The 1,153,433-nt window shown below is 40.3% G+C and overlaps 5 protein-coding genes, 1 long non-coding RNA gene and 2 pseudogenes across 29 annotated transcripts in view; 3 read left to right on the top strand and 5 right to left on the bottom strand.

The window, feature by feature from the left end:
• The window catches only part of KIAA0895 (KIAA0895 ortholog), an 89,521-nt gene extending 51,628 nt beyond the window's left edge, over nt 1–37,893 (bottom strand). Inside the window, exons 1-2 of one of the 5 annotated variants that reach the window (XM_036862735.1) lie at nt 37,875–37,893; nt 13,191–13,891 (exon numbers count right to left, since the gene is read on the bottom strand). In XM_036862735.1, the coding sequence (XP_036718630.1) occupies nt 13,191–13,616 (426 nt within the window). In that variant the 5' untranslated portion in view covers nt 13,617–13,891; nt 37,875–37,893. Of the gene's footprint in view, nt 1–13,190; nt 13,892–23,453; nt 23,758–37,874 lie in introns of those variants that run through there. The other 4 variants (XM_036862731.1, XM_036862732.1, XM_036862733.1 and 1 more) reach the window with 4 other exon arrangements.
• Nucleotides 37,894–43,239: 5,346 nt separating this feature from the next.
• On the top strand, nt 43,240–97,361 carry ANLN (anillin actin binding protein). 4 transcript variants are annotated; one of them, XM_036864384.1, is made up of 25 exons: nt 43,240–43,477; nt 49,619–49,772; nt 51,777–52,100; nt 56,011–56,390; nt 57,557–57,785; nt 59,620–59,810; nt 60,082–60,189; nt 63,793–63,916; nt 67,761–67,871; nt 68,580–68,818; nt 69,521–69,666; nt 69,942–70,089; nt 70,428–70,563; nt 71,206–71,388; nt 72,364–72,490; nt 73,148–73,196; nt 73,288–73,344; nt 73,950–73,988; nt 74,221–74,242; nt 75,159–75,262; nt 76,018–76,071; nt 86,043–86,129; nt 89,429–89,536; nt 93,034–93,206; nt 95,999–97,361. In XM_036864384.1, the coding sequence occupies exons 1-25, from the start codon at nt 43,460–43,462 to the stop codon at nt 96,120–96,122; spliced, it is 3,435 nt and encodes a 1,144-aa protein (XP_036720279.1). In that variant the 5' UTR covers nt 43,240–43,459; the 3' UTR covers nt 96,123–97,361. The 4 variants fall into 4 exon arrangements, with proteins under 4 accessions (XP_036720279.1, XP_036720281.1, XP_036720280.1 ...); XM_036864385.1 differs by having other exon boundaries at nt 43,262–43,477; nt 68,580–68,806; XM_036864386.1 differs by lacking the exon at nt 76,018–76,071.
• Nucleotides 97,362–111,731: 14,370 nt separating this feature from the next.
• LOC118900945 lies at nt 111,732–112,827 on the top strand (annotated as a pseudogene).
• Nucleotides 112,828–134,916: 22,089 nt separating this feature from the next.
• Nucleotides 134,917–312,499, bottom strand: AOAH (acyloxyacyl hydrolase). Of its 6 annotated transcripts, none has more exons than XM_036864540.1 (23): nt 312,398–312,480; nt 312,195–312,286; nt 309,235–310,091; nt 291,697–291,792; nt 281,796–281,862; nt 273,849–273,948; nt 251,632–251,691; nt 245,902–245,972; nt 238,561–238,621; nt 237,394–237,464; nt 236,464–236,512; nt 233,829–233,877; nt 231,868–231,962; nt 206,177–206,268; nt 187,425–187,507; nt 171,350–171,386; nt 170,563–170,637; nt 160,741–160,913; nt 154,176–154,234; nt 154,034–154,093; nt 152,638–152,734; nt 145,791–145,867; nt 134,917–135,156 (listed from the first exon to the last, which is right to left on the bottom strand). In XM_036864540.1, the coding sequence occupies exons 3-23, from the start codon at nt 309,359–309,361 to the stop codon at nt 135,028–135,030; spliced, it is 1,728 nt and encodes a 575-aa protein (XP_036720435.1). In that variant the 5' UTR covers nt 309,362–310,091; nt 312,195–312,286; nt 312,398–312,480; the 3' UTR covers nt 134,917–135,027. The 6 variants fall into 6 exon arrangements, with proteins under 6 accessions (XP_036720435.1, XP_036720436.1, XP_036720432.1 ...); XM_036864541.1 differs by having other exon boundaries at nt 309,235–309,391; XM_036864537.1 differs by lacking the exon at nt 312,195–312,286 and having other exon boundaries at nt 309,235–309,391; nt 312,398–312,499.
• An 85,610-nt stretch (nt 312,500–398,109) lies between these two features.
• Nucleotides 398,110–952,357, bottom strand: ELMO1 (engulfment and cell motility 1). 11 transcript variants are annotated; one of them, XM_036863258.1, is made up of 24 exons: nt 951,902–952,357; nt 892,986–893,073; nt 852,357–852,506; nt 828,645–828,685; nt 827,568–827,640; nt 793,229–793,279; nt 781,614–781,783; nt 771,155–771,190; nt 761,362–761,461; nt 753,443–753,594; nt 751,016–751,094; nt 745,858–745,902; nt 744,742–744,792; nt 740,071–740,193; nt 738,511–738,642; nt 683,440–683,544; nt 652,126–652,234; nt 573,997–574,133; nt 441,827–441,990; nt 433,112–433,224; nt 423,973–424,080; nt 416,721–416,803; nt 405,406–405,483; nt 398,148–399,549 (listed from the first exon to the last, which is right to left on the bottom strand). In XM_036863258.1, exons 3-24 carry the CDS (start codon nt 852,432–852,434, stop codon nt 399,349–399,351), a joined length of 2,229 nt encoding a protein of 742 aa, XP_036719153.1. In that variant the 5' UTR covers nt 852,435–852,506; nt 892,986–893,073; nt 951,902–952,357; the 3' UTR covers nt 398,148–399,348. The 11 variants fall into 11 exon arrangements, with proteins under 11 accessions (XP_036719161.1, XP_036719158.1, XP_036719159.1 ...); XM_036863259.1 differs by having other exon boundaries at nt 952,094–952,357; XM_036863261.1 differs by lacking the exons at nt 892,986–893,073; nt 951,902–952,357 and adding exons at nt 872,927–872,932; nt 873,407–873,436.
• Nucleotides 437,200–437,295, bottom strand: LOC118901425 (annotated as a pseudogene).
• A 5,488-nt stretch (nt 952,358–957,845) lies between the features above and the next one.
• LOC118900695 lies at nt 957,846–990,635 on the bottom strand. Of its 2 annotated transcripts, none has more exons than XR_005021208.1 (4): nt 990,511–990,635; nt 981,588–981,656; nt 960,747–960,921; nt 957,846–960,258 (listed from the first exon to the last, which is right to left on the bottom strand). It is a non-coding gene; the product is annotated as an uncharacterized LOC118900695 (long non-coding RNA). The 2 variants fall into 2 exon arrangements; XR_005021207.1 differs by lacking the exon at nt 990,511–990,635 and adding an exon at nt 982,395–982,670.
• A 143,801-nt stretch (nt 990,636–1,134,436) lies between these two features.
• GPR141 (G protein-coupled receptor 141) lies at nt 1,134,437–1,135,423 on the top strand. Its single transcript, XM_036862936.1, has one exon. It carries the CDS (start codon nt 1,134,437–1,134,439, stop codon nt 1,135,346–1,135,348), a length of 912 nt encoding a protein of 303 aa, XP_036718831.1. The 3' UTR covers nt 1,135,349–1,135,423.
• The last annotated feature ends 18,010 nt before the right edge of the window (nt 1,135,424–1,153,433 follow it).

Genomic DNA, 1,153,433 nt, shown 5'->3' with positions numbered 1-1,153,433 from the left:
ACAGCTTACTGACTAGCCTCCTTCCAACAGAATCTATGCAAGAAACTCCCCTGGAGTGGACAACTACCAAAACTATTTCCATGAAATTTAAAAGCACAAGAGGAACAACCTAAAGATTTAACTTAATCTAATTACTGTATACCCACTGCATGAAATATATGCAGTCAGTTAAAATAATGCTGACAAAAAAGAAACGCTGACAGCTTTTAACAGCATGAAAAAATATAGACATGTAAACAAAAGTATGCTAACTTAACCATGAACATTAGGAATGGAACAAGGAAAACACACTAAAATGTATTTTCCTTTTTTTTTTTCTTGAAGTACCATTGATTTACAATGTTGTGTTAGTTTCTGGTGTACAGCAGAGTGATTCAGTTACACATACATATCTATTTTTTTTTCAGATTCTTTTCCCTTATAGGTTATTACAAAATATTGAGTATAGTTCCCTGTGCTATACAGTGGGTCCTTGTTAGTTATCTATTTTATACACAGCAGGGAAAACGCACTAAAATGTTAAAAGTCGTGACCTAGAGGTGGTGGAATTATAATAATTATTCTCTTCTCCATACTTCTAAGTTTCTGCACTAAACACATAGACACAGAATTCCCATATGACCCACTACTATATGATCTATGATCTCCTACCATATGACCAACTACCACATGATCTACTACTAGGTATGTACCCAAGATACCTAAAAACATGTCCACACAAAAATCTGTACACAAATGTTCATAGCAGCATTGTTCATAATAGCCAAAAAGTGGAAACAACCCAAATGTCTATCAACGGGTGAATGGATAAATAAAATCTAAAATATACATACATGGAATATTATTCAACAATAAAAAGCACTGATACATGCTACTATAAGGATTAATCTTGAAAACATGCTAAGTAAAAGAAGCTAGTCACAATGCACCACATATCATATGACTCCATTTATATGAAATGTCCAGAACAGAAAAATCCATAGAGAGAGAAAGTATCAATAGATTGATGGTTGTCTAGGGCTGGAACGGGATGGGGCTGGGGATGAGTCACTTGTAATGAATTCAGGGTTTCCTTTTGGGGATGATGAAATTCCTCAAATTTGATAGCGGTAATGATTGCATAATCCTAAATATATTGACAATCACTTAACTGTACACTTTAGATGGGTGAACTACATGGCACGTGAATTATATCCTCATAAAGCCATCATTTAAAAAAGCAATAGTGGGGCTTCCCTGTTGGCGCAGTGGTTGAGAATCTGCCTGCCAACGCAGGGGACACGGGTTCGAGCCCTGGTCTGGGAAGAGCCCACATGCCGCGGAGCAACTGGACCCGTGAGCCACAATTACTGAGCCTGCGCGTCTGGAGCCTGTGCTCCGCAACAAGAGAGGCCGCGAAGGTGAGAGGCCCGCGCACCGCGATGAAGAGTGGCCCCCACTCGCCGCAACTAGAGAAAGCCCTCGCACAGAAACAAAGACCCAACACAGCCAAAAAAAAAAAATAAATAAATAAATAAAAAAGCAATAGTAATCAAACAGCACAGTGTAATATTTAAGCCACTAATTCAGAAAAGGAAAAATCTTGATATAAAACTTACAGCATTGTCTTGTATGATATAACAAACTTTCTGAAAAATCTCAACACTGTTTAGTAATCTACTTTTGGTTTACTTGCTGATTCTGTTTGCTGTTTAGCAATTTGGAAATCTGACCATCAATCACAAGCCACTTCACAGTCATGTGCTAAAAACCTATTTCCCTTTTCAAATGCAGTTTTCACTCAGTGAAAAACTATATACAATAGGGACACTAATACGATATGAGTCTGGGTGATACTGTGGAAAGACTAGAAGTCAAAAGATCTGGTTTTACGTTGGTGCCCTACCTTTTACTGTGTGATCTTAGGTATGCCATTTTACCTTTCTCAGGTTTAGTTTCTTCAGTGGCAAAGTGGAGATGAAAATCTTTGTGCTACTTACCTCACAGGGTTAGTGTGAGGATGAAATCAGAGATAGAGACAGAGAGTAAAAGGGGCGGGGGGAGAGAGAGAGAAAAAGAGAAACTATGAATGTATTTTATAGTCTGTTTCCCAAATGACTGTATGTAGTATTTAAGGTAATTGATTTGACCTCTATTCAATCCCAACCCTCTCTTCATTCCTCTCATTTTTAGTAAATTCTAATATCTAGAACTCTGACCCTCTTCATCCCCCAAATACTGAATAACCCCTAGGATATCACATAGTCCTTTTCTTTAAGCCAGTGTTTTCCAAACTGGTTTTTTTTTTTGGAAAAGTGGTTGACAAGATATTATTTTTAAAAGGGTCCCATGGCCAAATGTGTTTGGATTAAACAAAGTTAAACAAGACTCTTCTAAGCCTTTATTATGATACTACATGTGGTGAATATAACAGTTTGTGTTTTCTACCTTATATGGCCATCTTTTTCTCATGCAGTATTCCTCAGAACAGTTTGAAAATGCTTACTTCAGATAAGGATGAGGTACACACACATTCTGGTACTTTGAGATTCTCAGAATGAAATAAAAAATTCAAAATATTGAATGAATTTTTCAATGGTGGCTATTTCTTCTTGGTAGCAAACTAGGTATATAAAGATTTGGATTACTCAATCAGGTCTTCAGGCCTCCATTTAAGGTATTGTAGCCAGAAAATGATGGGACACTAGAACAGTTGTTACACACTCAAATACCTTCAGCTGCAAGCAGCAACCTCTCTGTAAAGCTACTGAGTATATGACATCCGGGAGAGGAAACAGAAGAGCATCCTTATATACCAATGTTTTAAAAAACACTGAGCTGACCCCCCCAAAAAAAACAGATGTGCAAGCTGAACTTGACCCTTGAGCCACAGATTTGGATCCACTGTTTGCAGACTACACTTGACTAAATTTCTAGCATACCATTCATAAGGATCATTCATTCACTCATCTCTATGGTTACCTTCTTTGTGCCAATCACTGCTTTTATTTATATATTTTAGAATCTAAGTCCCTGTCTGACCATTAGACAGAGATTACATTGAAATTAACATAATTTAATAATACTCTGTTGGATATATGAATAATGTGTTGTGAAAACATAGAGAAAGGGGGCTTCCCTGGTGGTGCAGTGGTTGAGAGTCTGCCTGCCAATGCAGGGGACACGGGTTCGAGCCCTGGTCTGGGAGGATCCCACATGCCGCAGAGCAACTAGGCCCGTGAGCCACAATTACTGAGCCTGCGTGTCTGGAGCCTGTGCTCCACAACAAGAGAGGCCGCGATAATGAGAGGCCTGCGCATCGCGATGAAGAGTGGTCCCCACTTGCCACAACTAGAGAAAGCCCTCGCACAGAAACGAAGACCCAACACAGCCATAAATAAATTAAATAAATAAATAAATAAATAAATAAATAATTTAAAAAAAAAAAAAAAAAAAAAAAAGAATCCGCCTGCCAATGCAGGGGACACGGGTTTGAGCCCTGGTCCGGGAAGATCCCACATGCCATGGAGCAACTAAGCCCGTGAGCCAAAAAAAAAAAAAAAAACATAGAGAAAGGTAAACTGAAGTGGGGGCACAGAGGAAATAGACGGCATTCCAGGTAAAAGGGGATAATATTGTCAAAAGCATACACAAAGCAAAGAAAGTGAAATACACAGTTCCTACACCTCCAGCCTAGGAACCAGGAGACTCATTTATCTAGCGCTAGGAACTCTGCTAGATTCTGGGAACAGTTGAAAGACATAAAATACACTTTTATAAAAGAGGTTAGTCTAATGATAAAGGCAAAAAAAGAAACTTAAGGATGATAACAGTGTGATAAATGTCATGATAGATAATTTGCACAAGATGCTGTGGGAGTATAGAGTTGACTTTGGAAACCTAAGCATGACCCAGATCATGAAAGATGAAAGGCCTGTAGGCCATGATAAAGATTTTGGACTTTATCCTGAATTATGAGGAGCCCTAAAGTTTTCCGGGAAGGAAAGTGACACAATCAGATTTGTACCTTAGACACTGACAGCAATGTGGAGAGCAGGAGAAACGGAAGCAAAAACACTTTTGCCAGTAATTCAGTTTTCTATAAGACAGACTGCAAACTATGACCAGATTATAATAAAGAGAAAAATGTTTCAATAAATTATATTCTACATATGCAGAACCTAGGAAATAGATTCGAGAAATTGAGTCTGCCTTCAATGACGGAACAAATGAAAGAACACAGTGGGACAAAGAAAAATGTCACTTGCAGCCGTCCCCCCATTCCCTTCTCCCTCTTCTGCACATTTGCGTCATCAGGGTTGGGGGTAGTTTGGATGTATACAATGATAAGTGGGAAAGTGATAGGGTAACTGATACCAGGAGAAGATATTCATAAATAGCTTAGTACTGCAAACTCTTCTTTACCTACAAGGAAGAAGCAGACATTCAAACTGTTTTGGAGGAAAAACCCTGTTAAGATAAGAACCTGAGAGTGCACTTTAGGCAAGTTTTCAAAGGCAAATCAATGAAGTGTTGTTTCAAAGAGTCATCAAGGTCATACCTTGTTCCAAGGACATACAATCTGATTGGGGTGTTTCCATCTCTGACTGTAAGAAAATCTTCCTTGCTATTAGGTTAAGAAATGACCTCACTTCTCCAGTCTAAGACACACAACTACTATGGATGTACTAAATTCAAAATAATTTTATAGCTTTAATGTATCTAGGAAAACTTTGTGATCTGCTAAGCAAAAAATAGAGTCACCTAGGGAGAGGTCTAGTTTAAAGAAGGCTTGCTTTTCCCTCCCCTTCACTGTTTGGACAACTTGAGGTCTACCAAGACAAAATACCTTCAATACTAGTACAATTAAAACTTAGCCTTGGACTTCCCTGGTGGCACAGTGGTTAAGAATCTGCCTGCCAATGCAGGGGACACGGGTTCGAGCCCTGGTCCAGGAAGATCCCACATGCCGCAGAGCAACTAAGCCCGTGCACCACAACTATTGAGCCTGCGCTCTAGAGCTTGTGAGCCATAACTACTGAGCCCACATGCCACAACTACTGAAGCCTGCGCACCTAGAGCCCATGCTCCGCAACAAGAGAAGCCCCCACTCGCTGTAACTAGAGAAAACTCGTGCAGAGCAAGGAAGACCCAGCGCAGCCAAGAATGAATGAATGAATGAATGAATGAATGTATAAATAAATAAAACTTAGCCTTAAAGAAATTTTATATCAAGACATACTGCTATCAGTGAAGGTATTTGATTTCCAATTGTGTTATTTCTATCAAAAAAGGAAAATGAACACTTGTCTTGCTTTAGAATACAACGTGATTTTATGTATTTATTATGCATGCATTTTAATATAACAATGAATTACCTATTCCATTTTCACTATAAACTCTAAAACCAAGACATTATTTCCTGCGGACCACATTTAAAAGTCTTTATGTTATGCTATCATTGATTGGCCTCAATAAAACAGAGCTTATGTTTAATAGATCTGGTCAATCAGAGGTGGCAAACTGGCAACCCAAGGGATGAATGTGGCCCACAAACAGGTTTTCATTGGTCTGAACAACCTTTGTTTGAATTAGCTGTCAACATTTACAAATTAGAAGACTTGGTATAAAATTCAGGTTACCTACCTTCTCTTAAAAATTCTGAGGGTATGATAACACTAGACCCAAACTGTAGCCCAAGTTAGATAACTGCTGTCTGGTTTTTAGTTTCCTACTGTGCCCAGCCAGCTCCCTGCAATCATTTATGATCCCTGCTCAAATCTTATAGGTATGTGACCCTTGAGATACCCTAGCTGTATAAAGTTTGCTAACTAGGAAGAAAATCAGAATTTCCTAACATAATAAAGTTGGTCCATCTTGGTACTTACTTTGAATATGTGAACTCTATAAATGGAAATGAAATGCTATGCCACAGAATGTTATGCGTTACGTTGTTTCAATGCAGGAAAAAAGTTGATGTCAGAGTTCTTTTCTCTAAATACCTCTAAGATTTTACAATAACTCTATCAAGTACCTTTGATAGCATGGACCATTCACTTCCATTCAGTAATAAAGAAATTTAGGATACCCTAATTACATAAGCAGAACAGTTTTTTTAGTTAAGTAGATGCAAGATATATTAATATCAAGTAATATCCTAATTCTTAAATAATATGGTTATGATGGAAATGGCCTTTTTGAGAGACATCAAATACCTTTAAAAAACGAACTTTTTCTTGCATCTTGCTTTCCAACTATACTGTTTCACTTGTGGACATATCTTTTTATAAGAAATCAAGTTTACGACACTCAAAGTTTTATTAAGACAATATACTTGAATTTGGTAAAATTATGACTTTTATGTCTCCAAGCCGCTGGAACCCTTGCTTGCTCTGAGTCATACAGCGCTCCTGATGACTCCTCTCCTTCCCAGAAGGTGCCTTGTCTGTGCTTTCCCCTCAAGATGCTACTGCACTTTTGGTGACAAGAGTTAATTTTATAAACCAATAATGTTAATGTGTAATACCTTAGTACTAAGTTTCAGTTTCTCACATTGGGGAAGAATAGACAGGTTGCCAGAGTCCATAAGCAACTTACATTTTTCTATATTAGAATAAAGATACATTGTGAAGTTTAATGTGGCATTCACATGAATTTAAGGTAAAACATTTTTTTGCTCACACCCTGATTTCCTTGGTTATTCTTTACAGTTCTGCTGTTAGGTTACTGTCTTAGTAACCTTAGTTTGAAAAGTATACTCCTGAATTGTCAAGGTCAATATACATTGTAGAAAGAACTGCATTGAAATGTTTTTTTCCACTAGGTTTTGTAGTTAGAGAAACAAGTTTCACTTAATTTGGAAAGTTAATTTTAACAAACCAAAATGTATGCCAATTACGTTGAGTTAATAAAGCACTGATATCTGAAGTAAAAGAATTTTCAGTTAACACAGCTGGCAGAAACTCTGAGCTTTTCTGTGATTAACATGTAATGTGGAAGGATAGCTAAATGTTTTTACAAAATACATGACAACTGGATACATAATATGACATGAAATGGAATCTTGATTTGATTAGCTATAGTATTTTGGGGCCTAGAACTTAGGAGAGATGTGTGTGGTCCTAGAAAGGGCTCTCAAGGATCATTTAGTCATTTAGTCTATTTCCCTCAATATATATATAGGGAAAATGAAGCAGACACTGTGCAATGTTTACATGAGTACATAGCATGGGGGCAAAAATAAAAATAGAAACAGACATTCTGCAACATAGTGTGCAAGGGAAACCTCAGAGATCGAGTCCATCTCTCTCCTATAGAGCAAGAGTCCTAAAAATCAATCATAAGTCAAAGAATATTTTTAAAAGAAGGCAATTCCTGAATTTCTTAATTACATTTACAAGTCTAACAAACCTCTTATTTAAGACAGTAATTCTTACAAACAGCTATAAGACCCATTTCTCTATTGGCTAAGAGGGTTATATTTCAAGATATTGTAAAGATTAACAAGAACATCTTTAAGGAGTGCTTTGATATGCTAAGATGGAAAGATGAAAAAGATATTTTACTGTATGTTTTTGACATCGATTTTTTTGCAAATATATCTGCACATTTCTTCTAGTAACTACAAGTCTAACATCTGTTCTTCTTCACACTACCATTCCTCAGTACTTAATCCCCCATCTTTCCTAACTGCATCTTTTCCTCCAGAGGTTACAATATAAGATGCCTGGAACCAAATAAAAGATTTCAAAAAGCTTTCTTCTTTATAAATCACTTCAGTGGATTATTTTCACTTCGATGGTGGACTTCAAACATCACTTCCTTCTACAATCTCCATTTCAGGCCACTGTTGTGGCTTTTGCTATTGCTGTGTTTCCTACTTACTATGGCTGGTATAGCATTGCCACACCAGGAAGCTAAGATGACTGCCCTGATGAGAACTATTTGATAGGGAGGGAACAGGGAATAATCTTTCCATTTTAGCTAATCCATACAAATATTTCCTTCCATTAATATGGGTAATCAAAAACTGACTGTATTTGCAAATAACTATTTTGAAAAATATAAAGTCTTAGGAATAGGAAAACAATGGATACACTACTTCACTGAAGAAATTTTTGAAAGCTCTTTTTAATTATTTTGTTTCAGTTGAAAATACCTAATCTTATTTTAACCCCCTCTCAATACTTGGTTGCGTATACTCCACATGAAACAGAAAGGAAATAGATGAAATGCAATGATGAGGACAGTGGTCAACAGAGAAAAGGTATATATTGTGGGAGCTGTAATGGAAGGGATGTTTCTGCTTTGTTCCCTGGCAGAGTCAAAGGGGCATGAAGAGAGAAATTAGCCGCCTACAACGTTGTGGACAGCCTTTTTGGGGCACCCTTGTATTTGCTTCTTTCAAATATTTACTCAGTTTACAGACTAGGCACCCAGTTTTAACTTTGCTACTCTTCCTAAGGCACTAAATAACTATGTACTATGAGTTGAGATTGAAGCTGTAGCTGAAAGATGAGGATGGGTGCCTTAACAAGAAGAAGGTAAATATGCTTGTCTTAAAGCTTCCAAAAGACAGTAATTAATAATCACTATTTCATAGGTGTATCACAAAGAGCAAAAAAAAAATCTTCCAAGTCCCTATAATCAGCTTCTACCAAAGGCATCCTTGCCAGCTAAGTGAGGCTCTTTTGACCTGGTACCCTTTGAGTGCAGGGGGTGCACTGGGGTTAGAAAAGCCTGGTTGAAACCATTTTGTGAAACAGTGGTATGCTGGAGTCCGGCCATGCTGTCTTGTCAGAGCTGACTGAATTTTTATTAATTTGCATGACAGTGATGTTACATTGCTTGAAACTGGTCCTGGTGGAAGTATTTATATTTCTACCACGGAAACGGAGAGTTAGTTTGCCAACATACCTTTGTGTGGAAGACAACAGAGTGCTTGAGAAAGACTCCTGGTTCTGTAACTTAAGATCCAAGTCAAGAAAGTGACTGCACTTCTCTGGATACTACTAGTATTGTACCTCATAATAGGTGAAAAGTAGGCAGCATACAGAGTAATGAGCAAATATTAAGCACTCTATCAATGTTAGTTATAATTTTTCATATACAGATAGTTCATATGACTTTGTCCTTAAATTTCAAAGCAATTTTAATGGAATAACAAAGGCGCAAGGGTCCTGAAAAAAAGGCAGTGTGAACAATTTCATAATAAAACAAGTATGCTTTTTTTGTTCAGTCTTTCCCAGCTACCCTCCATGCAACATTTCTAACTTAGCATACATTTAATTTACTTGAACTTCTAAGACAAATATCATACAACTAAAAAGTATTAGAGGAGTACTGTATTATAATGCCAAAGAAGAACCCCATGCTTATGGTAAACACCAACTCTATTGTATGAATGTAAGGCCCAGGCTCAATTTGTGAATGGCACCCTGTGGAATTGTGCAACACAATGGCCCTTTACAAAGCTGTAAGAAGCCAGACCTTGTAACTGATCAGGAATCTCAAACTGACAACTAATACAGCCCATGGAGATGTTTTATTTGGACAGTACAGAGTTTTTTCTTCTTTTTCTAAAATCTGAAGGTAAATGCCTTTAAAAAAATCAACTTAAGCCCACCACTCCTCATTTCTTATATCCAGGAAAGTCTGGAGGAAACAAGAAGCAGCTTCAAAAGGGTCTTCTCACAATGAAGTCACAGAATGCAATAAACTTCTCCAGCAACTGAGTCGTAAGAACATGTAAAGATTTGTCTACCAAGGAAACTTATTACACACTCAGTGCCCAAGGTTTTTATTATCGGCTGGTCACATAAGCACCCCTATGCCTAGCACATTCTAAAATTCCAGACTCCCTAAAGGAAAAGAAGTAACATAAAACATACTGTTTGCACAATTTAGGCACAGCAAGCTACTCTTATCATTTAGGGAAAGTTTTATTTCAGAGTAGGAAACTGTTTACCAGTCAAGTTCCCAGACGCCAGGCTCAGGTTAATCTTGCAAGCAGGCCTTTCTAAGGATGGCAGTCTCAGGCCTGTTCTGTTAACTCCTTCTGCACACCTTTACCTTTTCTTCCCTGACAGCCAGAGGGGTAGCCTCAGCCCAGGGTCTCTACCCAACACCGCAAAGTCTTCCTTCTCTCCCCATTTACCAATCACTAATGATCCCCACTGCTCCAGTTTTGTTAACAAATAAGAACATAATTCAAACTTTACCTTATCAAGCCAAACAAAAGTTGACTTATTTCCCATATGTTGTTAAATATCACTCTACCAATCAGGGCTTCCAGTTAGCAGGATCCTAGCCATAATCTACAATGAGACACGATTCCAGCTAGAGGTGGAAAATCAGTCACTTAAACTACCCATTGGCTTTATCACATAAATATGTAATTTCCATTTGACTGTTGGAAATACTGCCAAGGACTCCCAACACTGCCCTGAAGCCCCTTCTCATCTCTCACTTCCAATCTTGTTCAACAATGTGCTGGGTCTAAGGCCATATGGATTTTATATCTAGGTTTCCCAGGATGGTCAGCCACAGAGAAGTAAGGCAGAAAGTGTACTGGCTGCCAGTTGACTGCTCAAATGTGCCACTAAGGATTTACTTCTGACCCACTAGTGAGCAGGCACCTGACGCTGGACAGCTTTCAGCATTCTCTCATCCCAGATCCCTTCTTCAGCACCCGGGAAGCACTGCACTCTTTCCTGCAAAGGTCCACAACCTCAGAAAACAGACATTTTCAGTTTCTGTCCCAAGGGTCTGGGAGCTGAGGCCCATCATGGCTGCCAGCAAGAGGCTAAGCAGGGTTCAGCAGGCTCCACCTGGAGTTATATTCAAGTCCTGCAGCCCATGCTAGATGCTCTGAACCACCTAAAGGGCCTAAGTGCCTCCTGAGGAACCTATTGCCAGGACCAGAAAAAAACTGAGTCCTGGAACTCCTTGACATTGACAGGGCAGTCAATTAGGAATGACCAGAACCTGAGCACTACCTTAGTTCCACTATGGTAGACTTATCTCTGCATGGATTTAGCATTGTTCTGCCTATCTGTACACTAAAGAGGACCGCGGCCACTCTCCAACAACAATATAGATTGCCTGCCTTGGAAAGATCCAGATCGTGAAACTTGAGAGACTGTCAGCTAGGGGTTGGCAAGGCCTCAAGGGTGAAGGCCAGAGAAGAATGGGCTACTCAGCCATCCTGGCCCCTCTGCGCAGCACATTTCTGAATCCTGAAACCAGCCCTGAAGCTGCTGCTTTAGCTTCACAGCTGTGGAGGGGAAGGATGTATCATGTCAGAATTCATTCAGATGCTAAGTAGGAACTTAAGCATATTTTATGGGGGTCTTGTTCTGATAAATCTCCCTTATTGATTAAAGTGGTTTGAAAAGTACATTTGGCATTTGCTGCAATCATTCTCCCAAATGGTGGCATTTGAAGTACCAGCCAGCTAGGATTGCTGGTGCTGTTTAGAAGCCTCAAACAACCCAAGCATAAGAAGCTGGAATTGGGTTAAAATAAAGAGTGTAGAGCCAGAAACCAAGCCCTGTCAGTTCTCAATCTTTGGAGCTGCTGATGCTTCCTAACTCCCATCCAAGAAAATTAAAGAGCATTCATTTTGACCTAATGGTGGGAAATCCCTTTCGCAACTGGTAGGGCTTGCAGTAGGACTCCAAATTAAAGAAATCTGGTAAAGAAATCTCAGCTGTCTCTTTCAGCATTAAGGGGGAAAAAACCAAATAGCATTTTTATAATTACCATAAATTTTAAGTGAGTGAAAGCCCTATTCAATCAACTGCAATTTCCACACCAAAAAAAGAAAAAAATCATAAAATCACTGCCAAAATAATAATAGCTGACCTTTTTATTAGTGTTTAGCACAATTTCATCATATTTCAATAAAAAGGGAATGTAATACACACTACTATATATAAAATAGATAACTAATAAGGACCTACTATATAGCACAGGGAACTCTACTCAATACTCTGTAATGACCTATATGGGAAAAGAATCTAAAAAAGAGTGTATATATGTATATGTATAAACTGACTCACTTTGCTGTACACCTGAAATGAACACAACATTGTAAATCAACTACACTTCAATTAAAAAAAGGGGGGGGGTGTACCTTCAAAAAAACGCAGTAGAAAAGGTTTCTTCTAACAAAGGAAAATAAATAGCAAGATTAAAATTGTTTTAATCTTAGAATAAGCTTTACATAATGGCTTTAAAAGACTGGTCAGATTCCATGTAATTTATAACAAACAATAAAAAATTTGCTGGCTGCAAGTCCAAAGAACTTGCACTGCAGCAAAATGCTAAAATAGGGCATTTGCCACAGGCAAATGGAATCACGGAATCACGCAGCTTCACCTAGCCTACAGACAGATTTTCAATCACTGACAAAGCCAAGTTGAACCTAATGCATTATAAAAACCTGTACAAAATTAATTTAACCAAATGTAGTCTGCTTTTATGATCTCAACTCTGTGCCCTGAAGGTAAACATCAGCCAACTTCTCCTCAAATAAAGTGGATTTTGAAGTTTATTAAGATCTTAACACACAAAACTGTGTGCTAAGTATCTAAACTGAGCAATTTGGAAAGTGTTGCTTATATCATCCACATTGTGATTTGCTAACTTTGAAGATAATTTTTAAAATTCCATTATTTTTTCTTTAAATGAGTACTTAAATATTTGATGATTATTAACAATTTCAGTAAAGCATTAAAAAGTCCTCTGGCAAGTATCAAGCCTAGTCCCCAAAATGCCTTTAGGGGCCTAAGCAAGCTGAGAATGTAACATAACAGGGAGAACTGGAGATACTGCATGCTCCATCTAATGCATTCAAAATCAAAAAGAAAACAAACACTTGTCTGTGGGCTGACGAATGGGCCATAAGTTTGTAACTCCCAAATGAAAGTTTGGAACCAGAATCTGAAGCTTTTTCCTAATGTAGTTGCTTCCTGACACAACGTCTATATAATAGATTCTTTATAGATTTTGATTAGTGCAAAGTAGTTTACATATGAACTGTTGACACTCACCTGGAGATTTCTTGTCACATATTTACATGTCCTGGATGGGAGTTAACTATAAATAATTGGAATATTTTAAAACAACTTTTTTTGGCTTTCTATACGATGGCAAATAATTGTTTTCATTACATAAAATGAAATACCACTACTGAAGTAGCATTTTACCTGCTTAAGAAACCGGTCAGTTGCGTTGCTGTGCTTGGCTAACACACTTGGCAGAGAAGGATTAGCATATTCAAACTGAGGATTGTAGGTATAGTCAGACTTAAAGAATCTCACTTTTTCTTTCTCCAAGTTGGTGGGCTTTATAGCAGTCAGTATACAAAATTTCTTTCCAGAAAAGTCATCTCCTTTTTCAAAACTTCTAGACAGCTGAGGCCGCGGCTTTGGCTTTGGAAGAGTGGAGAAATGGCGTCGCTTGACCTTTCTTTCATTTTTGGGTTTAGGTGGCAGTACTGTGCTGTTTCCTGTAACAGAGATACCATGTGTAAACTTTACAGGACTTGACACTGAACTAGTGACAAAAACAGCAGGCTGCCTTTCTAGGCAGTACCAAGTATCACTGCTCATCACAGGCACTGGGGCTTTCATCTTGCGAAGATCTTTACTACGTGAAGAGCTAGGAGATTTGCTGGGTTTTCTACATCTTTTGGAGTAGCTGGAGGAAGACTGTTTCTGTGAATGATGTTTTTTCTCCTCTTTGCTCTGTAGTAGGACATTGTAACTACTGGTTCCAGTTGTGAAAATGTCCTTTAGTATTCCAGGAGATAAATGTGAAATGCTTCCTTTGCTGTCAATGATCAAGGACTCTTCTGCATTTAGAATAGACTTCTTAGCAAGTTCTTGCTCAGGCCAGTGAAGCTTTTCTGTGTTAATAAACAAAATCAAAACAAAAGAAATAACAAAAGATACCAGATGAAGCAAATTGCTTATTATATGAAAAGTATTCTGAAGGTTCTGTAAACTTTATAATTTTGCAACAATTTTTAGAAAAGACATTTTAAATATTAAAAGACTATATTACTAAACTTTGGTCAAGCTAGATACGGTCACTTCTGTAAGAATGTACTGCTAAATTATTTACAAAAATCCTCAGCTTCAAACCATTTAGACGACCAAAGTCTAATCTAGATGTGAGATAATATACATAAATAATCTGAACACTCAACTCTACCAAGAATGTGGATTTCGTAGAAAGGATATAGTTTAATAGTATTACCAATATAAAGTAAAATCCAAGGCATTTTCAAAGCCAATACAATCTTGAAATCTGACACTATATATAAAGGTAGCCATCAGTAAAAGGACAACACTGTTTTACATATCTCAAAAAAATTTTTTTAAATTAAATAAATGATATGTGCACATTCAAGCATGTTTTAGTAATGTCACTCAATATTTATTAGTTACTTTTCTTAATTTTAGGCTATAGGTTAAGATTAAAGAAAATCAAGTTTTTTCTTGCCAAGACTTAAAAAAATAATTACTATGTAAGATATCAGTATATCAAATGCCAAATTAAGGAGAGGTCAGTTTTGCCTTTAGATCTCAAAAGTGCTTTAAAGAGGTAAGAATAGCTTGAAATATTGTTGCTTGTGTCCTGTTTTAAAACTGTGTTGATTTGCATTCTTTCATTCCACAAATACAGGAATACTGCTAATAGGTACATGGATCTGAAAAACATCTGTATAAATACATTGTTTTTGCCTTCAACCAGCTTCTAATCTAGCTCTGAAGGTAAGGCAGTCCTATGAAGATTTGAGTACTAATACGAGGTAGTATAAGCTTAAATGTGAAAAACAAAAGATACAGACAATAACCTAGGGTTCAGGGAAGGAAGAGAAACATTTGAGAGGATTTCAGGTAAACCCTTAAGAGCTTTCAGATTCAATTCTAAACTGACAAAGTGTTTGAGTTTGTCTTAAATCCTGTTATTTGAACTCCTATCTGACCATGTCTGCTTATAAACCTTTTCTAAATCCTTTCTGCAAATGTGATACATGATTCTCTCAACCACCTCTCTTTTCTAAGTCTCATGGATCCTTATGCCTCTAGCCCTCAACCTCTGGCTCCTACTATGCAGGCAATTTCAACGCTAGCTGACTTGGACAGCTGCCTTCCTTGCCAAGAAAGAGACAATTTATTTAATTCCATTTTTTAAAAAACTGTTTATCCACATAGATCTGTCGCTCACTCATTCAAGATTAGACATTCAGGGATCCTTTCTATAATAAGTAGTAATAAATAATAATAATAATAATAGCAGCCACTATTTGTTGATACATTTATGTGAGTTTGGGATTTCACCAAAAACTGTGCATGTTATATCACTTAAGCTTCAGAAATGTTAAGTAATGTGCTCAAGGTTATACGACAAGAAAGTAGTGAACAGCAAACTGTGATTCGAATGCAGATGTGTCTGATTACAGAGTCCATACTCATTCTATTATATAAGGTCATTCATTCAATTATCAACAGACATTCAGTATTAAGTCTGCTACATGCACAGCACTACATCTTTTCTTCCTCTGTACAAACACAGCACCCTAGTAAGACACAGTAATCTGAATAACTGATGTATTCAATACTAAGATAGGTACCAGGACCATGTGTTATTCATCTTTCTCTTTCCAACATCTAGCATGGTATCTGGTAGACATTCAATAAATGTACACTGAATAAATAAGTGAATGAATGAATGGCACGACCCTAAACATGCCATTCTCTGACCACTTTAGATACACAGGTATTTGTAGTTCTGGAACCATTCTATATTTCTATGAGGAGATGACTGTAGAAGTGGAAATATAACCTGGAAGACCTTGAACCAGTGGTTCTCAAATGAGAGCAACTGTGCCCTCCAGGGGACATTTCGTTGTCACAATTAGGGAGGGATGCTACTAGCATCTTGTGGGTAGAGGCCAGGGATGAGGTTAAACATCCTTCAATACACAGGACAGCCTCCTACAACAAAAATATTCGTCCTAAAATAATGCCACGGTAGGGAAACCCTGCACTAAAAGTTTTTAAAGCCCAGAAATCTTAGGGTTTAGGGTAAAGAAACAGTATAAGGTCAAAAGTAGATAATAAACAATCCAAATATGTAAGGTACTTAGAAGTCCTTCTAGTTAACATTTTCTAGGCCAACATATGAAATTTGAATTCTGCTGTCTAAAGGTAACATGAAAGTATAAACTTGCAGGGGCTAAATAAAATGTCTACTACATGGACAAGCTGAGAGATAGGAACTAGACTGCACAGGGTCATGTTGAAGGTTGATTGTACAAAGAAGCCATTCAATAATTTGAATAAACAGAACAAACAAAACTTTCATCAATGGCTGGTAAGTCCCAGATCCTCAGGGGTTTCATACTTAAGTGTTGCCAACTGATAGTCAAAATTGGGTAGGATGGGCAAACACAGGCTAAGGAACACAAGCTGCAGTCCAAATGCCCACGAACAATGTCGGTTTCCCTAACAAGACACCACAAGTTTAGGAGACAAGAGGTGATAATGAAAGGCAGACTGAAACGGACACTGAAAGGAACGGAGCAAGAGAACTGAGATAAGAATAAGGGTATCACAAACCTAGAAAAGTTGGGTAAGGACTAGGCATAGCCAGGAAGGTAAAAGGAGGTAATCAGGGTTTTCTCGTTTGGTCTTCATAATAAAAAGGGGGAAGTTACCTCAAATTAAGATCAGTTAACAAAACTACTCTGAAGAATTCCTAATTTGGGTGGTTTATTACAGGTATATTGATTTTTTTTTAAATGTAAAATGTAAAAAGTGCTTTCTTTGGTTCCTAAGACTCAGTAGCTCTGTTGATCAAAGAGCTGTGTTCATAGAGTTTTCTGTTGTTTTGTCATAAAGCATCTCAATTCTTAATTCTGTCCCATCTCAAACAACCTATACACTTCGGGATACTTAAACAAAAGTCCTAAACCAGCTGCCAAAACACTCAAGGAGGAATGGGGGGAGCGGGAGAGAAATTACAGTGTGTGCATGACAGAACCCCTTCCCCCCTCCCAGGAGTTGCAGCATTTCAGTTCACTTGCTAATTATCTACCTGAGAGGTTTAGCATCAGTCCTTTGTAAGCTCCATCTGCTGGTAAGTAGTCTGGGAGTACCAATGGTGTATCTATTCAGTAAATGTCAATCCTGCCAAATGCTGATATACCATGAAGTTCATAAACGTGGGGCAGGTGGACCTTCACACAACTCTTACAGGATAGATATACATTAATTTCTCAGAGTCATGCTAATCTTATTTTAGTTGTATTAAGTATTAGAAAACCTAAAATACTGTTTTTGTCATTTTAAATACTACTACTGTTTAAGAAAAACAACCTTTAAAACAGGCTTAAGAACATAATAAAAGGACAAGAAGAAGAGTTCAATGAAGAACATCCTATTCTCCTAACTCCTTTTTTCCTGAAAAATCAAAACTTTAAGCATAAGCAGGCTTCTTTGGGGGCAAGTGTAACTCATTTTCTCTCATAAAAGTAATAAAATAAATAAAAATCATACTCTCATATTAAAAGTCACTATTTAATGTAACATTTTAGCCATCAGCAATCTGCTTCACTATAACCCTGGAGAAAAGGAAAATAATTTGTTGATCAAAGAAGTCATTCACCCCAAAATGATTACCCATATTGAGGGAAAAAAGGAAAATAATATTACATTAAAATTGATAGTATAGTCACAAGTGGATGACTATACTGAAATTACCAACACAATGAAAGCTGAATTTGTATCTAGAACAGGAGTAAAGAATACCAGGATTCCTGGCTTCCATTCCCAACTCTTTCAATAACCTCTCTGTAATAGTGGCTTCATCACTAAACCCATCAGCGCCTCCTGATCCTCATCTAAAGGCATGAAAGAAAGAGGGGAACACTACTCACTAAACTCTTAGTGTTTCACAACTGAATAGGTGAGGTTTCACAGTAGTTACAAGGTCTCTGGCTGAAAGGAAGATCAGATCATCAGAAACAAAGCCTGCTGGAAAATACCATTCAACCAATTCTGACCCATAAAATGGCAATTTCATATGGTTCACTTATACTTATGAAACCTGAGAACCCGGGGTAATTTTATACCACAAAACGATAGGTTGCTTGATTACAAACAGAAGAAGAAGCAAAATAAAACAATTCCCAAACAAGATAAACACTTTAGTTTCACCAAGCTGTTCATCATTACTTAAACTCAAATGATCTAACATCTGTCAACAGCAGAAAGGATGAGTAAATTGTGGTATATTCATACAATAGAATACTATATTGCAATGAAAAAGAACAAACTGAGTTTGCAAGCAACAATATAGATCAATCTCACAGACAATACTGAGCAAACAAAGCCAGATTAAGAGAATACATACTGTATAATTCCACTTATATGTGGTTCAAAAACAGGCAAAACTTGGGACTTCCCTTGTGGTGCAGTGGTTAAGAATCTGCCTGCCAATGCAGGGAACACGGGTTCAATCCCTGGTCTGGGAAGATCCCACATACTGCAGAGCAATTATGCCCGTGTGCTACAACTACTGAGCCTGCGGGCCTAGAGCCCGTGCTCCTCAATAAGAGAAGCCACCGCAAGGAGAAGCTCAAGCACCACAACTAGAGAAAAGCCTTTGCACAGCAATGAAGACCCAACGCAGCCAAAAATAAATTAAAAAAAAAAAAACCAGGCAAAACTAATTTATGGTATTAGAAGGCAGAATAGTGCTTATCTTTGAGGGAGGGGTTATAACCTGGGAGGAGGTACCAGGGTACTGGGGGCTAGAAAGCTATCTTGTTCTGCGCAGTGGTTACATATGTACAGATTCATCAGGCTGCTCATTTAAGACTCAAGCACTTTACTGAATGTAAGTTACACTATAATTTTTAAACTGGTATATTTAAAAAATCAGTATCTTTGAAAACATTTATTGCCCAATTTGTCTGCATTATAACGGTAATCTTTTAGTTATAATACCTCCAAATTCAACATTATCCAATATAGTTTCTCAACTGTAAGTAAACAGAGAGATGAAAAGGCACTGCTAGTATCATTCAAGAACTGAGAAACTCAACTATACTTCAGGATTCTTAAAAATGTCACAGCCCCGGTTAGGGGCACTTCAGTGTTACTCTATCAGCAGCAAGGACTCTTATAATGTGATACTATTGTTTTTTGGTCAGAAACTGCTTGTGGTGGTGGTGATGGTGTGTTTTTGCAGTTAGAAGCATGAAGGGTATTCTATAATGCTGGGAAATGATGGTCTGTGGTAAAAGAAAATTCATTCAATACCATCTAAAACAACAGTGAACATGCGAGAAAAACTTCCCCAGGCTTTCCACTCAGGGTGAAGACAAAATCCTAATCATGGCACATGAGGTCACTCATGGTCAGGTCACTCTGCCTCTCTGGCCCCATCATGCACAATGTTCCCCCTTAATCAGTCCACTCTAGCCTCCCTTCATTTTATCAATCCCTCACACTCACCACTCCCTCTCCAGACACAAAACATCTTCATATTCTGTTCCCTGTGTTTGAAGAGCCCTGCCCTCTCCTCTCTGTTACATTAATCCCTATTCATCCTTCAGTTCAAGTATCACTTGTTCAGGAAAACTTCCCTGGAAGGTTCTTTGACTCACTTGTCACGGTTGCAGTCTTACATTTGTTTATATGATGGCCTTCCTCATCACTGAAATTATAAGTCCCATTATGGCATACATATGTGTTTGTTTCTGCTCACTCACTGCCCTGAGAGGTAGCCAAGGAAACAGAATATTTGAGAGGAGGGAAAGGATACAGGACTTGAATGCCTGAAGGTTGAGGCAAAAATCATACCAGGATGCATAAAAATGTGAAACAATTAGTGATGTTGAAGATAAATTTTAATGGCAGGTGCCTACTGCTATAGGACAGACAGGAGCTATGTGCCTAAGTGTATTCATCCCACATGGCCAAACACTGCTCTTAAGACTTTTTGTCTCCAGTATTTTTAAACATTCACTTTTGTTACAAAGGAGCTTCATTACCAGATGATTAATCACTTCTTATATCACATACAAGATACAGGCAGTAGGAATTCATAAAATAACATAATCTTATATGGCTTCTGATAGCATTTTGTTACTCACTTAATGAGCTAGATGTCTTCTTCTATTTTGAAAACAATTTTATAGTCAAGTAAAATATGATCTTTCCAGGCAAAAATTACAGACTTGCCTGTGATAAAAACTTAAAAGCACCTGGAGTAAACTATCAGCTAATGTACCACTGATGTTAAATGAGATCCTCATGTTGAATTTTGTGGCTTAAATCAACATAGAGTCATTTAAACAAGGGTTCTGACTTTCCTAGTGGTTGAGAAAATGGGCTTTGGAATGGAGCTTCTCTGATTTGAATCTTGGCTGTTTATTAGCAGCTGTGACCTTGAGCAAGTTACTTAACATCTTTGTGCTGCAGTTTCCCTATCTGTAAAATGGGATACTACTACTATATACCTCACAGTATTGGTAGGAGGATCAGAAAAGGTAATATATGTGAAGTGCTGAGAACAATGCTGGCCTGTACTAAGCAGCAGGTGTTAACTATCAGTATCATTATTATATTCAATACTATATTCAGCTCCTATAGAAATACTCCACGGAATAACGTAAATGGGAAGATATTCAGAATCATGAAATTTGGATTTCCAAGGTAAATTTAACATTAAGTAATAAATTCTACATTCTAGAATCAACATTTTAGTGGCTATAGTATAACAAACCGTCTTCTTTAAAAAGCTATGAGAAGGTAAACAAATCTCTTCTGATTTGATCCCATTTCAAACAGCATATATAACATACAAATCTTTCTTATTTTATTTTACTCCTCCAATCAGTTCACCAGGATGTTATATTTAGATTATATTAAATCATGACTCATAAGTCAAAAGTGAGTAAGATACTATATAGGAAGTGATTTCAGAAGCAAGTAACTGCTTCAGTCCTGAAATAAAACAATCAGTTTGCTCTATATTTATACCTATTTTAAAGCTGAAAAGAAATAAACACATTTCCATCAGTACCCTTACCACAAACAAGCATGCTCTTGATGCTAACCAGAAGAACATGGGCTTCTAAGATATCAATGAATGATGAGGGGATAGTGAGGGAAAAGGAGGGCATGCTTTCAGCTAAACTCTCTTCATAAAGTTTCTGGCCGTTGAAACTGGGCTTTCTGATATGTCAGCGAAATGTTAGGCATGGGGTTCTAGAACTATCCTTTTAACTAGTCAAGAAATTTATAAAAGAAATGGAGAAACTATTTTGAAAAACAACCAGTCAGTTGTTTTAAATGAGGCTTGAATTGTCTCAAATGACTATTTGAATTTTTATTGAACTACAGAAATACACTGCCAAATTATCTTATCTCAGGAAACGCAACATGCAGAGTTGGACTGATACGTCTATTGCCACTAAATTATGGGAAGAGAGTTGAGACAGGAGGAGTGGGTCTACTGTTTTAGAAAGTATCTCTCCTCAAACTTCCAACTCTGCATATTGAAAAACAGGAGATCCACTTTGTATGGCTAACTGGTCAGAATACCCACTTTCTAAAATTAATATTATTATAATTGTATTTTTCCTCTACCATGATTGTTATGCTTTGGGGAAATCATCTTAATTGATGTTATTTCTAAATCGTTATCTAATAACCTTCACTAGTATATTTTTCTAACTAGTATATTTTTTCTCCAGGGCAGTGGTTCTCAAATGGGGCGGGTTGGGGGGGGGGTGGTAATTTTGCCCTCCAGGAGACATTTGACAATGTCTAGAGACATTTCTGTTTGTCACAACTGTGTGTGTGTTGGGGGCGGGGGGGTTACTAGCTTCTAGTGGAAGAGGCCCGGGACGCTGCTAAACATTCTGCAATGCACAGGACAGCCCCCCGCAACAAAGAGTTATCTACTGCCTCAACATTAATAGTGCCACGGTTGACAGACTCTGCTCCAATACAAAAAGAAGATATGGTACTTTAAAGTAGCTTTCGGGACTTCCCTGGTGGCGCAGTGGTTAAGAATCCGCCTGCCAAGGCAGGGGACATGGGTTTGAGCCCTGGTCCGGGAAGATCGATCCCACATGCCACGGAGCAACTAAGCCCGTGCGCCACAACTACTGAGCCTGAGCTCTAGAGCCCGCGTGCCTAGAGCCCGTGCTCTGCAACAAGAGAAAAGCCACCACAATGAGAAGCCCACGCACCACAACCAAGAGTAGCCCCCGCTTGCTGCAACTAGAGAAAGCCCGTGTGCAGCAACAAATACCGAACGCAGCCCAAAATAAATTTAAAAAAAATAATAACTTTCAATTTTCATTGTATTTTAAGATGAAAGAACAGGATCTACATCAAATCACTTTAAGAAAAAAATTTAATGCCAATTTAAGTTGCCTCTTAAATCTTAGATCTGGTAATCGTCTATGTTTCCTGACAACATAAATAACAATGAGATAAATCACAGCAATGTCATGACTGCACAAAATCAACTCCTCATTTTATAACCTGGAACATGAAATATAAAATTAAGACCATAAATATTTTCATTAAAAGTGCATTTCGTTATACAATTTAAAATTTTGCAGAAAAATGGTCTATTAGGTACAGCGATGCCTTCAAGTAAAAAAATCTGGTCTTATTTTGAAGCCAGTTGCAAGATTAGGCATCTCCCTTTACTCTGCTGTTCTTCGGTGTTTTCAGTCATGATACTAGGTTATCAAGAAAGCTGTCTTGCAGGAATGTTAGGCAGAATCAAATGACGGGAAAATGGCCTAGGAAATTATTCTAATATTGTGTAAGATAATTTTTAGATGATTAATATACACAGTTATTTTCTAAAAGTAACAAAAGGCAAATAACTTTCTGACCTGGGGTCTAAACAACCATTTTTTGCGCTTGGTATAATACATACTATAAAGTGACCTCTTAATATCAACTCAAAACGTTCTGATTTAAGAATAAAAGCATACATACAAACAGTATAAATACTGATATACAGAGATGTGCTCTTTTGCTTAGCTCTGACTTTTCTGAACATTCTAGAAAACTAGATCCTAGTGCACTACACTGCCTAATTACATATCTAATAAGCCTTGAAACAGAATTTAACAATATTCAGATTGTACATTTGTAGGGCCGATCTATTATACTTTACCTCACTACAGTCCACAGCACGCGCTTACTGATAATAAGTGACAAAAGGAAAAGGGACCGTTTTCTCTCTTCCCTGCACACCTTTTCCCTAAGCACCTTCCGCGCGTTCCGCACTGTTCAGGGCGCCGCTTTGAGCACCGAAGCCCACATCCTACCGTCACCTCGGCCTCCGGGTACTCGCCGCAAGCGGCCGGGACGACGCTGGCCGCTGCCGCCAGCCCAGGGGCCACCCTTCCTGGCACTCACCCGTCACGCGAATGGACTCCAGCATCGTCCCGCTGAGGCCGCGGGCGGCGGGCTCCGCGGGCGCTCGGGGCGAGGGCCAGACAAGAATCCGGCGGGCCACCTCTAGCCTCCGGCCGTGCCTCAGACGCGGGGTCGCGGAGGAAGGTTGCTCTCAGCGACCGGGTGCAGGATAAGGCGGGTAAGGACGGACGGAGACGTGCCGACAGAGAGCTGCGAGCAGCGTTCTTCCAACCCGCAGGTGCTGGAAGGTACTCAAAGCCGCCCAACACCGTGCAGCTGCTCTTAGCGCCCGCCGGCGTGACGTTGCCGCTCCCCCGTTGCTAGGAAACGCGTGCCGTCCGCGTGCGCCGTGCTTCACGGAGCCTGCGCGCCGTTGGAGGCGCCAGAGATACGGCGTCCTGGCTCGCAGGAAGAGGAGGAACTACAACTCCCGGCGTGCACAGCGCAGGCCCGTGCCTCGGGAGCTTGTGGGCTGGACCCTGGGAGAGGCTCGGATCTCCAGCCTTTCCTACACACGCATTTTGACTGATCATCCTCGTAGACATTTGTGCGCTGTTCAAGAGGGCGTTAACTCCTCAGTAGATTTTACAAGAGACAGGTGGCGCAGTCCTAGCTGCGAATTACAAAGCCAGTCTCCTCCGCCTTTTAGTTACCTTTCCGGGTGCAAAAAGCTAAAACAACTTTAGATTGCAGCTGGTAGTAATGAAGGTGCTGGAAGCTCAACTACATTTACCCAATGAGTACCCCGGCATAATATCCTTAATACTAAAATACAAATTTTAATTTATGATTGTGCAGTTGATAGGGGCTGATTGTTGTTTTCATTATTGCGTGGGAAATGTGGAGACTATACCATTTAACGAACATTTTCTGAGAGCCTAAGGTGTGCAAGGTTCTGAGACAGGCCTTGAGAACATCAAGGGAAATGAAATAAGGCTGGAGCTAACAGTTGAGAAACTCATAAGATAGCATTGGCACTGTCAATTTTCAAAGCCACATTTTCTCTTTATCTTTCCTCAAGGTTGAGATAGGACACAGAAATAATTGTGGGATGTGTTTTCAAACTCAGGAACAAAACGGAAGTTGAAGTTATGTCAGGAACATCATACTCTAAGAATGACAGAACAAGTGAGAATTTTGTATCTTTTTCACCAATTAGGGGCATACGATGGAAATTTGACAGTATCACAGATAGTGGCTAACCCCACATCCCAGTTTGTCAGAAAATCCTGTGAACACTATTTTCAGAATATATCCAGGATCCAGCCACTTCTCACTATCACCACTGCCACTTTTCTGGCTCAAGCCACCACCAGCTTTTGTCTGGATTATAACTGTAGCCTCCTATATGAACCCCATGTTTCCACTCTTGCCCTCTTCACTTGACTCTCAAAACTCAGTGGCCAGCATGATCCTGTTAAAAAGTCAGATAACGTCAGTTCTCTGTGAAAAACACTTCAGTGGCTTCCTTTCTTACCTATGACGTCCTTTAGGACCTAGCCTCCTGCCATCTCTTTGGGCTCATCTCCCTCCTTGGTCTCCTCCACACACTCTGGCCTCCTAGATATTCGTCAGCTATGCCAAGCACTGTTTCACCTCATGCCCACTGCAATTTTGGAGCTCCCCTGCCTGGAATGCTCCCCCACCCCCAGCACCCACCCTGGCCTTAAGCCCACAGGACTAGCTCCTTCACTTCTCAGGACTTAATCCAAATGTCACTTCTCAGTGAGGCCTTTCTCGGCCACTCAATTTAAAATTCCATTCCTTTCTCAGATTTCCCATACCCTTTCTCTGCTTTATTTTTTTTTTCCTTAGCACTTAACATTATATAATTTATTACATATTTTACTGATTCCTTTTTTTTAAACATCTTTATTGGAGTATAATTGCTTTACAATAGTGTGTTAGTTTCTGCTTTATAACAAAGTGGTTCAGCTATACATATACATATGTCCCCATATCTCCTCGCTCTTGCCTCTGCCTCCCACAGTCCCTATCCCACCGCTCTAGGTGGTCACAAAGCACCGAGCTGATCTCCCTGTGCTATGCAGCTGCTTCCCACTAGGTAACTATTTTACATTTGGTACTGTATATATGTCCATGCCACTCTCTCACTTCATCCCAGCTTACCCTTCCCCCTCCCTGTGTCCTCAAGTCCATTCTCTACGACTGCGTCATTATTCCTGTCCTGCCCCTAGGTACTTCAGAACCACGTTTGTTTTTTTTTTAAGATTTGAAAAAAAATTGGACAGCTACATTTAAAAGAATGTAGATTCTTTTTTTATTTTTTTTAGACTCCATATGTATGTGTTAGCATACGGTATTTGTTTTTCTCTTTCTGACTTATTTCACTCTGTATGAAAGACTCTAGGTCCATCCACCTCATTACAAATAACTCAGTTTCGTTTCCTTTTATGGCTGAGTAATATTCCATTGCATACATGTGCCACATCTTCTTTATCCATTCACCTGTTGATGGACACTTAGGTTGCTTCCATGTTCTGGCTATTGTAAATAGAGCTGCAATGAACATTGTGGTACATGACTCTTTTTTGGTTTTCTCAGGGTATATGCCCAGTAGTGGGATTGATGGGTCATATGGTAGTTCTATTTTTAGTTTTTTAGGTAACCTTCATTCTGTTCTCCATAGTGGCTGTATCAATTTACATTCGCACCAACAGTGCAAGAGGGTTCCCTTATCTCCACACCCTCTCCAGCATTTACTGTTTGTAGACTTTTTCATGATGGCCATTCTGACTGGTGTGAGGTGATATCTCATTGTAATTTTGATTTGCATTTCTCTAATAATTAGTGATGCTGAGCATCCTTTCATGTGTTTGTTGGCAATCTGTATATCTTCCTTGGAGAAATGTCTACTTAGGTCTTCTGCCCATTTTTGGATTGGGGTGTTTGTTTTTTTGATATTGAGCTGCATGAGCTGCTTGTAAATTTTGGAAATTAATCCTTTGTCATTTGCTTCATTTGCAAATATTTTCTCCCATTCTGAGGGTTGCCTTTTCAACTTGTTTATCTTTTCCTTTGCTGTGCAAAAGATTTTAAGTTTCATTAGGTCCCATTTGTTTATTTTTGTTTTTATTTCCATTTCTCTAGGAGGTATTTCAAAAAGGATCTTGTTGTGATTTATGTCATAGAATGTTCTATGTTTTCCTCTAAGAGTTTTACAGTGTCTGGCCTTACATTTAGGTCTTTAATCCATTTTGAGTTTATTTTTGTGTATGGTGTTAGGGAGTGGTCTAATTTCATTCCTTTAAATGTAGCTGTTCAGTTTTCCCTGCATCACTTATTGAAGAGGCTGTCTTTTCTCTATTGTATATTCTTGCCTCCTTTATCAAAAATAAGGTGACCATATGTACCTGAGTTTATCTCTGGGCTTTCTATCTTGTTCCATTGATCTATATTTCTGTTTTTGTGCCAGTACCATACTGTCTTGATTACTGTAGCTTTGTAGTATAGTCTGAAGTCAGGGAGCCTGATTCCTCCAGCTCCGTTTTTCTTTCTCAAGATTGCTTTGGCTATTCGGGGTCTTTTGTGTTTCCATACAAATTGTGAGATTTTTTGTTCTAGTTCTGTGAAAAATGCCATTGGTAGTTTGATAGCGATTGCATTGAATCTGTAGATTGCTTTTCACATTTTCACAATGTTGATTCTCCAATCCAAGAACATGGTATATCTCTCCATCTGTTTGTATCGTCTTTGATTTCTTTCATCAGTGTCTTATAGTTTTCTGCATACAGGTCTTTTGTCTCCTTAGGTAGGTTTATTCCTAGGAATTTTATTCTTTTTGTTGCAGTAGTAAATGGGAGTGTTTCCTTAATTTCTCTTTTAGATTTCTCATCATTAGTGTATAGGAATGCAAGAGATTTCTGTGCATTAATTTTGTATCCTGCTACTTTACCAAATTCATTGATCAGCTCTAGTAGTTTTCTGGTAGCATCTTTAGGATTCTCTATATATAGCATCATGTTTTCTGCAAACAGTGACAGCTTTACTTCTTCTTTTCCGATTTGGATTCCTTTTATTTCTTTTTCTTCTCTGATTGCCATGGCTAGGACTTCCAAAACTATGTTGAATAACAGTGGTGAGGGTGTACAACCTTGTCTTGTTCCTGATCTTAGAGGAAATGGTTTCAGTTTTTCACCATTGAGAACAATGTTGGCTGTGGGTTTGTCATATATGACCTTTATTATGTTGAAGTAAGTTCCCTCTATGCCTACTTTCTGGAGGATTTTTATCATAAATAGGTGTTAAATTTTGTCAAAAACTTTTTCTGCATCTATTGAGATGATCATATGGTTTTTCTCCTTCAGTTTGTTAATATGGTGTATCACATTGATTGATTTGCATATATTGAAGAATCCTTGCATTCCTGGGATAAACCCCACTTGATCATGGTGTATGATCCTTTTAATGTGCTGTTGGATTCTGTTTGCTAGTATTTTGTTGAGGATTTTTGCATTTATGTTCATCAGTGATATTGGCCTGTAGTTTTCTTTCTTTGTGACATCTTTGACTGGTTTTGGTATCAGGGTGATGGTGGCCTCATAGAATGAGTTTGGGAGTGTTCCTCCCTCTGCTATATTTTGGAAGAGTTTGAGAAGGATAGGTGTTAGCTCTTCTCTAAATGTTTGATAGAATTCGCCTGTGAAGCCATCTGGTCCTGGGCTTTTGTTTGTTGGAAGATTTTTAATCACAGTTTCAATTTCAGTGCTTGTGATTGGTCTGTTTATATTTTCTATTTCTTCTTCTATTTCTTCCTGGTTCAGTCTCGGAAGGTTGTGCTTTTCTAAGAATTTGTCCATTTCTTCCAGGTTGTCCATTTTATTGGCATATAGTTGCTGGTAGTAATCTCTCATGATCCTCTGTATTTCTGCGGTGTCAGTAGTTACTTCTCCTTTTCCATTTCTAATTCTATTGATTTGAGGCTTCTCCCTTTTTTTCTTGATGAGTCTGGCTAATGGTTTATCAATTTTGTTTATTTCTCAAAGAACCAGGTTTTAATTTTATTGATCTTTGCTATTGTTTTCTTTGTTTCTATTTCATTTATTTCTGATCTGATCTTTATGATTTCTTTCCTTCTGCTAGCTTGGGGGTTTTTTTGCTCTTCTTTCTCTAATTGCTTTAGGTGTAAGGTTAGGTTGTTTGAGATGTTTCTTGTTTCTTGAGGTAGGATTGTATTGCTATAAACTTCCCTCTTAGAACTGCTTTTGTTGCATCCCATAGGTTTTAGGTCGTCATGTTTTCATTGTCATTTATTTCTAGGTATTTTTTGATTTCCTCTTTGATTTCTTCACTGATCTCTTGGTTATTAAGTAGTGTATTGTTTAGCCTCCATGTGTTTGTATTTTTTACAGATTTTTTCCTGTAATTGATATCTAGTCTTATAGCGTTGTGGTCGGAAAAGATACTCGATACAATTTCAATTATCTTAAATTTACCAAGGCTTGATTTGTGACCCAAGATATGATCTCTCCTGGAGAATGTTCTGTGCGCACTTGAGAAGAAAGTGTATTCTGTTGTTTTTGGATGGAATGTCCTATAAATATCAATTAAGTCCATCTTGTTTAATGTTATCACTTAAAGCTTGTTTCCTTATTTATTTTCGTCTTGGATGATCTGTCCACTGGTGAAAGTGGGGTGTTAAAGTCCCCTACTATGATTGTGTTACTGTTGATTTCCCCTTTTATGGATGTTAGCATTTGCCTTATTTATTGAGATGCTCCTATGTTGGGTGCATAAATATTTACAATTGTTATATCTTCTTCTTGGATTGATCCCTTGATCATTATGTAGTGTTCTTCTTTGTCTCTTGTAATAGTCTTTATTTTAAAGTCTATTTTGTCTGATATGAGAATTGCTACCCCAGCTTTCTTTTGATTTCCATTTGCATGGAATACCTTTTTCCATCCCCTCACTTTCAGTCTGTATGTGTCCCTAGGTCTCTTGTAGACAGCATATATACAGGTCTTGTTTTTGGATCCATTCAGCCAGTCTATGTCTTCTGGTTGGAGCATTTAATCCATTTACATTTAAGGTAATTATCAATATGTATGTTCCTATTACCATTTTCTTAATTGTTTTGGGTTTGTTATTGTAGGTCTTTTCCTTCTCTTGTGTTTCCTGCTTAGAGAATTTCCTTTAGCATTTGTTGTAAAGCTGGTTTGGTGGTGCTGAATTCTGTTAGCTTTTGCTTGTCTGTAAAGGTTTTAATTTCTCTGTCGAATCTGAATGACATGCTTGCTGGGTAGAGTAATCTTGGTTGTAGGTTTTTCCCTTTCATCACTTTAAATATGTTCTGCAACTCCCTTCTGGCTTGCAGAGTTCCTGCTGAAATATCAGCTGTTAATCTTATGGGGAATCCCTTGTATGTTATTTTCCCTTGTATGCTTTTAATATTTTTTCTTTGTATTTAATTTTTGATAGTTTAATATGTCTTGGTGTGTTTCTCCTTGGATTTATCCTGTATGGGACTCTCTGCACTTTCTGGACTTGATTGACTATTTCCTTTCCCATATTAGGGACGTTTTCAACTATAATCTTTTCAAATATTTTCTCAGTCCCTTTCTTTTTGTCTTCTTCTTCTGGGATCCCTATAATTTGAATGTTGGTGCATTTAATGTTGTTCTAGAGGTCTCTTAAGACTGTCCTCAATTCTTTTCATTCTTTTTTCTTTATTCTACTCTGCAGTAGTTGTTTCCACTATTTTATCTTCCAGGTCACTTATCCGTTCTTCTGCCTCAGTTATTCTGCTATTGATTCCTTCTAGAGAATTTTAAATTTCACTTATTGTGTTGTTCATCATTGTTTGTTTGCTCTTTAGTTCTTCTAGGTCCTTGTTAAACGTTTCTTGTATTTTCTCCATTCTATTTCCAAGATTTTGGATCATCTTTACTATCATTATTCTGAATTCTTTTTCAGGTAGACTGCCTATTTCCTCTTCATTTGTTTGGTCTGGTGGGTTTTTGACCTTGCTCCTTCATCTGCTGTGTGTTTCTCTGTCTTCTCATTTTGCTTAACTTACTGTGTTTGGGGTCTCCTTTTCGCAGCCTGCAGGTTCGTAGTTCCCATTGTTTTTTGTGTCTGCCCCCAGTGGCTAAGGTTGGCTCAGTAGGTTGTGTAGGCTTCCTGGTGGAGGGGACTGGTGCCTGTGTTCTGGTGGATGAGGCTGGATCTTGTCTTTCTGGTGGGCAGGACTGCATCAAGTGGTGTGTTTTGGCGTGTCTGTGACCTTATTATGATTTTAGGCAGCCTCTCTGCTAATGGGTGGGGTTGTGTTCCTGTCTTGCTAGTTGTTTGGCATAGGGTGTCCAGCAGTGTAGCTTGCTGGGCGTTGAGTGGAGCTGGGTCTTAGTGTTGAGAAGGAGATCCCTGGGAGAGCTTTCGCCGTTTCATATTACGTGTAGCCAGGAGGTCTGTGGTGGACCAGTGTCCTGAACTCGGCTCTCCCACCTCAGAGGCACAGGCCTGACACCCGGCTGGGGCACCAAGACCCTGTCAGTCACACGGCTTGGTCTGTAGAAGCCATACCTCTAGACAGACAGATTAAGGGAGTGAACATGTTGGGAATATCCAGTCGCGTCTTCTCGCTTGCATATCCACATAAGAAAGACAAAGGATAAATAAAAGGAAGATCATTTAAAATACAATAAAGCATGAATTTTGTTTTAATCTGTGTCTTAAAGACATGCAAATTCAACGAAAAAAAATATGGACTTCAAAGGTAATCAGGGTATGGAGAGCAGCTCATAATGCAGGATCCAGAGTGATTATTTCATTTGCATGTGAGGTTAGTGGCTGGACTTTTTTTTTTTTTTTAATGATTCCTCTGGCAGTTACAGTTTTTGATTTTTGGAGCTTTAGTGGAGGAGGCTCTGTGTAGAGAAGCTAGGGGCTGGCTCTGTCCCTCCATGGAGCATGGTCATTCCCAAAGTGTCCCCTTTTGGCTCGGAGTGCCTGGGTGATAGCAGGGTCTCCGGAGAGGGGTGGCCGGTGGCCGAGGATGGAGGGTTTTCCTTTCCTGCAAAGCAGGATTAATAATCCGTCTCGGAGGGTTTTGAAGTTCACGACTCTTCTTTGCAAAGCAAAGGAAAATGCATCGGACGCCAGCACTTCTGGATGGTGGTGCTCAAGAATCACCCAGACGAGCACTTTCGATAGAGCAAAGCCCAAGATTTCCTCTTACACATGGCTCTGGTGGGAGGAGAATCCCACTAAGCTAGGGAAGATGTTCCTGCTCCTAGGGTGTGTGTGCGTGCGTGTTCTCTTTCTGAACACCCCCCACCCCACCCCCAAACTCCTTTACCCCCTCACTCCTAATGCTAAGTCTCTGGCGGAGGCAGCTTCCTATGTCATGTGCTGTGGGAAATCTTACTGATTTATCTTGATTATTGTCTGTCTCCATCTCTAGAATAAAATTTCCACAAGTGCAGTGATTTTTGATTGTTCACTGCTATACTTACAGCAAATAGAATAGTGTCTAGCACACAGTATGTACTCAATTATTTGTAAGTTAAGGAATAAGTAGATATTAGAAAGCATGCATTTTCAATGATAATTCAAAGCAAAATAGAATGATATAGAATGGGCATGTAGATAAGGAACACATCTTCAGGTTAAATACTTGATATAGTAATAAGCAATGAATCCTTTGCATTCAGAAGAGCAGTTGTTCTTGCAACGTATGTCCTAAGGAAAAAGTATGTAAATGAAACTTATATACCTAACTTCCTTACATATCTTCCTTAACTTCCTTATATACCTAAAACTCTGAAACCTGCTTTCCAAGTTTGCTATAAATACATCTGTTACCTCTGCAAATTTCTAATTTTTCAAGTCACTGCAGTTTAAGAACTGTAATTCTCAAAAAAATAAAGACTCCTAAAAGATGTTTCCAAGTCATATGTTCAGCATCTAAAGAATTTACTCTGAATGTTTTTACTAAAGCATGGGTAATCAGGTTGTCCATTTTCATTATATTTTGAAGAAACCAAGATGTATTATTTTATTAATTTCAGAGCTATTTATTTATATACAAGAGACAGGGCTTAGTGCTTTTAGAGTACATAAAAGACACAATAATTATCCTCAAGACACTTACTGACAAGCATGGAGGGATATATATGTGTGTGTATATATATATATATATATACACACACACACGTTAGAAAATGATGTACACTAAAGGTATACCTCCCTCTTCAAAATTTCATTAAACTTAAGAATTCTAAAAATAGACAATTTGATGCCCCTGTAGTTAGCCCATCCAGAATATTATTTCATTGCTTACTTTAAAAATTATTTTTATGTTCACCCTACCAGTATTTTCTTGTGGATCATTTTGATTTATAAACATCTTCAGTGATAAATACTATATAAAGGTGCATATCAATTAATTCAAAGCATTTAAAAAAGATATTCTTTGTGTACTATTAGGCACTGAAGTACTCTTGCTAACAAATTCATGAAAACAAGGAGTTTATCTAATTTCTTACAAAACTAGTACTGTTATAAGCTTCTTTTACCACTCCGGCCTATGCAATTATTCATCCTCATCAACCTTTGTGCATCTGCTTTGTTAATTATTGATTCGTGCTACGCCTGTTTAGTATTTCCATTGGGTAAGGCATCTGCAGCTGTCCACTTAGCTGCTTTTGAGTCAGCATTGTTTTTACATATCTGCCAGAACAATGAACAATTCCATCTTTTTGAGAAACTTTCCTTTAAACCTGTTTCTATATAAACTCCATTTTCAAAGCACTGATTGCAAAATAAAGTTAAGAATTATTAAAACTGCTTTTAATAATTTGTTTATCTCTAAGGATACACGTCCCCCCTTTTTAAAGTTTTACTAAACTTAAGTTTTCCAAAGATGGCCAAGAATGCTATTGTAGTTATCCTACTGCAGCATTATACTTCAGTTTTTTAATGGTTATTTTTATGTTCACTACCAGCACTGTATTGTGGATCATTTCAATTTCTGATTCTCTTTAACAATGATTTCCATTAAATTTTAGATACAAAAATGATAGGAAAATAGATATTTTCAGAGAAATATTGGTTTTTTTATGTGTGGTGAGATTTTTATGTTTTGGATAAAGAACTTATATTTTTATTTTTTCCAGTAACTTTTAATTAACTCATATGTTAATGTGTATATTCCATGTACAAACTATTGATACATGGCAAGCTACACAGTCAATGGAGTTTCAGGACAAAAGAAGTCAGTCGAAACATCTCTGTAGTAAGAGAGGATGGGTTTTTTTGTCTTTTTTTTTAATAAAAAAGATCAACATCTTCCTTTTTAAAGGCTTAGAACACATTTGATCATTAACCTGGGTAGTAAAGGCCAAGAAAGAGGAATGGTGAAGACTGGAGAAGGTCGCTAATAAGCATTGTTAGTGCTGGTGGAGAGACAAATAACTATAATATTTCACTTTCTATAGCAAAAGTTCATTTGTTGAGAGCAGATCAAGTATATATTATGCTTGAAACTGAGAAAAAGTTTAATTTCTTAAGGAGAAGTTATCTCAGTAACTAAAAAAAAAAATAGAACATTAAAATAATATTTGTTTACTTTTACATTTCACATGAGAGTTTAAAAGAATAAGGGGAGGAGAGGCTTCTAGAAAATACTTTTGACTTTCCTCCCTGTTCTCTTGGAAACAATTTATAACATTCTATGTCATTGGAAATTTATGAATCGAGGAAAATTAATCTGCAGCTTGCCATTATAAAAGAACAGAGAAACTCTGGTTGCAACATCCCAGATTCTAACAAGCATTAAAGGAAGCCTCAGGGCAGCTGTAAACAATGTTCCTTGACTCTGAAAGAAAAAAAGAGCCAGGGAAAGTTGGTTTCTGTAGCTTTAAGAAATTTTTTTTCAGTGCAGTTTGAATGCTTTTGGGATGTCTGTATTGAGAGAATGGAATGTTTTCAGTATGTCTTTTTCAGGAGAATGAAAAACATGAAGTGGAAGCCAAATAAAAGAATGCTTTGTGAAACTGCCTCTGCCTTTCACCTCATTGAAAATAGTCAGGACAGCACAAAAATCCTGGGAAACCCTGTGATATTTTTTTGATAGGATGTTTTATTGTAAATGACTGAGGGAGGAAGGATATTTTTTATTAATCAGACATCAAAAATATTGCCTATCTTAATTACATTTTGAAGAAATCAAGATGTGCATTTATTTACTCCTTCCACAGATGTTTATTATTTATGTTACTACTGGTAGTGCATACATACATATGTAAATATGATATACATATATCGGGCAGTCCTTGTGCGCATACATCAGGGATGCTGTGGTGAGTAAATCAAATAGATTCCCAGTTCTCTTGGAATTTATAGCGGGAGAAACAAATAACAATTAAGTAAACAAATGATGTAATAGATACAAATAGGTGCTATGAAGTACAGTAAATCAGAGAAGTATACTAGAGATGGTGACTTGGGGTACGGAGGGGTCAGGAAAAGCCTCTTTGAGGAAGTGACTTTTGAGACTTGAAGGATAAGAAAGAGTTAGCCATGAGAAATTTGGGGCGGGGTTGGGCGGGGTAGACAAGCATTCAAAGTAGAGGGAATTGCAAAGGCAAAAGCCCTGGGATGGGAATGATCTTGTCCTGATCCTGGGGCTATGTGAAGGTCAGCATGGTTGGAGTCCAGTGAGCTGGGGGAAAGTGAAAAGATTTCAGAGGTAGGCAGGGGCTAAGGAAAGGAATTTGGACTTTTTTCTAAGTGCAATCAGAAGCCACTAAAACAGGGCAGTGACATAATATGGCTTTTTTTTTTTTTTAAAGATCGCATTGACTGCTCTGAGAATGATGCATAAGAGGATGAGAGTGGAAGCAGGGAAACCAGACAGGAGACTCTTGCAGTAGGTCCAGTGAGGGTGATGATGGCTTAAAGTGGAATGGAAGCTGCAGAGAGGGAGAGAAGTAAAAGATATATTTGGAGTCAGAGATGATGGTAGGCTGGGTATGTGGACAGAGTAGGAGGAAAAGAAGAAAGAACTGAATATGACCCCTAGGTTTTTGGCTTGAGCAACTGGGTAGATAGTGGTGCCATTTATGGAAATGGAGAAGATTGGGGAAAGAATAGGTTTAGTGGGGAAATTCCATTTTGGATGTTAAGTTTAATGCACCAGTTAAAAGTCCAAGTCAAGATTTCACATAGGTGGTTGGATATTAGTGTTACAAGTTCAAGGAAGAGTTCATGCCAAAGAAATAAATTTGGGAACCATCAGTATACAGATGGTATTTTAAGTCAATGGAACTGATGAGATCATCTGGGGGTGTGTGTGTAGGTAGACAAGAGCACCCAGGGTAGAATTTAAAGTTCTTAGTTACTTAGTTGTGGGGCAGAGGAAAAGGAGCCAACAAAGTTATACACACACACACACACACACACACACACACACAAACACAGATCTTCTTCAACTTACGACTGGGTTATGTCCTGATAAACCCATCCTAAGTCAAAAACGCATTTAATGCACCTAACCTACCAAACATTATAGCTTAGTCTAGCCTAGCTTAAACATACTCAGAACAATTATATTAGGCTACGGTTGGGCAAAATGAACACAAATCCTATTTTATTATAAAATGATGAATATCTCATGTAATTTATTGAGTACTGCACTGGAAATGAAAAACAGAATGGTTGTATGGGTTCTGATTGTTTACCACCCTGATCACATGGCTGACTGGGAGCTGCATCTTGGTGCAGCTGCCTAGCATCATGAGCATTGTACTGCTTATTGCTAGCCCAGGAAAAGATCAAAATTGGGCAGTGTTTGGGGAAGAGACCTGGGAAGGGCCAATGACAGGTTCTGGAAATCTCTGACTAGTCACAATCTTCTTGGTTCCTCATCTGCTATTTTAGGGGGCTGAATTAGGTGATCCCTGCCAGCTCCTACCTTTTTTTTTTTTTAACTTGCTTGGCCACCTTTTAAGAATAGATGAACTACTTAGCATGTGGCCTCATAGAAAAGGGCAGGGTGGGAAGTCAGGGCTAATACACAGGCATGGCTACAAATGAACTATGACATTTTTAATTTGACCAAAAGTTGGGAAAGGAGAATAAACTGAAGATTAGGGTTAGAGGGGATTTGCAGGTTAAGTAGGCGAGAACAGCAGTAGAGAAAAGATAAGGATTTCAGATTACAATCAGAAGCCAGTTCAGGGATTTGAAATCTTGGAGATGGAGCACTTCCTGGTTCTGTTTAGCGTCCAAGTGTGGCCATATATGTGGTGGACAAGCAGAAGAGAGGAGGAGGTCAGTAGAGTTGGAAGGTATGCGGAATGGTGAGGTCAGAGCGTAGGAGGCTGTGGACACTGAGAATTCACCAGCAAACGTTTCTTGAGGGCCTAGTACCTGCCAGGCATGAATGGTGCTGACGAATGCGGATGGTGTCAGGCTGTGAGAAGCAGGGCAGAGAGTGAAAGCAGATGTCATGAACGCCAATATTTGGAAGGGCTAATGAGCCAGGGGAAGAACCAAGGTCTGGAAAGAGTATGTGAGGAGAAATTTTTGAAGTGTTTGGAAGATAAAGAAGTTCATGACAGATGTCAGTGGAGTACAATGAACCTTCTTGTTTCAAACTTAAGGGGAAGATTTTGGGACTTCCCTGGAGGTCCGGTGGTTAAGATTCTTCCTTTCCACTGCAGGGGGCAAGGGTTCGGTCCCTGGTCCGGCCCCTGGTCGGGGAACTAAGATCCCACATGCCACATGGCCAAAAAATAAAAGGAGAAGAATTTATTTTTGATGTTCAATAAAGAGATTTTGATGTTTAAGAAACATTGACTTCTGCTATTTTTTAATATTTAAGGGCTACTTTTCTTTTATATGGGATTGCTAAAAAATTAAAACATAGGTTCTGTGAATATAGCTTTGAGAAATCTAGGTATGGAAAAGTAAAGATAGCATACGTAAATTATAGTGCGATAAGTACATAAAAGAATTCTTCGTCTTTATGAAAGGATTTACCATGGTCCTTTAAATATGAACTCCCTTAATACCATATTAACCACTTGAGAAAGTAAAAAGGAGATTAGAGCTGTATACATTTTGAGAATACGCTATTGAATAAAGGAAATATGTCGGTAGTTGCATTGGTTTTTGGAAACAATACAATATGTTAGAAAGCACACACACAATCTATTTTTCCTCACTTTGGAATATGAAACATTTTCACTGATTAACTTAGAAAAGAAAAAAATCTGATGCTAAAGACCACTAAAACTGTTTAAAACCCTTAAAATGTGATGCTAGTGACCATTAATAGGAGATATTGTAACAAATAAAATAGCCCTTTAGTAACACGTATATAACATCTTTTGATAGTTATTATTTCTTCATTATAATGAATGTGTAAAAGAAGTGGCCCTTCAGCCAGATAACCTGAAGTAGAGAACTTGACCTTAATCCTTCTTGCCACTGCCTTATGGTTAGATCTTGGCCTTTTTGATTCCTGTAAAAATAAGAATATTTAGGTCATTGTTTTATTTTGTGAATGAAATGAGAATGTGCGTGAATATACTTTGAAAAATTAACTGTACATACATAACATATGGAGTGTCCTTATTGAAGTAAATGTTTTTGACTTTTTGTGTTTTTCAGCCCTCCATCAATTTTATCTGTGAAAACATGATTACTATTTCCTTTGTTGAAAAGGATCTTAGAAGGAGCAAATATTCATTTACTCGGGCTACCTTTAATCTCTAGTTATCTCTTCTTCAGAGCCTTGACTCTATTCTTTTTTTTTTAATAAATAAATAAATAATTTATTTTTGGCTGCGTTGAGTCTTTGTTGCTGCGCAGGCTTTCTCTAGTTGCGGCGAGCGGGGGCTACTCTTCGTTGCAGTGAGCGGGCTTCTCATTGCGGTGGCTTCTCATGTTGCACAGCATGGGCTCTAGGCACATGGGCTTCAGTAGTTGTGGCTCACAGGCTCAGTAGCTGTGGTTCGCGGGCTCTAGAGCACATAGCCTTGATTCTATTCTTAAATTAATATAATAAGCTGTGGTCTTTACCTAAATAACTTGAGAAATTGTCGTTTTTATTTGAATAACTAGAGAAGACACTTTTGATGACTTTCAGAATACTATCATTCTTAGGCCAAACTGTATAACTAACTGGTAATAATCATGTGAATATAATATATTTATTTTCTTTCCTTAGTATTAAAAAATTTTTTTTAAAACAATTTTAAGAGAAAAACATGGTTACTATGTATTCAGCACTTTAGATATAGCTCAAGAGCACATTTACATCATTATTGTGTCTTTGGTGATCAAAATAAATAAATTAACTGAAATGTCAAGATCATAAACAGGATTTGAAGTCAGGCAGATCTGGTTCAAGTTATAGGTGATGGACTTAGAGCAATCACTTAGCCTCTTTGCATCTCAGTTTCTTCATCTCTAAAAAAGGAATAATAGTTATCTTACATTCGTTCATTCAACAAATATCTACTGAACTCGTGTGCCCTGAAGCTGCTAGGTTACAATTACCAACAAGACAAGTCCCTGCCATTCCATCGCTTACAGTCTAGTAGAAGAGGTAGATAGATGATAAACTTAAACACGTATCTAAAATGATCCCACGTAAATGGTAAACGCAATGAAGAAAATATAACAGAGTAATGGGATAGAACATGACCTGGGGGGGAGAGAGGGGGGGGTGTGGCCACCTGATCAGACAAGTCTTCGTGAGGAGGCGGCACATTTGAGCTTACACCCAATTCATGAGCAGCCAGCCGTGGGCAGATCTACAAATATCCACGGGATAGAAAGTTCTTGAGGCAGGAAGAAATCTGGCCTATTTTTATGACTAGAAAAAAGTCCTATGAGGCTGGAGACTAGTGGGAAAAAGAAGGGAGAGTACTGTGGTATCTGGAGAATATCAGGGTACTAGGAGAGGCAAGCAAGGTTCAGGTCATGTAGGGCCCTGTAGGTATGATAAAGAATTTGGATATTATTCTAATTGCAACAGAAGACATAAAATGGCTCAAAACAAGAAACTGACACTGTACAATTTACATTTTAAAAAGCTCCCACTCTATGAATAAATTGCTAAAACTAATAAGATTGCTCAATAGGTTTGCAATAATCATGTTCCTATATATCAATAACAGAGTTTTAAAATATAATTAAAAGATACCATTTATAAAAGCAATAACAACAAAAAAGATACACAGGAACAGATTAAAGAGTTTAAAGATCCTTATGGAAGTACATTATAAACATTTTTGGATGATATTAAAGAAGGCTTAAATTAATGAAGATATATCCGTGTTCACAAATGGAAAGGCTTGATATCACAAAGATGTCATTTTCCTCCAAATTATTTGATAAATTCAGTAGGATTCCAATTACAAATCTCAAGAGGATTTTTTTTTCCTTTGTGGCACTTGACAATCTGACCCCAAAATTTATATGGAAGAATAAGGGGACAAAATTAACCACGTCAATTTTTAATTTGCCCTATCAGATATCAACACATAATGAAAACAGTTCGATATTGGGTGAGGAATAGACAAATAAACCAGTAGAACAGAATAAAGAGCTCCTAAATAGACCTACATATACAGGAGAAGTTGGTACATGACAAAAGTGGCATTAAGGTCAGTGGGGAAAGGATGGACAATTAAATAACTGCTGCTAAGACACTGGGTTATCCAAACAAAAAACAAGATCAATCCAGATAATTTAAAGACAAAACCATGAAAAACCCATGCTTTTTAGAAGAAAATATGAGAGAATATATTTACAACTTCAGGATAGGGAAAGGGAAGGATTTCTTGAGACATAAAAAGCACAAACCCTACTGGAAAATATACATATATTTAATTATATTAATAGGAAACATTTCTGTACATCCAAGACATCCTAAAGTGAAAAGACAAACCATAAACTAGGAAAAGATTTTGCCAGCCAAAAAACCAGAAAGAGTTATTTTCCTGGAAAATAGTAAACAAACAACAAAAGCCTACAAATCAATAAGAAAAAGCAACCACATAGAAAAATGGGCAAAGGATATGAATTTGAAATTCACAGAAAAGGAAAACTTAAAGGCCAATAAACACATGAAATAATGTTCACTTCCATTAGTAATAGGATAAATGCATACAAACAAGAATGACAGAATCTAAAAAGTATCCAAGTACTAGGGAGGCACTAGAGTAGCAGGCATGCTCATTTAAAGCTGATTGGAATATAAATTGTTACAATCGTTTTGAAGAGCAATTTATTTTTAATATCTGGCAATAATATTGAAATATATTTATTGAAATGATCCTCTAATTCCTAGGTATATTATTCTAGAGAAAGTTTTGCATGTATGTATAAGGAGACATAAAAATATTCATGGTATCATGGGGTCTTTGGGATGAAAAACTGGAAATGAGCTAAATGTCCATTAACAGGATAGTGGATACATAAATTACAAGTATATTAATACAATAGAATACAGCAGTGAGAATGAATAAAATGCAGCTATACCTGTTAGTGAGGATGAATCTCATAAAGACAATATTCAGAAAAGAAACCAACTGCAGAAATTTTTACTTACAGTAAAAATAAAATTTATGTAAAACACTATATATTGATATGGATATATATGTAGATGTAATAAAAGTACATACATTTCATGGGAATGATAAACATGAAAATCAGGATAGTTTTACCCCTGGGGAATGGGATTAAGGAGGAATACACAGGAGACTTCAATTATAAAATTACATATTTTTTAAGCTAGGTGGTGGGTACACAGTTATCTGTTCCATTCATTAATTTTTTGGTAAAGTGGAAATATTTTATAACACAATTTTCAAGAGGAGAAAAGTAATTCTAGCTTATAAACTGAAGCGTGAACTATCAGAGGGTAAGAAGGGAAATAGGGAGAACTGTTAGCAGACAGTTGGCAGTATTCTAAGAGAGTAGACTTGAGTCTCTAGCACAGCTTCGGGCACATGGTAGGTGTTTAACGAACTTCAGCTACCGTGTGGTGGTTTGCTATTATCATCATCAGGGTAAAGACAGGGGGATTGTGAAGAAAGATAAACTAAATGTTTTGGGTAGTTATATTGAGTGACTTGCTGTATTTATCTCTTTTAGTCTTGACTAGGATCTGGTCATAAAGAATCTAAGGCTCACAGGGGCCAAAGCCGGAAGGCGCAAGGTTTCATAAATTTCTATTGACTCATTTTCCAATGTCGCGTAAACTTCCTCCTGAACCCGCACTCCTCAATACACCCACCACTTTCTGGTCCAGCACTGGAAAAAAATTCAAGCGGCTTTTCTCTTTGGTTCTTAAGTAGCATATTTTGAGTTAAATATTAATAATTCGATACAGCAAACACTTGGATAGGGGCTTATTACTTATTACAGAATACTTTTGGATCTCTTTTAATTTTTCACCTGATCCTCCTAACAACTCTGAGGACTGGCAGGGCAGCTGATTATTCCTGTTTTACCGATGAGTAAACTAAAATCCAAAGAGGCTAACCTGGTGACCATGAACTTCATGGAATCATATCTTAAACATTTTGTGATTGAGGGGGCATTTTTCAGCTTTAATTGTACTTTCAAAGGAGACTATGACTCCCCAGAAAGGTCTAAGAAATACTGAGTTAAATAATTTGCCTAAAGCCTAAGGTCACATGGTCTTGGTGGAGCCAAGACCTCAAGGAATTTCTTCTTATCCCACACTCAGAATTCTTTCCATTACAACGTATAGCACCAAAATTCAAATTAGAGATATTATTAGTGAAATACTTTTTGTAATGTTTACTGACTGCTAAGATGGAAACGTTATTAAATACACCGAAACTTCTTACTTGGGAGAAATAGTTTTGGCCTGTTCAGCCGTTGGGCAGTCACTCAGCCAGCAATCTACTCTGTGTTACAGATGAATAAGTCCAAACCTGTTTGTTGTCTTTGTAACAAGCCCTAGTACAGACTTACTAAATAAGAAATAAATCTGATACAGTAACTATAAAACGTACTTTACAATTCTCAGTAATCTACAGAGAATAATCATGAAATACAGCTTGATTCAGCGGTGGAAAGCAGACTATGAGCTGAGAATGGGATTTTCATTTCTCCTGGACCAGTCACTTAATGTCTCAGGGTCTCCCTTCTCTTAGCTGTAAAAGGGAGGATTAAAGTGGGTAGCTTCTCAGTTCTAACACTGCATGCAGTTTGATGGGATTAAAATAAAAAGGGACGACAGGTGTTTGTGTATAAACTCTTTACACACGGTCTGTTAATGTTAACCTTATTTTCCCAGTGAGAAAGGCCAGTGCCCAAGGTGGCTAACTGGTCATTAGCCCCAAGTGTCCGGGGGCCCAATAGACCTGGCCCTCAAGAAGGCCAAGCCTGAGTCCCCCTTGGAGTGAAGTAGGGGCGGGCGGGCAGGTGGACAGAAAGCTATGTCAGGTCCATGGTCCAGTGGGATTTCAAACAGAAGGGCCCTTAATCCTAAATTTAGGAATTAAGGAAAGCGGAAACGCCCAAGCACAGGCGCGAAGGGACCTGCTTAAACAGGCTGGGGTGTGCGAGCGTTTGGGGTGGGGCTTCGAGCCCGGAGGCAGTTGAAGGGCCGAGCGCAGCACCTACCTCCGCATCTCCGCCGCCAGGGGTGGGCTATCCCTGAGAAGGCTAAGCCACCCTTGGGAACCTCCCAGCCCGGGCAAGGCCACGTGATCCAGCGCTGGTGCGGGGAGGGGCGTGCCCTGCCCCCGCCCCGCCCCGCGCGCATGCGCGCGGCTCCCGGCGCTGAAATTCAAATTTGAACCGCCGCTGAAGGCCGAGTGTGACACTGGAGGCTGTGGGGAAGAGGAGAGTAGGTTGGGAGAGTTCCCCTGCCCCGGACTTCTTGTTTTCTCCAAGTGACACACTGAGCCGGCACTCACTTCTTTTCTTTTTCCGAATTTGAACCACCACCGTTTCGGTCGTCTCGCAATCGACACGCGAAGCCCCGGGCGATGGACCCGTTTACCGAGGTGAGAAAACTTGCGGGCAGAGCCAGCCATGACCCCTCTCGGCCCCCACCTTCCCTTCCCACCTTCTGTCTACCTCCGGGCCCACCGGGCGGAGAGCGCGTGCGCGCGCGTGCGCAGAGTGTGCGTGCGGGTGTCGGACTGGGGAAGCCAGGAGGGGGGCCGCTGGTTCCCTCTGTTCTGCGGCTGCAGTTCTTCTGCGGTTTTCTTGTTCTTATCCTGCAGATGAAGCTCTGGGGGGGAAAGCTTTGAGTCTGTCCTCAGTAGCAGTAGTGAAAACACTTCCTGTCAGCCCCGGTTATTATGTGCCCCTCTGGAGTGGATCCCTGTCCCTTGCGAGGGTGAGGTGGGGGCCTGACCAAAAGATCCCGCTGGAAGTAAAAGCCGGGGTAACTTGCGAGGTGGAGTCGGGTGTCCGAGTGACTCAGTGCTGTGTGTGCAGCCGCCGCCCGGAAATGGGATGGAATGTGATTTGCAGGGTTCGTGTGGCCCGCAGAGGAGCCGTGCATTTAAGGATGCTGTGAACGAAATGACAGCAAAACGTTAAAATAAGCCGGTGCCTGAAACCATTGCATCCGTTCTTATAAAGTCAGTAGTTCCTTCAGATTCTATTGCTCAGCTAACTAGCAAAGAAGATTCATACCTGAGATTGATACAAATTGAAAGGAAACAGTGTTAGCCGAATACGTACAAACCAAAATTAATAGCCCACGATTTAAAAAAAAAATAGTAAAGAAATAAACCTTTTTGGGTATGTTTATGGAGCATACCATTACAGCAATACTTCACTCATCTTTTGTTCTTTGGAAATTAAATATGGATTAATTACATCGTTATTGTGTCGATTATTTGTCTAGCTTTGGCTTCTTGTTGACAATGTACTTTGACACACTCAGGAATTTCCACTCCCTTTTCTTCCAGGACAGTTCCTCATTTTTTAGGTTGTTGTGCAAGTTTCAACTCAAAAAGTAACAGTTGTTGCAAAGTGAGCCTAAAAATGTCTCTGCAGTAGATTGAAAAATTGAATGGAGAGTGGTAATACTTTTTTTTTTTGAGATGTACTTACAATCCTAAGATACTAAAAGTTTCAACAATTAGAGTTTACTTGTGTTCAAACACAACAGTGTTTATTTTTGTTTACAAATTCTCAATCATCTCTGGGGGAAAACACATCAATTCGTTAACCTTAAATATTCTAACAGAAAAATCCTGAACACATTTTTGTATTAGCTGTAAAGAGTAGAGCTGGTCGTGCACTACATATTTTTCACTTACATTGAAGTTAAAAAGGATACATTATGTTCCAACTTAGAATAGGATTCCTTAAAATATTAGCCCTATGTGTTCTGAATATTTTCATTCTCCTAGGTAACTGACAGGACAAAGCATTTTGAAAGTTGGCTGAAAATTGTACTATGTTTTACTTAAAAATGTTATTCTGAAGCTAGTACAAATCTCAGCTGAAAGAAACTTTTCTTTAAAAGAAACTTTTCATTTTAGAGTGTGCTCAGAAATATGTATGGTTTATGTTATGAAAAGTTAGATCGGTTGCGGTTGGAATAAACAGCTTTGACATCTTTTCCTTAGTTGGTAATGAGTGAACAATTTGAATTGGTTCCAAAGATTAGGTGCTTAATTATAGCATTCATAATATTTTTGCACAATGAAACTAACTGGTACAGTTCCTTCTCTGAAAAAAAAATTGGAAGTCAGTTAAAATGACTGTCTCAACCAGAGTTCCTTATCAGAACCGTGGAACAGGGAAAATTATTTGAGAGAACTGTTTTCTCAGTTTTCCCAAGGGTGATTCTTAACCAGACCACCCTACAGGCATAGGAGAGATGTTAATTCATTACATTAATGCCAGGGCGTTAGGGATTAATCCTCTTGGTAACTCTAGTTGAGAAAGGCTACAACTATCCTAAACTCTTGTTTCCTCAGACAAGGCTGTTGTGCAGTGGTTCTCCTCCCTGCTGTCACTCGTGCTGTCTGGCACACTGTCCTCTCCCTGCCGCTTCTGCCTGGCAAACTCTGTTTCAACCTGCAGCTCACAGTTTGATTCCCCTTCTTCAGAGGGGAGATCACCTTTCACAGTACCCATCTCACTTGCATTTATTTACCCGTTGAACATGTCTTCTGTTAGAATGTAAGCTTCTTGAAGGTAGGACTGTTGTTTCCTATTCAGGGAGATGTTTCCCTAACATCAAGCACATCCAATAATGTTCTGCCGAATTGATAAGGAAGAGAGCCATTCAGTGCAAATTATTTTACAGGCAAATAATTATATACAACAGTAACTGTTCGGACATTTTAGCAATATTGTTTTCTCTATTGTAGAAAATTTCAAATATAATGCCTCCACCACCCAGCAACACGTGGCCATATTGTTTTACTGTATCCCCTTCTAATCCCTCCCACTGAATTATTTGGAAGCAAATTCTAGAGATCATATAATTTTATATGTAAGTTCTTAAGTATTTATCACTGAACACTAAAGACTTAAAAAAAATCATAATGCTACTATCACACCTAAAAAATCAACAGCAGTTCCTTAATATCATCAAACATTGTAAATGTTCAGTTTTCCTTAAGTGTCTCATGTTTTTGCAGTTTGTTTGAATCAGCATCTAGACAGGGTCCACAGGACCATGTCTTCCTAATGTTCTTCATGGACCAACCAGAGATGAAGAATCCATCTTGATTTATGGATGAACAAGCAGTTAAGGCACATGTTTATTATTATGATCAGCAGATAGTATTAAAAAAGTTATAGTGATTGTATGAATTTGGTTAGTTTTGCTGATGATAAGTTCTTTAAAAGAGCAATTGGATTTAGTCAAAAGATAGTTTATAGCAAAGTAGTTAAGAGTCCAGACTCCGGAACCTGGTTCTGAATCTTGGCTTGCCACTGTTTTTTTTTTATTTTTTAATTTTTTTGATTTTTGTCCACGTTGGGTCTTTTGTTGCTGTGCGCTGGCTTTCTCTAGTTGCAGCCAGTGGTGGCTTCTCTTGTTGCGGAGCACGGGCTCTAGGCACACGGGCTTAGTAGTTGTGGCTCGCGGGCTCAGTAGTTGTGGCTCGTGGGCTTAGTTGCTGTGGCATATGGGATCTTCCCGGACCAGGGCTCGAACCTGTGTCCCCTGCATTGGCAGATGAATTCTTGACCACTGCGCCACCAGGGAAGTCCCTGCCTTGACACTTCTTAACTGTGTGACCTGTGGCTTGTTATTTAACCCCTGCCTGAGTTTCTTCATCTGTAAAACAGTAGTAAAAACAGAATTTTACCAAATCATATTTTGAAGATGAAATGAGTTAGTGCGTGCAGACACTGAAAGTACTTTATATTAAGTCCTGTATAAGCATTAGTGATTGTTGTAATTGTTGTTAGGTGGATTTAAAACCATCAACTTACTACTTATGATGTCAGTATTAGCCTCTTAGTGTGGAGATCTGCTCACGAGTGATGGTCATCCCACTCCAAGACTAGCACAGAGAAACGCAGAGCTAGGTGTGCCAAGTCAGAGCTTTCTATGTAGGAACCTTAAAAGAGAAAAAGCTACAATTAAAATACATAAAGCATCTTTTCTTGTGATATAAATAGACATACATGCTATCACTGTTTTGGATAGAGTTTCTCTAATTTTCCAGAATTAAGCGAAATCTCTGTGATGACCTGGGAAAGAATGCTGCTACAGCATTTTGAAAATAATAAGTTAATTGTTATTGAGTCTACTTTGTTTAAGAAGGCAAGAAAATCAGTGATATCTCCTAGAAAAAATTTCTGTCAGAAATAGTTTGAGGGATATGGGGCAGAAATTGCTTTAGGACTATATGCTTCAGTTATCTTAGATTCATCCATGTGGAATACCTTCCTGATTATGTTAGTAATTGCAGTGTATTTTTTTTTAATGCCTCTGTTATTTGAAGAAGGAGGTGTGATATTTGAAGGAATGTACCTTATAAATAAAAGATCCCTTAAATTCCTGTTACATTTTTATAAGGAAGGGTGACTTACATTTATTGAGCTGTTGAGTTTATGTATTTTAGATACATCATTTCTTTACATTAATAATCTTTGGTACTTATTAGTTTTATTTTACAGATTAGGGAACTTTTTTGCTTATCTACTTTAATATGTTTTAATCTTGAAATTTTTGAAACTAATGTAGCAAAAGAACACTTGTGTATATTTGAATGGCAAAACCACATTCTTCTGTGACCCATTGCTCATAGTAACCGAAGATATACTGACTCATAAGTATTCTAACTGACCAGAATGGAATGTGGGCGTGTCCATGAATGAATATAGTTAGTCTAGTTTTGTATCTTGGGAGTGATATATTTTATTGTGGGAGAAATTATCAGACATATATGAATTTGTGTAATACTGTCACTTTTGAGTTTGTTGAAGACTTTTATTTAAAGGGTGAAGGTCTTATGTTTTGGAAGGCATTTGGCTCATAAATTACGCTTTCAGTGACATAGCATTTAGGTTTAGTGTTACTTCTTTCAATGAGAAATCATTCCTAAGTAGAGAGTTGTGCCTTCTTCCAAATTTAGCTCATGCTTCTTTTGCATACTCAGAAGGATTAAAAAAATTATTACTCTGTTTTAATTAAGCAATTAAAAAGGTCAGATGGAGTTTAATTCCTTACTCTGCACTAACTGCTGTATCTGTGTTTGCAGGGCAGTGTGTAAACTCCAGCCAGTAATCTGCATGCCTCCTTCGGTTGTGTTCATTTGAAGGAGAATGAATTGTTTTACAGGGTCAAGTGTTTGCTATACTACACTGATTTGAATAGGAGCATACATTGGGGTTAGAAAAGAGTAGTATTCACGATTCTATGGAATGGCTAAGATTTCAACTTAAAACTGTTTTATTGTACATTGATATTTAATTAAATAAAACATAAGATTATTTAGGCTTATTTATTTTTCTCTTAGGAAGTGTCTTATGTCTTCAAAGGACTATTATGCCAGTTATCTCTTGCCATCACACCAAATCTTAGTGGTTGTATTAGTTTTGCTGCTACAACAAATTATTACAAATTTACTGGCTTAACATCACACATATTTATTATCTTCTGTAGGTCAGAAGTCTGATAGGTTTTGCTGAGTTCAGATCAAGGTGTTAGCAGGATTGTGTTCCTTTTGGACGCTCTAGGGAGAATCTGTTTCCTCGCCTTTTCCAGCTATAGAGGCCACCTGCATTTTTTGGCCTGTGGCTTCCCTTGTCACATCTTCTCTGACTCTGAGCTTCTGGGCCTCTCTTCCCTCATAAGGACAATTGCCCTTTTGAGGCCCACCCAGAAAATCCAGGATAATCTCTCCATCTCAAGGTCATTAATTTAATCATGTCAGCAAAGTCTCTTTTGCCATGTAAGGTAACATATTCACAGGTTCATGGGATTAGGACAATGAACAACTTTGGGGGACCATTATTCTGCCTACCATAGTGGTTAAAACAACCACCACGTTATTTTCCATGATTCAGTGGCTTAGCATTTGGGCTCAGCTGGGCTGGGCTTCTGGTGTCCCCTGCAGTTGTATAGGAGTCTGCAGTGACATACAAATTATCTGGGACTGGATGGTCTAAAATAGCCTTCCTCTCAGGTCTGGTGGTTGATGCTGGCTGTCAGCTGGGCCATGTGTCTAGCAGGCTTAACCTGGGCTTCTTCATGTGGAGGCAGTGTTCCAAGAGAGTGAGAGCAGAAACTGCAAGACCTCTTGAGGCCTGGGACTGGAAGTCACATACACAGTGTCACTTCTGCTGCGTTTTAATGGTCAAAGTGAATCATAAGGCCATCCCAATTCAAATAGCTTTTGATGGAAGCAGAAAAAAATTTGTGGCCATTTAAAATCTCATACAACTAACTTAACACATTTTACTCCCCCTGCTAAATAGATAAATAAATAGTACTGCTAAAGTACTCTATTGATTACTTTAATGTTCATATTACATCTGTAATTAAATTTTGACATGGGGGTGTTCATTTGGTGAATCTTGACTTAATTACTTAGGATTTCACTTTTGAAATGTATTTAACTGTTATCGTACATGATGGCAATTAGTGATTTTAGAAGATACCTGAAGTTTTCTGAACCTTTGACGAAACTTGTGTTTTAACGCTCTGATATACGTAGAAACTGCTTGAACGAACCCGTGCCAGACGCGAGAATCTTCAGAGGAAAATGGCTGAGCGGCCCACCCCAGCAGCAAGGTCTGCGACTCAAGCCAAGCGACTCAGGGAGCCGCTTTCAGAAGCAAGTAACCAGCAACCCCTGTCTGGTGGTGAAGGTAAAAGGCTTTGTGGGGAACAGTAAACTTTGCATTTTTTAAAAGGAGATAAGCGCCAAGCATTTTATTGTTCATGCAGAAGAACCAAGGTCTTTGGGAGACAGATGGCATAGCCTCTGGGAGAAAGATCAGCCTTTTGTATTCCAGGCCTATTATATTAGGCCTAGAACCTATCAGGCCAGAGCAGAATTTCTAACAAATATTTCAGATTAACTGGTTGAACTTTATTTTCCTCATTCCAAAATTATCCTTAAAACCTCTCAGGGAAGAATAATAAAGGAGCACTGGGGCACTTATACTGCCATGGTATAGAGTTTATCTACCCCAACAGGTGCCAGCACAGCTGACCACCAGGTTCAGACGTGTCTGTGGCGTGAGCAGGGCAACAAAAGGCAGACCTGCCTGCAAATGCTTGTAATTTAATGAGCCTTTTCATCCTCTGTCTGCTGAACCATCTCTCTCAGGCTGGGCACAAAGTACAGGTTGTTAATCTACAGAACTGGTGAAATTAAACAGAAACAAAATTAAGTAACCTCCCTCCCCACCCCCAACAAACCCACACGCACCTGGAAGCTTGTCTTCTTCTTTCCTAAATCCTGGCATCCTCAGCCTGCGTCAGTCAGCTGGCTTAATCTTTTCCAAGCATTTGGAATAATCTGGAGATGATCATTTCCCTTAGTGTAAATTTAAAATACATATAGAAAAAGAGTATTACAGAGGGCAAAACCAATACTACAAAAGAGATGAGGGCATAGTGCTGGTTCTCATTATTTTGTGAGCTAACCATAGAAGGAGAATTTATTTTTGTGTGTTAATACATTCTGAAGGGAGGGAATGCCATATATATTACATAGGAAATAGAGACCTGGCTCCAGTCCAGGATCTCTTCATTGTGGCATGGGTTTATGCAATCAAATATTGAGTACTATGTACTTGAAAACTAGTGGTTGGAACTGTGTTTTGATGCTTAAATCGAAAGATTTACTGTTATAAGTAATGTAAACTCGAAGAATTCTTTACTCCCAGATAGTGAAGCATGTTAAATAGGAACACGTCCAAAAAATGACTAGATAAGTTCATTGAAAATATACCCTTAAATGAGTTGCAGAAGACTGGAAAGGTTCATGATGTACATTTAATTAGACTGATGTTTATGAGGGCAATCATGACTTCCCACTAATCATGCTTTGGTTACTACCAGAACAAGAACACTTGGTTAGACAGCCAATGAAACTGACCTCTTCTGGAATTTACATTCCTACCTTTTAAAGTATTAGTTTTCCAGGAGATATATTAAAACTCATTCTTGGGTAAAAATTATATGCCTTGTGTTTGAATAGCTCCTTTTTCTTTTAGGACTTTTAAATTTATTTTATAGGTGTTCGTGGAAGTTTAAAATGTAAAATGTTGTTAAACACTTGTGCCAATGAATTTGTTTGGTATTGACCAGATAATTCAGTCATTTTTTGGTTCTCTGCCTCCTAAACCTCAAGCCAGGTGCCCTTCTACCCTTGTTTACTATTGTTCTTGAAAGATTGTTTTTAAAAGCAGAAAGCTTGTGTCTACCCTTAGCTCAGCTATGTCACTTTAAGCAGGTAACTTGATTTCTCTGGGCCTGATTTTTCTTATTTAAAAGTGTGGTGATTGGGCTGTATGATCTTTAAAATCCCTTAGAACATTTGCTTATTCTGTGTGTGTGCACTTTTTATTTACTAGTGTCTTAAGACCACATAGAATATTATGCATATATCTTGAGGATGTTATTTGAAGATTTTTTTCATTAAGGTTTTTTAAACCATAAATTATATGTTTGTTTAAAGAGAAATATATCAGATTTCTAATTTACCGAAAGAAAGTAGAATTTTACGTATTTCTTGTTGTGAGTAAAATCATTTAAAGGAACAGAGAGACAGTGTTTTATTAATTTGTACCTACTGTAAGTTTTTCATGCTGTGAGGAATTACAGAATTTTTATTTTTTATTTTTTTGTCCTTTTTAATCTAGAGAAATCTTGCACAAAACCATCACCATCAAAAAAACGCTGTTCTGACAACACTGAAGTAGAGGTTTCCAACTTGGAAAATGAAAAACCGGTTGAGTCAGCTTCTGCAAAACCTTGTTCTCCGAGTCCTATGTCTCCTCAGGCGCAGCCACAAGCGCCACAAGTGCCAGCTGGTGTCAGTGATTCCGTAGCCGCCCCGGCATCGCTGCTGGGAGTGAGGAGAGGGCTAAACTCAAGATTGGAAGGAACTGCAGCCTCCTCAGTCAAAACACGAATGCAAAAGCTGGCTGAGCAGCGGCGTCACTGGGATAATGATGATGTGACAGGTATAAACTATGTGAATGTGTGAATGGTGTGGTCCTTAAATCTGTGTCAGTACAATTCAACTTGGTATGTTGAAAATTTTATGTATCAGTTAACACATGAAAGGTAAATGCTTTTGATCTATATCCTGAGTATCCATTGCTCGCAAATGGTTTGTATATCAGTATATATTTATCAGTTGGTTGTGTTCTCATTGAAGTAGATGACGATGAGGTTCTTAGACTGGTTCACAAAACCCTGATCTTGTAACAGAACCATCTTATATTTGCAATAAAAACAGGAGAGTATAAACTATACTCTTGGCATTATCAGCATTGCTGCCCTTCAGCTCTGTGTTCAAGAAATCCTATTTCATGGTTTCGCTAATTAAATAAACTTGAGTGACTAAGGTATGCAATGCTGTTCAATAGGGGAGAAAGAAAACTTCAGAAAACATTTATCGAGCACCTGCAAAGCATGTTTTCATGCAAAAGATGCCGGAGACAGATAAAGTGACCTGATCTTTGCCTTTCATGGGCCCATAATCTGATGGAGAGCTTATCTCCTACCTCGTTACAAAAAAAGCCTTGGGATGACTTACAAAAATACCTATATTAAAAATGGGAAAAATGAGGAAATCAAGGTGAAGAGAAGGAAAAACAAAGTGAAGGGTAAAGTTAGTTTATTAAATACAGGCCTTAAGGTCCTCCTCACTTGCTAGAGATGGTTCTGAACTTGCTAGCAGCCAATGCAGAGAGATGAAATGCTATCAATTACATGACTAATGTTTATAAAAAAAAAAAAGAAAAACAGAGTCGTGGTTGGCACTAAGACCTAAGAGAACTTTCTTCCCTGGGTCCTAAAGATAACTGTGGGAGCTAGTGAAGGTGTAAGGTTTCTCAAGGTAGGCAGATAGCTGGCTCCAGGCTCAGTTCAGTAAATGCAGTTCTAAAGTGAGCCAGCACAGTGCAGGTAGACAGCTCGGTGACAACTGGGCCTTACCCGAGGAAGCGTTCCTCAGGCTTTGGCTTTCAGCCCAGCTCCTATGTATCAGACCACTGGATTGGAATCTCAGGAGTGCGGTGGAGCCCTGGGGTGTGCTTTTTATCCCTTCCTTCCTTCCTTCCTTCCTTCCTTCCTTCCTTCCTCCCTCCCTCGCTCCCTCCCTCCCTTTCTTCCTTCCTTCCTTTCTCTTTTTTTAAAGCTCTGTAGGTAATTCTGACACATAGCCAGAATTAAGACCAAGTGATCTGAGGAAATGGATGGGCTACGTATATTTCAGGCAGTCTTCCATAAATATCAATTCTTTTAACTGAAATTTTGATAAGTATTGGATAGAAAAACATTTAAGATTATCCCTTCTGGCAGTGATGATCATCTCAAGAGCAAACACTTACTGTGTGAAATGCTAGGCGTTCTAAATATTTTAAAATTCTAATGTAATATAGCATTTAATTCTTACAACAATCTTATGACATGCATACTACTTTTTCTTCATGTTGTAGAAGAGGAGACTGGGTTCAGAGAGACTAAGACGCCTGCCCACAGTCAGCAGCAGCTAAAATTCAAACCCCAGTTGTCTGACTCTAGGGCTCAACTTTTATGACCTGCCCGATGTTTATGGGCGTGTTAACAGGGTGCTGGTAGTCCACATTGTAAATTATAAATATTTATTTTAGTAGTGGGTGGGGTTAACCATGCTTCTTTATAACGTCTGAGGAGGCTAACCAGTAAATGTGCCTCAATAGAAGAATGTTCCATTTCTGTTTTGTAGGAAATATCTATGGGCAGAGGAGTGGAGATTTTCCTTTTAAAAAAAAGAAAGAGTGTTGTGATTTAGTGCATGATCAAGAATACGACCAAGGCCCTAAACATTCTAGAGAAGGAAGCTTTGCAGCAGTGATTTCGAATATGTTGAAAGCAAATGTTCACAAATGCCCCCCTCGGCCTTGAAAATAAATCTCATTAAGGCACCATAGCCTGTCTAATTTTAAGCATTGAAACTTATGAATAAAGTGTTTGTGATGAATGATTTAGTGAGTACTATACAGGACTGTGGGTATAGCCAATTAAAGGTTTGAGGGATTATTCTAAAATATAATTTATCTGAAGGCTTTCTTTCTGACAAAGAATAGTTAGAGGAGCTAGAGGTCTATTAAGCCCATTCCTAAAACATAACAGTAAAACTGTCGTCTACTTAGAAGACAGTGCTTATTCTAAAGAAAATGATGAAGGTATGCAAAAAGGTATTGTAGGGAGGGTGGTGGTCAGGAAATCTTTTCTGGAGGAGGCAGAGATAACTAACCTGGACTTTGAGGGGCAGCTGGCTTCAGACAGTAGAGATATTCTAGGCAAAAACAACAGAATGGATGAAAAGCACAGAGGAACCGTGAGCATACTGTGTGTATAAAGAGTAGGTATTCTGGTATATAGTTCATGTGGTAGAAAAGCAAGAGATAAATTTGAAGAAAGCAGCAGGGTCCAGAGCATTTGGAATTTAACCAGGAGGTGATGGAGAGGAACTGAGAGAGTTTAAGTAGGCAAATGTTTTAGAAAGATCACTCTGGCATCAGAATTGAGGAGGGATTGACGAGGGCAGAGATTCCAAGCAGGAACACCAGTTAGAAGGCCAGTGCTGTGATTCAGGCATAATGATGACAGCCTGTGAAAGTGAAGAGGAGGCTGGATTTGAGAGATTTAGGAGATAGAATCTGTGGGACTTAATGCCTGCGTGGTGGATGGTAAGGGAGAAGGGAGGAAGAGGCACGATGAGGAGGAAATGTGTTGGGGGCAGTTTCAACTTCAGATATATTATTTGGGGTGTCCATGGGATAGTCAAATGGAGGTAGCTGGTAGTTAGAAGGAGACCACGGAGGACAGGCCGCAGAGACAGAACTAATAGAGGATGATGTCACGTGGAAGTACAAGGCCCGCAAAGTGTGTGGGCATCTGGTGAAAATAGCAAAAGCAACTTCAGGGCAGTGGTGTAGGCAGAAGGCAGGTTGAAGGGAGTTGAGTGGTGAGTGAATACAGTGCAGGGAAAGAAGGACATTACCTAAAAGGGGGTATACATTGATGAGAGGATGTTTGGTTTTAGCTTTAAGATGAGAGAGACTTGAGCTTATTTATGTGTAGAAAAAAATGTTTGTAGAAAGGAAGAAGAGGTTATTTGGAGCAAGATCCCTGAGGTTTTGGGGGAGTAGAATTGAGAATTCAGACAGAATTATAAGCCTTGGACAGCAGGAGGGCTATCTGTTCCATTGACTGAATTTTTGGAACAGAAAGTGCCATGAACTTTGACTGCCCTATATACTCTTTATGCATACAGGCCTTCGTAAGTTAAGTATTGCTTATTTGAGATTTATCTCCAAATGAAGTAACTGTGCAGAAAAACATTTTAGTCTAACCCTGTGCTATCCAATACCATAACCACTAGCCATATGTAGCTTTTAAACTTAAATTAATTAAAATGAAATGAAGTTTCTTATTGCTCTTACCACAATTCAAATGCTCACTAGCCATATGTGGCTAGTTGTTACTGTATTAGACACCATGGATATAGAACATCTCCATCACTGCAGAAAGTTCTGTTGTACAGCACTGGTCTAATACATTTTTAAAACAAATATGTTGAATATGTAATCTTAAATTGTGCAGTGTTATCACATCATAAATTAATCCTAAAAATATAACCTAAATCTATGGTGTCTTATAGATTCATAATCCATCAAATAATTGAAAAGAATAGGTGTAACAAAGTGTTCTTTTTTTTTTTCTTTTTTTAAATTTGGATTAAGTATCTGATTTGAAAATATATTTCAAATTTAAGCAGTTTGGTAGTTTCATGCATATGAGAAAAGCTTTTTTTTTTGAGTGATCCCTTTATTACACACACATATAACTCATGAATTTTAACTTTTAAAACATTTTCAGATGATATACACGAAAGCTCACCCATCTCAGCAATGCCATCAGAGGCTACCTCCCCTCCCAAACCATCCCTTTCAGAGGCCTCAGCAACTCCAGTTGGCAGAAAGGGCCGTCTAGCCAACCTTGCTGCAACTATTTGCTCCTGGGAAGATGATGTAAAAAACTCATCTGCAAAGCAAAACAGTGTACAAGAACAGCCTGGTACCACTTGTTTATCCAAATTTTCCTCTGCAAGTGGAGCATCTGCTAGGATCAATAGCAGCAGTGTTAAGCAGGAAGCTACATGCTGTTCCCAAAGGGATGGCGATGCCTCTTTGAATAAAGCCTCATCCTCTAGCGCTGTGGGTGCATCTTTGATTAATGTTGCAATTTCCAGCTCTGGGGTAAGTAAATATAATTTTGGTCTTTGGAAACCTTTTTTGTTGTTGTTATGAGTAATAATTTATATATATGTGTAGGTATGCATTTTATAACATATATAGGATGTTTATATGTATTTTTAGAGTATTTCATAGAAAGTAAAAATCATAAATTTGGTATTCTGTCCCAAGATAAATGAGCAATTGACAACTAAATTACACTAATTTAATGTAACTCCAAAGTATATACTATGGAATGGTGGAACCTCTTCTTAGTCATCAGGGAGAGCCTGAAAATTACTTTCTCTATTAGAATGCTCTATGTATGTGTATAAATACAAGAAAGACATCAAGTATCTCTGAAAACTAGTAGCAGTAGTTACCTCTAGAAGGCAATTGTCAAGGGTGGGCATGATACCTTTACTGTATATTGTTTTGAAATGTTTGAAAGATTACCTTGCCCATGTGTTATCTCAACGGTTTTTAAAAAAATATGAAAAAACCAAAACAGAAAAAAATGTTGTGTTTCTGAGCATTGTCTTTAAGTGTAGAACCAGGTTTTGGAATTAGACAGACCTGCATTCAATCCCAGCCCTTCCACATAATTAGAAGTGTGGCTTTGGAGAGTTACTTAATCTTGCAAAACTTTAGTTTTCCATTTGTAAATTGGGAAAGAAAGGGTTTGGGAGGATTAAATGAGATAATGTGCATAAAGCACTTAGTATGGTGCTTGGCACATAGTAAATACTTAATAACTTATAGTTCACCTTCAAGTACATGATACTATTTTGTCAAGTTAATATTGATTTAATTAAAATGCAAATATATAGGTAATTTGACCTAATACAGTTAACATTTATAAAGGTACTAGTGTGATAATATAAAAGAAATTGTTTTTTAAAATAGTGAGTGACCCTATCCCTCGTAGTAAATTACCCATCAGTATATTATGCAGACTAAACTACATATTATAATTTGAATAATGGCATTTTCTAAGTTAATTTTTTTCAAACCTTTCAAATTGGTTTGATCTATTAGAGAGTAAGATACTTTTTTTCATGAGTTTACATAAAGGCTACCGAGCATATAGGATTTGAGTTGGTTTTTTTATAGGATTTGAGTGCTTTTTATAGAACTACCTTTAGATATTGTGAATGTTGTTATTTACCCTAAGTATTATCATGTTGCAGAAAGCTACTTCTTCCCCAGTGAAATCTTCTACTACATCCATCACCAGTGCTAAAAATTGTGAGGTACAAAATCCTGAACTACTTCAAAAAACCTCTGTTAGTCCTCTTAAAACAGAGGTGTCAAAATCAACGGAGAGGTCAACTGTATCCAGGACAGTTCGGCCCAAGGAAGAATTAAACAGAGAAATTTGTCTGCCATCTCAACCTAAGGACAAATCTACAACACCAGGTAACATATTTTTAAAAAAATTTAAAGTACTGCTGACTATTTTCAGTGTGTCTGTTCTTAGCATTTTAAATATCCAATTGCTCATGGTACAGTGTTGGTTTGCCAGGGCAAATGCCCGAACGTATCAAGTGAGACTTAATTCAAAGTCAGCTTTAATTGATTGAATGAATGTTCATTAATGTAGACTAGCCCAGTTACTGGTCAAAGTGTTTAACTTGTTACATTTTAACAGTTTAAACATGCTTTTTTCTAGAAAGACCTAGATACTTTCTTCTATACTTTTTGATGCAGACAAAGCATATACAACTGGAAATCACATTTTAAGGATATAATGGAGAAGCGTTCTTATAACCAAGCGTGCAAAGCAGTGCTTCTCAAACTTCACTATGAAAGCACCCGTAGTAGCACAGGGAAGGGAATATGTATACAAATGACTCCACTCCCATTTAATTTATATGTGTGTATATTGTATGTGAATGTATACATATGAAGATTCAATTTTACTATGGTAAACTGATGCTCCAGGAAGTCCATATTTATCTTGTGGTGACTTACACCTTCTGGTATACCCCCGCGTGCTATTGGTTGAGAAACGTAGGACTAAAAAAATATGGTTCAAATATAGTGTCCTTTGAGCTATATTCTTTTTCATTAGAATTGCTTTCGGAAAGACTGTGTTAATTCTACATTTTAACTTCTTAAAAATACAATCGCTCCAGAAATAATAGTTCATCATAAAAGAGAAGTAGTCAGAGAGATGAGAGTGGGGAATCCATTAGTTATGGGGTGAGTAGAAACCAGCAGTCAGTTTCCAGATGAGCCAAAATGAGAATTGGAGACAATAGCAAAAGCCCCACGTGAAATTAGACTATGACTCCCTGTTTTCTAAAGACTTACGGCATAGATAAGAACGACATAAGGGGCATTGTTGGGAATTCCCTGGTGGTATTGTGGTTAGGACTCGGCGCTTTCACTGCTGGTCATGGGTCAAATTCTGCCCTTCACCTGTTTTTGCAAATAAAGTTTTATTGGAACACAACCATGCCCATTTACTGTCTGTGGCTGCTTTCATGCTTCAGTGCAGGGTTGAGTAGTTGTGACAATGGCCATATGGCCTGCAAAGCCCCAAATATTTACTCTTTGGCTGTTTATGGTAAAATGTTTGCCAGTTAATGATATAGGTAACCTCCTTTTATGTAGTGCAACCCTAGCATTCTTATAATGGAGGTGATATGTATCCCATTTGTTCTATTTTAAATGTATCTCATACTATTTTAGATGAGTACTGTTTTAAGACTTTATAAAACCAAGACATCCTTTGATAAAGTAAATTATCCCTAATTATTATTTTTGAAAGAGAAAAAGGATTTAATCACTGGATTTTCATGTTAGACTTCCTAAAAGCAAGAGAATAAATTGGGCTGTAGAAATATTAGTAGTTGGGTTATCATGGCCAGGATACTTGGTTGTTAGGGTATATTATTAATGCACATACAGTCAATTTCCAATCATCTAGGTTCTGATTATTTAGTTTAAGGGTTTTCTAATCCCTACTGTCCTCTTACTCTACTTTTTAAAAATTCTTCTTCTTGTTTTTTTTAAAGAATTAAATCCTGTAAAACAAATTTTAGGACATGGAGTTAAATAGTGTGGTAAAAAAACTTATTTTTTTTAAGTTTTTTGAACTATTTTCTTTCTGTTTACTTTCTGAATGAATATTCCTAGTAGAATCAAAGCATTTTGGAGCTGAACTGGATTTTAGAACTTTTCCCATAGAAATCATAATTGTTACTTATTCTAAACAGCCTCCCAAAAATGTGTGTATTATCTTTAGGAGGAGCAGGAATTAAGCCTTTCCTGGAACGCTTTGGAGAGCGTTGTCAAGAGCACAGCAAAGAAAGTCCAGCTCGTAGCACACCCCATAGAACTCCCATTATCACTCCAAATACAAAGGCCATACAAGAAAGATTATTCAAGCGAAACGCATCTTCGTCTACTACTCATTTAGCGCAACAGCTCAAGCAGGTATGGCTTACTGCTTTTAACATTATTCATTACATGGTATGAGCATAGAACCTAGAAGTCAAACTATGAATTCTGACTCCAGTCTTTTTGACTGGAGATAAATAGCATCTTGATTCTCTGTATCACTTGTTTCAAATTAGAAATATTATTGTCCTATATTCTGTGTGTATTGTGAATTTAATCTGAAAACTGAGGACAAGGTTAGTAGAATTTGAATATTATTAAACATACTTTTGGCTCTTGTGTAAAATAGAGCTTTTGATGGTTTTAGGAACGTCAAAAAGAACTAGCATGTCTTCGTGGCCGATTTGACAAGGGCAGTTTATGGAGTGCAGAAAAAGGCGAAAACTCAAGAAGCAAACAACTAGAAACCAAACAGGTAATGTAAACAAGAAATGTAAAAGTGAACTTGTTACTAAGGTAGTGCTGGAATTTAACTTGTGGTTCTGTATTGTAAAATAATTCTTTATATACTGTCTTGTTCCAATAAACTATGCAGCTTTCTATTCATAAACTCCTTAAATGGTCATACCAACTTTGCTTGTTCCAATTAACTATGCAGCTTTCCATTCATAAACTCCTTAAATGTTCATACCAACTTTGCTTTTCTCTTGTGATATTTTGCCATTTAATGGAACTTTTAACCATGTTTACTGATGACCTACTTAAAATCAAATTTAAAAGGTATTCTCATCATTCAATTGATTTCAGATTCCTTTTAACATTCTATTTAGATGCTGGTTTTCAAATATTTCTCAGAATCTACTTTTCTCATTAATGATTATATATCTCTCCCCAAATACCATACTTTTAGACTATCTGTAATTCTTTCAGTCACCAAATACCTCCCAGATTTCTCTTTACTCATATTACTTCTGGTCAAATTTCATTGATAAGCCTTCAACAAAAATCCCTACTGTGTTAACTATCTTCTGTTTCATCTACATGCCTACTGTGTACAAAATACTGTGTTAGGAGATATACATACATATATATATATATATATATATATATATATACACACACACACATTTTACTTTCAGTTTTATTGAGATATAATTGACATACAACACTGTAAAAGTTTAATGATTTGACTTACATACATTATGAAATGATTACCACAATAAGTTTAGTGAACCTCCATCATCTCATAGATACAAAATTAAAGAAATAGAAAAAAACATATTTTCTTGTGATGTGAACTCTTAGGATTTACTCTCATAACATACTGCAGTGTTAATTATGTTAATCAGGTTGTACATTATATCTCTAGTACTTATTCATCTCATAACTGGAAGTTTATACCTTTTGACCACTTTCATCCAATTCCCCCTTCCCCTACCCCCTCCTTTGGTAACCACAAAGCTGATCATTTTTTCTATGAGTTAGTTTGTTTGTTTTTGAAGTATAATTGACCTATACCACTATGTTAGTTCTGGTTGCACAGTACAGTGATTTGATGTTTCTATACATTACAAAATGATCACTACAATAAGTCTAGTTACCATCTGTCACCGTACGAAGATATTACATTATTATTCCCAGTGCTGTACCTTTCATCCCTGTGATTCATTTATTTTATAGCTGGAAGTTTGTACCTCTTAATTTTCCTGTGTTAGGATATATTTTTAAGCTAAAAATAATAGAACTATATTTAACGTGGTTACCAGTAGAAATAGAATAATACATTTATCCTTTATTCTTTGAGAAGGATCTATTTGATTTTGTTTTTTTTTATCAGCTCCCTTGCTTAACAAATCATGTTTCTCAAGGTCCTGATCTCAACCATTTTTTTTGTCTCACTTGTCCTGGAACATCTCTTTCCCATCCTCATATCTAGCTTCAGTCAATCACAGAAATGCTGATAATGCTTGGCTATTCTGCCCTCACCTCTCTCCTGAACTCTAATTGAGCTTTGGTTGGCTGGCAGAGCTTTCTATGCTTTGCTGGAATATCTTCCCCATGTAGTCTCTGTCTTCACTTAGGGCTTTACTCTATACTTCATCATCTAAAACAATCTGGCAGTACCTCCTTGGCTCCTTCCTCTTGTTACTATGTCTTCCCACCCGCTGGCCTCTAGCACATGCACACACACATCCAGTGATACATTTTCTAAGTATGTCACCAAGCTTCCTTATCTTGTGTATTTTCCTCTGCCATTGCCTTAATCATTACCATAGCTTTGTGTGAACACCCTGCTTTTAGTCTGGCTTCTCTCCAGTCCATCTAACCCACTGCTGCTAGAAAAATATTTCTAAAAGGCAGATAGGCATGTATTCCCTTGCTTAAAATCCTGGAGAGCTCCCCATAGCTAACATCAGAAAAATGTCTAAAGTGCTTGGCTTGATATCTAGAATCATTCAGAAATCTGTCTTCTCTTCCCTGCTCCTCCACATATGTGCTTCAGTCCTGCCATGCAGACTATTTGTAGTCTCTCAAATGTACCCATATTTTCAAATCTCTTTGTCTTTGCCTTGCTAGTCTCTCTGGATGAAATATCTCTGTGGTGAGCTCCTGCTTCATTAAGAATAGGTTAAATTTTAATTCCCTCTGGAAGTTTTTACTTGGCCCTTTTCCCAGTCCCCCTCCAGCTTTTTTGGGCCCATGTCATCCTGTTTTTACCTCACTGGAATATTTATCTTCCTATAATTGTTTTAACTTTGTTTTTCACCACTGTCTATGAGAGCCTTATTCATCTCTGTCTGTGTTCTCAGTGCTTGACTCGCAGTAGGAGCACAGTAAATTTGTCTTTGGAAGAAAGAACGAATGGGCTAATCCTTCCCATCGGCATAGAGCAAGCTATTATCTGTGATCTTAAAACAAAAACAACTCTTTTGATCTCCTATTCCCCTCCCTTTCTTTGCCTCCTTTTCATCCAGCCTCTTCCAAAAGGGTGTCTCTACTTGTATCTTCCAGTTTTTCTCTTCCCTTCTCTCTTGATCTCTCCAGTCAGGCGTTCACCACTACCCTTATCAAATTCACCGGCGATCTTCAGTAATCAGTTTTCAGGTGTTTAACTTGACCTATTATTAGCAGCATTTGACATTGTGAATCACTCTCTTCTGTTTGAAGCACCTTCTTCACTTGGTTGCCGGTAGGTCATAGTCTCATGGTTTTCCTTCTACATCTCTGGAAAATAAAAAGCAACCGTTCTTAAATGATTTTTTTTTGTTAAATGATTCCTGATAAACCTGTGGAATCCCTCCCCAGACAGTTGCACATATACATGTAACGAAAATTCTGAACACAATAATGGGGAGTTCAGGGGTCTCCCCACCTCAGAACTCATCTGTGGTACCTACAGAAAGAGTAGCCTAAAAGATGGGAGGGAAAAGCAATTGAGTATGGTATAACTGAAGTCAGGGGAAGAAAGAGACTTTCAGAAGGGAGGAGTGGTTGGTATTGCCAAGTGTTTGTTGTCAGACGAGGACTGGACTGAGACCACTGGGTTTTGAAATAAGGAGCTTGTTGTGACTTGGCAGAGCCTTTTAATGAAGTGGTGAGGGTAGAATGCAGGTAGTAGTGGGTGAAGAGCAGAGTCCAGGCGTATAGGCAGTCCTCAGAAGTTTGGTTCTAAAGGGAAGGGAGCAAGGAGGTGGTGGCTAGAAAGGGATGAGGAAGTGGCATGTGGTTTTGCTTGTATTTGTTTTGGTCTTTCTGAGGAGACAATTATTTTTTCCCAATATGTGGCTTTCACCTGAATTGGTTTATCTAAAGCTGAACTCTGATGTGGATTTTCATTCTCTCTTGCCTACTGGTCTCTAAAAAAGATTTTACATACTATGAATTACCAAGAATGTGAACTAGCACCGAGGCCTTTTGTGTTCTAAACATGGCTGGACCCTTTCACATTCATTATCTGTTTTGTTCTGAGGAAGCTTATATAGAACAATGACTCTTACTTATTTCATTTAATAACATGTAAAAAGACAAAATTTATAGTTTTGAGAGATAAAGTTTATCTCTTCATTTGCTTTTGCAGGAAATTCACTGTCAGAACACTCCCCTCAGGAAACAAGTTGGTCCAAATACCCCGTCACTTCCAGTAACAGAAAAGGTGGCAGAAAATCAGACACCAGCAAAACCTTCTAGTATAGAACCTACGGGTAAGCGTTTTCTATTTCTACTTCACTTAAAATGTAGATTTCAGTCTACCATAGTTTTGGAAATTGGACTGGAAAGCAGAAATGCTGTTCTAGTGTAAAAAGACAGATTCATTTCTTCATTTCCACTTACCTTTTCATTTCTGGCCATGCAATATCCTTCTTCCTTAAGTTATCTTTCCAGAGTGAGAATGCATACACTTGATGAGAGTGTAAATTACTATAGTATTTTTTGGAGAAAAATTCAGTAATATCTATTGAATTGTAAAGTGTGTGTGCTCTGCAAGTGTTTCTGTAAGTTGAATTCTTAGAACTAGTGTGCATAGGTGTATGTACAAATATATTAATTGTAGCACCATTTGTAATAGTAATAAGATTTAAATGACCTAAATGCACATCAGTAGAAGACTGTAAATAAATTGTGCTAAATCCATGTAATCAAGTATTATGTAGCTGCTTAAAATGAATAAGGTAGCTTTGTATGTAATGACATTTAATATATCATAGGCAGTTAAATTAAAAAAAAACAATAGTGGTAAAAATACATATTACTGAAATTCGCCATCTTAACAGTTTTTAAGTGTACAATTCAGTAGTGTTAAGTATATTCACACTGTTGAGGAACAGATCTCTGAAACTTTCATTTGGTAAAACTGAAACTCTATACCCATTAAACAACAACTCCCCTTTTCCCCCTCCTGAGCCTCTGGTCACCAGCATTCTACATTCTGTTTCTATGAATTTGACTACCTCATATAGATTAGATACCTCATATAAATGCAATAATATAGTATTTGTCTTTTTGTGGCTAGCATATTTAATTTAGCATAATGTCCCAGGGTTCATCCATGTTGACATGTCAGGACTACCTTCCTTTTTAAAGCTGAGTAATATTTCATTGTGTAGATATACCATATTTTGTTTATCCATTATCCATTGATGGACATGTGGGTTGCTTCCACCTTTTGGCTATTGTGGATAGTGCTATTATGAACATGGGTATGCAAATATCTCTTCGAGACCCTGCTTTCAATTCTTTTGGCTGTATACCCAGAAGTAGGATTACTTGATCATGCAGTAGTTCTATTTTTAATATTTTGAGGAACTATTATGCTGGTTTCCATAGTGGTCACACTATTTACATTGTCACCAACAGTGCACAAGCATTCTAATTTCTCCACACCCTCATCAACACTTGTTATTTTTTGTTTTCTTGACAGTAGCTATCCTAATATGTATGAGTTATTAGCTCGTTGTGATTTTGATTTGCATTTCTCCTATGATTGGAAATGTTGAGCATCTTTTCGCATGCTTGTTGGCCATTTGTATATCATCTTTGGAGAAGTGTCTGTTCATGTCCTTTGCCCATTTTTAAATCAGGTTGATTTTTTGTTATTGAGTTGTAGGAGTTCTTATATTCTGAATATTAACCCCTTGTCAAATATATGATTTGCAAATATTTTCTCACATTCAGTAGGTTGATACACAAAACTTTTTTTTTAAATTGAGGTATAGTTGATTGACAATATTATATTAGTTTGAGGTGTACAACATAATGATTAAACATTTTTATAGATTATACTCCATTTTAGTTATCATAAAATATTTTCCATGTGCTGGACAATATATCCTTGAAACTTACTTATTTTATACATAGTGGTTTGTACCTCTTAATCCCCTACTCCTACCTTGCCCCCTCTCCCACAGAAGTTTTTAAGTTTGATGTAGTCCCATTTGTCTATTTTTGCTTTTGTTGCCTGCTTTGTGTTATACCCAGGAAATCATCACCAAACCCAATGTCATGAAGCTTTCTTTCTCTCTCTGTTTTCTTCTGGGAGTTTTATAGTTTTGAGTCTTACATTATGTCTTTAATCCATTTTGAATTGATTTTTGTATATGACGTCAGATAAAGGTCCAACTTAATTCTTTGCATGTAAATATCCAGTTTTCCCTACATCATTTGTCCTTTCCCCATTGAATTATCTTGGCAGCCTTGTTAAAGATCATTTGACCATATATGTGAAGTTTTATTTCTGGCCTCTCTCTTCTTTTCCATTGGTCTATATGTCTATCTTTATGCTAATATCATACTATATTGATTATTATAGCTTTGTAATATGTTTTGAAATCAGGAAATGTCAGTCTTCTAACTTTGTTCTCTTTCAAAATTGTTTTGGATATTCAGGGTCTCTTGAAGTTCCATATGAATTTTAGGACAGACTTTCTATTTCTCCAAAAAGTGCTATTGGGATTTTGATAAGAATTGCATTGAATCTGCAGATTGCTTTGGGTAGTATTGATATCTTAACAGTATTAAGTCTTCCAATTCATGAACATGGGATGTCTTTCCATATATTTGTGTTTTTTTAAATGTCTTTCCGCAATATTTTGTACTTTTCAGTATACAAGTCTATCACCTCCTTGGTAAGGTTTATTCCTAAGTATTTTATTCTGTTTCATGCTATTGTAAATGGAATTGTTTTCTTAATTTGCTCTTCAGATTGTCCATTGTTAGTATATAGAAATGTAACTGGTTTTTTTGTGTTGATTTTGTATTTTGCATCTTTGCTGAATTTGTATATTATTCTAACAGGTTTTTTTGTGTGGAATCTTTAGAGTTTTCTATATATAAGATCATGTTATCTGTGAACAGAGATAATTTTACTTCTTTTAAAATTTGGATTCTTTTAATTTATTTTTCTTGCCTATTGCTCTGACTAGGACTTTTAAAAAGCTATGTTGACTAGAAATGGTGAGAGTGGGCTTACCTCTAGCTTGTCTTGTTCCTGATCTTAGAGGAAAAGCTTTCAATCTTTTACCATTAAGTATAATGTTAGCTGTGGGCTTCTCATATATGGTCTTTATTATGTTGAAGTAGTGTTTTTCTATTGCTAGTTAAGTGTTTTTATTGACACTTTTTAAAAAGTGAAAAACAAAATGCAGAACAGCGTGTATAGTATGATCACACTATTTACAATAGCCAGGACATGGAAGCAACCTAAGTGTCCATTGACAGATGAATGGATAAAGAAGATGTGACACATATATACAATGGAATATTACTCAGCCATAAAAAGAAACGAAAATGAGTTATTTGTAGTGAGGTGGATGGACCTAGAGTTTGTCATCCAGAGTGAAGTAAGTCAGAAAGAGAAAAACAAATACCATATGCTAACACATACATATGGAATCTAAAAAAAAAAAAAAAAGGTTCTGATGAACCTAGGGACAGGACAGGAATAAAGATGCAGGTGTAGAGAATGGACTTGGGGAGGGGGAAGGGTGAGCTGGGACGAAGTGAGAGAGTGGCATGGACATATATACACTACCAAATGTAAAATAGATAGCTAGTGGGAAGCAGCACATAGCATAGGGAGATCAGCTTGGTGCTTTGTGACCACCTAGAGGGGTGGGATAGGGAGGGTTGGGGGGAGAAGCAAGAAGGAGGGGATATGGGGATATATGTATACGTATAGCTCGTTCACTTTGTTATATAGCAGAAACTAACACAACATTGTAAAGCAAACATACTCCAACAAAGATGTTAAAAAATAAAATAAAATAATGGAAAAATTTTTAAAAAAGGATATATACATATGTATACATAGGGGGAAAACTGGAAGAACAATAACCTGGTAATATTAGTGTCCCCTTTCTCTTCTAGGGAAGAAGAGAGAGATGGGAAAGTTAAGAGAAGACAGGTGCTTTGGGGGATTCTCTACTTTATGCATTTCTGGATTTGAAATGCATAGCTTTATAATCAGAAAACAAGATATGTAAGATTCCTTAATTGAAAAACTCTAAGTTTTTATATATATTCATATGGTTTTTCCTAAATTTTTTTTAGGTTTTACTGGATCTGAAATGACAAAGTCTAGCCCTTTGAAAATAACATTGTTTTTAGAAGAGGAAAAGTCCTTAAAAGTAACATCAGACCCAAAGGTTGAACAGCTGACTGGTTGGTTTTTGTTGTTTTCATTCTTTTTCTCTTATTAACTCTGGACATGCTAGGAGAATTAGTATTCTCATATTCAAATATGCAGTGTTCTATATTTCAAAATATGATTTTATAATACTCTTTTTTTTTCCCACTAGGAACTACTCTAGCTTTCACAAAATACAGTACTGTTAACAGTTATCTTTAGGTCCCAGGCCCCTGTGAAAATCTGATTAAGGCTATCACTCACTTTCACAGGGAAAGGAAATGTGCTGCCCTTCCACACTCTGCATGTATGGTTAGAGGAATCAGTGGCCCTTGAAGTTTTGTGAACCCTGCCCTAAGTGATGTTAATATTTTCCTATTATTGACTGCAATGTGAAAGGGCAGTTCCCAACAATAGAAAAAGAATTATTTGAAAAAATATTTTTTGTAAATCTGAAGCTTTTGGCTATTATCTTGCAGTCTGGGTTTTTAATATTCTTTCTTAAACCTGAAGAATTGAATCAGCTTTTGATAGTTCCCACCTTTATTACTTAGAAAATGTTATTGGAACTTTATATTAGTAGTATTCTATTTCTTTTTGCTTTGTTTGTTTAGGAGGTACTTTTTCATAGGGCTTTTTCTTCCTGTTTATTAAGTAAGCATATGAATGTTAGGTCTTCTCTGTTATCCGTTTAATTCTTAAAGGTCTGCATCACAGTATTTACCTGTTGAAATATTTTTCAGAGGTGGTACGTGAAATTGAGATGAGTGTGGATGATGGTGATGATATGAACAGTTCAAAAGTAATTAATGACATCTTCAGTGATGTCCTAGAGGAAGGTGAACTAGACGTGGAAAAGAGCCAGGAGGAGATGGATCACGCAGATGCAGAAAGCAGCGAGGAACAGGAAGATGCACTGAATATCTCCTCGATGTCTTTACTTGCTCCATTAGCACAGACAGTTGGTGTGGTAAGTCCAGAGGTAAGAAAGAACTAAATGTAAACAGGCCCAGCACATAAAGAAACTAAGTAGAATTTGGATCCCTTTTTGTTTTAGTTGGTGCATGGGGATTTGGCACTCTGTAGCCAGGGGTATTTTGCAAACCTGATGTTAATTCTCTTAAAAGAGAGCTTAAAACTCTTCAGTGGTTTCCTGTTGGCCTTAGATGAAATCCAAACTGTAACATGGCTTAAAAGGCCAGACATTTGGGCTCAAATCCTGGCTCTGCCATTAACCAATGTTTATGGGTCAGGTTATTTAACCTCTTTGCCACAGTTAAATGTTAAATTAGGTTAAAAATAGTACCTACATCATGGGGTTCAAGTGCATATTAGATCATATTAGCATATTAGTATTTAGCACCAGATAGATAACTAGCATTTATTGAGAGCTAGCTCTACTGTTATAAGTGATCACCCTAAATTGAATAACTGCACCTTTTTTTGGAGGTTGATTCAATTAGAAATATTTTTTAAAAAGAGTTACAAGTGTAGGCTTCAGCTGTCTTTGAACTTTTATTCATATACATTTTAGGAACTTATTTAAGTTTGCCTTGTTTTTATGATGAATCGGTCAACTTATTGGATATTTATTTTCTGGTAATAAAGTCATTCAATTCCTCAGATTTCTCATTTAGAATCAATGTCATCCATCAAATCTAATATCTGATGTGCCTTCCTGCAGAATTTAGTTTCGTCGCCTAGATGGGAATTGAAAGACACCAGCATAAGTGATGAAAGTCCAAAGCCAGGAAAATTCCAAAGAACCCGTGTCCCTCGAGCTGAGTCTGGTGATGGTATGGGTTCTGAAGATCATGATCTTCCTTATAGGTGAGAACATCTTAGAAGACATTCACTCACTAAGGGTCATGGTTTAGATTGACATAACAAGTTTTGTTATTTATAATTATAGTGTTATTAGTATTAATCTTTATAAAACTTTGAAATAGCTTTGGTAAGCCTCTCTTTCACCCAATGGCATTTTCCATTCTAGTGAAGTGTTCTACTGATATGTTGCAATATCAATATTCTGCTGATGTGTTCAACAAAGGATAGTGCTTAGTGTGTTGCTGGATTTCTAATAGAGTATAACTTATTTCCTGAAGCATTGATGCATACAGATCTCAAAGAGTCAAAGAAACAGACCGTCCTTCAATAAAGCAGGTGATTGTTCGGAAGGAAGATGTTACTTCAAAATTGAATGAAAAAAAGAATGGCTTTCCTTGTCAGGTTAACATCAAACAGAAAATGCAGGTATGTACTGTGGAAAGGGGATTTGGAAGGTTGACAGCATGAGATGGTGAGCTCCTTGAGGACAAGAGCCCAGCCTTATTCATTTCTGTATCCTGAGTGACTAGGACAGTGTGTGACATGCAGGAGCTCAGGAGCTTAATCCTGAATTCAGTTTGATAAAAGTCCTCTTTTTTGGTGCATAGTCTAGAAACTTGAACAGTGAAACTGTAACGTTTTGACTTCCCTCTCTGGAGATTTTGGAAATTACCCAATTGGATAAATTATAATTAAAGTTTAAATAAAGTGAAAATGGTGATTAAAAATGTGAGTTTTTTTCCTCCTCTCATTGGTTTCACTAGGAACTCAATAATGAAATAAATTTGCAGCAGACAGTGATCTATCAGGCTAGCCAGGCTCTTAACTGTTGTGTTGATGAAGAGCATGGAAAAGGGTCGCTGGAAGAAGCTGAAGCAGAAAGACTTCTTCTAATTGCAAGTATGTGTGATACACCTGAAACAATTCCAACACAATTTCAAACCAGGAAAAACTCATTTTGTCTAGTATATTCAGAAATTTCTAATTTTAGAGAAAGGGCTTTTTTGATAATGTTTCAGCTGATCTATTTTTTGTTTCTTATAAGGTTTGTGAAAGCACTACATGTAAAATAAGGTGTAGTTTGCATGAAAGGGTGAAAGAACCTTGAATGCATTTGAAGAAATGTAGTGTAAAGAGTATGCTAAGAATGAATACATGAACTCACACACATACGTACTCTTTATGCACACACACATACATGCTCTGTCTCTGTACCTGTCTATGTACGTATAGCTAAAAATAAGTATGTGAATTTTGTTGTGTGTATGTGTGGTGGTGGATGACAGGGCACGTTAGGATGGAGAGATTAACCATGCAAGAAAACTGACCAAAAGTTGAAATATTAAATTACAAGGATTTTGTGAACAGATTGAGCAATCAAGGTTTTACCTAACTACCTACCACCTGTTTATATGAAGGAAGAGTTACTGATTCTGTCTTTGGTGTTGTATACAGTTGCCACACGGGTGCATTTTCTTGAATTAGTTTCATTTAGAAACAATTGCAGTTTTAATATTTGAAATATTGCATATTTCTACATAGCTGAGAAGAGAACACTTTTGATTGATGAGTTGAATAAGTTGAAGAATGAAGGGCCTCAGAGGACGAATAAGGCTGGTCCCATATCCCAAAGTGAATTTGTCCCTTCCAAAGGATCAATTACTTTGTCAGAAATCCGCTTGCCTCTAAAAGCAGATTTTGTCTGCAGTACAGTTCAGAAACCAGGTATGGTAATTTTTATTTACTCACTTCTAGATCATATGTTAAATTATGAACCTCACCTAGATTGGAATTGTGCAAATGGGAACAAGTAGAGCATGCATAAAGACACAAGGCTTGTATCTCAGGCCTTTAGTTCCTTTTATGTAGATGTGTGTATAAAAATAACCAAGGAAAAATTTCATATATGGTCTTACTGATCCATGCAATAACAGACATAGGTCTAACTGAAAGTAAGACTTGTTAAACGTAATATTGAACATAAAATAAATTACTAAGATGAGTTATTCTGACACAACAGACCATTTGACTTTCATTAATTTTATTGTGGAAAGTATTGGGCATCTAAAAGAACTTAATTTACTTACTCTATTCTATTTAAAATTCACTCCGTCATGTAAATTTGTTCTTTGAATCCTGAATTACTGGTTGTGGGAGTGAAGAGCATCACAGTGTAGATACTTCTATTGAAATTTTATTCCCTTTATTCCTCTAGATTGAATAAATAAACTTTTCTAAGCTATGTATTCTACTTAAAATCATATTTAAACAAAGTGGGTAAAGGAGGTTATGGCACAGGTATCTGAAAAATAGGGCAGGATGGTAACTTTCACAGAAATATAGTATTTTAATCTCAGTTTTGAAATAACAAACCAGAATTTACCCTTTTGAGATGTATACTATTAGCTAAAGAATTTCGGGTCAATAGGTAAAATTTGAAGTCAGCAGAAACTGAGGAATGTGTAGCGAAGTTATTTCAGTTCACTTAAAAGGAAGAGACCTTGGAGATGCTGTTCCAGGAACATGTCTGTCTGCTTATGTCTTGTCTTTTTGTGTCTGAAAAGTTGACTTTAGAAAATTTAAAATGAATTTTATGTAAATCAGTTGCAGTATTACTTTATTCATTTGGTCTTCCAGAATGCTGATTAGCTAAATCTGATTTTGCTTGTGCTTATTAGGTAATGTGATTATTTCTTACAGATGCAGCAAATTACTATTTCTTAATTATACTAAAAGCAGGAGCTGAAAATATGGTAGCCACACCATTAGCAAGTACCTCAAATTCTCTTAATGGCGATGCTCTAACATTCACTACTACATTTACTTTGTAAGTAAATTAGGCTTTTGATGGTTCAAACATACTTTTCTTTTTTAATAGAGTTAATACAGTCTAAGCATCCAGGTAGAATTTATAATCTTTGAAATGCAGTATGTTTATTGTTTTTATATGGACAAATAACTCATTTTTCAGTTTGTTGGTTTAACTCTTTTATGTTTCCGATCTTTTCTTCCATTGAGTAGCATGTTTCTTCCACGTGACTGTAGGTATTTGATGTTTTGAAGTGTTTTAACATATATATTTACTACACACACACACACACACACAAAACACACACACACATGCAAAATCTGGACCACAATTTTTTAATATATACTTTAAATCTCTTAATGTACTTAACATTAAGTCTCAGTGAAAGACATTTATATTTAGTGTCAGAGATTTATTTTGAAACTAGAGTCAAAATCTAGTTTGGAAGAAAAACTACTTTTATTATTTAAGATCTTGAGTTGTAAAATGCTGAAGAAAATGTTTGACCTGTATTATAGGAAAAAATAGACTGTTCTTACCAGTTTTTATATTCTTTAATAGTTTATAACTATTGTCTTTAGTTTTAAAACACAGTGAATTCCTTTACTCTCAGTCTTGTAACAGTATTTGTGGCATAATTTTTAATGGCATAATTTGATATTTTTATTTTTCCAGGCGGGATGTGTCAAATGACTTTGAAATAAATATTGAAGTTTACAGCTTGGTAAGCAGTTAAAGCTTTCTAAAGTAACTAATAGTGTATTTTTCTTAAAGACATCAGATTTTAAGTTACTTATGCTTTGGATTGTGTGTAGGTACAAAAGAAAGATCCCTCAGGCCCTGATAAGAAGAAAAAAGCATACAAGTCAAAGGTGAGAATGAAAGAAACCCAGCAGAAATATAATCAGAAATAGGAGATATAATGTCTGTTTAAAATTATGTATAATTTTTAATAATTATCAAGCTTTTGGGTCATTTTTATGCCTTAAATTTCTAGTTACTGCACATAATAGGTATAGGTATGAATACTGAGAGTAAACTTGCAGTGAGTGACCATGACCCTAAGTATAAGCTACCGATATTACTCAGGCTAGACAATTCTGTTTTCTCCATATCTGCTTGACAACTATTATTATCTCTTTAAACTTTTCTCAGGCCTTTCCTCTGAACTCTTGTCTTACTAACTCCTCTAAACCAGACTTAAGAATGATGTGGTCACTGTAGGCATGAGGAATAGAAACAGCTTTGTTTCTGTCCTTCCTAGCCTTTGCTCTTTTGTTCTTTGTCTAAATCATTTAAAAGAATTTTATTTAGCTTTAAGAAAAAAGGAATAACAGTATGGGTAAAGCCGGAATAAAAGACTCAAATATAATGTATTGATATTTAAGAATTATTTTCTGTGTGGGAGAATCTCAAGTTTGGTTAGTTTTAATCATAATGTTTAATAGGAAATATACTAAGTTATCTTTTCTTCCAGGCTATTACTCCTAAGCGACTTCTCACATCTGTAACCACAGTAAGTAGAATTTTTTGAAAGTTGAAGTTCCTTGAGAAATCTTCATCTTACACATATGATTGGAAATTGGTTAACCATTTCTAAACCCTTAGTGCTTTGGGAATCTTTAAAATATCCTAAAAGGAAAAAATAATGTTTTCTGAAATATAGTCCTTGTAGTGTTTGTACTTAATATTTAAATCTTTGTATCAAATAAAGAAAATAACTTATGTTCTTCACACCTTTTTTTTAGAAAAGCACCCTTCATTCTTCAGGTGAGTGGATCTTGAACTATTTGAAACGTTAGGATATAAGCAATTGCATACTTATACATATAGCCATCTTGATTTATGAGTGTTTACCTTACTCTCCTTTGAATAATATTTCCTATATGATAGTAACATATAAGATTACTGGCGAGAATAACCTGCTGTCTGAAACCACCACAGGCCACCAAACAGCACATTGCTCAGGCTCTAGCAGGCAGTACACGTAGGATACCTAGTCACCTGACAACTGCAGCAGGTAGCATTACTCTTCACCCTATCTTCTCTTGTTCTGTAGATTTGTTTTGTGCTATCCACACTGAGGAGTTCACCTGTTTTAACTTTACTGATCATGACTGGCATCGCATCATGTCAGAAAAAGCATCTTTCTAGTTCACTGCAAACTGGAGTGCCAGTAGGCCAGGGAATACTTTTCCAGAGTGGCGTTAGGCCTAAATTTTCCAAAGGGGATTAGGATTGAGCTGGCTTCACTCACCTTTGGACTTTTGATCTCTGTTTCTTGGCACAAGAGAATAACTAAAAAGAACGTGCAGATAAAGTCCTGCTGCTCATTAACTCATCCTAGACTACAGCAATGAAGTTTTTCATATCTCTGATAGGAAAATTGCTTTTTATGCGCACATTTTTAGGTTCTATATCTTTAAAAACACATCTGCCTCAAATGTTAAGATGTGCCTGTACCTCACTTACGTTAAATATAAATACTTAACAGTTTTCTTTCATTAGGAAATATGTTGATGTTTTATTCCCCCCACCCTGCCCCACCCCCATATTTAGAGATAGAGGAAAATGAAGCAGTTTTTTCTGTGGCAGTTTAATTTCATTCTGTTAGAGTGGGGTGAGGAATTGTTATTTATACTTATCAAAGTTACTCTGAACTAAACCTCATTTCCTTTTTCTTTAGTTATGGCCAGTCTTAATGCTGTGCGTACCAGCAACTTTGCCCTTGTTGGATCTTACACGCTGTCATTATCTTCAGTAGGAAATACAAAATTTGCTCTGGACAAGGTAATCCAAATTTATTTATTTATTTATAGAAAAATTTAGGTCCATGAAAATGTCCCAGTACTTTCAAGTATTTGAAATCTTTGGCTGAATATGTATGTTCTTAGAATTGTACATCTTAATTAGACATGGGTTTAGCTGCATGATACGTTTTTTGATGTTGGAAGTATTTCTCCCCTGTATCTTAATAGTTAAGTCTTCAACGCAGCATATACTGGTTTATTCTAAATGTCAATTCTGACTAAGAAAGTATTGCTTCTTGCATATAGATGTTAAGCTTCCAGTTTTAAACATAGTTTCTTGCCCATTTGAAACCAATATTTTGAAATGACCAACATTTTTTGGATTTAGTTTTGACAAGATAGGGAAAGATAGATTAATTTCTTGGAAAAGTACTCATGAATCTAAGGGATTTCCTTCCCATACTTTCCTCTCCAAGTTTAAGACTTCATAGTTCAGATCTGTGTAGTGTCACTACCATATTGAGTGCTTTTTCACCACACTGTAAAGACTAAATATTTAATAGCTAACAAGACCATTTTAAGTAGTAAGAGAAGTAGAGGCAAACTTTAGTCCTAGTGTTGGCTTCTGCTGTATAATACAGACTATTTAAAAATATTATAAGAGATTTCTGTAGTTAGAATATAGTGATGTTTAAAAAAATTCATGTAACTTTTAATTTAGTAATTCAGCTAGTTTAACAAATTGAGTGATTCTGGGTCTTTTTTTCTCTTTGTCTTTTATTTTGTTTGTTTTAGATAAATTATGATGTAAAAGAGCGAGAGCTACTGGGCTATATGTTCCAGGAAAAGGTTGCCATATTTTCTTTGCTTGAAACTAATGAGCTTAAAAATTAGTCCTTAATTTTTGGCCCTTATGTATTTGTTTTACTAACCACTCTCATGTCTTCTTGGTTATTTTGAATAATTAAGGACATTATGTAAATTATTCTTTCTTTAGACCCTTGTAGATGGGCATCTTTTTCTTTACTCTCATAATTCTTTAAAGCTTTCTTTAAAAGTTCTCTAGTTTTTTTCATGCCTGTTTGGTATTTGGGCTTTTATATTCTTTTTTCATGTTATAATTCTTTAAGATTCTATAGTCACTTCAGCATTGATTTTTCCGGGTACCAAATACCAAATTAATAACTATGTCTAAAACTAAAATTTATTCAATATTGTTGACCTCCTCTCTATTGAAAGAACTATTGGTAATGTTTTAAGTAAAAGTAGAAAACTTCTGTGGTCTTAATTGGCTAATAGGTATGTTGCTATGTTGGTGATGCTCTGTTTATTAATTTTAAAATTAAAATTCATTTAATGCTAAAATTATACTAAATATATTCATATATTTTAGAAATTTTTTTTAGGATTTTTAATATCTTTGTGAAGATCAATCACAATCATCTTGTGGGTGTATAAATATGCTAATTTGCAAAATGCTGGATAGTACTTTTTGTTTTATTCTAAATTCTTGTTTTTTCTTTTTTAATTTTTATTTTGGCTGCATTGGGTCTTCGTTGCTCCATGCAGGCTTTCCCTAGTTGCAGCGAGTGGTGCCTACTCTTTGTTGTGGTGCGTGGGCTTCTCATTGTCGTGGCTTCTCTTGTTGCGGAGCATGGGCTCTAGGCACGCAGGATTCAGTAGTTGCAGCGTGCAGGCTCAGTTGTTGTGGCTCGCAGGCTCTAGAGTGCAGGCTCAGTAGTTGTGGCACATGGGCTTAGTTGTTCCGCGGCATGTGGGATCTTCCCAGACTGGGGATCGAACCCGTGTCCCCTGCATTGGCAGGTGGATTCTTAACCACTGTGCCACCAGAGAAGTCGTATTTTAAATTCTTAAAACAAGATTTGCAAATTAGGTAAACATAAGAACTGGGGTTCTGTGAACTGTATTCCTTACTCAGTGTTGTCCCATAGCCAATTTCTGTATATGTAAGAGATTTCATGAATCTCTAAAATGAAAGAGATTTCAATGACATATGTTAAATATAGACTGATTGCTCTTTAAAAATTTTTTTCACTGCCATTTTAATTTAAAACATCACACAAATTAAAAATAAATTATATGTCCATTCTCTTAAAAAAATTTTTGAAATTATAACTTAAATATCCAGCCGCCTGATCTGAGTGTAAAATCAAGTCACTCAGTTTAACGGTTGTGTCCAATACTGTAAAGTCTCTTCCTGAGTCAAATACAATACAATTTAGATGTAAAATTTGTCACAGATGTGCTTTTTTGAGTGGCGGGGGGAGCAAATATTTGTTCTAATACCTTGTGGTTATGTAGGAGAATATTTAAGATAGTTAAGTTTAGCTGTTCTTTAAATTGGTGGGAAAAATGGAAGACCTTGTATATTCACATAATAATCCCATTTGATTAAATTTGAGAGAGTAAACAAGTCTCCCATATCCTACCAGAGACAATCAGTGCAAGGGAACATTTGCTTATCTTACCGGTGTCTTGACCAATAAAGATAAGTCACAGGGTTATCTCTGAGATCCCCTTCAGAATGAGATTTCTGTTGAGGTTAACCCAGAGTGTTTGCTCTATAAATTTAGGATACCACTAATAACGGATTGCTTTCTTATTTGAGGTTATAGATATCTGATGTAAAGTCTGACGTCCTGGAATTTAAATTATGAATTTCAATGAGTCACACCCTCAAATCCTTTCTTTGAATAGAGAATCCAAAATAATCATAGGTTTTACTATACTTTTATGGATAAAGGGAGAAGCATATCCACAACTCATCTTCTGACTTAAAGAAATGTCATAGATATTTATACCTTCCAGGAAATAGAGATGTCAATTTAAATAGTATTAGGGCAAACACCTGTGAGGTAAAACAACTGATTAGCACTGTAGAATTTTGAGGTTGTAGGAGGAGTGATTAAATGTTCTGGTGTGTCCAAAGCTATCCTGGTTTATGCCTGTTGGTCTGGTTTAATTATTAACAGGTATAATTATTCTCGCTCAGAAATATCCTGACGTATAAAAAATTACACAGTCACCCTGATTATAGGGTACATTTTACACCTCTTAACGATAATCTTTGAGGTGTTGATAATCTTAAAAGACCATTTTGTTAAACAGAAAACAGAATAGGATCATACATTTTCGCACGTCTCCACACTTGACAGGGTGTAGTGACATTGACTCTTATGTGAATATTCTCAGTTCACTTCAGGACAAGCTTCTAACCAAGAATATTGTCTACTTTTCATAGCTGTAGAGTAAGAGGGAACATTTTCTTCTCATCTTTCTGAGATTCTTCTTACCAGGAGCGTTCTCTGGGCTAAATGGTAGAATTGTATTAATTAGCATTGAGAGGCTAAGGAACTTAACATTGACAATATAGAAAAGAAAACGGCAAGGGAATTTATAACAATTATAATAATGAGGCGTATGATGTTTTGACTCTACATTATAGATGCCTTTGAAATTCAGAAAGTTGAAGGTTTATTTTATGGAGTTAGTCTATTGAAATCCATACTTTTTGGCCAAGAATCCCCCCTTTAACTTACCTTTATTAGGCTGGAGGACTAAATTTTTGGAAACCAACCTTACAGTAAAAACTTTCAAATTTAGACTGAACTAAGATTATTCCAACCAGGGTGTCATTCTTCTTCACTGGGCAGCAGGAATGACAGACTAAAGCATCCCCCTTTCTATCTTGACCCAGAAGTCAATATGACTTTAAATATTTGGATGTTACCATTTTACTCTAATGATACTTCTCCAATTGAATTTTTCTTATATTTGTAATCTTTAATTCACATTCAGAATCATTTAAAATTATCACATGTACTTAAGCAGCTTTTATAATTTAAAAGATACTTTTGACATGAGGTCTCTTCATTATTAATAGACTGGTAAGAATGATTTATTTTAAAATATTTCTTATGTGAATATTTTCATGCTAGACAGAAAGCATGATTTTATTGGGAAGAAAATATCAATCCCTCAAACTTCCAACTAGTAAGAGTAACATAGTCTCAATTTTAGGCACTTAGTTTTTGTTCTGTCAGCTTATGCTTCATGTATTTTAAAGCTATGCTATTAGGTGCATAAATATTTAAGATTATTATATCTTCTTGATGAATTGTTAACACTTTATCTCTGGTAGTCATCTTTATCTTAAGGTCTACTTTGTCTGTTATTAATAGAGTCACATTAGCTTTTTTATGATTAGTGTTGGTATGGTATATCTTTTTCCATTCTTTTTTTTTTTTACCCCCTGGCTGTGCCACGTAGCATGCAGGATCTTAGTTCCCCGACCAGGGAACCCATGCCCCCTGCAGTGGAAGCGCAGAGCCCTAACCACTGGACTGCCAGGAAATTCGCTCTTTTTCCATTCTTTATTCTCAACCTGTCCCTATATGTCAAATTAGTGTCTCATAAGCATATTTTATGGTCATATTTTGTTATTCAGTTTAACAATTTTTTGTCTTTTCGTTAGAGTGTTTAGTATGTTTATATTTAATGCCATACTAATATGGTTGGGTTTAGTCTACCACAAAGCAAGCATACTTACAGCCTACAGGCAAATCTGGCTCTTGGCCTGTTTGTTTTTTTAAGTTACTTTTGTCACAATTAATGAACTGATATTGATATATTATTAACAAAAGTTCAGCAGCCTGTTTTTGTAACTAAAGTATTTGACGCAATCATGCCCATTTATGTCTTGTCTATGGCTGCTTTCATGCTACAATGGCAGATTGAATAGTTGTGACAGAGACTGTATGGTCTTCAAAGTCTAAAATATTAATTGTCTGGGCCATTACACGAAAAGTTAACAGACCCTGGTCCTACTATTTTGTTCTTTATTTTTTATTTGTCTCATCTGTTCTTTGTCATTTGTTTTTCCTTTCTTGACTACTTCTAATTGAGTATTTTGGTAATCATTTTTATCTTTTCCATTGGCTTTTTAGCTATACCTGCCTGTATTCTTTTTCAGTTATTGCTAAGGATTACAATATGCATCCTTAAACTATTACTATTACTACAGTCTATCTTGAAATACAGTTATTCCACTTCATGTACCTTACAACAATTAGAACCTTGCAACAGTATAATTCCATTTGCCCACCCCATTATGTTTTAATTCTACCCTTGTTATAAACCCCAATGCACTGTTATTTTTTAATCAATTTTTAAAAGAAATTTTAAAAATATATTTTAAAGAATTGTCATTTATATTTATCGGTTCTTATGTTCTTCATTCCATCTTGTAGAGCCAGGCTTCCATCTAGGATTATTGCCTTCTCAGGAAGAAGTTTTTTTTGTTGTTTGTTTGTTTTTTAATTTTTTGTAATATACTTCTGCTGGAAATGAATTCTCTAACTTTTGTTTATCCAAAGATGTCTCTCTTTACATTGTCTTAATTTCTGAAGGATATTCTTCTTGGATATAGACTGCTAGGTTGGCAGGTTTTTTCTTTCACCCACCCCTTTAAAGATGCCATTTTATTGTTTTCTGGCTTTGATTGTTTCTGATAAGAAGTCAGCCATCATTCTTATCTTTTCTGCTTTTATTTTTTATTTTTATTTTTTTATATTGTCGGCCACGCTGCTCGGCTTGCAGAATCTTAGTTTCCTGATCAGGGATCAAACCCGGGCCCCTGGCAGTGAAAGTGCCGAGTCCTAACCTCTGGACCGCTGGGGAATTCCCCTTTTCTGATGTTAATATTTTAAAATATTTTGATTTGTGACAGTTTGACCCTAATCTGCCTCGGTGTGGTTTTCTTTGTCATACTGGGGTATTTCTTTATCATACTAGGTTTCAATGACCTTTACGGAGCTGTAGTTCATGTGTTTCATACGTTTTGGCAAATTCTCAGCCATTATCCCGTCAAGTATTTCTTCTGCACTGTTTTCTTTTCTTTCTAGGACTCCAATTAAATGTATGTTGGACTCTTGACTATGTTCCTACAGGTCTATGGCACTCTTTTTGTTTTTAATTTTCCTTTGTGTTTCATTTTGGATCATTTCTATTTACCAGTCTTTGAGTTCATCTATCCTTTTTTCTAATGTGCCTCAGTTTCCTGTAAAGCCCATCCAATGAATCAATTTCAACTTTTTTTTTTTTATTCTAAAATTTCTATTTGGATCTTCTTTAGAGCTTCTATTTCTCTGTCAAAATTCTCCCTCTTCTCACCCATTTTTGTCCATCTTTTCCTCTAAATTCTTTAACAAATTATAAATGTCTCTGTCTTGTAATTCTAACATCTAGATCATCTGTGGATCTGCTATTGACAGGGTTTGTTTTGTTTTCTTTTGATTAAAGGCCACCTTTTCCTGCTTTTTCATGTCTTGTAAAACTTTTAAACCATAGGCTAGATGTGATGTGATGTGATGTGATGTGATGTTATGTTGTTATGTAATGTTATGTTATAAAAGAACAGTAGAGACTGAAGTAGGTGGTAATAACACCCTTTTGTCTCTCAGTATAATCAGAAGTTGAGCTGAGATAGTGATTTAGTTAGTTGGGTTCAACTCTTGTTTCAAATGCCTTGAGAGTGAAGTTAGGCCCCTCCTTTCAGTAGAACTTTGAGATCTAAATTCTGAAAGTCTACAAGATTTCTTTTTGCTTTCCAGATCTGCCTCTGGCTTGTGGCATTAGCATTTACTCAGCAAAATTCTGGGGAGTAGGGGAGATTGGCAGGTAGGGAGGGCTAGCTCTGACCCTAGGCTCTTTTGAGATGCTCATCTAGGTAGACAGTCTTCACTTAGCTGTTAAAGACTTCACTGGTTTTTCCTTTTCCCTGCAAAATTCATTGCCTATTGCCATCATGCTCCTCTGTCAGTTCTTGCTCCCAGGGAATAAAGTGGCCACCCCTGATTTGGCTCACCCAGGAAGGGTACATTCCTTACTGGAATTTGGTCCATTAAATTTTTTTTGCTTGCACAACTCTTAGATAGCTTTAAGGAAAATAAGATATTCTTAGCTTATCCATTGTTTTCTTGTTGTTGCAGTAGAAATGGTGGTCTTTTGTGACCTTTCACATACTAACTGGAAGTGGAGCTCTGAGCATGTAATGGAAGTAGAACTCCTTTCTATGTATCCCCCTAACCAAGCACACTGGAGTAGATTTAATGGACAGAATTTAGATATACTGTTGTGTGTGTCTCTGTAGCTAGCAAATCAGCCATTGTTGGGAGTGAAGAGTCATTACATCATGACAGTAATTGCATCTGGTATGGATTTAGGACATTCCAGACCATCTTTGTATTGAACTTAAATGTCTTTGTCAGATAGATTTCAACATTGGCTTTCACTACTAGGTCTATGTTTGTGGCTTTCTACCCTCTCTGTAATGCAGACTTGTGTTTGATATGAGGTCCTTAGTTTTAGAAATCTGCCTGGAAGTAAAATGGTACAAGCATTTGATGAAAATTATCATCATGAAATGTATTAGCTCTATATTATATACATTATAGAGCGACTTTATTTTTATCTATGTATAACCTACTAGGTAATTATTGCTCAGATAACTTTTGTTCTTTGGTGGTAAATTTATATGTATGTGTATGTATATGTAGATGATATGGCATGTATCAGTACTTCATTACTTTCTATGGCTGAGTACTATTGCATTATGTTATATACTACACTTTGTCCACTCATCTGTTGATGGACATTTGGTCTGTTTCTTTTTGGCTATTGTGAATAACACTGCTATAAACTTGGGCATACAATACCTGTTTGAATACCTGTTTTCAGTCTTTGGGGGTCTATATCTAGGAGAGGAATTGTGTGGTTATATGTTAATTCTGTTTAACTTTTTGAGGAACCACCAAACTGTTTCTCATAGGTCCTGAACCGTTTGACATTCCTACCAGTAATGTCGGTTCCAGTGTCTCCACATCCTTGCTAAAGCTTGTTATTTTCTATATTTTTGATTATAGCCGTCATAGTGGGTATGAAGTGGCACCTCATTGTGGTTTTGATTTGCATTTCCCTAACGACTAATTTTTGGGTTTGGAGGGGGTTTTTTTTGGCTTATACAACAGAAGTTTATTTTTTCACAGTTCTGGAGGCTAGAAGTCTAAGATCAGGGCATTGGGAGGGTTGATTTTTTTCTAAACCCTCTCTCTTTAGCTTGTAGATAGCTGTATTATGTGTCTTCACATGGTCTTTCTCTGTATGTGTGTCCAAATCTTCTCTTTCTATGAGGACACAGTTACATTGGATTAGGGCCCATCCTAATAAACTAATTTAACCTTAATTACTTCTTTGAAGACCCTATCTCCAAATACAGTCACATTTAGTGGTATGGGGAGTTAGAACTTCAACATGTGAATTTGGTTAGGGATGGGGAGGAGACACAATTTAGTCATAGCATGGTTTAAGCTATAGCATGAGTTTTGGGATTATAAATGTTGGAAACATACTTGTATCTAAGGAATAAGGAAAGCTTTATAGATACAGAATGATTCAACTTTAAAACAAGCAATAAAGAAATCTGCTTTCAATAACTTATTGTTGGTTTTGTAATTTAGCTTATGTTTATTTTGGTTCAAAGCAATGTGCTTCCAATAAAAGAATCAGATTCCTTTTTACTCATTCCTCAGTAAATGGTTCTGAACACAATGGCAACTTGAGATTTCCATTGAAATCTTCGTCCTTATCCTCACCTTCATCATTATTGTCGCCATCATCATCAAGCTAACAATTATTACCTAACGACTATTGACGTTGAACATCTTTTCATGTGTTTGTTGGCTATTAGTATATCGTCTTTGAAAAAATGTCTATTCAAGTCTTTTGCTAATTTTTAAGTTGGATTGTTTGGAATGTTTTAATTGAGTTGTCTTTTTATTGTTGAGTTATAAGAGTTCTTAATGTATTCTAGATACTAAACCATTATTAGATACATGATTTGCAAATATTTTCTCCTGCTTTGTACATTGTCTTTTCACTTTCTTATGCTTTGATACACAGAAGTTTAAAATTCTTTATTGTAATAAATAATACGTAACATGAGATCTACCCTCAACAAATTTTTAAGTGTACCATATTATTAACTATAAGCACAATGTTGTGCAGCAGATCTCTAGAATTTTTTCATCTTGGATGACTGAAATTCTATACCCATTGAATAGCAACTCCCTTTTCCCCCCCTCCTACCAGTCCCTGCCAACCACCACCCTACTTTCTGCTTCTGTTGAGTTGGCTACTCTTGATACCTCATACAAATGGAATCATGTAGTATTTGTCCTTTTGTGACTTATTTCACTTAGCATAATGTCCTCAAGGTTCATCCATGCTGTAACACCTGACAGGATTTCCTTCTTTTTTATGGCTGAATAAAACTCTATTGTTTGTATGTACTACATCCCCCCACCTCCCCCGGCTGCCTTCTTTTTTTTCAATAGGAGTATTTGGGTATTATTCGACAAAACAAACAATGTTCTTTAAGCAAACATTTATTGAATGTCTGGATGTGGTTTGGCAATAGGATATGGAAACAAACATGAGAAGGACACGATAATTGACCTCAAGGATCTGCTGTGCAGAGGTGTGGGGCTGTAGGTTAGGACACATAAGAAAATATACACTGAGAGTCTCAAGGCCTAAAAGACAAACTTTGGGCTCTGAGAAGAACAGGATCTGAATGGCCTAGAGTAGTTTCATATACAGAAGTGGGGAGAAAGGAGACTATACCACATTTTCTTTGTCTATTCAGCTGTTGATGGGCATTTAGATTGTTTCCACCTCTTGGCTGTTATGAAGAATGCTGCAATGAACATGGGAGTGCAAATATCCCTTTAAGAGCCTGATTTTGATTCTTTTGGATAAATTCCCAGAAGTGGGGTTGATTGGTTATATGGTAGTTCTATTTTTAATTTTTTGAGGAACCTCCATACTGAAAAGTTTTTCATTTTGATGAAGTTTAATTTATCTGTTTTTTCTTTTGTTGCTCATGGTTTGGTATTATATCTGAGAAGCCATTGCCAAATTCATGATCATTGAAGATTTACTCCTCTGTTTTTCTTCTAAGAGTTGTATGGTTTTAGCTCTCACATTTAGGTCATTGATCCATTTTGAGTTAATTTTTGTATGTGGTATGAGGTAGGGATCCAACTTCACTCTTTTGCATGTGGCTATCCAGTTTCCCCAGCACCATTTGTTGAAAATATTGCTCTTTCCTCATTGAATGGTTTTGGTACCCTTGTTGAAAATCAATCTGGCATATATGTATGGGTTTATTTCTGGACTCGCAATTCTATTCCTGTGGTCTATATATCTATCCTTATGCCAGTACCACGCTGTTCTGATTACTGTAGCTTTGGATTGGTTTGAAATTGGGAAGTATGATTCTTTCAACTTTGTTTTTCTTTTTCAAGATTGTTTTGGTTATTTGGGGCCTCTTGCAATTCCATATGAATTTGAGGATCAACGTTTCCATTCTGCGGTTCACTATTCTTTATTGCTGAATAATATTATATTGTCTTAATATGCCAATTGGTTTATCCCATCTTCTATCAAGTATATTCTGTTGATAGGGAATGGATAAACACATGTATTCTCTTCTTAAATCTGTGTTTTCTTTATCACATTACTTGGGACTTAGGGTTCTGCTTTAATCAAGCTCTACACTGAGTGAATTTATTCTTCAAAAGCATTTGTTGCTAAGGAACCAGTGGCTTTTGGGCCACCTATTTTATATTCCAGCTTTAGAAAATACTGTGTTTTCAAGACATAATATTCTCTATTCATGATTTATACATGTTTTATCAAGAAAAACTGTTTTACAAATAATTTACTCTCTTTCTTCACAGGTACCCTTTCTATGTCCTTTGGAAGGTCATATTTACTTAAAAATAAAGTGTCAAGTGAATTCAAGTGTTGAAGAAAGAGGTTTTCTAGTAAGTAACATCACTGGATCTATATTTTCTTTTTTCCATTTTGTGAAGCATAGACTTGGTTTCCCATAAGAATGGAAGTCTGTGTGACTAAGTGATAAATTGGTTCAGATTTGTTGCATGTCCACTATATGCCAATCACTGTGCTGGTGTTAGAATATAATAGGCCACAGAAAATAATCCCTCCACTCAGGAACTTTTAGTGTAATCGGGAGAAATACAAGTGAACAGTTAAGTACAATACAGTACTATAATGGGAGAAAGCATAGAGTGCATGGGTGTAAATTGGTGGGACACCAGGTCTTAGATATGAGTGGGAAGGCTTAAAGAAACGTACTGGAAGTAACTTGTAAACTGCTAGCTGAACAAGTGAGCCAGAGGGAGAGAAGAAGGAGAAGTGCTCCAGATGAAGGGAAAAGCATTACAATGGCCTGGAGGGCCCTTCCCTCTCTCACCACCACCAGAGAAAAAGATGACACATTTAGATAGTGGCAGGTATTTCAGGGTAGCTAGAGCTTAGAGTCTAAGTGTGTGTGTGGAGAAGGGGTAGTGAGAGGAGTGATTGGGGAGGAAGGTGGGGTTAGGAGAAATGGAGCCAAGTGTTAGAGGGTCTTTTAAAGACTTCCGACTTTATCCTGAAGTCGGTTGGGTACTCTTGTAGGATTTTAAGCAGAGGATTAACATCAAATTTGGGGTTTAGGAAAGTCATTCTGACTAACGTGTGGAAGTGGACTGGGGAGTGGCAGAACTGAAGAAGATTAGTGAAGAAACTGAGTTACTCTATGAGAGAGGGGATGGGGGCTGGCAGTCAGGGTGGAGAGAAGGACCCACCGTGGACAGATGAAGGAGGAAGAAGTGCAGACCCTAGTGGTTTGGCTGTAGGGGTGGAGAAACAGAAGTAAGGATGTCACCCAGATCCCTGCCTTGCACAACTTGTTGGGTGGCAGTGATTATACTGAGATAAGGGGGAGGAGCATGTTTGGGGTGGAAACCGGTTTTCCCCCAAATTTTATTGTGGTAAATTGCAAGCATACAGCAACGTTGATAGAATTTTACAATGAACGCCTGTATATCCAGCATGTAGATTTTGCCTTTAACATTTTTTACTGTCCTTGCTGTATCAGGTATCTACTACCTAGCTATCCTTCTAGCCAGTCCTGAAAATATCATATTTTGGGGGGAAGAATTTCAAAGTATATTGTAGACATTAGCATGTTCCCGTGAATCTTCAGTGTACATCCCCTGAGTTCTGACACAGGCATACATCTGTGTAACCCAAATTTCTATTAAGATAGACAATATTACCCCAGAAAGTTCCCTCATGCCCCTTGTCAGTCAGTCCCCACCCAAGGTAGGAAGTTTTAATGAGTTAAGTTTTAAATAACTTGAATTTCAGATGCGTACAGACACATTTCAGAGTTTGAGTTTGGAGCTCAAGATAGACATTTTAGATGAGGTGAAGGTTTGGAAATCTGCAGCAGAGAGATAGTAATGGAAGCTCAGGCAGCGTTGAATAGCCAGGAGAACACTAACATTTAAGCCACAGACCTAGGAAGAGAAGCTCTCAAGGGAGACTACAGGGAGGGCAATGGAGAACTTAGTATCATTGCTGCCAGGGGAAGAGAGTCTGCAAGAGGGAGTGGTCAAATTAGATAAGGATCTATTAGACACTGTTGGACTTATTAAAGAAGTGGTCATTCTAGTCTTGTTGAGAGCAGGAGCTAGATTGCAAATGGTTATAAAGGGAGTGGAGGGTGAAGAATGGGAGTGCAACAACTCTGAAACAAAGTTTGGCTGCAGAGGGGTAAAGAGAGTGTGGTACCTGCAGAGGTATGTAGGGTGAAAGAAGGATTTTGTTGACGTTTTATTAAGATTGGAGAGATTTGAGCGTCTTTAAATTCAAATGGGTAGCTTCTAATAGGGCCAAAGAGGGCAAAGGTAGAGGCAATGGGGAACCTGCACTTTAAGAAATAACACATGGAACAAGGTCATGAGAGTGAGAACAAATAAGACCCAAGCCACGGTTCATGATCTTGTACAGAATTATACTTTTCCCATTATCAGAGGTGGAAAGTATGTGTGTAGAATACACAGAAGATTGTGGGTGTGGTACCAGAAGTAGAGAAAATCTAATAGCTTTGGTTTTCTTTGTGAAGCAAGAATTTGAGCTATACAAAAGATATCACAAGTCAATTTGCAGTTGCTGACAAAGGGCACAGAAAGAAGAGGTAGATTGTACGGAAATTCCAAGCGGCCAAGGTGACTATAAATCAGACATCGTAGCTTTTTTCACATGTAAATCCAGCAGGTGGCACTAGATATTCTTGGAAAAGTGTCTTTATAAATTTCTGACTTGAAAGCAGTGTTTACTTACTGACCTTTTCCTTTAATGTAAATATTTCCATATTTTACTCTAGATACCTTTAGCCCCTGATATACTCTTATGACATTCATTTGCCTAAAATGTCTGACCTACTTAATGTTTGAGCAGGGCTCTTAACTACTTTAGAGTTAGATGTTTTCAGGTTTACTCTATCTTGAATCCTACAGGCCATTCTTATCACATCCACACTTACAGAAATGTGGTAAAAAAAAATTACTCAGGACTCCCCCAAATAACTTCTGTCCCCTGTCTAAGCAATGCCTTTTAATTACTTCTAACCTCTATAAAAAATAGAGGTAGTAATTGAAATGGTTCAGTTGCTTGGTTCAGTTTTCCTTCCTGATGTGCCAGGGACAGCTGGAAGGAAGGAGACTACCAACCAGAGAAACTTGCTAAGTGATTCTAAAATGGTACTAGTCTAACTCTGCCAAGACTGATGAGCAGCAAGAAAAGTATGTTCTGGTTTAGCTAGAAGGTTCCAGTTCTGCTTTGTGACCGTGTGTTGTCATCTAATTTCCTTGGCCTTCAGTTTCCCCAGCTATAAAAATGAAAAAGCTATCCTCTTGTTATTTTTCTCTGATTATAGTAGGGGGTAGTGATAACTTGTATTATTTTTATCCATCAAATTTTTCCTTTTCTATTACCTTTATGATGTAAAAGGTGAATGTAAACACAAAAGGGAGCTGGTGAGTCATTTGTACTAACTTTGTGCTTGAGATTGAAATAACAAGATTCCTGGCCTTGATACAGAGTAGAATAAAAATAAACTTAAGTACTTTATAAAAGAGAGAAAAGAAAAAGAAAATCATGCAAGTAGATTTTGAAGTATGAAATATGTCAACATACTGAGGTTTAATGTATAGAAAACATTTAATTGATCCTCAAGTTTCTAAAGTCAGTATTTCATTGACTTTTCCAGACCATATTTGAAGATGTTAGTGGTTTTGGTGCCTGGCATCGAAGATGGTGTGTTCTTTCTGGAAACTGTATCTCTTATTGGACTTATCCAGATGATGAGAAACGAAAGGTAATATTAATACTGATGGTCAGTGGTGAAAGCCCTAACTGATTTTCAGGGAATATTTCATGCAAGTGTTCCCCGTGGCCCCCATCAACCACCCAAATGCCCCGTTAAAAATATTTACTAAGCCATTAAAAATGTTCTTGTTGAAAGACTAGTGAGTGTGTGTGTGTGCATGTGTGTGTATTTGTGTAAAAATTTTATATCTTATCCATTCCCTGTGATTTGACCACTCTTGAAATGCCTTAAGGAATATATTTTTCTTTTTTTCTGGAATGTTTCATAATATTTTTTAATTGACACTTTTAGTCAGAAATATTTTCAATTCACTTTTGTATTTTATTAACAGTTGATTTACCTAACTCTGAGATAAAACAGAAAGGAAAAACCACCATAGGAATATAGTGGTTTTGGTTTTGTTTCTAAAATTTGATAATAGAATTTTATGGATACATTACATCTTGTTTTTAAAGAATTTAATGTTATTGCCCAAGTGTGGTAATTTATTATCCAAAAACTGGAAAATAGAAATAAGCAGAATTATAAAGTAAAATCATCTTTAACAGAGATAACTACTGTTCACATTTTGCTGTGTATCCTTCTAAATTTTTAAAATGTATAATATGTAATAATAGTTATATATCCATTTATGAATCTTTTTTAAACAGAAAGTATCATGTTTTTTATAACTTAATTTTTACTTGATAATATCCTGATATCTTTCCACATCAATAAAAATACATCTGTGATATTGCATTAGATAGCTATATGTATTACATTGTAGCTATATAAAATTTTATTTTAAAGTTTATTGTGAAATATTTAGAACCTTCAAATAGACAAAAAAAAAACCAAGTAATTTCCATCAACCTCTGTGTTATCAGTCCAGTTAAAGCTCCTCATGTAATTTTCTCTCCCTCATAGAGATAACCCCTATCCTGAAATTATTTTGTTCCTATGTATTTCTTTAAATTTTTATTATATATTATATATAAGCAGTATATTATTGCAATTGCATATTTTGAAGCATTATACAAATAGATCATACTGTATATACTATTCTGCAACTTGCATGTTTTAAGTCAACATGATTTGTGACATTAGTCTAGGCTAGTGTGTGTAGCTCTAGTTTGTACAGCTCTAGCCATCTTTCTCTGTACTAAAGTATTCCATTGTAAGAATGTATCACAATTAATTTATCCACTTCTCCTATTTATGGGCACTTAGATTATTTCCAAATTGTTGCTATTATAAACAGCTCTGCTATAACTTAGCTACATGGATCAGAGCTCTTTCTAGAGTTTGTATCTAGTAGCAGAATTGCTGGTTTGTAGGGTTTCACACATCTTCAATTTAGCTAGATTTTGTCCAGTTATTCTTGAAATTGGTTGTACAATGTTCCGTTCCCACCAAGAGTATATGAGAGTTCTCAGTGTTCCACATCCGACCAACGCTTGATATGTCAGCCTTTTAAACTCTTGTCAGTGTGATAGGTGTGAAAGGTTATCACTGTGTTTTTATTTTGGTTTTTCTTGATTGAACATTAAGAGTAAGCATCTTTTCTTATGTGTTTTGGCCATTTATTTCCCTAGTCTTTTGCTCGGCATATGTTTTAATTTATCTTTATAATATCTTTTCATAAACAGAAATTTTTAATGCTAAGATAAATCTGTCAATGTATTGCTTTATTGTTTGCTTTTGTGAGTCTTAGTTAAGAAAATCATCTCTTTAGTCATAAAGATATTCTCCTATACCTCCTTATAACTTCTGAAAGTTATAAAGATTTATATTTCATATTTAATTTACCTGGAATTGATTTTTTTTCCCCAATCTGGAAACCCAACTGTGCCAGCCCCATTGGATGGTCCATTCTTTCCCCACTGATCCACATGCTGTTTCTGACATGTATCAAGATGTCATTATATATGTAGGTCTATATTTAGGCTTTCTATTCTGTTTCCTTTGGTATGTATCTCTCAGTCTCAATTACCATAGCTTTAAAATAAATCTTAATGTCTGGTAAGGTAAGTCTCCTAACTTGTGTTTTTATTCAATAATGTATTATTTATTCTTGGTCCTTCTTTTTACAAACACACACACACACGGAAATATGTGTACCTGTATGTTTAACTTTTTATAATTGAAAATGTTCAAATGTACACAAAACAGAGAGAAATAGTATATTGAACTCCTAGCTTCAACAATTATTAACTTTCATGTTTCATTTCTCTCTCCACAGCACACACACTTTTTTGTTCTTGTTGGTTTGCTGAGGTATTTCAAAGCAAATATCACACTTCATATTATATCATTTAACCTGTGTGAGTCAAGGTTGCCAGTTCCTAACATTCATTGGTCAGTACCCCAAGGAAGCCAGATTTCAGGCTAGCTTACCATTCTGCACTCTCTCTTCCTCATTGATTTTGGCCTTTGAAGGTTTCTTTCACCTTCTTGTGACTTCAGTTATTTGGCATTTGGGGAATTATGGGAAGACTTTTATTTAGTCTGCCATACTTGCTGGAGACATAATATTATTATTTGTTTAAATAGTCCCCAATTACTGTCATTTAATTTGTTTCAGTCTTTTCACTATTATGAAAAAACAGGGACTATACCCATATAAACATCTTTGTGCACCTATGTATTTGCTTAGGATAAATTTCTTTTAGGTGAAGTTGTAGGATCAGGGTATGCCCATTTTGAATGTTTTTTGATTGCTCTTATCAAATTGTCTGCCAGTAGTAGACCATTTATGCTTTCACCAGCAGTGTATGAGAGTTTCTATCACCACCCCAACCAATCAACAGGTTATTACCATTCTTTCCAGACTTGGCCAATCTAATGTTTAAAAATAGTATATTTCATTCTAATTTCTTCTTAAAATTACTAATAGAGTTAACACTTTTACTGGCTTTTTAAAAATTGTTTGTGCCCATACTTGTCCCTTTTCCAATTTTTCAGGACCATTTAGTCTTATGAATTTCTATCTTTGACTGTCATACCATAGGAATAACATGGCTTCCAACAATCCAAAGCAATAGTTTAGCCTGGTCTTTTAGAGATACATAAAAAATATTTACAAATGAAATCTGATGTCTAGGTTTCTGTTTATAGAAAGGGAGGAATTAAGTGGGCTATAGACAAAAGGTGGTTGAATGTGTGCTTCTAATTGTTAGAGCTGATTAATGGGTACATGGAAGTTCATTATGCTGTTCTTTTTAGTTTTGTATCTGTTTGAAGTTTTCCATAACAAAAAGTTTGTTTTTTAAGTTGACTAAGAGCTCCAGTTGACATCTTTGGTTTCTATTTTTATGACCAGCAAAAAACAATAATAAATGTTAAAATATGTTTCTCTAAACTCAGTGTAATTAAACTTTAACTTTTAAATTAATGCCTTTTTAATTTTAAATTTGTATCAACTGGAATACTGCTTAATGCTTACTGACTTAAATGGTCTTGTTTATTTTCTACTAATCATGTTTTTTAAAAATTTGTTTTTAAAGAATCCCATAGGAAGATTAAATTTGGCCAATTGTACCAGTCGGCAGATAGAACCAGCCAACAGAGAATTTTGTGCAAGACGCAACACTTTTGAATTAATTACTGTCCGACCACAAAGAGAAGATGACCGAGAGACTCTGGTCAGCCAATGCAGGGACACACTCTGTGTCACCAAGTATGTATTGGGCTATAAATATTTCTATCAACTAAGTGATTGCCCACTATGTTCATACCACTGTAAGAAATATCAGAGATGATCCTTGTCTTTGAAGAGGGTACAGTCTTAATGAGGAAACAAAACACACACACATCAGTAAGAGAGTAAGCTAATAAATCAATATAGTTAAGAAAAATACAGCATTCAAGTTATATCTTAGCGTATCGTGTTTTCTAGTATACTCACAGTATAGCCATTTTCAGGACAGTTACCTAATGTTCTTTGGGCTGAGTTTGAAGATTTCATGTGTAATTGAGAAGTCAAGTATTTTTTAAAGTGATTTGACACATCCCTTCCTGTCTATTCCCCAGATACCCTCGATTAACCTGCTGACTTACAAAACAATTTACTCTGCAAATTTCTGGTTGGAGATTAACAGAATAAACTACTGGGAGTGTCACTTTTCGTTAACCCTAATCTTAAGTATAAGATGCAAAAGCTTATTGCTAAGAGTCTAAGGTTCTTTTGCTTGGATGCCCAAGAGAAGCTTGCAGACCAACTTCAACATACAAAATTATGATTAGGGACAAAAGTTAGAATTTGACAGAATCTCTGTTAATCAGACTGTTACTGGATATTGCAGACAGGGAGATGGGTAGAACTGGCTCCATGAGTTTCTGATGTGGAAATATCAGGAAGTTCAGCCAAGAGACACTCTATTAAAATAGAACAAAGTTGCCCAGATACCGCCAGTTGGTTTTAAAACAGAGAAAGAGGGGATGCGTTCTTTGGAAATTCTTGATGTCTAGATTACTTTCAGATTAATTTAGTTGAACTCATCCACTCCTTTCCTTCGGGGGCCTTCTGTGCAGCAGTGATATCAGACAGGACAGGAGAGGCAAATTGGATTTATAGTCACTTTCTTTAGTAGCTACCCTGTTCATGGCCACAGTCAGTGAGGGAACCAACCAAAATTCAGTCCCCAAGTACTTCCTGACCACAATGGCCCTTTTTAAACATTACTCACATTTTTCATATAATCTTATCTTTTACTTGTTACATAAACCCTCCCAGACTTCGACCTTCTCCTGTGGTAGAAATAGTTATATCACATATTGCTCTAATTTACTCTGTAGTTCACTTGCATGCAGTTTTTCTTATTATAACATTATTGTAATTTGAGTGGACACTTTATCCAAGCATTTGAGAGAGGCCCATTCTCAGCTCAGTCTTGGCTGAGTCTTTAGCTTTGCTTGGTGGCTTCTTAAAACTTATTTCACTTTTTGATCATATATTTTGCAGAGTATATACATTTTACAGTTCTGCATTCTCCTTTGTATTATTTATGTTTCTCCCCAGGGCCTTTTTGACCTATGCCTTTTATCTAAATTTAATGTATCTCGTTTTTATTTCTACTAACCAAACTTGCTATCTTTCCCTCCTTCAATACAAAATATTTATCATCTGATCAATATTGCCTACTTTGAAATATAGATTATACATTTGAACTAGAAATGTTTCATCACATGGGGAGGCAGTATTATACAGTTGAACTTTGAAGTCAACAGACCTATGTTTAAATCCTGACTCAGTGACTTACCAAATGTGACCATGGCAAGTTACTTTGCTAGCCCTCTGAAATCTCCTGTGTCAGAGGAGAAGAATAAACTCCACAGAACGACAGTAGAGGTTAATGAGTAGACACACTTAGCATGGTGTCATGCACATGGAATGAGCTCAACGAATGGTCACTATCATTACTGTAAGTATTGTGTTCTCTCCGTTGACTAATAGATGATCAACTCACTGCCTATTCACGCTTATACCATTTCTAGTACCAATGGGGAGAAATTATAAAGATGGAGAATGAGTACAATGCAACATACTTCTAACACCTGGCTGTCCTCTAGAGGAATGGTCTGGCTTGTGAATTAGGGAATTCCCCTTTCCCCCCACCCTCACCTGCCGCATCAACTGGATATTCAACTTGTAGCTAAATATGGATACAAAGAAGAGATTCCTGATATGAACAAGGAGATTAGGATAGACAAAGTCTTAGGATCTTCAGATCATTTACTGTAAATACTGTGCTCTACTAATACAGTGGGACAAGAATAATGGGAGACAGTACAAAATAGTATTATCTATAAGGCCAGGTGAAGGTTCATGTGTCTGTGATTCCAGTTCTTGGGGACCCTGAGCCTGAGGGACCTGGGGGGGCTCCCATATTCAGGCCTGTGGTGCGCTTGCTCTTCTAAGAAGTGACCCATGCTCAGTGGCTGTCCTGCACCACCAAATTGCCCAGTCAGACCACCTGTACAAGATTAGTTACTGTCTTTGGTGTGAAACTCCGTAATTTCCCAAATGAAATCAGTGTGAGTTATGGTTCAGCTAACCAACCTGCAAGATGATTCTCTTTTGTTGTAATTGGAGACGCACTTTACTATGGGTCTCTTGATTTAGCATCCATTAAAACAGGGGTCCCCAAGCCCCGGTCTGCGGCCTGTTAGGAACCGGGCCGCAGAGCAGGAGGTGAGCGGCGGGTGACCGAGAGAAGCTCCATCTGCCGCTCCCCATCGCTCGCATTACCGCCTCAACCACCCCCCCGCCGCCGGCCATGGAAAAATTGTCTTCCATGAAACCGGTCCCTGGTGCCAAAAAGGTTGGGGACCGCTGCATTAAAAGGTGGTAAAGAGTTACTCCTTTTACTATTTAGGCTCCGCTCCCCAACCCCCCATCCCGCCCCAGCAAGAGTACTTGGAGATATGGAATGGGGGAAAGGATCCTGATCTTTTTGTTTGTTCATGTAGGAACTGGCTGTCTGCAGATACCAAGGAAGAGCGGGATCTCTGGATGCAAAAACTCAATCAAGTTCTTGTTGATATTCGCCTCTGGCAACCTGATGCTTGCTATAAACCTATTGGAAAGCCTTAAACTGTGGGACATTTCCAAGTCATATAGAGGTTTTCTGACTTATGTCATAAATGTTTCTTAAGAGCATCAGTTTTGCTGGTTGCATTTTATGCTTTAAATACAAAAGGGTATGTGCCAATATTCATTCACTACATATTATGCAGTATTTATATCTTTTGTATGTAAAACTTCACCCGATTTCTCTTCTGTTATTCATAAATGATTGGAAGAAAAAATTTATTATAGCTGATTTTGCTAAATTTTAATTTAAAAACCTCATTTTCCTAGAAATCTAATTATTCAATTATTCATGTTAAAATATTTTTTTTAAAGTAAGAAATTTTGAGTTGTCTTCCTGGAGCTGTGGGTCTCAAAGTAGAAAGGTCTTCCAGGGTTGGAGACAGAAACCTCACACTTGATCATTCTTTTTCTAGCCTCAGTACTTTTTTCTAAAGGTTGTGATCATTTATTGATCATGATATATCTTGTTACTAGAGTACTGAAAAAAAATTCTAAGGGACCTTGCAGAAACATTTTTAGTAATGGAGGTAAGAACTTTTTCACAGTAGCAAATGTTTATTAGTCTGATGCTTAAGGCTGCCTTCAAATAAGAGATGTGGACATAGGGCATATTATTGTGTGAGATTTGGGGGTTAAATGTTTTATTTAGAAGACTTAATAATCACATGGTTTACATTTACTCAGTTACTATAAATGCTGTGTGGTGCACATTTTCATGGAATACAGGCTTTTAAAAATAACTATTTTTGCTCTATAGCTTACAGACTCCTCAGATATACTTGGCAAATTAGTTCTTTCTGTTCCTGTAACAAGAACAAATGTAAATCGAAGAATCTTTATATAAGAAAAGTAAATGTTACCAAGCTACTATGACTAATACTTTGCTTGCCTAAGTTCTTGTCTTTTTTCTTTTTCACATCAGTGTATGACAGTGTCTAGACACCCATTATGAAAATCACTTGAGAAACTGTTAAGTCATGTATTACCTTTAAAAGCCTAATGCCTTTTTTAAAATTATAAAATATTGTAAATGTAAAGCATGGTCTCAACTTTAAGTACACTTTCAACTTCTTCTCTGAATTGTTAAAGTTATTGATGGCCTCATTTATAAACACTAAATTCTGTCACCTCCTGTCATTTTATTTTTTATTCATTCAAATGTGTTTTTTCTTATGTGTATTATAAAAATATATTTTATGATCTCCTACCTAAATAAATACTTGCAAATGGCTTAAGGAATCAGCTATTTAAGAAATATTATTAAAATGTGCCATGCGGCTGCCCTGCATCCTAGGCTGCAGGCTTCTTGAGGGGATGGTACTGACTTAGTGAGGGTGTTTCATTCATCTTTTTACCTCTAGCCCAGTGCTCAGCCCATTGTGTGTTCTTAGAGTCACTGTTGAATCAGGAGGTGGATGAAGGATCCATTTCTGAGGCATTTCAATAGAATATGGTACTTGGATGCACATTCGAGGAGCTGGAGGATGATTCCCAAGTGCTTAGCAGAGACTGAGTAGGTAAGTAACATCACCAGCCAAAACAGGGTATAGGTTTGGTGGGATTGATGACAGGGCCCCTTTCATTTATTTGTAGATTTGTGTTTATTTTTTAAATTTCTTTTTTAATAAATTTATTTATTTATTTATTTATTTATTTATTTATGGCTGTGTTGCTGTGCATGGGTTTTCTCTAGTTGCGGCGAGCGGGGGCTACTCTTTGTTGCGGTGCGTGGGCTTCTCATTGTGGTGGCTTCTCTTGTTGCAGAGCACGGGCTGTAGGCGCATGGGCTTCAGTAGTTGTGGCACGTGGGCTTCAGTAGTTGTGGTTCGTGGGCTCTAGAGTGCAGGCTCAGTAGTTGTGGCACACGGGCTTAGTTGCTCCGCGGCATGTGGGATCTTCCTGGACCAGGGCTTGAACCCGTGTTCCCTGCATTGGCAGGCAGAATCTTAACCACTGCATCACCAGGGAAGCCCTTGTGTTTATTTTTGAATAGGCATTATATGTCATTATACAAAATTCAAAAGACACAAAGAAGTTAAGGTGAAAAGTATGTCTTTTCCTCTTGTCATAGCCACTTTTGCCAATTTTGCCGTGTCCTCCTGGAGAGATTCTGTGCATATTACATCAACATATTTCTATTCTTTTGTTCATTAAAAATATTTCATACATACTGTTTGTTGTAAGTGAAAGAAAAAGGCACAACAGTATTCCTTAGCAAACATTATATCTTAGTATATGTATAGAGGGTATATAAAGTTCAGTTTTAGAAGAAATTTAAGGTGATTGTGGAACATAGGTTAGAAATACCTCATAAAAGGGAACCCTCTTGCACTGTTGGTGGGGATGTAAATTGATACAGCCACTATGGAGAACAGTATGGAGGTTCCTTAAAAAACTAAAACTAGAACTACCATATGACCCAGCAATCCCACTCCTGGACATATACCCTGAGAAAACCGTAATTCAAAAAGACACATGCACCCCAATGTTCATTGCAGCACTAGTTACAATAGCCAGGTCATGGAAGCAACCTAAATGTCCATCAACAGAGGAATGGATAAAGAAGATGAGGTACATATATACAATGGAATATTACTCAGCCATAAAAAGGAATGAAATTATGCCATTTGCAGAGACATGGATAGACCTAGAGATTGTCATACAGAGTGAAGTAAGTCAGAAAGAGAAAAACAAATATCGTATAATGTTGCTTATATGTGGAATCTAGAAAAATGATACAGATGAACTTATTTGCAAAGCAGAAATAGAGACACAGGTGTAGAGAACAAACGTATGGATACCAAGGGGGGAAGGGGGGGGTGGGATGAATTGGGAGATTGGGATTGACATATATACACTACTATGTATAATATAGATAACTAATGAGAACCTACTGTATATCAGGGGGAACTCTACTCAGTGCTCTGTGGTGACCTAAATGGGAAGGAAATCCAAAAAAGAGGGGATATATGTATACGTATAGCTGATTCACTTTGCTGTACAGCAGAAACTAATGCAACATTGTAAAGCAACTATACTCCAATAAAAATTAATTAAAATAAAAAGAAATACCTCATAAACCGTGGGAAATACTGCTCTGAAAATGTCAGTGTTATATGCCTAGGGGGATTGTTGAAACCATTAGAGTCGATAAGATCATCCAGGGAGTATGATGGTGGAAAGAGAAGCAAGAACAAAAAGAACATGATCTTTAGGGGAAAAGTGAAAAAGGAGTGGCTGATGATTATCTTCCATGAAAGAAATACAAGAGTGATGTCTGCTGAGACCAAAAAAGGCTCTTAAGATTTGACCACAAAATCAAAAAGTGGGTTAAAGAAAACAACTGAAATTTGAAATGGTCAATTCGATAAAATCATTCAGATGAAAAATCAGGTTACACAGAGGAAAAGAATGACAGATTTGATTGCATAAAAAATTTCCTTCCTGACAAATTTAAACAAAGTTTAAGCAAATTTAAAACATAAGCCCCAGACTAGGAGAAAATATTCACAGCACATTTAATAATCAAAGAATTAATACACAAAATATATAAAGAGCTCCTTTGGCCGGCTATCATCGTTTAAGCATTTACTATGTACCAGATGATATTCTTGGTGTTTTGCATGCATTATCTCATAATCTTCACATGACCTTATGGTATGGGCATTCAGTGAGGAAACTAGAACTTAGGTAACTTTTCTAAGGCAACATGCCTGTTAGCAAGTGGAAAACCAGGATTTGAACCTAGAATCCACATACTTTATCATCATAGTATGATGTTTCTCAAATTACTAAGAAAAAGAAAATTTAACCTAAGAAAGAGGGGCAAATAATACTAGTAGAAAATGTGCGCACACACACACACACACACACACACGCAGATTCGAAGAACCAACAAATGAAAAAATGACATTAATAAACAAAAATACGAATTTAAATGGCAGTGGGTTATTGGCCCTTGAATTGTTGGAACTAGTCAGTGTTGCTGAGAAACCCATACTCTTGGTGAGAATAGAAACTGCTACAGCCTTCTTGGATAGTAACTTGGTAACCTCCAGTAATCTCTGAGCTAACACACAGGATCAGACTGTCACATCAGACTTGCATGCATCAGAGGTTTTATCCATATAGAGCTTTACTCATAATTTCAAGAACACAAGTGATCAAGGCACTGGCCAAGCAGGAAGTGTACAAAATCCTGCATACCTTCTGGGTCTTTCATTCCTACTTTGGACAAGTAATAGATAAGATCTCACATGAGGTTTGTGGGACATCTCACACAGCAGGGAACCTGGAGGTAAGGCAACGTTACCATTTTGTACCCTATATAGTATACAGCTTGTGTGACTTTCTCAGGAGTCTTGCCTCATGAATCCATAAATTCTAACTTTATTTACCATAAACAATTCTTCACCAGCCATATCCTACTAAGAGCATTCCATAGATAAGAGATCTAGCAAATATCATTAGTCTATTAGCCAGGAGGTCAAGTTTTCAGCACATTTACAAGGAGTTTATGTGTCACCTGCCTTCTTCCTTTCCTCAGAACCAAAGGCCAGGTACTTTAACTCCTTCTTCCCCACTCTCCTCAGATGAACTTTGAGGTGAGCAAAGTTACATAGAAGGCTGATCATTATGATACTGTTTTTAAGGGGAAAAATAGAGATAACCTGAAAGTCCATCAACGGGAAAGAAAATTGGAAATAATCTCAAGCCCATTAATAGGAAATCATGGCGCACCCTTTCTACAACACACCATGCAATGTTCAAGAAGAAAAGGAATCCATATATATATAACTTTCCAGAACAACTCATGGGAAAGAGGGATATGCCGTGCAACATGAAACTATATATGTAACATACCTGTGTATAAATACCTAGATGAAAGTGTGGAAGGAACCACACCAAATTTTATATGGGAAAGTGTAATGGAAAGGTTGGGAGTAGCACTGGGTGAAGAAATGCTTTGACTTTTGACTCTATTTCTAGAATATTTGATATGTTTACAATGAAAATATTTTCATTTTGCTCGTGTTCGTGCACTTACGAACACTTTAAAATTTAAAATCGGAATGAAACTTTGAGTGAGTGGAAGACTGAGTAGAGACTACAGGTTGTTGGATTGAGACGGGAAAGGCGCAATGGGACAATAGTTTGGTGGGGAAATATTGAGGCAGGATATTTGTTACTGCACTGATGGGGAAGAGCCAAAGGTGAGGAAGGACCCGAGGATAGTGGGTAAAAAGGACTGTAAGAGATGGGGGAGGAGGAATTTGTGGAGCAGGATGAAGGGTGATAAGACCCAGATGATAGGTGCAGTTTAGACCCCATCCCAGCAGTCAGCATGTTCGTGGGAACTTTGTGAATAAGTATGGTAGAATTGGGGCACCCAAACTATGCAATCATGGAGGACTGGACAGAGATCTGTAGGTTTTACTCCTTATTCATGAAATATGCTGGCTACTGGGAGCCTTGTAGAGGCTGGGGCAACTGCAATGTGGAAAATTGCACAACGGTTTCAAATATGAAGTCAGAGCGTGACCAGCTATAGCAGAGAAGGAGACTCTGCACAGGCCTCTATGGTAGTAATCCCTAAACCCTAACAGTTTATACCCTAAAAAGAGTCTGAACCCTAAAAGACTGTATGACCCCCTCCCATTTGCAGGGACCACCAGCAGGCCCTGCCACTACTTCTAACTCCTTTGTTTTTGTTGAAAGCAGAGATATGAGAGCCACCTGACTTGCAAAAGGATTTGTTATTCTGCTTTGAGAGTCCAGGAAAACTGCTATTTGAATTGTCCCTTTTCTTTTAGTTTGGGAGGTTTTTACATACCAGGAAAATGACATGGACCCTACTGACACAGTGTGTCTTGCTACAGCTGCTCACAGGTTGAAGTCTGGGTCCCCAGTTGACCTTTGCATGGATGGTGGTGGGGCCATGTGTTTTTCTGTGGTGTTTGGCTGGGATAGGGTGGTTATTGTCTAAAAGTTTTCTGTCTCGCTAGCCTGCCTCTTTTCTAGTCCTTCAGCCAGAGAGAGCTTTACTTGCTGCCATTGGCCTCTCTGGGTTGCCAGCTTCTCTAGCATCCAGTCCAGAATATATCACACAAAAACCAGAGAACTCACCATCGTGTTGTTCCTTGGGTCTCAAGTTCTCTAGATGGGCTACCTTTTTCTTTCCACCCTTCAGGTTTTCTGGTGTTTGTTTTATATATAATGCCCAGGGCTTTGGCTGTACTTAGAGGGAGGAATAGGGAGAAATGCATCTATTCCATCTTGGTCCCACTGATGCAGTTTTAACAGTCTGTAATACCCAGAGTTCTCAAGCACATCTTGTGAAATTTAATTATGTTCATTTAAACGATCCTCTCTATTATGGGATAAATTTTTTCTTTAATTAGTTCTATCAAGAAGTGTCCCCAAAACTGATGAGTTTTTTAAATTGCTTAGGCAATTTTGATAGATTCAACTGACTTTGAATACCTTTCCATGTGTTTATTGGTCCCATGTATTGCTTCATTTGTGAATTCCATATTTTTGTCGTTTGTCCACATTTCAATTGTCATTATTTGATTTGTAAGTTTCTATGTTAGGGAGATTAACGGTCATTTGTATGTGGCTGCATCTACACTCAGTTCCTTTACTAGCTGAGCATTCTTCAGCTGCAGTTTGAATATGGTACCTTCAGCCACATGGTACCTACCACATAATCTGTTGGGAACATTAAATAAGACAATAAATATTAAGGCCTCAGACCAGTAAAAAGGCAAAGAGTAAATTCCTGAGAAGTGGTAGTGATTGTTTACTGTGGAATTAGATGCCCAAGAAAGTCTGGACAGTGGCAGATATAAATCTGATTGGGCCAGCTGTCTTCCCAACACCAAGATTTCTCTTCTTGCCATCTGAAGTTAGAGGTTGCTGGGAATTTAAAAGTGTCTAGAAATTCCCTTGGCAATGAATAACACTTTGTGGCATTTACTGAAGTTTTGTCACAGAGAAAATAACAGTAATGATACGATTTTAGAATTGCCTCTACTCAATATAACATCTTTTTTTTGTTTTCAAGACTTCCTTGAGAAGTTAAAACAACTTTCACTTCTATAAAAGTGGAAAGTGGACTTAATCTGATTTCTTCCAAAAGTTAGACTTTTACGTGAGTGAAGTCATTTAAAAAAATATGTACTTCCCAAGATTCAGAGGTTTGGGTGTGGTATACGATGTTTAACGAAACGGGAGACTCCAGGCCAGAAAGATGAAGACTTAGAGGGTATAGAAAATTTATTCTTATGGGAATACTGTAGATGCTCTGTATTACCTATTATTTTGCTCAGTTCTTAGAAATGTTATGTGCCCCTTGGGACTGATAAACAAGGTCCAGTTTGCTTGACTCCACTTCCCGCAGTGCATTTGAAATAAGCATTGTAGGGAGAGCATCTTCCCATCTTTTGGTTACAGATTGTTGTGGAAATTTGTAATGTAATCTTAAAATAATATGAAGCCCCAAACAATGTATTCTAAATCAAAGCCAATATTAAAGTTGATGAGAAAGAGTTACCATAGCTTTAATCGTCCCAGTCAAACGAAAACATTTAGAAATTCAGGAAATCTTATATAAGAAATCTTCTGAGAATAAAAACCAAAGAAAAAACACAAACTGATCAAGTCATTTATCCACTTTTTGGCTAGTATGTTGAGAAGGGAATGGCATAATGGAAGAACACACCTTGGCACAGAACACCAGGCTAGGAAAGAAAAGGAAGACTTGGGATATACATTCCTTTTCTACAACCTAATTCTGTGCTTAATTTTTTTCAAACTACTTCATTACTCTGAGCCTCTGGCTTCCTGATTTGTAAAATGAAAACACAACTCTGAAGGTATTGTGATATGAAAATTCTTTATGAAGCTTGGCCTGGGGTGTACAGCTGTGAGTCCCAATGGAAAGTTGTTGCTCCTTAAGTGAGATGATCACACTGAACATGGTGTGTGGTACACAGCTGGTGCTCAATAAATGTTTGCCAAATGAATGTGCATTAAACCAATTAAAATCTATTGCTAATTTGCATATAGTCTGGCATAAATAACACTCATGTATCTTGCCTATAATATTAGCAGGTAGCACTAGGAGATCTCTAAGGGTCTTTACACAGAATTCTAGTGTGCCAAGTTTAAAACATGTATTTTAGCAGTGGCCCAGAGTTCCTTTGGGGTAGCAAAGGAACTCTTGCTACCCCAAAGGAACTCCTTGTTTTGGAAAATGCCTTGAAAGGTGTGGCAGAGACTGTAGTGGTCCCCTCTTTCTGTAGTGATAGAGCTCAAAGCATGGCACGTAGCTGCTCAGAGTAAAGACTACATTTCACAGCCTCCCCTGCAGGTCATAGTGACCATGGGACTGAGTTCTGGCCAATGGGATATAAGCACAAAGTTTGTAGCGCGAAGTTTGTAGCAGTTTTTGGGAACCTTCCTTTGGAGACACTTGGCCTGTGCCCTTTGCACTTCTCTGTTCCATCCTTCCTCCAGTTGCCAGCTGGAGGAAGAGAGCCAGGCCCTAGGGTGTAGAGCCACCTGGGAGCAGAAAGGTGCTCCATTTGTTTGTACCAGTGGCAACTATTGTTATGATCTGAACTTCACATCTTGTTGAGGCTTGGTATACATTTTTACTTGGGACTCCACAGCCTTCTCTTGAGCCTTCCTCTTGAAATCTGCCTTCTATCATTCCTCCTACCCACTCACTCTTGGCAGGCAGTTTTCCATGGTTCTGTTGCGTTTCTGCACAACTTGCACTTATCTTGCAAGTTTGTTCTAGACTATCTTTTCATGGATGTTGTAGAAAGGTTTTGGAAGATGAAGTCTCTGCCTCTGGAGCAAAGAACAGGTTTGCTTACAACCTTGGAAGCTAGAGATAGTGTCTTTCTTGAGAGCAAAAGGGAGACATACTGCTCATTATAAAAGATGCAGTTTTCCTAAACACAGAGTATTTCAACCCAGAGTATGTGCAGGTATCATCTGGCCCTCGTTGCATTGTCCTGTGGGAATTGAGGTTTGGTGAACCAGCACAAATGCTGATACTCTGACTACTGTTGTTGCTGTAATACAGTCCTTTGTCCCTAACCCAGGATTGTCTTCTGTCAGCACACATGAAACTGTGGCCGGCTAAATGGTTAGCCTGCAAGTAGGATAAAAATCTCAGACCCTTTGCCTACCTGAGTTTGTCTGATCTGCCTCATGTTTCTAAATCCCAACCTGGGGTAAGTATGGAGATGCAAGAAAAAAAAAAAAATCCCAGGTTGTGAGAAGCAATGCTCATCGAGGACTGATTGAAGGGCAAGCATTTTTAATGTTACCCTTGGAACATGCACTTTCAGCTCAGTCACTTATTCTAAATTGTGTTTCCATTTTTTTGCCATCCGCCTATTTTGATGGACATGATAAGAGAGAGCAATGGGAAAATTGACTGTTGTATACATCTTTGGGATAGTTGCAAGGACACCGACTACAACATTATGCAGTGTCCTTTTTATGAGGACCTACGGGAAAAATTTGTCTCAGGTATTAGGAAAAGCTGCATTTCTGTTGAACAGCTGTGGTGTGTTTGTCCTATGGACACTATAAATCTTGTAACTGACTGTGTATCTCAGCACCTTGAAAGAATGAAGCCAAATTTGTGGTCTAGCTCTTGGAATTAATTGAGGCCAGACAGTATGCATTTGAGATATTAAGTTTACCCCAGGTTGTTTTCTTCAATCCGTTTCCTCATTTATTTATTCTTCTGTTTTTACAATATGCCTATTTTTCCATTTTTATTTTAATCAAATCTTAAGGGTCTGATATTTCTACAAAGTTTATTATAAGACCAGCACTTCCTGCCTCCCCCGTCCCCATCCCCGTGGCTCCTGAATCCTGTCTCTTCCTCTCCCAGGGTTAAAGTCCTGGTTTTGTTGAAGCATCTGAGAATGATGCTGGGAGGTACATTCATGAGAGCTAACTAGTCTAATGTCATTAGTCTACCATCATACTTCACTGATAATTTGGCCAGTTCTAGAATTCTAGGCTAGAAATAGTTTTTCCTTAGATTTTGAGGACTTTGGTCCATTGGTTTCTAGGTTCCAGCATTTCAGCTGTGAAGTCCAAAGCCATTCTGATTTTGATCCTTTGATGTGACTTGTTTTTTCTCTCTGGAAGCTTTGTTGGGTTTTCTTTCTGTTCCGAGTGTTCCGAAATTTTAGGAAAATAATGGGCATTTCCGGGGTCTTTTTCCATCCACTGTGTTGGGCTTTTGTAATGTGAGAACTCACATCCTTCAAATGAAGGTCATTTTTCTTTTCTTGTCTTTTTATTTTTATTTTACACTGGAGTATGGTTGATTAACAATGTTGTGTTAGTTTCAGGTGTACAGAAAAGTGATTCAGTTCTACATATACATGTATCTATTCTTTTTCAAATTCTTTTCCCATTTAGGTTATTACAGAGCATTGATCAGAGTTCCCTGTGCTATACAGTAGGTCCTTGTTGGTTACCTATTTTAAATATAGCAGTGTGTACATGTCAATCCCAGACTCCCAATCTATCCCTCCTCCCCAATCCCCCCACTGAAGGGCATTTTTCTCTGTTTCTTCAATAATCTCCTCTCTTGCATTTTCTGAGTTCCCTTTTTAATGATTTTATTTAGGTTTTGGACCTTCTGGGTCAGTCCTCTCACGGAATCTCATGACTCTGGTTTTCTTTCTCTCTATTATTAATTTCTGTTTCTTGTAGGATCTCAATGTATTAGCTTCCTATTGCTGTCATAACAAATTACTATAAACTTAGAGGTTTGAAACAACACCCATTTATGATCTTAGTTTCTAGGAGTCAGAAGTCTGGGCACAGCATGGCTCATTTGGGTCTTTGCTTAGTGTCTCACAAGGTGGAAATCAAGTTGTTGGCTGGTTGAGCTCTTATCTGAAGGTTTGGGAAGAACCTGCTTCCAAGCTCATTCAGGTTGGTGGCAGAATTCCATTCCTTGTGGTTGTAGGACTGAAGTCAGTCCCCTTTTCCTTACTGGCTGTCAGCCAGGGGCTGATCTTTGCTCCTAGAGGCTACCCACATTCCTTCTCATGCTTTCCATGAGCACCTAGAGGCCTTTCTCAGGTAGTGTCCTTACCTGAGGCCCCTACACTGCACAGCCCTCTCACATCTCAAATCTCACTTAATCATTGGGATTCCTCTTCTGTAGTTAAGGGCTCATGTGATTACTTTGGGCCTTACTTGGTAATCCAGGATCATTTCCTTTCTTTAAGATCGGCTGATTAGTAACCTTAATTGCACTTGTAAGTCCCTTCACAGTAGTACCAAGATTAGTGTTTGCATAACTGGAGGGTGGGGATCTTGTGGGGACATTTTTGGAAGTCTGTTTATGACACTCCTCAACTGTATATTGCAACTCTCCTCTTTCCTGAATTTTTTTTTTTTAATAACATTCTGTTCTTGGGACCTGTGGAAAATAGCTTCTCTTCCTTTGAAGATCTTAGTGAAATTATTTTCTTTTAAGTCTCCCCCCGCCCCTCCCCACATATTTTCTGTTTCCTCTAAGTTTCGTTCTTCTGTTTGTTAGTTTGGGGCTTTCTTTTTTCATGTTAGAAGCTTTCCGCAAGTGTTCAGTTTCAGTCCGTGGCTCTTTGTCCATGTTTATGAATGAGGGACTAAATGCTGACTGCAAACCCTCTATGTGGCAGACTCCACTTAAGTATCATGGGGTGGCACATTTCACTGCAGGTCTACAGTGTTAGTATATGTGGGATTATTTTCTATGACTGGTTAGAATCCCCAGAGAAGAATGTCCCAGTCCTTGGTGGAGGACCCGGCTGCCGGTGAGGGAGGGACCTGGGAGCATCTCCAGATTCAGCGGACAGCCTTCCTAAATCCTCCTGTTTCCAGTGCGGTACCTCAAACCTCACTCTGGTGTTCTGGGGCAGAGTCTCTCCAGCCCACCATTTTCTCAAAATAAACGTACACCATTTTGCTGAGGTTGGGGAAGGGATCTAATGTTTCTTAACAGATTTTTCAAGCCACCGTCCTGTTTTTAACTCTGATTTTCCCCTCGATTTCAGAGGTACCTGGTGCTGCTTGTTTCTGAGATTTTGTGAAATTCTGCAAGGCAATGCTGGTGGTTTCTGGGCTTCCCCTCCTCTGGTTTGGCTCTTGGCTCTCTTGAGTTGACCAAGCCAGCTGCTTTTTACCACTTTCCACATGCTGTTGCTGCTGTTTCCTCTCCCACTGACTTTGTGTAAATTATGAGTCTCTTTAACAGAACTCCATTGCTGTCTTTTTGTGGGCCTCCATGGGAGAGCCAAGGTAAACACATCTGTCCAATGCACCATCATTACTCAGAAACTCCATACATTAGATGTAGAATTTTATTTTTAATGGAAACGCCTTAAATCCTTTTTTGAATGTGATGAGGAAAAAAAATCAATTCACTAAATTAATATTGTGTCTGGGAGTCTGGGAAGTTAGCTTCTGAAATGAATTTTCTCATTTGTAAACAACCTGAAAGGTTTGCTATAAAGATAAAATGTGATAATATTTGAGAGTACCTAGGACAGTACTTGACATGCAGTCGACATACAATATATGCTTGTTGAATAAAGGAATCAAATGCATTCATGCGAAACCAAAAGAAAATATATACATATATTGGGGGGGGGTAGATATGGTGAGCCAGGGCTGGTTATAGACGTGTGGTGCCCAAAGTAGGGTAGCAATATGGAACTCCCCCAAACCAACGGACTTCCCATGTTTGTTCAACATTTATTTAGTTGGTGGTTGAAGGGAAGAAATGAATTTTCTCTTTAAAAAATTGTATATCTCTTTTGAATTAAGAGCTTGTTATTTAGAATAAATGTAACATTATATTTTAACTTGCTTAGAAGTGTCTTTTTTGGGGCTTCCCTGGTGGCACAGTGGTTAAGAATCAGCTTGTCAATACAGGGGACACGGGTTTGAGCCCTGGTCTGGGAAGATCCCACATGACATGGAGCAGCTGGGCCCATGTGCCACAATTACTGAGGCCCAGGCCCCTAGGGCCCATGCTCCGCAACAAGAGAAGCCACCACAATGAGAAGCTCGCGCACCGCAACAAGGAGTAGCCCCTGCTCGCTGCAGCTAGAGAAAGCCCGACGCGGCAATGAAGATCCAAAGCAGCCAAAAATAAATAAATTAAATAAATAAATTTATTTTAAAAAAAGATAAAATAAACATAGTTCTGTGATAGATTAATGATGCCACCTTCTAAGACTATTTCTGAACTTCTTTTATGTGAAGATAATAAACATTTGCAGGTTTAAGTCATTGTCACCTGCGTTTTCTGTTATATCTTGCCAAACCTAAGCCAAACATATATACCAACAGCTTCCCTTCCCTTACTTTTATCTTGTTGCCACCTCTGAAATGGAGAGGAATACCCTCTAGAATTGATAATGACAACCCAAAGTCTTGGATTACTCTTCTAGGCTGTTGCTGCCACCACTGCTGTTGAAGCAAAAGTGAAACACACTGTTTTGCTAAAAGTTATAATAACACCCATGGCCATAGTTTCCAAGTCCCAGGTACCCAACACGTTGGCATCTACCAGCAATAAATAAGTACTACTCCTCACCTCCACCCTTTACCTGTGGAAGTGTCTCCTTCTTAGAAAATGTGCACAAAATCTTTGCATGCAAAGATTTGAAAATCACTTTATCAAAATAAAATAATTTGAAATCACTTTATCAAAGTCAATGTAGGAATAGACCTTTAGTGGGAATTCATAGATATATGCTGAAAAGAGTCTCTTGCTCAGATTCACTCTTCCTCCAGCCTTCAACATTTAATTTTTAAAAATTTTCAAAAATACAGAAAAGTTGAAAGAATGTTACAATGAATTTTACTCATACTCCTACCAAGGAGATTCAATAGCCATTAACATTTTGCTGCATTTGCTTTGCCTATACTTATATATATTTAAAGCTAAATCTAGAGCAACTTTTTTTTTGGCTTACTATTTGAAAGTGAGTTGCAGACATCATTTTTTCACTCAACATATTCTAAATTTCCAAATTGTGTTTTATGTGGTCACGAGAGGGCCAAAGGCATATTTTCTAAGTGTTTTCAGCCCAATAGTGTGTGTGGCTTGGAAGGAGGTCTTCAGCCTTGGTGTGGGTCAGGTGAAGGAAGAGTACGAAGAAGCAGTGTTACAAAGTGAACAGCAGGGCTATCTGTATTTTGTTGGCCCAAATTAGGGAACTATTTCCTTTGTTCCTAAAATACTGAAAAGTCAACCAAACTCCACCAAATCAGTTCAAAAACATCTGAGCCTATAATGTTGACTACTGGATATTTCTGGAAAGCCATTGTTAAGTAGGGTGACCAAGTCGTCCTGTTTTGCCTGAGACTTTGTTTTAGCATTAAAATCCTGGGAGAGCCCTCTGTCCCAGACAAAACTGGGTGGTTGGTTACCCTACTTAAAATAATTCTCTGACTTAACCTCCCTACTGAAAGAGTTGGCAATTATTTCTTCATTCACTTAACAAACCCTTACTGAACAGATGTTGAGGTGGACCCTGGGCTAGGGTTGGCCATGTATTGTTGACTGTGACACGGTCTTTGCTCTGCAAGGATTTGACACTATCTGCTGTATTTGCCATGGGTAGTTAAAGACAAATCTCTGTGTTTTAGAATTGAAATTTCTTTTCTCTTCAGTGTTGCAGGTAGGAGAAAGAATGAGAATGGCTTTACAGGGAGAATAATCTGGATACCTAAACACACTTTGTCCAATTGTAGGGGGATTTAGCTGTCTTAACCTTACATTTCCAACCATGGTTCCTTAACACAGAAAAGTTAGTGAGGAAGATAAACTTGTGGCTACAATCTCTCATTGTCTCCTGAGAGCCTTCAAGCTATTAAGCTGCTCAGCGTCCTTTGAAGTAAAAGCAGGTTTTTCACAATCCAACAGTCCATTTGTGAAAAAAAAGCTGATGACAGATTCCTAGCAGGTTGTGCTTATGGCTTAGAATCAGTGTCTCTGTCCCTGAAGAAAGTGACAGTGTCACAAGTGCCACATTCTAGGCTTTATGGCCCAGGAGCTTTGAGCTTCTTTACTAAAGGGTACTACTGCTGAGGTAGGAAAATATTCGCAGCCACCATGTCTTATTGTTTTAAAATGCTGAGAGCTGTCTGATCACTATAAGGCCAGGTGTTGGGTTTCTTCATGCCTGTGTTTCCAGCTCCAGCCCAGCACCTGGCTGGGAGGAGAGTCTCACTGAAGTTGTTGTATCAAATAGATTTGGATGAAAAAGGGAAAAAAAAAAAAGAATTTAGATCACTTTACTAAGTAAAAAGTACAAATTGAAAAAATATAAGACACAAATATTTCAGTTGCAGTCTAGCATGGGTGTGAGCTGGCGAGATTGTAGGGAGTAGATGATGATTCCTGGTGAACTTATCTTCTGCTCTGACTTGATTAGGTTTCTGTTGAAAATACTTAAGCAAAGATGCAAAGATTACTGTTCTCTTGTTTAACTAAACAAACAAAAGTCCCAGGCAAAAATTTGAAGAGCCTAAATTTGCACATTTTTACCTCTATCGGGCTGCTGTGCATTCTGCTTCTGTGGGTGAAAGGCCAGTTCTATGCTTCAGTTCTCAAATTCAAAACTTGTGAGGAGCTTTCTGCCCGTGGATGCCGCCGAGTAAGCATCGTTGAAGTCTCCCCCCTCCACTGCCGTCATGTCTAAGTCAGAGTCACCCAAAGAGCCCGAACAGCTGCAGAAGCTCTTCATCGGAGGTTTGAGCTTTGAAACAACCCATGGGAGTCTGAGGAGCCACTTTGAGCAGTGGGGGACGCTCACAGATTGTGTGGTAATGAGGGATCCAAACGCCAGGCGCTCCAGAGGCTTCGGGTTTGTCACGTATGCCACTGTGGAGGAAGTGGATACAGCCATGAAAGCAAGGCCACACAAGGCGGATGGAAGAGTTGTGGAACCAAAGAGGGCCGTCTCAAGAGAAGATTCTCAAAGACCTGGTGCCCACTTAACTGTGAAAAAGATTTTTGTTGGTGGCATTAAAGGAGACACTGAAGAACATCACCTAAGAGATTATTTTGAACAGTATGGGAAAAATTGAAGTGATTGAAATCATGACTGACCGAGGCAGTGGCAAAAAGAGAGGCTTTGCTTTCGTAACCTTTGATGACCATGACTCTGTAGACAAGATTGTCATTCAGAAATACCACACTGTGAATGGCCACAACTGTGAAGAAAGGAAAGCCCTATCTAAGCGAGAGATGGCTGGTGCTTCATCCAGCCAAAGAGGTCCAAGTGGTTCTGGAAATTTTGGTGGTGGTCGTGGAGGCGGTTTTGGTGGGAATGACAGCTTTGGTTGTGGAGGAAACTTCAGTGGTCGAGATGCCTTTGGTGGCAGCCGTGGTGGCAGTGGATATGGTGGCAGTGGGGATGGCTATAATGGATTCGGTAGTGATGGAAGCAGTTTTGGAGGTGGTGGAAGCTACAATGATTTTGGCAATTACAACAATCAATCTGCAAATTTTGGACCCGTGAAAGGAGGAGACTTTGGAGGCAGAAGTTCTCGCCTCTGTGGTGGTAGGGGCCAATACTTCGCCAAACCCTGAAACCACGGTGGCTATGGTGGTTCCAGTGGCAGCAGTAGCTATGGCAGCGGCAGAAGGTTTTAATTACTGCCAGGAAACAAAGCTCAGCAGGAGAGGAGAGCCAGAGAATTGACAGGGAAGCTACAGGGTACAACAGATTTGTGAACTCAGCCAAGCACAGTGGTGGCAGGGCCTAGCTGCTACAAAGAGGACATGTTTTAGACAATACTCATGCGTATGGGCAAAAAATCTCAAGGACTGTATTTGTGACTAATTGTATAACAGGTTATTTTAGTTTTTGTTCTGTGGAAAGTGTAAAGCATTCCAACAAAGGGTTTTAATGTAAATTTTTTTTTTGCACCCATGCTGTTGATTGCTAAATGTAATAGTCTGATCATGATGCTGAATAAATGTGTCTTTTTTAAAAACAAAAACAAAAACAAAAACCTCTGAGGAATCCTATTACCAGCTCCCCTTCATGGAAACCAGCAGCCTTTGTTACAGAAGCTTAAGAGCTGTCAGTAAACAGCTTGGGGACAAAGATAGTCACTCACTGAGCCTGTTCCATGCCCTTGTTTGACTCTCACAACTATTATTATTCCCTGCAGACAAGGCACTACTATTACTCCCACTTAACAGATGAGGAAGCTGAGCCTCAAGGAGCTTATGTGATTTGCTGAAGATCATGCAGCTAGTAAGTGATAGAATCTAGGTGTTTTAGTTCCCAGATCAGTGGTCATTCCATCAAGTTTCTCCTATTTTACATTGGAGACATGATAACGGATAAAGTATGGTTTTCAAGAAGGAAAAAATCATGACTCATGTAAATATAAAATGAACATATGTCAAAGGTTTTCTGTAACTCACTAATTAATGAGGAACTGGTAAGACACTAAAACGAGTTTAAAGAGCACTGAAGAAGTAAGATATTTCGAGGCAGTGTTTGGTAAGATTGCTGGGTTAGATGTAAAACCGGTCAATGTCCAACAGGGCAATAAACTATTGCCTTTGGGGTTATCTATTCTAGTGAACATAAATTATTTACATCTCCACTGAACAAAATTCTACAAATTAACCTCTGTCCCCAAAGATTTGTGAAATAGCTCAATCAATAGGAAGTCAAGCTCAGCACCACAGTATAAGAACACCTTGTAATCTTTTCTGCCTATTTACAAGTTTCAGATAATTTCAGACGGTCTTTCAAACGTGACTTTTGATTGAATTTGACAGATACATAAGAAGTATGTACCTTCCCTTTTAAGGAAGAAGGTACTTGTGCCATTCTCCTTACACACTGTAGATTTTCCTTTCTTATGCCATTATTATTGTTGATACCTGATACATTACTATTGTTGACAAGTAATACATACGCCAGTTCAAAACCTGCAGGAAATCTGTCATCAGCTTTCTTATGTAAAGATAAATCTGTGAAAAGCCTTCTCATTTGGTAAGAAAACGGACTTTTGAAACACTATATGATTACGACCCGAAAAGTCTTGTGTTCTTGTAGTAACTCACTGAATTTCTAATTAATTGAAATTCTAAGGACAAAAAGTGGGCCTTTTCCTATATTAGACAACTAGTATTTACCTGATTAAATTTCTCTGCTACAGTGGAAAGACAGACCAGAGTTGGACTATCTGATTTTTGCCAGTTACGTTATTTGAACCTTACTTTCATTATCTCTAAACTGGTAATAATGCTAAACCACATGCATTCCTCAGTTTAAAAGTATTATTAAGTGTTCTTTATCTCTGTATCATAAGTAGCAAAATATTTAACCAAAATATAACTGGACCATTTTGATTTTTAAATATCATGCTATTTTCTGGTAAGATCTTCTTGGGGGGATATAACTGCTTTGACCAACTAGCCACAGCTGATGTGGGTCCATCCATTTAACTTCCCCATAAAGTTAGAGGTTAACTTATAAAAGCTGATATGGTGTGTGTGTGTGTTTGACCTGATAGAAGATAACCCCAAATGTTATGGTATTATTGCTCTAAGGGAAGTTAATCAGTTTTATATCTAATCTGACATTCTCATTTTTGCATTCGTTTTCTCACTATTATAGCCTTATTTCTCAAATGCTCTTCTTGCCAGCTCTTTTGTCTTTCTGCTGATCCCCTCATTAAGTAGTTAAGTAAAGCTTTGCTTTATGTTTTCTAATTGTGTGAAAAGTTGGGTTTTTTTAGAAGTAGGTTTTTTTTTTTTTTTTTATCAGTTTGAGAATTAAGCTTTTAACAAACTAAACAGGAACAAACAAAAACCCAACAACCCAAACTTGATTCCAGAATCTTGGAAGAACAACACAGATTTTCACCGAATAGTCCCAGAGACAGAGTGGAGGGGATTATCATGCCCAGCTGCCAAAATGTGCCCTGTAAGTTTCTCTGTCTCCCCAAAGTCCCAGACACGTAAGTAGCTGCCTAAATTCTGTCCCTCTCCCAGCTGCCTCTTCCAGTCCCCACAGACCCCAGGCTCTGCTGTTCTCACCTCTCTCCCCTCCTCTGGCAGACACACCCTAAGGCGACCCCCACTGAATGACATTGAATTTTATAATTTTCTCCTTGGGTGAGTGTGGGAGAAACTTGTGACTTGTTTCTAAGCAATAAAATAAGACTGATGTGATGAGATGTATTCCCGTGATTTCGTTTCATTATCTAAGACTGTTTTAGCAGATTGGAAGGAGACTTGCCTACTGGCCTCAAAGAAGCCAGCTGCTGTTATGTGAACTGGCTATGGAGAGAGCCACGTGGCAGAAAATGGCAGAGTCCTCTAGGAGCTAAGGGCCTCCATCCCATCACCACAAGGAACTCAATTCTCCCGACACCCACTTGGGCTCGAAAAAGGCCCCCAAGTACCAGGAAGGAACGGAAGCTGACCAGCTCTCAATGCAGCTGGTGAGACGCTAAACCAGCTAAGCCAGCCTGGACTTGATCCTTTGTGAGTAGATCAAGTGAGATAAATCCATAGTGAGATAATAAATGGGTGAGGTTTCAAGCTGCTTAGTTTGGGTTAATTTGTTACAGAGCAAAACCCTCTCGATCTCTTGGCTTCTTTCATTTGCATCCCCATAAACTTCCCCTTCTCAGGAAAACTAAAGGATCTTCCTTAGCACCACACTCCTGAGAAACCAGAGAGTTTGTGTGTGTGTGTGTGTGTGTGTGTGTGTATGCATGCATCAGAAACAGACCATAAGTCTCTCTTCACCATCTCACTGTATTAAGTTGCTCATTCCCCTAGTAAAATCTATTGACTAATAACCATCCAGATGCCAGTAGGCTGCTCTCCAATATGTGTGTGCATTTCTGCTTCTACAAGCAAATGGCAGAAGAGTCAATGTTGTTTGTTCCCAAATCTGATCATACCAGTTGTAAATGTTATTGTAAATGACATAGTTAAATATTACATAAACTGAAAGTGGGAAAAGGGATTTTTTTTTCCTATGAGAACTAGGAGATGTTCTATAAGGAAAGTGCTGTCATCTTAAGTAGAAAAGAGGAAAATAATAGAAATCTAGAAGGATATTGTTCTGAGATTACTTCACAAGTATCTTTAAATTCTGGTTCTTTTTAGGGACCTGAACTTTGCACATGGGTTGTTTATGTAAGGAAGAAGCTGTATAGCTCATTCTGCACTTCAGTTAAAACGAAAGGCCTTGGCCTTACAATACGTTTGATGAATGAAAATGAATATTTGAGATGTGTGTGTAATCTTTTATAATGCTTTCCCACTTTAATTGACTTTTTCGATTATTTGATTGTGCTAGATAAAAGACTCCTTCTGAATTTTAATTTTAACACTTTTTCTGCTGTCACAATAAGGTTGCATACAAGAAATTCTGTTTTTAAGAAAAGGAATGTTTTGAGCTTACTGGCTGAAAGTATTTTAGGAAAAATCTAAGGCCTTGTCATAAAGCTAACTCTTGCATTCTACTGTTTATCTTAGAGCAGCAGCAAAAAGAACTGAAAAGTTAAATGAGAGGTTTGACAACAAAACAGGAACGTTATCTCCACGTGGTGGCTCTTGACATGTTTTCAAATGCATAACGTAACAGGGTTGGAAGATACTGTTATTGCTGACCTTGGCAAAGAATAACTGGCTATTGCGAATTAATTTATAAAAGGTAAATAACAAAGGACTCCCAGAGAGGACTTCCTCCCTCCTCCCTCCTCCCTCCTCCCTCCTCCCTCCTCCCTCCCTCCCTCCCTTCCTTCCTTCCTTCTTCTTAGATCTATGGTTTATAACCCATATTTATCTTAAGGCATAATGAGATCCCAAACTTATTCCTGATGGCCAGTACAAGCACATACAACGATCATATCCCTGGAACTAAAAATTCAGACCATTGGTTTACCAGTGGGGACAGACTAATTGAAACTGGGACATTAACTTCTCTTCTGCTTTGGATTTATATAAAGAAGGGCTTGTGACTATTGCTAAGAGCATTAAGAATCTGAGTTCAGGACACTGCCTGAAGAGTTGCCTGTAATATTTCTACTTTGTCCTTGGACAGGCCTTTGGAGAAGACAAATACCTCTCTTAGCCAAGGGAGTATTCAAAATCCTGCTCCAGAATCTGCAGAAAGGAGGCTGTTAGGAAGTGGGAAAAGAGCATAGTAGATTTGCTTCTGAGATTACTTTGCTTTCTGAGATTACAAAGACTCATGAAAGTGGCTTTCCAGACAATAGGCTCCTTCTTGGGCTCCAAGCTCTAGACACCTGTCCCTTCTTGCCCTGGTCCACCTCCAACCATGCACCTCCTCTGTGAGGGCAAGGGGACATGCCCACCCACAGCCCGCCCCTCCCCTTCTAGACCATGCTCCTGGCCTCCAGGTCCTCAAAATCCCCACCCAAAAGGCCAGGGTCTGCTTCTGGGGGCTGTGCGGGACTTTCTCCTGGGTCATCCTCTCAAGCATTGCCCACGATGCCTGTGCTTCCTTGACCCTGAGGGGTGGCTGTTCATAGGGTGACAGGAATAGAGTTTAGAGGTGTGGGTGTCTGCACGTGTGAGTGCAAGGCCCCCTGAGTGTGGGACTGAGACAGGGATTGAGAGAGAAAGCAGCAGCTGCAGGCTGAAGGCTGCCCACCATCTTCTGACGCAGAACACTGAGGGACCCATGACTTCTAAATTCAGCCTGGGAGTCCAGGTCCTTATGAAGGCATATTTATCATGGCAGTAGAATAGAATGTACACACTTTATTTAGCAGCTTGTTACCTTAATTTATAAGTTTTACATATACTTTTCTATAAATAGCATGCAGGTCTTCACTGCAATTTGTCCCACACTCTGCGTATAGTTGTACTGCTGATAACAATACAAATTAATACAACCCCTATGGGGCAAGCTGGCAACATCTATCAAAATTAGGAGACACTGCTTTGGGAAATGTTCCTGGTGTTCTCCTTACTTGCTGCAAGTAATAAATCCTTCCTTCTCCCCGCCAAAAAATCTATCGAAATTATAAACGTGTACTCTACGGCTCAGAAATTCCACGTCTGGGAATTGCACAGATGAATTTGTACAATTGCAAAACAAACTATATACAACGCAGTTTTGAAATAACAATTGAAAACAGCACATGTTCATCAATAAGAGGTAGTTAAATAAGTTAGGGTACATCCATACAATAGAATACCATGCAGCTGTAAAAGAAGACGTGGAAGTTCTCTATGAACTGATGTGGAAAGATTTTCAACATTTATTGTTAAACATACGAGCAAGCTACAGAGAAGGGAGGGAGAAAAGACAATGGATTCATATTTGCTTGTACTTGCAAAAAGAAAGATTGGAAAAAATGAATAGAAGTTATTACTTTTGTTTATTTGGGGATGTGAGCAAGATTATATACCTTTGTATGTTATTTTTATTTTTCAACTCCATGAATGTATTATCTATTAAAAATATAGGTATATGTTTTTCATTTTTATTTTAAAAATAAATGTTATTTTTCTAAAAGTTAACAAATAAAATATTTTCCATTTTTATTTCTCAAAGGAAGCAATATATATATTAGAAAAGAAAACTGATTTCCAAAATGTGGTTTGAGCCCTGGAACTCTCAATAAAATGAGCACCTCTGTAAGCCAAGGCAGGCGGCTCTGCCACTGGGGAGCGACCTCTGACCTCACCCAGGTTCCAGGCAGCGCGGGGCTCCTGGGCACACCACGACTGCACCGTACCCTCACTCGGCCCCTCAGTCTTGGGACCCTCCCCCCGGTGTCCTGTCTCGTTTCTCCCCTCCTCAAAGCTCCCCGCACCCTCTCTCCACCCAGGGGCTCATGCACAATCTCCTAAAAAGGCCAGAAGAGAGGGCCTCTGAGCAGCTTCTCCTAAACCCAGGGCCTGATTATCCTGTCGGCATGGGGTGGGGTTGGGAGCCAGGAAAAAGCTCGGAGAACACAAATAGTCTCCTTCATTCTGATTCTTCTGCAGCAGCAAACACCGGGCATGACTGAATATCGGAATAAAATTGTGTACTTTACGTAGACGAGGTGCTGCTATAGGGGATTCTAAAAGCCTCTTTTACAGCCTTTTTGGCTGAGAACATGGACTTAAAGAACTCCCCTGTTTCCAAGAAAACCACTGTTGCAGGGGAGTCAGCTACTTCTGTTTGGCACCCCGGGCCCAGAAGGGGCCTCTGGAGGCCTGAGGGAAGTGGGTGGAGTAGGACCGTATCCAGGAAGCCTGGGTCTCCGGCCACTGCCTTGGTGGCAGCTCCCAGCCCAGGCCTCTGGGGCGTGCACGCCCCCATCCTGGGCAGAGGCTGCTGGCAGCAGCACATAGGGAGCCCCTGAGACCCAGAAACTCAGGACAATGACCAGTTTCTCCAAGGGATGTCGCTTCCCGGTTCCCTAGGACTCAAAGCAGCATGGAGAGGAGGGGTGGTCAGTAGGAGCACGTTTGGTCTGATGAATTCCTTCCTACACAAGGACCCATGAGTTTCCCTGCTCTGAGAGGGGAAGGGGGCTCGAGCCTCCTTGGTTAAGTTCCTCAGAGGAGAAGCTAGGATTTTAACAGGGCTGGTGGTGTAGAGGGTTGTGACCATTGCTCTAAGTGAGAGTAACACTGCTGGGGAGGTGGGGCTTTTTATGCTGCTTTGCACATTTAAGTATTGTATGTTTCATTCTATATCCTATTTGTTGTTTTTCCCTTAGTTCATCACATCCTTCTTCACTATCTCAAAGAAGGATCAAGAGCAGGCCTTTAGCAGACTCCAGTCTTGTCTGCTTAAGGGGAACCTAGTGCAGGGGTGTAAACCCAGGACCGGGCATTGCTCTTCCCTCATGACAGGGCTCCTGCTTCTCAAGGTCCAGCTTCCTGGCTGTTGCCTTTGGTGTGAGAGACTAAATACACAAAACAGACAATGACCAGACTGCACATAAGAATAGAACTCTGACCCACAATCTGCAGCAACCAGCAGAGAAAACCAGCTCATTATCTACAATAAGCAGCCCAGGAAGCCAGTTTGCTATCTATGGGCCAGACTTGTAGAAAGTCAGGCCGTATCTCTAGTAATTGCTCCAGGAAGCCAAACAGTAAGCCCTGTAACAATTGACCCCAGATGGCCAGGACTTGATTAATAACTGACAGCTTCCCTAATTTTTGTCCCCACTTCCAATTTAGGACCAACCTGAGAAAGTGAAATACGCACTTCTAACCAATCGTAAGATGCTGTGCTTCTAGGTAGCCGGCCATAGCTTCCCCGTGCCAGCCGCCTCCAATCAGGGCACACTGGAAGACGTCCCCTTTTTCCAAAGCTCTCCCACTCCTCTGCCTGCCTTTGAGTCTCAGCCAACGCAAGTGAGACAGGGTGGCTGACTCCCTTGCTGTAGCAATCCCTGAGTAAATTGCCTTTGCCTGTTTCACATTTGGGCAGCCTTTGTTTCTTTCCATGATTGCCACAGTTTCCCAAATCTCCCTACTTCTCACATCTAACCCAAAGGCAACACCTGAAGGCTAACAATTACTCAAAATATTTATGTCTTTATTATTTACTTAATACGTGTAAATATTTTTTAAAGTTTTCTGAGGCGGGGGAAAAGGATTAAAAGTATTTGAATGCTGGGAACCTGGAAGTATATACACGTGTGTCTGTATTTTGATTCTTATAAAATTGTTCCTCATAAAACTTTTTTCATGTATGTTTTCTTTTAACGTAAACATGGCAATATCTCAGTCTACTGGTGTGAATTTACGGAGCTGATTATAGACATTTTGGAAGGAGGTCAGCACTGGAGGAAATAACACTGGCTTGTTGATCAGTAAGTAACCTCTTTCAGTTTAAGGATTGAGTTTGTAGCAGCTGAAAAGTGGTACATGCACACTTGCAGTTTTCAGTTTCACCAGAGGATGGCGCCCATACTTCTCTGACAGGTTTTGCCACGATGCTTCGGCATCCTCTCAAGCGGCATCTGAAGAGACATTTTAAAGACTGGCTACCTAAACTGTTAACCAAATTAAGGTCTTTATTATTAATTCAGCTTTATATACAGTTAAAAATGAGTATAAGTCTATAACATCTTCAGAACAATTTATGCCAAAGAATAAAGCAGCCTGAAATGCATGGAAAGCTACTTATTTCCTGTAACTGTACTCTCACTTTATATTTAATTTATACAACTTTCAAAAACCAGTTTCTACAAGTCAGATCTTTCAAAATTTCCATTTTCTTGCCGTCTGCTGCTTTGTAGATCAGCCGTTTAACATTAGAACTCGCTCAGAAGCTGTGCTCTTTAATGCACGTACTAGCTCATCAGGTGCTTCCTTAGTTGAGCTGTTTGCTCCTAAGCTGAGAGGGAGAGTGCAAGTCGCCGGTCTGTCTTCTCGGCTTCCCTGGCGGACTTGAGCCAAAGGTATGGTCATTTTCTGGTCTCCTCTTCCTTGACTCCCCTCATTTGTTCAATGGTGTCTTCTGAACAAGAGTGACCATAAGTTTTCCTCCTAACTTTGTATCCTGAAGACTCAAGAGCTGTCTGGAGGTAGTAGAAGTCTTTGCTCAGAAACTGTGCTTCTCTTTGGGACGATGACCCCAACCTCACTTATATCATGTAAACCACTCAAAAGCAACCACAATCAACTCACATGAACGTACATGGGAGGTTTTCATGTGCCATGAAGTGGGAACAGTGAATTTATAAAGTGCTAATAAAATGAGGATGTCATAGAGGTTCACAGTCCTTTATCTGAAATTCTTGGGGTCAGATGTGCTTTGGAATTCAGAATGTTTTGAATTCATAAATTTAATCCAGTGTATATACCGCATATTATGTAATACTCCAGAAGGGTCTAGGGCAACTCCCCATAATCAAAACATTACTACTTCTACGGAGAAACATAAATATTCACATTAAGTGGGATGAAGACTAAATGGCCTCATGTCATGTCATGTCAGGTTTTGACTCCAAATGAGCTAGGAAAAATCTTTGGTTATAGGAGATTTTTGGATTTGGGGAATGCAGATAAGGTATTGTGGAGCTATATTAGGTGCTTTTCACGTGCTATTTCATTTAATCCTCACAGGTGTCCTCTGTTAACCATAAGGATATAAGAATATGGGGAACCTGAGGATCAGAGTGGTTAAGTAACTTTCCCCAGGTCACACAGCAGAGCCAACATTCAAACCTTGGCCTGATTCCAAAAGGCAATATGTTGCATTATCTCCCACATTTACTAAAAATACTAAATATTCTAAAATACTAAAAAAAACTTTAACTTCCTTGCCAATTTTGTTTTTTTCACCCATATTTTGCACTATTCTTTATTTTCTTTGGGGTCCATGACAGAGAATATAAAGGCATAGTGAATTATTCCACCATGATGGATGGAGGTAAAGCCCCTCCCTGGCATCTTCACGGAGCAGCCTTGCCTGGCTGCAATGCTGAAAAGCAAACAGTCAACACTGCAAATGGCAGATTTTCCAGTGGTTAGAGATTCCTGTTGTGCCCTTGGTCCACACAGCTAATCAGCCTTGACGTTGTCTGCAATATAATCCAGCATCTAATTAATGTCTCCCACCTACTTTTGCAAATTTTGCACCACCCTGGCCTCCCATAAAGGGATTCTGTTTCTTTGAATGGGGACTTCAGAAGTCACTTGGCTTAATAAAGTTGTCAGCAGGCCAGGGAGGAACTGTTGGCTTTATTCTGTACATTTTCTCAGGATGGGAATGAATTAAGATAATTGTATTTTAAAACTACTTTCAAGGTAATTCATGAGCCATGTTCTTTTTTTGCATCGTAATTACCCTTTTTTCGCATCCTAATTATCCTTTTTTCTCTTTTCCCTTATGTCTTTCCTTCTTCCAAGTTATGAGCCCATTTATACTCTAAAGTTTAGGAGCTTACAGTCTTTTTTTCTCTGCTTTTTCTTTCTTGTAATTGAACCAATAGCTTAGCAATTGCATGAACACAAAACTCTTTTTATATGCCTGTAAAAATATTACAGTTCACAATAAACTGTGAAACATTTTAATGGATTCTTCCAGTGACATTTTATAGACTTTCAAGATTTGTTCGAAAAATGATTCATCTATAGGTGTACATATATCTATATGTCATCCTTAAGGTATTAAAAAAAATCACACTTGACTTATTTTTATAAAGGTTAATAACAGATACAGGTATTAATACCTTCACACCTAGCTTCCTACCTGTCCATAAAATTTACCTACAGTGAAGTGCACAAATCACGTTGTACTTTAAATATATTACAATTTTATTTGTCAATTATTCCTCGACAAAACTGAAAACCCCCCACTCAGTAGGATACAACTTCATACACATTTGGATGGCTGTTATTTAAAACGAAGAAAAAATGGAAGTTAACAAGTGTCGGTTGAAGATGTGGAGAAATTGGAAGCTTTGTGCATTGCTGGTAGAAATGTAAAATATTGCAGCCACTGTGAAAAATAGTTTGGTGGTTCCTCAAAAAGTTAAACATAGAATTATCATATGATCCAGAAATTCCCCACGCCAAAGTATATACTCAAAAGAATTGAAGACAGGGACTCAGACAGATACTATTAGGCCAATGTTCACAGCATCATTATTCACAATAACCAAAAGCTGGAAGCAACCCAGATGTCCATCAACAGATGAATGAATTAGAAAAATGTGGTTATATGCATACAAGCTGAATATTGTTCAGCTCTAAAAAGGGATAAAATTCTGATACATGCTACAACATAGATGAACCTTGAAAACGTGATGCTAAGTGAGATAAGCCAGACAAAGCAGGACAAATATTGCCTGATTCCACTGATATGAGGTACCTAGAAGAGGCAAATTCATAGAGACAGAAAGTCAAATACAGTAGAGGTCACCAGGGACTGGGGAAAGGAGGAACTGGGGAGTTATTGTTCAATCAGTACAGAGTTTCAGTTTGGGATGATGAAAAAGTCCTGGAAATGGATAGTGGTGATGGTTGCACAACATTGTGAATGTACTTAATGCCACTGAATTGTAAATTTTAAAATGGTTAAAATGGAAATTATTATAAATATTTAAATAGAATAAAAAGTGAAAAAAGGGCAAAAAGAAGAAAGTTTCCATTTATTTCAATCAAAGAAATATACTTAAGGCTTTATTATATTTGTATTTTTATTGAGATATAATTTACATATAACATTATATTAGCTTCAGGTGTACAACATAATGACTCAATATATGTATATATTGTGAAATGATCACCACAATAAGTCTAGTTAACATCCATCACCACGTATAGTTACAACTTATTTTTTCTTGTGATGAGGACTTTTAAGATCTACTCTCTCAACAACTTTCAAATATATGATACAGCATTATTAACTATAGTCACCATGCTGCACTTACAGCACCAGGACTTATTTGTTTTATAACTGGAAGTTTGCACCTTTTAACCACTGTCACCCATTTTGCCCATTCCCCACCCTCTGCCTCTGGTAACCAACAATCTGTTCTCTGTATCTATGAGTTCAATTTTTTTTTTTTAATTCCACATATGAGATCATATGATATTTGTTTTTCTCTGTCTGACTTATTTCGCTTAGCATAATGCCCTCAAGGTCCATCCATGTGTTGCAAATGGCAGGATTTTCTTTTTTTACAGCTGAATAATGTTTCATTGTATGTATATATAACACATTTTCTTTATTCATTCATCCGTGGATGGACACTTAGTATTTTCCCCACATCTTGGCTATTGTACATAATGCTGCAGTGAACATGGGGGTCTAGATATCTTTTCAAGTTAGTGTTTACATTTCCTTCAGATAATTACCCAGAACTCGAATTTCTGGATCATATGGTAGCTCTAGTTTTAATTTTTTGGAGGAGCCTCCATACCATTTTCCATAGTGGCTGCACTAATTTACATTCTCACCAACAGTGAACAAGGGTTCCCTTGTTTCTGCGTTCTCGCCAACATTTGTTATTTCTTGTCTTTTTGATGATGGCCATTCTAACAGGTGTGAGGCGATATCTCATTGTAGTTTTGATTTGCATTTCCCTGATGATTAGTGATGTTGAGCACCTTTTCATGTACCTGTTGACCACCTGCATGCCTTGTTTGGGACATATTGCAGAGTATTTTCATGCCCTAAATATATATATATATATATATATTTTTTAATTATTTATTTATTTATTTATTTATTTTGGCTGTGTTGGGTCTTCGTTTCTGTGCGAGGGCTTCCTCTAGTTGCGGCAAGCGGGGGCCACTCTTCATCGCGGTGCGCGGCCCTCTCACTATCGTGGCCTCTCGTTGCGGAGCACAGGCTCCAGACGCGCAGGCTCAGTAATTGTGGCTCACGGGCCCAGCCGCTCCGCGGCATGTGGGATCTTCCCAGACCAGGGCTCGAACCCATGTCCCCTGCATTAGCAGGCAGACTCCCAACCACTGCGCCACCCGGGAAGCCCTGTTCAGCTTTTTTACTTGTTATTAGGATGGAGTGACAACTTACAAACTCATTATATGCCAGACCAGAAACCAGAAGTCTCTCAGTGCAGTTTTATTTTGTATTTATCTAATTATGATTGAAGTTGAGCATATTTTCCTACTTTCCTATGTGTAAGGGGCATTTGATCCTTCTGTGAACTTTGCCCATTCATATTCTCTGCCAGTTTCAACCTTGAATTATCGGTTTTTCCTTCTATATTTCAAGAACTCTTTATACGTTGGAGAGATGATTAGCTCTTTGTGAAATGAGTTGCATTCCCCCTCCTCCATTTTTCCATTTGCCTTTTGACTCTACTTATGGTATATTTTTGCCTTACAAAACTTTTTACTTTCAAGAAGTAAATTTATAAATATGTCAGTGGTTTCTAGAATCTGAGACAGATATGGAATCTAGAAGATTTTGAAATGCATGAAGGTAAAGAGGAATTATTTACGATTATTATTCAAAACACCGTCTTCCATAGCCACTTCTGTCTCCCAAGGGAGTGGCGTTCTTTCTCCTCAGAGGAGATTTTTTGGCAATCTCCCTAATGAATCCTGTAATGTGAAAAGACAGACCTCAGCGGAGTAAGGTAAAGAGAGGAGAAATAATTTGCCCTGCATAATGAAGTAAGAATAGGTACATTTCCAGGAGTATCTCAGACAGGGGCTCAGGGGAGGCGCTGAGGAAAAGCAGAACTGACCAGTACACTAGGTGGCAGGGAGCCTGGAGAAGGGCGCCCAGTGGAGGATTTCCAGGTGGGGCGGTGGGGGAGTGTTGAAAGGCAGGGATGTGGGACACACAGTTTTATGTCGTCTTCTATACTGCACTACAGTGCAACCTCCTGCATTATTCCCAAACCATTATTAAGTAGGCACAGACACAGCCAAAATAAAGAGAGTGGGGTGAGGTATGATCAAGAGAGCAGAAGCCCCAAACAAATTTCCAGAGAGGCAGATGAGACGCTGCAGCCTGGGTGACTCAGGAGTTACTGTGAGACAAATTCTTTCCCCCAAAAAGCCTAGAGCCACAGTTTGCCAAACTTGGTTATACAGTAGAATCGCCAGAGGGAGGTTTTTAGAATCACAAACGCCTGGATTTCACCCAGGCCAATTAAATTAGATGCCCTGTAGGTAGGACCCAGGCACCAGGAGGCTTTAGAAAGTTTCCCAGGTGACGCTGATGTACAACCAGGGTTGAAAACCATTGTTTTAGATCAGTTCCTCCCAAACTGAAGTGCTTCCCAAACGATTTGAAGTGTGCAAATAAATCACCCGAGGCTATCGTTATGATACAAATTACAAATCAATAGCAGGCGGCCCAAGATTTTGCATTTTTAACAAGCTTCTGGGTGACGCGGATGATGCTGTCTGAGAACCACATTTCGAGTAGCAAGGGGTGGAGGCGGCTGACGTGTGGATTACTGCTGCCGCTCAATTGCTTTCTGGGAGGCTCCTAATTTACTCTGACTTGAGACTGCCACCTGTCCTACTATATCCATCCTCCCTTCTCTCCTGGTAGTAGAACTTCCTATTTTCAGCTGCACACTTGTCTAGACAGAATTTTTAGCCTCCTTTAAAGCTGGGTGGTCCTGTGACTGTGCTTGGCCTGCTGAGGTGTGAGTAGAAGTCATTGTCCGGGAGGGGCTGTGGCCATTCCTTTCCCCGCCCTTCTTCCCGCAGGCCCAGGTGCAGTCAAGGCAGTGGTTGCCCAGGAAGCCTTCTTGAGCCACAAAGTGGAAGCTACATGCTGAAAGTGGTGGCAACGAGATAGAAGGGGCCTGGGTCCCTGGCAACACGGAGTCTCCTTCTAGCCCTGCACCACCTGCCACTGGAAGTCTTTTACATGAAAAATAACCTTCTCTCTTTTTAAAGCCTTGTTCTTTTGGATTTCACTCATAAGCAGCTGAACCTAATCCTAGAGATACTTATGCACTCTGGCAGATTGTACGTGTCTGTATCTTCCCATCCCTGACAACAACGGGGTGAGACGGATCTTTTTATTTTATTTTATTTATTTTTTTAACATCTTTATTGGAGTGTAATTGCTTTACAATGGTGTGTTAGTTTCTGCTTTATAACAAAGTGAATCAGCTACACATATACATATATCCCCTTATCTCCTCCCTCTTGTGTTTCCCTCCCACCCTCCCTATCCCACCCCTCTAGGTGGTCACAAAGCACCGAGCTGATCTCCCTGTGCTATGCGGCTGCTTCCCACTAGCTATCTATTTTACATTTGGTAGTGTATATATGTCCATGCCACTCTCTCACTTTGTCCCAGCTTACCCTTCCCCCTCCCCGTGTCCTCAAGTCCATTCTCTACATCTGCTTCTTTATTCCTGTCCTGCCCCTAGGTTCTTCAGAACCATTTCTTTCTTTTTCTTTTTTTTTAGATTCCATATATATGTGTTAGCATACAGTTTTTGTTTTTCTCTTTCTGACTTACTCCACCCTGTATGACAGACTCTAGATCCATCCACCTCACTAAAATAACTCAATTTCATTTCTTTTTATGGCTGAGTAATATTCCATTGTATATATGTGCCACATCTTCTTTATCCATTCATCTATCAGTGGACACTTAGGTTGCTTCCATGTCCTGGCTATTGTAAATAGAGCTGCAATGAACATTGTGGTACACGACTCTTTTTGAATTATGGTTTTCTCAGGGTATATGCCCAGTAGTGGGATTGCTGGGTCATATGGTAGTTCTATTTTTAGTTTTTTAAGGAACCACCATACTGTTCTCCATAGTGGCTGTATCAATTTACATTCCTACCTACAGTGCAAGAGGGTTCCCTTTTCTCCACACCCTCTCCAGCATTTATTGTTCGTAGATTTTTTGATGATGGCCATGGTGAGCTGGATCTTGAAGAATGAGTAGGAGTGTTCCAGTCAGAGAAGGAAGGGAAGGCTGAGGAGACAGCAGATGGAAAGACATGGAGCTGTGAGAGGGCTTGGCCTGTGTTCAGGTCACCATTGCTGCAGAACAACACCCTGGAAAACTCAGGCTTGAAATGAGAAGAGTGTGCAATATCCCATGATTCTGTGGGCTGGCTGGGCTCCATGTGGTCTTGGCGGGGAATGCCTATCCGGCTGCATCCAGCTGGTGGAGGGCTGGTCTGGAAGTTCCAAGAAAGCCTCTTGCACACCTCTGAGGCCTTGGTGTGGGCTGGGGTGCCTCGGTTCTTCTCCGTGTGGCCTCTCTCTTCCACATGGTGTCTCATCCCCCAGGGTCTCTCTCACAGCAGCATTGCCTCAACTTCCCTCCAGGATGAAAGTGGCAGCTCAGCCTCCTTGTAATAGACCTGGATGTGGCCATCTCACCTGCACCTCCTTCTCTGGGCCAGGCTGGCTTGGAGGGGTGGGCACAGATGCTGTCTCTCCCTGGAAGGAACGGCACACGCAGGCAGGGAGGGCAGCCATGGGCGACTTACCCACTGCCTGTGCATCCAGTGGCCAGGATGTAGGCTAAAAGAAATGGGCAGGGAAAGAGTGAGCCTGCGGAGGCACAGGCTGTGTGTGTTGATGAGTTCTGGTTTTACTCTATAGACAAAGCAGACTCCAGCCTGCGTGGTGGCTAAACTATACCCTGGGTATAGAGACAGTGAGAGCAAGTGTTGATCCATCACTCGGCATGTTGTACTAGCATTACCTTACATAATAAAGTCGGGGTCACCTTGTGGCTAACAGCACGGAACCTGGAGCCAGACGGCTTGGCTGCAAACTCCTGATTCATCATTTATTAGCTGTGCAATCTCCAGCAAGTTACTTAACTGCTCTCTGTTTCTGTTCCCCTATCTGTAAAAGCAGATAATCGTGGCACACCTTCCTAATGTAGTTGTTGTAAGGATGAAGTGAGATAATCCACGTCACGTAGCCCTCTGTAAGCGTCAGCTCTTGTCGTTAGTGCTCTCAGTAGTGCTAGGAAAAAGGTATTATTGCTCTCATTCGAAAGAGAAAGTAACTGAGGCACCAGGAGCTTAAACAAGATTCAAACCCAGACAAGTGACTCCAAGACCTGTTGCTTCCTGAATTTCCCACTGGTTGTGTTTTGATGTGTCCCGCAGCCAGGAGGCAGCAGGACAGAGTTTTGTTCTCTCCCACCTCTTATTTCTCAAAAGCTCTCTGCTCCCCTAGCAGCCTCGTACAACGTCCAGGCTCCCGCTGATATTTGCAGAGGTACAATGGGGGGATCACTGTAAAAATACTAACACCTGGTGTTTTTCTGAGCCCATGCAAAGTGTGCATCTCAGAGGGTAGAGTCCTCAGGGGAGACCGAAAGTATCCGGGGTCTGAAGCTGCCTTGAGTGTGGGCTGCCACGGAAGCCCTTGGTGTGTCCTCTTGCCCATCTTTCTGCTGCAGTTTATTGACTGAAGCTTTGTGAACCCGTGAGTTACATTTGCAGCATTCTGAGGCTGAAAGGGTTCCTGTAAATACTCCATGTAATTAATTATAAACAAAACAGCCAGCCAGGAGCACAATGCCCAAATAAATCCTTAGCAAGCCTCATTGTGTGCGCTTTACCTCTCTTCTGCATTTCTATCCATCCAAGAGCTTCAAAAGTGTAATCCTCTTTAAGGACAGATTCATGATGATGAGGCCATTATTTTTTGATATTTTGGTTTTAAGAAGTGACCCAGAAATAGGCTTTAAAAGCAACGTCTCCCCATCCCCCCCTTTACCCCAAGCAAAGGACCAGATTAGAAGGACCCTGGCTTGTATGAATATTTATGCTAGAACCTCTGCCAGATCAGATTTGAGGAGTTCATCCTGCCGGGCAAACACGTATTCTGTACTGAATGAGAAACTGACACGTTAATAGCATATTAATGAATCCTTTCATCAGGAAATCCATACCTGTGTCTTGGGGCCCAGGAGAGGTGCTGCCTTTGTCATTTTTAGTTCTACCAGAAAAGCTGTTGTTGCAGTGAGAAGAATTCCAAAGACATCCTGTTTTATACAAAAGATGAGGCGTGGGGATTCTAGTCTGAATATACCTGGGAAATTCCCTCACACTGCCGGTGAGTGTGTTAGAGGCTAATTCCTCTAAATAGCATCTCCCAAGGTGTTTCCGTAGAGCATGAAGACCACAGAGTGTTAATACCTCTCATAGGAGGAGAAGGGGCTCTAGGTCAAAAATGTTGGGTAAATAATGAGCTGAACACACTTCTCTACTGCAGAACTTTCACCCTGTGACTTTCCAGGAAGCAGAGAAATTATGCTGTGCTTCCAGACTTTTTAGACTGTGGAGTTCTTTTTAGACTGTGGAGTTCTTCCTTCTCAAAGCAACCCATCCCAGAACATACAACCCTGTGTGTGTCATGCACCCCCTTGGCAGGCTGGGGAAGCTGGGGATCCCTTCTCAGAATAACGTTTTTAAGTGCAAAAAATAAAACACATAGGATTACAAAGGAATTGTATCAAAACCAAATATCACATTACTAAAATATTTTGAAATATTTAAAAATGGGCATGTATTAATATATGTATTTCTTTTTTAATGGATCTAATAATTACAGGTGTTTCAAAGGACTCATGGCCATAAATGATATTTCAAGATAAGGTCATTCCTCATTATTCACAAATTCTATATCTGTGAATTCACGTACTTGCTAAAATTTATCTGTAAGCCCCAAATCAATACTCATGGCACTTCTGTGGTCATTTGAGCAATGAGAAATTTCAATCACCTGACCTGCACGTTCCCAGCTGAGGTTGAAAAAGGCAGGGCTCTGCCTTCTTGTTTCAGCTCTCACACTGTAAAAAAAGGTGTCTTTTTCACGGTGTATTTACTGCCACATTTTGGGCATTTTTATGCTTTTCGTTGGTGAGTTTACTGGTTAAAACGGTCTTCGAGTGCAGTGCTGAAGTGCCACCTTGTGTGCTTAAGTGCAGGAGACTGTGATGTGCCTTATGAAGAAAATAGATGGGTAGTTAAGCTTCATTTAGATGCGAGTTGTCGTGCTGTTGGCTGTGAGTTCAACATTAATTAATCAACTATAAATTAAATAAGGTGTCTTTAAACAAAAACCACACATTAAAAAAAGATTGTGTATTGATTGGTCGATGATAATGTTGTGACCAGAGGCTCACAGGAATGTAAGCCCGTATTTCCGCTAGGCGCAGTGGTTCAGCGTTTGCCAATTCAGTATTCAAGGTGACTATAGCACATAACTGCCCTGAGTAATGAGAATTGACTGTATCTGCAACAAATGTAATGTGATGTGAAAATATTTGTGACAGACAGCTATGAATACAGTTGCAAACATACAGTGTTTTGTAAAAAATACAGTGTTTTGTTGCCTACGTTCATAATTAAAGGAAATGGTGAATTTTACTTAGAGGGTAGTAAAGACAATTTTTCCCATTCAAGTTCATAGGCACTCTTAATTCTGGGAGAGGGTGGTTCCCATAGACTGCAGTTCAGAATCCCTTCTTTAGTGGGACTAACTCAGGAGAGGGTAGAGCGGGGTAGCTGGTGAAAATTCCTGGGGGCTCCAGTCCTTGCTATGTTGTGGGTCAATACAAGTCTCAGATAAGAGTTTTTAGCTGATTTGCTCTTGCTGGGGGGTCTGAAATTTTTTCCCACCAGGTCCTGAACCCAAAAGGCTCTATGATAGAAGTTCTTGATAATTATTCATGTGGAAAATGAGGAGTCTCATTCCAATAGCAAAGGGTAAGAGAGGTCTTTAATCTGAAAATAGGAGAAACAAATGACAATATAGTATTGGGGCATTTAGATGAAAATCATGTCTTCTGACCAAGGGTGCCCAGAAAGGAAAGCATCCCCTCTGTTGATTGTTTTTCTTTCTTACCCTTCACACCACAAGGAGTATGATTCAACAGGGCTAATTCAAATGTGTCAAAAAGAGGCTTCTTTTTTTTCCCTAAATAGCAAGATATAAGGAAGTGTGCCCTGGAGAGCAACTCTAATATTCATTCATTCATTCAATCAGTACTACTTATTGAGCACCTCTCATGGGCCAGGCATTGCTGTAGGGCTGTTGATACACGAGTGAACCTGACTGGCCTGGTTCTCATCTCCTGGAGTTTCTGTTCAGGTTCTGGCTCTTCTCTCCAGAAGGCCAGTCCAGGAACTGGGGAAGGGGATGGAGAGGGGTGCAAGCCACCCCAAGAAAGCCCTTTAGGTGCCTGTCAAAGGACAGCACTCATACACTATGATTCTGAACAACTAGAGGCTGAAGACTGTAGCTCAAGGGGCACCAGTGCAGAAATACGGGATAGAAACTGTCCCCCATGGCTCTACCATAAATTCTGGACACTCAGAAGCTATCAGAAGTATATACAACACCTTACAGGGACAGAATATCCCCAAGCCAGAGAGAAAGACATGGTTGAATCTCAAAGAAAGAACATGTCTGGATGGGAGTATAGAAAATGGAGGCAGAAGTGGACAGGCTTCACCCATGTACTCCCAATCCAGGGAAGTGGGCCTGGCCTGGGACTCCAGTTCTTGTGGAGACAATGGTGATACCTAGTATTTCGTGCAGCATTAGTGTTTTACAAAAAAATTGAGATGGGAGCACCATCTTCTCCCACCCTTTAATTTCTTGGTGCTTTGCCCCAGGAATGAGGTCAGGGCTCAGAGCCCAGGTACCTCCATCCTCCCATCTGAACCTGTTCAGGTGGAGAATGAGGAAGATGGAACTGGTTAAATTATCCCCAAGGTGGGGGGTTCAGTCTTAAGAGAATTTAAACAGGAAAAAGTGGCAGGGACAGAGATGACATCTAGGGTGGGAGATGGGAGGTGGTCAGGCTCAGGAGGATCCAGCCTGGGAACCCCTTCCCTGTACCCTCCAAATCTCCCTATACACTCCCTCTAGTTTCCTCCAATTTTTAAAATAACTCTATTCCTTCAGGGACTTCTGGAAAAGGATCAGGGCCTAAAATGAATTCTCTGTCCCCCCAACAACAGCAAAAGCAATACAAGATTATCGACTTCACTAGTACTCACAAATAAAAATTAGAATAGCAATAACTTGGAAGCATTTTAAATGGGGGGATTGAATAGAATTTTCTAAAGGAATAGAAAATTTTAGTGCACTGTTCTCTGGGTATATTTTGAGACTGAATGATTAAGATTTCAGATTAAAAAAACAATAACAAAACAACACTACAACAACTATTGGTATTTTAGTCCTTAGAAATAAGATGAGATGTTGGAACACCAAAACCAGGAGGAGATGGATATAGCAGGTGTCCACAGCCCCACACCTCCACACCTCACACATTCAATCTATACTCCGAGTTTGTATTTCCTGCTTGAAACAAGCAGCCTCCTGGGGGTTTGTTGGTCCTCTGTTGATCTGCCTCCTGGGGACATGTGCTGGTCATGCTGAGCCAAGGATTCTGCCCAGGTGACAGAAATTAATGGGTTCACAACCTTTTAAGTGTGTTGGCCCCCCAAACTGAAGCTCACACAAATCTGGCCAGTTCATCTTGTGAGCAGAGGTGGATTTACCATAAGTCTAAGAAAGATTAAATTTTAGGGTTCCTTCCAAAGCCCTGGAAGGGACCCCAACAATGAGTTCACATGGTCCTATGCTTCGTAAAATTTGCAAAAGTAAGATATTTTAAACACTATTGTTTCCTCTCTGTCACAATTTCCCTTATATCCAGTGGCTCTGGAAAAGCCATGGGAATTTTGGGGAAGTTGAAATGGAGATCTGTTTAGGCTGGATTTAGGTTGGGCTATTTATGTGGTTAGCTGTTATTTCTGTGCACAGTTAGGGTACCGCTAGCCATCCTGGTGCAGAAAAGGGCTTCCAGGTACGCCCCTGTTGTCCACCAGCACTGTGACAAAGGTTCAGGGCTAGTGGTCAGATCACAGTATGAGATAGTGTCCTACAGCTCCCGGCAGAGGAAGTGTGTGGATCGTGGAGGAGAAACAAGGTGTGAAATGCGCAAAGCCAGAAGCTAGTCTGTGGTAGGTTCTTCCAATCATTGATACGATGAGTGGGAGATTTGGTTCACGCTGGTGCCCAGCCAAAATAGAAGTATTAATATCTCCCTATCAGGAATAAATAAATAAATTAAAAAATAGTAAAATAATAAAGCATACACAATTATACACACACTGTTATTATAATTTTGTCTTTATTGAGACAAAGATTTGGGTGCCGGTGGTTTATTTGGGAAGCCATCCCCAAAAGTGGGAAAGGGGAAGTGAGGAGAGTGACACTAGGCTCTTAAATGGGAGAAAAGCACTTTGCAAAGATGCTGCTGAAGAGGGGCCTGTGAGTTTGTGACACAGTCGCCCCCATAACTGTTTCTTGAATGAGTTTACCCAAGTTTCTGCCTTCCTGAGCTCCCCAGGAGCAGGTGTCCCTGGGGACTTAGTGCCCGCCTTGGTCTCCAAACACCTGCTCAATCTGGGGGTTGAATGGATTCTCCTTTCCCAGGACCTGGGGCCACTGGAGCTGCACCTTCTTCCAGAAGCGATCTGCCAACAGCTGTAAAGCCACCTGCAAGAGAGAACCCAAAGGAGGAGTAAAAGGGAAATTAAAACAAAGTAAAGAATTTACCGGCAAGATTTACTCTATTCCTTGTGCGGTGGACAGACTCTAGGATGGTTCCCCAGGATTCCTACCTTTGGGTCTTTGTATGATCCCCTTCCCTTGATGTGGATGGAACCTATCACTTGGTTCTAAGCAATAGAACATGGTAAAGGTGAAAGAATGTCCCTTTGGTGATTATGTTACATTATCTAAGGCTCTGCCTTGCTGGCAGACTTGTTCTGGAGACTCGCTGATGGGCTGATGATGTAAGAAGCCATGTTGGAAAGCCCACATGGCAGGGAACAGAGGGTGGCCTCCAGCTGACATCTAGTAAGAAGTTGGGTCTTCAGTCCTACAACCACAAGGAAATAAATTCTGCTAACAACTCAAGGGAGTCTGAAATCAAATCTTCCCCAGTTGAGTCTCCTGGTGAGAATGTAGATTTTAGCCTCTGAGACTCTAAGTAGAGGACCCAATTAAACTATGCCAGCACTCCTGACCCACAGAAACTGAGAGACAACAAGTGTGTATTGTATTAAGCTGCTACATTTGTGGTAATTTGTTATTTAGTAATAGACAGCAAATACACTTTCTCAGAAAGGCATTTATTCATTTACCTGTGGATAGCTAACACTTACTGCAGGCTTAAGGCTTGGGTTTTGGAGGTGAACAGGATGAATCCTTCCTTGAAGGAACTCCCAGTCTAGTGAGGGACCCAGACATGCAGAATGACACCACCAAACCCACAGGGAGGACTGTGAGGGATGCACACGGCTGGAAGGGGAAGAGGTGGCAACTCTGCTGGGTGCGAAGAAAGGATAGGTCCTCTCTGAAGAGTGTGATGGCTGAGCTGAATTTTCAAGGAGGAATTCACCAGATGGATCATGAGGAAAGCAGTGTATGTGGCAGAGGACACAGCACATGCAAAAGCTTAGAGATGTGGAAGAGAAAGTCATGGAGGGGGACTACGGGTGCCTGGGAGATGGAGCTGAACCGGTCCCCTGGCAGGGCTGGGCTCCTGAAGGAGGCTGTGGGCACGGAGAGAGTGGTTGGAGTGCCAGGGTGTGGAATGTACAGGCTTAATTCACAATAGGCTTGTCCCTCTCTCTCCTGGCCTGATGCCTGCTCTCTGGTTGCATTGTTGTATGTCCCTTTATTCACAATGTCAGCAGGATCCATTCTTGGTTGTTCGGTCCTCTGGCTTGTCATTAACATGCCTTTGATGAGGAGTCTTTCTCTGCAGATAATGCCCTCATTTAGCAAATGGGCCCTGGACAGGCCTTCAGGCCCCAGATGGCTACATCTCCATGGGAGGGGGGTGGGGGGCAGTTAATGCTGAATGATAAGAGAAACGTGACTGCTGAAGGCCTCAGAGGGGAACACATTGTTGAGGGCAGATGCTCAGGGATGTCCCTGACTTTATGCAGAAGCACATGGACATTGTCTTCAAAGGGCACATGCTGTTCATCATTCCAGCAAGCAGTGCAGCCAGCTCCCTGTGTGATGCTGGCCAGCCCTCTTCGGCCTTCTTCTCTGGGCTGAAATTCTCTTATTTGCAAAATGAGTAAATGATCTGAAGACTTTTCTGGGTCTAAATTGTGTGTAAGATTTTAGCAGTTGTTAGAAAAAAATAGAACTGGTTGAGTCGATACATTAAATATCCCCAGTATTTTAATATGTTCCTGAGCCTTCTGAGGTGGACCCCAAATTCCATCCATCCAACAATGTAATCTTGATCATATCCATGTGGTGTCTAACACACATACACACCCCACTTGTCACCAACACACACAACACGTACCACATACCACATACCACACACACACACACCTCTCAGACCTAAAGAGGCTGATTGTCAAGCCAGCAGGTTTCCAGGAAGGGTCTGATCATCTCTCACACTATAAGCAGTCATGTCTTCAAAAACAGAGGACTGGTTTTGGGCTGTTTTTCCTGCTACTTCTCAACAAAGTAGGCTGCTTCCAAGTCTGTGGAAAATTACTGGTTCTTCTTTTTTGTTTTTTGCCTTTCACTTTGATATACCTAAGCAGTCTTCCTAAAAATTATGTGGTACCAATACATTTGTGGTCATTTGTTTCCCAATGTGAATTAATAAAGGAGGAGATGGGGGTGAGGATAAGCAGAGGAAAGTTAAAATAAAAGAGCTCAGATTTGAGCATGTGGTAACTATTTGGTTTGAAAGCAATTAGTTGGCTGTCACTCTAATGGAGACTAAAATATTCGTGAGTGTGCATTGCCAATATTTTGGATCTAAAATGGTATTGTTATTACTAAACTAGACACTTGTGATAAAATGACCCACTATAATTATTCATTCGTCTGAGAAACATTTACTGAGCACCTATTGTGGGCTTCTTATAACCAACCTCCTCTTGTAACTCCCATGATGCTCTGCACAGGGCAAGGCCCAGTCATCCTCATTACTCCAAGCGAGGTGTTCCTTGAACACAAATATCTTTCGTGCTTCCCTTTTCACACTTAAAAACATTAAAGCAATATCTATTCATTTGGGAAAAAATTAAAGGACAATTAAGCAAAAAGAAAAACAGAATAAAATTTATCTTAATTATAATAGAGATAGTCACTGTTAACACTGAGCCTTTCTGAGGCACACACACACGCACACACACATACATTTGATCCCTCTGTAAATATTTTATAATCTGCTCTTTTGGAGGTATAATTTACACACAGTAAAATGAACTCTTTTTGGTAAACAGTTCCATGGTGTTGACAAATGCATTCAGTTGAGTAATCATCCCAACAATCTCTAATCTGCTTTTTATTTACTTTGCTCTATATTACAAACATATTTCTGTGCCACTAAAAGTAGATCTGTATCGTTTTTATTTGCTGCACGATATTCCGTCAGATACATGCAAGCTAATTTATTTCACCGATGCATTTTTTTCGTACACATCTCCCTAACATTTATCCTCAGGACAGGGGTGGAGACAGTTTCCTGCTGCCAGTGTGCCCAACATCTGCAGCCCAGGAGGGGTTCACAGGCTGCCTCATTTACTAACCCTACTAGACACGCGCACGGAAAGAAATCTGGTCCAGCAGAACGCTAGGGAATGTGGAGTTCTGGTTAATTGGAATATTCTGGTTAACAGGGTTAGGCCCTTCCTTGTCTCTTCCTTTGCAGTTGACTCAGCTGCCTGTGCTCTTGCAGGACCCCAGCTGCAGAGTCCAGATGGTTGCCACATTGGCGGTGCTGCTTTTGTCTAGGTGCCACTCAGTTCTAGCAGGTGTGGCCCTTCCTCTGGGTAAGTCCACATCTGATGGGCACTGGTGCTGTTCTGCAGGCATCCCTGCAGCTCCAGTGTTTCTGTGGGGCGTTGCCACCCACCCATCTGTCTACTGCTGCTACTCAGAAGCCCTCATGGTGGCAAAACCATGTGATGGTCATTGGTCCACTGTGAAGTTTTCTCTTTGAAACTCTCATAGAAGGGGTGACAAAGTAGGGCAATGTAACACCCCATTGTCTTATATAAGTTTTTGGTGAAGCAGCTTTTTCAGTTTTTACTTGCAGCCCCTGATCTCCCTAGGATTCAGGCATGAGTCCACGGAGAGGGGAGTTGGAGGGTAGGGACCTGGTGCCACTTCTTGATTCAGCCCTTGGTGACAGCCACCATATGGCTTCTAGAATTTCTCTCCCTTCTAATGACAATTTAAAATTGCGCCACGCTTCTTTGCCTAACCATATTTGTATTTATGATGAGTTCTTCACCGGGAGAGTACCGGGTCCTCCAAGAAAATATACCATGTCAGATCCAGCCCACATGCTCATGATCTGCTCACTTATCCAGACATGATAGAAGCCCAGCAGTGGTCATAGCTGGACATCATCTGTGATTCTTCCACATTCCCACTTTGTAAGCTAACTGTATGTATTTTGCTACAAAAATGGAACTCTTTAGCAAGACAATCATAAAAACAAACCCTGAACGGTAACTACATTTTTGTAATATTTTAAAAGAACAAATGCAATTCAGAGCAAGAGAATATAGATTTCACCAACAACTTATCATGACTGATACCTTTTAAGTTGAACTCTTGCTAAATTTAACTCTGGGGTTCTACCAGACCAAAGTAAAAAATCTACTGTGAATTTATTTTTCTTGAAGGGAGAACAATTCCAGGCTGTCTTGTAAGATTGCTTTTAAATACCTGCAGGGAAGCCCTCACCACAGGGAAGGCACAGTTTTACTTCTCTGGCCTCTTTATCTGTCCAGAAACACAGCCTATTGGACTTGGTTACTTTGGGTCCCAATTAATTTTAAATTTGTTAACTTACAATATGACAGTGGTGTAAGATGTATTTAAAATGTTACATTTTCAGCTCTAGCCTGTCTGTGCTGGTTCAGGGTGCCACCACCAAAACCACTGCTGCCAGTTGGTGTATAAAGCAAACTAAACAAACCTGGTCCCTGATGCATGGGAGGGCCAGCCTAAGTGAGTGTTATTTGAGGCTTCCCTGGCCCAGGAGGCCCTCCCTCCTCTCTCTCCCCACTGCCAGCTTAACTGCCTTTTTTGAGGGGCTCCACCAGTCTGTCAAGGACCTTGGGTCCCGGGGGCTTACATGTTGAGACAAGTAAAGACCTAGAGACTGTTAACTTATTTAAAGCCAATGCACTGATTATATATCTGATCTCTGCCACCAGCAGTGTATAAGGGTCAGGGATCAAGAAAGAAGAGGGAATTGATGTCATGGAAAATTCACTGCCTGTAGGAAGAGTTTTAAGAGGATCGGTTTGGGTTGCTACTTCCATGAGGAGAGGAGAGGACGCTGTTTTGCAGAGAGCTTTGTTGGGCGAAGCTTCTAAGGCAGGAGGTGTCAGGAATGTTTAGCTAGGTGGTCTCAGCATAGCCAAGGAAAGCAGACTTGATGTATGTTCGTGGCTCTTTCAACGTTTTCTGTTTACTATTGTCTGATTTTAGGCCCAGAGATCTTTTACGTGCCTTTTCAGATACTTAACTTTGCAAAGATTTTAAAAAGTGGGTGTTTGAACAGGTAGAATTGCTACAGCTTCAACAGGCCACAAATCTGGGTCTCGGGTCTTTGCAATGACATTTCTTTTCTAAGAAAAACTTTCTTTGCATTTTGTCAGCAGTTTGACTGCTATTCCCAACTCTCGGATACACCTGCTCTCTCTGGAGGCATCTAGCGCTCTCCTAGGACTTCTTTCCAGCGGGTCCTGCTGAGATGGGCAATGGTTCCCACTTTGTGGTAGTCACGCCTGCGTAATCCCTCTCCTTTGAGTGTGGTAGGACTTGTAATTTGCTTTTAACTTCTAAAATATGGCAAAGGTGATGGAATGTTACTCTGTGATTAGGTTACGTACAGCAGTGACTGACATAACTGGCAGACTCTGTCTGTTGCCATTTTGCACTCATTGATGAAGCAGGTTGCTCAGGTGGCCTCTGAGCAACAACCGATTAGGAACTGAGACCCTCAGTTCAACAGGTCTCAAGGAACTACATTCTGCCAACAAATGTGAGCTTCCAAGTCAAGCCTTCCGATGAGACCCAGCCCTGGCAGACACCTTGATGGCAACTTGGGAGAGTCAGCGGAGCAGGTTACCCAGCTAATCTGTGCCTGGATTCCTGGCCACAGAAACTGTGAGTTAAGAAATGTGTCTCCTACACTGTTGGTGGGAATGTAAATTGGTACAGCCATTATGGAGAACAGTATGGAGGCTCCATAACAAACTAAAAATAGAGCTACCGTATGACCCTGCAATCCCACTCCTGGGCATATATCTGGAGAGAAACATGGTCTGAAAGGATACATGCACCCCAATGTTCACTGCAGCACTGTTTACAATAGCCAAAACATGGAAGCAACCTAAATGTCCATCGACAGAGGAATGGATAAAGAAGATGTGGCACATATACAATGGAATACTACTCAGCCATTAAAAAGAATGAAATAATGCCATTTGCAGCAACATGGGTGGACCTAGAGATTGTCATACTGAGCGAAGTAAGTCAGACAGAGAAAGAGAAATATCGTATGATATTGCTTATATGTGGAATCTAAAAAGAAATGATACAAATGAACATATTTACAAAACAGAAACAGACTACAGACTTAGAGAACGAAGCTGTGGTTACCGGGGCTGGGGGGAGGGGTGGGAAGGGTCGGGGGAAGGGATAGCTAGGGAGTTTGGGATTGACATGTACACACTGATATATTTAAAAAGGATAACCAACAAGGACCTACTGTATAGCACAGGGAACTCTGCTTAATGTTATGCGGCAGCTTGGATGGGAGGGGAGTCTGGGGGAGAAAGGATACGTGTATATGTATGGCTGAGTCCCTTTGCTGTCATCTGAAACTATCACAACATTGTTAATCGGCTATACTCCAATATAAAATAAAAAGTTAAAAAGAAAAAGGAATGTGTGTGGTTTTCAAGTCATTTGGTATGCAACAATAGATAACTAAAATACCTTCTCAGTCTTAATTCTCTTTGATCTTTATTTTTCTTCATAATTTGATCCCTTGGGCCAGTCTCATCCCTGCCAGTGTCTCCTGCTCTCAGCTAGAAGCTGGTGATTCCCAAACCTGTGTCTCCTGAGATCAGAACCCATAAATATGATCTAATGGCTGGATACTGTGCAGGCACCCCAAATTCAGAATGTTCAAATCTGCTCCTTCTTCTGAGTTCCTTGACTTTATATTTTCACCTCCCTTCATCCAGTTGTTGAATCCTGTGAGTCATCTCACTCCCACCCACCAAATCCAATCAATCAGCAAGTCTAGCATTATATATATTTCTTAAAATTCTGGTTCTACATTTTGGAAATGAGATGAAAAAGTAAAGCGGTTGTCCGTCTATTGATATACAGGAATTTTTATATGCTTATTTATTTTCCATTAAAATATAAGTAAAGAATTTAGATGGTGAATATAATCTGGCTCAAAAATTAATATCTATCAATCATAAATTTGAACTGTTCAACATAGCCAATATTTATACTTAAACTTGTCTGCCTAAGAAAACTGGGGCAGTTGAATCAATAGTGGTTACCCACTCCCCCCTGCTTCTCTAGCAGGGTTTTAGGAATAAATAGGCCAATAAAATAAAGCCTGCTCACCCCTTGGTGGTGAGGGGCCAGTATCAACTGTTTTTGCTCAGATGTACAGGATTGGTGAGGGGGTACTTGAAAAAGGTCCCAGTCTTCTCTTTTGGTTGGTATTATGTCTGTGCCGTAAGGATGAGGTCCTGAGACTCAGCCTTGCCCATCTGACTCTTTCAAGATGGAAAAGATGTGGACTCCCATAGCTGCCCCCATGGTCTAGAAGGATCCCTTAACACTGCTTCTGCTGTAGGGCACACCATTGGGAGGCGAGTATGCAGGGACGTCCAGTGGCCCCTCTTCAAGGCTTCAAGTCACAACCCTGTCCTGATGGTGCTCACATCTGTATCTCCAGCTCAGATCCCTTCCTGAGCGCTAAGCTCGTATATTATCTGCTGCAGGGATATCCCCATTTGGACATCCTAGAGGCTCTTTAAATCCAACATGTGCCAAACTCCTCCTCAAACCACCCCATCCCCCTAAAGGTGTTCTTGACCTCGGCAGGCAATGAAATCATCTATCCAGTTTCCCAAGTCACAAAAGAAGTGTGATGCTTAGCATCTCTTTCTCTTTCACCTTGACATCCAATAAATGACCATGTTCTGTTGATTCAACTCTCTGAATCTCTCCAATACAGGCCTTTCTCTTTCTCCTCACTCTCACTACCTCTGTTCAGGCCATCACCCTCTTGTGCACAGGAATGTCCGCACCCTTGCTAGACCAAACCGTTCTTCATGCTGCTACCACAGGTATCTTTTCAGAGAACAAGTCTAGGTATTTTTCCCTCTTGCTGAAAAACCTTCAACGGCTCTCTGTTCTCCACAGTTGAAAAGGTCTGAATCACCTATTCAGACCTTATGTGACCTGTCCCTGAATATCTCTCTTGCTCTTTCTCTCTCCACTCCACTCTCATGTTCTATGTCCCCGCCACACTGAAGCACTTTTATTACCTCCAATGTGCCATGCTTCCTTTCGTATTCAGGTCCTTGCCCTTGCACTTTCCTCAGCTCAAAACACTTTCTGCAGCCCCTCCCCTCTTCCTTTCACTTGACTAGTTCACGGTCTTAGTTCTGAGTTCCCTCCTCTGAAAATCTTTTCTTGCACCCCTCTCTCCCATTCCGTCCCCCATAATGCTCCCATAGCATCTGTGCTTGCACAACTGGAGGCATTGACTACTTTTTACATTTAATTATCTGTTTATTTGTCATTCTCCCACTCTACCCTATAATCTCCTTAACCGGCAGGGGTGGTTTCCCGTTCACCCTTCGCACTGTGTTTGATACCGGGTAGGCACGCAATAGACATTCTAGGATGGCAATTTACCATCTAGACTGCTCAGCTCAACATACATGATAACTAGGCAGGCTTTAGGCATATCTATCCATTGTCACCCACTTTAGATGTGGCTCCACCACTGTTGCCCACTCTATCACCCACTCGCAGCATGTGAACAAATCTCTCAGGAATAACATAAGATTACAACACACCGATTTTCAGCTTCTGACTCTGAACAGTCAGTTAACGGCGAAGCTGTTTGAGTGCAAGAAAGAGCCCCAATTTGACAGACCTTGAACCCTAATACTATTTTAAGAGTCAGGGACAGAATAGTCTTTTGATAGATCAGACAAATATGTCCCGAGGGATACAACAAAGCTGTCTTTGACCCTCTTCTTTTTAGTTTGTTCCTCATTGCTCCCTCTCTGACCATCTCCTCTCGTTCCCATTCTCTATAGAGTCAGAAGGGTAAAATTCTGTAATGTACAAAGAATGACAAGAACTGCTACCTAATTATTGCCAGAAAGCAGGTCTCCTCATTAACTATTCTAAAACCAAAGACATCATTTTTTTTTTTTGGTGAGGGGGTAAACTCTAATATTTAACCAGCTTCTAGCCAATAATTCTCTTAGATCAACCCATCCAAGTGATACACAGGAAACAGATATTCTGAGGTGCATTACTTAGATTGTTTGGGTTGTTGTTACTTAACACAGTAAGATGCGCATTTAATACTCACTTTAAAATTTACCCAGCATCTGTGAGACTCTACTGTCCATCCATCTGATCATGGAGTGGCACTCTTCCTTTTCTTTTCTTTTTTTAAAAAATTAATTAATTAATTAATTTTTATTTTTGCCTGCATTGGGTCTTCGTTGCTGCATGCAGGCTTTCTCTAGGTGTGGCGAGCGGGGGCTACTCTTCATTGCGGTGCGCGGGCTTCTCATTGCGGTGGCTTCTCTTGTTGTGGAGCATGGGCTCTAGGTGCTCGGGCTTCAGTAGTTGTGGCACATGGGCTCAGTAGTTGTGGCTCTCAGGCTCTAGAGCATAGGCTCAGTAGTTGTGGCGCACGGGCTTAGTTGCTCCGCGACATGTGGGATCTTCCTGGACCAGGGCTCGAACCCGTGTCCCCTGCATTGGCAGGTGGATTCTTAACCTCTGCACCACCAGGGAAGTCCCTCTTCCTTTTCTTTTGAGACAGGTCTTAGCCCTGCCCATGGGTACTCATGGGACCTAGAGCTCAGGGGGAGGGAGGACTATGGCTCCCTTCATGCTTCTTAGGGGATGATCAGCCCTCCCTGTGGCCTGGCTGACCATGTAGATCAAGGCTACAAGGAGTGCTTCTCACGTTTGGACCCTTGTCAATGCCACAAAGGCCTCATCAGAGAGACGATAGCCACAGAGGATTGCCTGTGGGTAAATGGCCCATCCCTCCTGCAGGGGACTGGCTTTCAAAATGTTAGAAGCAGCAGAGCTACTCCCCCACTTCTTTTTCTATTTTTTATACAAAGAAATATCATGAGCAACTCCAGTATGTAGAACAGATAAAAGTGGAACTTCCCTGGCTGCAGCCAGGACAATGGACGGGGGAGGGGGAGGGGACAGAATCCCACCATCTAGCTCCCCTTGCTCTGTGAAGAGGCCAGAGTAGAACTACTTTCCAGATTGTTCCTCAGAATCCTAAATGAGAAACAGCTCTCACTGCAGGATATTGCTAAGGACACTGTTCTCCTCTCGTATGGTTCTCCTTTTTTTCTAGAAGGATCCATAGAAGAAATTTCTCACAGGGTTCACTTCCAGGAGTCCTTCTGATTTTTTTAAATTTTTGAGTACTTAATTTATTTTTTAACTTCTTAAGGCTATGACTTATGCCCTTCTTTGCATCAGCTGCGTAGGAAGCATGGAGCTGATTTCGTGGGCCCTTGCAGGCAGTTTCTTAGGACTTCCTGGGACACATTGTGAATTGTAGACATTAAGTCAGGAATTCAGGTATCATTTCTACCTTATTTTCTTTTTACTCTGATTTTCACTTTATTATTTTATTTATATTTTATCAATTTAATTTATATTTATTTATCTCCTATCTTACACATGTGTGCACATCACCTCAAATTCTTTCTGGAATAAAACAGGATAAAAACGAATGCATGGGTGCATAATTATATTACAAAGATAACGTAACAGACTGCCCTCAGCAACCATCGTGTGACTGCACTTACCTCACTAGGGTGGAATCCATCCACGGGTTCAATGAGCTGCCAGGGCTGCCCTCCGCTCCTCTGCCACTCCTCCATGACTGTGGGGCGTGCACACACACACACAGAGGGTTAGAGACATGCTTTCCTGAGCAACAGTCAACACCCAAGAGCAAGGGCTGTGAAAGATGTTCCTCCCGGGCCCATGCTTACCCAGCCACGTCTGCCTCTGCCGGGGGCTTTCTGAACAGAGATAATCTTTCCATTGTGTCATTATTTTTTCTCTAACTCAGGAAGACAAATGTGTGAGAGTGTTGGATGAATGTGGCTTGTAGAGTGAGTAGGGTGGTGGGGAAGGGTGAGCTCTAAAATATTCAACATCGATTTAAGTCCATCTCATTTCTCAGTGGCAAGGAGGACAGAATTTCAGGAGTAGGAGGAAAATATTAAGCATTTTGTTAACACCTCCTTTCATTGGCTGCCATTTCCAGACACTGCCTGCATATGTCAAGCAATCATCATTAAAACTCACACAGTTCGTCAGAAATATAATTACCTAAAATGATTTGGACATCACATTTAGAGCGAGTATGGCTACAGAGGAAAATGTTATGAGCCCCAAAATGATGAACAGCAATAAAACTGTCCTTCAACAGGGGTGAGACCAGGAATGTCAGTTGCTCCAAGGCAAAGGCATAATGAACTCTACATTATAATATCATACAGTCAATAAGAACTCCTCAAGGAAACTTCAAATCCCTAGAGAGCCTCCAGAGAGAAAAATGTGAAACCTACCACTCCCAGTGTAGCCCATGTCCTCATTTCCCTGGTGTCCAGAGAGGGGAACCGGCACAGCTGATATTCCTCTAGTTCTTTCCTCTTCACACTTCACAAAAACTCAAGGGCAGGGATCTGTTCCCTCTTGCCCTCTTTGTTTATCTCTCTTTTGCCCCAAGGGAAGGAATGGAAATGCTATTAGGGGCTTTAACTGGATGAGAGAAGCTGGACTTTCCCAGAGCTGAATCAATACTATGCTGCTTTTGTAATTAGTCCTAATATCACGCCAGGCTGTCCACCCTTGCTACCCAATCCTTGTCCCCAGAGGGGCTGCAAATACTGCTGTCCTTCTCAGAGCACAGGAAACAATTCCTGCTGGTGGTTTGGAGTCCTATACTGGATCACCAATTCCTGTTGGCTTTTTCCCTGCCAGAATGGCCACCACTGAGCCACTCTCTTATACTTTATGCCTGGGTTTTATTGGAGGTTGCTAGAAGAAGCAGCTAATGGAAAGTGGCCTTTTCATTTCTTGTGAAACTCAAATCAAGGATATTGTCCACTGTGTCCTCCACGTGTGGTCTTAAGGGAGAGATTGCTTCATGCTGGTAAACGGTGTATCTCTCTGAAGGAATGGTATGTATCTGCTCTTCTGATAGGAAGCTCAGAATTACAGTGATACTGAAACCACACCAACCCTTATGAAGGTTTATTTGTTCTGCTGAACCAGCTTGCAGACCTCACAGTTTCTTGCCATTGGCCCTAGGTACCCCGTAAAAGACAGAGCCTTGGGGAAGCTCGCCTGGCTCTAGTTTCAGTTTACTTGGCTGTTCTGTTTTTTAGGCATGACCTCGGAACCGGATTTTCTGCTTCCGGTTCAATTCTGGGTGCTTCACCTTTCCCTCTGGATCTGACACTTTGAAGCGCCTGTGGGTCCCTCCTGTCTCCCTGGGTGTGCCATACTGCTCCGGCCCAGCCCTGCTCATCCTGGCTCACCTGTCATGCGTTCCCCATGCCTGGTTCAGACTGTTCTTTCTGCCCCTTGGTCGGGAGAGGATGGGTCACTTTCCTACTTGTTTTTTGGGTCCTGCTGTTCTATTTTCTAACTTTATGCTGATTCTCTCTCTGAGCCATTTCCAATCTGAACATCCAACCAATTACCCTTAATGGAGCACCAGGCATTGGAAGGGTTTCTTCAGTCAATGTCACCCCCACTGAGCCCCCTCAGTGCTTTTTGTTCTTTTGTACTATTTGTCTCATCTCTACTTTGCAGCCCCACAGGGTTTCTAATACAAAAATCAACACTGATGCAGAAAGGTCCAGCCCAGGTAAGATGTCAGCCTCCTAGGAGCCTCTGTGACTTCAGAGGTGACCTTGTTTCCATTCTATTTGCATTCCTTTGCTTCACACAAATCCTCAATGAACTTTTCAATCCTTTCTCCTGCTTCTCCCTTATTTTCAGTTTGGTTTCACCTTATGCTATACAAATGTTAAAAAGAGAAAGAAAAGAAAGAATGAAAGAAAATCTCAATCAGATGTTAAGTACTTCCCAGGCCTGTTAGACAATGGGAACCAAGCCCAGTCAAGACCTGAGAAACGGGTTGTATTAAAGAGATAGACAGCAAGCCATGTGCCTGACCTGGACCACTCACACATCCTCTGACCCAGCAGGGGTAGGAAGTTCCTCATAACACTTTTTGACTCTTCACATTTGCAGAGAAGGTTGAGTGACAAATTGAATCTAAACTTGTGCCTTCACTGGCCAAGAGAACGTTCAGAAAGGAATTACAGTGATCTGGAAAATCGACAGTGGAAAAGCAAATTTGAGCTTATAAATGAAACACAGTTTAAGCCAAGATCGTGTTCCTGGAGAGGAATGTTTGTTAAGAGCTCCACATTAAAAAGACCAGACTTTCTTATACCCGTGTTTCCTCTAGTGTGATTCAATGCTAGTCTTACGAGGCTTAAAGTTAGTCTAGGCTGTTTCCATTTTGATTTGAATTTTATGTGCATTACTAACTACCAAACTAAAAACTATGGCCCTTAGAGAAAGGGAGAGGTGGTGATAGATATTATACTTCATGGAACAGATGGACATAATTTAGTCATCAGAATTAATAACTATTTTTCAAAATGAGAAGGAATGGTGATTCTTCTACTCCCCTTGGAGGCTTGATCCCATAATGTAGGATATTTTCTCATATGATTATTGTGTCTCTGAGGCTTACCAGTCACTGAATATCTGTAGACATAAGAATTATAACACTTACAGGAAGAGTCAGTAACTCACAGGCAAGAGTTTAAGGTCTTACCTGTATTATGACCAGTGCTAGACAGAGTGACCCTTTTTAGTTTGTTTATCTCAGGGTGAAATTTTGCTTTCTTAGAATAAATGCAATACCAGACAGTGGTCTCTACTTCTTCTCTGATTTAGACTGGGTGGTCCAAGCAGGGTATTATGGTAGGTTGGTCAGTTCCCTTCCTGCCTGGGACCATAATTAAAAATAGGCAAATTAATTGCCATTTGTTCTTTGGAACACTTGAATTAAAGCTCTTGAAAGATCATGAGCGATCTCTTTGGATTTGGTACGTAATGTATTTCCTTTATTTGTAAAGTCAAAGAAGCTCTGCTAATGACCAGTTTTTCAGAGATGCAATAGAAATCACAGGAGTTTCATAGAACATTTGGTAGCTCCTTGATGATTAGCAGATATTTAAAAAGAGAAATCTGAATTCTGGTCAGCACTATGAAGTCACTGGTCATTTTGACAAACATACACTTGTGGGCAGGGGAACTAAGAACCAAAACTCTAACTGAGTTGTCTTAGAAGCTGAGGGGAGCTGGTGGTATATTTAAAGTGTCAGTGAAAAAATGGCCTTGTCAGCCAAGTGGCATGCTCCTTCCTCTGTTTGGGAGGTGTGGTGGAGATGAAGAAAAAGGACATCACCTGCTCAAGCTGGCATTTCCTGAAGGGAAAAAAAATTGTTGCCTCTGTTTAGCTCATAACCAGTTGGAGGATGAGTCAGCAAGAGACAAAAAAGAGTCTTTGAGGTGAGCAGTCATCTTTTGGTGCTGGACTGAGGCTGTCAGAGTGGAGAACAGATAGGTCTCGTGTCTACCCTCAAGGGACAGGGACCCTCAACTGTCATTTGCTCTGTCACAGGGTGTAAAATTGTAAATCTCATATGAAAAGTGATATTTGTGATGCAATAGCTCAAATACAGTATAGAAATGAGAGCAGAGATTTTCATGTGACTAGTGAGACTGCAGATTTAATCAGTGACTCTATAGGATTTTTATTTATGATAAAAGGAAACTGTGATAAGGAGATGCATTTCCACCATAGCTTCCTGTGAGGAACTCAAAGTGATGCACAGGCTCAGCTGGTGATGGGGAGGGTTAGACATTGAAAAAGAATAAACATTTATTATCCATCTATCATAAGCCCTGGAAGAATGTAGTAGGTGCTTTACATACAGTGATGATGGTGGCAATGGGAAGGTGTCAGCTAACAGGTATTGGAGTCCTTACTACATGACAAGCACTGTCTCTATCCTTACATAGAGCCCACGGTTTAGTTACTGCTACCTTACACAAAAGGAAACTAAACCTGAACGGTTATTTCATTTGCTCGAGGTTACACAGCTATTCTATGTCTGAGTTGAGATAGGAATACAGGTCTATCTGGTTGTAAATTCTGGGCTCTTTGTATAATAACATATTCGCCTGCATGAGGTTGGCCAGATTTCCAGGATGGTGAGCTGCCCAGGTGGGGGAGCTTATCCACGGAGATGGATCTGGGAGCGGATGCGCCTCTGCCTACTCTGGAAAATGCTAAAATCTCAAGGTAGGCGTGCCCTTTGCAGTAGTCTAACATTGGGTGTAAGCTAAGACCTTACCACAGTTCTTGAAAACTAGATACAAACGCCAGCTCTCTCAGAAGCACACATGATGGCACGTAGCCATTAAATGCACAATGCTGTATCGGATGTTTCTGGAAGCAGATCCCAGAGTACCATTTCCTCTGCCTCCACTCTCCCTTCCACTGTATCTTCTCTAGTGGAGACTAACTTCATATGGAGAAGGCGAAGAAGGCCCTGGACCAAAACTGGACCTTCATTTTTAATAAATGTCAGGAAATTACAAAGTCTCAGCAAATTCCTTGAACTGCTGATGAGAAGTGCCAAACAAAGAGAGATACCTAGGAGGTTTCTCAGTAAGGTGACCAACTGCCATGTTGATGTAGTGTTCAGGTTAACTGAACTTTTTGCTTTTTTATTGCATTTATTGTTGCTCTGAGGATAAGAACGTGCTGAGGAAGCTCTGTTTCCAAGCATGTGGAATGCTGGCCGGTATGGGGGTCCAGGAGAAAGCTCTTTCCCTGTATCTTTCATGAAGAGAGGACTGTCCTGTTTTGTTAACAACCATATTGCCAGCACCTACACAGCACACAGGAGGGCTTAGTAAAAATCTGATGACTAAATGATTAAGTTCTTAATCTTGGAGCATTACAGGAGCCCCATTTATTAAATTTTAATGTGTGTTTTAATTTTAATAGATCATCTGTGGATTATGTACAGATGCAGACTCTGATTAGGTACGTCCTAATTAGGAGTGGGGCCTGGGGCTCTGCATTTATAACCAGTCCCCAGGTGTATAGATGTTGCTCATTTTGAACTAGGTATTAAGTGGCAAGGGTGTGAGGGAATGGTGCTCTTTCCTGGGTGCTGGCTATGTACCAGGCATGGCATTTGGGAGGATTACACATTATTTTACATAATCATCACAAAGACTTGTTATGTAGATATAGTGTCTCCATTTCCAGGTCTGGAAAGGAGAGTTTAGAAATGTTCAGGGAATCGCCAACAGTCCCAAAGATAATAAATGACAGAGCTAGAGATTACTGTGGAAAATGAAAAAGTCTCAAGTGAATGCTAGGTAATATTATATTTTTAAAAACTTTATCTATATTCAGGGTGGGTGATGATCAAAGATCACTTGGTGGTGCATTTGTTTACACCAGGAATTCATTAATGAGGCTTTAACTCTGCATTTTAATGACAGGTTATTTATCAAAATGTCTCTCCCCATGAGAGAAATATATATCACCTAGGCAGGAAATCTAGTTAACGGAGATCAGTCTTGTTGAAAAGATGTTCAGAATTGAAGTACTAGAGTCTACAATGCAAAACGTGTCAGCTAATGTAATATTTGATAATTCATGATGGCCATCTGTCTCATCCCAGATGCTTGGACTGGGGGAGTTGGTGGTGGGGAGAGAGATGATAAACTCCGTATGAGAAACCGTCCATCCTTTGCATACACTGCAAAGCTTTTCATTAGCATCATCTCAGCTGGCAGTCTATCAACAGAGACTTTTCTCTTGCATAACAGTTGCTTAGCAATGAAAATGGGACTGGAAGGATTAAAGTCAATAGATAATCATTTTTCAGAGTCAAGATGTAAAGGATAAATCCAGTAATCATGCCTGTTTTCTTGTGGCCACTCATCAGTGACCCCAGTGTTTGGATAGAATGCTAGAAAAGCAGCAGTAATGTTCTTTCCAGAAAGCTGGGGTGTGGTTTGTCCACTTTGCCATAGGCATCTGAAGTCCTCCCTTTGAGACTCATTAGTTTCATCATGTGTGAGGTCTGGGAATCCGCCTTGTTTTGAGTCCTTAGGTAATCCAGTGGCCCCAAGGAGAGGCACTGCCTTACCCCTCATTCCTGTCACACTCATCTTTAGCCCAGCCGTAAGCCGGGCATTGCTAAACTGTCAAGAATAAGTTAGATGATTCCACTGACCTGTTGGTTCCCAGCCCAAAGCTGTTTCCAGCTGGTCACTGGCTCTATTGCTTCAGGGATTCTAAAATAATGGTGAAGTAAGGAGGTGATGCTGAGCTTCCACCTTTCCAGAAAGAGTCTCACACTTTATCTTTTTTCAATACTCAGAGCTATTAATGCGTCAGAATGGGCAGAAGCGACCCTGCCCAATATACTGCCTGTTGGCTTGTAAACAAACGCCTTGCCCAGGCAGGCTCTAAATGGTAGCTGCTGCTTCTGTCTTGTGTCAATACCTAAACCAAGCAAGACTTACTTTCTTGGAAGTCAAAATCCACGTAGAAAAGATTGAAGTTTGTAAATTTCTGGCTGGTTGCAATATTTTTCAGCGTATTGGAGAGTTGTTCTGCTCTCTGAATACAAAGGAAACAGGGAGAATTTCATGAAACCTAGACTTGGGCTTTAGGGAGAAAATTCATGCAGAACAAAGAAATCAATAGTCCCCATCCCACCCCGACTGCAAGTCATCAGCAGAGAGCAGCTCTGCATATTAAATTCCATTCATGCACAAATGGCCAATGAGCATACAAAACTGTTAAAATTCATTAGGAACAAAATCAGTGCAAACTAAAGTATTAAGATACCACTTTCTCCCCATGGGTTTGGCAAAGAGAAGATGAACAATCATGATAATAAAGAGTATTGCCATGGGATACGTGATTGAGAATGTCAATTTGTTTAACCTTTCTAGAGAGCAATTTGGTGATAGGGATCCAACCATTAAACATGACGTACTCTTTGACCCAATAATTTTCTAGGAATTTGTCTTAAGGAAATGGACATGGTACACAAAGACATACATCTTCCTATATACAAAGCTTCATCACAACACTATCTATCATAGTGAGAAATTAGAAACAATCCATATGTCCAACACCAAGGGATGAAATAAATCATGGTACATTCATATGATCTATTTTCTAAAATGATTACAAAATTATGATGTGGAGGAATCATTATAAACATCAGAAGGTACAAGACAATATGTGTGTTCTGATACTATGTAGGCAAAACCCCCAAAATAACTATCTATGAAAATAATATTGGAAAGACATACATACATATTAATTTTGGGTGGTGGGATTTTGAGTGATTTTTGGTTTTGTTTTTTTGTACTTTTTACATTTTCCAAGGTTTTTTTAAAAATTGAAATATATTTCCCTTGTAAAAAATGTTTACCAAATTCCTTACCAAGAAATTATTTACCATCTGTGAAAGAAATGTGGGAACCTTTCTCAGAGAAGAAAGGAAGGCTCTGGGGCACCTGGTCCTCCCCTACCTTGGGAGAATTCCAGCCCTGCGTACACCTAGCCTTGGTCACTTCTCTGACTCTACAAATATGCCTAGGACCAGCTTTCAAAGGCGTGTGTGTGTTTGTGTGTGTACACGCATGTGTGTGTACAAGAGAGACAGGCACACATAGAGACAGTGATGGAGAAACACAGCAAGGACCACAGACTCAGCGAGGCAGAAGCGGGAGACAGGGCACCCCCACATTCTCTTGGCTCCTCAAGCATCCGGGAGTTTGTTTCTTTTATTCACCAGCTTGGAGGCCGTCACCCTGCCAAAATCCCATCCCCAGTGCAAACCCTGCAGCAAACACAGGGAGAGAATGATCAAAGACGGTATCAAAGGGCCTGCGACAGCCCTACCTCTGAAGTGAGAGTCCGGAGCGTCTTATTGGAAGACATCCAGCTGTGGCAGGGGCTGACCTGAGAGCAGGAAAACATTGATTACAGAAGAATAGTGCTGGTTGTGGGAACACAGCTTTGGAACAAGTCAGTGTGAGCTCACCTGGAGACAGTTCAGGAAGGAGTAGAAATGCGCGTAGGTCACGTCCTTGTTCAGCTGGCCTGGAAAACAGAGAGGTCTGGCGTGTTGCATGCACTCAGATATAGCAGCCACCTAGGGACCCTGGTGGGTGAGCCTGCCTCTCTTGCAGAAGGCTGGCGCCTCCAGGGACCTGCCCTGGCTTTGCATTCGGTGTTGCTCTTGAAGATGCCTGTGCTTTCCTTCTTTCTGAGCCTCCTAGAAATTCAGACCTGGGGTTGGGGAGCGGCCCCAAGGAGTTTACTCCTATCTCGAGCTCTTCACACGGGCTAGGGCAAGGTGTGAGGGGCCTGACCTTATCTGGTTCCCAGTAGAGGGATTCAGGGCACCGTATGGACCAGAACACCACTAACAAAGGAGCTGGCAGAGCAGTGGCTTTCTCCTGGCAATGGTATGAAATGCCAAGTCCCTGTGGGGTCCAGGGAGCATTCAAGGTGGGAGTTGACCAAATCCTCCTCCTTTTGTGTTTATGAAGCACTCAGGTCTGACCGGATTATCCCATGCTGAGGACCTGGTGGGACTCTGGAGGGTCTGACGGTCTGACCATGCACTGTCCTGCAGTTAGGTGAACTGAAGTTTTCCACAAGTGCTTGTGTGACCATCGGACTGGGGAGGCTAGCACGTTATATCCCTTCATGACCCAGGGGTTATCTTATTTGAGCTGTCTTTAGTAGACAGGCTCTATTTTTTTGGTGCAGGTTCAAGAAGTACATACGCATGAAGTGGTAAGCGCCAAATGTGAGTTCATGCAGAGCCTTTCCAAATATCAGTTGTAGACCCAGAATCTGGGGGCGTTATTTATTCTCCCTTCTCACCTCCCACCACCACCCCTTCTACCATATCGCGCGCCCCACCCCTGAACCGAGGCAATTCAAGTTTCATGCTGTGGCTGAGACACAAGATCCAGGTTCTCCCAAATCTCAGGGGTGAATGACTGATGTCTTATCCATTAACACTCCTCTCACGCTTGAAAAAATAAAGGAAAATAATAGGGCCTATCTCGGAGCGAAGAGAAAGATCGAAGGTGATAGAACACAGTCTTATTTTTCACTTACACCTCAGATCAGTTAGACTGAAAGATAGATTCAATTTTCTTGTCATAGAGGAAAAATATATTATCTCTCTGTGTGGGTGAGTGAATCCCAGGACTGGAAAACCGCAGGCTCATTATCGCCATTAAAGTCATAGTGACATGCTGGGTCTTCTCTGTGCTCCAAAGGTGTCTGCATTTTCACATTTTAGATGAATCCCAAGCCACTGGCTTCTGTCTTCACTTTCATTTTATGGGCTCCACATGGAGCCCTGAGCTCCATGATCCGTCTTTCTCCAAGATCCTGCTTTCCATCACAGAGGCTGCTTTCCCTCTATTTCTCTTTTTGGTGGGTGCTTTTGTAATTTGCCTCCTTTGTGTATGTGTCGCTGCCTGTCTCAGTCCAGCCCAGCTGCAGTGACTGACACCTTCAACCTGCGTTCCCCACCCTCAATCCTCCACGTGCCCGGAGGACTTGGCTCTCGCCCCCTGCTGAGCGGCAGCCTTCCCTCTGCCATCTTGTTTCTCTGTTGGGATGGGGGGCCTTGTAATAAACCTTAGGGAGCTTGGCTGGGGCCCTGACACCCTGCTTGGCCCTGACTCTCACCTGGTGGCCTCTCTCTTTTCCCCGCCCAGTGGATGAAGTCTCTTCAACCTGCTGGAGGTGGCACCTCATGCCTGACCATAAGTAACACTCCTGCACCCTCTCCCTCCCCATCTGCAAGACTGGACTGCTCTGGTATCCAGGGGGACTGGAGTTTATCCTGCTCCTGGATGCTGGAAACTCATCTGCTGGCTCCCCTTTGGGGCCTAAGCTGAGCCATAGCCTTGTTGCATCCCAGCTTACTCCCCTCTTCCCACTGTCTTACTGCTGAGGTCCCAGAACACGTTAGGATGAGACCACAAGGCGTATCCTCCTTCTGGACCAATCCCTGTTCCCTCCCCTTCATGTCCTTGCTATTCTGGCACTGGCTCTAATTGGACCAGGTTGATGGAGGGGAAATTCTTAGGTGAGTAGTTGGGTCTGTGGACAGGATAAGCACACATTAGCTGTAGTTAGAAGAAAACTGGGAAAGGTATAATGGGTTGGTTTCCCTTCTCTCTGGTATTTCTGCCTATTAAAGGTCAGGGTGTCTCTGGGGCTGGTCCTGTGGAAGGTTGGCTGGGAGTGCTTGTGATGGGTTTATGATGAAGAGGGAAAACAGTTCTTATGCTTTTCTCCACTGATTGGAACTGTCAGTTAGTTATTCGCTCTTTCTTTTTATGTATGACTTTTTATCCTTGTTACTTTAATGGTATTCTTCCATATCGAGAAGCCCTGGTATAAAGACTGATCCTACCTACATGTTGTACCTACGTGCACAGAGGTGGTGTCTGGGACTCCCTGGTTAGAAAGTGAGTCTGGTGAAGAAAGGTGGTCATGAATGCCCAGGACAGGGGCAGAGGGTGGTCCCACAGTGGCCAGGAACCATCAGTGTGTGTGTGTGTGTGTGTGTGTGTGTGTGTGTGTGTGTGTGTGTGTGTGTGTGTGTGTGTGTGTGTGTGTGTGTGTTTGCGTGTGTAAGGGGCGGGAGCCTGTGGGTTGGCTCAGTTGATACCATATGCTCCCTCTGAAGATCAAAGGGACCTACCCCAGCTCCTATAGTAGCAGCTCGAGTCTCAGTCATGTGTATGTTCTTTAGCGCAGAGTCTTTGGCATTTATTTAATGCTGGGACCACAATTGAAAATTTAGCTACCGTAAGAGCTTAGTACTAACAAAGATCAGCCACACCTTCATGAAATACCATCTGAGTGTATTAAACCTTGGTAAAACCACATTAATTTAGACAGGGAGGAAGCCAGTAATAAAACTGAAGGTATACCACAAGGTATTTTAAAATACATTAGGTTTCAAGTTTAAGAGTAATTGGGACAAAATGGAGTTATTGCGGATATTTTGTGGCAGAGGCCCTTCAAGGAAGGCTGACTTGCAGACTTATTTGTAGCCAGCACTCCCAGATTTCTTGATCATAGTCTAAGCCTTTGGATAGCTCCCTGAATGCATATGGCTTAGAAAAGTGTCATTGGCCCTCGGTAATTTCACTGTCAGGATCTACATACTATTGTCCTTTCCTTAGAGGACAAGGACTTCATCTTAGCTTCATTTTTACCCTCAAAGCACGTAATAGTTATCTCAGACATATTAATGGAAAGATTGCCTTCCTCATAGACTGTGCCTGAGACGACTCATCCCTGGTCAAACATAAACTTTCTTGAAAGATCTATGAATGCATAATCCTAATGTGTGAGACTTACTTTCTGGTAATTTCTCAAAAAGACAAAACATTCTCACCAGGAATTTTAACTGCTGGTAGAGCCTGTGGGACTGTCACAGCCCTTGGCAGTCAGGCAGTGACTGTGTCGTGACTCACAGACAAGGCTAAGAGGAATGATGCTAGCCCCTTCCTCCCCAGCAGGAGTCAGCAAGACACCGATTCTTGTTCTGGGCCTCCACTACCTGCAGATCTGATGCTGTGGCATTTAACCTTCTCTTTCCTGAATAGTCAGGCTGAATTCCCACCTGTTTACTGAGGCAGCAGAGAATGTAATCACTGACTCAGGGCTTCTCCCCCGACCCCTTTTGCTCCCTGGCCTCTTTCCTAATCCTTAAGGGGGGGCTAAAGTCAAGTCTACAGATTAGCATCATCATGTTTCTTGGCTCAAAGGCAGAATAAATGGAAAACCCCTTTTATTTGCTTGCACCACCCTTAGCACAGTGCCCCAGGAATCAGACTCAGGTGTGTGGCTATTGATTAAGATGAGATCCACCCTAACCTGGGCAAAGCAACCAAGCCTTGAGGCTGAGCTAGCATTAACCTGCTTCACTGCCGGTTCCTGTCTGTGGGAACGAAGATTCAAAGATTGGATGTGGAGCAGGGGCAGAATGGAGACAATGAGAGGGCAGCAGCCCCCTGTTCAAGCTTCTCATCTTATGTGAGTTAGGAGTCTGTCAGAGGAGGAATGAGGACGCTGGGTAAATCCCACCTACTTCCCCAGTCTGTTTAGGAAGGACCCTGATGCTTCGTTGAGGAATTTATGATTTATTTCCCATGGCAACCAGGCAGCAGGGATAATTTAGGATGTGAATAGTAACTGAAAAACATTAAACAAATTTTAGGTGGTTAGAACTTTCTCCCTAATTGGATTCCCCCTACCCCCAAACTAGAGTTGTTCATATCGAACACACTTGTTCCACCTTTTGCTCTTGTGCTGTGAAGTGCTTGTCTAGATCAGCGGCTGGAGGGAGGCCATCTGAGGATAACGCAAAGCCTAGAGCAGGGTTTCTCAACCTTGGTGCTATAGACATTCTCGGTCGTGGGGGGCTGTCCTGTGCATTGTAGGATGTTTAGGAACATTCCTGGATTCTACCCCTTGGATGCTAGTAGCACTCCATCTCCAGGGGTGATATGATAATGGGCGGGTGGGTTGCCCCTGGATGGGAACCACTGGCCAAGAGAATCCACCAAGCGATGGATGAGTCCCCTGATCAATCACCTTTTTCCTTTCCTTGCTCTCTTCCAAATTACGTGGAGTCAGTTTTACATACTATGGTTGAGTCAAGGGAACGGCCTGGCATATCTGAGAAAATTTATGGAGGCAGTCTAACCGCAGTTCATGGAAAGGGAATGGGATTTAAAGTCAGAAAACCCAAAGTCAAGTCCCTATTGGTGTGACAGAGTAAATTGGGAGCACATCTCCCCTGCTCCCAACTTCCCTTCCCCCAGCATTTCTTAGCATGGGAGAAATCTAGGAATCTGAGAACATCTGTTGGGGGAACTGAACTTTTCATCCACAAATGGCTCAAAGAGACATTATCAGCCCAAGTGGTTTTCCTTCACATGTCCAAGGCAGCCCAGAATGGAGTCAAGTTCACTGTGTGATCATGTTATCATTTCTAAAGGGCGTGGTCAAAGCCGTGTGAATAGCAGGAACATGCTTTCCTCATAAGAGTCTGGACAGTGTTTCCTTGGAATAATAACATTTGTGGCACATTTCATAATTCAAGAGGAAAATGACTTCAGTCTCATTGGTGGGGAGCCTGGAATGTGGACATGTTCCATTGTTCCCCAGTGAAGGGACCCCAATGAAGGGGTCAGAGCCCTTTGAGAGCTGGTTAAAGGGTCCCTGCTCTTTTCTTATGTGGGGTGGTGTGGAACTTCCTGAGGGAGCTGGTAGGGAGGTTGGCTTAAACAGGAACTACAGGAGGAGGACAAGAGGGGATTGAAAAGACACAAGGATGTTACGTATGCAAGGGAAAGCTCTCCACCTCTACCCACTAAGGAGGGCACAAAGGAAGGCGTTTCAGGTCTTCCCCCTCTGAACTGCTCACCTGACTCATAAGGAACTGCTTGGACCTCCAGGACACTGTAGCACCTGGGCACTGTCGCTTGGGCTGGTCTAAGGAGGTGGCTATGGCAATACCAGGGAAAGGGCAGCCCCTTTCCATGAGAGACTGGCACAGGTGCTGTCGATATGGGGCTGAGGGGATGGGCCCCAGGCCCCTCCTTGTAGATGCCTGTCAGAGAGGCCTGAGGCCAGCACTCCCCATACTCCCTCCCTGCTTAATTTTCTGTAGTAACACTTATCATCCTCTGACTTTTGGAGTCTTTCTCCCACAGTAACATAAGCCTATGTTGGCAGAGATTTTTGACTATTATGTTCACTGATGGTTACACAGTGCCTAGAACAGTGCCTGGCATATAATAAGTATTTTTGGAAGGACATTCTTCCCTGAAACACAGAAGGAGAGCCCTGCTACACCCAGCTTGCATATACAATAAGCTGTGCAACATTTGGCAAGCTACACAACTTCTCTGAGCCTTAGTTTTTTCATCTATCAAATAGAATAAATAGAAACATTTATCTCACAGAATTGTTTTAAGGATCAGCATGGCAGCCCTTCCCAAGGTGAATTACTACTACTTTCACAATGTTTGTGAAGCATCTGGCATGCTAGGGATTCTATTAGAAATTTCTTGGAACTTTAAAACATTTCAGAGCCAAGGACTCCAAGAGAGTGTAGAAGCAGGGAGCAAGCCCTCTGGAGGACCCTGTTCTACAGAACTCCAACTGGCCACCAGGGTGCACAGATGTCATTAGAATCCTGGCCACTAGGGGGCACTCGCCACTGAGGTTTGGAGAAATCCTTCCCTTTGTCTCCTTCCTATCTCTTGTTTGGGCTTCATTGGCTCCTTCTAGATTTCACCTTCAGTGAAGGGGTTTTAAACTCTTACCTTTCAGTTTGTCCTAATTCTTTGCCAAATACATCTGCCCTTTCTGACTTTGCATCTGGTTCTGGCCACCTTTGGATACTGACCTTTAGATCCTGTACCTGGGTGCTCTTCCCTTCACCGTTCTGGTGGCATTTTAGGTGTATTCCTATATGGTTTGAACTACATATATTTGAACTACGAATACATTGACATTGTTAAAGAGTAAAAACATCTTCAAACTGATACCGAGAGGATGATATCTGCTGTGCAAATTATCCCAGAGAAAGGTTCCATCTGGTAAGCCGTATAAAATCACATGGCTGCCATTTGGCAGGTGGGAATCTAGATACTGCAGAGTCTGCATGACCTTTGAGTACAATTTTTCAGGAGTGGTCATGTCTGGGACGGGATCAATCTTCCTGTTCACAAAAGACACAGAAAATATCTTAGTATATTATAGGATAAATGCATGCAAATATAAGACCCACCCCCAAAACACACACACACACACACACACACACATACACACACACAATAGTTATTGGTGTTATTGCAAAATATTTCTGGTTTCTGGACTCCCTTGTGGTTGGGTGGGCCATTGACTGGTCTGGCCTATGAGTTGTGAGCAGAAGTGACATGTGTCATGTTTGGTTGTATGAGAGCCTCCAGGATGCCCTTTCTCTTTGCCATGAGTCTGGGCAATGTTCTAGAAAGCAGCTGCTTCACCAGTCTGAGTCCTGGAACAGAGCTCCATGGTGATCCCTGATGGACCATGTAGTGTGAGTGAATAAATATTTATTGCTTTATGCTACTAAGATTTTAGGGGCTGTTTGTTCCTGCAGCATAATTTCACCTATCCTGACTGTTACATACAGTTAATAGAATCAAAGGGGTCTGGTATTGCTTATTATTTGTTTGATACTTTGAGCTCTGCAACTTGGTCTTTAAAACTTTTCACATATATAACAGTCAGGGAAATGAAATTTCACTGAGAAATGAAGTGACATTATGTGTCCACATTACATCTTTCTGTTCTACAATGAATTTGAACTTTCATGAATTTCCTGATAGACTGCTATTCCAGGCTATACCCCTGCAACAATATCTGTCAACAGATAATTCCAATTTGCATCACTGCCTTTTTCTATATAGAAGTGCGTGTGCTCTATAGAGGATATGTGAAATTTTAAATTATATTTTTATCTTCTTGTTCCATAAACTTAGTGAAAACAGAAAAAGGAAGTGCTGAAAGTAGTTATAATAGCACGGTCCTAAAATCAAAGAATTTAAGACCAAGATGTAAATCATAAGTGAAAGTAGCAAATCTTTAGCTTCAATTAGACATTTACTGAATTTAAGCTGGTTGTCTTATTTTCATTTGGTTTGGAAAAGAACAAAAGTGAGGGTTGTACAAAATACTAGAAATACATCATTGAAAGTTCCATTTAAATGTCCCTCCCTTCCTTCCTTCCTTCCTTCCTTTCATCCTTCCTTCCTTTCTTCCTTCCTCCTTTCCTTTCCCCTTCATTCCTTCCTTCCTTCCTTCCTCCTTTCTTTCTTGTTATCTTTAAAAGGCAAGGTATACAACTGGAGACTGTCATACAGAGTGAAGTAAGTCAGAAAGAGAAAAACAAATATCATATATTAACACATATATGTGGAATCTAGAAAAATGGGATAGATGAACCACTTTGCAGGGCAGAAATAGAGACACAGATGTAGCGAACAAACGTATGGACACCAAGGGGGGAAAGCGGGGGTGGTGATGGTGGTGGTGGGATGAATTGGGAGATTGGGATTGACATATATACACTAATATGTATAAAATAGATAACTAATAAGAACCTGCTGTATAAAAAATAAATAAATAAAATAAAATTCAAAAAACAAAAAAAGGTTTAAGGGAATAAAGAAAACTAAGGAGTGGCTAATTAATTTACATAATAGCATTTCAGAGGGCAATGATGAAGCCCAGAACCTAAGTGACTGGCAAGTTTAACATAATACTAACGTACTTTCTATTGAATTGTTTAACACAACCTTTCTTCCTTCCCTGCCATTAAAAAACACTTTGGGGCTTCCCTGGTGGCGCAGTGGTTGAGAGTCTGCCTGCCAATGCAGGGGACACGGGTTCGAGCCCTGGTCTGGGAAGATCCCACATGCCGCGGAGCGACTAGGCCCGTGAGCCACAACTACTGAGCCTGCGCGTCTGGAGCCTGTGCTCTGCAACAAGAGAGGCCGCGACAGTGAGAGGCCCGCGCACCGCGATGAAGAGAGGCCCCCACTTGCCACAAGCAGAGAAAGCCCTCGCACAGAAACGAAGACCAAAAAAAAAAAAAAAAAAAAAAAAATAAAAATAAAAAAAAAAAAAAAAACAAAAAAAAAACACTTTGGTGATTCTTATCTACTACAGAATGAAATTCAAACTCTGTGGCTTAGCACTGAGACCCTCTACTGTCTGCTCTTCCCTATGTCTCATTTCTTTTGCTTCTCCCAGGACAGGATGAAGTGTTAATGCCAGTGTTTGTAGATGACCACACCTCATGTTACCCATTTTCTTTATTTTTGAAACTGCTACCTGGCCAAATGCTCAGTACTGTGAACTATACTAGTAGTTGTAGTAGGTAAACTACACTCCATGTAGGCAGGGATTTTGTTTTGCTCATTGCTGTATTTCTAGTGCTTGGAACAGAACATTGCATGTAGTAACTATGTGTTGAATAAATGATTAAAGGATTGAATCAATAAATGTAAATACAGGAAAAAAAAGGCAAGGTATAAATAGGGATTCTAGAATATTTTTTGGCTTTAATATGTAAGTCTATTATTGTTCATTTTTTGCACCGTTGACTTTTGTACAAGCCTTCAGGAACATATCAAATTTGAATTAAGATACTAACCTGCATTAACCTGGGAGTTGAAAATAGAATTCTCTTTAGGCTTTAAACTGCCTGTTGTTAACCTAATGGAATCATGCTATAAGTTATTTTCTATTTTAAGTCCTTAAAATTCCAGATTTACCTAATGATCCTGGAGTGGATTGAATAGCATCCCTCAGAATGTGACCTTATGTGGAAACAGGGTCTCTGCAGATGTAATCAGTTAAGATGAGGTCATACTGGATTAGGTTGGGCCTTAAATACAATGACTAGTGTCCTTTTAAGAAGAGGAGAGACCCACACACATAGGGAAGAAGGCCATGTGAAGCTGGAAGTGGAAATTGAAGTTATGCTGCCACAAGCCAAGGAATGCTGAGAATTGCAGGGAGCCACCAGAAGGATGAAAAGACAGGAATGATTTCCCCTAGACACTTCAGAGGGAGCATGGCCCTGCTGGCACCTTGATTTTGGACTTCTAGCCTCCAACACTGTGAAAGAATAAACTTTTGTTGTTTGAACTCACCCAGTTTGTGATATTTTGTCACTGCAGCCCTAGGGAGTTTGATACAGCTGCCAAGCCAGAAAAAGTAAGTTCATTACTCACAAGCTGGACCCGAGACACAAGAGACATGGGAAGAGGAGACAGAAAGAAGCCCCTAGGGGTATCCACTATTGTCACTTTTAAGGGAGCTGCTCCTAAATGGAAATTGGTGTTGTCATTTTGGAAGGAAATTTTCAGAATGTGTCAAAATTTGAAGTTGGCTTAACTTTTGACCTTGACATTTCTCTTTCGGGAAGTTGTCCTATCATAACATTTCCACAAATGTGCAAAAATGTACATACAAGTATGACAACATTTCTTGGAATAGAATAAAATTGGGAAAAGCTAAAAAGCCTGGCTATATAAATTATAGTAGATCCATGCAGTAAACCTCTATACAGCCATTAAAAAGAATGAAGTAACTAGATATAGGTGATGGTTGCACAACACTCTGAATGTACTCAATGCTACTGAATCGTTCACTTTAAAATGCTTAATTTTACATTATGTGAATTTCACCTCAATAAAACAAATTTTTTTTTAAAGAATAATCTGTATTTCTTAGCATGGAAAAGACTGCTAAAAAGTATTGTTGAGTGAAAAGAACAAATTACAGAGCAGTGAGCATAATATTATTTCATTTCAATGAATATTAATCAGTCTGTAAATTAGAACTTACATAGGAAAAATCTGGCTGCAAATACAGGAAACATCTCCATTGGTTAGCTCTAAGCAGTGGTGGTGGGGTGGTAGGGAGTGATTCTGGAGAAACTTTCACGTCCTAGACCTGTATTATTTGAACTTCTCACAACAGACGTTATTTTGTAATCAGAGAAACAGTCAAAATGAAAGGGGTTCTCATATCATTTTTATTCTTTCTAAAATGAGGAAGAAAGCTAAATATTAATGGGAGGGGCAGAAAACATTGTATTTTATGTCATTTCCCCTCCACCTATTTCACTTAGTGATATAAAATGACTTTTCACGTTGTTGCTGTCCAGAGGGTGACAGGCTGACCATGGGTGTGAAGGTCACACGGGCCAGGTTGTGAGAAGCAATATGTCGCTGCACAGAGGAAAAGATGGAGCGAGTCTGACGTTTGGGGCGTTCGGTGTGGTTGGTGTATGTGCTTCTACGCTGGGTCATGAGTTCCTTGGACTTTCTGAGAGAGAAAAAGAGAGATAGGAGGAAAGAGAAAGAGCTGTCCCATTTTACAAAACCCCAGCATGTAGAATAAAATGCTATATTCATGTTTTTCATTACTTTGGGAAAAATTATATGACTTTATGAATAAAAAGCTCTCCAGCCTGCATAAAAAGCACTCAGAAGGATTTGAGAATAGGTTGCCGACCTACTAGGGGCCAAAGGTTGGTTAAGGCTTTGGCTTGATGTGCAGAGGCACAGAAGCCCTAGAAGGACCCCAGTTTGTGAAGGGGATTCAGGCTGCCTTGTGCGTTTGTTCAGACCAGGAGAACGAGGTTCAGAGTAACCAGGTTTTATCTTCACTGTGTGTTTGGAGTGTGACAGCAGGGGTGAAACAAAGCAAGTTGGGTGTCTATATCCTGTCTTCTGTCATTGGTAAAGCTAGAATGCACAGCTATTAACTTTTGCCTTGGCATCTCAGGGTTTTTTGGTTTTTTTTCTTCTGCTGATACAACAACTCTTTGGCACAAAGCAATGATGCTGAGCTAAGACTCTCCAGCCACCTAAAGGCAAGATGAGTTAAGATGGAGCAAACTCTCCCATACTCCCTACTTAATGATTATTTTTTAGTTAGAGACACAACCCTGATGATAAACAAAGAATCTCAGCTAATTTGCATTTATGAAAGGGCACCTCACAAATTAAGCAAGTATAACCAAAATGGCTAATTGCTAAGTGAAATCAGAACGTAAGCCTTGGTATATATCCAGAGAAAAACATGGTCCAATAGGATACATGCACCCCAGTGTTCATTGAAGCACTGTTTACAATAGCCAAGACATGGAAGCAACATAAATGTCCATCGACAGAGGAATGGATAAAGAAGATGTGGTACAGATATACAATGGAATATTACTCAGCCATAAAAAGAATGAGATAATGTCATTTGCAGCAACATGGATGGACCTAGAGATTGTCATACTGAGTAAAGTAAGTCAGACAGAGAAAGAGAAATATCCTATGATATCGCTTATATGTGGAATCTAAAAAGAAATGATACAAATGAGCATATTTACAAAACAGAAACAGACACACAGGCTTAAAGAATGAACTTCTGGTTCCCGGGTGGAAGGCAGGGATGGTTAGGGAGTTTGGGACTGACATGTATGCACTGCTATATTTAAAAAGGATAACCAACAAGGACCTACTGTATAGCACAGGGAACTCTGCTCAATGTTATGCAGAAGCCTGGATGGGAGGGGAGTTTGGGGGAGAATGGTTACATGTATATGTATGGCTGAGTTGCTTTGCTGTGCACCTGAAACTATCACAACATTGTTAATCGGCTATAGTCCAATATAAAATAAAAAGTTAAATAAAAAAAAAAAAAGAAGAATGGAAGCCTTGGTGTTTCTGCTGGAACATTCTCCAGTCACCTTTGCTCCCTCACGTACAGCTGGATAATTTACATACGCGCGTTGCCAGGTAAACCCTGTAGTGTGTATAGCAAAATTAACCAATTCTTAGTTGAGGCAAGGGCAAAAGGGTCTGAGTGACAGGTGGTGGGTCATCTCCTCTGGATGCCATAGATGGTCCCTCTGACCCTGTCCCTGAAAAATTCTCAACACCATTTGATCTGTGTCCTCTTCCTCCTCCGGTGATTTTTGAGGGGACTTAGCACTAGTATTTCGGGACCAAAGAGTCCCAGTGGTTTGGGAAACACCTCCTAGGCCTTCCCTGCTGTCAAAGGCTGAATGGGCTGAGCTGGAAGTGTCGAAACCTCTTCACGCAGGTGCTCTGGAGCCCATATTAGGTTCACTTTGCCATCCCGCGTTTGCCTGCCGCGGGAGTGCCCTGCACCCTTCCTCACACACCGGTGAGCTCGTGCCGGTCAGTCCTGGAGAGGAGAGGGGTTGAGGGTGCAGGGCTTACAGGGGAGAACCATGAAAGACAGGCTGAGAGACGTGACGCTCATTCCAGGAAAATAATGGGAGAGAAGGTGGTGCCCAGCACCACGCTCTCACACGTCAGGAACACGTGGTGGGCTTGGAACAGATAGAGAGCCTCGCCTTTGGGGTGGCTCAGAGTCGGTCCCTGTCCTAATGAATCGTGCCTGATCATGCAAGGTAAGCCTCATGACTTGGGTGCAGGGCCAGACGCGATCATTTCATTACCATGGCAGGTGTTCCAGCCAGGTTTCACTGATGGCCGATGGCAGGGGTGCCCCCCTCTCAAGGAAGAAGGCAAACAGCCTCTGCAGAAAACGTTGCCCAGAACCAGAGTGAAAGCCCAGAGACTTGCTGTGGTTGAGTGCTCAGATTTCACTCACAGCTAGCTTTCGTATTTTTGAAGCATCCAGGTAATAGAGGTAGCCCTTTGCTTCAGGCCCCCCAGTTGTAATCACATTATTGACCTCCCACCCAACCTCCTTGAGGAGGCATCTTGACATAGCCTGGGAATGGGGTGGGGTCTCAATGGGCCCACATTACCCGATGCATAGAGATCCTGGGTCCCCTAAAAGAGGATATGGCCTGGAACATGCTGGCTGGTAGAGAAACTCATTATTCCCTTGGCTACCCACACCTTCACTGAGGACGCTGGGAGAGAAGGCTCCTCTGAGCAGCGGGAGTTCTATCCATTCCCTTCTCTGCTGGTTTTCTACCCTTGACTGGATAGAATGGATTGTTTCCTGGCAGTTCAGGCTCCTTGGAGTCTGAGATCTATCAGCATCTTGACTGCTTCCTCTTAATGCAGTGCCGACCAGCTGTCCTAGGTGACATCTGAAACATCGGCATTGCAGAAAAACACTTGGGAGCCGGCGACACAGACAACCTCTGTAGGGCGGCCCTGGCTCTCTCCATTAGGTGAAAAATGTTCAGTTTATAATGTCTAGGTCCACTATAAAAAATGGAACCATGTCCATTTCTGTGGCTAGTGTTAGATGCTTCTATTTTTTTTTTTTTAATCACATTTCCAGTAATTACAATGTTCTTTTCAGGGATGTTGTAATCGGATATTGGGGAAGGTTTGTCATCACCCTTTATGACTTGAGATTCTTGAGGCCATTCCCATTTCTCACTGCTGCCCTTGCTACCCAAGCCTCCGCTGCTGTAGCTCACTCATACTTGCCCTATTTCCAGGAATTTTTCTCCTTCTGTATCACTCACATTCTATAGCTTTTGAAGGCAATGATAGGAAAAGCCCAAGGAAGTTGGGTTAGCTTAGGCCAAATTGAGTAGAGGTACAACAAGAAAGCTAGGTTTGTCTATTTTGTCTTTCTTCTTGAATTCCTGATGCTAAAAGCTATCTTGCAATCATGACCTTCATTCATTTAACAAGTATTTATTATCTACATTAGTTTAGAGAATTGAGAAAGAAGCACATAGCTGCATTATTTTGGTAAAATCTAGCATCGTAAAAAAAAAAGAGAAAAGAAAAGTCAAGCAAATATCCTAAAAGTTTTTTTCAGGATGGACTTATGCAATTCGTTGCTGGCTTGAGCTTTTATGAAATCACTTTGCTCATTTGGGGTAATCTCCTCCACCTCGACATTCTGGCAGATGGGGAGGTATACTTGCCATCTGTCTTTATTTTTCTAACCCCTCCACAGGACGTTGCAAAGTGGGCATCGTGGGGACATCCCACACTGCCAACTCCATTCTTTCACCCAAATGCTTGCTGTTTCTCTGCCCGGATCCCCGGCGGGGAGAGAGGCTGGCATGGGTCTCTGGCTGATGTCTGCCTGCCCTTTGGCTCCTTGGAAAAGGAAGAGCAGGACTGGGCTGGAGGGGCCCCTGCGTGTACAGCTTCTGCTGAAAAAATGCAGTTTCAGGGATTTGGGACTCTTGGACTAAAAGACTCTTTCAGCAGTGTTTTTTACGCAGTATAACCAGCTTGTTCTCTGTCCCCTCCAGCGGGACAGGATCCAGAGGTTGGAGGGGCACTGGCTGATCTGATCATAGGTTTGTTCTGTTTTGTGATGGGACTGGGGGTTGAAGCTCATTTCTTCTCCTTCCATAAGCTCCTTGAAGTCAGGGACGGTGGCCTCTTTGCCATCATACCCCAGAGCCAGGCACACAGCTTGGCATTTCATAGGTGGTCAATACGTACCTTTAAAAGTGAATTCATAAAAGAAAGCAAATAAGGCAAGTGTGGACTGTAGAAAGAGTACAGAATTTAGTCAGAGAACCCAGTTGGGCTCTCAGCTTTGCTGCTCAATAGCAGCAGAAGCAAGTTCCTTACCTAACCTTGCTGAACCTCAATTTCCTCATTTGTAAAATGGGACAATCACATTTGCTTCTTAGGGCTGCTGTGGGGATGACCTGATATAGAGAGTGGTGTGGCTCTTGGCTCATGGAAGGTTTTGGGGGTGTTTGCTATTTACTGGAGAGTTCCAGGTGGGTCATTACAGAGCTACCTTGGGTCCCCAGCATGTAGCCTTGGCAGGCTTGGGGTTCTGCGGACAGTGGTAAACCAGTCTAGGGGCTGCCAAGGCAGGGCATATCAGTATCTTTGGATCACAGTGTGGTATCTCCTGCCTGAACTCACTTCACCATTTAGGTCTACACCTCCTTCACCATAAGAGTTCTGGAGCTCTCATGGAGGTATCCATGAGGGCAAACACACGTTCATAATATGGAACCATGTTTTTAGCACAGGCTTAGAAACTTGGTGAGTGAAGTACGAGAAAGCAAAAGGTGGGCACTGAACAGGGTGGCCTGCTTCTAGCACCTCTGGGGCTGGAGTCCAGCTCTGCCATCAGTCGATTAATTGGGCAAGTCATGTCACCTCTCTTGGCTTTGCTTTTCTGTTTTACTAAAATGATGGGTGGGTGGCGACTGGGGAGTTGTTTTAGATCTGATCTCACCTTTTTTTTTTTTTTCTTTTTGGCCATGATCACAGGACAGATGGCATTCACATGTGCGGCATATTCTTAGGGGTATGCACAGACTTCGAGAAGCCTTCCAAAATGTTGTGGGGGACTGAAGGCATTCAACATTTTGAAATCACTACTGATATTAGCAGTTTAGCAAAACTACTTTCTTACGATGGGCCGTGGGCATAAATAGGATTGGCTGTGAATTATGCGCAGTTTCTTTGCAAAGTTCCCAGTCTATGCTGTCTCGACCACGTGGGTGAGTAAATCAGAATATGAGTGAGGATGCTGTTCTTATGAGATAGCTGTGATTTTGCCTTATTTTATTTAAAAAGCCATGACTCTCAATCTTGGATTTTTGATTAGCACTAACATATTTCTTGTGGTATAACTCAGAGTTGATCATGACACACTCCTTTGTTATGAATCAGAGCAAAGAATTAATGGGTCAGATATTCTTAAAGTCTTTCTGCTTTGCAGCTTGGTTTTGTTGATTTCACATGTGTCTAGGACTTGCTAAGATAGGGAAATTCAGTTCCGCAGCAGGATACTGTAATGGAGTGGATTGAGTTGAGAGGGCAGGGAAACTCAGAGTCAAAGAATTTCCCAAACCTTTCTCAGTAACTCACCTCTTGCAGACATCATTTCCAATCATGGCGTATATGACAATGGCTGGTTGGTCCAACAGCTGGTTCCTAGACAAACTGAGAACCCGTAGATGGACTCTGAATGTCAAACACTTGGAAGCCTAGCTGTGAATCTTTGTATGACCATCCTCTTGGTAACATTTTGCTATTTTTCTTTCATTCCAGTATCACCATTCCCATTTCCCCTCTTCTTCTCTATAAATTTTAACCCACTTTTCCATTAGGAAAAGACCACATAAATGCATAGAACTAAAAGAGTAGATTGAAGTCTCCCGTAGGGGGACACACTACCATCTTTATAGCATCTTTCACAGAATTTGTCATGAATAAACACAGGTGAGTTATCTGAGTTACTTGTGTCCAGACGTGTAGGACATTATTACAGCTGTGGACCTGTGGTCAACTTTGAAAAATCAAGGGTTTATCAAGGTTTCTATTCTGGACACCCAAGGCCTTGCTTCTGAACTTTAAGTCCAATACAAGCACAAAATTGTTTTCTTGTTCATAAAGCAGGATTAAGAAACAATACTTTGGCCAGACCTAAGTTTTACCCACTTTGTATGCATTTTTATGGACACATGTAAATTAATCACTTCCTATGGTCACTGGCCCAAGAAGTGACAACTTCCCAGTGTATGGAAAGTGACTAACAAATTATGGATGCTCAGTATAAGTGGTTACTGGGTAACAACAGAGAGTTTTTATTCATTTTTCAAAATAGAAACCTAACTTAAAAGCAACTTCTTATATCCCTCCCTCTTCCACTTACCTTTCTATAAATCTCTCCAGGCTTTGGGAAGATGCACCTTAAAATTAAGAAAATAATTAAAGTTAGTAAGTTCAATTCAGCACAATCAGTATGAGAGTTTGATTGATTGACTGAAATCATGGAAGAAGTATCACTGTACACTCAAAGGTCATCCAAACCATCATGCTGATGGGAATGACTTCATCCTGCAACTCTCCTTAATGGGTCTTCTATTTGCTTGGCATTATAATTAACATAATCCTAAGATTTTTAGATTCACAGGTTTCAAGACATTTCCTAAGCATGAATGGGTGCACTTTCTAGTAGATGTGAGAAAAAGGTATAAATCTATCAGCAAAGACAGAAACTACCCAAAGATTAAGGAATGAGTTGAGGGATGAGAGGTACAGTAAAAAGGATTATCTGAGAACTGCCCATCTCCCTAGAAATGCCCATTTAATTGCCTGCCAGTATTCCTACTCACTCCTGGGGCTCCTCCTGACTGGCTGGCCTGCGCAAGGTTTAGATTGTAGAGTTGAAATATTCCAGTTCCTGTAGTGACATGCATAACCATCCTTCCCCCACCCTTGTTACCACCTGTCATGCATCTCCTATATGAAAATTATATTTATTGAATACTCATTTTATTGTAGACACTCTGTTAAGCACTTATATTATTAGTTCATTTAGAACTTAGCACCACTGTACGAGGTAGGCATAGTAGTATTCCCATTTTATAGATGAGGAAACTGAAGCTCGCTTAAAGTGACTTGCCCATAGCCACACAACTAATCATTCAGAGAGCTGCAATTCAAACTCAGTCCTTTCTGTGAGGCTGAGCTCTGGTTCCTTGTGTGACGGTGCTTCTCTAGACTGGGTGTCTAGAAAGGGTGAACCCAAATAGGTTTACTGTTTCTTTGTCCCTTGGAAGATAGTCTGCAGCAATTAGTGGGTAATCCTCAGATGGGTGGTACAATTCAAGCGGCAAAGAAGATTTTCCTGTAACTTCCAGCCTTGGAAGCTTGGGGGGAAGGCCAGTGGGTGTTCCTGCAGATCCACGTGGGAAAAAGGGCAGTGCGCGCCCATGAGGAGCGTGGTGGCCCATGTCCCCTCAAAACCGTGTCACCATGCAGGGACTGCCTCCTTCTCCACATACAGCTGGATGCAAGCTCTATGGGCAGCACTGATGTTCTCTTGGCTGATTCAGGAATGTTAGTACGATAAATGAATATTGCTTTATTTCCTCTCTTATTGTGGTAAAATATACAACACATAAACGTAACCATTTTAACCCATTTTGAGTGTGCGATTCAGTGGCGTTAAGTATCCATACATCCATATTGTTGTGCAAACATCACCACTACCCATCTCCAGAATTTTTCCGTCATCCCAAATTGAAGCCCTGTATCCATTAGAGAATACCCCTCCCACAGCCTCTGATAGCACCATTCTACTTTCTGTTGGTATAAATGTAACTATTCTGGGTACCTCATATAGGTGGAATCATACCATATTCGCCTTTTTGTGTCTGGCTTATTTCATTTAGCATAATGTTTTTAAAGTGCATCCATTTGCAGCATGTGTCAGAATTTCCTTCCTTTTAAAGACTGAATAATATTCCATTGTATGTACATACCACATTTTGTTTATCCATTCATCTGCTGATGGGCATTTGGGTTGTTTCTACATTTTGTTATCGTGAATATGCTGCTATGAACATTGGTGTGCAAGTATCTGTCTGAGTCCCTACTTTTTAGGTAACTGAAATTGTTGGACCATATGGTAATGCTATGGTTATTTTTTTTTAGGAATCATCATACTGTCTTTGTTTCCTTTTTGTAGTGAGGCGGGGTAGTATTAAATATGCACACAGACATACAAATTAAGGGCAGTCATTTCATCTCAGCATGCACGCATTCATTCACCTTCTCCATTCATTTGTTGAGCACTTGCTGTGTGCCTTGCACATAGTAGGGAATTAGCAGATGAGTTGGACACAGCCTCTATACCTGAGGATTAGCATCTGTGGGGTTAGACACATAACCGAGCACTGGTGAAAGGTTTAATGCAACCAAACCCAGAAAACTCAATGTGATTTGAGCCTATTATCTCGGCTCAGAGACGGTGCCAGATTTCACAACACCGAGTCATAAACATAGAGACTCAAAGTATTTCTGGGTGTGAGATGACTCCCTCTTGCTCCCAAGAGGGAAGAGAAGGAGGGCAGCCATTGGGAGCCTACGATGGCTCACTCATCTCATCGTCTGGGCCCTTCATCCAGTGCCAGTCCCAGGACTCTCATCTTCCCATTTTCAGTAAACTAATAAATCGGGAGGTGTTTAATTCTCACTCTTTGATTTTTCTCTTAATGAGAACTGAAAACTAATGAAAGCTCAAGCCATGTGTGGGAAAAAAAATTAAAGGACCAGGTCAGGCCAATAATTTTCCTCATTATCCAGAGTACAGCTGGGAATGTGAGGTGTAGAGCACCCACAGAGCTTGAGGAAAATGGAAATGGAAACCTGTCATGGCAGGCCACATGGGCAGCCCCTCTCTGGACCCACATCCCTACATCCCTCTGCTGCTAAGGGCAAAGACGGCAGGCCAATGGCAACGACTTGCGGTGGATTTAAAAGTAGCAATCACAGACATCCACCCAAGGAGAGAGGAAGTGCCCACTCTTCCTTACCCAAATGTTTATTTTTTCTGGTGGGTGTTTATAACAGGAGCACAGAATTTTCTTTGCTCCAGAGTTGTGGCACCTTCCACGATTTCCATTTCCTTTTGGAAATCTCAGTTTTATGAGATTATGTAATGAGTTTATGTAATTCCCATGTCACTTTCTCTTCTTAGTCCCCCTTTCCTGTCATTCTGCTATTCCTTTGCCAGCCCCATCATCATTTGCTGTCTCTCTCCCACCCAAGCTCTCTTTTCTCTCTCCTCCTGTGTATAGACTTCCTCTCGGCTGCTGATTTTGTTGCGGCTGCTGCTACTATTACAGAAAATACTTAATAAAGTAGTTGGAACAGGAAGATGTAAGCAGGAGAGAAAGATAGCTTCTAGCCTGTGGGATGAGGCAAAACAAGGTGAGCATTTGAAGAACTGGTGCTACCCTTAAGAGGTCCATACCTGGTCTCTACAATAATAGTTCAGAGAAATGGAAAAGTTTTGACTCTGAAATAGGGACATTTAATTTATTTGTCAAGGTGGTACAATGGAGAATCTACCTGTCCCCAGTTAAGAAAAGAATAGAGTCCTTATTGGCCACAAAAGTCTGAATTCTGGCTCATTCAGTCCCTTTTAAATAAGGCATAGTGCATTGCAAGGAAAGAAGGGTTTCCCATAATCTCAGCACTGATTGTCTTTCATGAGTAAATTTCAGCTTACATTCCCACTGCTGGATCAGTGCTGACCACAGCAGCAAGTGCTTCATATTCTGGACATTTGAATCAACTGGTAAGACACTCTTAACGGTCTTCTAAAAAGCCTGTAATTTTTTGTTTTTGTGCCTGGCCCAGAGTAAGTGCTCAGTCTCAACTTCTTCATGGGGTATATTTAAGTATAAGTATGATAGGTCTTCTTAAGTTAATTCACTCAGCAACATTTATGGAGTACTTACTATGTGCCAGGCATTGTAATAGATGCTGGGGACACATCAGTCAATAGAAAAGATATGGTCCCTGTTTTTGTGAGGCTTAGAGTTATTCATAAGTAATGAACATCAAGTGTTAGGGATTCTGAGAAGCCCTGAAGAAGTGGTATTAAGCTGAGCACTGAAAGAAAAATAGGTGCTTCTTCTCTTGAAGTCCTAAGAGAAGAACTTGGCAACTAATTCCCAATAAAATATCTGATGCTTTCTAGACACGACTCAGAAACAGATCTCTAGTTTAATGCCATCCTTGTTATAATTCTCTGAATAGGACAGGGGCAGATCCAGGTTTTGGGTTCTGAAGATTATATAATTTGGAGGACCCTCTTTAAGGAAAAGAACACAAAACACAAAAATGAGACCTGACACAAAGAGAAGCCAGAGTGCAAAGAGACACAAGTCTTAATCAATTGTGGTTAAATATCTCAAGTTGGTAAATTTTACAAATCCATGTGGTTACCAGGCAAGTGAGGGGCCCTCAGGCTTCAGCATCACTAGTCTTATAACTCTGCCTCTTGGCACTCCGTAGACGTCGAGTGCAAAGTCTTAGAGCATCAGCGCTAGGTGGGACCTTTGAGAGTATGTGATCAGGTAGCCCACTTTACAGATGAGGCCCAGAGAGGGAAAGAGGCTTGCTCAAGGTCTAACAGCTAGCAATCAGCATCTCAGCTAGTAACCCATTTCAGGTACCAATTACTAGCCATTAGTAATGACTGAAACAGATTATTTCAGTTCTTAAATGAGAATATGTGAATTATAAGATCTAGTTCTTACATGAGAACCTGTAAAAAGGACTACGAGGTGCATTTTGCAACCACTGCTATAAAATTTTTGTCAGATAGTTCCAACATCTGACATCTGTTGGTTTTCTTTTCCCATGTGAGTTGAGATTTTTCTGGTTCCTTATATGCTGAGTAATTTTGGATTTTATCCTGGGCATCTTGGATATTATAAGACTCTGAGCCTTATACTTTTGTCTTATTAGGCAATCCACCCAGTTTGGTTCAGGTGGCAAGTTCTAACTAGCCTTCTGGGAGGGTATGATTTCAATGTCAGTTCCACTCTCAAAGCCTCTGTAGTGTTATTCTGATTTGTCTCATGTCTGTGCCACTGAGTGGCCATTCTGGGACCTGGGCAGTGGTCTATGTCCAAGTTGAGGTCTCAAAGTCTTTGGTATGCAGTTAAGGATCAGATCTGTGCATGTGCAGCTCAAGAGGAAGCCCAGGAGTTCACACACAACTTTCCGGGGTTGCTTTCCCAAGCTCCTCCCTCTCTAGGAGGTCCACGGTCCCTTTCTAGTTCCTTGGGCTCCCCTCTTTGGTCCTTAAGCCCCAACTTTCTTTCCCCCACTCTCCTGTGCACGTCTCACAAATTAACTAGAGATGAGAGGACAGAGTGAGAAAATAAGCAATAGGGGATTTGCCCCACCCTCCTGGGAGCACAGCTCTTCTAACTGGAGAGACTGTCCCCCCACCCAGAATTCTAGACACTTCCTCACTGCTGCCCTGTCACTGCAAAGAGACCCCTTTCCCACTTCTAGAGTGAGAACTAGAAGGTTTCTTCTGATGCCATCTCTCCATGCCTCTGTCCACTTCTGGGTTTGGGGCAGCATTGAGTCTAGGTTGGGAGATATCAGAGGACAACAAAATGCCAACTGCTGGTTTGGCTGTACTGCTCATTCTGGTTTGCTTCTTCCGTCGGCTACTATTTTCTTTCCAGCGTCCTCCAATACCTTTTCCGTATCTTCTGTCCAGGTTTTATAGCTGCATTCAGTGGGACAGACAGCGTGGAGTCTGCTTACTCCATTATACCCGGAACCAGGAACCAAATGCATTATAGAGAGTATAAATAGTTCATGAAAAATGTGGTGTCATACATTGACCTAAAATCAATCTAATAATGCCATTTAACTCTAATTAGATTTCAAATAATACAGATTTTGCTTATAAATTTAGGAAGCATTTTGAAGAGTGCGATTTGTGTAATCCAGTTAAAAAATCAGCCATGAGAAATTTAAATTCCTTTTTTTCTCTAAAAATCTTTGCTTGCAATAAGCAGAAATATTCAGACTAATACATTGACTAATACACTAATACAATAGACTAATAGACTAATACAAAACTTAATAACTGTTTGTTGTGGCAATTTCTGATGGTGCTTCTACTACCGAAAAAGCTTTCAGATTCACAAGTGTGGTTCTGAATTTCTGTGACAAACTAGATAAATGATTCCCCCAAACATACATTTTTTAAAAGAATATAACAGCCTTCCCAGAGCAGCTCTAATCTACCTCCTGGTCTCAAAACTTGACATAATTTCACAAGTATCCTTCAGCCATGCTGAACTTCTCTCTTCTTCTTCCCTAAAGATATTTTGCCCTTGGAGCATCTATGCACTGAGTCACAATCTCCCCATGGTTTTTGGATTGCTATTTTTTTCTGCAAGGCTCTCTGCTCAAATGTATCTTCTCTGAAGTTTTCCACTCCTTCTCCAGGCAGAGCTGTGTCTCTTATCTCCAGAGGCCTCAACCTACCTCTATTTATTTTACAAGAACCATAATTGTTTCCTTCTTTGTCTCTCTTTTCTGTTTACTTATGATCTCCTTGAAGGCAGGGACTTTGCCTTGTTCACCCTTCTGTTTCTAGGAGCTATTGCAATATTGGAGAGGAAAGAGAGGGAGTGGTGGGGCAAAATCAAATGGAAAATGAGAGGAAGGGAAGTAAAAGAGAAGACCAGAGGTAAAAGGCACCTCCCAGGAGGCTCTGAAACTGACAAAACCCCGGCAAGTTCCTTTAAACTATCAACACAAGTAGCAGTGAGCTTTCCTTATGATGTCCTTTATCTCAAGTCCTAAACAAAAGGGATCGATTGAAAGGAGACCCCTTAGGACTTCAGGAGCCCTTGCCATTGACAATTACATACAAAAGTGTAAGATATTTGCTTCTGAATTTGCCCTCTGCAGGTGTGCTGATTCAAGAGGTACAGGATGAAAATCTTGATCTAACAGAAGAATAGAAAGCATACACTCTTCATATTATAATCATTGTCAGATGCCTTGCTCCTACTTGGATGAGTCGCATGGAACAAGCAGAAGCCAGGAAGGGCTGCATAAATAAATCCTAAGAAATAGTCCCATTGGAATCAGAATGTCTCCATTCTTTAATGATTCTTTGGAATTCCAGAAAGTATTAAAAATTGGAATGATGTCCTCTGATAAAAGGAGGGAAATGTGTCCCTCTGTATAAAATGTGTCACACCGAAATGTTTCTCTTTCAAAAGTTTCTATTATAATTAAACATTGTATCTTGGAGATACTTTTGGTCTTTGAGAGAGATAACAAGTTTTGATGCCTGTAGCCCTGTAAGCATTTGCCTTTTAGATCAAGCATCTCAAAAATCGGTATTAAAGTCTTTCTTTGTTGTTGTAACCACACTGGATCATGGCTCCCAAACAGAAATGTCCTAGTTGTTTTGTTATAAGTAATTTCTGTTATCTCCTGTCAACATCTTGGGTTGAGAGGAAATATTCTACCCAGTGGTTGGGTTCATTAGATATTTATTGAGGGCCTATTTCTGTTTGGCAAAGGTGACTTCTTTGCTTCTTCTAATACTCTGTGCCTTTAGAAAAAATTGTCTTAACATTTTCATTTTGAAATGATTTCCAAAAAGTTAAAATAATTTCCAAAACTCAATAATTTACAAAAAGTTGCAAAAATAGAACAAAGGTTTGCACATACCTTTTCATCCAGATTCCTTAAATGCGAACATCTTTCATAATCATAGTGCAATGATCAAAATCAGGAAATTCACATTGGTACAATATGTTGTCTACACTAAAGACCTCATTCATATTTCACTATTGCCCCATTAATGACCAGGGCCAGGATCCAATTCAGGGTCACATGTGTTTAGTTTCATGTCTGTTTAGCCTCATTTAATCTGGGCTGATTCCTTAGTCCTTCTTTGTCTCTCATGACCTTGACACTTTTGAAGGGTACTGGCCAATTATTTTATAGAATGTCTTCAATTTGGGTTTGTCTTATGTTTCTTCATGATGTAATTCAGGTTATGACTGAATAGAGGCAAGAATACAGTAGCAGTTGCTCAGTTAGTTTAAGGTACAAAACATTTTTTCTTCCAATACAGAGATCTTAACGGGGTGGAGGGTGTATAAAAATAATAAGCCCTTGTATGTATAATTGAATTCAGCTAAGCCTGGATTAATACTCATTTGCAGTTTTTCTCTTCATCCTTCTTTTACTTTTTCCTTGCCTCTATCCCTTTCTGAGAGGACCACTTTTGATAAAGAAGGCTGACACAGAATGCTGGATCAAGGTATCTAATTCTGACATTCACCTGCCTCCAGGGCAGGTACTGGCTGTCCTAGACAGCAAGATAGTGGTTTTAGCAGCTAGAATCCAAAAGGGGGACAGTATGGCATGGTGGGGAGCAGGGACAGACATGCTCTGGTGTATCTGGTAGGAGACGGACACGAGTTTAAACTCTGCCAAGCTAATGGACCTTGGGCAAGTTACTTAACTTTGCTGTGGGGTTTAAATGGTGATAGAGTATGTAAAGTACTTAGCATAATGTCTGGCTTAGAGAATGTACTTTCTACGGACCGAATATTTGTTTCTCTCCAAAATTCATACATGGAAATCTAATCCCCATTGTGATGGTATTTGGAGGTGGGGCTTTTGAGAGGTGATTAGATCGTGAAGATGTGCCCTTATAAGAAAAAATGCCGTTCTAAGAAGAAGCCAGAGAGCTGGCTCGCTCTCCTGCCATGCCGCCAGGGGATGCAACGAGAAGTCAGCAGTTTGCAACCTGGAAGAAGGCTCTCATTAGAACCTGCCCATGCAGGCACCCTGAGCCTCCAGACCTGTGAGAAATAAATTTCCGTTTATAAATTACCCACTGTGGTACTTTGTTAAAGCAATCTGAACTAATTAAGCAGTACTTAATATTAGCTAAAGTCTATAAAAGTAATAATAACAATGGCCACTTCAAACAACTCTCCAGCTGAATCTGCCCATCCTGCTAACAGATGCCTTAGAGGGCTGTGCCCCAACCAACGGTCCTTGGCAGTATTTCTGAGAGAAACACGATTAGCTGCCTGGAGACTGGAAGGACATGAACCTGTTCCTTCTGGCTTGGAGTAAGGCCTGAAGAGTGGTGTCTCTGTGCCCAGGACAAGCTCCTTCGACAGTTCTTGTGCTTGTTGAGGAATCAAAATCCTCTCAGTCAGGCCTAAGAGCAGGACGGATTTCTCCCCCGTGTCTGCTCTTGTTAGAACACCTCCCAGAGGCACTTTCTGTCCTTCTGCTGGACGCCCAGGGCCTGGTCAGCTCTCAGGAGCTATTCCTCACTTTCGCACCCTCTGACCTGTTGGGCATCAAAGTCCTAGTTCACTTTCCCTTGAATAGTTGCTGACCATTAGACTTGGGACGGGGTTGAACTCTCAAATGGCCACAGAGGCCGGGTAGCTAAATCCATGTGTGAATGGAACAGGGTGGGAACCTCGGCCAAACACACAGCACATGATCCACCTGAAGGGGGGGCCACTACTCAGTGCCAACCCATTGTTGCCAGGCAGGAGCATGCCTGTTTACCAGAACTGCTGATTTTCTAAGATAAATAGGAAATTGGATTTTTATGTAAAATCTCTTGATTATTAAACATCAGCAATAAACCACATTAAAAAACCAAAAAACTTAAACATGGAGTGAGTCTGAGGATTGCTAGTCTAAGACACTCTGATTTAGGATTTCAGAATCATAGAGCTTGGATGGACGTTGATTATCCTGTTTAAGCCCTTTATTTTAGGGAAACTGAGGTTCAGAATGGGGAAGGGACTCACTGAGGTTATAGAACCAGCCATTGAGGGGTCAGGACTTGAACATGGTCTAGGCATGCATTAACATTTAGTCTTTTTATCCTCTGTGTCTATTACAGCGACTGGTGCTCAAAAATAACTGTAGAATTAATGAAGCCATGAAGGATCATTCTCATGAATCTGGGGCTCGCCTCTCCTGATTTTTCACTGGAGAGCAACAAGAGAGAGTTGTATTATCGTGTGGGATATGAATAAGGTTGTTTTCTTTGCTCATGTGATTCACATGTGAATCTCATGTGTTTCATCCCAGAGCAGCGATGTGTAGGAGAAACAGTCCAAGAGTCATGAGAAGGAGCCCTGAGCTGGACTCACAGTTGTCCTGGACGCGATGTGATGTCCCACATGATGTAGAAATCCCCTCTCCTCTTCCATCCCCTCCCCCTCACTCTGATTCTGCTCCAAGGCCTCCTCCTCAATTTGCCTTAGAAACTCTTCCCTCACCCCTTCGCTGCCCAACTTTCTCTTCTCCTCTTCACCCCACCCACTTAGACTTCCTAAGACTTTACCCTGTAGATGGTCTGAGTATGAATTCCACAGGCTGCCCTGAATTTTGCCCCTTTTTTTCTAGTTTCTCCTGGTCTGTCAGATTCTCTCCCATTCTTCAGATGGTTTAACCAAAGGCTAAACAAGGGAACCAGCAAGATGAAGTTTTTTTGGGGGTGTGGGGTATGGAGGGTGGGTAGAGAAGTTAAGAAGTTCAAGATTGAATTTGGTTTGTGGCAAGGGGATTGGGGTGAGGCTGGGTAGGTGAGGCTGCAAACACATGCACTTTCGCAAGTGTTAAAATTCTCCCTTTTTCATATCTATATACTTGCCGTTAGTTCCTTGCTCCCCACTCTCCCACTAAGTAGGTGAGCATATGGGTGCACAGAGAGGGGCGACCTCTCACTGTATGGATGGGCCCCTCCAAGAAGACATGCTCTTCAGCACTTGTGACTTTCTGAAAACAAAACAACCCCAAACAGGTGTTGACACCAAGGTTTTGCTAAACTTGCAAAAATAAAATGAGGAAGGCTGCAAGTGAAAAAGACATTCTGTTTCAAGCCAGTAAAGTCCTGCTTGCAAACTGTAAAGAGATCCTTGGTGCAGCCCCTAAGACCATCGGAGTGCCCTCCTCTGCAGGCTGTGTGGCCATGGAGACTCAGGGCTGGGATTTGCTTGTTTCGTAAGCAGATGAGTCTTGTTTATTTTGGAAGTAGATGCCTTACGAATTTTTCTTTACTTTAAAATACATATCGATATTGAATATCATGTTAACATTTGCTTTTCTTCTACCCTTTATTTTAGATGAAGCGTAATCTTGTCACTCATGGTTTTTGCCCACCATGGAGGTATTCAGGTTGGCAAGAGATTACTGTGTGTGCTTTTCTTCTCTTCAAAGGTTAAATGTAACTCCTGAGAGTTATTTAGTTTAAAAAAAGTGTGTCAGCTTGACAAGTCCCTACTACGTGCAGCAGAGGCTCAGCTCAGGGCTGGGAGTACAAATTTTGTTCCCATGCAGCTTGTCCTCACCGTCAGACTGGGAAGCCAGACTTAAAGCAAATGACTCAGCTACAGGCGAGGAAATGCAACAACAGAGGCAGGGACAAAGGGCTTATGTGAGGGCTGAATAAAAGCTAATACTTACTGAGTCCTCTCTGAGCTCGAGGCCCAAGGCCCAAGACCTTTGCTGAGGTCCCAAAGATTGGAACGTGCAGCACGGGTATAGGAGGTGGTTTTGGGGTCCACGTTTGCTGTGTTGGCCTCCCCAGCTGAATATCGACTGGCATCCACGCCTGAAGCTCTAGTCTCTGAGGGGTGATCATTGCTGGGGCGAAGATGACACCCCTCATCTGCTTCTGCTCCTTCCAACATGTTCTAGAGCTTCCAGCTCAAGCAGCCAAGGCTTGTTCTCCAGCCCTTTCCACCCACAGCGTCCACCTCTTGCCTCACCCATCAGCAGGGGTCTTCCACTGCCCCACCCTCAGTTCTCACACCGTCGCCTTAACCCTGCCCTTGCCCATTGTCTCCTCCAGCCTCTCTAGCGGAGCCCCGAGCCTGCTCCCCAGGCTGCACCCACCTCCCATTCCCCAGGGCTCCCTCTGCAGTCCCCTCATTTCTCCTCTAGCCTTCGCCCCAGATCCCCTCTGTCAGTCTTAGATCTGCCAGCTACCAGTTTCCCTCACTGCCCACTCCCATCCCTAGCCCAGCTTCTTCCTCCCAGAGGAAGCCCCTTTCTTTCTGCCAGATTCTCCCGGTGGGGCTGGCAGCCCCTCTCCTGTCCCCATTACCTTCCTGCTTGCTACTGTTTCCAGGGGCCAGGAAACTCAATGTTAGATGTCCCTCTTTCTGCCCTTGAACTCTGGGAGCCACAGGCCTTCACAACATGGACATGTGTTTTTTAAATTTATTTTTGATTTTTCAAATCTACTTGCTTCTTTAAACAAAAATTTATATTGAAAAAGAGACTGATTTTTTTAAATGCTGAGTAAATAACAGGACAGGTGGTGGGTGAAGTTAGCAACAAAGATGGACGATCAGGAAGCCCTGTATTTCCCCATTCAGCCTTACCAGGGCCCAGTGAAGTTCAAGTATGGGCTGCTATCACCCCCACTTTGCAAAGGGAGCCCCATCTGGGTTTTGTGATGAATTCCTTCATGTCATGTGACACAGTTTAAGGAACTGGCTTTATTGGGGAAAGGACAAACTTACAAGGCTTGGTTTGTCCCCTGAATCCCATCATCCCACTGAGTTCGGGTGCAGCCTTTCCCCCAGGAGGGCAGGGTGAAGAATCCCATTGGAGCTGGCTTGTTGCAACGGCAACAAAGAATGAGATCCTGGGGCTTCCCTGGTGGCGCAGTGGTTGAGAATCCGCCTGCCAATGCAGGGGGCACGGGTTCGAGCCCTGGTCTGGGAAGATCCCACATGCCGCGGAGCAGCTGGGCCCGTGAGCCACAATTACTGAGCCTGCGCGTCTGGAGCCTGTGCTCCGCAACAAGAGAGGCCGCGATGGTGAGAGGCCCGCGCACCGCGATGAGGAGTGGCCCCCGCTTGCCACAACTAGAGAAAGCCCTCGCACAGAAACAAAGACCCAACACAGCCATAAATAAATAAATAAATAAATTAATTAAAAAAAAGAATGAGATCCCGGCGTCGTCTTGGGCAATTGTGCTCATCCAACCGTGATCCCCATTTTATAGATGCAGAAACGGACCAGAAAATTTAACAATTTGTCCAAGTCACACACCAATTCCAGGGCCTAAATTCAAAACCAGTCTGCTATTTTATACACAAAGAAAAAAGACTTTATGAAGTAACAAGGAGGGGAAGACCTCTGTTCTCTGGGCTTCACCTTGTACCTCTGAAAAGTAAGGTGATATTCTGTGAGGACCCAGCCAACCCCCTGGTGTTTTGACCCTTTCCCCCTTCACCGCACTCCCTTCTGCTCCCCACCCGAGCCGTGTGGGCACGTTGGGAGCTGTAAGGGCTGCTGCAACCCATCTCCTTTGCTGATTGTAACGAAGGCTTAGCAAGAAACTTCCTACGCTTAACCCTCCATGCCAGAGAATTAGTACCCAAATTAAAATGACTTCAACAGTTTACATTTTAAAATACCTTATAATCACTGGCAATGGTTCATGGTAGAGCTATCTATAGAAATTTTTGAGATCTTGTACATAAACCTCAAGAGGAAAACAGGAGCTGTTTCTTTAATTCTTATTACACAATTTTTAAGAAACGCTTTCATATTCCATTCAACTTTTTCTTCCCTTTTTCCTCTTTCTCTCTCACTGGTTCTGAAAAATAAGTGTAGACATAAATATGCAGGCTATAGAAAGCTGACTTTTTCTATATCTAATAAAAACCTTGGGGAGTAATTGAAATGATTTGGCACTGGCAGTCAGGTTACATGCTGCATAATATCAAAGGAAAAATCCATAGTGAGGAAAGCAGCAGAAAACAGGAAGATGTGCTGGAGAATAAAGCCAGAACATTAAATAATGAGTAACTATCAGAAACTCAAAAAAAAATTTGTTTATAATTACATCCTTAGAAAAATAGTCAAGAAGCATCTTCAAAGAAGTTATACTAGACAAAGTGTACACTCTTTGTATTTCTAAGGATTTTGAATTTAAAGAAAAGAACAGAAATACTCCTCACCCCCAACTCCACCCCTGCATCTATTCATTAGGTAAAAGTCTGACAGAAGCCATGGGTTTCAATCAAATTTTGACACACATGTTTTTTCATGATTAGGCTATCCTCCCATCTCCTTTCTCCCTTTTTATCTCCAAGATCTGAATTTTAAAGAAATGCTGTCAAGACAGTGTACCACAAAAGGAGAGGTGTCTACTATAAATTGTACTGAGTACTTTTCAGAGAATTTTACTTTGGTCTTTTAGATTTTACAGAAGATGGCTGCATTCATTGTGGGAACAAAGTGACGTTGAGATGACATGTCTGGGTCTTGTGAGAGAGAAATGCTGGTGTCACAGGCACACGGGGAGAGCGCAGCTTCCAAACTGCATTTCTGGCTGAATCCTATCCCTTATTCTGCACCCTAACATGGACTCTTGGCTGGGGACCTTGGGCAAGTTCTTTACTGTTCCTTCATTCAGTTTCCATCTAGATGTTTTTTGGTTGTTATTTCTATATAAAACCAAAATCTGTGGGAAACAGAAATATTAAAAAAAATGAAAGCTATCACCCATAATTTATCAAACATAATGATTTTGGTGTATTTTCTACCAATTTTCTTATGTACAGCTAGTTTTTTCTTTTCTTTTAAAAATATAGTAGAAATTAAATTATACTATCCAATTTTATACGCTAATTTTTCTTTTGGCGGTGTTTTGTCTTTCTAAATAAAAATATATGGACTTTTAGCCCTCATTTTCTAGAGCTGCATAATATTCCACATGGTGTTTTTGTGTTCTTTGTTTTTACAGTCTACACAGACAGAGAGCTTTTGACAGCACTGGGACTGTTTGAATATCTCATTAAAGGAAACAAGAGAGAGCAGCAAGGAGTCAGTATTCACTTTGTGTCTATGATGATTCTTAGCCAGGTTGCATGACAACTTTCCAATAAACTGTTGGTCATGTTCATATGCAGAGAGACAAGGCTGATTTCTTTCTGTGGGTCAGTCTCGGATCATAGACCAGTGACTGTATTATCGTTGTTGGTGTCTGAGTGGAGTGAGATAAGCTGGGTACAAATTCCAGCTCTGCAACTTTCTATTTCTGTGATCTGGACAGGGCTCTTGGTTCTCTCTATGCCTCTGTTTTCTCAGCTGTAACAGTGTAGATATCATTACAAATTCCCAATTCTGAGAAGCGTATTTTAATACATTTGATACTGGGTTGAGCGCTGCAATCAATGTGTACATTGCCATTTTTCTTTCCTTTTTCCACCATTAACACTCTCCAGAGCTAATACAATCAATGATATCTTAGAATTGAAGTAATATAATATGTAATATAATAAATACTTGCTTTATAATTTGTTGAAAGGATTAGGAGAAATATTATACATAAATTGTTCTTAGCATTTGGTAAGAGATCAACAATCAGCTATTATTGTATTAGTAAGAAAAAAACTATGTTGTCCTTAGAATAGAACATTTGTTCTGTGTAGAATATATATGATAAACAATACATTATTTGTAGGTCATATATTTAGATAAAACTTGTACTGCTTGGAAAATTCCTTAATACTCTGTTGATTAGAGATGGCATAGGGATGACAAATAGGTTTAACTTTATGTGCCAAGTCTAATCTGTTGATGATGATTGTCAGGTGTGTTGTGTTGTGAGAATCGCTGAAGCAGAATAGCGGACAAGAGTGCCAAGGTGGGTTAGTTAATATCTTCCCCAGACTTCGGAAGATGGAGTGGCAACACACAGACTAAGTGTTTGCCATATCTGCATTATGTGTCACAAAATATTACTTGGCAGCTCATTAGGTACTAGCCAGGCCATGGTTTATCAATCAGGAGTTTCATCAAAATCTTGTGGACTGAATCTGGGTCCAAGGTGGGAGGTGAGAACCACACAGGTAAGAAACAAGCCCAGAAACATGGGCAGCTGATGGAGACAATACCCTGAAAACACATTCCTTTTTAAAATGGCTTTGGGGGATTTCAGCCACAAACGCTTAGCTATTTTTCTTAAAACTCCAACCCCAGTAGAAATGTGGGAGACTTTGCACCATAAGGGAGAGCAGAGTCTTTGCAATGACCTTGATTTCGCTCAGCCCTTGTTCTGCAAATGCTCACTTAGGTCTTGACTCCTGAGCCTTGATGCCCTGCACCTTGGCCTTTCTAGAGCTTTGCTCTTGGATGACTAAGGTGCCCCCGTGGTCTCTACCTTAACGGCATCTTGTCTTGTTCTCTTTTGCTATGGGTAAAAGGCTTTAAAAGGGCCCCTCTCTCAGAAAAGGAAATGGTATTGAAAAGGGGGACTGTTCATTTTATTATGTGTTTATTATCTAATCCTCTGCTTTTGTGGTACTTATGAAATAAAACGAAACATTAAAGGCACATTGGTGAAGTTTAAATGGAACACTACATACCATTTCTTGAAATGTTCTGGTAGTCCCTGTGATTGCAGTGGTTTCTTTTCCGTAAACGAAGGTAAATGGAGTTTTCTTTAACTCTGAAAGAAATATATACGTGTATATTTAATGTCAGGACATTCACATGATGGAGTTAAAAGAAACATGGTTTTATTATGATTTTTTAAATGTGAAAATGAACTCAGAAAATCAAATCTCTGCAGGCACATTTTCTCTAAACTGTCAATACATTATTAGGAGTTGTTATAAGAAACAGTTCTACAAAACGGGTTGCACTGATGTGATAAGATCAAACTTTTCCTTTTTTTTATGAAGACTTCCAGTCATCCCTTTCTAACCTTTTAACCAAGAGCTGCTGTAAGTCTCTTGAGCAACTGGTCATTTTTACCAACTCGGTTATTTTGGACCTGACCATGTTCCCTTTCTTCTTTTGGTTGCTGTGAAGCTGTGGCAGACACTCCTGTTGTCTTTCAGATCCATTTCTCCCCTTTCATCCATTTTAATAGAAGTTTCAGTAGGACATGTGTCTGCCCCAAATGATGACTGCTTTACTCAGCTTCCCTTGCAGCTAGGAGTGGCCACTTCACTAAATTCTGGACAATAAGATGGAAGGAGAAGTATCCAGTGACAGTTTCTGGGAATGTTTCTCAGGAAACAATTGGCAGGTGACCCTTGCTTAGTCCTTTTTCTCCATTCTGCTGCCCACAATAGGAACGCTGTCATCTTGGACTCTGGGGATAAGTTCTACACTGAGAAAGCAGAGGCGTGAGCTGGAAGGGCCCTGGATCCCTGAGGACCAGTGGAGTTGAGCTCCCATATCAGACCTGGACTGCACATGTGAGAGAAATAAACTCATCTGTCATCTTATTTAAACCACCCATACATTGAGTTTCTCCGTTACTTATAGCTGAATCTAATACTAATGGACACAGATTTTAGAGACAAATTTTCAACCAGCATCAGGCTGTAATTGCACATATTTTAAGTCATTTTATTGGCTTCTCTTTGTCCCATCTTTGATTTTCTATCTTCTTTTGCCAAACTTTAATTTAATTTAAATGGAATTTAATGTTATGTTCACTATACTTTTATAGGCTTCCTAAAATCCGTTTTGAAACAAGACCAGGTATAAACTAATGAATAATAGTTAAACTCAGATATATTTGATTATTCCTCAAATGTATTTTATCTTCTCTTCATTATAATAAACTTCATATCTCACAACCTTACATAAATTACCATTTATTTTTAAGTGTTATGTAAGTCTCACTCATTGTATTATAGTGCTTGCCTACTGTCTCAGTGCTTCAGGTTTGGGCACTTAGAATGCACTGTTAAGTATTGTTCTTTCTGAAGTCTGAGGAAACTAATAATAATAGAAAACAAATTTGTGGTTACCAAAGGGGAAAGGGGGAGGGAGGGATAAATTAGGAGTTTGGGATTAACATGTACACACTACTATATATAAAATAGATAACCAACAAGGACCTACTGTATAGCACATTCTTTTCTCTTGTAAGTTATTTTGTAATGACTTATAAGGGAAAAGAATGTAATAAAGAAACTAACACAACACTGTAATCAACTATACTTCAATTAACCCCCCCCAAAAAAAGAAACTACTAGTAACATTTCTTAATAGAAGACCAAGATCTCTGAACAATATTTTAATTATGGAATTTTTGCTTTGTGGTAGAGTTTTGGGGTGAGTGATTTATTTTACTTTTTAAAATCAAAGCTACCCATGCACACAGTTTTAAAAATCAAATTCATTTTACTTGAATAATGTTTATTGAGCCTTACTATGTTCCATGCACTATTAGAGGCACCTGGGTCCTACTGGTAAATGAAAAAGACGAAGATCCCTGCCCCTGTGTCGTTGACATTCTGGCAGGGAAAAAAACCCACTAAACATCATGAATAGGCAAATTATGGAGCATGCTAGAAGGCAGTAAATGCTATGGAAAAAAGGGAGGCAGGGGAGCTAAGATTAGAGTGGTCAGAACAAGGCTTATTGAAAAGGTGGATGTGAGCAAAGACTTGAAGTGGTGAGCCTTACAGAACAAAATAGTTGAACTATTTTCGTCTATAAGACTTGTAGTGATAAACAGCAAGCTCACACTCCCCATTCCTCCCCATTTCTCCATTCCCAGAGGCAATTAACTTCAACCTTATTTGACTGAGTCTTTTCGTATTTTCTTTCTTATCTCTAAATAACATACTTTCAAGGCTCCTTCTTGATTTTTAGTCTTTGGCATTATCTATTCACTTCCCACTATCAAGAGGAGGATTTAGCTATTCACAACAGATCTATGATTGCTTTTTCTTCTCTTCACAACGCTTTCATTTCCCTGGAGTTAATAGCTGCCTTTGTTTCTTTGTTTAATTTTCTTAAGTGTTTATCATCAATTCACCCTTAAATCTTTTTACAGTTGTTTGATCTCTTTTCAATATGCTCTGATATATCAGATAGTTTATTAATTTCATCTTCCTGTGGAAATCTCTCCTGGATCCTCTTGCCCTGCTTAATCAGGACTTGTTGCCCTCTCACTCTGCTGCAGAGCAGATATCCTGGGAGCCTCCTTTTTCATATCCTGGGAATTCTTTTCACCTCTTCCTGACTTGTTAGATATCCTATTTCCTGGAAGACCACATTTTTCTTATTTTTGATGGAGAGTACTTTTTCGTAACGTTTGAAGGATGTGTGTGAAGTAACATTACTTTTTTTAGCATCTGAAAATGTTTTTATTTTTGACTTAGTGAGGTGTAGGGTGGTGAGGTATTGCTGGTGAGGTGTAGGGCGGGCCCAGAAACACAGCTTGCACCATAAATACAAACACAAATAAGGGTTAATAGGACTTGTTGGGGACGAACTTCAAGTAGAGAAGTAGCAGTGTTCACCTTGTCCCTGAAATCTCATTATCTCATAGAAAAGTGTCTTAGACAGGACATAGCTAGACTGGACACATATGGGACACCCTATATATTCTTAGGGAAAGCAGTTTCTGGTGTTTATAAGTCGCTATATAATAAGAATAAGAATAAGAATAATAAATTTCAGGGATAGGTAACTGTTTTGTTAAAAAGGAGGAGTTCCAAACAGGATGAATCAGCTTCTTGTTAAGTACCAATAGGAAAGAGGGAATGGGTCTCCAGAATTATCTGTTTGCCTCTTGTTGACTGGTGTGGTAGATTTAAGAATAGCCTCATAATCTTTGACACCCCTACCCTTAAATCTTGGCTGTCTTGTTACTTCTTTGACCAAAAAGATATGGTGGAAGTCAACTATGCCAGTTTTGGCCTGGCTTTTAAGATTCTTGGCAACTTTGGTCTCTTGGAGCCCTGGTCCACCACCTAAGAAGTCTGACTGTCTTTCTGGAGACACCATGTTAAAAAGGACCTATAGTGGAAGCAACAAAGATGTCCTTCAATAGGTGAATAGATAAACAAACCGTGGTACACCCATACAAAGGACTATTATTCAACAATAAAAGGAAGTGAGCTATTACGCCATGAAGAGACATAGAGGAAGCTTAAGTGCATATTGCTAAGTAAAAGAAGCCAGTCTGAAAAGGCTACATACTGTGTGATTCCAACTATGTGACATTCTGGAAAAGGCAAAACATGGAGACAATAAAAAAATCAGTGGTTTCCAGGGGTTAAGAGGAGGGAGGCGGGTATTAATAGGTGGAGTACAGGGCCTTTTTAGGGCAGTGAAACTAATCTGTACAATACTGTAATGGTGGATATATGTCATTATGCATTTGTCAAAACCCATAGAATGCACAACACAAAGAGTAAACCCTAATGTAAACTATGGACTTCAGTTAAGAATAATGTATCAATGTTGGCTCTTCATTTATAACAAATCTACCACACTAATGTGAGATGTTAATAATAGGGGGAATTGAGGAGATGAGGGAGTATATGGGAACTCTCAGTACTTTCTGCTCATTTTTTCTGTAAACCTAAAACTGCTCAAAAATTAAAGTTTATTAAAAAAAAAAAAAAGCCCTACCTGGAAAGGAAAAGAGATCCAGCTTAACCCAGCCTTCTGGTCACCCCTTGTCAGGCACCCACTTCGTGTGAGTGAAGCCATCTTGGACCCTCCAGCCCAGCACTAAGTGAATACTGTCGTGTCCATGGTCAATATTACATGGAGAGGAAGAATTGGCCAGCCAAGCTCTGCCTGAATTCCTGACCTCCCAAACTGTGAGGTATAAAAATGCCTTGTTTTAAGCCACTAAACTTTGGAGTACTTTTTATACAACAATCGATGTCCAGAACAGATGCTTATAGAATTCTGGGTTAATATCGTTTTCCCTCATAAGTTTGAAGGAATCGATCCATTGGATCCTGACCTACCTGTGTTGTTGTCTGAAGCCATTCTGTGCCTCAATCCTTTGAGAACCTGAGTAGCATCTGTTCCAAGTGTTCTGAAGTGTCATGATGACAGGGTGGTGTGGTTCTATTTCCATTCAGTGTTAGACACCCTTTCAACCTGGAAAAATTCATGTCACTCAGTTCTGAGAGGTGTTCTTGAATTATTCCATTGATGATTTCTTCCTTTCTTAGAACTCCTATTATTTGGATACTGGGTCACCTAGACTGGCCCTCTAATTTTCCTAGTTTTTCTGTCTTAGTTTCCATCTCTTTGTCTTTTGCTCTATTTTCTGGATGATATCCTCAACATGATTTTTCAATACATCCATGAAATTCATCTTATGTCGTTAGTATAATCTTCCAATGATCTTTTTTGGTCTCTGAATATTTCTTTAATTTTAGTATAATGTTTTTATTTCATGAATGTAATATCTCCTCTTACTTTTTTGAAGATATCATTTTAGTTATTTTTATAAGTAGGATATTAATTAAAGTTAAAAAAAATTTCCCCCTGGAGCACTGTCTCTGTTATCTTGAAGTTGTTTTTCTCTTTGTTTTTGTGTTGTTTTTCACCATCGAGGTTGGTCTCAGATATCTGATGATCGTGGGTTGTTGGCTTATGTGTAAAAGTGGAAACTAGTTGAAAACTCAAAAGCTGATTGGAAAGTGGGCCTGCTGGGTGTGGCTTTTTGTCTGTGGCCCTTACTAGAGGGTGGGCTGGCTGGGCCTTTCTCAGGGAACCCCTGCTGTCCGAGTCTTTGGGGCTTTCCTCTTAGGATGTGCAGATTCCCCAGAGAAGGGTCTTCTAGTCTCCAGCTGGGTTGCCAGTCCTCTGGGTCCAGGGGTGGGTGGACTTCAGATTCAGCATGCTTGTGTTTTAGCACAATGCTCCTACCTCCCCTTGTCTGCTGTCTTCCAGTCCAGAAGCTCTTGATTTTAGCATCTCCAGAGAAGAAACCCTAGTCTTATATCAGAATAAGGGAGGGGAAGAGATCCGAGGATCTAACTACTTCTTCAACAATCTTTCAACCAAGACTTGTTTTTAGCCTCACTTTCATTTCTAGAGCTACCATACAGAGCCAGTTCCCAAGGCCTCTGGGGTTCTGCGGTGTAGACTGGGTTGCTTCTCAGCCGTCCCTCCTCCTAGTTTAGGATGCAACTTTCTTGAATAGACTAAGTCAGTTACCACTTGTCCTTCTGCTTTCTGGCTTCCAACATTTTGTGGCTGTTGGCTCTTCCTGTTCTCTTTGTCCTTGTGGACAAATTCGTTTGCTGTCATTTTAGTGGGGTTTCTCAAGGAAGAGAAGTAAATGCTTTGTTCAATCTGCTATCTTACCCAGAAGGCTGAAATGAATACTTTATACACTGCATCATCTATGCCCTCTGCCTTGACTATTTTATTATATTTTGAAAAAGCAGATAGGAAATGGACATTAGATCTGAGTTCAATACTAAAATAATTTCACAGTCAATAAAGAGGGGTTATTTTCCTTTGGGGAAGTAATTGTTACCAATATTTAGCCAGAAAGGTATTTTTGATAATTCTAAAAATGGAATTTATGTACTGAAATATTGTTTTGCTCTTGACCTGCTCATGGAGAGTAAACAGTGTGGATATTAATATTATAGATACAGCTAGTCACACGTTACAGAAAGAACATAGAAATCTTTATCAATAAGCAAATAGCTCCATTACTATTTCTGAGCAGAAATAGCATCTAGAATTTTGGGATTAAGGTTTTGTAATACTAAGTACTAGAAACTATTTCACCTAAAAAGTTACTATTTTCTTTCATCCCCATTCTCAATACATAACCTCTCTTATAAATCTTAGGAATTGAATTTCTCATGCAGTGCTCAGGAATTCTGAGAAGATAGAGGGATCAGTACAATATGTTGAGAAGCTTGTAATACAATATTTGAGATGCCTATAAATGGAGGAGATTGCTTAATAGAAAGTTATTTACATACAGGGTCAGTGAAACTTGAATTAATAGGCTAAACTGAGGTCACCACGCATAGTAAGGTTAATGGTGATCACCATTCTGGTTTCAAATTCCCCTCTTCTCACTCCCCTTTCCCTACTTGGACTCCAGTTTCCTTTATGATCTTTATTTCTCTTTTTCCTCTGTCGTGCATCAAAACCCAGTCCAACAGGTGAGTAGAAGAGGTAATAGCTTCAGTCCTGTAATTTGAGGGGTGTAGAGAAGGAGTGTTTGAAAGTTCTCTTCCTCACACATTCCCCAGTGTCTAAGCTGGGGTGCCCTCAGCATTGAGAGTAGGCTTGGAGGTTCACCATATTAAATTCCCAGTTTGATCAGCTCCATCTATTGTAGGGCCTGGGACGTATAGCCCTTTCACTGAGGACACAGTAGTCATATTTTGATTTCTAATACCAAAATTCAAAACAGATAAATCTCAGAATGACTACTAGTTGCTTTCCCCAACATGGGCTCAGGTAATACAAAAACCACTTTCTCTGAGAGCTTTCTAATGACCGCCCCCCTCTCTCGTTTCGCTATGGCTGAAAGAAAAACAAAACAAAAGAAAGAGTAAAATTAAGAAAAAGCCTCAAGAATAATGCAGACAAATTAAAAGGGTTGTTTTAAAATTGAAAAAATTATCACCTCCTATGTTGATTCCAAGCAGAACCCACTTGGAGAGAGGCAACATAACAGTTTCCCAAAGGGCTTAGCATATCAGAGGTTTTTTGGAATAAACCGAGTGAAATATTATTCAAGCAACAGTGATGTATCAGGTCCTGTTTCTGAGTCTATTTCTGACTCTCTTTAGCAGCACAGCTAGTTTGGGTATAAATTCTGAGACCCTGTGAAGCTGAATGGGAATTAGTCACACAAAAAAGACTGGGGCTTGGAAGGTAAGTGAGAGATAAATGGTAACATTTGATGTGAAGGGTTAGGACAGGGGAGTGGATTGGGATAAAGTTGGATAATTTAGAGACTAGACAGGCTTTATTCAGGGACCTCTACTGCTAGGAAGTTTTAAGACAAGGGTGGATAATTTTCCTTCCGATGTGGATGGAGGTCAGGCCAGCATGGGGCCAGGGAGATGGATTAAAGAACTTTTAAAATTCCTTCTAGCTCTTTGATACTAGCCACATCCCAGAGCCCTGTGTAACCCCTAATTCACTGCATCACATCACAGGAGAAGCAAGATTTCAGCCTCAGAGAGAGATAAACATGCAGAATATGACTCGTTGTGTATTCAAAGAGCCTGGCAATGGACTAATTATGCAGGGGGGCTTGCAGGGTGAGGATGACTGCAGAGGAGGTCCCAGGAGTTCAGACATGAAAAGATTAGCAAGACAGCATGATAGATTTTGAATTTGGAGCAGCAAAATAGTAGAGGGAAATAGACTTCAGGGGCATCGTGTTCAATAATTCATAAGCTGCTGTACTCACACAAGGCTTCTTACCTGTTAACTTTCCACTAAGATTCCTTCCTCTGCCCTTCTCTGAGCTTGTGGCATTATAACTCTCTCCATCCTGGCTTTTGCCAGTCTCAGATTTGATTCTAGGCCACTGTATCAGGGTAAACTTTAAACTGTGATAAAACTGAGGGATTTAAGCCTGTGGATGCTTACAAATCTGAAAAGATCATTTGTGGCATAGAAGAAGATTGTTTTAGTAATCGCAACAGTATTTCTCAAAGGATGCTCTGTGCAACACTAGTTTCTTGAGACGTATTTTTCTCATAAAACAGACACACATTCTACATGGTTCTGTGGTCAGATTAGTTTAAGAAATGTTTCATATTATATCTTGGAGCTATACAAAGTTTTGGGGGTTATTGAAGGCTCTGATAAGCCTTACACTGAATAAAACTGTTTCCCTTTATTTAAACCAGCATTTCCAAAACTTATTTGACCTAGGAATCTTTTTAAAAAGTGTACATAATACCTTTTAACATCTTGTGGAACTAGCGTTTCACAGAACAGTTTTTGAAGAATATTGATGAACTATCTCTGTGATCTATATTTGAGCTTTATGAGATGGCCTAAAATCTCAAGTTCAGTTGGTTACAAGAATTCTACTAGAAAAATTTGGAGGTTGTACATTTACTTTGATCAATCTAGATTGCTGTAAAATTATATCATTCTTGACAAAAATTCACATCAATGCTTAATTTATCTATTATTGACCAAATAGCAGATCTCTCCTTTGTTTTACTCTTTCTACCTCACTACTGAATTGATAATTTTACTTTAAACTTATTTTCTCCAATTTGTTGACTGTGCAGTTATTTTAATATTGTGATGAATTTGCTAATTTCTTGTAGAATATTTATGATCGAACCCACTTAGAAGTCCAAAGGCTTAAGTTACACTGATTTATTTTTATATGCGTCCCATTATGCAGCTGGTGATCAAATTCATGCTGTTTATACTCCTCCTCCCATGTTCCTGGTGTTTTCCCTGAAATGTTAATTCCTGCAAATCTGATTTGATTTAGGCAATCTGAGTAAATGCAAGGGAAGGAGGTTTGTAGATAGTACCACACTCTGCAAATATAAAGTGATGTCATTATAAACTTAGTGATTCTTTTATTGAGTACCTACTATGGTGCCACACTCTGTGCCAGGGGCTAGGGCTCCAGAGTGAAGTCAAGCCGAATTCTGGCACTCGAGATGCTCAGAGTCTGGTACGGGGTGGGTGGAGTGGGGAGACAGTGAGTAAACTGTCTGACAAATTTACACTCCTTCTCTGCACCCCTCAAATTACAGTTATGACAAGTGAGATGACATTGGTATTGAACGGGCAAAATAGGAGCACTGGAGAGAATCGTATAGTCAGATTAGTTACTATATCAGGGGGTTAGTATGGAGAGGCCGTCAAAAGGAACTGACCCCTGACTGGTGGTTGTTGAAGCGTGAATGGGGGTAACTGGGTAAGACAAAGCTGAGGTTCAATGCCTATGAAAAATTTTCAAACTCACTAGTAATCAAGAGGTTACATATTAGAAGAGCAATAAAATATTTTTGTTAGATCAGAAAAAAATTAAGAAGATATTTGTCAATATCCGGTATTGACAAAGGTGTGGGGAAACAAGTATTCTTATACAATATTTGTGGGACTGTAAATTGGTATAGCCTTTTTGGAAGGATTATAAAAAATTAAAAATGTATACATTTTGATCCAGTAATTTTTTTCTAAAGACATCCTCACATGTAGTCATAAAGAGAACCATAGAATGTTCATTACAGCATTATTGGAATTAATGAGGATTTGGAATTAAGTTGACTGTCCATCAGTAGGAGAATAAAACAACCATACTATGAAATACCATTCTGCACAAGAATGGAAAGTGTTTCAAGAAGTACTGTTAAAGCATTAATTTATAGTATGTTATGCATAGTATGATGTCATTTACGGGAAAACCCCAACAAAGCATTTACTTCTTTATGTACAGATACATAGAAAGGGTCTGTAAGAAACCACACTAAATTGATAACGGGACTTTCTTCTGAGAAAGGGAATGAAATTGGGAAAGGGCTTTGGCTTTTTACATTACATAGCTCAGTATTTTTTGCAAAATAGAAATGTATTCATGATTTGAAAAAATTAAAAAAAAATTAAAAACTAAGTAGGGTCAAAAAAAAAAAAAACAAAACGCTAAGTAGGGTCAAAGGGGGCATCATCGCAGTGGAGAGATTTGTCAGTACACGGCAGGAAGAGTCCTGGGCTAGCAGTCGGTGTCTCCAGGTGGTCCTTCCTGCCCCAGGCAGTGCCTCCCTGCGCCTGCATTCCATCCCTTCTTGCCTTGTCTAAGACCTGTTCCTTCCTTTGTCCGCCTTTCTCCCTCTTTTGGCTCTTCCTAACTCCACAAGCATGCTGCAGGATTTCTCATCTAAAAATGTCTCCCTCATCTTTTATTCCCCATCGGCTATCACCTCACTTCTCTGCTCCCTTTGATAGTAAAACTCGCTATGAGTTGTGTATGCTCACCTGCATTTACTTCATCACCTCCTGAACCTACTCTCTCCAATCAGACTTCCATCTCCGCCCCACTGAAACGTTTCTGGTCAAAGTGTCCCCGTGATCACTGTCTGGACACCCAGTGGTCCTTCTCAGTTCTCATCTTCCTCTTCCTCAGGCACCATCAGGCTGATGGGCACTTCTCCTTTGGAAACACTTTCTTCACTTGGCCTCCAGGACACTAAATGCTTCTAGTTTTCTTTCCTCTTTGAGGGCTGTTCCTTCTCTTCCCTGACCTCTACATGTTGGCATCCCCCAGCCACTCTCCTCAGCCACATCTCTTTTCTACACTCACTCCCTGTAACAGAAATTCTCAATTTTTTTCTCTCAGCACCACTTTATGTTTTTAAAATTATTGAAGAAACCAGAGAGCTTTTGTTTATGTGAGTTATAGCTGTCAATATTTATATACTGGAACTTAAAACTTAGACATTTGAAAGATCATTTAATTATTAATCAGTTAAAATAATAAGCCCATTACATGTTAACATAAATGAAATATTTGTTTTCTGAAAAAAAAAAAATTTCCAACCCCTCCCCCAATTAGTGAGAAGAAAAGCATCATTTTACCATTTTGCAAATCTCTTCAATGTCTGACTTAATGCCAATAGACGACAGCTAGGTTCTCACATCTGCTTCTGCATTGTCTGTTGTGATATGTTCTTTTAATGGAATTATATGACGAAAATCTTGTCTTAAGTATACATTTAGGCGGAAAGTGAATAACATTTTAATATCCTTTTTAGATAACAACCGATAGCCTTCTTTGATTCTACACCAAAACTCAGCAAGCAGTTGTTTCTTAAAGGCTGATTAGTTGCAATATGGAATCTGAAATGGACTTTTTGCATGATGTTGCATTCAAGTGCATTGATCTAGCTTGTACTTTGAATGGATCTTTCACCCAGGCATGATTTCATATATCACAAACTGGTCATTTAGAAAATATTGGTTTACTGAGTTATGCAGATATTCCAAATGTTGATGCATCTTATAATACAATATTGAAAAATCATACTTGTTGCAAGCACCACGTATCTCATTGGAAAGGACTTGGAGTATTAGGAAGCTGTCAAGTTTATAGTAGAAGATACAACTTTTCAAAAATTCTAAATTTTCTCTGAAAGCTCAAATTTTATGATTGGTAATCAATACTGTCAGTTGTTTTCCTTGAAGTGACAAGCTCATTGCATTCATTTTAGATATAATACCTGCCATATATCCAAGTCTAAATAACTATAATTTGTTTTCCAGTCTTCTTCAGTAAGAAAGGTGTTCCATGAAAAACTGACTAATTCAGTTCTCAACTCTCTCACACAAGTGCTTTTCCTTAGGATAACCATCATATTTTGTTATGCAGCAGAAGTGCCCTATGCATACTTCCCGTTTCATCAGATGAAATTATTAAAAATTATGTACTTACTTTAATAAAATTAATAATTTTTTTTCTACCTTATAGGTGACATTTTCAAGGGAAGATATCCCCTCTTTTTTAATCCAGGAGGTGTGGAGGTGAAGACCACAGTGACTACTAATATAGTTTGGTGCTACTGCTTTGATTCATGCTCAGATGTCAGTAGTTTTTTACCCACCATTGCTTTTTCACCATCAGTTCAAATGGCTACACAGTGCAAAAGGTAACTACTGTTTTAGCATTGTTGTGAAATAGTTTTATCCTGTGGACCCCCTGAAAAAGTCTTAGAGACGCACCCCCAGGGGTCCATGGACCACACTTGGAGAATCACTGATGTAGACTATCTCTCACTCCAATCAGCCTCACCCAACCTCAAAATGACCAACTCTTTGGCTAATTATTTGTTTTGCAAAGTATAATTATAAGATGTCTCATCGTTTGCAATTATATCACATGTAATTTTTTTTTATGAAATATATTTCTTTTTTTTTAATGTATTTATTTTTATTTATTTTATGGCTGTGTTCGGTCTTCGTTTCTGTGAGAGGGTTTTCTCTAGTTGCGGCAAGCAGGGACCACTCTTCATCGCGGTGCGCGGGCCTCTCACTGTCGCGGCCTCTCTTGTTGCGGAGCACAGGCTCCAGACGCGCAGGCTCAGTAATTGTGGCTCATGGGCCCAGTTGCTCCGCAGCATGTGGGATCCCCCCAGACCAGGGTTCGAACCCGTGTCCCCTGCATTGGCAGGCAGACTCTCAACCACTGCGCCACCAGGGAAGCCCCACATGTAATTTTTGAATAATGGTTTTAATAAGGTTATTAAGCCTATTAGTGCTTCGTACTTACATGTCTTTTTTTTTTTTTAAACAGGAAATTAGGTTAGCAAATGTTAGCTGCAAATCCCTTCTCTCCAATTTTATGTTTTTAATGCCCCAAGTGACTTGGTTTGGAGTTATACACTGCTTTTCAAAACTGTTCTCTCATATAATGTCTATTGGGTTGGAGAGAATAGATAACCTCTAACACTCAGATTCTAGGACACCTCTCATCAAAGATGTGTGTTTAAATGTCCTTGAATAGCATTACTGTGCCACTTATAACAATGGCTTTGTCTATTTCTTTCTAAGCGTTTGCTCTGTTTCTGGCCCCAAATAGCAAATTTAAGTCAGAAGCAGAGGGAACAACAGTTACTCCAGAAAATTCCATGTAGTTTGCACCCACTTATGTTGGTCCCACTGGTCTCACTCTTAACTCTCTAGCTTGATATGGTAACTTTGGTCATTGTTTTTGGTTCTTTTGGCTTTCCTGACTTTTTAAGGCTAACTGCAGGCTTACTTTATTTTTTTTAAGTTGTGTCTGTTGCCCTGCTCTTCCTCCCAGCTTTGAAGAACTTCTCTATCATTTAGCCCCGGCAGGCAGAACTCCACTGACTGGACCGACTCCTGGCCTCACTTTCAGAAGGGGATTTGGATAATCATAAATTCTCAGGTTAGAGGCACTGGGTTCAGGTGGTTATTTCTGTTAAGGATTTGGAGTCACCTGTTTCCCTCTCTGGGGGTCGCTTGGAAGAAATAGTATGCATAAAGGATTATAATGGAGAACCACTTTAGCTAATAAGCTGGTCAAACACCTAATGCAGGGCTTACTATGTATGAGCTTGAATTCTATTGCACAGTATCCCTGGCCCTAGAGAAACATGGTTCCTAGAACATTTCAGGCTCTGACCCATAAACTTAGTCATATCTTTTCTCAAGGCACGGCTAGTTAAGGGTTGGAGAAAGCATATTTGGTGGAGAGAAGCAGGAGCATCTCTCTCCAGCAGTTTTCCCTAATGCTTCTAAATCAAGCAGCAGCATAAAGTAGGATGTGGACTTGAACATCATGTTGCCCTACAACAACCAAACTCGAATATCGGGAGAACTTCAGAGATCGGCAGGTGCAACTCCACTTCATCATATAAATGAAGTCCAGGGATGCTAAATGTTCCACCTAACAGCCACACAGAACCAGAACCCTTTCACCTGTAAACACAGACTTCTTCCTACTCTACCACACGGACTCACAGTGCTCTGGAATTTTAGATGTTGCATTTTGCTCTTCCAGTTTCATTGAGATATAACTGACACACATCACCATATAAGCTTAAGGTGTACCGCATATTGATTTGACTTACATCCATCATGAAATGATTATCATAACAAGTTCAATGAACAGCCATCATCTCTTATAGATACAGCATAAAAAAATTATTTTCCTTGTGATGAGAATTCTTAGGGTTTATTCTCTTAACAACTGTCATATATAATGTGTAGTAGTGTTAATTATGTTTATCATTTCATACATTACATCCCTAGTACTCATTTATCTTATAACTGTAAGTTTGTACCTTTGTACCTTTTGATTGTCTTCATCCAATTCCCCCTCCCCCTACCCTCTGGTAACCACAAATCTGATCTTTTTCTATGAGTTTGTTTGTTTGTTTTTGAAGTATAATTGACCTATAACACTCTGTTAGTTCCTGATACACAACATAGTGATTCGATATTTTTATGCATTTCAAAATGATCACCATGATAAGTCTAGTTACCATCTATCGCCATACAAAGATGTTACATAGTTATTGCCTATATTTCCCACACTGTACACTTCATTCCTGAGACTCATTTATTTTGCAGCTAGAGGTCTGTACCTCTTAATCTCCCTTATCTATTTATGTATTGCTTTTAAACAAGAAGTTCTTCCTTCCTGAAGTTTTGGTATTGTTTTTTATCCTTCTACATTCTTTCTACATGGGTTACTGGGCCTTGGCTTCTTTAACCTAAATAGGATTTTCCTGTTAAATTAATTGCTTTTGAAAGTGATCTGAACACAAATAACTATTTTTAATCTTTAAAGAATACTTTTTTCTTCTCACTTACTGTTAGAGTTCTCCCTATTGTCAGGGTCCCAGCCCCCAAGCTGCCAACCTCACAGAGGGCTTTTTATTTTTTGTTTTTGCCTTTGAACTACTCAATTTCTTTCAGAAAGCACATGGTTTTAAGGGATATAACTTTTTGAATTTTCTGAAGCCTGAGAGCCAAGAGAACAGATTTCATTAATGTTGACTCAACTGAAGGATGTAAAGATTTGTAAAACTAAGCGGTTATGTTTGTCTTTTAATACATGCATGTAATTTCAATTAGAGTTATATTCATCTCATATAGGAGATACTAAATTTTGAGGGGGTGGAGGGCATAATGGAAAAAGGAAAGGAAAGCAACCATCTTCTCTTCCAAACTTTTGCTTTCAAAGGTACATATCCAAAGAACACTGTTAATACCCAAAGCATGAGGCTGATCACAGATAATAGGAGGCACTTTCTAGAGATCCAGTTGAATAGAGAAATCCATAAATTCTATCCCATGTTGATAAGCATTTGGACTCAAAGGGACATTTGCTCAAAATGCCTATGGCAGCTGCCACATCTCTTGCAAACACTTCCTCTAGGTCAATGTTCTATTTATTCTCCTGATTCCACCAGAAGAGGACCCCCATCCTATGCCAATCTCTCTTTAGTAATTGTTACACACTTGATAACTCTTTGTTCTTTTAAGGAGACTGGCCTAGCACAGGTTATCTGCAGATATAATTTACATGAGAGTGTATGAGACAGTTTAATAGGAGCTACTGCTACAGGGGACATACTGGATGGTGACACACAGGGACTGTAATGCTGCTGTGTTCTTGCTTAATGGGGGATCCATTGCAACTCTGATTCCAGACAGAGAATTTCCTTTTCTATCCAAAGGAGTTAAATATAGTCTTCTCCATTCCCGCTAAATGGCAGAGAACACAGGCACAGTACACAGAAACAGGTGGCAAAAGACCACTAAGAGAGAGATAACTAGATAACTTGGGCCCACAAAAGCATAGAGAAAAAAACCCTGCAGGGCAGGTGGCCAACCAGCTGAGGCATGCATCTCCTTAGAAATACAGCTGGTAAGGATAATGCTTAGAGTCAACACTGAGCAAGTTGCATAGCAGACTGTTTTGTAAATAGCAGTACAGAGCCTAATACAAGAAGGTGCTATGTCAGCATAGACTAGCTCACGATAGAGATGATTTTCACATAAGCTGCACCTAGACGGTTCCTTCCTTCATGCCGTGTGGTCAGAATCTCTCTGCATAGCCCTCATAAGAATTATAAACCATTTGTGTCTGACGACTTACAACTTTTCCTCTCCGTTTTCCCCCCTGCTGCCTTTCTCCTAAGGAAGATCTGTCTGCCTTCTGGGCTCTGATAGGATGATGGGTGGAAACTGCAATAGGACTGGCAAGCTAGCAGGATTTCACATTGATAAAGGAGGAACCCCCTGGTCTGAGGACAGAATAGAGGCAGAAAAGAAAGAGGGACACTGGCTCCCGCTGCCACTGCCCAACAAAAACTGAAAACAACTGAACAGAGTCTGCTTGGGAGCAGGTGCTAAGTTTGGGTAGAGATTTTAGGAAAATTAGATTTAGGACATGTGGGGCAACTATTGGTGGGTATGAGCTGTAAGTGGAAAAAGATGAGGAAACAAGTTTTCATCATTTTAACTGTGCATGGGAATGGATTCCCCTTTCATTCATTGAGTGTCTCCAGTGAAGGTTTAAACTATTTAACAATTAATTTTAAACATCAGACTAGTATTTCTTCAACGGCAACTTCATGAAGCTTTAGGTCAAAAGGTGGGGTTCATATGTAAATTTAAGCTTCCATTAAAAGTATGGTAAACTGTGTCCATTTCTCATTCATAACTAATTCTTTTTGTTTGTCATAAAAGCCTGGATTTAGAGAAATTTCCAAGTACTTTTATACATAGATAGCTGGATTGCGTGGAGGGTATGTAAATAATACTTTCTCAATTTTGATGTTGACAGTGGGGAGATAAACAAGACTGTTGTCCCGAATGCTGCCTTAAGCAGGCTATCTCTGGACGTGTTCCTGGTGACAAAGACCACAGCAACTGCAGCTGGGGAAAGAGGGCCTGTGGAAGGGTGTCAGAGGCCCCAGACCACTGGGAGTATGGAGACCCTAGGAAGGGACAATGGGCACATGATCAACGTCTGAAACAATGCATGCCACCTCTTCATGTGGGGAGGGCATCTTTGGTTCTTGGTCATTTCCTCATCCTAGAGCTACACTTTCAAACAAAGGGACAATGGCTAAAGGGGGTTGCGTTCCCACAGGTAGAATAAAAACAGCACATAAAAGTTGGAAGTTGTGAGCTAGGAGTGCCTTGGCTCACCAAATTTTTCTCTGGTTCCATTATTCACAAGGTTCCATGACGGCGGATCCTACCACTTCTTATTCACCTGTGGTCTTGGTCAAGTTTCTTAGCCTATCTACTTAGCCCTTAGATTCTTCAACTTTGAAATGCAGAAAATAATACCACCCACCTCACAAAGAGATGAAATGAGAAAACCTCTAAATAACACTCAGTACAGTGTTTGGTATGTAGGGAATACCAATGAAGGTTACTTCCTACTATCTCTATTAATCATACTGTAAGTACTGTTACACTAATGACAAGGACCGACCTAATTTTTTTTACATGATTAAACTTGAAAATCTACACCTAAACTTGAAAACACATTTCTCTTACTTTCCCTTATATTCACGAATATAAGGGAAATTATGATTTCTACATAAATATGAGCGCCAGTTCCTGAAGTTTGGTTATCTTTTCTAGCTTTTTCTCTACCTTTTTCATTGCCCCCATCTCCTAAATCCTTTCAGGTTTGAGTCCCTGGCCAAACACCCCAAAAGGAGGTTGCTGTTGACCATTTCCATGAATTCTTCTTCCATTATTGACCCCTGTAGCTCTGTGTTGACAGTTGTCTTTTGGCACATCTAACTCATATTCACATTGTTTGCACATTTCTCTCATCTGCCCTCCTTGATTATAGTTGACTGCAGAGACAGGATGAGCCTTATTTATCTTTGAAATAGCTACAGCATCTGTGCCTTATTAGGTAGTAAGTATTTAATAAGTATTTTAAAAATGAGTGAGTAAAGATGAGAATAAATTATTCATGATATGCGATGTCCTCTATTAAATTAAAAAATGGGGTGCTCAAACTCTAAATGGCTGTCCCCAGGCCCCGAGACAACACCCAATCACACACAGCACACTGGGCTTGTGTGTCACTCAGACTCACCATGCATCTTCTCTACTTTCAACTCCAGAGCATTAAAGCCAGGATGATTCTAGGACCTTGAGACTTGCCTGTTGCCTTTTTTTTTTTTTTTTTTAACAGCTCATGCAGCTCAATATCAAAAAAACAAACAACCCAATCCAAAAATGGGCAGAAGACCTAAATAGACATTTCTCCAAAGAAGATATACAGATTGCCAACAAACACATGAAAAAATGCTCAACATCATTAATCATTAGAGAAATGCAAATCAAAATTACAATGCGATATCATCTCACACCAGAATGGCCATCATCAAAAAATCTGCAAACAATAAATGCTGGAGAGGGTGTGGAGAAAAGGGAACCCTCATACACTGTTGGTGGGAATGTAAATTGATACAGCCACTATGGAGAACAGTATGGAGGTTCCTTAAAAAACTAAAAATAGAACTGCCTGCTGCCTTTTAAAATGTTAATATATGAGAGTAAATAAGCAAGTAAACTTCTTTGTCTCTTGAGTCGGAAAAATTCAGTGATGTGCTTGAGTATTTTTCATCAGAGGTCAACTCTAGAGCCCCTGAGCAGGAATACCCACTCCTTGCAAGCAGGGGTAAAGTCTAATTTGCATAATGCCCTACCACACGGTAGACTCTATGTCAGTGGTGGGTTTGTTGTATGCCACTCATGTTCCAGAAGCAATTTCTAATAATTCTCATTTCAACATCTTGGGGACAAATCTCATCTCCTGTTGTTTCCTTACATAGACATATTGAAATGTTTGAGGGTGTGCAAACATACATACCCACTAGTGGAGTCCAGAAATCCAGTAGCGCCAGAGAGTTGGGGCCAGTCGAGCTCATTGGTAAGAGCTGTTGGTAAATTGAAGAAGGATTTCTAAAGGAAAAATAAAGTAGTAATTATCAAAATGATCACTTGTTTTCTATAAGGAGTAAGATTATTGCTCAGGCATTGTGGTCTGTCTGCCTCTCTCTCACTCTCTTTCTTAATCTCTTTCTTTAAGGGCCTTTGCATTTAAAGCATATACCTCTTAAGGTTAACCATCATCAGAAAATTCACAAAGATCAGCATCATTCATGAACTGGCTTCCATTCAGCTCCTGGGAAAAATGTAGAACGCATGGCAGCTCATATTCATCCCTCATTTGAGAGAGGTGCTTCAGTAGACAAGTAAACTTTCCACTCTTTAATTTCTGAGATTTTCTCCATTTCTAAGGCTAGATAATCAGAAAATTGATTGTCTGGACAGTAATAATACCCAAGCCTCCAGCAAATATGCCTTCCCTGAGTTCAAAGCTATGCCTTCAGTCATTAGGATGGTGCCTCCTGACCTCCTTGGGTGGGTGGGGGGTCCTCAGACACCTTTGAAAAATCTAATTGTGGTTCCTTTCTTCACGAAGATGCACATATACTCAACATGGCCTATGATTTCAAGGGGTTCACAGAACTCCTGCAACTCTTGCATAGACTCCTGCTCAAGAACTCCTGACATAGAGTGTTGACAAAATTAGAATTCCTTTGAACCACATTCTATGACTTGTGCAAAATCACAGAAGAAAAATGTTGCCAGCTGTGTCTCCTGAATGTTCCTCCTCCACTCTGGTCTAATTCCTAGAAAAAGCTTATCTAGGTTGATGTGTTCAGAATAGGGTTGCCAGATTTAGCAAATAAAAATACAGATGCTCAGTTAAATTTGAGTTTCTATAAACAAAATGTGGTATATACATTCAGCAGAATACTATTCAGTCTTAAAAAAGATGGAAATTCTGACACATGCTACAACATGGATGAACCTTGAGGAAATTATGCTAAGTGAAAGAAGCCAGTCACAAAAAGACAAATACTGCATGATTCTATTTGTATGAGCTATCAAGAGTAGTCAAATTCACAGAGACATTAAGTAGTATGGTAATTGACAGGGATTGGGGGGAGAGGAAATGGGGAGTTGCTATTTAATGGGTATAGAGTTTCAGTTTTGCAAGATGAAAAGTTCTGGATGTTGGTTGTATAACAGTATGAATATACTTAACACTACTGAACTGTATGTTTAAAAATGTTAAGATGGCCAATTTCATGTTATGTGTATTTTACCACAATTTAAAAAAAGGAATATGCAGAAAGTTGAATTGAAATTAACCAGGGAATAATTTTTAGTATTAGTATGTCCTGGGCAATATTTGGAACATACTTATACTTTAAAAATTATTTGTTGTGTATCTAAATTCAATTTTAAGTGGGTGTCCTGTATTTTACCTGGGAGTCCCAGTTTGGATAAAATCTTGGAAAGCCAATGATCCCTTTTTGCCTTGGCTGACAGGAAACCTCAGTGCCTGGCTGCAGGAAGCAGTTTATTTCAGGAAATAATGTCATCTCCTTCATGTGCTCTGTGTTTCTCAACCTTGAAAACCCATGCCCCCTTTGGATGAACATGAAAGCCTTGAGTCCACCTTCAATCTTATTTTAAAATGAAAAAGAAATGAAAGATAATGCCTAAGACAAATCACATCAAAGCAATTGTAGCACTGAATAGGACTTTTCAAATGGCCTATGGTCCTGCCCCCTGCTCACTTTCTCACCCATGATCATCCTTACCTTGTCTCCTAGAGAGAATCTGAATATGGAGGTTGTGAGGGAAGGAAAAGCCACATTTCTCTCTCCTTAACCATTCAAAAATGTATCTTTATTGTTTTTTCTGATTACAAAGTAGTACATGCTTCTTATAAAAATTCAAACATTACAGTAATATACAATGTGGAAATGAAAGTCCCCCATCACCTCTCCTTAAGAGATAACTATTATGAGATAACAACTCTTAACACTTTGTATTATTTATATGTATATAATATATAATGGAATCTACTCATTCTTCCTACTTCAGAGTGTGTGATAGTTCCTACTATCATATAGAGAATGAGTACTCAAAAGAAATAAAATGAAATTTGTATTTCTTACTTTTGGACTGCTACTAGTTGAATGTGTTCCCCCAAAAGTTGGGTTAAAGGCCTAACCATCAACATCTCAGAATGTGACTTTATTTGTAATTGGGTCATTGCAGATGTAATTAGTTAAGTGAAGATGAGGTTGGAGTAGGAAGGGTTCCCAGTCCAATATGATTAGGGGTTCTTATAAGAAGAGGAAGAAGAGAAGCTAGAAGAGAGGCATGGAACAGATTCTCTCTCAGATCCCTCAGGAGGAACCATACTGCTGACATCTTGATCTCCACCTTCCAACTTCCAAAACTATGAGAATAAATTTCCTTGGTTTTAAGTCACCCAGTTTGTGGTTCTTTGCTGTGGCAGCCCTAGAAAATGAGGACATGGCCTGAATTGGACAATTTGCTTATAGTTCTTATGATTCAGGGGTCCAAGATATAAACCCTTCTATTATGCTGACTTCTCAAACTAAGTCATATAATAAATATATTCCACATGCACTGGTTATCCCATGGTGCCTTGCACTCTTTTCCATGGCTCTGTGAGCTTCCTTCACTCCGCTTTCCTCAATCACCTCCACCTTGCACATGTCAATCCCAAGATCTCCAGCCTTATTCTTATCCCAAGTGTGATTTCCAGCACAGTAGGTGCTGGAAGTGGATGGGAGGTGGTTGGGAAGGACGGCTTCTTGGGATGCATCTGTATTTGTTATGATTTATCCCCGTCAAAGGAGCAGAAACAAACTCATGGAAAGGAGGCTCCCAGTAAGTCTCAGAGCACCATGCAATTCCAGTGACTGGCACTTTGTTCCCCCTTAGCAAGAAGCACCCACCACATTACCATGGTGGAGTTTTGAGCAGGAACTCTCTTTTAGTTTTTGTTCCTCCTGGCACTATAAATCAAATGTTTTCTCTGTTTGTTTATCTTATTTTTTTTCCCTAGGCCTTTCTGCTTATAATGTGTGCTTGCTGTAGGATTTGAGAATATTCAGTTCCGCTGGAGAAGACAAGAAAAACAAATAGAATAGATAAAAATCATAAGATGTGGTAAGTCGAGATAGTGAGCAAGCAAGTGGTTTGTGAGATGCAGGCAGAATTTATGAGCTGTGTTAAGTAAGTTAGCAACCTGTAAAAACATGTTAAAACTTAAAAGAACGATACAACACTCCCCCACACCACCCTCTCACATTTTTCTCAGTCATCCGCACAATGACAAACCCAGATTTGGGAAACTGGGTTTGGAACTGGGCTTCTGATTCTGGGTGGGTCTGCTCTCTCTTTCAGAAGAAGTTGTTAGGCAAGAACTCTGCTGACATAGGGAGGTGTGTCTGATACCCTCTGCAGCCTGGAATAATAATGGCGGGGATGGTAGTTCTGATGTGTGCCAGCAAAGTGGGGAAAGGGCTCTGCTCTAGGAATTAGGAGATCTGACTTCTATGTCTGGCTCTACAAATACAGTAAAACTTCATGGTTTGGATATGACACTCTGGAAATAGGTTCCATACTTCATGCAGCCCCCATTCTCAATCAGGGTTGGGTAAAAAAATTTTATCTTCCTGGTGGGGGAAGAAAAGATGTTGAGAAAGGGGTAGGACCAGTGAGGAAATGGCCAGCCACCCTGTCTTGAGAAGTGGGGTCTCCATGTCCCCAGCATTCTCCCAGCTCAATCTCTCTGGATCAACCTGAAGAAATGGTCTCAACTACCTGGGAGAATCCTGGACCCTTTGCTCTTCAAGAAGCCCTCACCATCTGTGGAATCATCCCTACCAGGTGCTGAATTATAACTGGGATCAGGGTGGGTTTGCATTCCATAGTTTGAGCCCTAGAAGGCCCAGGAAGGTAAACTGCATAGGTGTATCCTGGTTATTTGATTGACCTTGAAATAACGCAAATTTGTGTTTTCCTGGTTAAATATTTTCGACATCATTTATGGTGTTATGGCAAGGTTTTACTACTACTAACTGTGCAAAATCAAGGAAAATGTAGCTTTACCAGCGTTCCAGCTCTGACGTCTCTCATTATATCCTATCTACTTCAATAAGACTGTTGGGAGGACCAAAAGACAGTGAGAGAAGCAGGTTGACAGGCAGAAGGCCCACACTATGTAAAGCATCATGTTTAGGATGGATCACCTAGTCTCTCCCTTTCCAAGTGGATTGTCCCAGGTTTTAAGAAGAATAAAGTTTATTGCCAGATAATAGAAAAGACTTGAGCAGACAAATGGAAGCCTCAACATATTTGTTCTTCCCTAGGAAATTTGGTAGCTAAAAATGAGAAGTAACAGCCAAAGGTTTTATAGACCTTAGCAAAAAGAGAATGTTTAAGTCATATCACATTAAACACTAAAAGCCTTATTTAAGCAACATTATACTCAAGATATTTCAGGCATTTAAGGCAGGAAATATGCAAATTAAGATCTCCCTCATGAACTCCTGCTTATTCTTCTTAAGCATTTATGTTCTCAGGAAACTCATCTTAAATGTACCTTAAATGTGCATATGTGGAAAGACTTTATATTTACCAAGAAAAAATTTCCAGACTTGTAAAGAGCATCAGAAACTCAATGAGTATTAAATCAACTACTGCATTGCTTCAAGTTTTCTTCTGATTTTATCAATGACATAAAAATGTTTTATGTCATAATTGGCAAGTGTATACCATTTTTTGTGTAATCACTTTTTGAGCAACCACTGTGTATCAGAAGCTGGATATTACCTCTTAGAAAAGAACAAGTACACAGGTCTATGGCTTCCCTGGTGGCACAGTGGTTAAGAATCCGCCTGTCAATGCAGGGGACACAGGTTCGAGCCCTGGTCTGGGAAGATCCCACATGCCACAGAGCAACTAAGCCCGTGTGCAGCAACTAATGAGCCTGGGCTCTAGAGCCCACGAGCCACAACTACTGAGCCCACGTGCCACAACTACTGAAGCCCGTGCCTAGAGCCAGTGCTCCGCAACAAGAGAAGCCACCACAATGAGAAGGCCGTGCACCGCAATGAAGAGTAGACCCCACTTGCCGCAACTAGAGAAAGCCTGTGCGCAGCAACGAAGACCCAATGCAGCCAAAAATAAATAAATTTAAAAAAAAAAAAAAAAGAACAAGTACCCAGGTCTCATACAAACAGCAGTAAATTAAATGACCATGCCTCAACCCAATCAGAGATACTGAAAAAGGCCCTTTTAAGATGGCACCTCCCATCACTCATTCTGGTCCACGGAGGATTTCTGTATTTTCTGTTGGTGGAAGAATCCCTTACATTGGGCATCAGGGCCCAGAAAAACTATTGAGAAGAGCACTTAGAGGGAATTTGGATAACTTGCCAAAGTCACAGAGCCGGTAAACAGTGGTGCTGGGATTTGAACCCAGGTTCTGGTGGAACTAAGAAAGGAGAGGCTTGGAGCAGACAGGGGTCCTCATAAGCTCAGCTTTTGATAGCCCTATTGTATCTGGTCCTTGCTTTTCCCTTAAGCTGCCAGATGTCCTGGAATCACAACATTGGCTAAGCTGGGTTTGCTAGTTTTTGAAAATGAGGTTTCCTGATTGCCTGCTGAGGGGACGGTCTCTCAGACACTGCTTCGGGTAAGAAGTTCAGAAGCCTATAGATATCTCTAGAGTTGTCTGCAACTTTTCCTCCTCTGTGTTTCTCTTTTATGGAAGCCATGCATAATTTATAAAGAATGCAGAATGAGTGTTCTGGGGATAAGTACTGAAATGATATGTGGACCCTACACAGACACCTACACACACACCCCACTCACATTCCCAGGGCCTGACACATGCTGGGGAAAGGTAGCCACAGAGAACAGTGCACTCTGCTGCTCTGGGGGCTTATCTTGCAGCGGGGCCTGGCAGATGAAGTTCTGGGAGAACAAGGAGAGAACAAATCATCGGGTTTCTGCCTCTGTAATCTCAGGCTTAAGTAGACCAGGCAGCACTGTTCACTCAGCTAATGCTTTGATGTAGACAACTTTAAGAACATAATGTAACTTTGAGTTAGATTTGTAAACTTTAGCAACTCATGTGCAGTGAGACGAGTCTGCTGTTGAGGTCCCTGTGGCCCTATAATTCATTACATACAGAGAGAGAGAGAGAGAGAGAGAGAGAAGGAGATTGAGAAACACAGCAAGTGCCAGACTGGCATTCTGTTGACCACTGTGCCTTATTCGTGGAGCTCACAGTCTAGAGGGGCACAGAAAATAAACACTTCCCAGCTGAGTAACCTGGAAGACTTTCTTTAACTCCTCTGTGTCTCACTCAGTTTCTTATCTATAGAATGGACAAATAATAGCACCTATATCACTGGGTGGTTGAGAGGATTAGAAAAGATAATCTGTGCCTAAAGTTTAGAATTGTAAGTGCTCAATAAAAGTTAGCTATTAGTGGTATTGATAAGAAGTCCAGGGTAATAGAAAAGATACCTATTCCACATGTGGAGATTTGGGGAAGGAATCTTGAAAGAAATGTTATCCAGTGTAAGTCCTGTAAGGTTAGTAAGATGGAGCCAGTGGAAGAGGGGTAGGGAAAAAGAGTTTAAGCATTGGCTATGCCATATGTAAAAACACAAGGCTAAATCCATCATATTATATACAAGGAAGACCAACAAACTCCCCCACTCCGCCCAACCCCAAACACAATATTTGCCAGTTATCTATTGCTATGTAACAGATTACCTCTAAGTTCAGCAGCCTACAACATAGTACATACAAGCAGATCAGTAACAGTAACTGCTCAGCTCCAGGGATGATGTCTATTCAATGCACATTTAAACTTCGACTTGAGCTAAATAAGTGATTTTCAGGGAAAAGGTATAGTATTTCATCTTTGACCCTATGCCAGTCCAAAAACTTATGGAGCAGAGAAGATAAAGTCAAATAAAGAATTCTAGCAAATATGACCAGTAAATATAAAGAGGACAGAATGGCAGGCAACAATCTTTCATCATTTTGCCTGAAAATAGCTCTTTTTAGTTTTTTTTATTTTTACCTTGTCAGCTCCTCTTAGTCTTTTCCTTTTCCTTTTTCTATTATTTACTAGTTCATCTCTAACCCCATGATTTATTTATTCAATGAATGAGTGGAGGGATGCTTTTATCTAACTGCCCCATATCCAGTGAAAATGCATCGTGTAGTTGGACTTTTTCTACAAATTCAATTCCTTCCATCATCATTTCCAGAGGGATTGGAGAACTGTATCCAAATTCATAAAAGTGAGAAAACAAGAGTTTAAAATGTGAGCCTGCCTGCCGCAACTAAGACCCGGTGCAACCAAATCAATCAATCAATCAGTCAATATTTTTTAAAAATGTCATGTTCACAGATCAATCTTTCATGGGGCCAATGAAAAAAATTCTTTCACAAACAGAAAAAAAACTCCTCTAAGGGCCAGAAACGGGCAACAAAGGGTGCTTATCATAAAAGTCTACTCGAGATACCATCATTGGATTTTGCTAAGGTTTAGTCATTCCTGAAGCAGTAGGGCTGCTGTTTGTCTGAGGCGGGGGTAGTTTTCCTTTGAGAGGTAAAATCCAGGCTTAGATTCTAGAAGAAGCCCAAAGTCCACAGTCAAGCTACAGAGGTGAGGACATGGGAATCCGTTACTGGACCACCTAATGACCAGGCCTGAGCTGGGCTCTCCAACCCACTATCTCACTCATAAAAATGATCTCAGTTTCTTTCTCTCCTCTGTTTCACCTGCTACCAAGAAGCTGTCACAAAACCTTGCTCTTTCTATCCTTCCAACTTGAGTTAGTGCTGCAGTCTTCAGCGGTGTATCCCAGAATCTTGTGGGGAGGTTCTTTAAAATATGGATCCTGTTTGGGTAGGTTTGTGGTGGGGCCCTAGAATTCTTATTTTTAAGAAGTGCCCTAAATAGCTGCAGTGACTGGCCAAGATTGGGAAAGGCCGCTCTACAGGCTACTGCCGCTGTTCAACGTCATCCACCACGTGGCACCACCAAGTGCCCCAGCCTCTTCTCCCGGCCCCGTCTCTCCCACCACTCAACCACCTGCAGCCCCTCAGACCTCCAGGCTCGTCACAAGCTCTTGCTCTTCCTTCACTGTCTTTATTGATCAATTGCTACTCATCAGTCAAGAATTAGCTAAATGCTGACCTTCTTGACTGCCCTGAACTTCCTCTGTAAGGTACCCTCCTCCGACTCTCGTCACACCTTATTATATGAGACGAAAGCACATTTCCATCTTAAGTCACTAATTTGGAGATTCTTTCTTTCACAGCAGCTGAGCCTATACCCTGCTTGATTAATAATTAGTCCTTTAAGAAGTGCTGACCTACCCTCCCTTCTTGCTAATATGTTACCAATGTGAGAGCATGACCTCTTTGGTTTTTCTTTTTTAAAAAATTGAATTATAGTTAATTTACAATGCTGTGCTAGTTTCAGGTGTGCAGCAAAGTGATTCAGTTATACATACATACATACATACATATACATATATACACATATATATTCTTTTTCAGATTCTTTTCCATTATAGGGTATTACAAGATATTGAATATAGCTCTCTGTGCTATACAGTAGGTCCTGTTGTTTATCTATTTTACATATAGTAGTTTGTATATGTTAATCCCAAACTCCTAATTTATGCCCCCCCATCCCCTTTGGTAACCATAAGTTTGTTTTCTATGCCTGTGAGTCTATTTCTGTTTTGTAAATAAGTTCATTTATATCATTTTTTAGATTCCACATATAAGTGATATCATGTGATATTTGTCTTTCTCTGACTTACTCCACTTAGTATGATAATCTCTAGGTCCATCTATGTTGCTGCAAATAGCATGATTTCATTCTTTTTTATGGCTGAGTAATATTCCATTGTGTATATATACTCTGGTTCTTCTTGATCTATTTACCTTTGGGTTCTTTATCAATTAGGCTTTAAATTCTTGGTGATGCTGTCCTCAATTTCTGCTTCTGGAATCTTTGGACCTTGTATTTCATAATTTCCCTCTAGGAATGATGGTTTAGCTCCTACCTCTGACCAATCCTCCAGTCATTGCCTTAAGTAGGAAATCCCCAGGAAATCACACAGAAGCCAGTCTTGACCCCTAGACCTTGGCAAGGGCTGGGCTGGGTAATTGCTGTCCTCATCATTCCCCCAGGAGTGGCATGGAGGGAACTAGTTGAAGGAACCAATGAATGAATGATATGTAGCAATCAATTCCAACTATCCAAAATTATTTTTAAATGCTAGGATTGTCCTCTTCCCACAAGCCAACTGATTTGAGATTCTAAATGTCCCCCTATGAAGAGTCACTTCCATGAAACCTATTTTATGGCTGAGGAACTTGAGGGAGAGTGTAGCAAAATGGTAGATATAATTAAGTAGAGGGCAAGAGATTGTTCTCTGGTCTTAGCAACACACTGGATTGCACAGGTGTTTACTGACTCACTACCTCTCTATGCGGAGATGTCTATCTAATGTGCTGGGGGAACAGGCATGTGGGCTGAGTAATTATAAATGCCTTTCAGAAGTATGGAGCTTAAAATAATTTCCTCTTGTAGCTTTTCATAACAACCAGTGTTTATGTCTTTTTAATTCTTGCAGAAGTCAGTGAGGGCTAAGATCACTGATGTTTTCAGAAGAATGAGCCTGCAAGAGCCCCTGACTTTGCTGGCAGGTAAGAGACCCAGATGCTCACCTTGAGCAAGAAGAAAAGGGCATTGAATTGATCAGGACTCGACAACAGCCTGTCTGGCCTGTGCCCGTGAACAGGGAAAGGGAACACAAGAACATTCTGTCTCTTGTGGCCTGATTGCTGTTGGAGAAAAGGATTCACCATGGGGCACAAAACTCTCTTTTTCTGACAGAATAAATGAGAAATAACTAGGATTGGGGCTTCTCTCTTCATTGTCTAACATCTTTAATCTGCCAGCCTGAAAGGTGTCTGAGGAGCAGAAAATGTAATTTTGTCCAGTTTTACTAAACAACAGCTTTTCCTCATCGGAAAAAATAATAAAAAATACTCTAACTCTTAATATTTCTGGAGTTGACATGACGTTAGCAGAGATAGAATTTCCATATTTTATTATGCACCATGAAAATCAGCCTTTATGCTTAATGGAAGCTTTATCCTCACTGCTAAATCCAGAGAGCGGAGGCAGGGCGGGTTAGTGAGAGGCAGAGTGAGAGCTCAGATACTGCCTGTGTCACCTGTGGGCTAATAAAGAGTAGCCTAGGCTGATTTACAAAATCATCTCAAAGAGAGGAAAAAAATGCATAGGGGCTTGAAAGATAGGAGCCGCTTTGCTCTCAGGTGAATATGCATTTTCTGCAGCCAGATTAAGGATACATTTTGCCCTTGACACAGCGCAAAATTCAATCTGTGCCTACTTACCCTACAGACAACAGCTTGCCAGGGGTCGTGCTAAGATTTTATAATAGTACAGGCAACAGCCTTTGCTAGCAAAATAAACATTTGGGAAATTGTATTTCAGAATCACTTCTCCTTCCTTCCTGTCCGCCTCCCCACAACTCGACATGCAATTCTGGTTCAGTGAAATGCAGCATTTAATATTTTGGAAGTAATTTTCAAGCAGATGGGGAAGAGGCAGGAGGGCAGCATCTACTGCTGGCCTTGATGATCTCTCTACCTCCCCTTCTTCTGCAACAAAACAACTCAAGCAGTCATTGTTTTTCCTTTGAAAGAAAAAAAAATAAGACAGCATGAAAGTGTTTTCAGATTTGCCCTTTGTTTTTTGTTGAAACCTTTCTAAGTTGAGGTCTTCTGTGTGATATGGGAAGCTCATTTTGAACCTGACTGCTAAGGACATCTTGGAGAGATGCTAAGGTGTTTTTAAGGAGGAAGAGGGCAGAGAGAGGCTCAGAACCCTTAGTTTCTGTGGAACCAGGAGGGTGATTCTTCACACTCTCTTTATTGAACTACAGATATCTTTCCAGATGAACACACTCCTAATCTAATTAGCTGTAAACAGGCCTCTCGGGTGCCGCAATGCTTTAACTAGAGGATGGCATAAGCAGGAGGGTAGGGAGGCTGGTGCAGGAAAGATACTCAAGACTGTGAATTCCTTTTCGATGGGCACAGTTGGGATGGGGTGATGTATCTGCAGGAGTGTTTTCTGCCTTATAGGGAGACAAAAGCAAAGACATGTTGACTAGTCTCATAAAGGGCAGAATGGCCTATTATGAACAATGAATACTTGTTTTTCTACAGCACTTACTGCTCTTCCCAGAATATGATTTACTACTTGGTGCAGCAAAGGAATGGCACCAAACACGCTGGGGGTTCCTGAGGGGTCTTGGTTGATAATACGCATCGTGATGGTCAGACCCTGAGAAAGACCACCCAGCCAAATGTTCACTTTGGAAGAGGTGGTCCCATTACTATTCCTCCTGGAACACGAGATCGTGGAGGGATTATAGGGTGGGGTTAGGGGTCAGCAGGTTCTTTCAAGTTTCACAGTCAGTGGTACAGAATCCAAATTCAGAACCTCTTTCTGCTGAACAGGTTGGAGAAAGGTCACACAGCTTCATTTTAAAAGACAGCTTCTGGCTGTTGCCCTCTTCTGTCATTTTGGGAAGGATTCCTAAAGGCATTTTAGGAGGGGATGATCTGGCATTAAGTGAATAGCAACCAGTGTGCGTGCTCCCTGGGTGAGGCAGGTCCCAGGTTAATAAGGACCTAAAGAAACAAGGCTTTACTGGGTTGAGGCCATGCTGACCACCAACCAGGCCTCTGATTCTACAGGGCCCATGAGGTTGAGTAATCAGCACTGGCCTCTGACAGCTGTTTCCCTTCAGTCACCCAGCCTTGAGCCAACACATAAGATTTCTGCTGCACTTCAATGCCCTTGGACATCTTTGCTTTCTGGTGCCCAGTGCTGGCTGGAACTGATTCCAGACTTGATCTGAAAGGGTTTGAGCGGCATGTGCTGGGTAAACACCAACGGCCTCTGGGCTCCAAGCCCACCCCTCTAATCTCTGCTCTGTGCTATGGAGTTGGACACTGCAAACTACACTTCCCAGATTCCTCTGAGTCTCCCTGCCAGTGAGAGGTGCAGGTGGGAGATGGGCAAGTGGGGGTGAGAGAAGGAGAGGAGGAACTATCTTCTGGTGTCTAGTTGAGGTCGGCATCCCCCAGCAGCTTCCAGCCTCCAGCCTTCTGTGCTACTTCCAGCTCCTCTCCACACTCCTCAGTGGTTCTGTAGCAGCTGGTTTGTGTGCCCTCGGCAGTCAGAGTACAGGCTGTGCAGTAGTCCAAACACCAGCTGCACCCCCCCCTCTAGCTTCTGGTAATACCTCTTCCTCCTTGTTGTTCCTTAGCCCTGCAGTCAGCAGCTGCTTTTTGCAATGATTAATCTCTGATAACTTCAGCATCTCCCTTTTTGTTCTAATACCTGTGTAATCAGTTCCCTGTATTAAATCTACCAGGGTAGCCAATCCCCTATATTAAATCCCCTCTGTTGGAATGCTTTCATTTTCCTGACTGACCCCTCATAAATGGTGACTCTGACAGTGACAAGAAACCCAGTTTAAAAGGGTTCCACATGCTGAATTAGCCAAAATATTGGAGGCTTTCTCTCTTTGCAGTGACATCACTAAAAGGCTCTCAAATAGGGGAACCTGTGGGCAGAGTGAGGACTGAGGAGAGTCTGATGGGCAGAGATGCTCTCTTGGGGAACCTCACACGTTCCAATGTGCTGCAGAAGTACTTTGGTTGAGGGACTAGCCTACACCATGCTGATGGCTTCCCCATTTTGCCCTGCAGCGGTCTGTCTTAGAGTGCAAGCTCTTCCCTGACATGTGAAGAATTTTGAAAACTACACTGCAGTACCCCACAACCACATCTTTCTTTTGTAAATCCTCAAAGTTTGGACATTGGAGGCAGTGGGAAAACGCTGTGACAGTGGTTCTCAAAGTCTGGGGACCCCTGAGGATCTTTGAGACCCTCAGAGAGTGTTCATGAGATCACTACTATCATCATAATACTAAGACTTGATTTATCTTTTTTATTTTAATTCACTCATAAGGGTACAATGGAGTTTTCAAGAGGCCACATACATGGATACAGAAGTAGATTGAAGGCAGAAGCAGATAGGGGAATTTAGCTGTCTTCTATCCAGATATCAAGGAGATTCACAAAAGTAGAAAAGAATGCTATTATTTTAGCCTATACTTTTTTTGTTTCAGAAAATAAAGTTGTTATAAAAATATGTTATTTATGTTAATGTGTTTCTTATTGTTATTTTCTAATGAATTAATAAATCCCATTGTGGAGTTGGTACATTCCCTTCACCCTCACTAGTCACTTAAGTTTCATGCTCCAGCCCCTGGTCATCTGGAGTTTAATCCCCACATTGAGGTCAAATCCAGGCAATCCTCTCCAGGATTTTCAATGGCCCAGGTTGGCTCTCCCTTCCTGGGGTCCATATCCTTGCCCCTGGACACACACTCTTTCTGTCCTGATGACTCAGTCACAACCCTTACATTACTCACAGGAGTGTCAGACTCCAGCTTTTTTGACCCCAGTCTCCGAGGACACCTGTCCAAGTCTCTTAGTGGCCTCCTACAGTGAGGGAAAGCATCCTGCCCTTCCCCCATGGGGACAGCGGAGCCCCACTGCCATACTGCCACTAGCGATTCCCAGCCTCAAGCTACAGGTTGCAGAAATGGTTTTCACTCCCTTCTTCTGCAGGTCCTGCTGAAGTCCTTCTAATATTTGACTGTGGAAGGTGGGACTAGTTGGCCCACATTGTCTTAGGGTCTCACTTGAAAGTTAGGTAGAAATAAATAGTCCAGTTTTTAACATCTGTTACAAAATCATCCCAAATTTCTAATGAAATATCTATCATTATTTATATTTTATACACAAGGAAATTAAAGCTCAGAGAAAATAAGTAAAGGTAAGTGGCTAAGCCAGGATTTGAGCACAGGTATGTCTGATTCAAAGTCCAAGATTATTTTATACAGAGATAATTTAGGGGCTTGAAATTCCCCTCTGGGCTCATGGTGTCAGTTTCACAAATGGCTTCTGTGCCATCAGTAGGGTGGCTGTATATCCCAATATGTCCGGGCCGGTCTGGGTTAATGCCTATTGTCCTCACATAATTAACAGTAATGATCCCTCTTCTCTCAAGTTTGGGCAATAAATTATAAGTCCACCACAACTGCTAGGGTTAGGGGAGTTTGGTGCAGAGGACCCAGAAGTACCAGAAGTTTTGTAGGAGGGCAGACTCTTCCAGTAGAGTCTCCAAAGCCTGGCTTAGATCCTGCAGGGAAGATATGCACTGGGGAGATGAAGTCCAGGCAGCCTCCCCAGATGCAAGGATGCTAGGAAGAGCCCTGGGTTAACCGCAGCCTGAGATATCTGGCTGGAGGAGGGTGGTCTATTCAGAAACTGGATGTAAAGTCCACAGAGCAGGCAGGGTGTGAGAAAACTACATATCCATGGTTGATTCTAGATAACTTCTGAGTTTGTCCATTTCTTTTCTTCCCAATGTACTCTTCTAGCTTAGGACACTTTTACTAGAATAATAACAAACTCCTAGCTGAGTTTCTTGCCTGCTCCCCCTTCCTCCCCCACGCCCCCCACCCATGTAATCCATCCTGCCCATTGAAACTGGAGTGATTTTTCTGAAATTCAAGTCAGACTGCTGCTATTTCTTAGTTTAAACCCCTTTGACGGCTTCCTATTGCCTTCAGGATAAACTCTGAGTTCCTTATGTGGCTTTGAGGTCCTTTGAGATCAGCTCCTATGCACCTTCCTAGGCTCTTCTCTTACATTCAGACCTTGTGCTGGATCAATGTCAGTTCAGCCCCACCAAACTTCTCATAACTCTGCACCCTCTTACTTGTGAGCCTTTGCGCGTGCTCTTTCAGCCCCTAAGACACTCCTTCCTAGGTCTGCTGGGACGGATGCCTCCCGTGCCTTCTTCTTCCCAGTTTGGGAAGCACGTGTGCATCACAGCAGCTCACACTCTGGAATTGCCTATTTGCTTATTTGCATTTCCCCACAAGGCCTGAAACTCTCTGAGGACCTGGGCTCTTTCCATCCTCTTCACCTCTGTGTCATTAGCTCCTATCACAGGGTTTGGCACGTGGTAGGTCCTGGGTTAGGATTTAGTGATATTTTGCTTACAAACATTAAAAGCCAAACAACCAAAACAGGAGACGTCTGAGCTCAACATACATCATGGATGTCTGCTAGGCATGGTACTTATACCTAACCTGATTCTCTGTGCAAATGAAGAGACTCCATAGATAATAAGTTTTAAAAACTGGAAGTCTTTTTTAAAAAGGAGCATTTAAAAAGTATTCCATATATGAGTGAAATCATACGGTATTTGTTTTTTTCCATCTGACTTATTTCACTTAGCCTAATACCCTCAAGGTCCATCCATGTTGTGGCTAATGGCAAGATTTCATCTTTTTATTTTTATGGCTGGGTAGTATTCCATTGTATATATATACCACATCTTCTTCTTTTTTTTTTCCTAATCATGGTTTTGATCTTTATTATCTGATTGATCTCAGGCAGGATCCTTAAGTTCTCTATGTTTCCATTTCTTTTTTTTTTTTAACATCTTTATTGGAGTATGATTGCTTTACAATGTTGTATTAGTTTCTGCTGTATAACAAAGTGAATCAGCTATACGTATACATATATCCTTATATCCCCTCCCTCTTGCATCTCCTTCCTACCCTCCCTATCCCACCCCTCTAGGTGGTCACAGAGCACCGAGCTGATCTCCCTGTGCTATGCGGCTGCTTCCCACTAGCTATCTATTTTACATTTGGTAGTGTATATATGTCAATGCTACTCTCTCGCTTCGTCCCAGCTTACCCTCCCCCATCTCCGTGTCTTCAAGTCCATTCTCTACGCCTGCGTCTTTATTCCTGACCTGCCCTTAGGTTCATCAGAACCTTTTTTTTTTTTTAGATTCCATATATATGTGTTAGCATATGGTATTTGTTTTTCTCTTTCTGACTTACTTCACTCTGTATGACAGACTCTAGGTCCATCCACCTCACTACAAATAACTCAATTTCGTTTCTTTTTATGGCTGAGTAATATTTCACTGTATATATGTGCCACATCTTCTTTATCCATGCACCTGCCGCTGGGCACTGGGTAAAGGGGTTCAACTGTATGATGATGGATAGAAACTATATTTTTGGTGGTGAACACGCTGTAGTGTATACAGAAGTTGTAATATAATGTTGTACATATGAAGCATATATAATGTTATAAACTGATGTTACTTCAATAAAAAATAGTAAGTAAAAAAAAAAGGAGTATGATCTATACTGGCCAGAAAATGAAACCATGAATCGGCTTAATATCCAGTCGTGGATTATGGCTTGTACACTGAAAAGGATAGTATGTAACACTGACAGATATAATGAGCAAAAAGACTAAGTAGCAATGTGGAAAAATGATTATGATTAGTACTAATTTTTAAAAAAAGGAGCATTGCCGATTGCTTACTTGCTATTCTTGTGACTACATAGTGTGTGTGCGTGTGTGTGTGTATGCGTAGTGAGGGTAGAGTACTGGTGAAGAGAAAAGTTTAAGATAGTGGGGGTAATTTTTTTTAGTATTCTCATAATTGGTTCTAATGTTGACTTTATATCTTCTTTTTTCCCCAATAAGAAGAATATTAAAAGAATATTTCAAAACAAATCTGATACTCCAAAATGTTAAAATGATTCTCTCTGGGTGGTAGCATGAGGGAAATTTTAATAATTTCTTCATAATTTCTGTATTTGCTTATTTTTCTCCACTGAATATTTAACATATCTGATTACATAAAAGCAACAGAGCAAACATTCCCTCTCTTCCCTCTTTCACTTTGGGCAGATTACTTCCTTCCCTATTGGTCTTGGCCATGTGAGTTGCTTTGCTTATGGGTTGATGGCGGACATGATGCAGCAAATATGTTTGTGTGAGGGCCTTGCCCTCTTGCACTTCTGACATTATCATGAAAAGTGCATGCTCTGGATAGATTGCCCAACCAAGGAAAAATGAGAGACACGTGGAGCAGATCCGGACCCAAACTTCAGCTTGGAGCAAAGACCAACAGAGCCCAGCCTAGCACAGCTTTGTGAGTGAGAAGAAATGACGATTGTTTTAAGTCATTGAGATTTGGGTGGTGTATACAGCATTATTTTGACAATAACTCAGTGATAAATCTTCATTTTCAACATCAACTTTCTGAGCAAAATCTCTGTCTTTTATTCTTCTTGTCCCATCTTTCATTCTTATCAAATGGTATCCCACAGAAGTGGCCCAGGCTGGGAGTGCCCAGGCTAACTTTTAGCTTGGAGAGGAATGTTAACCTGGAGAGATATTTTAAGAATCCTAGAACATCAAAGGCTTGAAATAGATGACAAACTAACACTAAAACTGTAGCGTTGTCTCTACCATCAATAGCATTACTGACATATCGATGAAACTAATGAATCCCAATTACCATTATGCCCAATATGGGTTCCTCATTGCCATTCTCATAGTCATTTTTCAGAACTACTAATTTACTGCCAAAAAGGGATGGGTGTGGGGTGGGAAATAACCCAAACCCAAACCAACAACTGCTGATCTGCAGTTATTTCAATTCATTTGTTGTTGCAAATAGCAAATAAAAAATTGCTACAATCCAAATTCCAATTGTCTGGATTCCAGGATGGGGCTGGCTACTGGGCTTGTGGGAATGATTTCTTTAAAGCGTCTTCTCAATGGGTCTTTCTCTTCCTCAGAGACTTAGCACACTGCAGAGAGAGCTGCCAGCTCCAGTGAGAGGCTGTCCTCCCCAAGGGAACCCTAAAGCGAGAGGCACCCCTCACCTCCACCTCCAGAGGCCAGGTGCGGAATAGGAAGGTCAGGCATGAGGACATCGACCAGCCTGGTTAGCTACCACCACTGCACTACGTGAGCTGTGTGTAATCTACTTTTGTCTGGTTTGAATCCAACATACAGTTTCCAAAGCATTTTCACAGACCCTAGCTCACTGAAGCACATGGCCTTCCTTCATCATCTACAGAGTTTCTGGTTAGGTGGTTTGTTCAAGATGATACTGACAGGAAGTGGTTCTGCACCTCTTAGCTGTGTGACCTTAGGCTATCTACTCAACATTTCTGAGTACGTGTCTGGAAAGTGAGGCTATGTTGTAATAACACCTACCCCAGAGGGCTTTTATGAAGATTAAAAAAGTAATGCTTTAGTATTCTTTAGCTGGTTTCCTTAGCTATTTGCTTAAAAACCAGACAAAACAATCCCTCAAATGTTTGGTACATACATAACAAAAATTCATTGAAGAAAAATTAGAAAAAATGTTATCCAGAATTCTAGAGTCCAAAGTTAACATACTGATCTACAACCTTCAAATTATTTTCTTTGTCTGTACACATGAACACACATATGTTCATAAAAACTGGCCCATATATTACTATCTTGTAACCTGGTTTTGCCACCTAACAAATTACCATAAACATATTTTCTTGCTAAGAAATGTGTCTATAATATGTGTATTAACAGTTGCATAATATTTCACTTTGTGGATACAGTATATTTTTAAATATCTAAACCCCTATTTTTTTAAACATCTTTATTGGAGTATAACTGCTTTACAGTATTGTGTTAGTTTCGGCTGTATAACAAAGTGAATCAGCTATATGCATACGTATATCCCCATATCCTCTCCCTCTTGCGTCTCCCTCCCACCCTCCTTATCCCACCCCTCTAGGTGGTCGCAGAACAGCGAGCTGATCTCCCTCTGCCATGCAGCTGCTTCCCACTAGCTATCTATTTTACATTTGGTAGTGTATATATGTCAACGCTACTCTCTCACTTTGTCCCAGCTAACCCTTCCCCCTCCCCATGTCCTCAACTCCATTCTCTACGTCTGCATCTTTATTCCTGTCCTGCCCCTAGGTTCATCAGAACCACTTTTTTTTTTGATTCCATATATATGTGTTAGCATATGGTATTTGTTTTTCTCTTTCTGACTTACTTCACTCTGTATGACAGACTCTAGGTCCATCCACCTCACTACAAATAACTCAATTTCATTTCGTTTTATGGCTGGGTAACATTCCTTTGTATATACGTGCCACATCTTCTTTATCCTTTCATCTGTCGACGGACGCTTAGGTTGTTTCCATGTCCTGGCCATTGTAAATAGTGCTGCAGTGAACATTGTGGTACATGACTCTTTTTGAATTATGGTTTTCTCAGGGTATATGTCCAGTAGTGGGATTGCTGGGTCATATGGTAGTTCTATCTTTGGCTTTTAAAGGAAGCTCTATACTGTTCTCCATAGTGGATGGATCAATTTACATTCCAATCAACAGTGCAAGAGGGTTCCCTTTTCTCCACACCCTCTCTAGCATTTATTGTTTGTAGATTTTTTGATGATGGCCATTCTGACCTGTGTGAGGTGATACCTCATTGTAGTTTTGATTTGTATTTCTCTAATGATTAGTGATGTTGAGCATCTTTTCATGTGTTCATTGGCAATTTGTATATCTTTTTTGGAGAAATGTCTATTTAGCTCTTCTGCCCGTTTTTGGATTGGGTTGTTTGTTTTTTGGATATTGAGCTGCATGAGCTACTTGTATATTTTGGAGATTAATCCTTTGTCAGTTACTTCATTTGCAAATATTTTCTCCCACTCTGAAGGTTGTCTTTTCGTCTTGTTTATGGTTTCCATTGCTGTGCAAAAGCTTTTAAGTTTCATTAGGTCCCATTTGTTTATTTTTATTTCCAGTACTCTAGGAGGTGGGTCAAAAAGGATCTTGCTGTGATTTATGTCAAAGAGTGTTCTGCCTATGTTTTCCTCTAAGAGTTTTAGAGTGTCTGGCCTTACATTTAGGTCTTTAATCCACTTTGAGTTTATTTTTTTGTATGGTGTTAGGAAGTGTTCTAATTTCATTCTTTTACATGTAGCTCTCCAGTTTTCCCAGCACCACTTATTGAAGAGGCCGTCTTTTCTCCATTGTATACTCTTGCCTCCTTTATCAAAGATAAGGTGACCATATGTGTGTGGGTTTATCTCTGGGCTTTCTATCCTGTTCCATTCATCTATATTTCTGTTTTTCTGACAGTACCATACTGTCTTGATTACTGTAGCTTTGTAGTATACTCTGAAGTCCAGGAGCCTGATTCCTCCAGCTCCATTTTTCTTTCTCAAGATTGTTTTGGCTATTCGGGGTGTTTTGTGTTTCCATACAAATTGTGCAATTTTTTGTTCTACTTCTGGGAGAAATGCCATTGATAGTTTGATAGGGATTGCATTGAACCTGTAGATTCCTTTGGGCAGTATAGTCATTTTCACAATGTTGATTCTTCCAATCCAAGAACATAGTATATCTCTCCATCTGTTTGTATCATCTTTAATTTCTTTCATCAATATCTTATAGTTTTCTGCATACAGGTCTTTTGTCTCCTTAGGTAGGTTTATTCCCAGGTATTTTATTCTTTTTGTTGCAGTCGTAAGTGGGAGTGTTTCCTTAATTTCTCTCTCAGATTTTTCATCATTAGTGTATAGGAATGAAAGAGATTTCTGTGCATTAATTTTATATCCTGCTACATTACCAAATTCATTGATTAGCTCTAGTAGTTCTCTGGTAGCATCTTTAGGATTCTCTATGTATAGTATCATGTCATTTGCAACCAGTGACAGCTTTCCTTTTTCTTTTTGGATTTGGATTCCTTTTATTTCTTTTTCTTCTCTGATTGCTGTGGCTAAAACTTCCAAAACTATGTTGAATAATATTGGTGAGAGTAGGCAACCTTGTCTCATTCCTGATCTTAGAGGAAATAGTTTCAGTTTCTCACCATTGAGAAAGATGTTGGCTGTGGGTTTGTCATATACGGCCTTTACTATGTTGAGGTAGTTCTCTCTATGCCTACTTTCTGGAGAGTTTTTATCATAAATGGGTGCTGAATTTTGTCAAAAGCTTTTTCAGCATCTATTGAGATGATCATATGGTTTTTCCCCTTCAGTTTGTTAATATGGTTTATCACATTGATTTGCACATATTGAAGAATCCTTGCATTCCTGGGATAAACACCACTTGATCATAGTGTATGATCCTTTTAATGTGCTGTTGATATCTAGTCTCATAGTATTGTGGTTGGAAAAGATACTTGGTATGATTTCAATTTTCTTAAATTTACCAAGGCTTGATTTGTGACCCAGGATATGATCTAGCCTGGAGAATATTCCATGAGCACTTGAGAAGTGTATTCTGTTGTTTTGGATGGAATGTCCTATAAATATCAATTAAGTCCATCTTGTTTAATGTATCATTTAAAGCTTGTGTTTCCTTATTTATTTTCATTTTGGATGATCTGTCCATTGGTGACAGTGGGGTGTTAAAGTCCCCTACTATTATTGTGTTAGTGTTGATTTCCCCTTTTATGGCTGTTAGCATTTGCCTTATGTATTGAGGTGCTCCTGTGTTGGGTGCATAAATATTTACAGTTGTTATAACTTCTTCTTCGATTGATCCCTTGATCATTATGTAGCGTCCTTCTTTGTCTCTTGTAATAGTCTTTATTTTAAAGTCTATTTTGTCTGATATGAGAATTGCCACTCCAGCTTTCTTCTGATTTCCATTTGCATGCAATATCTTTTTCCATCCCCTCACTTTCAGTCTGTATGTGTCCCTAGGTCTGAAGTGGGTCTCTTGTAGACAGCATATATACAGGTCTTCTTTGTATCCATTCAGCCAGTCTATGTCTTTTGATTGGAGCATTTAATCCATTTACATTTTAGGTAATTATCAATATGTATGTTCCTATTACCATTTTCTTAATTGTTTTAGGTTTGTTATTGTAGGTCTTTTCCTTCTCTTGTGTTTCCTGCCTAGAGATGTTCCTTTAGCATTTTGTTATAAAGCTGGTTTGGTGGTGCTGAATTCTCTTAGCTTTTGCTTGTCTGGAAAGGTTTTAATTTCTCCGTCGAATCTGAATGAGATCCTTGCTGGGTAGAGTAACCTTGGTTGTAGGATTTTCCCTTTCATCACTTTAAATATGTCCTGCCACTCCTTTCTGGCTTGCAGAGTTTCTGCTGAAAAATCAGCTGTTAACCTTATGGGGATTCCCTTGTACGTTATTTGTTGCTTTTCCCTTGCTGCTTTTAATATTTTTTCTGTGTATTTAATTTTTGATAGTTTGATTAATATGTGTTTCGGCGTGTTTCTCTTTGGGTTCATCCTGTATGGTACTCTCTGTGCTTCCTGGACTTGATTGACTATTTCCTTTCCCATGTTAGGGAAGTTTTCTACTATAATCTCTTCAAATATTTTCTCAGACCCTTTCTTTCTCTCTTCTTCTTCTGGGACCCCTATAATTCAAATGTTGGTGTGTTTAATGTTGCCCCAGAGGTCTCTGAGACTGTCCTCAATTATTTTCATTCTTTTTTCTTTATTTGGCTCCCTGGCAGTTATTTCCACCATTTTATCTTCCAGCTCACTTTTCTTCTGCCTCAGTTATTCTGTTATTGATTCCTTCTAGAGTATTTTTAATTTCAGTAATTTTGTTGTTCATCATTGTTTGTTTGCTCTTTAGTTCTTCTATATCCTTGTTAAATGTTTCTTGTATCTTCTCCATTCTGTTTCTGAGATTTTGGATCATGTTTACTATCATTACTCTGAATTCTTTTTCAGGTAGCTTGCCTATTTTGTCTTCATTTATTTGGTCTTGTAGGTTTTTACCTTGCTCTTTCATCTGTAACATATTTTTTTGTCATTTCTTTCTTTTCTTTTCTTTTTTTTTTTTTTTTTTTGGTGGTGCTGTATTCCTGTATTACTGGTTGTTTGGCCTGAGACGTCCAGCATTGGAGTTTGCAGGCAGTTAGATAGAGCTGGGTCTTGGCGCTGAGATGAGGACCTCTGGGAGGCCTCACTCCAGTTGATATTCCCTGGAGTCTGAGGTTCTCTGTTAGTCCAGCGGTTTGGACTTGGAGCTCCCAACACAGGAGCTCCGGCCCAGCCTCTGGCCTGGGAACCAAGATCCCGCAAGCTTTGTGGCATGGTAAAAAAAAAAAAAGGAAGAAAGGAGCAGTATAATATCAAAGAATAACAAACAAAATAAAATTAGAAAGATAAAAAATATATTAGGAAAAATAAAACTATAATTGAAACAACTGCAACAAGGTAAAATAAAACCAAAGCAGAAAAAAGAAAAAAAAAGGGGGGGGGGCAACAAGCCAAAAGGAGAGATCACTGGTTGCTGGGGGTTCCTCCTAACCCCTTAGGTGTCTGTGGTTCCCCACCGGTGCCTGGTAGGTGCCGTAGTTGTGAGAAGACGCAAATTCCGCATCCTCCTAGTATGCCATCTTGACTCCACCCCAATCCCCTTTTTTTTTAAATTTCTTTTTTCATTTTTGCTCTTATAAATAACTCTTTGATGAATACTCATGTACGTAGATTCTTGAGCAAATGACTGCTTAGTTTTAAAGAGAAATTTTCAGAAGCAGAATTACTTGTTAAAATCACAAACGCTATAACGTCACTTTATACATATTGTCAAGTTGCCTGCCAGAGAAGTTCTAGCAACTTAAACTCTCATTAGTGGTGAAGGAACATGTCCCTTTCACCATATTCTTGCTAAAAGTAGGCCTTTATCACTTTTTAACCTTTGCTTATTTGACAGATGAGAGATGATACCTCATTGTTGTTTTAATTTGTTTTTCTTTGATTACTACTGAAGATGAAACTTTTATATTTATTGGTCATGTTCTTTTTTATTTATTTATTTATTTATTTATTTATTTATTTATTTATGGCTGTGTTGGGTCTTTGTTTCTGCGTGAGGGCTTTCTCTAGTTGCGGCAAGCGGGGGTCACTCTTCATCGCGGTGCACAGGCCTCTCACTGTCACGGCCTCTCTTGTTGCGGAGCACAGGCTCCAGACGCGGAGGCTCAGCAATTGTGGCTCACGGGCCTAGTCACTCCGCGGTATGTGGGATCTTCCCAGACCAGGGCTCGAACCCGTGTCCCCTGCATCGGCAGGCAGATTCTCAACCACTGCGCCACCAGGGAAGCCCCTATTGGTCATGTTCTTGATCATTAAAAAATTAAATTGCTTTTTCCTTATTGATATGCAGGAACTCTTTGTTATTAGAGAATTTAAATCTTGTCTTATATGTTATAAATATTGCTCTAGTTTTTCATTTGTCTTTTAATTTTATGAATTTTTGGACATTGTATACATTTGAAGATTTCATGTAATTAAATCTAGTAATAGTTTTTTTTTGGCCTTGCTTTTATAATACCATGCTCAGAGAGATTGGAATAATTCTTAAAATAATCTTTTTCAGGGAAGCATAAATCTGTTATATTTTCTGAATATTTGAATGACTGAAAATATGTTGTGGCCTTCATGTAGGAACCGTATCTTGGCAGCTGGAGCATTTTTGACACACTATCTTCAAAATGTTGTAGAGGCTGTTCCGCTATTTTCTGAAATTTATTATTGAAAGATAAGTCTGATGTCAAAAGGATTTTTCCTCCTAGTATGTGTCCTGGTTGTTTGTTGGGCTGAATGATTGCAAGATTTTTCTTTATATTTGGAATATAATGGAAAAGCAAGACATGATGAGTAGAGTCTCTTTTATATTCTCTGGAGTTCAGTGGGGTTTTGGATTAAAGTCAAGGATTTCTTCAACTCAAGAAAATTATCTTTTGTTGTTTATTTGGTCACCACTTCCTCTCTGTCTGATGTGTTCTCTTCCCCGGGGTTTCCTATTCAATCTCCAGGACCTATCCTATATGTCTCTTATGTAAGTTCCAGAATTTGGCTGACTGGTTTTCTCACCCTGTTTTTTACATTGTCCAACTTGCTAGACAGTATGGCCATCGCATTTTTACATCAGGCCATTATTGTTTCACCTAAAAGTAGTCTTCCCTAACCTCAGATTGTTCCTTTTTCATGAGTATAATCTCCTCACACTATTGTTGAGAATCTGGATTTAATCTCTTACAAAATTAACTTTCCTGTAGGAAGCTTTTTTCAAGAGTTCTTTTCTTTGGAGACCATGAACATTTTTTCTATGTTCAAATGCTTCTCTGTTTGCTCATCCTTACAAGGGAGGTCTGTGTTTGCCCAGTTTTAGAACTTGGGAGAGGTTCCATAAGAGAGTATTCAGGTTCGTGTCTGATTTCTTCAGTGTGAGAAAAGGGATCAAAGAAGAATGTATAATTCTTGCAGTTTAACTTCCCTGGATCAGCGTTTTCATTTTATAGGAGGTTGAAGAGAGAACTACATCCCGAGGTGGCCATACAACAAGGGCTTCCCCACTATGCCCAAGTTTCCTTTCCATCCGGCAGGGGCACCATCCTCCTTTTCTAATGGATGAGATAGCTCTTGTTATGAACCTGTTGTTCTTATCACAGTGTTTGAACTGAACTGAACTGAAATGGCTGTGGATGTGCCTTTGATGGCAGATTGTGCTGAGAAGGGAAATCTGCACCTGTTTGGAACTGGCATCACATTTATAGAGAGCAAGGGGGAAACAAACACAGAGGCCAGCACATCCCGCATGATTACTGCCAAAATTACTTACCAAAGACATCTGTGAAGCTGTGATCCAATCGGGAGGGATGTGAAAATGAGCCCCAGCTGAGTCTCCCAGCAAAATGATTCCCCTGGGCTGTGAACCTAGGTGGCACAATTTATTTGCATTATTTATGCACTCAAGTAGTTTGGAGCCTCCAGATTGGGTAGTTAGGTGAGCACATACCCTGGTGTGTATTCTGTGCATAGAGCATCGTAACAGTGATGCATTGCCACTTTTTGAGTGTTGGAGAGTGAGGGGCATAGCATTTGGGAGCTGAATGAGATTTCCAGGCCATTGAAACTGCCAGCTAAGCTGTATAGATGCAGGTGTCCTTCCTAGCTCAGCATAAAACAAACTCCTGTGCAACATCTTGAGTGAATGATAGATGAATAAAAGCATCAAAACTTTATCTGAACTCAGAAATATGCCCTAAATTTTGGTTCTGAAAATTGCTTTCTTGGAAAACACACTCATTTCTGTTAATATCCACTTTAGGAATTAGTAATCTCATGGAGCAATTTTGATTTTTTTCAAAGATGTTATGGTCTTTTAATGTCCTTAATCTATATATACAAAAGCACTGGATGGACAATTATGGCTGATTAGTGGGGAGATGGAGAGATAAAATCCCTATGCAGCCCTATATGTTTGGAGGTTAAGAATCACTTAATCTGATTCTAAGGCCCATCTACATGAATCATTCATCCATGGGTGATGCACGAACTCTTCCAAATCCCTTAAGATCCTGAAAGAATCAATCAGTGCTTCTCAGAGTCAGAGAGGAGAGCCTACTTCCTCCACCTCCAAAGGCCCCAAATCAAGCCGAGGATGGCCCAGCCTCACTCCAGCGGCTCCCTATCTCGGGACTTTATGACAGCTAGCACTTGGCCACACAAATGGGGACTGAGAAGGCCCAGGACATTGAGGAGGGGTTGGGATTTGGGGAATCCAAGAGGCTTCCCACAGTGAACCCAGAGCCTCACACCAGGATTTCACTTAGATCTGAGTTTACTTATTCATTTGTCTATTTGTTAATGCATTCCTTTATTCATCCAACAAGCATTTCTAAACTGCATTACTATGTGTCGGGTCCTTACACTTTCTACCTCCATCCTATCCTTCTAATAGCTTACAGACAATTAGACTTTAAGCTGATTGAGGGCAAAGACTGTATCACATCTGCCCATAAAAACTCACAGCCAAGTATAGCCCTTGGTGCATAATAGGAATAGGTGTTCAGGAAATATCTGTTGAATGAATGAATGAATGAATGAAATGCTTCTAAATGTTAGGGGAAAGCATTGTCTAAACATAAAACAGTGACGCTACCATAGGGTCTTGTTTGAGACTCTTTGGGCATCACCAGGACCATGTTTTCAGTACTATGTGGGTGGTAATAGGTTCCTCCTAAGAACACTGGTAGCCCAGGTGTATGTGGCATTGGGCATTTAGAATACAGAGCTTTTCCTCAGGTATTTTTGGGAACTCTCAATGGCTATTGCTTGGAGGTCTTCCTCAAGTCACCCAGATATGAGTCTTTAGCCCAGTTGACACAAGGACTCTGTCAGTACAAGTCTAGACGTCTGACATTATAGTGTATTGAGGAGGACACAAGAAGACTGAAAATTATCACCTCCACTTATCTTCTTATTTGGAGAAGTGCTGGATTTCAGTTACCCTGTTATCTATCTTACAGCCTTTTCTAATATTATCATTAAAGTTTCCAATTCCCCAAAAAAGGAATCAATTAAACAAATTCAGCTTTGCTTTGTCTTGATTCTGCCTCATTTTTCTATAATCTTTTTCATGTCATTTTCTAATTTGTCACGAAAATAAATGTAAATTGGTCAACATTATGTTGTAGCATCAGGCACTTCCTCACTTGGATGGTCTGTTTGCTTCAATCTGACTCAGACTAGAAAAGAATCTTCTATTGGAATAAGTACACTGACTTTTACAATTCATACCTTCACAGAATTTCTTCTCGTATGGAATTCCATCTTTTGGATCAACACCCTTTAAGAGAAATGATGAAATTAGCAGCTTGCTTTTAAATTTATGAGACACAAACACGAAATCCTTCCCAAATGGCTTTAAAAGCACAAAAACAAATCAGTGGATAAAATCCTTTAAAGTCTCTTGAGCCCTTAATCCAACACAGCAACATCCTAGGTAAGTGAATTGGGCTTTAAGGAACTGGGGGCAGGAATAAGGAGAGATCCGGAGACTGGACCATCTTGTTCAGAAGGATGCAAGGCAGGGCTCTGAGTGCTGGTAGTATCACCCGGAGGGAGCACTGAGGGTCCATTCGGTGACCGGGACACAGGGGCAGAGTGGGTTCAGCAGCCTCTGAGTTGGAGCTCTAAGTGCCCTGACACCTCCAGTGCCTAAGGGTTGATGCTTCTAGAGCAGAGATTCTCAACAGGGCTGATTTTGAGGCATCCCTCCCCTACCCCTGCCCCACAGCCATCCGGAGGGACATTTGGCAATGCCTGGAGACATCTTTGGTTGTTACAATGGGGGGAGGGGGAGCTACCGGCATTTAGTGGGGAGAGGCAGGGGTGCTACTGACCATCATACAATTTACAAGGCAGCCCAGACCATAAAGAATTATTCCAAATGTTGATATGATGAGACTGAGAAGCCCAGAAGTGAGGTTGAGCCTGTGAGTGGGACGGAGTTACCCCAGCTGAGGGCACTTCCTAACACTTAAAGCTAAGTCTGTGCATTAATGGAGCAGCTGGTCCTTGGAAGGTTCGAGCAGAGTCTGGATAACTTTTAAAAAGTTAAAAAAATATATATATATATATATAATTTGTTTTTGGTTTTTTTTGTTTTCTTTTGTTTGCCAAACTCTGGTCTGGAGAGCAATGGCATTCCACTAGATCTTAATGGTATTAACAGTATTCTCGGAAGAAAGAACCTGATGGTCAGAGATGTACTGGAAGCAGTGTGTTCACTGTCTTGGTCTTGGGGACTCCCAACGTGCATTAAAACATTAAAGATGCTGAGAAATTCAGAAGTGAAGAAAACTGTTCAGGCTTATTTGACCCAGTACTTTCCAAACTTTGCTATAGCGCCCCTCCTTCCTTACCTCTTAACCTCCCACTCAACACTGGAGTTCTTGGACACAGTTTGAGAAATGTTGGACTTAGTGATTGTAAAGCCCTCTCTGAGTTTATGATTTTGTGATTCTGTGAGTCATTTTTCCTCCATGGAAAGGGATAGGTATGAAGGTCATGTGTCTTTCTCCTATTACTGATGATAAACTCTGAGTCTTGGCTCCCTGGGCTCCTGGTGGATTTCCGCTGGTCTAGCACAGTCTCTTATTGGCCTTCCTTATGTAGGTGGGATCCCATGTCAGAGGCAGGGATGGGGTCATGGAACCAAGACAGCAGCTTCACACACTAATAACCCCCCATGTCCTCCAACATGACAACTCAGCTTGACTTTATCGAACAAGAGCTGCCTTGGGGTCTTGACACCTTGACACTTTAAGATCTAGGGGGCATGTCTTCCCCTCCTCATGAAAAGGCAGTGTGACTGATGATAGGGTGGGTGGGTAGGGCTATACCAGGATACAATCTGTCTTGCTCTCCATATATCAGAAGAAATGGACTGTCAGTGTCCTGGAGAGAGGAAACTATTTACAGAAACTTTCTCCTCTTCATCCAAGCAGACAAATTAGGCAACCATTCAGAGGCAACTTATCTTGAAGCTGGGGAATCTTATACTTCAAGGCTCCTTGTTTGTATGATCTCTGCCTGTGTGAGTGCTGGGAGCAGCTGGGAGCTATAGAGTGTTTTAGGTGGAGAGGAGCCAGGCTGCACTCAGAACAATATTTCTACATAAGCACTCCTGGCAAATTGGAACAGAGATCTCAGAAGAAAGGGACCTGAATTTCCAAGACTCCAGGAATTTGTTAAGATTTCTTTTATTGTTCTAATTAATTATACTTTTATTCTTGATTTTGTATTTGTATTTGGTATTCTTTTTCTTCATGAGGACCCCTCAAATCCTGTAAGCTCAAGACCTCACAAAATTGGGTCTGCTGCCATTGCCGTGCTAAGATTAAGTGTTTGGCTTTTCTCTTTCCTTCCCTTTTCTCTACCTGGAAGCTGCTAATTTATTATTCATAGGGAACCGGGGCACCAGCATTAGATGCCTCAGGATGTGGGTAGTGGGGTAACTGCAGGTAACTTCCATTCTGCCTGACTAGCCTTATGAAATAGAAAAAAATTGCTGCAATGAAACAGTGACAGCATGCGGTTTGCTCTAATAGCTGTTTGGGTTGCTGTAAAACTTTGCTATACACCACTCTCCATTTAATTTCATACTGTTCCAAACAGAATAAAGGGATTAGATGTGAACGAGCTTAAGTGAGACTTATAGTGGCTGTGACAGAGACAGCCTCAACTCTCATTACATCATGGACATTCTTCACATGTGATTGGATTCTATGCCTCTCTTCCAAACAGCAGAAAAAGAGTTGCTGTAGCCTACCATCTTCTTCCTTAGGTCTGACTGAAGCAAACAGGCAATGGGCTTTTAAGGAGGGCGGAAAGCAAGAGAACAGGGTTAAGTTTGAATTTAGTCGCTTACCCAAATGCCATTACAGTTTGAATCCTGATGTGTATCCCAGTTGTCTGGCCTGTGAAGAAAACATCAACATTGGTCTTCGGCATGTATTTATCACTCTGAATGTCAGCTTCACGAATGAAGGAATGAATGAATGAGTGCTACACCAAGTGTCTTTGATAGACAACAGTTTCTTCAGGGAAAAGTGCCACACACCATTGTGTGTTGTGGCACACAGAAGCCTCACTTGACCTCTTTGCCATTCTCTTGGCTTTGGATGTTTGCTGGGAACTGTGGACCAAGTGCAGTCTTTTCACAATTGACTATATTCATGGGCGGTATTGTTGTGGAATGATGCCGATGAGAATAATGAACACATCTGCAGTCCATTTCATTTAGACAGGTGACACCATTAAAGTTATGCCTCTAAAGTCCCAAACATCTGGTTAATGCTTCAGCACTGTAGTCACAGCTAAGATGAAGGCTGGCGTACCCAGTTTGAAGTCTGAGATGTGATTGACTGAACATCAGCCTGGGACTAAAATGTGACCTGCGTTCTACTCTCTGCCCGCCTCGCCCTCCTCCCTGTGGAAGAGGCTACTCTTTCTGGGCCCAGGGCTGCCTGTAGAACTCGTGCAGGAGGCTGGATAAACGTCCACAATAACCTGTCTACTCACTTGTTTCTCCCACTAGACTGTAAACTCCTCGAGAGGAGGGCTATTTCTATTTGTTTACCACCCAACATGATGCAGAGTGCTTGGCAACGCTCGATGAGCAGTTTTTGGGCAAATGAATGAAGAAATACTGTTTTTTCATTGAGCTTTACTTCAATTAGGAGATGGAGGTCCCTTCTCTCTGTAAGCATGAATCCCCTAGGCTGGGGGAGATAATTATGCCTTCTGCCTCCTTTTCAGAAGGTAATTTTCGACATCAGTGACCAGCAGAGACCGTTACCTTCTGCCTGGGTATGCCATCTTGTTGCTGTCGTTACAGTCTCTCCCTCGCCAGTGAGAGCCCCGCAGTGTCTGAAATTGAAGAGCACACACAGGAAGGGTCAGTTCTGCTTTGACGTTATCCACAGAGAAGGCCAATCAGAGCTGTCTGAGGGGTACTGACATCTGCCATTTTAAATCCAAATACAGTCTAGGAACACAAGAGATCACTAAGAAAATTAAGATGATATGCTAAGACCTCCCGTGTGAGGCGAAATGTAATATGGTACCAGGGCCAATCACAGATGAAGTGTGTGTGTGTATGTGAGTGTGTGTGCGTGTGTGTATATGTGTTGCTGGGTGCGTGCTGATATGTGAGTGTATGGGGGTGCATGTGTGTGAATGTGCATGTATGCGGGCACGTGTGCATTCACATGGGTTGTTATGTGAATGCATGTTTTATACACGTGTCTGTGTACATGTGTGTTCATGTGTATGTGTCTATGTGCACTTCCACAAAGAGCAGGACCATCCAACTCCCTGAACTTTCTCTATCAAAGGCTCCAAAACAATTGGTTTATTTGGTCCAGTGATTAATCATTTTGCTGGATAATTTAAAAAACCTCTAGCCAAACTGGTTAGTTGTGTGGATTTATTATATTTTTGACATGTCTGATTTGAAAGAATCAAGAGTCATGATAATGTCACACAATGTTTTTATTTCTCACATTCCCAGGTAGAGTATTTGAGATCCCAACTACTTTGGAGAGTTTGTGACATCTGTTGCTTGCTTGCTGAATTTCGCAGAGAACATTCTGACATCCTAACTGTTCTAAATCTAACATGTGTACACAGACATAAACACACACACACACTTTAAAAAAGTAAGTTAAAATACGTTTAAGAATTTTGAAAATAATTCCCAACACATTTCAAGATAACTGTTATCCCCATGGAGAATTCCAGCTGGGAATGGCGTCAGGAAACGAAAACAGTCTAGGACTAAGATCCACTTTGATGGTTCATGTATTAGTAAGATACCAAAAAGTCTGTAAACATCGTAAAATGGTGTATTATCAAATTAATAATACATTCAAATGGCATTCAATCTTGTCTTATTAAAGGAAAGAAATTTATAGGAAGCGACGCAATATTTAGCAAACATCTGGTTAGTCTTAACGGTACTTACTGGGAAAACACTGTATTTGTCTGAATCTACATCTTTGAATGGTAAAGAATTTTGTATAGCCCTAGAAGAAAAAAAACAAAACACCTGGTGAGCTAAGAAAAAACAAATGGTGTTTGTGAAAACAAATAGAGACATTTTTAGATATGGCTGTGTTGAGTTTATGTGACAGAACTCCATTCTAAAAATAAAATTAAGGACCTAAATAAAAATTTAAAAAATAAAATAAAAATAAAATGAAGAGTACCAGCCAAACTTTGCTCATCCCTGCTCTCCACTCAACAGAACTATTTTCTCTCTGACTTTTTAGTTGGCCTATACGGGGAGGTAAAATATAATGAACTCAAGTTTTAGAGGGCATGGGATATGGCTGTTGAGGTCCTCGGGAAAGAACCTACATTTTTGGTCCAGTCAACGAGCTCAGTACTACAGATTTTACACATTTTACACATTCTGTGATGGAACTCTTTTCTTAAGATTCTCCTCTTTTAAACCACTTATTCTGAGAATCTGACAATTTAGTTGTCACTCCCATTCAAGAGCCTGGGGAACCAAGGGCTCTGATGTGATTGATGACCAAGCAATTCATGTCAAAACCATGGACACCTCCGCTGAGTGAGGATTTCCCCTGAGATCTCACTACCAGACTTCTCCCAGCTTCCAAAGGCAAACACTGTTGCCCTCTAGGAAAATCACTTACAGAGTAGCAGGGAAGTGCCGTCATATGGCAGGGTGAGGTTATTCTTGGAGCCTAGAATATAGAGGGAGTAACACGACCCTTTATAGGATTTAGTAAATGGTCTTTTGAATCAAGAGCTTCTCAGCAGTTCTGAGAGTCTCAAGTCAAGTGAATTCAGCCAGAGCCAGCATGGCACCTAATTGGTGGTGTGGAGCCTGGCTTATGAGCTCTGAGGTGGCGGACCCACCACAAGACCACATTAATAGACCTCTTGGGAGATGACATCTCCTGTAAGACTAGGTATTTTCTCCCATGTACATATTTGACCTCTTGGATAGCTATTTTATGTTTCTAGATGAGAAAAGGAGGAAAGACACAGAGGGAGAGGGAGAGGGAGATGGAGAGAGAGAGAGGACGAACAGACCCAAAGAGCCATATTTTCAGTGTGAGAAAAGGTTCTGGGTGAAGGGTCTCACTGAGGATGACAAAGCTACCCCTTTCCACCTTTGCCATCTCGGGGATGAGAGTTTGTCCTTGAAGGAAGGAACAATGAGTTGTCTCTAGAATTAGAAAGTTAGTTCATTAAATTAACCTTTACCTGCTTATTTTAAAGGCTCAAAGTGACGAACCAAAACCATACATTCTAGACACGAGAGGGTAGATTGGTCATCATAAGTCACATAAATTGCAATTTACATAAACTCCACAATCCCTTATTCATAGCCCCGAATTCCAAACAGGTCTGAACACCAAGACTTGTTTCTTATTTTCAACTTTGCAGCTAACACATTTGGTGGCAAAACTTGACCCAAACTGGTCTAAGGCAATTCATAAGCTATACACTATTTAGTGTGACTATCCATATATTTCATTGCTGATATATAAATTTGTTTGATTAGGAGGTGCTGGGAGTGTTAGGTGAGTTATGGTATATGCACCGTATGTTACTTTCTTAATATCTGGGAAATTCTGAATTCCAAATCACATCTGGCTCTATTTTGGATAAAGCATTGTTGACTTTCACTACTATTATTTCTGCAAAATTGTATCTAAACTTGATACCTTGTGTATCCTTACAGGTATCTGGTTGTATGCTGAAATATTCATTCATTCATTCATTCATTCATTCATTCCACAGCCATTTTTGAAGTCCTTGCATGTGCCAGGCATCATATGAGATATTAGGGCTAAATATAAGATACATTTCCTATGCTAGAAGAGCTTAATGATGGGTGGGGGAAAACAAGGCATCAACAGATAACCACAGTGCTACGGAGAAAATTCTTTAAGAGGGTTGTGCACCCAGAGGGAAAACATTTCTAACTGTATACAGGGAAGCAGGCGATCTTAAGGTGAAAGCTAAAGGATGAGAAAGCATTTTCAAAGCAAGTAATTGGGTGATGGGTGTGGGTGTTCTAGTAGGAAGGAAAAGTATGGGAAGCCCCTTAACATAGCTCTAGGTTCTGAAATTAGACTCCTTGGATTTGAATCCCAGGTCTGCTGTCTACTTGGTATGCGACTTTGGGCAAATTATTTAATCTGTTTGTACATCTGTTACCTCATTTGTAAACAGGGTCAGTGTCAGTACCTGCTTCCTAGGGCTGTTGGAAAGACTAATAGCATTGTTACATGTGAAGCAAGGAAGACCTGTGCCAAGCATGTGATAAATACTCACAAAATATTAGCTCTTTTCATTATTATGTGCAATGCTAACAGTTATTCCAAGGATGGTTTCTAGGATTGGGCAAACAGGAATCAGGTGTCTGCTCTTATGACATTTTAGTTTCTGGAGACATCTCGAATCCAATCCATGGACTCTCTTCAGATTTTAAGGTTCCCAGCCACACAACGTTCCATCCAGTTAGGCGTGTCCATTATTTTTAGGTATTTTTACCATAAGCACCTTTGCAGCAAGCATTTTTGCTGTAAACATTTTCACTGCATAACTAATTGGTCATAAGACAATTTTGCCATAAAAGGTAAAATGACTGGTTGATAGTTTGTTTTGATATATATCATACAAAAATCATGACAGATGATGATGATTTGCCCCAAGAGCTGGTTTCTGATTTTGAAGCAAACTACAATGGAGGAGAAAGAGGTTGAGGGCCTGAAAGTTGCAGATTTGAACTCGCATTTCCCATAGAACTCTGGAATGTTTATCAACAGACATGTTACAAGATGCCAAGAACACACAACAGTGTAGAGGCTTTCACAACGCAATACAAAGCTTAGGTATAAACATGCATCCTAGTATTTGGAAAGTGATACCTCTCCTAACGGAGGAAGAAATCTTAGCAAAAAAGAAAAAGTGTGATGCCAAATGAGGAGAAGAATCAACAAGAAAAAACAGTGTGTAAAATACTAAGATTGAAAGACCTGGAAGACAAGTGCTTATGTACAAGTCACGAAATAGGATCAGTCATTTGCGCAGTATTGCCATGAAATATACACACACTTTAAATATATTCAGATATTTTGTATTTAGCAATAAAGTCTCTTTAATTTTGTAATTCATTTTTCAGGTTTCATGATGTCCTTCTTAATGTCTCTCTTTTATTTTTCATTGTTTTATCCCTTACAGCAAAATCATGGCTAATTAGTTACGTGGCAAAAATATTTGCGGCAGCAAAGCTGTCTAAGGCAGAGAAACTTACGGTGAAAATACCTAGAACCCCAGTTACCACGTTGGCTGGTGCAGCTAACCACCTGCTTGCTGCTCCTGCCCTATGACTGTCTGGGGTTGGGCTAGCAGGCTTGACCCAGGGAGCAATTGTGATTGCAGCTGAATGGCATTCGTTACATAATGGTGAGCTATTCAAGTTCAAAGTGCCTAAAATTATGTCATGAAACTGGGGCATTACAACAAAAGAAAACTAGGGGGAATAAAGTTTCCATGTGTATCTGCCTCATAGTTGAGTCCCAGGCAGTACTCCAGGGCCAGCGTGACTCTGTTTCACATGCGTGTGGATGTGTTACGTGCATCCCTGTAAGATAAAATGAGAGCAGAGAAAACCATGGAAGGACACATCCTGCCGTGTATACACGGCTCACCTTGTGGTGGGGACAGGGACGATGTGGGTGGAAAGACCAGGGCAGGGGCAAGAAGGAACAAATGAAAAAAAAGCAAAGAATGATGAATTAAAAGCACAGTTAACGTAAGATAAGATAGTCTGTGCGAATTTATGTGAAATAATACATATGTGGGTTCATGCATTTAGAAATTCAATAAAAAGAATAAATTATTAAGAGGGGACCCTCCTGTCCTACCACTGCTACAATAGAAAATAGGCAGTATATAGGCACTGTGAATTCTGATCAAAACAAAACAACAACCAAAAACTTGGTTGCCCCATGGTAGTAGCCTGGTATCCTAAACATTTGTTTTTCTAATAAAGCAGTGCTTTTTCTTTATTGACTCCCTTGTTTCTGCAGAGTCCCTGCTAAAACTAAGCACTGTGGTAGGAACGCAGGGATAGAAAGTTTACCAAGAAATGGTATCCCCGCTCTCCAAGAGCTGTCGGTGGGTGTGGGAGACTGATGGGGAGGCAGCCAGAGAAGAACAGGGTGCAGGAGAAGGCACCCATGAGCGTGGAGTATGGAGGAGGCTGGCCAAGCGACCGAAGCTAGGCTGCGAGCTGGAAAACTTCCCACGGGTGGAGACACCTCCATTGCATTTTGAAGGCATTAGACCAAACAGGATGGGGACAAGAGAGGCACAGAGCCAGAAAGGCATTCTTACTGGAGGGGATTTTAGGGAAGGATTATGTAACAGAAGACACATAGGTCTTTGTCTCTACCACCTGCTGACTGTGCTAGTGGGTCAAGCATTAAATAAACTAGAACCGACTTGCTCATCTGAAAGTGAGGCTCCGAGTCAAGGGACAGGCAATGCTGTGGCTCTGAGCCTGACCTTTATAACCAGGCTGCTGGGTTCAAACATCATATTTATCCATGACTAGCTCTGTGACCTTGGACACACGGCTTTACATCTTTAAAAAGGGGACCAAAAAACTGTTGTCTGTCTAACAGGGTTGCATTTATAAGAGTTCCTGGTGCAGAGACAGTATCAGATAACTTTTACTTGTCATTATTATTACTGAGCCACAGGTTGTTTTAAAGAATAAACGAGGCTGCATTTAAATGTGCTTTATAAACCATGCAGCACTGAATAATTTGTGACTTGGTACGAATTATACTAGAAGCACAGTGATTTTTAGAAAGAAGAAAAACATACTGCTTTTGCTTTTTCGTGAAAAAATTTCCCTTTGAAATTGGGCCAGGAAAATCCCTGGCCACAGATGCTCTTGAATTCAGGTTTTCAAAGGTGGTTCAATTGAAGAGTTGCCGTTTTAGGCCCTGAGGGCCCACGTTTGGTTTGACACAGAAAATGCAATGATGCTTTCAGCAAGGAGGGGACAGGGGTCTCGATTCAACAAGAGCTAAGCATGATGAAACGGTCGGGGGCTTGGGACCTGGCTGCATCTTAGCCCCCCGCACTTTCTTTCATGCCCGATATTTCCCCTCTACTCCTCATGTCCTGAGGGTCTCTGCCTCCACTTCTATTCATGAAAAGCGGGATTGATGACTGTTCCAGGATCCAGGTTCGCACTTTGCACAGTTGGCTTGCAGGAGCTTATGTGGGCAGATGAACCAGGAAAAGTTTTAAGACTCTTGGATCCCTAAGAGGCTCTGAATGTGGGTCAGATGCACAGCCGCCTCCTCTCCTGAGATACTTTCAAAGCAGACGGGGGATGTTCAATGCCTTTAGCGTCCATGAAGCTCATGAGATGAAGGATGGAGGAACGTAGGAAAAGTGCCTCTATTGTGGGTTGAACCGTGTTCACCAAAAAGATATGTTGAAGTTCTAACCCCTGCTCCCTGTGAATGTGAACTTACTTGGAAAAAGGGTCTTTGCAGATGTTATTGAGTTAGGATGAGGCCATAAGTGTGGACCCTAATCCAATATGACTGGTTGCAAAAGGAAAAACAGACACACAGGGAAGATGGCTATATAAGAAGAGGGAAGCAGAGACTGGAATGACACAGCTGCAAGCCCAGGGTTGCCAAGGATGGACGGGCACCCCCAGAAGCTAAGAGGCAAGGAAGGATTCGACCCAGAGTCCCTGAGGGAATCTCAGAGGGATCTGGCCAACACCTTGCTTTCCGACTTCCAGCCTCCAGAACTGGGAGACAATACATTTACGTTGTTTCAAGCCACCTAGCTTGTGGTATTTTATTACAGCAGCCTTGGGAAACCAATATAGCCTCTCAGTCCAGATGTTCAGCCTGACTCTCACCCCTGGGGAGTTCTTCCCTCTAACTCCTCACCATGAGAGCCAGGCTGGACCGGAAGGCACTCAAGTGATAGGAACTGCCTATGGGAGAGTGAGAATAAAAGCAACAGGGGCCAGGGCGGACGGAGTGGTCTCTGTGAATGTCTCACAGTGAAGGAACATTATTTTGAGTCATTAAAGCATCATCTGTACATGTAGCATCTGTGGTCTGGCTCCTGAAATAGAATGTGAGCGCGCTAGGGAGGACACAGTCAACCAGGAACCTAGGAACATGCCACGCTGTCCCACCAGGTCTCAGGCCAAGGAGTCTGCATTTTTAAAACTTTCCAAATGGGTCTATAGCTTGAGTTTAGACATGGGGAAACTGAAACTCAGAGACATTAAGTGGCTCAAGTCTTCAAAGTTGGCTCAAGAGGCAGCACTGCACAAGAGTCAAGAAAGTGGATGTTTCCAAAGAACAAGTGGGGTCCAGTATACCTGGGGGTGTATCTTGGGTCCTCATGGCTGGGAGGAGTTACTTCTGTAAGACTCAGTTTCCTTCTCTGCGAAATGGAAATAATGACAATCCCTATTTCATGGAATTGTGAGAACTCAGTGCAGAAGTGCCTTGAAAGTTCAGCATCTGGACCCCGGAACAGTGCCATACACTACCTGGCAGCTGCGTCTGCCACAGTCACACGGGAAGCAGCCGAGTGGAAGGTGGACCTATGCTATTTTGCCTCTTAGTCCAACGTGCCTCTCAGGACTGTTGCATCCTTTAATGTTTTGGACAGTGATTACTATAACACCCAGCATAACCTCAGACTCAGAGTGCCGCTGGAGGGAGCACGGGCTTTTAAACGGAGACAGGAGGACTTGGGAACTTTGGACAGTGTCTCTGTATTAGGAATCCTGTTCATACATAGCAGAGCTAGATTTTCTAGGTAATAGGTTGGGCTCTGTGAAAATATGGTCCTTTTCCAGCCTTGTGAGTGCCTTGCTCTAAAGATGCTCAAAGAGTCCCTGCCATAACAGGTGGCCAGCCTTGTCTGTATATCTTACACAGCAAGGAGGAGGTGTCCTGTCCCCAGGTGCAGCGCGAGCATGCACTGAGCCACTGTCACAATCTCACTGGCAGGCAGGCTGCATTTCCGTCCGGGGCAGTAAGTCAGGTTGGAGGTTCAAAGATGCTGGTATTCAGTATATTTCCAAAATGATTTGTTCTGAGCTAATTTGTCTTCCAGTTTCTGTACAAGTCATGAGCAAGAAACACTTTCACTTTCAGAAAGATGCCTTTTAACTTGAAGATCATTTTAGTCATCAGAAAACAGGGACAACCAAAGATGCTATCCCCTGCCAGTGCTTAGGAAGGAGAACTTGTATACGTACGATTTAATCCTCTGACAGATCTTGGCCAAAAATGGGAGTGAACAAATATCAGAACCACTTCTGGAATATGCCTGGAGAGAAAAACAAAAACAGAAAGAGCTGTTTAGTTCAAGGGATGATTTTCCAACTTCTAAAGGCCCTTCCTCTCCTCTTGGCTCCACAGTTTGGATTTCTGGACTCTTCTTTCTCCGGAATCTGGGCCATTTTACTTAACTAAATTTACCTCTTGTTCCTGTTTCCACGCTCCATATTCATTCCACCGGTGTGCCTTTGTTCATGCCGGCTCCTCCGCCTGAAGGCTTCCCCTTCTCCCCCAGCTACTCCCACCTTCATCTCTTTTCCTCCTCTTCCCAAAAGGGTCTGGCCCACCTTGGTCCATTCTACTCAGACAACGTTCCTCTCCTCCCTGTTCTCAGTGGCTTTAAAAAAGGATTTGAAAATAAAGACTGTTTTCAAATAAAATAATTCCTTCCTGCTATGAGATAAAATAAAGACTAACAGGAGAGACACTGGCTTAGGAAGAAGGAAGAAGGAAGGTCCCTTCCCTGGGGGAGGCGGGGTAGCGGAAGGAGGGGTGTGTAGATGAAGCCCCTCAAAGTTTCCTGAACAAAGGGATTTCAGACAGCAGTTTCCATAAGACTCTAGCTGTGGGATAAATTAAAAGCCCTGGCTTTTTACTAAGTAATGATTTTAGAAAGATTGCAGTTCCCTTGATGCTTTTCTCAGACAAAAGAAAAAATCAACAGGGTAGAAAAAGTAAGGAACCAGCATTTATCAATAAAGGGAGAGATAGTTCGCTTTTCAAAAGTTTGCTTCACACCACTTTGCATCTATGAAAGACCTAGGTTACTACCTACTCACAAACTGAAAGAAATCCAAAGAAGTTTTTTGCTCTCACAAAAAAAAATGCAAAAAGCAAAAATAACATTCATTGTTTGTTCTGCAAGAGCCAGTGGAGAGGCATTGAGCACCCTGAACAGTGAGAGGGGCACCGCCCAGCTCCCTCCCCAGAAACGACACTGAGCATCTCAGCATCAGGCCACCATAGCTTTGAACTGTGTCTGTGAGCCTCTGTGCTTGATCTCAATTTATCTTGTGCATCTGTTAGCAAGATGTGTCCTAAGGTAATTGCTTCTTTGCCTGAGGAAAGACTTCATAGGAATGCTCTACTTTTGGATAGCGGGGAAACCTGTAGTGATTCCCTCTAGCCCAAAAAGTCCTTCAGATGGCTGTGAGTGGTATTAACAGCGTTGGTAATATTTTGACGCTAGCAAACGTGAACAGGTAACCTTTTCTGGTTACAAATGAGGTTTTTAACGATCTTCAGGATGCTTGCCCAACTTTCTAGGATGAGGAACAACGCTGATTAGCATGCAAGATTTGGAGACAGAAAAGACTGTCCTTGTTGTCACGCAGCTTACTGTCTAGCGGAGCGTCGGGGTGAATAGCCCAGCTCTTAGCATGCTCTGTGACGTCTGTGGTGGTCCAGGCATTAATATGGCTTTCTGGGAACTGGAGGAGGAGGCAGGCGAGGACCCAGAAATCAGATAGGAGGCAGGTGGGAAGGAAGAGACAGATGCTCTATGCTTTTCAACTCCAAGTGCAGCTTGCAGACTTGTTACAAATGTAATTCAGGGGCTCCCCCCAAGTCTAGTAAATCGGAAAGTCTGGGGTAGGTCCCAGGAATCTGTGTTTTCACAGCCTCCCATTCATTCTGGTGCTCACTGAGGTATGAGAAGCACTGCTCTAGGTTCTAGCTGATGAAAGCGTGATCACAAACCAGGAGCATTGAGGCCATCTGGGAACTTTCAGGACTAAAGTCTCTGGCCCCAGATTCAGCTGACCTGCTGAATCAGAATCTGCATTTTAACAAGGTCCCAGGTGGCTGGAGTACACACCAAAGCTGGCAAAGCACGGCCGCTGGTAGAGGGAGCACCCTCGCAGTGCTGTGGGCACATGAGCAGGGCTGGCATCTTGGGGGACCGCCAAACATTTCAACCTGGCTGGAGTATAAGGAACTGGGAGAACACGGTGAACCGTGGAAGGAGGGAGACATTAGGACAAGCCTAGGACACTGCACTACACGCTATCTTGAGGACAGTGGGGAATCCTGGAAGGTCTTAAGCAGAGGGATCACATTTGTATTTTGGAAAGATATCTCTGCAGGTGACATGAAGGCCTCGAGGAAGCAATATGGGACAGAGAGACCTGTTGGCAGATAAGGATCCGAGACGTGATCCCGGGGTTTCTAACCTCAGCACTACTGTCATCTGGTCCTGAATAATTCTTTGTTGTGGGCTGTCCTGTGCATTGTAGGATGTTTAGCAGAATATCTGGCATCTAGCCACTATATGCCAGCAGCCCCCAAAGGTCTCCAGATGCTGCCAACGGTTCCAGGAGAGGAGGAGGGAGGACAACATTGCCCCTGGTTGGGAACCACAGACGTGAGGTGGGAGGAGGAGGATGGTGGTGCAAAGGAGGGGTGGTTAGAGACCTGGTGACTGAGTGAGATGAGCAGTGTAGATACACTGTAAAATAAACACCAGAGCGCAATTATACCACAACATTGGTGGCAATTTGGAAAGAGACACATTCTAAGAACCAGAGTCAGACTGCATTTGAATGTGTGAGCTACTTCTTTTAATATGTACTTTAGTCTGAAGGCCTTGGTCTAATTAACGTACTGGCAATGTAGATTTTAACACTGATGATAACCAATACATCAAAAAATTTATACGACAGCCTGATAATTACTATACAAGGGGTACAATGGAATAAAATGTTATAATTGCACAGCTGTTCACTGTCAAAATTCAGCCTGAAGGCTGCAGCTGTCTTTGACATTCATTGTGCACAAATTAGATCTAGGATGTGGGCAATAGATGATGCAACTTGTCCAGGGACCCCCAGAATTCCTTCTGTGTGATCATGCAGCCTTTTCATCGCACAGTATGGGAAGGACTAACCTCTTCTTACAAACCTGCAAAGGGAGCTTAGATGGACACAGAGCAACAGTGCTGAGGTCCTCACTTGCACATTTGACAGCCCCTTCCTTTCAATTCAAACCTTACTAGACAGAGGCAGAATGTGGGCTGTTATTAACTCAGCAATGGATTTAAAACATCACATCTGACTGCATGTAATCCCATCTAAAATGAAAGTCTCAAATCTGGGCTGTCCCTGGGCACAGGAATCAGGCAGCATCTTTATTTTGCCATCTATTTAACCAGCTTCTGCTTGCATCTGGAGCTTTCCCACCCCAGGATGTTACATGAATACAGAACAACAAACAGGGGTTGAATAAATGGAATGAGGTGAATGGGGTAAATAGAGGGTCAAAGGGGGAGCATAACATCTCTTCTGTACACAGCCAACTTAAGATTGAATTTCTGTGTGATGAAGTGCTTTTAAACCATTGTTCTGTATTATTTTACTTGAATTTAACTTGGATTATTTTACTTGGGGCAAGTTTGAACAGCAGCAATTTTTAAAGGCTTTCCAGATGGTTCTGTTGAGTACATAGGTTGGAAATCAGGGCCATCACGTACAGCAGTACAGGTTGTGCACTACAAGATTCTAGTATTCACATAGCCTGTGATGTGAATGGTGCTTCCTGAAATTCAGTACTGAGGGGGTCTGGTTGAGAGCTATTGGAATAGTGGAAGGGGTACAAACTTGGAAGAAGCTAAATCTGGATGTAAATGATGGGTTTCTCACTTATTAGCTATGTGGACTGAGGGAATTACTTAACCTCTCATCCTTAGTCCTCTCCTCTGTAAAATGGGGTTGATAACAGAAATATGCTATTTACTTTGTAGGAGTTTTTGTGATAATTAAATAAATTGATGCCATGACTCAGGTGTTCTAAACCCTCAGATGTTTAGTGTTCTGCCAAATCCATGAAGACCCCCCTGAAGAGCCTCTCGGGACCTCCTTGAGATGCAGATCTTCTCTGGAACATTCCATTCCCTTTAGTAACACTGAATTCTTCCCCAGTCTGGATTCTCCATCTGACAGGCTGTGCTGAAATGACATGCAACCTACTCTGTATTTCTCTCTGCATTCTGGCTAGGTCAGCAGTTACATCAGCCATCACAATGGAGTTAATTGCAGCCAATATCTTCTGAGCAGTTTTTCAGAGATGCTTATTTGCATTTCCTGATTATTTTTTCCCTGATAGCTTTAATCTAGAGAGTAAATAAATTGGAGGAGGTTTTTGAGGAGTTTTTTTTTTTTAATTGGTGAATTGTTCAGTTGATTTTTTTTTTTTTTTTTTTTTTGGCTTCTTGCAAGTCATGATTGGAATCCTGCCCCATGAATTATGCTCACAATTCTGGTGACAGAAATGAAAAATTGTAAAATCCTAACTAGCCTTTGAGTTAATGCCAAAGCAGTTTGTACTAGTGAAATAAACAATGCCCTGAGAATAAGTTTTTAGATGCATGTTGAGAAGAATAAGAGAAAAATGGTATTATTCTCCAGTCTGTTTAGAGTTCTGAAGGTGGTGGTAAAGGGTTTCATGTGATGTTTCAGTTTCTTATTCAATAACTTAAGCAGATTAGCTGAACCAGCTATGGCTGGCCTTTAATTACTCACTGAATTAAATAATAATTGGAGATGCAGGCATTGTGATTGATTAATCAATTGTGCAGAAATGCCTGCAAACTGTCATCCAAGATGTATCAGCCTTGTACATCAAAACCCATGTGCCCCACACAAGTAGGGTTGCCAAATAAAATATTACACCGGACATACTTATACTAAATAATTATTCATTATTGATTTGAAATTCAAATTTAATTGGGCATCCTCTGTTTTTATTTGCTAAGTCTGACAAACCAAGCCATGAGGAATTTTCCTCCCCTTTATTTCCATGTTGCCAAATCAATACTACTTTGAATGTATTGAATCAGGGCCAGCAGGGAGAAGCCAAGGACGAAGGCCATGCCCTCTCATCTCTGATGAATGCTTCCTTCCTGCCAGGACTGCTAGCATTAGGGAGACACTGTTCTTTAAAGGTTTACCTTTCTGCTTCCTCTTCAACTGGGGCTGATTGGCCACCAGGGCCCAAGTCAAATACTTGACTTAATGATAACTGATTTGAACTAGGCATTCTGTTGAATGAAACTATGATTGCAAAGAGGAAAAATTAGAGGAAAAGAATAATAATGGTGACGATTTTAGCTGGCATATATAGAGTGCTTGATAAGTCCCAGGCATGATACCAGACACCCCACACACATCAACTCTCTTAGTCCTGACATCCATGCTTTGAGAAAGGAACACTGATATTGTCCCTACCTCACTGATAGGGAAACTGAGGCTCAGCTTAGCTCACATATATAGAAAGTGGAGGAGTAGGAGGATACAGCCTCCTCCAATATGGTCTACCGGAGGGCAGCAGTTCTCAACAGTGAGTACCAGAGGATATTTGGCAATGCCAGGAGACATTTTTGGCTGTCACGACTATTGGGGGGGGGTGCTGGCATCTATTGGGGGGGGGAATGCTGCTAACATCCTACACTGCCCAGGACAGTGCCCACAACCGGAGTTGAGAAACGCTGCCCCAGAGAGAAGAGAGGAGAAAAAAGAGGAAGGGGCTCATATTCCTACTCAAACCCAATTCAACCGTGGTGTGTTGTGTTGTGGGTTTGCGTCCAGGGTAGCCCCTGACCTTTGGAGGTGAACGTGCGGAGGAAAACGCTGGCATTCTCCCCGTTGGTTGCTTACCAGAGTTGGGGATTTCTTGACAATCTGTCTTGCCTTCTCTAGTGTCAATTTCCATGTCTCCTATAAAAATGAAGTTAGACAATATTACAACTTGTGTCTCATCTTTCCTTTCACCGTGTTTTCCAAAGTTAGGTTTTTTTAAGTTCGTAACCTAGCAATAAAGGAATTATTCCATAAATTTCTGATAAAATAATTCACAAGAAAGCAATTTCATGTTAATAACTCTCTTTATTAAGGGATTTGCACTGTGCCAGATGCCACGCTAAGCACTTCACAAATGTCTTATTTAATCTTCACAGCAACTCTGAGATATATGACCTTTTTACAGATGAGGAAATTAAGATGCAGAAAAGCTAAGAAACTGTCTGAAGATCTCAGAGCCAGTGTCCCACAGAGATGCCATCTGAACCTCTGTCTTCCTGCCCGCTGTGCTAAACTCAGTAACTTGTTTTTGGATCTGAAAGCCTCAGGGCAGTAGGCGGTCGACAGACGACCTGAGTGCCTTGTGCTGCGGGACAGAAGAACGGATGACAGCTGCCATTCGAGCTGACTCCGCCTCTTGTTCACCTCCTCTTCTCCTGCTTTGACATCCCCGTTTCTAGAGCATCCAAGGGCATCTTCTGAGTTTATGTTGCAGGTATAAAGGGTTAGCTAATTATTACCAATAACTTTTGTTGTGGAGCTCCATATCTGTGTATTTGTGGGAGGGTTGGGAGAAAAGTAACCTGGGTCAGGGGGTGGGGGAGGGGAAGTATTTGCTCCCAGCACTGTTTCCCAGAGCTTTTGTCCCCCCTCCTCAAATGTGCTGACCCTGCCATCTTCCTCCTCAGGCTGTCTCCTGTGTGGCCCTAATAGAACTTGGGTGATGGTTTACATGCCTGTGTTCAAACTCCAGCTCTGCTGCTGACTAGCTGTGAATCCTTTAGCAAGTTATATTCTGAGCCCCTCAGTATCCCCAGAATTCCTTGACATATAAGAAAGCCCTATTTTCATTATCTGCAATGTGGGAATTATAGCTACTGACCTCATAGGGTGCTGTGAGGATTACAGGACATCATGTCAGGCCTCTAGACCAGGGCCTACCCTGATAGCCCCTGCTCAGTCATTGATAGTTTGATTGGAAAACTGTCTTTCAGCCCCAGCTATCCCCTCACCCAAATCAGTAGGGAAGCTGAGGTTCAGGGAGAGTGCCATAGTTCTCAGTCCAGGTAACTGGGAACGTTGTCCCTGCACCTAAGCAGAAAATACAGGTACTGGGATAGGACTTGGAGCTGGATGGTCAGCAGGAGAGACCTCTTGGGAGATGCTGGCCTTTGCTGCTCGTGGATGTTCAGGACTTGAGTCGCTACATGACCGTTTTTACGTGTTCTTCACCCTGGGAGATGCCTTCCTCCACCATGGAGCCCCGTGTGTTCTGAAGACCTCAGCCACGTTGTGTGTGCATGAGTGGAGGTGCGACTGCTCAGTGGGAGCCTGGGTTAGAGTGAATTTTCCAGAAGTTTCTTTAGGAAGGAGGGGGGGCAGAGCCAGCTGCAGCTTGCCCCCCATGGGCTGGCTCTGAACCCCTCTCCCTAGTGTCTGCCCCAAATCATATTCCACCTGCTCAAGTTCAAAGGATGGAAAACCACAGCTCTTGTGTCAGAGGCAGCAGGCCCGCGGACATCTAAGAGCACACGTTAGCAACTTGAGAAAAGAAGTTGCTCTCCAGGTAGGTCTTGTGGCCAGGATGCGCTTGTACAGTGTATGCTTCTTAAACCATTGAAACACTACTGTTCCAGTTGGTGAGCAGTTGTGTCCCTGAGTCCCTGAGTGCCCCCCATCACTGCCTTGGCCATCCAGCCTCTCCTTAGGACTCCCCAGACCTCCCTGTGATCAGTCAACGTAGGGGCCAATGTCATGGTACAGTCTGGTGGGCATCTTCAGACCTCGATCCAACATGGTACCCAGGGTCCATTCTGATTGGCTGGCAGCAGGGCCAAGACAGTTCATTACAATCCTCATTTTCAAAACATCGATGTCTTTAACAGAAAGACTGCTTAGGAAATGGCCCCATTCAAAAACTGACCTTACTGACTGCAATTTTGTCCTTTTCTGGAATTTTGATAAATCCTGGCAAATTTCCTATTGTATCAAGTTAAGTATTTCTGGTAGGGTCATTATAAGACACTAGATCTAGCTGCAAATTTCTATTATGGTGTCCTTTTTGGCTGCCCTTGTTAGCTTAAAGTTCATTGTCCACAATATTGAAGGTGGAGTTACTCTGCCTTAATTATGGGTCTCCTACTTCTCTGCTTTGGAAATAACCCTTTGCATTTTAAGGTCCATCTCAAGCATCTACAGGGCCTAGCATAGTTCCTGCTACATAGTAGGTGCTCAATAGATACAGAAATAAAAGTAAAAGGAAACATTTATGATATTGTGCTAAGCAAGGAAAAAACAGGCTATCAGATTTTACACATACAAAAAAAATTCTGCAAAGAAATATGCCATAATAACTGTTGTTGATAACTTTTCCTTTTGGTTCTTTTCTGTGTTTTTTAAATATTCAATAATGAGCACAAATTCAGCAATACATGCTTTTTTAAAAAAAGAACTCAATACATGTTTCCCTGTTTCTTATTGAAAAAGAAAATGATTTGTTCCCAGCACAGGGATGTGGTGAGGACCCTGGAGATCTGGGGGTGAACAGACACGCCTGCCCTCCCATAGTTTCTGGGCTGGCAGGGAGACACCAGGAACTAGTACAGTAAATACAGTAAACAGAAGTGAGATGAAGCAGAGAGAGGGCGTTGGCAATGTCTTTTTAGGAGAGGCCACTTGGATCTCCTCGAGATAACTGATTTGATTTTAATCCAGCTCAGTTCTCAGGGGAGATCAATGTTTAGTGAGGGATAAAGACAAGCAAAAAAAAAAAAAGAAGAAGAAGAAGCGACAAGGGCTTCACCAAATGCCTTCTGATCCCTTTAGTGCTGGGCACAATTGCTGCTTTTGGGGTCCTCCCTGGAATGCTGAGGGCAGATTTATCTGGTCTTGGCTTGACCAGAGCACCACTGTCTCCCACAGTTTAAGTGCACTAATACCAACATAAAAAAAAAAAAAAAATCGTAAGTGCTTTTAAAAAATGCTTTGGTAAAGCTAAATCCTATGTATTGAAAAATAGCCACTGTAGGATACAGTGGAAAGCAGATATAATAATAGACCAGCAAATTCCACCCAAAGGCCCAACACGTCACTATCTGATAAAAAATTATAAGCAGCGGAGCTTCCTATATTTGTCTTTGTACCTAACAGAAATGGCCTCAAAGCCCTTTTGTCCTTCTCCCTTAACTCTTCTGGTCTGCCTTCTGCTGGAGTTATTTATGTGCTTACTGCCTTCAGGGGGCAGTCAAGTCCACGGGGATGGCTTCGTTCAACCCTTGCTCCATTTGTAAATCAACTTATGCCATGAAATTTGGGGGTGAGGAACAGCCTGTCCTAATAAACTTCTAGAAGAGATCTGGAGTAGATCAGAGCTCTTCTCCCCACCCTCAAACCCCCTCATAAATGCCTGCTCTTTGACAATAAGAAACACATCTAAAATCATTTCACGTCCCAGGGGCTTTCTCCTTTGTGGAGCCTGTCACTGCTGTCAAAGTACCACGTGAACAAAAGGCACTTTCTGTAATTTTCAAATCTACTGCTGCTATAATTGATAGCAGAGAAACCCATCACTAAAAATTATTCCCTGTAGAAACTCATGCCTAAAAATACCATTTTTCTTTATTTCCTTCACTCCTGAGTGTACCAGAATTCAATTCTTTAACATCACAGAACCTGAGAAGGCCCACTTTGTGAAGGTGTCCTGTCCAATTCACCAATGCTCCTGAAAAGTCGAGGGACATTGTGTTGAGTTCTGGAGCATCCCCTGCGCACTACATTCTCTGCATGTTTTCCCATTGTTGTCAATACAGTGCAGTGTGCTTTGGCTGAAACATTTGAATGTTTGGGAAATGCCTTTCTAAATAGTATTCTTACCACAAAGTGGCTCAAACCCTTGAATATGCTAATATGTGCTGTGGCTCTCCCAGCAGGACATTTAGTTTACAGATTTCCCAAACTTTTAAAACTTAAAACGACAACAATTTTCTTTCCTAGCACACCTATTACCATCTCCCAGAGCGGGAGTAAAAGCAAGGATTTTTGTGTCAAACAGGTCTGAATTGAATCTGGACTGTGCCACTTATTGGCTCTGTGACTTTGGGCAAGTTATGTATCCACTCTAAGACTCAGTTACCTCATCTATAAAATAGGGATAATAGTAATTATTACTTAACACTTTCTACATTGTAGTCTTATCACAGTTTGCTGTCAATCTTCTCTTCCAAGTTATAAAACCCTTGATGAGAAGGATTATGTGTCATTCACTATTACAACCCTAATATATAATTCATGGCACGACGTAGATACTTAATAAGTACTTGTGAAATGAATGAATAGAATGAATGATTACACAGAGAAATGACTGGCTGAATGAATATTTCTTTCTCCTTTCATTATCAGTCATATGCTTACAGCTACGCTTGTCCCTGGGTTACATGAATTTCTACACATTTGCGTAGGTGCTTGGCATACAGAGCCAGAGCTCTCCCCCAACCGTGTGATTCTCTGCATTAAGTCATCCACACTCCATGGGAGCTACACTTGCCATTCCCCTGAGCCTTAGTGACCTCATGAGTCATATTATCTGGCTTGTATTAAAACTTCAGGCATACTTCCTTCTTGGAAAATAGCGTGGCAACGGTGGAAAAGGTGCTGGAGTCCAGAGACCTGAACCACCAGCTCTGCTTGCAGATGGCCATGGTTAAATTATGCAACCTCTGAGCATCTGCTTTCTATCTGTAAAATTGGATGGAAGGACTCAAAGACATTTGTTAAAGCTAATTTTGTTTGCTTGTCTTAATGACAGGCAAAGGGGGCAAATTGTAAGCAACGTGAAAATGAAGATAATTGCTCTCTCTCCTTGGTAACCTTTTCACTGTCCGTTATATAGCGTTTAAGCCATTGTTTCTAAAGTACGAAGACCACGCTTCCATCTTCTGAAAAATTACAACTTCAGAATGGAGGGTGCAACTGTAATCAGTGGTTGGAGAGAAAGTTGGGGAATAGATTGTGAGCTGGATATAAAACTCTCCTAGCTGGAAGCTGTAATGATGTTTCTGACTCACTGAGAGCAATCATCTGAGGCATAAGCAGATTCTCCATCCACAATGAGGGGCTTGGTTCTGGAAGTTCTCATTTGATCCTGCAATTTGTTATGGTCAAATCTTTTCAGCTTCTCATTATTTTCTCCCTTTGATTGCAATGTTTCCTTATTCCAGTTTCAAATCCCCTTCAGAGTCTATTTAACACTCTCATGAGTGAATTGCAGAGGAAGCCATCACACAGGCTTACAGAGATATAAGCCCTCAGCCTAGAGTCTTATAACCCAAAGAACCATGGATATGTATATTGCATTTCTTTATTCAAGGACTTGGAAAATTCCAGGGACAACATGACATGGTTCCCTAGCAGTCTACAAAAGGGGAGAGGTCAACCCTTTGCTTGATCATCAGAGCACACAGCAGCATATACCCATGATGCTTTTGCTCATTAAGTTTTTATCAAATAGTGGCATGTCTGGCTGGAATTTGCTCGTTTATTATTTTATGTGAATTCCACCATAACCTACAGTGGCTACTTTCCAATACATAGGGTTTAGCTCTACCAAAGCCCAATTTGATTTTCATGTTCCCACATTTCCCAGCTTTATGACTTTAAGATACGTGGGAAAAAATGAAGTCAGTTCATGTCATTTTCTTCTTCCGGAGACCAAAAAAGGAAAAAAAAAAAAAAGAGAGAGAGAGAAAGAAAGAACTGTAAAAGTAACAGAAAACACCACCACTTTTGAATGCATTCCCTTATATCACTAAATGTCTTTTCTTCATACGTATTTTACCATTAGCTAAATTTCCTCCTTTTCTTCTCTTGGACAAATTCTGCATTGTGGAGCTATTAGTATCATCAGTACATTTAGTCACACTGCTTTTATCCTTTTCTATAGGAAATTCCTATTTTAAAAAAAAAGTCTTATTTTAAATAACACTATTCCCACCCCACAACTTTTCCTGACATTATTCATTGATTTTACTATAATCACCGCCACTGCCATCATCACTACATACTTACAGAGGTTCTTCTATGTGTCAAGTTCTCTATCAGGCACTGTATATACCATATACCTACTCAGCAAGGTAGGAACGAACAGTTCTTAACCTTACTTTATAGTTGAGAAGTCCACAACCCAGTACTGTTTAAGTGAATTGTCCAAGGCTTCACGATGAATTTTGTTTCATTTTGACAGTTTCTTCCCTAGTATCTGGGCATGTGCCCAAGTTCTCCATGGCTGGACTCCATGGGCTTTTCTTATTATTTGATATTGTCCTACTCTTTAAACACATGATTTCTGGCAAATAATTGGGTTCATCAGATAGTGGGTGTGGTTCAGTCATTGGGTTGTCTTGGGTCAAGTACTTTGTAACATACTATGCTAATTTTTTACTGTTATTCTATTTGCGTTCAGGTTCCTAGATCAGTCTTGCCTTATGTTACACAACTAATCAATTTCTTCATCGTAGTTTCCTACTGTTGCCATAACAGATTACCACAAATTTAGTAGCTTAAAAACAACACAAATTTATTCTTCTTTTTTTGGCCATGCCACTCAGCCTGTGGGATCTTTAGTTCCCTGAGCAGAGATCGAACCCATGCCCTGTGCAGTGGAAGCACGGAGTCTTAACCACTGGACCACCAGGGAAGTCCCCACAAATTTATTCTTTTATAGCTCTGGAGGCCAGAAGTCCTAAATGAGTCTTAGGAGGCTAAAATCATGTGTCAGCAGGGCTGGTTCCCTCTGTACTTTCCAGGGGGAGAATCTGTTTCTTGCCTCTTCGGTTTCTAGCAGCTGCACACATTCCTTGGCTGATGGCCTCATCACTCTGACCAATACGTCTGTTGTCACATTTTCTTCTCCCATGCTGATCCTCCTGCCTTTCTCTTATAAGGACCCTTGTGATTACATTGGGCTCGTCCAGATGATTCAGGATAATCTCTCCATCTACAGATCCTTAACTTAATCATGCTTGCAAAGTCTTTTTTGCCATGTAAGGTAACATTCACAGATTCTGAGGACTAGGATGTGGACCTCTTTGGGGAGGCCATTATTCTCTATACAATACTGCTCATTGAACAAATATTTATTGAGCAATTACTATACGCAGTGAACTGTGCTGGGCTCTGGGGAAGTCACAGGGAACTTGAGAAATAAATCAGCCAGATTATCTGCTTGCATGGAGCTTACATGTTAACAGAAGGAGCAGACGTTAAATAATAATTTTACAGTTATTTATCTTATTGTACAACTGTTTAATTACAGTTGTGATAAATTCTGGAAGCATGGAATGCCATGAAAGAAGAGGAATCCTAGAGGACCTAACTTAACTTGGAGCATCAAGGAAAACTTCTTAGAAGAAATGACTTCTGATCTGAGCTCAGATGTGGGTGATTAATTAGGTAAGATAAGGGCCAAGAGCGGAAGCTGAGAGACCAATGATTAAAATGTTAAAACTCAAAGTATCTTTTAGAACTTTTCAAATTCAATAGGGTCATTAGCTTTTCTTGAGCTAAGGGAAGAAAGCATATTCTCAAGAGATATATGGTTGTCGTTATTTTTTAACTTCTCAAAAGCAGGCAAGAAACATTTCCAAATTTGAATACTGTATAAGTAAGTACCTTCCTTGGAATTATCTGATTTCTTCTACTTATCAGAAGTCAAGGGTAACTTAACATTTGAATTGTTAGTGCTATCCACTGAAGATTCTTGGGATCACTAAGAGCTTAATGACCCCCAAATAAGACTTTAAATAAGTCTGAGTAGATACATTCTCCAAGATTCCAAGTATAGACTTAAACCAAAATACGGCTTGGAATGTCTGTCAAATCCTTTGAAATGCTGGGAGAAATGATTGAATAGCAGACTATACATCCAAGTATGGTGTTAAATGCTGTTCTAAGTTCTGTTAGAGTTTTAAACCTTCAAGTCTTCAGGGAGCAATTTAATTTAGTGGGCTCTGATATTTACAGCCTGTCTGTTTCTGTGATAATTTCTTGTCTAATGAACTTCAGAGAGTGTTGCAGAGGCAAAATACCTAAGAGGTAGATGGAATCTCATTTAGTTTTCACTTTTTTAATTATGAGAAAAGGATCATCATATCCCCCCGTCATTTTTGGCCCCTTGATCTTCTTCTATAAACCGATTTTTTTTGCAGCCTTTGCTCTGCTTTTTCTTTTTGATTTTGTAAGAGCTCTTTGAATCATGGAGAAAATAATTCATAGTGTGGCATATTACAAAAACATTTCCCAGTTTGCCATTTGTCTTTTGACTTTGTGTATGCCAGGTTTTTATAAGTTAGATGTATTCATATTTCCCTTTGTGACTTTGGGCAAATTATGAATAAAATTGCTCAGGTTTTTCTTTTTTATGGTTCCATTCTTTATGATTCAACCTTTTTTTTTTTTTATAAATTTATTTATTTATTTATTTTTGGCTGCGTTGGGTCTTCGTTGCTGCACGCGGGCTTTCTCTAGTTGTGGCGAGCAGGGGCTACTCTTCATTGCAGTGTGCAGGCTTCTCATCGTGGTGGCTTCCCTTGTTGCGGAGCATGGGCTCTAGGGACGCGGGCTTCAGTAGTTGTGGCACGTGGGCTCAGTAGTTGTGGCTCATGGGCTCTAGAGCACAGGCTCAGTAGTTGTGACGCAAGGGCTTAGTTGCTCCGCGGCATGTGGGATCTTCCCAGACCAGGGCTCGAACCCGTGTCCCCTGCATTGGCAGGCGGATTCTTAACCACTGTGCCACCAGGGAAGCCCAAAGCTTTTTAAGGTGTCTAAAAAGTGTATGTGAAGAAATTCTAGCTGATGAGAAAAAATGGCTTTACCAAAGCCATCATTACAAGGATTTGGGGCCTGAAACAAACGCAGTAAATGGCCTTCCACCATACAGCTGTTCATCCACATGAAATCTGGAGTAATAGCAAAATATAAGAAAAATGAAGAGAGATACTTTAAAGAATGGTAACAGCCTGAAGGTATATCTAACCTGGTAGTTGGATCCAGTCCTGTCAATGCTGATTTTGTTTGCAATGTTTGTGTCTCAGATCACTTTTGGCATCAACTGGTAAAATCACCTCTTGTTGGTCCTCCCTATAAACTCCCTCAATTTTTAATTCTTGGAGTCTACTTCCTTAGAGTGGCAATAGATCCTTCAAATTATGGGCCAGAGCAATTTGTCTTCTGCACCCTCCTGGAGGTGCGGCCCTGAGGTTTAGTTTGATGTTCCCATAAGTTGAAACGAATTCTGTGAGAAGGCATGCAGTCTTGTTCTCTGTAGTTGAATGTGTGGTCTCTCTATTCTGCAGTCTCATCTTGTATGTGGCTGATTAGATTGTCCCCATAGAACCAGGATCAGTTAGGGGCTTCTTTCCTTCATCCTGCTGCTAGTTTTGGAGGGTCTCCTGCAGAGGCGGGAGGTGGCTATGGTTCACCGTGGGGACAAGAACACTGGCAGCAGAAGTTCTGGGAAGTACTCCTTGGCGTCAGCCCTCCCAGAGTCTGCCATTAGCCCCACCAAAGAGCCCAGGTAGGCTCTCAACCTTTAATTTATTTGGGATTTACTTTGCTATAAGGAATAGATGAACACCTAGCTTAAATCTTTTCCCCAGATGGCTAGTCTTTAATCCCACCCATTTACTGAATAAACCAGTGTTTTGCCACTGATTTGAAAGGCTATCTTTTTTATCAAAAACAAGAATCTCAAATGCATTTGAGTTTATTTTTAGACACTATATTCTGTTCCAGTTTAAGCTTTTAAGCTGACTTTTTTGCATCTAGATGGCTATATTCCCCTGTAATTTACCTTACTGCTCATAATTTCCTGAGATGTTTAAAGAGGAACCTTAGAAATATTGTCAAGTAAACAACTCCACAACCAACAATTTACTTGAATTTTGATTTCTCATCTATAAAATTGGGATAATGGAATAACTTCGCAATTGTGTTGGAGGATTTTAGATGATGTATGATAAGTACTTAGTCCAGCTTTTGGTATGTTATAGCCACTCAGATTGTGGTTGTCAATTGCCTTTTATTTTTCAGCCCCGAATGTGTACCTATCATACAATAGGGGCTTAGTAAATGTATATTATGAGACTAAGAGAATGACTGTCTATGCCTTGAAAGCCTATCAGTTTTAGCCAAGGCTCTTTTCACCTTAGTACCATTTCTGGCCTCAGTTATCAGAGATATGGTTGTCTTCCAGACACAGCTATGAGTTTATTAAGTGAGGTAATTTGGAAAACTTTATTAAGTCTTCCAGAATATCAAGGTACACAAAAAATGTTCCAAAGCTATAGGTTATTCTTTCTCGGATGTTTGTTCCCTTCAAAAATAACATTTGATTTTCTAATGATTTGCCAAGTCACAGTTGAAGAATAGCCATCACTCAAGAAGGAAATTTCCTTAACCTAAAACTCTGATGATCACACAAATGGCTTCTTTCTTACTTAATAATTTGTTTTCTCGTAGGCCTGGATTTGTGAGAAAACACTCACATACTGTACAGAGTTAGGGTGGAGAACAGGAGAAGAGCAAATACAAGCTGGGTAGGTTGACCAGACAACTGAAGGAAAAGAGAAGCTTAATTTTTTCTATTTAGTTCAGGTTTTGAGCTACTATTTTGCTAGAGTTGTCCATGGTAGTAGCCTTGGAGGCTCCAATGCAACCATGACAGAGGAAGCAATTTCCTTTCCTTGTTTGGCACAGAGATTCTGTTAAACTGAGAATGCTTAATCATTTTTATTTTCTATGTACCTGCCACAAAAAAGCCAAGTCATAACACAGATAGGTTAAAGAAATTTACCCAAACACACACACACACACAAACACACACACACACACACACACACCTTGTTGAACAAAATGGAGCTCGGGATCAGAGATTATTTTTCTTGAACAAGAACAAAGGAATAATTGATGGTTACTAGAGAACAGTTTGGTTTTAAACAGAGGAGATGCTAAACTCCAATCCTCTTGCCAATTCGACCTCACTGCTCATTCATTAATTCATTTTATTAATAACAATCACCATTTATTGAACATATACTTGATTCCAAGAACTGTGGTAGCCTCTGAGAATATGCCTCCAAAACTATTCAAGTTTGAGGCTCCTATTATAATGAACTCTAGGCTGTCTCAGTAGGGGAATAATGCAGAGACGCATTTCTGGGAGATAACCATGGCCTTGGTCAGAGTGGAGAACTGGAAAGGACAGAGTGGATGCCCATGAAGAGTCATCTGGAAGATTAGTGGCAGGAAAGGCCCAAGTCTAGATAGATGGATCAAGACATCTTTTTTTTTTAATTAAAAAATATTTTATTGTTAAAAAAAATGGGATCAGGACATCTTAAGGCTTAGGTTGGGTCTGTAAAAAAGATAAAGAAGAAGATGCACTGGGAGTACAGACTCCAGCAAGTGCTGGGAAGGAATGTAGAGAGAAGGGGTATTATGAAGGCATTGCTATCCTATTTTATAGAAAGAACTGGGTTCAAATGTAAGCCCATTCATTCAATACACATTTATCGGGCACAAGTAGTGTGCCAGCCTCCTATACCCATACCAGGCAGTGGGGGGAGAGAGCTGGCTCAGGAATAGTCCCAGCTTTACAACTCGTAGTCCAGCAGTCAGTCTCATAGAGCCAGACACTTAAACTAATGACTAAAATGCAACAGCGGAAGTGCAATGATAGCTGTTAGGACATGGTATCTTGGGGACAATGCGGAAGGGAGTCTAATCCTCGCTGGAGTGGGAGCACGAGTGTCAGATGGTTTCTTGCAGAAGGTGACAACTGAGCTGGGTCTTAAAGGATGACTCAGGGAAAGGGTATATTATAGGTACAGGGGGAAATAGAGCAAGGCTGGGAGGTGAGACCCAGCAGGATGTGATGGAAATGATAAGAAGTGTTGAGCTGCTGGAGAGAAATAGATAAGTCAGTTTCTCCAAGAACAAGGCTGGGTAGGTAGGAACAGGTTAGCTAATGGAACTCAGACTTCGTCCTGACCTTGACGGATGGCTCTGAGGGATTTAAGCAGGAAAGGGGACATGGTCTGACTTGCGTTTGGAAACATCACTTTGGTGCCTGGATTTGAGGATTTCAAGTCTGGAGGTAGAGATATCAGTTACAAAGTTGTTGCAGTACTCCATCCTAGAAATGATAAGCTCCTGAATTAGGCAGGTGGAATTGAGGATGGAGAAGGGGGATAGACTAGAAAGAACCATTTAGGCGGGTGAAAGGTGGTTTCAAAACTGAGATCTGGAATATGGGAGGAATAGCTGATGTGGGGAAAAGATAATAGTCCAGTTTCTGACATGTTATGTTCAAGGCGTCTTTGGGACTTACAAATGAGGATATTTATCTGGAAGCTGTATGCACTGGCAGAAGCTCTGAGTGAAGTCTTGAGCTTTATTTGTGAGGCTTACAAGAGCAAACATTCTGTATGTTTATGATGATCAGTCACTCTTCTAAGAATTTTCACACATATTAATTTATGTAACCCTCACATTAGCCCTTGGAGGTAGGCTCTACTATATTCCCCATTTAACATATGAAGAAACACAAGGAAGTTAGGTGATATATCTCAATTCACTCAGCAAGTACGTGGTGGAGCCAGGGTCACTGACGCCCTCAGGCTGGCATCTGAATCTCTGTGCTTAGCCACCAGGCTGTCTTGCCTATAATTACTCAGGGAGAAAGCCCAGAGTGAGCAGAGTCTTGGCTGGGTGGGTCCTGGTGCTTAGGAAGGGAAGAGTAACCCTCAAAGGGACAGAGTAGTGCAAAGAGAACCAGGAAAGGGCAGAGGAGTTTCGGGAAGGGAGTGGCAAGCAGTGTCAAACGCAGCAGATGATGGATAAGAAGGTTTTTGGATTTGATGTTTAGGAGGTCATTGGTGGCCTTAAGGAGAGATGTTTCATTAGCGTGATGGGGCTAAAGGCCAGCCTGCAGTAGCTTGAGAAGCAAATGGGAGGTGAAGAAAAGCTCTCCTCTTCTAAAAAGTTGCTGGATTCTGCTGCTGCTGCTGCCAACACTTATTAGTACTTATTATAAGCAAAGCACTGTCCTAAAACTCAATCCCCTCCCGCCTCAGACAATACACATACACACTTATATGTATGTATGCGTATAAATACACATAGAGATATATATTAAATTGTTAAATATTCATAACAACCGTATGAAGTCTGAGTATTATCACCATTTTATAGATGAAGAAACTGAGGCCCAGAGTGATTGAGCAACTTGCTTCAGGAGAGACAGAGTAAGAAATGCAGCCAGGCTTTGAGCCCAGGTGGTCTGACTCTAAGACCTGTGCTCATAACCACCCTATTGAACTGCCCCTCAATTAGAGGCAGCAGAGAAATTTGATTGTAGCTGGAGAGGAATGGGGGTTCGGGGAGGTTTATTTTTATATTTAATTTTTGGAATGGGGGAGACCTGAGCAGGTTAATAGGTATCGTCATTTTCTTCCTTGGGTGTAGATAATTTCAGTGCAACCTTGCCCAATTAGCATACTGTTATGAGAAAATCCATAAAAAAGGAGTGAACTCTAAATAGATTATTTCTAAAACCTCCAGTTCCCTCAGCCCTTCTATGAGGCCTTATTCCCAGGGGACTGGAGACTAGAAACCCATAAACGGAGTTTGTTAATGAATCCATGAGAAAAGGGGCAGAAATCAAGGAACCAAGGATAATGCTAGGGGATAAGTGGAGACACGTGACTTTGGGTGTCTGGGAAGCTACCAGATGACAAAGAAAAAGCCAGTAGCAGGAGGAGAGACAATACTTTCTGGCTTGTTGATGGCAGCTTTCAGGCTTGAGCCAACACTTCTCACCCTTCAATGCTCATCAGAAGCTTTGTAGAAGTGCATAGGCTCACCCCAGAAATACTGAACCAGATGCACCGAGGTGGGACTCCACACATATTTCTGAAAACTGCTTCACATTCTAAAATAAGCTAAACTTTTTACACTATGGTATATTCCATTGAGACCAGGTAAATCCTCACAAGAGAGGAAGTAAAGCAAATACATGTTCAGAACTGCCCTTGCCATCTTATCTTTCATTTAACAAATGTTATGAAGCACCTACGCTGTGCCAGGCATTGCACAGTCCTGGAAACATGACGGTGAGCAAGAAAGACATGGTCCCTGCCCTCAAGCGCTATGAAAGAAACAAAGTGTTATGTGAGAGCACAAAGGAGACCTTCTTCAGATGGGCGGTTCGGGGAAGGCCCCTGTGAGGAGGGGACATTTCAACAGAAAGCTGAAGGAGGAGAAGGTGCTGACTGTGCAGAGAACTGGAAGGGTTCTGGGCAAAGGGCCCAAGAACAAGGCGCTGAGGCAGGCAAGGCCTGGAGTGCCACGTCAACACGTACTCCACCTTGAAGACAGTCACCTCCACTCCTTCCCAGGGAGGGCCCAGCCCTTCTCTGCTGAGCTTTCTGTTCCTCTCTGCACCCGCTGTTGGAACACTTGTCTCTTCATCATAGTTTGTTTACAAGTTGGTCTCCCTGCCTAGAATCACTCTTTGCATCGCGATTGCCTGCCTCATTTGCTGGAATACTGTCCTACATAATTCATTCTCTATAAATATTTGCTGCCGGAAAGAAGAAAACAGAATCATTCTGTAGAAGCTACAGGACTTTAGGCAAGTCTTTTAATCCTCTAGGTCTCAGTGGACTTATTTATAAATAAAATGGTGGAATCATATCTGTCCTGCAGATTTGTGATGGTTAAAAGAGATAGCTTACTCAGGGTGCCTCGCAGCGGGGCTGGCACACAGTAAGTGCTCGAGAAATGTTTGCTGAGGCGTGACTGACTATGTGAGTGACTGACTATATGATTTAACTGGTAATGAGAAAGTTGGGATACTTGTGCAAGGTTCTTGGAAATTAAGCTCTTCATAATATTTCATTAAAGCTAAAACCAGAGCTGTGTTTACTTTCTGACACTGAGGACTGGCTACTCTGAATGTGCTTCATAATTTATGTCAAACACAGGTGTGCTGATGTGAAGAGCTGCAGGTTGAGTTCAGGTTCTACTCACTAGGTATGAGCCCTGGGTCAAGACCTTAAGCCTCAGATGTAAAATATGTTTGATAACTATACCTATAAAAAAAGTTGGGCCCTGTGATACTATACTAAAGTTGGAGCCATCAGTATGAACTCATGTCCACACACACACACAGATGGGTAGATTCATGGGTTACATACATACAAATATACTTTACTAAACTCTCCTCTAGGAGGATCTAGAAGCAATGTCATCCAAGTAACAACAGGCACACCCAGCAACCAGATCTCAGTTTCTAAACACCATTCTCCAATAAAAGGAACCAGGTCTGCTTCGAAAATGGTGGGTTGGGGCAGGAAAAATACAAGATAACCCTGGATCATCTGGCATTACCAGAAAGTAAGGAAATTCTAAAGAAAGAAAGGAAAAAAAGAAGGAATGAAGAAAGGAAGAAAGAAAGAAAGACAACAAGCAAAGACAAAAAAAAAGGAATGGAATGGAGCTGTGTCAAAAGGACCCAGGGCAATCCGAAAGAGCTCCCAGTGGCCAAAGCTGAAAAAATCTGAGCAAGAAAATAAGTAACATAGTACTGAATTATAACTCAAAGTATGAAATACATATACACAAGTCTATATTGACATAAATGAATAACTGAATACATAAATAGGGAAGGAGAGATATATCTTTGCAGAAGAATTCCAAATAATATACTCCCTTCTCCAGGAGGTAAGCTTAGAGCCCCCATCCTATTGAGTGTGGTTTGGACTTAGTGATCCAGTTCTAAAGAACAGAGAAAAGGAAAAGGGAAAAATAGCGACTTTCCCATGAGGAAGCCTGGCAAACACCACCTTAACAAAGTGATCAAGGTTAACGTCCCCCTGGATGTCATGTGGGTATCAGGTACCCCTGATAAAATGTGATGAGAAGGGCACTTAACCTCTGTGGTGTTCCTTCCAAAAAAAAAAAAAGACTCTGTCTAATCAATATAAAAACATCAAACAAATCCCAATTTGAGGAACATTTAATGAACATACTTAACCAGTACTCCTGAAAACTGTCAAGGTCATGAAAAGCAAGGAAAGATTGAAAACCCATCATAGACTAGAGGAGACTAGGGAGACCCTAAATGCAACGTGTGTCCTGGATTAGATCCTGGAACAGAGGAAGGACATTAGCAGAAAAACTGGTGAAATCCAAATCAAGTCTGAAGTTTGGTTACTAGTCACGTACAAGGGTAATGTTGGCTTCTTTAGTTTTGACCAAGTAATGTTAAAATGTTAACATTAGGGGAAACTGAACTTGGGTGAGGGTGTACTCTCTATGGAATCTTCACAACTTTTTTGTAAACCTGAAATCATTCCAAAATAAAAATCTTATTTAAAAAAAAAAACGGAGTTTGGGGGCGATTAAACGGTAAAGCACATTGCAGGCTCACAGAGCTAAGCACATCATTATGAACGGAAGGGCACTGTCTATTGTACAGAAGGAAATTTAGTGATTAATGAATCTTAGAAAATGTTAAATTTCCTGTCCATCTATAATTTTTTCCTAAACTCTATTACCTCCCATTAAAAGAGACACCAGATATTTTATCTGACACTTAATGTTTAAAAAATATAAATACCTGAGGTCAGATTGTTTATTCCTCAGTTGAACAAGAATTTGTCCTGTGTCACTTTCTCATAAAAAGTGCTAACTTTCTCCTTTCCAAACCCATTTATGTCAGCTTCCTGGTAGTTTGATTCCAGGGAAACACGAATTCCGTGTACATGCACACACGCCCACACACTCAGCACTGGAGAGCTTTTGGTTCCTGCAGAAATCGGATTTACTGTGGGAAAAGCTGTTGCAAAATCTGGATTGCTTTCCTAAGGCAGCAGGTCTCTTTTGCAGTCGTTTAAATGGGTTGGAGGCCCCAGGGAAATAGAAGAATCTATCTCCACTAGCGCACACATTCTGAACATAATTCTCTTGTAATGTGGATCAAAGTGGTGTGAAGTAAGCCTTGACTATGCCTTAGAGATGTTGGTAAATACAGCCCGTCCCTCCAGCTCAGGGGTGGTGAGGAAGGAGGTCGGTTCAAAGCCACAGAGTCTGCTTGGGGATCTCAGAGTTCAGGGACCCAGGAGGGAGCAGCATAAAACTGCGGAGGCTCCAGGCTGCCCCGGGCCCAATCGGGGCTCGTACATGGTAACCCTCTGATCTAAAAATGAGAGGTTTAAAGCAACAGGGCACACATGAAGAAACCACATCCAGTTTTCAGCTGGAGAGCTGTGGTGTCAGGATCATGCTCATGCACATGCACACACAGACACACACTGGCAGCAGGCAGGGCCTTGCTTTGTGTGCAGATGAGAGGAGGAACGCTATAAATAATCCCCCCAAAGTAGGTAACACAAAACCATCTGGGTGGTCTTTACAACACAGTCTGCAATTTTCTTTTTCCTCTCCTCTTCTCTCTCCTCTCCTCCTCTCTCCTTTCTCCTTGTCTTGTCCTCCTCTCCCCTCCATTCTGCCTATTCCCACTCCATCCTCCTCGTGCCCGCTGAACACTGTAGAGTGTTTCTTGCTTCAATTAATGATGGAAGGAGTTTGTCATTTTTGAGCGCATGGTAGAGAAGGATTTGAAGATGTGACTAAAGGACTGGCGAGAAGTGGGCTGGAATTTTAGCTTTGCTGTAGATAATGAACACGGGTTCGTTGCCGTCCCTACATGCTGTCCCACCTTTCGCTTTTGGCCTCACTAAAGTCAGGCACCTGTTGCTCTGCACTGCGGGGCTTCGCCCCTGCAAGCCCCTGGAGCAGAGAGACCCTTTTGTCCCTCTACTCCATAGCATGCATTTCGCAGGGACGATGGCTTGCATCATACTACATTTTACCGGAATCTGAAACACATGAAAAGCAGGACACTGAGGGTGCAGAGTCCTGCTTGTGAGGAACTAGCTCGCCCAGGAGCAGTGGTTTGACTCAGAATACCAATACCCCAGGGGTATCAGTGAGGCACAGAGCACAGCGGTAAGAACTTGGGCTTTAAGGACAAACAGACCCAGGGCTGAATCCTCTCCTTGCCCCTTAATAGCTGTGTAACCTAGGCAAACTCCTTATCTTTTAGTCTCAGTTTCCTCATCTGCAAAATAAGTACACCCCCAAGAGCACGGCTAAATGAGATCACGTATGTAAAGTGCAGTGCCTGGTACATTACTCACGTACCACGTATGTGCCTGGCAAGATGGAGGCGACAAAGATGGGCAAGATGCAGAGCTGCTGCCTGATATATTTACATTCTAATAAGGAAATCTATGTAAACTTAATATCTCTGTGACTCCCTTTCCTCATCTATAACGTGTGGGTGACGACAATGCTTATTTCATAAGACTGAATGATTAACATACATGAAACATTTAGAAAAGTACGGGCACATTGTAGTACTCGAAAAGGTATTTCATGCTGATGGTTGAGAGGAGAGTTAACATTTTGTGGAGAGGATTAAGAGTTATTTTACAGAGAAGGTGACAATGAGATGAGCTAGAAGGATGGCCTTGGTGTTGACAGGGCATTCTGGGTAGAAGGAATGATTAAGAACAAAGGTGCAGGGTTGGGAAGGTTGAGGTGGGTTCAAGGGGGAGCCAATCACTCCTTTTTGGCTACAGCATGAGCTACACAAGGATAATAGTAGAGGTCCAGGAAGGCTTTTTGAGAATCCTAAAATGCTAAGTGAAAATGTGTACTTAATTGTGCAGGCAATGGAGGTCATAGGCTGTGGGAAATAATATGATTAGAGGTATGCAACAGGAAAATTAGTGTGGCCATGAAGTAAGGACAATTAGAATTTCCATCAGCAATGCAAATGAGAAACTAGTGGCACTTCATTTATTCATTCAACAAATATTTCTTTGTTATGTATAAGGCACCATCCTAGACATTGGGTATACAGAGATGAACAAGATAGAATCTGACCTCCTGGAGGTTATAGCCTAGTGGGAGAGACTCACAGATGATCATGCAGGTATATCATTCAAGACAAGGCAAGTTCAAAGAAAGAACCTACAGGAGCTTTGACAAGAAAAGTGTGTAAAAGAAGTCAGGGATGGCTTCCTCATCCTTCAGGCAAAGATTTTGGGGTGGACAAGATCATATCTATCTTATAGAAAGACATTTCTGGCATCCGGATGGAAAATTTATTGGGAAGAGGTCAAGAGCAGATTTGGTTGAACTAGTTGGGAAGCTATAGCAGGAGTAACATCAAAAGATGATTGTGTGAAAACTTCATGCAATGATACTGTTACTTGTAATAACACAGATGACTCTCACAGACAAAAGAAACCAGACACAAAGAAGAATATACTGTATTCTTCCATTTACATGAAATTCAAGAGTAGAACTTTATATAAATGAACAAATCTGTGGTGGTAGATTTCAGAGTAGTGGCTATATTGGGGGGGTGGTTATTGATTGGAAGGGTCAGGAGGAAGGCTCTGACAGGCTGGAAATTATATCTGTATCTTTACTACTAATTCACACCTGCTTTGTAGGTGTAATTTGTGTGCCATGGGAATGAAAAGTAGGTCTGATATGTACCATTTAAAATAATGCACACTCAAAATGTAATGTTAAGGGGGAAGAGTAGGATAAAAATTTGTACATATAACATTATCATAACTCTCAAAGAAATTAATATAATTTATTTAAAAATTAAAAGGAAAATAGCTAATATTTTAATATTGGTTATTTCTGGTGGTGGGATTTCAGTTGACTACTGTGAAGAGATACCCCGAGGGGATTTTCAAAAAACACTGACACAAAGGTTAAGAGACCAACCAACCTCTCTGAGCAAAGGACAGGGATGTGAATCCCAGTTCTGGTCTTTCTCAGGGGAGTGACTTTCAGCAAGTTCCGTAACCTTTTTAACCCTCAGTTTCCTCAGTCTTAGAAAAGGGGTCATCATGGTGCTTCCATGCTGGGGCTATTTGGGGGACTAGACAGGATGAAGAGTAAGCACAGTGAATGCTCAGTAAATATCAGTTATTGCTATTAAAGGAAATTGTGGAGGCAGAAGAGGATGAAGCTGTCCACATTTGCACCAACTGCCCCTCTTTTCTGTGTCCTCCGTAGAGATGGAGGCTGGCGATGGGATTTGAGGAGGAGGGTGGAGGGACCAGGGAGCACGCCCAGCTGGGGTGGAAGCTGAACATTTCTGAGATGAAATCCTCCAACTTCCTCCCAGCCAGAAAGGATGGTCGAAATGTTCCCAAGTTGGGAATTGAAAAGGGGGTGGTGATGGGAGGACAAGGAAATGCTATTTCGAGTATAAATTCTACAGAGTATAAAAATAAAGAATGTCATTTTAAATGGGATAGTTTAAAGTTGAACATTTTGTGACTATGTATAGCTGTGAGTGTGGAAATATATAAAATGATGTTATTTAAGGAAATCACAAAAACCCATATCACTTGCCTTTGTACATAGAGACACGTTATTTCTGTACATTATCAAACAGTGAATATTATTATATTCGCATGCTATTTGAATACATGGAAAAAAATTTTTTTAATGAAAATTAACCCTTCTAGAAATCAGTGGAGACCACATCTTCTCAGGTAGAATTAAGGGAAATTTAACTGGCGCTTAGTCAATAATCGAGGTAGCATGAAATGCACATGTACCCCAGGTATTTGCATCTCTTTCTTCCTGCTCAAGGAGACAGCCTTATGATATTTAATATTACCTGTAACCCAAATCGTGTTCATTGGTTAGGCCAAAAAGTGTTAAAATGACTTTATTTCAATAAGAATAAAAAGGAAATTACAAATAAAACAGAAACCTGTTGTGTTATATATAGAAAGACTATAATTCTGGGAAAGGGGGCATAGAATTTTATTTTATTTTTTTATTTTACTTATTTTGTTTTATTTTATTTTATAGGCAGTTTCTGAAAATCATTATTTTGAGGCCTAACCAGGTCTAATATCATACTCTTATTCATAGCACGAGCAGGAAATTGTGTCCACATTAGTCTGTCTCCATCTGCATTCCAATTCAGAATTGTCAGGACTTCCCTGGTGGTCCAGTGGTTAAGAATCTGTCTTGCAATGCAGGGGATGCCGGTTCGATCCCTGGTCAGGGAACTAAGGTCCCACATGCCGCAGGGCAACTAAGCCCACACACCACAACTACTGAGCCCACATGCCACAACCAGAGAGCCCTCGCACCGCAACTAATAAGCCTGTGCGCCACAACTGGAGAGAAGTCCATGCACTGCAATGAAGAGCCCACACGCAGCAATGAAAGATCCCATGTGCCGCAACTAAGACCCGAAGCAGCCAAAAAATAAATACATAAATAAATATTAAAAAAATAAATAAATAAAAATAAAAAATTGTCCAACATGATATAATGCACACACGGTATTCTGAAGAGCTACCTCTAAATAATAATGATATTGGTAATAATTTATTAGCTACCATTTTTATTAATATTTATTTATGCAGCAGGTATTGTTCTAAGCATTTTATATATTAGTTCACCTACTTCCCCCAACAAATTTATGAGGGAGGTATTTTAGATATTTTGTTAGACCGATTTTATGGGTGAGAACAATAAAGCTTAGACTAGGGGGAACAACTGCCCAAGTTTTCCCAGGATGTGGGACTTCCAAGTGCTTATACCAGGAAAGTCCTGGGCAAACTGCATGAGTTGGTCACTCTATAAAAGTAACTTGCTTGATTTTTAAGGGGTGGAGAGGGATTTAACCTCTTCTCACCTTGGCTGGTCAGATTTCCTATGTACTGCCGCCCAAGCTCTAGATTACAGTCTAAAATAAACAACAAAGACATTCTTTGGTGGCATGGGTGAGGGATCTAAGTTGAAGTTTGGGAATATTATTCCAGGCGATGTAATGGAAAATGTCATTTTGCCGGTCCCTGTCCCCAAACCACTGAGCCAGTGAAGCTGAACCTCCCTTTACCAGATTTCCAAAGGGCTTGCATATCACCGTAATCTGACATTCAGAATGAAAAAGCACTCACCTTGGGAAGGGGATAGAGGTGACACAAGGGTTGGCCAGGGTCCTGTTTACAAAACTCCAGGGTGTGACAAACCACATCAGCATTCACATCCGCTCTGAGCCTGGAGGGAAATAGGGCAAAACAAAGGATATTTAAAAGCTCTCAGGCATTAGGAAACAAAAGCTATTTCAAAAGAAGGTCAGTTCCCAGAATGGATTCTAGTATGGCCTTTGAGTCCAGTTCCATGCAGCTGCTGGATCATAACGATTTCCTGCCACTTGCTCTCTCCTACTTTTAGAATAAGGTCCTGGGGGTGGGGAGAGGGGGCTCACAGCACTGGGCTGTGAGCCGGCCTCTCACACGGGCACTGTGATGCTTTTCAGGAGAAGCCGCAAATAAAATTGAGAAAGGAAAAATGGACAGGGGTGTAATTTCACGGGAACAACATTATTTTTTAAAATTTATTTATTTTTGGCTGTGTTGGCTCTTTGTTGCTGCGCGCAGGCTTTCTCTAGTTAAGACGATTGGGGGCTACTCTTCGCTGTGGTGCGTGGGCTTCTCATTGCTGTGGCTTCTCTTGTTGTGGAGCACAAGCTCTAGGTGCAGGGGCTTCCGTAGTTGTGGCAGGTGGGCTCAGTAATTGTGGCTCACGGGCTCTAGAGCGTAGGCTCAGTAGTTGTGGCTCACGGGCTCAGTTGCCTGGAGGCATGTGGGATCTTCCCAGACCAGGGCTCGAACCTGTGTCCCCCGCACTGGCAGGCAGACTCTCAACCACTGCACCACCAGGGAAGCCCCAGAACAACATTTTAATGTTTGCTGAGCCTTAAAGCAAAAAATCTTTGATATAGCCTTAAACACCTAAAATTATTTTCTTAGATATAACCCAAATCACCTCTTTTCCTTTTAAAGTAAATATGTTTATATTTGACTTTTTCCCCTGAGTATGGTGTAAGGATAGTGCTCTTCAAACATTTTGGTTTATGTCTAGGTTTGAAGGGGTTAAAACAAACCTTGCATATTCATTTTCTACATGCCACCCCCAACACTCTTAAACCAAGAAGGATGAGTATAATGTGCTGCTTCAAATGAAGGAACAAGTCATGTGTGGACTTAGAGTAACTTTTCCAAGTAAACTACTGATTCAAACTCAAATCAAAACAATAAAAACAAAGACTCCAGAAACATACATTGGTAATATCTAGAGACTAATCTTGGAAGGACAGTTATAAATTCTAGAAGCTATTTTGAGGGGTTTCTTCTCAACTCACATGATCACTTAACTGTCCCCCTTCACCTGTAGGGGTGGGTTCCTGGCAACTGTGCATATACTTCATATCTCCTGCCAGTTGATTGGTCCTCATTAGACTGCAATTCAAGTAGGACCAATCAGATTCTCTCTCAGGGAGATTTGGAATTGGCATTAAAAAGTCTGACTTCATTCTGGGCTGTTCCAAGAATAGCAGGAGCTATAGTGACTGGGGACTGTAATGTCATTTCCTGCCATGAGGACAGAGCATTTGGAAAGCTAGTCTGTAGGATGGGGTTCAGGGGGCAGAACCCAATGTGTGCAGTGAGGAAGACTCTGTTCCTGCTGGCTTCCCAGTCCTGTTTCCAGCTCTGTCTGAAGCCTGGATATTTTCCTGCCTTTAAGTTCCATGACATGTTTAGGTGCCCTTGTAATAAATCTACTCTAACACCCTCCCCCTCCAACTATTACAGTGACTATCTCTACAGCTACTACAATCACTACCACCATTCTTCTCTCCCTGACCCTCCTCCTCTTCCTCTTCCTTCTACTTCACAAGCAAAGCTAAGTTGTTTCTGTTTTTTTGCTTTTTTTGACTGAATGCAGTCACAGCCCATGCATGGGCCAGCCCTTGAGAAGCACTGGTGAGCTTGGCAATGCTTGGCCCTGTGACCAGGGCCTGGATGCAAGTCATTGGATCTTCTCCCTGGCTTCATTCCTGTTTCTGCTTTATTTCTCCAATAACCATTCCATCAACCCTCCATTAGGTTGTCCACTCCTCCAAGGGAGTTTTCTACCTGGACATGCAGAATAAAAAACAAGATTTAGAGAGGTAAAACAAAAGCAAGGTGCAAACAAAACAAAATAAAACAGAAACACAACCTGGTTTCACTTAGTGTGCATAAGTAGCACTTTTAATAGTTGCTGAACATTGAAACATCTTTAAAAGCTCTAATAACCTTAACTTTGGACTGCCAAGCAAAAAGTGCGAGGAGGGGCCTTGAGTCTTAATTTATATCATGAACCTTCTTGCAGAAAGAACTGCCCCAATATTAATGAAAAGCCTATCGGAGAAAGAGAGCCCATCTCAGAGATCTTTAAATATTTTGATGTGATCCAGGAATCCCATCCTGGGCATGTATCAGGAAAAGATGAAAACTCTAATTTGAAAAGACACATGCACCCCAATGTTAATAGCAGCACTATTTAGAATAGCCAAGACATGGAAGCAACCTAAGTGTCTATCAACAGGTGAATGGATAAAGAAGATGTGATATGTGTGTGTGTGTGTGTGTGTGTGTGTGTGTGTGTGTGTGTCTATATATATAGACACACACATACACAATGGAATAAAAAAGAATTAAACAATGCCATAAAAAAGGATGAAATAATGCCATTTGCTGCAACATGGATGGACCTAGAGATTATCATACTAAGTGAAGTAAGTCAGAGAGAGAAAGACAAATGTTATATGATACCACTTATATGTGGAATCTAAAAAATAGTACAAATGGACTTATATACAAAACAGAAATAGACTCACGGACATAGAAAAGAAACTTATGGTTACCAAAGGGGAAGGGGGAGGGATAAATTAGGAATATGGGATTAACAGATACACACTACCATACATAAAACAGATAAACAACAAGATTTTACTGTGTAGCATAGGGAACTATATTCAATATCTCGTAATAAACTATAATGGAAAATAATAAAAAAGAATATATGTATAACCCAATCACTTTGCTGTACCCCTGAAACTAAGACAATATTGTAAATCAACTATACTTCAATTAAAAAAAGAGAAAATATTTTGATGGTCACTAGTATGTGAAAACATAGGCTGGGATCATGGCTTTCAAATTTCATTCCAGCTGAATGAGACTAACAATGTGACTGGCTAGATGGCTTTTCAGCTTTTTGTGAGCATCTGAGTTAAGACAGGAAAGCGAGCTCATCATGAGAGTCATCTGCTTGGCCCCAGGGTTCCTTCATAGGAGGTGGAGGGGAAGGTAACTTAAAGGTAACTAAGCTGTGGGACAAGCAGTTTGTGACACACAAGGTCCATTACCAAAGTAATGTCTACCAAGGGTCAGTAAATCAGGAGAGGGCGGCTGTTTTCACACATCTGTTCTCAACTTAATGGTTCATTTATTTAATTGATGACTGCTGTCTTTGGGGGGATCTGGTACTTTGTGGACTCAGGAGGGTAATAAATAAGGCTCTGCTTAATCTTTTTTTTTTCCCAACCTAAGGCCAATATCCCATCTGTGGCAATTCAGAACCACCAGAGCCAATTCATCATATAGTGTCCAAGATCTATTCTCTTTCCCCTGCAAACAGAGCAAAATTTCAAGTAAGCGAACTTGAATATGGGAGTGGGGATGGGGGCCCCTCATTCAGAGAGTGAGACTTGTGTTCTCTGAACTGAAAAATTGAAGAGGGGAACTGGGTATGTGGTTTCCCTCCCCAGTCCTCTAAGATCAGAGCTTTATCATCAAAAGACTGGAATTGAGAAGCACTCCTTTGGACAAGAATAGAAAGTGCTGAGCCTCATACATCCAGACAAGTGTAAGACAATGACAATGTGCAAGATGCAAAGAAGTGGCAAAGTAGCATGTGTGCTCTTAACCAACCTTGGGATAGAAGGCCTAGGCTATACATAATTTGTGAAATCCTTAGGAAATCTCCAAACCCTTAATAACTATTCCCATCCAACATTGCCTTCTTTTCCCTGGAGCTGCAAATAAGATCAAAATGGTCACATTTCAATTTATATCCTTTACTACCTTTACAGGTAACAGAGTTGTACAGGAGTGAGTCATGTGGGGAGGAAGCTTCAACACATTCGGCAGAGCTAATTAACAAGTTTAATTAGGATCATGGTAGAAGGAAGTCAATGCTGATGATTGGCATCATCATAAATCAAAAGAAGGGAGCACGGTCAGGGTTAAGTTTGAACAGACAGGTAGAGTGATAGCCTATGGCAGGGAGCAAGGACAGGGCCTTTCACACAAGAAAGCTCTCAGATTTAGACCTTTGACATCACTTTCAAAGGAGAATTTATACATTAATATATAGCCACAGAGATACACTCACAGCATTGAAAGAAGATCTTCCTCATATGACTTAACACTTTTATCTCACTTCTGGACCACACTCTTTAGAGTGTACTAGGAATTTAATCATTTCTATAAATCTTGTCATTACCTTGTCAATGGCTCAGTTGTATTATTGTACTTTATATTTGTGCTCTTTAAAAATACGTTAATTACCTTTAAGTTGTACCAGAATTGTTTTAAACCCTGTTTTGCATTTTTCTTCTAAACATGTTAGTAGTTTAGGCCTCTCCTGATTTCTGAAAGCCCCTAAGTTTGGAATATAAGATTTTATGATTGAGAGCATAAATAGATACCATGAAGCAAGGTGAGATGAACAGCAGACCAGCATCAGCTTTGCTACGGCAACCTCTGGCACAACAGAAGTCAAGACAAGGAAGACCGAGCACGTGGTCACTGGCTAAGCGTGGTTGCTCCCGGAAGTAGCCCCGCCCTGCCTGACCCAGGTTCTTGGGCTAATGAATGCCCGAGTACTCAGGCGTCCCACTTCCTAACAACGTCCTGTGGTTCGCCTGTGGGTAGGAAATGTAGTTGCTGAATAATTAGTCCATGAATCATTGAGAATTGACCTGTGAAATAATGAGGAGGGATGCCCTCTGGGTTAGGAAACACATTTAGTATTGGAAGCCTGAAATTCAGGTAAAACTAAATCATAAGGTTGTCATGTTCAGGGTCTACATCAGCCCAGAACTGGATGTGATTGATTAAAATAAGCTGTAAGAAAAGGCCACCATAGGAAGAGAAATTGCTATCAGCAAACAACTAATATGGGTCCTGGAAAATTACACACAAACAAAACTAATAGTGGACGCAACCACAAAAGGGGATCATTTATTATATCTATCTTTCTTCAAAGTGGCCTCCCCCATACTAATGAGAATTAGTCATCTTATGACTCTCAAAGGAAAAACTTTCTTCCCCTCCCCACCACCTATTCAGCCTCTTTCAGTGGCTTGCCAGGTCCATTTTTTCTCAACACCCTGTGTCCACTTATAGTTATTTGAGGTGGGGACTGTCTCTTGTACAGTCCACACCTGTAGTTATCTAGTACAGTGTCTGTCCTCTCTTTGATCCCATGCTTAACTGGCTCTTGCACTCAGCGCCCTCTAGCCAGCTACAGAAGAGCATTGGGTTTCCCAGTGAACCCAGGCCACTTCCCTGTTACTCCCAGCACACTGGGTAGCTAATCTCTGACATCCCTTTTGCATATCTGTGTGTACTGCCCTCTTTGGCTTCTGTGACTGTTTTCCACTTACTTCTCTGGTTCCCTGATCTAGGCCCAGGAAAACCTCTCTGGCCAAGCTGATGTTTCCCCCAGAGCATCTGGCTCAGACTAGGTGTGTAAACAGATTCATTGAATAGGCTAAATTGTTTTCTTTTCTTTAGTTCATCTGTAGTGATAATTTTATTTTTATAAAGAATGAATCAATTTAACAAATATTTACTAAAGGCTTTCTATGCTCAAGTATTGTACCAAGCCCTGGAGACACAAAGCTCCCTGCTTCCCCTTCCTCCCACCCTTCCTTCCTTCCTTCCTTCCTTCCTTCCTTCCTTCCTTCCTTCCACATATTCAGTATTTTGCTTAAGATGAATAAATGTAGTCTTAGTTCTCAGAAGTCTTTCAATCTAGTTAGCAACTCAAAAAAGTAAATGGAGAATTAAAGTACAAACAGACATGGTAAGTGCTGTGCTAGGGGTTTGCACAGGATAGGAAGAATGTGTGTGTGTCTGTGTGTGTGTTGGGGGTATCTATCTTAGCCTAGGGAGGGTCAGGAAAGCTTCCAGAGGAAGTGACCCTGGAGCTGAGGTCCAAAGAAGTAAGATTTGTTCGGGGTACAGGTTTTGGATGTGCCAAGCTGAGCGAACAGCTCATGCAAAGGTCCTGAGGCAAAAACCTTCTCATGTGTGGGGAGAATTACAAGTGGTTTGGAGCATGGTGTGCTGTGGAGCAGCCAGGGATGAGTCTGAAAATGTCCTCAGGGGTCAGTTCATAAAGAGCTTTGTGTAGGGGACTAAGGAATCCTGCAAAGGGTGTGAAAATTTTATGTTGGAGATTGCCATAATTAGTTTTGCATTAAAAAGCTATCTAGCCAGCTAGAATGTGGATTATGGACTTGCAAGGCAATGGGCAATCCTGCAGGGCTGGGGTCCTATTAGGAGGCAGTGGCAGTAATAGAGATATGAGCTAAGAAGAAGGGGTCCCTGCCTTCCAAAAACTCCCAGTCCAGGGCTCATGAAAAATCATTGACCACAGTAGAGGGAGGGCAATATAAATAGAGGCAGGTGCACAGCACGATGGGACACCGATCATCCCTCTGGTCTGTATCATTTTAAGTTCCTTTTGTCTTTAGAATTCTGTAACTGCAGGCTACCCTTCTGTGGGGTTAGCTTCTCTGAGCCACTCTGCTCTGAGGCTAATATTAGGCATATAAAATAGGAACATGTAAGAATGTTCACAGTAGCACTGTTCACAAGTGCCACAGGTGAACAGTGCAAAACCAGAAAACAACCCAAACACCCGTCAATGGGAGAGTGAAGAAATAGACTCTTGTAGAGACACAGTGGAATATTGTGTGCAGTCAGAGTGCATGAACTACAGCAGTGACACAAATCTGTGGATGAATCTTAGACATACAAATGTAAGCGCTAAGTCCCCAAAGATTATGAACAATGTGATACTCTCTTCATAAAGTAAAGAAATAACCAGAATTTTAAAATATGCTTTAAAGGAATATATAAAATAAATATATTAATAATTATTTATTGTATTAGCATATATTATTTTTATGATTATAATTTATCATATTAATACAAATATACATATATATAAAGATTATAGAAAAAGGAAACAAGAGCAAGATAAACATGGGATTTATGACTCGGGTGGAGAAAAGCTTGAGAATGAAGAGAAGGACCGTGTGGTTAGGGTAAGGTATTGTCAAGGACCTAGAATTTGCCTTGGGAGGTAATTTGGAAGCTAATTACAGTATTCAAAGTAACTAGGTAAATAACTAAATAAGAAATACAAGAAAGCCATGTATGAATCCTTGATGAGAAAGTGCCATGAACAGGAATATGATTTATCTGATCCAGTGCTCTGAGCTCAAAAAAGAGAAAAGAAAGAAAGGAAGCAGACAGATAATGATAATGGTGCACATACAGGATCTTGAGGGGTGGGGCTGGAGAGAAGGCCAGGAAACCAGCAGGTGGGAGGAGAGAAGGAAAGAACCTGAGAAGCACGTGGCCCGAGAACCCAGGAGGGAGTGTAGGGCAAGCTCAGGAGAAAGGGTCAAAATCCCACGTCCAGTCACTAGGATCTTGTCATTTGTTGGCATTATTGGTGAAATTCCTTCTGAAAGCCTCTTGGAGAGAAACTGAGCCAGGTTGCCACACTGTAATTCAAAGGGAGCCTTTGCCTGGGATCACAAAGGATCTGAGTCAGGTTTGAATTTTCCACTATTAACAAGAACTGGATAGAGGTTACGCCCTTTTACAAAAAGTACATCCAACTGGAAATGGAGCCAGCTGCCTCCCAGTTTTCCTGCTTCCCCCCCATCACGTCCCAGCAAACAAATCAGATTAATGTGCTGGCATACTCACAGTTTTATGATGTCTGGTCCAAATATGCCTACCACTAAATAGCAGGTGGTCTTCAAGAACAGTTTTTCTAAGAAAAATCAGGGGAAATAAATTATTTTTCATTATGATGAATTTAACACACGAGTTAATAATGATCTTTACTAGGAACTGAAGCTAAGTGCTTAATTTATTGTTAATTCAAGTGATTAATTGTAAAGGTTTGAGAGAAATGTTACAGTTAATATACCCATGAAAATATCATTTCCATCTCAGGTTTATGTAAATGGCACTTTGTTTACTGTAGATGTTAAAGACCACTAATTTTTGATAAAAATACAGTTAAATTCTGGAGTCTCATTTTCTTTTGTACAACAGGGAATGTCTGAATGTTGGTAAGGATCTCATTTGTTGATGATGACAGAAACAGGACTTGCTTTAAAGTAAATAATCTGAAATATTGCTTTGTTGAAAATATTCTTCTCTGATGTTCATTTGGGGAAAAAAGACTTTACTTTGGCTATTTAATTTTTGCTGTTGGTATTCCAGACATAAAAGGCTACTAACTGTCACAGGTGTCTCTGCATTGCCATCTACACCAGAGAAACACACACACACACACACACACACACACACATATGCAAACCCATGGCCTAGACAACCTCCTTCTCCTGCTTCCCATGTTATGAAAGTACAGGAAGGCTTTATGGATTGGTCTGTTTGGACAAGGAAACCTGTTAAATCTCTGGTCCTGTTTCTCCAGTTTGTCAGCTGACTGTGGAACCCTGGTAATTCTATGGAGGACTTTTCCATGGTTAGGATGGATGGACTGTCCTGGGGACAGATGGGAAACCCTCCCTGAGAAAAATTTTTCTTGTCATACTTACCTCAAACTGGGCTACCAGTTGCTTGGAGAACAGGGTAGTGAAACAACAGGATAAATATGGGAAAACTCTCTGGTACTTCAATTTTACTCAATGGTAAATAATGTAAATATTACTTTTATATTAAAATAGATAGTTTCATGGGACTTTTTTTGCAATAAAGCATGAGACTTCAAACACATTATGCTTTTGAAGTAGGAACTTAAAACTAATCTCACATTACTATTGACCTTACAGAAATAAAAAGAACGATAAGGAAATACTATGACATCTGCATGGCAGCAAATGAAAGGCAAACTACCAAAACTGACTCAAGAATAAATATACAATCTTAATAGACATACAACAAGAGATTAAATTAGTAATCAAAAATGTCCCATAAAGAAAAGCCCAGGACCAGATAGCTTCACTGGTGAATTGTACCAAACGTTTTCAAAAATCATCTGAATAGATATTCTCCAAAGAAGTTATACAAATAGCCAATAAGCACATGAAAAGATAGTCAACATCATCAGCTATTAAAAGAAATGTAAATAAAAACCACAGTGAGATACCACTTGACACCCACGATGATATGTGAGAATAAAAATACAGATAAGGGTTTCCCTGGGGGTGCAGTGGTTGAGAATCCACCTGCCAATGCAGGGGACACAGGTTCAAGCCCTGGTCTGGGAAGATCCCACATGCCGTTGAGCAACTAAGCCCGTGAGCCACAACTACTGAGCCCAAGTGCCACAACTACTGAAGCCCACACACCTAGAGCCCGTGCTCTGCAACAAGAGAAGCCACTGAAATGAGAAGCCCGTGCACCACAACGAAGAGTAGCCCCTGCTCACCACAACTAGAGAAAGCTCGTGTGCAGCAATGAAGACCCAATGAGGCCAAAAATAAATAAATAAAATAAATAAATTCATAAAATAAAGAGGCGGTTACTCTCATTAAAAAAAAATGACGGATAATAACAAGTATCGATGAGGATGTGGAGAAATCAGAATCCTCATATTCTGCTGGTGGGTGTATAAAATGGTACAGCAACTTTGGTAAACAGTCTGACAGTTCCTCTAATGGTTAAATATTGAGTTACTATGTGAGCCAATAAGCCCACTTCTAGGCCCAAAAGAATTCAAATATTTATACTCACACAAAAACTTATACATGAATGTTCATAGAGGAATTATATAAAATAGCGAAGAAGTGGAAATACCTCTACCCAAATGGCTATTAACTACTGAGTGGATGAACAGAATGGGCTTTCTACACACAACAAGATATTATTCAGCTATAAAGAGTAATGACTTCCTGATACATGCTGCAACATGGATGAACTTAAATACATTATGCTGAGTGAAAGAAACATATTTCTACGATTCCATTTACATGAAATGCCTAGAATAGGCAAATTCACAGAGTCATAAAGTTGATTAGTGGTTGCTTAGCGCTGGGGAGAATGGATGTTTGGGAGGTGATGGCTAAGGGGCATGGAGGTCCTTTTTGGTATAATGAAAATGTTCTAAAATTCATGGTGTCGATGGATGCACAACTGTGTGAATATACTAAAAACCACTGAATTATACACTTTAAATGAGTGAATTGTATGGCATGTGAATTAAATATCAATTCAACTGTTATAAAATAAAAACTGCACCCCTTGGGTGCTCCTCTTTATGGGTGTCACAAAAGCTCTGAGGTCCCAAGTCTCAGACACCAGGGTTTCAGCACCAGCTAACTGGCTTCTGACCTTGGTCAGGTTGCCTCCCCTTCTGGGTTTCACTTTCCTCATCTGAACAATGTAGGAGTAGGATTCAGTTCAGTTCCCTCCACTGTCTTGGAAGCTTGGAGGATTATGTAAGCGACATTCAAAATTACATGAACTTGCAAAGCACTTTGGAAATGAGTTTCTAGTATCGTTAATGTAAAACTAGTTTAGCAGAGAGCAGAGCAATTTAAAAATCGACACCAGGGTGTTCTTTGATATACTTGCAGTGCTGCCTGAAAGGCAGAGAACATTTTTCTTTTTTCTGGTAAAATAAGAGGTGTTTGCATGTGTGTGTATTTTTTATAGAACATTATTTTGCTCAAGTTGAAGTAAGTGGCAGCAATGTTCTCCTCACCCTCTGTTCAGGGCCATCTGAACAATCAGTTTTCTCAAACAGATTCTGTGATGGTTAAGAATGAGAGGCTCCTGCAGAGATGGGCTAACGTGGGACAAGAGATGGGCCTCTGAGAGCTAAACTCTAGGTCAACACAGAAGGGTGCAGAGCCGAGAGAGGCAAAGTCTCTAGAGAAAGCCAGACAGGGCCCAGTCAGCCATGATCAGATGGTAACCTGTTACTGCTACAACTGAAGAAAAGACCGGCACTAACATAGTGCTAGTAACCTATCTGATGTAAAATGTATACAGTTAAACCTTGCCCGTGACCAGGAAAGTACAAGAGCATTTAATTTCTACAGAATCAAAAGGACTTGGAACAGCATAGGGAAAAAAAAAGTATGGTCATTCCCCAGGGCAAAGGAAGGTTAAAAAAGGAACAATAGGTGTATCCACATGTGTGGGTGTAAATAAAACCTAGAACATCCCAAGTTGTAAGTCACTCTTATGTTTATCATCACTTCGTTTCTCATAAGAAACTTTTGAGGGGGTGGTTATTTTTACCCTCATTCTATGGGAAGGAACTTTGAGGTTTAGAGAGGTAAGGCTTGCCCAAGAGCACAGTGGTTCAGTAAGAGATTAAAGTCTTCTACCCCAAAAGCCCAAACTATTTGTAGTATGCATTTCAACATACTTAGGACATTTTATTTGATGCCTCATCTACCTCAGGTATACACTAACTGCTGATTAGAAATTTGCAGCACAGTGAGGTGAACTGACCACTGAGATAGTTTTGTAGCTATGTGTTCTGGGCTGCATGTAGATTTTCAGAACCTACAGAATGTGAGGAGAGCTGCCTTCCTCATTTTAAGACGACATGAGTTTTTAACTATCATACTCCATGGAGATAAGATTTCTGCACAGGTGACCCAAGAAAGTGAAGTTCTAGCAAGACTCTGAGGGCATATGAGTCTACTGACCCCTGGTGAGAATGATTCCATTAATCATTTTTCCATTAACAATTCTGAGATTCTTCCAAGGTGTTTACTAATGAGAGCCAGAGGCAAATGCAGTGGGTAAAACTGAAGGTCAGAAATACTTTGCACAATTCGAAAAAATTGTCTTCCCAGGCATCGGAAAGGCCCGCATGATTTACTGAGTGATTATTCTCAAGAATGTTGCTTGCATGGTTTCTCTGCTAAGGTTATGTTTTATATACTTGTTTAGCTTTGGAGATAAAAGCAGTAATACTTAAAAATAATTTTTAAAATAATAACTGTTTGTTGCTGTGCACATTTTGACTTCCCCTCTCTCCCATTCTCACCAGACAGAAGGCAATACTGGGTGCAGGCAGTCACTGTGGACCAGGCCTATTATGTTTTCTAGAAGGAGAAATCTTTAGCTAAGGGTCAGACTATCTTTGTCACCCTATACAATTCACGTGACCATTCTGTGCACTCTTTCATATCCACAAAATGGAAACAGTAACGCCAACCCTGCCCTTATGTCTGTCAGGTGAAAGAGCCTTTAATCCAAACTGAGTACTTTATTTCTATCTAGAGGTGAATATTAATTAATAAAATGAAAATAACTCCAAATAGCCTTATAAATCCTTTGAAATTCCTGCAATTAAAAGGTAACCCTCCACTGAAAAACTGAAATACCAACTTTCCTTCCCTTGGCAAAGTGCTAGCTTCTATTTTACCACCATCTGATTTTCAACCTCTCATTTTACCTCAGCAGACTCTAAAATTTTCTGTTATGAGTCAAAAGGAGCCAAGGTGGAACCTTGAACACCAGCAATCTTGGTTCATGTTGTTTTGTATTTTGCTGGTACACTGGGACAGGATCATCTGAGAAATAAGATTTTTACTCAGCCTTTCATCTTTGAACAACACAACTTTGCTTAAAAAGAGAAAATCAAACTCAAGGTAAAAATGGTGATATCTGTCAGTGTGGTCTATTACACAGAAATGACAACAATCAAAACAAGTCTTAATGATGATTATGACTTTTTAATTTTTCTTCCTTTTTGTAAAATGGTAATAACATTTTCTTCTTTCTCTAATTCAGAGATGTGAAAATATAAACTAAGGTTTATAATAGATTTTGAATGTCCAATAAAAATGGGGATGGATAAATAAAATATGGGACATTTATATGGTGAAGGACTATAGAGTAATTAAGAGGCCTGACCTAAGTCTATATATGTCTTGACACATATAGATCTCAAAAACATAATGGTGAGTGAAAAGCAGAAGTTGCAGAGTGGTATATACAGTAAACATTGATGTAACACTACAGTCCCCACAAGGGAGGATTCTGGAAAGATGATGGTGGAGGCAGCAGAGTTTTGGAATTTCACTGAATCTCTACAAAAAAAAAAAAAAAAAAAATAGAGCTTCTAGATAGGAAAAGCAAAACCCCATGGACAATACTTACAACAAAACTAGATATCTCCACGAGCCCCAGAATACAATTAAGACAACGATAAACCACTCACAATCATGGGACTTAAGGGTTATCAACATCAGTGTGGGAGAAAGTAAAGGGAAGCAAAGGGATGAATAGCAGAATCTCCAAAATAGCCCACAGGTATTGACGACAAAGTATGGTGGGCCAATGAAGAACATCAGCTGAAACTGGGAGGGGTTTTGCCCACTGCAGTAGCAGATGAGTGCAAAGGACTCAAGGTTATAAGGACTAAAGGGTTTGAGTGGTCAGGCATTTACAAATTCTAGAAACTGATCTACCAGACCTGCCTTCCAGGACAGGGCCCACACTGAGGGGAAACTAGTGGGTTTGGAATCAAAATTGAGTTGGATAGAAGCAAAGTAAAGAGAAAATCCAGGTAAAAGTGTGCAGTGGGACAGAATCAGAAAATTTCAAAATGCAAGCAGCCATGTGTTTATTTACTTACTTTTTAACACTACACAAAAACAATGGAAGAAGGAGTTCTGTGCATTTGGAGAAGCTACCCTGAGCCACTTCTCTTTCTAAGAGTTTTTGAAAACTAATTTCACATAAAAATGAGCAACAGATATGTATCTAGGTCAACTCCCATACAAAGTTATTATAAGAAAAAAAAAAAAAGAATAAGGAACAGAATCACATCCTTACAGATAGCAAAAGCATGCCAGAAAATCACGCCAAAAAAAGGATTAAAACATAACAGTATTTCAAAATGAGTGAGAAGCATTAATAAAATGGTATAAGACATGAAAGAACAACAGAAATCAGAATTGGAAAAACTCAGGTATGGAATAAAAGAACTCAGGGAAGAATACAAGATTATAAAAGTAATGAAATCTAAATTAGAATGAACACAAGAAGAAGGGAATACAATAGCTGACGTTCTAAGAGAAATAGAATATGGAAAAGAGGAAAACTTTCAAGATAAAAAATAATTGAAGTGATAAAAAGTATTCATTCAAGAGATAGGCAAAATCGTGAATACAGGCAAAGATTTAAAATATGGTTATTAGAAATCCCTGATAAAGAAAACCAAATCAAGGAAACTGACCAAATACTAAAAACTTTCCTGAAATTATAAAAAATGTATTTGAAACCACATATTAGTTTCAAAATGAGAGAATAAGAGCACACTGCATGCCTGAGAACATCAATATACAACAGCCGACACCAAGCCATAGTCTAGTTAGATGACTAAATTTTATAGAAGAAAAAAAAATCCTTTGAACTAGGCAAAAACAGCAAGTGACTTATAAGAAAAAGAAAATTAGATTATCATTAGGCTTTTAAATAACATATTTAAGACACTTAGGGAAAGAAATTGTGCCAAGGTTTTTTTTTTTTTTTTTTTTTGGCCACACTCTGTGGCATGTGGGATCCTAGTTCCCTGACCAGGGGTTGAACCCGAACCCCCTGAAATGGAAGTGCGGAGCCTTAACCACAGGACTGCCAGGGAAGTCCCTGCCAGGGATTTTTATATCCGGAAAAACACGGACTTTCTAACATAAAGGACAAGCCAGCTTGTTATCAACGTGCAAGAATTCAGGGAATATTGTTCCCATGAGTCCTTCCTGAGGAATGAACTTTAGACAGCAACTCGACTAGAGAGACATCTGCATAAGGGCTGGTGGTGAACATCAATCTTACAGTTGCTGATGGAACTAAAACTAAATGAAGATGAAAAGGGAATGTATATATTGTACGTAATGGCCATATACTCAAATAATACAGTACAATGATTGAAAAGGGTGGAGAAATGGGAAAAGCATATTCAAAAAACAATTTTTAACCGCTCTCAATGATTATAAAATATATTAATAGTAGTAGTGTTAGGCTTGACGTCCTGAGGCTGTCATATGTGTAAAGAAGGATAGGTAAATGAGTAATTATGAGATATTTTAATTCTATCAATCCCCCTGTCCTTGAGAGTTAGGACTTTGAGTGTGGAAAGAAGAAGATACAGATATGACACAGAAGAAACTAAGAAAAAAACTCCTGCAGTCCTGAATTTGAATTTGAAGTGTCAGAATGAACTCATATACTTTATATTAAAATAATATATGTAAATGTATATATGTATATTTTCTATCACTGTCAACGGAAGAAGTCTAGAAAGAAGGACCAACCGAGTAGCAATGACATTCCTATACACCCAGATCATGGTCTTAATACTATTTCCCACTAAAAGAAACCAGAGCTTCTAAGAGAAATGACTGATTTCAAGCCTGGGGTTGGAAATGTACAAGACAGGCTGGAACAACTTGTCACACTAGTTAGTGAGGAAGCTACAAAGACTACTTAGACTTATGTCAAAAGGACCCAGGAGTCAACTTGAAGAAGTTCCTACTGGTCAAAGATGAGAGAATTTGAGTTTTAAAGGGATAATAATTGAAGTAGTCTGAAACTCATCAAATGTGTATAAATTCATGAGTTCATAATGATACTTTAAAGAAAACCAAGTGACTTCTTTGGGATGATACTACAAAGGCAATGAGTTATTTGAAAACTGGCAAGTAAAACAAAAGAATCAAGCATTTATCCTGCCTTTCTTAGAATGAATAATAGTACCATTAGGAACTGTGGGGAAAAGCATCCCTAAACTATGATGATGATGAAGGAAACTGTGTCTAATATATTTCAACTACTAAAGGAAATATAACTGATAGATTAGAATAGCACCATTTTGCAACCTCCAATGAACTAATAGACCTAGTCATAGAGCATCAACAGCTGTTAGTATCACAAAAATAAAAAAGAGAAAACCACTTATGATGGCCTCCTGATGAAAGAAAACACCATCACTTATAGCCTTGCCAAAGAAATCAAACTGGAGTCTCATCAAGCCTCTGGATCTAGCTGCCAATTTTCAGGAAATACAGAGCACAGAGAAACATATTCAATCATACCACAGGGATGCCATCAGGAAAATGCAGAAATCTACACGGCAGATTCCACAGCTAAATTACAAGGAAAAGGAAGGGATGGAAAGGAAACTGGTAGATTAAAATCGACTTAAAAGACACATCAAAAATTTAAAAACTGGGCAAGACTATGGTGTCTGGAGATATGCAGTTGGGTGATAAAGCTATAAAGCAATACAAGGAAATGATTATAGTAACCTTCAGGATGTTGTTTTTTTAGGGGGGAGGAGGAATTTATGATGGGTTGAGGCATGTGGATGGGACTTTTGGAGCAGCTACCTATTTGTTCCTTCTTGACCTGGGCTATGTTTACAAGGGTGTTCACCTTTCAACAATTGGTAAAGCTCTACATTTATTTTGCGTGTGTTTTTTAATTTGTTTCCTTTTACCAAGAAAAGGTTAAAAATTATCCACAGACAATACTACACATAGTCTATGGATTCATACAAGTGACTGTAAAAGTATAAAATTTGCCAAACCCAATGCCCATCAAGCTCCTAGGAGTGGTTCCATCTAGGGAGGTGGTAGGAAAACGTAACTGGGAGTGAGGGAGGCCAAAGGGTGTTTCAAGTTTATTTGTTACCTTCTAATTCTGTGAAAATATGTCAAAATCTTAGCAATGGTCAAACTGGGACATTGCAAACACATGTATTTGTGTATTATCCTTTCCCAGTCTTTATTTTTGAATTCTAAAAAAATGAGCTTATGAGTATACATTGAGACTGCATGCAATAAATTTTCCGAAAATGTTTTGACGCCATTGACACAACATCTGTTAAATCAAATATAAAATCGTCATGAGTCCAACTACCTTACTTAAAAATAATAATGTAGGCATCTTTGAAGAATTAGTTCCTTAACATTAAGTGAATGAAAATTTGACTCTCAAAGAAGTTTATTCATTGTGATTGTACACCTAACAGTATTCTATAAGAGAAATAGCGTCAATATTTTCTTTCTGCTGAGAGTGTAAAAAACTATACAATTTGTTTAAACCACCAATCATTTCCTTCTTTTGCAGGATGTGTAAAGGATTTTATAGAGATCCAGTTCAAATCAATGGAATGTCCACAGATTATTTTCCCATTTGGAGTTTTAAGATCCATTGTCTCCTCAGCCTAAATAAAGCTCTGTGTTAGAAAGGAGGTGCTTGCATCTGAGAATGTGTATGTGGTTAAATTAACATAAATCATTGAAAATTATTCATTATTCATAATTTTGACCTTCTTGGTACTTAAGGCCATGATCACCAGGTGGGCAAATCATTATAAATGTGACACATAAAACAACAATCGGCCATTCTACATTTTATTCCCTAAATGTCCACAACAATCTCATTCTGCCATGAGAGAAAATGAATGTCAGGGGGAAAATATTGCCTCAAGTATTTTTTTGTGTCTTCCTTTTAATTTCTATGAGCTCCATAAGAATATCAGCTCACAGAAATAACACAATCAGATTCTCCTCTGTAAGCACACGTAGGGTATAAACTCCCTCATGATGGCTCATGAATGAGAAAAAACGCAGACCCACAGCCAAGTGAGCCTTTCTGTATTTACCAGGCAAGTAGCTGCACAGTCTCTCCATTGAGGTCTGGACCGTTGAGTTGTGAACTTGAGCAAGCTGTTCAATCACAGACACCACCAGCACACACCCTGCAAGGGAGCAGAAGTCAGCCATGTCACATGGAAAGCTGTGCTGGAGGGTTGGGGGAAAGAAAGGGGATATATGTGTGTCCTTAAAAACACAAACCTTTCTAAAACAGAGAACTTTTCTTTGTCATGCTTTTTATAATCGACCATGTGTGTAAATGCACTGACTTGTAGTGAAATATGAAGTGTGGTAAGAAGATTGTGTATTTGGGGGTCAGAAAGACTGGTTATCAGGTTACCTTTGTCACTTGTAAGCTATGTGACTTCGGGGAAGTAATTGAATCTTGCTTTATTTCCATTTCTTTTCGATCGCTATCTCCTGTAAATGGGGAGATAGCGCACGGAAGACATTTACAGGAGATAGTGCATGGAAGACAGCCAGCACTGAGGAGAAGCTCAGTGGAAAGTGGTTCCTTTCCTGTCCCCTCTCCTTCCCTTCTGCAGGACAGCTTCACTGTGAGTAAGATCATTCTCACCCTACACATTCTCAGCCCGTGACCTAGGGTCAGATTTTTAGTTGTAGAAAAGCAGCGGAAATTGCCCAACATTTGGAGTCAGAAGACCTGGGATTGAGTCTTGCCCTTGAACCCTGGACTTACCACCCATCCTTTCTAAGCCTTGTTTTCCTCACTGCAAAGTAAATAAGTTTCCCAAAGGGCTGCTGTGATGATTAAATGAAATAAAAGTGCAAGTGAAGGTGCCTTTGAAATCATACACTATTGTAAAATATTATTTTACCTCCCAACTATAAAGCACTCTGCTTGAAAGCATGTACCAATATAATAAGTGTCTAGAAGGAACCTTGGATTAAATTAGGAATATATTCCTTAAGCTACTTTGATGTATGATAAGTGTGAAGGCTCAGAACTGCTAGGCTAATACCCCTAGAAGTTTCTATCACCAGCCTTGATCTCCTAAACCGCTAGGGAAGCCCAAACCTCCTTTGTCCAAAGGGAGGGGACTCTTCTATACACAAGGGGTTGGTTGGTCAAAGATCAGTAAGCCTGAGAAGAAATTGTTAGGCTTCATTTGGATAGGAGGAGTAGTACTTATTGGCAGAGGTTGGTTTCCAAGGAGGCAAAAGAAGGATTACATCCAAAGTAAAGAATTTCCAGGGTGCCTGGCCCAGAAGTAAGCTCACTATTATCCACCTGCTCAAGGAGCTGGGGACCCAAGTTCACATGCAGTGTCATTAAAACCAAATTCCCACTAGGAATCCTTGAGGGAAAGTGGCTGATAACAGATGTGAATAGTACAATTGGGCATTTCTTTAAACCTCCCATAAAATGAGAGATTGCCAACAAAGAGGGAGAGATTTCCACCTTTCTAGACCCTGCAACACCTGACCAGGCTCTGGCCTCGTTTGTTCTGTACCCTCTGGTAAAGTTGGGCAAAGCTGGGCTCACCAAATCTGAGATAGTTTGATCTCGATAACCATAGTCTTACTGCTCTGGGAGCACCTACTTCTGGGACATTTATCAACATCAGTTACCAAGGTTGATTGGATGTGCTTTTAACCTGATCCATGCATTGAGGGTTTTATTACATTGCAATGAATTCAGGAGCTGATACTTATTAGTACTTTACAGCCTAAAAAGCATTTTCATATATATTTTGTTTTATTTTAAAAATAACTTTTCAAAAAAGATAGATGCAATGCAATCTCATTTCAGAAAAATTTTAAGATACACAACAGTGTAAAAAAGATAAACATCACTTAAATCACCCAGAGATAAACCAATTTCACTTTTATTTTAAATAGATAAAATATGTTTAATATATGGGAATATTTTCAACATTTATAATGCACTATTACACCTTGACTTATGTCCCTGCTAATCACCTGCTAAGTTAGGTGGAGCTAAATACATTTTAATAACTGCAATTGAAAATAATTATAAGTAATTATACTGCAATGTGACAAGAGGATGCAATGTGGTATAGTTGAAAAGGGAGAAGCTTTGGAATAAAAAACAAACTTTTCTTTTTTAAACAAGGTTCAAATACTGGATCAGTCACTTAAAATGGTGTAACTTTGAACAAGTTACCTACCCTTCTGGAACCTCTTTTTAAGAGCTTAGGGTTAGAGCATAAGTTCCTTGAGGGCAGGAATGGGGTCTTAGTATCTCTAACTTTGAGTGCCTGACATAAGAGCCTGGTTTGGAGGAAGGAGATAAGAGATGTTGGCTGACTCGAAGCCAACTGACTGGAGAACCAACCGAGGGACACTTCAGTTGTCACTTGCTGGGGACCTCCATAGGCAACGGTTAATGGATGCAACTGAATTTGTGTTCTGGCTCAGTCATCTCACTGATGACATTGTTTACTCTTTGTTCCATCTCATTACAGGAAAAGCCTCCACTTTTCATCCTGGTGTGAAACAACCAGCGCCCTCTCTTAAGTCAACCAGCAGATTCTATAGCAAATGGTCATGATGTGCAGCTCAGGATCAAAGAAGAACGCGGTGGAGATTGGGTTGAGATCTTGAATAGCAATCACTTCATACGGAGTCTTATCAATGAGTTGCAGCATTTGGCACCAGAATGGACTTGAAACACAGGTATGTATTTATTTTCATCCTTGGAGTGGAAGGATGAATGCAAAGAGAATTGTGCTGCTTGAGACCAACCTGCTTCTTTGTACTTACAGATATGGGCTTTTCTTTCACTCAGAGCAATCCCAACAAGGACTCATGACTTTTGTGGTTCCTTAGCACTGCTGGCTAAAACTGGAAATCATTAGATAAATAAAAAGGAACAAAAAAAAGTCAGCCTGTCTCTGAAGGTTGGGTGGATCTTGCCACTATCGCCACTCTGCCTAGTGAAGAGTTATTATGATCAAAAGGACCCGGCAGAAAAGCAGGTAATGGGGCTTGAAATATGTAAATGCCCATGTTGGGCTCAGCTTTGATTTGAGTCCTGCTCACTTGGACATCCCTGCCCATTTCCAGCGAGCTCAACTCCCATTGGATTGTTAATTTAGGGTCTGCAGTGAGGTGCGTCCTGAATCCTTTAGCAGCAAGAATGGAGAAATTGACCTTGCTATAGTTTCTAATAGGAGCTTTTACTGTCTTGACAGGCTAAAAAAATGTTTTTCCTTGGAGAAATGCAAGGGCAGAGTAATTCCTCCCATTATAGACTATTCTCTGGCTGCTAATAAAAGGCCTGGGTCTGCTAAAGCAAGTTTGTCCAAGCGACTGTTCAATCAGGAAGTGATGAGAGTGGGTGAGAACTACGTATTTTGCTCAGTGGTCACCATCTGAAATCTCCCATATGGAAAATCTCTTCTCACCTGGCAACTGAAAATAATGAGTATAATAGAAACAGACACCCCTGATATTGTAGGAAAAGAAGCAAATAGGCCAGAATAAAAACACCTGCCACAGGAATCTGCTTCTAGACACACATCTCAGGTAGACTGCAGACTGTACCACGGAATCCTTTTGAAATGAAATAGAACTCTTGAAACTCTAATTATAATCATATCTGTGCTGGCTGGAAATTCAGCCAACCGCAGAGAGCAGTCTAGTAGATTTCTCATTTGTCTGAAGCCTACACTTCATTGAGAAGCCTTGAAAGTACCTAGCAGTTGTCAGAACCAGGGTCAGCATGACTACACTCCATTTTTGACCCTGAGTCAGGGCATAAATAATTCATCACATGGCTAGAATGTTCTCTGCAGATTTCAAAGGGTTTTGCATACATTATCACCTCATTCAAACTTCTGAACAACTCACAGATGTAGGAATTACTGTTCTTATTATTGTATAGACCAGCAATCGGAGGCTCAGAGAGGTTAGATGCCTTGCCAATTACGTAGCTAGTGAGCAGGGGAGCTGGGACTGGAACACAGTATGTATTGAGTCCCGGCACCATGCTGAGCTGTGAGTACACGCCGAGAACAAACAGATATGATTCCTGCCCTCTCAGAGATCATACTCTATTAGGGAAAAGTGATTATGAACATGTAAGCACGCATGCAATTATAAATAATTTTAGGTACTATGAAGAAAAGGAACAAGGTGAAGTAACAGAGGGCAACGAGGACGAGGTGGTATAAACACTAACTAGAGCTGATAGAGAGAGAAGGCTTCTCTGAAGAACACACACAAAAAGGGCTCATATAATGGAAAGGAGCAAGCAGGGCGAGGAGCTGGGCAGGCTTTGTAGGCAGGAGGAGCTGGTGCCTACCTTATGGCAATGAGACTGGGAAAACCTGACATTAGGGGATGAGGTGCAGGCATAGGTGGAGGTCAGGGCTGTGGGTTTTGTAGATGGCAAAGGAGGTAGGGATTCAACCTGAGAGGAATGGGAAACTGTGAATGGGCTTTGTGGAGAGGGCTGCTGCTATGAGATCTGTGTCTTTAAAATATCATGCTGGCTGTTATGAGGAGGAAGGATCTTGGGGGCGGAGAGATGAAGAAGGAGGCTATTTTGGTCCTGGAGAGAGGTGATCGCTGATTGGATAGAGTAATGAGTGGCAGTGGGGATAGAGGAAAATGGACAAATGTGGAATCTGTTATGGAGGCTGACCCGATTGGATTTATTAATAAATTGATGAGAAATGTGAGAATCAAGGATGACTCTTGTTTCTGGTTTGGGCCCTAGAGAAGCGTAGAGCACAGGTTTTAGAGTCACACCACACCTGGATTTGGGCCCCTGCACCCCTGTTGGACCAGTATGACATTATCAAGTGCATTCCCCATCTGACCCCTCTCTCCCCACCCAATGCCCCTCCACAAACACCTAAATTCTGTTCTCAGATTTCGCTAATCGGGTGGAAGCAGAGGATATAGTTTTATATATTGTAATTCTAATCAACAACTTTTATCCCAGACCTTTCTCATGTTGGTGAAGAGAAAAGGAAATAAGAAAGAAAGGTAGGAAAACAATCACCCAAAATGGTCCTACAGCCAGCTTTGTTTCCCTAAAATATTAGTTATCAAGCCAGAGATGGTAGCACACAGCCCAGGTATGAACACTGCAACTTCACTTTTTCTTCTGCATCCTCCTCTCAGTCTGGACATGGATAGGGAGAGTGGGTAGGAGAAGAAAAGAGAGTGGAAGGGAGGAAAGAGAAGGGAGAAGTTATGGTACAGCAGAGACTGAAGAATTTGTGGTTCAGACAGACCTGGGTTCAAATCTTGCTTCTATTACTTATGAGTTGCTGTATTTGGCAGGATGGTTAAACTCTCTGAACCCAGATTTTGGTACCCACAGAACAGAGTAATAAAGCCCTCTTGTGTGGTACATTAAAAATAGCCACAGACTTTTTATACTTCCTCCCATGAAGAGGTGATATCTATTTTCCAGGCTTTGAATCTGGCCTTGTGACCTTGCTTTGATCAGTAGAACATAGAAATGAGAGCACGTCAGATCCAAACCTAGACCTCAAGAGGCCTTGCATCTTCCCTTTTGCCCTTTTAGACCTTCACAGCCGTGAGCTTGAGCTAGCCTGCTGGAGAGGCTACATGAAGGGAGACCCCAGTAACAGTATGCCAACTACCAGATTCGTGAACGAGGCCATTCCAGATATCCAGCCCCTCTCATTCCACCATCTACCAACTTGAGTGCAGCAGCAGAAGTGAGCCTAGCTGAGATCAGCTAAAGGGCCACCCAACACTGCCCAGTCAAAAAATGCCAACGCACAGGATTGTGAGCTAATAAATGATTGTTGTGTAAGTGTGGAGTGGCTTGTAATTCAACAAAGGCTATCTGAAACACCTGGCAAAGTGTTGTGACGATTAAATGATACAACACATAAAATGCACATGGTGCCTGGCAAGGAGCAGATGTCTAACAAATGTTAGTTTCTATCCCACCTACCGAGACCACCACAGGGCAAAGACGTATTCTCCATGACCCTTTAAAATAGAAGCTCAGAAACTTATTTTTGAAAAACATGTTGTATTATCAACAATCTTTTTAGTTTTCTACGGTTGAATTTTGTTTTATTGCAGACATCTCTTATTTTCAATATATTTGGGCAGATTAGGCTCTGTGTCCCAACCCAACCATCACCTGGAACATTGCTTTTATGAGAAAATGCTCAGTGAGTTCCAAACTGCCAGCTCTCCCAAGAACACTGGCAGTGAGAGAGGCACTATATTGGACAATTACTGATGAGAACAAGGCTAAGGGCATCCATGGGAGAGCAGAGCCCAAGCAAAAGCAACAAGAGAAAATTAGCAGACTGTGCTGAGAAACACAGAAAGGTGGGCTTGGCTAATTTAGAAATATATAAAAAATGAAAAATAAAAAAATGAGAGTGAAGACACAGGGAGCCATTCCATCCTGTTACTCAACACATCCTTACTAGCACCCACTATGTGCTCAGAAGATTGAGGACACAAAGGAGAATAAGAGAAGCCACAGAGCAGTAGGGAACACTGAGGATTAGAAAAACAGTCTAGTCATTGTAACCTGTAAGTGCTTGGTGGAGGGACCTGTTAGTGCTTTGGGAGCACAGAGGAGGAAGAAACTAGGAAACTGTCACTGCCTTGGGTAAGCAGTGACAGTTTCCTGGAAGAGCTGACTCTTTTTTTTTTTTTTTTTAACATCTTCATTAGAGTATAATTGCTTTACAAAGGTGTGTCAGTTTCTGCTTTATAACAAAGTGAATCAGTTATACATATACATATGTCCCCATATCTCTTCCCTCTTGCATCTCCCTCCCACCCTCCCTATCCCACCCCTCTAGGTGGTCACAAAGCACCGAGCTGATCTCCCTGTGCTATGCGGCTGCTTCCCACTAGCTATCTATTTTACGTTTGGTAGTGTATATATGTCCATGCCACTCTCTCTTTGTCCCAGCTTACCCTTCCCCATCCCCGTATCCTCAAGTCCATTCTCTAGTAGGTCTGCATCTTTATTCCCATCTTGCCCCTAGGTTCCTCTGACCATTTTCTTTTTTTTTAATTTTTTTTAGATTCCATATATATGTGTTAGCATACGGTATTTGTTTTTCTCTTGATGGGAGGAACCTGTCGAAAGAAAAAAGGCAGGAAAGGCCTTCAGGAAGAGAGTAGTAGCATTTCTAAAGACTTGGATGTGAGAAGGAGAAGAGTTGGCCAGGACTAGAGCCCAGGCTGCATGGGAAAGGAAGAATGAGAGTTAGGAAGGTGTTAGAACATGAAAAGCCTTGAAGGTCAGATTACAGAGCAATGGCTTCATGCTCTAGAGTGCAAACCAATGGTTTTCAAACATTTTGCTCTGAACCCCCAAAAGAACTTTGAAAAATTATGTATGCTTCTACATTTTAATGGATGTTAAAATATTAATGGATATCAATTTCATTAGTTGCAAAATTCCAGGAAGATTGTAAATATTACAATAGAAATATTACATTAGTCTTCTATATGTTTCTAAAGGAATCTAAATATTATAGTGACTTATACCAACTCTCATCTACTTAAAAAAATATATGATCAAATTCTTCTTTCACAGTGAAAAATTTACATTGATAATTCCTCTCCTTGAATTCATATTTCAATAAAAATCTACTTCATTGAATTTTTCTTCCACTAGAGTTTTATCCCAATGTAATGTATTTTTATGGTTGGAAGTATTTTTTCACACTATTATATTTCTTAACACTAAAAATATGTATAAAATTTAAATAAAAACTTTAATTTCTTATGAATAAAACCCTAGAAGTACTTTAAAATTCTTCTGGATAGATTTTTCTTTATTAGTAAAATTAACTTATCTAAGCAATATGTATTGTCAATTTGATAAACAGTTTCTAAATAATAAAGGCAAAATTTTCTTGGAATTAAATCTCTTAATGAGATGGTTGGGCTCTTTAAATTAGTACCTATATCTGTAAAAAAATATTACTTATTCATGTAAATAAACAAGGTTCATGTCAAGTATCATGTCTGTTTTTCTTTTTCTTTTTTTCTTTTCCTTTTATTTAATTGAAGTTTAGTTGACTTACAGTGTTGTGTTAATTACTGCTGTACAGCAAAGTGATTCAGTTATACATATATATTCTTTTTTTAATATATACTTTTCTATTATTGTTTATCATAGGATATCGAACATAATTTTTGTGCTATATGGTAGGACCTTGTTTATCCATTCTATACATAAAAGCTTACATCTGCTAACGCCAATGTTTTTATTTTTCATTTTTAAAGAGGTAAGTTCTGAGGAAACATGCTTACTTAAATAAGTAAATGAGAATGGAAGGACTTTTGATATGGCGATGTCACTCAATTCTTTAACTCCTTCTAAGTTAAATGTCAAAAATCTGAGAGTGATCTATCGTTGAAAATTATTTAAGTCTCCCTTCAATTGTGTTGAAAGCAAAGAACTAGAAACCACCTGCCTTGCAAAAACGTTTGTTACCCAATCAATGGAGTCTTTCACTTTCTCAATTTCTGAGAAATATTAAAAAAAAAAAGTTTTACTAAGACTTATCTTGGGCTTCCCTGGTGGCGCAGTGGTTGAGAATCTGCCTGCCAATGCAGGGGACACGGGTTCGAGCCCTGGTCTGGGAAGATCCCACATGCCGCGGAGCAACTAGGCCCGTGAGCCACAATTGCTGAGCCTGCGCGTCTGGAGCCTGTGCTCCGCAACAAGAGAGGCCGCGATAATGAGAGGCCCGCGCACCGCGATGAAGAGTGGCCCCCACTTGCCACAACTAGAGAAAGCCCTCGCACAGAAACAAAGACCCAACACAGCCATAAATAAATAAATAAATAAATATTAAAAAAAAAAAAAGACTTATCTTTTAATTTTACCTACTACAATTTCATTGAGTGAGGCCTTGTTTAAACCTAATATATTTAGAAAGAACTGGCAAGTTGAAATATTGTTCTTTTCAACACACTTTTACCTATACAATATTTTAAGTAAAATTCTTTATCTTACTGCATACTTCATAGATATTTTTGTCAAATGTTGGAGCTGCAGATTTAGTTCATTCAAACTATGAAAAATGTCCTCTGTATAAACCTAAATAGCAGTCAGATCTTATTATCAAAGAAATTAACCAATCAGATTTTCTTTCAGAAAAAGTATGACTTTATTTTTCCATTTACTTCTATATTTGAATTCTAAGATAGATAGAGGATGGATGAAAAGAAAAAGATGGATGATTGGGTGAGTGGGTGGATGGATGAATGAATAGATGGATGAATAGAAAGAAGGGTAGACAGATGATGAATAAATGGATAGATAGGTGCATAGATAGAAAAATAATCTTAGACTATGCCCAATCATTTTTATCCACAAACTTACCTGCTAACTTGAAAAGTTCCTACCTGCCAGCAAAGGCTTACTACTGCCAAATTTCTTACAAATATTTTGTTGAAAGAAAAAGATGTTTAATTTTAGATTGTCTACTTAACAATTCAAACTTGGAAGTTAAACAAAACAATAAAAACAAGATCCAAACTCTATAAATATAAACCTAGATGGTTTTGAAAGGAAATATACCCAAATATCTGTAGTGATCATCTGAGTTTTGGGATTACAGTTGATTTTATTCTTTAAAAATATTCTGAATTTTTAAAGATCTCTATAAAAATTATATATTCTTTTATAACTAGAAAAAAACCCCAATAAATTGTATTTTATCAAACAATTTCTCATTGAGTAAGCTTTTTAATGTTTACTTCTACCTCAATAAATTTTAGGAAAACATGAAAAGACCTTTGGACCTTTGTTCTTGCAGCTCTCTGCTAGGTGTTTTCACAAACTATATCTCATTTAATCCTCACAGCAGCCTCATGAGATTGTTACTTCCCATTTTACAGATGAAAAATATGAGGCTCAGAGAGCTTAAGCAATATATCTAAGGCCTTTCAGATAAGCAGGGATTCAGCTGCTCACTGGCTAGCTGGTAATTCCAATCCAGATCTATTGAACCTTGAAGTTTATACACTGCTGAGTGTCACACTGCATACACTGCATACATTAAAATTTTGAATTTTGAAAGTGAAAATTATCAATCATGTTAATTAAAATAATCATTGCTATACTGAAGTCTATATGATTTGTGAATATTGTTTCCCAATATCCTTTTCACTTTCTAATCATGTTTTGTGTGGAACAGTGTTAAATTTAATAAAGTACATGTTATCAATTTTTTTCTTTTTGTATAGTCCTTTTGATGTCATATCTAAGAGTCTTTGCCCAATCCAAAGTCACACAGATTTTTCTCTTGCACTTTTTCTAGAAGTTTGTAGTTTTAGCTTTTACCTTGAGGTCTATGATCTATTTTGAGTTAATAATTGTGTGTGATTTGAAGTAAGGAATCAGATAGTGTTAGTTCTCCAACCGTGTTCTTCAAAAGTTTTGTCTATTCTGGCTTCTTTTCATTTCCATATAAATTTTAGGATCAGCTTGCCAATTTCTACTAAAAAAAGGATGTTACAATTTTGAATGGAACAGTGTTTAGTCTATAGATCAGTGTGGGGAGTATTGCAATCTTAACATTATTGAGTCTTCTGATCCATTAGTGGGAAGCGTCTCTCCATTTCTATAAAGCATCCTTTAATTTCTCTCAGCAATGTTTTGTAGTTTTCTATGTAGAGTAATTGCATTTCTTTTGTTAAATTTATTCCTTAGGATTTTTTATTATATTGTGAATGGAGCTGTTTTCTTAATTTCAGTTATTCAATGTTTGTTGCTAATATAAATAAATATAATTGATTTTTTATATTAATCTTGAATCCTGGGACCTTGTTAAAGTCTCTTATTAATTCTGGTAGTTTTATTGTAAATATCTTAGGATTCTCTACATTCAGGAACATGCTGTCTGAAAATAAAGACAGTTTTACTTATTCCTTCCCAATTCACATGTCTTTATTATTTTTCTTTCTTTATTAAACTGAATCGAATCTTCAAAACAATGTTAACTACAAGTGGTGAGAGTGGACATCCCTACCATGTTTCTGATTTTAGGAGGCAAGCATTCAATCTTCCATCATTAAGTATGACGTTATCTGCAGGGTTTCATAGAAGCCCTTTATCAAGTTGAGGAAATTCCTTTTTCTTTCATAACTTGTTGAGAGGTTTTAACATGGGTGGGTGATGGATTTTGCGAAACAATGTTTCTATTTCTACTGGGATGATAATGTAGTTATAGCCTCTGTTCTACTAATTTGGTATATCCTATTAATTGACTTTCAGATGTTAAAACAACCATGTATTCCTAGGATAAACCCCACTTGGTCATGGTGTATAATCCATTTTGCATGCTGCGGGATTCAGTTTGTTAATATTTTACTAAGGATTTTTGCATCTGTGCTCACAAAGGATATTGATCTGTTATTTTCTTTCCTGTGATGTCTTTGTCTGGATTTGGTATTAGTGTAAAACACAGAATGATCTGGGAAGTCTTCCTCTTATATTTTATGAAAGAAAGGAAATGTATTCAAATGGGTTGGTGAATACATTCAAGGTTGCATCTAGTTCTCAAGTCTCCCTCAGTTTTCACTTTTCTTAGGCTCTTTCAGGTCTTCCCAACACATGTACAGTTTCCCAATCGATCAGGGATGTATGGAGACCTCATCTTAGCCCTTCTATAATGTTCACATTACCAGGGTCTCCCTGTTAAATCTCTGGCTGATCTTCATTGTCCAATCTAGGACCAAAACTCTGAGTTAGCAAAGCTGCAGTTTCTCCTTGTTAATTCCCAATGGAGTCCATCACTTTTAGCCAACAAAGCCAGGGATCTTTGAATCCTGGTTGAATCAAGTCCGCCCCATTAGCAGTAGACTTACTGGTTTTTGCAGCCAGTTTCACAGTGATGAAACTACTGTTCTCACTAAGCTGAGGGCAAGTGTAGATGGAGCAGCCTCAGGCAAAAAGGTCAGAGTCTTACTGTTCTTCCTAAAGTTCAAGCAGTTTTTCAAGAATAAACATTCCTTAATTCATTGTGTGCCATTGGTTGATTTTTAGTGTCCTGAAATGGTTGCTTGTGACAGTCTTTCCAGTTTTATGCTTGGTCTTAGGTGGACTTTGTCCAGGGAAAGATTCAGATGGGGACTTTGTCCTCTATACTAACATTGAAAAACAACTACTTTATGAGAGAAAGGGTATGGTAGTGGAGTAATTTGTTTTCCTTTCCAAATTCTGAGTGTGAAGGCCAGAAGAAAAATCTCGAATATCAAGCCCCTCTCCCTCAAAAACAAAACAAAACAAAAAACGCTTCAACCCACAGCTTACTCTTCATCTATGAATTTCTACTATATAGTCGTGCCTATTTGGTGAATCACTTTGGGACCAAGTCACATCAATTCTCTTTTGCAATACTATCTGGTGTTTAGTTTGAAGACTTTTTCTTTTTAAAGCATTTCTATGAGTGGTAGGCAGAATGATAAGATTACTGTCTCCTGATGCAGAGGCCTTACTTAATCCCCTCCCCTGAGTGAGGGCAGAACCTGTGAATGTGATTGGATATCACTTCTGTGATCGTGTTATGTTCTATGATAAGAGAGATTTTGCATATGTAATTAAGGACTCTAGTTAGTTTACTTTGAGTTACTCAAGGTTATCCTGGGTGGACCCAACATAATCGGGCGGGCCCTTTAAATGTAGAGAGTTTGCTCCAGCTGTTCTTAAACAAGAAAGAAATAGCTACGTTATTAACTTCCTTTGCAAAGGGGCAGCCTCTCAGAGCTGAGAATGATCCTGGCTGACAGCTCGCAAGCACATGGGACCTCAGCCCTGCAAATCCAAGAACCTGAATTCTGCCAACCACTAGTGAACTTGCAAGAGAACCTGAGTCTCACATCACATGCAGCCCCATGTGACATCTCGATTTCAGCCTTGTAAACCCTGAGCAGAGAACCCGGTTATATTATGTCCAGACTTCTCATGTGCAGAAACCGTGAGATAATAAATTTATGTTGTTTTAAACTGATGAATGTGTGGCAATTTATTACACAGCAATAGAAAGCTAATACACTATGAAATCTTTTTTCATAAGTGAATCTTCCCTTCAGATATCCAAGATTTGAGAATTTGTATTTACATAAGATGTAGATTCACATGTAATTATTCAGTTTACTCAGGCCTCTTTGTCTTATGATAGGTTTAAATGCAGGACTTCCATAGTTTATTTTCAATATTTTTTTTCCTGATTTCCAAAAGAATACATAATCACAACCCCTTTGGGTACTTAGTCTGTACCAAGTACAGTTCTAAGTCCTTCATGTGTATTTATTCATTAGCCCTCCACACCACCCAAGGATGCAGGCCCCATGTAATCTCATCTTACAGATAGGGGACACAAGGTACAGAGGGTGAAACTGTGCCCTTAATGTCACATATGTACAGAGGTGGCAGAGCCAGGATTCCAATCCAGGCAGTCTGACCCCAGAGCTTAAGCTCTTGTGCTCTTAACCACCATGTCTTACTATTGTTTTTGCAAGCTCATCTAGAAAATGTGGAAAATTCAGAAATGCACTGAAAAGAGATTACAAATCATTTGTAACCTCCTCACTCATAGATAACCATACAACAACTATTGGCATTTTGCTGTTCATCCTATCCGGGAAGACAGCTATATAAATAGAGAGATAGGCACATTATATATAATTTTATGGGGATTTTACTCTGCTTAATGCTTTGCAACATTCTTTTTTTTTCCCTCTTTCTCATAGTACATTTAAACTATGATCTAGTTTACTGCCCACCCCTTCCCTCGAAAAAAGAAAATTTTCACTTTCTCCTTAAGGAAAAGCATACTGTCCACTTGGATTCTTTTGGTTTTGCTCACTTTGGGACCTTTCACAGAGTTGTGGACCTCTCTCTAGAGTGCCTTTGTGGTCCTTCTCTTCAGGGTTATGCCCCAGAACAATCCAGGGAAAAAAAAAAAAAAAAGGCAAAGGTGAGTTTAGTGAAAATTGAGATGATCAGAAACCTACCATCTGTGCCAAGGTTGGGATTAAATTCTGTGATAATCTAAAAATAAAAGTAGGGGATCAAGGAGAGGGGAAGTGTGAGGAGTGAGGGACAAAGTGCAGAGGGCTGCAGCTGCAGCTGGGAACCAGTGGGCATCCGGCTACACCTCAAGGGTCTGCAGGGCCCGCGAGGGTGGAGGTGAGCAGCTTGTCAGCACGGAGTGACCGTGGATTCTGTTGAGACCAGCCCATGAGCTGCACCAGCCACGACACTTCACTGTGGGAGTTCTGAGGGCCGAGAACCGTGTCAGGGTGCTACACAAGCCCTCCCCGAGGACTGAGAGCGACCCTCAGACACGGGAGAAAGAAGAGAGCCCTGAATTATCCAGAGGAGACTAAATTTAAACACATGAGTGGAAAGATGAAGTGTTTTCTGCCCTCAGCAGCAATGGTGGTGGCTTATGAACAAGTGTTCAGATATAAGAAATAGAGAAAATGAAATTTCTGTACATGTAAATTGTGATCATAAATTTTCAACCTTCTCTGCTGGCTCTGTCTAAATCTTTCCTATTTTTGTCAGCGACATTGTCATTTTACCATTCATGCTGGTTGAAAGCTTAGGATCACGTCTTCCCCTTTATCTTTCAAACTATAAAGTCATCTCTGACCACTGTGTGTGTGATGTGGTTCAGGGGGGGAGGAGGTTTTATCGGACTCTGAAGGCATTTTATATATTTAACCAAACATGAATGAGGGAAAATAAAATTTTTTTTTAAGCGCTTTAAAAAGCTTCCTCGAGGGCTTCCCTGGTGGCACAGTGGTTGAGAATCTGCCTGCTAATGCAGGGGACACGGGTTCAAGCCCTGGTCTGGGAGGATCCCACATGCCGCAAAGCAACTAGGCCCATGAGCCACAACTACTGAGCCTGCGCGTCTGGAGCCTGTGCTCCGCAACAAGAGAGGCCGCGATAGTGAGAGGCCCGCGCACCGCGATGAAGAGTGGCCCCCGCTCACCGCAACTAGAGAAAGCCCTCGCACAGAAACGAAGACCCAACACAGCCAAAAATAAATAAATAAATAAATAAATAAAAAGCTTCCTCAAAAAAAAAAAAAAAACCAAAATTCAGTGAATTAATTTAAATGTCAATGACTTAGAAACATAAGGATTACTTTGCCCCTAAATCACCCATGTAAAGAAAATAATGTTTTGCAAAAATGAACATGGCTTATTATTGATTTCATAACATTTGAAAAGTGGCAGATAGAGGCCCTGGCTGCTCCAGCACAGTAGAATCAGAGTTTACTTAGTGATCAAATGAACGTACAGTTCAGTGCAAAGGAATTATGGTAAATTGGGAAACAGGCCACTGGGGCTTTGCATAGCTTAGTTCTGATTTTGGAATATGTTCAAGGCCATGCCCTCCAGATCTGCTGGTTGGTTGCCCACTGCAAAGGTTCCACTTGGCATAGGAGCTGGGGTTGTTTGTTTATGATGGGGATGTTGGCTCAAACACTCAATAACTTCTACAGTGGCTCCTTGTGGAGTATCTCTCCAGTCACAAGAGTTCCCACTTCTGTGAGAGCTGCCCCCTCCCTCCGTGACCCTGGCAGCCACATCTGCACTGGGAGCTCTCCTCACTCTCCCCCGCCTCTTGTTCAGTGAGCTAAAGACTTAGCCCAGATTCTCTCTGCCAGGATGTTAGATGACAGCCAGAAGAAGAGTCCATCCCTGTGTGGGTTGACCTCTTACATGCAAACTCTGGACTATGGGAGCCAATGAGTTGGAAGGCATACAGTCCTGCTTTTCGTTTGAAAGTTGTCGGGATTAACAGAAGTCCAAACGACAATTCCTCCTCTTCTCCCACCCCCTCCATGAGGCTCTTCCTCTTACCACCAGCTGCGAGTAAGCTTACTTCGCTGCTTCCTAAGACACTTCCACATTTGGCCAGTGACTAAGAGCGCTCCCAGGTCCCCTTTCAGGAGACACTTCCAATCCCCACAGCTGCTGGGCGTGCTGGTGCTGAAGTGCACACTTGACCCACAAGATCATGGTATGACAAAATGGTTATTTAAAAATTTGTTATGCAGTAATAGATAACCAGAACAACCGCATCCTAGAATCCCCTCAACACCTCCTTCTAATTCTCTATGCCTCAGTGGGAATGGGGCAGGGAAGGGAATGAGTATCTCATGTCTACTTTATAGGGGTGGAGGGCCAAGTATCTCAGATGATGCAACCATCCTAGAAGTAGAACTGATTCCACTTAAGCCTTTCTCAAGTGCATTTCTACTTGACAAGCTTTAGGTGTTTGTTTTGAGAAAATAGAAGGTGGCAAATAATTATCTGATGGAACCAAATAGTGGGTGGGGATAACCTCCCAGGCATGGCTCCAGTGGGGCCACAGACCTCTGCTTCCAGGCCTGTGGAGAATAGATTCGCAGGGAATCTGGGTCTTAAGGTTTTAATTTAAAAGAAGACCTTGAAACCAGAGATGTGTTCCTTAACATGTATAATGACTGGAAATCATGGTTTTTTCAGGAAATAGGACTAATTCAGATATTTTTCTGTACTGTCTCCAGAAATAATTCATATGTATCATAATCTGTATCCAAACTTTTCATTTGTAAGAGATGGCCACCATACTTATCCCTCGAGTTCTTTTTCTGGCTTCTTAAACCAGGATTTTATTTTGCGATCTGCTCATTGAATAATTACTACTCAGACTTCTGAGAATCCTTGGCTCCATGGACTGACCCAGTGAAAGCCCTTGGCCCCATTCAGGAATCTCCAGGTATAACACGAATATCAAAGGTCTTACCCTACTTTTACTCCTCTCCAAAAAAACAAACAAAAAAAACAAACCCCCCCCAAAACGAAAAACAAAACCCAAAACACCAAACAACAACAACTACTTTGAAGTAAAATACTTCAACAAAACATAAGTGAAAGAGCCATATCTCAGTCAAAGTTCAATGTTTCCAGGTGACTGTCCTTTTATTGCCATCTCTGGACTCACTGAGAGAAGGAAGAAAACTAAGATTGTTGAATCCTTACTGTGTGCAAATACCAGAAATTTACACGCATGATCTCAGTTCTCACAACATCCCCATGAAGTGGGTATTATAAGCCTCGTTTCATCCATAAGAACACAGAGGCATGGAAGTGTTAAGTAAGTTGCTCAAAGTTTCAGAGTGTAAGGGACAGAGCAGAGGGGGAGGAGGTGGCAGCAATTCAAAGGTCAAAGTCCATCTTCCTTCTACCGTGTAATGCTGCCTATTGTCCCGAAAGGCGGTAAGAATTTCAGGCTTTTATACTTGCCCATCCAGGGGGAAAAAATTCCAATCACCAATGAGGTGGAAGACTTTTAATTCAAACTAGCAACTATATAGCATGCTTCTATACCCACATATGTGCATGTAGTGTGAACACTTATTCTAAGAAGCAAAACTTTTCTACGCTGGTAAGGTTATTGGTGTCTTACTTGGAATCTTATAGCTATGGATGTCATTAAATAGGTGATTTACTATGCAAGACAAGGATTTGACCCCATGATATCCACATTAAAAATACACAGAATATTTACGTACCTATACAGACTTGGCCATTGGAGCGTCTGGTGCCGCGCTGGTGGTCATAGGCTGGAGAGGCCAAGGTGTGAAGGGTCAGGAGAAAGAACAGAGGAGTGGCCATAAGGATTTTCCAGGGTGACTTCATCTCGGAGCTACTGCACCAGAAGACACCAGCCTGGGGACAGAAGCAGCCGACTAAGGGATGCTTAAGTTGGTGCCGAAGAATCGATCAGCCTCTCTCCCCTTCTCTTTCGTTCTCTGACACACACACACACCACACTCACATACACATCTTTCACTGTGGCAGAACCCTGAGAGAGAGCCACACTGGCCTGGGTCTGGTAAGAGCTGGAGTCCCTTGCACACCGTTCTTCTAAGCTACAAACTGCAAGACAAGGAAAAACCCAGGTTGCAGCTGGGGCAGGAACAAGCGCTTCTGCACTTGCTGCTGGCTGAAGTCCGTGGCTGTGAACCCCAGGAAAATCGAGGCTTGCTGGAATCGTCCCGCGGCCTGGTTAGGCGGCCCTTCCTCTTTCGTTCTTGCAAAACAAGACTAAATTAAAAGTAAAACTGAAGAAGGAAACCTCAACCACAAAAACAGCAGCCTTTAGTAATTTGATCAGCAGTGTTCACAGGCTGTAGAAATTATAATCCGTTGTATTCAGAAGTTATTTAGTTTTGCTCTAAACAGTTTTATATGGTGAGGTTGGGCTCCTTATTTTGTTGTTAAAGAATATTCTGGTCAAGTAGTTATTTTCCTCTGGAGAAGTTGAATTATTCCTTGAGGGGTCAAGTTTTCCCAAGGCCATTCATTGGTGTTCAGAAAATGAACAGTGGGACAGTAATGGGGCAGTCAGCATGGCTGGATTTTCAATCTAATAAGAAAAAAGATGAGCTGAAATTAACCAATTCATATTTACTTGGCTGTGCACGATGCACCTCTTTTCTCCAGAATTTCAAAGTCTGTTTACATCCCTCACCTGTGAAAGATTTGTTCATTTTTAAGAGACTGATTTTCTATTTTGAAGATGAAAATTGAATGCTATTTTTCCAAGAAAAAAACAAACAAACAAACTGAAAACTAAACCAGATCATAGATAGAGAAAAGACATATAATCTAAATGCTTTGTTCTAAAACAGGGTACAGCAAAGTCACAAGCCATTCTCTGACGAGATAAGGAGAGTGGGGCAAAGGGCCGCAATCTAGATAAGCCTGGGGGATCATGCAATTAATATTCTCCCTGTTTAGGCTCTGAGGAAAGCTTATCATAAACTTTATAAAATATTACAAAAGCTATCAAAATTGGTAGACATTTCTTCTCCTCCTCCTGCTTTTACTTAAGGAATAGCATTTTAAGCAGCAGGTAGAATTTTAGAGTTGTATTCTTTCCAGGATGTAGGAAATACCGATTTTTATGGTTTGAAGACTTCTTGGGTAAGCATTAGCTTAACAAACGCCAATTTGTCAAATCTCTGAATCTGCAGCAGAGATATCACACACCAGAATATTTCCCTACTTAAGGGTCCAACACTGGTTGGGCCAGTGAATGCCATGGATGTCCTTGGTCACTATGGACCCGTGGCTTCCTTTGAGGCTGTACTGCTGTTTCACAAGGTCTCTGACCCTGTGGCCAAGGGAAGCTCTGGAGGTCACCAGGACCAACAGAGGGGTCAGGGCCTAGAGAACTTCCAGAGAATTCCTCGGCAGGCAGGATAATAGAGTTATTAATAGCACTGACTGCAAAGACAAAAAGACACATGTTCAACTATCCTATCCATGGTTCACTTCTGAGTCATGTATTAGACCAGTGATGGAACCTTTCTATACTTTCTTCTACTTCCTCATTTATATTGGAATTATAATAATATTTGTCAGGGTTGCTGGAAGGACTAAAATAGATGATGTATTCATGGTATAAAGCAGTGTGCCCAGCAAGAAGATTTGGTAAATCAAAGCTTTGGTTATTATCCCAGCAGGAGTATGATGAAATCTGCACCCCAGGCCAGATTTCGAGAGAATTCTAAGACGCCTATGGTAGTTGCAGGCCAAGGTATAGGAAAATGACACTGGCTGCATTTACTGAAGGCTGCATTTATCGAACACCGTCTGTGTGCAGGGCAGCCCTCCAGGAGCAGGGTTTAGTTTGTTAACCCATAGGTGGGTGAGGAATCTTCACACAGCTTCGGCAAAAGCATTTGGCCCCGGCTCTGGGCCTCCTGAGGGTCTCCTGGTCTACGTCTATAGCTGCGAGCAGGACTGGGACACCTCAGGGTGAGAGGCATTTCTCACTGTTAGTCTGTGTGCAAGTTTTAGGCCCTTGGTCATGTGTGCGTGACCCAGGTAGTTCCACCCAGAAGCACCCCAGGGACGGTGGTCCTGAGGCAGCCTGAGATGCTGGGGCTTCGGGCAGGGCTGGGTGCCCTGGGAACCCCCGGCTTAGCTGTATAGCACTGAGCCAGTCCCTTACCATTTCCAGGGCTGAGATTCTTCAGCTGTCGGGGAATGTCATGATAGTATTTGACATATAGTAGGTTTTCCCTAAACGGAAGTGATTTTCATGCTTGAAAGGTGAGGTCTTACTTGGCAGGGTCAAAAGAAGAACACAGAAGTCAGGAAGTGATTTCGCTAACTGATGCTGAAGGGAGTGCGTGAGCCCGTGTACCACTAACAAACCCTCCCTCCGGTGGCCGAGGCGAAGGTGCAGGGCTCCTACTGTTTGCGCAGGCATCGTTCAGACTGCCTAGTCTCATCTCCCCGACAGGGCTGCCTGTGCTCCTGGAGCACTGGGTGCACATGACCTGTTAGAATCTCTGTACAACTTGCTGAAAGGCCCCGGACCTGCCAATGGTTTCTAACGACTTGTTGGACACTGTACGATGTCCCTTGAGGACACCTGTGTCAGATGCTCCAGTTCTGAGTTTCTCAAAATCTGCTTTTGGGAAATGAGATTTCTTCCTTGGAGCACTTTGTTACTTACTTCACTCGGAGAGTTTCGATTCAAATCACAGCTGCTACAGAAGGCTGAGGGTTTATAATTCTCAAATGTTACACCGGTGGTTCTGGCTTGTTCTGTTGGAATATGCTTCCTGACTATTTTTTGAACTGCATTGGCCTCAACCATCTCATTCACAGCAAGTTCCTTAATCAGAAAACAAAAAACAAAAAACAAAAAAAACTGACCTGGGTGACGAGATATTGTAAAATCTGGTGCTCTCTCAAAAGCGCCTCTTCTCTTTGACTTCCTCCTCTTCCGGACACCAAGGATCCCTCCCCCCTCCCCTTGCTTCTGGCTTCCCAGGATTCTCTGCGGTGACCCTTGGTTCACACCAAGCCCAGATCCTTTGCTGACCCCTCCTCCCCAGTCAGGGCTTATTTATTCTACCTCCTGTCTCTGCTCTCTGCTAGGGAAACGGTAAATTAATCCATGACAGGGGTGCATGTCGGCTAATTAAAAGAGTTCTGGGCTTAGGATCAGGGGAACTTTCATCTTCATCATGGTTTTGTCACTTACTAATTGTGTGTCCTTGGGCAAGCTGATCCACCTCTCTGGGTATTAGTTTATTTAACTACAAAATGGGGTATATGATGCCAATATTACAGGGAAATTATGAGGATTAAAGAGACAACATGAATGAAAAAAAACCTAACAGTAAATGTTAGGTAAATTTAAAGCTAACAATGAATTAACACTATCCTTCTCAAGTATTGGAATTTTAACATGTTTTGCTTTATATATTTTCTCGGAATCTTTAAAGGAATGTCCATTTTAGTAATGCACTTAAGTAGATACAAAGTAGAAATTCAGAACACCCCAGAGGAGTGGCCACCCATGCGTATTATCACTGGTAGGAGAGGAACTTGCAGATGTAATGTAGGAAATAACCACATGGTGAGAAAGAATGTGGAAACCCACCTCCCAAGAGGTACACTGGTAGTTTCCAGCAGGAAGAGACACCCACCAGGAAATAAACCAGTGATCCTCAATGTGTTAACAATGTAGCAATGTCAAGGATGCAGAATGACCCAGACACACAGGCGGATCTTTGCTCCAACACTCCTTTCCTGCTCCCCATAAACCCCACCCACTCTTTCTTGCACTCTGAGGTTCTTAAGATTTTTAGAGCTACGTTCACACTCACTGGCAGAGGTTTGCCATTTACAACTACAACTGCCTTCTTCGGAGAGTGAATTCTATTAAATAGAACTTCTTTTGTCTGCCGGGCACCTGAGAGTAAATTTGGGTAAAGGAGCTGTGGCACATGGGCTGCTTTTTATAAGTGAGGCAGTAGAATTTGGATGTAAAAGGAAGGAAGTAGGAGCAGAGAAGGGAGAAGCAGGATCAAATGAGACACTGGGGTCTTCCTGGCTGAAGCGTCAAGAGAGAAGTGCTGGAAAGTGTGGTGGCAAAAAGACCTGAGCTAATAGGAAGTTCAATATAGATCAGTAAGTTGTTTGCTGTGCCATGTGAGAGATGATACTTTGCCAAGATCCTGAATGGATTCTTGTGGAAATCAATGAGGAAACGAGTTTCATGTTTGGATCAGAGCAGGTCAGAGCAAAGGAGGCACAGGTAATAACAACTCCAGAAGCTGAGGGACTAGGAGTTTACATGCTCAGGGATTCACAGGTATCTTGGTGAGGGCTTTGGACTCTCATATATCAATCATAGATTGATTCTCATATGCTTTAGACTCCTGTATGCTATAGACTGGGAGGAAGGTAGACTTAAACTACTTTTACTTAGATCTCCAACGTGTAAACTTGAGTTTGAATGCACATATGGAACAAAATAAAATAAACATAGCTGAAATAAGCTTGAAGCTCATTCATTCATTCTTTTATTCGTTTTTAGATAAAAGAAGTCCAGGGTAGGCAGTTTAAGGCTGTTATTGTTGTCCCATGGTGTCTTCAGGTGCCAAAGCTTTTTATTTTCTGTCCTACTACCCTATAACTAGTAGGACAGAAAATTTTAGACCTTAGATGGCTAAAATAGCTGCTAGAGCTCCAGCCATCATGTCTATCTTCCAAGCCAGCAGTAGAAGAAAGCAGAAGATGGCTAGTGAAATTCACACCTTTCCTTATAAAGAGCTTCTTCCCCAAAATCTCCCAACACTTCTGCATACATCTCAGTGGCCACACCTGGCTACAAGGGATGCTGGGAAATAGAGTCATATGACCGCTCCTAACTAAGGGAAGCTGCCATCACTTATTCTGATGGCAATATGCTCTGCTAAAAATCAGCGTTCTAGACAGAAGGAGAAATAGAATATTGGGAGGCAACTGTCTACCATGTATATTATACATAAATACATGTGAATATTTTTCTTTCTGAATTGAATATGTAAGATTACCTTGCATTATGAGTTTTTGGAAGGTGGAATGAGGCACACTGGAGGATGCCTATTCTTCCCAGTGGGGTTTTCTTTGAATCATGGGCAGCAGGTGCTCCCTAAAGACACTTTTCTCTCCAACTCTTGTCCTGGACAGCTCATGGAAACACAAATTGGCAAAAACCAATATCACAGCTGAGACTGAAATGAGACAGGCTAACCTGTGATCAGGGGACTATCGTGAATAAGACAAGGTCCTGACTTACTGGGGAGTTTGCCACTATATTAAAAAATATGGATTAGTTAAATCTCCTCTGGGGATATTTTCATGGAGGAAGCCTAAGTAAAATGCACTAAGCTTCAAAGTAACTGTGAACAAAAGGCTAAAAAGCAGCTTCAAGGTGTGCGTGGAAGGTACGGGACATTGCAGTTGCAGAAGACTAGAGCAGTCATTGTCAAATGGTCTGAGAGGTGAAGTGGCTAAATATAAGGTCACCTTAAGAACTTGCCTTGAGCTGAGTGAACACTATTTTACTGCACGAGCCCCAGATGAGCAGGGTGAGCTCAGAGCAGTATATTACAGACTTCTTTGGAGTTCTTCATTAGGTTCAAAGTTCTCTCCCCGATATTCCTAGCATTGTGTTAAGAGTTAGTGGACAGGGCTTCCATGGTGGTGCAGTGGTTGAGAATCTGCCTGCCAATGCAGGGGACATGGGTTTGAGCCCTGGTCTGGGAGGATCCCACATGCCGCAGAGCAACTGGGCCCATGAGCCACAATTACTGAGCCTGCACGTCTGGAGCCTGTGCTCCGCAACAAGAGAGGCCGCGATGGTGAGAGGCCCGCACACCGCAATGAAGAGTGGCCCCCGCTTGCCACAACTAGAGAAAGCCCTCGCACAGAAACGAAGACCCAACACAGCCATACATACATAAATAAATAAATACATACATACATAAACCTAAAGTTTAAAAAAAAAAAAAAGAGTTAGTGGACAGACAGTAAGGGGAGAGGAGAGAAGATCATGCAATTGCTTTACACGGTGCCTGGCACAGAGCAAGTGCTTAAAATGTTGTATGCAAATCCACATCCAAACTCCTGCCAAGTGCTTCCAATGGGAGGGTGATGGAAGGGAAGAGAGGGTGGGGATGAATATACTTTTGTAGGTTTTGGAAAATAAATAACCAGAATAAATATTATGGGCTTTAAAGAAAAAGAAAGATACAGGGAGTACAATTAAAGGTACAATTAAAGTTGAAGAAAAATAGCAATCTTAGTCAAAAACACAATAGATCATATTACCCTGATGCTTACAACCCATCAAAGCTCCCTATGGCCCACCAAATAAAGAGTGAATTCCTTGGAAGGGCCCACAAGGCTTCTCATCGTCTGGAGACTTCATCCCTCCAGCCACATTTCTAATCACTTTCCCATGTGCCCTATGTTCTGGTGGCACCAAATTACCAGTGATGTCCCCAGACATGCCCAGCTGTTCATGCCTCAGTGTCTTTGCATGAGCTGTCATTCTGCCTGAAATATCCTTCTCCTGATAAGAGTATTTGTCTCCAGGACAACTTCTTTTTGTTCAAGTTCTCCTCTTCTCAAAAGCCTTCTGTGTCCCTTGCCAAGCACAAGTGTTTGCTCCATCCTCAGTGCTCCCAGGACACTTCAGGCAAGCCTCCACTGGCCCTTGCCTCTGTGGCATGACCATTAGTGTAGGCACCTGATTCCCCCCCACCCCCGCATTGGGCTGACGACATCAGCATCCAAGTTATTTCGCTCCATCACCGTAGAATATGCACCTGACTCATGGCAGGTGTTCAATAAATGATCATGGGGGAAAGAAAGGAGCAAGCAAAAGGCAAAAAATTTTAAGATATTATAAAAATTTTATGAAAAATTTAAAGATATATTATGGCAGTACAGTGAAACAGATGAATATATTTTAAAAAATGCTCTCAGGACTATTATGCAAAAGGAAAAGCATTAAAGACAGTAAATTTGGGGTTTAGTACTAAACCTTAGTGGAAATGCTGTGGAATCAGATAAGCAAAGAATGCAATAAGGGCCAAGCATCCAAGTTAGAATTTGAGATGCAGTTCCACAACTGTGTAGAGAGAAAACAAGAAGTGAGAGTGTTATGTTGTCAGGGGGTGAAGTCTAGAGTCAGGCAATTTCCTCCAGTTTGTCATGGTTTTTGTAATAAGATGGCAAAGTTGATTTCTCTGCAGATTGCAGACCTGCCCAGTGTGCTCTGACCAAGAGTCACCCTTCTTCAGACCCTCATCCCTCTATCTTCTCCTGGGACTAGACTCTTGAAGGCCATTAATTAGACCATTTGCTACCCTGGTGTTCCCTGCTTTGCTGGAATACATTTTAGGAGTGGTTTAGCCTCTCTGGAGATACCACCTCCTCACTGCTCTGTAGTAGCAATGCATCTACCTTCCCAGTATACAAGCCAAAAAGAATGGGACCATCTAACTGGGTGTTTCCTGTAACATGGCTCCTTTGAAGGCATCTCCCTGCAAACTGACCAATGAAGGTAAAGCACCCAGCCGGTGCCTCTTTTTAAAAGCTCTGGTGAGACATCTCTCCCAGGAAGTTAGCACACCTTATGGCTGCAGGCCATGAGATAAGAAATCCACTTAGTTTTTGATTCAGAAACTTCCCTTCTGCTCTTTGATGTGAGAAAGTGCTCAGACTTTAAAACAGACCTGTGGGTTTAGAAGGCCAGCCTGACTCAAGATACCCATGTGGAAATGATCTGTGCCACGCTTAAACCAGCTATACCAAAGACAATCCAACTAACACACAGCACGATGAAGGACATCCCTGAATTCCACCATGCAGGGAAATAGTTCATTCTCAACCAGCAACAGCAGAAGCTTTCATCCTGCCATTGTTAGCTCTGAAACTTAGATCTTTAACTTCCATGGAGTCAGAGGTCCTAAATTACATGATTATGAATGCAAAGAATCAGGTAGTGGCCCTTTCTCCCCATTTTATTTCATATGTAAATTTTAATAAAAAATAAGGAAATACTGCTTTGATGAAAGACGAAATTTTTCAATGAACAGCTTTCAGGCATTCAGAATGAAAACAACTATAATAAAATATGAAACTTTTTGATTTAATGCCAATATGTGGCTTTTAATAAAACAGAATAAATTTATTAGTGGTAAAAGAAATTTAAAAGTCAGCCTAGGAGACCTTCAAGATGGCAGAGGAGTAAGACTTGGAGATCGCCTTCCTCCCCACAAATACATCAGAAATACATCTACATGTGGAACAACTCCTACAGAACACCTACTGAATGCTGGCAGAAGACCTCAGACTTCCCAAAAGGCAAGAAACTCCCCACGTACCTGGGTAGGGCAAAAGAAAAAAGGAAAAACAGAGACAAAAGAATAGGGATGGGATTTGCACCTCTGGGAGGGAGCTGTGAAGGAGGAAAAGTTTCCACACACTAGGAAGCCCCTTCACTGGCAGAGACGGGGGGTGGTGGAGGGGGGAAGCTTCAGAGCCACAGAGGAGAGCTCAGCAACAGTGGTGCAGAGGGCAAAGCGGAGAGATTCCTGCACAGAAGATGGGTGCCGACCAGCACTCACCAGCCCGAGAGGCTTGTCTGCTCACCCGCCAGGGCGGGTGGGGTCTGGGAACTGAGGCTCGGGCTTCGGAGGTCAGACTCCAGGGAGAGGACTGGGGTTGGCGGCGCGAACACAGCCTGAAGGGGGCTAGTGCACCACAGCTAGCCGGGAGGGGTCCGGGAAAAACTCTGTACCTGCCTAAGAGGCAAGAGACCATTGTTTCGGGGTGCGCGAGAAGAGGGGATTCAGAGCACCACCTAAACAAGCTCCAGAGACGGGTGCGAGCCGCGGCTATCAGCGTGGACCCCAGAAACGGGCGTGAGATGCTAAGGCTGCTGCTGCAGCCACCAAGAAGCCTGTGTGCGAGCACAGGTCACTCTCCACACCTCCCCTCCCGAGAGTCTGTGCAGCCCGCCACTGCCAGGGTCCCGTGATCCAGGGACAACTTCCCCAGGAGAACGCAAGGCGCGCCTCAGGCTGCTGCAACGTCACACTGGCCTCTGCCGCCGCAGGCTCGCCCCTCATTCCATACCCCTCCCTCCCCCGGCCCGAGTGAGCCAGAGCCCCCTAATCAGCTGCTCCTTTAACCCTGTCCTGTCTGAGCGAAGAACAGATGCCCTCAGGTGACCTACTCGTAGAGGAGGGGCCAAATCCAAAGCTGAAACCCGGGAGCTGTGCGAACAAAGAAGAGAAAGGGAAATTTCTCCCAGTAGCCTCAGGAGCAGTGGATTAAATCTCCACAATCAACTTGATGTACCCTGCATCTCTGGAATACCTGAATAGACAACGAATCATCTCAAAATTGTGGCACTGGAGTTTGGGAGCAACTGTACACTTGGAGTTTGCTTTCTGCATCTCTAATTTGTTTCTGGTTTTATGTTTATCTTAGTTTAGCATTTAGAGCTTATTATCATTGGTAGATTTGTTTATTGATTTGGTTACTCTCTTCCTTTTTTATATATATATAGATATATTTATTTTTCCTTTTTCTCTTTTTGTGAGTGTGTATGTGTATGCTTCTTTGTGTGATTTTGTCTGTACAGCTTTGTTTTTAGCATTTGTCCTAGAGTTTTGTCTCTCCTTTTTTTTTTTTTTTAGTATACTTTTTAGAACTTGTTATCATAGGTGGATTTGTTTATTGGTTTGGTTGCTTTCTTCTTCCCTTCTTTCATTTTTTCATGACTTTAAAATTTTTTATTCTTAATAATTTTTTTTAATTTTAATAACTTTATTTTATTTTATAATTTTTTTTCTTCTTTTTTTCTCTCCCTTTTCTTCTGAGCCGTGTGGCTGACAGGGTCTTGGTGCTCTGGCTGGGCATCAGGTCTGTGCCTCTGAGGTGGGAGAGCTGAGATCAGGACATTGGCCCACCAGAACTTCCCAGCTCCATGTAATATCAAATGGTGAAAGTTCTCCCAGAGATCTCCATCTCAATGCTACGACCCAGCTCCACTCAACGACCAGCAAGCTACAGTGCTGGACACCCCATGCCAAACAACTAGCAAGACAGGAACACAACCCCACCCATTACCAGAGAGGCTGCCTAAAATCATACTAAGTTTACAGACACCTCAAAATACACCACCAGATACGGCTCTGCCCACCAGAAAGACAAGATCCAGCCCCACCCATCAAATACAGGCACCAGTCCCCTCCACCAGGAAACCTACACAAGCACTGAACCAACCTCACCCACTGAGGGCAGACACCAAAAACAACAGGAACTATGAACCTGGAGCCTGGGAAAAGGAGACCCCAAACAGAGTAAGTTAAGCAAAATGAGAAGATAGAGAAACACACAGCAGATGAAGGAGCAAGGTAAAAACCCACCAGACCAAACAAATGAAGAGGAAATAGGCAGTCTACTTGAAAAAGAATTCAGAGTAATGATAGTAAAGATGATCCAAAATTTTGGAAATAGAATGGAGAAAATACAAGAAATGTTTAACAAGGACCTAGAAGAACTAAAGAGTAAACAAACAATGAGGAACAACACAATAACTGAAATTAAAAATTCTCTAGAAGAATTCAATAGCACAATAACTGAGGCAGAAGAACAGATAAGTGACAATAAAAGAAGAAGATAAAAGAGTGGAAATAACTACCACAGAGCAGAATAAAGAAAAAAGAATGAAGAGAATTGAGGACAGTCTCAGAGACCTCTGGGACAACATCAAACACACCAACATTCAAATTATAGGGGTCCCAGAAAAGAAGAGAAAAAGAAAGGGACTGAGAAAATATTTGAAGAGATTATAGTTGAAAGCTTCCCTACTATAGGAAAGGAAATACTCCATCAAGTCCAGGAAGCACAGAGTCCCATACAGGATAAATCCAAGGAGAAACACGCCAAGACACATATTAATCAAACTATCAAAAATTAAATACACAGAAAAAATATTAAACACAGCAAGGGAAAAGCAACAATTAACATACAAGGGAATCGCCAAAAGGTTAACAGCTGATCTTTCAGCAGAAACTCTGAAAGACCGAAGGGAGTGACAGGACATATTTACATTGATGAAAGGGAAAAACCTGCAACCAAGATTACTCTACCCAGCAAGGATCTCATTCGGATTCGATGGAGAAATTAAAGCCTTTATAGATAAGCAAAAGCTAAGAGAATTCAGCACCACCAAACCAGTTTTACAACAAATGCTAAAGGAACTTCTCAAGGCAGGAAACACAAGAGAAGGAAAGACCTACAATAACAAATCCAAAACAATTAAGAAAATGGTAATAGGAACATATATATTGATAACTACCTTAAAATTAAATGGATTAAATGCTCCAACCAAAAGATAGAGACTGGCTGAATGGATACAAAAACAAGACCTGTATATATGCTATCTACAAGAGACCCACTTCAGACCTAGGGACACATACAGACTGAAAGTGAGGGGTTGGAAAAAGATATTCCATGCAAATGGAAATCAAAAGAAAGCTGGAGTAGCAATTCTCATATCAGACAAAATAGACTTTAAAATAAAGACTATTACAAGAGACAAAGAAGGACACTACATAGTGATCAAGGGATCAATCCAAGAAGAAGATATAACAATTGTAAATATTTATGCAGCCAACATAGCAGCACCTCAATACATAAGGCAAATGCTGACAGCCATAAAAGGGGAAATCAACAGTAACACAATCATAGTAGGGGACTTTAACACCCTCCTTTCACCAATGGACAGATCATCCAAAGTGAAAATAAATAAGGAAACACAAGCTTTAAATGATACATTAAACAAGATGGACTTAATTGATATTTATAGGACATTCCATCCAAAAACAACAGAATACACTTTTTTCTCAAGTGCTCATGGAACATTTTCCAGGACAGATCACATCTTGGATCACAAATCAAACCTCAGTAAATTTAAGAAAATTGAAATCATATCAAGTATATTTTCTGACCACAACGCTATGAGACTAGATATCAATTACAGAAAAGATCTGTAAAAAATACAAACACATGGAGGCTAAACAATACACTACTAAATAACCAAGAGATCACTGAAGAAATCAAACAGGAAATCAAAAAAATACCTAGAAACAAAAGACAAGGAAAACACGATGACCCAAAACCTTTGGGATGCAGCAAAAGCAGTTCTAAGAGGGAAGTTTATAGCAATACAATCCTACCTCAAGAAACAAGAAACATCTAAAAAATAACCTAACTTTATGCCTAAGCAATTAGAGAAAGAAGAACAAAAAAACCCAAAGTTGGTAGAAGTAAAGAAATCATAAATATCAGATCAGAAATAAAGGAAAGAGAAATGGAGGTAACAATAGCAAAGATCAATAAAATTAAAAGCTGGTTCTTTGAGAAGATACACAAAATTGATAAACCATTAGCCAGACTCATCAAGAAAAAAAGGGAGAAGACTCAAATCAATAGAATTAGAAATGAAAAAGGAGAAGTAAAAACTGACACTGAAGAAATACAAAGAATCATGAGAGATTACTGCAAGCAATTATATGCCAATAAAATGGACAACCTGGAAGAAATGGACAAATTTTTAGAAAGGCACAGTCTTCCGAGACTGAATCAGGAAGAAATAGAAAATATAAACAGACCGATCACAAGCACTAATATTGAAACTGTGCTTAAAAATCTTCCAGCAAACAAAAGCCCAGGACCAGATGGCTTCACAGGCGAATCTTATCAAACATTTACAGAAGAGCTAACACCTATCCTTCTCAAACCCTTCCAAAATACAGCAGAGGGAGGAACACTCCCAAACTCATTCTATGAGAGCACCATCACCCTGATACCAAAACCAGACAAAGATGTCACAAAGAAAGAAAACTACAGACCAATATCACTGATGAACATAGATGCAAAAATCCTCAACAAAATACCAGCAAACAGAATCCATCAGCACTTTGAAAGGATCATACACCATGATCAAGTGGAGTTTATCCCAGGATGCAAGGATTCTTCAATATATGCAAATCAATCAACGTGATACACCATATTAACCAGTTGAAGGAGAAAAATCATATGATCATCTCAATAGAGGCAGAAAAAGCTTTTGACAAAATTCAACACCCATTTATGATAAAAAACTCTCCAGAAAGTAGGCATAGAGGGAACTTACCTCAACATAATAAAGTCCATATATGACAAACCCACATCCAACATCATTCTCAATGGTGAAAAACTGAAACCATTTCCTCTAAGATCAGGAACGAGACAAGGTTGCCCACTCTCACCACTATTATTCAGCATAGTTTTGGAAGTTTTAGCCACAGCAATCAGAGAAGAAAAAGAAATAAAAGGAATCCAACTCAAAAAAGAAGAAGTAAAGCTGTCACTGTTTGCAGATGACATGATACTATACATAGAGAATCCTAAAGATGCTACCAGAGAACTACTAGAGCTAATCAAGGAATTTGGTAAAGTAGCAGGATACAAAATTAATGCACAGAAATCTCTTGCATTCTTATACACTAGTGATGAAAACTCTGAAAGAGAAATTAAGGAAACACGCCCATTTACCACTGCAACAAAAAGAATAAAATACCTAGGAATAAACCTACGTAGGGAGGTAAAAAACCTGTATGCAGAAAACTATAAGACACTGATGAAAGAAACTAAAGTTGATACAAACAGATGGACAGATATACCATGTTCTTGTACTGGAGAAATCAACTTTGTGAAAATGACTATACTACCCAGAGCAATCTACAGATTCATTGCAATCCCTATCAAACTACCAATGGCATTTTTCACAGAACTAGAACAAAAATTTCACAATTTGTATGGAAACACAAAAGACCCCGAATAGCCAAAGCAATCTTGAGAAAGAAAAATGGAGCTGGAGGAATCAGGCTCCCAGACTTCAGACTATACTACAAAGCTACAGTAATCAAGACAGTATGGTACTGGCACAAAAACAGAACTATAGATCAATAGACCAGCATAGAAAGCCCAGAGATAAACACACACACATATGGTCAACTAATCTATGACAAAGGAGGCAAGGATATACAATGGAGAAAAGACAGCCTCTTCAATAGAGGTGTTGGACAAACTGGACAGCTACATGTAAAAGAATGAAATTAGAACACTCCCTAACACCATACACAAAAATAAACTCCAAATGGATTAGACACCTAAATATAAGACCAGACACTCTAAAACTCTTAGAGGAAAACATAGGAAGAACACTCTTTGACATAAATCACAGCAAGATCTTTTTTGATCCACCTCCTAGAGTAATGGAAATAAAAACAAAAATAAACAAATGGAACCTAATGAAACTTAAAAGCTTTTGCATAGCAAAGGAAACTACAAACAAGACGAAAAGACAACCCTCAGAATGAGAGAAAATATTTTCAAACGAATCAACGGACAAAGAATTAATCTCCCAAATACATAAACAGCTCATGCAGCTCAATATTAAAAAAACAAACAACCCAATCCAAGAATGGGCAGAAGACCTAAATAGACATTTCTCCAAAGAAGATATACCAATTGCCAAGAAACACATGAAAGGATGCTCAACATCACTAATCATTAGAGAAATGCAAATCAAAACTACAATGAGGTATCACCACACACCAGTCAGAATGGCCATCATCAAAAAGTCTACAAACATAAATGCTGGAGAGGGTGTGGAGAAAAGGTAACCGTCTTGCACTGTTGGTTGGAATGTAAATTGATATAGCTACTATGCAGAACAGCATGGAGGTTCCTTAAAAAACTAAAAATAGAACTACCATAACACCCAGCAATCCCACTACAGGACATATACCCTGAGAAAACCATAATTCAAAAAGAGTCATGTAGCACAATGTTCACTGTAGCTCTATTTACAATAGCCAGAACATGGAAGCAACCTAAGTGTCCATTGACAGATGAATGAATAAAGAAGATGTGGCACATGTATACAATGGAATATTACTCAGCCATAAAAAGAAACAAAATTGAGTTATTTGTAGTGAGGTGGACGGGCCTAGAGACTGTCATTCAGAGTGAAGTAAGTCAGAAAGAGAAAAATAAATACTGTATGCTAGCACATATATATGGAATGTAAAACAAAACAAAACCAAAAAATGGTTCTGAAGAACCTAGGTGCAGGACAGGAATAAAGATGCAGACATAGAGAATGGACTTGAGGACACGGGGAATGGTAAGGGGAAGCTCAGACGAATAGAGAGAGTGGCATGGACATATATACACTACCAAACATAAAATAGATAGCTAGTGGGAAGCAGTCGCATAGCACAGGGAGATCAGCTCGGTGGTTTGTGACCACCTAGAGGGGTGGGATAGGGAGGATGGGAGGAAGATGTAAGAGGGAGGAGATACTGGGATATATGTATATGTATAGCTGATTCATTTCGTTATAAAGCAGAAACGAACACACCATTGTAAAGCAATTATACTCCAATGAAGATGTTAAAAAAAAAATCAGCCTAATATAATTGGACTCACAGTATTCATAGAGTTCTAGAAAACTCTTTATTGATTCTTTAATTCAATGCATATTTCTTGATCACCTATTATTGACCTTCTTATGGCCAGGCAAATTTGTAGCCATCAAGTTAAGAAAACTAACAAAGATTCCCACCCTCTCTGAGTTTACATTCTGTGGACTCGAAGTGCCACCTGACATTTCAGTTTATTTAAATATAGTTAAATCACTTTTGCTTTTTGTCATTATTCAATCACATGATAGAACAGGCAGCTGTATGGAAAGCCCCTCCTTGGGAAACTCACGAACCTACCAGTTCCACGGGGCAGGAAGCTGGCATTCTTTGTATTACTCTGTCCTTGAGCGGGTGCTGAGGCAGAGCTCTAGAGTTTGCATAGATCAGTTCCTATGTTGACTTATAAGTACATTTCATAGATAAAATGAAACTACTTCTTGTATGAGTAATTAATGACATGAGGCCTTTTCTCTATTCCTTATTGATCACCTGATATAAAATATCTTCTATTTTATAGACTCACTGACCCTTTTGGGAATCTGATGAAAGCTATGGATCCGCTTCCTGGGAAAAAAGCACATATACAAACACACTAATTTGTACATGTGAATTTTAAAACATCATGGATCCTTGAAACCCATTTATTTATTTTCTGGGGGTTCATGGATCCTAGGTGAAGAACTCATGGTTTGGAAGCTCTTACTTTTCTCAACTTCTCATTCCGTATTCCACAGATGTGAAATACCCATAAACTGACATTTTCCTCTTTAAACTTATCCCCTTGGATTGAGAAATCGTGTAAAGTTTGGGGCACCCCTATTTCCATATTAGCATCATGACATAAGTTCTTACTGTTGAGCAAGAGCATCAGAGCCAAAATCAGCCCTGTGTCTGGCTGCTGTCATGAGGCAACACGTGGGAAACCCCAGCCCAAGGGCTGATCTTTCCCCACTCCAGATGCCATATACTGGCTTTCATTTCTTCTTTCTGGTTTGTAACAGTAAAGCCAAAGTTCTTTTGTATATTTACTTTACATATTTGAGCGAGCTCTTTTATTTCAGTTTGTATTCCTCTTTTTGCCTTTCGTAAAATCTGCTGAACACCTTATCTTGGCCATTCGGAGAACAGGTACTGGGCTGCCTCCCTTTTCCCTGCCATGAGGGAATACATTCAGAGGATGAAATGGTGACATTAATTTAGAATTGGTTATGAAATTCATTTTTCAGTGTGGTAGCCTGGATAATGGCCCTCCAAAGATGTTCATGTCCTAATCTGGGAATATGTTACCTTACATGGCAAAAGAGATTTTGCAGATGTGATTAAGTTAGAGATCTTGAACTAGGGAGATTACTCTGGACTACCTGAATAGGCCCAACATATTACGAGAGTCCTTATAAGAGAGAGGCCAAAGGGCAAAGTTAGAGTAGGAGATGTGACAATGGAAGCAAAGGTTGGAGTGATGTGAAGAAGGGGTCACAAACCAAGAATGCAAGCAGCCTCTAAAAGCTGGAAAGGCAAGGAAACAGATTCTCCCCAAGCACCTTCACAAGAAATGCAGCTCTGCCAACACTTTCAGTTTAAACTGCAAAACTCAGTTTGGATTTCTGAGCTTCAGAACTGTAAGACAATAAATCTGCGTTATTTTAAGCTACCGTTTGTTGTAATTTGTTACAGCAGCAATAAGGAACTAATACAATCATTGACTATGTCATTCAAAAAGAACAAAGAGGTAAAGTAGAAGCAAGATCAACCTCCCTGAGGAAACCACTTGTGCTCTGTCCCCCAAAACATCTGGACTATAAGGTGCCTGGAGTTCGCCCAAGTGAATGTGGTTGTTTCTCCTCACTGGCTGACTCTAGATGGCTATGCCTTCACAGTTCTTGTGTGTGCTTCTCATAGTCTTTTTGTCTCCTCCCTCACTTCTTACAGACAGTGTACATGCTTCCTTGCTCTCATTTGATACCTTCATTCTTTTGTGGGCTGAAAACCAAACAAATTATGATTCACTTTAAAAAAAGAGAAAATAGGCTTTGAATGAGAGCTCAAGGACATGATCTTTTTTTTTTCTAATTTTATTTTATTTTTATTTTTTGGCTGTGTTGAGGCTCTGTTGCTGTGCACGGGCTTTCTCTTGTTGTGGCGAGCAGGGGCTACTCTTTGCTGAGATGCATGGGCTTCTCATTGCGGTGGCTTCTCTTGTTGCAGAGCACAGGCTCTAGGCGTGCGGGCTTCAGGAGCTGTATCATGCGGCCTCAGTAGTTATGGCTCGTGGGCTCTACAGTGCAGGCTCAGTAGTTGTGGCACACAGGCTTAGTTGCTCTGCAACATGTGGGATCTTCCCGGACCAGGGCTCGAACCCATGTCCCCTGCATTGACAGGCAGATTCTTAACCACTGCGCCACCAGGGAAGTCACAGGGACCATATGATCTTTAAAGGTTTTACTGTGGCATCTATTTTGACCCTAAAGCCTCTGTAGTTTGTCATCTATGTTCAGAATAGTTTGATATTCTGGATAAGCATTCCCCAAATAAACAAGGGTTAGCTCTGTATTATTAGATATACATCTCACAAGTAACTTTATATCAATCAATAATTACTATGGTGCCATGTCATACGCAGGTGAAGAGAAAGTTAACTGGAAGTCTGCTTACCTTGTGTTGCTTGTGCATCTTGATGCAATCTGAACCTCAGTTTCTCCCTCTGTAAAATGAGCTTCACAGCACTTTCTCTCTCTTCCTCTTTACTTGATTCTTACAACTGCCAGATGAGATATTATATGAAAGTGCTATTATTTTTAGCTGCAAAGTGTGACAGAATAATGCTTGATATCGAAAGTCACAGTGAAAGTTTTATTTCTCTCTACTAGTGTACTAGTGTTTGGATATATCAAGATTTTCTTTAGGTTGTTTGGTAGAAATTCATTCATCCATTCTTCCATCATTCATTTATTCAGTTAGTACTAGCTGAGCATGTTTTTATTTTTATTTTTGGTAATCTCTAACTCTTAATTGTCCTGCAGCTTTCATATTGATTGAAACCTAGAGAATTTAGCATGTAACTCCTTCCAGGGACCCTTTGCCTAGGGCAGCCAGGCCTCGAGATTTACTGGCCTAGGTAAGTAGAAGAAAATGACACAAGAGGGTTTCAGATCAGACAAAAAGGAGAAGGGGAAGCCTGTCCCTTCTGAGCCAGCAAAGTAGAGGAGAAGGACAGCAGAGATAGGTGACCAAGCAGTCAGACATATATAATACAACTTCTCTCCCTCCAGCCAAACTGAGGGTCCTAGGTGTTAGAAAGATTGTGGGGGCAGCCGGGAGCAGAGAGGTTTTCACCCTGCTTGCTGTTTGGGACTGTGAGAGGACCCCATCACAGGAATCTCTCAGGTGCATGAGGTGACTGTGGCAGACTAAAATGTGGGATGCAGCAGGCCTGCAAGGGAGGAGGTCTGAATTAGAATTCCCCAGTTTCTTTCCCACCACCCTGAAATCTCATTTCCTCACACCCAGATGCCATCTTGAAAAGGAGAAGGTAGGGGGATCTGGAAGGTTGAGTGTTTATCCAACAGGCCTGATCACCCCAGAAAGATAATTGAAACTCACAGAGACTGAGATTTTACTCATTGGCACGTTTAAAGTGTGACCTCAATGCACATTATCCACAGGATGAAAGGAAGATTCCATCATTAGAAGAAAATAAGGAAGCTGTATCTCATTCACAACAGCTGGCAGTGTGTGCAATTTCTGACCCCAGTTAACATGGCAATGATAACAAGAATGAAGGGGTTTGTAATGGGGGGACCCAGTCCTTGCCCTTGAATAAGATCAATTAGTTCAGGCTTGTGAGTGACCACAGGCTGAAGGACTAAAGGCCGTGGAAGAATTATGCCAGGAGAGCCGGGGAGCACAGAGCCAAAGGTGGCTAGCTCAGCTCAGGCAGCAGGGGGGCTTCTGTGAGGGGGGCGGTGCAGTTACTGGGGGCAGGGAACGTGCTCACCTCTTACAGGGAGTGAGACTCTCCGAGGCCATGAAGCTGAGCTGCAGAAGTCTGGCACCTTCCTTAGGCTCTTCTGGTTATAAGTTACAGGAATCCGTGGGAACCAGCTTGAGTGAAACCTAAATTTCAGTGGAAGGGTATTACAGAAGCTCATGGATGCCAAGGGCAGAGAAGCCACAGGGCCTTAGGAAGGCATAGGACCAGGAACTATAAGAAATCCAGAATAGTATCCTCGCCGTTCTTCTCTGAGCCTCCCCTTCATTCTTCCCTTTGGCTTTGGGCTATCTTCCCTTCCCGTGTTCAGCCCTGAAAACCACCAAGAGCGCCTGAGTTTACATGTTGCAGAGCCAAGTTTCTCTCCAACTCAGTTATAATTCTCCATGAAAGGACTCATTTGCCTTCTCTAGACCCATCAACTCTGGCTGGGAGAGAGGGCGATCAAGTGCAAAACTGCTCCGAAAGCAATGGGAGGGGAGGGGCCAGGTATGAATAAGGGGGCTAGGCTCCTCTCTCCTTCCTAGTACTCTCGCCACTGAATTCAGCAGATTCTAGAGCGCAGATAGAATGGCCGGGAGGAGGGGAGTGGCAGTAGGCAGAAGAGAGCCCAGTACCCATGGACTTGGGAAAGCAAGAGTCAGCACTCCCCTGGTAAGTCAGGAAACAGAGCAGTAGGGGGTGGCTAAAGGACCACGGGCACATTTTATCTCACTTTTTTATTATATCACCTTGAAGATATTAAGTGAAACTGTCAGTGAGGAAAACGAAATTAATGGTGGGGAAATAATCCAAAGACAGAAAATTGGTTAAACATTATACTGGGATTTCACAACAGGTTGGGGTACTGGTTTTCTCATGGCTCCTTAATGAGTCTTATGGAAAAACTTGTGGTATAATTTTAATGTGATTTTGATTGCTTTGTTCTCAGGTCAGCCTGAGAAGTTTCTCATGATGCAAAATGATTCATTTTTCTAAGAAGCTTGCATAAATAAAAGTATAAGTACTGGGGTGTCTGAGAATTTGGGGGAAGCAGGTGGAGAAGATAAGTGTGGGGAGAAAGTGAGAGGTGGCCAGAAAGAGGGGCTTTCTCTCTACTCCATCAGAGCCAGAAGTGGAAGTACTCCTGTGTTTGGTTTTTAATTGATTCAATATCAGAGATCCACTCAAAATTCAAGATGAAAAATGTAAAATATTTTGTGTCATTTTATGGATGTTTTAATTTTTCTGCCTTCACATTTCGAGGTAGGATTTCACACAGCAAAATGTGCAGATCTTAAATGTGCAGTTCAGTTAGTTTTGACACATGTATATTTGTGTAACTGCTATCATTTAATTTTTAAATGTTTTTTTTTTAAATGTTTTTTCTTTATATGACCTAACTTAATGAACGCTAAAATAGCTTTGGCACAATAGTCAAGATTCATAAATCAAATGAATTTTCCTGATGTGGAATTTCATGAGGTTTATTGAAGCAACTGTGTGAATTACCATTTTAATGCCATGCTCCCTACACCAAGCACAAAACCATGCCTGGCTCATAGAACATGAATAAATGTCTTCTAGATTGAAGTAAATTGTTGGCTTTATTTTTAAAATTAAGTTGCTCAAGTCTTTGCCTTCAGTAATAAATAACATTAAGTTTGGCAATTTTGTTTGAGTTATTTTTTAACCACGTTTTATTATAAAAGTAAATCATTTTTATTGTTCAAAGATGAAAATAATGTAGAAGGGCTTCCCCACCAATTTTCTCACCAGTTCTATTCTAGATATAACCAATATTTATAGTTTAGTACATACTCTCCCTGGTATTTTATGCCTATAAATTTTTTAAATAAAAAAATACTGTCATACATTTTTATAAACTGTTTTCCCTTTACATTTACCAATAAACATTTGTCTCATATCCACAATTATTTGTCCACACTTCTATTTTAAATAATGCATACAGCGTATTGCATGGAATTTACTTTAAAAATACCGTATTGTTGAAACTTTGGATTATTTCCATATATTTTTTATTAAAACCCACACTATGTTATACATCCCCAAAGTGAAAACATTTTCCAATCTATTAATTATTTCCTTAGGATAAAATCATACCAGAGTAATTGCTTAGTCAGTGTTATATACATTTTTTAAAAGACTTTTTCAGGTAGCAAGGTTTCCCATGAGAAGTTCTTTGACAGTTGGGCTTCATCAGATGCATAGGATAGGTCTTTATTCTCTCCTCACTACGCCAACAAAGACAGAAAATATGTCATTGTTTTAATTTGTATTTCTTTTGTTTCTGTTGAGGTTGGGACTTTTCCCCTTATGTTTATTCTCTCTACATATATTTTTCTTTTGAAAAATGCTTGTTTATGTATTCTTTATCTTTTTGGACTGCTCATGTATTTTCTTACTGATCTGTAAGAGCAGTTTCTATATTTTATATATACATATACATATATATATACACATATATATTATATATATGGAAACCGTTGCACTTTCATATATGTTACAGACACTGTTCCCTGTTTGTCTTTTGCCTTCTGATTGTGTTTGCTGTTGCAGTTCTCGTGAAGCATCACAGGTCGGCACTGCAGAGCCCCAAGCATGGGGTGCAAAGCAGGAAGGAGGGTCTGAGAGAGCGGAGGCTGGAGAGTCAGGCACAGGCCAGCTCGCTTAGGGGCTGGCTGCTCGTGCAAAGGACCTCAGAGGTTCTACTGAAGAGGGAGGGATTTAAAAATATCTAGGGAGTGAAGTCTTCAGGTTTTGCTGACTTGATGAGGGATGTGAGAGTGAGGGACGTCTGGCCCGGGCAGTGAGATGGAGAGCGATGCCTTGAACTAGGTGAAGGCCGCCAGGTGGAAGCATGCCTGGGAGGAAGATGATGAGCACTATGTAGAGCTATCGTCTTTGCATTGTCTGCAACACCCGAGTATAATGGGCCTTCAGAGCCCTCAGCTGAATTCAGTCCCTGGCACGGGGTGAATTGCCCAGGGGGTTGGGTTTACCTGAAATGAATTCACCGTCAGCCTGCATCTAGTAGGGTGTTCTCCTCTTTGGTGCCTTTTGACCTCTGTGCTTGGGGCCAGCCCCTCACAACTAATTTTATAATCTCAGTTCTGCTTCTTTGGAACCCACAGATCCCAAAGAGAATAAAGGTCCCAAGTGACATTCCCTTTACATCTGGCTGAGGGCCAGGACCTTCCTAGGGGCTTTGTTTCTTTTCTTTTTCTACTCTGGGGTTTGTGTGGCTTTCCTGACTAAGGTAAGTGTTTCTATGGTTCTGCGTGGATTTCCTGGTAGAATCTAAAAAGTGGCTTTCGCCCCTTTTTAATCTTCGGCAACTTCTTTGGCTCAGGTGGAGCAACTCATTGTGAACTCTCTTTCAGCCTCAGAGAAATTAGACGGTCCCTAGAGAAGGCATTGCTCTGAGCAGCAGTGGCATGAAACGCCACTACCACACAGCAAGTGCAGGGAGCTGCAGGTCATCCTGTGGGTGCTGATGGGTGAGAGAGACAGTGTTCTAACTCTGGCGGAAAACAAAGGCAAGGGGGTTGTTGGGTGAGGGGATGGAGCAGGGGATGTTAGAGGGATGGCTCTGAACAGAAAAGCTTGCAGGAAATTCAGAACAAAAGCTACTTAATTCTGCAGTTTCCAATATTCACAGCTATTATAAAGTTCACATTTGGGCTAATTCTACAAGTTACTAATCACCGCCTACTAGCTGTATTGGATCTGTGATCACATAGAGCTTCACGAGCAATTAAAACTTCCCCCTTGCGTGTAGAACGGCCTGACTATACATCTCAAGAGGGTTGGTCCATGTAGAAGAGGCAGCCGCAACAGTTCTCTACCTGAGATCCCTGGAAAGCCTGCACCCATCTGCTCTCCATTCATCCACTCACAAACAGCTCTAAAGGTTATGCAACCTGTGGGCAAGCAAGCTTTTTCTCAGGTGCTAGAGAGGGCTTGGAGGTGGGAGGAAGCAATATGGTCCACCCCATAAGTAAACTTTGCATCCCTTTGATATTTCATACTATCTCTTCTTTTTCATTCCCACTGAAAACATTATTGGGTACCTACTTTGTGCTATGCCATGCCAGTCATGGACAACTGAGATATGTATTAAAATACAGCCCGTGTCCTGGAGAAGCCAATGGGCAGCAGGAGGCCATAGGCACATCAGAACTTAGAATCCAGTGCCATTGTTGCTGTACAGATGCATGAACAAGTCCTGTGGGATCACAAAAAAGGATGCAAGTAACTCCGTGTGTTGGGGCTTCACAGAGGTCTATGCAATGCAGACTTGTACAGGTAAGAAGGATTTCGGTAAGAGGAAAGCGTAGAGGGAGAAGCTTTGCATGCAGATGCATGGAGGATTCCTGAAGACAGTGGCTGGAGCGTAGGGTGCCCAGGAAGAGAGGGCAGAGCTGAGAGTGGAATGTAGGAAGACGGCAGCATGGGAAGAATTTAGAGCCATGTGTGTGCATTTTCTGCAGAAGAAAGGAGAAGCATTGCCCCTTGGGTCATCTTAGGTTGTGTGTAGGGGGCTCTGGAAGACCATGCAGAAGTGGACAAGGCATAGAGGGTTACTTTCCATCCTTTAAACAGACAGTGGCTGTAGAAACCGAAGAGTTTTCCCTATTAGCTTTTACTTCCATTTCATTATCAACAACAAATATTTATGCAGCCTCTGTAGGGAAGTGAGTCCCACAGACAGTGGCGGGTAGGAGATACAGAGGTTATTCAAAAGACGTAGTCCTTGGGGCCTTATGTTTACAATTTAAAATGGAAACACATGAGAAGAATTAATAGTAGGACAGATGTACAACATTTCTGTTAATCAAATGTTAGCTATAAGGCTTTGCTGTGTTCTTTTATTTTGTTTGCACCTTAGCATAGTGGCTTTCAAACATTTTTAACGATGACCCAAAGGAAGAAATACATTTTATGCTGTGACCCAGAACAGGTAAGAAAATTTCATCAAGTACTGTTGAGATGCACTCTGATATTTTATATCCTCTTTTATTTTATTATTTTTTAAAAATGCTGGTCACTGACCCTCTAAATCGATTTTATGACCCACTGCTGGGTTATAACTTGCAGCTTGAAAATTCCTGTCTTCCCATGTCTTTGAGGGGGTGATGTGTGTGTAGGGGAGGGGAATGAGATCACAGATCAGGGAGAGAAAGAGTGAGCATGTCCGTGGTGAGAAAAGGGGCAGCATGAGCAAGCACCACAGTGACTTTCTGTGCCAGAAGAGGGGAGTGAATGACCAAGGGGATTCGCTAAAAGGGGGATTTATTTGCTCCAACTTAGAAGACAATTTTTTGATATTTGGTAAAGGTATAGAGTAGCATGGATAAAATTATGTTATGTGGAACATAACATAGTTTTAAAGAATAATGGATATTCTTTAAAAAATTGTTGAGTGATGAAATAAGCTTGAGTAATGTTAAGCTTGAGTAATCATCCCCAATTTGGATGGCAACAAAGCATATATAAAGAGCTGAAAACATTTCCAGTAACAAAATAATTTTATGCTTTTTAAAAAGCCCAGGATTAAAAACAGAAATATAGATCAATGGAACAGGATAGAAAGCCCACGCACATATGGTCACCTTATCTTTGATAAAGGAGGCAAGAATATCCAATGGAGAAAAGATAGCCTCTTCAATAACTGATGCTGGGAAAACTGGAAAGCTACATGTAAAAGAATGAAATTAGAACGCTCCTTAACAACATACACAAAAATAAACTCAAAATGGATTAAAGACCTAAATGTAAGGCCAGACACTATAAAACTCTTAGAGGAAAACATAAGCAGAACACTCTATGACATAAATCACAGCAAGATCCTTTTTGACCCACCTCCTAGAGAAATGGAAATAAAAACAAAAACAAACAAATGGGACCTAATGAAACTTCAAAGCTTTTGCACAGCAAAGGAAACCATAAACAAGACAAAAAGACAACCCTCAGAATGGGAGAAAATATTTGCAAACGAAGCAACTGACAAAGGATTAATCTCCAAAATATACAAGCAGTTCATGCAGCTCAATATCAAAAAAACAAACAACCCAATCCAAAAATGGGCAGAAGACCTAAGTAGACATTTCTCCAAAGAAGATATACAGGTTGCCAACAAACACGTGAAAGGATGCTCAACATCACTAATCATTAGAGAAATGCAAATCAAAACTACAATGAGGTATCACTTCACACCGGTCAGAATGGCCATCATCAAAAATTCTACAAACAATAAATGCTGGAGAGGGTGTGGAGAAAAGGGAACCCTCTTGCACTGTTGGTGGGAATGTAAATTGATACAGCCACTATGGAGAACGGTATGGAGGTTCTTTAAAAAACTAAAAGTAGAATTACCATATGACCCAGCAATCCCACTACTGGGCATATACCCTGAGAAAACCATAATTTAAAGAGTCATGTACCACGATGTTCATTGCAGCATTATTTACAATAGCCAGGACATGGAAGCAACCTAAATGTCCATTGACAGATGAATAGATAAAGAAGATGTGGCACATATATACAATGGAATACTACTCAGCCATAAAAAGAAACAAAATTCAGTTATTTGTAGTGAGGTGGATGGACCTAGAGGCTGTCATACAGAGTGAAGTAAGTCAGAAAGAGAAAAAAAATACCGTATGCTAACACATATATATGGAATCTAAAAAAAAAAAAAAAAAAAAAAAAAAAGGTTTTGAAGAACCTAGGGGCAGGGCAGGACAGGAATAAAGACACAGATGTAGACAATGGACATGAGGGCATGGAAAGGGGGAAGGGTAAGCTGGGAAGAGGTTAGAGAGTAGCATGGACATATATACACTACTCAGTGTAAAATAGATAGCTAGTGGGAAGCAGCCACATAGCACAGGGAGATCAGCTTAGTGCTTTGTGACCACCTAGAGGGGTGGGATAGAGAGGGTGGGAGGGAGACGCAAGTGGGAGGAAATATAGGGATATATGTATATGTATAGCTGATTCACTTTGTTATACAGCAGAAACTAACACAACAATGTAAAGCAATTATACTGCAATAAAGATGTTAAAAAAAGTTTTTTTAAAAAGAGCCCAGGATTTAATTCATTAGATTAAAGAACCATTTGTGTTCTGTCCTATTACCGTCTTGCAGAAGAGTTTGGGAAACGCAGGTATAGACAGGCATCATTGCAGAAGACAAAGCTGAGGGTGCAGAGTCAAATGAGAGAGCGTTTGTGTCCATGGGGACCTTCCTACTTGTGAAAGGTCTAAGCCAGGCAAATGTCTTCTGTAAAGAGCCAGGTAGTCAAGACTGTAGGCTTTGGGAATTCTCTGGAGGGCCAGTGGTTAAGAATTGGAAATTTCACTGCCATGGCCCGAGTTGGATCCCTGGTTGGAGAACTAAGATCCTGCAAACAAACAAACAAACAAATAAATAAATAAGAAAATTGTAGGCTTTGTTCTCCATTGCAACTACTCAGCTCTGTCACTATACTGTGTAAGCAGCTATAGACAATACATAAGGGGGTGAGTAGGCTGTGTTTCTGTTCAATTTTATTTATAGATATTGAAATTTGAATTTCACATGATTTTCCTGTGTCGAGAAATCTTATTCTTCTTTGTATGTTTTTCCCAACCATTAAAACATGTAAACACCATTCTTAGCTTGTGGGTTATACAAAAACAGGCAGCGAGCTGGATCTCGTCTGTGGGTCATAGTTTGCCAGCCACTGGTCTAAATCTTTAGGTTTTGCCTCTTTGCAACTCAAGGGAGAGTCCAAGAGTCCAAGTGAGGACCCAGGAAGGCCAGGAGGCTGGGATTTCAGGAAGCCCATGCTAAGAAATGCTGGCTGGAGGACATCTGAGCAGCTAATATCTGGGTTACAATTGTGTTATAACCCTCAGGAGGTGGGAGACTATTATTAGAAGTCAGTTGTATTAGTTATGGTAACACTGGCTACTGAAACAACCCATGAACATAATAAAAGTCTATTTCTCACTTTCCAAAATAGGTGTTTCTGATGATCAGGAGGTGGTTCTCCTCCAAGTGGAGATTAAAGGACCTAGGTTGCTTCCTTCCTGTGTCCCCATCACCTTTATCACTCAGTTCTCCAGGTACCGTGGTCCCTGGCAATAGTCTGCAGAAGGGAAAGAGCTTGGAGGATCTTGTCTGGGAGATTCTTATAGATCAGGCCTGGAAGTGGCACACCTCACTTCTGCTCACATTCTATTGGCCAGAACCCAGTCACATGGCTACAGCTGACCTCAAGGGATGCTGGGAAATATAGTCTTACCTGTGTGGCCGGGAAGAAGAGGAAATGGATTTGATGAACACCAGTCAATGAAGAAGTAGGGAAGGCGTTCCAGTAGAGGGGACAGCATAAATAAAGGCATGGAGGGGGAAAACAGGTGAAACAGGGAACTACAAGCCATTTGTGGTTGTCAGAAATGTTCGCGGAAAGGAGAGGTTAGAGATGGGAAGCTTGTGGTGCAGTGCTCAGCCCTAACCGCCCTCTCCCCCGAACTCCGCCTTGCATAGGGTAGAGATGGTTGGGGCATTTAATGGGAAGAGTGAAATGAGTATTTGTACAGGATGGGTGGGGGGTTTTCTCTGCTCTTCTCTTCCCTGCCTTCAAAGCAGTAAGATCAGTGAGGTCAGAGTGAGTGCGGGGAAGAAGAGGCAAGGAGCAGGGCGATCAGGGTCCCGTTCACTGAGGTTCCAAGCTGCTAGGCTCTGCGTCTTCACGCGCTTCCTGACAATCCAGTGTCTCCATGGAATGGACAGGGGAGCCCACGCTCCAGGTGTAAAGAATCAGCCTTTGGTTGGCATATTCTTTGCCTTCTTTCCCCACAAAAGCTTCAGATGCACCAGTGGATGACTGGACGCACTAAACGGAGACAGGCACACTCACCTCGTGCTAAAAGCTTTCTCGGCTCCTGCTGTGCTGTTTTACCTCCTCTTTCTTTCAAATGCCTAGAGAAAAAGTGCAGACCCTTCCAGGGAGACTGTGACATCCTCCTGGGAACACGTCCAAGCCCAGGATGAGGTGTATTAAAGGTTGAAGGAAACTGCCATCCACATTAACTAAGTCTAGTCAAGGAAATTGTTTCTGTCTGCCCAGGCTTGACAAATCAATCGATCTATCTCACTGTTCCCTGGGTTTCCTGAGAGCAAGCTCTCAGTTTTTCTGTACAAATATATCCCAGTTTTGGGCTCGAGTAATAGAGAGGAGGTTATCAGCGATCATATGAGAAAAGAACCTTTCTCCAACATCAATTCTTAGCCCTGAATTGCTCTTATCCACACAGCTTAAAAGGAGGAACGTGTCTTTTTACATTAAGCATCCCTCCTTTAGTGATACTGTCCCTGTTGTTCCTCACAGGCTGCATGATTACACCACTAAAGGACACTGGTTGATGACATCATCTCCCTTCCAGACCCTCCTCTCTCCCTGCATCCCTTTCAATGATGTTCATGTACCTTCTTCTCAGCCTGCACTCCTGCCTCCATCAGCTCACAACCAAAACGTCCCAAAGCCACTTGAGATGGTCCAGGCAATCATGGACAGGATAGCTGCAACTTACAGCTATGTAATTTGCAGGCCCCTGTGCAAAAAGGAAATGTGGGCCCCTTGTTCAAAAATCAGGAAAAAAGAACCATATGTTGATTTTGTCATGCCATGAGTAATGGGAGAGCTTTAGTCCTCCCGTTTTAGTTTGCTAGGGCTGCTATAACAAGATGCCACAAACTGGGTGGCTTAAACATCAGAAATGTATTTTCTCACAGTTCTGGAGGCTGGAAGTCTAATATCAAGGTGCTGAAAGGTTTGGTTTCTCCTGAGGCCTCTCTGCTTAACTTATAGATGGCTACCTTCTTGCTGCGCTCTCACATGGCCTCTTCTCTGAGTATGGGCCTCTCTGGTGTCTGTTCCTTTTCTTATAAGAACATCAGTCCTGTTGCATTAGAGCTCCACCCTATGATCCCATTTAACCTTAATTACACCTCTTTAAAGGCCCTACCTCCAAATACAATCGCATTCTGATTCACTGGAGGGTTAGGGCTTCACCATATGAATTTTGGGAGGACACCATTCAGTCCATAACACTCCCCAAAGTAAGAGGTGGTGTTGTCACCAAATGAAGGGGGAAAAGCTGCCAGGCAGGCAAGAGCAAAAGATGGCTCCAAACTTGCTCCTCTGGACCCTCATCATAACACAAATGTGTTTACCCAACCCCTGCTTTTTTAAAAACTTTTTTTGATACAATTCTGTTTTTTAATGGTATAAATGTATTAGAGTTGAGGGAAGAGATTTGAGAGCCTGAAGGAGTTATAGTTCTTCTCAGTTAATCTCAGACCCATTCACCCCCTCCTCTGCTGTAATACTATAGGCTGAGAGAAGAAAAATAGATTCTGAGCAAGGTGGAGGAGACCCAGGTTTATCAACTGGACCACGTGAGCCCATTTCAAGTGTTGGTCACTTTTCCTCATTAATCCTTAGGGTAAATAATACATTGATACTTCTGTGAGATTTACTAGAACAACAACCAAATTCTTCACTGGCTCTCTCTCTTTTCTTGACATAAATTAAATCTTCCTCCCTCTTTCTCTCCTCTTTCTATACCTCAGCTTTGTCCCAAATCCTCTCTTTAAAACCTATGGAGGATTGAGATTTATCACTATATATCAGCTCTTAGGTTTGCCTTCTTCTCTGTCTAGCTCTTTCCCATTATCCACAACTCATTATTTGTATTCAGCAACATATATTTCTTGAACACCTACTTTGTGCCAGGCATTGCTCTGGGTAATTTGGAGGCATCAGGGAACAAACCAGATGAAGATATCTATGCTAGGAGAACTTACTTTCTACCAGAGAGATACTGAGAGAATTTACCACAAATATCATAAATAGGTAAATCACATATGGTAGATGCTGATGACGCCATGGGAAAAGAAAAGGTAGAGCAAGATACAGAGGAGGGGGAATTCCAGGGCTTGGGGACATATTGATATATTAGAGTTCTCAGGGTGGGTCTCTTGCTGAAGATGATGTGCTGGATAGACTCCGTTAGCCCTTCCAGATCTATTATTTGCCTTTCATCCTGCTCTGTGCCCTGGGAGGATGACTTATATGGGCTGCACCAATGGGGCCTCTCGCTCTCTGACTTCCCATTGAGTTGGGCCAAAGGATGACACTGGCAGGGCATTGGAAGGCGGTAGTGCATTGAAGTCAAGGTATTTATTCCTCTGGCTACCTCCTCGCTAGGTTACAGGTTGGCAGTGGCTACAATCCTTGCTGAAGTTTACAGCTCTTTCCAGGTTCCCTCCCTTGAGTTCCAAGGGGTGCTCCCACTGTTGCTAACCCTGTTGTTCTTCTCTATCCCTTATTGATTTCTATTAAATCTGCCCACATCTTTGTAAAATGTCCCTTTATTACACTCTCCAATTACCCCAATTTGAATGTACTACTTGCTTCCTGCCAGAATCTTGAATTACATAGTAATTAGTACTGAGAGAAGTGCCGCTGGGACACAGCCTCTTAAAATGAGGTTCTGTGATTGGGTTGCCTATATTTGAGGAGGGTGTAGATAACCTCCACGATGGGAGGAGAGGGAAAGGGATAAGACACAGATAATCCTTGGCATGTAAAAGTGTCTCCTCTTACCCAGTTCTCACCCTCTAGTTATTTTCCCACTCCTAAAAGTATAGTGAGAACTGATGTACTCAACTGGCAGAATACTCACATTAGTTCCCTACGGTGTGGAATGAAGATTATATTGATAGGAAGAGCCAAGTAGAAACCCCAAAATAATCAGCTTAAAGTAATGTGGCATCCCTGGAGGAACTGCAAAGTTTAATGCCATCATCAGAGACTTAGGAGGTGCAGGGGTGATTATACCTACTGCATTTCCATTTAACTAGTCTGTTTGGCAAGTGCAAAAGCCAGATGGGTCTTAGATAATAATTGTAGATTGTCCCAGACTTAAGGAGGTGGTTATGGAAATCACAGTTGAGATTTTGGATGTGATATTGTTATTGAAGCAAATTAATAATTACTCCTGGCGCCTGGTTTTTAGCAACTGATATGCAAATGCTCTCGATAGACAGTGGGAAAGGTGGCTGTCCGTCACTGTCCTTCCTCAGCAACATTGGTGTTTGTTCAATGAGCTCATGTAGAGAGTGGCAATAGAGACAAAGACGGAAGCTTAACATGGACTTCTCATTCCCAAGGTTGATTTGGCGAGAGCCACTACCGATTGCCCAACTTTCCAACATCAGAGACCAACTCCGAGTCCTAATAAAACACCATTCCCCAAAGTAGGCAATGATTTGTCCTCACAGGAATAGATATATATCCCAGATACACATTTGTCTTCATTTCTCAAAGTGCTTCTGCTGGCATTCCCACTCATGGGCCTACAAATGCCCTATCCATTGACATGGTATCTCACAAAATGTTGCAGCCAACTAAGGCACTTATTTGGTGGTGAAGGAGGGGTGGCAAAGGGCTCTTGACTTTGGCATTCACTACTCTCTCCTGTCACCCAGAAACAGATGGCTTCATAGATTACTGGAATGGTCTGATGAAGATAATTCCTTACAAGCAGTTACCTTAAACCAGTGGACAATATCTGGTGCCATCTTCCCTGGAGCCAGAGTGCATGGGCCTAAGAACCAAGAGAAATGAGAGTGGCTGGAGTAGTGTTTGGTATTATCCTTATCTTGAGATCTGTATTCTAGGAAGGAATGTTCTGCCTGAAATCAGAGTCACAGTTCAATTAAATTTGGAGCTAAGCCTACTCCCAGGCCATTTTAGGGCTCCTCTTAACCACTGAACTAACATACAAAGAAGGTGTGGAGTCATCACTGTTCTGGCTGGGGGAATTGATACAGGGATCTTGTAAAACTAATTTCTGAAAAGACTAGAATAAAGTCACAATCAGCTGAAATAAATGTTTAAGCAAACTGAAGCCATCAAAGTATCACAAAAGGAAGTGGTTAATGTAAAATATATCATCAAGGACTTCTCCTTCTTTAGAGAATTAGAAGGTAAAGTCCCTCGAATCAGTAGGTAATTATACTATTCTCTCTCTTCCAAGAGAAGAATCGGCCAAGATGTTTTCCCATCCAGGCACGTATTCCTTTGGAATCTGCAAGGCTTCCACAGCCATCTTTGTAATTTGTTCTTCATATTCAACATAATCTTTATTCATAGCCACACCAGGGTTTGATGACTGGACCATAAAGTAAACATCATGCCAAAAACATAAAGGCTTTAGCCAAGAGAAGAAATTGACAAAAATTCTTGTTTGGGGAAGAAGGCAGTTTTTTTTTTTCTATTGGCATCAATGTTCTGCTGCTCTTTGCTGCAGGATGCTTTAAGCACCATGATTCTACAAAAACACTGCACTGACTTGACAGCAGCAGGAATGATCACTAAATCCCTTGGCCTGCTGGGTATTGGTCTACCAGACATGGTGTGACTGACACTCAATGGCGTCAAGGTCATGGCTCAGGAGGGGTAAAGCAGTATCAGTGAGACAATAGCATTGTCTGGAAGCTGGGTTATTGTCCATCATTGGAGACAGACAGCTTGGCAAGGGAATGATTTGGCTGTCCCTTGACTCAGTGTATACAATCACATCCAGGGGATCTGCAAAGCTGCATGAGGAACCAAGGGCAAAGGAAACCTGTGATTATACCAGCTAGACCAGACCCATGGCTCTCTTGGTTTCAATAGTCACTTGAGTGCTACTACCAGCTTTTGAGATGGAGCTACCTGCCCAGCACGGCTATGCTTGGCCAGATCCTACATATTTAAATGGTCTTTGATGATTATGCCCTCACTGTCCATATCTTCTGACAAAGGCAATATTGCCAGTTGCTTGGGGCTTGAGTTAAGGGTAAAAATCCTAACTCTGACATCTACCAGTTGTGGGTCCCAAGGCGAGTTACATGATATTTCCCCAATTCTCAGATTCTCACAAGAAAAAAAAATTGGGAATCATAGTATCTACTTCATAAGGATGTTCGTAAGAATTAAATGGGATCATGTTTGTAAAGCACCTTCAATAGCATCCAGTACATAACAAGGCTCAATAAATGGTAGTGGTGTAGGATCAACATTGTCATCACCATGAAGGCAGTTTATCGAGAGTCCAGAGGGGCAGAAGATTCAAATAGCCTTGGGACTGGACTTCTTTTTAATGCATTTTTCACAAACTAGGCTGGGCAATAGAGATTCCAAGATGGTGAAAATGAGAGATACATATTTGAGTCATTGGCATTGAGTATAGTCAAGACTATGAGGACTGAAGACCACCTGCATGAGAAAAGGAAGAGATATAATAAGTGACATGAATACTTTTAGGAAAATGACCAAAGTTAGAGGAACCAGAGGAGCCAGAAGGAGAGAGAGAGAGAGAGAGAGAGAGAAAGAGAGAGACTGGGAAGAGAGCTTGAATGGTATTTCCAAAACTAAAGGAGAAGTGATTTAAAGAGGTGATGGTTATATACACTACCAAATGTAAAATAGACAGCTAGTAGGAAGCAGCTGCATAGCACAGGGAGATCAGCTCCATGCTTTGTGTCCAACTAGAGGGGTGGGATAGGGATGGTGGGAGAGAGATGCAAGAGGGAGGGGATATGGGGATATATGTATACGTATAGCTGATTCATTTTGTTATACAGCAGCAACTAACACAACAATGTAAAGCAATTATACTCCAATAAAGATGTTAAAAAAAAATTTTTTTTTTAATGAAAAAGAGGTGATGGTTAGTGGAAGGATCATGCAAAATAAGCCCTGAGAAAGTTGTTGAATTTGGCAGGAAGGAGGTCTCAGTCTCATCAAGTGAGCAGTTTCCATGAAGTGACACATGTATCAGTCAGGGTGCAATTAGAGAGGCAAAACCAGTAGGATACATATGTTGATTATAAATATTATAAATTATAAACTATGTATTATAAATTATATAATAATTATAAATATTAATATGAATGTGTTATTTATTGATTATATCAATAATATATTATCAAGGATAAATATTAATGTTTATATTATGATTATACTATAGTATTACAGTATTACATTAATTCTTATTAATATATTACAGTATTTATTATAAGGAATTGGGTTACACAATTGTGAGGACTGGCTCAGCTAGCCCAAGGTCCATAGGGCAGGCAGTCAGGAAGGAAGGACCTCCAGCAAGCTGGAGCCCTGTGGGGTCCGGCTGAAACTTGTTCACAAGCAGGCAGAAAATAGATCCAATGGGAAAAGAGAGCAACTGCAGAGCCAGCTGCTGTTTGCAGACTCCAGCTCAGCAAAGGCCTAAACCCTCTTTTAGAGGGCTTCCAATGGATTGTCAGGCCCATCCATGATAATCTCCCTTTTAATGAACTTAAAGTCAACTGATGAGGCAGTTTACATCTGTAGAATCCCTTCACACAGATTATCACACAGGATAATCTGGTAGTGTCTAGATTCGTGTTTGTTTGTGGAAGTAACTGGGAGAACATGGGAAAACAGCTGCTTCCTCCCTCCGTCCTCCAGCTTACACGAAGGCATATCCCTTGCAGCCTGCCCTGATTGGAAATACTAGAGGAAGTATTCTCTGGTGGTTCAGCTTAGCCTAGTTGACACATCAACGAGCGTTTCTAAGAACTTTGGGGAGAAACTGGGAGATGTCTGCAACAAGAAAGAGAAAGAACCTAAGAAATATGTGCAAGGGATTATTGTAATGGAGAGCAAAAGTATGAAATCATGGTTGGAGAGGATAAGTAGAAATAAGGATAAGTAGCACAGGTGAGATATTGTGGACACCTCACAAACATTGGTTCTCTCTTCTGTCTCTTCCTGCTCTTAACTCACACACAGACTTAGAATTGTTTTCTAGTTTTCATAGAGTTTGCATATGTTTCTACTTAAACCAGTGACATTCAGTATTGTCAGCTCTTTAGATACTTCATAGAAGAGTCAACCATTAACTGAGTTCCATATTCCTCTCTCTCGAGAGTTCAGCTACTTATGGCTTAATGTTACCCTTCTAGTCTCTATTTCAATCCGTAGTCTTTTAAATGTGCTGCTTTCTGTGTAATAAATGCCATTTGCAAGCACTTAACATTTACAAAGCGCGCTCACATTTATCATCTCAGGTGAGTGTCCCTCAGCGCATCTTGTTATATATTGCAGCGGGATCAGCCGTCCACTCCGCAGATCATTAAACAGAAGTGTTAATGCTGTCACCCAAGATCACACCTTACCAAGGTCATTGGTAAATGGTAGAGCTGGAACATAAACCCTGGTGCTCTCTGAGTCTGGTTCTCTTCTCACTCTGTCTTGCTGCTTGCTGTATCCACTCTTCTCTCTTCCTTTTCCTGTTTTGCCCACCTCTGGGATGGATTTTCTCAGGTCTCTTTTTGCCAACAGGGCTTTTGCAATGACCCTGTGTATTAGCCAGGGCTCTTTCAATTTCAAGTGACAGAAAACCCACTGGAAAAAGATTTATTGGTTCATGTACAGAGAAGGATGGGGAGTAAGTGGTGTCGGGCAGTGCAGGGTCTGAGGGCTCACAGATATCATTAGAGTTTTTCTCCTCTCCATTTCTCAGCCCTGCCTCTTTCTGGTTTTTGGCCTCATCCGCTTTCTGCAGATGTTTCCTTTTTGTGGTAGCAAGTATGGCAGGCCATAGCTTCTATGTATGTCTCCACTGCGTGTTATTCAAGAGGAAAGAGAGAGTTGTGTTCTTCATCTGTCTGTATGAAATTAGCTCCATCTGAGTCATGTGCCTATTCATGGGGCCAATCATTGGTCAGGGAGTGGGGTATTGTGATTGGCCAGGTCAGTGTCACATGTCTATTCGATCAACCAGAAGTTGGGGTTCTATGTTTGGCTGCTCGCCAGAGTCACCTGATTAGAATGGGAGAAGCATGGCTCAGAGGAAAAGAGTAGGGGGATGCCTGAGAGCTAAGCAAAGCAAAACAAAACAAAAACCCACAGATGTCAACAAACCTTACATTCTAGATTGTCATAGATAATTCAAATTTCAAATATTATAAAAACTGATATATATTTTCTTTGAATTTTTCACTTGAGGTTTTACTCTTTGCAATAAAGATTATCCACTGAATTTCATGTGATTTAATTTAATACCCATGAAAACCTTTTCATAAAAATAAATTAAAACTCAGGAGAAAACACATTTGTCAGACCACACATCCCAATTTGGAGCTCAGTAAACGTGGTCTTGGTAAGTAAGGACAGCAGGGTCTGTGGCGGGGGGTGTCTGTCATCCTTCCACCTGCCCACCTACGGGACTCCATTTCTTGGCAGGGAAGCCAGCTGCTTGAGCACTCATTGAATATATATTTAATGGTGTGACATTTACACGATGCCAAGGAGACTTTGAAATGACTAAATTTAAAATAGATCTTAATACCTAAAGTAAGAGAGAGAAAGCAGAAGGAAATGAAGTACATTTTGTGAGTTTAAAAGACACGTGACAACAGAGCTAAAATCAAATATGCCTGCAGATTTCCAAAAGAGACATTTATTGTTTTACTTTGTCTTTTTTCCTTTCCAGGCCAGACATACTAGGCAAATTAGTGAACAATAATAACAATGATGATATTATTAATAGTAATTAACTACTCTTTATGGAGTGCTCACCATGTGTCAAGCACTCTACCAAGATCTTTAGATATAATATCTAATTCAATCCTCAGAACCACAGAATGAGTATTATCCCTATTTTACAAGAGGAAACTGAAGTTTAGGGAAATTAAATATTTTGTCCAAGTTTATTCACTTGATAATACTACTTCTATTAGTTTCTGATTTCTTCTGCAACAAATTACCACAAATGCAGTGGCTTAAAAAAACACACATACTGTTCTGGAGTTCAGAAGTTTGAAGTGGGTCTCACTGGGTTAAAATCAAGGTGTGGGCAGGGCTACACTCATTTCTCGAGGCTTTAGGAGAGAATCCATTTTCCTGCCTTTTCCAACTGCAAAATGTTGCCCACATTCCTTGGCCTCTTCCCATCATCCAAGCCAGCAACCTTGGATTCAGTTTTTCTCTCATGGCCATCTCACTGTTTCTCTATTTTCTGCCTCAATCTTCCACTTCTAAGGACCCTTATGATTACACTGGCCCAACTGGGATAATCCAGGATAATCTCCTTATTTTAAGGTCAGCTAATTAGTAGCAACCTTAATTCCATCTGCACTATTAACTTCCCTTTGCCATGTAGCTGAACCTAGTCACAGTTTCAGGGGTTTAGGACATAGACATCAGTAGGGGCTATTACCTGCCTTCAGCAGTACTGTCCTGGTTACCCTACTGCTGACCATTCTAGTTTCTCCCTTACTCTTGATCCTTGAACTTGGCATTTGAACGCCTACTTCCAGCTCCCTCCCTCAACACTCTCTGAAGATGCTGGCTACACTTCCAGCGTCTGACCCTTTAGGCTCCTGGTACTTTCGTTAAGATGGTTCCATCTCAGACTCACGTACAAATATTCGCAGATACATACAAACTTCCTCTAGGGCCACTTGGAACATCATGAGCTTCCCTGACGCCTCACTCAGTACACGTTTGTTGAAGCCCAACTATATGCCAGAGATAAAAGATAGACCCTGACATCAAAATGCTCAGAGTCAGGGGGAAGACACATAGGACAGCCAGTGATCACAGGACCTTGTGGTAAAATGCACAGGGTACTGTGCGGACAGAGAAGAGTGGGGTGAGGAGAAGCATGTTAAGGAAGGATTTGAATAGAAGCCAACACCTGACCGGAATCCTAAGGCACAAATAGGAATTATTCAGGCAGATGGAAAAGGGGGACAGATTCTAGGCAGAGGGAACAGCATGTATATAAACATGGAGGGTAAAAGAGTGTGGAACATTTGGAGCATGCAACAAGCCTGGTATGGATGGAACACAGAATCCAACTGGAGATGAGGGCAACAATGTCACGAGAAGGCATTTAACTAGTTAGAGAAAAGGTTAGGGTAGAGCAATAAAGGATCCCAAAATACAACACCCCAAATAAGATAGATTTTTATTTCCTTCTCACATGACCGTCTTGCTAGCCTAGGTGATATGTAGCTTTGCTATATGGGAGCCATCTCATCCCTCTACCTTTGCACAGCTGAGGGTGGGTCACTGCCATGTCTGGTTCCAGCTTAAGGGGATAGAAAGTGAGGAAGTCTGGGGCAAGCTATTTCCTTTTAAACAAGTAAAGAACAAACTTCATCACATGGCCACACCTACCCTTATGGGAAATGTGTTACAGCTGTTAGCTGGAGAGTGCCAGGAATCAAGAGGAGATTGGTTATGGGGGACATGAGAGGAAGGCAGGGCTAGGTAAGGACACTGATGGCCATGTGACAGCATTTAAATTTTACCTTTAAAGCAAGGGGATGTCATTAAGGGATGACAGATTTAATTTCAAAAACGCAAACTCCAGCACAAGCAAGGACAGTAGACAGAACAAAGACAAGATGAAGATATAGGAATTCCATTTAAGCTGTATTTAGCAGTAACCCAGGGCAGAAATGATAGGGAAGGAAAAGAACAGATGGAATTGAGAGCTATTTGGGGGAATCCACTAGGCTTGCTGATTGTCTTACTGTGGAGATTGGGGTAGAAGAAGGAATAAGGATAATTCTAAAATTTCTGAGTGAATGGAAGTGGCATTCAGCAAGATACCTAACTAGATGGAGACGTAAATTCGGGCAGAAAAGAAATAAAATGAGGCAGTTAGATTTAAATTTTGAAGCTCAAGAGAATGATCTGCGCTGAAGGTACAGATGACTGTGTCCAGTGTATGAGTGGTCATCCAAACCATGGGAGTGAATAAGATTTCTCAAGGAGAGAGGATCAAGTGAGCAAGGGCCCAGAGATGGAACTTTGCAGAACAGAAATGTTTAAGGAGGCAACATGGAGGAAAAAGCACGCCAGGAGGAAAACTGAGAATGTGCTTCAAGAACAGCAGCAGGAAAACCAGGAGACAACAGTTTGCGGAAGCAAATATTGGAGAGCTTAAAAAATGAGGATGTGCTAAATTGTTAAATGCTGCAAAGAAATCAAGCAAAGTAAGGGCTGAAGACACATCCGATGGATTTGGCATTAGAAGGTCATTGGTCCGTTTGGTGAGAAGAGGCTCAGAGGAATGTTGACACAGAAGAGGGTGGAGAATTGGAGGTAAGAAATATAAACAATTCTCCAGTTCTCCAAGACATTTGGCTTTGAATGGATGAAGACGTATAGGGTGGTAACCTCCTTTTTTTTTTTTTTTAATATGGAAGAGCTGAGAGAGGGAAAGATTGAAGATAAATGTGACCAAAGAGTAGTTAATGAAGCAAAATGATTAGAAGGACAGAGAGAAATCAACATGGAAGGAATCAATTCAGTGACAAAAGACAGACCCAGAGAGATAAACCAAACCATTTTTCTCTTGAATTGAGATTCTTAGAGAAGATGCTAGAGTGGCCGTCAACTGTCAGCATAAAGGTGGAAGACAGTAAACCAAGGGCGGGAGATCCACCTGTGATCTAAGGATTTATTTCTGGTTTGGAAAGCTAGGACTACATGCAGGACATAAACCAAAACCTGTATAATCAGGCAGTTTTCATGGACTAGTCAATTTAACCACAAGGCAAGATTACAATATGAGTTGAGTCTAAGTATTACCGTGAGATGTAATTAATTCCCTGAAAGTACAACCAGAATTATCTTAACAGAGCAAAGAGATGAATTGGAATGTCAATTTGCTTTTCTCCATTCCTTTTATACCCCTCCTCCCCACAAGTGTTTTCCCCTAAAGTGGATTCTGTACTAAATCATCTTAATGATGGGCCCTCTCTGACTCGGTTGTTTCTCTGCCTGTGGCATCCTTTTCTGGTTTCCTAACTCACTGAGTTTCGCTTTGTTGTCTAAGCATTTCCCTGGGGAGCTTTTAGGCTTCTACATCCTAATTTCATTTTAGTACCTTCACTGTGTCTTTTGCATTACATCAATAGTCTGTTAGTTTTGGACTTTGCCTTATGGTACCAAGTTGATTAATATATGATTTTCAAAATATAAGTACGCATACATGAACAAAGTGCATCAGAGGCCAAAGAACGAAGAAGCAGTTTGTGTTTGCCTACAGGCTGTAAAACCATGCAGTATGGTAAGCATTGAATCTATAAAGATGAACTGGACTTGGTTCTTGCCCGCCCAAATGATATTTGTGAATTTTCCACAAGGATGAGTTCATCACAGGGTCGTATTCAGATGCTGGTTTTCTTTCTTCCTTCACTGCCTCACAGAACTCACTATCAAATGGGGGAGACAAGCATAAGTAAATACTTGTAAAAGGAGGGAAAGGGAACTTTAAAGAGACGGAACTCCATACGTGAAGGAGCAGACCCATGAAAGAGCACATAGCATGCAAAGAAGAGTGAGTAGAAACAAGTCCACTCTGCAGTGTTCTCCAGAGCCTTGTTAACAACCACATTTAGATTTGGGGAATCACTTTTACTAGCATTTATTTTTTGGGGGAGTGGGGGGCACCTGGATTAAGTTATTTTGTTTTAAGAGATCACCAAACAAGGATCTAGGCTATTAATTTTTGCAGCAGAGGCCAATTTTTTTTTTTTGCCAAATATAGTCTAGATTTCATTCCTCAGTGTTCCTCGGTGGCAAACTTTTGGTAGCATTTGGGAAACATGCTCTGGTATATGACACCTATTACCTACTAGCCCTGTGATCCTGGTCAAGTTACAAAATCTCCCTTCCTCAATTGCCTCATTCCCACAAAGTTGTTTGGATTACATAAGATAACTATATAAAGTCTCTTGGCACAAAGTAATTGCTCAATAAATGGTTGTCATTTTATTATTATAATTATCATTATTACTAAATTCCTTTCTGGAAACTGCTTATGATAGTAATTGTCTAACCAGTGGAGAACAGTAATAGGAATTTCACTTAAGTACTTAAATGCTGGAATTTCTCACCTTCTTTTGCAATCAGATTTTCCCCAGCTTTATTGGTATGTAATTTATGTACAATAAAATGTATGCATTTTTAATGTACAATTTAATAAGTTTTAGAAATTGTATACCGTCATGTAAGCATGCCAAAAATTAAGATACAGACCATTTTAATCGACCTAAAAAAATTCCTCATGCCTTTTTTAGTTGATCCCTTCTCTCAACCTCCAGCAGCCAGTAACCACTGTTCTGCCACTATAGTTTTGTCTTTTTTAGAATTTCACATAAATGGCATCATACCGCATGTAGTCTTTTGTATCTGACTTTTCATTTAGCACAATGCTTTTGAGACTTATTCACTTTGTTGTTTTAATGGATATTCTGTTCCTTTTTATTTCTGAGTTACATATCATAGTAAGCATATACCATGATTAGTTATCTGTTCACCAGTTGATGGTCATTTAGATTGTCTCCAGTTTCTGACTCATATGCATAATGCTGCTGGGAACATTAGCATACAAGTCTTCCTATAGATGTATGTTTTCATTTCTTTTGGGTAAATATCTAGGAGTGAGACTGCTGGGTCATTGTGACAAGGGTAAGTTTAACTTATGAGACACTAGCACACATCCTATTCTGTTTCTCTGGAAAATCTTCGTACAAGTATGCTATTAGCTGTGGTCTTTTCACAGATGTCCTTAAGTAGAGGAAGTTTGCTTCTATTCTTAGTTTGCTGAGATTTTTTTTTTTTAAATCATGAATGGATTTGCATTCTGCCAAATGCTTTTTCTGAATCTATTAAAATGAAGTATTTGTTCTTTAACTTAATATGATAAATTACCTTAATTGATTTTCAAATGCCAAATCAGGCTTGCATTCTCAGTAAAAACTCATTTGATCACGACTTACTGTCTTTTAAATATACTGTTGGAATCACTTATCACAATTTTGTTCAAGGATTTTTATCTTTATGATCATGAGGAATATTTTTCTGTAATATCTTTAGGGTATCTTTGTCGATATTGAGGTGATATCACAGAATTAATTGGAAAGTATTCCTCCTTTATTTTTTTTAATCTCTAAAAGAGTTTGCGTATAATTAGCATTATTTCTTACTTATATTTTTGATAGAATTCATCAGAGAAAACACTGGGGCTTGAAGTTGTCTTTGTGGAAGGGTTTTTTTTAAATTACAAATTGAATTTCTGTAATTGATATAGAGTATTCAAATTTTATATTTGTCCTTGGGTCAGTTTTGGTAATTTGTACCTTTCTAATATTTTTCCATTTCATCTAAATTGTCATATTTATTGACATAAGTTGTTTGTAATATTCCTTCACTATCTTTTACATCCGTAGGTTTTGTTCCCATTTTCACTCTCAATGCTAGTAGTTTTTGTCTTTTTTCTCTTGAAAAGAGAAAAGTCTAGTTAGAGATTTATCAATTTTATTTGTCTTTTCCAAGAACCAGCTTCTGGTTTCAATGAATTTTTTTCCTTTATTTTTTGTCTATTTTCTATTTCATTGATTCCTACACTTATCTTCATTATTTACTTCCTCATATTTAGGTTTAATTTGCCTTTTTTGTTTAATTTCTTAAGGTAGGAACTTAGATCACTGATTTTATACCTTTCTTCTTTTCCAGGGCTCTGTGAATTTTCTCCATAAAGGTTCACATAGTAAATATGTTAGGTTTTGCAGATCACGTATGATCTCTGCTACATTTTTTTTCCTATTCTCCTCCTCCTCTTCATCCTTAATTTTTTACAACCATTGAAAAATGCAGAAACATTCTTAGCTAACAGGCCATAAAAGACAGGCTACACACCAAATTTGTCCCAAGGGATGTGGTTTACCAAATCCTCTTCTAATATAAACATTAAAAGCCGTACCTTTTTCTCTAAACACCTCTTTAACTGCATCCAACAAATTTTGATATGTTGTATTTTTATTATCATTCAAAATATTTTTAATTTCCCTTGTGACTTCTTTGATTCGTAGAATATTTAGAAGTAGGTTTTTATTATTTTTGAAATTTAGAGGGGTTACCTAGATACTGTTTGTGGTTTCTAATTTAATTATGTTGTGGTCAGAGAATATACTTATAAATCTTTTCAAACTTACTGAGGCTTGTTTTATGCCCAGCTTTTGTTCCATCTTGGCAAATAAATCATGGCAGTTGAAAAAAAATGTGTATTCTATAGTTGTTGGGTATATGTTTTATAAACATTGATTACTGCATAATGGTAATAGTTTTGTTCAGTTCTATGATTTTACAATTTTTTTACCTAGTTTTTCTATCAAAGACAGAAAAGTAGTGTGTTAAAATCTACAATTTTGATTGTGGAATTGTCTGTTTTTCCCTTTGAATCTATAACTTTTTGTTTCATGTATCTTGAAGCTCTGTTATTAGACATATACATAATTATGATTGCTATGTCTTCCTAATGGATTGCACTTTTAACATTTTGAAGTGTTCCTTTTTAGTTCCAGTAATCATTTTTGTTTTGCAATTTCTTTTCCCTGATATTGATATTGTTACTTTGGCTTTCTTATGTTTATTGCTGCTTGTTATATCTATCTTTATGGCTCAACTTCTGTCACTTTTTACTTCTCTGTCTACTTTTCTGCTGCTTCCATCTACTTCTCTGCAGATCTGTCTGCCTCATAGTATCTTCAGCTTTATATCTTTTGCTCACTGCCTACTCTCTGGGTTTCCTGCTTTCCTTCACTCATTTATTCCACAAATAATATTACTATTGCTGTTGCTACTACTACTACTACTACTACTACTACTACTACTACTTGCTAGCACTCTTAATACCACTTATAAAGCACCTACTATGTGCCAAACACTGTCCTAAGTGCTTGACATGAGTTAACTCATTTAATCTGTTGAGTTTCTACTACAGCAGACAGTGTGCCTTTGGGTGTGAGTCTGTGAGGACAGGGACTTTTCATTCTTGTTTACTACTTTAACCTGAGCATTCACCACAGTATTAGGCATACAAAGGGTGCTAATAAATATTTTTTTTTGAAATGCATGAACCTGTAAGTATTTTGCATTGAAATCCTCAAAAGAAAAGTTTTAGCTAATTTGATAATCACTCTGCAAAAGACAGGCTCCCTGCCAGCAGAGATGTTAATCAAGCAGCTCTCTGAGCCTTCAGCCAGCTGTAGATGGGGACTTTGTACCAACTATAGTGAATCTATGACTCGCTAGGTTGTAACCATGATAGTAGGGTAAGTAGTACAAAACACATGGTGACCTATGAATTCTTTGGATGGGAAGAGTAAAGACAGCATAAGCCACCCAACAGAGACATTCAGCCATATACATATGCACTCTCGTGCATATTTGTAAAATGTATTACACATAGTACATAGATGAAGGTATGGGATGCATGTCTCCTTTCATTTTACCACTTTGTATTCATTTGAAAAAAGAAATACTGAATAAAATAATAACTAGTGCCTCAAGATTACCCTGTCAATATTGCAATATGTGGGGACAGGGCTTTGGGTAGCAGGCAGGACCTAGGTTTCAGCAATGGCACTGGTTTGAACATATAGATCCTATCCCTTCAAAACTGAGCTTAATCTATGATTATCGTATTTTTCTGTAATCACAGCCATAGCTCAGAGGTAAGAAGGGTAAGCAATTGCCCTTACACTAAAAATTTCAGATAATAACCATAACCCTGCTATTGAAGTAGCAAGCAATTATAGAGATTATCTTCTACAGCATTGTTTAAAAAGGGGAGTATTGGAAAGAATCTAAATGTCCAACAGATGAGAACTGGGTAAGCAAACAATGGCAAATTCATACAACGCAATATTTTTCAGCTATAAAAATGATGCTGCGGAAGGGCAGGCAATAACTTGGAAAGATATTAAAACATATTATTAAGCGAAAACAGCAAGTTATAAAACATCTACATTTGATTAGATTTTTGCGAGGAAATACCTACCTATTCACTTAGCTAGCCATCAATCACCAGCTACTGAAGGACATTGTCCTTCAGTGTATAAACTGGTTATCTCAGTATGGAAAGACTATGGGTCATTTTATGTTTTATTATCCTTTTGCTTATCTTTATTTCTATGGTATTTTTTTCTTTGCTATTTGTTACTTCTTAAAATAAGAAAAATAAATGGAATGTACTATAATAAGAGAGAGTAAGAGTGAAACAGAGTGAGTGCCAGCGTGCTAGAGAGAGTGTGTCTCGGAGAGAAGAGTGCTTTAATTCAGAGATGGACTGGTGTCTCCAGGCTGCCACCTACCCTAACTCTGAACATGACGCTGGCTTTCACCCTGCTTCCTACACCAAAGCAATTCAAGCCATGTTCCCAGTGGGTGACTAGTCCTTTTGTTTATGAAGTGTCTCCCCATTGCTCGTACCTGCAACCCGAAATCAACTCATGCCTATGCCTGAGCTCCACTTGAACCCCACCTCCCTCAATCCATGTAGTTATGATCTAAGAAGATTTTGTTCTAAGTCAGAAGTTGGACCATAAATGATGTACCAGGTTTCATCAATTTTATGATTGGTTGAGATTGCTTACAATACACATACATGCATACATACATACATGTAGCAAACTTCCAGTCTATAATGGAGGTACAAGTTAATTGCCAGTTGTCATTTATTAATGCTCTTAACTTTTATTTTCTTGACACCTGGATCCATTTTCTCAATTACATTATCTGCCCTGACATATAGTATATAAACATGAATGTTAATTTTTGTATATTGAAACTTATATTTAAGTAAGATCTCAATGATTAAGATTTTCATACTTGGGGAAGGGATTTTTATATTTATAGCATTATTCCTTAATGTTAAAAAGTATACATTCAAAATAACTTTAAAGCTGGTTTTCCAATTCTTTTCACTTTTCTAACTGTTTCATTTGTTAGGATAATGAAAAACAAAATTTAACTTGCCTGGTTCAACTGAAGATTTTAATGAAGAGATGGTGCCATGGGCTGAATGTTTGTGTCACCCTAAAATTTTTATGTTGAAGCCCTAAACCTCAAGGTATTAGGAGGAGGAGGCCTTTAGAAACGATTAGATCATGAATGGGATTAGTGTTCTTACCACTAAGAGAGATTCCCTCATCCCTTCCACCATATGAGGTGACAGCAAAAACAAAACAAAACAAAACAACTATCTAGGAAGTGGACTTTCACCACAGAATCTGCTGATGCTCTGATCTTCAACTTCCCAGCCTCCAGAACTGTGAGAAATAAATTTCTGCGATTTAAGCCACCCAGTTTATGGTGTTTTGTTATAGCAGCCCAAATTGACCAACACAAATGGTTTACTAAGATGTGGGCAGAGCTGAAGAAACCAAAAACGATGTGGAGACAGCCGGGAACCAACAATGTGAGAAACTGTTATTAGCCTTACTCCTAAAGGGGCAAGAGGAGGAAATAACGTTTCTGGAAGCCAGTGAGACCTGGTGCCATGGAAGAGGAGCTGCCCTGTGGGAGCTGCGGTTGTGGACGGTACAGCCACCCCAGAAGCGAAGTGCAGAAGGAAAGGGGAGTGGAAAGAGGTACGCAATGTCTCTTTCCATCTTCCGACCTCCCATTGCCAGTAGCCAGCGGGCAGCCATGCAGCACAAATGCCTGGGTGAAGCAGTCTACAGGGGTCAGGACAGAGAATGGCAGAAGAGGAGGAAAAGCAGAGAATGAATGGCAAGGGGGGAAATGAAAATAGTGTATTCACTCAACAAATATTTTTTTAACTGATTGTTATATTCCAGACATTGGGCTAAGTGTACTTGACACGCTAAGGTTTGTTTGGGATTTGTAGGTAGATCTATTGGGCGCAGATCCAGAGGCAATGTCTTTTTGCTTGAATATTATTTCTATTTACAGCATTTCAATAGGGATGGCTCTGTGTGGATTAGACTTCCAATGAGGGTTGCTCCCTTTTGCTTCTGCTTGCTGCTCTACATAATAGCACACTTTGAAAAGCCGTAGGTATAGAATAGGCACAACTTCTTATAATTAAGCCGAGGAGTAAAATACACAATTGAATTTCGGAATTTTACATAAGGGAGTTTTCCTGGCTCTTTGTTGGCTTTAAAGAAAAAGCACAAATAAGGATGCAGAACACAGGAGACAGGAGGCAGGAACAAAAGCTAATAAATTAATGAGCTATTCAAAGGGGAATTCACAAACTCTGCTTCCTGAAGCCTTAATGAGAAAGATGGAGGCATTTGGGTGAGGAGTTTGTATTATTACTGGGAATGTGTTGTATGGAGAAAGGCAGTTGATTCTCAAAGGAGAAGCATTCTGATAAAAATTCTAAATCAGAAATTAAAGAACGTGCTTCTTCATCCAGAGCTACACAATCCAGTCTGTGGAATATTGCATGGACTTGCATTTCTCTCTTCTACCCTCTGGCAATTTTGGAGGCCATTCCTTTGCTTTTTAAGCACTACCTTCTCCCTTTCCTTCATAGACGCCAAGCAAAAGAATTTAGATAGTACTAGTCTACCTTATATGATACAGTCGATTAGTTCCTTTGTTACTTTATATAAATTGGTATTTCTTAATGAATGTATGAAGCTTGGGAATTAGAATGTCCATCTTCTGATTCAGGTTCTGCCACTGTACAAACGTGGGCAAGTCACTTAATTTCTCAGAATCTCAGTGTCCTCATCTGTGAAATGGGCATTTTGGGTGGGGACCAACTGGAAAACAGAGGGTTTCCGTGGGCTTTGGGAAGTCATTGATTGCACGAATTGTATAGAAAATTGTATCTGTACATATCTGTGTGTTTATGTTCCCACTTGTGAAGAGATAATCAATGTGTTTCACTAGATTTTCCAAGAACTTTGTGGTCCCTAAAAACTATTATGCAAATTTAAACCAAAAAAACATTAGATAAGTCTTATTTTAAGCTAAAAAATTCTACAGCTTCATAAACATCTTGGGTTTAGATTGTAATTTCAGATCTGCCTCGAGTTCTTCCCTTGAGCTTCAATTGGTAGTGGCTTTGCCAATTCTAGGTTTAAGTTTCCACTTTCTTCCCCGTTTTAATGATCTATAAATACACAAATCAGATTCTTAACAAGGACATAAGCCATTAAATAGATTAGAAACATTCACATTTAAAAGATTATTTTTATGATGTGAACATATATGCCCTATTTTATCTGTTATAAAAATCACCATTTTAATATTTGGTTTCCCATAATGTGCAAGGAACTGCAGCTTGAGATATTTAATAGGATTTCAGAGTAAAAGAAGATCTTGCAACAGTATTGTCCAAAAGAACTTTCTGAGATGATGGAAATGTTCTATAAATTTGTACTGTCTAATATGGTGACCACTAGTCATAACTTTGAGCACTTGAAAGGTGGCCAGTGCAACTGAGGAATCAAAATTTAATTTAATTTAATTTAATTTTAGTTTAGTCACACGTGGCAAGAAGTGACTACCATATTAGACAACACAGTAGTAGAGAACGTCCCATGTAACCCATATCAGGAGTGGAAGATCTCATAACCGCTCCTAAAGCAGGGGTTCCCAACAGCAACACTGTTGAGCGGGGCCAGGTAATTCTTTGCGGGGCACGGGGAGGAGTGCTGTCTTGTGCCCTGCAGGGTGTTTAGTATCATCTCTGGCCTCTACCCACTAGATATCATTAGGACCCAATCCTTAGTTGTGACAATGACTTCAGACATTGGCAAATGTCCCCTGGAGGGTATAGTCGCACCAGGTTGAGAACCACTGCCTCTGAGTCGGTTGTCCTTGAGGTTTTTCTTGAAAACATCCAGTGACCAAGGCATCTCACCAGATAGACTAATTCCATCTTGAGTTCTTGAAATTATTAGGTGGTTATTCCATATGTATGGCTGCCCACAAATTATTTTCTCTCACTTGTTGGCGACTTTGGTAAGGAGGAGCTTTGGTTGGCAACTTTGTTGAGGAAGAAAGTGGAAATGACCAGTTGAAATGCTTACTAACAGGAAACACAACACATAGTTGTTAAGAGTGTGAGCTCTAGAACTAGAAAGACTGGGTTCAGTTTCTGGCTCGGTCAGGAATTAACTGGGTGGTCATTTGCAAGTTAATTCAGTTCTCTGTTTTTTAGTTTTCCCACTTGTTAAATAAGAATAATACTAGTAACCAGAGTAGTTTTAGGATTAAATAAAATCATGTTTATAATATGCTTAGTTATTATTACTACCAGTAATAACAATGATACCATTTTACTTTCCTGTTGTGCTAATAGTTGTTAAATATTTTATCACATGCGATCCTCCCAGTGATTTTGTTATTCCCATTTGATAAATAAAAAATGTTGATGCTCACATAGTTTAAGTAATGTGCCCAAGGTCATGCCTGGTAAGAAAGCTGGGATTTAAATCCAGTTCATCCACTCATATGTGGAATATAAAAAATGTTAAAACAAACAAATGAACAAAAACAAAAGAAATGAACAAACCAAACCAAACAAAAACAAACACACAGATACAGAGAACAGAGTAGTGGTTACCAAAGGGGAAGGGGTCGGCGGGGGAGTGTGAAATGGGTAAAGTGGATCAGCTGTATGGTGATGGATGGAAAATAAATTTTGGGTGGTGAGCAGGTTATAGGATATATAAAAGTAGAAATAGAATGTTATACACATGAAAATTATATAATGTTATAAATTAATGTTACCTCAATAAAAAGAAAAAATAAATCCAGTTCATCCAGTACCAATTTTAGTGTTCTTTCCGCCATACAGAAAGAACTCTGCCAGATCTCATGATCTCATATTTTTTGTCTGTGAGAGATCAGTCTGTGTGCTCCAGGTATGGAGAGTTTTACACAGTAATCAGGGATTTATGTAACCCTTGGAAGAGCCAGGGTGCAAAGGTGAGAGAAGCCACCAGCCAAAGATCTCAGCCTGAAACACAAAAGTCAGAAGTTTTCAGGAGCCGGTGGGAAGCTGCTGTGAAGCTCCATCTGCCTAGGTGTCTAGATACAACCACCTCTGCAGGATAAAAGCCTCTGCCTCTCTCCTTCCTTCCAAATGTCTCTCACTGATGCTCTAACCTGGATCCTGCAGGGAATGGCATCCTGGGAAATGTAGTTCCTGCTCTGCTTCTGCAATGCAGAGGAGACCTAGATGGGGATGGTAGCGATGCTTAACTGACACCCAAAAATCCAGCACACGGCCAAGGGATTCATTCAGTCACCAGTAGATTATAGGAGTCAGGATGCTCTGTGGGAAAGTTCCTGAGTCCAAATGCCCCCTTTGGCACCATAGTTATGAGTAGGCAAGTTACTTCACCTCAGGCTCTTTGCCTATCAGGATTATGGAAAATAACACTAACTAAGTGATTCTCACAGAATCTGGAACAAAGTGAATGCTCAGTATTGGTCCTTGGTCCTGCCAGCTATAAACAGACTACTGTATTCTGAGGGTTATTTGCCCTTAGTACTCTTAAATAGTTCAAGGCAAATAACTCTTTGGGCAGAGGTGAGTGGTTGCCCCGATATCCACCTTTCCTTCTTCCATACTGATAAAGGCCCTGTGATGGTCCAGAGGAAGATCACATTTCCGGCCTCTTTTGAAGTCAAGGCTGGCCACACTTTCACGTATGGCTGTGGAGGTGGGGTGGGGGAGGGATACATGCAAATTCCAGGTCTGGTCTGGAAAGGAACTGCACCTCCCGCCTCTCTCTCTTTTCGCTACTTGGGGTGAGGCCACATCGATGAGGGCCAGGACAGTGTTTTGGACCGTGCGTGGGCCGGCAGCCGTGGACTGAAGGCAGCAGAGCACCAGGCAGAAGGAACGGGGTTCCTTGTCCCTGTGGGACTGCTGTGTCCAACAAGACAGCTTGGGCTCAGACTATTGGTTGAGTGAGAAATAAACTTCTGTCTTGTTGCCACCACTGAGGTGTCTTTGCTGTAGCCTGTCTTCTGACTGTACACCATTGGATTCAGACGCTCCTACATCATTCCTCAATTATGATATTAAGGCAGCTTTCTATAGGGGTGTGAGTGCTCACTTGAGACAGATTTCAAGCCTGCATGGCCAATATCTCACTTAGCCAGCTAATTGTATTTTGAAAGATAGATCCTGAAAATTGTGGGTGAGCAAAAGAAGTGCAAACCCACTTCTTTTGAGAGTCAGGAACCCAAATCCGAGGGAGCTTAGATGCCCTGCAGGGGAAGCTGCGGCCCTTTAAAGCAGCAATGTGCGCTGCTCAGGATGACAGGAGGCCTGATAAGAAATGCTTTAAATGCACAAGTCAGTGATATTTCCTGGCTCTCATGAATACTGCTGCTGTTAAAAAAAACCCAACAAACTGATGCCTGGGTGATCATCTGTGCTTAGCAGAGCAGCATGCATGCTTCCACCAATAATCATAATTTAAAGATTGCAAATGATAAAAGCGTCACACTGAAATATCTGTTGCCTTTACAGATACGAAGAACTGGAAGGTACCACCACAGTCGTTGGGATCTTGGCTGGCACGTTCATCGTGGCATTAACTACATCGTAACCTCATCGGTTGTATAGATGTCCTTTCTCCAGACTGTGAGCCCTCTGTGAATTATTTGCCTTTGTACCTTCTACTCCTAGGATGGTTGATAAATATTTAAATGGTTGAATCTGTTCAACCTCTTCACTTTGTAGTGACTTGTTCAAAGTCAAAATTAATAATAGAAAAACAATCTGCTTGCTTTTTTCCTTCTAAGTAGAGAGTTCTATTTCTCTTTTCCCCATGGTCTGGATGGTTAAGACAAACCTCTTATCAGGAGTGCTATAACCCCGATCCACACGTACACACAGCACAAAAACCACGTACACACATACACACAAACACACAGGTACACAAACAAACCCCAAACAGCTATAAATGCAGAGGCCCACATAAAACATACACAAACGCACACCTGGGTTTCACACTTGAATTTCAGGTAAACAATGAGTACTTATGTTAGTATAAATAAGTCCTAAATATTGCATACACAAATACATATGGAACATACTTACGCTAAAAGGATTCTTCGCTGTTTATCTGAAATTCAAATTTAGCTGTGGGACCTGGATTTTTATCTGCTAAATCTGGCAACTCTAACACAAACACACACATAGATGCAACTTAAAAATACATACAGACACACATAAGCAAGTACACACACAAACAAGACACCTCAGAAATACATAGACACACATAGGCAAGTACACACACAAACAAGACACCTCAGAAATACATAGACACACATAGGCAAGTACACACACAAACATGACACCACCAAAATACATACAGACACACATAAGCAAGCACACACACACACGTACACACACAAGATTTAGTTGCTCCTAACACAGCCTGTCACTACCGAACTGGTCATTAGAACACCAGTTCTAGCTTTCCCTCGGAGAGCTGGGGAGGTGTCAAGGAGGCTTGGGAAGGAAGCAGAAGGCTTCCTGCAGGGAAGAGGTAAAGCGGGTCCTATTCTCCAGTGATAGAAGCAGCTGCCTTAGAAAGGGCACACCTCCCCCAAAGATACACACACACATATCTCAGCATCTGTAACAACTATCAACAATTCCTTCTGCATGATTTTGTGAAGAGATTCAAGCTCCGGAGAGGAGTTTTTTTTTTCGCTAGAAATCTATGATGCTGAGTTTAGAAATATGCTTGGCAATGAATGATTGAGTGGATTTGCATGAAATTCGACCTCTGTTTAGGGTGCTACCATGTGCCCCTAACTTAGCCTATGGGTAATTTCTGGCTCTACTTTATTACCCCCCACCCCATAACCGTTTTCCATTTTACACCCACTAATGTCTATTGAGCTCACCTCAGAAATGTCTTGCGTAGGCTTTTGGCCCTCCATTCCCATGGCACTGGCCATCCTTAGCCCCTTACCATCTCTCACCTGAGGACAACCTCAGCCCCTACCGCCTAACCCCCCAACCTACCAACAGATTCATCATGGGAGAAATTACCAGAATGAGGCAACAATGTGCAAATGATAATGCCCCTCCCTTCCTTGAACTCCTTTGATGGGCACTCCATTTTCTCCATCATAAACCCAGACACCTTAGCATGGCCTCCAAGGCCCTTCTCTATCAGAAGCCATTCCGACTTCTGTTTCCACTTTTCACTTCAGACATTCAGTCTGGTCCCCACCAAAATGAATTATTTTCCCCACAAACTCTGTCACTTTCATTGCTCAGCCTTTCTCCCATTATTCCTAACCTCCTTTCCTGCCTAGTGAATCAATTACCCTTTGGACCAGCATATATATCCTCTCCAACCTCATCCCACTCTGCCTTCCACTCCTGTGGAATTAATCACTCCCTCTTCTGGGAACCCCCAGAATTTTGCATATATGTACTTCTTTCTCACTTACCATTATAATAGTTATTAAGTAAGATTTACAAGCCACTCTCCTCCATAAACTTGTGAGCCCTTCTGGGGCAGAGGTTAACTCACCCCAATTCCAGCATCTTCAAGAAACGTTCATGAGTTCCTGATGCTGAGTTCTGACTTTGCTTTCTTCTTTTGATTCTCTGACCTATTCCAGTAGAAAAATAGGAGTCTCCCAACGGACAGCCCCTGGAGGACTGGGGAATCCTTTGAATATATTCCAGAATCAGCTTTTTAGTTTTTTTGCAACTCTTAAGTTTCTTTAAACTTAACAGAAACACTTCATTTATTTATTGTAAACCTTTCTCCCTTAATAACAAAAGCATTAAATGCTATGAATTTCTCCTGAGTACAGTTTTTGCAAGAATGTGGTATAGTTATCATTAGTATGCCCTAAGTAGTTTATAATTGCATTTTGATTTATTCTTTGATCCCAGAGATATTTAGGAGAAATATTTTTTGAGTTCCCCCAAACTCAAAAGCTTGATGATTTCTGTTTTTTTTTTTTTTTTTTTAAATTTCTAAATTTTCTGGCTCCATCACCAGCACCTAGCATACTCCTTGGCAAATGGTAATGCCCATTAAATATTGGATGGATGAATGAATGAACAAATGAATACATGAGAAAATGGGGCCTGTAGAATTTCTATTCTTGAATTTGTTGATGTATTTTTAGCCAATATTGGTAAACTTTTGTAAATACTTTAGGGATAATTTTAAAGAATCCATTCTTTTGGTAGGGTAAAAAGCTCTGTTTATTTATTAAACAACTTAAGTGTATATTTCAGACCTTCTAAATCCTCATGTATTTTTGTCTATTTCATCTCTCAGTTTATGAGAAAAAATGTTTAAAGCAGTCCATCATGTTTTAATAAGTGTCAAAAGTACTGTAGAGATTATTATATTTCTGGGCAAGACTTAATGTGAAGATCTTTTAAAAGCAAAGGTATAGAGGTTTGATGGTCTCAAAAGACAGAGTCCAATCAAAGCAAGACAAGGCTAAGCATATAGTACCCAAATTGCTTCTGATCTCTCTGCTAAGAAAGAAAAAGAACTGTTTTTCCCTACTCCCATGCAATCCCAAGCTCCCATGTTAGTCTAGTTCCCTTAAATAAAAGAGGGGCACAAGGAGTTTGCCTTGACCCAGGAATTGCCAATGACAGGCTCTACCAGGTGGCAAGTTTAAAGAGTTGTAATTCTGTCCCCTTTTATTATTTCTCCTGGGGTGGAATTAGAGGGCTTAAGGATGACATCGAATCATAATGCTATCAGATTTGAAATGCTAAGGGACCATCTTTGTTTTCTTCTTTGTTTTCTTTTTCTCTAATAGGAACATTAAACAGCAAGCAAGCATCATTTCCAGACAGAGGTGAGTGCTCGGAGGAATTTTGCAAACATTACATGGTCTCTCTGGGAAAGAAAATGGAGCTTGGAAAAACTGCCACACTTTATTAATTCCATTTGTTTTCAAAGAGAAGGATGGTTTTTCACATGGCAATGCTAAAGAACCCCAGCGCATAAAAAGACTTTCCAAGAGTTTTCCTATAGCACATCCCAATTGTGGCCTTTTGTTTTTCTTGTCTTTTTGTCTTTCTGTTTGTCTATTTCTGGGTTATGTTATTTGACATGGAAAGGTGCACACCTGCTGTATTTCCATGGTGAATTGTAGGCTTATCCATTAAAAATAGGTTCTTTGCTTTATTTAATCCTTTTGCCTTAGATTCTACATTGTCAGATAATATCACCACTCCTACTTTTTTGGGTGTTTGTGTTCACTTGGTAGATCTCCGCCTCCCTCTTTCATTTAAAACATTCTGGTTATTTGCTATTAGATGTGTCTCTTAAAAAAAAAATCTGGTAATAATGTGAGGACCCTTGTCTTGTAATAGGGAAAGTAATCTGTATTGTTTATCTCATTCTTGTCATCTCTGAGGATTTAATTTTGTTCTATTTCTACAGTAATATATGCTTTTTCACTTTTAATGTTGTATATTTCTGTTCTTCTTTGTTTCCTTAGTCCACTCAGAATTAAATCTCTTTATTAATCAATTGTTCTGTTTCAAATTTATACATTTCTTAGGTTGATATTGATAAAAGCATAGGTCATGTATTCTTATTCTTCTTGAAATGTCTTTGATATAGCTTTGGCTATACCCGATTAAAATTTGAGATTCATTCTAGTTATTATAATCACTTTCTAAGTCATCCTTAACTGCACTTTTAATTTCTTCTTTCACTTCAGTGTTATTTAGCTGTGTTTTTTCAGTTTCCAAGTAGAATTTTAAAAAGCCATTTGCTATTAATTTGCAGTTTTATTGCACTGTCATGAAAAATCGGCTAGTATGTAGTCTCTTTTGGAATTATTGAGATTTGCTTTGTGGCCCTAGATCTGAATTTTCATAAATATACTATGGATAGTAATAAGTGCAATTAATGACAGATAGAATGATAGATAGATAGATAGATAGATAGATAGATAGTAGAGATCCAAGCTTATAAATTATATTAATTTTTCATATCCTTAGTAATTGTCTCTACTACTCTAGATTCTAGGACAGGCATGCTGAAATTTCCTATTAGATATATTTTTTGCCAATTTCTCCTCCTAATATAGTTTTATCATTTTAATGCTATGTGAGTCAATGAATAGATTCAATCATTATTCTTGAGTATTATATTTTTATTGTAAATATATTTCAAAAATATGAAACAAACCCCTTTTGTCCCTTTTAGCAATTGTTTCTCTTTATTTCAACTTAATTTGTTATTATTATTGCCATCCCTACATTCTTTTTTGGCCCAGTGTGTCTTTATCTAACTCATTATTTTTAACCTTTCTTAATTAATTTTAGTTAATTTTAGTTGAGTCTCTGGAAAATCCCATATAATTGAATATTTTATTTAACTAAATCTGAATTTTTTTGCTTTTAAGATTTCTATATAATATGTTTATATTCATTTTAATAATTTGTATCACCTTGATTTTGTCATCTTATTTTGTACTTTTATGCGTTTTTCCTCATCTTTCACTTTTTTCTTTTCCTACTTTTTTTCACATTGGCCAAATTTCCCTAATTTTTTTTTTTCTATTTCTTTAGAAACTAAAATTTGTAATTTTGTTCTGCCAGTGATAGCCTTTAAACTGAAAAAGATATATTTCCCAATTAATATCAAGGATAAGATAATGTGTCTTTTGGATACCTGTATAAACTGTGGGAGATTAGCACCCTCATACTTTCTCCTGCCTTCCTCCCTTCTTGACTTCCATCTCTCTTTGGTTTTGCCAATAGACAGTGGACTTTCCACCCAGATTAATGATAATAATAATTTTTTAAATGTTATGAACATTAAATTTAAAGAACTATTCTGTTTAAAAATAGAAGTATAGTTGATTTACAATACTGTGTTAGTTTTGGATATGCAACAAAGTGATTCAGTTATATATATTTTTTCAAATTATTTTCCATTATAGGTTATTACAAGATATTGAATATTGTTTCCTGTGTTATACAGTAAATCCTTGTTGCTTATTTATTTTATGTCTAGTAGTTTGTATCTGTTAATCCCCTACTCCTAATTTATCCCTCCCCCCTTTCCCCTTTGGTAAGTATAAGTTTGTTTTCTATGCCTGTGTGTCTGTTTCTGTTTTGTATATTATTTCATTTGTATTATTTTTTAGATTCCATATAAGTGATATCATATAATATTTGTCTTTTTCTGTCTGACTTCCTTCACTAAGTATAATATTCTCTAGGTCCATCCATGTTTTAAAGAATTATTCTTGGTGTTTGCATTAAGTTTCACTCCAAGCAAATATTAATTATTTAGACTAATTCAAAATTTTACTTATTTTATTGCTCATCACCATTAATTTCTTATCCAACCTCCAGACTCAAATTCTTGGCTTGGAGAATTTGTGAATCAGTACTTCTTCACATAATTTTTATTAAGGTAAATATGTGGATTCTAAGCTTCTTAGTTCTTGCATGTATGAGACTCTCTTCTGATTCTCTTGCACATGTTAAATATCATTTCATTGGATGTAAAACCCTTAGGTCACAATATTTCCCTCTCAAATGCTCTGGTTATTCTTTGTTAACTTCTGGCATTTGAGATTTTTTAAAGAAGTCTGGTGCCAACTGAACTATTTTTATATTGAACAACCACCTGTTTTTAATCCCTGAATGCCTGTAAGACTTTTTTTTGTGGTCATTTAAGTTTAAAAATTCTACCATATAAATGTGCACTTCTTTTGCCTGGTATTAAAAACCCTTTTGCTCTGAGCTTCTAGTCTTTTCACACCAAGGAATTTTTCTTCATTTATTTGTTGTTGACTTACTTTTAATAACACAAATAGCAGATTAATTCATCTCATTGATAAAAGTTAAAGCGAGTCAAATAAAATGAAAACTGCCCTTAACATTTCCCCAACTTACTTCCCTTCCCCCAATTAAAAAGACATATATATGTTTCTCTATCTTTTTCTGTGAATTTACACCCATATAGAAATGTATGCTTTTTTTCCCACTATTATGTGCATGGAAAATTTCTATTCATACTGTTTCGCATTTTGCTTTTTTCATTCAACAACAGGTAGTGGAGGTCTCTCCACGCTGGCTTAGGTTAGGTTTCCTGGGAAACAGAAGCTGAGATGGAGATGTGTGTGTAGGAGGCTAATTAGCTACTGCTCTTAAGAAAAACACCTGTGGGAGAGTAAAGGGAGCAGGAATGATGAGAAGAAGGTCAACTGCAACGCAGCCACAACAAAGCTCACAGCCATCTCGTAGGGGGCCGTGGAGTCCCAAACTGAGGCCGGGGGCCTTTATCCACACATGCACCAGAAATTGAATGTGAACGGCTCCTGAAGGGGCCATCAACTGGTACAAGTCAGCTCCCCTTTGGCCAAGGACAGCTCCTGGGGAGGGATTCAGCTTTGAGACAGTAGCAGGGAACTCTCTGGGCAGATGAGGAAATAGTCCCTCCGTCCTGAAGGAGGACACAGACAAAGCATTACAGCACCCAGCACACACGCCAGTACTTACAGGTCTAACATCAGTAAATTCGTGTGGGATAACTTTGGGAGTAAGTAGATCATCCAAAAAAGAATACTCTGTTCCGGTGGCTGCTCGTTGTGATAGTAAATCGGCTGGTGAACACTCTGTCCATTTTGACTGAGATGTTACTGATACACTAAAAATGTTTAACATAAACATTTGCAAACACCAAAAGGTAGAGAGTAAAGAACAATAACCCTTATTTACCAGCACTTGGATTCAGCAATTTTCAAGATGTTGCAGCATTTTCTTTATCTATTCAATTTTTGTTATTGTTGAAGACAAAAATAATCCCATCTAATATCCAGCACGGTGACTGTAATTAACAATACTGTGTTATATACTTGAAAGTTGTTAAGAGAGTAGATCTTCAAAGCTATCAACACAAAAAATTAGTAACTATGTAAGGGGATGGAGATGTTAACTAATCTTATTGTGGTAATCATTTCATAATTTGTGGTATCAAGTCATCACATTGTACACCTCAGGCTTACATATATTATATTCCAATAAAATCTCAATAAAGCTGGAAAAAATAAATAAAAAATAAAAATGATCCCAGACAGTGTCATTTTACCCCTGAATATCAAGCATGCAAGTTTAAAATAAGATGGACCTATCCTTACATATAACCACCATGCCACAATCACATCTAATAAAGTTGACAAAAATGCCTTAGTATCACGCAATATCCAATTTCCTAATCAAGATTCTCTGAATGTTTCTAAAATGTCTTTTTGCCATTGGTTTGTCTGAATAAGGATGCCAACAGGGTCCATGTACACCATGTGTTTGTCTTTTCTGCTAAGTCTCTCCTAGCCTAGGCAGCCCCTTCTCTCCTGGCTTGTTTTATGCCGGGCAGTTGTCTTCTAAAATGTCCTGCAGCCTTGTGGTGTCAACTGACTTGTCCTTTCTCCCCACACCCATGTTTTCTATAAGTGGCTAACTTTTAAAAGATTCTATTAGATTCTCTTTCACTTCTTTTTGGCCAGACTCCATTAGAGGTGGGGCTGTGTGCTTCCCATGGCACCACATCTGGAGGTGCAGAATGCCCGGATGAACTGCCTTAAGTGATGCTAAGGTGACCACTAGCACCGTTAGTCCTCACTTCAGCCTGAGCGCTCCCTTCTTTACAAAGTTCCCGGCAACCTTTGCTCTCATGAAGCCATATTGTCTGAGTCAGGCCATGCATTTAAAATCCACTCACCAAGTTTCTCATATCCAAGTAATATTTTCTCTCATCATCTTGATCCTCTTTCAATGGAACAACATTCTCTTGCATCCTGTCAAGATGCTGAAAATACATTTTTCAAAAATGTATTTGTATGTGGCTATTTTCAGTTTGTCATGTATTTTCCTTAATTTCTTATATAAAGCTCCTTTCATTTGAACCACTGAAACTTGTCAAACATCTGGTGATTTTTCCTTAGAGAGATGTCTCTCTTGCTGAAGTACGGATAGTTGTGATTTCAGTCCCTGCAAAAAGAGACAGGCATTTCAAAGGTGGTAGAAGGGAGAGCTACAGTCAGGAGGTGAATGAACCGCACTCTTGGTACTTCCACGTGATTATGGGCGCTGACTGTGTGCCCCAGGGAGTCCCGTTGCATGGGGGGGCCTCCTCTCTGCTGAGATTGCGGGTGCAGGGGGTGCTGGGCTTGTCCTCGCCCCCTTCCAGACTGTTTCTTATTTTTTATATTTTTGTCATTGAAATTAGGGAGGAAAGGGAGTTAAATATGGGGTCTCCCATAGACCTCATCAAATTTACCAGTTTAAACAAGATACCATTATTTATTTATATAAAGGCAAGTGGATCAGTGAGCCATAACTTTTGCTTAAAATCTATACAATGCTCCAGGTAGAATATGTGTCAAAAGAGTATAAACAACTCCTGTGTATTGTAAGTTTCATTGCTAACTTAGCTGTTGAAGCTTTTCTTCTAACAATTTGCTTCATCTTTCTCCCATGTATGGGCTTCCCAGGGCTATTTCACAGCTCTTTGTCTTTTACAGCAAGATGAACTTTTAGTGTGCAATAGAGGTATTCATTATCTCCCTTACACATTTTATTTTATTTATTTTCTTTTTTTTTTTAACATCTTTATTGAAGTATAATTGCTTTAAAATGGTGTGTTAGTTTCTGCTTTATAACAAAGTGAATCAGTTATACATATACACATATTCCCATATCTCTTCCCTCTTGCGTCTCCCTCCCTCCCACCCTCCCTATCCCACCCCTCTAGGTAGTCACAAAGCACCAAGCTGATCCCCCTGTGCTATGCGGCTGCTTCCTACTAGCTATCTATTTTACGTTTGGTAGTGTATATATGTCCATGCCACTCTCTCATTTTGTCACAGCTTACCCTTCCCCCTCCCCATATCCTCAAGTCCATTCTCGAGTAGGTCTGTGTCTTTATTCGTCTTGCCCCTAGGTTCTTCATGAGCTTTTTTTTTTCTTAGATTCCATATATATGTGTTAGCATATGGTATTTGTTTTTCTCTTTCTGACTTACTTCACTCTGTATGACAGACTCTAGGTCCATCTACCTCATTACTAATAACTCAATTTTGTTTCTTTTTAAGGCTGAGTAATATTCCATTGTATATATGTGCCACATCTTCTTTATCCATTTATCTGTTGATGGACACTTATATTACTTCCATGTCCTGGCTATTGTAATCCCTTATACATTTTAATTCCTCACTGGGCTCCAAAGTCCTGTAATGGTTTTTACTTTTTTTCTCTGTAAGAGTGGAGCACTACCTGAAGCTCATATCTCTGGAGACTTTCCTGTCTTTTCCTCTGTTGCCTTTAAATAGCCTTTAATACGGTAATATACAATGCCTATCACCCACTGCTCCTAATTTGGGTTCTCACTTCATCTAAGTAATTGATATAATCTGTCAATAAGAAAGCCAGGCCTATCTCTCTATCTCTCTATCAATCTATTTATCTGTCTATCTATCTAAGGTCCTGGTGCCATCTATCTATTTTATTATTTTGAAAATATTCATGAAAATAGAACATAGATGTCACCAGTTAAGTAGGTTTCCTAACTCACATCCATCCATTACTGTGCCATGAGCTGAGAAATACTTTGCTCTGGGTCTTGCTTTCTAGGAGATTAACCCTAAACCATTTAATTTCAGCCCAGTGACATCTTTAACTACTTTTTCAGAAAGTCCCGCCATAGTATTTCTGCGTGATATAAATATGGTTGGTGGACTCACAAATCAAGGAATCATGTGACCTACCCACTCTGTTCTCATACAAAGGTCAGGATTACACAAACCCCTAAGAGGTAGACATCTCCAAGGGAAGCCTTTTAAAAAAATCATCATAGAAAATGAGCATGAGAAGTAGAAATAAGTTGGATTTTGGAGCCCAATTTCTTCCTCAAATTTCAGCCTTGCTGAGTCTCAGTTTGCTGTTCTATAGAGCAGGGAAAATGATATTGCTCAGTACAGGTCAGAGAAGAGCCTCAGATAAATATCTGCCCAAATCCCCATCCTTCTGTAGTTCTTAAATTTTTTTCCTGTGCAAATAATTTACTTAAATCTGCCTTACCACTTTTCATTGTGAAATTAATTTTTAAAAAACCTATCTTTGTGAGCACTTAATGTGTGTCAGGTTCTGCTTTAAGCACTTTACCTGCATTGCTTACATTTATCCTCCTGACAATCCTATGAAGTTGGTGCCGTTATTATCCCTGTGGAAATAAATGAAGACCAACCAAATGAAAACAAACAGGCTGTTCAGGGCTTGCTGCAGGAAGGGAGTCGGCCACCATCCCTCGCATCTGGCAGGGACTCCAGCGCAGTCAGGGGAGTGGGAAAGCTATCAAAAGGGGCAGCCTTCATGTCTCCTCTGATTAGAGGCTGTTGGCACAGAGATGCAGGAGGTGAGCTAACTAGAAGCGGGGCATCTTATGTGATTTGTTTGGGGAGCATATTTAGCTTTCCCTGGTTGGTTGTGAGTTGAAAGGAAGGGCAAAAATCTAGGGAAGCTGGCAGTCTTGGCTACGTCCTGACAGTTCTGGATCAGTTACTGCACAGGTGATGGTTTGGCTTCCTGGGCTGCTTGCTATAGAGGTAGAGGGCCAGAGTCCTACTGCCATACATGGTTTGACCATTGTTGGTTTATTGTCCCTTATTCCTACATTACAGTTGAGGAAACTGAGGCACAGAGAATTTAAATGACTTGGCCAAGGCATTGTAGGCAGTGAGGGTAGAGTTGGGATTTGGACCAGGTGAGTCTGCTGCAGAGCCAGAGATCAGGTCACCAGGCTCCACCCCAGCTCTGCCGGTCACCTGGGGCCTCTCCGGCTCCTCCCCTTGCCAGTGTGTGATCCAGAGCAAGTTGTTTCCCTCTCTTTGCCTTCCTTTCCTCATCCAACTAGGAAAAAAAAAGGCCATCTCCCTTGCAGGGTTTTTATGAGAATTCAAGGAGATTACAGCTGTAAAGTACCTGGCACGTGATAGACACTGTGAATATGTGTCTTACTTCTGAGAGAACAAGAACGAACTTTGTAAAAATAGGTTGGTTTGCAAGTAAGATAGATAATTATTTATATCCCCAAATCTTTTTGTTTGTTTGTTTGTTTTTGAAAAGGACATTTGGAAAGTTTATTTGAAACATATTTCGGGCAGCTTTTCTCAGAAAAGAATAAGGTTTTTGGCTATACACACCCACTACTACTTTTAATAAAATGTCTAAAAACTTACCCATCATTTCTTCAAATCTTTTTCATTGAAACTGTCACAGCTTGAAGCCATTTCTGCTATTTTCCTTACTCATGCAGCTCCCATGGAAATCTGCTTTCTATTTACAAAGCCAAACCCGCCAACCATGAGCTGGTCTGATTAATTAGAAATTACCGTAGCAGGATGCCTTCCCCAAACACAGCGAATCTCTTTTATCCTCTCAATAACTAGCTCGTAGCCCTCAAGTTAAAGCATTTGGCTTTCATAGTTGGCTTATTTCAGGTCCAATCAGAGACCAGTAATTTGCCTGGCCACATTCCTGGTTACTGGAGGGGCTGCCTGTGTTACTTTGGGGAATGAATGGCCCAAACTGAACCTCTGAGAAACTTGGAGAATCAAAATGCAGGAACCTTGATATTTACAAGGAAATAGAGCTGAGCTCATAGGGACAGAAAGTGCAGGGGAATAAAGATTGGATGAGACTTAATGAGTTATTTAGAGCAGACAACTACTTGTGGCTCTGCACACTCTCTGTGTAACCTGAGTGGATCACAACTCTCTAGAAAACAGCACTCACCTTCCCAGGTTGTGCTATGAGGTTTAAATGGAATAACAAAGTGCTGTAATAAACTCCACTCACACTGAGATTGGCATGCTATTTTTCCAGCAACCATCTTACTAAATGTTACAAAGGTTCCACACGGTAATTCACCAGTGTAGACAACAGCCAGAGGCATAGATTTGGCTAAAGTTATTGTCAGAAGACCCTTTGATTTTCTAGAAAAGTGAGAATCCGGTAAAAAAGAACTAAATCCCTACTTCCATAGTAGGAAGTCAATTTATGCTGGCTAACACTGAAAAATCACAAGTAGTGCTAAAAAAGTGTGTAGTTTATTGAAATACAGGTAAAAAACCAGAGCAACAGTTTATAAAGTTGCAAAAGGTGGTCTCCTAGAAATAAAAACTTGAGATTGTGGGTGATGAATAGGGGTTTGTTTGGGTTTGGTTTGATTTTGGTAATAATTCTGGTAGCACTATTTGACTCCATACGTATATATGTCTAACTTAGATAAAAATAAAATCTGAATTATAAAAATTATGGTGTTTGACTTGGATAAGATGAATGACAATATCCTCCTTTTCCCTGGTAATTTATTGTTCTGTATGGACTCCAAGACTGAGTAAAGCAGGCAAATTCTTTCTGCATGTGATCATACAAGTATATTGTGTGTTTGTGTGTGCACACATGTGTGTTCATGGGCGTGTAACATGTGCTTGTTCACTTATATGTGCTGAAATGAAGGGAGATACATTCATACATATTAATGCAGACGGCCTTGTAAGAAGCAAGAGGGTAAATAATGTGATGCTTATAAAAAAAGACAAGAAACAATCTAAAATAATGGAATTCATTAAAGGAGCCATAAGCAGAGATTAAATTTTTAAAATCACACGAAACAGTTCTTCTTTAGAAGGTAGCAGCATTGCTTAGATGAAACAATTGAGAATATGGAAATGAATAAACCTTTATTTTGCATTTATTTTCTATAAATAGAGAGATCTGATAATTATCATTGTTAAAAATGATCTATTATTCATTATAAAACTTAAAAACAGAATTAAAAACAAGTTCTTGTCAGTTTCTAGAACAAATCAATGAAGGAAGCGCTGAAGTAAATAAATATTTAAATGTCATCTGATATTTTTAAAAAGAAAATTGGTATTCAAAATGTATAAATTTGGTTGATTAAAAGTTAACAAGACTCTTATAAAGATATGTGCAGTAGCATGGTATTGAAGACTTCTGCATAATCCCAGAAAGAAACAACCTTTGTCAAGATAGAATTCTGGAAGGGAAAGTGTGCACTTGATTTGAACCCTGGAATTTTAACTCTCACTGTCTGCTGGGAACCATGCAACCCTGGAACTTTCTAGCTCAGGCGGGATGGAGAACACCAAAGATGAACCCAACCCATTAATGAAACCCACATGGCTGACATACATGTACACACATATATATAAAAAACAACCAAAATATGGACAATGAACTGTGATGTTAATTCCTGGCTACTTCTCCCTGAGAAAGTAACACAGCCATTCTTTGCTGGATCCTTCCTGGGTGTTACATATTGCGCCTGAGTCATAAAAGAGATGACCAATTGCTCTCCTTTGTTTTAGAACTTTATTAAGTAGTCTTAGTATTTGGTTGTGTTTCCTACAAATACCATGTTTACATTCTGAATCTTCATCACTGATTTCTAGCATGGGCATTTCTTGCCTCCAATTCACTTGGCTGATGCTAGCTGTGGGTGTAGATTCTTTTTTTTTTTTTTAACATCTTTATTGGAGTATAATTGCTTTACAACGGTGTGTTAGTTTCTCCTTTATGACAAAGTGAATCAGCTATATATACATATATCCTCATATCTCCTCCCTCTTGCGTCTCCCTCCCAACCTCTGTATCCCACCCCTCTAGGTGATCACAAAGCACCGAGCTGATCTCCCGTTGCTATGCAGCTGCTTCCCACTAGCTATCTATTTTACATGTGGTAGTGTATATATGTATGTGCCAATCTCTCACTTCTTCCCAGCTTACCCTTCCCACTCGCTGTGTCCTCAAGTCCATTCTCTATGTCTGCGTCTTTATTCCTGTCCTGCACCTATGTTCTTCAGAACCTTTTTTTTTTTTTTAGATTCCATATATATATGTGCTAGCAAACGGTACTTGTTTTTCTCTTTCTGACATACTTCACTCTGTATGACAGTCTCTAGGTCCATCCACCTCACTACAAATAACTCAATTTCGTTTCTTTTTATGGCTGAGTAATATTCCATTGTATATATGTACCACATCTTCTTTATCCATTCATCTGCCGATGGACACTTAGGTTGCTTCCATGTCCTGGCTATTGTAAATAGAACTACAATGAATATTGTGGTACGTGATTCTTTTTGAATTATGGTATCCTCAGGGTATATGCTCAGTAGTGGGATTGCTAGGTTGTATGGTAGTTCTATTTTTAGTTTTTTAAGGAACCTCCATACTGTTCTCCATAGTGACTGTATCAATTTACATTCCCACCAACAGTGCAAGAGGGTTCCCTTTTCTCCACACCCTCTCCAGCATTTATTGCTTGTAGATTTTTTATTATGGCCATTCTGACTGGTGTGAGGTGATACCTCATTGTAGTTTTGATTTTCATTTCTCTAATGATTAATGATGTTGAGAGTCTTTTCATGTGTTTGTTGGCAATCTGTATATCTTCTTTAGAGAAATGTCTATTGAGGCCTTCTGCCCATTTTTGGATTGGGTTGTTTGTTTTTTTGATACTGAGCTGCATGAGTTGCTTGTAAATTTTGGAGATTTATCCTTTTTCAGTGTCTTCATTGGCAAATATTTTCTCCCATTCTGAGGGTTGTCTTTTCATCTTGTTTATGGTTTCCTTTGCTGTGCAAAAGCTTTTAAGTTTCATTAGGTCCCATTTGTTTATTTTTGTTTTTATTTCCATTTCTCTAGGAGTTGGGTCAAAAAGGACCTTGCTGTGATTTATGTCATAGAGTGTTCTGCCTATGTTTTCCTCTAAGAGTGTTATGGTGTCTGGCCTTACATTTAGGTCTTTAATCCACTTTGAGTTTATTTTTGTGTATGGTGTTAGGGAGTGTTCTAATTTCATTCTTTTACATGTAGCTGTCCAGTTTTCCCAGCACCACTTATTGAAGAGGCTGTCTTTTCTCCATTGTATATTCTTGCCTCCTTTATCAAAAATAAGGCGACCATATGTGTGTGGGTTTATCTCTGGGCCTTCTATCCTGTTCCACTGATCTATATTTCTGTTTTTGTGCCAGTACCATAGAGTCTTGATTACTGTAGCTTTGTAGTGTAGTCTGAAGTCAGGGAGACTGATTCCTCCAGCTCCATTTTTCTTTCTCAAGATTGCTTTGGCTATTCGGGGGTCTTTTGTGTTTCCATACAAATTGTGAAATTTTTTGTTCTAGTTCTCTGAAAAATGCCATTGGCAGTTTGATAGGGATTGCATTGAATCTGTAGATTGCTTTGGGTAGTATAGTCATTTTCACAATGTTGATTCTTCCAATCCAAGAACATGGTATATCTCTCCATCTGTTGGTATCATCTTAAATTTCTTTCATCACTGTCTTATAGTTTTCTGCATACAGGTCTTTTGTCTCCTTAGGAAGGTTTATTCCTAGGTATTTTATTCTTTTTGTTGCAGTGGTAAATGGGAGTGTTTCCTTAATTTCTCTTTTAGAGTTTTCATCATTAGTGTATAGGAATGTAAGAGATTTCTATGCATTAATTTTGTATCCTGCTACTTTACCAAATTCCTTGATTAGCTCTAGTAGTTCTCTGGTAGCATCTTTAGGATTCTCTATGTATAGTATCATGTCATCTGCAAACAGTGACAGCTTTCCTTCTTCTTTTCTGATTTGGATTCCTTTTATTTCTTTTTCTTCTCTGATTGCTGTGGCTAAAACTTCCAAAACAATGTTGAATAATAGTGGTGAGAGTGGACAATTTTTCTCATTCCTGATCTTAAAGGAAATGGTTTCAGTTTTTCACCATTGAGAATGATGTTGGCTGTAGGTTTGTCATATATGGCCTTTATTATGTTAAGGTAAGTTCCCTCTATGCTTACTTTCTGGAGGATTTTTATCATAGATGGGTGTTGAACTTTGTCAAAAGCTTTTTCTGCATCTATTGAGATGATCATATGGTTTTTCTCCTTCAATTGGTTAATATGGTTTATCACATTGATTGATTTGTGTATATTGAAGAATCCTTGCATTCCTGGGATAAACCCGACTTGATCATGGTGTATGATCCTATTAATGTGCTGTTGGATTCTGCTTGCTAGTATTTTGTTGAGGATTTTTGCATCGATGTTCATCAGTGATATTGGCCTGTAGTTTTCTTTCTTTGTGACATCTTTGTCTCGTTTTGGTATCAGGGTAATGGTGGCCTTGTAGAATGAGTTGGGGAGTGTTCCTCCCTCTGCTATATTTTGGAAGAGTTTGAGAAGGATAGGTGTTAGCTCTTCTCTAAATGTTTGAGAGAATTCTCCTGTGAAACCATCTGGCCCTGGACTTCTGTTTGTCGGAAGATTTTTAATCACAGTCTGAATTTCCGGGCTTGTTATTGGTCTGTTTATATTTTCTATTTCTTCCTGGTTCAGTCTCGGAAGGTTGTGCTTTTCTAAGAATTTGTGCATTTCTCCCAGGTTGTCCATTTTATTGGCATATAGTGGCTTGTAGTAGTCTCTCATGATCCTTTGTATTTCTGCAGTGTCAGTTGTTACTTCTTTTTCATTTCTAATTCTATTGATTTGAGTCTTCTCCCTTTTTTTCTTGATGAGTCTGGCTAATGGTTTATCAATTTTGTGTATCTTCTCAAAGCACCAGCTGTTAGTTTTATTGAACTTTGCTATTATTTTCTTCATTTCTTTTTCACTTATTTCTGATTTGATCTTTATGATTTCTTTCCTTCTGCTAACTTTGGGGTTTTTTTTTTTTTTTGTTCTTCTTTCTCTAATTGCTTTAGGTGTAAGGTTAGGTTGTTTATTTGAGATGTTTCTTGTTTCTTGAGGTAGGATTCTATTGTTATACACTTCCCTCTTAGAACTGTTTTTGCTGCATCCCATAGGTTTTGGGTCGTCGTGTTTTCCTTGTCATTTGTTTCTAGGTATTTTTTAATTTCCTGTTTGATTTCTTCAGTGATCTCTTGATTATTTAGTAGTGTATTGTTTAGCCTCCGTGTATCTGTGATTTTACAGATTTTTTCCTGTAATTTGTGTCTAGTCTCACAGTGTTGTTGTCAGAAAAGATACTTGATATGATTTCAATTTTCTTAAATTTACCAAGGCTTGATTTGTGACCCAAGATATGATCTATCCTGGAGAATGTTCCATGAGCACTTGAGAAGAAAGTGTATTCTGTTGTTTTTGGATGGAATGTCCTATAAATATCAATTAAGTCCATCTTGTTTAATGTATCATTTAAAGCTTGTGTTTCCTTATTTATTTTCATTTTGGATGATCTGTCCATTGGTGACAGTGGGGTGTTAAAGTCCCCTACTACTATTGTGTTACTGTTGATTTCCCCTTTTATGGCTGTCAGCACTTGTCTCATGTATTGAGGTGTTCCTATGTTGTGTACATATATATTGGCAATTGCTATATCTTCTTCTTGGATTGATCCCTTGATCATTATGTAGTGTCTTTCTTTGTCTCTTCTAATAGTCTTTATTTTAAAGTCTATTTTGTCTGATATGAGAATTGCTACTCCAGCTTTCTTTTGATTTCCATTTGCATGGAATATCTTTTTCCATCCCCTCACTTTCAGTCTGTATGTGTCCCTAGGTCTGAAGTGGGTCTCTTGTAGATAGCATATATATGGGTCTTGTTTTTGTATCCATTCAGCCAGTCTATGTCTTTTGGTTGGAGCATTTAATCCCTTTACATTTAAGGTAGTTATCAATATGTATGTTCCTATTACCATTCTCTAAACTGTTTTGGCTTTGTTATTGTCGGTCTTTTCCTTCTCTTGTGTTTCCTGCCTAGAGAAGTTCCTTTAGCATTTGTTGTAAAGCTGGTTTGATGGTGCTGAATCCTCTTAGCTTTTGCTTGTCTGTAAAGGTTTTAATTTCTCTGTCGAATCTGAATAAGATCCTTGCTGGTTAGAGTAATCTTGATTGTAGCTTTTTCCCTTTCATCACTTTAAATATGTCCTGCCACTCCCTTCTGTCTTTCAGAGTTTCTGCTGAAAGATCAGCTGTTAACCTTATAGGGATTCCTTTATATATTATTTGTTGTTTTTCCCTTGCTGCTTTTAATATTTTTTCTTTGTATTTAATTTTTGATAGTTTGATTAATATGTGTCTTGGTGTGTTTCTCCTTGGATTTATCCTGTAGGGGGCTCTCTGTGCTTCCTAGACTTGATTGACTATTTCCTTCCCCATATTAGGGAAGCTTTCAACTATAATCTCTTCAAATATTTTCTCAATCCTTTTGTTTTTCTCTTCTTCTTCTGGGACCCCTATAATTCGAATGTTGGTGCATTTCATGTTGTTCCAGAGGTCTCTGAGACTGTCCTCAATTCTTCTCTTTCTTTTTTCTTTATTCTGTTCTGTAGTAGTTATTTCCACTCTTTTATTTTCCATGTCACTTATCCATTCTTCTGTCTCAGCTATTCTGCTATTGATTCCTTCTAGAGAATTTTAAATTTCATTTATTTTGTTGTTCATCATTGTTTGTTTGCTCTTTAGTTCTCCTATGTTCTTGTTAAACATTTCTTTTATTGTCTCCATTCTGTTTCCAAGATTTTGGATCATCTCTACTATCATTACTCTGAATTCCTTTTCAGGTAGACTGCCTATTTCCGTGGGTGTAGATTCTGTGATTATCTGTTCTGGCTGTTACACCCCATGCTCTCAGCTCTGATGACCATGTGCTTGGCATACTGTAAAAAGTTGAAGAATGCTTTAAAGTCCTTTAGGAGGGAAAAACCATTTCTGGCTTGGAGCTGGAGATGAAATCCTCCTTTGTCATAAAGAAACACAGGCAACAAGATATTTTCTATGCAGCACAATTACATCCTCCCAGGAGCAGAGATTTTGCATGAAACTGCTCAAACATTCCAAACTTGGTATCATCCAACTTGCAGTAGACTATTTAAGCTTTTCTCTTTTCCTCTTTCCAACCTGGACAGATGATTGTATAATGTCAGCAGTTGGCAATTTCTCCGAGGTGCAGAATGGTTTATCCATTCGCCTTCCCCCATATTCTGGTACCAAAACTCCCTTTACAGTTGAGAACCCATTCCTTGAGATTTAGAAGTCTGGTTTCCCCAACTCCCTGCCCCCACAGGGAAAGGAAAAAGATGCACTTTAGACATTTAGCAAGTAGAAAGAGGGGGAAAGCCAGTGTGGCAGGAAATTCCATCCTCAGGACTTTACCAAGTAAGAAGTTACAGGAACAGGCAGCATCTCATTTTCTTCCAGGACCTCGGCCTTAGCACACATAAATTCTGATATGACTGTTTCAATGGCTCTTCATTACTTCCTACTTTTATTTTAGCCTACCCCAACTGTTTCCAAACTTTTTTGATGATCAGGCTCACCTGAAGAACTTCAAAATCAAGAAGATTAACAAAATGAATCCAAATATTCTGGAATGAGATATAGGAAATGGGTATTTTTCAGAAGCTGCCCATATGGCTCTTAATAGGAGCCAACTTTGGAATTCACTGGCCTACATAAACAATGGCATCCATTAATTAAACCATGAATTAAGTGATCAAATTTCTGATCATTGCAGAAAGGTGGACCTCAGACAGAGTCATGTGATGTTTTATGGCCTCCATGTGCATGCCCACTGCAGGGTCTGCCTTCAGCTCATGTCAAAGAGAGCAGAATAAACTCCACTTCCCACTCTACAGAGAAGGCTGAACCTAGGACAAACACTGACATTACAGAATAGAGGTGCTCCAATCACAGAGCAGAGAGGCTACATCTTGCAATAGAACCTAGTTTAGGATAAAAGGAATTAGTGGCTAATGTTTTTCAGGCTGTATTGGAGAGATGGTATTACTCACTTCACTAAACAATGGAACTCCCTGACTCTTCATACATGGTAGCTTTTAATAAGTATTTTTTATATTCTTAGTTCATTATCTATCTGTTTCTCCCAAACTTTGAGAGAATTGAGAGTTTTGGGGACAAGATCAAGCCATTGTCTTACCCAGTCTCTGGGGAAGCAATCCTATGGCCCTCAATCTCAGCACTCCACACCTGCTTTGTGCATTAAGGAGTGCCACTGGGGCAAACACATATCATTCTGACCTGTGCCTCTCATTCCCTTGCTGTTGCTAATTCTCCCCTTGGTCCCATTTTGTGAGTCTTTCCATGCTTCATAATGAAGTGTGCTCAGAAAGCTTCCCATCCTCAGGAGATGCAGCTGCTGTGCTTTGTGAGGGTGCGAGACTCTCTGATGTGCTGGCTAGCTATTCCAAGCACCCAGTGAATCATTCCTTTCTTGACAATCTGGTTGTGCAACTCTGCCTGGTCATATTATTTAGCAGCAGATAATTTGGAGGGAGAGTACGTTTTGCATTTGCAGTGTGACACTATCAGAATCAATCATCACTATTAGCTTGATGCAAATACTGTGTATATCAGGATGAGCCAGGGAGGCACCGTGACCCTTGGAGAGGAGCTGGCTTTTGTACAATCTTTCTGTTTCATGTGACAGTGCAATGCCACTGAAAATCTGGCTAATTTGTCTTTCTTGCCCCCTAGACTCCCTCTGACATAAATTATAGTGATGCTCAAAGTGTCACCAGATTGGTAATTGGAAGGACACTTGGCATGTTCGAGAAGGGTTCAGATGGAGAGATAAATCTATTGGAACATTGTTGAGCTGCTCTTCCCAGAAATTTCCTTACTCCTGCTTGGATGGTTACAAATTGACTAATAGAGTCATAAAATATGGTTTATATTTAGACAAAAAGACAGAGATTAAGAAGTCAAAACAAATTGTTTCCACAAATAGGATGATGTACAAGCTGGAAAGGAATTAGAGATACAGCCAGGAACAATAAATTGAGAGACAACCATGGACCAGCTTCTTTTAAAGGCTAACAGAGAGAAGTATGTGCTCTCTGCTAGGTGTCGGCAGACTGTATGTATGTATGTATGTTCCTTTGTTCTTATTTCCATTCGGATATCTCTAATACATTGTGTGCCTTTCCTGATGGGGCCATAACAGAGATATATTCACCATTTTGTATAAAGTTGATAATTAATAAACATTTCAATATCAAACACATCAATATCAGGCATATTAAAACACAATCTCATGACCTTGGGGTAGGAAAATATTTCTCAAACATGACATATAAAAAAATTACTAACCATAAAGGAAAACATTTGTAATCTGGACTACATTAAAATTAAACATTGAACAGTCACTTCAGAAAAGAAGGCTTTAAATGACCAATAACTACAGGAAAAGGTGCTGAACTTCATTAGTGAAATAATTTAAACATACAATGTGATACCAGTATACCTCCACCAGAATGGCTGAAATGAAAAAGATAATGCTCTCTGTTGACAAGGATGTGAAGCCACCGTAACACTCACACACGGAGGGTGAGATTGTAACTTGATATAATCGTTTTGGAAAACTATTCCATAGTATGTATTAAAAGTGAACATATATGCACCTATGAGCCAGCAATTCCACTCCTAGGTGTATAACCAACAAAAATGTGCACATATATTCACCTAGAGACAGTAAAGCACTGTGAGCAACAGCAAAAAATTGAAGCCCAAATATCCATCAACAGTAGTATTTACACAATGGAAAACCATACAGCATTGAGAAAGAATCAGCTGTAGCTATATGCCACAACATGGATGAATCTCACAAATATAGAGTTGAGTGAAAGAAACCAGACACAAGAGACAGCATAGAGTGTAGGATTTCACTTGTATAAGTTTCAAAAACAGGCAAAACTAATCTGTAGAGTTAGGAATTAAGATAATGGTTATATTTGGAGGGTAATTAGGGACTGGAAAAGGGCCCAGTGGGGCTTTTGGGGTTCTGGTAATGTTCTGTTTCACAATCTGAGTGCTGGTTACTCACTTGGTAAGAATTCATCAAAGTGTATAATTATCATTAGTATAATCTTTTCTGGGTGTATTCCATAATAAATTAAAAGCTAACATTAAAAACCCTCTGCAGATGAATGGATGACCAAAATGTGGTATATCCATGTGATGCAACATTATTCAGCCATAAAAAGAAATGAAGTACTGACACATACTACAACATGGATGAACTTGAAAATGTTCTGCTAAGGGAAAGAAGCCAGTCACAAAAGGCCACATGTTGTATACTTCCGTTTACATGAAATGCCCAGAATAGGCAAACCCATACAGACAGGAAGCAGATTAGTGGTTGCTAGGGCTGGAGGGAGGACAAGTGTAGAGGGACTGCTGATGGGTATGGAGTCTCTTCGTGGAGTGCTAAAAATATTCTGGGCTTAGATAGTGGCATTGTACAACCTTGTGAATATACTAAATATCACTGAATTGTATACCTAAGAAAAGACTCTTACCATGTGTGAATTATTTCTCAATTTTGATAGATCCTCTGGAGTGTTCGCATATGATATGCATGAGCCTGCATTTCCACAGCCATCAAGACACATGGATCCTGGTTTATTGATTAGCTGACACAGCCTGTCTGGATCATTCAAACTATAGATTCCACATTAGTTTGACTATCCTGAGTCAGAAATCTTAAACTTTTCTTTTATATAGAGCATGGCATTATCACTGAAGGCTTTGTGGACCACCAATCAGTAGATTGGGGCTAGTCAAGTGTTATGTACATTGAAGAGCATTAAAGCTCCGCTATTTCTAATAATTTGTTGTTCATATGCCCACAAACACGTATCTGTTATAGAATGTTTGTCTATAATCGGTCATCCAGTGGGAAAAACCTAATACTTGCCTAATGAATAGACATAAATTAAGGTTCTCAAAGTAGGATTACTCTTTGACCTAGTAATCTGACTTCTAGGAATCTATCCTAAAGAGATAATTAGAGATGCTTGCTCAAATTAAATGCCCAAGCTATAAGAGGGGTGGAGGCAGGGCCTTTCAACACACAGGAACGATTCTGGGCACAGGGTCTGAGGGAGTCAAACTGCTCACCCCATCTCCAACCCCACACACATACCCTGGAGTTTAGAGAAATGCTGATAACGGGATTTCATAAATATTGAGCCAGACATGCCACAGGCACTAATCCAGGTAGTCCCCCAAGTATGTGATAGCAGATTTCCAGTCTCCTCCCTCTTCTCCTGTCCTCTCCAGTCTTCTTGCCATCCTTATCCAGTTGCTCAGGGCCTGACCCTGGCTAAAATCCCTAAAGACTACACTGACAAGCTCTTGGCCTTGACCAATTAAAGTCAGCTGAGGAGCCTTGATCCGGAAATCTCTCTAGAAGTGGCATGGGACTGTGTAAATAAATGTTTGGAAATAGGACAATGAAAGTAGTTGGAGTGTTAAAACAAGGACAGCCTCACTCATTTGCACCAGTGAATTCTCTGCCAAATGTTTCCTCTCCATCCTGTAGACACGTGGAAGCTAAGTGAGAGGAGTGGAAGGAAGAGAAACTGGGCGACCTCATCCCTCCTTGTTTAGTTTCCAGTTCTTTGAAGAGGAACATGGCAGGGCCAGAGCAGGTGAATTTCCTATGGTGGTACTCCATGGAATTCCAACTCCTGTCTTAATGTAGTGAGAGGCAGTGTCAGTATTTTAGAGGCTATGTACTTGTAACTTGTTCTACTTTCTATCTTAAAGTCAAAGAAATTCCAACAGCATAAGAAAATATCCAAAGGAGTGTGTGATAACTTTAAAAATTATTTAATTAAAACTATTGCTATAAATGTAGCAAATGTTTATTATTTAAACAGTTATATTTGCCCCACCATTCTGTCTCACTCCCCAGAAGTGACAATTATTCATAATAGCTTCAATGGTTTTGTATATACCTATATGTAGATATAGATAGATTTTAGTACAATAAAGCAATTGTTCTCAAACTTTAATGTAAGTGATCATCTGGGAAGCTTGTTAAAAATGGAAATGGGATCCAGGTTGTTTTACAAACAACCTGGAAGATTTTGATGCGGGTGGTCTGCAGAGCAGACCATTGAAATCCCTCTCTTCTATTGTTCTTTGAATTCTTTGGAGTCAAAGATTATAAATTCCATGGCTTCTTATAATTCGGTGCAGTGATACATCATTCCAAATCTTCATATGTACATCTACAGAGGCAGCTTTCTTGACTGGGAAGGGATTTCATTTTATAAGGTAAGAGGTGTGTGTGTGTGTGTGTGTGTGTGTGTGTGTGTGTGTGTGTGTGTGTGTGTGTGTTTGCATGTCTAATTTATTTTAGAATTGTTTTAGAATTCACTTCTAAAAACCTATATGGAAAAATTTATCAGGGCCAGACAGAAAGGAAGGAGGTGTACAGTTAGAAGGGAAAAGACGTCTAATCTCTGTTTTGCATGGGAAATAGGGGAATTATTTCCAGAACCTTAATGCAACAACAAAAACAACAATAAACAGCGGGAGCAACGACAGACCTAATGTTAAGAATAAATAAAAAAAGAAATTAAAAAGAGAAAACCTAGTAAGAGAATGATTGTGAGAGATGGGCTAAAAATTTAAGGGTAGAAATTTTGAAAATGAATAAAAGAAAAAAATATTTTAAAAATGAATCAATAAAAGGATTAAAGTAAAAATTCAAACAGACGCAAAGGGAAGGCTTTTTAGAGATAAATATTTAAACACCTTCAGCTCAAAAGCTAAAATGAAAATCAAAATGAATCTAAATTTATGTAATGTAATGTAAGGTAGAATGTTAAAAATAAAAACAAGGAAAAATAATAAAAAGGGAAACTCTGGCTCCGAGCTCAGAAGGTTAAATATCGAACGGGAAAGCAGCTAGATAAGACTAGACACTTCAAAAGGAGGAAAACCACACCTAAAGGACGTGACAAAAAGCCATTTTAAAGTTGAGATATTAAAAATAGCAATAATAATGTCAACAATGAAAAGCATAAGCAAACAAGTAAATTGCTGCTGGGGGAGGCTGTGGACTCTTCCTGGCCCCAGGCACGTGTCTTTTAGCGGTGAGACTGAGGTCTTCACCACTGAGCTTGGAGATCAGAGCTGCAGCCCAGACGCTGTTCCAGAATGTGAAGGCTGAGTCCCTTTCGTCAATGTTAAGTTTTGGTGGGTCTGCAAATGCAAGGAAGAAACCAGTAGCCTCCTTCTTCTCCTATTTCCCCCACTGCCAAAAATTTAAGACCCTGGCTTGCCATTTCCTTTTAGGTCACCTTCCCTAATCTGTGTAGACAATGGAGCAGGGATCCAGCTTGTTGGAGCAATTGGGGTTGTGGCAGAGAGAGCTCGTCTTCTCTCCCGGCACAGGTCCTGGGGTGGCCCTGGGTACTCAAACCTCCATGACCTAAACTGAGTCACCCATCTTCCCCCCAAATGTGTTCCTCCCACCCCGAGTTCATTCTGCTGTTTAATGTGTAACCATTGCCCTAATCAATGAAGCAAGTCACCTCACAGTCACTCTGGACTGCTCCCTCATGTTCACTCCCACACTCAGTTGGCCACCAGGTGCTGCCTCTTCTACCTCCCAAATCCCTCTTCTATCTTCATCAACCCCGCACTTTTCAATCCCTCACTGTAAGTGAGATGGGTCTGAAGAGATAAGTAAGGATTTTATGTTCCTTGTTTGGGTGCTGGGAATTAATGAAAACAGTAGTTTGCAGAGATGTGTACCATCTCAAAGGGGAGGATAAAGAGGAGCGGGGAAAACTGAGAGTCAGAAAAAAGATTGGTTAGCACTGGACCTAGGCAGATGTGCAGATGCCAGAATTGATTCCACAGCACTGGCTCTGCCCGGGGCTGCCCCCTTTGGCACACTTTTCTGAGTGTGGTGTCATCTTAAGCAGCAGAGGTGGACGGTCAGCTTCTCCACTGATTGAATAGGGTCTGAAGAGACAGCCTTCAGAGTTCCTGTCTTGCTTAACATATGTTTTATTCAAAGAAGGACCAGAAGGACCAGAGACAATGGAAGGCTTGGGGCCAAGAGGCTTTTTAATAATCCGTGTCAATCCCCCTCGCCTTTATCCTTCCACAATGGAGCAGAGGTGGCACAAATCACATATTACTACTATTAATACAGAAGCTTCAAGTCAAGGGACGGCAGGACATGACCCAGAGCCTTTTCTCATACTAATCTGATTAGATACTCAATCTTCCTCTGTTTTCTGATTCAGGCCAATGTTTAGACACCACGGCATTTCTGGGCTCCTGAGAGAAGCGCTGCAGCTTACTTCGCATCAAGGCACTTTGAGTTTAAGACGCTGTGAACTGACGGTGTCTGGAGGGGGTTACAGGGGTGGGAGAGGAACATGTGGCTGCAGAGACTTCTGGCCACAAATTCTGACACTGACATCCCCAGGAAAACACTGCTGCTTGTTTGAAAAGCAGCTCCAAGTGGATGTCGTGCTGACGGTAATCAGATTTAAAATTAGCCTTAACATGCCTTCATCAAGGGAGGCTTAATTGTAGGGCCCAATCAGTAGACAAAATATTGCAACGACAATTTTGCTGACAAAGTAATTCTAAACAAACCATTTCAAAGTGGGTAAAATCTTCTCTTTGGAGTCACTCAGGTTTTGAAGTCACTCAAGCCTTCCTCCCTTCAGACCCATCTCCTCATTCTCCAGGTTTTCTGATTTTAAATGTATAAATCTAGAATTGGTAAGATTTCCTTTCTCCAAACTCTAGGAACTCTTATTTTTTGGCTGCATACAGCACTGTGGAGTGGGGAGTACTCTGCTTACGTGCTCTGTGGTCCTGGGCCAGTGATTTATCCTCTCTGAGTCTTGGTTTTCTCACCTGTAAAGCGAGCGAATAAAGCTTACCTTGAAAGACTGTCGAGAGGTTTAAAATAAATGAGGTATGTGAATCTATTTTTATTTCCTTTCTCTTTCCCAAACCCACATGGCTCTGGGTGCTCTCTACCCTGATGTCCCTAAGGTCATTGCTGCTGGAATTTTTTTCCAATGATTTGCAAATAGGATTATTTTGCTTGATGTCAGCAAACAGAAGACTATCCCCCTGTCCCCATCCTCCATATCTAGTTCAGTGATTCTCAGTTGGGGAGAATCTCAATTTTGCCCCCCAAGGGATATTTGGCAATATCTGGAGACATTTTGGGTTATCACAACTTGCTGGGCGTGGAGAGAGGTACTACTAGAATCTAATGGGTAGAATCCAGGGGTGTTGCTAAATATCCTACAAAGCCCAGGACAGCCCCGCATAACAAAGGATTAACTGGCCCTAAATGTCAGTAGTGCCATGGTTGAGAAACCTGGCCCTAGAGGATGGTATATATTCTTATTCATGAGTTCCTTGAAGGTAAGGAATGTGCCTGATATATCTTCCTTTCTCATAAAGAAGGTTTGAAAGAGAGTTGAGAAAAATACCCAAATGGGATTGCTCTTATTACTGAGTGTAGGGGGAAGAGTTCTATTCAGCCTGACATGGCCTGCATTTCTTTCCTCTTTGGTCTTCAAGTTGGACTCTGTATTTCTCTAACATCCTGCATTATCTCATTTCCTTTTGACTTGAAGTATTTCCTTCAATTTTTCCCCATTTGATATATGGGATTTACTTAAGTTTGTTATCCTTCTCATCTGTTCATACTGGATACTGAGAAACACAGAAGCATGTATACAGGAAACTTAGAGAGATATCCTGGTATATGAAGTTGAGGGTGCCCAGACTGACCATGGGACATTTCCAGAAGTCCTGGGAGTGGCCATGTGAAATAAGATGTCAAACATTAGAAGAAGCTAAGGAGGATCACTGGATGAGACCCCCAAGGAATCCTGGCTACAATGAGGGCAGAGTTGTATGGATAGGCTCATTTTCCCTGATTGATTCCATTCAGTTGACGATACAAATACATATAAATATGTGATATATTCTTAATTACACAGTATCTATCTATCTATCTATCTATCTATCTATCTATCTGTCTATCTATCTATCATCTATCTATCTAACAGATGGAGAAATGCCTGGAAGGGGCATGTATTAAAATATTGATGCTGGTTATCTTGATTAGAAGTCATTTTTTTCCCCTGTATACTTGCTTCTGAATATTCCAAATTTTCTATGAGTATTTTATAAACTGAATAACAGTAGACAAAATTTCAAAAGAATTTGAAGAGCCATTTTCAACACATCTGCCTGAACCTTATATTCTGAGGATTTCTCCTCCTCTATAAATCACAAGTTAGATGTTGGCAAGCTGCTGCTAAGAGATAAATTGTTCTCCCACCGCCCCAGCTGAGAGTCATGTCTGGGTAACAGCTGCTTCAATAATGACTTTATTTGGTGATGGATGAATTCTTAGTTGCTTTACAGATGTTGAAATGACTTTGGCCAAACGAAATTGCATGTATGCCTGTTCATTTCTCCTCACCCCTCTCACAGTGGGTGCGGGAAATAGATAGCCCACTACAGGACAGAGGGATGGCGTGACCTGACCTTCCTGTTCAGAGGCAGCACCAGCCTTGGGTGCTTGCTCTTTGGAGAGCTGCACAGAGCTGTCAAATGCGCCAATGCAGCAATACTGCCCCACAGCAGGCTCTGCTGGGGTACGAAGATCCACTCCCAATATGGCTCTTACTCCCTCTTCTGCTTTGCACTCTGCAGTGATGGCAGATCGCTCTTTTCCAAATGTAAACAGGAAAATGCAAAATCCAGTCTTGAGAAGGAATGGTCTCACTTCTCAAAGGGCCACTGGTCTGTAATGGGGAAAGTGCTGGAAAGCCATTTTATAGGAAAAACCACAGATGTTCCTTGTCATAAGGAGTGATCTGATGGCACTCACTGAAAAAGCAAACCGGCAGCTCTCTTTTGTATTTGGAGGGATTCCTCATAAATGCTGGGCATGTACTTCGGAATCTAACCTTAAAGAGCTACCCTGGCAGCTTTCAAGGACCACAATGATCCCAAAGAAAATGGAGAGGTAGCTAATAAAAAAACTTAACTAAGAGCAACTATAAGAGAGAGAGATGGGCCAGGAAGAGAAGAGTTGGAGAATCCAAGATAAATCAATCAAGGCGTGCAGGGAATTCTAACAACAGTGTGAAAGTTCTCTTACAACTTATGACCAGAATAAGGCATTACAGATCCCTGGTGAAAAGTCTAGGAGAACTGATGCAGCTGGAGAGAACCTGCTCAGGTGTGAGGCTGAGCAGGTGATGCACGGGCTGAGGGACCATGACAGCAACGGCAGGACCTTAAGCAGGCTGGTGTATGGCGTGCAGCTCATAAGAGAAGCTTCTAGAGAAGCTTCATGTTTCAGAGGTAAGGGATTCCACCAGCAAAATGCAATGACCTGCTTCTCCTCATCCAGGAGAGAAACGTGAAGTCCCAAATTTAGGTTCAAAAAACTGTATAGCATAAGCATCAGAGGGTGAAGGGGTCCACCACACATTGTCCTTTTGAGTCAGTAGAGGGCATTGTGTCAGAGAAAGCCCCAGATTCAACTCTTTCCTTACTATGTGACCTTGGGTAGTGATCTAAACTCTCTGAGCTTTGGATTTCTCATCTGTGAAATAGGTAACACTACCAGCCCCCTGGAGAGGAAAATGATGTACTGCAAGGAAAACATGTCGCCTAATGCCTGCCAACCAAGTGGTCAGTACATGGCAGCCAGAAGCACACAGGCACCACACTTCTCATGTCCAATAAAGGTAGATACAGAGAGTTCCCCATTATTCCTGGTGCCACATGGAATACCCTTGGCTTCCGACCTTGCTCTTGCTGGTTCTGCCTGACTCCTTCATGTTGACTTAGTTTCCACTTTAGCTCTGTTCCTGCAGGTTGGGCCACTGATCCTGGTTGTGTAGGTAACATCCAGGGTCTGGCCCACTTGTTCAACATCCGCTACTACCATACAGGATAGTGGGGGTAAGATCTGAATGGTGGAAATAAGACAGTAGCAAGTCATGAGGGCAAAGTGTGAAGGGTACAACAAGATCCACATGGGAAGAGGGGTGGAGCATGGCCTAATTCTCAGACTCAAAGGGATTCAAGTGGACGTGTTTGATTTTTTGGCATCAGAAAAGTCTAGCTGTGAGTATTTACTGTTTACTATTTTTTGAGTATTTACTATACTCAAGACACTGTCCTATGAAACTTATAAACATGATTTAATATAATCTTTCAATAGTTGTTTTAAAAGAATTGTATAGACAAAATTTTACAAACCAGGAAATAGCGAGGTCACACAGCTAACAAGCACCGGAACTGGAATTTGGCACAGGACTTCACAGCTTATATTTTCTTAACAACTGTGCAACCATGATATTGCTCCAAAGTTAGGCTTTTCCTCAACATACATGTACATTCTCATTTTCTCTCTCTCCCTCTCTCATATATGTTTTTTTTGCTATCATATTTTGTGCTTTTGTTTTTAAAAATTATATTTGGTAGCATCAGACCTTGCTAAATCTCTTAGAATTTTTGGTCGATAGTACTACCTGGTTCTAAAAATGAAACGAAATGAAGTGAAATGAAATGAAGTAAAAGGAAAATAAAATAAAATCGATTGTGTTCTTAAGTTTTAATTATGCAAAAATTCTCTGCAAATTCAGTAAGGTCTTGTTTCCTGGACTGTCACCGTTTTAGAAAACTGTGATCGGTTTCAAGTGACATTTTAAGTGGAACACCATCAAACCAGAGTTTATTTATTGAAGGTGAGCTACAAACCATGTGTCTTAGTCTGTTCAGGCTTCTATAACAAAATACCACTGACTGGGTGGCTTATAAGAACAGAAATTTCTCATAGTTCTAGAGCCTGGAAGTCCAGGATCAGGGTGTGTCAGCTAGGTCAGGTTCCGGTGAAAGCCCTTTACCGGTTTGCAGTGACATTAGATTATTCTCATCAGTCGTATCAACATGGTAAATTATGTCAATGTTAAAGAGTATTACAAAGTCACTTTCTTTTTCCATAGATTTTTATCTTCATTTTACTTGCCTGATATTTATTTTCTCCCTTCCTGCCATCTCTTCTCCTCATGTGAAACTGTGACTTTGTATTTGCTGGTATATCATGCTCACCTCTGTATTTTCAATTATTCTGTGTCATTTTATTTTAGGCAGATATCTTGTAACCAGCATTTGTCCAGATTTTGTTTTTTCAGGCAATCTGGGAAAGATCTGGTCTTGTTTCTATTTTTGTATTTATACATTAGGCTTCAATTATACATCATTTTGCCTTTAATTTTTCTGTCTTTGCAATGATGGTCTTTTCACCTCTTTTACAGCACACACATATATTCTTTTCTGAAGTCAATATGATCCTAGTAATTTGATTGATTGATTGATTGATAAGCTCAGCCTTCTTAAAAATGAGGCACCTTTACTTGCAGCTGTAAAATAAATAAGTCACGGGATGTAATATACAGCATAGGGAACAGAGTCAATAATATTGTAATAACTCTGTATGTGACAGATGGCAACTAGACTTATTGTGGTGATCATTTCTTAATGTGGAAAAAATATCAAATCACTATGTTGTACACCTAAAACTAATATGATATTGTATGCCAATTGCAATTCAATAATAAATAAGCAAATAAACAAATAAATAAAATGGCTTGCAAAAGGAATTAAGAAGGAGAAGCTGGAACCAGAGAACCTGGATTCAAATCCTAGTTTTACCACTTATGTTTTGGCCAAGTCACTTCTTCTAGTAAGGTGTTAACTGCTGCATTTGCAGAATGTGATAGTGATATTGTACTTACATAAATAGAAAAAAAGAAATTAAAAAATAAAAAAGAGTGAGGCACCTTGGAAATATGTTTAGCCTGGTCTCCCTGCCTCTAGACCCACTCTTCCTCAACTTGCCTTTTGTGCTGCTGTCAGTATGAAAGTGATGATCTTAAAATGCAAATCAGGTTACTCCATTCACCTAAGTATCTATGTCAGTGGCCCCAGCCACATAAAAAATATAGTTCCAACTTCTTGGTCGGCCATTCAAGGTCCTCACTCTCTTTTCCAAGATTATCTCCTACTCTTCTCTCTCCCACACTCATGTCTGTTCCAGCCATAACCCATTTCCTCTTTCTATTGCCTCATGCTGTTACCCCTTCCAGAAAAGCCCTTGATCAATTCTCTTAGAAAGAGCTGATGGAGTGCAGTTAGGTGCCTGGCACTGGGCTCAGGGTAGGGCATGAAAGCGGTGAGAACAGCTGGCCAGGTGCCCTCTTTCATAGGGTTCCTGGCAAGCGAGGAAGACAGTGAAAGCTCAATAACCATAAGTAAAAGTGGCTCTGGGAACACAGAGCCGGAGCCCCCAATCTTGACTTTGATGTCCAGGGAAAACAATGATCATACTGGGACCCGAAGGATGAGTAGGGAGTGAGCCTGGCCTTCTTTCCCTCGTCACCTGGGGGCTTCCTGCTCATCCTCCCAACCCTCTCTCAGGCCTCACTCCCTCCAGGCAGAAGAAGTCACTTCCTGTTTTGTGTGCAAGCTCAGTGTTCTCTACATTAAGATCCTTTTAGCTCTGGATTGCATTTATTTGTCTGTCTTTCCTGTCCTAGGCTATGAGACTCTAGAAGGCAGAGTCACTTGTTTACTTTTGTATCCCTGTGCCCTGTGCATGGTGCATAGTGGGTGCCTGATGAAAGTGCAAGGGGATTCAGTTCCTGGATCCTGCTCGCCTGTGCCCAGCTCCTCTCCTAGCCCTGGACCCACCCCTTGCATTCCTGAACCTCTTTCTCGGGCCAAGCTTTCCTTGGTTGCTCGACTTCCAGACTCTTCTGATTCTTCTATACTTTGTCCCTAAACTGACTCTAGCATTCAGAAGGCCCCTTCTCTGGTACCTGTTTGCTTCCATCCCTCAAGGGGCTTCGGGTGGTAACCCTTTTCATTAGCAAAACAGAGTGGCAGACAAATAGCACCTACTAAGAAGTGTTTATTGAAGGTGTTATGTGCTCTTAATAGCATGTCCTCTCCAGATTTGGTGTCTGGGAAAGGATATTTGCTTATGAGGTGATAGAAATTTAATTAAAAAAATGAGAGCTACATATCCCAATTTGCTTCCTTATTTACATTGGCTTCCAGGAAGCCCAGATTTAGATTTAATGTTCAAGTATATCAACTACACATCATGTTTCTGGTAGAATTATTTCCTTCCTTCATTTGGGTGTGTTCTGATTAAAAACATTTAACATTCATTTTACATTTTACTGTCAGAAAAATATGTAATTCCATTAAAAGAAAAATATAGGGTATAACTATATTTTCACATAGAATTATACCATATATCCTCCACCCACCCACCCACCCCCAACTTTATTTTAAATTGTGGTTTTATTGCAAGTTACCTCAAATATTTATTTCAAGAGTATGTTCAAATTTAAATTTTTCTCCTTTCTTCCTTTCCTTTGCTTATTATTTTCCTTTTTCATAAAACAGGCTGAATTGGTTGAAACATGCCTGTATAGTTGAACTATACTAAAGATCATTCAACCACTGTGTTATCATAAAGGAAAAGGAGAGGATGTGAGGGAAGGAGAGGGCATGGATAGGGGACCAAAGGGATGGGAGGGATTTACTTACTGAGCGATGACAATTTCCAGGCCCCTCATCCACAGGTTTCTCAAATCATGAGATTTCCATGTTAGAATGAGGGTTGGCTTCCATTTCTTTGATTGGAGAAGTCCAACAAACTGTCTCATGATCTCCCCTCACTTTTATTTCCTAAAATCTCCCGTTTCTCCTCTCTTCCTGATTTTAGGTAACAGCCTTGTTATCTGCTTCCTCACGCATTCCAGAAACTCAGAAGTCATTGGCATTCTTCTCTCTCCTTCACTTAAAAGGCAGCTACCAATATCTCTACTTTCCATTTCTCCCACACTGATCTTTCCCCCACATGGGTATTTTGTCTTTGTGGTATTTCTGAATGGCAAATCTGACAACATCACTCCTCTGACTACACTCTCTTGCCCTCAAGTAAAATCCCTGGCCAACCATCTCAGGATTTTCATGATTTGTGCCTCTTACATCCTCTGCAGTCTTCTCTCCCTTGCCCTCTCATATCCATCCTACATCCTACTACTGGCCATAATGTTTCACAGATTCTGGAATAGTCACCAGTTTTCCTGCCTCCAGGCTCTGTTTGTATGTTTTGCTCTACTTGGAATGTTTATCTCTTGCGTGGCAAACAGCTTCTCTCTTTCAAGACCTAATTCAAGTTTCTACTCCTCTCTTGGTTTCCCTTACCCCACTTTCAAGCGTGTTGAGCACAACCTCCTTTCTACTACTCTATGTTGTACACAGTTATATAGTAGCATTTCCACACTGTGCTGCAATTACTTGGTTTTATATTCGACTAAATTACTTGATTATAACCTTCCCGATTTTACAAATTTTATTCTTGTTGCATTCCTAGTGTCTAGCTCTAAGCATGTTTTTGATTATCATAGGAATATTTTATTTCCTTTAAGTTAAAGGTTTATAGTAAGTTAAAGGTTTAAGTTAAAGATTTCATAACTAAGACAAAATCCATAAAAAGCATGTATGTCAATGGTACAACTGCTCAGTTCATTATAAAAGCAGGTAGGTAGGAAATGCTTTAGTTGCTAGTTGGAAGGTGGTTTAGAATGGATTTGCAAATAGACTCAAGAAACATTCAGCCTTGCACTTTTTCTTCTGCAATAATCATCAGATTTTCCTGCCCTTGGTCACTTTTGTGTTTGAGAGTGCCAGTTAATTACCCTTTCCCCTATAGGTTCTGAATAAGAATAAGAGAGGAATTAAAATATCAGTAGATTAAAATTCAATGATCAGTTTTATTTCAGGTAAAGCTGAATTGGAGAATGCAGCTTAGGCTTAACGACAAAACTGGGCTCCTCCTTCAGTGCTCGCTTGGCTTTGGCTGATTTGTCCAAGCTTAGACACCCGTGGTGACGGCCGCTGAGCTGGCTGTGGGAAGCCCACTGGCTGGGAAATTTGCCTTCGGCAGCCGAGGCCGAGAAGATGAGGTGGCCAAATGGGGACAACCCTGCACCATATTGCCACAAAATGAAGGAATGATGTCACACTCTCAGGAGCTCACCAGTCCTCGAGAGGAGGGTCTACAGGGATGAAGCAGAATGCTTTCTTTAATAGCCCTGAAAGAGTTAGTTTCTATTTAATACACCAAAGCAGGAGCAACAGAAGAGAGAAGGGCTTGTTCTTCCTAGCAAGGGTCATAGGACGATCAATCTCTTAAACTCAGTGTCCCAGGACCTCAGATATCTTGGTCCAAAGAATTCCCCTGTTCACGGATGGAGTCAGGTAATTCCTAAGTAAAAAACGGTATGACTCTGTCTGCTTTCTTTTACCTAACATTTATCATTTTATCAGGATGATGGGTAGATCAATAAGTGCTCCTGACATGAAGGACATACAGGTTAATATCATCAAAGCTTAATGTAAAGGAAGTATCAACTTGACACTCAGGTGTGAGTGCACTGATGTAAAGCATAATCACTTGGGAATTACTATGGCTTATAAAGGAGGTTTTTTTTTGTTTTTTGTTTTTTCCCTGTAATGTCATCTCAACCCAGGTCAATTTGTAATTGCACATCTGGGTAACAATAAACAGCAGTGACCTGAAGGCATCTAACACTTCTATTGAGAGTCGAGAGTGGCTTGTGCTGTAAATTCTGCATCACTGGGACCTTTCTGATATCCCTTCCAGCTCTTGGAGTTTATGATCCAGATATGCCTCCAGTGGAACTAACCTCAGAAAAATCCTTTGCTGGACTCTTACCCATATTTCATTAATTCATAGTTAGATTCATTTAGTTCTGGCTTGACTGATTTCTGGTCTATGGGTCCCCATTCTTTTCCTTTGCTAACTGTACTCCTTCAAAGTGTGATGTGTTTCATTTGGTCAGTTCCATAAATTATATAATGGTAAGGAAGAAAAAATAAAAGAGAAAGTCACTGTCAGGAGGCAAGAGTGTAAAATGAATAGATCATATTATTACATAGTGGGTCTGATTTTTTTAGATGACTTGAGATGGTCTTCTTAGAAGTATCATTCTTTACTGATGTGCAGAGCCTATGGTGACCCAGCAATGGTCAGGAGTCCCCCAGGCCAGTGCTTTTCAAACTTTAATATGCACGTGCATCACCTGATTCTGCAGGGCTGGGGTGAGGTTTAAGATTCTGCATTTCCAACAAGCTCACAGGTGATGCTGATGCCTGAGCAGCAAGAACCTAAATTACCAAATCAAAACACCAGCCCCACAACTCATCACGATTAATTTTATTCCACAGCATGTTTAGGGGAATGTTATTCTCAGGAAGAGGTTTAGGATTCAAATAATTAAAAAAAAAAAAAACCCTGGAAAGTACACACCTTTATGTATCTTTTCTTTTCATTAAATATATATCTGTTTGGCAAAAAATGTTAGACTCTTTTGTACAAAAACAAAGCAAAGAAAAAAAGAACCAAAAAAAAACCATAACCCACCCCCCCAAACCAACAACCCTGAACCCTTGCAAACTGTCAATACCTGTAATAATTACAACGATGTAAACTTGGATATTTGACCATCCTGTGGAAACCTGTGTTCAGCAGAACCACCAGGAGAAGGACCACCAAACCCTTAGATAGCAACTGCCTGTCATCGAGGCTTTTAGATTTAGTACATGAGAGATGGAGCAAGGTGACTGATTTCACCATTTGTGCTTTCAGCTAAGGGGCTGGAAGGGTGTGTGGCAATGAAGAGGGCAGGTCTGGGCTGGGGCGGGGAGAGGAAAGCCAAGACTAGCTGGGAGGCAGGAAGGGCGGTCACAGTCACAGGGCGGACGTGAAGTGGCCATGGGACCCACGGACTGTGTCTGGAGACGCAGCGCTGGCGAGAACTAGGAAGAAGCTGCCTCTGCTGCTCTTGGGACCAGAGAGGGACAGGGCAGGCAAAGGCCGGGATGCGGGAGGGAGGGGGTTTGGAAGCAGATTTCAATTCACATGGTGATGTGAGCGGACTCTAGACAGCAGGGGAATGAGGAGGTGTTTGGTCTCCTCAAGCAGCTCGACTGTTTCTTCCAGACACAGGCCTCAGGCACACCCCTGGGTCTAGCTGTAGGTTTGGGGGCGGTCTGGTGCTGCTGGCTTTCAGCCCCCAGGAGGGGAGGGCTTGCCTGCTGGGATGAAGATGGAAGGGCCCTTTGGCTCTCTTACTGGCGGTGGGTTTTGCTTTTCTCCCACCTTAGGCTGCAGCAACGGGAGGTGACCTAAAGCAACGGAGTCTAGAAACGGAATCAGGGCGGTGAGCAGGACGCCAGGGAGGGGCAGGAAGACACCGGGGCTAGAGGCGCTGGGGCCAAAGGAAATGTCGACCACAGCTTTCCTCTACCACGGCTGATTCCAAGGCATGGGAGCGTTTTCATTCTTCTCTCCTGTTAGCTAGCTCTTCCAGTTTTGGAGGGGGAGCTTCTGGGCCCCGGGCGCTTCAGTTACAGTCATAGACAAAGTCATAGTTGCTGGGCTCCTTGGGGATGGGTGGAGGTGCGTCGGGGATCTGAATGTTTTCCAGGTCCAGGAGGCGGAGCTTGATTTCCATGCTGAGCAGCGTGTCCAAGTCATTCCTCGTCAGGTCACTCATCATGTCTTTCCCCAGCAGCGCATTCAGCCCATCTGTCCAGATACAGTACTGGTGGGAAGGGAGGTGACAATGAGAACTACTGATGACGATAGCAAGAGGAGTAACAATAGCTAACACTTACTGGTCACTCAGCATGGGCTAGGCTCTGTGCTAAGCGCTTTGCCTGCATCACCATTTAATATGCACAGCATCTCTATAAAGTTGACACTTCTGGTAGCATCTCTGTTTTACAGATGAGGGAACTGAGGTGGTGAGAAATTAAGTCACTTGGTAGTACGTGGAGTGGGTGGGATTTGAACTTACGCAATCTGCTTCCAGCGCCTGCACACTTCTGTGCCCATGATGCCTCCCTGTGGCGCAGCAGGAGGGTTTGGGTTTTCGTGCCTGTGCAACATAGTATCTCTAACATCCCACCAGTGAGTCAAAGAGTTTAAGGTATTGGTAGAATATATCCCAACAATCCTGGACTCAATATCAGGTCAGGCTTGCTTCTTTCCTCACTCCATGGTTCCCAGTCTAGTAGCTAATCTCTGCCTATCCTGTCTGATTCCCAGCACTCACAATGACAGCCCAATGGTAGACCCACCTTTGCATTTCTTAGCAAAATGTCTAGGAAATATCTGAGTGCTGCTCCATGTCTGGTGGGCAAAGTGGCTAAAATTATTGGGTGATCTTAACAGAAGGTGGCTTGGCTGCCGGTCTAGGGACCCTTGCTGCCTGGGTCTCCAGGTTCCAAGGTTTTTCTCCTCCAGGAAGCTCTCTGGAGCCTGGTGTCTGGGGACATCACCTGTTTTGGAAAGCACTCCATAGTACCCAACCAAGAATTTGGTTCTTGCCCTCTCATTAAAATTAATCATGCCCTTTGCCTCTCCAGTAGACTATGAACTGTGCTTCGTTTATCTGAGGACCTGCCTTGCTCTTGTCAGTTTCCCTCCAGAGGCTGAAACCCTGCCCTGACCTGGTATTAGAGCCATGATACCTGGTGGAAGAACTAGCCTCTGCTGCCAGCATCTCAGAAAACTGCCTGCATTCTGGATGCTCTGCTTTCTCACCTTTTAGGATGTCCTAGTCCTATATAGGACTTCTTCGATAGCAATTTCTCTGCTTTTCCTGTGGGACTGGTCTTCCTTCTAGAACATGCTCTAGATTCCCCCCTCTCTTGCCCTCACTGGGTCAAGCTGCAATTCCAGACCCTACTTAGCTTGTCCTTTGCACTGTGGTTACCTGGGCTATGTTCCAGAATGTGATAGCAGATCTCAACATAAAAGTACTACAAGATGGCAAGCACTACACAAATCTTAAGTCACAGTGAGGTGATAGAAATATACCACGATGCACATTGGTGGCACCACTTTTTAAGCCAAGGAGGTGTACCATAGGTGTATTACGAGGCCCATGTCTGAGTAGTGCAGCCCTGAACCGTACAGCTTTGGTTCTGCCATGGCTATGTGATCTCAGCCAAAGCATTTAACCTATCTAAACATCAGCTGAGTGCTAAAGGATTTCTGGAAGTATTAGTGTCCTCATGAATACCTTAGATAGATTCCGAACACATCGAAACATTCATTTCCTCATAAATAACTTTAATAAAAATAGATACCCAGGTCCTACCCTGCAGATCCTGATCTTATGGATCTTGGGTCAGGAAATTTTATTTGGAAAAGCTTCTAGCTAATTCTGATGTACCTCCAGATATGGGCACCACTGAACCCCATGTTCTTTAAGGCCCCTTTCAGCTCTGGCACTGTTTCATTGTAAATCCCTACGTGCTGGGGATTACTGCTCTTTGTACACAGCTTTCCCAGTCCTGGCTAGCTTCCTAGTACAGATTAATTTAACCCACAGGAACACTTCTGTGGTGCTTTTCTTTCGAGAGGCAGCAAGTACAGAAAATTTTATTAAAAAAATACATCAACCAATAAATAAAAACTCTGTAGTACTGAATCTGAGTTGGAAGTATCAATATGAACTTACAGTGTATTTTATCTTGAAAAAAACATAACTCCAAGCTCTGTCTACAAAAAACCTGGAAATAATGACCAACCCAGCAGTGACAGGCACACCTAATGTCCAGATTCTGGTTGCTAAATAGCAAAAGGAGCCAAAGCTCCACAGAGAAAAGGTAGGAAATATACAAGATGAACCTGGAATATCTTGTCATGCCAGAATGCCTGAAAGCTGCCAAAGACATCTGTCAATAGAACTCAGAAGCTAACCAGAAGGTGTTCCTTCTTTCTCTAGATAAGATAATTTGGACACTGATAATGACAACAACTGCAACCTATTGATATGCAAATACGTTAAACCCATAACTTCATAATGATACCCAAACACCAAAAATCCTTCACTGGCCTCCTTTGAAGAGGCTCATGATTTTGAAAACTGGTAAAGAGAATCAAGCATTATCCTGCCTATCATATGTACACTGTTTAACCTCAGGGTAACCAAAGAGTTGATGAGGCCAGTTTCTCTTTACGTAACTATAATAGAATTGGAATATCAACCTTTTCCAAAGTCTAATAGATCCAAGAATCTAGGCGATAATCATCAATGGTTGCAAACATTTCCAAAAGAGAGACAACCAGGGCTTCCCTGGTGGTGCAGTGGTTGAGAATCTGCCTGCCAATGCAGGGGACACGGGTTCGAGCCCTGGTCTGGGAAGATCCCACATGCTGCGGAGCAACTAGGCCCGTGAGCCACAATTACTGAGCCTGCGCGTCTGGAGCCTGTGCTCCGCAACAAGAGAGGCTGCGATAATGAGAGGCCTGCGCACCGCGATGAAGAGTGGCCCCCACTTGCCGCAACTAGAGAAAGCCCTCGCACAGAAACGAAGACCCAACACAGCCATAAATAAATAAATAAATAAATAAATAAACCCAAAGTTAAAAAAAAAAAAAAAAAAAGAGAGACAACCAGACATCATGGAAGAATACAACACAACTGCTGCTTAAAGTAGAGCCTGAATTTGATGAATCGTCTAACTATCACTTAATAGGAAATACAGGATGCAGATAAACACGTGAAATGATAGAGCAGGTTATGGTAGGCAGAATAGTACCCTCCTTTTAAATAAGACCATGTCCTAATCCCTGGAACCTGTGAGTATGTTAGGTTACATGGTGAAGGGAATTAAGACTGCTAACCATCTGATCTTAAAACAGGGATTTTTATCTGGGATTATCTAGGTGGGCCCAATGTAATCACAAAGGTCCTTAAAAGTGGAAGAGGGAAACAGAACAGGAGTGAGAGAGAGGGAGATTTGAGTATGGAAGAGGCGGTCAGAATGATGCGGTGTGAGGGCTCAACCCGCCGTTACTGAGACAGATGGAGGTGAGGAATGAGCCAAGGAGTGCGGGTGACTCTAGAAGTGGAAGGGGTGAGGAAATGGATTATCCCCTAGTCCAGAAAGGAGTTCAGCTCTGTCGATACCTTGAGTTCAGCCCAGAAAGACCTGAATCCGACTTCTGATCTCCAGAATTGTAAGATAATACATTTATGTTGCTTTAAGCCACTAAATTTGTGGTAATTTGTTACAGCAACCAAGGAAACTAATACACAGAATTAAAATCAGCAAAATCTAGACTATTGGCTATGCTACCAAACAGATGAGCTGGTTTTTTCAATGAATAAATTGCAAGGAGAAAAAACACATGCACATGTTCATGAGAGAAGGAGAGAGGAACCTATAGTTCAAGGAAACTGAAGAAACACGTGAACCAATTGTTATGTATGGATCTTATTTGGATTCTGATCTGAACAAAGTATAAAAGAAAAAAAGAAAACCAGAAATGAGACAGTTGGAGAAATCTGAAAACTGACTGCAAATCGTGGTATTAAAACGTTATAAAATTGGGTGTGATCATGGTATGATAGTTATGTTTCCAAGTGGACTCTTTATTATTTAGAGATGCACGTGGGAATATTTACAAATAAAATGATATGATATCTGGATGAGCTTCGAAAATAATCTGGGGTGTTGTGGCAGCTGGGTGTGAGTGAGGGTATAGGTGAAACCTAATTGGCCACGAGCTGATAATTGCTGAAGCTGGGGGATGGGCACTGGCAGGAAGTCATGAGTCCAGGTCCTGCTTTCTTCCTTCCAAGCTACACAGTGCAGGGGCCAAAGAGAAAGTGTTTCTGGAACAAGACCCCCATGGTTTAAATCCAAGCTCTGTCACTTACTGCTTGTTTCATCTTGGACAAGTTTCTTAACCTCTCTGTGCCTCACTTCCCTTTTTTATAAAATTGGAATAACATTAGTTTGTTCCTTAAGAATTACAGAATGAGGATTAAGAGAAGTGAAGCACATAAAGCATTGAATGGTCCCTGGTACAGAGTATTCCGGTTATAATTACTATTATCAGTACTATTGTCGAGTTATTCAATTTTGGTAGGCCTCTCTCTCCTCCTTTGATAAACAAGGATATCTGTGATAGAACTTTCCATTTTATGGAGCGATTATGCAAATAAAATGAGGTAATAGATACGGAAGTGGTCTGAAGAAATTAAAAGTATTCACAAGTGTATGGCATTTTTCTCCTCACTACATCAGTAAAAAATGGCAGATATGAATAAAAATTTGGCAGTCCCAGAACATTTATCCTTATCTGGAATTAATGTACACTGGGAAAAACAGCGTTGTATAGATTTAAATAGCATCCACAGTTCTACCATTTTAAGTAGTTTCCTATACATCCGTATATATCTTGAATACGGTGGCCTGTGTACAACCACAATTTTATTTAAAAAGAGAAATGGTAGGACACAATGTCTATTTTCAGGAAGATGAAGACAAAGTCATCCCCTTCTGTGAACGAAATGTCAAGTAACACAGAATTATATTTAAGCACCACTCTAAATGCAGGATTTGCATATAATCTTTCTTCTCTCTTTGGGATGTACAATTTTATTCAAAAGCTTCAAATCAGTGAAAACCAAATACAGAATAACTTCTAAATGAGCTAAGTCTCCCAGGGGAAATGGGGAACAAAATTCAAATTCTATTAAAATGTTCCTTCCTTTCTAAAAGCTTTTTATGTAACCACATGCACAACAAAAATTTGAATGGTATCATCTAAAAATAAGAGTTTCAAGCATGATGTTGGGTTCTAGTTTACAAGAGAAAAAGTTAAATCAACCAGAGCTGCTACTTCATCTTACAAATGCATTTTCCTGGATTTATGCTAAATATTTTAAATATAGCTGACAGCATGTTTCAAGAAGAGAAACAAATTATACATATAACAAGATGTCAAAAGGAATAAAAGCATCTCAAAAATAAAATTCTAACAGCAGAGACAGCCCTAAACCTCTTAAAATAACTTAAAGAAACATGGTAAAAAACCTACTTCATCAAATGTTTTAAAGAATAGAAATAAGTTTATCATCGGAAAATTCTGACCCAAAGCTAAATATTCAAGGAAAACCAAAGCTATAAGCCAGGGCTGATACTTCCTCTGGGTTAACAATTATGCCGTTACTGGGTATGAAGCATTTGTACATTCTTCTTCTTTACCATAAACTCTTTATTTTTATTTTTTAAGTTTTTGTTTATTTATTTATTTTTTGGCCACGCCGTGTGGCATGTGGGATCTTAGTTCCCCAACCAGGGATCGAACCCACACCCACTGCATTGGAAGCGCGGAGTCTTAACCACTGGACTGCCAGGGAAGTCCTTACCATAAACTCTTGATCAAGCTAAGAAGAAGAATCTGTTACAACTTGCAGTTTTTCGAGAGGTTTCCATTCTATTCCAAGTCAACAAGATGTACCTTTGCTCGTGATTTTTCTCAGGTAGACTTTTTTAAAAAATGAAATTTCTTTCTTTCCAATATTTTTTACCTGCTTGTTTTTCTTGAGAAAATATGACATTCTCTCATAAATTAACCCCACTGAGACCCTTACCTCATGCTTGTCAGGAGCTATGAAGTTCAGCTGGCAGTTTGAGTCATACAAGATCGAGAAAGCAAGTTCAAGCACCTCCTAAGAGAGATTAGAGAAAACACCACATTGAGGAAAGTTGACACATTTGTTTTGTAGTCACAAATGGCTGCAGATTGAACATGGAATAGTGCCTACAGTGTGTCCAGGCAAGAAGCGCAGCAGTGAGGCTGACGGGAGGAAGAAGCATGTTTTTCAAGGTTCACAGCACATTTCCTTCTCTCTGTTCAGGGGGCGTCCGCATGAACCATCTCATTTAATTCTCAAGACAGCGCATGGAGCAAGTGTTGTCATTCCCCTTTTATGCGAAGGAGCTCAGAGAGGTTAAGTGAGTTGTCCAAGGCCACATATCCTCAAAGCTGTGCTACTCTCCTATCTTCAGCATCTCCCTCCCAGGGAGACCATGAAAAACAGTAAACTCTTTCCCAATCAGCAGCATTATGGGCTGCTCTGTCTTCTATCATTTCCAAACAGACAGGTGTCTGTAGGGGTATAAACTTGCTAAAACATGGAAGCTACGTAGGAGGTAATGAGGCTTCTGGATGAACCCATTATCTGTAGGTAACACATCTGCCCTTTGACCTCTGAACTACTGTAGAACAAAGGCTACACAAAACCTAGTTTTATCCTATAGTGGCTGCAGGGTATAAAGGAGAGCATGGGCCCAAGTGGCAGAATAGCTGGGTTCATTCATTGGTGAGTGTTCATTCGAATGTCTGGGTTCATTCATAATACAGACTATGAGACAGACCCCCAGGACCAAGGACTAAGTGACACTGTCATTTCACTGTAGCTGAATGACCTTGGCCGAGACACTCAGTGTCATGCCTAATGTGTATGTTAATATATGCTTCTCAAATTGTATGTACTGTGCAATATTGGATACTATTATTATTCTATTGGACTGACAGCAGGGTACAACCTATGGAAGACGAGAGTCATTGCACATCTCAACACCCTAACAACTCCTAATTTGGAGGGAAGAGCCAAGTGAGTCCACATCGGTGCCCTGCATCACCGTAACACACGTGCTAGCCTTCCTTCTCTGTGTCTATTAGGCACCACCGATGACTGCCCCCTTCTCTTGTGCTATGATCTGGGAGCTGCACTCTCAGTAACTACCCACAGGCGTTCTTTCTTAGGGAGGTAGATCTCTCCACATCATTCTCTACCTCAACATCTGTCAGAGGATTTGCCTTTGGCCAGTAAGTCACAGCAAGGATGCCCCCAGAAAGAAGGACAACAGGCAGAAAGATGAAGTCAATGCCTTCAGATTTCAGAATTTCAGATGAGAAAGAATTCTTCCAAGTGAACTCCAAAGGCCCAGCATTAGCTGGATGCCTCTCTTGACACAGCCAACCATCAGGCTATTTGTGGCTCTCATGGATTTTATTTGTGTCTGGCTCACCTCTAGCTGTCCCATCATTAAGGGAAAGCAGCTCTTGTTCTGAGCCCAGACCTACCAGTATCTCATACTCTTAGGGCATCCTCGCCCTACCAGAAATAGAAACAAGTGAAGGAAAGAATGCTGAATGCTGAGTCATAGAATGGGATCTGTTCTGCAAAACTACCCCCCTCTGCATTTTTCATTTTTTTAAAAATTTATTTTTGGTTGTGTTGGGTCTTCGTTGCTGCGCGTGGGCTTTCTCTAGTTGCGGCGAGCCTGGGCTACTCTTCGTTGCGGTGCGCGGCTTCTCATTGCAGTGGCTTCTCTTGTTGCGGAGCACAGGCTCTAGGCACGCGGGCTTCATTAGTTGTGGCACACAGGCTCAGCAGTTGTGGCTTGTGGGCTCTAGAGCGTAGGCTCAGGAGTGTGGCGCACGGGCTTAGTTGCTCCGCGGCATGCGGGATCTTCCCAGACCAGGGATCGGACCCGTGTCCCCTGCATTGGCAGGTGGATTCTTAACCCCTGCACCACCAGGGAAGTCCCTGCATTTTTCATTTTTTTCTTCCTTAGGATTCCATTCAAGCCTTCCCAGTTAAGATCAATAATATTAAAAAAGAATTCGCCAAAACAAACAAGCAAAAACAATTTTCCCATAAGTTTGGCATCTTTTTTGGGTCTTTTAGTTTGTAATGAAAATGGTCATGGGCCCTAGTAGTGGTACCATAATTGGTGTCATCCTTTTAAAAAAGTCAGTAAGGCAATCCATATCAAGAACCAGGGGTCCCACTCCTGGGGTTATTCCTAAAGAAAATTCAAAAGGAAGCAAAAGCTGTATATATCATTATCTGTAAGAACATAATATGAGAAACTAAATAAATGTCCTCCCTTCTTTGGGTAAACCATCAAAAAAATCAGAAATTAGCAACCCAGAGAAATACATGCAGCCAGGCATTCAGTATAATTATGAAAATCTGATCTTAAGTGAAAAAAAGCAAGAGAAATGAACACTATATACATACAAATCACAATTATGAACAATGCCTTCCTGTGGTTGGAAACTGGAAGCAAATTGTGAAATGAAAATCATTATGTTAAGGTGCTAGGATCACAGGTGATTATTTTCTTTTAAAAAACTGAAAACATTTTTTCAACTAAATGTTAAGCTCTAATCTCATAAATTCATAAAGATTGTTCTTAGATGAGAAACACTGATATAAATGATGACTTCTTTACTAATCTTAGTGTCATTCATTAGGAAAAATCTTTGACTCATACTTGAGAGACTGGAGAGAAAGGAGAGGACAGGCTTTGCTTCTGGACACCCAGTCAGTACATTACAGCAGCACCACGTGACCTTCGGAGGTCAATAGGAAAAGGTGAAACTGACAATGGATTGCCGGCTGACGTTGGACCATGCCTGCCACTTTGCTTAGGGCAGGCACATGGCTAATCCATCCCCTTGCTTACGACAGCAGGTGTGGGCATCACCAGAGCCCAGACGTGGCCTCTTGACTAGGTGCTGAAGTCACTTGAGACCAGAGTGTCAGCCTGGATGTCCTTTGTGGCACTTTCTCTTCTGCAGGGCAGGGAGCAGGAAGAAAAAGGAGGGGGCCTGCAAACTTTGGGTTTTGACCTTCTAACGCATTTACCAGTGAAGACATGAATGAGCGGAGCTGTCATGACCTAGATTTCTGATAAACACAGGGAGGAAATAGGAAATTCGTGAGAATATCATTCCTCACTTTAATTTCACCAAAGCTGCCTGGGAGGGGTTGGAGGAATTACTTCTCTGACCCGCATGCCTGCGTTAAAGGCTGCTATCACTTATAATGAGATTTATTGACGTCCCTGGCCGGCTGTCATTGAGGCATTAGTGGAGGTCAGCTCTCCAGCACTTCAAGCAGGCAGACTGAGGAGCTGGGAGCGGTGGCCTCTCAGGCTAACACCCCAGAAGCTGCCACCTGTCCAAACTGTCTGTGAGGGAGAGAGGTGCCAGGAGATGGTGGAGTAAGCAGTCACAGATCTGGGGCAGTGTCTCCCTCAGGGGCTTCTTGCCACACACCACAACACTTTCTTAGACATCTGATGCTCTGAGGCTTTGCTACTCGCTACCTAAGGTCTTTTATTCCCTCTGGAGTTAAGTCAGTGGAAAATCATGTCCAGGAGCAGTTTATTTCCATCCTCTGTTCCACTAATGTACATCTCCCACCTCACCATGTGGAGGAAGGCCTGGGATAAGTGAGTTCTGGGGTTAGAGGATACGGGAGGAACTGATCCTACGGCCTCTGACCCCATATTCAACCATCTGGCCCTGGGACTAGAGACAAGGCATGTGGGGTCAGGGGATGCTCAGAGAAATTCTGGGCATGATGGTGCCTTGGTTTGGGGATTGCCATCTTCCAGGGGTCAAATGATGGGTTGACTGAATACGAGAGCAGAGTTTTATACAACACATTTTCGGTGTATAGCGTTGGCCGCCATTCCTTATGTTGCTTTGGGTGACTTGCCTCATTTGGCCATCTTGCCTGGCATTCACTTTAATTATGTTGGCTCTCCACCATCTATCTACATCATCTTGAGGTCAAAGAATTTTGATGAAAGGTGTAGGATATAACTTGGCATGTGTGTGTGCTAAATATAGCCAGAGAACTAGATTTCATAGCTATGAAGCATTGCTGCTCACCTGTATATCTATGAGTTTGAGTTTACATTTTAGAAGGCAAAATCAGTCACTCATATAGTGTATAATAAGATAGGATCTTGCCTTCTGTAAGCAGCTATAATGTTCTGGTCCCCAGCTACCTTAGCATTATCAGGCACTAGTTCTCTAACCCATTTTCTTCTCTCTGTCCCCACCAATCCTGTACTCTGAATTCAATGTTTCTCAATCAGAGGATGAACTTTTAGATGTCAAAAGGCCCCACGTGCCTTTTCACATATTGTTTCCTCCTCCTAGAAAGTCTTCCCCTCACTTCTCCTTTTCAAAAGCCAGCTCAGACATCATTTCCTCCACAAGCTTTCTCAAGTCTCCCAGGCTCTCCTGGTATTTAAATTTACTGGGGCATAGGCAACACTGGATTGTAATTTCATGTTGATACTTAAGTCTTATATCTGTGAGATACCCAAGGACAGGCGCCAGGTCGTATTTATCTTTGGATTCCCAGCACCCGGCACAGGCCTGGTATAAAGAAGATACTCAATACATTATGAGTATGAATGGTGAATGAAGTAAATCTGAATAAAAGGCTTTTTGGTTAAGATCAGCCTTTTCAAGCTGATGCTAGAACATCAGCCTCTAGTATAATCTGCTTATTTCAGGTACATGAATCATACTGGAAAAATAAAAGCTGGGCTCTGGATATAATGAGATTCAAGCTTCTTTCATGTCAAATATATTCCTATCCGTTTCACTGAGATCTGGTCATATCTTCCCTCTGGTGATTACATGTTAACTGTTTAACTCTTAAGGCCCAAATCAGTGGGATAAGTACCAGGAATACCCACTTTCAAAGATACGGCGACAAATCAACTTTATTTTATGAACCACAGAGTTTAAATTTAGAATCCTTAATCCTTGAAAGTCAAATTCTTCCAATTGAATTTGCATTCACCCATGATAATTCTTTTCAAGTGTTAGACATTTCCTAATCTCTCTGTGAAGAAGCCAACACTTCTTGTGTCCACAGAAATTTGTCTGTTGCACCAACCTCTTTTAAACACGTTCGACTCTAAGCTCCAGGAGGACAGGGTCATGTCTGCCTGTTCATCACTCTGTGCCCAGAGTCCATCCTATCTCAGGTGCTCTAATGCTCACCGAGTGAATGACCCTATGAGCAAGCCTTAGACCATGACTGGCATGCCAGATGTTGAATGAGTGAGAAGTACTATCAGTTACCAACATCTTGCTATTAACAAGTGTCTGCCTTAAAGATGCTAATGTCCCAGTTTGCCCCGTTCAGTAATTAAGCTAATGGAAAGTCCTGTGGCACAAAATGTCAGAACCTACTCTCTAGCTGGAAAAGCTGAAGAGGCAGCAACACGCCTTGGGTGCTGCCCACTGCCGTGCACTGACAGACCTCCTGTGGACACATTTTGGCCAACTCTCCTTTTAAGCTGCAGGTCTCCCCTCTCCTATCCAGAAGCCCCAGAGGCAGGGAGGAGCAGGCCTCTGGAGCACTGGGGAAGGAGTGTGGGTGTGGGTGGATTGAGGAAATAAATTATTAGAACTGTGGGTTTCCTTTCTGCCTTTTGACGTTTTACCTGATGAACCAGATGTATGAACGCTATTAACATTACAAGACAGACAATTTTCATATGCATGCAAATGAAAGAGCCAGGCTGGTAGAGATACCACTGCTTCTCTCAGCCCTCAAGGCAGCCTAGAAGAGCTGAGAGTGGCTGGAATATCTCCGCCAGTGAATCCCAGGAAGTAGCCTCCATTTGAAGTCTTATTTATGTGTTTATAGCAGTGTGTCCCATTATCCATCCATCCATCCATCATCCATCCATCTGTCCACCCACCCGTCCAATTTTCTGTAAGTGTCATTTACAATTTTTTTTTTAAAGTTTGGAAATGTCATTTACTCAGTTTGTTTTGTTGATCTCCTCTAAGGGGAGAGGAATCTCCTACAAGAAGGCGAAAACCACCCACACATATCCTAGGCTCAAATGAGAACATCATCTCTACACCTGTTTTTTTTTTAAATTTTTTAAATTAATTAATTAATTAATTTTAATTTTTGGCTGTGTTGGGTCTTCGTTTCTGTGCGAGGGCTTTCTCTAGTTGCGGCAAGCAGGAGCCACTCTTCATCGCGGTGCGCGGGCCTCTCACTATCGCGGCCTCTCTTGTTGCGGAGCACAGGCTCCAGACGCGCAGGCTCAGTAATTGTGGCTCACGGGCCTAGTTGCTCCGTGGCATGTGGGATCTTCCCAGACCAGGGCCCGAACCCGTGTGCCCTGCGTTGGCAGGCAGATTCTCAACCACTGCGCCACCAGGGAAGCCCCTACACCTGTTTTGATATTGGTAACTTTTATCTTCTTTCATTTTCTCTTGGTTAGTCAGGCTAGAAATTTATCAATTTTATTTATCTTTTCCAAGAACCAAGTTTTGATTTTGTTGATTTTCTCTGCTGTTTTCTTATTTTCAATTTCATTGATCTCTGATATTTACTATTTCTTTTCTTCTGCTTGCTTTAGGCTTAAATTGCTCTTTTTTCTCTAGTTTCCTAAGGTGGAAACTTTACTGATTTTAGATCTTTCCTCTTTTCTAATATATGCATTTAATGGTATAAATTTCCCTCTATGCATGGCTTTCACTAAAACCCACACATTTTGATAAGTTATATTTTCATTCTACTTAGTTTAAAACATTTTGTAATTTCTCTTTAGACTTCTTCTTTAAACTATGGGTTATTTGATAGTGTGTTTTCAATTTCCAAACATTTGGGGGATTTTCCATCTATCTTTCTGTTATTTATTACTAGTCTAATTCCATTGTGAAGTAGAACATACTTTGTATGATTGCTCTTCTTTTAAATTGTTAAGATGTATTTTATGGCCCAGAATGTGGTCTATCTTGGTGAATGTTTCTTGTGAGGTTGAGAAAAATGTGTATTCTGTTGTTGGGTGGATTTTCTATTAATGTTAATTGGATCTAGTTGACTGATGGTGCTGTTCAAGTCATCAATATCCTTATTGATTTTCTTTCCATTTGATGTATCAATTACTGACAGAAGGGTACCAAAATCGCCAGAATAATGGATTTGTGAATGTTTCCTTTCAGTTCTCTCAGTTTGTCTCATGTATTTTGATATCTTTGTCCAACCCCTTACTTTCACCTATCTTAGTCTTTATATTTAAGTGGGTTTCTTGTAGAAAACCATATAGTTGGTCTTGCTTTTTATCCACTCGGACAATGTCTGTCTTTTAATTGGTGTATTTAGACGATTGACATTTAAAATGACTATTGATATAGTTAGATTATATCTGCCACGTTTGTAACTCTTTTCATGTGTTGTATTTGTTCTTTATTTTTAATTTTCCCCCTTGTTTTTGTCTTCTCCTGTTTTGAGTATCCTAATTCCTCCCTCCTATCCCTTATGACTTTTCTGTCATTCATTTCACTGATCCATATGCTATAATCATCTAACACATTTTACTATTATTATTTTAAGCAAAGAGTTATCTTTTAGATGAATTAATAAGAAAAAATATATATTTTTATTTTACCTTCACTTATTCCTTCTCTGACACTCTTCTATTCTTTATGTAGATTCAAGTTTCTAACCTATATAATTTTCCTTCTGGCTGAAGAATTTCTTGCAGAGTAGGTCTGCTGGCAATGAATTTCCTTGGTTTTGGTTATCTTAGAAAGTGTTTCTCCTTCACTTTGGAAAGATAATTTCCCTGGATATGGAATTTTAGGTTGGTTTTTTTTTTTTAACACTAAATATTTCACTCTACTTTCTTCTTGCTTGCATGGCTACTGATGAGAATCTACTTTAATTTTAATATTTGTTCTTCTACCAGTAAGATGTTTTTCCTCCTCTGGTTTAAGATTTTCTCTTTGTCTTTGGTTTTCTTCAGTTGGAATATGATATGCCTAGGGGTGTGTGTGTGTGTGTGTGTGTGTGTGTGTGTGTGTGTGTGTGTGTGTGTGTTGGTATTTATCCTGCTTGGTATCTTATAAACTTCCTGGATCTGTGGTTGGATATCTATCTTTAATTTTGGAAAGTTCTTGGCCATTATTGATTCAATATTTCTTCAGTTCTATTCTCTTTCTTTTGGTATTTTAATTATACATATATTATACTTTTTGCAATTGTCCCTCAGTTCTTTGATGTTCTAATTTTTTTCCTTTTGGCATTTCAGTTTAGGAAGTTTCTACTGACTCATTTTCAAGCTCACTAATCCTTTCCTCAGCCATGTCAAGTCTATTGAAGAGTCCATTAAAAGCATACTTTATTTCACTTCTGTTACAGTACTTTTTATTTATACCCTTTCCTTTTGATTCATTTCTAGAGTTTCCACATCTCTGCTTATATTACCCATCTATTCTTTCATGTTGTTTACTTTTTCCATAGAGCCTCTAATCCTTTTAATCACAGTTATTTTAAATTCTCTGTCTGATAACCCCAGCATTTGCGTCGTATTGCAGTCTGGTTCTGATGATTGCTTTGTTTTTCCAGGCTGTTTTTTTAATTGCTTTTTGGCATGCTTGTAACTTTTTGTTGAAATCCAGACATGCTGTATCAGGTAATAGGAAGGGAGATACACAGACCTTTAGAGTGATGATTTATGTTAATCTAGCAAGGAATTGGGATATGTTAAATGTTTGCTATACCTGTAAGTGCCAGAGGCTTCAAATTCCTCTAGTGTCCCTGTTTTTGTCTACTCTACTGACTTTGAGCTTCCCTAAATACTCTTCCTCAGAGAGAGGTTGTATCTTGCAGAACTTTCAGTTATAATCCAGTGTTATTATTTTGGAATCTAGTGGTATAGTGGTAGGATATGGGTGAGGGATAGCACTCCATAACTTTCCAATTAAATCTCCATCTTTTGGGGGTCCTATGTCTTGTGGCTGTCACCTTCTCAAGTGTATCTCCAGTAGTACAGCTTTCCCAGTAGCATAGCTACAGAGTTTTCTACTGATTTCCTTGAGGCTCTGACTGTTGTTGATTATGTCTCCCCCAACCCCAACCCTGTGGCTGAGATTAGAAGTCTAAAAAGGAATGCAATGGGAGAAATTCCTTTCCCCTAGCTGGGATAAAGGTTTGGAGAATAGGACTTCGTTATGGAGAAGGCCCTGTCATATTCCATGATTACTCACCTCTTTCCCCTCCCAGAGCCATGATGGAGGTGGGCAGTGGGGGATGGGGGACTCTCTATAAGATCTTCACTGAGAGAATTTGCTAGGGTTATTGGAAGTAAAGCCCATGAAAGTATACCCCCACAAGACTGCAACCCCAAAGAGTTTCTCACTCTCATACTAGCAGTCATCAGAATTGCCATCTAAATGATCTTACACCTTATGGCTCCAGTAGATTCTGCTTCAGGTGAGCAGATCTGGCTGTGACTCTCTGGGTGTACCTGACTCTCCAGATTCCATGGCTGTGGTCTCCCCTGCAACATCAGTTCTCTTGGTAGTTCCAAGAAAATTGTTGATTTTCACTTCATTCAGTTTCTTCTTACTGTAAGGATAGGAGTGACAACTCCTAGACTCTTTACAGGTTGGGGTGAAACCAGAAGTTCCTTCACACCTGTTTTACATAATTCGCTGTCCCAATCAGAGTGCTTGAGTCCTGGCAAGTTGCTTGGCTGCCAACTACACCCCCTCCTAGCCTTCTTTAGGTTACAGACTCTTGTTGCTGCCAATTTCCTCACACCTTGTCCTGCTCAGCTCCAAGTGTTACATAACCATGGGGACCTCAGCTGCAGCTGAGCAGAGCCAGTGCTCCCTCTGTTATCAGGTGGTCTTGAAGGAAGGCAGCCCCACAGGAGGCAAAGCATGAAGGCTGGGGACTTGCTGCTTTAGTTAAGGATGCTCTTCTGGAATATGATGAGCTGCTGAAGCCCAACTTCCCCGTATCTTGGAGAAGAAAGAAATGCTGTGTGACAGATGACCTACACACCCTAAGGCATGCCCTTATGTCACTCAGTGTTCTATATGATAGCACTGTGACAGGCTTGACACAGAAGGATTCATATGGACTTGAGGTGAGTTATACTTATGTAACTTAAGAAGCAAAGATCTTGTTATCTGTCTCCTTGGCTGTATCCTCTCCCTTTTTTCTTCCTAAGCAGTACTTTTGTAGTGCTTTTGATTTTCCTTAACCATAGATAGGGTCATCTTATGCAGACCTGGATTCACCTTCATCTTATAATGACTGAGATTACAGGGCAGGCATTATTCACTTCAACAATGATTGATAAATAGGATGTGTATAATGTTTACATTCCTCTTAGATGATGACACGGGACAATAAAGAAGCAACCTATTGATCTATGTGACATTTTTGGCACCAAGGTGTCTGAAGCATCCAGATGAATCTGATTAATTTTGTTCATGGACAGATACTATGTATCACAAGATGCCAAGAAGTAAAAAACTGGCTCCCTGATGGCCCCTCCAAGGGTAAATACCTCCAAACTGGGGGCAAGGGAAATCCCTCCATCTTTTCAGAAAATGCCACCTCCCATACCCTCTGTTATGGAATGTAGGCTGTCATGGGGAACAACATGATGGGGAGGGTGAAGAATATTGCAATGTGAAGAGTATTTAAGCAATATTCACCTTTGGGAAAATTTTCTCCCTTAAGCTGGGTTTGAACTGTTTCACAATATTTCCCATGATGCTGACGAATATCAGGCCTTTAAAAGTTTTCTAAGATGTTTTTTGAGCCATCTAGTCTCTCCTCCCTTTCCCAGACTTCACTGAGACACCAGGGGGGTAACTAAGAAGGAGGAAATGAAAGGGATTGGGGTGGAAGTGCGGAAGGGAGAATATGAACATAAATAGAAGGTTAGGAGAGGCCCAGAAAATGGATGGAGATGAGTGGAAAAGGCTTGAGAGAAGACTGATGACAACAGAGAGAGGGCAATTCCTAGGGCTGTACATAGAAAGGAAGCGAGAGAATGCAAGACATGGTGGAGATTCGACAAGCGATCAGTGAGAGAAAGAATAAGACTAGGTAAGAGATGTAAAAGGAATGAGGAAAGGAAAAGGAGCTGAGTTTAAGAGATGTGTAACTGTGTGTGCGTGTGTGCATGCACACACACACACACAAACATACATCAACCACACAAGCATAGCTACCAAAGAAGGGCTTGGCCCACTGCAGTCAATAACTGTATTAAGCAGATAGAACTATTTGCAATAACTTGGAAATCATACCTTGTTTTGTTTAAGGGCACCTTTCTCTTTCATATGAGGGCAGTCCTTTCCCGTCACCACAGCTTTGATATCTGCCACCGGCACTGCAATTCATAAGAGAAAATGAAAGTAACTACGTCATGTGACAGCTTAAGTGTCCATAAAGTAGCAGGACTAAGCATCGAGTCTGCTGCTACGGCTGCCATTCCCAGACACTACCGCTAGAAGAGAAAAGAGGTGAAAAGAAAAGAGAAGTCAAGCGGTGTCCAGGGCTAGGAACTAAACTATATCCTTATATCCTGGTAAAAAGCATCCCTGGGGAGAAAAATCTATGTTCATAGTAGAATTTGGTTCAATAAAGCAAATACCTAAAAAAAAAGATCAGAAACAACAACAACAAACCCATCATAGTTGCATTAAAAGTGTTGGTATTAGAAGCAGCCGTAATAACAATACTAATAGCGGTACTGATACTGATTTTATGGAAGACATCTATGTGCCAGGAGCAATGCCAAATGCTTCCTACAGATGGATATCTCCTGCTACAGTTGCTACATCTCTTTAGTTTCTGAGTTTTGGATAATGAGGGGAAGTAACCTTATCACAAAAAAATTTATCTGACTCTAAACCATCCTGAACTCTCATTCTCCAAATTCTCCCTCTTACCATCTCATTACTTCTCACAACCATTCTGTGAGGCAGGTTTTATTATTCCTATTTTATGGACAATGAAATTAAACTCAATTAAATACAGGGAACATTCCTTTCTGACAGGGAAGTGGTAGCTGGTGTTTATCTTGGAAATCCTGAGCGTAATGCAGTTTGATAAAATGATGTTATCTCTCATCTTACTCAGAACTTGGGGGAAGATAAAAGATGTGGAAAGGTTTGGGCCTTTAAAGCTTTTGTTAAGATCATCTGATGGAGAGAAGGCAGTAGGATGGTTTGGTAGCTTAATTTAAAAAACTGCAAAGTCATCTGTCCCTTTCCAATTCCTAATCTTTCACTCCTGTAAGGGACTGTGAATTTAGGAGCTCACTGAGGATCTGCAGAAGCTTTGAGTCATCAATTCCTTAGACTCCTCTAATGATGAAGATAATGAGAGATTTCATGATTAAAGTTCACCTATTTTTATTGGGGCATTGGGTTTGGGGGTGACATTTAGATGAAGAGAAAATTATAAAATATATAGAATGTCAAAACGACGTAACAGCAAGGCTCTTTAAAAGCTAACATTGTCCGGGTACCCTAAAGTTGCTAAGAACTTTGTCCAAATCTGTGACACCTTTAGCGCTCTCTCAAACCCTAGAGAAGAGTGAGGCTGTGAGGAACTCTTCCAGGATTCTCTGCAGGCACCCCCTGCTATCTCTCCCACCACGTCTGCCCCTTCAGCTTGCAGCCCTGATTCTAGATCTCCTTGGTAGACATGACTTGTACTCACTAATAATTGCCTCTCCTCTCCTTCCGGGCATATGGAAGAGTACTCTTCCCAGCGACTTCTGCAGTTAGGTGGAGCCATACGGTTAGCTCTGGTCAATGAAATGTGAGAGGAAATGGCTTGTCTCTTTCTTAGCTGAGGCAGTGAAAAGTCCAGGCCTACCAGCCTCTCTTCTCCAGCCACAGGGACTGATCAGGTCACATGGTCCATCCAGACGCCACAGCTCTGGGATGGCAAAGCAGCCATTGGCCTGAGTCCCTGTGATTGTCTGGAGCAGTCCTTTGAAAGCCCATGTCAGTTATGTAATGTGAGGAGTGAGAAATAAACTCTTGTTGTCCTGAGCCACTGAGATTTTGGAGGTTATTTATTCTTGCAGCAAAATGTAGCAATGCAGCCTCTCCTGAATGGCATGACCCTTGACCTTGGACTGCTTTCCTTCTCTGCCTGGCTGCTCGAGATTGGCATCTTCTTTTAGACGGTCGTTGTGATTCCTGAACCTACCTTTGACCACAGCCTCTGACTTCAGTTCTCCTCAAAACCATTTTCAGAACCAACAATCAGCCCTGTTCTCAGTGGCTGACCTGGCTACCTAATCACTACCCCAGGAGGAGATACTTGGGCACTTTGGGAAGCTGGGTTTACTTAAGATTTACTTTTCAATGAAAATCCACCACCAAAGTGAATCTGTGATATAATTAACATACCAACTCCAAAAGCCTCCTCAAGCTTCAGATGGAGTTTGAGTCACAAGCACCTCGTAGAAAGTCTTCTGTTGTATAATATGTAACATGGTCAATGAAGATCTATAAGTAGTAAGTTACCCCTTGGCTTTGAAGATCTATAAATAGTAAGTTACCCCTTGGCTTTGAAAACTGGACAAGATTGACTCAGAACAGGACGAGAGTAACACTAAAGTCTGTCGTGGGAGTAGTCTTTAGAATCTCTAATGAGAAGGAATCAGGAGAGAAAAAGCACTCTTCCACCGTGCTTGTGGCATTACATATTTTATGTATTTTATATGCATTGTCCCCTGTCAAGGAGACAAGCTGCTACATTACTCACAGGATTATGGCTAAAAGGAAAACACAAAATTCTAAAAATACAGCATGGCTTTTAAAGGTTGCTCTTTACATAGTTTGTCTCTAGATGCACTGGAAGATTAGACATCAGAAGGGCTAAAATGCTGTCCTCTCTAAACGCATGAGCAGAATCAGACTCACAGCCTTTGAATCTACACTCTTAACAGGCAACAGAGGGCCCTTGATTACTTCAAAGCAGGGCTGGCGTTTCTATCGGGCCCTTTTTTGTAGGAGAAACATAACTAAGTGGGGTTCAGAGATATGAGAACCAGGAGGGTCACCACTGGTTCCCTAACGCCCACTCTAACTCCTTGCGGCCTGGCCTCATTTCTTTCAATGCTTTCTTCAGTTTGAGCTGGATTGAGACAATCTAATTCAACACTCCCATTTTACAGATGGGAAGACTGAGGACTAAAGAGAAGAAATAAATCATGCAACGTCACACAGCTAGTGAGGGACAGAGCTGGGACTGCTGCTCTTTCTTCCATTCTGTGGTCCCTTGCTAGGCCATGATTTTTCCCTATGTTTGGAAGATGTCAGCCCCCCAAATCATGCTGAACACAGCCCTGGAAGTGGTTATCACTTCAGATATGTTCAGGAAACTCTTTGATTGCTACTCTCTGTGGAAGGAACTTTAATTGTGATTAAAAAAAAAAAAAGCCTTTGAAAAAGTAAATGTGGCCACCATGATAAAAATTGTTCTAGTTTTCACCCCTGGGAGCCAAGTTGAGGCAGAAATCACCCCAGGAAGTAGCCAGTAAGCCATGAGCACTTGCTGTATACACAGCTCCATCGTGGAAGCTCCTATGGGCAGAAATACAGAGGAGGGGCAGGCTGATCCCAGTACAGTTTAGTAAAGAATCTGTTCTCTAACTTGGAAGCCTGGAGTGGTTGGAAGGGCTGTGCCTTTAGAATCACAGAGCCTGGATTTGAATTCTAGATGCACCTACTGGCTATACCACTTTGGGCTTAAGTTCTTGGAGCATAAGCTTCCTTGTCTACAATGTAGGACTATAACATCATCCCTCTCATAGGGTTGTTCTGAGAACTAACTCAATGCTGGAGCCAAGAACATTGCTGGCTTTGAATCTAGGTGGTCTGGAGAAGTGGATAAAAATCTAGGCCATGGAGTTGGATGGCTGCATTCAGATCTTTACTCTATTATTTATTGGACATGTGACCTTCAACAGGTTACTTAACTTTTCTGTACCTCATTTTCCTAATCCTAATTTTCCAATGATACCTACCTCTTCAGGGTGTGGGGAGGATAATATATTATGTAATGTAGAGCTCTTAGCACAGTGCCTGGTGTCGAGTAAACACTCAAAAGATGTTATTTGCTATTATTCTCATTATCAATAGTCAAAGTTAATTCTCTCTGTAGATTGAGGGGCCTGAATTATTCCCCACGCTTCAATGACCCAAATTGCCCACTTTGCTTTGCTGTGGCCATTGCTCCTCTCCTCTGCTCTAATAGGCTTAATGGCCTTGTGTGAGGGAGCAAAACCCTTTGATGTGGGAGTGAAGAGGGCTGGCCTAGATTCTTTCAAAGGGAGTCTCTGAGGGGCCCAGGCACTGCTGGAAAGCAGAGGAGTCTGGTGTTTAGTGGGGGTGATGAGAGCCTCTAAACCTGGTGGGAGGAATGTGGGGCGAAGGGAGGTTAGGAGACGTGGATTTCCAAGGGCCATGTTTCCTGCCTAACAAAAGGAATACGAGAAGAGAGATTTGCTAAACCTTTAGACATGAAGACAGCTAAGGAGAGGCCCTCCATCTCCACTTACACTCTCCGGATTAAGAGGATTCAATTACGCTCTTTGATTCACCAATATCTCAGTATTCAGCACTGATTAACTCAAGGGGTGGAAGACAATTTTCCCATTGGTCGCAAGAGAGGGCAATTGTACACGGCAAGAGCAAGGGTACTTGAAATGAATTATAGGACTGTCTCATTTTTCTAGTGGAATGAGGTTTTTGACTAAGGGCTCCAAGAGGATGGACTATTTTGTTCCAGGCAGGATGCGAACTGTAATTAAATGCAAACCAGATGGCAGGCCTGAAGCAGCAAACTTTAGTTTCCTAGGCTGGGACCTTCTCATCTCAGGCACATAATAGTTTCAGTTGACTTCATTACATGAAATATACCCCCTCCCTGGCACACATGTGCATACAGATATAATCTCCTCAACACACACACACACACACACACACCACATCCTCCCATGTGCACACACCTGCACAGGTACTCATTCTTGGTTTGCCTTGCAATGGATAAACTGTTTATGGAGCAGCTCTTCTGGAACTCTGAATAACTAGACTTCAAAGGCCGCAGAGGAAAGGAGTGGATGAGTTTCACAGCCACTGTCAGAGGGACTGATGCAACCCTTTCCCAGAAGTAGCCTCACTCTGTGGCCACGACCAAAAACTGTTTGGAGATCTGCAGCTCTGTCCTGGCTCTTCTGCAATCACCCTGGCAAGCTGGCTCTCCCTGGCATCGGCCCTCGGGTTTCTAGCCCGGAGACCGTCCCTACTCAAGGCTCAGGTGCTGTCAACAGCTTGATCTTCTCCAGGGGCAGGGCTACCGACTTCCTCAGCAGCAGAACCAGCAAGAATGAGAGTGCTGCATTTAAACCTACAATCCACGCCAAGCTAGTACCTATCTGTGGGTTGAGGAGTGGATTAGATCCCTATAAATATGGAGATAAATAACACACCCAGTGAGTGGGAGAGCCGATTCTCTGGGCCATGTGGGTTAGGAATGAATCCAGCTGTGGTTTTTTTGTTTTCCTGCCCAGACCACTTTCCCTATTTTCTGGGCAGGTTAAGAACGAGGCAGTGAAAGACTTCCTATAGAGCTTGTGGTTGCTTTGACCTCTAACTTTTCATTTTACTGCATTAGAGCAGAGATTCCAAATGGCTGGCCTCTGGACAGTTCTGAGTTCACGAGGGAGGTTTCGTCAGTGAGTTTTTCACCAGTTAATAGCAAATAGAGGAAAATGAAGACCCTGCTGTGAGTTTTTCACACAGCTAATTTAATTTAGTAAAAGGGACTGTCCTTTATTCCAAGATTAGGCCTTTCTGGTCTTTCCTTTTGTTGGATCAAGAGCCCTTTTTAAAATGAAAGGAATGTGATATTAAATTTTAGTTAGATTTTCTTTTTTAATAGCCTTTATTTCTGCCCAAACTGAAAGCTGGCAACCCACTGTCAATTCACTTTTCTTGTTCTTTTAAAATATTTACGTATTGGTGAAAGCCAAATTTAGGGACTCACTATGAAGCGTGTCAGGCAATACCTGGCTCCACAGTTCTCAATTTGAGTGCTCACCAGAAACGCCTGGAGGGTCTGCTAAGACAGAGATTGTTGGCCCCATCCCCAGAGTTTCCGATTCAACAGGTCTGGGAGTGAGGATCTGAGAATCTGCATTTCTAGTAATTTCCCAGGTGATGCTGCTGGTGGTCAAAGGACCACACTCTGAGAACCACTGGTCCAGCTCTGTCCATGGTGGGATGCGGAAGGCTTTCTGAGACCTGAAGGGAGGGTCCTTATCACAGGCAGAGGCCTGGGGAGACCCCATAGCAGGAATGCATAGACACTGCCCCAGACTCTGCGGTACTGGGTTTCAAATAACGTGGGCTGAGGAGGCAGTGCTCCCATGAAAGGAAATAAGATTGCCTTCTGAACTAAATGACACTACAAAGACCAGACTGCCCCATTTTTAAGCTGGAGGAAGAGAGAATGTTCCAGGCTGTCTGTCTGATATGTCAGCCCAGAGTCTGAGTGTGGCAGGAATTTGCCACTTGTGGTTTATTTTCCCCTGTGATGGCCATGAGCTGCAAGGAAGACAGTATAGATTTGACTTCCATGGGCCCTGGGGTGACAAGGGGGAAGGTGCTAGGACCTGGAGGTAAGGATTCTGTTTGTGACTTGTTTGTATGACTCATGGCAGGGTCAAGGTGACTTTTAAAAGTTATTTTAAAGTGTCTTTACTTTTTTCTCACTCTTTAATTTCTCTACCTGAGATATCCTCTGAGGCTATGTCTAACTTTATCTCATTTCTCTTCTAAATTAATCCATTACCTTTGTGTATTTTAGTATTTCTATAATACTTTGTTTAATTTGTACACTTAATGCTGTCTAAAAAAACCTGGAACATGCTTTGGTGTTGGGCTAAAATAATCTAGCATATGACTGGCTCTTTAAAAGACATGGTACAGAAATAGCAAATCAGTATAAATAATATGTATTTTCGGGAATATTTAGGAAACAATAGAATGTTATTGAGTGTCTGAGTTACTTCTTTGAAGTAAACTAGCCATATTTGGATCTGCCATTAGCTCTGCATTATAAGTGTGGGATACACTAAACTATAATGCATAAACGTGGTGGGATCAAGCACATGATTCATGTGAAATTATTTTGCGTAATCAGAAAAAGACAACTGACAATCAGGTTTATATTGGTTTTGCTCCTTAGAATAACAGCTGGACAAGTAACGTAAAAGTGGGTGTTTGAACCCCAGGTTTACATCTTTCAGGAAAGATACGTGAGCATTCCTTTTACACCCTCCCCTCTTCAGTCCCAAACCACAAATCCATCAAGGTCTTATGCTTGATGAGACAGCTCAGGCCAGGACTCACAGCTAGATGAGACATGCCTAATGGGTTTACTTAGGTTGATAGTCTTTCTGCATGATATTCTGTGACCAGGAAACGAACAAGCAACCAAAAGTCAGGCCTCCAATACAGGAGAGGCACTTACGTTTGTCCTGCAAGGAATCGTGGGGCACTTCTCCCTGAGGACTTTCTTCCAAGTCTCCATAATGCAGGACCTTGTGGTTTGGTGAAAGCCGACAATACCAAAACTTGTCTGGGGGAAAAAAACACAAATTTACCAGGTAAGCGATTCTGGTTTCCAAAAAATACTGACATCCTTATTTCATCATAGTCTTGCCTGGGAGAACATGCAGTTCCTTCTATTTTAAGTCTTCAAAAAGGAATGGGGCTTCCCTGGTGGCGCAGTGGTTGAGAATCTGCCTGCCAATGCAGGGGACACGGGTTCGAGCCCTGGTCTGGGAAGATCCCACATGCCGCGGAGCAACTAGGCCCGTGAGCCACAACTACTGAGCCTGCGCGTCTGGAGCCTGTGCTCCACAACAATAGAGGCCGCGATAGTGAGAAGCCCGCGCACCACAATGAAGAGTGGCCCCCGCTTGCCACAACTAGAGAAAGCCCTCGCACAGAAACGAAGACCCAACACAGCCATAAATAAATAAATAAAAATGAAAAAAAAAAAAAGAAGGAATGACTTCTAGAGCCCTGGCAGTTAGTCCCTTCTCGATTTTGATATTTAGTTAGCTCCTGTCTTTCTTGGTAGACATTTGGTACCACTGGGAAAGTTATCAAATCCTTTGAGGACAATGGCAACAGGGTTTCTGAGGTGGTGGCTTCCAGAGGGTTATTTCATCAGTATCTATAATGACTAGGGGATTATTCCTTATTCAGTTGGGCCTGACAAAAGTGGGGAGGGAGATGAAGAAAAAACAGCTTTCTCAGAATTTTTCTGCTTCCACTTTCCTCCGTGAGATTTTAAGACTGATGAGATGGCTGTGCCATATCTCAGTTGGCATATCAAACCCCTCACCCCTGAGGCCTATGCACACAAACTGATCAATGAATAAATTGTTAGGAAGCTAGTGATACACACAAGGGATGGAATTCATGAGGAAATACACTAATAATTCTGAAATTTATCCAAGAATGAGGGTATTGCAATCATCTCCTCTCTCATTCCTAGAGTTTAGTTCTCTTAAATAAGTGTGACCAGTACCTTAGGATCATTCTTATAAATAACTCCTTTGACTTCCCCAAATGTAATAAAAATTTTTGAATAAGCTGGTGAGGCAGCAAGAAGGAGGCAGAGAGTGCTTTTTCTAGATAAGAAACTTAGATTGTGACAGCAATCTTTGTGCAGCTCTCAGGGCTGTGCTAGATGCTGCCTCCTCCAGGAAGCCCTCTCTGATTAATGCAGCCAAAGGGACCCTCCAGATCCTCTTAGCTGCTCCAGCATCTCCTTGGATCCTTGGTGCTCCCATGTTAAGCCCCTTAGTATTCCCCATTATCTGCCATAGACACTAGGTAAGCAACTTGCCCCAGTGGGTGCAGTGTGAAAGGTTACTGACAGAAGAGGACTCCAGGACACACATCAGCCCTGACAGTGTGGAGAAGCCAGGGCACTCTGATGACAACCACTGTCTTCACAATTGCACTGCACTGATCCCTTGGCACAGTGCCTGGCACGTGGAAGTTACACAGTTGCTGTTGGCTAAATTGATAAATGAAGACCCAAGGGGACCCGGTCAAGATGCTTCAGGCACAGAGCATCCATGACCTGTAAACCCCTTTGTGACATTATGCAACTGGCAAGCACAGTGGCCTTGGTCAAGTCACCCCATTACTGTGTCTACAAACACAAATTATTTTGAAGCCACTCTGACCAAAAAGGTCTCTATAATGTTTAAGAAAAATGTTCTTCTACCTAAAATTGCTTTCACTACAAAACCACATTTTAACTACAATTCTTTTTGTAGAAAAGAAAGTTTTAAAACTGGAAGTAAAAGCAAAGAAAACACCCAAACTGGATCCACAAAAGCAAAATGCCTCTGTGATTCCTTTCTCATCTATAAACAGGGTTTGAGAATTCCTGAATGTAGCCAGAGTATGGCAATCCATATATTGTAAAAAATCTAAACGCTGGTGGGAAAATTTGAGAGGAAAGAAACAGTAATTTGAGTGCTAGGAAAACATCTGGAATTGCTAAATTTTCAAAATTCTGTTATATATATATACATATACACACACACACACTCTCAACAGCACAGGTCATTCTTCTGGGAGAGCATTTCAAAGGGAGAAAATAAAGTTATTCCCTGAATAATTCATAACCATTTCAATTAGGCAGTTTCCCACGAGGAGAACACATTTGGGAATTTGACTTGTAATTCACAATAGGAATTGCAATTCCAAAGGAGAGGGACACGTTTTGGCCACGAGCACCAACAGTGCTCTTGGGAACCTGGCATGAGAAATTGTAGAGATTTCTTCCCCCCAAAGGACCTTTCACCTTGTCTAAATGAACTGTGATGGCCACAAAGCCAGCTGGAAAAATTTCCTAGAGAGCTCTCCTTCCCCTGCTACCTCTGAGATGGGACTTTGGCTAAGTGAGCAACTGAAAAAGGGTGACAGAAAGCTGGGAAGGAAGTTGGTGAGCTGTAGTGCTTGGACACGCTGGTCTTATTTTGAGTGAGGTCTTAGCCTGTTCTTCCTAGAAATCCCTCACTTTTCAAACCGGGCTAAACTCTAGGGATTGGCAGTGGTAACCTGAAGCCCAAGGGTCAATATGGCACAAATGGATCAATCATCCTCAATATAACTGGGGGAGCATTGAGAAATTTAAGTGGTACAAACATATACTGTGCAGTAAAATGCACAACTTACATTCATTTGCAACACTTCAAAAATTTGCTGCATATACTTTCGTAAGTTGTCTATTTAATACGTTATGTCTATTTCTCCTGTGAATATTTGCAGAGTGCCTACAGTACTCTACTGGGTGTAGCAAAAATTATTAGGATGAAAGGCAGACATGAGGGACAAAGCCAAGAAGCTCAAGGAGAAGGAGCTCCCTAGCTCTTAGTGGCACCTTAAAGAAATATGGTGGAAACACTTGTTTCCCAGGTCTGGGAAGTAGGGTCCGTGACCCAGCAACTCTGCCTGTACTACAGGGAAAAACAGGAATAGGGAAGATCTCTTGTGCCACACACTCCTACATTCAGAAACTATTGAAAACAGTGGCTATTTATCAGGGTTCCGGGAGGTAAAACAACCGTCTTCCTTGAAAAGCTGTAGTCACTGTTTGTTTAAAGAAACACAAAAGGCTACTTGGAACCTTGCCATAACAATACAGGGTACAGCTGACAGATTTTCCTCTCTCCAGAGGCTTAAATTCTCTTGACTTTTATGACACCACCAGCTTCTGGTTTTCCTCCTACCTCTGACTACCTCTTCTCTTATCCTATAGAAGTTCCTCTTTCTCTGTCTACTACTAAAATGGTGGAGAGCAAAAGATCCGTGCATCACTGATGTGAGTGATGTGTTCTGCTCCTCCCATCAAATAGGAAGCCTTGGACGGATGACAAAATATTGGAAAAGGGGCTGAACGGCTTGGGAAGGTTGTTTTGACTCATAAACAAATGGGTGGATACTCAGCCAGTATCTCTCTCAGGGTAAAGGCTGGAGTCGTTAGCTCTGGGAAGGTTTAGAGGCATCGTAACTTGTGCGCGGCTGTCTGGAAGGCAGAGCCGCTATAAAGGAGAGCAGAGATGCCACCTCCGACCAGCAGAGCGCACCGACTTGTCGGGTGAGGCAGTTTCAGTGTCAGCCATCGGTGGCAGCTTGATTTGCAGTTTCTTTTATGGTAAGAAAAATGTGTATTTTCTATTCAAAACCCAGCACGATGTTACTAGTTCCCCAGTCCCTCTGGGCAATGAATGAGTGGATTGTGTCACTAAAAGCAATTAGCAGGAAGCAGTGAGAACATTAGCAAAGATTGTTTAGTAGCATTTAAAGAGAAAACAGGAGTTAGTATAGAGGTCTTTCAGTCAATTAGAAATGTTAGTACGTTAATAGCCATCTTTTCATTCCCCCAACTCAAAAACTGAAAATATGGAGATAATTTTGTGCTTCACTCTTTTTTCTGTGTGTGTGTGTGTGTGTGTGTGTGTGTGTGAAGGTTCAGAGGGAAAAGCTGGTTTCAAAGCTCACAGCCTGGTAAGAAGGTCTCCAGGGCTGATTAAAGTTATTCCCAATGTCACATAGATCATTATGGAGCTAATCACCCTTGACAACTGTAATTCTTGCAGCAATGTGCGATAGAACTTTCTGCAATGATGCAAATACTCGGCACCTGCTTATTCAATAGTAATAGAAGAAATTTTGAATTTTATTTAATTTTAATTAACTTAAATAGCCATAGGTAGCTATATGGAACAGTGCAGCCCATTGTCTCTCTTCATACCCAGGCTGGAGACAAGTGTTGGGTCGGCCAGCAGGTGTTTATGGGAGATGGGCAAGCTGAATAATAGCTACCACTGTTGAGTGTGAAATGCGGACTGTCAAGTGAGGCACAGGGCACAGCGAGAACCGAGTCCTGATCGACTCTGCCACGGACTCGGGGGGACATCTTTGTCTTGTGCGCAAAGCCCACAGTTGGCAGCTGGCTGCTGGCCCAGGGGGCCCCGAAAGGCCTGTGTTTGGGAGACAGGTGGCCTTTACTAAAGTGAAATCTTATGGCACTTCCACTAGGACTTTGGGTCTTTCTTAGGTTAACCTAAAATGTGCAAAATCTTCAGTGTGCTCAGGGGAAGGTCTGCTTCCTGCCTAGGGTCAAAGGTTTCCAAGTCACAAAACATGAGGGACCCCAGCAATGCTTTTAAAGGGAAATGTCATCTTCCAGGTGATGAGATATAAGATCTCTCTGTTGGTCCAGTAAAGGAAGACAACAACTAGGGATACAGAATGAAGGTCATTCTGCCTTTCAAATCTTCCTCACTTCACTGAACATTCTTCAGAATGAGATGCTCTTGTTTTGATTCAGAATTCTGTCTCCCTGGACACTCTCCTTTCACAGCAAAAGATAACTCCAGAGCCCCCACGTCATTTTAAAGATGGTTTGGCCTAACTGATGCTTTGGAGTCACATAGACCTGAGTTACACGCCTGGTCTTGACACATCAGCTATGGAGTCTTGGCCAAATTATAAAAACCTTAGGGACCCCTATGGTTCCTTTGTTAAGTAACACTAATAATTATATGAGTAAAACATATATAGAGTATCCATCATGCACCTTCCACAGAGCTGGCTCTCAAATATTAGTGCCTTCCTAATCTTCTAGTCAATGGTAACCCCTCTCATTCACATTACTGGTCCCTCCACCTTTTGAGAGCAATGATTATCTGTTATTTTGATCTATTGCAAAGTGGTTTTTTTCTGAAAATAATCTGGCTTTTCTTCTTTTGAAAAAATGCATTTATTTATACCTGCCTTTTTGTAAAAATGAGTTATGATAAGGTTTAATTAAATATTAAAAGAAAATTTCAGTCAAAGAGGAAGAAACAACCTGCTCCCCAAAAGGGTTCCTATGGTTACTGAAATGGCCTGAATGTACCATTCGGCTCTAGGTCTTCCGAGCGAGCTGAAAGAACAAGGCAGGTACACCACCCTTGGCCTCAGCACAGGAACATGCCAACTCCTCTGGGTACACGTTTCACTCACCAGTGGGTTTCAGATTAAGTTGGTTGTGTTAATGCTTAGAGAAGGGATACTGGTCAACAAAATGGACACTGTCTTCAACGAGAAGCAAAAGTTTCATTTCCTGAAAATGATACTCCAATGTGTAGCCCTGGGCTCTTATCAAGACTATTCAATGCAAGTGATTCTGAAAGACCCTAATCTCTGAAAAGAAAGGAAAATAGGAGGCAGTTCCTGAACCTGTAGATTCTCATGAAGCATATAACGGCTCGAACACAGACAACTTCTGGGATTTCATCTTAACTCTCTTGAGAAGTTCAGGAAACACGGAAGCAAGGCAATCTCATTATGAAGGATTGTGAACAAGAGCCTTTCACATTCCATAGAGAATGCGGGACAGAGTGAAGCAAGTATGTGACAGCCATTGCCACTCTATGGCCTGTGTTTAAAAACCTATATTCTGAGTAACTGTAAGCTAAAATGAATACTAAATACCATTAATGAATGTTTGACCATGTGCTGAGCACCAAGTGCTATAGATGCATGATTTTATTTAACCCTTGCAATGATTTGATGTAGGAACTGACATCATCCCCACTTGACAGATCAGGAAACAGAAGCACAGAGAGATTTATTAGGTTGTCCAAGGCTACCCAGCTAGGGGGTGGGGAGGCAGGGACTTGAATGCAGCTTGGTGTGTCTCCCATGATTTACTGCCTCTCAGTTCTACTGTGGTCAGAATTCCCAGAAATCCAGATTTGTATATATCTATATTGGACTAACCAAGTAGCAGAGTTGCAAATGAGGCAGGTAGAATGATGGGCAGGTAGCAACTCAGGGGCCATCTAGCCAAACATGGCACACTAAAGGGCTCTACATCTGCTCCTCTCCTTTCCAGTTCTGTGAGACAGGAAGCTCTTTCCTATTTTCCCCTGTAAAGTTAATACTTAAATCCACTCATCTGTGTTTGACTCACTGTTGGACAAGTTTAGAGGGAGTGCGGTCACGCAGGGGCCCTTTGCACATGTGCTTGTTCTTTAACCTGGGATGGCTCGTGGCTGCTCCTGTCTGAGATCTCACCTTTCTCGAAGGGATTAAAATGATTTTACACCATGTCCTCATTAATGTGGGTAAATCTAATTGGAATGTTTTGATGGGGTGATAGGAAACCAATTTCAGCACAGTCTGCTTTGAATCCCTATTTTTAAGCACACAGAGCAAGTCACCAGATTTTAGATCCATTTACCAAACACCAAAAAGCCTTTCTTCACTTGGAAGGATGATTTTATACTAAACACAGATGGTCGTGCTCCCTAGGGAGTTTAATAAATTTATAATCTAGATGCTAATATTTTTTGTTCAGTAGGTAATTCATTTTTAGAAAACTGGAAAAAGTGGCATATTTGGGACTAACACTTCTTTAGCCAAAAAACTGTAATTATGACATCTAGAAATAGGGTTATTCAAGTAGAATCTACCCATTTCAGCCTAGAAAGGGAAGTCTCGTGGTGGAGTAGACTGGAAGGTCAAATTGGGTTCTCTGAATTAGGTTCCGAAGGATTCTAGCTAGGCATGAGCAGAGGCATTTGGTGGCATGTGTCTGTTTGCCACCTCTCTCCTCCCCCCACTTCTGTGCCTTTTGCCCAATGTCAGCTAAATAAAAACTTTATAAATCACCTTACGTGGGCAATATATCCTGAATATTGATTTTACCAAAGGCAATGAGGAGATCAGAGCATATAGTAGGCAATCTGGCTAACTGAATCAACAGATCATCTAGTCCTATTCTCCCACTTAACAGATGAGAAACTGTGGCCCCGAGAGGTCACGTGTTCTGCATAAAAACACCCAGATGGTTAACTCTGTAAGCACAGAGTTGAGAAGCTTAGAACCAAGTCTACTCACCTGCAGCTCACTGTTCTTTTCTACAGGATCGTCCAGAATAAAACAGTAGCTACCACCCCCTTTTTTTAAAGCTGCTTTCTAAGAGCTGCGTTCATGACCACTTTTCTTCCTCACGATAACTTTAGGAGGCAGGCATTGTTAACCCCATTTCAGATGGGGAAACTGCTCAAGGTCACAGAGCTGGACAGGGACAGAGGTAGGAAGGTACCCACTTCATCTGGCTCCAGGGCTCTTGTCTTCCTTACTGTGCCACACTATCTTCTTAGAACGGCATTCACTCTGATGAAGGTGCCCAAATGCAAGGAATGCAGTGAGGAAGGAGGGGGTGAACCAGTCCTCCAATGGCTGAATGGGAGAGATGAGTTCCTTCTTCCTAACGTGAGCCTTTGTCAGTCCCAGCTGTAACTCGGCCGTTTCTTACTCTGCCCATTGTCCTCCCCTGAGGCCCAGCCTGAAGCTCATTGTCATGGTTTCTTATCCTCTGGGAATAACCTGCATTTTCATTCGTCAACGAAGTTCTGCCTTTGGACATTCCTTAATATGATTTTTAATGCTTACATTCGAAATACGTTGAATTTACTCAATATTCAGCACAAAGCCATTAAAAGTAAATGGCCGGGAGGATGGGCTCAGCATAAACATGAAGTGATGTTTGTCATTAGTGGGCGAGGTCTGTGTCTGAGCAGGGCATCCATCGGGTTTCAAAAATATCTGCCAGGGTTTCTCTGGGGCCATAACTGATGTTTGTTCTTGGTACAGCTGCTAATGCTTACGCTTGTTCCTGACTGTTCCCCAATCTCTTCACCTCTCCCCCAATCTTAACTTTCAATTTTATTTTCTGACTATTTGTTTCCAGGACAGTATGATATGAGTACTTTGCAATGAGCAGTATGTCAAGAAAGCAATCAAGGGACTTTACTTCCCTGCCTAAGAAACAGCTGGAAATTCTTTCCACCTATTGGAACTAGTCTAATGGCATCCATTTTAACTCGATATTTTGGGATTAAAGTTTATAGAGACAATTCAGAAATCTGTCTTGCAAGATTACGAAAATTGATTCTATCCCACCTTGGTTCACTGTTACTTATATCTACAAATAAAATAATTCTGACTTGGAAGAGAATCAGTGTGGGGATTTGAAAATAAGGGCCATCCGTGCTGAAAATTTCAAGGTCAAATCCAACAGTGGGTGCCAGCTCTCCTGATAGCATAGTGAACATTAAAAGTTAGAGCCATAGAGCTGCTGGAGTATAAATCCCTGCTCTTCTGTGACTCTGAGCAAGTTACTTCGCACCTCACTGCCTTAGTTTCCCTATCTGTAAACTGGGCGCAATCACAGTAGCTACTTCATAGGGTTACTGGGAAGATGAAATTCATTAACATAGGTAAAGTGAGAGCCTGGTACATGGTAAGCTCTCAATAACGTTAGCTGCTGTTGAACCACTACTGGCAGACTTGAGGCACGAAATGGCCCAGATGGCTCTTCAGTTCCACGGGTCTCCTGGTGATTCTAGATTTTGATGCTCCCTGGGTATACATGGGAAATCAGAACTTACCTGGACTGCTAGTCCTGTCCTGAGTACAATGCCGCATAGCCTACCCTTAAACCAACACCCATGCCCGTGCGATTCCCCAGGGGGCAGGCCACTGTTCTTCCTTGCTGGGTCTGGAGTGGCCCCAAACAATACCTTGCCTCCGCCGGCAGTTGAGTTTCCTAAAGCAGGTCCCTTCCACGAGGCGGTTCAGGCGTTGTTGTTTGATCAACTCCAAGATTTCTGGCTGAATCTTCTCCTTTAGTTCCCTGTGAAAGGATAAACACATATTCCACAGCGCGCCTTGAGAACAGCACTTGGCTGAAAGGGCACCACGGGCAGATGGGGCAGGTGAGTGCAAGCTGCAACTTTTCATGAACAACCCGATACTCCCGAGTGGGTGCTTTAGAGAATCATTTATTAAGCATCAGTGGAAATGGTTACCTATTCTAATAACACTATAGGTTCTCTGACATTTACAGATACCCACAAGAGCAGCAATCACTTCAGTGACGTTTTTCTAGACCAAGGTCTCCCGAGAAATTTCTTCTCTTGTTTTACAAGGCCACAGATATAAATTTACGCAAAAATTCACTCAGCTCTGCTGAGACAATGAATCTCTGGTCATATTCTGCCCCCCTACAGCAGATAAACTCCTAGACTGCATCTGTGATCTGACCAAACAGGAATGTTGGACAACCACACGATAACTATTCCACAGCAAACACAGTATTGGGCAAAGTACAGGACCACATTTTGCTTTGGATTCTGTCACTTACAACTGGGAACAACACATCGACCCAGATTGTAGCCCACAGAGATTGGGATAATGAGAGGAGAAATTAAGTATTATTTGCATCTTGTCTCAGGCTAATACAATGTAATTTAGGTTTAGATGTACTATGCTGTAAAGATACGATAATAGAGTGCAACGGGTTTTAAATCTTTTATTTCAAGAGCAGAGATTTTTTATCATGTGAAATTTTATGTAGTGCCCTAGCATTTGAGTCTAGTAAAGCTAGAGTTGTTCTACTTGAGGATGTATAGAGAGGCCCAGAGTCCAGCCCTCAGAGCAGTGTTGAAAGCACTGACCCAAACTCAGAAGGCTAGGACTTCAGTCTAGGCTCTGCCCATGATTGGCATTTCAGGTAGCTCCTGTAAGTCTCAGTTTCCTCATCTGTAAAATGGGAATAAGAATTTTTCCTGTCCCAGAGGAGACAGTGTGAGTGTAAGTTAGCTGTAAGCATTGGGCAGGAATGCAAGGTGTTACTGAATTTTCTTTGATAATATTCTCTTCTTTCCTCAAGCCAAACATTCCTCGTGCCCATATTACACTGCAGTCAAGGCTCACATTTTCGTCAGCTTCAGCCTTAACTCTGGGCTTGCTCTGGATTGCAGGCAATCTGTCTTCACATGGTGTTCTGTTTCCAGGTGCAGAAGGCACAGACACTTGGTAAGTGTGTGCTATGAGCCAGGTAGTGTACTATGCAATTTTAGCTCATTTAACACCCCTTCCCTCCTCCCCATGAAAAAAATGCCAACTTTTGGGAACAGGTATTAATATCATCATTCCCATCTCACAGATGGGAAAGAGTTTACAGAGGTGAAGCCCTGAATAGGGGTACCAACTCAAGTGTTTCTTGTGCAAACTGCGTCTATTTACCCATGAGAAAAAAAAAAAAAAAAGAAAAGAATAAAAAGTGATATAAAAGGATCTGGCTATCTAACAAGGTATTCTAGAAAGCTGTTAATACATATTTTGGACTTAAATGGCCTCGAATGCCCTGTCATTTGATACTGTTCCAACTGACTATTTATAAAGCCTAATGTGAAGATTCAGCCCCAGAGGTACAGCTTGGTGCATTTGCTTTACTTGCATTTGCTTTTCCAGTGTGGGTCTCACAGGGTCTCATCTCAGGCTTTCAGATAACTAAAACTATCTATTATCAGCGTTCAGCTTTTGTAGAATGGACTCGCAAATTGCAGCTTTGATGAACCCTGCTCCGAATGGAGAAGGTGGGGAATTGCCAGGGCAGTTGCACACAACAATAAATCACCACTCCTGGCTTCCGAGTTGGGGCGACAGGGAAATCATGGGAGAGAGAATCTGGGAATTTCATCAAGTCTTAGGTTAGAGATGTATCTTTAAGTAATAGTTTTACTAGGCTAGAGTTTAGTTATTAAAATGGTGATGAAGACGCAGAGACAAGGACCAAAAGGAGGAAATAACTGAAAGAACTTGATGATTTATGATTTTCAGTGTAAGACCCAGATGTGCTCATCATGACACACTCCATTATGAACCATCTTCGGAGACAGACTATCAGAATAAGTGGATCTGCTGCTACAAGAGTTACCTTTTCTTGCTATGAACCCCAAAGGACTCCAAAACATGATTAGGCAATGCAGGAAATGGAACAGATTTTTTTTTTCCCCCTAAGTTATATCCTCTTCTTTCCCTGCAAATGGACTCAGTAGTTACCAAACTCACTCATATTAGGAAAACATATGTAATCCCTATATGGTGTCTCTGTGAATGAGATATGACCTGTGGGGTAATCCAGGTAATAACCATGGGCTGGAATTGGGTTTTGAAATTCTCAGCTTGGGGCTCATGAGGTCAAGGTCATGGGTTCACTGGCTTTGCTTTGATAAATATTCCCCGAATTCTATCTAAAAGCCCTGTAAATAAATAAAAGGAGGAAGATTAAAGGAGGGAGAATAAATGAGTGTGTGAAGAGCAGTTCAAATTCTAACACTTTTTCCGGAAGAGAATCCCAAGTCCAGGCCCAATGAGGCCAGTGCCATGTGCAGAGGGCAGACAGCGCCACTAGACTAGTGAGACTCTTCCTGGACCTGGGGTCTGCCCTGCTGAGCTGCCATCTGGTGTTCATCTAGAACAGAGGTTGGCAAACTTTTTCTGTAAAAGGCCAGATGGTAAATGTTCCAGACTTTGTGGGTCATACACTCTGTTGCAACTACTCAGCTCTGCCATGGTAGAGTGAAAGCAGTTGACAGCATGTGAACAAAGGAGCGTGGCTGTGTTCCAATAAAACTCTATTTACGAAAACGGATAGTGGGTCAGTTTTGGCCTAAGAGCTATAGTTTGCCAATCCCTGATCTACAAGGGCTCTGGGGAGACTTTGGGCTGAGTAACAGTGTCTATTTCATAGAAATTGATCTGTTTGTGTCTTACTACAGGGTCCCCAAGGTCATTCCTTGCACCTCTTCTGGTCTTTATATTTCAGACTCATGACTTTAAACACCAACTTTCTGCTGACTACGTCCAAATTTATAATTCTAACCTAGACCTCTTGGCCAAACTCCAAACTCATCAATCTAGCTGTCTATTTGGATATCTCGCAGATGCCTCAAACTTGACAGGTCCAAAACTGAACTCTTGATCCCCTTGTCCAAGCCTGCTCCACTCACTCTGTCCTTTAGTTGTTCAGGCCCAAAATCTGAGTTCATCCTTCTCTTATACCCTGCATCTAATTGATCAGTAAATACCTTTGCTTCTTATCTTCAAAATCTATATAATCTATGATAGAGACTCTAATCATTTCTCATCACCTCTTGCTTGGATTATTGAAATAACTTCCTCACTGATATCTCTGCTTCCAAACTTGCCTCCATGGAGTCTATTCCCCATACAACAGCAAGAGAGATCATTAAAAACCCAAGTCAGAGCACACCAGCCCCCTGCGCCAATGGTTCCCCAACAAGGCCCCACAAATTCAGGCTCCTGGCTACCCTTCTGGCCTCGCCTCCTATTGCTTGTGCTGCTCTAACCACACTTGCCTCCTTGTTACTAATTGAGTGCCCAGACCTACTCTGACCTCAGGGCCTTTGCACTGGTGATCGTCTCTGCTGGAAATCGTTTCTCCCACATACACACATAGCCTGCTCCCTTAGTCCTTTACACATCTTTACTCAAATGTCACCATGCCAACTAGAGAGATCTACTCTTGCCACTTTATTTAAAATCGCAAACTCTCCATTTCCCTTATTCTGCTTTTTATTTCCTGTATCCTCTTTTGAAAAAAGGTTTTATTTTATTGAAGTACAGTTGATTTACAATGTTGTGCTAATTTCTGCTGTACATTAAAGTGATTCCGTTGTATATATTCTTTTTCATATTCTTTTCCATTATGGTTTATTACGGGATATTGAATATAGTTCCCTGTGCTATACAATAGGACCTTGTTGTTTATCCATTCTATATGTCATAGTTTGCATCTGCTAAAAATATGGAACACTTCACGCATCCTTGCACAGGGGCCATTCCAATCTTCTCTGTATTATTCCACTTTTAGTATATGTGCTGCTGAAGTGAGCATTCCTGTATCCTCTTTTAACATGCTACAATCTTATTTACCATGTTTATCATCTATTTCTCCCCATTTAAATATAATCACTACAAGGGTGATAATTGTATCTGTTCTCTTCACTGCTGAATTATCAACACACAGAACAGTACCTGGCAAGTGGCAGGCACTTGATAAGTATTTGTCAAGTGCACTGAACACTGGCTTCAGATACGAGAGCCGTGAGCAAAGCTTGTGGCCAATCTTTAGCAAGGATGCAGGTTTGCAGGATAGGCATTAGCCTTATTTCTGGCTCTATTTGCTTTTACTTTTTCTTTCTCATCTACTTTTACTGTACATTCTGAGATAAGATGAGGTATAAACAAATACATTCGCAGTGTCAGTTTTACCATTTACATATTGACACGGTGACACTTGTTAAATTCTGGTTATCAGCTCATAATAAGGGTGATCATTTCTCTGAGTGGATGTTATGTGTGGGGCATATGCTAAGGGCTTTTCATGCACTACTTCATTGAGTCCTCCTAACAACCCAACGATATGGACACTTTTATCATCTTCACTTTTAGACGTAAGAAAAACAGGTTTAGAATGGCTGACAGAACTTGACTAAAGAGCCACATTTGCAAATGATGGCCTTGGAATCTGGTCCTAGGTCTGTTAGCTCCTGGGTCTGGATTTTCCACATTTTGCTTCTCTGCTTCCCTGGTGTTTATCCCTACAGCTCCCCTTCCCCCAACATCATGGCAAATGACCTATTTTGGGACTATTCAAACTTTTTATATCCATTAACTCGGATTAATTGTGTGGATGGACTTATCCTTCCCATAAAGTCACACTAAGTAGAAAATAATAAATACCTCCTTCTGAAATAATTAGTCAAGAGCTAATAAGAAATAAGAGTTTCTTCAACCCACTGAATACACAGTCTCCCAAAATATTTGGTCACTTGGAGTTTGCATTTTCCTTCTCAGGAAATATAAACGTTTTATAAAAACAAGACACATGCCCAAGGGATCTTCGTGGCACTGAGATTTGCCTCCGTGCTGCGTGCAGCAGCCACGTGACGGGGAGAGGGCGGCCAGCGGGGTTCTGCACCAGCAGTCAAGCCCCAGCCAAGCCACTGTCCCTGTTTGCAAAATGGAAAGCTTGAACTGAATGACCTTAAAGATGCTTTTCAGTTCTAAAATTTGAACTTCCTAACCCCCAAGCTTGGGTTAGATGCGTTTCCTGTGTGCTCTAGTGACAACCCACCCGCCTGTGCTTCCTCCCACCTGGCACTGAGCACGGTCCCTGATAATCCCTCCAAACCCCAGCTTTAAAGTCTGGCACAGGGACAGCCAAGTGTCTCTGGTTCTCTGCCTGTCCCAGCACCTCAGGCTGGGCCTGGCAGGTAGGAGTCACTCAATACACATTTGTTAAATGAATGAATAAATGAATGACTGAAGACAATCGTATATGGTCTATGCCTTTTCTTTCTTGACTTGGGCTTATCCTATAAGCCACTGTGACAGCATTTGGACTTCATTTAACCCCACAGTGAGCTCCTGTCTAGCAGATCATTCTAACAGACAGAGCATCGCTGGAGAAGAAGCTGGAGGCTGGTACCCTCCTGCCTGTTTTAAGGGCTCTGGGATAATGACCAGGCTGGTTCATGGCCTCCCCCGTGAAATGCTGTAGCTCTGACAAGTCTTTATGACTTTACTGCAACTATACCCAGAGCTCCGGTGGACCGTGGTGCTTTTCAGTCCCATGGCCGAGTGATGATGCCAAAGTTACGTATAACAGGAGATTTCCTTAATATTTCCATTGCTTCTCTCTAAATAGTAAGCAAGCGTTAAGTAAGAGTTTCTTATAATAAAGGGAAAAGAGACTTCAGAAAGTCACAGGCAGAGCCTTGGGAGGTAAAGTTATGAAGCCAAAGCAGGAGCAAAGTTTTCATACTTGACAAGCAGTTAACAGTCTTACTTGGAAAAAAGTAATGGTCAAACATTAATTTAGAGTCACTTGGCCTTAACTTAAGTGGCCCCTCAAGTCTCCCTTTAGGTTTTAAGAATTGTTGTCAAAAGCATAATAAAATCTCCTTGTGTTCACACATCTGCTGAAACAGACATTATGATATCCAACATTTCAGTACTGTAGGCCCTGGGATGGGGCAAGGCGCCACTGTCCCTCCTTGCAAGACAGAAACTGCATCAGGTATCACCTCACATTGGTCAGAATGGCCATCATCAAAAAATCTACAAATAATAAATGCTGGAGAGGGTGTGGAGAAAAGGGAACCCTCCTACACTGTTAGTGGGAATGTAAATTGGTGCAGCCACTATGGAGAACAGTATGGAGGTTCTGTAAAAAATTAAAAAATAGAGCTACCATATAATCCTGCAATCCCACTCCTGGGCATATATCCGGAGAAAACCATAATTTGAAAAGATACATGCACCCCAGTGTTCATTGCAGCACTGTTTACAACAGCCAGGACATGGAAGCAACCTAAATGCCATCAACGGAGGCGTGGATAAAGAAGATGTGGTATATACATACCATGGAATACTACTCAGCCATAAACAAAATGAAATAATACCATTTGCAGCAACATGGATGGACCTAGAGGTTATCATGCTAAGTGAAGCTAGCCGAACAGAGAAAGACAAATATCTTATGAAATCACTTATATGTGGAATCTAAAAAAAAATGAATGATATAAATGAACTTGTGTACAAAATAGAAATAGACCCACAGACATAGAAAACAAACTTGTGGTTACCAAGGGGGAAGGGGAGGGATAAATTAGGAGTTTGGGATTAACATATACACACTGCTATGTATGAAACAGATAACCAGCAAGGACCTACTGTATAGCACAGGGAGCTATACTCAATATTCTGTAGTAATCTATAAGGGAAAAGAATCTGAAAAAGTATCTATCTACCTATCTGAAACTGAATCACTTTGCTGTACACCTGAAACTAACACAACATTGCAAATCAACTATACTTCAGTAAAAAGATTTTAAAAAAGAAAGAAACTGCATCTCGGAGGAGTCATTTATTCGAAGTTCTCTCTGCTTGGTATATGGGGCTGTTAACTTCTAGTTGAGGACCAAAGCAAAACCCCAGCTCTGCCTCTCATGAGAGCTGCCTGCTGCCCAGTGTGGGTATAGTTTAATGCAGATGCGAGCCGAAGACCCTGAGGAAGCATTTCCCCTCCCCTGTTGCCTAACTTCATCCCCACTAAAGCCTGCAGTTCTGCTCTGCAGCTTCTAATGGTGCTTCTTAAGGCTTGAAAATAAACACAAAGTAGACACTGTAGCTTGGCTATGGTTTTTTCCTGTGCACTTTTTAAAACTTCATCTTAGTCTTGCACTTGGCAAAGGAGCTCTGGTAGGGTAGATGAAGAATTAGCTAAGGGATCAGTGGGCTGGAGTTCAAGTCCTGGTTCGTCCACTTGTCAACAAGGTCCTCCCTTCTCTAGACTATATCCTGGTCCTCAAATGGGAATGAGATTGGCCTACCTCACACAGGTGTGAGGAAATGAAATAGCATGAGGAGGTGCTTTGCAAATTGCCAATCATTAAACATGTCAAATATACGAAAGCAAGAAACAGAAAGGGGGAAGAAAGAAAAAGAATTAGAGAGAAAGGTTTAAGATGAACTTCATGACACCTATGATGTAAGATGGCTTCATCGAAAGCTCAGAAGAAGCTGTGTCCAGTCTTCCGAGGGAACAATAAGAATAAATGTCAAACACTTTCCTTACCCCCAACCCTGTTTCCTATTCCCTTCCCTATAAATTATAAAGGTAACAGCGCTGACCTAGCTCTTAGAAAAGAACAAGGGAAGATAAAGAGGCCAATACTAAGAAAGATAAAGCAAACAAAATAGTCCAAAACAGTGTTCATGTTCAAGGTTCAGAACATCTTAAAGATGGAGATTCACGAAATTACACAACCATTGCAAGTGCATCTGATACAAAGTCCTATAAAAAGGGGTCCCCTGATTCTCCACCTTAGGCCTGTGGGTTAGTCACAAGAGCCATATGAGATGTTCTGACTCAAAGCAGAGCCAACGGGGCAGGGAGAAAGTGGGTCTCTCTCTTCCTCTCAAGCTGGCTCTCCCTCCCTCCTACTCATGATACTTCAATGTTCATATTGCTTTAATTATTGGTAGGTCTCACTTTGGCTGGGGCAGAACATCTTGCCACTCAAGGGTACCTACATAGAATATAGCTTCATGGGCAAAACAAAATTGTCCCAAGTATTGCAAAAGGTTTCAAACTTTTCAGCTGCAAATTCTTAGAGGACTCGTCAGTAACTGGGTCACTTCTCGGTTTAGATTCTCTTGTCAGCACCTGTCTCCATCTTCTCCTAGCCCACCCCTGCCCAGCGTTTCTCAAGGAGTTGCTGAGACTTCAGGAACTGAGTAGAGCTCTTTTGTTGGCCTTCCATAAAGAGCTCACAATACAGCCCAGCTGCGTGATAAGCTTTCACTCTAGAAATGGTGTGTCACAGCCTTTGAGAAGGGAGAGGTCAGGGGTAACTTACAAAATCGGGCGAGACTGGAAATCTTCCTGGTTCATCCTCTCAGACTGGCGGATTTTCAGGATCTCGGTGTAGCTCAGGTTCTGCAGTTTGCTCTTGAACTGGTCCAGGGAGCTAGGCTTGGTTGTTAGAGCTCTCATAACCTGCTCCTTCACCACCTGCATTACCTGTGAGATTAAAGGAAGACCATAATTTTCCTGGGGATTGACCTTACCCATTCAGAAAAGTCTTCCACAGATAATGGTTCCCTACTCACTGATCCCTTTAGTTTGCACTCTCAGCCCTAACTTCAAGAGTGCTTTTCCAAAGAGTCAACTACCATGATGTACAGCTTCTATTTTCTCCTGTACCGCTGGAACCGCAAGGAAGGAGGTGGATTGACTAACTATGAAATGGGGGGGGGGGGACCGCGGGAGACTTGGGGTGGGAGGATATATGCATATTCATTTGCTTGATATATTATGTGACTGTAAACAATGCAAATTCAAGAACGAAAGAAGTCCAAGCAACAGCTAGAAGTCTGCATAATCATTTTTTTCCAGGAGAAAATCGCTGAGACACAATTAACTGTGGAAGTTTGGTTGGCACCGGTTCAAGTGAATGTGAAATAATACCCACACCCGCCCCTCCTGGATTGCTTTCCCCATGTAGTTAAGGCCTGAGTGTTCACACAAATGATGTATTTGGAAATGTGCATGTGGTATTGCCTCTTTGAGCCAGGCACTAAAAAAAGAGGTCTACTGAATTAGAATAGAAATATCCCATTGGAAACCTCAAGAAAGAAGAATATGGTAATTTTCTGCTTTAGGACAGGTCCAGCCCACAAGGAGGCAATTAACCATTGCCTCTATTAATGTGGATTCATCTTCATCAGAATATCTAGGGCAGGAAAAGACCAGAAAACACACAGAGGCATCCAAGAGACTGTAATCTTGCTGCTTCTTTTTTTAATTCTACATTACAGATGACAACAATTGTTACCCTTGACAACGTACCTACTATGTGCCAGATACTATGGAAGGTGCTTTATATATATTCTTTCTCTTAAGCTACTCAAATCCATGAGGTAGATATTATCATCTTTTACATTTCCATATGAAGAAACTGAAGCTTCGAAACCTTAAGTTAACTAGTTCAAAATCATACAGCTGATTGGTAGGTGGGTGAGCTGAGATTTGAACTTAGGACTGTAAACACTGTATTATACTGCCCCCCATACCACCATTTTTGGGTCGTTTGCAATTTACAAATAAGAAAAAATCACAAATGCGCCTCAATTATGTGCTAGGTTCTGTGCCAGGCACTTTGCTGTTCATCACCTCATTTAATCCTCTTTCCAATACAGTAGTGTAGGTGCTTTTAAACACTATTTTAAAGATAAGAAAAATGGACTCAGTACTCTGTGGGAAAAGGATCTGAAAAAGAATAGATATATGCCTATGCATAACTATATCACTTTGCTGTACACCTGAAACCAACACAACACTGTAAATCAACTATACTCCAATATAAAATAAAATTTTTTTTAAAAAGGTAAGAAAATGGAGACTGAGAAGGATTGAGAACGTGTCCAAGGTCACAGATATCTAGTTGAATTCTAAGATACCCGTATGGTGGACAGAGCATACATTGGGTGTTGAACAGCCCTGGGGTACCTCTCCTGTCACTATAAATGTGATCTCAGTATGCTCCTATGGCTTCTAATCAGTTGTTCATTCAACAATTCACGCATGGTGGATACTTCAGTAATTGTTCACTGACTAGTCCCACCAAAATGCCACTTTTATGAAATGTTATTGTAATAGAAGTTAACAGTTTTACAGCATGGAAAAGACTGTGGCAATCCAGAACTTTCAAACCTGCCTGATGGCCAGGTGATGGGAAAAATCTCACTACCTTGGGACATATTAGACAGCTGAAATATCCTCCAAACATGGGACAGCCCCTTGCACTTGCTGAGCTCTGTTTAATGGTGCCGCCCCCTCTCTGATGGTGCAGGTTGCTTTCTCCAAGTGTATGTCTCTCCTATAGCTGTCCTATCATGTGAGGACCTGTCCAGTGATCTGCTGGGGTCTAGAGACATCGGGAGGCTGAACAAGAAAGTCAGTCCTCCTTGGTAGCAAAATCCAATATGCCTTCAGAAAAACCTGAGCATCAGGGGAACCCACAAGCCCATGAGTTCCCTCAGCTCAGGGATGCCCGATATCCTCACTCTTTAGTCATCTGCATACACATTGCTTGCAGGGTCCTCGTGCAACCAGGAATCCCATGTCAACCTCGTTTTCCTTTAGTCAACTGAACATGGCTGAACCGAGGGTAAGACGAGTCATAGGTGGCTGCGAGACAAACAGGTCTATCTATTTTCAAGTGATATCAACCCTCATTTTTCCTTATATGCTTCTGACCTTTAGGAATCCATGTCCACAGTAAGAATACCCTCTACTAGGGAACCTATTTGCATTTTCATAGGGGCTATCTGGGAAGCAATATTTTATCACAAGAAATAAATCTAATGGCAGGAATGTCGGGAAACTTCAGACGAAACAGTGAAGGATAACAGATCTGTATCATCCACTTACGGATCTGCTTTATCCAGTAGGCACCACTATTCTCAGAGGACCTGCGTGCCACGCTTGCCCTGTGAAGAAGAGGTTGCTGGTGACAACACTGATATAAAGGCATGAAGGCAACTGTCTTCCAGACCACTGACTCGTGGGAGTTTCTAGGGCCATGGCTGGGTTGCTCTCTTCAGTATAACTCAACTGATTATTAGTTTACTATAAATCAGACTGTACTGATAGAAGCTATTAACAAAAATTTGCTTGAGAAGCATTATTTGTGACGTCAACACAGCAAACGTTGCTGAGTGCTTACCATGTGTCTATACTGGGTGGACAGTATAAGGGATATTAAGGCCCTTGCCTTAATGTGAACGAAAAGGTCTAATAAGAGAGCCAGGAGGGACAAAGATAATGACAGCAGAAGTGTGGACGTGACAGAGCAGGTGGACTGATGAACACTGCTGGCAGGGGGGGAAGGTATTTCAGAGAAGAAGACATCACATGGATTTTGCAGAAAGAATGGCTGTTCAGTGGTATGGAAACAGGTAAATAATATGGAAATGACCACATCTTAGCCAGTTGGAACCTGGGCTGTATCTGAATTGGAACCAGTTACATAAACATTGTTTCATGCCCCCAGCATAACGGCAGAGAGGTAAATTTCCAGTTGACCCTCCACCTGATCTGCTTCTTTATTTACTCAGGCAAAATGCTAAATTTCCAGTTGACCTTCCACCTGATCTGCTTCTTTATTTACTCAGGCAAAATGCTAAATTTGGAATGCTTCACAAATTTTGAAATTGTTACCATCTCATATCATGCAGTATAAACGGTGGCTAAATTTGGTCCAGGCTGAATTATAACACTTTGCAGTTTCATGTAAGGGGCACCACAGGAGCTGCCCCTTTCCTCATTTAGAGAAACTCTGAGTTGAGCCAAGGAGGTAACTGTCATCTCCTAATGTTATTTGACCTTCTGGTGGGAGGTAAGACATGTAAGAGAGACAAAGATAAAGCCATTTGAATGCCAAAAATGAAGAAGGGATTTTAAAATAGAATCAGGTTAATGCTGAGAGAGTTTTAGAGCTATCTCCACTTCCCAGAGGGCCAGGTGATTCCCCTTCTTCATGTGTTTCTTAAGGGGTGTCAGAGATGACAGTCACCAGACTACATGTGACTAGACACAATGATCATGCTAGTAAGTGGGCATGTGACATGAACTGACCAATCAGCATCCTTCCCCAGACTTTCCTGACTTGACTTGAGGCAGAGCTGAAGCATGCTCTTTTCCCCTCAAACTGAGACCTATAAGACTGTCCCTTAATATTCGGGAAAGTGGAAGATGATGAGACCAATGCCAGTAGAATCAGACAGAAGAAAGTTTGTGTGTGCGTGTGTATGTGTGTGTGTTTGTGTGTGTGTGTGTGTGTGTGTGTGAAAGAATGTGTTAATAACGGTGATGCCATATTCAACCACAAAGTCAGTTCAACCCTGACGTTTGCTGGTTTGGTTACATAAGCTTTTTTCTTTTCTTAAAGTGGTTTGAATGGGATTCTTGTCACTTTCAACCAAAGATCTCAACAAATATATGCACTGAAGTATGCAGGAGTACCAGCTTATGGGGCTGAGGTTGCCCAGATTGGAGAAAAAATAGGAGAAGGAAGCTGGATAGAAACAACAAAGCTGCTTTGATAAGAAATAACTTAAAAAATCATCTTCATTTATATGCTCATGGTTGTACCTTTGCATGGAAATGATGATAATCCCCTATGTAAGTATGGGAAACTTTGCAGCTCCTACTTGTATCTTATGCTTAAAATCCAGTTAGTGTTCCATTTCTCTAGCTTAAGACTTCGATCCCTGCTAGATGTAACTAAGCATCCATAAGTGGAACAATCCTTTAAATCCCCAGCAATCATTTACACTTCAATTTGAAGAAAATATAGCCCATTTCCTAAGAGTAGGTTGATAAGGGAGACGAGGTCTAGAGGGCCCTGGCCCTAGGGAAAGGGATGCAAGTGGTAGGTATACAGCATAAAACAGCAGCCAAAGACTGGTTTTGCCTACTTCACAGTTTTGCTTGGCACTGGCCACTGACCATTGTTCTATGGTCACTCCGTGTGCCAAGCACAGTGACCGCTACGAGAGATGTCATTGTTTTTTTAAGAAGGGACAAAATAGTCAGATAGGTCAAATAGTCTTCTATTCCTTTGCAAAGGAGCTTCTACAAGGATTAGAATTGATGGCATAAAGTCTCTGTTAATGCCCTATGTGTGCGATTTAAATCAAGACACAACCACCATCCTTAACTCTGTCCTCTTTGGAAATTATCAGACCTTTAATCACTGTTTGAAAAACCCACAGATGGTGCTGCAGAGGCATCAGCAAATCAATGAACTTAAAACTTCTTAATTACAACATGTGCTTTGCTTAATTACAACATGTGCTTTGCTACAGTATGTTTTCAAAGAAAACATACTCTTAGAATCTGAATTTGGTATTGACATTACTTAATCAAGGCCTGAACCGTGCCTGCGGTCTGAGCCATGTGTTTCTGGAATCTTCCCAGCACATGTTTGCTGTAATAATGTCACATGTTAAATACAAAAGAAGTGGGAGGTCTCACAAGACACTTGTACTTCAAATGGAGAAAACCTTTTGGCTCCTTGGAGTGGATTAAAGGTGTAAGTGCTGGGGGTTCCTGAATAGAATCGAGCATGCTGTTGGTCTAACTGTACGCTCTGGTTTCACTGTTGTTAACTGCAATGTGCTCCTGATCCAATGAGCCTCCATCACCTCTTCGACCCTGCCTTTAGAGCCACACCTTTATCCAGTATCATTCATCCATTCATTCAACAACTGTTTTTGAGCACCTACAGTGTACAAGGCCCTGTGAGTGAGCGCTTGTGCTGAATGAACTCCCGGCCTGGGAGAGTGAAAGACATGCACGTACTTGCCTCCCCCAAGAGAGGAAGTGATGTCACAGTGGAGCAAGGGCAAGGTGTTTATCCCCCAAATACTCACTGAGCCCCTCTCAAGGGCCAGCGGGCTGAGGGTACAGCACGGGGACTTTGGCTGGGGCTTAAGGAGAAGCAAGATGTGGACACAAAGAGGTGCAGGGAAGGAGCCAGTCTTGGTGGGAGAAACAGCATGAGCCAAGGCTCGGAAGGAGGAGAGTACAGCTCTGGGTGGGGAAGAGTGGCTGGTGGTTTCGTTTAGTTGGACAAATGAGGTGGGGCTGCAAGGTAAGGCTGGGCAGATGGTGGATGGCTTTGCTGGTCAAGATGAAAACCGTGGATTGTTTCTTCTGTTACTAATGATAAATTACCAGAGGATATGGGAGGTATGATGGGATTCAATAACATAAAGTATGTTGGGACACATACAAAGGACTCTTTATTCCTGGTCCAGCTGGGGAAAGGAGGGATGTCAGCAAAGTCTACATGGTTGAGATAAAATTGTCACTGGGACTTGAAGGATGAATGGGAGTTATGAGGTGAAGGAAGAGGAAAGGGGAATCCAGGCAGAGGGGCCGGCAAGAGCAAAGGCAGAAAGTAGGCAGTGCATGACTCAGGTATTAAAGAAAATATGCGTTTGGAGTCCACGTTGGTAGTTTTCAGCAAACAGTTGGGTACTGGTTTCAGGATAGTTTCACAGCCTTTAGAGCTCAGCACACACAGTTTTGAAGCCAGGCTGCAGACTTCCTCAAGACACTCAATCCCTCCAAGACTCATTTGCATCATCTATAAACTGGGAGAACGAATCGTTTGGGATTTATCAGGTTATTGTTAATGAGATGCAGCCTAACACCCTTTAAGGTACATTGTAGATATTTAGCAAATGTGAGTTCCCCTTCTCAAGCCTTACTTTGCTCATGTAAAGTGGAGGCATTGACATAGTAGCATGCACACTACTATGCATGCTACTGTGTAAGCATAGTACAGAGTTCACAGGGTTGTTGAAAAATCTATTCAAGATATTACATGCCAAGTACCTGATGCATTAAATGGAACATACTAGAATCACAACAAATGTGAGTTCTCTTGCCTTCTGATAATGAAATTATGTCAGAGCTTTCTCCTATAAAAATATTCCCAGACCACATCTGTATCACCTGGGAACTTGCTAGAAATGCAACTTCTCGGCCCACCCCAGACCCACTGAATGAGAGAAACTCTAGGAGTGGGCCCAGGAATCAGTGTTTCAACAGCTGCTCCGGGTGATTCCGATGCACCCTCGAGTGTAAGAACCTCTGATCTCAGCAGACATCCAGCACCACTTCTGAGCCTTCAGTATGGCCTCTGTAGCAATTCTTGTCATATCACTGTAAAGCAGTTAAGTTAGTGATTGGTGTACCTTTCACCCCATCTAGATTGTAAATCCCTGGAGAGGAGGCACCGTTTCTTATTTGTATCGTGGCCCACGGTACTTAGCAAGTATCTTCCAGACTGTAATGATTCATATGTTCAATATCAAAGATTCTCAGGCTCCTACCTTTCATCTGTAGAATTAAACAAATGCATCCTTAACGGAACTGTAAGACTGTTAACAGGGTTTTCAAAGAGCACTTTTATACAGCCTAAAGAATAACGTCTGTGGCTTTGAGATGGTGTCGTAGGGTTCCAGAGGTCATTCTGGGCTTCCTTCCAGAGCTGAGCTGGAAGGGGCTGACCTGAAGCCGAGGGGAGGGTTTCTGAAGAAGCCACAGCAGTATACCACAGAAGGAGGGTCAGCGCTTACAAAAAAGTGCAATTTCCCCAATCCGTGGTGTCCATTAAATGGATTTATCTTCACAATGGCGAGAAAAGGCTGTCTTGGAGAAGACAGATGCCAACGCAGTCCAGCTTTAAAGTGACTCATGGGGGACAGTTCTCATCGCTGGGCTTCAGGACTGGACCAGTTTTATTCCCAAGGATGTTCTTTACACAAAACAAAATGACAGAAGGCTCACAAGGACCAAGAGATTGGAGGGAGCCTGCCTGAAGAAGGGTCTTGGGGAAGGAAGACCCCAAGTACTCATGTGTAGGCAGGACACCTTCCTGGAGACTGGGATCACTTTGGGGGCTGCTCTCCAAGGTTAGAACATGGGGAGAAGTGGCCTTGCCCAGAAAAAGTTCGAGAAGTTAGGGTACAAACTGGTGACTTACCTGGCAGGGACAATTTTTTTTTTTTAGAAATTTCATGTAATGTCTGAAACACAGGGACAATTATTGACCCAGATGTAGGCTGTCGATTTTCCCCTCCACCCTCCAGAGGTGTTTAAAATTAGGACAACTGGAAACTAAAGATGGTTTTTCTTTGTCGTTTTGCCACGGCTGGGGAGTGGACTGCCTAAGCCAGTCCACGCAAACGAGGGTTTTTGCTGAGTAGTGTCAAGTGTATTAAATGAAGGAAAGAGAAAAATAAAAATGCTTTCTGTGCCCAGGGAGCAGCATTTAAATTTTCTGTATTTATTTTGGGGCAGTTTGGCATAGAGCAGAGGTTGGCAAACTTCTCTTAAGGGCCAGATAATAAATATTTTAGGCTTTGTGGACCATATAGTGTCTGTAGTCACTAATCAGCTCTGCTGTGGTGCCGTGAAAGTGGTCACAGATAATAAGTAATGATGAGCGTGGCTGTGTCCCAGTGAAACCTGATTTGACAAGACAGGTGGTGGGCTGGGCTGGGGCTGCAGGTGGTGGTTTACCAAGCCCTGGTATGGAAAAAAAATGCCTGGTTTTAGAGTCAGGCAGCGCTCATTTCCAAGTCTGCCTCGGTCACACACTTAGCTTGGCAAATTGCTCCAGCTTCTCTGAATCTGTTTCCTTGTCTATAAAGCGGAGGTGAATATCTTTAGTTAGGATTAGAAGATGCACAGCATTGACCTCAATACATTATACCCATCATTATGAGGCTTCCTGTGAATCACAGTCCTAAAGACGGCTTCTCCAAAGGAAAAAAATCTTCCTTGCAGCGTGCAAACAACCTCATGACCACCCGGGGGGTTCCTAACATGTGCAGGGCAATTCAAGATTATATTTACATTGCATTGAATAGAATTGATTCAGACAGATTAAAGAGTTGGTTTTTTAAACAGTATTCTCAACTCTCCCCCTGAATGGTTTCAGGGGTTGGAAGATACTTTGGCCCACCTTTGCCTCCTCCTGCCATACCTCCCAATGGGGTTTGACCAGTGCAGTACCCTGCTGTCGGGTCCGGCTCTCCAGGGCCCCTTGGGGTCGGCTTAATGTAAATGAACAGAAACTGTTCGGAAATCACAGAGGGTCAGCTCAGCTGGTGTGCAACCTCCAGCTCATCCTCGATTTCATCATATGTCCTCAATTATACCAGATGAATTTGAAATCGTTTGTTCATTAATAAAGGCAAAAAAGTGCCTCTGCACTTCACAGAGGATGTGATCTAATCCTGGCATGCAGTAATCATAAGAATCAGCAAGCTATTTAACTTCTCCTTTCTCTGTTGCTCTCCAGTGGGTCTTAACAGCCCTCTGAGCTCTAAGCTCCTGTGGGCATCCCTCTGAGGGGTTGACGATGACCTAATTCTGGGCCAAAGGCCAGTGCTGTGTGTGACGCGGGCAGTGAGGTAACCGTGACTGTTCCTCTCTAAGATGGCATTTCCGAACCCAGCAAGGTCTGGTTAAACCCATACTAGGCTTGTTATGCATCACGTTAAAAGCCAAGATTTGTACCCAAGAGCTGAGAATAAGAACAGTTCGCTGTAGACTGGGACTGTCCATTGGTTTCACTTCTCCCAAGTTAGAGTCTGGAATGCAAACTGCTTATAGCCAAGGCCTGTTCTCGGGATGCCACGTATCTGTACTGTGCCCGTAATGCAACTCTGGGTTACATTATGTCTTTGGTGAGTGATGAAAAACTAGGTAGCAACGATCAAAATAATGGAACTACCTGGGCTTAAGAACCTGAATGTTCATGAAAGTTGGGAACTTTGCTCTGAGGATTATAGTTTTCAGGAGTGGTGTGATGTTCACTCACCTCTTGAATATCTGTCCCTTCCTCTACTTCACGTCATTCTCACTGACTCGTCCCTGGACCCCTGCCCCATTACCTGTCCAGGTTTACCTGACAACCTCTGACTTCAACTTTACCCCTTCCAGCCCCTCCTCACAGAGGCCAGATTATTTCCCAAGTGCAAATCTGATCACATCATTTGCTTGGTTCAGCACTGCCTGCGGGTGAAGACCAGCTCCTCTAGTGTGACCACATGGGCCCTCGTGGTTACCTTCCACTCCCACTCCCTCAGCCGATGCCTCCTACTTGGAACCACCCTTCAGACCCCATGAGCTAGCCGCACTGAGAGGATATCCGTGCCTCGAGCTTCACCCCGTGCCTTCACCTGTGCTCTTCCTTCCACCTGTGACTAATGCCCTCCTTTCTAATACTTGCTCATTCTTCAATTCTAGAAATCCATTTCTGACCTGCAGCCCTCCCCCTAAAGGCAATGTAGGACCACATATTCTCCCATCATAGGACTGTTCCATAATGTCATGGGCTGTGTCCTTGGTTACTCTTGCATATCCAGAGTCTGCATGATCCGATCACATAGTAATGGACAAAATGTCTGTTTAATTTATGACTGATGGACTCGACAAATGATCAAAAGAAAGAAATAGCCTCAAAATCAGTAATTCCCAACCCTCAGTCTACAACAAAATTTAAAACGTACCTTTGCCTGGCCTCACCCCCCAGAGATTCTGATTCATCTGGTCTGGAATGGGTTCCAGACACCGGTCATGCTCTACAAAGCCGCCCAGGGGGTACTAATGTGCAGCTGGGGTTGAGGGCTACTGGTCTAAATGAGGAGGCATAAGAAGGTAGGAAGGAGCTGTGATGGTTGCCATTCCTAGGAAAAGAGAAAGGGACATGCGACCTTCCCTCAGAAATGTCAATGTAACTTACAGATGAGGAGCCCAGACCTCAGCTTGTTACTGCCCTCAGTTCCCCCAAGGGGTGGCCTTCAGGTACCAGCTACAGTGGGGACAAGATGAGTGCTCTCACCCGGGAAGTCACAGAGATGGTCAGGAGAGAGTGTCTGCTCTGAGCATGCTTGGGCAGGGCTCTTAGAAGCCACCTCCACTCGGTGGGCTGCTTCTCACCGAGGCAGCCACAGCCACTGTGGCGCGAGCATCTGCCTACCTGGCTCAGGTGCCACTTAAGGGCTTGCTTTAGCAAGGGCAGCCGCCGTCTCCCCAATAAACCCACAATCCCCTGGGCAGCAATCAGCATCAGTGTTTCCGGATACAGGGCAGTAGCCCGAGTGCCAACCCTGAGCGGGCAAGCTGGTGGTTAGCAATGTCCAGAGGGGCCTGGGGAACCTGACGGAGGACTGTTATTAGAGAGAGTATAGAAGATGACTTTTCAGACTCACCCGGAGAGCACAGCAGATGGCACCGGAGCAGTTAGAAAGGGAGCTAGCTGCTTGGTACTGCTGTTTGCTTGCTGAGAACGTCCCCTGGTTTTAGCTACAAATAAAGTAGGAATCAGATGGCGGGGGTAGTGATGCTTAGGCAGCTTCAAGCATCCTGAGAATCTGATCATAATCCAAACTGAGAGCTCTGAGGGCTTTGCCATTAGTCCCGCAAATAACTCATTATACAATGCCTGACCTGCGAGTCCGCGCAGGTGCTAACTCGGTGATTTCACATTCCAAAGTCTAAGACACTAAGAGGTGCCCTCCTCCTCACAAGAAGGCATTTTAATTTAAGGTTTCAGGCATGTTTATAGCCAGTAAAAGAATAAACCTTTCAACCAGCAATTAGTCTTAAAATCAATTAGTGCTGGGTTTGTTGAAGAACAATGGATATGGAAGAAACATCCTTCTCACTTTCTTCAGCATTCACAGGAAGCCAGCTCAAAAGATGAAACAGAAAAGGTGAGGTTTGGGATCACTGCCTTCCCTCTGTGTCCTGCCCTTGAGGGGAGAGAGATCAAGAGGCAAACAGTCGTGTGACCAAGCTTCCCTTCCCCACTGAAATGGAGAGTCAAATTAATACGACAATCAGGCTAGATTTGCAGGTTAGCTAACTGAAGGCTTTGTTGGACAGCAGGAAGCTATTTTCACCAGTGTCTGAGGATGCTGGCCTCAGGCAAGCAGAGTCCACACCAATCATATTAGTGGGTGGCATTTAATCCACAGCTTTGAATAAACAACATGTCAATAAGTCAGTCAAAATATGGGACCATGAGTGGTGAGAAAGGCAGAAACCAACAGGGCTGGTTTTCTGGCAAAGAAGGTTGAAATACTCTCTTCCAATAGGTTTGGGGGAAAATGGCTACAAATTTTTAATAATTCTGCTACTGTTGGTTTTCTAACGCTCGTTTACCAAACTTAGCCATACTTTGTCAAGCTCAAGTGTTGAAAGCAAAGACTTAGGCAAATCTTCTGAAAGTTACAAAGAATGACCTTCCCAACGGGCCAGTCTCCCAAACCAGAGTTGCTACCGAGGTGCTGTGCTCTACGGTACCCTGGCTGACCATGGTGGGGGGTAGGGGCTGGACTGCCTCTCCTAGGAGCTCCCCAAAAGCAGGGGAGGAATTTTATTGAAGAAGTAACTGAGCCTGAAAGGAGTTTTCTTCTTTAAGTTCCACAATGATGATGCCCAAATACACAGTACTAAATGATAAGCAATTTCCTAGGTTTGTTCATGGATAAATGGCATCCACAGATACCCTTTAAACATTATGGGCTGTTTACCAACAAATCTGAGATCCATTCACTGCCCTTCTTCACTCATTCATGGGTAAGGTGTGAAGAAAAGCAGTGAACGGTGACCGTCTGCTCATGTGCTGAGATTCCCCCGTGTGTCTCAACTTCTGTGGACGGTGGGATTTTACCCAATTCATCTCTGTGTGTCCAGCATCCAGTATGAGTTTCAAAAATATTCGCAGAGTGAATGAATGAGCTAAACGGAAAATGGACAGAAAACATATCAGATAAATCAGCCCCAAACTATTCTAAAATTAGTCACCATTAAGAAATAAATGCATTGCCTACTGTCTCACATGGAGGTGAATCCTGAAGCCTCACACATTTGGCTCTCCCAGCATACTCTGCATAAGCTGTTAAATAGCGACAAATGAAAGGGGACAATCTGCCCCTCTGGAAGGGAGATTTAATAAACTTTTCGTAAGCAGACTGCTCAGGCAAGACCACAGGGGATACGGGGTGGGAAAGGCAAGGTCTGGCTTCTATAAAGCAGCTCTCCCACCAGGCAAGGCTCCCGAACTCAGAGGACATAGGAATCACTGCTTTGGCAAATCACTCTAGAAGGACTGTGGCACCAAAACGCAAGTGTTGGTGGATGGGCCTCAGCAGATACACCGGGCAGGGGGGATGGCCATGCAGCGGGACTTAAATTAAGCAGAGCCCACTGGTCTAAACTCTGACATACGGGGAGGGAATGTTCCTGCCACACTTGTCCAAATGCTTTTCCCTTTCAGTATGCATCAAATTAAGAGTGCGATATTTTTTTTCCCACCCAGTAGTCTTACTTCATAAAAAAGTAATTATAAACTTTAAAATTATGAAGTATTTCAAACAGAAAATAATACAGCAGATAATCATCCACCATGGCAATTTTATTTATATCAACATTTTGCCATATTTGTTTTAGATGTCTTTTTTAAAGGTACAAAATGCCATAGGTGTCATCCTTTCCTCATTCTTCTCTCGCCAGAGATATATTCTTTCTGTAGATATTTTTATAATTCTACATATGCCTTATCCATAAATAACATGTAGTATTTTCTTGTGTTTTTACAGTTTTAAAATGGTATATCGAATGTTTGTTTCTATAGTTCACAGTGTGATATTATAAGTGGACCATTCTTTGTTGAGAAATTTAGAACACTATGGTATGCTTTTTAATTTCCAAATAGATTCAGCTGAATCATCAACAAACACCTTAAGAGTAAATATGTTTTATTTTCTAAATTTTCTCTAATAAGTTGTCAGTTCTGGGTATGGCATTAGAAGCTTTAGAAGTACAGTTGACCGTTGAACAACATGGGTTTGAACCCTGTGGATCCACTTATTCGTGGATTCTTTTCAATAGTAAATACTGCAGCACTACATGATTCGGAGTTGGTTGAATCCTTAGATGTGGAGCACGGATATGAAGGAACTGCCCAAACTATATGTTATATGTGGATTTTTGACTGTGCAGAGGGTTGGCATCCTAACTCCCATGTAGTTCAAGGGTCAGCTGTATATATTCAGTCCTGTATTAGCTCAGCTAACATTTGTCAGGCATCTAATACATGCTGATCACTGGCTGAAGTGCTGGCAACACAAAAACCAGATCCAGTGCTCACTCTTGCAGAACTCAAAGGCAGTTAGTGGGAGGTAGGTGTGTAAACAAATAATAACAGTGGCCCTCAATAAGTGCTATTATGGGTATGAGTTACCAATATAATTTGGGGGCAGGGAAAGCAAAGTGATGATTTAGCACACCACTGGTTTTTGCGCATACAAACATATTTCTATTCTTGCCCGATCGCTTCAAGGACTGCACTTCTCAGAGTGTACTGAAATTATGTATTTACTACTGGTTTCCCCGTAGGACCCTGAGTCCTTTGAAGGAAGAGACTATACCTCATTTTTCTTTTTATCACTAGTGGATTTTAAAATTTCTCATACCTGGGAAATTTCCCCCTCGGTCTAGTAAACCGAAGGTCAATTTGACTGTACTTCCGAGTTACATGTTTAAAAAAGACAATTTCTGGCCCGTCTTTGTGAAGACTGGGGTCAAATCTGTGCGATGGTTTTAAGCAGAGGGAAAGAGAGTGTTTATAACAGTAGCAATGATAGATTAACTCTGGTTAACACATTACTGTACCAACATCCTGCTGTATTTCTCCCAGATGGTTGTAAAGTGTGACATCTCATAAATTCCCAGGCCTTTTCTTTTCTGTGGCTGGTTATTACACAGTCCCAGGGCAGAAGAGCACTTCCCAAACTAAAGTAATTGTGAGCCATCTTTAAAGGAGAACCTATCAACCACCATGGCCACAAAGCTCAGACAATTAAAACAGCCCAAAGTGCCCTGATTCTGCAAAATCCTTAGTCATTTGGTGGTTTGGAGCTAATGCACCCAAGGAAGATCTGAAATGGTTTTTGTGTTTTTTCCACTCAATACCTCTTCCTTGCTGCTCATTCACTATATCTCTCTCAGCTGGATGAAGGCAGCTATTGCCACAGTTTCCAGAAATCCACTGGGTCTGCCATGCTTTCACCTGAATGTGATTCCCCCCCTTACTGATGGGTCCTTTGGAGGAAACAGCATAGATGGCAATTATATGGCATATATACCATCATTCTTCTCTCCCAGGACAATGGCAGACATGACTAATCTATCATGGCACTTTTTTTCCTGCTGAACCAGGACTCTGTCTGCAGGCAGTCCCTACCAATCAATTGAATTTGGTATTCACAAGAGCACCCACCCATCATCTCTGAAGCAACTGATGTTGGTCAGCAACAGTTAACCGTATCTAACACATTTAACTGTTCAATAACTTTGGATTAGACTTTCTTAAAAGTCCCAATGCCCCAGACCAAATTTTTTCAGGGCCTGAAATTATGTTCAGTTTTATGTCCTTGTGAAAGTTGTTCAGCCCAATAGCTAAACAGTATTTCTATCTCACTTACCATCTTGGCAATTGAAGCCAACACTAACACCTTTGGAAATGGTGTACTGTCCAGGGAAAGGACTTAGTCATGGGCCTAAGAACAGTGCCAAACACTCAGGAGGGCCTGACACGTTTGTTGAGTGGATAAAATAGTGGGAAGACATGGGTTTCCTTGTTCAAACTGTAGGCCTTCTGATGTTGAACATAATCGCCTTTTCCCTTCTTTTCAAATTTCAATTAGCATGAACATCTGACAGGTGAAAGCTAGAGTCCAAGAATTTTCTGGGGATTAGGGGGGAGGAAGATGATATCTGTTTTGCCCAGTGGTGTCTGCTGATGGGATAAGCAGAATCACTGTCTCCTAAAGGAATGCTTGAGGACCTGCAGGAGCCAAAGATTTTAGGAGCAAAAGGGGACAAGTGTCACTGAAGATGGTACAGAAGATGATAGTCCTTTGGAACCAAACTTGAAACCTGGTGACTTCAATTAATTGGTAGCCATCCATTTTTCTGTGCAGGTTGGAAACCATGGGCTGGTACGCACAGGTGCACAAGGATTGATGAGATGCTGAAAGAGCCATGACACAGAAAATGTTACAAAGTGTTTATCGGTATTTGTCCAAACTTCTTTTTCTGAGATCTCAGATTGTCAAAGTGACTTCTTCTGTTTTATCTGCTTTGAGTATAAGAAATGAAAAGTCCTTGCTCTCAAGGCATTAAGTATTGCCCAATAACTTTTCCCAAACCAATAACTATATTGTCTAAAAGTGGAGGTGAGGCTTCTAGGACATCTCAGGAAGGATCATGGAAGTTACAGAAAAATTCAGCCCTGGCAAGAAATAAATGAATGGATGACTAAGTGAATAAAAGAGGCAAACAAATAAATGGGAGTGAGTTAGAACTGAAGAGTAAGTGCGTCTCTCCACAATACTATCTGCTGTGCCCCTCCTTCTGCATAAGGTACTGTACTAGCCAGTGGGAAATGGGGGTGAGGCAGGCAGAGAGATACAGGGCTCAGCACATACAAGAAATTATATATAACTTCACAATTCTACAACTTGTGATTGGGTAGAACTATAGAGGTCAGGTTGCAGCATATGCCAAGGTAGAATTAAGTAACTTACTCAAAATCACACACTAGACAGTGGCACAGTAGCGATTTGAGCCCAAAGCTCCCAACTCCTACCTGGCAGGGGAGACCACTTCCAGCTGGGGTGGTTAGGAAACATTGTATGAACAAGGCAGGTTCTGGGTGGGGTCCTGCAGGATGGGTATGATTTAGATCTAAAAAGAGAAGTGAGGAGGATGGGTTTTCGAAGCCAAAAGAAAGGCAGTTGCTCAAGATCACTTTGGCTTTAGTGAAAGGAAAACAGCAAGCCCTGGAGTCAGGCAGAACTGGGTTTGATTCTCGGCTCTCTCACTTTTACCATCTATGTGTCCTGGAGCAAATTTCTGAACCTCCCTAAACCTCAGATCCCCAGTAAACTGGAGATTACAGTGTAGACCTTGCAGTGTGGTGTAAGGATTAAAGGAATGTTTGTTGAGCAGCTTCTATGAGACTAGACATACATGCTGGTTATTGTTTATTCTTATTCACTTAGGGAGAGGGGTAGGAAGTAAGCTGTGAGGGACAGGTCAGGATCAAACTATGGGTGCCTGTAGCTGCCAAGTAGAAGAACCTGAACTCTATCTTGCAGGAAGTGATGAAAAATTAAGATCTTTGAGCAGAGGAACAAAGTCATAAAGTCAAACATTAATAACTAAACCAGGATACCTAGTGCCTACCTGGCTTTGCATTTTTCTTCTTATCCTGTCTCCTGTGTAACTTTGGGCTCATCCTCTCATCTCTGTATTTTCTCCCACAAAGTGGATTTGGGCATCCTTGTAACTTTTGAATTGAGTTTTTTGGATGGGCTAGTGAAAAAATGCCCTCTAAAAAGGGGTTTATTTATCTTTTGGAAATAAATATTCCTAAAGTCTCGGGCCAGGAGTTGCCAATGGAACTTCAGAGATGCTTTCTGTCAGTAATAGGGAGAGAAGGTCCGTTCTGGAAAGGATAAAAGAAGGTGCTGTGCCCAGTTTTGGGATACCACTAAAAGGCCAGCATTCTAATCAGCACTGAGACATTTTCTCTATAACTTCAAGATCAATGTAACTCTTCCTTATTTTCCCACCTAAAGGACAGAAAGAGGCAAAGAGGAGAAATCTTGAGTAAAGAAATGGATGTCAAACCAACATGGTACAACAGGTGAATGAAATGAGAAGGAAAAATAAGGTACAAAGGCAAGAAAAACACTACCCTTAAAACTTTGTGTGTGTGTAAAGTTCATTTGGTAAAGAAAACGTAAAGCTATAGATGCTTGTTCTTTGGCATAAGATCTTCAAAAGGACACATCTCAAGATACTTACTGATACAAGTGCCTTTTGTCTGAAGGTGTGGCTGGGAAGCAGGTAGGGTCCATAAGCAAGTTTATAAATGGTGAGACCCAAAGCACAGAAAAATGACGCAGTTGTACAAGTATTATACATCAGTAACATGCCTTACACAGAATCCGGGGTGCCTACCAAGAAACCACACCCCAAGGCTTTTTTTTTTTTTTACTGCAGAACCTGCCTCTTCCCTAGTTAAGACAACCAAAAGTCATACGGATGTTTCTAAATGACTCCCCCTCTCTCAAGAGCACACGTCCTGTGCTCCCATTGGCCAAGTTCCAGCTATTTGTCTTTGGCTAACTGGGTTTCTAAGATGGCTCTGAGAATGGCTCACTCTGGGCACATCATTAATCAGTGCCAAACTAAACAGGCTATAGCCCCAGCTGAGAGTACGGCGGTTGGCTCATCACCCCAACACATAATGAACAAACGTGAGTGATGACTACTTGGTAAACACCATGCAGAGAACGCGAGTCACCTCAATGAGTCTTGCTTTAGACGTTACACCTAGGAAGGCTGTCTGACAGATATTGATATCCCAATTGTTTCAGACATATAGTAATTTTCCAATGAAGTGAAGCTTGCTGGCTTTTATTTAAAGTGTTAAATTGTAAGAAGGTTAAAATTTGGGTCGTTTATCGAGTATATCCAGCGACTTGTGTGACACTGGATAAATGGATCTGAGCTGTAATAATTCCCATCCAGCAAAGGAAACTTAAGAGTGGCTTTGTCAGTAGTTTGTTAAAAAGGATATTAGAAGGCCTTGAATTATAAGAAAAGGTGCCCCATGAAAAGTCATCCTGTAAAGGTAGCAAATTTAATTATCTCTAATGTTAATGCTACCAGGGATTGAGGAAATCACAGGAGAAAGATAGGAGCCAGTTGCTGAGCCAGATCCAAAGGGATTTATTTTTGAAATTGCCATAATATTAATGATAGTTAAAACTGGTAAGGGACAAGCCCTAAGTATGTTCTAGGGTATGTACTGACCCATAAGGGGCAGGGCAAAATACATAAATGAAGTTGAGAGAAAACTGGAACACTGAGCAGTAACTAAATGAGTATATTCTGTCTCACTTTATTATTTTGATATATTTCCTAAGGTCCTTTAGCAATATAGAGTGGCGATATCATGAGTTTTACAAACAAGGAGATCTTCGGTAATTTGCTTATCATCTCTGAGTCTTAATTTGTAAATTAAGTTAGAAAAGCCTAATTAAGCTTAAACACAGGTAGGAGCATTCAGTTAGAAAGTGTAAATGAAAGTATCTAAAATAATCCCTGACACATAGTATGTACTCAATAAATGCTAGTTTCCCCTTTGTTTTTCTTCATACTTACGGCATGTATCACTTCTACCTTCCATTAAAGCTTATTTTGTACATCTCTGTTAAGCCGTCAAAGTTTCTCAAATTCAAGATTTGTCCAAGTATATATCCCCACAGCACCGTGAAGCCCAGTCAGGAGGGGTGCGACAAGTGCTCACAGAAAAATGACTGAAAAGAATCAACCCATCAGATAAGGGGTACTGCAGCATGCATATGATGAGCTCCTGGGTTCAATACCTCTATTAATGCAACGATCACACTGTATGTAACTTATAAATCTACATTTGCCTCTTTCGTTAGACTGGAAACCCTCAAGGGAGACCTACTCCACAAGAAGTACTCAATAAATATTAGGTGACAGAATCCTTTAATGCACCTTTGTATCTGTTTGGGGGGCTCTGTTGATCTGAAGGACTATTTAGTGCATTAGAGGAGAGGAATGCCAACATTCCTCAGCATGAGAACAAAATGTGTGAAAAAGTTTATTGCACATGAACATGCATGGAGCTTGTAGAAAAAGAGTTAAAATATGGAGATGAAAGCTGTGGGATGTTTACATTCTTGTGAAACCAAAAGTGAGTTGAGCGGAAGATGAAGCGAGGTTGTCCTCACAACAGGATCCTCACCTTATGATGATAATGAATTGGGACAAGAAAGACCACATTTGCATCAATAAATAGTAAGAGTCTGAACAACTCGTGTCCTATTAGCTCCACCTTGGGGTAAAGTCTGGGGAGGAGTTTATGACACAGGCAAAGAATGGGGTCATGAGAAAAGATCTAAGTAGTTTACAGAAGAGTTAAAATGAGCCTGTGTGCTCCAGTTTCTAGGTATTGTAATTGCTTTCTGATCTCCCACTGACTTGTGTTGATAATAAACCATGTGGTTGCAACTGGACTCCTCCAGTCATATAGCAATAGTAGAAGATCCTTGACAGTCAATCAATATGGGACTTGGCTGCTCTGAGATTTATATGGAGTTTTAAAGCTCCAAGTCCCATTGAAAGCAAGTAGCATTAACTTGGAGCTCTTCAAACTACCTGAAATTTTATGTCATGTTTTATGAACGTGTGCATGTGTGTTTTTCCACCCCCAGGGAATCCGTTGCTGTCATCAGATTTATAAAGTTGGTCATGATGAAGCCCAAAAGAATCACTGATTTAAAGAGAGTAGCATGAGAAAAAAAAAAAAATGCAAACCACAGCAAAAGCTGTATGTCTAGCTTTGAGATACAAACTGATTTCTGTGTCTGTAAAACATTGTCTTAGAAGTGTCCCATAAACACCTCTCACACATTTCTAAAACTCAACTTATTATCTTCCTCTTAAAACTGTCCTGCCTGGAGCCTGCCCTATACGGATTTATGGAGTCCTCCTTCAGACCAAAAATAATGAAGTCATCTTAGACACCTTTCTCTTCCTTAACCTCCGTGTCCAATCCTCAAGTTGTGACTCCACCCTCTCCATGTTTCTCAGCTCTGCCCTTTTCCTTTCACTCCTACTTCCTCTGCCTGTTGAGGCTCCACATCCCTCATCTGGACTACTTCAGAAGCCTCCTAACTTATCTCCCTCACTCCATGTTCAACTCCTCCCATCCCTTCTCTACAGTGTTACGAACTCAACACAGATCTGACCATTTGGATCCAGGTGCTCAGCAGCATAAAAGCTAAACTTTCTGATGTCAGAAAAGATGTCCTCCATCACAGGGCCTCTGCCTATATCTTGCCTATTTCTCAAGTTCAGACACTGCCTTCTAGAAACACCAAGTTACTGGTGATTTCCTCGTTCTTCTATGTTGATGTCTCTTTTTGAAATCCTCCCTCTTTAGCAGGCTAACTGTTCATCCTTCGCGCAAGCAGGCTTGTCACCCATCACAGCCTGGACCTCATTGTATTAAAAGGCTTAGTTCAAGTGAACATCCCCTCTACTTCCCACCGTATTGTTATATTCTCTGGGCAAGGACACTTCCTATTAACTGTGTTAGCCTCAACACCTAGAATATTGCCTAGCCTCCTGAGAATCCATGGTGTGCTCATTTTCTTCTGGCTGGGGGATCCTGAAAGCATGACGGCTGCTCTGAAGACTTGGCCAACAGAACCAGCCGTAGGAAACCATCTCGAAGGCAAAACAGTTCACAAATAAAGGCTCTACTTCTGACATGGAGAATATCAAACCCTGCTTAATTCCATGAGTCCTGCCCCTCTGATACTGTCCTGAGTGTCAGCCAGCTGAATGACAATTCAGTCTTACCTCAATTTTTTATATGTACCAGCTTCTCCCAAAGTATAATATTATATTATTTCTTCATCAACACAGCATTGTTTGTGGCAAAAGAAGCTAATGACTTGCACGTGCTGGGTCTAGGTGACTCGGTTCAATCTCCTTATGCGTACATTTGTTTTTCAAAACGAAGGCTCTTTTATAAAGTTTAAGGCTCCTTGCATCTGAATTTACTTACGTGAAATAGGGATGATAAAACCTACCCCATAGAGTAATTAAGGTAAAACAGACGATACACCTGAAAGCACTTCATAAAGTGTAAGGTGTTATGCAAACATACATTCTTGCTCTCCATCATTTTAGAATGATCAGAAACATATGAGTAAACTGCCTCCTGGTATAAAATGCGAGAACCCAGAAGCACAAGTTGTGAACATCAGACAGCTTCCATTTAACAGAGCACAGCTTCATTGAAAGATTGGCCCTAGTAATAAAAGATTAAATAAACCTAGTTTCGGTAATTGTTCTGTCTTGCTCAGGGCACTAGTCATAATATATGCATATTTGAAATAAAAATACTCAACAACGTTATTCAATATATTTATTCTTTTATTTAAGAAAGAGGTGGGGAAAAGGGTGATTGTGTACTTTGAGGGATTCTGGTCAGAAGAGTGAAAACAAAGATAACCAAAGCTGATACCACATTTGGCCCCTGTTTGTGTCCCAGACGTACACCCTCTGAGAAGAGAGAAGAACCTTTCAATCATGCAAACCTCCTCAGCTTGCAGCCCAGAAAGAATTCATGAATGAAGAGAGAAAGCCAAGTCGAATCAACAACTTGGAGAACCAGAAGGCTGGACTGCTGTTTTCCAATCTTCCTATCTGAGGCAAGACCATAAATAGCATGGGCTTGTGTTGGAAACCCAGGAAATCAAAGCAGAAAAGATGCTAACAGCTGAGTCATGGCAAGTGACCTCATCAACAAGGAGGCTGAAAGTAGCTATAAATGACAGATGATGCGGCTTGATCCAAAAGCAGGAGGTAAAGACCAGAGGGAGGGAGAGGACCAAGGCATTGATGTGATGCCCAGCATGAGACAGAATGACTCATGAAAAACTTCCTTCCAAATATAACTGCTTAAATGAAGTTCAAGGAGGCTGATTTTTAAAAGATGCAATGTTTATGTGGAGGTATCTTTATGCAGTGGGAAGAGCCCTGGTTTTGGAGCTGGAAAGCTCTGGGCTTCAAGCTTTTCCACTTAACCTGACATGGTTCACTTTCAACACCTTTAAAATGGATATAATAATACCTCCCTCCCAGAGTGGCTGTAAGATTAAATGAAATGAGGCACCTAGCATGGTGACTAGACCAGAGCAGGTGTTCAAGAAATGTGTGGAGTCTCTCTTTCTTTCCCCAGCAGACAAGAAGCTTAGTGTAGCCAATTCTTGTGATGTTACTTTCTTCTCTAAGCTTTCCCAGTTATAACATCTTTGCACAAACAGAGAGATTAGATATCATCTAGTTCTACCTTCAACCCAAGCCGGTGATAATCTCTACTATCTCTTGGCATATGGCCCTGCAGCCCGCCTGCTAGAACAGGTGCTGCAAGATGGAGCTTTTAATTGTGAGAAAATTGTGCTGCAGCTGTTGAAATATGCCTACCTCACAAAGAAATAATGTCAGTGTTTTTCAAAATGTAAAGCACTATATAAATGGAACATGAGCAGAGAGGTGAAAATATATCAGTTTATATTAAGTAGTCTAGTTTCCTAAGGCAGTGCTTCTCCCCCACCCTCCCTTTATCAGTAGAATCCCTTTTCAAATAGATCTTACATATCATCCAATACACACAACAAATAAAGGCAAAGCTTGACTGGGTTAAATTGGAGGAAAGGGTCTGTGTTCAGGGTCCTTCCAGCCTGCAACTCCCTCCCCCATTTCTCTTATATTATGAGACACTTGAGCTGTACCCCAGGGCTCCTTGGAAAAAGACAGCTTGAAATCCCCGGCTTTAAGGAGAGACAGAGCTCTGATATCAGCCTTGTACTTTCCTAGAAAAGGCAGAGACATCACAGAGAAAGGACTGGTTTACAGTGTTATTTGAGCGAAATAGCTCAATTTGAGTCCAAGTAGTAATTAGCTTAATGAAGGCCAAAGCTGTAATTATGACCAGCCTGGTTGTAATGCAATTTGAGACATTTTGGAAGAATTTCAGGGCAGGAAGGAAAATTTAGTGAGATCTGAGGCATACAAGCTGCAGACTGGAATTTTTGAGACATCTCTGAGTGAAACTCACAGGATGTTTTTAGTGCAAATACTACTTGATTGGCTTAAAAGTGTTGTGAACACCATGATCTCATTTATTAACAGCTAAGTATTAATAGTTTCAAATCACACTAACTGATAGTGTGAGCTTGGGTATCAAGACTGTGATCCCATTTCCTTACCTACAAAAATAGGAATCAAATCCTTATTTTGGGTGGGAAAGTACTTCATAAGAAAGATCCTAAAATCATTAACCATAAGATGAAAAACTGTTGGATTTACCTACATTAAATAGTAAGGATATTTAAAAAAAATCGGTAAGTTATCAGACAAATAACTAACTGGGAGTTAATTATTGCAGCAGCCAGAGCTGACAAAGGATTAATACCTAGAATATAAAAAGAAATAGAAAAGTGGATAAAGGACATAAAAATGCAATTCTTAGAAGGAAAAATCCAAGCAGGTAAGAAGCACATGAAAAGAAGCTCAAATTCACCAGTGACCCAAGGTATGGAAATTAAAACAACAATGACATGTGCTCTCAGCCATCGGAATGACCAAATGTCCACACCAAATGTTGGAAGGGATGTAGGGGGGTGAGAACACTTATGTGCTCTTTCCATTTAGGAAACCAGTCTGAAACTAACATGCATATATCATATGACTGCGGGACCCAACTCGTGGGTACGCATCCCGGAAATAATTCTCCCACAGGTCCCCAAGGGTTACAAATGAGGATGTTTGTTGAAGAATTTTTTGTGGCAGTGGGGATCGGGAGGTAGCATGGGTGTATATCAACTGGAAGGACAGAAATAAAATGGAGTGAAATGCAGACAATGAAATACTATGAAAATGTTGGGAGTCTACACGGTAACAGGGATCTACCTGAAAATGTAATGTTAAGTAAAAACTAAGAAACATTCTTACTTTTTATATTTGTATTACAGATTTATCATTTATCAAAATAACAATATACACACACACAAATAATAAGATATATTTTATAAGGACACACGTATATTTGAGTTCCAGCATATTTAGGTAGTTCTCTGTTGGGGAGGGGAAGGGGTTTAGGAGCAAGGGTGAAGAGGAACAATAACAAAATAAAAGGAAAGTCTTACATGGACTTATGGTGATAAGGTATGGACCGAGGAGTATGTATAACTCAGATCTGAGGGCCGATTCTTCAAATGTTGGTGAGTTCTTGTGAAGATTAAGTGAAATCTATAAAACAAATTTCCTGGCAATATCGGAGGTGCTCAACACCTCTTTGCTTCCACCATGACTCTTAGGAAATATGGAGTTTTCTTTCCTTCGTTTCTCTAATAATTTAATCGATGAAAATAAATGAATCTCAAGAAAACAAGGTACCAAGAGTAGGACTCAGATATGGGTGTAGAAGATTGGTTCTCAAACCTGGGTGCATATCAGAATCACCCAGAGGATTTACAGAAAATACAGATAACCAGGCTCCACTGCCACATCCCCCAGAACAAAAGGGACCATCATCTCTACACAGGGGAGGCCATGGGGACCAGGGCTGGGGTCCGAAGAGTAGAATTTGAAAAGCATTGCCGTCGTGCGTGCCTGTCCACTGTGATCTCTGCCACTCATGTTCTTTGGATCATTGCTTTTAAAACCTTCAACAGCTTTTGCTAAATAAAGCAGCACAGAATTGCTCAAAAAGAAATGTATTTCAAAATATATGACTAGTGTGTACAGTATGGCACTGCATCTGCTCTTCCAAAATACTTGAGTTTTAGAAAATAATGTGTAGATAGGTCTCGAAATTGCTTCCTCCCACAAAACAAAGTAGACTCGCTTTAGGGGGTATGGGAAAATATTTTTTCTTTTGGTTTATCCATAGATAAAACCTTATCTGTAAGAGCAAGCTAACATGCCTTCATTCATTCATTCAGTCCTTCAGTCAACACCTGAGGATGGTTCAACTAACTCCAAGAAATTAGGCATCTGTAATAAAAATAACTTACACAAATTGAGCGACTTTCCTTCTCTTAGCTCAATATTCAAGCAAGTAAATGTGCATCTTGGGCTGGAAGATCCTAGAAGGCAGAGAATGCAGCTCTCTCTGTTGGGTGTCACTGTGTGTTCATGGACTCCAGCATTTGGTTAATACTGACTAGGACAGTCATTCTTTTGTATGATTCTTTTCTTTCCCACAGCATTTAGTACCATGCAGTCTCTGCCTTTTCCAGTGCTGTTCAGATGCTGGCTGGAGACCTTAAGACTATCCCTGATAAATTCCTGAACCAATCTCTCTTGCCAGTGAGGGAGGCTTGGACTGGCTCAACAGAAGCAGCATTTAGTAAAATAGGAAGAATATGGGCTTTGGAGTCAGGTAACTCTGGGTTTGAAACTCGGCTCTGTCATCTACTGACTGAGTCTCAGTCTCTTCATCTGCGAAATGGGGTAATGACATCAACTTCGCTGGGTTGCTGCGAGCATCACATAGTGAATGTACAGTGCCTGGAACAGAGTGGACCTGGAAAATATGGAAGTGAGGCTGCTGCAAGTGTATTGCTACAAATTCAGGATCTAGTCCTCTTGTGTGAGCTCTGGCCCCCAGTGCTCACAGAACTCTAGTTCACATCTCTATGCTCTGTGATTCGTGCTGGGCTCATGTGGAAGAGTTTCTTCAGTCCAAAGCTCTCATGAAATGGAGCCCTTCCTGAACCCCAATACCATCTTAGCTGCAACTGGAACAACCCATCTGGCCATTTCCAGCCCTTTTTCCCTAGAGGCCTAGCCCCTGTCATCCCCAAATCACTAGCCAATGGAACTGAGATCTTAGACTCTGTGGACCATTCAGAGCTATACTGTGTCACTACTGGGAACTCTCCATGGGGTGCCAAAAACCCCCCACCCTCTTTGGACACCGCAGTAATCTAATCAGGATGCTTGGTTCTTCCCTCTGGGCATTCTAGCCTGGGCTAATAAATGTCTAACAGCTTTCTCCTCCACGGGCCAGCCTTAGACTCCATCCTGTTGCCTGGCCTCTAAGACCCAGATCTCGCCCCTTCTCCTCTGTGTAATATGCCCATTGGCTGAGCCATTCAAGAGCCAACACAGGGCTCCGGACCTACTCAAAAAAATATTTGTTGAACATAAGAGTCAGTGATTTCATGAAAATGAATGATGGAGCAAATGAAGTGCGTCATTCCTCATTTCCAGATGAGATTTGGATTGACTGGGTAGCTGGTCTGTTGCCCAGTGCACGCAACCGTCACGTGGCACTGCTTCTGGAGACGCTGACCTCATGGAGCTCCTAAGGGCTCATGTTTTCCCATTCTGCTGATTTGTGGATATTTAAAACAACTGCCACAACGTCCAAAACTAAAAACAATGTTCCTTAAAACTGAATCATAATACAGTGTTCACTTTAAATCCTAAAACATAATCTCTCACCCAATATATTAATTTATATATCTACATAATGAAATTTATGCATATATATGTGCACATATTTTAATGACTATCAATAGATCATTATGATTTTATGCATAAAAGGTTTTTTAAAATTTGGCGTAAAACATATGCATATTAGGGCTTCCCTGGTGGCGCAGTGGTTAAGAATCTGCCTGCCAATGCAGGGGACACGGGTTTGATCCCTGGTCTGGGAAGATCCCACATGCTGCGGAGCAGCTAAGCCCGTGTGCCACAACTACTGAGCCTGTGCTCTAGAGCCCGTGAGCCACAACTACTGAGCCCGCATGCCACAAATACTGAAGCCCGCACACCTAGAGCCCATGCTCCGCAACAAGAGAAGCCACTGCAATGAGAAGCCCACGCACCGCAATGAAGAGTAGCCCCCGCTTGCTGCAACTAGAGAAAGCCTGTGTGCAGCAACGAAGACCCAACTCAACCAAAAAATAACTAACTAGCTAAACAAATAAATAAAGTTAAAAAAAATATGCATATTAAATCACTCTCCACAATGGTAATTTATGAACAGAATTTCAGGTTGTTTTCTGCCATTTAACTTTTTTGTTGTTACATTGACTATCTTGTCTCTCTTGAACTGTCACCTCTTTTGAGAAGTCCTTTCTGACTCCACTACACGTCACTCTATTCTCTGTTCACCCAAAGCTCTTTTTATAGGCCTCTATGAGCACATTTAGGTGATCAATTTCCATGTCCTTGAGAAGCAGTGCTGCCTTGTGGTTAGGGGCTGGACTACTGGACCAGACCTGCCTTTAGAACTTGGCTCTGCCACTTAGTAGCTATGTGGCTTTATCAAGTTACTTAACCTCTCTTGGCCTCAGTTACTTCAACTGTAAAGTGGGGATAATAATGGTACTCTACCTTAAAATAATAATAATAATAATAGTTGTTGTTGTTGCTGTTATTGCTATTACTATTATTACTACTACTCCCTTCCCACCTAGTCTGTGACCTCCCTGACAGCTGATGAGGGTCTGTTTCTCGCACTTGGCTCGAGTCAAGTATAATCATTGGTATAGCATAGGCATTCAATAACTATCAAACGAGTTCTCTAAAATCCCTTATTTTCAACACAGAAAAGTTCCCAAAATGTTCTTCAATGGAGCAAGGGTCCAGATAAGATTCTGTTTTAATCTGCTTGAGCTATTATAACAAAATACCGTGAACTGGGTAGCATATAGCCAACAATAGAAATTTATTTCTCACAGTTCTGGAGGCTGGGAGTTTAAGATCAGGGTGTCAGCATGCTGTGTGGGGACGCTTTTCCTGGTCCATAGCTGGCATCTTTTCATCGTGTCCTCATATGGTAGAAGGGGCTACAGACCTCTGTGGGGCCTCTTTTATAAGAACGCTAATCCCATTCATGAGGGCTCTGCCCCCATGACCTGAGCACCACCTTCCAAAGGCCCCTTTCCTAATACTATCATCTATGGGGTTTGGGTTTCAACAAACTAATTTTGGAGAGATACAAGTATTTGGACCATAGCGCATTCACTGTAAAAATCCCCACATTTACGGTAGTCATTTATCTTTCAAGGTTGTATATCTCTTGAAAAAGTCCTCTGAAGAAGGATCACATTGACTCTAGGGCATTTGCTGGGCTTTAGCTATGAGAAAGTGCACAGGTAAGGTCTTTTTAAAGAGTGGTAGGACTTCTCTGCATGGGCCAGATCTCCTTCCCTTTCTTATGGAACTTTCCTCACTCTCCATCAAACACTTGGAATTCTCTATATTTGCTCCTTGCTAATTGCTTTTTTCCTGTTTGAATGAGGCAAATTTCAGGGAAACAAAGTAGGGTATCTATTTAGAGTAAAGCGGTTAAAAGTTCCAATAATAATAAGTAGGTGGTAGGTGCCCAATTGTCCAACTGAAGCAATTTAACGTAAGAGAGGATGTTAGTTGAATGATCTATTCTTGAAAGCAAAGCTACTGATTCATTAGTTATTTTACTATGAATACATTTTCTCTCAACCTCCAAATTCACAGACGCTCATGAACTTCTATTTATTATTTTACTTCATATCCTTAAAAAAAAATTTTTTTTTTTTTTTTTTTTTTTACCATTTTTCCCTTTTAAAGTCAGATATCACAGACTGAAGAAGAAACAACAGATAATTGAGTTTCTTTTATCAGCCTCCTCCACCAGGCACTTTAAGAGACATTTTATTTATTCCTGGCTTCTGGGAAAATTTCAGCCTACAGATTATTTGTCATTTTTCTCATTTTGGTCAATTTGTCATTATAATTAGTTTTATTCTTGGATTCTGGGATCTTTTCCTTCTGAAAATTAAGAAACCTTCCCAAACATGACAGAGAAAGAAAAGAAAAGGAAAACAAGGAAGACAAAGAAAAATATGAAAACCTCCATCTTACAAATGACTCTGGCTTAACAATTAACTTGCTTCTGCTGGGAAGGTGTCAAGGGGCAATGGGTGGCCGGGTTCCAGGCGACAGCACACGCTTCCGTTTTGGATGCTGCCCTTGGCTCTCGGCAGGAATCAAGGTCTCAAAACCTCCATTTCACATTTGTCTTTCATGATAGCTTTTTAAAAAAATAGCTGAGGGTTAGCTTAAATCTTCATCTTAATGACGTGTTTCCCATGGAAAGTGCTCACGGAGTTTCTCAATGTACCTTCCATCTTTCTTAAGGGTGATAATAAGTAAGAAGAACCACAATTAAAGCGGTCAGGGAAGATGAATGAGAAGAGGATGTAATCAAGACAGGCACCCCACAGGCATCCAAGGATTTCACTTTCACAACCCTCTGTGCAGTCTGTCTGGGCTCCCCTACACGCTCTCCCTCCTTCCATCAGGCTTTCCCTATTCCCAGCACACGATTATGAGAGCATGTTTTTCGGGCATGGAAACATTAGATAATGATCTCACTAGACTGTGAACCCCTTGGTGGTGGAACTATACTTTTTTCTTTTCTACATCCCCTAGATGCCAATTAATTAATTAATGAAAATAGAGAGAGATCATTCAAACTCCTGGAATAGAACGCAACTTCAAGAACTAACGGGTTCGTTAACCTAACAATGGGTGAAATTTCTTCTGAATTTGGACTCATATCTTGCAGGAAAGTCTTCTATGTCAGTATTACATCCTCAGGTAGGATAGCAAAGGTAAAGAGGAAACTTAGTTTCAGTTTAGAGAAAACAATCCCAATGATGCCACGGCAACTGAAAATCACAGAAGAAGGGGAACCATGACAAAAACCCAGTGATGGTTGGATTTGCAGCAGCAGGGGACCTGGTCTATGGGCTTAGATTTGGCTAGGCTTTCCAAAGAGGAAGAGGTTGGGTGGGGACCTTGGAATTTTCAAGGCACCTTCTGGAATTTAGAACTTCAGTGAATGCATTTTTTTTTTTTTAAACTCTTCTCAAGAACAGCAAATTCTAAATAACTTTTTTTGGGACAGGGATCATGCATTAGTCCATTTGATTACGTTCAGGGGTGTCTACTTTGTTGTCAGTATTGGAAACTGGGAAAGGAACACAAATAAGTGTAATACATCATGAGAAGAACCATAATATACCATAGGTTATTAGGCAGAGAGGTAGCACCAAAGATAAGATCTTCTGAGTTAGGTCAAGAATGATGTGTAGGAATTTCCCAGGTAGAAGAGAAAAGAGGAGGGACATTCCTGGAAAAGGTATGAAAAAGCCTGGCATGTTTGGGAAACTGAAAATAGTTCTGTATAGCTGGAACACAGACAATGAGGGAACTGGCCAGAGGAAAGACTGGCGATGAAGTTTCTGTAGGCAAATCCCAGAGGCCTTCTGTTCCAGGCCAAGGAGGATGGATTCCTCCTGCAGGAACCAAAGCCTCTAAACAGAGTGAGATGGCCTTCTGAGCTGTGTATTAGAACAATTGTTAATCTAAATTCTACCTGTTCCAGTTAGGTTTCACTTCCAATACTAAATTTAGATCTTACTAAACACGTAGATCTCAGACAGTTGTCCAACAGCCCTGATCTTGACTTCATGGTTTAGCTCATCTTTCCTAGGAGAATTGTTCTTCTTTCTTCTTTGGAGGTATGATGGATCTGGGAACAAGAAGCTTGCAAGTCCATGGGCTGGAACCTGTGGCCACTCAGTATGAATCACCACCACCTTATATGTAGGTGCTTTGGGGTGAGAGTAAAAGAAATCTAAGCTGTACCAAACAAACAAACAAAAACAAAACAAATCAAAAAAAAAAAAAAAACCCAGAACCACAGAGATCTCAGGACAAATATGTCCTCTTGGCGCTGCCTTAAAAAAAACACACGTAAACAAAACCAAATGGAAACACTGAGTGGAAATGTGTTTTCTCCTGCTGAAGCAGCACATTTGGCAAACTTTTCCTTAAAGAACATGTATTTGGTAAATACAATGCAAATATTTCATGACAAGAACAGTGTGCATTAAACTTACTGCATATTATGGGGGATAAGAGGAGGGTGGAAAGCATTTCGTCTTGGAGGTGATCAGACAATGGAGGGGGAATGGTGCCCCTGCAGGGTGGAGAAGTGGATACAAAGTGGGCACAGGGGAGACCAGTGGTCTGGGGGATAGCTGATCAGTGAAGAAAAACTGAAGGCAGGGGCCATGGGAAAGGTTGTGTTTTCCAGGCAGTGGTCTCAACTTGGGATAATTTCGCCCCCCACAGAACATTTGGTAATGTTTGGCCACCCCAGCTGGAGGTGGGGAGGTGCTACTGGCATCTATGGTGCCGAGCCCAGGGATGCTGCTACACATCTTACAGTACCCAGGACAGCCCCCCAACAAGGAATTATCCAGCCCCAAATGTCAATAGCACTGAGGCTGAGGAACCCTTGACACCTTACAAAGTTTCCTGCCTGCACCCATCCTTGGCTGTACTTTCCATGGCTTCATTTGAAGACAACTGCCAGTAGATTTTTTTAAAAAACACTGTAATGTCTAAAAATAAGATCATTTTTATACTTCAAGGAACAAACAGAGCGATCATTTTTTTCATGACGACTCTCTCAGTAAGAGCAACCCTGCCTTCTATACATAGCTCCCAGCCTCTCGGATACTCCCTGTGCAGGGACTTGCAGGGCCTCTCTGGGCTAGCTGCTGCTGCAGCGAAAGATAAGACCTTAAATTATAAAAGGATGCTATTCCTGGCAGGTGATGGCCAGAAATTTCCAGGAAAAGCGTTCTCCCTTATGCCCAGCATCCCTCCCACCCCATCATTCAATCCCTAGCATTTGGTCCCTGTATTGCCCCCTACTCATTTCAATTTTCTTGGCCCCAATTCCAGGCCTGAAAGCCCAGCAACCTTTTTTGCCTTTTCTTTTCACATTGCCCCAACCCCTCTGACTCTGATTGCAAAGACAGGCCAGAAAATGAATTTTCTAACAAGCCATTTTTTTAAAAGGCAAAAGGTCCACGTGCCGTTAAGAATTTGGAGCCCGGCCTGGCTATTACCTCCGACAAATCACCTCCTTGTAATTTTCTTCCAACAAATGTCTCTGAGGGCTGCCAGGCTGCAGCAGAAATTGATTTAATGACAGTCTCTGGAAAATTAAACACTCTGAGCCATGGTGATGGATGCATCTCCCTCCCAGCGCCCCCCCCCGCCCCCCCCCCCACCGCGGCATCTTTTCCAACCCAGACCCAGCAGCCACATGGAGGACCAAATATGGATGAACGCCCCGGGCCAGAGGACTCAATCTCGATTTTACGTGCGTTCCGTTCCTTCCCATTTCTCTCTGAGTCCCCTTCATCTTCATTCCTCCATCACCAGAACCCAGCTCAGTACTAGGTTGCCTACAACTGTGGGGTAATACTTTTACCTTCCTGCCCTCTTTTTCCTGACCGAGTTACATAAGGAAGATCCCGGCTGCCCAAGGCAAGGAGGCGGAGGGAGGGAAAAGCTCTGAATTCGTGACCGACAGAGACTCTGTCCTCATTTCTACCTTGCTGTGTACGCTTCAGCACAATTCACTGTTGTCAGGACAATGGAAGACTGTCCCACGGGAGGGCAGGGCTAAGGCTCACGCGGGTCCCCTTGTTTTACAAAAGAACTAGGCTTGGGCCTGGAGTGACTGGCTCAAGGTCATGCATTCTGTGAGTGGCGAGATTAGGGCCCAAGTCCCACTGGACTCCTGTCTCTGAAGAGTATGGTGGGCAATTTTTCCTTTTGTCTCACATGTGGCAGGGTTAGGGTAAGTTTTCTCATGGGTCCCCAGAGTCCCATGGGGGAAACAACCCACTCAAACCAGCATTGTTAACTTCAGGTCTTTGCCTTTTTAGCTTTGGGCTTCACTCAGAATTGTACTTAAATCTCACATGATTAAACCTTCCCCTCTCCTCCTTCTCGCCTTACTGTGAAGAAGGAGAGGATGGAAAGAAACCCAGCAGTCAGTGCCTTGTTCTTACTCTACCAAAGGCTGCATTCATGTGTGCTTTCAATATGGAGGGGCAAGTGGGAACCATATGATCTGCCATTGGTAATTGGTACTTTTATTTCACACACTAATTTCTGAAGCCAGAGGTTGTCCTTCAATGTTTCTAAACTATTATGTTCAAGTTCCTATTTGACTCTCATGATTTGTAGTTTTCTATATATCTAATGCAATGGAATCCCATAATTCATTGTGTTTCCTGCTTTTTAAATTAATTTTGTCCTAATTCCACACATGCTGGAGAAGAAGAAATCCCTGTAACTTATTTTGAAGCAAACAACAAACAATTAGGCCTGAAGAGATTGGTCCCTATAAAGTTGTCTGTAGGTGCTTAGATGCCCAGTCTTTTAGTTTCAAAAATTATAATAACAATAATACTGCCACTTAGAGAGCACTTACCATGTACTAGGCATAGTTCTAAATGTCTTATATGGTTTAATTCATTTAATTGTGTCAACAACCCTAGGAGGTAGATACTATTATGATCCCCATTTTACAGATGAGGAAACTGAGGCAACTTGCTGAGGGCCACACAGATAATGAGTGGCAGAGTAGGGATTTGAACCCAGACTATCTGGCTCCAGACTCCTTAATCACGAGGCTATCCTGCCTCAAGAGATGCTCCTTGGCAACAAGTTTAATGGCCAAGGAAAAATACAAAGGATATATTGGAAATCTATAAGCAACTAGCAAATTCAAGATTCTTTGCTTAACTTAGTGTTTCCTCAAACTTGTTGGATCGCAGAACACTGCTACCTATTATACCTGCTTACAAAATCTCGAACATGTATTCCGTGGGATGTAATTTTAGAATATGCTGCTCAGCAACAATCCCATGTACAGGAAACCTTGTTTAAATTAGTGCTAGTAAAGTTCCAGAGTCTTCCTAGGCCAATCCTCACACTAACACCAAGGGGGGAGCTATAATAACCTTCCCTTGAGAGAAGTCATTATTAACTATCCACAGTATGGCTTCATTATGCTTCTTGCTGTTGAAGAGCCATGCAGATATCCTAATTAACCTACTAATTTCCCTGGATTCACTCCACCATTTTTGTCAGAGTATCTAGAAAAGTGTAAAAGGTACACTCTGTTTTCTATCAAACCAAAAAATGGCGGGACCAGGACTTGGGAAAGACCAAGGAGTGATTGAGACATTTCATGTGTCTCTGTTCCCCATTTCTTCCTCAACTCCCCTTGACACAATGGAAAGTGCTGCTCTCATTTTCCCTTTGAGTGGATTTTCGCTTCCAGTTTAAAGAAGCTGAGTGATTCCTGCCAGATGAGGCTGGTGAATAGCACGTTCAGGCCCTCACCACCTTTGGCAACCAAAACCCACGTCCCAGCCAATGGGAGAGAAGAGAACTACGGGCCATGCTGATGGACATGGCATCCTTGGAATATGGCTCCAAGCTCACGTCCGGGGCAGCTGCTGCTGTTGCTTTTTTGAAAAATCAATTTCCATTTTACACCTGTGAGGGGGACCCACAGCTAATAAGATTCACTCAAAACAGTTCAAATCACCAGCTGTAAACCTCAGCAGACAGCTGTAATTTGGGAATTTCCAGGTGGTTTCTGAGCTCTAAGAGGGATGCAGCGTGATGTATGGGCACGTGCATGGACACACGTCAGGCAGAGCTCGAGCCAAATTCTAAATCCACCACTCTTTAGTTGTGCAACTTTGTGTAAGCTGAGCACAAACTTTCTCATGTGTATCTTGGAAATGTAATTTTGCAAATTCCTTTTTGGTATGGTTTGAGTAAAGGCTAGAGCTGCCTTTTCTTGCTCCCAGGACCAAAACCCCCTAGCACAGTACCAGACACAGAGCAGTAAATATTCAGTGAGTGAATGAAGTCTACGTTTATGAGCACCCAGTCATCCCCCCAGTGTAGCTGGGTGTTCTGCTTCTCTCTTTCATCTGCAGTCTACTACATCTCATTGTTGACCAGGATTACGCAAAGCTCGAAGCTGGAGTAGCAGATTTGGAAGCTTACAGTACACAGGTAGCCTAGAACTACCCACTGTGGTATCACATTCAGTCTTACTTTTGGGAGACAGTACCTGTTTTATTTTTTTGCAAAACACATGCCCCTTCCTCCCATCCAATGAGTATAACTCTAGAAATCAAACTTGAAGGAACTAGTTCATACCAGAATATGAATGATTGATAGAGGCCCACAGGCTATGTACATATTTAAAGGAATTGGTTACTTCTTAGGACTGTCATTTCAATTACTGTAATAGGTTCAAGGGGGAGAGATTTTGGGGTTCAAATGCAGAAAATAGGTGACCGGCTCTCATCTCTTCTGGGAAGCCAGACTTAAAAATTCAATGTGAATAAATCATAACAATCAACTTCTGATTATTCAGAAATCCAAACTTCATCTCTTAGTGCTTTATCATTTTCCTTGGGTGTTGGTAAATCTCTGAAATCTCAAAAGGCAAATGAGGGAAAAGAAGGTTCAGAAGTTTTATTTTTTGCCACTTGTTAAGCTCCTTTGGTTCAAGTGAGGCTTCAGGATTAACTCCAGGATTCATAAATGTGTCTTTCCTCTGCCCCAGAAAACAAAGAGCTGGCTGTCTCTTGCCACCTGCACTTCTTCCCAAGAATAGGGTTATTTTAAGACATTCTGACTCTCCCCCTACCTTCTATCCTGCAGACTCCAGGGCTTTGACAGTAATGCTTACCCTTCTCCATCCAATCAATAGGACTTTAAGCAAATCATTCCGTGTAACCAGTCAAAAAGAACCATCCGTATAAATCAGGTGCAGAAGGCAATTCCAACAGCGTCAGTGACACATAAGCAGCATTCTGTATTTGAAAAGTTGAGTCTCTGATAAGAACGGTGAATTTTGCCTTTTTTTTTTTAACCCCGATCCAGGAAGCACTGACAACAAAAGCAGCAGGGCAGTGACACCCTGCAACCAAAAGATAATGTCGACATCTATTTCAGGCCCTGCTTGGTTCCCACTGCCTGGTTAATAACACTTGCCTCTAGAGTCGGCCAACCATCCCCCATCCCTATTCCCAGTCCTGGCTGTAAATACTAACTGTGGTCTAAAAATGCTGCAGCCAATCATCCCACCCATCAGGCTGCTTGGAGAGGCCCCAGGGAATCAGACAACCCCTGCTGAGCAGCCTCTTCCTGCTAGAGTGAATGTGAAAGAGAGCTTTTCTGAATGGCAAGAATGTACATTCTATACATCTGACACATACAGAGCTGCCCAGTGTGTGTGTGTGCGCTTGTGCACGTGCACAAATGTAGACCATGCACTAGAAGAACAGGAGTGACACACAGCAGTGGCAGCAGAGCCGCTCCAGCCACTGGCGACCAGCGCTCATGGGACGCTTTTTCTGGCCAGCCATTGAGCTGAGTGCCGTACCTGCCCTAGTAGTGGAGATGTTATCCTCCTCACATTACCAAGAAAGGGCAATTGAGAGAGTTAAGAGCTTTACTCGAGGTTGCACGGCTAGTAAGTAGCAGACTGGGAACCAAACAGAAGACGCACAAGACACTAAAGCCCATACTCTTTATAGCTGCCTTGGAGGACTGACCTCAGTGTGGGTAGCTGCAGACTGGGGTGTGGACTCACTTCCCAGTGTCCAAGGCCAGCCATATGGCTGAGCTATGCCCTCCCCTCCTGTGTGGATGGAAGAGTAGATGCTGCTGTCTCCTTCTTTTTTTTTTTTTATAGAACAGGAAGACAAAAAATTTTAAATTATTGATTTAAATTCAGTATATTAGACATTACATCATAGGTTAAGGAACTAAATGTTCCAATTAAAGCACAAAGGTGGTCAGGCTAAATTTTTTTTAAGTATATGCTGTTTATAAGAGATATGTAAAACACTCAATATAATTAACCAGATAAACATAATAAAGGAGAAAATCATAAGATTAGTTGATAAACGCAGAAAACTGCCATCTCCTTTTAATTTGCTAGGATCACTTCTCCTGTGCAGCCTCCTGCCTCCCAAATCTAAGTTTTCTGAAAGAAGAATACATTTTAAGACACTAGTGAAAATTTCTCACTCCAGGTTGTAATTAAAATTGTCAGGACTTCCCTGGGGGCGCAGTGGTTAAGAATCTGCCTGCCAATGTAGGGGACACGGGTTCAAGCCCTGGTCCGGGAAGATCCCACATGCTGCGGAGCAACTAAGCCCATACCTCACAACTACTGAGTCCGTGAGCCACAACTATTGATCCTGTGTGCCTCAACTACTAAAGCCCGTGTGCCTAGAGCCCGTGCTCCGCAACAAGAGAAGCCACCACAATGAGAAGCCCACGCACCCCAACGAAGAGTAGGCCCTGCTCGCCGCAACTAGAGATAGCCTGCACGTAGCAGTGAAGACCCAACACAGTCATAAATAAATAAATAAATAAGTAAGTAAGTAAATAAATAAATAAATAAAATTGTTGTATAACTATTTCTTAATGGGCAAATATACCACAACCTCAGTAGCACCTTCTAAACCTTTATTAAGCACCTTAAAGTCCTCAAGCTCCAGGTTCAGTGTGGTCCAGCTCTGAATGGTGGGGACCCAGTCAATACTTGCTGAATGAATGAACAATGAATGGTTCAATCAGCTGATGAATTTAAAAGAGGGTATGTCTTAAAGTCACTGTAGCAGGACAATATAAAAGTAGTTGGCAAAGGCATACTGTCATATTAAGTATTAAAGTTATGGTAGCCAAATCCATCATCTTGGTTTCCAAATGCACTTGAAAAAACACCACTGCCCCATGAGTCCTCTAAATACGGGCCAATGGCTTATCTGGTCAATGACTGACTCCCAAAGTGTAAGTAAGGAGGTCTCATCAGCTTTTGCACACCCCTTGGGAACAATTGAGAAAATGAATAGTCTTCTGCCTCCATGAGATCCGAGTGGCCATATGAAATAATGCATCTCCACAAGGGCCTAAATTATGTTGGGGATTATGTTTCTCATTAGGTAGCATCCCTGCTATGAGGAGAACTGGTCAACCAAAGGAAACAGACAGTGGGAAACACATTTAGTCACCAAGCAGCCATGAGCTCGTCCCTCTCTCTCTGTTTCTCTTGCAACTGAACTGAATACCGTGGTGTGCTGGATTCCTCCACCTACAGGCCAGCTGCCATTGACCAGGGCAGTAGCCATGGCCCGGATGCGTCTAGAAAATTCTAAGTGGGCTATTTGGGGCCCAAAGCAGTTTTGTTAATAATATCAATAGCAGGTCAATGTTAGGAAATTCAAAAGCTATATTTGCTTCGAATTACAGATTCAGTGAATTTTATTCCAATGCGTATGTTGTAATATTTTAGGAGTGCCTTTTTAAGATGAAAAGAGTTGAAAGCCTTACCTCCCTGCAATTCCCTCAAGTTAAAGATATTTTAAATTTCCTAACCTTTGAAGGTTCGTTTCTCTGTGCTTGTCATTAAAATTACTAGGCTTTTAATTTGATGAGTTGCATTTAGTGGGAAGCCTCCCAAGCCACATACTGTGCTTCGTTACTCACTCCGTGTTCCAGGGCACCGTTTCCCCGTATAGAGTACGCCATAATGAAATACCCACCTAAATAGGATAAAATTCATCTTCTACAGAGCTTGCCCAGGTACATCACTTTTTAATGTTCTGTTTTTAGAAACATCTCACTGATTTTTAAAAATAAACTTAACTGTGTTTTCCCCTCTCACTGAGAAAGTCCAACATTCTAATCATGTCATATTTAGAATTTCAGCTGTTTTCCAACCAGGCAAGTGGAAGAAAAAACAGTCAGAGCATGCTCTCCGGGGTGGGAAGGGCAGGCTCCCTCCCCTTTTGCACAAGGAGGGCATGCAGACAAATTCAGTGGGCATTTTCAGACAGGCTCACGTGTGAGATGAGAATGTGGGCACTTTTAGTTTCTTTCTCTCTCCCTCCATCTCCATCATATTATTCGTCATTGGAAGGGGTCAGAATGAAAATGAGTTTCTGGCTTTCCTACTGCACTTGACCCATTAATGTCAATTTAATAGTTGAGGCATTTATTCTTAATGCAGAATTTGAATAACGTGGAAACTTTGGCCACTATCACACTATTGAGCACCATCTTACAGTGAGAAAGATAGATGCAAACTTGGAAAGAAAAATGCTTCCTTTAGAACATGTAAGGCAGCTTTTGGGGATTCATCCCAAAGGGTCCATCTCCTAGGACTAGTACTAGCTGCTTGAGCTGTAAGAAGTACTACTGGAAAGGGGGCCTGTCAGTATGAACTCATGGCCTTAAATAAAACCCATTTATCTTCTTAAGGCCTCAGTTAATCACACCGTTAATACAGACTCTGAAGAGTTGTTGTAGGATTAAATTACAAACACACAGACAACACCAAGTGGCACATCCAACATACAGCAGGTCCTCAACACATGTAACCTGAACACAAATCCAAAATGTGAGCTGTGACCTTGGGCACACATACAATAACCTCCATGAAAAGGAGAATGGTATTACCTATTTTACAGAATTCATTTAATGACCATCTGTATGTATCAATTAGTAACTAAACAAATTTTACGTGCCAGGAACTTTTGTGTATATGTGTCTCTCTTTAAGGATGTGAATAAAAATCAGAAAAATCCTGTATGATATAAGGTATTGTTTCAGGTAACCAGATACTATACACAAGAAGTTATATGGGTCCGGGTGGTAAACATGTGCTGAGATGTAAAATGGCCTTCTCTTTAGAGGGTAAACCTCATTCATTCATAAAACATTAATTGTGGGTATTAAGAGGCAGGCAAGGCACTAGTAGACCCAGTTTAATAAAACACAGCCTCTGTCCACACAGGGTTCCCACACAGTTCTTGGCTCAGTATCCTTCATAATCAGTGTTAATTTCCTTCTTTTCTTTCCTCAAGGAGATCTCTGATTAACTGGGAGACAAATGAAAATCAGTTCAAGGATTGGGTGATAAGTGCTAAAAGAAAGGAATGTGCCTAATACCCTTCTGTCACTTTCAGATTCATGGATGGAGGGGAAAAAATATATTAAGATTGAGGAGTCTATCTACTTCTAACTGGGTATCTTGAGATGCATGGATAAAAAATGTCATTAGTTCAGAAGCTGCTAATTGAAAGTCTTTGTAATTTAGAAAAAGATTAACTGTGCTTACTCTTGTAGAGGTAAGTGGGGGTGAAAAGAGAGTGCTAAGGAAATACTAAGTGAAACAAAATTGGAAGGTTCTGCAAGGTATATGTTTCTGTTGATTGAAGAAAGTGGGCTGAGAGGATGCAGAGAGCAGAGGCAGGGAGCAAAGACAAGAGCTGATTTCATTCTTTCCTTTATGTCTTAACATCCAATAGTCTCTTGGATGTTCCTAAGATGAAGTGTCCCCATAATTCTTCAGTCTGCTGAGTCAACTTGACAACACTGTCCCGTGAAATCCATTCATCCTGGAGTACCCAGCCCCAAGCTTAGTGGCTGCCACAAAAAAGACTGTAAATGTTTGTTGACTGGACAGATGAATGGGAAATGCTTGCTTCCCACCTCACGGTTCCTCCTGGGGCTGCAGAGACAGTGGATGGAGAAAAGCCTACCCAGGGCTGGTGCTCCAGACAAGGCTCAAGGATTTTGCTTGGATTTGCCCCCAAAAGGCAAGAACATTCAGTTCTGCCTCTTTTTTTTTTTTTAAACATCTTTATTGGAGTATAATTGCCTTACAATGTTGAGTTAGTTTCTGCTGTATAACAAAGTGAATCAGCTATACATATACATACATCCCCATATCCCCTCCTTCTTGTGTCTCCCTCCCACCCTCCCCATCCCACCCCTCTAAGTGGTCACAAAGCACGGAGCTGATCTCCCTGTGCTATGTGGCTGCTTCCCACTGGTTATTTTACATTTGGTAGTGTATATATGTCAATGCTACTCTCTCACTTCATCCCAGCTTACCCTTCCTCTCTCTGTGTTCTCAAGTCCATTCTCTACGTCTGCGTCTTTATTCCTGTCCTGCCCCTAGGTTCATCAGAACCATTTATTTGTTTTAGATTCCATATACATGTGTTAGCATACAGTATTTGTTTTTCTCTTTCTGACTTACTTCACTCTGTATGACAGACTCTAGGTCCATCCACCTCACTACAAATAACTCAATTTTGTTTCTTTCTATGGCTGAGTAATATTCCACTGTATACATGTGCCACATCTTCTTTATCCATTCATCTGTTGATGGACACTTAGGTTGTTTCCATGTCTGGCTATTGTAAATAGAGCTGCAATGAACATTGTGGTCCATGACTCTTTTTGAATTACAGTTTTCTCAGGGTATATGCCCAGTGGTGGGATTGCTGGGTCATATGGTAGTTCTATTTTTAGTTTTTTAAGGAACCTCCATACTGTTCTCCATAGTGGCTGTATCAATTTACATTTCCACCTACAGTGCAAGAGGGTTCCCTTTTCTCCACACCCTCTCCAGCATTTATTGTTTGTAGATTTTTTGATAATGGCCATTCTGACCGGTGTGAGGTGATACCTCATTGTAGTTTTGATTTGCATTTCTCTCATGATTAGTGATGTTGAGCATCCTTTCATGTGTTTGTTGGCAGTCTGTATGTCTTCTTTGGAGAAATGTCTGTTTAGGTCTTCTGCCTATTTTTGGATTGGATGGTTTGTTTATTTGATATTGAGCTGCATGAGCTGCTTGTGCATTTTGGAGATTAATCCTTTATCAGTTGCTTCATTTGGAAATATTTTCTCCCATTCTGAGGGTTGTCTTTTCATCTTGTTTATGGTTTCCTTTGCTGTGCAAAAGCTTTGAAGTTTCATTAGGTACCATTTGTTTACTTTTGTTTTTATTTCCATTTCTCTAGGAGGTGGGTCAAAAAGGATCTTGCTATGATTTATGTCATAGTTTTCTGCCTATGTTTTCCTCTAAGAGTTTTATGGTGTCTGGCCTTACATTTAGGTCTTTAACCCATTTTGAGTTTATTTTTGTGTATGGTGTTAGGGAGCGTTCTAATTTCATTTTTTTACATGTAGCTGTCCAGTTTTCCCAGCACCATTTATTGAAGAGGCTGTCTTTTCTCCATTGTATATTCTTGCCTCCTTTATCAAAGATAAGGTGACCATATGTGCATGGGTTTATCTCTGAGCTTTCTATGCTGTTCCATTGATTTATATTTCTGTTTTTGTGCCAGTACCACACTGTCTTGATTACTGTAGCTTCACAGTATAGTCTGAAGTCAGGGAGCCTGATTCCTCCAGCTCCATTTTTCTTTCTCAAGTTTGCTCTGGCTATTCGGGGTCTCTTGTGTTTCCATAAAAATTGTAAAATTTTTTGTTCTAGTTCTGTGAAAAATGCCATTGGTAGTTTGATAGGGATTGCATTGAATCTGTCGATTGCTTTGGGTAGTAGAGTCATTTTCACAATGTTGATTCTTCCAATCCAAGTACACGGTATATCTCTCCATCTGTTTGTATCATCTTTAATTTCTTTCATCAGTGTCTTATAGTTTTCTGCATACAGGTCTTTTGTCTCCTTAGGTAGGTTTATTCCTAGGTATTTTATTATTTTTGTTGCAATGGTAAATGGGAGTGTTTCCTTAATTTCTCTTTCAGATTTTTCATCATTAGTATATAGGAATGCAAGAGATTTCTGTACATTAATTTTGTATCCTGCTACTCTACCAAATTCATTGATTAGCTCTTGTAGTTTTCTGGTAGCATCTTTAGGATTCTCTATGTATAGTATCATGTCATCTGCAAACAGTGACAGTTTTACTTCTTTTCTGATTTGGCTTCCTTTTATTTCCTTTTCTTCTCTGATTGCTGTGGCTAGAACTTCCAAAACTATGGTGAATAATAGTGGTGAGAGTGGGCAACCTTGTCTTGTTCCTGATCTTAGAGGAAATGGTTTCAGTTTTTCACCATTGAGAACAATGTTGGCTGTGGGTTTGTCATATATGGCCTTTATTATGTTGAGGAAAGTTCTCTCTATGCCTACTTTCTGGACAGTTTTTATCATAAATGGGTGTTGAATTTTGTTGACAGCTTTTCCTGCATCTATTGAAATGAACATATGGTTTTTATCTTTCAATTTGTTAATATGGTGTATCACATTGATTGATTTGTGTATATTGAAGAATCCTTGAATTCCTGGGATAAACCCCACTTGATCATGGTGTATGATTCTGTTAATGTGCTGTTGGATTCTGTTTGCTAGTATTTTGTTCAGCATTTTTGCACCTATGTTCATCAGTGATATGGCCTGTAGTTTTCTTTCTTTGTGACATCTTTGTCTGGTTTTGGTATCAGGGTGATGGTGGCCTCGTAGAATGAGTTGGGGAGTGTTCCTCCCTCTGCTATATTTTGGAAGAGTTTGACAAGGATAGGTGTTAGCTCTTCTCTAAATGTTTGATAGAATTTGCCTGTGAAGCCATCTGGTCCTGGGCTTTTGTTTGTTGGAAGATTTTTAATCACAGTCTCAATTTCAGTGATTGTGATTGGTCCGTTTTTATTTTCTATTTCTTCCTGGTTCAGTCTTGGAAGGTTGTGCTTTCCTAAGAATTTGTCCATTTCTTCCAAGTTGTCCATTTTATTGGCATATAGTTGCTTGTAGTAGTCTCTCATGATGCTTTGTATTTCTGCAGTGTCAGTTGTTACTTCTCCTTTTTGATTTCTAATTCTGTTGATTTGAGTCTTCTCCCTTTTTTCCTTGAGGAGTCTGGCTAATGGTTTATGAATTTTATTTATCTTCTCAAAGAACCAGCTTTTAGTTTTATTGATCTTTGCTATTGTTTCCTTCATTTCTTTTTCATTTATTTCTGATCTGGTCTTTATGATTACTTTCCTTCTGCTACCTTTGGGTTTTTTTTGTTCTTCTTTCTCTAATTGCATTAGATGTAAGGTTAGGTTGTCTATATGAGATTTTTCTTGTTTCTTGAGGTAGGATTGTATTGCTGTAAACTTCGTTCTTAGAACTGCTTTTGCTGCATCGCATAGGTTTGGGTCGTCATGTTTTCATTGTCATTTGTTTCTAGGTATTTTTTAATTTCCTCTGATTTCTTCAGTGATCTCTTGGTTATTTAGTAGTGTATTGTTAGCCTCCATGTCTTTGTATTTTTTACAGTTTTTTTCCTATAATTGATATCTACTGTCATAGCATTGTGGTTGGAAAAGATACTTGATGTGATTTCAATTTTCTTAAATTTACCAAGGCTTGATTTGTGACCCAAGATATGATCTCTCCTGGAGAATGTTCCATAAGCACTTGAGCAGAAAGTGTATTCTGTTGTTTTTGGATGGAATGTCCTATAAATATCTATTAAGTCCATCTTGTTTAATGTGTCATTTAAAGCTTGTGTTTCCTTATTTATTTTCATTTTGGATGATCTGTCCATTGGTGAAAGCGGGGTGTTAAAGTCCCCTACTATGATTGTGTTACTGTCGATTTCCCCTTTTATGGCTGTTAGCATTTGCCTTATGTATTGAGTTGCTCCTATGTTGGGTGCATAAATATTTACAATTGTTACATCTTCTTCTTGGATTGATCCTTTGATCATTATATAGTGTCCTTCTTTGTCTCTTGTAATAGTCTTTATTTTAAAGTCTATTTTGTCTGATATGAGAAATGCTACTCCAGCTTTCTTTTGATTTTCATTTGCATGGAATATCTTTTTCCATCCCCTCACTTTCAGCGTGTATGTGTCACTAGGTCTGAAGTGAGTCTCTTGTAGATAGCATATATACAGGTCTTGTTTTTGGATCCATTCAGCCATTCTATGTCTTTTGGTTGCAGCATTTAATCCATTTACATTTAAGGTAATTATAGATATGTATGTTCCTATTACCATTTTCTTAGTTGTTTTGGGTTTGTTATTGTAGGTCTTTCCCTTGTCTCGTGTTTCCTGCCTAGAGACATTACTTTAGCATTTTGTTGTAAAGCTGGTTTGGTGGTGCTGAATTCTCTTAGCTTTTGCTTGTCTGTAAAGGTTTTAATTTCTCTGTTGAATCTGAATAAGATCCTTGCTGGATAGAGTAATCTTGGTTTTAGGTTTTTCCCTTTCATCACTTGAAATATGTCCTGCCACACCCTCTGGCTTGCAGAGTTTCTGCTGAAAGATCAGCTATTAACCTTATGGGGATTCCCTTGTATGTTATTTGCTGCTTTTCCCTTGCTGCTTTTAATATATCTTCTTTGTATTTAATTTTTGATAGTTCAATTAATATGTGTCTTGGCGTGTTTCTCCTTGGATTTATCCTGTATGGGACTCTCTGTGCTTCCTGGACTTGATGGACTATTTCCTTTCCATATTAGGGAAGTTTTGAAGTATAATCTCTTTAAATATTTTCTCAGTCCCTTTCTTTTTCTCTTCTTCTTCTGGGATCCCTATAATTCAAATGCTGGTGCGTTTCATGTTATCTCAGAGGTCTCTGAGACTGTCCTCAAATCTTTTCATTCTTTTTTCTTTATTCTGCTCTGTGGTAGTTATTTCCACTATTTTATCTTCCACGTCACTTATCTGTTCTTCTGCCTCAGTTATTCTGCTATTGATTCCTTCTAGAGAATTTTTAATTTCATTTATTATGTTGTTCATCATTGTTTGCTTACTCTTTAGTTCTTCTAGGTCCTTGTTAAATGTTTCTTGTATTTTCTCCATTCTATTTCCGAGATTTTGGATCATCTTTACTATCATTACTCTGAATTCTTTTTCAGGTAGACTGCCTACTTCCTCTTCAGTTGTTTGGTCTGTTGGGTTTTTACCTTGCTCCTTCATCTGCTGCGTATTTCTCTGTCTTCTCATTTTGTATAACTTACTGTGTTTGGGGTCTCCTTTTTGCAGGCTCCAGGTTCATAGTTCCTGTTGTTTTTTTGGTGTCTGCCCTCAGTGGGTGAGGTTGGTTCAGTGCTTGTGTAGGTTTCCTGGTGGAGGGGACTGGTGCTTGTATTTGATGGGTGGGGCTGGATCTTGCCTTTCTGGTGGGCAGGGCTGTATCTGGTGGTGTGTTTTGGGGTGTCTGTAAACTTAGTATGATTTTAGGCAGCCTCTCTGGTAATGGGTGGTGTTATGTTCCTGTCTTGCTAGTTGTTTGGTGTGGGGCGTCCAGCACTGGAGTCTGCTGGCCGTTGGGTGGAGCTGGGTCTTGGCATTGAGATAGAGGTCTCTGGCAGAGCTCTTGCTGATTGATATTATGGGGGGCTGGGAGATCTCTGGTGGTCCAATGTGCTGAACTCGGCTCTCCCACCTCAGAGGTTCAGGTCTGATAGCAGACTGGAGCACCGTACCCTGTCAGCCACATGGCTGATTATGGAGACCAAGAGCTCCAACAATCTGTGGTCTGGGAGCTGGAGACTCAGAAAGCCAGTGGTGTAGTTCCAGTGTGAGTCCAAACGCCTCAGGAGTGCCAATGGTATAAGTCCCAGTCTCTAATATTTTCTACTGATTCAAGTGGGAATGCCAAGGTATTCTTGCTTCCAGTTTGATTCAACCTGCAGATACGGATCAAGTTTGGGGCAAGCTACTTAACAAGGCTGTGATGAATCATTCTTGATACATGCCATGTTGGATATTGTGCATAAGTAATTTGAAGCCAAGCTATATAGTGGTTGAGGGCTCTAGGGAGTCTGGTTTGGAGAGGCATAAATGCAGAAAGGGCAAGCACCTCCGTGCCCTTTGGGGAGCTCGACTTTGGGAAATGGCCATGCTCGATGCCTTCTATGATGCAGGTCTTAAATTCTTAAAATATATTTATTGGATTACTTTTCCTCAACTTGGTACGAGGAATGCTTGCCAGTGAATTAAGGTGCGAAAAAGACACAAGGCATAAATACTATGTTCAAAGCACTTTGCTCTGCTTTGATTTCCTTGTCCTCGAGGAGCACACAGTCCACGCTGAAATACTGTAGGAATGGTAGGCATCAGAGGCAGAGGAATGTTGGCACCTGAAGTAAGCATCCAAGAGACCCAGCAGTGGAGGTTATTCATGGACTCAAGACCTCTAGGATCTCCATTATGATGGCAGACTGTCCTGTGCAAAGGTGTTGCGTGCAGTGCCAACTCTCTGGTTCCACAGAGCTGCCTTGTTTTTTACAGCAACCCAGAGAAACACTACCGTGATAGAGGCACATCAAGGTGTCCATTTGGCTTAGTTAACCCTGGTCTCAAAGAGCGTATGGGACTGGAAATTACCTTTTATGCCACTCACCATACTTGGAGAAGACTTTACAAGTCCAGGCTGCAGGCTGGGAATGACTGTATTCCAAGCTCACTTAGATATGACTGTTCACAATGTCACAGGCTTTGTATAGCTAGAATTTTGTAGGAACAGAGTGCAACTATGACATTTTCAAGGACACTAATCCATTTGGTTCAAGACACCCCAGATAGGAATGACTAGTCACTTTCTTCCAGGAAGATCAGGTCATTTTCTCCTTGAAGAACAGGAAGGACCCTAAGTCTATGTGCTTCTTTTGGAACTTGGGTGTGGGAAGATGCACTGTAGCTCCCACCAACCCTCCAAGGTGAGAAGTTAGTGGTGAAACCACAATTGTATGAACAACAGTGATCCAAACTTGTCTATACACACACCTTAAAAGCTTTCTGGGAAATACTTTCTGTGCTCCGGTGAGCTACAGTGACAGGTGTAGGACCAACACAAGCCCTTGGGAGGAGAGAGCTCCAGAATCAGGGCAATAGGATGAGGGTAACACTCTCATGCATGCAAGGGCTCCATCTCGGTGAGAAGAAGGGTAATTCCATGGAAATCTTCCAGACACACGAAAAACTCAGGGAGTCCTGGGGTCTCCAACTATTACGCAGAGAAGCAGGGGGCAGGAGAGCAGAATGCAGGGCCAAGTGACAGTCCCAGCCACACCAGAGGTCTCATGGTTTCAGGTCTGTGATTTTTACAGTGTTCAAAAGAGATGGAGGGATTCACCTCAGAGGACCAAACGGCAGGACATCAAGTTGTCCCCTCTTATTTAAGTGAGAATAGCTCTGCTTTTAAGTTTCCCCTTAGCCTTTCCTCCTTCTTTCCTTCCTTCCTTCCTTCCTCCCTCCCTCCCTTTCTTCCTTTCTTCCTTCGAAAAGCTTTGACTGTGGAAATGTTTGGAATTTGTGAATCTAGCTTTCCTGGTAGGATCCCAGGAGATTTGGGTGGGTACAGGGGCTAGAGAGAGCCCTGTGGGAGTGAGGCCAAGGGTTGAGGGCAGGTCTCACTCTTGGAGGAAATGTGTATCAACAGGGAGAGAGAGTAAGGTCTTGTAGAGATTGGGATAACATGACAAGGAGCAGGAATGTGGAGAACTGGGGACAACTCAGATGGCAAGTCACATTCCTGGCATCCTGCAAATCAGGCTTATTATGTGCACGTTTAATTCAGCCCTTCCCCTAATGGAGACAGCGGGATTGAGGCTGCTGAAATCCTTTCCCAGTTGGCTCAGGAGCCAGAGTGGTCTGAGGAGTGGACAACATCTGCCTTTCCTTTAGAAACTCTGCAGGTAGGGAAAGGCACTAGCTTTACAGCATTCACAGTATTTCCCTCTCCCTGAACATACCTGTGAAACCAAATCTGGTGGGAGTGCCTTCCAAGGGAAAAGAGAACCTTCAGGCATGGGTAGGTAAGGTCAAGAGCTGTTTAGGGCATTATAAAAGTTAATAACATTGGGATTATTTCTGCTTTGGATGCAAGTAATTGAAATGATTGAAATGGAAATGAAAACATGTGCTTTCGATGATTAGGAGATGAAAAAAGAAACAATTAGCATGAAGGTTAATAATGGGCAAAACAATTTTTTTTCCTTGACAATACAGATGCTCACAGAGGAAATGTCCTTGAAAAACTTTTGGATTTTGCAATGCTCCACTGGTGTTGCTAGAAAAAACTTGAAATAGCCAAGGGCCAGAGAAATGCTAAAGGAAACTCGGTAGAAGTAGTTCAACTAAGGGTTAGAGACAAAGACCCAAGGTCTGAGTGTGAGGAAACTCATTCCTCATTTCTCATCACTTGAGTGAGATGCTGGGCAGGCAGGAAAGTTTCAGTTCTTCCATCTTGGACATTAATTGTTCCTGCTCAACCATAATAGACACCACCACAGTTTCTATCACTGCAAGTTTCTCCTGAGAGGTTATAAAGGTATTACCTTGTCTCTCCCAAAAAAGAACCCAATACCCAACTGGTCTAACTGCAAAGTTGGAGGGAGTACCTTTCTCTTCTTTCTCTCTCTCTCTCTCTTTCTCTTTCTCTCAGATATTCTTCCTTGGTGAGCCAGCCTACCTGTTACCTTGCTCAGAGTGCATTAAAGCACAAAAGGGAAGCTAACAATCCAGTACTCCTATTGAGGCTGTCTACTCAGGTGGGGAATCCATCCTCCCAGAACAAGCCCTCCTAGAATTCTCTCTTGACACTCAACGCCTCAACAGCCTTATTCATTCACAGAAGCACATCACAGGGGGTTCTTGGCACTCTTATAAGAAGGTGCACAATCAAGGGTGTGGAGAACAGGTTTCTAAGAAGCTGAGACTAAATAACTACTCCAAAAAGCACACAAAGAGCTCAGCCACTCCAGTAAGGGAACTGGTGGTAGCCTGCTACATGAGACAGTCAGAGACATTCGGTGTTGAATGTTAGTCTGACACTCACAAGCTATGTGATTTTGGAAAGGAGTGATTAACTTCCCTAAATCTTGGTTATTCATCTGTGCACTGGTCCTGCTGAGGTGGGCATTACTGGTGACTTACACGGCGATTGCCCTCCTCCTCCTTCTTCGTAAGAGAACCCTAATTTTATTTAGATATCCACCTATCCTCCAGGCAGTCCTTGAACCCAGGTTAATGCTTCCCCTGCCACCCTGACTGCAGGTGCAGATCTGATTGGTCTGACCTCCCCCCCCCCTTTTTTTTTACAGTATTTTGCTCAGAACAGGGTGTGTGTTCAAATTTAAGCCAAGGAGACAAGCAGAGGGTTGCCTGGGTGCTTCTATAAATGCTCTTGCTCCTTCTGGGATCATATCCTACAGTGACTCCCTCTCTCTTTCATGGGATGTTGTGGTGTGCAACGTTCAGCACTAAAGCTGCCACACAGACGAGGGCAGAGTCCAGGGAATCACAAAGCTGTGGAGGCCACGGAATCCAGAGGTATAGCCCCTGGATTAAATCAGCCCTGAAGTCTACAATTCTAGCTTCTAGTTATATGAGCCAATACATTTTATTCTTGTTAAAGATAATTAACAATTGCAAATTTTCTGTTACTTGAAAATTAAAGTATATAAAACAATAGACATCTATAAGAATTTTGGAGAAGATAAATAAAGTATAAAAAAATGGATGTGCTGTGCTTAACATAAGACTAAATACAGGGTATGCATTCAAAACCTGATAGTTCCTTTCACCGTAGTGTCTTTTCTGGCTATACTGCCTCACCTTGATTAAGGGATTCTCCCAGAGACCTATTTTGGTTTTATTCAAGCACAGGGACATCACTGGCATTATAAATGGTGAGAGGCTTTGTTTTGTTCATTGGCAATGTCTAGGAATTGTGCGGAGGGCAGGGAGAAGAACTATATCCAGAAAACCCTTAATGTCTCTTATGGGTTGAATTGTGTTCCCCCCAAATATAGATCAAAGTCCTGATGCCAGTACCTCAGAATGTGACCCTACTTGGAAATAGGGTCATTACAGATGTAATTAGATAAGATGAAGTTACACTGCAGTAGGGTGGGCCCCTGGTCCAATGCAATTGGTTTTCTTATGAGTAGATGGCAATGTGAAGACACAGGCACACAAGGAGAATGTCATGTGATAACAAAGGCAGAGATTGGAAACATGCAGCTGCAGGCCAAGGAACTCCAAGGATTGCCAGCAAAACACCAGAGGCTAGAAAGAGGAAAGGAAGGCTTCCCTTACAGGTTGCAGAAGGAGCATGGGCCTGTTGACACCTTGATTTTGGACTTCCAGGCTCCAGCACTGTGAGATTACAAATTTCCACTGTTTTAAGCCACCTGGTTTGTGGTGCTTTGTTATGGCAGTTCCAGGAAATGAATACACTGCCTATTCAGAAACACTTAATGGAAAGAAATCAGGTGGAAAGCAGGCATTTTAAATCATCTCTCTTTTTAAAAACTTTAAAATGTTATCAGGTGTCCTCTATCTATGGTAGTTTATGCCAGGCTGCTAAAAGTCTAAAATTTCCTCTCTAAAAGCCTCCCAATAGCCGTTACTTAAAGATACAATCATTCTCTAGATCTTTTCTTTAAAAATCAAATCAGGGCTTCCCTGGTGGCGCAGTGGTTGAGAATCTGCCTGCCAATGCAGGGCACACAGTTTCGAGCCCTGGTCTGGGAAGATCCCACATGCCGCGGAGCAACTAGGCCCGTGAGCCACAACTACTGAGCCTGCGCATCTGGAGCCTGTGCTCCGCAACAAGAGAGGCCGCGATAGTGAGAGGCCTGCGCACCGCGATGAAGAGTGGGCCCCGCTTGCCACAACTAGAGGAAGCCCTCGCACAGAAACGAAGACCCAACACAGCCATAAATAAATAAATTAAAAAAAAAATCAAATCAAATGCAGCAGTCAGATATATAAAACAGATAAAAGTGCAGCTCCTACAGTTGAAGGAAGTTAGGGAGATTCAGACATGCTGCCAACTCTTTCTAATGACCACTGAGCCCCCCAGTAAAGTCATCAGGGTTCCAAATGAGAAATACTATTCTAGGGGATGCAAATAATGGGTGCTTATGGCCACATTCAGGAGTACAGTAGGAGTTCTCTTAACTGATTACTGCATAACTGACTTGCCATATTAAGAAATGCTCGCCATCCTTTCTGTTAATATACTGACTGACACCCAAGCTGATACAAGCTAATCGTCTAATTGCTGGTATGCCCCTGTGCTTCTGCTTCTACCAGTTGTGATGTGAGATTTTGGGATCTGCCAGTTATACTTGTTAGTGTAATTATGCAATTTGGTCGCATATTACATACACTGATGAAATGTGGGTGTGAAAAAGAAAATGCTCTAAGTTGCATGCTTTAGAAGACTGAGGGAAAAAGTTGCTAAAACAAAATCAAACCTGCTGTCGAGCCAGGTGTGAGTGGGTCAACCACAAAAGACTGGAATATTCTGTACTTGGATTGCTTCCTAAGTGCCTTCAAGATCTCATTCCACTTTAAGAAAACTGAAACTGAGAATTGCAGATGATGCCTTTTAGGCATGGTTTATCTAAGAATGGTCATTAAAAACTCCAATCAGCAAACCTAAAAAATGCTTTAGTCTCACATTAAAAAAATGGTGAATTAATATGCATTTATATGTTTTAAGTTAAAGTAAACTATTTAAGGTACACTTATGTTATGATTAACCATAACCATTTTCATGGTCTTTTTTATTAACTAATTAGCTGCCAGCTCCAGCGGCATGGGGTAAGAGGGCCTTTATTGCAGTTGCTTCATTTTGGATGCTATGTTCTCGGATGGGCAAATGCTGGTTTTTCACCTTAGTTGTCATCAGTGGTCACCTAGATGTAAGCTCCATGAGGGAGGGAATGCTTGCCTGCTTTGTTCAGTGATGCTCATTTAAAAAAAATTCTATTGATTCAAAACATCATAGGCATTGTTAATTTAAAAAAAGGAACATGTGTTTACTTGCATAATTTTTAAAGCTATTAAAAATGGAAAATGACCCATAAATCACCTCCTTTTGGATATAATTATACCTTAGGCATGAGTCTCAGGAAGGACTTTGTTGATTTCCTGGCCACATCATATCTAGGTCAAAGACTTTGTCACTTACCAGAGACAGAAGTCTGAGACCTCTCCCACACCTAACCCCGTCAGGTGAGGGCCAGCACCCTTAGAACAGCTCTATATATAGGCTCTGCATGTTTCACCTCCTGCAAGTAAAAGTCTACAGAGTGTAAATCCCACTCCAACTTTTCTGTTTTTATTCCATTCACTTACCACGAACTGTGTTTTCTGAACATTCTCAGAGATGATGCGGTAAATAAAACATATCAGCAGTATTGCAATGGTTCTGGACTGTTCCATATGCTACAAAAGTCCCCATCCCCATTCAGATTGCAGATAAACTCTTTCCCTGGGGAGCTGCACCCACTATGAGAAAGCCAGAGCAAGCAGGAGAGAGCAGGAAGTGCCACAGCTCACCCTCCTGCTTTTAGCTGAGGAGACTGGGGGTCAGAGGGGCCAAGTGGCTGGCCTATGGCATGCATGGAGTGGTATCTGATCTAAAGTGAGAACTCAAATCTCCTGTTCTCATCTTCACCATACTCTATGCCCCTGGCAAAAGAAAACCACGAAAAAGAAGAATCAAAATGAGTGTGAATGAGTTCTTAGGGCCACCCTGTCCTTACATGTGGCTTGTGCCCAACAGATACTGGCTGGTTTGACTTCCTGACTCCACAGGTGGCAAAAGGCTGAAAATCATCCGGTGTGTAAATCATCAAGACTTTGTAAATGAGAAAAATCTGTTGTTGGCATCCTCCTAACCCCATTAGCAGCTGGGCAAGTGGAGAGCAAAGAGACAACCATTTCCCAGTTCTGAGGCTGTTCTTTCTGGAGGGACTTTCTAAAGGAGAACACTGCCTAAACTGGCAATTAACCCAAACTTAACAAGGGCTTACAGTCACAGCAGGGCATAGCTGGTGAAAGCAACCTCAGACAGAACAGGCCAAAGAGGGCCTTCCACACTCAAACTGTAGGAGAAAAAGCAATTGGCTGGTGGCCTATAAGTCTTTCATTTATGTGGGTGATTATCTCTACAGTGGGACTCAGAATGGAGAACTACAAAGGTACCACTGAGGCTACTCTTCTGGATTGTGAGTATTTGTCTATTCATTAGCCCCTGAGAGGATGACACTTAGTGATCTGAAGCACAGGCTTGGGCAAGAGACGCCCATAGTTTGGAATCCTGGTTCTGATGCTGGGCAATTTATTTAGCATTTCTTAAAGCCTCAGTTCCTTTCTTTGTAAACTGAGGGGAAAAGGTATCTACCTCAGAGTTTTGTTGTGAATATTAAATGAAATAATCAATGCCAAGTGCTTAACACATAGTAGATGTTTAACAAATATTGGCTAATGAATAACAACTAAGTAATAATAACAATAATAACAGTAAATGAATAATCTCAAGGAAATACGAGAAACTCTACCAAGGCAATCATCTTAGTGTCTAGCACATGCATGCTCTCTGCCAGGCATTGTGGGGCTCTACGAAGCAGTCCACAAAAGGAGCTTCTTGGTCAGCAGGGGAGATAAGCCATGTACACAATTAGTTCTTGAGTGAGGTGGAAAATTATAAATGCACAAGAGAGGCACACTTGAAGTGTGATAAGAGGTTGGGAGAAGGAAAAGACAACTTCTAGCTGGGGAAGTCAGAGCAGCTTTATGAACAAGGTGGCACTGGCCCTCAGCTATGCGGTTTATGAAATATCCCTAAGCAGTGTAAACTAAATTCTAAATTAGTTTCCAATTATATAGTATATATTCTTGGAATAAATTCCATTGCTCTTATCCATATTGGTTCTAGAAAAAATAAATTGATTTCTCAATTTATTTTAAATAAATAAATTGATTTCTCAAATATTAGCTAAACAGATTTCTCAAATATCAGCTAAACAGAGACCATATAGGAAAAAAACCCTACTGCTTCAATCACCTTCATTTACTACTTTATGGTATATTCACAAGTCATGCATTGACACTTTACACAGTATTTGGTATTTGACATTATCTACGACACCATGCCTTTCTACTAGCAAAGGTATAAAAAGCTAAGGGTAGTTTCTTTAGAATTCTTTGCATCAGCATTTTTCAGAATATGCTTTGGGTTACACTAGTTCCATGATATGTCGGGTGGGGTAGGGGAAAGGAAGTTGGATGTATGGTTGGATCACATTTTGTGATGTATAGTTTGAGAAACTTCATTTTTATATCTCCCTTCTGGAGCCTCACTATATATATATTAGCATATACGAGTTAAATCTATTCAACTTACTAAACCTATGATATCACAAACATATTTGGTCATGTAAGACTTTTTATCTCCTAGCATAATACCTACTAATTTTCTAGTTCATCTTGGAAATTGTTGCCTTGAGCAATTGGCATGCAATGCCAAAGGGTCATTACAATAGCATGTCAAACCTAAACCCATTCAGGCAATCTGGAAAGAAAGTCTGTGGCTTCTGGCCTTGTGACCCTGTGGCCACGCCCAGGGAAGATGATCAAACACGCACTTCCAAAGGATTTAACTCACCTTCTCCATCTTCTCTACAAAACACCCTTACACGGCCTTTCACAATGCCTTGTGAGGTGGGCCTTATTTCTCTCCTTTTCACAGGTGAGCAAACTAAAGCTCAGAGAAGGTAAACCAACATGCCTAAGACTGCACAGCTGGGAGGTGGCAGGACTTGAGTTCTGTTTCCTAAGCCTTCCTGGTCACTCTACCCCAGCTGTCTTGGATTCACAATAGTGCTGGAAAGCTAGTATCACCTTAGTTTAGTGCTGGGTGATTCTAGGGAATAAGCGTTTTAGGGACAGAGGTAAATAGTAATCTGTAATTTACATAAATCCAATGGACGATACAGTCATCATCTCATCAACAGATATTCAGAGACAGATTTTTTTAAGGTACAACAGTCCAAAGCACTCCCCTGTTAGGCCAGATCTCCACACACTGGTTCACAACCTGGTGGACATTGACCAAAGAATCACAGAGTCACTGAGCCACACCCAACCCTGACTCACTAAGTAGTCACCTCCTCTGCCACATCTAGAGAATCTTTCCTGTTCCACCAGGAAGTGCAGCTGCACGTTACTTCTAAGACCCCTCAGCTATATCTGGAAGAAACAAAACGATTTTTCCACGTCTATTTCAGCCAACAGCCCTTGAAATAGAAACATGAAGTAATTACAAGTGACAGTCCTCAAATTGTGCTAAGGCTCAAAAGCGGAGCTTTCTTGGTCTCAGGAGACAGACAATGTGGGATGGGAATTTCAGGAGAGTTATGGAGAGGCCATTTTCTTTGCTGTAGACCACGAATTGTCTTAGTTACATGAAAACCATAGATTTATACCATGAACGAGAAAATCTGGATAAATGGCATGACCTCTTAAAGGAAGCGCTTCCTTCAATGGCAGGTTCACTGTGTTTTAGCTTGAAGGAGTCATAACATGAGATCATACATGGCCTTGCATGCTAATTAGGAGATTTACTGCCCCAGCCAGGATATTTTTAGGCTCTGTGAAAAAACCTACAGGTATGATGAACACTTGCTGAGAAAAGGAACACACAGTACAGGAAGCCCTAGAGTTGTTATACTAACTGGTAAGATGTTCCCAGAAGGATGGAGGAAGATGCCCGAAGAGCTGGAAGAAAAAAGGCGGTTGTTACAACACGCCACTGAGAGCGGAAAGAGTTCGCGTGCAGGGATAAATCACCATGACAAACCACCTTCAGATCACAGTGGCAGCAGGTTGGCCTAGCAGGACAGCGCACCGTGACGGGATCTCAGCCACCTGTGGAACCTGGATTCCCATCTCACAGGTGCTCCCTATGAGTGGCTAATCCCTTATTCTCTCTGAGCTCCAGGTTCTTCATTTGTACATCAGGGACACCCTCGATCACATGGTTAGAGGACGATGGACATGCAAGTGAGAATGAAACAAATTCACCAAAGTCCTTCCAATGTACACATTCATGATCACTTACTTAGATTGGTTATGTAGTTCTGGGATTGTCAACAATATTTTTTCTTTAACTATTAAGAAAAATTCAAAGTAGCACTGGTGTTTATATAAATTCAATCTTCCTTGCCCCACGTCCGCTGTTAAGCTCTGCCTCAACTAAGGTACTACACCAGTCCTAACAGAAGGTTAATCACCTTCCCCTTGTCTATAGTTCCCTCTTGGTATTCTGGATCATCATTCATGAACAGACCTTCATTCAATTGCTTGTGTCATCAAATTTCATTAATTGACATTGTCAATTTGATTGGAGTTTTGGGGGCAAAGATAGTCTTGCTCCTACTTCTATCCCCAGCACCTGGCATAGGACCCAGGGTACAATCACTGCATAAGAGAGTTTGAATTATTCATCTTGAATAAGTGAAGTGCATTATATGCCTCTAAAAAATACACTCACCCCTTACTAGGTAAACAAGCGTATTATTTTGGATTTTTGGGAATACTTTGCAATGTTTTTTTCAATTAAAGAACAAATGTTCATAACAAAAGAGAAACAAAACCATGACTCCAGCTCTGCATAACAACACTCACCCCCTCTCCCTCCTGGGGCCTCAAAGGCTTCCTTTTTGGCTTTGGGTGGAAATGACACAGGTGCCCTCTTGGTGAGGCCATATGTATTAGACAAGAGCTGTGCAATCCTTTATGAAGATGCCAGTAGTGTGGCTGGTTCCACAATTAATGAAATGATCAGGAAATTGTTCAGAAAGGCACGGGGAGAGTAAGAGAGTGGGATGGAGGGAGCAAGCACCCCAGGCAGGGCATCTTTTCTCAGTGCCATCTGATATTGTCATAAGCACATGTTGAACACTTGTACACCATGCTGTTCGAAGCACTTTATGTATATTAATTATTTATTCATCACAGCAATGCTCCCCATTTTAAACATAAGGACATTTAGGCACAAAAAGTTAAGGAATTTGCTACAGATCGCTCAGCTAGTAAATGGCAGAGCAGGGAGGTGAACCTGGTAATGTGGCTCCAGAGTTCCTGCTTGCAACGGTGACATTATACTGCCTTTTGGATGTCACAGTCTTGAGAATTTGATGATTATTTTCATCTATATTTTGAAAATGAAGAAGCTGAGATTCAAAGAGGATCACAAACTTGCCCAGAGTCAGCCAATTCACATAAGGAATGCACAATTCAAAATAAAGTCTGTCTGATTACAAAGCTCCACTTTGTAATTACACTTTCCACCATCCTACTGGGGCCTCCTGTATAATATATGTTCTCTCCTTCTCACAGCTTTAGTGGAAGATGACTCACTATTTTCTATGCTGAACACCTTGCTCAGCTATACTATTGAATATCAAGTTATAATTTTACCCGGGAAGAATTTTTCTGGTCTCTTCCCCAATATGGCAATGAGATTCCCTGATAACCAGAGCTCATTGAGTTGGCTCCACTCCCCAAACATTGTTGCCTGTTGCCTGCTGGCTGCCAGGCACTGTATAGACAGCTCGGGAAGCAGAAAGCACTGGACAAGCCCAGCCTAGGAGGCGTTCAAAGCCCTTCTTGGAAACATAGGCCTTTATGCCTGGAGACAAGACTTGGGAGAAAAGGTCCAAAGCCCCAAACCCTAATAAACTAGTAGTCCTTCTGAATGTGGAAGTGTAACTAGAAGGTAACCCCAGAAAAAGAAAAAGCCAAGGAAAACTCTGCTAATGGTGATCAGTTGCCTAGGAGAGGAATGAAAAGTCCTGAATTCACTCTGTGAACGCAGAGCACGGCAAATATACGTGCTATACTTTATACTGATGGCTGATTCCTGTCAGCGTTGCTCTCCTCTCGGGATAAGGCCAAAGGGAAAAACCACAGACAGCTCTGCTTTGGGTGGGACGCCAACATTGCTTCATTATTCACGTGTTATTTCCTATCGCAGTTCTCCACAAACTTTTCCTTCTCATTTTCTGTTTCGAATTGTTTAATTGCACGGTATCTATTATTACCATTTGCTTTCTCCAAACTTTTGTGGAAGGGGAAAAATAATGATTTTTTGATCACTATTGCTATCTTAGGCACCTTCTAGGATCATTTGACTCACTTTATATGATTTATACCTTGTCTACTTCCAAAAGAGACTGAAGAGGCTTACAACAGAATGCACTAGATCAATGAGCCCACAGAAATAAGAAGAAGCAGGAAAAAAACAGTAGGGAGGGAGGGAAGTGCAGGCATACCCCAAACCAGAGCCCAGCCACAGTGACAGAGCGTTTCATTTAGCACAAAGCTTTCTGGGCATCCTTAGAATGATCATTTAGAATGCCTTCACTTCAGTCAGCATTATTTCAGCTACGGGCCCTTAGCCCACTATTTAAGAAATAAGAATGCCCCCGTATTTCTCCAACAGTGGCTCATTACATTCCCGTTGGCTCTTGGATGCGGTGAGAGGGCCACTGGGCAAATTTTCCCAGGAAGATGACCTGCTGACGTGAGTGATCCCCTGCCCCGCCCATTCTCTTTCAGGTCAGCACCCATGGCGTGCCCACACGCAACAGCCCAACGTCTGCCCAGAACCCTTGAAAGCATTATTTTTAGCAATGCAGCCACACAGCACACAATCCGGGGTGACTATGTGTCTCACTTCACCTGATTTGCTTTTCAATAGGACCAACTTACATTAGAACGGGCCAACAAATCCCCATATCAGACAAATTCCCACTCTGACTGTTAAACCTGAAAAAGTGGCATTTTAAAGAAACCCCTTCGGAATCCTGGAAGGAAAGGCACTGGAGGCAGGTTATTAAAATGATTGATTTCCACCTGTCCCCGCCTCTGCCTGCCAAAGGAGGATGGGACGGGGACGGGCTGCCGGCACAGCAGAGGCGGCCTGAGCTCACGACGAGAACAGCAAAGCCGACAGCTGTGCTTTTCTGCACCGAACACCCTGGGAAAATCAATGCTTGGGCAGCCGTGCTGCCATCTGTGGAGTTTCTACAGCAGACAGGTTATTTATAGAAACCTGTTTGTGCAAAGCCAATACTTACCTGTCGGGGCTGTCAAAATTTACAATTCATCTGTGCCATTAGCCTGCCGTTTTCCCGTCGATAATGGAAATTTCCATCACCAGGAAGACAGGCTTGGGGTAGCTACAAGGGCTACACTCCCTCCCAGTAGGTAGGGAAATGAGTAGTGTTACTGGTTACAGGGAAAGTGCACCTGTTGTCCAAGTGGCCACTGGACACTCCTGCTATGCTGTGAAGATAAAAGCCTGTCAGGACAGAAAAGCGGAATTGTCCCAGTCACTTCTTTGTGGTTGAAGCTTCAAAGACACCCCTGGCTAAAACCAAAATGGCATTTGCTGCCAACAACCTCTATGTGTGTGTGTGTTGCGTATGTGTGTATGTCGTGTGTGTGTGCCTGTATGTGTGTGCACAGGTGTGCGCATGTCTGTGCCTTCCAAAGGAAGACTGATACCTATAGTCAGAATGGGGGTGGGGTGGTTTTCCATAGAAACCTATAATTTCCTTCTGAAACCATCAGGACCCCCTATTTTTCACTGAAAATAGCCTTCTCTTCTACTTCTCTAATCATCCTCTTCAGTGTCTTTTGTGAGTTTACCTTCATCTGCACATCCCTTAGATGCAGTTACAGAGGTAGAAAACAAACTTATGGTTACCAGGGGGTAAGGGAGGGAGGGATAAATTGGGAGATTGGGATTGACGCACACACTACTATATATAAAATAGATCACTAATAAGGACCTACTGTATAGCACAGGGAACTCTACTCAATACTCTGTAATGGCCTATATGGGAAAAGAATCTAAAAAAAGAGTAGATACATATAAATATAAAACGGATTCAACTTTGCTGTACACCTGAAACTAACACAACATTGTCAATCAACTATACGCCAATAAAAATTAAAACAATTAAAAAATAAATGCAGGTGCGTAGTCCTGGGCCCTCTTTCTTTTCTCACTCTCCACCTTCTCCCTCGGTGGTCTCCTTTATTCAAATGACTTACAGTTCTATCTCATGCTTGTGACACCAATTTCGTATCTCCAGCCCACCCCACTCACCTTTGCTCATTAGACCGTCTAGCTTTGCATAGGACATTATTCCCATGTGGATGTACCCAAAGCACTTCCCACCTAGCTCAGAAACTGAACTCATCTCTCCCCCCAAATCCTGGTTTGCTCTTACTCCCATATTCTCTATCTTGGTTGGAGGCTCCAATATCCACCAGGAAATCATGCTCAATGTCTCATTCTCCAACTCACTCTCAATTACATCCAAAGAATCACCCAAATCTGTTGATTCCACAGCCTAAACATCTATTGACTCCGTTCCCATGTTCACCACTACCTGGATTCAGGCCCGTATCATGTCCTTCTTAGGTTAGGCAACCACCTCCTAAACCGGTCTCTCCTCTGGTCATCTGGGATTTTTCAATCCAGAGAGTTCTCTTTCTAAAGCACAAATCTGACCATGTCTCTCCTTGGCTTAAAATATTTCTGTAGTCTTTAATAACCCTGGGACAAAGCCCAAACTCCCCACAGCAGGTTGTACAAAGCCCTTCTCAAGCTGACCTGGCTCACCCCTGTGGCTGTACTTCTTGCCTTTCACACGCTGACCAGTGACCTGGAAGCATCCACATTCCTCTTCCTGGAATATCCCACAAGCACCCCAGTCCCCAGGATTCCTATCCTCCTTCAGGATGTAGCCTGAGTATATCGATTAAATAATATGACAAGATTCATGAAGGTAGGGCTCAAGTGACAGAAGATGAGCGAACACTTGTCTGTGACAAACAGTCGAGTGGAGGATTATCTGTTCTTTGACTTAATTTTCCCAGCTTCTATGACAGTTCCTAGCATGAAGTAGATGCTCAAGAACTGCAGACTGAATAGATAAGTGGTAAAAAGTGGTGAAAAACATAACTAGAATGAATAGGATCTTGATTTTATATGAAACTTATCTTAGAGCAGCTTACAAGCACGTTAGAGGACATTTTGTCCTTAAAATTGTTTGGTGAGATAGATGGGGGAGAGGGAGAGGGATCTGCTTCCGTGCACTGATGGGGAAGGTAAGGGAAACTAGGGCAACATGTGGGATTCAAATGCACATAACTGTGTGCAGAAGAAGCTGGACTCCTTCAGCTAAACTCTGGAGCAAGGAGAAGATCTGGCATCTGGTTAGTAAGTCAGCCAGGTATAGGCGCTTTGCATACATTATCATTTTACCCTTACAAAGGTTCTACAATGTAGATGAGAAATACAGAATTTTCATTATGGCCAACTGGATGCTCCATAAATGGGCTGGGCTTACTTACCTCTGACCTCTCTGTCTGCCACAGCCCCCAGCTCTCCCACATCACCTCACCTGGTGCCTTACACATAGATGGTGGGCAGGGAATAGTTGTTGATTTCCCAAGAGACTCAGACAAAAGCTGGAATTACAGGTGGGATTTCTCGGAATTTTCTCATCTTGTTCCTCTGACAAGAGACCAGCAGACAAGCACCATTTCCCAGTGTGGATTTCATACCCTCTTCTGGCGGCAGGCATCGGACCACACTTTATTATTCTGTCCTCCTCACATGGTACAGCCCAGGGTTTTTCAACCTCAGCACTACTGACATTTTGGTGCAGATAATTCTATGTCATGGAGGCCGTCCTGTGAATTACAGGATGTTTAGAAGCATGCTTTGCCTCTACCTGCTAGATGCCAATAGCAAATTCCACCCTCTCCCACCCCTACCCAAATGTGACAAAACTGTCTCCAGACATTGCCAGATGCTCCCTGGGATAAATCCCTCCCCCTATCTGAGAACCAATGGTTTCAAATGTTTATCACATAGAATGTAAACATCTTTCAAAGCAAATTCCCAGAGCTCTCCTGGCTAAGCTGATTCTACTGGATCAACTTCTCACCTTCTCAGGTCATGGCTCCTTTGGTCAGAGTTCCCAAGCTCTCTTTTCCCCCCATGCTTCTTTACATTCTTTTACATCCCCCCTGTCTATCTCACCAATTTTTTCAGAGTTTAATTCTAGAAGATGAAACCCCCTGCATATCCCAAACAGACACAGTAAATGAGGAACAAAATACTATGCACAGCGTACAAACACTAAGGCATGTGGACAATTGGAGGTGACTGACTCCTGACTGGCTGGATTGGCTGACATGCCCATTATTCACAGATGTGAGAGAGGAGGTGACATTTCCTTTAGCCTCATGAGCAAGACTCGGGAATTGAGCAGCCCACAAGCAGCTTTTTATGTAACCAGCCCACCATCTCTGCAGGAGATGAGAAGAGTTTAAACATCTGTCTTCCTTGCTATTCCCTCCTGCAGTTCACTCTTCCTGGTGGGTAACTGGGCAAAGGGTCACTCACCGCAGAGCCCCAGATTTCTTTTTTCTCCAATTTTCCTTCTTTGCCCCCGGCCACTCCTGTCTTCTGCTTCTGTCTTTGGTCAAGCCCCACTGGATTCCAGGGGCCAGCTGTGCTTCCTGACCCCAGCAATTTACCTCTCTTTTCTCTACTTCTTTTCTCCTTCCTAAGGTGAAGGTAGCAAGTATGCACCTCTTAGCAAGGCTGGAGACTGACTCAATCCTTTTCCAACAGGAACACCGCTCTACATGCAGACATAGCCATTTAGGTATTCCTCAAAGCTTCATGCACACAAGACACTGTGCCTTAGGGACAGAGCCCTTATGGGGACCAGTCCAGGGGCTCCTCTGTCAGGGGTCTGGGTCGGACTGAGGATGTAGCCCGCGAGTCAAGCTGAGGATAGGCTCTAGGAAGCTGTTACAGTGGGATGCCTGCCCAAACAGGTTAGGGGGCGGGCATCTGAGATAAAGGCCAGGAAGGCACACTTAGACCCTATTACCCCTCCAGAGCAGTAGATGACACCTCCATCCGCCCAGTTACTCAAGGCAGAAACGGAGGAGTCGATTGTGACCCTTCCCCACTCCATAACAACTCCCCACCCCTAGCCGGACCGTCAACTTCTCTCTAAAATACATCTTGGAATTACGTTCTTACCTCCATCTCCTGCTGCCTTAGTCCAGGCCACCATCACCTACTGCTTAGACCAGTGCCTCAGCCTCCTAATTGGTCTTCCTACTTCCACTCTTAAGCTGCTTCAATCTAGTTTGGACTCAATAATGGAGATCATCTTAAAAATAATTCAGATCAGTGCATGGTATTGCTTAAAATGCTTCAGTGGTTTCTCACATTACCTAAAGTCCAACCCCCTTACCTGGTCTACAAGAACCTGCATGACTTGATCCCTGCCCACATCACACCCATCCTCTTCTGCCACTTTCCCCCTCACTTTGCTCTGGCCAAAGCAGTCTTGATTTCACTTCTCTGAACAAGTCAAGCTCTTTCCCGCCTTGGGTCTTCTGCACCCCCTGCCTGGAATGTACTTTCCTCTACACACTTTCACGTAGCTCTACCTTGTTAAACACAGACTGCTGGCCCCACCCCAGAGTCTCTGAATCAGAGGTCTGGGATACAGTCCAAGAATCTGCATTTCTAACAGGTTGTGGGTGATGCTGGTGTTACTGGCCCAGGGACCACAGCCTTCTCTGACTACACTGTTCGAAAGAAGGTTTCCCCACCCCTGGTAGATTCCGTCTCTGCCCCTTTTTTGTTTACTTCATAGCACTTCTTACATTTGAGACCATTTTGCTTTGTTTACTCTTGTTTTGCTTTTGCTTGTCTTCCCTGCTAGACTGTAAACTCCATGAGAGCAGAACCATGGCTCTTTGGCTCAGCATTGAGTCCCCAGTGACTGGTGCAGGGCCTGGCACATAGTAGATGCTCCATAAATACTTCTTCAAAGAATAACAACACAAAGGGGGATTTAAAGGCCAGAGCAAGAGACTCTGAACTCAAAGACCTCTATATGAAATTAGAAAGTATATTGGAGCAGGAGCTGGTTGGGAACCAAGGAGGAGGGTCTGGGCACCAGCAGGATGTCCCCTGTGAGGCGCAGTGACTGGTGAATAGGTGTGTCACTCTGGCAAAGCCCACAGCATATAAATGCTCAGTGTCAGGCGAAGGCCTGTCTCCACCCCGGGGGCTGCCATCTGGCTCAGGGTAGAACATGGATCCGGAGAAGAAGCTCCCAGAGGATCCAGGCAGATTTGAAAGGAAATCAGTCAAAGAGGCCATCAGAGGCTCTTCAATTAAATATTCTGCTTGGTAACCTCTTAGTGATCTTTCCCTGTCCTTGGGGGGTCAAACACTGCACCTGGCCACGGGAGGTGAGAGAGAGAGATGGAGCCAGCTACGGAAGCATCGGTGGCATTTTAACGAATGCCTCAGAGAGTGAGCAGGGTAGGCAGACAAGAGTGGTGAAAGTTGACACTAATGAATCTTATCCAGCTGGGTGGGTTTGTATGATGAATGCCCAGTGCAGAGCAAACATTTGATTAATAAGACAGCCCCTCCATATCATCGCTCTCACCTTCGAGGCTCCAGGTAAAGGGACGTTTGTAAAGGGATTGGGATGCTTTTAAGCAAGGTTCAAAGAAAAAGCAATCACTCTAGACTCAGTTATGAAAATGAATGGAGGGAAAGTGAGAATTGTAATGGTGCTTAAAAAAAAAAGGAAAGAAAAAGACTTAACACATTCTTTCCCATCACAGAGAGTCTCAAGAGAGGTCCCCTTACATAAAAGAAATTCTACTGGCATGTGAATAGACGGGGAGGAAAACAATACAGACATCGTAGAAGACTGGAGTTCTTTCCACTCTTGGAGGAGACAAATCTCTTTGTTACCTCCAAAGCATTGCTTAGGGGACCCACAGGAAGATGACAGGACTCCCACGACATTTCAGTATCACGAGGTCAGGTGTCAAATGATGGAAGATAGGTACTGCCCTCTTCACATAAACATGAACATCACTCAAAAGCCCCAAATTAGCTGCACAAATATTTTTTAGGTCTGCAGTTAATGTCTGAAAGCCCTGACTGTTACAATCTGTTACATACATTTGCTTATTACACAAGTACGTTAAATTCAATGTAATTAAGTTAGAATAGATAGCAATATTTTAAAAAATGATCCTTAATCCTACCATCTACAAAAAAATAAAAACGGTTAACATTTTTGGTGCATATCTTTCTAAAAGTTTTCATGAGAATAGTTTTAGTAAAATATTGTACTTACTGTTTTTAAAACCTTTTTTTATATAACAACATAAACACCTTTTCTATATAAATATCTATGCTAATGCATCATTATCTTTAAGGAAAGCACAGTTTTCTATTTATTTAACTTTTTTCCTACTGCTGAACATGTAGGTGATTTTCAGTTTTAGCCTGTATGAAATGGACCCATGGAGAGTCTGGTATCTCATGGGTGTGAGTGCTACCATGTTGCTGAGTGAACGACTAGATTTAACCCTTCCTTGCTCCAGACCTGGGACAGTATGTTGTGTGTGTGTGTATGTGTGTGTGTGTGTGTGTGTGTCACCTGTAGGGAAATTTTGGAAAAAGGGGAAGTAAATGTTTCAATCCAAAGTTACCATCTTTATTCAGAAGCTAACAGACTTGTACTGAAAATTTTAATGCTCTTGACTCCATGCCTGAAACTTGGACCCTTGCTCTGACTCCTAGGCAGTCTTTCCAAAGATACTGCGTTGCTCATAAGAGCGTAAACACATAAGTTTCTGGGAGGCAGGAGCTCATCACCGTCTGGATGGAGAAGCCCACACAGCAGGCTTACATAGAGCATTTAGCCATCTCGCTTCATCTTCATAGCAGTGTTGCAAGCTAGGTGTGTCATCCTCATTTACAGTTGAAAAATGGAAACTAGGAAAGTAAAGGAATTGCTGGAGGTCACAGAGTCACTAAGTATCAGGATCAGAGTTCAGACTAAATGCTTAGGGTACCTTCTACTGATGGCAGATGCCCTTGGGGCAGGGCTGGTGGAGAAGTAGGGGAAGGATGGACATCTCTGGAAGGCAGTTAGACTGATTCTCACCAGGGGACACTGCTGCCGAATCAAGGCTCAACAATATAGGAAGGGGCCGAGCAGGCCCAAGGGCAGGAGCCTGTGCTCGGTAGCAGGTAGGGTAATTGGGTCTTCTATCCTCTGCCCCGAACACAATCACGGGACTTCAAAAAGGTGGTGCCTTCTTGATTTGGCTTAAGGTAGTGAGGCAAACTTCAGCTGTGGCACCCAGTCAAAGACAACCTCAGAGCTCAACAAGGGGTATGTGCATTTTCTCTTGGAAGGTAAGAATCCAGGGTTTTATTAATAGGCTGGGAACTTTCTGGCCTAATTTTGCTGGGTGCATATATGTTTTCAGATCTTTTGGAACAGTTTCTCTAAAAATGGTCTCCTTGGATCACCTTCTTTGGAATCACATAGGGTATTTGTTTAAAAAGCAGACTCCTAAACTTTATCCCTATTAAATCCTACTGAATCAGAAATTCTGCAGGTGATTCCACATATTTGGCATTTTTACAAGTATACCAGGTGAGAAATGTTTCTGGACCTGAAAATCTGAGAGTCATTCTCTAAGCTCATTGTACAATTTACGACCTTGGGGTCTTAACAAAGCAAAGTTCACACTGAGAAATTAGTGTCACTATCAACTCTCGTATCTATACTTGCTGTCTGATGTCTCAAAACAACTCATTGGTTCCCCCTACACAGAGGAAGGAACAAATGCCAGGAGGGCACGTGACTTTAGTCTCCATCACATAGCTCCTAACTGCTCACAGTAGGAAGTAAACCCTCCTCTCCTGTCTCAAATCCTCTGCTTCTTTCTCTACACCATCTCATCTCTCTTAATTCTCACCACTACACCCTTTGGTCTCATTCCCAAAAGATGGAGAATCCAGTTTTAAGAACAAATTCCTGAGTAAATGTACTTGGAAAAACAACATGCTGAGCAGGTAAAAGCCTTCCTTTATGAAAACATTCACCAAATGAATTATTTGGACTCATTATAGAAAAATGGTCTAATTCCATATTATTTCAGTAAAATAATTTGATTTCTGAATGTCTCCGAATAACAAATAAAAATGAGCATTCTTCATAATGTCTTGGAAACATGTATACATCTTCTTATTCTCCCTATATTTGTCAAAGGTACAAAGAATCTCAGTCAGAGTTGTGACATCTATCTGCCCTTGCTGCCTCCCCAGGGTCCCACAGGCTACCCTATTCGTGCCTCCAGTCCTCTGCTTGGGCTGTGGCTTCCTCTTTGAATTCTCTCTCAGATGACCTCTACCCCACTCCTATGGATGTGGCGAATTCTCTATCATCTTCCAAAGTCCCAGCTCCCCCCTGCCCCATCCACTACCCACTTTCTTTCTTCCTCCACGAGGATAAACTGATCTCACATCCTCTACTTAAGTCTAATGGAATTCAACAGGGTAATTGGTTTATGTCTGTCTCCATTGCTAGACCATCTGATGCTTGAGACAAGATCCTTTTTTCATTTTTATGTCTCTCTCTCTCTTAGTCAGTGCTTGATGCATAAATAGATGCCTGATTCAAATTTATCTCTCAATATCTGTTCCCTTTTTCAAAACCTTCTTTTGTCTAGGGTGTCCTTAAGCCTATAAACATTTTGATTCAGGAACAGCTCAGGACAAAAAATCAATAATTCTCTCCAAATTCTGAATCTGCCTTCTTTTCTTTTTTCTGAAAGAAAACAATTAAGTCAGAAACTTTCCAAATAAGGCTTTGGTCTCTTCTATATCCAAGAAGTAATTTTAGACCCAAATGCCATCAGATCAATCAATGTATTAAATGTTTGTAAAGGACAATTCTGAAATCAGCTAGATTGCATATAAGAAAAAAGGTCACTTTATCCAAGAAGTTTTATTTTACAGCTTAAAAATGCACCGAGATGTACAAGAAAACTAATTAGACTTTAAGACTAACAAGTGAGGCCATCTTGAGACAGCCTGTAGAGACAAAGCTTTTTAGCAGTTGTTGGAAAGACTATCATCAAAAATATGTGCTGCCTACATACAAATCACCAGCCTGCATAAAAATCATCAGCTGGGCCATTTTTCAATGACGACTTTGAAATGGGAAAAGCAGGAAAGCTTAACTTAACAGTAGGTAAATAATGAGTGGTCTGTAGGTTTGATTATAATGCAGGGGAAAAAAAATGACAAGAAATGACTCGCTGAAGCGAGTCTCTACTGCCCTTACGTATTAGCTACTTCTCCGGTAGTCTGAGTTTCCCAAGTCCAAAATGTCTAGTGGTGAGCAAAGAAAAATATCATTTCCAAGTTACGTTCCAAGTAATGTTGTCAATTTCCCACCAACTGCGATCTCCCCAAGAGATAGCCAAAGCTATTTAAATGCTGTCAGCCTTGTTTTTGTGGAGAGGATGGCACCAGCTCTTCTCCAATGTAAATTTGAAGTTCTCTCCATAAAAACAGTATTTATTGAAGGATTCAACCAACCTAGTAATTCTGAAATACATTCGGGCAAAGACCCTGAAAGTCACTGGATGGTGATTTTCTAATCTAGAGAAGATAATGGACAACTAAGGAGTATGGTTTCTGGAAACCTTGAGGTTGCTCTTGACAGGATGGAGGCAAGATCCCTAGAGCTCTGCAGCCCCCGTCAGACCACTCTCCTTGGCATCCAAGGAGTCCTCCAAGTGCTCCTGGCTTCTGGTGCAATTTCTGCTCTGCCTCCTCCAATCCTTCCCATCTCCTCATAAGAACCACCAAAGAGATCAGTCCCAACAAATAACTGCTTTCAGTGCTGAGTATCCCACTCCCTCCGAGACTCCACCAGGATCAGCCTGTCACATCTCTCATTCCTTTGTACCTCAGTCATGACTCCAGATCATTCCTCATCTCCCAGACTCTCACAGATCTGCATTCCTAGAGGTTCTGCTTATTCCCTAATCTGCTTGAAGCTCTGGCCACCCCCCCCTGTCATCTTCAAACCTTTCCCGTGTGCCCTCTGAAACCCAAGGTCTGTCATTGGTAAATTCTCCTGTATCTTCTCTAAGCATTTGTTTCTCCTTCTTGCCCTGATGGAAATCTGGCTGACTTTCTAGGAGACTGTTTCTCTTGTAGATTTCTCAAGTTCTTCCTCCTACCTCTTGGTACTACTGATCTTGGAGGTTGGACAGGTTGTCCTTCTTGCTCCTCCTTGCTGCTTCCAGACCACTGTCCTTTCTACTCCCTAACCCCTGCCCAGTTCCTTTGACATGCCTGCCATCAGACTATGCTACTCACTATCCCTCCTTATGTTATTTACTCTCCTCCTGGTCATGCCCACAATTTACTGAAGATTTTCTTACCTTTTTCCCTTGCAACATTCTGTTACTATTCTCAGTAATTTCAATATGCTCACAAACGATCCATCCAACATCTAGCTTCTTAGTTCCATGGCCTCCTCAACCAATGACTTGTCCATTATATACTCCAAAGCCACTCTTTGCTTTGGATACTCTTTTTTTTGTTTGTTTGTTTGTTTGTTTGTTTGTTTAAAGATTGATTGATTGATTGATTGCTACGTTGGGTCTCTGTTTCTGTGCTAGGGCCTTCTCTAGTTGCGGCAAGCGGGGGGCCACTCTTCATCGCGGTGTGCGGGCCTCTCTCCATCGCGGCCTCTCTTGTTGCGGAGCACAGGCTCCAGACGCGCAGGCTCAGTAGCTGTGGCCCACGGGCCCAGCTGCTCCGCGGCATGTGGGATCCTCCCAGACCAGGGCTCGAACCCGTGTCCCCTGCATTGGCAGGCAGACCCTCAACCACTGCACCACCAGGGAAGCCCTGGATACTCTTTGACTGTATCATAAATGTTGTCATCGCTGATATAGAACATTCGCCAAAGTCTCAAGATTACAACTATTATCTCATCTTTCCAACTCACTCTTTCTAATATCTCCATTCCAAACATTCTTTGAACCTACTGTGACTTCTGACATTGCCATCATTTCCTTCTCCCTTCATGTCTTCGCTTTTTTACCTAATCTCTAATCCATTATAATTTAAATCACTCCCTGACATTTACTCCCAAATACCCAGCACCTCTTCCCTCCATCATATTTGCCCAGTAAAACACCGATCTTCCTTAAATCCTATCCTCTGTCTCCGCCTATCTACATAGTTGAGTGGCTGGAGGAAAGCATACAGTGGTGCTGTCTGGTGTCATTTTAAATCTATGACCTCAACTAACAAGAGAGTTCTTAGCTCTGTTGGCAATCCTACTGTACTTACCCAGTTGATTCACTCTTCATAGCTTCTCCTCTATTCGAAAACCTCCAAGGCCCCTTCCTTCCTTCTTAGTTTTCACCATATAACTGATTCTCATTTCACTAAGAAACTAAAACCAATCACAAGAGAACTTCTCTAATTAGGCAGTGAATTAGAACGGAATCTGCTTTAATCATGAGCACCAATGACCTCCATAAGGCCTGTTCTGATAGATAATTTACAATCTTCATTCCACAAAGCGTTTGAAACAGATGATTACTGCCTCTTCCTAAAAAAGTCTTTCTTCTCCTGACACTCATAATGCCACATTTTGTTGTTGTGGTCTGTGTGCTTCCTACCTCCTTAGTATCCTTTGTTGAGTTTTTCTCATCTCTCTGATCTCTAACTGTTGGGAGTGCCCTGAGTTTGGTCCTTAGACTTCTATTTTCACTCACTCCCTAGATGAGCTAGCAATTCCCAAATTATATTTCTGGTCCCAACCTCTTCCTAGGAGTCAGATGCATCTATTGCACTGCTCTCTCCACATCTGCACTTGGACGTCTTTCAGCCGTCTCACATCCAACAGGTCCAAACTCAACTCTTTCTTCCTCTTCCCTCACCCCAAATCTGTTCCTTTCCAGTGTTCCTCATGTCCATAAACAGTGCCATCAAAACCCAGAGTCATCCTTGGTTTCATTCATTCTCTCCTACCCCACGCCCAACCTACCACACCCAGCCAGCATATCCTATTGGTTGCGCCTTTAACACAAATTCAGGATGTGAGTTTGTCATCGCCAGTCCTTCCACTTTAGTCTAAGCCACCACCCATCCCTTGCCTGATCTGCAGCCACAGCCTCCTCGCCGGCCTCATTTCACCTTTACTCCTTTGCAGTCACAGCGATCCTTTAAAACCTATCAGATCATGGCACTCACGTGCTCACAACTCTCCAAGGGTTCCATGTCTCACTCAAAACAAAAGCCAAGGTCCTTTCCATGGCCTACAAGGCCCTGCAAAATCTGGTCCCTGGCTCTCTGACCCAGTCCCCTACCACCCTCCTCCTTATTCACTGCCTTCCAGGCACACTGACTGCCTTGCTATTTTTTAAATACCAAGCTTGCTCTCATCTCAAACCTCTTGAGCCTAATCTTCTCTCTTCCCAGAATGCTCTTTCCCAGCTATAATTACATAGCTTTCTCTCTACAGCTCCAGTGTCACCTCCTCACAGAAACCACCCAAGAGAACTCCGACCAAAAAAGCAGCCCCTACCTTTCTCTAACCTTTTAGCATGGTTTATTTTTTTTCTATGACATTGTTACTACTTGACATGACATTAAATATCCATCTATCTATATAAATATAATTAATTATATTATTTGTATTAATTATTATCACATAAGTAATTATTGGAGAAATAACCATATAACAAACTGAAAATGATATTTTTAAAAGGTAGTTTGTTTCTAGATTTTTTGATGATGGCCATTCTGACTGGTGTGAGATGATAGAGGGTGTGGAGAAAAGGGAACACTCTTGCACTGTTGGTGGGAATGTATATTGATACAGCCACTATGGAGAACAGTATGGAGGTTCCTTAAAAAACTAAAAATAGAACTACCATACGACCCAGCAATCCCACTACTGGGCATATACCCTGAGAAAACCATAATTCAAAAAGAGTCCTGTACCAAAATGTTCATTGCAGCTCTATTTACAATAGCCAGGACATGGAAGCAACCTAAGTGTCCATTATCGGATGAATGGATAAAGAAGATGTGGCACATATATACAATGGAATATTACTCAGCCATAAAAAGAAACGAAATGGAGTTATTTGTAGTGAGGTGGATGGAGTTAGAGTCTGTCATACAGAGTGAAGTAAGTCAGAAAGAGAAAAACAAATACAGTATGCTAACACATATATATGGAATCTAAGGAAAAAAAGAAAAAAAGGTCATGAAGAACCTAGTGGCAAGACAGGAATAAAGACACAGACCTACTAGAGAATGGACTTGAGGATATGGGGAGGGGGAAGGGTAAGATGTGACAAAGTGAGAGAGTGGCATGGACATATATACACTACCAAACGTAAAATAGATAGCCAGTGGGAAGCAACCGCATAGCACAGGGAGATCAGCTCCGTACTTTGTGACCACCTAGAGGGGTGGGATAGGGAGGGTGGGAGGGAGACACAAGAGGGAGGAGATATGGGGATATATGTATATGTATAACTGATTCACTTTGTTATAAAGCAGAAACTAACACACCATTGTAAAGCAATTATACTCCAATAAAGATGTTAATTAAAAAAAAAAAAGGTAGTTTGGAGATTCCTTGAAGTAGATAAGACTTTGATGAAGATCAGTGCTGTTCAAGGTGTGGTTGTAGAGCCGTGCTAGTCTATGAACTGCTTGAGATCCAATCACAACAAGATAAAGAGCTTGCATGAGAATGCAAGTCAATGTGCTGCTTCCCGCATGAAGAAAGTCTTACCAGGGGAAAAGTATAAACTGAACTAAACTGTGTGCTTAAAGACATAGTTGATTTACATTCTTTTGCAGATCAGTTACAAAGAGCTCACTGACCGGCATTCTGAGTAACACTGATGTAGATCATCTAGCCCAGTATCTCCTGCAACTTCTTATCTATGGTTTTGAAAACTACTTTTTAATCTCTGAACACACCTGGAGATATTGTGTTATGAGGAAGATGCCCCTTCCACATACATATGACATATACATTAGTGACAATTTTGGAACATATGTATTGACTATGTGTATCAAAAGGAGGAGAGAGGATAGATATGAAAGAAGACAAAATAGATTTTCTATTGAGAATCATGTTGCAATGTACATAGCATGATCATAATTGGATAAATCAGGTGGGCTAGAAAAAGAGGTAATTGCTACTATTATAAGCTTCCTTCAGGTAAAGGATCAAATTTCCCTCTCCTTTTATATCTCCACAGAGGCGTATATTACACAAAATCTTCACTGTTTGGCAGGCAAACGTTAACTTAGCAGATATTTACTGGTGCCTACCATGAACCAGGGGCTGGGGACCCAGTGTGAACAAGACAGAGACTCTGTCTTCATGAAAATTACATTTTAGTGGAGATAGAAAGAAAAATAACCAAAATTGTTTTAAAATCCCAACTCTGTATCTTCCAGGCGTAATATTAATGATATTAATGACTATGTAGGGTGTCCACATTACCTGGCATGACAATTAGGGCGTTTTAGTCCACCAAACTCCTCGAGGATTAGCAAGAGATGAGATGAAATAAACCTCTATTATAGCAATATCTTTTTCCGTCTCACAAGTGTACTGTTTCTTTAAAAACGTCACCATTAATCCCAAGAAAACACACAACTGTTCCAAAATCTTTTTCTTTTCTTTTTTTTAAGTTTGATGATGTTTATGAATATCATTTTCTATAAGGAATGCAAAGAATTCAGTGGCTTTTCAGTATTTCTCTAAGAAAGCTAGATTTTAAATGTCTTAATTAAAAAAAAAAGTTTCACATGGTGCTTTAACGAGATTTAAACAAAATGCCCTCTCGCCCCTCTACCCCACAGAACAATACTTTATACTCCGGACTCTGATGCAGCCAAGCATGTACTAGTCTCTGGGGCCAGTCTCTAATTTCCACTACCTATTTTCTATCAGCCAAGAAGCAAAAAATCCTGACTCAGCAGGAAAAAGCTTTCATAGCCTAAAAATTGTGTCACTTAATTAAATTAGGCTTCCTAAATGGAAATGATTTTCTAATCTATACTCTTTGGCGGAATGCTTTTGAAATTTTTCCTAAAATAATCACATTGCGCTGAATAATTTTAAGCCGTGGCTGAGGGAAGTTTCCAGCTGTAGCTGGCCTCCTGCTCCAGAGTGGGTTCCAAGCAGACCAGTGCTTACTATGTGCCCATCCTGTGACTCATGAAGGGCCAAACTCCTTGCACTGCAATCACAGAGAAGGTTTGAAGCATACAGATTCTCAGGACTCAGCTTGGGTGACTTGGTCCGGAAACAGAGGCCTGTATACCAAGCTGCAGGGTCAGAATTTTATCTAGAAAGTAATATGGTGCCATCACAAACTTTGAGGCAGAGTGTGGCATCATCAGATTTACATTAAAATGAAATATGAAAGCTGGATTAGAGGGTGAGCCAAACCCAAGAGGAGGAGAGCATTTAGGAAATTCTGTAGGAATCAGGGTCAGTGATCACGGTCAGATAAACTAAGTGGGAGGAAGGCAGCGTACAGATTCAGGGCATTTTTTAGGAGGCAGAACTTAAATAACTTGGTGACTAATTGAATGTGGTAGGCATTGAGAGAATAGAAGGAGTTGACAATGCTATCCATCCTCTGGCCTGTGTTATTGATTTAAGGTAATTAATGGGATTGGGGTGGGAAGAAAGGAAAAACAAATGAGAATCGAAAATTCAGGGACTCACTTGGTGCTTTGAAGCCCCCTTCCCTCTGTCTAAAAGATAGCTTAGCATTGCCTGCAGTTACAGTCAATCAGCAAAGGTCTGAAGGAAAGGCTTTGGGTATGTATGTGACTCAGTTAGAACTAGGATACTTACTCCAAATCACTGTTCTCTCTGCTTCTAGAAAGGTATTACAGAAAACTGAAAAAGCAGAAAAAGATATATTCTAAAGATTGTTCATCCCAGCATTGATTCTAACATTGGAGCAACCTATGTGTCAACTCTAGAATATTGGTTAAATAAATAATGACACATTTGTACACTAGAGTGCCAGGTAGCAGTTACTAATGACATCATTGAACTGTATGTCTCCATGTTTAAAGAGATGAGGAAAGGGGACCACAGAACAGTATAGATGGTATGATCCTCTCCCCATACACACACGTAGAAATATTAGAGAACATAGATTAAAATCAACAGTGTTTTTATTTAGATAGATGAATTATAGGTGTTTTTCCTTTAGTGATGCCTACATTTTCTATTTTCACCTATAAACATGAATTAGTTCTATATAAAAATATATTATTAAAATATATCCTTTTTCCCATTAAAGAAAGAAAAAGCACTATTCAATTTTCATAAGAATGTCAGTTTTCCACCTGCACATCTGATATCCAAAGTACATGTGTCTCTTCAATTAGCAATGAAGAATACCCTCATCCCATGCTCTGACAAAGAGTCACCTTTGAACTGAATGAGGACCAGCTCCTCCTTGTGAGATGAATGAGGGCACAGAAAGCCAGCCTACAGAGCCTGCCCTGCTGCCCTGACTCTGGGTACTGTGATAAGTCCTTGGATTATGGAAAAGCTATAAACCTGGCTGGTTACTTTAAGTCTTACCTCTAACAGTGAAATTTTGCAGAGTCATGCTTTAATGCCATACCTGTGATTGACACAAAATTCCATGAAAGTCCATTTCTAGACTCTGAAAACAAACTTAAATTTATTTTACATATCTTACTTTGTAGTATAGTTATTTGTGAATGTTCGTTATGCACCTTATTAAACTGCAAGCTCATGGAAGACAGAATTTATGTCTGATTACGGTTTGTATTCCCTAGAGGGTCAACAGTTTGCATATAGTAGGTATTCAATATTCATAAAGAGAATTATTGATGTTTCTTGTATAAGACCCAATGGAATATGTTATGTTTTGAATTTATTTTAGAAGTTTCTTCCACAATGGATAGCCTTCCCTTTTAACTAATCAGAATTACATAAACCATCATTCTCTTCCTTTTTTTTCCCCCCGGCCCTGAGGAAACACAGAACTACATTTTATTAAAAAAAAATTTTTTTTAAACGTCTTGATTGGAGTATAATTGCTTAACAATGTTGTGTTAGTTGCTGCTGTATAACAAAGTGAATCAGTTATATGTATACATATATCCCCATATCCCCTCCCTCTTGCGTCTCCCTCCCACCCTCCCTATCCCAACCCTCTAGGTGGTCACAAAGCACCGAGCTGATCTCCCTGTGCTATGCAGCTGCTTCACACTAGTTATCTATTTTACATTTGGTAGTATATATATGTCCAAGCCACTCTCTCATTTCATCCCAGCTTACCCTTCCCCCTCCCCATGTCCTCAAGTCCAGTCTCTACGTCTGCGCCTTTATTCCTGTCCTGCCCCTAGGTTCTTCAGAAACTCTTTTTCTTTTTTTTAGATTCCGTATATATGTGTGAGTATATATTTGTTTTTCTCTTTCTGACTTACTTCACTCTGTTTAACAGATGCTAGGTCCATCCACCTCACTACAAATAACTCAATTTCGTTTCTTTTTATGGCTGAGTAATATTCCATTGTATACATGTGCCACATCTTCTTTATCCATTCATCTGTTGATGGACACTTAGGTTGCTTCCATATCCTAGCTATTGTAAATAGTGCTGCAATGAACATGGTGGTACCTGACGCTTTTGGAATTATGGTTTTCTCAGGGTATATGCCCAGTAGTGGGATTGCTGGGTCGTATGGTAGTTCTATTTTTAGATTTTTAAGGAACCTCCATACTGTTCTCCATAGTGGCTGTATCAATTTACATTCCCACCAACAGTGCAAGAGGGTTCCCTTTTCTCCACACCCTCTCCAGCATTTATTGTTTGTAGACTTTTTGATGATGGCCATTCAGACTGGTGAGAGGTGATACCTCATTGTAGTTTTTTTTTTTTTTTTTTTAATTAATTAATTAATTTATTTATTTATGGCTGAGTTGGGTCTTCGTTTCTGTGCGAGGGCTTTCTCCAGTTGCGGCAAGTGGGGCCACTCTTCATCGCGGTGCGCGGGCCTCCCGCCATCGCGGCCTCTCTTGTTGCGGAACACAGGCTCCAGACGCGCAGGCTCAGCAATTGTGGCTCACGGGCCTAGTCGCTCCGCGGCATGTGGGATCTTCCCAGACCAGGACTCGAACCCGTGTCCCCTGCATTGGCAGGCAGACTCTCAACCACTGCGCCACCAGGGAAGCCCCTCATTGTAGTTTTGATTTACATTTCTCTAATGTGTTTCATGTGTTTGTTGGCAATCTGTATATCTTCTTTGGAGAAATGTCTGTTTAGGTCTTCTGCCCATTTTTGGATTGGGTTGTTTTTTTTGATATTGAGCTGCATTAGCTGCTTGTATATTTTGGAGATTAATCCTTTGTCAGTTGCTTCATTTGCAAATATTTTCTCCCATTCTGAGGGTTGTCTTTTCGTCTCGTTTATGGTTTCCTTTGCTGTGCAAAACCTTTTAAGTTTCAGTAGGTGTCATTTGTTTATTTTTGTTTTTATTTCATAAATGGGTGTTTAATTTTGTCAAAAGCTTTTCCTCCATCTATTGAGATTATCATATGGTTTTTCTCCTTCAATTTGTTAATATGGGTTATCACATTGATTGATTTGCATATACTGAAGAATCTTTGCATTCCTGGGATAAACCCTACTTGATCATGGTGTATGATCCTTTTAATGTGTTGTTGGATTCTGTTTGCTAGTATTTTGTTGAGGATTTTTGCATCTATGTTCATCAGTGATATTGTCCTGTAGCTTTTTTGTGTGTGTGTGTGACATCTTGTCTGGTTTTGGTATCAGGGTGATGGTGGCTTTGTAGAATGAATTTGGGAGTGTTTCTCTCTCTGCAATTTTTTGGAAGAGTTTGAGAAGGATCACTGTTAGCTCTTCTCTGAATGTTTGATACAATTCACCTGTAAAGCCATCTGGTCTTGGACTTTTGTTTCTTGGAAGATTTTAAATTACAGTTTCAATTTCAGTGCTTGTGATTGGTCTGTTTATATTTTCTATTTCTTCCTGGTTCAGTCTTGGAAGGTTGTGCTTTTTTAAGAATTTGACCATTTCTTCCAGGTTGTCATTTTATTGGCATATAGTTGCTTGTAGTAATCTCTCATGATCCTTTGTATTTCCCCAGTGTCAGTTGTTACTTCTCCTTTTTCATTTCTAATTCTACTGATTTGAGTCCTTTCCCTTTTTTTCTTGATGAGTCTGGCTAATGGTTTATCAATTTTGTTTATCTTCTCAAAGAACCAGCTTTTAGTTTTATTGATCTTTGCTATTTTTTCCTTCATTTCTTTTTCATTTATTTCTGATTTGATCTTTGTGATTTCTTTCCTTCTGCTACCTTTAGGGATATTTTGTTCTTGTTTCTCTAATTGCTTTAGGTGTAAGGTTAGGTTGTTTATTTGAGATGTTTCTTGTTTCTTGAGGTAGATTGTATTGCTATAAATTTCCTTCTTAGAACTGCTTTTGCTGCATCCCATAGGTCGTCATGTTTTCATTGTCATTTGTTTCTAGGTATTTTTTGATTTCCTCTTTGATTTCTTCAGTGATCTCTTGGTTATTTAGTAGTGTATTGTTTAGTCTCCATGTGTTTGTAGTATTTACAGTTTTTTCCCTGTAATTGATATCTAGTCTCATAGCATTGTGGTTGGAAAAGATACTTTATATGAGTTCAATTTTCCTAAATTTACCAAGGCTTGATTTGTGACCCAAGATATGATCTATCCTGGAGAATGTTCCATGAGCACTTGAGTAGAAAGTGCATTCTGTTGTTTTCGGATGGAATGTCCTATAAATATCAACTAAGTCCATCTTGTTTAATGTGTCATTTAAAGCTTGTGTTTCCTTATTTATTTTCATATTGGATGTCCTGTCCATTGGTGAAAGTAGGGTGTTAAAGTCCCCTACTATGATTGTGTTACTGTCGATTTCCCCTTTTATGGCTGGTTGCATTTGCCTTATGTATTGAGGTGCTGCTATGTTGGCTGCATAAATATTTACAATTGTTATATCTTCTTCTTGGATTGATCCCTTGATCATTATGTAGTGTTCTTCTTTGTCTCTTGTAATAATCTTTATTTTAAAGTCTATTTGGTCTGATATGAGAATTACTACTCCAGCTTTCTTTGGATTTCCATTTGCATGGAATATCTTTTTCCATCCCCTCACTTTCAGTCTGTATGTGTCCCTAGGTCTGAAGTGGGTCTTTTGTAGACAGCATATATACAGGTCTTGTTTTTGTATCCATTCAGCCATCTATGTCTTTTGGTTGTAGCATTTAATCCATTTACATTTAAGGTAATTTTCGATATGTATGTTCCTATTATCATTTTCTAAATTGTTTTGGGTTTGTTATTTTAGGTTTTTTCCTTCTCTTGTGTTTCCTGCCTAGAGATGTTCCTTTAGCATTTGTTGTAAAGCTGGTTTGGTGGTGCTGAATTCTCTTAGCTTTCGCTTGCCTGTAAAGGTTTTAATTTCTCCGTTGAATCTGAATGAGACCCTTGCAGGGTAGAGTAATCTTGGTTGTAGGTTTTTCTCTTTCATCACTTAAAATATGTCCTGCCACACCCTTCTGGCTTGCAGAGTTTCTGCTGAAAGATCAGCTGTTAACCTTATGGGGATTCCCTTGTATGTTATTTGTTGCTTTTCCCTTGCTGCTTTTAATATTTTTTCTTGGTATGTAATTTTTGATAGTTTGATTAATATGTGTCTTGGCGTGTTTCTCCTTGGATTTATCCTGTATGGGACTCTCGGCGCTTCCTGGACTTGATGGATTATTTCCTTTCCATATTAGGGAAGTTTTGAAGTATAATCTCTTCAAATATTTTCTCAGTCCCTTTCTTTCTCTCTTCTTCTTCTGGGACCCCTATAATTCGAATGCTGGTGCGTTTCATGTTGTCTCAGAGGCCTCTGAGACTTTCCTCAATTCTTTTCATTCTTTTTTCTATATTCTGCTCTGCGGTAGTTGTTTCCACTATTTTATCTTCCAGGTCACTTATCTGTTCTTCTGCCTCAGTTATTCTGCTATTGATTCCTTCTAGAGAATTTTTAATTTCATTTATTATGTTGTTCATCATCGTTTTTGTGCTCTTTAGTTCTTCTAGGTCCTTGTTAAACGTTTCTTGTATTTTCTCCATTCTATTTCTGAGATTTTGGATCATCTTTACTATCATTACTCTGAATTCTTTTTCAGGTAGACTGCCTATTTCCTCTTCATTTGTTTGGCCTGGTGGTTTTTACCTTGCTCCTTCATCTGCTGTGTGTTTCTCTGTCTTCTCATTTTGCTTAACTTACTGTGTTTGGGGTCTCCTTTTCACAAGCTGCAGGTTCATAGTTCCCATTGTTTTTGGTGTCTGCCCCAGTGTTTAAGGTTGGTTCAGTGGGTTGTGTAGGCTTTCTGGTGGAGGGGACTGGTGCCTGTGTTCTGGGGGATGAGGCTGGATCTTGTCTTTCTCATGGGCAGGACCATGTCTGGTGGTGTGTTTTGGGGTGTCTGTGAACTTAGTATGATTTTAGGCAGTCTCTCTGCTAATGGGTGGGGTTGTGTTCTTGTCTTGCTAGTTGTTTGGCATGGGGTTTCCAGCACTGGAGCTTGCTGGTCGTTGAGTGGAGCTGGGTCTTAGCGTTGAGACGGAGATCTCTGGGAGTGCTCTTGCCGATTGATATTACGAGGGGCCAGGAGGTCTTTGGTGGACCAGTGTTCTGAACGTGGCTCTCCCACCTCAGAGGCTCAGGCCTGACACCCGGCCGGAGCACCAAGCCCCTGTCAGCCACCCGGCTGCTCTGTAGGAGTCATGGGGCTGGTCCTCCCGGCTGGCAGAATGATGTCACTGCTGGCTGGTGGGCAGCTAGCTGTCCTGTTCAGAGATGGTCTTGGTCAGGCCCACAGATACACGATAATGCTAGGCTACAGCTCTTCCTGCTAGTGTTGGAGGGTCTCCTGCAGAGGTGGGGGGCAGCTGTGGCTCACCGCAGGGACAAGGACACTGGCAGCAGAATCTGGGAAATACTCTTTGGCAAGCGCCCTCCCAGCGTCCACCATTAGCCCCCGCAAAGGCCAGAACTATATTTTAAATTCTCAGTCCCACTACCTATTACTTCATTCTCCCTCTAAATGGTCTTGAGCTTTTATTTGAAAGCACCTGTATTTAGGCAGCATATATATAAGTTACCTCAAAGCCATTTAGAAGTTAAGGGAATAAAATGTAAAGAGTTTAATCATAAGTGGGTAATAATAAATAATTAAACCAAGATTAAAGTAAATTTAAAATAAAATGAGAAATACAGAATTTCCATCATGGCCTAGTAGATGCTCCATCAACAAGCCTCCTTAACTTTGACCTCTTTGTCTGCCACAGCCCCAGCTCCCCATATCCTGCTGGGCTCCAGCCTGCCTGCCTGTCAGACATGCCTTGAATACCCTTGCTTCAGGGCTTTCAGGCGCTTTCCTTTGCCTGAAACACTCTCAAGCTCTGGATGTGGCCACTCTTTCTCAGCATTCTAATTCCTTACCTGACTGTTCTTCTTATGTTAGCCCTCATCCTAGGACCCCTCCCTTTGTCCATCATTCTTTACTTTCTTCATATCACCAACCACCTCCTGGTTACCTGGCCATCTCCCTCACTATCTCCCTGAGAGCAGACGCTTGGTCCTTCCTGTTCACTGTTGCATCCCCAATGCCTAGAAGAGGGCCTGGCTTATAATATCACTGAAAAATATATTTATCCCAATAAAGAATGAATGAATACTTAAAGGCATTTCCCCCTCTAGGTTATAAAGAAGAAACCTTGTTCTTTCTCCCAGAAGACTGTTTTCAAACTTGGCTATGGGGAGATGTGAGGGATGCACCGGAAAAAAAGCTCAGTTGGGGAGGGGATCTCTGAGATGTCCAACCTCGTTTCCATCACAGAGCTGTACTTTCATGTGCTTTATAACTAGGGGTCCACTCTGTTTAGAATAAGGGTTCTGTGGCTAACATAAAATGTGAAAAGGAATAATCAACATAAATAATAAGCCTGCAAAAGAATCCTGTCTCTAGTTAGTACTGAAAATTGGAATCGAGTTGCTATAAAAAAACATAATCCTTATCACTATACGTTGCAGTGTAAAGATGGCAGTGGAAAGGTTCAAATGCAACTGAAACCCATTCAAAACATCATTTCCTCTGCATTACCTAGCAGATCATTAACATCTCTTTAAAGCATCACATTTGCCTGTATGATATGACCTTAGTTGGAACCAGGCATATTTCCCCACATAAGGAGTGCTGGGCTATTAAATATATACTGCTGGATAGAATGCTTACATCTTCATGTCTCGATTCCCCCATACTGCCTGTGTTAGTATTTCATTTATTTTTTCTTACAGAATGCCTTCAAAGAAGAGCTCTGAAGGAAAAATGAATACAGTTCATTTATTTTTCAACTCTGCCAGATCATCTCAGTCAGGCAATAGAAAGGAAAATAGGAAAGTGCTTGGTGTAATAGAGCCATATTTTTTCTGCAGCTCCTCCATTAATTCTCAGGACCTCTGGCTGCCTTCCTTTCAGAATGCAACCCCATTCAAATCTTACATTATCTTGCCTACTTGCAGCCGTTATTTATTACAGAAGTCATGCCACAATGGCATTCTGCCAACATGAGTTTTAATGTCACTTTTATATGACCTAACTGTATACCTTAGAAACCATTTGTGAAATGGGAATGAGACCTGAATCGATGGGTCAGCTCAAAGGTTATTTATATTTGGAATCCTTTGTTTAGCACTGAGTATTAGGACCACAGGTTTTTCAGGTGGGACTCCTGAAAACTCGATCCACATATGCCACTCCTCAAATAATGCCACTTCACACGATGAGAATACTCCTTCCCGAAGCAGAGGCAGCAATGGACACCGCCTGTCTGTGGTTCCTCAACAAGAAGGCTCTTTCCTCTCTTAATCAATAATGATGACAAACCTATTCTCTAAAGCTTTACATGCAGATGATAAATGATTTGCGTGATGTGTTGATATTAATATGAAAAGCCTCCTCTTCCCTGCAAGTACTATTAACATCAATGAATCGAATTAATGTGCCATTTGACAGTTCTGAACAAGGAAGTGGTGAAAAGGGATCACCAAAGACTACAGAGAAATAATGAAAAGAAACTTTGACCATGAAACAGATGATTTTATGAAAGGGACCAGAGTAGAAACACCAGTTAGAATAAGGGCCAATTTTATTTAAGAGACCCATTAAAAAATCTGGAAAACATGATAAGCAGCATGTTATGAATCAGCAGGTTGTTCTGAATGGGCTGGCAATCTAGAAAATGGAGACAGAAATCTAAGGTGTGGAGGATGTTTAGAAATATGAATGGAGAATAATGAAGCAACAATGCTCAAGTACAGCTGGCTTGTTTGTAATTTATACTCCCATATATTGGCAGGTGCTCATTGTAGAAAATTAATACAAACACCTCTGGCTCCTATACTTTTTGGAAATTAATACTAAGTTAGTTTATAAGAATTTCTTCTCACATTGCCCATCTTTTCTAAATCATACAGAGATATATAACCTAGGTCAACAGACCCAAACTTTAATCATTTGGGCTGCTTGTTAGAAGAGTAATATATATTCTGAGCCACCCTTCTGATGTGGAGCCCAGCAATGTGTTTCATTAACAACCGCCTCCGTTAACACAGGCTGGCATGGCTTTCAGCCCTGGCTCTTGGGTAAGCCATTTTAGGAGATTTGTTAAATTGCCACTAGGGGGAGTGTTTGCCAAATTGTGTGCTTCTGGTAAAGAGAGGGTGCTGATTGCTTCCAAAAGCTCAGACTTACAGAAAGAAAGGATAAAGGGGCAAAAGAAGAAAAAGGAGTCAGTGTTCCTGGGTGAGTAAGAGGTATTTTTAATAGAGATTTAAATATCTGGCAAGGAACAGCTGACTTCCTAGGGATTAATGATAAAAGGCCCATGATGGAAGCACTGGGACACCAAAGACCTCAGCATTTGGAGAGAGAGCATGTACTAGCTAGAACCTTCTCCCTCCATCCTTCATTTATTCCCCCTTCAAGGAAATGGAAAGTACACACACTACCCAGTGAACATTAGAGTCTGTGGCATCCTCAGTCTTGATATGCCATGCATACATGCTTTTTGTATCACCTGTGCACTAACTGAGCATTATCCAGTATAGTAGCATTTTGCCATCCATCAAATTCATTAATAATGTTTTAGTCACCTAATGCCTGTTTTCACCTCATTTTCAATGATAAGTTTTTAAATTCATGTTTCCTCTATATTTTCTTTGATAAAATTGTCAATGGTTGTTAGTTACTTAATAGAAGTAGTTCTTGGATTTACTTATTGTTTCTATTATTTCTCTATTATCTAGTTTATTATTGTTTATTATATCTTTCCTCTTGCCCCTTCTTTGCTCTTTTGCTGTTGTTTTCTAACTTAGGTCCTTAGTTCATTTATTTTCATTCTTTCTATAAAAATAATGATTTTTAGGGCTATAAATATACCATTTGAGGACAGCTTTGGCTGTCTCATGTAAGTTTTGGCATGCCATGTTCTCACTGTCACCACTTTCTAAATAGCTTTTAATAGTAGCTTTTATTTCCTCTTTGACTCAATAGTTATTTAGAAACCTGTTACTTTCAGAATTTATTAAGAACATTTGGCCATGTGACATTTTTTTAAAAAGTTGCATGGATACTTGAAAAGAAGGCATACATTCAGTGTAAGGTGCCAATTCAATATGTACCTATTGGTTGACAATTACGTTTTTAAAATCTATATATTTTAAAATCTATATATTTTATTTGAAACATAATATAGTAATAATGCAATGATGTTTTATAACAGCTATATTTTTGTCCATTCTTTTTTCCTTAACTTTTCCGTTTTCTTTTGATGATACTGATATGTTGTGAATAAAGATTCAGGACTTTTTATTATTTTAGTTTGAACATTTTATCTATGAAATGATTCCTTGTCCCATTTGATGGTTTTAGGCTTAATTTCTTCTTTGATATTGCTATCAAATAGTCAATAGTCTATTAAATATATCAATAGTCCATATTGCTATTCCTATTTTCTTTCTCTCCAACTTGTGTGCTATATTTTTCCTTCAAAATTTTTGTCTGTCATTTATTTAGGTGGTTATTTTGTGAGTAGAACATGGTTATATATTGTTTTTTAATCCAATTTAAGATTTTTATCTTTTCTCAGGAAGTTTAACTTAGTATGTATATGGCCATAATGGGTGGTATTTGTCATCCTTTCATTTCCTCTCTAGCTCTATGCTTTAACTTGGTGCACATCAGAATCACCTGAGTAAGTTGTTGGTGGTGGTGGGGTGTGTGTGTTGTTTTTAAACACACTTAATTAAGCCCCACTTGCAATTCTGGTTTATAAAGTTAAGGTGATCCAGGGGCTGGGTCTCTCAGTTTTTAAAAGAATCAATAGGTGATTATAACGTGCACCAAGGAATGAGAACCACTGCTTTAAATATTTCCAAAACAAACTCAAAATTACATTTCTCCCATAATTAAATTCAAGAGTAAACACACTTTCCTATATTCATCATATTGTAAAAGGTTTTGATTTTTACTAATATTTTATTAAGATTTATATTTTTTAAGAATTCACTTTGATGATTAAATTAAAATAAATATAAAAGTCAGTGTATACTTACAGCAAAAATAAGTACAGAAGAACATCATATTAAAAATAAAAGTCCTCTTCTGGGTTCCCCAATCTCATCCTCCAGCATTAACCATTCTTGACACTGTCTTATTCATTTTCCAGACTTTCCTTACATATATGCAAACACACACATACACTCATACACCTAACACACACACATAGACCCACATACACACACATACCAGGGATCATATGCTGTGTATTGTCCTCCTACCTTCTTTGTTCACTGAGAAATGTTTCTTGGTCATTTTTCCTGTCAAATATAGTTCATTCTGTGTAATTAACTCATATTATCATAATTTATTTAGACAGATACCACTTGGGTATCAGACACAATAATTTTGTTTGGGGAAGCCCACGCAAGTGTAGAGTGCAGTGCTCTTCACCATGGGACATTTTTCCAAACATACTAGTGACAGAATGGTGGCCTAGGACTGTCCTCTTGAAGCTGTCAATTTTGTTATTAACTAGATAATACTGTTCAATATGGTTTACTATCTTGTAAGCTTTTCACTCTTTACTAAGATCCCTGAGAGCAAAGTCTAGACTGTGTTCTCTTTGGATTCCTCCCATTTACCAAACACAGCGCTAGGCACTTAGTATTCACTTGATAAATGTTTTGTTGAATCAATGAATATTGATGACAATGCAAAACGATCACACTACTCTTCTGAAATAAGAGCTAAACCATTTCTTATTTTCTGTTTTCTCAAATGCAAGAACAAAAACTAAAACCCAGTGACTTAGGTATGTGGTTGTTCAATGTCAGAGCTGGTCACTCCGTCTAGAATCCCTTCACCAGAACTCTGCCTTGTGGGATCAGGAAGAAGCAGTGGTCACTCAGAAGAATACAGATGCACAGTGTAAGGCTGCTCGTGTGATGAGTCGTCAAGGGAGAAGCCAACAGAGCTGAACACCAGGATGGGCACACCGTTCCAGCTGTCACTACCAAGGGGATGGCCCCACCCCACAGAGAAGCTCCCTGCAACTACTGAGGACTTGCTGGTGAGGCCGTCTATGATTTTATAGTGTGAGAATAATTTCAACTGAAGGGAGCTTGAAAAGAATTAGCTGCAGAGATCTTCTTTAGCAAAGAATGAAAGGGCTAAAGATTTTGAGTTTCACCAAACACTATCTAAGAGGATATGATTATTATCTACAAGTACTTCGCAAGCCTTAGCACCAAGATGAGACATGAACTGTGTAAGGTACCTTCTAGAGGTATGAGGAAGCCTTGGCAGGTAGTAGTAATTAAAATACATTGAGAAAAATTGCATTTCATCTGGGGATCTAGGAAAGTCTCTCTTATCTGTTACGCAAGAGTCCCAAAGGATATGCTTAAATCATTTAAAATCAAACTGGGCCAGTTATTTGAGGACATGAGAGAAGAAATAATTTTAAATGGGAGGGTGTTAGGAAGGGAGGAGATAGCTAGTTTAATTAGTCACATTTTTCCTTTTGCTTTGAAGGGTTATAAACACCTCACTTTCAAATCTAGCTGGGAAAGACATCATTGAGATTCTAGTGACTCAGAAAAGCAATATCATCGAGAGATCTAAGTAAGCTTGGCATTACTTACCCACCGAATTTACTTTAAAATGTGTTTGGTCAGCTGTGCTTGGCTTTTGTGACTAGCTGTATTTGTCCAAAGGCTAATTAGCTGGAAGGGTAAAAAGATCAGCGAGCTAATCCATAATCTCGAGTGACTGATGAAATCTATCTGCCAACTGGTACCAGAGCAGATACTTTTTCTTTAAAGGAGTAATAAGGCATGCTGGCTATTTTCAAATATTAGCCTTTCCAAGAATAAGACAGGATAAAACAAGAAAAGGTGATCAGAGATTTTTTTCAAAAACCCCCTTCAAACATGTATATGGTAATTTCACAAATAAAACTTCTAGAATTCCAGAGGAGCATGCGGGTAGTACTTGCTAGGTGATTCATGGGTCTGGGGTGGTCTTAGGCAAAAGTTGTTCTTCTGGTTCCCAGTAATGAGCACTTCACTGTTGAGTACTTACGATGTGCCAAGCACTAAGAGTTTTACATGTTATTAACTCAGTTGGTTCTTACAATAACCTATCAAGGCAGGTACTATTATTCTTCTATTTAACAAGTGAGGCTATTTGGGCCCCAGGTCACATGGCTGGTAGGATTTAAAACCCAAAAGCGCTGGCTCCAGAGTTTTTGATCTTAAATGCTCTGCTGAACTGCTCTAAGGGAAAGGAAGGAGACTAGGGGCCAGGGCCAAAGTCTTCCTGGTTCCAGCCCTCCATCCTTAGATGTACTCTCATAACAGCTTGTGTCTTCTCCCTGTGTCTTTTCACATTGTCTTCCCTCAACGCATGTCTTACCTCTGTACCCAAATTTCCCCTTTTTTTAGGGACACCAGTCTTCTTGGATTAGGGACCATTCTAATGACCTCATTTTAACTTGATTACCTCTGTAAAGACCCTGTCTCCACATAAGGTCACATTCTGAGGTGCTGATGGTTAAGACCAGCATATCTTTTTTGGAGGAGGACACAATTCAACCCCTAACATGTATTAAGGTTGCTAGGCAGGTTTAAACGTCCACTTGTCTGCTACACCCCACAGTCAGTGCAGCTGGAGCACAGCACAGGTTCCCATCAAGTCTACAGGTACATCCTGAAAAGCCCAGCCATCTACATTCTCAAAGGGCACTGCTAGCTGATAGAAGGGCCAATATAGGGACGCTTGAAGGATTTTCTGATCTGTAGGACTGAGTCCAGATGTTTAAGAAATCACTCTTTGGCACTGTCCTGTTAGAGTCCCACATTTCCATCAGCTAGCCCTCGAGGTTGTGGGAGAACAGCTTGATTGAGGGGTGAGGTACACACTTGGGGCTCAATTTGCCCCATGAGAAGGAAACAAGCTCCCATTCATCACAGGATGGCCTTGAACTATGGAAAGTCACACTCCTGATCCTGTCTTCTAGGGCAGTGGTCTCCTAACTCTCTATTTTAAAAAATCTACATACTCTCTTACACATTTTTAAATTGACTTTGAAATTGTTTTTATCAAAGTTGAAATAGTCGCAAAGAATATAATTTTCAGTGTATTACAATATTGATATTTAAAAAATAAAATGGTTGCATCACTTTTAAAAATGTATCCTTGGATATACATACAAGAGTGATTTGATACCCATAATTGCTCATTTAAACATACATGAACAAACTCTTCTTAAAAGTTGGAAATTTTACATCCTCATTTTTCTCCTTTAATACAGGTCAGCAAACTTTTAATATAAAAGGCCAAATATTATTTTAGGCCTTCCAAGCAGTCTCTGTCATACCTAATCAACATTGCTGTTGTAGCATGAGAGCAGTCACAGACAATATATAGACAAATGGGCATTGCTGTATTCCAATCAAATTTCATTTACAAGAATAGGCCATGGGTTGGATTTGAGTCACTTTTGCCAACCTCTGTCCTAGAACTCAAATTCCCACTCTACTTCCCATTTCCCCCATTCTATCTTGATTCTACTCATATGGAATTTTATCATAATAGAATTTTATGCTAAAATGTCAGCTCTTAATCATGCTATCATACTTCTATGAAACATAAACATATATATATGTATATATATATCACTTGGAAGTCATACACACACACACGCCTGGGAGTCAGACAGACCTGGATTTGAACTGCACTCTGCCACTTACTAAATGGGTCATAAGCTAACTCTTCTACATTTCTGTTTCCTTATGTGTAAAAGGAGATATAAGGTCTTTTAACATTGCTCTTACCACTGTACTGAAACTATGTTAGGAAAAAGGATAGAGACTGAGAATCAGCACTAAAAGTTCCCTGATTCCCTACTTCCATTCATCCTTTGAGTATATGGGGATGCACTTTTTGGTAAAAACTTGTATCCTGATAGACCATGGCATGTGGCAATTTAGAAATAAGAGTTACACTAAAAATATTTTTCAAAGGTTTGGGAAATTCCATCATAAGGACCTGTGCATATGCAAAGTGCCTAGCACAGAGAGGGCACAATTCATATACCCACCAGACAGTGTTTCTGACATTGCTCTGGCCTTGAAGCAAGTGACTGGGCGTGAGCTTATGAAGGACAATTAACCAGGGATGGGAGAGAGAGACAGATCACCACACACAGCTAGTGTGATTATTGTATAGTTACCTACAGTGCTCAGATTTTGGGCTAAGAGATTTTCCTATCCACTGCTATTTATACCTCTACCCAGGTGACATGGAATTGCCACAGTTCTCAATCACCATAGTTGCATTCTTTGTCCTTTGATAATTCTAACAGTTAGAAACCTTTGGTAAAGTGAAAAAAGTTGGTTCATCCAAATTTCACCTTGTAAGTTGCTTTGCAAAACTAAGATAGTGTACAGTTCTTGAGTTTGCTCTTATAGTTCAGATTTTCTTCTGTGTTCATTTCCAACTCTCTGCCAGCAAGGCCGTAAAAGGAGGCCGGGAGGAAGCAAGGCAGAAGGTAAGGGCAGTTATTGGTCAATTTGTTGTCATCAATTTCTTTCAAATTGTTTTCAAACAGCTCTTACAAAGCCCCAATTTTTGAAAGTGGATATTTATTCTTTATGTAAATGGGCATGGAAATAAATGCATAAGCGAATGCATGAATGAATTAATGAATATATCAATAACTAGTGTGTTGGAAATTTTTCTTATCATAGCCTCTGTATTCTGGGCAGTTCCAACTTTGACAGCAAAGATTGCATGAAAAATAAAGCTCCGTGCAGGTTAATCCATAGATCTTCATAGACTATCTATGTTCATTGATAATACCAAGGCCTAGAACTTACACACAGTAGGCATTCAGCAAGTATTGGTTGTTGAATAAACTGAGAGAGCAAGGAAATGTGGTTATTGCTCCTTGTTAACAGAAATATATTAGCAAGTCAATTAATTTCTCTGAACCTCCCTTTCTTTACCCATAATTAGGTACCTGCATGCTGCTGCCCTCCTCTCCTTGCCCACAGGACCACTGAGCCCACATGTAGAGCCCTGGGAAGCCACCACCAGTGCACCGAAGCTGTCACTAGATGAAATTTATTTGCCGCCCCAGGACTCACGTTTCCTCAAGATCTAGGATGTTATGGGATTTCAGTAAATAGAGCACCATTGTTACAAAGGAAGAAATCACTTCTTCTCCTCTCTTGACAGAATATGTAATTCAGGGGGTGTGAAGTGCCTGGCTGGCGGCAGTGGCGGGGGGTAGGGGAGGGGAAGAAAGCTATCAAGAAGTGGTTGAGAACGTGCATATAGAAGAACCCAAAATATGGATGCTTTTCAAAGCTTTTATTGTGTTTTCAAGAAGAAGAAGGACAGAGCTGGTGCCATATGGCTAAGGTTTGGCTATCCAGAAAGATTTACAGGCCGTCTGCAGAGACCAAGACCATCTTGACTTACAAATGTAAAAGCCACCAATTATTTGTGGCAGTTCACAGCCTCCCTGAATGCCACAGGCATCTGCCTAGAAGCACAATATCATTTGATCTTGACTGGCTTCCAAAGTCAGGAAAGTATACATCACCATCCTGGAGCTTCTGATACTCTGCCTCCAGAAACATCTTCCCAATTATCCCTCCTCAAAAAACAAGGCTGAGTTGTTAGGAGATACTAGATTTGAAATAATAATAGTAATACCTTATGTTACAATCCACAAAGCACATGGAATATGTTAATTCATTTGTCCTCTAGACATTTCTATATGTCAATTTAGTGTAGATAATATCTATATTTTATCCATGAAGAAGAAAAATACTAAAGACTGGAGAGGTAACATGGAAAGACCTAAACCTTGCTAGTGGCTAAGCTGGGACCTTTACCTCAGGCTTCTGGTTCTAAGTGAAGTGCTCTCTTCTCTCTGGGTGGCCTCCAGTGCTAGCAGGAGTTGGGTAGTCTCTAAGGATTTAGGAGAATGATTTGAGGGCAGACAGCATGCACCCTGGTTGTCCAATTAGAGAATCTTCCATAGCCAAAGAGCTGAGCTAGACATTCTATGAGATATGAAAAATAAATGGCTTCTACCCAAGGAATGTAATCATACTATGTTCTCATTACATAGTGCATTACGGCATACTAATCACTCACACAGACATCACTCTAATTTTCACTCAACAGCCCTGTGAGATAGGTACCTTTACCTCCATTTTTACAGATAAGGAAAACTAGGGTTCAGAGAGGTTCAGCAGTCATCTACACAGTGCTTGGGAAATTTAGGGTGGAGAGGGATTGCCCATAAGGTGATCTTTGCAAATCTTGTTGGGTCTAATTTGCAAAGGCATTTGAACCTGGCTCATGGAATCTAGAATGGGGGCTTTGCCCCTTGATCTCCACTCCTCTCCAAAGCTGGAAGGGTATGGCCCTGCTATCACTATTGTGGGTACCAGAACGAGTGTCAATGGACAATACTAACATATCACCTCCAGAACCTGAGTCCCAAATTAAAGCCTTAAATGTTGAGGAGTCTAGGTCTAGGGGCAGTACGAGTGTTGGTGGCTTTCAGACACATTTCCTGCTTTGATACCACTCTTTGTAAATAATAAAGCTTCTGAAATGCAGATTTCACATTGCTGGCCCATTAGACATGAGTGGGCTCTACCTTACCTGCTGGGACCTATGGACTGGCTCTAGTTAGAAATGATTTGCCCTAAGAGGCTCTGACTGCATGAAAGCCATTAGCTGATGGGTGCTTCATTCCAACTAGGCAAGTGGATGTTAGAATTGCCCCAGATGCTATCTCGAACGTTCAGCTAGAAGAATTCCAACCAAGTCAGAATGAAATTTTATTTCATTATGTTCCAGGTCTGGGAATGATGCCAGTGAATTGCTCTCCTTGACAGGTCTCTCGTCACTTATAGCTCAAAGGAAGAGAAAAGTGAGCTCCCGAAGTGCAGGCTGCAGCTCTCCTTGTCAGATGGCAACACCTCCATGGAACAGCTGAGCAAGGGGATGAGTAAAGAACTGTCATTCCCTTATCGCTGGAACCCTGCATACTGATGATAATTCCCTGTACGTTCCTTTCCAAAGTCTTGCATGAGGCACAGAGCTGAGGAAAGGACCTAAGAGAGGGATGAAAGAATCATTTCTAGCTGTAAGCCAATTCTGATCGCTTGTCAGTGGCTGGCTTAGTGCAGTGTTAAGAAGGATCCCAAGGCTCTATCTGGGTATAGTGGGAAAGACTGCTATGATCAATGGAGCATGGGCCATGGAGGATAGATTGTTTCGAAGCTTGACATATGCAAGACTTTGGAAGTCACCAAGTCTAAACTACTCTTTACCCATGTGAAGATGCTGAGAAGCGTAAGGGTTAAGTGACTTGTAAAATTTCATTCTTAAACTAGAGACAACAATCCAAGACTACTGCTCTGTCATCTATGCAAATACTTTTCTAGTTCTGGATTTCTAGAAATATCACAGATTGTTAGAAATAAGCTAGAAAATTAGGGAACTTCAAAATCCTGTGATAATGCAAAGGCAATTATTGTAATGATAATTTTACTTACGTAACATACAGCTAGTTCCCAGTGTCTCTGCAATCACTGAAATCCCATAGCACTTCTTTCTACTCATGATTGACTGAGTGTATTAGCTGTTGGCTTGGCCAAATATTTAGCAGATTCACAAAGCAAGTCATCTTGCTCTTAAGATTCAACCCTGCCTATGGTTTAATCTACTTGGTTTGCCACTGTTGCCTCAGAAAAAAAGATTAAGTCATGCCATGGAAAGAAAGAAGTTGCAAAGGATCCACACAATTTAATCCAACAAACATTTGTTGAATGCTAAAGCGCACAAGGCATTCTCCTTGGCAATTCTATCCAACATGCTAGAAATGGATAGAGTTGGACCAGAAGGCATCCCTGATACTAGGGATGGTATTGAACTCTATGGATATTTTTCCTTTCTTAATGTTTTGTGTTATTTCTAAAAGAGCTCTTTATGAATGGAAGGTTTAAGAGCACCAAACTTGGAGTGAGCTTTATCCTTCCACTTGCAGATTTGGCTGAAACTGTCAATGCAGGTCATCTTTAGGAGGCTGGGATTGCCTCTAAGAAGGCTTTGCAGCATGTTATTGAAGAGGTTGATTCTGTTTTCATGGTTGCTTTTATACTAAAAAAAGAAAACTTTAGATAAGGATGCTATCTGATGTTGAAGGTAAAGATTTTAAGACCAAATTAATTGGAAGAACTATTCAGTCAGTAATTTCTAGCTAAACAAAATTTGTAGAATTGAATAAGATGACATCAATTAAATCATCCCTTAGCCTCAATTTATACTTGTCTTCATAAAGAATTAACTGTTTGCAGCAGATTTACCTTCTTATTCTGGTTTGCTTAGCTTATTATTAAAATGAAACCCACGTTCCCTGAACATACTGAGTTGAAGGAGGTAGTTCCAAAGCACAGAGAGTGAGTGGCAAGGCCAAGATATCTGAGGACTGAGAAATGCCACAGATGGTGTGTTGACTTTCTGTAATGGGAAATGGCACACCTTTTAATTCCCCCATGCGAAACAGTGCAATGGAGAAACCAACATTTAGCCACGTGCTGGGTTTGACACATGCCATGGTTAAAGGCAAAGGTAAACACATCTGTGAATACCAGTGTTCTATTTCTCTCTTTGTTACCAGGGCAAGTCTGCCAGGTATCTAACGGAGATAAAAGAGAGGAAGGTGCCACGGAGTGATGAGGAAGTGAGGAAAGTAACTGGCCTAGTTTAAGAGGAGAGTTAGGGTCCAGAACTGCACTGTCTGGTAGAGTAGCCACTAACCACACATGCCCACGGGAACCTTGAAACATGTGGTTAGCGTGACTGTGCAATTAAGTTTTTTCGTTTGTTCTGCTTTTTTTGTTTGTTTTTGAAGTTTTAAATTTTATTTAATTTTAGCTAATTTAAGTTTTAAAATTGATACTTCAGTTATTGGAAAACTTTTAAAGAACAATTTCCGTTCCTGAATCTACTTTTGTAACTGTAAATCGTGTGAAATCTAAATATAGATTTCCTGTGAAAATTCAGTATCCAAATCGTGTTGTGCTGTAAGTGTAAAATATATATCAGATTTCAAAGACTTAACATGAAAAACTGAATATAAATATTTTGTTAATAATTTCATAGTTGCATATTGAAAGGATAATATTTTGGACATACTGGGTTAAATAATATATATTACTAAAATGAATAGATCTGGGGGTTTTGGTTTTGTTTTACTTTTTTAATGTGACTGCTAAAAAAATTGAAATTACATACATAATTTGCATTGTATTCCCACTGGACAGTGCTGGTCTAGAAAGAGATCTGCCATATTGTCCCTGTAGGACATGATTTATTGAACAGTTATTTAAATTGTCTTCTACACATATGCATAACTGATGTAACAATAGAAACTACAAAATATTAGGCACACATAACAAATAACCCATGTTTTTAAAAGCTGCTACTAAGACCCCTACTGATTCCTTTTCCATATAGCAGTGTGGGCTGGCTTATATGCTCTGGTCTTTCATTTCTTTATATGTCAATTTGGAAATTTTGAGATCAATAGTTTTTCTTTTTCCTTCTAGTAGCCTAACCTTCCCTTTCATTTTTCATTAGTAAGTCTTCAGTGGGGATTGCCAGTTTATAAAACAGACAGAAATGGAGATGCTCTGGTTAAAGTGGGAGTTGAAGACTCACCACCCCCAACCACATAACCCCTGTCCCCTCAATGACCCCAACTCTGGGGGGCATATTTTGAAATCTATGTCGTTTGATGATTTCCAGGCCTAACCTGAGTCTTCAGTTGCTCCATCTTTTTATGTCCACTGTTACTACCTGGAATCTCTTTCTGAGCTGGGATCATCACTCCTGTTTACAAGGTCTTCAGAAAGCACGGTAGCCCTGGTAATTCCCACAGCCATTTCAAGACATGAAACCCCCTAGCTGGCTGCCCTGTTGTTCTGGTCTGTCATGACCCTCACCATTGCTATGGCAACTGCAAACCATTCCCGGCAAATGCAAGCAAAGGGTAGCCATGAAACTGGCGACCTTCCACCTCTCACAGATGGCCCAGGAGGAGCTGGTCTCATATAGAAACTGACCCAGTTCACACCAGTCAAATAAACACTCTGCAGAATAAGGTGGCACGTCACACAGGAACACAAGGGGGCGAACAAATGCAACGTTTTGGTGACAGGTTTTTACTTAGTTCAAAATTTTTTTCTTAAACGGCATTATTAATAATTCAACCAATCACCCCAAAGTGCCTTTCTAATTTGACTTTAATTATTGCAATGACTGTTTCACGCAACGCCCTGTGGCTTGACTCCACTAGTCAGACTGATAGCCTAGGAGACCTCCTTCCCTACCCACTCAGACTCCACCATCCATGAATGCAGCAAACAAGTAGATCGACTGTGTGAGCACACCAAGCACTTGCCAGCTTCTAGCTGGATAAACGTAAACAAGTTCTCTAAATTTTTGGTGACTCCATTTCCTCATCTAGGAAATAAGGAGTACAAGTAGCGCTGTTGGGCTGTTATAAAGATCCAATGAGTTATTACTTCTACATAAAATGTATTGAACAGTGCCTGGCACACAGCTAATGCTCGAGGCAGGTTAGCTATTCCTGTTGTGATTGATTTTATTTCAACTGCTGGGAGAACTGAGGAAACCTATGATTCTAGCTCTCAGTGCTGAATTTCAGGGATTAGATTCAAAGTATTTATATTCACTTTGACTTATACCGGGAAACTCTGATGGTCACTTGAAAATCTAAGGGAATTCGCTTTTCTTTGTCTTTACATTTATCTTTCTAATATGTCCCACATCCTGCAAATGCCAGGAAGAGGCAGTGGGAAGAAGCCTTCTCTCTCAGGAGCAAATAGAACAGTTACAAGCATGCAGTTAATTCTGGTCCCTGAAAGAGCATTTTCATTTCAAGTCCCATAACTCCAGTTTCACCAACCCTCCAAGCTCAGGAGTGAGGAAACCACCGTGATCTAGAATCATTTCCAAAACTTCTTAATTCAGACCTTCAGTGAGAATGCCCAGGACCTCATTCAGGTACTGAAGCCACTGCTTAAGCCAGCAGTTGATTGAGATAGGGCTGTGGCCGTATTCAGTGGACCCATTTGCAAAAAGGAGATAATGAACTTGAGAGTACAATAAATTCTTGGCTAGTCACGCAGGGCAGAGATCCTACTTGACCCTGAAATGGGCTGTCACTAAAGTGTTATGGGATTAGGAATAAATGTATTTTCTTAAGGCCAGGGGAGAGTTTCATAGCTTTCAAATTCTTAGACTTCCATGATCCAAAAATAGGCTAATAACTACTCTTAATTTTTTTTTTTTTTTTTTACATTTTGACTGCTTCCATAAAAGGCTGTTTCTTCTCTCATTCTTGCCAACAGGTGCCAGCACTTCACTCATGTCAAGTGACACTAGTGGGGGAGAGAAGAGACCAAAAGAGTATGGAGGGTCATTCTAATGAGATGACTGTCACTTAATGCACAGCCACTAGAAAACAGACTTCCTCCAAACTGTGCCTGTATTGAGGTGTACTGAGGAGTGAGATGCAGCAGGGAGAGATGCTCACACTCGCCTCCCATCCCATTGAGATTGGAATTCTCAATCCAGCACACCATCCTGAGCTTCTTGGGATCACAGGACAGCCTACATTTCTAGAGAGGTTTCAGCTAACAAACAGGACACTGACTTGTTCTGGCCAGGTTTCCCCCTGTGCTGTGTGCAGTCACCCAGAGTTGGGAGACTCTTCCTCTGCTCTGGAGAGTCAACCCCATCTCTTTACTGGTCACAAAAGTAGAAGGTCTCTCCTAAACACCCAATCGCCCTCACCCTGCTTTCGAGTCTTCCACAGGCAAAACATTCCTAGCTCTTTTGTTTCTTTACCCGTTCATCACAGAGCCCATTTAGGACACAGCAATTTCCATTGTCGAGCCATGTGAAGACCCACAACACTATTCTGTCAATAGGACATTGTTTTAAAGGATAAGCCAGTAAGATTTCCCATATATGACTCTTTCACGTGCATGTATTTATGAACCAGATGATAATGATTTTTTTCTCTATTCTCTCTGTTATTTGAACCCAAGTGGACTGTAAATAGAAGACATCAAGTGTGCTGTCAGCTTCCCTGGCACATAACACAGGAAATCACAAAATCAGCAGACAGAGATGCTGGGGAGAGAGAGGTTCTTAGGCAGAGCTAGAAGCCCCAAGTTCAGCCGCCACTCTCTGCACCCAAACCAAAGGCAATGCCTCTCCTCTTCACGTTTGGAAGGATTATAGTTCCTCTAAAATCCTACATTTGAGTGTAGTGCTTGAGTTCTGTCTTGCCACATATATTTTTAAGTTTGCAGCTAGAAGGGTCCCTAAAGGAAAAGAGTTTCTCCTTTCACACGCTGCCCCCCCCATTGCCTGTTTACAGCACTGCTTTCTTATTCTTCCTTCTTCTACCCAACAAAATTGAAAATTTCATCACCAGTGTCAGAAAATTAAACCCTAGGGAGCAGAGCAATAGCCCAGAGCACCCCTTCCCTGGCAAGGAGCCAATCGCTGAATACAACTTTGCAAACCCTCTCTGGTTTAAAAGGATGCAAAACAGAGTCATTTAGAAGCATGGTTTTTGACAGCTAGAATCTCTCTGACTGCACTCTAACTCTTTCTGCAAATAATTTTTTAAAAAGAGAGAGAACATATTTCAATTTGGAGACGGGTTTCACGAAAGAAGAAAGGGACACGACCTAGCTCAGTTGCACAGTTCCCGAGCAGAGAACGGCAGCACACCCAGAAGAGATGCTTCTTTCTGTGGCTGAGGGTCTGAAGAAGTGTTTGACAGACGATCGTAATAACATCTCCCTTCACAATGCAAACACCAGCAACACAATCAAGCAGCTCACAGCTCAGCTCCGTTCCTGCACCTTTCTCTCTCTTCCCAGCAATGCACAGGGTTGACTCTTATAAATTTAGTTTTAAAAGCATCTTCTTTTGAAATGGATCAGTGCCCAGGGAGATAATGCAAAACTCCACTCCTCACACTGATCCTAACTAGACAAACCAATATCCCAGTATAATACACAGTCAACTACAAATCCGATCATACCCAAGCAATGCATGCAGCCTTTGGAATACAGACGCTCACACATCACAGGAACCCTAGAATGCTTGTTCTTCCATGTGCTTGTTCCAATTCACAGTTTTCTCGGCAGACAACAGGACAAAGCTACATTTTAGCTCAGGCTGCTAATACCAGCAGACAGATGTGTACGACTGAGGTTTACTCACCAAGCTCCCGTAAGTCCATCTTTCCCAACTACAAATACTGCTTCTAAGCTGCTGTTGCCACCAAATGACTTAAAGTCGACCCCCAGAAGAACAATGTGCTGGAATATCAGATGGTTCCTGAGTAAGCTTATTCACGAAACAGGTTTCCAGTTGAGCCATGTGAATGGAGACCCGCCGCACACCTTTGAACGGTATACACTTCAAGTCCGGAAGAATAAGCATGTAGCTTTGCTTATGTTTATGGAGCTGGAGCCCAGGGGTGCTCTGATTGGCAGGAATCGTAGAAAGATCAGCCAATCAAAGGGAGCCTCCATTTCAGGGAAACTCCTGCTCATTTATTTAGCATCTTCAGAGATCATTGGCTTTTCTAGGAAGAGCTTTTCTCTTATAGTATCACAAGAGAAAACAATAACTTCATTTAATTTTAGTGCCCTATGCTCTTTCATCAATAAAGAGACAGCTCCTTTTCTTGGTACTACTCAATACTCTCCCCTTATAAGGAACTAAAAACAAAAGAAAAAGAGGAAGAAGAAGAAGAAGAAGAAGAAAGAGCTGGTGGTGGGCTGGAGATGGTTCATATTCATCAGCCTCCACCTTGTTGGGAGAAAGGAGGGGGGAGCTCCCGGGCTCAATAATTACTGATTCTGTTGCCATGGAAACAGACTGGCTGCAGCGAGTTGGATTCATGTAGAACATCTGCTGCCAGACCCATAATCAACTGCAATCTCATCTCTCCTCCCTACTTTCATTTGATTGTGAATTTGCTTTCTCCCTCCTCTTCTTCACATACAGTTTTTGTCTAGAAATGTCATGTAACAGCCTCACTCTGTACACATAGCACACGCATGCCAGGGGTGTTCACAAACCCATAAATGCCTTCATGCAAGAGTGAATCCCAGCAGGGTTCCCACGGGAGGATCCATTCTCTGATTCCTACTCAGGACGTAAACAAACACACACAGCCCGTCCTGTGCCTCCACCTCTAATTAAAATTTACTGTAAGTTACCTAAAGAATTAGTGGAGTATCTTTTAAAATATTTGTCATCTAACAGCCCTAAAAGCCCTCAAATAAAAGTTTGCAATGGCATTTCTCGGAGGGCACTGCGGCGATTCCTAGCAGACCTTTGGAATAAAGCGACTAAACCGGGTGCTTGCGGAAGAAAGCTTGCACAAAGCATTTAGGCTCAGCTTCTTCTCTGTATTAGCACCTCACCAGAGCACCCTGAATGCTGGGGAATCCCCCTGGGGATTTCCTCAGCCCATTTACATCCCCTCTGACTCCTCCCTTGCTTGCTCCAAATTCTTCTGGTTGCATGACCAGAGTTATGTCACACTTTGGATACGCTGCTACATTTCTCTTTAACAACAGGGGCCGCCACTGAGCAACGAATGGCTGCTTGGTCTGGTCAAACCCAGGATCAGACGGTGGTAATCTCCCACGTGGGTCTGTGGGAAGCCCTCAATTCTACAGAAACTGACTGAAAATGGCAAGTGTCAAAGAAGGCTATGATTCTGGCTTATGTTTGAGAGAAAGGAATTATTCTCTGTCCCATCATAATGAATCTCAAGGAGAACCTTTTCTTTTGTAATGGTCTCTGCAAGCCTGGTGCCCTCAAACTATCAGTGACACAGACCAGGGCTTCCCTGGTGGTGCAGTGGTTAAGAATCCGCCTGCCAATGCAGGGGACACGGGTCCCACATGCCGCGGAGCAACTAAACCCGTGCGCCACAACTACTGAGCCTGCGCTCTAGAGCCCAGGAGCCACAACTACTGAAGCCCACGTGCCTAGAGCCCGTGCTCTGCAACAAGAGAAGCCACCGCAATGAGAAGCCCGCGCACCGCAACGAAGAGTAGCCCTCACTCGCTGCAACTAGAGAAAGCCTGCATGCAGCAACGTAGACCCAACGCAGCCAAAAAAACAAAAAACAAAAAACCAGACACAGACCAGGCTTCCGCGCGAGTTGAGGCTGGCTCTTTGCACGTCTCTGGCCCTTGGAGGCAAGGTGAGCTATTCATTACCACACACCCAGTGTCTAATAAGCAACAGTAGCCCTGCACCTCCTTTATTCCTAAATGACTCTTGCTCCAAACCATGTCTCCAAGTGCTCACTTCTGGCCCAGTGGTCTTGATGTTGTATTTGCCCTCTCCAAAATCTGAGTCCTGGTTTTCCATTTTGTCTCTTTGTGCCACTGTGAGCTTGGGAAGGAATTCTCACCCCAGCTCTGCCTTCCAGGGACCCAGCAGTCTTTCTCAGCTCTGTCCAGACTACCTCCATGCTCCAGGGGCGTGGATATCTCAGGTCTCCTCTACCACCTTTCTGGAAACTTTCTAACCTCGTCTGTCTACCTTCCTCTGCCATGGGGGGGGGGGCACCTACCCTTCGCCCTCTCACCCTCCTGAGACTGTCCAAATTGCCGCTGCTTTTATGCAGAAACATATCATTCCAGCCAGGTCTTCCCTGGTTGGAAATTTAATCATTTGTTTAACAAATATTTAGTGAGTGTTTATGTGCCAAAAACAAACAAACAAAAAAAACCTGTGCTAGTGACAAAACAAACTGGCAAGCTTTTTGCCTTACAGCACAGTGACCCTAGCAGAGGACACAAAAAGTATTAAAATGTAACTTGCATATGGGGGATGAAGGAGAGCTATGTGCTATGAGCACAAATAATAAAAAAGATTGAACTTAGTGAGGTAAAGAAGAATATCTTGGAGGAAGTGATATCTGAGCTAAGATCTAAAGGAAGAGTAAAAGTTAAGGAATTGAAAGTGAGGGGAACACTGTCTCAGACATAAGGAGTAATACACGCAAAGGGCCTGCCTAGACGTGCACTGCCTACAAGGGAGGGTGACATCTTTGAAAACCTGAAAGAAGCCAAACGCGGCTGATCAGAGTGAGAATGATTAAAAGGATGGCGTGAGATAAGCTTGGACGGCAAGCAGAGACCAGACCTGCCGGGTCCCAGAAATCATGTTCAGGAGTTTGGTTTTTATCCTGTAAGCAATGACGAGCCACTGAAGTACTTCACTAAATGACTCCCTGCCCTCACGCCCCAAACACACCTACATGACACAATATATTCCCCAGATACTCTCAGCAACAAGTTAACAGGATACCAAACCGATTGAAACAGTCAGTTTCAAGGCATCCATAACACGCTGGACTGATCTAGCTAACGTCTATGAAGCAGTTAATAGTCCAGGTAGCACTTGATCTGGATTAACCAATTTAAGCCTCACAACAACCCTATGAGGTGTTATTATTATCCCTATAATAACCACAAGGATATGGAAGCATAGGGAAGTTAAGTAACTTGATCACAGTCACGAAGATAAAAAGCGGCAGAGCTGGGATGTGAACAAAAAGATTCTAGCTCCAGTTTCTTTAAGTGTGATGTACAGGGACCACCCGGATCAGAATCACTTGGACTTCTCAACAAAATGCAGGTTGCTGGGATCCCATTGCATCCCTCCTAACCCACAGTGTCAGGAGTGGAGCTGAGGAACATTTTCCCAAGCTCTCCAGGGGATTCTTATATACACCACAGCTTGAGAATCACTGCTAAGAGAGGGTTTAAATAAAGGAAAAAAAGACTAACCCTAAATTAATTTTTAATGTATAAAATGGAGAAGGGCATTTTTTTTTGAGAATGGGGACGGCTCACTACTCCAGGCCACCCCAAAGGACCCATTTACATCAGAACAAGGTAACGTTCCTTTGACTGACTACCAATTTTAGAGTTGAGGGTGGGGACGGTAGCACAGTTTGGGCTCAGTAGCTATGCTGGTGAGCAGGTATGTGAAGAAAGAACACGTGAGCTCCTGAAGACCAGATTCACCAGGTAGTGAGAGATGCTATCAGACCTGCCAGCAAGAAGACAGGTAGATCACATATTAGCATGAACAATCACATATTATCTTTGGGTAATTTTTTTCTAGAAAATTCATTTTTAAGACAAAATTGCAAGGAAGACAGAGAATACTTTTTGGCCTTCAGTCTGATCCACTCCCCTCCTCTATTCAAAACCTAGCAAGCAGGCAGTTTGGTTCACCTAGCTAGTCATGGTTTTAGTTCTGAAAAATAAGCAGCTTCATCCACATTTCCAGAGGGGTCACTTTATACAGAATAGCTACAGAGTCTTTGGAAAATCTTCCCCAAATTTTTCCTGTGTAAACTTGTCTCGTAGTTTTGTTACTGAGATCACAGACTGGGTGAGTTAACTTGGCCATTATTGGGTATTCTTCCCTTTCTAGGCTATGTAATGAAAAGAGCATATACAAGCTTAGAGAGCTGTTGATGGATGCAAACTGTTATACAGGGAATGGATAAACAACAAGGTCCTACCGTATAGCACAGGGAACTATATTCAGTATCCTGTTCTAAACCATAATGGAAAAGAATATGAAAAAGAATACATATGTATAACTGAATCACTTTGCTGCACAGCAGAAATTAACACAACATTGTAAATCAACTCCAATTAAAAAAAAGAGAGCTGCTGCTGGACCTCAGAAAACAGGGAAACCTGGGTTTTATCGGCTTGATATTTGAATTTCTGCTTGTCAAGTCCCCAGGAACTGGTATGACGCATACATTTAATGGACTTGCACTCTGGAGGCTCAAAATGTATTGTTGGTAGTGTATCATCAAGCTTCCGAACACATTCAGATTTATTATGTGCTGTCTACAGACAGGAGAAGGGAATTACAGCACCAAATACCTGGAAAATTCAGGGAGAAGTAATCATGCCGGCGCATCTGAATAAAATCAGAAGAAATCTCTTTCCATTTCACCTCCACATTACAGCCTGTACTCTCTGCTCTGTTCCAGGTAGGCACTGCCAGTACCATTTATCCAGCATTTTCTTAGGGAAAGATTCAAGCTAATTAAATTCTATTCTTTTCCATAAACATGGTTTATTAAATGTATTATTACCAAATTTGATGTAAGTCATATAACTTTGTAATGCTTTAAAAATAGATATGCAACTCAAGAAAGAATTACATTAGGGGACAATATATTTTGGGATCAGAAAATACAGCGACTATTGTGGGGTGATTTCTAAATTTGCTGTCTGCATTTTCCTTAGTCTACCTACAGGTTTTAACTAAAATGAGCATCATTTATATTGGGCATTTAAAAGAGAGCTGAAGAAGATTCTACTCACTGAGTTATAAAGAGGTGGCACTAATAGCAAATCCTTCTATTTGCCAACTCTTGGTCCCAAAGAGATTACTTCCACAAGCTGGGCATCCGTTTCATCAGGATTCATGTTCATTGCTGGCAATGAATGTGATGGTAATGACCTCCTTAATTCATGACATGGTGACACTGAGTCCCATTTTTGTTTGGTTGATTCATTCTTAAGAGGGAGGGAGGTCATTAGGGTCAAACTGAGCTACAAGTAAACTTCGAACAAGTAGGGTGCATAATGCACAAGGCTCACCTCCAACTACACCTTAGCCTTCTTAAGGCACCCCCCTCACCCTACTGTGAGAACATCCACACACTGACTTCAATTCTACCCTGTCTAACAGAAACAGTCCCAGTACAGACTGGACCAGACCATATTCCCCAAGCGTGTGAGGTCAGAAGTAAGGACTCTATCCTAATAGGTCAGAAGTGTAATTACTGTTGGTCCGTTCTGTAGCTTTATTTCATTCAAGAGATATTGAGAGATGTTTCTCTAGTTGGTTGGGTTGGCCAGTATATAGTTAGCTCTGATTTTTTTACATGGTGTATTTTTAAACGAAAACATATGCAAAACCGCAACTAAACATGGTCTGGATAACTTTTACATATCTTTTTATCCCCAAGGGGAGATAATCATAATAACATTCCATAGACAAATCCCCATACACAGACAGCCACTTCTCTTTTTCTCGTCCTCATGATGAGGTGATCATAAGCAGAACTGACAAAGCCTGTTATAATGTCTGTATCTTTAGGTCCCAGGATGCTAAGCTCTATGTGACGTAGCCTCAACATCCATGGAAAGATGAGAGAAATAATAGCAAATGCATATGCAGAACCTACAATGGGCCAATATCATAATAACGCCTGTTTTCCAAAAAGGGTATTAAGATCCGTGACATTTAAGTAGACTGTCTACAGTCGCCATCCAGTAAATGGTAGACTCAGGATTCAAAGTCAGGTGTCTGTCTGTGAAGCACCATGAGCAGTATACTGCACCATGCCTCAGCACTCCCATAAGTAAGGAGTCTACAGCAGGTGAGATAGTCGCACTAGCATCCTAAGACTGCGTTATATTTTGTAACTCACATTATGAGGCATTAGTATGAAGAAGTTTATGTCCCTGAGCTTTGCTATTTTTGTATTTCCCTTTAAAATGCCTAAAATATAAGTAAAACCTACAAACACTGAAATAAAACCAGATCCACGAAATGCAAACCCATCTATAAACAAGTCTCCAATCCATGCATTTCTTCTTTCCTCTTCCAGAGTACAGACCTCTGATAGGTGGTGGCCATGATTCGCACTCATAAGGTTGGAGAGTCAAGGTCTAGAAGTCCTTGGGGTGTGAAGGACTGGACCAAATGGAATGAGCTGACCTGAGAAGACCGTGGGGGCCAGAAGAGCAAGGCCTAATGTGATGCATCTCTTATAATTCTGACTGCCTTTAAAGGAATAGTTGGTGAATTCTGAAAGCTTACGGTCTTGCCAGCTCAAATTTTTCAAGTACACTATGGAAGCGCATTCCAGAATTGCAGGATGATGAAAAATCATGCCAAAAGGAAAAATGAAAATGCCAAAATCCTCAGCTCAGCCTTGCCAAGCATGTCCACTGGCAATATGGTGGCAAAAAGCTACTGGGCCAATGGTAGGTTATTCTTTAGACGATGCAAAATGGGAAACAGCTTCTTCACCACTAGGAAAAGGGATGCTTCTGGGCTGTCATCACATTCTTCTTGACTTTCAGATCTAATGCATAAGTAAACCTCTCTCAATTCTGAAAAACATAGAATTTCACATGCAAATAATTCCACGTTTTGAGAAAAAATTTAGTTTCTGATATTCTCAATAAAAGGACCAATTTCATTGTAGTCGGTAGAGATTAAATCTATTGTTTCATCAAATGGTTGACATCTGATGCCCTCACTTTCTCTGCTCTTTATGCTTACAGATTCACAGATAAACGATGTGTCCTGGTCTCCTGTTATAACAGGCATTACACTGCAATGGAACAGGGTAAGCCAGGGATGAAGGGGAAGGACAGAGGGTTTTCTGGGCAAGAGGGAAGCCAAGAAAATCAAGAAGATAAGTAGATGCGGTTTATTCAGGCAAGGAGGGAGGAAGAGGAAGGCACTAGCGATTTAGTCTGTCAGATTTCAGGAGGTCATGATCTGATGTGGAAGGGGATGGGCAAAGCAGAAGAGTCTGAGGGCTTGGAAGAAGGTCCAAGAGGTCTGTACAGAGCCAGGTATGAAACCACAACGTGAGGACACCCACAGGACCAAGGGGGTCACCGTATGAAATTGTAGGCTGAGTTCTGTTTGAACTCAGTTATTTTTACTTTGTCCCTTGATAAAGAAGCTGTCTTTGTCAGAAGCCAGTCGCATTACAACCATGTGCCCAGTGCTTCAATATCAGCAATAACCCAGCGCTTCTCTAGGAAAACCAACTCAGAGTGTGACCACTCATGGCAAACCGGCATTGCCACCACAAGGACAGGCTTATTTTTAATCTCAGTCCTTCAATATCATCAGCTTGTCAGAGCCAGATTGCTTGCAAACTGTTCTCTATTTTACTTCCAATTAAAGAAAGCTTTTTAATATGAACCATGACCCCTAGGCAAATGATATTAACAGGTTATTCCCAACTCTCACAAAGAATGAGCTTTGCAACCTAATATGTGCAGCAATTAAATTCAGACCAAAGTATAATTTTATTTTATTGATCAGTATTGGCCTGCATTTTTAAAGCCAGTAATTGCAGGAAAGAGTTAATTTGATAATATAAATAAAAATTGGACCCAAAGGGCAATAATCAATCCATTTTAAATGCAAAAATGCTCTCCCTCCAAGTCATCCCACGGCAAATACGAAACATGATTTCCAAAATGCATTGCCCATAATTCTCTTAATGCAGTGACAAGCATGAGAATTGTGAAGCAAATATTTCAAATAATGACATATGTTCAACCATGAATAAGTGCTCTTGTTTATATTTTGGGGGAATCTATTGTGTGTCAGACATCTCAGTTGTTCTGTACATACACTGAAAAAATATCTTTCACCAAAAAAGTCCAGTTTTTAAGTAAGGAATTTGGGCCTCCACTCATTCAACTAATGTTTAGGAAGTACTGATAATGTGCTTTCACATGTTTCTTCATGTTTTTTCTTTCAAGTCTTGGGAACCCAAGAATACAACCTTAAAATCTTGAAAGCAAGAGAGCTCCATTTATTAAGTTTTCTCTTGATGTATTCATCCTATTTTATGTCTTTTCCCAGTCAATTCTCTTCTGCTCACGTGGTAAGCTTCTATTCATACATTAAAACCCTCCTAAGTAGAGTCCTTCTCCTATATAATTCCTCCTCTGAATTACTTTCATACAACGTATGGCCTTTTGCTATTGCACGCCACGTTATTTTGTAATTATCTCTTTCCAGGGCTATGCCCAATGCTGTGAACTCCTTAGAGTCAGATTTATTCACACAACACTAGGACTACCATCTCTACATGTCTCTGATACCTCAGCCAAAAATACAAAATCTTTTTGCAAACCTTTACACTTAGGGAAGTGATAAAATCCTTCTGAGTACTTCTCTGTCATTCTACCCAACATCATGGATAAAGTTATGAGATGAGGATATCTTTGAAAACATCTCAGTGACTCATCTCATGTTTTCTCCCATTCCTCCCTCCTCCCACTCCTGCATCCCCAGCCTCAGAGAGAAGAGGGTGCACTGGAAAGCAGTTGGAAACCTCCCCTTCGCAAACCCATTTTATAAGCAGCCCAGGTGCTGGGACCCGCTCTGTCTGTGATCTGGCTCACTTTTTCAAGGATGTAACATCTGCTCAGAACTTTTTTCCAGTTAATGAGTCTTCCTCAAATGGAGCTTCAGAGGGTTTTGATCTTAGTACCAATCAACTTCAGGTTGAAGATGCAGGGCACTGGCTCAGCTGGCACAGCTGGCTCAACCCCATGCTTTATTTTAAGGAAGACTAAACAAACTTAGCCTGAATTTATAATGTGGGGTGTTGAGGTCAAAGAATTCCCTCTAGACCTGTACCACTTAACAGACTACAACTGGAGCTTAGTGACAGCTCTGTACCCCCATACTTTAAAGTTGTCTTTTAAAATATGACTGTAAGAACATACATGCTCAGTAGAGAACATGCTTAACATTATAAACTTAATAAAAGAGAAAAAAATTACAATTAATCACACCGTGAAGAAGAAACCATTGTTAAAATCATTCAAATTTAATGTTAAAAGCTTTTTCGTTTGTAGTTTTACTTGGTTAAGATATAATGTTGCATCCTGCTCCCTCACTACATTTGACATAATATTAAAAAATATTTTCTTATATTTAAATACTATTCACAAATGTCATTTTAAACAACTGAAAAACCTGACATATAAATAGATGTGGCCATAAATTAATTTATCATCTTCTCATTGTTAAATTGTTGGTTTAATTTTCATTTTCTTGCTTCTGTAAATAACAATGACATGAACATCTATACACAGACCTTTCCTTTTCTCGCTGGAATGTCTCTGATTCTAAATAGCTGCATTGTATTGCATGGCTTTATAAATGAGGGTCATCAATTGTTGGTGAATTTCCCAACAGGAAATTTGTCCCAATTTGTTTCTTAAAATTCTCTGAAATGTCAAGGTTTCTGCCAACAAAATGGTAGCAAGGGACCCTTTAATGTCACTGGGGATGCCAATTCCTCCTTTCTTTTTTTGCAGAGGGAGCTCCAGGTCCTCCACCCATATAAAAAAGCTAGGGAGGGATGGGAGGTAATCAACCTCACAAACAACTGGAGGCTAGGCCGCCCAGGCTCAGCCACAGCCTGGTTTGGGTTGTGAATGTGTTTGTAGCATCTCAGGCCCTGGTCTCTGTGCAGGAGCGCACGCCAGCACAAAAAATCAATTGGCTTTTGTCAGGCACTAAATACCACCAAGACAAAATCTAAAGGTGTTTTTAAGGCACACACACACAGAATTTCTTTTCTTTCTCTCCTGGAAGTGCCTTAATTTTTTTCCCGGTCCAGAAAGAAATTGTCACTCTGAAGTATCTATCACTCCTTCTCCTGTCTCATTGTAGCCACACAATAATAATTTTCACTTAAGAATGAAAATGTTCTACAGTTTGCAAAGTTTGTTCTGGGATGTGCTTTTTTTCATTTTAAAACATGATTATCTTATTAAAAAAATAAACATTATCAGCTTTTTTCTTTTTTTCCATCAGTGGAAGGATAAAGATTCAATCCATGTAACGTCTGTTGAGCAACTGTATAATTTTTGGTAGGCACCTTGGGATAGAAAGATGAGGCAGAATTTGTCCTTATTCTCAGGAGTAGAGTCAAGAAGGAGAGAGTGCAGGTAACTAACTATAATCCAAGACCATGGTTTTCAATGGGTCCTTCCAGGATTCCACAGTGCTGCCTCAAAGTAGCCATGAGGTGGGATAAGGGGTGGTAAGGGACCTGTCTGAAGCAAGCTAACTGGCTAAAAGAAGTTTTCAAACTCAAGGTATGGCCAAGCATGTTAAGTGATACAAGAAAGGGAAAAAGAAAGTGCACCTAAAAGAAAAAAATTAATTATGCCTCCTTGGAAGGGCTCTGCAGAACCCATGGGCTGGGCCTTGAAAGGATGGGCAGAATTTCAACAGAAAAAGTGAAGGGTCTTCCTTGTTGAGGGAACATAGGTAAAGATAGAGACTTGGATGTGCAAGGCATGCTTGGGGAGCCATCAATATGATTAATTACAGGTTAGTAGGGGGTGTTTTGCAGGGTGCAATCAGCGTTTCATTTAGAAAAGTGGTTCGCAATAGAATAGTGGAGCTTTTGCTATCATGCTGTAAGAAGAGGAAGCCGAAGGTTTTTGAGTATGAATGTGTTGTTAGAAGACTTGTGTTCTAGAAGCGTGTTTCTGGCAGCTAGGGGAAAGAGGACTTATAGGTGGGCTGAGTCCAGATTCAGGGAGAACATTAAAAGACAAACACAGTCTAAGAGACAAGGTGCCACTCGCGGAGTCGATGGATGATTGAAGATGAGACGTTGTGGGTAGGGAGGAGGAAGTGATAGGAGAGAAACAAGAAGAAGGCCTGGGGGAATGCCTATGCTTATGGGGCCACTGAGAGGTGGTCTCAGTGTTTTGGGAGTCAAGGAATGGAGAGGATCCCAGGAAGCACAGGTGGGGACACGAGCCAAGGCTTTAGGGCCATGGAACAGGATGAACATAGGGAACAGGCTGTCAGATTGACACTCAGGCGGTGACTGCTGACCTAAATACAGCAGTCTCAGTAGGTGGACTTGGGTGAATGTCAGACCACAGTGAGTGGAGGAGGTGGGCAAGGAGACTGCAATCTCTCTTGGAAAATTTGGCCATGCAGGGAACAAAAGAGACTGTAAAGAACTTGAAAGAGGAACAGGGGTGAAAAAAACAGGACCGGAGAGATTTTTAGGTGAAGAGAAGAAAATGAAAAGGGAGGAGGGAGGATGCCAATAAGTATAAAGGAGTAAGGGATAAAAGATTTATTTTTATAATTTTTTGATGTCTTTTTCATCAGGACAGAGATTCGTAACAATGTAACTTCTTTCCAGTCTTAAATTAGAAGAACTCAATGAGTCCTCTCAATCTCCACTTGCCTTTTAGAAATTACATCTTTAAAGAGGTTTTCGAGTATTCAAAATGTGGATCAGTGCATTTTAGAGTCATATTTCTCTCCTTGAGCTGTTATATTTTTAGTTACCTTAAAAAATTTTTTGTCTAAAAATATCACTAGTAACTGGAACAACGATAATTATTTTATTTCTTCCTTTAATATGTATAGCGTATCATGTATGTATCTTGTGTATGTGTTCATTTCCAAAGCCACAGTAAGATAGTTTTTAAGAAGAGAGTGGCTAACAGGGTCAAGTGCTCCAAAAAAGGCAAATAAGACAGAGATTTTAAAATGTCCATCAGAGGTCATTCTTGACTTTGTCAAAACTGGTGGCTTTTGTGGCTGAAGAGGCTTTCAAGTATTGACAGTATAATTTAGTGCTTTTTAGAGTCCTATTTCTCTCCTTCTACTGAGCTATATTTTTAGTGAGGGCAGAAGACAGGTTGCAGTGGATTAATAAGCTAATGGCAAGGAAAAAAAAGAGATGGTACATAGAGGCAACTATTTGAGGAAACCTGGCTTGAGATGGAGAGAGGATTGAGAAGGAGTTATTTATTTGTTTTTTTAAAATGCAAGAGATTTGAGTACATTTTTATGCTGGTGAGAAGACAGCACCCAAGAGGACGAGATTGATGATGTGAGGATTAGAAAGGAGACTAGTGAGTAGAGTCCTGGAGCAGATATGAGAAGCGAGAGAATTCAAAGCACAGAGGGAGGAATCGTCTCAGGTGCCACCTCTGTCTACAAAGGAAAAGAGGTGTTGAGTGCAGGTGTAGGAGAACCGCCCAGGGTCATGTACTAAACTAAAGCCAGAACTGGACTAGAACCCACGTCTCCTACACCTCGTCTGGAGCATCGTGTAATCCTCATGGGAATGGCCCAAGTGCTTTATTAGGATAAACCATACAGAATTTTCAATTTTGCAATTCAGAAACGGTCAAATATTGGCCATTTCATATGAGCAGGTTCATATTGGCTCATTTAACCCTTAACGACAACTATGTTAAGTTCCAACTATATTATTTCACACATGAAGAGACTGAGAAACAGAGCAAGGTAATTAATCTGCCAAAGATCACCTAGCACTAGGGTTTGAATCCCACTCTGGGTTCAGGGTCAATGCTCTTGACTTATTGAACTTATTGACTGAACTTCTTGCTTCTTTGTGAATTTCCAAACCCTCCTCTTGATTCCTCAGCCATGGGAGGGGATTGGGAGTGAGGTGGTGACGGCAGTGAGGAGGGGGAGGTGGGAAGCCAAGGCTCAGGCTAGGTCTGTGGCAGCTTCTGGGCTCTTTCATCAGCCAAGTCTGTCCTAAAGAGCTCTATAACTTGAAAGTTTAATGAATACAAAATTTTGGTAAACTGCATCAAAAAACCATCAATATCTTTTATTCACAGTCTTATGTTTTCTGGTATGTGCACCACTGAATTTTCTCTGTCTGAAAAAATTCAAAGACAACTCTACATTCCTGACTGATATCTGCCTAGTTGAGGCTTGGAACAAATATCCAGGGTTGCCCATTGCCCCATAAAACAAGCCAAGCAGCTTTTTCTAACACACTTGAGGGCAACAGCATCTCCATTTTATATATACTTCTTATCGCAATAGACACATTTTAATAGGAAGAGCATCTCTGAGATGTGGTTCTTATCCTTTTCTGCTTCTGCTTTAAGAACACACAGCGGCCTGGGAGCTTTCAGACAGAATCCCATGCTCTGTGATTCAAAAAATGGAAATCTGGCATTATATGCCAGTGACATTTACTTCTGTGGCAGCTCAAGCGGCAAAAAGCCATATGCCGTACACCTCGAATCAAGCCAAGCCACGCAAACGGATATGTGAAAGAGAAATAAGGAAATCGGGACCAGAAGAGTTCCAGGCACTTGACTTCCTCCAGCACTTAAAACACACAATCACTGTGGCACGAATCAAATCTGCCTGCTCTTAAGAGACTCTTGAGGAATGCAACTTTTTTTCTAATTTAAGAGAAATTTGGGAGGTAAAGGTAAAATACAAAAGGTAATTTTTGTGAATTGCATGATGCGCTCATGTTTACGATCTGACGTGCTATACACGCACATGTTTCTTGGGCGTGCTCAGGGAGACAGGAGTCACCTAAATGGGATGGACTGCTGGAAGGCACGTCTGTCCTCTGCACTGGAAAGTCTCTTGGTGGCCATCTTGTGAAAGGATACATGCCATTATTGGCATTATTTTCCCCAGTGGCCCGGAAACAAGACTAGGGAGAAATAGAGTACTCCCCAAATGGCCAGGGCATGTGAATTAAGCAGATCCAAGAGTGATATAAGACATGAGTGAAGGTGAAAAAATAAAATAGAGGGATTTTTTTTAAACTAGGGGGTCCAACCACTCTCCTTGGAAAAAAGAAATTCAGTTTATTTTGCAACTGTTCTATGTCTTTGAGGCCTTCCATCCATCTTATATAAAGCTACAGATGTGGAAAAATAATTTTCATTTTTCTTAAGAAATGAATGGCAAAATCCATTTGTAACTCCCTCAAAGTTTTGACATCTGAAGAAGAGATTCGGAAAAAAGGGTCTAGAAGTGTTTCTCGATAAGGTCTGTTGGAATTTGGGGCAAGAAAATCCTTTATTCTGCAGAATTGCAGAACACTTAGTACCTATAGTCTCTAGGAATAGAACAACACTGACCATATTAAGATTTAGAGCTATAGTTCTTGCTTCCAATGACATGCTTACTTAATTTAGAAAGATAGATTTGTAAATAAACTACTAGTCTATAGTTCAAAGATATTTTCCAAAAGAAATTTTCAATTCCATGCTGTGAAGGCAGAGGGGCAGAATTTCATTCTGAATGAAAGGGAGATGGTAACCATCTTACTGGGGTGGCACTTGTGCAAAATCCTAAAGTAGAATTTCAACAGGCAGATGGAGGAAGACATTTCTGGCAGAGGGAAGGAGGATGAGCAAACACCTCAGCTAGGAAAGCATGATGGCTTATGCAAGGAATGATGGGCAGTTCAGGATATGCAGAGCTTAGGACAGGTGCAGGGTGAAGATATGGGGATGAAGCAGGAAAAGTATGTTAGGCCAATTGAAGAGAAATATGAACATCTTGCTAAGGTTATGAAACTTTATAAGGCAGGCAATGGACAGCCACAGATGTGGATTAAATCAAGTATGATATGGTCAGATCTGTGTTGAGGACATTTGGAAAGTGGGAAGGTTTCGAAGCTGGGAGATAAGTTACTGCAATAGTTGGTTTCTTAGTCAGCTATTACCAGTGCTGTGTAACAAATAATCCCAACAGTTAAGAAGCTCTTCTTATACTCACAGGTCTACAGGTCAGCTAAGGTAGCTGTTTTAAGTTGTAATTCTATGGGCTAGGTAAGGAAACTATAGTCCATATGCCTCATTCTGGGACCTACAATGAAGGGGTAGTGGCTGCTCAGGTTATATACTTCATCTCATGATGAAGGCAGAATGCAAGAACCCACCCCAACCACACGGGCCATAGTCAGGCCTCTGCTCACTTCACATCCCTGAATATCTCACTGGCCCAAGCAAATCACTTGACCAAGTCAAAAGTTGAAGGGCGGGAGAAATACACTTCACTCACCATGATGTCATGGCAAGGATGTGGAGACATACCACTCCCATGGAGCAATGAAGAATTGCAACCAGCCATTCTGTCTACCAGATTTGGAGAGAAGAGGAATATCTGAACCAAGGCAATGATGAGAAGGCAGAGGACCTAACAGTGACTGTAGTGACTTTGGTCACTGACTAGTTTCACAAAGAGGGTCTAGTCCATAAACTTCCAAATAGAAACTCACCAGACTGCCAGCTCCATGAGGGCAGGAACCATCTGTCTAGTTTACCTCTGTATTCCTGGTGCTTGGGGCAGTGCCCACTGTGTTGTGAACACACAATAATGTTTGTTGAAAGGATGGACGGCATTTAAAGTTTAGGTTGGATAGTAACACTATTAACCAAAAGTGGACCACTGATGTGGCCATGCTGTGTATATGACGGCTGTGGGACAGTAACACTGAATACCTTCTATATCCCAGATACTGAGTAGATCCCGAGAATACAGAAAAAGCAAGGCTCTGCTCACTAGAAACCTGACAGACAACTGAAGTTCACTGTGGTAAATTCTAGGTATGGGTATTCACAAGGACAGAGCAAAGGGAGCACCTGAAGGGAATCTGAATGAGTTGTCGCCAAAAGAGATAGCTGGGGCTTTAGAACTTTCCTAGGGAAGGCGTTGGCCGGGTGTGGGAATAATATCTGAACTGACTACCTGCCTAAATGACTTCCTCCCACATAGCTGCACTGAGCACTCACTATTATTTTTAATTTTACCAGAACTGCATGGAAAATACACAGCAACAATGCAAGAATGGAGAGAGGAAGGACAGGAAAAGAAGAAACTAGCAGTTTGGCATTCTCATCTCTCAAATTCAAGTCTCCATGTTGATCTTTCTCTCTATAACAATCAGCTGTAGAAACTGCTGTAAAATTGAGCATCACTTTGGTACCCTCTTTTTGTCTCTCAACCTTCGCTCCTGCTTTTGACCTGTTAGACTCAGTGGCTTATACCTATGCCTGGAGATGGCGTGGGCAGACCAGCATCTGGTGTTGAACCATGCAGGTGAGTGCTTTAGCTCCTGTTTGGGAAAATGAAGGTGGATAGTCTTAACCCATTATTCACCACTGTTCAGATTAAAAGCATGATTTTGAAAAACCTGCACAGGCATACAATTAGTGTAAATGAGAAGTTGAATTATGTACGTTTAGATAATTAAGTATATATTTTAACTCCCGACCCCCAAGATCTGGTATTTTTGCAGGGGATATTTGGAAATCTCACCTGGGATCTTCTAACTTATCCCACCTCTTGTATTGGAGTCCTAGCAAATGGCTTCTGACACTACCATCTCATTCGGAGTCCTCAGTTTATCTAGGGCCCCTCTTTGCCCTCCATCCCCCACCTCACCTCAACATTTGGTACCCTCAGTTGGCAAGAGGAGCACCTATATGACACGACCTTATGTACTTCTTTTCTACCTTTGGAAGCACATCCCTCTGTAGGAGTGTGTTCTCAACTCCCTTTTAACATAATTTGCTTTGCAATTACAAGATAAATATTTTCTTTTAAATCAAAAAGGACTTGGAATTTTTTGAGAGTTTCCCTTCTAATGGTACTCTTCTTAGCTTTCCAACTCTGCTTCCCATCTGCCCTTTAATTTAAAATGCCTAAATCTCATTATGCCTAACTTAAAATGTAGGTAATTTCCTTCTAATTGGACATATACTAATAAAATGGTTTCTGTGTCACTCTCAAATCCCTCACACAATCCACCACGGAATATGGAATTCAGGTCATAGGAACCAGTTAGCAGTGCATACAGCACCCCAAAGTGTAGTTAATAAAAGGGAAAAGAAGTTTCAAAAGTCATTGAATAGAGTTATAGAGAGCAGTTAACTTAAAGAGTTGTCATTATTTTCATGTTCAGGGATGGTCTGCAGTTGAACCAAGGGACTTAAGTACATGGGGGTGTAATGTACAGCATAGAAAATATTGTCAATAACATTGATATAACTCTGTATGGTGACAGATGGTAACTAGATTTGTTGTGGTGGTCATTTCAGAATGTATAAAAATATCGAATCACTATGTTGTATACCTGAAACTAACATGACACTGTATGTCAATTATAATTCAATAAAATATATGTATATTAAAAGAAAGGGACTGATGTGTCTTACCGCTGTCCAGCAGAAGAACCTATCGATTCTTTGCTTCTCATAATTGAGAAGTTTAGCACATGTTACACATTCAGAGAAAGATGCATTGACTCTAGGAAGACTTTGGTAATAAGAAGAGCCCTAAGTCAGACCCTGCACACAAAGGAACCCCCAAGATGTATATTTACTATTGTCAAGCTTGTCCCAAAATTATTCATAAGAATCAATCTCGGTAAATGTCATTTTTTATAAATGCTCCAGTTATAGAGAATGTCGAGAAAGCAAAACATGTTGGCAGTGTTCTCAACCAACTAAATCTACCAGTCAACTTTTAAACAGATTTTAAACAGTTTAACTATTTCTTATGGAAATTACAAGAACAGAGTCAACAAAATCTAATTCTTTCTGGATGACTCAGGATCCTCGTATAAAACCGCTTCATAAGGAGCCACACCCAGGGGCTCTTAGTGGCAGGACCCCAGGACAGTCCCTGGAAATGAACCACTTTACGGTCATCCCTGTTTTCTCATAAAAGTTGCACAGACACTGTGCAGCTGGGACCACTAAGATGGCACTCTGAGATGGACATTCTGTTAAGTTAATCACTAAATCCGAGGGAAAAGCCTGAAAATGTTTTGCCGTCAGCTTTGCCATGAGTATCCTTTTCTTTTTCAGAGGGATTTAGAGTCCTGTGTCACCTGGTGCTTGCTCCAGGCCAGACGGTCCAGGGCTCAGAGCCTGCCTAGCCGTGGTAATGTTCCTGCCCCACCTCACAGATGAGGAATCTGAAACTGACAGGCCTGAATCCCTTGCACAAGGTTATCCAGCTGGCAGTGGGGGACCTGGGCTTTGAACAATCAGCGTGCCCTGCCTCTGAGATTCAGCTAAGCTCCCGTATCACCGGCAGTACATCTTTGGACAGGCTGGGGAGAGCGTCCCTCACCACTACGAACCTGCACAAGAGGACTTCCTCCTCACATAGAAATTAGTCCCCACTGTGGTCAAAATCCCTTTTGCGGCTAAACTTCAATGGCTCCCCTTACAGAGGTCTGGGGAAATCTATATTTATAGATATTTGGACTAACTACCTTGAGAAATCAAAGCAGCTCAATTATACTGCACAACCAAGTGCAAATTACTATTTGTCTGTTGAGATCAGCACCTCCCATTTGTATGTGGCAATTTACAAAGCCCACCTTTGAGGGCCTAATTCTCACCGTGAATCAGGGAAATACCATTGCTATTATTATCATTATTGTTATTATTGCTATTCAGCTTACAGATGGGAAGGGACCTGACAGCTAAAGGACATGCTCAAGGTCACACTGCTGGCGAGGGACCATGCTGGGACTGTCAGCAGACTCTCCTGCTTCTCTCAGCCTGGGTTCTTTCCTCTCCACCCTGCATTCTCAATGGGGCAGGGGACAGTGCCCCCAGGGGTGAAAATTGGTTCCTGGAGGAGCAAAATTCTTAGTCTTTTAACGTATAAAGCTCAGAGGTACATACATTATAAAAACAGATAACGACATATCTGCATAATTAAAATTTCAGGAGGAGGGTGATTAGTGGAAAGATATCTACAAAACCTCCTTAATGGGGCTGTGCTGCAAAAGAGTTGGAGAAATACTGCTTCACACCACAGCAGCCTCCCTGTCTTGGCTAGGACCGTTACTTATAATTAATACATTTCTTCTTAGAAAGTGTAGACACTGGGGTCTGTTTAAAAATATAACTCTTGAAAACAATAAATTAGTGAAGTCCGTCTCTTTGTTGGTCTTTCCACTGTCTCTAGACTGCATAATTGATATTGATGAGGACATGCCGTGATTTATGTCCAACAGACACTGGCAAGTTACATGCAAAAGGGTAACACTACCTTCAGTGGATACCTTAAACACACTCAAACATACACACACACACACACACACACACACACACACATATACACACACACACACACAAACCATGTGCTACCTCTCCAACGGGATACATCAAAGGAAAAAAATAAATCAATTCATATAACACATTTGTTTCCAGAGGAGATTCCATTTCCTTCGTGCCAAACCTAAAGATCTTTGTGAAACATAAGAAGCTTTTTGAATAAATACTTGTAAATGGCCTAGACAGCTGAAAAATGGATAACCTCATACAACATGAGGGCCCTTTAAAAGACTTCTCCTCTACTTAAATATTCATGTTTCAATTAAAACGTACACCTACTTTATTAACCACACCAGGCCCGGGTTCAGATCAATAACAGCAGCACTAGATGGAATTCTAATGAAGATAAACAACGCCGAGTCCTCCCCAGCTTCCCCTGGGCACAGATGCACAAAGCCTCCTTTCACAACTTGCTCCAAGATATTTTACAGTCACCTGCCTCATGCAAATGAAGAGCTTCATGTTTATTCATGGTGAGAGTTACAGACCACCTTTCATTCCCTAGGCCAGCTCAGCTAACAGAGCGCCCTCTGCACCACTACGCGGTTGAGCTGGCCTAGGAAGGGGACTTCTGAATATCTAATTGTCCCCTGAAAAGCATGCATAGAAAGTCAGTAAGCTGGAGGCAGTTTGGGGAGCAAACATATTTCCCTTTTTCATTCATGCGATTCCTGCCTTTGAGCTTTCAAACAATCCCTTTTCTATACCACACCATAATCCATTAGATGTGACAAGTTAGAGGTTATTTTCCATGGATAACCTTCCAGGGGACTTCTCAGGATGTTTCCTCCATCCTGTGTCCTGCTCTCCGATTCTTCCTACTGAATTGATATTTTCACCCATTGACTCGGAAGAAGCTGGTAGCTTAGCCAGAGGCAGCTGCAGCTTTGTTTGATGGGCCTGGGTTCTCCCCGTGCACAGCCTCTCCTCTTTCAAGGGATGGGTTCTCATCTGCGAGCCTGAGTATAAACTCTATCATGTGTGCTTTGCTTCTTATGCTGCTGGGTAACGTTTCAAAATAGTGCTTTCACTCTAGAGTGACCACATTTTTCAAATCATTAGTTTCTTCCGTTCTGGTAATTTGAAAGCATGGCAAAGTCATTTGATCTTGGTTTTTAATGCCCATTCTGATAGTATCTGAGGTAACACTAATGCTATGAGCAAATATTTTGATGGTATCTAGAAGGCTCAGCCATCCCTGGAGAGGTCTGGGCAACTAGGTAATTGCTGGAGAGGCCTTAACTCTTGCCAGCCATTAAGTACATGAAAACTGTGGGACCTGCTGATTTTTAGGCTGCTACTCATGGCTTGTCACGTGGAAAATCAAGGTACTTAATAAAGTTGTTTGGAGAAAGACACCGCCAAATTTTAAGCTGAAACCTTATTTCCGCCAAAGTTAAATGAGGTGTTTAATTCAGTTCAGAACTTAATTGGGGGTACATAGACAGCTTCACTTTTTTTTCTTCCCTTTTTTTTTTAACATAATGGGCAAAAAATGTCTTCTTGTGAAAAGGGCAATTTACTCATATTGTATAAACAGGATCTATCTTATTACATACAAAAAGAACACTTTACAACTGTATACAACATTTTACTTCCTCAAAGTCTTTTTACATTTATTACTTCAACTTAAGATCACACCACCATAAGAGACAGCGATGGAATACTGGTATACACTTTTTTTTTTTAAACTTTCAGGCATAGAGCTCCTGAGTAGAAGAATCAGGATTAGAGCCTGAGCCTTGCAGACCAACAGACACACTACTTCATCAATGCATGCCGTGAGTTGGTGACGTGTTACATGTGTCAACTGATGGTAATTCTACGGACACAATTCACCTTTAGTGATCAAATCTAACTTAGTGAAACTCTTCATCGATAGCACTGGCTCCACCCCAAGGATTTAATTGGCATGTGGTGCAGTTGGGCACTGGGATAACAGGGCTTTCAAAAGCCCCTGAGGTGATTCTAAAGTACAGGCAGGTTGAGAAACGCTGCTACACACAGGTACAGATTTTGACGTGTATACCTTATTTGAATTTTTAAAGTGGAGCAGTCAGCCACAAAATCATTAAATGAGATTCCCATACCTGAAATAGCCAGATCACCTGCGTCCTCTTTCCTAAACCCTGCCCCCGCTCAAAAATAAAGGCTTCGAGAGACCTTCAAGATGGTGGAGGAGTAAGGTGCATAGATCACCTTCCTCAAGACAAATACATCAGAAATACATGTACATGTGGAACAACTCCTACAGAACACCTACTGAACGCTGGCAGAAGAACTCAGACTTCCCGAAAGGCAAGAAACTCCCCACGTACCTGGCTGTGTGGCTGACAAGGTCTTGGTGCTCCGGCTGGGTGACAGGCCTGTGCCTCTGAGGTGGGAGAGCTGAGTTCAGGACATTGGTCCACCAGAGACCTCCCGGCTCCACATAATATCAAATGGCGAGAGCTCTCCCAGAGATTTCCATCTCAAAGCTAAGACCCAGCTCCACTAAACGGCCAGCAAGCTACAGTGCTGGACACCATATGCCAAACAACTAGCAAGCCAGAAACACAACCCCACCCATTAGCAGAGAAGCTGCTTAAAATCATAATAAGGTCACAGATACCCCAAAACACACCACTGGATGTGGTCCTGCCCACCAGAAAGACAAGATCCAGCCTCAACCACCAGAACACAGGCACCAGTCCCCTCCACCAGGAAGCCTACACAAGCCACTGAACAAACCTCAGCCACTGGGGGCAGACACCAAAAACAACAGGAACTATGAACCTGCAGCTTGCGAAAAGGAGACCCCAAGCACAGTAAGTTAAGCAAAATGAAAAGACAGAGAAACACAGCAGATGAAGGAGCAAGATAAAAACCCACCAGACCAAACAAATGAAGAGGAAATAGGCAGTCTAGAACCTAGACTAACCTAAACCTAGAAAAAGAATTCAAACTAATGATAGTAAAGATGATCCAAAACCTTGGAAACAGAATGGAGAAAATACAAGAAACGTTTAATAAGGACCAAGAAGAGCTAAAGAGCAAACAAACAATGATGAATAACACAAGAAATGAAATTAAAAGTTCCCTAGAAGGAATCAATAGCAGAATAACGAGGCAGAAGAACGGATAAGTGACCTGGAAGATAAAATAGTGGAAATAAATAGTGCAGAACAGAATAAAGAAAAAAGAATGAAAAGAATTGAGGACAGTCTCAGAGACCTCTGGGACAACATTAAACGCACCAACATTCGAATTTTAGGGGGCCCAGAAGAAGAAGAGAAAAAGAAAGGGACTGAGAAAATATTTGAAGAGATTATAGTTGAAAACTTCCCTAATATGGGAAAGGAAATAGTCCATCAAGTCTAGAAAGCGCAGAGAGTCCCATACAGGATAAATCCAAGGAGAAACACACCAAGACACATTAATCAAACTAACAAAAATTAAATACAAACAAAAAATATTAAAAGCAGCAAGGGAAAAACAACAAATAACATACAAGGGAATCCCCATAAAGTTAACAGCTGATCTTTCAGCAGAAACTCTACAAGCCAGAAGGGTGTGGCAGGACATATTTCAAGTGATGAAAGGGAAAAACCTACAACCAAGATTACTCTATCCAGCAAGGATCTCATTCAGATTTGATGAAGAAATTAAAACCTTTACAGACAAGCAACAGCTAACAGAATTCGGCACCACAAAACCAACTCTACAACAAATGCTAAAGGAACTTCTCTAGGCAGGAAACACAAAAGAAGGAAAAGACCTACAATAACAAACCCAAAACAATTAAGAAAACGGTAATAGGAACACACATATCGATAACTACCTTAAATGTAAATGGATTAAATGCTGCAACCAAAAGACATAGACTGGCTGAATGGATACAAAAACAAGACCCATACATATGCTGTCTACAAAAGACCCACTTCAGACCTAGGGACACATACAGACTGAAAGTGAGGGGATGGAAAAAGATATTCCATGCAAATGGAAATCAAAAGAAAGCTGGAGTAGCAATTCTTATATCAGACCAAATAGACTTTAAAATAAAGACTATTACAAGAGACAAAGGACACTACATAATGATCAAGGGATCAATCCAAGAAGAAGATGTAACAATTGTAAATATTTATGCACCCAACATAGGAGCACCTCAATACATAAGGCAAATGCTAACAGCCATAAAAGGGGAAATCAACAGTAACACAATCATAATAGGGGACTTTAACACCCCACTTTCACCAATGGACAGATCAACCAAAATGAAAATAAATAAGGAAACACAAGCTTTAAATGACACATTAAACAAGATGGACTTAATTGATATTTATAGGACATTCCATCCAAAAACAGCAGATTACACTTTCTTCTCAAGTGCTCATGGAACTTTCTCCAGGATAGATCATATCTTGGGTCACAAATAGAGTCTTGGTAAATTTAAGAAAATTGAAAGCATATCAAGTATGTTTTCTGACCACAACACTATGAGACTAGATATCAATAACAGGAAAAAATCTGTAAAAAATACAAACACATGGAGGCTAAACAATACACTACTTAATAACCAAGAGATCACTGAAGAAATCAAAAAATACCTAGAAACAAATGACAATGAAAACATGACAACCCAAAACCTATGAGATGTAGCAAAAGCAGTTCTAAGAGGGAAGTTTATAGCAAAACAATCCTACCTCAAGAAACAAGAAACATCTCAAATAAACAATGTAACTTTACACCTAAAGCAAGAAGAACAAAAAAGCCCCCAAAGTTAGCAGAAGGAAAGAAATCCTAAAGATCAGATCAGAAACAAATGAAAAAGAAATTGAAGGAAACAATAGCAAAGATCAGTAAAACTAAAAGCTGTTTCTCTGAGAAGATAAACAAAATTGATAAACCACTAGCTAGACCCATCAAGAAAAAAAGGGAGAAGATTCAAATCAATAGAATTAGAAATGAAAAAGGAGAAGTAACAACTGACACCGCAGAAATACAAAAGATCATGAGAAATTGCTAGAAGAAACCATATGCCAATAAAATGGACAACCTGGAAGAAATGGACAAATTATTAGAAAAGCACAACCTTCCGAGACTGAACCAGGAAGAAATAGAAAATATAAACAGACCAATCACAAGCACTGAAATTGAGACTGTGATTAAAAATCTTTCAACAAACAAAAGCCCAGGACCAGACGGCTTCACAGGCAAATTCTATCAAATATTTAGAGAAGAGCTAACACCTATCCGTTTCAAACTCTTCCAAAATATAGCAGAGGGAGGAACACTCCCCTACTCATTCTACGAGGCCACCATCATCCTGATACCAAAACCAGACAAAGATGTCACAAAGAAAGAAAACTACAGGTCAATATCACTGATGAACATAGATGCAAAACTCCTCAACAAATACTAGCAAACAGAATCCAACAGCACATTAAAAGGATCATACACCATAATCAAGTGGCATTTATCCCAGGAATGCAAGGATTCTTCAATATACGCAAATCAATCAACGTGATAAACCATATTAACCAATGAAGGAGAAAAACCATATGATCTTCTCAATAGATGCAGAAAAAACTTTCAACAAAATTCAACACCTATTTATGATTAAAACACTCCACAAAGTAGGCATAGAGGGAACTTACCTCAACATAATAAAGGCCATATATGACAAACCCACAGCCAACATCATTCTCAATGGTGAAAAACTGAAACCATTTCCTCTAAGATCAGGAACGAGACAAGGCTGTCCGCTCTCACCACTATTGTTCAACATAGTTTTGGAAGTTTTAGCCACAGCAATCAGAGAAGAAAAAGAAATAAAAGGAATCCAAATTGGAAAAGAAGTAAAGCTGTCACTGTTTGCAGGTGACATGATACTATACATAGAGAATCCTAAAGATGCTACCAGAAAACTACTAGAGCTAATCAATGAATTTGGTAAAGTAGCAGGATACAAAATTAATGCACAGAAATCTCTTGCATTCCTATACACTAATGATGAAAAATCTGAAAGAGAAATTAAGGAAACACTCCCATTTACCACTGCAACAAAAAGAATAAAATACCTAGGAATAAACCCACCTAAGGAGACAAAAGACCTGTATTCAGAAAACTATAAGACACTGATGAAAGATATGAAAGATGATACAAACAGATAGAGAGATATACCATGCTCTTGGATTGGAAGAATCAACATTGTGAAAATGACTCTACTACCCAAAGCAATCTACAGATTCAGTGCAATCCCTATCAAACTACCAATGGCATTTTTCACAGAACTAGAACAAAATGTTTCACAATTTGTATGGAAACACAAAACACCCCGAATAGCCAAAGCAATCTTGAGAAAGGAAAACGGAGCTGGAGGAATCAGGCTCCCAGACTTCAGACTATTCTACAAAGCTACAGTAATCAAGACAGTATGGTACTGGCAGAAAAACAGAAATATATATCAGTGGAACAGGATAGAAAGCCCAGAGATAAACCCACGCACATATGGTCACCTTATCTTTGATAAAGGAGAATATATAATGGAGAAAAGACAGCCTCTTTAATAAGTGGTGCTGGGAAAACTGGACAGCTACATGTAAAAAAAATTCAATTAGAACACTCCCTAACACCATACACAAAAATAAACTCAAAATGGATTAAAGACCTAAATGTAAGGCCAGACACTACACTATAAAACTCTTAGCAGAAAACATAGGCAGAACACCCTATGACATAAATCACAGCAAGATCCTTTTTGACCCACCTCCTAGAGAAAGGGAAATAAAAACAAAAATAAACAAATGGGACCAAATGAAACTTCAAAGCTTTTGCACAGCAAAGGAAACCATAAACAAGATGAAAAGACAACCCTCAGAATGGGAGAAAATATTTGCAAATGAAGCAACTGACAAAGGATTAATCTCCAAAATTTATAAGCAGCTCATGAAGCTCACTATCAAATAAACAAACAACCCAATCCAAAAATGGGCAGAAGACCTAAATAGACATTTCTCCAAAGAAGATATACAGATTGCCAACAAACATATGAAAGGATGCTCAACATCACTAATCATTAGAGAAATGCAAATCAAAACTACAATGAGGTATCACCTCACACTAGTCAGAATGGCAATCATCAAAAAATCTACAAACAACAAATGCTGGAGAGGGTGTGGAGAAAAGGGAACCCTCTTGCACTGTAGGTGGGAATGTAAATTGATATAGCCACTATGGAGAACAGTATGGAGGTTCCTTAAAAATCTAAATATAGAACTACCATACGACCCAGCAATCCCACTACTGAGCATACACCCTGAGAAAACCATAATTCAAAAAGAGTCATGTACCACAATGTTCATTGCAGCACTATTTACAATAGCCAGGATATGGAAACAACCTAAGTGTCCATCGACAGATGAATGGATAAAGAAGATGTGACACATATATACAATGGAATACTACTCAGCTGTAAAAAGAAACGAAATTGAATTATTTGTAGTGAGTTGGATGGACCTAGAGTCTGTTACAGAGTGAAGTAAGTCAGAAAGAGTAAAACAAATATCGTATGCTAACACATATATATGGAATCTAAAAAAAAAAAGTGGGTCTCATGAACCTAGGGGCAGGACAGCAATAAAGCCGCAGTCATAGAGAATAACTCGAGGACATGGGGAGGGGGAAGGGTAAGCTGGGACGAAGTGAGAGAGTGGCATGGACATATATACACTACCAAATGTAAGATAGATAGCTAGTGGGAAGCAGCCACATAGCACAGGGAGATCAGCTCGGTGCTTTGTGATCACCTAGAGGGGTGGGATAGGGAGGGTGGGAGGGAGATGCAAGAGGGAGGAGATATGGGGATATATGTATATGTGTAGCTGATTCATTATGTTATAAAGCCGAAACTAACACACCATTGTAAAGCAATTATACTCCAATAAAGATGCTAAAAATAAATAAATAAAGGCTTCAATGAAATAATTATGGGGCCACTTGCGTGCCAAGGTATCCAGCTCTGGTTTAGCTCTTCCTGTGACAATGAATAATGCATGCTCTGAAATATTGGTAATAAAAGTCAAAAACACAGAATACAAACTCAATGGCCTGAATCAATGGATTACTCTGCAGAAACTACTATATTGAGAAACTGTAAGAAAGTACCTTTCAAAGAATAAATATTTTAACCACTCTCTAATTCTACTTCTCTTAAATAAATAAAAAACATCACATCTGCTGCTTCCCAGGTCTGGTGGAGCAGGAAGACAGCTGCTTTTCCAAACACTCACTTCCAGCAGCAGCATTAACTACCAAGCACTAGGTAACTACCAACTAGTGTCGCCACCAAGGTCGGTTGTAGAAGAGATTCCTGTGTCTGCTGGAATCTGATATTGTTTGTTGGAAAAAATCACTATTTTAGAGAGGGATACTGCTTCTCCAGTAATGAGCTAAAGAAGGCAGATAGCTAAGCCTTTCTTACAGAACCCTGGGTCTCAGGTCAACAATCAAATCCACCATCTATGCTTCCATTCAAAGTGGTGAAAGCCTGAAAAGATGTCCAAGAAAGTTCAAAGAAACTGTGTCTCATGTTGGCCTCTTTTAAGATACTTCTGAATTCCCATTTGGACAATCTTAGGAAACAAGAAAAACGTTAAATCTACCAGTAACACCAAACCCACATTTGTTCCTAAATTCAATCTCTTCTGCTACCAAGTTAATAACAAGAAGAAAAGTGAACTGATTAAAATTTCAGCTTTTCTCTCTTTCCCAATTTACTATCTGGTAAAGCAAAAGGTGGCTGATAGGCAGCAGGAAAAAATCAGAGAAGACATTCTTCACATAGAACTAGAGGAACTCACACAGGGTCCTTTTTGTTGTTGTTGTCAAGGCCAAAGAGACAAAAAAGAGAAATAAAAGAAAAAGGACATAATTATATCTGAATTTGAGCAACCACTAGCAGAACTCTGCAACAGGTATTATGCTAGTCTACCAGCCAAAAGAACAACAACAAAAAAGCTCATCTGTCCATGTTTCATTAATTTAAATTGATACCCACAGCTACAAATCTAATGTACTTACAACTTAAATACACATTATGGTAAGCAGAATAATGGCTCCACATTGATGTCCATATTCTAATCCCCATAATCTGTGAATATATTTCCTTTTATGGCAAAAGGGAATTTAGGTTGCAGGTGAAATTGAGGTTGCTAATCAACTGACCTTAAAATAGGAAAGATTACCCTGGATTATCCAGGTGGTCCAATGTAATCACAGGGGTCCTTACAGGTGAAAGATGGAAGCAGAAGAGGGATCAGAGTGATAAGTGACGTGGAAACGACTGAACCTGCAGTTGCTGGTTTTGAAGATGGACAAAGAGGGCCATTGAGACAAGGAATGCAGGCAGTTTCCAGAACCTGGAACAGGCAATGAAATGAATTCTCCCCAAGAGCCTCCAGAAAGGAACATAGTTCTGCTGACACCTTGATTTTAGCCCTGGGAGACCCATTTTTGGCTTCTGAATTATGGAACTGTAAGATAATAAATTTGTATTGTTCACGCCACTAAGTTTGTGGCAATATGTTCCAGCAGTATTAGGAAAGTAATAATACACGTGATAAAAAGTATATCACTGGGGCTTCCCTGGTGGCGCAGTGGTTGAGAATCTGCCTGCCAATGCAGGGGACACGGGTTCGAGCCCTGGTCTGGGAGGATCCCACATGCCGCGGAGCAACTAGGCCCGTGAGCCACAACTACTGAGCCTGCGCGTCTGGAGCCTGTGCTCCGCAACAAGAGAGGCCGCGATGGTGAGAGGCTCGCGCACCGCGATGAAGAGTGGCCCCCACTTGCCGCAACTAGAGAAAGCCCTCGCACAGAAACGAAGACCCAACACAGCCACAAATAAAAAAATAAATTAATTAATTAATAAAAAAAAAAAAGTATATCACTGATAAACTTTTCTGGTTACAAAAGTAAGGCGTGCATAGTATTAGAAAGAGAAAAGCAAACATAGTTAATGTAGAAAATTGAAATGCCTTGTCATACCCATCCCTGATCCTCCTCTGATATCCATTCTTAACCAACGAATGGACATGTGGAGTGGGACCCTCTGCCTCTCAGGCCTCCAGCTGCCTGCCCACGGCCATAAGCTACCATCCCTACTTGGCAGCAGCTGTGTAACATCACAGCTAGTTTACAATTGCCCAATGCAAAAAGATGGCACTAGGGCCACAGTAAGAAACTGTACTGGAACCTGGCTCTTAGATCTTGCTGCAGGAAGTTTTTGCAGCCATATAAGTTAATTACAAAAAGGTTTCAGCATGACCCTTTGGGGGGCTTGCCACCACCTAGCAGGACCTCACCCGGCGCAATGAGAACATCATCTCCACCAACCCGAGCACACAGCCACCATGAATAACACGGGCCTGAGAGCCATGCTCGCCTCCTCCCTGAAGCCCCTCTCAGCAACTCCAGACTGAGGCCTCTGGTTTCCTTTGCTAACAGTGTATGTATTTTTGGGGCTTCATGTCCTAAACTTGTAAGTTCTACAGAAATTAAGTGTCTAAGTACTCATTCCCTTGAGCCATTCCTTTGCAGGGATTTGGTAATGTTTTCTATATACCTTATCTGTGCATAGATCAACAGCAATCATATTTGATTTTATCATTTACAGAAATGCAGATTTCTGTAATTCTGGAGAAGCGGGATGAATGAAATGCCCTCAGCAGATGGATAGCTCAGTGCCAGAACACATGAGAGTCAGTGAAGTCTCCTTCTCTTGGAGGAATAAGTGTCCCAGAACACAAGAGCTGAGGACTGGATGGCTTTCAGAAACAGTGCAGTACAGGAAGAGTTGAACTGATCCAGAAGCAACGTGGCCATAGCAATTTCAGAGACTACTGATTTAACTTTCCCCTTTTTTTTTTTGGCCTGATTGAACAAAGGTCTCTGTGCTCCTTCTTCCCTCTCTCCCAAGGATAATTGCACCTGAACTGCAAAGTCCCTCATAATCAAGGGAAGTACACTTAGGAGGCTGCAGTTAACAATCGTAAGGGAATTAATGGGCTGCTTTCCTCCACCTCCCTTCCTGAATCATGGCTGTCCTTGGCTATAGTTGCTCAGACACTTGCAGCTCTAGCATGCAATTTACAGATCGGTGTTTTCCACAGACGGGAGTCCCTGGGGCCTATTTCAATGAGTTAAATAGATGGCCCAGACAAATATATAAAAGGACTGAAGGTCACTTAGGCCAGTACACAGAGTAAAAAACAATGAAAAAATGTTGTAAAAGTGATTATAAGCACAATGAACAGCAATAGGATAAACATGAACATGTAAAATAGGGCATCAAAATCACAGATTGTCGGGGAGGGGAGTAAAAAATGTAGATCTTTTAGAATGTGTTTGAACTTACAGCCTAAAGCAAGTCGATACGGTTACGATACTCGAAAACCATGGTAACCACAAATCAAAAACATGCAACAGATTCACAAAAACGGAAAAGAAAGGAACTGAATAGGTGGCTCAGGATGACTGGGATGGAGTGGCGTTCTCTGCTACAGCTGCAGGTAAGATCATCATACTGATGGAGACTGTCAGGTTCTAGCCTTGGGGAAGGCTTGGGGAAGAGTGTCCTCTTCCCAGTTTTCTTTCTTTTTAAACAATATTGGTTCAAGATGCCATGGACCAGAAATACAGTAGAAAAGAAGGACCAGATATAAGTTCAGAAAAAAGAGGACTGGGAGGCAAAGACCAACAAGAACATCAAATGATGCTGGAATTCAGATATCATGTTATGCCCCAAGCACAAACCCATGAAGGTCCCACGGGATGACTGTGAGACCAGACACTTAGACTCTTAGAAACAGTTATGTCTCCAGTACCAGGTCAGCAGGCATGGGTGATGGGGCCAACCAAACCCAGAGTCACATACAGTAGCAAACCAGAATGATTAAAGACCTAAGCATACCTGTCCCAACCATCAGTTATTACTAGCCATGTCATGATTGCTAACAAGGCTTTGATCTAAGGATAAAGATTTTGTTTATCTTGAAAAGTGTACACGGTGCTTCCGCTTCCTTTAAGTTGGTCAGCACTCTTCTCTCCATCCAACATTCACTCACAAACAGGAATGTGAAATTCACACTCTTCAGAAAAACCAAATGCTTTCTGTAAACCAAGACATGTTCCATATAAACTTACTCAACTCCCTGAAAGAGGTCTTGCGTTTTAATACTCGTTGTGACAGAGCAAAGGGCAGTTATCTCAACACAGCCATAACCCACAAAGAAACCAAGTGACCACAGCAGCCTTCCTTATCTCATTCTCTCCCTGGCAGCCACCTGCACAGGTGGAGTGGAGGCATTTTCCCCACTAGATCTGTAATAACAAGGCATCCCGGACCAAGGCCTTTAGAGGAAAAAGTTCATCTCATCACTATTTCTCAAGAAAGGGTCTCTGCTGGTGGCCCCTGCTTAGTAAGCCAAAAGGAACAAAGCTGCTCCAAGCTTATCCCTAGAGAGATGAGAGCATCGCTGGCACACAGCTTCCCGTCTGTACAGGTATGCCTTTCTTTCTCCATCCTTAACGTCACCTCAAATCACAGTCGTCCTCATTCTCCTCCCACACCCAGCGAAGGGACCATGCAAAGGTGGGTGGGCCTCCACCGGGGACACAGGCAGCTTCTGTCTCTGCTTCAGATTCTCCTTACCTTGTTGAAGTCTTCAGAGGTTGCCCTCATTTCCTTCCATGTCTTGTTCAGGAGCTGGATACAGATGCAGAAAAACTCCTCGAAGGATCTGTCGTGGGTGAAGAACATCGGGTGGAAATCGTTGCAGGTCTCACTAGCTGGAGGAAAGAGGAGGGAAAGAAGGGAGGAAGTCTGAGAAGGAAAATGAGAGGATACAGACACATGCTCCAAAGGGAGATGACGAGAGGCATATTTGGCTCAAGCCACAGTGGAAAAAAAAAGGCATTTTGAAAAGGCAACCAAAGGGTAGTCACCGTGAAACTTCACAGTTTAAGGTCAGACGGTCAGACCTACCCTTAGGCGCATATTTTGACTGCAGGAAGTGAGCTCCTAACTCACTCCATGATATGATCATTATGGCTTTGGTCCAGGATCCCTGGTGTTGAATATGGGCTCTGCATCTGCCTTCTTGACCTTATAAAGGTTATTCAAACTGCCCTGTCAGTCACAGCTCCTCCATCACCCTTAATTTCCTATTTCTCAATAGAATAACTGGCAGAAGATGAGTTTTCCCAAATACACAGTTAATTGCAACTTTGAAAATAGCATCCTTGATTATTTCTCCAGGGGGCTCTTTTTCCTCTTATGGCATTAAGTAGGGGATATTTGAGATCATTAACCTCAGACACCATTAACCATTTGTTTTACGTTCTCAGACACAGATGGCTGGAGGTCAAAGCAACCCAAGTGGCTTTGAAGGCTGCAACTGGTTCAGTCCTGGACCCAACCCTGAAGTCAGTCAGACTGCCTTCAAGCCACCCCATTACAAAGCTTCCTTTGTAATGGTCAGACCCAGTGCTCTGAGTTCTAGATATGGCCACCTCTCCCCTCCTTCCCAGACCAGTACACCAGCCCCTTCCTTCTCAGCTCTCTGTCAAGCTGACATTTTTATAGCCCTTTTACGTACATTCATTTGATCTTTAGAACGCGTCTTACTGTTCATGTCTTAAGGGATGAGGACACTGGAGCCCAAGGAAGTAGGCTTTGTGACCCCCCAAAACAAGATTCTAAATTTTTTTTCTTTAAATATAAGTTGTTACTTACAGTGAAAGAATTCTGATTTTAATTGGAATCTATTTAAAGACCAATTCGTCTTCAAGACCCCAAATGATAGAATTTTAAGCTCTGGAAGCCCCGGAGAGGAGGATGGAGTGGGGCGGGAGTAGGGTTTACAGCAGAGAACTTCTGTACTTGGGGAAGACCCTGGTGCCCACCGTGTAGTTGAACATGAATTCTACTTAGAGAGGATCCTCGGGTGAAGGCCCCTGGTGAGTGAACCCTGATCAAACCTATGAGGACATGCTCTGCTTTGGTAGGGACACACTTATACACAAACCTCTTCTATCTTCACACTTTATCATAGTAAATGCTGTTTTCTTCCAGAGAAGGTAAGGGCATAGGCTAGCAGCAGCTTGCAGTCATGCAGAAAAGGTTTGGGTCTGAGGGCAGAAGGTTTGAGATCAAGTCCAGCCCATGACAATAAGAAGCTAGTCACTTCACCTTTCTAAGCCTTGATTTTCTAAACTAAAAAATGGAAATGAAATCTCCTTTGCCTTCCCCATAGGCTATGGAGAGGCTCAAATGACACGATTCACAGGAAAGTGCTGTGAAAGGATAAAAGTTGGAGCAAGCCGGTGGTGATAACAATGAATGTCATGCCAGCATATTGTTTCCAGGAACATAGGCTGTTTTTTGATTCCTCCAATTCTTAGTCAAGCCTGTTACATCTCAGAAATTAGAGGCAAGAACATATAAGTCATCCCACTCCAGCTCATTACCAGTAGAGATGGCAAAAGTGAAGTTCTGACCCGATACACAAAGCTATTTAAGGAACTTGAAAAGTAAACACAGGATTATGTGTTTGCTGCCCTAGGCAATGAGCTGTCACTTTCATAAGCATTGAAGCAATAAAATTTACCAGTCTACAGAAGCACTTTAAACCACCATCGCCATACAAAACCTCATTATTAATCACATTATGGCAGTATCTTTTGGGGGGCTAGTGTGAGATTATATGTGTACTTTATGCCCTAGTTAAAGTTTTAGGGGACTACTGGAGCTGAGCTAGCCAAACAAAAATGAGCCCAACAAGCCCATCTCTTGTTTGGGTGAAGAGGGAGGGAAACAACATCGTTAATAATAGGGATGGGGGGGGGACACGGACAGAAGATTGTGTATAACTCACCAAGGGCTCTACAGACGTTATCTTCACAGCAACCCAGGAGGTAGGCATGATGCTTAACCTCATTGTATATATAAGAAAGGTGAAACTTGGAGAAATTAAGCCTTCCATCATGAGCCTTTTTTTAGGTGGCTGCAAACGAGCATTGGAAACCCGCGGTTTAGTTGACACAGCAGCAGCTTCCTGCCTTAGTTGATATCAAGAGCTCAGGGCATTTCCTTGTGATTGCTACTTTGAAAGTTAATTTCTCCACCCACACTCCTAGATCTCCTTGGTTTCCTCCTTCAACAGAAACCAGCATCCTGACCTGCAGTCCAGTGGGGCTCACAATAAGTGCACAGCCAGCACCTGTTGAGGGACAACACCTGGCCATGTGACAGTACCAACAATGGCCATGCCACTGTCACCAGCCACATGCCAGGCACCATTACTGTTACTTATTACATCAAGCCCCTAGGAAGACAACATCAATTTCTTTTTATAAAATTAGAAATAGGAGAGTTAGAAAATTGTTCAAGGTCACATGGCTTTCAAGTCGCAGAGCTGGGATTCAAACTCAGGTCGACTTGGCTCCAAAGCCCATCATTGTTGCAGTGACAGGACCAGGAATCACACCCAACATTCTACACCAGAGCCAGTGTTTTCAACCTCCACATGAGGACGGCTTTGCCATCATCCTAAGATTCTTTGAGACTCATCCCTTGGGATAAGGAATGGGCAAACAGCAAATCAAAACAATTTGTTTCTTGACATGTTACAAAAGAAACAATGAAAAGACTGATATGTTTTGGGATTTTACATCCTTAAAAGGATGTTCCTGTATTAGAGGCAAGGAAAAAGTATTAATACTTAATAAATAAAAAGTAATAAGTATTAATGTTTTCCTCAAAAACATTCAAATTGCAGATATTCAGGATTGAGGATGATCGAGCAGGAAGGACTGGTCCAGAGTATCTGATTTGTTTCCCTCTTTTATTCTGCAGGTAAGAGTAGTGAGAAAGGCAAAATGGCTCGCCCAAGAGTTCATGATGGTGGAAAAGGGGCAAAGATGCTGGGAGCCAGGCTGCTGCGGTTCAAATCCTGGTTCTTTTGCCTATTGCTGAGTCACCTGGGCAAGTCATTTCATCTGTCAGTGTCTCAGTGTTCTCATCTGTAAACTGGGGGCAACAGTGGTATAAACTTCATCAGGTGGCTGTGGGGACTAAAAGGGAACAGTGCCTACAGGGAGTAAGCTCAATGCAAGTGTGAGCCAACAGGATTATGATGCTTCTCATCATATAGCAAGTGGACCCTGGCCCAGGCCATCCCAGTGATAAACGTGAGCTTGTATCAGCTCACAGGGATGGCCTGACTCTCATGAACAGGGTCCTTAATTCAGAGGTTTAAACAAACAGATAAAAACAGAGAGGGGGAGGTTTACTACTGCTTTTTAAGGAAGATAAAAACACTTTTTGAGGAAAAAAACTGTTGAATTTGTAGGCAATGATTTTTATACATGAAATTTAAAGAGAAGTTTTCAATGGGACAAAAATAGCAAGACTTTCTCAAAACCAACTTTTTTTAAGCACACTATTTTTAACACGAGATTCTCTTTTATAAAAAAAGAATCAACTTACTGGTCTTTTAAGGCTGGAATATTATGGTATTTTCAGGGCTGAGGGTAAAATGGGTTCTTATTAATTTACTGACATCTAATTCACTTATAAATAGGCCAACTTTGAAAGCTTCTATAATCCACAAACCTTTGTTTTAAAAATAAAAAATAAGAATGCTATACACTTATGTAGCATTTAGCCTTTCAAAGTAGATTTGTGGGCTTCCCTGGTGGCGCAGTGGTTGAGAATCCGCCTGCCAACGCAGGGGACACGGGTTCGAGCCCTGGTCTGGGAAGATCCCACATACCGCGGAGCAACTAAGCCCGTGTGCCACAACTACTGAGCCTGCGCATCTGGAGCTTGTGCTCCGCAACGGGAGAGGCCGCGACAATGAGAGGCCCGCGCACCGCGATGAAGAGTGGCCCCCGCTTGCCGCAACTGGAGAAAGCCCTCGCACAGAAACGAAGACCCAACACAGCCAAAAATAAATTAATTAATTAATTAAAAAAAAAAAGTAGATTTGTTCCCATTTTTCATTGGATAATGTGAAGTGAGGCAGGTATCATCATTGGAGGCTCAAAGAACAAGGGCTACTGCAGTGCAGCAAGTAAACAAAGAAAGGTGCATACAAAGGAAGGGTTCTAGTGCTGCCTTGTGACCTTAGAAGGTCACCTCAGCTCCAGGGCTCCAAGTTTCTTACCTGTAAATGGGCTGGTAAAGTTCCTGCCAAGTCTAAGATTCTAAGACATTACACACACGCACATACAAACAAACACACACACCACGTAATGTATTTTTAAGTCCCTAATATCCATCAATAATTATAGAACTTGGAGATTACACCTGCATTTAACCTTATGTCCTAAAGTATTATTTCCTTGAATGACAGGATGGCTACACATTTCAGTTAGGGTGTTAGGGCATCAAAGTGGCATTTGATATGCTTAGAAAATGTTTGATGAGCTAGTATTTACTCTTCCTTTCATAAGAAAATTGTTATTTGTCTTCAGCCCCTTTCAATCTATTAATATCACCTAATGCAGACCATTACATAAGAAAATTACATGACTAAAGATAGAATGACAAGATGACACAGGCAAATGCATGTAATTTCTGCACTTTCACGGGAATTTTCTTAGACAAACATAATTTTTGACATGCTGAAAAGCTCTGTCCCATGCTTTTGATGACCCTTGTTATAAACTGAGACTGTGAATCCATTTGCAAGTGAATACAGGGACACATGTTTTGGAGGCACTAGGCAAACTTTGAGTATTTTTACCATGAAATAATGAGCTATTTCAACTGCAACAGTCTTTGGAAATGGTGCACTTTGAAAGAGAGATAAGCACTGGCCTAACACAAAGGGCATTTTGTTTTAAAATTCTGAGCTACAGGAAGAAGGGGATAAATCATAAACACAAAAGCATTTAATACATGAAAACTGCCAGAGCGGTTGTAAAATCTTACTAGGTATCCACAGCGTGGAAACTCAAACTAGAACTCTTTGTGGCTCTAGGGTCAGTCTGGGTAATATACCCATGAATTCTCAGATGCAATGTCTCTTTATACCTTTGCAGAAAAATCTTACCCTTGTGACCTTTGAGTTTCTATTTTTAGAACGGCTATTCTTTGATAGCTTGGTTTTGGAGTTTTGGTGCTGTGTAGGAAGATGCTAAAAGTTCAGAACCTTTTGTAGGTGGGAGAGGTGAAAAGGCAAAGAGAGTGAGGACAAAATGTGCAGTTCCCCCACTGCTGAGCTCCTGCCAGTGTAGAAGCTTCCACCCCTGCTATTTCAGGACAGGGGATCAGAGGCTTGAAAGCTGCTCATCTCTTCCCAGCTCCTGAAACCTGGTTTAACAGAACTCTGGATATTCTTTTCTCTCCTCTCTCATGCCTAAAAATAGTATGAAATCGACACTAAAAAGACACACCGTCTAATCCAATGCTTCATTGTTCACTTTCCTTCTGGGCCTTTTTTAACGACATGGAGAGAGAAAAAAATACCCACGAGTGTTAGGACTGAAAATCAGACACTAGCATCAAAAGATAGCCAATTCACCAAGAATGACCTGAGGCCACATCCCAAGCACACAGTTATGTGTTAATAAAAGAGCAGGTTCTAGAGCAAGGTCGGCCTGGGTGCAAATCTTGGTGCCACTACTCAATAGCAATGTGACCTTTATCAACTTACCCTTCCTCTGGGCCTCAATTTTTTCATTATAAAAAAAGGCAATGCATCTTATCAGATTACTGCTAAGATGAAATCTAAAGTGATACATGATTCACATATTAACTGAGATAAAACAAGCATCAGTAAGTGCTAGTTGTTACCAGTTTTAATAGCAAAATAATTATTATGGTACTTAGGTAAAATGACAAATTTGGAGCAATTATACGTGTGGATAGAAAGACATTATAAAACTATAATAATTAAAACAGCTTGATATTGGTCCATGAATAGAAAAACAGAACAATAAAATAGGATAGGGAGTTCAGATATAGTCTTTTTTTTTTTTAAACACTTTATTAGAGTATAATTGCTTTACAATAGGTGTTAGTGTCTGCTTTATAACATAGTGAATCATCTATACATATACATATATCTCCATATCTCCTCCCTCTTGTGTCTCCCTCCCACCCTCCCTATCCCACCCCTCTAAGTGGTCACAAAGCACGGAGCTGATCTCCCTGTGCAATGTGGCTGCTTCCCACTAGGTATCTATTTCACATTTGGTAGTATATATATGTCCATGCCACTCTCTCACTTCATCCCAGCTTACCCTTCCCCCTCCCCATGTCCTCAAGTCCATTCTCTATGTCTGCGTCTTTATTGCTGTCCTGCCCCTAGGTTCATCAGAACCTTTTTTTTTTTTTTTTAGATTCCATACACATGCGTTAGCATACAGTATTTGTTTTACTCTTTCTGACTTACTTCACTCTATATGACAGACTCTAGGTCTATCCACCTCACTACAAATAACTCAATTTCGTTTCTTTTTATGGCTGAGTAATATTCCATTGTATATATGTGCCACATCTTCTTTATCCATTCATCTGTTGATGGACACTTAGGTTGCTTCCATGTCCTGGCTATTGTAAATAGAGCTGCAATGAACATTGTGGTACATGACTCTTTTTGAATTATGGTTTTCTCAGGGTATATGCCCAGTAGTGGGATTGCTGGGTTCTATGGTAGTTCTATTTTTAGTTTTTTAAGGAACCTCCATACTGTTCTCCATAGTGGCTATATCAATTTACATTCCCACCAACAGTGCAAGAGGGTTCCCTTTTCTCCACACCCTCTCCAGCACTTATTGTTTGTAGATTTTTTGATGATGGCCATTCTGACTGGTGTGAGGTGATACCTCATTGTACTTTTGATTTGCATTTCTCTAATGATTAGTGATGTTGAGCATTCTTTCATGTGTTTGTTGGCAATCTGTATATCTTCTTTGGAGAAATGTCTATTTAGGTCTTCTGCCCATTTTTGGATTGGGTTGTTGTTTTTTTGATATTGAGCTGCATGAGCTGCTTGTAAATTTTGGAGATTAATCCTTTGTCAGTTGTTTCATTTGCAAATATTTTTTCCCATTCTGAGGGTTGTCTTTTCATCTTGTTTATGGTTTCCTTTGCTGTGCAAAAGCTTTTAAGTTTCTCATATATAGTCTTTTATATACAATCACTAGATTTATGAAAAAGGTGACACCACAGTGCAAAGAATTTTCAATAACTTGTGCTGAGCCAATTATATATGCATCTAAAAAATGAATTATGACTCCCTACCACACACCATCTACAAAAATCAACTCTAAGTAGATTATAGGTCTCAATGTGAAAGAAAAAACAATGAAGCTTCTATAAAATACAGGAGAATACATTCATAACCTAGAGGTGAGCAAAGATTTCTTAAGCAGGACCAAAAAAATCATTAACCCTAAGGAAAATGTTGATTGGCTTATATTAAGATCAAGAACCTCTGTTCATCAAAAGATACAAAAAGGATGGCAACTTCAGGGTAGGAGAAAAACGTGCAACATTACCTGGCAAAAAAAACTGGTATCCATAATATATAAATATCCCTATAAATCAATAATAAAAAGAGAGACAATCTAGTAGAAAAATAGGCAAAATGTAAATAGGTACTTCACAAAATAAGATATCTAAGTGTCCAATAGACACATGAAAAGATGCTTGGCTTTTTTAATCACCAGGGAAATGCAAATTTAAACTACAATGAGATATTTTCAAACATCACCAGAATGGCTACAATGAAGAGATTAAAAAAAAATAAAAACAAAAACTAAGTGTGGATAAGAATGTGGAAAAATGGAATTCTCATAAACTGTTGTTAGGAGTTTAAATTGGTTCAACTATTTTGAAAAGCAGTTTGACAGTATTTAGTCAAGCTAAAATATTCATAGCCAATGACACAGCAATTCTACCCAAAGATATAAACCCAGAAGAAATGCATACACAGGTGCTACATAAGAAAGGTACCTGAATGTTAATAATGGCACTACTTGTTACAGCCAAAATCTTGAAGTAACCAAAATGTCCATCCAATACATTAGATAAATTATAGCTTATTCATATAGCAACATAATTACTACAAAGAAATAATTTTTAAAAACTATGCTGCACACAGTAACATGAATGAATAGAAAACACAGTGTTGAACAAACAGAGCCCTCTACAAAGGACAACATACTATGTGGTCCTATTTATGTAAAGCTCAAAATGGAAAATTTATCGATGGTGGTGGAAACAGGGTATTGTTCTCTTGGAGACAAGAAGAAATTGGGGGGAGGGCAGCCCACAATTGTCTCTGGTGGTTGCATAATACTCTCTATCTTGAGCTAAGGAGTAGCAAAATGGATAGCTGGTGACTGGAAAATTCACTGAGCTGTGTTGTGCTTTCAGGATTTGAACACTTCTATTTATTTAAGTTACACTGGCATAGAAAAGTTAAGTTAAAAAAGTAGAATATGAGCTTTCTAAGCAAATAAAAAGGAACAACATTTCAGACAGTGTAAAACTACTGCAGATGATTTTGATGGGCTTTCAGAAGTAGTGCTGTATTTGCCCTGCCTATCACCTCTGGAGCCAGGGATTGGCATTTCATGCAGTCACGTTTACTGGCTGGATCAAAAATATATAGCCTGTCTATGCAGGCATCCTAGTCCAATCACCTAAGTGGTATCAGACTCTAATGTTGTTCAGAGGTACCTCTCCACACCTGGACTTTAGTTCAATTTCACCTGTTAGATGGATAAAAGAGTATATGTGTGCATTTACTTTTGTGAATGGGGATCCTGATCTCACTGAAGAGTATTGCAGATGCTGATGGAAAAGCTATAATAGATTTGACTAGTTGTGTATACACTCTAAAAGTCACAAGTCTCTTTGAAATTAGTTTCCTCCCTCCCTCATTTACTTCCTTCATTCATTTATAGATCCTTCCTTCCTTCCCTTCCTTCCTTCCTTTCTTCCTTCCTTCTTTCCTTCCATCCACGCATGTACATGTCCACCTAACTGTCCATCCATCAGTCCATCGATGCACTGATCCACTCATCCATCCATCCACCCACCCATTCCTTCATCTACCCATTCATCCATTCATACATCTAACTAGCAAGGTAGTTAAGAGCGTGGCCCTGGAGCCATTCTGCCTGAGTTTGGATCCTAGCTCTGCCACTCATTATCTATATGACCTTGAGTTCAAGGACAAGGAGAGATGAGTAAAAGCTGAGGCTGAAGAAGTAGGCAGGCATCAGATCATCTAATTCTTTGTAAACCACATTAGGGAGTGTGGGCTTTATTCTACCTGCAATGGGAAGCCATTAACAGGGTTTAAATAGGAGTGGAATAAAGTAACAACTTCCTATCGCCTTTCTTCCCCTACCCTTTCTCTCTTTTTAATGGAATTAAAATTCAGGTAATTTTAGGATTCCTGTTATTCTGGACTCCACTTAACTTGATACTTCAGTGTATTAAGGACGAGTGATGAATCACATAAAAACTTGAGTACTAAGTGGTTAGGAGTCAGGACTGCAGCTAGAATTCTTCCTCTATACCTTCTCAACTAAGTCCTTTAATGTCACCAAGTCTCTATTATTATGATGATAATAACAGTAATTTATATCTGTAGAAGTGAGTAAAGATATAGTGAGAAGATTCCCATAAAACACTTAGCATAGTGCCTGGCATATAATAAGCACTCAATAAATGGTAGCTATAAAGTGTTGTGCAGAATACAAATATGATGTGTAATTTTCCCCCAAATCTTGAATTTAGTACAAGGTTCAGTTTGTGTGAAATCTTATTCACTTTAACCTCCTTTCATGAAGGTATCAGTTCACCTGAAAGATTATAGAGCAGCATCTCATCATCTTATAAGATGTTTAACCAAATGATGAAATGTGCAGAAATTCCAGGAAATTAAGATTTCTGATGAGAGTGAGCTAAGTGACTCCTAGGAGTTAGCTTATAATTGAAAAATGGTCTTACTGATATGCTCTGTATTTGTGCTTTTTCTTGGTCCTCTGGCCGAAACAACTAAGAGTTGCAGGCAAACAGAACCTGGATCCTTGACACCTTACCTCTTGGCAAAGTAATTGTTTCTGGATCCACTTACAGGTCTATGAAAGGTCTCTTTCTTAACCCAAAGAGAAGAAAAGAATAGGAAAAAGAATGAATTCTTTGGAAAAGAGTATCAAGTTTGTGGTATATATTAGTAATGTAAAACCAAATGTGAAATATATTTTACCTACCTTTTGGGGGTGGTGTGGCTACAGCATTGGGAGGTACAGTGGAAGATAAAGAAAGAGGAAAATTCTAGTTGGGTGGTAAATAGTCCAAGGCAGGGCAAAGGACAGCACATCCAAGAAGCAATTTCTGCATACCCTTATTGAAATTTCTTTTATAAGGAAAATTATTCTAAGAAGCGACACATTAAGAGACTGTCATACAGCAAATTTAGCATGGATATAAATAATTGCCTGTTCAACCATGTGAGATGGGCACTGGAGGGTTATGTTGGGATACAGGCTGATTAATGAGCAGCTGGGATGTGCCTCACTGAAGACCCAGCAAGTACTGTGTGCCATCACATGACCATGGGTGACATCTTGACCTGAGGCTCAGAGCCTTAACCAGAGCTGGGGAGCTGGCAAAAGGGGCTAAAAATAAGTCTGATTCATACGAAATTAAGGAAAGAGGACAGGCCAAGACGTTCTTTCTCGTCTTTCGTACTCAGTATATGACTCCCCTTAAAAACTCAGTGATTACCTGTCGGTGTTAGGATAAAATGCGAATACTTTAGCAAAACATTCAACACGTCCCAGTCTGCCCCTACTCCATTCTCCTAACTTTCCTCTGACCTATGACTGAATGCTAAAGGCAGCCACAGTTTCTACCTCTTCATCAAATAAAACACCCCTGCTTGTATCTGCACATGTTACAGCTCTTGGGTTTCCCTCTTCACGGAGTCCATTGAGTCATCCTCCAAAGCCCATCCCTTTGTTAAAGGCACTTCCCTCTAGCCCTGCGCAACTTCCACTTCCTTTGTGTTTCCATAGACCTTTTATTTCCTCTACCTGTTCGGAATCCCCACACTTGATTATGAACCTACAAAAAATAGGAATCCTGATTTAGTAATTTCTGCATTCTTCATGGTTCTCACATGGCCAGCCTTCCATGGACACATGCCCACATTCCCTTCCTTGGTTTCCTTCCTCCTCGTGCCTCCCTCAACATGCTTTTCTTCTACATGGTTTCTATTATGCCCCACTTCATGCACTTTTAATAAAACGGGATGAGGGATGTCCGCCAGCTTTTGCATAGCACACGTCTCAGCACTCTTGCTGTGACAGGGGCACTTTGGAAGGCTCCACACATGCTTCACCCACTGCTTTAAAATAAATATTCCAACCTGCAAAATGACCCAGTCCTCTGCCTTCTCTCCCCCAATTTTCTGAAATCCAAATATAGGTGTTCTCTTAATAAAAAAATGAGGAACTATATAAAGGAAGCAAATTAATTACACAACTGCACAGGAAAAAAACCCCAAATCTGATATGTACCCAAAATACAGTAGGTAATCGTCCTCTGTAGATCAACTGCCAACCAACAACTAGTCCTGCCGGGGAGGGGGGGTCACTTACCCACTCCCCACATGCCTCGTTTACCACACATGGCTTTGAGCGGGAGTACTAGGGCTTAGTGCCCATCTCAGGTCCGCGTCAGACTCTGTCACAAGGCACATATGGCCTCAAGGATTGCAGAACAGTGTCAACAATGCGTACCCCCCAGATGGTGGAATTAAGGGAGATACAGGGGGATGTTGAGGGAATAATCTATTGACAATCATGCTTTTGCCAACATGGGCTTTGAGAGGATGAAGATTTATATTAGTGAACAAAATAGAGTTAAATCCCTAATATTTTCGTCTATATATAGTTCCATTCAATCCTCTTAAAGAAGAGTGCATGATAAGGAGCATGGCTCTCTACTACCCAGGATCACGTGGGCAGGTTTGTGCAGAGGGTCCAAGAGGCCCTCTCAGTGCACAAACAGAACACCAGGCCCCAAGAAGCATATCCTCAAGCATCGTGTAAATAATTTAGGAAAAGGTCAAGCTTCACACAGGCACTGGACTGAGATTTACCAAAAAGAGAGGAAACTAAAGGATAAGGCATTACATATCAGACGAGTAACAGCTGGCTGGAAAACTTGAAAAGGACATAATCTGAATTATAAGACACTTGGGGAATTTATTTCAGCAAATTAGAAGGTGAGCAGCCTAGAAAGGTAAGCTATTTACTTCAGAATATTGCAGTGACCATGTACAAGAACTGTTCTAAGCTCCTTACAAGTATCTTTTCATTTAATCTTCATAACAATTCCACAAGGTAGACAGAGTTATTATCATCCCCACTGTACAGATGAGAAAACCGAGGCACAGAGGAGTGATGTAGCTTGGTTCACAGAGCTAAGAAGAGGAAGAGCCAGGGTTTAACAACAGTTTGGGTCCAGAGTCCCTGTTATCAAGCCACTCAACAGACATCAATTTCCCTCTATGAAAGATTTTTAAAGCAGAAAGTTAATACTTTCTAGAACGCCTGTTTACTGTGATTTAAAAATAAATTTAATTCCATTTCTTTCTTCTCTGATCCATTATTTTAATGAAGACTTGATCTTGCTAACTAAGGTAATTTATGGATATGCAATTCTTACAGTTGGTAAGAACACTGCATTTTCCAATTTATCTATGGCAGACATGTATTTGCATGAAAATGTTACTGTTTTCATGCCAGAGGAAAAAAATCAACAATTCATAGACTCTTAGGGACATGTTATTTGTTCACTGGCTTAATAGATCCTTGTCTTAATAAAATTTGTCTCTTTTAATGCAAGACTAATATCCTGGAAGATTAAGAAAATCAAACTAATCAGACCAATCTATTTTTTGTCAAGCAATTATATAACGCCTAATATATACCAGCCAATGTTCTCCGTGCTTTACAATTATTAAATCATTTAATTCTCATATGAGACAGGTTCGATTCTCATCTCTATTTCACAGGCGAGGAAAATCAAGGCACAGAGAGGCTAAGTGATTTGTCTGCGGTCACACAGCCAGAGAGAGGCAGAGGCAGAATGTAAGTGTAGGAGGCATTCAGCCTGCAGAGGCTATTCTCTGAACAAAATACATGTGTAATCAGTGTACTTGGAGGTCTCCTTGCCCCAGTGGCTTTTTAACTGCACAGTTGCTGCCGCTGCTGTCCTAACCATTACGCAGCTAGAACTTTCCCAGTGTTCACATAATAAAGCCATTGAGCCCCTTTGACCCTGACGGATCACACACATACCCATGACTACCCCAGATGTCTCAGATTTAGAATAAGTAGCCAAATTATACTACTTCTTTCCATTAAAAATAGCCCTATGCACTCTGATTTCTTTAAAATATTACGTTAGGACTGGATTTCTATTTCACAGAAGTAGCCTCAAAAACAAACAAACAGGGCTTCCCTGGTGGCGCAGTGGTTGAGAATCTGCCTGCCAATGCAGGGGACACGGGTTAGAGTCCTGGTCTGGGAAGATCCCACATGCCGCGGAGCAGCTGGGCCCATGAGCCACAATTACTGAGCCTGCGCGTCTGGAGCCTGTGCTCCGCAACAAGAGAGGCCGCGATAGTGAGAGGCCCGCGCACTGCGATGAGGAGTGGCCCCCACTTGCCACAACTAGAGAAAGCCCTCTCACAGAAACGAAGACCCAACACAGCCATAAATAATAAAAACAAACAAACAAACAACCAGGTATTTGGTGGTATTTTGGGAAATAAATTTGAGTAAAATGTGGCACATTCACCAGGGTGTGTTCCCAGAGTACATCTCATTGTCTTGAACACACAGACGTCCTAGAAGTGAATCTGGTTTTGCAGTTGATAAAAGTATTTTTACTATTAAAGAGCACTAATAAAATTAGGTTTAAGCTCTTGTTACTGCTTTAATGAGACTAGTTTTTCATCTTATAGATTGTGGGCTAATTAGTATTCCAAGGAATGAAACATTGGTTTCTTGTTCCTGGGCCTCTGGGATGGCCACACATATAGATTCTGCCTCAGAAATGTGTGTCTGTGAAGAAGTCAGTATTAAATTGATGGGTAAAGATATATTTTAACCCTTCGTTTCCCACATTCTTCTTATACTGAATGTCTGCTACTTTCCGCCCCTGGTCTTGCTGACATATAATGATAATTAACTCCTGAAGTTTCTATAATATCCTTGTATTTTCAGGTGGTTGATATCCAATCACAGACTGCCTCCAGTTGAATTTGTCCTAAACCAAATTCAACAAAGGTTATTTTGGCCTTCAGCTTCTTGGCCATCATCGTTCTCTCTCTCTCTCTTTTTAAACCCTCACCAAGAAGAGGTCATTTTAGATAAGAACACATCTTAATGAAGAAACCAACTAGGGATGAGACTAAAAATAAGATGTTTATAACTTCAGGAGGAAGATTCTGATGAAAATTCTCAAGGTTTCCTTCCATATGAAATAAAAGTTAATGCTCTCAGACACTTTCATTCCCCTCCTTTGCAGACAGTTATTTTCCTTTTTGGTCTTTTGATCTTGTTCTTGATATTTTGAAACAGTTTTCTCCCTCTCCCATGACAAATGCATTCAGGAACTTTCAGTTTATAAAAATTCCCCAATTCTCTAAAAACAGAGAGTGTTTCTGATATCACTACCATTCACTTACACATACATGTGATCAGGACATCTCATACGATCACTGGAATGTACATAAGATACCCAACATGGCACTATGTTTCCTGGTAAAAAAGATATTATATCTAGCATGTATATATGCATACGGATTCCTTGTGAATGTTTTCAAGATTATTTGACAGCCATTAAGACCTCAGAGGGGAAAAAAATAATGACAACAGCCCACTAGCACTGGATAATTGTTTTTCTTCTCAATCTCACTGCTCTTTCTTGTCTCCTTCATAGACTTGTTTCTTTTTGTTTTCTGTTTGTTGGGGTGGGGAGGGGGGTTTTTTTTCTGCCCAAGGTTCTGTTCTCATCTTTCTTTTCTTCTCTCTCTTCGCTCTTACCCTAGAAGAACTCATCTAGTCCTAAGGCTTCCATGCTCACAGTTGCCAAATCTCTCTTTTGAGCCCAGAACTTTTCCCTGAGCTTCAGACAACCAGCTCCTCACTGGACATGTCCGCCTGGATGTCCCTTAGTCACCTCACACTCAAAATGACCCAAACTGAACTCACTCTCTCTGTCTGGGCTGGGTTCCCCGTCTCAGCTGTCTCCTCCGCTCAGTTGTCCAGGGTAGCCTGGACTCCTCTCTCAGTCACCTTAATATCCTGAATATATTCCCGCCTTTCCGTTCCCGCTGCCACTGGGCTGGGTTCAAGTGCTCGTCACTGCTGTGCCAGATGGTGATAAAAGGCCTGAAAATGGTCCCCCACCCTTAAGACAGATTCATTTTCCTCACTGCCACGCATGAGGAGTTCATGAATATCTAACTATAGCCACGGTAAGATACAGATAGAGCAGTAACAAGCATTTAAACCTTGTTTTATTAGTGCTTTATCATAGTGAAAATAATTGAGCCACTCTGCTTAAAATCCCTCAAAGTCCCAACTCCACCCAAAGTCTTTACCATGTGTACCCTGCCTAGCCCTGAAGACGCCAATTTCACATTTTTAAAAATAAAATTTCCAGAATGTATTTATCAAGTGAGAGGGAGAAAACAGTTTCAAATTTTGAGAACAAAATAGAATGACCAAAACAAATCAAATCAAATAAACTGTTTGCAAGACTTCTAAACTTGAACATACACTTTTCCTCTACTTGAAACACCCAGCCTCATCTCATTCCCCTACTTGGTGGTAACTCCGAAGGTCTTTCAAGACCCAGCGCAGTTGTTACCACCTCTGTGGGATGCCTTGTCACCATTATCTTTAGGCCGACACGTCTAAGTGTCTCCATCTCACCCTCTGTCAATTCCCCAATCCTATGTCTGCTTTTGTATCTCTCCATAGAAATTCGAAGACCCTGGAGACCCGGGACTACTTCTCTGTCTTTGTACTTAGAGTTTCCAAACATGTTTGTTGAATGCATGGTTAGATGTGAAGTGGTTACGTGTCCCATGGGGCAACATTGTTGAACTTGCAATATTCAAAAAGTCTTCATCTCCTTACACTGAAATATTGCCCTGAAATCTTGTATTCTCACCAGTGCCAGTTAATCACTAAACATTTCTCCCCACTGACAAAACAAAACATGATCACAGGAGAAGGCTCCGCAAAGACCACGCCCACATATTTCAATGCCTGGGCTAAAATAAGCATGTAAGTGTGTAGGACTCATCATCATACTGTCCCAGGAAACATGCCCTCCCGTATTTAAAAATACACTTGTTTGGCTTGATTCAGGCTGCTCCTCATTCCAGGCCTACATGAGTCACTGGAGAAACATCCTATTAGAGTGCCCCCCCACGGACTGGCTTCCTTTGCATGTTTGCAATGAGTCAGGAGGTATGAGTCACAGTTCACTCTTATGACAAAAAAGAACCTGCTCTCCCTTCCTATTCATCACCAATATTTTGTGGGCTTCATTGGCACCTTTTAGAGACATCTAAGGGAGCCAGGGGCAGCTTGAGAATGAGTATTATTTATTTTTTACAAGCTACTCTACTTAAAGCACCTTTCAGCAGAGCAGCAGGATACTTTGGAGGTCTGACACATCCAAAGCTCACCTGGGAGGCCGGTATCTGGCCATGCTGCCCTGCCCTGACATCAATAGGGAGCAGGAAGGCTCGAAGGAGGTAAAGGCACTGCACGAGGTCCCTCTGCACGGCTGACACTTCAAGCTGGTCTCCCAGAGCCACTGCTGATAAAAGGCTGGCTGGCTACTCTTTCGTGGTTATGATATGCAAATGCTTGGCTAAGGAGAGAGACATTCTCCAGAATAATCAATGGCCAAGTAGTGAACATGCAGCAAAGTGGAAGGACAGCCAAAGGACTGCAATCTTCTAGATGTCATCCGGGGCACTCAGAACCTGCCAATGGAAGAATTTTTAAGCTCCATGATAGTTATAAACAATAGAGGTTAATTCCTTTCATTCCATTCCAGAAAACATTTTAAGTGGCTCTCCACAGAGGGAAATCAAGCATGGAATCAGCTGCAGAATAAAGTACAGTGGGTTATATAACACAAAGGAAGAGTATGCAAAAGGTAGGAGAGTCCGGGGAAGTGTAGGTTTATTTTCTTAGAGGAACTGGCATTTGAATTGGACCAAAGGATGGGTAGAATCTAATTCATAGATCTGACTGTGTTTTTCATTCAGAACAATTTCCCAGCCAGGCTCATTTCAAATTCACTTACATTCAGACTCCAAATTCCATAATCAACGTCTCTTGGAAGCCATTTAAATGCATGAATGTAAGTCTGCCTGCAAGGGAGATGCTTCTATGCAGTTCTATCATGAATAGTTTTACAATGGCCAAAGAATTAAACAGAGCAGAGACTCACTAAGTCCAGATCGCTCTGCTTTCCAGGGGATCCTGGTGCAGTGAATTCTGCCTCTGCTTTAATAGAAGGTGATAAAAATACTTGCCACCCACTTACCTCAGAGGAACACTGCAAGGATGGATAATGTTCAAAGCACTTTGAATTTTTAGGCAAAAAGTGCTCTGTGAAAACGAAGCTGTGTTATCATGAATGTTGGGTAAAAAGGAAGCAAAAACAATGTCTAGATCATGTGTTTAGGGGGGAAAAAACAGACACTAGATTATAACTTTCAAGAAAGTCAGCATTACACAGTCAAGGCCTGAAAGTCCTTTCCCAGGAGGTAGGACCATTAACTATTCAGGGTACATTGAATATATGAAGAAATGAGGTAAATTTGGTATCTCTGATAATACAGGTTTCTAAGAATAAAGAATCAGGAAAAAGAACTGCAAGGCAGTTTGTCCCACGATGAGGTATTGGGGACATAAATTTTGGAGGCCAAGAGAATCAGAATTGATTCTTAAAAAGCCAAGGAAAGAACACACAGAGGACACTGAGAGAAAAACCTTTCAATGCCCAAGGCCAAAAGGGGTCAGTGATATTCAGTGATGCAGAATAAAGACAACAGAGGATTAAAGGAAATGTGTAAACAGTTAGTGAGTAACGCTCTGAATTAGATTACAGAGCTATGTAGAAGGAAGAAATTAGACTCTTAGAAGCCTTAGGTAATAGTCCACTCTCTGGTACCAACTAGACATATGTTTTCTGGGGGAATTACTTAATTTCTCACAACTTCACACAGCTGAGAGAGTCAAAGGAGAAAATATATAAAAAGTATCCTCAAAGATGTTCTGGTATCATACAAATGTCAGGGATGGTGATAACTGAGCCGAGTTGGTGGGAATGATGAAAAATCAGAAGAAAGTCAACAAAGGAGAGTCATACTTTTTGGTGGTGGAATTTTTTCTTTTTTTTAAAATACATGCATGATACTGAAGTTGGAGGGAAGCTTCTGGAAAGGATCTAGTAACCCAGAAGTGATATAACCAGGGTTTGGACTTCCATAATAGGGAACTATTCAAGACAGGTTTTCAACAAACTGAATGTAGAAGATAAAAGAAACAAAGATCACGTCGAGAGCCTGAGTTGGCAGAAATCACAGGAGAATAAAGTGGCCAATGAAAATGGAAAGCTGGGGAAAGAAGGTGGTAAAATGGTGAGGAGTAAGGACTTTGCTGGTGAGAAATACCAGTGGGGTTATTATGGAAGAAAAGGTAAGCGTCTAATAAAATGATAAAATGAGGGGTTAAAATTTATTTGTGGAATTCTCTGCATCCACTAGCCTCACAGCAAAGAAAATGGAAACTCTCCTATGGAGAAAGAGTAGCATATGCCCTTTAATGTTTTAACAAAAGAAAATCTGCAACAAAGAAGTGTCTCGTGGGATTAGGTTTGACGCCAGCAGTTCCTGTGCATGATGTGGGAGAGTCATACGTGTTTTTCTGTTATTTTCAGTAATTTCAAAAGCTTTTTGTTTTTACTCCAGGGTGATACATATGTTTGCATTTCCTTCTCCAATTTAGCCAAAATCATCCTCAGAGCGCAAAACTAAAGTCAAGTAGAAATAATTTGAGATCATTTTACTCATCAGAGGCCCCTGTGGCACAGGCTGAACAGGTGACATTGTTAAAAGTAGCTGTGATACGGTACAAAGAGTTCTTGCACAAGTCTTCCAATCCACGACCAACGGAAGTGAATCCACGTGGAAAGGAGTTAGCATCATTATGACAAAAACATTAACTGCTACAGAAATAACAAAAATATAAACACTAGAGCACCTGGCTGTGATGAGTATTTGCCTGATGTGACAGGCAGCACTGTAAGAGTGGCAAATCGCCCCCCACCAAGATATGACTTCATTGATAGTGGGCCCTAGAACAAAAACTGCCAGTCCCAAACTTGAAGGAGTGTATGTTTCTCACACCATGTTGCCACCACGTGGTGTATTTCTCTGCCAGAGAAGGAGGAACAGGACGTTCTGCTGCCCACCTCATCAGTCAAAAATGGTGGGTATAAGAAATAAACGATGTGCCTTCCTTCTACTTGTACATTATGATTCTATGTAAGTCTAAAAGCTATTTGGGAAGAGGAAGTTGGGGAGATCAGAGAAGAGAGTAGCATATACAATAGGTAATGTCAACATTCTGTATAGGAGAGGAAATAAGGAGAAACAACACTAAGGTTACACGGTTGCACGACCTTGGCTGTCCCTCTAATGCCCTTAGGGGAAAGGAACAATGCGAAGATTAATGTTGCCATTTGTCATTTTACAGCCATAAGCCTGAACACATGAAGGCCTTATTCATCATGCACAGACAGCAGGCCCCTGAAATATATAAGGTATATTTCAAACAGCAAGGTCTTTGCCTACTGTCCTGAACTACTGTGGGCTCTTGAGTTATCTTCGGAACAGTAGAGGTCTGTGTGTGGCAAAGGAAAGCAGAGGGGGGCCAAAAGAAGGCTTCTATTTCAGGCCTAGAGAGGACACACACATTTATAATGTTTGAGTGTGTGTGTGTGTGTGTATAAATATATATACATATATTTCCCCCTCTGTCCAATTTCTCCTAGAAATTATCAGCTACAGTAAGGGAGTGGGGAGTAGAATATAGGCATTGTTTGAAAAGCACTACCAAAGAAACACAAAAGGTTGAGTTTTTGACATAAGTTTTAAAAATGCAGCTAACAAAATGAAGTCACAACCCCTGAAATACTGGCCAAGGAAAGGAGAGTAAAAATATGAGTATCGAGCCATGCGCAGTGGTGACCTTGCCCACAAGAACACAGTAAGGCAGAGCAACCACCCACCTAGTTGCATGTCCTGAGAACTGTTGTCTCTCGAGTTACCCCAAAGTGGTCTTAGATGTCCTTGATCTTGTTTTCTATCCTGATGAAACACTTGTAGCTAATTACACTTTCAAAAATAAAGAGGTTTGTGATTTACGTTTCACAACATACACAACAGCTTTCATGTATTCTTGACAGTTCTATTTTGTTCAAGAGAGTTACATGTTCCCTGGGACTTTTAGTTTTCTATTTTATCTTACATTTCACTGTAAAGGCATATTCAGAGGCAGGTGTTTTTGTAAAACCAAGTTTATTTGGGGCAGTTTTGTAGTAATTAATCAGAAGTTTCCATATTAACCCTATTCCTGCTGCTAGGCACTGTTTTCTCTTAGTTGCAGCCTGATTTCTTTCTTCCCTGGGTTAATCTGCAGCCCAAGCAGAGCTGCTCAGTTGCCATGTTGGGGATATCGGGGTTATGGCTTAATGTTTTGGAGCCCAGAAACCTGTAATTCCAGGCAGTGATTGGTGATATGAACAAAAAAAGATGCAGGTTATATGGGGAGAGGCAAGGAGAAATCTATCACAAGTAATCAGAAATTCAATTCCAAAATCTGAGACACCCTTGCTCTTTCTCTCATATCCCACACCAAACCCACTGCCAGTGCAGCGGAGCCCCCTCTCAAAGGCCTGTCTCTAAAAGTCGATCTGAATGGGTCCACTGCTCTCCATCCACAGGGTTAGGAAGCCACTGTCCTCTCACCTCACCAGCTTCTTAGCTAGTCCTCCTCATTCCATCTGTACCTACCCCACCTGCTACAGCCCATTCTCCACACAGCACCCAAAGTGATATTTTAAAATACATCAGAGCATGCTCTTTCCTGCATCAAACCACACACCTATCACACTTGGAATGAAATCTATTTGGATGTCATTCTGAGAAGCCCCAGGAGCTCTGACCCCTGCCCACCTCCCCAACTTCATCTCTACCACTCTCCCCTTGCCCCTCCCTCCAGATGCACTGGTCTTCCTTCTGTCCCAACACTCACAAATCTCAGTTCCAACTGTATGGCCTTTGCACTGGCTGTTTCCTCGGCCTGCGATTTCCTTTAATTTTGCCTGGCTACTTTCCTCCAGACATTCAGGTCTCAGCTTAAATGTGACCTCTTCAGAGAGGCCCTCCTGGACCACCCAATCTAAAGTAGCCTCCACGCTGCTCTACCATATCACCCTGATTCTGTTCTGTGCGTGGTGTTTTCTACTACGTGGTATTTTCTTCTCTGTATAGGTTTTTATTTGTTCATTGCTATCTCCACCCACCTGAAGTAAGCCCCAGTTGAGCAGGGGCATTGTATATTTAGCTTACCATTGTGTTCATGATGCTACGAACAGTGTGGGCACCTAGAAAAGACGGCATACATATTCGGTGACCTCACACCACCCACCATGGGAGGCACGGGAGGTCTGCTCTCCCCAGGCAATGCCTCTGAGCCTCTCAAACACTCCATTCCCTTCTTCCACTATTAAAACAAAGAAACAACCACAGCAAATCATAAGCAATAGACCGGTCTTCTCTCAGCTAACAAAGAGAGCATAAGTATGAGATAAACTGATGGATTTCCTGAATATATTAACAGAACGCCTCAGATTTCCTCTCCTGTGTCCTTGAATTTTATTAAAGACTGGTAGACAGCTCTATTGACCATGGTTCTCAACCCTGGCTGCACAGTAGAATCATCTACCTTTAAAAGATGTCAGTGCCACAGAAAACAAATGAGTAGCCTCCAGGGTCAGGGGGTGGGGGGACAGGTTTTCTGAAAGCGGCACAGTGAGTTTTTGGGGTGATACAGATACTCAGTGTTTTGACTGTGGTGTTGGCTGCATGACTGTATGTGTGTATGTCACAACTCAGAGAACTGTACACAGAAGAGTAAACTCTACCATATGTAAATTACATCTCAATAAACCTAGTTGCAAAAAACTACTGATGTCTGGGCCTAACCTAGATGAATTAAATCAGACTATCAGAGTACGAGCCAGGCCTTTACTGAAAAGCTCCCTAGCGATTCTGACGTGCAGCCAGGACTGAGACCGATGCGAGTCTAGAACTTGTGGCAATAGGACAGTCACACGAAGAAGGGGAGACTGGCTAGAAGCGGCAGGGCCGAAGGCCAGCTGTGCTGCCAGCTCTAGAGAAAGAATTCAGGGTTCTCAGTTTTGAGGTTTGTGAACTATGTTATTCTGTCTCTTCGTTACAGGGCTGCCGTCCCCATCACCCAGTGAGGGACTGGAAACAACGAGTCTTTTTTATACGAATTAGACAGGCTCAGTGGGTGTGTTGTGAAGCATGGGATGTTTGTAAGAGAAAAGTGCTACAACCCACTCAGTTTGGGTTTTTTTTTTTCAAACAAAGACTTAAAATAAACAGGTGCTTGTTTGTTTGGTTGGTTTTGTTTTTTGGTTTTGTTTTTGGTAATACAGCAAATAGGCTATTTTGGGGCTAATGTGAAAATCCTCCGTGAGGTGCGGATTGGGAAGAGCTCTGTCCCAGAAACCTTACTACTGATACTTCCCTCTACCCTCTCTGAGGGCAAGTGTCCTTACTATTAAACAAGGACAAAGGTTGTAATGGCCATTCCTCTCCCTCAGATCACTCTGGAGGCTCTGAACAGCCAACCTACATGAAAGTGATCTGTCAACCGTATCCCATTAAACTAGCTAACGTGAATTGCACATTTACTGTGCTAAGCACATTTACATCATTATATATTAACCCTGACAACATTATAGGTAAGACTATTACTGTCTTCAGTTAAGAACGAGGACATTATGGGTTTGCCACCATCTCCACACTACCAAATCCAATGGTATATATGCCAAGTTACCGTCTTATTCCTCCTGGACATCACTCAAGTTTGACATGGGGCTCACTCTTCCCCTTGCCGGTGAGACAGCACTTCCTCTTGGTTCTTCGGACAATTGATCTCCTGCTTCATTGGTCCTTCCTCCTATTCTTAACCTCCAAACCTGGGGCTCAGTCCTGCACGTCTTGGCTTCTCTACCTGTACTCACTCCCTGGGTGATGACGTCTCATCTAGTCTCTCAGCTCTGAGTCCTCTCCCTGCAGCCAATGCAGATTTTCCACTGTCATCACCATTCAGATGTCTCACAGACACCTCAGACAAACAGCCAAGACTGGATTCTTGATTTCCATCCTCAAGCCCTCCCCTCCCCCAGCCTTCCCTTCTGTAGTAAATGGCTAAAGGCCTTGAGGCATCTTTGACTCCTTTTTCTCTCAAACCCATATCCAATACAACAGCAAATCTGGCTGGCTCTTGAAAATAAATTCAGAACCTGACTACTGGTCACCATCTCCACCACTACCTGGTTTAGTCACATCACCTCCTGCTTCAAGAGGTCTCCTAACTAGACATCCTGTTCCACCCTTGCTATAGTCTCTTTTCCACGAAGAATCCAGAGGGATCCTTTTATAATGTAAATAAGATAATCAGTACAGGAGAGAACAGAATGTAAGCTCCACAAGATGGGCCTCTGTCTCATCTGTTGATTTTGTACCCTTAGTGTCGTCACAGGCTGGCTGACGCTTAGATGAATATTAGTCGAGAGGATGGAGGAGCTCATGACAGCCACACGTACTGCACCGGGTCACAGTCCTGACCCAGGATCTGCCAGACTCTGTGCCTTTCTTCCCCACGTGGTACGGCCTCTCAGGTGGAAGAGTAAGTCACAACTATTGAGTTGTTTGAGTACTTCTAGCTTTAAAAAGATGATTTACCATTCATCTACATACTCCAAAGAAATGTTCTAGAAAAGTTCCTGTGAGATAAGCAGAGCCTAGAGTTAGACACTGAGCTTTACTACTATGTCCTTGAACACATGTACATTGTTATTATTCTCATCATAGGCCTCTTTACTCATATCATTATACTGAATTCAAAAGCTACTAAAACCATTAAAAGAAGAATACTTTTATCCTCACTATCTTCTGGGTCTTCGGTCTGAGATTTATTCTAGAGTTTCAAGTAGCCCTCAGCTATTTATAGGTATAGACTCATTCTGAGTCTGAGTTTGAAGCTGAGCGTTCAAAATATTCGATGGTGCCACAGTGGTTAAAAATGTGGGTAAAATCAAAATAAAGAAGTATGAATTAGAGAAGTAATGCTAGAAGTGATGTGCATGAACATGGTTGGCACTCTGTCATTTACTGCAACTGTTCCAGGCTATTTTTTAAATTTCCGTGCTAAGTTTTGCCTGTGCTTTGCTCAGACAAAGTGGCTACACAGTTGAGCTCTGGGATGGAGGTAACATTAGTCTCCCAGTATGAGGCTATGAATGCTGTACTAGGATGATCAACAGAGACCCTTAGAAAGAGTAACTAGTTTAACACAGGGGCACACATACAGACACACTAGAAGCTAAGAACTGGACTCTGGGCCACCTAGAGTATAAATCAATGACTAAATATAAAGTGTGTTCTGGGTAGGCTCATGGAACAGAAAAAGAACATTTGGTAAAAACCAAGGAAATCTGAATAAAGTATGGACTTTAGTTAATATTACTATTATTAATAGAAACAAATGTAACATCCTAATGTAAGATGCTAGTGATGGTAAAAACTGGGTACTGGGCATATGGGAACTTTTTGTACTATCTTTGTATTTTTCTGTAAATCTAAACTATACTAAAACATCAAGTTCATTAAAAAAATTTAGTGGCACAAGAAGCTAAGATTTTGCATTGTCTACTTACTGCCCCAAACTTATAACATATCATTATTATAAAAAACTTCTTTATTTTGATAAGACAGTACATATATTTTTTTCAAATGACAATAGTTCAAAACCTTTTTTAAAAAGGCTTCCCCCCAGTTGCTGACTGCTTTTGCTCTGCAGCAATTTCCTTGTCCTTTATCCTCTATTAAATCTTAAAAATACCACTTATTTGGGAGGAGAAAGAGTTATTTATATATTTATGAAGTGCCTCAATCTACAAAGGAATTAAGAGAAAGGGAAAATGGTTAAATAAAGTCTTCCTTTTCCTAGTTTCCCTAAAATAGCCTAGGATGACAAAACAGCCTATATTTCCATGATAAAAAGTATATTTTATGCAATATTTCAGAGTTAACAAAGCACTTCCCAGCACATTATCATATATTAGGTAACTACTGTGAGGTTTAGAATTATATCTATTTCAGGGACAAGAAAACTGAGGCTCTAAGCGGCAAAGTAAAACCTTCCAAGCCATTCAGGACTGTCTGCTTCCTGCAGACCTTATGGCTTCTCTTGCACACTACTGGTCCTGGAGCCACTGCTGTCACACCAGACGCAGCCGTCAATGGATTAAACCCACAGAAGCACCTTGCCAAATTCTAAATCAATCCTCAGTATATAATCATGATGTCCACCTTTGCATATACACCACTTCCCTGCTTCCTGAGTATAAAGAAGCCAAGAGCCAGTTGATCTTTCCTTGTCACCTAAAACATATATTTTACCTGTCTCCTTTTAAAGTTATACAGTATGTATAACTGTCCAGCAGTTATACACAATTTCAACAGACTACCTCAAGGTCAGCCTTGGAAAGAGAGAAAAATGTTTTCTATACATGTATAGTCATATTTGTTAGAAATCAGAACCATCTCAGATGACTCTGCCAGAAACTTCAAGCATTCTTCATATTTTTCCCACAAGGAATCCCAAGACATTAGTACTTACTAATATGAGAAAAACGGGGCCCAGGCCTCTGCCCAGCCACCTTCTTGTTGGAGAATACAGCGCTGTGAGCATCCCACCTGGAGCTGCCTTCCGGGCTTCTGTCAGCTGAGAAAAGAACCCTGGTGTGTCTGCTCTCATTAGAGCAGCAGTTTAGGTTTGATGTTTTTGATATTTTATAATCATCGAGGAATCAGATGGGGGAATGAGAATGATGAAAACAAGACACAACAAAAAAATCAAAGCATGAGACAAATCAAAGACTAGGGCAAACGTCTGCAGTTAACCCTGACGCTCTGAAACTCATGGAGAGATCAAGGGGAAGACAACAATATGTACCTTGCATGAGATTTTGACAGACCGGGAAGGGAGATCTTCGACAGATCAAGGGAGTTTCTGGAGCAAAATAACAGCTAATGTAAATTCACTTTCTGATTTCTTAAAGGGAATCCGGGAACTCTCTAAGCAATTCCAGCACAAAGCACAAAGGGGTTTTCAAGACCCTTTAAGCTTGTAGAAGGGGCTGTGAAATGCTGGGAACAACTCACTATGCGCTCACTAATGAAACAAATTCTCCTTCCATGTTTACAAGTCACAGATTGCCATATTAAAAAATTATCACTTAGGATCAATCAAACGTTACACTTAAAAAAAATAGTCTGCACAGTTTGTTATTGGTAGTTGCTGTTGCTGCTTCTTTAACTTGCAAAGGAGAAAGAGAAAGCACTGAGCCATAGAAATGAACGTCTAGAGGAGCAGGGCTCCGCCGGCTCACCTTCCTATCCCCAGCCTCTAGCACTTTGTCTGCAGAACATGTTTGTTGAATACAAATGACCTGGCCTTCCATTTTAGAGGCCAATTGAACAAAATAGCTTGTTAAGTACAGAAATAGCTTATTAATCAATGTACCTGCCTGTCAGAATTTCCTCTCTACATTTTTCTGATTTTTTGTTATCTTGTATAAGCTTTGAAACACACAGCTGAGAGAGCTGGACTGACCACAAAAGCAGGTTCGGGTTCAATAATGGACAAGAATGCCAGCTTGGCCCCCGTTTTAGCTTACGAGAACTTGAGGTATTCAAGGTGTATAGAGGAGAACAAATACCCAGTGAGTGGATGCAGCTACCCACTCTCACTTGCTTCCCATGGGATTAATACGTCACCATTCAAGGATCTTCCCCAATAAGAAAATTCTGGCTGCACCGCAGCGGCAAACTCTTCCTAGCTGGGTCATGTGGCCTATTCGAGTTAAGTACCATAAGCATAACCATGCCTGCCACCACAAACAAGTTCTGAATTGTGTCTAACTTAAAAATAAACATACTCTGTGCATGAGTTTGAGAGACTTTTCTAAATAAAGTATATGAACTTTAATGCTTAAACTTGATGTTATCTATTTATCACCAAGAGATCTTTATGCACTCAGTTGAGGCTATCAGATAAGTATTCCCTGGTATGGAATTCCTATCACAGTTTTCTCTTTCCCTATCCTCTTACTAAGAGAAATAATGATTTTTTTTTTTAAAAGGCATCTTAAAAAAAGAGAACCTTGCTTTCTTTGATCAGAATATATCACTATCTTAAATATTTACTATGGCAGTTTATCTGAAAAATCATCCTACTTTATCATAAATCATAGGTTTTGCCTTATTGTACTAAAATATCACATCTTGACAAAAAATTGTACTGATTTAGGCTGGGGTTTTTCAACCTCAGTACTACTGACATTTGGGGCTGCATAATTCTTGTTGAGAAGGGGCTATCCTGCGTATTGAAGGATGTTTAGCAGTACCCCTAGCTCTACTCACTGGATACCAAGTAGCAGCCCTCTCACCAGTTGTGCCAACCAAAAATGTCTCCAGACATTACCCTGGGGTGTAAAACCGACCCTGGTTGAGAGCCATTGATTTGGCTATGAAAACCTAGTGGAAAACCTACTTTATTATATGTATTATACACTTACAAAATAGCTTTTCTTAAATTATAAAAGTGAAATGATTTCTCTGCACTGTAGCAACCGATTTGAATTCTTTTATAAGAAAGCAAAAGAAAAAAATTCTCCTGTGCATTTGCACAATAATTAGATTATTCTGTTATTTGAAATACTGAAAAGACTTTTGGTATGAAAGAGTGGAAGCCTTTGTCTTGGGATCAGCTCCCCATCCAGCTCACAAAATAAATAAGTACCTATATTTCAAAGTTGCTATGCAAAGACTTAGTCTGAACACATGTTTAAAAATATTTCATCAGGGCATCATCACAGTGATTCCTATATAGGTCCTTTAACATTTTCCAGGTGCTTCCCATGCATTGTCTCTCTTTAGACTCATGTAGCCACTGTCTTTTGTAAGATTTTTTTAAACAGAACCTAAGTAGTAACCTATTTGGATAACTAAAAGTTCAGTTGACCTGGAACATCCTGCATTCACTGAAAGTGCTTGGATTATGTGGGCAGCTTTCTTTTTCTTGCACAGATGTGAAGACGGGGTGGAAAGGGTTATTCTCAATGAGCCTAATGGAGACAGGCCCACCGGGAAAGCAATCACTTGCCTGTTATTCTAATTTTTTAGTCCTCTGATTTATTTGTAACTTTGCTTCATTCATAGCAATTTGCAATTATTTAATTTCTCTTTAACTTGTTTCCTCTGTCTTCCAATTGGCATGTCAGCCTTGATACAGACCACCACATTTATCTTGTTAATGGATAAATACAAAAGCACATACTGTACCACCTCAGACACAGCTGGCACTTAATACATATTACTGAATGAACTGGTTAAATAAGTGCAGGATCTGAGTTGGGGGAGAGGCACTTCCTGCAGCCTGACCACTGCCAATGTCGCTCTGGGACTCCCAGGATCCTCTCCCCAAAAGGTCCTTAGTTCAGCCTTCTGGCAAGGATTCTCCTCTCACTGTATCTCCTCTCCATAGAAAGAGTATTCTGCTGCAGAAAGGATTCAGCTGGTGGCCTTTTTATACTAATTAAGATATGGAGCATGTTCAACATCCTTCTTCTTTGTGCAATTCAGCTTTCCTATTTTAAAGGAAACCAGGTGGTGAAGGCAGGGGTGGGTGTGGGGTGGGTGGGAGTGTTAAAGGTGTAGAACTGTCCTGCTTTCCTTGAAGAGCTTACAAACTTTGTCTGATTTCCAACCACACACTTGCATAAATGAATTAGCTGATTTTGGTCTCCAGATCAGCCCAGGGAAAGAGTGAAGAAAGGCAGGCTTATTGAGAGAAAACAATGAAATCAATTTCCTTTAACACAGTTTTGGGGGAAGAAATATATCCTGAAATGGAATGGTCAAGTTTTCTCTCAGAAGGGTTTCTTACAGGCTCTGAACTTTCATACTGAAGACTTACTTCTAGTAATACTGTCAGCACCATCAAATCCCCGATTTCCAATGACTAGCATTGCTGAGGGCTTTCTCTAAGTTAAGCATTCTGGTAGATATTTTACATACATTATCCCAGTTATCCTCACAAAACTAGGAGAAGGTATTTTTTATCTCCATTTTAGAGATGAGAAAACTGATGTGTAGAGGTATTAATTAGATAGCTTGCCCAGGGCCACCCAACTATTAACTGTAGAGTTATGGGGATCTGACAAGTCTTTTCATCCTCAATACCTATGCTGTTGGAAAATACCACCTTTTCATCTATTAAAAAATTAATAGCTTTATTGAGATACAGTTTACATAACATAAAACTCACCCACCTAAGTGTGAAATTCAATGTTTTTTAGTGTACTTAGAGAACTGTGCAACTATCATCATTATATAATGTTAGAAGATTTTCAGCACAACCAAATGAAACTTCACACCTATTAGCAGTCACTCTCCATTCTCTTTTTGTTTTTAAATCTTATTTTTCCATCTTCTATCATTCTGGCCACTGAAAAGCATTTTGTTTCCTTTAATAAATTTTAAATTTAGAACCACAGCAATCAATAGACACTTGTCTCTCCAAGTGTGGCTTTCTCTTGGGAATATTTTATCTTATCATTTTCTTTAGAACAACTGGAGAAACCAAGAGCTTAGGTCAGCAGCCCTATTTGCCACATCCAATCATGGGATTCAAAGAAAGCTGCCCTCTGGACTTCCCCTCAGGAGGAGATGGATCCATCATAGACTTTACTTAGATATAAGGCCTTCAGGGACAGATGATACCTCGGTGTTTGGCAAGAATAATACTTACTTCCCAATTCTCTTTTTTAGTAGTGTTTAACATAGCCTTGAAAGAGAAGGTGGAAAGAGAACCAACAGTTATTGTGTCCCTACAATGACCCAAATGCCTTAGAGCTACTCTACAAGGTAGTTAACACAACCTATATTTGATAGATGTAGAAGCCAAGTTCAGAGGCTGACTAGCTTGAAGCGTTTTTATAAGAGTCTCATCTGTGTTTCAGTGGAAGAAAGTCAAACGCTGGTTGCTGATATTTAGCCTGTTCTAACTGAGGTTAACTACAATCCAGGGAGACAATTTAACCACAGAAGATAGCACAAATGGAGGGCCTGGTTTACTCTAAGGGCTTTGGGCAGGATGATCTGCCATAAATGTGGAATTTCCCATAAGAATTCTTCCTTTGACATGATCAGCTTCTTTCCTCCTCTGGCTATTACAGACTGCTTGATCAAATACTGTTTTCTTTCAGAAGAACTGCAATGCTAAAAAAAAGGCGGGAGATGAGAAACAGGCTTTGTGTACTTGGCCTCTTAATCACATTGGGTAAGATATGATATTAAGAGCTTTGCAAATGGACACTGCGACACCTTTGCTCTGGAGAATATTTTACTCAGGAAAAAGAAAAACGTTCAAAGAGAATTATTAAATAAATAGACCAGCTCTTTAGTAATTTGTATAACTTTTCTAAGTCTAATAAATCTGACCTTGAATTTGACCAGATGTTAAAAAACTGGTCTAAATTTTGAATGAGCGTAATTTCTTTCACCTCAAAGTTCTTTATGTGAATTATTATTTAATCACAAAACCTTACAGGATGAATCTTGAGAATAAACTATATCATTTGTTATATTTCCTGAAACCATGTTTCTATTTTTTCCCTTAATTTTAAGGGGATTTTTCTCTTTCTCCCAAACCTACATGTATCATAGAAAGCATTTACTAAGTGCATAACTGGGTACAGCAATGTTCTATAAGTTATAACTAGTGAACTTTCAATGAATCCTTTTCTCAATGAATCCTACATTTAAAATCTAGCTATATAATATATGAATCTTAAATGGTTTGGCTTCTATGCAGGTTTTTATATAAGTTATTTATCATTAAATATCTGAGATTTTCAGACTTTTCTCTCCATTATGCTTTATATTCCTTTTCTCCATTAGTAGTTCCTTTACTTCCTTTTAATTTTAGGTTTCCAAAATTTTCTCATTTGAGCTCAATCCTAGATCTCTGGGTCTACAGAGAACAATACTCACATCAGTCAATTTCTCTGTGTCTGGTGAGACCCCACAGGAGGACAGAAGTACCTTTCCCTGGTTGGTCCAGTTGTGTCATCCTCGCATCCGCAGAACATGACTGTCTACTCTGCACAGCCTGAATTGATCAGATCTCTGTTTCTTTTGTCAAGATGTTCTGTCAGTGCGGTTCCTCTAGTTGTCATGTGATGACTTTTACTCAAGGCATTTCATTCTATGCAAAACCACGTTAGTGTAAAGAATTGATATCTCCAGCCACCAAGAACAGGGCTTTGTATGTATGAGAGAAACAAAAAGTGTAAAGAAAAAATTCCAGTTTTAAAATCTAGTTTATCAGTAATGTAATCAAACCCTTAAGACCCTCTTTCTCAGCCAGATACCCATCTTATCCAATATTTGCCTTCATGTCTAAGACTACCAAGAATCAATGACTATATACCATGAGATGATTGTGCACGTTATTAGAAATGTAATTGTTTAATAGGTCAAGAGAGATATATGAATGTCATGTTTCACCTACTGCAGCTCTCTCAAAATCTCAAATCTCTTCCATAACTCACCTCTCTTGAGAGGTCAGTGGATTAAGATCAAGGCAGGCTGGGTGCCAGTCAGATTTAAGAAAGGCAGGCAAAATTATCAGAAAAATTGATGTAAGGGTGTGATCTATATGTGGAGCCATAATACTGAGGGATAACAACAGGCAATAGATGCAGCCTGAATTGTTGCAGGGCAGAGATAAGTAAAAAGCAAACCTTAGCCTGGGAGGATGCCTAAAGGCCCTGCCTTGATTCAGCACCACGGAGAGCACCAACCACATGCCGGGCTTATGGAGGTTCCCTAATGATGACAATCTAGTCTCCTCCACAGAGAAAGCCTGGAACCAGCATCTGTGGTCTATGGGATGTTCAACAAATGTCTTGGGGTGGGTTGGGTATCAGGTAAAAATAATCCAGCTCTCAGTTTTTCTATCCTTGGAAGTAGTTTTGTTAGAATATCCCTCTAAGAACCTACATTTCCAGACATGGGGAAAACCCATTTTTAAAAATTTCATAATTAGCAACATCCATGAAAGACCATCATGTAATTTTTGGTTAAAAGCAATGCCTCACAACTTTGCAATACACTTTCATTTGTTTAAACAAAATCAAACAAAAACAAAATTCACTGTCTAATTTCCTAAAACTCCACACACATTGGTCCTAGTTTACCTCTAGAGTTATATGCAGTAAATCAGATAATTTTTCACTTGATAGTCCTTGAAATATTTGAAGAAAGTTCTTATTTCTCCTCTTAGCCTTCTCTACAAAAGGCTAATCATACCTTATTTCTTCAACTGTTACTTACAGACATCATTATTTTCTTCTATATATGCTCTTATTTGCCAAGGACCTTCTTAAAATAGGTGCCCCAGAATAATCCCTAGTATTGCAGGAACTGTCTGAGGCAAGTATATTTATCATGAGACTATTAACTCTCCTTGTATCTGGAAACTCTATTTTGGTGAGTGCAGCCTGAGATTGCACTGGTTTTACTTAACAACCATTTACCTTGGGCTTAACTGACAATGTCATCAACTAAAATGCTCATGTTCTTTACCCAGAAAGATTGATCAAAGTCATCTCCTTGGTTTTAAACTTGTGCAATGGATTTTTAAAAACTGAAGTGCAGAATTTTGTCAAAGTTAAATTAATCTTGATATTTGTCCCACTGTTTCAGTCTACTAGGACATTTAAAAATCTTTAATTATGAAATGCTCCTCTTGATTTGGGTATTCTGAAAAGTCTGATAAGTATAGTTTGCATGCCTTTATTCAGATTATGGATTCAAATCCTTAAAAAGATACAGCGCCCTCCAAAAAAATGATTCTAAGAAATTCCTAAAATGTGCCCTCTCTTAGAAACTAGATACACTATATTTAGGGCACCTATCTAATTTATCATGTTAATATTTATGACAGAATAGAAAGTAATTTTTGGTAAAAATTAAATTTAAGAACCCAAATGACTCCAAGTGTCTGTTACTTTCTCTTGTAAAAACCAAAAACTAGTCTTTTTCAATAATCCATTTAAAATGTTTTCAGTGATAATAGTTTTCAGAATCCACTTTTAAAGATAATGAAAATGATAACATTCACCCCCAGTCCCTTAGCATATACTGATTAACTGCCTGCCGCAAAGATGCATAATAAATGGATTCTATTTTCAAAGATGTGGGAAGAATGGGGAATTGGTTATGGGCACAATTACACTGGGGTTAGTAACAAAAGGCAAAATATGTTAATATTTTCTTAAATACTTTAGGAAATCATAAGGGATATGAAAAGAAAATTTTTAGCATTTTGCATAATCTCAATTCAAGTTAAATTTAAGAATTTGTGTTTATTCAAATTATGCTTAACATATCTGGGGGATTTGTATAAGATATATTATGTAATATTTTACAGAATCATAGGATTTCAAGATTGGCAATAATGTTACTCTCCCCTTGCAAATAGCACGCAAGCCTACAGTAATTTGGAAGAAGGCACCACTACGTAGCAATCTCCAGCTTCTGGCACCTCTCCCATCTTCATTGAAAATTTGCTAAAAAATTTCAATTTTCATTGCCTCTAAATGTGAAACAGACAAGCTTCTTTGGTTCAACCATCTTTCCAACCATTCATGCATATATTAGTATATGTATTGCATTTCTTGTCCTAGCAATAATGCTACTGCTTATAAACAATAGAGCTAGGCATATTCCATCACCCAGGGAACAGATTTCTAAGGAGCTTATCATTTAGCTTCCCCAAGATACCCATGTCTCCCTGTCAGCTATGTCAAAAGCAGTTGTGACTCATCCTGAAATGTAAACACTGAACATTAAAATGAACATGAGAAAATGGCTGCTGCAGCCGGTGGACAAATACATAGAGACAATAACAAGAAACCAAGAGCTGGCATGTCTATAGAAAAACTGGAAGCAGCAGAGTATACTGCAAAAAACACAAGCTTTAAAGATTTGGGGGAACTCTATCTCAACCACTTACTAGATATGGGAATTTGGGCAAGCTGAGTCTCTCTCTGAGCCTCACTTTCTTCATGTTTTGACAACTGATACTATAGCAGAAGCCAAAGACCCCCTGGGTCCATTCAGGTATGTGTGTAAGCCTAGAATCAAAGCATTAGCAGTCAAGATACCGACCCACCCCCTATAGACTCATAGCCCAGCTCTTATCCCCAGAACCAACAAAGCATGGTCTCCACCATCTATTCACGGGATCTGCTCCAAACAGCCTGTGAGTCAATGTTCAACAGGGTGTTAGCTCCAGCCCTCCAGCAGGTGGAATCTCTCATTAGTTCTGTCTCCTGAGATTTTGAGGGCAAGAAACTGTCTGGGGAATGCATCTGCTCACCACATCTGTATTAAGTCCTGTGAGTCACAGGTCCTGCTGTGCCCACAGCTGCATTACTGTGTACGGTTGAGCTGAGCCCAATTCTAGAGGGCCCCATAATAATCATAGGCCATGTGAATGGTGCACCCTTACAGCTGGGCAGTACCCAAGCATACACCACTGTATGGCTGCCACCATCTTTCTAAGGGGGATGCCTGCTCATAGCCTGGGCTGAAAGAGCAACCCTAGATTTTCATGTTTCGTTCTGTACAATCCATTAAGTCTTAGCATTGATCTTAATATTAATCAGCAACCAATTAATCACAAAATATTCAGTAAACATTAGTGCTTTGGGGGGAACAAAAGAAATGTAAAAGCCCAATCCTACCAGGAAAGAATTTACAATTTACAATAGTCTTGTCTCTCTCAATAATATTTCAAGAAGATTTTAGTTTGAGTAAAATTTGTGGAGTAGTTTTTATACTTTGGAGGAAAGGTGATTTATAAACACAAACTATTTTTATTGACTATAGATCCCGAGCCAGTTCTTTATGAGGTCAGTGTACCCACGAGGAAAGAAATGCAGTGATTAAAAAGCAACAACAGTTGCAGTTTCTTCTAAGTGACTTTCTTGACAGGAGCACTAGGCAGGGTCCGCTTTTCACTCATCAGTTCACAACGAGAAAACTAATTCTGGGAGCACCATCCTTCAGAATTCCTGCTGTGCCCACTGTAATCAGACCGAGCACAGCTCCCATGCAAAAGCTGAAACTGAACTGTGGTCCATTAGATGGAGTGTCATTGCCTGTTAGAAAACAAAACAGGATATCCCTACAACAAATTAGGTCTACTTAATCTGTCAATTATTTTTAAATACAAAAAGGATGATATGGTAAAAGAAAGAAATATGCCCTCACCTCTGGTTCCTTCTAAGCAAGCAGATTTGACTATGTGGTTTAGTCTGAGTTGTAAGGCACCAGAATGGGACCCCTCTGGACACAGAGGAAAGTTGTTCTTGGACTAGCAGATGGAATTGCTCACCAACAAAACAGCTTCTTTTGACCTTTTGTGGGTGTGTATGTGGTGGTGGGAAGGTAGGAGGAGAAATGCAATGATATACTCGGGACCAGAACAGTGGAGCCCAGTGTGAAGGATGGGGGCTTGGAGACAGAGACCTGAGTTCCACTTGTTACCTGGACCCCTTTATGTGCTGTGCAATCTTGTGCCAGTCACTGGACCTCTGAATAACTTCTCTCATCTGTAAAATGGAGTTTAAGATTGTACCTGTTTCTTAGGACAGTTTAAGTATTAAATGAGATAACAGATGAAAAAATTCTTAGCAAAGTGTCTAGTACATACTAAGTAATAAAAAATATTGGGGGCTTCCCTGGTGGCGCAGTGGTTAAGAATCTGCCTGCCAATGCAGGGGACACGGGTTCGAGTCCTGGTCTGGGAGGATCCCACATGCCACGGAGCAACTAAGCCCGTGAGCCACAACTACTGAGCCTGCGCGTCTGGAGCCTGTGCTCTGCAATGGGAGAGGCCGCGACAGTGAGAGGCCCGCGCACCGCGATGAAGAGTGGCCCCCGCTCGCCGCAACTGGAGAAAGCCCTCGCACAGAAACGAAGACCCAACACAGCCAAAAATAAATATAAATAAATAAATAAATTTATAAAAATATATATATATTGGTATTGTATCTTTAGTATGTGAGGTATAATACAGAAAAGAGGAGAAGGGTGAATAATCAATGATTGTTAAATGGATTGAAACAAATATAACAAGACAGATGTGAATTATGATCATTTTGAGGGAAATTATATTACCAACGGCACATTATATATTTCTTTATTCCTTTTACACGTTCTTTGGTGGGTTTTGCATCCTGGCTCTGATTTGAGGTTAAAAATCAATGATAGTATGGGGCAAATTTGTCAAGTTTTTGAGAAAAAAATAAGTTTAACAATGATTTATGCAAATACCTAACTTTATAGGAGTAAAGAAAATGAAGTGTTAGAGACTGACTCTTTTAGTGACCTCTGTCAGGCACAGCTTGCTTTTCACAGGCTAGGTGTCCTGCTGTGTTACTCCGGGTAGAAAATGGTAAAACCATTTGGGAGTAGAAATCAAATTCTCCCAAAGTCGTGAGGCTCTCATGATATAGTCTACAAAAGAGATTCTTTCCTGACCTTTATTCTTACGAGACTTTCATCATTCTTCCTTTCAGATGTCTCTAATATACAGGGGCGCTTATCCAGCTCTGTAACACACCCCGAGCCTAGCAAATTTAGAGCATCAGGGGGAGGAGGAGAGGCTAGTCTAAGCTTCTGATGTACAGGTGTGCACACACATGCACATGTGCACCATGAGTTGACCTCTGTGTCTGTTAGTGAGGACACGTCTCACATTTCTGAGCTTCTTCTGAAAACATGGGTTTGGTGGGGAGTGGGTGCTGGCAGTTCTGCTAGACAATGATCTCTATTTTGAGCTTTCTCAGACTAGCAAACATTTTCTTTTAAATTTGGGAACTGACATAATGTTGTCAACTCCCCTTTCTGTCAAGTAGAACCATTTACATAGTCCTCTACCATTATCACCAACATTTAATAAAGAACAAGTCATTTTTAACCCTAAAAAAGTTGGCAGGACACAGATACAGAAAAAAGTTAGTCCCTCTGTGCCACAAAAGACAGATGGCAACTTTATACACAAACACTTACATATAATACATATACACAAACACATATAATACATTACATATAATACATTACATTGCATACCACTGGTTTCTGAACAGTGAAAATTCTATCCCAGGCCAGTAAGGTCCTCAGTCCAGAGTCCCTTAGACTCCCTTATGCTAAAATTCCTACTGATTCTCACTTTCTTTGATTCTGTGGGGCTGGTTTCACATACATGTTAAATTCTCCAAGATATATCACTCAACTCAAATGAGCAGAGTCGCAAAATTTTAAAATAATCTCCTGCTGCTCTTGTGGGGGACTTTTTAGCTGGTTCATCACATTTTCTTTGCAGATTTACAAATTCACTTTAAAACCTGAGAGGCAAGGAGCCATGTGGCATCTGTTCTCTCTCCTACCCTTGAGGGCACCCCTGTGCTGCTCCTTCACTTTCCTGCCAATTAGGGAGGGTGGGCAGGCCAACCGGAGGGGAGCAGGAAAGAAAGTGAGGAAAAGGAATCCTGCCAACCTTTCATCAGATTATCCAGAGGAACTGATGGGAAATGACTTCGTATTGCCATGAGGGTAAATAAATAACTTCTGCAGATTCAGCAAGGGTCAACCACCTTTTACCAGAGCATGATGTGACCTCGCCTTCAGAGAATCTCAACACAGGAAACCCTGGGGTGGTTCCCCAGGACCAGGACCGCCTTTGGGTATTGAGTGCAGTATAGAAATAACCCCTAGAAACCAAGAGGCCCTGATTCCACATGGGCAATATCCCTATCCAAGAATACTTGGTAGAAGGATTCCTCAAAGATTGTGAACCATTGGAAAGTCTAGAGTTGGTGGTCTAATTTCATCCTTACCCTAAAAGGATTTTTCAGAGACTTCTGAAACCCATGATAAGTTCCTTCCTTTCTAGGGGGACTCCCAAGAAAGGACAAAGGGGAACTGTGGGGAGGGACCTATGTCATCAGGCATTGTGCTGATATCCATGAGGCATCCTATCAGCTTGAGATTTCCTACCAGGGCCAACTAGGGCACTTCAGGTCTCCCTGTGGTGAGAGTCTCTAATAAGAGCTGGATGCTGGAATCTTTTCCAGTGTTCAGCGAGCCACACTGAGACAGCTCCCTTACCTCTGCTCTTTTGTATTTTCTGTATTGATGAATTCTCTTAATGAACCCAAGTTGTGTGTTGGGGGACGGGTGGAATTCTGATCTGCTCAGGGAAACTACCACATCACTTAGGGGGCTTTTACAGGCATATGTTCTGTAAGACAGGGAGCCTGGCGGGCTATAATCTTCTGTAGTGCCTGTTGTCATGAGTACCTTAAAATGATTTCAAGGCAGGAATGTGAGCCTAGAGCCAATGTATCAGCTCTTTGCATGTGGAACAACATAAAAATTGGATAACTTACCTTTATTAAAAACTAAGAGTTTGCGTGTCAAAGTTTTAGTACCCAGTAGTAGAAAATATTTTATGGCCTGTTAATTAGCTGTTATATTTTCCTCTTTCATTGTATGGCAGAAGCCATGTCTGTGTTTCACTGCTCTTCAGTACTGCCATCAATAGTATCTCACAGAGACAAAAAATGATTCATTATTATGTTAATAATTAAGAATTATTCTAACTGGCAAGGAGATTAAACCTTTAACTCCCACTTAAGGAAATGTGGCTTAGAAGTCACGTGAAGGAGGCCCTAGATAGCACAGCTTAACTCTAGGCAGGTTTCTTTTTTTCCTTTTTTTCCTCTTCCTCCCTCAAATTTTCCCACATGAGACCTCCTGACACCAGAGCAATAATGATAGCAATGCCCTGCATTTTCCATTAGTTCCCAATGGCTCCAAATTACCAACCTGAGCTAGAAGTGGAAAAAAGGCAAATTCATGATGAATAAATGACTTGCCCAAGGGCAGGCATAGACTTATACCTTGGCTACCTGTTGGCATGTAAGTTTTGACAACTGTCACTTTTAGAGGTTTCTGTGATACCATTGCAGGAAGAGAATGGCAACGAGGAGAGTTACGAACAAGAAAAGACACGTATTGAGCACCTTCTATGGATTAAGCCCTCTGTTAGGGGCTTTCATATCTGTTTCATAGTTTCAGATATGAAACTGTGAGATATGAATCTCAACAGAGCTGTGAGATAAAAATCATTACCCAGGCCTTTAGAGGCTGGTGCAGAAGGGCTTATGAAAGTACTCATCTGAGGTCACAGACTCAGCAAGAGGCAAAGCAGGGATTTAATCATCTAACTCGGACCCTGGCGCTAAGAAAGCAATAGGAATGTCTTTAATGAGGCATAGTTCCTTTCCCTTTGTCTGGTTAGAAATGGGTCTGCAAAATTCTACAACAATCAACCAAAACAAAAAACTTCAGTCAACAATTCTTTTGTGCTTTATAGCCCATATAATGTTAGATCACTGGCTTTATTTTATTTACAGTATAACTAAACCAAGTAAATTTATTTGTCAAAAATGTGGGTTAATATCCCAAGTCACCAGTTCCAGCCCAATCTGGTGATGGGCTGGGGTCGGAGGCACAGACGCGGAAGAGCAGAGAAATCAGACACAGAAGGTTTCTGGCCTCAGAGGCTCCTCAGGCTGAGATTCAGATTTCCTAGTACACATTTGAATGATCATTCTGAAGAATGACTGGTTTTGACCTCCAAAATTTGCTTATTGTTTATATTTTGCTTTTGGAAAGTGGATACCTGCCATAATATCAGGTTTGTTTTAGGATAAAATGTTTCACCCTTCATTTTCACTGGCTAACATAATAGAGAACTCAGAGAACCAGAAATAGTTAGAATAATGGTGGTAGGGGGATCATTTTGCATGGAAATCCAGTAGGACAGGGGTTTTGAGGAAGAAGGGGTTAGAAAGGAATAGATTTAAATGGTGATAAAGACCTTGGTCTGCCACCTAGTTTTTATTACCAGGAGATATTTATGGAGATAGCCTCCCTTCAAAGCACTAGATATTCAATATCTAGTCAATATTTATAGATGGAAAAATATATGTTCTAAAGAGAAGGCTTATTTCTTTCCTCATGCAGCAAGCCTAACAAATGGTCAAAGAAAGTGACTAGGGCTGCCCAGAATTCAGTCTCACGGTGGTAGCACTTACTGACCCGTCCCCTTCCTCCCTCCATCCCTCCCTCTCGCCTTTCCTCCCTGCCTCCCTCTCAACTCCTGTCCTCCCTCCCTATCTGCCTTCCTTCCTTCCTTCCACATTGCTTTCTTGCCACCATATACAGGACAGACACCGAGTTGGACTCGTGGAGAACAGAGTGATAAAGCAGAGAGTGGTCTTCAAGGACGCACGTCAGTAAATGAATGAAGTCTTTTTGCAGTGGGGTGACTTAAGAAGGCTGTACTGTCTGCTGCATTTTAGTAAGAGCATGGATTATTTTAAAATTAAAAAAAGAAAAATAAAGTATGTTTGAATAAATACAATGAAAGAGATAAATACTCATGGGACTTTGTGACTCAAACATTTAGATTAATTACCAACATTAAGAGTTTCCTCATTCTAATATTTTTTCAATCAGGGTTTTATTCTTTTAATCCCTAATATTATGCAACTAATATCATCCCAAGTGTTAGATTCTTCATCTAATAAAATGAAAATCACACTGAAAGATGACACGTGACTTTGGACGGAAATAAACCCTGGCTGTGTTATATTTCATTCTACGGAAAGTGTTCAGCATTCAACCTGCAGCGTCCTAGTTGACATACCAGCATCCTGTAATTACCCCTAAAGGCCATTTGATTTGATAACATATTCACCACCATGTATAATTTACATAATGTTTTACAATTATCCATTAATATGCAAATGTTAGGCTAAAGATTATGTGGCCTAGAAATGCAATGCAAGTACTTCGCTGATAGTCACACTCTGTGTGCATATAGATATCTAACCCAAGAGGCCTTTCAGTTTTAGCAAAGACATGATTCATGGTGGTGAAGACGAAAGGTGAGTGAGCACAACTTATCATCGTACACAAAAGCCATGTGATGTTCAGTCATCAATTATTCAGTTTGGGGCACCAAGTTGGACACCCAGAGTATGATGGTGAACAATATTTTTCTCTCTTTCTGCAAGGGCCTCCATGATGCTAGAAAGCCTGTCAAAAGTAGCACCAACCAAAGGCGGGAGGTAAAGTTTAGACAGAGGCATCTTTTGGATGTGTAATTACCATGAAAATAACCTGCCAGGTGAACATTGTGACACACTAATCAGATAAATCAGTTTGTGAAATTCAATCCTCCTCTCCTTTCCCCAACAGTAATCCATCTAAAAAGGGAAAAGGAAATGAAAGTGGGAAAAGGAAGACATACCTATGTCACTATAGTATTACTGTTGATGTGTTAAATGTACTAACGCCAGGAAATTCAGTTACTGTTCCTATAGCAACTGCAGCTCACCTCCTGGACCTGGTAAACTAAGTTATGAAAATTAATCCTACTTAGAGCATGAGGAAACACTGCCCCTAAGCAAGTGAAACCACAGTTAGGTTGATCTTCACATTAACGGAGTAGCCAACTCACCTCAAAAGGAGGACCGGGGGGGCGGGGGAAACACTCACATTAGTAACTCACTATGGGCTGCTGCTCAGGGGAAACAACACTTGTATTAGTAACTCACTAGAGCCTATTGTTCAGGAAGAGAAATGTTTCCTTCTACTGACACCACTTGACCAGGTGAGGGTACAGTGCACGCGGGCCCAGGAATTCCAGAGAGATGAAAGAGAATAAGCAGACACCTTTGCCCTGCACACTAAGGCATGGGATGCAATTTTATGTCATCCACCCGGTAAGAAAAGGATCCACAAAACGTGCACTGTAACATACTATTACTTGCAAATGCCAGTTCCCTTGAGGTTTGATGAGAGTCCAAGAGAGAAAAGGAGGCATGGATCTGAAACTTATGTGAAGGGCAAAGTTTTAGTCTTCTGTGATTGTCAAAGCAATTGATAATGTTCACAGCTGAACAGAGTCTGATTGTATTACCTGAGAGGAGCTGAAGACTGCATTTTAAATCAATAAGTAGCTTCTAGGGAATAACTAAACCTTGACTAATATTAATCCAATTAGGATTTCTTTACTATGCCAGCACTCATTTTCAGGTTCAATAAGGAATCTAAATCTTTAAAAATGATACTAATAAAAGGTCCCAAACTTAGTACTGAACAAAGTTTAAATATTTATAAGACATGCTTATGCTTTCCCTCTCTGATGAATACAACAAACCTGTATAGTAAGTGAACTGCAAAATTGTCAACTAATGTCAGCCATATCCAAAGGTCATTCATACAAAGATGTTAAATGATATGTTATTTAATAATAAATACTCTAGAACCAGGATCACAGTCTTTCTCTTCACCACCACTTCTGCCTTCATCCTTAGATCCACATGTATGACCCGTGACCTCTGTGTCTTCTGGTTCTGCCCCTCCCCCTCCTGCCTCTCCTTTGTGTATCCTCCTCTTCCTGTATGTGGTCCACAAAGAGGAAGGTTTCCCATGGGTCTGCCTCCGGACCTCCATGCGTCACACTCCAAATTCCCTGCAGACAACCTTACCAATGCCATGATTTTACCACCAATTCACATGGCAATGACTACCAGTGGATTATCTCGAGCACAGCCTTTCCTCCTGTGTTCTCTGATCTGAATATGTATCTATTTTGACAGTAAAAACACTACAATCCTAGCAGACCTGGAGGAACAAACAAGAACAGGAACGCTGCCTGCCTTGAACAGCAGTCAGGCTATCTGGGAAGAAGGGACAGTCAACTACGCAAGTCACTGAAGGAAGATCTGGAGCCAAACCTGCAGGGCACTGAGTTTTGCAGTTACCATTCAGAGGGGCATGCCCATTAATGGAAATATATAGGCATTTATGCCTGATGCTTTTGAATCTAGTATTTAGCACTTTGAGGGCAATGGCAAGAACTAGGCAAAAAGCAATCTCTCTTGGCACAAAGTGACTCTCGAGGAACAAGGACCCTGGATACAGACACAGGGGTGTCTGTCAGCACCCAGCACCCAGGCCTTCCGGAGTCGTCCTCTGAGAAGGCATTGTGACTGCAGGTCAGTGAGCCTTAGTGCCTCAAAGAACTACTGACACTGAGAAAACTGGACTCAAGGGCTCATATCAATTTTAGGGTAGAGCAAAATTAATTATAAAAATAAGAAACTGGAGGGCAATGTATTCGTGATTTGCTCCTGATACTTGAAAATCCACTTGCATTACCCAGTTAGGAAAATCTAGTAGGGTACAATCACCTGCAAGAAGATTTACGACTGATTGGACAGAGATGCCGATAAAAAGGACTTGGGAATAAATTTTCCATCTGAGCAATTCTAGGGGCATAAAAATTCTGCACAAGCTGTATTTATGAGGCAAACTTTGTCAGAATTTAAAGAGGATCCCATAAAAATTGGGATCCATGTATTCTACAGAAACTCATCCATTCATTTTTAGATGAAGCTCTTAAATTTGCAGATGTCACCCATTAGTTGCCAGTATATCTGCAATGCCCTCTCCACTAAGGCATGCAAATTTTAACATTTGTTTGAGTAAAACATAAATAAGAAAATTAACTTTACAAAAGAACAAAACAGTTACAACACAGCTAGCTCAGAAATCAACATGATACACGATATTTAAACTTGCAGAACTGATGGAGTAGGGCACTGACAGAATGAAACTCAGGAACGTTCAGGCTGGTTTACAAAGGAGGAGATGGAGCTGCTGACAAAAGAATGGATATCTTGAGGGGTCCTAGAGAAATCCCCTTTACAAGGTCTGGGCCCCTCAAGCAAATATTGCTCAGTAACGATTCTGCCCCCTAAGTCATCATATGGTCCCCCAAATTATTTGAAGGTTGAAGATCTTATATATAAAGGTGGTTGATAGAAATTAATTATAAAATACCGGTTTGAATTTAAGTAACAATTCTGCCTCTGAAATATGAAAGTGTTAATGACCTCACTTTAAAATGATTGATGGGTCACTTGTTTCCAAATGCCTGATCCCTCCAATTGAAAGTCAGAACTGTACCGTGACAGTCCGGCAGTGACCACTCTCCCAGGACACGCCACCCATCACATGTCTACTGTTGCAGCTGCTGCTGCCTGGGGAGCCTCCAAGTGTGGAAATGACTCCACTCTAGTTATGCACTGCCTGAAGTGATGAGAATTACTACGTTTACTTTTTACTCCACCATTTGGACAGTATCTCTACGCTTCTTCCCCACTGGGTCTAGCTAGGGAAGACGGGGATTCATATGAAAGCTTGCTTTATCCATACCTTGCAATTTTGTTCCTAAGACTGATCTATTTAGTAGGAAAAGTATCTGTTTCTAGATCCAAAGCACTGGAATTAGAAAGTTAATCTTCAATCAGACTGACAAAGAAAAACCAAATTCTACTCCATCACTTCCCAGCCCCTTCACCTATGAGACAGGATAAAAATCCAGAACCAGAGTAATTAAAAGCAGAAAGGTTTGTGGGTTGCAAGTATGAAATGAAGAAATCCCAATTCTCAAATTGTGCCTTAGTGCAGCAAAGAAACGTGAACTACTAATAGGTGCTGAAATTGCTAATGTCTCACATCTCATAACATTTCCCAAATTTTTAATTTATCTCATAACAAGCATTTTTAGGTCAATCTTCGGGAAAATTATTCCAAATGGAATTTATCTCCAATTTCATACCAAAAGTTAATGAGAAAATTGATCTCAGACTTCGTAATCAACTTTGCTAGAATGTTCCTACTCACTCTGTCAAAAAGTATGAATTGGAAGAATTTTGGAATCTGATTATGGGTTATATTCTATTTTGCCCCATCTCACCAGCATTAAGTCGAAATTTTTCTTATGTGAAGTTGGTCCGATTTCACCCTTTTTAACTTTTAGAACATGAGTTAATTTGCGTGCTCACTCTGCATATTTATATCTAAATCCTAGATTTGCTTGGAAATGTGAATTTTATCAGTTGTCAGAGGCAACTCAACATGGGATGGTGAGATGGGGAAAAAAATCAAATTATATTCACACGAAACTTAAGCTGGCTCCCATCTGGCTAAACTTTAAGCTTAAAATAAATGCAATTTTCTCTTCTTCACCTCATCCGATTAGACGTGGAAGACATTCCTCTGGGGGGTGAGAAGATAGTAATCAAGGGGGGTAAAAGAGAGGAAGCTGAAACTGCATCATTTTAAATCCTCATTACCCTAACTTTGTGGCACCATTTGACAGCAGAAGAGGCTGTACTGCTTAACTCCCTTCGCTCTGTAGTGCTTCCAGGGCCTTCCACATCTTGCGGGAGTGTGATAAACAGACTTAAAGAGGATATGGTAGGCTGAGAAAAACTCATACGAAGATGCAATCTTCTTTTATTCTTTATTTCTTTATCATCGGTAGGAGAGGGCTTAGACCTATAAAAGGGCTTATTTATCAACTTGGTCAGTTCACTAAAAAACACACCCTTTCTTTACTTCCATGGACATCTGTGAACTTTGTGGGCCTGTGTGTGTTTGTGTGTGTTATACATAACCTGTGTTTAAGCATCAAATTTGGATAATATCTGTAAATTAGGAACAGTGATTAGCGAATGAGATGGGTTTACCCTCACGTTGTCATCTATAACCCCTTGTTTTCTTGAGCAAGGCTTTCTTATTTGGTTCTGGCCATTATTGACTTCTAGTTAAAAATGATGTGATGAATTTCAGAATGATGGGCATGAGTTTTGCTTTGTTGTCAGGGAAAGGGTCTGGTCCATCCCAAGGAACTACCATACTAAGATTAGGCAAAGTGTGGTAACCCCGTGGAGAGGAACACATGCCATCTCTCGACCTTACTGTGACATTCCTTTCTATATGATTCACAAAGGGTGGGGGGACACTCTCATCAAGGAGTAGTCATGTGATTCTGAAAGTTGAGTAGGTAAGATTACTGAAGGCTTATGGCAATCAGGTTAGATATAACTTCACCAGCTCCCCCCCGGTGACCCCTCCACTCTCTATTGGTTAAGGACTATTGGTCAAAGGCAAAATAAATTGTCAAGAGAACACTTTTGGGGGAGATGAAAATAGTCTCTATCCTGATTGTGGTGGGACATGATTGTACACATTTATCAAAACTAAAGAACTGAACACCTAAAAAGGGTGAATTTTACTGTGCTAATTATACCTCAATAAGCCTGACTTAAAAGGAGAAGAGAAACAAAACAAAACAAAGCTCACTTAGCATTAAAACAGTAAGTGACAACCTGGATGACTCTCAAAAACATTATATTGAGTGAAAGAAGCCAGACACAAAAGGCTACATACTGTATGATTTCATTTATATGGATTGTAGGTAGAAGAGGATGAATCATTCATCTCTTCCACCCACATACACACACGTACGCACCTCATACTCCTCACCACACTCTCAATCCTAGAAAAAAAATTCTATTTTTCCCAAAGCTGGCTTCATGCTTTCAAGAAGAAACTAACAGGATTTCATAACTGTATTTCAGAGTCTTGAGTGGGACTATTGTTCAAGAATAGAATCAATTTTGGACATTCTGATTAACTCTCCTAGAGAGAATTCTAGAGAGAGCTCCTTGATGATGCACTTTCTGTTTATTACTCTCCTCCCCAAATTTTACTGGGCTCCAAAAAGAGAGGAAAATTTAAGTTTGGTATCACGTTCCTTTACTTGGCATAACTTTAATAAAATACTCATGCTACATTACCTTCTGTACTAACATTAGTCAAAAAAGGTCATCTCCTGGGCCCCTCAATTTCTCCAACCGATTAAAATAAACAAAATTCCCTGCAGGTAAACCTAACACTGTTTGTGTTCACATTTCAAGCATTATATTAGGTCAGATGTTGCTCTGGAATATTACCCAGCCATTAAATATAATGAGTTCTATAATATCACACACACACACACACACACACACACACACACACACACACACCCCACACACGATACATTAGTATATGCAATCAGAAAGGACTAGAAGAGCCCATAAAACCAAGGTTACTGCTGGGAGCTGGGACCCAGGAAGAAACAAGATGAGGATGGAGAGGGACATTATTTCTCTCTATTTTAAATCTCCTATATAATTTAAAGTACTTTATAATATCATGTGCTACTCTTTTAATAAAAGTATTAAATAAAAAAGAATTGAAAACCTTAACAAATTAAATACTACCCTATAGGCTTTTGGCAACTCAATAAAGAGAGGACTGTCCCCCAAAGTGGTTGAAGGGCCTACAAAAGGGACTTTTTTTTAAAGGTCCCTCTGATAATAAGAGTTTGGGTCTCCACAACTTAATTTATCATTTCAGAATGCAAGTTGATGCATAGCTCCTCTAAATATTTTAAAAACAGTCTGAAATATCTAAAGTAAAATGATATATGTTCCAAATTAGAATCGCCCATTCTCATTTATTTCAAAGAATCGATCTTCCTAGTCCCTAAACTCAAAAACGTGTCACCTGATAATGTCATTGGTTTCTCCGATTCATATAACATAAGGCATGCACGGTTCTCATGCAATTAAGATTAAGATAGAACCAATTTAGACAGAGCACTCATTTTGATACACAAAATGTAAATGGCCAATACATACATCAAAAAATGTTTAACATCTCTCATAAAATAGCCAAGACTGAGACAACATTTTGAACTCTCAAGTGAATGATGAGATTGCTTGGTTTTGTTGTTCTTCTTATGGCAGTAATCAGTGTGGTGAGCAGACACTCTCTCACATTCTGTTTAGGGGAATGCAAACATGGAGACAACCTTTTCAGAGGGGAGTCTGGCAACAGGTAACCAGAACTTAAGGGTGTACATGACTAGCAATTTCACTTCTAGGAATTTATTCTAAGTAAAAGACTAAAGATGAATGTAAGATTTATCTGCAAGGAAGATCATCTCAGCGGTGTTTATGATAGTAAAAATTAGGAAAAACCTCAACATATAAAAATAGAGATCTGTTATATAAATTATGATGTAGCTACACAGTGGAATGGTATCTAGTCATTAAAGAATATATCCCTGAAGGATATTTCAAGATAAAGAAAGTTGTTATAGATATAATAATTCTGAGTGAAGAGAAAAACATGATTCTGAGGCAGTATGATCTCACATTTTTAATATATGCATGTATATGCAAACATTTTTAATATATGCATGTATATAAAACATATAATATATGCATGTATATGCAAACATATGTTTATTACTCTCCTTCATTTATATGCAAACATTTCTGTTTGCATATAAATGCATGTATATGCAAACTATCTGTTTATTACACATACCACTTTGCCTATAGCTGTTATCAGGGGTGGCAGAATAGTGAGTGTCTTTAATTTTCTTCTTTAAAAATCTTTCCCATTTTCTGGCCATAGTACCCAAAGCAATCTATAGATTTAATGCAATCCCTATCAAATTACCCATGACATTTTTCACAGAACTAGAACAAATAATCCTAAAATTTATATGGAACCATAAAAGTCCCAGAATTGCCAAAGCAACCCCGAGGAAAAAGAACAAAGCGGGAGACATAACCCTCCCAGACTTCAGACAATACTACAAAGCTACAGTAATCAAAACAGCGTGGTACTGGCAAAGAAACAGACATGTAGATTAATGGAATAGAATAGAGAGCCCAGAAATAAACCCACACACCTACGTTCAATTAATCTTTGACAAAGGAGGTAAGAATATACAATGGAGAAAAGACAGTCTCTTCAGCAAGTGGTGCTGGGAAAGCTGGACAGTTACATGTAAATCAATGAAGTTAGAACACACCCTCACAACATATACAAAAATAAACTCAAAATGGCTTAATGACTTACATATAAGACATGACACCATAAAACTCTTACAAGAGAACACAGGCAAAACATTCTCTGACATAAATCGTACCAATGTTTTCTTGGGTCAGTCTCCCAAGGCAACAGAAACAAATGCAAAAATAAACAAATGGGACCTAATCAAACTACATGCATCTGTACAGCAAAGAAAACAATAGACAAAACAAAAAGACAACCTATGGACCAGGAGAAAATATTCGCAAATGATGCGACCGACAAGGGCTTAATTTCCAAAATATACAAACAGCTTGTACAGCTCAATAACAGAAAAACAAACAACCCATTCGAAAAATGGGCAGAAGACCTAAATAGATATTTCTCCAGAGAAGACAGACAGATGGCCAACAGGCACATGAAAAGATGCTCAACATCACTAATTATTAGAGAAATGCAAATTAAAACTACAGTGAGGTTCCACCTCACACCAGTCAGAATGGCCATCATTAAAACGTCTACAAATAACAAATGCTGGAGAGGGTGCGGAGAAAAGGGAACTCTCCTACACTGTCAGTGGGAATTAGATTGGTGCAGTCAATATGGAAAACAGTATGGAGCTTCCTCAAAAAACTAAAAATAGAGTTGCCATATGATCCTGCAATCCTACTCCTGGGCATATATCCAGACAAAATTATAATTTAAAAAAATACATGCACCCCAATGTTCACTGCAACACTACTTACAATAGTCAAGACAAGGAAACAACCTAAATGTCCACAGATGAATGGATAAAGATGTGTTATGTATACACAATGGAATATTACCCAGCCTTAAAAAAGAATGAAATAATGCCATGTGCAGCAACGTGGATGGACCTAGAGATTATCATACTAAGTGAAGTAAGTCAGAAACAGGAAGACAAATACCATATGATATCACTTACATGTGAAATCTAAAATATGACACAAATGGACTTATCTCCAAAACAGAAACAGACTCATAGACGTAAAGAACAGACTTGTGGTTGCCAAGGGTGGAGGGGGGGAGGGATGGATTGAGAGTTTGGGATTAGCAGATGCAAATCATTATATAGAGAATGGATAAACAACAAGGTCCTACTATATAGCACAGGGAATTATATTCAATATCCTGTGATAAACCATAATGGAAAGAATATGAAAAAGAATCTATATATATGTATCACTGAATCACTTTGTTGTACAGTAGGAATTAACACAACATTGTAAATCAACTATACTTCAATAAAATAAATTTTAAAAAACTTTCCCATTTTCTAAAATTTCAACAATGGACATGTACTCTTTTCAAAAATTTATTTTTAATGTGTTGATTTTATAATCTTTATATATATATATATATACATATACATATAAATGTGATATGATGCTGGTTTTATGTAATTTTCTGATAGAGAAATGGCAGAGAAAAATCAAGGGCAATTATTATGTAACCATTTATTTAAAAAAATAAAAATCTGATCCTCTATAAAATGTATAATATCATAAAGGATATTTAGAAATAAAATACATGCTATAAAATATCGCTTGTCTAAACAATGATAGAAACTAAAGGATACCTTTGGGGGAAATAGCCTTACTAGTCTTTTATTTTGTTTCTATAGAACACTTTGTTGAACATCTTAAAACGATGCATGGAGATTTTGTTATATCTCTAATAAATAGTTTTATTCACATGGCTGCACTGATGTTAGGATATAAGTTAATGAAGAGCACAAAGATAATTCCACAACTGACTTTTAGATTATCTTCAACAGATCAGCAAAGTTCCAATGCCTAGAACAAGGTGTGGGACATGGTAGATGCTCAAGAGATATTTGTCTAATGATTCTGAACATTGACTTCTCTGGAGGGAGAGATGATGAAGAAGCATGTATTTTTTGAGCACAGTTCTTGAATTGTGGTAAGTGCTCTACAGAAGCACACTGAATTCAAATTAATCAGGAGGGTCCCTAAAGGTTTTGTGCCAATAACCTGGACCACACAGGCTGGGTTGATACTAGACCAAGAGCAGCTGTGAGGGAAAATGCCAAAGAGCCAAGGCACAAATGAGGTAGTTTGACTTGTTGAAGGAACTGCAAATGGGCTATATCTAAACAAAATGCAAGCTGGTTGTGGCAGTTTAGGGTTTAGGGTGTTCTCTTTTTCTTTATTTTTTAATTTTTATTTTATTTTTTGAATTGTACAGTCAGGTTAGAAAAGCAGACAGAGGCCAGATTATGGAGCCTTTAAAGGCCCAAAGCAATAGGGGATTGTCCACAGTCCTAGGCTTGAGTGGGAGTGAATGACTATTCAATGATTCTATTAGTCAGAACCTCAAAATTGCTTTCTCATGCCCCACTTATTCTTATTCATGTTCCTTCGATGGCATGAAGGGAGCTCGGGAGGAAAGAAGGGCATTTATCATTTAGCCAGACATTTCTGCTCAAGTTTTAGATACAGGTTTTTACATAAATGGTGGTTGAGGGCTTTCCATTTAGAATTGTTTAAAACAGAATATTGTCTTTCAGATACAACACTGGTAAAACACTGAAATAAATCAGAAACGCAAAAGCTGTTTGAAGGTTCTAGTCATTTTTGGCACAAAAGACCGGACACTGCCCTTTCATTTAAAGACATATCTTGTGGCTCCCTCTTATGTACACGTAGGAGATATCACATATACAATTCTCATTTTCTAATCTGTAGAGAAGCCCTTCTAAGAGGAAAGAACCTAGAAATTTGGGGATATCACTAAGAGCCAGAAGTGGTACCAAGAGAAAAGACGTGAGCAGGAATCATGCAGGAGATGCTTATGGGAGATGATCAGCCTCACTTGTATCACTGTGAGGTAGGCACCTCATCCGTTAAGATAAACTCTGATAGAATAACACATCTGAATAAAAAAATCTGTAAGGCATGTATTAGTGTGAAAGCAGACAATGCTCTAGAGTAATTTCAAGGTGAATTGCCGTATGACGGGGCAGGGGAGGGGGGCTTTTAAACTTTTTCAACCATGACCTACAGCACAAAACACATCCTGCATTGCATCCCAGTATACATGCAGGTCAAACTGATATAATGGAACACTTGTCTTTGCTACTTGTGAAGGCCTCTAAAAATTATTTTATTCCGTTTTTTAAAAACACTATTCAAAATACACTAAAGTGATTTCATTACCATGATGAGTCACTATTCACAATTACTTCAAGAGAGTAATCCATTTGACTGCCTCCTTCCAGATATTTTCTTCCTATTTCTTCAGATAAAATCTCATGAACAATTAAAGTTAGAAATCAAATGACTCATGACCCAGAGGAATTTTCAAAACAATAGAAATTATGGTATTATCTTAAGCATAAATGCAGGCAGCCACTTGGTATAAGAAGTGGTAAAAAAAAAAAAAAAGGTTCAAGGGTCCCCTTCTTACCATCTTACCAGCTGCAATGACCAATGTTCTGAGAGAGAAGCAAAAGGGGTCAACAGCTAGAGGGTTAGATTTATTCTGGTTTTGTTTGGTTTTTGTTTTAGTTTATTTCCTCATCACCTGAAAACCCAACCCTCTAGGCAGCCAAAATAGCCATAAGTGTCACTGCCTATACTTCTGACTTTTTCTCAAGGCTAAGAGCAGCAAGGAAACTTGGGCTCCACTCTCACATAAAGAGAACACAGATCTTGCTTCTATTGGTGATGATCTAGACACAACAGGACTCACCTGCTGGTTTCTGACCTCCATCTGACTGACAGTATCATATCAATCTGGGGCGGCCCACCATCGAGCAAGCAGGACCCAGCAGAGCAGAGAGCAAACCCTGGTGGGCAGATTCCCAACTGGGATGAAGGTGACAGGCAGTATCTGCTGAGCTCTTCCTGCCTGTCATACACTATGGCTAAGACCCATCCCACTGTTTTCTTCATCCCACATGACATTGCTTGTCCCGATTGGGAGGTTTTATTGACTACTATCTGTCCAAATTATGGTCCCAGAGCCAAAGGATTCAGCTTTATAACAAAAATTGTCTTCCCTCCAGTTCTCTATGGCACCCACTAGCTGGTCCCCATGCAGCCTCTCCACACTTCTCATCCGTGCTGGATTAATGGACAACCTTATACAAGAATCTGGATGGAACTGTACTAATTATGAAGCAGATGAAGCTGAAGGGAGAAAATATGCAAAGACAGACAAGTAAATGTCATTTCCATGTAGTGTGAGATGTGCCTCAATGGGGGAAGATCAGGGGTCAAACCCAGCCCTGTGGAAGGTTGCTGTCAGGGAGTGGGGGCTGAAGAGTGAGTCTGAGGTAGGGATGCAAAGGCACAAAGGATGGATGTTCTAGGAAGGAGCCAGTGTGTGCCAAGGTCCAGAGTGAAGAGGAAGAACGTCATGCTGGGATTTCTGGAGGGTGAGGGTGGTAAACGGAAGTTTGGATTTTACTCTGAGAGAAAACAGGAGCCAACAGGAGCCATCTCATTTTAATAAATTGGATTAAACAGATCTGATTTATGCCCTAGATAAAGCCCAGGTTGCAGGATGGAGCAGGGGTGGATTAGAGGGGGCAAGTGTCAAGGCAGTACCATGGTGATCTGAATCAGGATGATGGCAGTGGAAACACAGAGAAATAGGGAGACAGAAGAAATCTCTAGTGGTCAAAAGATACAAACTTCCAGTTATAAGACAACTAAGTTTAGGGAATATAGCATACAGCATGGTAACTATAGTTAACAATACTAGAGTTAACAGTATTGTATATTTGAAGAATGCTGAGAGAATAGCTCTTAGAAGTTCTCATCACACACACAAATTTGTAATTATGTGAGGTATGGATGTTAACTAAACTAATTCTGATCGTCATTTTGCAACACATACGTACATCCGCTTCCCTTCCCAAATCATTATGTTGTACACCTAAAATTAATACATGCTACAGTCACTTATATCTCAATTTTTTTAAAAAGAAAGAAACCTTTAAGTGCTGACTTGACAAGACTTGGTCATTGATTGGCTGTGGACATGAGGCTGTGACTAAGGATGAACTCAAGCTTTGGGGCGGACAACCAGGTGAATGGTGGCACCAGGGATCAGGAGTAGCAGCGGGTTTGGGAGGAAAGCTAGTGAGTTTTTACTTTTACTTTTCTTTACAGCAGGAACCAAGTCTTCCACTACAGCCCACTGATAGGGAGGAAATGGGATGGAACATAAGAGAGGAGAGGAATGTATCTCCTCCTTTTGTGGGTAAAGTGAAGCGAAACTACTTAGGGACCACGAATATTTATAAATTTAGTCTGACATTTTTCTCTTGTATGTTTTGGTCATAAGTCATATCTATTCATTATTAAAAATATTAAAAGGACAAAGATGCATAATCAGGGCCAATCTATCCATGGGGCTTGGCAGGCACAGTTCTGAGGGCGCATGGTACTTTCGAGCCCATGAAACTGTTTTCATCTTAATTGCTTTTAAAGTCAGAAGAAAAACATAAATAGGATAATAATGAATCCAGCCTGGATTACAGTCATCTTTATAACAATGCAGGCTTAAAATATAAATTTTAATATGTTTTACAGTGGAAGCTGCCCACAAAGGTTAAAGCACCTGGGGCTCGTGAAAGTCATAACATGGCTGTGGTAGAGATAACTATATGTCATGTCTTGACCTACAAGCCTCTATCATCTACAATACATTTATGAGATATAGGTCCATCTATCTGAACATCTCCCTACATATCATCACCCCAGATCCTACTATTTCAGTTAGGTTTCTTCCGCCACCCCCAATTCTTTCAGTAGTTTAAAAAACTATCTTAAACCTTGTATCTAAATCTACATGACTGCTCAGTGGAGTGCAAATGCTTCATCCTTTCTATGGGTAAATTGTAAAGGAATAAAAAGTTATAAATTTTCAGACCATTTGACACGGAACTGCTACTAAGAATTAATTCTCAGGAAATAATCAGATGGAATTACAAGGATGGTCATCACAGTGTTATTTCCACTAAAAAAATGGAAACATCCCTAAATATTCTGTAATAAGAGTCTGGTCAAATTAATTATAGTTGATCCACACAATGAAATATTAAGCAGCCATAAATAATGATACATGTAATTCTATATTTATTGTTGTAGGAAGATAGTCACAATATATGAAATGGAAAGGATAGGATATGTTAAATATTATGGTTTAAGCTCATTGTAATGGAAAAGATATCTACCAGTCTATCTTGGTGGTAGGATAATGGATAATTATCAATTTTGCTTCTCTGCATTTAAAATTTTTTCAACAATGAGCATATATTACATTGAATTAAAAAATACTAAAAGTATGTACCCTTTGATTCAGGATCTTTTGGTAGACATTTAACTAAGAAAATTACTAAAGATGTGTAGAAAGATGAAGCCACCAAGATACAGTTTCCTATCATCAAGTCCCACACGCTGAGTGGGACTTGTCTGTATTCACTGTCCCAATCCCTCTGCCCTCTCTTGCTGTTAACCCATCCAATCAGGCTCTCTTCCCCACCCCTGCACTGAAACCACCCTTGCTCAGGTCACCTCGGACTTCCACGTTGCTAAAATCAATGTTCAATTCTCAATCCTTGTTTAACTCCACGGTCTGCAGCATTTCATACAGGCGATCTCTCCTTTACCTTTAATTGAACTTTCTCTTGGTTCTCTTCCTACATCCCCATGATTCTGCTCCTAGTTCCTCCTCTTCTCCTCAACCTTCAACTTTCGGGTGCTCAGGGCTCAGTCCTGGAGCCTCTTCACTGTTCTCATCCAATCTCATAACTTTAAATAGTATCTATATGCTGATGATGCCTAAAGTTAAATCTCCAGCTCAGAACCATCCCCTGAACTCTAGACACACATTCAACTACAAAGTCAACATCCAAAGTCAACATTTGGATGTCTAAAAGGCATCTGAACATCAACATGACCAAAACAGAACTGCTGATCTTCTATGCCCTACATCAATCTCAATGACAATTTTCTGCTTCTAGTTGTCCATCCTTGACTCCTCTTTTTATTTCCTGGAACCCAACTGCTTTTCAGTATCTCCACTGCTAACACTCTGGATCAAGACACCATTATCTCTCAGCTTGCTCATTGTAGTAGGGTGCATTAACTTGCCCTCCCCTATAGTCTAATCTCAATAAATAAACCAAACCATTCTTTCAAATTATAAGTCCTATAATGTCACATGCATACTCAGTCCATCCCATGGCTTCTCTTTTCACTCAGAGTAAAAGCCAAATTTGTTACAGTGGCCTACAAGGGCCTGCAGAATCTCTCCTTCCTCCAACCCCCTTTATCTCCTGCTACTTTCCCCCAGGTTCTCTCTGCTCCTGCCACACTGGTCTCCTTACACTTCTTTTCCAATGCTGTATACTCCTGCCTCAGGGCCTTTGCACTGCTGTTCCCTCTTTCAAGAAATCTCTTGACCAAATACTATGTTGGTCCACTCCCTCACTTCCTTCATATTTTTGATCAATGTCATCGTCTCAGTGAGGCAATGTCATGCATCCTCCCTTTTCTGTCTGATCTGTCTCTGTTGCATTTTTTACCATGTGACATACTTCTCCATTTGCTTATTGTTTGTTTTTCTCCAAGTAAAATATATGCTACTTAAGAGAAAGGATAGTATTCTGTTTTATTTTACTGCCACAGCCCCAGTGCTAAGACTCTAAGTGTATTTACTGAGCAAATGTTCATCCTGATGCCCTTTATAAAAACAAAAATTTGTAAACAATGTAAATATCTGCCAATAAGAGACCCACACTTTCAGAAAATAGGATACTATTTATATCTATATCCACAAGATGGCCATACATATGAAATAGAATACTATTCAACTGTTAAAAGTTTGCATAAACTGCAAATGAATACATTTACTAAAAGGAAAGAGGTCTGTAACACCTTAAGAGAAAAGTATCAGATCACAAAGTAATATGCATAACATTAGCTCATTTTTGTAAGGAAAATTTGTTAAAGTATATGCATTAAGGTAAACTCCTAATCCAAAACAAAAATTTTTTAAATGATCAAAACAGTCAACTCCACGAGGCCTTAACTTTGAGGTTTCCTCTGATGACATTAATGACACAGAATAGCAGCAGGATTAGTTCTAACCTGGCCACATTGGGATGGTCTGTGCACTTTGGTAGGATTCTACGGGCTCCAGTGCTAAGCAATTCCTCAAACCATTTAACAGCTAATAAAAGCCATAGAACCATTAGAGCTGTGCTTCTCGGAGTGGGGAATAGATATGACTTGCAGAAATGCTAGGTAGCATTTGGATTTAGGCTTGTGTCTTCTTCCAAGTTTCAAGATTATTTAAACACTCCTGTTTCCAAGTAAAGATGGGTGAGGCAGCTGCTCCAGCCCCCGACAGCCCCACCGCATCATGGAGGGAGGCAAAAGCCACCAAACCCAGCCGAGAGGATGACGAGGTGGGAAAAGACACGGTGAAATCAGCTAGGCAGGGAAGAATGAAGTGAGAGGAATGTTTTCTTGCCATTTCCTTTATCTTTTCTGGCAAAATTGAGGCTTAATTCTTCTCAAAGGACACTTTGCTGGCAATAAAGTGGATACTTCAAAGGAGGAAAACATTCAGAGAGGGAAAAGGATATTTAACAAAAGTTTCTGTTCAAAAGGAGAGAGCAGTCGTATCTGCAAGTCTTCCAGTCCATGCTGGGAGGTTGCCTTATCTCTAGCAGCCCCTCCTCACAAGGTCTTTGGGCATCTCTTTAATTCTCTGGCACAGAATCCACTTATCAATCTAGGTTATATACATGGCACTCGAGAACTGATGATGGCAAAGTTCTAATTAACTAATGCAGTGGTTAGGGTCACCTTATTGGGTTGATAAAAAGGACTCTGCTTAACACAGCAGTTTTGGACCTGGCAGCCACCTGGGTAATAGCAGTGTTTTCACCAGAGGAAACTGAGGACATAGGAGACGAGATTTATCTAGAGCTGGTCAGTAGTGGATCTAGAACTAGATTCCAGGTCTTTTAGTGCCCAATCTAGAGCTCTTACCACCCCATAAAGATAACCGTTTAACCATGACCCAAATTAGCATGGGGGAGGGAGACGGTGTTCAAAAGAGATTCCCAAACCTAGGAGAGGCCGGTCTGGCTGCCTAGGAACGCACTGGAGAGTTTATAAAACACGCTGATTTCTGGATTCCATTGCAGGAATTTACATTTCACAGAAGTTCCCCCAAGTGAATCTGATGCATGGCCAGGTTCAGGAATCACTGGCCTGGATTATATAAGACAGAAGAGCAAAGAAACCAGCAGATTTCTATTAAAAAATGCAAGTCATTCTCCTTACTCACTCTATGAAAAAACAACATGGAAATATGCAATCATAAAGCTCAAAATAGCTTCTTTAGGAGAAAAAAAAAATGATTCACATTTCTAAAGATGCTCAGGCCACAGCTGCAATCTGTTCTTGTGGCCAAAACCCTTGGAAAGCCCAATTAAGGGAAGCCACATTGGGCATGATTGCTGGGACCCAAAGCTCTGTCCTGCTCTCAGGAGACGGGGGACGGCCACACTCCAGAGAGACACGCAGGCAGCTGGCACTGACCTTCAAGGAGCTGGCAGCTTGGCTCTCTAACCTACAGCTGTCATTCCATGCAGCCTGGCTCCCTGAGGGTCCTAGTGGCTGGACGCACCTGCTTGGGCAGGAGGCGTCTTGGGAGGAGCCGTTTACTGGCCTCTCACTGGAGTCCAAGCTCTGGGCTGGTTAAAGTCTGCCCCATTTCCCATAGCAAGGGGGTGGGTAGAAAAGAAGAAGCAAGCTGAGAACTGTCTGGAGGCAGATGGGGAATATAATAAATTAGGAAGTCACACAGCTGTGTGTTCTGAAACATAAGATTGAAAATAGATAATTTTTTCCTCTTTGGGGAACATACTGTAGTGTTGATATTTTCTAATTCAAATTTGGACCCAGGAGGCCCTCTCATCAAATTACCCCCAGAAGGAGGAGGGGGTGGGGGGAGGAATGAAGAGGAGCCCTTTTGCATAACTCGTTCTCACTTACTTTAGAAGAAAAAAGGATGCTGTTTGAGAGGTGTTGGGGTAAAACACAGTGTTTGTTCATAAAAAATTTAGTGATGTCTGTGAGATATTTTGTAACTGACCCTGACGCAAATAGAAAGCTACTCTTTTCATGCAGTAAATACTTATTAAATGCAGATTTGTGTAAAGCACCAGACCAGAGGCTAGGATGGAACATGAATTCACTCTCAGTCTAGTCCTCGAAGTGCTTACAGCCTGTAAGGAAGAGAGGATATTCTTTTAAAAATGAAAGCAGTGGTTGATAGTTTTGCACAGTAGTTAAAAGTAAACAGCACAGCAGTATCCCATAATAGTTAACTGTATCGAATGTTTTGTGACCTCAGTCTACTTAACCTCTCCCAGAGTCCCAGGTCCTTCATTTGAAAATGGAGATACTTAAGGGTTAATAGAGTATTGACCTTGTAGAATTGCCTGCCAAATAGAAAGCATCTAATACATGGTAGTGGTCTTGCCTTTTTAAATAAATTCTTTCACTCATCTTTAAATCAACAGTAGTTTTTGATTGAAGTTCAAATGCCCAGGGTTGGGAGATTCCACTGGCATCAATCTCCTAACTTACTGCAGCAACCAGGAAAATCTCTCCATTCAAAGGCCTCAGGTTAAGGATGACATGTTTTAAAAGGCATCCTAGAGCTTTCTGTCCTGTGCTGCTCTCCCAACCAATGGGGACTCCCTGGGGGTCAATCCAACACTGTAGGAATTATGTTAAAGACTGAAGCTGTGAGTATGCTCCTGGGTTTTTGTTTGTTTGTTTTTGTTTTGCTCATGTACATTTTGGTTTTAAAAACCTTATTATTTAGCATTTCATCACCATTGCAGTGCAGTATGGCATCCTGATTCTGTTGTTTTAATTCCTTTCTTTTTCTGATCTATTTTATTCCGCTTACCATCTATTTGAATCTTCCAGCATTCTGCTTATACTGTCCCTCTAATTTCATGCCTCTAATTTCACCCCTCCCAAATTAATATTCTACTTTTACAACATCCTAGGTCCTTTTAGCTCAAAACCTGCTGTGACACAATCCTACAATAAGTGCTAGGAAGTGTGATTAATGCTCAGGAGAAAAGTAGCCTGTGGGTCCAAGCCAGGGGTTTGGAAGAGACAGACATCTGCAGAACTAGGGGAAGATGGTTTTCACCCTTCACATTTTTGGAATGAGACTAGTAACTTTCATACTAGACTGACTTCCCAGATGAGGAGTGAAGACAGCCTGCTTCATCTACTGGGATCACTTTACTTTTATGGGCTTTTTAAAAAATGATGTTTCTGCTTATATAAGAAGCTGGATGTCCTGAAATCCATGGGTTTTTCATATCTATAACCACTGGATTTTAGGTAAGCCACATCCCCAGTGTTGTAGAAGAACAGAGGGGAGGTGATGAAACTTTCGTCACATATGCCCCTGACCTGCATCGAGGAGGTGACGAGTAGCAGTGAGCCTCTCTCAGACCTCCAGCGGTGAGGTGAGCAAATGTTCTGAGCTAGGCTCCCACCACGGCTTCGACGATGATGCCTTCCTTGTCCAGTGACACCCTAACCTTCCTCCCCACAGCCATCCTAGGAACCCTCTTGCTAGGCAGGGCTCCTAGCACATTTTGCTCTCTCTAAGAGTCAACAGGCCAGAGCTGGATCCAACTTAAAATCATTTTTTATTTATTTATTTTGATTTTTTTATTCAAATTATATTAAAATCTTTTTCTGCCATAAAACATATTTTTCACATACCCCCTATTGTGAATGCGTGTATGTGTGTATGTGTAGAGAGGGAGAATGGTAAAGCAATTATGGCAAAATGTTAACACAACAGTAGGTGAACCAGAGTGAAAGGTATATATGAATGAATTCTTTGGACTTTTTCACAAAAAAATGTCTTTAGAAAAGAAATATATTTTTATTTCCACTCATTTTTCATTCCTCTTCTTTATCAGTTCTCCTTCCCAATTTTCACGTCCTTATTCTTCCAAATGAACTCTACCATCATTCTGTGAAGTTTCCATCCTAGATCCCATTGGTATTTTGGAACAAGATATGAGCCTGCACATTGATTGGGGAACTTAGATCTTGATCAAAATATTAATGTTTTCCTCCCAGGAATAAAACATTTGCTTGTTTATTTATTTGAAACTTGTGCTGCATGTCTTAGTAAAGTCTTACAGTTTTCTTCACATTACTCCAGGATGTTTTCCATTAGGATTATTCCAAAAGCAGTTTACATTTTTATTGCCACTGCTAGAAAAACTCTTTTTACCCATTTTATAATTAACTAATTACTGCTGGCATATGGAAATGCTACTAAGTTTTGTTTACCCACTATATAGCTACTCTTCTAAATTACATTCATCCTAACAGCTTTTCCTTTGTTTCTTCAGGGATTTCTGGATAGTTTTATTGTCTCTAATTTAAAATACTTTGTTTCTATCAATGTGCTGTACCTCTATTCTATCAATGTGCTGTCTGGTGAATATCAGCATCCTTTGCATCCTACTCTAGTTCCAGTTTTTAATGGCAAAGCTGTTTTGTTTTTACCATTTTAAGTATCATGTTGGCTTGTTGCTTTATAGTAGTTTAAAAAATGATGTTAAGAATATATCCTATTCCATCTTTAACAAATGGTAATAAATGTTATCAAATACTATTTTGGATTAAATGAAATTAGCATTTCAGTTTTCATATAGAGTTTATTCAGGTGAGATGGGCAGTGATCTGTTTTCTGTTACTGAGCTTCTTTGGCTTCCTTGGCACAAACAAATCTTTGAGCCAAATTCAAGGTCCATTGCTAGTTAATACAAAGGTCTTTATAACATATACTTTGCAAACCTTCATAATCCATTTTCTCAGTTTTATTTTTTTAATTGCCTTTGTTTTCACCATTTATTTATTTTTAAATTATCTTTATGCTTTTCTATAAACCACCTCAACTTGTAGGGGAAACAGGGCCACAAATTAAAGGAAAAAAAAAACCTCTTTATGCAGTAGAAAGTACAACAGAAGAGACAGATAAAGTGCTACAGGGGTTTAGAGGAGGATGTGATGCCCTCCTACTGTCAGGGTCAGGGGAGGAATCAGACCTGTCACCCAAATGGGATGTTTAAGATGAAACTGGAGGAAAAGTATTTCTACAAAAGGCAGAAGACAACAGGCAACTGTGTTCTTTCAATGTGTCTGCGTCTCTCTTCATCATGAGACTGGGCAAATGTACCAGTCTCCCCGCTCAATCTATAACCTAAGAAATAACAGGAATGGATACTGGTTGTTTCCAGCTATATATCTTTCCAGAAATAACGTAAAAAGGAGCAAGTCCTAAAAAAGGCTATGGTAAATATAAATTATTTTCATCCATTAATAACTGCGATATGCTTGAAACATCCTTTCAAACTGCCAAGTTTGTGTAATTTCTCTCAGCAGTCATTTCCGATGGAGACAAACGTCACACTGTGATTCAGAAGGCTCTACAAGGACTGCTTCGGAATCACCAACAAACCACCACAGAACTTGAGATTCTTACAACGGCCCCTAAATGCACAGAAAGCGTTGGCTCTGCTATATTGGATGGGACACATGTCAGGGTCTCTGAATCTGTGCATATTTGAGATAATACAACTTCCTTCAAGTAGAGAGCGTTTGACAGTTAACAAAACAACTTAACAACAAAACAATTCTCAGTTGAGGAGGAGGAGGAGGAGGATAATGATAATCTTCCCATGTTACAAATGGGAGACTAAGGAGCAAGATGGCTAGCCATCTTGACAAAAGACAAAATCAGTTATGCCTATTACCCAGGGCTTCTGATTCTGAATCCAAGAACCAGTCCCTCTGTTTCATGGAACTACTATTATAAATCCTGATATCAGTTTTATAACTATTCTAAACAACCACTCTGGAATGACTTTCATACTCTCTCCTATGACATTTTAAGCTGGGGCCGAAAGTGCACGTAACTTTCTAAATCTGGGCTCAGGCCTTGAATATTTTTTGTTTGCTTGTTGTTTTTACATTAAACTTAAGGTTGAAGTAGAGTAAGAAAGCAGAAGTAGAATATAAACATTTATGAAATAGAAATGAAGAAAATGAGAGCAAAGATCAATAAAACTAAAAGCTGGTTCTTTGAGAAGATAAACAAAATTCATAAACCTTTAGCCAGACTCATCAAGAAAAAAAGGGAGAGGACACAAATCAATAAAATTAGAAATGAAAAAGGAGAAATCACAACTGACACCACAGAAATACAAAGGATTATGAAACTACTACAGACAACTATATGCCAATAAAGTGGACAACCATGAAGAAATGGACAAATTCTTGGAAAAGTACAATTTTCTAAGACTGGACAAGGAAGAATTAGAAAATATAAACAGACCAATCACAAGTAATGAAACTGAAACTGTAATTAAAAATCTTCCAACAAACAAAGTCCAGGACCAGATGGCTTCACAGGTGAATTCTATCAAACATTTAGAGAAGAGCTAACACCAATCCTTCTCGAACTCTTCCAAAAAATTGTAGAGGGAGGAACACTCCCAAATTCATTCTATGAAGCCACCATCACCCTGATACCAAAACCAGAAAAAGATATCACACAAAAAAAGAAAATTATAGACCAATATCACTGACGAACATAGATGCAAAAATCCTGAACAAAATACTAGCAAACAGAATCCAACAACATACTGAAAGGATCATACACCATGATCAAGTGGGATTTATCCCAGTGATGCAAGAATTCTTCACTATACTCAAATCAATCAATGTGATACACCATATTGACAAATAAAGGAATAAAAACCATATGATCATCTCAATAGATGCAGAAAAAGCTTATGACAAAATTCAACACCCATTTAGGATAAACACTCTCCAGAAAATGGGCATAGAAGGAAATGACCTCAACAGAATAAAGGCCATACATGACAAACCCACAGCAAATATCATACTCAATGGTGAAAAACTGAAAGGATTTCCACTAAGATCAGGAACAAGACAAGGATGTCCACTCTCGCCACTCTTATCCAACATAGTTTTGGAAGTTCTAGCCAAGGCAGTCAGAGAATAAGAAGAAATAAAAGGAATACAAATTGGAAAAGAAGTAAAACTGTCACTATTTGCAGATGACATGATACTGTACATAGAAAATCCTAAAGATGCTGCCAGAAAACTACTAGAACTAATCAGTGAATTTGGTAAGGTTGCAAGATACAAAATTAATGCACAAAAATCTCTTGCATACCTATACACTAACAATGAAAAATCAGAAAGAGAAATTAAGGAAACAATCCCATTTACCATTGCAACAAAAATAATAAAATACCTAGGAATAAACCTACCTAAGGAGGCAAAAGATTTGTACTCAGAAAACTATAAAACACTGATGAAAGAAATCAAAGATGACACAAACAGATGGAGAGATATACCGTGTTCTTGGATTGGAAGAATCAATATTGTGAAAAGGACTATACTACCCAAAGCAATCTACAGATTCAATGCAAACCCTATCAAACTACCAATGGCATTCTTCACTTAATTAGAACAAAAAATTTTACTATTTGTATGGAAACACAAAAGACCCCAAATAGCCAAAGCAATCTTGAGAAAGAAAAATGGAGCTGGGGGAATCAGGTTCCCTGACTTCAAACTATATTACAAAGCTACAGTAATCAAGACAGTATGGTACTGGCACAAAAACAGAAATATAGATCAATGGTACAGGACAGAAAGGCCAGAGATAAACCCACGCACATATGGTCACCTAATTTACGACAAAGGAGGCAAGAACATGCAATGGAGAAAAGACAGTCTCTTCAACAAGTAGTGCTGGGAAAACTGGACAGCTATATGTAAAAGAATGAAATTAGAACACTCCCTAACACCATACACAAAAATAAACTCAAAATGGATTAAAGACCTAATTGTAAGGCCAGATACTATAAAACTCTTAGAGGAAAACATAGGCAGAACACTCTATGACATAAATCACAGCAAGATCCTTTTTGACCCACCTCCTAGAGAAATGGTAATAAAAACAAAAATAAACAAATGGGACCTAATGAAACTTCAAAGCTTTTGCACAGCAAAGGAAACCATAAACAAGATGAAATGACAACCCTCAGAATGGGAGAAAATATTTGCAAACAAATCAATGGACAAAGGATTAACCTCCAAAATATACAAACAGCTCATGGAGCTCAATATCAAAAAAACAAACCATTCAATTAAAAAATGGGAAGAAGACCTAAATAGACATTTCACCAAAGAAGACATACAGACGGCCAAGTGGCACGTGAAAAGATGCTCAACATCACTAATTATTAGAGAAATGCAAATCAAAACTACAATGAGGTATCACCTCACACTAGTCAGAATGGCCATTATCAAAAATCTGGAAACAATAAATGTTGGAAAGGGTGTGGTGAAAAAGGAACCCTCCTGCACTGTTGGTGGGAATGTAAATTGATACAGCCACTATGGAGAACAGTATGGAGGTTCCTTAAAAAACTAAAAATAGAACTACCATATGACCCAGCAATCCCACTACTGGACATATACTGTGAGAAAGCCATAATTCAAAAAGAGACATGTACCACAGTGTTCATTGCAGCACTATTTACAATAGCCAGGGCATGGATACCAGCCTAAATGTCCATCGACAGATGAATGGATAAAGCAGATGTGGCACATATATACAATGGAATATTACTCAGAAAGAAACAAAATTGAGTTATTTGTAGTGAGGTGGATGGACCTAGAGTCTGTCATACAGAGTGAAGTAAGTCAGAAGAGAAAAACAAATACCGTATGGTAGCACATATATATGGAATCTAAAAAAAAAAAAAAATGGTATTGATGAACCTAGTGGCAGGGCAGGAATAAAGATGTAGACATAGAGAATGGACTTGAGGACACGGGGACGAGGAGGGGGAAGCTGGGGCGAAGTGACAGTAGCATCGACATATATACACTACCAAATGTAAAATAGTTAGCTAGTGGGAAGCAGCAGCATAGCACAGGGAGATTTGCTTTGCTATGACCTAGAGAGATGGGATAGGGAGGGTGGGAGGGAGGCTCAAGAGGGAGAGGATATGGGGATATGTGTATGCATATGGCTGATTCACTTTGTTGTACAGCAGAGGCTAACACAGTATTGTGAAGCAATTATACTCCAATAAAGATCTGTTAAAAAAAAAAAAGTCAAGATCTGAGAGGCTTCAACTTTCCATGGAGCACAGGTACAAGCTAGTATTAGGAGGAAAAAATGTCCTTAAGAGGTTTAATTGTTAAAAGCTAATTTTCTTGAGTTTTCTTTAGCCAAGATGTTCTAAGAATGAAAGTGATGGATGGTACTTCTCAAAGTATGAAAACACCAATGTCCCAGAGTTAAGTGTCTATTCTAATTGCTGTGCACTCCAAAGAGTCCTTCAGATTGCTCATCTGTGTTATTTTTACTTCCTAAAGCAGAGGTGTCTGGATGATGAATTATACAAGGTGCTTTCACTCAGCACCACTGGTGTGTTATAATAAATATTTCCACTGAAAGACAAAGTAAGGAAATGCCGAACATTTTCATAGTGTGTGATATAGATTTCATTCTTGTTTTTTTAAAGACAAGTAGTTATTAAATTTTAATCTAATTATGTACGGTCATACAGGTGAAGTTGGCAAAATTGTTTCAGAGAAATATGAAGGCTTCAATCACAAATGTATGCCCATTCTGCCCTTCAGAACACACCTGAGAATAACCCACACACAAAAGCATAATTGAGGACATGGAAATATCCATTTGCTAAAAGGAAAGTAAGGTAGTGGAGCCCTAGTAGCGTAGTGATGAAAAATGAAATACGTTATAATCAAACTTCAATTTCCATTTTTCTGCAACCTTTGATACCGCTACTTAAAAAAATACAGTGCATTTCCCCAACTCCCAATAAAAGCAAAATGACAGAGGGCTGTAATCTGACTTCAATTTCTTATGGTTTTTTGCAGCAGTAAGGAAACTGCAGAAAATACTCTTCTGGGTAAAGGGACAGAATTAAGGGTTTCAAGTAGTTTTTCCTTATCTTAACAGAACCTCAGTTTTCTTCAGCTACCTACCATCCTATGGCCACTCAAGGAAGGCTGGTTTCAATCTTGGGAGAAGCTAATGACTGGTCTGACCCTCAGAAGGTTCCAGTCGCCTCTCAATGATTGAGTGAGGCACAGGCACAGGCCATAGTGTTAGTCAGTGATAACGAGAGAAAGTTTGCTGAAGGGCTTTTGGGTCTACGGCCATACCACCCTAATACACCCTACTTCGTCTGAAGGGCTTTTGGAAACATTTTCACACACCTAAAAGAGACTCACTGGAAGAGAAAGCCTCTTGTTCACCTGGACCTTGTGATGGTAGCCACCATTTTATTACCAGCATGAGGACAAATTTGGTACACTAAGAATGGCAGAACCAAAAGATGGAAAGAACTTGGGTCCTTGGTGACATCACTGAACAGATAACCCCAGGACTTATTCAATTGTGAAATTGTGACAGTCAATAAATGTTCTTCTTACATTGGCCATCTTGAGTTGGGATTTTGATTACTTGAAGCTGAAAGCCTCCTAACGGACTCCCAGCTGATTATTATTAGGTCAGCGCTAGAGTAAGGTAAGCTTGTCCCTGGTCCTGGTACTGCACATTATCATATTTGCAAGTTCTTGTCACACCCAGAAAATGTAATCCAATTTTAGAATTTTATGCCCAGGACTGGAACATTCCTTTTTGTCATTAAAATTCTTCTATTGGTTCCCACTGCCTGGTGAAATCCAAACTCCTCTGCACCGCAAATCCTTATATCTTGACTCTTGCCTCTTCTTCCAGCATCTCCTCCATTTGCCTGTTCCCTCAAGCCTTCTGCTTTAGCCACACTGAAGTACCATCCCTCAGTATCTGCAGGGGATTGGTTCCAGGACTGGCTGAATCCAAAGATGCAGAACACAGAGATATGAAGGGTGGACTGTAGAATTCTCTGAACCTCTGGGTTACTTTCACCTACAGTTCTCCCTGCCCAGAATTTTCAACAGCTGCTACCCACCATACACACACGCAGGCCTGCCTGGTTATTCTTCTCTTCATCTTTGTGACTCCACACACTCAAATATCTCTTCTTGGAACATGTCACATCGCTTCCTCAGCTCGCCTGGCTCCCCATGAACAAAAAAAACTGAACACTGCCTCCTAGTGACATTAACATAGTTTAAATGTAACTTACAAATAGTAAGATGTTTTATAATTATTTGTTTATGTGAAAGACTCTCCAGTCAGCATATGAACTGCCTGAGGATGGAGTGTGTGTTCTAAGTCCTTGTCATCAGGGATTAGAGCCTGACTCATAGAGGAGGAGTCCTAGTTACTGAATGAATGAATGAGAGACAACAAGAAATATCCTAGTTCTGACTACAACTGGAATGTAACTGAATGAGGTGCTACATACTCAAAAGATAAGTAATTAACTTATTTATATCAGAAATCAAGTTTTTATTACCTCCCTCAATGATTTATTATCGCTTTGGAGACAGTACTACAATAACAAAAACAACAGTAACATTTTTAGCTCCTGTTAGGTGCAGGGTTTCTTCATAAGGACTTCATAGCTGTAACGAGTCTATCGATTTATCTGTGTTACGCCTCCCTTCTTCGGTAAGGAAACCACTTCCTGCTTCCCCCGACCCTCGCCCACCCCACACTCACAAGCATACCTCTTCTTTTGAAAACTTGCTCCTCTACTTAATCTTGTTCTTCTAAGTGGGGCTGACAATTCTACAACCCAGGCCATGGGGATATGCGACTACATCCAGGTCAACAGTATTCTTCTTTGTGATTTTTAAAATTGAAACTAAGAGAACACAAGTGCCTTGCTCTCAAACGAGCCTCATGAAGAAAGCAGGTTAAAAGAAAAAATTTAGTCATAATGTAGAGAGTGAAGAAACAAGGGACGCTGTTCCAGGTCCTGGTTCCAGCTGTCACTTAAACCAGGGCACCCTCCCTCCCTCGCTTAACCTGCAGTTTCTTTCTGGAAAGTAAGATCCTACCACTTGCCAAAAAACTATCCCTCTTCCAACTAAAGCAACATCCATTATCTCATTTAACCCTCTCAGCAAATATGTGCAGCAGATATTATCTTTATTTTATGGATAAGGAACCAGAAGCTCAGAACAGAGAAGAAGCGTGCCCAAGGCGTCTGATTAACAGCTGAGCTGTGATTCAAATGGGTCATTCAGATGCCAAAATGCAAACACTCGACTTTCGTGCCTCTTTCTGCACCCTTCTTTGGGCAACCTGAACACCAATTTGAGCTCAATGACCCTAGACAATATGCAGTAAGTGCAAGTCTTCAGTCTTCTCTTCATTAATAAACATAGATGCTATTGATCTTGATTAACTCCTGGGGGTGTTACAGACTTCAATTAAATAACCTTGATAAACTGCTTTGAGTATGTAAGTAGGCATTGTTTTTTACACCACACTATTAAACATCTGCATCTTACAATGCCAATAATTGGGATGCAGAAAAATAGCACTTTTTAAAAAGTAATCTAAAGAGAAAAAATCTGTGCATAAGTATTTGCTATTAGTAATTTAACTGAACATTATATGTTTGCTTTAGACACCAAAATATAATTGGTATTTCAGAAGTGGGTTTCCTCAAAAGACCTTAAGTTAAATCAAAAGACAAAACATTTCTAGAAAATTGAATCTTTCCACTTTTGCAGAAAAATCAGTTAGAATTTTAGTTGGGTACTTCTTTGGTCTCAGTACTTCCTTACAGATGTAATGTGACCATGATCTTCCAGGTCAATTATTAACATAAATCTGAGAAAAACCATGAATTTAGGAATTGAGAAAAGCAAACACACACAAACCAAAGGAAGATGGATCTGTGTGTGAACCTAATTTTCCTCAGAAGAAAAATAGATATCTCCTCCAACATAAGGGTTCGCTCAGATTTACTTTTCCTATTAGTAACTTATTTGATATGGCAATGAACAAAAGGCAATCCATTAAAAAGCAATTTTCCTCTTACTACAGGGTGTTTTATCATTTGATGTCTAGCACTCAATCAGAATGTAGAAATCCTTTAATATTTTATGAGCAGAAAGCAACTAATTGGGGCATTTCTGAATCTGCAGATTTCAGACATGTGGCAGTCTTTGGCAGGCCTTGCAAAATGTCAAGAATGGCCTTTGCAGTCAGTGGAGGGTGAACACAGGTCAACTTGAAATCTCAAACTATCAAAATATTGGAAAAAAATATGCTTTAGAACAGATAATGGTAGATAGATAGATAGATAATATATAAACATATATATAATATTTATACACACATTTATAACCAATAGGAAAAAAATATCAGTCCCACCTCATTCTTACACTTTCCCAAATGGAAGACTGACTCTTGGGGACAGAGACCGTATCTGGTTCACCTTTGCACCTACAGTGTCCAGTATAGTCCCTGGTACATTGTAAGTAATCCGTAGATTTTTATTAAACAAATGAATAAATGCATTTGTCATCTTAGATGAAGGAAGCCTGCCATAAGTATGTCAGGTCCTAGCTGTCCAAGCCCAACCTCACTGTAGAGACCAGACCTGACCAGGTGCTAAGCAAACTGTGGCAGAATGTTGAAAGCCTTCTCTGCAACAGAAGGTTCTCACCTTCTGGAATAATATATGGTGCAAGAAGGGCATCTGGGGCACCTCCAGGGATCCCAAAGGTATTTGCCTTCATCCCCACTCTGTTACCTCAGCCCATACGAATGGGATTCTATCCTGGCTCCTGGCTTGACTACCAGGTCTTCAAAAGTCTGGGAAGGCTGCTCTACACCAGCTAGAGGTCAGCCCCTACTCTGTACCAGTTCTCTCCCACACAGCACAGAGTGACGCCCACCTGAGCAGCACTGTCTGCTCAGACTCCTGCCACCAAGGTTCCCATCTGCCCACCAGATGGGGCCCCACTGACAAGGAGGAGAGTCCAGATCAGATCCACGTTTACCTTGCCCACACACAGCCTGAAATTTGGCTATCTTGTCCAAGTTAGTTTCCCTAGGTTGAATACTATCTGTTCCCAGGGTACTCCTCTCATGCCTACCACTGCAATTTCAGCCACCAACGTTACTTGTGATAGAGACAAAATGAATGCAACTACTCAAATCATCACCTCAAATCCTACCAATCTATTTCTGGGGAAATGTAGGAATATAAGTGCACAGTGAAATTTATGAGTACACTACCCAAGGACACAAAGGTCATAAGTGGCAGAGATGGAATCAAGCTGCCCCTTGTCCCCAGTATTCTCCTTCTAGTTCACCATATCTCTGTTCTGTGCAAACTTTTAACATGTCCTTTAGGCAAAGGAGAAGAGCAGAAAGCTGGGTATGGCAGTCAAAGCACACAAGATTATACCTTCTACTGTCATCAAGATGAGAGTTGATAGCCAAAGCAGGCCATTGGGGAAGATGAAAATGAAAGCAGGGCAAGAAAAGGACATTGCAGGGCAATAACCTGGACACAAGAAGTACCAGCCAAGCAGAGCATGACTCTGCTTCTTCTCCAGTTTCTCAAAATCTTGGATGGTCTTGCAGTGCTTTTAAGCAAGGGACTTTCTACAGTTTCCCCCATCAAATTGAAATGCATGCAAAATAGTCATGGTTATCAGACTGAGGAATTCAGGAGAATTTGTTTGATTCAGGACTTTAATCCTTCAGCAGAATACACAGTAAGCTACATAGCGGACATAAATCTCCACAAGTTAGTCGAATGAGGATTAGGAAGAATAACTCACTTCAAGGACTCAGATAAGCTGAAATGTTAACATTGGTGATAAGTGAACCCGAGAACAGAAATCTCTCAGGTCAGGCTGCTACTCTTAATGCAAAAATGCCCTAATTTGGGCTCACTAGTAACAAACGTCCATGGCAGTTCCACGTCCACTTCAACTTCTTTCCCCCACCCCCCTACATGGGAGGATGATAACATTTTGGTCAAACAGCCCAAACTCTTAGCTTCATCCTTATTAAGTTCTAAATTTTTAAATTTACCTTAGCAGTGTGTGTAGTCAGTTCTACACTGTAAATAAAACATAACGCCCTTTCCAATTTAATCTTTAGATTCTTTCCCATTAATCATTTCAGACCATTATTTTAAGCTCTCACGCAGGTGACTAAATATTTATGCTTTCACAATAATAGCAAACACTCAACATTTCTCTGGTATAAACAGCCTTCTATGGTGCCCATGTTATTAAGCCTACAAGGAAAGATTTATCTGTGTGTCAGCTCTATAGCTGGTGGAGGGAATGGAATTTACCCACTATAGGAAGACTCAAAGCTGACAATGATTGCAGGCCAGGTTAAATCATATTTGCCTTAACAAGTTAAAGCCAAATTATGTCAGTGAGGAAAAGGCAAGAAAACTATCATGCTCTCTATTTCTAGGTATCCTCTCCTAAATTTTGTAATATAAGGAAGAAAAAGAGCAATAAGCCTATCTCTGACCACATTTTTCATGATCATCTACCCATTTCCTTCAATAATTCCTTCTTTCATAGAGAAAGCATTCTAAACAAGTAAAATACTGGAAGCAAGAGGATTTCATTAAGGTATGCAATTTTTCTTTACATAAAAAAGATGTTTCAAAAAAAAGAAAAAAGATTCAGCTTTATCAGAACCAAGATGGCAGAGTAGAAAGACGAGCTCTCACCCCTCTTGCGAGAACACCAGAATCACAACTAGCTGCTGGACAATCATCGACAGGAAGACACTGGACCTCACCAAAAAAGATATCCCACATCCAAAGACAAAGGAAAGCCACAATTAGATGGTAGGAGGGGTGCAATCACAGTAAAATCAAATCCCATAACTGCTGGGTGGGTGACTCAGACTGGAGAACACTTATACCACAGAAGTCCACCCATTGGAGTGAAGGTTCTGAGCCCCATGTCAGGTTTCTCAACCTGGGGGTCCGGCAACAGGAGGAGGAATTCCTAGAGAATCAGACTTTGAAGGCTAGTGGGATTTGATTGCAGGACTTCGACAGGACTGGGGGAAACAGAGACTCCACTCTTGGAGGGCACACACAAAGTAGTGTGTGCATCGGGACCCAGGGGAAGGAGCAGTGACCCCAGGGGAGACTGAACCAGACCTACCTGCTAGTGCTGGAAGGCCTCTGGGAGAGGTGGGGGGTGGCTGTGGCTCACCATGAGGACAAGGACACTGGCAGCAGAAGTTCTGGGAAGTACTCCTTGGCGTGAGCCCTCCCAGAGTCTGTCATTAGCCCCACCAAAGAGCCCAGGTAGGCTCCAGTGTTGGGTTGCCTCAGGCCAAACAAGCAACAGGGAGGGTACCCAGCCCCAACTACCAGCAGTCAAATGGATTAAAGTTTAACTAAGCTCTGCCTACCACAGCAACAGTCAGCTTTACCCACCACCAGTCCCTCCTATCAGGAAACTTGCACAAGCCTCTTAGATAGCATCATCCACCAGAGGGCAAACAGCAGAAGCAAGAAGAACTACAATCCTGCAGCCTGTGGAACAAAAAGCACATTCACAGAAAGATAGACAAGATGAAAAGGCAGAGGACTATGTACCACATGAAGGAACAAGATAAAACCCCAGAAAAACAACTAAATGAAGTGGAGATAGCCAACCTTCCAGAAAAAGAATTCAGAATAATGATAGTGAAGATGATCCAGGACCTTGGAAAAAGAATGGAGGCAAAGGTCAAGAGGATGCAAGAAATGTTTAACAAAGACTTAGAAGACTTAAAGAACAAACAAACAGATGAACAATACAAATGACAATGAAAGCACGACGATCCAAAACCTATGGGATGCAGCAAAAGTAGTTCTAAGAGGGAAGTTTATAGCTATACAAGCCTACATCAAGAAACAAGAAAAATCTCAAATAAACAATCTAACTTTACACCTAAAGGAACTAGAGAAAGAAGAACAAACAAAACCCAAAGTTAGTAGAAGGAAAGAAATCATAAAGATCAGAGCAGAAATAAATGAAATAGAAACAAAGAAAACAATGGCAAAGATCAATAAAACTAAAAGCTGGTTCTTTGAGAAGAAAAACAAAATTGATAAATCTTTAGCCAGACTCATCAAGAAAAAGAGGGAGAGGACTCAAATCAATAAAATTAGAAATGAAAAAGGAGAAGTTACAACAGACACCGCAGAAATACAAAGCATCCTAAGAGACTACTACAAGCAACTCTATGCCAATAAAATGGACAACATGGAAGAAATGGACAAATTCTTGGAAAGGTATAACCTTCCAAGACTGAACCAGGAAGAAACAGAAAATATGAACAGACCAATCACAAGTAACGAAATTGAAACAGTGATTAAAAATCTTCCAACAAACAAAAGTCCAGGACCAGATGGCTTCACAGGTGAATTCTACCAAACAGTTAGAAAAGAGCTAACACCCATCCTTCTCAAACTCTTCCAAAAAACTGCAGAGGAAGGAACACTCCCAAACTCATTCTATGAGGCCACCATCACCTTGATACCAAAACCAGACAAAGATACTACAAAAAAAGAAAATTATAGACCAATATCACTGATGAATATAGATGCAAAGATCCTCAACAAAATACTAGCAAACAGAATCCAACAGCACATTAAAAGAATCATACACCATGATCAAGTGAGATTTATCCCAGGGATGCAAGGATTCTTCAATATATGCAAATCAATCAATGTGATACACCATATTAACAAATTGAAGAATAAAAACCATATGATCATCTCAATAGATGCAGAAAAAGCTTTTGACAAAATTCAACACCCATTTATGATAAAAACTCTCCAGAAAGTGGGCATAGAGGGAACCTACCTCAACATAATAAAGGCCATATACGACAAACCCACAGCAAACATCATTCTCAATGGTGAAAAACTGAAAGCATTTCCTCTAAGATCAGGAGCAAGACAAGGATGTCCACTCTCACCACTATTATTCAACATAGTTTTGGAAGTCCTAGCCATGGCAATCAGAGAAAAAAAAGAAATAAAAGGAATACAAATTAGAAAAGAGGAAGTAAAACTGTCACTGTTTGCAGATGACATGACGCTATAGGCAGAGAATCCTAAAGATGCTACCAGAAAACTACTAGAGCTAATCAATGAATTTGGTAAGGTTGCAGGATACAAAATTAATGCACAAAAATCTCTTGCATTCCTATACACTAACAACAAAAGATCAGAAAGAGAAATCAAGGAAACAATCCCATTCACCATTGCAACAATAAGAATAAAATACCTAGTAATAAGCCTACCTAAGGAGGTAAAAGACCTGTACTCAGAAAACTATAAGACACTGATGAAAGAAATCAAAGATGACACAAACAGATGGAGAGATATACCATGTTCTTGGATTGGAAGAATCAACATTGTGAAGATGACTATACTACCCAAAGCAATCTACAGATTCAATGCAATCCCTATAAAATTACCAATGGCCTTTTTTACAGAACTAGAACAAAAAATCTTAAAATTTGTATGGAAACACAAAAGACCCCAAATAGCCCAAGCAGTCTTGAGGGAAAAAAACGGAGCTGGAGGAATCAGACTCCCTGACTTCAGACTATACTAATCTATGACAAAGGAGGCAAGGATATACAATGGAGAAAAGACAGTCTCTTCAATTAGTGGTGCTGGGAAAACTGGACAGCTACATGTAAAAGAATGAAATTAGAACACTCCCTATCACCATACACAAAAATAAACTCAAAATGGATTTGAGACCTAAATGTAAGACAGGACACTATAAAACTCTTAGAGGAAAACATAGGAAGAACACTCTGTGACATAAATCACAGCAAGATCTTTTTTGATACACCTCCTAGAGTAATGGTAATAAAAACAAAAATAAACAAATGGGACCTAATGAAACTTCAAAGTTTTTGCACAGCAAAGGAAACCATAAACAAGACGAAAAGACAACCCTCAGAATGGGAGAAAATATTTGCAAACGCATCAACGGACAAAGGATTAATCTCCAAAATATATAAACAGCTCATGCAGCTCAATATCAAAAAAACAAACAACCCAATCCAAAAATGGGCAGAAGACCTAAATAGACATTTCTCCAAAGAAGACATTCAGATGGCCAAGCACATGAAAAGATGCTCAACATCACTATAATTATTAGAGAAATTCAAATGAAAACTACAACGAGGTATCACCTCACACCAGTTAGAATGGGCATCATCAGAAAATCTAAAAACAATAAATGCTGGAGAGGGTGTGGAGAAAAGGGAACCCTCTTGCACTGTTGGTGGGAATGTAAATTGATATAGCCACTATGGAGAACAGTATGGAGTTTCCTTAAAAAACTAAAAATAGAATTACCATATGATCCACTACTGGGCATATACCCAGAGAAAACCATAATTCAAAAAGACACATGCACCCCAATGTTCATTGCAGCACTGTTTACAATAGCCCGGTCATGGAAGCAACCTAAATGCCCATCGACAGACAAATGGATAAAGAAGATGTGGTACATATATACAATGGAATATTACTCAGCCATAAAAAGGAACGATATTGGGTCATTTGTTGAGACGTGGATGGATCTAGAGACTGTCATACAGAGTGAAGTAAGTCAGAAAGAGAAAAACAAATATCGTATATTAACGCATGTATGTGGAACTTAGAAAAATGGTACAGATGAACCGGTTTGCAGGGCAGAAATTGAGACAAAGATGTAGAGAACAAATGTATGGACACCAAGGGGGGAAAGTGGCGGGGGGGTGGGGGTGGTGGTGTGATGAATTGGGAGATTGGGATTGACACGTATACACTGATGTGTATAAAATTGATGACTAATAAGAATCTGTTGTATAAAAAAAATAAATAAAGTAAAATTCAAAAAAAAAAATGAAAAGAAAATGATCTACTGGTAGCATAAAAACTGGAATTTTAAAAAAGAAATCCATAGATCTTTTCCCTAAACAGAGTAATATACACTCATTTCTTAATATACACTCATTTTTATAATATTTGAAATTCATTCACAATATCTGCACAGTTTTCTATCCCTGTAGATTTTAATAACATTTATTCCCAGGGCAGACATAAAGAAATACATACACTGGAAACCTGAGCCAAAGAATGTTAGGTCCACAGGGATGCTCGTGCTTAGCTGTCAGCACCTTGGGAACCCTGCATGTAGGTCAGCGCACTACCCTGGAAGCTGGGTCTCTGCCAAGCCTCACACTCTGTGGGAAATACATGTACTTACGCAGCTCGCCCACTTTCAAGATCTCACACAGCATCTTGGTCAGCTCTATACTACTGCGGCCGAAGGGACATTCATGCTTATCTTCTCGGCTACTGTTCTCAAGCACAATCTGCAAGCAGGAAAGGGAACAGTTCAGAAAGGAAAGTCAGTTTGCAGAAAACATCAAAAATGTTGGCTCTACTGTAACAGAGTAACAGATCCACTCCAGACCACCAAACTAGGGCTCTTGGGGGCAGAACAAAACTGTATTTTAAGTATATTCTCTGTAAAAGGACTGAAAACTCTCATGTTTTCCAAATCTCCTAAAACCATTTTCAACTCTGTAAGAGGATATTTTGCTCATTGGTTTCCACTTACACAGAGGTGCCCATGGAGAGATTTTTAAAATAGCACAGTAAAGACTTTTTACTTAATTGACAAAACCACTCTCTTTTTCTCCCGGTCGTATCTTCCCTTTCCTGGGAATAGCAACTCTCTTTCTATGACTTCAGCTCCTACATTTTTTTCCTTTTTATAAATATTTTTTCTATTTATCATAGGATATTGACTATAGTTCTCTGTGCTGTACAGTAGGACCTTGTTGTTTATCCATTCTATATATATAGAAGATTACATCTGCTAACCCCAACCTCCCACTCCATCCCTCCCCCAACCACCTCCCCCTTGGCAACCACCAGTCTGTTCTCTATGTCCGTGATTCTGTTTCTGTTTCATAGATAGGTTCATTTGTGTCATATTTTAGATTCCCCATGTAAGTGATATCATATGGTATTTGTCTTTGTCTTTCTGTCTTACTTTACTTAGTTTGATAATCTCTAGTCACATCCATGTTGCTGCAAATGGCATTATTTTGTTCTTTTTTAATGGTTCAGCTCCTACGTTTAATCATATATTTCCCACAGGAGTTTCCATGTTCTTACAAGATCTCACCCTTGGCACTAGTTGACCGGACCACACCTAAGGGACACATGACACAAACTGGGCCAACCAGAGTCCTTCCCTGAGACTCACCACACAAAAAGGGAAAAATGAGCCCAACTATGCTGACAGTACCCACGAGGTATGAGTGTAGGAACTATCTGAAAGTGAATCTGCAAAAATAAAAAGAAAAAAAGAAAAAAGGAAAGCAAGCCAAAATGCAAGGGAAAACAGAGAGGAGAGGCAGTGGTAGCTCTGACAGCGTTTGAGCGGCTGGTCCCACATGTTCCTGGAGCAAAGCTACTTCCCTAACCTTACGGTTTATTTGCTAAACCCTTCCGCTGAAAATCCTTTGGGCCATCCAATAAATTCTCCTTTTTCCTTAAGCTAGTTTGAGATATTCCTACCATAACTAAGGGAGTCATTCTGCACATGTATTAAACAAAAGTAAAACAAAACAGGAAAACTCTATTTTAAAGTTACTAAACTTCAAAAATAAAGGGGAATTAGCCAATTGTTCTAAAACGCACAAAATTTAAAAAAAAAAAAAGGTTGCCAAGCTTCAAATTCATACGTTGACAAAAGGAATAATCAGCATATCCATCTCTGAAACCACCTCCCACTTCCTCAATGGAGTTGTCTGCAATGTCCTCAAAAGCTACACCACCCTGAGTAGGTGTATCCCAGTAGCATTTACAACAATGTTGTGCATCGACTTATGTTGTTTTTCCCCCAGACTATGACCTCTTCGGTGGCAGAAATGGTGTTTTATTCATTCAATCAACAGTAGTAATTGAGTACCTATTGTCTACCAGGAAGATGCCTAGGCCTATAAAGTGGAGAACAAGACCAGGGCTCTGACTTATCAGAGCATCCATTCTAATTGAGGGAAACAGATAAAACAAAAGAGGTAATTACAGTTTATAACAAGTGCCATGAAAAAAAGTAGTTGAGGTGGCAAAGAGTAACAGGGAAGACTTGGGGAGGAGAGTGTAGACAACTAGGTGACTATTGGGAATCAAAGGGTGAGAGAGAGCTTGCCATGTCAAGGTCTGGGAGAAAGAATATTTCAGGTAGAGATCAAGGACAGAGCCCCTGAGTTGAGTAAGATGTGTTTTGGACACAACCTCTGTACACTGCCTGGTCTACCATGCGGAAGGGTTTGTAATTGTACAGGGCAGTGTTCAGGTTCCAGGAGCCTGAGCGGAGCAGAGTGAGCCAAAGTGCATAGATGTGGGCTGAAACCACTGCCACGGGCTGCATGGGGGGGTCATTCTCATATCCTGATATGCTAAACAGGAGGTTTAGACAGGTGAGTCACGTGACCTGATTTGTTTTGAAAAGATCTGCAGGTGTAAAGAATGGATAGTAGGGACTAAGAAAGAAAGTGCAGTCCTTCTGGAGGGGCTGCAGCATCCCTGGCAGAGATGAGGATGGCGCAGACTGGGCCTGTGCAGTGCACTCAGCATTCAGTAAGTGATCAAAAAAGGCAAGGAGTATAGACAAGGAACAAAGAGGGGAAGGCATTTAGGAAAGAGAGATAAAAGGAAGAGCATTTGGAAGCAGGGAAGAAAAAAGAAGGAGAATGTAAAAAGGGGAAGAAGGAAAAGTAAATTAAAGTGTTGTTTGATTGACACAGACTGAGTTCCAAATAGTGAAGTAATGTGAGGGAGTGCAGAATAGGGTGAATGGTTTAAAACCAAAGGAGTGATTCCTTTTGCAAGAACACCAGAATCACAACTAACTGCTGAACAATCATCCAGAGGAAGACACTGGAAATCACCAAAAATATACCGCACATCCAAAGACAAAGAAGAAACCGCAATGAGACTGTATGAGGGGCGCAATCACGAAAAAATCAAATCCCATAACCTCTGGGTGGGTTACTCACAAACTAGAGAACAATTATACCACAGAAGTCCACCCACTGGAGTGAAGGTTCTGAGCCCCATGTCAGGTTTCTCAACCTGGGGGTCCAGCAACAGGAGGAGGAATTCCCAGAGAATCAGACTTTGAAGGCTAGTGGGATTTGATTGCAGGACTTTGACAGGACTGGGGGAAACAGAGACTCCACTCTTGGAGGGCACACACAAAGTAGTGTGCACATCGGGACCCAGGGGAAGGAACAGTGACCCCATAGGAGACTGAACCAGACCAACCTTCTAGTGTTGGAGGGTCTCCTGCAGAGGTGGGGGGTGGCTGTGGCTCACCATGGGGACAAGGACACTGACAGCAGAAGTTCTGGGAAGTACCCCTTGGCATGAGCCCTCCCAGAGTCCTCCATTAGCCCCACCAAAGAGCTGAGCAGGCTCCAGTGCTGGGTCGCCTCAGGCCAAACAACCAACAGGGAGGGAACCCAGCCCGAACCACCAGCAGACAAACTGATTAAAGTTTTACTAAGCTCTGCCCACCAGTGCAACACCAAGCTCTACCCACCACCAGTCCCTCCCATCAGGAAACTTGCTCAAGCCTCTTAGAGCCTCATCCTCCGTCAGAGGGTGGACAGCAGAAGCAAGAAGAACTACAATTCTGCAGCCTGTGGAACAAAAACCACATTCACAGAGAGACAGACAAGATGAAAAGGCAGAGGGCTATGTAACAGATGAAGGAACAAGATAAAACCCCCAAAAAACAACTAAATGAAGTGGAGATAGGCAACCTTCCAGAAAAAGGATTCAGAAAAATGATAGTGAAGATGATACAGGACCTTGGAAAAAGAATGGAGGCAAAGATCAAGAAGATGCAAGAAATGTATAACAAAGACCTAGAAGAATTAAAGAACAAACACCTGGAAGAATTAAAGGACAAACAAATAGAGATGAACAATACAATAACTGAAATGAAAAATACACTAGAAGGAATTAATAGCAGAATAACTGAAGCAGAAGAATGGATAAGTGACCTAGAAGACAGAATGGGGAATTCACTGCCATGGAACAGAATAAAGAAAAAAGAATGAAAAGAAATGAAGAGAGCCTAAAAGACCTCTGGGGCAACATTAAACACACCAACATTAGCATTATAGAGGTCCCAGAAGGAGAAGACAGAGAGAAAAGACCCGAGAAAATATTTGAAGACATTATAGTTAAAACTTCCTTAACATGGGAAAGGAAATAGCCACCCAAGTCCAGGAAGTGCAGAGAGTCTCAGGCAGGAAAAACACAAGGAGAAACATGTCAAGACGCATAGTAATCAAACTGACAAAAATTAAAGACAGAAAAATTATTAAAAGCAACAAGGGAAATACAACAAATAACATACAAGGGAACAAATAACATACAAGGGAACTCCCATAAGGGATCTCTCAGCAGAAACTCTGCAAGCCAGAAGGGAGTGGCATGATATATTTAAAGTGATGAAAGGGAAGAACCTACAACCAAGATTACTCCACCTGGCAAGGATCTCATTCAGCTTTGAGGGAGAAATCAAAAGCTTTAAAGACAAGCAAAAGCTAAGAGAATTCAGCACCACCAAAACAGCTCTACAACAAATGCTAAAGGAACTTCTCTAAGTGGGAAACACAAGAGAAGAAAAGGACCTACAAAAACAAACCCAAAACAATTAAGAAAATGGTCATAGGAACATACATATCAATAATTACCTTAAATGGGAATGGATTAAATGCTCCAACCAAAAGACACAGGCTCGCTGAATGGATACAAAAACAACACCCATTTATATGCTGTCTCGAAGAGACCCACTTCAGACCTAGGGACACATACAGACTGAAAGTGAGGGGATGGAAAAAGATATTCCATGCAAATGGAAGTCAAAGGAAAGCTGGAGTATCAATACTCATACCAGATAAAATAGACTTTAAAATAAAGGATGTCACAAGAGACAAGGAAGGACACTACGTAATGATCAAGGGATCAATCCAAGAAGAAGATATAACGATTATAAAAATATATGCACCCAACATAGGAGCACCTCAATACATAAGGCAAATGCTAACAGCAAAAAAGAGGAAATCGACAGTGACACAATAATAGTGGGGGACTTTAACACCTCACTTTCACCAATGGAGAGACCATCCAGACAGAAAATTAATAAGGAAACACAAGCTTTAAATGATACATTAAACAAGATGGACTTAACTGATATTTATAGGACATTCCATCCGAAAACAGCAGACTACACTTTCTTCTCAAGTGCACATGGAACAGTCTCCAGGATAGATCACATCTTGGGTCACAAATCAAGCCTCAGTAAATTTAAGAAAATTGAAATCATATCAAGCATCTTTTCTGACCACAACGCTATGAGTTTAGAAATAAATTACAAGGGAAAAAATGTAAAAAACACAAACATGTGGAGGCTAAACAATATGTTACTAAATAACCAAGAGATCACTGAAGAAATCAAAGAGGAAATCAAAAAATACCCAGAGACAAATGACAATGAAAACACAATGATCCGAAACCTATGGGATGCAGCAAAAGCAGTTCTAAGAGGGAAGTTTAGAGCAATACAATCCTACCTCAAGAAACAAGAAAAATCTCAAATAAACAATCTAAGCTTACACCTAAAGGAACTAGAGAAAGAAGAACAAACAAAACCCAAAGTTGTAGAAGGAAAGAAATCATAAAGATCAGAGCAGAAATAAATGAAATAGAAACAAAGAAAACAATGGCAAAGATCAATAAAACTAAAAGCTGGTTCTTTGAGAAGATAAACAAAACTGATAAACCTTTGGCCAGACTCATCAAGAAAAAGAGGGAGAGGACCCAAATCAATAAAGTTAGAAATGAAAAAGGAGAAGTTACAACGGACACCACAGAAATACAAAGCATCCTAAGAGACTACTACAAGAAACTCTATGCCAATAAAATGGACAACATGGAAGAAATGGACAAATTCTTAGAAAGGTATAACCTTCCAAGACTTAAGCAGGAAGAAATAGAAAATATGAACAGACCAATCACAAGTAACGAAATTGATACCGTGATTAAAAATCTTCCAACAAACAAAAGTCCAGGACCAGAGGGCTTCACAGGTGAATTCTACCAAACATTTAGAGAAGAGCTAACACCCATCCTTCTCAAAGTCTTCCAAAAAATTGCAGAGGAAGGAACACTCCCAAACTCATTCTACAAGGCCACCATCACCCTGATACTAAACCCAGACAAAGATACTACAAAAAAAGAAAATTACTGAACAATATTACTGATGAATATAGATGCAAAAATCCTCAACAAAATACTAGCAAACAGAATCCAACAACACATTAAAAGGATCATACACCATGATCAGTGGGATTTATCCCAGGGATGCAAGGATTCTTCAATATATGCAAGTCAATCAATGTGATACACCATATTAACAAATTGAAGAATAAAAACCATATGATCATCTCAATAGATGCAGAAAAAGCCTTTGACAAAATTCAACACTCGTTTATGATAAAAACTCTCCAGAAAGTGGGCATAGAGGGAACCTACCTCAACATAAGAAAGGCCATATATGACAAACCCACAGCAAACATCATTCTCAATGGTGAAAAACTGAAAGCATTTCCTCTAAGATCAGGAGCAAGACAAGGATGTCCACTCTCACCACTATTATTCAACATAGTTTTGGAAGTCCTAGCCATGGCAATCAGAGAAAAAAAAGAAATAAAAGGAATACAAATTAGAAAAGAGGAAGTAAAACTGTCACTGTTTGCAGATGACATGACGCTATAGGCAGAGAATCCTAAAGATGCCACCAGAAAACTACTAGAGCTAATCAATGAATTTGGTAAGGTTGCAGGATACAAAATTAATGCACAAAAATCTCTTGCATTCCTATACACTAACAACAAAAGATCAGAAAGAGAAATCAAGGAAACAATCCCATTCACCATTGCAACAATAAGAATAAAATACCTAGTAATAAGCCTACCTAAGGAGGTAAAAGACCTGTACTCAGAAAACTATAAGACACTGATGAAAGAAATCAAAGATGACACAAACAGATGGAGAGATATACCATGTTCTTGGATTGGAAGAATCAACATTGTGAAGATGACTATACTACCCAAAGCAATCTACAGATTCAATGCAATCCCTATAAAATTACCAATGGCCTTTTTTACAGAACTAGAACAAAAAATCTTAAAATTTGTATGGAAACACAAAAGACCCCAAATAGCCCAAGCAGTCTTGAGGGAAAAAAACGGAGCTGGAGGAATCAGACCCCCTGACTTCAGACTGTACTAAAAAGCTACAGTAATCACGACAATATGGTACTGGCACAAAAACAGAAACATAGATCAATGGAACAAGATAGAAAGCCCAGAGACAAACCCACGCACCTATGGTCAACTAATCTATGACAAAGGAGGCAAGGATATACAATGGAGAAAAGACAGTCTCTTCAATAAGTGGTGCTGGGAAAACTGGACAGCTACATGTAAAAGAATGTAATTAGAACACTCCCTGACACTATACACAAAAATAAACTCCAAATGGATTAAAGACCTAAATGTAAGACTGGATACTATAAAACTCTTAGAGGAAAACATAGGCAGAATACTCTATGACATAAATCACACCTCTTAGAGAAATGGAAATAAAAACAACCCACCTCCTAGAGAAATGGAAATAAAGACACAAATAAACAAATGGGACCTAATGAAACTTCAAAGCTTTTGCACAGCAAAGGAAACCATAAACAAGATGAAAAGACAACTCTCAGAATGGGAGAAAATATTTGCAAACGAAGCAACAGACAAAGGATTAATCTCCAAAGTATATAAACAGCTCAATATTAAAAAAAAAAGAACCCAATCAAAAAATGGGCAGAAGACCTAAATAGACATTTATCCACAGAAGACATATAGATGGCAAAGAGACACATAAAAAGCTGCTCAACATCACTAATTATTAGAGAAATGCAAATCAAAACTACAGTGAGGTATCACCTCACACCAGTTAGAATGGGCATCACCATAAAATCTACAAACAAAAAATGCTGGAGAAGGTTTGGTGAAAAGGGAACCCTTGGCACTGTTGGTGGGAATGTGAATTGATACAACCACTATGGAGAACAGTATGGAGTTTCCTTAAAAAACTAAAAATAATTACCATATGACCCAGCAATCCCACTACTGGCATGTATCCACAGAAAATCATAATTCAAAAAGACACATGCACCCCAATGTTCACTGCAGCACTATTTACAATAGCCAGATCATGGAAGCAACCTAAATGCCCATCGACAGATGAATGGATAAAGAAGATGTGGTACATATATACAATGGAATATTACTCAAGACATAAAAAGGAACAAAATTGGGTCATTTGTAGAGACGTGGATGGACCTAGAGATTGTCATACAGAGTGAAGTAAGTCAGAAAGAGAAAAACAAATATCGTATATTAACACATACATGTGGAATCTAGAAAAATGGTACAGATGAACTGGTTTGCAAGGCACAAACAGAGATACTGCTGTAGAGAACAAACGTATGGACAGCAAGGGGGGAAAGTGCGGGCGGGGTGGTGGTGGTGGGATGAATTGGGAGATTGGGATTGACATACATACCCTAATATGTATAAAATAGATATCTAATAAGAACCTGCTGTATTAAATAAATAAATAAAATGTAGGTAGTAAAAAAAAAGAAATTACCCAGCCTATAATAACTAACCTCCCCATATCCTGGGGCCTCGTTCCTTCTGAGATGGCCCACACTCTGTCTGTGGAGTGTGTTTCTCTCTAAATAAATCCACTCCTTACCTAACAATCAATCAATCAATCAATAAATCAATAAAATAAAATAAAACCAAAGGAGTAGGCTTTCAATACAAATGTGCTCCCATTGTTATCCGCACAAACACTGTAACAATAACACACACACACATAATTATTGTATGCACTGACAGTACCACACTAACAAATCAACCATTTCCATTTGGGGATGTTCCTTCCAGCATTGCACGTATACCTAACCCTAATCACGACCTACACAGTTCCACTTGCAGTGGCAGTTTTCAAAGTTCATCATTGTTGCTTTATCACCCTTATGATTGTCCAAGAAGTTGATGAACCATCCCATTTTGTGGGACCTGTCAACTGTCAACTGTTTGCAGCACATGCTCACATAAATAATTATGCATTGCATATCAGCATGAACCTAGCCTTTGCTGTCCTTGGGATTTATGATAAAATTCTTCCTTACAGTCTCTTTAGCCAACACGTGTTCTGAGCTGGTTGTTTTTCCTCTGAGAAAGCTGGTCATAAACTCCAACTAAATCCCTTCTCCTGCCAAGCAGGAAGGACCAACGCTGGAGTCCTTGAAAGCCTCTGCCCCTCTTCATGGTCTCTTTTGGAAATTTGCCTGAACGTGAACAGTCTCATTCGACTGAGCCTGAATCACCCTCTTCCTTTTAGGAGAATCCTTTCTGGTTCTAATCAGGAATTCCAGTTCAGGAAAGCAGGAGGGAAGAACAACTAAGTTCCCATCAATCAGTGAATCTTTATTTCTCTTTGAAAATGTTTGTATCTGAGATTGCCCCATCAAGGAGCAAATCTGAATCTCTTGATGATGGGAAATGAGCGGGGAAAACAGAGCAAGAAGACAGAACATAAAGAAAAGACAGGAGACAGGTAGTCTTCAGCCAGCCCCCACCTCCCAGCGAGGACATTCCCTGGCATTTCACATTAACAATTAACATTTCATGAGCGCATCAATATTTAATGAGGATGTGATCTGAATACACTGTAGGTGGAATTACTGCAGCCAATAAATGTTCCGAAAACATTTCCAAGGCACTGTTTATTAGCAGGTACTAAATTGAGGAGTAATTTAAGTAACCAATACGTAAATCAGCTTGGAAAAGCCCTTCTCTTTACTCTTTAACATACCATCCATCTCTAGGGACTTCCCTGGTGGCACAGTGGTTAAGAATCCACCTGCCAATGCAGGGGACACGGGTTCGAGCCCTGGTCCGGGAAGATCCACATGTCACGGAGCAACTAAGCCCGTGTGCCGCAACTACTGAGCCTGCGCTCTAGAGCCCTCAAGCCACAACTACTGAGCTCGTGTGCCGCAACTACTGAAGCCCGCATGCCTAGAGCCCGTGTTCTGCAACAAGAGAAGCCACCGCAATGGGAATCCCTCGCACCACAACGAACAGTAGCTCCCACTCACCGCAACTAGAGAAAGGCTGCGCGCAGCAACAAAGACCCAACGCAGCCATAAATAAATAAATAAATAAATTAATTAATTAATTAATTAATTAAAAAACAGTCCTATGAATAAAGATCTGTTTTAAAAAAAAAGTGCCTTCCATCTTATTATATTTACCCACCTAAAGAAAAATAGACTCTCCTTCTTGATTGGTTTCTTTAGACAAAGCCGACACAAATCTTTCAAGTTGCCTGTGTGGGCTTTAAGGTCAACACTGTCACAGAAATATTCAGAAAAGACTATGGTTATGAATGTTACTAATAAGATATTACTACAGTGAGAGATCATTCTTAGACTAGACAGTAGTTTTTTTTTTACTTAATACATACACTAATATATCTATTTTCAATTTCAACATTCTGGTATTAATCATGTTTACGTAAGATATTTTGAGCTCTATCTGGAAATATCAAAGCATATTTTTCATCTTTATTTTTTTCCCTCACTCTCTGGTTTTAAAAGCAAACATGCTGGAACAGAAACCTCGATGGATGGAGTACATATTAAAAACTGCTATTATCACTCATTTTAGAATACTTCATACACCGAAAGTAGTTGAAACTGTCTGCATATTTTATAGAACACTTGATATTTATGCAATATTAAGTATAAAAACATTTTATTAAATACTTCAACTTTACGGAGTATATTTACGTATTTTCTATCCACTGATTCCCCAACAAGTCCATAAAATGGATAAGGCAGGTATTATTATTATTCTCTTAAGAAAGTTAAAACAAGAGGAAGAGGTGACCTGCTTAGATCATAGCCTAAGTCACTCCTGGAATTCAATTTTTAAGGTCTTCAATTTCCAAATCTCCTCCTTCCCCATTATATTTTACAAACTGCCTTCACATACACATTGCCATGAAACTCAATGGATTTCATGTCTCAAGAGGCTAAGGGAACTTTGATCAATTTCCTCTATCTCACTGAAGTGGGTTTATAAATCCCAGACCCTTCTAGACAAAGGTATAAGGTTCTCTCTTATCTCATTTATCCCCTAAGGGTCAGTAAGGATTGCTCAGGGTTAATGACTTTGTGTGGAGGGTCCCCACAGGCTTTACTTCCATGCATTTTGAGTTCTTCTTCTCCATTGGTGACAAACTTATCTGGCTTGGGAGTTACCATTAAGGGCCAAGTACATGGTCAACCACACTCTAGTACTTGCCTCTTAGCTTCAGCATCATGTTGCTGACTTATATTCAGCTGGGTGTCCCTGTCACACTTTCCTCCACTTTCTCTTAAGCTCTCCTCATCTGGGGCGAGTCCAGTCCATTCTGCTTTCCCTGTAGCCAGCCCTGGACCGAGCCTCAAGGGCTTCTTCCATCTCCTCTCATCTGTGGAGGTTTCTTGTTCAGGCTGCTTTGACTCTGACGGTCACATGAAGCTTAACGGTCTCCTCACAGGCCAGCAAGGACAGTATGTGAACCTGGACCGTGTTCTCTCCAAAGAGAAGGGATTGTCCGTCTCGCCCCAATTCTGACCCAAAGCTGCTGCGGGAAGCATGTATAACACAGAGAGCCTGGGCCAAACTAGTGTAAGCTTGCATGAGGCATTCCGTCTTTTTGTGAATTGTACACAAATTCCAGAAAGCCCACTTCACAGGACTGTTGTGCATCCTAAATCACAAAACAAAGGCAAAATGCCTAAAGCAGACTTGACAGAGTTGGTGTTTATTATCGCTTTATTGCCCTCCCTCTTCCGATTCCCTCGAGGCCCTTGGCCAACATTTACCAGCAACTAAACGAAAATCATGACTGCAGTGAGATTGGCCCTTTGATGACGGGCCACTGGGGACAGATGAAAGCAATGCAGAGGCTCTCCCATCATTCTAGCATGAGAAGCATAAAAACGGTGTCACCACCTACTTACACCAGAAATGCAAGATAGGAAGTCCCATGTGCTCATATTCAAGCAGGAATCTTCCACAGGAATACGGGGTTGTACAAGTACAGAGAATGAGCAAGGACCCCAAAGAATAAGTCACAGCCTGATAGTCTTGGCAATAAAGTCCCAATACTAAACAGTTACAGCTACCATAGGACACCCGTCCTCGGAGTCTTGTCAACCCCACAAGCTCTATTAAAACTTGCCTCTTGACCCACCAGAGGAGATGCCAGCCGTCTCGCATGTTAAACCAATAAATAAGAAATAAAAACCTTTATTTTATCAATGAGCCCCTTCACTACCCCCAACACAGGGGTACTTTTACATTAGTAACAGAATCAGGGAACACCCCAGAGTGAAGTGTTAGCCCTTAGATCTCATCATCAAAGACACAGACATCTTCCGAAGTCAACGTGTAAGGCCACAGTGGGGTCCTCTCGCAGAGACTTGGGGGCCAAGAGGGAGCCACCTTCTATGTTCCCTTTGGTACTAATGCTAATGGTGATGGGTCTCAGAAAGCCAGAGAGAAGCTTTAGAAAGAGCACTGAGCTGCCTCAAGGGGGTTGCACAAGAGCTTAATCGTGATCATGAATTTTGAGCAAGTCCCTAAAATCAAATAAACATGCCAAAGCCTTAATATGATTTTAAGCGGGCAGAGAACAAAGAACATTAAAATTATAGCAAGTATGCCAAGCAGGAAAATAAACCAGAAAAAATCAGAATTCCAGGCTGCTAATGCACCTGATCCACCACTCCTTCTTCACAGATAAGGAGAGTGAGCCCCAAAGTAAAGAGCTTTAGCAGCACAGACAAGAGGGCAGAGAAAGAGAAATCGCAGCTAATATTTATCAAGAGCATTTATTTCCCAGGTCTCGTTCTAAGTGTTTTCACTCATTATCTCATTTAAGGTACATGTACTACCACATGACAGAAATACTGCACTATCCCACTTTACAGATGGAGAAACTGAAGCAAAAAGATGTCGTATAATTTGCCCAAGGTTCACATAGCACAGAAATAAACAGACCCAGCTCAGGAACTTAGGTGGCCTAACCCTAGAGCACACATTCCTGGTCACTGATTCCTACTGAAACACATGATACCTACGCTTACTGAAAAAGGAGAGGATGAAATAATAATAATAAAGCTTTGATCAGGAAAGTCCTTAACATGGTAACAGATGACTGGATAACGTGGCTCTGGACAGAGGTGATCTTCCTAGATCTACATCTAACAGACTTGGTGACTTGACACACATTCCTTAACCTGAGTTTCCACCTATAAAAATGGGAACAGGAATACCAACCTACAAAGGGCTGTAAAGATTAAATGAAAATAAAAAATGGAGGTAAAGATTTCTTAGTGCCTGAGACATCTCAGATACTCAGTGGGGGAGACGATTGATCTACTATTGCTATAATAATTACATGAGCTCTTGATTTACAGAAATATTCTTATAACTCTAGGGCAAAGATGCTGAGAAAAACCACACACAACAAAAAACCAAACACAACTGCTATCGAAATTATTAATCTTGCTCTTTGGCAAAGTAAGGACTCAGGTGGAATAAATATTACTTCTGACCTAGGTGGGTTTCCTGAACTTCTTTCAGCATCTTTTTAGAACAGTGGCTCTCAAACTTGCGTGGGCATCAGAATCATCTGGGGGCTTATGAAATCCAGACTGCTGGGTTGCTCCCCAGAGTTTGATTCAGCAGGTCGGGGATGGAACGTAAGAAAATACAAAAGCAAGCAAACCAAACTCTAAACTCTTCTGAGGCACTGGGGGGGATTGAGATAGGGAGTGTTAGTAAGGCATTTTAGAGGTCTTTTAGAAATTATTTTTAGCAGCATAGTCTTTAAAAAAGAAAAAAGCTTCTTCCCTGATCCTTAATTGGCCCTTTAGAGAGAAACCATTGTCCATGGTATGTCCAGGGCTGAAGAGCTGGGCCTCCAGGCCTTTGGAAGGGCCAATGACACCAAGCAATCCAGACGGAACAACCAGTTAAGAGTGAATGTAACAGATCACCAGGGAAAAGACCACCCAGAGAAGAGTTTGCAAAAACCTGAAGAGCTGTTTCCAAGGGCAAAAGAACAATGCATCCCAGGAAAAGGAGAAAAAGTATGTACAAAGGGTCAGATTGGTGAAAAAACAAGGTGGAAAGCACACACAAGGAACCGAGATAAAAACAATATGGACAAATGAGAAGAATGGTATAAAACCCAGCTAATGAGGTGAAATTCTTCCAGAATAAAATTAGGCAATTGCACATGCAGAGGCATAATAAAGGCCATAAATATAAAATGGCAAGGAACTGACTGGGTAATGGTGTAGTAATTAAAGCCTGGAGGTTCATAATAGACCTCGAATTGAACATTAATCAACCAAAAAGAAATGCTGCCTGCACTTTGATATAGTGCAACAAAAGCAAGATGTGTGAAATACAGCAAGCAGTCACATCCACACGCTGCTGAAAAGTCCTCCCTTTGAGTATGAAGTAGCACCAAGAGGGGAAAGGATTAAATAACAGCAGGGGTGACTTGTGTTTGTGCCTGTGGCTGCACAGTAACCCTGATGTCACTGGAGGAAGCCTAGGCAACAGCTCTGTTGACTGTTCCAAAGGCCAGAGGATAGCAGGAAAGATTCCCTAGCTGATGCCTGCATCAAAGAAACAGGACTGGAAGACCTCCTCTCCTAGGCCAGTACATGTGTTCCTGGGCCCAAGGATGGTACAGGTGTGTGTGAAGGCACCTGTAGGCATCCCTAGAGGCTTGAAGAGGTAATATCTGGTTTATTTAAAGCAACAGTTCTCTAACAGAAGCATGCATTAGAATCATCTGGAAGCTTATTAAAACACAGATTGCTGGGCCCCACCCCCAGAGTTATGATTCAGCTGTTCTGGGGCAAACCCAAGAATCTGCATTTGTAACAAGTTCCCAGGTAATGTGGATGCTGCTAATTTGGGACCACACTTTATGAACCATTGCTTGGAAGTTACATCACATCTCTACTTCCAGTTTCCATCATTAGTAAACCTCCTGTTTTTCAGGACGTGGAAAGCAATGAAAGTAGACAGAAGAAGAAATAAATCTGAGTTTTTTGGGTTTGTTTTTTTCTTTCTGTGACTAATAAAAATATCATTAGTAAGAGTTAAAATCCATAGAAAGAGAATGCAGATTGGTAGTGGCCAGGGGTTGGGGGGATGGAGAACGGGGAACAACTGCTTAATGGGTACATGGTTTCCTTTCAGGGTGATGATAGTTTATGTCTTGGAACTAGGTAGAGGTGACATTTGCACAACATATCGTGAATGTACCAAATGTCACTGAATAGTTCACTTTGAAATGGTTAATTTTATGTTGTGTGAATTTTGCCTCAATTAAAAAAAGAGTGAATACATATGGACTGATTACCATGTGCAGACTCTCAAGTGTTTAACTCCTTTAGTCCTCCTAAGTCATCAAAGCAGGACATGTTACAGATGAGGAAACCACACCTTAGACACTGAATAACATGCCTGCTGTCTAGCAGTTTAAATGTGATGTGCCGGCATCCTGAGTCAACAAGCAAGGTTTCTATGGGATTTCTACACTGTGGTTTGAACTGTTTCTTGGGTGAAGTGAAATGTGTCTATTTCAAACTGGGGTTTAGGACTGACCAGATGTGGGCCCTAGAGGTGATGGTCTGGAAACGGCCCAGGATGACAGTCCTACAGGACACCCAAGGACAGCCACACCCAAGGACAGCTTCACACCCAGGGAGTGAAGCATGAAGGCCTTACAGATTCCTTCGGTATACACTGATGGATAAGGCCTCCACTGCATACTGCTTAAATGCAAATCACATGCCTTTCCTTGCGTTTATTTGTGAAAGCTCACATTTTAATTATATTGCAGATATACAAAGGACAACCGTACGCTGGCTCAAGCTTTAAAGCGCTCACTGATCACCTGAAGATCTTGTTAAAATGCAGATTCTGATCCAGTAGCCTGGGGTAAGCCTGAGGTCCTGCATTTCTACCCAGATCCCAGAAGATGCTGATGCTGCTGGTCCGAGCACCACATTTTGAAAAGCAAAATACTATACTTCCCCAAGTCTACCACGGAAGTTCTAGCCCACTCTCCTCCACACCCTTTGATTGATTCATTTACCCAACAAAGCATTTCTTTAAGCCTTGATTATTGCTAAGTAACTTGCTGGATGCTAAAAATACACATATGAGTAAAACACCATCTTTAGGGGCTTGCAATCTATTTGGAAGACATATGGGGATGGGATTTGTAGGGCGGACAGACTTTCATTTGCTATGTACCTCTTTTGTGTCCTTCTAAATCGTTTGCATTTTTTACAAGGAAGTACGACTTTCTGGGATGAAGGTTCATGTGAAATGCAGTGGGCAGGCAGGCTAAGCTTCATCAAGAGGGTAAAACTTGAAGGAGAAGAAACTGATTCCAGACTCTCTTCCGAGGCATCTTTTTAACATTCCAAACCAGAGGTGAGCTATGGACTGTAATAAAGATTAATTGCAACTGGGAAATGGATACCGAATGCAGGCAGAGAAGCCCCTCTGTATCTTGGGCAATATTAGCGATAAATCACACAATCACAAGTCAGAAGTTTGACTCACTCAACATTGCATTACTGAATACAAATGCCTCCTGTCTCCTTCAATGGAATACAAAGACACCAAGATGTTTGGCACTGTCTGACAGTCACCGTTGGATGAAAAATTAGCCTTGACATTTCTCAAGCCTGATTTCTTACTGAGAAATTGTCACCACTTGTCTTAACAGTTATTGCAGTCTTAAAGCTATGTTACACTCCACATATATTTGTCTGAAACATATTTGGATGTAACTCACTTTACTAAACAAACACATTCTCGGGGAGCTAGTGATAAAATGGATTCCTGTAAGTCAGATCACATCTGACTTTTTTTTTTCATTTTCTCACTTGGCTCACAGATTTATAAATTCACTCTGGTTTGGGAGAATGGACATGAGGGGATGAAAAGGTGAGGAAGAGAGAAATATTTTCCATCACCGTCTTCTGGACAATAATAATCTGCCTTTGCAGAAACATTTTCAAACAAAAAAATGTCAACTTTCCAATTATACACATATTAAATTAGGTACAATGGAAAAATTATTTATTGAAACCTAATTAAGAAATTAAGCCATACATTGTTTTACTTCAAGTTAAAGGCGTGTGAAAAGGAAATCTTTCTTCTATTAAATCTCGCTTTTTAAAAGGAATTTATCTCATTATATGTAATTCTATATAAGCATCCCAAATTTTGGCTAATTCTGCCAAACGAGAGATCTCTGCTGTGAGACAGCCCTCCTACAGGGGTAGGTCCATATGTGGTTCATTCTATGGGAATTGCTTCCCCTGACACCCGTCCACCCCTACCTCCCCTCCCGTGCCTGTCTAAATTGTCCTTCTCCTTTGGCCCCAAGCCAATGTCACTTTCTTCATAAAACCTAATGCAATTCCTTTGTCTAAAACCCCACAGTCCTTTATCTATATCTTTCTCACAGCAATTCTCACTTTCTGCTCCAAATTGTGGTGAAATATATGTGTCTTACTTCCCCTGGTGGGGTTGAGCCCTTGAGGTCAGGAAACGTATCTCAATCACCTGTGAATACACTAGGTGCATACACTAGGCGCTTATTAATGAACAATGAACACTAGCTTGGCTGGTTTTTTTTGGCTGCATTGGGTCTTCGCTGCTGCACATGGGGTTTCTCTAGTTGTGGCGAGTGGGGGCTACTCTTCGTTGCGGTGCGCGAACTTATTGTGGTGGCTTCTCTTGTTGAGGAGCACGGGCTCTAGGCACACAGGCTTCAGTAGTTGTGGAGCACGGGCTCAGTAGTTGTGGCTCACGGGCTCTACAGCGCAGGCTCAGTAGTTGTGGCGCACGGGCTTAGTTGCTCCGCGGCATGTGGGATCTTCCGGGACCAGGGCTTGAACCTGTGTCCCCTGCATTGGCAGGTGGATTCTTAACCACTGTGCCACCAGGGAAGTCCCTTGCCTGGTTTTAACATGAGAATTTCCATAATCTATTATTTATATACATTCACGTGCATCCTGAGTTCCAATTATCTCCTTATCCCCTGTCATCCACATTCCCCATCGTATTTCCCTGTGGATTTTATCAGAAGCAATGACTTCTGTGATGCTCCCGGCAACCTCTGACCTCACCCTGTCCTTCACTGAGGGGGTGCTCAGGACCCAGAAGTTACTTGGAGTCCAGCTGTGTGGCTAGGAATCCAAGCTGTGGAGGAAAACTCATTTAGAAACTCTCTGAGTCTACTGCTTGTGTAGGGACAACATGGCCAGATGAAGGACAAACTCAGAAGGGAATTCTCTCTGGGCCAAAGCCCACATTTCAAAGGCCTGCTTAGGGAAACTGCATACTCACCTTCTTTGTGCATTCGGAAAACAAACATTTACAGAGAGCTGGAATGTGGGAAAAATATCCTTGGTTGTATGTTTATGGAAAACACTTGGCAATTATTTGCTATAAACACTTCCTGTAATGCTGAGAATGAAAATCAGCAGGAAAAATTGTCGGAGATGATAGGAAGCCAACTTCCATAGCAAAGGAATGTGCCCTCCACATACCCCTCATGCTCCACTCCTCACCCTCCTGTTACCATGAAAGGGGACCCAGAATCTGGGTTTGCATGAACGGGGGCAGGTTCTCTTATACAGAACCCACGTCTACTCATGTAACATATACTTATTCTCACAGCTTTCATAACTGAGATTTTAGGCGAGGCTTGATACCATGTAGCTCATCAGTCCTAGGAAACTGTGGCCATTTCAATGACCCCACCCATTGAAAGGCAGATTTCCTCCAAGTCTGATTTCAGTTTTGATTCTCTGACAAATATCGCATATGGCCATGAAGGACTTCCGAGGGGAAAAGAGAGAAGTAACACTGGTCAGGGATTCGACAAATCACCTCTTTAATCGTTCGTTTAGCGAATAATTTAAATGGCCCAGTGCTAGACAGTGAGGACAAAAGACCAAAAAAAAAAGAAAGAGGAAAAAGGTCCCTGTTCAAAAATGTCATGTTTGAGAGAAATAATGGTCAAATAATAAAACATGTAATTATATAGTTCCAAGTTGAGTCAGTGCTATAAAGGAAGTAACAAGGCAAGAAAATCAATAAAAGAGGAGCCTTCAGGATGAAGTCCTAAAGAATGAATGAGAGTTACGTGGGCAAGTAAGTATGGGCAGAGAAAAGGGGGGCTGAGGCAACAGGAACAGCATGTGCAAGAGCCCTGTGGCACAAAAGCATCACCATTCAAGAAATGAAAGTTCAGTCAAACTGACTTCCCTGATCTTGGTAATCACAAGTTTGTAGACAGGTATGAATGACATATATCAGGGTCTTCCAAAAGCCACCAAGTTCAAGGACGCTTGTACTTATGTAAAGAATAGCATTTGATAAACCAGCCAGAGAGAAATTAGTTGTTAAGGCTGTTATATCTGTGTTTCAGTTGCTCTATCAAATGTAAGAAAAATATTGTCTATGATTTATGATTTATACTAAATTTTGGAATCTTGGGTTTTACCAAGGCAGAGGAAAAGTCGATAAAATTAAGGTCAATGTAAAAATAAAGTTACCTGACAGTGTCAAACACTCCTGGGTGTACCAGGTGTATTGCCTAGTTCTTAAGGGGAAAGCTATTTTTACAGAATACAATGAAACATTCAAGAACACTACCACCTAAATTCTATTATACCAATACAAATTGCCTTCTGATTTGGTAGGCAGATTGCTAATCCTGGCTGGACTCTGGTCACATGAATACAATTTAAAAATTAAACTCAGCAGTGATTCACCCAAGTATAAGCATCAGCATATCTGGGGCAAGCCCATTTTGGGCCACACCAATATAACTGCTAATTTGGTTTCCAATCCAGAATGGATAAAGGCCAGAAGGACAGCTGCAGTCAGGGAGATTATAGCATACTCCAGATAAAAACCTGTTCTGTGGTATCTTACCTTGGGGTGACTGGCGATCTGGCCAGAAGGCAGAACACCAGAACGCACTCAATTCAGATACCGATTTAACAGATATGTGCTGAGTGCCTTCTGTGTGTCTGCCACTGCGCTGGCACTGGGGCACAGGAAAGGCGCAGTACACAGCCCCTGCCCTCATGGAGCTTACACACTTGTACAGGTAAACAGGAAATAGACACAAAGGTAAATTTAGAGTATGTAAACAAGCATTACATTCGGAGCAAGACAAAAGAGGTAAGATGGACAGAGCGTAAAGGGATGAAATTACGGCTTTATATTTGCTGGTGAAGAAAGGCCACCCTGAGCCTAGAGGAAGCGAGGGAAGGAGCTCCCTGGCTAACTGGGGAGCAGATTCCCTGGAGAGGAAGAGGCAAGTACAGACATACCTTGGAGATATTATAGGTTTGGTTCCAAACCACTGCAATAAAGCGAATATCAAAATAAAGTGAGTCACACAAATTTTTTGGTTTCCCAGTGCATATAAAAGTTATGTTTACACTATACTGAAGTCTATTAAGTGTGCAGAACAATGTCGTCTTTCATTAAAAAACACTCTACTGCTAAAAAATGCTGACCAGCATCTGAGGCTTCACCAGCATCTGAGCCTAATCTTTTTGCTGGTGGAGGGTCTTGCCTCGATGTTGATGGCTACTGACTGATCAGGGTGGTGTTGCTGAAGGTTGGGGTGACTGTGATAATTTCGTAAAATGACACAACAATGAAATTGGCCCCATTGATTGATTCTTCCTTTCATGAATGACTTCCCTGTACCATGCAATGCTGTCTGATAGCATTTCACTCACAGTAGAACTTCTTTCAAAATTGGAGTCAGTTCTATCAAACCCTGCCACTGCTTTATCAATTAAGTTTATGTAATATTCTAAATCCTATACTGCCTTTTCAATAATCTTCACAACATCTTCATCAGGAATAGATTCCACCTCAAGAAACTACTTTCTTTGCTCATCCATAAGAAGTAACTCCTCATCTGCTAAAGTTTTATCATGAGATTGCAGCAATTCAGTCACATCTTCAGGCTCCATGTCTAATTCTAGTTCTCCTGTTAATTCCACCACATCTGCAGTTACTTCCTCCACTGAAGTCTTGAACCCCTCAAAGTCATGCATGAAGGCTGGAATCAGCTTCTTCCAAACTCCTGTTAATGTTGACATTTTGACCTCTTCCCATGAACCACAATGTTCTTAATGGTATCTAGAATGGCAAATCCTTTCCAGAAACTTTTCAGTTTACTTTGCCCAGATCCATCAGAGGAATCACTATCTATGGCAGCTATAGCCTCACAAAAATGTATTTCTTGAACAACAGGACTTGAAAATGGAAATTACTCCTTAATCCATGGGCTGCAGAATGGATGTTGTGTTAGCACGCATGAAAAAAACATTAATCTCCATCGGAATTCTTGGGTGACCAGGTGCCGTGTCGATAAGCAGAAATATTTTGAAATGAACGTTTTTTTTCTGAGCAGTAGGTGTCAACAGTGGGCTTAAAATATTCAGGAGACCACGTTGTAAACAGATATGCTGCCATCCAGGTTTTTTTTTTGTTCCATTTATAGAACACAGGCAGAGTCAACTTAGCATAATTCTTAAGGGCCCTAGGATTTTCATAATGGTAAATAAGCATTGGCTTCAACTTAAAATCACCAGCTGCATTAGCCCCTAACAAGAGAGTCAGCCTGTCCTTTGAAGTTTGAAGCCAGGCATTGACTTCTCTTCTCTAACTATGAAAGTCCTAGATGCCATCTTCTTCCAATAGAAGGCTATTTTGTCTACGCTGAAAATCTGTTGTTTGGTAGAGTCACCTTCATTCATCATCTTAGCTAGATCTTCTGGATAACTTGCTGCAGCTTCTGTATAAGCACTTGCTGCTTCACCTTGCACTCTGATGTTATGGAGACGGCTTCTTGCCTTAAACCTCACGAAGCAAACTCTGCTAGGTTCAAATTTTTCTTCTGCAGCTTCCTCACCCTCTCAGCCTTCATAGAACTGAAAAAAGTTAGGGCCTTGCTATGGATTAGGCTTTGGCTGAAGAGAATGTTGTCGCTGGTTTAATCTTCTATCCAGACCACTAAAACTTTATTCATATCAGCAGTAAGGCTGTTTCACTTTCTTATCATTTGTGTGTCCACTGGAGTTGTAGTTTTATTTCCTTCAAGAACTTTTCCTTTGCATTTACAACTTGCTGTTTGGTGCAAGAGGCCTAGCTTTCAGCCTATCTTGACTTTCCACATGGCTTTCTCACTAAGCTTAGTCATTTCTAGCTTTTGATTTAACGTGAGAGACATGAGACTCTTCCTTTCACTTAAACACTTCGAGGGCATTGTAGGGTTATTAACTGGCCTAATTTCAATATTGTTGTGTCTCAGGGAATAGGGAGGCCCAAGGAGAGGAAAAGAGATGGGGGAATGGTCAGTTGGTGGAGCAATCAGAACACACGTGTTTATCGAGTTCACCATCTTATACCGCTGCAGTTCGTGGTGCCCCGAAACAATTATAATAGTAACATCAAAGATCACTGATAACAGATGATCATAACAAATATAATAGTAATTAAAAAGCTTGAAATATTGCAAGAATTACCAAAATGTGACAAAGAAACACAGAGCAAACAGATGCTGTTCAATAGACTTGCTCAATACAGGGTTGCCACAAACCTTCAACTGGTAATAAAACACAGTATCTGTGAAGAGCAATAAAATGAGGTATGCCTGTACCAGGCCCAGAGGTTGGAATCGCCTGGGATGTTCAAGGTAGACAGAATGCTATGAACTGATCTGTGTCCCCCCTCCAAAATCTGTATGCTGAAGGTCTAACCCTCAGTCTCCCACGATGTGACTGTATTGGGAGACAGAGCTTTTAAAGAGGCAAGTAATTTAAAATGAGGCCATCAGCATGAAGCCCTAATTCAATATGACTGATGCCCCTATAAGTAGAGAAAGAGACACCAGGGATGTGAGTGCACGGCAAGATGACCACGTGCGGACACAACAAGTAGGCAGCTGTCTGCAAACCAAGGAGAAAGGCCTCAGGAGGAGCCAACCCTGCAGGCACCTTGATCTCAAACTTCTAGCCTCCAGAATTGTTAAAGGATATATTTCTATTCTCTGAGCCACCCAGTCTATAGTGCTTTGTTATGGCAGGCCTAGTAAACTAATACTGAGGTTCATCAACTTGATGAAGAACACCTATAAAAACTCTACAGCTAACATCACACTTAATGGTGAAAAACTTGACTCTTTCCCCCTAATATCTGGATATTCCTTCTTACTACTACTATTCAACTTCTTATTGGAAGTCCTAGCTAATGCAATAAGATAAGGATATAAAAAGCATAGAGATTGGGAAGGAAGAAATAAAATTTGGTGCACAGATGACAGGATTGTTTATCTAGAAAATTCCAAAGGAACAACAACAAATAAACCTCCTGTAACTAACAGGCAATTACAGCAAGACTGTAGGTTATTGGTTTCATTAAATCAAACAAAGTACCACATTAATGCAAGATGTTAATAATGTGGGAAACTGTGTGTGGGAGAGGGACGAAAGGGGATATGTGGGAACCCTCTGTACTTTCTGCTGAATTTTTCTGTAAACCTAAAACTGCTCTAAAAAATGATGTCCATTATTTAGAAATAATTAAAAAGCCAATGAGGTCTATAACACCTTCCAGTTCGAGACACACAGAAGACAGGGGATTCCCAGAAACCTTTCCCCTCTTAAAGGGACAGGCAGATGTGAAGGGCAGCTCTTGGAACTTCTGCTCTACAACATGGCACAGCAGTTACAGCAGGAAGGGGAGAAGCCACAGCAAACCCGCAGCACAGCAGCTACTGAGTCCTCCACAATGAAGGTAGAAAATGCATAATTAAAGGGGGAAGCTTGGTCAATGACAGCAGAGAGGAGGCAGCTTGTCACAGAGAAGGTACTCAATAAATATTTATTTGTTTAACTAATTTAGTGAGACCAAAAAAATGGACAATGTGGACTGAGAAAGAATCAGTTTGGAGAAACAATGGGAAGATATTACTGGGTCTAAGATAGAGACCCCAGGGTGGCCGCTGTTGACTAAGAGTTTCGCTGGTGCCCTAACGAGGGACAGTGTCATCCACACATAAGGCTGTCTGTAGTTTCTAACCTTGTCATTCACACTGGGCCTAGGTTTGCACTGTGTCAACTGCATATAGTTCATTCTATTGGTTGGTTACATTTTTTCTCAAGCAATCCATCAATGTGTTTTAAAGTCCCACTGTATTTTAAAGTTTAAAAAAAACAGAAACAAAAACAGAACAAAAAACCCTTCAGATAGCTAAGTAAAAAATTCTAAACCTAATACCCAGCTTGGGCTGGTAGCAAAGGAGAATGAAACAAGTAACTACCATGTTTTAGACCTGCTTCAGATGCCAGGTACTGAAGCCAGTACCAAACGAACTCAGGTGGCGAGAACTCAGAGTACAAGCACTGTTATATCCAGCAGTCATTAATGGATGTGGAACCTGCCTTCCCTCCCTCCGATGATGGGTCTTCTGAGATAAAACCAAGCCCATGCTGAAAAATGATCTCATCCTGAGGCCTGAAGCGTTCCATTCAAATCACTGGTTTTCGAAGTCAGAAATTCTGCTTGCCAGCGCAATTAGTAAAAATCTAATCACATATATTCACACTCTCAAGGGGTCCTGATTGTTTGGCAATAACAGCTTGGTTATTCACGATCAACAAAATTAATGCCACTATTTTTAAAACATGAAAGAAAACTGCATAAAAACAAGCCTCCAAGCTGTGGACCTTGGTCAAAGAAAGAAAAAAATGAATAAGAGTAAAGAATAAAGTATTTAAATGAATTATTCGACAAAGATTCATTTCAAAGTCCCAGCAAGGCTTTGCCTTGAGGTCCTTGTTATTCTATGGATTCTGTGCTCCAGATCACCTAGAAGGAAAATGTCACTCAAACAAAAAAAAAGGTTCCTTTACATGAAAGTGTGTGTTTAACTGGCAACATATAATTTCATTTAAAAAAAATTGGGAGCAATTGCTGCTGAAGCCATTTCAGGGACAAGGGGAGGGAAGGATCTGTCAGCACTGTGGGAACAAAAAAAATGATGTGCCACCAAGCTTTATTCCAATCATTTGCTTCATAGTTAAGTTTAATTACACATTACACACTGTCTTGTAATTATGTCGCTTGGGAAACTGCCAATTTCCCCCTTGAAATGTTAAAAGTTCCTTAATTTATTTTAAAGGCTCACCATTGCCTCCATCAGCACCCCCCTTAGTACGTGAGGGATACTTGGTTTCTGTCCCCCTTAAAGGGCAGCAAGAACTCCATTGCGTGGTCTGACACACAGCGCAGAGGGCTGACTGTGCTGAGAGCCCCAAGAACACTGGGCCTGTGTATTTATAATAATATCTGATGACTTTTTTTCTTTAATATTTACAACAAGAGAATTGGAGAAGCATGCCTAATCTTTTCCTCTACACTTGGGAGGTTGAAATTAAAGTCCTTTAATCTCCGCAAGGGAACAAATACCCAACACAAGATGAAGCACCTGCTCTCCGGGAGTTGACAACAAGGATGGAAAGACAACAAACATTAAGTGCAGAAATATGAAACCCCCAGGAGAAGGGACAGTAATCAAGTACAACTTTATGTGGAAAAGGAAAAGGCAAGTAAAAGAAGTTAAGCACCTACTGTGTGCTGACAATGCATTCAGAGCTTCACAAAGGTCATCAATATCATGGCCACTAAGTCAAGTCCCTCAAGTACCAGGCAGATAACTAGAATTCATAAAGCAGCCAGACAGAATATAATAGGGAGTCCTGGGGTTCATGATTATTTGGAAAGGGTGTTCAGGTAACTCAAATTCTCTTCCCTTTAAAAATACTGTGCCAGTTGAGCAAAATATATCCTTAGAGCTTACGTGAACTGTGGCTGCAACCCCTATATGAATCTATGAACCCCTAAAATGCAGAGTGTGCACACTGGAAGCAGACTTTTGTCTTAAATTCAGCTCTAGCACTTCTTTAGCTGTGGGTAATCCCTCCTGTGTGTCAGTTTCCTCATCCACAAAATGGAAATAATAACAGTGTCCACCTCACAGTGGTGTTGTGAGATATTAATGAAAGTGTTCAGCATACTTGTTATCTCACAGCAAGCTCTATGTTTGCTATTATAACTATGTTTATGCCCTCTGACACAGGAAAAGTTGAAGAGTTTCCCTAGAATACCTTTGAACTTGAGGTGGGCCTCAATGGACAGAGAGATCTACATACCGGAAGAAGGGGGATACCAAAGCTGCCTTATCTTCCCACCTCTGGGAGCAGTGAAGAGAAGGTTACAAATAATGTATGTGAAATATTCAAAATACAGTAAAGACTTAAAATATGGCAGCTTTTCTCATGCTAAATCATCTCATAGCATTTTCTTGTCAGTACTGCCTCAAGAACAAGGCCTCTCATGTCCTAGCAGTGAGTTAGGGTCTAAACCATTATTTCTCCCAACTATTTGTAAAAAGTATTATTTACTATGTATGCGTCATGAGGAGGAAGAAAGGTTTTAAAATAGTGTAAACATACTTAAATTTTTTCATCTGTTTAAAAATGGCTATCATAAAAGAACCTTGAGAAAACAACTCTTAGGTACAAAGAGCCATCTTTTCCCATAATCTCATTTACTTGACATATTATAAATATTTCTGTTCTGATTTGGTATGATACTAAAAACACATGTGCCCTGGCTCACAACTGCATGAAACCATTGAAATAAATCTTGCTTTTGAAGGCATTTCTATTTTCCCCTCTCAGGAAATTCATTCTCTTCTATCACAGTCACCCAGTGTGCAGATATATTCGAACTGGATGAGATGTTGACCGTAAATTATGAGGGATGTTGAGGCAAAGAACTTCAGGGCACATAAAGAACAAGCCGTTTCCAGAATTTACTTTTAATTTTGTTACTAGAAGGTTTGAGATCTTATAAATTGTGTAATTAGTTCGGTGACAACCTCATTAAGGAAACATTGGGAGTTCCCTGGTCCCTAGTGGTTAGGTTGCCGGGCTTTCACTGCCGTGGTCTGGGTTCAATCGCTGGTTGGGAAACTGAGATCCCATAAGCTGCGTGGCGTAGCCAAAAAAAAAAAAAAAACCATTTTATTTATAACATAGCACCACAGCAAATAAAATATACAAAAAGGGTCAAGTTTGTTCTTTTTCATATTGACTCAACATCAGAATATTTCTCTAAGAAGTAGTGCCACTGTATAAAATTAGGTCCCTGGGGAAGGAAGCAAGTCCTAAGTGATCGTGATATGGTTAAACAGTATGATAATTTATAAAACAGTGAAATGTTTATCTGCTCAATATAGTGTAGAAAACTGCAAATAAATATCAAGTAAAACGGTTTTATGACTTGATAGATGTGCCGAGGATAGGTCACATCTAAAAATTCAGAAGAAAATTTTTAAAAACCCAAGGGGGAAAAAAGAAAACAAGATAAAACAAAACAACAACAAAAATTATACTCTCTTCCTTTGCTTGCTGTTCTATATTCTGTTACCTAAGAACTAGACCCTGCCGTTCTTATTGACCACCATTGCCCATATCTCACTGCCTACTAGAAACATCCACCTGGACAGTTGTCCCATATGCATATAGTATCTGGATGTCTCCAAATGACCAACCCCTCAGACCTGCAGATCTAGTTCATCAATGACACCACCATCCATCCACTCAAGCCAGTATCTCCCTTTTCCTTGGAGAGAGTCTAGTTTACCTTAGCTCCAAAATAATTCATTCAAACTGCTTCTCCCCAGTGTCACAGCCACTACCCTCATCAGGTTACCATCATTTCTCTACAATTTCCCCAATTTTATTTTTGCTGCTAGTCTTGATTTCTCACATTTGTTTTCTGGCAGGAGAGTGATTTTTCTAAAATTAACTCTCATCATGTTTACTTAAAATAGTTCAGAAATTCTTCACTGCCTTTGGGTTAAGGCACAAGCGAGCACCTTAATACGGTGTGGAGGGTCCCTAATGAACTAGCCCACATTTGCCTCCCAAGCTATGATCACATTTGCCACTCCCTGTCTTAACCATGTTGTATTATTTGTGGTTCCTTGAACAAAGCACACACCTTTATGCCTCTGTTCACATGTTTCCCTCTGCTGGGAGTACTCTCTCACATCCCCCTTCCCCTCACCTGATAACTAGTACTACCCAACAGGTCTTAGTGTAGATGCCACTTCTTGAAGGAAGTTTTACTGACCTGACTCCCACATCTGTGTTTATGACTCTCCTCTGTGCCCCCAATATCACTCCTGCCCAATCAAAATCCATTCTAAGTGGCTTGGAAAGTGCTGGCATTTAGCTCTTCCTCCAACTACCCCTCCTTTCATCGCTAGACAGTAAAATCCTCAATGACAGGACTCATGAGTGACTTGTTCCTTAGGGAATCTCTATCCCCTCCCTCACTGCAGGCCATTTGATAGTTACTCAGTAAACATGTGCAGCTTGAGTGACTGAAAAAGAAAAAAGATCCACAGACAGAGTCGTGAGGATTATGTGCATTTGATGGGCAGGCAGAGGGAGAGAAACCCATCAGAGAGACTAAGAGAAGCAGCCAAGGAGAGAACCAAGACAGACAGCAAGGGCTGCAGGCAAAAAGGGAGAACCGGCCAATGGAAACAGTGTCCAGTGTCAATGCGAGGACAAAGAAGATGAAGGAAGAGGAGAGGGCTCCCCATGTAGCAGGAGAACAGCTTCTAGAAAATGATGGGTGCAAAGTGTTGAAAAGTGAGCGGCAGGTGAGTTAGAACATGGGGTAAGAAGACAACCTGGAAAAATACACATTGTTTGAGGGAACAGGATAGCTGGAGGGCGTGGGCATGTCAAGGGCAAAGAGGGAATGTGTGTGTGTGTGTGTGTGTGTGTGTGTGTGTGTGTGTGTGTTACAATTCCTTTTGAAAATCTCAACCATAAATCTGACTGGCAAAGTGAAAAGTGAGACTATAGATTTAGGTACAGAATACGTGTTTATTGAATGAAAGATATAAATAATAAATGAATAACTGCATTCAGACAGGAAATTTACCTCATCAAAAAAAGGAAATTTTATCAAAATGTAAGCTTATTAAAAAACCAAGAGCCCATCTTTGTTTCAGAAAAGACCACTAAGCTCATAGATCAAAATTTAATTAGCTGTCTGGGATGACCATTTTCATTGTCTCCATCACTATCTCACTACCACTGGGACATCTGTTTTCATAGTCACCACCAAGCTTCCTTGAAGAATGCCTCAGACTTTATATATGATCCCCTAACCCCATTCATTCATGTAAATACCTTTAACTTTCCATGCAGCATTTAATGGTCCCAAAGTCAGATGGGACACAGAACACATTAGGAAAGGAACACTTTTGAGAAAACATTCCTTTCTCAGTCTAACCAGAAAGAAAGTGCATGTGGACAAAAAAGTCCACACCTTTCTTTTCAAATAGGATTTTCTTTTAAGTTCCCATCAGATATAAAGTTCTGTCAGGTTGCCATGGTATTAATTTCACTTACGACAGTTTAGAGAACACACTGAAGAAAATGGGCTTAAAATATTAAATTACTCTTCTTGAGACATATGCTTCTTATGCAATTAACAATACATTCAGAATCAATACTCTCTAACTTTAGAAACATTCATCCACAAACATTAATCAGGTAATTTTAAATTCAATTTCTGCTAGGCTTCTTCTTTTCACACTCAACTCTCCGAGGCTATACCACAGGGTATCTCAAAAATATTAATTTACTTACTGTGAGAGCAGATTACATTCCTAGAAAAAAATCTGTGCAATAAATATATACACATATAAACCAAATTAAACTTTTATGAAAAAACAATTTTCTTATGGAAAATTGCATTTCTAATCAAATACCTGAGAAGCGCATAACACCATTCAGAGAAATGCATACAATCCTTCATATAATTAAAGTACAAATAATGTTTCAATATAAGTCAAAGCTTGTCAAATTGCATATATAGAAAAACAGACAAAGTTAAAATATAATGCTTACAGGGAACTCAGACCTGGCAAGACTTTTTTTTCAAAGGGGTCATTACTGGGTAGGACAATTTTTCATGGTGCAGACTGTCCCATGTTTTAGAGGACTGTGGCCAGTAGCACCCCAATGGGCATGGTGACTACCGAAAAAACATGCCCACACATTTCCAAATGGTCCTTGAGGGAATAATGCTCCCTAGTTTGGAGAAGAAACTATAGCCCAGTCAAAAGGAATGGCCCCATTTGCATTACCAGGTAACCACAGTGCCAGGTCTTGAACCCTGGCCTCCAGAAAGCCAGTGCCAAGAGGGAGCCAACAGAGAATATCAGAGGCACAGGCTCATACCTTACTCTGATTTCAGCTTTACTCTTCCTGCATTAGGATATTCATTCATCGAATATTTTCTAAGCTTATATCTAGTCATCATTTTAACCACTTGCCAATGCCCTTGTCCCATTTATTCACATCCTCCTTCATCTCAATCGTGGATCTGTATCCCTCGCCCGACTGAATCTGGGCTCCTCTCCCTGGGGACAGGGGACAGGGGTCAGCACAAATCCAGGGCTTCCAGTGGAGCAGCCTTGACTCGCAGGCCTTCTCTGTCACTGTCCCTATGCTCCAGTTCATTCACACTTTGTCCTTCCCACCCCTGCTCTGCATCAGCAGGTGGCACCTTCTATTTTCCTTCGTCCCCACCCACAAAGGCATTGCCTTAGTAGCTGGAGTTTCACTAATCTGTTATCAAATGAGAGAGGGCATTTCTCATCCCTCCCCGTGTCCCTCCCACACTTCTCTTTCTGTTTATCTGATTGTATCTCCAGCATTAGATTGAACAGAGCAGTGCTAGACAGAATCCTGGGCCTCTTTTCAAGAAGCCAAATAAGTCTAAGTGGTTTTCACTAACGTTGGGATCATGCAGGTTTTTGGTAGATAGTTTGTTTCTCTTCTTTGTTATTTAAGGCTAAGAGTTTTTGTCATAATCAAATGAACTATATAAAATATTTTTCCAATATCTAATATATTTTTAAATGTCATGTGAAAAAAATTAAAAGTTAAAAAAATCCCTATTTTGGTGCTCTTTAATTTCATTTAATTTTCATTTTTACTTTACTAAGTGACAAAAGCCAATCTCTGGGGCCACTCATCTAAAAGTAATCCCTCCATATCCATAAGTGTGAAATTCGAATTCAGTAGGAAACCTACACTAGCTGAAAGGGGCTGCATGCTTACCCGAATGTAGGCATCCTGGTGGTGCTTGGCAAAGTAGAGCATATTGTCCAGAGCTAACATCCCAGGAGGTGTCTGGGTAAAGTCCATGGCAGGGTTGACATGATTCTGTGATTAAAACAAAATGTTTGATCAGGTTAATTCTTCAGCAGATTTCACCAACTGCCAGAGGTCTGATTTCCCTCCAGAAGACCAAAGTACCACAAGGCAAGCTCCAAATAATCAAGTAGGATGACATTTGCTATCTCCATGTGAACAGCTCAGGATGGCAATGAGGGCTTCTTTCTACAAGTGGAGCAAAACCAGCTTCTAGACCCAGGGTTGGGAAACTCAGCTGAAGATCGAAATATGGGATTATTCTTAGACATGTGACACTGCAGGAAAAGAAAATAATGTAAAAACTGTATTTTTACATTATTGGCTGTGCTCTAGCGGAACCAACAGCATCTGGGGAGAAAAACCTGGGATGAAGCCACATCTCTGCCATTTACCTTTTTTTTTTCACCTTAACTTCCTCATCCTCGTGTGTGAGGGTTAGGTATGGACACACCTGTCCATGGTGTTTGTGAACTTTCCAGACTTACACAGTCTGTAGGTCTCTGAGCACAGGCACTCTATAAAACTCAGAGGTCCACAGGGTCCTAACATCTGCCTACTTGCAGGGAGTGTTCTGGCCTTGTGTCACCCACACTGTGCCAAGAACCACAAAAACAAACAATAGTTATAAATATGCCCAACAAATTCTCCATATGCTGGAGATCACTCAGTAAAACACCACGAGACCCCTATTCAGGGCAGTAAACCACTCTCCACCGCTAATTGTCAAAAATGATGACCAAGATCTGTCCTGAAAATTCAGATCTAAATGGCTAATGATTTAAGGGAAGTCATTCTTATGTTCAAGAAATGGAAAAGTTAAAGAGATATTAAAGAAAACTGCTCTTACCTCATAATCTAGGTAATGTTTATGAAAGGACATATTTTTGTTTTCTTCCTGAATATTTCTTAATAAACACCTTGGCTCTCTGATTTGCCAGGGAAATTTTGGTCAACTGTAATTTTTTCTAATTTAAGTAAAGGAAGGACATTTTATTCACTTGTTCAAGGTTCAAACAACCCACACTTTTCTACATTATTCAAGAGTACACAGAACCTGTCTTTTCCATGTTGATTTGAAATTTTTTTATGAGCTAATAAACAACATCTAAAATTACAGGACAGTGGTGCTGCCTACTGGCCACAGTTCCACAATTTCCAGAGCACTCCTGTCCATATCTGTATAGCAAGCTGGGTCAGTGTAGTGACTTCAGTATTTTATTTTAGCATTTTATCCTGATTTGTTTGTTAAGATGTTGGAAAATTTTTAAAATACAAAAGTATACTACTTATGATAAGAAAGATATATTTCATAAAATAAATATAATTGTAACAAAAATGAAAATCACTGGGCACATCAAATGCAGTGGGTTTCAGCTTTAATCTGATACTCATTGGTGTAAGAGTCTCAGGTCTGTATTCAATAGTGAGGGGAAAATCAAAATGCTGGAAATAAACGATCAGAGATTTAGTCTCAAAAGTAACTTGCAATGAAAGATTTTATAATATTTTCAGTTCTTAAGAAAAGAATAGTGGAACTTCCCTCATTATGCATACATTTATTATTTTGACTTTGATATGTTTGACTTTCATGAACACAAGTAACATAAAAATGTTAGTATTTGCTGAGCACTTTCTTGGGGTTAGCACTAGTTTGGGTTTCACATGTGTTACCTCATCTAATAGGTGGTGGGCACTATTGTTACCCCCATTTTATTTTATTATTTGTTTTTTAATAATATGACCCTGTTTTATTTTATTTTCTTAATTCTGGAGTACAATATTCCAAAATGTTAAATGGTTATCTCTAGGTAGTGGAACTATGGGAGATTTTTATCTCATATTTTTTTTCTTAGCTGTAATTTTTATTGAAGTACATACTTGATTTATAATATTATATTAATTTCAGGTATACAACATAGTGATTCAATATTTTTATAGCTTATATTCCATTTAAAGTTTTTATAAAATATTGGCTATATTGCCTGTGCTGTACAATATATCCTTGTAGCTCATTTATTTTATACATAGTAGTTTGCACCCCTATGCTGCCCCTGCCTGCTTCCCTCTCCCCACTGGTAACTACCAGTGTGTTCTCTATATATCTGTGAGTCTGCATCTGTTTTGTTATATTCATTCGTTTTATTTTTCAGATTACACACATAAGGGATAGCATACAGTATTTGTCTTTCTCCGTCTGACTTATTTCACTGAGCATAATACCTTCCAGGTCCATTCATGTTGTTGAAAATGGCAAAATTTTATTCTTTTTAATGGCTGAGTAGTATTCCACTGTGTGTGTGTGTGTGTGTGTGTGTGTGTATACACACACACCACATCTTCTTCATCCATTTATCTGTTGACGGCACTTTGGTCGTTCCTTCAAGAAGTGGCATCTACACTAAGACCTGTTGGGTAGTACTAGTTATCAGGTGAGGGGAAGGGGGATGTGAGAGAGTACTCCCAGCAGAGGGAAACACGTGAACAGAGGCATAAAGGTGTGTGCTTTGTTCAAGGAACCACAAATAGTACAGCATGGTTAAGACAGGGAGTGTCAAATATGATCATGGCTTGGGAGGCAAATGTGGGCTAGTTCATTAGGGACCCTCCACACTGTATTAAGGTGCTCGCTTGTGCCTTAACCCAAAGGCAGTGAAGATTTCCATATCTTGGCTATGCTGCTATGAACACTGGGGTGCATGTATCTTTTTGATTAGTGTTTTTGTTTTCTTTGGATATATACCCAGGAATGGAACTGTTGGATCATACAGTAGTTCTATTTTTAGTTTTTGAAGGAACCACCATACTGTTTTCCACAGTGGCTGCATCAATTTTATTGGTGAGGAAACTGCAGCTCAGATGAGATAAGAAGCTTGCCCAGGACCTGGCAACTTGAATTTGGCAGAGCAGGCAATGTCTTGCTTGGACGATATGTTTCAGCATGCTTTTGTCCCTACCTTTTTCCTTACCACCAGTTTATAAGTTGAATACATCTGTTTTAGTACTGCCAGCATTTAGACTTTATATAGCCTGAGAAAAATTGATTTGAGAAAAATGTAGGCTAATCAATATTAGCTGCTACACAGCATGGTCCAGCCAACAAAGGAGAGTGTGCCAAATATAAGAGAGAAAAATATGACATTTATTTCAGAGCTATTTCTAGTGTTGGTCTATGAATCTCTTCCAAAAATAAATATACAAAAAGGAAATCAAATGAGAAAAATTAGTTTCTATGAATCTTGTTTGAACAACCCTCCAAAGCTATGTGTTAGTGAAGTTGACCAGGGAGAAGCCCCCCATGGGTTAAGAATCATCAGGCTTGTTTGAACTGTGCTCCCAGGATGCCCTGGAAGCCTTGTTGTATCAATCACACACCTCCTTAGGCACACAATGGGGGTATCAAATTGGGCACTGCTGCTTTCTAAGGTCTTACAGTTAAGAAACAGTATAATACATTTTTAGAGTTCTTTTAAAGATCCATATGGCTATTTAGCAAATAGTCCTAATAAAATAATGCCTGCTATGTGGCAGGCGCTATATAAAGCACCTTGCATATGCTAACTTTTAATCCTCATAAAATTCCCACAAGGCAGGTCCTATTATTCTCCTCCTTTGATAGAAGGAAACTGAGGCACTGAGCATCTGGGTAGCTTGCCCAGAGTTTCAGAGCCAGTATGTGGCAGAGTCAGAATTTGAACTCAGAGTACAGGCTTTTAACCAGGGTTTTAGGGTCAAGTTTTTGCTCAGCCAGACGCCACTGGGAATTTCACAAATATGTCCAGTGCAGGTTCCCCATTGGTGTGGTTCTCCTCAGTCAACATGCTTTGCTCAGGCAAAGTGGGTCTGTGATCCATCCTTTCCAATAAAAGCTATAATCTCTCCATCCCTCCCAGACATAACAAAGTCTCTCTCAAGTTCAACAAACCAGGTCCTATTGTCTCCAACAAATAGGCTCTTAATTAAACAAAAGCCAATTAGAAAAGTGCCTTTGATTTTCTACGACTTGCTCTAAATTATGAAGTGTCACTGCGTTTTAGATGAAAAAAAATTTTTGCAGTTGTGGGTGAACTATATTCTTTTTTTCTGTCTCTCTCTTTTATACCTCTGAGTATCATTTTCCCAGCCTCTCTCTCCTTGAAATGATTGTTTCCTTTTTCTCTTTTGGTTTTAACAGCCAGCGAAATAATTTTACAAGCATAGATTTTGATAACGGAAACAGTATAAGAATTACTTGCCAAAACATTTGAGAGCTGTCTGTACTGTTACAAAAATACTCTGAGAACCCGGCAAGGCCAACAGACCCCCGCTCCTTCCTTATTTATGAGATGCTCTGGATACAGATTTATTTTCTTTTCTTGTTCCATGTTATTTTTTTCCACCTGTCTTGAAATGGAAGCCGCAAGAGCTTTCATAAATGACTTGAAAATATCCCTTGTTTTACTGCAAAGCCTGTGTACCTCTGTACATCCTTCTGAAATGCCATTTGTTAGATCCTGTAGAAGTGCTGCTCTGTGAATCACATCAGACAGCTCTCAGCCCCTAGAGCAAGGAGGAGCGGCCACCTCCCTTTCCAAAGCACCAAGGTTTTTTCACTTTCGGAAAGTGATACCAACCCACTGAAGAGAGCACTCTTTATTTAAAGTGAGCATCCTATATGGGGTTTGTGTATAGAGTTCCTAGAGATCTGCTTCTCTTCTGTTACACACACGCCAGTTTTTTACTTGAATTATTTCAATCGCATATTCAAGGTCTATGACAGAGAATCTTTCAACCTTCCAGGACCATACACTAAGGCCATTGGAGAGCTGGAGTGGACCTCAAATATAAACAGGCTTGTTGCCTTATTTTGAAGTTGAGAAAACTGAGTGCCTGGAGAACAGCGGTGCTCACACTCGAGCAGGCATCCGAACTGAATCTCCGGGAGGGTTTGTCGAAGCACCAATTGCTAGCCCCATCCTCAGAGTCTCTGATTCAGGTGGGTTGGGGAGCGGTCTGAGAATTTGCAACTCTAACAGGTTCACAAGTGATGCAGATGGTGTTGTCTGAGGACCACACTTTGAGACCCGCTGATGGCTGGAATGGCACATCTCACACAGCACGGGTAATATCAAAGTAGGATCTAGAATCCAGATCCACTGATCTCTTGAATCCCATGCAGCTTCTACTATAACATGCTTTGAACTGACTGGTTCCAAAGTTCAATGCATTTTAAATATACTTGCTGTTTATCTGCTTTGTGCTTTGGCCTTTTATTGAGAAAACTGAAATTTCCTTATTCAGAAAAAGGAATTATAATTTAGAAGCCTCTCACTTCTCCTCTTGCTCAAATTTCTGACTAAAATAATATTATTAGTACCTCCACAGGGAAGGTAGGAAACTGTAATCAGTCAATGTTTTCTACTCTTGAATGCTTCCTGGTTGGGGAAGCAGTGCCGGCACGAGCCTGAATGATTTGTAAATGATCTGTGTTTCTCAATTACCAATGCCATGCTAGTCCTTCATTAGTGTGGATAATAAAGAGATGATTACAATAATGCCTGCCAGATGGCATATTGCAAGGAAAACCTTGGAGGATTTAGGAGTTAATATTTGTGCTATACAAGTGCCTACATTTGCTGAACAAATATAGCATTAAAAGCAACCTTTAAAACAAATCACATTGAGTGAATATTCATTCAGCCTAGGAAAGGCCCTATCAAAGCTCTTTCTTGAGGCTGGTAGTTTAAGGTCATGTTCTCCAAGGGGAAGCAGGGTTTGATGGTTGCAGCAGATCCCTTGGGAGCTGTGCCAAATTACACGTGCCTCCCACTCCTCCCCTCCCCACTCAGGAGAAAGGGTATGTGGGTGTTTCAGCAGGCTCCTAGAAGAGCACTTATCCACCTTGGATGCCCCTGAAAATCCCCTTGGGAGCTCTGAAAAATCCTGATGTCCAGGCTGATACCCAAAATCAGTTAAATGAGACACTTTGTGGTTGGAAACCAAGCAACTGGACTTTTAAAGCGCCCCAGGTGATTCTAAAGTCCAGCCAGGGTTGAGAACACTTTCCCCAATCAGTGGGTCTCAAATTTGAACGTGATCAGAATCTCTTAGAGGGTCTGTTCAAACAGATTGCTGGCGCTGCCCTCCCCCAGAGTTTCTGGTTGAGTAGGTCTGGGTGAGCCCTGAGAATCTGCATTCATACACATTCCCAGGTGCTACTGACGGTCTCTGGATCATACTTTGAGAACCTCTGCTCTAAAGCCACAGTAACCCAATGCAAGAGCATTCTAGGGATCTATACCCAACAACTGATGGAGTTGGAACCTTGATTCCCTGTATGGAAGTGTTTGGTTTGCAGCGGCTTTTATTGGGATGCCTGCTTTAGGGAGGCCATGCACTCTCTGAGCTGACGCAGGCCCAGCACTCTCTCACCTGGCTGCTTCACACATTCATATAAGGAGGTTCTTGACAGCATCCAACTTTGTGACCCCCAACATGGATCAATGTTCCAAAGAGTCCTAGACGTAGCCTTTAGACATCTTCGGATTCTGTCCTTGGTCTCTCTCCAGTAAGTTCAATAGAAATGAATAGTTTGGATGGATACAGAGAAGGCAGCCTACTAAATCTGACCTAAGAGTGGGCAAGGTGGTATGCTGAGGAGCAGAAAAATAACTGTGACCAGGGATAGGTAGGCGTCGTGCCAGCCACTCCAAAGGCGTGATTTAATTTAATCTTCCCAACTACCCAGTGAGGCGAGTTATTAATGAGGTAAATGTTATTATTCTCTTCCTACAGATGAGGGTGAGAACTTGTGACTTGTGCAAGAGCATGGTTAGAAGTGGCAGAGTCACCACTTCAGCTCTGCAGCTTTTTTTTTTCCTATTTAGGTTCAAAAGGCCTTTGGAGAACAGGAAGATGGGCCCCATTAGCAAGAAGAAGTTTAATCAGAGAAATGTAACGTCCCGTAAAAAGATTTTTTTAAAAAATTCAAAAACACAGCTACTACAGAAAAAGGGAAATCTGGCTTACAAATAATTCATGAGATCCCAGCTCCACACCATTAAAATTTGATTCTTTTAGGTAAAGCACAAAGGATCTGCATGAAAGAAACACCCAGGAAGATGCTAAGGGTTCAGGCCAACAGATTCTAAACTACCTGGCTTCCGTGCTGTACCTCCCTCTCAGCTGTACATCCTCTTCTCCTTGCCTGGCCTCTGGAACGCCTCTGCTAGCCTCTCTAATGTCATTCATCCACCTGCTATCCTTTCGTTCTCCTGACCTTCAACCTGGCTCCATTTTCCCTCCTTTGGCAGGTCCACAACTAATCTTCTGGGGAATACCTCTGGTTCTAGAGCTCCGGGACCATCCACAACTACCCACTATCACCAGGACCCCCTCCCTGGGCTTGTTCTGCAACCTAGGAGAGTCCATGACCAATCCTATTATTAAGAACTAAGAGTTAGAGTTGGCAGTGTAAGTCCAAGATGAGTCAATTTTGAGTGGCAGTCAGGAGGCTCTGACAGGCGGGGATTTATTAACAGGAGAACAGCAAGAAGAACAGAGGAGGGTTCCACCGACTGGGCCCAGCTGAGGCCACATTTGGACCCAACACACAGTTCTGGGGGCTACACTGGGAGCCAGCTTCCGACACACAGGAAATCATGTACAAAAGGGTGGCCAGGAAGAAGCAGAAATATCTAAACAGTAGGGTATATCAGAAAAGTTCAAAAAAAAACCTTTAGATTTTTTTTGCCCAGGGGAAAAAAGCATATGTGGTGGAGGTAGGATGGGGGTTGTGAGTTGGACCACTACTGTCCTTAGGCATCTGAAGGATGGATATTATTGTGTGGGCAGCTACAGGAAACAGGATTAGCAGAGAAGTGAGTTTTTAGAAATATTGAAGCAGGATGTCCAGCAGGAATGTTGTCCAGAGAACTAAAGGGTAGAGAATTGGAGCAAATGACCTTTAGATACTTTGCAGCCCCTGATTCATTCCTTCTCTCATCAAATAATTTTGGATTTCTACTACTGTGCAAGGCACCATGGGAGACAGACATGATAAATTTCATCCAGAGATTAATTTAAAACAAAATAGTACTTGTCTTCACGAAACTTCTGTCTCAGAAGTGAATTATTAAAAGCCTTAACAAGGACTTCCCTGGTGGCGCAGTGGTTAAGAATCCGCCTGCCAATGCAGGGGACACGGGTTCGAGCCCTGGTCCGGGAAGATCCCACATGCCGCGGAGTAACTACGCCCGTGTGCCACAACTACTGAGCCTGCACTCTAGAGCCCGCGAGCCACAACTACTGAGCCCACATGCCACAACTACTGAAGCCCGCAGGCCTAGAGCCCGTGCTCCTCAACAAGAGAAGCCACCACAATAAGAAGCCCGCGCACCGCAACAAAGAGTAGCCCCCGCTTGCCGCAACTAGAGAAAGCCCGCGCGCAGCAACAAGACCCAATGCAGCCAAAAATAAATAAATAAATTCATAAAAGAAAAAAAAAGCCTTAATAATATAGCTTTGAAATATGCACATGTGCACACACACATACACCACACAGGCATAAGTAACTTCACACATGCACACTGTGGAAGCTCTCACATAGAAAATTCTGGATTTAAGGCAAATTTCCTTAGTTAAAAAACAATGTCCTTTTTAAAATTACTCTCAAAAGGTCAGGAAAGGCCGTGCAGTGCCGTGTATTCAATTCATGAAAATCTGGACTCACTCTCACTTCATTACCTTGAAGAAGCGGAGTTGAGACTTACCGAAGAAAAGAGTAAACTCCAATATTGTTTATTTGGTATGTTGATTTAACAGTCAATACAAAGAATTACCATGAAGACTCAGTTAAAATGCCTTGGGAATAAACCTCCTTTAAAATGAAGTTGGTTATGGTTAAAAAAACAAAAGTCTTCATGAATAATGAAATAATGCTGTCAAGGTTTATAAAAATATCTGCCATTTTTCTACTGAGCTGAGTGCATGCCAGATTATGAACGACCCAAGCACTGTGGCTTGCGCTACCAACACCCTACTCTTTCTTCCCTTAACTCCCAGCTCCTTTTTCACCACTCTTTTTAGAACTCCCTTTTCGCCTACCTTTTGTAGTTTTAAAACAGGAAGTAGACTAGCACCAGTTATGCACAGTGGGTTTCTCTGTCTCCCTTTTTCACTTATCCCCAGGAACAGCACAGGCTAAAAGCTCCATCAAAGGACACAGAATGTGTGCTACCATCACTCCAGGGCTGCTCTAGCTAGTCAAGCTGGAAACCTGTTCCCTCCAGCCCAGCAAAGCTCTCCAGGCAGCCTCTGGTAAGGGAACCACCACGTACATGGGAGATGAAACCTCTTTGCCACGATGGAGCCAGGAGCTGATCAAGCTGCTGCTGCTACTGATGGACTCTCAGGAGGTCAAAGGGATGCACGGGCTTGTGTACTGCAGCCCTGCCCTCCTCCAGGGCCTAGCACTGCATGGTGCTAGGGTAGAGACCGTGATGATGGTGATAACAACTTTAATCATGGAAGTAGCAGCTAACACACACACGGCACTTAATGAGTGCCAAGGACTGTTCTAAGCCACAGGTTACTTTGGCCCAGGGGCCAAATTGGGTTTACCACTCAACTTTGTAGAGTTGTGAGTTTAAAAGTTTCATGTCTTTTTTTTATCGTTTTAAAATCTTTTTTTTTAATCAAAAGGAGAATACTTATCTCTGACACATGAAAATTACATGAAATTAAAATTTCAATGTCCATAAAGAAAGCTTTGTTGGAACACAGCCATGCTCATTTATTTACATATTGTCTGTGCCTGGTTTTGCATTTGGCCTACAAAGCCTAAAATATTTACCTCCTGGCCCTTTACAAGAAAAGTTTGCCAACCCCTTTTCTAAGTGTTTGTTCTCAAGGCAATTCAATGAGTTAAGAAAATCAGTCCCTCCTTAACCAAAGTTAAAAATCTCAATTAATAAAGAAATGCTAATGTTTTGCTACCTGGACAACATGAGCCCTTTGTAAATGTTCAATGTTTTGCTCCCCTGGATAATATCGTAATGATTTTAAAGATTCCCAAGTTTTAGCTGGACAAAATTCTGTGTCTTGCAAATGTTATGCTGAGATGAATCTCTTCAGTAGCCTTAACTTGTGACTCAAGGCCTCATCTTGGTGTCTTTGGGCCCCTTCCCCCTGCTGACCAAAGGCAAACCTCGGAGGGGTCTTTAATACACTTTTATATAAGACTTTTATACTGTTATATATGTTTTTATTAATTTATATACCTTTATATAAGACTACCTGCAAGTTTGATGAGTTAGGGATCTGGATTGTGTCTGGTAAGCATTCTCCTGCTTCCCCCCTTCAGTGCAGCTCTTGTAAATGGCAAAGTCTTGGCTTTTAAATTTGGACACTGTGGTCCCTTTTTCCATACCAGAATAAGTAGAATTCTTATGCTTATTTTAAAAATGAAGAAACTGAGGTGTAGAGAGGTTAAGGATCTTGCCCACATTCACACAACCATTATGCTTGAATTTGAACCCAGATGTCTAGAGTCCATTTCTTAACTACTATTGTAAAAGGAGAATTGGCTACCTATGCAGTGGGAGGGGAAAAAAAAAAAAAAATCACTTGATGGAATACTACACAGCCTTTAAAAATAATCTTCATAGAGTACTTAGTTATCATAAATGAAAAAAATAGGAATATAAAATATATGTTGTACTTTATATAGAATTTCAATAGTAGTATATATTCCTTGGCATTGTGTATTTTATAGAGTACTCTCTATACATTCTTATTACATTTTATATATATATATATTACATATATATGTATGGAATATAAGATATATATTTAGCATGTAATTGCGAGTTTTCTAAAAAATGCTTTTAAAAACTGGAAGGAAATTTACCAAAGTGTTAATAGTAATTATTTGTGGTGGTGGGAAGATGGAAAATTTTTTTCCCTACCTGTCCATATTTTTCTAATTTTCTCTAATGAGGATGCACAGATTTTTACTTATATTTGATTAGAGGTGTGCCCACTGTTCTCTAAAAGGAAACAGAGACCATCCTGCAGGAGAACATGAGATACAGTTTGGATTCTCACCCTGGACCCTCCCAAGCCTTTGCTGAAGCCCTCCCTGCAGCTCACGTCCAGCTGTGCCCAAGGGATGTACTCGAGCAGAAAGGCTCATCTCCACCTGCCCAAGTAAGTCCTATGCAGGCAGACGGACAGCTTGGATTAACAGCATTTCAGAAAGTATGTAAATTCAGACATTTCCTTCAGATGAAGGAGGCCAGGAAGAGGTACTTGTCTGATCTGATCTGAGCTGCAGGGTATTTGCTCAATTTGCCTGTCCTACCAGGGTACAGCCCTCTGGGCTTAAAGGATCCCTCTCCTTTAACATAACCCCTTTAAGCCAGCATCTCCTGAAGCCTGACAGTTCACAGCACACTTCACTTCATTTGTCAGGAAACTGTATGATCACAGCTTCGGCCTGGATGAGTCACTTCACCACTGAATGGGCAATCCTGGGCCAGCCCAAGGGCGATCACCTGTAAATGCTGAGAGTTGGACAATCTTGATGGGACCTTCCAGCTCCAAAGCTGAATTGTAAATGTTCAGGGTTCCCCAAATATGTAGGGTAGAAGCATTGAAACTGCCAATATCTGACCATTTATGACCTACCAAAATGGAATTTCACATGGTTCAACCAAAAAATGGCCAAGCTAAATAGATGCAGTCACCCCCAGTCATCTCAAAAATTCTTGAAAGGAGATGGCCTTCTGGAGAATGCAATGGAAGCAGTTCCAAAGGGAATCAGCGGAGGGCTGAGGATAAAAAGACCTGAGGGAGTGCCATAGCTTTAGTTTGAAAATAAATATTAAAATTGATTTTTTAAATGAACTTTTTAAAGTGCATCTTGTAACACACCTCCCGCCTCTGTGAAATCAGCAAAGACCAAGGGGAAATAGCTCCCCTCCTGGCTGTGACTCAGGAGGCCAACAAAAAGCAGGCAACCTCTCTTTGGTTTGGTTTTGCTCATATAAATCTACCCATCTGCAGACACAGTGACTGTGACTTTCTCAGTCCTAAGAATAAGGATCTGAAAAATAAGAATTTGAGACCATTACTCATCAGAGAGCAATAAACCCTGACAGAGGATGAGAATTCTTGGAAATGTTAGATAAATAGCATGTGAATGCCAAGTTGCCCATAACCTTAGCAAGCAAACAGATTAAACAGAATTAAAAACTTCCATGTTAAAAAAAAAAAAAAAAACCTCTCAGTTGTCTCGCAAACCTCAGATGCTCTAGGAAATTTGTCCCAAAGGCCTCCCACACGTGGAAGGATCTGTCAGGTTACTCAGAGGCTGAGAGCAGTCAGATGGGCAGGAGAAACTAGAACTAACCTCTTAAAATCTAATATATTTTTTGGTAGTTATTTTACTAACTTCAACCTCCTCTAACAAGTGGGTCTTTGATAATTATACCCCACAGAAAAAATAACTTTAAAACTATACATTACAGCTTTAAACTGATGTTAACACAAAATACATTTGTGGAGAAAATTTGACTCAAAATTTCCACAACCATTTTTTCAAAGTACAAAAACATGCAAGGAAATAATATGTATCTGCATCACGATAAGACAGAGGAGGGATGAAAAGGGGACAGGCAGGGAGAGACATAGACTGAATATGTAATGTCCTGTTTCGTGCCCCCTCCCCAAATAAAGATGTTTGAAGAAAATACAGCAAAATGTTACCATCTATTAAATCTGAGTGGTGGGTACGTACATGAATGCCTTTTATATGCTGTTATGTTTCTCCGATCTAAATAGTTCATAATTATGATTTAAATTTAGAGTCTACATTTTATTAATTTTATTTGACAGCAAACTAATGTAGGTTTAATAGCTTTAGGACTTCGCACCTTAAATAGTATGGAATAATAAAACGTAAGATGAAAAGTGGTTGCTGCCAGAATCACAAATGGGCACTAACATTTATTACTTTTATACTGATTATGCTTTTTCCTCTGCTGTACGCTGGCATGTAAAGGAGAACTGAAATGTATTTTCAACAACAAAAGAGGAAGCCAAATATTAAAGAAGACCCTCGGAGAACAGTTTTCATATTACCTTTCACGAAATTCAGTAGATGCCTCTGTTTCTCTTAGATAAGGAATATTAATAGGAATATTTCAATCCTCCGCAAATGAATCTTTCTTGAACAGACTCAGTGCCTACATGGGCAGTCTGCAAAACCATTCGGAGCATATTCATATCAATTCCTCCCTCCTCTACAAAAGAGCATGATTTCCTCTCCCAGTCCCCATTTTCCAGTCAGGATCAATTTTTTAATTCAGCGCCCTGATGGGAAGGAGCTTTGTCGAGTTCTCACGCATCAGACAACAGGCAGAGGCGGCAGGATAAGTCTACTTGTTCACAAAGCACTCACTCTTCACCAGTAGAGCTGGCGTAGGTGGTACCTCCCTCAGTGGCCTCAGGTGCCGGCGGTGGGATGGGAAAAATCAAGGAACAGTTCAAAGGGAGCACAGCTGGCCCCCCAAAAGACCCAAGAGAGGTCCCCTCCTGGGAGTACAGTGCCCTGCAGGAAGAAAGCCTACCTGGGTCTTGTGCCCACCATGTTCATGGGGCTTATCCTCCAAACGTTCCACCCCAAGTGTCTTTGTACAGACAAGAACGTCTCTGGTCCTTCAAGCCTGACAAGGACTTCATCCGTAAAGAGCCTGGCTAACCGCAAAGGGCCAAACAAGCACACGTAGGGGGCAGCACAGCGTGGTGGTAAGCGGCCCAGATTTGGAGAGACACCAACGCAGGTTCCAATGCAATCTTCAAAATTAGTTGATGCTCTTAGAAAAGAAACTTCACTTTCTAAAACCCACTTCTCACCCATAACACTGTGTAGGCATTGCCTCTCTCATTGGCCTGGTTAAGATCAAACGAGATGATGTAAAGAAAACACCCCGAACAGAGTGCCAGGTAAGCCCCAGGGAAATGGTAGTGGGTTATTCACCTTCCATCTAGAGTTGCATCAGTGTCCTCCCCTACCTTCTGCCAAAGATCCTTAGTTCGGAAATCCTGGTCATTTTTCTAGGTCCGGTTCCCCTCAAGACATCAAGGGACCTTGAACTCATAGGCTTCCGATGTCATTAATTCGAAGTTCGGCTTTCTCACTGGCCCCATGGATCCGATTCCCTAGACTACGCTCAGCCCACACTTACTCAAGGATCTCACCAATACCGTGCTAAGGGGGCCTCCTTCCCGACACTGTTGAACAGATCCCTACCCCAGGAATCTGCCAACAGGATCATACAACAACTAATTAAAGAATCAAAAGCTCCCCAAAGATCCTGGGGGATATTGTACCTTCCCCAACTCCCTGCATTCAAGAGTGGAAAATTTCAGTCTCCCACCCGCACAGTAACTTGTTCTATTTATAGGGACTTCTGGCAAAGAAGATTCAATAGCATTTCTCCTCTTCCACTCATTTATACATTCAGCAACATTTTACCTGACGTCCAGGTGCCGAGTTATGTAAGATAATTCAGCATTGTACTTTGAGTATTCTGTCACTTCAAAATTAAGTGTCCTTAAACCACTTCAAATGTGAGATACTTTAATTAACATCTTAGGAAAATGGCTTAGGCACACCAGAGAAGGTGATCAATGCAATGTTCAAATACATAGGAAATTTCACTCTACTGATATATGTGTTTCATTGATTGGTATTTACTGTGAAAGCTGCTTCTAAGACATTACAGAAAGCCTTGAAGTAAGCAAATAAATGTATATCTCAGTTAAACATGATGCCATCTGCCATACCGTTCCAAGTCAGAGAGCATTCCTTAATGGATAGAGAGGCAAAGAGAAGAAAGGAAGAAGGAGAAAAATAGGACTGATTACAGGAGAGGTATATGAGAGAATAATCAGGTTGTGGGAGGGTGACCTGAACTGAATAAATTTAATGTATGAGAGTCCCTGAAGGACAAGGGTGATAACTCCAGGGAACCACTACGTACACGGTTGAGGGCTTAGAAAACTCCACTCCTGGCGCTAAAGGAGTAAACACAAAATCTGCCTCTGTAGGGCACCCCTGCACCCTGGGGCTGTTTCCTGAGATGGCTCTCAGACTTCTGTATACAATTCCAGCTCTGGCTAGAATCCCACAGGTCCTTACACAAGCCCAGCTCCAGCTCCTGAAACTTTCCCATCCACACAAGTAGAATCATTTTCTAATCACATTGGAATCACTGTATAAAAGTCTAACTCATACAGCCTCAGCAATCTATTTTTGGTAGATTGCTAGTAAACAATCTGGTAAACATGCATTATCTTGCTTTCAGGTTACTATGAACTACTACCACACACACTTGTCAATCTACAAATATATATCATAGTGCCTGGTAATAATTCTGTTTCACGAGACAGATTAAAATCTTGACAAAGGAAAATGGTCAAAAATTTAATAACAGGACTCATAAAAATACAGAATAAACACGTATCAAGATTTACTCAGCTCAATAATGAAGAAACCAGTAGGATGATAAAGCTGGTTCAAAGAGCATTTGAGGGGGAAGGTGTTTGTAGCACTTGCAAAAAGAATTTGAGTAAAAGACTGTTAGGTTACTTACAAAGCTGGTTAATGTCCTACAGAGCATTACAACATTTGGGGTAAGCTTTCCTACTGGGCAGCTCTACCAGCTAAAAACTACACATTAACATATCATTTCCCAGTATCTAGGCTCTAGTAACAGTAAACAACCAAGTCAAACACAAGGATGCTCTCCTGGAGAATTAAATCATCCTTGGACAGACTTTTTTTTTAATGCTCCAGTACTACATTGAAAGGATATGCCACTCTACTTTTTGCCTACTTTCCAAGTTTTGAATTTTTTTCGTAGTAACTTATTGACCATAATACTACACATTTCAAAGAAGGAAAAAAATAGCTATGACTTGAGCCAAGTTGGGTTGCAAATGTAGACTTTTTTCTCATTGTTTTTCCCTTTTTCAATTAGAAGATCATCCTTATATCTGATCTCTGAATTTCTCAGAGTAAAACAAATAGCTGACTCAGTAGGGGAGAAAAGAAAAGACTTTTTAACCTGCCACGTAAGTATTCAAACTGACTCACTTCACATGTTCTGAATAAGAAATGTATCATCAATATTTGTGAACATATAAAGGAAGGGAAGGTTCACACTTACGAATCTAAGACATTTCAAAATCTCAAAGCTTAATCTTTTCTGACCACAACACTATGAGACTAGATATCAATTACAAGAAAAAAACTGTAAAAAACACAAACACGTGGAGGCTAAACAATACACTACTAAATAAGCAAGAGATCACTGAAGAAATCAAAGAGGAAATCAAAAAATACCTAGAAACAAATGACAAGAAAAACACAGCGACCCAAAACCTATGGGATGCAGCAAAAGCAGTTCTAAGAGGGAAGTTTAGAGCAATACAATCCTATCTCAAGAAACAAGAAACATCTCAAATAAACAACCTAACCTTACACCTAAAGCAATTACAGTAAGAAGAACAAAAAAACCCCAAAGTTAGCAGAAGGAAAGAAATCATAAAGATCAGATCAGAAATAAATGAAAAAGAAATGAAGGAAATGATAGCAAAGATCAATAAAACTAAAAGCTGGTTCTTTGAGAAGATAAGCAAAATTGATAAACCATTAGCCACACTCAACAAGAAAAAAAGGGAAAAGACTCAAATCAACAGAATTAGAAGTGAAAAAAGGGGCTTCCCTGGTGGCGCAGTGGTTGAGAGTCTGCCTGCCAATGCAGGGGACGCGGGTTCGAGCCCTGGTCTGGGAAGATCCCACATGCCGCAGAGCGGCTGGGCCCGTGAGCCACAATTACTGAGCCTGCACGTCTGGAGCCTGTGCTCCGCAACAAGAGAGGCCGCGACAGTGAGAGGCCCGTGCACCGCGATGAAGAGTGGACCCCGCTTGCCACAACTAGAGAAAGCCCTCGCACGGAAATGAAGACCCAACACAGCCATAAATAAATCAATAAAAAAAAAAAATTAAAAAAAAAAAAAAAAAAAAAAAAAAAAAAAAGAAGTGAAAAAAGGAGAAGTAACAACTGATGACACTGCAGAAATAAAAAGGATCATGAGAGACTACTACTATATGCCACTATATGCCAATAAAATGGACAACCTGGAAGAAATGGACAAATTTTTAGAAAAGCACAACCTTCTGAGACAGAACCAGGAACATAAAGAGACTAATCACAAGCACTGAAATTGAAATTGTGGTTAAAAACATTCCAAAAAACAAAAGCCCAGGATCAGACGGCTTCATTTAGAGAAGAGCTAAACATTTCAAGAAGAGGTAACACATATCCTTCTCAAACTCTTCCAAAATACAGCAGAGGGAGGAACACTCCCCAACTCATTCTACGAGGCCACCATCACCCTGATACCAAAGCCAGACAAAGATGTCACAAAAAAAGAAACCTACAGGCCAATATCACTGATGAACGTAGATACAAAAATCCTCAACAAAATACTAGCAAACAGAATCGAGCAGCACATTAAAAGGATCATACACCATGATCAAGTGGGGTTTATCCCAAGAATGCAAGGATTCTTCAATATATGCAAATCAATCAATGTGATACACCATATTAACAAACTGAAGGATAAAAACCATATGATAATCTCAATAGATGGAGGAAAAGCTTTTGACAAAATTCAACACCCATTTATGATAAAAACCCTCCAGAAAGTAAGCATAAAGGGAACTTACCTCAACATAATAAAGGCCATATAGGACAAACCCACAGCCAACATCGTTTTCAATGGTGAAAAACTGAAGCCATTTCCACCAAGTTCAGGAACAAGACAAGGCTGCCCACTCTCACCACTATTATTCAACATAGTTTGGAAGATTTAGCCACAGCAGTCAGAGAAGAAAAAGAAATAAAAGGAATCCAAATTGGAAAAGAAGATGTAAAACTGTCACTGTTTGCATATGACATGATACTATACATAGAGAATCCTAAAGATGCTACCAGAAAACTACTAGAGCTAATCAATGAATTTGGTAAAGTAGCAGGATACAAAATTAATGCACAGAAATCTCTTGCATTCCTATACACTAACGATGAAAAATCTGAAAGAGAAATTAAGGAAACACGCCCATTTACCATTGCAACAAAAAGAATAAAATACCTAGGAATAAACCTACCTAGGGAGACAAAAGACCTGTACTCAGAAAACTGTAAGACACTGATGAAAGAAATTAAAGATGATACAAACAGATGGAGAGAAATACCATGTTCTTGGATTGGAAGAATCAACATTGTGAAAATTACTTTACTACCCAAAGGAATCTACAGAGTCAATGCAATCCCTATCAAACTACCAATGGCATGTTTCACAGAACTAGAACAAAAAATTTCAAAATTTGTATGGAAACACAAAAGACCCTCAATAGCCAAAGCAATCTTGAGAAAGAAAAATGGAGCTTCAGGAATCAGGCTCCCTGACTTCAGAGTATACTACAAAGCTACAGTAATCAAGACAATATGGTACTGGCACAAAAACAGAAATATAGATCAATGGAGCAGGATAGAAAGCCCAGAAATAAACCCATGCACATATGGTCACCATATCTTTGATAAAGGAGGCAAGAATATACAATGGAGAAAAGACAGCCTCTTCAATAAGTGGTGCTGGAAAAACTGGACAGCTACATGTAAAAGAATGAAATTAGAACACTCCTTAACACCATACACAAAAATAAACTCAAAATGGATTAAAAACCTAAATGTAAGGCCAGACACTATAAAACTCTTAGAGGAAAACATAGGCAGAACACTCTATGACATAAATCACAGCAAGATCCTTTTTGACCCACCTCCTAGAGAAATGGAAATAAAAACAAAAATAAACAAATGGGACCTAATGAAACTTCAAAGCTTTTGCACAGCAAAGGAAACCATAAACAAGATGAAATGACAACCCTCAGAAAGGGAGAAAATATTTGCAAACGAACCAACTGACAAAGGATTAATCTCCAAAATATACAAGCAGCTCATGCAGCTCAATATCAAAAAAACAAACAACCCAATTCGAAAATGGGCAGAAGACCTAAATAGACATTTCTCCAAAGAAGATATACAGATTGCCAACAAACACATGAAAGGATGCTCAACATCACTAACCATTAGAGAAATGCAAATCAAAACTACAGTGAGGTATCACCTCACACCAGTCAGAATGGCCATTATCAAAAAAATCTACAAACAATAAATGCTGGAGAGGGTGTGGAGAAAAGGGAACCCTCTTGCACTGTTGGTGGGAATGTAAATTGATACAGCCACTATGGAGAACAGTATGGAGGTTCCTTAAGAAACTAAAACTAGAACTACCATAGAACCCAGCAATCCCACTACTGGGCATATACCCTGAGAAAACCATAATTCAAAAAGAGTCACGTACCACAATGTTCATTGCGGCACTATTTACAATAGCCAGGACATGGAAGCAACCTAAGTGTCCATCGACAGATGAATGGATAAAGAAGATGTGGCACATATATACAATGGAATATTACTCAGCCATGAAAAGGAACAAAATTGAGTTATTTGTAGTGAGGTGGATGGACCTAGAGTCTGTCATACGAGTGAAGTACGTCAGAAAGAGAAAAACAAATACCATATGCTAACACATATACATGGAATGTAAAAAAAAAATGGTTCTGAAGAACCTAGGGACAGGACAGGAATAAAGATGCAGACATAGAGAATGGACTTGAGGACACGGGGAGGGGGAAGCTTAAGCTGGGACGAAGTGAGAGAGTGGCATGGACATATATACACTACCAAACGTAAAACAGATAGCTAGTGGGAAGCAGCCACATAGCACAGAGAGATCAGCTTGGTGCTTTGTGATCACCTAGAGGGGTGGGATAGAGAGGGTGGGAGGGAGACGCAAGAGAGAGGGGATATGGGGATATATGTATACATATAGCTGATTCACTTTGTTATACAGCAGAAACTAACACAGCATTGTAAAGCAATTATACTCCAATAAAGATGTTAAAAAAAAAATCTCAAAGCTTAGTGCTTTTGACTTATGGCTTTGATTTATGAGCACTGCCAAAGTCTACAATGTAGAGATAATTCTCATCTGAAAGATTAAATATTCTAGAAATTCTATTTTTTATCAATAAGATTCAGAATTAAGGTAATCAATTCTAAGATGCACTTGTTTTTCATATTTTGACAGTTCTAAATTTGGGTAGAATTTCATAATCAATGGCATGTTTCAAGTGCTCTCCAGCAGACATCAGTTACAAAGTAATTTTCTTTGCACGACCATGTGTGAATATTAAAAACATCAGCATCATGATAACAGAATGGGTATCAGGGTCTGCAGTAAAAACCCTGAGACAATACTGGAGCTTTTTTAACCCCAAGGACCCAATGGTTGTGGGAAGCGGTAGGAGCTGAGGGAAACCAAGCATGCTTCGATACATTTCCAGCCCAGTGATAGCCAAAAATGTGTTAATTCTGCAAAATTGCAGAAGTAAGATAGCTTAAGAGCTCAGCACCAATGACTTTTAATTCGTTTTCAGATACTTTGTAAAACTCTTTCACCAATGCTCTTGATGGCACACAGGGCAAATTGTGTGACAAATACAGATAATAAAAGTTGAGGTGAATGATTCATAAGAGTTGGGTCCGTGGGTAGTAATTTCAGGAATGAAACTTATCTAACTTATTTTCCTGCTATCTTTTCATGTGTTTGCAAGAGTGTTGAATGATAAGCATCAATGTATCAGCAAGTCTAAAAGAGCTCTTTAAATAAATATAATATTTTTTAAAATATTAAGTAGTATTGTAAGTATTTACAATTAATATTATAAATAAACTAAATAATTAAATAACAGGAAGTACTGGTCAATAGTTCACTGGCTAGGTTTTTTTTTCATTCGTAGTTGTACATAAAATGTATAGCTACCAATCAATGGCATCTTGGACAACGAAATATGGGCATATAAGTGTAGATACAGTAGTAAGAAGATTTACCCAGGAGATTTCTAGGTAAACTTATGTGATTAGCTAAATATAATCCATTAGTTTATTACTATAGCCAGGCCTTGCTTTCTCATCTAATACATTTTAAACTGATGGGAACCAATAAAGCACATCTAGCATAAAGAGCTACTTACACTCCATCAGTCCCTAAACACAATCAGATTCAAACTAAAAGATAAAAATAAACAAAGAAATGGGCAGCAGTGTTTGCCTCTGAAGAAGGGAAAAGGGAGGCTGGAGAAAACAGGTGGAAGGAACAATTTTCACCATGTTTTACCTTCTGTACCTTTTGAATTTTGTACGATTATCTACTCAATATATAAGAAAGTTAGTAAGGATTTCTTTCAATAAAAACTTATCATTTGGAAGAACACATTTTCACCATTTAGAAGATATAAATCATTGAACAACGATAGAAGTTAGGAGTTAAAAGAGTCTCCAATGACCATTCTGTAAGAAAATTCTCAAAGATGGAGCTGAGCTTCTAGGACTTAAAGTACAATATCTAGAGCAAAAGAAAAAGGAATTCCATATGGAGAGTTTTAATTTTAGATGGCTTCTCTTGTCAGCTTCATTTCTATGTCTCCTCTCCTTTGAAAATCTGTAAAGGGTTGAGGGTAGAAAGAGAATTGTCTGTGCTTTCATTTAAAAAAAAGTCATTTCATACTGAAATCCTCTTCTGAGCCACTTAAGATATTTCAGAAAAGAAATTTACTCTCAATATCTAGGAAGTGTTTTTTCAGTATTTCTTTTAACATAAGAAAGGCTAAGTGAGACATTCCAACGCATCCCTCATTTTGTTTCCTCCTCACACCCCTATCCAAAATATCACTCACCAAAACCAGCTCATTATTCTCCCTATCTTCCAATAGATTCCATCAGCTAAGCTAAGAAAAGTAAGATTTGATGTGACATTTATGTAAATTTAGGATCTAGTCTGCTATCAAGAGGTACTAATGGACTTAACGATATTACGATTACAATATTAGAGTCTACAGCAATTAGCCAAACACCTTATCTTATGTGGAGGGCACATGACCAACAATACCAGAAACAGAACTCAAGTTAACTACTCAATTACTGTCAAGTTAGTGCACATATATGCTATGCCTAGAAGGAAAATGGCCATCTTAGTTACAACACTGGAGCGAAATAAATAGGTTCCACGTATGCATGTAAGTACCACATACTTGATACAGCAAACAGAGGTTTCCATGGACTATTTTCATTGAGCCCAAATTTCCCACAACTGGAATAAGGCACTTAGTCATCTCAACAAGCTCCTAGCAGACTAGATTTTCTACTGTGCAAGGAGTAGAGGGCAGCAGAGAACACAGATCCTGAAACAATGAGAAAATTGAGCCAAAACAGACGCACAACAACCTTCTGTCATAGTAAACAACTTTCACAAGACTTGACTTTCCTCTCCGATGAAATGTGAAATAGCATTTCCTGTATCTTAATTTAATCTGCCTAATAAAATGTCTCGAAGGATTACATCATCTGCAACTGTTCAGAATTTAAGGCAAACTCATTTAACTCTAGAGATACACTCTCTGAAATTAGATCTAGTGGCCTCAGTAATATCCCCCTATTCTCAGACCTGGCCAGCATGGGTGTATGGGAAGGCATACACGTCTTCTTATACCCCACCTGGAAGGCCCATGTCACCATCCGAGGGTCCAAGGAAAGGGACCACTAAGGTGGTAGGAGCCAAGTCACAAGGTTCCCCTTTGATGGAAAAAAGCAACGAAAAGGATGACTGAAAATCCTTCTGATTTATCTCTGAATGTGTTATTTCAAATCTGTTGATTTTTACATGGAGCCAATTATCAGAGAATCCATTTCAAAGTAAATAGTGAAACTAAACTGCAAAAGCTTGAAGAGCTCCTAGCCCATGCTGACCTCCTCTTCTATCCCCGCGGTGGCATCTTTCCACAGGCAGCCTCAACGCATAAACGCAAGGTGAACTCCTTCTGTGATGCCATCTCATGTTAAGCTCAAAACTCATTCAGAGAAGAGATAAGAAATGTTTTCCTTTTAAAGGACCTCTCTCTCTCCTTCGTGCTCCTCTCAGGACCACCCCCAGCCCCAAACTCAAATGCACAGCACAGAACCTGCTCTGTTGGCTTTTGTGAGGCTGGACGAAGAAAAACCACAATAGTGGTGCCCCGCCTCCAGACTCCTGGAATTCCCAGAGTTACTAATTGACTACGTGGCCATCTCTGCCCATCTTGTCGTGAAACCGAAGTCATCTGGTTTGTGTCCTGAATAACATCTTAGTGATTATTGGAAGACTGCTTACACTCAGCCCCTGAATCTGTCTGAACCACCTTGCTGAATCCCTTAACTGGTAAATGAAACCATGATTGGGGTCTGTAAATCTTCTGTCTTGTACCCCTCCCCGTTCTACCTCAACTTATTTTATGCATCTCAAGCAAATGAGCGTTATCCATTCCATGCTTAATACCCTCCCCACTTCTTATTTTCTGTGTACGTGCCTGGCAGTCAGCTCATTCTCTGTTAATCAATACACAACACAAAAGCCATGAAAAGGGCTGAATTCAATGCAATACTCGTCAAGGGAGGCAAAGCTACTTCACTGTATGAATCTCTATGCAAGGTGTTTGGGGTTTGGGGAAATCTATTCAGAAGTCTAGTTTAATCACCAAAAATTAAGCCTCCCAAGCCTCATCTGGAAAATAAATTAAAATGTATTCTGATTATTTCTAACAGCTAACACAGACGCTGAGCCTAAAGAGAAAAGGGTCAGTTTGCCTCTGGGCTCCTGGACACGTCAGCCTGAAGCTTCAGAGCTCATCCGCCATCTGTACTGAGCAGCTGTCTGGGGATGCATGTCAGAGCTCTCATAACCCAGCATCAGGCAACTGAGTTTAAATGTCACTCCTGGCTAGACATCCAGGCATACCCCATGCCCACTAGGTCCTATGGATAAGACGAACTTCAGGCATCAGTGTGTAATATTATTCACTGAACCGCATTCACTTTATGATCTGTGGCTGGCACACTGTTAATTACATGGCAAAGAGAGGTCAAAACAGAATCCAGGGACGAAAATGGAATCCAGCTGTCCCACAACATAATCAGGTCCATCTGAGACACGGAGCCATCACCCTTAAATCACTGCCATAAGCACGAGCTCCTGCAGCCTCTCTTTATCAATAAGCCACAAAATGCAGTCCCTGAATCCTGCAGTTTTTCACTGTGAAATGACATTCCCTTAGCACACTCAAAACTTAAAGCCTATTTTCCCAAAGGAAAAAGAAAGGATTTAAGAATGGCAGAGACTAAGAGGGAAGGGGGTTCTCAAAATGAAGGGAGGGAAGGGGGGAGAGAGGAATGATACAGAAAATGAAGAGGAGGGAGGAGGAATGGGGTGGGGGGAGAAGGGAGGAAGGAGGAGAAAAACAGCACTGGAAACATCAGAAAAGAGACAACAATAGAGGGTGGAATAGGGATAAAAGGACAGAGAGAGTAAAAGAAAACGAAATTTGGGGTAGTTTTTGAGAAGAGCATATTAATAAAATGTTTATCACTTCCAAATGTTGAATATGGGCTTCAAATCAAGTTGTCATGTACTATCATCACCTCACCCATTACAAATTAGTAAGTACCCACAGCTCTTTAAATTCGGTCAGCAAATTTTCAGTGTCTGATTGGAAGGGGATCGCAATGGTAACCCATCACAGAAGGCACTGTTGGGCTAGAGTGAATCTTCCCCTTAGGACAGCTGAAACCAAACAGATTTTAAGAAAGAGGACCCTATCCTGGAGTTATATCAAGGCTCATCTTCAATCACCTCTCAACCCTACAGGGACACTCCTTTCCCTCTGCTCCATGCCCAACTCAAAACCCCAAAAATGCCCATGGTCATAGTAGAAGACAGTGTCTCTACTCTCTATGAAGAAGAATGTAGCTATGCTTAATTGCAAGTTGGACTGTAATACCTGAAAATGATTTTCCGCAGCAGACTGAGATTCCGGTTAGACATAAAAGAAAACTTTCAATGATATTTGGAATGATATACAGGACACCAAGCCAGCTTTTAAAATAGTCTTTGATATTGTTGAGAATATATTGTTACTAGAAATAATTTCAGTATAGATTACAGTGGGCTGGCAAATGAATTTCCAACTGGCCTTTTAAATCACAACGATTTGATAAGCTCCCCGAAGACTCAATGGCTGCTTTGCTTTCACTATCGTTTCCTAAAAGAACATCTTCAGAACCCCAACAATGATCTCACATAAAAAGACTGCTTCCCAAATGGACTTCCTTATCATCATCTGATCCCAAGACATTGGCAAAGTGCCTTCTTTTTTTATTTTTTTTTGGCAGCACTGCGAGGCATGTAGGATCTTAGTTCCCCCACCAGGGATCGAACCTATGCCCCATGCATTGGAAGTGCAGAGTCTTAACCACTGGACCACCAGGGAAGTCCCAAAAGTGCCTTCTTATAAATGACATTGTGCTAAAAACAAGCACAAAAGAAACACAGTGTAGAGCCTGAGAACAATGAAAATCTTCAGGCACTTTGGTTAGTGACCTATCCCAGTGAAATAATTCAAAAGGAAAGAGAAAGTCATAAGAACAAAGATGCACAATAGAATATTATTTATAAATAGAAAAATACTGCAACATTAAATGTCCAGCAATTAAAAATATCTAAATACATGACAGTGTATCAAACTCAACGACATAAACAGTCATTAGGATGATGGTGATACAGCAATATGAAAAAAATCCTTATGATATAATGCTTAAAGTAAAATATGAAATAAACTGTCCTTTAGTATTACAGTTATATAAATATTTACATGTATGATCAAAAACCAGAAACAGAACAAAAATTGCTAGTCCATTGTAATGTGAACACAGAACTGATGTTTCTTCTGTTTCCTTACTACTATTATGCTGATGTTTGTGCAATAAACAAAAATTGAAAAAAAATTAAAGAAGGAAAAAGGGGAAAGCAGATCACAGTTTTTAGAAGAATATACTATCGATATCAGACAATACAGACATAAACCCAGATGGAGTATACAGCTCAATGAGAAAGCATGGAGATGGCATAGCAATTAAAAATGCTAAAGGAAAAAATGCAGATGTATATTCCAGTGGAGAAAGAGACCAACTCAGAAAGAGATATCTCATGTTAAAAAACATGCGATAGGGAAGGAAGAGTTGTCAGTGGAATTGAAATTAAGAGCTTCAAGGAATTAGAAAAGATCCTTTCCAATTAGAAAGCTCACTCATCAGTACTCTAGACATAGCATGTTCTAGTAGAAGATTGTGAGTGCAGCAGATCTGAGATTTTCTTCTCTCTGCCCTGTCAGAAAACCTTCTGAGCATATGTGGCTTAGGAAAGCTCATGATACTCAACTTGATGGCAATGGCTGCCAAATACATTCACACATCAAGCAAGAAATACTAGCAATTAAATACATCATCTGCACGAGAAAGCACAGAGAAGTGGCATGGAAATAGTGCTTGTTTCAATAGTTCTTGAACTTCAGAGCTAATTAAATTTCCTTTTTTTTTTTTTTCCTCCCAATTGGAAGCATAGGTAATTAGCAATATTCAAGCTACAACACGATAATTTAGAATGTGTTATGGGAGCCATAATTAGAATTAAATCATAGGAAGTAAACAAGGGTGATCTTCCTTCTAACGATTAGCTTTATAAAAAGAAAATTACGTATTTGTTTTCTTTTGTTATGTGTTTTATTTTATTTGTCACTCTATGTTCAGGAGGCCATTACTCTAAAGATTTTATGCATTATATACAAAACATTATGTTGTACACCTGAAACTAATATAATGTTTGATGTCACTTATACCTCAATAAAAAAGGGGGGTTTCTAATTACAGGAAGTTCAAGAGCGACAATTTCAGCTACTGGTGGTCACACATTGATTATGGTTTGTGGATCACTTAGGCCCTTCCTCATTTTGACTCTGTTTTTTTTTTTGGAATTTTATTTTATTTTATTTTTTTATACAGCAGGTTCTTATTAGCTATTTTATACCTATTAGTGTATCTATGTCAATCCCAATCTCCCAATTCAACCCACCACCACCACCACCACCCCGCTTCCCCCCTTGGTGTCCACACGTTTGTTCTCTACATCTGTGTCTCTATTTCAGACGTGGATGGACCTAGAGACTGTCATACAGAGTGAAGTAAGTCAGAAAGAAAAAAACAAATATCGTATATTAATGCATATATGTGGAATCTAGAAAAATGGTACAGATGAACCGGTTTACAATGCATGACTCACTGTTTAAACTGAATATTTCTAGGACCCAGAAAGTTCATGAATGAAGGGGAAATGAGAGAAAATCCACACCCGTGATATTCCCTGTATTGGAAGGGGAAGTTTTATATTAAGATTAAAATCAGCTTTCTGAAATATCCACAGATGCTTTGAGCCAAACAAAGCCCCCTCTCTGAAACTCAGAGAGTCAAATTTTGGCTTCGGTAGGGAGCTAGGCACCGTGGAACGCACTCAAGCCCTTCTACGTCTCTGGCATGATTTGTTCCAGTGCACAAGTCTGGTTCACTAAGAATAATCTTAAAAGAAATCTCAAGATGTGCCATGTTTTGTCCAAGATTCTCTAAACACTTTATAAAGGGGCATACCCATGCTTTTCAGGTGGAGTTGAAAGGCTGAAAGTATCTGAGAAAGAGGAAGCAATGCTCTCACTTGATTTTTTTTTCATGGAGATATCCTATGTTTACAGAAAACTTAAGGAGTTCTGAGGATTTTTTGTGAACAACCAAGTAACTGACCACAGTATTCAATTTTAAAAAAACAGCTGTAGTAGCATAAAGAGGTATTATAAACTGCAAAACAGAGGAAGAATATAAGAAAATTATAGAAGTCAACAAAGATATCACATATCCTAGCTATGAGGTGATGAGACTCTGTGATGAGAATGGGACTTCATCTCCATCATATTCTTTCCTAAAAACCATAACCCCAGTCTAATCATGAGAAAATATCAGACAAACCCAAACTGAGGAACTTTCTACAAAACACCTGACTAGATCTCCTTTAAAAGTGTCAAGGTTGTTATAAACAAGGAAACACTGAGAAGCTATCACAGGTTGGAGGAGACTAAGAAGACATGACAACTAAATGCATCCCAGGATCCCGGAAAAGAAAGAGGATATTAGTGGAAAAACTAGGAAATCCTAATAAACTCTGTAGTTTAGTCAATAGTATCATACCAATGTTAATTTTTGGTTTAAAAAAATATACTATGATTGCATAAATGTTAACATTACCAGCAGCTACATGAAGGGTTACAGTAACTCCCTGTACTATAGATGCAACACTTCTGTTAATCTAAAATTATTTCAAAATAAAAAATTTAAAAAAGAAAGAGAAAAACAGAAGAATTTTTCTTAGTGGGAACAGACTGGTAAGGGGAATTTTGTCCATGTGGCTTAAAAATAATCCAAATTTAATCTGCATATATTTGCATATAGCTTTTTCATTTCAACTTTTACAACAAAAGTGAAAATTCTTTTAGGAAAAGCTGAGTTATCAAATACAGCAGGATGGGGAAAGGAAAAGCAAAGATTTGGTGGAGGCTGGATAAAGGGAGGAGAAAAGAGTAGAAAGGCAGAGTCACTTCCCTGGGTCTGCTTCTAATAGTAGCTATAGCACTACTAATAAAATAGTCTTAAGAAATTAGCCATATATCAAAATTGACACTGTTGATTTGCTTTTTACTCTCAGGGTAGTAACGTGTTTTTTCTTGGAGAGGGAAATGCTACTGCCAAGGAAATGAAACGCTCCATCCTCTCTGGGAAGGAGTACAAGAGTCAAAACAGGCAGCCTTCGCCATGCCCTGTAAGACTCGCTTAATGACCCCAACAATTTACATTGCAAATTGTCATTTTCTCACTCAATATCTGACATCTGATGTTGAGTGTCATTTTCTCACTCAACATCTAACTGTTCAACATACAGTTAAACTCCGTTTGGCTCCATGATAACAAAGAACAATGATTTTAACACAGAGGGATACACAACATGATTCTGTCACTGCCTTCCAGTCTTGAAGCCATAAACCTCCTGTTAAACAATTCCTGAATCTCCATGCTGCAGATGTCTGGTGGTCTCAGGGAAATTAAATCCAATATCACCGGAGCCCACAGGGTTAGGGCATCTTTACAATGCAGAGCTAAAAAATGCCGTCTACACATAATTGCTGGCTTTTGAAGAGATAGTATGAGATAAACAATGTTCCTACGTCTAGCGTTTGGAAATCAGGACTCATTTTTCCATAGTATGGTATGAAATATAATGAGAACTTGAATCTAATCATGAAAAATATTAGCCAAACTCAAATTGAGAGACAATGTACAAAACAACTGGCCCGAAATGGTATTGGGAAAGCTGGATATCCACATGCAGAAAAACGAAGGTGAACACTTACCTTACACCACACACAAAAGTTAATTCAAAAAAAAATAAAAATAAAAAAATAACTGGCCCGTATTCTTCAAAAACCATCAAGGTCAAGGAACAGAGAGAAAAGCAAAAGAGCTGCACCAGATTAAGGGAAAGCAAAGAGGACAACAGCTAAGTGCAACACATAACTGTGGATCTGGACTGAATAAAATGGTTTAAAGGACATTTCATGAAATTCAAGTAAGGACTGGATTACAAAATTATATTTATCAATGTTAAATTCTGAGATTTTGGTAACTGTGCTAGGTACCCTTTTAGGAAATATATTCACACTAAAGTTTAAGGGGGAAATAAAGTTTAACTTGCAGTTGAGACATGTGTTCAGCACTGCAGTCCTGGCAAAGGGAATGGGTGCTCTCAGTAGAGGAAAGAACTCTATAATACACAGAACACATCCGTTCATATAAAGAACCAAACATTTTAATGTGTATGCTAACATACAAGGGGTATTTCCTCCCTCTCACTGACCTCCCCTGAAAATTGATTTGCACTCACTTTGTCCAATTAAGATTGGGTCATCTGGCTTGGAAAATAAGAGGTGAAGAGTGACCAGGTTTGGGGTGAACTTGATCACAGCATGCCACGGCCCACTCCCCCAAACGCCCACTAAATTGGAAACTATGTGAAGATGCTGCCCCCTGGTGTCAGCACGAGGCAATTAGCAGAGCACAGTAAAGACGGGAGTTTCTCATCTTCTAGGCAGTTTTATAACATTGGCCGTGCATCTTACACACCGCTGAGTTTTACACACTGGCAAATACTGGAGGGTACATTCATATAACAATCCCATAGCTATTCACTTGCACTTCAATGTGCTCTTGAGAGTGAGAGAGAAAGTGGCAGCGTAACAGCTCTCAGGAGAAGGGAGGTGTGTGTGTGTGTGTGTGTGTGTGTGTGTGTGTGTGTGTGTGTGTGTGTGTGTGTGTATGAATTCCATCATGGGCTTTCCTAGCAGGAAAAGCTTAAAAATTATTACACAAAACCAACCACTCATGCTCTACAACCACCTTCTCATTTGCATTCCTGAGTTCTCTTAACCTTTTATTTCAGAGAGATGCGGTATGGTTCAGGGCCAAACAACAGTGGCCTGGGGATGAGATAAAATTATCACTGAGTTTCTGGTGTCACTTCTTACCACCTGTGAGACTCTGGGCAGGTTATTTTTTTTTTTTTTTTTTTTTATTTTTTATTTTATAGCTACTTTATTTATTTATTTATTTATTTTTGGCTGTGTTGGGTCTTCGGTTCATGCGAGGGCTTTCTCTAGTTGCGGCAAGTGGGGGCCACTCTTCATCGCGGTGCGGGGACCGCTCTTCATCGCGGTGCGCGGGCCTTTCACTATCGCGGCCCCTCCCGTTGCGGGGCACAGGCTCCAGACGCGCAGGCTCAGTAGTTGTGGCTCACGGGCCCAGCTGCTCCGTGGCATGTGGGATCTTCCCAGACCAGGGCTCGAACCCGTGTCCCCTGCATTAGCAGGCAGATTCTCAACCACTGCGCCACCAGGGAAGCCCTGGGCAGGTTATTTAACCTCAGTATTTTCAAATATAAAATAAGAGCAAAACATCTGTTTCACAAACTGGTTGTGAAGATTAAATGAGCAATGCGTGTCAAACACCCAGGAGAGGCCCTGGCACAGGATAATAAGTAGACAAAAGATGTCTAGTTCTTCTTTCCCCACTGGGGTTGGTGATCCATAAAGAGAACTCATATCTCTGCTACTTGCTCTTTTTTTTTCTTCAAAGCCCTACCAAAAAAGTGTCAAAAAACATCTCACACACTGAAGCTAGACTCAAAATGCAATGACTAAGACACATTTGGTAAAAGTGATTGGTGTGTAGACATACTGCCATGGCACCATTTTAAAGGGGACTATTTTAGAGATGGACATCATAACACCTGCCCAGAAGGACTAATAAAGGAATAGAAGATGGAACAGAGGTGTGGAGGGGTAGGAGGAGGAAGGACAGGTCTATTTATAGTGAGTGACACTTTCATTTTTACTGTGATTAAATACACTGTGCAAAAATAAAACCTGATGATAAAGAAAAATGGCAAACATTCTGCCAGTGTACTCAGTAAATAATATTGCTTCAGTAATTATGTAATTTCTTGTAAATCACCCAAAAGCATTTGCAATAAAGACACGAAAATTCCAAGAAAAAGGCAAGGAGATGACAGCAGAGACTGAGGGACCCAAAAGCTTTATTCATTCACTCAGTGCCCATTCATTCCACTCCTATGAGGGAAAGAGAGAAGAAAGACCTAGAAGCTGACCTCCTATTGTTCAGGGCCCATCAGGGGAGAGAGGTAAATCAGGAGATGAAGTGGAATTTGCTCTATGAAAATTGACAAATCTGTGCACAAAGTATAGAAAGTAGCGCAGAAGAGAGAGGAGTCACGGGTCTACGCTATATACTCCCCAACTCCCTCAACTTTCTCACTTCACTACTCACATTCCAGAACTTTCTCTTTTCCTCAAGGTTAAGGAGAATAAGGTTTAGAAGAGGAAAAGATGGTTAGAATTCCTCTATCTGCTTCTATTTCATTAGTAAAATTGTAATAAAATAAAAGCAAAATGCTTTACCTCTGTTCTTACAAATAATAATAATAATAGCTTACATTTGCAGAAGATTTATTATGTACTGGGAATTCCAGAGATTGTGTTTTTTATTCTAGAATGTCCATTTCATTCTTTCCTATTGGTTTTATTTCTCTACTGAGACTTCTAATTTTTCTGCTAAGATTTTTATTCACTGAAAACATGGTTTGCTTTTTTTCACGGTGGACAGTTTTCATGATCTTTTAAAACTCATAGTCTGTTAGTGTCAATATTTGGTTCATCTTAGAGCTGGATTTGACAGATTTTTGTCTTCGTTCTTCATACATCAGGGAATTGGGGATTGTATTCCAGGCATTATGAACGTTATGTTGTGGAGACTCTGGATTCTGTCATTTTTCTCTAACGAGTGTTGTTTCCTTTGTTTTAGCAGATGATTTTCTTGCCTGTGCTTGAACTGCAGAGTGTTTGGGGGGCTGCGGCTCTGGCCTCAGTTCAGACCCTTTGTCTATAGCTAGGCTGCTTTGAGTCTGCTCCATGCATGTGTCGTTCTGAGGTCAAAGATGAGGGCAGACAGAGTTTAGGATACCTTCTCTGGCTGCCGAGGTGGTCTGACTTCAGGCACTAGAGCTACAACTGCAGACACCTGTTGATACGGGTCCCTCTAAATTGTTTTATATAGTGAGGGCAAAAAACCTAAAATGCAGCCTGGGAAACCATACTCCCTACAGGATAAAAATATAGCAAACCTAGACCAAAACATTTACCCAAATCAACCTGCATTTGTTGGAACTTCTACGTATGCTTAAGTCCATCACAAATCACTAAATCACCTTTTTTCTCCTGATCTACATATTTGACCAATCTTCCTGTCTATTACATTAAAATCCTCTCATCTTTAGAAGTCACAACATATGAAGATCGAAACTTATAATTTCTCCATTATAAGTAGGTGGATAAACAGAGAATGGGCTACTGTGAGGCATTTCCCATTTCCTCTCCCATCATATCATTAAAGACTTTCTAAGGAACTGAGTTATTCTGAATGAACTCTAATAGCCTAAAGGCAAACAAACTGCATCTTATGTTGAATTTGTTGTCCATCTCTATTTTTAACACAGCAGCAGTCAAATAGAGTTTTAAAATAGAAAGCATTTCTATACTTTTTAAAGAGATTACAATGGAATTTGATACAGGACCAGCATATTTAATAGGGAGGTCTAACTAGTATCATTTATACAAAAGAAGTCTTTGATAATACTTAATTGTTTCCACTTACTACTTGTCAAAGTAACACTGTGTTTTAATAATTACAAAGTAAATGAATATTCCTGAAAAAATAGTAAGTATTTGTTTTTCTCTTTCTGACTTACTTCACTCTGTATGATAGACTCTAGGTCTATCCACCTCACTACAAATAGCTGATTCACTTTGTTATACAGCAGAAACTAACACAACATTGTAAAGCGATTATACTCCAATAAACATGTTAAAAATAATAATAGTAAGTATTTATGTGACCTCCAAGTTCCAAACAAAGGTCCACTTGCTGGGCAGGGAGCTACAGTGGACACTCTAATCATCTACATCCTATATACATCCTCTTGTTGGAGAAACAGTTCTGGATATAATCTGGAGGGACCCACTACCTTGGACAGGTCTGATTGGGTGAAGGTTGTCATTTGACTCAAACTGGACAAGATTTCCATCCAGAAAATTTGAAGTACTTCTCTTAGAAGCCATGAGTCATCAATGGGCACAGGATTGGGTATGTTATGTAAAGCTAGAGATGGAACAGCCATTGCCTTCCCTGTTCATGCTAAAAAAAGAAAAAGCAGTCTGCGGAGACTTCCCTGGCGGTCCAGTGGTTAAGACTCCGCGCTTCCAATGCAGGGGGCGTGGGTTTGATCCTGGTCGGGGAACTAGGATCCCACATGCCGCACAGCGTGGCCAAAAAGTAAAATAAAATGAGCCTTTAAAAAAAAAAAAGAAAGAAAGAAAGAAAAAGCAGTCTGCAGAAGTGACCAAAGAAGCAGATAAGCAGAGAGATGAAAAACCGCTGGCCTGCAGTCAGAGGAAGATGGAGCAAGGTGGTACCCTGAGGGCTAATTGGATGGCAAGAACTGGATTACTGCACTATCCTAAGTTAAATGAGTTATAATCATTTATTCAAAGGGGGAAAAGTGCTCAGTTCTGGACTGTGCTTCTTGTTAGAAAGACAAAATCACAGGCCAGTGGGAGAAGATTAAAAAAAAAATAATGATAAATAAGAGCAAAAGAAGACTCTGATAGGCAGATAGGAAATGTGGCTGTGGGGATATACAGAAAAGGCATCTTAGGAGATTTTTTAAAGCTTGTGAAATTAGTAAAGACAAAAGTCTTCAGAGTTATTGAGGATTCAGTCAAATGGGCACTTTCTAAGGCTCATGGTGGAAATGTAAATTGTTACAGTGTTTCTTCTAACAAATTTTGCAATATGTATCAAAATCCCTAAAAACACTGCATGGCTAAATCTTGTTGGGGACAAAGGCATGGAATTCTTGGCTGTGGCCACAGGAGCCACCCATGACTGGTCCTTCTGCGAGAAGCTTCTATGAGTATGTACAGAAAAGGTAGGCTTCATCAATAGTGTAGCTTAGCTCCTGTATTTTTAAGATTTTCACTAAGTTTCTGTCAGATAAAGCTAAGCATATACTAAAATGGCATAATAAATTCTACTACATTTTCACTAGAAACCTTCAAATAAAAATTCACTTTGAAAATTTAAAAAACCATAGGATCACATTTTAGAGAAAGCATACTTATTTACATAAGCATAGAAAATAACTGGAAAAGATGTGCACCAAAATTGTAACTGTTTTATTTATATATGAAGGAATGTGGCTTATTTTTTTCTAAATCATTTTGATTATCTATATTTCTGAATTCTCTGCAGTTTGTCTTGCTTTCAGAATTAGAATAGTTAAAAAGAGTATTCAAATAATGTAATTAGAAACAATGTGAATAAAAACCATTTCAAGGAAAGCAAGAAGAATTTAAAAATAGGAAGTACAAATAAACAAAATTATAAATGAGAGCTTTTATTCTTAAATTTTGACCCAAGTGTCTAAAAATGTCTCCTAAGGAAATAATTCTAAATGTGGACAAATAGTTATGCACCATATATGTTCGCCAAATCATTTTTGTGATTTATTTTAAAATATCCTTAATTATATAGGAGAACACCTAAGTAAATTACGGTTCAATCACTTATTGCAGTGCTATCCAGCCACTACACATGATTTTTATCAAGGTTTACTTGTGACAAACGGAAATGATAGGAAATTGAACATAAAATTTAATCTCAACTATGTAAAGAACAGAATCCATAGGAAAAGCAATAAAGGAAATATACTAAACAGTAGCAGTGTTTGCCAGTGGAGGGTGGGATTACAGGTATTATTTTGTGGTTTCCTGTGTGTTTTCTGTGCTTCTTCACAATTTCCTCTCCTCTCCAAAGTTTCCACAATAGGGAAGTACTAAGTTGACTAGCAGAAAGAAAGACGGTTAAAAAGTGGAAATAGAAAGTCCATGAGGTAAAAGTACAAAAACCAAAACAAAACATTGCAGATACGTGTTTAGATCTGGAGAGAGAATTTTTTTGAGGGCTTTGAAGGATTCAACCTGACAAGTAATTATCCGTTTACCATGTTTGCTCCTGTAAAAACTGCCAAGGACTCCATGAGTTCTTTGACCACCTCCCCCTTGGTTTCTCCAGGAGGAAGGAGAAGAACACACGTGAGAACTAAGGCTGGGGGCAGTCAAGCAGACGCGAAGCCCCCATACCCGACAGGGATTACAGTGCAAAACCCCCAAAAAGATGCTCATCCAACCAAGGCCCCTGGCTCCGTGTACTTCTGCCAGGCTGATGTTTTCACAGAAATCTCTTTTAAGACGGAGGTAATTTTTTCTGACATGTAAACTGAATGAACACGACAAGCTGTTACATAAGCAGCAGTGGAGGACAGAAAGGACAGACGGACCCTCTGCCCACTGGGGTAGGGACATGCTCTGCCGGGCTCAGGGTGTAACAGAGAAGGACACAGAGACATGAGCCACCACTCTGGGAGGGTCCCTGCAGGACCGGGAGCTTGGAGGGGGAGCACCCTTGGTAACCAGCAGCCTTAGGCAGTAGACTCACACCCAGCACTAAAAACAGGGCAGTACTATATATACAGTGTTGAGTCACTAGGAAACACTAAAAATAGGACAATGCAAAAGGCTTTTTATAGGAAGAGTATCAATTTTGTTTCCTAGCTATAATGGCCGATAACACAGAGAGTTCCTGTGTTATAGGCCATCCAATTTCCAATTTTCTCTTCTCATCACTTTCTCTCCTGCTGGCAGATGGGCACACACATCTGTGCACACACAGATATACGCATACACATGCACACACATAAACTTGTAAATCTATCACACATCCTCCGCTCAGAAGAAACCACCCTGGGTAATCGAAACGCGCTATAGCAGTACTCCTGCCACTGGAAAGCCTACAACATCCCCGTGTGTATACAGAAAAAAGAGGCTGCAAGAATCTACTCCAAAACTGCATCTTCTTTATACTGCCACCAAAGTGAAATCCTCATGTTTAACCACATAATCTCCTAATTTAAAATGATCAAATATCATCCGAATACCCAGGCACAAATCTTTCATGGCCTGTCGTCAAAGGAGCATTTTCTTCACATTCTCCAGTTGTCCACCCCCTGCTCCTCACCCATGCTCCTCCTCCAGGACTAATCCGTGCCTGTCCCTTCGTTTGCCCTCCAATTCCCGCATGTCCAAACCCTTCCCATTCTCTAAGGCCCATCTCAAATGTCCCCACCACATGAGTTCATCTCTAAAATAGGAAGAATAATGGCTGTGCCTTGTGCCTTGTAGAGATGAAATGAGACCCTGCGTGGGAACCATTTGGCCCAGGTCCCAAGAAGGACTCAAAATGCTGCTGCTGGTGGGGTGCCACTGTGGCTGTTTTGTTACTGATATAAAACCAATGGAAACCCCAATGGGCCAATCTGAAAATGATATAGACTCAGCAGGCCAATCAGTTTGATGAACATTTCAAGAGAAAGGGCAGGAATACTAAGAAAGCAAAGGGTTCATAAATACCTATTACCCTTTTTTAACTATGTTGTCTCCTATCTCAGGAGCTTGTGTCATTTCTCACTGGGAAGTCTGTGAGTTTGCAAGAGCTCACGGAGAATTCCTCCCTTTTCCCTTTCTCTCCTCTTCGGAATGAACAAGTACAGGAAGTGTGCCGAGATGCCTGTGCCGGGACGGTTCTTACATAACCACGTTATTCTCAAATTGGTTCTGGTCCCTTCCATTGGAAAGGTTTTGACAGCCTTCCTACACATACAAAATGCCATGCCCAGATTTAGAATCCCACACCATAGAGCCAGCTCCTGGTGTATAAATTACTTCCTCCCAGACATAAAACAGGTCTGCACGGCGTGTTCACACCTCCTCTTCCGAGGTCACATCACACCGAATTCAGCGCTATGAGACACATCAACAAATGGTGACCATGTGCAAAAAAGGAAAAAAGAAAGTCTCAGGAAAAGGGATGAGAATAGAAGGCCCACTAACTTGATGTGGATCTGTTCAGTGACTGTCAAAGGCAGGGTCGACAGCAAGCAGGCGACTCTGGGGTCTCTGAACTGGCATTTCTTCACCCTCTGGCCTGCACCCCAGACGAGCCAGCACTGCTCTCAGAGGTGCTTTGATACGGTCCTACCAGGGGCAAAAACCATGAGGCCAGGCCACGACAGCAGAGCACAACAGGAGGAGGTGCTGGATGTGTACAACAATCCACCATAGGTACCAGAATCCCATAACTGCTTGTCCTACTTTAGACTCTGATCTGGTTCTGGTTCTGGCTCTAGCACTGTCTAGCCTAAGTCCAAGGTACTCTAAAGGGTTATCCTGGATAGAGTCAGCCAACTGAAAGGTGCTTCCTGCTGTGAACAGCAAAATTAATTTGATTTATATAGTGATTTTGAGCCCTCCCCTCTTTTGAAAATTCACACAGGTGCAGGTGCCTATGAGAACCAGATCCCTAAGGACATGCTTAGGGATGGGCCTGCATGCTAGCTCCTGAGCTGCTACTCAAGGCAGAGGAAAAGGAACCACCTCTTCATTAAAGAGGCTTTTTGAAGATTATAAAATGCCTGCCCTGCCAAGCACTTTTATAAAAATTCTCTTGAATTCATGGACTTTGGGAGGTATCACCCTTCAGATTAATCTAGCTCCACTTTGAAGCTACATATTTCTACTCTGTGATCCAGCCGGCTATGGTCAAATGAAGAACTATCCGAGTGAAAATGCAGACCCCATACTCATTGCGGCCACCAGACCCAAATGGTAACATCAATAATTAGAATTTATTAAAATTCTCTCAATGCCAGGCAGGTTTCTAAGAACTCGACTTCTATTAATTTATTAATCCCCACAACAAAGCTTAGGTAGGAACTATTACTAAACCATTCTTACTAATGCAGATACTGGGATAGAGAAAGGTTGGGTAAATTGTCCGAGGTCACACAGCTGAGGAGCAATGGAGCTGGGATGGAGAATCAGGCAGTCTGGTCCCAGAGGCTGTGTTCATAAAAGCTGTGCTATATTAGTCTCAGATGAACTGACCTGTTTATATGTCATAAGCGCACATTCCCTCTGTAACACCCTTGCACCTGCTGGATGGTGCTCCTCTGCTCCAAAGTTCTATGTACAAAGAAAGGATGCCAGGAAAGGGGTACTCTAAGGGGTTAATGACTAACACTGTTCAATAAGTTACCTCCCTCTGCCGCAGTCTTGTTTTAAAGGGGACAACATTCTTGTGGGTTTTAAGCTAAAAGTGTAAGGCAGAAGGTTTCGGCTGGGGCAGGGTTCTTCTGAACCTTTTAAAAATTACCCCTTTAAGTACTCCACCTTCTCAGAGCTGCTCTTTATAAAAACATCTTCAGCCTGGAGAGTAATGAATACACATGCCTTTGTTAGGAACGCCCCCTAGTGACTAGAAAACAGATTCAGCACTAACAGGAGATAAAACAGACATCAGGCTCCACAATGGGTGCTGAACAGGAAAGGAGGGGGAAAACACAGAGCAGGAGAAACCCATCTCCTCACTCAGTTTTCAATAGTCACCTCTGAGAAATTCTGCCTAGAGTTAAAATTAATTACATTAAAATACAAGAAGAGAATGAAGCTCAAATATTGTCATAGCAATGAATCACAGTTCATTTGTTTTTAAAAGTTTTCCTTTAGAATATTTCCTTTAAAAATATCAAAGCATTTCAAGAGCACAATTATTCATGTGTCCCTTGTAGGACTGATGTACTTTTCACCATCTTCACATGGCATCTACAGCAGGCAACTACTGGCTCTTTGGAGGCTGATTCTGAGATGAGATTATCCCCAGTTCTCACTGCTCCTCCACGCTCCCTCCCCTGCCAGGGAAGGGAGAAGGGAAGTAACCTGTCACATATGTAAAGCCACCAACTTGATGGAAATGGCAGTGACAGCACAAGCCCTGCTGCAAGACGCAGGCAGTAGAAACGGGCCTACTTGTCACCTCTGTCAGCGACGGAGCACACGTAAGGCCGCCCCCCTGCAAGCCAGCCACACTGCGCCCGTTTGGATGGTCCTTTCCCACTCCAGCCGGACAGCAAAGGAGGGACAGGGAAGGAAGTCCTGCAAGTGACCTACATGGGACTTCTTGGTATCTCTCTGCATCACTAGCAAGTGAGATGACGTTACCCTGAGATGGAGGCGGCCCTACGAGGCTGCGGATACCAACATGAAGAGCCCACCGTGCAGGAGCTCTGTCTGGTAATTTGCTCCCCTCGGTTCAATGATGGGGAGATAAAGCCCGATATCCAATCTTCCTGGGTTCTGCCAGAGACTTCCCAAAGCTAACTTTTCCTTTTCTTTATGTGCAGCTACAACTTCAACAAAGCTATGGTCCCTGCGCTTAAAACCAAATGTGAAGACAGCACGTGCTATGCTATATATCATTTACCGAAAACATCCAAGAAAGACACTGCAGAGCCCTCCCTGGCCATGGTGGTCTTCTCTTCACCTGTAATGAGGAGTCACTGGAAAGACAGGACTCTCACCTGCCAATCATGGAAGTGACCAACAGAACTGCCTGCAACTTTTGGCTTAAACTATGGGAATCCTCAAAGAATGCTCTCCTTAGGCTGCTTTTCCTCTCAGCACCACCCCCCCTTGCTATTTGTTGAAGTGAGGAAGGGAAAGGCAGAGATAAAAGGAAAAAAATGTCTAAGAGGCTCAAGTACCCCCTACCATCAAGACAGAAGTTTCAGTGATATCTCTGAACATTGAACTCCGGAAGTGGCTACTTAAAAGAAAAAGTTGAAAAGTGAATCTCTAAGTTTCTACTCACCTGAGAAATACATATGAAGAATCAGCTCAAACTTCCCCAGACAGCTTTGTACCACGTCCCAATGATGCTGGTTCATTCTGACTCAATTTACCACTCCTACCCCCTCCAAGTTATTGCTGTCACACATTTTAATTATGTATATTTTTAAATCCCCAAATACATTATTATTATTGTTTCTATAGTCAATATTTATTTGGATAGTCTATTTCCAGTGCATTCTTTCCTGCATTTCCATGTTAAGACAGAAGAAAATATTAGATTGTATAGATTGTTATGCCCCATATAAAAGACTTTCACTACAGCATAAGGAAAAATAATTGGGAATGAGAGTCAGGAGATGTGGGTACTACATAAATGCTCACCTGCCATGAACTGCAGGCCAATCTCACTTAACAAGGAGGCCAGCTGGGCATCTTAGAATGGTCCTAGCTTCTGTAGGGCCTTGAGGCTAAACAGACCTCCCGAGGAGATCCTAAGGCCCTCTGTCTTGGTCCTACAACTTCACACTCTGCAGGCTGATAAGCAGAGCTGTAATGCAATTGGGTGTCCCAGTGGCTGGTCCTCTGAGTCTGTGGGGAGGGGGGCGGTCTGGCTGGGAGTCGTCAATGGCTATGGTTTTGCACCGTCGAGTGGCTGATTCTGCTCAGGCCTCACTAATAACTGGAATCTCCTGGCTAGTGTACATCCAGATGGAGCAAGGCTAGAAATGATTAGAGCTGGGGTTTTGCTGCATTTTGAATAGGGAAAGGGGGTTTCTGATCAGAATGGGCCAGAGCACACTGTCAATGAGGCAGAAAATAGATCTAGTTCTGGGGAATAGGCGCATGCAGTATGTGCCTGCAAGTTCATCCAGACTGAACCTAAACATTCAGGGGTCTCAGTAATCCCTCCACCAACGTCCGCAAAAGGTCCCTCAGGTGGAAGGGATAGCCTGGACCTGGGCGGACTGGCTACTACTTGCCAGAGCTTCCTCACAGAGGGCTCCAGCCCCGACGGGGACCTCCTGAATCCCGTGTGGCTAAAACTTACAGAATTTCAATAAATGACTGAAAAATATATTAGTTGTCCTTTGCTTGTATGCCCTATTGTTTATGGGTCATATCTTAAACTATTTGAAAGCGGGGTGCTTGGTTAGGAATACTATCCCAATTATTAAATCATTCCTATGGGAAAATGTGATTTTCTTTATTAAAATCTGCTTTAACTTGTGGTTTCCAGATATGCCTTGTTGCAAAAGGGGGTTGAGGACCACAAAAACTAGGTAAATGTTCAAATTTACTTTCTGTATGTTCTAGATTCTTCCTAATGCTGTCCTTGTACTCCAAGGGACTGAATCACATTCTCAGTGACAAAACCTTTAAGAAAGTCCTGTTAGGAGTGATGCTGAAATATAAGCCAGGTCCACCATAGGCTGAGTTCTCATCTATGTAGAATGAAAACTGATGGTAGGATGAAAATTCACCTGATTTCAGGGATGTGGTATTTTGGTACAGCAGCAGTTTCAAGGCAGCTTCTTGAAATAAATGACTCAAGTCACGGGAGGTTATAGTACTCCGCCCCTCCCAGCCCCACTGTCCTGAGCACTGCCCTGCTCTGCAAATGTTTGTTAACCTCCCACATGCCTGTGAGCTAGTGAAGGACAGGCTTTCTCTTCCCCACTTGACACGTACGGGACACGTGGCTAGGAGAGAGCTGAGCCTAGGACCGCCTGGGATTCTCCTCTCCATGGCTCACCCCTGCCCAAAAGCTCCTCAGGGACTTAAAGTACATTGATTCTCCTTATTTCCTGTAGTTATGTTCTATGAAGTCACCACAAACCCTGAATTAACGAACACTGAGCCATTGGTCTTAGGGGCAATACAGGGTTAGATTCCTTCGAGCCCCTGGTCACAAGATTTTTGTCAACCGATCAATATATAACCTTGTTTTACGTGTGTTTCTATTTAAGGACACACTATTTAACACATACTGTTGATTCAGTAACACTGAACTCACAGCAACAGCACTATCACTCATGCGTGCACAAAATTTATCTAATGCACATGTTTTCTCTTTAAGGCCCACTGCAGCCTCCTACACTTAGGAACCCTGGACATCACTTGAGCACAGTGCTTGGGGGCCATTTTAAACAGCAAAATCACCAACAGAAAGCACAAGGTTTCAGAAAACGTGGCCCCAGCTAGACTGCAAAAAGGACGCTCGTTTACAATATGAGCTGAAACAAGAAGGCAGAGAGCCACCTTGTCTGACCTCATGGGCCTGCCCAGCAGCTCACATTTTTTGCCACTCTGTGCTTGTCTGCAAACGCCTATGAAAGCACCACAATGGCTGATTTGGGGGTTGCAAATAAATTTTAGTGAATAGGTGAGTTTGCGGATATGGAATTCGTGAAGACTGACTGCATATTTCAAGCCCTCTGAATTTAAAATTCTCTGTGATCTGTCTCTCACTTGCAACTAAACTCTACTTCTCTGTCCCCAGACAACATAAACACTGGCCATGACAAATTACTTGCAGTTTCCCAAGCACACATTATTCCTTCATCTTTCACTGCTACTTTGAACCAAGCAGTTTCTCTCTATCTTCCTGGGACAACTTACAACTCTCACATTATCCCATCACTGTGTCATGGGACACTGGGCGACATTCCAATAATAATATTAATAGTGGTTGTAACATCATCATAACAGCCTCCAAATTCGTAGTCTGCTTGCTATGACCAGGCACCGTTCTGTATGATTTATAAATATCTACTCATTTAATCCACACAACAAACCTATTGATAGAAACAACTAACATGCCCCATTTTAAAGACAAGAAAACTGATTCATGATGATGTCAAGTACCTTGTCGGAATCACTCAGCCTGCGAGTGACAGAGTCAGGAACAGCCCTGGACAAGCTTAATCCCAATGTCCCACTCTCCCAGTAGCTGTTGAATTCTAGTAGCATTTAGACTAAGATGCTTTCTTCTGTAATATGGGAACAGGGATGGAGATGGAGATGGAGGAAGAGATATATAAATATGCATCTCATTTCATTCCCTGCCATCTGTATTTAAAAAATATATTAAAATGACACCAAGCACTGCATATGTAATTATGTAGAATTATACTTGTGCAACTATGCATAATTGTCTTCTATCACCTAAGAAGGTAAAAAATCCTTTAAAAATTTGAACATAAATCTGTATTAATCATGTTTTTTTTCATTTTTTGTACTTTCTGATGCTTTGGTATCTTGGGTCCTTGCTGACATTAGAGGGACTGCCCTTTGCAGGGTGACCTACTTCCTAGAGATAAGAAGCCTGCCTTTCATATGCAAACCAACCAATCCAGGTCCTATTCCCCAACAACCTCCTTTAGCAGGCTTTTGTACTCTGGGCCACCATCCCCCTGCCCTAATGACCACAGGGCCGGGTACCAGACAACTAGGGGTAGCAGGTAGGCTCCAGAACCCAAGGAGATTATTCAAAGTAGCCAATTCTGAGCCTACTTACCTTCTGTGCCTCGGTTTTCCCGTGGAAATCACAGCAAAGGCTGTTGCCTGTGTTTTCCCCTTGCTCCCTCTGCCTCCTGACCAACCCTGGTGCTTCCCTTGTGTCCCTGCATGATGTGACATGCTCCCTCCTCTTGGGAACCATGAATAACAAACTGTCTTTTCAACAGCGACCATCTCCAGGGACACTGCTGGCCTTACCATATCTGAATACAATAAAACCTACCTTTTAAGAGTCTTAATTCTGAAATAATATTTTTCCCATTACCTTTTTCCACCTTTACATTTTAGTCATCTTTTTCTTTTAAGACAATCTGAAAATGTTAAGGGAAATGTTTATCAAAACGTTTCATATTAAAGTACATTATATTGTTCAGAAGCAGTTTCTTTTTTAAACTGAGCTTATTTTAGCCCCAGTCAAGCTAAAGAAAAAAAGAAAAAAAAGGAACTCGGGGAAAAAAACCCAGCTTTGTCCAATTTTAACGTCGGCCTTGGTCCAAGAGGGCTCAGGAAAATGAACTACAGACATCTCTTTTTTAATGTTTGTCCAATAGACTGGACAAAGGTAAAATCCACAGATAGAGAAGCTGTCAATTCGACATCAAAATAGCTACATTCTGAAGGGTCTCTGGCCAGGAATTCAACTCTTCACAGAGTAGGAAAACCATAGTGCACAGCTTCTGGTCATTATAATCAACAGGGCACAGTTTGTATACAGGCATTGCCCTCATTTTCAAAATAAAATCATTCTAAAAATAAGAATCTGCCTTCTATCACCTTGAGAAGTACACATGCCCCTCCTTAGATGTTCCAATGAGATTAGTATTAACTCAGACAAGGCTGACCCCTTCCTCCTACCGGGAAACCTACAAAGGCATGTCCATTTTGCAACTAAGAAACCATTAACTAAGAGATCTCAGAAGAATAAGCAGCTTTGCTTTAAAAGCAAGTGCTTTTCTGTGTTAGGACTAAACATAGAAGCCATGTGGCCACTTCAGACTGAGATTTTAGAATGATTTCACCAGAAAAATCTGCTCTGTTGGGATGCTGTGCTGAGAAGAAATGTGAGGCCCATGTGCCTTCTCAAAGGTGTTGTGCTTTATTATCCTGTAACAAACTGTTCTTCTTGCCTTGTTGGAGCAATGGCCCCTCTACTTTGGAAAACTTGAAAAGCTGACTATGATTTTCTTGCTCTCCAAAAAGCAAGGAAGGGAAGTGCCGTCTGCTGGGTGCATCCGCCGTGCCCGGCACAGTGCCAGCTGCCCACAGATGGTCTCACAGGGCCCTGAAACAGCCGCATAATAGAGGAGCGCCTGCCCAGTTTCACACTGAGGAAGCTGACACCCAAATAGGTTAAATAACTGCCCCACTGGCCAGTTATTAATAAACGGCTTATTATTAGTAAATGGCTTGGAAGTAGGCAGTAGGGCATTAAAATCTAGGCCCATTCAACTCCAAAAAGTTGTCACTTAACACTTCCTGGGTACTGCCTACTCCGGAGACATGAACTGAGAAATAGCAATCTTATATGAATTGAACTTTCCTTCACGGAAAAGGTTATCCAAATCTCAAATTGCTTCTGAAGGAGGTAACAGGAAGGAGGTCAGTAAGGAGTTAACGGGCAAGATTATTCCTCCTTTGGAAGCACAGAGAGAATCTTGCACCAGGGCAGCTTCCAGCATCCAGAGCTTTCGTGGCCAGACACCTGAGGTCCTCAACCAGCTTTCAGCGCTTTGCACAACGGCCTCTAGGTGGCACAGTGAACATGTGTTTCCGTCACTGCAGCTTGTCTCTTTCTGGTGACTGAGGGTTAGTCAAAAGTGAAAATCACTGCTTGTGAAAGCAGCTGCATCGTTTCTAGCATTAGAAATCATTACTGACTAGTCTTTCCAATTTCTCCATTCTCTGATACAAGATCGTGGCCTGGAAAAAGTTTCAGAGGAAGGACTAAAATTGAAAACTCAAAAAAGAACAGGGGAATAATTAAGGACATCGACACTCTCCTTTGGTTATTTTCTGTTCAAGGCCTTTGCTTTTTCTAAAACGACTTTTCAAGTCCTTGGAGTGGAGGCCACGTAAGTACTAAAGGCCTTAAAATCACATCAAATTAACTTTCAGCTTAAAAATGCATTGTTTTTAATAAAGTACTCATGAAGCAGAACATTCATCTGACACTGAAAACTAAGACAGTAGGATATACCCTAATAGGAAACTGTGGAAGGAATTAACAATCATGTTAAGACAGATGGAGCTCCATTGAGAAAAATCACTCAGTTTGGCTCATGGGATATCCCAGCGATTTCACACAGGACCAGAGCATGAAAATAAAAGGAGGTGCTTCATACCTCCCACCCCCATTATGTATATATCCTTCCTAGGGACCTGTAATAACCCGAGAACCTGGGATAATCCGAGTCCCACCAAGTGGTCTTTCCCCAACTTCCCTCTCTCCTCCATTCCTCATACACACGCCCAGGAAAAGAAGTAACACTGTGCATTCTGGGATCCAACTGCCCCCAACAAAAACCACTAGGACCCGGGGTAAAGACACTTCGAGTCCAGGGATCAGTACTCATAAAGACATCATTTTGCATTTTCTACATAGTTCAAATGCACTAGAACTCCAAGTAAAATGGATCCAAGTAAAATCCAAGTAAAAATGAAGTGGCAGTAACTCACACGTACCCTACAACCAGGCTCTCCACCAGGACAGAATATCAGGATCAAGGGGAAGCATTTTGAAATGTACACACCTTGGTCTCATCCCTGGCTATTTTGATATGACTTGAGGGTAAGAGAGATTTTTGCTAAAAACTTTTTGCTAAAATTTAGAAAAATAGATTCAGCTAAAAGATCAAATGGAATGTCAAAGTCAAAATTTGGGATATGACAGTATAAAAATGATGTCATAATACCTCTGTAAAGCAAGTTGCAAAGCTAAATACAATGCTTCACAAGTATTCTTATTAGAAAAGACATGTTAAGACTACCAGTATAAAAGGAATAACATCAAGTTACTAGGTTTTTTTTTTTTTTAGTTTAAGAAACATTGGAGAGGTTTATAAAAGAGTTACTCTGATCTGGTTAAAGTGGAAATTACTCAGTGTTTGTGGAAAGCAAATCGATGATATTAAAAGCTTTAAAAATATATACCATAGAAATGCCAGTTCCACAGATTTATCCTAATAACATGATCATGGATGTACATAAATACTGGGTGGCAAAGATGTTAATTATGGACTTACTGGTAAATTCAAAACACTGAAACACTCAGTAAAAGAGCTTGGGTAAATAAACTGTAGTACATCCAAATAATAAAAACTCTTCAGTAATGAAAAACAACCCATGCAACTGATGTGGAAACGTTTTCAAAGACAATTCCCATGAAAGACAAGGTTTCCCAAATAACAATAAGGCATGGATACCAATGTGTATAAATAAATATTAATATGTGTGTGTGTGTGCGTGTATTCAAGAAAAGAGTATTTGCAGTTATAAAATAATGCCTGGGTTGGAGGAACCAAGATGGCGGAGTAGAAGGATGTGCTCTCACTCCCCCTTGCGAGAACACCAGAATCACAACTAGCTGCTGGACAATCATCGACAGGAAGACACTGGAACTCACCAAAAAAGATACCCCACATCCAAAGACAAAGGAGAAGCCACAATGAGACGGTAGGAGGGGCACAATCACAACAAAATAAAAATCCCATAACTGCTGGGTGGGTGACTCACAGACTGGAGAACACTTATACCACAGAAGTCCACCCACTGGAGTGAAGGTTCCAAGCCCCACGTCAGGCTTCCCAACCTGGGGGTCCTGCAACGGGAGGAGGAATTCCTAGAGAATCAGACTTTGAAGGCTAGTGGGAATTGATTGCAGGACTTCGACAGGACTGTGGGAAACAGAGACTCCACTCTTGGAGGGCACACACAAAGTAGCGTGCAAATCGGGACCCAGGGGAAGGAGCAGGGACCCCAGGGGAGACTGAACCAGACTTATCTGCTAGTGTTGGAGGGTCTCCTGCATAGGGGGTGGTGGCAGTGGCTCACTGTGGGGACAAGGACACTGGCAGCAGAAGTTCTGGGAAGGACTCCTTGGCGTGAGGCCTCCCAGAGTCTGTCATTAGCCCCACCAAAGAGCCCAGGTAGGCTCCAGTGTTGGGTTGCCTCAGGCCAAACAACCAACAGGGAGGGAACCCAGCCCTACCCATCAACAGTCAAGTGGATTAAAGTTTTACTGAGCTCTGCCCACCAGAGCAACAGTCAGCTCTACCCACCACCAGTCCCTCCCATCAAGCCTCTTAGATAGCATCATCCACCAGAGGGCAAACAGCAGAAGCAAGAAGAACTACAATCCTGCAGCCTGTGGAACAAAAAGCACATTCACAGAAAGACAGACAAGATGAAAAGGCAGAGGGCTATGTACCAGATGAAGGAACAAGATAAAACCCCAGAAAAACAAGTAAATGAAGTGGAGATAGGCAACCTTCCAGAAAAAGAATTCAGAATAATGATAGTGAAGATGATCCAGGACCTTGGAAAAAGAATGGAGGCAAAGATCAAGAAGATGCAAGAAACGTTTAACAAAGACCTAGAAGAATTAAAGAACAAACAAACAGAGATGAACAATACAATAACTGAAATGAAAACTACACTAGAAGGAATCAATAGCAAAATAACTGAGGCAGAAGAACGGATAAGTGACCTGGAAGACAGAATGGTAGAATTCACTGCTGTGGAACAGACTAAAGAAAAAAGAATGAAAAGAAACGAAGACAGCCTAAGAGACCTCTGGGACAACATTAAATGCAACAACATTCGCATTATAGGGGTCCCAGAAGGAGAAGAGAGAGAGAAAGGACCCGAGAAAATATTTGAAGAGATTATAGTCAAAAACTTCCCTAACATGGGAAAGGAAATAGCCACCCAAGTCCAGGAAGCGCAGTGAGTCCCATTCAGGATAAACCCAAGGAGAAACATGCCGAGACACATAGTAATCAAATTGGCAAAAATTAAAGACAAAGAAAAATTACTGAAAGCAGCAAGGGAAAAATGAAACATAACATACAAGGGAATTCCCATAAGGTCAACAGCTGATTTCTCAGCAGAAACTCTACAAGCCAGAAGGGAGTGGCATGATATACTTAAAGTGATGAAAGGGAAGAACCTACAACCAACATTACTCTACCTGGCAAGGATCTCATTCAGATTCGATGGACAAATCAAAAGCTTTACAGACAAGCAAAAGCTAAGAGAATTCAGCACCACCAAATCAGCTCTACAACAAACGCTAAAGGAACTTCTCTAAGTGGGAAACACAAGGGAAGAAAAGGACCTACACAAACAAACGCAAAACAATTAAGAAAATGGTCATAGGAACATACATATCGATAATTACCTTAAACGTGAATGGATTAAATGCTCCAACCAAAAGACACAGGTTTGCTGAATGGATACAAAAACAAGACCCATATAAATGCTGTCTACCAGAGATCCACTTCAGACCTAGGGACACATACAGACTGAAAGTGAGGGGATGGAAAAAGATATTCCATGCAAATGGAAATCAAAAGAAAGCTGGAGTAGCTATACTCATATCAGATAAAGTAGACTTTAAAATAAAGAACGTTACAAGAAACAAGGAAGGACACTACATAATGATCAAGGGATCAATCCAAGAAGAAGATATAACAATTATAAATATATATGCAACCAACATAAGAGCACCTCAATACATAAGGCAACTGCTAACAGCTATAAAAGAGGAAATCAACAGTAACACAATAATAGTGGGGGACTTTAACACCTCACTTACACCAATGGACAGATCATCCAAAATGAAAATAAATAAGGAAACACAAGCTTTAAATGACACAATAGACCAGATAGAATTAATCGATATTTATAGGACATTCCATCCAAAAACAGCAGATTACACTTTCTTCTTAAGTGCGCACGGAACATTCTCCAGGATAGATCACATCTTGGGTCACAAATCAAGCCTCAGTAAATTTAAGAAAATTGAAATCAAATCAAGCATCTCTTCTGACCACAATGCTATGAGATTAGAAATGAATTACAGGGAAAAAACCGTAAAAAACACAAACACATGGAGGCTAAACAATATGTTACTAAATAACCAAGAGATCACTGAAGAAATCAAAGAGGAAATCAAAAAATACCTAGAGACAAATGACAATGAAAACACAACGATTCAAAACCTATGGGACGCAGCAAAAGCAGTTCTAAGAGGGAAGTTTATAGCTATACAAGCCTACCTCAGGAAACAAAAAAAATCTCAACTAAACAATCTAACCTTACACCTAAAGGAACTAGAGAAGGAAGAACAAACAAAACCCAAAGTTAGCAGAAGGAAAGAAATCATAAAGATCAGAGCAAAAATAAATGAAATAGAAACAAAGAAAACAATAGCAAAGATCAATAAAACTAAAAGCTGGTTCTTTGAGAAGATAAACAAAATTGATAAATGATTAGCCAGACTCATCAAGAAAAAGAAGGAGAGGACTCAAATCAATAAAGTTGGAAATGAAAAAGGAGAAGTTACAACAGACACCGCAGAAATACAAAGCATCCGAAGAGACTATTACAAGCAACTCTGTGCCAATAAAATGGACCACCTGGAAGAAATGGACAAATTCTTAGAAAGGTATAGCCTTCCAAGACTGAACCAGAAAGAAACAGAAAATATGAACAGACCAATCACAAGTAACAAAATTGAAACTGTGATTAAAAATCTTCCAACAAACAAAAGTCCAGCACCAGATGGCTTCACAGGTGAATTCTATCAAACATTTAGAGAAGAGCTAACACCCATCCTTCTCAAACTCTTCCAAAAAATTACAGAGGAAGGAACACTCCCAAACTCATTCTATGAGGCCACCATCACCCCGATACCAAAACCAGACAAAGACACTACAAAAAAAGAAAATTACAGACCAATATCACTGATGCATATAGATGCAAAAATCCTCAACAAAATACTAGCAAACGGAATCCAAAAACACATTAAAAGGATCATACACCATGACCAAGTGGGATTTATCCCAGGGATGCAAGGATTCTTCAATACATGCAAATCAATCACTGTGATACACCATATTAACAAATTGAAGAATGAAAACCATATGATCATCTCAATAGATGCAGAAAAAGCTTTTGACAAAATTCAACACCCATTTATGATTAAAACTCTCCAGAAAGTGGGCATAGAGGGAAACTACCTCAACATAATAAAGGCAATATATGACAAACCCACAGCAAACATCATTCTCAATGGTGAAAAACTGAAAGCATTTCCTCTAAGATCAGGAACAAGACAAGGATGTCCACTCTCACCACTATTATTCAACATAGTTTTGGAAGTCCTGGCCACGGCAATCAGAGAAGAGAAAGAAATAAAAGGAATACAAATTGGAAAAGAAAAAGTAAAATTGTCACTGTTAGCAGATGACATGATACTATACATAGAGAATCCTAAAGATGCCACCAGAAAACTACTAGAGCTAATCAATGAATTTGGTAAAGTAGCAGGATACAAAATTAATGCACAGAAATCTCTTGCATTCCTATACACTAATGATGAAAAATCTGAAAGAGAAGTTATCAAAACACTCCCATTTACCATTGCAACGAAAAGAATAAAATACCTAGGAATAAACCTACCTAGGGAGACAAAAGACCTGTATGCAGAAAACTATAAGACACTGATGAAAGAAATTAAAGATGATACCAACAGATGGAGAGATATACCATGTTCTTGGATTGGAAGAATCAATATTGTGAAAATGACTATACTACCCAAAGCAATCTACAGATTCAATGCAATCCCTATCAAATTACCAATGACATTTTTTACGGAACTAGATCAAATCATCTTAAAATTTGTATGGAGACACAAAAGACCCCAAATAGCCAAAGCAGTCTTGAGGGAAAAAAACAGAGCTGGAGGAATCAGACTCCCTGACTTCAGACTATACAACAAAGCTACAGCAATCAAGACAATATGGTATTGGCACAAAAACAGAAACATAGATCAATGGAACATGATAGAAAGCCCAGAGATAAACCCACGTACCTATGGTCAACTAATCTATGACAAAGGAGGCAAAGATATACAATGGAGAAAAGACAGTCTCTTCAATAAGTGGTGCTGGGAAAACTGGACAGCTACATGTAAAAAAATGAAATTAGAACACTCCCTAACACCATACACAAAAATAAACTCAAAATAGATTTGAGACCTAAATGTAAGACCAGACACTATAAAACTCTTAGAGGAAAACATAGGAAGAACACTCTTTGACATAAATCACAGCAAGATCTTTTTTGATCCATCTCCTAGAGTAATGGAATAAAAACAAAAATAAACAAATGGGACCTAATGAAACTTCAAAGCTTTTGCACAGCAAAGGAAACCATAAACAAGACGAAAAGACAACCCTCAGAATGGGAGAAAATATTTGCTAACAAATCAACGGACAAAGGATTAATTTCCAAAATATATAAACAGCTCATGCAGCTCAATATTAAAGAAACAAACAACCCAATCCAAAAATGGGCAGAAGACCTAAATAGACATTTCTCCAAAGAAGACATACAGATGGCCAAGAAGCACATGAAAGCTGCTCAACATCACTTATTATTAGAGAAATGCAAATCAAAACTACAGTGAGGTATCACCTCACACCAGTTAGAATGGGCATCATCAGAAAATCTACAAGGAACAAATGCTGGAGAGAGTGTGGAGAAAATGGAACCCTCTTGCACTGTTGGTGGGAATGTAAATTGATACAGCCACTATGGAGAACAGTATGGAAGTTCCTTAAAAAATTAAAAATAGAATTACCATATGACCCAGCAATCCCACTACTGGGCATATACCAGAGAAAACCATAATTCAAAAAGACACATGCACCCCAATGTTCATTGCAGCACTATTTACAATAGCCAGGTCATGGTAGCAACCTAAATGCCCATCGACAGACAAATGGAAAAAGAAGATGTGGTACATATATACAATGGAATATTACTCAGCCATAAAAAGGAACGAAATTGAGTCATTTGTTGAGACGTGGATGGATCTAGAGACTGTCACACAGAGTGAAGTAAGTCAGAAAGAGAAAAACAAATATTGTATATTAACGCATGTATGTGGAACCTAGAAAAATGGTACAGATGAACCGGTTTGCAGGGCAGAAGTTGAGACACAGATGTAGAGAACAAACGTATGGACACCAAGGGGGAAAAACCGCGGTGGGGTGGGGATGGTTGTGTGCTGAATTGGGTGATTGGGATTGACATGTATACACTGATGTGTATAAAACTGATGATTAATAAGAACCTGCAGTATAAAAAAACAAACAAACAAAAACAACTAATACTAAACTTTCTTTGGGTTATTTGTATGGAAATTTGTTAATATAAATGTTTCAGACATTACATGAAATTTCTAAAAATCTTATATGTTCTGGTATAATGTTATAAGTCATAATTCTAGTCGTTACTTTAAATGTATATCTCAGAAATAACTAAATTTCCTTGTCAATTGTATTATTATGAACTTTCATCAAATCTTTAACCGTGGTCATTTTTAAGTCTTTTGTCACTTACAGACAGTTCTGGGTGTACTCTGATGCTTTTGCAAAAATGTTGCTATAAAAGATTTTCATCTTCAAGGGATTCATGGAAAAGACTCTGACAAGTACAGGTTTCTGGTAACTGACTATACTGTTGAACTGAATGAACAAGCATTTTCAGAACTCTAATGGAAAACTGATGAATTCATAAAAGTGCTAACAAAAGATCAAGATAAAAAAACATTAATCACATGGGACTGAGTGAACCGATGAGGATGATTATAATTTTTGTGACTTTCTGTTTGCATTAAAAAAAAAAATCCCACAAGGACTCAGAGGCAAAAAATATACAAATCAATTTTCACTGCAAAGTAAAGGAGCTGTTACAGTGGAGGATTACTGGACTGAATGTCAATATGAGTGTGTTTCGTGTTTGGTAATTGCAATCATTGTTGCTTTTGTTGTGGTCATCCATTTACAATGCTTGGTGCCAGTTTATTTATCTCTTGTAAAAATAAAATAAAATGTGTGTGTGTGAAAAAATAAAAATAAAAAAATAATGCCTGGTGATTTCTAATCACTGAAGCCAGAAATCTCATTTATGATGCTTATGAAGGAGGTAAAAAAGAAACCCAAGTTTACACCTGCAGAATTTGAGATTAATTAGCCAAAGGTCATATAGAAATGTGATGGTGATAAAAGCAAGAATAGACCAGAAGTAGAAACAAAAACAACAGTTTATATTCAGGACAAGCTGTGTTCTGATTTGCAAACTGAATAAAAAGAAAATCTAGGAGATATCTTATCAGCATCCATAGCAAGACAAAACTTTTAGGAAAATATAAATTGCATAAATCAGATCGCGATTAAATTTCAGGAGACTCAATTTGATTTTGATATGAAATCGATGTAGGTGAATAATCCAATCACTAGCCCAATAATAAGATCCATCCCACAGTTGCCATCACCCATTTAATTCAAATAGAACCTTAAGCCTCTTGTGAAGTAGATTTAATGAAGTCTAGATGCTTTCCGGGCTAACTACTCTTGGTTACACTTAATCAGAACTGAATAAACAAACTCAGTATTAGTCACACTTGTGCAAGTTATTCCATTTCACTGCAGCCAGAAGAGATTTTCATGTGATCTTGTTTAAACCAGCTAAACATCTGGAAAATGTGGAAACTATTCTGTAAGGCACAAGAGGACCACACGCTTGGAGGAGACATCAGTTATGTGGCTGAGGTCAGGCCCCAGGATGCTGGAAGGAGAGCTTACTGGAGATGGCTTACTTACAATGAAGCCAAGTTTTTTATAATCCCGGGTGTACATGGACTTGCGCTTCTCCATGCTGCCGCTGCTGTTATTTGGTTCAGACTCTGCATCAAAAGCAATTCTTCGAAGTTCAAATATGATGTCCCGCTGAGCCTGAAGGGGTTAGGGAGAAAAAATGGGAGGGCGAGAGAGAGCTGCCTTCACTGTGTGCCGTTACATCTACTCCCTCGTTCCCCAGGGTCTAAATGAATCACTGCATACAGGCAAAGGAAAAACAGATAAAAGACAACCAATGTCCTAAGTTACAGCTCTGTATACTTCTTTTCCTCCTGCCACTCTCCCTGCTGGTAGGCCCTGGCTTTATTCCACAATTACCCTCACAGCCAAGCCACTTGGAGCACTGATATCAATTGCCTCGTGAAGTTCTAAATGAGAGCCCCAAATATGATGGAAGGCTTGTGATTGGGAAAAAAAAAAAAAAAAATTAGAGGACCTGGGAGTCCTGTACTGTCAGAAATAAAGCAAGAGGCACGTAAGGTTTATGAACAATATGTAAGTGACAAGGGATCCCTAACTCCACTGAGAAGTGACTTCATAGAAACAAACCTTAAAAATGGTTAAAATGGTAAATTTTCTGTGAGGCATATTTAACCACAATAAGAAAAAATATATCTTTTAGATAAAAGGAGGCGGTTTCCAAGCAGGGAGGGCTGTTTCACCTTAAGACACATTGCGTTTCGTTCTAGAAGTAGTAAGGCTGTCGCATCTCTCTGGGTGATCGCACTTGGTCTTGCCAAAAGCGTGGGGCATGTTAGACAGCTGCTCGAAACCTCTCCATCATTCCTAATCTCATGGCCTCACGCCATGAATGAAGTGCTGCGGTGGTTACACACTTTGCATGTGCATCCACATCTGCTAGAGATCAGACCCTCACGTGCCAATAATGAGTGTTTTCCTTTCCAAAGCTGCAGCGCTATTTAAGTTGAAAATGTGCTACAGCAGGGCTCCCAGCTGTTTCCTCTCACTCCGTCCTCACATAGTAAAGTTCCCCCAAAGCGTTTTGGATCGAGACTTAACTTTTCATGCACAACAACCAGAGACCTAGAGAGAATTATAGCAAAGAGACAACTGACAAAGATGTAAGCCGAGAAATCAGATGTAACCTGGGACCTCCACCCGTGGCACTGATCACTGGAGAATGGAAATTACTCCTTCAGCCTGCAGAATCAATCTCACACAGAGCTACCAAGTGGCTATGTGTTCTGGGAACTTGACTCCAAAGCTATCGCCGTTGAAGGTATTGGGGCTAAGGGCCAACGTTTGCAGCCATGTGACGTCAAGCTTTCTTACCCAATAAAGAAAGAATATGCATGTGTTTGATGCATAATGAAATAATTCATTTATTTTATTCTCTGATCCTAGATTCACCTAAATTTTAAATCCATTCCCCTAAGTCCTGAGATGATAATAAAATAATATTATCATCATCTAAAACCTCCTGGTTTCCAAGTAGCCCAAGAAAAGACTTTTAATGACACTCTTTCCCACATGTGCTTTTACCGTTGTCTAACGAGCACTCACCTGGTCCTGGGGATCCATCTTGGTCATCATCCTGTCTTCCAAAAGGTTAAAGGTTAGCACCTGCAGCACGTACAGCTGGTGTGCCATTTCATTGTTGATGGCCCGCTGAGCTCGGATGACATGCTAGGGAGATGGTTCACAAGTGAAATTTTTTTAAACAAAGGAAGAAAGAAAAAGCAAATAACCTAAGTTACCCCCCATCATGATGCCAAGCAGAACCTCAGAAGTCCTTATTTGGAAGCAAGGGGGATGTAAGTGGGTGGAACCGCCCTTCAGGAGAAAGATGAGCACACAGGTGACCCTGGAGCATTCCTTTACATCTCAGGGCCCAGTAAGGTTCCTGATCTTTAGGCCAGAAGTGGAGAAAAGACCTACTGTGTGCAGTGAAGAGTGGAGGTGGGGAAGGAAGTGGAAATTCGGTGGTGATTACATCCATATAAATCAAGAGAAGGTGTGCCTGAAATGAGAGCACCTTGAGAAAAACTGTGGATTTCTACAACAGAAGCATTGCTTGCCTGCAGTAGAGAAATAAATGGTGCATATGTATGGTAAGCAATTTTGCCATCATCTTAACCCTGCAACTGTCACTGACAAGTGATCCCACTTCTCAACGGGGAAAAGTTTTAGAAGCATCACACAAAAGCAAAGTACCTATCAGGTTTGTAGTTAATTCACCGTGGAAACTGTACAGTAACTACTGTCACCACAATGCAGTGAGTGAATTTATGTATATTACTTTTTACTCACCTGTTAACAATGAAATTTTTTTTAAAAAAATGACCCTTCCCCTTTGAAACAGAACCAAAATGGAACAAATATAAAAGGAGTGGCAGGAGACAGATATGGGGGCCTTCACCCACACCAGGGTTGGGGTTGAAATGGGATGCAGCATTTGGGTCTAATATACATCTGATTTGTCAGAGACCACCGTTGTGCCTTAAAACTGCCAACCAACCAGTCAAAGTGGTGAAACACCCGTTCAAATGAGTTATTTTGAACGTGCCAGACCCAACCACATCTTGCTGTCTCAAAGAACTTTCTCTGGGTGCCCCCCAACCTGACGTGCACCTGGACCCCTCAGCCGGCTCTGAGCACCATGTCAAAATAAGCAATTGAAGAAGGAGGGGTGGGGTGAAGAATGAGGAATAGAAGGAAGTGGCTGAACCAAAATTATGGAGGTTGGGGGGTGGGAAGCCAGGCAATGGGATGGGGGGAGAATCAAACTTCATATCTTCCAATCTTCCCAATAGAATGTTAATTCATAGTATATGTTGAGTATCCAAAGTGTATGGGTACTAGAGCATATGGGTATCTATTTTATTAGCAACTCAAAAGTATCTGCACTCCAAGTTATTGCCAGAGAATACCAACCTTGAACTTCCAGCCATCAAAATCTCATATAAAAAGTCCCACTGAAACAAACTGATCTTTGAGACATGATGGTTACAGTCATTCCACCCACCCCATCTCTGGGTATTCTAACTCCAACTGCCTTACCAAGGCGATACCAACAACAGGCTAAGACCTTAATTCCAAGTTTCTACTCCTTCATCTCCCCACTCTCCTCCCCTGCACAAACACTTTCACTGCACTATGCTTTAAAATCACTGCTTCACAATCTTGAGAACGAAAAATGGAGCTGGAGGAATGAGGCTCCCTGACTTCAGACTATAATACAAAGCTACAGTAATCAAGACAGCATGGTACTGGCACAAAAACAGAAACATAGATCAATGGAACAGGATAGAAAGCCCAGAGATAAACCCACGCACATATGGTCACCTTATCTTTGATAAAGGAGGCAAGCATATACAGTGGAGAAAAGACAGCCTCTTCAATAAGTGGTGCTGGGAAAACTGGACAGGTACGTGTAAAAGTATGAAATTAGAACACTCCCTAACACCATACACAAAAATAAACTCAAAATGGATTAAAGACCTAAACGTAAGGCCAGACACTATCAAACTCTTAGAGGAAAACATAGGCAGAACACTGTATGACATAAATCACAGCAAGATCCTTTTTGACCCAGCTCCTAGAGAAATGGAAATAAAAACAAAAATAAACAAATGGGACCTAATGAAACTTCAAAGCTTTTGCACAGCAAAGGAAACCATAAACAAGACCAAAAGACAACCCTCAGAATGGGAGAAAATATTTGCAAATGAAGCAACTGACAAAGGATTAATCTCCAAGATTTACAAGCAGCTCATGCAGCTCAATAACAAAAAAAACAAACAACCCAATCCAAAAATGGGCAGAAGACCTAAATAGACATTTCTCCAAAGAAGATATACAGATTGCCAACAAACACATGAAAGAATGCTCAACATCATTAATCATTAGAGAAATGCAAATCAAAACTACAATGAGATATCATCTCACACCAGTCAGAATGGCCATCATCAAAAAATCTAGAAACAATAAATGCTGGAGAGGGTGTGGAGAAAAGGGAACCCTCTTGCACTGTTGGTGGGAATGTAAATTGATACAGCCACTATGGAGAACAGTATGGAGGTTCCTTAAAAAACTAAAAATAGAACTACCATACGACCCAGCAATCCCACTACTGGGCATATACCCTGAGAAAACCATAACTCAAAAAGAGTCATGTACCACAATGTTCATTGCAGCTCTATTTACAGTAGCCAGAACATGGAAGCAACCTAAGTGTCCATCATCGGATGAATGGATAAAGAAGATGTGGCACGTATATACAATGGAATATTACTCAGCCATAAAAAGAAACGAAATGGAGTTATTTGTAGTGAGGTGGATGGAGTTAGAGTCTGTCATACAGAGTGAAGTAAGTCAGAAAGAGAAAAACAAATACAGTATGCTAACATATATATATGGAATCTAAGGGATAAAAAAAAAAAGGTCATGAAGAACCTAGTGGCAGGATGGGAATAAAGACACAGACCTACTAGAGAATGGACTTGAGGATATGGGGAGGGGGAAGGGTAAGATGTGACAAAGTGAGAGAGTGGCATGGACATATATACACTACCAAATGTAAAATAGATAGCTAGTGGGAAGCAACCGCATAGCGCAGGGAGATCAGCTCTGTGCTTTGTGACCGCCTGGGGGGGTGGGATGGGGAGGGTGGGAGGGAGGGAGATGCAGGAGGGAGGAGATGTGGAAACATATGTATATGTATGACTGATTCACTTTGTTATAGAGCAGAAACTAACACACCATTGTAAAGCAATTATATTCCAATAAAGATGTTTTAAAAAAAAAAAATCACTGCTTCAGGGGGCTTCTCTGGTGGCATAGTGGTTAAGAATCTGCCTGCCAATGCAGGGGACATGGGTTCGAGCCCTCGTCTGGGAAGATCCCACATGCCATGGAACAACAAAGCCCATGCACCACAACTACTGAGCCTGCGCTCTAGAGCCCGCAAGCCACAACTACTGAGCCCGCGTGCTGCAACTACTGAAGCCCACATGCCTAGAACCTGTGCTCCGCAACAAGAGAAGCCACCACAATGAGAAGCTCACACACCGCAACAAAGACCCAATGCAGCCAAAAATAAATAAATAAATAAATAAAATCACTGCTTCCACCTTTATTGAGAGCCAGTATAAAAAATAACCGTATTATGAATCCCTCTGTGATTTCTAAAAAGCCATTCTTGGACCAAGAATCTATTAGAATGTTCTAACAATACCCGTTTCAGATTCCAATTCCAGGGGGCAAAATATGTCATCCCCCGAAGAACTGGGGTACCTCTTTTATCAAACAGTGAAAATTACACTCATATGGTTTCTCTTTATCCTTAACAGCCAGGAAGTTTAACATGAAACTTGATGACAAATTGTAGTCATTATTATTGGCTTTGGGTTCTAGAATATTTATTTTCTTTGCCCTCATAAGGTTTTTAATTTTTAAAGGCCTCATTGTATTGGAGTGTGTGTGTGTGTGTGTGTGTGTGTGTGTGTGTGTGTGTATGTAACTGTAAGCTTGCAGAACTCCTTTTCAGAATTACACGAGCACTTTTTTTTTGGTAAGCAGAAGAATCAATCACATGCTTCTTTCAGCCTTTGGTTAAAAGTCAAGTAGTAAATAAGGCCTCAGGAAATCTTGCTATTTGATTTATTTCTAAACATTCACAACATAACATGTAGAGCTTCTTTTCCACTGAGGTTTCAGGTCTTTTTCGCATCACAGTTAATGAGTGGGTTTCATGTCTGTCTTTCCTGCCTTTCTCTAGGAAAGGGGCCCAGGAAAATGATGGTCGAAATTTCAGGACTTCTCTCAGAGTCTGATATGTTTCCAGCTAGTTTCCTCACTAAAAATAGTATAAGCTCATACTGGTGGAATTTTTAAAGTCAGGGAGCCCCTGATTTCCTTAAACGCAAAGCTAAAGCTACAGTGAGTATAATAAACCTGCCCCACCGAGAGAGATTGCCAACCCTTCCTGCCAGAATGCGTTTCTCTCTAGAGCAGTTCCAGAGATGCTCTCCCTCCAATCATGAGGCCATTCCTGTGGGAAAGCTTTGTTTATTCCATTTCCAAAAGCACACTTTTTCCTCCTTTCTAGTTACTACTGCTTCACCACAGAAGCAAGTCACAGAACAAATCACAAAACCAAGCCAAAAGAGGAGATGAATAAATACACCAGACCATTCCTTCCCAACAAGGTGGTCACAGCACATAGGTACTCACTGTTAAGATGATGGAACGCAGTTGCTTCTGAGCCAAAATATTCGCCATCTCCTGTGGAAGAAAAACACACGGACAGAAAAGCTTTGGTTAGAAAGATACATTTCCACATAGCCCCAGATGACTTTATCCTGGGGCGTGCTTCAAAACTGGATATCAGCAGTATTTCTTACCAAAGAAAGGACTCAAGTGGACAGTAGTATTCGAATTACTTTTTGAATGTTGTTTAGATAACAAAGCAGTAGCCAACAGCAAAGGAAGGAAATCTGGCACCTGCAAATTTCTTTTTTTTTTCTTTGTTTTCTTGGGAATTTCTTCCTTCCAGGAAAAGGTAAGTGCTGAATAAAAATCAAACACTCCAAATGAAAGCAATGGCTCCCCACTGGAATGGCTCATCAGCTTTTATTAGACTGTATATGTGCAGAGCTTTCACTACAAGGCAACAAAACGCCTGCACAGAGGAGATTCCAATACTAGAGAGCCATCACTTTAAAGGTCTAAGACTTCTAAAAGCCATTTCATCTTAATCTGTGCAAAACCAAAGAGTGAGTAGTACATACCCCAGGGCTTAATAGTCTATGCAAATGAACTGAGTGAAGTTTTAGCAAAGGACAAACATCTGGGCAGATGCAAAGCCCTAGGGGCCGCACTCAGCATTCCTGGGCCTCAATTCTGCAGGCTGTGCTTTGTGCTTTGGCCTGCCTGACTGGCATAGAGGATTTGCAGGTGATTTTATTAAATGAAATGATTCACAGATGCCCTTTCTGAATATTGTCAAACAGATACTAAGGGGAAATGAAATAGTTGAACATAATCTTGGTACAAACATCCCAAAGGAAAAATACTGCTCATATTCAGGAAGTCACTTGAATGTTGTTTTCTGGTGGGGGGGGGGGCGGTATTTTTAGTGTCACTACTCTTAATGAGTAGAGAAGAAACTAAGCTATGATTTAAAAACACAACCATGAATTCGATCAAGGTCAAAATAAACTTGGAGATAGCAAGGAGAACTCAGAACACAGGGAGGAAGTACGAGGGGGCACACAGGCAGGGCTGGACAGGGGCAGAATGGGAATGCAAGGCCCACTTTGTGCTGACAAAGGGAACGTGGGGACTTACAGTCAGAGGACAATCAAGGATGTCAACACTGCTCTCTACACCAACCTAACGGCCATCGCCACCACAGAAAGGAAAGCCAGCAGGAGAGAAGAAGGAATGGAAATTCAGAGCACTCTGTTAGACGTTACAGCTTAATTTTAACACCCCTGCTGACCCGCTGCATTGAAGAGAAAAGCACACAAATACGCTAAGGTGATCTAAAAGGGCTAGATGGCATCAAAGTCAAAATCCAATACTATACTACTATATATAAAATAGATAACTAATAAGGACCTACTGTATAGAACAGGAAACTCTACTCAATACTCTGTAATGACCTATATGGGAAAAGAATGTAAAAAAAGAGTGGATACAGGTATACATATAACTGATTCACTTTGCTGTGTAGCAGAAAGTAACACAACATTGTAAATTAACTATACTCCAATCAAAATTTTTAAAAAACAACGACAACAAAAACAAAATCCAATACTAAGTCCTCTTCCAACCTCTTGAAAACAAGAAGGCAAGGATGAGGACACCATCGGAAACAAGTTAAATGGCAATCCAGAAGGAACTGCCCTTCCATGGGTCGCAGAAAGCCATGCTTTCTTCCTGATCAAAACAGAAAGGTCCATCCTTTTTCTTCTTGGATCAGATGAAAACAAAAGGCCCAACGTTCTTTTATAATTCCTTTTCTTTAATAAAAATGAAATTATTGCTTTATTGACACACAAACAAAAAGAAAAGAAAAAAATTCTCTGTGCCTATGTCAGCCTATCGACTTAACAATTTTTAAAATAAGTTAGAAGGGACAGTATATTTCCAACATCTACTAGAGTAATTATTATAATGATCTGTTTACAATATTTATCTTCTGCATAAGAGTGTGGTCTTCTCAAGGGCACAGAGACTGTCCTTTTCATCTTTGCATTCCCAGCCACAGCACAATGGTTGGCACAGAGTAGGCAATGAATGTTTCATAAAACATCCCGCTACCCTCCTAAAGGATCAGGAACTTGACCAGAGAGAAAACAGAAAAATCCTTGTCCACACCATGGATTTTTTTTTTTGCCCAATATTAAGGAATGGTTTGAGTGAACTTGAGAAATCTATGGAGAATAGTTTATACCATTAGGATGATATAAAAGTATATAGATAGATATGACTATGGACATGGATACAGGCATACCTCAGAGATATTGCAAGTTTGGTTACAGACCACCACAATACAGCAAATACCACAATCAAGTGAGTCACACTAATATTTTGGTTTCCCAGTGCACATAAAAGTTATGTTTACACTATGCTGTAGTCTATTAAGTATGCAATACATTTTGTCTAAGAAAACAATGTTCATACCTTAATTTTAAAATACTTTATTGCTAAAAAATGATAACATCATCTAGACCTTCATAGACTCATAATCTTTTTGCTGATGGAGGGCTTGAAATTTTGCAAGAATTACCAGAGACACCATGTGAGCAAATGCTGTCGGCAAATGGTGCCAGTAGACTTGGTCGATGCAGGGTTGCCACAAACTTTCAACGTGTAAAATAACACAGTATTTGCAAAGCACAATAAAGCGAAACGCAGTAAAACGAGGTCTGCCTGTATAGATATACTGACATGGAAAGATGTCCACAAAATCTTCTTTAGTTTTAAAAGCAGTTAAAAAAACCCAAAAAACAGTGCATGCAGTATGATCACATCTAGTGAAAAAATGATGTCTGCAGGAGAGTCTTTGCACAAAAAGCAGGAAGTAGGACCATGACAGTCCCACAGGTGTGAGTAGTTGCAGTGGTTCCCTCTCTGGGAATGCAATTATAGGTTTCTTTAAAATTTCTTCCTTTGGAATCTGTATTTTCGGATTTTTCTATCAAATCTTTTAACTATAAAGGGGTTTTTTTAAATAATGCTTATCAAAACCATAAATATGTGCAGAGAATTTGGAAGGGATGTGACCAACTTCTTTGCCATGAAAATAATAAAATAAATAATGGCAACTAGTTGTAAGAAAAAGGATCCACTTGCCCACCTAATAGCTATCCCCTCTCCCACAAAACAAGCACCCCTTCCCTTTATTTGGGCAGGAAAAGGGAGAGTCTCCAATACCTGGGAGGCAGGGGAAAGCATGACCCAACCCCCCACCTCCCAGGGAGGCTGACAGGGGACCATCCACAGAGGATGCAGTTATACCCCAGGCCCAAGTTCACTGCTCTCTCAGGCAGGCCAACTCAATGAATGCAAAACAAAAATATCGCCCAGGTCTGCCTGACAAGTAAAAAGATCTGACTTCAGTCATATTTTTCTTCAGTAAAAGCAGAAATAAGGTATAGGTATTTAAAAATCCTTCTAAATTCATTAACATTTTGAAAAATAAAGAAAATCCAGATAATAGAGTCCTACCAATGTGTTTGAGCCCAAGTTGCAAAGAAATGTTGAAATAAATAAAATTTTTTGACTGAAGTGGAATTTATCCAATGTCCAAAAGCTTTAAAAAGACAAACAAACAAACAAACAAAAAAAGGGACATTCCTGTAAATCCAGTAAATAAGTGTTTAGAATTATGTTTTAATCTGATTGGAGTAAGAAAATGGGCTTGATGTCTTTCAGGTGTCAGTAAGTTCTTTACCAGGCAAATACAAGGCCATTCTGCAGGTGATGTCTCCTTGACCGGCATTCAGTGGGATGCTTTGCAAATAAGAGCAAGAATGAGTTTGGGATTCTAGCTTGGACTCTTATCAGCTCAGCAATCGGTCAAGTTCTCTACTTCCTTTGACTCTCAATTTCCTCATTTATAAAATGGAAATAATAAGACTTTCTATAGATATGAGAATTAAATGAAATGACATAAGACACTGAACATGGCATGGTGCATGGCAAACCCTCAAATATTATCATTGGTGACAGGCTTTGGGAAATTTTCCTATTTGCCAAAACAATTCAGACCTTTCAATCTTTCAAAACATAAGCCAATAACAATATATAATATACAGCAAGATGTCACCAACTAGCTTGACCTTCTGCTTTAAAGGCCTCCACTGATGTTCAGAAAATAACAACAAATAAACTTTTCTTCATTATGAACTCGAAATAATTTTGAGCCAACTCTCTCTTAACTCACTAAAATGTACTTTAAAAATTAAAAATCGAAATACTCCTTTTCTTGACCAACAATAATCACTGATTCATCTTAAATTCAACATAGTTTATAAAGTCCAAGTTAATTTTCTATCGACAAGTATCGTCATTTTTATTTCAAAGACTAAATTAGTCATATAATACTTTGGATTTTCTGCTGGTTGATATACACCCTATCTTTCTTAGTTGAATTGTTTTCTTAAATGGTTTAATGTTATTAGACTACCCTTTGTGATTTATTATTAATATAGCAATATACAGCCAAACTGTACCACGTCGGTCTCATGGAGCCTAATTTTTCAAAAATAAAAAAAGATTTGATTAGCAGAATCCAAACCTAATGTTAATGGTATTCCTAATATAATGGTATCCCATTATGTTTTCATTGTTATCATTGGCCTGGAGTCAGCATAGATTGGCAACTAATTCCCTACTTTTCCATGGTCATTCAATTCCAATTCAACAGATTAACAGTAGTTTTAGTGTAACAGAAAGATACAAGGTGTATGCATCTTACTCGTGTCTAGATGCAGAGATCCAAGTGAAATCGTAGCACTTGGGGTGAGCATGAGCTTTCATTTCCTCTAATCCAGCCACAGGAAAAAAGACAGTCTCAAGAGGTCCAATCAGCGTTCTGGCCTGGCTCTTGACCCCACTCTACAAACAGCCATCAGTGGCCTGGCCAGTAGAAGGGTCAAGCTTCTCAATGCCCATGTCAGGCTTATGTATGTGCTGCCCATGTCAGGCTTGTGAACATGCCCAGGCAATTTGCTGGGATGATGGGAATTATCATGAGCCCAGTATTTAGATATAAATATATAAGGAGCGGCCCTACCCATGATCCCACCTAAGATCTGCAAAGCCACCCTTAAAAATCCAGCCTGGAGGATAGGCTTGGGGAGGACAGGCACCTCCTGGCTCCAGCCAACACCAAACCAAAAGCACAGGAAACTATAACGCCACTCTACTTATTGTGCAAACATAGCCCCTAGGAATGAGCAAACAATCCTAAACGGAAAACAAACCAGTAACCTTCACATTTAGCCACTGAGATTTAAAATCCTTGGCAACGAAAAAATAAAGTAAAAAAATAAAATTCTTGACACAGTGTTCAGTAGCATGTTAGCTTTCTAAATTCTTCTAAAACAATTTATTGGTAACTGTCATCAAGCTCCCCAGTACACTTTCTAAAGGTTGAAAAATCTCATATTTCCATCCAGTTTGTAAATGAAGTAAATTGTGACCAAGGTAACAAGTATGTTATGTTGATGGAAAAAAAAAACAGGAATGAATTCTGAGGTGTGAACCAAATTCTAAGACATGCAAAAACCCACTTCTACAACCACTTTATAATCGTCCTTTCCCTAGTTGAAGAAGAACCAATATCAAAGGGTAGATTTCACGTAGGTCCATTTCAGGGGTTCCCTCCTCTTGTTTGCACAGAGGAGGGGAAATGAATTGCTCAGTCCTCCTGGCCACATCCACACACAGAAGCAGAAATATCACCAAGCAAAGAGCCCCTCTCACAGATGAACAGTTATCTCAACCCCTGCAGCAATTTTCACCTTCCCTGTCCTGTCTTCTCACCTTCCCATCTCACACCTCCCTGGGGAAAGCATGACAACTCTCAGGGTCTACATTTTCTCATCAGGCAAATGGGGACAATCCCTCCCTGGACCCAGTGAGTATCCAATGAAATGACAGAAGATCACAGGGGCTTCTAACTCTGCATCCACCACAGAGGCAGAGTTTCATCTTTATTTCATCTCTTTGTTCTGGGCTTCTATGTTGGGTTTCATGTGATGAAAGGGCTCTACCGCTGGAACACTCCTAACTTTCCTCATCAGACAGGGGCTTGCCCATCTCCACCTAGTTCCCACTGGATCTGTGAATGATCCCAGGCTGTCCAGGCAAACCACTGAGCAGCAAGGAGCCCCACAGGAGTTCCTGGGATGGGAAGGGGAAGGCTCTCTCTGCACCAAAAGTTGCCGGCACAACTGGGCACCGTCTTTAAGACAAAAGAAGTGCAACTTACCTGCCTCTTCTCATCAGGAGCCTTCAGGAAAAGTGCATTAATCACTGCAATGGTATAGGTTTGGATTTCTTGATCTGTCCTGTAAAGACACACAGACATACAGAAAGTCAGAAGAGGCTACCCCTGAGTTAGACCATGATAAAGCTCATGATTATTTCCCCCCAAAATAGTGAGAGAGAAAGCCAGGACCTAGAAAACACATTCAGCACTGAAAAAATATTTTGACCATCACGAGGCTGGAAACACAGCAAGGGGACAATTACTATTGCTAGCCAGACAAAACACGCTCAGTGGAGATCACCCAGACGTACAGGTGGCCAGCTGGCTCTCTCCGCTTCTCCTCTATTAGAGTCAAAAATATGGACCAGGGGATGTATGTGTGTATGTGTGTGTGTGTATGTGATTTTCTGTTTGATGCACGAAGTATACCTGGGAATAGTCCTGGATGTCCCTATATTCCTGGGCTTATGATAAAGGAAACTGTTTTGTCTCCATGGCAATAATATTACATATTCTAAAAATCTATTTCCCAAATAGAAACTTTTTTTAAAATTTAACATCTTTACTGGAGTATAATTGCTTTACAATGTTGTGTTAGTTTCTGCTGTACAACAAAATGAATCAGCTATATGTATACATATATCCCCATATCCCCTCCCTCTTGTGTCTCCCTCCCACCCTCCCTATCCCACCCCTAGGTAGTCAGAAAGCATGGAGCTGATCTCCCTGTGCTATGCAGCTGCTTCCCACTAGCTATCTACCAAATAGAAACTTTTAAATAACAAAAGAATAGGTTTTTATGTTTACAAATTTGCTTTTCACAGGAATGAAATCGGAAATTTCAAATGAAGCCAAGATCTAATGTTAGCTGCATGGTAAATAGTAAATAAGAAGGACCCAAGGCTAAGGAGCAGAGGCCTATAGGCTGTATTTAGAGATAATTTAGGAAGAGGCAGAGCTTAGAACACAGCCTTTGGCAGGATGAAATTCTAAGCCCAGTGCCCCACAGGCTGGCTGTGTGGCCTTGGACAAGTTCACGGGGTGTCCCTACACAGCTTCCTCATCTGTAACATTGGGTAAAAACACTCTTATTTCAAGGAGCTGCCTTTAGGATAAAATGAGGTAATGCATATAAAATCTTTAGTACAGCACTTGGCAAATGAGAAACTCTCCACTTGGCAAAGCGCTCTATAAATGCACAGTGATGCCCTCGAGATTCAGAGAAAAGATACAGACTTTTAAGTTGATACAGTTCACATTCAGGGACATGTGAAACTGGTATTATTTCCAGAGAGATTTCACACAAAATCATCATTTTAGAGCATGTGTTAATTTTCCCTGAGGCCGCAATCCATAGCCTGTGTGACTCAACATTTTACATTCTAGGCACCATCCCCCCTCCATATGAAGGAAACCGCTAATGCACTTTGGTAGTTTATATTATAAACACAGTCAACATTTTCGGTATATTGAGAACTACTGAATACTCCCTCGCATCCCCATCCTACACCCCCAACCCAAACAGGCCAATCAGGTTTCTTCTTGAAAATTTGCCAGTGTGACCTGAGAGACCAGGGGCGGCAGTTACTGGGAGCCAAGTCACATGACTGCCAGCCAGTACGCTAGAGAAAAGGCCTGTTGTGAGGACTCCAAGGAGGCCATAGTTTCTGTCCTTCCCAAGGCTTAGCTACTTAAGTCATTCCTCGGTTCTATAAAGTGCGCCAGTATCCTTTCAATAAACTCCCTGTCCTAGCTCAGGATGCTTCTTGCCACCTGCAATCCAAATACTTTAATTGATAAAGTGGCATCGTACAAGGGATTCCTTCTCAGGCTTGTATCATCAGAGGCAACCTTACTAGTTACCTAAGCATAGAGAGAAGGAGAGATCCCCAAAGACCGAAGGCTGCTAGGGCAGCTGTCTCATAGCTCAAGCCTCTTAAAAAATTCGTATATTATAGAATACACCAATCAAAGGTCATTGTAATCACCTGGAGCCTAAGAAAGAAGCCTGGCTTTAAAAATTCCTAATTAAGTATGAAAATTCTCATTATATCACAGAAAGCACTATTTTATATGATTAAGGATAAAGACTCTGTTGAGAACTTAAGAGAACAAATTGTCCTATTGTGTCTTATTAAAAGTAAAACTCTACCGATATCTGCCAACATTGATCAGAACTGAGTGCCTACCAAGGCACTGGGGGCAGACCAGTGACAAGAGCAGGCAAGGGGAGCACCCAGGGGCAAGTAACTGTGCCATGTCAGTGTGATGGGGGACAAGCATGGGACATGGTTTGATTATATACCAAATCAAGATTCTTTTTCTGTATATTAGTCAAACCAATATGAAACCGTTCCCAGGGGGGTTTGGTGGTTGTCCGCCTGAAGCATTTTCCCTTCCCACTGTGGTGGAGTCACTCTTGCTTACCCTTGAAGATGGGGAATGAGTTGGCCAATAGTGATCTCTTGCGCCACCTTCTGGTAGAGGTCATGGCTGTTGAGCACCATGGACTCCAGAATGGCCAAGGACCGCTGCAGGATGGAGACGTCTATGGCTGACTTGTTGACAAAACTTGCTATCTGAAAACCCAAGCGGGACACAACTCATGGTAAGCAGAGCAAAGAAGTAGAGAAGGGAGCAAATCAAGTAAATCGGGAGCTCGTTTAAGAAACACCAGACACCGAGGACGAAAAGTACCTGGGATAGTACTATTACAGCAGAATAGTCAGAAACGCATGGAGTCAACAATGATTGTTCACCAGCTTATTACAGACCACTATTTATATCCTATTTCTCTAACTCAGTAATAAGCAATCTTAAAAAGGAAACAGCTTCAAAGAATTATTCTGTCTGGTGTTTCTGGAATGATTCTTCAGAGTTTCAGCTTTCAGGGGCAGACAATTTCAACACATATACTGTAAGAACTCTTGTGTTTCTTTGAGACAGTAATTTCAACATATATTAATAGCCATTCCCTTCCACTTCCAGGCTACTCCTTCACCCACACGATCCGTGGCTTTTATGTTTTTATTATGCTCCTGTTACATTCTTAAGGGACTCACACAAATCACATTTGTCAACACAATGCAACTGGCAACTTTTCACTCACTGGCTACTCTCGTTTTTATTCAGTGAAACACTCAATGAAACACTCTTTCCCCCATTCTTCCAATTTCTTATGGTTAAAATAAATTCTTCTCATCTCTCTCAAATTTAGCAAACAGGAAAACATTTAAATTAGAAGTGTTAAAAGTTAAAATAGTCGTTTAAGCTCTAAAATACATTCCCTAAGGAATGAATCACTAAAGCCTCAAACATCATAAATCACAATGTAAGAGGGCAGTAAAATAAGGGTTAGAATAATGGATCACAGTAACCCAAACACATGGGTACCATGAAGGTTTTATTTTAGAGGTCTCATTAAAAGTTACTACTGTCTGTTGACGACTCACACTAAAATGCTGTTATTATATCATCATAATGACTGCTTTCTTAAAAGCTAAATAATTTGGTTCCATGACAAACTGACACTTACTGCTCCCCCCATCAAAACTAATTTCTCCCTTTCTGCTGTCCCACTGTCCCCTTCTCCTCATCCTCTCTCCATCACTGTACAAGATAAAATGCAAAAGGACCATGACAACTGACAGTTACCAGCCCAACTGTTTTTAGCCCAATGACTCCCCAGTGAAAGTAGGGGTGAGGGGTACAGATATCAACACCCTCTGTGCCTCCAGATACACCTGGATCTCAGGGGGTGAAAAATAAATGACGTGGAGAAATAAAGTAACATGATGATTTTATATTCCAAAAAGCTATTATTTTATAATACAGACTACAGGAAGAGTATGAGAACTTTAAGATTCTCAAAAGACTGCTTTAGCTCCTTTCACAGCGAGTAAACTTCTCTAATGTGTTTACTGTCCCTGCCAAGCCCTCGCCTTAATCCTCACAGTCTGGGTCAGCTCCCCTATGATATCTATCATGCCACCTTTCCTTCTCTAAGGCCAACTTTCTCTCACCCAAATCCAATGACCCTCATACCGTGCTCATGGTTTAACACCTAACTTAGATCTCTTCTAAATAGAATATAAATTCTTTGACTTCCCCACCAGCACCACCCCAACCATTTTTCATTGTCCCAGTATAATTCTTGGCACTTATTAGAAAACTGAAGAACTCACAAAGAAGTGCATTGACAATAACTCTGATTTCTCTGCACTAATTCTATTCTCCTTCCATGCTCCTTTTCTTGTCTCCATTTAGTAAATTTGGATGTACCTTTAAGACTCCATGGAGAATCCTCCAGCTGAGAGCTGATGGTCAACCTCCCTCCCCCACCCGCTAGCCTTCATCCCTTCTTTGCATTCATTCAAGTAATATGTATTGACCATATGCTATGAAACAGGCTGGCACTGACCTAGGATCTGGAAATCAAGAGATGAGCAAACACACATGATTTTTAACTTCAAGGACTTTATAATCTAGCACAGACAGACAGATTAAAAAGTCATTTACTATGAAGTATGTTACGTGCTTATTCTTGGCATCCAAAAGTATACCTCCACTTAGACATTCCAACAAAGCCTAAAATTAAATGGGCTAAAAATCAATCTCATTGACTTCTTATTCCTGCCTTCTCAAGTATCACCTTTCTCGAAGTTTGCCATAATCATTAGTGATTAACAGTCTTAGTTCCCTACTTTCTGTTTCCATGGACACATTTGCAACGTCTCCCCTCTGATACACGTTCAGTTGTATATACACAACACTGGCCCACGGTCCAACTCGTTCCTGGGTTACTAAGACAAGCATCTTCTTCAGTTTCCTCTATATTCAAGATTTCCCTCTAATACAAATTTACCCTTTACTTCCATAAATATCCTGTGACAGTATTTCCTTTCTTGAAATACTCAGTCAAAACTCTCAGTGTTTTCCTGGTATGAAGCACACTTTCTTATAATGGGTTTTAAAGTTCTCTGCAAATTATTAACTCTCACCTGCTGCCAACAGGCTTATACAATGATGGTAAAACAGGCTATGGCCTTTGCTTTCATTCAGACATTGTACCCCACATATATATTCCATTTCCATTTGCCATTTTTATATATTTCTCTCTCATGAAACTAATCTGTTACCTTCCTCAAAGTATTGTTTCAAGTTAATCTTTTCCATCACTTCAGCTCTTCCTTGACACACAGATCCCATCACTTCAGCAATCCTGAAGCAGGGTACAAAATTTTGTGTAACACACTAAGCTGGCAGAGAGCAGGCACACAACTCATTAGAGTCCTACGCACAGTTCTGTAGGAGATACTAGTCGTTTTCTGAAACTAACTTCTATCTTTTGCCTTATTTGTCAATAGTTTTAACTAGACATCTAAATGACCCAATATTGTCAACAAATGAGTACTAATAACCAAGGCATCAGGGCTGATCGAGCAAACATGATGACTGTAGACAGGCTCCTTATTGGTGCATGGACAAATTTGTGACTGTATAAATGTTATTTTCTATGTCTAGTTTAAAAACTATAGATCGTAGTATAGCTATAGAAGGTTAAAGATTGTCTGGTTAAATTTTAATTTCCCTTGTCTTCCCAAAAGTCAATAATGACTTCCTTTGCCTTTAAATTTTTCCCAGCTCCATTTCTGTACTTTTGGTCAACACAGGTGAGCCGGCCTAAATCAATCAAAGTACAGCTTCTTGAAAGTAGGTCTGTATCAAAGGGAAAAAGAGGTAGGAGGAGCTAACAGTAATTATATATATTACCTCCACATGCTTCCACTCATTTAAAAGTGCTACCTAAATAAAACATAGGAATATTTGGGTGACTTTTAAGAAGCTAAGGGTCATCACATGAATCAATGATACAAATTATTAAAATTACATAAACACTTCTTTGAATCACTTAGATTGAGATCTTAAAATTATCCTAAGTTAGCAAAACTGAAAAGATCCATGGAGAACATGGAGCTCCACTCCCATATTTTAAATTATCTGGGCAGAGGCCCATAGATCTCTCAAGTTTTTAAGAGGCAAAAATTATTGGGTATCTAAGCTGAAACGGGCTGGATGTTTATCCAGGCACTGAAAATACTGCAGGGTGAACCAGGCCCTCCTGCAGAGCTAAGCTTTCAAGAGCATTTGTATAAAACTTTCCTTCCAAGAAGAAGCACTGATATTATACTTGGCTAGGGGAAAACCAACTGGTAACACAGAAAGTTCTAGGTTGTTTTTTTTTTTTCCATTTCTTTCCTCTCTACGCCTTCTGACCCTCTCCCTAAGAAGCCAAGTCTTTAAAAAGCAACAACGTTATATATTGGCATCAAGGGATTCCAAGTTTCAAAGTGTTTATGAAATGATATTATTTATTACAGAAAAAGTTTGTAAACTAGAATCTAGATTCACACATAACAAAATAGATAGTGGAGAAGGAGACCAAGGCTGGCAGGGGAAAAATATTGCTCCAAAGTCGTATGAATTTGGCATTAATAGGAAGCCAAGTCTGGACCACAGAGATAAGCATCTTTTGTCAGAGCATTTCCTAGTTGATTTTTGTCTAGATAAAGCTCCATTTAAAAGACAGTTGCCTGTATACAATTCCTGGGTTGTCAAAGTGCTGAATTTGATCCAGCTAATGAATAAAAAAGTTAACCTTACAAAAACTATCAATTATAAAGTCATTTTCTGATGACCATTTTTTTTTAAATTCACATAAGGAGTTGAGATTTAAGTAGCAATGCAAAGAAAACAGAATGACTAGGAATGAGGATAGCATATATTAAACGTGCTGCCTTTTGAAAAATATTTAATTTTTAACTTAAACTGCCAAGACTGCTAGTCTTTGCTTCCTTAGATCTAATATGATTTGTATTTAATTTCAGTGAATGAAAACTGTTTTCATAAGCAGTTAGAAAATTAGATTATTGCCATTCTCTCTAACCACATGTCACATCATTTAAAGAAAGACAGCTTTGTAATTCCTTTATATTCATAACTGAAGTTTTAATTGAAATATATTTAAATACAGTGGCACAGTATTCTCTTTTTTTGTTCAAGTTTTAGGGTTTAAAAAAATGCTTCCAAAGCAAATTACACACATTCATTTCACAGAAATGTATTAAGGTCTTACTCTATGCCAGGTTCTAAGGATAAAGACAGGAAGAAAGCCATGGTTCCACCCTCTGAGGACTCATGGTCTCTTGGGAGAGCCAGTCAAAAGAACAAGAAGTCCTCAGAAATGTGATAAGTGCTGGAACAGAGGCATATACAAGATCCAAGGAGAATGGAGAGCAGAAGAAATCAGTTAACTCTGCACCAGTGAGGTCAGGGAGGGCTGAACAACAGGCAATGCTGCTTCAACAAGACTATTCTTCAGGAGCTGTTCTTTCCTTCACTTAAAACACAGGTGCATGATGATGGGGGAGGGAGCCCTGACCCGGGGGACCAATGACACCCCACTCTCTATAACCTCACTCAATCTCCCCAAGTCACTGTGTCCTCATCTCCTGACCAGGAATAGCAAGACTAACTGCTCTGTTCTGCAAAGGATTGCTGTGGGGATCAAAACAGATAATGTGGGTGAAAGCATAACATAACTTCAAGGAATTCACATTCAGAACAGCACTGTTTTTATAGCAAAAGAGGCTCTAATATCAGAAAAGCAAAGCAATTTGGATGTAGGAAAGAAAGGCCTGCCATAAATTCAGAATGAATTGAAAAATTCTGTTAAGTATAAAAAATCTGCAAAATCCAGTATTTGTAGATTTGAACTTACTTCCCTAGAACTTTTGTTTTAAATTGAAGTCCAGTTGATTTACAATATTCTGTTAGTGTTAGTACAGCAAAGTGATTCAGTTTTATATATGTGTGTGTACATATATACGTGTGTGTGTGTGTGTGTATATATAAATATATATATATATATATACACACACGTATATATATTCTTTTTCAGCTTCTTTTCCATTACAGGTTATTACAAGATATTGAATATAGTTCCCTGTGCTATACAGTAGGTCCTTGTTGTTTATCTATTTTATATATAGTAGTGTGTATCTGTTAATTCCATACTCCTAATTTATCCCTCTCCCCTTTACCCTCTGGTAACCATAAGTTTGTTTTCCATGTCTGTAAGTCTGTTTCTGTTTTGTAAATAAGTTCATTTGTACTATTTTTTAGATCCCACATATAAATGATATCATATAATATTTGTCTTTCTCTGTCTGACTTACTTCACTTAGTATGATCATCTCTAGGTCCATCCATGTTGCTACAAATGGCAATATTTCATTCTTTTTATGGCTGAATAATATTCCATTTCTCTAGAACTTTTATCTTGGAAAGAAAAAATACAGCAATTTGTTCTCTGCATTCATAATCTAATGCTTGCATTTCCTGTCACCACCAAAGGAAAGTACTTCCTTACACATCAGGATTTCCTTGGCTTTCTCTTCTACAGTCATTTCTCCTTTTTTTAGCAATTCATATCATTGACAAATATAGGCAAAAAGAGGCTTCATCCTTCTTTGTATGTTTTCTAGGTGGTTCCCATTACTTGTTTCTCTTGGCTTTATGCCCTTATGTAGGAAAAAAGGATTCAGAGGTGCGTCAAGAAGGCCCTAGGTTCCCAATCGGCCTTCCTCTGAAAAAAAATAGGCAACATCATGAAGGCGTTCAATCTGTGAGACTTCTGCTCCCAACACCCTCAATGAACAGACTAAGGGCCCTTCTATGCTCTTCAATTCAAGGCAGTGTCTCCCTCCAGGTACCGACTAACTTCAAAAGGAAAAGAGATAACTTCACAGTGGGGAGACCCAGAGGATACCACTTTATCCACATAATCAAGGTCAACATCACCATTAATAAGCATATTAACATCTCATACCCTAATGTGATGCTCTGAAAAGGGCACAACATTACTTCTCTAATATTCTTCTCTAATATTCTATACATTAAGGAAAATGCATAACCTTAATTTAACCATGAGGGAAATATCAAAAAACCCAAACTGAGGGACATTCTACAAAATAACTGACCAGTATTCTTCAAAATTGTCAAAGTCATGAAAGACAGGGAAAAACTGAGGAACTGTCACATTGGAAGACAGTAAGGAGACATGACAACTAAATGCAGTCTTGGATCCTGGATCTGGTCCTTAACCAGAGAAAGGAAATTGGTAGAAAAACTGGTGAAATCAAATAATGGTAACAGTATTACACCACTGTTAATTTCTTAGTTTTGATAATAATACTATTATTACGCAAAATGTTTAGGGAAACTGGTTGAAGGTTATAGGGAACATTCTGTACTATTTTTTCGCGAATTTTCTATAAGTCTACCATGATTTCAAAATAAAAGTCTTTAAAAACTCAAGTGACTCATACTGGATTTTGCTCTGATTTTCCAGCTTTTGCACAGACTCTCTGAAATTCTTTTAGACAACCCTTCCCAGGAATCTAGACCTATAAGATAAATGTATGAATTCCAAACAACTCTTCATTCCCAAAAACAGCAGGAAGAAAGATGCCAGTACATTTATAAACCATTTCACAAATACAAAGAGAGGAAAAATAAGTTAACAAATTAATAAATAATAATGATTCTTGATTTAATACTACATTTAATAGTTATAAAGTCAGGGCTATTCACTTTTGGTTAGAAGATTGGAAACAGAATTGTAAATTTGCAGACACGTCTTCATTACTATTCAACTGCTGGGAAATGGTAGGGGCCTCTTCTGCCCTCTCTCCCCAAACCAGGTCCACCTTTGCCTGTACCTCTGTTAGTTTCCTTCTAAGGAAAGTAGGAACCAATCAAATTAGTTGATCCCAGAGACATTTATCGCACCAAGATTACAAGTAAGCAGGCTTACTCGGCCTAAGAGGCATGGATCCAAGCACATCTTCTTCTCTTACATTCCTGCTTCAGACCCAGTCATATAACAATCAGTATATTTTGCCTCTTTCCCTTTTCCTGAACACCTGGTTAAAGGGAGAAGGATCGGGAAGGACAGCAGGAACTCTACTTAGATCTTGAGAACAGCAGAGTCCAGAAGAGGGGCTCAGCAGACGCTTCTCTGATTTTAACATGTCACCTTGATTTTCCTTGACTATGGGTTCCCATGTATTATACAATCCCTTATGATCCCAGTGGGGAGAAAACGTCATTTTTCATACCGAATTTAGGTGCCCTGACCCTCACATACATAATACTATCAAAAACCACACTCACACTTTAACACAAAGAACTAAAAGAAACAACTCTAAAATATGCTCAAATCAGAGAAAAATATCTGTAAAAGAAGGAAGTGGTTTGACCTTGGGAAGCACAATCTGAATTACCTTCTTAATGAATGCCACCGAAAACGTATCCCAGGACACTATTCCGTGGTCCATCAGCTCCACAAAGGCCGTCAGGGTGAAGGACAGCATGTCTCCAAAGCTGGAAAACACAAGATGGTATAAGGGTGATGGGCCCAAGAGCTAAATACAAGGGAAGACAGACGTGAGAAAGCTTTAGAAAGATGAATACAACCAGAACTGTAAGAGATCATTGGGATAAGCAGCTGGGCCACAGGCAATGTCCTTGCAAACGTGAGTGAGTCAGTAGGCAGGAGGCAGGTGGCTTCACAGAGGGGAGCCAGGGCCTCCGTGGGACACACCTGGGCTCACACTCTCACTCAGGTGAGCTGTGTTGTACTGGGCAGGTCCCTAATCTCCCTGAGCCTCTGTCTTCTCCACTGAAAAACTGGATAGTGAAATCTATTTCATCACAGGGCTGCTTGTAGAGCACTTAATAAAGTGTGTAACATACAAGCATTCAGTAAATGATAGCTTAAAAAAGCTTCCCAGCAAACAAAAATTAGGAAGAGGGCAATATGCTTCTTTTATTATCTCTGGGTATCCAACAGGGAAGATTATAAATAATTCTATTAACAGTATTAGCACTTTGCAAAGGTTTCTTGTGGTCTATACTTGCGTGTGTGTGTGTGTGTGTGTGTGTGTGTTTGTGTGTGTGTGTTTGGGTGAGTGCATTTACACACAAACACATAGATACAAATATATATGTAAGCATATTCATTTCTATATTACACTGGCCAGCATTTTATCTTTAGTTAATAGGCTTTATGTAATATCTTTCTAGAATATTATAGATAATAACTGTTTGCCGGCCATAGACTTGCTGTGATTCAAAAGGCTGTAGGAAGTGTCTCATGAGTGGGTTAGAAGTCTAAGCAGAGATCAGGCAAGCTCAAGTAAAAGAACGGCCTTCTAAAAAAGCTCCACCCGTGACCCTTATCAGACAATACCCTGATTTCTAGTGCTTTCAAAACAACACTGAGAATCTTTTATAGAAACTCACCTCTATTGTAAATTATCACCCTAATAAATAGTAACTCAAAACTCTCAAGGTAAGTACTTTCTCTTCAAGTACATTGAATTACGCCCATCAGGATCTCCACACTATATACAACCACACTGATTCATATGCTTGATTTTTTTAAAATAAAGTTAGTTGTTCAGATTTTTAATCTGTAGACTCACATATCACAATTGCTACACTACAAAGTCTCATAAAGTGTTTAGATTGAATCTTCCCATCCATTTTCAATTAATAGAACAGGAAACAAGCTCATATTTCTTTTAAAACAGCTTCACAATTTCCCTTCTTCCTAGTGTTCTCAGCCCAGCCTCAATAACAGACCTGGAAAATTCTGCATCATCTCCGAAGCTGTGATGCTGAAAAGAGACCTACCAAAGAGGAAGCGGCTCTCAGGAAAGGACCGTGATCCCAAGCTGCCGGAGATCAGAGGGGATGAGGTGCGCCTGATAGAAATGGTTAAGCGGGTGGTTTCTGGAGTCAGACAGCAGAGGCTACCCGCCAGCTCTCAGTGGACAAGGACACATTGTGTGCCTCGATTTCCTCATTTTATAAAAATGAGGACGGGGCTTCCCTGGTGGCGCAGTGGTTGAGAATCTGCCTGCCAATGCAGGGGACACGGGTTCGAGCCCTGGTCTGGGAAGATCCCACATGACGTGGAGCGACTAGGCCCGTGAGCCACAACTACTGAGCCTGCGCGTCTGGAGCCTGTGCTCTGCAACAAGAGAGGCCGCGATAGTGAGAGGCCCGCGCACCGCGATGAAGAGTGGCTCCCGCTTGCCACAACTAGAGAAAGCCCTCGCACAGAAACGAAGACCCAACACAGCCAAAAATAAATAAATAAATAATTAAAAAAAAAAAAAATGAGGACGACAGTGATGCTGGTGGTGGTGGTGATACCTAACTCAGAGGACTGCTGGGGAAATGAAAGGAGCTACCATACTTAGAGCCCTCTAAGCAGTGTATATAGCACATGGAAGGCAGTATGCGAATGTTACTTATTATCATTATGCAAAGCGGTATTTTAAAAAGGTACATAAAGCTCATGATTTTCAAATGTCTGTCTTTATTGTGTCAAGAATTCTCTGTCCTTGGAGGGAGAAAAAAAAAAAAATTGCAAGAAAAGCCAAACGTTTCAAGCCAGAGAGAAAAGCAGCAAATATTTTTTTAAAGCCTTTTCTGAGTCACAGGCGGGCAATCCCAATCATACAGGCTGGCATCAGAGAATCATGCCCCAAAAAAGAAATTCCAAACCAGAAAACTCAAGCTTATTTTAAGAAAACAAAAAAAAGTAGAAAGACAGGTGGAAAATGGATTAAAAATACTAGCAAGAAAGGTTATATAAAAATTCCAGAATGGCTCTTTCTACAGACAAGGAGTCCTAAGAAAATCCAAACATTAGCTTGCAAAAAAAAAAAGAAGGAAATTGCCTCAGGAAAATAAGAGAGCCAGGAAATAAAAGCAATTAGTAAGATTTATTAACAGATTATGTAGGCATTAGTATTACTGTGAAAATATTATTACATAATAATGTATAGAATTATTAGTAAACAATATTAGCTAATTTATTATTTTATTATATTATTAGTGATAAACCATATTAGCAATTTATTTACTTAAAAAAAGGAAAAACAACCAAGTGATAATGAATGGCTGCCATTTGTTTACACCTGGCATGCTAAAAGACCTCAACTGCTATAAGATGCCCATCTACAAGACATTGCAGGATGGCATTTGTGACCTCCACACAGTGCAAAAATACTGCCTCAGTATTGTCACTAAAAGAACAAGCAATGGAACAGGCAGTGAAAAAGGAGTAACATGCTGCTGAAATCAAACTCTTCTTTATATTCCCTGTAGCTGGGACTAGAGATGATATTAGTCTTCATTCACTGCTTTAAAAGCAAAAGATAAATTGTATTTATGCTAATTATCTGAAGGCAAAATGACTCTGTTCCTTGCTCAATCGACTCATAATCCTAATGGCCTTAGTAACATCTGGGGATTGTCCCTCTTCCTTAAGTGTTCCAGAGCTCTGCCTACAGGCTCCTCAGACAGGCTGCAAGGACCTGGGAAAAAGATGGAGAAAAAGGGAAAGAGTATTGTTTGGTTTCCAAATCTCCAAGCTGCTTTCGGGACCAGGATTTAACTCTCCAAGGTTGTTAAGGAGTTGGAGCACCGTTTCTGAGACTGCAGCTAGGGCTTTCTGTGCTTTGTAATCACCCATTAGTGTGAACGATTGACAAATGAGAGAAGCTTCTTCACATCACACCAAGGTGCCCAGGAGAAGGATCGCTCTCTTGGTCCATCTAATGTTTTATATAAATGTTATATAATTTATATTTATATAAATATTATCTAATAACATTTAATATATTTAAATATATAACTATATACTCTATGGATATAATGTTATTAGACATATATATTAAATATAATCATATATATGTATATGTATCTTATATAATATATAGATATAAATATGTTATTAGATATACTATGTTTATATGTTATATATTATAAAGTATATAATATGCATATATACTATATTATACATATAGCATATATATGACATACATAATTCATTATAACTGGTTGCTGGATGGCATACTAGGTTTACCTGAGGGAGAATTTTTTCAAAATTCAACTTCATATCCTTAGTTGCAAGAAAAGGAGAGCCATGCTAAAATTTTATTACCTTCCACATCAACGGACTCAATCATCTCATTTCAAATGAGGCAGCTATAAAAGCTCTTATTGAACCCTGACACAGATGCTTATTTCACTGCTAGAGGAGTGATTCAGGCTCCAAGAGGGAAGGCAGGAGCCAAGGTCCTGTCTCTGAAATCCGTGCTGGGTGCAGAAGATCAAGGCTAAAAGGATTACAAATATAAAGCAACCACATGGCACATGCGGGGAGCATTTTTATTTGCTTGGTTTACTTGTTTTTTATAAAGTGCCAAGTTAAAGTTTTTGCAGTACTGACTGCCACAAATTAAGCCGACTGCAAACTTTACATGCTGGTTGAGAGCCATGTCACAGCCAACACACCATGTGTGCTGGAATGATTCAAATAAATGTTTCTCATCAATTCAGTAGAGACCCTCTTCTTTCCAACAAAATTCAGCCAATCTCAAAGCATTTAAATTTTATGCTGCTAATTTTATAAAAGAATAGTGCTTCCAAATGTCTCCATTGGGTGTCATGCCCAAAAGAGAAGCAGAGAAAAGATGAAAATAAAGACCAGGTTCCAAGTTATTAATAAATCATACTGAATATATCCCTAATTGCCAGAATTAAAGAATATAGTTCTACCCTGCCCTTTGAGTTTTTCCTAGTATTTTATTTTGTTTCTGGTAAAACTTATATACATTGAAATGTATGGATTTCTGTTGCCCTTCAGACATTCCCTTACCCTTTAGAATCATAGCATTACTTACATCAGCATATATTCTTTTGGCTCCTTTGTTGAAAATTTAACTGTGGATCAATTTTGGACTCTATTCTATTCCATGGATCTGTCTATCCTCTTACACCAATACCATATTGTGTTAATAACTAACTTTACAGGAAGCCTTGAAGTCAGTTAATGAAATCTTCCAACTTTAGTGATTTTTATGAGTTTTTCAAGACTGTTTTGGCTCTTCTAGGCCCAGTGCATTTCCTTCAAGTTTTTAGGATTGGCTCGTAATTTCTTTTTAAAAGATTGTATTTCACTGAACCTAATTTGGAGAGAATTGCTATCTTAACTATATTGTGTCTTCCAATCCATGAAATGGTATATTCTCCACTTATTTAGGTCTTCTTTAATTTCTTTCAGCAATATTTTTTTTTTCAGTGACAGATACTGATGTCTCTTGTTACATTTATTCCTAAGAATTTTATGATTTTTGACACTTTGTAAATGGAAATTATAAAATTTCATTTTCCAGTTGTTTGCTATTAAGGTATAAAAATATGTCCCTTTTATATACTCATGTTATATCCTGAAACTTTGCTAAATTCAGTTATGGGATCTAGCAGTTTCTTTGTAGATTCCTTAGGATTTTCTACATAGTCAATCATGTCCTCTATGAATAGAGTTGGTTTTACTTCTTCCTCTCTGATCATTATGTCTTTTATCTCTTTCTTGACTTATTGCTATGGCTAAAAACTACAGTGCAATGTTGAATAGAAGTGCTACATATTTGCCTTATTCCCAATCTTTATTGGGAGGGGTGGGGATTCAGTCTTCCAACATTAAGTATAATGCTTTTTTTTTTTTTTGCAGATAGTCTTTATCAGGTTGAGGAAGTTCCCTCTATTCCTCGATTGCTGAGAATTTTTATGAATGACTGTTGGACGCTATGGAATGCTTTTTCTGTATCTATTATCTACTTTCTGTATCTATAAAGATGCTTTTTCTCTTTAAGTTTTTTCCTTTATTTTGCTAAATACTAAATCACAGTGACTGATTTTTCAGATGTTAAACTATTTTTGAGATAAATCTTTACAGGCCACAAATCTTTTTTATACATTGCTTGATTATATTTGTTCATACGTTTCTGGGGAGTTTTGCACCTCTGTTCATTAAATCTTCTATAATTTTTATTTCCTGCATTGGCTTTGTCAGGTTTTGGTATCAGAGTGACACTGGCCTCATAGGCCTCATAAAATGATTGAGGACTTTTCCCCTCTACCTCTATATTTTGAAACCATATGTGTACATTTGGTATTTCTTCTGCATATGTATAGTAAAATTCACCAGTGTAACCAATTTTCATTGTGTAAAGGCTTTTGAAAATGAATTCAACTTCTTTAATAGATGTGGGTATTCCGATTTTCTATTTCCTCATAGGTCAGTTTTGTGTCAGTTTAGTCCTCAGTTAATGCTGAGATGGAGTAAGGAGAGCAAGAGGTTTATTGGAAGATAGGTGGTGCTTGTGAAAGATAAAGAGGCACAAAGCAAGACTGGGTAAGAATACCCTTCAGACCGTGAGGTAGATCTGATGCCTGTGAAAGGAAAGAGGACGCAGATGTAGATCTGACAGTCCCAGCCAACCCAAGAGGAAGCTCAGTATAAATACGGACTGTTAGAGGGGTCCCACAATGGGCAGAAATGGCCAGGCCCTGGTATGTGCACCATGCTCACCAGGCTCACTGACTAGGGGCTGCCTGGAAAGAGCGTGTATAGTCTTAGTTTGAAAGCTGTCATGGATCTTGAATGTGCTATAGCGGGTAGCTATCAGCTAACTGTACTCCTCAGGGCTGACTAGCAAATTCTTTCTTGAAGGGAGATTAGAAATTAAAAAAGAAATTAGAAAAGAGTGTTAAAATCTCCAACCATGATTACAGATTTGTCTATATTTCCCTTTAGTTGTCAGATTTTGCTTCATTTACTTTGAAGCCTTATATTAGGTACAGACACATTTAACACTTTATGTCTTCCTAATGAGCCAACCATTTTTTATTGTGAATTATCTCTCTTAATCTTTGATAATATGTTGCCTTGAAGTCTTATTGTGCCTGATATTAAAAAAACAACCGTTTTATTATTATTTCCATTTACATGGTATATGTTTTTCCACTATCAAACTACATGTTCTTTTGCATTTATAGTATATCTCTTGTAAACAGAATGTAGCTGGGTCCTGCTTTTTCAAATTTGATCTGAAGCCTTTTAATTGAAGAACTTCCTTCATATTTCCTGTAGTGTGTATCTGCTAATAATGAACCATCTTAGTTTTCCTTTATTTGAAAGTGCTTTTATTTCACCTTCATTTTCAAGATAGTGTTATTAGAAAAGAATTCTGGGTTGACAAGCTTTTTTTTTTTCTTTCAGCACTTTTAAGAGGTTGCCTTCTGGCCTCCACTATTTCTAATGAGAAGTCAGCTCTCATTCTTATTTTTATTTTCTTAATGTAATAAGTTGTTTTTCTCTGGCTGCCTTCAAGGTATACTTTTTATCCTTCAATTTCAGAAGTTTGACTATGATGTTTCTAGGCGTAGTTTTCTATTTATCCCACTTGGGTTCAACAAGATTCTTAGATCTAAAAAATTATGTTTTTCAACAAATTTCAGAAATTTTCTGTCATTATTTCCTCAAATATTTTTCTGCCCCATTATCTGTCTCCTCTCTTTCTGGGACCCCAATTAAATGTATTTAAAATCAATTGTTACTACCTTACAGGTCAATTATTCACTATTCACTTTATCTAGTCTTCAGATTGGGTAATTTATACTGATATATCTTCAAGGTTACTGTCTCTTCTGCCATCTTCAACTCCTACAGTGAATTTCTCATTTTAAATATTATACTTTTCAGTTTCATAATTTCCAAGTGGTTATTTCTTATTTCCATTTCTCTGCTGAGACTCCCCATCTGCGAATTTAATATGTTAATGCTTTTCTTTAGTTTTTTAATATATTTATAAACATTGCTTTAAAATTTTCATCTGCTATTTCCAACATCTGGGTCATCTCAAGGTAGGCTTCTACTACTTGCTTTATTTCTTTTCTTAAATACAGGTCATCTTTTCCTATTACTTATATACCTAGTAATTTTTTACTGTATTCTGAACATTGGGAATAAACATTGCCAAGGCTCATAGTTCAGTTTTGTTCTTCTGAAGAATTGGTTTTTGTTTTAGTAGGAAGTTAACTTGGCTAGAATCAGACTCCAAACTCTTCAGTGAGTGGCAGTTTAAATCTCTTCCCAATCTTTCCATTTCCAGTTGCTAATTTTACCAGGTCCCTCTGGGGTTCCTATACACATGTACATTCACACTTCAGTGATCAGTGATAGATTTGGCAGAGTTTATATATAGATATGGGGTCGTCTCATACCCTCTGAGCCTCCTTTCTTTCATGGATTCCCCTTAATAATCTAGCTGCTCTGCCAGCCCTAAACTATATCCTCTTAGTAACTTACTAAGACTGAGGGTTCTTGCCACCCCATGCTACCTGGATGAGCAGGAATCCTCAGGCAAAAAGCTGCAAACACACAAATCTCATCTAGGGCTTATCTGTTCTCTCAAAGATTGACTTACTTCTTCTTTCTGTCTGTTTTCAGTTGCTATACAGTTTCTTCAAACAAACACTTGTTTTTAGATGTTTTTGTTTGCAATATTTTGTCTAGAGTTTATAATTATTATCCATGGTACTTAGTCTGATTAAGCTACTTTGCAATTACCAGGGCCCTGAGCATTGATTTTGTCTGTGATTGATAAATGGAAATCATGATTCATGCTTAGTCACACTTCCAACACCTCTATATACCAAAAGATTAAAACTACTGGCAGATAAATTTTAAGAAATTATTTTGGCTTCAGAGCCCAAAATTCTTCTGCATTAGCAAATTGTATGAGGTTGTTAGAGAAAAAATCAGTTTGAATCCCAATACCACCTCATTTTAACTTCTTCATAAAGGAAACAATTCTAATTTTACTCATCTTGTATGGTGGATAAAAGTGTGAATTAGAAGTAACGAGTGTAAACATTGAGACAATGCCCAGGACAGAGTAAATTCTCATAAAAAATGGCTTCTACTACTATTACCATTAATTGCTTCTACTATATTAAAAATATGTATCAAAGTTAGGTTTAAGAAGTTTTATCCTATAAACTCAATATTTCTACTTTATTAGAATTTAATAACCGAAGAGTTCCTGCAATTAATACTTCTTCTAGTGGGAGGGGTAGGGGAAGATGAATGATTTGAGACCACTATCATACACTGATCAGAATTTTCTCTGAAGGCTTAAAAAATAAGGTGCACATTTTCAAATACTGTTCAGTCTTCCTTCTCAAACTGAAACTGTATGCTTAACAACTTAGCAAAATGGGACTTTGTTCAACCTATTATAGAGTTTGTTAGATACTCTTTGGACTCACCTTGTTTAGTGGATAATAAAGGCACTGAGGAGGGAATACTCTAAGAAAGAAGTTTTGAGATTTCCAGACACAATTATCAGGCAATTCACAAATATATAGGTGGTTGAACACATTCTCAGACTGAAAGTAAATAATTTTCATTCCATACTTCAGCCCTAAATATTTTTTTTAATGCGGATCTTTTTCTTACCAAGCCATTGAAGAAAATCAAAGACTTTTGACTTTGAACATCACATAGGCTACAAAAAAGAAAGTTTTTTTTTAAAGTAATACATAAAATTATGCTTAGCCTTGTTCCAGGAGAAGGGTAGCAATCCTGATGTGATCATTTTATGGTTACCAACGTAAAATACTCTTTCTACCACAAAGCAAAGAGAAAACGGAAATAAATTTTTAAAGAACCTGTTCATAAGAACATCAAAAAGGGGCTTCCCTGGTGGCACAGTGGTTGAGAATCTGCCTGCCGATGCAGGGGACACGGGTTCGAGCCCTGGTCTGGGAAGATACCACATGCCGCGGAGCGACTAGGCCCGTGAGCCGCAACTACTGAGCCTGTGCGTCTGGAGCCTGTGCTCCACAACAAGAGAGGCCACGATAGTGAGAGGCCCGCGCACCGCGATGAAGAGTGGTCCCTGCTTGCCGCAACTAGAGAAAGCCCTCGCACAGAAACAAAGACCCAACACAGCCAAAAAAATAATAATAATAATAATTAATTAATTAATTACTTTTTTAAAAAAAGAACATCAAAAAGAAAGCAAAAATAAATCACTTACTCAAAACATCTAGACACATAGTTACACAATCAGTCAGAGGACAGGGTTTAATTATGCAGAGAAGAAGGAAGTGTTATATCATCTGTATCAACCCATCAGAAATTCTTACCAAGGCTTCATGATCTTCTGCAGTTTCTGGTATCGTCTGCAAAATTCAAAAACAGTCATGTAAGGAGCATGTGTGAAAGCAATGAGTTTTACACAAATTACAGATCATGAAGAAAGCCCAGGATGAGATATAGGGCAGATTTAACAGTCATTAAGAGAACTTAATTCATTTCAAAACACTTCTCCAAGCAATAAATTGGTGTTTTTTAATGATACAAAACAATCAACAGATGGGGATTAAACCACTGTAACCAACCTATTGCATTTACTTATGAGTAAAGGCAACAAGAACACTCCATTTGGCTCAGAATGGGTATATATTCAACAGGGGGAAATCCCTAGAAATAAGAGGGGCATATCTTCAATGAAAAAGTAGAGCCAAAAAACACTAGTCCAGTTGTTCTTAAGTACATGCTCAACAATGGAGAAATAGTTGATTATCTTTCTTTGGTAAAATGCCCACTAATTCTACTTTCTCTTTTCTTAAGAGACAAAAAAAAAAAGGCTTCTTCTGAAGGAAGACACCGTGAGACATTGCAATAATTCCTGGACCACAGATGGAACCCTGGGATAGCAGTCTGCAAAAAAAGTGCACAATCAACAAAACATGTCTGTAAAAAAGGACAATTATGCTTCTTTAAAAACTAAAGATTAGGTCAAGAAGATTAGGAAACAAGTGTTTCTAACCTTATCAAACCACTTCCCATTCCTCAAGTCTGCCAAATTTCTTTGGCATTAAGTGTGTTCTTCCCACTGTGGGGGGAATACCCTTCCCCTCCTTGTCAGACTAGCTAAGTCCTACCCCAAATTCATCTGATTCTAGGCTCCTCTGTGAAGCCTCCCTGACTTCTGATTTCCCTTCCTTGACCAGACTGAGGGTGGCGCCCATGTCCACAGTGCTGAGAATACATCAGCTGCACGACTTAAGACATCTCACTGTCCTTCCAGCTACCTGAAGGCAAAGGCTCGCTCTGTAACTCAACTACTATAATGTCAGGCACATGCAGAGTAGGTACTCAATTCGGAAGAAGTTTCACATTTTCAACCACATAAAATGTAACCACTTCAGAAACCTAACTGACCATGAGAAGATCAGATCTAGTGTTTGATAAAACTCGGGAGTTAAAAATGCATATAAAGTGATCTTCCTCTTCCTGCTCCCTTCCCCCTCCTTAACCTGCCTTTCTTTAAAAAAAAAAAAAAAAATATATATATATATATATGTGTATATATATATATAAAATGCACTACCTAAAAGTTGAGAATTATATTTTATTCGGTGGACTTTCTGAGGACTCAATCCCAGAGGCAGCCTCTCAGATAGCGCTGAGGGACGGCTCCGAAGAGGAAAGGGAGGAGCCAGGACACATAGGAGTTTTGCAATAAACCAGGGAGTCAGAACATCAAAAGATTATGGTTAAATAAAGAAAAACCAGACATCTTAAGTTAATGGATTTAGTGCTTTTCCATATATGAGAAGATGCAACAGTCTGGGCTCATTGAAATCATTCCTTTGACATGCACCTTAGCTATTTAGGACCAGTATCCTGCTTTTCTCCATCCTGAACCCCCTCAGGGTGGCGGGGTGGGGGCCGCTGTAGTGGCTGCCACAGTTAGGCCACAATGTCCTTTGTTTACTGATATGGCAGGAGGACATTTTTCATCCACATATATATTAGCTTCCTTTCCTTCTCCTTCAAATAGCCATTGGGCAGAGTGGAAGAAGTTGGTGGCTATGGGGAAGGAGGCCTGAGCAGAGTTTGGGCCCTTTTGAAAGAGTCAAGCACTACCCTCCACTAAAAGGAACTGGGGATCCTTGGAGAAATGACTCGGTCCAGGGCTGGAAAGATCTAGATAAGCCTGGAACATTTTGCTGAGCCAAAAAGTACAGAAATGCTCAAAGAATAATGGGAGGCAAGGCAGGACACAGAATACAGCTTGATGAAGTTTCCTAAGCCATATCTGGGACAAATTGGACATCAAAATAAATAATAATAGTGATAGATTATAGCCCAATGAATAAAACAGGGAACAAATGGCCTACATTGCTTTAAAGAGTGGTGTGCTAGTATTGTTGAAGAGCCAAATCTCTGGGAGAAAATATACAAACTTGATTTGTACCACTTTCCATTTCCCATGGTGTAACTACTCCAAAATTATTTCTTAATTATTTACAAAGGGGGGAAACTGCATTACAGGGAGATACCTGGAAGGTGCTATCTTAACAAGTGGTCAAAGTGAACATCAGTAATAAGACAAAGAGACATCATGTGCCATTAATAGGATGCAGTGAAATAAACACAAGCATCTGTGATATTCTAGCCAAAGACATATGTTTTCTAAAAGAAGAAAACACTGGAGAAACCTGTAGAAAAAGGACTCCGTGTTTCAATAGGAAACTATGCACTGTCTATGGCTTACTCTTCTGGGTTATCAGATTCCAGCCCTGTTGTCTTTAAGTTGCAGGTAACTGATGCATATGTATATTTTGTCCTGCCTAGTGGTGATTTAATTAACTTCCTCCCTGCAGGTGAAAAACCAGTTTTGTCTCCATTTGCAATTCATTTCGACATTGCTCTGTTTCATATAAATTTGGGCCCTTTTGACTCTTCCTCTGAACCAGTGAAAACATCTGCCTGGTTCCCTCATATCAGATGAGTAAAATACATTCTTTTAACACATATTCAATTTTATATCTCTATGAAAGCCATGCTTTTATCTTTCCCTGATAATTACCTTTTAATTAATTACCTTTTAATAAACCCCAATTGGGGAATATTCTAAAAATGGCTCACCTATAATCTCAAAAAATGTCAAAGCCATGAGAGAAAAGGAAAGACTAAGGAATAGCTCCAGATTGCAAGAGATTATGTTAGGGAACCGTTGACTGAAACCACCCGCCTTGGCCAGGCACAATGATAACCACTTGGATGAGTTGTCTGGCAACAAGAGGTCCTGATAAGAAACAAGGTGCTGCCACCAAAAACTAACCGGGAGAATTCGGGAGGGGCCGAAAGGAGGGAGGAGATGCCAGTCCATATGTCCTATCAACCTCCCAGAATCTTTCTCACTGGAATCCATCTTGGCCGAGAGATGCGCGTCCACCAGGAAGGATCCTGAGTCAGACCAAATATGGGCACAAGCAAGATGACTGGCCAGAGACCACTTGGAAACTAACCCCACTACCATAAAACCTGAGATTGTGAGCCACGTGGAGGAACAGCTCTCCCAGGTTCCCTTACCCTGCTGCTCTCTGCCCGGACTCCCCTTTCCAATAAAGTCTTTTGTTTTGTCAGTACATGTGTCTCCTAGGACAATTCATTTCTGAGTGTTAGACAAGAGCCCACTCTCGGGCCCTGGAAGGAGTCCCCCTTCCTGCAACAATTAGGAGAAGACAGGACAACTGGGTGCAAGGGGCTCTCTGGAGTTAGGTCTTTGTAAAGGACACAAACAGGACAACTGGCGTAACTTGATCTTGCAACTTTTCCATTCAGTCTGGAACTGTTAAATTAATTGAACAAGGAGGCCTTTAGACCGAAGGGGCTCTAATGCTCTGGAGGCCTGTAAAAGCAATCTAAAACCCTAAACCTGCAAATGCCTCCAGGTTGGGAAATGGAAACCTAAGGACAAGCAATCACAAACAGCCAACTAGACTTTAAACTACAGCCAATCCAACAACTCCCTTGCTCTGCTTCCGCTTCTTCTCTACAAGAGTCTCCTCTCTCCCCCACCAGCCCCGGTGGGTAGAGGGTTCCTAACCACTTCCAGTCTGGCACTGACCAATTCTAACTGATTTTTGCTCAAATACATTCTAAAAATTTTTAATATGCCTCAGTTAATCTTTTAACAGAACTGTTACAAAATCAATGTTTGTGGGGTGTGTGTGTGTGTAATATATAAAGCAGTCACTGCAATTTTCCAAAATAACTTTCTCGCCTAGGGCCTGAGCATCCTTAGGTTTATATATGTGTTTATATATGTGCTAACCCTGTAGCAGACCCTAGCCTTAGAAAGTTCTCCCTGACCAGAGTGCAGAAAGAAATTCATTGCCTAAACAGTGTTTCTTACTTCACTTCCTCACTTTGGCTTCAGAGTAAACGTAAGCAGAAGACGAACTTTTTGTTGTGATGTCTGTTTTCCTAACTGAGTTTCTCTCTCTCTCTCTCTCTCAATATACACCCACTTTAAAAGAAACATATCTGGAGAACAAATGATTCTCGAAAGACTGATGTTTCTCAGTGATCAGAAGCCCCTCACCTCAGCCCAAGCTATGGCATCTTTTCCCTAGCAGAAGATAATCTCTTCTTTAAACAGGCTGTGTGACCCCTTCTCATTTCCATTACCGGAGTGATAGACAAAGACACAGAAACAAAGCAAAAAGGGATGGCGAGGCGGAGTGCCAGCATAAGGGATTTTCTGCCACACAATCCCCGACAAAGCCCTAGACGGTTGGCCCCTTTGGCGTTTGTGATGCAAATTTCTGGCAGGGCCCCAGAAGGGCTGCTGCAGTTGGAACTCCCTGAGCTCTGCTAAGTGCAGCTCCAGGAAAGCAGACAGAGGGAGCTGAGAAGACACAGCAGGCTTCTCAGCTGGGGCCCACAGACCACACAGAGCAGGTTCTTTCCAACTCTGGGGAGCTACTTGCTCCTCCCCATGGCCTCTGTTCGAGGTGAAGTGCAAGACACACATGGTGTGACCTGTGCTTGGCGGCTGGCAAAGAGTCGCTGATCAATGTGGCCTGGCCTGGACCTTCCAGAACAACCAAGGCTTATAAGAGACACTGAATTCTCAGAAGCGGCAGCATGAGTTAGAGCCAACAATCCATGTCCGTGGAGGCTAACAAAGTTACTTTCAAAAAAGAAATTCATCTTTTGTATGAAGACAAAATTTCAAAACATGTCACACATAGTCGCAAACTGTCATATGCATGTTTGTATTTTCTACGCACACACATACACCCATGTGCCTAACCCAGTGTCAGGAATATTCAGCACTTAAATAATACATACTTTGCTAAGTGAATAAAACCTACAAATCCATTCTCAAGTGTGGGTGCCTGGCAGCATCAAAGCCAAGACATCATTTCAGGGTGCTTAATGCAGGTCATGATTCAATTTTCACATCTCCTGAGAAACAGTCGCAGCTCTGATTCCAGCCAGGAGGAAACGATCTGAATAATCGAAGTTGAATATGAAACCGTCCGTGTGTTAACAATGACAATTTTTATAAACACAAACACACATAGCTATACATACACCCAAATATCCTCATCTGTGTCATCTATATGACAGAATGGGGAGGGGATTGATAGTTTATACAGCAAATGTGGTTTGTTTTTAAGACAATTACTTAAGGGCTTTACATATCTCTAAAACAACTACGGGACTCTTTGCCCTGTTCCTAATACAGCCAAATTTTGGGGAAATGACCAACCAAGCAAATAAAAAGTACTTATAAATTCCCCAGATTAGTGAAAGCTCCTCAAATACCTCACTGCTATTTTTCTTAGGAAAGCTAGAATCCCTAAGGAAACGCCAGCCCAGTATTGCCCAGGGTGTTAGGAATGGACATACCCCCGACATGAATGGTAAAGTACAAATTAGGACATGTCAACAAGCTATGGGGCTGTTCTTATTTTAACACAGCTTCAACATGTGTATGTCCTCTGAATCAGGAATTTTATTCCAACAGAATAAATATTCACAGAGATTCTGCTGAAGGAAAAACTGATGAGAGAATGTTCATAATCCTGAAAAAACCTGAAAGCAGTGTAAATATCCAACAACAGGGGAATGGTTAACTCTACTCTGCATAGCCTTCAAATTCTCCTATTACATTGCATATCAACTGTACCTCAACAGAGCTTTAAAAATCAATTAATAGGCAGATAACAAAAATGATGAGGGGAATAATATTTAATCACATGGGAATATTGTTAGGTACAAAAAGCAGGCTACAGAGAGCATGAATAATATAATTCTACTTTTGTAAAGCCAGTGTATGTGTGTGTGTGTAGCTAAAAGATTATACAAAAACAATATACACCAAGATGTTAAAAATATTTGTCTCTGGAAAGGCAGATTACAAATGACTCTTATTCTCCTCCTTCTGCTTATTTACATTTATTTTTTAAACAATAAATATATTTTTTTTATTAAGGAGAGAAAGCTAATTCAAAAAAAATGAGTTTTTCATAAATACGTGAATTTAATTTCTTTCACTCTTAACTTTTCTGCCAGGGTGTTGCTACTGCTTACTCATATTCCAAGGGCATAATTTCCCTGTCATGTTGCCAAGTGGGAAACTATAAGGATCCTTTCATTCTTGGAAATGTTCCCCCTGTTCTTCTGATGGTTGAACAGTAGAAGGGCACAGGGTGAACTGTCCAATTATCTATGTGCATAGCAGCATAGACAAAGAACACAGTGTTTTATTAAAACCCAAAGAAAAGCAGCGTTATTCCCTACAATGGATTTAGAGTTGCAGGTACAATATTTTTTCTTTCAAATAAAATAAAATATATAATTTCTGAGAAATCTTTAAAAAAAACCACTGCCCATTCCTTAATGGGCACCATTTCCTGGCTCAGGTTGGGGAAACAAGTTTCCCCACAAATTTATTTGCTTCTACATCGATGTTTCAAGCTGAAACTAGACATGGAATTTCAAAATTCCACAAGAATGGAAAAATTTTAATTCAAGTTTTAGACACTGTGTTCTGCCAAAGTGACACTTCCCCTTGCTCCTTTGTGGCTAATTTTTCCCCCATCGTCGCTCCTGGTACCAGCTGGAGAGAGACCTTTAAAAGCTCAGCCTTGGGCAATGGCAAACAGGCAAGTCTATCTTTGAATCTCATTACAGCTCAAAGTAAGCAGAAAAATTCCAGCTACATTTCTTCAGTGTTTCCTAAAAATTTCCACAGGTCCTGCTCAGGAAACCTCTGCCTTTCCCAGCTGGAAGTCTGCCTAGGACTTAAGTAAATGCCTTCCATAAGTAAATGCCTTCCAAATTGTAGGGTCTATTTAATTTGTGCAGTTTATATTCCAGAGGTTTCCTGTTAATTAATTAAAGTCTTGTTTAAGTTTGAGAAGCTGGGTTTCCTTATAAGAAAAGTGTCTTTCTCTTTTCTTTTTCATCTGAGCAAAAGATCTGAAAAATAGCTGTGCATTAAATAAGCAGCTTCTTAGCATGAGTTGTAAGACCTTGCAGAAGGAAGGGAGGAGGTTGTACAGCTCCAGTGCCCTCTTTCCTCCATCCCTAAGTGTAGCATGACCTATAACTTATATAAAATGGTGATGAGGGCACACACCAAGGTGATTCAGAGAGACCTCATCCCTTCCCAGTTAACATAGTGTGATGGGAAAGTGTAAGAGACAATGCAAACCGGAACTCACCCAAGATCTGGTCTTGAGTTCTGCTCATCTGTCTGAAATCTGGCTGCATGTAACAAATTGGGATGGCTTACAGACTATAAATAATTAAAATATTAATGAGGATGATACACTATAGAAAAAAGAGAATTCAGTTACTGTGGTTCACATAAAGTAAATTCAGTATTGACATGTGAAACATAGAGATATAATTCAGACCTCCTGTCCCCAGTGATCAGTCTTTGGGTCACTCAGTAAGTCAAGATGAATTATAGAGTAAGGCAACAGCACAGATGAAAAGTCCTAATGTTGACAAGACAATACATAGTATCAGTTTTTACTCTTTCTCTTATGGAGCACAAGGTGGGAGTGTCCCTTTGATGAGTTTTATCGGCTGAATTGTGTCCCCCCCCCCCCAAATTCATATGTCGAATCCCTGCCCCCAGTACCTCAGAATGGGACAGTATTTGGAGATAGAGCCTTTAAAGAGGTGACTAAGTTAAAATGAGGTCATTAGGGTGTGTCCTAATCCAATCTGACTGGTGTCCTTATAAGAGGAGGAAATTTAGACACACAAAGAGACACCAGGGATGCCTGTGCTCAGAGGAAAGATGATGTGAGGACATAGGAAGAAGGTGGCCATTAGCAAATCAAGGAGAGAGCTGCAGAAGAAACCAAGCCTGCCAACACCTTGATCTTGGGCTTCCAGCCACCAGCACTGTGGGAATATAAATTTCTGTTCTTTAAGCCACCTGGTCTGTGCTATTTTGTTATGGAAGCACTAGCAAACAAATATAATGAGAAACTAAAAAAGTAAAGCCCCTAACGTGCATTTTCCCTCATTGTCAAATACATAACTGCCAGCCTCCAGAGGTACTGGAGCTCAGGTCCAGTCCTCTATTCAGGGCGCATATCACATGGACTCTGGCTTTCAGCGTATGTACCATTGTAATTGTAATTATGATTGCAATTCTGATAAATTTGGAAGTATTAACACAATGTCATTCTGAATATTCCAGAGCTTAAGCCCCTGGATACTTGGGTATCTGTGGCAGAACCACCTAATATTAGCAGGTTCCATTATGACTGGCTCTGATGCAGTGTTTTTGATACATCGATGTCTGGGACTTAGATAAATCAATAAACATGAGGACAGTTGCACAGATAAATCAATAAACATGAGGACAGTTGCACATTTTTATCTAACACGTTGTAAATGTGATGGAGGCAGAAGCTCCCAGGGCTCACTGTCCCACCAGAAGCAGTGGTGGGCGTGAAGAGGGGCCTACCACACGTGGCAGTCCCATGAAGTTGTCCACAGTTACCAGGGAAGGTGGTTGTAATCACAATTCGCAATCCACTGCTCACGAGTAACAAGGAATGAGGGATCTGACACGCTCTGCACTAGATTTCAGCTGGAGCTTCCAACAGAGACAGAACCCTCTTTCTCCTTTTCCTTGGGCCAGTCTCTTGGATCCCTAAACTAATTTAACTTCCCTCAAGCTGTTTCAAGCTCCAACCCCAATTTTTCAGTAACCACTTTGGATTCTGATAACACCCAGAATTTAAGATTCTCTGCCCTACTCTAAGCTGATGTTTGCCAAAAATGTAACGAGCAGAGTTTTAGTCATCATTAAAAAAATAAATGATACCTGTCTACAACTGAGCCTTTCCAGATTACCCAGTCCTGCTTGCCAGTCCTCTTGGATTTGACTCCCCTGCCCCCATTCACTCCTAGATATTTTCTCTACTTCTTTATGAAGGCCTCCAGCTCCAAACTCTAGAGAACATTCTTATACAGGAGATATTCTTGCTGTTATAAAACATGCTCTCTTTGAATGAGGCAAAAAAAAAGAATCTTTCATTAGTGCCAACTACAGAGGCTAAATAATGCCAAGTGTAGGAGGAGACAGGAAGGAAGAAAGGAAGGAAGGAAGGGAGTGGGCCAAGACAGGTCTCTGCCACGTACAGTCAGCAGGTCATTCTTTAAATCACCACGTACTGAAGAGAGATTTAACTGGCCCAGGTTTACACCCCAATTCTAAATGCTATTTATTCTTTCCTAACAAATACCTATCTCAACTCTGCACATTATTTATTTAGCATATTACTATGTAGTTAGCTGGCTCAGCATTCTCACATGCTCTAACTGGCATGCTCTAATAGTCTTCACCAGTTGCACGTGACCATATGGAAATGAGCAGTGTCCTGTGGGCCCTACCCTGGTATTCTGTGGTCAAGGGAATTATCTGTCCACACGTGTAAAAGCTAGACCCATCTGGCTCTGTGGCCAGAGACTCACACCAGAGATCAAACCCTACCCTGAGAAGGTGAGCTCCCCAATGACCATTCCTTCCTTGCTCATGGTAGAACTCAAACTCCTTCAAGGCCCATTCACTGATACCTCCCCCCCACCCCCCGTAAGGTTCCATGAGATGTAACTGGTCCAACCTCTAGACTCCCAGGCCTCAGGAGGAATTGTACCTCAACTGAATTCTGCCTCCATAAATATTTAGATGGCAAGGTTCACATCTTTTAAAATTTTCCTAACTTCCACTTTTTTCCACACAATGGGTACCTAATAAATGTTTATTGTACTTAATGATAAATAATTAAGGACATGTATTTCATCAGTCAAGTGTTAATTTTTAAAAAAAATTACTTCAGGGATGTTATTTCGACCTGGTTTAAGACTTTGAAACATAAGGAGGTATTCTAACTTTTTAAAAAAATGGAGTCAGGGAAGGAAAATTTTTTTTAGGGATAAGCAAAAGATGTGAGGGATTTATATTTTGAAGAATTATAATTTGTGTTGGAAAGGCCCTTAGAGATAATGACTAATATTTTTCCTTGTAAATCTAAAATTTCAGAGATTGTCTTAGATAATGGCTAGTTGGTGGGTAGAGAACATAGTGATACTTACATTATGAAACCACAGCCCACACATTATCTTAAACGCCATTTTTTTTTCCCTGAGCCTAGACAATTTCTGGCATTTAAAACTAGAAACTGCAAGTACAAGAAAAGTAACAAATACCCAGAACGTTATAAAGCACAGGACAGATTGGAAGTCTAGGTAAAAGATGCTTACTCAGTGCCGCTTTCCACCATCTGCGTGAGGAGAGAGATGCCATCCAGATTGATAAACTCCTGGGCAAACGTGACATCCCGGGAGAGGCTGGCCAAGTCCTTCAGGGCCTCCAGCTTGGCGTCCATACTCGACGACTGGATTCGTTCATGGAGCTGGTGGGCGTTTTGAGCCTTACCGGGGACAAAAACAAAGCACAGTATTCACGGAGGAAACCACAACAGACAAAAAATTAACATCTCATTGAGAAATGAAGACTCAAAGGCCAAAAGCACAAGACTAGATGAGTATTACAAACCAAGGGAAGGTTTCCAACCATAATGACTCCAACTTCAGGCAATGCCTGTCAATTTCACAGCGGGAATCAGTGGCCCTCTTTTGACAGGACCCATATTCCCATCTCAAGGGAAAGCAAGAGCCCAAGAACAGTAAAACCCCAGAAATGGGCTTCCCTGGTGGCGCAGTGGTTGAGAATCTGCCTGCCAAATGCAGGGGACACGGGTTCGAGCCCTGGTCTGGGAAGACCCCACGTGCCGCGGAGCAACTGGGCCCGTGAGCCACAACTACTGAGCCTGTGCGTCTGGAGCCTGTGCTCCGCAACAAGAGAGGCCGCGATAGTGAGAGGCCCGCGCACCGCGATGAAGAGTGGCCCCCGCTCGCCGCAACTAGAGAAAGCCCTCGCACAGAAACGAAGACCCAACACAGCCATAAATAAATAAAAATAAATTTTAAAAAAATTAAAAAAAAAAAAAACAACCCAGAAATGGAGTGGGTATGGCAGTGCGGAGGGGAAAACGGGTAGAATGTTTACTTTTTAAGTAAAATTATTATCTATAAATGACAGAAAGCTATTTGCTTAATTAAGCAATTACACAAATTTATACAGCATGTTCACCCGTTCAGTCAATACTCTGAGTAATAACTGCCTACACACAATGTTCAAAAGCTTCACTAGACACCCAAATAATCTTTCAGGGTTACTGAAAGTCTTCCAGCACAACACAATGGGGCTTGTAAATTCCACTTTTCAACAACACGTGTTTCACATCCATTAGCTATTTACTGCGTGAATTTAAAACAAAATAATTAGGCAACCAAATTAGCAGCTTTGTCTCCAATTAAAGTTCCCCTTTTTAAGGCATTTGCACGTTGCTTCTACATGCAGGACAGAAGTATACTGGAGGAGCTGAACTTCTAGATAATAATGTGTCTTCTGTATTTCTCATTCACCCAGTAAAGGTTTCCATATCTACCTTTCAGTTGGGACAGACAGTAGGAAAAATAAGATAATAAATTTTTCTGCCTGTGTTTTTGCTTAATAGAAATAACTGAATATCTTTGTAGTTATTAACTCAAAACTGCAATGGTTGAAGCACTCTGCCATTCTCATATTCTCCTTTGAAACTTGTCATATTTCAGAGAAAGGGGAAGAAGGTATATTTGACCCCAACAATGAGGCATCTTCTCCCAAACAGAAACTGATCAGAAATATCAGAGGAGCCCCATGTGAACTATAACAGGGTTAAGATTGCAGAGCAGAAAAAATAGAATCCACACAGGAACTAAGAGCAAAGGGACTCCACCCCAAGTGCCCCCTTCCTCCCTGCCCAGCTCCCCTTCACTGTCAGCTGGAAGCAGCCCCGCAGAAAGAAGGGGATTCAGCAGGGAAACCAATGCAATTCTTCAGTGACCAAGACAGATGAAACCCATACTCCTATCACTTGGTCAGAGACATATACTATGGTCTCCCACGTAATTATAACCAAAACTTGACACTTTGCATCAGAAACTATAATAGAAGAAGGAAGCAAAGGAAGGTGCAGGAGAATAAAAACCCTTCCTACGCATTCACTGATACCCACATAGCTGACAAATGGCTCAAACCCTAAATTCCATTTTTAAGAAAGGGAGAATCACTTTATTTATCTTTTTACGTGGTTCAAAGATGTACCATTCTCCAAACTTTTCAAATGGAGATACAGCATTAACAGTAACATACAATATTTAACCCAAGTGAATCACTTTGAATTCCTTGAAACATACATTTTTCTCCCAGCTGGAAGTCTGCATTTACTATAGAGATTATGATAATAATGAGGACTCAAAAATGATTTCATTGTCATAATTAATAGTGTTTGGTACTGTTAATACCACTATTAAAAACAGCTGACAGTTACTTAGTAACTGTAGATTTACTACATAGATTTTAGATTTTCGGTTTTTGGCCGCGCTGCGTGGCTTGCAGGATCTTAGTTCCCCGACCAGGGATCGAATCCTGGCCCTCGGCAGTGAAAGTGCGGAGTCCTAACCACTGGACTGCCAGGGAATTCCCACCTAGTGTTTTTTATGAGCCACTCTTCGAAATATCTTCCTGAAGGACTTCATTCAATCTTTCAGGCAGGAGCTTTCATTATCTTCATTTTACAACGGAAATGGAAGCGTAGAGAAGTTAAGTAACTTGCCCAGGGTCACACAGCTTGTCCATGCTGGAGCTAAGATAGAACCTGGGCAGCTGGACTCTGGAAACAGGCTCTAAAGTAGTGCCCTGTGTCGTGCATGAGAACCCCCTGGGTGGTTTCTTAAAACATGGATACCTAGGCTCCACCCAAAGTTTTTGTTTCTGTAGGCCTGAGGTGGAGTCCCCTGAAGTGCATGTTTAACAAGCTCCCAGGTGCTGCTGCTGCCTCTGCTTGATACTGACGATCGTGGCGTCACATGCTGAGAACCGCTGTTCTAAAACTCCCACGATACTGCGTCTCAAAGTGATGACGGAGGTGTGGCCCAGCCCCACAGGGCTCATGGGCTCTGCCTCTGTCTTCTAATCAGCACCTCGTCTTCTCCAGCTGGGGCACCACAAGCCCCTCGTGGCTTCCTGTAGCAAAAAGACAATCTACCCGCCCTTTTAAAAGGGTACATTTCTCAGCAGAAACAGTTGCTAAGAAAATAGAAAGTATGAGTCAATAATTATAAGATCTAGGTAGATGAGATTTATTATACCATTCTTTCTGCTTTTGTATGTGCTTGAAATGTTATCTACTTAGAAGTTCATGAATGGATTAATTGAAAATAGTAGAAGTGAAGAGAGACAACAACAGAAACCTGGAAAGGCCAAGTGTCCCGAGCAGAAGAATTAAGACTCAACAGCCCCTCACAGATGTAGAGAACAGACCTGTGGTTGCCAAGGGGGAAGATGGCTGGGGGAGGGGTGGGTTGGGAGTTTGGGGTTAGCAGATGCAAACTAGTACACATAGAATGGATAAACCACAAGGCCCTACTGTAGAGCACAGGGAACTATATTATATTCAATATCCTGTGATAAATCAAAATGGAAAAGAATATAAAACAATATATATGTATAACTGAATCACTTTAATACACAGCAGAAACTAACACAACGTTGTAAATCAACTATACCCCAATAAAAAATTTTTTTAAAAAGACCAAATAGTCCCAAATCCTAGGACTGATAATCGGTTGCTGCTGTGGAATCAAAAATATTTTACCAGGACAGTCACACACCAGTACAACAAAGCGATACTCTGACATGCTGGGGTCTCAGCCAAAGAGTTACTCCCAATAACAGTAATAAAGGCTCCAAATTGTGTCAGACTGCAACATCCAGCTCATAGACGCAATCGCCTGAGAAGTTTCTATGGAACGGTCCACAACTCCCCTGCACTTGACCTAGTGCCTGAAAACAATATGCCCTGTTTTCATGGAGGTGTTCTTATCCTTCAAGGCAGACCTTCTTCCTTCCCAGAGTGCCATCATCTAAGAAGTCAACTCTTGATAAAAATGTCAAGTTCCCGAGGCATTTGGTGTTGGGTAAGTTTTCCTCATGGTTTCAGGACATAAGTAAACCACTGTAGGGGACACATCATTCATGAGGATGGGAGGGTTATGGCCAGCTTGGTGGGCTGTGGTGGAGAGCTCCCTGAACTACGAGTGAGAAGCCGGGCTACTCTGGTGCCTTGGAGAAATTCTCTTAATCTCTGGGCCTCATTTTCCTCATCGGTACACTGAGGAACTGTGACGAGATCACGTTTAGGGTTCCCCCAACCCACAGAGTCACAGATTGTTCCTCAGGTGGGCAGGAACCCTTATCATGAAGTCTGCCTAGAGAAAGTTTGCTCCATAGATGTTAATGCCCTATGTGAGCCCCAATCAAAACATTATTATACATCAAACTGCTGGGACATTTTTAATGCAATATTTTTCCAGGTGGAACCGGAACAGGTAGAGACATGTATTCCTTTTACCTTCTTTAATTTCTAAATAATGTGGATGTGAAACTTTTATTAGAAAAAATAATGTGAGAATACGTTTTATTATTAAGATACCGGGGTTGTATAAGAAAAACTTACTTTTTTGGCATCAGTTATTTGCCAAAGATTACTCGGCACATAATTTCACTTGGCCTATATTCAGACAAGTCTTTACAGTTATCCATGAAGCTATGCCCCTTCAAAATCAAAGACAGAATCCTCACTCACTGATTCAACAAATACTCCTGGAAGCTTACTCTGAGCCAGGCACTGTTCTATATATTTAGGATTCTGCAACAAACAAGAGGCAAGCTTCTTGCTCTCCTGGAGCTTACGTCCTCGAGGTGGGAGGCAGACAATAAAACAAATTAACAGTAAGAAATTAAATATTGATGAGTTCATAGCAAAACCTAAAAGAGGAATGAGATAGTGACGGGTGGCTTTTTAAGATGGAGTGGTTTTCAGGGACAAGCGGCCTAAGAAAGCAACATTGATGCAGAGATCTGATTGACAAGGAGTCAGGCACATCGGGCAAGGGCCGAGGAAGATATTCTGGGCAGCAGGAATGGTTAGTACAAAGGAGGAACAGGAGGAACAAGCCTGGCATGTCTGGAGGGACAGAAGGAGGACCAGTGTATCTGGGGTTGGAGAGCAAAGGAGAAAGCGGAAGGAGGTGAGGACAGGCAAGCAGACTGGGCCAGGCGGCCTAAGGAGTGCATGAGCAGCAGAGCTGGAGGAATCCTGGGTGGTGATGAGCATCCCTGACTGAAAGAATGCAATTTAAGTATCTAGACAGATGTGTGGTACCTTTGGAGCTCTCAAAATAGCATTATATTCAAACCCTGGAAGCCACCAAAATGTTCAACAATAGGACAATGGTTAAATAACTCATGATATAGTCATAGGATGAAATATCATATGGAATTAAAAATGAAACTTTCAGAGAATATAGGATAGCATGGGCACATCTTCATGATGGAATATTAGGAGAAAGGGTAGGATGCAAATATATTTTATTGTTTGAGGGGCAGAGGTATATGTGTATGGGTGTGGGCGTGTATCCGGTGGAACGTAAAGGAGAAGAAGAAATATGTCAGATTTGCTCACCACTTTATTTCCGGTACCTAGAACAGAGCCTGGCATTTACCAGGAGTTCAAAAAATTTCCACTAAATGCATGAAGAAATAAATGAATATATATGCACACATATTTGCATAAACACAACCCAAGGAAACAAATCAAGATATGACCCATTGTTATTTATGAATTGTAATATTCTACATAATTTTTTGTAGCAAGCTTCACTTTTCAAATATTCCGTGAGTCTGCAATATTTTTATGTTTGGGGGAAAATCTACATTATTAAAAAATAAAATAACCTTAGTTCTGATTTTTCAAGCAGTTAGCCCAACTGAAAAGAGTCTAGCAGCTATATGCGTGATTGTATCAGAGAGTAAGTTTTATTTTCTGGCATTGTCCTAAGGATAGAAAACAAGTTTCGCCTTGAGCCCCTCAAACAGCTCAGTGTGACTGCCTAATGTCCTGGGCTGAGAAAGTTCTGGGCCCAGGCTCAGAGGGAAACAGCCTCCGAGTGATCACAGGTGGACACAGAACGGATATGTATGGTAGAAGTGTGCCAGGTATTTACCATCTCTATTCTTTAAGGTCCTACTTAAAATTATTCCCAAGAAACTTCCAGAATGGTTCTGGGTCCGTGATACCAATTAAGAAGTAATCTAAAATGTCCTTAGGATCACAGGTTTCACAGATATTTTCAAATGTACACTCAATATTGCCCAGCAATCAGGCTACGCTTTCCTGTGTCCCTCCAAAATGACTCCTTCACACCTTTTCTTCTCTCCTTCAACTCCCCCATCCCCTGCTTCCCTCACACCAGTGATCTTGCCTCACATTTTATTGAGGAAATCAAAGCAATCAGCCAGGAGTTCCTGCACCTTCCTACTTCAAAAAGCACAGCCAGAGTTCCTTCATCTTCCTATTTCCAAGGACACGGCCCAGGGTCTCTACTCTCACGCTTTGCTTCTTCCTGATTCTATCTATGCACCTGGCCCCTGTTTCCTATCCAAGGTCAATCTTTCCCTGCAGCTCTAGAGCCCTTACCCTCTCACCTTCTCAGGTATTCTGCTTCTATTTTGTCCCCCTTTCACCCGTACATCAGTTTCTCTCCCTGCAGTGGATCATTTCCAGCTGCAAACATCTCTAATAGGTCGGTCCTATCTTAAAAAACAAACAGAAATGTACAAACCTTTGTACATTGAGCCAATCAATTCACTTCCAGCCGGGCCCTCATTTCACTGCTTCCACTCTCTGCAAAAGTTCTGGAATAAAGAGTGGGTCTAAAGCTGCAACTCACCTCACCTCATACTCTCTCTCCTCCTCACCTCCACGAGGCTTCCGCCCTCACCCCTACCTACGCGGGGAGCGGCTCCATCATGCTACCAACACGTCTGTGCAGCACACCCGCCTCGCTCATCTGATCTTCCTACTGTCTCGGCAGCCCTCAGCACACCTAAGTGTTCCTTTCCTTCTCCTTGAGGCACTTTCTTCTGTTGGCTTCTTGGCCAGCTCCTCCTCCAAACCTGGGAGTGTGCCCAGGGCCCTGCCTTCCCTGTGGCGGACAACCTCACCCAGCCCATGGCCTTCCACGCCACGTACCTGTGACGGCTGGCACACCTGTATTCTCCAGGCTGCCAGACACACATTCCTAACTGCCTGGTTGACATGTTGTGCTCACGGGCACGTAACAGGCATCTCGAACTCTTCATTTTCCCCTTCCCAAACTTTCTATTCCAGTAAACAGCACTACTGTTTATTGTGCCCAAGTACCGGGCCATCCTCGCAGCCTCTCTCAAGGGGCACCACATCCAAAGTATCAGGAGGTGCTAGGGCTCGCCCTCTAACACTCCTTCAGACCCTCCATGTCCTTACAACGCAGGCAGCCCGCACCATCTTCATCTCCTGCCGGGACTGCTGCACTGAACTCCTAACCTGTCCCCCTGCCACCTACAATCTGTTCTTGGGCAGCAGCCAGGGTGATCTTGTCACTCCTGTGCCTAAAAGCCTCCACTGGCTTCTTTCTAAGTTAGGCTCATAGGGCAATGGAGAGAAATAGAACTTAAGACAGCTTACAATTCTTTTCAAGTTTCTCAGCTCAGTGGAGAGAAACTGGTTCCAAAAATTTTAATGGCCTCCCTGTTAAGAATCTCTGATAACCTGAATCCACAGAGTAACTGAGATAACACTGTTTTTCTTTTTGCCAGGGTAACTGGTCCCCAAAATCAGTGTGACAAGCCCTCTGACCCAGATGCCTCTAATATCATTTCCCCAAACGAGAGACAGCAGAAAGGCAGGGTTATGCTTAGAGCTGACAAAGCAACAGTAGATACTTGATGAGCAGTTTTATTTAACATGTCCACACGGGCCAAATGAGGGATAAAAGGCAAGAAGAGTTCAGGTCATATATAAAACAGCTCTTAAAAATCTAATAGTTTGGAATACTGGAATGGTTTTAGCATGGAATGTTATGATTCACCTCTTGTATACTGTAGTGACATTATGATATGTATTTGTGTATTTATTTAATTAAAAATAATACCAGCACATGGTATAGAAAATATGTAAGCACTACCAGAAGTTATAAAATGATAAATAAAGTTAGCCTAATGTTAACAGTTTCTTGTGTTATCCCTTGAGAATCATTTTTATCCTTCTATCAACATACATACACCTCCTTTCCCTGTGCATAATGCTGTCACTCCACACACAATGTTCTGCAACCTGCTTTTGCACTTAATAATAAAATTTTAGATGCCTCTGAGGCGGCACGTGACACATTCTTTTTTACAGCTACACAGTATTCTATCACATGGTTATTACCTAATGCATTTAACTAGTCCCAACTGACAGACAGTTAACAGGTTTCAGTTTTTGATTACTGAAAGCAATGACGCATACAGCCCTGTATGGGTGTGTATGGTGTGTGTGTGTGTGTGTGTGTGTGTGTGTGTGTCCTTCAGTGCTTTTGTGAGTCTATCTATTGGATAAATTCCCAGCAGTAAAATTGTTAGGACAAAGACATATGTATTTTAAGCTTGGGTGGATACAGCTAAATTGCTCTCCAAAGAGGCTGTACCAATTTATACTCTTGACACCACAGCGTCTTTGCCTCACACCTTGATTATCTAGGAGTGTAGATTTTCATCTCTTTTGAGAGAAAGATTGAGTTTTTTCTTTCATATGTATCTATATCTATATAGATCTATACAGCTATAGCTAAATAGCCATATATAGATCTATATAGATCCATCTATCTATATATATCTATAGATAGACTATATGTATAGATTTATAGATCAAGAGAGAGAAAGAAATCATTTTTGTTTATAGCTTTTGGCCATCTGTTTTGGGGGCAGTTCATTTATTCATAAGAGATCCTGCAAATTGAGGAATTAGCCCTCTATTTATCATGCATGTTGCCAATTGTCTTCCTTAATTTGCTGTTTTTGACTTTGTTTCTGGAATTCTTTCCAAACATGAAGGTTTTGTGGGGTTGTTTTTATTTTTTGGTAGTCAAATTTATCAATCTTTTTCTTTATGACTTCTGGGTTTTGTGTCCTACTTAGAGTGGCTTTCCACACTCCAAGACTACAAATATATTTACTGTGAAAACTTTTTAAAACAAAAATTTCAGGAAAGTGAAAACAATGGTCTGGGAACGCAAGCTTCTTCTAATAGGAACAATAGCCAAAATTTATGTAAAATGTGCTTTATGCAACGTGTGACCTCAGGTTAGATTTCCACAGGTATTATTATCATGGCAGGTACAAGGGAACACTACTTAGCTGCACAATCTAAAGGTCTCCAAACCCTGAAATGCTCAGAAATTCACACACATTTGCACACATTCCCTGAGTATGTTCATGGCTAGATTTTCATGATACTGGAGAGATAGATAAGGATAGGACACCTAAAAAAGATACATGTTTAAGATGGTCACTAGAGAGATTGTCTAAAGATGTGCAATGCAGAGGAAGACGATCAGCCAAGTGTTGGACTTTTAAAAGAATAAAAATGCAGGGTTTTTTTTTCGATCTTCTCTTATTAATGCCCTATTTTGTTAGGAACAATCCAGAAAGGATAGTTCTATATAGAGGGGGACTGAAAATAAATCCATCAACAAAAATACCATCACTGATAGAGTGGTGGTGAGACTCAGCACAGCTGCACATTGCCTAAAACAAGAGTGTGTGTATGCATGTCTGTACGAGTGTGGGCATGTGTGCGTCTTTTCTGGCTACCGGGAGAGTTTAGCTGAGGTAGATGAAAGGACTTGTAAAAGCTAGTACAACACTGCTTGCCAGTTTCTTTATGGTACTCTAATACCTCCTAGCAAATTTAATAGAGACAGCTATTTTTTTTAAATCTATTTTTATTGTGTATGTAAAAAGTGAAAGAGTTAGCATATGCTGACCCATATTTTTCAGTCAAACACAAAATAATTTTTTAAAAAATCTACCAGCAACAAGTGAAGTTTACAGATTCAAACTATCTTGATTACAGAGTAATTCCCAATTCTATACCCTGTGGCTACAGTCAAACCATAAATGCTTACTTAAAGTGCACGTGCCTGGACCCTATTCCTAGATATCATTATTCAGCTTCTCTTTAAAGGCTCAGACATCAGCATTTTAAAAATTCTACCAATCATTCAGGTTTGGGGACCACTGTCCTCTGGAAAATGTAAACCAATCTCTTGTAGTGAATTCCATCGTATAATATTGCCTTGTGCACTGGCTTTCACATCTCTCCATTCACCGTGCTGGGTATATGAAGAGCACAAGCTCCATTGTCCCCAGTGATGCCAAGTCATGCCATGGTGTTAGTACGTTGACTTTCCAGATGCTGACAAACTCCACCCTGCCAAACACCTAACGTTCTTTCAAGGAGTAGCTTAGCGCTGCAGAAATTTTGTTCATGAACCCGTGGCAAATAAAAAAGAGAACTGACTTCATTTAGTGAAGGCCTAGATTTTTTTAAAAAAAGCAGTGCCTTTCTAATTCTGAGATGAAACAAAAGGCAAGGTGTACTCTTTCTGCCCATCAAGCAGATGAATAATTTCAGCAGGATAAATAGGAACTACGAAACCCAAATGAAAACCACGGTCTCTAAAGGTCAAATTAACATGAATTCATGATGACTAAAGTAAGAAGATCAGTGCTAAGGCGGACAAAAATGTCTCAGCTCATCATGTAGCCACTGAAAAATGAGTATGAGTGATAATTCCCATTAAGTGGAAAAGAAGGTACCAAAAGACAGTTCAGCCAACGCCAGCAGCATATTCTTATGGAGTCCATCACTGTGTTTAGGCTCAAAATGTTACTGGGTAAAATGTTCAGGAGTCTGTAAGCCTCTCTAATGTAATTTTCGACAAGAAGAGTTTGTGGTGGTTACAGTACCCACAATTTAATTTTAGCCAGATGCTTTTCCCAATTTTTAAATTTATTTTTAGCCTACCACATGGCTTCAGTGGAAACCGAAAATGAGAGCTAGACACAGTTTTCATCACATATGCAGAGTGAAAATAGTAACACTTGGTGTATTTTGTGCAGATTATTTTTTAGGAAAGCGATAAAATGCACTGTGAAAAATACGTAGTTGAAATATGCTAATGTTACTACCCAAAGTATCTATAAACCAGCAAGAAAGATCAAGATAAGCAACATAGTTGGCTGGAGTAATCTAAATACGCTGTAGCATTTTGTTTAGCAGCTTTTATCTGGAAAACTTTAAAGTGTTTTGTTGTTTTTTTTTCTAGAATCAGCTGTCGGTGAAAGCATAAGTGGCAAACATTTCTTAAACTATATTTTTATGAATTGTCATAATGACTGACCAAAACTAGAAAATGCTTAAACACTCTCTTTCACACACAGACACACCCTCTGACTTCAAAGGGAAGTAATGTGCTGTCTCTAGTTTTGTTTCCTTTGTTTGTTGTCGCCATTTGTTCAGATGGCCTTAGGTGGAGCTGTGGGCAGGCAGGGAAAACCCATCAGTACAGCTGAGTTATCCCATCTGTAATATGAGAATTGCTGAGATGACCCCAAAACTCAAACTTTAAGGTCAATATACTTGCACATAACCTGGAACAAAAACTGCCCTTTCTGTAATGGGAAATAGAAGGAGGGGCATTCTTGCCAGTCCAGAATATGAGGACCGTCCAAAGATCTTTTGTTTCACACAAAAGTCACCGTGAAAAATTAACATCCCATAATCCCTTTAACAAACTGCAGATCAAAGACTTTACTAGAAAGCTACAAACAAAGATCAACTTACTGGAGATGTGGTTAATCGAAGGATAGTGCCATTTTTTATTTCATTGCGATTCTGGAAAAGAAAAAAAAAATCTTTGTAAATCTTCAAGTGGAAGCTTGGGAAAGAAGAGAATAAAGGTAAATATAATCTAGCAGAGACTCTATATAATAAGCATTCATATGATTCAGTTTATTCTCACTTGAGTAATTTTGAGTTATTTCACAAAGAACTTTAAACTGGGTCCCAGATGTATTAACTTTAATTTTTTTCCCTTCAATTCTTTTTGTTTAACTTAATTTTTATTGTATTTTGGAGTATAGTTGATTTACAATGTTGTGTTAGTTTCGGGTGCACAGCAAAGTGATTCAGTTATACGTATACATATATCCATTCTTTTTCAGATTCTTTTCCCATATAGGTTATTACAGAATAGTGAGTAGAGTTCCCTGTGCTATACAGTAGGTCCTTGTTGATTATCTATTTTATATATAGTAGTGTGTATATGTTAATCTCATATTGTTAACTCATCCCTTCCCCCCCACCCCCGACCTTTCCCCTGTGGGAACCATAAGTTTGTTTTCAAAGTCCATGAGTCTGTTTCTGTTCTGTTTCTTTATACCAAGTCATGGACAGCATTCAGTACAGAGGAAGTGAATATAAACCCAGAAAACAGGAATACGGGGCCCAAGGATAGCAATCAAAAAAAGCAATTTAAAAAGGTTATTAAGGGAATATGACCCAGCAATACCATGCCTACATATACACCCAAGAGAACCGAAACTGTATGTCCACAAAAAAACTTGTACATGAATGTTCATAGAAATGTTATTCATAATAGCCAAAAGTGTAAACAACCTGAATGTCCATCAGCAGATGACTAGATAAACAGGATGTGGTAAATCCATATAATGGAATATTATTAGGCCATAAAAAGAAATGAAGTATTGATACACACTACCACATGGATGAATCTTGAAAACATCAAGTGAAAGAATCTAGAGGCAAAGGCCACATATTTTATGATTCCATTTATCAGAAGAGGCAAATCCATAGAAACAGGAAGCAGATTAATGGTTTCCAAGGGCTGGGGGAGGAGGATATGGGAGTGAGTGCTAACGGGTGCAGGGGTTTTTGGGGGGTGATTAAATGTTCTAAAATTGATTATGGTGATGATTTCAGAAATCTGTGAACATAGTAAAATCCAATGAATCGAACACTTTATAAGGTGAGTTTTTAGGTACATGAATTATATCTCAATAAAGCTCTTCTTTTTTAAATGAAAGGTTAGAAAGGAACCTGGTTTCTTAACATTTGCTGGTCCCTACTGCATTTTGCCTTGAAGTTAAGAACAAACAGCATAAATGAGCAGATCCCGAATCGGTCCATCTCCACTTGGCAAGTGTATTTGTGGTGAGTGTCTTGAAACTTTGACTTAGCATCTTCAGCATTGAAGGGAGAATTTCACTGGTAGTTTTCTCTTCTGCCACCAGAGTACGCACCATGCTCAGCTTTCAGGAGTTGGCCTTCTGGGAGTCACACCACCACATCCCTCACCCTGGAGCACTGAGGCCAGGAGGTTAATAAAGTGCCTTGTGGGCCCTTCTCCTGTACCATTTCAGACAAGTCCCAAGCTAGAATTTGCTCAGGATGCAGCAGGCACACTGAACTGGTGGGAAATTTCTCAGGATGAGATGCCAAAAACACACAGAACACTCACTCTCCCCCTCAGCCAATTCTGACTACTTATTGGAAAATGAATTTTGTAAAAGAATTATCTGAAAGCGAACAGGCTTCAGGCCAATACTCTCTCCCAAAGAAAACCTAATCTGAACGTTTTATACTGAGTTCAGGCCTGAAAACTCCATACTGCCAGATCCAAACCTTCCTCGGGCAATTTCAGCGCAATCTAGAGCATCCCCAGCCAGACACCCTGGGCCACCTCTTGAGAGAGAGCAAGGTCCTCGTTACACCAAGTGTGCAGGCAAGGGCTGAAGAGCCACCTGGCAGCCAGGCTCAGGTATGAGATGGTGAAATGAATTTCAGTCTTTTAAAAAAAAAACTCCTTTCAACTCTAAAGTTCTATGCCTCTATGAGAACTGGAGAGGAAGACCACAAATAGTAATTATAGAATTAAGGAAGCCGAACACATAGCATACCTCTTTCCTGTCAGGTTCTAAATGAAAGAGAGTCAGAAGATGAAAGACTAAAATACCTCCTTTATTAGTGATTATAGAACACAAGGCTGAGAGTGAGAACCAGCAGACAGATAACTAAACCCTCAGATGAACATACCCGTTGAGGTAAGACCAAAGGCAAGTTCCTTCCCAAGAGGAAAAGGGGGCCCAGTTTATTCTTCCCAAATAACGAATCAAGTAGGGAAAGAGGGTATGAAGAAACCAGGAGGGTTTAGCAATAATCTCTCCTCATGAAAATTAGGAGTGACGATGAGGCATTCCTAATAAAAGCAATAAACTAACATTTATTGAAAGGCACTGGGGTGAGGGTTTTTGGTTTTTGTGGGAATGCTTATTTAACCATCATAATAACTTGATGCTCATTTTAAAGATAAGAAACCAAAGCTACCAAGAGGATCAATTATTTGCCCAACATCATGGAGGGGGAAGGGCGGACTCACACTCATCAGGGTGGGGAGCATATCTGACACCAGATGCTGTGCTCTCTCTGGAAAAGGTAAGAAGATCTAGATCTTGCATTTATCTTCAAGGGGGGAGCTCATCCCCTGGTCAACATATATGAGAGCAAAGAAGTAAGAATGGTATTAACAAATGCTCTGCAGATTCCCAGGTGTTCCCTGGGATGCCCTGGTCACGGGGCACCGGGTGGGAGTATGGCCGGGGTGACCTCAAGCAGTTGACTTCCAGGCCCCCATGTTGGCTCCTGCAACGTTGACTCCTGACTTTCTGGGACCCAAGTAGGAGTTCTTTGAAGAAAAGGTCTTGAGGATTGTTTAAAACAAAAGCAGTGTTAAAACCACTGACAGGCAGGGCTGGGTTCAAACGACCTCCGACTCGCACCAGCTGTGTGTGCTCAGTGCGAGCTACTTAACCACTCTGATCTAAGTTTTCTCTTCCCTAATATGGGAAGAACAAGTCATTGCTTAGAGAATGTAGTAAGAACCAGAGGTGACAGATGATCTGTGCCTGGCCTAGAACTGGTTCAAAAATGAGAGCTATCGGGACTATTACACCGAGAGCAGCACGCCTCCCTACCCAGTCGGCAGTCCATTTGCCCTCTGTCTCTTCTTTTTCCCTAAAAAGATGTTTCTTAATCAGCATTTTGTATTTTGGAATAAAAAAGATAAGTAGAAGAGCCACTATTATATGCATTAAAAACGTTCAGGTCCCGACAGAAAGGTAGATCAAACTGAAAGAAATAGGCAGTGGTAGACATCTGCTTCAGAGACTATTCTATCAGGAAAATCACCTGGATTCCACCTCATCTGCCACAGACTGATGACACCCTCTGCTCTCCAAGGCTGCCTGACTTGTGATGTAGACAAAGGAAAAGGTTTGGACTTACTCTTAATTTCAAAAGTTCCATCCAGACACTGCAGCATCACTTAAGAGTTGGATTTCCAGACAGGACCGTCTCAATTGGATCCACATTTCACTTCCTACCTGGGGAATCTGCTACAAGTGACACGGCTGCCCTTTGTGTCAGCTTGTTCAGGTGTAAAATACGGAGAGCACCTGTCTCCTAAGGCTGTTCTGAGGATTAACTGAAATAAGCCATTTAAAGTGCTTAGAACAGAGAATGGCAAACACCTTGCAGACACGAAAAAAAGTTAGCTGTTTATCATTAGTGCAAAAATAACATCTAAAAAGCACAGTGCTGCGTATGCTTATTTGTTTTTAGCTAGTCTCTATATGTAATCCAATCAGTAAAAATAATAGTGCCATCTGTGTTATCCTGAGTCTAAGACTTTAGGAAGTCAGCAGCACATATCCAGCAGAATAACAGTTAGCAACTGTACGCCTCTTCTATCAGCAGACCAGCATGGCTGAGGAGGGGGTCTGGCGCACAGCGTGCTCCGCATCAAAGGCTGGGGAGCTGCCACTCACTCTTTTATCATAGTCTCAGGCCTCTAGGTCTGTTTCAGAGGGGCCTTCTTTGATGCAGTCCTCCAAGCATTCAATAAGGGCTGTGTGTGTGTGTAGGGGGGGGGGGTGTGTGTGGGTGTGTGTGTGGGTGTGGTTGTGTGATTGTACTTCCTATCCTGTCCATTGGCTGCCTCCCTCTACCCGCTGACCATCACCTCTCGTTGAACCCTGACCAATACACCTCTACCTGCCGAGATGCTGCCACAGCTTGGCCTGGCACTGTTCTCCCTTAGTGAGGTGACTAATACACTGGCCAGCCTTGCCTCATCAACAGGTTACGCCACTGATCTTTGGGAAGCAGCTTTCAACAGAGTCAAGGTCACCTCTCTCGAGCCAGACAAGGAACACCACTAAATGACATATAAAAGCACATGGGGAAGGAACAAAAAAAAAAGTGAACTCCCTCCCTTCAAATGAAGAGGGGGATTCTGCAATAATGAAGAATGTATCCATCAACTCACAGAGCCAAGAAGCTGTCCCATGCCCCTCTCTAGGAAATCAGTCTTTAATCTCCGATTCTCATGGGATCTTCATACCATTGGCTTTAGAATCACCATGAGTATTAAAATGCAGATTTCTGGAACTCCCCAGCTCGCCAAGCCCACACTCAGGGACCTGGGACTCTATATTTTCACTATGCCCCCAAGTAATTCTGATGTACAATAAAGTTCAGAATCATCCCAGTCTAATTCATAAGACCATGCATCACATTTAGAATAAGTATTCTGAATTTCGAGGTAATAAAGTGAGGCAAACAAGACTAATGCCAGCTCCTCAAAACTGAGGAGGAGAAAGCAGCAGAAAGAACATTTCTGCGGGGTAATGTCCTAACGGCACACAATGCACAGGGAGAATGACAAGGGGCCCAGTGAAAGCCCGCTAAAGCCCCGCTGTCCCATTTACTCCTACCCAGCAGTGGCAGACTGTACTAGTCCCTGACATTCACAGGCGTCTCGATAGGATGTCTTTGTGTTTCTTCACAGAACCAGCTCAGTGACTCGGCCTCTGTGTGGACTGGATAATAAGATCCTGCAGAAAAATGTCACTGTTGTCATATTTTTCCCTCTGAAATTTATCTCAGTATGCCAACTTTCTATGTAGCCAGACAAATTAGGAATCATTCCCTGGTCAGAAATTCCAAATTCTACCCCTCTTCCTGCTATTGAGCAAGGAAAGCAGGAGGTCAGAGGGGGAGGGGGAGGGGGCACTTACACCCCCACAAGTCCAGGAAGCTCCAGGATCTTTTCTTTGGCTCCTTCTTCTCCTCCTTGCTCTGTCTTTGTCTATCACTGTCTCTCTCTCTAGATGTGATGAGGCCCTTACTTTGGACGTATTACTAGGAAATAAGGCTGTTCTTCGCATCCATTACTCAATCATCACAAAGACTGATTTTGCATGTAGACCTGATCCTTTCCATCCTTTATGTGTCCATTTGCATGATCTTCGGATCTTTGGGCTGAAGGAAATAAGTGAGGACCGCATATGACATGCCGGTTGCTAGGTTACAGAGCAATGCCTCTAGACGGAGGACTACAGGTCTAACATTTGAGGAGGAGGATAGAAATACCCTAAAATAAATCTGAACCCGAAAAAGCCAGGAAAAAAAGGCTGAGAGGTGAGGTGGGGAAAAAGGATAAGGAAGAAAGGGTGGCAAACTATTCTAAATGTACGTTTTCCATAACTAATATTTCACCCTTCCCCCGGGGGTCCTTACCACCAGGGACCACGTTCCTCCCCCCACTCCTCAGCCCCATATGGCTTTAGCAGCTCAACACCACACGTGGATTTGAAGGATCTTGATTTGATTTCTGTTCCACTCTTTCTTCAAGCCTCTAGCTAGGTTCTCTTCTCAGTTATTGTGTTTCTTTAATCATTTTACGTTTCACAGCACCCACGTACCATTTACACAATTCCCCAAACCAAGAGAAGACAGACAAGACAGGTGTTAAGTAAGATTCTGTTAACTACTAGTTTGTGCTGTGTAAACACAGACCGGAACGCTTTGCTCTCTTTCTACCTGTAATAAGACCTGGGTGGAAGGAGTGGAGTGAAGCGGGTAGACAGCCTGCAGGAGCCCAGGGAGTCTACGGGGTGTGGTGAGCCCAAGGGGAGGAACAGCAGGAGAATGCCTGTCCCCCTTGGCATTTTAATCAACTGCTTGTAGGAGACAGAGAAAAAGAACAGTGTTTTTCTGGAGAAGAACATGCTTATCTTAAAGCAACAGGCACTATTAGATGTTCACTGATGCTTGAAAAGAGGCACCCTTTTAGAAAGTCAGGGAAGATGCTTGTTTCCTCAGCCACTTTCATATGGCAGGAGTGAGCACACACCTGCCTCTACCTGGTGTCCAGGCCCCAGGACCAAAGGCTCAGGGTAGAACCCAATCCATGTCTGTGTCCCTCTAACATCCTAGGATAAGAATTGACTGAGTCCAATCTGTTAAAAAGTAATAGGACTTCCTGGCAGTCCAGTGGTTAAGACTCCACGCTTCCACTGCTGGGGGCGTGGGTTCAATCCCTGGTTGGGGAACTAAGATCCCACATGCCACGTGGTATGGCACAAAAAAAAAAAAAGAAGTAATGGCAGGTCACTATTTAGATGGAATCCACCTTGAAGTCAGAGTAGTCAGTCCCTTGAGCACAGAAGGTGAGGGGGATCATTTTGGCAATACAGATGGTGGGATAAGCACCAGCAAAGACATAGTATGAGTGTCAAAGGATGAGGACGTGTATTCATAGACTCTCTTTCACTACAGGTGCTGTGCTGGGAGAACAACAAGGTGGTGAGGACAACTGACCAGCAGGGGTCCGGGAGCCTGGAAAGCGCAGTGAACTGGAAGGAAGGAAGCTCCAGGTTGAGCCTGGACCAACTGACTTCCCATGTGACCTTGGGCAAGTCCATTGGCTTTAGTTTCCTCATCAAAAGAATGGAAGCAAGGGGCCCAGCATCCAAGGTCAATTCTCTTCACTTCTCTTTTATTCTCAATACAATAAACAAAGAGGAAACATTTAAGGCTTTTGAGCATTATGACCAAGGGGATGTTTCAGAGAAATAAATCTGTCAGCAGCAGTGAATTAGAATGGAAAGGGAGTAAGTGAAGGAGATTGGGCAAGGTGGTGGAGGGTTCCAACAACACACAGCTGCCTCCATCACTGCAGAGCTTGGCACTTACTAAGTTAGACCCCAGGCTCCAACCATAGGACTCCTGGCTCGGAGCACCTCCAGTCTCCAAGTTAACAATCCAATAGATAAACCCAAGAACCGAAAAGCTGGTAAGTAATAAGTTCTATGACAAAAATATGTGCCTTTCCTCCCACACATAACTTGAAGGACAGTAAACAGAGACACATTTTTCATGGGTTGTTTTGTAATGTTTAATAAAAGCCTTAAAAATCAAAATCAAATTTTATGAATTTTTCCTTTGGAAACATCAGAGAGGCAGACATTTTACAAAAGATGTCCACTGAAACATTGTTTATAACAGAGAAATACAACTAAAAGCAAGCCCAAGTGTTTCAGTTGTTCATTTATTGTCTCTCAACCCTAAATCCAACATTCTTGGCCTCACTTTGTATATTGGAGCTGGACCCTGCAAGCATTTCCCGTCTGCCATCGTAGGAGAATGTTAAGCTTCACCAAAAGAGAACACTGGAATGATCCTGCCTGGTCATAGAAAGGCAGTTCTCTTTTGAGCCACCATTTTAGTAGTAGTAGTAGTAGTAGTAGTAGTAGTAGTAGTAGTAGTAGTAAATGTAGAAGTCCACAGGTCTGATCCACCCTCAGGCCCTACTCCTACCAGAAGCCACTTCCAAGCAGCTCTGCTTACTCAGCCTTCCAGCCAGACACACTCCCGTAGTTCAGCACAGGCCTGCATCCTTCATCACTGTGGTGATGCCTCTGTGGTAGCCATGCTGTCTTTGAAGAGCCCTGGGGAAGGGGGCCATGCCCCCTGGGGGGTCTTTAGTCCTTAAATTGTCCTCTCCTCCTCAGACTAGAGGCCACAGCTACTTTGCTACAGCCGCTCCTTCTGGGGACCCACCAGAGTCCTTTTCTACCCCTTTGCTCGCAGTTAAGAGATTCCACTAGTTACTGATGTTTAAATTAAATTTCCCCAGTTCAAATAATGATATTTGAACTGTATCCTGACTGAACCCTGACTGATATGCCACATCTTCCAAATGTCACTTAATATGAAGGAAAATTTAAATAAAAATGGTAAAACAGGCCAATGATACATAATATAGCCATTAAAGTGTTGGTATGAAAGAGTGCTTAATAATATGAGAACACGTCACACTGTATTGTGAAGTATGTGGAAGGAAAATAAAAAACGGAGTACGTATTGCGAAGAGAGCTCTCTAAAATGAAGCTGGGGGCCTTTAAGGAAGTGTGACCCATGCACATGTCAGACTGGATGGAATCTGACCTTTTGACCTGATGAAGGGATCCAGAACACCTGCCAGAAATTCAAGATACTTATCGGACCCTTATCCTAAAATAACTTGTGATGGTCTATCGACTTTTTGGACTCCTATCCTAAAACAACTTGTGGTTCCTTAAGGACAAATATTTTCTGATTCACGTCAGTCAACCACAGTTCTCACCAGGCAACTTTTAACAACCTGGTGGCTTTTTGTCTTTATAAGCCCCTGACTCCTTCTCTTCCAGAACACTCTTTCAGGGTTACCCCAACCTATGTCTTCTGAATTGCAATTCTTAAGACCCCAAATAAACTCTTTTCTTATTTGCAGCCTCCTGTATTATTTTTTTAGTTAGCAAGTGAAAAATATAGGTTGCAAAACAGTATTGCAGTATAAGTTCAAATTGATGGAATATAATATGTGTGTATATACTGATAAAATGCTGGTGCCCAGGTAGATAATCAGGTGAACAATGCTCTTCACTTGCAACATGAAAAAAGAAAAGAAATTAAGAAAAATGCCTGATATTGTATTTGCCCAACCCAGCTAACGAACACTGGTTATGTTTCTAGGGGAGAAAGCAACCTCCCTGGTTTTGGACAGAAGGACTTGCACAAGCTGGGGTGAACCACGTCGACCAGGCCTTACCCTACAGTCCCATTTTTCTATTCATTTGAGATAGAGACTTGATTGCCAGGCCCTCCTGCTATCAATTTTAACCTACCCCCCAATCAAATGACATGTGCAAATGTTTAAACCTGGGTTGCGATGGGCAAATTAGAGCCTGTGGTCTTAGAAATCCACAAAGTGCTGGAGAAGAGAGCTGCACTTACAGGAAAGAAGCTCATGCTTGCAAAAAAGAAAGATTTTAAAGGGCCATTCCAGTGGCACTGGCAGGGATTACTAAGGTTGCTGCTACAGCTGGGAAAATACCAACTCCATGGTCTATTCTAGGCAAAGCCGATGCAAACAACAGACTAAGGAGTGAGAACGAGGCATAAACCTTTAGAGCGGAGGAGAGCTACGGAGCTAAGTGGGATGGAAACACAAGAGGAGGAAGAGTGACCGAGCTTGCCGGCAGCTTGCCGGCTGGCTTCAAAGAGACAGTGTGGCGTCACCTGTCATCCTGAACATCACCTGCTGTGATGTGAGCCTCCCCAGCACTGGCATCAGACGGGCCTGATTCAAACCTTGGCATCATCACAGACAGCTCTGTCACCCGGGCATTTGGCACAGAGCCTGGCATATAGCAGGTGCTCAGTGAACATTCGGTAAATTAATACACGGGCTTGAGAACACCTCCGAGCCTCCCTCACTGCTGCATGAAGACTGTCACACCTAGACCATATGGTGCTGTCATGGGCATTAAATTAGACGGTCCTAACAAAGACCCTGCCTGGCACACGGGAAGGACTCAAAGCATCATCCATAAAGAAGAGGCAGCTTAGGTACCGGGTACTGAAAACATGAAAAATCTGCCAGATCAAGAAGGGGGAAGGCAGAGGAAATACAGGTCAAGTCATTTTGTCTCCCTGCCTGGAACACTGCAGGGCAGGGATTCTTTTTCCTTTCTTTTTGCCCCCTGGTCATGGATGTTTTGGCCGTCTGGTGAAGCCTATGGGTCACGTCTATAAGTAACGTTTTCAAATGCATAAAATAAAACACATGAGCTTGCAAAGAAACCAACAGTTACTCAATTTTTTTAATTGTACCATAGTAATATATATGCTGCTTTATCAGTACAGGTATCAGCAAACTTTTTCCAGAAAAAGTCAGATACTAAGTAGTTTAGGCATTGCAGGGAAAGAAATTTTCTGTTGCAACTATGATACACAAATGAATGGGCATGGCTGTATTCCAATAAACTTTATTTACAAAACCAGGTGGCAGCCTGGATTTGGTCCACAGGCTATAGTTCACTGGCGCCTTTATTAATGCATGAAATAACAAGATACATTATAAGCGCTAATAACTACCGTAATTTCTAATTAGTGTAATGATCATAAATGACATTTTGAGATCACTGCAATAACAGTAATAAGTGGAAATATCTATGATTTCTACCGGTAACATCAATACAGACACTGTTTATACTATCATGGCTGGTTGTCTACATTCATCATTGAAATAATGCTAAATTTTTATTTTCATACAGTTATAACTTTCTTCCTATACAAGTTCATGGAGCCTGGGTTAAAACAGTGGCTTTCCACTGTACTTAGAAGAAAATCCCTATTCCTACAATGGTTTAAAAAACTCCCGATGTGGCCCTGGCCAACCTCTAACAATCATATCTGATACTCCCCCACTCCCCAGCTCACTATCCTGTTCCCTTTTGTTCCTTATCACACCAAGCCCTTCGTGCCTCAAGGCTTCTGTACTGGCTGTGCCTTTTCCTGCAATGCTATGATCTGCCTCCTGGTGACTCTCAAGTCTTGAGACAAATGTCACCTCTTTAGAAGGACACTCCCTGATGCTTTACAGCAATCTTGGCTGCAGATGGACATCTGGGGCCTTGCGGAGAGATGCAGATTGCCCCAGAGCTGGCACAATCCCAACGTGAAGACCCAGAACCCAGACATTAACCTTGGGTAACACAAACCCTGACAGCAGAATTACAACCTTAGAGCAGGAGTATAAGTTCGTTTCTTGGGGTGCATGTAATTGGAGGAAGAAGCCCCCAATTCTGGAAACCATGCCCACTCTCCTGTAGCCTTATTTCATCCATATCTGGTTATTTGGAAATTTAAACCAAGTCAAGTCGTATTTCTGACCCATTCTTGAACCTAAATTACATGGCTACCCTGGCAGACTAAGCTCAACAGCAATGCCTGCCTACCACACTCTGCCCCCAAATCTTTATCATGTTACCCCATTTATTTCCTGCAGAGTACTTACTCCAATCTGAAAATACCCTGTTCATTTTTTTTATATCTCCTGTCTGTCTCCACCCACACCCATAAGAACATACACACGAGAGGAGTGGGCATCTTCAGGTTTTGTTCATCACCAGTGTCAAGAACAGTGCCTGGTATGTAAAACATGCTCAATACATACTTTTTGAATGAATGGAATGGATATTTTAATCGTAATAGGACCTGAAGCAATAGCCAGAATATATCTGTAAACTAAAACTAACTGGCCACTTATGTCTTCAAAGACAGAAATACTGTCCCTTTCTTCCTCCCACAATTCAGATAAATCTCAGACCATCTTTCCTTTCCTTCCCTATTCTACAATCTTCAGTCAACCAGCGGCTATTTATTTCTTGCCTACTAGGAGGCACGTGTATCATTAAGCATTTTTTAAAAAGGGATAACTGAGATATAATTGCTCATGTTCCACTATCAATCCTTGTGTCCTCAATAATGTCCTGAATGGAAGTGAACCATATTCCACCACATTGTTCACCTAAGCCGCAGCATCAGGCTGCTCTAGCACAGAAGCAGAGTTACAAACAGCCCCAGACATCTACAACTGAGCTCTGACGCTCACAAAACCATCCAGAACCACTCCCAGAAACTCACCTGTTTCAGCCCTAAGAGGAAGGGCCCAGTGATGAGAAGAGGCCAGATAGAGGCCTTAGAAAAGCAGGATTGGCCTCAGTGTTGGAAGTGTAAGCACCCAACAGGACACACTAGAGAACAAATGGGCTTTAGCTTGAATCCCACTAGAGGTTCCTCCCTTCTATCCTATCTCTTCTTCCTTCTTGCACTAGGAGAAGAATTAGAGTTTAAGTAGACTTCTCCAGAGGAGTCAGTATGGATGATAAATGAAAGAGGAGGGAATTAAACAGGCAAAACTTTGAAAGTATTACCATAAAAATTCTAGAAGAAAACATAGGCGGTAAGCCTCTTGACATGGGTCTTGGACTTTTTAGATTTGACACTAAAAGCAAAGGCAACAAAAGTAAAGAAATAAACAAGTGGGACTACATCAAATTAAAAAGCTTCTGCACAGCAAAGGAAACCATCAACAAAATGAAAAAGCAACATACTGAATGGCAAAAAATAATTTACAAATGATTTACAAATCATGTATCTGAGAAGGGGTTAATACCCAAAATATGTGAAGAACTCTTACAAGTCAATAGCAAAAAAACAATCTGATGAAAAAAAAATGGGCAGAGGAACTGAGTAGACATTTTCTTCCAAAGGAAAATGGCCAAGAGGTACATGAAAAGATGTTCAACATGCCTAATCATGAGGGAAATGCAAATTAAAACCACAATGAGATATTACCTCACACCTGTTTTCATTGGCTATCATCAAAAAGATAAAATAATAACAAGTGTTTGCAAAGATGTGGAGAAAAGGGAACCCTTGTGCACTGCTGGTGGGAATGTAAATTGGTGCAGCCACTATGGAAAATAGTATGAAGGGGCCTCAAAAAATTAAAAATAGAACTACCATATGATCCCACAATCCCACTTCTGGGTATTTATCCAAAGAAAATGAAACCACTGACTTGAAAAGATATATGCACCTCCATGTTTACTGCATCATTATTCATAATAGCCCAGATATGGAAACAACCTAAGTGCCCACTGATGAATGAATGGATAAAGAAAATGTGGTATACATATATACAATGAAATATCATTCAGCCATGAGAAAAAGGAAATCCTGTCATTAGCTACAATATGGATGGACCCTAAGGATACTATGCTAAGTGAAATAAGTCAGACAAAGATAAATATTGTATATCTCACTCATCATATGTGGAATCTTCACACACACAAAAAAAGCAAACAGAACTCTAGTTCATAGATACAGAGAACAGATTAGATTGGTGGTTGCCAGAGGCGGGGAGTATGGGGTGGGCAAAATGGGTGAACGGATTCAAAGGTACAAATTTCCAGTTATAAAGTAAATAAGTGATGGGAATGTCATGTACAGCATGGTGACTACAGTTAATAATACTGTATTGCATATTTGAAAGTTGCTAAGAAAAAAAGTGTTAACTACATATGGTAAGGGGTGTTAACCAGACTTACTGTGGTGATCATTTCACAATATACATAATGTTGAATCATTATGCTGTACACCTGAAATTAACATAATGTGTCAATTATACCTCAATTTTAAAAAACTTTAAATGTATTAAAAAGCTAATCTACATCTTAGCTTTTCTTCTTGTTTTTCACTGGAGCATCCACCCTGCACTTGGACATCCAGGCCTTGCCTCTAGAAGCTGTCTGTCTTGTCGGGAGGACTAACCCTAAATCCCTGTAAGCACAAGTGAAGTAGTGAGCAAGAAAAAGAACACACTAAGTCAGTTAGGACAGGTGTTTTCCTTAAGAGTTGATCCAAAGATAACAACCAGAGAAACATTTCTTTTATAGACTTATTCTCTGCCATAAACGTGTCTATCCAGATGAATTAACTAACTGGTATGAAGGGACTTCTACTTGGTGAAATAAATGCCTTTTTCACATAAAGACTCTGTAATGAGATTTTGGTTTTTTACTATAAAAAGATACTGTGAAACAAGATGACATACATCAGAGAAACATTAGCTGATTTAAAAGAAAAGGCTTTTAGCAAAAGGTGAAAATTTAGATAAAACTGAGTTAAAATCTAGGCTGTACAGTTAATCATATATAATCATCAGGTTATTTAATCTCTCTGATACTTAATTTTGTTAATAATAAAAAACAGGAAATACACTGATAAATACATCTTGGTGTATTTGCAGAAATTAAGCTCAACAGAAAGCCTTGTACACAGCAAACACTCAATAAATCGTACATAAATAATCATAAAGAGTGGAAGTGCTTAAAAACAGATATGATTTACGATAGATACAAAATTATGAGGTACCTAGGCACATATATTACTAAATATATACAAGAACTTTGAGGTAAAAATTATGACTTGTTGAAAAAGTTTAAGGAACATTCTAATAAATGGAAAAATATATTGTTTTTGTGGATGAGATAAACAATATGCTAATGAAAGCAATTTCCCTCCAAAATTAATCCATAAGTTAATTCCATTTTAATCAAAATTTTTACAGGATTTGACAAACTGATGCTAAAATTCATTTGGCAAAGTAAAAGACTTACACTGCGCAGGGTGATTTTGATAAAGAAAAAGAAGACAGATTCATCCCACTAAACATCAAGTCTTGTTACTGAGTTGTAAGTGCTCAAAGCTGTATGGTAAGGAACAAAACAGAAAGCCACTGAGATGCCTATAATCACAGAAACTTGACTCACTACAGAGGTGACGATGTAAATCATGGGGGTGGGAAGATGGGTAATGAATTACTCAATAAAAGGTGCTAGGAGGAAAAAGATAAAATTAGATCCCTACCTAATAGAAACATGTGCGCACACACACACACACACACACACACACACACACACTCTCCCTCTCTCTCTTTCAAAATGGATTAATGATCTATACGAAAATCAAGACTCTCTAACTTCCGAAAGAAAATAAAAGAGAATACCTTTATAATACCTGACTAGTGGAAGTGCTTTTAAACAAAACATAAGTAGCCCAAGCAATAAAGGGAAAAGTGATCAATCTGATCATATTAAAATGGTCTTATTAACTTCTGTTTGACGAGAGACACCATAGAAAATTAAACAGTTACGGACAGGTGGACTAGGGGGAGCTTGATAAGAAAGAATTGTCCATCTCCTATAAAGAACTCCTATAAATCAATGAGAATAAAACACTCCCCTCCCACTATTGGACGAAGACTGTACAGGCAGTTTGTAGAAGGGAAATCTGAAGCATAACAAACATAGGAAATAGGCTCAGCCTCAGCGATTAGGGAAATACACATTAAAGCCACAAGAAGTCGCATGCCCCCCACCCCCCATCCAGTTGGCTAGCATTAGCAGGACTCTGACAGCAAACACAGAGTGAAAAGAAGGGAAGAGGAACTCTACTTTGTGGGTGGGACCAGGCTAGCAGAACCGCTTTGGAAAGCAGTTTGGCAACTCCTAGTAAAGTTAAAGATTCAACCCAACAGCTTCCGACCTTCTATTCTGGAGAAATGTTCAAATGGAATCACGTGAATACATGAACAAGAATATTCATGACAGTACTATTTGTGATACCAAAATTGGGGAAACAACTGCTTATCAGCAGAAAAAAGGATAAATCAACTGTGCTTTATTCATGCCATGGGACATTATTCACTATTTATCTCAAAAATATAACTTTGAGTGAAAAAATTAAATTGCAAAATGTTACCTTCAGTATGATACCAATCATTTAAATTTTAAAGTATAAAACAATTCCCTATATTATTCGTGAATACATACATATGTAGAAAATCTATAAAACATTCATGAGAATATTATACATCCATTTCAGGCTAGTATTTACCTCTGGGGAGGGAGGAATAGGAGGAGAGACAGGAGAAATGATAGAATAGTGATGCAGCTGGATTTGCACTTTTCTAAAAAAGAAAACCTGAAGCAATAGGCAAAATGTTAACCTCTGTTAACATCTAGATGATTGGGTGTATGGGTATCAGTTATATCATTTTCTGTACTTTTTGATATGTTTGAAATATTGCATGCTTTAGAAGTTTTAAATTACTATTTAAATGACTTCTGATTTAAAAACAATCACTAGTGCAAAACTCATCTGTCTAAATCAAAAGTAGTGGTTGGATTTCTTACATCTATGCATTTCTTTGTAATGAGGGAACAATTAAAGATAAACATATATTTAAAAACAATGTGCTGACTATAAATTAGCCTTGCACAATCCCGCTCTTCTTTTCCCTGCCAACAGTTACATTCTTAAAACAAGCAAAATGCAGCCTTTTTAAAAAGTGCCTATTAGTCAAGCCAGTGGTTTTCAAATAATGGAATCTTTTTGTTCTAGAAAGGGAAAAAAATCCCTCAGAACCTAAAATAGACAAAGAGGTATTGTATTAATATTAACATGTTTTATGAGCTTAGGTTTGTAAATGTATATTTTTTAAGGTAATCAGCAGGAATAATGAGGTTTTTTTATTAACATAAAAATTTAATATCTGGCATTATGGATGATCATTACAATAATATAACAAGCTTCCACATTCAATTTGCTTTTGTGTTCTGTTATCTTATTCAGTGTAGAGAAAATCTGGGTACATTCACACAATGTGCTCATTTTCTATTGTTACAAAACAAATTACCAAAACCTTAGAAGCTTAAACAAATGTATGATGTCACAGTTTCTATGGGGTCAGGAGGGTAGCACATTTTAACTGGGTCCTCTGCCCGGGGTCACACAGGGCTGAAATCAAGGTGTCAGATGGCTGCATCCTTATTTGGAACTCAGAGGCCACTTCCAAGTTCATTCCAGTTGCTACTTAATTTGTTTCCTGTGGTTGTTTGACTAAGATCCCACTTCCTCCCACTTCCTCCCATTTCCTCACCAGCTGTTGACCAGGGATCACGCTCAGCTCCCAGAGGTTGCTCTCAGGTCCTTACCCTGCAGCCTTCTCCACAACCTGGCAATCTGCACCTTCTCAGGCCAACAGGAGAGCATCACTTTAATGCTTCACCTTCTTTAAAGGGCCCATCTGATTAAGTCAGGTGCACAAGGCTAATCTCCCTTTTGATGAACCCAAAGCCAACCCAAAGTCAAGTGATTATGGACCTTAACTGTATCTGCAAATCCCTTTGACAAACTGTGATGTAATCACCTGAGTGACATCCCTTCATATTCACAGGTCCAGACCACACTCAAGAGGAAGGATTTGTATGGGGCATGCAACAGTAGGGGATGGGAATCTTGGGGGCCACCTTAGAATTCTGCCTACCATACCCAGATATGTAGTTGTCAATGGTAACCTTTAAATCTCAGGAGTTTCTCCAGATGCTTGGAAAGGGAACAATAGGGCATTTTTTTTCTTTCAGATCTGTATAACTAACATCTAACCTCAACTCTCATTCCTCATAATAAATACTGGAAGTTAGGCAAAAAAAGCACCCCAAACTTACATAAAGGAATAAAATTAGGTCTTCCCCTGTTACTGGACACCTGACATGCAGCCAAGCCGAGAAGCCTGAACTAGCCCTGATTGTACATGCACCAGGCACTCAGGTGCGGCACAGGTAAACTTACTTAGATGATTTTACTCGAGTGGGGAGATTCATGCCTGATTTAAAATAAAACACTCCAATCTTCCCAGTCAATGACACGTTTATAAGAAGTGTAAATGTATGCACAAGGATGAAGGAAATAAAATGCTTCATATTGAGGTCCACCTAAAGTCAACTTAACCCAACAGCTTAAGTTAATAATAATAAGGCTATTGTTACAGTTTATGTTGATTTTTTATTCATGTTGAAACAGTTCAAAATAACCATTTAAAAGGCCAGATAAATCAAATACTCCTGCAATTCATGAACCATCCCTAAAATCCCCTGAAATGGAATGTTCTTCACAATAATATAGAAGATCTCAGTTTCAGTTCCAAAGATGACACTCATAGTTGTGTGACCTAAACTCCAAAACCCCCCAAGACCCCTGTAAGCCCTAAATGCTTAAATGAAATCACTCATGAAAGTGCCTGGCACCCAGGGGGTCATCAGTAAGCAGTGGCTGAATAAGTCAGGATGACCCAGTTTGACTCTTCATTCAACTTCTATTGATATTTTGTAAGGAAATGGTTAAGGAATTACACAAAGACTCAGTTTAAGGAATGGACACTTTAGTGTTATTTAAAGAAAAGAGAGAGAGAGAAAGAGGAAGAAAGAAAAAAAGCAAACAATCTAAGAATCAAAACAAAAAGAACTGACTTAAAAACTGAGTTCAATACTTCTCAGCCATTAAGTTTGACGAATAAATAGGAAATATGACTCACTGAGGGATGACCGTGGGCTAAGCGTCTGGCAAAGTGTTTTGCCAGCATTATCCAATTTAATCTTCATTACATAGTGAAGTAGGCAGAGTACACTAACATGTTAAGATGCCCACTATATATTAAGTTAAAATGCAAGTTATGAAAGAATGTGTATGCTATGATCACATTTTACAAAACAAATGCACACCCAAACTCAAATAAGTTTGAAGTGTATATACTAAAACGTCACTGGTTTTCTCTGAGAACTAGGATTCTGATAATTAAAACAATTTTTACTCTTTTTTTTACTTCTAATATGTCTCCAATATGCTTATCTGTTTATGTAAATTTTTTCATGAAACTTGAGATTTCATATCTGTTTGCTTAGGAGCAGCAGATACTGAAAAAAGGAAAGTTTTATGTAAGTTGCATTATATTAGTAAAGTGGCACCTCACTATTTTTTTATATCTAAAAATCTAAACCTAACTACAGTGCTTGCAAGTCTAAAGTTTCAAGAGAGAGGGCATCTGAACATAGAGGAGAGAAAGAAAAGTAGATGAACAGAGAGTAGGAAGAGAAATTTTTAAAAAGATGGCTAATGACCTAAAAAAGGAGATGGTAGTGAGGAAAGATGGAGTGAAAGAAAAATAAAGTTACAGACTAACAGAAAGGAAAGAAGGAAGGAAGGAAGGGGTCAGCAGGAAGAAAAAGGGTCAGAGGAGAATTAAAAATAAACAATAGGGAGCAGACTAACAATGAGAAAAAGAAGAAATACATTTAAAAAATAAGAATAGAGGAGGAACCATCCCTTCCTATTCATCTCTAAATGAAATGGAAAAGCTTAGATAAGATCACAATGAATCACTTTTAAAGTTATTTTTTAATTTTTTGTATTTTTCCCCTGTAAGAGTGAGAAGTGATTGAAGAAGGTACTTGATAACCAAGGTTAACCTGCCCTGCACCAGCCCTAGAGACTTGATAGGACTGCAATTAACAAACCAGGTATTTTTCAGCTTTCTCTTTAGTCACAGTACCAAGCACAAGACCGTCTTTGATAAATGAAGAGCAGTTACTGGTTTACAAGTGGAGTTGATGGTAACGAAGCACTTATTTTTATTTTATTTTTTTTAACATCTTTATTGGAGTATAATTGCTTTACAATGGTGTGTTAGTTTCTGCTTTATAACAAAGTAAATCAGTTATACACAAAGCACTTATTTTTAAACTTTAATCTTCAGACAGGGCACAAGAAGTAAACCCATTTCCCCAAGAATTATACTCAAAAGAAGGTGTAAATACCAAGGTGCCTAATTCCCTCTAAATTCCTCTGAACACTTGTTCAGTTTACCCAGCTTCCCCTCTCCACCCTTAAGAAAAAGAAGCAATAAATTGTTCCTCCTCCTGCCTCCTTTATCGATGTGGAAAATCACCTCATTGTTGCTCTGTGTTTTAATGATGTAAACTTTCTTCTATTTTTCTTATTTTAACTACCTTTTCTTCTTCCTCTTAGCTTAAAAAGTTGAAATCTAGCAGATGTAAAAGATAAGTTTAATCTTTGGATAACTTCTGGAAAATAGTAACTCTATCTAACAGCTTTTTCCTGAAAAAGAAAGGTAATGGGATATGGCATATGGTGGTTTAATTAAAAAGCCCCAAAGTTGTTTGCCATCCTTTTCATAGAGAGGAGGAGCCCATGTCTCCCCACCTTGAATCTGGGGAGGGTTATGACTACTTTCAGCAATAGAGCACAGCAGAAGGTTCTACAGAACTTCCAAGCCTAGGTCATAAAGAGCCATACAGCTTCTGCTTGGTTCTCCTGGAATATTGGCTCTCAGGAAATGCCCTCTCAGGGAGCTTCTAGGAACATTGCCACCAGGCTGTGAGGAAGCCCAAGCCACATGGAAAGACCACAGGTAGGCACTCCAGTGTACAGTCCCAACTGAGCTCTGCCTTTGAGTCATCCCCGCCCAGGAGCCAGACATGTAAGTGAAGAAGCTTCCAAATGATTCCTGCCCCCAGGTATTTGTGCCTTCCCAGATGAGACTCCAGACATCATCAGAGACAAGCCATCATCCTTGCTTTGCCATGTCCAAATGCCTCACCCAGAGAATCAGTAAGTATCATCTCCACTAATAATGGGTTTTGCTTTAGGTTACTAAATATGGGGTATTTTTAATGCAAAAATGAATGGAACTATGGAGATAAAAAGAAATGATCATGCAATAGTTATTACTGTAACTTAACTCTGATCACAGTGGAAAGTGTGTGGGCATCCTAGAACCCCAAATGTTACAGAGTGCCATATCCAGAAAACAGCTGCAGGCATACTACCTTTCTTGGGTTGAGGCAAGATGTCCTTCCTCTGCCCTCTCCCCAGTCTTTCTACCAAACTTTGTATCTTTCTTTTATTTCTCTTCTTCCTTTTGTTCATGCCCATTCCTCAAGTCTGCCCTTGAGTCACTGATTTACTGTTGTAGTGGGTATTCATTTCTTCATTAAATAAATATTTTTTTTGAGCATTGTTCTAGATACTGGGATAGTAAAGTGAGGATATCTAACTTTGTGACATTGTACAGCAAAGAATGTAATGAAATGTTTTTCACACTGTGGATCATAATCAGTAATAGTCATGAAGTCATCCTGATGGATCCTAGCAGACATTTAAAACATAAAACAAAATAGAAAATAATAGACTAAAAATAACAACAACAATGAAAACGCATTTCGGTGACTATTGTTTCATGACTTTCTTGTTACCTTTGGCACAATGTATATATTGTGTCTTCAACTTAAAACTTTGAGAAACATAGTCCAATAGCTATTCAAAAATAAACCTCATTCCTAGAGTATAAAAAACATGAACGGGATTGTACTTAGGAAATTTGCAATTAGGTTTCTGGCTTTGGAACACAATGTAAGAGTCGCAGAGCCATTCTCAGAATTAATCTCCTCTACTGATAATGGGTTTTTGCTTTTTACGGTTGTTTGTTTTCTTTAGAAGGGGCGTTCTGGTGTTTCTAGGATCATTTCTGGTAAACAAGTGCCTGCCTTTGCAGGAAACCCATGTGTCATTCATCCTGTATCTGAGCATTACACAGTTAAATGTTTCAGTGCTTGAGTCAATCTATTCATTTGTTTAATAGCTGAACTGGAGAACATGGAATTATCATGACCTCTGGCATTTATCTTTGCCTGCAATTCTAGAAGCAGCAGTATCTTACCAAACACAAGCTAGGGAGCCTAAGCAAAAAAGTTAGCCGCCTGTGCAATCATCTTGTTATAGCCTCTATCCAACAGTCGGTGGTAAACATTAAATAACATGACATAAAACCCACTGACATCTGAGTAATGCTGGTGGCAGTCAGCACCCTCCTCTCTCCTGCTCCCTCTCATTTATATTACTCAACTTGGACTGTCTCTTTATCTACTTCATCCTGAAATAAGTATATACTCTTCCAAGTCCTCTCCAGAGGAAAAGCACTAAATGATTTAAAATGATAGCTCCCATCCAATTCCCAAACTCTTAATTAGAAAACTCTAAAAACACCCCAAAAAAGTTTTTAGAGACTTCAGAAAGTTTAATGCCAATTTAGTTTGAGTCACTAAGAGCAAAGGTACCAGGAGAGAGGTGGGGCAACATTCCCAGAAAAGGGCTGGATAGCTCCTGGGGAAAGTTAGGACAGTCTGATGCATGTATGCATGTGTACCAGTGTGTGAGTATACTTCAGTTTTCACAAGTTGGGCTTGATGAATTGAGAAAGGGCTGAGGGAACCCAAGAGTAGTACATATCATTCTATCCCAAACAACATCCCTGGAACCAAATACCCAAGTATGTCATGTGGCTATCATCCTGCCCTTAGCTCAACTGCAGCTAAGCTCATCCTGCCCTTAGCTCTTTTGTCTTTGACAACTGAATTGGGAAAAATCCAATATGTTCTTAAAGTAAATATGAATAATATTAATAATCTTTTGGTTCCTGGCTTGGAGAAACTCAAAATGTAAGGTCTGGGGGATGATAATAAAACTTTCTTGGTTCACATGTGGCATGCTGCTATGGACTAAATGTTTGTGCCAACCCAAAAGTCATTTGTTAAATCCTAATGCCCAGTGGGATGGTATTATGAGGTGTGGACTTTGGGAGGTGATTAGATCATGAGAGGGGAGCCCTCATGAATGGGATTAGTGCCCTTATGAAAGCTGCCTCTCCCTTTCTGCCTTATGAGGGCACAGCGACAGACGGCCATCTAGGAACCAGGAAGCAGCCCCTCACCAAGCACTGAATCTGCCAGCGCCTTCATCTTGAACTTCCGGCCTGCAAAACTGTTGTTTGTAAGACACTCAGTCTATGGTATTTTTGTTAGCCAAGCTGAAAGGACTAAGACACAGCAAACACAATATGACAAATTCCAAAGTGCTTCTCCTGTTGCTCAAGATTCTTGCTACAACCTCTGTTCTTAGTGACTGGCTTTCACCGTATGTACATATAATTCCAACTGCAAACACTTGCATTCAATTGTTCCTTGGTTATTGGAAAACGCGTCACCACAGTGCAGTGTGATTATCCTAAGTTTCTCCTTCATTTAATGAAAAAGAGTATGTGGGGCTTCCCTGGTGGCGCAGTGGTTGAGAATCTGCCTGCCAATGCAGGGGACACGGGTTCGAGCCCTGGTCCGGGAAGATCCCACATGCCGCGGAGCAACTAGGCCCGTGAGCCACAACTACTGAGCCTGCGCGTCTGGAGCCTGTGCTCCACAACAGGAGAGGCCACGATAGTGAGAGGCCCGCGCACCGCAATGAAGAGTGGCCCCCGCTTGCCGCAACTGGAGGAAGCCCTCGCACAGAAACGAAGACCCAACACAGCCAAAAATAAATAAATAAATTTAAAAAAGAAATCTGAAAAAAAAAAGAGTATGTGGAGTGGGGAGAAAATGCTGACAAGGTTTCGAAGTCACTGCCCATGTTTTCCTTCATGGAAACTCTAAAGCATGTATTTAAGCCTAGAAATCTCTCTACTCTTCCGTGATCACTGCTTCCACAGAGCCAACTGCCGGAAATAAAGAACCGAAGATGGGTGAACTACAAGAATATCAATGGATCCCCCAGGGTGAAATAAAGTAAAACTCACTTTCTCAGAACTGAACAACAAAAATCATAAAATTGGGGGTAAATTATCTGTCAAAACTACAGTTTGGTTCTTAGAAGTTGTTGTTTGCTATAATGAAAATAAAAATGATAATACTGACTTTGAAACTGTATTACTCTTTGATCATCTGCCTAATGAAGAATTATTCGTATGAGGTACCAGAGGGTCTCTTATTTTTCCCTCCCCATAGCTATTGCTGTGAACTAGAGATAAATTCATACAGCTGACCAAATTCTCAGAAACAGGTCATTTATTCTAAAGAAGGAGTACTTAAATCCATGGGACTGGGTTTAAGTATCATCTTATGAAATCTGATGAATCTTTAAAAATTTTAGTCGACATTCAGCACAGTATAAATATTATGTGTGCGTATGTATGTGTGTACGTACTTATTTTGGAAAAGATAATTAATCAGTCCTGCGATACTAAAAGCCAACTTTTTAACACTGATTTAAGACTCTAAGAGGAGCATTACGATTCATTTACTCACTCTATGATCCCTCCATTGTGAATAATCTGAAAGTTTATGTGCATATTCTGGTAATTGAACCAGCCAACATCATACATAGTTTATGAAGCAACTAATTGTACCTTTTATCTTACAGAGAAAACTGCATCACATAAAATCCACCATCTTCGAACACCTGAAGAATATGTTCAAGGAACTAGAGACAGACACTGCAGGGGCCCCAGAGGGAGAACACAAAGTTTTTGCTTGTAAGGCACTTGCAACTCCAGGGAGGGGAAAATACAAATTAGCACACAAATAGTTAAGTACCACTTCAAGGCAACAATAAAGATATGCAGATCCTGCTTAGCTATCAAATGAACCTAAGAGACAATAAAAAGACAATAATTCCTGTAGCAGCAGAGAAGAAGGGGAGAGATTTAGAGCTGAAGGACTGAATGAAGACGCTAATCTCCAACATCAGGATTAAGATTATTTCAGGCAAGCAGCTATGGTTTCTTCCAGCTCAGACAATTTAGGATTGGGAGGGAGAGGAGGGTCGGCTGTCCCGAAATGGCAGTTGTTTTAATGGCATTACTTCCTGGGTGTGTTTGTTGGTAAGACTCATCTCCCCCAGAAGCAAGGAGTCTGTCATTTCATCTCTTTATTCCTAGCATCTAATCTAGTGCCTGAAACAGAATGGGACGGAGGGAGGGAGGGCAGGCAGGACTGAATTCCAGGTGAGTAAAGCTATACAGGGGGAGACAGAGCAAGGTTTATTTGGAGAACATTAAGGCAATTTGGCTAAAGCGGAGAGAACAAGAAAAAGATGGCAAATTGAACATGTCGACTGGGGCTAGATTGTGACACACCCTGACGGCCAGGTTAAGGAAGGAAGTTGGACCTCGTTCTCTCTCAGCAACAGTGGAAACCAAGCAGAATGATGTCCCCACTTCAGGCAGGGCACAGGACTTCCAGCCGATAAGAATTCACAACATGGGTTTTCTCCTGCAGACAAAAAATGTTGCCTGCCATGTCAGTAAACAAAGAATGTTGCTGCCACCAAGCCATTAGCCACACCAGCTGCCCCAGTGGTGTGCCCTGAGGGGAATTCAGGATGTAGGAAAACAGGATACTGACCCTAGATGGTTAAGATGCATATCTAAGGAATAATTTCAGTGAGCCCAGACTCTTGAATCCTCCCAAATGCAGAACGCACTAAAATCATTAACTTGAGATGCCTGGTTTTTTGTGATTAGCAGTAATCTTTTGATGTTTGACTAAATGTTTTGGGGTTTGTTTTTTATTTTTTGGTTTTTGTTTTGCAAAAATTCCTCTACATCCTGGCTCCTCCCTTCCCTCTTTGGAACAGCTCCTCACGGCTACCTGAGAGGCTGTCTCCTGGGCTATAGTCCTCAGTAAAGTCCCTGAATAAAACATAACTGGCCACTTTTAGGTCGTGCATTTTTCTTCAGCCAACACATCGCATGCAGGAATAAAGAGAAAGATCCAGAGGCTGCTCACATTTCTAACGGGTAATGTTCAAACGGGGCACTAGTACCACCTGGACTTGTTAAAAATGTTTGAAGTGCAGCCTTGATCTAGTGGATCCGCATGTCTAGATTTGAGGCCGTGATCTCCATTTACATCTGAGAGCTGCTGTTTTGGAACTTGAAAATACCCTGAATAGAAATGACACAGCTTTACTATCTAAAAAATAAAGTGCTGTACAACTTTGTAAATATGCTAGAAGCCATTGCATTGTACACTTGAAACGGTAGTTTTTATGGTGTATGAATTATATCTCAATTAAGATGTTAAAAGCTTATTAGCACAGCGCTTGGCACATATGGGAAGTCAGTACAAGTTTCTTTTCTTGAATACATGCATGCATGGCTCTTTTCCTCCTGGCATGGCTGGGTTTTTTTGACAGCCCTGGATTATGAGCTGGCAGATCCAGGACAAGCAGCCTGTCCAGAAGAGTCCAGTGCTTTCTAAAGGCTGGTGACAGGCATACAAGCAGCGAGTAGGGCAAGAAGCATCCATACCAGAAGTCAGGTTCAGTTACAAATCAAAAAAGAAAGAATTCAGCAGCAAGGCACAGGTGAACGTGGAGTCTTTAACAAAGGGAGAGCAGGCAGCAGGGTATGAGGAAGGCGAGAGATGGGGCAACAGGGCAGCATGAGAGAAATGCTGGGAGCCAGGAGCCCCAGAAGAGCTGAAGAGCCAGGGCGAGGTGAAAAGCGGGACCGTCTTTCTTTGCCCATTTCTGCCTGCTGAGAGCCAGTCCCGGAGGCGCTGGCCCAGATCAGCAGGTGGCAACCCATGCTCATCACATCTGGCTGAGGGATAACTTGCCGAGGCAGCCACAGTGGCTTCTGTTGAACAAATCCGGAATCTTTTACCACAAGCAGCAGCAGAAAAAGGAATGTCGCATAGGATGTGTGGCTAGGTTAGGAAATTTACAACGTTCCTGGGCTCTGGTTTGCTCAAATTAAAATGCCTGTCCCAGTGAAAGTTCTTTGATCAAGAGTAACGGAGACCCAAGTACAGCGGATTCAGGGGAAGGACTGAAAAGCCACAGGATATCCTCTCACAGGGATGCAAAGACAGGAAACAGAAAGCAGAGAGGAAATCAGGATTGGAAGCCGCTCCCTCTCCCCATCCTCTGACTCCCTCACAGGCCTTCATCCCCACTTATCTCAATCCTTTCTGCAGACTGGTGTTACTCTGGGTACTTATGGCCGGGGCTGCAAAGCCCCACACTCAGCTTGTAGGAAGATGCATCTGCCCTGACACCACAGCAGCTTTGACTCCATCTCACCTTCCCGTTCTAGCACGCATCATCACCCAACTCACCTCTCCATTTCAGATTCCCAGAAGAGAAGCACGGTGCGGGGGGCCAGGGGGGCTCGGCTAGGGTAAGGTGTCAACTTCTGGTCCCCTTAGCTGTAAGGGGCAATAGAGAAGGGACACATGGCACCAGGCCGTAGGCTGCCCCTCCTAGGAGCCAGTGGACCGGACCGGCAGCTCCCCAGGAAAAGACATGCCTCAGTTTGCTTTGTATTCTGGTGCTGGTGCTGGTGCTGGTGGTGCTGGTGTGTGTATTACCTTCTTCAGGGAAGAACACATTCCAAACACGAGGCTTCCTTAAACTACTTAACATACAGCACTTGCATTTATTCTCCCTAGTTAATCCCCCACCTCGTAAATATTTTCAGTGACTTTCAAATATTTTTGACCCCAGGGTAAAAAATAAGACTAAACATGTATTACATATGAATGCACATGAAACAAATATTTCACAAAACAACACATGTAACACACTCTGTTTTCTATCCTGCTATAGTACATTTTTTAATGCTCCTTCAACCTACTAAATTGATTTACCACCCACTAACAAGTGATGACCAACGGTTTGAAAAGCCCTACTATTACCTCTATTGTCCTGCAATTTTATCATTCAAAAACAGTTTTACACTCTTCACATTATACTCATATAGAAGAAAATTCCCCAATCCTTTCCCAATAATACCCCAAACCCCACAACATTTTAGCCACTTTTAAAAGATGAAGCAAGTGCACCAGAGATGTCTAGTGCATTGAACTGTTTTCATTACAGTGTCCTTGAGGCAGTCACATGACACCCCTGTGCTCAATTTGTTTAGTGACCAATAAGGACTCACGCCCTTGGGTTAACCAACCCAGCTGAGAAGCACCAACCATTGTCTCTGTGCAAAGCCAACCTTCCCACACTGGATGGAACCAGTTCCCTTGGGCTCACCAGCCTCGTTCCAAATGAAAAAGAAACTCTGCTGGTAGTGTGTGTATCTCTGGGGAATTTCTAAGGCAAATTACTTCGCTCAGCAATGCTGATGCAATTGGGTTATTGGGTCATGGGTGTAAATAGGATCAAATGCTTTTTGGAGGACCAAGAGGTAGTAGAATGAGGACTGTCAGTAGAGGAAACCAGGGAGGTAAAATAGAGATGGAAAGATGGATTTCCACCTCCCGCACCAAGAACTGGTGTGCCTTCCATCTGTGGCACAGCATGATGAGAACTGCCGAGATTCCTGCCTGTCCCACAGCACGGCCCAAGAGCACAGGACACTGGCTCTGGAGCCAGACTTCCTGTGTCCATCCCTGCTCTGTTGCTTACACCCCTGAGCCTCAGTTGTGCCCTCCAGAGAATGGAGAAGGTAACAATAAAACCTGGTTCACAGGCTTCCTGTGAAAGACTCAAGTACAACAAAGAGCCCACGTGAAGCGAAGCGTTTAGCTCAGCGCCTGCCACATAGCAAGCATCCAACAAATGTTCAGGACAGTTGTTACCATCCCCCCGACTGATGCCCCAGCTGACCTGTGAAGGTGCCTAAAACTCACACACAGTCTTTGAATGAATACTTTTCCCGTTAGTTTCTCAAAGTTCAGTTCAGACATGGTTAGCCCACTCCAGGACCCTTTTGGATCCCTCTTCTCTTCTATAATCACTTGGTTCCTTCCTCTTCTTCCTCAAAACCTGTGCCCACTTCAAGGTATTCTTCCCCCACTAGACCCTGAGATCCATGGATGCAGAGAATGCAAGGGATTCATCTCACTGAGCTCTTTGTAGAGCCCAGTGCTTCAAGTGTGACAGGTGAACTGGATTCCACACGATGGTTGAGTAGTCTCCTGACCCGGGTTGGACAAACAAGTCCCAGGGATACACAAGCCCTGTCTGCCCAGGGATTCGGGGAAGCTCAAGGCCTGTCTGAGAACACAGAGCACCTAGGAAGTGGGAATGGCATTAAAACGGGGTGCCCTTCAAAACCCCACTTCTTTCCCTGAAAGTTCCTGGGGCCAGCTTTGCAGAGAGGGCCTGGTTGAGAAATGGATATCTCTATTCTTACAAAATAAAAACTTACAGAAATAAGATACTGCCATGGTATATCACTGTACTTCACACATTCTGAAGTAGGTCTTAGCACAGGGGGACCAAAATACCATCCTGAAATCGTGAGAAAACTTCAATTGTCCACAAGTACACGATCTCCTAAAGGTGCCCTCTACCATGCCCCATGCTTTCTGGGGACCTACCTGTCTGCATGCTTAGGGTTAAGGATGATAAGGCAATTTTCCTGTTTGCCTAAAAAATATGGTATTAATGCAATAATACTACCTTAGACAATTATACAATCCAGACCAAAGGCAAATGAAAATGTGTTTTGCTAATCCCCAGTGAGTGGAAGATTATCTGTTACAACTTCCTCCAAGCCATCCTCTTAAGGAATAAAAAGGTCACAGACTAAAGCTGGTAACCAATGCTCACAGGGTGTAACTTCCTATATTTATTGTCCTGAGGCAATTACCATCAGGATCACTGGCCTGGTGTCAGCAAAAAAAAAGGAGCATCATAAACAAACCAGGGCCCAGGTAGTGGGGACAGAGGGTTTCCAGGAGGTGGCACAGACAGCTTTGGAGGCAGACCCACCTGGGTCCAAGCCTCAGCTCAACCACTGCCTATCTGTATGACCTAAACGGGTTGTTGCATAATCTCTCTCTGTCTCACTTTCCTCATTGTAAAATGGAGATAATAATAACCTGCCTCATCGGACTGGAATGAAGATAATGGACTAAAACGCTTAGCTCTCTCTGTAAAATTCTTTCTTGGAAGACAAATTCCACTGGAATACTTAAAGTAAACAAATGGGACTACATCAAATTAAAAAGCTTCTGCACAGCAAAGGAAACCATCGACAAATGAAAAGGCAATACATGGAAAAGAGAGAAATATCTGCAAATCATATATCTGATAAGGGGTCAATATCCAAAATACATAACAAACTCACACAACTCAATAGAAAAAAAAGAAAAAAGCCCAATTTAAAAAAATGGGCAGAGAAAGTGAATAGACATTTTTCCAAAGAAGACATACAAACAGCCAACACGTATATGACTAATCAACATCACTAATCATCAGGGAAATGCAAATTAAAACCACAATGAGAAATCACCTCACACCTGTTAGAATGGTTATTATCAAAAACAAAAAAAGAGAGAGATAAGTGCTGGTAAGGATGTGAAAAAAAGAGAACGATGTTCTCTCTCATACACTGTTGGTGGGAATATAAATTGGTATAGGCACTATGGAAAACAGCATGAAGATTCCTCAAAAAAATCAAAAATAGAACTACAATAAGGATCCAACCATCCCACTTCTGGGTATATATCCAAAGGAAATGAAAACAGGGTATCGAAGAGGTATCTGTATTCCCATATCCACTGCAGCATTATTCACAACTGCCAAGATATGGAAACAACCTAAGTGATGTCAACGTATGAATGGATAAAGAAGATGTGGTAGATATATACAATAGAATACTATTCAGCCATGAGAAGGAAGAAAATCCTGCCATTTGCAACAACATGGATGAACCTTGAGGGCATCATGCTAAAGGAAACAAGTCAGACGGAGAAAGACAAACACTGCATGGAATCACTTATCCGTGGAATCTTAAAAAAAAAGTCAAACTCATTGAAATAGAGTAGAAAAAATGGTTGCCAGGGGCTGAAGGGTTGGGGGAAACAGAAATAAGTAAGTAAAAGGGTACAACATTTCAGGTTATAATATGACTAGGTCTCAGGATCTAATGTAAAATATGGTGACTTAGTTGATAGCACTGTATTGTATAATTGAAATTTGCTAAGAGAGTAGAATTTAGATGTTTTCACCAAATAAATAAATAGCGATGATGGATATGTTAATTAACAGGATGGGAATCCTTTCACAATGTATACGTATATCAAATGACCATGACATATGCTTAAATATCTTACAATTTTGTTTGTCAATTACACCTCCATAAAGCTGAAAAATACACAATTCACTTTTTATTTTGTATTTTCTCTCTCTGTCTCTGAGACATCACCCTGAAATATGAAAGTTTCTGGGGCAGAATTTGAACTTGTAAATAGCTGAATCTTAACTTTCTCTAAGGCATTTGCATGCTATGCTTCTGCTGAATGCTGCTCAACAACGTGACATTTTTTCCCCCTGCGATGAAAAACAGAAGTTAACGGCCCAATAAGCAAATAAAGACAATTTCAGAAAATGGGCTTGGATAATGTGAGAAAAGCAGGGGAGGTGCCTTCCTGAGGATCTTAGAAGAGAATCACAAGCATCTATCACTTACAGAATATGTTAGCTTGTCCAGCCAGGGCTGGAGAATTTTTCTTCTTTAAAATTACAGGTGGGGCTTCCCTGGTGGTGCAGTGGCTGAGAATCTGCCTGCTAATGGAGGGGACACGGGTTCAAGCCCTGATCCGGGAAGATCCCACATGCCATGGGGCAACTGGGCCCGTGTGCCCCAACTGCTGAAGCCTGTGCACCTAGAGCCCGTTCTCCAAAAACGAGAGAGGCCACCACAGTGAGAAGCCCACGCACCACAACGAAGAGTGGCCCCCTCTCGCCACAGCTAGAGAAAGACTGCATGCAGCAACAAAGACCCAATGCAGCCAAAAATAAATAAATTAAAAAAAAAAAATTTACAGGTGATATTTTATCTGTGTCAGAGGAAGGGAGACCACCTCACATACAAGGGAAAGTCATAACTAAGAACATGCACAAGTTTCGAAAATTAGTCACCGGTTACCATGGTAACACAAATATCACCTAACAACTCACTGGGCTGTAAGTAACAAAGATGATGCTAAATACATTACTTAAAAAAAAAAAAATGGGAAATGGGCTCTATTTTTAAGAATACTTGCAAAGAACTAGATGGACCTAACCGCAGACTGAAGGCGGCCCATGTTTGCCCCTGTGGACCCAGGATTCAAGGTCCATCTCCTGCCCTTTGTGTGTCACGTTCTGTGTCACATGCATACACTGTGCTCAGTGACAGCTGTAGGAGGAAGAGTGATGACATTTTACCTACAAACAAAGAGCTGCAATTGGGAAAATGAGCCTTCTCATTCCTTAAACTTTTAGTAAAGGAAGAATCCTCACTACTGGCCAATGAAGAGAGACAGACAGATTGATGACAGATTTAGGTGGCAGTCCCTTTAAATTCAACATTAAGGATTTCCTCAGGCCAAACAAGATCTCTCAGAAAATAACTAGAATGCCCAATAAAATAATAATTTTCTCATTGTCCTGAGTAGTTTGAATTTTCTGATATTAATGTTAATATCAGAAAATTAGTTATTAATGTTAGATATTAATGTTAATTAGAGTAAAAGCATAAATAGTATATGAATTTTTAAATTATTCTAAGAATTGGCCGCACACAAACACCTTTCTAAATGAAACTTAGCACTTGACCTCTGTTCATAGTGCACAGTGCCTGGGACACTCGGGTCCCATCTCTTCAGAAAAGTGGCCCCAGAGCAGTGTTCCTCCAAGTGGTCCCTGGGTACCTGCATCAGAATTCCACAGAGGGCTCTTAAACTGCAAAACCCTAGGCCATATCCAAGGCTTGCTCATTCTGAGTCTCTGGGGTTGAGATCTGAAAAATCTACATTTTTTTTTTTTTTTTGGCTGTGTTGGGTCTTCGTTTCTGTGCGAGGGCTTTCTCTAGTTGTGGCAAGCGGGGGCCACTCTTCATCGCGGTGTGCGGGCCTCTCACTATCGCGGCCTCTCTTGTTGCGGAGCACAGGCTCCAGACGTGCAGGCTCAGTAGTTGTGGCTCACGGGCCTAGTTGCTCCGCGGCATGTGGGATCTTCCCAGACCAGGGCTCGAACCCGTGTCCCCTGCATTGGCAGGCAGATTCTCAACCACTGTGCCACCAGGGAAGCCCCTCTACATTTTTAAATGATTCTCCCTGTGGTGCTTATGTTCTCTAGTCTGAGAATTCCATCCTTAGTAATCACCAATACATTGAGGTCTCCTGAGAATGATGACAGAAGACAGGACAGCCACCAGGGGACACAAGCCAATACAGTTAATCAAAGGCAGAGCTAACTGTGACTCAATGGCTTTTGGGGCACAGCCTAAGGTAAAAAACTAGCACAATATACTAGTATTATATACAGGTGTGTGTGTGACATAAGTTTTTCAGAAACAGCACAGGTGATGTACTGGCACCTATTCTACTCTATTATATTCCAATTTTTAATGCTATGAACACCAACTAAATTGATTTCACTACCCATTGAATGGTGATGTTTGAAAAACACTATTATAACTTCTGTTGTCCTATAATTTTATCACTTAATACTTTTTACACTGTTTCATATTATATCCTAAATAGTAGACAGCCATCCAATCTTTTCCAATAATACCCCAAAAGTCACAATATTTTAGTTACCTTTAAAAGGTGAACCAAGGTAAAATGAGACAGTCTTCTGTTTAAGGGTATCAACAACAATACATTCAACTGCTAACATTTATCTTTTATTTATTTATATCCTCTTTATCTCACCGAGAATAGCATGCAGATCATATAAATATAAAAGGAATGAAAAATCTGAAGAAAATGAAGCAAGGGGGAAGTAAAGACAGAAAACTGTTTGCGGAATGAATCAAAGCAACAAGTAAAAGGAATAAATACAACACAGGCCAGGAAATCTAGTCCACTTGTTAACTCTCAGCTTTCTGGCAATCAGTGTGCAGAAGAAAACATGATCAGTTATGAAAATTCCAGGGACCATCTGGGAAGAATAAAGCACTTTTTTCTGTGGTTTATTACCCCTGCGATATTGGCCAAGCCATCTGACTTCTATGATTCAGTTTCTTATCTGTTAACCAAAGCCACTGTGGTTTCCATCACAGGTTAGTCTTGAGGACAAAATCAACAAACAGAGGTAATGTGCTTGGCCCAGTTCCTGGCACATAGTAGGTGCTCAATAAATGTTAGTTTTCCTTTCTCTTATCAGGGATCTCTAAGATATTAATTGTACTTGCTGCCAGAGCCACTGTAGTCTTCATAATTCCCTCCTTCTCCTCCAAGCTTCCTAAAGAGTTAAAATCACCCAAGAAGAAAGCAGCGTTCCCAAGAACCACAGAACACTCAGTGCCTACACAATGCCACCTTCAAAATGGGTTCTTGTCGTTCTTTCAATTACTTTAAGCAGGGCTTAGAGGTTATTCTGAAAAAAAAAAATTCTGAGAAAGGAAAGCTAGACTAAGTCATTAAGTATCAAATAAATGCTTTAACCAAGCAATAAGAAAGAGAGATAATTAGTAAATTCACAGTTAGAAGGCAAATGCTGTTGCTAAAACAGGACGCAGAAACATATTTGGTCTTCACTCTTCAATGGGCTAAATATCCCCTTGTTAATACTCAAGTAGCAGTTGTTTGCTTTGCAGACTCTATTTTTGTGGATGGTAGAGATACAAAATTTAGATCAGCATGTTTAGTCCTGAGTAGAGGAAACATCAGTTATGTTTTAATTTCCTTTAAATATAAGTGTCCCAGATTAAATAACACGGTTGACCTACCTTTTCTGTGATATAGAAGTTTGAACTATCAGCATGCTGCAGTGCAAAGTATTCATGGTTGGCAAGGGACCACCTGAAAAATACAAGCATAAACTGATCAGAAAAACAAAAAAAGGGTCATTTTCTTGTTTACAGTTTGATAGAGTTAGATGAAATAAACACCCTATGACTGGAATTGAGCCAGTACCCAAGATACCCACAGTGCAGTTCCTAAAACAAAGTGGCATTAGCCCCCCTTTCATGACCCTGAGACCAACCATTCCAGATGTGGGTCATCTAGGTGTTATTCCAAGCCTATTGCTCACCTTTAGGCATTTTATCTTCATGGCTTTGAGGGAAGGGTATTTAAATATAAAGTTCCATTCCTCCCTATTATGAAGGAGTGAGTGGAGCAGAGAGAGGAAAACAAAGGAAATGAGTGCAATTTAAATTTTTGATAATTGCTACATTTCAATTGTCTCTGTAGTCTACAGTCCCCAATCGGTATGCTTGCTGTAGCCTGGAACATTCCAATTAAGGATCCCAGGTCTTAAATAAATTCCAGGTAGTATTCTATTCACACTTCTGCTTTAAAAATAAAAAAGCCTCATGCAACTTCCATATGAATGTGCTTTTACTTTGGATTGTTAGAGCAACCCCAGAGAAGTAGGACAGTTCACTATCATTGTGGAGTTCCACATGGCAGCACAACCACCCACTGACCTGTCTTTTAAATTATTTTATCTTCTATGGGCACCTGAGTGGCCCTCTCATTTTATACCAGATGAAGTGTGTACTTAACCTCAGGAACTTACACTGCTCCCCGGTGAGTAGGATGAATGAACCACAACTTTTCAAAATAAATAAAATCAATTCCAGTGTCTGCATATCAGCCATTCTACACTTTCTATTCTTTGAGAAACAGTGATAATTTTTTTGGTTGAAAAGGCATGGAAATCTTACATAGCAATTCTTGGTGTCTTTTGGCAGGTCAAATAGTGACTTAGTGAATAATATTTAATGATTGCTCAAGAATATTTTATTTGCCTTTCAATTTGTGGATTGGAGCTTCCCGGATAAATCCTGAGTAACACTTACCCATCACAGACTTCCTTTATTATTGCAGACAGTGGTTTTTTCTGAAAAATAGAAAAAAAGGAAATACTTTCTGTCAGTTTCATTTCATCATTTTAAATTTAAAAAAAAAAAGAAGAAGAAGAGGCCTAATAAAGAGATATCTAAGTAAGAAGAATTTACATTTGCTATTCTTGGTTGTGTCAGTGAGTCTGTTGTTTTTCTCAAGGTAATAATCGACCAGCCATCACCACCAACTGTATTAATGATTTATGACCCTTGTGGTCATTTTTTCTACACTTTAACATTGCTAATTGAAAAAAAAACATATATCATATTTAACTTAGCCACATTAAAATCAGGATGAAACATAGCTTTGGTCAAAGATCTCACAGGCAATGACAATCCCCAAGGTCAAATGATAACCAGAATTCCTCAAGAGTAGTACATGAATCGGGCAACCAGCAGTTTCATTTTACGCAAACAAGCTTGGATGTGGGATATTTTTATGAGAACATGAGGCAAATGGAATATGAAGCACGGTGACATTGTTCCTACAAAGTACATAGAATTCTTCCCCCAACTGTGGCCCATGCAAATGCCAATCACACAGCGGCTTGAGCAGGACACACTCGAGTAATGGGACCATGACACCATGTGCCATGGTGTCAACTGGCGGCTGACTACAGCTGTGCTCTTGGCCTAACAGCCACAGCTGTGCTCCGCCTGCCTCCAGATTGAAAGAATGTAGTGAAGAGACACACTCAGCTCACCCAGAGATGTCGAAACTCTTTCTGCTTTGGATGCAAACAGACCCTGGCTATCTCCTGGGATGGGCAGTAGTGTGTCAACCAAAGGAACACATCACAGACAAGAAACAAATGGGGAAGAGAAATCAAAGAAATGCAACACATGGCCCTGGATTTTCAGATACAGCCATAGAAAAGCATCTAAACATGTTCTCCTCCTGTCCCTCTGAGGGGCATGGTGGTATGGGGGAAGGAATTCTGAGTCAAGCAGACTCAGTTCAAATCCTAGCTGTGTCAACCTCTCTGCAGTGAGACCTACAATTTCCTTAATTTGCTGAACCTCAACTAACTTACCTGTAAAATGGGCAGAGGACCTATCCACTCCTCAGGGCTGTTATAAGAATTAAATTAAATTAAATTAAATTAAATTAAATTAAATTAAATTAAATTAAATTAAATGAGAATTAAAACAAAGGGCAAAAGATTCAAAAAAGAGTTAGGGCTCCACTTCCTTACCCCCTCACATCACTAGAAGACCTTGATTTCCTCTTTGCATCCTTGCCCTTGGACCCGATGCTGCTAGGTCTGCCCTCTTCGTTAGTTCTGAGCACTCCTCATAGTCCTTTCTAAGGGCCTCTAGGCCCTGATAAAAGCGCCAACACAGTCCTCAGTGTTCCTCCAATGCTCTCCCTCCCTCTGGAGCTCTAGGGTCTATGACTAAACCCACCACTATGTTTTCAAAAGAATGTCTGCCTACACCTACAACTATAAATGCAGTGGGCAGAAAAGGGACCTAGAATTGTTGAGGGGTGGAAAGATGGTAAGTATTCCTGACATTCTGAGTTGGTCTCCTTTAGAATAAGATTGGAAACGGAGATTGGGTTCTACAGTGAGGTTACAGGTTACACAACTCCTAGACCTTTGCAAGAACTTGTCCATTGTTTATGGGTCTGGCTGTGAGTCAAGGGGCAAATGTGCTCTCACAACCAAAGGACAAAGGAGCTTTAGAAACAAAACTTTTCCCATAAGATGAGAATTTTGCACTTCCAGTTGCCAGAGACCTCTCCAGGCTATTGGTATTTCATGAGGACCTACTGGTCTCCTACCCTCCTAATCTTACTTCTTGTACCCTCAAAACTGAAATGTAAATAACAGGGCTGGATTTCAGACTTAAATTACATTGAAAGGACAGATCAGGCCAGGAAAGTATTGCTATTGATGTAGGAGAAAGCATTTAAATTACAGCTTTCAGAATTAGAATTCTTAGTCTAGGTAACTTAGAGGAATTTCTCAGATTTTAATTCAGGTCTGATTCATAGCTTCAGAATCAAACTTGAAAAGACAGAAGTCTACGGGCTTCTAGAACTGTCATATCTAGAACATTCTGAAGTTGGATATATGAAAGGAGTAAAGACTCTGGAAGAACAAAACTTAGAGATTTAATAGAGAAAGGTTAAAGAAAAACTTTAAACCACAGAGGAAAAGGAATCATAGTTAACTGAACATAATGCACTCATAATGCAGCCTCACCAATTAAAACAAATGTTATGTAAGGACAGGGCTGGTCCCACGGCCCACTTCCTACACCCGTCCCCTCCATTCTTTACCTGTTCCAATGAAACGTTGGCTCCACCGCCCAAACCTAATTCCAATGACTTTTCACAATTCTCATCTCCCTTAATCCATCCACCTTATTTGACAATATCATTACTACCTTCTTTTAGAAACACTCTTTCCAGAGCTGCTATATTTCCTTCAGTCTCCTACAGTTATAATCAATAATCCTTCAATAAAATTCAAGAGATCCTTCATTATTTCTCTTTTATCTCTAGCTTCCTAACTCCAAATTTCTGTTCCTATCTCTTCTGTTTTTACTTAATTGGTCAGTTCCTTATTCATTTCAACTGCCCAAAGTCTATAGCCTGATCCCAAACACCCTTGCAAATCTCTGACAGTTTGTTAGAAATAGCATGTTAACTCTCCTTCAAGCATTTTATTAAATATACAAACAAAAACTCATCCCTCTCACCATTCCCTACCCATCAATCTACCCCAATAATAGCATGCCCTTGCCCCCAAACTCCCTCCATTCCAGCCATGATTTCTGTGTCTCATTATGACACCACTACAGCCCAGAGCATCATTGACCTTTATTTCTTCACTCTCCAGTTCTGATTTGTTACAGGTGATGTAGCATTTTCCTCTGTGACATTCACATCATTACTTCTCACCTCCTCCTAACCACTCTTCTAAAATCCTGACACTCCTCCTTCCAACTCCTACCAGATAAGTCATACCCCAATTCCATCACCCTTAATTCTGCTTCCTCAGCCCCAGTGCCTTTCCTGAGTACCAGCCCATCATTACTAGCACTAACTACTTGCCATAAATTTCCTATCAAGTGCTCCACTGGCCCATCAAACTCAGATTCCTATCTTCCATTAGTTCCTGCACTTGCCTTGCCTATTTCTGGCAGTTCTTCCATGTACACTTCTAGGGAACTTATCTTTGCCTTCTCTATTCTGTGATATACGGATATTTACAAGACACTGAGTCCCATCATTCCTTCTTCCACAACCTCTCTCCCCTTAATCCTTTCCAGATCTTACTACCACCTTTGGTTAAGAGTTCTCAAGATCTTGGCGCCAGATCCTTGCAAATAGGTCTTTGCATCTCCACTTTCTTTGTCTCCAATCCCCACGTTAACTATAATTAGGCAAAATCACACTTTCCTCACAAACTTTACTCATGTCATTCTTTGGCTCCAGTATCCTTCATAGATCCCCCATGATCATCACCTATACAGTATAAATCCCTTAGCTTGTCATCCAAGGCCTTCCACAATCTGGTCTCAAGCAATCAAACTTTACTAATGTTGTACATGTTCCCCATGCTTCTGGATTAGCTGATGATTCATCCAAAAAAATCCCACCCCCATACTTTCACTTAATGCCATTTGTTGAAATGTCCACCTCCTCCTTTCTGTTCCAACTCTAACAATGACACCTCCTCTAAGGAGATGTCCCTGATCTCCCCAGATAGAGATCAGTCCCTCTGTGCTTAGCACATTAAATATATCACTCCTAAGGACTTAGTATATCTGCCTTATCTTCTTGTCCCTTGAGAACAAGACACCTTAATTCATCTTTGTAACCTTCTCCACCCCTCAGTACTAGTTGCACAGTATACAGAGGAGACTCAGTACATTTCTGTTAAATGGAAAATCCACACATTCACTAACTTTCCTTTCAAAAACAAACAAACAAAAAAGGCTTGACTGTAAAAGTAAACCATTTCGAAGGACAGCCTGGATTAATCAGCACACATCCCACTTCCTACCAGGTAAACCACAGCGGGGTGGCTCTAAGCAGCTGCTCAGACACGTGAATGTTGTCACTACTCCCGTCACAGGCCACTCTGTGATTCACAGCATGGAAGAGCATTGAGCCAGCCGGGTGATGAAGAGTATAATTCAGCAGGTATAATTGTCTCCATCCATTAGCAAGGCCACACAGGTAAGCAGGAACTACTCCTGTAAACAGGGACTGAATGAGATACCCCAAAAACACTCTTCTGGTAGCAGTGCTTTTCTCACTTCCTATACAAAGTCCTCAATTTGACGTGAGCCCCTTGCCTGACTTAAATTCTAAGCCAAAGGTCGGCTCTATGTTTTAGTTAACATTTGTTCAGGTTACATAAGATGTTTCTGTCTATCTGCCCAGTTCTCTATGACTTGGGAGTAGGGTGACAAGTGCAATGTCTTGGTAGCTTTTTGTAGACCCACGGAACAATTTGCCTTTCACCTCATTGAGACAAAAGCCCAGGAGAAAAGAAAATTTGATCTAAGAGGATGAAAACTGGTTCCTCTCCCTTTGATTCCATAAACTCTAAAGGAATGAAAACTAAACTCTACACTCGATATGAATATAGCTGGATGTAGAATATTGAGGCACAATTATTTTAATTGCCTGAGCATGTTTTCATAACTTAAAAAAATTGTAACTAAATCCCTTAAGCTTTTTGTTCTGAAGGTCAAAACTGCCTTCTCAGACTCAGCAGTGAGAAGGGAAGAGCAGGAATGTTTTTAAGGATAACCCAGAGGGTTAGACAGTTACCAGATTTCCTTGTGCAGGGGATTGGGGATTATGTGCACTCTCTACCCCGTTCCCTTTAGCAACGGTGAGGTCATCTTGCAGCATAAGAAAGTATTTCTTCTCTTTATATTAATCTGGGAAAATCTTAATGATGGCACAAAAATTTTTATTTGTCAAAGTATGCATTTCCATATGAATTTGATTGGAAAGGTACCATGTGCCAACAGTTCTATTCAAGGGGTAAGCTTTTTTTGGGGAAATTTATTCCTCCCTTTTTATTTTTACTCTTATTCTCCAAAAGGATTCCTTTATTCAACTTAATTTATCAAAGAGTAAGTCCAGAAAGCAAATTTCCTGTACAAAAAGATTTATCTACTTTTCATAAAATCACCTAGTTTCCTGAGAATGGCCAAATTCCCTAGCAATTCATTTGTGATCTACATGTCTGCCTCTGTCCTCATATGGTCTTCTCTCCTGTTCTTATAAGGAGGATTTAGGGCCCACCCCAAATCCAGGGTGATCTCATCTCAAGATCCACAATTAAATATGAAAAAACCCTTTTTCCAAATAAGATCACCTTTGCATATTCTGGGGGTTACGACTTGGACATACTTTTTGGGTCCACTATTAAACCCACTGCAATTGGGTAAGGAAAAAAAAAATATTGTTTTAAGGATTAGAGAGAGAAAAGAATATATACTCTTTTTCCCTAATCCTGAAAGTGGATGTTGATCCTTCACTTTCCTTTCTAAACTCTCTCCTGCTTTTAATGAAATGCCGGTGTCAAAAATTCCTGAATCCATGTCACCCACTGTGACCCTTCTTCTAAGGTCTGGTCCTCCATTCCCAACAACCCCTGGTGGATGTCCTGCCACCCCTTCAAGATTAACGCTTCACCTTCTTCCTCAGTAAACCAGATTCTCCCCCTGCCTCCCTTTCATCTCTTAAAAAAAAAAAAAAATGATCACTCTCCCACCCAAAGCTCATGGCTGCTTTCAGGCATGAGAGAACCCCAAGAAGAAACATCCTTGGGAGTCCCCAGTTGTTTATTTCGGAGGTTGTGGAGTCCCATCTGCCTTGAGGCACGTTCTCCGGACACGACCCAGCTGCTGTCCCTCATCAGTGTCCCCTCCCTGATGAGTGCAGTTCCTGTTCAACCACCTGTTTCTGCCCATTGGCAGGGCACCTGGTCTGGGGTTATTACCCAGGCCAAATGCTCACCTCGGAGCTCTCAAGTCTGCTGCTGCCCACACTGATGCCTTGACACCAGCCCATGGAGGCTGGTAGCTTCCCCATCCGACGTGATACACACTTGTCAGCAACTATGGATTGTGGGCTGCAGTTCCCACCTCTGACATCTAATTCTCAGGCCCAGGTCTGTCCTAAAATGGGCATCAACCCAAAAAGAAAGCTTGGCTTCATTGAAATCTTATTTATTTCAAATGTTTTTAAAGACGGGAGGGGAAAAATGCTTATGAGATGACAGTAAGTGAAGAGACACCAGAAAAGCATTTCGAATGCTGAATTTTTATCAACTAGCTTTTCTATACTTTCCCCCAACTATGAGCACTTGAATGACTTTAGAAAATGACTTCCTGGGGTTGAACCCCAACTTCTGCAGTCCCTGATTTTGTAGCTTTAGGCTTATTACTTCTCCTCTCGATGTTTCCATTTTCTTTTCTGAAAATAAAAGCAGTATCTTAAACATTTTAGGGTAGTGAAGATTAACCGAGAGGATGTATGTAAAACCCTTGAAGTTGCACCTGGTACATAGCAAGGCATTGGATAAATGTGACCTATGAATAGGTTCTTTCATCTCTTAAATCCTGCTTGGATGCTTTGCAGGTACTTTTTTTAAAAGTTGGTTAAAGAAATTAAATACATGAATGAATGAGTATCCAATTCTTCCTTCTTCCTCAAGTGACTCCAACTCCCAGGGCTGCCTTTGGCACTCATCTCATCCTGTTCTTTATTCTTCAACTCATTTTCCTTTCTTCTGCTAACTAGATTATACTCGTTAGGATGCAGGGACTGCCTCTGAGACACCTCTGTCACCTCCCAAGCAAGTGGCTGCTAGGCCACAAGGATGCAATTAATGAACATTTTTTGATTAAGAACACTTCTTTTTTCAGACTTTTAGCTTCTTTCCCTTTCTTCTGGTCTCTTCCGACTGCCTCTGAAGCTCAGGCAGGAGCTAAAGATGGAAGACCGACAGCAAGAGGAAGACAGGAGCAATCCCCCATCACCACCACGCAGCTGCCCTTGCGTAGTGCCATTGTCATACAGCCCCGCAATTGCAAAACCATTTTCCACAAAGACTTAAAGTTTTTGATCCCAGACTATTAAAAAGCCTTTCTCTAGTGCTTTAAAAGAATGTGACAGCTGCTTTATTTTGACACTTAGACAGCACTTGGGATTTTACTTTGCTTTTATAGATGGAAATTCATTGAACATATTCTGCACAGCAGTTATGAGTAATGTTGGCCCAGAAAGAAAAGAAACCCAGCTTTCAAATGTCAGGACACCTCTGAGAAGGGATATGTGTGTTTACCACGGCTTAGCCTAGAATGTGACTTGGAGAAAATTTCATGTGCAATAACCCTTCTAGTTCCCGGAGGTGCCTCCTGACACTGTGTCAATGACACCAGCCATTTTACAACAGCGTTCTTCCTCCTCCATTGAGCCCGATGACTACTCTCCATGCTTCTGAGCCATATACCTTTAGTATGGAGGAATCCAATGTGTCCCGAGAGGTGTGTATGCATATTCTGTTTTCCTAATAGCTGCCTAAATAATCTGAAAGTTAACGACAAAAACCACACTTTCCTGAGGCAAATTTAGCTGGTTCTTGGAAAGCAAGTATTTTGACAAGAGTTCCAATGTGAATCACTGACACAAGACTTCAGTGACTGTCAGAAATGACAAAGGGGGGAGCTCACAACTACATCTCCAGAGTAGTAAAACTATGTATCACATTAATTTTAAAAATTGAAAGATGACAGGCTATGCCACCTTTTTCTTGACAAATGATTTGTGTCTAAATGGTTTACTAAAAATGATTTGTTTCAAGCTTCATGAAACTAATTAAATATTAGATTCAGCAAGACAAAGTACAATCTTTGCATCATAAACATCACTGGACTATGTAAGTGAGCAAAGACAAAAAATAATTAGTACTCTCACGTATTAGTGGGTTAAAGAGGAATAGAAACACCTCTTTCTCTTTTAGGAATTGTGATATACTTCTACTCAGTAGAAACTGTGTTCCCCTTCAGTTGGAAGGGAAACTGCAATTTTAGAAAAGGACAGAAAGGTAGAGATGAACAATGTAAAAATAAAGCCCTACTCATATCAGTTATCTATCCTGAGTCTCCTTCCTTGTCCTTGACTATTTTACGTTGTCCTAATATCAATGTTGCTATGGATATAAAATTTTTTTCCAAATTTCAACATCTCAGGCAGCAAAAACAACAAATTTCCCAATTCCGGTATCCCTCTCTATCTTCCTTAATATCCGTCTTTTCCAAGAAGTACTCCCAGATGACTCGGGCCTGGCTGGCAGGCCATTTCATTCCACCATACCTTGAGTCAAGTGTCCTTTTTTATGTGGAAATGAGTGATTCACACTGTGACTCAATTCAGGTCTTAAGGTTTGCCTGTCTTCACTCCTGTGAAATAGTCTCCTTATTTGTGTCAAGTTAATATGTGGAAGGTTAATCATATTTATGTGCATGGTATGAAAGGAAAAAAGTCAGACAGGTTCGGTAGGATAAGCAGAAATGACTGCTGACTGATGGACAGGGTGATATCAGACCAGGTGGGTAGATATGAAAAAGCCAGATAAGCTCTGAAGGCAAAGTAGAGTTCAAGTTCAATTTAAACACAGGATTATGAAGGTTTATCAACTGCGAAGAAACTGAGATGGGGTGTAAGACAGCTGTCAAAGAATACTAAGAGGAACTAGTGGCAAAGGGAGTATTAAGAAGTGAGTTTACTTTTTTAATTTAGGGCTTTTTGTCCCCTTTTACTACTTGTCTCACTTTGCCATGTAGTTGCTTTACTTTGTTTATGAGTGGATGCACTAATGCCTATTCACCTTTCTTTCTAGAGTGCTAATGCATGTGCTGAGATATCTGCCAGCGAGTAGTGGAGGAAATGAGCTTCCAAGTCTCAAATATATGTCCCATGAATGTGACCACAGCAACCTGAGGCTAAACCACAGCCTTAAAGAACAATAAAACAGGCTCTTCTGGAAGGGTCTGTAATATCCAAACAATGGCCACAACCTCATGCACTTTCTAAAACTCCCTTACCTTTGACATATCATCAACCCAGACTTTCATTATCTAGCATCACTTGGCTAGCCCTTCTGATAATAATGATAATAGTGGTAGCTACTATTTATTGAGTGACTACCTTACAAATGAGAAAACTGTATGAGGATCTAGAGGTGTTAAGTAGCTTGCTCAAAGCCTCACAGCATATGGGGCAAAGCCAGAATTTGAACCCAGACCTATATAATTCCAGAACCCTTGCTCTTTAACTCTGTCCCAAATCTGGAGTACTAGCAACCATCAACAACAAGCCCAAGGGCCCAGAGCTAACACCTGAGTGGGAGGCAATGAAATTCTGGGCCTCTTAATTCCTGGCACGTAGTGAGCTTTTGAAAAATGTTATTTAAGGCTCAATGTTGTAGCACTACCATGAGAAGAGTAGATGATCCTGCTTCATGGACTATCCACATAAATTATGATGAACTCCCAAGTCAACACTGAAACTTTTGATATCCAGGGAAAGAACTCTCTGCTCCAGCTTTCTTCTCACTTTTGATGCTCAAATCAATACCTCCAGCCCTGACTTCTCCATAGTCCCCTTCTGTCTCAGGCCATTTTAACTGGAGTGTGTATCCTTCCATAACCTCAAATTCAAATCTTACTCCAAAATTCTTTTTCACTTTTCAACTTTTAGTCATCTTTATCTACTCTGCCAGAAAATAACCTTGCAATCAATGTTACATCTTCCTTCTCCTTCATGTTGTTTGTTCTTCTTCAGTCCTGCCAAGTCAACCTCAGAGGTTACTCTCTAAACTTCTTTATTCTGCCCATGGGTACAGAGAAGCAATTAAAAATAGCTGCTATTTGGATTACTTAGGGCACCCATAAAGGCACGGTAGGTGGATGTTCATGTTGCATATGGAGAAGCTGACAATGTCATATGCGTGAATGAGAGAAAGTGGCTAGAAAGGCAAGCTGGAGGCCAAAAATGTCTAACTCTTGACAATTTGGACTCATCATAGGTTTTTAAGCAGGAAAGTGACACAATCAAATGTGCATTTTCTAAGGATAGGTGATTACACTGGAGGCCAAGAGACAAGTTGGCCAGTGTATCAAAACACAAAGGAAATCTGAAAGGAAGTCCAACCATATGGATAAGCTGCCGTATTTTCCTGTACCCATTTGTAAGTGTTCCATGAAGAATGAGACTCCATCTGAATATTCCTCCACTAGTGTTTTCTATCTTGGTAGCTGTCACCAACATCTGCCCAGTTATTGACAAGAAATCTCGTTATCATCCTTAACATTTTGCTCTCGCTTACCTCCCACGTATAATCAATCACCAATTTCCTGTCAATTTAATCTTCTCATATGTCTTGATGAGACATACGTCTGACTTCTTTTTGTCTCCTCTGTCACTATCCTAGGCCATGACATAATAATCGTTTCTCACCTGGGCTACTGCAAGAGCTGTCTAACTAGTCTCTCTTATTTCATTTTACCTTCACAAAACAGTTCTCAAATTTTGACCTTCCAAAAGTACAAATCATACCATGTCACTCCCTTGCTTAGAAACTTTCCCTTTTTTCATGACTCTTAGACAGAGTATTAAGTCCGTACAGCTCCTCATGGCAGAGCCTCTATCCATCCAACCAGCCAAATCCAGAGCCCCTATGGAACTTCTTTCAATTCCAGAGAGGTAAGATATTAGCCAGGATCTCCTCAAATATCACCTCTCCACCATTCCTTCCGTTCTTGTTCTTCATTAATAGGATTGTCAATTAGACATAGGATGGAACTTCTTCACGTGTCCTTTCAACACAACTTCACATTCATATATATTTTTCATTCCTTATCTTTTGGAATATATTCTGGATGTATTCCTTATTTTCATCTTCCAAGTTACTGGTTCTCTCTATAGCCAAATCCACTGTAGAGTAACTCTATGTGTTTTATTGTTTTTTTCCTGTTGTAGGTTTTTTTTTTTTTACATTTTACTTACTATATGTATATTTTTTATTTCTGAGATTTTTAATTGTTTCTTTCTCATATTCCTCTATTCTCAATTTATGTCTACCTACTTTGTGTGCATAATTTCCTGTTTGTATAGATACTAATCTCTCTCTTCTAAAGTTCTTCCTTTGAGGATCTATGACACACTTATTTTTTAAGTCCTCCCTTGATCTCTATGTTCCTCCACACTGACCAGAGGGAATAGGGCCACCTACAGCAGCAGCAGCAGGTGTGACAAAGAGGGACCAGATGCAGGTAAGTTTTCTGAAGTAACTGATTGGACAGAAAAGCTGAGGGAAAGAGAAGAGTCTAGGAAGACATGTAATTTCAGCTTCAGTAAACTGGGTGTATGTTCATATGTCACTGAGAAAAGGAAAATATGAAGAAAAGCAAAACTGCACAGGCTTGGGGTTGGGAAGAACAATGAGGACTGTTTTGAATATGTTGAGTTTGAGGTGCAAGAGACATCTAGATGGGCATGACAAGTAAGCAGATAGGTAGTTGTTTATATGGGTCAGGAGGTCAAGAATGAAGTGACAGCGGAAATTATGAGCATCTTATGGTGACGAGGCTGATGAATGCAAATAGATCACCACAAACTTGTCCCAGGGTAATGATCCATGTATAATCATTTTGAAAATTGATACAGCTTATCTCAAAGTCATTTGGTTGTCTTTTGATTATGGATGACTTTGATGGAAGGACAAAATTAGATCTTCATAAAGTCAATTCATAAGATATAATAATATATTTAGAATGCATGGTGAATGCATTCTAAATATATTAGAATGCAAGGGAAGGGGTGTTCTTCTCACCAGGGCCACTCCTTTCATAATTATATTTAATTGCACCATAGGACAGAAAAAGTACAAACATCACCTATTTCCTTTGCTCACATTATTATGATTTTACCACATATCAGGCCCTGTCCTAGGCATTGGGAACACACTTGGCCCACGCAGAACATCACACAGTGAAAAAGTGGAGCCATACAGGATGTTACAAGTGCATATAACAAGGGCCTTCGTGTGATCTGAGAAATCTGAAGACTTTTAAGCAGCTTACTCTTCATCTGGGATGAAGAGTGAACAGGAGTTAGATAAGCAGAGAAATGAAGGGGCGGTAATTTCCAGTTAAGAGAAAAATCACATTTGTAAAGGTTCTGAGAACTGTGCATTCATGAAAGGAAAAAAGTCAATTATAATGAGAACCAAGACAGAGGAATTTGAGGGAAGCTACATTGGCTCTAAGCAAAGCTGGTGATGTAGGCAAGAGCTGAGGATAGCAGGGTCCTAATAACCACAGTAAGGACGTCTGGAATTTATTCTAAGTGCAGTGGGAAAGTCACTGCAGAATGCCTGGGAGAATGCATCGGAGGGGAAGTAAGAGTGGTGACTGGGAGGTCAGCTGAGGAGGCAAGTGGAGACAAGCGAGAGCAGTGGCAGCGAGGATAGAGGAAAGGTGGACAGAATCAAGAATCATTTAGGAGGTAACCGCCACAGGACTTGCTATTTGAGAGACTTTGGGAGCTGCAGGGGAGGCTGTCCAGCCCCACGGTGGTACCGCTGACTTAGAGGACCCGCAAGTACATCTGATGGAAATTCTAGAAAAAAAACAATCTAGAAGAGCACATATTTTCTTTCCCTGAGGCTGCTCTCATTCCCTCGCAGTTCTGGGCACACTGCACAGGTCTATATACCTCTAGAGACAAAGTACAAGCTGCCTTTCTCTAGAACAAAACACCTTTTTCTGGGAACCCGGAGTGCTGCTTAACGCTGAAATCTACATATTTGTGTACCCCGCCACAAACTGCCAGTTGACCTAACAGGAAAATGAAGTACAAAGTGTGACACACACACAAAAAAAAAAAAAAAAAAAAGTGTGACACACACAAAAGGTTCTAGAAATGTGAGATGTCTTAGTCACCAAAATCTCAAGAAAACACGGTTGATAAAAGGCTCTGTCCTGAGTTACCCAATGTGCTCTTAGTGACAGAGTTGGGGAAGGGAAATAGAATGGAGGAGACTATCACCCTTTCTTACCCAGAAAGCAAACTGAAATCTGCAGTCCATTTTCAGATGAAAAAGCGGAACACTAGAGTTCATTCCTGTGCAACTGAACTGGGTTCTCAGCTGAGGGGAGACATATGTTTTCTGTCTTTCTCTTCCAAAGCATTGCAAACTCTAAGATTTTATGAAGTTACATACACTCTCACATACAAAGGGACAGAGGTAAAACCAGAAAGGGAAGTACTTCGGTCACTTTATATTAAAGGAAGTTTAAGAAATAGTTGTTACAGGAGCTTCCCTGGTGGCGCAGTGGTTAAGAATCCGCCTGCCAATGCAGGGGGCACGGGTTTGAGCCCTGGTCCAGGAAGATCCCACATGCCGTGGAGCAACTAAGCCCGTGCGCCACAACTACTGAGCCCGCGAGCCACAGCTACTGAAGCCCATGAGCCTAGAGCCCGTGCTCCGTAACAAGAGAAGCCACCGCAATGAGAAGCCCGCACACCGCAACAAAGAGTAGCCCCCGCTCGCCACAACTAGAGAAAGCCTGCATGCAGCAGGAAAGACCCAAAGCAGCCAAAAATAAAATAAATAAATTTTTTAAAAAAGAAATAGTTGTTACAATACCAAATCCAACAGTTGCAAAAATCAGATAAGCAATGACTATTCCTGTCCCAATATCATTCTACCTGATTATGACAGCACAGAAAGTAGTAGTGCAACATCACCCAGGCTTTCTTAAGTGGAACAAAAGAAGCTCTTGAAGGTGTTATGTTCATACTCTTTGCAGAGTGATTAAAGGTGAAGAACCATTAGGACCATTTTACTGATGGAAGCATTGAGGTACTCCCTAAATGTTACTGTGGGAGCCAGAGGTATCACAAGCAGATACAGCTAGAAGTGTAGTGGGGTGTAGAGACAGTAATTTCTAAATCGGGGTCCAAGAGCATCAGTATTGCCATGGACCTTGAAAAAAACAGGAATTCCCAGGCCTTGAACCACACCTACAAATAATCCTCTCTGTGTTCAATATGTTTCATAAGCAATTCAGATGCAGAACCAAGCTTGGGAGCCACTGATTTAGTCCATCCTTAACAAGGGGAAATTTGTCCCCTACCCTGGGGACACTGGCAATGTCTGGAGACATTTTTGGTTGTCACAACTGGGGGAAGGAATGCTACTGGCAACTAGTGGGTAAAGGCCAGGATACTGCTAAAATCCTACAATGCACAGGACAGCCCTCAAAACTCAGAATTATGCAGTCCAAAATGTCAATAGTGCTGAAGTTGAGAAATCCTGATGTAATCCAACCACTCAGGAAAGAACAGTCCAGAAAAATTACATGACTTTTCATTTCTGCAGGGCAAGGTTGGAGCTTCACTTTCCAGAAATACAGTCTCATTTTCTTGATTCTATGGGATCTTTTTTATTACTATTATTGTGGTAAAATACACATAACATTAAAATTGCAATCTTAACTATTTTTAAACATAGTGTTCAGTGGTATTAAATACACTCAAATTGTATATTCTGTGTGATTGCATCTGAATTTAAGACTCTTTATTTGGAGCTCAACTGTCATTTTAGTTCACCAGGCTCTCAATACTTAAATGTCTTGGGAATTACGGGTTTTCAGGCTGAAGAGCTAACTTTAATGCATTTAAGGAAAAGTTTGTATTATTGGTTCCAGTCTTGCTTGAAACATAAGAAACTTGTTCTATTCTATGTATGACTGAAAAAAATCATAATTGGCTCCTAATGGTTTCTATTATTAAGCAGGGCGCTGAATGATTACCTCACCGAATCCCCACAATGCCAGGAAGGATGTATAAATATTGACAATTCTTCCTTACAAAGCAGGAGGCTTGTCCCCAGTCACACAGCACTTAGTGGCAGCCCAGATTTTGAGTCCAAATAAGTCCACCCAAAGTCCATGCCCATAAGCACCAGGCCAGCCTGCCTCTCCCAGTGTCCAGCCCCAAAGAAACCTGCCTTTCAAGGCTCTGTCTCACTTCAGGTGAGCTCCTTCTGTAATAACCCAGACCACACGCCATATTTTCCCTAACTTTTAAGGTAATACAATCTTGGCTTTCATAATACAACATGTCCCTGGAAGTCACATTGTCAGTGGATGCAGCAGGCAAGCTGGCAGTGGCACAGGCATCTCTTCAAACCACCATTAAGCTGAGCCCTAAGAGTTGGAGAGACTCAAAGAGAACTACCAAACACATGAAATAAGCCAGACAGAGAAAGACAAATACCATCTAGTATCACTTATATGTAGAATCTACAAAAAAAAAATCGAACTCATAGAAACAGAAAGTGGAAAAGTAGTTGCCAGAGGCTGGAAGGTAGGGGAAATATGGAAAGGTTGGTCAAAGGATACAAACTTTCAGCTATAAGATGAACAAGGCCTGAGGATCTAATGTAAAACATGGTGACTATAGTTGATAATACTATATTGTATGATTTTAAATTTGCTAAGAGAGTAAAACTCAATTGTTCTCACCATATGTCAATTATACCTCGATAAAGCTGAAATGAAATAAAAAAAGAACTACTGAACAGATTTATGATTTAGTAGGAACTGTCTGGGTTTTAGTGTCACCCAGTGCTAGACTCAAATCAGTAGCTTCCTAACTGTGTGAGCTCAGGCAACTCACTGAGCCTCTGAACAATATGAACTGGGAAGTATAAAGCCTGCCTTGCTGGGCTGTAGGAAGGGGATGAAATACTCTGTGCAGGGCACTTAACACAGTGCCTGGCATATAATATGTGCTGATTAGATGGTACATGCTATTATTACTACTACTACTACTAGTGTTATGTACAGAATGAGTTAAACTCCTATGTCAAGCACAAAAACTTCAATGTACTTTATGTATTGAGCTTTAAAAATGAGTGAGCTTTATGGGTAAATCAAATTTATATGTATTGAATTATATCTTAAATATATTACAGAAATAGGACAGCTGAGGGAAAACTGTGGGCAATCATTTTGTACATGCTTGCCTAAAAACACATGCATCTATGTTTCTTTGAGAAAAATAAAATCCACAACCATGTACGAGAAGGAGTGCTATTATAATTTTTTCTGTTTGGAGAATGGAGAATAACCAGTGTTTTATTCTTATCTTTACTACTCACAATTCAAGCCAAAAGTAGACCCGCATAAATAGAGATCATTGTGATGGACCACAGGATACAAATGCAGTATGTAAATCAGGCTGACCACCAAGAGCTTATAATAACATCTTATAATCTATTTATAATCTACATCTTATAATATACTTCAAAAGACATGGGCACATGTAAATGATATCAGGCACAGGTTATATTAACTGTAAATAAAATCTACAGGCAAATAAAATGGTATAAGAAGGATGGAGAAACAACTACATTACATGATCAAAAAAGACTTGAGCAGAAAGAAGGCTCTCTGCAGTGCTAGCAAAGCCAGGATTTAGAGGAGTGGAGAGGGGAAGAGAGGGCAGGAAGAATCCAAGCAGGCTGGCTGTTAGAAAGAAACTATAAGACATGAAAAAAAAAAGTGCAAAAATGTGCAGGGACACACTCCTAAAGGGGCAGCTTCTACAAAGCAAGAGGGTACTTGAGAATTGCAGGCAGCACCTGCAAATACCCTGAACCTGGGATAACGTAAAGGGAAATCATGGCAGGACATGAAGGCAAGCTAAGGAATCTGACTCAAGTCTGAGGGATACTAGAAAGCTCAAGAATCATCCAGGACTTTTTCTTTTAATTGTGGTATACTTTCTTTGAACAAACTCTTTCCCCAAAGCATCTAAAAATGAGAAGAGGTCGATAGCAGCTGCTGTGGCAGGAGTGAGCGTGGAGAGCCTGGAAGCCCGGGGCACACACCCTTCACCCCTGAACCATTTGAGAAGGATCTGCAGAACTAAGATTGAAAACCGTGCATCTCCTCCCATCATCCTTTCTGGGCCTGAACTTGCAGCATAGCAGTCTGCCCAAGTGTTTGTCTGATGCACAAGTAAGAGAGATGATCAGGGCTCCTTGCCTGCCAAGATGGCCCATGCTGGCTTTTCTTGATTAGAGATGAGATCTACCTTGTTGTATGGAGAGGATAGAGTTTGTATACTTGGGGCCATAAATAACACATCTAATGAACCCCCTTCTACATGAAATAACTTCCAAAAGTTGGTAACACCTGTCAGACCCCCTTCCTTCAGGTTCACATATGAGCAGCTTTACCAACCATTTGCTTGTATTCTGTAGGCAACTGAAGGTTTATAGAGGGAAATAATGCATCCATTAAACAGAGAGATGAACTGATGACCAGTTAGTAGGACAAGCCAGTGGCCAGAGCTGGATTATTCAGAGAGAAGTTATACTTAAAGCCATGAAAGAACATGGAATCTGAGCCAGTGAGTGTCACTGGTGAACATGCAGACCAGAGGGCTAAGCATTGAGGTTGTGACTGAGTTAGAAAGAAGGAGAAAGACATGGAACCATGTAGGAAACCCACAAAGACTAATCAGACAAGGAGGGAGAATCTCAGAACTGAAGCTTAATGAAGGGAGGGGGGTAGTTTCAAGAAGATACGAACGAGCAGCTTTGCCGAGTGACACCAAGACAGAGTGAAGACCACTCGATTTAGCCAACGGGAGGGCATAGGTGCCATCAAAGACAGCAACACCAGAGGGAGGGAAATTGTTATTCATCCTAAGATTAAGTAGATTCCAAAGCAACATGGATGACGTATACTGACAGTACTTAGATCGGCTTGGAATGGAAAGACAGAAAATAAATTACACTCCAGCAAGAGAGTTACTAGGTCAAGAGGAGGATTTTCCAAGGTAGGTATAGAAGAGCTTCCTGTTGAAAGCAGAGGAGATAAGAACAAATGAAGGGGATTTTGATGGGCAAAGCCTCAGGTAAGGGGAGAGGACAAGTCAAAACACAGGTGGAGCAAAAGAGATGGGGGTTGGGACAGGCTGAATGCCTCAGGAAGAGAGTGGGGACGCGTCTTCCCTCCTCTGCTGGCAGTGGAAAAGGAAGACAACATGACAGGAGACAAAGGCATCGAGTGGTCTGTGGAGGTGTGCAAACACATAGCAGAGAACTTCCAAGGCACGGATAGGAGCAGTGGCTTTCTGGCTTCAGTGTACTCCTCGTAAAGAAAGGCACGTGGGGGAAGGACAGAGGCAAGAGAGACAGGAGGACCAAAGAGCATGTGCAAGGAACAGAGGGGCTGCTTCCCAGAATACTGGTGGGTGGCCAAGAGATGGGAGAAAATGTTGTGGAGGAGTACTAGGGAGCCAGTGAATGTTCCATAGCATGAACTGGCTGCATGTCCAGTTAGCATGCTTCTTTATTACTAGCTGATGCCTCCCTCCCACTTGCCCTTTAATTTTTTCTCCTTCTAAACACTTACAAAGCTAGGCAGAGAAAGAAGGAGAAAGGTGGGAAACTGTGCACGATGGAAGGGCAAGTAAAAACAAAAATCAGAGCATCTAATTTTCTAATTTCATGAGGACTTGCTTAAACTAGCAGCAATAATGCCTTTACTGAGTAATTACTCTGAGCTGGCAGTGTCCTATATTCTTTTCATATATTTTCTTTAATTGTCACAACCATGATAGAAGTGGGAAATTATTATTTCGACTTGACCAGGCCAAGATACCAAGGCTCACAGAGGCTACCTGGGTTCTCACAGAAAGGGGGGCTCCAGGGCCCACACCCAGGTTTAAATGTCCCAGAGCCCGTACTGTGTCTGTTAGGACACACTGCCTCTCAGCATTATGCCTCGTGTCAAAAGTGCTAGGGGTTCGACACTCTTGACTAAGAAATACGCTGTTCAAAAAACATTAGGTTAACAGGAAGAGTGGATGGGGAGCCTTTTTGGCTCTGTGTATCCCGACAATCATCACCTACAGCCTCAAGTGGCTCTTGAGGTTGAAAGCCAACAACAGACAGTGAAAGCAGGAGCAGACGCTGCCGCTGTGAACAAAGGAGCTAGCTGACAGCTCTTTCGAGAACCTCATATGACACAGCAAACTCCAGTTGTGAGAAGCTCCTCGGGGCTTTTCCTGTGGAGTGGAAACACAGAATTGCCTCCTCAAAATTCAGAAGGAAGATAAACCAATCCACTCCAAGCAGACATCCCCTTGAACCTCATGGGCCCTGGCTGAGCAGAACTGATCCCCACTCAGGAAGCTCCCTCTTCTGGTTATTCATTAATTAAATATTCACTTCTTAAGGAAGGTTGTTCACCAGGCACTAGAGAAACAGTACTCAAAAATGGAGTAACTCGGGCTCATGGCTGTTTCTCATGAGCCCCTGCATGATGCAATGTGGGCGGCCCTGCTTTGGACTCACCTAATGCTCGTCACAAACCAGATTAAGGACCCACCCCTGGTCGGCAGAGTCACAGCCTCTGCAGCTGGGCTGGGGATGTGCATTTCTCACCAGCTCCCCGGGTGACTCTTGGGCACACACAAGGCTGAGGACCACTGGTTTAAGCTGATTGACAAGGACAACACAGTGTGACAAGTGGAGGGGTACTGGAGGTTTGGGGAGAAGATGGGGCAGCAATGCCTGACCCAGCTTCCAGAAATTCCTTTTAGTGAAATGGTAGTTAAGAGCAAAGGAGCAAAGGTAACGTGCAATGGGAGAGAAGCACGTGGTGTGACCTTTACTGAACAAGGTAGAAGATTAGGAGAAAACCCCAGTAATAATCACTGCTCAAGTCTTCCTTGTTTGTGCAAATACATTTCCAATTCTTGTGCTGACTTCCAACTCGATCAAGAAACAGCACCTGGGGACCTCCCTGGTGGCCCAGTGGTAAAGAATCTGCCTTCCAATGCAGGGGACGCGGGTTTGATCCCTGGTCAGGGAACTAAGATCCCATGTGCTGCAGGGCAACTAAACCCGCACGCCACAACTACTGAGCTCATGTGCCTCAACTAGAGAGCCTGTGCACTGCAAACTACAGAGCCCATGCGCTCTGGAACCCGTGTGCCACAGCTAGAGAGAGAAAACCCACACGCCACAACTGGAGAGAAGCCCGCGCGCCGCAATGAAAGATCCCGCATGCCTCAACGAAGATCCTGCATGCTGCAACTAAGACCCGAAGCAGCCAAAAATAAATTAAATAAATAAATAAATAATAAATAAATCTTAAAAAGAAAAAAGAAAGCACCTGATACCAATACTGCCACTCTCTCCAACTTCAGCGGCTGCAGGGCAAAAAGGGACTGGGTCTCTAACTCTTTGCAGAGGTCTCCATATGGCATTAGCAGGAGCCCTACAATTTAGCCAACAGTTTAAAAGTTCAGTCTTCAAAGTACAGGAGGCCTGGGTTTGTGTCCTGGTCTCACTGACTAGGAAATCATCTAACTTCTATGAACCTCAATGTTATCATGTATAAATCTAGAACCATCACCAAGAACGAGACAAGGAAACTTCATGTGCCTCTTGATATGATGCCCTGAAGAGGACACAACTTCATCTCTCTCGCCTGTCTGCCAAAAATGCAAAACCTGAATCTAATTGGAAGGAAACATCGGAGAAACCCAAACTGAAGGACATTCCACAAAACAGCTGTCCTGTACTCTACAAAACTATCAAGGTCACAAAAGATGAAGAAAGACTAAGGAACCATTCTAGATCCATGAAGACCAGAGAGACATGGCAATAAATGTAATACATGATCCTGGAGGGATGTCAGACTGTGAGGAAAATACCTATCAAGGACCTTATTGGGATACTTGATGAAATTTGAATATGGGCCTTGGGCTTTGAATTAGATGATAATGTTGAACTAATGTTCAATTTTCTGGTTTCTTTAAAGAGACTGCGGTTATGTAAGAGAATGATTTTGTTCTTAAGAAGGACACATTGAGTATTTAGGGGTAAAGGGAGATGGTGCCCCTAAGTCACCCTCAAATGGTTCTAAAGGGGACGGTATACTAGAGCGAGAAAAAACAATACAGCAAATGAAGCAAAGTATTAATAATTAGTGAATCTAGATAAAAGGTAGACAGGAATTCCTTTGTACTATTCTTGTCATTTCTGCGTGTGAAATTGTATTGAAGTAAAGTTACTCTTCAAAACTATCAGGCCGTGAAAAACAAGGGAAAGACTTAGAAACTGTCAAAGACTGAAGAAGACAAAGGAAACATGATGACTATTACAATGCAGTTGGTATTCCTGCACTGGATCCTGTAACAGAAGAAGGACATTAGTGGAAAAACTGATGAAATCCTAATAAATTTTGTAGTTCAGTTACTAGTAATCTACCATAGTTTTGGCAAATGTACCGCAGTTATATTAAGATGTTAACATCAGGAGAAACTGAGTGAAGGGTATACAAAAACTCTCTATACAATCTTCGTAATTCGTCTATAAATTTAAACTTGTTCCAAAATAAAAAGAATATTTAAAAAAAAATTATTAAGACACACATACAGCAAAGGCCATCCCCAAAGGCAGGAACAAGATACTGACTCCACAGGCCCCTAAGAGTATATATCAAGAGCTACTGTCTTAAAGAAGAGGTTTCCAAACACCTTGGGCCATGGCAGAAGCAAAAGGAAATAGTCTACCTAAACCACTGACTTAGAATCTCTGGGGCTGGGGCCCCAGAGAACATTTGAACAAGTGCCCCAGGTGGTTATGATGTGGCCTTGGGCTTGGGTATCTGGTATCCAGCTCAGCATTTCTCAGACTTAACTACAAAAGGAATCCCCTGGGGGTCTTGTTAAAATGCACATCTGGGTCAGGAGGTCTGGGTAGGGTCTGAGACTCTGCGTATCTACTGAGCTCTCAGGTGATGCTTAAGCAACTGGTCCTCAGCCCCACCCATGGAGAAGGCAAAGCAACAAGACAGAAGGGGCCTGGGTCCATGACACTGGAGCACCATGCCAGTCCAGGACTGCCATGTGGACTTGAGAGGCCAACTTCTATCTCTTTGAAACCATTGTTCTCTTGGGCTGTAGACAAATTTAATCTTAACAACATTTAGTCTTCACCAAGTAGTCCAGCCATATTTTAAAGTCATAATTCAACACATATCCTCTCTCAAACAGCATGTGAAAAAAAGGTAAACAATTGTTGTCTGAAACAAATGTATATACAATTACTGGGCGGGCTTCTCTACTTTCATGGGCTGCTCCTGAAGTCAACAAAATCTGCCTCAGAGAATAGTTAAAATGACTATGACATGCTGGTCTGATGACACCTTTTTTGAAAACAAATCTAAAAATGTACCCTTTCTTACATTCATGCTCAAACTCAACTAATTCTTATTTGACCTTTATAATTTATTCTAATGAATCCTTTGGATCCACACAATGCCATGTAAATCTTGCAGTGGTCTTCAATCAGATAATAAAATCTGACCAGAAAAAAAAGTATAGATCATAAAATAGTATCAGAAAAGTATAGACCATAAAATAATATCAAGAACATAAACAGTGGAGTTGCCATGGTACCCTAATTTTGAAAATGTAGAAAGCCATCTAGAATCCTATACTATATGCTTCATGAAACCCTTAAGCATACACTAGGCCTCAATTTTTTTTTTCCTTTAAATCATTTACAATGACAAAAATCACCTTCCTGAGATAGCCTGTAATCAATAGTAAATGAGAGTTACATCATAAGACTGTCAATACACAAGCTAAACGATGCCTCCATAGGTAAAACCATTTTAAAAATCTTCTTGATATTTTTTCATTCAGTAAAAATATACTGAGTATTTATTACATACTAGACAATATACTAGATCCACAGTGCATTTTACTCTAATAAAAAAATTACAACTGGCTAGGATACAAGACCCATCCCTCTACACTAAATTCATGACCAAACTTTTTTTTTTTTTAAATACAGCAGGTCCTTATTAGTCATCCATTTTATACACATCGGTGTATACATGTCAATCCCAATCGCCCAATTCATCACACCACCACCACCACCCCCCACCGCTTTCCCCCCTTGGTGTCCATACGTTTGTTCTCTACATCTGCGTCTCAATTTCTGCCCTGCAAACCGGTTCATCTGTACCATTTTTCTAGGTTCCACATATATGCATTAATATACGATATTTGTTTTTCTCTTTCTGACTTACTCCACTCTGTATGACAGTCTCTAGATCCATCCACGCATGATCAAACTATTAATATGACAAAGCAGCAACGTACTTGTTGGCTGCTTATGCAAAAACCAAAGAGAAGAGTGATTCCAAAAATTAAGCTTTGTGCTGTCTATGATAAAACAATCAGCACACAGCCATGAGTCTCTGCAAGGCAGGGCTGGGACAGCCTCCACTGTGTCAACTGCCCGGAGTCTAGTCCTCATGTCCCTCCTGCCTCCCTCACAGCCTCAGACACAAACCCTGTATTGACACACTCCAAGTAGATGTTGGATGAATATAAAAACCCCATCCATCGCCATTGCATGTGGTACAGAAATCAAACTACACTGCAACTATTATCGCACCAATTTTTCAACACAGCCAGAGAGAGAACAGGAGAAAAAAGAGCTATCTGAAGTCTGTGTAAATTCAGAATAGAAGGGAAACTAAAATAACCCCTAAACGACTGCCAGTATTACTAACCTGGTCGATTTCCATGAGCTTGGGGTAGGCGCCAGGCCATTCTATGGCCACCTTGACGATGTCCGCAGGTGGCGGCATTGCAAATCCCCGGAATATCCAAAGCCGGTGGAAGTGAGATCTTACAGTGTAGATGGCCGCACGTGTCTATACCTAATGAGGAATGACAAAAAGAGAAAGAGAAGTCACTCAGTGCAGATGCGGGGCGAATTTTGTTTCATCACTTCCTGTTTTCACTGGTGGTTTTGGTACAAGAAACGGCTCTCGGTGCAGAAGACACAGGGTGCCAACTGCACCATTCACGGGTGGCTCCAGAGGAGAGAAGGCAAAGGAGGGGAAGGTGTCAATGCCCTGGAGTTGGAGACGAGGCCCGGGAGAGGCAACAGCCTCCCAAGTCCTCAGTGGGAAGCAAGGCATCCCTTACTACCTGCTTCTACTCTGAATGGTGCCCAGGGTCTGAATGAGCCTGGCTCACTCTGCCCAGAAGTGCATGCAAACTCCTCGTGCTCAGAAGCCTCCGGAAGGACAGATTGCCCAGGAAGTCATGGCCAGGAAGCAGCATATCTTTAAAGTGTTTTCTGTGTGTCACAAATAGAGTTCCTCCGCACTATAGCAACCAGGATATCATAAGGAAGGCGCAATGCCCCAGGGTCCACACACATGCACACACACTCCCTCCCCAAGGCCAGTTCACCAGATGCGAAGAAAATTAATTGCAGCGGCTAGTACAGCATTCAGAACAGACCTTGAATTCTCACCGGAATGAATAGTGTTGCTTACACAAAGGAAGTAAGATTATCCTCTGCTGCCTCTCTCTCCCAGACTCACTTGTTTCTTTTAGGATAACTTTTTTAACTTAATATTTTGGGGGACTTCCCTGGTGGCTCAGCAGTTAAGAATCCGCCTGCCAATGCAGGGGACACTGGTTCGAGCCTTGGTCCGGGAAGATCCCACATGCCACGGAGCAACTAAACCCGTGCTCCACAACTACTGAGCCTGCGCTCCAGAGCCCGAACTCGCTGCAACTAGAGAAAGCCTGCGTGCAGCAACAAAGACCCAACGCAGCCAAAAGTAAATAAATAAAATAAATAAATTAAAACAAAAATAAATAAATAAATAAATAAATAAAAACAACATTTTTGAACAGGTAAAACACTCATGTGATTCAAAACTTGAACGTGTGTGCATGTAAAGATAGTGTAGAATCTCCCTCCTCCCGAAATGATACACCCACCCAATATCCACTTCTATCCCCACCCCTCCAGCTAGCCACTGTTACTAGTTTCTTATGTATCGCTCCAGAACTTCTTCATGTATGTAAATCAAATGCAAAAGCATATTATATTTCCCACTTTCTTTATATAAAAGGCAGCATTCTATACCCTGGTTTTTTTTCATTTCATGTGTCTTCTAAATCCTTCTATATTAATACAAATTTTGTGTCCTGGTTCCTTCTACAGCTGCATAGTTGTTCTTTGTATGGAAGTATCTTTCTTTTTTTAATATTTTATTTCTTTTTTTATGTTTATCAGCCTTTTATTTTTTTTTTTACATCTTTACTGGAGTATAATTGCCTTGCAATGTTATGTTAGTTTCTACTCTACAACAAAGTGAATCAGCTATATGTATATGTATATCCCCCATATCCCCTCCCTCTTGAGCCTCCCTCCCACCCTCCGTATCCCACCCCTCTAGGTCATCACAAAGCATCAAGCTGATCTCCCTGTGCTATGCAGCAACTTCCCAGTATCTAATCTGAAGAACCAGTCCCCTGCCGTGGGCCACTGGGTGAACTCTCACCTTTGGCTGTTATAAACAAGCCTCTGGTGAAAAATCTTATGCATACATCAGTTTGCTCATGTGCGAGTATATTTTTACAGTAGATTCACAGAAGTAAAATTGTTGGGTCAAAGAGCATAGGCAGTTTTAGATTTTGATCGCCGTCTCCAAATATATCTCCATAGTGAGAGCTGTACCAATCTATACTCCCTTTAGCAATGGACGAGGCTTGCCTCTTTACACACAGACTCACCAACAGATTGAACTTTTGCACACCTGATGCATTGAAAAAAAATGTATCTCAATGTACTTTCTTTTTATTTTATTTTATTTATTTATTTATTTTTGCCTGCGTTGGGTCTTCATTGCTGCGTGCGGGCTTTCTCTAGTTGCAGCGAGCCGGGGCTACTCTTCGTAACGGTGTGCGGGTTTCTCATTGTGGTGGCTTCTCTTGTTGCGGAGCATGGGCTCTAGGCACGCGGGCTTCAGTAGTTGCGGCACACGGGCTCAGTAGTTGTGGCTTGAGGGCTCTAGAGCGCAGGCTCAGTAGTTGTGGCACACGGGCTTAGTTGCTCCACAGCATATGCGATGTTCCCAGACCAGGGCTCGAACCTATGTCCCCTGCATTGGCAGGCAGATTCTTAACCACTGCACCACCAGGAAAGTCCTCAACGTACTTTCAATGTCTATTTCTCTTATTGTGAGAGAGGTTGACTATAAAGATGCAAAGTCCCATGTCTACTTTTCTGTGAACTGTCCAAATACTTTGCCTTTTTTCTACTGGGTTCTTAAAGTCTTTTTCCAGAAATTGATCTCTCTGTATGAAGACGCTAATCAAACATGTGCTTTTGGTTCTTTATCAAACCAGAGTGGGCCTTGCCAGTTACTATCCCCGATCTCAGTGGCCATTGGACATGACTAAGATGATAGAGATAGCAGAGTTAATAATGGCAGCCTAATGGCAGTTAATAATAACAACACCAGCAGTGATATGAATAACTAACTTCACCAGAGCTGACAAGTAAAGGAAATGACCCAAAACAGAACTGCTGTCCCTTTGGCCAAGGATCATGAAGACAGCCTGGTGTGAAGATAATGAGTGCTAACCAGCAGGAGCAGATCTTCAAAGCAGTGGTTCAATAGCTCGTTCAACAAATAATTACTGAGCCCTACTCTGTACCAGCCCTGTTCTCAGTGCTGGGGATACAGCAGCAGATCTACATGTTAGGTGGCATCAAGGGACATGGACAGAAATGAATCAGGGAAGGAGAATCTGAAGCATGTGAGTGTATCCGTGTGGGAGGGGCAGGACTGCAGTCTTAAATAGGGAAACCAGGGAAAGCTTCAGTGAGACACAGCATCTGAGTAAAGACCTATGAGAAGTGAGGAGGTGAGCCATGTGGACACCTGGAGGAATCATGTCACAGGCCAAGGGAACATGTCGACTGAAAAAAAATGCACAGCCTAAAAGTTGAGAGTTATGTTTTATTCAGTGGATATTCTTAGGACTTCAAGCCCTGAGGCAGCATCTTAAATAACCCTGAGCAAACTGCTCTGAAGAGGAAGGGGGGAGCCAGGATATATAGGAGTTTTTGCAACAACACCAGGAAGTCAGAACAAAGATTACTGTTAATAAAAGAAAACTAGATATCTCAAGTTAAAGAATTTAATGCTTTTCTATGTATGGGAAGATGCAAGAATCTGGGCTCACTGAAATCATTCCTTTGATATGCACCTCAGCTATCTGGGGCCAGTAGTGTTTCCTCATTCAGAGTTTCCTCAAGCTGCAACATCGGGGTTGGCTGCAGTCTGATGACTGCTAGATGGCAAGCTTCTTTGTTTCCTTCCTGAGTACCCTCAGGGCCCACAATCAGGGTGGCTGTAATGTGGTGGCTAGATCCTTTGTTTCCCAATATGGTAGGCAATATTCTATTTCTCAAACAGCAAGTGCAAAGGCCCTGAGGCAGGAGCATGCCTTGTATGTTCCAGAAACAGGTGAATGGCCAAAGCCAAGTAAGTAAGAGCTAGAGTAATAAGAGAATGAGTTCCAGCAGCTATTGGATCATAACTTGGTAGGTTCATTGACCGTACTCTTGACCCCCCTAGACACTACTACCCTAACTCTTGGTCATGACTTCTAAAGAAGAAAGTTCATGTCCATGCACATCTATTCAGAGTATAAATTGGTACAACTTTCCAGAGGTACTTTTGGCAGACTGTACCAAAAGCCTTAAAATTTTGTGTTCCCTTTGAGTGATTTTACTTTTCTAGGATGTTTCCTCCAGAAATAATTATTAACTTAACCATAACAATGCCAACTGCTGTTTGGGTTATAATTCCCAAAACTTGAAAACAATTTAATATTCAACAACAGGGACTTGCTACATAAATTACGGATCTCATAGGTACAAATACAAGCAGACAATCTGCACTGGGACAGACTTCTTCATAGTCTCTACACTCTTTTAATTCACTTGAGAATTCCAAGGACAGTGTATTTTATCTGTACCAAGTCACTTCAATTCAAGATCTAGATTCAATTACACTTCCCAGAGTAAGAGTTAAGAAAACAGGTTCTAATGTGAAAACAGACTCGGTGTAAATATCAGGTAACACTATTCAAAACAAAGAACACATAATCGTGGTGGTTAAGAGAGTAGATAATAGAAATAAAAATGCATTTTGAGCATCTTCGTCCCAACTCTACACAAAATAGTCTAGAATTACACTGAAAGAGGTCATCTGGCCTTCCAGGAATCAAAGGCCAAGTGTGCTTTTTTCCTTTTTAACTGATATTTATTTCTCAAAGACTCTTCAGACAAAACCTGTTGAACAGGTGAGAATAGAATAATGCAGTTCTCCTTGTGTCTCTGTGGAGAACAACATAAGAGCAGTGTACAAAGCAGTCATTGAGAGCAAACAGGCGAGGGTGCATCCCTTGGGAACTCACTTAACCAGCCAAATTAGACCTCATCAGTTTTCCCCACGTTAACAAATGGCACAGACAGGGTGAAGCCAGGCTCCCATGGGTAGAGTCAGGTGCACAATTGCAGAATGAATAATCTGGTCCACATCGTTATCCTCAGAAGTCCACATTTTATCCTCTTGAATTTATATTTCCAAGAGGGAACAGTTAGCTCTGAGGCTTCTATATATAGTCACTGTTGCTACTGATGTCATTCAGAAGGAGAAGTTTCTAGCTCAGGTTTTCTCGCCCTTGGCACTGTTAGCGTTTGGGGCCATAGTCCTTTGCTGTGGGGCTGTCCTGTACATTGTAAGATGGTTCGCAGCATCCCTGGCCTCTACCTACTAGAGGTCAATACTCCTCTTTAGCTGTGACAGTCAGAAATGTCTCCAGACACTGCCAAAAGTCCTCTGCGGGGCAAAATCATCCTCCAGTTAAGTTGTGAGCTACCAAGTTCTCTGGGCAGATTACTAATGATCAGGGAAACCCATGGCTGAACTTCACACAAGACAAATAGTCTCATCAGACTCTCCAAGAAACATCAACACGCAGGCCCAGTGCTTGGTCAGGCATAACTGAGATGGAAATGCATTTCTAAATTTCAGTCAACAAATGCGATCTCCTAGAGTCTTTGCTTCCCCAGGCACAGCACTCATGGCACTTGACTCTTCTGGTCAGCCTCCCCCTAGCACACCTGGAGCACACTTATGGCAGGGTACACATCCTGAACACCGTTACATCACCAGGGCACACAAGCATCTCATTCATGGTGTCGGCTGAATGCATACTTTCCACGACTGACATCTCATCAGAGCTACTGGCGATAAAACCAAGTCTAGTCAAAATTGCCCAGTAAATACAAGCTGCATGAACTTGTGTAATAAACTCCTTGATATAATAATTCTTATGCAAACTAAAATTTAAGAACCACTAAAGGGAAGTGTAGGCTAGACCTTCCAACCACTCTGTCTTGTGGTTCTCCCTACCTAGGGAATGAGTGGAGAATTCTACAATGTTCCTGCTTGACTGCTGATTGATTGACTTTATTCCAGTACCAAGATTCTACAACCTTAATAGGCATGCCAGAGGGATTGTTTATAGTTGAGTGAATTAAATGAAAAAAAGGAGTCACTTCTCACTTGGGAGTTAGTTACCAAAATCTGCATGTCAGATGTGACTCTATAACCCCGGAGCAAGTTGAAATTGTCTTTATCATTCTGCTGAATGTCTCCTTCTTATCTTTGGGTCATGTCTCCAAGACAATGGAAATAAACCACTCTTGATTCCCATCTAGAAATCTGTCTGTCACTACACATTGTTCTAAGCCCAAAGTGCTACGTGTCTGTGTTGGAAACTCATCTCACTAAAGTCTCTTAAAGATCTGTTACATCTCTCCCTGTTTTTCCAGGCAGCTTGATTAGGTCTTGGAGTTCATAAAATTCCCAAATACCTCACCCATTTTTTTCCGCTGAATTTTCCATATAGTTTTAGCTTTGGGTCCCTGAATGGCTTTAAACCCTTTTATCTTATTTCTAGTCTTTCTGTTACACCAGCAAACCCTATTAAGAGAATAAAAAGTTAAGCCTATAAGGATGTTCTATAGGACCTGTGTAGTGGGAAAACTAGCACGATTGCCCTGGTGAACTGTGTGCCGCCACAAACTGAAAGAGCCTGACAGATGGATCAGTAGAGGCCAAAAGGCAGATCAATGGGAAAGAAACACCAAACAGCTGGAGAAACGATTTGCTTCAACTCCTCTGTCCCTTTTCTCCATAGGCAAGCTGTCCTCTGCCCCACTGGCCATCATTATCCACTTATGACAGATAATAGGTTTATAATGATTATGGGAATGAATAGTCGGGAGGGAGAGCTAGTCCCATATTTTAAATGTTAAGTGGTCCTTGATAGAAAAAGAAATAACATTTTCCCTTGGCATTCGAGTTACATACAAAGGAAAAGGACCTCTGAAAGTGGCACTGAAAGCAGCCTTTCTCTCTGTACTATGTAGAGGAGGGGGAAAAAAAGAAATCAAACAAAAAAAAAAAAACCTTTCCTCAATCCTCTTAGGTTCAGTAGCTGGGGCATGCAAATTAAACTAACAAAACAAAGATTAACAGGAGAAAATAAAGTTTATTTATTCACGCAATGCCTATACATGCAGGAGAACTCAGAGATGAGTAACTCAAAGAGATGGTTAAAAGTTGGAGCTCACAAACCATCTTAACAAGGGGTGATAAAGTGTGGAGAAAAGGCTAGACAAAGGACAAGGGGTTAGGGTTTCTTGAGTGGGGGTGGGGTGGAAATGTATGCTGTGGAAAGGTAACTTGGAAATATATGGTAAGAAAGGGTTGCTTAGTAAGGTTTGTTATGCAATCTCAAGTCCTCTCAGGTGACAAGAATTGTCTCTGGAATAGCTCTCTCTTTCTAGTTTGGGAGAGAAGGACATTTTTACAAATGGAAATTTATGCCCCGCTTTTAAGTAGAAAGAAGAAGGGCAGAGAGCTCCTTCTGAATATACTGTTTCTTAATTGCTTTCAGCTCAAAAATAATCCTTAATGCAAAGTGGAATATTTTGAGGTGGCATCTTCCAATCTCCTTTGACTACTCTGTCTGCATTGAGCTCTCTAGTTTTCTCTTTTGAGGACACTGCCTTGCACCATACACTGTGCCTCAGGAAGGCTCACTGGAAACAGATCTGAATAAAAGTTTTGTTCCCCTCTTCTTTGTACAACATTCTTTTTATTCCAAATAGACTTATAGTATCTCAACACCCTAACTGTCTAGGTAGAAGAATACAGGAAATAGGAGTTGTCAGCTGGACATTATTTGGGATGTGGTGATCATTCAGACTTGCTGAACTCTGCCTTTGTTTCCCTTCCCAAACATGTATCAGGGAGGGACAGACATTCCTCTTTACCAGTCACATAGGTAAGCAATGACTGCCAAAGGCAGTGGGCGTGTGCCCCCTGCACTGGAGGGTCCGTATGGAGAGATAAATCGTGGGGCTGCCATCTCAGATTCTCCACCTGTGTTAGGGAACTGATGGCCATTGTGAGAAGAGTGGAGGGCCAAGGAAGAAACTTTGCGGCTTCAGAAATGGGGGAACACTGTGCAAGACACAAGCATTCAGACGAAAGTAAAGAGAGAATTGAATCAAATGCAGAAACCCAATATTTCATTTTATGGTTATGCTGTGCACAAAAGCCTCATGTGGTAATCTCACTATTAACTCGGCCCATTTACTTGCCAGGTGGGGAAATGTGAAATTAGATACTCTTGGCTTACGATATGTTGCAAACTTGCAGAGAACAGTGCTTTCACAGCATCTTGAATTCTCATCATGGAGGCTATGGGATAGTTGGCAGAAAGGGGCAGGCAAGAGCTGAGAGCAGGCACTGAATTGGGCACTTGAAATACACACTTTCTCACTTATTCTTCACCCCAGGCCCGAGCGACAGTTAGCACTGTCTGAAGTAAATGAATGAAGATGCTAAATCTCAGCAGTTTGAATAACTTCCTCCAAATATTTACATATTCTCAAGATGATGGAGGCCTCTCTATCATGATACCTATGGTGGGCTATTGTACTTCCCCCTCCAAATTCACATGTTGAAGTCTCAACTCCTAGTACCTAAGAATGTGACGGTATTTGGAGATTGGGCCTTTAAAGAGGTAATTAAATTAAGATGAGGTCATTAGGGCAGCCCTAATTTCATCGGACTGGTGTCCTTATAAGGAGAAGAAATTTGGACCCAGGTACAAAGGGATGACCATTTGAGGACACAGGGAGAAGAGAGCCATCTACAAGCCAAGAAGGGAGGCCTCACTTTGCCAACCCTGCCAACACCTTGATCTCAGACTTCCCGCCCCCAGAACTGTGAGGCAATAAATCTGTGTTGTTTAAGCCACTCGGTCTGCAGTACTTTGTCATGACAGCCCTAGCAAACTCACAACACCAAAACCAGAAAATATAAGAGGCTGATAGTTTAACACAAAGATGCTTAAAATCTTCTGCATTCCAAAAAGCACCATAAAAATTTAAAGACAAGGGCTTCCCTGGTGGCGCAGTGGTTGAGAATCTGCCTGCCAATGCAGGGGACACGGGTTCGAGCCCTGGTTTGGGAAGATCCCACATGCCGCGGAGCAACTAGGCCCGTGAGCCACAACTACTGAGCCTGCGCGTCTGGAGCCTGTGCTCCACAACAAGAGAGGCCGCGACAGTGAAAGGCCCGCGCACCGCAATGAAGAGTGGCCCCCGCTCGCCACAACTAGAGAAAGCCCTCACACAGAAACGAAGACCCAACACAGCCAAAAATAAATAAATAAAAATAAATAAAATTTATTAAAAAAAATAAAATTTAAAGACAAATAAGAATCTGAGAAAATATTTGCAACAACTATGACCCAACCTGGCATAAATATCATTAATAATATAAATTTATAAGAAAAAAATACTTGTATAACCTAAAGGAAAAAAGACCAGAGCAATTCACACAAGAGGAAATATATGATCAATAAATACCTAAAAACTTCATGCTTAATAGTAACAAGAGAAACGCAAATTAAAATACAAAAATACCTTTGTTGAATATCATATCGGTAGGAAAGAAATAAACACTTATTGATTGGTGACACAGCAGGCAAAATAATATTTTCATATATTGTTACCATCAAGAGAAAAAAGTAAAAGCAAAAGCCCTTTGAAAATAAAAAATTAATTTATTTTTAACCCATAAAATTTAGAGTAATCAATTTGGCTGTTATAATTTCGGTTCTGATGAAACCGCTAAAGCAGCATTTCTTAAGCACTGCGCTAATGACACTTTGGCCCAGATCCATCCTGGAGACTGCAGGACGTTTAGCAGCATCCCTGGACTCTGTCCATCAGAGGCCAGTAGTACCTCCCAGTCGTGACAATCAAAATGTCTCCAGACATTGCCCAATGTCCCCTGGGGGACAAAATCACCCATGGTTGAGAACCAGGTCACTCAGGTGACTGATTCTAATCTTGCTTTTTAAAAAAACTTTTTATAGAGACCAACTTTACAAAGTGGATATTAATAGTCATACATATAATATTTTAACTGCAAAAAAGGGAGCTGAGATATAGAGCAAGGATCAATGGAAGAAAACCAACAGGAAAGGGAATTTGACATAAAAACATGAATACCTTGATACCACTTGAGGATAATTTTGGAACATTTTACTCCAGTGTTATTTCCTTCACACACAGCTCTAGCAAGCTCTTGTAGCTTCAGTTTTTGTCCGTCTAGTGGTCTAGTGAGCTTTTCCATCTCTTTTCTTCAGGTAGCAGGCCCTGTCCCACCGGCTACTAACCAACAATAGGCATGTGGCAGGCCTGGCCAATGACAGCACCCATCTCCCTGGCAACAGTGATTGGTCCATGGGACAGACATGGTCCAAGCAAATCGATTTCTGGGGATTGATTTATGAGGCCTGGAAGGAGAGAGTTGTCTCTTTCTGCAGGGCTTGTTAAGCTGAAGCTGTCAGCAGCCGTATTCCCTCCAGATAGGGAAGGGCCATCTGCTATAGGAAGGACTGAGGCAAAGAGAAGCAAAGACAAGTAGAGAGGAGAGACAGGAGGGAAGAAAAGAGGCCAGGAGCCCTAACTATGTTGAGTTTCTGTCTCCTACACGTTTCCTTCCGATCTCTGATTTATCCTAATGTTCTTCCTAGATTTATGAACTCTTAAATTCCCTGTTATGTTAAGTGAGTTTGAGTTAGGTTTCCACCACCTGTTAATTGAGAAACTCCTAACTAACACATCAACCCTACCATAACTTTTTACTGCCCTGAGTTAGAATCCTGCCATTCCCTGAGAGATGACTGGCACACAAAACACACTGAAGTTACACAATCTAACCTCGCGGCCTAGAGGGAATGATACCGTGCTCCCCAATTCTAGAGCTCTGATACCTGTACGTGCATATTCCTGATGGAGCCCTCAGCGCCTAGGAGCTGCCTTTGCTCTGCTGGACTGCTAACAGAAGTCATGCCTGCAATTCAGGAATTAGCCTTAGTCCAGCATTTCCCACACAGCACTGTTTCTTTGAGATATTAATTAATTTTATGCAAAAAAAAGTCAAAGCTCTTGTAAAACACTGAATGGATAATAGCTAATAATAATAACTACTCCATGGACTATATACTTTTCATAACAACCTTATGAAATAGGTACCATTTACTAAACCATTTTACAGACGAGGAAACTGAGATGCAGAGACATTTAAGTAAGTTGCCCAAAGTCTCATAGCCACCTGTGGAGCCCAGCCAGAACTCAATCCACATCTGTCTGATTCCATAGCCCATGGTTTTTAATCACTATACCATATTTTGAAAAGGATTTATTTACTACAGGACTTATCGGGCCTTTAATGTAATGTAGGTGTTCTCTGAAATCTTCATATACAATATACAATATTTCCCAAATGTTATCTGTCCAGAAAACTCTTTTATGTTTTTCCTAGAGCATCCAGTGACACCTGTTTCTCATGGGACACACTTTGAGAAGTGATGCTTTGAGTCCATTTGCCTCCTTTGTCTCTCAGGAAAAATGAATTGTTGAATAGTCTTGGCCAGAAATATAGTGGAAAGTGGCAGAGAAAACTCTCTCCTTTAGTCCCGTATTGAATTATCATCACCTGCGTCTACGGGATGGTCTCCAGGAAAGCAGCCCAGTTCTTTGAGTAACTCTTTCCAATTCACACAGGAATTCAACTAACCACAGCTTCTACTGTGCAAACCGTCAGAAGATACATAACAAAAGAAAGAGAAGATTTGTAATTGTGATAGCTAGAATCTGAACATCTCACTTCTTGCTTTAAATCTCTGGAAGGTGATTCAGGGCACATAAACCCTTCTGGCTCCAGCCTGCCTCTGAGCGCCACAACTCCAGTGCACCCTTCCCCACCAACTGTATCCCTGCGTCCTACCCCCACAGACACAGGCAAAGACTGTAAGTCAGACATGATGACAAATAGGTTTTCCCTTAAGATCATCGATATAGTGCTTTTGCAGTGGCTGATAGGAGCACTGCTTAAAGAAGGCAAGCCCCAGACTGGCCAGGTCAGGACCACTCTCCGAGTGTACCATGATCTACTGAATGCAGAGGGACAGCACCGAGTGAAATGTTGGCTATCGGGGCTTCCCTGGTGGCACAGTGGTTGAGAATCTGCCTGCCAATGCAGGGGACATGGGTTCGAGCCCTGGTCTGGGAAGATCCCACATGCCACGGAGCAACTAAGCCCGTGAGCCACAACTACTGAGCCTGCGCGTCTGGAGCCTGTGCCCCGCAACAAGAGAGGCCGCGACAGTGAAGGGCCCGCGCACCGTGATGAAGAGTGGTCCCCGCTCGCCACAACTGGAGAAAGCCCTCGCACAGAAACGAAGACCCAGCACAGCCAAAAATAAATAAATAAATAAATAAATTTATTAAAAAAAAAAAAATGTTGGCTATCTCTCTCCTCATCAAATTGCTGGCCATTTCCTGGGCTTGCCAAATTCTTGTGACTTCTGCTTCTGTTCATAATGTTCCCTCTGCGTCGCAGAACGTCTCTTCCTCTCCCATTGTGTTGGCTTCAAAAATTCCCACCTAGACTTCAAAGCCAATTTCATGTGCCCGCTCCTCTGAGAGATCTCCCTGACCCCGGAGCCTCCAAGGCTAGAAGCAACTGCCACAACACCTGTCTTCTTAGGTGCTTACAATGCACCAACCAGAGCACCTTTCTACACCTTATGCTATTAGTCTATGAGTTCCCTGAGGGCAGGGGTCATATATCTTACTCATCTCTGTACCTCTGTTCCTGACCAGATGGCATGGCAAACAGCTGCTCAATAAATATTTTTCAGACAAGTGAATAAATAAACGAATGAATCACTCTTTCCTTAAAAGCAAATTCAGAGATTTTTTTTTTTTGATGTGAGAGATTACTCAAACCAATGATGCATTTTTAAAATCCAGAATTCCTTGCACAGAAAACCTTTAGGAGCTTCTTCAAGCAGCACCCGTTCATTTGTCCCATTGGACAGAAACAGAAATGGAGATGCTCACAGGTGACAGCAGGGCTGATTCCAGATTCATTTTCCTCCCAGAGAAATTCTGTCAAAAACAAGATGAGATCAGAGCTGCTAATTCTCATCCCTTCAACTCTGAGCTCTCTCTCTCACACTTAGGGAATCGGCATCTCAAATGGAAAGTTCATTATTTTCAAACTAATGTACACACTTCCTCCCTTGTTCTGGTTTTTGGATATTTGCTTTTCAAATTCCTTTTCAGCTGTTGTAATGCCAGTGACTGCTCCCCTCCTCTCCCCAGCACCTCTCCCAGCTACCCTCCTCCGGCAATCCCTGTCACTCGGTGATGTGTGCTGACATTCCCCAGTGGGGCAGGCAAAGCTCAGGCTTAGTTCCCTATCTCAGAACCCAGACTCGAGGCCACAGGAAACGCTGGAGCATTTCCACCATCCTGTGAGCCAAACACTCAAAGTTTCCAAACCTGCTGATCAAAAAACAATACGCAAAACCTCTCTCCTTCCCTCTCCAGCAACAGCAGAGCCCTAAAGGCCACCCTAGGAAATTCGATTGCATCAGATTAGCAGTGAGGGCCTTCTGCAGAAGGCGGGTGCTGGGCTGTGCTTCCACAGGCTTCCACCTGACAACTCAGCACAGAATTAGTCATACTGAACGGCAGTGCCTGACGCAATGCCGCACGCCCCATGCACACAGGATGGCAACAGCCTCTGCCTTTTTCTCCCTCCTCTGGCGTTTTAGGTTTTATTCTTCAGATGAGCACAGGCATGTGAGTGAGTGTTGTCAGATGTCTGCCTGGGTTAATCCTGCTTCTCCATGTCCACAGCTCTGTGACTCTGGACGAGTTACATAACATGGCTCACCCTCAACTTCCTCATCTGTAAAACTGAAGCAACAGTAGAACCTTTCTCATACGATTGCCGTGAAGACTAAACACATAAAGCAACGAGAACAGGGTCTGCTGCGGCATTATGATGATTATTAATTTACCAGGCATGCGGTACCTGGATGAATAAACTGGGTGATGCTGTCTGTTGTCTCCTCTAGTGAAACACACGCAGGTCCCACTGCACGGCAATTATTTTTCCCTTAAGCATCATAATAGAGGTAGACAAACTGTTATGAGAGTCGAGAGGGAATGATAACTCAGCCTGAACGTCCATGGAGGTTTCATAGATTTGAATTTTTTTTTTTTATGGGTTTTAAAGGATGAGCAAAAGTTTCTAGGTAAGTGACCGGGTTGAGAGGAATTGAAAGAGGAAGGTTAGGGTTAAGATTCTGGAAGGATTAACCTGCACTGCAAAGGCAGGAAGTCACAGAGAACCGCCTGAGCAGATAACTTGCTGAAACAGAAGAGACCCATTTTCTCTCCTGACCACAGGCCCAGGTCTCCCAGGAAGGTTCTCTGAGTATAGGGAGGTGACCGGGACTCGACTTCTTCTAGACCCTTTCTCCGCAAGGAGAAGTGGATGAGGTCTTCAGTTATAAGGCAGTTAATAGTCCCCAAACAAGGACCAAAGGGGTGCTCTCTGCACAGCAGGGGGGCTTGCCCCAGTTACTGCACAGCTCCCCCAGCTGTATGTCCTAGCAGCTGTGCAGAAGCTGAGGTTTCAGTGGGGATAAAGGCACAGTGGTCAATGATTACACAGCTCCTCTTGTGGCTCTAAATAGAAGAACCTCAAAACGTTTCTTAGGAAAGATTTTGTTAGAAAACATGAATTTCTACCATTTTCAGGGTTTTAGATATTTATCCCTCTGGTTACCAGGCACAAACCCACACACCCCAGCAACACAAACAGAAACAAAAGCCTGCAGGTTTTTTGCTATCTCTTTCACCTTAGGAGGTGCTATCAAAACTCCCTGGATTGTAGGAGAGAAGTCTCTTCCCTCTGGTTTTTATCTGGGTTCCCTCACAAGTTTGCTGCAGTTTATCTTAAGATAAAATACTATCAGGGGACATGCTAGCAGCAAGGACAGGTGGCCACACTTTGAAGAGTGTTTCACACAAACACCAAGATAACAGTGGATCCAGGGGGCCAGTGTTCCTTGTGGATGGGGGAACAAAAGGATGGCTCTTCCACACACACACACACACACACACACACACACACACACACACACACACACACACACATATATATATGAATCCAATAACTCCTCACCATGTTTATTTAAAAATAAAACCCGTGGGGGCTTCCCTGGTGGCGCAATGGTTAAGAATCCGCCTGCCAATGCAGGGGACACGGGTTTGAGCCCTGGTCCGGGAAGATCTCACATGCCGAGGAGCAACTAAGCCCGTGCGCCGCAACTACTGAGGCTGCGTGCCACAACTGCTGAAGCCCATGCGCCTGGAACCCGTACTCCGCAACAAGAGAAGCCACCACAATGGGAAGCCCGTGCACCGCAACGAAGAGTGGCCCCTGCTCGCAGCGACTGGAGAAAAGCCCGCACGCAGCAACAAAGACCCAACGCAGCCAAAAATAAAAATAAATAAATTTTAAAAAATAAAATAAAACCAGGGTACAAACTGGGGGAAAGGTGGCCTGCAGTTCTATTCTGAAAGCCAGTATTACTGATTACACCTTGAGGTTATTGATATCCAGAAGATCACATTCTGGATGGATTTTTTAAAAAATGTTTTTCCCCTTCACTTTTCACTGGGCAGAGCTTCCCTACAATCTGTCTGCACGCCCTGGGAAGCGGTGAGATTAAAAACTGATAAGAGGAAGATAGAAGGATTCCAACTCAGTGCTGGCAGTTTGCTAACTGAGTACCTTTTAAAATTTATGTTGGTTAATTAACAGGATGCTGATGATTTAAGATTCTTTTTAGTTAGCAGATGCAAACTATTATATATAGAATGGATAAACAACAAGGTCCTACTGTATAGCACAGAGAACTATATCCAATATCTTGTGATAAACCACAATGGAAAAGAATATGAAAAAGGAATGTATACATATGTATAACTGAATCACTCTGCTGTACAACGGAAACTAACACAACATTGTAAATCAACTATATGTCAATTAAAAAAAATTTAAAGATTCTTTTTATCTGTACTCAGTTCTAGCAAACTTCAGACTCAACCTGCTAATATCTGTTTTGATAAGGACTCACTCATACAAAAAACAAACCAAAAACCGATAATAATGAAAACAACCCTGCACACACACACAAAACCTAGCTAGATTAGTGAAGGAGGTTGTGAAGAAAATCAGAAAGAACTGCCATGCATCTTATGTTCCTACTGTAATATACTTTGCCTTGCCTAGAAAAAAGGTCAGATATTCTAAATCTTTGTGGAACACTTGAGTTCTGCTGACAGGTCTGGTAGTGGGGTCAGATACTAGGGCCTAATTACCTGAAGCATGAATTTAATGAATGAGGTCAAAGAAAATCAGATTCCACTTGATACCTAAGAATCTTACTTTTTTCAGCTTTGCAAATCAAAGCCAATGGCTCCAAACTTTATAGAGGCAAGATGGCATAAGAAAGAGGACGGGTTTTAGAGTCAGACACATCTGGTTTTGAATGCAAAAGTGGGTGATGTTTTAAGTCAGGGCACAAGATAAGCAGATTTGCATTTTGCCTCAGCCTATCGGAGAGCAGACTGGAATGGGGCAAGAATGGACTTTTAAGGCTTGGTAAGACTGATGGCAATGGCTTGGGCGGGGGTGGTGGCCTTGTAGATGGAGAAGGTGAAGGATTTATGAGCTATTTTTAGAGATAAAAATCAACAGAAATTGATGATAAAGTGGATCTAGGGGAAGAGGGAGAAGCTGGAGTCAAGGGTGAGCCAGGATTCTGACTTACACAACAGAATAGATGGTGATGCCATTACTGAGCTGGGAATACTCCAAAAGGAAGATGCATCCCAGCCAATTTGTTGACCACTACCGAGTAGACTCACCTGGAAAACCCAGTAGTAAAGTCCAAGCCTCTAGTACAAGAGACACCCCTCCTCCTCTTCTTTGTAAACCTAATCTGCTTTACTGCAGATTACCTCTAAAACTCATGGCCACTTCCTTCTTATTAAGTTGAGAGGCAGCAGAGGTTAGCAGTTATGGCCACAGATTGGACTCAGATTGCTTGTATTCTAATCCTAGTTTCACTGCCTCCTAGCCTGAGGCCTTGGGAAAATTGCTCTCTGTGCCTCAGTTTACTCAACTCTAAAATGGAGAAAACCACAGTAACTATCTCACAGCTTTCTTGAGATAAGTAATAAGATGATGATGGTAATAGCTAATGTTTATATAACTTACTGTGTGCCAGGTACCCTACTGAACAGTTCACGTATTTTAACTCATTCAGTCTACCCAACAGCCCTGTGACACAGATGCTATTATGATCCCCATTCTAAAAATGAAGAAATGGAGTCACTGAGGAAACCAGCCACTAACTTGGCTCGTTAGCAATCTACCCAGTCCAAAGTCTGTGCTCAGAACCATTATATTCAACTTCCTCTGACTTTTAACACACACAAAGTGCTTAGAACAGGGCCTGGCACGAACTGAGAACCGGCCGCCATTAGCCCTATGAATCAGCAAATCTAGGCTTTTACAACCAATATGGTTCACAAGGAAGAAGGCATTAAACGCTTTTTCCATCATGGATCCCTACGGCACCTTCCCATCTCATACTTACATAATATTGATGGTGACTTCCTGAACTTGCTCTGACTTTGACCCCGTGGACAGGAATCATACAGCCTGAGTTTTTCAGGCTCATCACAGACATACCTCTTGATGCTGTGACAGAACCTGCAACTTGAAAGGCACTCTGAGACACAGCTCTGCAGGAAAAGTACCCCCTGACTGCGATCGTAACTTCCGGTGAGTTTAGACAGGGATCTTTTCACAACCTTTATCTTTTTACCTTTTCACTTAATGAATGGATAAACTTTGTGTGAGTTTATCCCCCTCTCCCCCAGAGAAAGAACAGAGGGATTCTTTTATAAGCAGGTAACATGATTTTATTTCCACTAACAAGGAATAATCTTAATTGACATCTAGCTCTGTCAGAGTACAGCCTCAGAACAAGTACTCAAAACTGAAATAATGACTTTTTGGTAGCAGGCCTCAGCATTTAATGAGCTTATTATGGCAAAGAACCTAAATAGCAAATCAATTTACTCAGGTACAAGAGAGTTCACTGGGGAGGTACACAGCTTAAAATGAAAGTTTATGAAATTCCACTGAGATTTTTTAAAAAAAATAAGGTAGACATTTCAAACATCTACTAAACAAATTTCCAGGCAAAAGTTAATTCAGGGACTTCCCTAAAGGCTCTGTGGTTAAAACTCCGCACTCCCAATGCAGGGGGCCTGGGTTCGATCCCTGGTCAGGGAACTAGATCCCACATGCATGCCTCAACTAAGAATTCACATGCCACAACTAGGGAGCTGGCGAGCTGCAACTAAGGAGCCCTCCTGCTGCAACTAAGACCCAGCACAACGAAATAAATAAATAAATATTTTTAAAAAAAATTAATTCAGCCATGCATTAAAGCATATAACAAGCTTAGGGGCCAAGAGACACAAATTACTTATTTTGAGAAAAATCCAGGATCTGCTTGAGGGTACTCCTTGGCATACCCACCAGGAGGTAGGTGACTGCCTATTCAAAAGTGGGATCAAATTAAGCTCCTCAAATTTCAAAAGGATTTCAACCCAATCCCCAGATCAACTGACTCGTTAAGGCATATGTGGTTGCAAGTGACTGCCAGGAATAAAGAGTAATTGCACTCTGCACCCTTATCAGTAGGAATAATATTGAACTCACTGCCATCTACACAGTTGGTGATGCATTGTTTTCAATGGGAAAATGTTATAAACAGACATAAGGTTTACTAATAGGAAATTGATTTAATCACTTATGGTATTCATAAAACTTTAAGATGGAATAAGCAGTGGTGAAGGATAATATCCTCCCAGCATGCCAAGCTGGAACCCTCAATACATTTTTCCCTTAGAATCAAATTCTCCAATCAGTTTTTATCTCTTTCTTTATTAATACAAAATGAGACTTCAGAGATACTCAGGGGACCCTCATATGGCTGTGTGTCTAACATCAATTCTGCCAAATATAGTATTGACTCTATGACTAAAAGTGTTCCAAGTTTCAAACAAAGATCTAGAGTGTTAAAACAGACTTATGCTTAAATTAAGGATCTTCTGAAGAGTTTTACTCAAACTTGACCATTTTTGCTTTCACCTAAATGTTAATCCAATTGGGAAAAGAGATTTCTTTCCATATTTATTTGTTCGTTTCAAAAATCTTTAATGTATAGGAAAAATAATGGATGAGTTCTATAAGACATGCTTTAGTACTTTAATTCTGGTCTTTATTTCTGCTCTCGAATTTTTTTTCCAGAATCCTTACTTTTAATAATTAAAATTAAAAGAAAAGTTCAAGTCAAACCAAATTTCTTCTTCCTTTCATTTCACCATCTTAAAATTTGGCAAGTTTTGCTTGAGAAAATGGAGCACACTAGAGTGCTTCTGTGGACACATCCTGTTTTTCAGGTGCAAGACAGCTCAGGATATTTCCTGTTCCACCACCATTGACAGAAAAATAACTCAAAAAGTGAATCCTATTGAAAGTGGGTCAGAAGCATCTTCTTAACAAAGCTCAGAATGTTTTTATAAACATCTTATACGTCTCACACTTGGAACTTGCTAAAGATAAGCTCTGAATGGTGTCCAAAACATCTTTATATTTGGCAGTTGTGAATGACTACCATAACTTGAAAGGTGAGAAATGCAGGTAAGTTTTTAGCTTTTATCAAATAAAAAGTTCTTCACTCCCACAGGTTTACATCTGAGCCTGCATGAAATGGGAAAGCAATCGTAGTTTTCCTGTCTACTCCCATCGATTGGGAAACACATCCACTTTTATTGAAATGACTTCTAATATCAGGGCACATTTCCACTTTGTGTTTTAAATTCTAAGTTGTGGTCCTAAATTCCTAGAGTAATCAAAGGCTGTGAAACTTCACAGAATGAAGAGTCTTTTAAATGGGCACCTGAAAATAAGAGAAGTTGTTTTGGTGAACACTGATCAACTCCCAAGCTTGCTGCTGCAGGGGATCATGTTTGAAGTGTGAGGAGACAGGAATGAAGCCAGAAGCTCAGCTCTCAACAGGGAAGAGACACATCCAAGCTCCCTCAGGTTAGTGTTGGCCAGCACCAAAGCAGCCGCAGGATACAAAGGCAGCAGGAGATCTGCTCAACACCGGTACCTGGAGAAGCACTCCTCATTAGAAAAAGCAGAAGAGAAGACCGTCTTCTACTGCAGAACTGACAATTCTCAAATACCAACTACTCATCTCAGTCATTAATTCTTAAGACCAAAACTTTGATCTCAGTGATGGTAAAAGTTCAAACCCAGTGTGAAGACACAGAAAAAAATGTGGCTTCTGAGGTAAAGCGAAGAGCTGAAGAACTAACCAACCAGTTAATCAATGCGGCCCATCTGAAGATTCTTCTTTTCCTCAATAGTAGACTCTTTTCTCTCCATTACTTGTAATCATTCCAACTCATCACTTATCTTTTGCTAGACAGATAGAGACATAGTAAAGTGTCACCACGAGCACTGTTATCCTTCCTGTGTTGTCGTAATATCAACTACGTGCAATGATTTTAAGCTTCACAAGTATAAAAATGTAAAATAGTTAATATTCACTGTATAACCTACTAAAGATTACAACAACTGCGTTGATAAGAAAACATCAGATGGATGAGTCACCAAACTAGATTTCACTTCCGTCCACCACTTACAGGGACCTCTCCACCAGTGAGGTTCCTACCGTTATTAAAATGACCTAGAAGTTGTTTCTAAATTCTAAGCAGAAAACCCCATCAAACTCAAAGAAGCTAAAGGATGAGAAGGAAAATTCAGAAAAAGTATCCTTACTTTTGCCCCTCAATTTTCATAATTGTGCCATTCTTCTAAAAGACGAAGGAAGAAACCATAATCATATTTAGGTGGTCTCAATGGAATGTCCAGTGTATTTTTTCTTCAAAGTTAGATCATGTTGCATACAACAAAAATAAACATTATTAGCAATAACTATTTTATATCAGACTTTAGCATTAGCTATTTCTCACATATTAAAACAGACAAACCAAACCTTCCAACATCCATCTCATTTCATCACACATAGAATCTCTGTGAGAGAGGGAGGCAAATACTGTTACACAGGTAGCAGACTGAGGCATAGAAGTTAAGACCCAGCTCAAAATAAGACTAGTTCGGACTTCCCTGGTGGCGCAGTGGTTAAGAATCCGCTTGCCAATGCAGGAGACACGGGTTCGAGCCCTGGTCTGGGAAGATCCCACATGCTGCAGAGCAACTAAGCCTGTGTGCCAAACTACTGAGCCTGTGCTCTGGAGCCCGCGAGCCACAACTACTGAGCCTGTACGCCACAACTACTGAAGCCCGCGTGCCTAGAGCCCGTGCTCCGCAACAAGAGAAGCCACCGCAATGAGAAGCCCGCGCACCACAACGAAGAGTCGCCCCCACTCACCGCAACTAGAGAAAGCCCCCGCGCAGCAACAAAGACCCAACGCAGCCAAAAATAAATATAAAAAAATAATAAATAAATTTTTTTAAAAATTTTATTTAAAAAAATAATAATAAGATTAGTTCCAGTCTCCTAACACCTAATGTTCAGAACAGTAGCTGAATTAAGACAAAGTTATGGAATCATGAACGAATCATTTACACTTGACTAAGTTATATGTTACCACTGGAAGACAGGAAGTCAGACTCTGAGAATTTCTAACCCTCACACTAACGAGCCTCATCCATGGAGCACTTCAAGGCTGGGAAGACAACTAGCTTACACCTGTTCTTTTCCGAGTTTCATTCCTCTAGAGTCCCTGCAGAAGAGCAGCATCTCCCAGCATGATGCCAAGAACCTGCCCCAGTTCAGTGACAGTGTTCCCCATACACCTCTAAGGGAGAAAGAGAGATTCTCTATTTGTTTCATAAATATTAACACAGGTTTTTCCTTCCATCAATCATGGAGCCTGGAGACTCTGACACAAGACTGAAAGAAACTCAGGCTGCTGCTCTCAAGGAGTTTACATTCTTATTCTCAACAACTGGGTAATGGACTGAAAGAGTAAAAGAACAAAAAGATACCAGATGCTACTGAATTACTTTACACCTACCTAATTCCATTATGGCAATCAGAATAGGAAAGCAAAATCTATCTGATGAGTTTTTACAAGCCCAACATTTTCTGGCCTCTGCCTCTTTCTCTGTCCCCACCTCCTACTCTGCTCCTTTTTGTTCAATCTCTTCTGACCACCCAGGAAGTCTTGAAGTTCTTCAGATTTATCACACTTTCCACCCACTGTTCCCACAACTTCCCATAGCTGGCATGTTCACTGAATTCAGGACTCAGCCCAAATGTCATCTCCTCAGAGAAGCCTTCTCTACGTGACCTAATGCCAGTAAAATTGGCACACACACCCCGGCACACACATTCCCAGTCATTCTCTCCCTCTCTCTCTCACTCACCCCCTTCACTCATCACTTATCACTACCTTGCAACATATTATATATTCACCTGTTTGTTTATCGTGATTCCACACCAGAGTATAAGCTCTATGAGGGCAGGGATGCTGTATTCTTCACTATTATGTCTATAGTCACATAGTATATTCTCAATGAATATTTGGTGAATGAGGAAGTGAATAAATGAATAAATTGATCAGATTCTGAGGAATCTGATTCCTCAGAATCTCAGAGGCGTCTAATTTCTTAGACGCTTTAAGGCAATTCCTCAGAAATACAGTGAAAAATTACAGGTTGCAGATTAAATTCAATAAGTGTGTGAACTGGAGAGACTGGGGAAGGCAACAGAAGAAAGAATTGGTTACTTAAGAATGGTGCAAATTAAGTATCACCAGAGTGTAGCTGGAAAAATTGGTGGGCATCAGACCTGGGTTCCAGTCACAGTCATGGAATCAGAATTCTCTAAACAGGAAAAAAAAGCTGGGAATAATAACCAAAATGAGGTGATGTATGTGAAATTGTTTTATAGCAATATAAACAAGTAGAAATAAGCATACAGCAATCACATGTTACTTCCCCCTACCTTCCCCTCTCCACTAACAACCACTGCAGGCATCTTCATCAATCATGAATAATAAACTTAACTCCTCTCTGCCATAACTAAACAGGGCATCAGAATCGCCAATACATTAGTAAATCATAATTTTTTAAAGGCTTTTAGCAAAGTAGACAAATTAGGAGTAGAGCAGAATTTTCTTCCTAAAGGATGTCTACAAAAAACAATAATCATTCTCAATTATGAACCATCAAGCTTTCCCTTTAAAATCAAAAACAAGGCAAGGAAGTCAAATAGCACAACCTCTATTAAATATTGTACTGGAGGTCTCAGCCTACACAATAAGACAAGAAAAACAAACAAGCATTATAAGGATTGGAAGGGAGGGAAAGCAGATTTGTCATTATTTGGATGATATGATTGTCTACTAGACACCTTATTAGTATTAATAAGACATTTGTCAAGGTTTCTGCATATAAGATCAAAATACAGAAGTGATTTGCATTTCTATACACCAGCAACAAAGCATTAGAAATAGCAGTCTTTTAAATATACAATAATAAAAACAGAGATTTTTACGAGATCTTTCTGTATAAGATAATAAAATTTATTGAAAAATATTAAACACCAAAATAAATGGAGAGATATCTAAAGTTTATGAATAAGAGGAATCAACATTGTAAAGACGTCAACAAGGACATATAACACACATAAAGGCTGGAGAAAGGTCTACAGACAGACAGAAGCGTGCTATATGCTAAGGCTGACACTGCAGACCAGTGTGGGGAAAAATGAACTATTTAATAAATGGCTCTGGAACAATGAAGGAAAAAATTAAATTCAACCCCTACCTCACAATTTACATTAAATGGAACCATTCCTGAGATTAAGTATTAAAATGAACAGAAAGAAAATCTTAAAAAATATACACAAGAATACCTTAATTATCATAGGATACGAAGGATACCTTACACAAGATATAAGTAGTCCAAAACATAAAGAGAATGATCAATTCACCTACAGTATAATTAAAAACTATTTATCAAAAAGTACCATAAGAAAAATATAAATATATGTCACATATTGAGAAGATATATGTAACATAATGAACAAAGACTTAATACATATAATATATAAAGAACTCCAATGAATCAATATGAAAAGAATATGTAAGCCAAAAGATATACCCAGGCATTTCATCCAAGAGAAAATATGAAGGTCAATAAACTTATGAAAAGATGGTCAGCTTCATCAGTAACTGAAGAAATGCAAAGAAACCTCAATATAACACCATTTTATACCCATGTGACTAGAAAATTTATACAACCTGACAATCTCAAGTACTGACAAATAGGTGAAGAAACAGGAAGTTTCATATAGCCCTGGGAAGAATTTAAATTAGCACAACTACTTTAGGAATACACTATCATTGCCTAGTAAAGCTCTAGGTTGTACACACTAAAACATGGCTCCTCCTCCTGGGTATACACCCGGGAAAAACTCTTGATCATCTAGGAGAAGTGTACAAAAATATTCACAGCATCACCCTAACAGCAAGAAATTGGAAACAACTCAAATAAATGTCTAACCCAAGAAAAATAAACTGCAGCATATCCATAAAGTAGAATACACTATAAAGAGTGAAAATGAACTACAGTTACCAATACATGCATCAACATGAGTAAACTGCAGAAACATAATTTTAATGTTGAGCAAGTCACAGAAAAGGTCATAAAGAATAATTCCATGTTTTATAAAGTTGCGAAATATAGTTTATATTTGTCTAACCCAAGAAAAAGAAACTGCAACATATCCATAAAGTAGAATACACTGTAAAGAGTGAAAATGAACTACAGCTACCAATACATGCATCAACATGAGTGAATCGAAGAAACATAATTTTAATGTTGAGCAAGTCAAAGAAAAGGTCATAAAGAATATTTCCATTTTTTATAAAGTTGCAAAATATAGTTTATATTTGTGTAACTCTAAAAATAAAAAGCAAAGAAATCATTAATAAAATATTCAAGACAAATGTTACAAGGCTGAGGGAATGAAATGGAATCAGGGCTTCAAAGGCACTGGTGATGTTCTATTTCTTAGGCTGGGTGGTGGGTACCTGGGTATTAATTTTATTATTCTTCATTAAACAATATATATCTTTTATATATCATCATTTGCCTATATAGTGAACTTAATAAAATTATAGAATTCCATCATAATTTATTAAAATAAAAATGTTATATCTAGAGGAACCAAGATGGCAGAGTAGAAGGATGTGCTCTCACTCCCTCTTGCAAGAACACCAGAATCACAACTAGCTGGTGGACAAGCATCGACAGGAAGACACTGGAACTCACCAAAAAAGATACCCCACATCCAAAGACAAAGGAGAAGCCACAATGAGATGGTAGGAGGGGCACAATCACAGTAAAATCAAAAACCATAACTGCTGGGTGGGTGACTCACAAACTGGAGAACACTTATACCACAGAAGTCCACCCACTGGAGTGAAGGTTCTGAGCCCCACGTCAGGCTTCCCAACCTGGGGGTCTGGCAACGGGAGGAGGAATTCCTAGAGAATCAGACTTTGAAGCCTAGTGGGAATTGATTGCAGGATTTCGACAGGACTGGGGGAAACAGAGACTCCACTCTTGGAGGGCACACACAAAGTAGTGTGTGCATCGGGACCCAGGTGAGGAGCAGTGACCCCAGGGGAGGCTGAACGAGACCTACCTGCTAGTGTTGGAGGGTCTCCTAAAGAGGCGGGGGGTGGCTGTGGCTCACCGTGGGGACAAGAACACTGGCAGCAGAAGTTCTGGGAAGGACTCCTTGGCGTGAGCCCTCCCAGAGTCTGTCATTAGGCCCACCAAAGAGCCCAGGTAGGCCCAGTGTTGCGTTGCCTCAGGCCAAACAACAAACAGGGAGGGAACCCAGCCCCACCCATCAACAGTCAAATGGATTAAAGTTTTACTGAGCTCTGCCCACCAGAGCAACAGTCAGCTCTACCCACCACCAGTCCCTCCCATAAGGAAACTTACACAAGCCTCTTAGATAGCCTCATCCACCAGAGGGCAGAGACCAGAAGCAAGAAGAACTACAATCCTGCAGCCTGTGGAACAAAAACCACATTCACAGAAAGATGGACGAGATGAAAAGGCAGAGGGCTATGTACCAGATGAACGAACAAGATAAAACTCCAGAAAAACAACTAAATGAAGTGGAGATAGGCAAACTTCCAGAAAAAGATTTCAGAATAATGATAGTGAAGATGATCCAGAACCTCGGAAAAAGAATGGAGGCAAAGATCGAGACGATACAAGAAATGTTTAACAAAGACCTAGAAGAATTAAAGAACAAACAAACAGAGATGAACAATACAATAACTGAAATGAAAACTACACTAGAAGGAATCAATAGCAGAATAACTGAGGCAGAAGAACGCATAAGTGACCTGGAAGAGAGAATGGTGGAATTCACTGATGCGGAACAGACTAAAGAAAAAAGAATGAAAAGAAATGAAGACAGCCTAAGACACCTCTGGGACAACATTAAACGCAACAACATTCACATTATAGGGGTCCCAGAAGGAGAAGAGAGATAGAAAGGACCCGAGAAAATATTTCAAGAGATTATAGTCAAAAACTTCCCTAACATGGGAAAGGAAATAGCCACCCAAGTCCAGGAAGCGCAGTGAGTCCCATACAGGATAAACCCAAGGAGAAACACGCCGAGACACATAGTATCAAATTGGCAAAAAATAAAGACAAAGAAAAATTATTGAAAGCAGCAAGGGAAAAACGAAAAATAACATACAAGGGAACCCCCATAAGGTTAACAGCTGATTTCTCAGCAGAAACTCTACAAGCCAGAAGGGAGTGGCATGATATACTTAAAGTGATGAAAGGGAAGAACCTACAACCAACATTACTCTACCCAGCAAGGATCTCATTCAGATTCAATGGAGAAATCAAAAGCTTTACAGACAAGCAAAAGCTAAGAGAATTCAGCACCACCAAAACAGCTCTACAACAAATGCTAAAGGAACTTCTCTAAGTGGGAAACACAAGAGAAGAAAAGGACCTACACAAACAAATGCAAAACAATTAAGAAAATGGTCATAGGAACATACATATTGATAATTACCTTAAACATGAATGGATTAAATGTTCCAACCAAAAGATACAGGCTTGCTGAATGGATACAAAAACAAGACCCATGTATATGCTGTCTGCAAGAGACCCACTTCAGACCTAGGAACACATACAGACTGAAAGTGAGGGGATGGAATAAGATATTCCATGCAAATGGAAATCAAAAGAAAGCTGGAGTAGCTATACTCATATCAGATAAAATAGACTTTAAAATAAAGAATGTTACAAGAGACAAGGAACGACACCACATAATGATCAAGGGATCAATCCAAGAAGAAGATATAACAATTATAAATATATATGCACCTAACATAGGAGCACCTCAATACATAAGGCAACTGCTAACAGCTATAAAAATGGAAATCGACAGTAACACAATAATAGTGGGGGACCTTAACATCTCACTTACACCAATGGACAGATCATCCAAAATGAAAATAAATAAGGAAACAGAATCTTTAAATGGCACAATAGACCAGATAGATTTAACTGATATTTATAGGGCATTCCATCCAAAAGCAGCAGATTACACTTTCTTCTCAAGTGCACACTGAACATTCTCCAGGATAGATCACATCCTGGGTCACAAATCAAGCCTCAGTACATTTAAGAAAATTGAAATCATATCAAGCATCTTTTCTGACCATGATGCTATGAGATTAGAAATGAATTACAGGGAAAAAACCGTAGAAAACACAAACACATGGAGGCTAAACAATACGTTACTAAATAACCAAGAGATCACTGAAGAAATCAAAGAGGAAATCAAAAAATACCTATAGACAGATGACAATGAAAACATGACGATCCAAAACCTATGGGACACAGCAAAAGCAGTTCTAAGAGGGTAGTTTATAGCTATACAAGCCTACCTCAAGAAAGAAGAAAAATCTCAAATAAACAATCTAACCTTACACCTAAAGGAACTAGAGAAAGAAGAACAAACAAATCCAAAGTCAGCAGAAGGAAAGAAATCATAAAGATCAGAGCAGAAATAAATGAAATAGAAACAAAGAAAACAATAGCAAAGATCAATAAAACTACAAGCTGGTTCTTTGAGAAGATAAACAAAATTGATAAACCATTAGCCAGACTCATCAAGAAAAAGAGGGAAAGGACTGAAACCAATAAAATTAGAAATGAAAAAAGAGAAGTTACAATAGACACTGTGGAAATACAAAGCATCCTACGAGACTACTACAAGCAACTCTATGCCAATAAAACGGACAACCTGAAGAAATGGACAAATTCTTACAAAGGTATAACCTTCCAAGACTGAACCAGGAAGAAATAGAAAATATGAACAGACCAATCACAAGCAATGAAATTAAAACTGTGATTAAAAATCTTCCAACAAACAAAAGTCCAGGACCAGATGCCTTCACAGGTGAATTCTATCAAACATTTAGAGAAGAGCTAACACCCATCCTTCTCAAACTCTTCCAAAAAATTGCAGAGGAAGGAACACTCCCAAACTCATTCTATGAGGCCACCATCATCCTGATACCAAACCCAGACAAAGATACTACAAAAAAAGAAAATTACAGAATAATATCTCTCATGAATATAGATGCAAAAATCCTCAACAAAATACTAGCAAACAGACTCCAACAACACATTAAAAGGATCATACACCATGATCAAGTGGGATTTATCCCAGGGATGCAAGGATTCTTCAATACATGCAAATCAATCCATGTGATACACCATATTAACAAACTGAAGGAGAAAAACCATATGATCATCTCAATAGATGCAGAAAAAGCTTTTGACAAAATTCAACACCCGTTTATGATAAAAACTCTCCAGAAAGTGGGCACACAGGGAAACTACCTCAACATAATAAAGGCCATATACGACAAACCCAGAGCAAACATCATTCTCAACGGTGAAAAACTGAAAGCATTTCCTCTAAGATCAGGAACGAGACAAGGATGTCCACTCTCACCACTATTATTCAACATAGTTTTGGAAGTCCTAGCCACGGCAATCAGAGAAGAAAAAGAAATAAAAGGAATACAAACTGGAAAAGAAAAAGTAAAATTGTCACTGTTTGCAGATGACATGATACTATACATAGAGAATCCTTAAAATGCCACCAGAAAACTACTAGAGCTAATCAATGAATTTGGTAAATTTGCAGGATACAAAATTAATGCACAGAAATCTCTTGCATTCCTATACACTAATGATGAAATATATGATAGAGAAATTAAGGAAACACTCCCATTTACCATTGCAACAAAAAGAATAAAATACCTAGGAATAAACCTACCTAAGGAGGCAAAAGACCTGTATGCAGAAAACTATAAGACACTGATGAAAGAAATTAAAGATGATACCAACAGATGGAGAGATATACCATGTTCTTGGATTGGAAGAATCAACATTGTGAAAATGACTATACTACCCAAAGCAATCTACAGATTCAATGCAATCCCTATCAAATTACCAATGGCATTTTTTACGGAACTAGAACAAATCATCTTAAAATTTGTATGGAGACACAAAAGACCCCGAATAGCCAAAGCAGTCTTGAGGGGAAAAAACGGAGCTGGAGTAATCAGACTCCCTGACTTCAGACTATACTACAAAGCTACAGTAATCAAGACAATATGGTACTGGCACAAAAACAGAAATATAGATCAATGGAACAGGATAGAAAGCCCAGAGATAAACCCACGCACCTATGGTCAACTAATCTATGACAACGGAGGCAAGGATATACAATGGAGAAAAGACAGTCTCTTCAATAAGTGGTGCTGGGAAAACTGGACAGCTACATGTAAAAGAATGAAATTAGAACACTCTCTAACACCATACACAAAAATAAACTCCAAATGGATTTGAGACCTAAATGTAAGACCAGACACTATAAAACTCTTAGAGGAAAACATAGGAAGAACACTCTTTGACATAAATCACAGCATGATCTTTTCTGAGCCACCTCCTAGAGTAATGGACATAAAAACAAAAATAAACAAATGGGACGTAATGAAACTTCAAAGCTTTTGCACAGCAAAGGAAACCACAAACAAGACGAAAAGACAACCCTTAGAATGGGAGAAAATATTTGCAAACAAATCAACAGACAAAGGATTAATCTCCAAAATATATAAACAGCTCATGCAGCTCAATATTAAAGAAACAAACAACCCAATCCAAAAATGGGCAGAAGACCTAAATAGACATTTCTCCAAAGAAGACATACAGATGGCCAAGAAGCACATGAAAAGCTGCTCAACATCACTAATTATTAGAGAAATGCAAATCAAAACTACAATGAGGTATCACCTCACACCATTTAGAATGGGCATCATCAGAAAATCTACAAACAACAAATGCTGCAGAGGGTGTTGAGAAAAGGGAACGCTCTTGCACTGTTGGTGGGAATGTAAATTGATACAGCCACTATGGAGAACAGTATGGAGGTTCCTTAAAAAACTAAAAATAGAATTACCATATGACCCAGCAATCCCACTACTGGGCATATACCCAGAGAAAACCATAATTCAAAAAGGCACATGCACCCCAATGTTCATTGCAGCAGTATTTACGATAGCCAGGTCATGGAAGCAACCTAAATGCCCAGTGACAGACGAATGGATAAAGAAGTTGTGGTACATATATACAATGGAATATTACTCAGCCATAAAAAGGAACGAAATTGGGTCACATGTTGAGACGTAGATGGATCTAGAGACTGTCATACAGAGTGAAGTAAGTCAGAAAGAGAAAAACAAATATCGTATATTAACGATATTTGGAATTTGTATGTGGAATCTAGAAAAATGGTACAGATGAACCGGTTTGCAGGGCAGAAGTTGAGACACAGATGTAGAGAACAAACGTATGGACACCAAGGGGGGAAAACCGCGGTGGGGTGGGGATGGTGGTGTGCTGAATTGGGCGATTGGGATTGACATGTATACACCGATGTGTATAAAATTGATGACTAATAAGAACCTGCTGTATAAAAAAATAAATAAAATTCAAAAATTAAAAAAAAAACTAATACTAAACTTTCTTTGGGTTATTTGTATGGAAATATGTTAATATAAATGTTTCAGACATTACATGAAATTCCTAAAAATCTTATATGTTCTGGTATAATGTTATAAGTCATAATTCTAGTCATTACTTTAAAATGTATATCTCAGAAATAACTAAATTTCCTTGTCAATTGTATTATTATGAACTTTCATCAAGTCTTTAACTGTGGTCATTTTTAAGTCTTTTGTCATTTACAGACAGTTCTGGGTGTACTCTGATGCTTTTGCAAAAATGTTCCTGTAAAAGGGTTTCATCTTCAAGGAATTCATGGAAAAGACTCTGACAAGTACAGGTTTCTGGTAACTGACTATACTGTTGAACTGAATGAACAAGCATTTTCAGAACTCTAATGGAAAACTGATGAATTCATAAAAGTGCTAACAAAAGATCAAGATAAAAAAACATTAATCACATGGGACTGAGTGAACTGATGAGGATGATTATAATTTTTGTGACTTTCTGTTTGAATAAAAAAAATGTTAAATTTTGGTATTTATTTACCTAGAAACTTCACTTATGTGAAAGGCCAAATTTTAGCATAATAACAAAAGAATGATGCATTCCTTTACTAATTAATAAACATTGGAAGTACCTTTAAACTTTCCTGTATATATTTAACTTAGTTATGTCTTAAGAAACTATGCATAACACAGAAGAATCTATAATCTGGTAAAGAATCAATAGTTTCTTTCCTAAAGAAGTAAGGAGCATATTTTCTACTGATGTAGAGTTTAAAAACCTTCAGATTTGAACAGGACAGAATGACTGCAGTTTCTTCCTGATTCTCTTAATCATTGGCATGTTCCTTATTCCTTGCCTGAAATTCCGTCCTCTCATGCACCTCCTGCATCACTCCCTTGATGAGTTGATGGCCTGTCGTGTGATTATTTAGCTAGTCTGGGGGATGATAGGCCGGGGGTGGGGTTCATACAGAGAGAAATGAGAAAGCAGTTGAGATGTAGGCTCAGAAATACCTTTTTTCCATGTCCCTGTTACTAAAACTAATAAAAAGTAACTGTCAAAAGTAAAATCCTGAAATGACTTAAGTCGCTACAAATACTTGCTAGTATTTGCCATTTAGTCATTCTCTTGACCTTTTGTAGTGAGTATAGGATGAACATTGGCTCTTCTCAGTTTCAGTTAAAAAAAAAAAAAAAAGCAATGAGCTTCTAGTTTCAAAACTCTCTGATTAATCACAAATAACCTAGTCCTGATCCCTAATTTTAAAAATAAGAAAACTACCCAGAGAAGTTAAATGACAGAGGCAACAAATATATCTTCATATGTTTAAGACCATAACTTCTGAGGTCAGAGGGCCTGAGTTGGAATCCTGACTGTGTCACTAACTGGCCAGGTGACTCTGGCCAAATACCTTCCCTTAAGCTCTCCAGGCCTCAGTTACTCGTCTGTAAAATGAGAATAATACTGCTACCTCATAAGGTTACTATGATGATTAAATGATGCCAAGTGCTCCCATGAGAACCTGGCACACAATAAATGTTCAATAAATGTTTATTATCTTTATTTCCTAAAGTCATAAAGCCTGGTAGTTCCAAAATAGAATTTTCTATAGATTTCTCTTTCTATCCACCCAACCCTAAGCTACACATCTCATTTTTAAAGTTATAGCAGCTTAATAATTAACATTTTTTATAACTTTGAATTGTACTAATATAGTTTTCTCTCCTCCCCAGGGCTAACTGGAACATATGCAAGTGTATTTCAAACTAATAAAAATGCAGTAATTCAATAAAGAATTGTCAGTCTACTTTCTGTCAATCCCTTCAGTCTAGTTTACACATTTAATGGGTATTTTCAGCTATGTTTCTAGATAAAACATAGCTTCTATGTTCTTCTCAAAACTAAAACATAGTTTCTATGTTTCTATGTTTCTATGTTTCTCTCCTTTCCCTGCTGCCTTAGGAGGCCCACTCTGAGCTCAGCAAAGGTTCATGTTTAAGGCACTAACAAAGCAGAAGCATCCAATCAATGAGAAAATAAAACATAATTTGTTACTTAATAGTTCTAAACAGAAAGCTGAAGTCTACATCATGGGAAAATGTGCACTGTGTTGGCTTTCCTGACACTATGATTTATTTTTCGTTTCAATTATAGCTGGGGTATGGGTACCATGTATGAAGTTCCCAAAGAGCTCATATGGCCCTGGCCCAGCTTCAGCCTGCTTTTCCCAAAAGCTGTAGTTTATACCCTAAGATCACATTTAAAATATTTAACACAGACACAGGGCGCACGGTGACCAATCAGAATGGACTCTGGCCATGAGAGACCAGTATACCAGTGAGCCCTGGCTGAAGGCCAGTGCCTTGAACACCCAAGCAGCCCAGGAAGGAAAAAGGAAGAGCTGGCTGCTGAAGCTTTGCTATTGTTATACAGCCGTTTATATCTAACTGTAGAGGCATCTAGCTCCCATTTCTCCACGTTGTCCAAAAACTTAATAATACATTTTTGAAAGTCTTGCAAAAGCTCAATATACTATATATCCAGGGCATCATTATCACTTGCCAGATAAAAAGAACATTACTTAACTGTTAAAAAAAAAATCTAGAAGTTTTACATAGTAATTTTTGGTTCCTTGTTCCTATCTCCCTGATGCCTCTAACAGTTTCTCTCCTTGGAAGCAAAGCAGTACACAAAAGCACACATAATCACACCTTAACAGGTTACCATTTCCCTGCTAAAAACTTGGTAACTGAAAAAGAAGGAAAATCTTTCTGTTTTTATGAACCAGTAACCAGATACCAAATTTTTCCTAATCAAAAAGGACCAGTTCATGCAGCCCAAGAGGGAAAGGCTGAATCAGCTCAGCAAGGTTTAGGATTATACCTTTGAACAGAGACCTGGTCTTATAACCACTGTTTTTTAAACATTTTTGTTTATCCCAGATCAAAAAGTTGCAAGAAATCTGTGAGCCTTTAATTCACAGTATCCCTTAATTATCCATTAGCTGAAAATCTCCATATCCACAGGATGTGGCAGGTCTTAAAGTTTCAAGAAAGGGAAGCTGCCAGGCCATGTGTCTGTCTTTGGGTCGGCAAACTTAGGTCACTAGAAACAGATCTTAGTTCAGGGATGAGTCAACTCTGTGGCCTCACACAGTTATGCAAATGAGGGTGAAACACTAGTACATCCCCAGGAAAGGGAGGGCCATGACCTTTTGTGACCTGAAAGGGTTACCCCTCCCAACAATCCTCGGCAGGCAGGCAGAGCAGTTCAAAGGGGAGAAGATGGGTAAATTTGCATAAGGATAGAGGAGTTGCCAGGAAAAAAGGGACCCAGAACCCTTCCTTTTGACATTCAACTTATTAGACTCTCTGATGGGTAGGGATTGTCCTGAGCAAAAGGAAACCTAGAGTTTGAAGGGATTAATTAATAGCCCACCAAAGTGGTATTAAAATTACTTTAAACTGAAAACATCAAAACAATCAGCAGCTACAGAGAAAAAAATTATCTAAACCTAGAGCAGAGCCTCCTCAAAATACAGTTGCCCCTGACCTCCCCTTCAGAGGGAAGAGTGACCCTTACCACCAGAAAGTATGAATTCTGCTTCCATTAACATCAACACGCCCAAGAGAACTTTCCATACTTTCCCACTGAAGCTCTAAGCCCCCTACCCTTTTTTCTTAAATTGGTGTATAGATCTTTACCTCTGAACATTTGACAAATTACTCCTTACTGAGAACTACTGCAAGCACAGGTAAACAAGGCTTCTCTTTTCTCCTGTTAATCTGGCTATTGTCAGTTAATGGGCAAGCCCCAGACCAACCTAAGTGGGTAGAGGAAAAGTTTTCCGCCCAACAGGTCCCAAAGACAGAAGGAAAAGTCAGAAGTAAAACCCAAGTTCAAAAACAGGATCTGGAGAGTTCGTCCACAATCCAGTCATGCTGGCTGAGGGAGCCTGTACCCGGGCAGCAGCTGAGCTCAGATGTGTACATATAAGAACCGTGACATTAGAAGGCTACACTGGGGTACCCTGTGGACTGCACAAGGATCTAGGCCAGTTCTGGCTCCCAGTTCTCTCTCTTCCTGGCATCCTGAATCAGATCTGAAATGTGGACCAGATACACCCCTAAAGTTTTCAGATAGTGGCAGCACTGAAGAGATGGGGTGTTAACCGACCTCCAACTAATGTGCATAAAAGAATGTTCAGAAAATTGATATGAAAAATGAAAGCATACTGACCAAATTTTAATGTCAGTACACACAAACCCACAGAGAGAAAGAGATGGAGAGAAAAAAAAAAAATTCCAAAAACTGCTTCGGCTAGGATATAAAAGGGGAAAAGAAACTAGTATTTACCCGTGGTCTTCTATGTAAATACACTTACATCTAATTTGCTAAATTCTTGACTCTGCTCCCCACAATGTTTATCCTTCAACATTTTCCCTTTCAGGAAGTGGAACTTCTAGTCAAGTAATCTAAGAATCATCCCTAACTCTTTTTTCTTTTTTTTATCCCGCTCATTCATATTCACTGTCAAGACAAGCAGATCTGACCTCCTATGTATCTCTCCCAGTTTTCTTCCACCTCCACTGCCACCACCACTTGCGCTGGGACTTCTTTTTTTTTTTTTAATTTTTATTGGGGTATAGTTGATTTACATCACTGGGACTTCTGCAGTAGCCTCCTAACTGGTCCCTTGTATTCACTTGCTCCTCCTCCCACTCCCAATTCCATTCACTACAGAGAACTTTTAAAATATCTTATCACTTCCCAACTCAGAATCCCTCAATGGATTTCCAGTGCTCCTAGAATCTTCACCATGACCTTATCTTGTATCATTCTCTCCTCGGTCGTTACTTTTCAGCCACTACAGTCTTTCTGGAAAGGGTCAGGCTCTATCCTACCTCACTCTCTACTTGGAAAGATAAACTGAAGCTCATCTTCTGATCTCGGATTAAATGTCACCTTTTCAGAGACCTCTTCCTTGCCTTATTACCTGTGGATGAAAAATGTCGCCTGCCATATCGTCGTCCGCTACAGCGGACCCCAAGAGTGCACCCTGAGAGGACTCAGGATAGGAAAGAACAGGATGCTGGACCCAGACAGCTAAGGTGCATATCAAAGGAATGATTTCACTGAGCCCAGACTCTTCCATCTTCCCAAACATAGAAGAGTGCTAAACTCATTAACTTGAGATGTCTGGTTTTCTTTAATTAACAGTAATATTGTGATGTTCTGACTCCCTGGTTTTGTTGCAAAAACTCTTATATATCCTGGCTCCTCCCTTTCCTCTTCAGACCAGCCCCTCCGCACTATCTGAGAGGCTTCCTCTTGGGCTTGAGTCCTCAGAAAGTCCACCGAGTAAAACATAATTCTCAATTTGAGGTTGTGCATTTTTTTTCAGTCGACACACCCAACTTCAAAATTAGATATTTATTCTCTACAATGAAAACCTATAGAACTGGTTGCAATTTTCTTTCATAGAATCAGTCAAAACATGTGACAATATACTTATTTGTGTGCTTATTCATGCATGTCCCTTCTTCCAATAGACAGTAAACTCTATGCAGGCAGGGGACATGGTGGTTTTGTTTACCACTGATACCTATCGCCCAATACAACACCCAGCCCCACAGGAGAGGATCAAGAAATATTTGCTGAATGCTACTGCAATTAGGTATTTTAATCTCCACATTACCTGTGATAGGATGACTATATGACCCAGTCTGCTTGACACAGTCTTTGTTTACACCTGTTGAACTAGGATAATGATTGATAAATTCTCACCTTCGTTCTGGGCTTTATGCTGAGTAATATAGTCACTCTACCTACAAGGAAGCTGAGATTCGGAGAGATCAAATAAGCAGTCAATTCTCCTTACTCGTGGTAGTTATGCTCTACAGAGTCTTCATGAGCACTAAATTAGCAAATGCTGAACCACTGCTGCAAGGGGAAATGCAGAATTACGTTCCCTCGAGCTAGTGACTGGCCACAATACTTCCTTCAGCCAATCAATAAATAACTTGGTTTCATGTGTGTTTCTGTTTAAAGACACCTCATTTAATATATGTTGTGGATTCATTAACATTGAACTCATAGCAACAACATGGTCACTCATGCATGTAAAAAGATAATTAGCATACATATTTTCTTTTTCAGGCATAGCATAGCCTTCTTGCACTTGGGAACACAGAGAACTCTCTATCACTGTGCTTTGGGCTAATTTTAAACAGTGAAATTACAAACAAAAAGCATAAAAATGTGGAAAACATGGCATTAAATAGACTATGAAAAAAGGACATCTGTTTACAGTAGAAGAGCTGAAAAAAGAAGGCAGAGTGCCTTATTTGACTTCAACTGGGAACTTGTTCACTGGGTAACTCCAAATGTTCACTGCTCTGTTCATGTCTGTGAATGACTACAAAAGCACCATAAGCACTGATTTGAGGTTACTACTCTCAAGTAGGCAAATTCACTAATATGGAAGCCCCCAATAATGAAGATGGACTGTAGCCTTGTATAAGGTTATACAGATACCTTAGAGTAAGGACAGACCCCAGAAAATGTCCAACTTCACAGCTTACATCCATTCATTAGATCAGTATCACCAAGGAAAGAACTGCTCTTTCTAAAGCAGGGTACCACTATTCTAGCTAGATTGGTTATAATTATTAAGACTCCTAGATTGCCAGTTTATCAAAGTTCCAGTGGAAAGTGCAGAGAGAGGCAAAACTCTTCTTCACAGAATGAATACAAATCTGTATAAAAGTAGTTAGCAATCTATGACTCTACACTACTGAAGAGTTAAACTGCAGGAACTAGCTACTAATAAGTGACAATTCACAAGGGAACCCCAAGTTACTTGTAATAACAATGGGTGATTTCACAATGGGATGCAGGTCCTACAATTAATAAAAAATGTAGGGCTTCCCTGGTGGCGCAGTGGTTGAGAATCTGCCTGCCAATGCAGAGGACACGGGTTCGAGCCCTGGTCTGGGAAGATCCCACATGCCGCGGAGCAGCTAGGCCCGTGAGCCACAACTACTGAGCCTGCGCGTCTGGAGCCTGTGCTCTGCAAAAAGAGAGGCCGCGACAGTGAGAGGCCCGCGCACTGCGATGAAGAGTGCCCCCACTCGCCGCAACTAGAGAAAGCCCTCGCACAGAAACGAAGACCCAACACAGCCAAAAATAAATAAATAAATAAATACATTTTTAAAAAATAAATAAATAAAAGATGTAAATTTGTGGGACTATAAATATTTTTAAGAGTCAAAACTTGAATCATCCACAGACTAATGCCCAGGTATATTGACATGTAGACCATAAGAAATCAAGTATCTGTGCCTCTTCCCAGTCCACAGGGGAGGAAAGACTCTTCAGCAAGGTTCCGGTACATGATCACTCTCACTTTTCAGGAAATCCCCTCTACGGTTTCTCACTTCTTAATAAATTTTTATTTACTCTTCTAAAACACATTCAATAACAAGGGTTGAGATCAGCCTGTAAGTTTATGAACAGTATGAGTAAAAATATCTTCAATTACAGACTAGTTTTCTATTTAAGAATTTAAAAGACTATTTAAGACTATTTACAAATTCAGCATTAGAAAAATACTTCCTACTGGTCCACTTTATTCTAAGTGGCTCTGCTCTGTTAGCATGTCAAGACTCACACTACGCTATGGATAGAAGGTATAACATCTGAAATATTTTTAGCTAATTGATATGAATTTAAGGCAATCTCAAAATCACTTGCCTTATACTTAAAAAAGAAGAGTCTTCTTCCTACTATTTAGAGACTACTAGCTTAGAAATGGTTTTGAAGTTTGGGAGAAAATTAAATGTTCTCTCCTAAACTCAATTTAGAGTTCATAATTTGAAATAATTTCAGACTTACGTAAATGTTCCAAAATGATCAAAAAAATAAACAACCCAATTAAAAATGGGCAGAAGACTTGATTAGACAGTTTTCCAGAGAGGGCAGGCAGAAGGCCAACAGGCACATGAAAAGATGCTCAACATTGCTAATCATCAGGGAAATGTAAATCAAAACCACAATGAGATATCACTTCACACCTGTCAGATTACCTATTAGCAAAAAAAAAAAAAAAGGAAGTAAAAAAGAAAAAAACATAAATAACAAGTGTTGGTGAGGGTGTGGAGAAAAGGGAACCCTCACACACTGTTGGTGGGAATATAAACTGCTGCAGTCACTGTGGAGAACAGTATGGAGGTTTCTCAAAAACTAAAACTGGAACTACCATATGACCCAGCAATTCCACTCCTCGGTATATATTCAAAAAATAAATAAAAACACTAATTTGAAAAGATGCATGTACCCCAACTTTCAAAGCAGCAGCATTATTTACAGTAGCCAAGACATGGAAGCAAACTAAGTGTCCATCAACAGATGAATGGATCAAGAAAATGTATAAAATATATATATATATATATATATATATGTATATATATATAACATATATATACATATATTACTCAGCTATAAGAAAATGAAATTTTGCCACTTGCAACAACCTGGATGGACTTGGAGGGCATTAGACTAAGTGAAATAAGTCAGACAAAGACAAATACTACATGATATCACTTATATATGGGATCTAAAATATACAACAAACTAGTGAATATAACAAAAAAGAAGCAGACTCACAGATATAGAGAACAAACTAATGGTTACCAGTGGGGGTGGGGGAGTGGAAGGTACAAACTATTGGGTGTAAGTTTGGCTACAAGGATGTATTGTACAACCTGGGGAATATAGCCAATATTTTGTAATAACTATAAATGGAGTATAATCTTAAAAAATTGTGAATCACTATATTGTACACCTGTAACATATAAAATTGTACATCAACTATATTTCAATTAAAAAAAGTTCCAAGATGAATATGAAGTATATCCTTCACCCAGATTCCCCAAATACTAACGTTTTATCTCTTTTTTGTATTATTACTTTTTTCTCAATTGTGAAGTAGTTCAGAGTACACCAACCCAAAATGCGCCACTCTATCACAAGGACTGTTTTGACTGAAGGCAATTTCTTAAAAAGCAGACACAGGATGAGCTTTCTGATCTCTGCTGATCTGCTTAAAAACAGAATAACAACCTTAACACCTGAGATGAGGTGGCACCAGGTAGACCTGCACAAACGAACCTTATCAAATTGACCCTTACCTTCCATTAGTTTCCACATACATATACCTTCCCACAGTTTGCCACCCTTGGAAACCTAAAGCCCCTTTCCTTTGTCCTATCACTTTTCTAAAATGTATTGTTCTTTGTTAAGATGCTATACAAACCCAAGTCCTAGCCACCCCTTTGAGTCACTCATCACTGAGTTTCTCCCTTGTGTATGCATGCTGCTTGTGTCAATAAACTTATTTGTTTTTCTCTCATTATTCTGTCTTTTTCAGTCTAATTTGCAGGGCCCCAAGTGGAGAAACTAGGAACATAATGGAAAAAGAATAGTCTTTCCTCCCCTATAACTGTGTATGAATAAGTTGTAGACGTGATGTCCCTTTACCCTAAATACTTCAACATGTATTTCTGAAGATCAAGAACATTCACTTACAGGGAATTCCTTGGTGGTGCAGTGGTTAGGACGCCAAGCTTTTACTGCCAAGAGTACGTGTTCAATCCTTGGTCAGGAAACTAAGATCCTGCAAGCCGTGCAGCGCAGCAAAAAAAAAAAAAAAATTCACTTACATAAACACAGCACAATTATCAAAGTCAGGAAATTAAAACTGATACAACACTAGTATATGATTTCCTATTCAAATTTCACTAATTGGCCCAATTATTTCCTTTATCGTACAAAAACAAAGAATTTGCTTCCCTGATCTGGGAGCCAATCCAGTATTGCTTACAGAATTGAGTTATCTGGGACTTCCCTGGTGGCGCAGTGGTTAAGAATCCGCCTGCCAGCCAACACAGGGGACATGGGTTCGATCCCTGGTCTGGGAAGATCTCACATGCAGGGGAGCAATTAAGTCCGTGCGCCACAACTACTGATCCTGCACTCTAGAGCCCGTGAGCCACAACTACTGAGCCCGTGTGCCACAACTACTGAGCCCACGTGCCACAACTACTGAAAGCCCACGTGCCTAGAGCCCGGGCTCCGCAACAAGAGAAGCCACCACAATGAGAAGCCCACACAGTGCAATGAACAGCAGCCCCCGCTCGCCTCAACTAGAGAAAGCCCGCACGCAGCAACAAAGACCCAATGCAGCCAAAAAATTTAATTAAAAAAAGAAAAACAATTAAAAAAAAAAAGAATGCAGGTTTCCTTTTCTTTGGAAGCCTATTGAATGTTGGGCTTGTTATGAGCAGACTGTTGGGGAGGAAGAGAGGAATAAGGAAAGAGGAATCAAGGTTTGGATAACAGGCATAACGTAGGAGGGCAGATTATTCCTGTCTAGGGAGCCTCACTGAGGAGGAAGGGGTTGCAGAAGAGGATGGCAGTTTTCCCGATACATCTCCCAATAGTCTAACGCTGGTCTCCCAGGCCCTGAACTCAATGCCTTCACACACAGCCTCTCATTGAACCATCATGTTACAGACTGAATGTCTGCATCTCCAACTTCCCTCTGTTGAAACCTAATCCCAGTGTGATGGCATTGAAGGTAGGGTTTGGGGAGGTGATTAGCTCCTGAAGGTGGATCCCTCATGAATGAGATTGGTGCCCTTTCAAAAGAGACCACAGGTGAGGACACAGCAAGAGGATGAACTTACTGTCCTGACAATTCACATGCACATTTGTCTGTTAAAGGCCCTGGAAAAGTCCTTCAGTAAAGCAGTCTTTTGGCTTTGTTTTTCCCAGTGTCTCTCAAATTTGACTGTGGAACACTTTAAACATCACATCTGTTAATGATCTGTGGAACACACTTTAGGAAACATCTTAGATGTTTGTGTGGCATGAGTCATGACGAATTAAAGCCTCAAAGGAGGGTGAAAGTGTCAACACCCAGGAATGGACAGTCTAATGTGGAGGCATGGGTCTCTCCTTGAGCAAATACCCATAGAAACTGAAAACAAAAGACAAATGATCATGAATTGTAATTTTTTTAAAGTGTTGTGGTAAACAATCCTGACTTTTGTTCTGCAATCTGTGCAGTTGACTTTCTGTAATATAATAAAATAGTTCATGTGCCACCACACATTGCAAAATGACATTTCAGCCTTCTGGGAAGTTGACTTTGGGGAAAAGAATATCATAATTTGGAGCATGACATGTTGTGACTGGGGAAACCAAATGTCATCCTGGCTCCCCACCAGTATTGAGTTATTGCTTAGAACTAAACAGAAGTTGGAGAAGGGAGCCTTGGACTTCTTCCCCCAACTCCCGCCCCACCCTCCAGCCATCAGAAATCTATTCTGTACATGACGTGGTACTGTATTTACACAAGAGACCACACAAAATACAGCTGCCACCTGCTCAACACAAAATACATTCTGAATTGCAACAAAAACTTTGGAAAAGGATAACTTTAAGTAGCACACAAAACAATCCAATAAAACCATGTAATTTACATATTTTTGAAGCAGGACTTGCTCAAATAGTTCCCTGCACACAGGGAACCATAGGCCATTTAAATACTGAAAGGCTTGAGTTTCTCAGGTTTCCTCTTTCGAGCAAAGTAGACTTTCTTTTTTTAAAACTTTTAATTCAAGAAAGAAATTACAATGCAACACCAAAGCACTACTTTCCACAGCAGCAAATTAGAGAGGGCTAATTTGTGGACACAGCCGTGCCCTGTTATCTGTACCTTGTCACTTTAATTTAGCACAATCAAAACCTCACCATTTCTTTCATTTTTACCTCTCTACATAGCAGAATTTTAGCCTTCACGCTGGGTTTCAAAGAGTCCAAAATAAAACCAGCCCACATTAAGCAAAACAGCCATGTAAGACCTTTCCTTTATGTTTGGAGAGAAAGACTTTCAAAGTTCAGGAGGAGGGTTTTTTTTAAAGGCACTGAGTAGTCTTGGTAATGCTTTTTAAAGTCTATTTTAAAACACTGAGATTTATTTTCCACCGCTGCATTGACATGAATGTGGACAGTCAAGTGTATTGCCTCAAACAGAAGCAAAGAAGTTGTTACTTGAAATCTGTACACTTTAATCCATTGTTAAAACATCTCAGCTATGCAAGAATCTCTGAGTCACAAATTATCAAAGTTAAAAGATACACAGTCCATCCTGCATTAACAGGCAAGAATGACAGCCTGGGCTCAGGGCTAGTCTCCGGATCCTGCTCTTACAGTAGCGAATCCAGCCATCCCTCAACCATAGGAAATAGACTGTCAAGTTGTACTAGATCCAAATGCTTCCACCTCCACCTATGGGCATGCATAAAGCATGAAGCACGGGTGTCCCCAGGATCCTTTATTAACTCTCTGGCACATGCAACCCTCAGTAGCGAGAGCTGCTCTCTGAAACACAAATTAATCATTGTAAACAGAAATACATGTTTTCCACAGCCTCACAGGCGTCACCCAGCTTCCAAAATCTCATCGCCTTCCTTCCCCATACCACCCACCTTTCTCATCTCTTGAAATTCAGAGCACATTCCGCACCACTTTCATCCCCCAAGGAGCAAAGCCTTAAGTATCTATCACCTGTGCCCTCATTCCGCAAATCATTTGGCTAGAATTCTTAGTAAAAGCGGATGGCCGTGCATCGGCTATCATGGTGCTAAGTTGTAAAAGAGCACCACAGACATGGAAACGTAGATGCTTTTGAAACTCAAATGGTATCTGGAATTCAGAGCTAGTGCCCCACCAGAAATCTGTACTTTGCAGCTGTCACTGGGAGTAAAAAGTCTGCCTTTTGACTGAGCAGGGACCCAAAGCCCATGACAGGGAGCGTTTCCTTACACAGCTGTCAGCCTCCAGCCACTTGGCCACTTGGAGGAACGGGATCAGTTTCACATCAGTTTCACATCCAGTTCCCACCCCTCTCTCCAAGGGGGATGCCTGGCAGAGCTGGAGAGGGCAGAAGTATCTCCGTCAAATAGGAAATCTGACTGACAGAGGCACAGCTTAGTAGGAGACCCCAAGGAACACATTTCTTGTTATTGCCTGCCTTTCCCCGCCACCCCAACCCCTACTCCCAGATGCAAGGAGGCCTAGCAACAGAATGCAAGTGAAAGTTATAGGTCCCTAAGCAGACCACAGGCCCTACCTGCTTTGAATGCCATCTTTCAGGTGATTCTACTTCTAATCCTTTTCACTGGTACGCAGAGGTTGGTACTTATCACAGCGCCTGACCCAGTAAAAAAATCAAACAGATGGCAAAGACTAGTGCCAGAATTCACATGGGGCTTTTTGTTTTGTTTTGTTTGCAAATGGAAACCAAGTCTCTGTTCCTTGAGACTTGCAGGTGCTCACCACTCCACCCTCTAAGCTAGTGTTTCTGTCCGCCAGGTGCTAAGGGCCACGAGCTCTTCATGAGGCAGCACTTTTAGATGAGAGGACGGTCCAACATCTGCCACAGAGCACAGATGGCCAAGCCAGGACTCAACAGCTGACCTAGTGACCGTGTAGACACCCCAACTGAACACGTTGTTCAATGTCCACAGTGTAGAAATGCAAATCAGGCATGTTCTGGAAAAGGAGTAGTTATTTATAAAGGCATCTGTATGAAAGGCTTTATCATGGTGTGGGCAAAGGGGTAAACAAAATATAAAATTACACTAAATGGAGGACCCTGAAGTTAGACCAGTGTGGGCCAGTCCATATATGTACGTGTGCTTCCTTTGTAAAAATCAAGACAACCTTCTAACCTTCCTTTGAAGAATACACGGTTCATGCCTGAGGGCTCCCATGGTCTTCATCACTCACAGAAGGACCCAGACCCTCTTGGCTGGTCTCTAACCAATGAGCCATACAGAACCATTGCTTCTGGGCAGCAGGCAGACTTAACTTGCATGCCAGGTTTCGGGTTTCTAGCACCTCTTCAAAAACAGATTCTAGCACTCAAGAGCCTCAAGGTTTGGGCAACTGCAGTTAACACTCACCAGGAAACAAACGGCTTTTACATAAGGAGCCATTTGGGACCACAGGTTTCAGGGCTAAGTAGCCCGGGGCCTTCAAGTACCTGGAGGAGATATGGCCACCTGTGGGAGAAAGAACTGCAAACCCTCCAGTGGAGGGGGGATTGAAGGGGCAGGGTTGGGAGGGGTGGGGTCTCATCCCCGAGACAGCACTACTCAGTTGTAGAAAGTGAACTGTAATCTCCACCCACATCCAACAGCCCTGCATGGACTTTGCACCAAGGAACCGAATTCCTTTGGTTCGTAGCAGGGGAGGGCACGCTGGCCTCAACAGGGAAAAAATATCCATTTGGGCTAAATCTCTAAAAGAAAGCCTGCAACCCAGGGAAGTTGGAGGATAATATGATATTCCAAGCAGGTAAGCCTCTTCAAAAAAAAAAAAAAGTCTTTCCTTCCTTTTACATGGCTGCAGACTTAAAAAAATAAATAAAAACAGAAAGAGGGAAGTTGCTACTCTAGAGTGTAGTCTCTCTCTAACATGGTTCTCATGTGGCCAGTAGCAGCAAGAAGGATCTCTAAGGAACCTGAATGCAGAGGGTATATGTCCCTAAGAGTGAACGTATGAAATCAACCCAGAAGGAGGCAACACAGAATCACACACAAGCAAAGACATTCAGGGGTCCACAACCTGGCTGAGGCTACTACCGTACCTAAAGAAAGAACACAAGCGGAGAGGTGGCCAACCATGAAAGCAGACAAAAACTGAAGCTTGGGAGGCCACCCCAGCTCTGCCCAAGGGAGGGCAAGCCCCGTCCCAGACTCACGCCTCCACACAGCATTGCCAAGTGTGAGGCTCACGTGCAGAATGCAGAAATCAGGCTGCCCTGGCCGGATGCTCTGATCACACTGGGTCAGCTCCTCTCACTGTTATTCCTTATTTACCAAGCAAGTCTCCTGATTGCCACCTGGCTTCCCCCTTGAAGTTTGCAACAGGGAGGAAATCCGCTAGTCAAAGAGTGCCAATGGCCTTGAGTACGTTTCTCACACTAAATCATCAAAGTGGCATCTTGCTCCCCAGTCCCCAGAAACCTGCTAATTGCACTTGCCCCTGGGAGGTCGCTCTGCTCTCCCGGGGCTGAGAGTCTGTCTTCGGAGCCTGTTTTCACTTGCTGAGAGCTGCTGAGATGCAGGCTTGCTCTTGGCTATGCCCCTAGGCTTCACCACCTCTCCACCCCTAAATCTTCTCAAGGAACACCAAGGCCCCTCTTCTGCACATTTCCATCAGCATATAATGCAGATCGAATCTCATCAAGACAACTTATCCATGAGAAAAAGTCCAAGTTGGTTTCTTAACATTTTTCTTTTAAAAATTTTTTTAAATTTTCAAGCAATCTCTAATTCACCAAAAAATATTGTAAGTTAAGTACAAAAACCTTTCTCTCTTCCTGAAACACTTGAAAGTAACTTACCCAAGCAGAAGCCCCATCACTCAGTGATACTTTATAGTGTGCATTTCCTACAAAAATGACATTCTCCTCCATAGCCACAACACAACCATTTGCTCCTGGACCCCATTCAAATTTTACCAAATGTCCCACTAATGTACTTTATAGCAAAAGGATCAGAATCACACAGTGCTTTTAGCTGTTAGGTCTCTTTAGCCTCCTTTATTCTAAAACACTTTCCTCAGTCTTTCCCTGATTTTTCTGACCTTGACAGTTTTTAAGATTGCAGGCTGTTTATTTTGGATAAAGTCTCTCAATTTGGCTTTGTCTGATGCTTCCTCTGATTAAATTCAGGTTATGAATCTTTGGCAGAACATCATGGAAAAGTGATGCTACATCCTTTCCCTTGAATGTCATTGAGTGGTACATGATTTTGGTTTCTCCCTTTGCTGGTAATGTTCAATTTTTTCCTCCCGCTTGTCCGTGTGTGTGTGTGTGTGTGTGTGTGTGTGTGTGTGTGTGTGTGTGTGTGTGTGTGTGTGTGGTGTTCAAATCCCCACAAGTTCATGAAGATTGGCCTGCCTAACCCAAGGACAGGCTGAGCTAGGGAGGGCCTGGGCATATCTTGGTTTGTACCTTCTCTGCCCTCTATCACAAACAGTGCCCCCCTGCTCTGCCTCCCCCTTGGGGGGAACTGTAATGATGGCAATGACAGCAGATTCACAGAGATGCATTTACAGAGATGAGCTATAGAGAAAGGAAAAGAAGACAGATGAAATGCTTTTGCAGATAAATAATACAATTCCTTAGGTCCCACTCACGCAATTTTTCCATAGAGGTAAATTGCATTCATTTCTTCATGCAAAAAAGGTCCCACTTCACTCATTCATTCATTCAACCTACAAACATTTATGGAGAGCCTCTCCCTGTTAGGCACAGGGACACCAACATACAGTGGACACTGCCCTGCCCCGAAGGACAGCATGGTCCCTTACAGAAATGTTATTCAATATAAATAAACAGCTACAGTGCAGTATCGAGAAGGAGAATCTAATCCAGGTTGAGAGGGAAGCAATCCAGCACAGGGGTTGGCTGGCTTAACACAGTCTGGCATGTTCTGCTGCAAGCAGAGGTAAATAGATCCCAGATCAGCCTGAGAGCAAAGGTGAGCTGCAGGAGAGGGGAGATTGGAGAATGAGGTGTACAGGGAGTGGGTCAGAAAGGCCTTCATAGGTTTAGCAAGACTCTGCATACCTTGTTCCTTAAGCCATGAGGAACCACTAAAGGGTTTGAAGCCCAGTGGCAAGATTATGCAGATATTTTTACAACAATTCGAGGAACCATCTACAGAGAGGAAGAAGGGGGAACAGAAGGGAAGCTAAGTACACAGAATATAGTGAGGAGAAAATTGCAGTTATCGGTCAGACCAGAAGCTGATGAAGGTTAGTCCAGGACAGGAACAATGAGGAGGAAACAGGGGCCAGATTCCATAGAAACACAGGATGCAGCATCCATGGGATTTTGCAGGAGTGTGAGAAGTAGAGGATCAAGACATACAGAAAAGCCCGGGGGCTTCTGGATTAAGTGGATGTAAGTGGGATGCCTTTAATCAGGATCCAGAATATAACAACGGTAGGTGCTGCTAATGACACTTCCAGACATAAAACCAATTTCCCAACCTCTGAAATCTGGAATTCTAGTGAATTTATACAAATCCGGGTTAGTAGAGGATTTCAAGGACTGTTTGCTGTTATAGATAGATAGATACCACAGCATGCTGAGTTTCAGCCCTAGTATTTTAAATACATTTGAGTTCCTAGCGTTACCTACTGCAGTGATTATTGTGGGCATAGCTGGGGGTAATTTTACAGTAAGAGAAAGAGAGAGAGAGATGTTTAAGACTTGTTCATCCTTGCCTCTCTCACTGCCACCTACCACTTATGTTTCCCTAATCATTTCCAGAAATTTTGGACTTGAGGCAGCACACTGTTGACTTAATGTCATAGCACACCTCTCATATATTTATTTTTAAGTAATGTGAATTATAACCAATTTTGTTTTGAGAACTTTATGAGATCCTTGAGAAAAACTGAAAACACCCTACAGTGTTCAAAAGCTAAGCTTAGGAACTATACCTTTACACAGTAAAAGATGAAAGCTCGATGTCTGGCCAAAGTCTGGAAGCAGTTAATGGTTCTTCTCCCCTCCCAATGTTTTGTTTGTTCTGCTAATGTAAAGCAAGCACCTCTGCTACTTCTTATTTTTTACCTACTTCTCTCTATCCACCCAATAAGCAAATATTCAGGTCTGAAGTAAGAGATGGGGACTTTCCAAGTAAAATCCATCCAATGACTCAAAATAATTGCACACACATTTTACACTTTCTTTTTGATTTATGGGGAGAAAAAAACCCAACAGTATCATAGTTCTTTTGTAGACAATCTCAGCCTTTTTTCCTTCACTTATTTTTTCCTTTTATTTATCTATATTTTTTGTGCACAGTATTGGGTCACCCTCAGCCACACTTTGTCATCACTCTCCTTGGTGGGAAGCATGTGAGTTTTCCGGGCAACATGGTGAAGTATAATCAGCAGTGGACCTTGATTCATATAAACCTGGGCTAATCTGGTGCCTCCACATTATACCCTGTCCATCCTGAACTAAGTCACTTGAACACTCTTGAGCCTCTGTTTCTTCCTAAGCACAGTGGAGACAATGATAAGCTCACCTAAGAAGATGTATGTGAATATTAAATTGCATAATACACATAACAAAGATCCTCTCCTTGCCAAACTTTAGTCAGGCTTCTCTGAGCCCTCTGCTTCCATCTCTGTCCTTGTAGAGTCAAATTTTAACAAGAATCCTGCTAAATTGGCTTAGAAAGAATCCTCACCCTCAATATCTGATCAAATTCCTCATCCTCCAGGTGAACCATGATCACCCTGGCCTGCCTTCAGCAAGAATCCTGTTGAGTCAGTTTAGCAAGAATCACCCTATTTTTAATGTTTCCCCTTAGTGATTTTCCTTCCACTGACCACTCCCCAACCCTGTTCCTTGGCTATAAATCCCCACTTTCCCTTGTTGCATTTGGAATTGAGCCTAGTTCTGTACTAAGGCCTTTTTTCCCCCCTATTGCAATGGTTCCTGAGTAAAATTGGCTTTATGGCTTTAACTACTGTCCAGCTCTGGTTTTTCTTTTGACACAGGTGAAAGATTCTAACATTGTTCCTAGTGTAAAGCAACTTCCAAAATGTTAAAAAATGACCCTCATAAAATAATTACATATTAAAGATGTATTTAATTCAATGAGAAAACCAACAGAACAGAAATATTGTTTCAAAGGATTATAGAAGAGAAATATTTATATATAGTCGCTGAAAGAAAGAATGCTGAAATCAGGTTGCTAAAGTAGATACAAACTTTGTTTAATGCCTTGCAGAGCATCAAAATTATACTTTGGGGATTATCTTTTCTAATGGAAAGGAATCATTTGCATTGCACAAGTTTCTATAGGTATTCATCCACCCTTATAGATTTGTAAACTATTTTACAACAGTAAATAGTAAATCAAAGAAAAGCAAAGAAAGGCACACAGGCCTAGAGAATTAGATAATCCTTGGGTAGGGACTCTAATCCAGTATGACTTTGAAGGGACACACAGTTATCCTTTTGCCTATTTGCCTGTTTCCAAGCTTCAGGTATTTTCTCTCTTCACTAGAACGTCACAGGTGTTCAACGTGTTGTCCAGAAACTAATTATTTTGAGAAAGCTATATATGAAATCCTACAGGACGACTCAGGCAAAGAAGTAATAAGAGGAAAATTCAGAGCATCAGACGATTTCATTGAACAAGAAAAAAGGGAAAATAAAAAATGACTGCATCATGTTATGAAGGATTATTTGTCTAAATCTGATAGCATAACCCTAAGAAAGACAGCATGGTATAGACTGAAGATAGGAATTTTCATCAGAAAGAAACAAACTGGCTGGAAATATAAAATTAGCCATACTCTTAAACTCTAATGAACAGTAGAATGTCTGCAAAATGTATAGCCAATTGAATGTTATTTAACTTATATATTAAAACCAGAAATAACATAAGACCCAAGAGAAGCTCAAAATACTTTGTAATTTTTACAGCCTCTCGTAGTATAAAATTTCTTAATTTCATTTCTTCTTTATCTTTCTATCCCTTTGAATAGCAATGCTTAAAACACTTCATGCTCAAAATAGGAAGATTCAGTTATCAAAGATTAAGGAAGTTGAAGGTAGGTTCAAGCTCATCTTTGAATCGATATATGAGGAATATATGGGGTAAAAGTAATGACTATAAAAGATATCTGTAAGACAGTCCCATTTGGTAGCACAGGTGCACCAGTAGGGTTAAGAACAGCATGTTTGTGAAGACAGAACTGGAATCCTACAGGTCCACTTACCAGTGATTTTCCTGTAGGCAGCCCACATAATGTCTCTGAACCTCAATTTTCTCATTGACATGGCCAATAATACACATTTCATTAGGACTATTGTGAGCATTAAATGAGCTCACGTCCATACAAGCTCCAGCACAGTCCCTGACATATACTAGACACTAGTAAATAAGTACTACCTTTTTCTGCTCCCAGGGTCATTTTTTGGGGGTGATGTATAAATACATGAAAAACAGTAAAGGACTTTTGAACTGTATTCTCAGTCACCTAGAAAGTAAGGAGGTTACTATTTTTTTGTTTATTTCTATTTTCACTTCCTACCTCCAGGACTTTCAAGTTTCTTTCACATGAAAATTCAATCTATATGTTTATTTAAAAGTAAGGGTTCAATTAATCATGACACGCTCTTTCTTCTGAAGCTCTCTTCACTGCTTAATTCAAGTAACAGGATAAGGAAATTCAGATGGGAACCAAAAAGGGACCGATTTCACCAACCTTGTTTATGTTCCTGCTTTGTTTCCATTATTTTATTTACCTCCTGACATGATTCCTAGACACTTGAAACAAAAGAAAACTTTTCTAAGTAAGGAAACCAAAGGGCAGAAGGTTCCTCCCCCAGGGAAATGACAAAGAAGGGCAAGAGATCAGAAGACAGCACAGGCTCTTGTGTACTGCTGCTATTGTCACATCATGCTTTTCCAGCCTCACCTTCACCCATAAATCCCTCTTGGAAAATGGAAAAAAGGATGATCCTAACTGAGGCACATTAATACTTCTTGGACTCAGCCCCATGATAGACCTGTTAAACGGGTCTGTGTCCCGTGTGGGAGTCCCTCCCTCACCACCCTCAACCCCAAGCCAGAGGCACAGTAGGGCTTCCTTCAAGGGGCCCTATTCTATTCCTGGCTCCTCTCCGGGAAACACCATGCTCAGCTTAAGGCTCTGACCTCCTAAGAGAATCATCCCCACCTTCCTAGCATGTTCTAACCCAGTACCGACTTCTGAGATACACTGGATCACTAGAGGGAGCTGGTCCAAACACAGCTTCATTAATGCTAATACTTCGTGTGACAAGGAGCAGCCACCTCACATACACCCTCACCAACCCAACAACTGCTGGCCACACATCTGCCCCTGAGACCCTCCAGTCTGGACACCACATTCTGCCATTTGGCTGGACCAAGGTCCTCAGTCCCCAGCTGGTTTGTGCCCTCCCATCTGCAACCCGCCTCCACCCAAGAGGCACATCCATTCCAGGTTCTGGCTTCTCCTTGATGTCATTACTCACCCAGGCTCTGCCAGGACAGGACAGTGAGGGCTGGGATCATGTCCTTGATTCAACTCACTCAACAAACTCTTAGGGGAGAGGAGAGCGGGAGGCAAATGAGTCTTTTCCTAGACTTGGGGAAATGGAGTGTCAGGCAATTTCGATCTAAATTCTATGTAGAGATTTTCAGTCAGTGAGTCCTTGTTGGAGGGACCACTGATTTTGTATTTCACCAGGGCCCTAACCCACTCCCAGGAAGCCCTGTGGATAGTTACAATGTGCCAACACATCCTACCCTCTACTTTAGCCCCAATGTCAGCCCGATGCAGGCAGAGAGGGGGAACCCAAGTACTCTGACTATGAGCCACTGTGAAAGTGTGTGGGAGAGGAGGAAAGGCTGAACTTCTTATCTTTTTCTTCCAGTAGACAAACATTCACCATCCTTTTGGACAAGGCATGGCATTGTGCTTTCTGTAAAAGGAATAAACTGAGTGACTCTGTTTGGGGGGGGAACTTTATAAATCCACAGAGGCCAGAAACCGTATTATCTGGAGTTTCCTGTAGTACCATTATTCCAACATCTTGAGCAGATTTTCACATGTCCTTTAAAGGACCCATTTCCTCTAAAATTCTCAATTTGCTGTGACATAAAATGGGGATAATACTGTAACAACCACTCCATGTACTGGCATAAACTCTCTTTCCCCTAGGGTTGATGTGAAGATTAAATATCTTAAAATATGCAAATTATTTGACCCAAAAAAGTATTCCAAAAATTGATAATTCTCTTTCCCCGCATTTGTGTGAGAAATGCCAATTAATCGTAGAAGGGCAGAGCAGCTGATTTAGTGGCAAATGTTCAGGCTTCTGGGGAGACTACAGCTCCAGCTCTGCCATTTCCCCTGTAAAATGTAATAACTTCTACTTTGGAGGGAGTTATGCATCGTAATGAGATGACACATGACTATGTAGAACATCAGAAGGCATATGCTCCCTTAGAACTGAAGCCCTTTGTCTTGCACACAGCAGGGTTCCTATCTAAACACTGTACCAGTAAGACCTGAAAAGCAGCATGCAGCCCAGGATCAGGGGGGCATTCCTGGATGGAATCGGCATCAGCATGTTGTCCATATATCACAAAGTGCTGTGCCAACTATGAAGCAACTGGAATTATTTCCAAAAAAAAAAAAAGAAAAGTCAGCTTCACACAGCAGTAGATTCACCAATTCGTCCTTAGGGAGCACAGACCTAGTTTGTTTGTTTGTTTTTCTTTTTTTTTTTCCTTCCAGTTTCATTGAGAAATACTTGACATGCAGCTGTATGAATTTAAGGTGTACAGCATAATGATCTGACTTACATACATCATGAAATGACGACCACGATAAGTTTAGTGAACATCCATCATCTAAGATACAAAATTAAAGAAATAGAAAAAAATTTTTTTCCTTGTGATGAGAACTCAGGCTTTACTCTCTTACCAATTTTCACATGTAATATACAGCAGTGTTCATTATATTTACCATGTTGCACAACACCTCCCTAGTACTTATTTATCTTATAACTGGAAGTTTGTACCTTTGACTGCCTTTATCCAGTTCCCACTTCTCCCACATCTCACCTTTGGTAACCACAAGGTTGATCTCTTTTTTCGTGAGTTTGTTTGTTTGTTTTTGAAGTATAATTGATCTACAACACTATGTTAGTTCCTGTTACACAACATAGTGATTTGATATTTCTATACATTTCAAAATTATCACAATAAATCTACTTATGATCTGCCACCATCCAAAGATATTACATAATTATTGACTCTATTCCCCCACACTATATATTTCATACCCCTGACTCATTTATTTTGCAACTGGGAGTTTGTACTTCTTAATCTCCCTCACCTATTTCTCTCCTCCGCCACCCCTCTTCCCTCTCTGCTTTGGCAACCACCTGTTCGTTCTCTGTATCTCTGACTCTGTTCCTATTTTGTTATAATTGTTCATTTGTTTTGTTTTTTAGATTCCACATATAAGTGAAATTATATAGTATCTGTCTTTCTCTGACTTATTTCACTTAGCATAATACCCTCTAGGTCCATCCATGTTGTAGCAAATGGCAAGATTTTATACTTTTTTAATGGCTGAGTAATATTCCATATATACATATATATACTCCATATATATATTCCACATCTTCTTTATCCATTCATCTGTTGATGGGCACTTAGGTTGCTTCCATATCTTGATTATTATAAATAGTGCTGCAATGAACATAAGGGTGCAATATCTTTTTGAATTAGTGTTTTAATTTTCTTTGGATAAATACCCAGAGTAGACTTGCTGGGTTGTATGGCAGTTCTGTTTTTAATTTTTTGAGGAATCTCCATACTGTTTTCCACAGTGGCTGCACTAATTTACATCCCAACCAACAGTACATGAGGGGTTCCTTTTCTCCACATCCTTGCCAACACTCCCTATTTGTTGTCTTTTTGATGATAGCCATTCCAACAGGTGTGAGGTGATATCTCAGTGTGGTTTTGATTTGCATCTCCCTAATAATTAATAACGTTGAGCATCTTTTCATGTGCTTGTATGTCCTCTTTGGAAAAATGTCTATTAAGACCCTCTGCCCATCTTTTAAACACATACCTATTTGGGGTTTTTTTTAATGTAGTTTCTCTTCCTAAAATTTCACAAAATCACTTCAGGGAACAAATATAAATTACAAAGCATTTTAACTGAAATAATTTTAAAAGCCCACAACATTTTTCACTATAGATGAAATAGCTACATCAAAGATAAAATGTCCACCTGAGAAGTCCACATATTTCACATAAACATGGAAAAGGGTTCAAAGAGCATAGAAGAGAACACAAATCATCCTCTTCAGTTACTCAGGGACATTTGATTAACTGTGTTTGAAAAGATGAAGGAAGATCAAATTTTTCACTTTTTAGGGATAACACTCAGGCTGTTGACCATCTTTTTATCTTCCACCTCCAGACCATCTCCTCGTCAAAGAAGAGGTAAGATTTAAACCACTTTGCAAGTGGCAAAGTCCTCCTCCTTCAGGACAGAGGACAACATCTCTGTACAACATGTGCATTTGGTAAAACTTTCAAGGCAAAAATCCTAAGAAATTTATCAAGCACTTAGGAGGAGACTAATAGCCTTGTCTCACTTTCGTCCAAAAGTCTGACTCTTAGAATTGAAACATTTACCATCATCTAACCCAGGGTGCTTTCACCCTTAATTTTAGCTGTAGAAGCCTTATCCAGGAGCTCTATCCTCCAGGAGCCCTAACCTGTGAGGAAGCGGGAAGTGTGCTTATCCAGGAAGAAGTGGGGGGCCAGAGCCTGGCTCACTGTTCCCCGCTCCCACTCACTCCCCCTGCAGTGACCTCTAAGCTCATCTTCAGAAGGTTTGGTCTCATGGAAGCACAGTTTGAAAGTGACTGATACCACATATCATATCACAGATGAGTGAGGATGCTGAGGCCAAAAAAAGTGACAAGTAGCTCCTGCAATTGTCCCCGAGATAGATGAGTGAGTCCTGGTCAAACATTCAAGGGGCTCAGAAAAGCCACTTCCTGGCCTCTGTGCAGCTAGAGTGACTAAATGAACCATTTGAAGCCAAAAAGACATCAGAGGATATCTGCTAAAGGTCACTTTTCTAATATAAGAGACAAAGGGACACGAGAGCTGCTGGTGTTTCCCCTTCCTCTTTCTTCCTGTGAAGGGTGTGAGGACATAGTGCCTGGTGCTGCAGCAGCCATCTTGAGACTATAAGTGTGAACAAAAGACAAAAGGCCAAGATACTTAGCATGGGAGAGCAGAAGAAAAGATCTTGGGTCCTTGAGGATTTCCTTGAGCTACTTAATGAATCTGAAGCCACCTGGCCCTGACTTCTGGTTAAGTAAACAATAAATGTCTTTACAGTAAGAGACTGTTGGTCAGGTCTCCACCTACCATATTCTACCTAATGCAAAACACTTCTCTAGGTATTTCAGAATCCGTGTACTACAATTTAAGTAGCACCTGCATTTTCCCACAAATTATTTCTAAGTTCTGCTCCCAAACGAAAGTCACGTGGAAAGTTCAAAAAGCAAGGAGGAAAGATACAGCCAACTTGGAAGGCAGCTGCCTCTTAACAAAGCCAAACATTTAGTCTATACCATACAACCCAGCAACCGTGCTGGAGCTATCAAGGCATACAATAATATGATGAATCTTAAATGTATATTTCTAAGTGAAGGAAGCCAGTGTGAAAAGGCTACAGGCAGTTTGATGCCAACTACATGACATTCTGGAAAAGGCAAAACTACAGACACAGTAAAAAGGTCAGAAGATGTGTGTGTGCAAGGGTTTGAAGGCTGCGAGTGCAGGTGGAAGGGACAGAGACGGGAAAGAGTGACGAACAGCTGGAGCACAGGGGATTCTTAGGGCACTGAAACTACTTTGTATGATACTATAATGGTGGCTACATGACACATGCACTTGTCAAAACCCACAGAATGTACAACACAAGGAGTGAACCTTAATGTTAACTGTGGATGTTAATGGATATTAATGTATCAATATTGGTTCATTAATTTAAAAAAATGTACCATACTCATGCAAGATGTTTCTAGTAGGGAAAACTGTGCAGAAAGGGGACTGTATATTGGAACTCTCTGTACTATTTGCTCAATTTTTCTGTAAAATCTAAAACTGTTCTAAAAAAATAAAGTCTTTTCATAGAAAAAAAGAAAAAGGAAAGAGGGGACTGGGGGAGGGGAAGAATCCCTAAAATTATAATAGTTTTCTTCTCAAATCAGTTCAGAAACTTACCCAATTTAAGGAGCGTGTGGGAAGGTTTGAACGAGCATCTTCCATCCTCACCTTTCAACAAACCACCTCTCCCCCGCCCCCCAAGACCCAACCCTGAATTTGACCTTGGGCGGTTCCTCCCCTTCACCTTCACTTCACTCCAAGGAATGCCCATTACTGCCGCTCCCTCAGCTTTCCAGGGCATCCCTAGGCTTCCCACTTATTTTCACTCTGATAATGACATCTCCAGAAAAAAAGGCATCGTTCAGAGGCTTCTCTGCATTAATGGAAGTAACAACCTAGTAAGTAATAAATAAATTCCCCGGGTCCTTCAGGTTGTTTCTATAAGGGCTCTCTTATACCCAAACATTGTCCAACGACTCCCCATCTGCAGGGCCCAGAATTCCAATCAGTGTTAGATCTAGCTTCTCTGCAGAAATGTAGCAAAGATTCTGAATTCAGCATGAAAAGAAGGAGGTCTCACACTCCAGTCCCAAAAGTTTCCTGGATCTTTTTTTCATAGTTTTCTATGGGCTCTGAAAGGCTAACTTAAAAGTTTAGTACTAAATAGACTGAGGTTGTAGCTAATTGTTACTATCAAGTACTATTTTCATCAGAAAAAACAAAATATCTGGTAAAAAAAATAAATAAATAAGCCATTACTTGGCTCAGATTTCTTCCCCTCTATTTTTTTCCCCCTTTTCATCTTTACTGAATAAAATGCAAATGGGTGCACGATCAGGAGTCCTCACTAAAAGTGTGGACGCTATGAAATTGGCCCGGGAGAAGGCATTTGCTGAGCAAATACTCCCTGGGGAGAAGTCACTGTGGCCAGATCACTGAAGCCTTGGTAATGGGGGCCACCAGCTGGGGGGCTGAAATGCTTGTGTTACACAGCATAACTTGGGGTGGTAATAGGATTTTATCCAAATGAATCATTCCCATAAGCAGGGCATGGGTGTTTTTAATACATCCAGACCAAACAACAAGAATGAATAATCACTAACAATTCTTCCCAAAAGGTCAGGCTTTCTCACAGTTCCCAGCTTTTGCACATACTGTTCCCTCTGCCTGAACGCCCTCCCCTCCCAGCCCAACCCAAGTCTCAGCCCCGCCCGAACCCCCAATCCTTGTCATCCTCACACATTATTCAGGATACAGCAGGAATGCTCCTCCTTTGAGGAAACTTGCAAGTGCCCCAAAGTTCTTCAGTTCTTCTTCTCTGTCCCCTATTGCCTGTACCTGGCTCCTTTCTCAGTGACTATCTATTTGCACGTCTTTGTCTCCACTTGACAGAGGGCTCCAAAGACAGGGTCTTCCTCTTAGTCCTCTTTCTAGCTCCAGCAACGTGACTGTATGCTGCCAATAATAGGTCATCAACAGATGCCTACTCAAAACACAAATCAGAGAAGAACTGAACACACAAATGGGCTTTAGCGCATCCTGCATGCAGCAGCTTGAAAAAGCCTCTAAACAGAGTCTCTTTCAGCAAGAAATATTTTTCAGCTTGACAAAATATTAACATGTATTATGTGCACCATTTAGCATAAAAATAAGCTCAGAGTTTAACTCTGGGAAAAGCTGGCTTATCTGCAGTTATTATCCCAAATCACAAAATAAAACAAATATATTTCCATGTTGTTTTGACTGATACAGATACCTGTGATGAAATGGATTACACAGAATCGCAATGCTAGCCTTGTAGGTCACATGTTCCTTCATTTCCCATCTGAGGCAAGCACATAGCAATTAAACTTGCCTGTGCGTGGGGCACTAAAATCATGTTTGACATGCTTACTGGGACTCGGGATGCTGCGTTCATTAATGGGAATGAGGTTTTCAGGAAGATAGGCTTATTAGAGTTGGGCCAGTTATAACACAGACAGGCAGGACCTCTTCCAGTCTGGAGGCCTTACAGAGGAGACCACGTGTCCCTCAGGGGACAGTGCCCAGGCTGCTCTGCCACGGAGGGTCAACTCTGCTGGTCTCAACAGCTGGCATCTAGGAGGCTGGACTCAAGAGGGCTGACCCCAGGAGCGTGGATCAAAATTCACGGGGGAATCCATCCAAATAAGGAAAATAGCGACACTTCCTTCCACTCTTAGTAATTCCCAGGTCCGCTGAGGCTGCAGGCAGAATCAGGAAATTAAACTCAAGATGCAGAGGAGATGAGAAAAAAAAAGCCTTAGATGCTTCTAGGATCTTATCTTTTGCTCATTACATCTTAGAGTTCATTCCATCACTCATGTATACACCTGTGTGTCCTCCTTGGTTTAGGTCCTGTGCCTAACATAATAAGTTCAGTAAAGAGCCATCTTCTTGGGGTGGCTGGTGAAAAACAATATTGCAAGGAGGAAATCTGTACTATCAAAATCTTTCATTTTTTTCTCTATACATTTCCTGCCTTCCTTGCAAATGTGAAAGGTTTCATTTGATTTGCTACTGAATTCAATATGACAAAACAATGAGGGACATAAAACAATGAGGCAGAAAAATATTCTTAGTGAAGAAAAGTAAAGGTAAGAAAGAATTAAGAAAATATTCTTAGTCTCGTTTTTTTCATCTTTAAAATATAAGTGTTGACTAGAAGACTCCAAAGTTCCTTCCAGGTTTAAAACTTGATGACTCACTAGTAATCAGGAAAATGTGAATTAAAACAGCAATAAGATACCATGTTCACCTTTCAGATGAACAAAGTTTAAACAATTCTACAACATCAGGTGTCAGAATGTGGTGTAAATAGGATCGCATATACTGCCAACTGGGAGTACAAATTAATATAACTTGCTTGGAGAACAATTTGGTCATTTATAGTAAAGTTGAATAAATTCTAGGGGGCTTTTATTCAATATCTAGGATGATCACATACATGCTCAGGGTGACATGGATAAAAATAATCACTGAGGAATAATTTTTTTATGGCAAAATTAGAAACAACTTACATGCCCATCAATAGATAAATAAAATGTAATACAGTCTAAAGGTGACCCAATATACAGCAATTAAATAAAAATAAACTGTATTTATATACATGGCTGAATCTCAAAAACATTAACAAATGGACAAAAGCAAGATGCAGAACAGTATACACACACTACGCCATTATGTCAACTGGGAAATAATACTATATATTTTTCAAGAATATATGTGTTGGGCTTCCCTGGTGGTGCAGCGGTTAAGAATCTGCCTGCCAATGCAGGGGTCACAGGTTCGATCCCTGGTCTGGGAAGATCCCACATGCCGCGGAGCAACTAAGCCTGTGTGCCACAACTACTGAGCCTGCGCTCTAGAGCCCGCGAGCCGCAACTACTGAGCCCACATGCCACAACTACTGAAGCCCGTGCGCCTAGAGCCCGTGCTCTACGACAAGAGAAGCCACCGCAATGAGAAGCCCGCACACCACAACAAAGAGCAGCCCCCGCTCACCGCAACTAAAGAAAGCCTGTGCGCAGCAACAAAGACCCAACATAGCCATAAATAAATAAATAAATAAATAAAATTTATGGGAAAAAAAAAAAAAAAGAATATATGTGTTTGTTTATACATATATATATAATATAAAACCAGTGGTTCTCAAACAGGAGTAGTTCCTCCTCCCCTGGGGACATTCAGCAATGTCCGGAAACATTTTTCTTTGACATAACTTGGGCAGGGAGTGCTACTGGGGTGGGTATTGGCCAAATATTCTGGTAACTTCCTACAATGCAAAGAACAGCCCCCAACAAAAAAACTTAGCTGGCCTAAAATGTCAGTAGCACTGAGGTTGAGAAACTCTGCTCTAGAACGATGGAATGCAGTTGTTTTTACAAATTAATTATTTAACTAATAATCCCCCAGCACAAATTTAACTTTCCCACCATATATAGACCTCTTAAGTGGCCACTGGCTGGAGTCTGAGGGCAGTAAACTCCAAGACACAAAATGCTGTGCTTCCTTTTCCTTAAAATAAAATAAAAAAAAATTTAAATAAAAATCACCAGTGATTTCTGAAGTACACTTTTCTCTCCTTTGAAAGGAGAGATTAAAATGTTCCCAACACCCTCAATAAATATCTTTCATGGGCTCCAGCACTATTGTTGAACACCATTCACCAGGCCTGAAACAGGCTCACGTTCACAAGGACTCCTTCCTTCTCCCACCTTGTGTTGTCTCTCTCATGACTCTTCCACTTCCTCACAGTGCTATCATTTGCTGGTTAGGAAATACCCATTGGTATTTCATCTGAAAAATTATTTGTAAATTATGTTTCAGGAAATTGAATCTCGTTTTCAGTGAACTAAAGTAGGTCATTACTTAAAGGAACTTGCTAATAAAACTTTTGCAACATTATAATAATATACATATATATAATATATAATAAAGATAATAATGCAAGCCTACTTTTATCTGCTGCATAAGGACTCATGACTATACTTCAGGATCTGCAGCAACAAGCCTGTCCCAAGTTCCTGAAGTGTTCCCATTTTACTCAAATTCACTAAACTGCAACTTTTTGTGTTACCCATTCAAAACCTTGCAGTGCACTCTGCAAAATTTCTTTTTACCCAACTTCTAAGAAGAAAAGCTTCCTGTTCCAAAAAATACATGAAGATACATGTGCTCATTCTAACTAACCTGGGACCAGAGCCATAAATATCAAAGTCAAAAGGAAGATCAATCAATCAATAACCTTCAAACTATACTGATGCAGAGACAAAACTGCATCAATAACTCCAGGGCTAATTTTTAAAAACGTATGTCTGACCAGTGGTCAATAGAGATTGGGGCAAGGCAGGGTTTAGGGGAGCATGCAACTACAAAGGCAGAGCTGTAGGGAGTGTCTGTGGTGATGGATCAGTTCTCTATCTTGATTGTGGCCGTGGTTACATGAATCTACACATGCAATAAAATTTCATAAAACTGGATACACACACAAAAATAGAATGAGTGCATGCAGAAACGTGAAATTCTAGTAACGCCTATAGTCTAGTCACTGTATTGTGAAGTCTCAGTTTCCTGGTTTTGATAATGTTCTAGTTAAGTAAGATTTTACCATTGGGGGAAGCTGAATTAAGGAACCTCGCCATACTATTTTTCTGCAATTTCTTGTGAGTCTATACTTAGTTCAAAATAAAACTTTTAAAAATAAAAATTAAAAACATGTCGCATATGAAAAAATTATCAACATTGTGTTTCATTAGGAAATTACAAATTAAAACAACAAGATAGCACAACATACCTATAAGAATGGCTAAAATCCAAAACACTGACAACTCTACATGCTGGTGAGGATGTGGACCCATAGGAAGTCTCTCACTCGTTGCTGGTCAGAACGCAAAATGGGAGAGCCACTTTGGAAGACGGTTTGGCAGTTTCTTACAAAACTAAACATATTCCCAGCATAGGATCTAACAATCGCACTCCATGGTATTTACCCAAATAAGTTGAAAACATGTCCACACAAAAACTTGCACACAAATGTTTATAGCAGCCTTATTAATTGCCAAAACCCCAAAACAACTAAGACATCCCTTCAATATTAGAGGCGATAAACTGCTGTCCCTCCACACAATGGAACAGTATTCAGCCTTAAAAAGAAATGAGCTAGCAAGCCACAAACAAACAAACAAACAAAAAACATGGATTAATTTTATAGGCATATTTCTAAGTAAAGAAAGCCAGTCTGAAAAGGCTATATACTGTTGATCCCAACTGTATGATGGCCTGGAAAAGGCAAAACTATAGAGACAATAAAAAGATCATAGTTGTCAGTCGGGGGCGGGGAGGAAAGAAGGGAGGAATGAATAGGTGAATCACAGGGGATTTTCAGGACAATAAAACCTATCCTGTACGATACTGTAATAACGGATACCTACATTATACATTTGTCAAAATGCAAAGAGCTATACAAAACAAAGAGTGACTCCTAACGTAAACTCTGCACTCTGGTTAGTAATAATATATTGTTATTGGTCCATCAGTTATGACAAATGTAATAATGCAAGATGTTAATAATAGTGGACACGGTACAGGGAGAGAGGGGATGAGAACTTTCTCTACTTTGTGCACAATTTTTCTCTAAAAGAAAACTGCTCTAAAATATAACATCTATTAATTTAAAAGATAAGGTAAAAAACTATCTCAAGTCTATTCATAAGAAAAGCCCACTTTGGTGAAGAATAGTGAATACTACATTAAATACCTACAGCTTCATAGAGTTTATATATGTACCATAATTGTAACCTCATATTCTTCATAGGAAAGAAACAGCCACCATGTAGCAAGGGTTAAATAAAATAATGCTTGTAAAACTGCTCTGAAAGCAATAGAGCCTACAAATAGAGGTATAACTCTAATACTATTCAGGTTACACAACAGATATGCCTACTGAGGTTGAAACCCCCAATCAGAATCCAGGCAGCCTCGCTACCTGCTTACGTGTAACTCTCTTAAGATATGTTGGAAAAAAAGATGGCAATGAACACAGATAAGCCCCTACCTCTCTCAAATGCACTTCAAAGAGATTCTGCTATTGGTGGGAGGGGAAAATAATAACAGCAGAGCCATATTTGCGTACCCATGTTCACTGCACCATTACTCACAACAGTCGAGAGGTGGAAGCAAACTAAATGTCCACTGATGGATAAAGGGGTAAAGAAAATGTGGTATATATGTACAATGGAATAGTACTCAGCCTTTAAAAAAGAAGGAAATCCTATCACATACTACGACATGAATGAATCTTGTGGACATGACATTAAGTGAAGTAAACCAGTCACAAAAGGACAAATACTGCATGACTCTACTTACAGGAGGGAGTCAAACTCTTAGAAATAGAAAGTAGAAAGTAGAATGGTGGTTGCCTAGGGCTGGGGGGGATGGAGAACAGACGATGGGGAGTTGTTGTTCAATAGGTACGAAGTTTTAGTTTTGAAATATGAAAAATTACTAGAGATCTGTTGTACAACAATATTCATAGAGTGAACAGCACTGAACTGTACACTTTAAAATGATTAAAATGATAAATTTTACGTTACTTTTTTTACTACAATAAAAAAAAAAGAACATTATGAAAGTTTAAACATTGATTACAAGTCTGGTTATGACACTGAAAGCCTGAGTGAAACTCTGACTCAGCAGAGGACAGAGTCCAGCACAAAGTCAGCATCATAAACCCAGGAGAAAAGGACTCTAGGAAGCTGACACAAAACAGATTTTGCAAATGACAAGAAAAGTGAATAAAACAAGTTCCCTAAAACCTACTAGATACCAGAAGTTCTTGGGGGGAACTTTAGGTTGTGACCTCACTTTGAACTAATGCTGATTTTCATTAAATGTCTTCTCAACTACCAACAATAATGAAAAGGGCAATCATTAGTGAAGCATTAGTTTTGTGCTGGTTTACACACGTCATTTCATTGACTCTTCTAACAGCCTTATATGGCAAATGTCCTGGTTATTTATTACTGTGTAACAAACCAGCCTAAGACCTAGGGCCTTCAAACAGCAACAATCATTTACTTTGCTCGTGAAGCTACCATTTGGCAGGATTGGGCAGGCATGGCTGGTCTAGGCTTCACATAGAGGCAACCAGGGCAACGCACGTGCGGCATGCTACGGGATCCACTTTCACGATGGCTCACTCATATGCTGGAGAGTTGAGCTAGCAGTCGGCTTGGAGCTCAGCCAGGCCTGTGGGACAGGGGCCTCAATTCCTCCTACTTGGGCCTCTCCATGGGCAGCTTGGGCTTCCTCACAGCATGGTGGCTGGCTTCCAAGAATGAACACCACAGAGCAAGATGGAGAGGCATAGCACTTTTATCATCTAGCCTTGCAAGTCATATAGCAACACTTTTGCTATACTTCGTTGGTCAAGGTGGTCACAACATTTCACTCAAGATCAGAGAGAAGGGACATAAACTCTATCACTAGATGCAAGGGCTGTCAAAGTGATATTGTAAAAAGAACATGAGGGATGAGAGATACTGGTTTGACCATCTTCAGAAAATACAATCTGCCACAGTAAATATTACCAATATCATCCCCATTTTGTAGACGGGTAAACTGAGTCTTGGAGAGGAAATTAATTCCACCCCCACACACATCGAAAATCACACAGCTATTAAGTAATGGAGCCAAGATCCAACCCAGATATATATGACTCCCAGAGTCTGAGCCCTTAACTACTCTTAACTATTCTGCTTCCCACTTCCTCCACAATTCCCACTCTAATTACTTCCCTTCCAAAGGTCTTTACTTTCTTTGCATATGAAGGGCTTATTTCATGTAATTAACATGAAAATAAACTTGAACTTCCCAACTAGAGCAGTTTACTGACAGACACAGCTCTCTAAATGTTTGCTAAATTAGATATGTCTTCTTTCCTGTACTAAACTATGAATTCCTTGAAAGAAAGGAAGTTTAGTAAAACCTGACATCTACATGATATGTGGTTCACTTCCTTGCATACCACAGGAGGTCCATAAGCGCTTATTTGAAATGTACCTACTTGTTTAAATGTCTATCTCTCCAACCCTCCACCAGACTGTGAGATACCAAAAGGCAGAGACAAAGGCCTGGATCCCTAGATCACAGTAACCTCCATGTCCCACACCTCACCCCAACACACACACAGCCCTACACAGTCGGCCCACAATAAATGTTATCCTGAACAAATGAATGAATGAATGAATGGCATAGAAACATGAAAATAGAATGAACAATAATCCAGGTTTATAATAACTTTCCTCATTCAAACAAGAGAAAACTAACAGAAATGAGATCCCATCATTGGTCCTGCTGGCCTAGGCCTAAATGATGGCAACCTGACATATTTTGGTGGAGAAAGAAACAGTGGGTTGCGTGTTGGGAGAGAAACAGATAAACCTGCAAAGCGAAGAAGACGTAAGTGGAAAAATTTTCAGCTGCATGAAGAAAAGATGCAATTTATAAGCATCTTCTCTGACACTTTTTGACACCCTCCCAACTTGGATGCTGAGGTCAGTGCAAATACACATGAGGAGAAGAGGAGGAAGGGAATTCATGGTTACAGATGCTACTCCTTGCCAGGCACTCTGCTAAGAGCTCAGGCTTCCACTCCCACAAATACAATTTCACATAAAACCTAGAACAGCAGGAACAGGAAGTAGGGACAAAAAGTAGCATGGCATTTTACTGGCTCATAGAAAATCATTTTAAGAAATAATTGTGGAGATACAGCAACTAATTCTACCTTAGCAATATTCTAAATGGGAAATCCCACTGGTATTAATACTGATGGTCAATGGATGAATTCACTGAGCAATCATCACTTTCCACACACACATCTTTGTCAAAAAATAAATAGCCTCCCTTCTCTCATTTAGCACCCAGCCTCTGGTTTCTTCTAGGCTTTCTACATCTGCTACAATACTTCTTTATTTTAAAAAGAAATCACTGCAGCAAGCTTTACGTTCTTTCTTTTCCAGGAATGAGTGGGTAAAGTGGATCGTAGCAGCAATGAAAGTGGAAAGTGGTAGTGGAGAAAAATTAATATCTTCATGCTTTTCATCCTTAAAATTCTTTAAATAAAATTTAATTTTGCTGGCTATTGCCCTTTAAATGTGCTAAATTAGAGAGAGGTAATGCACTCTGCTTTTCCAATTTCTCTATTGTATTAAAGAGTCTCTTTTCCTGCAGTCTACAGAAATGGCTTTTTTTGGGGGGGGGGGTGTACTTTAGCAGTATATTATTGTGTTGAGAAAACTACTATTCATATGACTAATAAGCATATTTTTCCTTGCCTGGTTCATGAAAATTTCCCCTGTTACTTCTGGTAATTATCAAAACACTCACGCCAAAGCACACACATTCTCCATTTCTCAGAAGTTGGCCTCCCACTCCAGCAGCAACATTGTGATGGTTTGAGGTCACATGGTCATGGATAGCTTTTAGTTTTGGTATCACACGAGAATGGTGGGCCCTGTCTTTCGTTGCTGTAACCATCACTTTATGTTTGAGTCCCAAGTGTGTATTTAACTAATATGTGCTCCACAGAGGGGAAAAGTCTGTTCCAACTAAAGTCCCCTCCTCACTCTCAACCACCTCCCACCATCACCCACAAAACACATTTTGAATAAAACAATACTAACCATCATTCAGTGCCATGGCTCAACCACGTTATTTAAATTATAGAAAATAATTTTTACGATTAGAATACACTTTACAAAGCAATTCTGAATCCCTGAATGGGGAAGAGTTCTTCAAAAGAACAAACTGAATTCTCAAAGAAAATCGAAAAGGAATTGGATGGATCCATGGCATGGCTTTCAAACCGAGTGCCATTCTCAGGGTCCAAGGTGTTTGTGGGGCCTTCCTGGGTGCTGATGGGAGGCTGCACCCCTCCTCCACCACCTCAGCCTGAGTCACTTCTGCTTTATCTCTCTTATGTAGTAAGTTTCTGCTACAGGAGAACTTTTGAATAAATTACCAATTTTTATTTTAAATAACTAGTTTAGTAGATGAAAATATGCTTTCGACATTATTTACACCATAGTTTACCAATCGAAACAGTCTAGCATGCCAACTAAGATGAGTAACACTGTAGTAGAAACAACTAAAGGGAAGCCACTGCAATGCAACTATTGCTTTTGCTTCTGTCATTCATTTTTTCAAGAACAGCAGTGGTTTTAAAATTATGTGTGCACATTCTTAGACACTCCTCCCTTTAAAAAAAGACTCCTAGTTCTCCCTCCCCTTACTGGCCTTTTCTAAAACATAGAATGCTTTGGAAATGATGCTTTGTGATTTCCAAGACTAGATCATAAAAAGGATACAGCTGCCACTTGACTATCTCTATCTTAAAAGTTCACTCTGGGAGAGGCCAGCTGTCATGTCATGAGCACAAGCACCAACTTACCAGCTATGTGAATGAGCCACCTTGGAGCAAATCTTCTAGCCTTAGTCGAGCCTTCAGATGACTTGCAGCCCCAGCTGACATGTGTCTATGACCTCAGGCCAGACCCTCAACCAGAACCCCTCAGCCAAGATGCTCCTGGATTCCTGACCCACGGAAACCACAGAAGATAATAAAGACTGTTGGTTTAGCCACTAAGTTTTGGGCTAATTTGTTATACAACGATAAATCACTAGTACGAGAATTCTTCTTTTTTTTTTTAAACTGCTTCACAACATTTAGACTCTAACCAAACTAGGTTATTTATCCTTTTCCTAACTCTTCCTCTGTCTGAAGTCCCCATTCTTCCCCCTTCCTCCACCAACACAGGACTCCTCATCTCCCCAGGGATCTTTCCCTCCTCTCAGCCCCTTAGACTTTTCTCTGTGCCTCCCTCCACATTTGATCCTTTGTATTAGTTATTCGTATGCTTGTCTCATCTCCCTGACCAGGCTGAAAGACCAGGAAGCCTGCACTTCTAAGGAAAGTCTTCCAATCAACTTAGACTCCACACAAAATACCTTGCACAGAGCAGACACTCAGCCCATTTACTGAACAGAAGGAAATACCAGTTGTTACAACGTGGCAAAAAGGGCAACCACCAAATGAACCAAGTCATCTGAAGGGATTTCTCACTTCTCAGAAGAAATCCCCAGGGCCAAAAGTGACTGTCCCTGTGACATGCAAACTTACAGCCCTTAGTTCTCTTTTTCTTGCTGTCTAAAACCCCAGCCTGTCATTCAGTGAAACATCCTTCTGCACTTTTCTGAGAACACTTTTCACAAACCTGCAAGCAGTAATGTGAAAGGGTAAATTAAGAGAACTCAATTTACATCCACCGGGATATTTTAATATCAAAATAATATTAAGTGTAAATAAGAATCATACAGCAAGGAATGGGTAACATGTCATAATGACATTCAATTTGCTAAGAAAATTTTTTTTTATATTTCCTTGGAAAAAAATTTTCTTAGATGTTAGCAGCCAATACTAATATCTTATCAGGTCTACAGGACTGCTATATGGGAAACTGAAATATGCAGAATGCTACCTCTAAGAATGCTGCTGGAGAATTTTTCTGTGTGTAGAGGTAACTATAGAAATATTCACTGAAAATACCTGAGGCAGGGAAAAAGCCTACACAATACGTGTGGAATATCAATACATACAAGGTGAAGAAGAGAGGAGATTAATATCTTCATTAATCTAAGTTAGGGGTACCAGGTCACTGGCCACAGTGGACATTTGTTGGCTGCCTCTCAAACATCCATGCTCCCATTCACTCTTCCTAAAAAGTATCAGATTTTTGTACTGCCATTCTTTGGTGATCACCCTGCTCATTAGCTAGGGGAATTTGCCCCTTGCCCAGCTCCGAAGTTCAACTCTGGCAGAGAGAGAAAAACAAAAAGAAACCAAACCCTAAATGACCTAGGGAGCGGCTGAATCAAGCTGTTAATTAATTCTATATTTCCCTATACCTCTAATCTTTTCACTTACATAGAGTTTTATTGTTTAAACCACTCGGCATGGGGTCTCCTGTTACTTACAGTCAAAGTCATCCTAACTGCTAGACTGGAAAAATCTAAAACAATGCATCATGGATGCATTATGACAAATCTTATCTGCCAGGACAAATGAACAATCAAATAATTGTCAGGTACATTCCAAAAACACTTAATACTCCTTTTTTTTTTCTTCTTGGAGATGGCAATGCACATAGCATACATATATTAAAGGCCTGGAAAATTTTCTGAAATAAAAAAAAGAAACTTAGGGCTTCCCTGGTGGCGCAGTGGTTGAGAGTCTGCCTGCCAATGCAGGGGACATGGGTTCGAGCCCTGGTCTGGGAAGATCCCACATGCCACGGAGCAACTAGGCCCGTGAGCCACAATTACTGAGCCTGCGCGTCTGGAGCCTGTGCTCCGCAACAAGAGAGGCCGCGATAGTGAGAGGCCCGCGCACCGCGATGAAGAGTGGCCCCCACTTGCCTCAATTAGAGAAAGCCCTCGCACAGAAACGAAGACCCAACACAGCCATAAATAAATAAATAAATAAAATTAAAAAAAAAAAAAAAGAAACTTATTTAACTTTTTAGACCAGTTATCTAAGTTGATTTAATAACTTAAACCAGTTATTTAAGTTGACTTGGCTATTATTTATTACAGAAAACCAGGTAACATCCTATGTTCTGAAACACATACTTTGGGCCATAGTTTTCATCTTGATAACAAGTGAGTCAGTCTCAAGGTTATATATGAAGCCTGTGAACTTCTTAATTCCATGCTAACATATCTTGCAACCCAGAGCCCTATTGGGGTATCTCCCACTGCTTTCAGCTACTGCCTGTGCAAATTAGCATGATGCCAACTTGAACAAAACAAATTAAGCAAAGTGAATCAATCTGCTGCCCCGAAATTCATATTACATGAAAATGCAGAGCCCTTCTGAATCACTGGAAAGTTCTAGATTGCATCTGTAGTTCTCTCCTCAAATGCAAAGATTTGCCTGTATCTGCAATATCAAGAGTAGTATTAAGGAGCAGGGGATCCCAAGCCAGAATACCTGTGTTCAAACCCTGGCTCCACCACTCAGAAACATGTAACCTCGGCAGGTTTGCTTCCCCAGGTCTCAGATCCTCATTATAAAATGTCAATTCTAATAGACATTACTCAAAAGTCTAGTATGGATAGAAAAATTAAATAATAAAAATCTATCTAAAGCAGTTAGCACAGTGCCTGGCACATAGTAAGTGTGCAATAATGTTCACTGCTGTGTTGTAATAATTAATACTGAAAAGTAATTAATACACAAAAAGGTTTATATTCCCAAAGATACATCAGAGCTTCAAGGGAAAAGAAACATGAATTAGAGTAATAATAACTCTCAGTATGAAGTAAATGGATCCCACTTAAACATTAATCCTTGATTATTCGCTTTGGGAAGAAAAAAGAAGGGAGTATATTAAAAATAAATAGCACCTCAAGAACTCGTCAACAACTCGTACACCTCATAGCTACAGCACACCTTCAACACATCTTAGAGCAAAATTTCCAGAACACCAACAGACCCACATACAAATTAAGTTCAAAGTATACTCCATCACGAAACTATAACCTTTCTAATGACCAGCATTTCAGATGATCAGCACCACTAAATGAGCATGCAGATTTAAGCCTGTATTTTCAGATTTGCAACTGACTTGTACCAGAAATAAGTGAACTAACTATAGATAATTCCTTTACTGGACTTCAATCTAAAGCTAAGCTTTATTTAGGCCTTCAACTTGTAGCGTCTATTTCCTAAATCAGATGTGCTGCCAACTATAAAACTGATGACACCAACCTCACAAAGATGAATCAGGGAGAAAAATAACAATTTGACTTGCATTCAACTCTTAGGTTTTATCCTGGTGGATAATGTAATAGACATATGTATTCTCCAAAGGGATGGACTACTGTTTAGAATCTTGGGAACCCCGTTTCTATTGAATAATTAAGCCAGCGGAATGTGGTTCAAGTTTCACACCATGACTATGCTACTTGAAGACATCACACAACCCCAGGAAGGACCTGGGGCCACCACGCACAGGGTCCAGGCATGCAGCAGCATTCACACAGACCACGATATGAACTGCACCCTGGAGCTGAGTGGTGCACAAGCCAGGTGTCTTACAGGACCACCCTGAAAGGATAGACACACTTGCTCTGTCCAGCTAGGGGCCAAGATTTTCTAGAACTTGCCCAACAGGGTTACTTTGCATTCACTTTAAAGAGCAGCATAGGAGACTTCCATCAAGCAAATACTTGAGCAAAATTAGTGGTGACAACAACCTTGGAAGCAAGATTTGTATGCAGATGAGTCCTGTGCACCACAGCATCGAAAAAGTTAACTTCTGCTTTACCATAATGTTACTCTGTGTGTGGCTCACTCACTTCCTCAATTTCTGCATGAACTAGCTTGTGAAATCCTAGGACTGGAAGTGACTGGCCTTAAAAGCTCACCCCTACTGAGCACTTTCTATAAGCCAGATAATATCCCAAGCCTTTTCCCATTTAATTCTCACAGCAATCCTATAAGAAAGGCACTATTATTATCTCCACTTTACAGCCAAGAAAACTGAGACCCAAAGCAGCCTTGCTGGTGGCCACACCAATAAAGCGGGCACCCAGAACTGGATCATAGGCAGCAGTTATGGGTTGAACTGTGTCTTCCCAAAAGCTATATTGAAGTCCTAACCCTCAGTATCCATGAATGTGACCTGACTTGGAAATAGGGTCTTTGCAGATATAATCAAGTGAAGATGAGGTCATTAGGGTGAACTCTAATCCAATAGGACCGGCATCCTTTCAAAAAGAGGAAAACATCATGAAAGACAGACACACATGAAAAGAAGATGGTCATGGGGAGATAGAGGTAGAGATGGGAGCTATGCTGCACAAGCCAAGGAATGCCTGGAGCTACTAGAAGCTGGAAAAGCCAAGGAAGGATCCTCCCCTAGACACTTCCCAGGGAGCAAGACCCCACTGACACCTTGATTTTGCGCTCTTAGCATCCAGAACTGTGAGAGAACAAATTTCTGCTGTTTTAAGTCACCCAGTTGCAATTTGTTAGGGCAGCCCTAGGACTCGAACCCAGCAGTCCAGGCTCTCACCGACTACTCTTTTCCCTGCCCACACTTCCACTTAACCTGACCTGTCTGTTAAAGAAGAGAAATGAAAACTGCCATTCCACGATACTTTCCCAGACTTGAGACTGTTACAAGTAGAAAGTGCAACATATTTTGAACTGTCTTGAAGAGTATTTTTAATCAAAATTGAAATAAGAGGATCCTACCCTGCTCCCTAACTTCCAGCCCCTCCAGCAGCCTGCAGTTCTGCTGTCCTCCAAGCGGTTAGCAACTTAAAAACAGATTGTCTTTTCAACGCACCGTATCTGGTGACCTGGCCCAGTTCACCGCAATGAGGTAAGACCCATGGGAGATTCCAGAACCTGGAACTGGATCTGCCCAGGCCCCAGGAGTGAGCAAGGCCAACAGCAAGGAGAAAGGCAGCTAAGGTAGCTGGAAGGGAGTGAGCTGCCCCAGTGGAACTCTGTACCTGCTGAATATCAAGGCAAGGATGCCTTAAAGTCAGCTCAAGTAACTGGGTCAGCATCTGCAGGTCAGATTGGGAATAAGAAGCATCAGGCAAGGCCAAGTGTGGAGAGGGCCAATCAGAGAACACACAGTATTCCCAGGTACAGGCAGGTAGCCAGAATCAGACTTATAAGGTGGTGTCAGTCACCTGGCTAGGGCAGGAGGCAAACTTCAGCTTCTGCAGTGGAGTACCAGGCAGGAAGGAAGGAGGGACTGGTATGAGCCCAGGGCCCAGCTCTCAGTGGGTTCTTCTAGCAAGGATTCTGGCACTTGGAACAAAGCAGAAGCCACGTACAGAACACGAGTCAGCCAGGGGAGAAGAGCATCCAGGGTGATCTGATCAGGAGGTGTTGGCCCCCCGGTCCTAGAGACTCCTTCAGCAACCCCACCCCCTATCTTCAAGGGCTGGGCCTGCAGGGGAGGGGAGGGTGGGGAGCACAGAGCAGAAAGCAGGCAGGCTCTGACCCAAAGTGGACTTTTCACCTCCATGAAATGCAGAAAGCATTTTTCTGGTAGAACAAGGTTAAGGTTCCAAGCTCCATTCTAAAACTTCTATGAAGAAATAATCCAAACCAATACTGTTAAAATACTTGTAATTACAAATCTAAATAGAAAACTATATTAATCTAGAAGGGAGTAGTCTTTTTTCCTTTGTTACAGTGCTTGGCGAACAGCAGAATTAATTAGGGGAACATGAGGCAGGAGATGGAGACTTCTGTGATGATGATGTCTGGAAATTTCAACCAATTCAAAGTTTTTAGTGGTTGGGTGGGTTTGTTTTGTTTGATCTGTTTTCCATTAAAAGCATGTTTTTCCTTTGTTGTTCTGTCAGAATTGTTGTGAAGATTAAATGTGATGTGATCGCACTTTGGAAACAATAAAATATAATATTAGGCAAATTTAAGGCTGCAATATCGGATTTATAAGGCAGGATCAGCAGTATCATTATTTAAATAAATAAATACTATTTGCCAGATGCAGAAACTATAAAGATGAGAATAAAGTTTGGTCATTCGTCTATCAGCCAGAGATGAGCAATGCTAAGGTTTTCCTAATTTCAGTGTTTTTTTAATTTACTCATGATTTACATAATTCAGATCGTACTGTTTCATATCATTCTGTTTTCACTTATTATATGCTATGCATTTTTCCTTGAACAAAACATTGTATCATCATTTCTAGTTACTGTAATCGTCCTTTGCATGGAGATATAATTCAAGCATTTACCTGTCACTGGCCAATTAGAAAGCTTTCATTTTCTTACATATGACTAACGCAGACTGAGTATCTTCAAACATAAATCTTTGCCTAGTGTGATGATAGTAAAAAATAGACAACATGGATTAAGTTCTTGTTAACTTCTAGGCACTAAGTTAAGCACTTTCAATGCATTATCCCAGCTAATCTTGATACCAGCACTGAGTTATGTGTTTTGCTATGCCAACTGTATAAATCTGGAGGGCAGAAATTTTAGTTTGGAAAAGCTAAAGAACGTGGAGTAAATGGTGGCTGGGTTCTGAACGGCCTGACTCTGTATCTACACCCATGCCCTCAGCCCCTCACAGGCATGCAGAGGCAAGACCACTGACTTACAGCTGGAGACGTGTCACAGGCTCTCAGCATGGACAGCCAGCCTACTGGCTTCCCAGAAAGGCTGGAGCAGTTTTCACTCTGAAGGGCAATGTGAGGTAGCTGGCCTGGGACACCCTCACTAGCACTAAGTGCTCCATGGGGGCACCGAGCAATTTGGGGAAAAACACATTTTATATGCAGACATCTAAGAACAGAGAGACATTTACCGTGGCACTAAGGAAACTTAATCGTCAGGGCCTCTCACTTGATTGAGTCCTTCCCATCCTCCTTCTAAATAAATATTCACTTGTGTATCTAATTCTGTGTAATTTTCTAACGTAAGCCCCAGACTTGCATAAGCTTCAGACCCCACAAAACCCAAATCCACAACTGTCTAGGAAGAACATTTAGGGCTGCAGCAGAGATGCTACTAACAGTTTCATACACCAATTGCATTTTCCACAAGCACATGGCATAAGTACATTTCCCGGTTTCCTCTGCATTTGGCCACTCCTGTGATTGAGTTCTGGCTAAAGGAAGACAGACTATGGGTAGTGTATTGGGTAGATATTGATGCCTAGGGTGACCCCGTTGGACTTTAAAGTGATCAAAAATTACATTCTTATTGTGTTGTCATTGATATTTGGGGGTCATTGTAACGGCATTCAGCATTAGCTACGGGGACTAAAGCAAAGGCTTCACACCTTTGATGGCTCTCCTTGCATGCCTGTGTCACGATGATCTTGCTAACTTGGCATCTTTCCTTCTTATTTCTAACAAAGCAAGTAAAACTGATTTGCCTCAAGTATGCACACTTACATCTGACAGCCTTAGATTTCATCTCTGGGAACTCCTCTGCCACGTGGTATGCAAAAGTAAAGCCAAAAGCCATAAGCCACGTCTTCCTTTTAAAAACACACTCTGAGCAGTAGAGGCTCAGCTCTTAACGAGGAGACAGAGTGAGTGGCAGTTACTTAGTTTCCCCCAAACACTTTAGAATCCTGAGTTTTCTGCAAAGGAGCACAGATGTTCATATCTCTGACAACAGCCAGAAGCTTCTTGCCAACACATGAGCCCATTTCAAGAGAAAAACAGACACAAATACCAAATATATGCCAAATTCTCTCTAAATAGCTTTCTCCCCCATTTCCTTATTTTAGCCAACTTGACTCTTTCTACCTTACCCACCACATATTTTCTGATTTCTTAGGGCACGTACATTTTGCGATTATCAGCCAAGAGGGCTCAAGATTGCTTGTACTCTTCAGAAACCTACTCTCTTCTACATCCAGCAACCTCCTCAAGCACCTTATCAAGATAAATATCACAGTTCATTTGGGCCACAGTGCTGTTTCCCCAGAAGCCCGGAATCTTTCCCTGTGAGGACAGTCCTCCAGATTTCAAAGCTAAGCAAACTCAAGGCTGGAAACCCTCTACTATAATCACATCCTCTAAACTGCAGGCCGTTCTGACTCTATCATCTCATTTTAACCCCAGCTTCTTTGGGGTTGAATATGCAGCAAATGGATGAAGCTGCAAAAGGAAAGGATGGAAAATTAAAGGCTTTTTCAAAATTGGGAGCTGCAGTTGATTTTTCTGAATGCTCTTCCAACAGGCAAAGATGAAAGAGCCACGCCTCATAAACAGCAGCAGGAGAGGGCCTGCCAGAAGGGTTAACCACTTTCATTGGCCAAAATTGGCCCCTGCACTTGAGGCTTACAAATGCACTGGGATTTAACCACAAGGAGTTGGAGCCCATAAGGATGGGCAGAGGTGTTTCTGACCTGAGTGAGACCAGGGAGCCAACCTATGCTCCCTTGCTCTTGGCAGACAAGAGGTGCCTCTGTCCCCATACAAACGATGACCCTTAAAGACTGCAGCTCGCAGGGGCTTCCCTGGTGGCGCAGTGGTTAAGAATCCGCCTGCCAATGCAGGGGACACGGGTTCGAGCCCTGGTCCGGAAAGCTCCCACATGCCACGGAGCAACTAAGCCCGTGTGCCACAACTACTGCACCTGCGCTCTAGAGCCTGAGAGCCACAACTACTGAGCCCACGTGCTACAACTACTGAAGCCCGCGTGTCTAGAGCCTGTGCCCCACAACAAGAGAAGCCCGCGCACCGCAACCAAGAGTGGCCCCCACTCGCCACAACTGGAGAAAGCCTGCACGCAACAATGAAGACACAACACAGCCACAAATAAAAATAAATAAAATAAATTAAAAAGATAAAAAATAAAAAAATAAGAATAAAATAAAAATGTCCAAAAAACAGATTGCAGCGCACAAATCCAATTGCATTGTGCAACTGAGATATTTGTGGCCTAGTCTGGCTGGCTGGCTCTAATGGTTAGACCATCTGGCTAATAAGATTACAGCCAGTCCCAGCATAAGAAAATTAGCTTTCCTCTATTTCAACACTACAGACCCATCCTTATCCCAACTTGAAACAATTTCACAAGGCAAGCAAATAATATTTATTGATTACCAATTACATATATATAGCATCCAGAGAAATAAATTCAATAAAAAGAGGAGTTTGCATTATTTTCCAACCCTGAAAGTCTTATTTCTGTGAGTTTAGACAAAGAATTTACATCTCTCTGGCCAAGAGGTTGGATGTTATTGGCTTAACTCATCAGACTTTTTCCCCCCAAATCTGTGCTTCCTTTTGGCCTAAGGGACCTGGTACAAGTCCCAACACATCAACAGCATTAGTAGAGAGAAGCTCATGTGGTTTTCCTGCCTCTTTTAGAGGATTCAACTGTTGGCAGGAATATACACTTTTAGGGAATTTTGTTTAGTCATGAAGCAATTAGCTTTCATGACTTGAAATGTTTTGGTGGATTTTTAAATGCTTAAACAGGTGTACAAATAGACAGATGAAGCAGACAACACCTGCCTTCCTATTTATGTAAAGGGTTTTAGAATTAGTTAACTGATTGTAAAAACTCTAAAATGTGTTCCAGTAATGATGCACTATATGATTTCTTTAGAAACAAACAAAACTGGACAAGCATGATGCCACACTAAGTTAAGTCACAGGGTCTACAGCACCTCCAGAGGGCATTTCAGAGCTCCTTTCCAGGTGTGGTGGGCACCACTTAGATACTTTCCTATTTATAGTTCCTAATAAAAGCTACCATTTATTGGGCACTCCTCATGTGCCAGGCCTGTTAAGCACTGCATAGCATCCTCTAGAGGTCTGTATTATTATCTACATTTTACAGCTGAAGAAATTGAGATTCAAAAATATCACATAACTTGCTTAAATTCCCATATCTAGTAAATGGAGAATGTGGGATTCAGGCCTGGCTCTTTCAAGCTCCAGGTGTCATGCTCTTTGACCTGCACGAATATCTTCCACATTATAGCTTATTTCCTAAAAATATGGAAGGGAAAAAAGTCCACCGTTTCCGTTCAAGTCATTTTTCTATGTAGTCAGGCATTCCTCTCATAGCCTACAGTAAATTCCTACAGATACGATTAAGCCTGTGTCTCTTTACCTAACCTCTTACAGCTTTGCTTTCACTTCTGAGGCTAAATAAAACTTGCAGCTTCCCATTTTATATTACTTCTAAAACATCCATCTCAATTCTTGACCTTTTTATATAAGTATTTTTTGGCCTTTTTTGCCCAGAAATAAATGTCTGATTATGCTGTGATCCATAAAGCCACGTAGAATGAAATGAACAATTCCTTCTCAGGGAAATACCCTCTTGGGGAAACCTAGATTTCCCATGAGAAACCTAGAAATGAGTTTGACAGACAGTGTCAGATTCATTTCCGTTTCTCTTCTTTTAAATTATAAGTGCCCTCTACCAGAGAGGTTGCATTTCTAACCATTAAAATACCCCTATCTAAAATTCAGGATACCCTTCTCCTAAATTAAATGCTCTGCTTGAGATGAAGTATTGCTTCTTGAGGGCTATGCGGGTGGAGCTCATGGGTGAGGGCCCCTCAGAAGCAGCGAGTCCCCTGTGGAACGCAGAGCAAGCTCCAGCATGGCACCTCCCCCTTTCCCAGGACAACAAAGCAAACTGTAAAGAGCCATGAGCACCAGGTCATCATTTCCTACATAGCAAAATAATCTTCCTCAGTCACAAATCCCTTAGAGAAGGAGATATGCAAGTGGAAAAGCCATTTGTTTGTTGACCTTCTTTATCTTCCACCTGGGCAGCTCAGAACCTCTAGCCCAGTGGACTCATAGACCCCTCATACTGTACCTACATCAGCCATGTTTTGTATGCTTGAAATGTATGATGCAACAGAAGCTATGCATCCTTCCATGAGTCCTCTTCAGTATTCATGAGCAGAGATTTACAAGGCCACAGTGTGCTATATAGTTCAGAAAATCACCAGATGGACACATTGCCCAGTACCCACAGGTAGTTCCTCCAAACAGAAGCTATGAAAGACTAGCCATCTGATAAGATTCTGTGTCCCATCTCTATTGTAACTAAACAAACTATATCCTACTTAGGAATCTGTCCATATTAGAAATTCGGGTAGAGCCTTAGAGATTCTGGCACTGTAGCAACATGGCCAAAAGCCCAGGAATCAACAAACAGATGTGATATGAAAATTCTAGCCAATGAAACAATTTAGCAATGCTGAGAAACCTATAGAGATGATTTTCCAACATGATTGCTTTCATAAATAATCTGTCTTCTAAGGACTGTCTAAGGTCAATGGTTTCAGAATTGGCTTTTTAGCAAGGATGACCAATAGACTCACTTCAATCTAGGGACCTCTGGAACATTTTGTTTTTAACGTACCAAAGAGTAATACACACCAAAATTGATAGCAATTATAGTTACATACACTAGATGTATATCCATTGAATGAATAAACTAATGACACAGTCTCTGCCAACAACTAGTTTTGACTTTGGCCAAGTCATCATGGGCCTCAGATTTCTCACGTGTACAATGAGTTAAAAGGATTAGGTGAGATCACAAATGGGTGCTCCACAGAATATTGGTTCTGCAAAATGTGATAGGTTTTATTTGGAGAAAGAGGGAAACTGTGGTTAACTGAGTTTGAAAACCGACATGTTACATTAGAAAACAGATCTCTGACTGCAGGCTTCTCAGCATTTAACATGCTAATTCATAGAGAATCTCCCCAAGAAAGTCTTATGAAAGAAAGTCACCCACTCCAACAAGGCTACAAAACCCTTATTCACAAGGGTTTCCAGGCAAGTCTCAGTTGGTGCCTGGTGCCTAGCAGTTCAGCACACTTTTAAGCTCTCAACAAATATTTGCTCCGCAGGTCTTCAAATCTCCTAACAAAAGGATCCCTTCTTCAAGGTCTTCTTTGATGTTAACTATTCTCATTGACCTAAGAGCAGCTGACATGCAGTCCATCTTTCTCTTCGGTTCTGCCTCTTTCTGGCTCTATGACCTTGGGCAAGCTATTCACCCTCTCTAAACTTTCAGTTTTCTTATCTATAAAATAAGAATATCAATAGTAGTTAACTCAAAGGACTGTAGTGAGAATTAAGTGAGATAATGTGTATAAATCACTTTGCATCACACACAGTAAACACTCAATAAAGGTTAGCTGTCCTTGTTATTATTCACTAGTGTAACACACTGTTTGGATTTCTGTCCCAAAGTCACCACTAAGCAGACTTTGGCATGCTGGTCCCTATCTAGCCTCATCACTGGCAAAAGGCAGACTTTGGATTATATCAGCATTTCCCAAACTCTAGCTCTTCAAAGACTATTTTCCAGCCCTATTTTACTTAATATTTCCCTTAAAATTATTTCACCTTAGTCTCACCCTACGCATGAAAATCTGCGAAATCATATATTTGATGCGCTTGTTACACTTTTTCCATTATGCATTAAAATGAATGAACAATTATTTAAATACCTTTAAAAAGCCAGCATTAATACCTAAATCATCTTCAACACCATACACTGGAAAGCAGTAACTCAGGATCTCCAAGATCCTTTCAGTAAAAGATGAGATATCATCTCTCCTGAAAAATCACAAACAAAGCTTTGCAAATGCCAACAACCACCCCGCCCCAGCAAGGAAGCATCATGGTTCAGACCATCGAAGGGATCCTTTTTAGAAACTAGATTCAAATAATTTAACAGCTGGAAATCAGAGATGACAAAGGGCATGGAGTTGCCTGGGACTTTCCAAAGCAAGAATGACATTCAGAATTCTATCCCAAGTTCAGATACATGTATTCTTTTCCTCTGTTAAGCAAATTAACATGTGTACTTATTTGGAACAAAATGGTTTGCCAAAATGGACAACTATCCTCTAGTTCAATTCACAAGAAAAAAAATGGCATCTGTAGGATGTGCTACATTAGCTGAGAGGTGGGGAGACATTTTTAAGATCTGTTTCGGGCTAAGACTTGTTTGAATTCCACAACTGAAACTCACAAAAAGCATGTAACAGGCATAACGACACCCAGCCAAGAACAAGAGCACCTGCTCTACCCCCATCCCACCCCCAGAAAAAGCACATGTTGAAGAACTCTAACACTCAGATGAAATAACCCCCAGTCACCTCACCCCAGGTTGGCAGCAACCAATGCTGAAAATGTGTCACCGCTCCCGCCAAGGTAATGTCACCCTCCTTCAGACATCAGCAAAACCAAAGCCACTATGAAATGGAAAAAGACATATAGAGTATTGCAGACTGGTCATAAATAGAAAAGACCAAGGATACTATTTTGTAAACATTTTATGGGCCCCAAATATCCAGCCTTTCCATGAGTAGAAACAAGTATTAGTGGTAGTCTATAATAGCTTTGCTATAATATCTTTACTTTTAACTGCAATCATTCTAAAGCCCTTTTAATAGCTGTCGCTTATTCATTTCCAGGCTGTAGCAAATTATAGTTAGAGGAAATGGCTGCTGACAGCTTCCCTTCTTCTGTGAATGGCACACTCACTCATTCTTACAAGGCCTGTGGTCCTGCTTCCTGGCACATCATCCAGGAGCACAGAAGTCCTGCTTAAAAGGAACAATAAAGACAACAGTGCCCAGGTTTGCCAATTCAGAGACCTTGGTTACTCCAGCTCTGTCTCACAAGGCCTCTGTATATTCTTTCTCGTTCTGAAAAGAGGAGAAAAATCAGTTTTCCCCATACATGCCCCAAAGACAGTTTAGCAACATGAAAGATGCACGTTTGGGAAGGGAGGGTGTGTGTGTGCCTGTGTGTGCATTGGAGGAGGGTGGGGCAGTGAGTTCACTTGAAAGGGATTAATATTCCAGGTATTACTAATATCACAAACTTCGTCCTCTCAGGACACACATCCCAGGGAAAAGAGAACTGGGTCAAAGGCACAAAGCAGTCCACAAAAAAAATAATAATTTTGAAGCTAAAATAGTATTTAATAAGAAAACTGAGTGATCACTTTAGGCACCTGGAAAGTGGTACAGCCTGTCCCCAAATATTAAAATTGGATGAATACAAAAATAACTCTTCAGAGGAGCTTTCAGAACTCAGGCTAATGAGTCCAGTTATGTTGCTTCTTAACAGCCTTGATTAAATGGGAGCATTCGACTCCGGACGGGGATGGGGCAGAACCAGTGAACAGCAGAGTATACGCTTAGAGCCCTGTCACATCTGTGTCACACGGACGGCAATCAGGAACCAGAACTTTAAGATGACATTTCTTTCTTTAACACTGGTTCTTTCTCAAGTCAACATGTAGCCTAAAGATCAAAACAATTAAGTGAGAAGGCACACTGGAGAGTCCCCTAGGAAATATTTTTCAGTCTTTATGTTTTCAAAAATTCAAAGACTCAACAGATGAAAGTACAGCAATACACAAATTAATTGCTGCTCAGGAGATGAGCTTTTTACTTTTTAATTAATGTTCTGTCCTTAACCCAAAAGCATAAGTAAAACATACAATGTACAGTGCTTACGCACCTCTATGGCGAAGTGTTACCTTTCTCCCTCAGGCTTTCTTTATCCTCCTGAGAATGTGTTTAAATTTAAGATGCAGTCTTGGCAGTGTGTGTAGCTCAGTGATGCAAATAGTGTGGGACGGCGCCACCCAGAACTCTGTGAGTGGGAGGGCAACCAGGAAATCAACTTTCCTTTTCTCAGTGTGACTCTGTTCCGTCCAGAGGATGATTTGGGCACACATATTGTCGGTTGTCTTTTTCAACTGGGGAAGGGAGGAGGCATACAGAGGGAATGCCAAGTCATATATTGCAAGTACTTGTATTTGCAAAACCCCTGAGTTTAAACTGTTAATTTCCAACTTGTCTGCCTCCTCCCACTTCTCTCAGTGATTCCACGTCCATCCTGGGGGTCTCAAGGCTACAGGATGGAATATAGTTACCTCTGTTAACAGTCAGATATTTGAAAGGAAGGGGCCAGCATAGATTAATCAACTCAATAGGCAATGGCAAACCTGTTGGAGCGATTTGTTTGAAACGTCTCTTAAACCTTTCCCAGAAGTGCTAACAGGCAGAGAGAAGGGCTGATCTTCAGTTTCATACTCTCCCATCTTGCTGTCTTTAAAATGCCCCTTTGGGCACATTCCACATGCCAGGCAATGGGCAGGGCACAGAGGATGCAAAGACAAATATGGTACCCTCATTATACTCAGGAGCTCCCAGGCCAACAGAAGAGACAGAAAAGTAAACAAGCACAAATTGATGAGGTTTGTCTTTCTTTTTTTTGCATAGATGCATGAATTAATTCTCTATGGAGACCAATCAGTCAGAGGTCAGAAGGCTTTCTGCAGGAGACATTTAAGAGGGAACAGGTTGTAAAGGATGGAGAGTGGAGCTATAGGGAAGAGGCACCTAGAAGTCATCCAGGGATTCCCCAAAGGGGCTTCATATCACAACTGGCTAGGGCAGGAAGTCTTTGTATAAATACGGATTCCAGAACCCACCCAGAATCAGAATTTCTGGTGTTGAGGGCCCAGATTCTAATTCTTTGCAACTACTGAGATGATTCTGAAGCAGTTGACTGATCCAGAGATTTCTGATTGGGATCCACTGATTACATCTAGCCCCCTTCCTCCATATTATACAGCTAAGAAAACTGAGGCCATCAAGGTAGGCGCAGATTACAGTCAGTTCAGCCCCGGGACCAAGACTCTGGCCACTTGACCCTGAATTCCATGCCTGGACCACCAGAGCCTGCAGAGCTCATGAGGTACAACATCTTCCATGAAGCAGGACGTTGACCAATAGCGACAGTGGTTGGTGCCTGCATGAGAGTACCAGCCACACGGCGTTACTGGTGTGTCCATGACTGCCTCCTCCCCCGCAAAGGGAGGAAAGTCAGTCCCTGTGTATCACCACTTCCCTGGCATCGAGTGTCTAAAGAATGAGTCGATGAATGAAGTCCACAAACGGGGTCCACAAACAGGACTCCGCACAGCATCAGGGAAGTACTGAGAAGGTCACCTGTCCTAGGGACCTGATTTTCTCTAAAGAGAGAAAAATAAGACCCAGGAATCAACTCTGGTAGTGGAAAACACAGTGAACTTTAAAAAGTCATAATGCAAAGAACAGAAAACATCATGAAATTTTCTTGTAGACATAACCTATTCTAATGAAATGGCATTTTTTTTCTACAAAAGTTAAAATCGAGCACGTGTTTCAGAGCCAGTGAACCTGAAGGGTGTGGAAAGATACAGGAATGGTGTATCTTGTTAGTTCATTCGTGATTCCTAATTCCATCCCTTCTAACCAACTGTTGGCCTTGAACACACAATTTTGGAGGAGAGGTTCAAAACGTATATATCCTTTCACATCTATTGCACAACCGCTGGAGCCAAGGAACTCTGTTCCTTGGCAACGTGTTTCACTTTATCATGGTCTTACATGGACACCATTTCCATTTATACAAGAGGAAATGGAAGCTATGAGAGCTTAATGAATTTGCCCACAGCAAGTAGAGAATGAGTAATTTCAAACTCCATCTGTTTAGCTGTGGAGATCCTGCCTCTGTCACTCCCCCAAGGCAGCTCAGCAAAGTGTCTAAGGGAGCGAGGGCGTCAGGCCTCCAGCCAGTCAAGGGTTCTATTTAAGTACCTTCTAGTGTGGCATGGTTCCCATATAGACAGCAGAGTCAAAGCAGCAATCAGAACAGCCGGATTCACACAGACCTATGGTGTTAGCTAGTTAATCATGGTGTTTCTACAAGTGAAATATATAGGAAGCCTACTACATTCTTACTGGATCTGTAGAAGCAGAAAAGTTCTAGGTCAAGTGAATGAAAGTCTAACCTGAACCATAAAAACAGAGTCGTGGTCCCTCCATCAATTCCCCAACTTGAACCACTTTATAGACCCCAAATCCCTTAAATGAAGGGGAGGCTGGGCCCCCTTGAGGAAGGACCCTGGTACATTGCCAAAAATATATACTGTTAATCTTTCTCCCAGTCTTCCCCCAAAGGAACTGGCAGCCCTTTACTAAGGAGACTGGGCAATGGGGAACAGGAAATAATCAAACCTTTGGGGGATTACTGGTCACAGCCTCTGAACTGACACTAATTCCAGCAGACCCAGAATGTCCCTGGTGGCCCACCAGTCAGAGAAGGTGCTTATGGAATTGAAGCGATCAATGGGGTTTCAGCTCAGATCCATCTTGCAGTGGGTCCCCAAACCCATCCTGTGGTTATTTCCCCGGCTCCAGAATATATATAATTGGAATAGACATACTCAGCAACTGGCATGATCCCCTCACTGGGGAAGCAAGGAGTTGTTTGGTTATTTAATTGAAGGAGAAAAGGGCTGTGGAAGGTCTGAGAATGTGGCTCCAAAGGCCCAAATATGCTCCACTTCCAGAGTGAACTCAGAACACTTCAGTTTGGGGTTTACTGTGTGTGTGCTGTTTGGCTTAAAAGTAATGGGCTCAGCTCAGCACTTGAACATCAGGATAAATGGTTCCAGCAATGAAGAGCCGTGACACCTATCAAGTTTCAGTTGCTGGCTGAAACCTTTGATAGCTGCTAGAAAAATAATGTGCAATTTTAGCCTAGAAACATAAATTATAAAGGCCACGGTGCTCTCAGAATATAATAGATAAAATGTAGGCAACCACGTATGTGGTAAGGATCCCAGCCCCAGTTTGTGTCATGAATGCCTGGTCGCCCACAGGCCCTGGGAGGAAGGAAGAGAGAAACATATTCTCCAGATTCAACATTGGCTGAACCGTGGATGAAGACACAGAGGGGGTAGAAGTTTCAGGGTTTAAGCCAAGAAATGTTTTCTACATTCTTCCAGCTTATGCTCTTCTAATATCTCTGCCCCATAGGATTTTTTGGTGACTAGGAGAGAATTACAAGCAGACACACGAGGTATAAATACTTCTGCAGACAGTAATGTGATGACAACATTGGTGCCCTCCTCTGGAGCGTTCATTACACGCAGGGTCCAGTGGAATGACAGTAAAGCAGTAACCACTGCCACCACAGGATTAGGGCACTGCAAGGCCAGCGGCCGTTGGTCCTCCACATCTGACATCTGGTCTGGCCCCCGCCTCCATCACAGTGACCTCAGGCAGGACTGGTCTTCAGCAAAACTGAGTTCAACGAGAGTTACACACCAGCCATCCCCGAGCCACGTGGCCCTGCGGCCCTGACTCAGAGGCAAAGAAGCCATTTTAAAGGGCTCTTCCAAAAGGACGCAGTGGTGCTCACATACACGTATCCGAGTGCTTCTCCCTGCAAGCACTGACTGAGCACCTGTTGTGGCCTCAGCACTGGGAATACCTGCCCTCAGGACCTCCAGTCTACTCAGGAACAAAGACAGAAAGCAGAGCGTAAAGAGGCACAAGAGGCACGATAAACGCCAGCACAGGGAAGCACTCCGTGTGTCCCAGGAGGGGATACCAGGAAATCAAGGAAGGCTCCCTGAGGAGGTGACTACTGAGCTGTGTCACGTTGACCAGGGGGAGATGTGGGTTCAGGGCAGTTCACTCTCTCTTCTTGCCACCAATCGCCTGATGCCTTTTCTGTGACTTTTCTGTCCTAAGTTTACTCTTAATGTTCATTTCAACCTGATTTCACTTGCGAACGAATTCTGGGCTCTTACACTCCCTGGGGAATAGCCGTGAGCCCACTCTCTTCCTCATGATCGGTTTCTGAGCAGAATTTTAAGAGGGCACTAGAGAATAGCTTTAAAGGAGACGCCCTCCCCACCAAAGTAATCCTCCTGTATCCCTGGCCCTTTACGTCCCTGGAAACAATTCCGCGTTGTGGCAACTATGGCCTGGTCTCTCCCTTGTACAATGTGCTCAGTCTCCGGCTTCAGATGGCGAAGTAAGCAAAATCCATGGAGGGGCTTCTCACCACCCTCCTCGTCAGGCCAGGCTTCCCCACTACCTCCCTGCCTCGTGGCTTCCTTTGGCACTTACATAAGAAGATTCTTATGAAATGGCTACAAAATGAAAACTAAAATATCAGAGACATAGAAGTAGTAAGCCACAGATCTGAGAAAACAGCTGCATATGAAAGGATTAGGAAATAAATTAGAAGAAACTCAAAGGATTTAGAATCCATTTCAGGTGCACTGCAAGAAAATCCTGCCAGTGTGGGGAGAACAGGTCCAAGTTAAAACCCAGGCAATAAAGAGGATCCAGCCGTTACTGGCTGCCTGATAATGTTCTACCTCGAGGTTTATAATTCTTCTTTCACTCCTTAGCACTTTCTAGGACCAGGCTCCTCAAAGTGGAATCGGGACCACTTGCATTAGAATCACCTGAGGGACTTGTTAAAATGCAATTTCTGGGTCCCCAGCGATTCTTAGGCATTTTGAAGTCTGTGAACCACAGATCCCTGTACTATATCATTCTTAAGTGGTTGCAATACCCATGCTAAATCACTCAGTTAAATTGCTCTTTAAAATCTGAAGGAGACACTAGTGGCTCAATTGATTCTTTTAGAAATTGTTAAGATTCTAAAAGTAGTAATGGTGCAGTCACATTGTGACCGGTTTTAAATGATGTAAAAGTTACACACTGAAGTCAGAAAGACCTTTGCAAAACATAAATGTGGTCACATCACTCCCCTGGATAAACACTTCAGTGATTTCTCATTGCTCTTTTGGTAAAGGCCCAGAGCCGTGGTCCCAACGAGCCCACCTCCTCAGCCTAATCCAGACCTGGAGTGTCCCCTGCCCAGCGTTCTGGTCTTCAGCTCCTTCAACATCCAAGTCCGCCCTTCACATGACCTTCACACACACTAGCCACCCGCAGGGACTCTTCTTTCCCCAGTAAAATCCGTTCTTCCTCTTCCCAGATCTCCCTGATTATATTAATCCCCCTGCTGTAGGCTCTCCCAGCATCAGCCCTTTCCCCCACAGCCCCTGGCACAGTTTAAATGTCACATTTATTTGTGCGATCCTTTGAGTAATGTACATTTCCTCCACTGGTGTCTAAGTAGCCCATGACATCAGCTAAAGGACTATTTTGTTTTCTTCCCTAGGAAGGAAACCCACCATTGTTTATGTATCACCTAGCACACCCATAGAACATAGCTGGTGCTCATTAAATATTTGTGAATGAACAAAGGAATTAAAGAGTATCTAAAAAGCAAACACTGGAGGCAAATGCAGACCCACAACAGCCACCAGGAATTTAAAATACACTCGGATCCCTCTCCTAAAAGTTAAAAGCTCCAGGGTCTCTCCAGCACCCTGAAGACTAAGTCCTATGGAGATTTCCCTTCCCCTGCATATGATACTAGGTACCTTCTTTTGCATTTACCACTTCAAAAGGATGAGCCCAATTCTTCCTAATGCAATTCCTGGATTTTGAAAGGAGAGTGAAGTTCAACATTAAAACTGCTATTATGCCATTTCTCTGGGCCTTGCATTGATCTAGTTATGAAAAATTACCCTAAAGCCTATTCATTGTCTGAAAGATATATGTTGAAATGAAAAGAGACCTGGGGGTTTCCATGATGACTTACTTCTTATATTTGTGTACACCTTCGTGCGTCTTATCATTCTCAGCTCCAGGTGCCAATTCTCAGACTGTTTCACGGCATTTTCAAATGCTAGAATTGTTAGCAGCATATCTGAATGATTTCGAATGGCCCTCAATAAGTTGGCCATAATTACAACACTATCTCTACTACAGTGGAATGATGTTTCACGGGGATATAAACGAATCAAACATTACTGCCCTCTTTTCTCTGCCACCTTGCTGGCAGTAGGCCCTGGCTCAGGTAATGAATGGTTTGCTGCCCTGACTGTGCTCTTTTACATGTTCCTGAAGCAAAGCTCTCACAGCAAATTGTTCCCAGCTAAACACAATATTCCAATGTAATGGGTTCAACTGAGGCAAAAATGAATTGGACAAATGGACGGAGACTTGGAAGCAAGAGAGCGTAGCATTTGGTGCGCTGCAGAAAATTCGATTTTGAAAGAAGAGTGAAATTCAACATAACAACTGCTATTATAACATTTCCCTGGGCCTTGCATTGATCTGGGCAGCCAGCCTCCCTGACAAGTAAATTTCCTCATCTGTAAAATGGGTCCAAGGTGAATTAATATGTTTGACTCACTGTTAATCTGATATATATTTTGGTATGGATATAATTCTCCAGTGATTTACTGTAAATCTATATTTCACTATAAAAATCTTTTTATGGGTCTTTAAACATTTATTTAACACTGGATCCTATTTAAAGCTCTGCACTAATCCTGATATACAGTAAAGAGGCATTGTCACACAACTGACAATCTAGCAGCTGAAAAATCCATACTTATCACCCTGTATGGGAGAAGAGAAAGTTATGGGGATTTTTATTGTATACTGAAGAGAGTATATAATTTGTCAGGTACCAAACAAGATTTGATTATAGTGATTAGATAAGTGACTTTTCATGACTATAGTAATAGGAGGTGCGGGGACTATACTTTTCAAAGCACAAGCTTGGAGAAGTAGTTTTCATTCGGCACATTTCTCTCCTACACCCATACTTCATGGCAGTTTAGTGTCTACATTGAGGTTCTTTTTTTTTTTTCCGACCCACTCCATAAAAGCCATTACCAGGTGGCGGGTACATGAGCCACTGCTTAATGAGCTGGTGAGCCTGTCAAGCTAGTTGTTGCCTTCCTGAAGGAACAGAAAGTAGAAAAGGCATTCAAACAAACTGGCAATAGCCAGACAGAATGAATAGAAATGGAAACAGGTGGCTTCTACTTAGGTGGCCATAAAATGAATTGTCCAACCTGGGGCACTTTTGAAAGAGAAAAGTGGGTACAGTTAATCATCCTGAGATGACAGAGCTATACTGGGTCTGTGCACTCAGGATTATAGACGTCCTACTTTTATTTTTCTATTTTTCATCTCCAGAATATTTTCTAATCTGATTTCTAGGCTCAGGTTAAAGAAGAAAAATTAATACCTTCCTACCACCCACCTGCCAATGAACATTTGAACCGTCCCCTACTCACGGGAAGTTCCAAATGATTCAGAAAGGGACATTTACAAAGTGTTATTGGAACCATTGAGCTAACTCCTTAACATACAACATAATCATACGAAACCCAGTTCAACCGAATTAAAGTCCTGCCAAATGCTCCTCCACTATTGCTTCACAAACTGGGGGTTTCTCACTGGGCTCCCATCCACGCTGGACAAGTACAAACAGCCCCAAGAAGGCTGGATTCAAGGAAAGGGAAAGACCCCCAATTAGTAACCTCCATTCTCTCTACCCAAAGTAAAATAATAATAAAACAGTAAAATCCCAGGTTAGTTGTCAATGAATGGGGGATAGAGATCCATTTACAAGAGGTTTTATTTGAGGACCCCACGTTGCTAACATGATTTGTTATGTCAGTTCTTTTAATTCACAATCGATGGCAATTTTACCTGACCTGTTTTTCAGCAGTTTACTTCTGCTGTATTCCTGAAGAAAAGATATGTAAATCAACCTAACAGTCTAGTCAAGATTTTAGGAGGAATTCCCCAAGCTACTTAAAGAAGATAAAATAATAAGTGTACGTCTTTAAATAATTTTAGCAACATATTTGAATAAAAAACTTGAATAAAAACTACTGAATTAGTACTAATAACATCAACAATAATAGCAAGTCCAACCCAATGCTTTCGGGGTATCCTGCTTCACAATTATTATTATATTTAATTACCTCAGCAACTCCAAGAGGTAGGGACTTATATTATGCCCATTTGAAAGGTGTAAAAACTGAGGCTGAGAAAGGTAATTAACATACACCAAGTCAACCAGACAAGAGAGTCCAAAGATAATTTGAACCCTCAACCAACAAATATGTATTTATTTAGCTTTACACCCAAAGACTTTTCCCTTTTTCCCCCAAATCCATTCAGTCAGCAAATCTTTTTTTCATCAACATCAATATCCTTTCCTTCTGGCTTGAATCCAGTTTGGGGGGGGAGGGGTTGGCCCTCTGGAAGTTGTCTCTTTAAAGGAAGAGTATTGGCCCACTACTCAGACTTGAAGATGGAGTTGCATTTACACAGGAAACACACTGTTTTATTTATTCATTTGACCAAGATTGTGTGTTTAATCGGGTAGGCCTAGAAGGAAAGTACTTACACCTTCCATCTTTCCTTGGCACCTCCCTCCTGCTGTACCATCTAATCTATCTTCCATGTGGCCTTGGGACTTAGATTTCTTACTGAATTCCAACTGTGTCTTTTCCTTGCCTAAAATCCTTTAGCACTCCTTTCCGCTCAATCCAAATGCCCAGCTCCCAGAAGAGCTGACACAAGGCCTCTCTCAAACATTCTCCCACTACCCCGATGGCTGTATTCCCTGGTCTTACCAGGTTCTTTCTTTTAACACTCAGCTTTCCAGATCCTTCTCAAAGTCACTTCATTGTGAGCTCCTTCCTCTGTGATCTGCACACACTGTAAACACACATTTATCACACTCTATAATGACTATCTGTTAATGGATCTGTTTCCCCTCCAGCCCCTTTCACCACACTGTTCATATGAAGTGGGTCTTATAATGACCAGCAAGAGACTTGACTACAGGACATAGAATGCGATCAAAATGGCTGCTGAATGAATGAATGAATGAATGAGTGAAGTATTATGATGGGTGCTGTAAGCCCAACAGTATTTCAATTTAATAATATTTATATGCATATTTAAGTATATGGCACACATTTTAAAAATATACTACAATTAATAAATAAATCTTTATTGTGCTTCTCTCATATTAATCCAGGCAAATGTTTCTCAAAACTCTCAAAGAATGGACAGTAATTGAGAAAGTAGTTCTAAAGAGCTGAAGTCACTTCTTGGCAGTAAAGTAAGTCTAAGGATGATGGAAATATATTCATTCCTTGAGAAAAGTTTTGATTTAATGTGATTTATACTGACTTGCTATAAAAGTGATAAGCACTGGAGAAAACAGGATTTAGCAGGTGATATAATAGTTTCTTTGCTCCTAAAGACCTTTCAATATTGGGAGAGCTACATGGATATATGTGTGTGTGTGTGTGTGTGTGTGTGTATGTTTGTGTCTTTCTCACACGTACACATACATACACAATACACACTTACTATTTAGTGTATGAAAGGATCAGTCCTAGTCCCCCAAATCGAAATTTTTGAATACTTGGTCACTTCCTATGAATGGCCCACAGTTGGAATAACTAGGGCACATGGCCCACTATAAAAATGCTATGAAAATGATGGGGTGGGGCAGTGGTGAGGGTGGGCAGGAGTCAAGTAAAAACCAGCCTTACTGAGTGTTATTGGAATTCACTCTTCACTCAGCCAAAAATACGCAGTCTAACCAAAGTCCCTCCACTGGCTCTACCTCCCAAGCCACATGCCTTCTGGTGGGCAAGGGCAAAGCCAGCTGTGGCTCTGCATCTGGATTAAAGAGCCTGAAAACAGAAAAAAAAAAAATTATTTTGAAATGCACTACGCTTCGAAATTAAGGGTAATTGTGTGTAGCAGCCTGGAAAATATAGCTCATCCAGGACTGCTCTGCCACAGAGCCCCACAGCACAAAACGCTGGCTTTCTAAATGCAATCTCAAGCTAAAAAAAAAAAAAAAAAAAGGCACAAAGGGCGGAAGGAAGGGTGGAGGTTTACTGTAGGGCTGTGACTTACACGAAGGCGACTGCCTCAGGGAGACACAGCTAGTACACAAGCTGGACAACATCTCTCCATCCCTTAAGCCCCTAGATGCTACTCTGCTACAGCAGCCCGACAGCGAAGGTAAATAACAGGTTGACAGATAATTACATAAGAAAACAAATGTGGCAAGATTAGGACAGAAATCTAATGGAGAGAGTGGAAAAGGACTCCACATACAGCAATACCTTAAAGCAATGTCCTGGTCATGCTAATGGAACATCAATATCTATCACCACCCAACTAGCCAAGGCATATTTTACCAGTAGAGGAGGCATTTCACCCTGTTAACTCATTCCCAAGCAGACATTTCCTTAATCTTGTGACAGAGACCTCTGAACGAGCCCAGCTGAGCTTTGTGACCACCTCCCTCATTTCATTTATCTTATTCGCATTACGTGGAGGTTATAGCTAACACAGTAACCAGGGGCCAGAATTCAAGACCTTGTGAGGAAACTGAGACATAAAATCACTAGCGATAGTTTTTTTCAACCAGAGGGTGCCAGGAAGAAATACGCATGAAATTCAGACTTGAAAGCAATTTGGGTTAGGGAGACAACTGCAATTATAGGAGGAGAGGAAGCTAGAGAGGAAATCTGGAGAACTAGAGGAAATAAATGAACATAAAGGATGAGACCACCCATCTGTGAATAAACCACCTTAGGGCAAAGGAATAACCAGTAAATAGAAAACTGGGGCACTTATAACTGCTGTCAAAAGTCTAGCATGTCTGATAGCCCACAGTTGAACTAATTTATGCAAGAAAACAAAACTGTGGTTCTTACTAGGAGAAGGAGGTTAGCAATTGGCAACGTCTGGAGACATATTTGGTTATCGCAACTGGGTGCTGCTACTGGCATCTGGTGGGTAGAGGCCAGAGAAGCTAGTAAACTTCCTACAATGCACAGGACACCCCCCACAACAAAGGATTATCCAGCCTCAAATGTCAACAGTGCCAAGGTTGAGACTGCCTGATATAAATGGTCCACATAGAATGGGCAATAGCCTGCAGGAAGAAAAAGAAGAGAATCAGTACCCTCAGCATCTCCCAAGGGAGAAACCATCCTGGTTAAGAACTCCAGTCTCTGGTTCGCTTAGTTGGTATTGATACATGGGGCAGGAGAAGCAGCAAAAATTATGACTAGCTGGAAATTACTCTGTTAAACGTATTCCCTCCCCCAAATTGGTCCCCCCCCCACCCCCCCCAAGTGGTTCCATGCTTTTGCTTTCACCATGACTCATCCACAGAGAAAAAAAAAATGCTGGCTAAAGAATATGTGTCTATTCCCCTCGGCAAACATCATTCTCATTTTTGATTAATGAATTGCATTCTGGCTTATACGCTTCAGTATCGAGAGCTTGGGTGATGGGCACGCTGTCCCCGAGAGAAGGATCTCTGACCCCCAGGACTAAAGAGGTCAGCTTTAGAATGGGATATCCAAAGGGAGGCACTGGAAAACTTGGCCTTGGTGGTGGCAGTCACATCCCTAGGTGCCATGGTAACCCAGGGCACATCCATCAGAACCCAGGGCATTTCTACCAGCATACAGGAGTGAAGGGCCCCCTGGGAGGGCCGCAGCATAGCTCAATGTGGGGATCCTGGCCGCAGGCCAGGCTAGTCCAGGAGAACCAACAAGAAGAATAAGTATTCAACGCAGGCGTCATGGGGCACGGGCAAGAAACAGCAGGGTAAAGAGAGTCAGAAAAGGTGGGTGTAGGCTCAGATCTACTCTCCAAATATACTAGTGACATTTCATTTCTCCAAGCCACTTCTATAAAATGGGATATGAATACGATACCAGTTCATCCCCACCATTTCGAAAACAGCATTCCAGGAGGAAGCATGTCAGTCGTCGGCACCCGGAGGAAAAGGTTGCATGGATCCTGTGACTTCAAGCCCCCTGGGGCAATGCTCAGTCAGGGCTTACTCAGTCCTGCTGCCCTCAAACCACTGCTCCTTAGCCAGCAAGTACAACCCACCCAACCCATAGCAGTCCTGGAGCCCAGCAATTAGTACGGACGTTTTCCAGTGTTTTCTACTGAGGGAAGTTTTGCTCCCCGCATTAACTGTTAGAACGAAAATAGCCCCAAAACTGTAGCCTCAATTCCTAAAATTGAGGTTCCAATAATAATCTTGCTCAGATTCTGGAAATCAGTGTTTGCGGGGGCCTAGAACACTGACTGAGACTCATCATCTCATTCTATTTATACATGTGACTAATTTCTCTACTCAGCACTAGGCCAGGTTGTTGCTGTGGTTAATTCTGTTTGATGAGCTAGCATCCCTTCTCCCGCATGGATTCCTACACAATACTTGGCTGTTCACCCCACCTTAGGCCAGTGACAAAATTCTGCTCCAACAGTCCTGCACTTATCCTGCGAAAGCTTAGAAAGCATAGTACTAAGTCACAAGTTAAATTAATCATGGATCAAAAGCGTGATTTGAGAGCTTCAGTTCTGGCTATTATCTATAAGTTCCAATTGTTGACACTCAGACAACCTAAATTATCCAGGGAACCGAAAACTGCAAGCAGTGTTGCACTGTGCTTGCAGGCTGGCTTTGTTGTACCTAAAAATGCTGTGCTTGGCGTATTCAAAGGCTTTCACGGGCCACACGCATTTCATGGGAGCCACACTCTGTACCCTGGATGGCTGGTCTTCAAAATCCTGATGTTTTGGACAGTACTGAAGTTCTCAGCCTTTTCCTTCTTTGGTTAGCCAGTCCCAAGCCCTGGTCAGCTAAGAAGCTTAATCTGATTGTGTATCACAGCAGTGTGGCTGCCACCAGAAGAGATTACTTCTGTCTTTGCAAACCTCTGAAAGTAATTAAAAGCATGCACATGGGGACCGTGAGGCATAAAATATGAAAGGAAAAGTCCAGTGAAGTAAAGTTCCAAAGACCTCAAAAGCTTAAAGACCTCAAAAGCTTAAACTAAAATTTGTCCAGAAAAGAGTATTTTCACTCGTTTTATTCTAACTTAAAGAGTTATTACAGATAATCTACTGTCTCTCCATATCACTAAAGTGAAAAACATACACTTGGCTCTCCAGCTTTGCCAAGACGTCAGCCTCGGGGCCTAGCAGACCATCAAGTTCTATAAACAGCAGTATTTTAAAAGTTAAGTCAATGACATGCTTTTACTGCATCTGATTCAACATTTGGAAACAGCATCTCTTGCAGGAGATGAAACCAATAGCATTTTGGGGGGCGGGGCGCTAAGTGTTTTTTAAAGTATGGCCCTATGAACCACTTTCATCAGAATCCCTGGCAAATGGTTTAAAATGTACATTCCTAGGGCCTCCAGAATTATTAAAACAGACTTTTTTCATCATGACCCACATTAAGTGATACATTTGACATTAAGATTTGGTGTCCATTTTGTAAAACACTCAATTTTCCATTGTACTCTCTTCAATTTCATGTTTTCAACTGCTGGTCCGGACCTAATAAATTGATATTATGATCCATTCCTAGTCGTAATGCTAAGCTTCAAAAACACTAGACTAGTTAATTAGAAGAAGCAGAACTGGAGTTGCACAATTAGCAGCACACACTTGAGGCTTTGTGATGTAGAGGGGGTTTAGTAATTCCCCACCTTTTCTAAGTTCAACAAAATGAATGTCTTACAAATCAAACTACCCACTTGGATGGTTTCAGGCATTGAAAAGTGGTTGCAGGCTTCAGTTACAAACCTTAAGGGTGCCCACTGTCTTAGATCCGGACAGGAAATGTCCTCTGTAGGAATGATTACCTCTAAACCTTCAGTGTTAAGAAAGATAATAATGTCAGCAAAGTGTGTGCTCAGAGCCCCTTGGCACACCCCTAGCCATATCCTCTCTGCAAGGCTTCAAAGCACTCCCTTCCTCCACCTTTCCCCACCCATTCACACCCAACACCCAAAGGGGTATATTACTTTAAAACACTCAAATATTGCCCTATCTCAATTTAATAAATGCTTATGATTTAGCAGCACTGTAGAAACCCCGCATCCATTTCCTCTCTTTCATTTTTCTTCTCCTGGGCATTTCTCATCTCTCTTCTCCCCAGCATCTGCCACCCAGCCCCTTTCTGTCTCCCTCTCCTTCTTCCCTTACTCCTCTCCTCTCCTTGTCTCCCATCTGCTGGGGAAGTGGAGTGGGATACAGTGGATGTCTCTGACTTCATTCCACTCACAGTAATTCCCTTCTTCCCAGGGGAGTCTTTCTTTGGCTAAAGTACCACAGACTTTTAAAAGACGTTCTCCAAGGAGAGTGATGACACAGACAGCAGATCTGAAGCGGTTATGCGTTATTAATAAACTGTTCTGGTTTTCCACTCCCCCAAGGAATCACCTCTCTGTTCCTTTCTTCAGGCTGAAATTCTAAGGGGAGGAGTTTACTCAAGGTAGAAAGGGATCTGCAAGAAGTGTGGCTGGGCATGGGGAGAGGACAGAGGAGAAAAAGCAAAAGCCCGTTACCTGGGCTTCTTACTCGCCGCTGATGCTGCAGCATTTTGTTGGTATATTTCCCTGGTGAGCCTCTCCCATAAAGGCGTATCTTAGTCAGTCAACAAGTATTTATTGAGCACCTACTATGTGGGAACCAGTCTAAGTTCTGGACCTGTAAACAAGACAAGGTTCTTGCCCTTGTGGAACTTCCATTCTAAGGGGAGAGACGAACAATAATCAAACAAACAAGTGAATATATAATGCCAGAGGGTAATAAGTGCTAAGAGGGAAAATTGAGTGACTTAAAAAGGACCAGGGAGTGGCTGGTTGCTATTTTATATGAGGCAGTCAGGGAAGCCCTCCTGCAAACTGACAACTGGGCAGTGACCTGAAGGAAGCAACGGAGTGAGCCAACTGGACACGGCGGGGAGAGGCTCCTTGCGCAAAAGGAATAACACATGCAAAGGCCCTCGTGAGAGAACTTGGTGAAAAAGAAGAATGTAAGGCCGTCAGAGTAGCTGTAGTCAAGAAAGGCAGAGAGATGAGACACGGGAAAGGGGGGGAAAAGAGGGATAAGGCCATCAATAGGACCACCCATCCTGTAACCCAGTGACTGCTCCAGGTCCCGAATTCCACCAGACCCAGGTCTGGGCCAGCCTCCCAGCCAGCCCCTCCCTGACACCTACCAAGCTTCTTCCCTAGTTCCCTTCCCTCCTCACACCATCCCCCCTGCACAGTCCCAACACTCTAGGTCATTCCCTCACAATTTCCCCAGAGGACGTACAATCCATCTAATTAAAAACAAACAAAAATGAGTAAAAAGTGTGGTAAGAAATCAACATGAACCTTTAACCACAGCCCTTAAGAGATAGGAAATGTACCAGAGTAAAGAGCAGGTTCAGAAGGTCAGCTATAAGGAAGAAAAGTCTGCTACTTAACAGCAGGGGATCTGACCTTCTAACGCACAGGGCCCAGTTCTGTGAAGTTGATATATAAATACAGGTCATTAATTACTTTTATTTACTAGTTCGGTTACGGTTAGACAGTAACTTTTATTTACTTTTATTTTTTTTATAGACAAAAAAAACCCAAGAACAACAACTCAGAAATTCTTCCACCGCCCCACACACCACCCCCAAGTCACTGGCAGCCGTAAATGAGGAGCCTGGGGCCTTCCTCCAGAGTCAGAAACCCTTGTCATAGGTTCTCTGAAATCTTAAATATAACGAACCAGATCCGCATCATTTATGGCCAGTGCTGTTAGCAGGCCCTACGTCTGGGGCACTGGGAATCACGAAATATGCCCCGCGAGTCCCCGGAGCTGTCCAGAGGCCTCCAGAGCAGGGTCACTACCGGGGGCCAAGCGCTAGGCTTTAGGTCAACGCAGGTCCCGCCGCCAGCAACTCCTGCCCGGAGCAGCCAATTTCAAACAGCCCCTAGGTGGCAGAGGGTCACTCGGCTCCGGAGCCCCTCGCGGTCACACACAGACACACACAGACACACACACACACACACACACACACGCTCGCCGCCCTCGCGCGCGCCCGCGGCACCACACGGACTTCCCAATCCCAAACGCACGCACGCGCGCACCCCCGGGCCGGCTGAGTTCTGTATTTCCTCTTCCTCAGAGCTACTCTTGCGTTCTCGGCCGCCCCTCTCTGCTCGGATTCTAGGGCCCCCGAAGCTCGGCTGCCTTCCTTCTCTGCAGGCGCACCCGGTGCGCCCCCTCTCTGAAGTAGGGATCACCCATCGAAGCCCCCCACCTCCTTTCCCGGTCTCACCGGGGACTTCGGCGAGTCCCCGGGAGGCGGGTATTTACTAACAGTCGCCCGGGGCTCCCAGCTGCCCCAACCGCCCCCTCGCGTCCCTCCCGGCCCTCCACGCCTCTAGCCCATCACCGCCCCCTCCCAGGAGCGCGCTCGCCGGGGGATTCCCTTCCATCTGCGAGTGCCTGAGAAAAGCCGGGAGTCCTAGCTGCCAGTCCCTTCTCCCGCGCAGCCTCTCGGGTCTCCAAGCCCACAATCCCACACTCTCCCTGTCCCCAGCCCCCCGGCGCCAGCAGCCCAGCCCTCGGTCAGCCCCCTCCAGCCCGCCCTGACCGAAACATCTCTGCGGGTTCCCTGGCCACCGGCCCTGCGCTCCCTCCTCTGCGCCCCTCCCTCCGCTCCCACTTGCCCTCCCGCCGCCCCCTCCGCCCCGACTTCCCCAACTGGGGCTGAGTGCCCCACGCGCCCGCAGCCTTCACCCCGCGGCCACCCCCCGCCTGCGCCGCGGCGCCCCCAGGGAGAAAACAAAAGTGTCTCCGCGGCGCCCAGAGTCCCCCCGCGCAGGACGCCTCCTCCTTGCCCCAGCTCCCTCCCCGGCTGCGCTGAGGTCAGCGAGTCAGGGCGCCGCGCCAGCCCAGGAAACTTTACGAACCTGCCCGGGGTCTTAGGACGGCGGCGGCAGCGGCGAGGGTTCCCAGCAATCAGAGCTCTGGCGACCCCGCGACCACGGAAGGGGAACCGGAGGGTCTGTCACCCAACTCGGGGCCCCGGCGGTGTGAGTGGCTCTGCCTCTATCCCTTGCCCATCCTCGCCGGTTCGCGCTCGCCAGAGCACACGCACTTACACTCCGGGTCGGCCGGCTGCTGCGCCGCCGGCGGCCGCTGCTCTCACTTCCTCTTCCTTCCTCCTGCTGGCCAGAGACACATTTTGCATCTGCAAGGCATCCCGAGATTAGCCGCGAAGTCTCCTCCCGAGCGGACGCTGCGGAGTGGCCGCCGTCGCCCCCCGCACCTGCGCCCGGACACGCGTAGTTGGCGCGTTCGCCTCCAGCCGGCGCCCTGACGCCGGCCCACTGCACTTTGCCTGGGGGATGGGGGTGCCCACGACTTTTTGAAGTCCCCCTACTTAAAAAGAAGAAAATGTCAAACACCGTGCACGCCTCAGTTCTGCTATAAATAATATGTGTGCAGAGCATGACTTCTCGGATGAGCTCACACGCGGCGTTTTGCAGGCACTAACTCCGTCACCCTCATAGCGCCACCTCCGGGAGGCCGAGAGTGCGCGGCATCTTTTTATAAGCTTTCAGTTTGGGCAACTGGTTTGGAATTTTGAGGGGAAACTTCGGTGGGCTGTTTTAAAGCTACCTTAAGAGGCTGATGTGTTTGACGTTCTGCCTCGACCCTTGGACGGCACGACAAAAATAACAAGAGAACATTTCCTCCTCCTCACAGTCACCTGTGCTTTTACCGACCAAGGGATTTATTTCTCATCAGTTAAGCCAAGGACTCCCTAATTTTGCATAACTTTGCATAAAGCAAGACGTTCTACCCCCAATTTGATATTTAGGGTACATTATTTGATTCATGCAACCTACTTCAGTCCTTTTCAAAGCAGAAATCAAACACGTTAACTCCGAGTAGCTGCCAGGAGGGAAATGACAGTTGTTGGAAGGTTGCAGGAGAAACACCTGTCCTCTCCAAATTCAGAAATATCTACGCTGGCTCTACCAGAAAAGGCAAAGGCAGTTGCTATACATTCCCTGCAAAATGACAAAGGAGGTAAGTCGGGGGCAGGGAGGCATTAGAACGTAAGGTGGAAGCAAACCTGTTCTTTAAGTTTCAATCCCACCCCCTAGCCCCCCAAGGAGACTTAAATTTTAACCATATGCCGACTGTCCATTAGCAGCCAAGAGTTCCAAGCAGCTGTTGAACGCTGGAAATGTGGCTAATGCTGAGGTGTTCTGTTAAGTGTAAAATAGACACTAGATTTCGTGTGAAAAACAGAATGTAAAATAGCTTGTTAATAATTTTAATGTTGATTACATCATTCCAGCAAATGATGATAGTTTAAATGTGATGACTCAATTGGGTTAATGTATTGGGTTAAGATATAAAATGTATATTATATACACTAAAAATAATTTCACTGGTTTGTTTTTACATTTTTAACACGACTACTAGGAAAAGTAAGATTATACACATGGTTCTCATTAGCAGCTTACATTATATTTCTAATGAACTGCCCTGATCTGGCCCCTTATTATATGCATAACCCCAGGAGGCAGTATTAGTAGCAGGAATATTCGGGTCCAGATCATTATAAACCAATAACTTAAAACAGGATGATTCCAGGAAAGTAATTTCACTTCTTTATTTCTTCATCTGTAAAACAGTAATGATACAATAATAACAGTCAACAGGGCAGCTATCAAATGAGGTAATTTAATAAGCAGTCAGTAAATGGAGCCTTTACTAATGATGATGAGACGCTTATAGTGATAAGTATGAATCTGATCCACAACTTTCTAGCTAAGGCATATAAAGGCCTTTACTTTAGTGCAGACACCATGAATACTTGGTAAATGTTAGGTGTCATAATTGTTCCAAGGGTAGACGGGGAACTTTGCACAGCAATTAGACAAATCCACCTCCCTGTAACCTTTGGTCCCAGCTCTGCCCTCTGCAGTTAACACAGAGTAAGTCACATCCTTCCTGCAAGAGATAATCTTTCAGATCTTTGAAGATAGCCCTAGAATTCTACCTAAACTTTCTCTTCTGAGGATTAAACATTCTCAGCTACTCTAACTCCTTTTCATGTGATATGGCTTCAAATCTCTTTCACCGTTTTTTAAAGGACACCTGTCTCTGCCTTTTAAAAAAGTTAGTTGTCATATAAATTAACTAGCTAACTAACTAACCATTAAAAACAATTTATAAGCTCTTGTCAATTATTTTTCAGATACATCTCACTGTTGATCCCAGTGCAAGGGGAAGACTGGAAATTCTTTGCTGTGTTACGATTAGGCCATGTCCGAGCTTATGAGGTTAGTCTTGGAAACCAGTTTCTGGTCCACCTTCTCTAAGTCTCTTTAGATTTGATTTGGGCATCCAGTGTCTCCCCATGTCTGCAGGTTAGGTTAGAACACTAGGGTCTTGGATGACACCCTACTAAGAAGCTCCCTCCGCCATGGTGGGGATCAGCATTCTTTGGGTTCACTGGTTCATTCAGTTACTAATGACCTTCTTAACTGTGCAATTACCAAGCCTTATTTTTCTATTGTATTCATAAAGACATCTTAGATGTGTCAAATGCCTTAGAGAAATCCACCTTCACCCTGGGCTAGCTGGTGGTCTGCAGTGGGCACTCTGTGTAGAGCGGGCAGTGTGGTGGTAACATGTAGAAGGGCTCCATCTCTGGACTTGGTTGCTGGATATAAATTCCAGCATTGCCATTTACTAGCTGCATTACCCTATGCGAGTGACTTAACTTATGAACTAAAACCATACCTACCTGGGAGGGTTGAGTGAGAATTAAATGAGTTGATACAGTAAAGCTCTTAGAACAGGGCTTGGCACATAGAAGCGCTCACTAAATGTTAGCTTAGCTATTATCTATAACAGTCCTCTAATCAGTAAATAAGAGCAACATCTCCTCCCTTTTCCCACGCATCAGTTTCTACCCATAGGGCAGGGAAAGAGCTAGGATCACGACTCTGATTTTATTTCAGCTCCTGGTCAGAGACTGGGCCGTCCAATCCTCAGGTCATGCTGTGGTAGAGAGGGTGGCCACTTTATAATAAGGATCAGAATCCAAGGGCAGCTCATCACTAGTACTTGCAGTAAGTCCACCAGGGCAGGGCTAAACTCTCTGCAGGTGGGCCAGCCTCATCTACATCTCAAACGGTTGGGGAAGTGGACTCACGCTCTCCCCTATAGGACCACCCATCTCAGTTTCAAGATGGCTAGGAGAAAAGGAAGCATGACAGAGAGAGCTGGCTAAAGAACAAAATTCACTGAAGCCTGAAGTCTAAACTGCTTCCCGCAACCATGCTTACAAGACAGCTTTGCATTGTTGATGGATAGAGAGGTATTTGGGCGAATTTCCCAGATTTAATAACCCAATCCTGTGTTTCTAACATCTTTATTCTTCCTTGTGTTTACAGAACTCCAAGAGAGGAGGGATGAGTACCCAAATGTCACCATGAAACCCCACATTGCAAAAATGGCCTGTTATATTTTTAATCAATGATGACTCATGTTGGTCAACTCTTTCCTTCCTAAGCATTCACAAATATTCATTTCTAATTCATTTTTAAAAAACACTTACTGAACTGCAAATAAGCCCTGTGCATTTAATAATACATTTCATAATTTGCTTCAGAACTTTGCCTCAAATCAGCCTCAACTTCCTTGATCTATAGCTTGAAAAATCTATTCTCTTTTCCTGTCTTAGAATCAGGCTCACGATGGCTTGACTCCAGTCTTGAAACAGCTCTGGGGGTAGAGAGAGTGACCTCAGCTTCAGGAAGCTGCTGTACCAGAGATAACAATGTCTGGGTAGCAGGCAGACACCTGCAGTCCAGAGCCACTGGGGTCAGCCCTGGGACAAGCAGAGTGACGAGGGGGTCTGTGTGCCAGGGCCTTCCTTCTCTCCATCATTCCTTAATTCAATGTGCACTGAATGCCTTAAATGTGAGCTACCGAGGGAGGAAGGGAGGCTACAATGGTGAGCATGAGAAGCATGGGGGGCCCCTTCTGGCACTTCCAACCTAGTTAAGAGGACAGAATGTAGTAGAAGAATATAGTAATAACCAAAAATTGAAGTACCATGTGGAGGCAGGGATGCTACCATCACCTTAAGTCTCCCTGGGAAGCTCTGCTAGAGTTGAAACCTGAAGGGTGAGTGAGTATACGTTAGCCAGGACAGGGGGGGAAGGCGGTGGGCTGGGTAATGGGGAGGGATTCTAGATCAAAAAAAGCAGTTTGCACGAAGGTCTATAGGCATCATAGTGCAGGCAGAACCTTTAAAAAGCCAATTTGGTTAAAGTGTGAGAATATCAAAATTGAATCTAAGAGCACAGGGCAAAAGCCAAAATTTGGAAGCCCTTGGCAGTCATACTAAATATATTAAGGATAATGGGAAGGCACTGAAAAGTTTTTTGTTTGGGGTTTTTTTGTTTTGTTTTGTTTTCCAAGTGGAATATTTTAAGCAAGAGACTATCATGGTTGGTTTTTTATTTTAAAGTTTCATCCTACCGAATAGAGAATGGATTAGAGGGGAGACAAAAAGGCACGTGGGAAGAACAGATAGGGAGTTACTGCAGGAAGCTAAGGCTAGAGAGGATGGAGCCTAAGTCACCAAAACCAAGGGGCTGTGGAGAACTGGAGAAACGGAAATGTTACAAAGGAAGCAGTAGGCCCGTAGAACAGATGGTCGGTCATCCTAGTTGTAGAGGCCCACAAACAAACGATTTGCTTTTGCCTTGCTGCCTCGGCCCAACCAAACACTGAACTTGGTTGGCCTTCTTGTAGCCCTGTGTCCAACGTGGTACCACCTGCAACACTTGCCCCCAGGTCAAGGACGGGCTCGAGAAATGAAAGGGATGACTCCACTCTTGTTTGGCTACTGATCATTTCTGTGACACCATTACTCTGGGTTCATGCCCAGCAGATCCCCATTTCATAGTCATTATATACTGTCCAGTGGTGGAGGACACCCATCAAAACATGTAAACTTTACTCCCTGCACCAGCTCCCTCTGTTCTAGCCATCCCACCCTATTTTTAAACAAAAAATGTCTCCATGGACTGCCAAGTCATCCATTAACCAAATGCATTCTCCTGTTTGGATCTGTGTTTAGCAGGGCATTTATCAAGACTTTCAGATCTATATCTATGAAAGATTTCTAAAACTTTGGCTAACCCTCCCCTTTCTCAATTCTTCTTCTTTCTTTGATTATAACATCACATTTTGGTGTTTTATTGATGACAGTGTTTTATTTACTGACACAGACCTTCTGATATTATCATTCATGTCACTTCACTTTCTCTCATTCTTTTTATCCTATGAGTCTTTATACTGTCCTCTAGGAGAATACACTGGCTCTGTCTTCCAGCTCGTTAATTCACTCTTTAGCCTTGTCCATTCTCCCCTTTAATTTATTTTAGTTTTTTGTTTGTTTTTGATGATCAAAATTTTAATTTCCAGATTCTCTAATCGACACTTTTTATAATCACCTCTAGTGGATGCTGTGTGCACCACACGAACCCCTTCCCCTTTCCTTTCTACCCTCCACCCCCACCTCAGGACCAAGGTGCTCAGTTGTCGAATCACCACCCTGATCCCCCCAGGCTGCTGAAAATATCGGTGTTGATACCTCATGCCTGAGTACCTTTCCCTGAATTGCCCTCCCTTGCCCAGTTCAGAGCATCTCTTCAAGGCCATCCCAGCTCTAGAGCCACAAAGAGATCAGCTGAGGTTTCCTCCCATTTTAATTTTCTCTATATCTGATCCAGTCTACTCTCCAAAACTCTGGTGGCCTTTCTTTCTCCTTCCTTCCCTCCCTCCCTCCCTCTTTTCCTTCCTTCCTGCCTTCCTTTTCTGGTGTGGCTACAAACTCTTCTTTTTAGCTCCAGGGGGTTGGGACTAGAGGAGGACTAGATGTGTGTAATTATGACATTATATTTCCAAACTTAATACTAGTTTTACATTTTCAATGTTTATTACATTTATATTCTGCTACCTTCTTTCCTGACACTATAATGAAAGTTTCTTTGTATATTGTCTATTAGTTGATTCTAAAACTTTTAAAGCAGAGTTTACAGTATTATATCATATGTTATTACACATGGCAGAGCCAAATAGCATGACTGCACTGAAAGAGAAGGAATATAATCCTATGTCATTAAACCAGTCACCCCTGAAGAAGAATGTGTCAGGAGTCAAGACTGAACAGATTCTCTCTTCTAAAGTCTGTCAGTTGTCCACAATTTGGGTATATTTTAACTTACTTCATGGAGGCATCGTGACTTTATGGTTTTATCCCTCCTTGGAGTCTGAAATTCCCAAAACATATTAAAGTCTTGCATGTTCTTACACATGGAATCCACTTTACTCTTGAAGACATTCTCCACAGAACCTTCAGATTTTCTGTCCTATTGTCGCCTACTCCCTCACTGTTTGCCTAGAATTTCTTTCCATTACCCTCTAGTTATGTCCCCCGTTTCTCGAATACCTTGTCTTCTGCTTTCTAAGACTTCTTTTTTTCACTGAAATACATAAACAAATTATTTTTTTTAGAAAATGTGAATGGAAGGCAAACATTTCTGAGAACCTTCATGTCTGAGACTATCCTTACTTTGCAGTTACATTTGATTGGCAGATTAGGAGCCATCAGAACTCTTAAAAACACGGCTTCCTGTCTTCCAGCTGATAAGAAGTCAGAGGTCAAAATCATCTTCTTCTTTTGTGGTTTGCCTCATGTACCTATGTGTGTGCCTATGTGTATGTGTTTTCATTTCTAGAAGCACTTAGAATCTTCTTTTTATCCTTGACATTCTGAACTGTTGTCAGGATGGAAATGGGTGTGGGTATTTTATCACCATTCCCTCTTGGCACTACATAAGCCTTTCAAACGAAGACTTGTCCCTTTCAACCTCGGGAAATTTCTTTCTGTATTTTCTTCATTTTCATCTCATTTTTTGTATTCTCTTTTCTGGAAGTTCTATCTAAATCATTGTTGGACCTTCTGTATCACATCTCCTTATCTCCTACGTTTCTTCCCTTTTTTTGCTCTGTGCTTTTCTAGAAGATTCCTGACTTTATCCTCTGACCCTTTTAGTGAATTCTTTTAGTATCAGCCATCATGGTTTTTTTTTTTTAGTATTTCTGATTGTTCCATTTTTCATAGCAGCCAATTCCTTTTTTAATGACATATCTTCTTAAACCTCTTCCAAGATTCTAATTAAAAACTGTTTTGTTTTGTTTGTAAATTCTCTCTCTGTTTCCAGAATTATCTGTTAATTTGAGGTTCATTTTTTCTGTTTGTTCACCTTGGTTCTTGTCTCTGGGACTGATGGTTTTCTTTGATAGTCGAGTGATCACAGATTATCAGTTTATATTTCCTAAAATTTATATCTGTGAACACGGATAGTATATGTGTAGGTATTTTCAGGCATATCTTTTAGTTTCTTCAGACAGTAGCTTTCCGTTTTTAACTAAGTGGTAAACAGTATTGATGCTGGTCACCCTCTAAATATAGGTGGGACCCACTGACCCAGCTGTTCTGTACTCAGTCCTTGATTATTGCTTAATTAAATTTCTTGATTACTGCTCCGTAGTCCATTCTTGCTCCCAGTGCCTGCAGCCTCTGAGCCAGCATAAGGTTTGCTGGACAGATCTGCCCCTGTGTCTTTGTATCATCCTTCCCCTGTGTCTCTTCTAAGTAGCAGCTCCCTCCACTCTGATAGATGATCACGAAGATCTAGTCCACCTTCCATGCTACATAAATTCATCAAAACTCTGGCCTCTGTTCCCCCATTCTATTCTCTCTGTGCTTACCTATTGATCCCCTTTTGTATACCTTTACTGTAATTTCAATGGGATTTTTGGACAAAGGTGAGAAAACCCAAGTGTTCAGGCTACGATCTTCAACCCAAACCTCCCTTAATTTTCCAAATCACTTCACTCTAATTTAGCACTCACTCACTGAGTTGGCTGGAGATCCAAGCTCAGTTGATTGTATAGGTCCATCACCCCCTCCATGATCATATGAGTGGATGAGAATGTTTATGGGTGACCCCCAAAGAGGTCTTTTGGTCTGTGGCTTCTTCATGTTGGAGCCTCCATGTTGAGGGCTGACAAGTCTGCTGGCGTTGCAGCTCACTCTCGGCCACACATGGAGATCTTGCTTGCTGTGGTTTCCAAAGCCCTGTTGCTTAGTTCCCCGTGCTCTGGCCCCCATGCAGCCAAGCTTTCCCACTCCTCATGAACAGGAGGGCTTACCTGGATTCTTCAAAATGTCAATGTCATGAAGATTTAAAAAAGAAAGAAGAAAAAACCAGTGAGGAAAAAATAAAGAGATTATTCCAGACCATAAGAGATAAAAAATGTTAATCACACATAAATAATACAATGAGTAAGTTTTGATTAGATCCTGATTCACTGGGGAAAGCTACAAAATGTATTATTGGGACAACTGGGGAATTTAGTCACTGGATAGTAGATGATATGGTATTTTTCACTTTCTTGTGTATAAAAATAGTATTGGGCTTATGGAGGAGAATGTCTTAACATATATGTATATATAAATGAAATTGGGCAAAATGTTAACAGTTCTTGGACCTACAAGGAGGGTACAAAGGCATTTATTTAAATAGCCTTTCAAATTTTCTGTATGCTTGAAATTTTTCAAAATAAAATGTAAGGGACAAAATTATGTTTTTTGGAGGGAGCAGTCCTGAGTTATTTTATCGAAAGCCGGCAGGGACTTAGATTTACCTGTATTGGCCGGCTGATGCAGAATACTTGGGCCGATTCCACTGAATTGATAGATTTCTCCTGTAAGGTGCTCTCCCTGAGCCTTAGAATCTTGTCTACTGGAATGAAGTGGGGTCTACCAAGTTCTTGTAAAAAGCTACAAGAATATCTGAAGAGACATCTTTTATGTGAGACTCTATAAGGACAACAAAAGGACAAGTTGAAAATGACTGAACTCATGTTGAATAAAAATTATACATATTTAATTGTTTAGTTAACATGCGTACTTACATTCTACAAATGCTATAGCGTGAAACCCTGGCCTTAACCTCCAATTTTTTTCTTATTAAGCACTGGGTCTAAAGATCTATCTGGAGTTTCTTCTTTAGTCATCTGAGTTATAACTTGTCAATTAACTTTATCTAGGGCCTACAGTATTAGGAGGTGAAATGCTCCCTTCTATCTAGAACTATTACTAATTACTATTACTAATAATGTATAGGGTACAGGCAAATCCTCTTATAGAACAGCAATACAGAATACACTCTGGATTTGCCTGTTACCTATGGTGTCATTTTATTTATCCCTCTATCCTTTGTGCTTCTGTAGGAGTTAGGTGTGATGAGCTTCAGGTTAAACATTTTTGGCATGAACACTTCATGGGTGATACGGGTACTTGACGCTGCATCACATCGTATATGCATTGTCAGTCTGTGCCACTCTTGGGAAGGTTGTCACCACCAGCTAGATTAGGCCAGTGAAAAAGTACATTTTCCTTTGACAACTAATAAGAAATCTGTGGGAGGATATTTTACACTGTACAAATAGCCTATTCCAGAACAATCTTTTACCCAGTGATTTTAGCATCTACTGATAATTCTTCCCAATTACAATTTAATTCCAGCTGGCTTCCTATTTACTTTAGTTTATTTCCCCAGTTCTGAATTCCAGTAACCATATCTCACTTCTCTTTCACCTACAAGTCCCCTGGAATGGACGTTTATCCCTACTCTCACCTGGATTTGAACCTCCCTTCTTTTGTCTTTCAGACTCAACTCATGTCGCTAGTCTTCCATTGTCTTTGCTCCAGGTTCTCTCCCTACAACCCAGGTAAGTACTGTCTCCTTCAAAGGCGGAAAGAATTTGGCATATATATTGTGCCATAAGGGCTTATTTCTATCTAGGCATGCCATTTACTATATTAGCACTACATGCTTTTCAGAGGGATAGAGAGGGCTTCCAGAAGGACCTTGGTGGAAAATATGACAATGTATTTTGTCATGAAAGGGTCCCAAGAAAAGCGAAGAAACTGTTCCTTGTTTGCTTTCTGCTATTAGAGGTAATTTCATGTCTTTACTAATTAGTGGAATCAGAGAATTTTCCTGTCAAAGACCACACCTGCAATCTCAACACCCTTTCCTTCTGCGTTTACTGAGCTAAATTCTCCTTCAGGACCCAAAGAAAGGCAGACGCACAGCTGTGTAAAGATCACAAGCCAAGGAGGGGGAATTTGCATACTACAAATGATGTCAAATAGATGAAGCTCACATCCTCGTGTTACAATGTTCCCATCAGCCTTCTGCAGTTTGAAGCTTTGATAAATTTTTTTCCAAGTTTCCTCTATTTTCACCTTTGGGGTTCATTATTCTTCTATACTTTGGTTCTTTGGGCCTCTATTCCTACTTTACTCTTTTTCCTATCCTCCATAAACAAATTTAATTTGCACCAGTTTCTTGATTTCTGTGAAAGTAAGGCCCTTCTGTTCTGAGCAGTAGATTCTCTCCAGGTTGCGGGTTTAAAATGTTCTCTTAAACCATGAAAAGTTTTCTTGTGCCCCTTTGCAGTCAATCTCTCCCCTCCCTTCACCCAGCTCTGGGTAATCACTGATCTGCTCTCTGACACTATGGATTAGCTTTACCTGTTCTAGAAATCCATATAAACAGAATCATAGAGCATATACTCTTTTATGTCTTGCCTTTTTTCACTATGTGTGACGTTTATATCAGTAGTTCACTTCTTCTTACTGCTGAGTAGTATTGCATTGTACAGATATATCATTATTTATTCATTTATTTACTCACCTGTGGTTGGCCATTTGGTTTAGTTCTAGTTTTTAGCTATTATGAATTAAACTGCTACAGAGGTTCATGTAGCTTATGTGTGAACATATATTTTCTTTTCTCTTGGGTAAATGTCCTATTTATTGATTATGGCAATGATTCCAGGGCATATCAATTTGTCAAATCTCATCAAAAACTTAAACTTAAAATTAGTCATTTTGTCTTTCAGTAGGGGACTGGCTAAGCAAACTGTGGTCATCCATACCATGGAGTAATACTCAGCAATATAAAGGAATGAAGTATTGATGACAACTTGGATGAATTTCCAGGGAATCATGCTAAGTAAAAAAAAAAAAAATCCTACCCTAAAAGGTCACACATCACACACTGTGTGATTTCATTCATATATCATTCCTGAAATGACAAACCTATAAAAATGGAGAACAGATTAGTGGTTGCCAGGGGTCAGCGATGGTGGATGGGAAAGTGAGGGAGAAAGGAGGTGTATGGTTATATAAGGGTTGCATGCGGGATCCTTGTGACGGAACTGCTCTTCTTTTCCACTGTATCAATGTCAATATCCTTGTTGTGATATTGTACTATCTATATTTTTTTAATATATCTTCTTATATAGTACTATATTTTATAAAACAATATTGTGATACTTTACTATAGTTTCACTCATCTACTAGCTTGGGTAAACAGTTCATGGAATCTTTCTGTATTATTTCGTACAACTGCATGTAAATATGCAATTATCTCAAAATGAAAATCTAAAAATTTTAAAGGGGTGAATTTTTTAAAAGGTGAGTAGATTGTGCCTCATTCAAGTTGATTTTTTTAGAAGTTCTCCTTTCAGTCTGTAGAACTCAGTTGCCCCTTCCAGAGGCCAGTCAGAATTTTCCTGAAACACTGTTCCCGCTTTGTCGAGGCACATGACACATGAATCAGGCCCTCTAAGCCATTTCGCTCTTCCACTTCTTTCCTTGCTCACATGGTCTCCAAGAATCACAGTCACATCTTCCAGCTTCCCCTCCTGGGTCACCACACACAACTCGGGGCCAGCACACCTGAGCTCATCCTCTAGCTTGGTCTCTCCAAAGACATATATACCTGGAGAAATTTAGCTCATCTATGATTCTATATACATTGATTTTTTTTTTGGATTGAGGTCCCAGATTTTGATTGAAGGTTACTTTCATAAAGATCCTCCATGACATCCATTTTATTTTAAGATCAAAGTCCCAATTTTTGCAATTCTTTGTCAACACTCTATATTGTTTGCCCCCAAACATGACCTTAACTCTTCTTTCGTTTCAAAGGAAAAGGGGGGGATTAAATGTGAAAAGATAATTTAAAGACAGTGTAGTAATTTTACTATTAATTGCCAATTTTAAGGCTTTGGAGTTGATGTGATTCTTGTATTTAAAATTTTTTTTAAGTTTTGCTAAATTCTTGGATAAAATTTGGAGGAACAACATTAGGTTTTATGTTAATACAGTAACATTTATTACCAAGTACAGTAATTATTTGCTTCTAAGCATGTGAATTTGTTCCCCTAATGAGTCTAGTATTTGAGACATGAACAGGGAAAGTAAAGGGCAAGTGAGATTCCCTATATATTTGCCTGAAGGCAAAAATCTTAAATAGCATTTTGTTTCCACGAGCAAAACATTTTAGATGAACCTAAAGAAGGTAGGCCCTCTTTTCTGGAAAATACACCATGGATTTGAAGATAAGTTCAAGGTGGGTTACATGAATAACATAATTATGTTATCTTGTACATAATTATGTTATTATGTACATAATTATGTACTCATAACTGAGGTGAGATCTTCTTCAATTTGCATATGCACTTATGAAAATAGGAAAGTTCTGTAATATTTGGGGGAAATGATCTGTGGTTTATTCCAAAGAAATTAATTATAAAGAGAAAACAGTTTAGCATCTAGATAGTGGGTTGTGGGTGTGTTACTTTTAAGTAAGATAAAAAATAACTTTTTCTAGATATTGATATTCCTTGTCTGAAATTTCTAATGTGGAGAAACAAGGATTAAGTAATGGAAGGGCTTTTGTTTGTGTTCAGTTACACAACAACTAAAGGAAAGATATTTTATTATCCCCATTTTAAAGATGAAGCAGAGACTCAAAGAGGTTAAGTGACTTGCCAAATTTATACAACTGTAAAGTGACAGATGCAAATTGAAAGCAAATCTCTCAATCCAGAGCCAGGATCATTCTGCTATAGTAGAAATCAACACCGCATCTCTATAACAGACCTTATGGGGACTGTTGAAGACTTAAGTTTGAAGCCATCAGATGACTAACTGTATGTGGAGAAAAGTGCCTTTGCAGTCATTGATATGAAACAGAATTGGTATATTACTATGTATTACTAACCTACAGAACACAGGACCTGCACTAATTTAACATTAGGCACAGACTTACTGAGTGCTATTTTGCATCAGGGACTGTGTATAAAGAAGCCCTGGCCCTTGTCCTGTTTTACTTCATTCCTTATAGGAAGGAAAGAGGAGAATTGAACCATTCTATTTTGTGAAGTTTACTTTAAATAAGATTTGCTTTAGAAACCACCACTGTGATAGCAATCTTACAAGCATCACCAGGATAGGATGATATATGGATTAAAGTGAAGAAGGAGGCACTCTAAATGTAGAGTATTTAAGTATATTTAAGTATATTATTAAGCCATTTCAAAGTTCATAAATACAGATTTACTTCATGATACTTAATCACTTCACAGTATTTCATCTTATGAATTGTTGGAAGTTTTTACATTTTCTTTATTATATATGGCAATTCAGTGAACATCTTTGAACATACAACTCTAAACACTTATTATTTCTAATAAATTCCTAGGAGTGAAATTGTAGGGTCAAAAGATGGATGTATTATATATGTTGCTGCGTTATCACCAAATTGCCCTCTGGAAATATTGTGCCAAAACAATGAACTCATAACTGAGCTTTCTGCTTCTAGTTGGTCTCTCTTTCCAATCCAAACTGCACATTCCCAGGCTAATGTTCCCAATAAGCTACTCTATTCATGTCTAAAACTTTTAGATTACCCATTATCTACAAATAATTCTAACTTCTAACACTAATGCCTTCTGCTGTCTGGCTAGCCCATCTCTTACAGTTTCATCTCTGCTACTTTTCTATATGATTACCAGGATTTAGTCAAATATTTCACCAAACAGGCACATATTGCAAAAGAAAGGCCTGTGTTCCTTTAACATCAGTCCCATAAACACTTTCAATTTATTGATCTCTTCGCTCATCTTTACCTATTTTATTTCTTTCTCTCAGAAAGAAATATTGACCCTACTTCATTCCATATTTTAGTTTAAGTTTAAATATTTAAATTTAAACGTAAAGAAACTTAAAGTTATATATGTTAAACCCAGGAGACCACTGAGGAGGCTCTTCCAACAGTCTAGGAGCTGACTGAAAATGTCTTTCCCTCTAATCCAGCCTCCTCCCTACCACTAGATCTTGATTTCTAAGATGTAGATTTGATTATGTCACTTTTTTTAAGCCTCCAATAGTTCATCGCCACATACTAACAATAATGTGAAGTATGAACCATACACAGCCCTTACCAGCACACTTTTCACCCTCATCTGCCAGAATAGAGGCATACATGTGTCTGCAAACTCCGCACCCACTGAACCCTCTTCCTCCCCAAGTGATGCTTTAATGCATCTCTGCCTCTGCTTCCTGTCCTTCCTGTGGACAGACTGTGAGTGAGGGAGATATTTGGAAATATTTGTTAACAGGTATGATATCGATATACAATTAACTCAAACACATCATTAAAACACTAAAACTCCAAAAAGCAAACGAGCAAGGATATTAACAGATAATTTATAAAAGGGGAAATGCAGGTGGCTTATGGAACATTAATGGAATTTAAATAAAATCTCAGAGAATTCAAATAACTATGACTAATTGTTTTCCTCATCAAACTAACAAATGTATATTTTTTAAAGTTAGGATTATAGTGGTCCAGAGTTTAATGAGACAGACACACCTACACATTCCTTGAAGAGGTAGAAATTGCTGCAGTCTTTCTGGTAAGTGATCTGACAAGAGCCCTAAAAACGTTCATATCTTTTGACCCTGAAGTTTCACTCACTCCTGGTGATGTATACTTAAGGAAATAATAAGGGATAGAGACAAACATGAGGGCTTCCCTGGTGGCGCAGTGGTTAAGAATCCGCCTGCCAATGCAGGGGACATGGGTTCGAGCCCTGGTCTGGGAAGATCCCACATGCTGCGGAGCAACTAAGCCTGTGTGCCACAACTACTGAGCCTGTGCTCTAGAGCCCGCTAGCCACAACTACTGAAGCCCATGTGCCTGGAGCCCATGCTCTGCAACAAGAGAAACCACCGCAATGAGAAGCCCACACACTGCAACGAAGAGTAGCCCCCGCTCGCCACAACTAGAGAAAGACCGCGCGCAGCAACAAAGACCCAACGCAGCCAAAAATAAAAATAAAAATAAAATAAATAAATTTATAAAAAAAAGAAAAAGACAAACATGATTGGCACAAATGTGTTTATTCCAGCTTAGCTTATAGCTACAACAATCAAAAGTTGCATGAAACTCAAATGGTCAACAATAGGGCAATGCTTTAATAAGTTACAGTTTATCCATCCATATAATGGAGTATAAATGATCATTAAAATGTCCTGTATAAATGAAGAGTTTTTAATGATGTTGGAAATTATATCATGTGGTATGAAACACTACATATCACTGAATGAAAAAAAGAGATAGATGCTTGTATGTACATTATATTTCAACTGTATAAATGCATATCCAAAAATATCAGTGCTCTCTAAGGATGAATTGTGTGTGCTTGTTTTACTTCTTTTGTTTGTAATTTAAACACTGGGCACATATTTCCTTTAAAAATTGCAAAAAAAAAATTTTAAACTATGCCTTGTATTCATTCATCCTAATGTCACTCTTATGTCTATCACTCCTATGGCGCTCAACAAATAAGCCAAAGAACTCATCTCTGCATGAAGATCATAAATTCCTCAAGAGCTTGAGCTTCTTCTTTTGCAATGCTGAGTGCTTAGAAAAACTCAAAACCATTTGTGAGATGACTAACTGCATGTATGATTGAATGACTGTCTGCCTTAAACATCTCTTAGAGTTGAGTTGTGTCACTTTGCTCTCTTAATGCATAGAGCATTGATTTGAAGAGCCATATGGGTTCTGTTTTAAGGGGGCCTCCATCCTGTGTATGCTCACACTTCCTGTGTGTCATTTCTTGATGTTTATGCGTTTGGTGATCTCTTTAGGTAATGAAAGTGACTCAACTTTTCTACCTGGATGTTGCCTTAACTACTGATGGAAGTTTGTCAAATGTTTGGGGAACCTACTTTCTTTTTAAACATGCCTAGAAGCTACTGCTATAAGCACATTTTCATAAATCCAGTGAATAAAGCATGTACTACTACTTTTACTTAGACACTTCTCTTATGAATATCTGGGGCATATTGTCAGAGACCTTATTTAGAATATTGTCTTCAGTATTCCAAATTTAGTAGGAAGTTCACAGCGTTTGCTAAATCCCTTTCCTTCTAGCACTAAAAAAAAAGGGAAGGAATCATACCTAAGGCCTCCATTCATTTATTCTCAGCTACCAGCAGAATTATTTAAATTACTGCTAAGGATTATTCAACAAAGCCATTCATCTTGTTACCAAAATTATTAGTGAATTGAGAAAGACCATTTTTCTTTAAATGAGGATAGCTAAGATTCCAGTGTTTATCCTAAGCCATTAATAACTTCTTTCTTATCTCCACCTCTTGTTTTGCAAAGGTTGGGAATGCAGACATTGGAGTTAGAACTTGGGTCTTCATTCTGCCTCTAGCACTCACTAGCTCTGTGGTCTGGTGTAATCTCTTAACTCTCTTGGATTCCTCATCTATGAAATGGGATAGTCAGAGTATCTGTCTCATAGGGTTGTTAGGAGTATTGAATAAAATAATATTTTAGTTGGAAAATTATAATTCCCTTTAAAATGTCAGCTATTGTTAATTTAGCTGTGTAGGATAGTACAGAAATGAACGAAAAAACACTGTAACCGAGCAAGGGCTCATGTGCCCACGGCACAGAAAGCCAAACTCTGACGGCAGGTGTTTGCAGCAAAGTCAGGATTTATTGCAGGGCGCCAAGCAAGAGAGTGGGAGACAAGCCGCAGAGCCACTCCAACTTGGTCTTTGAGTTAGGGATTTTTTAAAGGGGAAGAACAAAGAGGCTGGGGGTAGTCATCGTCTTGTGACATTTCTTAGGTGTAGTTTTGGGAGTCAAGATGCCTACGGTTTAGGGGTCTCTGGTCTGGTGGTCCATGACCGGGGGCACGGTGGGGTGGGTCTGTTAGCTCATCTTGCCCAGGAGAAGCAACCTGAGTCTCAGTACATTAACAGTGTTATCGACAACAGCAGTGTTATTCATCTGACTCTGGATGTTTAGCATTCAGTTAGCACAGGATTGAGATCAGAGGGGATAAGAAAAGGAATAAAATTTTGGATAAAGAAGTTAATCATAACCTTGGCAGGGGAACTCAGTCTTAGGGGAACTCGGTTTCAATACGTGATTAAAAGAAGACTTCTCCCAACCACACCATTCCTTGTAAATATTGCTGTTTGGTCACTTGATTCTTGTTATATTTTGAGCAGTAGTGAAGAAGAAGTATTATAGTGTGTTCAAAACCTTATGTCCTGTATGTATTATGGAGATAGGTAGAAAGTGACTTCCCTGCTCCCCTTCACAGCAAAATTTGTCTCGAAGGCCAACTCCCTCACCATCTCTCCTTTCTCACTTCCACCCTCTCTACAATCCATGCCAACCTGACTTCTGTTCCCGCCGCCCCATCAAAACTGCTTTTGACAAAGCGGCCAACCACCTGGGATTTATCAACACAGAAGGACATCTTCTATCCTCCTTCACTCACTGTGCCAGCATCATTCCACACAGCAGGCTGTTTCCTCCTTCTAAAATACTCTCCTTTTGTTTCCCTTCAAGTCACACTCCCCCAACATTACTGGCTTCTCTTTCTTGGACTCCTTTGCTAGTTTTCCCTCTTCCATCTGACCTCTGAATGATTGGTTGCCTCAGGACTTGACCTGGGTCCTATTCCATTTCTTCCAAAATAATCTTTTCCTATCCCATAGCCTGAAATACCATTAGATGCGACTATCTCCTAACTTAAATCTCTGAGCCAGACATTCCTCATGAAGTGTGAATTCATAAATCTGCCTGCCTACTTGATTGTTCCACTTTCAAACACATTGTGTCTAAAACCTACCCCCAGCCCCGGAAACACACTCCACACCCCAACTTCTTCCCAACCTTGGTAAACAGCACCATTGTCCGCCCAAAATATGTCTTGTAACAATCCACTTCCACAGTGATCTTTTAAAACTAGAAATGAGGTAATGTCACTTCCCAATTTAAAACCCTTGAGTGGGAACTCATGGCCAGTGGAATAAAAACAAAATTCCCCGCTGGCTGCAGGGCCAGCGTTATCGGGGTCCCCCTGTCTGACTTCAACTCATGCCACTCTTCTCCTCTGGGGGTGATTCTCACCCTCTGCTCCAGGCACACTGGCCTTTTCCTTGAACAGAGCAAGCTTGTGCCTTCCTCAGGGCCTTTGGACATGCTCTTCTGTCTTCCTGGAAGGCGCTTACCTGGTTCTCTGCATGGCGAGCTCCTTCTTATACTTCAGACCTTGGCCTTAGATTCCCCTCAAGTAGGTCTGCCTTGATCACCTATCAGAATAGACCCTTCCTATCAAAACAGACACTGCACATATTCATTCTGTTTTGGTCACAGCTCTATCAAAACTAATCTTTATCTTATTAGACAAGCTTGGGAGCTACTTGAGGATAGTACCTTGTCACTGTTACTTGCCTGTTCAATGCTGTACCCTGGGGGTCTGGTAGAGGACTTTGCTCATGGTCAGCTCTGGGTTTATCGAATACTTGTATGTCATAGTGTTCTAAGAAGGGGGCTGGGTGTGAAGGAGACAGGCGCTGCCCTGCTGGAGAAGCATTAGCATAATGACCATACAGTGTGCAATGGAAACTCATAGGTAAAGAAGCTTCATCAAAGAGGTGACATCTGAATTCAGATGAGTATAAATATGATGAGGGGAAAGGAAGGGAAAGAAGGCTTGGGCCAAGTGAACAGCATGAGTGAAGGCCTGGAGCTGTGAAAAAGCATGTCATGTTTAAATTACTAGCTCAAACAAGTTTTCTGAAGAAAGTAAAATTAATGCAGCTATATAGAACTTGGGGGAAGAAAAGTCAGGACCTAAATAAAGTCAGATGATGGAAAAAGTTTTAAATGTAAGCAAAAAAATGCCATTTTACAACTATGGTACATTTAAGCTACTGGTAATTAAAAGCATATATAGTAACAAACACCACCTGGGTTTTGCAGGTGTGAGTAAACTTGAAAAAAAAATTGGAGGGAGGAATAGTTTGAAATTGCCCAAGATGCAACTAAAGAAAGCTGAAGCTGTGAGTTCAATGCCTTTCGTCCAATAATGGGAATGAACATGGTGATGGCAACAACCATGTGGCAGAATAATTTCATTTATATCATTTCATTTCACTTCAGTGGAACAAACATATATTCAGGTTCTGGATAGGTAGTGGGAATCGGGAAAAAAAAAAATCTTGGGCCTCCAAGAGACCATAGTCTAATCAAAGACAAAGGCACATGAAGAATTGCCAATCCAGAATTTAAAGAAAAGAAGAACCTTTTATATAACCTCAGTAAATGTTCAAAATAGTTATCTAAAGCAATTCAGATTATTTTTTTCCAAAAATCCAACTGAAGTTTGCACTAAGACCATTTTCTCATAGGCTTTTTAATTGAGTCTGCCCATGAGGACCATTCCGATGGTGAATTGCACAGGATAAACAAATGCTGGTCATGGAAACTGGTTGGAAAATGCCAATGAATTTCTTTTCATTTATGTATGAGAGACATCTCTTTTTTAAGAATAAAACATTTTATATTTAAAGTTAATATAAAATTAACTATATTTATTTATTATATAAATAAATATATATATATTTATATTATATAAATATATATAATTTGCATTATTAATTTAACCAATAATTATCAATATTATTAATTAATAATAATTAAATAATGTATTAATATTTATTTAAATTAATAATTTAATTATTATTTAAATTATTTACATTTATATTTATTTATATTGATATTTATTTATATTATATAATAAATATATTTATTTATCCATTCTCTATATTTATTTTAGAAAACACTAAAAATTGAAATGAAAATAAATACATGCCTATTACATATAGATTTTAATAGACATTTTTTTTACACAGCTATTGTGTCTGTTTTTAATGCATGTATAAAAATTGCTACATTTAAATATATTTTCAAGTTTACTTATCCCCCAGTAAATGTAAAGACATACCAATATTGTGAGGGATACCAATGTATTTTCTTTTTAACATCTTTATTGGAGTATAATTGCTTTACAATGTTGAGTTAGTTTCTGCTGTATAACAAAGTGAATCAGCTATATGTACACATATATCCCCATATCCCCTCCATCTTGGGTCTCCCTCCCACCCCTCTAGGTGGTCACAAAGCACCAAGCTGATCTCCCTGTGCTATGTGGCTGCTTCCCACTAGCTATCTGTTTTGCATTTGGTAGTGTGTATATGTCAATGCCACTCTCTCACTTCATCCCAGCTTACCCTTCCCCCTCCCCATGTCCTAAAATCCATTCTCTACATCTGTGTCTTTATTCCTGTCCTGCCCCTAGGTTCATCAGAACCATTTTTTTTCTAGATTCCATATATATGTTTTAGCATATGGTATTTGTTTCTCTCTTTCTGACTTACTTCACTCTGTATGACAGACTCTAGGTCCATCCACGTCACTACAAATAACTCAATTTCATTTCTTTTTATGGCTGAGTAATATTCCATTTTATATATGTGCCACATCTTCTTTATCCATTCATCTGTTGATGGACACTTAGGTTGCTTCCATGTCCTGGCTATTGTAAAAAGTGCAGCAATGAACATTGTGGTACATGACCCTTTTTGAATTATGGTTTTCTCAGGGTATATGCCCAGTAGTGGGATTGCTGGGTCATATGGTCATTCTATTTTTAGTTTTTTAAAGGAACCTCCATACTGTTCTCCATAGTGGCTGTATCAATTTACATTCCCACCAACAGTGCAAGAGGGTTCCCTTTTCTCCACACCCTCTCCAGCATTTATTGTTTGTAGGTTTTTTGATGATTGCCATTCTGACCGGTGAGAGGTAATACGTCATTGTAGTTCTGATTTGCATTTCTCTAATGATTAGTGATGTTGAGCATCCTTTCATGTGTTTGTTGGCAATCTGTATATCTTCTTTGGAGAAATGTATATTTAAGTCTTCTGCCCATTTTTGGATTGGGTTGTTTGTTTTTTTGATACTGAGCTGCATGAGCTGCTTGTATATTTTGGAGATTAATCCTTTGTCAGTTGCTTCGTTCACAAATATTTTCTACCATTCTGAGGGTTGTCTTTTCGTCTTGTTTATGGTTTCCTTTTCTGTGCAAAAGCTTTTAAGTTTCATTAGATCCCATTTGTTTATTTTTGTTTTTATTTCCATTTCTCTACGAGGTGGGTCAAAAAGGATCTTCCTGTGATTTCTGTCATAGAATATTCTGCCTATATTTTCCTCTAAGAGTTTTATAGTGTCTGGCCTTACATTTAGGTCTTTAATCCATTTTGAGTTTTTTAATAGGCATTTTTAAAACTAAAACCAGGATCACATTGTGATATGTTTGCATTTATCTTCCCTGATTTGCAGGTCATGTATTGTGCATTTCATGTTGCTGTTGGTTGTCTTTAAGGTTTTTTTTTTTTTAAATAACATTAAAAACTGTAATCTTCTTACATCAAATCAAGAATGGATAGCAATCTTCTGAGTCCTCATATGATATGTGGGATTTAAAACCTTTTTCCTACCTTAATTACCCTAATTCTTGGGTTTTGTAACACAATTTTAAGTTTTTGACTTAAATTTTAAGAATTAAATTTTTCTTTTGTCATATATACCTTCTTTTTCAAAAAGTTTTTTTAGACTTGTCTTTGATATTGTAACTAAATTCTCAACAGTTATGTGCACTAAGTGGTTCCTGTCGTTATCAGCTGACTTTTCACACCATAAAATATAGTCACAGATTAGTGTCACAGAGGCTAACCTGCTTTTTATCCTTTGCGCATAACCCACTTTTTGGCTTATAGGCTTATATATATTTTTTCCTTTCTTGTAGTTCTTGTATATCAAGTATTTTGTCAAGATGCACTAACTTTTCTAGGAATGCGATGAAGCCCACCGAGTCAAATTCCCCAGTTTTTTTGGTCTGGGGAAGCGTTACGCATTTCTGTCTGATTCTTGCTCTTGTTCTGTCATTGTGTTTCCTTCCTCAGGTCCACCACACAATTTCTCGGCTGACTCTCTGTTCTCTGTCCTAGACATTTATCATCCTCTTTCTTATCATTTTTTATTTCTTTATTCTCTTTCTGTTTTCCTGAAGAGTTTCTAAATCTTGCCTCCTCTACACTGATTTGATTTTCTGACAGTTTCGGTTTTTTCCCAGTAATTGTTGTGGTTTGGGGTTCTGCTATGATTACATTTTTAGTTTTCTTGAATACCTTCCTTATCTCACCCAGTTCCCTTTTCATCTCAGACTCTTCTATTCCTATTTTTTTCCTGCTTCATCTCCACAAAAGTTATATCTTTCATCCTGTTAAGGTTGACAGTTTTTAACAATTTCCTTTGGTTTCTGAAATAAAGCCATTTCGGAGGCTTATTTTTCCTCTATAGTTTTTAGCATCAGGTCTGGCATCCTTTATTCATTGTTAATACATTTTTTCCATGGGCATATTTTGCTTCTGTTTTTGCTTTGCTTGTCTATCCATCCCAGAGAAAGATAAATCTATATACCCCTCTTGGGTTCCAGCAACCAGGGTGTAAACAGTGCAGAAGAAAGCAAGCTCTTCTTACTGTTTGGCAAACTGGTATTCATTGAATGAGCCACTGATTATATTTTTCAATTCAATTCCATCAGCCTTAGTGCTAGGAGAATTCTTTCCAAACTCCAGTAATATGCTGGTAGGAAATCTTAATTTTTAGTGTGGTTGAACATTCCCCCTTCTTTTGACATCTTCATCTGTATTTTATTTTCGGAAGTTAAGAGCCACTTGGGGCCAATAACCTGATGTCATTTTTTTTTTCACTCCAGCAAAGTAATTTCCTGCAGACCCGTTTCTCCAAGGCTCTGAACTTCTATTGACTGATAAGAGCTTCTACTATTGATGTACTAGGCTGGATTTTCACCTTGCGATGAAGAGAAAATCTCCCTGTTCTCATCAACAGTTCCTAAACCATCCTTTTCCTTCATGTTGTGACAAGTTAACTGTCAATAATGAAATATAAAGCATCCTTCTCCTGAAGCATTTTTCTTAGTATTCAGAGAGGGCAAATCCTCAGGGTAAGGATGAGGATGGTTCCCAAGAAATAGAAGCAGTTTATTCACATTCACTGTGGGACCCTTTTTGGTTTTGAATTTTTTTTTTTTTAATTTATTTTTGGCTGTGTTGGGTCTTCATTTCTGTGCGAGGGCTTTCTCTAGTTGTGGCAAGCGGGGGCCACTCTTCATCGTGGTGCGCGGGCCTCTCACTGTTGTGGCCTCTCTTGTTGCGGAGCACAGGCTCCAGACGCGCAGGCTCAGTAGTTGTGGCTCACGGGCTTAGTCGCTCCACGGCATGTGGGATCTTCCCAGACCAGGGCTCGAACCCGTGTCCCCTGCATTGGCAGGCAGACTCTCAACCACTGCGCCACCAGGGAAGCCCTTGGTTTTGAATTTATAGGGAGCCTGACCTTCCAAAAACTGGAGTTCCGTGCTATGATGGAAGTCACCAAGTGAAATGCTTTACTAGTCTAGTAAACTCAGTCTATGCAAGTGCCTCTTGTATGAACCATGTCTTTTATTTTCTGTGTTCTGATGCTTTCATTTCTAGGGCCTTGCTGACCTTGAAGGGACTACTCCTCCCGGGGCTAGCCGATTCCTAGAGATAGTGAACAACTGGCCAGTGAGCATGCCTTTCAGATGCAAAGCAACCAATCCAGAGCCCTTATCCCCAGTCACTGCCTTTATCCAGCTTTCACATTCTGGGCCACTGTCCACTTGCCCGAATCTCCACAGGGTCAGATACTAGACAACTGACAGACTAGGGACAGTCTGTACTAGGGACAGACTCTGTGCCCCAGAGTCCATTGAAATGGTCCAAATTAGCCAATCCTAAGTCCGTGTACCATGCCAGACCCATTCCTTCCTTCAGAAATCATAATAAAGGCTCTTGCTCACAATTTTCCCCTCTCCCTCTGCCTCCTGACCAACCCTGGAGCTTCCCTATGTAGCCCTCCATGATGTAGTATGCCCCTTTTCTTGGCATCTGTGAGTATAACAAACTATCTTTTCAGTGGCAGTTGTCTTCTGATCTGGAGGCCTTACCATACTTAAAGCATAATAAAACCTATATTTTAAAGCACCTTTAAATGACAGAATTAAAACTATTTTAGCCTCCTACTTTATGTTTATTCCTCAAAGCTGAGGAAGTAAAGGAATAATTTAGAGATAAGAGTCATAGGAGTTGGGACAGGGAGAAAAGAGAAAGAAAGAAGGCCCCAGAGCTACCTTTAACTCCATGTGGACTTCAGTCTCCAATCAGTACTCATGACATTGGTGCCTTTTCCTAAAATAAGTAGGTTCTAGGATCAACACCAGGAGGTTGGTGAGTCTTCCCCACCTTGTCTGGATAGCGGGAGGCAGGTGGTGTAAGTGTGCAGAGGGCGGTGCCCACACTGGCAGGTGGAGAGGCGTGTGCAAAGCACACTACCGTGTGGGGCTGGTCTCCCTAGTGCTTTCCGCTCACCATGTTTCCCCACACTTCGTTCAGTTCACCTCTCTTTAGTCTCTAACCTTTCTATTCTGACTTTTAACACAGTATTTCTTTTGTTCCCACTGAATTCTTTATTTTTTACAAATTGAATTCTCCCAAGTGCTTCCATTAACGCATGGCTTTAAGAAGTAATTATTTTGTTTTTGCTGTCAGCAGCGCTGACAGGGAACCCAGCTCTGCTCTGGCAAACGAGCAGACTTGCTAGCACTGGCTTCCAGTGGGCAGGGAGAGGATGCGGGGCTGATTCCTTGAAGGTCACGAATAAACAAAGTTCCTTTTTATTTTAATTCCTTTGCTGTTAAATGGACTATTCTTTCTTTCATCAAGCTCCTGCTTTTATTCCTCTACGTTCTTGGTGAATTTCATGATTAAATTCTTTATGAAATTATTTATTCATCAATTATTAAAGAATTCCATGCCTAAATTCTCTTCAAAAACTAAAGTGCAAGTGTGATTAGAAGCCAATTGAGGTCCTATTGATTTTTTTTTTTTTTTTAACTGAACTCGCATGGCTGTTTTTTATTTATTTATTTATTTTTTATTTATTTATGGCTGTGTTGGGTCTTTGTTTCTGTGCGAGGGCTTTCTCTAGTTGTGGCAAGCGGGGGCCACTCTTCATCGCGGTGCGCGGGCCTCTCACTATTGTGGCCTCTCTTGTTGCGGAGCACAGGCTCCAGACGCGCAGGCTCAGTAGTTGTGGCTCACGGGCCCAGTTGCTCCGCGGCATGTGGGATCTTCCCAGACCAGGGCTCGAACCCATGTCCCCTGCATTGGCAGGTGGATTCTCAACCACTGCGCCATCAGGGAAGCCCCCTATTGATTTTTTAAAAACTAATTACATACAAACATTTAAACAGTGAATATTAATTGAGTGTTTACTCTATAGCCAGGCACTGTTCTAGGTACTGGGTGCACATCAGTGAACAAAATAGAATTCTTTCTATCATCATCTAAATTTAAGATAATTTCACCATAGTATTGGCACATAGAAGCAGTATTGCCAAAAATATAAATATAGAGATAAACATCTAAATATCCAATTTTTTTCTACCTAGGTTGCTCTGAAAAGATTGACTGATTCTAATGCTTTGACCTCCCAGATGGAGTAAGGCAAAAGAGCACTTGTCCAAGTTATGGCTGGGAGAGACGCAGATCCCTGAGTCAGGGTGGAAGGCATAAGGTGTTTTCATTTGTTCTGCCAAATCTGGTTTCTTCCCTACAAATATTGAACACCACTAATGAGTTAGTGCAGGTGGCATGCATACTCTGGTAATGGGTGGGTTGTCTGTCTGAGGGTTCATTGTTCTGAGTCCCCGTGGGTATTTTAGTGGGAAGCTGGGTGAGGCCAAGTCAGAAAACACTAGTTAGATTCCGCATGAAACCAGCAATGGCTGGTTTTGGAAGTTACATTTTCAAAAGCCTGTTTATTCTGCAAACAGCAGATAGTCCATTAATATTAGAAACCCACAGTCTAAAGCTACATGATGAAAATCTAGCTTTATCTCTGACCTAAGACAGTTTTTTAAGAGCCAGAAAATCTTCTTGTTATGTATTTGTGTTGGAAGGATTAGGGAGAATCATGTTTCCTCAAGGAAACATCAAGGTGTTATGGCATTTTTTTTTTTATTAGTAGCTGGTCAAAAGTGACTGGAAAGATAGGCTGTCTCTCATGGTTGGAAGTGTTAGTATTGTCTGGCCAAAAAAACTAAGTCAAGGATGAGGGAAGGGCAGGAACTCCTCAGCTGAAGCATGGCAGATACTTGCGTTGTGCCAGGCACAGAGTTGATGCTTTCTGAATGAATAAACGTTGACTTGTTCTTGAGAGTATGCAAAATGCCTCCAGGACCCTCCCAGAAATATTTTGGGTGAGGGTCCTTTGTAGGAAGCAGGTCTTCTGTGACCTGGTGAGGTTTCCTCTGTGAGTGATATCAGGACCTGAATGCGATCTATCTTTTGCCAAAAATCTTGTGAGGATGCTTCTGTGAATTAATATGGTCTAGATCCCTAGGTTTCAATACTTGTTTTAGCCGAAAATCTGCTAAATCTCTTCTTTAAGCGGAAACTCTGTATTTAGAACAGACAGAAGCGGAGATTCTCTGGGGGAGGCCCTGAAGCATATCCTCCTGGGCTCTCTCCCCATAGTAGCCTCCACAGGGCACAGTTTGAAAACACTGGCCTAGAGATCCATTCTGGGCTAATTAGATTCCATGAACAGGTTGAAGTATATTTAATCTTTGCCCTTACTATCCCTGATTCAGGAGTTAAGATTTGGTCATTTGATCTCATTCTCAAGATTCACTGAGTTCCTAATCAAATTCTGGGAGATTACTCAACAAAAATACTATCAGGTTGAGGCTCCAAAGGTTGAACACTGTGACAAATGCCACCTGGTAGTCGGCCCTTTGACACCAACTTCCCTTTGAGGCTTCCAATTTTCAAGGCAAATGTATGGAGGATCAAAGTTCTGCTTGAGGAAGAAAATCTCACTTATGTAAGAGCCCAACATTGAAATTCACATCATGGTGCATGAGCTTCAGGGAATGGATTAGAGGTTGGGATGGGGTTTCATGTGAGCATTTTCTTTTCATTTTGTTCTGATCATTTAATTCACTAACAATTTCATTGATACAGTTTTATTTGATAGTTTGAGCTTCTAACAGAGTCCAAGATCATGCTGATTGCTTCATTTTTCCTTTTTCTTCTCTCTTTCTTCTTTTTTTTTTCTTTTGCAAAGTGTTATTGAAATAATAATTCACATACATTACCCATTTAAAGTACGCAATTCAGTGGTTTTTGGTATATTCACAGAGTTGTGCAACCACCATAATAGTCAATTTTAGAACATTTTTCATCACTTCAAAAGGGAACCCCATATCTTTTTAGCTGTCACCATTATATTCTCCACAGACCTAAGCAAACACTAATCAACTCTCTATCTCTAGAAATTTGCCTTTGTAGACATTTTATATAAATGGAATCATATGATATGTGGTCTTTTGTGACTGGCTGCTTTTACTTAGCACAATGTTTTCAAGGTTTATCCACAATATAGCATGAAATCAGTACTTAATTCCTTTTTATGGCTGATTAATATCCCATTGTATGGATAACCACATTTTGTTTGTCCATTCATCAGTTGATGAATATTTGGGTTGTTTCTACATTTTGGCTATTATCGATAATGCTACTATTAATATTTGTATACAAATTATTGTGTGGACATGTGTTTTCATTTCTCTTGAGTATATATCTGGAGTGGAATTACTGAGTCAAATGTCAATTCTATGTTTAACTGTCTGAGGAACTGCTAAACTGTTTTCCAAAGTAGCTGTACCATTTTACATTCCCACTAGCAGTGTATGAGGGTTGCATTTTCTCCACATCCTCACCCACACTTATTATTATCTGACTTTTGAGTTACAGGCATATCTCATTTTATTGTGCTTTACAGATAGTGCATTTCTAAATATTGAAAGTTTGTGTCAACCCTGAGTTGTCAGATGATTAGCAATGAAGTATTTTTAAATTAAGGTATGTACATTGTTTTTTAGACATAATGCTATTGCACACTTAATAGACTACAGTGTAGTGTAAACATAACTTTTACATGTACTGGGAAATCAAAAACATTGTGTGACTCCCTTTATTGAGCTTATCACTTTATCTCAGTGGTCTGGAATCAAACCTGCAATATCTCCAAGGTATGCCTTTATTGCCGTTCTAGTGAATGTGAAGTGGTATCTCATTGTGGTTTTGATTTGCATTTCCCTAATGACTAGTGATGTTGGGCATCTTTTCATGTGCGTACTGGCCATTTGTTTATCTTCTCTGGAGAAATGTCTATTCAGGTGCTTTGCCCGTTTTTAATTGGGTTACTTGTTATTACTGAGTTAAAAGGGTTCTTTATATATTCTAGATGCAAGGCCCTTATCAGATACATGATTTGCAAAATATTTCCTCCCATTCTGTGGGTTGTCTTTTCACTTTCTTGACAGTGTCTTTTGAAAGTACCTAATTAATTTCAAAGAAGTCCAACATATCTATTTTTTCTTCTTACCTTGCTTATGTTTGGGGGTCATATCTAAGAATCCATTGTCCAACCCAAGGTCACAAAGATTTACCCTTATGTTTTCTTGTGTGAGTTTTATAGTTTTGGCTCTTACATTTAATCCTTTGATCCATTTGGAGTTAATTTTTGTATATGGTTCTTGTTTTGTTATTTCTTTCTTCTTTCACTTTTAGGTCTTCAGAGATGCAAAATTCTAATTTGTTTAAGGCAAATTGGCTGAGTAATATGTGGAAATATTAATAAACTGGTTATTAGTGTGCTGAAGGGGGAAATTTAGGCAATGGGGTTAGTTGGTTTTGAATTTGTATGATATATTATGTGATCTACACATCTAAAGCTTCCTGGATAAAAATGTGGTCAAATGATATTCAGAATTTCATCTTCACTTCCTCCTTGCAAATGAACACTCCTTCCATTTTACTTATGAATATTCATACCGTGTTTCCATTCTTGCTATACAAGCCATTTCGAACCATGCTGCTTACATAACCCAGCTTTTGTTTCTCATTAAAAAAAAAAAATCTCTTTTCTCCATAGGCATACTGTTTCACACACACACACACACACACACACACGCACACACAGATACACACACTGCTACCTCATCCCAATATGCTCATGTGTTTGCTGGCACAGATGTCCCTGCAATTCCCCTCTTCTTGTCACTCACCTTTCAAGTTATATACACATCTGAGATTTCTCCGTTATTTTTACAGTCACGGTTCAGCATGGGGGCAATCTGGATGATAAGAAAAAAAAATCACAATGGAAAGGAAGGGCAAGATAACACACTAGAGTATTTAGTCATTCCTTTGTGTTTTAGTATAGAAATGTAGGATTTAGCCACAGAGTAAGCATAATGCATAATTATCACATTGGGATGCTAAACACAGACGCTGCATTCACTCTGTGCATAGAGTAAAATCTGGTTCATGGAAAAATGCAAAACCTGCATTTTTCCAACAAAATAAATGAGTGGGGGTGGAAGGAGACTGGCATTCTGATGATTTTTTCAGAATACTAATGCCTACCAGAGGCGGTGGCAATGTTGGCAGGTCTCGACTGCATTATGCCAACAGAAAAGTCAGGGTATCCCCTCCCTCTTTAGATGTCTCCTAAGGCAGCAGCCCAACAGGTACTTTTGACCAACCAACAAGTTATTCTTTTGTATCTCTATGGAGGAAAACATTGTCCAAGTGCTCAAAAAGAACCCAGCCAGGAAAACTAAAGCAATACTCATGAAGTAATTGGAGGACAATTCAGCATCAGATTTTGTGATCCTGAATATGAGGGCTGAAGGAGTACAGAAGAGGGAGGTCAGTGAGCCTTAGAGGTGGGAGTAGTGGGGTGTCGAGAAGCTTTCATGGAGAATGTGGGTTGGGATTGGGTTATGAAACATGAAAACAATTTTTAAAAGTAAAAGGGAAAAAAGAGAGGGTACGCCACATGCAAGAAAAGGACAGAAACTCAGCCTTACGATGGACCAGACACTGGGCAGAGCCTTGTTATGATCTCACTTGGAATGCTTAACAGTTCTGAAAGTGGGTGTAATTTCCTCTTCGAGTTTAATGACTTGATCCTGGTCACACAGCTTCTAAGCAGTAACATGGTGTTTGAATCAAGAGTCCTGAGTCTTCCCCAGCAACACACCCTGTAGCTGCTGTCCTACAACCACAGAGACTGGAGTTATGATCAATGGTCTCTGCATCAGCTCTAATTCCTCCCTACCGTTCTCTCTCTGACCTACCAGACAACAAAGAGATTGATAATCACTGTTTCAGGTCATGAGTTCCCAATTTGCTGATCCTTAGAATTATCTTAGTAGTTAAAAAGAAACAAAAAAAAAACAGTGACCTGTTTCTAAACCCCACTCCAGACCTAATGAAACCACCTATCCAGAGATAAGACGCTTGAGTCTTTCCCAGTTGTACTCCATCACCTCACAAGTACCTTGGATAAAGTGGGAATCAATAAATAATAAATGCCTTAGCTAAATCATTGTTTTATCTACTAATTTGATGATTTTGAGTTCCTTGTTGCCTTGGTTTATTTCTTCTGTGTTACACCATGGTCATTCTTTTGTGGAAACATCTGTTTCTGAGTGATGAAAATGAGGACTTACAGGGTTTTTCCAGTCTGGAGTCCATTGTGAACCCAAAGTTCATTTTTTAAAATTGAAATACAGTTGACATACAGTATCATATTAGTTTCAGGTATACATCATAGTGATTTGATATTTATATACATTTCGACATGGTCATCACAATAAGTCTAGCTACCATCTGTCCCAAAGTACATTTGACCAGGACTTAGAGAAAGGCAGATGCATATCTCTAGAACTGAGTGAAAACACACCCCAACTTTCCTCTTCTTGTTACCCTGGCTGTCTTTTCATCCTGATCTAAAAAACCACTGTGTTAAGACCAGCCTTGACTGTTTCTCTTTTCCCAGAGTTAAACATCAGGGTTTTGTTTTGTTTTTTTTAACCCTCTTTACAATTGTTGTGCTATGGAATAGAAGGGTGATCAATAGACCCTTGCTGATTTTCCTAAACTGGCCCAAATCACCTCTCGTAGTTGAGTTTCATAGTGGGGAGGAAGATGAAGACAGGCGAGTAAACTTACTTGGTCTTTATTAATTCCATTTGTAATCTGATTTCTGTCAAGTTCTAGATGTTTTGGGTTGGATTGTGTTCATCAGGATGATTAAAACATTGCTTGATTTGGTTCCAAATTGAAGTGCTTGATAAAGTGTTCCTGTGATTTTCCCATCACTTTCTTCCATCCACTTCAGCATGCTGCCAAGGCTTTTGCACTGTATCATCACATTCTCATATAGACGAGTGATTGGAGACATGTGACACCATGATTAGAAATACTGGAGTTCTCCAAGTTTGAGTGCTTCAGTCATAGCCATAATTACTAGCACAATAAAAACAGGAAAAGTCTAATTGAGATTCACCCCTCTTTAGCATCCAATGGATCTGAGATGATATTTCAGCCTTGCTTCATTTTCCCTTCTGCATTTATTATTCCATTATTATAAAATGTCACTTTGCCTATAAAATATTTTGCCTTGCTGTCAAGTTTTATTTGGTTCAGCTTTTAAGTCAGGAGCATTTGTGGCTGATCGCTCCATTCTTCCAGCCAAAGGAATTTTCCAAGCTATAGTGTTTGTTAGTTTTGTAAATACACACACTGTTTTTAAGGTAGTTTGGGAACAAACATTTGCTTAAAAAAAATTATACTTAAGCAAAAGACACACATTCACAATTTTTCTTGGGTCTGAGGGGAACATCTCTATCATATAAACTGAGCTTTAAAAATTGCTTTTAGAATTGATTTGGGTGGAAGAAAAGGGCCAATAATCTATGCCATTCGTGGGACAGTTAGTCACCAGGGAGAATAGCAAACTGTTTGAAACAAAAAGAAAAGAGCTCCTTAAAAGCTTTAACACGCATGAGATGATTCAGTTTTGCCACATTATCCTGGTCTGCTCCATTTTCCCACCCACCATTTCAATTTCAGTGACCTTTTCCTTATCATCCATCTTTGAAAACCGTCATCCAAATTTCCAGCTGCTTCTCCAGCATGTAAAACCCTAGCCAGCCTGGTGGAAGCTCCAACTATTGCCCTTTCCTCCTACTGCTTCTTCCTAAATAGAAACTCTTCATTAAATTAATTCTCTCCCTATAGTTTGATGAGCAGCAGCTTGTTAGCAGGAGCACATCCTTAGTCTTTGAAAAGGAAACAAATTAAAATACTGACTGTTTTGAGATGAGAAACCTTTTTTGTAGGAAAAAAAATCCAATAAGAGCTCTGGTTAATTGATGCACTCAGTATGTTTTAGTTCATGCTTATGAGATTTGCATGACCACACAAATTTAGTGTTCTGTCTGCAGTCTACCAGATTGCTTTTCCCATAAAATAAGCCTTCTTTATTGCTGATGTTTGCAGTACATCCCTTCCAGGCATAGTAATAGACATGAATTATTTCTGAAGAAAGCCAACGATTCCCATCTAAATCCAGTTTTCAAGTGTTTTGTCAATAGACAAGATAGCTTACTATTACCTCTAAGAACATCAGCACTTTTGATAGAAGTGTAACAAGTTAATAGATTTTCCTTTTTTTCAGGGAAAGAGCTTTGCTTTGATGAGGTTTTGTCTTTGCTAAATTCATCGTGGATGGAATACCACCTTTATCACAGCTCTGGACATGCTGCTTAGACCACCCTTTAGAATGTGTCACAATGACCACTGTCAGCTTTCAGTAAAGACAACAGATGAGGACCAATGATTTATGGCCAGTACCACTCTGATCTGTGTGTAGTTACAGACTGTCTCCATTTCAGACTCCCTTGCTGTCAACCAGCTTGCATTAGAGATCGTTCACTATGATTGAATAACTATATGTGAAGTTGCAACGTTACTAATGCAAAGGAAAGAACCAATGGAGAAGGAAAACCCCAAATCAGATGTACTAAAAAGATTTTACATTTTTGATTAATTTACAATATAATTGGAGGCCTTATGATGGAGCCCCAGTCAACTTCTCACTGAAAAGTGAGGATTTGGGCTCAGAAAGCATTTCACTTGATCATTACCAATGCCCAGGAGTGAGAACTGATAGATATCAGAAGGAGAAAGGGAAGAAATGTGGTGCCAGCTGAAGGAAGGAAAAAAAGCTAGGAGGAGTTTAATGTCACAAAAAATAAGTCACGTGGAAAATAGTGGGCCGCCACACATGCTCTATGACCTGTTCTTTTTTTTTTGGCTTACTGAAATTTTACTTTTTTATTTTGGTTATATGTTTCTTTTTTCATTAATTTTTATTGGAGTATGGTTGCTTTACAATGTCGTGTTAGCCTCCACTGCATAACAAAATGAGTCAGCCATACACATACAGATATCCCCTCCCTTTTGAACTTCCCTCCTATTTAGGTTACCACAGTACATTCGGTAGAGTTCCCTGTGCTATACAGTATGTTCCCATCAGTTGTCTATTTTATACATAGTATCAATAATGTATATGTATCAATCCCAGGCTCCCAGTTCCTCCCACCCCACCCTTTCCCCCTTGGTATCCATACCTTTGTTCTCTATGTCTATGTCCCGTTCTTGCACTTACATCATTCTTTAATACTTTAGACCTTCAGGGCAAGAAAGGAAGGTGAAGGTGAGGATCAACAGCTTTTTCAGGTGATCAACTTTACGGTTGAGTTCAAGTGCCAAGAGGCAGTGGACATCCCTGACTCAGTCATACAGATGCCCCTTTAAGGGCAATTTGCAAAGGTGGGTTTCTGTACTGGGTCCAGTTGTCTTGGTAGATAGTGGAGCTGATGAAAACCTCCTGGCAAGGAACTTGTGGTAATTGAATAGATCCCCCGGCTGGCTGCCATCTGGGAATATAGTCCCAGACACCTACTTGGCAGGGCCACTGGGCAGCTCACCCCGGTCAGGGGTGCCCCTGCTCCCAGAGCTGGAGGCTGCATTCTCACTATAAAGGAGTCTCACATACCCATTTTACAAAAGCAATTGCATTCAGCCTTCAGTGTGCCTGGGAATCCACTGAGCTTGGCTTGATCTAACTCCCCCCGTGCACAGAATAGACTGTGATTTAATGTGGATTTTCATTTCTGCCTCAACAGAATGGGTTTCCTGCATGAATCACCTTTATTGTGGTTTTACTCTGGGCCACTTAGCCATGTTATAAATGATATTTAGAGGCATGAAATAAATCTGCTGCCCCTTTGATTCACCAATTCTACAAACCAAAAAAGCTTAGGCTTATTTAGCAATCTATTTCCAGAGAGGCCAACAGGGCTTTTAGTTGGTTGACAGCAGAAGACGAACGGGCAGTTTCGGGGCAGCCTGTGAAATGGCTCATGTGAGAGCTCCTTGTATTCCTTGCCCTGTCATTTGTCTTCCAAGATTCTGTTAGCAGATCTTCTTCCATCTCTGAATTCATGCTGTGTGCAGCATGAAACTATCTCTTCAAAGTTGCAGCCTTTTTTCCGAATACTACCTTCAACAGGTTCCTCTACTACCGAGTGGAGACAAACCTTTATTGGCACAGCATTTCTGGGCAGGATGAGCCAAAGTGAGTTCCAGGAACTTCCAGGATCAGCCTCATTAACTAGATGAAGCTACTGAGTCCTTTATTTCCCTCCTCTCCCTCTTAAAAAAAAAAAAAAAAAAAAAAAAAAAGGCAATGATTGTATTTCAGACAGGTGCCTCCAGAACCAATCTTTCAGTGTTTTCCTTTAGCGTCCTTCAGTTCTTCACATCAGTGTCTTATTTCGGCAACTGTTCCTAGTTGCTCAAGGCGTTGCTCAAGGCGTTTTACAGAGAGTAAACTTGCTGGGTGACAGGGCGTACCATCCCCCAGTGACAAGGGACCTGCACCCTCCTGAGGCTCTGCTCAAGGCTGGCCTTGATCTCCCGTGCAAGATTGCTTTGCTTTTCTCTCTATTGCACACTCTGTTCCTGGAACCCAGGAGTCCTGTGATCTGTCCTTGTCAGGATTTGAAACTGATACATTTCAGTAAACATGCAGAGGCAGCAATCAGGCGAGGAGTTCAGCTAATTCCTCCCCTGCAGGAAGGAATCTCTGGCTCATCCTGTCACCTGGTGAGTTCTTGTTCAGGGGTGTTAGTGGCACCAGAGGTAGCTGGGATTCTTCCACAACAGGCTGACTTTCATTTCTAATGAGGCTTTTCAGAGGCAGCCTGGCCCTCAGCTGGATTCCTGGAGAAGGGCATGTGGTTGACCCTCTGATGCAGGTTTATGGACACGCTCTGTTGTTCCTTGTATGCTAACAAATTGTGCCCGTCTCACACATCAGTGATTCTTCAAACCGATGGCCAATTCCCCAAGGGGAACCTTGAAAGTTACCAGCTGCAAAAATCAGAAGTTCATTTCCCAGGCAAAATGGAAATTTGGCAATAGTTTAAAACTTTTTTACTTTGAAATAATTATAGACTGATGAGAAGTTGCAAAACCAGTACAGAGAGGTCCCATGTTCTCATCACTCAGCTTTCCCCAATGATACCATCTTATATAATACAGTACTTTAATACAATCAAGAAATTGGCAATGGTTTTATGGCAAGAGAGAATGGGCATCAAAAAGCCTGAGAGGTACACTTAGTATTTGGAGTTCTGGTCCACTATTTGCTTAAAGAATGGCTATAAAGTAGTCACACACGGACATTCCGTGTGTCGTGAAAAAAAAGGATCCCATTAAAAGCTATTCCGGGCCACCTTGAACTCTATTCCCACACAGAAAAAATTCTATGTAAAAGGTGGTGCATTACTCTGAGGGAGGCGGGGTCCTTTATTCCAAAAATAAGAGACCTTCAGACAGTCTTAGTTATCTTTAAAGATAAATGGTCTTGGCTAATTGGGTCACTCCTGGCATCTTTTGTGGGATCCCAGTTTCCCAGATATCTTGAACACTATGTTGGCTGAATGAAGCTTAGGGAAGGATGGAAGAGTCAGCCTCATTAATAGTCATGTACGTAGGATGGGTTGGCAAAGTGTGGTTGACATTTATTTATTACACAGGAGTTAGGAGCTTGAATCCTGAACTCAGACAGGTCAAGTTTAAGTCCCAGGCTTGCCCCTTACCCGAAGGTTAACTTTAAACAAGTTACTTGACTCTCTAAGCCTCATTTTTCTTATGCATGAAATGAGGACAACATAGCACCTGAGAAATCAATGTCAGTTGATCGGAAACTCTCAGGCATCTAGTAGGTGCTCAATAAATTTTAGCTGTTGCTATGAATAATTATCTCTCATTAGGGTATTCTGGGAAGTGATTTTTATTCCCTTCAGTTTCTTGGATTTATTTTCAAAGCTGGTCCAGATAATTTGTGAAATATCTTCTAGTCTTGTGGTATGAAAAGTAGCTGGATGAGAGTGACTGTTCATTATATTTGGAAAACCATTTTGATTCCCATTACAGTTATTATTTTAAAAGAGTAATTGCTCACTATCCTATAATGCGTTATAAATCACTGTGTAACTTCCACATTATTGACTGTTTGTTGATAAGTTACTTACATTATAGAATAGTCTAAAATTGGATCAAAAAACAGTTGCAGGATTTTAAAATCTAAAGTCAGTAAAACCCAGGCCCATATAGCTAGTCTGAAGTTAATGGGTCTAGATCTATAGTTAGCTAGACATTAACTCCTTAAAAAATGTAACAGAGGCCATTGGAATTGCTTGTGACAACTAGTCAAACATTAAGGAACATTAGTTGTTTTTGAAAATTTTTTGTTATGAAAAGTAGATCTCTCTGTTACCATGGTTGCCTGTGTCTTGTTTATAATTATAGGTTTTCTTTTCCTGGCACATCAGTAACCAGTAGCAAATCTACCCTTTTCAACATCAGCCCTACTTTAGTCGATAATTAATTAATAAATCACTGAAAATTGCATGTAAATAATTTTAGGCTTAGATTTTTGAGTGGATGAAGAAGCTTTGCACTGTTTCCCCCAAATATGTTCTTTTTACACAGAATATTATACTCCCAAATATGTTGATACAAGTTAGTAGAATGAAGAAAAAGTGGTTTATATCAAAGCTTTTATGTGAAGAATTATCAGCAAATAGTGTTGGCAAAATGAAAGGAGCCCTAATTGTGGCATTAGGAGGCTTTGTTGCCATTTAAGGTGATGCTTTGTAAACAAAGACTACTCTACAGTGATCTAGCTCAGAAGGCAGATATTTCTCATTAGAACTACATCCTGTTAGGGCTTAAATTTTAAAAGTAACACCTCATGAGTAACTGTAGTCTTTTGGTGTCTTATACCGAGAACCAGTCCAAGTGTATTACAGTGCCAGGAAGGGGGAACCAACGTTGGTGACACCAAAACAGAATGCCCGGAACCAAAACCCAATCCTTTGTATCAGATTGTCATCAGCAATGTGTACCTATGCTTTCTTTGTTTTCCCCTTCTTGGCGGGGAGGGGTGGGAGGGGCAGACAAAATTGCTACCTTGAAATTTCTATGAATTGTGTTTTCAGAGTACCAAAAATATTAGAAAATATTTGTTTCCACTTTGATTCTAACAGTGCAATCTCAGACAAATAGAAGAAACCCGAGGCTATCAGTAAGATTTTCCTTTTCCAGGAAAGGACATAGTTTTTAAAGAAAATCTAAGTTAACATCGATCTGGTATCTGGATATGGAACTACTTTCTGGGCATAAAAGAGATGGAAGGAATCACAAAGAGAACTATCAATATATTCAACTGCTTAAAAATGAAGAAATTTCATATATCCAAAATATCATAAATACAATTAACTGCCAAACAGGAACCGTATTTAGCCACAACAGGCACAGGCACAGACAAATGAGAATATTTTTAATACTTAGTAAGTTTATATTCAAAAAAAAAGTCACTAAGTAGCAAATGATGGAAACACACAATTCACACTGGAAGAAAAACAACTGGCTGAATAACTATATCAGCAAAGCACATAAAGTTGCTAATATTAAAATAATGAAACTTAGAAACAACAGTGAGATACTGTTTTTTCTTCTATGAAATTAGCAAAGAATTAAAATACTGGATATAAGGTGTACCTTTCAATGCTGCCATAGATTCCTTCAGGATAGTGAGGGCCAGGGCTCTGGTGTCAGATCATTGGGTCCAAAAATCTGGTTGTATGACTTTGGAGAAGTTATGTAACCTCTTTGTGCCTCAGTTTATCATCTGTAAATGGGTATAAAATAATACCTACTTTATATTGTTATAGATAAAGTTAAATGAGATAATACAAGTAAAGCATTTAGCATGGTATCTGGCAGATAATAAGACTTCAACAAAAAAGGTAACTGCTATCAGCTACTATTAGAGTCTCATTCACTGCTAAAAGAAGTTTAATCTACTAATTGTAATAAAACCAGAAAGCAATATGGCAATACTTAATCAAAAGCCTTAAAAATAATCAAGTATATTTTTAGGAATGTGTTTCAAGAAAGTACTCTTATGTTCACAAACATTATGTGCAAAGATGGTCATAAAGATAAAATATTCCATATGATCTAAATGCTCAACAATAGAAAAATGAATTTAACTTGATTATGGGGCATCTCTCTGGTAGAATACAACATGGCTATCAAAATTATGCTTTTTTAAAGAGGTTTTAATGATATTGCATATGCTTAAGAAATAACATTAACTTTAAAAGCAGAATATGAAATTATATTTACAATATCCAATTATGTGAATGTAGATATAAATTAAAGATGTAACTACAGAAAAATATAGGGAAACAACAAACATTCTAGTGGTTGTTATTTCTGGCCAGTGAGATTATGGGTATTTTCAAAAATATACTTTTCTGTATTTACTTTTTCTACAGTGAGCCTGTATCACTTTTTCTACACTTAAGATGAAACCTGAATTCAGAGAAGGAGATTTTAGATGGCATAGTGGAACATGTCATTTGCTCCTCATGAAATTCAAAATATGTTTTCAAAGCTATGTGAGGGGAACCAGAGGAAATAAATCAGTTAAGAGACACTCAAAAAAATCACATTTATGTTGTGATCCAACTGATCCCTGTAATGGCTAACCTTAATCTCCACCCACAGATGAGTTTCTGTTTGTAACTATCATCAGTCAGTTGATGAACAATGTTTAGCGTGGGCCTACTGTGTGCCAGGCACTGGGCCGTGCTAGACAGACCATGCTGAGCAAAGCAAATCCTGTCTTCACCATCCAGGAGCACCTGGTCACGTGGGTATTTAGTAATTCCAGATTAAAGTCCCAACAAACAAACTCCATGTATTTAGAGATTCATAAATTTACCAAAGTTGTTCTTCTGTTAAAAGAAAAATAGTAAGAAAATGCTAATTTTTTTCCATGAGAAGAAATGTTTTTTAAAATCAAAAAGAAACAGTAAGGTGCTCAACGTGTCTGAGTTGCTGGCACTGTAGACGTGGCTGGAGGAAAAGTCAGCACGGGAGGGACTTACGTCTGAGCATCCAGGGTTGCCAGCTGTGCTCCAGGTCACAGAGAATGCCATTGTTTGTTCTGGGAAATGGCTACTTTTGTTCAGCAACTCCCCTATCCTGCCCCAGAGAGAGCAGACAAACAGGTCCAGTCCTGGTGTACTGATCCTTTGTAAAGTACCCTTATTCCTGCTTTTGTTGGCAGTTCTACCTTTTAGTGACCTTGATAAAGATAATTAAGCAATGAAAGTAACTCAGAGAAAGCAGAGGCATGTGAAGTCATTTCCCAAAGTGGAAGAATGAGCTCCTTTTTCACTCTGCCTCATATTAAATACACACTCACATATGTGCATTTATATGTGTGTATGCACATATACACATATGCCTAGAAAATAATACAGATATGCTTTCTTATCAGTGAAAACTCTGAAGCACATTTAGATTTATTTAAGAAAGAAAATACGCTCTACTGTTATTAAGAAGACATATAATTGGAGGGGGCCACAAATCTTTTCTAGAAATATTATGATTATAATCACAAGTAAAGTAGATTAGGAAGATTTGCTTGAAATAATAGTTCAACTACCCACAATTCAACTACCTGCAGTTTCACCTTTTGGAAAAACAATCAAGAATGAGAAAATAATTAGAAAGCATTGGCAGAGTAGATATTGCGAAGTATCTGCCACTTCACTAATGCAGCATTCCTTAACTCCACTGGACCCCTACTCTCCTTGTTCTACACACATTTCTAACAAACTAAATGTGGTTATCACCTTCCAAGACTTCTGCAGATTAGAAATAGAAAGAGTCCTCCCTACTGCTTTGGTGTATTGATAGTGACATGAAATAACAATTGAAAGTAAGGAAAAAATAAGAAAACCATACAATGTAGGTACAAATATTCAAAGAGCAAAGATGCCTGGGTTCATGTACTGTAGGGGCAAATAGTCCTCAGTGGGCCCTGAAGAAGCCACTACTTCAAACTCTGTACAGAATATATTTTCACACGGATTGTGCTAAGTCTTAATGCAATGGTTATATTTTATTCTGTATACTCAGTTGAAGTTGGAGGGGTTATCTTAGTATATTATCCATTTTAAAATATTTTAAAACAGGTGAGTTTAAAAGAGCAAGCTTTTGACTATACCAAAATATTCTCATTTAAAATAAAACCCAGAAAACTCATTTCAGGAGGTTCTAGAGAGCACACAAACACACATGCACACACGTGTGCACACACACACATTCCTCACGATAATTAGCTGCAATTCAGGAAGATGTTTTCCTTTGTGACTCAGACTAGAGGAAGAAAACTGCTTTGGTTTTTTAAAAGAGGTTTTGAAAATATCCACAGGGAATAAGCAATACATTTCTCTCAACTCCAGAGATCAATGTAATTACTTCGAAAGGCAGATCAATGTGGTTCGACTTTTGAATACCTAATATAAATACCACCCATTCCTCCCAGAAGAGATTCATTTTCAGTGCATTTCATAAAACACATTTTTCCCATTCTACAAAGCTCAAACTGCTTTCCAAATATTTTATTACATACAGGGTTGAACCTGCCACTCTGAATTTTCTTGGCGTGATAGTAACTTAGCAAAAGTTCATCTGGAGATTTTAGAGTGAAACCTGCAACAGCTGATCTTCAAGATACAAGCTATAGCAGGGGTCTCCCAACCTCCCACACACCCCGCGGGCCGCACAGCAGGAGGTGAGTGGCGGGCGAGCGAAATGCCGCTCCCCATCGCTCCCCATCGCTCGCATTACCCCCTGAACCATTCCCCACCCCCAACCCCATCCGTGGAAGAATTGTCTTCTACGAAACTGGTCCCTGGTGCCGAAAAGGTTGGAGACCTCTGAGCTATAAGAAGCTGAAAACAAAGTTTCTGAACATCAAGAACTTGTCAACCAACTGGGGTTTCTTACTACTAGACAGATTCAGGTCTCTAATTCATCCTCACCAGTGTGATGCAGTAATTTGGGGGTGTGCCAGTGTGCCCTAGGAATGTGTGTTTTAACCAGCTCTCCTGGTGGTAGGTGGCTTACTCTTGGAGAATCCCTGTTGAAAGGTATCCCCAAGACTATTTGAACCACTTTTCCATACCTCTCTGACTGTCTCTCAGTCTGTTTTCTTTATCAAACACATTGGAATTCTTTATAAGATGGTTACCTCTTTCCAAGTTTAAAATTATCCTGTTTCTTTTGACCTTGCTAAATCAAATGTATTCATCCATTTGATAGCTTTTTCTGTTCTTGAGTACACCACCTAGCGTGAAAGTTGGTAATTACAGGTTCTCCTGAAAATGCAAAATGATCTGAATGCTACTTTAGGTAGGGATTTGAAAACCGGACTTTTCTGTCCAACATTTCAAAAAGATATGGACTCCCTATAATTTCCTTATGGCATCTTTAAATCCTAAGCATTTAGCAAATGTATATTTAATCAAATATTGTAAATTATTTATTATTGCTGGAACAAACACTCAGTTTAGGGTAAAATTTCTTTAATATTTAGACTGGCATGTCATCATTTTGTATATGATACATGTATATTTTATGGTACACTGGGCTCCTCTGTATAGTTGGTATGTTCAACACATGTACGATTTTATGTATAATGTAGTTATGCCTACTTCGTGGGACATAAGGCAGAGTGTTAACCTTCTGAACTATTACCAAAGTTAACAGTTGAGTCTGCACTTGTGATAAGATGATGGTCAGAGAGATTATCTGCTCTGCACTTGGTCAGCGTTATAACTCTCAGCATGTTCCTTCTCCTTAGTGACAATTTGTTGCGTGACGTAGGCATGCAGTGGTTTTAAAGATGGGCTGCCTTTGTAAGGGATGCAGGGAAATTACTGCTTTAAAAGACTGTTTGACAAATGACACCAGGCAGAAAAATTAATTTTGTGCTGAAGATGAAGCCACAAACAAATGACAGTGTAGCATTTCCTGTGCTAAGATTTCATGAATAAAGTAGGAGAAGCTAAATTGTCCTTATTCCACCCAAAATTGTAAATTAGGAGTGCATTTTGGTACCTACTACCCAAACTCTGCTTTAATTTAAAAAACACCTAAATGGAAAATATATTACAAATATGATACTATACACAAATACAAAATAAATATGAAAATATGATATTAAAAATAAATATGATATTATAAAGAAAGGGGGCGCCTCTCTGCCCTTTCTTCCCTCCTGTTTGTGAGTCATCATCATCTCCCAAATTGTCTCAATTAACTGCCACCCATAAGCATGACTGTTGTCACAGATGGGTACTTTTCAAAATAGATAACAATCCATTTACACATGCCCCAAAAGGGGAAAACATTATTCATTGAATTAGAAGGACTGCCTGTGAAAGCAGAGCAGAATTTTTAGTATTGGAAAAGATAAGATGGATAGTCCTCCAACAGAGTACCACTTGGAATGTGTCTGTTCCTTCTGGTTCTGCTATGGTAAAAGCATAGTCCACTCCAACAAAAATCTTCCATCTGTGCTGGGACATCTAGGTCTGACCTGTCTGCCACATTAGCAACTGGCTGGTTAGAATAAGTCATGCAGCATTTCTCAAAATGTATGTCCACAGAACTCTACTTACTCTGAATGTTCAGAAGTGTACTTGACAAAATTGGTGTCATGGCCAGATAACTATTGGAACCATTGTGTTCAACAATGTCTGCAATGTTCTTAGTGTAGGATATCTCAGAATATTTAATTTCAATTTTCCTTTTTTCATTGAGTAGCTCATGAAACAAATGTTTCTAGAAATTTGCTTTAGACAACGTTGGTTTCATGGGTTATTTTAACTCAGAAGTATTTTGTGCACATACACACATACGATGTGCATGCATATGTTAAACATGAATTTGGAACAACTGAACCATTGTTCTCTGTGCTCTGTAATTAACTACATAGTTTACTGTTAATTTGAGAATAATGACATTTTAACTACCCATTATAAAATGGAAGTAATCATTTCATGGTGAAACCTTGAGTTAGGAATTGCTAAACAGCACATCAGCTCTGTCCTGAAGACCCCGGCTGAGTGAGAGCTGTGAAAATTAAAAGGGAAATTTCATGAAAATGTAGTTGGGAGGCCAGAAGGGGGAGCTCTCATGCACCTACCGCTTGTGTCAGTACAGATCCCAATAGGGAGAGATATACCTTCTTAGATCTCTGGCAGAAAGTGACATTACTTTACTACCGCCAGCAGGAAGAAGAAAGGTTTTCTCCTTGCCTGGCAATAGCTCAGCCAATAAAAAACCACTATACTTTGAACTCCCAGTTCCCTCCAATGAACTTTTTGTTTATAACAGCCTCTCCCAGTTCCCCTTCTCCTCTCCTTTGTTAAACCTGACATGCATGTGGTTCGCCATAAATACGTGTCTAGGATTGCAATTCTTTGCTGCTCCCAAGTAAACCCTGTTTTGCGGGTAAAATAACTGGCTCTTTTATAATGTTTTAGGTTAACAGAGCAGAAACAGACAGGGGAAGAGATAGCTTCAATGTAATGTGAAGAGGGTTTTGAACTACTGCTACAGAATGCTCTGGAACTCCATAAGACTCGGTTTTTAAGTCATTCAATGGACAGTGGGTCTTGGAGGAGACAGTGTTTGAGCTGAGTATTGAAGAATAAACAGTAATTCAAAGAACTGGAGTCAGGTGGGGCACGTGAGCCTGAGGCATAGAAGATCACGTGGTATAATAGGTGGGAAGTTTGTTTCATTAAGAAGGAAAAGGGTAAGATGAAAGTGCAAGTAGGGAAAGGACAGACCATGAAAGGAGTTTGAACACAGTGGTTCTTTTTTTTTTTTATGACTGACATTTAAAAACAAACAAACAAAAAGCAACCTTGTATGTATTTTAGTGGAAAATAGGAGAGTCTCTCAGGGACTGCTAGCCAGATGTGAGTTTTAATCAATTCTTTTGAAAATTTGTAGCAAATAATGAAATCCTGGAGCTATTTATCCCTTTAGAAATGAGCACAGCTATTTATTTGACAATTTCCACATGAAAAGCTTAATTTTTAGAAGCATATTATTTTTTAAAAATCACTGCACATAGAATACTTTATACTGATGTTTATATCCACTTGGACCTCGCAATTCTGAAGTTAGTGTTTAATAGCTACGCTGACGATTGCTTCACTTTTTTCCAGATAAACCTGTGAGGTTGGGGAGGACTCTTTATGAAAGGTAGTGTGCGTGTGTGTTTGGGGTGGGGAGGGTAGGTGGCTAGCTTATAAAATCTTGCTTAAAATAGCAGATAAATTTCAGTTCTAACTGAAGATTGACAAACCAAAAATGAATCTATGGTCAGCCATCTTCCATCCATAAACATGCCAGAGATTCTAGGATAGATGGAGAGGTTGGCATTTCTGGCTTGAGCCAGGAAAATAAAAAGGCTGAAGTATTGAGGACACAACGTTCTGTAAGAACAATTGCATTCTGCAAGGTCACCGTGCTCAAGGATATCCTTAAGTAGCTATTGCTTTATTTCAGTAAGGTCTCTGGCTCTTACTTGACTCCAGTTTTTTAAAAACAGTTTTGTCTCCAAAATGACAGCATTGACTGTCGTTGTGCTAAACTATAGCCATCAGAGCGCCTAAGGGTGAATGTCAGCTTGGCATTCCCTGGAGGTGAATACTTATATTTATATATATATGTATTTTTTTAAGTTTTCAAGTTTAATCACCGTCCCATCTCTGTTGATTTAAATGAATAAACTGTCACCTTATTTATAGGATCATACTGTTTTAAAATGTTTTAATCTAACATAAATGAGCCTTTATAAGCCAAATGATTTTTCAACCTACATAGGTCTTATTTAAAGAAACCTGCAACTTAGACATTATTATCATCCTCATTTTATAGGTGAAAAAACTGAGAACCAGCAAACTGTTCCTGTGACAAGGTCTTGGGTTACTAATGCAGGGCTCTTTTCACCATTGCAATGGTCTCTGAATCTACACTCTGCTAGGACTTTTTTCTCCTGGATTGGAAAGGCTTCCTTTGTCTTAGTTTACACAGTAACAGCTTAGAAGATATCACTTTATTTTAAAACTTTATAAAATCTGCCTAACAACATTATAGCACATTTATTTAATATATAGGGGTGGGGAAGGGTTTTAATGCCAATGTGGAGACCCACTCAGACGCCCACAATTGATATGACGATTATTTTAGTAAAGACATTTTAGATCTAACAGATGCAGAAAGAAGCCTTCCTTTACCACGAAAAGCAGAAACTTCTGGGAGTGAGGCTGCCAAGAATCCCCTACCCCGGGAGCTTTATAGCCATGAAGAAAAAATCTGAAAAGACCACTCCCATTTGCATAAACAGACATTATCACAAACTTTCTTATCTCTCATTTGTTCCCCTAGAAAACCATTCGTTCATTTCATAGAATATTCTTCTCTCCTTCCCCTCTTCCCCTGCCATTAAGTTAGGTATATAAACTCCCATTTTTAGCTGCTTAGAGAGCCACTTTTTGATGCATTCCTTGTTAAGCTATAAGTTTGTTTAATTTGCAGATCCCCAGTACAAAACCTAAGAGGGTAGAGGAAAATATTTCCACCCCTACACCATTAGCTCAAATCAGATTGTTCTTTTTTTTTTTTTTTTTTTTTTACTGTAGTAAAAAGCACATAACATAAATCGGATTCTTATCTTTTTATATATTTAAATCCAGTCTTGACATTTTTCTAGAATTTGCAGTAGATCTGTACCTTTTTAGATATATGTAATCATTCCTTTAGATACAATTCATTGAGCACTACCCGGTGCCAGTAAGTGGGATAAGTTGTTTCATATTTTAGCCCATTCAGTTTTCCCAAATCTTTAAGGTAGATGTTAGCTCCCTAATGGCATGGAACCAATGAAATATGGGATGTACAGTTAGCCCTCAGGAAGGCAACCATGTACCAGCGGTGTATTTAATATTAGATAGGAGGTCCACATGCATATAATAAGATAGTGTAATTCTCCCATTTTAACCCTCCCCAGTTGGGTTTGTGTTTGGGCTTTACAAACCAAAAAAGCACAACTTTGAAAATAGTTCCATTAAGGAATCATAAAGTAAAGCTCATGAATCAAGATCTGGAGAGGTGAAATGATTCAGCTGGGAAGAGTCCTTGTGGTCCTCAGTTGCCGTGAGGAACAGGACCAGCTCTTCTGGATGTAGGATGCAGTAAAAAGGGCACAGGTTTCGAGTAAGATCAACCTGACTTTGAACCTCAACTCTTTTACCAACTTGCTGTGTGACCCTAGGCAAATACTGATCTCCTTGAGTCTCAGTTTCCTCATCTGTAACATGGGGATAATATCCTTTTCAAAGAGTTGCTAGAAGGAATAAATGAGGTAACATTGTTAACATATCCACAGGAGGATGATACTCACCAAATTCAGGGCAGCACCTTTTCAGGGAAGGAGGGAGGGAGAGGAAAAGGACTCAGGAGGGGAGCAAAGGGAGCTTCTGTTTTAGCTGGAATATTTTGCATCTTTTATACAAACACACAAAGATCTGAGCCAAGGAGAATACAATATTGGCATTTGTTAATCTGGAGACAGTGCTTGTTAAATTATTTTCTGTACTTTTTTTTTATTTTAAATTTTTAATTAAATTTTATAGTGTCTGGCATATAGGGCACACTAAATATGGATTCAGATCCTTTTCCACAGCCCTTGTCAGAAGGACGAAGTCTCTATTGTGATGAATTTAGTTGTGACCCAAGGAAACAAACCCTTCTGTGAGCCTGAGCTGTAGTGGAGTGTGCCCTGGGGAGCTGGGCACCCACCTTCCACAATGGAGTTCAACAGACAAGTTCACCCTTCTGGTGCAGCCTGGATGAACACAAGCGTCCCTACACTGTCTTCTTTAGCTTTACCACTCAGTGCAGAGACATGGTGTTTTATGTGGTCTACATTCTACAGCCAGATTACATTTTCCATATGGGATTCTCTATCAAGGAAAGCTGTTTACATTTTACTTTACTGTAGCATGCAGCTCCTGCCAACGCATGTGTCACCATGATTTCCATATTGGAGCCTTTCCTTCACCACAATGATGTTTATTTAGTCTGTACAATTTGTTTAGATTCTCCTCATGGAAATTTGGGATTTAAGGTTATGAAAATAGCTCTTACAGAGCTCCTAAATGTGGTCAACTCCACATGAAAGTGGGTTTTCCTGAAGCTTATTGTAAACCAAGCGATTACCATGTACAGAAGGGCAACTGAGCTTAGAGATAACATCGACCCATCTTTATGTTGCCACAAATATTCACATACACACAACACAAGGTAGCTCAACGCAGAGGGTTTTCAGCCTCTGAAAGATCTCAGGGCTGTTCAGTTGTCTAGTTCTTTTTTGATCTCCTAGCTTCCCATCTCTGTGCCCTCCCACTCTCCCTCCACCTTGACTCTGAGAAAGGAGAAGGGAATGTTCTGAAGACAGAAATTAAATGACTTAAGCCCATCCTAGCACGCGTAGGGATGGGCTCCCCCATCATTTCTATTCTATAGAAAAAGGCTCATTGTTCACACAAGCGGGATTTTGTGAGCAGTATTCTTCCACTGCCAGAGAAAGAGAAAAATAGTTCTTTTTCTTTTTCTCTCTAATTTTTTTTTTTTTTTTGGCAGAATTGATGCAGGGGACACGTGGCTGTCAGCTCACTCGGGGTATGCACAGAGGAATTTCAGAATGTTTTAGACGTTATAAAATTGCAAGTTAACAGCCAGCAGAGGTATTTACAGAAATTAGACAGTCTTTCAAATCATTTGTCAGAGCGCTTACAATTCCCGTTGCAAGGCAGGTGAAATAATAACGGATATTTGGGACTTGAATCATATTCAATGCAGGAAAGAGAAAGCTATCTGCATCCAAATTACCTGAAGAAAAGGAAGAACCATAATTGCCTGGGCAGTTACTGCTGCTGCCGCCAGTTTTAACACGATGCCTAGCAGCTGCCAAGGGAGAAGGCGAGAGCTAATGCTCATCGTCATTAAACAAAACCTTCCTCTCGAATCCACATGCCAGCCCTGCGACTCCCAGGCTGTTTGAAACCAGATGTCAAAAAACAACCCGCAACCTTAAATGCGACAGCGAAGCATTCGGCTTCCTTTAAGAGAGAAGTGAGAAAACCCTTGTCATAAAAACGCTGCTCTCTTCCTTGAAAATTATTCCCTTGGTGTTTTAACATAATAAAACAGCAATATCCTTTTAAGCCAGAAAGCAATCTCCCCTAAGTAATTACTGCCCATCAAGGATAACTGTAACTGTGTTGTAGGAAATCAAGGTAGGGAGAAAATCAAGGGAAGGAGAAAGCTATTTTCTCAGTTAAAGTGAATGTGAATGGCAGCACCTTTACGGTATTTGGTTATGGCAGTGTAGCTCAGCTGGGAGGAAAGAAAACACCTGAATCCCATTAATTTTACAATAGTGTTTCCACTGAGACTTAGTGCAGTTCTTACTGTCCTTTCTGCGAACACCAGTACAGTTATTCATAGAGTACTTTGTAAAATAATCCAGGTACAGGATATACACAGAAAACAAAAAGGACTAGTTAAGTTGGAACTTGGTACCACCAGAAAACCCAGCACAGAGCAGTTATTTCCATGTGATAGCTTAAATGATGTGATCATTTAACTCAGTGGAAGAGTTGTTTATCCTCTGTCCTCTAATGTGGTTGTCTTAGAAAGACTTTCACTTTTAAAGACAATAACATTTAAGACAGCAAATTAGAAAAGAAAGAATGATCACAAAACCAAAATTCCAGGCGAAATGCCTCCTTGACTCTCTTCTGCCCTCTGCTGGGTACTGTGTGTATCCTCTTTGCCGGGGCGGGGGTGGGAGGGGGCAGCGTGTGTATTTTCCCACCTCAGTTCTTCCCAAAAGACAGTGTTGAGGTGGGTCTGGATGTGACAAATATTTCTATTCTGGTGGACCTTGTAGGTAAGTATCTCAGAGTGAGTCAGGTATTTATTTTCTGTTTCTATTTTTTAAATTATGATAAAATATACATAACACAAAATGTACCATTTTAACCAGTATACAGTTCAGTGGCACTAAGTACATTCCCATCATTTTGAAACCATCACCACCATCCATCACCAGAACTTTTTTCATCTTGTAAAACTGAAATTCTATACCCATTAAACTAACTCCCCATTTCCCTACCCTGCCCCCCGCCCCAGAACCCCTGGAAACCACTATTTTATTTTACTTTTTATTTATTTTTTTTTTTAAATTAATTAATTAATTTATTTATTTATTTATTTATTTATTTTTGGCTATGTTGGGTCTTCGTTTCTGTGTGAGGGCTTTCTCTAGTTGCGGCGAGCAGGGGCCAATCTTCATTGCAGTGCGCGGGCCTCTCACTATCGCGGCCTCTCTTGTTGCGGAGCACAAGCTCCAGACGCGCAGGCTCAGTAGTTGTGGCTCACGGGCCTAGTTGCTCCGCGGCATGTGGGATCTTCCCAGACCAGGGCTCGAACCCGTGTCCCCTGCATTAGCAGGCAGATTCTCAACCACTGTGCCACCAGGGAAGCCCCCTACTTTTTATTTTTTTAACACATTTATTTATTTTATTTATTTAATTTTGGCTGCATTGGGTCTTCGCTGCTGGCGCTCAGGACCTCTCCAGTTGCTGTGAGCGGGGGCTCTAGAGCGCAAGCCCAGCAGGTGTGGCGCACGGGCCCGGCGGCTCCGTGGCATGTGGGATCTTCCTGGACCAGGGCTCAAACCTGCATCCCCTGCATTGGCAGGCGGACTCTCAACCACTACGCCACGAGGGAAGTCCAGCAACCACTATTTTAAATACATTCTGTCTCTATGAATTTGATTACTCTAAGTACCTCATATTGTGTTTGTCCATTTGTAATCAGGTGTTAATTTTTAATACTTATAAAGAAATAGTAAAAGCATATATAAGTAACAATGAGGGGAGATGAAACAGAGTAATATAATTAGTACATATTTGAGGAGCAAGGGAAGGAGACAGGCAGTCAACATAAACGAAGTGGCAAATAGATAGAAAAGCAGTGTAGCAACTCCTGGCAGGTGCTTCACTGTTACGACCCTGTGGCTCAAAATAAAGCCCAAATAACGAAAGTGCACAAAGGATCACAGCTAATAGGTGGCAGAGCTTGATTTGAGTCTAGGATTTCCAGATTCCAAAGTTTCACTGCATTGATACTTTTAATCAACCCGTGTCCTCCAATGCAGTTCCTCACCTTTTACGACGCTAAGAAATTCCCCAGGTGTAAAGAACACGCTCTTTCCTCACTGTTCTCTCACAGGTGCAGGCACCTAACAGTTCATTTAATATGTCTGACCTCGAGACCTCGAATCCCAAGTATCTCTCATTATCTCACTTTTTGTCTGAAACAGTATAATGGAAGGGTGGCTGCTGACTTAGAGTGTGGGCTCACTCGAGTCCCCAGGATCTTGACAGTCATTGTCATGTGGGTCGACCCCATTTTGGAAAGATTCTTTAAAGGTGCCCGAGTGGTTTCTAAACTGGAGATCTGTAGAACTGACAAAAGAATTAGTTGAGACAAACTGAATCTACAGGAGGTTCCTTTTATTAAACACAGGTATAGCCAACGACCAAGTAACAAAAAGAAAACTAATTTCGGTGTGCTTCCAGGGTTGACGAGCAGCACACCTTGTCCCCAGCATGTTGGAGCACTGGGAATGTTGCATAGATTCTGCTGCTGCCACCGCCTCGCTCAGCTCAGAGGCCCTCAGAATGGGACTCTAGGCATCTAGATCCTGTGCATTGGGTTTTCTCCCTGCAAGGGCTTGAGTTCCCACTTAATGTCACAGAGTCTTTATTATCTACTGCATTTCTAACACTCTAGTTGTTGGTGTTCCTGTTTGCTCTTGACAAGTCTGTGCAATTGCTGGAGAGGTGATGTTCTCATCCTGTAAATCTACTAGCTGTTTAAAAACAAGCAAATAGACTATTCTTCTCATTGTTGGTGCTGGCAGTGTCGGGGGAAATTTCTAGTTCTACCAGATTTTGGTGGAAAGAGAAAAGTTCTGATCTGGAAGAGTATTTCCCAGACACTGCTCCCTGGTGGGCCCTTACTCTGTGGTGGCTTCCCAGGCAGGACCGTTAGTGCCACTAGATTCAGGACTAGAGAATAGCATAGCAACCTGATTCAGGACTGTCCTTTGCTGCTCCTACCAGAATTTATTTTGGTGTTTAACAATTTTATGCTTACTGATAACATTTACAACTCAGTTGTAGTTTCTTAATAAATGGTTAGCGGTTGAAGAAACCATTAGAGAGGACTTTAGTTAAAATATTTAAAGCAATATTTCTCAGAATATGATCAACTCTCACCCTTTTATATGACAATAATCTGGCTCATAAGAATCAAAGATGAGTTACAGAGAACATTTTTATTTTAAATTAGATTTGTAGGCATAGCATTTATCTTCCCACTCCGATTTACTAAGACCAGAGAGTACATTATAATTAATATGTAATAGGGAACTACCTCTAATATAAGCTGAGAAGTGTCTTTATTTGGTCTTGGTAGGATCTCCTGGAGTGGTCTTCCTCGGATGGACGTCGGTTTTCATTGGTCCTTACCGAGCTGGTCAAGTGAACGCCCCACTTATTTCTACTCTGTTGATGGAGCTGCCCACCTCGGGAACAGTGCCTGTATCTTTAGCTCCATCAGCACGACACTTGGCTTCATCAGCACAGCACCTAGCCAGCTGCAACTGACTTTCTATCTCAACCTTCTGAAAAGCATAGCAAGTGGTTCAGAGCTCCAGCTCTGGCCTCCCACAGAAAGGCATTCAGACCCCAACTCGCCCTCTCACCGGCTCAAAGACCTTTGGCAAACGACTTCCCTCTCAGGGGGTTGGGAACACCCAACGAGGTGATGCTCTAAAGCCCTAGCTCAGTTTCCACACCAAATGCTCACGTTGTGCATAGTAGCTCTCACTGGACTTCTGAAAGGTGTCTGGGTTTCCAGGTTGGGGCTCTTGCTTTTGGCTCCATCCCTCATTCTTATTTTCATCTTTCTTTTTAAAACCACTCTTGTTATGAGTGAGGCCCTGCCACTCTTCCTTTGTAATCCAGTTCTAGGCTGAACGATGGCTTGACTTTCCGGAGACATATTCACTGATTACCACATTTTCAGTTATCATCTTCCTGGATACTTGGGACTTTCCAGAATAAAATGATCTTTTAAAATGACTGAAATAGTCTCTAAAGCAGCAACACTGGACTGCCTGGGTCCCCACTCCAGCTCTGCCTTTTAAAGTCAGGATGAGTTTAAGAAAGTCCCTTCTCTTCTGCGTGTCTTAGTTCACTCATCTGTAAAATGGGGACGAACAGTGCTTCACAGGTACTGGTGAGGATCTGACAACAAGGTACATGTAAGTCGCTTAGAACAGTACCTGGCTCCGTGACTAAACAGGACCATCATTGTTAATGCCTTCTCTAAACACAAAGTTCCAATATTGGGTTCATTGGTAATGAGATTTGTGGAGGACACAGAAGGAAGTAGGGGTAGAAAACAGGGAAAGAGTAGAGGCACGTGAGGCCCCAGGGAGGGACCAAGTAGAGTCTGACACAACAGGGGTGACATGTCATCCCCAGCCTGGGTCCGATGCATTCATAAGTCACAGCTTGTTCTCCTTCCCCCAAAGGCTGACTTGGCTGCAAATGACCTTCCCAGAGCAACTTGTCTTGGAATTGTCCATGCTCATGGTGATGAGGGGACATGAGATGCTTGTAGTATATTTCTGTGATTTACGGGTTTGTGGACTGAGTTAAGGGGCCCCTGTTAAACACTTGTTTTCCCTAAGAGCACCTGTCCTTACTGTTTTTCTTCTAACTCCTTGAAGGATATAGTTTAACCAAGAAAGTTACTTCATGCAACGTTCAAATACCTGGTTCCAGAAAGCAATATACCTAATTCACCCAAAGCATCTTATTTAGGGACGAAATTCCTAACATCCTCTTCTGTAAAATGGAGGTGATAATACCTACCTTGCAGAGTGGTTTGAAAGGTTAGATAGAATTACATTTGTGCTAAGCGTAGAGGTTGGCATAACAGAAGAGGTCGATGAATATTTCTTGCTGCTGGTGCTGGTGAGGATAATGGTTGTAACTGAGGTGCACACCCTGTGAGGACACTGAAACAAGCACATGGATGGCCTCCACCAGGCTTAATACCACACCCGCGAACGGTGCTTTTCTAGTAATTTAGTAGAGTTTACAAAGTACCGGCATACACCTTATCATATTGGATCCTCCTGACAGCAAAACGAGGAAGCTATGGGACAGAATAATATTCAACTAGCCACAGGGTAAGCCATGAAGATGGGAAAGAGAGGAGTAAGGAGGTATACAGGGAGAGACATGCATCTTTCCTGCTCCTGGATTCTTCTAACAGCTTGGTAAAGTCACCAAGAAGGCATGTTTAAAATTTCGTCAGAAATTTGGGAAGGAGGGACTCAACCCCTTGTTTTCTGGACACCTCCATGCTCCCGTTTGCCCTGCACCCTCTGCTGTTTCTGTTCTGAGCCTCCCATGGCAGATGTTCAGTACCCGTTGGTGACCTGAACCACTTTGGCTTTGCCAAGGAATAAGCTCAATCGAGGGCTTGTCCCAGCATTGATCTTGCAAAAGCCACTCTCAGAGAACAGAGAGATTGGTTCCTCTCAGAATCAAGAAAAGGCCAAAGACTTTTTCTTTTGGAGGCAATGGGAAATCAGTTCAGAAGGACTCAGGCACTTCTCTGTTTTAGTCATGTGGCCTGGAGCAACCCCCCCGCGAGCCTTGGTTTCTGCATCTGTAAAACAGAAGTAGTATTAACTATCTTGTTTTAGAAGAATTAAAGATAATGCCTGCACATATATTAGGAGTGCAATAAATGGCAGCAACTGTAATTACATCTGCACCCCAAAGGTGGAAGGGTCAAGGGGTGGAGAGGGAGGGAAAAAGAGTTGTGTCACAAAGATATCATAGGCTGGAGACTATTTATGTTTATTCATGGCCTATCTATTTTCTGAAATCCATCTTTTATCTTACTACCTAATCTAGACTATCACGAAAGAAAAATAAAACACCCCACTAAATATACACCTTCCCCAGGCTTAACATTAAAGCGGTGTGTGTATTTATCAGAAAGCAAGCTGAGCCTTCTGTTAAATGCCCGACTTGAGCCCCGTATTCCAAGGACACCTCCACAGCTCCATACCGTAGATCATCCCCTAGGAAACCCAGCAGAGATCTGCAGGCTTCAGGGTGCTCATGTCCTCTCCATTTATAGCTGACCTAATTTTTCTCTAGACGAAAAATGCACATGCCACGCGGCTCTGCGTGCAAGCCGACTCCGTCGGCCGATGCTCCTTCCGTCCTGCTGCCCAGCCCCTGGGTTCCAGCGCTGTTACCACACACCTGCCTGGGCGGGGGGCGGGGGACTAACGAGATGGAGAACATTTTATTCTCTCAGTGGTTGTTGGAGGATTCCTCTTAGGGAAGATCTACCTTGATGAAGAAATGCTTTTAAGATTTCCACTTGGAGTAGAAATAGTTCCAGGGTTGGAGAAAGGAAGTGCGTGGAGGGGGAGAAGCACTGACTAGGTGGGCGTAGGGGCGAAGAAGATGAGGAAGAGGGGGGAGGGAGAGGACCGATGGACGGGGCTGGGTAAAACGAGCCTTCCCTCGCATACCCCGGATCTTCATACATGCAACAGCCATAAACTGCTTGTTGTGGTTAGTTTCTTATAAAACAACTGTGGTAGGTTAACTCTTGGTTGTCACCAGGTGAAACCAACACAGTAAAGGAGGATGAAGGGGCTGGAGCATCAGGACGTGGGGAATGTTAGGTCCACAGGAACTTGGGGGAGAGCTTTAAACTTTCCCAGGCCTGGATGTTACTGGCCGCAAGAAAATGTCTCCGTTCGGTTCACCTCCTCTCTCACTGATGTCTCCCTTGCTTCCTCTGCACCCCAACGCTGGCCTGCTTGCTGCTCCCCAGCCCTGCACAGGGCCCTGGTACCTGCTGCTCCCTCCCCTGAATGCTTGGCCTCTCGTTCGTCTATCTCCCTCAATGTGACCTTCCCCAGAGGACTCTCTGCTGCCTCATCGAAGATTGCACCTGCCATTATCAACCGTGAACACACCCCGACTCTAATTTGTTCATAGCTCTTATTACTCTCGGACATCTATAATAAATCAATTTATTTATTTATTGTCAGTTTCCCCTGACTAGTAGATTCGCTTTCTGGGGGCAGGGCACTTGCCTTTTCTGCTTATTTCCACGTCTCCAGTTCAAGAGCGCTCAATAAATATTGGTTGAAAAGTGACATCTGGGGGCACAGTATTGAAACCAGAGGCCCTCCTCAGGACAGATCATATTCAGCCTGCTCGGACTGTCACCAAGCTCATTTCTCAAGGGCTCCCTGCTGACCTGGAAGGTGATGTGGCTATTTTATCTCTTTTCTCATTCTCTACCCTCCTCAATATATTTTTGCGTTTAGAGCTTTCGGGACCCTGTTAGCCCTTTTCCTACATGCTCTCGTAGGTATCCCTGAAATACACAGAGACCATTTCATTTCTCCTCTTCAAATCACTGACCTCCAAGCTGCCCAGCATTCGCCTGACTGGGCACATGCATATTTCAGTGACCTCTTACCCCCTGATGAGGAATTAGCAGTTTGAAGTGATCTGCTCTGGATTTGAATCCTGGCTCTTAGCTGATTAATGGTGAGACCATGGAAATCATTCACCATTCTCAGTCTCAGTTTTCATAACTGAGTCAATGATTTTATCGACCTCGAAGGATGAGTGAGATCCTGCCCAGTGCTCCTCCCTGCATCGGCACAGGGATTGGTAAGCGACAGTCATTGTCGTCATCCAGCCTCTGGAGCACTTGTGGAGTTCCCACACAGGAAGATGGAGGAAGGGTGACATTTAAGCCTACCTTCTCTTAATCAATTTTATCATAAAATACGTCGACACTAGCCAGGCATTGTGGAGGATCTAGCTTGTGTCCTTATCATCTTCCACGGTTGTCCTGACACTCACACTCATCGTGACCCATGGCCCCCTTCCTGCAAGTGCCCCCTTGGTTCTGCCCCCAGGAAGATGAGTGTCCAGCTTAGAAAGGGAAAGAAATAAGAACATCTCACCCAGAGGTGGACTCTGAGGCAGGAACCTGGGTGCTGGTGGCTTATTGGGAGGTGATCCCGGGAAGAGAAGCAGGGAGTGAAGCAGTGAGACAAAGAAGGAGAAAGCCAACAAATGTGTCCACAGGTGAGGTGGCTGGGGGCACAGTGGAGACTCAGATCCCAGGGACTCTGGAGATACTGTGGAATATGCCTCAGAACTGTGCCACCCAAATACGGGAAGGTGGGCGTTTATCCTGGGTCCCTCCAGGGGTGTTAACTTCCATACTCCCCAGTTGTACCATTTTGCTAAGAAAGCCCCAGGCAGAGATGCCAAGAAATGCAGGTGCTCAAGGTCGGATGCTGTCAGTCACCAGATCCTCAGCCTCGGCTTAAGTCAACATGGAGGTGGGCCGAGGGACATGGGGATAGCCACAGATTGGATTCTAGGATAGAGATTAGTATGCAAGAAATATTATAGGAAGTTTTCTTGGGATCAACACCTGCAGGGGACGGAAGAAAGCAGGCGTGGGCAGAAGGAGAAGTTTGTTTGGCTGTGATGCAGTTCTAAGGAAGGTGCAGCTGACCCCTCAGGGAGCTTTGAAGCAAGGATGGCTCTTCAGAGTTGTCCTGAGTTGGGGCAAAGGGGAAGGGTCTTTATATCCCCCTGTGGACCAGTCATTGGATGAGGGCTGCCCTGGGCAAGGTGGCTCCCTTCAGCCAAGGCAATTCCCCGAGAGGGCTCAGAGCTAAGCGCTGTTGGCCAGCTGCCCACTGAACAGCCAGGAAAATGAGCCCTTCCTTCCTGAAGGGAGATCTGGGCTGTACATCAGAGCATCTTCCACGGACATCGGCAGAGTTTGCATCATGTAGTTTGGAAGGGAGGAGTGGAGGTGGAGAAAGCTCAAGGCCACAAAGCCCAGGTCTTTGACCATGAATCTGGGCTGGAGGCCAGCAACTGAGAGCTTGCTTTTCCTTAGAATGAGAAAATAAGCAAAACCCCACTCCTATCCTGATTCTAAAATATGACATACTCACCCATCTAGGACTCTCAGAATTATTTGGATCCACCACTTGGTGTGACAATAATAGATCTGGTTTCTCTTAATTAATCATCTGTGGTGGCAGTGGTGGCAATGCTGATAAAAAGTCATGAAAGTCATGGCAACAGTGGGCTGAAGCCAGGCTCCCCAAATCCATGACGAGCCATCTGGTTTTGAGGTGGCTTCCAATAAATGTATTTTCTGGTGGCCATTGAGGGAGGCATAAGAGTGAAGATCTAGAGTGGACAAGTGGGCATGGATGCTTAGGTTTTCCTGGCAGAAAGGATGGCACTTGTGGGCTTGTGGAAAAGCGTCTTAAAGGGATGAGCCTAGAGGTGATAAAAACCCACGTTTCCCTAGAATTCTTCCCCGGGTCCCCTAAAATTCAGACTGGATTAATAGATGTTGGAGATTATCTCTGAGCATTTTTGTTGTTGTTTCATGGCCAATGAAAAATGTATTTTGTTGATACAAACAGCTGCAAAGATGATACAAGTATTTCTGGGTCCTGGGCATCCTTAGAGGACCCAGAAGTGCCTGTGAATCATCTTATTAGCATTACACGTCTGCCTTCGCCTCCGTTGGCTCCGGGCACATTTGCATTTTTATATCACATTAATGGTTTCTCGGCTAATTTTTCTTGAGCTCTATGCAGTGCTGCAAAGGTTTCCATGATTCCCGAGCTTGAAAAAGCAGTTGACAAATCTACTAAGGTAAGGTACCACCCACGCTGAAAACTATTTGTGAAGTGGAAACTCTCTCTCACCATTTGTGATTCATTCATTGACGCTTTGACCAAAATACTGTGTCACAGGTTAACAGAGGATATGAGGAGAAAAGATGGGCAAGAAACATGCTCTTTTACACAATCCTGTGTTTGGGGAGGTGGGAGTGGGGGCGTCCCAGGGGCCGTATAACTGTGTGCTAGTCTCGACAGCTCAAGGTGGGCTTTGTAGAATGAGGAGAACTCGATGGCTTTGAGTGAGGCCTCGGGATGCCATGATTAAAATTCTTAGTCCTAGAGGGAGGTCAAAGGTCACTCCAACCCGCCAGGAGCAAGGAGGGAAGAGAGAGAGGGAACCGTTTTGGTTTTTTGGTGGTTTTGGTTTAGGGCCAAGCAGAGCAGAACACTTAATCACAGTTTGGGTCTTGGTTATTGTGTGCTCAGTGATATTAAAGTCACTTTTATGCTAATTTTTATTTTAGCAGGAGTTTGGGTCCATTCTGGAAGTGAAGGTTTGGGGTAGGCAAGAACAAAGTGTTCGGAGTATGATCTAAAAGGTGCTCATGCAAATACTCCCTGGCTTCTCCTCTAGGTACTTGGCCATAGTCCCTGAGAGGCGGTGTTTCAAAGGAACCAAACACTGGAATCCTTACAAGAAGCCTCCGCTGTGCCCATTAGAACAGCATAAGCAACTTTGGAAATAGAGGGGTAGGAATTAAGCTGGCAGCCACATGAGGGGTTTTCTGCCCATCTTTATGATCTCTTCACTGTTGATTGTCATTTTAGAGCACTGTCACCTACTCAAGTATTTCAACACCACAGGCAGGACAGGGGGCAGTGGTATCCCCTACCACAGACAAGGAAATGGACCTGAGAATGGTTGCAGTTACTTGCTTTGGGCAAAAAAGTTGTAAGTGCCGGAGCAGGGCACAGAACCAGGACTCAGATTCCAGTGTGTTGTGCTTTCTGCCAAGTGATAATGACTTTTTGTCTCCTGTGTGGTTCAGCCTTGCCTTCCATTTCTGTGTACCCGGGTGGCTCTCTGTCCCTTTCTCTTTTTCTCTCTCTCCCTGTCTGTCTGTCTACCCATCTATCTCCTGTTCTATCTATCCATCCATCCATACATGTAAAAAAGGGCCCAACATGCAAGTTAGTCTTTTAAACAAGGAATGAAATTGACTGCTGGGCAATAGTCAATAGCTATTGCTGGTGAAATATTTCTTTCATTTAAGCTACACAAATTCATCAATTTTCTGATAATTCACCCAAAGCATAATATGAGCTATCTGTCAAGATGAAAAAAATTAGTGAGAATTCAATAAAAGGGGACAGTTTTAATTTAGAAAAAAAATTACAAACATTAACGAATTCATGCAATTTTTTGTTGCTGTATGTAAACAATTATTGTATTAAATACCCTGCCCATTAAAGCCACTTTAGCAAGGTGTAAGTGTGAAAGCACTTGGTTGATTATTTGTTTGACTCTATGTACTAGAGTATGATGTTATTAAGTGAAAATGAACTTGAGAAGATAGGCTATTATTAGAAACTGTTATTCTTTCATAGAGTTAATCAGACCCCAGCCTTTATTATTAAAAAGCAGAGAACAATAGCCCTAGGAGGCCAGGAGATAATGCCATTTGGCCTCCAGGGAAGGCATAAAGCTCCTTTGCATTAACCTCACTGCGTCCCAGTTCAGAGGAATCTAATGTGAATGGATCTGATTACAGATATTTAATAACTGAGCACTTGGAGGTGGAGAATTTTGAGAGACAAGGAAAGAGGTTTGGATTCCAGGTCAGAGTGGAAAGTTTTCCCTTTTCTGCAAATTTGCTCTTTTCTTCTGGGATTGCTTCTGTGAAGAGGGTAAGGGGCTGTGTCCTCTTACAAGCTGTTTCCTCGTCCCCTCCTCCCACCTCCATGGGCCTGTTGGTCAGATTCAGATTCCACCTCCCTCTTCCTTGCTTTTACTTGGCACGGTTTTCCTTGGAATGGCCTTACCTGGCCATTTGACTGGAAATAATTAGAGGGCTAGACTATGAGTTTGGGCCTCAAGGAAATGCATAGAGGAAGTGTCTCTCTCAGCGTTGTGCCTAAGTCTCATAGCTGCCAAGTGTAAGCAAGAGAGTCACGGAGTCTCCATTAAAGGTTCCATATTGGGTCTGGTCCCAAAGTCCCACTTAGTGAAAAAGAGATAACTTTGCTTAGTCTTATGCGTGTGTGTGGATCCATGCTGCACTGATTATCTATTGCTACATAATAAATTACCCAAAACACAATGACTTAAAACAGTAAACATTTTCTGTCTCACAGTTTTTTTGGGTCAGAATCCAAGCAGCTTTACTGGGTGTTTCTGGTGGGGCCCTCTCATGAGGTTGCAGTAATGATGTGGGGTGGGGCTGCCATCATCTGAAGGCTGGACTGGGGCTAGAAGATGAATTCCAAGATGGCCCTCTCTGTGGCTGTTAGGAGGAAGTCTGGCTCAATTTATTGCTGGCTATGGGCAGGGGTCTTAAATTCTATACCACCCTAACCTCTCTATAGGACCATTTGAGTGTCTTCCTGACCTGGCAGCTGGCATTTGCTCAGAGTAAGTGATTCAAGAGAGAAGACAGAGTAAGCAAGGAGGAAGCTACAATGCCTTTTATGACCCAGTCTTAGAAGTCACACATCATCATATGCATTTGTTAGAACTTGAGCCCACATTCAGGGGTAGGGGGATTAGGCTCTACCTTTTGAAGGGAGGAGAGTCAGACAACCTGTGGGCTTCTTTTAAAACCACTACACGGGGCTTCCCTGGTGGCGCAGTGGTTGAGAATCTGCCTGCCAATGCAGGGGACATGGGTTCGAGCCCTGGTCTGGGAAGATCCCACATGCCGCAGAGCAACTGGGCCCGTGAGCCACAACTACTGAGCCTGTGCGTCTGGAGCCTGTGCTCCGCAACAAGAGAGGCCGCGATAGTGAGAGGCCCGTGCACCGTGATGAAGAGTGGCCCCCCACTTGCCGCAACTAGAGAAAGCCCTCGCACAGAAACGAAGACCCAACACAGCCATAAATAAACAAATAAATAAATAAATAAATAAATAAAATTTTAAAAACAACAAAAAAAACCCACTACACAACCCAAAGACTGCTAATGCTCCCCAACCTCTGTGTGTCTCCTGTTATGTTGGGCACAAAGCTACATCTTAGATCCTCATCCCTTTCAGTCAATGGAGTCAATGGAATGTGAGCAGAAGTGACGCACACCTTTTGCAGGCCTGTCCCCACAGAAGCTCACTTTGCCCTCTTCCCCTTCCATAGTGACCTTGGAGACATATCACAGATGTTGCCTCTGAGCTCCTGGCATCACAAGCTGGAAGGAGCCCTGGAGTGAAAACCAGAATCTCTCTGTTGTCAGCAATGGTCTGTGATCTGAGAAAGCAATACACTTTTATCATTTTAACATGCAGATTTCTGGGCTTATCTTTCAATAGCACCTAGATTTATTTGGTCTAACAGAATATCTTCAACAGGAACTTACAGAATTGATGTAGGGTATGTGTATGAGAGTATGAAAACTGTAATTTTTAGAAAAATATGGATTACAATGTTAGTGATAATTTGGGGATAGTTTTTACTTCTTTTGAATATTTGTTTTTGTGGTATTTTCTGATGTTTGTCATAAAAATATAACCTACCTTTATTTTAAAAAAATGTATTGAGGCATAATTGACATATAGCATTATATTAGTTTCATGTGTACGACGTAACGATATGATATGTTTATAGATTACGAAATGATCACAACAACAAGTATAGTTAACTTCCATCCTCATACATAGTTACAAAAAATTTTTTTCCTGTGATGGGAACTTTTAAGATCTACTCTCTTAGCAACTTTCAAATATGCAATACAGTATTATTATCTGTACTCACCGTGCTATACATTACATTCTCCAGGACTTCTTTATTTTATAACTGGAAGTTTACACTTTTTGACCTTCTTCACCCATTTCGCTCACCCTCTACCTCTGGTAACCACCAATCTGTTCTCTGTATCTATAAGCTTGTTTGTTTTTTTTAAAGTATTTCACATATAAGTGAGATCATACAATATTTGTCTTTCTCCGTGTTCCATATTTCACTTAGCATTTTGCCCTCAATGTCCATCCATGTTTTCTCAAGAGGCAAGATTTCCTAAGATTTCATTCCTTTTTATGGCTGAGTAGTATCTATCTATATCTATCTATCTATCTACATATATATATATATATATATATATATATATATATATATGCCGTATCTTCTTTATCCATATATCCATTGATGGACACTTAGATTGTTTCCATATCTTGGCTATTATAAATAATGCTGCAAAGAACATGGGAGTCCAGATACCTTTTTGAATTAGTGTTTTGATTTTCTTTCGATAAATAGCCAGAAGTGGAATTGTGAGATCATATGGTAGTTCCATTTTTAATTTTTTGAGGAACCTCCATATTGTTTTCCATAGTTGCTGCACCAATTTACATCCCCAGCAACAGTGCATGAGTGTTCCCTTTTCCCCACATCCTTGCCTACCCTTGTTATTTCTTGTCCTTTTGATGATAGCCATTCTAACAGGTGTCAGGTGATATCTCACTATGGTTTTGATTTGCATTTCCCTGATGGTTAGTGGTATTGAGCATCTTTTCAGTACTTGTTGGCCATTTGTATGTCTCCTTTGGAAAAATGTCTATTTAAATCCTCTGCCTATTTCTTAATCGATTTTGTTTTGCTATTGAATTATGAGAGTTCTTTATATATTTCCAATATTAACTCCTTATCACATCTATGATTTGCAAATATTTTCTCCCATTCAGTAGGTTGCCCCTTCATTTTGTTGATGATTTCCTTTACTGTACAGAAGATTTTTGGTTTGATATGGTGCAGCTTGTTTATTTTTGCTTTTGTGGCCTATACTTTTGGAGTCCGACTCATAACTTATTATCTTTAAAACACAAAATGCATATTTTGTAAAGATAACAAATCTTTGCCTCTGTTCTTATTTTTACTACTCTTTTAATTTTTGTTTTTCTTTTCTCTCTCTTTGATGACTTATTTTCTTCAATTTCTCAGCATCCAGTGACCAAGATGCAGCTGATTACCTACCCAAGAAGGCTAATTACATGCTCTTCTTATCACCCTCTACCTCAGCTTCGATTCTTCCAGATAATAGAGATTCCTAGCAGGGGTGGGGCTAAGTCAGGAGATCTGCTGGGACTCGTGTAGCTTAGACTGGGCAGGAGGAAGAAGCCAGGGCCTGATGTGCCAGGTGGGGAAACAGAGCTGAACAATAAGAAAGAGGTTTTTATGGCTCTAATTTAGTCTTGGTTTTGCTTTTGCATTTTGTAATTCCTTGCCTTTTTGCATTTTGTTGTTTTTTTTTTCCAGTTCCACAAGTTCCTGTCACGTCTCTTCTTTCATCACAACCTCTTCTGTTCTTGTGGTTCCCTGATCCTGTTTCCTGGAGGTCATGCCCTCCATGTCTTTTTGAAGACATCAAGCTAATGTCCTCTATAATTTTCTTTGCTCTTCTTACTTCCTTCTTCCCTTCCTTCCTCCCTCCCTCCCTTCCTTCCTCCCTCCCTTCCTCTTTTGTTGTTTTGTTGTATACTTTTCTATATTTTTAGGGAACATTACCTTTTCCATATGCTTCAAGATATTTTATGAATCACCTTTTGTTTTTCATTTGTTTGTTTCCACATATTTTAATAGGAAAAGATTTTTCTAGGCAAACAGCTAATATGCTTGGCCCTAGAGGATACTAAAGAGACTCAAAGAAAAAGAAGAATGGTACCTACCACCTGGGCCCATCATCTCAATATGTATCAAGACATCCTAACAAAATGGAATATTAAACCTCACGTCAAAGGGACTCCTCGAGTATTCTGGGGATGTAAAGGAGGGAGCAAGTAATACTGCCTAGAAGCTTCAGGGAAGCTTTGAAAAGAAGGGTAAATTTGACCCATATGTTGAAGAATGGGTCATAATTCACTCAGCAGAGTAGAGGATGAAAGAGTATATCCAAAGTTATGGAGATGAAGACAGCTTGAGAGCAAGTAGTTTGGGATCTTTATTGTGTGGGGTGATGTCTGAGGGCAGGAGATGATGGCAGAGGGGTAGGCAAAGGCCATGATGAAGGGATGGGCCATGCTGATGACTGTAGCTATAACTTTGAGGGCAAAAAAGAGCAACCCTCGGGAGGATGTGAAGAGTTGTGCATTTTATAAAGCTCTCTGAGGGGCACGGTGGCAGTGTAGAGGATGTATCCAAGAGGCTGCCACTGGAGAAGGGGTGATTTCCCACATTCCTGAGGGACTCCTATAGCTGCAAGTGTCCCTGGGCAAGAACCTACCAATTATTGTGAAAATACAGTTTAATGGTCCTTCATTCAAAAGAATCCAATTAACCATTTTTCTTCCTTCTATGTAAATGTAAAAATTTCTGTCATATGAAGCATTTAAGACAGCCTTGGATTGCTTTTCCAGTTAAAAACATATTTTATGTGCCTGTACCTTGTTTATAGGCTGCCTTTGCCTTTGAATAATCTGAAAATCTCCTCAGTGGTTAAAGCGGTGAGAAGCATTTCGTTTCACCTTAAAGCACTTTCATACCAATTTCACCTCTGCGTCTCCCATGTCCTGTTCTCTGCACTTTGGGGACATTAACATGCAGGTCAGTGTGTGTCTGTCACCTGTGCTCTGCCTCCTGGGACCTGGGGAAGTGTGTAAACCTGCCAGTTCCCGTCCCAGGAACTCGTATTCTCGGCCCCATCGTGGCATCTGCCAGACTGTGTTTGTTCACTGGGGCTTTTGGCAGTTCCAGCTGCTTGTGAAAATAAGATCATTTGTGTCAGACAGAGAAGTGCTGCCAAAATGTGGAGCTTTGTGCTGTGTCAGGTGGCGGCAGGTGCTCTGCACGGTGCGGCAGCCGTGTCATTTGCAGTTACCTTATGGCAATTTTGTTATGTGGGTAAATCCTTTCTGCATAAGCCCCTCTTTGCATAGCAGCAGAGATGCCCAGAGAGTGAAATTCTCTGGCTGTGTTCCTTGATCCCTCAGGGAGTCTCTGTGGTTGAGATTAGATGATGCCTTTCCTGTAGATGATCTTTATTCCACAGGATGCTTAAAGTCAGCAGGAAGGGAAGCTTCTCCTTGAAACACAGAAATCAGTGGGTGAGGAATAATCATTGGGGCAAAAGGTGTCCCAGAAATGTCTTTCTCTGAAAAAGCGCGTGGGGAATTTTACTGCATTGCGATTCCTATTAGTTGTTGAGTGGACCTGTTTGGACATTTATGGTCTATATTAGTCTGCTAGGGCTGTCATCACAAAATACCACAGACCGGGTGGTTTAAACACCAGAAATCTATTTTCTTGAAATTCTGGAGGCTGGGTGTCCAAGATCAAGGTGCTGTTGGTTGGTTTGCGGTGAGACCTCTCTTCCCACCTTCTCACTGTGTCCTCACTTAGCCTTCCCCCTGTGCACGTGCAGAGAGAGAGGGAGCTCCCTGGCCTCTGTCTCTTCCTCTTCTTTTAAGAACACCAGTACTATGGGATTAGGGCCCCACCCTTATGACCGCATTTAGCCTTAATTATCTCTGTAAAGGCCAGTCACACAGGCCGGCTAGGGCTTCGATGTATGAATTGGGGTGGGTGGGTAGGGTCACCAATTCAGTTTATACCATGGCCTGACTAGAAAAATGAACACAGATCCTGGAGGCTGTGAAGGCCAGGCACTGGCAGCTTGAGCTTGGACCTTAGGGCCAGTTGGATTCCTGGGCATTCTGCTGTAGCAAACCCAAGGGCAGACTCTACCACCTCCTCAGAAGTTTTCCCTAGCGGAGGGTCCCCTGTTGGTTCTTGGCAGGGCCAAAAGGAATGGCTGCATAGGATAGAAGTGTGTCTTGTCAAAACAGAAAGAGATGGTTTTGTTAAAATCTTGTGGATACCAGGGCAATCTAAGACTAGTTTTGAGTTTAGGGTCGTAAGGGAAATATAAAAGGAGACAGGCATTCTCTTGCTTTATACTTGGACTGTAAGATGGTTTTGGTGAAATGGGAAAAATATGGTGCTCTCTTACTCGTGATAGCAGAGGTGGCATTAGCAAGCCTCATCCAAGGTGTCAGAACACAGTTGGAGAGAAGGTCCATACCATATGTTAGTAACCAACAGGGCCTTAATGTATGTGATATTCCAAGGAGTTCCCTACAATAAACAGATTCTGGGGAAGCTTGGCAGTAGGTTGTAAGTCCTATAATAGCAAGTGGGAAATAAAGATCATAAAAGAATAATAATTACTGTTAATTTGACCCTGCTTTGAACTCCAGCCTTTATTCTGGCCCAGGGAAACACAGATTATAAATTTGAAATTGACAACTAATATGTTGATGTATATATATATATATATATATATATATATATATATGTATATATCATGATAGTAATCTGAATAAAGAGATTAGTCACTGAAGTAACCAAGAGCTATGATTTGTGTCAATTACTCATTCTTTTTTATAATGGCTGATGCCAGTTCAGCACATCATCACCTTTTTTCAGAGTACTATTGACATATTTGCTAAAATAAGTAAACATCCCCGCTCTTTGCGTGGTGTTCAAGAACATTTCCTCTGGAGTTAGATAGCCCAGGTTCACATCCTGATGCTTCTACTTACTAACTCTGTGAGCTTGGGCAAATTAGTTAATCTCTCTAATCCTCAGTTTCCTTATCTATAAAATGGACAAATAACATTGCAAAGACAAAAAACACAGTAGTGTTCTGAGGGTGTGCAGAGAGGGGGCAGTTGATTATGATGGGATATCCGTAAAGTGTTCTTGGACTGACCAGTTCTCAGCAGGCAGTGAAGAGATAGAGGAGAAGGAAGCCTGGGAAGGGAGGTTGGGGCCAGATGAGAGAGGACTTAGGACGCCATCCTAAAGGCTCTGCATAAACTCTGAACAACCCTAATACATATGTACTCTTCAGCTACAGAGTTGAAACTACCTGAACTCTAAGAACTTGTTGCTATTTTCTGTCTGTGTATGCACCTAGTTGGAAAGAGTTCATTATTCACAATGTAATAGAGTAATGCACTCTTTACCAAGTCATGTACAGCTCAAGTCATCCAACACAGCTGTGAAACAACAGGGGTCAAACAGGCCTCTACATCTTTCTGTTGCAAAAGGGCCTTGGAGCTGCCCTAGGCTTTCCTCCATCCACTTGCCTTCCCACCCACCCACCAATGCATCCCCCCATCCATGCCACAAATACTGTCTGCTCTGTGGAAGGCCCTGCCTGGGGTATTGGGATGTAGATATGAATAAAATATGATACCTACCCCTAAGCAGTGCACAGCCTAGTTCAGGACATGTACGTACAAGCAGATGTGCCATGACCCAGTGGGCTAAGTGCTTTAGGACAGGTCAGAATAGAGAGTCACGGGGTCCCTGAGGGAGTGGGTGGGGGAGGGCATCATTGAAGGAAAATTTGAGCTGGGTAAATAGAATTTTCCTGGCACTGGTATCTTAAATGTGAATTGCATGTAAAATAACACATGTTATTTAGTTGTATTGACTATTTGTTTTCATGGCAAAGGAGAGAAAGCAGCTAAGATTTGCTCAGAGCCTGAATGTGCCAGGTACTCTGCTAGGTGCTTCTTTACAAGTCTTCTCATTTTACTTTTGCTCCACTGTGAGGTAAGTACTATGCTTATCCTCTTTTTACTGATGAGGAAACTGAGGCTCAGAGATGGTAGTAAATAGAATCAAGGTCTCACAGCTAAAAATGGCTTAAGGAGGAAATAAAAGTAGCTTAACGCCTCCTATTTGGGTTTAGAGATAATAACAACAATGATTTATTGAGCACTTACTATGTATCAGTTATGGTTCTAAGCACTTTCTGTGTGTTAATTTATATAATTCTTACACTCATCTGGAGAGGTAGGTGCAATTATGATCATCTCTATATTTTAAATGAGGAAACTGAGGCAGAGAGTTGAAATAACTTATACTGTACTATTCAGTGACACAAGCAGGGCAAGGTCTTGAACCCAGGCAGTCTAGCTCCAGAATACTTTCTCCTGACCTGTAGTTATAGGATCCACACAGGGGTGAGAAGAGCTCAACTAATCTCACGCTATCTGCCCCTCTCTTTTCCAGTCCACACTCATCTTACTAACCCAGGGAAAATTGTAGTTCAGGTGAAATCAACTCATAATAGATGTTTGTAGATTAAAAATAAGTCACAAAAGTACAACCTGGGGGATGTGCTGGACAAAGTGTGTGTGTGTGTTTGTAACCACGATTGCAATGATTTGCCATCGCAATACAGCTGATGGGGTTTATGTACATAAAAGTGTCTCAGACTGCTTTTTGCACCACGTTCTTTTTCCTATTAGCTGCTTCCCTGAGTTAGTGTCCCAAGGTCAGTCCAAACTCTGGGTTAGGGACAGTTGTCCTAGCTCATCTTATACTGGAAATTGTTCTGTGTCTAGTAATGTTGACCCAGTGTGAGTCCACAGGTCATCTAAATCATGATGGCATGTGTGTGGGGGGGAGAGGCAGCTCACGCCTCAGCCTGAGAATTGACATGTCCTGGGAGTGAGGGCAGGGCTGAATTTGGAGCAGTGCTTCCCCAACTTTAACGAACTCACGAATCACCTTGGGATCCTAATAAAATGCAGACTCTGCTTCAGTGGGTCTGGGAAGGGGCCCAAGATTCTACATTTCTAAAAGCTCCTAGGTGATGCTAATGCTGCTGGTCCAAGGACCACACCTGGAGAAGCAAGGCCAACCTGCTATAGACAGAAAGGGTGATGAGCATCACTTCTGACTGACAGGCTAGCACCCTTGAGAGCAGCTGATGGAAGAAAGAGCAGATGAGCCAGGATGTAGTGAAAGCCAAGCTACCCTGCCCATTTCTCTCACCCATGACAGCTCCCAGGGCTACTGAGTACCATGGGATAATAATCAATATTCTTGAGGAGATAACCTTCTTTTGAAAATCAGGTCATTATCTTCTGGATTGTACATTGAATAAATTTGGAAGGTGTGAAATATCCAGTAAAAATATTTCCATCAAAAATTGCTACATTAAGGGCTTCCGTGGTGGCGCAGTGGTTGAGAATCTGCCTGCCAATGCAGGGGACACGGGTTCGAGCCCTGATCTGGGAAGATCCCACGCGCCACGGAGCAGCTGGGCCCATGAGCCACAATTACTGAGCCTGCGCGTCTGGAGCCTGTGCTCTGCAACAAGAGAGGCCGCAATAGTGAGAGGCCCGCACACCGCGATGAAGAGTGGCCCCCACTCACCGCAACTAGAGAAAGCCCTCGCACAGAAACGAAGACCCAACACAGTCATAAATAAATAAATAAACAAATACTTAAAAAAAATTGCTACATTAAAAACAAAAAGAGGGAGTTGCAGGTAGTGAACATCTGTTGGAAAGAAAAAAATACCTCTGCAGATTTCCCAAAGGATTACATGAATAAAGCATCATTTAAACTTGTAAAACCATTTGCTAAGGTCTTGTGGTGCCACGGGTTCTGCTTCGGTAAGATAAGATTCCAAGGGAACAGCAGATGTTCCTCCTTTCCTCAATTTGCTTGTTGTCCCCAGATCACTTACCCATTGAATCATCCATTGCTCTGGGAGATGGTAGATTCAGATCAGTCAAGGTTCTGAAGAGAGTCAAGGATTTTGAAAACTTCTGGTAATAGAGCCAGAGCCAAGATTTGGGTAGAACATTTTTTTTGAGTTTTTAGAGATTGGGGAAGAATTCAGTATGATGGAAGAGCTTGTTTCACCTCTTCAGGGATATTCAGTCAAGTGAGATTCATTGGTAGAGGAGGATGCTCAAGGCAGACAGGAAAGCTTCGACTCTGTTATTTCAGCAGTTTGGCTGCAGTGGGGTCAGCTATGCCTGTGAACAAAGATCCAGCAGGACAAGAACACTGTCATAGATGTCAGCCTGTGATGGGCCCATACGGAGGAGAAGACCGGCCCCTCACACTGCACTGTAAACTTCCATGCCCCAGGAACTAAGCTCACCTCCAGGCAGAGGGATTCGGAGTGGGGTAAAATGTTATATTGACCATTTATCCGAAGGAGAGCCAGAGGAAAATCCAGAAAAGAACGGTTTACCTCGAAATGGAAAGTTCTAGATTCTCTCAACCAGTGAAAAGTGGGGGCTGAGAACAAAATAAAATGCAATTATTGCAAAATAGTTTCATTTTTACCTACCCAAGTTGGTGACTTTAAATCTTGTACCTGCACTAGAATTTTGGTAGCCTGAATAAAGTAACTGCTAAATAAATCCCCATTTGTATCCAATGATTTTTATTGAATTCCTAGTATGTGCCAACCACCGTTCTAGGTGCTGGAGAGATAGTAGTGAACAAAATAAGTTTCTGCTCCCTTGGGTGGGAAGGACAGACAGTAAACAAATAAATCTATATGCCAGGTGTTGAATTCTATGAAGTCAAATAAGGTGGGTTGGAGTGTGCACATGATGTGTATCTTTGTGTGATACATGATGTGTATCATGGCAGGGGTATGTCTGGATGGATGTGTGTGTGTGTCTGTGTGTGCGCACGCCCCCTGCGCTGCATGTTCTCTTGTACAATCTTCTATCAGCTGATCTGGGAAGACCTCACAGATAAGGTAGTGCCTTATTTTGGAAAAATCAAATCACTCTCTGGGGAAATTATTCCAGGCAGAAAAAACAGCAAGTGTCAAGGTTCGAGTGGATTTGAATGAGTGAATGGCTGTATTTTCCCTTAAAAAAATCACTAATCCCCTCTCACCCAAATTTATTGTTTGGTTTTGCCTATTTTTGAACTTTGTACATTTTCTTCTGTGACTTGCTTTTTTCCCCTTAATATAAAGCTTTTGAGATCGCTTCATGGTGACATGTTGCTGTAGTTCACTGATATCCCCTACTGTGTCCTATTCCATTGAATGAGCACGCCACCATTTATCCATTCTGTTGTCGATCTGTTGCGTGGTTTTCTGTTTGTTTACTATTATAAAGAATGCTGCTATAAAATACATTCTTACATACTTTTCATGCAAAATTTCTCTTTAAGGCCATGCTTCCCGAGCCGTCATGGTGCATTGAAAAAGATGGTATTTGTTCTGCATATTGGGGTAAGCTGCAGGGGATTTGGGGGCATCTCTATAGGTACGGGTGAAAAAGAACTATTTTTATGTTTCATAATTATGTTAAGAAAATGATTTTTTTAATATTACATAATTATGTTAGGAAAAAGTATAACACTTCTATATAGACTCTTCACATTTTAAAAAAAAAGAAACTTGAGATTTCCTCCTTGAACGTACTTTTCTAAAAAATCAGGTTTTATGCATGAAATAGTTACATGCAATTTTTTTTTAAAATAATTTGAGAGATGTGTGAAGCTTGTCCTGCTCTGTACTTTTTTTTTTTTTTTTTTTTTTTTTTTTTATTTATTTCTGGCTGTGTTGGGTCTTCGTTTCTGTGCGAGGGCTTTCTCTCGTTGCGGCAAGCGGGGGCCACTCTTCATCGCGGTGCGTGAGCCTCTCACTGTCGCGGCCTCTCTTGCTGCGGAGCACAGGCTCCAGACGCGCAGGCTCAGTAGTTGTGGCGCACGGGCTTCGTTGCTCCGCGTCATGTGGGATCTTTCCAGACCAGGGCTCGAACCCGTGTCCCCTGCATTGGCAGGCAGACTCTCAACCACTGCGCCACCAGGGAAGCCTGCTACATGCAATTTTGATCAAGATTTTAAATGATGATCTCTTTAAATTTTTGATAGTCTTCATGGACAAAAGCCATTACTCTCAAGGTTAGGAATAAAAATTTTAAAACCATGTAATAACAATTCAAGAAGGATACTTAAAGAATCAAAGAGCTCTTCCTTTTCTTTCATTGACAAACGTTAGGTTGAAAAATCCCCTGATAATGCAACTGCATTTCAAATTCAATCGCAATTTTTTATATCAACTATTACAAAATAATGAGGAAGCTCTTATTTGCGGCGGAGGCCTGCCTCGTTCGAGCAGTCACCCTACAGCGATATGGATGTTGTAAAAGGGAACATCAGCGACAGTCCTCTGGCAGCCCCCAATTTAGAGACCTCTGACTAAAGCTCCACCTCCTGGGAGTCCCGCCACTCCTCCCCAGCCTTCAGCTCCACAGCGCAGAAAGCCCCATCCTCAGCTGTACAGTTTGAGCACAGCTACCCAATTGGTGTAGGGCAAGAGGTCATGGCTGTGCCTTGGGCCAGATGGGCTGCTGGAGGACTTTGCTTTTTATGTGGCACAAGAGGTAGAAATCCAGAGTGGACAGGACCCCTCTCCTGCAGGCAGTGCCTGTGGAAGGGAAGCTTGTGTGGGATTTTGCTCACCATGCTTGCAGCCTTCCAGGTGTCTCATCAAACCTGGGCCTCTTCCTCTTCAGCATCCTCTGAGGAGCAGCCGAAGGTCATAGGCAGGGGGTACCCTTGGCTGGAGAGCTTGGCTGCACATGGGAATGATCTGGCTGTTTTAAAAAATACTGATGCCTTGGTCTCACGCCCAGACATTCTTATTTAAATTAATCTGGGTGCAGCCTGGGCACAGGATTTCTAAAAGCATGCCAGGTGATTGTGACATGCAGCAAATTTGGGGATCCACTCTCAGGAGTGGACTTAGGCTGTAGGGCTGTGGGTTTTCAACTCTACTTGCCAATACCTAATTGTGTTACAAAATGGTTATACCCACGCACTTCCCACTACCAGTGCATCTGAGTCCCTGATCATTGCCCTCTAGCCATGCTTCGTGTTTTATCAACTTGGTAGGTGTGAAATAGCATTTTACTGCGATTTTAACTTGCATTGTCTTGTCTTCTAACAGTATTGAGTATACTTTCATATGTTCATTAACTTTCCTGTCTTCTCTTCTGTGAAATACCTGTTCAGATCTTTTGATAATTTTTTGTTAGGTTGTTTGCTTTTTTCTTCTTGACTTATGGGCATTCTTTTATTCTGGACATGAATCTTTTGTCAGTTAAATGTGTTACAAATCTCTTTTCCCAGGTTGTGCCTATCTTTTCAATATTTTATGGTATCTTAATGAGCAGAAGTGCTTAATTTTAATGTAGTTGAATTTATTAATAGCTTTCAAAAATAGTTTCACCTATTTTTGTCTTTAAAAAAAGTCTCCTACTCTAAGGACAAAATGATATTCTCTTATGTTTTCTTCCAAAAAATTTAAAGTTTTACCTTTCATGTTTAAGTCCTTAATTTATTTCTGTCTATAATTGATTTTTGTGTACGAAAGTAGGGAAGCAGGGCTCTATTTTCATTGCCTTCCCATGGGGGTCACCAACTGTCCCAGCATCATTATTAATGTATTCATTCTTTCCTCACTGATCTACAATACCCTGTCTCTCAGGTCAGGGGATAAGCTATTGCATGTCAATCCCACGGCACACATGATTCAAATTTGTGCTTCCAAAAAATTGTAAATACCATTAGCTCTCACCTATTCACCACTGTTCTAATCCTCACAAAAATCATATGAAGAAGGATCTTTCTCATGTGCTTTTTACAAAAGGGAAGAGAGGCTCAGAGAGGTTGTCAGTTGTCCAAGGTCACACAGCCAGGGTTCAAATGCAGGCTGGCTCCAGAGTCTGTGCCTTGACCACAGTGCTGCACTGCCTCTGTAAATGACTACATATTCTGAACTTTTACAGTTCCACACTCATAATTATTCATCATTAGTGCCTCTATTGTATTGATAAATGACATAAAAGTTTAAATATACAGATTAGGAAACATGAGATAGATGATTCCAAATGATGCCCTTTAAAAAAATAACTGTATTTTTAAGCATTCAAAAAAACCAAGAAATCTACAGAGGCCTTCAATTCTTAGAGTCTCCTAATGACTGTAAACATCCTGTCACTCAAGCTGGCAGGTCACAGAGTCCACAACTACGCCTCCTTTCGGCCAAGTTCACCTTGAGAGTTAGCACTGCAGCTCTTGGCTATTTTCAAAACCTGAAAAAAAATCACTTCTCTGTTTTAAAAAAGGAAAACAAGTTAGAAGAGACCTGGCCCCTCTGAGCACTGACTGGGCCTGGGAGGCTGGGGGCAGAGGGGGTGGGGTAGACCAGATGCCAGAGGGGACGCAGGACTTTGGTTCAAAGGTGCCCACTGGGCTGAGATTAGGTCTCTGCTGCTGGAGGGGTTGGTTGGAGGCCTGTTGAAGTCAGAGCATGAGGAACATCTGTTTCTTTCTCTTTTCTGAAAGCTGGCAGGCGAGCAAACTGATCTGTGACCGGAGGGTTTTTGTGTGCGATAATTGGGTTCTCCTGCAAACAAGTTGGCATGCAACATCGGCTGTTGGCAGGTCTAATGACCTTTTGGACGACTACAGAAAAAATTGCCAAATGGCTCTAAAATAACTGGGTATCCTGACGTCTTCATCAACCTTTTTCGGAGCACTGTTTCCAGAAGAAAATTAGTAGAATGATATTCAAGCCTGGGAAGCCTGTTTACCTCCCCTAAGAAGTTATTCTGCCCCACTGCAGCCTGAAGAGGCAAGGCGCCGTCTACCTGTCTCCAGCTTGCACGTCAGCTCCAAGGGAGACCTGGTTCACAGATGTTGGAATCGCAGTTCATTTTCCACTATCTTTATTGACACCAGTTGCTGCCAGCGCTGGTGGGCAGGCAAGAGTTGAGTATTTAATGCCTTTCTCTCGCCACTCCCGCCTTCCCAAGATGAGAAACAATCACACATAAACAAACCCATCCAGATGTCAAGCATGAAACCAAAAGTTAAAATTCCAGACCTTTCCGGGAATCACCATTCCTGAAGATGGGGTGAAAATAACAAGCCTTTGTTCTACAAATGGAACGCATTTTTACATTGAAATTCCTAAAGACTGGGACAAGATGCATTCTTCCTTTTGTTTATCTTTCCATGAAGCTGAAAATTAATGTCTTTCTTTACATAGAGAGAAAAGGATTTTGGAAAGAAGAAATGGGGCTGGACTGTGGAATCAGCAATAGAGATTGGTTGGGGCGGGGGAGAGGATTCCTGTTTCTCACTAATAAGGGAGAAGTGAGTGGTCATGGGTCCCACTCTGATTTCCTTGGCTAGATGAATTTAATGTAATTTTGTTCTTTTTTGGTCAAGGCAATTAATTAGAGGCTTAAGTAAATATGATTTGATTGTCATATTTTTTAGATTATTTGAAAATTCACAAATCTCTTGTGAAACAAATCATGTGTTCTTAGTCAGAAAAATGTACGCTGTGTCTACCTGAGGCCCTTCTATCCAAGAGCCCAAGGATGGGCTCATCCAAGACCTGTGGGGCAGTTAAAGTCAGGATCAGCACAACACTGCCGAGATAGCCTCTTCTTTCCCACAAGGTCTGGGTGAAGGTGCAGACTAAAGCTTGGGGGCCGGTGGTGTGTGGCCATTCATAATGAGAACGTAGCAAAAGCGGTGGGAAGGGCCCAAGGGGTTCTCCATGGCCCATGAAACCTCAGCACCACCTGGGGACTCGGGAGAATCATGGTTTTAGTGGGGAGAAGAGAGGGCTCATGATTTGATATCCCCTTCTCACGAGCCATATTTCTCCCTAACAGAGGATAGTCATGCATCTCCTGTGTTGCCTTTGTCATTCCATCACTTTAACAAAAATGCACAAAACCAATTACTATGAAGACATGGAAACCCAGACAAATTGTCCCAAGAAGTATCACTTGTTGATGGCAGAGCCAAGTCTGAATTAAAAGCTGAGTCTCAGGACTCCTGATATGAGGGCACCCGCAGCAGGACACTGCTGAGTGCTAACTGCCTCATGTCACCTTTAGGTCATTTTGCTGTAGGAGCTTAGCAATTATACCAAGAAATGACAGGCTTATTTTGGCAGCTGGAGATGGGGAGGACAAAAGAACATATAAAAAAGGTAATATTTCTTTTGTTAGTAGACTTCAGAGCTAGGCAGAAGGGACTGGGTAATAAATAATTTAAAACCATGAGACATGTCTAAACCCACTTCTTCCTGATCTACACGAAGCTGGCGTCTGTGACTAGACATGCGGCTTCCATCTGTCTGGTTTCCTCTGGGTAGTTTTATTCTATGATTCTTCCTGCTAAAGGAAAGATGCTTATTACACAGTTCAGTGGCACTTAATGCAAATTTGAACTATGTGAAGTTGAAACAGTGTGACCTGGAAGTAATAACAAGGTCTCAACTGGTTACTCAAATTTGAAATTTAAAAAAGCTATAAATTCCTCAAATTAAAAACAAATTCACACAAATGATTACCTTTGGAATGGATAAACAACAAGGCCCTACTGTACAGCACAGGGAACTATATCCAATTTCTTGGGATAAACCATAATGGAAAAGAATATTTTAAAAAGAATGTCTATATGTGTAAAACTGAGTCACTTTGCTGTACAGCAGAGACTGGCATAGCATCGTAAACCAACTATACTTCAATAAAATAAAAATTCTCACAATTTCAAAGCAGGGGGCCTGTATGAATTGCATCCTGTGTTCACACTATTGCCAGGCGACAGTGTCACTTCAGCTGCTTAATAGAAATACCCTGCTTTCCCTGTCAGAGGGCTGTGGATCACCCTCAGGTTTGCATGCTCCAGAATTTCTGCAAGGGGTTTTGATCCCTTTTGTGCTGTTATTTTAATATTCATTGCTACTTAAACATTTAAAAATTTCTGTATCACATAACTGTATCATCCAAGCTGTCACTGTCACATTGCTTGTGCAAGTGCTGAAAATCAGGTCTGAAAATCAGTAACTTTGCAGTGAAATTTACATAAAATGCCATTACATGAGCCAAGTGACCACTGGGATAGGCCAGGCAATAAATTCAGTGAGTCCCCAAAGGAAAATATGAGAGAAGAGACTGAGAAAAGAAAAAAAGAAATATTAAAGAACAACATGATAAATACATCTTGAGATAATTGTCCCTCCACCTTGCCCTCAACTATTGTTTTTCCTTTAGAAAAATTAATTATGAAAGCTTTATATCATATGAGGTGTTCGGGAATGAATCCTTGATATAAATAAGGATACACTGTACGTAAGTTATGGGTTAAGTTGTGTCCCCTCCAAAATGTGTTGGAGTCCTAGCCCCCAGGGCCTGTGAATGTGACCTTATTTGGAAATAGGGTCTTTGCAGATGATCAGATTAAGATGAGGTCATTAGGGCGGTCCATAATCCAATATGACTGGTGTCCTTATAAAATGTGGAAATTTGGATGCACAGACAGATATGTACAGAAGGAAGATGATGTGAAGACACAGGTAGAAAGCCACCTACAAGGCGAAGAGATCCTGAGGGTAGCACAAGCTGGAGGAGAGGCGTGGGACAGATTGTCCCTCACAGCCCTCAGAAGGCAGCAACCCTGCTGACATCTTGATTTCAGACTTCTGGCCTCCAGAACGCTGAGATAATAAATTTCTGTTGTTTAAGCTACTCAGTTTGTGATACTTTGTTATGGCAGCCCTAGCAAACTAATGCACTGACTGACTTTTGTTTAAATAACTCAATTTTGAAAAGGGTACAAATGTTCCCAATGCTTTGGCCAACAGAGGACCCTGAGGAATGCCTGCCTGTTAGGTTACCAGTCCCGAAGGGAGAGCCTTTGCTTTCTCACAGTCATTTACATAAGTCCATCAGGTAAACTTCGAGGCTGATTGACTGTACAGCGAAAGGGAGACCTTTGATTCGGGTGAGGACACTGCAGGGCGATTTGGAGCATTGCCTGGATGACTAGGTGCACTTCCCAGCTCCCACTTACAACAGAGCTGGAGTACATTGGTGGGAACAATCAGGAAGGTTGAACTTTGCCTAAGGAGGTCCGAGGCAATGTCAATAACCTGCATTTTGGTCAAGAGCCAGGTGTGTACAGGTACAGAAGAGCATGGCTAAATGGAGAGGTGAGGGCAGCGGTGGGCAGGTTGAGGGGAAGAGTCAGAGCTGAGGCAGTGAAGGGGGTGCAGTGGGATGTACCACAGTTTAAAGTGCTGCATAGAGCCGGAACCCCAAGGGGGATGAGGCTGGAGTTTTTGGTGGACAAAGACCAGGTTGGTGGGGACAGAAACAGAAGCCCTTCCCTCTGTGCTTGGCCAAAGGTGACTGGCAGGGCCATCCCAGGTGGAAGGGAGGGGCCAAAGCAGCCTGGGCTGTCTGCACTGGGCAATTCTGGAGTAACGTGTCTAATCATACACAAAGCAAAATGGTTTCTTGGGGTGATGCATATTTCATACACAGGTTGGTGATTTGGGAGATAAAACCAAGTGTCAGTTAGGCTGCTGTGATTTCTGAAGCAAAAGTGTCTAATGAGGACTCTGTGTACAGAGTATGAAAGAGAGTTAATCAAAGAGGTTGGTACACAGATGCATCTCCTAGTCTTGGAATGGCTCAGACCCCTTCTGATCCAGCGGGCTCCAAGTCTGTGCTTCCATTTCTTCCATGGTCTGCATCCCTTCCTCAGTCATCATATGAGCAAACATGGAGGCAAGCAGACCTGGTTGGAGGGAGGTAGGGGATTATGTATCTTTGGGGGAGGGTAGTAAAGACAGCAATCACAATAATAGCAATGGGAATCACAGTAACGAATATTTCCTGAGGACTTTAGATGTGCCAGGCCCAGAATTAAGTATGTTGATTCTCACTGTAATCATGCAAGAAAACTATTATTATTCCTTCCCCATAGATGAGAAACCAGTGTTTCCCAGACGTCAAATAAATGCTCTATGTCACACAGATGGTAAATAGTAAGCTATAATAATATATGGTATTATAGCAATATATAGTAAATAGAATCCGTGGCCTGGGTTTTCCTCACCACAACTCTCATAATAAAACAAGAGATTTGAGCCACATTAGTCCCTTGCCACAAGCTGTGACAGGGGTGGGGAGGGAGAGCTCACAGGACAGCTGGCTCTGTTTTTCCTAGAGAGGTCTAGTAAGTGGCTGTGGAATGAAATGAGAAGTGGGCGTAGTGTGTGTAAGTTTCAGGGGAGGGAGAGGGGCTTGCTATATAGTGAAATTCAGATTTCCTCAGTATGCCCAGCAATACCCATCATTAGAAAAAGGTAAGGCAGGGGCAATAACAGCAAAAGAAATTCATGGTTTGGTCTACTTGTTATTACTGTGAATTGCTGTTCCTTCCTGTAGATTGAAATTCTGAGGTTATCAAGATGAAATTTCAGAAATGGTCCCTTTGCCCATTATTTATTGCAAATTGGAGAGTAACGTTTCCTTATCAAACACTGTTTCAGGGAGGTTGATCACGTTTGAGTTCCTCTTTTGCTCCATTTTCAGCTGGCAAATGCTGGCCGAGCTTTGGTGGTATTTGTGCATGCAGTCATAAGCTGTCATTTGGGTAATAAAGGGGAGGCAGTCTATCTTGAGAGTATGTTCTCCAACAGAGCCAGGAGCGTTCTGTGCAACTAGAATTACCTGAATTATTAAGCTTATAGCTGAGTTAGACTATAGAACTTGGCTGAGGTCAAGGTGGGCTTGAGGGTGGCCTGCATGAGGCCATCTGAAGGCTAAGGTGGTGCAGTTGAGTGGAGGCCCAGAGGAATCCGGGCATGGGCTCCTTGCTTGGGCTGCAGAAATGATCCTGTGTCAGGCAGAGAGTATGAAGGGCAGGGGAGGCTGGAAGGAATGGTGGGGACCTGGGCCAGTGTCCTCTGCAGAACCCATGACGCTGACTCTTCCTCTGGCCAGCCTGAGCCATTCTGTGCCCACCGTTAGTCCAATAGGCTGCTGTATTAGCTTCCTGAGGCTGTTGTAAAAATGACCTGAAACTTGGTGGCTTATAACAACAGACGTTTATTTTCTCATGTTTATTTTCTGGGGGCCAGGGGAGGATCCTCCCCTGCCTCTTCCAGCTGCTGGTGGCTGTCAGCCCTCCTTGGTCTCCTTGGCCTGCATCACTCCACCCTCTGCCTCCACAGCCACAATCCCTCCTCCTCTTCCTGTGTCACCTCTCCTGTCTCTTATAAGGACACTCATCACTGGATTTAGGACCCACCTGAGTAATCCCGGATGATTTCATCTCAAGATCTTTAACTTAATTACTTCTGCAAACACCCTTTTATGAAATAAGGGAACATTCACAGGTTCTAGGCATGAAGAAATGGAAAAATCTTTTTGGGAACCACCATTCAACCCATCCTATGTGCCAAACGAGGGAACTGTGAGGACCTATATTTTTGTTGTTTATTTAAAAAAATGTTTCTTGGTCTCTGTGTCACACGTATTGCCTGGGCTTGAATTTTTGTGGGTGGCATTTAGTGGCAAAGGGAGCCAAACTTCAGGGTGTCTTTTAACCAAAGCTATGCTCCTAGGTGACCTGTAGGTGACTCTCCTCTCTCTGGAGCCTCCCAATCTAATACTCTGCAGCTCCTCCTCTTCCTGTGCCCTTCATCCCATGGTGGGCACATTAGGCTCAATAACTATTAAGAATGCAAGGGATGGGACTTCCCTGGTGGTCCAGTGGTAAAGAATCCGCCTTCCAATGCAGGGGACGCAAGTTCGATCCCTGGTCAGGGAACTAAGATCCCACATGCCACAACTAAGCCCGTGTGCCACAACTACTGAGCTCATGAGCCTCAACGAGAGAGCCCATGTGTCGCAAACTACAGAGCCCATGTGCCCTGGAGCCTGCATGCCACAACTAGAGAGAGGCCCGAGCGCCGCAACAAAGAGACCACATGCATAATGAGAAGATCCCGCATGCCTCAACGAAGATCCCATGTGTCACAACTAAGACCCGACACAGCCAAAAAAAGAGGAAAATAAATAAATATTTAAAAAAAAGAATGCAAGGGACTTCAGAAACCATCTGATTCACATGGGTTCAAGTGTTTAGCACAACTGTAACCGGCTCTACCCTAGACTCATGACAGATAATAATTACTTATCGTGACACGAGTCCAGCTGGAGCCTCAGACTTCTCAGGCCAGTCCTCAGAGCAACCACTGCCACAGGTTAGAGTTAGCACACGAAGGGAAATCTCTTTGTGATCTCTGACTCAAAACTAGCCTCCCTTTCTGGATAAGGAAACTGAGACCCAAAGAGGAGGTGAGAACTGATAAAAGTGGTGCTCTACCCAAGGGGTATTTCAACACTTCATTTCCCATCTTAAAAAAAAAAACCAGATTAACAACCCCTAGATTCTTAAATTATGATTTTTTTCATCTTCATAACACCTAAGTGTTGACTTGATTTTCTTTTTATTTTTTTAACAGCTCCCTACCCCATGCAGACACATGGAACCTGTCACTCTACCAACTTGACTTATGACATACCACACAGCCATTCTGCTCTGCACCTTTCAGGCCCCATCTGCTAACCCATATAAAAAACAAAATTTATATTAAATGGTATTTTAGAAAAATTATCATGGCCTAAACTGAACATCATTTGTCGGGAAACAAAGCATATGTTGACAATTTTGTTTTGGATTCTTGGCTTGGGGCCATTTGAGTCCTAGGGAGGAGAAGGAGAGCCCCTCTTGGGGGGTCTCCATTGTCCCCTGCAGTGTTGTCCCTGACACCTCCATTTCCCATGAGCAGTTCCCACCGTGAGGCTGAGTGGCTGAGATGCTGACCTCCTTAGAAATTCAAATTGGCCCTGTTTAGACCTATTGTTAGAAAAGAACAGCCCTAAAACATCACATTCAACTCAGCTTCTCCAAATAGTTCTTTGGGCTGCTACAGTTTGGGGGGAAATGGGCAGCATCAGCTTGGGAAGGGTTAAGAGAACAGGAGTGAACATATCGTGTTTGGGAAAAAAATGAAGCAATAAGGTTAGAATCAACGTTTAGATTGGCTTATTTGCTTCTAAGGGACTAATCATTTGACACATGGGATGAAGGGACACTGAAGGGGGTTTGGGGTAGAACGGACTGCAGTTTTCAATGACTGAAGGGCCATGTACAATAATATTCCATATGAGCTGCACAACAACCCTCTGGGATAGCTGTTCTTGCCTCCACTCGACAGAGCAGGAAACCAAGGGTGGGAAAGTTTGTTATTTGCCCAACATCAGTTAGTAAATGGCAAGTGAAGTAATGGATTTTCAGTGTTTTCTTCTAATAAAGTAAGGTATACCAAGAAGGATCCGTAATAATTCCTCCGGCTGTTTTCCTTCTTGAATATGCATTTCCCTAGAAAAAGAATCTAGGAGTATATGAGATAGGAGCAATCATTAAAAGGAGGAGTCAAGGAAGACCTCATCGCAGGCGGAGAGCTGAGATGGAGTACAAGATACAAGAGGACAAATTACATGATGATGTGTATTTCCTTTGTACATCCCAAACTGGAGCTTATTGAATTCCTGAAGTCTTTCTTGAGCTCTTCTGCTAATCTGAATTTTGCAGACCTCAACGGCATTGTTTGTTACATTTTGATTATATTTTGAGTGACTATTAGGGCCACCATACTAGGTGCTTGGCAATAGCTAAGATTAGATATCTCATTTAACCCTCACAATAACTTGGGTGGATAGAGTAGGTACTGTCATTTCCATTCTACGGATTAGGAAACGAATGCAGAAGGTTACATAGTTTGCCCCAAATCCCAATCCTAGGGCAGAGTGGGATTTACCTCCAAGGTTATGACTCTCCAGTGTGTTCTAGGTAACATTCTCTGGTTTGAAACTCTGCTGAAGGCAAGAAGAGTGGCTTGGTTTTCATTTGTTAGTTTCCCTTTAATTGGGGAAGAATGTATCATCAATGAGTCCCTTTCTTTGTTCCCTGCTGCTTTTGCCCCTTTAATATCTACAGTCCTGACTCATTCCATTTTGGTTTGTATTTCAACCAACTGAAACCTAATCCCTGATACTCTTAGCTGAGACAGAGCATCAAATATTAATCCTCCAGGGAGAGCGTTTTAAAAAGGAGACTCTGGAAGGGCAAAAGGCCTTTAAGACTCAGATGCTCTACTAACAGAAACTGAAGCAGGCTGACGGGGAAGATGCTTTTGAGAGGAGAGATCTCAGAGCTTCAGAACAGGTGGAGAAAAAGGTGTGGCTTACGGACAGGCAGCACTGACACCACTTGGGAGCTTGTCAGAAATGCAGCATGCGGGGTCTGCGCTTTCACAAGATCCCCAGGTGATTTGGGAGTACATGCGTTACAGTTTGAGAAGCACTGGTCTAATCCACACTCTGACTTCTTTGTCTGAACTCAGGCAGTGGACTGATTTCAGAGCTGGAACTGAAAGATGAACTTGAACCATCTTTTTCAGGTGATCAGGCTGAGAGGGAACTTCAGGCACGAACAGCAGAGAATCAGATGGGGGCCTACAGGAGCTGGCAGTTTGTTGGGAAACACCGTCGACCGATTCGAAACCAAATAAATGGGCCAACCTCATCGTGTTGTGGCTGAGTTAGCAAAAATCTACCCGTCAAATCCAGTCCAAAGTGTTTTAGCTTTAGATAAGCAACATCTAGCTAGCTCATCTAGCATTCAGGGCAAATGTAAAATAGCCTAAAATTTGTATTAGCAGTTGGCGAGACGGCCAGATCCCTTTTCCTCTGGGAACCAGTGCATTCATTTCTCTCACAGCTCAGTCCATTAATTAACTATTTCCCCTGGAACTGAAACCGGAAGAGTTCCTCTGAGCAAAAAGCAATTTCGTTCCCCTCTGATATTTTTCTAAATGCGGGTTAGCTTGAAGCTCGGTGCTGCCCTGCTCTTCAGAATGCTCTAAGCTGACCTGTTCCTCTCTCTCCACAATGTCATCTCACAGATAAATCAGAGCCTAAGAATCAGCAGAAGAAGCAGCCCCAGAACTTGGCATTTTCTCAGTTTATCACACTGAGTTTTTGGCAAGTCTTTTAAACTTTACGTGTTTAAAATTTTCCCTAATATGACATCATTTACCTCACCATCTTCTCCAGTGGTGAAGGTTAATGAGATGATGCAGTGACTTTGATCTCGTGGGGAGAAAAAGAAGCCTATAAATTTATCACACACAATGACTAGGTATAGACAAGATTTTTAAGAGAGGATAAATCATTAACACAATTACAAAGCCACATTAACATGCTGCCACCAGGCTGGTCCTATTTACAGGTGTGGCCATCAGAGTTATTCCGATGAATGAGGGTTCTGGCTCTAACACAGCTGATGCTTTCATTCTCCTGGGGCACACCTTGTCACGTATCCCCATTGCCTTCCGAATTACTTCCCAAAACTTCCATTTTTGTGTTTTGACCTTTGCTCACCTTTTCAAGCTCAATTTTTATCACTGCCTATCTCTCCTTTTGCTGTAAAGCCATTTTCTATTCTCATCTAACACACCAGGCTTGCTCTCTCTCTTCAGGGCACTTTCTTATGACATTTACTGTTCTTTTTGCTCAGAATACTCTTCTCCCATCTTCCCAACATCATCACCTGGCCAGTCCTCATGGCCCCTTAGGCCTCTATTGCCTCCTCCGGGAAGCCTCTCAGGGTCTTCCAAGCCTGGGCAGAGAGGGTCTCACGTGGCCCCATTGCATCATGTGCTTAAATCTTGCTAGTAATTCCCTGCTTATGCATCTTTCTCTTCCCCTAGACCAGTGGTTCTCAGCCTTGGTGGCACATTTAGAATCACCTGGGGACATTTGAAAACTCCAGATATCCAGATCACACCCCAGACTAAAGAAATTACAATCTCTGGAGGTGGGATTCAGGTATCAGCTCTCCTGGTGATTCCAAGGTACAAGTCAGTTTGAGAACCACTGTACTAGGCTGTAAACTCCGGAGAGTGGGGAGAGTCACAACAATTGCCGTAATGCTTGATACATAATTGGCACTCAATAGAACTTGTTGAATGAAAGAGTGAATGAGGTGTCGGGGCCTCAGCTTTGCAGATCCTGAACTTTGCTTCCTAGGTCACCACTGGAGGATCAGGTTGTTAGGTACCTGAGGCCCTGAGATCCATCTTCCACAGAAACCAATTAATTTTATTCTCAGGAAATGCAACCAAGTTAACCAGATGCTTTTATCACCCTTCCTCCCCTGCTCTCGGTCATTAGCTCATTCTTTTCCCAGTAAGAAGGCCTCCTTAGAAAGCCAGATTAAGATTAGATAAGAAAAGGGAAGGAAGCTGAAGGTTTTACGGGATGTTTTTAGTTGGCTGTGATGCTGATAAACATCAACTTTCTACTATAAAGATCCCATGGATATTCTGGGTATTTGATATAATTTATCTGAAAGGGCTTTGAAAACTATAAAACATCTTTGTTGTTATTATTATTGCATTTCACTTATTCCCATAACAAATATTCAGAGGGTCTTTATGATTGCAGTAGATAATAGGAATATAAAATGGAAAAAGGGCCATTGCTGCTCCTGTGGAGAGAGCGTGCTAAAGTATCCTCAGAAAGGGTCGTTGACACCCAGATAAATCCAGGAACTCAGAGAAAGGAGTGCTATCCAGCTGCGGCTTCCCCTGGAAGGTGAGTACTGTTAAGAGGAGAAGCCATCCTACTTACGTGCATTTCCTCAAGGCCTCACACAATTCCTGGCACATAGTAATTATATCAATTATCAAGATAAATAATGGGCCATTTGGTAATTAGGATTCTTTGAGTTCCAGGTATTAGAAAACCAAATAGATTCATCTAAGCATAAAAAGATACATTGGAGGGATCAGGGTAGTTCAGAAAGTCAAAACCAGTATCAGAAAAAAACCACAACCTAAAAACAGAGCCTCAGGAAGGCTGTACCCACGGCATTTCTAAGGACTTTTGTCACTGGAACCTCGGGCCCCCTCGGTGTCCCTCACCTCTGCTTCTCTTGTTTGTGTCAGGTTCCTTCTCTCCTCCTGCAGGTGGGCTTGGGACAGGCAGTAGGCCCAGAAGCAGCTGATGGCTCTGGACTCACATATTCCCAATCTTACCTCCAGAGTGGAAAGGGCTGTCTCGGGCGAGCTCAAGTTACACAATTCCATGGGCAGGGCTCTGATTGCCCAGGATGAAGATGTTGCCAACCCCAGACTAGTCACTGAGGCAGAGTACGTGTGTCCACCTGTAAGAGGACCAGGGTGTGTGGTCCTCAAGGAAGGCAGATGTTCTTCTCAGAACAGTACCACTCGCTGGCATGTGGTTGTTACAGGAGACCCCTGAGTCCATCAGATAGTGTTTCCCAATTATGAGAAACAGGATTAACAGGCTGAGGCTATTAGTTGCAGATTTTTAGGAGAGGAACAAGGAGTTCTACTTGCCACTCTGTAGGCAATTACAATTACAATGAAGGCGAATGTAACTTTTGCAAAGCCTAGACTAAAATTCCATCGGTTTAGAAATCATGCTTACTTGCTTTTATGTTTCTACCAAAATTAGGATGACATTTACCCCATATTGTCCCAAATCTGGTAAGATAAGTTATGATCATACCTTTGGGCCTGGATGCAATAGCAAGAGGGTAGAGATGGCTACCCTGCCCTGGAAAGGGTCATGCTGGTTGCTCACAGTGTTTTGGTTGCTTTGAGGGCCATCACCCACTGCTTGGGGCTCCCTGCAGGTCTGCAGCTGAAGAAGCCCTCCTTTATCCAGGAGTGCAGGTGCTATTTAAATATCACCTGGTACTTCAATTAATAGGGGATTGGAGAGTGAGACCTTGAACAAGTTTCTATTTCTTATTGTCCTGAAATTTCCATTTTAATGCAAGCAAATGACTCCAACATGCTCTTGTTCAGAACAAAGAGGCACTTGGCTGGTCTTAGACCAGTAATATTTCCATGGTTCTTTCTGATGGTTCAAAGTTCCAGAAGCAAGGCAGAGAGTGCACCCCACTCAACGTGGAGGATTGGAATAAGCCTCTGGGAAGAAACGTCTTGCGGGAGTTGGGATATTGGAGGAAGAAATGACAGGGAAAGGATGATGTTCTGCAAGGTTTTCATGTGACCTTTGGAAATTGGGACTGGCAAAAATGATATGAAGGCAGAGGTCACTGAATCCTGCTCATATGAAGCCAAACAGATTAGATGGAGTGGGGACAAGGCACAGAAAGCAGATTTTCCAGGATCAGGGTAGATTCAGAACAGGTCCAGGACCCTGGCATAGGAAGTACAAAGTAAGGCCCCCAAAAGGAGTTGAGATCCAGGTCAAAAAGTCTGAACAGAATTGAAGAGACTGAATAGAGCTGTTGTGGGAGGGCTGAGTCAAGAATACCAATGATGGTTGGGCAGATCACTGGGCTGGGAAAAGGGGGTGGGGGTAGTCTTCTTTACATTGTCTCAATTGTCCTGTCGCCGGCTAGTGACCCAGGAAGATACGATGACAGTAGCATTCTTATAGCTCATTTTAAAGAGGACTGCCTTTCTGCAGCAGGCCAAATAGACAAAGTTCCCATACAAATTGCTACTGAGTGTTTGCCACATTTTAAATAGGGTTCTTAAAAAAAAAAAAAAAAGAAGGGTTCTTTGGTGAAGCCACAGTTCAGGGTAGCAACAATTTTTCTAATTGCTATTTAAACAAACACTGCATCTATGCTTTTGCCCTCTGCTAACATGATTGCTCTTGGGGGCAAATGATTTTTTGCTTAACCAAATGAATTAATAGATCTGTGGCTCTACTGAGTGTAGCTCTCCCTCCTACCACTCAGATAGACACAGCGTTTGAAGGCAGGGACAGAATATAGAGAGAACTGAGTGGCTTTGCATGAGAAATTGAGTTGAATTCAGAGTTTGTGTGGACAGAGAGAGGGAGGGGGTGGAGGAGGAAAGGGAATCAGCTGAGTGCATGATGGGAGGCTGGGCCTTGAGGAAAAGAAAAGCAGCAAAAAACCTTAGGCTGGCCCTCCTGGTGGTAGGACTGGCCAGGTGACTTCTAGAAACAGCAATGGCCACCTTTCAGTTATCTTACTTTATTGAAAATATGACTTCAAGAGTAGGATGTTAAAGTGCATTACTCATTTTAAAACCATAAAGGAAAATGGTGTTTATAAGTTTGATTGAAAAATATTCCATTTTTTGGGTGGAAGACCTAAATAGACATTTTTCCAAAGAAGACATACAGATGGCCAACAAACACATGAAAAGATGTTCAACATCACTAATTATTAGAGAAATGCAAATCAAAACTACATTGAGGTATCACCTCACACCGGTCAGAATGGCCATCATCAAAAAATCTACAAACAATAAATGCTGGAGAGGGTGTGGAGAAAAGGGAACCCTCTTGCACTGTTGGTGGGAATGTAAATTGGTACAGCCACTATGGAGAACAGTATGGAGGTTCCTTACAAAACTTAAAATAAAGCTACCATATCACCCAGCAATCCCACTCCTAGGCATATATCCAGAGAAAACCTTAATTTGAAAGGATGCATGCACCCTGATGTTCACTGCAGCACTATTTACAATAGCCAAGACACAGAAGCAACCTAAATGTCCATCAACAGAGGAATGGATAAAGAAGATGTGGTACATATATACAATGGAATATTACTCAGCATTAAAAAAGGAATGAAATAGTGCCATTTGCAGAGACGTGGATGGACCTAGAGATTGTCATACAGAGGGAAGTAAGTCAGAAAGAAAATCAAATATTGTATAATATCGCTTATATGTGGAATCTAGGAAAATGATAGAGACTAACTTATTTGCAAAGCAGAAACAGAGTCACAGATGTAGAGAACAAACTTATGGTTACCAAGGGGGGAAGGAGGGTGGGATGAATTGGGAGATTGGGACTGACATATATACACTACTGTGTATAAAATAGATAACCAATGAGAACTTACCGTATAGCACAGGGAACTCTACTCAATGCTCTGTGTGACCTAAATGGGAAGGAAATCCAAAAAATAGTGGATATATGTATATATATGACTGATTCACTTTGCTGTACAGCAAGAAACTAACACAACATTGTAAAGCAACTACACTCCAATAAAAATTAATTTAAAAAAGAAAAATATTCCATTTTCATGTATTCTTTTGATGCTCTGTAATGTAAGTCCTGCCCCCAACCATTGCCCCAGGATCTTTGGTCAAAGTGATTGCACACACTTGCCTTGTGTAGGGAGTTTTGTGGGAATCAAGGAAGAAGGGGTCATATTCCATGTCTGGTCTGTGTCAGGTGTAGAGAAGCGAGCATCAGCAAACCTGAGGAGAGAATGATGAGAGGATTTGGCAGGTGCAGGAAGTCACAGCAAGCAATGCCTGGGAGAAATGTGGAAGTGCGGCAATTTCCCACTCACTGGGCAAGGGCCTTCATGAACTTTTTTCTTGCTTTTTATTATTTTTAAAAGATATTTCAACCTTTTATATTAAATGAAAAGTTTCAACATCCTGAAATGTTGAAAGGATAGCACTCTGACTTCCTTAAGCCCACTACATGGAGTCAAGGATTATTAACATTTAGCCACAATTGCTTTATTTCTCTTTTTCTATGTATGTTTTAAATTTTTATTATTCACCTTATTTTTGGAGGAGCCATTGGCATATAAGTTGCAGGGCATCATGACAGTTGAACTCTATAGACTGAAGCATATATTTCCTAAATATAAGCCACTGTCACTTAAATATTAAAAGGCAGGGTCAGCCCTAAAAGCTGAGGAACTTGGAAATCACGGGTGGTTGGCATCTTAGTTACAAAGCAAGGGACAAAGAAAAGGCCCCCACCGCACCTCTCAGGGAGTCTGGCCCCAGCGTAGGTGAAGCAACGTGGGGAGATAACCCTCCCACACCTTCCCCATGCCTGCTCCCAGCAGGTTTACTTTGTAATGTGAAAATGGCTTCCCAGAGAGATTCATCCTTGTCTCAGCATCACCCTGTCTCTCTCTCTCTTCCTTTTCTTCTCCCCATGGCTATTTTCTCATGTTCTCTTTTCTTGAGTCTGTTTCTTACTCTGTTACTCTGTGGAGCATCTCCTTGTCACTGCCATCCCAGGCTGGGTCCAACTTGGGCATCCCGAATCTTAGAGAGCTGATGTGTTTTGGGGGAGGGAAGAGTGAGGGAAGTGTAGCAAGGGAGCAGAGGGAGTGGTGCTTGGGAGGGAAAAAAAGGTCTTGGATGCCACTGAGCCCAGCACAGCCCCTGGCACTCACTTGGGTGAAGGCTGTCTTGGACACACATTTTCTCTCCCCGTGTCTATCTCTTCTCTGTCTTTCTTTCTGGCTGTCTATGTCAGGTCCTTATATCTGCCTGTCTGTCCAGTCTACCTCCTCTCTTTACCATATTTTTCTTCCTCATGTTCAAATGATGCTGAACTTAGAGAAGGCTGTTGAAGCAGGGACAGGATATGACCCTCAGCAGCCTCTGCTCTTTTGTTCAGGATGTTTGTGTCCAGACAACATCTGAGAAGTGTTTTGTTGCTTTTTAAAGGAAGGCAGCATGTGGCTGTGAAGAATAATGTTGGAAATAATGAATAAGGAGAAAGGCATAAACTACTTTGTAATTTTATGTTTGTTTCCTTTTGGGTGTAAGTGCTCATGGAATAAACAGGTATCATTTCAATGGGCAGGATGCTTTCTTTACCATGCTGGAAATAATGAATAAGGAGAAAGGCATAAACTACTTTGTAATTTTATGTTTGTTTCCTTTTGGGTGTAAGTGCTCATGGAATAAATAGGTATCATTTCAATGGGCGGGATACTTTCTTTACCACACTGCTGTCTCCCTGTGGCCTTCCCAGGAGGATGGAATCTCCTCTGTGCCAATTAAGGAATTAAGGAAGACAAAGGTGCCGCATTTCTAGAGTCCTGCAGAGCAGGTCTGCTAGCCATCAACCTGAGGGCTGTGCAGACAGGCCCCTGGGGTCTGCTGGAGCTGTACAAGGACAATTTATCAAGAAACTGGTAGTTCAAATGGCGTCTAAGCAGGTGCATCTCCCAGAGCAAACACTGAGGACCCTGTAACATGCCTTTCAAGCCCATAGCTCACCTCAAAACACCCAGGCCTCTGGTTATTGTTGCACTGGACATGGCTGGCACCCAGGCACAGCTGCTGAGCTGAGGCACATGAAAGAAAATCAATGGGACTTTTTCTATCCAGCATCATTTCATCCTCCAAATTGGGTCTAACATAAACACATAATCTGGTCGGGCAGGCAAGTTCTTAATCAGGTACCAGAAGTAACAGGAGCCACTTACAAGACAGCCATGCTGGGTTTGCTGCCTTTGAATTTTGTGTTAATCATTGAAATGTGATTTTCCCATTTTTCCAGGAGAAACCTCCAGAGGATATTAAGGTTAGCTGCAAATAAAGTTACAGACCCATCATCTTTAAATTCAATGTAACTGATATTTATTGGAAGCCAGTTCTGTGCTCTGCATTGTGCTGGGTCTGTAGAGAGATGCACAGATGGCTGAAGATAACCTCAGACATGAGACAGGTGACAGAAGTCCAGGGAGAGTGACAAGCATTGGGAAGGGAATTGGGAAGCCCTCCTACAGCAGGTGGGATGGTAGGAGCAGGGACACAAAGAACACAAAGGACTTTGGTGGGTGGGAAAGGGACGTCCAGAGGGAGACAGCCAACAACATGAAATGCTGCAGACTAGAGCTGTTCCTGGAAGTGGAAAGTAAGATCAGATCAGTAGTCGAGCTGTTGGGTGGGAGGCTGTGAAAGCCTTTCTGGGAGTTTGGGTGTTTTCATCGTGTCATGGGAAACCATTAAAACTTCCTCTGCTTTTTGAAATCAGCATGAACTGAGTTCATGTGGAGGGCTGACTTTTGGAAATGGGGATTTTCTTGTATGCTTACACTTTAGCAGAAAATGTAGAGCTTTGAGGTCAGAGAGACTTGGGTTCAAATCTGAAACTGAACATTCAAAGAGAAATGAAATAACCCTGGAGGACTGGGCTGTCCCTCCGTCCCTCCTCCCCTCCCTTCTCTGCTGACAGACTTAACTTTCTGAGTTGTGTTTTGCTGCAGCTTGGTCAGATAATACTTACCCCATGTGAAGTCATCAAGTGTCTAACATGAACCCACTTAACCGGGAGCCCAGTCAATCATTCCCAGATACAGTGTTTACCTTGACCGTGTGTATTTGCCAAAAGGCCAATTTTTCACTCTTCTCATTCAGTTCCTTCCCTGGGTTTCAGTTATCCTGGATGGACTCAAGCACCTCTTGCTTTATCAGTCTTTTCCTAAAGATTCTAATTAATAGTACGCACTTGATGTAAGGGTTATGTGTGTGTGTGTGTGTGTGTGCATGGGATGCAAAGGGAGTTTGTGAGCAATGGTGAAGCGAGACAGAGTGGTCCAGGCAACGCTGTGCATGCTGCCGAGCACTACCACGTTGCCTGGCCATTGCCACAGTGGATTTAACTCTGGTGCTTGTTCCAGGCCCTTCTTTGCTGCAGATACTCTTTAAACCAAACATTCTAAATAAAGCCTTGGTAGGTGGGCAGCCACCTGGATGAAATTTTTCATTTCAAATCTGAAAATAAGGGACTTCCCTGGTGGTGCAGTGGTTAAGAATCTGCCTGCCAATGCAGGGGACACAGGTTCGAGCCCTGCTCTGGGAAGATGCCACATGCTGCAGAGCAACTAAGCCCGTGCGCCACAACTACTGAGCCTGCGCTCTAGAGCCCGGGAGCCACAACTACTGAGCCCGTGCACCTAGAGCCTGTGCTCCGCAACAAGAGAAGCCACCACAATGAGAAGCCTGTGCACTGCAACGAAGAGTAACCCCTGCTCGCTGCAGCTAGAAAAAGCCCACGCGCAGCAACAAAAGACCCAATGCAGCCAAAAATAAATAAATACATTTATTTTTAAAAAAATTTAAAAAATTTAAAAATCTGAAAATAAGATGCATTGCAGTATCAACCGCAGAAGCAGAAGACTTTCTAACTGAATTTTAAAATTCTGGCCAGGTCAGGTCTATCAAGTTTTTTGCCTCAAGCATTTGTCAGGGAAAATGTTTCAGTGTGAGCACAGGCAGGGCAGGCATTTCACAGATTTACCAGGGACCACAGTGTAGAGGTTTGGAAGGTGTGCCAGTGGACTGTCTCGCCCCAGAGAAGCTCCTGTGACCATGCTCCTTGTCTTCAGGGCACTCACCTTGGCTTGTAATTATACACTCATCAGTGTGATTTTATCTTCCCCCGAGACCATGAGCTCCGAGAGAACAGAGACTCTGTCTAGCAGAGTGCCTGGCACACAAAAGACTTTCCATCATGTGAAGGAAGAAAATGGATATTCGCTCACTATGTATATATTTATGAGTTCGTGCCAACTGAATGCTAAGTAGACAACAAATACATCATTATCAAATGTAGCTGGGGAAGAACATTAATGTTTGTTTAACTTGGATTTGTAAATTTTATATCAAGCCCTAATTAGCTTTTCTCCTCCAAGTTGATATTCTAAATAAAAATCCCTTTATTTGGATTTTGAGTTTGTTTGCCCTGGTGCTCCAATAACAATCTTGCATGCAATTGAGATACGCACGTACAGTAAAAGAACAGGGCTGTGGATTTTAATATTTTTCAAGACATTAAGCAGAGGCAGCTGCCCTTTTAAAAAACAAAATATTTAAGTATTGGCAAACATCTGTTTTCTCAACTGTAGCACAGTTAAAGGTTTTTTGTAGAAGGAAATGAAATATGAAGGTAAGCATGAATTGACCAAGAATCACTCAGAAACCAAAGAAAACTAAATGTAGGGAACAAAGGGTATGATTCAGGCAAGAAAAATTTCTTGAATCCATTGCATCCATGCTGAACTAGAAATGGAATAATGACATGAATAAAGCTTCATTGATGAAACATGAGAGTTATTGAAATAGATGGAAAAGGCAGGGTATGAGATCAAATACAATTCACTTGTGCTGAAAAACAACTTTAGTGGCAATGTTTCATACCACGGTTAATATAAAATAAGTCATTATTTGAAAAGAAGAAAGATAGCTCACCTTATTACATCACATCAATAATGCATTTTCTAGAAGCTCATCATGGTCCTTTCCATAAAGGCCAAATAACACAGAGAAATTATCTTTTATGTCTGCTTCTGCCTTCCTGCCTAGAAGGGTGCATTTCATTATTCTGTTTTGGTTCAACCTATCAAAATTCTTAAGGGATTTCAATGCAGATGAATCCAGGCACTCTATGTAGACATCTAGAATAATTCAAAACGAAAAGAAAAAAGTAAAATAACCTGTTTCTATTTCCACTCTCAACCTCATCATAGCAAAGTGCTTTTTGTTTTAATTATCTCATTTCTTCACTTAGTTTTGACTTTATAGAAATGGCCACAGACTGTGAGTGCACTTTTATTCTGTAATTTTTATCACTTACTACACACCAGGGGCTGCTGAGTGTGATCCAAATTCCTAAATTTTTGGTCTCCTTAGCTGGAAAGGGGCGCATAACACCTGCCTCATAAATCTTGGTTAGTATTCAATGAGATGTCCACAGCAGGATCTGATACACAGAGGCTGATTCCATTTGTTCTCTTACTCATTCATTACCTCCTTTGACAACAATAATTGTTGATCACTCATTAAATGCTTCCCTATAGGAAGGAATGTAGAATCCAATATGTGAGAAAGACAAGCAAACAGAAAATGGTGTGCGATTAATGCAATGATGTAGGCATGCACAGGGCACCTGACCCACCAAGCTGGGTGGTGAAGGTAAAGGGGTGGGTGGGAGGGTTCCAGTAGAAGGAGCTGTGAGAAGTCAGGAAGGGGCATGTGGGCAGGAGCAAAGGCCCAGAGGGGGAGAGTGAGCTTTGCTATTTTTAGAGAACTGAAAGTAGTTCTGTCCAGCCTTGGACTGTGGTAGAACAGATAGTAAGAGAGATGTCTCATGGCAAGTAAAGGCCAGATCATGAAGAAACTTACATACCTTCTAATGAACTTTGGACTCTATTATGAGAGCAACAGAGAGCATCTCAGTGTTATTTTTAAAAAAACAGCATTTGTTTCTTCAGATTGCAGTTTACTTGTTCATTAAAGGGAAACACAGAAAAGTTTATAAATGAAAACATAAATGGAAAGCCTCCACAGTCCTCTGATCCTGGGATAACCATCACTGATATTTTGGTGTAACATTATTCACGATAAATTTTATTGCTTTTTGATGTTGTTATAAATGTTGCATATTAATTATAAAAGGAAATTACAGATAACTGAAACATAAATTCAAAGATTCATTTGAATCTTCTCTGCATGTCGATCTTGTTCTTAGTCTGTTTGTCAATCTCTTTAATGTTTCTTACCCTGTATGTTCTTTTTAATATATCAGGAGAGTATTTCCATATCACAAAATTTCATGTATAGTATAATTAATAATGAGAGAATAAACTATTTTTGTATAACAAAATTATTTAACCAATTTCCTATTGTGAACATTTATGCTTCTCCAAATTTTTACTCTAAATAACAATATCATGACAAAAATTTCATAGCTAAGCCTTTCACAGATCTCTAAAAATTTTTATAGAATAAACATTAGCAATGGCATTTAAGGTATTTAATACATTATATACTGTTTATAATATATTGTGTATTATATACTGTTATATTGCCCACTGAAAAACAGGTCAAATTTTTCTCCTAGTAGACATATATGTCTGTACCCCAGTCACTGATGTCATCAGGTTTTTTAATAGTTGACAGTTTTACAGGTAAGACATGGTAACTCATTATTGTCAATTTGCATTCCTTTGCTTAATAATGAAGTTAAGCATATTTTCATGTATCAGATGGTTAATTTTCTCTTCTCTTCCAAACTGTGTTAATGAACCTTTGCCATTTATTGTATTAAGTATTCTCTAATTAAATCTTACATTAAGGAGATTTACCTTTTGTAGTATATATTGAAAAGATTTTTGTTAGTAAATAGTTTTTTGTTGAATTATGTTCATGAATATTTTGTTGCTTGGAAGCTATAGAAAAAAGTTTTCAACATTTCAATAACTGAATTCATCAATCTTTTCCTTTATTGTCTTTACGCTTGTGGCATTGGGCTTAGAAAAGCATCCCCCCCACCGCATGATTGCATGAGTATTACCCATGATTTATCCTGGCAATTACATTTTTTATCCACGTGGAATTTATATTTATGTAGTAAGTGAGGGAGAACTCTAATTTAGTTTTCTTCCCCCCGACCCCTGCCGTGCCGTGCTTAGCCAGCATCACTCTATGTGTTGATCAATCCAACCTTTCATCCTTCATTTAAAATGCCACTCGTGGCTGACTCATTACTATTCATAACCATTTCTCATTCTTTTTTAGACTAATAGAACCCAATTGTTGGGAGCAATGGGCCCATATTTCCTTGCAGCTGACTGTGTGTGCCAGAGAGCAGAGCAGCTCCCATTTTATGAAGTGGTGGTCTCACTGTTAAGTGTCATTTCACCTTTTTCCTCCCTTGTTCCTGAAATATGAGGCGGATCCTGTTAGTCAGTGAGGTAACCATCTTCCCACTCTGAGGCAAATCCACCTGCTGAGGATGGTGGGACAGGAGGTCAGAGAACTCTGACCCCAGGTGATTTTCTGGAATAATCATGCTAGCTCTAGACGTCTTGCTTGTGAGAAACCGAAACTCCTCTTTAGTGAATTCTGCATAACTGGATTTCTGTTTCATGCAGCCAAATTTATCTTAACTGATAAATCACTTGCATAATGAATTTTTTTTCTTTTAAATTTATTTAGTTTTATTTATTTATGGCTGTGTTGGGTCTTCGTTTCTGTGCGAGGACTTTCTCTAGTTGTGGCAAGTGGGGGCCACTCTTCATCGCGGTGCGCGGGCCTCTCACCATCGCGGCCTCTTGTTGCGGAGCACAGGCTCCAGATGCGCAGGTCAGTAATTGTGGCTCACGGGCCCAGTTGCTCCGTGGCATGTGGGATCTTCCCAGACCAGGGCTCGAACTCGTGTCCCCTGCATTGGCACGCAGATTCTCAACCACTGCGCCACCAGGGAAGCCCTGAATGTATCTTTATACATACTTGAGGGTGTTTCAAGGCCTTCTAAGAGGTGTCATTGATTTGTATACCCTACATTATTCTGATAGCACAGTGTGTTAAATAATGTGGCTTTACATCTAGGATTCCAAGTCTTCCCCACTCTATCCCTGATTGTTTTTCTTCAAAAAGTAACTTTTTTCTTTTCCTTTGTTTTGTTTTTTTAATGGTGAGCATTGCTCTTCACACAGATGGCTGCAGAGACTCTAAACTATAATCCAGGCATACACAAGCATACAACCCAGACCAATTAGCCAGATCTAAAGTAACTTGGCTTCTTACCACAACTGCCTTGTAAACATTACAACTTTCTTTCCTCCAAAATGACCCTAATCTCACACGAAAACAGTTACTGTGGGGGAACCAGGAATCTGGCTTTGTAGCCAAAAGTAAAATGAAAGCAGGAAATTCTGTGCCTCCCACTGGATTGCTCTGCTCTTCTTACTCTTGCTTTCTGTGTCCCTCTTTTTCAGCCTATCCACGTTTGTTCTCAGTAGGTTTGAATACGCCATCTGAAACCTCTTTGGAGCTCACCACAGTGCTGATCTGCTTTCTCCCAACAGGAGTCTTAACAGACACTTCCCCAGGGCTCAAAGCCCTCCACAGAACCTTTCCTTGGGGTGGATTTTGTTCGACCATCACATCATACTCTTTCAGGGTGACGAACTAGCTGCCCAATAACCAGCAATTCTGGTCGGGTCAGGTCAGCTCTGTAAGGAACCATCCTGGCCCTGCTGGCTCCCCCTCATCAGCCTACTTGCTTTTCTTGTACTGCATTTCTTTAGATAACTTGGTATTTGCTTTGTCAGAGTCATGTTGTCTCTCTAGCTATCCAAGTCTTCATTTATGTCCCTCGTTGGAGTCAAAGCATTTTGTTCAAGTCCAGTTTACTTCTTTTACTTTTTTCCTATTTACTTCCTATATTTTGTGGTTATGGAAAATAGGAAAATTTTTCCATTTCCTAATAGTTTATTTTTTATTAATATACTTTTGAGCTTTTCTTTGCTAACTGATTACCTTGTTGAACATTCTCACGATTTCAACTTTTACTGGTTGGATCTTTTGAGTTCTTTTCCTGATAACCAGTCATTGTAAACTAACCCTATATTTTCCCCCTCCCTGTACTTGTGTCTGTTATTTCTTTTCTTTCATCAGTACCCCAGTGGGAATATATAAACATTCTTACACAAGTGTGCTAAGTCTTTTTTTCTTTTTCTGACTTTAGCAAAAATGCCTCTAATCCATCATTGTGAAATTTTATGTTGGCTCTTAGTTTTGAAGTTACACTCCCGTTCTGGTTTTCCAAAGTGTTTTAGCAAAATGAATTTCGTCATTCCCTGTTCTACCATCTATCAAAATGATCACCTGCTTTCCCTTGCTTTCATCTATTGATATTGCTGAATATTTCTCAAACTGAGTTATAAAGCACATCATGTCTGGCATTAAAAAAGATTTTATAATCAACTAAATTTGGAAAGACTGAAGACAGTTGCTCCTTCTTGTATATGAACAAATTAAAGGCACTGAGAAGACTTGAAGCCAGGAAATTTCTTTGACTTTTTTCAATTCAGCTTTTTCATGAAAAAGTTAGATTTTCTATTTTATTTAGGGTTTATGCATTAACATGTATACATGAAGATGCAATACGTTTTGTTTTTACCCTCTGTGTGTTATTTCTATTAGGGTTAGGAATCAGGATTATGTTAGCTTTTTAATATTAATAAGGAAACTTTATAAGCTCAAGAGGAATCTAAACAGCAAGGACATAATTTTTAGGATCTGAACAAACTTGCCTGAGAAATGGCTCCCCAGGGGCAGCAGCTTTTGCGCTTTGACAGCTTCATCTTTTTCTTTCATGAATATTGCTCAGTTCAGGTTTATTTCCTTTTCTTGTTTTAATTTGGTTTCTTATTTTTCCTAAAAGGTCATCAGTATCAATGAAATTTTCAGAGCTTCAGCATGTAATTATACATAACATTCTCTAGAACTTAAAACAAAAAATACCCCTTTGTATTTTTAGTTATATTCTCTTTCTAATTCCAGATGTTTCATATTTATATTTTCTTTATTTTTATATTGATTTGATTTTCAGAGATTTGTTTTGAAGACTGGTATATTCAAATAATCAATATGTATTTATTTCTTGCAAAATTTTCATTTTCCAATTAATTTCTGCTTTTATCTTCATTAATTCTTCTCACCTGCTTTTTTAATCGTTATTTATCATTACTTTTCTAACTTCTTCTTTAGAATATTAGGCTATATATTTTCATTCTTATTTAATGGTAAGTACATTTAAGGCTATACATTTTTCTCGTAATACAGGTGTAGCTATGCCTTGCTGGATGGCAGGGCATAAGCCTTTCCAGGAGTCTGGTCATGCTTGGAGGACCTTTGAGCTCAGGTGGGAAAACAATAGCACTAGTGATCTTAGGAAGGCTCACTACATTTTGGAAACAGCAGAGATTCTCTTCCATGCCCCCTCTCTCCATGCACAGCTGGGTAATTAAATGTTCAGTTTCTGAATTTAGACTGCCCAGGCTGGCATTTCAGCTTTGACACCTAATAGCAGAATAAGCTACTGAAGGTGCAGGAGGACAATGCAGCTCACAGGCTTACACATGGTTCGTCCCCTCTCCAAATTTGCTGTACTGCCCTTTACTCTGATGAAGCCACCACTGTTTGGAGGCAGAGCAACCTGCAAGGCGGTCTCCTCCCAGAGTCCAGGCAGGAAGTGGGAGGAAAGCCCCTCTGCCCTTGGCTTTCCCCTAGCCTACTCTGGGACTTTAGGCCAGAAGAGGAGATCGGGCAGGATCCAAGTGCCTCACTACTTTCCTATCCTTCAGTCACTTTCTTCTGTCTATTTTAGGGACCAGAGTGCATTTTTTTTTCATACTCTCATCCTCCACTGAGGCTTCTTTACATCAGGCCTCTCCCTTCTCAAACCAAGCCTTTCGTATTGGCCAAGATACAGGGAGACACAATGATTCACAGTTAGAAAAAAAAAATCAGAAAATGTTTTTAAAACACTGTACCCATTACACAGACACCGAGTACCATTTCTCTGAAAAATACTTATGTATATTATTTCTTGAATTCAGAGATATCAATGACAAATTCATCACCAATAAAAAAAATCCTATTAAATAAACTAAAAAACTGATTTACCAATTAACAATGGCATACCTTTAAATGCGAACCACTCTCTTTAGTTTCTCAATCAAAGTTTAGGTCTATGATTTTTTTCTCATTAAAAGTCAAAGGTTTTTCTGAAAAATTTTGGCTATGAGCCATTGATTATGTACTATACCATGAAAATAATATATTTTTTTACAACCCAGGTGACTGAACTTGAATAATTCAGAAGATTTAGGTTTAACAATAAAATATAAGTCTTATCAAATAACATTAGGGTTTTTATCTGCATTTCCTATTCTATTAAAGGGGTTGTTTTGCTTTTTTTCCTTAACTGAATTATGTCTAACAGTTAGTTAAATAGCTTCTATTGAAAGTCAGTCAGTAACTTCTGACAAATATAAGTTCATTTCCTGATTGGCCTCTGTGCATAAACAGGTCACTTCCACATATTTGAGCATTGAAATGTGTCATATATTTAGAGATACCCAGCAATGACCAAAATAAAGGCAGAAATTAATTAATAAAGAATATCATGACTCCAGAAGTTTGGTTGTTGAAAGACTACTAATATTGATAAACTTTGGCAAGACTGATAAAGACAAAGAAAAAAGAAGACAGAAATTACTAACATTAAGAAGGATAAAGGAACATCAATACAAGATCTATAGGTATTGAAAGGTGATAAGAAAAAACAATGAACAAGTTTACACCAAAAAATTTAACAACTTAGATGAAATGGAAAACTTCCTTGAAAAAAACCCCCACAATTTACATAAAATAGCATAAAATTAAATAGAAAAAGTGAATAGTCTCATCTCTATTAGAGAAACTGAATTCATAATTAAATGCTTTCTTTCAGAGAAATGTCTAGGCTATTGTGGCTTCAGTGATGAATTCTAACAAACATTTAAAGAAGAAATAAAACTAATACTACCCAAGTGCTTTCAATAAACATAAGATGAGGAAATATATCAAAACTTGTTTTATGAGGCCAACATAACATATTGCCTTTGATGATAAGACAAACATATTAAAAGATATTATAAGAAAGGAAAATTACAAACTTATAGTGTCATTAACTTAGAGAGAAAATTCTTAACAAAATATTGGGATATAAAATCCAGAAATATATAAAAAAGATAATACATTATAACCAACTGAGTTTATTCCAGCAATGCAAGGTTAGTTTAACTTTTGAAAATCAGTCAATGTAATTCATTATCTTAACAGAATAAAGGAATAAAACCATATGATCATTTCTATAAATACAGAAAAATATTAAATATCTATTTATGACAACACCTCTCAGCAAATTAGAAATAAAGGGAAGCTTTTTTTAACCTGATCAAGGACATGTGCAAAAAAAACTACAGCTAATATACTTAATGGTAAAAGACTTCTTTTCTCCCTAAGTTTAGAAATAAGGCAAAATTTCGCACTCTCATCACTTCTATTTAATATTGTACTGGAAGTCCTAGCTAGTGCAATAAGGCATGAAGATGAAATAAAAAGTATACAGAGGAAAGGAATAATAAAAAACTATTTTTGTTCATAGATGACATGATTATATATGTAGAAAATTCTAAACGAATCCACAAGAACAACTGAAATTAAAAAGGGAATATAACAAGCTCACAGGATAGAAGTCAAGATGCAAAGTTAATTTTATTTACATACACTAGCAACAGCCAATTAAAAAATCAAATTTAAAAGCCAACACCATTTAAAATAGAGTCAAAAATTCAATATACTTACAAATGACATGTATGACTTCTACGCTGAAAACAATAAAATATTGCAGAGAGAAATTAAACAAGACCTATACCATGGATATATATCTCCTTATGCCAATAGCATACTTTATTAATTAGTATAATTTTATAATAAGATTTAAAATCATATACTTGTAGTCTTCTAACTTTTTTCTTCTTTTTCAAAATTATTTTAGCTATTCTAGGTCCTTTGTATTTCATTATAAACATTAAAATCAACTTACTAATTTCTACCAAAATGTTACTGGAATTTTGAAAGGGATGACATTGACTCTATTAATCACTTTGAGAAAGATTCACTTCTTAATTGAGTTTTTCAATACATTAACATTGTATTTCTTTGCAGTTACTTAGTTTTTCTTTAATTTCTCTCTGCACTATTTTGCAGTTTTCAGTGAAGGGGGTCCATTTTCATTTTGTTTCATTTTATGTTGTAACTCTTTACTCTAACAATGAGATAATCATCTCTCAAAATCCTTCACATAGTTACCTGTTTCAATTCCTCTGGATATAACCAATCTCCTGTCACTACTGCCACACCTCCTCCTCCATGCAGATGCCTTTCTACAACATGTTACTTGGCCTCTGACACCCTGTGCTGGGGTTCCCCCCAGTGTGGACATCCTCCTCTCCCTGCTTGGGCTTCAACACTGCGTGCCAGGCCAATCTTGTGTGCCTATGACCTCCTCATTCTGCTTTGGCCCTGATGTTTGATACTTTGATTCCCAAACATGTAAATGTCCACCTTCCTTTGTTGAGTTCTCACGCCTAACACTGGGTCCTCCTAACCAACACACACACACACACACACACACACACACACACACACACACCCTTCAGGCACAACCCGAACTCTGATATCCTAGTTAAGGCCTTTCCTCTTTGAGCCTTCTCACTCTACTCAGGCACTGCCACTCTGTGTCACATGGGGACACTCCACTAAATAGCTTTGAAAGTGTATTATTCTGAAAATGGAGGGAAAGGAAGGGAAGAGGAAGAAAGAGGAATAGCAAGGTGGACTTTTTAATAAATGATATTGGCATAACTAGATACCCATTTGGAAAGAGACAAATCAATCTATCCCTCTACTGTGTACTAGAATAAATTCAAATTTATTAGAAATTTAAATGTGAAAAATTATATAAATACTAAAAGAAAACATGGACGAACTCCTCTATGGATTAGGAGTGTGGAATACTTTCCTCTTATGACTCAAATTCCAGAAACAACTTTTACATGATAAGGCAAGTAAAAAGACAAATGGCTGACTTGGAAAAACACTTCAACTTATATCACCTCATGTATAAAGGACTTCTAGAAATAGAGAAGAAAAATTTCAACAAATCTTTAGAAAAAAATAAAAGTAATGCAAATGGTCCTGAAGTGTGAGAAAAGATGATCAACCTCACTCAGAATATGAGATATGTAAATTAAAATTTCACTGAGATATCATTTCTCACATACCAGATTGGCAAAAATCCAAGTATGACAGCATGCATTGTCAGCAAGGCTGAGAGAAAGGAAAAACTCTCATTCACTATTGGTGATATTTAGCTAAATTACATATGCATTTACCCTTTAACTCAGCCATCTCATTTTTAATAATCTATCCAGAAAATACAATAGTAAAAATATGAAAAGATATATGTTCTAGACTATTTATTGCAGCACTGTTTCTGATAAGTAAAAGCCTAGAGACCAGCCAAATGTAGACTAGTAGAGGAATAAGCCCTAGTAGGTCAGGACACTGGAGGACCATGCTGCATAAGGAAGATGCAAAAGCTCTCTGTATATCACTATAAAGGGATCTCTAGGGTTTTTTATTTAATTAAAAAAGCACTCTGGAGACAAGCTTGCAAACTACGCTAACTTCTACCTAAGAAAGGAGAGGATACAAATGTATACCTACATTTGCTTATATTTAAAAACCAGTGGAAGGATAAACCTAAGAATAGTTATCTCTAGGGGGAGGAAGAAAATAGATTGGAAGGGGTAAAGACGGAAGCTAGACTTCTTTGCATGTATCTTATTTAGTAGATTTGATTTGGAATCATGTATATTCTTTACATTATTATTAACAAAATTAAGTCTAAGTAATAAAAGGCAAAATGACACAAATGAAACTAACTCTGTATTGAGTTGGTGGTTTTATCACTGAGAGAAAAATTATTTCATTGATTGTAAAACACAGTAATTTGACAGTACATCCTTTGTGGAATAGATCCTATGGACAAAAAGAACAACAAAATTTAGCTGTTTTTAGTAATCATAGTGTTAATGTTATTGAGATTTGTTTTCTAAACCAATGTGTGTATAATAGGGGTGTGTATGCATGCACACATATGTGTGTGTGTATATATATATATATACACACACACATATGTGTGTGTGTGTATATATATATATATATATGGATAAAGCAAGTAAGTAATTATGTTAATGCTGTTGACTCAATATTTTCAGTATAAGAGGAAAGAGATACAAATATAAAATCAAAGAAACTGTGTAAAAACCCATAGGCCTAAATTTGAATTGGAAATACAAACTTTATAAAAACCTGATGAGTTTTCTCTTCAAAAGTTACATATTTTCTAAGTTTGTCCACTGAAAAGGACTAGAAAAAATTACTAACCCAGAGCAAAGATCATCCCAAGCATCCAGACTGAGGTCCCTGAACACTCATTTCCATAAAAGGAACAAGAGTTCTTTGAAGAGATAGCTGACTCCAGGTCTGTGGCAGCAAATGTACAAAATTAGCCTGAAATCTCAATATTGAAAGTAAGGAGATTATTGAAAGTCACTGGAGCCATATCAAAAGGACTCAAGAGGCAACATGAATTGGCTTCTACTTGTCTCAAAAATGGGTAATTGAACCATCAATAGCGATAATAACTACAGTGAATTGAAGTGTATTGAACGTGCTTAATCCATGAGTTCAAAATGCTTTGAAGAAAAACAAACAAACTTGTGATCACTATTAGATGCTAGGGAACCAATTCATTCTGAAAACTAGTAAACAAAGGAAAAGCATTTATCCTGTAATTTGTATACAAACTATAATGAAGACTAAATATACATACATATTCATATTCCATTGATAAGAAAATGTTCTTTATAAAAGAATTCTAAATGATAAATGCAGAAAAAATGCGAGAATTAGAATACCAACATTTTGGGGGCTTCCCTGGTGGCGCAGTGGTTGAGAATCTGCCTGCCAATGCAGGGGACACGGGTTTGAGCCCTGGTCTGGGAAGATCCCACATGCCGCGGAGCAACTAGGCCCGTGAGCCACAACTACTGAGCCTGCGCGTCTGGAGCCTGTGCTCCGCAACAAGTGAGGCCGAGATAGTGAGAGGCCCGCGCACCGCGATGAAGAGTGGCCCCCGCTTGCCACAACTAGAGAAAGCCCTCACACAGAAACGAAGACCTAACACAACCAAAAATAAATTAAAATAAATAAATAAATTTTTTAAAAAAAGGGAGGATATTAAAAAAAAAAAAAAAAAAAGGAATACCAACATTTCACAACCCCTAATGAAAACTGCATCTAGGCAAAGAGTATCAAAGGCTATTAAAATTATTTGGTTAAAACTAATAAAAAACTTTATAGTGGACTGCTCAGGTTGGCAACACTTGAATCTACTGATCAATTTTAACACAACAAATAAAAGAGATACAATCAGATACTGTGTGACGCCTAAAGTGATGCAAAAGGAAGTACAAAATACCAGCTATGAAGTATTCTTGCCAAACATCGAAAATGAATCTATCAAGCCTCTAACTACAGCTGTACAGGAAACACAAGGGACAGAAGAGCATGTTAAACAACACTCTGGTGACGTATCAGTGAAATCCAGTACGTGGAAGACTCTACAAATGACCCACTTTCTTCAAAAGAAACAAAATACAAATACAAATAAAATTACAAAGGAGGGGGGAACTATTGATTAAAAGAGACATAAGGGATATATCAACCAATACAAGATATGAATTGTTTGGCTTCTGATTCTAACAAGCCAACTGTAAAAACAAACAAGTAACAACAACACAAAAACAACCAACCAACCAATAAACAATGAAAACATTTATGTGATATATTGTGATACTAAGATACTAAAGAATTATAATTTTTAAGTATAACAATGGTATTGTGGTTATGTTAAAAAGAAGAGTCATTATATTTTAGGATTGGCACATTCATTGAGGAAATATTATAATACCAGTGATTTGCTTCAAAATAATCTAGTGTTATGGGAGAAATGGTGGGGGTATAAATGAAAGATTTTTCATGTGTTTAAAATAATTGAGGGGCTTCCTTGGCAGTCCAGTGGTTAAGAATTCACCTTCCAGTGCAGGGGGTGCGTGTTTGATCCCTGGTTGGGGAGCTAAGATCCCACATGCCTCTCGGCCAAAATAACAAAACATAAAACAGAAGCAATATTGTAACAAATTCAATAAAGACTTTAAAAATGGTCCACATCAAAAAAATCTTAAAAAGAAACAATTGAAGTTTGAGCCATGGGTGCATGGATTTATTGTATTATTCTTTCTACTTTTGTACTTATTTGAGCCATGGGTGCATGTATTTATTGTATTATTCTTTCTACTTTTGTACTTATTTGGAATTTTCCATCGTGAACACACAAACAAAATCTAGAGGGCTTACCTATGCTGAAGCCAAGCAGATTTCTTAGGCAATGTCTTTGGAGGTAGGTACCACATAACAAGCATCTCCTTATTCTTACCTATTCAAATTTGGTTATCTTATCTTTTCACAGTTAGCTAAGAACTTATCTCAGTGATTAACACACTCTTAATTGCCTTTTACTTCAACACTTTCTACTGTAGCACTAACCAAATGTATTTTTTTTAATTTTCAGAATTTTATTCCAGCTACAGTTCTCTCTCCTAAATCACATGTATATAGAACATGTCCCCATAAGTAACCATTGTTTTTGCTTGTCTATGGTTGCCTGCATCCCCCTTTTCATTCATGCAGTTTTTTAAACAAGCATTAATAGTTAATACAACGCTTGCTATATGTTCTAGACTGACACAGGTGCCTTAGGCAACATGGAATAAACAGAATTGCATCCTTCCCTTCAAGGAAATGGCATAGGTAAAATAACTGGCACATCACAGGAGAGCTACAGAGGTTGATGCCCTTCTCTTCCTGTGTGCCTGGTGTTGTTCAGAAGGGCAGGGTACACAGTCGTGGAACAGAAAGCACAACTCATATTATCCTGGATGTTGTATTCATGCTGCCACCATACACAGTATGTGAATTAGGTTTAATCTAAGGATTGACTATAAGGTATCTGAAAAAGCATTCTTGATTTTTCCCAAGACCCTGGTTGTTCTACTCACTATTCCAGTGAATTCCCCTTTTACAGGGACATTTTAGCATCACCCTACGTGGAGTTGAGGCTTAGGAATATTTATAAGAACAATTTTTTTTGGTGGGTCATTACCAATACTTTATTCACTCAACAAATGCATGCACGCCTACCATGTGCCTGGCACTGTACTTAGTACAGTGATATAAGGAGAAGAAAACAAAGTCTTTATTATTCTGTAGCTTATGGTGCTGAGGACAAGACAGATGTTTATCAAATAAACACACACACACATATAATTGCAACCTGTGACCAGTTAAAGAAAATGTACAGTTTTTGTTTTTAGAATGTATAACAAGGGGACCCAACTCTCCTAAGCAGCTGGCTGAAATCTGAAGACTGCCCAGGACTTAACTAAGAGGTGGGATTGTGCAGAGTCTAGGGGGAGGGGTGGTCCCTAGGAGGTAGCTGGCAGTGTTGCAGGGTGTGTATTCAAGAGCTTGAGACAGAGAGGACAGCCTTTGTAAAGACACTGAGGCAGAGAACAAGGGGGAGAGTGCCCGGAGGTACCATTTCAGGCATTGTGAGACGCAAATTATAGATAACTCTAATCTGGGAAATACAGCAGACCCTAACATAAAGATAACCAACTCAGCTCGGCTGTTAAATATCCACTGAGATGAGGGAATGTTGTGGGCTGGTGAACAGAGAGGGTCGCAGGAGAAAAACATTGAGTTTTAAGAGAGCAGCATGCATTCAGGGGAATGCTTTTTCACTCATCTCTTTTTCTTTCTCCTGAAACGCTCTGATTCCAACTGTTTACAGTTTTGAGAAGCCAGTTACTTAGATTTAATAGAAACATCTAAGTCATTGTTCTAGCAGAAGAGAGAAATGATAATTTCTTTAAACCATCAAAATGTATTTTATTATTTATTTATTTATTTATTTATTTATTAACCATTGGAAAAGTCCATTCTTTTTAAATTGGAGTATAGTTAATTTACAATGTTGTGTTAGTTTCAAGTGTACAAAGTGATTCAGTTATACATATATATATTCTTTTTCAGATTATTTTCCATTATAGGTTATTACAAGATATTGGATATAATTCCCTGTGCTGTACAGTAGGTCCTTGTTGTTTACCATTTTTATATATAGTAGTATGTATATGTTAATCTCAAACTCCTAATTTATCTCCCCCCGCACCTGCTAACCCCTTTGGTAATCATAAGTTTGTTTTCTATGTCTGTGAGTCTATTTCTGCTTTGTAAATCAGTTCATTTGTATCATTTTTTTTAAGACTCCACATGTGTGATATCACATGATATTTGTCTTTCTCTGTCTGACTTACTTCACTTAATATGATAATCTCTAGGTCCATTCATGTTGCTGCAAATATCATTATTTCATTTTTTATTATGGCTGAGTAATGTTCCATTACATATATATACCACATCTTCTTTATCCATTCATCTGTTGATGGACATTTAGGTTGCTTCCATGTCTTTATTTTAAATAGTGCTGCTATGAACATTGGAGTGCATGTACCTTTTTGAATTAGAGTTTTCTCAGGGTATATGCCCAGGAGTGGGATTGCAGGATCATATGGTAGCTCTGTTTTTAGTTTTTTAAGGAACCTCCATACTGTTCTCCATAGTGGCTGCACCGATTCACATTCCCACCAACAGTGTAGGAGGGTTCCCTTATCTCCACACCCTCTTGAAAAATCCATTCGTGATCAGGCCAGAATGCTGATCTCACAGGCACAACTTCCCTCTGGTGCTGAGGTAATATTCCAGGGTTATCTCTACTTGGGCTGAATCAGCCTGTACTGGCACTTTTGCAGCAATGGGGAGGGAGGAGCATGTTGGCTTTTAATTTATTTTTTTTAACATCTTTATTGGAGTATAATTGCTTTACAGTTGTGTGTTAGTTTCTCCTTTATAACAAAGTGAATCAGCTATATATACATATATCCTCATATCTCCTCCCTCTTGTGTCTCCCTCCCACCCTCCCTATCCCACCCCTCTAGGTGGTCACAAAGCACCAAGCTGATCTCCCTGTGCTATGTGGCTGCTTCCCACTAGCTAGCTATTTTACATTTGGTAGTGTTTATATGTCCATGCCACTCTCTCACTTTGTCCCAGCTTACCCTTCCCCCTCCCTATGTCCTCAAGTCCATTCTCTACATCTGTGTCTTTATTCCTGTCCTGCCCCTGGGTTCTTCAGAACCATTAAACCATCAAAATGTATTTTAAATCCAAATCAAAATAGAAAAATGGATTTCAGAGGCATCTCAAGCATTGGGCCAAAACTCAGGTTGAGATAAGACAAGAGAGCAGAACAAAAAGAACCTAGGTATCCAGCATTTATTGTGTGTTTGAATGAATGAATGAATGCATAAATACTGTTAAATGCTGTATATGTATATAGTATTTGTAAAATATTTATGTATATAAAATACATACCACATACACATACAGTTTCTTTACATTTTCCCAACAGCCCAGTAAGGTCATCATTGTAGTTGTTATTATTTTTACCAAAATTTTACTGATCAAGAAAGGTAACTAATTCAGGTTACCTGCTTAAATATGTGCTATTTTTACTAAACCTCCTAGGAACAAGGACTGTGTAAGTTTCCTTAGCTGTTCTGTCTTTCTTGTCCATACTGGCCATTTGGCTCAGTACAGGGCTTGGCCCTTACCTTGCCCCCTGTAAGAGCTAACAGCCCACATTAACCAGTGTCACGGTAATAAGAATGCATGCCCTCCTCTGCCAAGGCCAGTTAGGAAGCAGGTCTTTGTGTTCTTACAGTATAGGCACTTCTGTTGCAGAAGAGGCTGAATTTTTGGTAGGTCTTGCTTTGCAAAGCTTTGGTTCTCCCCTTGGGGCCTCACATGTATATACAGGACAGGCGCTGCTTATGAGTCCTTTATCATCAATTTTTATTAGGTTTTCATATCTTTGGTGAGTCATTTAGATTACAAGCTGAAAAACTTATTTTTAAAACTGAAGTCCAGCCAGCATATTATCCCTCCAAAGTGTCTTTTATTAAAAACAAAAGACACACACATGCCCCACACATAGAAAAAACTCACACTGCCAAAAGACCCATCAAGGTCTTATTGTATATTAGAAGAGAGGCACTATTTCTCCAGGCAGCATCCTCCTGGTCTCCCTGGAGACCACCAAGAGGACAAAAGCAATGTGAAAGTCATAGGAGCTTCATGGGCAGTGGAATAACAAAGGCTGATTGTAGCCTTTTCAGGTGAGGAGCAGTCCAGAGAAACAGCATGATTCAGATCCAGGAGCTATAATTTTCACTTTACCACTGACTGGCAAAGGAGACTTTGCAAGTCACTGAATTCTTTGTGATTCAGTTGCCTCGTCTAAAAGTTAAAAACAAAAGATATTGCTTCTTCCTTCCTAAGCATTGATTATAGAAACGCTTAAGAGGAAAGACATATTTTCCAAGTGATTGAATTTGGACGCTCAACAAAGGACTCCAAGGTTTAGTAGTCATTAGACGATTTAATATTTGGCTTTTCTGAGCCTCATGTGTAAAATAATCCTCAGCTGAGATGAGCTCATGTATTTGAAACACACACCATGTATTCAAAGGGTAAACACACTGGCACCCAGTAAACATTTCCTACACAATTGTTAATATTATAAGACAGAGCATGATGTAATGATTTCTATAAACCACATGGTTTAGAAGCAGACAAGCCTGGGTTGGATTCCTAGCCCTCATTTAACCTTGGTACAATAATAAACCTTGCTGTTTGAACACTTCTTAAACCGGGAAATAGTTTTGTTTTGTTTTTTTTAACATCTTTATTGGAGTATAATTGCTTTACAATGGTGTGTTAGTTTCTGCTTTATAATGAAGTAAATGGGGAAATAGTTCTGTTGTGAGGAGTAATTATGTAAAGTACTTAGTGCAGTGTCTGGTGCATAGGAAGTACTCAAGAAATGGTGGCTTCTATCTGTCTAAATATTCATGCACCCATCCATTATGTGTCTGTATCTACGGTGTAGCTTATCATATTCTGCAATACCTGCTTCTCTGAGACCAAATCACACTGGAAATGTTGACTCACTGAATTCACAGAGCTGCATCCAAAGCTTAACCATTTTGCACAGGGGAATATTAAGATAAGAACATGCAACAAAAATACCTCCTTGAAATACTACCAGGTTGGACAATTAAGGGCTCGGTGCACACACTGTGCTACGGGGTGCACAAACAGTAGTAGTTGCAGTATTTGTGGGTAATTATTAACATTTATCATCTCTGTTTCTTTGTACCACTATCTCAGTTTTCTGCTATAAATCTGGATGTTTTATTTTTTATTTGTGGTAATAATTTGGCCTGGCATCTCTGGAGTTCTCTGTTTTGCTATTACTTAATTACAGATAGTATCACTGAGAAAAAACACTGGAGTTTTTGGTGCTCTAATGTCTGAAATAAATTTATGAAACTGGGACCAAGCCCCATGGTCAGCACATAGTAACTGTTAATGTTCTCTTTCCCCTCTAACCTAATTTCGTTGTCAAGGAAAGATATGTAGTGTGATTTAAGCAAAAGGATGATTATCTGAATAGGTGGAGTCTCATTACACCCAGCATAATGGCCTGTCATACTTGCTTGGTTATATCTGGAGTCTGCGTAAATGGGTATATATTGCCATTATATATAATGTACTTGATTTAAAAACATTTCCACAGATGGTTTCCTGTAAGTACTTGATCTTTTCTTTCCTTAACTTTATTAATCAGCCCTTTCCCTGATTTTTACTTACCTAGAGATAAATTAAACTCTTATTAGAACAAAAAATTTATCTGTCCTAAAGATATCTGATTTTCAGATCCTGAAATTTCTACAAATACTTTGCAGAGCTTATCACATTAAAAACTCTTACATTTTAATACTGTTACAGCATAAATGCTAAATATAAAAATATATTAGTTTTGATATTAGTATTGAATTCAGCACCTATTTAGCAGAACTATGTGTACAAAACAAAACAGAACAATGCACTACCTCCTAATAACAAGGTAACTAAAACATGGGCTTTGACTTCAATGAATATAAAGTCCTAGGGTAACCATAGTCAATTAAAAATTCTAAAAAGCCATGTCAAGTGCATCTGCTAGTATAGAATTTTTTAAAATAGTATTTTTATCGTTGGCTCAGCAAAGCATTTTCCTTCTAGGCTATCTAATTCTGAAAGCACACACAAAATTAGATGTTAAAATATTTGATAAAATGAGTTTCAAATGAGATAATCCCAGGTACAAAAATGCAGTTAAACACATTGTGTAAAGAAATTAATAATTAGAACGAAAGTCATAAATTAAAAGGATAAATTTTGCTGATGGAGCTAAAGCTGATACCTGAAGTATAGACTATAAGGCTAAAAGTAAAATATCCCTTTACTTAGTTTAATGATTAAATAGACATCAGTAGGTTTAATCTCTTTGATTTAGCAACCTGAGAATGAACTCATATTTACAAGAAAACCACAACTTTTGTATTTGTCTCTTGCTTGCTATCTGTTGTAGTATCTTGAAGATGAGAGATAGAAAAAAATTGCTTAAAAGTTCAGACTATAGTTGATAAAACTGTATTGTATAATTGAAATTTGCTAAGAGAGTAGAACTTAAATGTTCACCCCCCAAAAAAGAAAAGAGAAATATGTGAGGTGATGGATACGGATGCGTTAATTAACTAGATGAGGAGAATCCTTTCACAGTGTTTACATATATCTAATCACTATGATGTACAATTTATCTTACAACTTTATATGTCAATTATGCCTCAATAAAATGGAAATTAGAAAAAAAGTTCAGACCTTCATTTAAGTTAATAATGTAGTAGCTTTAAACATCTATTCTGACATTAATGGCTTTCTATTTTTATTAGGAATCCTGAGAACCTGTGCTGTTTCCCACCCCCTAATTCTCTGCCAGAGGCTTTGAGTTGGGGAAGGAGATTTTGAAAGATACAGCAAGATTTCCTGCTCCACAATAAAACAATTAAATGAGAATTTCTGAGAAGTTGCCAAGAACAATCAAGAAAGATGTTGCTTTTTCTGCAGAACACTCACTGAAGAATAACATTGCATCGTAGTCAATGAGCAGATTCTCATTATTTATTTAGATTTATCTGGCAGTTATTCTCTGAAGGGCTCATTAGAGGAAATTATTCCAAGAGCATATACATTTACAGACATGTTATTTATCCCTATGTTTACTTTCATATTTTTTCATATTTTACCCACAAATATGTCTTGAATCTAGTCACATTTCTCTATCTCCACCACCGTAAGCTTTCTTTTTTTTTTTTGGCTGTGCCCTGCGGCATGTGGGACCTTGGTTCCCTGACTAGCGATGGAAACTGAGCCCCCTGCATTTTAAGCGTGGAGTCTTAACCGCTGGACCACCAGGGAAGTCCCTCACCACCCTAAGCTTAATACAGACTATCACCATCTTTCACTTAGATGAGTGGCATAACCTGTAAACTGGGTTTCCCACCTCCACTCTTGCCTTCTCCATCTGTTCTCTACTCCACAGTCCCGTGATGACTTTTCTGCAAAGAAGCCAGCTGGGATTTTGATAAAGATGACATTGACTCCATAGATCAGTTTGGGGAGTATTATCATCTTAACAATACTAGGTCTCTGATCCATGAACATATTTACATTTTATTAGTTTTCTTCTAATTTCTTTCAATGATGTTTTGTAGTTTTGGCAGTACAAGTTTTGCAATTCTTTTGTTAATTTTACATCTAAGTATTTTATTCTTTTATTCTTTTTGATGCTATTAAGTAAAATTGTTTTTTTTAAATTTCATTCTCAGATTATTCATTGCTGCTATTGAAATACAATTGATTTTTATAGGTTGATCTTATATTCTGTAACCTTGCTTAACTCATTAATTAGTGATTCCTTAGGATTTTCTATATAAAATATAATGCCACTTGAAACGAGAGGTGGTTTTACTTCTTTCTTTGTAATCTGTATGTCTTTTAGTTCTCCTTCTTGTCTAATTGCTCAGTCTAGAACCTCCAGTACAATGTTGAATACAGGCGATGAGAGTGGTCATCCATGTTTTGCTCCTGACCTTAAAGGGAAAGTCTTCAGCTTCACCATTGAGTATATTAGCTGTGAGACTTTTGTAGATGCCTTTTATCAGAGAGAGGAAATATCTTCTATTTCTAGTTAAATTTTTTTTCATGAAAGCATGTTGAATATTGTGAAATGCTTTTTCTATATGTATTGAGATTATCATTGGTTCCAGAACCCCTGCAGATACCAAAATCCAGTAATGTTCAAATCTCTTATATAGAATGGTGGAATAGAGTCAGCCCTCCCTATCTGGGGGTTCTGCATATGCAGATTCAACCAGCTGCGAAATTTGATATGTGGTTGTTGAATCTGAGGATGTGGAACCCGAAGATACAAAGGGATACAAAAACTATAGTTTTTGTCTTCTTTCCTTCCATTCTTCAGATTACACAGCCTCTATCAGTTTATCTTTGTGTTTGCTAATTCTTTCTTCTGCCAGCTCAAATCTGTTGAACCAATTCAGTGAATTTTAATTTCAGTTATTGTACTTTTCAACTCCAGAATTTCCATTGATATTCTCTATTTGGTGAGACATTGTCATCATTTTTTTTTTTACTTCTATAACATGCTTCTTTTAGCTCTGATGTTTATAATGGCTGCTTTGAAGCCCTCAAAGGCAATTTCTGTTGTCTACTCTTTTTTTCTGTTTCCGGGCAACACTTTCCTGTTTATTTTTGTCTTATCCTTTTTTGTTGAAAACCAGACATTTTCAATAACATATTGTTGCAAACATGAATACAAATCTGTCTCCTCCCTATTTTCTTTGGTATTCTTATTGTTTGCTTGCTTATTTGCTTGCTTATTAATTTAGTGACATGGCTGGGCTAGTTCAGTGAAGTCTATTTCCCATGTAGTGTGCATGCTCAGATGTCACTCCCTAAAGGGTGCAGCCTTGGGCATGTGCATAGTTTCACTGACCTCCTTCCCCAGGGATGAATATGGCTTTAGCTGGTTCTCTTTGACTGTTTCTTTCCCTGAACACCCTGTTAAGCTTCAGGCTGGTTATCACACCAAGCTGTTAGCCTCCACTATTTGCCGGCTGATTTCTCTATTGTTTTTGACAACACCTTGGGTCATAAATTGCTCCACAGTCTGATTCAATTAGAGTTGGGCCCCTTTGCAGAGGTAGTCCCTGAGGCTTGATTTACCCCAGGAGAGCTCTTCTTAGCTATCTTGTTCTCTGGTTCTCTCTGTTATACTTCTAGCTGCTTTACCATTTTCCTTGTTCCTATCAAGGAGACTCCTCTTAATTGCTTACCTCCAAGAACTCTATTGCTTTCATCAGTGCCCTTGAGCTTAAACATCCTCGTGCTCTGTTACAAATAAAGAGGTACCTTTCCTGATTTCTCTATTTTAACTTACATCACCTGTCACTCTCTTCATTTGCCCTACTTTATTTTTCTTCATAGCCCTTGCATTGACCTGACATTACATTACATATTTATTTATCTTATTGTCTATCTCCTCCATGATAATATAAGCTCCCTGAGGGCAGCTTAATGCTGTATACATGATTCCTGTGCCATATGCATAGTTCCTAGAATTCTGCTTAACGTACAGTAGGCATACTAAACAGTGGTTGACTAAGTGATTTAGTGAATAATGAAGGAATAAATAAGTCAACAAACACCACTATCTGCTGAAAGGAAAAGGGAAAATTCGCAGCGAGAGTCAAGTCGTTGCATGCAGATGACTATTCAGAAAGCCAAGAAGTCTATGATGAAAAAAAAACATGTTGAGAAAATGAAAATGACAGTGAGATGAGTAGGTCTAATGCCCCAAATGAAGATGAACTCAATAATAACGATGATGGGGCTTCCCTGGTGGCACAGTGGTTAAGAATCTGCCTGCTAATGCAGGGACACGGGTTTGAGCCCTGGTCTGGGAAGATCCCACATGCCGTGGAGCAACTAGGCCCGTGAGCCGCAACTACTGAGCCTGTGCGTCTGGAGCCTGTGCTCCGCAAAAAGAGAGGCCGCGATAGTGAGAGGCCCGCGCACCGTGATGAAGAGTGGCCCCCACTTGCCACAACTAGAGAAAGCCCTCACACAGAAACAAAGACCCAACACAGCCAAAAATAAATAAATAAATTAAAAATAAAATAAAATAAAGTAACAAATGTTCAAGTACAATTGGTGTCGAAAAAAAAAGAATTCCCCCACCCTTGGTATCTAATCAAGTTCCTTTCTACCTCCCCTTGATACCTAACCAATTTAATAATAATAACGATGATGATGATGATACTAATGACAATAACCACACAGCTAACATGAACTAATGCTTATAGGAGGCTGAGCCCTATGCTATGTTTGAATCCATTATTTCCTTTAATACTCACAATGATGCTTTGAAGGAGGTACTGTTTTGCAGATGTGTATAGTGAGCACACAAAGGTTAAGGAGTAAATGTAGGGCAGTAACACAACTAGCAAATGACAAAACTGGGTATCCAGACTGGGCAGTGAGATTTCAGAGACTATTTTATGAAATAAGCTATGATAGTATGCCTAAATATACATGATATTAGGAATTAAGGAAATGGTTAAAAATAAAGGAAATAAAATCAGAATCTTCACAGATCCCAAGAGCTGTGGGTAAAAGTGAGGTCATGCTCATATTAATTCTCAAATTATTTTGGCTTATTAACTTATTTCTTGGTCCCCTGTGAAGTCAATTTCTGCAGCCCCCCCCCCCCACAAAAGTTCTGAGGGATTCCTACAAGGTATGTCATTTGTCTTACAATTATTACAAACGTGGTCTAGGTACTGCTGTTTTTCTTCACAAGTTTCCAATGGGCTTACACCACCTCCTGCTGGACCTCCTGGTCTCCATGGGTGTCCTGTCACTACTCTGTGGCCCCCATCATCAATGCACTAATTCACAGGACTAGAATCATGATAGTTAATGGGTTCTGAGCAGAAAAGAGGACCATGCTCATCATACTCACTCTGTGTTGCACTTCATCTGTGGTCTGGAAATCCAAGTAACCCTACTCATGCCTGAAAGTCTGAAAGTGTTCCTCGTAAAAAGAGATCTTTTAGCCTCTGTAAGACTTAGAACTGAGCCCATGGACTCAGTCTTGGGAAGATAACTTGAAGTTGCTTCCATTAGCCCTTTTTAAACTTTTATGTATTCATGTAAACCTGCATGTACAGCCTCCTTTCTCTTCTTAAACCAAAGCAAAAGCACTAGCCCAAATGGATCTATGTGAACTGATACCCTTTAAGTGCTGTTTGCTAATCATGATCAGACATTGTTGAATTCCAGCACTGGTGAAGCCTCAGCTTTAATTGATTGCTTCTGTTTGTCTCCAAAGCTGTTACTCCTGACATTATATTTTATTTTCACATGCAGTTAATTTTCCAACTTGTATGTTATCCTAAGTTTGTGGACCACCAGGGAAGCAACTAGCGAAACGGAGACATGTTGCTTGTCTTCTCTAGGGTTCTAGTCTCTAAAACTCATTGCTAGAGACTTCTGTGGAGAATAGTTACTGAATACGCAAATGATCAGTTGGGGAAATGTGTCAAGCTAGAGGAAGGGGATTGCAAGAGTATGCAGTTTCCTTACATTGCATTGGGAGGGAGTGATGTCTTAACTCTAAAGAATTAGAGCAGTTTTCAGCTCTGATGGAAAATGTGGTGAAAGCAATGTATACTCTGAAGTCAGACAAACTTGGATTAGAGTCCTGGTTCTTTCACTTCAACTGATTTTAGCAAACATGCCTTGAGTGCCTACTGTATATGTCATCCACTACTAGGCACTAATGACAGAGATGAATAAACGATTATCCTGAAATGATACAGTTCAAAGTCTAGATGGGGCAAATCACTTAAAAGTATAAAAAATTAGATAAAATGATGTACTACATCAGGTGTAGTATGAAGATACCTATTGTTTGAAATTATATCAAGTTAATTGTTCTTAAGCCTCAACTGAATTTTTCATCTATAAAATTGATCATAATACTTTAAAAGATCATTTAAGGCTTGGAAAAATATACATATATGTATACACATACATACACATACAAACACACACACACACAGAAAGAGACAGACAGAGAGTAAATGATAAAGCAAACCCATACATCTTTACCAAGATTTGCCTCTTGTTAACAAGGTTAAATAACCTCTTCAAACTACTGCTGTAAGTTGAAGGATTCAGCACTTGCACCTCTTTCCTCTTCTGTCCCAAAGTTCACTGACAGATCTGAAACATGTATTTTAAAAGATATAATTTCCGGGCTTCCCTGGTGGCAGCAGTGGTTAAGAATACGACTGCCAATGCAGGGGACACGGGTTTGAGCCCTGGTCCAGGAAGATCCCACATGCCACGGAGCAACTAACCCCGTGCGCCACAACTACTGAGCCTGTGCTCTAGAGCCCGCGAGCCACAACTACTGAAGCCCGCGCACCTACAGCCCATGCTCTGCAACAAGAGAAGCCACCGCAACGAGAAGCCCGTGCACTGCAACGAAGAGTAGCCCCCACTCGCCTCAACTAGAGAAAGTCTGTGCGCAGCAGCAAAGACCCAACGCAGCCAAAAATAAAAATAATAATAATAAATCTATTTTAAAAAAAAAGATATAATTTCCAACAGTGATGGGAAAAAAAATGAAAGTCTGCTATCAGTAGAGCAGAAGTCTTGAGGCATTGCAATTATGAATCAGAGCTAAAAGAATACAACCCAAAATACAGGCTGGAGAAAAGTATCTCAGATGGGATTCTTTCCTCTCCAAAGAGATCCAGAGAAATTTTAAAGTCAGAGTCAACAAATGCAAACAAGGCAACCATTGGGGTAATTCATTAAAGGTCTTCCTTCAAAATAGCTGAGCTAGTTGGGGGCTCCTGCTTCTCCACTTACACTGCCCGCCAGCAAAATCCCTGGGGAGACTGGGCTGGACCAATAGGCAGAGCAGAGGTGGAGATAAGGCTCTACCTTTGGGTGACAGCTGGGAATTAAAAATGGAAAAGGAGCAGTAGACACCAGGCTTTACCCCTAGATTAAAGCCAAGGCAGGAACTGCTGTAGAGAAAGTTCTGACATAGAGATTCCCAGAGAAGCATTTGGTTGACAGGAAGAATGGAGAGTGCCACTCTACTCATTTGACCTCCTGCCCACTCTGCCCAACCTCATCCCCAGCCCCTCCTCTCAACAAACACCACTAGTCCATGATCAGGACTTCTAGCCACAGCAGCGGAATGAGAACTCTCTTTGGGGAATGAAAATAGACTCGTGACCAACCGTGTTTTACGTCTAACCCCTCAACTCAAAATACGAACATAGAGTTCTAAATCTTCAAAATTTCAAGAAGGCTAATAGTGTGAAACAGAGGCACTGATAAGATGAAGACAAAGGAAATATTCAAGGAAGCAGAGTTAATGGGGGAAACAAACAAACAAAAAAAACATTAACAAAAGAGAATTCATAGATGTTATAAATTGAGACAGAGACCTTGGAAATTAAAAAGAAAACAGTAGATGAATTGAATTGCAAAGCTGACATGAGTAAAGAACAGATTAGTGGTCTAAGAGACTGAAAGAAGAGTCTCCCAGAATTCACTGCAGAGGGAAAAGTAGGCTGACATGGTTTGCAGAGGTTGGCTCTGACGCTATGCAAAAAAAATTATTCTCTGGGGCACTGTCACTATCAACAAAGCTGGTGTTTGCTCTGTATTTCAGAAGCTAAAGACCAAGAAGGGGTTTGAAACCCCGGTCCAGCTGGGTTTTAGTATTAATGGGATGGACTTTGTATTCCATAGAATTCATTTTATTTCATGTTATTTCCTTCTCCATGTTAAGGCTTTATGGCTGACCAAGAAAATGAGAGCCTGGATGTGTTTGCCAATGCGAATGGACCATCAGCCTCCGCCATCCGTTGCTCACAATTCTTTCCTAAGATCAGCCAGGCAATTGATGTGGAAGGTCTCCTAGGGAGGGTTATTTCTAAATGTCTTCTGGTGGATAGCTTTATAATCGATATAATCTGGAACTCAGAATAGCTTTCCTGTACCTGGTACCTAGTGAGGAGGAAAAGGCAAACTCAAGCTCTCTGATCTGCTGGGGCTCATAACCCATGGTGGATATAAAATGCAGATGCTGTGTTTTATTAGGGAAACTGTTAATTTTATGACAGCAACTCTGAACTGTTTATATGATAAAAAACTCATACAGGAGTTTGCCACAGTTTTACGCTGCAGTAGGATGCTTCTGCAAATGTTACGGGAGTGTGCTGTAACGTCGTTAAAGCAGGGCTGGGTCAGCGTGTGTGTTCCCAATGAGCCACCTGCCAAAAGTTAGATACTTGTCCGAACCTATGCCTCAAGATAGGTCTTATCTGAAAGAACTTTCTCTGATGTGATAAATACATGCTTTCTGCCTAGACTGCTTATGTGAATAAAGGTGATTTTTTTTAATGACAAAGTTCTCTAAAATTATCGTGGCACAGACACTTTTAAAAGAGATTTACTATTTTGGGGAGGGGGGGAATGAGCAGCAAAAATGGGGGTCAGTTTTATTTTGGAATATTTTAAGGAAAGGGATGGGAAATTGATCAGGGAATAAATTTCAAAATCTCTTAATGTGTGAGTTTCTAAAATCCTATATATAACGAGACAATTTTGTTTGTGATGACTCAGTTATGATAGGAATTGTTGACTGATTTAACAAGACCCTAAAATTTAAAATGGGTGAGTTTACAGCTTAGAACTCATTTCAGAGCAAAGTGTCCTTCAAGATTATAACTGGCTACAGGCACTCATAATGCAATTCGCTGTCACTCAGGCTAATTCCTGAGAGGCCTGGGAGATTTTATGCACCATGGCTGGCAAGAGAATAGTCATGAAGCCCACTATGTACCAACTGAACAGATGAGAGCCCTTAAGTTGAAAGAGAAATTTGAAAAGTGTTAGGAGCAGTATCCAGATCAGATGTTTATTCTGGCAAAAATTTTAAACTAGAGGTTCTGTCCATTTTCTATGCTCAAAGATAATGCAGAGGAAAGAAAAAAGGAACCAGATAAATTTCAGAAGGTCTACACCTATTCTCACACAATTTTCCTGGGCAAGAAGTAAGAATGGCAGTGCTTTAGTGAAATGTCTGAGGTGGCTCAGAATGTTTAACAATTGGATAAAGATTCCAATGATTTGAAACCTTTAGCAGTCTGAAGATGGATCAAACTGGATTTTATATCATACTCTTCAGAACTGCTTCAAGTTTGCTCTAGAACCCTGCATCTAACTACAATTGTTTCTGATAATAGCAGAAGGCCACAAAATATGGCCCACATGCCAAATCTGACCTGCTGTCTGTTTTTATAAATTCAGTTTTATTGGACCACAGTCATTGGTTTATTGTCTATGACTGCTTTTGACTTATAAGGGCACATTTGAATAGCTGTGGCAGAGCTCATATGGCCTGCACAGCCTAAAATATGTACTATCTGGCCATCTACAGAAAAAGTTTGCTGACCCCTGCCTAAAGCATCCCATAAAATGATATATGTGGGCTTCCCTGATGGTGCAGTGGTTAAGAATCCTCCTGCCAACGCAGGGAACACGGGTTTGAGCCCTGGTCCAGGAAGATCCCGCATGCTACGGAGCAACTAAGCCCATGAGCCACAATTACTGAGCCTGCACTCTAGAACCCACGAGCCACAACTACTGAAGCCGGTGCACCTAGAGCCCGTGCTCCGCAACAAGAGAAGCCACCGCAATGAGAAGCCCGCGCACCACAACGAAGAGTAATCCCTACTCACTGCAACTAGAGAAAGCCCACGCGCAGCAATGAAGACCCAACTCAGCCAAAAATTTAAAAAAAAAAAAAAAATGATATATGCTTCCTGAAGATGCTTATTCAAACTAGGACACAGAGTGGTGAATAACAATGTGTTACAAAAGATAATGAGTGCATCAATATAGATAAAACTCAACTCAAATTAAACTTTGTTGTGAGCCTGTCCAGTGGAGAACCTAAAACCTGCGGGGGTCACTACTGTGACATTGGCCCTGTTACAGGATGTACCCACAGATATTCCAGTCTATTGGCACCATAGCTACAGGAGGTTTAATTCTCTGTATATCTACGTGGTTGTGATGCAGCATCAGCTGGTTGGAGACAAGCCTGTGCCACTGAAGAGCTGTGTCCTGGGCTGCAGTCAGAGACATGACATGATGAGGATCATTTTTCACAAGTCTCACTAGAGGTGGCAAACAGCCATCCTTGCAGCATTACCGCATCAGGATAAAGGCTGACCAGGACCAAGATACATCATTTAGATTTATATTTTCAAAAAGGTGAAATATTTAATAAATAGAAAAGAAATATTATTTTCTATAGTTATCCTAGGGCTACTCTTATTTCTCTTATTTAAAGCAAAGTTTTTGAGGAGAGTGATGTGGACATAGTGGTGGCAAGAGTCACTCCCTTTTTCTCTTCTTTTTGATTCACAACTAACCAGACATCCATAACCCATCAAAAGTGCCTCTGCACAGTACACCAAGACACCCGGGAAAGCCACCTTTCCACCTGTGAGAAGTAGGTGGATAGGACCTCAGAGGAGGATGTGGATCCAAGGGAGTCATAGCCTGCCCACCCCCACTTGCTACCAAAAGGAAGAAGGTAATCTGGAGAGTGCAAAACTGGGCACTCATGGGAGATAGAGAAGTTGTAGAGGTGCAGCCCACCTGACAGGAGAACTCAGCAAGCCATCAGAACAGGATGGAGATGAGTTTGGAGGCAGAGGAAAAGGAGGAACAGGCCAGGGGAGCCTCACAACCCAGACTGACACTGCCACTTGCTGGGATTGTGGTGGTGGCAGGGGCGACCTCTCTGGCAGAGGAGGTGGAAAGTGAAAGTGTGTAGCATGGAGAGTCTGTTCAGTAAAACAAACCAAAACCCTGTGTTATAGCACCATCTTCTGGAAAGCAAAAGAAAAGTTTCCAATTGCTAGATTGTTGAACTCTCAGAATCAAAGTAAACAAAGCCTTCCTTCCGTAAATAAGAAAGGTATCTGACATTTCACATGCAACAGAAGAGGCACATTTCATCAACCACTATGAAAAATCACGTTAATACGGTATCACGAAAAGAAAATGGCAGTTCTCCAGCGGTAAAATTCAAATGCATGAAGTATTGCAACTTAACTGATAAAAGTTAAAAATAGCTGTTATGAAGAAATTCAACAAGCTACAGGAAAACTCGGAAAGACAAGTTAATGAACTCAGGAATAAAATTAATGAACAGAGGGAGTACTTTACCAAAGAGATTGGAATTATTAAAAAGAACCAAACAGAAATTCTGGAGCTGAAGAACTCAGTGAATGAGATGAAGAATGCATTAGAAAGCATCAGTAGATCTGACGGAAGAGAGAATAAGTGACCCAGAGGATAGAAATTTAGAAACAATTCAGGTGGAAGAGAAGAGAGAATTAAGATTTTTAAAAAGTGAAGAAATCCTGTGAGAGCTATCAGTCTCTATTGGGAAAGCCGATATAAGAATAACGGATCACTATAGTTAATAATACTGTATTGCATATTTGGAAGTGTCTAAGAGTAAATCTTTAAAGACCTCATCACAAGGGAAAAAATGTATCTATTTAAGGGGACAGATTGTTCACTAGACTTACTGTGGTAACCATTTTTCAGTATATATAAATATCAAATCATTATGTTGTATATCTGACACTAATATAAAAATTAGTTATATGTCATCTATACCTCAGTAAAAATTTTTAATAAAAATAAATAAAATTAGGAATGATGACATTAGATGAACTTGATTCATAGTTGTGTCCTCATCACAAAAACACCACATTTAACTAGCTATTTAATTGTCTGAGATGGCGTGTAAGAGAAATATATGTATTTTTTAATACTATCATAGCTTGTCAAAACCTTGTGGTCCTATCCTGACCGCTATCCCTACTGGGAGATAAATTCAAACTAATTTAGTGATGACAATTTAGTGGTCCAGATGACTATCTTTCTAGTATTGAAGAACTGAAGGAGCAACTGTAGATATCTACTGATTTTATTTGCTTTGGGCAATACTGTTCCTAGAAAAGCAGAAGCAGGGGTTCTTTGTATGCTCTACCTCCTGTGTTGGCCATGGAGAAAGAAGTGTGAATAAGTGAAAAGGTAGGTTTCACATCTTTCATTCAGAGTGTCATGCACCTATAGGACACTTTTGGATGCGGCATTAAAAAATACATATAATAGACATAATAATAGCACTCTTCTACAGAGTTATCTGAGGACTATGTAAGACAATGTGAAGAAAATACTTACTGAAGGCATAAATATCCAGTAGATGCTAGCTAACAGGATTACTAATCATTATTAATCATTAATGCAACTCTGACTAACATGATACCAAGTAATAACAATATTGATGTCCTGGGTATATACCCAAAGAAAACGAAAACACCAACTCAAAAAGATATATTCATCCCAGTGTTCATAGAAGCATTATTTACAATAGCCAAGATATGGAAGCAACCTAAGTGTCCATCAGCAGATGAATGGATAAAGAAGATGTGGTTTATATATACAATGGAATATTACTCGGTCATAAAAAAGAATGAAAATTTGCCATTTGCAACAACACAGATGGACCTGGAGGATATTATACTTAGTGAAATAAGTCAGACAAAGACAAATACTGTATAATATCACCTATATGTGGAATACAAAAAATAAAAGAAATGAGTGAATATAACAAAAAAGATTAACAGATATAGAGAACAAACTAGTGGTTACCAGTGGGGAGAGGGAAGGGGGAGGGGAAAGGTAGAGGGTTAAGAGATGCAAACTACTATGTATAAAATAAATAATCTACTAGGGTATATTGTACAGCCAATATTTTATAATAACTACAAATGGAGTATAATTTATAAATATTTTGAATCACTATATTGTACAACTAAAACTAACATAATAGTGAAAATCAACTATACCTTAATAAACAAAACAACAGTATTACTGTTAACAATAATCTTGGGCAAGTTATCAAAATATTTCTGAGTTTTTTTCCATCTGTAAAATGAGACTAATGATTCCTACTCCCTACAATTGCTGAGGGGATAATATAATTATTGATTAGTTTTAATTGAGATATAATTGACATATAACGTATCAGTTTCAGGTATACCACATAATGATTTGATATTTGTATATATTGTGAAATGATCACCATAATAAGTCTAGTTAACACCCAACCCTGCACATAGTTACAAGGTTTTTTTTTCTTGAGAAGAGAACTTTTAAGATTTACTCTCAGCAACTTTCAAATATACAATACAGTATTAACTATTTCCACCATGATGAACATTACATCCCCAGGGTTTATATATTTTATATAAAATTCTTAGTATCTGCTTGGCACATACCAAGCATCCATCCATCCATCCATCAACCCATCCACTCACTAAGCAATCATTTATTGAGTGTATACAATGTGTTTTGTGCTGTTGTGCTAAGTTTTGGTCAATTGGATGTAGATAAATCACAGTCCCTAATTTCATGGATCTCATCTTCTGTTGAACTGTACATGACATATGGATATAGGATTAAACAAATGAGTTTATTATGGTAGAGAAATTAAGCTTCTGATGAACAAGTTGGGGATGATAGCAAATGAGAGAGAGTGTGTGAATGGGAAGACTTGTATTCCCAGGTGAAGGAATTCAAAGACATAGAGACACTCTCTAGCAGAGTGCTGGCCCATGTGACGAGGCCCATGAGTGATGTTGCACAAGCAGATGACAGGTTCCCCAGCAAAGGCAGGAATCAAACTAACACGCAGCTTCTGGAGCTATGCTGTTAAGTACAATGCCTGGTACAATAAGTATTCATTGAATAAATTAATAAATTTATCCTTCAAGAAAAAAATGTACTCTGGAGACACGGTGACCAAAATAGAGAACTGAGACAAAAATGTTAAGTAAACAGAAAACCTGGGGAGATTTTTTTACAACGAGAATGAAACTTTGGGGGCTGCTAAAGGAAAGGTCTATTGCAATTGTCTCTTAAAGTTCTCTGGCAAGAGCTGGCCATTCTCAAGTAAATTCTCTCAACCTCTCACTTGAGGAGTGAGTGTTAGGTAACCAAGGAAACCATCATTGATGAGTTCCAGGGTAGGGCTCAATCAGGTAGGGAGGCTTTCTGGAACTGAAAAAGCCAAATCTGTCTTAAGCTACAAGGGGCAAGCACAGATCCACTAAGGGGAAGACAAAGCCAAACAGCTGGGAGCTGGGTGTACATAGAAATGGATGATGAGGCAAGAAGTTAAGGTTAAGATCAAGAGAAAAAGCCCAAGACTACTTCTGTAAATGGGGTGGGGATATGTGAAGCTCAGATTAGGTGCTGGCCTGGCTTAGCCTAGAATAAAGGTTTCTGGTGATCCAGTTACTAGATCTATTTGGGGTGTGTGTGTGAAAATTATTGGTAAATAAATACATTGAAAACTGAAATTCTTCCCCAATGTTCTAAGACTTCCTGCCTAAGTCAAAATACCATTAGATTTCTTATCTATTTATAGGAGGGCAGTCTCCTACAGTGCAAGGGTTGATGCTCTGCTTCTAGAAAAACAAGTTCTGTTTTAAAAATGGCACCATGAAGCTTGTTTCCTAGGAATTACATAGACCTTGAATCTAGTCCCTTGCTGAGAGGAAGTATAGATTTGAGGTACATTTATGTTTCCTCATATAATTCATTTGTCACCCTAGCAACTGCCCTGAAATGCCTTATAATATCCTGACATGCATATAAATAGAACTGCTCATACTATGAGAAGCCAGGTGAGTGTTATTAGTTATTCCAACAACAGAAGTACTACGGTGTAGACCTCAGGGTGGGAGCCACAGTTTGAATATCAGGGCATCATCATCATCATCATCGTCATCCTCACTATGGTCGTTGTCATCATCACCTTCCTGTATAACAGTACTTCTTTACAGGTGACACCTTTTTTAAAATAACTAAATATAGTGTCTGAATGCATTACATAGTAAAAACCTTGGGCCTTTGCACTCATGGGGATGTTTGATAGTCTCTGTTTCAGAACATTCTGTATGTGGAGTTTGCAATTCATGGAATAATTTACAGGGAAAATGCTGCTTTAGACAAAGTTCATGCACATCATAACACAGATCAAAGCAAAATTCTCCAGCAGAGGCCTAGGCAATTAGCCTATTGTCTTAATTAGCAAAATGAGGCTCAGAGAGTCTATGTGGTTTTTCTGAGGATACTCAGTTAACTAGGTGAAAGGGAGGAACTTGAACACAGATGAATTTCCAAATCCTTGTGTTCTACTGTGAGTACAGAGTCCACATGCTAATTCACGTGGCTGGAAAGTTAAATTGTGACAGGGATATCTTGGACATGTTACCAGAATGAAGATGAACAATATTCATTAGACATAGGTTATGTGGTTTTCATCCAGGCATTCAGCAAGGTAGCTGCTGGCCATATTGACATTCTGGAATCATAGGCTGTATGATATCTGGAGAATGGCTCTAGCTGAAGGACACACATGAATGGACTGTTGCCCAACTGGAAGCTTTCAGGTGGCTGAGAGAGGCCTTGAACTTCAGTTATGTTCTGTTGGACATCTTGAATGACGACATGGTGATTAGATTTAGGATCCAAAAAGTTATGGAAAAGCCTGGAGCAAAGTAAAGTTTAGCAAAGATCAATGCAAAGGTCTTCTCTTGGGTCTAAACCACAGGATGGTGGAAAATGTGCTTGTGGGAAGCTCTTAAAGAAAGCACCATATAACAAAGAAACATCGTTTCACGGGTCAGAGTACACTGAAGGCATTAGGTGCCATTCTGGATAAACTGTGAAGAAGGAGGAAGTTAACGAAGCGGAAGTGTATTGAAAGCAGAGTGGCCAGGATGGTGGAGGAACTCAAAGCCACACCACACGAGTATTGTTTTAACAGAACACAGCTCCAGGCATGGAGAAGAGAAGACTGGACAGGTCAAGTATTATCAGCACTTACAGTGCTGTCGTATAGAAAAGGGATTAAGTTTTTCTCCGTGGTAGAGGGGCACTTCAACATGTGGGTAGATGGTATAGTGAGACATTTCAGCTTGTAAGTAACGAGTAGCTTTAAATGTCAGAGCTGTCAATGAACAGGTAGAGACTGGATGATTACGTGGAAGGTGTTTCTAGCATCAGTGCCTATCTTCAAACACTGAGATTCTGTGCTTCATAGATCCCTCTCCTGCCCTTTAAATATTTGACATTTTATCATCACCAGCCTCATTTTTATATGGGGTGCCAATATTGGAAATCATTCTTTTTATGTGATTAAGATGATTCTGAAGATCTGCAGCAGAGTTCAACCAAAGTGTACTTTGTACATTGATTTAATAGGTAAGAGCTGGAAGCTCACAAATGCCACACGCAAATTTTCTCTTAATGAGCTCTAAATATGGATTTGGAGCTAATTGTTCTGGCACTTATTTCAGTGGGGATGAAGCACTGACCAAACATATTTCAAAGTGAGGAAGAGGATGTATTAGCATCATATCCAGGAAAATGAGCAACAACATGCAAAGAATTTGGAAAAGGAGGACATTCCATCTCAAGCCTCAAGGAAGAAAGAGACTGTTGGCTGAATCCTTATGTGGAAATAATAGAACTGTGAAAATAATTAGTGTTAACTCAAGTATAGCACCAAATTTCCAGTGAGGGTCATTTTTTCAAATAAACTTTTATTGTTTCAGGATAATGTACAGACAGAAAAGTGCACAAATTATAGTAGTACAACCACAGAATTACCAGGAGCAACCACCCAGACCAGGAGATAGCACAGAAGTCCCCCTTCTTTCAGTTACTCCTCTCATTTATCCCAGAGGTAACAACTACCTGATTTATAATATCATATCAGTTTTGCCAGTATTTAAATTTTGTATGAACATAATCACACAGTGACTTCTTTTGTGTCTGGCTTCTTTTTATTAATACATTGTTTGCAAAACTCATCTATGGTTTTGCATGTAGCAGTACTTCATTCATGTTCATGGTAAGAGCAATTCTATACATCCCACTTTTTTCTGATAATACGTTTTATTTTTGATTGACATCTGGGAGATTTTAGACTTGGGCTGTTATACCTACTGCTGTCTCAAACATTCTTGTAACATTTTTTGGAACACATATATACGCATTTTTTGTTGGGTGTGTATCTAGGAATGCAATCGCCAGTTCATGAGATATGTGTATACTCAGCTTTAGAAGTAAAGCTTTAGTTGTGCCATGTTTCCACCCCTTCTAGTAGTATATGAATATTCTATTCACTCCACACCCTCTACAACACTTGGTATTTTGAGTGTTTATTGACATATATATACTAATATGTATAAAATAGATAACTAATAAGAACCTGCTGTATAAAAAATTTTTTTTAAAAATTTCAGCTATCTGGTGTATAGTTAGTGATATTCCATTGCAGTTTTTATTTGCATTTCCCAAATCACTAATAAGAGTGACCAACATTTTGTGGGTTTATTGGGAAATTTTTTGCAAATTGTCTGTTCATGTATTTTGTGTATACTAACTTTATTGTATTATCTGTCTTTTTCTTATTGATATATATTTGATATGAGTCCTTTGTCAGTTATATGAACTACAAAAATCTGGAATTTTTATGTATAAAATCAGGGCTCTTGCAAATAAAGATAGTTTCATTTCTACTTTTCCAATACTTATACCTTCTATTGATTGTCTTGCCTCATCACACTGGGTTAAGATAGATCCTAGATTAGAATGCAATGTTGAATAGTATTCTAATAGTCAGAAGTCATCCTTGACTTATACCTGATATCAAAAGAAAAGCTTTCAATATTTTCCACTGAAGCATGATGTTTGCTATAAAATGTTGTAAACATCCTTCTATTCTTAGTTTGTAGGTTTTCTTTTCTAAAATCACAGATGGATGCTGAATTTTATTGAGTGATCTTTCTGCCTCTATTTGAGATGATTATGATTCTTCTCCTCTATTCTGTTGCTGTGGTGAATTGCATTCATAGATTTTCACATGTTATACCAGCTTGCCCTCCTGGAATAATTGTATTATCATCTGTATATATCACTGGATTTGCTTTGCTATCATTTTGTAAGAGTTTTGTATCTATATAAACAAGAGAGTGGGCTCCCTTAGGTCCTTTAATGTAATGTTCTTACCAGTATTTGCTACCAAAGTTACAAGGACCTCAAAATATGACTTGGGAAATTTTTCCTCTTTTTCTGTCTCTGGAATAGTATATGTAAGATTGATTTTTATTTCTAAATGTTTGGAGGAATTCACTAGTAAAACTGCCAGGCTTGGAAATTTGTTTTCAAAGGATGTTAGTTACAGATTCAATTTCTTTACTACATATTAAACTATTTGTATTTTACATTTCTTCTTGTGGTATTTTGGCAGTTTTGGAAAATTATGGCTTTTTAAACCATTTAATTGTTTCATTGAAATTATTACTCTAAAATTGTTATGATATCCTCTTGTTTTCATTTTCTTCACTGTGGGATCTGTACTGAAATCCCTCCCTCGAATAAAATCATTCTTGATATTTGTGTTTTGTGCCCTCTTTCTTTTTTTCTTGACCTGTCTTTCAGGGATTTATCAAATTTTAAAACCAACTTTTTTTTTAAAACCAACTTGTATATTGATTTTCTCCAGTGCATGTTTGTTTAATATTTTATTGACTTTTGCTTTTATTTTTATTATTTGTTTCTATTTGTTCTCCCTAGGTTTATTTTTCTTTTAACTTATGGAGATGGATGCTTGGAGAATTTATTTTCAGCTTCACTCCTAATATAAGCATTTAAGTATGGTGTTAATTGTGTTCTGAAAGATTTGACAAGTTGAAGTTTCATTATCATTCAAAGAAAAAGTTTCCTAATTTTCATTTGTATTCATTTTTTTTAGCCTTTGAATTATTTAAAAGTACTTATATCAAGAACTTTTCTAACATAAGGAAGTTTTAATATTATCTTTTTGTTATTGATTTCTAGCCTAACTGTACTGTTGTCAGAAAATATACTCTGTATAATTTTAGTTTTTAGATCTTTGTTGAGATTTCCTTTATACCCATCACTTAGTTAACTGGCTTTGACATTTGATGTGAATTTTGCTCTTGCTGGATACAGGGTATGTACATTAGGTCAAGTTTATTGATGGCATTGTTAAAAATCTCCTATATCCATGTGGAATTTTTGTCTGCTTGGTCTATCAGTTACTAAGAGACATCTGTTAAAACTCTCCCTATGATAATGGATTTGTCCATTTTCCTTTAAATTGTGTCATCATTTTGCTTTATATATTTTGAAACTACATTATTAAGTGTAAGAAATTTAGAATTGTAATATTTTAGAAAGATTGTGGCATTTATCATAATGAAATTCCCATTGTTTATTGCCAATAATGTCTCTTACTTTATTGTCTAATATCTCTGATAAATATATAGCTATACTGAATTTCTAAAAAATTTTTTTTATGTTACATATTTTTCATTCTCTTATTTTAGCCTTTTTGTGTTGTTGTATTTCAGGTGTGTCTCTATGAAACATTGAGTTGCATGTACTTTTTTCCATCTGATCTAAAAACCTTGTTTTTGACTGCTTACTTATTTACATATTATTATTATATTAAGGGTTTTAAAGTTACTACTGACTCTCTGTTTTCTACTTGTCAACCCATTCTTTTCCTTTTCTTTGGGCTTTTTTTGGATTAATATTTTTATCATTTCTTTTTTTTCTATTTTATCTTGTTAATTATATGTTATGTCTTTATTATTTTAGCGGCTACCCCAGAGATTACAATGAGTATTCTAGACTGATTAAAGTCTAAAATAAATCTGTACTTCTACCACCACCAAGAAGATGTAGGGATTTTAGGACACTTTAATTGAATTTACCTTCTTCTCATGTTTTACTCTATTATTGTTATGTATTTTGGTTCCCCCAATATTTTGAACCTCACTAGGCATTATAATTATTGTTACCATAATATCTTCAAAATGTATTTAGGTTTACCCACGTGTTTACTCCTTCTTTTGCTCCTTCCTTTCTGCTTGCAGTTCTGGCTTCCATCTTGGATACACTTTTGCTCTTGAACAACTCCTGTTAGTTCCCTTAGTTCATGTCTGCAGGTTACAAATTATCTTATTTTTGGTTTGTCTGGAAATGTTATATATTGCCTTCAAGATAATTAGTATATTCATTGAATAAAGAATTTTAAGTTGGCAGTTATTTTCTTTCACAATTTTGAAGGTGTTCTTTCATTTCCTTTGGGTTTCATTGTTGAGGAGTTTGTTTTTACTCTTATTGTTGCTCCTTTAAAAATAATTTTCCCTCCTCAAACTGATTTTAAGATTGTTTCATTTGTTTGGTTTTTAGCAATTTTTCTAGATGTGGATTTTTTAACTAGGTGTGGATTTTTTTCATTTCTACCCTGTTTTAGGTGCATAGTGTTTCTTGAGTCTATGTCTTTTTAAAATTATATAATTAAAAAATTTATTACCTCTTTAAATATTGCTTCTGCCCAATTCTTTCTCTCCTCTCTTTCTAAAATACCAATTATGGGCATGTTAGAACTTTTCCCTTTGTCCTTTACATTAAAAAAAAACCTTTTCCTGTGTCTTTTAGTCCCTCCTCTGTTCTTCAATCTGATGTTTTCTACTGAACTATTCTAATTCTCATCTTCTGGGTCTAATCTTCTATTAGTCTCCCCCAAATAGTCCCCCTATTTGTAACTAGGTATTTAATTTTAGTTATTTTATCTCTCAGTTTCAGTATTTTATCTTTCAGTTTCAAAATGTCCATTTGATTTTAAAGATAGATTCCAGTATAACATACCAAAACCTCTACATTTTACCTAATTTCTTCAAACTATTAATCACAGTTATTTTAAAGTCCCTCAGCTCTGTACCTCCTTGTGCATGTTTCTATTTTCTATTTATTTTCATGAGTTTGGTTATTTAGTCTTATCTTCTGACATGCCTAGTAACATTTATTGAAATTTGGACATTGTACATAAAAAATTTGAGAGAAAATTTGTTGATCTGCATAGTGTTATCATCCTCCAAAAATGACTTTTGTTTGGGGCCGGAGATAGGCTGTTAAAATGGTGGTGAATTCCCTAATCTGTCCAATGATTATCTAATCATCTAATTTACTTGATTTAAATTGGGCTTCAACCTTGTGACGGCACAGTATTTCTAGTTAATGCCTTCTCCTAAGGCGTAGCCCTGCAGGGGTTCTACCTGAAAGCTTAAGGTGACTATAAGGGCACCACCTCCTTGGTAATTTCTGGACTCTAATTTTGCTCCCTAACCCGAGTACCCTTCACTTCTGAGCTCCCTAGCTACCCTTTTCTGCTTGATTTCTCTGCTTCTCAGTGGCCAGTTATAAACAGGAGCACCTTGAGTACAAAAGAGTCAAAAATCAGGTTCACCTTTTGTACTTCTCTTCTCCTGGGGATTTGGTTTCTTCAGGTTCTCACTGCCTGGCCAGCTTTCTAAAGCCAATAGAATTTATATGCTATCCAATTTTTTTTAGTTCTTCTCAGAGGGTGGGTTTGTCTATAACAGTCTTCTCTACCATAACTAAAAATTGAAATTCCTCCAGCATGAGTTATTTTGAAGCATATAACATTTTTATTCCTATAACACAAATGGTGCACACCTGCCGAAATTGAAGACTTTCCAGATGTAGAATACTTCCCTTGCAACTGAAAGAACAAAATCAGGTGCATTTATAACATTATGTTTGAAATGAGAAATGTGAACAATGAGTAACAAGAGCTGCAAAATGTTTGCCTAGAATATTAGTATTCCAGCATTGCAAAGGAGACCACAGATCACCTGAAGTTACCAAAATCATAATTCTAATTTGGGCCTTTAAAGTAGAGAGAACTCAAGGACGGTACAAGTTTGATGCTCCTGTAATTTTTTTTTAAATAAAGAAATGTCAAATTAGAGTTTAAAAATTCGAGTGGTGTTTAAAATGTTGATATTTAATAAATTAGCATTCTAAACTCACAGATTTCTATATGTTATTAGGTGATTTACAAGATAATTACAATATTGATAAAATATTAATTTATAGTGTTGCATAAAATGGCAGGCAAGTTAGAGCAGTTTGAGGAACTTAGTTTTCTTTCAACATTTGCAGTCTATCTTCATGACTGTGTGCAGAGCTTCTTTTTTTTGTTTGTTTTTTGTTGGGTTAAGCTATTTATTTACCATTTATGGTTCTCTTTCTGTCTTTCTGCGGATTCAGGTTATCATGCAGTGTCATTTTATTCTAATACAGCTTTGTTCTCACTGCCTTATTTGTGCCATATCATCAAATATATGATATTTCTTTATGTTATATACAGGATAATCCAAATATAGTCATATTGTATTTTTTTGTTTTTTGTTTTGTTTTTTCTTTTATAAACCACTTTATTGAGATAATATATCACACAATTCTCCCATTTAAAGTACACAATTCAATGGTTTTTAGTATATTCACAGACCTGTGCAACCAACACCAGAACCAATTTTAGAACATTTTCATCAACACAAGAAATAATCCCATCCCCCCATGAGCAGTCATTCCTCATTCCTGTCACCCCAGTCCCTGGTCACCACTGCAGAGCTTCTTTTGAAGATAATGTTAAGGGTCTAAAAAACGAGGCTGTGGACAAACACACTCCCCTCCTCTGGCACTGTAATAGACTCTGGTTCAAATATCCTCTTTCTTAACTCTAATTAAATGAGCTGATGTTAGTGTCATGTTTCAGTCAATATTATATATCAATGACAGAGCTAATCACCAAAATACATTACAAGAGTAGGAGTCCTAGGTCCCCAGTGGGGTATAGAACAACTGCGGAAATTTTCTGAAAGGAAATTATATATATATATATTCTTCCACCCTAAGCACAGCACACAGTTCATCTTCTCTTTGCGGTTTTGATAATATCACTGTCTTTCCCCCTCATTCTCTACAAAATTCAGTTTGAATAATTTTTTTAAAATGGATTCTCACAGTAGTCCTAAAACCTTAAAAAAATATTTCTTGACAGTTGGCCTTCCTATAATTTTGCAACTTGGACTGTTCATCTTTAAGAGCTCGGTTTTTCAATGTTAGTGTGCTTGAAATGGTCTTGAGGTTTTGTGGTTGCTGTTGATCCTCTGCAGAACTTAACTTAAAACACTAGCTTCCTTTTGTTTGGTGAACCGGCCAGGCCCTGTGAGTGCATGCAGACTGTGGAAGTGCCCAAGCAGCCTTGCCATTAAAAAAGAATCAGATTTGGAATTCAGACAGATGGCCTAACTCTGCACATTTCCCTGAGAAACCTGGCTTTTTCAGGTAAGTGCAAAAGACTTGGGCTGGGGGGCATGTAAATAGAGGTTATGCATAAAGAGAGCATGCCAGACTTACCAACGTAGTTCTAATTCAGAATCTCCAGACAGTCTTACTGTAAAAAACAAGCTTATGGGACGAAGTGAGGGAGTGGCATGGACATATATACACTACCAAACGTAAAATAGATAGCTAGTGGGAAGCAGATGCATAGCACAGGGAGATCAGCTCCGTGCTTTGTGCCCAACTAGAGGGGTGGGATAGGGAGGGTGGGAGGGAGACGCAAGGAGGAGATATGGTGATCTATGTATACATATAGCCGATTCACTTTGTTATACAGCAGAAACTAACACACCATTGTAAAGCAATTATACGCCAATAAAGATGTTAAAAAAATATATTGAAAAAAACCCCAAGCTTATCGACTCTGACCACAACTCCTCCTTTATAGAAACAATTGTTTTGTTCTTCCTGTGTAGTACACACTACTCCGAGTTTGACACCTAATTTTTTTATTAGTGGTTAAATATGGACAAAAATGTTTTCAAAATCGATCAAAAAAAAAAAGGACTCTGGCTAAAAACCTCATAGAAGTCTTTAGGGGATCTGGTATTGCTTTCACATATTATTCATATGTTTATCTTTTAAGTAGTTTTATTATTTTTTATTATGAAAATCTTTAAACTCTATTATTGCTAATATTGTCATATATAGTTTGAAACCATTCTGGCAGCCCTAATTGATACAAGAAAACAATCAATAGCAATCAGGTACTTTGAAATTTCTAAAAGAATATATTCAAGATAGCATGTGTGATTTTGTGATAATGGTTATCATAATTCTTTGCATTTCATTTTTACAGTATTACATGACAGGAGGAATCTGAAAATAACTTTAAAAATCACTTAATTAGAAGTTAACAACAGCATCTGTTCAAATATTTTCCTTAAGTAAGTTCCTTCCATACCATTATTTTCTTTCACAAGAAGTATTGCATTTCAAACATGTGGAATGGAAAATAATGCAAAGTTTAAAAAAGTAGTCAGTAATGCACAGCCTGAGTTTCACAGGCTTGCTTCTTTAACAAATTTGTAATATGATTTTGGATAGGTCATTTAGTTCTCTGGATTTCAACTTCCTGCAAAAATGTCCAATTATTTATCTAAGAAATTGTTTATCAGTACTCCAGATTTACAACTCCTTGTTTTCTTTTTTATTGGGTTTAAATCAATCAGTCAACAGTTTAATTGATCAATAGGAGTAATGAGAGACCAATGGATGAGAAATCAGGAGGTATGAATTCTAGTCCTCTGTTTTCTAGTAATCGGCTGAGTGATTTAGAAGAAATTTTCTGACCATTTTAGGGCAAGGATTGGCAAATTTTTTCTATAAGGACTAGATAGTAAATAGTTTAGGTTCTGCAAGCCAAAAGGCAAAGTTGAAGATAATATACAGGCTCTTACATAACTGTTTAAAATGTAACTATTTGAAAATGTAAACGCCATTCTTAGCTCAGGCTGTACAAGAAGAAGAAATGAAGAAGGCTGGATTTGGCCTCAGGGCCATAATTTTCCAATCCCGGTTCTTGGCAATGATTTTTAACAGTTATAAAATGGAAGATATAGACTAGATCATGTGACCCCAAAGGAGTTTATGGATGATACTTAAGGTAATCCACCAATCCCCTAACATTGTATACAAAAATCTGAGTGTTTGTAAATATGTGCTTTTTTAATGGGAAAAAAGTTCCACAGATTTCATTAGATTTTCAAAGTGCTCTAAAACCCAGTTAAGATTAAGGACCACAGGACTAGCTGATTCCTAAAAGCTGATTCCTAAAAATTCCAAATCTAAACTTCAAGGGAATGCTTATTGGGTGTCTACCACATCTAAGCCTCTGTGCTGGCACCATAAGAGATGTTAGCATATTATGACTAAAATAACACATCAAAAATATTTTAAAGTATATTTGAATATGCACAAATCAGTGATATCCTTCCAAGTAATAAGCTTGAGAAAAATTCTGTAATTGGTCAAACATTTCTGAAATATTGCTTTGCAAAATGTCTTCAAATCTATTATGAGTTATGTCAAAATATTCATCAAATATTCTCATTGTCCTATCTTGTTTTTGATGACAATGGCATTATTCATGACAATCATAATCAAACTTAATCTAAGCAGAGTCTCTTTCCTAAAAATATGATTTCCTTAAGGGCAGGAACTATGCTTTTTTTTTATCTTTGTATTCTGGAATGCTGTTTGTCACATACTGAGTACTCAACATCTCTGGAATGAATATATTAATGAATGAAAAGATAAAGACACTGTCATTAAGATTATGTACAATAAATACCAAAGGCTTTGAACCCCAAATGCCCTAAAAACAGTAGTTACTAAGTCCAAAGACTGCTTTTCTTTTCAACTTTGGACGTAACTGGGATTTCAAAATACTTGGTCAACTAAAGATTGCAGTTCCTGGAGATTAAGCCATTTTTTAAAAAGAGTGAAGTCTGTTGAATTTAATTCACACGTTACAGATTTTCCAGTAACTTAGCCTCTGGGATCGAGGGACTGGAGAGTGAAGTTTTGTTAATGAATAGCAGCATTCTCAGCATCAGGTAGGAAGTTGTACCACCTGAGCATTACCCATAAATGGAAGGTTTTCCTGGGCAATCCAAAAGTTGGATCTAATAGAGTTTAGGATATCACTCTGCTCCCTGACAAAGAAGTTCAGCCTGACCTCCAGTGCATGGTTAATTGACCATGCCAAAATCTGAGCACTGTTGGCTGGGGAGTCCCCACAGCTACAGGGGGTGGGAAATGACTTGAGATCCAAACATACCTCTCTTCTCTCTCTAGGAATAATTTCATTTTCTGAAAGAGAAATTCAATCTACAATAGCTGGTTTATGGTTCATTCAATTCTTTAGGTAAATTTAAATCCGAAGATGGAAAAAAAATTAAGAAATGTTTAAAGAAAAGACTACAGAGCTTTGTATAATCTGGTGCTATGCCTGAACATCCTTATTCTAAAGGGTGCGCCCTACTTCCTCCCCTCCCTTCACTCCCCCTCTGCCTCAGAAACTGTGAGGGAAATAGCAACTTGCTGTTCACTTTGGGGTGTAATTATAGAGTGTGCCTGTGCAGTGTCTGTGCATTAAGTGATATCATTTGTTCAATTATCAATATTTAGAGGTTTTGCATATCACTGGATCTCCTTAGAGATTAAGACTAGTCAGAGTCCCAAAACCAAAAGCTTCATACATGGAATCTCAAATATATAGCTCATTTCTGTTCTTGGTCCAAGGTCTCGCTTAAGTGATGACGAGGAGCTCAGTCCCCTCCCGAAGATTTCTGGAGACCTGGTTTACACGTTCTACAAATCCACGACAGTGGGTGCCCCTCAATCTAACTGCTGCCCTCATGTCTATCTGAATATCATCTCTCCACCTCTCTGGTCCACTTTATTCCAACAGGTGGACAAGGTCCCTTCGGTTTCCTCTCAAACACAACTAACTTGAATCTGTGACGTGCTTTTCTGGGGCAAACTCTTTCTTAAAGGACCAGATAATCAATATTTTAGGTTTTGAGGGCCATACAATCTCTGTTGCAACTACTTAGTTCTCCAGTTGTAGTATGAAAACAGCCAGAGATGATACATAAATAAATAGGCATTGCTGTGATCAGATAAAAACTTTACAGAAACATGTGGCTGGGGGCTTCCCTGGTGGCGCAGTGGTTGAGAATCTGCCTGCCAATGCAGGGGACACGGGTTCAAGCCCTGGTCTGGGAGGATCCCACATGCCACGGAGCAACTAGGCCCGTGAGCCACAACTACTGAGCCTGCGCGTCTGGAGCCTGTGCTCCGCAACAAGAGAGGCCGCGATAATGAGAGGCCCGCGCACCGCGATGAAGAGTGGCCCCCACTTGCCTCAACTAGAGAAAGCCCTCGCACAGAAACAAAGACCCAACACAGCCATAAATAAATAAATAAATTTAAAAAAAAGATGCCTTGCTTATTAAAAAAAAAAAAGAAACAAAGACCCAACACAGCCAAAAAAAATAATAATAAAAATAAATAAATAAAATAAATAAATTTTAAAAAAAAACATGTGGCTGGCCCATGGACTATAGTTTTCTGGCCCATGAATTATATGAAGGCTTGATAACAGCTTAAGAAATTAAAATGTTTTAGAAAGAAATGAAAAACTCAAAGTTAGAGATCACCTGCTAGAGGCATCAGCACTTCTTCCCAGCAGCCATTCTCATTAGCCCTGGTTTGAGGCCATGCTGCTGGGGCCTACTTATCATCCTGGGCAGAGGTCTTCTCTCCTCCTTATCTTTACATCCACAAATTCAAGTCTCTTCCTTCCTATGTTAATCCCCAGTTAGAGGGTGTCAAAAATAAGTTCATATCATAATTATCTCTGAAGAGCAAGACCCATTGAACAGAATTGTGGTCCATCTAGGTCTGAAGCATCTCCAGTACTCATAGTGTCACTTACCTTCCATTTGTACAGCTAAAAGGCTCACCAAAATTATGCTTTCTTGACTAAATGGAGAGTCCACCCTAAAAAACTCTTTTCCTGTTTCTTCTTAAAATTTTGGTAAAGTATACATAACAGAAAATTTACCATTTTAACCATTTTTACGTGTACAGTTCGTTGGCATTAAGTACATTCACATTATTGTGCAACCATCGCCACTATCCATCTCCAGAACTTTTTCATCATCCTGAACTGAAACTCTGTACCTCTTAAACAATAACTCCCCATTCCTCCTACCCCAGCCTCTGGTAACAACCATTTTACTTTATGTCTCTTTGAGTTTGACTATTTTAAGTTATTCACATAAATGGAACCATAATATCTGTTCTTTTGTGTAAAAAGCAAATTCTTGCTTCTATTCTTAGAATCACATGAAAAAATAAACTGCCTATCTATTCTGGCTTCCAGCTATCTCTGGTCTAGAAATATTGGGGACTAGTCTGAGAACACCTGACTGTATACTTTTCATAAATTATATCCCACTATTCTCCAGTCTGTTTCCTCTGCATCAACTATTAGGACATCTCCTCTTTCCTCAAATGCACATCACACATTATTTTCTTTGGAATATTGTGATCCACACCTTTAATGCCACCAAATTACAATGGTTTTAGGAGCTCTGTGAACCAGGGGCAGAGCAATATGTTTATTTCTTATTATTTCACAGCAGATACAGTGGCACTCATGTAATTAATTCAGCATAGACTGCATAAGATTATTTTAGTGCAGGTCTTATCTTTTCCTAAACTGTAATCTCTTTGCAAAGTCATGACCCTATCAAGCACAGACTGTATTCTATGCAAGGGCTTAATTTAGAGAAACTTTAATTGGTATTTGAACATGAGATTCAGGAATTAAGAAAAAAATTGTCACATTCATCAATTCCCTACCCCCTTTCTCCTTCTCTCTCCCTCTCTCTTTCTGTCCATACTCCATAAAACATAATCTAACCTACAAACATCTCTACCAAGAGCAAAATTGTTAAACTGGTCTGTTTCAGATTTCTTCCCATGAAGAAAATTTGACATAAAACACTTCAGTTTCTCTTAATTGAATTTTCAGAAAAAAATTTTAATAGGAATATAGGAATTATTATATCTACTTCACTCTTTATAATATTATATAGAGAAAGACATATAGAAATATTCAAAGATGTTTATGATCCCTGCTTTCCAGGAGACAATAATATAGTTGGAGAGACACAATTTATCCATGTAAAACAAATGCAAAGGTCATAAGTCATTATGAGACTCTATATTTGTCAAATGCTTTGTAGCTTATAAGGAGGAGGTAGGTATATTAATCTTTATTTTACTATTAATTTTTTCAGAAACTTTAATTAAGAGAACGTGAAAGTTTAATGTCGAATTTTCTTTATGGGAAAAGATCTGGAACAGACCAATTCTAAGACTTTTCTCTTGGCAGAGGCAATTACAGAAAAAAAAAAGTGGTTAGATAATCTTTATTAGATCACATAAAAGGAAAAAGAATAAGTACAAATCATTAGTCAAATGATTGGATGGGTAACTAGTTTTCTAAAACAGGTCTTTAATACCATTAGGTCTTATTAGAAAAAATTTAAAGTGTTTTATCAAGAAAGCTAATTGCTTTCCAGAAGAACATGTGAACTGGATTACACAGAAAACTCTGTCCTAGGCCAGGTTTGAGACTATTTCTCCTTTATACTGCAAATGATGAAATCAAGGCTTAAGGTCACCTGGATACCCTGGCAGATCAGGAGAGTGAATTTTGTCTTCAAGTCCTGAATTTTCCCCATCAGCCTCCATACTCAGGCATGAGTTGTGTGAGGCAGACTCTGAGTGCTGGGGTAATTCAGTGAGGAGGAATGTCCCTGAAGACAGAGAGGTCTGAAGGTTCAGACTCTTAAATGAGACTTGATGTGTGAATGAAATTTGGATAAACAACAAGGAATATGACACTCAGTTACATTAGTGATTCTCAAGGTGAGTCTGTATTGGAATCACCTGAACAGCTTGTTAAGGGCACCAATATCAAGATCTCCCCATAGATTCTGATCCAGGGGTCTGAGGTGGGGCTCTGGACATCAGTGGTTTGACTGATCTCCCTGGGTGATTCTGAAGGCTTGTGGTTGGGTGGTTGGTTCTTGCTCATCCCATATTCCTAACCTTGTATTTTAAGTGCTAACAGCAGGGACATAACTACCAGCTGCTCCGAGGGCTTAAGTCTAAGAGGAGGAATGGAGAAGTTTCTAAGATGTTCAGAAAGACAATCTATGCATCCTGGCCCCAGTGCCCAGCACTGTGTGATACATACAAGAGAGGCTGTCACAGGGGGAGACATAGGCTTTATTCCTTACTAGATTGGCTTTCTTTATAAAAAGTTGTGATTCTCTCAACCGTTACACACTTCTAAGTGACACACACATCTTCCATGCCCCAGACCTTGGTCAGCTTCAACAATCCTTAGCTTCTTCTGTCAGTAAAAGGTAGATCACAATATCTAACTCAAATGAGAATTATAAGAATCGAAAGAAATAACGTTTGAAAAATGCCTAGGACATAGTATTATTCAGTAATTATTACTCTTCTTCCCTGCTACCACCATTGTACAGTTTATAGTTTTTATAATACAAATAAAACAAACTGAAACTATTCGTATCTCACTGTCAATGACTTTCAGCCAAAGACCACAGGGACACCCATAGTTGGACAACTTGGGTTTATGATTCATTGCAGGTAGGGAGAGCACACACCATGGGGAACCATGGGAACCTCAGTAACGCAGTGTTAGAAACAATCTATTATAGGGTTTGAGCGTTCATGGGGTGATTCAGGGGAGTGTCTAAGGATGTGGGGCTTCATTCTGTACTAGATGCTGTCATAAGGCAGAAACAATTTTATGCTCAATGAAGAAAAAGAAGTCATTAATTTTAATCAGGAAAGGGAGTATTTGGTATTTTATGGATGGCCCCGTGACCTTGTTTTTGTCTATGCTTAGATAAAATTACACAGGGACCTTGCTTTGTTTTTTTTTTTTGATACAGCAGGTTCTTATTAGTTATCCATTTTATACATGTTAGTGTATACAGGTCAATCCCAATCTCCCAATTCATCCCACCACCACCACCACCACCCCGTTTCCCCTCCTTGGTGTCCATACGTCTGTTCTCTACATCTGTGTCTCTATTTCTGCCTTGCAAACCAGTTCATCTGTACCATTTTTCTAGATTCTATATATATGTGTTAATATACGATATTTGTTTTTCTCTTTCTGACTTACTTCACTCTGTATGACAGTCTCTAGATCCATCCACGTCTCTACAAATGACCCAATTTCATTCCTTTTTATGGCTGAGTAATATTCCATTGTATATATGTACCACATCTTCTTTATCCATTTGTCTGTCGATGGGCATTTAGGTTGCTTCCATGACCTGGCTATTGTAAATAGTGCTGCAAGGGGACCTTGTTTTGTCTCATTTTATCAGAGTGACTGTACCTGAGAGACCCCCCCTTTCTCTTTCTTTCTTCTGAGATGAAACAGAATAGAAATTTAAATTTCTATTTAAATTTATTTAAATAGAAAGAGTGAACATTTTGGGGGCACTTACTAAATCATGCTTAGCTTTAATCCTCCCAACAATCTCACATGTATGTTATCTACATAAGGGGGGATTTGAAGCCAGATCTGACTTCTAACTATAGAAGCTTCCAGTCTGGTGTGCTACCACCTTGTTGAGCTGTGCTTTGGTCACCATTGGAGACCATGAATAAATTCCTGCCCATCACTCTAAATGGATCACACTCAAGTTTACTTACAACAGAAAAAAATTCTTTGATCTATAATCAAATACTGGCAACATTTTTTGTTGTTGTTATAAAATAACAGATAGTAAATATTTTGAGTTTTGTAGGCTACACCATCCCTATCATGACTACTCAACTGCCACTGTAGCAGGAAAGCAGCCACAGATCATACTTGAACAGATGAGCATGGCTGTGTTCTAATGAAACTTTACTTATAAAATTGGTTGGCAGGTGGGATTTGGCCCTTGGGCTGTAGTTTGCAAACCCATGCTCTAGATTACAAGTAGCCAGAAATCCTAAATCAATTTGACTTTTTAAAATTGTATTTTACATTTTGAATAATTAAATATGTGTAAATTGTTAATTTTAAAAATTGTAACTATGTGTAATAGTTAAATATTTGTAGATATAAATGGGTTTATTTAATCTGGGGTTTGTTTATTTATTTAAATAAACTGCCAATTTCTAGGCATGATAAAGAATCAGAATGGATAAAAAAAAAAAAAAAAAGAATCAGAATGGTGCCTCATACCATTTGCTTCTCTGATCCTGTATAGTGAGAACCGGAGCTTGAGAGGCCAAAGGGCCTAACAGGTAGTCCATGCCTCCTTTCATTATTTCTTAAAGGATAACTCTTGTTAGCTAAAATGAAGCTCAGGGAGTTGAACACTTGTCCTCAATTATCCAGATTATGGTAGAGCTGGTGTTAAGCCCCACAGTCTTTTCATTACACCCTATGCCTCAATTTTAGTAAATTATTGAATTGATGGCTTGGAAGCATACTAAGATGCTTGGGTTGCTTTCTGAATCATCAAAGAAAAATTATATGATCAGAATAAACTTAGTGCAACGTGTATTTTGTTACAGTTTAACTCTGAAAAATTTGGGTTAGGGGGCGAATGTGGAAACTGAAATTCAGTAGCATAGCATCGGAAGGGCATTGCATGTCCAGCCTCAACACCCAATTCCCTTTTTACAGATTTCTCTTTCAGCAAGGCATAACATTGTGTCTGAGCTAAAAAAAAAAAAAGATCACCTACCATCAGCATGTCAGATTGTCTTCATTCGTGACTTGAGGGTGGAAAGATGGGGTGAGGCATATCACAGGAGATGTTCTACTCTGAATCTTCCCAAGCATGTGTGATGCCACTGCTCTGATGAAAAGGGATTTTTAATTAGAATCTCCCATTCTTCAAATGTACAGAAAAAATGCAAGTGTGTATGGGTAATTGACATATGTATTTGTATGATTTCATACTTAAAATTGAATATCACACAATGATATTTTTCATGTAAATTAAAAGTCATATAATTTAGACATTAATTTATACCGTTTACCCAGCTCCTACGTATTTCTATGATACAGCCTACTAGGCAATATCCTTTTTTATAGAAGAGTCTAACTTATGTTCTTTTCCTCCCATAAAGCTTAATTTAAAATCCATCTGCCCCAGGAAATCTATGAATAACTGAGCCTGGGTGCTTCATTCTTCCAGTCCAACTAGGATTTGTACCCTCAGCTTAGACTATGAAGCAAATGTGGACCCCAGTGATGCATGAAACTATGTAGTTGTGATGAAACATTTTTATAGTAAATATACCCCTAAGAATTCCATTTGAAAACTTAGGGACAATAAATCTCACAATTCACTTGTGATTTAGCAAGTTACAAATAAGTCCTCCAAGGGCTCAAAATGGAATATGGCAAAAAAGAGAATGTATTAATATTTTTCCTGAGTTTCTTTCTCCAACCTCTTATATTGCTTTGTGACATAATAATAATAATGTAATTATTATATAGTATTATATAGTAATAATAAATATAAATAAATAACAATTAAGAAAATGATAGTCTATATATTTCTTTGTATGTTTGAATGGGTTGTCGCCAGAGGAATGGAAGGGAGTCTTGCTTCATGACCCAAGGGGAGACTTCTGATAAGCACCGTCACTCAACGCAAGTCCCTCCCTTTTATTTCATCTCTACCTAGAGTTGCCAAAGTTAGAAAACAAAACTACAGGACTCCCAATTAAATCTGAATTTCAGATAAATTGTAAATAATTTTCTTTTAGTATAAGTATATTCCAAATATTACATGGGATACTTATACAAAAATAATCACTTGTTGTTTATCTGGATTTCAAATCTGAGTATTCTGCATTTTATCTGTCAACTCTACACACAAAACCTTGAGCCTCAGTTTTCACATAGTGAGTTTTCTGGTTTGAAAGAATTTGACAGACCAATCACAAGCCCTGAAATTGAAACTGTGATTAAAAATCTTCCAACAAACAAAAGGCCAGGACCAGATGGCTTCACAGGTGAATTCTGTCAAACATTTAGAGAAGAGCTAACACCTATCTTTCTCAAACTCTTCCAAAATATAGCAGAGGGAAGAACACTCCCAAACTCATTCTACGAGGTCACCATCACCCTGATACCAAAACCAGACAAAGATGTCACAAAGAAAGAAAACTACAGGCCAATATCACTGACGAACATAGATGCAAACATCCTCAACAAAATACTAGCAAACAGAATCTAACAGCACATTAAAAGGATCATACACCATGATCAAGTGGGGTTTATCCCAGGGATGCAAGGATTCTTCAATATACGCAAATCAATCAATGTGATACACCATATTAACAAATTGAAGGAGAAAAACCATATGATCATCTCAATCGATGCAGAGAAAGCTTTCGACAAAATTCAACACCCTTTTATGATAAAAACCCTGCAGAAAGTAGGCATAGAGGGAACTTTCCTCAACAAAATAAAGGCCATATATGACAAACCCACAGCCAACATCGCCCTCAATGGTGAAAAACTGAAACCATTTCCACTAAGATCAGGAACAAGACAAGGTTGCCCACTCTCACCACTATTATTCAACATAGTTTTGGAAGTTTTAGCCTCAGCAATCAGAGAAGAAAAAGAAATAAAAGGAATCCAAATTGGAAGAGAAGAAGTAAAGCTGTCACTGTTTGCAGATGACATGATACTATACATAGAGAATCCTAAAGATGCTACCAGAAAACTACTAGAGCTAATCAATGAATTTGGTAAAGTAGCAGGATACAAAATTAATGCACAGAAATCTCTGGCATTTCTATACACTAATGATGAAAAATCTGAAAGAGAAATTAAGAAAACACTCCCACTTACCACTGCAACAAAAAGAATAAAATATCTAGGAATAAACCTACCTAAGGAGACAAAAGACCTGCATGCAGAAAATTATAAGACACTGATGAAAGAAATTAAAGATGATACAAATAGATGGAGAGATATACCATGTTCCTGGATTGGAAGAATCAACATTGTGAAAATGACTCTACTACCCAAAGCAATCTACAGATTCAATGCAATCCCTATCAAACTACCACTGGTATTTTTCACAGAACTAGAACAAAAAATTTCACAATTTGTATGGAAACACAAAAGACCCCGAATAGGAAAAGCAGTCTTGAGGGAAAAAAACGGAGCTGGAGGAATCAGGCTCCCTGACTTCAGACTATATGACAAAGCTACAGTAATCAAGACAGTATGGTACTGGCACAAAAACAGAAATATAGATCAATGGAACAGGATAGAAAGCCCAGAGATAAACCCATGCACATATGGTCACCTTATCTTTGATAAAGGAGGCAAGAATATACAGTGGAGAAAAGACAGCCTCTTCAATAAGTGGTGCTGGGAAAACTGGACAGGTACATGTAAAAGGATGAAATTAGAACACTCCCTAACACCATACACAAAAATAAACTCAAAATGGATTAAAGACCTAAATGTAAGGCCAGACACTCTCAAACTCTTAGAGGAAAACATAGGCAGAACACTCTATGACATAAATCACAGCAAGATCCTTTTTGACCCACCTCCTAGAGAAATGGAAATAAAAAGAAAAATAAACAAATGGGACCTAATGAAACTTAAAAGCTTTTGCACAGCAAAGGAAACCATAAACAAGACCAAAAAACAACCCTCAGAATGGGAGAAAGTATTTGCAAATGAAGCAACTGATAAAAGATTAATCTCCAAAATTTATAAGCAGCTCATACAGCTCAATATCAAAAAAACAAACAACCTAATCCAAAAATGGGCAGAAGACCTAAATAGACATTTCTCCAAAGAAGATATACAGATTGCCAACAAATACATGAAAGAATGCTCAACATCATTAATCATTAGAGAAATGCAAATCAAAACTACAATGAGATATCATCTCACACCGGTCAGAATGGCCATCATCAAAAAATCTACAAACAATAAATGCTGGAGAGGGTGTGGAGAAAAGGGAACCCTCTTGCACTGTTGGTGGGACTGTAAATTGATACAGCCAGTACGGAGAACAGTATGGAGGTTCCTTAAAAAACTAAAAATAGAACTACCATACGACCCAGCAATCCCACTACTGGGCATATACCCTGAGAAAACCATAATTCAAAAAGAGTCATGCACCAAAATGTTCATTTCAGCTCTATTTACAATAGCCAGGACATGGAAGCAACCTAAGTGTCCATCGACAGATGAAATGGATAAAGAAGATGTGGCACGTATATACAATGGAATACTACTCAGCCATAAAAAGAAACGAAATTGAGTTATTTGTAGTGAGGTGGTTGGACCTACAGTCTGTCATACAGAGTGAACTAAGTCAGAAAAAGAAAAACAAATATCGTATGCTAACACATATATATGGAATCTAAGGAAAAAAAAAAAAAGGTCATGAAGAACCTAGGGGCAAGACGGGAATAAAGACAGACCTACTAGAGAATGGACTTGAGGATATGGGGAGGGGGAAGGGTAAGCTGTGACAAAGTGAGAGAGTGGCATGGACATATATACACTACCAAATGTAAAATAGATAGCTAGTGGGAAGCAGCCGCATAGCACAGGGAGATCAGCTCCGTGCTTTGTTACCACCTAGAGGGGTGGGATAGGGAGGGTGGGAGGGAGGGAGACGCAAGAGGGAAGAGATATTGGAACATATGTATATATATAACTGATTCACTTTGTTATAAAGCAGAAACTAACACACCATTGTAAAGCAATTATACTCCAATAAAGATGTAAAAAAAAAAAAAAAGAATTTGATACAATTTCCTGTTCAGCCACATATGAGCCCTTAGGCAACCTATTTAACCTGGAGGTAATAATTCATATTGTAGAGACTTGTCATAAGGATTGCAAGGAGAGAATGCAAATAAATCGCCTGGGTTAGGGCCAGGAATAGGCAGCTGCTCAACAAACATTGCCCAAATGTTTATTTCCTTTTCTTCCTTCAACTTCTTTCAATTCTTCCCCTAACCTTTTTGGGAAGAATTAGGTGCTACTCCCTTTTCCCTCACAATAGGCTGTACCTATTTCATATGGCATTTATTATACACAACTTAAGGCCTGTTTTGTAATGATAATAGATACATTAATTTCTTCTTTCCTACCTCCCTTCCTCCCTTCCTTTTTTTTAAATTAGAGTTTACCTTGCATACCATTTTAATTTTTTTTCTTTCAAACTTTCCAGTTTCTTTTATTTAAGATGTATCTAAATAATGGATTTCTAATGGATTTTTAAACATAAATCTGATAATCTTTTTTAACTGTAGAGTATGGTCCACTTAAATGAATTATTAATGAAACGTGCATCTAATTTCTATCTTTTAATTTTTTGCTTTCTATTTGCATACATTTTTGTAGGTTTCATTTTTTCCCCTCCCTTCCTTCCTTCCTCCTTTCCTTCCTTCCATCTTTGTGTTCTTTTCTTTTGGACTAATTGAACTTGCTTTTTCTTCACTTCATTTTTCTCCCTTTACTAGTTTGGAAGATACACATTCAAGTTTTATTCTTTTAGTGCTATTAAAGAATTATGAACTTCCATATAATTTTAAAACCCTGAAGTTAAACAATGTCTTACTTTTTTCCTAAGCAATATACAGATCTTAGAATACATTGACAGAGAACCCCCTTCCAACATTTATATATGATATTATTGCCCAATATTTTAGTATTATCTTATATTTTAACCCAATAAATTAGGTACCCTTATTATTGTTGTTTTATACAAAATCTGGTTAGACTTACCATATATTTAGTTTCCTTGATTAACATTTTTTTCCATTGTAACTTAGACTTTCCTTCTTCCTTAAATATATCCTGTACATGTTCCTTTAGAAAGAATAAGTTGGTGTTACTCTCTTTCAATTTTTGTTGTACGAAAGGTCTTTTTCTTGCCTACATTCTTGAAAGACAATTTTGCTGTGTATAGTTGTAGGTTGATGGTTATTTTCACTCATTGTTTAAGGTAATATCTTAGTATATTCTGGCCTCCACTGCTGCTTTTAAAAACCCACCTGTATCTGTAAAGGCTTTTCTTTTTAGGTGATCCGTCTTTTCTAATAGGCTGGCTTTAGCGTCAGCATCTCTTTTTCCTTAGTATTCTGCAGTTTCACTCTGCTATGTCTAGGTATGGATTTCTTCTTATTCACCCTGCTTAAGATTTTTTGACCTTACTGAATCTGACAATCGATGTTTTTCATCAAATCTGGAAAATTCTCAGCAATTATCTCTCAGAAAATTGCCTTTACTTTGCTCTCTCTATCGTCTATTCTAGAACAAATTTAACCTCCATGTCACTTCTTTTTTGTGATAAGAAATGTATACAGTGTGTTTGCTCTTATTATTTTCCTTTCTGAGCCGCACTCTAATTTTTTTTCATATCTATTATATAGTTCACCAATTTTTATTTTCTTCGTCAAATATGTCTTTTGAGATTCTGGTTCTATGAGTATATTTTTCATTTTCAAAATACAATTTTGTTTATTTTTCAAACTGCCTGATCAATTTTTAAAAATCACTTATGTTAAATATTTTATTTCTTTATAATTTTACATTTGCACTGGCATTTGTGTCTGCCATGTACTTTCAGTCAGCTATCCAGAAACCCTGAGCCATTTTGAAAATTGCTTATACTGGCCTCTCTTCAATTTGTTGGGAAAACACTGAGGGAAGGGATAGAGTGAGTCCTCTGACTTGATAAACCTGATTTGAAATGATAAAAAGATGAGGGCAGTGGCATGGACTTATATATACTACCAAGTGTAAAATAGATAGCTGGTGGGAAGCAGCCACATAGCACAGGGAGATCAGCTCGGTGCTTTGTGACCACCTGGAGGGGTCGGATAGGGAGGGTGGGAGGGAGATGCAAGAGGGAGGAAATATGTGTATATGTGCATATGTGTAGCTGGTTCACTTTGTTATAAAGCAGAAGCTAGCACACCATTGTAAAGCAATTATACTCCAATAAAGACATTTAAAAAAAAAAAAAAAAGATGAGGGTCTGACAGAAAAGAAATCAAACCCTGAGGTTGGGAATTCAATTTGAGATTGAGACAGTGGTTTTCATCTTTGGATGCCCATTGGAAATATTTGAAGAGCATTTGAAAAATAAGGATACCTAGGCCCCTTCCCAGAAGTGGGAGCCATGCATCAGTCCTTTTCAAAAGCTTCCCAGGCAATTCTACCGTGCAGCCAGCATTGATGCAACAGCCAGAGTATCATGGAAAAAAAAAAAAAGAAAAAGAAAAACACAACACTCTAGGTGTTCCAAACAGGGAGGAATTTAATGTAGAGGATCAGAGGCTGCAACACCATTGGAAGGGCTATAAGAATAAAGATTCGGGGCATCTGCTACCTTTTTTCTGGAAATCAGGAGGTACAGGAATCTCAGAAAACCACCACTGAAGACGACAGCCATGTATGCTCCAAGGAGGGTGATTCAGAGGAAGACTGAGACCCTCCACTAGAAGGGGTTGTCTGCTGTCTCCTAAGCCCTTGGGCCTGGATGCTGTTGACACAGAAAGAGTCATGGTTTCTCTTCAGATTCATCTTCAGATTGCGATGGGGATATTTATTATTGGTGGCATCTAACACTAAACCCTCTGGGCAGGGATCCTAGGGGATGCAGAGAAGGGGGGAAATGGTGCAAATCTGTCAATAGATTGAGAATCACTGGTTTGGGATGGGTAAACTTCCAAAATTCAGAGCACAGAGGGACTCAGGCCTATCAGTAATTCTGAACATCAAAATGCTTGTAAAAGATCCAAGAAAGAGGCTTGAGGTTAAACTCTCCCAGTGGAGAGAACTTTTCTCAATACTCCAGATTTCTGTAAGTACCAAGAGGAAGTGGAAATATCTTTTATCACCCTACAGTGCCTTTAACTTTTCCGGCAGTGATAAGAATTCAAAAATGAATGGCAAAAAGAAACTATAAGAAGAATCTTAGTCACATGAATCAAAAGCTGTACTTTGCAGAGACAGCTGAATCTGATATTCAAATGGAGAGGTTTAATGATGGGTGCCATGAAAATGCAACTATAAAAAAAGGAAAATGCATCTGATACCAAAGCTCATGTTCTTTGTTCTTCATGCCATTGCCTCTTTATAAGCAAGTGACAGTTTGAATATTGTAAGGCTCTTTTCTTTCTTTCTTTCTTTCTTTTTCTTTTTTTTACATAAATCTTACAGACTGTAGACTCTTGCAAAGAGACTGGCATGGATGAAGGAAAATAAGAGAAAGCCCTTCTCTTGTTGGTAGCTCTTCTCCTCTTTCCTCTTTCTGAGAATGACCACCCACCTGGTGTGTTGCTTAGTTCTCTGTCACTGCTATGGCCTCTTCCTCTTTCTCTCCTGTGCTTCCCCAACCTTCTTCTCTACTTCCCTTCACCTCCTTCCTGTTAAAGTGTCTGGTAGTGGAGCCGGGCAGAGATGTGGTCAGATCTGTGTGGGGTTTCTCAGGGGTGAGGTAACCTCAGACCCTGTGCCTAGGGAAAAAATATCACCCTAGATTCAGACAGCTGTACCCTAAACCTCCTAGACCTTCTCCTGTCATAATAATACTGAATGTTTACTGTTTGTCAAGATGGTCCTAAATGTAGTGCTTAGAACCATGATTTGTACATATTTAGCACCTTAGTATAGCACCATTACTAAAATGTTCATAACAGCCTTACAAAGTGAATAATCTTATTATTCCCATCTGTAGACTTTAAAGAGACTGAAGAACTTGCTCAATTTCAAATAGCTAACACCCAGATCAAGTGGTGAGCACCCCACTGTGTTCTGAGTTTTCCTGATTATAACATGTTTATGCCTCCAGTTCTGTCATTATAATATTTATTTATTTATTTATTTATTTATTTATTTGCTGCATTGGGTCTTCATTGCTGCGTGAGGGCTTTCTCTAGTTGCAGCAAGTGGGGGGCTACTCTTCGTTGTGGTGCACGGGCTTCTCATTGTGGTGGCTTCTCTTGCTGTGGAGCAGGGGCTCTAGGCGCATGGGCTTCAGTAGTTGCCGCATGTAGGCTCAGTAGTTGTGGTGCACAGGCTTCAGTAGTTGCAGCATGCGGGCTCAGTAGTTGTGGCGCACGGGCTTAGTTGCTCCACGGCACGTGGGATATTCCCGGACCAGGGATCGAACCCATGTCCCCTGCATTGGCAGGTGGATTCTTAACCACTGCGCCACAAGGGAAGTCCCCCTACCATTATAATTTAAGAAGGACATTGGCAAACTAGAATGTTCAAATAATCTGGCCATATGAGGAAGGTGCTGGAGACTACACCATCTTTATCACCATCATCAATGATGAACATTTATGGAGTACAACCTCTATACCAAGTTCTATGTGTTGTGTTTTATGTAGACTATCCGCATGCAAGTAAAACATTTAGTACAACAACTTTATGAAATATGTACCATTATAGTCATACAACTGACAGACAAGGAATATGAAGTATGAGGATAGTAATTAACTTGCCCAAGATGGCCCAGCTAGTAAATAATACAGGCAAGACTCCTGTGCCAAAGCTTATAATCCTACACTATGCTGAAAACCTTAGTTACTTGCCTGAATAAGAAAAGATGGCAGGGTACTGAGAGAAAAGAGAGAAGGTAGGAATATTCAGTTGATGAAGAAATATCATTTAAAAAGGAAAAACAGTTACATTATAAAGACCTCAAGAACAGAACTCTAACTGTGGTGGGGTTGTTAGAGGAGGGTAGCCTTCTGTACGTACAATAAAGCACCTTCGGCTATTATTTTTGTCTAACAATACCACAGACTGTCTCGAAAAATAAAAATGTGAATTCTGTGAAGCTGAAAGTGTCTGCCTGGGTATGAAAGAAATTTCCTAAATTGAAAAGAACCTTGGAATGTGAATGACCTCTCAGATAACATGTGACCTCTAAGATGCTTTGGATCTAGAAGTTAGCTCATTTAGACCATCACAGCAGCCCAGCGGATTTAAGGTTATAATTTTATAAGTGGCCGTGTTGAAGCATGATGAGGAAAAATGGCTAAACCTGGGTAAAGAACTAATTTAGTCAATGAACTGAGCCCTGACTCTGGTCTTTCATTCTGTCAGCATTTTTTTTCAAATTGTCTCCTAAATAATTACTTGGCAAAAAAGCCAGCCAAAAGCAGTCTGTGTTCCAATTACGCAGGGAGTTGTTATTCTTCCTGAATTTATTTTTGTGCTAAGAGACACATTTCTTCCTCCACAGTTTAATGGGAGTTCTAACAGGGTGGTGACAAAAGAAGGTGTCATTTGCAGTGAGTAGTGAAAGCTAAAACTGCCCTTGTAAGACCTGGAAGTAATAATGTCATGTCTGAGAGGAACGCTGTGCTTGCAGGAAAGGCATGTGTCCCTCTCAGGAAAGGGCAGATGACTTCAGGAAACCGATGAGGGGGAAGAGGGAGGCATGTGCAGGGACTGACCCCAGATAGCCAGGGTTTATTATGTATAACCCTTGGCTGTATTATGCAAGAGGGTTTGAGCAGCAACAAAATATCAAGGTCCAGATGCCTTGCTTAAAGCACTCATTCAAATAAGTAATAATAATGGCAATTTTACATAGTTTACAATGCATGTTCAGGTACGGTATATTACGCACGTCTTCTCAACATTTTACATACAAAGGAAACTGTGAACTTAAAGGCTTATAAAGACTTTTTATACATTGTGTCTCTTTTATCTTCAAAATGACCTTGAGATGAAGGTGTTATTAAATTATATTTTTAACTGAGTCAAGGAAAACTATATATAGATGCACAAGCCATAGCCCCTATTCTGAGTATATCTAAGGCTGTTGTTTGTGTCTGTCATCAAAGTCATTATTATCAGGCAGTTAAGAAATATAGGGCAAACAATAAGTTCCTACTGTATAGCACAAGGAACTATATACAATATCCTGTGATAAACCGTAATGGAAAAGAACGTGAAAAAGAATGTGTGTGTATATATATATATATATATCTGAATCACTTTGCTGTACAGCAAAAATTAACACAACTTTGTAAATCAACTATACCTCAAGAAAATTTTTTTTAATTTAAAAAAGAACACTGAAATGAGAAAGGAAAAAAAAGAAATATAGGGCAATTTTGCATGATGGAGGAAATATTAGAAGAACTAATAGTTTTAATTGTTTTAAAATATTTTTATAGTAATGAAAATTTATTCTTATTATTGAAGAAAATTTGGAAAACACTGAAAAAGTCTGCAGAAAGAAATCAAAATTATTCATGATCCACCTGCCCAAAGCAACTACTCAAATATTTGATGAAGTCACTTTCAATAAATACAGTGTATAAACAGTCTTGTCTTCTTTATTTATCACAGGAATTTTCTATTTTATTTAATATTTCTTTATAAGCATTATTTTAGTGGCATAGTAGGTCATATGGGTGTAGCAGAATTAACTTACCGTTAACAAATCTCTTTGCGTCTAGTGTGTACATTTTGTACACATTGCTAATATTGCCCTTAGTAATTCCTAGAAGAGGGATTACTGACTCAAAGAGCATGATTGCTATTCATGAACTTGCCATACACTGCCAAATTGATTTCTAGAAATGTGGTCTCAATTTCAACTCTAATGAGCAGTGTTACCTTATCTTTGCCAGCATTGAAGATTGTCACAATATTTTACTTCACTAGATGAAAAAGATCTTATCGTTGTTTTGATTTTCAAATACCTTGCCAACACAGCTCATTTAAGGCACAGATAAAAGAAGTATCTGTAAAGGGATGTCTTGTACTAGATGTTTCCTGCCAAGGGTGAAGTTCAGACAACCACAAGTAACCCCCAGGGGGTGTGGTAAGTACTTAAGGGAGAGGGAGGCTTGGGAGTTGAGTGTAAAAGCAGGGAGCACAGTAGCAGGGACTACAGTGTGTCTGTTGTTTGTGAGCTGGCCTCTCTTCCCTCCACCAGGAGTGTTTTTTATTGAGTGAACAGTCATAGTATGCCTGTGTGTGCCCAGCACACCTGCACTAAGTTTTCCCTCTGCATTTGTCTCGCAGCATGGATTCTCTGTTCACAAAGCCCTCTCTGCAGAGGGTAAACTGAGGATGGGTTCCTAGTAGAGAAGCTGAGAGTACTTGGTGATCTGGAGGGAGCCCCACTGGCAATGTCTCCTTTCGAGGCACTGAATTTTATCATATTTACTCCTCATAACAGAAAATGGAAGTATATCTATCTTTCACCATTATTTGTCTCTTTTAAAGAAAATGTTTTCTGCCCTTACTCTTTTTTTTTTCAGATTACTAATTAGAACTGTTATTATGGAAAATTTGAAATATACAGCACAGTAGGGAGTAGTGAACCCCCTGTACTCATTACCAAGCTACGGCCAGCTACAATGATGCAACTCCCAGCTGCTCTGGTTTGATTTATTACACCTACCCTGAAACTGGATCATTTTGAAGAAAACCCCAGAAAACCCCAGATGTAATATCATCTCATCCATAAATATTTTGATATGTATCTATAAAAGACAAGGATTCTGTTAAAAAAATAACTCTAATACTATTATCTTGCCCAAAATATTTTTTTAATATCGTCAAATAGCCAGTTACTGTTAAAATTTTTTTTCACACAACCTTTCTCTGTGTCTCTGGATCAGGTTACGAATCACAGGCCATTTTTTTTTTAAAAACCATAAACCTGATGCCTGAAAGATGGCAAAGAGTGGTTACATTTCTGGTGGCAATGCATGAGCTAGATGGGGACATTATTTAAAAAAACAAAACACCTATTAAGGACATTGTATTCAGTTAGTTACTGCCAGCAAAATGCTGTGTGATATGTCATCCCAAGACTCAATAGCAAAATGAGCAAGTGTTTATCCTCTTCCACCTGTGTACTGGTTGAGGGTCAGCCAATTGGTCTAGCCCCAGATGGTCGGCTCTGCAAATCTCAGCTGGTCTTGCTCCAACATCCTGTGTCTGCTGACTGAGGCTGGGCTCTCCTGGATGATTTAGCTCCACTCCGTGTGTCTTTCATCCTCCTTCTGGGACCAGGGGCTAGCCCAGGATTCTGTTCTCAGGGTAATGGCAGAGGCACAGGGAATGGGCAGAAATACCGCCTCTTAAGGTCTAAGTGTGAAACTCTCATACTGTCATTTCTACCTTCATCTTTTGGCCAAAGCAAGTCACTTGGCCAAACACAAAGTCAAGGGAGCTGGAAATAAATTAGGGACTGCAAAGTCACAGGTCGGAGGGTGTGCATAAAGGGAAGGGTGAAGAATTGGGCAAACAATGCCCTGCCACAAATATACACAGTGTGATACCAATCAAGTCAAACAATTTACATATAAGAAAATTCAGATAAAATATCATTAGATTCTGATGCTAATTTATAATGCTTTTTTATGGATAAACTGTTAAAAAAAAAAACAAACCCAGAAACCTTAGCCAGTGTCTCCAAGGCATATCTCTTAGGTCTTGTTTAGATTTCTCTTCCTTTTTGCTGCCTAGATTCTAAGTGCTTTTCTGGGTTCCACATGGTTTCAGGGTTACACTTGTCTGCATTGAGCCTTATTACTTAATGAAAGTTCCCAGACTCTATATCTGCAATTGTTCCATCACTTTAAATATATGTCGTCTTCAATATATGCTGCCTGGTTGCTAAAGAACCTCCAGTTCACTGCACAAAATACCCATTAGTTACATATTTACATGATTGAAACCTTATTTCTCTACTTGACTATTTTGTGTAATTGCAGCAACCATTTATTAAGAAGTTCTTAATGCAAGCCTCTAAACTGGACCCTTTACATCTCTTTGTTGTCTCATTTAACAATTCTGCAGTGTTGTTAGTGTAATCTCCATTTATAAATAAGGGAACTGAACCCAGGGAGATTAAATAAATTGCTTAAGTTCAAATTGATAATAGTATCAAAATTCAAATATGGTCATTTTTGTCTGCAAAGCCAATGGCTTTTCTATTATTTTCTGCATGTCTTTTGTTTCATTCTCCTCTTCCCTCCTGGACCTGGGTTTCTAGATTTTCCTCTGAGATACAGTAAAGGATAGGTTTTATGCCAGATATTTTGGTGGCAAATGTTGGTGGGATCCTTTTTTAGTCTCTTGAGAGTCTATGGGTTTGCCAGGGCATGTATTATTATCTTCTATAAAGCTGAGGTAGTAATATTTTAAAGTGAAGAGATGTACACAGCCAATAAGTGGCAGAGCTAGGACCCAGGCTCAGGCTATTTTTCTCCTATATATATCCTTTAAATTACTACATTTAATCACAGTAATCAAAAGAGTGATAGTCTACAGTTTTGCTAATGGAACTAACAGGTTAACTTGACTCCAAAGGACTGTATTTTCCTATAAGGCTCTAAAATATTTCAGGAATAGTAATAGAGTGGGTTTTCCTCACATTACAACAAAATAAAAGGTAAGTTGGTAGAAGATAATTACTATGCAGGCTTACAGTCTACTAGATTCTAGACCATTATGTTTGTAATAGGATTTTTTAATAACTTAGAACTCTTGGTAACTAACTGCTGGTTACCCAACTTCTTAGGCAATTCAAGGTAAAGAACAAACAAAAAAGAAGCAAACTCGAATTTATCCAAATTACCTTGAATAAATCAAACTGAAGTTTATACCTTTACATTATCCTTATTTTCCAATGAATACTTTTTACTGTAAAGGTCTAATTTGAGAAATCGAGAGTTTATTTTTCTTTGTGTTTTAACCTGCCATTTGTGTAGCAAGTACTGTTACACCATGGCTTGTTACAATGTTGTGTAGAAACAGGATGTAAGCTGCTAGGTTCTTTGCAATGGCTTCCCATTAATCAGTGTCTCAAGCACTAGGAGTCTCAAAAATATGAGTCCTGGTATGGGTTAGTTGTATCCTCATGAAAGTTGGAAGATGAAGTTTTGTTCCTGAGTATTATTTATCTTTTTTCTGAATTCTTCAGAACATGCTATTATAAGAATTTCAGGTTATTGATATATTTCAGGGTTTTACTGGTTTTTTTGTTTTTTGAAAAAGACCTCTAGATGGGGAAGAAAAGAAAGGGGGAAAAAAAAAAAAAGAAAGGGAAACTATTGAGATTTATGGAGTGGCTGCTCAGTGTCCAGGCCCATGCTGAGTGCTTTACATAATTTACCTCATTATTGGTTCCATATTACAGATGAGGAAATACTGTAATAGCATTTTATGAATGCAAACTGGATAAAACTTTAACTTCTTTAATTATCAGATTTTAGTGTTCCAAAACTTGATAGGGGATTTTGTCTCCTGTTTTGTTTGTTTGTTTGTTTGTTTTTCCTATTAGAACGTATTTCATATACCAGATACCTAAATGTCTACTGACAAGCTACCACTAATCAGCATCATGAGCCTAGTATATGTTGATTTCTGTTACGGTAGTGAAATGACTGCAACACTTCTAAGTCTAAATATACTCACTCTACTTAGTAAAAACAAGAGAATTTGGGGAATTCCCTGACAGTCCAGTGGTTAGGACTCCGAGATTCCACTGCAGGGGCACAGGTTCGATCCCTGGTTGGGGAACTAAGATCCTGCAAGCCACGTGGCACAGCCAAAAACAAAAAAACAAGAGGATTTGCCTTTGCCCAGCATTCCCAGAAAGAGCCCTGAAATTCTTTCTGACTGAACCATCTGAGGTCATATGTCCATCTTGAACCAATAATTGCAATTATGTATAAGATGGGGGATGAAATGTACCACTCAGTTTACCTTAACCCAAGTATAGAATCCCATCTTTGAAGTTGAGGCATGGAGTCAACTTCCTGAGAATGACATAGATCCTGAAATGGAAATAATGGGCTTTGAGGAAGGCAGAAATGGAGTCTGAGGAGGCAGGCAAACACATCTGTCCACAAATCATTCATTCTTTCAATTAACCATGTAGACAACAGTTTGCTAAGAACTATGGGGGAAACTGAAAAGAATTAGACACAGTTCCTGCCATGGGTGTCTATATTTCATTATAGAGAGGGAGAAGCTAAATTAATGACTATAATGACACCTTGAAATGATGTGAAACAAAACTGGTACAACTAAGTATTAGGGTGGGAAAGATTCCTTGGAGAGGAATAATGGAAAATTCTTAAAGGAAATGAAAAATGACTTAGAGCATAAAGGACTATTTTTTTTTTTTGGCCATTTATAATATGTTGTTGAGAGAAATTAAGACGCAGGAGAAAAATAAGATTTGTTAGGGAATAGGATGGACAGAGATTAGAAGAAGTAATATCCAGGGCTTTAGTATAAAATGTAGCACCCTAAAGAACAAAAATTATCCTATTTCACTGTTTTACTTGGATCTGTTTTTTCAATAAGAATGGCAAAAAAAAAATTAGCGTGTGATCAGAAGTATCATTTCTTGTTGGCTGAAAGTGGTAACTTCTGTATTCTCAGGTGAGTTAGTTCTGTTGCTCAGGAATCCGTGTACTGCAAAGCATGTTTTTCTTTCAGCTTACATGATTCCCTTCTTAAGAATTTCTATTTCTGAATGAAGTTTCAACTTTATTTACTTGTATCTCATTTGTTATAAAAGAGGACATAACGTTGCTGAACTTTCAGCTAGGTTTTCAACTCAAACTCTTTGTATCTGAGCATTAAAGGGAGGGGTTTCCCTTACAGACTAGAGCTGCATAAAGTGTCTCCCACAGGGCCAAGGGTGTTGTGAGCATTTATTAGGACCCAGCTCTATATAAGGTACCCAGGAAGATATGTGGGAGGTTCCCTAGCCAAAGACCCTCAATTTTCCATGATGGATATTATCACAATGGAGCAAGGCCATGTGTAAACCATGGCTATTTCTGATTACAGACAGGTCTTCCTAATTGTGTGTGTCTCTGACTAAGATTAAAATTTACATCATTTTTGTAACACATAGTAACTGTCAACAGGGAATGTGGTCCCAGAAAATGTGGACTGAGGCTTTGTGAGAAGAATGAGAAGCTGCTTTCAAATCTACGAAAGGGAAAAGCTACACTTCTTTCCTCTAGTCTAAAGCATATGGTCTAAAACAAAACAAGAAAAGAGAAATACAAACATATCTCTTATTGTCACCGCCCTTCTCTCCAAAAGTTAAATGCATTGAGGACATCTCTGAACAACCAGGACTAGACCATCAAGATCTATGGAGGTTGTGTGTTTGCTGGTTGACACATTCAGGCCGTAATGGAGAGGATCATGTTTCTCCTTAACAAACCCTTCAAAGTTTGTTGCCTGTTCTTTGTGGTTCGTGCTCTTCCATCCCTTGACATTTCCAGTCTCCTCCTCCTTTCATCTACTCTCTTTCTGCCTGCAAAATCTTTTCCATCCTTCAGTTCCATTTCAAAAGCAGCCTCTCTTGTGAGGCCTTCCTGGATTCTTCCTTCTCCCAGTGCAGCTTGTTCTCCCGCCACCACTGTGCCCTCAAAGCACTATCTCATTCCACCTGCATGTATTTCTACTACATGCATCTGCCCCCTACACTAGATTATAAGCTGCTTGAGGGCAGGCCTGTGTCTCCTTTTACTTTGTGTCCCTCATTCATTACTATATAATCTTTATTACATATCTCTTGGGAAAACATATGCATCTTAAATATAATTATTCAAAGACAATAAATACACCAGGAAATGGATCCCCTGGTCTCATAGCTTTGCAATGTATTCCTTTTTCTCTCAGGGATAAAATACATCAATTATATTGAAAGTTTCCACCATTAAAAAGTTTATACCTAGTAAGGGAGATTAGAAGTCTTAAATTCAATAAATAATCAACAAAATATTTAGTGTTTACTATGGACCTTGCATCATAATAGTGATGGGCTAAATAGTCATGGTCACTGTCTTTATGGAGATGCATGCCTAGTGAGGAAAAGGGTCAATCAATATATAAATTAACAGATACATTAACAGACATTGTATTAAATGATATGAAGAAAGTGAATGATGATTCTGGATAAAATAGAAACTTTAGGGAAAATGTGGGTTAGAAAGTCTTTTCTGCTGGTGAGTCTGATTTCAGGCAAGAAGAGTGACACCCATTCAGGGAACTTCTTGAAAGAGCCACCAGTAGGCAAAGGAAACAGGACATTTGCCAACTGGCACCTCATCCACGTAAATCTTGGCTCTTCTGAGGTCTCAAGGCTGGTAGAGAATACGTAGATATCTCTGACTCATAGGACCTTAGGGAATTTTTTAAAGGTCTGGATGTCCACCAACAGCATGGAATTTGAAGATACATAACTCAAGCAGAGCTCAGATTCATACTACTCTTTTATTTTAGACTTCCCTGACAAGTGGGGTGTGTGTGTGTGTGTGTGTGTGTGTGTGTGTGTGTGTGTTTTAGGGGGGTGCAATATAGAGGCATGAACAGTCTGTTTTACTATTTGTAAATGAGGAGTTTCATCAGATGTTCTTAACTTCCTTCTGCAATCTGCGAAGCCAGTGGTATGGAACACAGCCAATTTGTACTTGAAAATGTTCACACAAATCTGGGGGGTTCTGACATTACAGACTCAGAGGTTCTGCCACAATTCAGACTTTCTTCTGCTGGTGTTAATGTAAACACCAAACTAATATCCACCTGTATTAGTTTCCTGGGGGTAACATAGCAAATCATCACAATCTTAGTGGCTTAAAACAATAGAAATTTATTCTAACACAGGTCAGAAGCTAGAAGTCTAAAATAAAAGGCTCACAGGGCTGCACTCCCCTTGAAGGGTCTATGGGAAAATCATTCCTTGCCTCTTCCAGCTTCTTAGAGGCTCCAGGCATTCCTTAGCCTGTGGCTGCATAAAGTCCAATCTCTGCCTCTGTCTTCACATGACCTTCTCTTCTTCTCTCTGTGTATCTCTCTTCTGTGTGTCTTTTTTAAAAAATTAATTAATTAATTTATTTATTTTTGGCTGCTTTGGGTCTTCATTGCTGTGCGCGGGCTTTCTCTAGTTGCGGCGAGCGGGGGCTACTCTTTGTTGCGGTGCGCGGGCTTCTCTTTGTTGCGGAGCATGGGCTCTAGGCACGCGGGCTTCAGAAGTTGTGGTACACAGGCTCAGTAGTTGTGGCTCGTGGGCTCTAGAGCACAGGCTCAGTAGTTGTGGTGCGTGGACTTAGTTGCTCCACGGCATGTGGGATCTTCCCCGACCAGGGCTCAAACCCGTGTCCCCTGCATTGGCAGGCAGATTCTTAATCACTGCGCCACCAGGGAAGTCCCTGTGTGTCTCTTTAAAGGACACTTGTCATTGGATTTAGGGCCCACATGGATAATCCAGGATGATCTCATCTTGAGATCCCTAATTTAATTACATCCACGAGGATTCTTTTTCCAAATAAGGTCACATTCATAGGTTTCTGGGATTAATAATTGAACATATCTTTCTGGGTGCTGGCCACCATTCAACCCCACTACACCATCTTACTCAGAAAACATGGGAAAGGCAAGGCATTTCTACTTTCATTGTACATAGCTGTAACTTAAATAAATGAATATAGAATATTAGCCACAATACTAGCATGTCATCTGAGATGAAAAAACATCATCCAGGGGAAAAATATTGAGGACAAGTCAATGACACAGGTTTTCAATCTCCAGTGAATGCTTTTCACTGTTGGCCATTCTTGGAACTTGAAAGTCCAAGTCCTTTTTGAGTATTCTATCTTAAGAATAATTCCGCAGCCAGAATCCAGAGAAGCTACTGATACTGGTATTTGGTAGCTTTAAGAAGCTGAGGGTGAATCAGAGCCAAGAAAGAAATGCCTTTGGCTGTTTGGTAATCAGACCATCACAAGGCAGTTCTGTTGTTTGAGCCTAAAGCGGAAGTCTGGGTGAGCTAAGAGATGGAGTTAAGATAGGACTGCAAAAGCCCTGTCTTTGTTAAATTATGGAATCTCAGGATTGGTCATCTTATCTTACCATCAGATTCCGTGATGAGTTTTCTGTACAACAATCTGCCAAGAAGTTTTCCAATCCATGTTTGAATATCTGGCACCTCTTCTTTCATCTGGCATTAATGGTTAGTTGCTTCTTCTACCCATTTTAACTTGTAACATGGATCTCACCCTGTGTTTAATAATGGACAAAATGGTCCTCTTTTCCTGTACAGAGGACCAAAATGCTCCTAGCAACTTAGTTCCTCTCTGAAAATATTGAAACGTACCCTTTGCCACACGTATCTGAGAGTCATGAGTCATTTTTGTAAGAAGGGACTAAATTATCTAATCTTAGAATTCACCTTGACTGTGGTTAGAATATGCAGTTCAGAGGCAGCTGGGAAGCAAATCAAAAACAAAGGAGTGGGGAGAGCTGAGAATTAGATGGGAAACTGAGGAAATAAGTGGCACCTCCTCCTACGCTGGGATTTCTGCAAGAACTTACTTTAGCCCCTGTGGGATGGGATAGGGGATAAACTTTGAAGGAAAGAGGTGAGGGAATAAGAGCATAAGGCAAAGCTTGAATTCTTCCAGAGATTCCATTAGAAATAATGCAACGATGAAGGGAAGCAGGAGCAGCCCTTGGAAATAGGGGCCAAAATGAATAACAGAGGAAGGAGTCCCTAAAGAACTTTAGAGCCAGGCTGGAAACAATATTTGAGGGGCTGGCTGGTCCTGGGAGGGACACATCTAAATTAATGCGAGGGCATGGAGTGAAAGAGGGCATGGAGTGAAAGACAGAAGCAGCAGAATGTGAAGATGTTTTTTTGAGTTCAGAGAAACTCAAGACCAAGAGGGGGCTGGAAAGCAAAACCAGGAATTAGGCAAAAAGCAGTCAGAGGAGAGGTGTGGTATGACTCCAGCCTGACATTCTTAGGAGAAGACTGTGTCCCAGCTGCTCATCAGGGATCCCTGGGCACCGGGCAGCAGGCACTGACATAGAGCAGCCCCTCGTGTCCATCGATGGCTAGACATGGCTCTCCCTGGGCTAGATTCATCTGGGGTTGAGCAGCTGGTCAGGCCCACTTCAACCATCTCTGAGTGTGATTTCCAATCTCAAAAAGGGGGAATTATGGACTTACAGTTCAAGAAGTGAAAAGGAATTAAGAAAGGGGCTCAGGACTCTTATCTTCAGGACAAATCAAATTTTGGTAATTAAACTTTAATGTGGTTTTGTTTTTCTATTATCTTGCAACCTGATGAACCACTTCTCAAACATTTATTGACTTTAGAGATATCAAGTGGGCCTATTTAATTACTTCTCCAAGTCTCCTGCTAGTATTCAAATTAACTGCCTTTAAATACCCTGGTAACTGGTCATAGATGTGTAAACAAGTGCAGTGGAGAAACAAGGACCAACTATCTAGGAGAATCCCCACCTCAGAGGAAAGCAGGGCTGCAGCAGGATGGAAAGTCGACTTTTTTTCCACAGGAGGAAGACTTCTGTACTGCTGCAACTCTGTGAACCGGCACTCAGCATTTGGGCTTCAGTGCTGCCACTAGTTAGCTGAGTGAACCTGGGAAAGTTGCTGAGCTTTCCAGAGCCTCAATTTTTTCATTAAGGATAAAAATACCCAGCTCCTAGACTTCTTGGGAGGATTATAAGTAACATATGTGACATTTCCAAAATGAGGAAGAACTGAGAACATGGCAGCTCTGTTATTGACAAATTGTGCTAGAATCGACATGTCCACTGATGAGAAAGCACAGACCCAGAGGCACCTGGGACTGAAGATGAGAGAAGGGGGAGCCTCAGCAGATTTGCCTGGCTAATTTCTCAGTAGCTTTGACTTGTGGGAAAGCCTTACTGCTCTAAGATATTTCACATTTGCCTTGGAGGTATGGTGCCTTCCAACCATAGATGTTGGTGAGTTCTCAAATGAAAAGCCATCTTTCCCTTAATAAAGAGACTCAACATTCTCTAAAGTCATTTCCCGTTCCCAGTCCTCCCTAGATGTTCTGTTGGCAGTGGCATCTTGACTTGTTGGCAGATTAAATTGAGCTCCAAGACAGAGGTCAATGATTTTTCCAGAGCTCTATTTAGATGTGAAGCAAAGACAGGATTTGAACAGGAGAATACCTGTAGAACTTCTGGAATACTTTTTTTTCGTTGTTGGCTTAGTTTGCTGAGGGCTGAGGGTATGGTTTCAAGGGGCAATGAGTTACTTGAGGACAGCATTTTACCCATAGTTCCTTGTTTTGCTCATTTCAGAATTCCTCCCACAAGAACAACGAATAAAGATTGCTGGCTGATTGGAGTCATTTGGATAAAGTATTTTTAAAAACCTGCTTGATAGTAACAGCTTAAATTAGAAAGCAGGAAGAAACATTTTACTTTAAATGAATATTTTGTATCCAAATTGTAAAACAATTTGGCACTGTAAATCTAGATCCATAAATATTTTCATGTCATACGACCACTCTTTTCTTGGATGCCAGCTTCTGGAAATAATCCAAAATATGTAAAATGCTTAATTCACAAAAATGTTTATCATAGAGTTATTTATAACAACAGTAAGTTGGAAATGTCCCATTGCTGAATATTTGGTTAAATAGCATTTGAAGATGATCACCTGATGGGATGTTATGTAGTCATTTAAAAGTACAGAAGCTTCAAGGCTAAGTCCTTCAATATATCACTAGTGAAAAATATGGGTTGAAAATTGAGGTACAATGTAATTATATCTATCTCACTAACATAGATGAATAGAAAGATACTAGCAGAAAATATACTAAAATATTCAAGAGTGGAAAAATTCTGTTCATCTAATTTTTCTTTAGTTTCTTTAGTTTTGTTGCCTTTTTGTAATAAAATAAAACACAGAAACACCGAGAAAAGAAAAGGAAACAAAACCATTGTAGTTATTATGAAGGAAAAAAAATGGAGATGAACAAGTAGATAGTTAAGCACCAAAAATGGTCAGAGTGGTGCTGAAAAGAAGAAAGCCTACTTGTGATACTCTTGATGAAACACACTCAGCGTGAATCATGTGAAATGAAAATGTGAAAAGCAGCCTCTTTAGTGATATCCTATCCTTACTTTGTTATATTTCAATTCTTTATTGGGCTATATGCAAGCTTAGAGGTGAGGAAGTTACTAGCATGGCTGACTACCGAGTTTTGTCTCTCGGAAGCCCTCCTTCCTTACTGGTTACCCGACAGGTTGTTTCTGTCTTTGGGACTGGGGTGGATTAAGGAGGCCAGGTCCTGTGATGAAGGTGGCAAGAAGACCATTACAGCCTTGAGCATAGGGGATTTCCAGGAACACACTCCCACAGGTTTAACATTTTCTGAGAACACACAATCCTTGGGCAACTAGGTATTTCTTTGGAGCAAGATTTCCAGTAAGGAGGTGAGGGACATATGCGAGCGTCAGAATTCACAGCACATTTTAATACTAACAGACCTAGATATCTGAAAAAAGCTCCCCCTGGGAATGGAAAGAACTAACAGATTGTTCCTTATTTTGGAGAAAGTAGGTGGTGAAATAGTGTGCTGAGGTGGCTTGCAGGGCAGTGTGGCTCTTACTCTGTACAAACACAAAGGCTCTGAGTTTCACCCTCATGGGGATCTGACCTCAGCTTTCACTTCCTTATGGGTCACCAGAAATTATCCAGTCAGGAACAAGGTTTAACTCCTCAAGTGACTGCAAAAATAATAGCTCAAACCCAGAATGCTGTTGTTTGTTGAAACTGAATTTTTTCATTCGCGAGGCTGCAGATCTATAACTTTACTTAAAATTGCTCAAGCAAGGATCATACACCATGATCAAGTGGGATTTATCCCAGGGATGCAAGGATTCTTCAATATATGCAAATCAATCAATGTGATACACCATATTAACAAATTGAAGAATAAAAACCATATGATCATCTCAATAGATGCAGAAAAAGCTTTTGACAAAATTCAACACCATTTATGATAAAAACTCTCCAGAAAGTGGGCATAGAGGGAACCTACCTCAACATAATAAAGGCCATATACGACAAACCCACAGTAAACATCATTCTCAATGGTGAAAAACTGAAAGCATTTCCTCTAAGAACAGGAACAAGACAAGGATGTCCACTCTCACCACTATTATTCAACTTAGTTTTGGAAGTCCTAGCCACAGCAATCAGAGAAGAAAAGAAATAAAAGGAATACAAATTGGAAAAGAAGAAGTAAAACTGTCACTGTTTGCAGATGACATGATACTATACATAGAGAATCCTAAAGATGCCACCAGAAAACTACTAGAGCTAATCAATGAATTTGGTAAAGTAGCAGGATACAAAATTAATGCACAGAAATCTCTGGCATTCCTATACACTAATGATGAAAAATCTGAAAGAGAAATTAAGGAAACTCTCCCATTTACAATTGCAACCAAAAGAATAAAATACCTAGGAATAAACCTACCTAGGGAGACAAAAGACCTGTGTGCAGAAAACTATAAGACACTGAAGAAAGAAATTAAACATGATACCAACAGATGGAGAGATATACCATGTTCTTAGATTGGAAGAATCAATATTGTGAAAATGACTCTACTACCCAAAGCAATCTACAGATTCAATGCAATCCCTATCAAATTACCAATGGCATATTTTACAGAACTACAACAAAAAATCTTAAAATTTGTATGGAGACACAAAAGACCCCGAATAGCCAAAGCAGTCTTGAGGGAAAAAAACGGAGCTGGAGGAATCAGACTCCCTGACTTCACACTATACTATAAAGCTACAGTAAGCAAGACAATATGGTACTGGCACAAAAAACAGAAACATAGATCAATGGAACAAGAGAGAAAGCCCAGAGATAAACCCACACACCTATGGTCAACTAATCTATGACAAAGGAAGCAAGGATATACAATGGAGAAAAGACAGTCTCTTCAATAAGTGGTGCTGGGAAAACTGGACAGCTACATGTAAAATAATGAAATTAGAACACTCCCAAACACCATACACAAAAATAAACTCCAAATGGATTAGAGACCTAAATGTAAGACTGGACACTATAAAACTCTTAGAGGAAAACATAGGAAGAACACTCTGTGACATAAATCACAGCAAGATCTTTTTTGATCCATCTCCTATAGTAATGGAAATAAAAACAAAAATAAACAAATGGGACCTAATGAAACTTCAAAGCTTTTGCACAGCAAAGGAAACTACAACCAAGATGAAAAGACAACCCTCAAATGGGAGAAAATATTTGCAAATGAATCATCAGACAAAGGATTAATCTCCAAAATATATAAACAGCTCATGCAGCTCGATATTAAAAAAACAAACAACTCAATCCAAAAATGGGCAGAAGACCTATATAGACATTTCTCCAAAGAAGACATACAGATGGTCATGAAGCACATGAAAAGCTGCTCAACATCCCTAATTATTAGAGAAATGCAAATCAAAACTACCATGAGGTATCACCTCACACCAGTTAGAATGGGCATCATCAGAAAATCTACAAACAACAAATGCTGGAGAGGGTGTGGAGAAAAGGGAACCCTCTTGCACTGTTGGTGGGACTGTAAATTGATACAGCCACTATGGAGAACAGTATGGAGGTTCCTTAAAAAACTAAAAATAGAATTACCATATGACCCAGCAATCCCACTACTGGGCATATACCAGAGAAAACCATAATTCAAAAAGACACATGCACCCCAATGTTCATTGCAGCACTATTTACAATAGCCAGGTCATGGAAGCAACCTAAATGCCCATCGACAGACGAATGGATAAAGAAGTTGTGGTACATATATACAATGGAATATTACTCAGCCATAAAAAGGAATGAAATTGGGTCATTTGTTGAGACGTAGATGGATCTAGAGACTGTCATACAGAGTGAAGTAAGTCAGAAAGAGAAAAACAAATATCGTATATTAACGCATTTATGTGGAACCTAGAGAAATGGTACAGATGAACTGGTTTGCAGGGCAGAAATTGAGACACAGATGTAGAGAACAAACGTATGGACACCAAGCGGGGAAAGCGGCAGGGGTTGGGGGTGGTGTGATGAATTGGGAGATTGGGATTGACATGTATAAACTGATGTGTATATAATTGATGACTCCTAAGAACCTGTATAAAAAAATAAATTAAATTAAATTTAAAAATTAAAAAATAAATAAATAAATAAAATAAAAAATTCCCTGGCTCCTTGTATTCATAATGGATCATCTCCCTGGAAGCAGAAACTATAGCCCTTACTTTCAGGTCTTACAGAGGTCAGCTGCACTCTTTGCAAAAAGTTCATATTATATTAGACAATCAAGTGGGTAAATAAATATATTTGTATTATTTCCAGGTAGAAAGGTTTTGATGCCAGGAAGATATTAGTCAGCTCAAGGCCTGCAAGTGATGACAGCATGGCTGGCTGGAAACCTTAGAGCCTGTCTTCCTCTTCTTCCTTCTTCTTCTCCCCCTCTCCCTCCTTCTCCTTATTCGTTTCTTTTTTCCTCTCCCTTCTCTATCTTTCCATCCCCCTTTTTCTTGATTTCTCTCTTTTTCTTTCACAAACTCATTCAGTCACTACAGATATACTAGCCACTTACCATGCAGTAAATATTGGGCTAGTGCTAACATTATTTTTTTCTACAAAAATTGGGTGTGAGGTGGAGTCTTTAAATAATAATAACTAGTGTGTCTCAAACATTCGATCCAGGTGTCTTCTAAGTTTCAGGCTTTTTCCTCTTCAAAATGTCTTTGTCCCAAAGCACGGGGCAAATTTCCAAACCTGAGCCTGAATATTAAAAAATCCAAACACACAACATCTAAACTTGACATCCAGGGGAAGAAAGAGAACTTCTCGTTTAATAAGAGAATATATATTATCTGCAAGTGTTTATTGAACCTCACTTGGCAAGTTCTGTATATAACACATGTCAAAGCCCTCAGCTGAGCTTGCCCTTGAGTGCTATGACTGTGGGTGGTGGCTCAATTGTTTCAGGTCCCCAGGTCTTGCCTGTGGTGTTTGTCTCCCAGGCCTGTCTGTCACACAGCTTACTGCTTCTCTCAGACATCCTCTCGGTTTTCCCAGTGTAGGACTGTTCTCATTAGCAAGCTATTATTCTGCAGTGATGCACTGGAAGCATTTCTGAATGGCATTTACTATTTTTGTGTGGTTCAAAGTTTTTGAAATGAAGGCATTTCTTTCCAAGATTTTAAGCTTTGAAATTCCAATTTTGTGCAAAAACTTGAGATATCCCCTATTCTTTGTGGGTGTCCAACTCTAACACATAAAGTAATAGGTTAGGAAACATTTAACCATCTAGGTTCAAACAAATCCGTTTACTTTGGTTGAATTGATGTTGCTATTGTCACTGAAGTAAACCACTGTATAAAGAAATTTGACAGTAAGAAAAACATGACATTGCTCATAACTCAAATGAGAATTGTCTTCAGATTTCAAAGTTTCAACTTCAATTTGGAGAATATAATTGTCTAAGGTAATATTGATAAAATAATGCTATTCATCCATGTGCCCATCTCTTCTCAAGTATCAAGATGTTGTGAACATGCTGCAATGCCCCGTCCCTACACAGGTGGGAAAGTGACTGATAGTGTGGTATTGGACATACACAGTCAAGGCTACAAGCAAGTCATGTATGTAGGAGAATTAAGTGTTTCTCTGAGAAAGAATGAAGGAGAGCAGAAATAAAATTTTTATGCCAACTAATTAAAAACTTCTATTAGTCACTGGAGTCATATCCCACATGCAGAGGAATACTTCTTGGACACACATTTTTTTTTTTTTCATTTTTTTCACTGGGAAGAAATTGGGCCCAAATCCCTATCTGATCTCCCTTACTACCTATGACTCTCAAAAGCCTTTACTGCTTCATTGTCTTCTTCCTCTAGGCTGCATTCTAGTTCTGTTTGGCTTTCAAAAGCTGATGAGCCATCTTGGTGGAGGAGGACAGTTGTGTGGAATGGAGCAGTCTTCAAGAGAACAAAAAAGAGAAAGTGCCATGTAGAAGGAGGCAAAGAGGAAGAGAGTTTTTGAAAAAGGAACACCCTCTAGGAAGAAAGAGCCTTTTTAACCTCTCTTTTCTCATTGTGTTACCTAGGCCACAGTGGAGATGGTTTCCTTGGGAGTGATGTGAGAGTGTGCCCCCTGCAGGCAGGCTGAGAGACTGCATGGCACAGCTTAGCAAAAAGATAAGATAGAATGCAGCAGCTGGGATTTAAGGCAGACCATCTGGGAGTCTGCACAGTAACCCTGATGAACATGTATGCAAAAATCCTTGACAAAATATTAATAAACCAAATTCAATGGCACATTAAAAAAAATCATACATCATGACCAAGTGAAATTTATCCCTGTATGCAAGAATGGTTCGATATACATAAACCAATCAATGTGATACACCTCATTAACAGAATGAATGATAGAAGTCACACGATCATGTAAATAGATGCAGAAAAAGCATGTGATAAAATTCAACACCGTTTCATGATAAAAGCTCTCAAAAAATTATGTATAGAGGGAACTTACCTCAACACAATAAATGCTGTATATGAAAAATCCATAGGTAACACCAGAATCAATGGTGAAAAACTGAAATCTCTTCCTCTAAGATCTGGAACAAGGCAAGGATGCCCATTCTTGCTGTTTCTATTCATCACGGTACTGAAATTAAAAAGAAATTAAAAGAGCAATTAAAAAGAAATAAAAAGAGCAAGAAAAAGAAATAAAAAGCATCCAAATTGGAAAGAAAGAAGCAAAATTATGTCTATTTGCAGATAATGTTATCTAATATGTAGAAAACCTTAAAGACTCTACAAAAAAACCTGTTAGAACTAATCAATGAATTCATCAAAGTTGCACTATACAAAATTAACATACAAAAATCAGTTGCATTTCTATAAGCTAACAATAAACTATCTGAAACAGAAATTAAGGAAACAAACCCATTAACAATAGGAGAATAAAATAGAATAAAACACTCAGGAATAAACTTAACCAAGGAGGTAAAAGACTTGTACACTGAAAACTATAAAACACTGATGAAAGAAATTAAAACACAGAAATAAGTGGAAATACTCTGTACTCATGGATTGAAAGAATTAATATTGTTATAATTACTACTCATAGTAATCCATACTAGCATAAGTGGTCTGCAGATTTAATATAATCCCTGTCAAAATCTCAATGACATTTTTTACAGAAAGAGAAAAAAATCTTAAAACTCACGTGGAACAACAAAAGACTCTGAATACCCAAGCAATTTTGAGCAAGAAGAACAAAGCTGGAGCCATCACACTTTCTGATTTCAAAACATTACAAAGCTACCATACAAAGCTGTAATACAAAATACATTACAAAGTAATGCAAATTGTATGGCATTGGCATATAAACAGACACATAGACCAATGGAACAGAATAGAGACCTAGAAATAAACCCATGCATATATGTCAACTGATCTTTGACAAGGATACACACACAATGAGGAAAGGGTAGTCTCTTTAATAAATGGTCTTGGGAAAACTGGAGGCAAAAGAATGAAATTGGAGTCTCATCTTACACTACACACAAAAGTTAACTCAAAATAGATTAAAGACTTAATTGTAAACCTGAAACCACAAAACTCCTAGAAGAAAACATAGGGGAAAAACCTCTTGACATTGGCCTTGGAAATGAATTCTTGGATGTGACATCAAAAGCATAGGCAACAAAAGCAAAAACAGACAAGTGGGATTATATTACACTAAAAAGCTTCTGCAGAGCAAAGGAGACCATCAGAAATATAGATCAATGAAACAGGATAGAAAGCCCAGAGATAAACCCACACACCTATGGTCAACTAATCTATGACAAAGGAGGCAAGGATATACAATGGAGAAAAGACAGTCTCTTCAGTAAGTGGTGCTGGGAAAACTGGACAGCTACATGTAAAAGAATGAAATTAGAACACTCCCTAACACCATACACAAAAATAAACTCCAAATGAATTAGAGACCTAAATGTAAGACCGGACACTATAATACTCTTAGAGGAAAACATAGGAAAAACACTCTTTGACATAAATCACAGCAAGATCTTTTTTGATCCACCTCCTAGAGTAATGGAAATAAAAACAAAAATAAACAAATGGGACCTAATGAAACCTAAAAGCTTTTGCAAAGCAGAGGAAACTACAAACAAGACGAAAAGACAATCCTCAGAATGGGAGAAAATATTTGTAAACGAATCAATGGACAAAGGATTAATCTCCAAAATATATAAACAGCTCATGCTGCTCAATATTAAAAAAACAAACAACCCAATCTAAAAATGGGCAGAAGATGTAAATAGACTTTTCTCCAAAGAAGACATACAGATGGCCAAGAAGAACATGAAAAGCTACTCAACATCACTAATTATTAGAGAAATGTAAATCAAAACTACCATGAGGTATCACCTCACACCAGTTAGAATGGGCATCATCAGAAAATCTACAAACAACAAATGCTGGAGAGGGTGTGAGAAAAGGGAACCCTCTTGCACTGTTGGTGGGAATGTAAATTGATACAGCCACTATTTACAATAGCCAGGTCATGGAAGCAACCTAAATGTCCAGTGACAGACGAATGGATAAAGAAGATGTGGTACATATATACAATGGAATATTACTCAGCCATAAAAAGGAATGAAATTGGGTCGTTTGCAGAGATGTGGATGGATCTAGAGACTGTCATACAGAGTGAAGTAAGTCAGAAAGAGAAAAACAAATATCGTGTATTAACGCATATATGTGGAACCTAGAAAAATGGTACAGATGAACCAGTTTGCAGGGCAGAAATTGAGACACAGATGTAGAGAACAAGCGTATGGACACCAAGGGGGGAAAATGGCAGCGGGGTGGTGGTGGGATTAACTGGGAGATTGGGATTGACATATATACACTAATATGTATAAAATGGATAACTAATAAGAACCTGCTGAATGAAAAAATAAATAAAATTCAAAAAATATAATTGAAAAATTAGAAAAAAAAAGAACATGGAGGGATATATTATGTTCAGTGATTAGAAGACATATTGAAAAGCTATTACTATCTATCTGAAGTTATTGGTATCTACAATTTTAATGAAAATCCATTAAAAACACTAGACTTTTTAAAAGCAGATTCCAGAACTTATATGGAAATGCAGAAGGTCAAGTATAGCTCAGGTGATCTTAAGGAAAAGAAAGCTAAAAAAATTGCACTACCTGATATGAAAACTTACTATATCGCAATAGTGATTTAGACAGTGTGGTATTCACACATGTATAGATCAATAAACCAGCGAAACATACTGGAGACCTAAAAATGGGCTAAATTGACTCATATGTGGTCACCTGATTTATGACGCAGTTTAGTGGGGGTGAGGATGGTATTTCCAATTCCGAGTCAATTGGTTATCTATATGGGAAAAAATAATCATGGTCTCCTACCTTACTTTATATTTAAAAAAATCAATTCTCTATGAATTGTATATCTAAAAATTAAAAAAAAATAAAGTTAAAAAGAAGAAAACACAGTATACTATCTTTAATACTTTTGAGTAGGCAGATTCCTTAAAAGAACATGAAAGTGCTGACTCTGAAGGAAAATTTGACAAATTGGTAATACCAAAAATTAGATGCTCTGTTCATCAAAAGATACCAATTAAGGAATGAAAGGAAAGTAGAAGAAGATATTTACAATACATATCTCCAACAAAGGAGTAATATCTAGGCTACATAAAGAACTACTACTGATCAGTAAGAAAAAGGCAGACAACCAAATAGAAATATGGTGAAAGACTTTCAAAAGGCACTTCACAAAACAGGATATGCAAGTGTCCAAAAGATATATATGAATGTGCTCATCTTTATTATTCATTAGGTAAATGCAGATTAAAACCACAATGCAATACAACTATATCAACTGCAATGGCAAAAATGAAAAGGACAGAAAATTCTGAATGTTCTCGAGGTTGTGGAACAACTGAAACTCTCATCTACTGTTAGTGGAAATTTATATCAGAAACTGCGGTTTTCACTGAAACTGAACATATACATACCCTACAATCCATCAATTTCACATTTAGGTAAATTCCGAACAGAAATGCTTATTTTCACAAAAGATATTTATAAGAATGTTCAGGGCTTCCCTGGTGGCGCAGTGGTTAAGAATCCGCCTGCCAATACAGGGGACACGGGTTCGATCCCTGGGCCGGGAAGATCTCACATGCCAAGGAGCAACTAAGCCCGTGTGCCACAACTACTGAGCCTGCGCTCTAGAGCCTGAGAGCTACAACTACTGAGCCCGCATGCTGCAACTACTGAAGCCCATGTACCTAGAGCCCATGCTCCGCAACAAGAGAAGCCACCACAGTGAGAAGCCCGCGCACCGCATCAAAGAGTAGCCTCCACTTGCCACAACTAGAGAAAGCCCGAGCACAGCAGCGAAGACCCAATGCAGCCAAAGATAAATAAATAAATTAATTAATTAAAAAAAAAAAAGAATGTTCAGAGTAGCATTATTTTTTTTTCATTTTTATTTTATATTGGAGTATAGTTGATTTACAATGTTGTGTTAGCTTTGGGTGCACAGCAAAGTGATTTAGTTATACATATACATATATTTACTCTTTTTTCAGATTCTTTTCCCATATAGGTTATTACAGAGTATTGAGTAGAAATCCCTGTGCTATAGAGTAGGTCTTTGTTGATTATCTATTTTTTATATAGTAGTGTGTATATGTTTATCCCAAACTCCTAATTTATCCTTTCCCCTTTGGTAACCATAAGTTTGTTAGTTCTAAGTCTGTGAGTCTGTTTCTGTTTTGTAAATAAGTTCATTTTTTAGATTTCGCATATAAGTGAAATCATATGACATTTGTCTTTCTCTGTCTGACTTACTTCACTTAGTATGATAATCTCTAGGTCCATCCATGTTGCTGCAAATGGCATTAATTCACTCTTTTTTATGGCTGATAATATTCCATTGTATATATGTACCACATCTTCTTTATCCATTCATCTGTTGATGAACATTTAGGTTACTTCCATGTCTTGGCTATTGCAAATAGTGCTGCAGTGAACATTGGGGTGCATGTGTCTTTTTGAAGTATGGTTTTCTCTGGATCTATGCCCAGGAGTGGGATTGCTGGGTCGTATGGTAGTTCTATTTTTAGTTTTTTAAGGAACCTCCATATTGTTCTCCATAGTGGCTGTACCAATTTACATTCCCACCAACAGTGTAGGAGGGTTCCCTTTTCTCCACACCCTCTCCAGTATTTACTGATTGTAGACTTTTTCATGATGGCCATTCTGACTAGTGTGAGGTGATAGCTCACTGTAGCTTTGATTTGCATTTCTCTAATAATTAGCAATGCTGAGCATCTTTTCATGTGCTTTTTGGCCAACTGTATGTCTTCTTTGGAGAAATGTTTATTTAGATCTTCTACCCATTTTTTGATCGGGTTGTTTGTCTCTTTGATATTGAGCTGCATGAGCTGTTTGTATACTTTGGAGATTAATCCCTTGTGGGTCACATTGTTTACAAATATTTTCTCCCATTCTGTAGGTTGTCTTTTTGTTTTGCTTACGGTTTATAGCATTATTTATAATAGTCCTGTAAGTGGAAATAACACTATTGCCCATCAACAATAGATTGGATAAATTGTGAAATATTCATACAATGATACAATATACTAAATAAGATAAAACCATACACATGGATGAATCTTAAAGCATATTGTTGAGTGAATTAAACTAGATACACACAAAAAAACGACACTGAGTTTATATAAAATTCAAAGTAGACAAACCTACTATGTGGTTTTAGTTGTCAGGATAGTGATTACCTTCAGTGAGGGTATGTTTATTATGTTAAAATTCATTGAACTGTATACTTATATTGGGGCACTGTACTATAAGTATGTTAGTTTTCAATAATAATATTTACACTAATTTAAATAACTTCATTAGATTCTATGAATACAAAGGAAAACTCGATTCTTCCTTGCTCAGTCTTGTTTGGAATGCAGAACTGAATTATGGTCTGTGTGATAAGTGCCATAATAGAGGTAAGCGTGGTTGGTGTATTCCATGGGACAAAAGAGGAATGACATCCAACCTGAATTGAGAATGCATATTAGGAAAGGCTTCCTGGGAGAAATGATGCCTCAGTTGATTCTTAAAAGATCATAGGAATTAACTGGGTATATCAGGGTTGTTAATTGCAGACAATAGAACCCACTTTAGCTGGTTCAAGCAGAAGGTGTTTATTAGAAGGTAACAGTTTACAGAATATCATGGAATGTCTGGGAATCAGGCTTGGCTGCTACAAAGACATGCTCCATGTAGAGAAAAATATTCAATACTACCATGGGATTCATAGCAGAAACATCACTGACTAACTATTGCTTCCTGAAATCCATGATGTATAGTTCTGGATACCTGTGCCATTGCTGTCCCAGAGCAACCAGACATTTCCACTACTGTCTTGCCAAATGATCTAAACTCTCTACACATTGATATCCTTCACTTTGCCTCCAAGTTTTGCAGTAGTGCAACAAACTAGCAGAAACTAGGTCACATACAAGCACTATAACTGCAAAAAATCTGTACAGAAATTTTCTGGCAGACCAGAAAAGGTTAGAATGGATGTTGAATGAGCTAACTTATGGGGTCTGCTGTAAACTAAGTAAAGGGAATAAGAAAATAAGAAATCCAAAAAGAAGGAAGAACAGGGACTTCCCTGGCGGTCCAGTGATTCCAGTGCAGGGGGCGCAGGTTTGATCCCTGGTCGGGGAAACTAGGATCCCACATGCCACATGGCACGGCCAAAAAAAAAAAAAGAAGGAAAAGCAGCTTTTAAGATATACTGGCATACAGCTATGTGAGTAGAACCAAATTTCTTCATGGCCTCCCCCCTTCTTATGTTAAGATTTAGAAGCTTGGGCTTAGGGGATGCACAACGTGCTTCTCCATGACTTACAATAAGGAGTGTGTGTGCATGCATGAGTGCGTGCGTGTGTGTGTGTGAGACTTTGGAGAACTTGGCAAATGATATCCAGACTGGGGCTCAGTTTCTTCATTTGAAAATCAGTATAGTGATACATATACAATACACAGGACTGCTTTGAGGGTCAAATGAGACTATGTTCAGGCAAGCATCTCATGTAGTACCTGGTACATAGAAGAGATTTAACATGAGCTTCTTATATCTGAAAGAGAGAGACCATGGCAGTTGGTGATAAGGAAGGAGGACTTGAGACAGATGATATGCAACTGATCATATTTTCTTCTTCTTTTAGAAGCTGGTCCTTCTAGGTAAATAGCTGGAAAAATGATGAGCAGAACTTATGGTGGCACGTTCATGCTTGGTTCAGATACGAACACAGTATAATTTCACATTTACCTGATGGAACTACTTTTCTACAGAGAAAAATAAAAGGCAAGTACAGAGATTACACATCACACAGAACCAGTATAACATGAGGCAAGCTTTAAGGTCGGCTGCATGGAAATTCTATTCCATACCCAGGAAAGTAAAGGCTCTCTGGGGCCAGGTTATTATTATTTTTTAATTAGTCTTATTGAGGTATAAGTTCTATGCAAGAAAATTCACCAATTTTAAGTGTACAATTCAATGAACTTTGACAAATAACTACAATTGTAACCAGCACAATATAAAACATCCCATCATCCCATAAATTCCCCCATGCCCCTTTGAAGTTGATCCCTTCCCCTGCAACCTGGGGCCCTGAGCTACACTGATCTGTCACATTAGTTGTGATTTTTAAGAAAAAGAAATCATTCGGCATGTAGTCTTTTGTGGCTGGCATCTTTTATTTAGTATAGTGTTCTCAACTTTATTATTGCCCTTCTAAAGAGCCTTTTTAGACCTATTTCCCTAATTATCTCTCTCCCTCTTATGAAATTTTAATACCACAGATATACTGTTTGTCTGTTTATGTACTATATGTATATCTGTATTTTATACAGTAAAAGTAAGATTTTTCACACCTCCAGAACAAACGTTTGCCCCCTTGGGGGCAATATTACCCTATTGAGAATACATGATTTAGTATAATGCTTTTTCGATTCATCAGTATTTTATCAGTAGTTGGTTCATTTTTATTGCTAGGTAAGTTTGATTGTATGAAGAGATATTAAAAAAAGAATAAGAATAATTGCAAACGTGTTACAAAGTGCATAATTATGAAGTGCATAATTCAACTACTGCTCTTCCTTAAGTTTGAGCCTCAGTTTCCCTGGTATCAGTAAACAGACCTCTTATCATCCCGTTGTTCAAGTAAGAAATCCGAGAGTGACTGAGACACCTCCTCTCCCTTCATTTCCCAATATATAACTCATGTCAAATCCTGTCAATTTCATCTCTAGATTATTTCTTGAATCTGGTCTCAAGGGATCAGATTTTGCCACAACTCAGAACATTCTAAACATGCAAGAATTTTGATTTTTACCTTAGAAGAAATGGGAGGCCATTGAAGGAATTTAAATAAGAAAGTGAGGTGACCTGATTAGAGTAAGTAAAGATTAATAAGTATTTAGATTAATACGTCTTTATTATTTACTATATTTATTAATTAGTAAATAATAAATTAGAATGTGGATAATAATTAGAAGGGACCAAGACTGTATAGGAAAAGGATCTTTCAGGAGTCCAGGAGGAAAAATGATAGTGGTTCTTTTATGAATTTAAGGGTGGGGGAACAGAAGAATTAGGAGACATGCTATATTCTCAGTGGGGCCCATGATAAGAACTTAGCCAAGGTCTCACTTTTAGATGATAATATAACCGTGATGAGAAATTCAGATATACCCTCCTATTGCCTGCTGCTGCCTTGATTTAGCCAGTTTTTTAGCCAAACTCATCAGTATCCTAAAGGAATTAAGCATAAATATTCTTGGATCATTTGCTGATGAGCTGGAAGGAATTAGAGAATTATAATGATACATAAAAGAAAAAAAATATTCCGTGAATTTAATGCATCCACTCAGCTTTCTGTCCATCTTAAGATTTTTTTTCCCCCCAGTGTTTGCTACAGTAGTAGTATCCATGTATCAGCTTCAAATGGTCTGCAATCAGTTTTATGCAAATAGTTTTGACTGTGTAGATATACAGACCTCTTGATGAGGTCTTTAACCATTAAAGGTCAAGAATCAATGACTTAACCGTGTTTTCAGTGTACAGTACACAGAAATGCATATGACAATCATCTTCATTCTTAAGGCACATAAAACTTACGTCATGTAAACAGATAAATGACAAAGTCACATTGCCAGTGCAATGTGAACAAAATATGAACAAAATTCTGGAAGTTTGTTAGTTACACTGGTGCTTTATCTCTTCCAGGTGACTCCTGAAGTATGGCTGACCACAATAGTTCCTCCTGCAATAACCCTATAAGGTCACCCCATTTAACCAGGCTCTACTTCATAGTGTTCTTTGGAGGACTGGTGGGCATCATCTCCATTTTGTTCCTACTGGTGAAAATGAACACCCGGTCTGTGACCACCACAGCAGTCATTAACCTGGTGGTGGTCCACAGTGTTTTTCTCCTGACAGTGCCTTTTCGCTTGACCTACCTCATCAAGCACACTTGGACATTTGGGTTGCCCTTCTGCAAATTTGTGAGCGCCATGCTGCACATCCACATGTACCTCACATTCCTGTTCTATGTTGTGATCCTAGTCATCAGGTACCTCATCTTCTTCAAGCACAAGGACAAAGTGGAATTCTACAGAAAACTGCATGCTGTGGCTGCCAGTACTGCCCTGTGGCTACTGGTGATTATCATTGTGGTGCCCCTGGTTGTTTCTCAGTATGGAATTCATGAGGGTTATGACAAATACCACTGTTTTAAATTCCACAAAGAACTTGCTCACGCATATGTGCAAGTCATCAACTATTTGATAGTCATTATTGTCATAGTTATTGCAGTGATTCTCTTGGTCCTCCAGAGCATCATCATTGTGTTGATGGCGCGGAAGCTACGCCACTCCTTACTATCCCATCAGGAGTTCTGGGCCCAGCTGAAAAACCTGCTTTTTATAGGGGTCATTCTTATTTGCTTCCTTCCCTACCAGTTCTTTAGGATCTATTACTTGTACACTGTGGCACATTCAAGTGACTGTAATGACAATGTTGCATTTTATAATGAAATCTTCTTGAGTGTAACAGCGATTAGCTGCTTTGATTTGCTGCTCTTTGTTCTTGGGGGAAGCCATTGGTTTAAGCAAAAGATAATTGACCTATGGAATTGCCTTTTGTGCCGTTAACCACAAAGTATAGTATTCAGAATTACTTCCTTAATATTGAGAGTGAAAATAGGAATGGTTATTTCATTACTTGATTAAAACCATGCCTTAATACAGCCAAATAAAAGGACTATAAAATGTCAGAGTATTCATTTCAGCCCTTATTTAATTCTTACCATCTCTGAATGATACATATACAAAGACTAGTAATGTTCAATTTACCTGGAGTTGCAATACTGCATTATTTTCCAATATAAAATATCTACTTGGCCCATCCAGGTACCATGGTCTAATGGTTTCTGAGCTTTACTAGCTTATTTTAGTTTCCTCAGTTTGAAACATGGTCTTTTCTTAGGCTTTGGACTGGACTCAGCCCCCTAGTTCTTTTCATTCCACTTAACCTTAGGTAAATTAATCCTGGTCATGGTCGCTTCAAAGACACAAACTCTATTTGGCTAACCAGATGAGATGACTATTCAACTCACACCCTCACAAAAAACAGATAAGGGGGGAGAGTAGTAAAAAACTTTTTTAGATTACCATAACTTTGGTGGGAAGTCACTTATCTAGACGTCAAGAGAAACAGATCACTTTGTGGCCTTCTGCTATAATAATTTTCTAGATTTGCCCTTTGAAAGGTCAGGTTTAAGGACATGGGATCAACTCCCTCAATATCTCCAAAAATCATTTAAAAGCTTACTGAGTATATCTAAATAATGGTGAAACTGTAACTTAGACAATATTCCTGACCAATATGCTGCTAGGCATTAAAATGAGTTCCCAAGGGAAGTGATTTAATTTTCCCCCTTTCTGTTTTTTGAAGGATTTCTAGATATCCTGGGCCACAGTTTAGATTTCCCTTGCAGACAAAGTTATACTGAAACCTTAAGAGTTCCCTCCCACCCTTAAAGTTATGTGTCTTCAATTAATTAAAAACAATATTCTAAAAAAAAAAAAGAACTTTTGAGAAATATATAGGAAAACCATTAATTTAGGCTATGAGATTGGGCTGCTAAATTGAAACATAGGCTTATGGATTTTTTTCCCCTTGTGCCCATATTTCTACTATTTCCCTCAAAGTTTCGCAATCTTGAAACTTTCCAAAGAACTGATCCAGTTTCATATTTGAGCCTTCAGAACCTGAAGCAATTCATGGTAGGAAGAAAAGAACAGAATGAATTAAGGTAACTTTTTTCTTTCCCCAGAAAGATAGATGTTCAGGATTTAAAGATTTTTCTTTATTTGTTATACTCTATGCATCCACAAATTCATCAGATGAATAAGAAATACCCCTGGAGGTTTTATGATCATTAAAATTGCTGAGTCATAGAAATTAATTTTGAGGAAGAAAAAGCAACAACATACATACATGACTTATCCAAATTTTTTCCTGCTTTAAATTTTCACTTATTCATCTTTCTTTTTAAGTTATTTGTAAGAAAATTTCTAAGACCCAAAAAAGTTGTGAGAAAATTTGTTACACCCATAAAATGTGTAGGAAAATAATTATAGTAAAATATTTTAAAAATTTAAAAATTATTTATGAGAATTACATCATTTCTCTTCTTATATATCCATATCTTACTGTCATAATATCTGTTAGCTTGTAGATTGTATTACTCTTCCAGACTTTAAATTGTGTTGCCATCTGGCAATTATGCTTTTCTCTGTATTATCAGATATTATAATAAAGGGCCTATTTTTGTGGACCTATAAGAAATACTATCCCAAATATAGAAATGCAATATATAAAATATCTTATTCATTAATATTTACAGAATGAACAAAAAAATTCAATTTGCCAGTTTTTTTCTCTATTTGCTTTACAAGTGAATCTCACGCAGGAGTGGGGGTGACACTGGCCTCTCAGGCCACTTTGGATATCACTATTATAAGAGAGTACCACTGGCATTTGATGGCTGGGGTCAGAGGCTAGACACCCTGCCTTGCACACAATTAGAAATTATCAGGTCTTGCTCTGTTTTTGAATGTTCTTCCAGACATTTGTGAATTGAAACATATTCTCATAATAATCACAGCAGTTAGTTAGGTTTTATTCAGTTTTCATAAACACATAGTATTTTCTTGGTATGGTTTTAATTTTCTGAAATTTCCAGAAATGTAGCTACCATAGATATTGAGGAAAGATTTTACTCTGTTTTCCTCAGAACTTTAACAAGAATTGTTCATTCCTCTGGAAAATCACATTGTCAAAGGCAATATCATCTGTGACATTAACAAACAACACAACACACCTGTAAACAATATTTGTAGTTGTTGTATTCAGGTTGATATTAGATATAGGTGCCAACATCAGACTGCCTCATTTTGTCTCCTTTTGTGATCATGTCTGAGCATTTACACAGAAATACATATATTTTATTATAAATAACTTTCTCTTTCACTACTCATTTATATTACAGTTAGAACATTACATATATGGAAGGGTTGTATTATCTATGAATTTTATTTTAGAATGGTAAAAATGTTGCCAAATATTTGCAATAAAAAATAAGGCATTGGGTCTACAAGGATTGAGAACCACTGAGCTACCACAAACAGGGTCAGTTTAAAAGGGAGAATTGCCAGCTATGACATTATGGACTGGAAAAATATTCCTATATTTTGGGAATACTTAACCTCAGTGTGATTCAATTCTAAATTATTTCTTTCATTACTGTAGTGATTAAAAGAATAAATGCAACTTTTAGGAAAATACAAAAAGAATATTTACGTATTTTTCCTTTTTGATAAGACAAAGGTATTTCCCTGAGCCTCACAACTCCCAGGTTGGCTCTTGGTCAATATCTACCAGATTTTGAACCCACAGATAATGGCAACTTTTTTTAATGAAATGAGCTTTGTATGAAATGATTCAAGAAGTGTTGAAAATCCCCAAATCTTCCCCAAATCCTTCTTAATGGGACTGCCATTAAAACTGCATTCCTAGGTTAATATGGCACTTCTTCTGAAGGAGAGCAGCAGTCCAATCCACTCCAGTCATTAGCTCTTGAGCATGAAGACAATGAGGTAAACCTTTGTGAAACTGCCATTTCTTAGATTTGGTAGATTTTGCCCACTTAACATCTAATAAGATAAGGCATAGACCAAGGACTCTTATACCTATTGGGGCTGATAAGAACAAGGAAACTCTCCTTGTAATAGGGGCTGACTAAAACATTTTGAAAATAGTTGGTAAACAAAAACCCTATGGTAAAGGGGCATGGTAATGGTGGATTTACTTGAATAATGCTGAGAAATCTCAGGAGGCCAAAGGGCATCTATAGATATCAGAAACCAGGCATCAGGCAGGGAACCTGATTTTGGTCTTGGGCATGGCTGAGCCCTATTTCTGTGATAGAATGAGAATGTTAGGCATTTACCAAGACAAAACTCAGAAAAATGAGCAAGTTCTATTTCCTGAAGGGATACACACATGGACTGGAACTTCCAGAGACAGGAGCTGGGCCCCAATGTCAAAATGTACCTGATGTAGGCTTCAATATGAGACATATTGTAAAAGCTATAGTAATCAAAACAGCATAATGTCAGCATAAAAACAGACACATAGATCAATGGAAGAGAATAAAGAGCCCCCAAATAAACAAATGCATATAAATTAGTTTATGACTAGGTGCCAAGAATATACAATGGGGAAAGAATAGTCTCCTCAATAAATGGTGTTGGGAAAACTGGACAATCACATGCAACAGAATGAGATGGGACCCCTATCTTGTACCATATGTAAAAACCAACACAAAATGAATTAAAAACAGATTCAAGATCTGAAACTGTAAAACTCCTAGAGGAAAATATAGGGAGCAAGATCCTCGACAGTTGTCTTGGCAAAGCTGTTTGGATTTGACACCAAAGGCAAAGGCAACAAAAGCAAAAATAAACAAGTGAGACTTCATCAAAACTTAAAAGCTTCTGTACTGAGAAGGAAACCAGCAACAAAATGAAAACTTACAGAATGGAGAAAATATTTGCAAATCATATATCTAATAAGGGGTTAATATCCAAAATATACAAAGTACTCACACAGGTCAATAGCAAAACCCACAACGATTCAATTAAAAAATGAGCAGAGGAACTGAATAGACATTTTTCCAAAGGAGACATACAAATGGCTATCAGATCCATGAAAAAATTCTCAGCATCATTAATTATCAGGGAAATGCAACCAAAACCACAGTGAAATATTAACTCACACTGTTAGAATGGCTATCATCAAAAAAATAACAAATGTTGTTAAGGATGTGGAGAAAAGAGAACCTTGTGCACTGTCGATGGGAATGTAAAGTGGTACATCCACTATGGAAAACAGTATGAAGTTTCCTTCAAAATTAAAAATAAAACTATCATATTATGCAGCAATCCAATTTCTGGATTTCAATAGCTAAAGAAATTGAAAACAAGATATCAAAGAGATATCTATACTCCCATGTTTATTGCAGCATTGTTCAACAATAGCCAAGATATGAAACAACCTAAGTGTCCACCAACATATGAATGGATAAAGATGTATCATATGATATATATATATATCATATATATATAATTTAATATATATATATATAATTCCATATATGGTATGTGGAATCTAAAAAAAAAAATCAAAGTTATAGTTGTAGAGAGTAGGATAGTTACCAGGGGCTGGGATGGTGGGGGAATTGGAGAGATGTTGGTAAAAGGGTACACATTTATAGTTATGTGAGTATGAATAAGTTTAAAGACCCAATGTACAGGCATGATGACTATACTTAATACTGTACTGGGGACTTCCCTGGTAGTTCAGTGGGTAAGAATCCACCTGTCAATGCAGGGTACACGGGTTCAAGCCCTGGTCCAGGAAGATTCTACATACCGTGGAGCAACTAAGCCCGTGCGCCACAACTACTGAGCCTGCGCTCTAGAGCCCACGAGCCACAACTACTGAGCCCATGTGCCACAACTACTGAAGCCTGCGTGCCTAGAGCCTGTGCTCCGCAACGAGAAGCCACCACAATAAGAAGCCCGCGCACCGCAACGAAGAGTAGCCCCCGGTCGCCGCAACTAGAGAAAGCCTGCGCACAGCAATGAAGACCCAACGCAGCCAAAAATAAATTAAACTTAAAAAAAAATACTGTATTAAACAGAGGAAATATGCTGAGTATAAATTTCAGGTGCACTTGTCACAAACAAAACATGGTAACTATGTAAAGAAAGAATATATTAACTAACTTGACCGTAGTAATCATTTCACTATGTATATGTATTGGGTTGGCCATAAGGTTCATTTGTTTTTTTCCATAAGATGGCTCTAGTAGCACTTAGTTGTCTGTAACTTCATTTGAAACATTTTTGCTAGATTATATGTGACAGCTCTCATATCCGTGTGCATTTAAAAAAGACTTATTAAAATTGGTGAATTTTTGTGTAGGCATTTTAATATTGAAGATGGAAGAAAAAAAGCAACATTTTCGGAATATTATGCTTTATTATTTCAAGAAAGGTAAAAACACAACTGAAATGTAAAAAAAGATTTGTGCAGTGTATGGAGAAGGTGCTGTGACTGATCAAATGTGTCAAAAGTGGTTTGCGAAATTCCCGTGCTGGAGATTTCTCACTGGACAATGCTCCATGGTCGGGTAGACCAGTTAAAGTTGATAGCGATTAAATCAAAACAATAATTGAGAACAATCAACATTATACCACGCAGGAGATAGCTGACATACTCAAAATATCCAAATCAAGCGTTGGAAATCATTTGCACCAGCTTGGTTATATGAATTGATTTGATGTTTGGGTTCCACATAAGTTAAGCGGACAAAACCTTCTTGACCATATTTCCACATGCAATTCTCTACTGAAATGTAATGAAAACGTTCCATTTTTAAACAAATTGTGACGGGTGATGAAAAGTGGATACTCTACAACAATGTGGAACAGAAGAGATCGTGGGGCAAGTGAAATGAACCACCACCAACCCCACCAAAGGCCCGTCTTCATCCAAAGGTGATGTTGTGTATATGATGGGATTGGAAGGGAGTCCTCTATTATGAGCTCCTTCTGAAAAACCAAACGATTAATTCCAACAAGTACTGCTCCCAATTAGACCAACTGAAAGCAGCACTCGATGAAAAGCATCCAGAATTAGTCAACAGAAAATGAATAACCTTCCATCAGGATAACTCAAGACTGCATATTTCTTTGACGACTAGGCAAGATCTGTTACAGCTTGGCTGGGAAGTTCTGATTCATCCACCATATTCACCAGACATTGCACCTTTGGATTTCCACTTATTTCGGTCTTTACAAAATTCTCTTAATGGAAAAAAATTTCAATTCCCTGGAAGACTGTAAAAGGCACCTGGAACAGTTCTTTGCTCAAAAAGATAAAAAATTTTGGGAAGATGGAATTATGAAGTTGCCTGAAAAATGGCAGAAGGTAGTGAAACAAAAGGGTGAATACGTTGTTCAATAAAGTTCTCGGTGAAAATGAAAAATGTGTCTTTTATTTTTACTTAAAAAACGAAGGCACTTTTTGGCCAATCCTATATCAAATTGCATGTTATATACCTTAAATATCTTTAACTTTTATTTAAAAAATATTTTAACCATAGTATTAGCTTCTAACTTCTGTCATATTGAAAATACTATCAATACAAAAGTTTTCAAAAGAAAAGGCAAATGTGTTCTTTATTTTAACACTAGATGGCAGCCCAAAGTAACAATTGTATCTGTTTTCAAAGCTTGTTACTTGAGTTTTAAGCTTAATTTATTTAAAAAAGGGGGTGGGATAGAGAAAAAAAGAAAATGAAATAATAATAACAATCATATTATTTTCGAAACTCTGCACTAGATTCTCAGGGTTTTTTTTTTTCCTTAAAAGGGATATTTCATAGTAACTCTTCCTGTGTGAAGTCAATTGAGAAGATATTGTTAAAATATAACTCTTTAGTTATAAGGGCAAAAATAATTCTGAAAGCAAATATTCTGGCTTAGGTCATATTTAGAGATTTTCATGCTTTATTTCAATAACAGTAGCTGCAACCAATTTTTGAACCCAAATTATGTTGATTCTTGCAAATAATTTGTAGAGAACACAGTTGTTTTTGTAGAGAATTGAGATTTAGGTGACCTATTATTATCATTTTTTAATGTCTGCAATTTGCATAACATTTGAATGCCTTTAACACAGGATTTCGGGAGACTTCTCTACATCTTAAATCCTGAAAAGGCTGGAGTATATGAGGAACAAGCCAGTACCTTACTGAGGTTTCCCCTTCAATGACAGACAGCCTTTGATTAGCTCAGAGAAACTTTTATTCTTCTGACTTGTAGATAGTGTGATGAAATATTTCTCCAACTACTATGCTATATGATTTATGACTGCTGAAACCTATATCAGCCAAAAAAAAAAAAAAAAAAAACTAGGAAAGAGAAAGCAAGTTAAGATTTATCCTCTCTGTCACAAGGTTGAATATGTGGTGTCCATTGCGTGCCAAGGAGAGTGAAGTGTTCAGAAGATTACCAATGTGAAAAACTTGGTTGTTGTTGCTTTAATAATCTCAAGCTTTCATAACAATTACACATAGAACACAAATCACTTCTTTATCTGAACCATTTCACGGTAAGTTGCTGACCTGATGCCCCATCACTTCCTAATATTTTAGTGTGAATTTCCCACAAACAAGACCCGTGTCTCCTACAAGTCATTATACAACCTCCAAAACTGGGAAATTAATGTTGATTCAAGACTACCATCTAATCCACAGACGCCATTTAATTGTCATATTTCTTCAGTCTCTTTCACTCTGGAACAGTTCTTAAGTCTTTCCTTGCCTTCCATGAACTTAACACAAACTAGATTTTTTTGTAGTTTGTCCCTCAGTTTGGGTTTGCTTCATGATTAGAGTCAGATTATCTGTCTTTGGTAGTAATATCACAGAGGTGATGCTGTTTTCTCATTATATCTCATTGCCATGAGGTGGTCCACAATTTTAACTTGTCTCATTACTGATGACATTCACTTTGGTCACTTAATTAAGGTGGTATCAGATTTCCCCACTGTGAGGGGTTTTTTTCTCTTTATAATTAAGTATTTTGTGGAAAGTTATTTTGAAGCTATGTTTAATCCTATTCCTCATCAAGCATTGGCCAGCTATCATGAAAATATGCTTACTATCACTAGCATTCAAGTAAAAGCAAAGAAGATAACAAACATTTTTATCATAAGATTTTTTAAAAGTTTGAGAAAAATCTCTTAATGGTAAGGGTGAAAGGCAATATTGTTAGAAGTGATATTAGTACTGCTTTCTGGAGTACAATTTGGAAATAATAAAATAAGTTTTAAAGGTATATATTTCTTGGTATAGTAATTCTATTTCTATATGTTGGTCCTTAAGAAATCCACAGAAATGGACTGTTGGGAATTCCCTGGCAGTCCAGTGGTTAAGACTTGGTGCTTTCACTGCCATGGGCCCAGGTTCGATCCCTGGTAGGGGAACTAAGATCCCACAAGCTAAGTGGTGAGGCCAAAAAAAAAAAGGAAAAAAGAAAAAAGAAATCCACATGCACAAAGATGTATGTTCACGAGTGTACACTGCAGCATTGTTTGTATTAGCAAAAAGTCAGAAAGGACCTAAATCACTTCAAGTGGGGTGATTAATTAATAAGCTATGGTATATCCATGTTCTGGAATTCTTTGAATTGGGTGAAAATAAATACAGGTATATGTTTTAACTTAGAAGACTTCCATATTATTAAGGGGAAAAAAAAGCGAGTTGTATCCCTTCTCCATATCTTATGCTATACGTAAACATCCAGTCTTTCACCAGATCTTGTCAAAATATATCCTGAATCCAACTACTTCTTATCATCTTCACTATTATCATCCTGTGCCATTCAAGGCCCAGCAAGAAACAGGTGGCTCATTAAAACCAGGTAATTTGAGGAGGATATATTGAAGGGATTGTTTAAAGGTATGAGTAGAGTTTCGGAAACTCAACAAGGGATAGTATAAAATCTTGGGGTTACCAAAGCACAAAGCCGTATCATTATAGGTTTAAAGGGGCAACTGATGGGAGATGTTATAGAACCGGGAGAGAACAGATGTTTGGACAGGGGCTGCCCAGGATAAGCTATGGTAGAGGAATGGACCAACTCCTGTGACCCTGCAGGGAGTGAGCCGGGAGAATAAGTACCCTCCTAACTCTCCTCCTGTTCTCCAGTTTCTGCCAGTATCTCCTACTGGCTGAATCAAACCAGCCTTCCGGGCACAAAACACCCGTGAAGGATAGAAAGGGATCTGGAGAGGCAAACAGAAAATATCCAGCACACACCCTAGTCCAAGGCTGGAGAGGCAAACAGAAAATATCCAGCACACACCCTAGTCCAAGGCGCTATCTTCTCTTGCCAGAGCCTCCTAACTGCTCCTAATTGTTCTCAGAGCTTTCTCTCTTGCCTCTATTGTCACTTAAGAAGGAGTTAAAGGGATCCCTTATTTCTCTGCTCAAAATTCTTTAAAGGCTTCTCATCACACAATAAAATCCAAAGCTACTGGTCATCTCTCCATCGTCATTGCCAACCATTCTTCTCAAGGTCACTTGTTGTTCCTGCCTGGAACATTCTCTCTCCAGATATTCCCATGGTTTTTCCCTCTGTTTCATTTGCATTTCATTACAGAGATGAAAATGTCACCTCCTCAGAGAGAAGTTCCCTGATCATCCCATCAAAAATATACTTATTATACTCTATTCCATACCTTGCTTTATTTTTCTTCACGTTAATTTTTACTCTCTGACATTATATGCTTATTTGAAATTTTAAAATCAATTTTCTCTCTTCAAATTGCTTTTTAAAAATTTTTTTAATTAAAAAGACCTTTTAACTTAAAAAATGTTTCTAAATTTTTATACAGTTTTAAAGGTTACTTTCCATTTACAGTTATTACAAAATATTGGCTATATTACCCATGTTGTACATCCTTGAGCCTATCTTACACCCAGTAGTTTGTACCTCCCCCTCCCCTCCTCTTCCCCGATCCCCCACTGGTAAACACTAGTTTATTCTTCTCTCTTCAAATTGAACATAAGCCTCAAGAGGGAAGGAATATTTTTTCCTGGTTTGTTTACCATTGCAAATTCAGAATACAGAATAGTTCTTAGCAATAGATGCTCATTAAGTACCTGTTAATAAAGGAATGAATGAATTAATGAATCCTCTAGAGTACAGGAGGAAGCAAGAGCTTTTGCAATGCATAGGAATAATCCACAATATACCTTTTGATATATAAATAAATAACCAAAAATAACAGCTTTTAAATTATGGTTTTTATTGAATTACAATGTAATCATGTCACAAAACAATTTGGTCTGCTCAATGAGTAAAATATTTTTTATATTTTAGTAACCTCAAGAGATAAGATAGATTTTCTACTCATTTCCCAACAATGGTTGCCAAATACAAGCCACTCTACTACTGACATAGGACTTTGTATATCCAGAGAAATCAACACTTTCTAAAATAGTCATTATTATTAACTGATTTATGAATTTATCTAGCTATCGAGCTTTGGGATAGGTATAATTTAGTGTTTATAAGCCATTTTCTTTAAAAAGTCTGCTCAGTAGTTAATGGCTTTTGTTAAGACCACAGAAAAATACTTGAAAAATTGCCCTTCTGAGCTAAAAACAAGGCTGGAAGTTCAAGTCATTCAACTCAGTTTCCTTTCAGTGGGCATATGAGCCAGTTCACCTTCTCTTTATTTTCTTCGGTAATCTGAACAATTTAGATAGTACCGCTTTAAAGCTAAATAAAAAGAGCTCACTTTATAGAAGCATGGTATCCATATGAGGCTTAAAATAATTTTTAATATGCCCCAAGGAGGTGATTCTTTAATGGCAACTATTTCTCTACATTATTTTTGTTTAATGAGAATGATCCTTGCTTGAGCAGGAAAGGAATCAGGGACTTTAGATATTGACTGTGTTTTCTGTTGCTATACAATTATTCTTCATTAAAGAATAAAAAGGAATATTAAAGACTCACAATTAACATATTCAATTATTTTACATACACTTTCCAATTAAGTTCTCACCAAGCCAAATTAGGTATTAGGCTTTTACTAAAAGTAATTTATGATCCAGGATGTTATTTTTAAAGCACCTAGAGATTTGATTAAATTTAACAGTTATTTTTATTTATATGTTCACCTTTGTTGTATTGCTTATGATCCTCTTGGCTAAAGCAGTTTGCAAAGCTCAGAGTAACTTTTAAGTTACAGAGGGCTCCACAAGTACCCAACACAAAGCCTTTTTAACACTCCAGTAAGAGAGAATTCTCTCAGGAGGCAAATCTCCTATCACAGGTTCATTCAACCACAAAGATATGTTTCAAAGCAGTCGGAAATCTGAACTAGCCCAGTATGTTTACCAGCCAAAACCTCACAGCCCTACCCTTGCATCACTACTCAAACATTTCCTTATACATGAAGACGTTTTTATTTTCTCAAGATAATACTGAATAATCTAAAAGTCCTGTTCATTATAGCACCTTGAACATAAAAATAAGTCAGAATTGGCTGAAGACCAGAAAGAGTCAATCATCTTAAACTGAAATAACTGTGTTGGCAAGAACTTTTATAATTTTTAGAAATTATAATCCCATTCTTGCACTGTGGAGAGGCACGAAGTTGCCTAGGATATACTACTTAGCATGACAGATTTGGTGGTGGCATTTTTCCAGATCCTCTCTCAAATAATCTGAAATATTACAGCTGTATTTAAAAGGCCAGGGCTTGCCTGGTGGCGCAGTGGTTAAGAATCCGCCTGCCAATGCAGGGGACATGGGTTCGAGCCCTGGTCCGGGAAGATCCCACATGCTGCAGAGCATCTAAGCCTGTGCACCACAACTACTGAGCCTGTGCTCTACAGCCCGTGAGCTACAACTGCTGAACCCTTTGAGCCTGTAGCCTGAGGACGAAGAGTAGACCTGCTCACCGCAACTAGAGAAAGCCCACACGCAGCAACAAAGACCCAATGTGGCCAAAAAAAAAAATGAAAATTAAATTAAGTAAATTAAAAGGCCAGATAATAGGGATGTTTGCCTCCATTTACATAATAGTCATTGTTCTGGTTATCTTCTTCTGTGTCACAATCCAGAACTTAGTGGTTTAAAACAACAAGCACTTTATTATATTTCACAATTTCATTGGTCAGGTATTTGGGCATGGCTTAACTTCTGTTCCATATGGCATTGACTTAAGTCACTTAGTGGCATTCAGCTGGTAGATGGGCTGATCTGGAGGGTTCAAGATGACTTGACTTCATGTCTGGTGCCTTGATGGGTATGGCTAGAACATAGGCTCAAACTATTGACTGGAGCACCTTCACATGGCTTCTAGGGCATGATGAGCACAGAGAAATCTGCCTTCCTACATGGCAACTTGTTTCCCCAAGAATGAGTGTTGCAAAAGGCCCAGGCAGAAGCAGGGCTTTTTATGATCTAGCTTTGGAAGTTCCAGAACATCACTTCTGCCACATTTTATTCATCAAGCAAGTCACTAAAGCTAGCCCAGATTCAAAGAAGAAAAGGAACGGGCTCTTTCTTCTGTCTCCTGATGGGAGTATGGCATGCTTGTACAGGGAAGGAAGAAATTGATAGTAGCCCTCCACCATCACGATGGTACTGGAATCATGATGACTGTGGACCAACACCAAGCAGTCCATCTCCAAATGATTACTTTACAAAAAAGAAGTATCTTTAAAATACTGCAATCTGTAACAGCTATGATCTTTAATTTTCAATTCTAGGCCTGAAATATCTCCTAGTATTTTTGATAGTTAGTAATTTTGATACTGAATTATTCCAGCCCAAAATATCCAAGACCTATATGACCTGAATTTTCATTAGTAGTATTTTTTATCCCAGTGATAGTTTTGATCCTTTGTCAAATAAAATTTTGTAAGATATTCCAGGTAAACGTACACATGGGAAAACATAGTACATTGCAAATCAGAAGTTAACAGTAAATCATGCCATCTTGAGCCAGCAAGATATAAACTTTATCACTGGGGCCTTATTTTCCCACATGAAAAGGGGATTAAAGATGGTATTTAACTCAGGGGTCACTTAATAACAGGAACAAAAGAGGGAATAGATATGATTACAGATCCTACAGACTTTAAAAAGGTAATAATTGTAATGAACACCTATATGCCAATAAATTTGACAACTTAGATGAAATTAACAAAGTCTTTGAAAAACACAATTTACCAAGACTAGTACAAGATCACAAAGAAAATCTGAATAGTCTTGTTTCTATTTAAAAAATTGAATTTGTTTTCAAAAACTTTTCCACAAAGAAAACTCCAGGCCCAGGTTATTTTGCTGGTAAAGTCTACTAAACATTTAAGGAAGAAAATGAGATAATCCATGGTCAAAATGATCAACAATCTTCTAAATAAAGGACATTGACATAGAATGGGTTAAAACAAAACAAAATAAAAACGAGGGTTTAGAAATGAGTGTGAAACAAACTTTCCATAGGTTCTCTTTAAATCCCACATTGTAAATGCAGTAAAACAAGTTTAGGAGGAAGAGATAATCAAAAAAAATTGCTAGAAACATGTCTCAGAAAAAACAGTTCCAAAGTATATTTTTTTTCATTTTGTCTTACTTAAAAAAATATAAATTGCCATAGTTTATGTGGAATTTGATGCTATCTTAAAAAATAGGCATATTGCTAAGAAAGACAAAATTGATTTGAATTACTCTATAAAATGAATTGATATAAGATTTAGGAAGATCAGTAAATGAAGCATAGCATTGTTCATGTTATGATGTGGCATTAAGAAAATCCATATTGTGTTAAAGTGTAGTGAAAATGACTTTTCATGTCTAAATACATGAGTATGGTTCCCAGAACAATCATAAACAATAAATATGTGTCACCTCAAAGGAGTTAGCAGCAAACATCTTATGGCAATAAGACTGAAGGACAGTTTCTAAGTCTCAGAGTATACTTATTTTGCTCTCAGTTCAATCATGAAAATTGTGACTAACTGAAATATTTACAAACAATTCTAGGAATAATATATCTGTGAAGATATAGAATAAAATGTAGGTGGAGTATAAACTTCATAAAATAAAATCCAAATCAAGAGATAAATCACTCAAGATGAAGATAATTGTCTAGAAAAATATCAAAGGCTTGCCTTAAAAATTACACTTTAGGGAGTTCCCTGGCAGTCCAGTGATTAGGACACGGGGCTTTCACTGCCGTGGCCCAGGTTCAATCCCTGGTGAGGGAACTAGGATTCCGCAAGCCACGCGGTAAGGCCAAAAAAAATATTTCAATTTAGAATTTACATAAGTCCAACATAAGGAAGATTTAGGAGTAGCCAATAAGTCACCTATAGTATTATTGGGTTTTAGATTTTTAAAATTTTATTTATTTTGTAAATATTATATATATTGCAATTGAAAACAGAAGTCTTGGAGTAAATATTTTGTGACTTTCTGAGGGATGCCTCAAATTGAAAAGAGTGATATGCATATTTTTAACTATCTTAACCTTCTTTGCCCCCATTTAAATCTTTTCTAAGGTTTTCATCTCTTTTGATGTTATAACTTCTATGGCTTCTTCTCTATTTGCTGTTAACAGGTAAATCGGAGATATACATTTCAGCAAAAAATAAAGCCAGCACAGTTACCAAATAGGCTGTGAGACTGAACAACATAAAATTTCTATTAAGTTCTACAGCATTTAAAACTAACTAGATCTAAGCATAATGCAATATACTTTATCAATCATCTATCATTCACCAGAGGGCAGAGAGCAGAAGCAAGAAGAACTACAATCCTGCAGCCTGTGGAACAAAAACCACATTTACAGAAATACAGACAAGATGAAAGGCAGAGGGCTATGTACCAGATGAAGGAACAAGATAAAACCCCAGAAAAACAACTAAATGAAGTGGAGCTAGGCAACCTTCCAGAAAAAGAATTCAGAATAATGATAGTGAAGATGATCCAGGACCTCGGAAAAAGAATGGAGGCAAAGGTTGAGAAGATGCAAGAAATGTTTAACAAAGACCTAGAAGAATTAAAGAACAAACAAACAGAGATGAACAATACAATAACTAAAATGAAAACTACACTAGAAGGAATCAACAGCAGAATAACTGAGGCAGAAGAACAGGTAAGTGACCTGGAAGACAGAATGGTGGAATTCACTGCTGTGGAACAGACTAAAGAAAAAAGAATGAAAAGAAATGAAGACAGCCTAAGAGACCTCTGGGACAACATTAAATGCAATAACATTTGCATTATAGAGGTCCCAGAAAGAGAAGAGAGAAAGAAAGGACCCGAGAAAATATTTGAAGAGACTATGGTCAGAAACTTCTCTAACATGGGAAAGGAAATAGCCTCCCAAGTCCACGAAGGGCAGAGAGTCCCATACAGCATAAACACAAGGATAATCACGCTGAGACACATAGTAATCAAATTGGCAAAAATTAAAGACAAAGAAAAATTATTGAAAGCAGCAAGGGAAAAATGACAAATAACATACAAGGGAACTCCCATAAGGTTAACAGCTGAGGAGATTGGAACCAAGATGGTGGAGTAGAAGGACGTACTCTCACTCCCTCTTGCGAGAACACCAGAATCACAACTAGCTGCTGGACAATCATCGACAGGAAGACACTGGAACTCACCAAAAAAGATACCCCACATCCAAAGACAAAGGAGAAGCCATAATGAGACCGTAGGAGGGGCACAATCACAGTAAAATCAAATCCCATAACTGCTGGGTGGGTGACTCACAGACTGGAGAACACTTATACCACAGAAGTGCACCCACTGGAGTGAAGGTTCTGAGCCCCACGTCAGGCTTCCCAACCTGGGGGTCCAGCAATGGGAGGAGGAATTCCTAGAGAATCAGACTTTGAAGCCTACTGGGATTTGATTGCAGGACTTCGACACAACTGGGGGAAACAGAGACTCCACTCATGGAGGGCACAAAGTAGTGTGCGTGTTGGGACCCAGGGGAAGGAGCAGTGACCCCAGGGGAGACTGAACCAGACATACCTGCTAGTGTTGGAGGGTCTCCTGCAGAGGCAGGGGGTGGCTGTGGTTCACCGTGGGGACAAGGACACTGGCAGCAGAAGTTCTGGGAAGTACTCCATGGCGTGAGCCCTCCCAGAGTCCGCCATTAGGCCCACCAAAGAACCCAGGTAGGGTCCAGTGTTGGGTTGCCTCAGGCCAAACAACCAACAGGCAGGGAACCCAGCCCCACCCATCAGCAGTCAAGCTGATTAAAGTTTTACTGAGCTCTGCCCACTAGAGCAACAGTCAGCTCTACCCACCACCAGTCCCTCCCATCAGGAAACTTGCATAAGCCTCTTAGATAGCCTCATCCACCAGAGGGCAGACAGCAGAAGCAAGAAGAACTACAATCCTGCAGCCTGTGCAACAAAAACCAAATTCACAGAAAAATAGACAAGATGAAAAGGCAGAGGGCTATGTAACAGAGGAAGGAACAAGATAAAACCCTAGAAAAACAACTAAATGAAGTGGAGATAGGCAACCTTCCAGAAAAAGAATTCAGATTAAGGATAGTGAAGATGATCCAGAACCTCAGAAGAAGAATGGAGGCAAAGATCAAGAAGATGCAAGACCGCGATGAAGAGCGGTCCCCACACCGCGATGAAGAGTGGCCCCCACTTGCCGCAACTAGAGAAAGCCATCGCACGAACCGAAGATCCAGCACAGCGGAAAATAAATAAATAGATAAAAATAAAAGTAGCTATAAAATTAAAAAAAAAAAGAAGATGCAAGAAATGTTTAACAAAGACCTAGAAGAATTAAAGAACAAAAAAACAGGGATGAACAATATAAAAACTGAAAGGAAAACTATACTAGAAGGAATCAATAGCAGAATAACTGAGGCAGAAGAACGGCTAAGTGACCTGGAAGACAGAATGGTGGAATTCACTGCCGTGGAACAGAATGAAGAAAAAAGAATGAAAAGAAATGAAGACAGCCTAAGAGACCTTTGGGACAACATTAAAGGCAAAAACATTCACATTATAGGGGTTCCAGAAGGAGAAGAGAGAGAGAAAGGACCAGAGAAAATATTTGAAGAGATTATAATCGAAAACTTCCCTAAGATGGGAAAGGAAATAGCCACCGAAGTCGAGGAAGCTCATAGAGTCCCATACAGGATAAACCCAAGGAGAAACATGCCGAGACACACAGTAATCAAACTGGCAAAAATTAAAGACAAAGAAAAATCATTGAAAGCAGCAAGGGGAAAACGACAAATAACACACAAGGGAACTCCCATAAGGTTAACAGCTGATTTCTCAGCAGAAACTCTACAAGCCAGAAGGGAGTGGCATGATATACTTAAAGTGATGAAAGGGAAGAACCTACAACCAACATTACTCTACCCAGCAAGGATCTCATTCAGATTCGATGGAGAAACCAAAAGCTTTACAGACAAGCAAAAGCTAAGAGAATTCAGCACCACCAAACCACCTTTACAACAAATGATAAAGGAACTTCTCTAAGTGGGAAACACAAGAGAAGGAAAGGACCTACAAAAACAAACTCAAAACAGTTAAGAAAATGGTAATAGGAACATACATATCAATAATTACCTTAAACGTGAATGGATTAAATGCTCCAACCAAAAGACACAGGCTTGCTGAATGGATACAGAAACAAGACCCATATATATGCTGTCTACAAGAGACCCACTTCAGACCTAGGGACACATTCAGACTGATAGTGAGGGGATGGAAAAAGATATTCCATGCAAATGGAAATCAAAAGAAAGCTGGAGTAGCAATACTCATATCAGATAAAATAGACTTTAAAATAAAGAATGTTACAAGAGACAAGGAAGGACACTACATAATGATCAGGGGATCAATCCAAGAAGATATAACAATTATAAATATATATGCACCCAACATACGAGCACCTCAATACATAAGGCAACTGCTAACAGCTATAAAAGAGGAAGTCGACAGTAACACAATAACAGTGGGGGACTTTAACACCTCACTTACACCAATGGACAGATCATCCAAAATGAAAATAAATAAGGAAA

This window comes from Balaenoptera musculus, chromosome 9 (genome assembly GCF_009873245.2).
Source record: "Balaenoptera musculus isolate JJ_BM4_2016_0621 chromosome 9, mBalMus1.pri.v3, whole genome shotgun sequence".
Classification (NCBI taxonomy): domain Eukaryota; kingdom Metazoa; phylum Chordata; class Mammalia; order Artiodactyla; family Balaenopteridae; genus Balaenoptera; species Balaenoptera musculus.
Note: the sequence above shows the minus strand (reverse complement) of the source record. Positions and strands in the feature narration are given on the sequence as shown.

Excerpts from the sequence above, each read along its gene's own strand:
- ANLN (XM_036864384.1), top strand. Across the intron at positions 52,101-56,010 it reads GGATAATGATGATGTGACAG|ATGATATACACGAAAGCTCA; the intron begins GTATAAACTATG and ends AAACATTTTCAG. Across the intron at positions 57,786-59,619 it reads GGACAAATCTACAACACCAG|GAGGAGCAGGAATTAAGCCT; the intron begins GTAACATATTTT and ends TATTATCTTTAG.
- AOAH (XM_036864537.1), bottom strand. The coding sequence starts at position 309,361 with ATGAAGTCACCCTGGAAAATCCTTATGGCCACTCCTCTGTTCTTTCTC. Across the intron at positions 154,094-154,175 it reads CCTTCCTGAACTGTCTCCAG|GTCAGCCCCTGCCACAGCTG; the intron begins GTGAGCTCACAC and ends TCCTGCTCTCAG. Across the intron at positions 152,735-154,033 it reads TCCGGACTCTCACTTCAGAG|AGAGCAGAACAACTCTCCAA; the intron begins GTAGGGCTGTCG and ends CTTTGTATTCAG.
- ELMO1 (XM_036863258.1), bottom strand. The coding sequence starts at position 852,434 with ATGCCGCCACCTGCGGACATCGTCAAGGTGGCCATAGAATGGCCTGGC. Across the intron at positions 751,095-753,442 it reads CTCATTCCCCATCTTCAAGG|GACAGATCAAGAAATCCAAA; the intron begins GTAAGCAAGAGT and ends GTGTCTTTACAG. Across the intron at positions 740,194-744,741 it reads TGCGTTCCATCATCTTAACA|CATGTCATCCGAGCTCAGCG; the intron begins GTGAGTACCTAT and ends CCATCTCCCTAG.
- GPR141 (XM_036862936.1), top strand. The coding sequence starts at position 1,134,437 with ATGGCTGACCACAATAGTTCCTCCTGCAATAACCCTATAAGGTCACCC.